Source organism: Heloderma suspectum, chromosome 3 (assembly GCF_057233095.1).
Source record: "Heloderma suspectum isolate Gila_16-S chromosome 3, 16-S_ref, whole genome shotgun sequence".
NCBI classification, from domain to species: Eukaryota; Metazoa; Chordata; class Lepidosauria; order Squamata; family Helodermatidae; genus Heloderma; species Heloderma suspectum.
In genome coordinates, this window is record NC_139460.1 from 247126371 (window position 1) to 248238075 (window position 1111705).

The following is a 1111705-nucleotide window of genomic DNA, read 5'->3' on the forward strand; positions in this document are numbered from 1 at the left end:
CGCAAATGAGAGAAGCAATAAAACAAGTCACTCTTCTTTGGAGAGAAAATGCAGCTGCACTGTATGGATGAACTGGGAACAATTAAAAGAGTCAGAGAAAAATGCAATCATCTAGGGTTATTATTAAAACTTTCCTTTTTCAAGTTTTCTTAAATTCATTCCACAATGTATTATGAGTAACAATTCTTCCTCAAGCAGCTTTACCCCATTACTGTAACCACGTGCACCCATATCCCATATGAAAGCAGGGAAGTTTTCTGTAGTTGTCACTATTCTGGGCGTAGCCCCTTGTGTACTATATGGCTATTGAGCACGGACGGCAGCAATCAAATGCCAGGCCCAGGTAGGTGATCTCTTCATCTCAGGCTAATCATCAAGGAAGAAAGGAAAACCATCAGTGGCAGAATTTGAGTCTACACCCCTCATGGCTAATGGTTACTATTGAACTACTTGGATTCATATTCTGACTTCCTCAGGAGTTGAATGAATTGAATGCAGCAGTCTGAGTTAAAGTGAATATTTATGAATGAAAATTGCTTTCTGGTTTGTTTCACAACAGGTACCACAAATATGAGTTTTCTCCTCTGTTTGTATGAGGAAATGGTTGAGAATAGTTGAGGCAATAGTTGAGAAATTATCATTTTAAAACCTTTATAATGTGATTAATGCATTCCTAATTTTATATATAGATAGTCATCATAATTGGAAATGGTAGCAAGAGTATCAAGAAATACGAGCTGTTATAAGAACATTTGAATAGCCTTGCTGGATCAGGCAAAAGGTCTATGTAATGGTATTCCTATTCTTGGGCAACCTCCACTGAGATAAACAAATCACTTGTGCCTAGGTTCCTGTGTGATGTGAAGGAACACTCCTTAAGACTTCTGAGTGAAACCTGGAGCAGATTCCCTGCTCCACTGACATGGGAGCCACCAGCTTCCACTGGAACAGAGGGATAAGATGGGATAGAGATCTATGCTTCAAGTGGGAGGGAAAAGGAAGTGGACCAGTTTCAATGTGGAGAAAAAAGGAAGTAGGACAGTTAGGCCAGACTTAATTATGCCTCCCTGAAAAGAAGTGGGATGGTATCCCATCCCATTCCCCATCACCTCATTTCAAGCACTGGATCTGTGTAAAACTGAAAATAATTCTTCAAAAGTCTGACTCTTAGCATTGACCCTGGATAGGGGAGGAGCTGTTGCGAGGGCAAGAGTCTCCCTAAGATTGGCTAAGGGGGCTCAGCGCCCCCAGTGATGTTCTAGTGAAAAGTCTGTTGTCGAGGCTGATGGGTTGTGAATGTTCTAAAAATTTTACTTTGATCAGTTACTAGTTCTTAGACATTTTCTTTTTTAATTGTACATATGATGATGATAAACTCATTTCAATAGTATCAAGTGTGAGATAGCTTACAATTGTATTATTTGCCCATTAAATAAGAGATGTAAAACTCCACCTGGAAAGTAGCCAACATTTATCACATCCTGACCACCTTCAGTCCCACCCCATCTTGAAAACATTTCCGGTTTCACAAACTCTATTGCTGTGAATCTCTAAATGAATCTTTTTCAGGTTTTATACCAATGCCCCTAAGTATCTGGGATGATGGTTTCAGTCACAATGGGGAAGAGGAATGGGCAGACCTGTAGGCAAATAATACAATAGAACATTCTTAGAATGGTTCCTTCACAAAAGCTGCCTATTGTATTTGGTGTGTTTCATTAAATAAAATGACAAATGCATTGTTGTTGTTCAGTCGTTCAGTCGTGTCCGACTCTTCGTGACCCCATGGACCATATCACGCCAGGCCTGCTTGTCCTGCACTCTCTCCTGGAGCATGCTCAAGTCCATATTCATTGCATCAGTGATGCTATCTAGCCATCTCATCCTCTGCCGTCCCCTTCTCCTTTTGCCTTCAGTCTTTCCCAGCATCAGGGTCTTTTCCAGAGAGTTTTCTCTTCGCATTAGGTGGCCAAAATATTTGAGCTTCTGCTTCAGTATCTGTCCTTCCAATGAGCACTCAGGGTTGATTTCCTTTAGGATGGACTGATTTGACCTCCTTGCAGTCCAGAGGACTCATAAGAGTCTTCTCCAGCACCACAGTTCGAAAGCATCAATTCTTCGGCGCTCAGCCTTCCTTATAGTCCAGCTCTCACAGCCATATGTTACTACTGGGAAAACCATAGCTTTGATTAGACGGACCTTTGTCGGCAAGGTGATGTCTCTGCTTCTTACTATGCTGTCTAGGTTTGCCATAGCTTTCCTCCCAAGGAGCAAGCGTCTTTTAACTTCATGGCTACAGTCACCGTCTGCGGTGATCTTGGAGCCCAAGAAAATAAAATCTGTCACTGCTTCCATTTCTTCCCCTTCCATATGCCAGGAAGTGATGGGGCCAGATGCCATGATCTTCGTTTTTTTTATGTTGAGTTTCAAACCAGCTTTTGCACTCTCCTCTTTCACCCTCAACAAGAGGCTCTTTAGATCCTCTTCGCTTTCTGCCATTAGGGTGATATCATCTGCGTATCTGAGGTTGTTGATAATTCTCCCGGCAATCTTAATTCCGACCTGTGATTCATCCAACCCGGCGTTTCTCATGATGTACTCTGCATATAAGTTAAATAAGCAGGGTGACAATATGCAGCCTTGTCGCACTCCTTTCCCAATTTTGAACCAATCGGTTCTTCCATGTCTGGTTCTTACTGTTGCTTCTTGACCCTTGTACAGGTTTCTCAGGAGACAGGTAAGGTGGTCTGGTACTCCCATCTCCTTCAGACAGCACCAACTTGAATTCTGGCCAGTAACTTACAGGTATAGTACTCTTTCTTGTTCTATTTGCAGCTGAATGGGCATTAGCAATTGTAAGGCAATTTCAATTAGTTGACTTGGCCAGCAGGTTTTTTTAAATTGAAGAACACCTGAAAGCCTCAGCTTATTTTGTCCTCTCATGGCCTTGTATGATATGCAGTGGGTCTACAGGTTGATGTATGCTCTTGGTTAAAACAGAAGGAGAAGAACATAAATCGTAGGGCAACCAGAGTCTAGATTAATTGAACAGACTCAAGAACGCTGAATAAAATATATCTGGTAATTTGAGAATTGCTGGGATAGGAAAAACTGCTGCTAGGAAAACACTTTTGGAACACAACATCACCATATTACAGAATGAGGAAGAGACTTAGTTTATGGTAGGAAATATGGAGAAATTCTTACCTCATTGGTTACAGTTATTAGAGTAAATTGGAATCCCACAGTATACGCTAAAAGGATAGATGTTTGTTCACCCTTTTACCTTATTTAGCCTCCCCAATCATATATGGCAGGATCTTTAAAGAGTTAACTAATCCACGTTAAGTGATATTGAGTATGAGTTCCTTGATCAATTTCCTGTATAATCAGGATTTTGCATCAAAAATGCATTTTTGTTAGTAGCTCTTTTTTGCAGCTTTTGCTGCAGCTTATGTTAGCTGCATGTCTTCCTCCAAAGCAGAACCACTAGTTTGGGGATATCGCATTTTCCCAGCACTCAAACCACAATATTTTGCTTTGGAAAAATATGCCTCAGTTGTATTTGTTAATGCGGTACAGATTTGTGCTTACAAAAGCGATGAAGACTTTGGCATCACTGATGAAGAGCAACAGAACTCTTCTCTTTTCCCATGTTCTTGCCATTTTGTGAGCTTTTATAAAGCCTTTAGTTGTATTTTGTTTATATTGTAGATGCTACTGTATTGCACGAGAGCACCATAATAGCTCTTTATACATAGGAACCTGCCTTACACAAAGTCAGATCAATGGTCCATCTAAGCTCAGTATTGTCCACTGGCAGATAGCTACTGTGTGGATTGTGTCATTATATAGTTTAGGTGGCACTGGACTTAATTGTATCTGGGTGGAGTTGGACATTTCCTGTTGTCTGTCTCTTAAACAAGTACAGGACTGCAAGTTTTTTTGTCTAGCTTCTTGATTTGTGTGTTCTCTAAGTCTTCCATGACATGGTGTTAGAAGTCAAGCTTTAAACCCACACAGTTCTAACAAGACCAAAACAAATGGTACAGTTCTCTGCACCAGAAGCCTTCATCTGCAAAAATCCTACAGTATGGCATGAACAGAAAGAAATATTTGCTTGCTTTTGCCAGCCAAACTACTAGGAGGAATGAATGGTGCAAGTAAATTCACTCCTTTATGCTATGGGTTAAAATAAATCCTGTACCTTTGCTGAAGAGGGCCACAAGGACAACTATGAGATAGAAATGAAAAGTAGCAAACTCCTATTCCCAAGGCTATTCCCCACTGTTTTGCGAAAGTTCAGCTTGTTAACATTTATTTTATGTGCTCCTCATCTGATTAAAAAAATGAGAGAGTAAAATGGAGTATTTCCACATGGCTGTTCCCCTTCATCCCTTTTGTGGGACATCATATTGTTTCTGTTGGGGTCTAGTACTAAGGGGAGGATCTATGGAGGGGTAAGCTGCCATTCGCTTTCATCATATTGCAGATTGCACTCAAATGAGAAAAATATTGAATAAAGATAAATCCAAGACTAAAGCAAATATCTATCTCATGGGGCACTAAATCAGAATGAACACAGTGAAGTAAATGGAAATGTTGTTATGCAGATTATCTAGAAATACAATCTGCAAATATTTCGCTATACATGTTTTTTTACAATCCCATAAATATCACAATCACTTAAGATTGCAGATGGTTTTCCCTTTAAAGAAGATTCGTTAAGGAAGATGCAACAATTTGGGCTCTTGATTCGCACATAAATCCCATGTGAGCTGGTCTATCTCTCTGCCATAAGAAAAGATAAAATCAATTACATAATTCTCAGCATTCATAAAGACGAAAGAAGCACGTCTGCCAAAAAACATCCTCACTTGGCAGGGGAAAGGCGAAGAGCAAAGGCTCTTCTATTTACCTGCACTGATCCTCTTGTGTTATATATTTCACTTTGACTGCTTTCTGATGAAAAAGGAAGGCAAGAAATAAATGCAAGTAACAGTGCATGGGGCTGTGGAGAGGGGGTTACAACCGCCACCACTTCCAAAGACCTGCTGGCTCATGCCAGCTAGGACTGGAGGTTGAGGGGGTGGGGTGGACTTGCCTTCTTTTCCTACCAGCTGCCACACTGTGTGTTTGTTTTTTTTTCATTCCCCCTGCCCCATGGGTCCCAATGGGGAGGGGGGGGAAATTCAGTTATGTTAGCTCTAGGTTAGCAGAGAAGGGGCCCTGATCCAGGAGCCTCCCTGATGGACAAATGGGCTTAGGATCCAAGGCCTCCTTGGTCCTGCCGCTTTCCTGTCCCCAGAAAGCTCAATTTCGTGTTCTTCCACTGTCTACGGAAGTTTCCATGGGTGCAAATGGGGCCTCAGGGTAGACAGCCCCCCTCCAACATGGGAATGCCTCTCTATCAACAGAGGGGGACCTCCACCCTAACCTACCCCTCTTGGCAGCTGTCGGAGATGGGCTAGTATTGCTCTGTAAAGTATTAAGAATAGCATCCTTGAGGCTGCAATCCCATACCCAGTAAGCTCAATTTTATTCAGTCAGATTTACTTCTGAGTCGACATGGATAAGATTTCACTGTAAAAGAAAAAACAACAACATTCCTCTCCCCCCACCCCACCCCCCGGTTGCCTTACATGAAGGCAGAGGCACTATTCTAGAGTAAGCTGTGTCAGGATCACAGCTTAAGAGCATTTCCCTAGACTGCATATTATATGTTTAATTTTCCAGTCGGCAATTTTTACATGTCAGAATACGAGTCAAGGGCAATCCTGGAAACTGCTGATTTCTGAGATCCTTATCAGGAATAATTGATCACCCATTAATATAAAATACTGTGGTCCTTGCTTCCTGCAAATGTTAGAATTTGGGGGGGTGTTGTTTTTTTAAATGGAAATGCTGTTGAGAGAAATTTTTAAAACCCATCCAAAACAAAACTAAATTGTTTCAAGCCATTAACAGAACATTCTACCTTAAGTGTCAAGAAAGTCTTCAGCTAGTTTTAAATTTTAAAAATCCTGACTGATTTATCATATACCTTATGTTAAGGTAAGTTCATGGAAGCACCAATGCAAATTCATATGGATTCAGAAAGAGCTAAGCATGCATGAATCGATTCTTGTACCTCTGATTTAAAAATAGATCCACAGTTGCTTCCATCTTTCTTCGCTGTTGTCATGGTCTGTTTTCTAATAGTAATGGGGTCCCCTTAATCAAAATTTCCCCTATCCAGACCAGAATGCGAGACTAGTTTAATATGCCCTGGTAATAAATTATGATATTGATGTGTCTGTAGCAGCAGTTGTTGGAAGTGGTTCCCTAGTGGAATTCAGTCAGCACCACTGCAAGGCAATAGTGGCAGGAGGCAAAAGCTCTTATTTATGAGGAACCGTTAGGAGGTGGGGGGCATTTTGGTCAGCAAGTGTGTGGTTGCCTACGGGCTACCAGCCACCCAGCACAGCAGCCCATGCCCACACTGGGCACGACTAGTCGATGATCAACTGCATATCAGCATGGCCCCTCCCTCCCCTTCCAGCCCCCAATGGCTACTAAGAACCCAATGGTTACTGGCAAGGAAATGCTTTCGTCTCCCCAGTGCTGTCATTGCCACACAGTGGCAGACAGCAAATACTAGCAGTGAACTGCGTAATATTGTGAGAAAGCCAGGATAACGTTAGCATTTTGTGAACATATACTGAAATAGCTGCTGATACATCACAGCACAAGCTTGCTAGGTCAAGAAGTCTCAAAACGGGGCATTTAGTCAAACTCAAAATGAGTAACATGAATGTTTCAAAAATGTATTCAACATTTTTTTGAATTTTTTGAATTTTGAGTCCTTTGAAGGAAAAATGTAGAATATATGTTGAGATCAAGCTAATTTCAAGGACAGTGGTCAATACATTGATGCTGCTATAGAAAAGTCAGATCCAGTCATCTCTCTGTCATAGATCATAGCTAAAACCTTGATGAGCCCTGATATTGTACATATTTCCTATTGACTTCAGTAGGTGAAAGATGCATCACATGAACACAGGGAAATGGTTCGTTTTATACAGAAAGCTAGCAAAGTTAGAATGGACAGAAAAATATGTTTCCCTGTAAAGAGTGCAGCTAAACAGATGCCAGCAGTTTATAAGGGGACATTGTAGCATATAGGCCAAAAACGGACTGATTAGCTAAGATGAATGAGAACACTATTCAGTACACTAATGAAAATAAACTAGATTTGGGGATTGCTTAATTTGGATTGAGTACTAAGGCAGAGACAGGCAGAAAGTAGATCTCCATATGTTTTTGGACCAACTCCCAGCATTTTTGACCATTGGCCATGCTGGCAGGGGCTCTGGGAGTTGAAGACCAAAACGTCTGGAGATCCACCATCTGCCCATCCCTGTTCTAAGGTACAGCAATTTGTGTCAGCTACCGTACAAGATGGATTGATGCAGCAAAAGCAGCATTATATCAAATCTTTGATTTCCCCTCATCCACGCTAATTAGTTATCAATAGTTGGGTAGAGTGGAGATAGTCAGCTAAAGAGAGACAAGTAAAGCTCCAGGGACACTATCCCAGCCTCTTAGCCATCATATTTAACCATGTTGTAAAGCAAGAGCTTTATCTCTAGTCACAGCCAGTGTTACTAAAGAAAGAGTGCCTTAGGTCACAAGGTACATGGGTAGATGGGCTATAGGATATGGTGGAAGCCCTGCTATGTCAGCAGAGGTGAGTTATACATCTCCACCACTAGACATACACTACTGCAGCTGTGCAGATACACCAGTGCCTGCAGAGCAGCCAAAACAGGGTGAAGATATGGACAGGACAGGGGTGGAGCAGGCATGCATCAAATGCCATACCCCTTCCAGGCCTGACCACAACCCCATCAACAGTGTAACTTTATGTTGACTAGAGGATAGGTTTAAGGAGAAGTTCACCCATTGAACTCAATGAAGAGCTCAAACATCACTGGCCCAATTTGAAGTGTTAGTTTGGGGCTTTAATGGTTTGGATAAGGCCATCTGAAAGATACAGCCTGCATCTGTAAGAGCCCTGTGACCTGTAAGAGCTCTATGATCGGTTTCTGAGTTTTTCTCTCTGGGCCATGGATGGATGTTAGGCTGACACATACCAGGGTCAGTGGTGGCCACATACTTGTGCAATGCTGTTCCCCAGAAATTGATGGCCCTATCACAGCTGTTTTTTAAAGAGAACTCTTAAGACATCTTTATTCCGATTTGCATTTTATTAATGGTCTGGTGATTAAGTTTTACTGCTCATTTACTGCTCTTCTCCCTGTTAGCATCTCCACTGTCCATTTCATATTGTACATTCCTTGAGGGGAGGGACCTACATATTTTTTTTCACTTATGAAATTCTGTAAAGCACATTGCGCAGTGAGGATCATGGTGATGATATGCTGTTGAGGGCTTAAGTCATAATTAGTGTATTATTAGGTCTTTTTGTTATTCGGGATATGTCCCATATGTTTAGTATTGGCATTTTAGACGTGCTGCAGCTTGTCATTCAGTGGGCTGGTCCAGACATGATGCTAAACCATGGTTTAAGATTATGTGGATGAGTTGTAGCAAGCCTCAGGCTCACATGCTCCTTCCTCCTCCCTTTTCCTCTGGCAGGCACCAGAGGAAGAGATCAGAAGCATCTCCTCCTAGTTTTAAACTAACTAGAGCTCCCCATTACTTTTGAACTTGGGAAGCATTAGTTAATTTGAACTCTGGTTAGTGAACAAGCCAGGATCATAAAATATGGTTTGGATGTGGCTTGTTTGAAGTAAACAGAGTTTAAATTAATCAGAGTTCCAAATCGAAAGCAGAAGCTTTTGATCTCCTCCTCTCTCATTTGAAAGAGGAAGAGAAGGGAGAGTTGAGTGTGTGGTGCCGAGACTCGCCACAGCTCATAGATGTAACACTAAACTATGGTGCCAGTGAGGTACAGTGGTTAGAGTGGTGGACTGGGAATAGAGAAAACAGAGTTCAAGTCCCACTCAGCCTGAAACTTAGTGACTTAACCTATCTTGTTTGTCCTCATAGGGGAGTTGGACCGTGTATGCTATCTTGAGCTCCTTGGTGGAAAGGCAGGATAAAAATGTAATAAACAAATACAATGGTTTAGATTATGTCTGAATCCACCCAGTGTGTTGTTGAAAGAGTGCCTTTCATGAGTAAGTCTGCTCACACTTCCAACAATAATCAGCTTCAGATGCAAATGCATCCCTGAGCAATCTTGAGCTAATAAAGGAAGGCTTGCCATTTATTACTATGTTTTTAATTATCAGTTACTATGTTTTAACTTAGATTGTGACCTAAGTCATTGTTATCTGTCTGCTTCAAGTCAAGTGCTACTATCAACAGTATAATTTCTTTTAAATTAAACATACTTGGCCATTTCAGGCAGTGTAACTCATTCATAAAATACCTGTACCATAGATGTTAGACCCGAAAAATATATGACTTTTTGGAAAACTAGGAAATGTACAGCCATGTCTTTTATTTCTCTTTTGTCTTTCTTCAGGTAATCATCTTACTCATCATACATGCCAATTCTAATGACATTTTTTTCTTTAAGCAAATCAACATTACAATAATGGAAGGGTTTTCTTTATTAAAAAACACATAAAGACCCTTGTCAGAGTTACAAAAGCTCATTAATTGATAATTTCGGACAGATTTTTTTTTTGCCCTAATTCTGTAAGAACTTACATGTAAATAGGATCAGTTGAATAGACTTATTAGCACACAAGTGCTTGCAGAACTGGGCTCTTTGTTTTAGAATAATAACAAAGTGAGGTAAGAACAGTCAACAAAAATCATCACACTGTGACAACATAACTTTAGCATAAGAATTAGTCTCCTTTTGAGATGTGAAAATATTCCAACAATCATGCCAGCATAATTTATCAATGTGCAACTAATCAGAACAGCAGAGCAATCATGATAAAATGTAACCTAATGATCTCGGATGAGAGGGAACTACGTACTGTACAACAGTTCCTTTTAATGTGTTTAATGTCTTTCTTTTGTACACATTCAGTCCTCATCCAAATTAAGTAGTCAAATGATATCACAAAAGAAACACTACCAACTCACAAACAGGGCATCATTACTGCTACTGCACCACCTGGCATGCAAGTAACTATGTAGTCAGTGTGTAAACAGTGAAATGTCTTCCCCTTCCTGAAATAAATCAAAAATAAAAATGCAGATATAATAGTAAACAGCAATTATATTTGTATAGCTTTCATAATTGCCACACGGGTAAGAGTTTAGACCTCTGTGGACAACTCCCACGGTGGCCGGTCTCCAAACTAAGAATTGCTATTTCGCTCTTCCGAGGACGCTCTACAAAACTGCTGGATTGTGTAATCTGGAATCTGCATTGTGTAATCTGGAATCTGGATTATGTAATCTGGAATCTGGATTGTTTAATCTGGAATCTGGATTGTGTAATCTGTCGTTTAGGGGCAGACCAACTCCAAAGACAATTGTACATGGAGGGAGCAATCCTACCGGGATAGGCGACTACCTCCGAACTCGGAGGTGACCGCGCCTATCCAATGCTGGGTAGGAGAAGTGCAGAGGGGATTGTCCCTTCACTTCAACCATCCTGCATTCGTGCCTAGCCACAGGAAGGCAGGGCGGGGGAAGTGGCAGCCAGACAACACATTGGATGTGTCGTACTGGATTTCCGGCTTCCCTGCCCTGGAATGCCCTCAGGCAGGAACACCCTATTTTTGCCACTCCACGCTCCTCTTCTGAGCACGGGTTGTTCTGCGCTGCCTACGAGGCAGCACGGGATGGGGGGAAAGTCAGTTCTCAGGGAACTGACCTATCCTATGGCCGTCTAGTTGCTGACTAGCGGCCATAGGATTGAACCCTTAAGGTCTACTGAAATAAATGGGACTAAGTAGAAGAGTTAGGGTGTAATCCTATGCATGTTTAGACAGAGCAAAGTCCTACAACTACCAGCATGCCCCAGCCAGCCATGCTGAGAATTGCAGAACTTTATTCTGTCTAAACATGCATAAGATTGCAGTCTTAAGCACTTACGTTGCATTGACCTCACTTAAATCCATTTAGTGTTGTCTGGATTTGAGGCTGCTAAGTCTAAATATCCATGTGGTTAATCTTTTGCCATCTTCTGCCAGTGATTTTCCCTCTAAATATAATGGTCTGATTTGCTTATTTTGATCGTGTGAACTCGGTCAATGGGTTGGATCCAGAAAGCCATGGGCAGAGTCCCAGTCATACTCATAGGGTTGTTTCATAGGGCTGGAAACCCTCCAAAACAGCATGTAAAGATATGGCAGGGGAGGCTGTGGTGTGGGAGGCTGAAGGGTGTGGTGTGGGAGGCTGAAGGGGAAAGGAGGAATTGGCAAAAATTTCCCTGCCTTCAATAAGCAGTTACCTCTGCTGGATTGCAGCACCTTTCATGAACAGAAGGACCCATTCTGCAAATGGAAGGTCTCCTTCTGCAAATGGAAGAGTTGCAGTGGGTCTAATCCTATGTGATGATAATAAAGCAGGAAACCTGCTTGATAGTTTAGTATTTTCCTTTCACATATCTAGACAATTACTTCCATTTGACTGGTATATAGCAGTTTTGTGACCTCCCATACAAAAAGGCCATTCCAAGAGCCACGAACAACAACACTGTATATAATGTCATTGGAGACTTTTAGAGTGATTTATGTTTTAGGGTTGGATTTTAAAAAAAATGTGGGATGAATATGAAGAAATTTGAATCTACTACTAGGAGGAGGGGACTTATAATAGATGTGGCCAGGGCAACATTCTTCTTCAATGAATGATTGGGGCAAGGTAAGGCTACAAAATTTACCCCCAAACTGAGTATGCTTAAGTCTGTGGAAATCAATGGACTTCAGCATTCCTAAGTCTACATTTGACTTTTGCCTTCAGTGTTACATTAGTGAGACAGAATCAAACGTACTACTGCACAGGAATAAAAGGCCTTGCAATTTTGCCCTCCTGAGTCTTGCAATTTTTGCGATGGCTGTTGCCAAAGAAAATGGATCTTGGCTGCTGGACAGTCTTTTCCACACTCAATCAGCTCTGCTAATGAGTCAGTTGGTTGGCATGGAAGTCAGGCATGTACTCTTTGCTGTATTCCCCATTCTGAATTCTTATGAAGTAGAGTATTAAAGTCCACTCTTCATCCTGATTTATCTTGGGCTGTTGTAGGTCCTTTGGAAGGCAGAAATCCTTGATTTGCATAAATATAGGTTTCTATTCATTGAAATAAATGTGTTTTCGTTATATTTGCCTCATTGACGTACTTTTTTTTCTTATCTGTCTGCCACCTAGTTTAAATGCTGCTGTCATATCTGGGCAATGATAATAATAATATTTATATCCCTAATAAAGCAAGTTCCTGCTTTCTTTAAGTGTATGTATCTTAATGCTGATCAAGCTGAGAATCTGAATAACCCATTTCTTCAAACTATATAATGAGTCCTTTAGAATTACTTTAATTTTCAATGATATATTTCCTTCCACAGTATAAAACAATGTACAATCTTTTCCCAGTTTTTTTTTTTCCTGATATGGATAGCAAGAATTATTTTTCATATCATTACTGATGTCGGAATCTTTTCTTAAAGTTCATCCAGTATATTCACATTTGCCCATCAGGATGCTCTGGTTTGGGGGCCCAGCTAGAAGAAGGTGTAAATCCATCTGAGCCTGGTACATCTGACCATCATCCTTACTGCCATCCAGAGGTTGCCTCCATAAAAACTGAGGCTGTAATTTAGCTTACAATGGAAGCTCTTTAAAAAAGAAAAAGAAAACGTTACAGAATATACAAATGCATTCTCTTAATCTCAGACGCAAGTTCCTTGACGTGTTGAAAGGTGATGTTTTCGATTTCTGACTCCCAAACTCTTATCTTTACACTCTGAGGGCTTCTGTTGTGAAATGTCTATCAGTGCACTTGCAATGGCCAATCCTAGAAGAAAAAATAAAAGGAGATCAATTGAACATCCTGCTGTGGGAAGACTTTCCTAGCTTTCTTTCTCCTTTCATGCCCAGCCTTTGAAAAATGTTTTTTAAAAAACTTTACTCTGTTTCCAAATGAGAAGAGGTGCTCCTAACTCCACCAAAGGCATCGGCCCTAGAAACTAGCTCGTGAGCAATGTCATCAGAATTGCCATGATAGTATTCTTGGATTTGAAAGAGAAGGAAGAAACAGTTAAGGGAACCTTGGCAGGTGCAGATTTTGGATATCTTCTCTCTGCATGCTGCCCTCCAACAGGTGCATGTGAATTTGTCTTTCACACAACTCTGCATGCTATGTCAATGTAAAGCAATCCTGAGGATACTGAGGATACTTGTGAGAGCCAGTGTGGTGTAATGGCAAGAGTGTTGGACTAGGAGCTGGGAGATCCAGGTTCTAGTCCCCACTCGGCCATGGAAGCTCACTGGGTGACTTTGGGCCAGTCACACACTCTCAGCCCAACCCACCTCACGGGGTTGTTGTTGTGAGGATAAAATGGAGAGGAGGAGGATAATGTAAGCCACCTTGGGTTCCTTGCAAGAGGAAAAAAGGCAGGGTATAAATGCAATAAATAGATAGATAGATAGATAAATAAATAAATAAAGTTCAAATACTAAACAATATTTTTAGATTCTGACTGTGAATTCTAATTGTGCAGCCATAACCTGGTCTTCAGTTCAGTGATGCGGCCTTCCAGCATGAGCACATACAAAGAAATAGACATATCTGCAAACATACATAGTTTTCCCTACATCATCAGTATTTCTGTGTAGCAGAAACAGATGTATAGAAGTCAAAAGCTGATGTGTGCAAATAATATTTTATTGCCAGTCACAGGTCTGTCCCAATGTGTTTCAAAAGTGACCACTATTTCTCAGATGGCAAAGTTTAAGAGCATCTCTACACCAGCCTAAAATCCCGCATTTAAAACGGGACTTTCTACTTCCATTTTAAATGCAGGGTCACAACAGACTCTCTTTACATGTGCTTCCTTCCCCTACTTTCCTCCTCCTTCTCCTCCCCTTATCTGAGTCTTCCATGTTTCATTGGTCTAGCTCCTCTTCCTGCGGCTTTCCTTTTTCATTGAGGGAACCTAAGCGAAACACAAGTGGGGTAATTTGATACCTCATTATCTCTGATCTATTTAAAAATGGAATACAAGTAACTGAGTGTGGGACATGCCCTGGAGGTTCATGATGTCACCTAAAGGGCCTGCAAACTTCCGTGAGTGAGCAATCTCAATGGTAGGATAAATGCTCCATGTGAAGAAGGCCTAAATCAGGGATAGTGAATCTCTTTCAGCCTAAGGGGTGAATTCCATTTTGGAGAAGCTCTTGGGAGCCATATCCCTGAGGTGAGTTCCCAAACATAAAAGGGCCAGGGCCAAAACACTGCCATGTTTTAGCTTAAAACTCTTGCTGCCCAGTAACTAAATCTTAGGAGGGGCATTTCAACCTTTAGAACGGGGGGGGGGGGACTGCAGAAAAGCCAGGAAAACCACCAGACAGTTGGTTAAGGGAAAGGGGGTGGGACCAAAAGAGACATGGCCATCTGAGGAACCCCAGAAGGCTAGCCTGGGACCCCAGGAGGACCAGAATTGGGCTCTGGGCCTGAGGTTCTGCAGTTCTAGTTGAAATGAAAAGGCTGTTTCCACATCTTAATATATGCTCTTCCAGGTTCCACAAGAACAGAATAACTTGTTCAAAAATAGAGCAAGTACAAGAGCAGTCTTCTGTTCATGTTTGCTGGTCCCAGAGAAAGATATTCCCCTAAGCTTCCTCCCCTCATGTCCGCTTCCTCAGACCAAACTACATGTTAGGTTAAATGCAACACAGTTTGGTGATGCTTGTTTATTCCACCTCAAAAAGCAGCTAGTGTGTGCTTGTGGGGTCATCATTATGACTATGGTACATGATAAACACTTCTCCCCGGTGCAGTGGTGCCCACGAAAATCCCCCTTCATCAGAAGCTGCTGCTTAGCACAGGACGGAAGCTGTCATCGGCACCAATGGGAGCTTCTCTCCTGTGTCATATACAGCAGCTTCGGTAGTGGTGGTGGGAATCTTTGTTGGGACTGCAGCATGGGAGGAAAGGTTAACCCCCTCCCCTGTACTCCATAGCTCTACTCCTTATTCCTTTCTTTTACTCATGGCTGCTATTTAAATTTTAATAAACAAGGACACATTGCTAAACTGTGTGTTGAATGTTATATGTAGTTTGGCCCTAATTCTTATCTTCTCATTATACCAAAGATAAATGGTGAACCCCCTGATGATTACACTGGCATTGTGCTAAGTCCATAAAAGTTAAATGGAGATGCATTTTCAAACCTTTTCTCCCCATTTTATTTGCCATCCCCTGCTTGTTCTGCGTCATTCAGATGCATTGTAAAGCTTTTGTGCCTGGGATTACATTCTTGGCCATGAAAGTGCTCTCAACAAGATAAAGTATTAGCACCTGCTTTGAGCCCCCTGGATGAAGTAAAATTCCAAATTAGTTGGTGTCCAGCATATATATAAAAAAAACCAGGCTGGGATTGCTGGTGATAATAAATATATATGATAAAACCTAATGATAAGTTTCTTTTATCTGTGTGGTTTAAAAGCAAACAATAAAACAGAATACAATATTATTGTACTGAAAAACCCTAACCAGACCAGAAAATAACCAATACCAAATGGACCAAACACGTTTTGACATACAGTCTTAGGACAAGGTCTAGTACTAGACCATCTCCTAATTGTACTAGACCACTGAGGAAGACCGTATGTCGAAACACGTTTGGTCCATCTGGTATTGGTTATTATTTTGGTATGGTTAGGTTTTTCAGCACAATAATATTGTATTCTCTTTCATTGTTTAGATCTATGCTTTTAAACCATACAGATAAAGTTTTTTTATCGTTACATTTTGTCATATATATTCATTATCACCAGCAAGCCAAACCCAGTTGTTTTGCTGTTGTATTGTTTAGGACACTTCCTGTTTTGTTTGCCCAGCACATAACTTCAGACCCTTACAATTGGAATATAAGATTTATGCCGCAATCCTATATATACTTTCCTGGGAGTAAGCCTCAATTAACTCAATGGGGCTTACTTTGAAGCAAGCATGGATAGGATCACACCATTAATGTGACTTCAAGGTACATGAGGACACTAAAAAAAACACACAGGTCTCTAACCCATATGTTCAAGCTATTGAAAAAGAAGTCTTTATCACATAGCTAGAATGAATTTTAGATAAGGTAGGGATTGTAGCCTGGGTGCAGGAAGCCAAAGCCAGATGAACACGTTGACCAAGTCCAGGCTGCTTCAATGTTTGCCAAAAGGTCTTTTAAAGCTTTATTTTTCTTTTCAGGTCTTGCTCTGCAAAATCATATGATTCCGTGTGTGTGTGTGTGTGTGTGTTTCCATATTGCCTATTCCTGCTTCTAATTGTGAGATACCTCTTGTCGATTCTTGGCTGCTACCTTTATCCTTGTTTTGAGAATATGATATCACTTTATTCTCATATGCAAGGCTCTAGCCTTAGACTGATTTCCCTTGATAATAGCCTCAGGTTTTCTTTCACTGATGCCTCTCTTTCTCTTAGCTAATACATAAGATCAGATGCTCAGGCTTCAGCGCAAGGCCACAACTGTTTCCCTTGCACCAAACTAGGGGCTTCTCTACACCAAAGTTTTATCCCACACCTTTACCAGGGGTTCTGCTTCCAGATTCTTTGTGGGATTAGCTCCTTTACACATGCTTACACATGCTTGGGGGGGGGGATTTCCTTTCTCTGCAAGTTCTGTATAGTTCATTATACAGCCACTAGGTGGCACTGTGGTATTGTGGAAGTACACGCAGCCTTTATCACACTTCTAGAAAAAAGGTGGACTTTCCCTGATCTTAAAGAAAAAAATGGGATGAAGGTTTTAAAGCACAGAAGAGGCCCTGGAGGTTGATGACATTATGTAAAGGACCCACAAACTTCTGGGAGTGGCCAATCATGAGTGCATGATAAAAGCCTTGTGTAGAGATGTCCTAGGATTTGTCCTCATCTCCAAAGTCAGTGCATCCACTGTATTGAGGTATTCTTGTACAGCATCCTTTATGCTGTTTGGGCCCATAACAGCTCAGAACTGCCATGGAATGTATTGAGTAGTAAGTACACCGGGATGGATTTACTAAATTGCAGGAAATTTCTTTAGTTACAACTACAGATGTTATTGCTTCTACCATTCTGGGAACAGGCTAAATGCTGGCCATGGAATGCGCTCACCAATAAGCCTGGAGGTGACACTTTTTATGAGGCATCTTCAAACTATGAAAAAGTTGAATCAGAAATACTTTCCCCAAGTTTCCCATGTCCTAAAATATGCTTAGCAAAGTGCTGTTCCTCTTACTCTGTATAACACTACTAGCGTTCAGAAGGAAAGACTGCATGCTGGGACATGGTGGCATGCTGTTAGAGTTCCATTAAAATCAGGTCACTCCAAAAGATCATTTTTCAATATGTCACACAAATCATCCGATGAAATTCATTTACTGTCTTCTCTGGGCTCAACATACTTCCTTGTTATCAAAGCAATACAATTAACTGGGGGAACAATTCATTATTTCAGGCTGGCGGTCTAAAAGAATTTCATTTACCAAGTCAAAATGATGCACAGATGCTGCCGGCAAGTAGAATTTACATCAAAATGCAACCAAAGAGTCGATAGAAATGCTGGGACTTAAATATTTATTATATGCTTTACCTTTATTTAATAGGGTTTTGTTTCCAAACAGTTAGAGTTAATATTATTGGCTGGAAATGTAAATCTTACGATATCCACCATTTGTCACCCTTAGTTTCATGGCTTGTTTAATTTACTTTCTCTTCATTCATTCCCCTTTTTTAAAAAAATACCTCCCTCCTAAGCTGATAGCTCTTATTTCTTCAGCTCTGCAGCAGAAGTAGTGTAGAATCACCATGAGTCAACACAAAATCAGAGAAGCAGAATTAATGAGTCACCTGCACAGGCCAAAAACTTCTTTGTGATCTCAAGGCCTAGAAATTTAAGGTCCATCTTGGAATGAGATCTGTCTAATCAATTCTAGCTTTACAAAAACAGGGCTGGTTATTTGCATTACTTTTAGTTGTAAAACAAGCTATAGTTTCTTTTAGTGACTGCTTAGGCACACCATTAGAAAGAGTGGCCAATTCAATAGGTCAGTGGAAGTGTCATTGTTATTATTTTTAAAGACAATTTTATACACACCAGGAACAGAGAAGAAACAATTATTAACTTGGTCATACATAGAAGAACTATAGTCTTCCCTAAAGGCAATTTAAGGATAATAGCTGATCCTCAAGCAGTAAATGTGTAACCATAAAATTACTAGTGTGTGGGCTTTTTATTTTTAACAATTATGCAGAACAATTAATAAGTACAGAAATAAAATGTACCACATCAAAGCAGATTGCCTTGCAAACCGGGTGTAATTTAAGTGTAAGTGCAACATTTGAATTTTACATTTGAACAATAGACTCTGAAAGCAGGTTCATTCTGAGATATCCTTCTCTTTTCCTCCCAAACTTTTGCAAAAGCAGGCAGTACTATACATTTTAATTTTCCAGCAAAACAGCTTCATTAGGCGTGAAAGGTTAATTGCAGGTTTAAATGCAATTTAGGGAAAAGCACGTGAGTCTGCGGTGAACAGAGCAGCCTGCTACAGAAGGCAGCGTGCTATAAACTGTTTGCCCCGCTGAAATGTTTTACTACCTCATTTACTAACTGTCTTCTTTTACTGCTTGTATTTGTAGTTCTTTTAAACCTTTAATGGCTACAGTTTTATTTCACTGTAATCAGATTTAAATACAAATACCCAGGCTGAGATGTTTAAATGTTTTTCCCCCTTGTCATTGTATATAGCTACATACTAACTGATGCAAGGCCATATTATCTTCCAGAACAAGGAACCAACATTTTATACTTCAGTCCTATTTGCTGGCTTGGAAATGTAAGCTTCCCCCTCTCCTCTATTGTTAATTTTAATTAAACATTTATCAAGTTCACACTTTCTCCGTTGTTAAACTGAAGGGTGTTAAAGATGACCTGTTAGGTTTGATTAGGAGATAATTGGAATACATTTTTTTTCCATTTCAAATATATATTATGTAAGATAACATTCTGGATAGATAACTTTATTAGATTAAATTCCAGGCATTTTCACATTGTTATGCAGAAACTTAACATTCACAGTACATAATACACTATAATAAAGACACTTCAATGTAGACTTTTTATATGCTTAACAAAATTAAAGATGTTGACCATAATGTAAAAAAAAAAAAAAATTAAGCAAGATTTGCCAGTGATGCCTTCTCAAACCAAAAGTGTCACCCTTCAGCATGGTTGTAATTTCCTTTGTTGACTTTTCTAAAAGCCACTGAACAGCCAGTAAGAGTGGACTTAAATGCAGCTGCATTAGTGCAATGAACTCATTACTTACTATAAGAGATTCCAGTGTCTGTGAATGTTAATGCAAATGATTCCAAACAGTTTTAAAACCTACTGAGAAAATGATGGGAATTAGAATGGCTAATCTGTGGTTAACATAGATCACCATAGAGCTCAATGAGTACATCTTCATCCTTATCTCATCAGTACTATTTATAATTACACACTGGTCATTTTTTTACCAGGTCCTGTCATTTATTATAATAGTTTCAGTGCACTAAGCACTCTGCGGGTACATATGAAAATATCCTGGTTCATCAACTCTGAACCATTTATAATGGCGTGAGCACTATCTCAATATTATGCCACCATTCCTACTCTTGCTAACCTTTATTTAAAGACATTAACTTCACTTATGCTCATTATTCAGAGAGAGGACATTTATTGAACTTGTCATAAAATGAAGTGGAACTGATATATTCAAAACAAGTGCCCTACACCATCTCTTTCTCTTTTCCCATCTCTTTTATCCATTGATACTGTGTTGGGTCAACCATTGTACAAAGTACAAACAGTACGAAGTAGGGATGTATGAATCCCTTACCTTGTTCCGGTCTGAGGCATCCACGGTAGGGGGGAGGCGATCCGTCCCTCCCCCCGGAATCCTCCCCAGCCAGCTCCGGTCCATGGCAAGGTATAAGTCTGCCAGGTTGCTGTGGCTGCAAATGGCGGCCGTCATAGTGGCTGCCATTTGCGTCCTTGCATTAGGCCGTGATAGGCTATGTAAGTATTTACGTAGCTTATCACAGCAAAAGGCAGGGACGCAAATGGCAGCCGGTACGCCATTTGCGTCCCTGCCTTTTGCCGTGATAGGCTACGTAAATACTTACGTAGCCTATCACGGCAAAGAGCAGGGGCGCAAATGGCATAGCAGCTGCCATTTGCGCCCCTGCTCTTTGCTGTGATAGGTTACGTAAGTATTTATGTAGCCTATCATGGCCTAATGCAGGCACGCAAATGGCAGCCGCTACAATGGCCGCAATTTGCGGCCGCAGCAGCCCAGCAGCAGATGGAAGATGAGCCGGAGCTGCTGCTGCCACCGCATCCGCCGCTAGGTAGGTCCGTCCCAGGGGGATTTTGGGGGGTGGCAGTGGGGGGGTTAGTCCATTCCCCCATGGACTCCAGGGAAGCCGGATTCCAAAGAATCCAGCCTCCCTGGAGTCTGTGGTGGATTTCTCCAACATCCCTAGTACAAAGTACTGTTGCTTCTCAACTTCCATTCATTTCATCTGGGCTTATCTGGGGGCAAACCCTATTAAAATGAACTGAATCGCTCCTGTGTCAACTCATTTCCCATCTTCTTTCAGATCCATCTCTCTCCGTAGCTTTACACAGTCTTCTGGATGATTCCTTCCCTAATTTTGTTTCTCTCATTTGAACGCCTTACCCCTTCTGTTTCTTTCCTCTCAGTCTCTATTCCCTTCTTCCATCTGTTTCCTTCTCTAAGGGTGTTTCTACAATAAGCAAATCCCCGCAAAACCCCACATCCTTTCCAGAGCTTCCTGCTTTCGGTTTCTTTGTGGGATTAGGAAGGGCTTCTTTACATGGCAGCCATGTGGTTTGAAGTGAGGGAGTGCCTCCCTCCCTCCCTGGCATGTGTACAAAGGAAGGGGGGTCTTGTTTTCGTAGGTCAACTTCTGCTGTACTGTTTTCTCACAGCCCCCAGGAAATCTCAGACTTACTTCTGAGTAGAGATAATACCACGGTATAAGTCTGCAACCCTCAGCACACTTACATGGGAGTAAGCCCCACTGAACTTAATAGGGTACTCTGAAACAACAGAGGACATTGCTTCTGAGCTTGGTGGGGTGGAGGATCAGATGTGTCTCCCTTTGTTTCAGGGAGGCATTTTATTCTCTTCTCCCTCTGACTGAGAAATGCAGAGGCAGGAGACACAATTGGCAGGCGATTCTTGCCCTTGTGCCTGTCAAATCTGCTTGGGTTTTCTTCCCTGCAATCCCGCTCCCATCTTCAATGCCTTCATCATCCTGACCTCACCCCCAGCAACTGAAAACAAATGCCCACAGCAGGCAGACATAGCGGTTTCTTCCACTATCAGAGAATTTCACATGGAGGTCATGGCGCTCCTGTTCCATGGGCTGGAAAAAATACCACATTTTTTGTATTTGGGGAAAACATGGGATAGGCTGGGGAAAATGGCAGGAGACACCCTGGATGGTAACAGCATCATCTAAAGAGTCCGCAAACTTCTGTGACAGAGCCATCTCAATAGCAGGATAAAAGCTCTGTGTGATGAACCCCTAAGTTCTCTGCCTCATTCATGTCTCCTTTCTTAGGCTCCTACTTCTGCTGCCCCTCTTTTTTGGCCACCGCTACCTCCTTTCCTAAGATCCTCTCTTCCTTTTCACTGCTGCTTTTCAGATAGGATATGGAAAAGGATGTCCATGTAAGTAATGATATGAGCCACAAGCCTATTAAACAAAAATATTTGGACCATAGACAGATCAATGCTATTTACTTTTAAGGGTCAATATCCCATTCAGTAGAACTACTTTGTCCTGGACATAAACATTGTGACTCAACTACATGAAAGCAGCTGTCACCACAACTGACATCCCTAAGTCTGTAGCAAAACAAACATTCTCTCTCTTAGAGGCAATTATGTTGGTAAGGAATTATACACTAAAGTGTCTTGAAATAACATTTGGAAGCAAATTTGGAAAGCTAAACAGATCTGTGTTCAGCAGCAGCTACCTAACATTGCACCTACCCTTGTAAAAATCCAATTACACAGACTTCTTATTTAGCACAGATATTTAATGCATGATAGATTGTTTCCACCCAAATAGTCAGTTTCCCTTTTAAAGTGTGTCTACTCATTAATGGTGAATCGGTTAATCATAAGAAAACATACCTCTACACTCACAGTGCTATTTGTCATTCTAATTTGTTTCCCAGAAAATTTTTATTCACTGATTTGCGACTTCACAAAAATATGGTGTAGTACGTTAATCACATGAATCTTGTGTGATCTTCAAAGCAGAACAGAAAGCCCTACAATTGAACATACCTTACTAAAACAGTGAAGCCTCTGCAAGATTAGTGTTTTGTAATTTGCATTCTTCAGTTGATTCTGTTTTCTGCTATTAAATCAGTGTCAATATGGACAGATCAGTAAGAACTGGATGATTAGAAGTTAAAGGGAGACAAGCTATAACTAGGCACTTAAGAATTGTGTCACTCCACATCATGCAATTCTACAGTCAGTAACATCGAATTCTATGACTGGAATTAATTTCGCAAATGATCACTGCGCACACATATACATATGCACATTTTAATTCACAACACAAGCAGAACTAAGAATTTCTTTTGCTTGGTTTTGGGGAAGCAAAGTAACATGTTTTTGCTTGGTTTGGGGGAAGAGCAGTAACCTAAAAAGGGGGCTAGGATTTCATTAAAAATGGAAGTATAGTTTATTTGAAAGGGTCAACACAAACAGGATAACCTGTAGTTATGCTATCTAGATTTGTACATTCTTTATGAATGTGCTTTGGAACAAATGCTTTTTCAGAAACACACAAAACTAGAGCATTTATCAACCATTTGCAGCTACTAGTATAATCTCCTTTAATACACATCTTTAGCCTGCAAATCTCATTCTGTTGTTATCTCACATGCCAATCAGAATGAGCTGTTGACAGAGAAATGTCATACACATCAAATGAATGATCGTTTCGAAACACAAAATGTAGGTCTTCATTTTACTCACTTACGTTTTCTATTTTACCTGTTACAATGGAAGCCAAGCCCCCCCCCCCCTCTCTATATATTCTGTCTATTGTACAGAGCACCAAGTTTTGAAAATCATGACTTGAACACCAACCTGTTGGGGGTAAGTCATTCTTAGCCTCAATTCCCTATCTGAAAAGTGGGAATAATATGGAAAGGAGGGTACAATGAGGGTTTGTGAGATAAAGACTATAAAGCACACTGCATAATTGAATGCTATAGAAATGATCAGTAATAATAAAATAGGATAGCAACAGAAGCATTGGTTTTGTTGGAAATGCCAGAGAGCCTTGTAATGATTTCATTATTCCCTTAAAAAAATTGAATTAATACTGTTCTACAAAACTGATCTTTGATGCTATCTGTCAGGAGCGCCCTAGCTGCCTCTTGCAGTCCCCTCCAATAGCCAACTCAGGACACAGACGAAGAGGATTCTTTCCGAGGCTTTATTCCGTTATTACTTTATGACTCTTTCAGATACTAATCACTAGCGACTAAGCAAGGAACAGCACTGGGGAAAGATAGCAGAGTAGCCTAAGCTCCAGGTAAGGCAGTTGGTCCCCATTTGAAGGGGAGCCACGGGAAGACTCTGAACTTATGGGCTATGGAGAGATCCTCCCTCTTACCCTTGGGTCCTCGGGATGTGACCGTTGTTTGAGCGCCAAACGAGCAGTACACCTCCTTTCAGCACCCTCCATCTGTCGTCGCTCCCTGAGTCTGCGCCGAGCGTCCAGCAAGCCCCCCTCCAGCGCTCTCTCACTGCCAGGGTCACTATCTATCCCAGGAATGCTGGCAGGAGGAATCTCTGTCAGCTGCTGTGCCTGTGAGAGATGAGTGAGCTCCTCTCCCATGGATTGCTGTTCCTCCTCAGAATCAGAACTGCTCTGGGACTCTATGGGCTCAGTTTCCACCCTGACACTATCCCTTACAAAGTCCTGCAATTTCCAAAGAGATTCATGGTGTCTCATTCTAACTTCAAATAGATGCCATATAATAGGCAAAACCTGCTCAATCTGAATAATGATCAAAGCATCACTATCTTTGCTGTTGATATTGTGGCTGGGGTTGACAAGATCCTGATAACAACTTAAAGGAAGAAAAAGAAACAGATTAGGAGCATAAAAGACCCGTTTATTTTTGCCTCAGATGCTTCTTGGCTCCTTGTTACAACCTATTCTTGTTAGAGTCTCACTTCTATTTCAAAACATCTCCATACCCCTCACTTCCCCACTGCCACCTCCATTGCAAATCCCAGCTCTTTACTGCTCTTCCAGGTCTCTTTCACTAAGCAATGACTGATGTGCATTAATGGACAGTATCCAACAGTGTCATTCCAGTAGCACAAGTAATGTTGCACTAACGGAAGCGAGGTGCATAACTATGAGCAAGGGGGTGATCCAACTAACATTATTCTTGCGCGACCACCCCACTCGCAGGCCTCAGCTCTGCATGTGCCAGCTTCGCTAGCGCAGCTTCATCCTGCTTTGCACTGTAGCACATTCCAGTAGCGCAATGCGCTCTGTAGCTTTGAACTTTTGCATTTTATATTGTATTCTATGACGTATTTTGTAGTTTTAATTCTTGTGAACTGCCCAGAGAGCTTCGGGTATTGGGTGGTATAGAAATGTAATAAATAAAGAAATAAAGCATTCTGCTTGCACAAGCTCCACTGGTACATCTCATTGCCGCATGCTCAAGCTCTTCTAGTGTGTCTTGTTGCCTCTTGCGCAAGGGAAACAGAAGTGGGAGGTAAGGATGGACTCTCTCAGAGATGCGTGGAATGTCTTTTCCCACTGGAGACTGATGGGAAAAGATGCTTTGTATGTCATTTGCCACTGAGGAGGAATCCCCAGAGTCAGGTCCCATGGACACTTCCCATGTCTATGGGACTCATATGCCCCAGTATGCATACTTGCACAATGCATATATGTTTAAAATAAAACAATAGCATCACCGATGCAATGAATATGAATTTGAGCACACTCAGGGAGAGAGGGGAGGACAGGAAGGCCTGGTGTGCTATGGTCCATGGGGTCACGAAGAGCTGGACACGACTTAATGACTGAACAACAACAACAACTTTCTTTGCTACTTCAGAAAAAAAAAAGCATGACTGCTTCAAAAAGAAAAAAAAAGGAAGGTGGATACTTTTAAAGAGGTGGACAACGTGTGTGTGGTGAATCTGTGGGTCTGATAAAGAAAACAAACATGGAAAGACACCACAGCACCACGTGTGTGCTGACAAAATAGCATCACTGCAAATAAGCCTGGAGTCACAGCAAGACATTTTTGCGAAATCAAAGCAGGAACTAACCAGCGTGGTGCAAGCAAGTTATATTGTCTGTGAATTTATTGTCAGAAAGCTGCGACCTCACTCAGAGGACCAGTTTGTGAAGGACTGCACACCTGTGAAACTGAAGTTATTTGAAGGTATCAGTTTGTCTCAGAAGACATTTCATGAAAGAATTCAAGACATCGCAAAAGACACTGCAACGTCTCTGAACAGCTCTGCTTCTGAGTTTGTCTTCTGCTCTTTGGCTGTTGATGAGGCAACTGACATAAGTAAGACTGCCCAGCTGGCAGTTTTTCTGTGTGGAATTTCACCATGGTTTGAGGTGATAGAGATGGTTCCTTTCCCCCCATGTTTCCCCTTTTAAAAACTATTTTTAGCAAGCCAGAATGTGTTCTGACTTTTGTCTCTGTCTACCATGCCTGATCCCAATGGAGAAGATATTTTTGAAATAGTTTTGGTTGCAGCGCATGACATGCAGTGACCATTCGAGAAACTCAGTGGTGTCACCATGGATGACGTGTCAGCTATGGCTGGGCCAGCCTAAAGAAAGAAATGTCTCTCCTCAACATGGATACTAGTCACTTGTTAGTGTACCACTGCATCATTCACCAGGATAGTCTTTGTGCACTGCCCTTGGGAATGAAAGCAATCATGTCCACATGGATTAATTTTATCAAAACTAGGGCACTAAACTGCCACCAGTTCAAGGAGCTATTGACAGACCTTGAAGCAGAGCATAATGATTTGGTTTATTACTACGAAGTGCACTGGCTTAAGCCAAGGGAATATGCTGGAGCATTTCTGTGCACTGAGGAATGACATTAACCTCTTCATGGAGACAAAGGAAAGACCAATGCGACAGGTGAGTGACTTGAAGTGGCTGTCTGACCTAGGTTTCCTGGTAGATATCACTGGGTATCTTTCAGAGCTGAATCTGAAACTACAAGGCCCAAAGTAGATGGTGTCATCACTTCATTTGACTATAAGAGAATTTGAGGCCTAGTTAGATTTGTAGAAAACACAGCTGGAAGGCAGCAACAGATCTCATTTCCCAAGCCTTCATGAACAGAATCCAGAGTCAACGGCAGAGGACGCAGCAGAGTGCGCATTCTTGCTTATGTCTGCTAATACTTGCTAATGCTTATGTTTGAGAAATTCAGTGAGCGATTCATAGACCTAAAAGTGCAGGAACAAGAATTTGACCTTTTTACCATACCTTTCAATACTGAAGCAGGTGATGCATCAGAAGAATTCCAACATGAACTCCTGGAACTGGAAATCAGCAGTGAACTGATGGCAAAATGCAACAATATGACTACTGTTGTGTTCTATAAACTATGTGTGGCTGTTGAAGAATTTCCAGCACTCAGGAGACATGCACTTATAATAGCATCTCTCTTTGGAATAACCTACTGCTGTGAGCAGTTCTTCTCAAAGCTACTTCTTGCCAAGAACCAACTTAATTCCAGATTAAGAGATTAGGATTAGGAAAGACAGCTGGGAGTGGTGGTATCATCAATTCAAGCTGATATTCCAAAGCTTGTAAAAGAGAAGAGACCACAAGCATCACACGAGAAGCCATGTCAACAAGGGAGGATAGGGTGGCTGGAAGGAAAGATGGAGGCCTCCCCCAGCAGACTCCTACTCTTACTTTAATGTGGTAATAGCTACATTAAATTACGTTGGTAAAATCTTTAAAAGTTTTTAAAGATTTCACCTGGGCCTGTCCACTTTGTCTGTAGCCCCATCCTTTGCTTTTGGCTCCGGCCACATCGGGAATCATCGGGAATATGGCCACTGAGACTATTCCAAGATTGGAATTCAGCCCTCGTGCCCACCCTTGCTCTAAAGAGACAGACTTGAGAAATAAGATATAATGTATAAAAAGATGCCTGAAGGATAAGGAAAGGTAAAATGCAAGAAGCTAGTGTGGGGCTGAAGTAAATTAATTTGGAGGAAGAATGTTCAGGCTATGTCACAAATCATTTCTATTTGCCTTACTTGTTTTCTGCATTACAAGGATAAATTCTTTAGTTTTTTTAATTATTGCATTTACATCCCTCTTTTTTTCCTCTTGCAAAGAACCCAAGGCGTCTTACATGATCCTCCTCCTCTCCGTTTTATCCTCACAACAACAACCCTGTGAGGTAGGTTGGGCTGAGAGTCTGTGACTGGCCTAAAGTCACCCAGTGAGCTTCCATGGCCGAGTGGGGACTAGAACCCGGATCTCCCAGCTCCCAGTCCAACACTCTCACTCCTTCGTATCTAAAATGCCTGTGTTACCCTCTACTCAGGGGGAATTGTAATATAATTAGCAAAACCAGGTCTAGGTTTTATGTAAAAGTACAGCAAATTGAGCTTAGTTACCAACCAACAGCTTGGGCATGTAACAGCGTCGGTTTTAATTTCATTTCTGCTCAGTAGCGATACCTGAAGAAAGCCCTTCTAAAGCTTGCTTTCAATATTATATATAACACTAGTTGACCCACTGCTATCATCTTACATACTTTCAATATATTCATTTCTGGAGGGTCCCTAAACTCGGCTTGCATGCCTAGATATCTTCAAATGGACTAGTGCTGCAGGTTTGAAAGAGGCTGTACGATGGAGCTGTGGTAGTTTGTATTCTAGAGCTGTATTTTCCCTTACTATACACAAATCTTAGTTGGTGATGAATATCTTCATGAAGACAAATTATTATGGAGGTGTATTGAAATTCTGGTACAAGTAGATACTCTGTTCTATCTGCGGTATATACCCATAATGTCTTCTAACTCATATATTGCATTCCTTGAGGTTGAGTAACTACAGGAATTGGACACTTTTTTGTTGCTAACATTCTGCAGCAATATATCATTGACTTTTTCATTTAAACTTTTTTTTTCTTCATTTGGCTTCAGTTAAGTGAAATATTTTCAGTTATTCAGTATCCAGCTGAATTCTGCAATTAAAAACTAAGTGCATCCCTGATGCTGATGCTAGTCATCACTATGACAAATAATTGCTATTTGGAATTTAAGTCAGGATCAACCAGTTCTTACAATTATGAAAGCAGATTACTGTGTGACACCTCCAGACCTCCAAACATTTGTAATGCATGGCTAGTCAGATTATCTGCAGCATACCATTAATGTCTGGCACTTTGGAGAACAAGAGAGAGAGAGAAAGAGAAGCAAAAGAGTGTACAACCTCCGCTCAAATTTGGGCGAGGTCCATTAGCAAAGCTGGCACAACCTCATTGAGCACATTGATTTTACTTAGTCCGGCAGAAATGGGTAAGACTTTGCTTATAGGTTTGAGTCACGAGAATATTTTCCATCAGGCAAACTACCATAGAGGAGGAAGTCTTACAAAAAGTGTTGCAGACTCATAAATAATACGAAAAAGTTGGGCCCTCATACTGACAAGTTATGAAGGACGCTTTGCTTTTGAGAAATGGCACGTGCATCTTTTCAAAACTGACTTTTTCTTCTATGTCTGCCATATGGTATTATATATTCAATGAAGTGTAATTCCAAGTTATAAAATGCCTCAGAGCCCTTCGTCATCTATTAGCCTCACCTCACCCAGTAATAGTTTTCTAAAGTTTTCTTTTTCTTTTTCAAATGCACTCCATTCCTGTTTTGTAGCACAGAGCATTAATTTTGTTGCAGTATAAACTTTAAGGCTGAGCAAAGATTATCGTCTCTGTAGAAAAAGAGAACTTCCCCCCGGTATTGGCCCTAGGAGCGTAACCAAGTCACCTGTAGTGTTAGAGGGGCCTAGAGATCCATAATGCCTTGCTTAAGTTCATTATAGGTGCAGTTCCCTTGCTGGTAAGCCTCTGAGCATGTGCAGATGAGTCAAAAGGCCAATAACAGCCCCAGCACATTCCGTGCTATTGAGGACAGTGTCTTATCACTGCTGTGCCTGGGAAGTGAAGCTATGTGTTTATGCTGAGATACAGGTGACTGTGCTGAGAACCTAGTGCTGTTAGTCTATGCTGGGAATGAACGCTAGGGGCGCTTGCTGCTGTTCTGCTGCCTTACTGCTAACATGCATTGTATAAAACCCATTGTACCCGATGGCTCTTGGTTCAGAGAAGCTGTCTGATCCATCCATTGGGTAAGCCTGTGTGCTGTAAGTTACCCAATAAAGTCTCCTTGTAAGCAAACCTTTGAATCTCATTTATCACTATCTTGGCAGCTCTAACCTAAGAGGTCGATACCCATGGCCAGGGCAACACCCCCCCCCCCCAGCACTACTTGCTTCAGTCTAGGACTGGTAGCTTGATAATACTGTAATGCATGTAGTGGAGTGAAAGGAAAACCTTGCTGCATGGGGAGAACGCTCATTTGCTCGATTTTTCCAATGGCAACTTTTCTCTTCGCCTTATACAAATGGTGTTGACCAGACCAATTTCAAGCAAGAGAAGAGCAAGAGAAAGAGAGAAATCACAACGGAGGAAGAGAGTGACATTGCTTCAAATCTGCACAGAGCCGTGGTCTGTATACTGAGTTCAGGACAAGAAGAGGACGGGGCAGCCCTTATTATGGTTGAGGAACACTCTTGGATGTGCATTCACTTGCCTGTGAAGCATTCCGCATCATGGAACAAAAAGAGAATGGAGGAGCTCATTTGCTCACAACTACTTATGCAGCTTGGAAAGTCTGCATGTGCATGTGCACCACAGTCCAAAGACTGGGATAAATCACCCACCTGCGTGATTCTCTCATCCTTTCTCCTTCCCCACTCTTTCCTTCTCTTCTTTCCATTTGCCTTCTCTGTATGCATTGTTCCAACACACAAAATCTCAGGTCCCTTGACAACACAAATGCCCACGCAGAGACCTGCATTATTGTAGCCATGCTTGTAGTCCAGAGAGAATCCTTGACAGCTGCTTGCTAATACTTTTTCTCGTCTGCAGACTCATTCTTTATTTTGAAATGCAATATTATTGCAAACACATTTTATGCCAAACTTGAAAACCACTTTTAAATATTTATGTTATTTGTCCTTTTTTCAGTTTAGTCACTGAGTAATTTTCCCCTCAGAAAAAACATACACACGTTCCTTGCTTGCAATGAGAGAGATATAAACAACAGCTCAGATCTCAGAGAGTTTCTCTATTTTCTCCTTTAATTTCCTTCCTTCATTAATCTTAATCCAGACACAGATTTATTCCATATACTGGGAATGGTCTGGGATTTATGGGATTCATTTCACATTTGCAACTTGAAAAGTTTGGAGCTAACAAATGGATACTGTATCCTCCTTAGCCACTTCACTTTGTTTCATTGTCTTTAATATTTTTTCTTGCTGACATTTCCAGATTTTCTGCCAGTGGATGTGATTTCCTACTGAGCCAACCCATTAATAGGTGTGGTTCCTTAACTCCACTCTGTACAAGACAGGGGTCCTATGCAGGTGTGTGGATACACATGCCAGCCTACACCCCAATACCCCTAACCCTGCCTTCTCTACCCTGCCTGTCTGCATTGATAATGCAGGGTTTCCAAATGTGGGAGGATTCTAAGTGCATTCAGCTGAATGCACTTAGAATCCCCTTCAGACCTTCCCACTTAATGTAGGAACACTGGGGGTGGAGCCAGTGCACATGAGGTTGTTGGGGGCAGGGCTGCTTTGCATCCCCCCACTACATTTTATGCCCACATGCTTTCTCAGAACAATCTGCTAGAGAAATCTATGAACAAGGAAGATGGAGTTTCATGCACTGAGGTTATCAGAGGCCAGAGCAGGAAAGCCCCCTCTCTGCATTTCAGTGTAACAAAATATATTGGTGTGGGGTTTCCTAGGGCATGAAAGTACACAGATTATTTTAAAAGAAAAGATTTGCAGCTTTTCTACTTTGGGCATCCTGTTAGAACATGACTCTCTAGCGTGGTACACACGTGCATATCAGGGAGTTTTCAGCAGTGTCCCAAAGAGGACACATCTTCCAGCATGAGATTAACATGTGTGAACACTGTCTATAAGATCAGAACACAGTACATGAAAACCTTTGGTTCTTGTCCTTTAACTATCATTTTGCCTGCTCTGTCATCATTTTTGTTTTGTATTATTCATTGTTTTAATTATTGCTTTAATAATTTGTTTGTAAGAATCTGTTTGGCTCCTTGAGCATTGCTCGATCAAGGCTATTAATACATATTAAAAGTAATAACTAATAATTGTCATCCCTAAAATCAGTATTTTTCTCTAGAACCTACTTTAAGAATTCAAGCTATCTCAATGTATCATAGGCCACAGAGAGTATGAAACTGTTAGAAGTATCATACAACATGATGTGATCACAGATTTTTTCAACAGAAATGGGTCTATAGGGAATTGGTGCATTGAATAATCTGCAAGCCAAATATTCAGGGAATTGATCTATATAATGATTGCTGGGAGACAGAGCTACCATGATACCGAAATAGCTAATGAAAGCTCTGCCTTGGCTAAGGCACTAGATTTTTATTTTCCTGGTGGGGGGGGGGGCAAAAACAGTCTTAATCAGAAGCAGGGTCCTCAGGTGGTGGTATAGCAAACAAACAAACACTCTTCCCTACAAATTCTTTCCTCTAATGAAACCTCCAACTACTGCATGGACCAGCTCTTTAATGATAGACTTCTGCTGGATTTCCTGTTTTTTGTTACTCATTGGACTAATATCTAGATGCTCCAACAGACAATCTAGAATAGCCAAATAAGAATTGCAGGGTCAGTTTGCCCATTTCACCTTGACAATGTCCTTGAATTTTGACTAGGAAGGCACTTTTATAATTTAGTAGGTCCTGACTAAATTAGTTTACCTTCTGCCTCACTGAAATCAATACAAGTTAGTCATGACTTAGCTCCCACTGATTTCAATGGGAATGAAGTGAGGCTAAGTCTGAATGCAACCCTAGACATATACATTTCCATAGCCTGTCAAAATTCCGTTGTACTGTATCTCCATGTACTTTCCAAAAGACTATATTTTGGCTACTTTCTTCATGTACATGAGCAGTTTATAAACATGGTGAACTCACTTAACGTCTGAGCCAGCAGCTCATGGATCATCTCTGCAGCAATTCCCACAATCTGTAAGATACGCCTTGGAGATTAACTCCCTAGGAGAATTTGTTCTTTGTTTATGAATTGACTACTCTTAATAGTGAGGAAGGATGGAAACAGAAAGCAATATATGAACTAGCCCATTGTTTGAGATTGCTCCAACACATTTGTCTAAAGTGTGCACCTCCCATACCTCTCACATTGTCTATTCTATTTCATATGACTTGCTTTGCAGCAGTAAAGTGTAAGAATGAGAAAATAATGGAGTGTGAACTATCCAGTATTTAAGAGCAGCCTTCAATGGAGATGGAATGTGGGCTTCTGCTTTAGGGATAGTTTTCAAGAGAGATTGATTTGACAAGATATTAAACAACTACAATACTTTGTGCTCTTGGGAAGGCTAAAAGCATTTTCTGCTTAGCATTTCAAATAGTGTCCTAATTTAAATGAGATTTCAATGTTTATGATTCTTTCTTCAGACTTCTCATTTGCACTGGTGCAGTCTTTCAATCCTTTATTAGCCCAAGAACACAAAGGAGAGAAGATGGGTTGGTGGTGATAATAAATATTGAAGGTTAACATACAACCTCACATATTCAAAATGTTGAATGAATATAAACTGATTTATTTTCTCTTGTCCCAGTTCAAAGATAACAACCCTTGCTGTTACAAACATTTCGAGAATGTTTAATTCATGTGCTGAACCTACAACAAAAACTCCAGTAGCTACACGACTGTTGCATAACACTTTATAAACCTTCCAATGTAATCAAGCTAATGAAATGGTGCACCAGTTCTGTATATATTTAGCAAATATTAATTATTTTTTCTAGCAACTTTAGACTGGAGATCTTTGCAGATGTTTAAAACTATGTACAGATGAATGTGTGTGTGCCAGGATTGAACTGGCTGCCCTCTCTATGTGTTCATGGTCCCATCCGCACACAGGCCTACACTCGTACATTTGAAGGCACATAGGCTTTGGCTGTGCAATCTGTATGTTTACAAGTGGATGGTACAAATTGTACTCTTAGCCTACAGGAGTTGAGGTACAGGACAGGAGTTTAGGTGGAGGGGCCAGCAGGTCCTTTCCAGACATTCGACACAGTTTTAAACATCTCTGTACAGAGCATGTGTGTTGATTTTAAGTAATTGAAGGTATGATGTATTGTAGCTCTACACTAGAGAACTAATGTTAAAACTGCAGATATACAGTATGCAATTATCATCCTCACCCCTTATTGGAGGCTATTGAATGGTGAGAGTAATATAACAGATACGAAATGAGTTTGGGGAAATCTTCAAGGATGAAGAAGAAACTAGAATAATACAGGCTAACAACTCACAAGCTTTTCTGTTATGGGAATAGGCAATCCTTTTGGGTCATGAAAGTCATCTCCAAAACCCACAAAGCACCATTTATTAAAGAGAGGCTGACCGTGGAGAATGAGAAAAGGTGTAATCCTCTTTTTCTAAAGTACCTTCTAGCACCTCAGTTTCCTCCTCCTTCCACATAACTCTGTGGGGAGCAAATGACTAGAACCATGCACTAGTGACTTGCCATTAAAAGCATATCACATGTTCACTGAAACTACATGGAAAGACATGGTAGAACCAACCTTACTGGCAGTGTGATAAATGCTAGACTTAACAGATCATTGGAGGCTGCGGAGGCTGTTACCCTTGCCATTTAGTAAGCTTTTAAGTATCACCCCATGGTTCCTGGTTGTCTTTTTTCCACCTAAAGAAAGGGTTTATGAGATACTTATAGTATTTTTAAAACTGGAATTAGTGTGGGTAATCCCATTCCCTCCTGTACAAGGTTACACAACATCTAAAAGGGAACACACAAGCAAGTCATGACTTGTTGCATGGGATTGTGCCCTAAATGACTGCATGTTTAGATAGAAAAAAGTATTGCAACTCCCAGCTGGGAGTTGCAGGATGGGCGTTGTAGGATGTTTTTCTGTCTAAACATGCATAGAATTACACCCTTAGCGACCAACTTCCATGTGTGAACCAGAATCACAGGTAATCTGGGCAATCTATTGCATTCTGATTTCCACTTTACATATTGTAGTTGGGTACAGATACGTAAATGTATGATAACATACCTCTTATGAAGTCCGAAGGGTATATACAGGTCCCTTTAAAATTCTTGGAATGGGAAACTGGGAAAAGATCAGATGTGCACTGATCAGTATTTTAAAAGGACATGTACTGACTTTTATATGTATGTACCCTTCACACTTGACAGGAGGCACATGAATGTTGTACTTGAGTATCCGTATCCAAACACAGAATGTAAAATGAATACCAGCCCTAAAACAATTCAGAGAATACATCTAAAAACCACCCAACAATGTATAAATATAATGAATGAGCTTTTATTCTAAATATGAAAGTGTCTTGGAACTTGACATGAAAAGCTGCAATATTTCTCATTCTTGAATCGCAGGGGACAAACCAAAGAAACTAAAGCAGCACAGGTTTTTATTTGTGAATTGGTATTATGTTCTTGTCCCTTGTGTTACCAGAATGATAAATGTCTTTCTTTATGAGGAAAAGAAATGCTTTCATACTAACAGCTCCTTCTATATATTCATGTCTCCCTCACAACCCATGCATGCTGTTTTTTAAAATCTATCCTACAAATTGGGCCCAAATATCAAATGCATTTCATTCAAATCCCTTAAAATGTGATTGCTCAAGTTTCATCAGAAAATTTTGCCCTTAATTTTCTATGGTTTGGGGTGGAGGGTAGGATATAAGGTGTGGAGCTGGTGCAAAACTTTCTGCTTCTCCAGACAGCTGCACTGCATAAAATGAGAGGTGTACCCTAGGACCTTTCTCAGTGCTGTAGAGGATGCTGGGAGGAAAGACTATGGATCATGCATTCTTGCACACAACTGCCAGGAACTGCTGACCACAGCCCCCACATGGCGAGCCATGTCACTACCGCTTCTCAGGTTCGAACCTTCTGGACTGATTTCGCCAAGGCTGGCTATAAGAGCAGTGTAATTTTAAATCCTGGATTTAATGGTCTTATGCCCCCTCCCCCCACCCAGTAGACCTCCATGTGTCTTACTTAAGTTGTGAAGCACAAAAGTAACATTCCTCTTCTCCCCTGCCCAACACCATTCCATACTTTGCAACTACTTCTACGTTCCTGATGTTAGAGCACAAAACACACCCCTATTTACAAACCTTTATTTTTTAAAAAATACTCTGAATATGTGCAATCCCCTATTTTAAACTCACTTAAATCATAGCATCATCTTGATTACAGGAATGAAATAGAGTTTGCTTCTGCTGCATTGATTGGGACTAAGCACTGTTGTTGTAGAAAAGGCTAATATATATTTAAAGTAAAAATATTAAAATGAGCACCTGCAACCAGGAACATGCCCACCTGTTAAACCCCTGACTATAAAATGTTTTTTAAAATAAGAAGAAATGATGCTGCGGTGACCAGCATCAGTGTCAGTGGGCCCAGCAGCCCCAGTCTGTTGCTGCTGCCCCATCACCTGCTGCTCTCTGGGTGGTCATTTGAGGGCCCCCTGGGCTGCAGTGCCCTGGAACTCAGTCCCAAGGTCCAGACCTAGCTGTGCCGTACCACTGTATAAGAGTGCCTCCCGTCTCAGTGGAACTTTGCTTGAGCAGCAAGCTGTGCCTGAGTTCTGGTGTGTCTTGTGTTTTTGGTTTTGCTCTTTGGTCCTGACTCCAGGCTTGCTCTCCAGTCCTGCCTTCTGGTTTGCCCTCTGCTCCTGATCGCATTGCAGTCCTGACTCCCAGTTCCTGACTCGCTCCAAACTGCTGCATACAACCCAGTTCTGACAACGATTCAAGATTTGCATCTGAGTATCCTCTGTGACATTGAATGGAATCTGGGAGTTTCATTCTCCAATTGTACATTGATTAATTGGCACGCTAAATATAGCAATGCCCCAAGTAACTGCTTGGGTTGGCTGTGCACTTGGGCCAGTCTTGAGAAAGTGATTTCCATATGCAAAATACTCAAATGAAATAGAAAGATTTGATGCAAAGGACTGAAGGTAAATTTGTACCATGCATCCAACATGGATGTGAAATCAGCCAAACAGCCTAACTTGAATTTTAATAGAGGTGTCCACAATATTTTAAAAATAATATGTTTTCATAATAGAGTCCATCTGTTCCTTTCACTATGTGTTACTCCTCCAGTTCTCATCACTCTCTAATTTCTGCTGAATGAATTCACAATTCCCACCTACAATGGATAACAGTTAGGTCGCTTGTTTTCACAAGTTAGCAAGAAGCACTCTGGTGTAAACATAACAGTTAACATGTTCTGTGTTGTGAATATTATGTAAGGAACAGAATAGCTTTTGATTAGTCCCAACTTGCCAAATGTAGTGTGCACTATTTATTTATTATTTACATTTATACCCTACCCTTCAAATACATTCTCAAGGTGGCTCAAAATAAAATATTAAAAATAATATAAAATAAGAAATACATTAAAATGACCTAAAACAGCTGCTGTATAAAAGAAGCATCCATATAAATTAGATCAACACCAATTAAAAAGCTAAAAAGCCTGAAAATAAAGTCTTCACCTAGTGCCAGAAAGAAATCAGAATGGGCACCAGCAGCATTCCACAGCCAGGGTGCCATTACTGAAAAGCCCCTCTCCTGGTAGTTACCTGCCACACCTCACATGTGTGTGTGTGTGGGAGGGGGCAGAGAACAGCCTCTGAAGAAAATCTCAGTGTATTGGGAGGTACATGTGGAGAGACTTCTGTGCAAAATGTGATTCAGGCCAGGTATGGCTAGTTTTTTTTAGCTACTGTTCTCTGCTGTTTTGTCTATTTGATTATTGTTGGTTTTATATTTATTGTTATTATGTTTCTTGTTTTTTATTCTTGTTGTGAGCTACCCTGGGCATTTTACTGAACAGGGTCATAAAATGATTTAAAATAATTATGCTGCTGAACTTTATGGGAAGGGAGATGCGATATTTGCATTTCTTGAAGCAGCAAGCTGAAGATACAATGCCATTGAGTTGAGGTAGTTGAGGTAGTTGGGTATTATCCCAGTAAGCTGTTGGGAAAAAAACATTCATTTTTGATGCCAACCATTAGGCATGTGGCTGGCCTAAGACATTTTACTGCCTGAGGCAGAACAGCAAAAAACAGCACTCTCTCACGCAGCAAGTCAAAGTACCCAAAGTACTTGCATAGTACCCAAGGCTGAGCAGAGGAAGAAAAGGATAAGGAGCTGGGTGAAAATAACCCCCCCTTTCTCTTTAGCTGATACTCAGGGGAATCAACGAACAAGGGCCCAGGAGCATCCCCTCGTAGCACTATTGGGCCAAAGCAGCACAAATATGGGTAACCAAACTAGTCAGGCTTGCAGAAGAGTGATCTTCAGCTAGGGATGGGGGAAGAATTTGGAGAGTCTGGATTCCAAAGTGGACTCAACTAATTTGCACCTTCTGGACTCATGTGCAAATCAGGTTTGGGGCTGCTTGAAAATACACTCTCCTGCTGGATTCCTGATGGGGTTGTCAAAGGGCTGAATTCCTCCTCCTCCTCCTCCTCGAAATGGTAGATCCTGCCACATATATTAAAAATGGCACTGTATCACCCTGCAAGTGACTGGACTGCTAAAGTGCTGTCGCTCTCAGGGAGGTTGTACAGGGAACATGGACCCATGGGGGGCGGCCATTTTTTCTACATACAATCTCTCTGAGTGACAGCACATCATCAGCCCTGTTGCTCCCAGGGAGATATGTACAGTGCAGTTGTCAATGTGTGCAGCAGGAATCGCACTTTCTAGCCACTTTGGAGGCTGTTTCTGCTAAACAAAACAGAAATTTGTTGTCTTGTAAGTACTTTGCAAGTATTTAATTTTAAAAATCTTTTTAAATACATTTGCAGATTTGTAGGATTTTTTAGGATTATGTCCTAAAAATCCACTAGAAAATGGGATAGTCTTTGACTGATCCATCAGTCCTTACCTTCAGCACATTCTATATATCACCACCCAGTGGTGTGTGTGTATTTTAAATCATGCAAGACATTTTACTTTCCAGGGGAAATCCAGAGAGCATTCTACTATCAATAATGGTGACAAAGTGAAGATGAGTGTGCTTTTTCTAGCACAAGTATCTAAAGAGATTTCAAGAGATCACCTCACTATTCGTGGAAAACAACTCTTCACACACTTCAGTGAGAACAAAGATACTCTTGTTCTGGCAGCTAAGGGTTTAATGAAAATGCAATCATTGCTATTTATAAAGTTCTTTAAATGGAAGAACAATGCAATGGTGTCAACCTTCCTTCTGCTCTGGCTTGCCCAGAACTTACGGTCATCTTCAGAGGCCCTTCACTGGTGAGATGAGGTGAGTGACTTCTAAGGAGAGAGCCTTTTCAGTGGGTGGCACCCCAGTTGTGGAATGCTGTCCCCAGAAAGGCTTCCCTGGCACCTTTGTTGTGGTCTTTTTGGCACCAGGTGAAGACTTTTTTATTCTCCCAACTTCAGTACAAAAACAGTGTTAGTGTGTTTTAAGATCTTTGCACTGGTGCTGGCTTTTACTCTGATCTTTATTCTAGTTTTATTCTGTTTAAAAATATATATATTCTATTTTATTATATTATTGTATTTTATGGTTTTAAGTCTTGTTTTGTAAATTGCCCAGAGAGGTTCGGCTCTTGGGTGTTATAGAAATGTAATAATTAAAATAAAGAAATTGTCCATTGTGGATTAATTATTCTTCGCAATTTGCTAAACTCACATCACCAACCAGTAAAAATATGTTCTATGTTCTGATGCACGTAGGAGAAATTTCAGATTCTTTCTGGCCTTCCTTCTTTTAGAGGTGATTCTATGTGGATACCTGGCAGGGCCCCGAGTATTAAAGAGGGAAATACATAAAATAATACCATTGGATTGAGGAGATAGTAATAGTCATTTTTAGCTTGAATGTAAAAATTATACATATATTTTTTTAAAATGATACACCTTCTCTGAAATGGAACATGATAGATGACGAACCTCTGCTTGGATGAGGCAATACAAGTGCAAACACAATATATTGTAGGACAAGAAAGTAATTAACAATGAAATTCACTGATGCAAAAAAAGAAATAGTTCTAGAGATTAAATTCTTCCTGAAAAAGTCTCTGCCTTCTATTGTAGTCATCACAGCTGAAAAAACTGCAAACCCATATCATGAAAAAGACAGTTTATTTCTAAAGTACAGCACTTGGGGCTCCATCCAACATCATGAGAGCAGGCTCTCAGTCACACAACAAGACTTCCTCTTCATCTCCTCCCACCTGCATGTCTTCCAAATATGTTCCAGAGGGTCAAATATGCTCTGGATTTTGGGGGGAGCTGCAGGGGGGAGGGGGAATCTATTCCACCAGCAATGTCTGTTCCACTGGCAGACAGACACATTTGGATACAACCCATTGCTTTGACTTATAAAATTGGCCAGCATCAAGGGTAGGCTGGGCTGCTGCCAAGGCCTACATCCCAGCAGGGATCTACTGACAAGAGCCCAAGGGATGGGGCCCACTGAGGGTGTCTTGCCCAAGGGGCCTTAAAAATCTGGAGCCAGCACTGATAAAATGAATTACAACAATTGGAAAGTTTCGTATCTGGAAGCATAAGAAATTGGGTAAACTAAATGAAATATCTGTAGAATTACAGTTTTGGAGTTATTTGGGACTTTCTTTTACTACTGTCATGAAATAGGAACACCACCAGCAGACATTCTACACTTACATGAGAGTGAGTACAAAAAGTCAAGAAGAACAGAAGGAAAAAGATGACAGAGTGAAGTGGAAGGAGTAGAGTTATTGGTGTAGTAGAGGAAGAATGAATTACTGGAATAAGTTCACAAAGAAAAGGGATAAAAAAATCAAGTCAGAAAAAAGGGTCTCCGATTTTTCTTCAGAGGATATTGCAAATTCTAGCTGGTCTTGAAGACGGACAAAATTCTTATGTGAAGATCCAAAATAGGGCCAACTGATGCAATGGAATTGATGGAAGAGGACATGCACCTTAATTAACTGCATGGATAGAGTAGAATGTGTAAAAGAGGAGGTTATGATAAGTAAGGTAAGAAGTAAATGCTTGGTGGCTGGAATTTACTATTAGAATCCACCAAAACTCTGGATCAGTTTTAAATTCCAGAAAGACTTATAGGCTCCTAAGCACAGTCAAAAATCAGATAGGCCTTGCTGTGCCTATACAGAAGCCTCTGTTAAATACTGTTAGAATGTCATTCAAGATGTCATCAAACTGCAGAGCTTTCTAAAGCACCTGGAATGCCCAAGGATTTTGTTGGGTCCCAATTTTTACACATACCAACTGACTTGCACTCCCCAGATGGACCACCCTGATTTGTACTTCCCAGACTAACACAAAGATCAAAACAGAGTTACCCTTCAGTTTTCACACTACTCCAAATTTTGTAATACAGTTTCTGGCTCAAAATATGTATGAAAATGTGTATTAAAATACATATTTTAAATAAAAATGCATACAAAATGCATATTTTAGGGTAAAATGCATAGAAAACATGTATGTTGTGAAAAAATACATGATAAAATAATGCGTACTTTCATGCGTTATTTTTTTAAATTGCAGGTTGATGTGAAAACGGAATAGACTTACAAATGAACACATGCAAAACTAACATGGACTGGAAACATACTGATCTGTCCATCCCTAGCAGATGCATGGTAAGTCCTCAAGTAATGTCTCAGGCTGCATGAGACCTTGCAGCATGTATGCAGAGTCCCGCACTCATATAACAGTGATCTTTAATTAAATAAATTATTCCATGGAGGAAGGAAGTGGAGTACTAAATAATGAGAGAAAACAATGGAATATCACAACGTTATAACATACATATCAATTGCCGGTGCTGATCACACTTTCCTAAATATCCTGATCCCAAAAACATTTTCTTGTAATTGTTGCTCTTCCATGTAAGCTTCATAAACCTAAGAAACTTGCTTCTTTGTCTTAATTAAAAACAAAACCAAAGATAATTAAAGGTTCCTTCTATCATAGATGAGTACACTGTGCCTTCCCCAAAGCATTAGTTCATAATTAATGTTACTTTAAAGGCACTCACACTGAATTGAGGGCAGACTGTTAGGTAATTGTCTATTTCCATTCTGCATTTAGTCCCTTAAGCTATGAATGAAAAATAAGAGGCAACAGCTAACGCATTTTGTCATTCTAGATATGTTGAACTGGTCATCTGTTTGATTTCCCTCCATACATTAAGCTACATGTATATTTTCAGACTATTTAGGGCACAATCCTATGCATGTTGAGATGGAAAAAAGTCCTACAACTAGGGATGTATGGACTGTGTAAAATCCGCTCCGTCTGTGTTTCGTGGATTGTCAGGTATCTTTCATTCCATCGTCCACCCATCGTCCACTCACAGATGAGAATACTTTTTTTCATCATGTGGAAAAATATGCAAATAATTACATAAATATTTGCATAAGTATTTACATAATTTTCCTCAGTATTTAACACTTACTATATTGCTCCCATTCCATTCAGCATTTCCTCAGCAGAAACTTACGTATTTTTCTACGGATTTGTATGCATAAATTTCGGGAAAGTAAAAAATCATCTGAAAGTCCACGGACTTCTCACAGCCTGAGTGGGGCGCTCTGCAGCAGATTCTGCAGGTCAGATTCTTAGAAATCTGAGCTCATTTTAATCTGTCTCGAATTTCTCCAGCATCCCTACCTACAACTCCAGCATTCTCCAGACAGCCATGGCTGGCTGAGGGATGCTGGGGGTTGTAGGACTTTTTTCTGTCCCAACATACATATGATTGCACCCTTACTCATTCAGTAGGTGGTACATAGTAGGCCCCTTTTTCTCTTACCAAATCCAGAAGTTAAATACTTCTTTAAAAATAATGAACTATAGGTCGCAAACAATAAGAAAACAAGTGAGTCCTGCAAAAATGTTGCAGTGTGGAGTGCTCCTGTCCATCATTCTAGCCAACCAGCCATGCCATCTTTTAGGATTCTTCATTCCATTCCATTCTCCTCTCCCACCTCCTCCCCTGCCCCTAGCCAGCGTTCCAAAACTACTGAACATGCTCAGTCCTCATTTGATTGGTTTGACACCCCTCCCCCCATTTTAGGGTGGATGGTGCTGTTTTGACTACACAAAGATTGGCACTTGAAAAACTGAGTTCACTCCTAGTATATAGCAGCCTTCCCTAAGCCTGCCAAGTACCAGATGAATAGGTGTAGGGGGGCTTTGTGCAAAATCAGCCTTTATAGTTTGGGGGTTTCCAAAAAAAGATGCGCTTCTATGTTTTTAGTGTGAAAATGACACACAGCATAAAGGTGCTCCTAGCTAAGAAACCTACAGTGTTTCAGAAGTATAGGTGGTATTTTTTGCGGGAGGGGAGTGTTGAAATTTCTGGGTGGGGGTTAACAATTCCCTTCATGGATTTGGAGGCAATTGGTATGAAAATGGCATACGTCATAGAGTTGTCCCTAGGCAAGAAACCTGAAAAGTTTAATAAGATTAGATGTAGTGGTTAGGCAGTTATAATGAATGAAAAATAGTTTTAAGACTTCTTTATTTTCTGCTCAGCTGCCACCAAAGTCACAGAGAGTGCAATAGGACAGGGTGGATGATGGATGGATATGAAGCATACGTGGCTGAGGCAGAAGGACTTGAACATCCAGCATTTTCCAAGCAAGTACCCAATGCTACATCCTCCCAGGTCCCACAGACTCCATCAAACCTCTTTTAATGTTCCTGCTCCTGGGAGAGAGAACTAACTAAGAACACTGAACATTGGATCAGTCCTGTAATATATTACTTCAACATCTTGCCCATAAAAACCTGGGACTGGAGACTCCTGGTCAAACCATTCACTGTACTTATAAACTAGAGGTGCCAGTCACAGCACTCTACCCCCTTTTATCCCCGCCCCCTCTCCTCATCCTGATGGTGTACTTAAATGGAGACCTCAGGAAGAAATGTATCAATTTTGGAGGCACAATGACTAGGGATGTCTGTCGCCAGGAAACCTGGCCCATTTGGGGTTCACTGGATTCCTGTACGGCTCCTGATTCAGCTTGCATTTGTGAGCTGAGCTGCAGGTTTTTCCCCAAATCTGGGAACTTTTTCCATTTCAAAAAATAGAAATTTCTGCAAATTGCAGCCACAATTTTTGTAATTTGTGCAAATTTCAGCTGTAGTTTGTGTAATTTGCACAAATTACGGCCGGACTTTGTGCAAATTATGCAAATTATGGCTGCAATTTGTGCAAATCTATTTACAACCACCCCCATCCAAAATCTGTGAGCTGGCCTGACTCGATGCAGATCGAGTCAGGCCAGCTTGTGGGGAAACAAGCTGAAGTCCAGGGGTCTGAGCTGACGAAAGCTCAGCAAGCTCCACACCCCTAGACAGCCAGATTCCTCTGATACTGACTGGGTTCACACGACACAGCACTTTCTGTGCTGTTTTGGAGACCTAAACCTTAGTCTGCCCCTTCTGGGAAGAAATGTGCATGCATTTGTTTATTATCTTGTGGAGAAAGCTCATTTTAATCTTTCTTCTAACAGATCAAGAATTAGTTGATCTCACTTCCATTTCCACAGCTAACATTAAGCAGATATCGAAGGCCATCTCACTCCACACTGCACTCAGGAGAGTGACCTGAGTAAGAGTATCATGCAGTCCTGCCCATAATCTATTCACAACATTTTGCTGTCTGTTTGAAACTCTGGCCAGCCCTCCCATGAAGCAAAATACTGAGAGTTCAGAATTATTTTGTAATTTCTCTGGAGATATTTGAATGTATAATACTACTGAAGTTGGGGTGGGGGGAATATCTGTTTACCTAGTTCATTCCCTTGCCACTTCAGAACTGCTTATTCCTGTATATTCTCTAGTGCTTTGGTTACAGTCTGCTATTGTTTACTAAGGACATTTAATCCTATCATGCACTGCTCTAATTGTTTAAAGTATAATTATAGATGTTAAACTGTTTTTCTTTTTATGATAAAATGTTCTTTGGAGAGAACCAAAACAGAAATTACATGAATGTAAAATAGAATTATTTAAAAAAATCACTAATTGCATACTAGACAATTAAAATTAGAAGCTTTTTGATGAAATAATTATTTTAATTATACAGCACACTTAGGTTTATCAGTTGTAAACACTTCAGCATTTATCATTAAGCTGGATTTTCACATAGACTTGTACTGGCTTTATTTAAGAAAAACAAATAAACAAGGCCTGCAAGGAGGATCCATAAACTGGTTCAGTCAAAATACGTTGATACAAACTGATTTAGGTTCAACTGAAGCAAATAGAAATAAAGCCCAATTTACATAGTACAACACTACACTAGCAACCAGGGACAGCCCTCTCATGAGGCAGTGTGAATCCCCTGCCTCAGGTGGCAGATCTGGAAGGGCAGCAGATTGTGCGTGCTCCCCCACCACTGAAAGGGCTGTGTGCCTGGCCACTGCCCTATGCCCCGCTCTGTGGACCTCTCAGAGACCTGGTTCGCAGGGTGGTTAATAAGCCATCCTGGCTTGTTAACCACCCTGTACATGTTGGTTGCATGCTGGAAAGATTAGCATATGTGTTGTAGGGTTTTGGAGTGGCTTGTTAACCACAGCAACAAGCCACCCTGGCCTGGTTTGCATGACACAGGAAGCTGTGTTGCCAAGGGTAATTATGTGAATTCCCTGGGCATATGACTGGCACATGTGGCAGGGGAAATAAGCCACCATGATTTATTTCCCCCACCGTGATCATGCAAAGAGGCCCAGAGGAAGGCATAAGGCAGACAGTTGTTCCAGAAAGCCATGCCAGCCACTCTCCTGCCACAGCAAATGCTATAGCAGCTGGTGTGACTCCTTGTGAGCAGTTGGGCTGCTTGGCCTAATGTCAGGTCCCTTGGTTCTCTCCGTTCGCAATCACACACTCCAAGGCACCAGGCTTCAGGCTCACTACTTTATTAGTTAGCTACCAGGTGCCTTACAAATGCAAATCCTCAGAGACTCTCCGACTACAAAGGAAAACAGCTACTCCACATAATTATGAATATCAATAGAGGAGCCAAGTGGGAATCCGAGATGTTGCCAGCGGTTTGAACAAGAACTTGCTGGCCAGAATAACTTAGGAGGGAATGTCCCTCCATTACAGTTATGCCCCCCTAAGTAGGCTATCTCGCATAGCCAACTGGGTGGAACATCTGAGCTCCACCTCTAACTTTTCCCGCTTTGCTCTGTGCTGGACTCTAGCATCCCTCAGGTCATACCCCACACTCTCCTCCTCCTCCAAGACCTGGGTTCTCATGGGGGAGGAAAGGGGAGGACCTTCAGGTCGAGCCATCTGAAAGCCAAGTTCCTGAGAAGAATGCTTATACATATCTGAGCTCACTAGGGAGGGAGCCTACCCCAATTCTGGCTGTTCCCAATTCTGGCTGTTCCCAATCTGAATCTGAGCTGCTAACTATCTCCACACGTTCAGAATCATTCCTGATACCGAAATGCCTTGCTTTGAGCAGGTGCTTCCTCAGAACAAGGCATTCTGGGTGAGGTGGTCCTGGAGACCACCTGTGCTGCAGTGACACAGGTGGTCTCCAAGGCCACTCGCTTGTCAAGATCCCTCTGAGGAAGGACCCCTTAGAGTGAGGCATTAAGGAGAAGCAGGCAGATGCCAGGGGGAGAGGAGGTCTTGTTCCATCCTGCTAACAACATGACTTGTCCCATGACCCCATATCTCATGGACATGTCTGTGTATAGTTACCTGCTTGTATGAATAGTTCATATGGCCTATATGCGTGGCCAGGAAACCCTTCATTTTAAATGGGTGTGCACGTGTGTCATAGCTCAGGAGTTTGTCAAAAGGCTAAGAAAAAAGAGCAGCATCTACTGTATGTTACATCACTCAAGCCAGTCAGGACCACTTTCAGCATTACAGCAACACAACAAAAGTCACTGTTTGTTTTTAAAGTGTAATGGTGGAATGCAGATTACACAGAACTAGGTTAATGAACAAGTGCACTGCTTATTCAGTGCCCCAAACTCTGCAACTCTCTGTAGTATTCCTATGCATATTCATCTATTCCAGATTAATTTGCAGAAATAGTCCTATATAGTTAAAATACAATAGCCATGATCCGCAGACTGGCAAGGTTTTCAGTGAGCTTTGCATCAGCTTCAGTGTTGAGAAAGCCCTTATGTACGCAATTAAGAGAACAGAAGAGAATAAGGCATCCCCAGCACACATGTATCTGTCTGCATCTGAGCCCTCAAATCAGAACCACTGCATTGGGGTGAATGTGAGAGATGGATGGTCCTGCATGATAAATCCCTTATTTCATGGCCAACAACCACCTCTTTGCAAAAACAACAACAAATCATTTAGAAGTACTCTAATTAAAGGATGTTTCAGCCGTTCTTGAAACTGGTAGGTGTCTTTCATATTAGCTGACATTTTATAATTTTGGTCATCCTTTTAATATGCTACACTCCTAATTTCATTCTCCTTCATGAACCCATGAAGTAGGTTGTTTATACTCATATTGATCCATGGGTAAATGGGCCAGATCAAATGATACTTACTCCCTGATCCAGTCCATCATGTAGAGGGGAGTGAGAATGTGTCTGCCTTCCCTGTCCACCCAACACTTCAGCCCCAGTTATGCCAACGCTGCATGTCCCCATAGGGATGGAGCACAGAAAATACAATGTACAATGGGCCCAAATTGCACAGTCATCCTCTGGAAGGGTGGGGAAAGCTGGAAATTGGCTGTGCAATTTTGGCTTACATGCACTGGATTTTCTGCATAGATTTCCTGCTGAGGAAATTCCCATGGATGGTTGAAGATTATAGAAGCAGACCCAGAATGCTGGGAAGGCGGGCATACTCATACTCCCCTCCAAAGAATGAGCCTGATTGGAGTAAATTATCTGAACCAGCCCAAGGCCACCCACTTTATTCATAGCCAGACAGGAATTTATGCATGAATTTATTTCCCAGGTTCAAGTTTTACCGAGATATTTGGGTTAAGAGAAGGATGGAGCTAGTGCAGCAGAGTTAGCTATGCTAGACACTCTGCCCTCATCCTTGTACCCCTCAGTACAGTGAGGGAAATGTTTTTTAATCTTCCCTTCTCCAGATTAGAAAGGGATCAGGATCAGGAGGTTGGTGTAGCCCTCCAGGCGGCGCTAATTCCACCCTCTCACCATCTCACCCAGATAAACCTGAGTTCCAATCTACTCCTTCCTAGATCCATGACCTTTCGGATGCTCTGTATTCCAGGAGTGGTTTCCCAATCCAGAAAGCAGCTTAAAATACAGGCCCCTCATTGTGAAATAAATGGTGGACATCATTCCTAATCTACTCTGGAGTTTTGCTGGAATGGAGATATTTCTTTGGTGTCTGCCAAAACTCTGTGAGGTAGAAACAGGTGGTTCTGCCCATCCATAGCTTTCACCACTTCACTTCATTTGGACAACTATTGCTGTGATTTTATGGCAGAATGAAAACATGTTGGTCATGTGCACACCTTTAAGTCCATGTATAAACTTAGATAATTAATTAGCCATCTTGGGGAGGGGGGAATGTGTGTGTATTTTTAAATTCTATGTATGCCATTTAATTGAACCGTATGAGTTCACACCATTCTAACCTATCTGCAACGAGTTTTCTTCTTCTATAAAGGCTTATGAATCTATTTTGTTGGAATTGTTTCTCAATAATTATGTTATTTATTAAGGTTTCTTCTAATCTGACTTGATTACTGTTGTGCAATATCTGGCATCGTTGCAGACTTCGGAAATGTCAGTGCTTTTTAAAATCTACCCTGTTGTCCTCCAAACAGAAGGCAGCATTCATTATATGTTACATAGATGCATAGTCCAATAGTATTGCTATTATGTATTTAATTCATTTCAAGACACCAGTGACTTATCTGGGATTTGCTTATCTGTTTGCTTTAAAATCCCCTAAACATGTGCAAGTCAAACTTGAAATAAGATGCCCTGCCTTGCATAGATTTAACTGTCTACCTTTAGGCATCGAAAATTGAAAATTCTGACCTCACCCAATTTTCCACTCTATAAAATGGGACAAAGACTACTTAACTCAGCTCACCAGGTTGCTGCAAGGCCTAATTTATGAATATGTTCAAGTAGTATGCAATTCTAGTGCTATAGAAATGGAAAGCATCTCACAATAGTCCATTCTTTATCTACAATTCCTACCTCCCCTTTTAAATAGCTACCAAATCTCTTGACTAGATAAGTGGGCTTGGTTCTTGAACATGCCGCTGCACAGTGCTCAATTGAGTTTTCTTTTTTTTTTAAAGAGTATTGACTCAATTGAGCACAAAATACAGAGAAAATCTTCCCAGCCGGCTCATGATGGAGTGCTTTGTCTGGCATACAGCTCCAGATTTGAGTCTAAGGGCAATAGCTCAATGGTAGAACACATGCTTTGTATGAAAAAAGGCCCACCTTCAATCCCTGGTATCTTCAGGGCGGGCTAGGGAAAACTCCTTACTGAAACACTGGAGAGCTGTTGCCAGTCAGTCTAGGTAATACCAGCCTTGACAGGCCAATGCTCTGACTTTACAAGGCAAATTCCTATGTTTGCACATCTGTCCTTTGCTGTGACCTTAACAGTGCAATCCTACACATGTCTATCAGAAGTAAGCCCCTTTGAGTTCAATGAAGCTTTCTCCCACTTGAGTATAGGACTTCAACCTACATGTTATGGAGGGAGTACTATGAATGGCATATCAAGCATGAAGACACTCCAGTCCTAATAACTACTCTGTACAATCCAGTTCCCTAAAACAGCCAAGCCTCTGTTATGAGATTCACTCAGATTAAGGGCTAGTTGATATGCTATCACAAATAGCAGGTTTGTTGCAGTCTCTATGGTTGCTCCCATGCTGCTCCAGGCAATATGCCATTACCTTGTGTGCAGAAGACATACCAATTATTTGGAGTGATACTGAAGTAACCAAAGAGGAGCAGCTGCAACAGTATTGCTAAGAGTAATTTAAGGCACAATCCTATGCATGTTTAGACAGAAAGAAGTCCTACAACTCCCAGCATTCCCCAGCCAGCCATGCTGGGAGTTGTAGGACTTCTTTTGTGTAAACATGCATAAGATTGTGCCCTTAGGGATGTGATTAAATGGCTGCAGTCCTCCTACATAGAGGCAACCTACTATTACATAACATTTCCCCCTCCAACTGAAGTTTTATTGGCAATATTTTAGAAACTGACACTGTCAGTTGTGGAAGGGCTAATATATCATAGTGCAAACTATCAAAATGAATAAAATATAAAGAGCTTATATCTTAGACAGATCATTTCCAAGCATATAAACTTTTATCATACTTCTGAAAAGTGTCAAACCAGTCGAATGAGCACTTTAAAAATATGATTAATGAAAAAGCTCACTTTTACTGGTAATAGGAACTCTGTAAAAGTCCTTCAGAAAACAGAGTTGCCACCACTTTCAACAAAAAATAGGTATAAAAACGGTGACGAATGGGAGCAGCGAGGACAGAATCATGGCCTTCATATTCAATCAAGTGCTTGAGATTGGTAAATAGCTCTGACTGGAGTTAAATACATACATTACAGCTGATGAAATACTGCTCTCTTAACACTGCAATTTGAAATCAATAGCTTGTATGTTTATGTGATAATTGCTTCCATGTTCACCTGCTATGAATGATATAGTGCCTACTAGAATTATATGGGTGTGATAATAAACAAAGAATTCAGAGGCAAAATAAAACATACAAGGCAGGATACTTCAGTTTCACTACAATATGTTTTACAACTCAGCCTGTCCATCATGCTTTTTTTGTTGTTGCTGCTAACTTTCCTGTTGAGATAGTGGGAAATTAGATTGTTGTTTGCTGCTTTGATACACTGGAAACTATTTTCTGCTGTTCTCTCTCCACTCTGTGCTTCCTCTAAGGCAGGGGTGCAGAACCTCTTTCAGCCTGAGGGTCAAATTCCATTTTGGAGAAGCTCTTGGGGGGTTGCATTCCAGTGGTAGGGAGGGCTAAAGGCAAAGGGGGCAAGACCAAAAATGCCACCATATTTTAGCTCAAAGCTCTTACTGCCAGGAACCAAGGCTTAGGAGAGGCATTTCAACCTTTTAGAATGGGGAAAAAACTGCACAAAAGCTGGGAAACGATCGAATGATTGGTGGTTGAGAGAAAGGGGATGGCATCAGGAGAAGGGGGCATGGCCTTCCGGGGAACCCCAGAGGGCCATATTGGGAACCTTGGAGGGCCTAACTTGTCCTCCAGGCCTGAGGTTATTCACCCCTGCTGTAAGGCTCCCTATATACACACTGAGCCACATTGGAGTAACTTCCCATTAGTTTATCCCATGTGTTTTGGGGAATAACACACTCCTGTGGGCGGGCCAATTACACAGGTGTTCCCCCACTTGATTGGTATACTGCAGAGCACAAATTAGGTTAGAAAGATCCATATGATCAGCCAATCCAAATGGCTGTAGTATCCACATAGTCACATGAACTAATACCACGGGGAAGTGGCTCCCATAGACCTCGGTACGTGTGTGAAGGGGGAAAATGAAGTCTGCTGTACAGATGGCCATATACCAAAGGTGGCTGCTGTTTGGTGGCATTATGGGAACTTTCCCTACTACAACTGAGTTATGGATTGCTGGCAACAAAGGGCCTATCTACATTGCACCCACCATCGCAACGAATTCGATGTCCTGTCAGGTTAAACGCTCTTGCATTAAAACGTGATTATCCACACTCAGCCACTTTCCCCGTTGCAGTGCTTCATCGAATGTGCAAGCTCGGTTCACACTCGAGCGCTGTGCTGTTTTCCTGCTCTTAAAGATGGCACCTCTCATTGGAGGATCAGAAATTCTTCTTGTTTCTGCTGATTCCACGCCCACTGCACGGCAGCGATGCGGGAGAGGCTTGTCGTTTTCTGCATGTTTTCCTGGCCTTGGGGAAAATGACCAGCTTGTCCCTTGCTGCCACTGCCGCTGTAGCAGGTGGGGGTGGAGGGAAGAAGGAGGCACCTATCCTCTTCTCCGCCCGCCACCTGCTGGAGGCCAGGGCGAGCGGCTGGGGGGTGTCTGCTAATGCTCTTTTTCCTGCACCAGCACTTGACAGCCAGCGTGAGGAAGAGGGGCAGTGGCGGCGGCACCCAGCACTCACATTTGGGGGAGGCTGCTGGCATCTTCGAAGATTCAAAGCTTCACTTCGGCCCGGTCAGTAGTTAGATGGGTGACCGCCTGGGAATCAGGCTTCCTGCATTGAGCAGGGGGTTGTTCTATCCCTTCAAATGAGACTACCTTTTACCCCCTTCTATCCCCTGCTCAGCTTTTAAAAAAAAAATTAAGGCGTTATCTTCGAAGAATCGTGGCTTCTCCACGATTTTTTTCCCCCTAATTCAGGCATGATCTTTGAAGATTAGAAGATTCGAAGATGTGAAGCTTTACTTCACATATCTCAGTGGAGGATTCTACTGTAAAGAAAGCTAAGAGCCATGAAATTCCACTGAAAATTGAAAGTGATCCCCTCTTTCCTCCTTGATGTTGTTTCTGGCAGCTGCTGGTGGGAGCATGGAGACCCACAGCACGATGGTGCACTTACACATGATAAACAATGCTATATATTACAGTGGAGTGATGGATAATTCACCATGGAAGGAGGCTGTTTTGACGGCATCCCCACCTGACTACAGCATGTTGAATTTCTGAACGTTAAAATGCCTTCCTTCAGTCCCTACAACCCATTGTAAATGTTAGCAAAAATATCCGTTCCATAAACATTTTTGGGCAAAGGCACCATTAAAGAGTGTAGTGGATCAACTACACCATTCATCTAATACTAGTTGATCAACCACACCATTCATCTAATACTAGCACTCAAGGAAGCTAGACCCGAATGAGCTAGCAATGGTGATGACTATCATCATCATCATCATCATCATCAAAATCAGCTTATCCTGTGTCAATCTTCTAGTGCAGGCGCAGGTTCTGTGCTATCCCTTTCCCTCCTTAAATCCTCAAGAACCAATGGTAGGGGCAGCAACAGAAGTAGGCATCATTGGGCACCTGCCAAGGCCCATACCCCTGCAAGGGGGGGGCAGTGCCAATGACGAGATCCTCCTGGCCCTGCTGCTGCTCTTTCTTGCTGTCACTGCCTGTTCCCCTGCCATCTCAGACCATGCAAGCACTGACAACAGTGAGGAGACAGTGCACATGCCTTTACTTGCTTTGCACTCTCCCTCTGGGCAGTGCAAGGCAAGTAAAGCGAGGTACACATTGAGTCCAGAGGGAGAGAGCAAGTGAATACGCAGTGGGGACAGAACTGAGGAGGTGAACCCCCTCAAAGTGGAGGCCTATCTTTCCCAATATCCCTCCAAAACCTGGAGCTGGCATTGGCCAACCATGTTTTATAGATGTACAAAGCAAAAGGGCATACTCAAGATCTTCCCTCTTCATACTTAGGACGTAAGGCACACCTAATGTGTGTTAAATGATCCTGAGTACATACTCTTTCTTAAGACCTTAAATACCACCTTGCTGAATCAGTCAGTCAGTTTTAGTGCACAAGTGCATGTGCGCGCACACACACAGAGCACAATGCAGAATAACACAGTGGCTAAAATCTTATACTCAAGCTGGACTAAATTCTAAGAATAATTTTGGAGGAATGACATTGCTTTTAAATATGAGGTGGCCATGGGTTTGTCCTTCCTTCCTTCCTTCCTTCCTTCCTTCCTTCCTTCCTTCCTTCCTTCCTTCCAACTACAAGAATGACAAAAGGTTTTGCCACCCCTTCAGCTGGTGACTTGGCTTCTCTCAGCATCCTGGCCAGATTCTTGGGATGCCCCTGGGAACAATGCTAAATTGTGAATGCCAGGGGCATTCTGTTCCAAGAATGTGGCTGTGCTGTGACAGCAAGGCTTGGGGTGGGGGGTAGGGGGGTGGATTAAAAAAAAGAAAGAGAAACCCTCAACCACTTTGTATTTAAAGATATGACTACTCCTCTTGAAAATTCATAGAATTCACCTCCCACACCCCTGAAGGCTGCTAAATATCCCTTTCCCAACTTTCACCTGTGAAGAATGATCCTGTGAAAGTTGGGGTGGGTGTGAGAGAGATTTGGCCCACCTTTAATTCAGATGGATAATTTCACAGCTCCAGAGGATTTCACTTCTCTATATTACATGACTGCCAAATAAATTATAGCCACTGTTTCACAGTTGAAACTTTGGATACTACTGCAGGATGAGCTAAATGTCTTCAACTCTTTTATCTTAAGAAATTTTAAGACTGTAATCATAAATGCCATGGAATATGAACACATAAACACAAGTAATAACAGGGTAAATACCTAGTAATTTCTCCTTTCTAAACCTTTAAGCCTCTTAAATGTAATTATCAAGTAATCTACAGAAGCAGGTAATTAATGTGTGGATACATGGTACTGTATTCAGTTAGAAAATCCTATGTATTTACCATATGGTTGTATTCAAATTTAAGCACATACCAGTAAAACATAGTTTCTTTGAGGTGGGCGTGGAGGTGAGGGAAGCATCAGCCTACAGTGGGAATAATGTATTCTGCTACTTTGCTTTTAAAGAAACTTCTACCTTTTTAGTTTGCCAGAGCACCCTGGAAACAGTGAAAACCTATGGTGGGTCTTCAACATACTTGCCTTTACCCAAAAGCCCATATAAGCCTTAACAATGCACTTAACAATGCATGTCTCATCAGATGCAAGCCCCACTGAGTTCAAAGGGACTTACTCTCATGTAAGTGTGAATAGGTTTGCCATCTTATAAACCAAAGACTAGCATAATGACGTTATCAACTGATTCTGAATTCCAAGTGAGATAGAAAATGAAGTGTCCAGGTGACAAAGATTTCTTTTGAGCAGCTTCAGCTTCTCCAAAGCAGCAGCCCAGGAGATTTAACATTCTCTATACTGTCTTTCCAATGTACTATTAATGCCAAACTATAATTACATAGTTACAGATGCATATCATTTAGACAGAAATTATTTAATGCTCTTTTCTTTAGCTGCAAGATCTGGCAGGAATTGGGATTCACCATATGGTAAGTACGAAATGCAGCAGAAAATAACAACAGCATGGTTTTACACATTTGGAATGATAACATTGGGCTATGCTTAGTGGTTAAGATGCTGAACTGCAGACCGGAAGGTCGGCAGGACAGCAGTTCGAGACCCAAGTGCCGCGTGACGGAGTGAGCTCCCGTCTTCAGTCCCAGCTTCTGCCAACCTAGCAGTTCGAAAGCAAGAAATTGCAAGTAGATAAATAGGTACCGCCTCAGCAGGAAAGGTAACAGCGTTCCGTGCACCTCGGTGTTCAGTCATGCCGGCCACATGACCACGGAAGCGTCTTTGGACAGCACTGGCTCTTCGGCTTAGAAACGGGGATGAGCACCGCACCCTAGAGTCGGACACAACTGGTTGGGGACACCTTCACCTTCATGTTAAATGCACACACCTTTCCACACTTAATTTGTACAGCACTCTGTAACAAATGCTTTATAAGCATGTATCACGGAAAGAAACGCTTTGTTTGTTAAGATTTATATCCTGCTTTTCCAAGGAGCTCGAGGTAGTGGATATGGCTGGATAGGGATTTGAGCCTAGGTTTCTCCAACACAGTCTCCCAGGTGTAGGCAATGTGCCCCTAGTCACCTTCCTTAGTGCCCACCAAGGCACCCCACTCCTCCCAATTTTTATTTCAAAATATTTTTATATACTCTTCCCTGCAATTGAGATGGCTTCCAAGTGAAGTGGGAGCCTCTAGCTCCGCCATCTTAATTTCCTGTGAATGCCTCTGGGCAGTTTAGTTTTCCTTTGGAATTAGCCATGCCCACCCAGGACATTTTATGGCTGTGCCCAGTTTTGTGAATTTCCAATGTGCCCACGGGCCCAAAAGGATGCCTACCCTTGCTCTACCCAGTGCACCAGAGGTGCACAACTATTTTTGGCCCTGAAGGTTGCATGTAATGCTGGCTTATTTTTAGGGACGCATGTCCACATGTGGACAATTATTCATATATATGCACACATCAGAACGCACATATGCCCTAACCCCGGCGCCAGCTTATCTGGCTGAAAGGGGGGGCCATTGCGGGTGGGTGGGGTGAGAGGACATGGGTGCCTCTCATTGGTGCACCCCCAGTGGCACCACCACACAAGGAGGGGCTGGTAGAGTTGCCTTAAGCTCTGCCCCCCTCCCATCCTCAGCTCTTCGCTCATGCGGATCCTGAGCGACAGAGAGAACGACTCAACTCACCTCCCCTACTTCCCTTGGCGCCTCTGCCTGCTCAGGACATGTTGGACGCGGTGCTTGGCCAGCTCGCCCCATCCTTGTGGCTGCCGGCTTGCCGCACCACCAGGGGCACCAGTGCTCGCTTCTGCAGCGCATGCACCCCTCTCCTCTCTCCCATGCCGCCACTAGGGATGGCGGAGAATTTCTCCCCGAAACTTCGGGGGGCCAAGCGCCAACGTGTTCGGCCCCCCCAAACAAGTTTCGGGGAGAAATTCTCCGCACCCCCCCGCACCCCCCCCGGGATGGGACTTACCTTTGCCGAATGTCCCTCCCAGCGGCGGGTCCGGCCGGCGGTTCGGCGGGTCTTCGTCAGGGGCGGGGGCAGCAGCCGATCTTTCGACTGGCTGCCGCCGCCGCCATTGCAATAAAAGAAAAAAAAAAACGCCCCCATGATAGGCTACGTGACGTTTAACGTAGCCTATCACGGCTAGATTTGCAAAGTCAGCCGTGATAGGCTACGTAAATCGTCACTTAGCCTATCACGGGTGACTATAAAAATTTTTTTAAAAAGCGCCTACGGATAATGGCGGCCCCCATAGGGAGCCGCCATTCCCGTTCCTTATTTGGTCGCTGTAGTCTACGTAAACGTTTACGTAGACTACGGCAAAAATAAGGGCAACGCTATTTGCGTTGCCCTTATTTTCGCCGTAGTCTACGTAAAGATTTACGTAGACTACAGCGACCAAATAAGGAACGCGAATGGCGGCTCCCTATGGGGGCCGCCATTTGCGTATGCGCTTTTTTTTTTAAGTCACCCGTGATAGGCTACGTGGCGATTTACGTAGCCTATCACGGCTGATTTTGCAGATCTAGCCGTGATAGGCTACGTTAATCGTCACGTAGCCTATCACGGGGGCGTTTTTTTTTTTAATCTGTTTAGTTCGCGGCCGGGCAAGGCGAGGCGCCTCCTCCCCGGCCTGAATTTTGGCCGGGCGAGGCGGGAAGCCTCCCCCCCGGCCTGAATTTCGGCCGGGTGAGGCGGGAAGCCTCCCCCCCCCGGCCTGAACTTCGCGGGGGGAGCAACGAAGCGCCTCCCCCCCACCGCGGGAAATCTTCGAGGACAGGTAAGTGACTTTCGTCCACCCCTAGCCGCCACTAGCTTTCCTGCCATAGAGGATGCGGCTGGCAGCCCTGCTGGTCCTGGCCAGCAGCAGCCGGCGTTTGCTGTATCTTCATGCAGCTGCGCCCTCTGCCCTGCGCCGCAGCGGTGGCTGGCTTCGGCTGGTCCTTGCCAGCAGCAGAAGCTGGCGCTTGCTGTGCCTTTCTCACGGCCGCACTCGCAGCGGTGGCTGGCTCCAGCGCAGCAGGCTCGTCCTTTCCCTTGCCGGTGGTGGCAGCGGCAGCCGGTGCTTGTGGCACCTTGCATGCGGCCGCCTCTTCTGTGCACACCACTTCCAGCCCCTGTGCCACGGAGGAAGCGCCCTGGCCCCTACCGGCGGCAGCTGCCTCACTTTGCTGCCTTCTTGATGGCTGCGCTCGCTTCTGTGGTGCACACGCCCCTTGCCTCCTCTCCCTCACACCGTCGCCAACCCTCGTATCACAGCGGACACAGTGGATAGACTGCTCCTACCATCTGCGGCAGCGGCTGCACTTCGTTGCCTTTGGGGGGCTCGCCCTGCCTGCCCCCTCTTATCACCAGGGCCATTCTCTTCAGGGCCACAGCCCAAAGGTTTAGAGTTGTAAGGGAGGGAGGCTATTACCAGTGCCCTTACTGGGCTTGTGGGCATCTGAGGCCTTCGCCTCCAGACTGCCTCCCACCGGGGCCCTTCTCGTCCGTAAAACTTGTGTGGTGTAGTGGTTAGAGCATTGCACCGGGCCCCAAGGGTCCCAAGTGGATCTGGTCTCCACTTGGCTATAAAGCTTGCTGGATGGCTTTGGGTCAGTGTCTTTCTCTCAACCTCGCCCTCTATCCACATCATGCCTCCTAAGACGGGACAGAGGGGGGGCGGGAAAGGAAAGGGTAAAGCCCCATGGCCTCCAACATGAAGGCCACAACATAGGCATGAGTCCGAGGATGATGTGGGCCCAGTCCTGGCTTCAGTCCTTTCATGCCTTGAAGCTGCAGAGAATGCTTCTTCAATTGCCCCACACACACAGCTGGGCCCAGCAATACCACGGCAGATCAGCCCATATGGAGAAGCCAGTGGACGCCACATTCACTGTTGCTTTCTATTTCAGTGCATCTGGATGCCATAGAAGCATCCACCTCGGCCTCTAAGGTTCACCTTGATGGCACACCACGACCGGAGGCTGTTCACTTTCATGCAGCTTCTCTGCCGCCAGAGACGCAGGCAACGTCATCCGCCTTGTCGGATTGGGGCCCAGGCACAACCACCCTGGCTCCAGTGCGTCTGGAGGACATGGAGGCCTCCACCTCATTCTCGCAGTCTCCCCTTGGCGGCACACCACCCCCAGAGGCAGTTCACTCTCCTGAGGCATCTCTGTCGGCAGTGGCGTAATCAACATCATCCGCCTTGTTGGCAGGGGACCTGAACGTGGCGGCCCTGGATCTAGCGCGCCTGGATGCCATTGAAGCCTACACCTCATCTTCTCTGGGCTCGCCATGGTAGGCAATCCACCCTCCTGGGGCATCTCTGTCAGTAGCATTGCAAACGACATCAGCCCTCCCTACTCCCGGGGGACCCGGGCGCGGATGCCCCGGATATCGGTGAGATGACCACACCTTGCTTTACTTGGTCGGGTAGGCAACCTTCGGGCTTTGGGGTTGGCCATCTTAGCTTATTCCCTGGGTTGGCTGTCCCTCCCATTGTCATCTCCCTATACAACACCCAGGCCTCCTCCAGCTCCGACAGTCACACTTCCACGGTAGCCCCAGCTGCTTAACCCAGTGTCCGGCAGGGCTCTGCTGGATTAACTCAGGACCCTTGCTCCACCCCCGCCCACTCGGTCATCCACATAAGTGGCAATATTGACCCTTACGCCAATTTGGGGAAAGGAGCAATGCCCACCGGGGCTGCTTCTTCTCTTAGTGGCTTTCACCTGAGGCAGTGCATGGCTGGCCTTTGTCGAGACTTTCTGCAGGAGGGCTGCTATTGACCCTTCACTGCGCTGGGACTTGAAGAACCAGTACCTTTGGCTCCAATTTTGTCTCCTTCCCGGCCAGGTGTCGGCGACAGATCTGACAGTGGCCACACTCTCGCCAGGCTGTCTCCCGCATTGGCCCTTGGCCTCTTGCGGGTCCGGTGCTTCAGCACCACTGGCTGTGCTGGGCATACAGCTCCTAGAGGTCCATGCTCGGGAACCCGTGCCGTTTCTGCCATGAGTGCTCCCTTTGTAGCGGACAGCACCCGTGCACCTCTTGTCCAAGAGCCTGGGGATGGCAGGGTCCCCCTAGGGAAGGCCATGGCAGTAGGAAGCCCAATGGCGGCCCCCTCCTATGGGCCGCAGCCCAGTTGGGATGGTGCCGCTACTCCAGAATTTGATATGCTACCCCGACAGGGCAAATGCGTTCTACTTGGAACACGGCTTCATGCTAGGTTTTAGCCCCCCTGCTTTTTCTTGGTCAACACAGGCTATCCTTAGCTCGCAAACAAAATCCCTCCTTGCCATACATCGATGGGTTTGCGAGAAGATTGACAAGGCAGTACTGGCAGGAAGGGTTATAGCCCCCCTTCTATACCCTGATACCTAATCTAGGGATTTCCCCTCTCGGAATGGCGCCCAAGAAATCCTCTAGGGGATTTAGGCTGATTCTTAAAGTCTCTTCCCCAAGGGCCAGCCTGTTAATCACAAGATCCCTGATCTTCTGTGCTCTGTGTGATACACCTCTTCGATGAGGCAGTTGTCTGGGTCCAGGATCCCAGCCACAGGTCCCTGATGGGCATGTGCTACATGGAGTCTAAAGACAGTAGTCAATGTTCTGGCCTAATGCAAGCATTGTTTCCCTTTCCTTTTACCTCAGTGTCCCTTAGCTCACGAAGAGCCCTTCTGCCACGTTAACATTCCTAGGAATCGAGTTAGACAGCCTTAGGCAATGTTCTTGCCTCCCTCAGGACAAATTTCTGGTCCTTTGGCACAGCTCCAAGTGGTTGTACATCTTCCTAGGGTCTCCCTTGGGGGCCCTGCAAGATGTTGTAGGGCATTTTCAATTTCCCATGTCAGGTAGCGGCCCCTGGCTGTGCCTTCCTGCCCCAGCTCTGTTTGGGCAGTGCAAGGACCGCGGCTGCCGCACCATCGAACCAGGGTCACTTCTGCTGTGCAGGTATGGCTTCACCTTAGCAGGGCTTTAATGGTGTCTCCTTCTGGAGGAGTGAGCTGCTCCTCAAAGGTGACCTGCAGATTCACTGGGGTACCACCGGTACCCTGGGGGTTTCGGAATCACGTGGCAGGTCTGATCGTGCTGTGGGCAGTGGCCTGTAGAGTTGGGCTGCCACCGGAATTTGTCAGAACCTTACCTTGCTGGAGTTCTTCCCTATTTCCCTAGCCAAGCACATTTCAGCTGACCTCATAGCCAAATCAGGAGCCCCCCTTCGGTACAACAACATGGTCACGGTGTACATTATTCATTCCCTGTTCTCCTGAAACCGGAGAGTCATGTCGTATGTCAGAGCGTTCGCGCTCCAGTGTCTGGGTCACAACATCTGATTCTGGGCCCACCATGTGCCGGTTTTGGCAAACCCAATTGCTGATGCTTTGTCATGAAATCAGATCGACAGGTTCCAGGCCTTAGCCCCGCGGGCATGTCCGTTTCCAGATCCCATCCTTGCAGTACTATGGGAGACCGGCATACTGAAGCCTAGCATGCCATCCTGCATTCCATAGCTCCCAGTACAGGAGCCACCTACGACAGAACAGGTAAGGTGTTCCACGCCTTAGGAGCAAACTTCAGTTACAGGATTCATGGCCCTTACCTGTAGATCATTTGACGCAATTTTGCGTCTCTTTTAGGAACAAGGGGCTATCAGCCAGGACCATAAGTCACAAGCTGACCATTTTAGCCTTCCGTCCTACAATGGTGGGAGCTATTGACTCCATGTCAGATTTCAGGGTTTGGCATACAATGTAGGGTTGGGCATGGATCTTGCCTGCATTAGATTTTAGCCACCCTCTCTTCCCGGACACCCCTTTTGGGCTCCCTGGGATTATGGCCCTCCATTTGCACTTTCCAGTAAGACGTTTCCCTGTTCCATGCAGCAGTGTTAACGGCCTTCTTCGGGGCCCCTTAGGAATTCAGAGTTGGTCAGGGCTCCTAAATCTGACTTGTCCGGGAGGGTCTTGATATACTTCATGGTACAGGTCTGTCCTAGTGTAACCCACTTATGCATTTGGAGATCAGAACCTGATCGGTACGGCAAGGGCACGGTAGTGGCCCATGGCCGAGCGCATGTTGACGGGTTATGCCCCTTTGGGGCCTTATGGGGTTTTATGGAATGCCGCAGGTCTGAGGAGAGACCTCTGTTTTGTCACTCTGACAGCTTACTGTTGACATAATGGCAATCTGGGCAGTTTCTACATCAGCTCTACCCCACTAGGCCTAGGTAATTTTCAGTTCAGAACCCACTCTTTTGCACTGAGTAGTCTCCATGGCAGCTGCTGGAGGTTCCTCTCACAGGCACATTATGGCAGTTTGAAGATGGCGCTTCGAAGCGTTCTGGCTTTTGCATTCGTAAGTTGTCTGCTTCTTCTTGACACAATTTTCCCTTCGCTTGCCCTAATGTTCTTATTCCTTAGACGAGCAGACTCGAGGTACGCCGGAACGGGTGCTCCTATGTGGGCACAGTATGATGTTTTGAGGTGCACGAAGGCTTTTTCGTCGACTTCGGATTGCAGCTTCTGTCACCTGACATGTTATGATCCAGTGGCATCGCAGACGGGGCATACAGTGGGAGTCCCCCCTGCTCACCCTGCCCACCAGAGTTTTGTCAGTCTTCCTCCGCAGGTCCAAGTGCTGCACGTTGTGAGGAATGACGTTGGCTGTAAGCCTGGCAAGGACCTGATCGAACAGGCCTTGGTTGAGGTGTAGGTGGTCCGGCATATCTGGCCGGAAGTAGCCTTATAGCTACTTCCCTCACTGCTCCCACAGATCGACTGGAAGGCTTGGAATGACGTTGTCATTGGCAAGGCACATCGGAAAGTGAACAGGGAAATGGCTTATGGCGTATGTGATGGGGTGATGGATGTAGGGATGTACGAAAGTTCTGCCACGGATCTCGGGGAGGCTGAATGCCAGTGCATTCGGCCCCCCAAAATCGGTGGCAGAACGGCCCGCCCCCCGCCCCCCCGGGACGGGACTTACCTTGGGTGGATCTTCCTGGCGGCGGTGGCGGCTCGGTGGCGGCTGCGGCAGCCGGTCTTCCGAGTGGCTGCCGCCGCCGCCATTTCCAGGTTAAAAAAAAAAAAAGTGATAGGCTACGTAAAGATTTACATAGCCTATCACGGCTAGATTTTAAAAAAACACCATGATAGGCTACGTAAATGTTTACGTAGCCTATCACGGCTGATTTAAAAAAAAACAAAAAACCCGCGCGCGTATGCAAATGGCGGCGGCCATGGCCGCCGCCATTTGCGTTCCTTATTTTGGCACGTCTTAGTCTACGTAAACATTTACGTAGACTAAGACGGCGAAAATAAGGGGAACGCAAATAGCGTAGACGCCACGCTATTTGCGTTCCCCTTATTTTCGCCGTCTTAGTCTACGTAAATGTTTACGTAGACAAAGACGTGCCAAAATAAGGAACGCAAATGGCGGCGGCCATGGCCACCGCCATTTGCGTACACGCGGTTTTTGTTTTTTTTAAATCAGCCATGATAGGCTACGTAAACATTTACGTAGCCTATCACGGCTGACTGCAGGGACGCAAACGGCAGCGGCTATGGCCGCTGCCATTTGTGTCCCTGCTAGCCAGCAGCCGGATGTCCGGCTGCTGGCGGAGCCAGCTGGCGGCTCCACAGAATCGCTGCAGAGCACAGCCGGCCTGCCAGGATTCCGGGGGGGAGAAACAGAGCACCTCCCCCCCCAGCGAGGATTCCGGGGGGAGGGACGGAACACCTCCCCCCCCATCAACATAATCCACAAACAGGTAAGTGACTTTCGTACATCCCTAGATGGATGCACCACCCACCAGGAAATTCTGTGGACAAGGAGGGAACGTTACAGGTGGGCCGTGTCCGCCTGTCTCATATAGGGAATAACATATTTCTGTCAGACCTGCAAAGGGGCCTGTGGGAAGTTCTTCTGCGCAGGTCAGGGGAGTTTCACAAGCTCTAGGCTTGTGACTCCTGTGGCGGCCAGGACGAGCAAAAGCAGAAAGAGATTAGGGATGTTGTAGGGATGCATGCAGAGGCACCTTATGGTGACAGGTGAGGCCTGAGTCCCCCCGAATGGGTTGTGCAGCTCGGTGGGGGGATAAGGGTTGCCTGGAACTGGGAGACCAACCCTCCTCACTCACCCAGGTGTTGTGCGGCACCGGGTTGGGGGTGAAACGGGAAGGTCTACCTCCCCTGGAAGGGGCAGTCTGGAGGGATGGCAAGATCACCGCCACCCCTCAGGCTGGGTGTGTTCTCGCCCAAGAAGTGCCAGCTAATCTCTGACACAGTCAGCTGCCCGTCCTAGGTACCCCTTTTCAGATATTATCAATAAATGTGCCCCAATTTTCAACCCAAACTTTGTTGTCTGCGTCTTCTTTAGCCCGCCTCCGCTTGCAAATGCACACCCCGATGATCCTGACACAGACTGCTCTTTTCTTACTGCTAGCCCCAGCAGGGAAAGAGCAATCTGCACAACAATGGTTGTGGGAGGGAATTCAGCAGTGCAGCAGGGGAGTCAGGGCACTCATGTATGTGTGTGTGGGGAGGCACAATTAAGGCCTTAGGGGGCTGCAAGTATACCATGATGGCTCTCACATAAGACAAGTGGAAGCACATAAAAATTGTGGAAATGTTTATTCTAATTGGCTTCTTTTTCAGTTGATGCCCTCTGACTTCCTCCAACTCCAGTTTACTTAGCACCCTCCTCTCACGCATCCCTCATTTTGCTGCTTTCTGTGCCCCCTTCCCTTTTACGTTCACATTGATCAGAATGCTTCATTTTTACAGTAAGAGGTGTTGAGGCCAGGAAAGGTGCCTGGAAGTCAGTGGAAATGGTTAAGCACCTCCCCCCACTTTCCAAATTGGCTTTTCTTGAAAACAAAGTGGTCATCGGTTACAGAATTTTTTGTAACATGTAGTTATAGGCTCTTACTCGTAACGTTGGCAACTGTAGGTGGATTTCACAGACAGAAAACACAGCTTGTGTTTACTGCTCTAGAATGAAGTTAAATAGAATATACCACTAAATAATATAACAACACACAGACAGGCGCACACAAGTTCTTCAGAGCTGAAGCTGCAGTCAGAAATGTTATACTTTTTTGTTTGGAATCGGAGACCAGGGCTTTGTGCATCGAGAGGCCTAAATTAACTCTACCACATAAGATTAAAAGGGAATGTGTCCCTGAAATTAAAGAAGGGGCATTTCTCCCTCCTGCAACATTTCCCTCTATGAATTACACACATTGTGGCTGAAGGCGAAAATGTTTTAAGGAGGCTATTTATTAAATGCTGATGCCAGTTTTCACCATGCTGTTATTTTTTCCCTATAAGTTTGACATCTTTGATCTTTCAGACAACACAAGAATCAGGCCTGGTAAGGGCCAGAATTTGGTAAGTGCATCAAAATGGCATCTGCACAGCAGGTGGTGTGAGTGAAGCAGATCAGAATATAGATTAGGAAGCAATGACAGGTAATTTTTTTTCATATGGTACAGTATCTTTTCCCTGAAGCAGCATAGATTAAATGCCTGAAGAACAGTTTTCTTAACCAGGAGTTTGTTTCTTCTCTCTCACTCTACTATTGCTTTTGTCTTTGCCACTGTAATAACAACAACTTATCTTCAACTGCACTGCACATCATTTCCCCTTCTTGATTTTATTTACCATGTCACTCACCAACTAGCTTCATATAAAACATCCCAACCTACTGAAAAACACATTATTTTCTCTGCTACCCACCTGTATATTCCCATAGATGAAGGTGAGAAGGATGCTTTATGAGCAATGCATCTTTCACCAAATAAAAAAATCATTGCTATAACACAGCAACTCTGCTTTCACTAAGTGCCTCAGATTATACACCTGCCTTGCTAGGAAGTACCATTTGTCCCTATAGCATGTTTCTGCAGGGCCTGACACATGAATATTCAACAACTACAATATTTCATGTAATATTTATACACACAATCACTTTTATACACCTATCTTTAGTATATTTTCTAGAATTTTAAAAACCCTGCAGTTTCACAGAGAAGGAGATTACAAATAGACTTATACACATATTGTGCCCATTTACCACTTAGCCTCCACACACACACATACACGCACACACTGCTTTTTCATCTCCAATCCTCTTCCTCTGAAGGTTGGGGAAAATACTGAAGCTCAGGAAATTATGGTGGAATTGGCCATCTACTGCACACTGACCCCCCCTTCCCATATATGCTTTAATTTGGGCTAGAGGGAGAGATGTAAGTTAAAATTGATGGACTGCATGGGAGGGGGGAAGGTTTATAGATGGGTGAAAGGGACAGGAGTGAGGCAAACAGGCATTTGGGAAAGTGTCTATCATTATGGAGAAACATACAAGATACCAAACTAACGGAGAAGAGACAGGAGTGAGATAAGCATGCATTGGTTGGCCTTGTTAAAATGAGTTAATTAAATCATTCGATTTTTACAAGCAGAATCTCAATAGCATGTTAGTGCCACTCCAGAAACAAGATGAGGTAATCTGGAACACCAGAATCTGGGGGAGAATTTTGTAAGCGTTAGTATAGCAGTATAGGGATGGCATCCAGATATAGATATAGATATAGGTGTGTGTGTGTGTGTGTGTATATATATATATATATATATATATATATATATATATATATATAAATATATATATATATAAATAAATATATATAATTTTTCTTAGAACCCAATGAGACTTTAGACAATTAATAAGAGTCCCTAGGGCTGGGCCAACATGCACACCCTGTTGGTGGTGGGGATTACCAGAGCTCCTCGTGGTTCCTTCTTGCTAGCACCTGCCACAGTTCCACCCCCAGAATGTCCTGTTCTGAGGATATTCTGTGGAAAAAATAGCAGCTAACAAAAAATAGCAGCTAACCATTTTTGTGGTGGCCACCAATCCCCCCTCCCCAGAACGTCCCTTGGAATAGGGCATTCTGGGGGGAAAGAATGCTATCTGCCAGCAAATCAGAACTGCAAGGAACTCCTTCCAAATACCCCCTGAAAATGCAAAAGATGAGAGGCTCGTTTGCTCTCTTTCACCTTCCTCCACGAAATTTAGGCTGAACTTTGGATCTATTAAACATTTGGCCCAGTCTTATAGCAGATTCCTAGACACAACTGAATAATTTAAACAACTCCATCAGCTAATGGGAGATGTGTTACATTCAACAAGATACATTCAACTTGGATGCAAAATGATTATACACCTTAGAAAAACAAGGTATTTGCAAATTATAATAGTAATAAATGTTATAAAAATAATGATTTGAGAGATGTGTTATTAGCACCATTCTTTGTATAATTCATTTTTATTTAGAATATCATGTTCCTCCAGTTAGCCTACACTATATAGTCCTATACAAATGAGTTAGAAAATGTAGCAAACACACATATGGCAGTTTACACAAAATATACTATCATTAATAGTGAATTGCATATGCAGATTCTAGTTGTTTCCTCTGAAGGGGATAAAAAGTAGACCATACAGAGTATAGAAATGTATAAAAAATAATTTTCCTATATTCCTGAGAATTATTCCCAGAAAAACTAACCATTTTCTGATATTTTCCTCAGGAAATAGGCCATAATTTGCTGCATTTCTTGAATACAGTTACTTAATAAGCTGGAAGTAGATGGTATTTGTTAACGATGTGATGGAAACAAACTGCTTTGTATGACAGCAATGAATAATTATAAAACTTGTGCCACATGATGACTGTTACAGTTAAGACTGAATTCATCACCTTGCTTTAAACATTCATTAAAAGAAGAGAAATATTAGCTGAGACCTTATTACAGGTTCAAAGTCTTAGCAATGGTTCCACTGATACAATAAGAAGGCACTGAGATGGCAATCTAAAGAATCCTGCTACTTTTCTCAGAGACACATGCAGGAAAAATACACTTGTGGTATTTTCTTCATGAAGGCTACTGTAAGAATAAATGACCTTTCTGTTCAAAACTAATAGCAAACAAAATTGGTCCCAATTGTGTGTTGAACAAAAGAAACGAAAAGTAGTACAGTAGCTTCAATCAGATGCATTTTCCTCCATTTCAGCCTCTCTGGTCTGTGAGCAGCAGGAAAGTATTAAAACATAATCAGGGTTTATAACAAAGGCACACCACTGTGGAGATAACCACAAACCCACTCTTTAATTTGTAGCAGGTCAGGTCAAGAAAAAAGTGTAGAATTCATATTTTAGATCACCAAAGCAAATCAGCTTTATACTGGAAATCCACATAGGTGATCAGATGCTTTCTTTTTTTCCCTATTTTTGAACACAAGACATTCTGGCAGTATTCTTAATAGGAGAAACAGTCTCTCCCCACTCCCCACCATTTAAGAGATCAGCTCTCCTGTTAGAGAGCGATAGGCATATGTGTTTGAACTTGAAGTACCAGTCAGACAGATTAAATTGCATTGCTAGAAAAGCCTGTTATCAAATAAAATCTTTTAAACCTTTTTTGGTTTTGTTTTAAACTACGTGATTTCTTGAGAATTCAGTTGACAAACCATGATTTTCATGGTGTTCAGGAACCGTTAGAAAAATAGCTGAAAGAGAAGGGTCTCCTTTTCATCAGAGATTTTTAGGAAGAGAAGTTTGATTGCCATTTGAAAAGGTTACGAATAACTACATGGAAGGAAGGAATTAGATAGCCATCTATAAATGTACACACAATATTTTTTGCTAGTTGACAGCTGACCACTGAGGTCACAATTCTGACTACACCTACCTATGAATACTTCTTTAAAAAAATATTATTTATCTGGATGAAATGGAAAAGAAAGAAAGGTTTTAGAACAGGGGAGTTGGGATTAGGAAAGTGGGTTGGTTGTTAATTTAAGAATAAGGGAATTAAAGAATAAACAAGAAATCAGGAAAGCATATTACAAACAAACAACTCCTCTTTCACTCACTCCAAAGCTCTTCAGCATTACTGCTTGGAGACACAACTTGCAAAGAGCAAAGCACACCCTTAGAAAACGATTTATTTAGACTCAAAGTCCTGCCCCACAAGCTTAGTGATTTGAGAGTCCAAGGTAAACCACTCCCTGTGATTAGAAGGCAGACTTTTCAGTCACTCAACTCCTCCTTCCCTCTCTTCTGATGTTTTCCATATATGGAAAAGTGAAACTAAACTAGCTCAGTTTTTCCAGCCAAATTGCACATGAAGCTTTGGTTCTAGTCACAATCCCGCTTCACCCCAGGAAGCCTCAAAATCCCTCCAAAGCAGCTCAATTCAACTCAGGGTGCAGCCAAATCTGAAGCACATCCCCTCTAGGAACACCAAATCTGCTAGCAAAACCAGTTGAGACCTCAGTTAGCTCCAGATCCTGGCTGGAGGAACATGTTTGCTTGGGTACTCTGACCTGAATACACCCCGCTCCACAATGAGCTCTCCGTGGTCCTGTTCCCTTGCCTGAACTCTTGCTGAGCTTCACTTGTCTTCCACTGCAGGCCTCAGCCCAGAACAGAACAAAAACACAGGCGGCAAGTCTGGATAGAAACCTCTGCCCTCTTGTTGCTGGTTTAGAGGATGAACCATTGTCAAATAAAGATAGAAAATTATTCTAGGTTCAGTAATGATGACCACAAGGTTAGTGTGGTCTCCACCTGTGTTTAATTTTACAAATATAAGGGCTAAGCCTTCTGCAGCCTGTGGCCAGCCAGCCTTGAACTCTAGGCCATGGTGTTCAGGGGTTAGCCATATTTACTTGGTAATGAGGGAAGTATTTTTCCACGTTTGGAGACATTCAACCCCTCTTCGTGTATTAATCTCATATAGGGTATTCACACGTAGAACAAGGAGCAGGCTGTTGGCCCCATCACCAATGTCACATGGCCAGGCGAGCACTGCCTACAATGTCCAAGCACTGAGCATGGACATCTGAAAAGGAACCCCTAAATGTGAGCAGCTGCCCACACATAAGGGCCCCATCTGGTCGGGAACAACGATTGTGCAGGTGCCCCAATTAAGTGAAGCCCGTCTTTGTGAGCAGTTGCTCTCATGTGGGGTTCTTCTTCACATATCCACACATAGGGGTGAGGCTAGCCCAGCCTCTGTGGGGCTGGTGGCCTGGCTCTGTTCCTTGTTCTACATAGGAAGGAGAAGGCTTCATTGTGTATTGTTACTTTCCATGGGTGACGCACAGGGGATGAGCCAGCAAAAAAAGCCCATTGAAATTAAGCCCTGCTCAATATAGCTACTACATATGCAAAATACTGCCAGCGGGAGACATTCTAGCTCATTTTATAAATGTTAAAATTTATAAATCTTGCCTTGAGGACTGTCAACCTGGGGAAACTAATGCATCCAAGCTAATAGCTGATGTTCTGGAAGCCCAGTTCACATGGTTTTTCTCCCTCAAAAAGCAGAAAATAGGAGTGATGCTCTCATGAGCAGGCTGACTAGGGAGGGGACCCCCCCCCCTAAATGTGGCTGCAGTGATAGGGATGCTCCCCCTGGAGGGAAGGGAGAATTAAACATATTAAACTGAGCTAAATCTCGATAGAGATCAAAGGTGAAGTTCTAGCAGAATTTCAGTAGGATCAAAATTCTATATTCTGTACATCAACTAAAGCACTAAAACTTTTGAGCTATCTAAGTTTCTGTTTATTCATTTAAGTTTAACAGAAATGCAAAAACCCAGGCCTTAACAATGTGCATGTTTATGCTTGACAAGTTTTGCAGACTATTCACTTGAACTGCAAGACCCGGGGGGGATTTCTGCTTTAATGCAAGCTTTTATATATACTTTGAAAATGAGGAAATGTAATGAGAATTTTCATTATTAGGGAACTATCCACCATCATGAAAAGTTAATAATTTATGGTAAGAAGATGCATGATACTGTGCCTTGCTTATTGCAAATCTCTTCACATATGAGCAGGCCTTGCTTTTTGCTTTTTGCTTTTTTTGATCAATGGAAAAATCAGAGATAACAAAATACTTCACTGGAGCATAATGTCAGGGAGATATCTTTTGAATAAAGCTCCAGATTTTTAATAATGACAGGGAGGGAAATTACAGAATTTCTTAGCACAGTATTGATGGACCTAAGTTATCTGATTATACAGCTGTATACTAGTTTTAGAGAACAACATTTATCCCACCGGTACAGGTTATGTGAATGCCATTCTACCATTTAATCCTCGAAAGCAAAATAGACGTTTGTAGGGTGTCTCCTATTCTTTGTGTTAACTTGTAACTGTCAGTGTTCTTTCCACTGTATGTTCCTTCATGAAAATTTGATTTATATTGCAACTTCATAATGTTCTTGCATAGAATCAACTTATTAAAATGGTATCAAAACATTGGAGGGAAGACACTGATAGACCACATTAAATTCTCTGCAATAGGCTATGATCCATTAAGTCCATCCTGTTTATAAGTAGCTTTTGTGATCAATGGGAAGAGGTAACTCAGACTGAATGTAAGGATCACGACAGGAAATTCCAAGAAGTGGCAGATCACAAATAGTTTCTCTTATACAAGTGAAGTGGGTGGCTGCCTGGAAGAGGGCCTTTTCTGCTATGGCACCCTGGCTGTGGAATGAGCTCCCTAGAGAGGTTCGCCTGGTGCCTACATTGTACTCCTTTTAGTGCCAGGTGAATACCTTTTTTATTTTGCCAGCATTTTAGCATCCTAGTCTTTTAGCTCTGCTGTTTTAAATCTGTATTTTAAATCTCTGCACTGCCGCTAGGTTTTATTCTGGTTGTGCTTTTATATTGTAGTTTTAAGCTTTCATATTTTATATTGCTTTATGCTCTATCTTGTGTTTTTAATTTTTGTGAACTGCCCGGACAGCTTCGGCTATTGGGTGGTATAGAAATAATAAATAAATAAATAAATAAATAATAAAAAAAACATAATTGAGACAAGGAACAACCTAACAAGGCATGTACTCTTACATATTTATTCAGAACAGATACCTTTATTCAAGGGTTGGCATAGTTGGGCAACTGCTGAGGCCTATGGCCCACAATGTGGCCAATCATTAATTATTGGAGCCTGTTGACATTCCTGATTGCTGTTTCTGCTTGTGCACTTGTTCCTTTCAAGAGTTCAGGGAAAGAAGCAAAGAGAAGGAACAGCAACCTTTTCATACCTTGTCCTCTTTCTCTGAGAGGTGGAGCTGATTCCCAGGGTGAGAGACAAGCAAATGGATAGCATCAACAGTGGCAAGGAGAAGGAGGTGATCTTACTCAGGGAAGGGAACCCACTGAAATCATCTTTTCCAGGGGCCTCCCAAAACCTGGAATTATCACTGCTTATACTAATCTTAAGTTTAGCCCTCTCAGAATTCTAAACTTACAAACCATAATTCCCAAATACATAGAAAACCATAGTTACAGTCCTGAAAACAGCGAGTGAGTATAGTAAAAATATCTGTCAATTCTACTGAGCAAATTTACAGAATGGTGAGTTCAGGATGACCAATAGTTTGGTGGCAATGGAGAATGTAACTGCAGAGAATCAGTTGGGAATGGATGATGGACTAGTATTTGCAACCAACATTGGTGTGAAAATAACTGTTTGCACAGATTTCTTAAGGCGTTGCCTTGCATTGAGATTGTTGTGTGCAGATTTCTCACACAATCTCAACAATCTCAATGAGTAATATTCAACTCATTAAAAGGCTACCTTTGAAAAAGCCTGCCCTGGTTTCTGCACCTGCTGTGGATTATTTGCCAGTCTCAAATTTCTCATACTTGGGCAAATTTATAAAACACATGGCAAGAGATCAGTTCTAGGGTTCTCTTTGATAAAACTGATTATCTAGACACAGTTCAATCTGATTTCAAGCCAGGATTTGAAACAAAAACATTTCTAGCTGCACTGTTGGGTGGTCTTTGTCAGATGACAGATTGCAAGGCGGGGGGCAATGTGACTATGTTGATTCTCCTTGGATCACTAACAGTGCTATCCTACCCATGTCTACTTGGACATAAGTCCCACTGCGTCCAGTGAGGGCTACTTCCGAGAAAGCAGGTATAGGATTGCAAACTAAGTGGCATTCAATACCATTGACCATTGTATCCTACTAGACTCCTTGTCGAGGTTGCAAGCACTGCACTATAGTACTTCTGCTCCTACATTCATTTATTTTTATTTATTACTTGAATTAATTATTTCCCACCTTGACATTTAAAACAACACTCACGGTGACTGACAACAAAATGTTAAAACACGAGAACATCTTTTTGATCTTCAAAGCCCAAAATAGTTTGGGACTGGAATATTTGAACGGCTGCTACTCAACCTAGGGAAGTCAATCTCACCGACATCCTTTTATCTTTCAGAAAGTCCTTAATTTTTATTTTTATTTTAATATTGAGGTAGGGATTCAGCTACTGGGTTTGATCTATTTTTAAGGACTGCTGTTGATTTGTATTAGTATTTTTGGTGTGTTTTATGATGGCTGTTTTAATTTCTTTCTTGTTTTTGTATGCTGTTTTTCTTTTGTGTCTTATTCTGTTTGTAAGCTGCTATGAGAACTCAGTTTGGCATAGCACCGAATGTTAGAAATAAATAATTAAAGATTGAAAAAATAGTGTTTGGTAAGCTTTATTGTGGGCAAAAGCTTGAAGATATTTGATGAGGATCATGTGTCTAGATGAAGGATATAGGATATGGCAAAAGAAACCAGCCTCTAAAGAACGAAGTAAACTCTGACAGAGCTTTGCCAAGGGCATATTTCAAATAGCTTCCATAAAAAAAATTATGAAAAAGAACTCAATAACTAAAGTTCAAATGGAAATGGCAGAAAATAGAAATTTATGTCCCATTTCAAGACTTTCAGAAGGTAAGCTTGACTATGGTATTGCAGCCAGCACATTCCTAGCCTAAGGGTCTCAAAGTATATGTACCAGAGTTGTTTGGAATCAGATATACCTGATTGCTTACTTATGTTTGCTTTTAATAGCCCTGGATTAAGCAAGTGGTGTTGGGGTCATTCATTCATTCTATTAAAAGATTTATGAAGCACTTTTCAGAGCACATTGCCTTCACAAGGTGGTGTACAAAGTAATTACAAAACAAATGTAACAGTGTAAAAATATTAATTACACATTACACCTCAGTAAGACAGCATCAAGGCAGAATAATGACTACAATGCAGACTGAAATAAAATCATATTCAGAGTTCTCTTAAAAACCAACAGTTGCGCAAAGCCTTTATTAGGACCAACCAAAATTCAATAAAAGTGTGCATGTTTTTGAGTTCTCCAGAACTGTTAATAAGGCTAGGACATGGGGAAAGAAATAGAAAAGTCCATAATTTTGGCCAGATGTTGTGGCCATGAGGTCTTTATTTTAGACCCAGGTTCAAAATGGAGATTTGCAGACTGAATGAATTAGAAACTGGTAGATGTTGGTACTATATTACGCATTCTGGGACAGAAGAACAACGGCTGATCTCCATTTTTGGAAACATACCTCAGATCTGCTTCTTGTTTGAGTGAAAGGTTCTTGAGTTTGCATAGAGTGGCTCATGGACCAGCACAGCTATTTTGCGTTGTTGTTGTTTTCTAATTATGGGCAGAGCAATCCTATGGTCCCTGGGAGAGCATCCCAGGGATCATAGTATATGTTGGATTCTCCCTCCCAATGCAGTAGACACTCCTACAACCTCAGGAGGGAAGGGGAAATTTGACATTGGGTCGTTCTCCTGCCTCCTTGCAGCTGCTATGGAAAGAAAGTTACTTTGGAGGAGCTCAGGGAAGGTGAAAAGGGGGCAGGATGGTGGGCAGAGGGGAGAGGAGAGTCCAGGATCCACAGGATTCTATGGCCTCTCCATCACCACCACCACCCACCGCAGAGGTAAGTCAGCTGGATTGGCTCAGAGGCTTGTCTAATGGAGATTATTTTTGTTTAAGGAGGAATGGGAGGCAAAATCACTTCCATTCTCTTCCTGCCCTGCCTGGCTCTTGCCCTCAATCTATTGACAGAGCAATCCTCTCTTATTGTGGGTTGGGAAACCAACTACTCTGGTTTACAGCTGGTCTTAGATGGGGTTGCACTCCCCCTAAAAGACCAAGTGCGCAGTCTGGGAAGCCCAGGTGGCTGCAGTGTCCAGGACTGTTTTACCAGCTTAGGCTGGTACACCAGCTGTGCCCCTATCTGGAGGGGATGGACCTTGCCTCAGTTACTCATGCACTAGTGATGTCCCAGCTGGACTACTGTAATGTGCTGTACGTGGGGCTGATACCAACACCTACCAGTCCAGAAACTTCAGCTGGTAGAGAATGTGGCCGCCTGAGTGTTCGTGGGGATGAGGTGATCACATCATATAATGCCTATACTGCACCAGCTGCAAGTTTCTGAACTCAATGTAAAGGGCTGGTTTTGGCTTTTAAAGCCTTAAACAGCCTGGGACCAAATTAGAAGAAGGGCCGCCTTCATCAGCATGCCCACGCTTTAAGATCAGCAAGAGAGGCCCTTCTCAGTTGCCCACCTATGAGGGCAATTAGGTGGGCAAGTACACAAGAAGGGCCTTTTCTGCAGTGGCCTCATACCACTGGAAGAAGTTGCCATCAGGGGTCTGCCGGGCCCCACCATTACAGGCTTTTAAGAAGGCCCTAAAGACTCACTTGTTTACTCTGGCCTTCCCCTAATTATGTTTTATCAGACTGGGTTATTGCTGCAATTGTGTTTTAGGGTATGTCTTACACTTGTGTTTGTTGTTTTGTGGAACTTTTGCTGCTTTTATTACCGCATCCATTTTTTATTATAAATTTTATTATATGCATTTTATTGTTATATGCCGCCTTGGGAGGGCTTCTGCCCTGAAAGGAAGCCTCTAAATATTTTAATTAACATTAAATTAAAATGGATTTATTCATTTGAGCTGTTGTGATATTTTTCCAATTGGTATTTTATTTTTCTAATTTGTTTTGTGTTTTTTACATTGTTGTTATCCGTTCTGTGCCAAAGAACTGATGCAGTTCAAACATTTTTTTAAAAAGTTTTTGGTATAAAATCAAGGTGGTTTAAATATTATTCCATTCTGTGAAATAGATGTGGGCGCATCTAACAGTTTCTTATACAAAGATTATTTCCAGCTTGAAATCTGAACATTTTAACCAGGTTATAACTGGACTGGAGCTAAAGGGATATTCTAGCTACAGCTTAGAAGTTTTGACTGAAAACTGTCTCTGGGTCTTTACCCCCTGAGAGATATCTACCATTTTAAGAAACAAGCAAGCATGACCTTGCTGGGTCAACAGAACTGTGTTTATTGCATATGACTAAGAATTTGTTATTGAGCCTAATTCTTCCTGGGAGTCAGATGTATGTTCTGACTGCACCTTAACCTTGGAATAATATACAGCCATTTAGGCTGAATATTTTCTGTTTGCTAAAACAGAAATTGTCCACCTAGCTTATAATTTATTTGCCATCTTGAATGCAGAGTGAGATTATACAAGCAAATATGTCCCAATGAATGCTCAGCAGTTACATGAGAAAAGAGTGGGCTTCTTCTCACATTTCAGACCATACTAACTGAAAGTCAGGGCCACTTCCAACTATGATTTTAGCTCAGAGGCATCTAGATATGTCACTTCCAATGATACAGCTTGTACTGAAGTAAAGACACATTGGCAAGACTGCAAGGCCCACTTCATCGGCTTAGTTGGGCTCAGCTACCATTGGGCAGTTCCCCCCTGAGAAAAGTTTCCATCAGCAGCCATTATATAATAATTGGTACCTGTGGTCGATTATTTCCCTCTCCTTAATTTGGAATTGGAATCATCACATTGAGCTATTTTTTAAAAAAGTGTGAGAAGTTCACCACTGCCTCTTTCTCTTCTCCCAAACGTATCTGATGGTAGTGGTGGGAGAGCAGCAGTGACAGGACAGTGGTCGAAGCACGGTATTTCTTGTGAATTCACTTCTTCCTGTTGCTTCAAATGTTCCAGTGCCAAATCACAGGTATCAGGGAGTCTAGTAAGTGTTATTTGCTAGGGTGCCCAATCTTTAGTAGGTCTTGGGCATTCTAGAGAAAAACATTTCCCAGGGCTTCCTAATTGGGGATGCTGCTGATGCAGCATTCTGGACACCAGAGAGAGAGAGGGACTTCCAGAAAGACTCTGCTACTGCCTCAACCCCAGGTAAATTTGGGGAAGAAAAGGAGGAGACAGGGCAGGGAGGGAGGGAGGGAGGGTTGGCTGGCAGCAGTGATGAGCCAGGCCCAAATTTGGAAGGGTTGAGTCAGATATTCAAACTGGGAAGCTCATATTCCAAATTTCCCCACTTCCAAATTCACTCCCATCACTACTCCCAATACCTTTTTCTATTTGACTATTGTTTTATACAGTAAACGACATTGAGTAAATTGACAGAAAGGCAGTATATGAATATAAGAACATAAGAAGAGCCATGTTGGATCAGACCAAGGGTCCATCTAGTCCAGCGTTCAGTTCACAGTGGCCAACCAGCTGTCGACCAGAAACCTACAAGCAAGGCATGAGTGCAACAGCACCCTCCCACCCACGTTCCCCAGCAACTGGTGTACATAGGCATACTGCCTCTGGTACTGGAGGTACCACATAGCCATCAAGACCAGTAGCCACTCATAGCCTTTTCCTCCAGGAATTTGTCCAACCCCCTTTTAAAGCCATCCAAATTGGTGGCCATTACTACATCCCGCAGTAGCAAATTCCATAGTTTAACTATGCTCTGTGTGAAGAAGTACTTCCTTTTATCTGTCCTGAATCTCCCACCAACCAGTTTCATAGGATGACCCCAGGTTTGAGTATTTTGAGAGAAGGAGAAAAATGTCTCCCTATCCACATTCTCCACACCATGCATAATTTTGTACACCTCTATCATGTCTCCCCTTACCCTCCTTTTTTCAAAGCGAAACAATCCCAGCTGTTGTAACCTTCTCTCATAGGGGAGATGCTCCAGCCCCTTGATCATTTTAGTTGCCTTTTTCTGCACTTTTTCCAGCTCTACAATATCTTTTTTAGGTGTGGTGACCAGAACTGTACACAGTATTCCAAGTGTGGCTGCACCATAGATTTGTATAGGGGCAGTATGCTATTGGAAGTTTTATTCTCAGTTATTTTTCCAATTATGCCTAACATGGAATTCATGTGTTTTTTTTGTTTGTTTTTTTACAGCAGCCACACACTGGGTTGACATCTTCATTGAGCTGTCCATAGGGGTGGACGAAAGTCACTTACCTGTCCTCGAAGATTTCCCGCGGTGGGGGGGAGGCACTTCGTTGCTCCCCCCGCGAAGGTCAGGCGGGGGGGAGGCTTCCCGCCTCGCCCGGCCGAAATTCAGGCCAGGGAGGAGGCGCCTTGCCTCGCCCGGCCGCGAACTAAACAGTTAAAAAAAAAAAAACGCCCCCGTGATAGGCTACATGACGATTAACGTAGCCTATCACGGCTAGATCTGCAAAGTCAGCCATGATAGGCTACGTAAATCGCCACGTAGCCTATCACGGGTGACTTTTAAAAAAAAAGCGCGTACGCAAATGGCGGCCCCCATAGGGAGCCGCCATTCGTGTTCCTTATTTGGTCGCTGTAGTCTACGTAAATGTTTACGTAGACTACAGCGACCAAATAAGGAATGGGAATGGCGGCTCCCTATGGGGGCCGCCATTATCCGTACGCGCTTTTTTTTTTTTAAAGTCACCCGTGATAGGCTAAGTGACGATTTACGTAGCCTATCACGGCTGACTTTGCAAATCTAGCCATGATAGGCTACGTTAATTGTCACGTAGCCTATCACGGGGGCGTTTTTTTTTTCTTTCTTTTATTGCAATGGCGGCGGTGGCAGCCGGTCGAAAGATCGGCTGCCGCCCCCGCCCCTGACGAAGACCCGCCGAACCACCGGCCGGACCTGCCGCCGGGAGGGACATTCGGCAAAGGTAAGTCCCGTCCCAGGGGGGGTGCGGGGGGCAGGAGGGGTGCGGAGAATTTCTCCCCGAAACTTGTTCGGGGGGCTGAACACGTTGGCGCTCGGCCCCCCGAAGTTTCGGGGAGAAATTCTCCGCCATCCCTAGTGTCCACCACAATCTCAAGATCTCTTTCCTGGTCGATCACTGCTAGCTCATCAGGCTATAAATGAAGTTGGGAGTTTTTGCCCCAACGTGCATCACTTTACACTTGCTTGCATTGAACCGCATTTGCCATTTAGATGCCCATTCTCCCAGTCTGGAGAGGTCCTTTTGGAGCATTTCACAACCCCTTTTTGTTTTAACCACCCTAAATAAATTGGTGTAATCAGCAAATTTGGCCACCTCACTGCTCACTCCTAATTCCAGATCATTTATGAACAGGTTGAAAAGCATTGGTCCTAATACAGATCCCTGTGGGGCCCCACTATTTACCTCCCTCCATTGGGAGAATTTACCATTTATTCCTACTCTCTGCTTTCCGTTCTTTAACCAGTTACTGATCTATAAGAGGACCTGTCCTCTTATTCCATGACTGCTAAGTTTGCTCAGGAGTCTTTGGTGAGGGACTTTGTCAAAAGCCTTCTGGAAGTCCAAGTAAACAATGTCAACTGGATCACCCCTGTATACATATTTATTGACACCCTCAAAGAACTCAAAAAGATTAGTGAGACAGGACTTAACCTTGTGGAGACTGTGTTGATTCTTTTTCAGCAGGCCTTGTCCTTCTATATGCTTACTAATTTTATCTTTAATAATGCCTTCAACCAATTTACCTGGAACAGACGTTAAGCTAACAGGCCTGTAATTTCCCAGATCCTCCTTGATCCCTTCTTGAAAACTGGTATTACATTGGCTATCTTCCAGTCCTCTGGTGTAGAGGCTGATCTTAGGGACATGTTGCATAGTTTGATTAGAAGATCAGCAATTTCATATCTGAGTTCTTTGAGAACTCTAGGATGGATACCATCTGGGCCTAGTGATTTATTTGCTTTCAATTTATCAATAAGGTTGAGAACGTCATCTTTTGCCACCACTGTTTTCCTCAGTTCCTCAGACTCCCTTCCTGAAAACATCAGTTCAGGCACAGGAATGAAGAAAATAAATAAATATAACCATGTCTACTTGTCATTCAGGCATATATATGCTGAAAAACAAGGAAAGTAACAGTGAAATAGAGACAGAACAGAAGAAAAGTTGTTACTTAGTGTAAACTAGGAATTTAGCTTCTCTGGGAGGGGGGACAATGACAAAAACACGCATGGACAAACACATAATGTTAATGAGGATACTTTTTTATATCCAGGAGAAGCCCAATGACAGCTTGAAGTGCATTCTTTAGATGCAAGGGCAGCCCACCTTCACAGATGAACTGGCAGGCAGGCAGGCAGCAACAGGCACCTCATATGAACCTCTGACCAGTCCAGTCATAAATGGTATTTGCAGTATGTTTACAGAATGGTGAGTTCTCTCTGTTAAGTTCATTTTCTACCTTAGATTTGGAATATAAGAATATTTTCACAATGCACATGATATTGTCATGAGAACAGGCATTTCATAACAAGATGGAGTATCAGCTGGGATGCCTATAGAGAGAATGATGTAAGACAATGAATAGTCACAAATGGGAGCTTACAAGTAAGAATGTACTATAACCAGTGGGAGAGCATTTTAATCTCCCTTCACACTCTAGATTTCAAGTTAATACAGAAAAGTATCAAAGGCCAATTGGAATGAGAGGGTGTAAAATTGGAATTTATTTACAAAATTGACTGCATTCCTGTGGGGTCGGCTTTAGATTATAAAAGAGAAATTGTGTACCATTTGGTTGTATACTGCATTCATGAAATGTTTGAGCTCTGACAATCACAGTCTATTTTGTTTTTCTATTAAAGATATGTCTGCATTAGTGTCCCTCTGTTGAGCTTGGTTTCCTTTTCTTTCATTTTGATTTGTCTCTCCTTATCTCTGATCATCCCTCATTTGCTTTTTGTGCTGAGCTTTGTGCATTTCCTGTACCTGCACAAGCCACTTGGCTACGCAAAATGAGGAATGAGACACACAACAAAGAAGTAACAAATAGCTTTCTCGATGCAGTAATCTGGGACACCTATTCATAAATGAATGTACTCTACTTGGACATTTGCAATTGACTATTCACGCGCCTTGAAGGCTAAGGAACAGTGTTAAGTGCATAAGAAAAGCCCTGCTGAATCAGACTATATGGCCATCTAATTTAGCATCCTGTTTCCCACAGTGGCCAATCAGATGCCTCTGGGAAAACCACAAGCAAGATATAAGAGTGTGAAGGTTTGAGGCCCACAGAGGCAAAAAGAAGAAAGGTCAGGCTTAGAGGCATGGAGTTTTTGTTGGGAGGGGGTATCCCTGAAAGCAGCAATTTCATTTCCACAGTTAAGTTTAAGTTTCATTTCTTCAGGTCTGAAGCAGTACGTTTGGTATATAAAGAGAGTGAGAGAGACAGTAAGAGCAGAGTCAGGGAGATCAGAGCCTGAAGAGGAAGCAGGAAGAAGCAGCCCGGAGAAGTCTAAGTACAGCTAGGGTAAATGAACTTGCATTTTGCCACTTTTATTTTCTCTCAATGCCTTTTGTATCACTCAGTTCTATTGTGTAGATACCTTTAGTTGTGATTTGCTTGCTTTAGGGAGCAATCCTATGGCCACTAGTCAGCGGCTAGACGGTCATAGGGTATCTGGTTTTCCGTGAACCGACCTCAGAGCCTGCGCTCTGAGGTCAGTTCCTGGAGAACTGACCTTCCCCCACTTCTGCGCTGCCTTGCAGGCAGCGCAGAACAACCCTATGTTCCACTCTCTGAAGAGGAGTGCAGAGCAGCCAAAACGGGGAGTTCCAGGGGGCGTTCCAGGTTGGGGAAGGCAGAAATGCCAGTACAACATATCCTATGTGTTGTCCAGCAGCCTCCTCCCCCGCTCCGCCTTCGTGCAGCTAGACAGCTGAAGTCTAGCCACAAATGCAGGGTAGGAGAAGTGCGGAGGGAAAAATCCCCTCTCTGCTTTTCCTGCCCTGCATTGGACAGGCAGTCGCTTCTGAGTTTGGAGGCAGCCACCTATCCCCATAGGATTGTGCCCTTAATTTACCAGTAAACTGTTGTGGTTATACCCTGTGTCTAGAGTGTCAGTCACCCCACATCTACCACCTAACCCCACATTACTGGAAAGGGGAAGGTAAAAGAAGTAGGTTGGGACTCTTAAGGAGGCAAGAGGTCCTTAAGGAGTTGCTCAGGGGGTCCAGGTCATAAGGGAAACCCTGACAAAGGGCAATAGCCTTCTTCCACTATTCCTCCCTAGCAGCTGGTATCCTGTGGTATACTGCCACTGACCCTGGAGGTTCAATATAGCCATCATGACTAGTCACTATTGATATACCTATTCTGTATGAATTCATCTAGTTCCCTCTTAAAGCCATTGAAACTAGTCTCCATCATCACACATTAGAGCACCAAATTCCACAGATTGACAATGCATTGCATGAAGAAGTGTTTTCTTTTATTTGTTCTGAATCTCCTTCTAATCAATTCCACAGGATGACCCTGAGTTCTACTATTTTTATGAAAGAGGGTGGGAAACCTCTATCATGTCACCCCACCCACCAGGCCCAGTTACCTATTTTCCAAAATGAAACACCCCAAGCATCGCAGCCTTTCCTCAGAGGGAAAAGTGTTCTAGGCCCCAATTATTTTGGTTGCCCTTTTTTGCACTTTTGCTGCACGCTACCATATCCTTTTTGAGATGGGATGTTCCACTTCCCTGGCGACACCATGAGAAATATTGTATGCATCAATACATTCATCTCTTGGATTGTATGAGTGTGTGTATCTATACCTACTGTATATAGATATATATAATTCATGCAGTCACTTCAAGACATCCATGGGCATACAATAACTGTGATCTTTCAGCTCACAAGACATGTTTACTGGCCTGAGAAATGGCTGGGAACACTCACGCAAATAAAAAGCTATTGCCTCAATCCACCCCTTTTTGTCTTCTTCTGGATATCACAGTTCTAACAAACAGCATTAGGTGTAACCAGGGCTCCTCTTTATAGTCCCAGACACAATCTGTTATTCAAGCTTCTTTTTCATCATTTTCTCATATGACGACTAATCTGCACTATCTTTATTGTAGGCAAAAAAATGAGGATATTTGATGGGAATCATTTGTCTAGAGGACGGATAATGGATTTGGCTGCAGTTCTCTTAACAAAAACCAATCAGAGTGCCTTGGACTTTGTGATATTGATCCAAGAATTCATCAACAATAAACAATAAAAAAGGGTTCTTTATTCTCTCCTCAACTCACAGCTTTGTACCTAGGCTAGGCAGGCACCTGTATATTTAACAAATAACATTATTCACAAAGCTATGTTGTACTTAATTATTTTATATATTTTGTATTATTCTCACACATCTGTAATAGATTTCTAAATTATAAATGACTTCAGTTTATCTTCACAGCTATTCCTATATAGGTGCCTTTTTTCTATTTCATTAATAGAAATAGAAAACTATTGCATGTTTTTTTGAAAAAATCCTCCAAAATATTCCTTTTCCATGCATGTTCAATGGCTGTTTGCTGCCCCCCACGGGCAGCTGCTTCAGTTCCATTTCTTTGTTTTCTATCAGGGCTTCTTCTTCCACACCATACGATCGCAGCCAACTAGGTGATATTCGACATTGTGAATGAGAGGATGTCACAATGCCAAATAGCCAATCAGATGTGGCCTTGTCACAATGTCACGGAGGACACACGTTGCCCATTGAGAGCGAAGGAAACACTACCTACATCACATTGCCCTGACTTTGTAGGGCTGCATGTCAAATATGGCAGATGGGGAGTATGACTGGCATTGTGGCCGCTGCCACAGCCACCTGGGTGGCAACGCATGACTGAGACAAGCTGGGCGAAGGAGAAGAATGAAACTTCTATTGGGGCTACTGATGCATCCTCCTAGGTGGATGCCCACCACCCTAACAGTGCAAGCATTTGCCACCATGCTGTGTCCTAATTACTACTGGTAAAGTAAGCAATTCTTCACCAGTGTTCACAGCTCTCCACCAACCACTGAAAGAGAGCCCTCTTTTAGGTTGACTGCAAACAGGCCTGCAAGGTGGTCTGTTTCAGCTCAACCCTAGTTAATACACAGAAGAATGTTGATTATAGCATATTACGTAAGAAGATCATTGCTCCTCTAAGTCTAAGGAGAGCATGCTGGGACAGAGATGGAGCTTTGGCCTTGAGTGGAAGCTGAGACACTTAGCAACCCATAAAAGTGCTCGAAAGGTTTTAGAGGCAAATATATGCAATACTGTGGCTTCAGTCTTAAAGCTACTCTGCCAGTATAAGCCTTATTTACACCAGTGGGAGACCATTTGTCTAGTGTGAATTACTACAGTCCAGGCATAAATAACACTTGATTCTCCGTAATTATGTCTGTGAGTGTCTGCCTGCATATGTCACTTTAACCATAACACTCCCCAAGTTTAATTTCCCACAAATATATGATATCTCCATGATGCATTCCCAGCTTTTCAGACAAATTTATTGAAAATGACAGATTTAGGCTGCTCACAAGATTGTTAGCCTCTCTCACACTATTTTGATTTAGGAGATAAAAATAGGCAAGGTTCACTTTAAATTCATCCAAGTTTAGATAATCAGCATCTCTTTATTATTCTATAAATCAACAGATGGCATTATGCAGGAAAAGGTGATTTGATTTTTGGTAAATCTCTCTCATACTCAAATGCTTTAGAACTGGCTGCAGCTTTCAAATGCATCTCTTAATCAAGGACTATTTAGGATGGAATCTCTTGCCTCCTCCTCGTCTACTTTCTCATCACTTCACTCTGTGGAGCTTATTTTCTTCTTTTGTAAAGAAGCAATATCTACATTTTCCCGTAACCTAACGTATCAACCGATCTAGTGACAGTCGCAAAACTGTTGCTGTTATTAGTTTGTTTTCCCTACTCTGATTTTCTCAATTACAGCCTTAGAACTAGTGCTGAATTTTGCTTTCATTTTCTGTAATAGCCTGCATGCTCTTTGGAGGCTTGCTGGCTTCATGTATTCAGCAATTAACTCCTGGCTTCTTGCTGTTATGACAGTACTTTGTCTTTGACATGTTTTGTGAATACATCCTTAGGAAAAACTATCTTAATTAGATACTACTAAACTCATTTTTTTAGCATATAGGGGGTTGCTATTAAGATATCTCCCCACAATTATTGATTTGGTTTTAATAACAAAAGCTTGCCAGTTGAGGGGGGTTAAATAACAATGTCCTAACATTGCTATCTTCAAGAAAAGTCCTAAAAACACCCGGCTGTCTTTACTTTCCCTCACTTTGAAGACTTCCATCAGTTATGCAGTTTTGTACTATATTTCACTAAATAAACTGAACGTAAAGTGGCTCTAATACTATCATGTACCATTGGTAGAAGGGGCCTTTACATGCATGCAACACACCTACCGCCTAGGGTGTGCCAATTCAAGTAATAACAGCTATGCGGCCAGCCATGTTATTCACAGATATGCCCCTGTAGTATGAGACTGCACCATGCTGATGCAGCTTCTGCATGGCTCAGCATTCGTTCAAAGGGCACCTAATTCCAGCAGGGAAAGGTGCCAAGCACCAGGCAAGCTAATAGAAGAGATAACAAGCTACGTGTATGCAAAGAGTTCTTTCCATGATTGCCATTAGGGAATACCACAACCAACAGGACATAATTAACAGTAATGGCATAGCTTATGGTGATATTTGGTCTGATACCTCCATAGCGAAGCTGCTGGATTCAAGGACCTCAAGCTCCTTTCGAAATTCTCTTCACATAGCTGTTCTGAAGCAGCCACTCAGCTGTGAGCTAGCTTGAGAACTTTCCTCTCCCACAGAATTTGTTTGTTTATTTTTAAGTATCAAAATGTACATTAAAGCACAAGACAATACTGGGAAGTGGGAAGTAATTGCCTACATGAAAGTCAATTTCAAGGAACAAAGCCAGAATACACAGTAGCTTTAGAACATTTTTGCCAGTCAAAACTAATGAGTGGAAATTCTTGAATAGGAGTTCTAGAGGAGACCTTGCTTGTCTGCAGTACTACATGATCTTGAGGCCTCTTCTAACACTGAACTTTGATCTGGGGTGTAATTCATCTATATAGGCCTATCCTTTCACATCTATTTCCAGCTCTCCTGCTTTTTATATTTTATTATTTCAATATTAATATTTCAGGCATTTATAAGACATACTCTCAGTCAAATGATCACATCCAAAACTGATACAATGAAACAAAACTGCAATCCAAATATTCATAAAACATTACTCCCCCAATTAATACAGTGGATGTCCTATGTACGGATGCACGTGGTGCCAATATTTTGGCCAAGAGGAATGACAGGAGTGGGTTCCTGCAGATGTGTGTGTGTATGCGTATGTATGGGCAGCAGGTGGGGGCAGGACAAAAGGACCCATGAGATATGCAGCAAAGGCAGGAAAAGTTGTTATGATGCACATGTACAACTAGACTTTCAGAGGATGAGATTAGGCGTGTGTATGGCCTAAATCATATTCCTTATGAATATATAGTGGAGGTGAGGAATAGATTTAAGGGATTAGGCCTGATAGACAGAGTGCCTGAGGAACTATGGACGGAGGTCCGTAACATTGTTCAGGAGGCAGCAACGAAATCCATCCCAAAGAAAACGAAATGCAAGAAAGCAAAGTGGCTGTTTGATGAGGCTTTACAAGTAGGGATGGGGGAGAATTTCTCCCCGAAACTTCGGGGGGCCGAGTGCCAACGCATTCAGTCCTCCGAAGGTTGTCCGGGGAGAAATTCTCCGCCCCCCCCCCCCCGGGATGGGACTTAGCTTTCACAAATGTCGCTCCTGGCGGCGGGTCCCGGCAGCGGTTCGGCAGGTCTTCGTCAGGGGTGGGGGTGGCAGCCGGTCTTTCGACCGGCTGCCCCCGCCGCCATTACAAGAAAAGTAAAAAACAAACAAACACCCCTGTGATAGGCTACGTAACGATTTACGTAGCCTATCACGGCTAGATTTGCAAAGTCAGCCATGATAGGCTACGTTAATCGTCACGTAGCCTATCACGGGTGACTTAAAAAAAAAAAAGCGCGTACGCTAATGGCGGCCCCCATAGGGAGCTGCCATTCGCGTTCCTTATTTGGTCCCTGTAGTCTACGTAAAGATTTACGTAGACTACGGCGAAAATAAGGGCAATGCAAATAGCGTTGCCCTAATTTTCGCCGTAGTCTACGTAAATCTTTACATAGACTACAGGGACCAAATAAGGAACGCGAATGGCGGCTCCCTATGGGGGCCGCCATTTGCGTACGCGCTTTTTTTTTTTTTTTAAGTCACCCGGATAGGCTACGTGATGATTAACGTAGCCTATCACGGCTGACTTTGCAGATCTAGCCGTGATAGGCTACGTAAATTGTTACGTAGCCTATCACGGGGCTTTTTTTTTTTTTTTACTTTTCTTTTGAAGTTCGTGGCCGGGGAGATGGGGCGCTTCTCCCCGGCCTGAATTTCGGCCGGCGAGGCGGGAAGCCTCCCCCCCGGCCTGAATTTCGGCCGGGCGAGGCGGGAAGCTTCCCCCCCAGCCTGAACTTCGGGGGGAGAAGTGAAGCACCTCCCCCCCACCGCGAAGCAAGCTGCGAGACCAGGTAAGTGACTTTCGTACATCCCTATTTACAAGTAGCTGACGAAAGAAGGGAAGCGAAAAGCAAGGGAGAAAGGGGAAGATAAACCCAACTGAATGCAGATTTCCATAGAATAGCAAGGAGAGACAAACAGGCCTTCTTAAATGAACAATGCAAAGAAATCGAAGAAAACAATATAATGGGAAAGACTAGAGATCTCTTCAAGAAAATCGGAGATATCAAGGGAACGTTTTGTGCAAAGACGGGCATGATAAAGGACAAAGAAGGCAGGGACCTAACAGAAGCAAATGAGATTAAGAAGAGGTGGAAAGAACACACAGAAGAACTATACAGGAAAGATCTGAATGTCCCTGATAGCCATGATAGTGTGCTCACTGAACTTGAGCCGGACATCCTCGAGAATGAAGTCAAGTGGGCCTTAGGAAGCATTAGTAACAACAAAGCTAGCGGAGATGACAGTCTTCCAGCTGAGCTATTTAAGATCCTAAAAGATGATGCTGTTAAAGTGCTGCACTCAATATTCCAACAAATTTGGAACACTCAACAATGGCCATAAGACTGGAAAAGGTCAGTTTACATTCCAGTTCTAAAGAAGGGCAACGCCAAAGAGTGTTCAAACTACCGCACCATTGCGCTCATTTCACATGCCAGCAAGGTGATGCTCAAAATCCTTCAGCAGCATGTGAACCGAGAACTACCGGAAGTACAAGTTGGGTTTCGAAGAGGCAGAGGAACTAGAGATCAAATCGCCAACATTCGCTGGATCATGGAGAAAGCAAGAGAATGCCAGAAAAATGTCTATTTCTGCTTGATTGACTACACTAAAGCCTTTGCTTGTGTGGATCACAACCAACTGTGGCAAATTCTTAAAGAGATGGGAGTACCAGACCACTTTACCCGTCTCCTGAGAAACCTGTACGAGGGTCAAGAACCAACAGTAAGAACCGGACATGGAACAACCGATTGGTTCCAAATTGGGAAAGGGGTACGATAAGGCTGCATATTGTCACCCTGCTTATTTAACTTATATGAAGAGTACATCATGAGAAACTCCAGGCTGAATGAATCACAGGTCGGAATTAAGATTGCTGGGAGAATTATCAACAACCTCAGATACGCAGACGATACCACCCTAATGGCAGAAAGTGAAGAGGATCTAAAGAGCCTCTTGTTGAGGGTGAAAGTGGAGACTGCAAACGCTGGTTTGAAACCCAACATTAAAAAAACGAAGATCATGACATCTGGCCCCATCACTTCCTGGCATATAGAAGGGGAAGAAATGGAAGCAGTGACAGATTTTATTTTCTTGGGCTCCAAGATCACCGCAGACAGTGACTGGAGCCAGGAAATTAAAAGACGCTTGCTCCTTGGGAGGAAAGCTATGGCAAACCTAGACAGCATAGTAAGAAGCAGAGACATCACCTTGCCAACAAAGGTCCATCTAATCAAAGCTATGGTTTTCCCAGTAGCAACGTATGGCTGTGAGAGCTGGACTATAAGGAAGGCTGAGCGCCGAAGAATTGATGCTTTCGAACTGTGGTGTTGGAGAAGACTCTTACGAGTCGCCTGGACTGCAAGGAGGTCAAATCAATCAATCCTAAAGGAAATCAACCCTGACTGCTCATTGGAAGGACAGATACTGAAGCTGAAGCTCAAATGTTTTGGCCACCTAATGCGAAGAGAAAACTCTCTGGAAAAGACCCTGATGCTGGGAAAGATTGAAGGCAAAAGGAGAAGGGGATGGCAGAGGATGAGATGGCTAGATAGCATCACCGATGCAATGAATATGGACTTGAGCACACTCTGGGAGAGAGCGCAGGACAGGAAGGCCTGGTGTGCTATGGTCCATGGGGTCACGAAGAGTCGAACATGACTTAACGACTGAACAACAACAACTGGGAAAGTGATCATTGGTTTGACAGGTATATACATTTGAAAAACTGCAGCTTACCATTCATAACTCTGTGAGAGAAAGGATGGTTACAGAGTGAACCAGAGACCAGTTTCTGAGACTGAGAGAAATATCCAGAGTGATATAAGATAGATGATAGTCCATGAGAAAAAATAAAATATCATACAAACCAAGAAAGAAAGAGGGAGCAAAAATATAATGGAAAGCATCATACATCTCAGCAACAACTAAAAGGAAGAAAATAAGGCAATGGAAGTTACATTACCATAGGCAAAGTATCTAAGAGGGCAATTTTTTGTATGTCTAATTAGAAGTATGTCTCATTGAGTTCAATGGGGCTTACTTTCAGGTAAGTTGGTAAAGAATTTCTGCCTAACTTGGAAGATTAGCAATTATGGTCAGAAAAGAAATGATAAGAATGTAAGTATGGAGAAATGAAAGATATGAATGTAAATGATAAAACAGACATTGATATGGGGGCGGGGGGGGACTGCTGACAGCAGTGCTTATGTTGAGGAAAAGGAACAGCTACTAATTTAGAAAGCTAACAGAATAAATTAAAAAAACAAAACCAGAAAGCAGGGCTCACATATTTTTAACAAGAAGATGGGACATATAAAGTAAAAGTAGTGAAAGGGGAAGAAAAAGTGCTCAGTTTAGTTTAAGTCACCAGAATTAATAATAGTCCAAAACATGTTCACATATATGTGGAAAAAGAAATATAAGGGGGAAAATAATGTTGTTTTTTTTAAGCTACAGCAATATATGAAATTATATTGTAATACAAAGACTAAATACTATAACTACTACTACTACTACTGCTACTACAGAGAGTCATAAATGAAGTGAATTGAAGCAGAAGAAAGCGCTGTATAACTGTAACCTGAAGGGGTGGGGGGAAGCCACAACCTGTTAGCAAAGGATGCATTGTGATTAGAAACATAGGAAGCTGCCTTATACTGAGTCTGACCCAGTACTGTCGACACTGACTGGCAGCAGCTCTCCAGGGGTTTCAGGCAGGATTCTTTCCTTGCCCTACCGGGAGATGCCAGGGACTGAACCCGGGACCTTCTGCATGCAAAGCAGGTGCTCTGCCACTGAGCTACAATCCTTCCCTTCACCAATGGTCAGAACATGGAACAAAGGCAAGGTAAGAAGAAGAACAGAGTAACATTAAAATCAAGTTACCGGGCATTCATAACAGTCCAGAGCAGAGTGATATAAAGATGTGTGGAAAAAAGAGCTGCGTGGAAGGAAAATTCATGAAGAATCCTAAAATACACTAAAAATTGTCTGAAATTCTGTTATCCAAGAGAAAGTAAAGAACCAAATAATAGTTACCAGATTGAAATGGGCTGTAGAATGGGGACTGAGGGGGAAGTAGGATTCCTCAAAATTGGGTGTAGGCACCTAATAAGTGGGACATGTAACTTGTTAGATGTTTCTCCCTAACAATGTGTCACATTTATGTCATTCAAAAAATTCTTCTATTTCTTCAATTTGTGCAGTATTGTAATGCCTTCACTGGGTTCATGATTATTCTGTATAGTACTCTATACTATGGATTATTATCTGAACTCTCTTCTGCTACAGTTACAGTATGTGTTCGATATGTAACATTTCTCTAATATACCTGAATTTCTCCAATTACCAGTGTTAAACCATAGAATGATTATTGATTTAGGTTTGCATTTTCAACTTGCTGCATCCTTAATTTATTTGCTTCTGATGTATCTAAAACATATAATTGCCCATAATCTGGCACAGATTGTTACTCGGGAACTATGCTTGCTATGTTACGATACATTGTTCCCTGTATTTAAAAACAGTGGGTTATCAAGTTGTTTGAACACAGTGCGTTTTCTGCAGGGTGGATTATCGTGTCATCTGAATGCAGCGCCTTTTCTGCAGGGTGGCTTTTTAACCATGCAGTGTGGTTTATTTTTCTCAAACAAGCCACCTTGAGAACCCATGGCTCGGTGTTGGATTGTTCAGGGTGTTTAACAAGCCGCACTGCATGGTTAATGAGAAACCGCATGGAAAACACGCTGTGTTCAGACAACACAATACCCACCTTGCAGAAAACGCACTGCATTTAGACAACACAATAACCCATGGTTCAACAGCACACACTGGATGGGTTAGCGTGTTGTGTGAACCCAGCCACTGATGTAAAATATAGCTTTGTGTACTGGCAAATATTATACTGCTGTGAAAGGGGCTTGATAGTTAATAGACTGTAAAAAAAACTTGGGACGGTCTATTAAAGGGACAGTGACTTTTCTGTTGTGGCAATACAATGGTTACTATTTTTCTCACACCTGAAATGTTTGGCTAGGTATAGACATATATGTACCACATTGTGTGTATGAAAATATATGATTTTTTGACACACTGAATTGCATGGGTGGATGGAGGATGTAAACACATAAAGACACATCATGTGCTCCAGCTACACTGTCAGTGAACTCCGCCAGACTAGGGCTGAGATGAAATGGGAATTGTTTTTGTAAAACAGCCCCCCCTTCACCCCCTTCCATTAAAGGGGCTCCAGCAGGCCTGAAACTAGGGTGGGGCTAACAGAGCCCTTTCCCTGGGCACCTGATTCAAGAGGGTGTCAAAAGTATAACTGAACTGGCTTTTTAACAGAAATGGTGGCATATAAATATTAATAATAAATAAATAAATACATGTGCTGTATGTAATATTATGAAAACCTCTAAAGACAGCCTGTTTACCTGAATAATAATAAAACTATTGTTTTAAGCATTGGAGTTGTGCTTAAATCTGACATACTTATATTCCTTTTTGGATGAGGCTTCTAGGGCGTTTGAAGACTGGTTAGCTTGGCAAAATAACTGGATTCCCATCAGTTACTCAGGATATATTGCATTAAAGATACAAATCTCAGCGGTCAGTTTTATAGCTCTGTTAATTGCATTCTCTGTAAAACTGAATGATCACGGATGCCCTTATCAATCATAACAATGAATGATTTCATGGCATATATCAGTTAGACATCTCAAACTTTTTCATATAATTTCCTCCAAACTAATTGCCATTTTATAGAAGTAGTTTAATAAATAATGGCAGTGCTTAGAACTTGCACGAAAATTCTTTATATTTCCAAAGAGAAAACCCCACAGAGCATATATGGGAAGTAAAAAGGGAAATGAAATTCCCTGGCATATATCCAGTGAAGTCACTGGAATTATTACTAAGCACCAGATACTCATGACATACTTTGTTCTATGACACACAGATCACTGACTATGCCCATAGCTTTTGAATTAAACGTACGGTGCTTGAATTAAATGAAGACCACAAGAGCAGAGGGCTTAGGAGTGCTGCACATTAGAAATCTGAAGATTTATGAGATGCTGTGAGAGATAGATTGGGATGAAAAATAAACACACTAGAAAGATAAACAAATAAGGATGATATAAACTGAGGGTCCAGAATTTGATGCAGCACTAAAGCTCCATCTCTCAACTATTCCTGCTAGATCTGGCCCAATGTTCATCTCTGGTCCAGTCAACTCTGTGCTTGCCACCTTGATGGTTTCTCTCTTCTAGCTGCCCCCTGGCCCATTTGCACCTTTTGTTTTCCACCCATTTTCCTTGATCCTGCCTGTCCATTCCTGTCAGGCACTGACCAATCAATCTTACACTACTTCCTCTGAAGTCCAATGGGACAGGATGGCCAGCTATCCCTCACATTTCCCATTCAGAAATGAAAGGGAGAAAATGCTGATCTTGGCATGGCTAAAGTTCCTCTCCCAGTGCTTGCTTTCTTTCTTTCTTTCTTTCTTTCTTTCTTTCTTTCTTTCTTAGACTAGTAGGTGTTTGCATTAGGGTAGAGTGTCCCCTTTGCCTTATTATTATATTTTCAAGATATTTCATGGAGGTAGTTTCCCTTCCCCCAATCCAGCCAACTAATCCAACTAATGTGGAGGAAAATAATATGCTTGAACCTTGGGATGTAAATAGATTGCTTACAATAGTATTGAATACGAAGTCATTCATCAGTCATCCATTCACAAGGGACAGCTCTGCTTGGAAGGAGATTTTTTAAAATCCGCATATTCATTCTGTGATAACGAACTAATGAATATGTACAGCTCTAGCAATTAATTATTTTAAGTTTGTTGAAGCACACTGCCTTCAGTGAGACGCCCCAGAGAAGTCATAATTCTTGTGAAGTCGCAAAGGTACTTCTATATTAAAGTGATACCTGATAATATTGAATAAATACCAGGCACAATCATATAATTAACCATCAGGACTTTTGCTGTTTTCCTGTCTCACCACAATTCTCTGACCAAAGAGAAATTTGATGAAATATTTAACATCCCTGAAAACTAAGTGAATGTTGTTTGAATACATTAGATATACATATCATTTATAAGATACCCAATACTGAAATATCTGGTCTCTAGCTGATGTCTTTATAATATACACACATGAGGGAAGTTTGCTTCCTGCTTGGTTTCCCCTTTAATTTTTGATGTGACAACCATAACAGATATTAGAGTAATAACATCTCTGCAGTCACTTCTGAAACCGTTTCTTCTTCCAATACTGAAAGGTGTGAGATGAAAAGATTCTTGAAATTGGACAGCTGCAAAGTTTTAAGTGCTACTTTTAAGGCAGAACTGTCCCTATCATGCTTTCAAACAACTAATAATATGAAGCCTTGACATCCTTCTGACAACATTTTCCCGAATCACAAATTGCTCATGCATTAGAAATTCTCCTAAAAGGATCTGAAGCAAATACAGTTACGAAGTATATAGGGAGGGCCATGGCTCAGTGATAGATTGCAATCTTTGGACTGCATGCAGAAAGCCCCAGCTTCAACACCTGCCTTCTCAAGTTAAAAAGTATTGTAGTAAAAATGTAACCTAAAAGCCACTGTATGTGCCTTAAGCAGCACGTAGTATTGTAAGAGCTGCACATGCCTAGAATAAGTGAGCAGTAACCCTAAGATAATTTAGCTAGGCAAACTGCTAGCAACCAATCAAACTGACACGCTAGCTAAGGAATGCAAGCTGAAGCGATAAAACTGTAGCGCGGGAGTTGCCCAGGGTCAACTCTGCTTTTGAGCGTGAGCTCCTTTGTCGAACTGTTTGCAGACAATAAAATCAAGTTGGACCCAGCCTGAAGTTGACTCTCCTCTTTGGGGCAAATTGGACTAGCCTCCAGGGGGTGAAACTAGCAACAATCTGGCGAATGGTCAGAAGTCCCCTTGGACCATCCCGGGGTCGAATGACAAGACCGGCGAAGGTGCCCATGGGGCGCACCGGACCGCCTTTAAGGTCTGCCATGGCACCAGAGAACGGGGGTCAGGACACCCAGGAGGTTAAAGGCATGGACTCCATTGATTGAGTCAACCAGGCTGAACAGGTCCGAAGGGACGGCACCAGGGTGCTGGGCGGAGTAAGTATTTGATTTCCTTTGTGTCTTTCTGTTCGAGTTGCCTTTGGAATGTCTGAGCTTTGTCAGGCTCCGTGTATGGTTTTGAAAAGAGGTAGGCACAATGGGGTCGGGTAGCTCCCATTAAGAAAACTCTGCAACCCCACTGGAATGCATGCTCAAGAACTTTAGGAAGTTCAAAAGAGATTTTAGAATTAAGATGGCCAAGGGTAAATTGACCTTCTTTTGCCAACTGGACTGGACAGCATTTGGAATTAGTTGGCCAGACATAGGATCCTTCGATGTAAATCTTGTAAATGCTGTATATAAAAATATGGTGAATAATGGGCAATGGGATCAATTCCCCTATATTGATTGTTGGTTGAATTGGTGTGGAAAGAATCCCCCTTAGTTACAGAAGTGTAAATGTGTAAATGTGTTACTGGCAAAGGACCGCAGGGGCAAGAGACCCCGGGTACTGTCTGAATCAAGTAGTGAGATAGATTTGCCTCAGGGAAAGTGAAGTTATCAGCATTTGGATAAGTGCCGACCAAAATCCACTGAAGGCGAAAAAGGTTGAATATAAAGTTCAATATTGTAAAGTCATGATGGTATGCTCCGAGGTAAAGCCTAAAGCCCCTGTTCTCCCCAATTCAAGCCCCACGGAAGGAGTTTGAAGATTGGGAGACCCTGCCCAAGGTGCCCTGAGCTCCCCCTCATCTTATTCGGTCTGTTAGGTTGGGAGAAGAGGTTATTGGGGGAGGGAGGGGGCCCTCCAGAGACAGTTTGTCTGCCACCGTATCCAAGTTTGTTATAAGAAGCAAAAGCAGTTGAAAAAGTTGCAACTTCTGAAGAAAGAGATTTGTTTGAAGTCTTAAAGACTGTGGCAAAATCAAGAAACAAAGACAGAGCAAGTTCTTAAAATACCAGGGTCTGTGTAAGCTTATCTCTGTCAGCCTGCTCAGAGCAAAGCCAAGGGGGAGTTACCTAACCCCCCTGGCTGTGGCTGGTTTAGCCTTAGCAAGCAGAGAGGCTGGAAGGTATGTGTGAGGACCTGAAAAGAGTGAGATTTGCAAAAAAAAAGCATCACAGCTGGAAAGCTGAGCAGCACTGCTCTGCTCTTATCTGTCGAGGAATCTAGAAGAGGTGTAAGGTTACACCTTCCCCATTTGAACTGATGAAGAGACAGAGAGCTTTTGTTAAAAACATCCCGTCTTTATGGTCCAAAGCCTTCTTTGTTTAGATCTATCATTGTTCAGACTTTTGAGAGGCACTCTGCACATGGACTGGAACTTTGGACAGTTAAAGACTTGCCGTAAAAAGTACTGTGAGGCTTGTCACAGCCTTAAACTTCCGTTGTTGTAGATTGTGTGTTTGTTTGTGAGCAGATCAGTGTACAGTTTGATTTCAACACTCAGCTAAAAAGCTGCATTTGTCTGAAAAAACTGGGCATATTTAACCTTGAGAAGAGAAGACTGAGGGGAGATATGATAGCGCTCTTCAAGTACTTGAAACATTGTTACAGAGAGGAAGGACAGGATCTCTTCTCGATCATCCCAGAGTGCAGGACAGGGAATAATGGGCTCAAGGTACAGGAAGCCAGATTCTGGCTAAACATCAGGAAAAACTTCCTGACTGTTAGAGCAATACAACAATGGAGCCCATTACCTGGGGAAGTGGTGGGCTCCCACGCTGGAGGCATTCAAGATGAGGCTGGACAGCCATCTGTCAGGGATGCTCTGACTTGGATTCCTGCACTGAGCAGGGGGTTGGACTCGATGGCCTTGTAGGCCCCTTCCAACCTTACTAGTCTATGATTCTATAATTTCCAAGGCTTTGATTTCATTTACCCTAATGAAGCATACAGATGCAAATTGCTAGAGATTCACAGACTACAAAGGAAACAGCCTTCAAGAAGTTTAAAGAGAAACTGCAACATGAGTTTCCATTTAGAAGAAAAAGGGGCAGCAAATTATCTTAACTTAAGAAGTGAGAGGGAAAGATCCCCCCCTCCTGGGATATCTCTAAGCCCAGCTGTGTTTCTGAAGCCTAAGGAAGTTCCTGCCCCATGTGTTCCAGCTCTTTCTCAAAATCTGAACTGTTCTGACGTTCCATTTGCTCAGAGACAAACCTGACACTCTGCCAAAACTCATGCAGTGTGGAGTTGCCGATGCAAAAATGGTGGTTTGGAACTCTTTGCATGTAGGAGAATGCCCATCCCTTGATCTTGATGGGCCCTGACCATGCAGTCAGAGGAGCGGTATAATTGTTAGATCTGCTCCACCATGCTCTACGATGCAAAACAAATGTTTTCCAGTCATGGTGTTAGATTTTAATGATATGAAAAAGGTATAAAAGAAGGCAGAAGAAAGTAGCAGACAAAAAGGCTTAAAAAAAGAAAGAGAGCTTATCCCAAAGGTGTGTCATCGAGATTAGTAAGAAGGTCTAAGCAAGTGAGTCTCTGTCGCAGCAATGGCAAACAGCCTAACTTGCAGAGAAGACAAATAAAGAGTTAAAGCTGGTGCATGGCACAGAGAGTTTGAAACATGATCTGTAGAACAGGCAAGCCAAAATATAAGTGTGCCTGTTACAGGAGGTGGGCTATAGCAGCCATAACAAGGGGCAAAGCCCCCGTATAAAGCTTTGACAAAAATATTACCCACTAGAAGTGCACAATTAAAATAAAAAATGCTTTTCTTAAATTGAAGCAAGCCTTAATATCATCATCTGCTTTAGCCTTATCAGACTCTAGATCATAAAATTTTTAGATGCCTTGATGAAGCCAAAAGAAGTAGCTATGGTGTATGTCAGAGCACATAAAAAGAGTGCCATTCCTGAAAAAAGAAAAGGCAATGATGGCAGCCGCCCTGGGCGGAAATATAAACTGTGGCTTGAATATACAGAAGCAACTGGGGGAGGGGGGAGGAAAGGGCTGACCGGGGATCGATAAATGTGCGTATTGCCAAGAGAAGAGACATTGGAAGAAAGATTGTCCAGAGTTGAAAGAGAAGAGAAAAGAGACTCACCCTGAAGGCTGCCAAATGCGGGCAGAGTCCTCCAGGGGGGAGTCTAGCTGAAGGGAACTGGGATCTAAGGTCACCACCCTACGAACAAACGCTCAGGAGAATCCCAAGGTAAAAGTAAGGGCTGGTGGCAGGGACTGTGAGGCTGTAGTAGATACTGGAGCCACGTTTTCTATGATCCCTATGAAGCCCCCCCCCCCCGCGAGAGAAAGTGAAAAGCATGTAGCTGTAGAAGAAATTGAAAGGAAAAAACTAAATTGCCCATGTGTAAGCCCCTCCTCACAAAGATTAAAAATAACATTCTGGAACATGCCTTTGTAGTTTCACCCGCATGCCCAGTTGCCCTCTTGGGATGAAATTTGTTGACAAAACTGCAAGCTGAAATCTTCTGTGATGATCAGATTGTAGTACAGCTGCCAATAAAGCAGGGCTCAAATTATGATATGGCCCTTCAAGCAATCAAGATTGTGTCAGAGGCCAAAGAGACTGAGATTTTAGAGAATGCTGACCTATGAGTGTGGGCAGACAGAACCCCTGCCCGAGCAAATGCAACACCAGTTAAAATCTTCTTTAAAAAGAGAGAGAGCCCTGTGTGCATGAGGCAGTATCCTCTGAAGAAAGCCACCTGTGCAGGCTTGAAGCCACTCATTGAGAAGTTCAAAAAATTATGGTTAGCTAATAAAGGGATCATCCCCCTTTAACATCCCAATTTTGGGTGTCCCAGGGCAGATAGCACCTCCTTCAGGTTGGTGCAAGACCTGAGAGCAGTGGCTAATTGCCCTTTGTGCCTCAAAAACAATTCAAAGATGTTTGAGCCCCCAGCTCAAATGAGAAGTCGCCCATGGGCTTACTATCCTTTTCAGAGATTTCAAATTGACTTTTCAGAGTTGCCCCAGACTCATGGCTATCGGTACCTGCTAGTAATAATAAAACCAATTGACTGCACCGCACAGACAGTAGCCAAGATCCTGTTAAAAAGTAATCCCTAGGGTCTTGTTACCTAAAGAGACTGAATCAAATCAGGGCCTCATTTTGTTGGACAAGTGATGCAAGTAGTGGCCCAGGCATAACAAACTAACTAGAAGCTACACCGCCCTTGAAAACCACAATCCACAAGTCAAGTTGAGAAGATGAACCGCACCTTAAAGACAATGTCCACTAGAATTTGTTTAAAGACTAAGTTAAAAGGCCACAGGCCTTGCCAATCACCTTGACCCAAGTACAGTGCACACCCAAGGGAAGTACTAAATTAACACCCTTTAAAGGTTATATGAGCTTCCACCTCAGATATTACCTATGGCTGATAGCTTAAATGTGAATTTAGAAGTAAGGGTTTTAAGATTCAAGATTATGTTACTGCCTTGCAGTCTGTTTTGTTTTCACAGGTTTGCGACACCTCACCAATCCTGGCCTTTAGACACTCCAGTGCATAATCTCAATCCTGGTGATTGGGTGCTAATCCAGTCCTAGAAAGATGAACCACCTACCGAGAAGCGGAAGGGTCCATTTCAGATCCTACTTACCACTCCCATTGCTATAAAAGTCGCTAAAGGGAAGAAGTGGGTTCATCACACTGAATAAAGGCATCACCTGCACCAGAGAGGGTCACAACAGAAGCTGACCTACCTGAAGGCAGACGTTGGAATAATGAACCCCTGGAGGGACTCAAGTATTTGTTCATGACAGAGCTTTCTCCTAATGGTTACTCATGCGCATTATTATCTCCTTCTTAAGTTTAGTTGTCTCAACACTCCCCACTCAAGTTAAAAAACAACAACAAAAAACATTAGTTTAAGAGGCATGTTGAGCTTAGGTTTAAGCAGAATAGAGATAATTTTGCTCTCTATTACGAACACCCATCAACTGTCAGAAACTTTACTTTGTTGCCTGCCTTAATTAGAAAACCACAGGTAGCTCTACAGAAAGAGGGCACTCTTGTTCCTGATAAACTGAACAAAACTGAGTTCCAAAAGTTCAAATTCCAGACTTACACCAAAAAATGTGTTTTTGTTGTCAACATTCTAGTAGCTAAAACAAAGGCGTCCTAGGCCGCACTTGCTGTTTAGAGAAAACCATCGGTGCCACAGCAATAATAGTTTGCACCTTTAAGTGTGTAGTCCACCGCTGGACCAAAGAGAGTATAAATTTGAGAAAAGCCTTTTGAGGGGGGAATTGTAGTAAAAATGTAACCTAAAAGCCATTGTATGTGCCTTAAGCAGCATGTAGTATTGTAAGAGCTGCGCGTGCCTAGAATAAGTGAGCAGTAACCCTAAGACAATTTAGCTAGGCAAACTGCTAGCAACCAATCAAAATGACACGCTAGCTAAGGAATGCAAGCTAAAGTGATTAAACTGTAGTGCGGGAGTTGCCCAGGGTCGACTCTGCTTTTGAGCGTGAGCTCCTTTGTCCTTTGTCGAACTGTTTGCAAACAATAAAATCGAGTTGGACCCAGCCTGAAGTTGACTCTCCTCTTTGGGGCAAATTGGACTAGCCTCCAGGGGGTGAAACTAGCATTTAGTGCAACAGTATCTCAGATATCAGAGGTACAAAAGATCTCTGCTCTGGACCTTAGAGAGCCACCACCATTCAGAGTAAATTGTACTGGGCAAGACAGACCAATGGCCTGAATCAATATAGGTCAGCTCATATGTTCATATTCACATATGTAGATGTGCACAAGTAAATGTAATAGTAATTTATTTATTTAAAATTCTTATAGACCATCCTCTCTCTAAAAGCAGCACAGAGTGGCTTACAATATTAAAGAAACATACACTGGTAAAACACAATACAATCCTACTATCACAATAAACCAGTTTAAACTACAAGAATAACCTAACCCTAAAAAACACCCAAGCCAACAAGTCAAAAGCCAAAAAGGTCTTTAACTTACATTTAAAAGTATTCTCAGTTGGGGCTAATCACTCTCTCCTGCTACAAATTTAGTGTACAACATGGAATGATAACCTACAAAATGACTTAGACTAACTATGGGTAATTCAATTTGCTTCCTCCTCAACCCACTAGCCTAATAAATTTAATGGTGATGCAAACAAATTGCCAAATGCCACAGAACCACTAATCTAATTGGTATTTGAATGACTGTGAATAGCTCAATCCCAACCTCTGCACAGGACTGCTCTCAGGAAAAGACTTTGGAGCAAATGTCAAGCACCCCACTCAGCTGAATGAGCAGGAGAGGGCCTGCAAATACCACAGGGGTTGCTTACCACATTTTGAAGTAGGTGGAATAATACACATTACCATCTAAAGGTGAGGTCATAAGTCCAGAGTCTAAAATTACCTAAATGCCCCACTGACTCTGCAGCAAAAGCATCATAACAAATGAGTTGTTAAAACAAATATGGAAATTGCAGTCCCGGTAACCTATGAAAACTACTGTGATTAACAGCTAATACAAAGACAGAAGGCAATCAACCATGAGGCTACACAAGAGACTCTAATGAATCTGAATAATCAAGTAATTCCAAATCAGTTCAAAAACTCATTCTGGGAGTTATGTCCTCTCTCCGTGTGTGTGTGTGTGTGTGTGTGTGTGTGTAGGAAGCAGGTTTGAGTCTTGGGAACTCACACCTGCCACCATAAAAAACTGTCACGTGTGAGCTGACAAATGTATGCAAAATGCATCCAGTTTCCACAACCCTACATGCACTGGGGTTGTTGGTCCTCTGAGAACCAATATTCAGATTGTAGAGGAATTTACTGGGCTATCAGATAACAGAAAGGCCTTTTGTTTTCAGGTCAGAATTCCCTTTGTTTGTTTGTTTTTAAATGCTAGCATTCCCTTTCAAAAAAGAAAAGAAAAACAGATCAGAGCGAGGAGACAAAATGGAAGGTTATGACTGAACATTTTAATTCTTAAGTTACTTGATACTGGAAATTCTGTGATGCTAGTTTACCATCAAACCATCTGTTCCTTCAACTGTACACTGTCACTGAAAGAACATAAAAGTGAGAATTTTAACTCAGTCAAAAAAGACATTTTAGACAGAATGTGTACCTTCTGCATATAATTACATTCATGTAGTGTTCTGTAGAATGTGACAAAACATGTAATTTGATGTTTCATCTTCAGGGATATAAGACTGGTTTATCCATTATAGTACTTGATGAAGATATGAAAAATCAAGGTATTCAACCAACAGCTGAGGCCAAATTCTTTTGGGACAAAAATAGCTTCAGAGAAGTGATATTTTCTACTACAAAAGCATAAGATGTGCAGAAGACCTTATCTTCCTTTACTTTGGGGAAGCAGCCATCTTTCTCTACTTTACATTTGTGGTAAGGTACAATATCTCCACAGCTAGATTCAGATTATATCTCATTTTATAACTACAATGATGGTGATCCACTAGTTATATCAAGCTGCAACAAACATGGGGTAAACTGTAATCTATGTACAATCTCACAGCATATATTTGTAGAAAAGCAAACTTTATTTATTTATTTGAGATACTCATAAATCACCCATCTGCTCAATGAGTACTTGAGGTGATATACAATTAAAATGAACGCTAACAAGATAAAACTAATTTAGATACTACAGCATGAAAAAATCAATGCATGTCAACAATTAAGGGTGCAATCCTATGTTGATAGTTGGCAGCCTCCGAAGACACTGCTGAGTATCCTAATGAAGGGCAGCTGGAGCACGGATGCGATCCTCCAGTTTTGCTAGACAGGTGATTTTGCCCATCTAGCCATGGTGCTTCGGAGCAGGAGGGAAGGAGGCTGGGGTGAGCATAGGAAGTCGCATAAGGCAGCTTCCCAATCTCCTCCCCTCCCAGCCCCCGGGACTGCCTGCTTTTCCTTGTCTCTGTGCTCAGGTTTCCAAGCATGGAGAGGCTATGAGGGGGATGGGGATGGGTGGGGAGCATGGTTTATTGGCTTCAGAGTCAGAGCCCTGTCTCCAGCCTCGGAGCCAGTAAACCGAACAATCCTATGGCTCTCCAGACACTGTCTGGGGGACATAGGATAGCTCCCTAATAGATTTCCCAGCTGCAGTTTTTACATGTTTTTCATAAGTGTTATGTAACTGTTTAATATTAAATGCTGGGCACTGAAATACTGTCTGAATCTTTCAAGTCAATATGCTTCATCTCCTGGAATTATAGGAAATATCAGCATAAGACTGGTTCATGTGATGTAAACACTTATCCTGAAATCAGGTCACTTTCCCACCTCCTTATAGTTTATTTCAAAACTGGCACAAATATGACCTGGAGCTGGAGACAGTTACTTTCTCAACCAAGTCCTTAAATGGTAACTTTATGAGTTTTCTAGCTGTCTTCAAAATTTGTTGCCTTTCCTTTGATGGTCCTGGAATGTTCATATCAAAAGAAGCAACAGCAAACTAAGAATTCATGAAACTAAAGAAAGCTTATCCCTGTGAATTGCTTAAGGGCCTGCCTGGGGAAGCTGGTCAAATTTGAAAGAACACTTTTTCCCCCCAGCTCATGAATTGTTTTTTTTCTTTAGAATTTTGTATCAATTCAATTTAAGATGGAGTTCCACCTCAGTGCCGTGTATGCTAGACAAGTATCTCACCTTCGTACCCTGGGAAATGTGTAGTAATATATAAACATTTTAAACTGCCTGAAAGAAAATCTCTATTTATTCTCTAAAGTATAAAGCCCTTCAGACTGCAACAGCATGAATCCAATAATAAATGCAACATTTCAATACATAGCAAAAGCCCTGTCTGTCTGTCTGTCTGTCTGTCTGTTTGTCTATCATCTATCTCAAAATGGCCTTAAAGTAGGGATGTCAGAGAATTCCGCCACGGATCTCGGTGAGGCCGAATGACAGTGCATTTGGCCCTCCGAACTCCATGGCGGAACGGCCTGCCACCCCCCACCCCCCCCCGCGGATCCCCCCCGAGATGAGTCTTACCTGGGGTGGATCTTCCGGGCGGTGGCGGCTCCGACGGCGGCAGCTGGTCTTCCAACCGGCTGCCGCCACCGCCATTTGCAGTCTTGTAAAAAAAAACACCCAACAACGACGTGATAGGCTACGTAAAGATTTACGTAGCCTATCATGGCTGGTTTTTTTTTAAAAAAATGACATCATAGGCTACATAAAGATTTACGTAGCCTATCATGGCTGGGTTTAAAAAACAAAACAAAAACCGCGTATGCAAATGGCCCAGCCAGGCCGGAGCCATCCTACGTAAATAAATATTTACGTAGGCTAAAACGGTGAATCAAAAAGGGACGCAAATAGCGCCCGCTACGCTATTTGTGTTCCCCTTTATTTTCGCCGTCATAGTCTACGTAAATATTTACGTAGATTAAGATGGCCAAAAATAAGGAACGCAAATGGCGGAGGCCGTAGCCACCGCCATTTGCGTACGCGGTTTTTGTTTTCCCCAGAGCCCTCCGCGGCTGGAAATCTGGCTGCGGATGGCTCTGGCCTGGCTGGGCCTAGCCGGCTACTCCGCGGAGCTGCCGCGGAGCACAGCCGGCCGTGGAGGATTCCGGGGGGGAGGAACGGATCGCCTCCCCCCCATTGAGGATTCTGGGGGGAAGGACGGAACACCTCCCCTCCACCATCAACATAATCTGCGGAAAGGTAAGTGACTTTCGTACATCCCTACTTTAAAGTTATTACAGATAAAAGAAATGTGAGTGTCAAGGATAACGGCCTGCTTTCCGCCATAAGATCAGGTCAGGCTGTCACGTCGGATGTAACCACCTGGAATTGTTTGTAATCTAGAGGCTCCTCAGCCCTTTGCCCAAGGCCAGATGCAGCCCCTGCTACCTAGAAAGTGCCAACAGCTGGAGGTGGTGGGGAGTTCCAGCCTCTAGGAGGCCAGGGCAGTCCACCCAGGGACTGAGCCAGTGATTGGCTGAGGCAAAACCTGCCCTGGGTTGCCAAGGCTGGGCTTTAAAAATGGGCTGAGGCTGAGGCATGGGGTCTCCCTTCATCCTGGTGGTCCTGGACCTGCAGACGGCTGGTTGCTATCCAGAGAGGTCCATACTTAGGTATGTAAGGATAGGCCAGGTAGGTTTATTATGTTGCTTGAGTATGCATTCATGAAGCTTTCTGTTTATAGTTAAGTTATTTAGCATTGTACCTTTTGTGTAACCTGCTACTTCCATTCTTCCCTTTCCCTCTACCCTTTTATTTTGATTTTAATAAACCTTTCTCCAACCATTAGTTGGTGTGATCTATCTGCATAACCTCAGTGCTAATTTCAGTGCCTCTTGGCTTGCAAAGGTGGCTACTGGGTATTTTGGGGGACTGAAAGGCTGGGTTTGGCCAGTCCTGTTTTTGGGTAGGGGACCCTGGGATCGGGTCCTGGGCGGCCATCCCTTGCAGGGAGGTTGGGGCCAGTCCCAGTGGCTGGGATCCTCCCTCCTTCCCCTCCTTTTCCTTGACAGTTAGATTTTGAGTCATTCACATATGGATCCTGTGATATAAATGTATGCGGCTGATACACTAACCCCGTACATTTAAATGTCCCACAATGCCCCAGAGTGATATGAACTGGTAGTTAGATCCAGCTGCCAGATGCTGCTTGAGGTGCCTGCTGGTGGGGAAAAATTAAAGGAGAGGGCAGAACAGGTGTCATCAGAGAGCCCTGTCCAAAGATGCCAGTTGTTGAGTCAGGCCTGGACTCAGGCCACATTGGCTCGGTCTAGAAATTCTGATGAATGGGTGGAAGTTGGGGACAGGGACAGCCAACCTTCCCGCACCCCCACTCCACCACCCCACTTCAACATATTCATTGTATAGGCTTTGTGGTCTGCACAGGGCTACCATGAATACAATGCTCTGACCAAAAGAATGTCATTATATTTTACATTATGTTTCACCAGCTGAATGGTATGAGGAGAGTGCCTAAGTTCTTTTTTCCTGCTCAGGTTTAACCACATGTATGGTATACTTAAATGCTTTTGCTTTCTACTAATTCATACATGTGAGAAGGCTGGCTGCTTGAACTAAAATCAAGAGGTTCTGCTCTACATAGCAAGCTGCTATGTAGTTCCAGGAGTTTTCATAATCCAATTTCAAGCCCTCTTTTTCAGGGTGTATGTGTGTGTGGTGTGTGTGTGTGGAGGGCTGGACAGAGGGTGTAGTCAGGTTAGTCCATGAAAATTTATTTATTTACGATATTTGTATACCAGTCCATATCTAAAACAGGTCTTGGAGTGGCAAACAAAAAAAATAAAAGAATAAAAAGAATAAAACACCATATTAAAATTATGCTTTTTAAAAACAGAATGCCAATAGGAACCATGAGTGGTCAGTTAAGGAATGCCTCCTGGCACAGTGTTGTTTTCAGGAGGCGCCGAAAGGAACACAACGTTGGTGCCTGCCTGACCTCCAAAGGCAGGGAGTTCCAAAGAAAGGGGGCTGCCACACTGAAGGCTCTTCTCCGGATGGACTCCAATCAGGCCATAGGTCCATGTGGAACCACCAAGAGCAAGCCCTCCGATGACCTCAGTGACCAGGCACGTTGGTAAAGGAGAAGGCGCTCTCTCGGGTTGTTTAGGATATGTGTGCGTGTGTATGTGTGTGTCATGTATTGAACAATTCCTTTGTCTCTATACAGCAGAAAGTGCTGGTTCAGTCTCAATGAGTATTTTGAGTTGTTATTATGCTCAATGTCTCATTGTTAGATGGGTGACACATTGTTTACAATCTTTAAAAGGAAAAGAAGATTCAATCTGTTAGATTTTTTTTTAAAGTATTAGGGGAGGAAAGGTTAAATGTCAATTTGCTCTAATTGGTAAATTGGCAAGCAAATACCATTTAAAAATATGCATGTTTTCCAGTGATCTCTTGACTCAACATAAACCTGATCCCAAAGGGCAATTCCACATGATTTTTTTAAAAAATGCATGCCTAAAGATAGGTGTTTCAGTGGACCTATAAAAAGACACGCCTTAGAAAAATCTATTTATGCCATTTTTCTTCCATTTATTTTTATATTTTGAAGGGAAAGGAAAAGCAATTAAATACAAAACCAGTTCAGAAGATAACACCGTCCAATATCTCTCCTATGCATGGGGCTGTTTTGGAATAGTCTTTGGACACTTCATCTGGTGCAGAATGTGACAGCCTGAGTTTTGCCACTCTTTTCAGCCCCTTTGTTTCCTCATAACATACAACTTGTGACAGAAAGAAAACAATTATACTGCTAGGAGTATGGACTAACAACCCACATAGTGAGTAGTTTTAATATTAAGAGACACCAGGGGGTACAATGATATGTGAGCCTGTCACTTGATATTGTACCCAAAAGCTCTCTAAAATGTGAACTTCTCTAAAACTGAAAATGATAGGGACTTCAACTACAAAACATGCACAACTGTTTGGTGACTAAGAAACATTAGGTCAGTGGGTTATTAGGTGGTCCACAATATTTTGGTTTTGTAGCCTTCAACCCTTTCATCCTTGTTGCAGTTCCTTCCTGCAGACAGGTCTTAATGATGAGAATGTTGGAAATGATCTAAATTGGCCATACATGCTGAGATGTTCTCAGTAAGTGCTGGTGTTTGTTAGCTAGTACGCAACAGTGCTGAGAATGTAAGGGGAAAATGTAGTTTTTTTAAAAAAAGTTTCTGTCTGTTTGCCCTCCCTCCCTCCGTCCCTCCCTCTCTTGTAATATACATAGCTACAAACATATATGTGTACACACACACACACACACACACACACAAATGTTTACTCAATTCAAAGAGAGCTAGAACCAACTGTGCTTTTAACTCCTGACATACAGTAACGGCCTGCACTTGCCAATTCTTTGACTGCTACTGCATAGTTCTGCAGAAGACAACTAACCTACATTACACTGTTAAGTTTCCCTTCATGTTAGAGTGCTTATCTCTTTTTGAGACAAATACATCAGAAACAATAACAAGCAAACAAAGCACCCCCCAAAATCAAGGTCAAAAAAGGGGAACCATTGAAAAAACAATGTATGATATAATTGCCCCCAATCCTCTTCCATAAGAGGAAACAAAATCAATATATACATAGCCATCCCATCAATTATGGGGTTTGCAAGAGTACATTCCAGTGCTTTTTATGCAGTGATTTTGGTTGCAAAATATTGGCACATTTTTTTTTTAAAAAAAAACTAGCAATCCTCTCCTCCATCCATCATTTACAAAAGTGAATCTTTTTGCAGTATCGATCCTATATACAAAGTCTGCACCTTCTTTTGAAACTGAAAAGGAAAAGCATAATTAGGCAGGCATAACAGAAACAGGAACAAGTAGTGACATCCCAATGAGATCTCGTTTGTTTAATTTTTTGATTAATTGATTTTCTTAATTAATCCAAGTAGTTTGCATTACAACATCAAAAGGGAAAAAATCCCAAATATCACTAGGGCCTTTTGCCAGACATAACGCTTATCAATCTATGAAATATTAAATCTCTACAGCAACTTTCATTTTATACGCAGGTCAAAAGCAAGCAATAATTCCTGGTGCTTGCAGCTGTGTCGATTTATCCATTACGTTACATCGCTCTGATCTTTCTTTCATTATGAATGGTGATATGTATTGTCTGCTTTCACCCTAATGTGGCTATGCCTTGTGCAGGCAAAAGCTATTACAGGACCTTCTTGGCAAATCTGAACTCCTTCTAATTCACTTAGTTCCTGTCCCAGAGCATTCTCTGCTGTTTCATCCCTAGACTTTCTGTGGCCAGACCCACTATGCCAAGTTCTCTGAAATTATGCAGGAGCTTTGTGCTGCCAATATGCATTTGCTGTGCAGAAATCGTCCCTTGTCACCTGGTTCAAAAGTCATGTCTTACCTTCAAAGAGCCTGGGTTGGATCCAGGATCTGACTTTTGTAGAAGGAAGGCCTCTACTCATGGAAGGTGCCTCCACCTGATTTAGGGAGATTCCTCTCCACCCCACCCCACAGCTCATCCCATTCAGCAAGATCCCCTAGTCCCTCTGTGTAACATTTTCAGGGGACTGGAGGGCCTACCATGGGGAAGAGGGGTGGAGAAGTCCGCTTTCATCAGCTCAGTTGCATATGCCTAAATCTGGATCCAACTGGCCTGCATTCTCAGCAACTGGGCCACAAAATAAGATACTGTTTGGGAGCTTGCCCTCTGTACTTTACTGTACAGGTCTAATTGGATTGTTTTGTTGTATCATCTTTATTTTAATTATTTCACCAAATGAAATGTAACAGATTGACTGTTGCTTTCTTTTGGAATTGTATGATGGCTGATTGCTAATACCATAAACTATCCTTCTTCCTTCCTTTCCTTCCCCCTTTTCAGCAAACATTTTCATGTCCAAAAATTGGCATAACACTAGTTATGACTGCACCAATGTAGATGATATTAAGTAAGACAAGCCACAAGGGCGATTTCAAATTCATTTAGATTGACAGCAGTTTCTATGTCAGTTGGCCTTGGTCCAAAGAAAAAATAACTAAAGTCCTTGCTATTAAAACTTACAAAATGACGAAGAAGAGACACACAGCAATCAGTAACTCATAGCATGCATAATTAATGGTTATGACATATATAGCATTAATTCAAGATTTTTAAGAGCGCTATGATTTAAGAGAAGAGGTAAGGCTTTCCACCGTGTACCAAACAGTATAGCAATAGTACATTATGGGCGTAATCCTATTGGGATAGGTAGCCACCTCTGAACTTGGAGGTGACCACCTATCCAATGCAGGGCAGGAGAAGCATGGAGGGGATTGTCCCCTCTGCACTTCATTATGACAATGGAACCAATTACCCATGGAGGTGGTGGGCTCTCCCACATTGGAGGCATTCAAGATGAGTCTGGACAGATTCCTGCACTGAGCAGGGGGTTGGCCTTGTAGGCCCCTTCCAACCCTACTATTCTATGATTCTATGATTCTTACATTTTGTGTTTTCTTGTAAGTTAGATTTCATGCACCCTACTTTGCCTTGGTCATTTAGCCCCAGTCATTTGCGTCTGGCCAAAAGCTTCTGTGAGCCAATGACTTCAGTGATAAAACCAACCAACCAACCAACCAAATCTCTATAGCCAAAGCTGTGGGGATGCCACAACTCAGTAAAGAGAATACAGATATCTCAAGATACCACAATGCCCCAGGGAGCATACATGCCTTGCCATGCTGTGTTTAGGGAAAAGAGCTTGCTGCCCAGGGAGGGTTGGTTCTACTCATGAGAGCCAAAGAGGGGGAGAAGAGAAGGCACTGAGGTAAACCCTTCCCTTCATAGGCCATGGTCTGATGACATGTGAACATGCCCCATTGCTAAAGCTAAGCAGGTATGAGTCTGGTTGGGATACCACTTGGGAACCCCATGTATAGTTCCATGAGTTCCATGATGGAAGAAAGGCACGACATAAATGTACTAACTATATCTGAGACCTGAGACCAGTGGAGTTTGAGATGACACTGAAGTGCTCTTCCCCACTGGCACCTTTACTGCTGCTAATGGGCCCCATCCACACTGCACTGTTTTACTGGCTAGGGAGAAAGGCAGTGGCAGTACAGCAAAAGGCAGCTTTAGAGAGGATAGGAGGTGGAAGAGAGTCAAGGAGAAGAGGAAACTCAGACAAATGGAAGAGCAAACAGAGGTGGCAAGAGGAGAGTGTGGGAGTAGGGATAGGTGTGGGCTAGTTGATAGGAGTGTGGGTAGAATTTGGAAGGTAGAAGGGTCAAGGAGTGAGGGGAAATGGGAGGAAGGGACTAATATGCCCCTTTATCTCATACTACCAGCATTACACCTGTGATATTTCATAGGCATTCCCATAGTAACTCCTAAAATTGACAGCTTCTAAGGAATCCAATCTAGTTAATGTATTGTTCCATATGTCAGCATGTAAGTAAAAATAGTATTTGATCTTGATTAAGCCTTTAGGAACTTTGGGTTTTTTTCCCAATAAAAGAACTATTGAGGCACCTTCCAACATCTCCTGAAATTGCCAAAATCAAGACTTTGATAGTAAGTACCATACGTTATATAAATTGTTTGCATAAAGAGAAATGTGGCCTCCATCTCTTGTTCAGGTCATGCTCAGTACTGCCCACTGTGTGCACATCCCAGCCTGAGGATATCAGATGTTTAATGCTGGCAGGAACATAGGGGCCATGGTGCCCCCTTTGATTTGTCTCTCAACAGCTGCGGAAGTTCAGGCAGCAGGTCCTGGATTTGTCAGTACTGCTTGGTCAAAGAACCAAGGGGCTGTGAAGTTGAGGAAAGACCTCTCCAGTGCTGGGTCTAGAATTTGGAGGTCCCTTGGGAAAGACATCTTCCATGGGCTTCCTCCCTCAGTGAGTCTACCTTCACACTGCCACTGTTGACAGCTGCCATTGCTCCTCCTCCTCTCTCTCTCTCTCTCTCTCTCTCTCTCTTGGCATTGCTACCACTTCTTTGCTTGACAGGCAGAGAGCCAGGGAGCAAGTAGGCAGTGGCATCTACCTTCTCACCACCACTGAGGCCAGAGCGAGAGGCAGGTGAAAAAGCAGACTGCAGTGGTGAAGAGGAGGAGCAATTCCAGGAGACTGTTCTCAGTGGGCCCTGCTGGAGCGTGAGTCTTCAGCAGGTGCCCAACCATGCCTACCCTTGACGCCAGCCCTGGCCCTCTTCTCATATCCTATCTCTCACCTCTTCTTCAGATAAGCAACAGCAACGGCAGCAACTTCAAAGATAGATTCTCGGGTTGCCTTTTCCTGTGGAAAAGAACAACTCTAGGCAGCCAGTCCACAGAATCACCACCACTGTAGTTGCTTGCTTGAATAGCTGGCATGGGCTGCAGGGGGAGAACTGGAAAGAATCTATATCCCTCTCACCTCGCCACCACTGTCCCCTGCGCCACTCAGCTCTTCAGCTAAACATTGGTGACAAGGATGTGCTTCCAGTAAGCCACAACAGAAAGTCTGGTGAAAGGGCCGTGAGACAACAAAAGGATAGGAGACCCCTCTTGGCTCTCAGACCAAACTGCTGCTGCTGCTAAGAAGAAGGAGAAAAGGTAGCCTGGCTAGGACACTCACTTGGTATCATATAAACATGACAGGGAAATAGGTAGTACATTAGGTAGATGGCCTATAGTTACAACATAGTATATCTACCTGTGTAGATGCTTGGGCCTAAATTATTCAGGCTCAGGCTACACACACACAATGGCTCTGTACCCATTTGGTTCTCCTCCTCAAGGTATTTAAAACACCACTTTACCTCAGATTCATTTTGTCCTTCTAGAATTGTTCCACAGCACCTTTTGAAGCTTCACCCCTGTATTTTTTATGGCCCTTGCTTATCAAAAACACAGAACATTGTTTGTGCATATTGTATTGTGTACCACACTGGAAGCCAGATAATCTACAACGATTGACATAAAATAAGATCTGGCCATTACCTGTTAGGGTCAGTAGCCAGCAAATTCCAACACATGGAGGGTGAAAAGCAGGAGGTGGTTCTACAAATCTACTACTAGGGTTCCAGTACTTATGCATCTGGGAGGTCCCATAAGGAAGAAGGAGCCAGCCAGAATAGCATATTTAGCCACCACAAGACCCTGGAAGCCTTAATGCATTGCTCAAGCCACTCTTATAAGTAGAGCCTAAGAAGCCACCCCCAGAAATGCCCTCCCAATAGGATGCACCTTCTACTGTAGCAGCCATTCTCTGGCTATATCCACTGCACAATCCCACCACAAAACTGGCGTGCTAGGGTAGGGATAGGAGAATCTGTGAAGTTTGAGCTCATTGAGCATCTCCTGTTTTCAACTCTGAGCTGAGTTTGTCTCATTCCCTTTCCCGAATGCGAACTATTTCTTTTCTTTTCAAATAAAAAAGTGCATTTTGGTGCACATTTCTTAAAGTGCACATCCCAGAAAGTGCATTTTCCTCCAACAGACTAAAGCATGAAAGTGTGCATTTTAAGAAAAATGCACATTTTTTCAAACATGTTGGGTAGCTTTTCTGGAAAACTGTACTCCCATTCATGTCCATGTTAGGGATGTCAGTAAAATCCACAACAGAACCAAATGAGATCAGATTTTTATGCATCTAACCTGTGGATTCCACAGCGGACCAGCTTTTCCTTTGTTGGGCAGATTCCACGGACTTGCCAACCATTTTTCTAATGTTTAGGAATTTTGTGCAAATGTCGCTATAGAAAACTGTGCAAAAATAAAAAAAACACAGCCAAAGTGCACATTTCCCCCATAGGCTAAAGCGTTAAATATGTGCATGGGGGGATTTTGCATTTTGTGGGAATTTGTGCAATTTTACATGTGCAAATTTGTGCAAATTCAGAAACTTAAAAAATTCCAATTCCGTCGATGGGGAGGTGACGGAATGAAAGGAGCCTGACAACCTGTGAAACACAGAAAGAATGGATTTTACAAAATCTGTACATCCCTAGTCCACGTTCATGGCTGTGAATGGGCAAATGCAAAGGAAAAACAAATCCAAACAAAGTTCTCATATGGCCATAGAGCTGGGCAGGGCTTGCAAGCCTGGAGCCCTATTGTAGGGCATAAAAAGTCTTCTATTGCTGAGCTACAGTTTGGCACATAGTGAAATCCCTGAAATGGTTTTCACGCAACTGCATGCCCTACAGCAGCTTTCCCCAACCTGGTGCCCTCCAGATGTTTTAGACTACTACTTTCAAGATTCCATTGACCATGTTGGCTAGAGCTGCTGGGAGTTGAAGTCCAAAACATCTGCAGGGCACCAGGTCGGGAAAGACTGACCTACAGGTTGGTTGCTGGGTTGAGTCCATTTGTACACATAAAGGTCTGTGCATCTTGCTCTCCATACCTGCACACTGGGACTAGATTGTGTCCATAGATGCTTTCCCCTGCAGTTTTAGTAGCTTAAGCTGTTCCTTGTACAACAAGAGAGCAGGTAGACTGAATGATAGAGCAGTTTCTGTCTAAGAGCAGCTGTATCCAAGGTTCTGGAAGTACTAAATTATGGCTCTCCAATACTTAGGGTAGTAAACAAAATAAAGCAGACAACAAGAACATAAGGGGCAATAAGGTAATGCATAAATTATATGAAAAGAGCAAAGGGCCAATGATGCAGCAGCAAGTGAAGGAAATAAGTAACTCAAGGTCTGGCTATGTAGCTTGGGTGAAATATTGAACAACACAGAGAGAACAATCTAGGAGCAAAATAAATTCTCCAGAATGAAGAGCTGAGAACATGTCATTGCAAACAATAAAAAACACCTGCTAACCAAACTTTAGTGGTAGGGTTAGCAGCAAACTTTATAAATCTTGGTACCAAATCCTTGTGGGCTGGTTCAGAGTAAGGGGGAAAATGAGAAGAGAAACAAGAATCTTACAAAATATTTCAAACAAACCTATAATTTAATGTATATGAAACAAATGTAGCAGTGGTATAGACACATTTATCCTGGCTACAGCCAAGTAAGCTATAACTAAATTTATGCTTACCTATAAATAAATCACACTGTTACCAGTGGTGCTTACTCTGAGTAAACGTGCTTTGGATACATTTGCGGAGCAGAGCTGTAGAAGTTCATTTAGCCCAATTTTCTACAGGATCCTTCATATCCTGGGATTAGCCCACATGATCAGAATTATGGTTTAGCAGAGTTATGCACAAGCGGAGAAGCAAAGCATAGAGGTGTTTAGTAGGTCACAGAATAGGTTTACTATAGCAAAACCAAATGGTTGTCTGAGCTATGCAAATGAGCCAGAGACTGTTCTACAGTGCAAAATGAAAAACCAGCAAATGCAGATCAATAATTACTTTTAAAGATTTTGTTGCTGTTGTTGTTCTCTGGGGCGAATGTGACTAGGAAATTCATCAAGTTCCAAATATGTTAATATGAATAACAAGTGGAGTGGTCATTTTAAGCACTACAATGGTATAAAACGTGTAAATATCATGTGCAGAAGATGCAAATGGAAACGTATTTTTAATAAGGACAATGCAGCTACATCTGTTCTTTTTTCTTACCCCAAAGTAATGCACTGCTTCCCACTGTGGTCCCAATCCAGATCAGGGCCAGCACGCCTGCAATTTTCATAGGAAAAAAAAGCATCCATTGAAGGCTTTTTTTCTTATTCAAATTGCAGGTGAGTGCAATACAGATCAGAACTACATTACGGAGGAGTGGGCAAAGGCTTAAAGCTCCATACCCTCCATGCTAGGGTCTGTTCAGGTTCTTCTTTTGAACAGGAAAAAAGAACAAATGTAGCTCCATACTACGAATTAAAGGTAATGTGTAGCTTGGCTCTCAGGCAAATCTATTTGCAAACAGGCTGAAGTACAGTTGGTACAAATTAAAGCCCACTTCCTGTGGGGGCTCAGCTGATTTGGTCTGATACGTTGCAATTCTGGGTTTGGTGTTTTGATCATCCAAAACAAATGGATGAGCCCAGGAGAAAGGTCAAGAAGTGTGCAAGTAGGTCTTTCCTGCCAATAGTTGGGACAGTTACTGCACATCCTGGGATCATTCATTCGTTGCCTCACTGGTTCTGGAATGATGGAGTACACTTTTCAGACGAGGGAGATGACATTTTCCTGGGGGATCTGCAGCAGGGATTAAGGGAGTGTATTGCTGCTTGGTGAGGAATGCGGAGCTAAACAGAGGCTAGTTGCTTCTTGTGGGAGGTTCAGTGTGGGTTCAAGGGATGAAAAATGAAACTGACCATTTGGTGAGCACCCTGAGGCATCTGTTAAAGTGAAGGGAGGCTTCCTCAGACGTTCCCTACTCTAGGCTACACTGGACATGGAATCAGATTGGAGGCTGACTTGACTCATCCACGCAAAGCTGTGAGGTCTGTGGGATAGTGATGTGGGAAGGCCATCCTTGGCACTTTAATTTGAGGGCTATGGGAATGAGAAAGACTAACCATTCGCCCTGAGTCAGGGGGGCTCACCCTAAAAAGATGGAGTTAGAATGAGAAGAGCTGACCTACCTCAGTCTGATATGGCACCTGAGCTGGAGGAAGGGAGTTATTTCTGTTAGGCCATTTACCTGTTGCAGACCCTGCAGCCTTTGTCAGCCGGCTTCCCTCAAAATATTTTGGACTACAATTCCCATCATCCATGACCAGTGGTCATGCTGGCTGGGGGCTGATAGGAGTTGTTGTCCAAAAATCAGGAGGACAGCAGGTTGGGGAAGGTTGGAAGTTTAACTTGGAATCAATTGAGACACCCCCTCCCCTTTAAAAACAACCATTCTCTGCACTCCCCAGTTTTGGGGAAAACTCAAATCTTCCTCTCTTGAAGAAGCATGATCCAAATCCAGATTGGGACTGCACACCCTTACACAAAAGTAAAGAAAAAGATCATCAGCTACACTGATGTGATTACTATAATGTGTAGCATGCTTCTTTATTTCAGGGCTATGGGTACAAAGGCTCTGAAACTGCTCAGTACTCAAGGTGTAATTTTTACAGTCCACAGGGCCCAACATAGAAGATGTTATTTAGCTCAACAGAAGCTGCTCAGAGTATTTGATTTCTAAGACCTCCAAAGTCTCCTTTAGTACTCAGATGCCTAGTCCAAGGCTAGACAAGCCTTCTTCTACATCATAGCAACTAAGGTCTGGTCTACAAAACTCAGCAGATTATTTTACAAAACTATTTCTGGATGTTACCAGACTTCAGGTGGGGGGAATTGCAGGGGAGGCTGGTGGCTCCATTTTTGGTGGGATGGATATTCCATTCTGGGTTTTAGTTACAACCAGCCAGAAGGTTGTAACTAAACCAGCAACTATCCAAGGTGCTGAGCCCTACCTCCAATATGGGTCCAGCACTTTGGATAGCTCCTTTAGTTGTAACTAAACACCAGAATGGAATATCCACCCCACCGAAATTGGAGCCACCAGCCTCCCATGGGGAATTGCAAGATTGAATGCTCCACTGCACACAACAAAAATCCCCTACACATAGAAAACTAGCAAGACAGGGAGAAGGATGGGTTGGAAAACCACCTTTCCAGCTTCTAGGGGTTTTTATGTGTAGGGAATAATTTTTTTCAGGGAGTTTGGGGCTATCTATCTATATGACATTTTCAGTCATGCCACCCCATGCCTGCAGTATGAAATTATAAAATACAGGAACAACTTTACCACATGATTTGTTAGATTGTGCAGACCATGCCAAAGCAAATAGCAGTTAGAGGTGCAAAGCTACCTTGCCACCGAAAGCTCCACTGAATCACACCACCAACATCAAAATAGTGGAGAGAGGCAGTGCGTACAATCTAAGGAGGCATTTAAGAGATCAGAGGAGGAAGAAATTTCATGGGAAAATGAAGTCACAGTCTGTCATACCAATTGACCCTTGTAGACTTTAATGCAGCATTTCAAGAGGCTTTACAGCAACATTGAAGGCGACACTGGCCAAACTGATCCTCTGGGCTTGTGCCACTCATCTCTCTGTGAGAGAGAGATTGCCAGAGCTTCTGACTGATTCTGTAAAGATCAGTTCAAGGAGCTGCAAGTGTCTTCTGCGCTGATCTGTGCCAAGAAAGACTACAATTTAATCTGGCAAAGTACTGCCCTCTGCTCCTTTTGTTTCTACCTCCTTGTCCTAGCTCCTTCGCCTCTGGCACTGGTGTAGGAATTTATGCTGGTGCAGGGAATGGAAAAATCTGTGTTGCATGGCTGTACTGGGACAATTTAAAGGCAAGCCAGAGGTTGACTACTATTTACTTTGCTGTAAAGTACTGTAGGTTACAGCCAGTTACTTTTAACCTATATTTTCAACATATATACAGGAAATCTATGGACTCTCCCTGCTCTTTGTGATTATGCACTAGCTACTAAAACTAAGGGATAGATTAATCATTCTCACTTTTTTTTCTTTTAGACTGGAAGGGTCTGCATGTTAGGACAGTCAGTGAATCTACCTAAGTTATTCAGGATCCCCATATAATATTATTCAGTTTAGGCTGCAGTCCTATACCCACTTACCTGGGAGTAAGCCTCATTAAACTCAATTGGGCTTATGTCTGTGTAGGCACATAGCGGATTGCACTGTTATTCATTGAGGTTATGTAACAGTACCACTCTAAATAGCCATTCTATTGTGGTTGGTAATGTTGGAGTTGGCGGATCTCTTTGAATGACAGCCATTCTAGCTGCTGTCAGAAGATGTTCAGGTCATTTCCAGATCATCAGAAGCAACTATATATTTTAGCGACGCAAAGTGGATCTAAGGGAGCAATCCTATTGAGATCAACAGTCGCCTCCGACCCTGGGGGCAACTGCCTATCCAGTGCAGGGCGGGAGGAGTGGTGAGGAGTGGATCTCCTCCTCGCTCCCCCCACCCAGCTTTCATGGCTAGACATTACGGCTGTCCAGCTGTGGGACCTCGGGGTGCAGGAAGCGGCAGCCACACAACACATAGGATGTGTCATACTGGCATTTCTGACTGCCCCACCCTGCCCCTGGGAATGCTCCGTTTTCACTGCTCCACACTGCTCTCTGCAACTGGAAAAGCAATTTAAAGTGTGGTGGCTTTAAAACGAACATACATATACACTGGTGTCCCACACTAATATTTATTTGTCAGGCCCTCTTTGAAATGCTTACTAGAAAGGTAGTTAATAGTTTGAAATGAAAACATAAAGGAAGTGCAACAAGCCATGCCTTGTCAGCTTCAGTTTACTTTCCTTGGTGCAAATCAGGAAAACAAAGGAAGGCAGCATTTTCAGTGGCTGAGCAAAGAATGCTTATCAGTATAATCAGTTCAGTAAACAAGGGAGAAAAATTAGAAACGAGCTTCAAATGGAGAAGAAAAAATGACTGGATAATATAACACCTTACCAAGTTTCTGTTGGCCCCAATTCTGAAACACAACTTAAATGGCTTGTCAATTGACACAATTGTAAAGAATCTAGTTCAGTATTCATTTTCATGTAAATTTTCCATAAGTGTGCAGCTAAAACAACACCACTGAATTAGAGCTATTTAGGAGCATTCTTACCTGACTGACCAGGTGGTGGGACTCCTGACGATCCTCTCGGCAGGCATAAAAACACAGTAAGTACTGCTGCTTTGTTTCCTGAGCAAGGCTCAATGGCAATTGGTTTCGGAGAACCCTGAAATTGAGAAAGAATATAGTATTTGTGATCTAGATTGCTACTTTTTAACTCAAAACACTTACACCCATCCATGTAAACATACGAACCTCAAAGTTTCCCGATGAATATTGCCCTTTAAAAAAAAACCATCTCATTTCGTAGACTTAATTATAGGTTTTCATAAATAAACTTGCATTATCCAATTAAAACGGCAAAAAAATAAAATGACCTCAAATAAAGAATATTTCTGTTTCAGCAAATGTAATAACATAATATTAATTATTGAAACATTCGAGCCAACAATCTGATGTTTCAGCACTACCGTTACTCATGAGATTAGCATCACTCAACAATTTATACAGTGGGAATAATATTGTGTTACATTTTCCAAAACAGCTTTGATTGTGACAGTTCCCCCCGCCCCACCCCAGCAGAAGGAACAGGGGAATATGTCACGAAAGATAAAAGGTGTTGAATTTTTGACTTTGCATTTTAAAACAAATATATGTGAAGAAAGCCTGTTGGCTAAAATCAAAAGGGCAACACACTAGCAAATACACACTGGACTGATGTAATGTGGTCAACATACAACATTATACATTGCATATCATCCCCCAGTGGGGAGCAAGAAGCATAGTGTCCCATTCCCCAAAATCTCATATGGGGAGTGGATGTCAGCAGGAGTAAGCCTTGCAGCAGGGAATACAGAGCATTTTTTGTCCTGCTTTGGAAACAAAGCTAGTGGAGCCTTTGCAGAACAGAGGGAAAAAAGCATCCCAGGATTAGGAATGCATGAAGCTGTCTTATATCAGGCCAGTTCAGATGATTATGGAGGATTAAACAAGCCACAATGGCTTGTCAAATCTTCAGCATGTGCCAGTGTGTGCGGAGCAGATTTCCCTAATTACCTGCCTGGGCGCAGCTTGTTGTCATCCAAACCTGGGTGACGTGGCTTGTTGGAGAGGGAAACCACCCTCCAATTACCCATGGCCTGTTGAGTTATTTGACGGTTGCTTTGCCCTCCAAGAAGACATACTTCCTGGGTTCAGATGACTCAACAAGCCATGCCTGGGTGGTTAAGTATGGAAATCGTGCCCCACATGCACTGAAGATTAAACAAGTCACGGTGGCTTGTTTAACCCTCAGTGATCATGCTAACAAGGTCACTGAGTCAGACCTGGTCCATGTAGCTCAATATTGTCTATGCTGAATGGCAGTGGCTCTCCAGGGTTTCAGGCAGGAATCTGGCACTGACTGGCATCTCATAGTATCAGGAGATACTGGTCTCCTGGTACCTGCAAATGCCAGGGATTGAACCTGGAACCTTCTGTATGCAAGCATGTGCTCTACCACTGACCTACATTATTTTTTTTAAGACCAAATTTAAAGCAAAGTTCCTAAACAAGGAGCACATACCACTACAGCTATAAACACATCTTTAAAGAAGAAACAAAGAAAGGGGAAATTAAAAACTCAGCAAATTACATGGGCATAGGGGCTAGGGACTCATTTGCGTCCAGAGCTATCAAATGCACTATTTGTCAACGTATGCCCATGATTCTCGTGACATCACTAAACTTTGTAATGGCTGGGCATAAAAAATTGGTATACTCTCAGAAATGGTGCCCAGTATTCTGAATCAAGCCATCAGCCCCATAGTTCTTCTCTGGCTCAAACTATATTCCAAAACAGAGAAGAGTTCCTTCGCCCCACTCCCACCCACTCAGTGGCCATGACAGGGGTCAGGCCTTTCTCCCTCCCTCATATTTGGAATAGTGCTACAGCAGCTTCCCAGGTGCCAGGGATGCTGGGAAGTATAATGAGTTAGATCAAAATATAAATTAGTTGAACTCAGGTCTCATTAAAACCAACAGGATAAGTTATTCATGACTTGGGTCAACTGATTTCAATGGAAACTAAGTTCAATTAACATAGTCAGGATCCAACTCAATTTTCCCAGGGCATCTAGGAAAAGTACATTTCCCAGCATCCCTGGAGTCTGGGAAACTTCTGTACCAATATTTCAAGCACCAAAGAGTGGGGAAGAAAGAGACCTCCATTCCCTGCCCCCATCCTGCCACTATCACCATCACTGCTGAAGTTTAGGGAGCTCACAGGGGATTGGGTTAAGGGATTCAGACGCTATCACAATCCTGATGTCAAGAGCATGATACAGTTCAAACTGGGCTTGGAATTAACCAAACTATTTTCCAATTTTATTTTATTTGAGAGAAAATAGCTCCATTCTGAATCAAACGTATGTGAGTGTTCACTCATCACCACATCACACTCACACAACCATACTCCACACTGTGGTTGTTATTTTGGAATAGTTTAGTTCTTCTCTCTCTCTCTCTCTCTCTGTCTGTCTCTCTGTCTGTCTCTCTCTCTGTCTCTGTCTCTGTCTTTCTGAATAAAATATGAATGTGAAATATCAATTACAACTAGTTATATGACTGTTCTTTGGGATAAAATTCAGCTCTGTTCACATATTTATTTATTTTTTAAAAACACTGACAGAATTTTCCCAAACTTGTTCTCATTTATTTCAATGGTTGATGCAATTTCTGTGTGAGTGTGTGTGTGTGTAATATTTTTTATTTTTTTCCAAGACAGTTTACCAACAATGTACAATAAATATAGAATAAAATAAGTATTCATCCTAGGTTAAAAAAGAAAAGAAAGAAATGTAACATGATCTATGCGAGGATGCAAACTTATGTGTACATTTATGTATATATTTCCTAGGTATATTCTGTCTCTTGGAATGTTTGGTGCATCCGCAGCGCACAAGAGAAGTGTGTGGACAATCAAGTTCCCACATATTTTTAAATCAGGTTGAGTACAGTTGTCTAGCTAGTCTTTGGTGTTCATATGTGAGCGTCAAAATAATTTGCAGCAACACATTTCTTGAGCTGCTAACATTCAAGTACTAACAAATGAATACAGTATAGAATAGAAATCCACAAAATTCACAGTGCTTGAAAAAGTATTTATAATTAGTCACATTTCCATATTTTGCACTTGATAAATCATATGCATTTTTCATTTCAGAGCCTACGTGTTTATTTGTGTACTGAAGATATTTCTAAAACACATGCGGTCAAAAGTAGTCTTTTTACTCTCTTACGTACAAATACTTAGAAAGCAACCCTGTCATGGGCTAAGACAAAAAAGAAAACAGTATCCAATGTTTGGAATGGTAGTTCAAGGACATTAAACATTTTTTATTTACATGAAAAATAGAAAACTATATCTAAATGTCAACTGGTTTAAGAATATGACACAAAATGATAGTTTAGTATGTTAAAATATGCTGACAAACTAATTTGCAGCATGAAAAAAATATTATTTTCCACTATATAAACCATTATCAGTTTCTATTTAACTAACACAAAGTGACTGTAACAAAGAACTGCTGGTTCAGCCTGAGTGGGTTGTTATTGGAGTGGGATGAGCTGGAAAAAGTGCAGAAAGGGGCAACTAAAATGATCAAGGGGCTGAACCAATTCCCCTATGAGGAAAGGTTACAACAGTTGGGACAGTTTAGCTTGGAAAAAAGGAGGGTAAGGAGAATCATGATAGAGGTGTACAGAATTATGTATAGTGTGGAGAAAGTGGATAGGGAGACATTTTTCTCCCTCTCTCATAACACTAGAACCCGGGGTCATCCTATGAAGCTAATTGGTGGGAGATTCAGGACAGATAAAAGGAAGTACTTCACACAGTGCATACTCAAACTATGGAATTCGCTCCCACAAGACATAGCGATGGCTGCCAATTTGGATGGCTATAAAAGGGTGCAAATTCCTGGAGAAGAAGGCTATTAATGGCTACTAGTCCTGATGGCTATGTGCTACTTCCAGTATCAGAGGCAGTATGCCTATGTACACCAGTTGCTGGGGAACATGGTGGGAGGGTGCTGTGGGTTCCCAGTTGACAGTTAGTGGGCCACTGTGTGAACAGAATGTGGACTAGATGGACCCTTGATCTGATCCAGCATGGCTCTTACATATTTATGCTTCTTGGGAAGAAGCACGAAGTAGTTAAGGGCAACACCCACTGCTTCTGTCCTGAGGAGAGATGAGAAAGGCCACAGCCTGAGAAAGCTCAGCGGAAAGGCTTTGTTTGAATAAAACTTGTAAGTTTGTTTGGAAGACAGACTGTGTGAATCTGTGGGGTGCAGTCCACCAACTCTGAAACAGTGATCAATATTTATTACTGTAGAACTAGGATACAATTAGTGAGCCAACAGGCAGAAACATGTAAGAATAGATATATTTTACTTTTCAATATTTCCCCATGACCAAGTCTTCTTGTGAGAAAACTGCCCTGAGTTTATTTTAATGTGGGTATCAGGCTTTAAAGGTACTCACATCTTGACTCACCTCTGTACTGGTATTCATTGTCATAAAGTTAATGAGCAGCAAAGGAGAAGAAGCTGCAACATTATGTCTTTGACACTGGATATCAAAATTATGCTAATGATGCATGCATTGGGTATTTCTAGTCAACACAGTGGGAAGCTGATTCACACATTCTCTAGTAGTGTAGAAGCTCTGACCACACGGAAGTTATCTGGGGCACCAAGTATGCCATGCATATGTATCAGCCATGTATTGTTTATAAATAGCTGAAAACAGGACAGCCTTTTTTGTATTTTACAATACAAGCACCTGTCTGTTTTCTCCTCCTCAGCTAACAGCAGCTTTGGAGAGGTGTGCAATTTGAATCATGGCTGCATTGTTGGGGGTGAGAAATTTTAACCGATTCTCCTCTACAGATCTTTCCCCACCACACCCCCACCCCAGCTATTAGGTGCAGAGGGGGAAACACACATATACTTGTACTGTAAAATAAAAAGACATCAGAAGATTTGATCATGGGTGTACCATATCCTGTTTAGCTTAGTCCTTAAGAATATGCATCAGAAGTTGCTAGTTTCTATTTCTGGCACAGAGAGACAACCTGCAGGTTTCCTTCCTGGGGTGTCATCTCTCTGGAAATGATGTAAGTAGGGAGGATTTTAAAGACTAATCTGGACTGGTGCGATGCCTTTGCAGAAACATGAACGGGGGTGGGGGGGAAGCAATTTAAATAGCTGAGAAAATTAAAACTTAACAAAAAGCCCTTGGTTTTTGAAATGCACATGAATAAAATATTTTCAAGTGTAAAACTTCCAGAAGCTCAGGGATTTTTGCTATTTGTATTTTGTGCCAATAAATTTTAAAAACATATCCTGATTCAAATGGTATTGCCATTAACTGTTTCAGCTGAACCTCATCAAAATCAAGCACATCCGGCATTTTCTGTTTTTGCCTGAGAAAGTATTTTATAGCATGTTAAGGCTAGGAAAGCAGAAGTGCAACCTTAGTGTATATCATTTCAATTTTGTAGCAAGAGACCCAGGAAGCATAGAGCAAATGATAATAATTCAGATAGGTTTGTCAGTTGTTTAAAGATAAATACATAACCATGAATCAAAGTTATTTCAGTGGGACATGACACGTCCTTTGAAATGTACAGTTTATCATACACTTTCCACAGCTTTTGGGGGGAGAGATAAGGTACATGTTTGCTTGCCCAAAGCACTTAGCAACTGTGATTTATTTACTAGAATTGTCACGTTTTGGATGGAAAGAAGAAGTGGCTGTTAGGCTGTGCCAAAAAAGCAGCGCAAGACAGTCAGACAGTTAATAAACCATTTGGAGCGGATAATATATAGAAGAAACAATGAACTTATTAAATAAAACTGAGCAGGCTTCCTCTGTATGTGTTCGTTTGTTGGTCTGGAAAAATTAAAACTTAACAAAAAGTCTGAAAAAAAGTTAACTACATATGGCATGGTCCAGTCAAAATTAAGCACATTTCAGCCCCGTTGATTTCAATCGGACAGTTAAACAAATACTTAACTTTCTTGCACTGCCAAACAGTTCTTAAATTTTGACTGGTTTGTGCCTTTAAAGCCAATAGGAGCCATAGTGAACAAGTGATGAAACCTACTCTAGTTCAGTCTTTGGGGTTACAAGTTGTGGTTGTTTCCCTAGAGTGAAAAAAGTTCTTTTGTATTATGAATGGTTTAATGGAAAATTCTGATGACAAAGTAATATTCTATCTACACTATAATCTATTATTTCTATAAAAAAAATGTTGAGTCTGGAAACCGTTCTTGGGGCACAAATATTTCACTATTCAGGCTTGAAACCAGATACACGTTATGGAACCAAAGCTTTGGGTACCATAACGCCACATACAGTAGAGCACTCATGTAAAAAAAAAAAAAAAGCACAATTGCCTAAAGCATCCACATTTTCCAAACAGGTTTTATATACTCACAGGCTACAGTAGAAAAAAAGAGTTAATCCAATCAACAAGGCTTGATAGCTTTTGGACACAAAATAAACAAAAAGCCCATCATACTTTTCAAATCAAACTATTATCTATCTTAGATCTGGAATGGATGCTACACTCACCATGACGACAGAATTCACCATGGTGAGTTCCCACCACAAGAGGTGGCACCATCCCATTATTTATTCATTTAAAATATTTAAATGCCACCTTTCCATCACAGTGACCCACAAGGCAGCTTACATCACAATTACAATAAACACACATTAAAATGTGAATAAAATACAGACTACAGAACTGTTAGTAAAATTTGTGAATTTCGCCACCCCATTCCACGTCAGCGGCGGATGTTATCTACCGTGAAACTCATGTAATGATTAGTTTTCGTGCACATCTGCTTTCTTCAACCTGGTGCTTTTCAGTTGTTTTGGACCACAGCTCCCATCAGCCCCAGCCAATATGGTCAATGGTCAAGGACAATGGGAGTTGTAGTCCAAAACATCTGGCAGGGGGACAAAGTTAGGAAAGGCTAGCATACATTATAGCCAGAGAAATACCTCATCACAGGGATGCTAATAACTCCACGGTAGGTGAAATATCTAAACCCTCAGTGGTATGCCTTGAGACTATAACCTATTTCTTTCCTATGCACCTCTTGCCAAACTCTTCTGCTTAAAAAACAAAACAAAAACATCCTCCCCTTAGTCTGGTATGGTGTGGTATTCAAAAGGGTCATGCAGAATGCTTGATATGTAGCCCTCCAGTTTCAAGAGATGCCAGCAACTCCTTTTCATCTCACCCCCAAAACTGCATGCTTGGATCTGCACCTTGGGTGACCATGTGTAAAATTTATACATGTTAACCCAAGGCACAGATCCAAGCATGCAGTTTTGGGGGCAGGGCGAAAAGGAGTTGCTGGCATCTCTTTTCAAACAAGGAGAACATGTGTAAATTGTACACATTCTCCTTGTTTGAGAAACTAAAAAAAAAAAACATTTTATGATACCGCTGCACAAGTAGTTTATCAAGTAGTTTATCAAGGCTCCATATTTATTTCACTTAAATGTGGACCAACAATACAGGTCCAGATTCTGGAAGGCAACTCACCAAATAGTTTTGGTTGGCAGAATCCCATAACTATAGTTTGTTCAGACAAGAATTTACTGAACAATCAATGCATTGGAGGGGGGTGGGGGTGGCATAGGATACCATCCACTGGCCAGATGGCTTGGACAGAGCTTGTGTGTGTGTGTGTGCATGTGCGCGTGCGCGTGCACATGCATGCGTGCAGAGGCCAGGGTGGGGCAGTGAGCACAATCCCACTCTCCCTTTCACACATTGATTGAACAGTAATTTTTTATGAAAGGGAAATAAAAATAAATGAGGTCTCAGTGGTATTATTGAGACACGACACCACCTCCTACAGACTGTTTTGAAATGCTTTTCTAACTTTGTCAGAAAGAAAGAAAAAAAGAAAAGGTAGCAATGGGATCTTGATCTAGAAACCCTTAACCCACACAAGATGCCTGTGTGCCCAGTGCTTCATTTGTGGTACTACAGAGTGATTGAACTTGAGAGCAGAAGCCTCAATAGAACTTGAACGGCTGAGATGCATAAATGTGGAGGGCAGAATGTGGAAGAAACATGCAGGGTGGTGCTCTGTGAAGTCTGAGTATCATCTTTCTCTTTATCCTACCTAGTTTGTTGACACTGTGAAGAGCTGTGTTAAGAAACCTCTTGTGTCACCTATTACCTCTGAGAACGTTGCCCAAACTCTCCCCTGGGTTTGCTGAATGGGGGAGGTTTCTGGTGCAGTAGCATGTTATGTCCTTGTTACTTGTGATTCACATGTGAAATCTTGTTTATTACACACATAGGCATTGTCAGTTGATCAAGTCAACATGAACATACTATTGATGCAAAATTGACCCATTATTAGTATTTGATCTAGGGATTGTTGAAAAAAATAAAGTAATTTTTACTGCCTTCAGGAAAATTATAGTGACCCAACTAGGAGGCAGACATGCATGTATCCTTACCAGAATGAGGAAACAAACTCAAATAGAGACTTCACAGTTTCTAGCAGTCCAGTAACACGGCTTTCACATGCATAGTCTCACTCAGAAAATCAGTGATAGTGGTGATCAACTGGGTTTAATTTCTACACTCCTCCTTCACTTAATATCTTCTTGGTTTTTGCAGACATATGTAACTAGATTGGGGTAAAGATTAATACATCCTTAAAAATATTCATTATCCTCACAAAGTGAAATGAGTAGAATGTGTGAAAGATGCCCTACTCATTTAAATTCCAAAAAATATATTAAAAAATAGCACACCCATTTTATTTAAGTACTTGGCTATATATTTCTGGGCAGTCATTTGAAAGCTAGGTGCATCTAATTTTTAAAAGTGCATTATTATGCCATAAAGACAAGTAGATCACGAAAGACTAAATGGCTGCCATCTCATGCCAAAAAAGCAATTAGAAAATTGGATCAAGGAATTAATGTGGGTATGTTACACCTGTCAGCAGTAATAAGTATTTTGACATGAGCAGAATAAAATTGGACACAGTGCACAAATACTGATCTGATGCACAAAGTATTTAAAATGCCAACAGCTACACATTAATCACTTCCATGTTGCCAAACTAAAACATTTGAGTGTGCTTCTTACCACAATTTGTCTATAAATAAAAGTGGCTCTCTGAGCAGCTGGAATAAGTTACCCCTTTACACATAATTACAATTTACACTAATGCAAAATTAAATTCTTAATCACATTACTAACACTGTATTTATCTGGTGAACCCCAACTAGAGTAAACATGATTGCTTTGTATGTAAGCAATCAAGTGTGTTGATTTGATGCAATTAACACAGCAATCTCAGATCTTCACAGCTGCTTCTTGCAGTTCAGTTTATAGCAACTCTAGGCAGCCTCTTTCCCCACCCACACCTGTCTGCCTCTGGCACACCCAGAAGAAACAAGCATCACAGGAAAATAATAAATAGAAAAATAACTGGCCCTAATATTTAACATCTACATGAAGCTGCTAGGAGACGTCATCAGAGGCTGGGGGTTGGGTCTCACCAGTCTGCTGATGATAGCCAGCTCTATTGTTCTTTGTCAAGTGATGCAAAGGAGGCTGTGGAAGTCCATTGGGTTTGGCTGCAGTGATAATTGAACAAGTCAATCCAGACAAGATGGAGGAACTGTTGGCCAGTACAAAAGCTAATATGGGATTGAGGGTACTGTCTGCTCTTTATTGGGTGATACTCCCTCTGAAGGAACAGGCTTGCAGCTTGGGGTGCTTCTGGATTGCTCCTGGAGGGTCAGGTAGTTGCTGTGACCAGAAGTGCCTTTGGCCAGCTTCAACTGGTATGCTAGCTTCACCCCTTCCTGGAGAAGGCAGATCTGGCCACAACGATCCCCCCCTGAATACCAACAGTTTAGGTTACTGCAATGCACTCTATGTGAGGCTACCCTTGAGGAGTGTTTGGCAACTGCAGCTAATGCAAAGGATGGCAGCCAGATAGTTTTCCAGAACACACCTTACACTCCATCTTGTATCAACCGCATTGGCTGCGATTTGTGTCTGGGAACAATTCAAGGTGCTGGTGCTTATCTATAAAGTCCTAAATAGCTCACAGAGTCAGGATATCTAAAAGACTGCCTCATCCCATATGAACCTGCCCATAGCCTAAGATCTTCTTTGGAAGCTTTTCTGAATGTCCCACCACTGAGAGAGGCTAGGTCGGTGTGAACACAGGAAATGGCCTTCTCTGTGGCAGCACCCTGCCTGTGGAAATCTGTCCCTAAGGAAATTAGACTGGTCCTTTCTTTATTCAATTTTAGGTGGGCTCTTAATATTTTTGTTCTGCATGGCTTTATAGTATTTTAAATGTATTAGCTACACACTGTTTTAAAGATTTTTTCTTGCTCTTAATTCCACTGTTGTGTGTTTTAATGTTTTTAATTGTGTTTTTTTAAAGCTTTAAAATTGCTTTTAAGTTTTAATTGTAAATCACCTTGGGATAGGGATGTATGGATTCTGTTAAATCCATTCCATCTGTGTTTCATGGATTTTCAGGCATCTTTCTTTCCGTCATCTGCTCATTGAATCAGATTTTTTTAACCAGAATTTTGTGTTCTTGCGCTAATTCACATTAGTGTTAATGTGCATTAACTAATGCAGATTAGTGCATTTGCACAAGTGTGCAAGTGCTCATTAGAACTAATGCAAATTAGAGAAAATCCACCTGAAAGTGAAAACAACAACAACACAAAACTGGTCTACAGGTCCTCAGAATCTACAGGACTTTGAAAAGCAGGTCCACTGTGGAATCTGCAAGTCAGATTCATAGAAATCTGAACTCATATGAATCTTCTGCAGATTTCTCTGACATCCCTACTTTGAGGGCCCTACTTGGGCTGAAAGACAGTCAATCAATCATATTAGCAATGCAAGATGAATTAACAGTCAGTAATAAGCAACCTTGTGCCCTCCAGATGTTTGTACTACAACCCCCATTAGCCCCAGCCAGCATGGCCAATGATCAGGTACTATGGGAGCCGTAGTCCAAAACATCTGGAGGGCACGTTGTTGCATACCCTTGGTCTAATTCTAAACTTTTCTGCTGGTGTACCTGCCTATGCTCCCAGTATAACATTGCTACGATGACCATTACATAATGAACAACAAAGAGTCTTGTGGCACCTTAAAGTCTAGCAAATTTGTTTTGGCATAATCTTTTGTGGAGATTGTCCACTTCATCAGATGCATTTGATGAAGTGGACAGTGTCCACAAAAGCTTTTGCCAGAATAAATTTGTTAGCCTTTAAGTTGCCACGAGACCGTTGTCTTTGCTACAACAGACTAACATGGCTGCCCCACTGGAAAATGATGACGTAATGCTGAGTTCTACGACATTATGTCTGACAGCTGTTGTCATATTCTATCCGAGAAACTCAACACTCATTTTGGAAGTTCAGCATCCTTCCTAGATTTTACTGAACATCAGCTGTAGAACGCACCACCTCACATTGCAGTGTTTTTGACTTTCCAAGCTAGAATCAACTCAAGGAATCAACCCCTGATTCCATGTTGTTATTTTCTATCAAGCAGTTTTGGGGATCTGCAAGGTGGCCAGTCAACTGCAGTTTTCCCCTACTAGTGTCCACCTTTCAGGTCTCCCCACATTTGAGCATTCTGCCCAAAATTATTAGCTGTACAGTAATGGTTAATTATTTAATACCACTTTTGTTGGCTCAATTATTTCACTGAAATAAAAAAATAAACACTGAATAATTTAAACATTAATGAAATTATTACACAAACACTTCCACCAGAGTAAAATCTATGCTTCAGGAGAAATATTCAGGAGGAAAATATTGCAATAGGATATTTGTTCATAAACTGGATAAAGAATCTCTGTTGGTTACCAGCTTCTTCTTTTTCTTTTTTTTAACACTTTGCTTTCTCCACAACCATTCACTAAATGTTCTTCCCATTAAATCCATTCCACGTACAATCAGACACTTTATTTCCAACTTATTCTCAAAAATGAACTTAAAACATTATCAATGTTTTTTGCATTTCTTTACTGCTACGCTTTCCAGTTGAGACTCTTGCAGTGATTTACAACTTTAATTAATTAAACTCCACCACCCCCTATGTGGTAGGTAAGCATTATTATCTATTTTAGAGCACTGATCTACTGACAGGACTCTCTCCCTTGGCTTCTTAAAATGCTACCACCAAACTGAAGAGAGAATTGAGCTAATTTCCCTTCTTCCACAACTAACTTGCTCTTGTCAAAGAAGATTTATCCTCAGGATTCATAAAATTATATCAAAGAAACACAGCACATTATGTTCTGTTTCTAGAATCCACTGAAACCTTCTGTGAAAGTACAACAGCAAAGAGCAGTGATGAAAGTAGTACACTCTTATGGCCATTTCACTCTTTAGAAACTACTGTACAGCTGATTTTAACACAGAATGTTGGCTTCTAATCTGTTATCCAGATTTCTCTCCAGCAAGGATATAAAATTCTTACTCGGGCACAAATAGATGGAATTGGCAACTGTTTGTTTTATGACACGCTAATATCAGGCAAAACAGATCTAGACTCTTGATCAAGGACAGCAGCTTTTAAAATCACTTTACTGCAAGGCCATAGTTCCAGAGATTGTTCCCAAAGCAGGTGAGCCAGGGTACTTCCAAACAAGACTTTTATTGTGAAATAACCCTGCCTCATTCACAGAATTGTATAGGGGTCAAGACGTCTTCCTCAATTTGTATCCCTCCTGTGTTTTCCCACCCTTTCTTCCACCATTTTTCTTACCAGAACAACATTGTTAATGAGGAAAAGACAGCTGCACAATGTATTTTGACTGGTAGCTCTAGGAGCCATCCATCTGGAAGCACCCCGATCCTAGGAAAGAACTAGGGGGAAAGGCTCTGCCAGAAGGGAGAGAGTGTGTGTGAAGGGCGGGATGACACTGGGCTGTGGAAAGGAAGAATGAAAAAGGGAACTGGCACCACAATAATGGGCCAAGAAGGGGGGAGTTTGAAGAGATGACCCTAATAAAATGTGAATGTATTCTGAGGTCTCTAGTGTATAAAATGCTGTCATATGATATAGGAGTATGCCTGGTAGACGTTAAAATCAACGAGAGAACCAAATAAATTAATTTCCTATAAAAATATCAACAGGGCAGAATGAAATGCAAACTTGGCAATATTTTTCAGCAGGAGAAAAATGCTAATAGTGTCAGCATACTGAATTACTCTGTGCTATAAATACTATATCGTTTGCAGGCAACTGAATGTTGGAAAAACATGTGGGAAAGGGAGGAAGGCATAAGTGAATTTTCAGCACTCTTGAATTCTCCACAGGCAGATCCAAGGTTGATGCCTTGTCCCCTATAACAATTTGTTCCCAAATGTATCACTAGCACTGAAAGGCCTTACTCTCCATCCATACAGTGCATCATAAGAAGAATGCATTTCGGTATTATAGAAAACCTATTACTATTCAACCATAGATGGGAGAAAAGAAATTAATGAGACATTTCTCACACATTGAGGAGCAAAATGTCACCAACATTAGCTACAGTAAAATTCCCATCATCTCAAAAGCCTAATTATTGCACTGTACAACCTCCTTGAAGAACACCATATAAACACTATCTTGTGTGTGTGGGGGGGGGCAGTGGTGCATGTGTGTATCCCATACATATGTTTTTATGGCTGCTTAGTTGGATGTCCCCATGACCATTTGAACTAATGGGATTGCATTGTTTTCACTGTGACCAATTTTAAATGTTGCATTATCCTTGCCCTTTCAAAGTCTGGTTGTGTGGAGAGGCTCAAGGAAACCCTTCCCATGCAATATCGGACATGCACTTCAGTCTCTGATTCAGTGTTGTATTATGTCTCTCACATTGGCAGAAAGTCCATATAAGAAACAGGAAGGGTTATAGCAATGTGATACATAATTTGGATTTATTTCCAATCTGGTCCTTGTTTTTGGGTCAATTCAGCTTGTCTGTGCTGCACGTTCTACATGATCTATATTTCAGTCTAATCCTAAACTCCAGCTAAGATGGCTGCCATTGGAACCCATATTAGTTGGCACTAGAGTTGCCAAAGGAAAATTTAAACAAAAGGAAGGAGTGTCTGGGTGACATAGGATATTTTGATTTCCTGGGTCCAAGCTCGGAGGCAGGAAACCCTGCTCCCTGCCCCCCTCATTGCCGGCACAGACAGAACTACACCAGGTAATTCTCTGTGCTCAGAAAATGGATCGCAGAGATGGGGAAAAGGAAGTGTTCCCAGGGGAGAGGAGGAGACTGGGGCAGCAGCCATAAGACATATCCTATGGCCACCCCAGCCTCCTCCCCTCTCTCTCCCCGAAGCCTCCCCTCAATGGGTGAAAACATCCATCTAGCTTAAAAGCATAGGATACTCATAAGCTTCTGAGATCAGAGGCTTACAAGTACCCAGGGTGGATCCCATACGATGGAGCCCTAAATCTAGTAACAGAACATATAGTTTAAAAAACCTTGCTGTTCCTGCTGTGTTTTAGAGATGGGTGATTCTCCAAAGCTCACATAACTTGGGAATCACCAGAGATCTCACCCTCCCCCCCCCCCGGATCCCCTGCCAAATTGGAAGATTTCAGGTATTTTTTTCTGACCCATTTCAAGAGCTCAGAAAATTACTGAACCTCTACTTTATTTCATGCCTAGTCCCCCTGATAGCCCCCAGGCACTTACTGTACATTCATTGGCAAAGGAGGCAAATGACAAGACCAGAGGAAGGAGGTGTTTTCCTCCCCTCCTTCCTCTCCATATTGGTTGTTCTTATTCAATCTAAAGGAGCAAAGCTGCTTCTTTCAGAATAAAAGGGAGCAGATTCTGGAGCAGATGATAAAGCAATCCATCTGGAAGCACCTTGAAAACAATGCCGTGATTACTCGAAGCCAACATGGATTTGTCAAAAACAAGTCCTGCCAGACAAATCTGATCTCATTTTTTGATCAAGTAACCTCCCTTGTAGACCGTGGGAATGCTGTGGACATCATATACCTCGAATTCAGCAAAGCTTTCGGCAAAGTGCCCCATGATATCCTGATGAGCAAACTAGCTCAAAGTGGGCTAGATGAAACAACGATCCGGTGGATCCACAGTTGGCTACAGAATTGGAATCAAAGAGTGCTTATCAATGGGACCTTCTCAAACTGGGGAGAGGTAACGAGTGGGGTAACACAGGGCTCAGTCTTAGGCCCAGTGCTCTTCAACATTTTTATTAATGACTTGGAGGAGGAGGTGCAGGGAATGCTGATCAGATCTGCAGATGACACCAAATTGGGTGGGATAGCTAATACTTTGGAAGACAGAAACAAAATTCAAAGTGATCTGGATAGACTGGAGCGCTGGGCAGAAAACAACAGAATGACATTTCATAGGGATAAATGCCAAGTTCTGCACCTAGGAAAAAGAAACCAAATGCACAGTTACACGATGGGGGATACGTGGCTCAACAACACTACAAGCGAGAAGGATCTTGGAATTGTTGTCCATCACAAGCTGAATATGAGCCAACAATGTGATGTGGCTGCAAAAAAGGCAAATGCTATTTGGGGCTGCATTAATAGAACCATAGCTTCCAAATCCCGGGAAGTACTAGTTCCCCTCTACTCAGCATTGGTTAGGCCTCATCTGGAGTACTGTGTCCAGTTCTGGACACCACACTTTAAGAAGGATGCAGACAAACTGGAGAGGGTTCAGAGGAGGGCAACAAAGATGATCAGGGGACTGGAAACAAAGCCCTATGAAGAGAGACTGAAAGAACTGGGTAAGTTGAGCCTTGAGAAGAGAAGACTGAGGGGAGATATGATAGCGCTCTTCAAGTCCTTGAAAGGTTGTCATAGAGAGGAAGGCCAAGATCTCTTCTTGATCATCCAGAGTGCAGGACATGGAATAATGGGCTCAAGTTTCAGGAAGCCAGATTCTGGCTGAACATCAGGAAAAACTTCCTGACTGTTAGAGCAATACGACAATGGAGCCCATTACCTGGGGAGGTGGTGGGCTCTCCCACACTGGAGGCGTTCAAGATGAGGCTGGACAGCCATCTGTCAGGGATGCTCTAACTTGGATTCCTGCATTGAGCAGGGGGTTGGACTCGATGGCCTTGTATGCCCCTTCCAACCCTACTATTCTATGATTCTATGATTCTAAGGGGGGACACCACAGGAACAAAATCCAAGTATAAGGAGCCCAGACCCCTACAGGTCCTCCGTGGGTGATGGGTTTCCCACTACCACCCTAATGACTCCATTGGATTGAATATCGGGGAAGCTCCTGTAGGAGCAAAAATTGAGTAGGGAGCCTGCCCATCCCATGGCCCCTCCTGGAGGCGGGGGAGGGGGGATATGCTTCCCCTACATTAGCTTTTACCCCTGCAGGGACTTAATTTTTCCCTTTTGGATGTAATGGAGCCATACCATTGCATTACATTCAGCAGGGGGAAATTGAATGCCTGTCAGGGGGCCCTTGCCGGCCTCTTTCAGTCTACTCCAGTAGCCAACTCCAGACACAGACAAAGGATTCTTTTCAAGGCTTTATTCCTTTTACAACTTAATAACTCTATCACCAGCGACTAAGCTATGAACAGCAGAGTAACCTTTGCCCCTGGGTTGGAAACAGTTGGTCCCCGTTTGAACGAGAATCACTTGCAGACCCTGAACTTATGGGCTAGGGAGAGTCCCTCCCCTTTTCCCTTGGGTCCTCTGCACGCAACCGTTGCTTGCGCGCCAAACCGGCGCTACGCCTCATTTCCACGCCCTCCATAGCTCGTCGCTCTTTGTGTCTGCGTCGAGCATCCAGCCAGCCCTCCTCCCGTGCTCCTTCATCCCAGGACTGCTATCTATGTCTGGAATGCCGGCAGGAGGAATCTCTGCCAGCTGCAGGGCCTGGGAGGGATGAGCGCGCTCCTCTCCCACGGACAGCTGTTCCTCCTCAGAATCAGAACTGCTCTGAGGTTCTATGGGCTCAGTGTCCACCCTGACAATGCCCAGGGAAGTCAGCAATTCCTTCCAGCACAGATTATAATCCCAACCAGAAAAAGAATTTGGCCCCCCTAAGTTCTTTCTCAAGCCTGGCTCAGGAGATATTCACCGGCAGCTCTTGTTTCATTTTTGCAGTTTCATTGCTGCAGCTTTTTCATAGATATTTGTAGACTTTATATTAAATGATTTTTAGGTAGAATTGTGTTTTAGCTTGGTTTTGTTAATATACGTCTGTTTTGTATGCTGCTTTGAGTTTGCCTTTGACACAGACATGTGGCATAAAAATAAAATAAATATAAGTATCTGGAGCTGGCCAATTCTAAGACAGGCAGCATGCACCTGGGGTCATCTGAACTGGGAAGGTTCTATTTATATATATTATCTTTGGTTTCTTCTAGATTTGGAGTTATTTTAGTATGTGAACAGAGTCCAAGCATGGGCTGCCAGGGAGGGTTCACCTTACCGGGCCCTAGATATCCAGCCTGCCTTTCCCCCAGCCCAGACTGCAACCATATTATCACATGGGGAAAAATGAGGCATGGTAGATATGCTTGAGGATATTTATGGTAATTTATTTCCTTGTGCACCTATTGTCCATATCTTGTGAGATTCACTGGAGCCAATGAGAAGCAGTGTTAGAGTAGAACAAGCAACATTCTGAAGAGTGAGTTGCTGACCCAGGCCCTTCTCTAGAACAAAGCAGATGTGCTTGTGTAGTTAAACTATGACTTATAGTTTCAGAGAGAGAAATTTGTGCTTCTTCGATTTGACCTGCTCTCTCAAGAACTATCAGTTCCAGAGTTCCTTATGCATAGGCAGGATGGAGGGACAGCTGGTGGGAGGGACAAAACACCATAATAGTCAGGGACATTGACTAGTGGGAGCCAGTGCTGTTGCTAGCCAAAAGGTTACAGAATATTCAGCAAGCTTTGTAGGACACTTCTTCGGGCTGCATGTTACAATAAATGCCCTCACCCGGCGCCAGCTTGTCTGGCTAAAAGGGGGGGGGGCATTGCGGGCGGGTGGGGTGACATGACGCAGGGGCCTTTGATTGGTGCACCCCAGTGGCACCACCATGCAAGGAGGGGCAGGCTGAGTTGCCTTAAACTCAGCCCCCTTCTCAAACTCAGCTCTCTGGCTCAACGCAGCTAGAGAGAACTACAGCTCCGCCAGAAACGACGAAGGACACCGGCCTGCTGGAGACCGGTGTCGTCGCGCACGCTGAGGGCCCCGGCTCTTGAGGCTGCAGGGCGCCCGCCCCCTCCTTTCTCCTCGGTCACGACGAGGGACTTTGGCCTGCTGGAGAACGGCTTCGTCCTCGTTCCAGCCGCCTGGACCCACGTGCTTCTGTGCGCCAAAATCTTCGCTTGGTGGTATTGTTCGCCTCCCTCCCTCCTTCGCCGGCTCCTTTCCTCTCGCCCGCCCGTCCGCTCGGTCTCCTCGTGTACTCGCTCTCCTGCCGGCTCGCCCGCCCGCCCGTGCGCTCCCTCAACCCACCCGGCCGCCTGCCCGCCCGCTCGATCGACTGCCGGCCCGCTCGCTCACCCTGCCCGCATGCCCGCCCGCTCGCTCGCTCACCCTGCCCGCACGCCCGCACGCTTGCCTGACGGGCCCGCCGGCCGCTGGGCCGGCTCACGGCCCGCCTGCCGGCCTGACTACCCAGCCGCCAGCCTTGCTGGCCTCTTCCTCCTCGCCTTGCCGGCCTCCCTGAGGTGTTGCTCCCGGCGGGAGGCGTCGGCGGGCAGGTGAGCACGGCGCCGGTGTTTGTCGGCGGCACTCCAAGCAACAGTCTGACTGCCCCTCCCCCACTGGTCACCCGAGCCTGCCTGTTGGGAGGGGCGCCTGGCTGCTGAGCCGAGTCGGGGCGTGTATATCACAGCACGATTGGTCACCTCCCATGGGCTTGCGACGTCTCCCCCTCCCACCCAATAAATAAATAAATAAATAAAAAATAGGGGGAGCTGCGGCTCAGTGGTAGAGCACATGCTTGGCATGCGGAAGGCCCCAGGTTTAATCCCCAGCATCTCCAGGTAGGGCTACGAAAGAATCCTGCCTGAAACTTTGGAGATCTGCTGCTGCCAGTCAGTGTCAACAATTCTGGGCTAGATGGACCCAGGGTCTGACTCAGTATAAGGCAGCTTCCTATGTTTGTATGAAAAGAAAGCTTTAATTAAATAAATAATAATATTAATATTAATAATAAAAATAATAAAAAATCATTAAATTACGATTATTAAATATTTAATTAATAAAATTGCGTAACAGCGGCGACTGCCTGTTTGGCGCCTCCCGTGACAGGGTGCCCTCGGCTGTGGGCGTCCACGCTCAAACGCAGCTCCCATCACCTTTGGCCCCTGGCTGCGCCTCTTGAAAATCTGATTTTCTATCTAAACGGTAGTGCAGCGCCCCCATCTTCATCCCCAGGCCTCTCTGTCTCGGTCTGGAACTCATACCCGCAGATCTTAAGACTGTGGGGTGGCTGCCTATTGTCTGGGGTGCCCAGCGGCTTTATTAACTCTTTGATGGTGTCAAGAGCTCCTTAGAGGGCTCTCTTAGTCTAATCCAGTAGCCAAGTCCAGACATAGACAAAGGGATTCTTTTCAAAGATTTATTCTTCCTTTGCAACTTAACTCTACAGGTATCAACTAGATCTGAGCAGCAGCATCCCTATGCCCTAAGTTGGAACAGTTGGTCCCCGTTTGAAAAGCAATTACTGGCAGACCCCCGAATATAAGGACTAGGGAGAATCCCTCCCCTTTTCCCTTGGATCCTCAGGGCGCAGCCGTTGAGTCCGCGCCTTCACTAAGTCTGCTATCTGTGCTCGGTCACTGCCTTGACTACTAACTAAAACTAGGAATGCTGGTGGGAGGAATCTCCGTCAGCTGTGGGCCCTGGGAAGAGGAGCGCGCTCCTCTCCCAGGAGCGACTGCTCTTCCTCAGCATTAGAACTACTCTGGGATTCTATGGGCTCAGTGTCCACCCTGACAGATAGCTTGCTTAATTCACCTCCTGCATCATGCCTCCTAAGAAGGGCCAGGGTGGTAAGAAAGGGAATGGGAGGGCCCCGCCCCCCTCCCCCCTCCCCAAAGTCTGCTGCCAAGGCCCGATTCTGACTCTGATGTGGACGCAGACCCGGTACTGGCATCAATTTTTTTTTTCTCGTTTGGAAGCTGCTGAGCGTTCCTCGGGGATCCCTCCTCCTCCCCTGGCCAGGCACAAAAAATCCTCAGTGGTCCAGCACAAGCGAACACGACAGCAGACCCAACGCTCATTGCTCCTTTCTATTTCAGATCGCCTGGACGCTATTGAGGCATCCACCTCCTCTTCATCGGCTCTTCCAGAAGGCTCACCGCCTTCAGCGGAGCTCCTCCCTTCTGCTGCCTCATCTTTCCTGGGCGCACAAGCAACAACCTCGGTTTTTTCCAGTTGGGGATCAGAGTGTGCCCACGATTGGTACAGCTCGTCTCTGGGTTCAGGGCACCCGGACGCCATTGAGGCCTCCATCTCGCCTTCGCAGGTTCACCATGGCAGCACCCCACCACTGTAGGCAGTCCACCTTCCTGCGGCATCTCCGTCAGCAGTGATCCAAGCAACGTCCTCCTCCTTGGGGTTTCGCCCAGGCGACACAGCACACCTGAAGGCAGTCCACCATCATGAGGCATCTCCATCAGGAGCAATGCAAGTGGTATCACCTCCCTTGCTCCCGGGGACCCAGACACGGCTGCCCTGGATATGGGTGAGATGACTTCACCTCACCCCAGTTGTTCAGACAGGTGACCCTTAGGGCTGTGGGGTTGCTGCCTTAGCTTACCTACCTGGGGGCGGCTGTCCCTCCCAATGTCATCTCCCTATATGACGCTCGGGCCGCCTGCAGCTCTGTCAGTCACACCCCAGTAACCCCAGCCACTTAATGCATCATCTTACAGGGTTTTTTCCTGGATTAAGTAGGATCCCTCGCCTGCCCCCGCCCATTTTGGACATCCATGTAAGGGGTATATCAGATCCCTACGCTAATCTGGTGAGTTGTATTGTCACCAGGGCTACTCCTTCTCGTAATGTCTTTCGCCCGAGGAGGTGTACGAATGGCTTGTTTAGGCCTCTCGCAGGAGGGCCGCCATTGCCCTTCTCTGCGTAAGGACCTGTTTGACCAGGACCTTTCACTCCAATTTTGACTCCTTCCCAGCTGGGGTCGGCAACGGATCTGGCAGTGGCCACATTCACCGGGTGGTCTCCCGCACTGGCCCTCGGCCTATGGTGGGTCCGCTGCTTCAGCACTGCTATCTGTGCTGGGAGTAAAGCCCCAATGGGCACATGCTCCCAGGACACGTGCAGTTTTCATCGTGAAGGCTCCCTTGTAGCAGTCAGCACTCTTGCACCTCTTGTCCAATGCTCGGGGAGGGGAGGGTCCCCTTGGAAAAGCCGAGGCAGTAGGAAGCTCTGGATGGCCAATGCCTAGTAAGGTTGGTGCTGATACTCCGGCTTTAAGACACTACCCAACTGGGGGAACGTGTCTTAACTTGGAACACTGTTTATGCTAGGTTCTAGGGCCCCCCTAGCATTTTTTCTTTAGGTCAACATAGACCATCCCTACCTCGTAAGCAACATTTCTCCTCGCTAGGCATCGACAGGTTCAGGAGAGGTTAACAATGCAGTACTGGCAGAAGGGTTTTAGTCCCCCCCCCTTTTTTCCACACCCCGTTAGCTATTCTAGGGATCTCCCTTCTCGAAATGGTGCCCAGGAAATCCTCTAGGGAGTTTATCCTGATTTGTAACCTCTCTTTCCTGAAGGCCAGTCAATTATCACGAGATCCCTGATCATCTCTGCTCAGTGTGTCACACCTCTTCGATGAGGCAGCTGTCTTTGTCTGGGATCCCGGCCACGGGTCCCTGATGGGCATGTGCTACATGGAGTCCAAAGATGGTGGTCATTGTTCGGACCTAACGCAAGTATTGCTTCCCCTTTTCTGTTACTTCGGTGCCCCTTAGCTCACAAAGGCTGAGGGCCTGTCTCCCACAGCAACATTCGGTGAAGCCAATCCGATACTCTTAGGTGTTATTCTCACCTTCCTCAGGACAATTTTCAGGTCCGTTAGGCACAGCTGCAATTAGTTATACATCAGGCATGGCTTCAACTTAGTAGGGCTTTAATGGCACCTCCTTTCGGAAGCGTGAGCCTCTCCTCAAAGCCGGACTGCGGACTCACATGGTTCCGCCCCTACCCCAAGGGGTTTCAGATTCTTAGGGCAGGTCCAATTGTGCAGTGGGTAAAGGCCTGTAGAGTGGAGGCTGCCGCCCCCGCCAAGCACATTGAGGGATAACCTTATAGCCAAGTCAGTAACCCCCCCCCCTTCGCTATGACAACATGACCACATTATTCATTCTCCGTCCTCCCGAAATTGGAGGGTCATGTCATGTGTCAGTGTGTTCACACTCCAGAGTCAGTATTACAACATCTGGTTCTGGGTACACCATGTGCTGGGTTAGGCAAACCCAATTGTCGATGCCTTGCCATCAAATTAGGTCAACATCTTCCGGGCCTTAGCCCCGTGGGTGCTCCATTCCCAGATCCCATCCTTGCAGTGCTATGGGAGATCGGGATACTGAAGCCAGGCATGCCAGCCTGCATTCCATGGCTCTCCGTACAGGAGCCGCCTGCGACAGAGCAGGGTGTGTGTGCTGCGCATTAGGCAAAACCTCAGAGATAGGATTCATGGCCCTTATCTATAGATCATTGGCCACAATTTCACACCTCCGTAAGGAATTACAGACTATTTGGGACCATAAGTCGCAAGCTGGCCATTTAGCCTTCCAGCCCACAAAGGTGGGTTTCACTGACTCCATGTCAGGATTTAGGTTTTGGCGTGCAAGATAGTGTTGGCCACTGATGTTTGCCTGCATTAGTAAATTAACCACCCTCTCTCTCCAGATACCCCTTTCGGGCTCTGGGGGTAATGGCCCTCCATTTGAGCTTTCCAATAAGACGTTTCCCTGTTCCACGTAGCAGCCCTAACGGAATGCAGCGTTGGTCTGGGCTCACAAGGCCGACTTGTCCTGGAGGGCCTTGATTTGCTGCAAGGTACAGGTCTGGCCCAAAGTAATCCAATTACATATTTGGTAATCAAATTGATCAGCATGGCAAGGGCACGGCAGTGGCCCACGGCCAAACGCAAGTCAACGGATTATGCTCTGGTGGCACCTTATGGGTTTTATGGCATGCCACGGGTTTGAGGAGGGGCCTCCATTTTTATCACTTCAACGGTTTGCTGTTGACTTAAGGGCAATTGTGTAGTTTCCCTTAATGTGCTTATTCCTGAGACCAGCAGACTCATTGTACACCGGTACGGGTGCTCTTACATGGGCACGTTTTGATGTCTGGAGCTTCATGAAGAGCTTGTATGTCTTCAGAATTCAGCTTCTGTCACCCTGTCACATTAAGATCCAGTGGCTCCATAGACATGGCATACGGTGGGAGTCCCCTCCTCACTCTGTCCCACCAAGTTTGTCAGTCTTCCTCCGCAGGTCCAGGTGCTGCACATTGGAGGGAATGACTTTGGCTGTAAGCCAGGCGAGGACCTGATGGAACAGGCCTTGGTTGAGATACAGGTGGTCCGGCATACCTGGCCGGAAGTAGCCTATTGCAGCCCTCACTGCTCCCATGGATCAATGGGAAGGAATGGAATGACGTTGCCAGTGGCAGGGCACGTTGGAAAGTGCACAGAGAAATGGCTTATTGCCAGGTGAGTGAGGTGATGGATGCACCACCCGCCAGGGAATTCTGTGGACATGGAGGGAGCGTTACAGGTAGGACAGTGTCTGCCTGTCCCATTTAGTGAATAACATATGTCTGTCTGATCTCCAAAGGGGCCTGCGGGAAGTTCTTCTGCGCAGGTGGGGGGAGTTTCACAAGCTCTAGGCTTGTGACTCCTGTGGCGGCTAGGACGGGCAAAACAGGAAAGTAGGGATGGTGTGCATGCAGAGGCACCTTATGGTGACAGGTGACGCCTGAGGGCCCCCCGAACGGGTTGTGAGGCTCGGCGGGGGGATAAGGGTTGCCTGGGAGACCAACTCTACTCACTCATCCAGGTGTTTCGCAGCACCGGGTTGGGGGTGACACCGGAAGGTCTACCTCCCCCAGAAGGGGCAGTCCGGAGGGATGGCGAGATCACCGACACCCCTCAGGCTGGGTATGTTTTCGCCCAAGAAGTGCCAGCTAGCCGCTGACACAGTTAGATGCCCGTCCTAGTTACCCCTTTGCAGCTATTTCAATAAATGTGGCCCAATTTTCAACCCAAGCTTGTTGTCTGCATCTTCTTTAACCCATCTCTGCTCGCAATAGCAAAGAGGCGGGGTTTGGAGGCATGATGGAAAAGCCCCAAGGTGAGGCATTGTTAAATTTCATACTTTTTTTTCATACTCATGAGATTCTATGTATGGGATGGGATCATGATATGTGTCCATGAAGGGGCACACGTTAAATGTTTGTACTGGGTCCAACAGAATAATCCTTGTGTAAGGGAAAAAGTGGAGGCTAAAAATTTTAGGGACCCTGGTATTGGATACCTAGGCACACTTACTTTAAACAGCCTCTGCTTGGCCCTGATGTTGTAGGCGAGGTTCCTTTGGGGACTGAGATAGAGTGTTCACATTCACTTAGATTTACTTACATTCTACAGATAAGGACTAAAATAATGACATAAACGAAATGCATGTATTAAAGAAGAAGAAAAGCTAAAGTTTAACAGACATGCAAACTTTCTGCCAAGCCAAGCAAAGACATACTGACAAATCCTGCAGCTGTATGCCTTCCCCTCACACCTGTACTTTCCCAGCAAGGGGATCCTCCTTTTTCTAGCAAAGATTTGAAACTTTCTTACCATACAGGACCCCCCATGGAGGCCCTGTAACAAGTAGAAAGACACCTCCAGTTCCAATATGCATGGACTTCAATACTCTTCTAAACTTGGTGACCTCCTCCTTATTACATATTCTGAAATCCTTATGTCTATTGGTTCATGTAACATTTTTGATCATCCTATTCCCAGAAAGTCTAACCTTTTGTCCCCAAAATCACCTCCCTCCTTGACGTGAGGTGTTTACTCCTTTCTGAGCCTTAGTTCACTTTTTATGTTGTCAACAGCTCCTTTTCTCTTCCCTTTATTTCCAGACAGGGGAACCCCAAACCACAACATGTTCTTTTCTATGACTCCCTTACCCTACCCAGTTCCCTTACAAGAATACAGACAGTTGGAAGATTATGAAGACATCTCTTATCAGTTTATATATGGCATCTAGGAAGCTTCTAATACAGTAGATTTTGCTCCCCTACTTGCCCCATTACACATTCAGCGTTAACCCCCCTATAAGCACCATCTCCTGCCCCTTAAAGCCTAAACTGCCCATACCCCATATTGTACCCAAATGTAAATAGCAAGGCCCAAGAAAATTCTTACACTTGAGCTCTGTATGTGAGCAAGTACAAATTAGCCATTTTGTGGTCATTTAACAGGGAGGGTTTTGGTTCTGTTTTGGTTTTTGCTCTTGTGCTAATTCATGACTTGTAACAAGAACGTACGCTTTTGTAGGAGTTCTATCTCCTTCCATACAGAACTGCCTTCTCTCTCACTTCTCTTTGGAGGAGGCCCTGATCTGTAACCCCTCATCATTTGAGAGGAGTGAGTACACGGGACAGGGCCCTTTGGGTAGCAAGGCTCCGGAATTCTCTTTCTCAGGAAGCACATGTGGCCCTGTCACATCTTGCTTTCCGTAAATCTTTGATGACGTGGTTTCACATGACAGTTTGGATGGGATCCTTAGAATTAACCTGAACTCTGATGTGGCTATGTTTTTTGTAACTCTCCCAACTGATTTTGTAATTTGAAATTCTGCTTTTGTTTTAGTGTTTGCTTTGTTGAACTTGTTTTAGTGTTGGAACCGGCAGCACAATATCGTAGTGTGGCGTGCTCCTGTTCTGGGTTGCAGCCAGCCATGCTTTGTTTCAGGATACTCCATTCCATTCTTCCTCCCTCTCCTCCACCCCCCAAACAGACACTCACCATTCCATGGCCACTGACCATGCTCAGACTTCATTGGGTTGTTTTGATGTGTGTGTGTTTTAACTCCTTAACTATCTATTCCCATGAAGTGTTGGGCTGCTGTTGTTTTGGGTACTTCTGCAAACCTTGGCATTCCCCTAAGCATGCTGTACTCCCCTCTTTTTTCTCAATGGCACTGTGCTGGCTACAATCTCATCTGCTGAGTTCACTTTTAAAGACAGTGATGTTATGTATCTTTTACTTTGGCTAGCTGTCTTGAATGGCAAAATAGAAAAGTGGGATAAAAATGTTTTGAAATAAATAAATAAATAAATAAATGTAAGCACATAAAAAGAAATACCTCTTTGTATAAAAATAGTATTTAACTACTTTTAAAAAATGAATGTGATACTTTGAGAGTTTCTTAATCTGCTGTACCTCAGTCAGTGAACTGCTGAACAAGCACAAGATGTTAATAGTTATATATCACATTATAGAATTGTTTTGCACATTCATCTTATTAATGAATACTCCTGTAGATACTATAGGTGTTAGCCAATTTGCACCTGTCTTTTCTCTCCTTAAAAATAAGATTCAGCTAGTTCTCTAATTACCAGCTGTAAACAGAATGGTTGTGTAATACGGTTTCACCATCGGCTTAGTAATATCATTATGTTGCTATCCTATACTTCAGGGATATACCGTTTTCACTGCAATGCAGAAAATAGTCTAAGAATAGAAGAATCCCACAGTCAAATATGAATTAATATCATTTTTAATTAATTCAAAGTCATTTTTATTAAGGGAGGACATCACTGTTCTAAAACATTTTGGCACTTCCTGATTCTAAGCACTTAAGACAGTCTGTGATGCTTTCCATATCTATTATAAGTGACGATAGTGAAGGTAATTTATTTCAGTAATGGCAAGTAATAAAACACACTAGAAATGTTCCATTTCCAAGGAAAACCTACTTTAAATTTATTAGGGCTTGCTGGTGGCAGCCATTTTAGAATTTGTACTTCTTGCTTGATCAAGGGGAATCTCAAATAAGAGTATGTCTCTCCCTCTTCAGGCTCAAGTTCTATTTTGAATTTTTTAAAGAGCACTGGAGCAAAGTCAATCGAAATTCTGATAAGTAATGGCCTTATCACATGGATAAGTTGTAAGGGGTAATTAAAGACTTGCACTGCTATTGCAGTTGCAAGATCCTACGTACAGCAATTGGGGCAGGCAGAGCCAGCTTCCCAAGAAACTCTAGTTCAATCCCTTGTTATTATCTTTAGGCCCATCTTCATCCTCTTTAAAGCTGAATTCTGGCTCTTGTATATCACAGCTATGCCATCGAGATCTTGAAAGTGAAGCAGCAGTTCTTAAGGAAACTGTTGGACCATGCAACGCTTTGTATTCAGTCATGTAAAATAATATATTCTATTTATAATATATACTATATGCACACAGAACTTGTTGCACAGTTCTTTAGATCTAGGCCAATGGAGATGCAGTTTTTTCACTGCCACATTTTCAGGCTAAATTGTTTAGCAGAGTAGGAGGAGAAATATACTGATGCTCTAATAACCACTGAATATTTTACACACTTACGGCTATGTACACAAGTATAATTACTCCATAAATTACGATGAAGATCTTCACTCAAGTGACCTTCATCTCACATAGTATGTGGGAACAAAGCAAGGAACCAAGAAAAGGATATGTTCCCACTGTTCAAGCCCTGGGGTGGGTTTTGCTATTATTGTAGTTACTTTTGTCAGTGCTAATTTTCTGTTTGCAATGTATTTTTAAATCAATAAAATTATAATTTCAAAAGGAATTTAGAATGGCTTCCTTTTGCTCTTGTAAGTACAGCCTTTCTTACTCTGTAATTTCTTTTTCTGAGGTGGTTGAAATGGACTATTTCTTTTGCCGATAGAAAGAAATGAGTGAAAATTGAGATAAATGTCTAGTACTTATAATATAATTATATAATATCTTGGTATAACCATAAGATATTATATATTTACAATGTTTAGAAGAATATCAACTTCAGTAAGTCTTTATACTAGTTAGCCAAATCCCTCTGTTACATTCAGTCTTTTTATTTGTCTGCCTGCTTCTGTATGCAGCTGCTGATCTCTTCAGATGTACCCAGATTCAAAACAGGGACTATTTCTCAATAGTAGTTTTCCTCTGCCAGAAGTGACATCACCTATTAATGTTACAGGATACTAAAGTCCAGCTGCCTTTAAAAAACAAACAAACAGAATGAGAGTCTGAAAGTACCACATATTTCTGGAATGTGTTCTATGACTATGAACAATGAAGACCTGTGTAACTTGGCAGGTATCAGTGCATGTAAAAAGATATGAAAAGCTAAACTGGATACACTACAGTGATTATAATGATGTAATAGCTAGGATCAGTTCTTGGCCAGCACTGCATTTCACCTAATTAGTCCCACACCACACCATAATGAAGGAGTAAGGTGCAAAGAATGTAGCCTTAGTCAACAAAGTCAGAACAACAGCCATGAAATAAAACAAATGAGCAAAGAACATTCTAAACTAAGCTAAAAGAGAAACACACAAAAACCTTTTGCCATCAGTTTGATAGAGATCTGTCTATATCTCACAACCTGCTTATGATCATAGATTTAATAGTACACACCTACTCTTTGTTTCCTGACTTCTGCTAAAAGTCTGAAAGAGCACAGTGCAGTCATCAATCAACCAGAATTTCTATTAAAATACTTGCATTTCTTATTTATCTTAGTAATAGGAAATTCTCAAATGTGAAATGTTATTTTTAGGCAAAGAATGTGTAGCCTACTTCTTGTTCCTGACACCTCTTTCTAATTCTGCTTTCCACCTAGGCATGGAAGACAGGTTATAGATAGTCCTGATTAGTAGTAAAGTCTAATTGTCTTCTCAAAACCTTTGTCTGCTTATTTGATTTGAACCCAGCTTGACATCTAAACCAATAATATACATGGATCCTGTACCTATAAGTCAATAGGTAAGAATGTTATAATGCCTTCTCCCATGGGATGTTTAATGTATTCCCCTCAATAAAAATGTTCCTTGATATATTAAAAGAGTCCAGAGCAATTAACTGTGGTTTTGCCTTTATAGTATAAAGTTTATATAGTCCGCCACCCACAGTTGGCTAGGAATCCAAAAAGGCACTTTTAACTTCTATTTCAATGTTTACTATTTGGAGATTTTAGTCTAGGTCGACTTCCCCAACCTGGTGTCCTCCAGATGTGTTGGAATACAACTCCAACCATCTTACTAACCAAGGCTGGCTGGGATGATGGAACATCTGGTGGGTTCTAGGCTGGGTAAGTTTGGTTTTCATAGTCCACAATCAGTGCTAATGGTGCTTATCAACCAGTAAAACTTCTTACTCTGGACAGAAAACTAGTAGCTGTTTGCCATAGATCACAATGATTAAGGGTGCAATCTTAAATGCAAGTACTAGGAAACCAACCCCATTGAAGACAATACCATGCACTTCCAAGTAAACATGCATAGGACTGCACTGCATAAACAGGCTGACATAATATGTCAGCCAGCTCACTCTGGCAAATAGCTGCTCAGATGAAGAGCCTGCTCACATACGCCATGTAATGTCAAAGGGGAATATTTCAACTCCTCCATAAATAGGAAAACTGATTGATGAGACTTTTTTTGTGTGTAATTGCAGTGGAGGAGCTGAAATCTCATGATAATCTCTGGGTGCTTCCAGACGAGGCTTTTGTTGTGCAATTTTCCTGCCTCTTTCAAGGCATTGTATGGAGGGCCCAAGTGACATCATCTTCCACTTGTAATCCCCCTGTTTCCCACTGCTTATTTTGCCTTTTTTCTTTACACAAATAAATTGAGGAGGAAAAGACAGAATAGCTGCACACTGCTTTTTAACTGGTAGCACTACGAGCTGTCCAACAGGAAGCACCCTCCTTCTCTGATGTTACGCTGCTCACATGAGCGTTGTTGCTTGCAACAACGACCAGCTCAAATATCACCAGTACTGCTCATCTTGTTAACTAACTGAGGATCAGCACACTATATAGGAACATCTTCAGATTTTTCTTAATGATTTTTTTCCAGTGCAAGATGCCCAACATATAGCATTGATCTATGTGTTCAGACTGGTTATCTGTCATAGTGCTCAACCCCATTGTCTGCTAACATAAAATCCTATAAGCTGCTTCTAGCTTGAGTTTCTTTAAAGAGTTGTACTGAAAAGCTTTTATGGGATTATTTCTAAAGATTTAAAAGCAATCTTAAAATCAAAGAGCTTGTGAGAAATTCAGCTGGTTCACATCTGAACCAAATATTCAGATTTCAAAGCCTCAGAAAAGAAAATTCACTAATTATAACTTTAAAAGATACTTACTGTGTCTACTACAATGAACTTGAGATCATACATCTATTCCATAGTAACCTGTGATATTCTTGAGCAAATTATGTGTTGATCTCATATTTCCACCAACTTTTTATTTCCTTTTTCTCATGAAGTAAGGAATGTCTAACTTCCTATACTTTTGTTATTGACTGTGCCATAATCAGTTCCCTATTTCTATTTTTTTCCATTTGGTATTTGAATTGGAACCCAGTGTGTTTCACCGGACAGTGGCTGCAATCAAAAGAATGTTAATCACACTTAAGTACTATTGAAATAAATGAGACAAGTGATTTGTAAATAAAGTTCTATTAAGTGGGACTCCAATTGGGTTCCTAACTTTTTCTGTATAGGGTTCATGTATATGCGGTAGAAAATATCAGATCCTGATTCAAATTCAATTTCAGCCTCAGACAGACTTCAGTAATCCAGTAGTAGCTACTTTAAACTAATTCTTAAAAGAATGAATGTTCATTCACAGTAGATTTAAAATAAATGTGCGAGTCCCTTTGTGGAAAGGATGCAATCCCTTGTCATTAATTGAATGTACCTGTCTCATGGTAGTTAAGCAGTGATATGGATTATGTGATTACATATCACATAAACTGGTACCATGCTTGGCTTGAATTTAAAGGCTGTGAGTGGAAAGATAACAAAACGGGTGTAATTCTAAGAAAGAAAACATGAAATAAGCCTAATTTTAATTAATGGATAATGCAACAAATGAGTATTTAAATAATGAAAACAAACAAAGAACTGAAAACATTTTTTCTTCGAAAGTGTGATCTTAGAATAACTTTGAACAAAACATTGATTTAAAGCTTTGTATTTTAAATATGAATTTAAGATAACCCCTTTATCCCATTAACAAATGCAATTAGTCAATAAAATGGTGTGTTTTCAGTCACACTACTAGCCAAATGCAAAGTAAATAGTTCAACATCCTATTGACAGCTGTGATAAATTACAAGGAAACAAATGAGTAAAATGGTGCAATGTCTGCCATCACAGAACTTGGGAGACTGTAAACAACAGAAACTTTAATTAACTCAGGAAATTAAAAGGTGACTTTAATAAAGCAACCCTAATAACAAGACACACTCAGATGAACTCACTAGCACATGTTAATCAAGAACAAGAAGTAATTTCAGGTACACAAATGATTAGGTGCTTACATACTGCTGAAATGAAACAAAAGACAAATACATTTTACATGGCTGCTCAGATAAATGATGAAACCATGACATTAAGGCCCATAAGCATTAGCATCAATTACATGGTTCTAATGATTAAAAAAAATTAAACAGTGTTGATGGAATCATGAATGCTTGTTATATAACAGGCAAGCTCAGTTGGGAGCCATACATCTTTGGGAATTTCTATAGGTGGAAGTGTGAGGTTTAGAAGCTCAACTTTAGATTTAAACAGATGAGTTGCATGTGAAGAGGCCTTTTCAAATGAGTAATAGACATTACTTACCACATCCATGTCAAGACCATATGAAAGTTATTACAGGCAACTGTGCTCAGGCTAATTAGAAGTACTGCTCCCTGATCATTCAGTTCGGAGTGACTTCTTTGGATGCAGCAGCAATATGTTTACTGTGGATGTGAAAGAAGTCCCCTAAACAGCACACTGTTTTAATACATAATTGGCCGATGCAGCAGATACTGTTTCATTTTTACAATAAGTTTTACAAGTGCAATGGAAAACAGTATCCAAACCTACCAAGTAATTCCTGTGGCATTAAACTAACAATTAGGAAACTATTACAAATCCAGATGTGCATAAAGTATTCTTAGGGCCAGGTCATATAGGTTGCTTCCACACTAGAATCATTTTAGCACTGCTGGAGCATTGCTTTCCATAATTGGCTGGAAGTGCAATTAGCATGTCGATTCCACACAGCACCTAGTATAGGGCTATAGTATCTAGCAATGGCCTTCCCATTGTCAAGATCTTTCTAGAATCGTATGAGCACAAGTAAGTCCCAGTCAGCAAAGGTCTATTCTAATGTTAATTAAGACTTTCCTGTCTCAACGTCTTGCCCATTTTATTGCTTCAAGCTGATCATGGCTGAAGAATTAGTGACAGATAGCCTCTGAATTTGTCCTTGAGGTGAGTTTATGTGTCCATGTGAGAAGGCTTTCATTACCGTTTTCCATCCATTATTTTTTCGTTTTCATTGTTAATACCAAATAGAGCTATATTACTATAAAACACAAGAAGTAAATAATAATGAAAGGAAATCAGAATGGAAGCCCCCTCAAGCCCCACAAGAACAGAAATGGACACTGGAGCAATTAAGAGAGGATATCCATCACTATTCCTCACCTGTGATTAACCAGAAGCAATAAAATGGGCAGGATCCACAAACAGAATTTTTAAAATGTAAAGCAGGGGTGGTGACATTTTGGCCCTGATGGCTGCATGTGGCAGTGGGTGGCAGATCAGAGGGCCCATGCTGGCAGTAGGCATAGCCAGAACCAGTGATGGTGGGGCCTGGGCTCCCTTTCCCTTCTCTCTTGCCCACATAAACACACAGACATATGGTTTACTCCCTCACACATAGTCTCCCCACTTACCTCCTCCCCACAGGGGCATCTTCACCAGGATCTGGGGAGGAAAGGGAGGGGAAGTAAGGGTCAAGTCAAACTAAACCTCCAGGTGCGGGGAAGGCTTTGCTCTCCCTGCTTGGAGCAGAGATGTGACTGCTTTAGCCCACCTTAATCCACAGTTTCATGGCAGACCAACTGCAGGCACTCTTGGAGGATACTGATTATCTAGACCCATTTCAATCTGGGTGTTCTCCTGGTTACAGCACTTAATCAGCCTTGGTCACCCTGATGGATGACCGTTATCGAGAGAGGGACAGAGGGAGTGCAACCCTGTTAATTCTGCTCAATCTCTCACTGGCTTTTCATACCATTGACCATGGCATCCTCCTGGATCGACTCAGTAGCATGGGTATCGGAGGCACTGTACTACAGTGGTTCTGGTCCTACCTACAGGGCTGATTTCAGAGAGTAACTCTGAGTGACTATTCCTCGGCCCCTTGGCAACTGAGCTATGGGGTGCCACAGGGCATCATCTTGTCCCACTGTTGTTTAACATCTATATGAAGCCGCTGGGAGCGGTCATTAGGGGATTTGGAACTATATGCCATCAGTATGCTGATGACATGCAGCCTTATCTCCTTGTGACATCTGAATCAGGAGAGGCTGTGCAAGTCCTGAATCATTGCCTGAATCAGTGCCTAGACTCAGTAATGGGCTGGATGGGGGCCAATAAACTGAAGCTGAATCCTGGCAAGACAGAAGCCCTGTGGGTGAGTGGTTCCCGGGTCTGGAAGATAGGCTCATTGCCTGTTCTGGACAGGGTTGCACCCCCTCTGAAAGATCAGGTCCGTAGTCTGGGGGTACTCCTAGATCCATCATTGTCGCTGGAGGCCCAAGTGGCTATGATGGCCTCAGAGTGCCTTTTACCAGCTTCGGCTGGTTTGCCAGCTACGGCCTCTCCTGGACAAGGATAGCTTGACCACAGTGGTACAGACATTAGTAACCTCAAGACTGGATTACTGCAATGAGCGCTATGTGGGGCTGCCCTTGAGGCTGATCCAGAAGCTGGAGCTAGTGCAGAATGCAGCAGCTCTGTTGTTGTTGGGAGCTTCCCCTTTTCAGCATGTACAGTAACTCCTTTGCTGAGGGAACTTCACTGGCTGCTTATTCACTACTGGGCCAGGTTTAAGGTACTAGTGTACAAAGCCCTAAACAACATGGGACCAAGATACCTGAGAGAGCACCTCCTTCTTTACCAACTGCCTAGTCACTGAGGTCATCAGGGGGCATGCTCCTGGTGGTTCCACACGGACCCATGGCCCAGTTGGAGTCCACCAGGAAAAGAGCCTTCAGTGTGGTGGCCCCCTTCCTGTGAAGGTCCCTGCCTTTAGAGGGCAGGCAGGTGCCAACATTGTGTTCCTTCTGACACCTCCTGAAGATGTTGTTATTTCAGTGCCTTCCTTGCATGTCCAGCCGCGTTTTATTAAATTTATTGGGATTAGTCTTTTTAAAAAATCTTTTAACTCTTTTAACTGGGTGTTTTATTCTTTTCCTTGTTGTTCACCACTCTGAAATATTCTGATGTGGAACGGTATATAAACATTGTAAATAAATAAATAAATTTCTCTAAAACAAACAAACAAAAATTCTTGAGAAACCCTGGAGTACACTAGGGGAGAGCAGCAAAAGATACTCTATCCTTCCTCACACCATGTTTTCCTTCTCAATTATGTTATTCTTGACAGAGAAATCTAAGTAGTATGGTAGGCTAGAACAACAAAAGGCAACAGAGGTACAATGAGAGGTGTGAGGCATGGTGGGGAATTGGGGAGAAGCTAGGACACTGGCAAACCTTGATGGAGATGCCTGGAGGCTACATACAGCCTGTGGGTTGACCATATGTGATATAAAGGTACAGAAGATCTGAAAACCCCCAGTAATGGAGCTGATGCTGCAATTGCATTTTATTGCAAAACAGAACAAAAATACCAGAAGTTAGGGCTGAAGAAACATGGGATGGCAACACAGAAAACACCGCAACAATTTTACAGTGACATTGTCTCAGTTTTATATAAAAAGTGAGCAAATAAAGGATGGCAATTCCAGAGAAAAGTGACAGTGTGGAAGGAACTACAGACATTGTATGGCCCACAAAGGAACTTTCCCTGAGGGCCTGTTGCTCCACACAGCTTGATCCCCAGCACTGGATCAGAACAGGCTCCAGAGGAGACTCATAAGAAGCCTTTTCATATTATAATCTTCCCTCTATTTTATTATTACATTTATATCCTGCCCTTTTTCTTCATGCAAGGAACCCAAGGCAGCTTACGTGGCCCTCCTCTCCATTTTATTCTCACAACAACCCTGTGAGGTAGGCTAGGCAAAGTCAGTGACTGGTCCAAAGCCACCAAATGAGCTTCATGACTGAGTGGGGACTAGAACCCAGATTTCCTATGTCCCAGTCCAAGACTTTAACCACTACACCACACTGGCTTTCATCATACTCTAACCATTGTACCACATTGGATTCCTTGACATCATATTGTGCCCTCTGGAGAGACTGTACAGCTGCCCATCCACACTTAATCCTGCAAGCATTCTGGGTATTGAAAGGGAATATTAGATCCTCACATGAGAGGTCCCAGTGCAAGACAAGATAAAACAGAAGGAAATCCACCGGTTGCTGTAGTGGACGAAGGCACTTTGTAAGAAGGGCGGCTTTTGCTTTTTTGCATCCAGTCCGGAATAAATGATGACACTGCAGAAGATGTGTGAAAAAGCCTGGAGAAATACAGAGTGCAACCTTTAAAGAAGGCAGTGGGAATTTCTTCTCCATGCAGGGTAGCCTATTAATTCTGGGTGAGCAAGCACAATCAGCAGAGTATGGATGGGAGAAACAGGAATGCTCGAGCTTGCCAAAGTTCTCCAAACTTCACTTCAGAGCTTGATTCAGCTTGCTCCCATTCTCATTTGCAACCCTTTTTGTTGTTATTGTTGTTCATTTGACCGGGATAAGCGCGCACTTTGAATGAGAAAAGTGCACATTTTTCAAAATGCGTACTTTCCCCCAATTGAATAAAGCGTGAAAATGCTAAAAATTTAGAAGTGTGCATTTTTAAAATTGTAAATTTGTGGAAGTTTGCATTTTTTAAAATGTACACTTTTTAAAATGTACATTTTAAATGGTGCATTTTTGAAAAGTGCATTTTTGAAAAGTGTGCATTTTTGAAAAGTGTGCATTTCTTAATGTGTGCATTTTTAAAGTGGGCATTTTGTTAAAGTTTATATTTTGTGAATGGGAATGCAAGTTTGGGAATTTGCAAACATTTTCAGAGAACATGCATTCCTGTTCGTGTTTGGGGTTGCGAATGGGACTTTTTGAGTGAATTTCGAAGTGAAATTCTTGTACATCCCTAGAGCAGAGCATATAAGTCATTGCTAGGCAGCTGCCAGGAGTTTCCTCCTGCCTATCACTCCAATGTAGATTAAAATAAATAGATTACCAATTAATTTCACAACAATTTCATAACAGTAGTATCAACTACTACCAGTGGCCTGACTTAAACTAAAGATGCCAATCATCATTTGCATGGATCCATACTTCTCCCAGAACTAATTTGGATTTCTTATATTAAAAGCTTATTGTTTACAAGGCAATTAGTAGGACCCTTGTTGGACTTCTGTAATGTAATTAGCACAGTCTGGTGGAAAGGCAGAATACAAATTTAAAAAACAAGTAAATAATGTAGAATTTAACTTTTATTAACTTATGGTGTTTTGCCCCCAAGAAAACTGCCATTTTCAGGAAGAGCTGCCATTCATCTCCTGAACCAACCCCAACCTTCCATGGCTCTTAAGTCAACAGAGAAATATAAGGTCCGTATTAAATGAGCAGAGTACTTTGGCACAACAACTAATAGGGAACAGCACTTAATGCAAATACAGCTTTAATACAGCATGACACTGCAGTGTTATTATGCATTTAAAATTATGTTTAGAAATAACTGCACCAATTTTCTTGGTCTCTTATTCCTGAAGCTACATTTTTAGATCATACCTTTCCAATGTTGGAAAAATGCACAAACTTAATTGGTGTAAGATCAGCCCTGTAACATCATGGTGTGTGATGTGCTGCAACAAAGGACTGTATTTCTCATCTTTAGCATTTATTTTCTGGAGCAACAAGAATCAGAGCAGTTACCCACTAAAGTCTTCATATTTCCCTACCACTCCTATTACAATCTTCTTAAAGAACATCTCAGATATGTTGGGGCATTGAAGTTTAGGATTTATTTAGGCATGTTTCTTAGTTCATTCAAATGAATTTTGGCAATTTACAGTTGTACCACATTTATTTGTAGCAGCCATTCCTCCCAGTTTATTCATTTCCTTAAGGAAATTGCAAGTTAATAGAAAAAGCAGCACTGGAACTGCCTCACATCCTATAGTTATTAATTAAGCAAAGTCTGGTTCAGTAACTCTGGATACTAAAAAAGAGAGAGTTAAACAAAGCCCAGTGCTTCTTGAAATGAAGTTTCAACTCGAATTGTTATTCTATAAAATTTATGCATTAAAATGTATATCCTTTAAAAATGTGTATGCAGATTGTTAGAATAGTGATGCAGAACATATGCCCATTTCTGAATTAACAGATATAATATATAAAAACTACACACAACAACAACTTTAATTATTTGATTTTTCTCTAGAAACTAAGAGATCTTTCTTCAGCATCGATATAAGGAATATTGGCCTGTAATCAACTAAGCAAGAAACTTACTATTTTATTAATGATATGCAATAGGTTAGAAAACTTTAATACACTAATGTACATAACTTTTAAATGTTCCTCATAACCATACTTTACAGGCTAATTGTACTTGTACCTGGCACAAAATGTTAAGTGGACACCATGGTGGGAAATAGTAATCCCAGGTTCTGACAATTCCATTTCTTTTCTTTTTTAATATTGGACATTTTCTTGAAAGGTAACAGGTTATCATTACACTGGCTCTTAGAATTAGCTTCAACAAAAGGTACTGACAAATTTATCCAATGAGTCTATACATTCTGAAGAAGAAAATATAATTGTTAAAACTTTGAGTGTTGTGGAGATGGCAGATATTATGAATGTTAAGAAAATGAGAGCAGGGGTTGGCATCTTTAGGTGAATCTGACACAAGCTGCAAACAAATAGAATAAAAAAGCATTTGTCAGATGAATACTGGAACAAAAAAACAGCTCCCAGTTTAGATAAATTAAGAGATAGGAAGAGCTGTGTGAAAAGTGGTATGTTTTAAAAACAAAACAAATGGGCTTCACATTTTGCTAGATTTCACGGAAGGCAGAAAGAAAGCCACTTTTCACTAGTCAGTCACCATTCATTCTGGTTTACTATAAGTAAGCCATTCATTCTATTACACTTCTTTTTGCTAGCTTCAAAACAAAATGCATGTGTCACTGCAGAAACAGGGGGAGAACGGATGCTGAAGGTCAGCTAGCAAATGAAATTTTCTATGGTGTGATTCACAGGATGAATTCTTCAAACCATATGGATTCTGCTTCAAACAAGGGTAGCTTCCAAATGGAGGAAAGCTACAGCTGATTTAAAACTATTTGGTTTTGCTGTTGTTGAAAACCAACACCATTTTTGAATCCATTCTAGACATTTCATCCTAGACATGAGAAAGAACAGTTCAAAGCCCCAACACATTTTTAAGGTTTCAGGGAACTGTGGAATCCCTGAACTAGCCCACAGGCAGAATTCACAAGCCCTGAATTATGGAAGCTCTGCTCAGAAGTTATCTGACTCTGCTCAGGGAATTGACCTGCCCTAACTTAGAATCCCTTCATATTCTTTCTGAATGTCTTCTTCCCAGACTGTGTAGGCAGGGCTGGTGCAAGACTGGTTGAAAATTTTACACAATTGGAATATGATCCTTGACATTGTGTGGCAGGTTTAATACGTCTAAGTCCCTTAGTGCATGTACAGGGAATGAGAACTCTGTGCGCATTACCCAAATCATAATATACCTCTCCATTTTCCCCATGCAGGAAAGGATTGTACCTTCATGTTAAAGTCTTAGCTAATGTTTAGCAAAATCCTGAAGAATTACCATGGATGCAATCCTATACACCCCTACCTATGCCTCATTGTATTCCTTTGGACTTCTTTTTAAGTAGACATAAAAAGGATTGCACTGTTAAACTCTTAGAGAAGTTGTCTGAAACAGGGGTAAAGTGGTACCCTCCCCTTAAAATGAAATACACATGTTTCTTGTCTTCAGATGTTTGCACAAGTATTATTTCAACCTGCTAAAAAGAAACTCTCACTCATTAAAGCAGATAAATTAGACCAAGTTAATATAGCTCATGTATCATGATGACAGCAAGTGTATTAAATTTTGAACGGACAGTTGTTGCACTTTGGCACTTATGAAAGTGAACAGGATAATTAAAAAAAACACACACTTAAGTTTCTGTGCTTTTCTTACAGAGTCCAGTAACTACAAAAGCACTGATTATTTACCATCTGCTGGTAGATCTCTGGGTGATTTGTACTTGATCAGTGTTTCTGACTCCCGGTAGTTTAAGTAAAGCAAGAAAAATGTGCAAGTAACAACATTGGTGACTTGTGCTAATCACTGTTCTCTCAGTCTCACTGTTCCTCACCTGTAAAATACGAGTATTAATTGGCTGACTTTGCCTAGGTCGTTGTGCAGCTCTGCTGCCCAGGAAGGTTGAGACTTCTGTGTGAACATTCCTGATCTGTAGTAACTCAAATGTAGATTACTACACATATATGTAGGTTATTCCAGATGTATGACACATGGCAGTACGGCAATAAGGAACTGGCTACACCACCTAAGCAACCATTTTGCATCTGGCTGTGGTTGGTGGACCTTGGGGTTCTAGCCAAAGCCAAAGTAGCTCCCACAAGCCTGAGGTCTCTAATAGCATACTTGTTTAATATTAAGTAGTAATTTGAGAAAATCTGGGGACTCCATCCAGACCAGACTGTAGGATCAAGTTTAGGTACAGTATGGAATTGGTCCACATGGACTGTTAGGGTCAAAACTACAGAAACAGCATGGGAATCTATCCTTGACAAAACAACAACAACAACAGCAACAGCAACAGCAACAACAACAAACCAAATGGGCCAGTACTGTAAACAGATATCTTCACGCTATTAGATAATGGATTAATGCTGCAGTTAAAAAAATGACAATTTCATAGAGAAATTCTATTTGGCCTGCACAGCCAATTGTATAAACTATGGATGGATAATAAAACATTACTACGGTCCTTAAAATGTTTTAAAACTTAGCTTATTTAGTTTACTTATACAACACAGGCTTCAGGCTAATACCTCTGCAATCTCCTCTTCAAATAAAACAATGCACAATTTAAAATTAACATAATTTTCCATGTAACTAAGGAGATTAAAACCCAAAGTGGTCTTATCCAAATTCACTTAAGTAACCACACCAGCAGATTAATCAATCAGTAGTCTTTTATGTTTGGAAATCATTTCAAAAATGGCAAGGTATTCCAAAGTATTCCTGCTGTGATATGTTAATTGTCTAATAGTATAACAGACAACTATACAAGCTTCTATTTTCTTGGTGGCTATATAAATTGTTACTAAGCTAGCAGTATTAACACAATGAGCCAGGAGTGTGATAGAACCTTCTTCCCAGTGGATCTCTTCTATTCACTTTGGTTGATCAGCCTCTAGATGCCTTTGGCTTATCTGCTCTAATGTCACACTAGGTCTACGTTAGCAGGGGAGTTATGGGTCTTCAGGATGGCATTGGTGTAGCTGATCTGATATCACAGACAACTTTGGTGAAAAACACAAAGCTCCCACCTAAAATGACTATCCGTCTCCCTCCTCCTCTATCCTATAATTTGTAGTAATGGAAATAGATGGTGTGATCTCATCATATTGTATGTTTCTTGCCCCCAAAGCAGCCAATAATGTGGAGGTGGGGGTGAAGAAACACAACACGATGATTTTCTAAATGGGATCATTTTATGGCTTCATTAATAAGGAATATGCCAAATTGGGAACAGTTCAGCATACCTGTGGAGTACAGTCCATTGGTTTGGAATACAACCTCTTGAAAGCTTCACATGTTTTTTTCATGGATGAGTATAACACACTGAATGCCTCATGCTAGTCTTTGCAGAATGGATGATGATCATTAACTATATTCACTATATCTTGCTGTTTTATACTCTTTCAAAGCTATAGTCATGCTTAATCTTGTATGATATTGAGAAATCAATGTAACACTGTCTCCTTTGTATAATTACACAATATTTATTCTCAAACATGTTATCTCCATTATGAAGTGCCCTTTCCTCCTGTTTTCTAGTCTTTTTGATGATCAGACCACCATTTAAAGAGCTTCTTAGGAAAACTAAAATAAATTATTTTAAAGAGGAGTCAAATCAGATAGTTATAATATCATAAATGTGAGAAGTTCTTTAAAAAACAGAGGGGAAAAGACCCACACAGACAAAGCAAGAAAAATGTCCTTTTTTTACTGATTTGTAGTGCAATCCTATGCATGTCTATTCAGAAGTAAGTCCCACTGAACTCTCCTAGGTAAGTGGTATTATAGCGTTGCAGTCTTCTTTGCTTTTATTTGTTAATTGATGAGCAACTTTACTCTACTATCACTTAATCTCTGGCAACCTAAACACATCTCATATTGATGAATGTCACTACATTCAGTTTCTGGTTAGATTATAAACTAGTTCCCATGAGGCAAGATGCCAATGTTTTCCCTTTAAGTTAGAATCATGAAGTATTTCAAGTTTTGAATAGACTTATTGAAGAATAAGAATCATTCACTGACACTAGTACAGTAAACATCAGATGCCTTGTTCTGAGACAAAAAAATTAATAAACCTCTGCATGAAACTGCAGATGTATGTATCTGATTTATAATGATCCTCTATGTTTTTGCTAGACTTACCTAGACTACAAATGATTTATCTTCTATTTTTTCCAGCATTAACAATACCCTTACATAAAATTCATGCAGGCAAACAGGGAGAATTGATGTAACTATATTAATCATTTTAAGTTTGTTACTAGGTATTTGTACTGCATTTGTATAAGGTTCTAGAAAAGCTAGGTTGGTCTATGAAAATACAGAGCTGTCAGTTAATGTGCTGGAGTTGTGGCGTGAAGCTGGTAGGATACTAAGAAACCCACAGAATTCTTTGTGGGGTTTCAATGCTGCTATAAGTTGCCTTGCAGAACCTGCAGTGCAAACTTTTCTCCCCACGTTTCTCTTTTCTTTTCCAACTGATAAACCTGACTATGAATTTCTGCCATGAAAACGCCAGCGCAAGCGGTGTCCCTCCAGGGGTCAGTAATGACTCGGTGCTTGCACCGGAGGAAACTTTCCTTTCCCTTCCCGAAGCACAGTTCATAACAATAAGAAGAAAACCAGGGGAGGAGGGAATGGATTTATACCAGTTTATCTACAGAACTTCTGTCCAAATCTGCACTGAATAATTGCCCTATATTCTGTTGATCCAAATTAAATTTTAAACAATTTACACTCTTCAGCCTGATTTGATATGCAATGAAGAAATGTCAAAAAGGATTAAATCATTATACATTTTTTTGATAGGAACGGGCTGGAATAAGTCATATTTGTACTCGTCTCATTCTTGTCCTGAGATAAACTTGGAATGACAGAATTTCTTCACTCTAAGAGGAATCAATGAGTACTTCTTTACAATATTTAGAATCAAATATTGTAATGTCCCTAGATATTTGCTGTAGAGTATTGGTGTAATGTCTCACAAGGATCTTGATGGGCAGAGGGTACTGGAATATTTGGAAAACTAATTATCTGTTGACTTTTGCTGTGTCCCACCATCTCATACTCAAAATCCATTCCAGTCTGGGTTTTGATCTGGTTAGAGATGTCAGGGAATTCCGCCACAGACTGAAATGGGATCGAATTCCCTTCAGTCCATGCCACGGAATCCTCTGCGGAACGGCACCATGAGGTCCTGCGGAGCCAGCAGTCATGCGGCTTTTTTTTTCATCATCCACAGAGTCGTGAAATTTTCTTAAATAAAAACGCAGTGTAGTATATTCTGATAATAAATACATAAGTTTTTTAAAAAAAATTAATTATGCTTAGGGATGTCAGAGAATTCCGCCACAGACTCCAGTGAGGCTTGATTCTGAAGAATCCGCCCCCCCCCCGGAATCCATGGCAGAATGGCCTCCCCCCCCCACGGAATCCCCCCGGGACGGAGCTACCTGGTGGCAGATGCGGCGGCGGCAGCTCCAGCGGCGGCTCCGGCAGCAGCTCCGGCGGCTCTGGCTGGTCTCCCGGCCACTGCCGGGCTGCTGCGGCCACAAACGGCAGCCGTCGTAGTGGCCGCCATTTGCATCCTTGCAGTCAGCTGTGATAGGCTACGTAAGTATTTACGTACCCTATTAACGGCAAAGAGCAGGGATGCAAATGGCGGCCGCTATGCCATTTGCGCCCCTGCTCTTTCCTGTGATAGGCTATGTGAGTATAGGCTATGTAAGTATAGCTTATCACGGTAAAGACAGCCACGCAAATGGCATAGCGGCCACCATTTGCGGCCACAGCAGCCCAGCCATGGCCGGAACTCCAGCAGTGTATGGTGGCTCTGTGGAGCCGCCGTGGAGCAGAACCAGCCAGGGAGGATTCCAGGGGGAGGGACGGAGCGCCTCTCCCTCACCGCGGATTGCCCGCCGCGGAGCCAGGTAAGACTTTCGTACATCCCTAATTGTGCTCACCGCCTTGTTTGTGGGTGTTCTTTTTAAATTGAAATCCTCCATCTCCATTTACTTTCAGCCAAAACACTCCCTCTTCCTACCAGCTTCCTAAAAGAAGGTTGTCTTAGGTGTGCCTGAGCAATAAACTATTTGTTTAAAGCAACGCGGTTTTAAAGAAAGAAAAAACCTTTTAAAATGACCATGCCGGTCCTGGAGCCCTGCACGAGGTATGATTCTCTCTGCTAAGCTTTCTATTTCCACATCCAGCATTGTTGTTGACGTTGTGAGACTAAAATGGAGAGAACCAACTCTGTGCATGTCTACTCAGAAGTAAGTCTTATTGTGTTCAATGTGACTTACTCCTACACATGTCAGCACCCCACTTGCCCCCAGCTCAGCTTTGTATTTCCACATCCAGCTCATTATCAAACCTCCTGTTAGTTATCTCAGAAGACCCTTGGGTGAATGGGGGGGGGGTTTCCACGGAAACAGCTGGATTGGGGGAAAAGCTCCCCCCCACACACACACGCATAATGGAAGAATATAGTTTTTCATATTCCCTGGTATGTTTATTCCTCATTTTGTCCATTCCCTAAGCATATGCACAGTGTGCTTTTTATTCAAAGAAACAGAAGCTTGCTGATCTTTCCCCTCATGCTGCATTTGTACAAGTGTAACTGCTTCAGAAAGAACTTTCCATTATACTGTCTCTTTTTCATGAGTTTCATAACAGCAGTGTGGTGTAGTGGTTAGACAACCAGTGTAGCCTTGTGATTAGAGTGTTGGACTGGGACTTGGGAGATGGGGGGTTCTAGTCCCCACTTGGCTATGGAAGCTCGCTGGGTGACTTTGGGCCAGTCTCAACCACACACATTATTTTTGTGTTCTTTCTGAAGCAGTTACACTTGTACAAATGCACCATGAGGGGAAAGATTAGCAAGCTTCTCTTTCTTTAAATAAAAAGCACACTCTGCACATGCTCAGGGAATGGACAAAATGAGGAATAAACATATCAGGGAATATGAAAAACTATATTCTCCCATTATGTGCGTGTGTGTGGGGGGGGAGCTTCTCCCCCAATCCAGCTGTTTCCCTGGAAAACCCCTCCCGCCCATTCACCCAAGGGTCTTCTGAGAAAACTAACAGGAGGTTTGATAATGAGCTGGATGTGGAAATACAAAGCTGAGCTGGGGGAAAGTGAGGTGCTGACATGTGTAGGAGTAAGTCGCATTGAACTCAATAAGACTTACTTCTGAGTAGACATGCACAGAGTTGGTTCTCCTCTCCATTTTAGTCTCACAACGTCAACACCAATGCTGGATGTAGAAATATAAAGCTTAGCAGAGAGAATCATACCTCATGCAGGGCTCCAGGACCGGCATGGTAATTTTAAAAGGTTTTTTCTTTCTTTAAAAACCGCGTTGCTTTAAACATATAGTTTATCACTCAGGCACACCTAAGACAGCCTTCTTTTGCAAAGCCCCTACAAGGAAGAGGAAGTGTTTTGGCTGAAAGTAATTACTGCATGTCAGGGCAGGGGGAAAAAATATGTAAATATTTATGAAAAATAGCAACTCCTACGGAAGTTATGCAGACTCACGGAGATGGCTGGGAATTACGGTTGTCAGTACGGATTTATCTTCATAATTTTCTGAGCGGGAAAAAAAGAAGAGAATTCCGGGGGCTTGTGAACAGCAGAACGGAGCACTGGCCACAAGCTGCAGAAGTCAAGCGGCACCAAAGGTACACAACTCCCTAGATCTGGTTACAGGACTAAATCAGGCTTGGTCACCCTGATGGATGATCTTTATTGGGAGAGGGACAGGGGGAGTGCAACCCTGTTAATTCTGCTCAGTCTCTAATCAGCTTTTGATACTATCAACCATGATATTCCCCTGGATTTACTCCATGGGCCGGGCATTGGAGGCACAGTGTTACAGTGGTTCCGATCTTACCTGCATGGTTGATTTCAGAGAGGAACATTGGGTGACCATTCCTTGGCCCCTTGGCAATTGAGCTATGGGGTTCCTCAGGGTACCATCTTGTCCCCAACGTTGTTCAACATCTACATGAAGCCATTGGGAGTAGTCATTAGGGGATTTGAAGCCAAATGCCATCAGTGTGCTGATGACACACAGCTCTCTCGGACTGTGACATCTGAATCAGGTGAGGCTGTGCAAGTCCTGGATCAGTGGCTAGACTCAGTTATGGGGTGGATGAGGGCCAATAAACTGAAGCTGAAGCCTGGCAAGATGGAAGCCCTGTGGGTGAGTAGTTCCTGAGTCTGGCCTGTTCTGGATGGGACTCCACTTCCTTTGAAAGATCAGGTTCATAATCTGAGGGTACTCCTAGATCCATCACTGTTGCTGGAGGCCCAAGTGGTCATGGTGGCTCACAGTGCCTTTTACCAACTTCTGCTGGTTTGCGAGCTATGGCCTCTCCTGGAAAGGGATAGCTTGCCACAGTGGTGCAGGCACTAGTGACCACAAGACTGGATTACTGCAATGAACTCTACGTTGGGCTGCCTTTAGGGCTGCTCCGGAAGCTGAAGCAGCTAGTGCACAACGCAGCAGTTCAGCTGTTGTCAGGGGCTCCCCACATCAGCATGCAAATCCTTTGCTGAGGAACTGCACTGGCTGCCTATTCGCTACTGAGCTGAGTTTAAGATTTTGATACTAGTGTATAAAGCCCTAAACAACTTGGGACCAGGATAACTGAAAGAGCAACTTCTCCCATCTCAACCTGCCCGATCACTGAGATCATGAGAAGAAATGCTTCTGGTGGTTCCGCATGGGCCTATGCCTCAATTCGAGTCCACCCAGAAGAGAGCCTTCAGTGTGGTGGCCCCCTTTCTATGGAACTCCCTGCCTCTGGCGATCAGGCAGGCAACAACATTGTGTTGTTTTCGGCACCGCCTGAAAACATCTTTATTTCAAGAAGCCTTCCTTGAGTGACCAACCATGGTTTTTACTGGTATTCTGTTTTTTAAAAACAAATTTTAATATGTTTTATTCTTTTTATCTTTTATTGTTCACCACTCTGGAATCTGTTTAGATATGGAGCGGTACATAAATGTTGCAAATTAAATAAATAAATAAATAAATAAATAAATAAAATCCTTCTTTTTCCTACTTCCCTTTAAAAAAACAACTACACTTAATCTATCAAACCCCAGTATATCCTTCTTTCTGCAATGCTTCCTGTCACAATGGCAAATATCTCATAATATCTACATAACATTTAAAGTAAGAGAACGAGATAACTTAAATATGAAACATGCCTCATGGAGCACAAACCTATCTAACCCCAGACTTGACACTTAAAAGCCACTTGAGAAGTCCTGCTAGGGAAGGACAATGGCACATCCAGGTCAGTATCTTGACCCATGTGGAAGGTGTGAAAAAGCAAATATTAATAAGAGGGTTATCTGCTGCTTGTTCATTCTTCACAGCTGAATATTTAGAGATACACACAGTCAACTGGTTTAGACATCATGGTAAACCATGGTTTATTGTGACAGGAAAGGGCTTGCACATTTTCCCCTTCTCCTCTGGCACTGCCGCAAAGCGATAAGAAGCCTTTGCTTCTGTTTGTTTGTTTTTTTAACTGAATCTTATAATTTCATCTAAACATGAGAAACTGTGGTTAATCTTAACTATGGTTTGATTATTTTCCTAATAATATTTAACATTCTGTTTGCCTTTTCCATGTGTGCATTACTAGTGGTTGACACATTCAGGGAACTATTCGCAATGATTCCAAGATCAGTTTCTTGAGTGCTAAGAATTAACTCAGAATCTAATGTTCTATAAAAGTCATTGCAGTTATAACCACTTCCCTCCGCTGCACTTTGCTTCAGTTATTAATACCCCTTTTCATTACCTTTCCTGGTCACTGAAGAATATATTAAAAAGCACAGTTCCCAGTAACAATTCTTGGGGAACTCATCCCTTCCAGCTGTGATAGCTGCTCATCTTATGCCTTGTCTCTTTCCTATTTTCAACTAGTTACTAACCCATAAAGCAGCCTTTTTGTTCGCAACAGTGCTATTCAACATTTTAAAAGTATTTTTGCTAGTGGAATGGACTCATTCAAGGCAATTGGAAATTCGCAGGACACTACTAGCATATTCCTTAGTCTTGCTACACTGGGAAAAGAGCACATAATTTCACTGCCAGTATCCCAATACCACCAAAGTGCAATAATTTGCATCATACCACAGGTGCAGAACAGCATTTCAGTATCTGTGTTGCAGTACCAGCATTTGCTCCCAACCACAGCATATCAATGACGTATCAAGGTAGCAGTGTCACACTGATGAAGGTGGTGGAGGGGGAGGTAATAGTAGTCCTGTAACATGGTGTCCCAGCAGCCCTCTGGTTTGGACTAAGGAAAGGTGGCACATACCTGCTTATAATGTTTATTCATAACGAGGTGTTGCCAGGGCTAAGCCATATGCAGCTGAAGTCAGGAGCTAGGAATCAGGAGTCATGTCAGGAGTCATTGATGAGGGTCAAACCAGAATGTCAAGCTGGGAGTCAGAACACAGCAGAGCCAGGAGGACAATTGTTGCCCAGAGTCCCAGCCGAAATAGGAACCCTTTTATAGCCCTGTCACATGAGCAGAGCCATGGATAGTTTGAGGAGTTTTGAGGAGGTGGAACCCAATGAACCATTTAAAGACAGTACATTTTTCAAACTGTAGTTCTGCTGGCTCACCACATGAAGCTGTAGAGCACAGAATTGGGTATAGCCCTGGTGGCTCCTGGCAGGGGCATACATAACTTCTTGAAAAGGGGCCTAACTAAATAGGTTTGCTTGCCAGAGTTAAATTTAGGGATGGGCGAATTAGTTTATTTCTGGTCCATGTCACTTTTGCATATGTTCACCCATAAATTTGTTTCGTCCCATTTCATCATTAATGTGAGTTATTGGAAATTCACATTTAAACCTATAAACACGCATTTTCAAATGTAGCCATTTTCAAAATTTGCATTGCTAATAGAGGTGTGCAGAAGATCCAGAACTGACTTGAGCTGTTTCAGAGAGATTTTGGAGACATCCGAGTTGAAAGAGGGGTCCTCCAAAGTGGACCGAACTGGATCTGAGCCCTCCTGAAGCTTCATTAGGGATTCAGAGGCAAGCAGAGATATAGACTGGGTGTCTGCAATCACAGTGCTTTGGGGAGGCATGTAGAAGAAACTTATAAGAGCCAGTGTAGTGTAGTGGTGAGAGTGACGGACTGGGAGCCGGGAGATCCGGGTTCTAGTCCCCACTTGGCCATGGAAGCTCACTGGGTGACTTTGGGCCAGTCACAGACTCTCAGCCCAACCTACCTCACAGGGTTGTTGTTGTGAGGATACAACGGTGAGGAGGAGGATAATGTAAGCCGCCTTGAGTTCCTTGCGAGAGGGAGAAAGGCGGGGTATAAATGCAATAAATAAATAAATAAATAAATAGTCCTGTGCTTTCACTTCATTTAGAAACTTCCTGATAAAGGTGGTACCTGTCAGCAACTTATAATATTGGCACCAGCTTCAGGCAGGCAGCAAGGACTGAAACGTGTGTGTGTGTGTGTACACGCGTGTGTGTAGAAAACCAGTCTTACCACCTCTGCTGCCTCCTCTCCCACTGCTTATAATGTAAAACCTAGTGATGCACTAGGTTTCTTGCTCTGAAACAAAGAGAGAAAAGGACAGCACTCTCTGCCTGAAAGAATGTAAGAGGAGGAGAGATGCTCTGAGGGCTTTACAAGAAAGTAGGGTTTTATAGTTGTTCCAAGCAATACTCTGGCTGCGTGTGTGTGTGTGTGTGTGTGTGTGTCCAACAGACTCATACAACATACACTACAGAGAACACAGCAAATTGCTCACAAAAGGGAAGAAGGGAATCCCTTTTTAAAACATTCCAGACTTTAAAGTCTTTCCTTGCCCTACACAGTGTGCATAACCTACACACTTCCATATATTTTCTCACTAACGTGTCAACCACCCACTACATCAAGGATGAAGTACGTAAAGTTTCTGTGACTTTGCTGCTGTTAACAGAGCAAAAAACAAAATGAAATAAAAACTCTAGAACTGTTTTCATCATAACTCATTAACCCTGCACCCATACTTCTGAAATGCTGCAGGTTTCTCTAGGAGCACCTCTATGATGTATGCCATTTTCATACAAATTTCCCTAAAAATCAGAGGGGGAGGAGAAAGGGGGAGCCTATCCCTTCACCCTCCCCAAACTTTAAAGACTCCCCTTGCACCAAAAAAACCCTTCCCAAGGGGCATGTTTATGATCTATGTCCTTTTCATTTGCCCACCAAACACACCAGGGGGTAAGCAAATCCTTTCCTGAAAGCCTCCGGATTTTAAAGGATCCCTTTACACAACCTTCCACACATGTATCCATCTGAAAGTTAGCAGACTTCATCCTATCAAAGGGGCAGCTATGCCTGCATGTCATCCAATTCTGCCAAGAAATTTTTAAAAACTTATGTAAAGGCTACATCCACAAAGCCCCTGCACCTATCTATTTGTCCACTTAGAAGTGGCTACTATGCCTGCAAATTTCATCCATTTCTTTCAAAAGCAAAAAACCTTGTAGCCATTTGCTGATTTCCCCATGATAGTCAATGGGGAAATATACTACACTTCGGATTTTGCAAAGCAAGTTTCCAATTCTGACCCAAGCTGGAGCAAGTAGCCTCCCTCCATATCAATCCAAGATGAATCAGGGACTTTTCTGAGGTGCTGAAATGGGGCCCAAACAGAATATTTTCTTTGGTGCACACCCCTGATTTCTTAAAAAAAATAAAAATAAAATTATCTCTCTTAAAATATGCATTTCTAGATGTATTTTCTCTTAAAAGACACATTGAAAAATATTTTTATGCATTTTTGAGCCAGGAACTACATTGGAACATTCAGGAAATATGAAAACTGGTGGATAACTACGTTCTGATACACACATTAGTCCAGGAGATGCGGTTCAGCTCAATTTTTATTGGAATTTGCGAAGATTGAATTCCTCAAGCATTCCTACTTAAAATGCTGTAGTAGCTGAGGTGGTAAGAGCTAGGTTTTGCTGTTCTGCCTAGCATGGTTGAGATTGCCTGTCTCTTGGATCAGTACTTTATGCTTGTTAGTATCTACTAAATACTCCATTTGCACAATATTTATGAAACTGACTCAGATTTGACGGGTGGAGAGCAGTAATTAGGGACAGTATGAGAAAATGACAGCGAAAAAGAACAATTTGGGGAAAACATGTGTTTATACCTCTAGGGTTTTTGCTTTGTTTTTGTTTTTGCAAAGCCATGGGAAAGCAGATTAGTTTTCAATGATGAAAGATTTGGCTGTCGTGAGTTAACAGAGTAATGTGCCAAGTGCTGTGTTTTTTGGCTGGCGTTGGCTGACTTTTAAAGAGTTTTCAGTCAAGAAGCCCTCTGCATTTTTCGGTGTAGTTCCATTATTAACATATACAATCTCTTCTGGATACAAGGTTTATTTCAAACCACTACCGGCTAACCTGGCCATTATTTAAACATGTGCAATCTACTAAAGCATGATAAAGAGAAATTTTCTGAAGTCATCTGGAAGGCTCTGCAGGACACAGAGCCAAAACACAATGTCCTGCTGAATACTTAAGATGTCAAAGCCGAAGTGAGAGCAGAAGTCCCATGTCAGATTTGAAGCTCTCTCCAATCGATCTCATTCTCATTCCATTAATGAGGACAGACATTCAGCGTAGTAAAATGAGTGGATTCTGTTTCGGTAACTACCTAGTTTTAATTACTGATGTTGCAGGCACTGTATTTTAAAAATAAACAAACATATGGTCAAAAACAGCTTCCTCCTGAGTCTGATCATATTGTTATTAAGAAGGAATCCAAAACATGTTTCACCTTATAAATCCCTAGCAAGGTTTGTTTGTTTGTTGGAAGTGTAAATTAGCCATTCCTTCATTCTGAGATACCACAGTGATAAAGAAAAAATGTAAGAACCAAAATATGCCACAAATATGATACAATACAAATATATCAGAGGTGTACAAAGAAGAGCAAACTAAGCTCAAACCAACGTCACGCTTTAAAATCTATGGATGAATACGTAAGCTTTAATCTGGTACTGAAATGACTGCAGCACCGGCACCAGTCAAACTTCAATGGGGATGGCTTTCCATAGATGGGGTACCTCCGCAGAGAAAGCCCTGTGTCTAATGAACTAGCCACGGCAGAGGACCCAAACAAGGGTCTCCTCAGAAGATACACATATCTGTATATGGGTTGGTACTGGGGCTGTGCACTGCTTTGGCTCTGGATCTGAATTCTGAGCTGAAGCGGGTCGCATTGATCTGAAGTGCTTTAGAGCACTTTGGGTCAATCTAGACATCTGCCCACCCCGCTGTGTGAGGTCCCTGCTCCTTACCTGGACCCATGGGAAGCACTCACAGCTGTCATTTTCTTCACGGGAGTCAACATTTTCTTTTAAAATAGTGACTCCTATTTTCTGGAAATAAAATCTTACGCAAATGGTGGCCATAAGGCCATCATGATGTACACAACAATACAGGCATAAATGGGGAGGTGCCATTTTAAAAGAAAATGGTGACTCCCTTGAAGAAGCAATGGTTGCGAGCACTCCCCACGAGCCCAGGTAAGGAGCAGGGGGCTCACACATCGGGATGGGGTCTTGCAGGTCTTGTGGGGCTTAGTGGGACCCAATTTGGATGTACGAACCTCACTTTGGACCCGGAATTGGGCTGAGGCACATTGGGGCCAATTTGGAAGCTCTGAATTGGCTTCTGAAGCAAGCTGGGGAGGCCCTGCACAGCCCCAGTTGGTACTGGGAGAGACACTTCTTCAGGTATCTGGTTCCCAGGGCATTTTAGGGCTTTAAATGTAAGCATCAGCACTTTGAAATGGGCTCGGATGCAAGTAGGCAGCCAATGTAACTCTGTGAGTAGTGGTGTAATATGATCACCATCTGGCTCTACCATGTCCTGCACTATTTAAAGCTTCTGAGTAGTCTTCAAGGGCAGCCCCACATTATACAGTGTAGAGATAATAGAATGCAAAGCAGGACCACATGTCCCCTGCAAAAGTGTCTGTGTGTTGGGGGGGAGGTGATTTTTGGCAACTTTCAAGGGCCTCTTATCGTTTATGTATATACCCGGTGCTTATTTGCCCTTTCTTACCCCACTTTTCTTACAGGAAGAAAAGCCTTGCCACCACCCCAAGCTGCATTTCAGCTGCCCATACAGCAGTCCAGCAGAAAGGTGAGGAAATGAAGTAGCATTGTTGCTCCCATGAGGCATTCTGTTGAGGAAGTTGGAATGCCACCCAGCTGCTGCATGGGCAGCTCAGCTGGTGCTTGGGGTGTTGGCAAAGCTAGGGATGTACAAGAAATGCATTTCTGTTCATTTTTTATCAGGATTTAACCAGTTCACACCTTCCAGCTTGAACATGGATTCAAACACAATGTGCGGTCAAAGTCCATACATTTCCAAGCTTGCAGTGTGATTTGTGGATCCCCAAAAATGTGATAGACAGCAGGCATACATTTGAAAAATGCACATGAATACGCTTCAGTCCATGAAAGGAGAATGCGTACATTTCAAAGATGTGCACAACTGATGCGTACATTTGGAAAAAATGCATGAAAACACACATAGATTTTCATGCGAAAAGAAAAAGAGAGAGAGCTCACAATCTGATATGCACTTGAGTCAAAACGAGCTTCCAGATGGAATTTGGAGAACTTCAGCAAGTTCATGCTCAAGGTTTGCACATCCCTGGTTGCCACTTGAAGTGGTGGCACATCTTTTTTTACCATTAAGAAAAAGAAACCCTCAGCACTTTTTATCTAAAGGGTAAGATGCCCCTAAAGAGTTTTGTCCCTGCTCCCGATAATTGCATCAATTGGGGTGTGTGTATTTTTGCCCCACCCCCATGAACTACCAAAGAAAGCTTGGCCAAAGTATTAAACAGAAGGTGAAAAAAGTTTTCAACTCTTTCACATGTTAGTTTGTGTTTTCAAAACTCCATCCATTTCTTTCTGTTGATACAGGATGCAAAAAGTAATCTGAGGCAAATGACAAGCAAGAGGAGTCAGATGTTGACCTATAAAGCACTTGACTTGACTGCACAAATACCTGAAATTCTGGAACAACTGAAAGTATTTTTTAACAGTGAGTGTTGCTTGTTTAGCAATCCAGACAAATTCTGTGTCAATGCTGTCATCACTAACATCAACCTTATATCTAAAATTCTCAAAGAGAAAATATTTCATATGATTTTTTAAAAAATTCCAAGTCTACCCTCGACCCCCAATTCTGATTCTACCATAGGTTCACTTGGCCATGCAGTCCAAGCATCTTGAATTCTGGTCTACCTAAAGGGCTTTCTAACATTTATCCTAGAATTTGAGATGTACTGGTTGTATTTTCTGTTCCTTCAGTTCATTTGGGTCTCTGCTGCCCCACTGTGCACATGGACATGGATGCAGCACTGCAAATAAGCAATCTTAATGAGATTGTATGTATGATTGCATCAAAATTCCTTTTGTGCAGTGTTACTTAGTGATGAGCAACCCCCCCTGATTTTGGTAAACTGAGCTATCCCCCCCTTTTAAAAAAAAGTTTAAACACCTTAGTTTATATCAAAACTAATATGGACCCAACTCCCAATGACATCATTGGGAGTGCAATAAGGGGAAGGTGGACTGTGTGCAATGATGAATGGCTGGACAGAGAGAATTCCAGGGCAGAGAGACAGCATCTCTTTGTCAAAGCAAGATCAAGAAAGTGCCCAAGGCAGCACATGAAGGAATCAGCCCAAAGACAGATATTGGAGGAGAAAACAAGGGAAGGTGTGTCTCCTGGTGGCAGCAGGATCACAGAGATTATCAATGTGGATGGTGACATTACTAAGCAGCAAGCTGAGGGTGTTTCCAGAGAGAAAGAAGAAAAGCATCTGTTTGAGATGAAAGGTGAGAGGGGGCTAGGAGGGAAGCAATACAATAACAACACAGATATAAAATGGAAAATGAACTTTGCAGGTTGAGAAGAAGGGAAATGGAGGTCAGGCAGAGGCTGCATGCTACACTTGTATATCAGTCACTATTTCAGTGTTGATACCTAAATACATTTGTCAATGTTTATAGTGCAAATGATAAACGCTGATGAATGGTAACATGTTTGGAAAATGACAGGATATCAGTGGGGGGGAAAGGAGTTGATTATACCTAAGCTGCATGCTGTTAAGAGGTTTCTGATCATTGCTCCACACAGCCAACTCACAAGTTTTCATTGAATGCTCATATATTACCTTGCCACTGAAAATGCTTCTAATGGCTGTTAATAATAGTATTTGGATGTACTGACTAACAATCACACAAGCATTGACTTGTGTCAGCAAATTTGCTAAAATAGTAAATCTGCACGTTGGCACAAGCCCAGAGTTATATGAGTTGGCCTTCTGAGATACTTTAAAGAGACTTTAATTGTGTAGAAATATCCAAAATTATTTTCATTATTACTTTCACTTGACAATCGTATGATTTCCTGTCTAATTAGTGAAGGCATTTTAGTTTAAATAAGTTGCTCATTGGCAGCGCCCTCTCCAATTTTCATCAGAAATGCTAAGTTTGTGACAGCATAATTTTCATTTGGTCATTAAAACTGTGAAGTATTAAAATGAAACATAAAAATTAAAACCTGGAAAAGACTGAAGTAAAATACAATAAGAACTTGTTCACACACATTTTGATGGCATCTCCCCATTGAAAAGTTCTATAAAGCCCAGTGTGTTAGAGTTTAAGAAGCCATCTATATAAAGCTCCACCGTGAGCAGTAGCAGTTAGGGCAACTGGAGAAAAAACATAGTGGATAGATTCCAGAATCGATATTGAAAGTCTTGGCTGCAAGATGTTGTAGTTGTCTTGCCTGGAGACAACTCCGACTAAAGCTGCTGAATGGTCTGCTGTGCATCATTCCCTCTGTTTCTGATGTTCAGGCAGTGAGTGCCATTCCTTATGTAGTCAAAACGGCATCATTCATGCAGAAGAGAGAGGTATCAGCAGGCTTGGGGGACACCAGAGGTTTAAACAGTACCAAAAAACAAAATTAGCTCTAAGAGGGGAACCTCAAAACAGCCAAGTGAAGACTGATAGTGCTCCCAGATGGAGGGCTCTTATCACGAACGGTCAAAAGGCACTGTAGCAGCTATTCCGTCTTTGCTTCCCTAACAAACTTTTTTTTTTTAAAGACAGTACAAGTGGAAATACATAGGAGGGATACAAATTGAAGATCATCTGGAAACAGCCCCCCACTCCATAAAATTCCGTGAATGAGGCAGTGTGATTGCACAATAAACTCATCTGGAAGTAGTATTGGGGGGGGGCAGAAAACGGAGGAAGGGGGAATGAAATGGAGTGGCTGGAATCCTGGACAGAGAGCACTTCACACTGCGACATTTTGTTGCAGGTCCGAGGGTTGTGAAAGAATATATTATGTTTTGGGGGTTTCTCTCTGTTATTCCTTTAACATGTACTGTACCACACTTAAACACATTCCTGTATACCTCTGTTCTTTGCTCTTGGCTGATATCCTGCTTGTGGTCAAGTCCTCAGTCCCTCCTCTCATTGGACTTTGGTCCAAAGCATAGATTACAATTATCACAGAGAAATGAATCACAAGGTCTACACATACACATACATAGACTAGGGATGCCTGAGAAATTTCCCGCCTCCCGGCTGAGCAGAGTGGAGCAGAAGAAGCTGCTCCAGCTGGTCTAGGGACTTCAGAAGCAAGCAAGCAAGCTCCCAGAGAGTGAGTAGGGATGGCGGAGAATTTCTCCACGAATCTTCGGGAGGCCAAGTGCCGACGCATTTGGCCCCCCGAAAGTGTTGGGGAAATTCTCCACCGGCCCCCCGCCCTCTCCACCGGGATGGGACTTACCTTTGGCGAATGTCCCTCCTGGCGGCGGGTCCCGGCGGCGTTTCGGCGGTGTTTCGGCAAGGGCGGGGGCGGCGGCCGGTCTCCTGACCGGCTGCCGCTGCCGCCATTACAAAATAAAAAAGTACAGTAAAAAAAACACACACCCGTGATAGGCTACGTGACGATTTACGTAGCCTATCACGGCTAGATTTCCAAAGTCAGCCGTGATAGGCTACGTAAATCGTCACGTAGCCTATCACGGGTGACTTTGGAAAAAAAAAAAGCACGTACGCAAATGGCAGCGCCCCATGGGTACTGCCATTTGCGTTCCTTATTTGGACAGGGGTAGTGTATGTAAAGATTTACGTAGACTACGGCAAAAATAAGGGAACACTATTTGCATTGCCCTTATTTTCACCGTAGTCTACGTAAATCTTTACGTAGATTAGACGTGCCAAAATAAGGAACGCAAATGGCGGCACCCATGGGCGCCGCCATTTGCATACGCGCTTTTTTTCCCCCCCAAAGTCACCCATGATAGGCTACGTGATGATTTACATAGCCTATCACGGCTGACTTTGGAAATCTAGCCGTGATAGGCTACGTAAATCATTACGTAGCCTATCACAGGTTGTTTTTTTTCCCCACTTTTTCTTTCACGGCCGGGGAGACGGGGCGCTTCTCCCCGGCCTGAATTTCGGCCGGGTGAGGCGGGGCGCCTCCCCCCCCCTGAACTTCAGGGGGAGAAGCGAAGCGCCTCCCCCCCACCGCAAAGCAAGCTGCGGGACAAGGTAAGTCCCTTTCATCCATCCCTAAGAGTGAGCGATCAAAGCAAGCGAAGAGGGGGAGCAAACAGGAGATGGCCAGGGGAGTTGCAGTGGAAGAGAAGACAAAGGAGACAAAGGAGACAAAGGTAAAGAGGTAAGTGCGCTGGAGGAAGCCCAGGGGGCTGTACATTTCCTTCTGTGTGGCTGTGAGCTCACCAGGTGCTCCTGAGAGCTCCAACTGAATTGAGGAGGTGTGGCCTGAGTACTCCCAACAGCTGTGTGGGCAGGAAGTTTCAGTCTGTTTCCCGCCTCCCAGCTGAACAGAGCAGAGCAGAGCAGGGGAAGCTGCTCCGGCTGGTCTAGGGACTATAGAAGCAAGCAAGCTCCCAGAGAGCAAGTGATCAGAGTGAGCGGTCAGGGAGAGCAAACAGGAGTTGGCCAGGGGAGTTTGACAGTGGAGGTCAAGGGAGAGGCCCCTAACTTTTTTTTTCATTTCTTTTTCATTTCCCCCCCCCCGACTCCCAAGATGGGTGGGAGTTTTTAAAAAAGGAAATTCTCAAGGCGCAATTACAAACAATTCCAACAAGAAGAGAAGGTGAAAGACAACAGAAGAATGATCAGGGGACTGGAAACAAAGCCCTATGAAGAGAGACTGGAAGAACTGGGTATGTTGAGCCTTGAGAAGAGAAGACTGAGGGGAAATATGATAGTGCTCTTCAAGTACTTGAAAGGCTGTCACAGAGAGGAAGACCATGATCTCTTCTTGATCATCCCAGAGTGCAGGACACGGAATAATGGGCTCAAGTTACAGGAAGCCAGATTCTGGCTGAACATCAGGAAAAACTTCCTGACTGTTAGAGCAATATGACAATGGAACCAATGACCTAGGGAGGTGGTGGGCTCTCCCACACTGGAGGCATTCAAGTTGAAGCGGGACAGCCATCTGTCGGGGATGCTTTGACTTAGATCCTGCATTGAGCAGGGGGTTGGACTCAGTGGTCTTATAGGCCCCTTCCAACCCTACTATTCTATGATTCTATGATTTATTTCAGTTCATTTTTGGTCAGAATTTACCCAATTTACACCACTCACCTGAACGTGGACTCAAACACAACCTGTGGTTGACATCCATACATTTCTGAGCTTGTGATGTGATTCGTAGAACATCAACGAGCTCGATGACATGCATATATTTGAAAAATGAGCATTAAAACATGTGTAGTTTAAAAAAATGTGCATAAATAGGTTTTAATCAATGGGAGAAGAATGACTACATTGCAGAAATGCACACAATTGATGAATGCATTTGGAAAAAAAATGCATGAATTTTCATTAAAAACAACAACAACAAAACAACAACCAAAGATTACAATCTGATACAAACACAAGTCGGAATGAGGTTTGAGGTGGAATTCAGAGAACCTTGATGAGGTCACATGTTGCAGATGCACACATCCCTATCATAGACACAGACATAACATTAAAAAACCCACTATGACATGGGAGCTGCTATCAGGTTGTAAACATATATGCTCCCAGCAGCAGCAGCCTGGAACAATGGAGCAGGATTGACAATACTAACAATGAGAGTGTCCCATACAGTATGTATTTTTAAACGCTGATGTGTGTGTGTTGAGTGGAGACTGCAATATGTGCTCTGGTGTGAAAAGCAATGGAATCTGGAGCTGAGGGCTTGAAGCTGGAAGGATAGCATCCAAGAGCAAGGAGTGGCAGTGTGAGGAGTGGTAAGTGCACAGACAAGTGTTATGGCATAAACTCTCTCTCTCTCTCTCTCTCTCTCTCTCTCTCTCTCTCTCTCTGGGATGATTAAGAATTCACCACAGGAATGCTAGTTTGGACAGAATCACCCACAATGACTGTGTTATTGCTCTGGCTCTGACTTTCTACTGATTATTAACAGGCAACTGATTTGGTCCCATGTTTGACTCTAGAATTAGCCATCAACACAGCAGAGATATGCCTACTGCCGATCCTGAATGCTGGTGTACTACCTGGCCCTAGAGTACAGATAGTGGGGAGGGGAAAACAGACTCGACAAAGTGTACAATGCAACCAACAAGCAAACAACCCCTATAGGCTGCAATCCTCAGACTAGACCTTTTCCATTAAGGTTTAAGGGTGCAATATGACATCCAACTACACTTCTTAAGTCAGTTGACTTCCATAGCATGACATGAACATCATGAGCCAAAGGGTTCAGTCCAAGGTAAGGAAAGAATAAGAGCAATGAAGCAATATGCAGTATTTGCATTTGACTACCAACAAACCTTTGCTGGCGAAAGAGGTACAGGATAGGGATGGCCTCTTTATTCTTGATGGGCTAAGTCAGCCATCCCCAACTTGGGGCCCTGCAGATGTGTCAGACTACAATCCCATCATCCCCAGTCATCATGCCCCTCAGGGTGCTGGCTAGGGATGATTGGAATTGTAGTCCAACACATGTGGGGGGCAGCAAGTTAGGGAGCCTGGTTGAAATAGCAGGAACTGGCTCCTCTTGTATATGCACAAGTATTCTCTCTTGCCCATATAGTTTAAAATGTTTTCAAGCAGTCAGAATTTTCTGAGGAGTACACTGCATAGCCTGTCAGGCTTTGCCCTAATAATTAGCTTCAGGTTTCCCTTCATTTAATTGCATTATACTTAAGGTCAGATGTCTTCTTATTGACAAAGAGAAGAAGTAATGACTCCAGTTTCTTGGCACTTCCACAGCTTTTTAATGACTGCAAAAAAGTGCCAGTAAATGAAGTTTGCTAGCATCAAGTATGTTCTCCACTCCATAACAAGGCCTCTTTAAGTTCCCATTTTTTTGAAATCCAATGGTTATTTATTTATATGTGAAAGAAATAACAAATCTACCACTATAAAAATGGTATTTTCTAACTATAAATCCCATAAACTATACTTTCATCTCCTTATTTTATGAACATTGCAGATATGTAAAAAGAATGGCTTTTAAAAAAACATATACACATATTGCTGGGGAACATGTGTGGGAGGGTGCTATTGCCCTCATGCCCTGTTGTGAGTTTCTGGTTGACAGCTGGTTGGCCACTGTGTGAACAGAATGCCGGACAAGATGGACCCTTGGTCTGATCCAGCATGACTCTTCTTATGTTCTTAACATATACACAACTATAATGCACATTTCTTCACTGAACACAATGGCATAGCTGGTGGGAGCTTGACAAACTTCCATGTGGCTGAATTTAACTTTGAACTGGCCCATATGGGGCAGCCTTAATACGAGTCTTCAATACCCATACAGCAAACATGAAGCACTATGACTACACCACAGCTATCACTAGCTAGGAAAAAATATGTTCTACAGCCCAAGTCAAGCCTATCAAATCACTGAAAATGAAACAACTGACCAATGTGCAAGTCTTCACATGATGGTGGCAATATGGGGTTGCAGTGGCTGGGGAAATGCCTAGATGTCCATGAAGAGAATGGGCCTTAGCTTGCCTTTCCCTGGTCTATGCATATCAACAGTTACATCAATCTTCCCCAATTTGGAGCGCTCCAGATATCATGGACTTCAGCTCCCAGTAGCCCAGTGGAGGCTGGTAGCTCCAATTTTGGTGGGGCTGTAAATCCACTCTGGGTTTTAGAACCAGTCAGAGCTCTCAAGGAGCAATCCAAGGTGCTGGACTCTATTCCCCAAAATAGGTTCAGCACCTTGGATAGCTCCTTTAGAGCTGGTGCTGACTAAAATCCAGAATGGCTTTACAGCCCCACTGAAATCAGAGCCACCAGCCTCCACTGCATCAGCTCCAGCCAGCATGGCCAGTGCTTAGAAATCCTGGAAGCTGTGATCCAAAATATCTGGAGGGCACCAGGTTGGGGAAAGCTGGGTTACACTCTTATTGGTTGTTCCACACTGTTATTTGTTGTTGTTGTTGTTCAGTCGTTCAGTCGTGTCCAACTCTTCGTGACCCCATGGACCATAGCACGCCAGGCCTTCCTGTCCTGCGCTTTCTCCTGGATTGTGCTCAAGTCCATATTCATTGCATCAGTGATGCTATCTAGCCATCTCATCCTCTGCCGTCCCATTCTCCTTTTGCCTTCAGTCTTTCCCAGCATCAGGGTCTTTTCCAGGGAGTCTTCTCTTCGCATTAGGTGGCCAAAATATTTGAGCTTCAGCTTCAGTATCTGTCCTTCCAATGAGCACTCAGGGTTGATTTCCTTTAGGATTGACTGATTTGACCTCCTTGCAGTCCAGGGGACTCGTAAGAGTCTTCTCCAGCACCACAGTTCGAAAGCATCGATTCTTCGGCGCTCAGCCTTCCTTATAGTCCAGCTCTCACAGCCATACGTTACTACTGGGAAAACCATAGCTTTGATTAGATGGACCTTTGTTGGCAAGGTGTTGTCTCTGCTTCTCACTATGCTGTCTAGGTTTGCCATAGCTTTCCTCCCAAGGAGCAAGCATCTTTTAATTTCATGGCTACAGTCACCGTCTGCGGTGATCTTGGAGCCCAAGAAAATAAAATCTGTCACTGCTTCCATTTCTTCCCCTTCCATATGCCAGGAAGTGATGGGGCCAGATGCCATGATCTTCATTTTTTGAATGTTGAGTTTCAAACCAACACACACAATGAGGAATGTCCACACAAAGACCCTCATGCATTAAAATTCATTATTAAAAGATCATGTGACGCAACAGGGGGAATGGACCCACTGACTACATTCCCAGTGGCCACACATTCAGTGTTAGTGAGACAGTGGCCCTTTGAATCTGCATCTCGTGGTGCGCAGGACTCCTCCATCTGCTTGTAAATTCTAGCCAAACAGGGTTCCCTGACTGGATGGAGAAGCCGTACCTGTGTAGGTCCTTCCTCACTCGTGCCAGACCCATGACTACGGGGGCATGGCCAACATGCATATTATCATGGGATGAGTAAGTCCAGTGGATGTGTTCCAATTACCCCCTCAAGCATTCATTAAATGTGTGCATGGATTTGTACGATCACCTCTACGGAACCTTGGGATAATCTCATGATAAGCCACTGATGTAAACTGTCTGAAAGTAACTTTAGTTTAATCTTACACCTAAAAGCGGCAGCCCCAGGTCTGCATTGTCCTCCATTTATGGCATTCTCCTCTCAGATTTGATCCTATGGATGGGCTGGGCACTACCATGTTTGGCTCACTGCATCCCAAACACCAGCTTTGAAAGTCTGAATATTAATATAATTGCACCCTGTCTTCCGCCTGGCATTGTGTCCCTGGCTCCTCCCTTTTTCTTCCTGCTCTTACCACAGACACAACTCTTTAGAAAGCATCCCCACACAAATAAACATGTAAATGTGGAGATAAGAAATAGAGATCACCGTGACCAATGCAAATGTGGCTATAATTCTTTTTGCAGATAAAGGGAAAATACAAACAAATGTAGCTGCAGAATCTTGCTGCTTATATTTAACTTTATCCACATAGTGTTAGTGGGTGTAATGCTTTTGAGAGTCTAAACAGTATCTTTTCATGACAGAGGAAGCAGATGCTACACAGCTAGTGTGTATTGATGTTTTCCTGAGTACTGGAACTTGAATATAATTCAAAGACTGGAAAATGATTATTGTAGACTTCAGTAAAAGATAACTTCACATAGTTAGCTTCCTCAAAAGCTATATGCATCTTAATATTTATTAATTCCTAAGACACCTAGATGGTGTGAAAAAAAGACATACAAACACGGCTAGAAGACAGATGCTTTGGAAAACTGCATCATTTATTATGCAATATTATTTAGGCTACAATCCTATACCTACAATCCTCTCCTGGGAGTAAGTCCCGTGGAACTCAAAGGGACTTAATTCTGAGTACACATGTATAGGATTGCACTGTTACTGACCTGTTACAACCTGCCAAAGTAACCCAGAAGGGTTTTGTAATGGGTTTTCAACAAACATTTCCCAAATAAACTAAGCTGTCATCCCTGCTGTTTTCTGGAAAATATGGCTTTGTGGCCAATTTTCCATTCTAGAAAATCTCTCAATCTCTCTCTCCATACTGTTCTACAGTAATTTACATGTTTGTTATTTCTTTTCTTCTTGACCAACAGCTTTTTAGTTATCCAATACATACAGTCAGGGCCAGAAGTATCGGAACAAGGATAACTATTTTGGCAGTTGGCCTCTGTACACCACCACATTGAAGTGGAAAGGAAACACACCCAGATGGGAGCGAAGGCAGGACTTTCAGCTGTAATTCAAGGGGTTTGACAAAAGTGGGGCACTAACCATTCAGGAAGTACAGCCAGTGGCATACATACACACCCATCATTGGTGGCTCATAAGTAATGGAACAAACCAACATCATTTCAAACTTAAGGATCGCCTTTAATACCTGGATGAAAATCCTTTGCAGTCAATGACTGCCTGAAGTCTCGAACCCATGGACATGACCAAATGCTGAGTTTCCTCCCTCGAGATGCTTTGCCAGGCCTTTACTGCAGCTGCCTTCAGCTGCTGCTTGTTGTGGGTCTTTCTGCCTTCAGTCTTGTCTTCAGGAAGTGAAAATCATGCTCTATTGGGTTGAGATCAGGTGGCTTGGCCATTGAGGAACATCCCACTTCTTTGCCTTGAGAAACTCTTGGGCAGCTTTTGCTGTATGTTTTGGGTCATTATCCATCTGCAATATGAAGCGGCATCCTATCAATTTGGCAGCATTCAAACTGAATCGGCTGAATCTGAGCAGAAAGTATAGCCCTATACACTTCAGAATTCATCCAGTTGCTTTTCTCAGCAGTCAGGTCATCAATAAACACCAGTGACCCGGTTCCATTGGCTGCCATACATGCCCATGCCATAACACTGCCTCTACCATGTTTGACAGATGATGTGGTATGCTTTGGATCATGAGCTGTTCCTTTCCTTCTCCATACTTTTCGCTTTCATCATTCTGGTACAAGTTAATCTTGGTTTCATCAGTCCAAAGAATCTTATTCCAAAACTGGGCAGGCTTTTTTAGGTGTTTGATGGCAAAGGCTAATCTGGCCTTTCGGTTCTTGAGCGTTACCAGTGGTTTGCACCTTGTTGTGAGGCCTCTGTATTTACATTAATAAGGCCGTCCCTTGACTATAGATGTTGACAATGACATGCCTACCTCCTCAAGAGCATTCTTGACCTGGCTAGATGTTGTGAAAGGGTTCCTCTTCACCATGAGCAGAATTCTGCGGTCATCCACTTTAGTTGTCTTCTGTGGTCTTCCAGGCCTTTTACTGTTGCTGAGCTTGCCAGTTAATTCCTTCTTTTTCAGGATGTTCCAAACTGTTGTGTTGGCCACTCCCACTGTTTTTGCTATCTCTCTGATGGGTTTATTTTGTTTCCTCAGCCTGATGATGGCTTCCTTCACTCTCATGGACCCCTCTTTGGACCTCATGTTGGGAGTTCCAGTGAACAGCTACCAAATGTAAATGTAACACTCAGAACCACCTCCAAGCCTTTGATCTGCTTGATTGGCCATGGAGTACTCAGAAAACAGGCCACACCTGGCCATGCAGCTGCTTGTCAGCCATTCATTCCATTACACTTATGAGCCACCAACGATGAGTGTGTGTGTATGCCACTGGTTGTACTTCCTGAATGGTTAGTGCCCCACTTTTGTCAAACCCCTTGAATTACAGCTGAAAGTCCTGACTTTGCTCCCATCTGGGTGTGTTTCCTTTCAACTTCAGTGTGGTGTTGTACAGAGGCCAACTGCCAAAACAGTCATCCTTGTTCCGATATTTCTGGCCCTGACTGTATATCCATTTATTCTATGTAGGCAGTAGGTGGCTGGCCTTCCATGAACGAGGTGAAGACTGCACTTTAGTTTTATCAGGGCCAAGACAAAAGTATTTGCCTCATATTCATTTATGTGTAAAAAATGCCTCAAGTGATTTTGACGCTTTTATTTATTACATTTACATCCCACCTTTCTTCCACTGTGGAACGCAAGGTGGCTACATGTGGTTCCCAGGTGCTCTCCCCTGTAAGCACTAATGACACCTAGATCTGCTTAGCTTCAGCGAGGTGGCTGCCTCATGTGCCTTCAGACCATGTCTTGGGACTTGCTCAGATAGCCGCCATGTTTCAATGTTGTTCTTCCTGGTACCATTTCCTTCCTCCTCCTCTGCTGTGTTGGCTCACAATTTCATTGATGATATTATGATGGTATGTCTGACATGATGTGTCTGTTGATGCCACAGTAGCTCATAAATAAAATCTCACTGGTTGTCATAGTCAACTGTATTAAAAGACAGTGTTGAAAACTGAGGCTAAGGACAGCAAGGACAAAGAGGGAGACGGAAAATGGTGCCAAGAAACTGCAGCAGCCATGGGATCAAAGAGGCATCACAAAGCTAAAAATCAACAAGAAGTATGTTCTGCAAGGTGACTATTTGGACGAAAACTTGTTTGGCTGCATTGAATATGGTAATTCTGAGGCAAGTATCATATCAGAAAGTATTTTGTACAACCCCATTTTATAATCCCAAATTAAACCTCTGCTTCTTGATTGCTAGGAGGTGAACACAAAGCATAGGCCAGTATCCAGTGGTGCCGTTACACTAGTGAGATTGACTGCTAGTGCAATGAGAAGCTATCGCTTGCTACAACAACCGGAACCTAACCCAAACTAGTGTTTCTAGAACAGAACAAGTCAGCAGGGCTTGCAAAAGGGAGCTTTGCTGTAGTTTCTGGGGTCCCTGTAGCAAGCACTAGTTTCCCATTGCGCCAGCAGTCATTACCACTAGAACAGCCTGATGAGCACTGGCAAACTGCCAGCATTGGATACTGTCCATAGTCACATACCATTTTAGTGCAAAGAATATGTATAGAATTAATCCCATATTGAAGTTCAGCCCAGTAAAAAAAAATTGCAATTCCCAGGACGGCAGGTCTAGATTCAGGTAGTTATAAACAGAAATGGACTGTTCCTGCCCTCCAAAACATGTTCACAAAAAACCTACTTGCAATCCCAGAATCATAGAATAGTAGGGTTGGAAGGGGCCTACAAGGCCATCGAGGCCAATCCCCTGCTCAATGCAGGAATCCAAGTCAGAGCATCCCTGACAGGTGGCTGTCTAGCCTCATCTGGAATGCTTCCAGTGTGGGAGAGCCCACCACCTCCCTAGGTCATTGGTTCCATTGTCGTATTGCTCTAACAGTCAGGAAGTTTTTGCTGATGTTCAGCCGGAATCTGGCTTCCTGTCACTTGAGCCCATTATTCCATGTCCTGCACTCTGGGATGATCAAGAAGAGATCCTGTCCTTCCTCTCTGTGACAACCTTTCAAGGACTTGAAGAGCGCTATCATATCTCCCCTCAGTCTTCTCTTCTCAAGGCTCAACATGCCCAATGCTGTCAGTCTCTCTTCATAGGGCTTTGTTTCCAGCCCCCTGATCATCTTTTTTGCCCTCGTCTGAACCCTCTTCAGCTTGTCTGCATCCTTCTTAAAGTGCGGTGCCCAGAACTGGACACAGTACTCCAGATGAGGCCTAACCAGTGCTGAGTAGAGGGGAACTAGTAATTCCCAGGATTTGGAAGCTATGCTTCTATTAATGCAGCCCAAAATAACATTTGCCTTTTTTTGCAGTCACATCACATTTTTGGCTCATATTCAGCTTGAAGGAGAATAAAAATAGGAGCTATTACAGCCATGGAATGAGCTAATAATCAAAGTAGGTAAATAATTTTACACAATATAGAACAGGGATCCCCAGCCTTTCTGGACCCGTGGGTACATGTGAGAAGATGAGAAACTGCTGTGGGCACCACCACAAAATGGATCCCACGGATAGTCACATAATGCCATGGTGGCCTAGCTAGTCAAAAGTGAGCTAAGGAGGGGCAGGAGAGAGAAACAGTGAGGGTAGACACTGGGAGGGAGTGGGAGAGAGCAAGGCAAGGGAATAGAGGGCAGAGAAAGAGCAAGGCTAGAGGCTAGACGGAGAGAAAGAAGACTGCCCTAACAGTTTCCAAGGTTCCCCCCCCCCCAATAGTTTTTTTGAAGAGGGCAGGGAGGAGAGAGATTTGTGGACTCCATTGGAGGTACCATGTTGGGGACCTCCGATACAGTACATAATAGATACATAATAGATACAACTAGAAGGTGATTTTTTTTTTTTTAAAGGTAAATGCAGAATTTCTGCTCAGACCAAAGCATGGATGGGAAACTGGCTGCAGGTGGACTGGGGCCTGTCCACAAAGTCTTTCCACCCAGCCTGTGGCTCTCTTCTGGTTAGTCCTACCCCCCTCTGTCTCTCTTTTCTCTCTGCATCTCTCTCATTTTCCTCAGTGCGATCCAGCCGCAGCTGTAAGATGAAGAAAGACAACCCAGGGGTGAACTTTTAGGGATCAACAAACACTAAATGCTTTAGTGACAGGACTGAGCATCTAGAGAGCTTTAGTGACAGATACTGCTCTGCAATGGCTACACTGCTGCTTAGGAGGGGTGCCCTGGCCTTCTCTTTCTCCATGGCAGTGTCCTCTCCTGGTGTTTTGCATGGTATCGTGCTCACCTTTTGCTTCTGTATTGTTTGTTCTCCTTCCATGCCTGTTTCAAACCAGGCTATGGAACAAGGCAGCCGTGAACTGAGGTATGAAAAGGAAAGTGAGGCTATGGGGTGAAGAGAGAGCTTTCTTTCTAACTCAGAGAGAGAGAGAGAAAGAGAGAGAGCACAAAGGGGTGCCCCCAATCACTTTGGGTTTGGTCCATACTAACCCCAGTACATGGCTCTGACAATTCTCCCCCGAAGGAATGCAGAGTAAGGCTGAATCTACACACAGCAATTATACTGTTACCATACCATTATCATAACCATTGTACATATGATACCAATGGACACAAATAATTATGATAATGGTATGATCACGCTATAACTCCTATGTGTAGATTCAGCCTTAATGAATTAATAAGCCTTTTTTGGTATCCATTTCATTTTATAATGAATGTAGAATGTAAATGTAGAATTCTTTCTTAGACTAAGAGAATTAAGCCTTTTAAAATCCATTTTTATTATCAAGCAGGATCTTATAGAACTTTAAGGTTTTTGAGTACACCTTTATCATATGAGGGCAAAACAGTTGCACCCTTTTCATTTTAACACTGGATGCTGAGAGAGGAACTCTCAAGTACTATTATCTCTGGAGCAATCAAATACACTATAATTTGTGCGGTGTGTGGCAGTTTTGAAATGTGTCATGATATGGAGTGATTCATGCTTTTTATTTTCCTTGACAATTTTGATATTTATAGTGCCAACTTTTTGAAAACGTATATTACATTTTATTTTCTTGTTATCTTAAAACTGAATTATTTGGCTTGGTACAAAATAGGACCTATCACTCGACTACCACTTCTGGCCCCTCTTTTTCCCTCATGGATACTTTTGCAAAGAGAATACCACTTGTGATGAGGCAGGTAAGGAAATGGAGGGGGGAAGAGAGTAAGAAGAAAAGCTTGTAAAGAAAAAGACACATATGGGTCTTTATAAATTAATATTTCCAGTATGCATGACCATGAAACAGATCCTCTCTGGAAAAGAGTTTTCATTTATTTAGAAAGTATTGAGAGCACTACTATTTCTCTCTTTGATCCCTGATGTTAGAGCTGAACCTGAAAAGCACTTCGATCCAGTTCAATAGCAAAGTACTTGCCAAAAAAGGCTTGGAAGACACACCAGTCCAGAAGCTAGAGGAGAATTTTATTGTCTGTCTCTACAAGAACAAGAAAGCAACAATAAAGTCCTGACTCCACCCAGATACAACCTGGGACCAAACTACACATGACAGAAACTGTGTAGTCTGCCTTCCAGAATAGGTGGTGTTTTTTTTTCAGAATTGCCACTGCTGGACCCTGATCCAGACCAGGATCCTAGCATGGGGGCTTCAGTTGGATTGGAGAGGCACCTTCAATGTGTACTGCAAAAAAATAAAATACAATAAGTCTCATTCATTTCAATGAGACCTCTTTTTTTGCAATGCAAATTGAAGATGCAGGAGCCTCAGTTTGGACTGGGACCACAGCTTGGAGCAAAGGATTCCTCCCACACACACACACCACAACGACTGACACTAAGTTCCTGTTCTGTATCGGGATCCCCATGCTGGCAATGGCAGGGAAACTGCATTCAAGGCCGTAGCTATACAGTTAAGCTCACACTTAGGGCTCCTTCACACAGAGCTTTTATCCTGCGATTGAGATTGCTTCTTCACTAAAGTTTGTGGGCTCTTTAAATGACACCATGATCATCCAAGGTGTCTCCTGCACTAAATGCCCTTTGTTCCATTTTTAAATAGATCGCAGATAATGGGCTATCAAATTACCCTGTTGTGTTCCGCTTCAGTTCCCTCTGTGAAAAGAGGAAAAGTGGCAAGAAGAGGAGTGAGATCAATGAAAGATAATAGAAGACTCAGATACTCAGAAGGGGAGGGGGGAAAGGAAGCAAGTCGTTGTGATCCTGTATTTAAATGGAAGCAGAAAGCCCCATTTTAAATGCAGGATTTTAGGCTGGTGTAGAGATGCCCATAGTTTGGCCCTAGGTCCAGTGGCATCTAGTGCCTAGGCTATATAATGACACTATCCACAGAGCAGTTCTTGTCTGTGCAAGCATACTTCGCATGATTCAATCGAAATCTCCAGAGTTCTGGTACATTCACAGAGTTCCCAAGGAAACAGGGGATTTATTATCTATTTCAAAGTGAAAGGACAGCCTTGTACATATAACACAGATCACTATGAACTTCTCTTGATATTGAGATGAGGGCATATTTCTGTGGGAATTCTTTTTGTCTCCACCAGAGACATGGATTGGGGTGACTATGTGTAAAACAGGGGGAAATACTGGATACTAACAATGTTGTGATATGACAGTCTTAAGAAGAATGCAACATAAAATGTGAAAGCTTTACAATTAGACATCCAAATTGAACAAATCGGTTAAAATATGTACAATGGGTACAAAAACCCATAATCTACTAGCCATTTTGACTTTTGCTGCTATTTCTCACAAATATACAGTTTACCTCAACTGTGCTGGCATAATAAAATATTAGGGTTTTGGTCACACTAAGAAATTATCTGTGTACTGAAACAGCAGAAAGCCATTTTCTCTGTGAAAAGTGATAGATGCTTGCCTACATTCTCAGAGATAACAGGGTAGGGCCTTTGACACTGCTGCATTTATTAGGTCGAAATCTCCCTGTGCCCATCAGTACTTTCCAACATAATGCTACTTCCCACACCAGCATTTTCAATCATGACTTTGCACATGCAAGTCACTCCCTTAAGTAAAATCATAATGATGGAAAGATGTATATACATACCTAATTGAATGACAGACATGTATATTTTATGTTGATCCATGTTCCAAGTGTTGGGGTTACTTTATCATAATACAAGTATACTCTTAGAGTAACCTGCAAGACGAGTCTCATGTGTTAAAAAAACGTAAGGTGCAACATTGATTCAATGCCAGTCCAAACATTTTGCTGCCTACAGTGGAGCCCAAATGGTGCCCACCCTTGCACTGCCTGCTAAGGCCCACACTTTAAAAAGTCTTGCTGCACCATTCAGACAACAGTTCCTGTCTTCATCTATCTCCCTCTTATGCTGCTGCCTGACACAGAAGGTCACTTCCCCATGTTGCATGGCAGGCCAAGCACTGGGTTGACCTACAAAATGTAGCATGAAAATGCAGACCATGTAGAAGCATGGTTAGCCATGAAGGACTTCTGCTAAAAACTAAAAACAAACCCTTCTCCTTCAAAGCTCTCTTGAAACTATATAGCTTTATGTCTCTCACAGGTCGGTTGGTCACTGGAAAGTTGTTTCTTCTTGCTCTCTCTCATCTCCTAAATTACACTGGAGATTACTGACAGCATTGTGGCTCCATCTACCAGAGAAAGTAGGCATAAGAGCTGTAAATTAAGGTGAATATAGAAGCCCATGCCTATGTACTTCTTTGTAGTTTAAAACAGCAGAGTAATATGTCTCAGAGGAGAGCAAAAAGCATCCAAGCAAAACATCTCAGCTGGAAAGAGTTGAAACGTAGGTCGGAAAAATAGGCTACGATAAACTGAATTACCCCTAAATAGTTGATGTTCCTTTAAGCACATTGTATTCAGCAATAGCAGAGGATGTAAGTTTTGACTATAAGAAAATTGAAGTATAGACAACAACACAATTAACTGGATACATCCTAAATCTACTATCATTGTTACATGGGCAGGAGAACAGATGATGTGTGATCATCTGCTTCAGGTGGAACATTTTGCACTGCATAGAGCTGTAGAGATTTGCTCCCAGTAATATCAATCCAACACCAAAGGCTCTTGAGAAAATCTTATCCGGTAGCTGCTAACATTAAGGTATTTGTAACTAGTTAAAAAAAAACAGTGAGGGGAGGGATAGACAGAGAGTTTTCATAATGGAGGGAAGTAAGCAGTGGGATCTGACAAGGATCTGTCCTGCAACTGATGCTATTTAATTTATTGTGGATGACACCAGCTGGAATTGCAAGCATGTCTTAGCCTGATATCTCCACCCCTGAGAAGTGGCTCTGGGGTGGGGGAGGGGGAGGGTTTACAGACATGAACATGAAACTGGGGACATAATCCAATGGGGCGCTTATGCCCCCACCTCTTATGCCTGCCAATTCCATTGCACAAGCAGCCCCCACCGCTTGTGCAACAACGATTTAGCGCTATTGGGGCAACCTCAAATGAGCAGAAATGCTTATTTCTGGCAGGTCAGCAGAACTCGCATAACTGAGCTCCGTCAACCTGCCTCCTTCCAGAAAGAAGCACTTCTGCTCATTTCAGGTCTTCCACTAGGAAGTGCCAAATCTCCCTTGCGTAAGTGGTGGGCCCTACTTGCCTGACTGAATTGGTGGGATTCACTGCCTGCGGAAGGGAATTGGTAGGGCAGAAAGGAATCAGCAGGGGCATAAGCGCTCTGTTGGATTTTGCCCTGGGCAGCAACTGTGGGAGTGTCCTGATAGTGGTGTTCACAGAAGCATCTGGCTGGTTACTTTTGGAAACAGGATGCTTGACTGCACCATCAGGGCTCCTTCTTATGTTCTTATATGTACATATAGACATCCTTTATTGAGACAGAGGGCATTTATTTATTTATTTATTTATTTTCTATACTGCCCAATAGCCAAAGCTCTGTCTAACTCTTGCTCCCCATACCATCTCACCTCTGCCACAATAACTCACCTACTAGGCATCCTGGCACCAGCAGGAAAAGTCATTTATGAAAAACCTGCTACTGTTAGGGTAAGAGCAAAAAACAAAACAAAACAAAACACCCAGACAAGAGCCTTACAAGACTTACGGTGTAAGCTTTCCTTGACTGGAGGACACTTGTATGGGTCACACTAAAAGCTGAATGCTAAGGAATGACCTGCTCCAGTAAATCTGGCTTGGTTTAGGCATGATCAGAAAATCAGTAAGCTACCTTATGCATTCTTGAGAAGACCGCCCAAGGTGGCAGACATTTATGGAATGCCATTATTGGAGCAGAGATTGACTGGCACCCCAAGCTCAAACTAGGGATCTACGATAATTTTGTTTCTCTTCACAAATCATGCAAACATGTCCCGTTCGCAATCCCAAATGCACTGTGAGCAGGAGCGCCTTTTTTTGAGAAATGTTCACAAATTCCCTAATTTGCAATGGTGTTGTTTTTTTAAAAATGCACCCTTTGAAATGCGCATTTTGTAAAAAAAAAAAAATGCATCTTCACACTTTAGTCAAATGCACACTTTTCCCATTCGAATGAGCCAAAAAAACAGGTCGAAAACTAAAACAGGAGTGAGCCAAAATGAACTTCGAAGTAATCTTTGGAGAACTGAGATGGACTCAGAAATTGCTGGTTTTCCCAGCCCTATTCATAGCCCTGTTCATGGGTGTGTTAACTTGGGCCCCCATTTCTCTGAGACTTTGAGTGAGCAAATTCAGGGTGTTTGCTCACCTTTAGGAGTGGTAGTGAAGTCTTTATTTCTCTGTTTGTTTTTAAACATTTTTTGTCACTTTCTCTGGTTGCAAAGATACCAATTACACAGTCCTTTCTTCAACATCCTGGCTGTCATTTCCTTTTCATCAGACTGCCCTTGGAACTTACATTGTTTTCAAGGGCCACTGCAGTAGCTCTTGAAAAGACTACAAGTCCTAAGGGTCAGCACACATTTTCTCCTGGAGTTTTTAGATGGAATGACACTGTATCCTGGCCTGGAGGAAAAGAAATGGTGGCTGGGCCATTTCAGGAAGAGGTGGTGCTGCCGGCAGTGGCAAGAAAAAAGTAAGAAAAGAAAATGAAGAGCCCATTACTGTCTCTAAAAATTAGCAGAAACCTTGAATTGTTCCATGCCCCACCTGGTTGGCAACCAGAATTCACTCCCACCCCACCGCAAGGATAATACATATAACAATTTATAATTACTAAGACTGAGGTGAGTATACGTAGAGTTGGGAATGCAAAAGAGGTGATCAGAAAAAGCACCGTTCCTCCTTTTCCACCAGTCAAATCCCCATTTGCAGAGAACTATCCAAGACACAGATATTGCTTACTCATCCTAATGCAGTGAAATCTGTCCAGACGTGAATAATGCTAAATTAAAATTATTATTGTTGTTGTTGTTGCTGCTGCTGCTACTGCATTTCTATCACTCCTTTTTCTCTCTCGCAAGGAACCCAAGTTGGCTTAGATGCTCCTTCTTCTCCCCTCCATATTATCCTCCTCACAACAATCCTGTGAGATAGATTAGGCTGAGAGTTAGTGAGTGGCCCAAAGTCACCTAATGAGCTTTATGACCAAGTGGAGAACCCAGATCTCCCCGAGTCCCAGTCCAATACTCTAACCACTACACCACACTGGCTCTCAATGTCAAACAATATTGTAATAGAAATGTGATGTTATTCTATTTTCTCATCTTAAATGCTGTTGTGCCTCTCTCTCCACCCCAAATTTAGTTTGGGGAATGGTGCCAGGCTTAAATTATTTTGTTCTCCATTTCTTTCATAACTGAGTTGAGTGTTTCTGTTGTTTTTACAGCTGCTAGATTTATTGTTCAGTGTTTTTTTGATGGTGGATTTATCAAGATTCCTCTAATAACAAACTTGGGTGGTCCTGTATCTATCAGTTTGGAAGTGAAGCAGTCATACCCCACTAAAGGTTGTGGTTTATGCATACCCAGAGGACTCCCCAGCTAAACAAAAGTGTATTAGCTTGTAAAATACAATAAATATATATTTTTTAAACATAACCAAATGGGCCAACCTATGCTAACTGAATTCCAGGAACTACAGAACACTGAAGGCAGTAGAACTATGGATGTTGAGGGTAAGCAGGAAAAAAAGGTGCAGAGGAGAAAACTGTCTTCTTTGATCCCCTAGCTGCTTATACTATCCTAAAGAGAGGGATTAGGTTGGGAACATGAGTTCCATGAGGTTTAAGAACCTCTCTTCCTCATGCTATAGTTGGTGGTTTCAGGAAGGAGGAAAGGGAAAAGAACACCTCCAAACCCAAAGCTTCTTGCTATATAACACAATGGGAAAAAATTTAGGAGGGTGGGAAAGAGAAAGAGTATTCATTTTCCTTTCTCCCTTCTTGAAATCTGCCCCTTCCCATTATCCTCCAACAGCACTAAAAGGTTCCTGCTCCAGGCTGGCTGGAACTATGTGGTTTGTGTGTGTGTGTTTATATATATTAATATGAGCCACCTTCAGAAGATTATTGGAAAGGTGAGATATAAATTATGGTGATGATGACAAAGACGTTGTTCACTATGCTGTATGGCAGAAAGTGAAATCAGGAAATTGCAAGAGGGGGAAGAGATCATTTTTATCCACAAGTAACAAACAAGTTAAATACAATACAAGGTGATTTAGGAAATCATTATGGGAGTTAATACTGGCCAAGCAGTCATTCAATATGTTAAAGGAACAAATCTATCTGAACACCCAAATATTCATATTGGCTGACCATATCTCGAATATCAATTCACTGAGTCAGTTAATAAACTCCTGGCATTTTAAACTTGGCTAAGTCATTAAGTATGACGAAAAACAACAACTTAATATCAAACTACTTGTTCAGCTCAAGGAAATGGTATGGCATTAAGCCAGCGAACCAGAAGTAATGCAGAAGTTTTGCATTTACCTGAGCAAAATTCTTATCTTTATCTAAAATACACATAAGTAAATCCTAGAGGTGGTAATGTCAATGTATAACCTTTCTGCTGCTCAAAATTGAAAATACTTTTTAATATTGCCATTCGAAGTTTTTAAAATAGTAAGGGAAGACATTCAAGATAATGAGAAGTCGGTATAATTCAGACAGGAGGGGGAAACAAAGAGTGAAAAAGTATCCTGGCTAGGCTTCAAACGTTCATTTTCTGCACCCTTTAAAAGTTCTGCTGCATCTCCATTTCCTCTGTCTGTCTCAGATTTGCAATGCAGAGGAATGAAAAAACATACAGACAAAAATTTTCAGCATGATTTCTTTCACGTGTAATCTTCGTAAGTTCAAGGCTAAAAGTCCACCACATTCTAAAAAGGCCTTGGGAAGTGCACTGTTCAGTTGCTAAATCTATTCCTTTTGGAACACCATTTCATCTTTTCTGGTGGACATAAAAGAAGGGAACCATTAAGATGAATACTGCCTGTATTGTTGGAAATGAACAGTTGAATGGCTTAATTCTGGAAACAACAAATTAGAAAGCTGTGGAGCATCAAAAGCATAGAGCCATTCAAAAAGATTTTCCCTACTGCATAAAATCATAGAATGGTAGGGTAGAAGGGGCCTACAAGGCCATCGAGTCCAACCCCCTGTCCCAGTCATGACAGTCAGGGCACCTAACTTTTGCCAATTGCTCCTATCTTTTGCAGCCCTCTGTGGCATATCCCACTCTGTTCCAGAGGGTGCCAAATCTTCAGGAGCAGCTTTTGGGGGAGACCTAAATGGGTGGATGCAGCAACAAAAATTGGGTGCCCCAATTTTTGTATGCCTTATTTTTGTAGTGCTTTGCGCTAAGGCATACAACCTATATTCTCTGCAGGTACCATGACATTAGAAAGGACTTTATACAATTGTATAATGTTTCGTGTCTGAGTTTCTTATAGGCTGTAGGTCAGAGGTATGCAACGTGGAGCCTGCGGGCACCAATGTGCCCCTGAATGCTTTCCTTGGCACTGGCACTTGGCCCTCTCCCCTCTCCCCCCCCACACACACAGTCAAAAATAATAATAACAACACTGCCTTTTTTCTTTTCTTTTTTACCAGCAGCTGGGATTCCTGTGAGATGGGTTTCTGTTGGTGCTGAAAACTGTGGCTTCAAAGGAGTTGTTTAGTGTGTTTGGGGCTCAGACTCCACCTCTGTCTTGTACTCAGCCATTTGGGGAGGTTAGTTCTTTGCCATACCTCCCATTGCAGCTGTTTTGTGGTGGTGCCCAGGGTCCCGTTTCCATGACAAAGGAAGGAGAAGGGAGGAATGGCTCACCCGCATTTTTGTAGGAGCCACGTCTGGTCCGGGCAGGGCTTCACAAGGGTGTACGTCACACCATTCTAAGTGGCTTCACATAACTTACTTCCTGATTGGTGGTGTGTGTGTGTGGAGTGAACTTCATCTGAGTGGCAGGGGCTGCTCAACCAATAAGAGAGGCTTCCCCTGCCCTCCAGGCTCCGTAAGGAAGGTGCAAAGTAGTTACTTCCCCTTATGTGCATTTGTAAGACAAGCCTCCCAATGAGCCCCAAGCCTCATTGAACACAAGTGGTGTTACTTCTGAGGAGACACACATATGCTTGTGCTGGGAAAGGGGGGGCACAGGGATGGGAAACCAGCCCCCTTTCTAACCAAACCGATACTGTGCAGGATCTCTGTAACGAAGTTGTGAAGTAGTTACTTCCTAAGGCAATAAAGCAAACAACGGAGAATCAGAGCCTTGTGATCGCTCTTAACCACACTTAGGGAATTAGGCTTTAAACTGTGCCATTTCAATTGAGGGGGACCTCTGTAAGTACTGAGGTGGGCATTTAGAGGGCAAGCCTCATTCAGCACAATGGGAGTTACTTCTGAGGAGATATGGGTTTGTTGTGGGAAAGACAGCGTAAACACAAAGACAGAAACCCATTTTTAACCTGCAGGATCGCTATAACAAAGGCTCAAAGTAGTTACTTCCTAAGGCAATAAAGCAAACGACGGAGAATCGGAGACTTCAGATCGTGCTTTACAGCACTTGGAGAATTGGGCTTTAAATTGTGCCGTGTCAATTGACAGGGATCTCTATAAGTACTGATGTGGGCATTTAAGGGGCAAGCCTCATTGACCACAATGGAAGTTACTTCTGAGTAGACACTCATTAGTTTGTGTAGGGATGGGAAACACACAGGAAACACCCCTTGACCAGGATCATAGTGAAAGGCACACCCCTGGGCAGGGCTAGCATACACAAGGTCAATGCAGGGGTTGGGGCACACAGCAACTATACTGGGGAGAACCCGACTTGAGGAAAAGAATTGGAATTTAAGCAGTCTCAGGAAATCCGGTATTTCCCTGATAAGCTTCGGGGTGGCTGCTGGATGGCCACAAGATCATGTATCCCTAACGACCTCCACACGCAGCCAGTTCGGAGTAAATCACTTGTGGAAACAGGTCCCAGGACAGTTTTTCAAATTGCCAAATGTGCCGACAGCCCAAAAAGATTGTCTACCACTACTGTTGGTATATGTTGAGCATGGTGCTGATACAGTTAGTTTGTCCCAAATATTTCCCTTTACCCCATCCACTCCACCAGGTTTCAGTCACAGTATATTAGGGTCGCATGAAATCCTTGCTCCTGTTATAAAAGTCTTTGCTACCATTTTGATCCCCTCAACTTGTTTTTTTTTTTTTTCCTGGAGTCAGCGCTGCTTACTAGTTCCTGATTCATGTCTTCCATTTCCCTCTGGTTGAAAAAAAAATAGAATTAATGAAGGCATGGGGGTTTTATGAGAGAAAGAAAGAAGTAATGATTTCCTTAAATGTCTTATGATGTAGATATTCTAGTTTAATCTAGATAAATAGAATGTTGTGGAGGAGGTATCTGAACATTATACATATTTTATACATATTTAAGATGCAACCACACTTGAAATACTGTGTACAGTTCTGGTTGCCACAGTGCAGAAGGGATATTGTAGAGCTGGAAAAGGTGCAAAAAAGAGCAACCAGAATGATGAAGGAGCTGGAGCAACTCCCCTACAAGGAAAGGTTATGTTTAGGCTTTTTATCTTAGAAAAAAGGCAACTAAGTGGGGGCATTACAGAGGTGTATAAAATTATGCGTGGTGTGGAGAAAGTGGATAGGGAGATGTTTTTCACCCTCTCTTATACTAGGATATGGGGTCAAATAATGAAGCTGAGTTGTGGGAGATTCAGGACAGACAAAAGTAAGGACTTCACAGTAGGGATGTACGAAAGTCACTTACCTTTCCATGGATTATGTTGATGGGGGGGGAGGCGTTCCATCCCTCCCCCCAGAATCCTCGACGGGGGAAGGCGATCCTTTCCTCCCCCCCCCGGAATCCTCCATGGCCAGCTGTGCTCTGCAGCAGCTCTGCGGAGCAGCCGGCCAGGCCCAGGCCAGAGCCGTCCGCAGCCGGATTTCCGGCCGCGAGGGCTTTGGGTAAGGAAAAAAAAAAAAACACTTATGCAAATGGCGGCGGCTACGGACGCTGCCATTTGCGTTCCTTATTTTTGGCCGTCTTAGTCTACTTAAATATTTACGTAGACTATGACAGCGAAAATAAAGGGGAACGCAAACAGCGTAGCGGGCGCTATTTGCGTCCCTTTTTGATTCACCGTTTTAGCCTACGTAAATATTTACATAGGCTAAAACGGCAAATCAAAAAGGGACGCAAATAGCGCCCGCTACGCTATTTGCGTTCCCCTTTATTTTCGCCGTCATAGTCTACGTAAATATTTACGTAGACTAAAACGGCCAAAAATAAGGAACGCAAATGGTGGCGGCCGTAGCCGCTGCCATTTGCGTACATGGGGTTTTTTTGTTGTTGTTTTTACCCAACCATGATAGGCTATGTAAATCTTTACGTTGCCTATCACGTCTTGTAAAACAAAACAAACAAACAAAAAACAATAAGACTGCAAATGGCGGTGGCAGCAGCCGGTCGGAAGACCAGCCGCTGCCGCCGAAGCCACTGCCGGAGCCGCCACCACCCGGAACATCCGCCCCAGGTAAGTCTCGTCCCAGGGGGATCTGCGTGGGGGGCGGGGGATGGCAGGCCGTTCTGCCACGGAGTTCGGGCGGAACTCTCTGACATCCCTACTTCACAGTGCATAGCCAAACTGCGGAATTAACTACTACAAGATATAGTGACAGCTGCCAACGTGGACAGCTTTAAAAGGGGATAAGGCAGATTCATAGAGGATATGGCTATACCTGACTACTAGTTATGCTAGGTATATGCTACCTCTAGGATTAGAGGCACTATCTATACCGCTGAATACCAGTTACTGGGAATAATGGCAGGAGAGGGCTATAGCTCTCTTGTTCTAGTAGACATCTGGTTGATCAATGTGGGAAACAGGATGCTGGACTAAATATGCCTTTGGTCTGATCCAGCTGGGCTCTTCTTAAGTTCTTAACATCAAAATAGCAGCTTTTGGCTTTAATGATTATTGATCCTTCATGGCATTTTATATATTTTGGCTTCATATATGTAAACTGTATTTATGAACATTAATAAGAATAAAGAAGAACATTAGGACAAATCAGACATTAAGTCTTTAATCAAAGGGAAATGTTGTTGCAATATTTTTTTTCCCTACAAGGCACTACTTGAGTACAAGATACTATAAAGAGTTTATTTTAGTATGAACGAGAAGGTAATAGGGAAAAAAAAAAAGAGGTTTGGCTTCTGCAGTTCCTGTTATCTGCATTACGGTTGAGTCCTGATGTGCCCTTTGCACATTCCTCCATATAACCATCTGTACTTCCTGAATAATCAGCCCTTCACTAAACAAAAATAAAACAAGATCATGGACTCCACCTCCTAGCAACAGAAATATGCAGTACGATTACTGTGAGATTGAAGAAGCTGCTCCCCGCACAGCAGTTGAAAATGTACTGTGAAATGCCACAGCTCAAAGGACTTGAAATGATACCAAATGCTGTTCTCTCATTACTCTGTTCTCATTGCTAGAAGGTGACCATGGGTCGAAAACAGTGCTTGGATAAACCACGGCTTTACAGCTGTTGAAATACTTAAGCCCTACCAGATTTTTACATGATGTCATGGCGATGCAGTTATTACACATCTGCCATCGGATCTACTGATGGCAGTCGTGGTTGGTATTCAAGGGGTCCGAATAATTGAAACAATCCATCTGCTCTATGTTCTCTTCTGTCTCTGGCTTTAGTGTGATTACTTGCTGCCTTGTGATATTTGCCAGTGATGTCATACTTAATCAAGCAGCCGCTTACCCTCTGGATCTCTGGAGAGATGTGTTGTACTTTTAACAATGAAGCATAGATTCCTGAAACAAACCACCTGTTCTGGGCATTTTTCTTACCACCGCTACCTGATGAGACCTGATATTTGTCCTGCAGTTGAGTCTTGTGCATATTTCATGAAACTGATGGTGCTCTAATTCATCATGAATCCCAAATCATTGAAGTAACTGACCCATTCCAGGGTTACTGCCTCAATTTCTGTTAGAATATGACATTTGCCTATTGTCATGTTCACTTTAAAGACTGCAGTGGGTATAAGCCTTAATTACTTTTTCCACAAGACAGAGTAGGCCGTAGAGAGAAAATCATATTATTTGCATAGCTCATTTTAGTGAACTCTAAGACATTAATCTGTTCCCTCTGTTCATGCCTTTCAGTTTGGTTGCTACCTCAGCATAAATACTAGTAAATGGATACAAAGAAAGAGTGAAGGAAGAAGAAATATGGTTCCCACTATCATGCTACTTTGAGGAACGCTGCTAGGGAAAAAAGTAAGATTACAGAGCCAAGCAATTTAACAGTATCAGAGCTTAATTTTTCAAGTGCTGCTAAAGAATGGTTGTTCTCTCAAAGAAATTGTCAAATATTTTACAGTTGGACCCTTGCATTAAAATTGCATGGATTATATTACTGAGGGCAAGACTAGTGTGTTGACTGATATAAATGTTGTACATTAATCTGAAATAACGGACTGCCCATTAACTACTTCTATGCTCTCCTTTGCTACTGCAGCAATAGGAGAATAGTTTATTATTTATTCATGTGATTCATTTATAGCCTGCCTTTCAAGATAAAAATCTTTCAAAGACAGCTTGCAATATGATTAATTAAAACAATAGTAAAAAGCAATTAAAAGGAACATCACAGAGTACATCAGTACAAAGGTTTTAAAACAGAATCAAGAGTCAACGGAGAGACAACAGGACTCATAAAAAGCCTTGTGGGGAAAAAAAAAAGCTCTTCACAGCACTTCTAAAGATAGCAAGGGAAGAGTCTTGCTAGATTTTCCTGGGGAGGAAGCTCCACAACCGTAGTGCCACCACTGAAGTGGCCCTGTTCCTGGTACCCAGTCTTAACTAATGATGGTCCAGAAAGCAAAGGTGGTCTTTGGGATTGAGTAGGTTCATATGGAGCAAGACTGTAAGTTGTCCTTCAAGTAACTGGTCCTAGGCCATTTAGGGCTTTAAAATTCAGCTCAGTTTAAACTGAGTCTGAAAATACTAGAAGTACAACTGATGTAGGATCCATGTGATATGAATCGACTGTACCAGCATCCTGGCTGCTAAATTCTGAACATTTATAGTTTTCAAACTGTTTTTAAATATAGAGACCATTGGAGTAGTGCAACCTGGATGTAACCAGTGCATGAGTAATTGAGGCTGGGTCCACCTTTTCCAGACAGAATCACAGTTGGCAAGCCAATTGAAAATGGTAAAAGGCACTCCTGGCCTGCAACACCCATCTTTCCATACAGCAATACTGCTGGATCCAGAAGAATTCCCAAACTGCGTATTGGTTCTTCAGGGGAAGTGCAACCCTATCCAGAACAAGTAGAATATCTCCATCCAGATTAGGGGCATCTCTACACCAGCCTAAAATCCTGCATTTAAAACGAGGCTTTCTGCTTCCGTTTTAAATGCAGGATCACAATGACTCCCTTTTTAACATGCTTCCTTTCCCCCCACCCCTTCCCCCCTCCTTCTCCCCCATAGCTGAGTCTTCCATGATCTTTCATTGATCTCGCTCCTCTTCTTGCCGCTTTAACTCTTTTCATGGAGGCAACTGAAGCAGAACACAACGGGGTAATTTGATAGCTCATTATCTCTGATCTATTTAAAAATGGAACAAAGACCATTTAGTGCAGGAGATGCCTTGGATGATTGCTGCGGCATGTAAAGAGCCCGGGAACTTCCATGAAGGAGCAATCTCAATTGTAGGATAAAAGCCCAGTGTGAAGGAGCCCTAGAAGAATTCTCAGTCAACAGCACCTCTGTCTTGTCTAGACTAAATTTCACCTTGTTCTTCCTCATCCACAAGAAGGAACTCTAGACACCAGTTCTTGGCTAAAGTTAAATTACTTTGCTTTGTTTGGATTTATATACATATAATTCTGCATTTTCACACTCGATGATATTCTACTCTTTCTGAATTGACTGCCTTCATCTTCAGGGCAGGTACTAACATTCATAACTTACAGCCTGGAAAATGCCAAACTGATTTCCAAGAAACCTATAATGTGTAGTGTTTCCTTTGAAGATTGTCTAGCAAGAAATCTCTTTAAACAGTGAGTTGTATTAACTTCTTTATTCCTCTAACAAGTCTTTTAGTCCCCAGCTCGTTCTTAACCCCTTTTCTAGCTATCTTCTTCCTGGCTCCCTTTACCTCCTGTTTCCCTTTCAGAGTTGCTGGGAACTGTTGTACTGCGCCAGTATCTATAAAGAGCCTACGCGACACATTGGTGTTAGAATTAGAAATCTAGCATACTTGTAGTGATTCTCCCCTTTAATTTTTTAGTTTTGCAGTTTAATTTTCTCTATCATCTATAGAATTCAGCCTGCACTGAACAAATAACAGAATACTGTATTGCACATCTTTCCCTACTTTGAAGGACTTCTTACATCTACCATGTTCCCTCCTGTTTAAGCTTCTTCCATTTAACTTCTCTCACCTACCCTTACAGCTCTGTTGCACTCTAATGTTGCACATGTGAGTGATTTAAAAGAGAAATGGCGAATTACAACATGGAAGAGTAACGGAGAAATTTCACAAAGCTGCTCGGCAAGGAAGGCTAATCTAACAACATCAAATGATGCAGTTAGTCATGTAACTATCCCTTGTACTCAAGCTCTCTTTACAGATGCAGGTCATACTGTTTCAGAAAGTCAAGACAATCTTGTTGTAAAAAGACATATTTTACAACTAAATTGTACCATGAAAATGAACACAATTTCGATCAGGCATTGTCTTCTGCTAAAATTGACCTTGGCAAATAGTACTGATTTTTTTAAAATAAAAAAATAAAGTCCCCAAACTTTCTTCTAGACACAGAATTGTTCAACATCAGCTAGAAAAACTATTGCAGTTTTTACTTGCGTATTATACATCATCTAAATTTAAAAATGAGCATGATGTACAGATTGGGAAGGGGAAAAAAAAACCAATTTGGAATTTAAAAGTATGACAAATTAAATGGTAACAAGAGGAACTACTTTTTTTGTATCTGATGTTAAAAGAGAATGTAGAGATTTGACTCATGGTTTGTCTGTCTGCTGACTGATTATTAATGCCAGTATACAAGGATGGGAAGGGTACAAAAATTACTGTTGCATTTTCTCTCTCTGCTATGAGTAACAATGGAGAAAGGGCACCAGAATGGTAAAACAATGGCTTTATTTATGTGCTGTACTGTGTACAGAAAGATGAGTGGAAGAATTAAAAAGTCAGAAGAGTGACTTTATTTTAGGATAATTGGCACTGAATAATATCAGAAACAATACACTGTAGCATTTTGTCAGCAGTGGGATTTAATTATCCTCCATTCATTATATCCATGTGTCAACAAAAGGGCAGAAAACAAACCTTTAAAACAAGACAAAGGAAGTTATTCTACAGAGTGATTGGGTCATGATGGGAAAAAGAGAATAATATAGTTTTGTGGCTCATAGAAAGGTATTTTTATACTCTAGGTGAAAATGTGAGACTGCATCATGTGGAAGGAAAGAGTGGACCTATGATGTAGCACCCCCCAGCAATTAATCCACAACTACCACAGCACACTCCAATGGGTTGTTTCCTGTGGTACAGCAAAGCAACATTAGAGTTTTTGCAGCCTAAATAAAAAATGAGGGGCAGTGTATTGTAGTGGTTAGAGTGATAGACTGGGGCTTGTGAGATCCAGGTTCTAATCCCCACTTGACCAGGAAGCACATGGTGACTTTGTGTCAGTCACTGACTCTCAGCCTAACCTACCTCACAGGGTTTTTGTGGGGATAAAATAGAGAGGAGGAGGGCCATGTAAGCCACTTTGGGTTCCTTACAAGAGGAAAAAAGGGGGGATATAAATGTAATATTAATAATAAATAAACAAAATATTAGGACAGCAAGACTCACCCAATGGACTGAAGGAGGCTTATTAATAGGTAACAAGGACACTACCCAAAGTGGATGTGGAGAAATAGTGGCAAAAGAGGTTAAGTAATGAGAAATGCCTTCTGAGGAAGCCATAAAGATAAATCCAAAGAAAGCTAAAATTATACTTATAAGCCTAAGTGTTTGACCTCTGGCTTAATTTTGTGGCACAGTGAGGGGCAGCAGAAGCATGAGGGTTGGTTGGGTTCCTACCCATACTATAATTCCATTTCATATTTTATTTTATGTCATATTTTCTATTCTATTCAACATAGATTAGAAAAGCTGACCTGAGCTACCACTATAAAGTTTATACTAGGGGAACTATTTTTACTGTTTCCAGAGTAATGCATTTCAAATATATTCATCTATGCCCACAATTGTTCAGGGGCAGACAAAAAGCAATGAAATATCTGATTTTCCCTATTTTTCATGCAGTCTGCAAGACAGAAGGAGAAGGCACATCCTGACAGACACACTGAACTCTAGCATTGAGCTGAGGTGAGTGTAAATGGGAATATATACAAACGGAATAGAAAACTAGGTCCCAAACCTGTATGTTGTTCTTAAACTGAAGAATGACTCTGAGGGGAATATGATGGGGAAACAAGTAATGACAAGGGGTTCAAAATCCCTTCTATGTGACCATTGATTTTGATGAAAAACAGAAGCACATCTGAACATGTATATGAAAGTAGTTCCAGCCTATCCAATGTCTTGTCACAGAATTAGTTTTCACAGTATCACTTGGAAAGCTTTTTCTACTGTTGAACTATTTTCACATACATGTTTTTGTCACATTAATAAGTAGGTAGTAGAATAAATATGTCTATGTAATAAATTTGAACTATATTTCAACCACTGATCACCAAGACCTACAAATTCATTTTTCACAGTTCATGGCCTCCCTTTTAAAACTGTAGATACTATCAGAATGAGTCTGCTATCATTGCTGAAGCCACTGCTCACTTTCAGATCTCATCATGATTTAAGACACTGTGGGCTGTATGTAATGGGGTGCTCCCAACCCCACCTATTTCGTTCTGCCCTTCTGATTCCATTCCAGAAGCAGTAGGTCCCGCCAATTCTGTTGCACAAGTGGGGCACACCGCTTATGCAAAGGAGATTTAGCGCTTCCTACAGAAAGCCTGGAAATGAGCGGAAATGCTTGTTTCTGGAAGGAGGCAGGTGGGCGGAGCTCCCTTATGTATTCTAGAAATGAGCACTTACATTTCCTCTTATTTTGGGTTGCCCAAGCAAGCCCTTAATCATCATTGCACAAGCAGTGGAGGCTGCTTACATAACATAATCGGTGGGACCTACCATTTCTGGTAGACGCAGGAGAATTGGTGGGAGCATAAGGGCCCTGTTGGATACTGGCCTATGATTCTGTGTCTTAAATCACAGAACCATAGAGTTAGAAGGGACCTTGAAGGTTATCTAATCCACTGCTCAGTAACTGCAATACAGAATGTAACTACTACAGCATCCCTGACAAATGGCTGTTCAGCCCCTGTTTAAACACCTCCAGTGAAGGCATCTCACCACCTCCAAAGGCAGTCTGTTCCACTTTTCAACAGCTCCTGTTGAAAGTTGTTCTTCCACTGTTAGAAAGTTTCTCCTAATATTTAGCCAACATCTGCTTATCTGCAATATCCACCCATTGGTTCTCTGCAATTTCCACTCTTTGGTTCTAGTCCTGTCCCTCTGGAGCAACAGAGAACAAGTCTCTTCCATCTTTGGTGTGACAGTCGTTAAGATATTTGAAGACCATTATCATGTCTCCCCTTAATTGTCTCATCTCCAAGCTAAACATACCCAACCCCTTCAACTGTTGCTCATAGGACTTGGTTTCCGGACCTCATTGTCCTGGTCTCCTTCCTCTAGATACACTTCAGTTTGTCAATGTCCTTCTTAAAATATGGCACTCAGGACTGGACACAGTATTTCAGATGCAGCCTGACAGCACAAAATGTGCTGTGAGATGGCAGCCAGTGAATCTTGTCTTAATTGTGGGAAGGGAAACACTTCTGAGTGGGCAAAACAGTAAATCAGTAGATTAGGGACAAATGAATTGCTCGATAGCTAATAGGACCTCACAAAGAGATGAACATAAACACCACACCAGAATGGGAGGTGAGGACAAGTCCATAAAAGGGTGTGAAGAGGAGCCTTTCCTTGGTAAGAGAAAGGGGTTTCAAATGCTGATATCAATATCGTATGTGAATTTAAGGTCTACTTCTGCAGGTGCTGTCATGGAGAAGAGTAGCATAAGATCCTACCAGGCACTATGGTTATACTGAACTGTGAATGCCCCAAATGGACTGCAACCCAGTTCATCCCTGTCATGGCCATCATTTCTCTTTTTTGGAAATTGCTCCTTGACCACTTAAATTCATGTATCCAGATCATGCCTTGCTGCCACACCCAGATCCTGTCCTTCTGTCCTGAGATCATATGTAAGCAAGGGACAGAGGCCACTAACAGATTTGTGACAGATCCATGCTTCTTCAGTGGACTCTTCAAAATACAGACTTTCACAAGCAGATGCTAAATTAGACTGGGAGATTTGTATCTTTTCCTCTTATTAATGTAAGCTTGAAAATATGATATGATACATACTGAGACCTTTGGATAGGTTTGGCTATTCATTGAAGTAAATTAATATATAATACTTTCCTTTCTGGCTGTAGGTTCCCCCAAACTGCATGCTGCCAAAGTGTTGCAGCTCTTGCAAAGCACTAGATAGGTATCATGTCATGGATTCCCAAATTATTGGTGCTGCATACAAACAGGCTGCTTACCTATAAGTGATGATGGCTAAGTTAACTCCTAGCTTCATCTGTGTAGAAGGGATTCACAAGAAAACAAAGCACACACTTGTGAACTGGCCCACAAGAGTTATTTTAAACATAACTCAGGCTTATTTTGAGGCTGCTACAGAAGCACAAACGTCATCAAATAACTACCATATCTTCCATGTATAACTGAACTGCTAAATTGCCTTTTAAACATGTTCAGTTGCTCATTATGGTAAGCCTGCTTAGGCATCCAGGAACACTTTTTCAGACAATGGTTAGCGTGTGCCATGGCTGCAAAATCATTAAGCTGTCTGAACCACCTTATTTAGAAAAATTGCTCTTGTTATGAACAATTTTACAATGGTAGAAAAAGGCTGAGAAAGAATAAGCATTTCAGATAAAACTTTCAGGTTACACTGTTATACTAAAATTGAGCATTCCAATCAAATCTGACATCTTAGCTGATTTGTGGCACTCATGGTATGGTTAATGTTCAGAAGAATTTGAAAGAATTGAGCAGCAAATGCTATGTCTGTTAACTTCTTGTTCCAGGCTTGGTCCCTTATGCTTGGTGAGAAAAGGTTTGAATATGGAAGGCAAAGCCACTTATGAGGTCTTGTAGTCCTAGAGTACTTTGTTATGCATAGTTCTTTATCTTCCCCCATTGGATGCTAGCACAGGGATATCAAAATGTAGCAAGCACCTTAGAATTTTAACAAGTACAGGTTTTGTCACTATAGTACACATGGTTGGTGGAGCCAGCAATATTTATTTGTTACACTTGTATCCCACCTTTTCCTCCAAGGAGCCCAGGGCAGCATACATAATTCTCCTCTCCGTTTTATCCTCACAACCCTGTGTGGAGCTTCATGGTTGAGTTGGGACTTGAACCCAAGTCTCCCCAGTCCCAGTCCAGCACTCTAACCACTAGACCACACTGGCTCAATAAGTTCTTACCTAGTAGCACCTTCAGGGCCGAGACAGTTCCAGAAAAAAATAACAGAAAGGGCAAAGAAGGAGCAAAGTAGTATATGGTGGGAAAAGTTCTGTTTCTCCTATTACAATCTTTCCAAACAGAAAGAAGTTTATGACTGGGTTCACACAACACAACAACCCACCCTGAAGGCTGAGTATGGGTTAAAGACGGGTTGTTGTTGAATCATGGGGTTTTGCTGAAACATGAGTTGTTGTACTATGTGAACCCAGGCACGCTGACAAACTAGTGTTAACCCAAAACAACCACAGTTCACAACCCAACAACAAACTATAGGTTTTCTTTGTGGGTTCTTTGTGGTTAACAAACCATGGATTGTTAGCATGGCTGGGTTCATACAACACAACACCCCCTGGTTCAACAACAACCCACGGTTCAACAACAACCCACATTCAACTCATACTGAATGTTGAGTGTGGGTTGTTGTGTTGTGTGAACCCAGCCGTAACTCACATTGTTTTTCTAAGTAAGACAGGAAGGGCAGATGAATGTGCATTTATTCTCTCTTGTCCCCTCCCAGAGCCACCAATGTCTAAAGGACACCAGGCAGCAGCCTACAACAAGATGCATTATGCAAGCCTGCGCTTTCTGTGTGTGACTAATAAGGGATTTGCTTAGCAAACAAGGCAGAATCGGCACCACTTTTTCCACTCATCAGACACTGCATTGTGCTTTCATTGTAAGAGCACAAGTCACTGTGTTCACTGCTGCATCTAAACAGAATCTATGTGATTGGGCAGCTGGCCTGAAGAAAAGGTTAAAGGATATTTTCTCAATTCCAAACTCATAATGATTGTTGAAACTTTAATAAAAAAATGTTTAAAAATTGTTTATGCAGTATCATGTTTTCCATATTGTGGAGGCAGCAGGCAGCAACATCTCGAGCATTCTAAATAATGCAGCACATATAGAAGGCTAACAGCAATGAAGATGCCACGAGAGCAATAATACAAACAACAGGGGCCTAGTTCTTCCAAACACTTTATGTCCGTGATCATTTTAAGATGCTTTCATTCAGCTCTAGGCCATTTTGGAGGCAATGCAAACATGTCTGGTTACTTGGCATTTTTTGGGATGTCCTCTTTACACTTTCAGCTTTATTCAGTAAAGATCTTTGGGATGGTTCTGAGACATCATGAGGATGAAGAGTACATAGATTCCAGGGGAAGAGCAAAAAATGGAAGCCAAAAGCAAATTACTGTGGTGCATTTTTATTTGTCAGCACTCAAAAATGTGTAAATTGGTCACAGGCAGTTCCACAAGCAGTGAACTACTGGCTCTGAGAACTATGTATTAAAACAAGTTTATTGTACCCCTAAATCAATGGTGGACAACCTTTTGACCCCACGAGGTGATAGATCAGGGGCTGCACACATGCATGTGCGTGTGCGCATGGACACACACATGTGTACACATGCACAGTCGCTCTCCCCCACCTCCCATCTCAGCGAGCAGGGACGGGGAGATTTAAATATTTTCTCCCTGTGCTATCAGATCACGTATTCTCTCCTTCTAAGTGTGCACAAGGAGAGTCAGCCCTGTGCACCAGCTTTTCACCAGCAGAATTGGCTGGTTCTGCTGGGGAACCAGGCATGTGAGGAGAGTCTTCCTCACACACTGTGTTTCCCAACAAAATTGGGCTCCTGCAAGCCTGCCAAACATAAAAACATAAGAGCCATCCTGGATAAGGCCAAGGGTCCATTTTGTCCAACCATCTGTTCACACAGTGGTAAACCAGCTTCTTGTGGGAAACCAACTGCTTGTGGGAAACCCACAAGAAGAATTTGAGTGCAATAGCACCCACCCGGTTATGTTTCCCAGCAACCGTTGTACATTGGCATACTGCCTCTCATACTGGAGGAAGCATATAACCATGACTCGTAGCCACTGATAGCCTTATTCTCCATGAAATTGTCTAAAGCACTTTTAAAGCCATCCAAATTGGTAGTTATCACTACATGTTGTGGTAGTAAATTCCATAGTTTAATTCTGTGCTGTGTGAAGTCCTTCCTTTGATCTGTCCGGAATCTCTCACCAATCAGCTTCAGGCCATGACCTTTCTAGTATTATAAGACAGGGAGAAAAATGTCTTCCTATCTACCAGTCCCACACCATGCCTAATTTTGTACACCTCTATCATATCTCACCTTACAGTTCTGTGATGGGTTCACCAGAGCTCAATTTTGTGGAGAAACAGGTGCATGGGAATGATTCTCCTCATATGTTTTGTGTATGGTGGGCACAATGGTGACATGGGGGGAATTAGGGAGCCAGGATACTTGTGGTGGCCATTGAACATCCACTCTCCAATGCTGGTATGTTTGACAATATCTGATATATGAGATTTGACATGTGACAGTATGATATTTGATATCTCATATCTAGAAACTGACAAAAGAAAGTATTTGATATATGATGCCAGTTTTGCAACGGATAATTGACTTCTGATTAATGGGTTAGATCCAAATTTAAGTGTGTGGAACTGGGCTAGAAGAAGGGGGCTTCTCTGTCACCTCCTCCCCATGGCAGCCCCTCCAGCCCCCTGAAATGCTACACAGAGGGTGAAGGGGCCCTGCTGATTGGGGTAGGCTGTGATGCATGGGGCTGAGGGGAAAGGTGGGATTCCTTGAAAATTTGGCAGGCGCCTCCTGTGAAGGCACAACAAATGAGTTTATTACTGACAGTGTTCTGCCAGCGAAAATGAGACTTCTGGTAGAGCTAATCTTCTCTCCCAGAAGTGCCCCAAATCTGCTCTGGAGGATTGGGGGACTCTTCCGAACAGATTTGGGGGGCAGTAGGGGGGCTGTAGGGGGGACAGAAAGAAAAATTTCTGTTGCACAAGCAGAAGTCCACTCATGTAACATTGGATTTTGCCCTAAGAGCTTTCTTCTTTTCAAAATAGTTAAACTAAAATGCTTGGAATAAACCTGGTTTAGTGCACAAAAGTCAGTATCAAACTGATTTTCATACTACTACACTCTCTTTGATCCAGTTTAACAGGCTTTTAAAAACATATTGGCTGCCTGTGTCTAGGCTGATGTTGTGGGTGAAGTAGTTTTAGTAATTTTTCAAAACTAAATATATATTTTTCTGTGGTAAAATTAAAATGCCACTTTCCTTTCAAACTGAGGACTGGGATTTGTTGCATGCTTCATAATTTAACATGTTCAGTTTTGCATCGAATTCAGAAAGCCTTAGAATTCATTTAATTAGATCAGGCACAATCATTCAACCGATGGAAACAATTGTGGCTAAGATACATCAATTAGAAACAATAGTTAATTTTCTGCATGATATTGGAATGCAAAAATAAAAGCTGATTTACACTGTGATTAATAGGTTAACTGGTTCCTGTTGAGAAATTACATGTAATGAGGATATGTCAATACAAATTGCTATCAAATAGTCACTTTCAAAAGCACCAGTATAGTGGGTTCAGATGCAAAGACAAACTCATTGACAAGACTATTGATTTTCAGGAAAGAATGAATGTAAACGGGCTTTTAGTAAACAGGAGCTGCTCCACACCCTTGCAGGATCACTCCATTGTTTCAGGAGGCAGGGAGGTACGCAGCCAAGTGACAGAGGAGGTCCCATCCCAGTAAATGCCTTCGCTCGGTTACCTTAATGCCACGCTTGCCACATCACGGTAACAGATGAAGTACAGAAATCATGTTTACATATGGGGATGGTAAGTGGAACCATGTGGGAGGTCATCATACCAGGGTTGCGGGGACCAAGGGAGGTGCAACACTAGCATGTTGACATTCCACGTGATCTGCTCCTCCCAGGCAATGTCTCTATTTCATATTTTTAACAAAGGTTCAGTGGACCTGCCACTGACCAGAGTGGGACAGATGTCATTGTCATTGCCGGTGCAAAGCACAACTATGCCTGTGCAGTTCAATGTCCTGCATAAGTGGCAGGACTATTTTTCTAAAGCAAAACAATATAAACTCTGAGATAAAGAAATAACAGTAGCAACCATTACACTGACACCATAATAATTTATGCTCAGACCAGTTTCTCTAGTCTTCCTCAGGAGGTGATTGTTCTAACTTGAGCAGACCAAGGTGGAGCCTGCAGGATTGCTCATCAGAAGTCTCCTGGTCCAGAATAAGTAGGAAAGAATGCATCCTCTATCATTGCTTCCTGGTTTCTCTATCAATGTAATTGTGTGGGTGGCAAAGTGCAATAGCATGAAGTGTTTTTGCCCATATCCCTATATCATTTCCTAATTTTATGGTGCAAGTTACAGTGGCCATAAACTGACTTGCTTCAGGGTCAGAATGTGTAGCAACCAAAAAAGAAAAGAAAAAAAGATTAGGATGGCAGGATGGCAGTCAGCTCTTGAAAACAGACCATTATCTTGTAGCCTTTATGTTATCAAGTGCCTTTCTACTCAGTTCCCTCCGTAGTAGTCTCTCTGCATGCTATAGAGGAAATGCTCCAAACACTAAACTTCCTGAGGAAGACCATTCTGTTTTCTTGTAGGAGGCCTCTTCATAGTGGGATCTTCATATTGACCAAATAGCGCAGTTCATACTTTGAACTGTCTACTGCAGAAGCTACGGCTGGCTGGTTGAGGAATTTCTCAAGTCATCAACAGCACTCCAGTGAACATTATATCATGTGTAGGGAAGTTTGGATGGATTTTATCCCTTCTGCATGAGTTCCAGGGTGGAGTTTTGAGGTCCATCATTCACAAACTCAAGAATTCGGATTTTTTCCCTGCTCAGAAAATTATGTAAATAAATTTGCAGCAAGTTATGGAAATATTTACATAACAATTTACAGAATTTATATTCATGAATCATGTAATGCTTTTCATCTAACTTGCAGTTTTGCCTATAAATCTATTTGCATAAATATCAGTTTTTTTTGGGGGGGGGTTAAGCCTCATGTCCATGGAATTTGCTTTATGTGCAGATGCTGGTCTGGTTCAAAATCAGCGGACCGGATGACAAGGTTTCTGGACTCATTTCAGTCCATTTCAGATTTCCCTTCCATCCCTAATTATGTGTACCATCTGGATCTTAAAATCAGGTTCTGTCCTGATAAGGCATTGTATTTCAGACATTTTGATGTGAGATGGCCTGCAGTGAACAGCACTGGCAGTGAATAGTAGGAATCCAGTGATAGCCTATTACTCTTATCTATGGCGGGGGGGGGGGCATAATCAGACAGCTTGATGAAGTAGGGGGTTAGGCTCATTGGAAGGCCATCCCTCAGGCCACTTGTTCCACAACCCTAACAATTGCCCATTATGAAGATGCCACAACTGCCTTGGAGCTTGATGTGCATCCTGTTTCAAGCCACAGTTTAATATGTGGAGTAGCTGGAGTCTGTCATTGTCAGCTTGAAGAGATATTCTTGAGGAAGAGTAGTGGTACCTAAGGAGCAGAGGGATGGTGGTCATGTGGAAGTGTTTCACTCTCATGCTTTGGGACCTTCTGTTGTCCAGCATTATAGCTATAGTGCATCTGTGTAGGACTGATACGCATACAAAGGCCTCCATCCACATCCCAGTATCTTGACCATTTGTATGGCTTAGATCCAATGGTACCATTCCACCAGCAGAAGGGAGACTGCTGGTGAAATGGATTTCCCCTTCCCCCTGCAGCCCCTGCTCACTCTCCAAAATCTGACCCTGAGGGTTCGGGGACAATTCAAAGCAGATTTGGGGGTGGGCACAGGGGGCCAGGAGGAGAGGACAGGAAAGTCCCATTTTGTGAGGGAAGTCTGCTGACACGATGTCGGATTTAGCCCATAGCCTGTGTCTGGCACCATTCAAAGAAGGAGAAATTATGACCATTCTTCCCAAATGGACAAGGAAAAAGCAAGCAAAACAAAGCACAACAAAAACAGAACCTTTCAGGCTCTCCTCTGGATAGATGCATTATCGTTGCAGCTGTTTGAACCAATGCCCACGCACATTCCTGTGCTGTGGATCAGGGCAAATCCACACAGCCAAACTGACCTGTTAATCTGGAGTTTGACACACAGTGAAGCACTAATGTATCTAATTTCTAAGATGCCCAGAAGCTTGTAACTTCTGTCAGAAGCAGAGCAGCAAGTGTACCACTATTTGGGTAATGAATGAGGAGACTATTCTATCGTTTTCACTATAATGGAGTAATTGGCTAGGCCTGGACCATACAAGAACTTCTTGGGGCACCTTAATCCTTTGGTCTGGGTAGCGCAATCAAAGGACTTCTTTCTGGTTGCTGCCTAAATTGTAATGCTTGCACTGCTTCACCTTGCCTCGGCCCAGCTCTGGCTTATGCTGCCCCTGTTGTCTTTCATCTCATCTTGCTTCTAGGTGAAGTCCTCTGCTCTGCCTCATCCTACCTCCATTTCCACTAGCCTTGCCTTTCATCTGCCTTGCCTTGCCTGAAGAACCTTGTTGCTTCTTCAATCCCATCCTGGCCCTTGCCTCTCAATTTATGACCTTGAAACCACTTTTATGAGCACACTGGGTTTGTTTGTTTGTTTGTTTGTTTGTTTGTTTGTTTGTTTTGGAGTAACAACACACTTTGAACTTCCCACTTGATTTCTGACACAGTTTATGCTTTGACCCAGGTAACCTCTCTCTTGAAATCAAGTCTGACAGTTTCGTCACATACTATACTGTACACAGGTCCATTTACCAAAATTGTCAGCATGTCATTTCATTTGTGAAAACTGGCCTTAAGATGCATGGAAAAACTACTTCAGCTCATCACTGAACCATGGTAAACTCCTTATGGAGACATCGTGTCTGCTAGTATTGCTGTCTAAGTAAAGGCTTTGCAGGGTTTGAAATAGATTGATTTTTAAAAAGCTTGAATAGCAAAGTCTTTGAAACACCACCTCAAAAATAGGTCAGACTCTAACTGCCTAGGTATTGGTACAAAGCCTGGATGCGTTTTCTCATGCTTTCTCTTCTTCTGGGAGCTTCCATGGATCATTTTTCTTTGCAAAAAAAGAAAAAGAGAAAAGAATCCATTGACTGAGACTCTCCTAAAGCAAACAAACTGAGCTGTTCATTGGGGAAACATCAGCAAAGTTAGTTCAAATATTGAGCAACCGCATTGTAAAGGTATGCTGGCAGAACTTTAGAGTTACTAGCTAATTTCTCACTTCTGTTATGAAAATCTCACTCACACTGAAATGCTACATGTGTCTACTCAGAAGTCCCATTCAGTTCAGTGGGGCTTACTCCCAAGTAAGTAGGTAGAGGATTGATTGCAGTCTCAATCAATCTAAAAGATTGGTAGTTTTACCGTAGCCCTCTTTATTTTTACCTTCCTGGAGTATAGCTTTGGGTACCAACCTGTCTGATTTATGCATGTTTTGAACCCATTTAGAATTATTACTTCTCAATATCTTCTTGATCCTTATACTTACATTAAACAATCAAGCTAAACTGAGTGCAAATTGCTAATCTTCATTTACATGTTAATAGAATTCCGTGGGATGTATTGCTTAGGTTTGTAGCAAAGCAATACAAAATGCCAGTTAATTAAAAAGTATACAACAACACTGTTTTTCCACACAGCCTGACAAAGGAGAGTGACAATTAGAATCGGCTACAGCATTTATAGATCAAACAAATATTAAGAAAATAATTATCACTAACTATACATTAACAGACTTTTAATGCAGTAAAATCAGTAGAAGGACTCTCTTTGTCAGACATTACTCTATCTTTTGAATCAAATAAGCTGTAATACCTTGGACAATAATTGCTAAGTTTACATGAGGAGTATACTGTATCTAAGTAGTGATATTTAGCAGAGCCAAATAATAATAGTTATCCATGGGAAAACGTACAATGTTATAATTAAAGAGTAAATGGAAGAACATCATTCATCCGAATCCAGAATCCCACCAATGTTCTAATACACAGGGGGACCATTTACATGTAGAGGTTGCCATGTTTTGTTTTGTTTTTCAAGGCAACTAATGGATGAACCCCCTTCATAGATCACTGCCTTGTTGTGGCAAAGGGGCTTGCGTAACTCAGTGAAGCCATAAGCTATGCCGTGCAGGGCCACCCAAGACGGACAGGTCATGGCGGAGAGTTCTGACAAAATGTGGTCCATTGGAGAAGGAAATGGCAACCCACTCCAGTATTCTTGCCAAGAAAACCCCATGGAACATATCACAAGGCTAAAAGAGATGACGCCAGAAGATGAGCCCCTCAGGTCGGAAGGTGTCCAATATACTACTGGGGAAGAGTAGTATATAACCCTTGAGGAGGGAGTGATGCCATCAGCCTTCAAGGAGGAAGAGATAAGACTACTCTTAAAGAAGCGATCCCCAAGTTCTGAACAACTTTCGCTCAGTCTCGAATCTGCCATTTTTGAGCAAGGTGATTGAGCGGGTGGTGGTGATGCAGTTAAAGGCACACTTGGAAGAAACTGATTATCTAGACCCATTTCAGTTGGGCTTCAGGCTTGGGCATGGGACAGAAACGGCCTTGGTCCCCTTGGTGGATGATATGAGGAGGGCTCTGGATAGGGGTAAATGCTCCTTCCTTGTTCTCCTCAACCTCTCAGCGGCTTTTGATACCGTTGACCACGGTATCCTCCTGGACTGCCTGGAGGGGTTGGGCATTGGAGACACCGTATTGCGGTGGTTCCGGTCCTTCCTCTCCGGCAGGTACCAGAGAGTAGCACTGGGAGAGGAGGTTTCAGACTCGTGGTCACTCACTTGTAGGGTGCCACAGGGTTCCATCCTCTCCCCCATGCTATTTAACATCTATGTGAAGCTGCTGGGGGCTATCATCAGGAGGTTTGGGGTGCGGTGTCATCAGTATGCGGATGACACGCAGCTCTACCTCTTGTTAAAATCTTCACAAAGGTTGGCCATAGAATCCCTGTCCAAATGTCTGGAGATGGTGAGTGGCTGGATGGGGAGGAATAAGCTGAAGCTGAACCCTGACAAGACCAAGGTACTTTTGGTGGGAGACAAGAGGAGGCTGGGGGATGTTGACCTGGTGTTGAATGGGGTACAGCTACCCTTGAAAGACCAGGTCCGCAGCCTGGGGGTCATTTTGGACTCCCAGCTGTCCATGGAGGCTCAGGTATCAGCTCTGAGCTGGTCAGCGCTGTATCAACTCCATCTGATATGGCGGCTGCTCCCCTTCCTTCCTGACCATCTGCTCCCATCGGTAGTACATGCCCTGTTCTCCTCTTGTTTAGACTACTGTAATGTGCTCTACGTGGGGTTACCCTTCAAGACGGTTCAGAAGCTGCAGCTGGTACAGAACGCGGCGGCTCGCCTGATTAAAGGCAGCCGCCGGTGAGATCACATCACTCCAGTGCTCAAGGAGTTGAACTGGATATCAGTTGTTTTCCAGGCCAAATTCAAGGTGTTGTTTTTGACCTTTAAAACCCTATATGGTTCCGGCCCAGCCTATCTTAAGGAGCGCCTCCAGCAACACCAGACAGGCCTCTTAACAAGATCAACCTCAGATGGCCTTCTCTCTGTCCCATCAGCCAGGACAGCTAGACTGGTGGGGATGAGGGAGAGGGCCTTTTCTGTGGTGGCCCCCATTCTGTGAAACTCCCTCCCTAGGAAAGTCCGCCATGCCCCCTCTTTAATGAGCTTCCACCATGCATTGAAAACATGGTTGTTCAGGCAGGCATTTGGGGTGGGTTAGGGTATTTTAGAAAATGTTTTTATTGTAGAATTTTATTGTTTTAAACTGTTTTATTTTATGCTTGTACATCACCCAGAGTGGCTGGGTGACCAGCCAGATTGGCGATTAAATTTAATAAATAATAAGAGGAGAGGGAATTTCCAAGTAGCGCTAGAAAGAGTGAAGCGGCTGGGCCAAACCCGAAAGGACACTCGGCTGTGGATGTGTCTGGTGGTGAAAAGAAAGTCTGATGCTGTAACGAACAATATTGTTTATGAACCTGGAATATAAGATCAATGAATCAAGGTAAGCTGGAGGTGGTCAAACATGAGATGGCAAGACTGAACGTCGACATCTTGGGAATCAGCGAACTAAAATGGACAAGCATGGGCAAATTTAATTCAGGTGACCATTATATCTACTACTGTGGGCAAGAATCCCTTAGAAGAAATGGAGTAGCACTCATAGTCAATAAAAGGGTGGGAAAAGCAGTACTGGGGTACAATCTCAAAAACGACAGAATCTCAGTACGAATCCAAGGCAAAACGTCTATTCAACATCACAGTAATTCAAGTCAATGCCCAAACCACTGAGGCAGAAGAGGTTCAACGGTTCTAAGAAGATCTACAACACCTTCTAGAACTAACACCAAAAAAAGATGTCCTTTTCATCATAGGGGATTGGAATGCTAAAGTAGGAAGTCAAGAAATCACTGGGATAACAGGCAAGCATGGCCTTGGTGTACAAAATGAAGCAGGACAAAGGCTAACAGAGTTTTGCCAAGGGAACACGCTGATCATAGCGAACGCTCTTTTCCAACAGCACAAGAGGCAACTCTACACATGGACATCACCAGATGGTCAATATCGAAGTCAGATTGATTATGTCCTTTGCAGCCAAAGATGGAGAAGCTCTATACAGTCAGTAAAAACAAGACCTGGAGCTGACTGTGGCTGAGATCATGAACTTCTTATTGCAAAATTTCGGCTTAAATTCAAGAACATAGGGAAAACCACTAAACCGTTCAGTTATGACCTAAATCATATCCCTTATGAATATACAGTGGAGGTGAGGAATAGATTTAAGGGATTAGACTGATAGACAGAGTGCCTGAGGAACTATGGACGGAGGTCCGTAACATTGTTCAGGAGGCAGCAACTCAATCCATCCCAAAGAAAAATGCAAGAAAGCAAAGGGGCAGTCTGAGGAGGCTTTACAAGTAGCTGAGGAAAGAAGGGAAGCCAAAAGCAAGGGAGAAAGGGGAAGATATATCCAACTGAATGCAGAGTTCCAGAGAATAGCAAGGAGAGACAAGAAGGCCTTCTTAAATGAACAATGCAAAGAAATCGAGGAAAACAATAGAATGGGAAAGACTAGAGATCTCTTCAAGAAAATCGGAGATCTCAAGGGAACGTTTTGTGCAAAGACGGGCATGATACAGGACAAAGAAGGCAGGGACCTAACAGAAGCAGATGAGATTAAGAAGAGGTGGAAAGAATACACAGAAGAACTATACAGGAAAGATCTGAATGTCCCTGATAGCCATGATAGTGCGCTCACTGAACTGGAGCCGGACATCCTAGAGGGTGAAGCCAAGTGGGCCTTAGGAAGCATTACTAACAACAAAGCTAGCGGAGATGACAGTATTCCAGCTGAGCTATTTAAAATCCTAAAAGATGATGCTGTTAAAGTGCTGCACTCAATATGCCAACAAATTGGAACCCTCAACAGTGGCCACAAGACGGGAAAAGGTCAGTTTACATTCCAATTCCAAAGAAGGGCAATGCCAAAGAGTGTTCAAACTACTGTACAATTGCGCTCATTTCACATGCCAGCAAGTTGATGCTCAAAATCCTACAAGCTAGGCTTCAGCAGTATGTGAACCGAGAACTACCAGAAGTACAAGCTGGGTTTCGAAGAGGCAGAGGAACTAGAGATCAAATCGCCAACATTCGCTGGATCATGGAGAAAGCAAGAGAATTCCAGAAAAACGTCTATTTCTGCTTCATTGACTATGCTAAAGCCTTTGATTGTGTGGATCACAACCAACTGTGGCAAATTCTGAAAGAGATGGGAGTACCAGACCACCTTACCTGTCTCCTGAGAAACCTGTACGAGGGTCAAGAAGCAACAGTAAGAACCAGACATGGAACAACCGATTGGTTCCAAATTGGGAAAGGAGTACGACAAGGCTGCATATTGTCGCCCTGCTTATTTAACTTATATGCAGAATACATCATGAGACACGCCGGGTTGGATGAATCGCAGGTCGGAATTAAGATTGCCGGGAGAATTACCAACAAGCTGAGATACGCAGATGATACCACTCTAATGGCAGAAAGAGAAGAGGATCTAAAGAGCCTCTTGTTGAGGGTGAAAGAGGAGAGTGCAAAAGCTGGTTTGAAACTCAACATTAAAAAAAACGAAGATCATGGCATCTGGCCCCATCACTTCCTGGCATATAGAAGGGGAAGAAATGGAAGCAGTGACAGATTTTATTTTCTTGGGCTCCAAGATCACCGCAGACGGTGACTGTAGCCATGAAATTAAAAGATGCTTGCTCCTTGGGAGAAAAGCTATTGCAAACCTAGACAGCATAGTAAGAAGCAGAGAGACATCACCTTGCCGACAAAGGTTCGTATAATCAAAGCTATGGTTTTCCCAGTAGTAACATATGGCTGTGAGAGCTGGACTACAAGGAAGGCTGAGGAAGGACAGATACTGAAGCTGAAGCTCAAATATTTTGGCCACCTAATGCGAAGAGAAAACTCCCTGGAAAAGACCCTGATGCTGGGAAAGATTGAAGGCAAAAGGAGAAGGGGATGGCAGAGGATGAGATGGCTAGATAGCATCACCGATGCAATGAATATGAACTTCAGCACACTCCGGGAGAGAGTGGAGAGCAGAAAGGTCTGGCGTGCTATGGTCCATGGGGTCACGAAGAGTCGGACACGACTTAACGACTGAACAACAACAATGGATGAACACAAAGGAATACGTATGTGGATCTTCTGGAAATATGACAGGCCATCCTTGAAGATGAAGGGAGTTTTGTGTTTGTTAAGGACAGGGGGTCCTGTGCCCTAAGAAATCATAGCATTGCAGTATAGAACTGTGCCCCAGTGATGCTGTTAATGACATTGCGCTAGCATAGACCAACACTTGCCCGACATAACTAACACTTGCTAGGGCCACAGGAAAAAGTGGTGACTTGCCAGAAAAATTTATAGTAAAGAGTACACAACTCTTTTAGTACAACTACAGCTTAATTGGTGGAATGAAATGACACCAAAAACATACCAATTCTTAAAGATTATGGAAAGCTATTATAAACCAGGTAGATTGCAGCTATTTCTAGTTCTATTCTCTATCATAACTTTTCACTATTGTGTACTTTGTGGGAAAGCACCAGAGCATATTGAATACGTTTCTTTGTGTTTTTTCAAGTGTAGTTAGAATTCTCACATACAAGATTTCTCCAGCTACATCATAATTAGTTATGTTAGCACGCCAAACAACATCATATGCTAAAGAACAAATTGTTTCAAGTTATGTCGAAATTATTTTTCTGAACCAATAAATGGATACAATAGTCCATTTTGTGTTTCTCTTATTTGTATAATGAGATTGTTCATTTTACTACAACAAAGTACATTGATTCCCTTCACATCTTTCCTTTCAACTGTGATCTGCCTTTATAGTTTAGGACATTTATTTTTGGACTTTTGTTTTGTACTACTATCTAACACCATTCTGCAGTACTTTCTAGTATCTAGAGGCTGTGCTTCTAACATTCTACATCTTTTCTTCAGATTTTTAATAGCATTGCACCAGTATACTAAATCAAAAGAACAAAAAGGGTTCCACATGTTGCTTTGTATAAGGTTGCACTAATCTGGGGGGCGGGGGGGGCGGGGAGTGTATAGACCATCTTTATGTAAATATAGATTAAGAAAAATCAATTCTTTCCCTCTATAGTAACTCTATTACTTGTTTTTGTACACTAACAAAGTCATATCATCAGCATGAGCTGAAGCATCTCAGGAGGGGAAACCATTGATTTTATATATATATTTAAAAATTGCTTCTGTTGTAAGCTTTAGTTGTATCACTGAATTTTAAAATGTATGCTTCTTTCCAACAACATTTTATAACAAATATAGTAATGTAGAATATGCTTTCAGTGTCCTTGTAAGGTACTAAAAATTTGATTACAACTATAATAAAATAGGTTAATTTCCTCCATTTTCCTTATACATTGACTTCAATCGATTCTAATTTAGTCATATTTTTCTTAAATTAGCTTTAGGATGCAACCCTAAGCACAGTTACTAAGGGAGTAACACTCACTGAATTCAGTGGGGATTACTTCTAAGTAAACATGCTTAGGATTGCACTGTTATCTGACAATGATTCTTTTTTAATGTAAAATATATGAATTTATATTAAGTGTCATTGCCTATAGTACAGCAGGTTCTGTAATGAGCTCTGTGTTAATTTCTATGGGTTCTTGTAGATCCCTGATACTTTATTCATGCACCTTTTCTTTCCAGACTTGGAGATATAAATAGAACATCTCCTTAGTCAAGCTGTTTCCTAAACATAAAGTAACTATTGTGTTGATAAACAGAAATGATCAAAATGTGGGGTCATTTACTACATTGTCCATTGTCAGTCAGTACACTCATCATACAGTATTTCATGCCCCCTCCCTCTTTGATTTGGGTCTAATTAAACCTTACAATTTTAAAAAGCAGAAGGGGGATGGAGGTTGAAACACCATAAACCACTTTAGCCTTTTATGTAGGAGAATAAAGTATGAAGTAGAATAGATGTAAGTTTTATATTTTTGAATTCCCATTTAGGGTCAACTGACAATCCTCAAAACATAAACGGGAACTCAGAAGCTTACATGTATCCAATGCAGAGCGGGAGGTACCTCACATTTTCCATGCTGCATTTATGTTAGACAGGCAATTTTGCCCATCTAGCAGAGGCTTTGGGGAGAGGAAGGGAAGGGGACTGGGGCAGCAATAGGAAAAGGCATAAGCCAAGCACCCTGGTCTCCTCCCCACCCCCAGGAACGCCCCCTTTCCCCATCTCCATGCTCAATTTACTGAGGTTGTAGAGGTAGCTGGCCCGGTTCTCTCTCTGCCAGCTACAAGCAGGAGGGGCAGGGGCAGGGAGCATGCTTTCCTGGCTCCAAGCTTGACCCGTCTTTGAGCTCAGATCCAGGAAGCTGAACAATCCTATTCCCCAGACGCTGTCTCGGGGACATAGGATTGCTCCCTCTGGCAATTTCAAGTATCTTCCATACAGAGCAAATGAAGCTGTTACCCCCTTTACATGAAGATTTGTCTGAGCAGTAGTATATCCTGGAAAATTTAGACAGAAGTAAGAAATAAGCAGTTATTGCAATCAAATAAGCAAAATATTTCTTCCTAACGTTGTACTAAAAGGGCTAAAATGGTATCTTGAGCCAAGCTACGAAAACAGCAGAATTTCAGGACACAAAGTGTTCCCCATCTGCAATCTTTTCAAGTCTTGTGGGTAACACATTACCCTGAGGAAAGGAGAGTAATAATAATAATGTGGAGGCCTGATTTGTCTTCTAGTTATATTTGCTAAATTAAGGTGCTGTCTTTATGATATTGCAAGTACAAAAATGGAATTTGCTTTATGTATTTGTTGCACAATCCAAAGTTTCTGCACAGCTCAAGCGAACAATGTCTTTTATTTAAACAGACAACTATTTACTTAGCTTCTTCTATAGAGTACAGCTGGGCCTATTTGGTTAACATGACAAAATCACATTTGCTCTACAGGTAGTAATCAATATATGGCATTATTATATTTTACAGTCTAATTGATATGGAAAGGAGAAACATGCCAGAGGGAGGACAGAGGTTGATAAAGTCTTCGTGAGACTAGGTAAGGTCAAGCTGTTGGAACAAAGTTCAGAAAAGATGAGACTGATGTCTTAAATATCAGCTTTAAGGGGGCACTGCTGATTTAAAGATCCTTAATGAGTGAAGTTGTCTAATTTTCAGATTTTTTTTTTTTTTTTTTTAGCATTTTGCCAAAGGCAATGAATTCTCAGATACCATGTATTGTTTGGAAATATTGCCACTGCATCTTAAGTTGACAGAAAATTGGGATTGTTCTGTGGCAAAGCCTAAACCTGGGATTTATTCCCTCCTATGGGCCATTTTGTTTACCCCTCTACATCCTTTTACAAAAGCTATGAACTCTTTCCAAAAAAGAGAGAGAGGTGCTTTAAGGGATCTATTATGGTTTTCCAATGTCTCTTCTTTCTTCATTCCCCTTTCAATAATGTGATTAACATGGACTTACATGTGATTTTATTGCACTATACACCTTAGGAATTGTGAACACAACAGAAGAAATCCAACACATGGAGCAGCTTGAGTAACCCAGATTATTATGATAAATTGTATTCCTATGGCCCATACTGCCCTCCACACGAAGGCTCCTACTCCCTCAGCTGTCACCACCAACAGCCATTCAAGCCTGAGGGAGATGAGAGGGAGAGCAGGGCCATGCCACCAGCCCTGTTAAAAGAATTAATCCCCCCCTTCCCTCCCCATTCCTTTTCCCTTGTGTATTGTGTCAGTTAGGATTGTAAGCATGCAGGCAGGGACTGCCTTATTTAATGGATTATATGTAAACCACTCGGAAGCCTTTTTGGCTGAGGAGCTGTATAAATGAATGAATGAATGAATGAACTGTCCCTACTGAGGTTTTTCCTCACATTTTCCCCAGAATGCTCAGTTTATTACTGATCCACCCAAGTGGCAGCAAGAGGACTTCAGGAATTGGGGTAAAGGTTTGGTGGGTCAGAGGCATTGTACGAGCCCTACACTCTGGTCTAGATGAAAGCTATTCAGATTACAGATTATGGTGTCAGCAGTAGAAGCACAAGACAAATGGCAGCTCTTTGAGATGCTGATGGGGAATAAGTGGCAGGACAATATGAGGGAGGCAAAAAAGAAAGGTGGTGTCAAAGACAACTCTAAGACTCCATGCCCAAATGTCTCTGCCAGTGACTAAAAGAGTGGTCCAGATCTAAGCTAAAGGGGATGAACATCCCCAGATGTGCCTCTCCGGAAACACTTGCATCACATCTGTTTCCTTTTTCTTGTTCTGATTTCCCACCTTTTTCCTTTCTTTTCCCAAGGAAGCTTTCTCTCTCAGATGCAGGCTCTGCCCTAGCAACACTTCTTGAACTATGCGTTATGGTTAGCTTCAAATCATTCTTTTTTCTTCAGTGACCTTAGCTTTTCCACAGTCATATCCAGGACCTTGATACCTAATCAATCACTGGGAGTTCATTCCTTAGATTGATCCAGTCATTCAGAGTCATAGCGCTCTAAGCAAGTGCGATGCGGCATGAGACTGAGGAATAAGGGGAAGGTGCCAGCATATTATACGTGGAATTCCTTTTAGTTACACACTTACCTTTAAAAGCATCTACTACTCTTGAATGGATATGCATGTTGTTGTTCAGTCGTTAAGTCGTGTCCGACTCTTCGTGACCATGGATCATAGCACGGCAGGCCTTCCTGTCCTCCACTCTCTCCTGGAGTGTGCTCAAGTTCATCTTCATTGCATCAGTGAAACAAAAGTCAGAATCTTGAGCACTGGGCTGAAGAAGTGAACTTGAAAGTCCATTTAAACTTTTTATATTGTATTTTAATATTTTAACTTTTGTAAACTGCCCAGAGAGCTTCAGCTATGGGGCGGTATAGAAATGTAATAAATAGATAAATAAAAAAAATAAAAAAAATGTCATCAGCTGCTGTTAACATGGCACTATGGTAAATGCCTTACTGTCACTCTTTTGGTTCTCTTCATATCTATGATAAGTCTGATCTTTATCAAAGTGAATGCTAACTCCTACTGCTCATTAAAGCTGTCAATTTTTTTTTCTCAGCTTCATCTGGCTCATAATTGAAATTCTTATTTTAAGAGTGTCATTTTAACGTTATTGCTAGCTATGGAACGTCTTGTGAAGATTGCAACATTAGAGTTAATTTGGCTCTACATCTCTGTTAATGGATACTGTCTGAAATATAATAAACTGTGGGTACCCAGACCTCAGCTGAAATAAGTCAAGGTTACTTTCCCAATTACCGCAGTTTGTTAGACAGGAGCGGACAATTGGGTAGCACCCCTCATGTCTTTCAGATTTCAAATTGCTTATAAGATCTTTGTTACGTCAGCAAAAGTGACTTTTCTAACACAACGTGACATAGTCTCTGTGTGACTATTAATTAATAATGTTTATGTACTTCACTATGGTTTCCTACTGAGAAGTCCCACTAACACTGAAATAAAGACAAAGCATTTCTAAGAATTCATTGAATGAATACAGTTCTAAAATGTATATATTAGATACGATTTCATCAATATTAAGCTTATTTGCATGTATGGCCTACTGATTTCAATGCAATTTATTTCTCACTTTGCTATGCAGCCTCTAAGGACTATTATAATGACAGTGGATGTCCCAATATAAAAGACTGTACAGCTGCAATGGCACAGAAAATTATTTACACAGCCATACCTCTAGCAATGTTTTGCAGTATACAAAGCGGTCACCTCTCTCCTGTTGTGTGAAATGACAAGGCAGTGTTGGTCAAACTGGCTTTGATATGTGAGCTGTCTTCACCGTGCCCCATCACCACCATACTGTCCACGCCATGTTGTGATTGGAGCCCATTCATACACTGCACAATATTTTTGTGATATACTCGTATGCTGCATCAGGTGATAGTGGCTGCTCTTTGCATAGTAGTACCAATCCATGCTATGATCTGTTTCAGCCATCGAGCCCTGTTGCTGCAGTGTGGGCCTGGCATCACTGGGCACTATAGTCTGGTTACCACTGAGGGCTTGGGGCAAGTCAGGTTCCGTGGATTTTGACCAAGCAGATGTCAAACTTCCCAGAGTGACAGGAAACAGAGCAGTACCACAGAGAGATCCAAATGATGCTGGGGCTGGAAGCCAGACAAGCTTGCCTGTATGTTGTTCCACCAAGCAACAGATTTGGCAGCCTTTAGGCTAGTTAGCCCTGTCTCCTTATTGACTGAGGCCTTCTTCCTTAAAGAAATCTGGTCTGTTTCAGCAACCTCGGAAGACGAGAACTTCATTACACCCTTCTGTAACTGAGCCATCTCCCTGATCTGTTAACTCAGGAGCCTTGTTCTCTGAGAACAAGGGGTCAGGATCCTGGCCTATGACACACTGTTCCACTGGTGCATCTTCTAGGTCAGCTCACAATAATAGTACACCAACACGTCCTTTATCCTGCAAATTTATTCACAAGTGGAAGTGCTTATAGGATTGGGTTGTGAATCATCATACATGCATGTATTGTGTGTGTATGATGATGCTATTTTCACAATTGTTTTGGATGATCTTAGGACAGAGCACACTTTTTCCTGTCTGTCATGTACTGAAAGAAAAGAAGGAGAATGTGCTTTGTTTTTCCTATTTATACAGGATGAAATGCACACAAGCAGTCAAAGATCCAAAATGATACTCTAATTTTCAAACATGTTTTATGCCAGAAGTACCTAAGCACATTGTGACATTCTTTTTCTGTTAAAGCTGTCCCTTTTTCTGCTGTAGCAATTCACAGGAGTATTGTAATTCCTGATCTGATGGTCCTGTCTTTCCAGCTTACGGAAAGCCACAAGGGAAAAACAAGTTGGTTGTCTCCGATATAAACAGTCTCTGCAGCAAAGGTGGAATATAAATCACAGAAGATAAACATTGCTCTGGGGCAGAACAATTTCTTTCACAAGTCTGAGACACTGTAGATTTTCTGTAAATCAGTAACTTTCACATTAACATGCAAAAATGCTCTTTGAGAACACTCTTGAAGTAAGATAATTTCAATGCTTGACACCGGAAATACAACAAAGGCAGTACAGGTAGAAGTAAATGAAAAGATATGCCTGCCTTTATAAAGGGCATAAGACAAAAACAAGGCAGGCAGCAATATTGTGTGCAATTATCTAGGCTGCTTTCATGTATTCATGTTTAACAAAAACTGGTATTGTGGTGTAATTATCTCAGCAACGAATATATGCCTGTACCCTAGCTGAAATATGTCAAGGTTACTCACCCAATTACCACTTGCAGTTTTCAGTTATTCAAAGATGATTTTGAGGTTGTTTTTTTTAAAAAATGCTTAAATGCTGTTCCTCAGGAACTAACTGTTAAAACAAAGTTACACTTCAGTTTGACCTTATTTTAACCTCACTTGGCATGTGAACAAGTGCATGGGGGCAAAGTGAGTTAAGAGGTTATTGACCCAAGTTACTGGATCTGAAGAACACAAAGCAGCAGTTTAGAAAGAAAATCCTTCTAATATTTAGCTTTCAGCCTTGCCACACACAGATATGGAGGAAAAGGGACTTTCTGCAAATTTTTGAAGATAAATTTCTCCTCTTTAACAACACATTAGAGCCAGCATTTTGCATGCTACTTTTACACTGAAGGTCAAGAATGTTGTGGGGAGAATATGGTTTTATTTTATAACTACCAATTTTCTCTTAAGTCAAAACTATATATTATTTTGTTCAGAGTAATTCGGAAAAATTGGATTCAGGTTTAGAGATGCTGAGCTGTGACAGAAGACCACTGACAAGCACAGATTACTGAAGAAACCAGTGGAGAAGTCAAAAGAGTTTGCAAAAGTTCATTATACTGCCAGGGTCCCAAGGGAGGAACTCCAAGTTGCCCCCATTGACAAAAGCAAAAGAAGGTGATGCCTTAAGCATCAGGAATGCTATGTTCAGGCTTTGAGTTTCTAGATCCTCCCATTGCAGTGAATTCCCTGAACCAGGGTAGATGCAGTTCTGCTCCTTCTTTGCTGCCTCTCCGCACTTCAAGTAGGTGGACCTAGATAGAGCTTCGCCTTCCGGAGCTCCTAAAAAAAGTCCTACCCTATTCCTCTCCGTTGGTGAGCTACCTCTGCCTGGATGGCCCACCTCTGGCTGTCTCTGATTGGCCCTAGAAGGTTCTTCTCCCCACTCTCCAGGCCCCCTCTTACTCTACCACCTATGCCCCTTATTGCCTCTGATGCCTCATACTTCCTCAAGTGATTGCCTCATCAACTGGGTCCCCTCAATGGGCTACTTTCCAGGTGGCTGACAAGCTATAGCTGGATGCCACTTTTCTATTAACTCTTGTCATGCTGGGCTGAACTAGGTCCAAGGAGGTTGCCCCATGCATAATGTTGCATAGAAAGAAGTATTTCATCAGGAAGAGTTTTCCCACCACAGTGCTACAATTAATGATGTGCAAACTGCCCCTAGCCCCATTCAGAATGGGGCTGGCAATCTGGCCCCTGGACCAAATGAGGATGCCTGCCCTGGTCTATTCTAAGCATAATTAAGTCTGGATCCAAGCCATAGTTTACTATCCAAGCCATAGTTTTCCTAACCAACAGAGATGATCCTAACCAACAGAGATGACTTAGTGGATAAAGTAGCAGTTACAGGAACTCTGGGGGAAAGCGACCATGTTGTACTTGAGTTCTTGGTTCTAAGGGAAGCAAAAGCCAAGTGTAGTCAAACGCGTACCCTGGATTTTAGGAAAGCTGATTTTAATAAACTCAGAACAATGATCAGCAAGGTCCCATGGCAAGCGACGCTAACGAGAAAAGGAGTCCAAGATGGGTGGGAACTTTTAAAAAAGGAAATTCTCAAAGCACAATCACAAACAATTCCAACAAGAAGAAAAGGTGGAAGACAACAGAAGAAGCCAATGTGGCTTCACAAAAAGCTTAGGGATGACCTGAAAACAAAAAAGGACACATATAGGAAGTGGAAAGAAGGCCAAGTAACAAAGGAAGAGTACAGGCAGGTAGCACAGAATTGCAGGGATGGCGTCAGGAAGGCTAAAGCTGAGAACGAGCTGAGGTTAGCGAGGGATGCTAAAAACAACAAAAAGGCTTTCTTCAGCTACGTGCATAGTAAAAGGCAGAGGAAAGAAATGGTTGTTCAGCTATTAAATAAGGATGGCAAAACAATAACAGATGACAAAGAAAAGGCAGAGGTGTTCAATTCCTACTTTGGCTCAGTCTTCTCCCAAAAGAGGGTCTATGACCCCCCTGGCAAAGGCGAAGTACAGGCTGAAGGGGCAGGATTGCAGCTTGAGATCGACAGGCATATGGTCAAGGAACACCTCATTACTTTGAATGAGTTCAAATCTCCAGGGCCAGATGAACTGCATCCTAGAGTCATAAAGGAACTGGCAGAAGAACTCTCAGAACCGCTGTCTATTCTCTTTGAGAAATCATGGAGGACGGGGGAAGTGCCACATGACTGGAGGAGGGCTAACGTTGTCCCTATCTTCAAAAAGGGTAAAAAGGAGGAACCTGGGAACTACAGACCAGTCAGTCTGACATCAATCCCTGGGAAAATTCTGGAGCAGATCATAAAGCAATCCATCTGGAAGCACCTTGACAACAATGCCGTGATTACTCGAAGCCAACATGGATTTGTCAAAAACAAGTCCTGCCAGACAAATCTGATCTCATTTTTTGATCAAGTCACCTCCCTTGTAGACCGTGGGAATGCTGTAGACATCATATACCTCGACTTCAGCAAAGCTTTCGACAAAGTGCCCCATGATATCCTGATGAGCAAACTAGCTCGATGTGGGCTAGATGAAACAACAATCCGGTGGATCCACAGTTGGCTACAGAATCGGACTCAAAGAGTGCTTATCAATGGGACCTTCTCAAGCTGGGGAGAGGTAACGAGTGGGGTAACACAGGGCTCCGTCCTGGGCCCAGTGCTCTTCAACATTTTTATTAATGACTTGGAGGAGGAGGTGCAGGGAATGCTGATCAAATTTGCAGATGACACCAAATTGGGAGGGATAGCTAATACTTTGGAAGACAGAAACAAAATTCAAAGTGATCTGGATAGACTGGAGTGCTGGGCAGAAAACAACAGAATGGCATTTAATAGGGACAAATGCCAAGTTCTGCACCTAGGAAAAAGAAACCAAATGCACAGTTACAAGATGGGGGATACGTGGCTCAACCACACTACGAGCAAGAAGGATCTTGGAATTGTTGTCGATCACAAGCTGAATATGAGCCAACAATGTGATGTGGCTGCAAAAAAGGCAAATGCTATTTTGGGCTGCATTCATAGAAGCATCGCTTCCAAATCCCGGGAAGTACTAGTTCCCCTCTACTCAGCACTGGTTAGGCCTCATCTGGAGTACTGTGTCCAGTTCTGGGCACCACACTTTAAGAAGGATGCAGACAAACTGGAGAGGGTTCAAAGGAGGGCAACAAAGATGATCAGGGGACTGGAAACAAAGCCCTATGAAGAGAGACTGAAAGAACTGGGCATGTTTAGCCTTGAGAAGAGAAGACTGAGGGGAGATATGATAGCACTCTTCAAGTACTTGAAAGGTTGTCACAGAGAAGAAGGCCAGGATCTCTTCTTGATCATCCCAGAGTGCAGGACACGGAATAATGGGCTCAAGTTACAGGAAGCCAGATTCCGGCTGAACATCAGGAAAAACTTCCTGAGTGTCAGAGCAATACGACAATGGAACCAATTACCTGGGGAGGTGGTGGGCTCCTCCACACTGGAGGCCTTCAAGACGAGGTTGGACAGCCATCTGTCAGGGATGCTCTGACTTGGATTCCTGCATTGAGCAGGGGGTTGGACTCGATGGCCTTGTAGGCCCCTTCCAACCCTACTATTCTATGATTCTATGAGTCTAAGGGCACAATGCTATACATATTTTGGCAGAAAAATTCAACTACCCAAAAAATCCTACAACTCCCGTGCAGACTCAGGAATGATGAGAGTCGTAGGACTTTTTGCTTTTTTAACATGAGTAGGATTGCACTCTTAACTGCTAATGAGTTGACATCCTGCACACAGGCCAGATGTCCATCCGCTACAGGGTTGGGCAACTTGTGGCCCTCCAGATGTTTTGGCCTACAACTCCCATCAGCCATAGCCAGCATAGCCAAGCTATCCCTGATCTAATGTATAATGACACAAGACAAGGAACATTCTACCCAATACAGCCCAAACTTTAAACCATCACCTGAATTTTCTCCTTTTTTTGTTTCATGCCCTAAAGCCTTCCCTCATTCTCCCCACATTTTATATACTTCACTCAACAACACACTATTAACCCGAGAGCCCACTAAATGTGAAAAACTAAATAGTACCCTGATGTTTACATTAGCTAATTTATTTTTTATTATGAATATCTGTTTATGTGTGTTTTGTTGCGCACATACTTATCCATTCCTACATTTTGATGTCATGTTTAAATGATTCTCAGTAACACAGAATTACACTGAACATGGTTTTTTAAACAATGCCATTTATGAAACCTTAGCCCTTAGAGAAAAGGTAAAATATTTTAGTCTGTACTGACTAGAAAAAATTACCTAGTTAATAAAATAGGGAATAAGCAACATTTAATGTGTTCGTTCGAGTGAATGTAGACATCTACTGTGTCCTTTTCTTATAAAGTTCACACACACATACACAATTTTATTATGCTTGAAAACAGCCAACTTGTGTATTTTGATATAAGTGATCTCAAAAGATGAATGCTCAAATATATTAATTAATAAATTATACCCTTACTGTGTCAACATATGAAGAAACACCTACACTTAATCATTCAGCCTAACTTTGTGTTATATTCATGTTACTGGAGCATGAAATCTTGTTCAGCTAAAAATCTTGTATTTCCATTCCAGTAACTTCTATAGCAATCAAATTAAGGAGAGTATGGTGAAGACATCAAATCACTTTTGAAATCTAAGAAAATATTAAATGGGGTTTTTTTTCACCTTAAACTGAATGCACGGAAGCCTATAGATGGTTAATTAAAATACACACGTCACTTTTAAAATAATGTGGCACTAACCTAACAATCCTGAAGTCACACACTGGTGGACAGTGTCAGGCCCTTTTCTTATATTACTCTCCCACCTGAATTCCTCTCAGGGAGACATTGGAAATAGCCCTAGGGCTCACATTAATTCACATGTTCCTATACCCAATTCGCTCCTGCTTTCATCATCACACAGTGTGTAGTCTTCTAGGTTCTGGGAAGCTCCTGAGTCCAAATAATCATAGGAAATCCAGTTTTGACCATTTACCTTTCCCATCAAGGTCAGAGAAGGACACATATAAATGAGCATAAGCCCAAGGCTCACTACCACTGTCTCCCTAGAGAAAATCCATGAGGGGAAAGGATGTGCAAATAGGTCCTCAGTGGAGCCACTAGACCAGGAGTGAGCAACTTGTGACCTTCCAGATGTTTCGGCCTACAAATCCCACCAGCCCTACCCAGCCTAGCCAATGAGGAGGGATGATGGGAGTTGTAGGCCAAAACATATGGAGGACCACAAATTGCCCAGCCCTGTTCTAGAACTACTTCTAAGCAAATGATTTTTTTGAAATGCTGAGGAATTAACTTTTAAAAAAACTAGGTTTAGGTCTAGGTCTAATTTGTTTTGGTTTTTTGTCCCCTCCCATAGAATCATAGAATCATAGGGTTGGAAGGGGCCTACAAGACCATCGAGTCCAACCCCCTCCTCAGTTCAGGAAGCCTGATTCCCAGGCTGTCTCCCATCCAAGTACTAACCAGGGCTGACCCTACTTAGCTTCCGAGATCAGAAAAGATCAGGCATATCCCTAAGTTGACTTTAGTTTATATTGTGTAGGCCACTTTAGTGTAGGGAGGGTCTAAATTTTCAGCACTTTGGAAATAAAAGTGCAGACAGAACATAATAGAAAATATTGAAGAACACTAAAAGGTTTGTATGCTCAGGCCGCAGCCATGGGTTCTTGCCTCTCTTAATCAGCCCTCCATTCTCATGCATCAATGCATCAATGTAGTGTTTCTACATTAGCTAGCCTCCAAGACTGTGAACCAGAACATGTTAAAAAACTGCTTGTTGCAGAAAATTCTGCTGTGCAAATTTAGAGCTGGATTTGACAGAAGCAGCCTGGACAACTATCCAAGTGAATGGAGTGCATGCATCTGAACTTGGATTCTAACTACACTCACAGTTAATGAAGTCTTGCCTCTTAGAGCTTCTACAAGTACAAGTGCAATGATGTAAGGGAAAGTAGGGATGTATGAAACAACTCACCTGTTTCGTTTCGTGACATCTGCGGTGGGGGAGAGGTGCTCCATCCCTCCCGCCCGAAATCCTTGCCGGCCAGCTCCACTCTACGGTGACTCCGTGGAGCCGCCAGCTGGCCGGGGCCGCCCTCAGCAACATCCGGCTGCTGCTGGGCTGCGCAGGGACGCAAATGGTGGCCGCCGTAGCCGCCGCCATTTGTGTCCCTTTTTTTCACCGTGATAGGCTATGTAAATATTTATGTAGCCTATCACAGTGAAAAAAGGGAACGCAAATGGTGGCGGCTACAGCAGCCGCCATTTGTGTTCCCTTTTTTCCCCCATGATAGGCTACGTAAATATTTATGTAGCCTATCACGGTCTCCGCAGGGACGCAAATGGCATCCCTGCATTAGCGATGATACGCTACGTAAGTATTTACATAGCCTTTCACGGCAAAAATCATGAAGCGAATGGCAGCCGCAGATGCGGCCGTCATTTGCAAAGCAGCGCGAATGGCACCAGGCAGGTGCACCATTTCGCGCAGCTTTCATGGGATGGCTTCATTCCCCCATGGATTACGGCGGGCTGAATGCACTGGCATTCGGCCTCACTGAGATCCGTGACAGAATTCTCCGCTATCCCTAGGGAAAAGTAATCACAAATCATGTTCTCAGTTTCAGAATGGCTGCCGGTACAGGGCACAGAGAATCCCCCTTTTTCTTCCTGCCCTTTTAATATGGCAGTAGCCAGATTTCATGGCAGTACTGGCTTAAATTATGGGGGGCCCTGCCTCAAATCCATGGCTGGTGCCAGGCCTGAGCAGGGGTGGGCTGGCAAAGTGCTCCACTCATTGGCTTGCTGATGGCTGTGGCAAGCAGCAGGACCACTGATTTTCCCACAATGCCCAGATCTAGTCTCACTCTGGGACATTAATGCCTGACTGCTCACTGCTGCATGTAGGATAGGCATTAGCACTGCTGGGCTCTGCTCAGGTACTGGGCCTCAGCAGCTGCAGGAATAGTGGATTCTGCCACCTGACTGAGTCCTTTAGTTCATTTATGTCAACTTTGGGGGCAATTGGGGAAGTGAAACACAATGCATCTTCGCAGAGTGCTCTATGCAGCACTCTCCACATGCCAGGTGAATATGTGATTACAGCTGCTGCAAGTTGTTCAGAAAATGAATTGTAGGAATATACAGATTACAGAACACATCACAGGCAGGAAAAAATTCTAAACAAAAGCTGTCTTTTTACACAAGGCATTTATAATGCACTCGTAATTGGTCACTCGCGAAGTTTGCAGGTCATTTACATGATGCCGTCAAACTCCAGGGCACATACAGCTGTTTTTTATCTTTATCTCGCAATCCCCACCACCACCACCTAGAATCCTAGAATCATAGAATAGTAGGGTTGGAAGGGGCCTACAAGACCATCAAGTCCAACCCCCTGCTCAATGCAGGAATACAAGTCAAAGCATCCCCGAAAGATGGCTGTCCAGCCTCATTTTGAATGCCTCCAGTGTGGGACAGCCCACCACCTCCCTAGGTCATTGGTTCCATTGTTGTATTGCTCTAACAGTCAGGAATTTTTTCCTGATGTTCACCCAGAATCTGGCTTCCTGTAACGTGAGCCCATTATTTCATGTCCTGCACTCTGCGATGATTGAGAATAGATCCTGTCCTTCCTCTCTGTGACAACCTTTCAAGTAGTTGAACAGCGCTATCATATCTCCCCTCAGTCTTCTCTTTTCAAGGATCAACATGCCCAATGCTTTCAGTCTCTCTTCATAGGGCTTTGTTTCCAGTCCCCTGATCATCTTTGTTGCCCTCCTCTGAACCCTCTCCAGCTTGTCTGCATCCTTCTTAAAGTGTGGTGCCCAGAACTGGACACAGTACTCCAGATGAGGCCTAACCAGTGCTGAGTAGAGGGGAACTAGTACTTCCCGGGATTTGGAAGCTATGGTTCTATTAATGCAGCCCCAAATAGCATTTGCCTTTTTTGCAGCCACATCACATTGTTGGCTCATATTCAGCTTGTGATCAACAACAATTTCAAGTTCCTTCTCGCTTGTAGTGTGGTTGAGCCACATATCCCCCATCTTGTAACTGTGAATGTGGTTTCTTTTTCCTAGGTTCAGAACTTGGCATTTATCCCTATTAAATGTCATTCTGTTGTTTTCTGCCCAGGGCTCCAGTCTATCAAGATCACTTTGATTTTTGTTTCTGTCTTCCAAAGTATTAGCTACCCCACCCAATTTTGTGTCATCTGCAAATGTGATCAGCATTCCCTGCACCTCCTCCAAGTCTTTAATAAAAATGTTGAAGAGCACTGGGCCCAGGACTGAGCCCTGCAGTACCCCGCTCATGACCTCTCCCCAGTTTGAGAAGATCCCATTGAGAAGCACTCTTTGAGTACGATTCTGTAGCCAACTGTGGATCCACCGGATTGTTGTTTCATCTAGCCCACTTTGAGCTAGTTTGCTCATCAGGAGATCATGGGGCACTTTGTCGAAAGCTTTACTGAAGTCGAGGTATATGATGTCCACAGCATTCCCACAGTCCACAAGGGAGGTTACCTGATCAAAAAATGAGATCAGATTCATCTGGCAGGATTTGTTCTTGACAAATCCATGTTGGCTTCAAGCAATCACTGCATTGTTTTCAAGGTGCTTACGGATGGATTGCTTTATCATTGCTCCAGAATTTTCCCAGGGATGGATGTCAGACTGACTTGTCTGAAGTTCTCAGGTTTCTCCTTTTTACCCTTTTTGAAGACAGGAACAACATTAGCCCTCCTCCAGTCATGTGGCACTTCACCCGTCCTCCATGATTTCTCAAAGATAATAGACAATGGTTCTGAGAGTTCTTCTGCCAGTTCCTTGATTACTCTAGGGTGCAGTTCATTTGGCCCTGGAGATCTGAACTCATTCACAGTAATTAGGTGTTCCTTGACCATATGCCTATAGATCTCAAGTTGCAATCCTGCCCCTTCAGTCTGTACTTCGCCTTTGCCAGGGAGCTCATAGACCCTCATTCAGGAAAAGACTGAGCCAAAGTAGGAATTGAGCACTTCTGCCTTTTCTTTGTCATCCGTTATCATTTTGACATCCTTATTTAATAGCTGAACCACCATTTCTTTCCTCTGTCTTTTACTATGCATGTAGCTGAAGAAAGCTTTTTTGTTGCTTTTAGCATCCCTCGCTAACCTCAGCTCATTCTCAGCTTTAGCCTTCCTGACGCCATCCCTGCAATTCTGTGCTACCTGTCTGTACTCTTCCTTTGTTGCTTGGCCTTCTCTCCACTTCCTATATGTGTCCTTTTTTGTTTTCAGGTCATCTCTAAGCTTTGTGTGAAGCCACATTGGCTTCTTCTGTTGTCTTCCTCCTTTTTTTCTTGTTGGAATTGTTTGTAATTGTGCCTTGAAAATTTCCTTTTTTAAAAACTCCCACCCATCTTGGACTCTTTTTCTCGTTAGAGTCGCTTGCCATGGGACCTTACTGATCATTGTTCTGAGTTTATTAAATTTGGCTTTCCTAAACCAGAGTACAGGTTTGGCTACACTCGGCTTTTGCTTCCTTTAGAACCATGAACTCAAGTATAACATGGTCGCTTTCCCCCAGAGTTCCTGTAACTGTTACTTTACCCACTAAGTCATCTCTGTTGGTTAGGATTCAAGTCAAGGATAGCTGGTCCTCTAGTTCCTACCTCTACTTTCTGTAGGAGGAAGTTATCTGCAACACAAGTCAGGAATCTCTTGGAGGGGCCATGTTTTGCGGAATTTGTCTCCCAACAAATATCAGGGAAATTGAAGTCCCCCATTACTACTACATCATACATCCTTGAAACATTGGCAATTTGCTTTTCAAAAGTTTCATCCTCATCTTCTATTTGATTGGGTGGCTGGTAGTAGACTCCAACCACCATATTCCTTTTATTCTTTGCTGCATTTATTTTAACCCAGATGCCCTCGATGGGGCTACCAAACTCATCCTCCTGTATTTCTGTGCAGAGAGATGTATTTTTAACATATAGTGCATCTCCACCTCCCTTTCTGTTCCTCCTGTTCTTTTTGAACAAGTTCTATCCTTCAATTGCTCTATTCCAGTCATGAGAGTCATCCCACAAAGTCTCAGTTATACCTATCAAGTCATAATTTCCCTTCTGTATTAAGAGTTCAAGTTTGTTCTGTTTGTTTCCCATACTCTGGGACATGGAATTTAGACATAGGGCATTAGTATTTAGACATGGAAGACCAGGTGCTTCATGGTCTGGCTTTCTTCCTACATGTGTCTGAAGACTATTATTGGGCGCTATAAGAGCTGTGCACTCCGTTGCGGTGCATGAGCCTTTGTCCATTGTTACTCCCAACTTTACGTCTCTTCCCTGTAGCATTCAGTTTAAAGCCCTCCTGAATAAGTTCTTCATGCTGTGCCTAAACACATTCATCCCAGCCTTTGTGAGGTGCAACCCATCCCTTCCCAATAGTCCATCTTCCAGGAAGTATAGCCCATGGTCCCAGAATCCAAATCTCTCTCGTCAGCACCACCTTCGTAGCCAGTCATTCACCCAGAGTATTTTTCTTTCCTTTTCTATCCTTCTTCTAACTACTGGAAGGATGGATGAGAAAACTATCTGGGCCCCAAAGTTCTTGAGTTTGCTTCCCAAAGCTTCAAAGTCTGATATGATTTCTTCATAGCTCCGCTTGGCAGTATCATTTGTTCCCACATGGATGAGAAGAAAGGGATACCTGTCAGTGGGCTTTATGAGTGCAGGTAACCCTTCAGTCATGTCTGTAATTCATCCTCCCAGGAGACAGCATACATGGTAAGTCCATGGGTCTTCGCGACATACTTGGGTTTCGATCCCATGCAGCAAGGAGTCTCCCACTACTACTACTCTTCTCTTCTTGTAGCTGTAGGCCTTGGTTTCATCACCTCTGCTTGGCTGACCTTCAGCCTCTTGCTTGCTCTCATGCAGGTTCCCCTGTACTTCTTCCTCTGCAGGCTGTCCTCCAGTCTCATCCTCAAGTACCTGGAAATGGTTCCCTAGTTCCACTGCCTCCACTGATGCTGAGTGTCTTCTAGTTCTTCTGCTCCTAGCTGTCACCCTTTCCCCAGGTGTATCCTCTACTTCATTTTTCCTCACCTCAGCATTTTCCTCTTCTGCCTCAGCTTGCTGTTGCTCTTCAAGCTTCTGTTCTTCACTTTGCTGCTGTAGTTCCACCATTCTGTCCAAGAATTCTTCGTGTTCTCTTATTCCCTGGAGGGTCACCACTCGCCACTCCAGTCCTCTTACTTTTTCTTCCAGCAGCGTGATCAACTTGCACTTGTTGCAGGTGTAGGCCATGTTGTTCTCAGGCAAGAAAACAAAGATAGCACTAGGGATGGACGAAAGGGACTTACCTTGTCCCACAGCTTGCTTCGCGGTGGGGGGGAGGCACTTCAGTTCTCCCCCGAAGTTCAGGCGAGGGGGGGAGGTGCCCCATCCCTCGCCGGCGAAATTCAGGCTGGGAAGGAGCACCCCGTCTCCCCAGCCACGAAAAAAAAAGTAAAAACAAAAACACACACACGTGATAGGCTACGTAACGATTTGCATAGACTATCACGGCTAGATTTCCAAAGTCAGCCGTGATAGGCTACGTAAATCATCACGTAGCCTATCACGGGTGACTTTGGGGGGAAAAAAAAGCGTGTACGCAAATGGCGGCGCCCCATGGGCGCCGCCATTTGCGTTCCTTATTTTGGCACGTCTAGTCTACGTAAATCTTTACGCAAATAGCTTTCCCTTATTTTCGCCGTAGTCTAAGTAAATCTTTACGTAGACTACCCCTGTCCAAATAAGGACCCCATGGGGCGCCACCATTTGCATACGCGCTTTTTTTTCCCCCAAAGTCACCCATGATAGGCTACGTGACGATTTACGTAGCCTATCACGGCTGACTTTGGAAATCTAGCCGTGATAGGCTAAGTAAATCGTCAAGTAGCCTATCACGGGTGTGTGTGTTTTTTAACTGTACTTTTTAATTTTGTAATGGCGGCGGCAGCAGCTGGTTGGGAGACCGGCCGCCGCCCCCGCCGAAACGCCGCCGGGACCCGCCGCCGAGAGGGACATTCGCTGAAGGTAAGTCCCATCCCGGGGGGGGGGCCGGGGGCCGGCGGAGAATTTCCCCAACACTTTCGGGGGGCCGAATGCGTCAGCACTCGGCCTCCCGAAGATTCGTGGAGAAATTCTCCGCCATCCCTAGATAGCACACACCTTGCAGGTCACCGCTACTGCAGAGTCTTGTCCTTCCATAGCCTCTTTTCCTTTTTTGTGTCTAGCTTCCTGATTGTTCTAGAGTAGCCTGTGCCTGGTCCTCTATTCACTCTTTGCCTTTGTCTCCTTTGTCTCTTCTGCCACTGCAGCTCCCCTGGCCAACTCCTGTTTGCTCCCCCTGTTTGCTTGCTCTAACCGGTTGCTCTCTGGGAGCTTGCTTTCTTCTGTAGTCCCTAGACCAGGTAGAGCAGCTTCTTTTGCTCTGTTCTGCTCAGCTGGGAGGTGGGAAACAGACTGAGATAATCCACTATTGAAATGTAATCCACTTTAATGACTGTGTGTAAATGTGCAGTTCTGCTATAACCACAGCCTGGGAAGAACAAGCCATTGGGCAGAGCAGGAAAATCACAATTGCCCTTCACCCCCCACGCCCCACTTTCCCAGTGTGTCTGCCTGTTGACCTGGGCTAGGAGGAGAGTTTTCTTGGCTGGGCTATGAGAGGCTCCAAGCAAGCACAGAGCTGGTTGGGGTAGGAAGAAGAAAATGGCAACACCCCATGTAAACAGCTGACAGCAATGAAGCCACACACACCCTATGCTGCTTTGAAGAGAGAGAGAGAGTGTGTGTGTGAGAGAGATACTTGAATCCCACAGGACACCCACAGATTCACCTCTCACTCTCCACCCTGAGGCTGCAGAGAACTTTTATTTATTTATTTATTTATTTATTTCTATACTGCACAATAGCCAAAGCTCTCAGCTTGCCTGTGTAAAGAGCTGATCTTTATCTTGCTTAGAATGTGGAAACAGAAGTCCTGGTAAACTGCAAAATAAAAAGCCTTGTGTCCCAGAGAGTTAGCCAAATGTGTGTATAGAGTCAGCTCTTCCTTTTGTTGTTGTTCAGTCGTTAAGTCGTGTCCGACTCTTCGTGACCCCATGGACCATAACATGCCAGGCCTTCCTGTCCTCCGCTCTCTCCCGGAGTGTGCTCAAGTTCATATTCATTGCATCGGTGATGCTATCTAGCCATCTCATCCACTGCCGTCCCCTTCTCCCTTTGCCTTCAATCTTTCCCAGCATCAGGGTCTTTTCCAGTGAGTCTTCTCTTCGCATTAGGTGGCCAAAATATTGGAGCTTCAGCTTCAGTATCTGTCCTTCCAATGAGCACTCAGGGTTGATTTCCTTTAGGATGGACTGATTTGACCTCATTGCAGTCCAGGGGACTCGTAAGAGTCTTCTCCAACACCACAGTTCAAAAGCATCAATTCTTCAGCGCTCAGCCTTTCTTATAGTCCAGCTCTCACAGCCATACGTTACTACTGGGAAAAACATAGCTTTGATTAGACGGACCTTTGTCGGCAAAGTGATGTCTCTGCTTCTTACTATGCTGTCTAGGTTTGCCATAGCTTTCCTCCCAAGGAGCAAGCGTCTTTTAATTTCATGGCTACAGTCACCGTCTGCGGTGATCTTGGAGCCCAAGAAAATAAAATCTGTCACTGCTGCCATTTCTTCCCCTTCTATATGCCAGGAAGTGATGGGGCCAGATGCCATGATCTTCGTTTTTTGAAAGTTGAGTTTCAAACCAGCTTTTGCAGTCTCCTCTTTCACCCTCAACAAGAGGCTCTTTAGATTGTCTTCACTTTCTGCCATTAGGGTGATATCGTCTGCGTATCTGAGGTTGTTGATCATTCTCCTGGCAATCTTAATTCCGACCTGTGATTCATCCAACCCGGCGTTTCTCATGATGTACTCTGCATATAAGTTAAATAAGCAGGGCGACAATATGCAGCCTTGTCGTACTCCTTTCCCAATTTTGAACCAATCGGTTGTTCCATGTCTGGTTCTTACTGTTGCTTCTTGACCCTCGTACAGGTTTCTCAGGAGACAGGTAAGGTGGTCTGGTACTCTCATCTCTTTCAGAATTTGCCACAGTTGGTTGTGATCCACACAATCAAAGGCTTTAGCGTAGTCAATGAAGCAGAAATAGACGTTTTTCTGGAATTCTCTTGCTTTCTCCATGATCCAGCGAATGTTGGCGATTTGATCTCTACTTCCTCTGCTTCTTCAAAACCCAGCTTGTACTTCTGGTAGTTCTCGGTTCACATACTGCTGAAGCCTAGCTTGTAGGATTTTGAGCATCACCTTGCTGGCATGTGAAATGAGCGCAATTGTACAGTAGCTTGAACACTCTTTGGCATTGCCCTTCTTTGGAATTGGAATGTAAACTGACCTTTTCCAGTCTTGTGGCCACTGTTGAGTGTTCCAAATTTGTTGGCATATTGAGTGCAGCACTTTAACAGCATCATCTTTTAGGATTTTAAACAGCTCAGCTGGAATACTGTCATCTCCACCAGCTTTGTTGTTAGTAATGCTTCCTAAGGCCCACTTGACTTCACTCTCTAGGATAACCGGCTCAAGTTCAGGGACTGCACTATCATGGCTATCAAGGACATTAAGATCTTTCCTGTATAGTTCTTCTGTGTATTCGTTCCACCTCTTCCACCTCTTCTTAATCTCATCTGCTTCTGTTAGGTCCATGCCTTCTTTGTTCTTTATCATGCCCGTCTTTGCCATCTCATGTTTGACCACCTCCAGCTTACCTTGATTCATTGATCTTACCTTCCAGGTTCCTAAACAATATTGTCCTTTACAGCATCGGATTTTCTTTTCACCACCAGACACATCCACAGCTGAGTGTCCTTTCGGCTTTGGCCCAGCTGCTTCACTCTTTCTGGCGCTACTTGGAAATACCCTCTGCTCTTCCCCAGTAGTATATTGGACACCTTCTGACCTGAGGGGCTCAACTTCCGGCGTCATATCTTTTCGCCTTGTGATACGTTCCATGGGGTTTTCTTGGCAAGAATACTGGAGTGGGTTGCCATTTCCTTCTCCAGTGGACCACATTTTGTCAGAACTCTCTGCCATGACCTGTCCGTCTTGGGTGGCCCTGCATGGCATAGCTTATGGCTTCACTGAGCTACGCAAGCCCCTTCGCCACAACAAGGCAGTGATCTATGAAGGGGCAGCTCTTCCTAGGCAGGGCTATTAATAGATCACTTGTATTGAATAAGCAAAGCAACAATAGAAAATCTGAGACTTTCCTATCCTGACATGAGCCTATGTCTTTCACTTTCCCCCCTACTGCAGAAGATGCAGAAAAACTAAACAAATTACAAGACATAGTAACTGTGTGTATTGTAACTAGATTAATTCTATGTCTAGTATGTATTTGTGTGCTTAAATATAAAATCAGGGAGCCGAGTCAAAATATAGATTTGGATTTAACATCATTAGAGAGCTACAGCTTTAAAGTTATTATAGGACAAATGAATATGAAAATAAATAATGCAGAACTCTCAAATATACATGCAACAAGATTGACAGCTTTTCCTTTTGTGTATGTTATATGAACAAGTGGAATCCTTTTGGGGTATAAGCCAAAAGTCTGTTTTTTGTCTGAGGCAAGCATGATTCCTCAGTAAAAGAACTACAGAATATATTTTCTGAAAATAACACCCTTCATCAAGGTATCACAAAATGTTTTTCAGAAAGAACCTGGCATTAGCTAAGGAAAAAAGAAAGGTCTTGAAGCAATATCTCAAATGAAGAGATTCAATAGCCTGAGAGACAAAACATTTTCTAGATAAATGAGGCAGCCTGAGTGGAAGGGCAATTTCTAGCTACACAGAGTTATGACAAGTTAGAGGAAAACATACTGGATGAAGAGATGGGGGGCGAGGAGTAAGGGCTTGATATTGTATGTTTTGAGGTCAAAGTGTTGAGCAAATCAGTGGAAATGCAGAAAGGTAGAAAAGCAATTTGGAATTGGATTTGGAGAAGGAAGAAAGCTAGAAAAATGACAGAAAATGGGCTGATACAATCTTCTATTTCCTGGGGCAAGAATGGCATATGGCTGCACAATTATAGTGACTACAGTACAGACTGGGTAGTCAAAGTGATAAATAGAACTGCAAGAAATAGTACAGGTAAGTAAGGAAAGAACAGGATTTCAGTGGATAGACAATGAAGAGTAATGATTTAACTGACATTAGGAACTATTAGGAGATAGCAGAAATGAAGGAAAGGAGGAGGACAGCAGAAGTGTTGTGGGTTGAAATCACCCAACCCTTATTTTCACCACAAAATGCTCATGTCATGGTGGAGATCCTCATGGATTTGAGATGTGTGAATCCTCAAAAGATGGTCTGATTACAGGCCACCTTTGCTGGGCAAGTGTACTAACCAAGTGTACAAACCACCAACCAAGCTATAAGGCGACATAATGAGAGCTGAACACTCAGTGAAGTCATTGTAATTTTCTGACTGATGAAATATTCAGTAAGATGTTGTGGAACAGTGAGGACAAAGAAGGAGAGAAAAAGAATAGAAACGAAGAACAGAACAGTGCTGTATACCATCCTGAATGCAGAGACGCCTTGGACACTTCCTAACTAATTCCTAGATTGGGGTGAGGAACTTTTTCAATCCAAGGGTTGCATTGGCTCCAGCCCCATATGTGCTTGTCCAGACATGCATGCCCCCCATAAACTCTATTCACACAGACAGACATGCCATTCACCTCATTCTGTCTCTCTTTTTCTAACAGACAACCATACACTCATGCACGCACACACAAGCATATCCCTCCCATGCTGCAATTAAGTTTGTAAAGAGCCTAACTGCAGCATGGAGGTAATTTTTTGAAGGGACACAATTCTTGGGGAGGGTTAGCACTTCACTCTCCAGCAGTTATCCTCCTTTGGCACTACGGATAATTTTTTGAAGGGGGGGATTCAGTACTCAGGAAGGAAAGGGTTAGTCCTTCCCTCCCTGCAATGACCCCCTCCAGAAAATCTCCCCCATGAGGCAATTAAGCATTTCAAAAGCTCTCATGGTACCAATAGAAACTTTAAAAAAGTCTAGTTACAGCATGGATTGCGCAGTTTTTTGAGGGGCTATCACAGTGCTTGGGGCTAGCCCCTCCCTGGCAGCAGCCTCTCCCCAAAATGCTCCCCATGCACCAATTAGGCTTTTTTAAAAAAAGTCTCCAAAAATCTGAATCACAGAGCATGATCATCCCCTGCATTTTTCTTTAAGATTATGAGCCTCTTTGGAAGGGATGTGGTCTGTGTGGGCTGAAAAGATGGAGTAGAAATGCTTTAGTAAATACACATAAATAAAATCCTTTTCTACATGTGCAGAAGGGGATCCCCACAGGGGAACTTAATGGAAAGAAGGGCTCATAAATGGAAAAGCACAGGGCTGCCATCACAGGTAGGCTTGGTTGGGCACCTGCTGAGGGACCACACCCCAGCAGGGGCCCACTGACAAGAGTCTCCTGGAGTTGCTTCTCCTCACCATTGCAACTGGCTGCAGGGTGGAAACTGAGCCCATAGAGCCCCAGAGCAGTTCTGATTCTGAGGAAGAACAGCAATCTGTGGGAGAGGAGCTCGCTCATCTCTCACAAGCACAGCAGCTGGCAGAGATTCCTCCTGTCAGCATTCCTGGGATAGATAGTGACCCTGGCAGTGAGAGAGCGCTGGAGGGGGGCTTGCTGGATGCTCGGTGCAGACGCAGGGAGCGACGACAGATGGAGGGCGCCGAAAGGGGGCATAGCGCTCGTTTGGCATGCAAACAACAGTCATGTCCCGAGGACCCAAGGGAAAGAGGGAGGATCTCTCCCTAGCCCATGAATTCAGGGTCTTCCCGTGATTCTCCTTCAAACAGGGACCAACTGCCTTACCTGGAGCTTAGGCTACTCTGCTATCTTTCCCCAGTGCTGTTCCTTGCTTTGGCGCTAGCGACTAGTATTCTGAAAGAATTATAAAGTAATAAAGGAATAAAGTCTCGGAAAGAATTCCTCGTCGTCTGTGTCCTGAGTTGGATATTGTTGGGGACTGCAAGAGGCAGCTAGGGCGCTCCTGACATTGGCCTGTTCACCTGTCTCTCGCTGTGGCCGACATTGGTGGTGGTGAAATGGAGAAGCAGTAGATGACACTACGTAGTTGTTCACCAGCTCTCTGCCTATCAGGCAAGCAAGTGGTAGCAATCATGAGAAAGGAAAGGAGAAAAAAGCAGCTGGTGACAATGTTGGTGAGAAGGCAGATTAACTGAGAGAGGAGGCCCACTGAGGGTGTCTTGCCCAAGGGCCCTCAAAAACCTGAAGCCCAGCACTGAGGAAGCATTCCAAAAGGTTTACGTCCCATACTATTTAAAGCTTAATAGGTCAACCCCTCAGCACCTTGAATACAGCACAGAAGCAAATAGGAAGTGCAAACATTTCAGCACCAATATTGTACGTTCTCAGTGGTCTACTCCCATTAGGAGACATTCTGTAATAATGGGAACTTCTTTTCAAGGACAACCCCATGTAGAATGCCTTGTAGCAGTTAATTCTCTAAGAGATTCTAAGAGTACTGATGACACTTTCCAGCTCCTTATTGTTTACCAATTTTTTTAGCTACTGCAGCCACTTTGGTGGTGTTGAAAGACAAGGTAGGATCTGATGTCCTGACTTCAAATCATATATTGAAAGTTGGTTAGATCAAGTATTCAAAAATATTTTCCATGTAATTTGCCCTATCACCAGGGATGTATTTTAGTGGAGAATGTAACATGCAGTCTGACCTATCAACAAATACAGCCATGACTTCCCAGAAGTGATCCCCATGAACATGGTGGAATGAAAATGTGCAGCAATAACTGTGGAAATCCCCTGTGAGAACCTGAAAGGGCATCCATGATCACACATTCTCTATACAAATGTTAGGGTATACTGAATGGAGAAGATTTCATAGTCCTATCTATGAGTTATCCAAGCATAGCTGGGACAAATAAATATTTGGAACCCAGAGATATTTGACAAGAACAGTGACATGCAGTCCTTCTTTGACTGCTCCAAAGGAACTATCAGGCTTCAGCAGGGGTGTGCTCATGGTTGTTGGATACTGAAACAAGGTTGAGGCCAGAGCAAGCAGAACATGGTCCAAGGACTTATAGGCAGGATTGTTGTCCAAACAGGCATGGTTAAGACTGGTCCAAGAGACAAGGGCATAGTCCAAAGAGGCATGGTCAAGGGTCAAGTTCCTTACGCTGCTGTGCAGCCCTCTACTCCCCACAATTCAGTAGATCAGGGTGGGCAACCTGTGGTCCTCCAAACGTTGTTAAACTGCAACTCCCTCACCATTGGCTGCGCTGCCTAGGGCTGATGGGAGCTGCAGATGTACGTATCTACTCAATAACCTTCTGAGATGAAAACAATTCACATGCAGAGAGTGATGGGAACAACCCCACCCCTTCCAGTAAGCAAGGACCCAGGCTTGATTGCAATATCCCCTTTACAAATTCCATTGAATTTACACAGTTAGTAGCATTAGCAATGAAGCATTTCTACTGTGCAACATGTTATTTCAACGGGATTTGCAAAAGAGTTATACTCAATGGCTTATGCCCATTACTCTTTTGACAGGTGACATGGTTACATTTTCACAACAAAAGTTATGAGTTTCAGTGAAGATGCACACTGTTAATTTGCCAACAAACATAGCCTTTTATATAGGAGAGAAACAGAGGTCAAAAGGGTCTATGAAACAGATCAGTGAGATAACCTATGAGGAATAGGTTGAAAGATGCACTTCCTGTTTCTGCAGACCTTTTCCTGTCAGAGGAATAAAGTAAGTGCACTGCTGATCACTCACACATACCATTTTCCTTTTATAAAAAAATAATCAAGTATGCTTGGGTTGCAGATTTTAAAATTGCTCATTAAATTATTTAAATTAAACAAGAAAATAAGCCCAGCAAAAACTGAATTTGTTTGCAAAGCAAGTTAAAAAAAAGTCCACATTATTGGCAAGAGAAAACAGGAAATTAGCTGGTTAGTATAAACTTCAATCACCTGAATGCACAAAACTTAAGTACTCAAGAATCTTATTGTACTTTAAATAAATCTCTGAGTTCTCAACAGCCACTTATGGCATAATGACTGTCAGGGGTGTTTCTGAGTGCAGGGAGTGGGATAGCAGTTCAGATTCTGAAGGAGAACCGCCAGACATGGGGGAGGTGTTTTCCCAGGCTAGTCCAGACATGACTGGGCCAGCTTCTCAGGTTACAAAAGTCCAGCTGGCTGAGGATGAGGGTCCCTCCTCACACACCTCTGTGAGAGACAGCGAACAGAAGGAGGCGGGGTTTGGGGAGTCTGATCTAATAGACACCAGACACAGGTGCAGAGCAAAGAGAGAGAAGGCAGGGGTGGAACTTAGATGGTCTACTCGATTGGCCTTGCATGAAAAGCTGCGCTCAGAGGCTTCATGAGAGAGAGGGACCTCCCCCCTTAAGTTAGGCTAGTGAGACCGCCTTCCTCTTCAAACGGCAGGAAACTCTCGTAACTTCCTTTTGAATTCCCCTGAAGGCATTCCTTTGTAGACTGAGAGTCACTGAGAATTTGCATCTGTATGACCCTGTGAAGTAATAGATTAAAAGCTGTAGACTGAAGCGTCTTATCTGTGTTTGTTTTCTGTGTTGAAATATAGTAGGGGCTAAAGGAATCCTGACAATGACAGCCAACAGTATTGGGCTCAAGCTTTAACACTTGATCCTTGCCTTATGTCAGACTTCTGAAACTTATTTTAACCACTTTTATTAACAGGAAAAAATAAATGGATTTATTTCTACAGTCCAGGAGAATAACCTTAATTCACACTGGAACTGACATTATACATATACTTGTATTTTAAATATATACATGGAAAGATATCACACATGTAAGGTCCCAATATGAGTTGACTGGGAGATTCTCACTCACTCACTCTGTCTGTGTCTGTGTCTGTCTGTCTGTCTCTCTCACACAGACAGAGAGAGAGAGAGAGAGAGAGAGAGAAAGAAAGAAAGAAAGAAAGAAAGAAAGAAAGAAAGAAAGAAAGAAATATAAAATCTCTATGGCACATTAATAGCAAAAACACATCTAGGGAAATAGCATCACCACCAGCACCCTCATAATTGGCACCAGAGGCCTATGGATACATGGTATTTGACCAAAATATGCTTTATTCCCTTAAATACATATAACCTTACTTATCTTGAGTCTTGTTACTTGCCTCCTCAGTCCTTTGGAACCAAAAGGTAGAAACAGACCTTTCACAACACCTCACCAGTATCCTCCTCCTCCACCACCACCACCCCACGCACAAAAACACGCTACAGTTTGGTACCTCTTCTTTCAACACCTCTCTTCTTCACATTCATAATCTCCACGAATCTGCCAGACCATGAATGCTGCTACAATATTCCACCTGAATCCGTGTCTCATAATTTCAACATTTCTCCAACAACAAACTCAGGAAAACATGCTGCTCTAGGCATATCTGCTGTCTCTTTCACCTTAACTCATTTAAAGGGATGCAGCAGCACCCGTTCCTCCTCACACACTACTGCTATGGGTGCTGTTACTGGGGGGTGGGGGCGGGGTGCTGCTACAGTCAAAGGTAGTGCTGTACAGGGATGGGTAAGCAGAAAGCTGCTCAATTTCTTGCAAGATCCCTTGTAATGAAGTGAGAACCCCTGCACTCACATACACTTTCATTCAAGTATTCACAAGATCTCTTATGTAATATAGAAACTCTTTATTCTTATGCACATACAAGAATTATCATACCCATGTCAACACTGCAATTCACATCTTCCCCCCACCTGTCACCTGACCATCACTGTACCTATTACATCATGGAACACAGATACAACCACCTCTTCTTTTCTACTCACTCAGCTTCTCCACAGGCATCACTAGAAACTTACTTAAAAATCCCATCCCCCATCTTAAATTTAAATGTGCCTCCTTTCTTCTTCTCTATATTCTATATTCTGACTCGAGGATTTCACAGAATCTGTAGTCAGGAATCCTAGATATGGATAAAGCAAACACATGATGAGAAGGAATGCTCTATCCCCACCCCTCTCCTTCATCGCATTTCACCCTCTACCTGTGAAGGATAACAGACATAAGAATATTGGAAGAGCCATGCTGGATCAGACCAAGGGTCCATCTTGTCCAGCATTCTGTTCACACAGCAGCCAACCAGCTGTCAACCAGGAACCCACAAGCAGGGCATGAGCACAACAACACCCTCCCCTCCCCCCACCATGTTCCCCAGCAACAAGTTACATAGGCTCACTGCCTCTGGTACTGGAAGCAGCACACAGCCATCAAGACTAGTAGCCACTGATAGCTTTTTCCTCCAGGAATTTGTCTAACCCCCTTTTAAAGCCATCCAAATTGGTGGCCATCACTACATCCTGTGGTAGTGCGTTTAACTATGTGCCTGGAGAGGAGAGCCTCCTGTATCCATGGAGGCTCACCACGCGAGCCAGGATGCATACTTTTCAGCATTCTGACTCATGTGGAGAGCCTCCACGGATCCAGGAAGCTCTCCTTTTCAGACTGTCAACCTCCATGAGTAGAGGGTACTAAATGTGAGAAGGGAGAGGGGCAGGGCTGGAGCACTCATTCTCCTCATACATTTGCTTCGTCCACAAATAGAACACCTGAGTAGGTCCTTTATCATTTGTATCTCACACATTCAGTTATAAAAAGGGCCTGCAGAGCAGCCAACAAAATGCACAAAGGCTGAGATACTGGCAGTAAGAGCTTTAAGCTAAAATATGCTGGTATTTTGCCACCCCAACCCCTTTAGCCTTGGGCCCACCCACCACAGGAATGTGGCCCCCGAGAGCTTCTCCGAAACTGAATTTGGCTCTCAGGAGGAAAGTGGCTTGACACTATACTGTATTGCTCAAAGCTTCTCTTCACATATTGTATGTTATCTTTATCTATCCTGAAATAGCGTTCCATGCCCTAGTTTCTGGAGCCAGATGTGTAGCTCCTACCTTGACCATGCTTTTCAAATGCCCAAGGTAGCCAGATTTATCCATTTATTTTTTGAGGAAGTGACAGTCATTTTGTCTAGGCCTGTATATTTCATTGTTATCTTCTTTCTCCTCCTGATAATATATTTCAATTTTATACAGTCACATGTATAGACAAATTTCAAGCAAACCTGGCAAGCTAAGATGGTAACCAAAAAAGTGGACCCTGAATGCATACAATCACCCTGTCCTGTCCAACTTGGTTCAAGGCACCCAGAGGTGTTGAAACCAGCAAGGCACATCCAAGAAAGGAGGGTCAACAGAAGTCCCACATTGGGGCAGGTCTGGTCACATCCAGTGAGGCCAGGTCAAGTACCATTGTGTTAGGTCAGGCCAAGTGGGGTCAAGTCCCATGTGACTGGTCAAGTCAGGTCAAGTCAGGTTTGGTGTGCTGATTAGCATGGCAAGGTTAGACCAGGCAGGGTCTTTCAGTACCCTGTCCTGCTCCAAGTTAGGTGAGACTCAGTCAAGGTGAGCTGTTGACTCTGCAACAGTCGAAGGTTTTCTGAAGCCTTATAAAAGCCAGCAGCTCAAGACCTTCAGTTAGTTCCACCCCCTCAGAGAAGCAGTTTGTTTCCTAAAGGACTACTGCCCAATTTGTAGTCGCTGGCTCCTATGGGGTGGGGGGAAGGGGCAGTGAAAGCTCTAATGGGGAAGTGACCTTTTCATCTGAGGAGTCAGGTAGGCACATCCTTTGGCCTGGAAGGCCCTGGCATAGCAGGAGCCGGGTTAATGGAAGGAGTCTCCTCTACCTCTGAGTCCTCTTCAGAGCCAGATGACAGGTCAAGGCTGGGAAACATGACCCCCGCACACACACACACACAAGTAAAGGGTCTGTACCTGATAATCAATGTTACATGAAGATAAAAGCATCCTTACTGTGCAAATGCACAATGTGATATATGCAAGAGGTAATATTATTGTGCAACATTTTTACTAGCGAAACAAGTAGAATACCTATAGCATGGGTAATGGTTATCCTGACATTACATTTTGTCCAAAGGACCCACAGTTCAATATAACACCACTGGAAGTGACAGAACTATTACAATGTCAATAGGAGAGTAGCACTGACTTTATATCTGATTTAAATCAGCCTTGAATCAGATACACTACAAGAAGGTTAGGGAAAGGGGTCAATGTGAAAGCAACTTGCAATTATGCTATTGTTATAAGTGGCAGGTTTTATTTTTCCAGGGTGAGCCCTATATGCAAATGTTATTAGAGTCTATTGGGAAGGAATTTAGAGGGAAGTGTCATGTTTATTCAAAATATATTCAACAGCCACAATGCTATGCCAGTTATGCATACGCATACATTTTGCTGATGTCAGCTGACAGAAATAGAAAATAGAGGGTTTTTCCCCAAACAAACTTAATTAGGATGTTGCAGTGACCTTTCCTTCCTTGCAAGTTCCATAAAGGAATGATGAAATAATTGTTTGGCAGACTGTTCCCAATACTTTTATTGTAGCCTTTTGAGTAATATAAGCACAACTCAACTACACAGGCTAAGAATGGTGACAATTTAGAGCAAATGTAATTTTTATTACTCTGCTTTTATAAGTTCAAAACAGACCTGTAATTTAATTGTATAATACAAAGCTCTTTCTTTGTATTGAACTCTATGCAGTAGACACCACAGACCAATCAATACATTGCACCATATTACTTTAATATTCAGTGCAATGCACCTTATTGCTGCAGATTGCAGACCTCTAGTGGAAAAAGTTGAATGGTATCCAGACCCTGTATATGTTAATCAGGCTCAGCAGAACACTTCCAAGCAGCGAGTACTAACACAATTAGAAGAATATGCTTATACCAGAAAGAAGAAACTAATAAACACTCTAAAAAACATAATTAAAATATTTTAGCTTCTACATCCATTAGTTTCTAAATAAAACATGTCATAGAAAAAGGCAGCAATTAACTTTTGATGCTTACTTCTAAAGTTTAATTAAATAAGCAGTAAGTAAACAATCCATGCCTGTGCTCCCACCACCCACTCTGTCCCTTCCCACCCAAATAGAGCATAACAATATTGCTCTCCAGATGAATTACACAAACTCCAGTTTTGTATGCAGCACAGGGACCTCAAGTCTTCAGCCTGAATAGCCTGGAGCCTCCCATTGTTTCTCCAAAAGAGAAATTCACAAGGCAGCTGAGGATGGGGGCGTTGACAGCTGCACTCCCTGGTCACATTCTAGCACAGCTTTTTGGAAGGAGGGATTGGTTTAATGCACTTTACTTTGAAAGTACTCAAATTATGTCAGCAATAAATATTGCCATTAGCCTCTTTTTATTGGAAGGACTGAAAACCTACCTCGGTAAGAGCTTAGTCTTTGGGCTTATCATGAGCCTGCTGTACTGTAGCAGTTCCACAGCTAGGTGCATGTAAAGGCTTTTCTAGGAGATCTGCTTATAGTACAATAAATGTGCTGTTGGAATTCATTGCTCTAAGTGTCTTTCCTCAAGGAAGCGCCTCTGTTCTTTGGAGAATTCACATTTCCACAGGACCCGAAGCAACATATTAATACAATCTCCCCCCCCCCCCAACTAGCACAACAAACACAGTTCTACTGCTGTAGTGGGTATCTATTCGGCTATTGGGAGAGTATAGAAATAAATAAATAAATAAATAAATAATCTATATTAGTAGTTGTGACATTATTTGTGATGAGCAGACCACTTGCTAACCCATGCCCATCATTTTGTGATGTTTTGGAAATTTCACTTATATATTTTAATTCTTCAGAGGGCAACCTGTGGCCCTCAGGCTATATGCAGGCTCCCAAACCTTTTTTTGTTGCCCCACTCCTCCCACCACCAGCCCCACCAAATTTGCTGCTGTGGCAACAACAACAGCAGCAAAAAAAACAAAACAAAAACCCTGTGGTTTGCTGTAAAGCAAGGCACCCGGGGAGCACAGGCCTTGTTTTAAACACAACCGTGCTTCCAGAAGAGTCCCACATGCCTTGTTGTACAGCAAAACTGCAGGTATCTTTGCCACCAGCGTGCTTCGCTTCTGAAATGTGGTGGCAAATTTGGCGGTATGCTGGCAGTAGCGGGGGCAGGAGTGAGGTCCCTGGGCTTTCAGAAGTTGCCCACACCTGCTTTAGAGGCTGAGCACTGCCTTGTTGTGGTACCACTCGAGTGCAGAAGTGCTCATCTAATTATTAAAAAAGGGGACGGGGTAAAGGAAAATATGAGGAACACTACCTGCACTCCCCTACAGGAGTAGAAACACTACCTGCACTCCCCTACAGGAACACTACCTGCACTTATCTGGACTAAAATATGAGGAACACTACCTGCACTCCCCTACAGCTTATCTGGACTAATATATGTGGCAAAAAAGACAAAATCTGAGGCCACTAACCATGCAAGGTTGGTCACACCACCTTCATGTGGGGTGATTGACTAAGGATTCAACAGAGCCCTGTTTCCCTCCCACTTCCTTGATGCACAGGAGGCACACTGGGTTTTATTGAGTGCCTGTTACATATCCGTCTAGATCTCCTTTATACCTCCATACAAGTTAATCAAGCTTCAAGCCCAACTACTTTTCACCAATCCAGACAGGATGGCTAGATGGGAATATGCAAAGTGTGCACATATCTCACAATCTCTGTAATGGCCTAGGGCGTTGTGGAGAGAGAGGGGAAAGAGCACTCTATTGAGTCCTATGATAAGTTATCCAAACATGGGATCGTATTCTTGAGGTTTTCTAATTACCTGGAAAAGCTTTAGGTTCATTTCCAAGCTCTACCCTACCTCACCTATGGAAAGAGGGCACTGAGAACCTCAAGAGAAAAAATAGCTCTAAGGAAAACTGAAAATAATAAAAGCTAATCCATAATTTGGGAGAATTTCAGAGCCATTATTTTGATCCTAGAAAAGATACATTAATGAACATAAACAAAATACTGTAAATAAAGGTACAGAAATACATGACTATGACTGAATAAAAGCCAGTCCTAGCTGGATTAGTCATTATCATCCTCAACTTGTCGTTCTCTTTTTATTTTTAGGTGAGTCTTCCAGAATCTATTTCATGCATTATTACACTATTCCAATACAGTATTACATTGCTTAGCATATTATAATTTCTCTTTCGAAGTGCTGCCTTTACAATAAAAATGTCATAACGTAGCCATTAGTCACAAACGACAACATACTCTGTAGACAGCACTCTCCAAACCTCACAAATAAAGCTAGAATAATGAAATGCAACACAAAGCTCATTTTAAAGAGCAATCTCAGTTAATTAAGATAGATGTGAACTGTTAACTAGGGGGCACTGTGTACTCGGAGGACTAAATATGAGGCTTGTTTAATACGTGCTTCTTAAACTCCTTCGGCTCTTATCCACCAAGAAAGGGCTGCCAGGTGAGCAGACTGTCACTCTAGCCTAAGCTAATGGATTCTCCAGTGGCTTTTGTTGCTGCTCATGTCATACTACTGAAACGACGAGCCTCGAAAATGGCACAACATATGTAGCTGCAACTTGTCAGCTCCAGGTAATCATACTCTTCTTGGTTTCAGAAGCAGATGCAGATGAGACTAGCAATATAAATATGCAAATTGCAATGGTCCCTTGTCAGCACCACAGTTCCTACCTCAAATGGCCCTCGCAGAAAGTCTGTTTGCTCAGCTCCCACTTCAAGTGCTACGTCCACAGAAGCAAAGGGACGGCTGGCCATCTGCTGTCGCTCCCGCATAAGTTGCTGATGGAAGGGAAAACAACGTTTTAATGAAATATTTTAAAAATATAACAGTCAACAGCTGATTTCGCTTAACATTTATACAGTGATCATAACTGAAATCTCCAAACAATGTATTCCAAAGGAGTTTCAAGATCAAAGTGTCACAATGTGATACCTTACGTAATGTGGTTTCCAACTCAGGGGGGAAAGTGATAAAAAAAACCTGGAAAGGGTTGTTGTTCTTACATGGCCAAATGGCCAGCAATCCTCCATTTGATTTGCTCAGAATGCAATTGAGATTATAGTGGCATTGCGGAAGCTGTGGGAGAGGCAGAGGAGGAGGTGGGTGATTGATTGCAGTGGCAGAAGAGGAAACTGCAGTGGGATCGAGAGAAGTGGAGCCAAGGAGGAGAGGTCATGGGCCAGATGCAATGGTGCCATGGCCCTGATCCAGCCTGCAGGGCAGGCAGTTCCCCATTCCCCATGTAAGCAATCCCACTCCCACTAGCTCCCAATTTTTCAAAACTGATGAGGTCCTACAGCAACCAAAACTGGGTTTCAGTGAGTATTTTGAGACTTTACTTGAATATAATTAATAATCAACATGGTTGCAAGGAAGCAGTTTCTCTTGGTCTTCCAACTTCTTTATTCCGGAACACTTTTGCATTCCTGTTAAAACTGCATTGTTGGCATTTGCTAGGAAGCAAATGCCAACCTTGCGACTCTTGAATACTGATATGTGAAAGCCAAATGGCTTCAACATGACAACCTCCATGTTTAATGTTTCAGAGTAAAACCCCACATCATGCATAGGTTTTCATTTATAAAGGGAGCAACAAACTTGTACTTTGTGTTGTACTTTGTTATTTCAATCATATATCTTCACATAGGTTGGGACAAAAGTATATAAATGGTATTTTCCTCAGTACTCTACAGAACTATCCGCTCTCTCTCTCACACACACACACACACACGCACGCACACCATTTCTCTAAAACTGGGAACACATATGAAGAAGTGGTGGCAAGAAATTCTCATCTGAAGTCTGATATCATTGATAAAGGAACAAGCTCAATGAACCAGTGCCAAGAACAAGCCCTTTAGCCTTCAGATTCCCCATGCATTTGTACTGAAGCCAGATGGCATTATTTGTGACAGTGTCTAGAGCCACTTATATGCAATCCCTTCTCTGATTACTTAAACATGAAGAATAATGTCTGAGTATTAGAGAGCAGGTGCCAATGTAACTGAGGAACCTGAAGACCTACATTATGCTCAGATTGCTTTAAATTCCACTGACATCACACCAGTGTTCAGTGAACCACAGCCTACTCTGTTCTAAGCAAATTTATACCCCCCCATGCTACTACTAATTAAACCAGAACAAATAAAAATGATGAGCAGTACTAAATAATACAAATCTTACTTCTCTGGATCTGTGAAACTAATAAAGGAAATATTAAATATTTAAATCAAATGAGTTGCCCAATCACGCTTGGTTGCTTGCTTCTTCAAGGAACAGGATCTCGTGGCACGTGGCAGGAGCAAAATGTTAGGAGCTGCCAGGACTAGAATCCGGAGCCTGTGGCTTTTTGCACAGCTGCCACTGTGGTGAGCCACCAGTGTCGCCAGCAAATGCTGCTCCCTAGACAGTAAAGAACTGGAGTAATTCTGTTCAGTGATCACTGATTCTCCACAAGAAAAGAGCTATAAAGGCTTCTTGTTTAGGCTGGGCTTTGCCTGGGCAACAGTAGTAAGTCTTTCCTAGCTCTGACTTCTGGCTTGACCATTTGCTAGTTACTTACAGTTCAGCTTTCAACTGCAAATGACTTAATACTACTCTTTACAACATACATCCATTCCCTTAAGTGTTTGCCCCCTAGAATTTTTCTGTCAATGATTCAGGATGTAAATGCAGCCAGGACTCTTCATATAAGGACTCCACCACTCTGATCAGGTACCCTGCCCCACAGCCTGCCAGTTTTGAGTGCTTATACCTGCTACTAGGAATCAGAGATAGACCTCCCAAGCATACTCAACCAGCTCACAGAGGCATATAAGCTCCTTAGTACTCTGAGGAGTTCAAAGTGATGAAGCAATTGGGCTGACAATTAGTGCGCAGATGGCAGAAAACTCATTGTGAGCATGACCAAACACAGGTAAGAGCCCATCCTTGCACTTACTTTGTGTTAGTGATAGGAACAAAGAAATCTTACTTCTCTGCCGCCATTGCATCCACACAATGCTGGCCAGAGGAGCTGTTTCGGGTGGTGAAAACCCGCCCCACACAAATCCAGTGGATTTGCTGGAGCCCTCGATGGCTCGCTGTGATCCCCGTGCAATGCATTTTTCAGATAAAATTGCTCATACTTCGATACCATGGTTTTAACAGGGTCAAAGATGGATGCAGCTAGTGCACCATCTTGTCAAGTTGTAATGCAGGACTGGAGAACCTCAGACCTGGGGGCCAATTCCAGCCCACCTGGGATCCCAATCCATCCCTCCGATGTTCCCAAGATGGCCACACCCCTTTCCCCCAACCACTGATCATTTGGTGGTTTCCCAGCTTTTCTGCAGTTTTCTTCCCATTCTAAAAGGTTGAAATTCCTCACGTAGGGTTTAGTTATAGATAGTAAGAGGTTTAAGCTAAAATATACTGATACATTTTTTTTTGTTTTGGCCCCACTCCTTTTGCCTTTGGCCCCATCTGACATTGGAATGCAGCCCCCTAGATCCTTGCCATCATGTTTTATTCAAAACATCCAGGGTGGGGTTGAAGGCTTGGACTTTTGAATTAGTGAATTTCTCCTTGAAGGAAAATGTGGTCCTTCCTTCCCTTAAGGAAACAGTAGTGTGACCTTTTCTAAAGGAACCAATTTTAGACCCTTTGAACATAAACAACTACTATCTAGTTCCAAACCTTCTGTTCTTAAGTAAGATCTTGGAGAGGGTGGTGGCCTCTCAACTCCAGGTAGTTTTGGAAGAAACTGATTACTTAGATCCATTCCAGTCAGGTTCTGACATGGTTTCAGAATGGAAATTGCCTTGGTCCCCTGCTGGCTGACTTGTTGCACCAAGAACTGGATGGAGAGTGTAACCCGCTGGACGTTTGATATCATCTACAATGGTATCTTTTGGTACCATCTGTCTTGCCTGGGCTTAGGAAGTATAATATTACAGTGGTCTCAATCCTTCTTCAATGGTTGTGAGCAGAAGGTAGTCATGGGTGAACAGATTCTGTTCTGTCCCTTAGCCTTTGGCAGATAGTGCTGTGGCAAGGTGTGCCTTCTACAAACTCCAGCTTGTACACCAGCTACAATCCTAGCTCGAGCAGTTAGATCTGGCCTCAGCTATCCATGAACTAGTTACCTCCAAACAGGACTATTGCAACGCACTTCAACTCCTTTGAAGACAAGATGGAATCTGCAGCTAGTACAAAATGCAGCCACCTGAAGGCTGGTGGGGTCCAGGAACTTGAAAACAGACCTCTATGCCAGCTTCCCTGCATGCTAATAAGCTTCCAGGCCCAATTGAAAGTGCTGGTCTTAACTTTTAAAGCCCCAAACAGCTTGGGACCAGGTTCTTTGAAGGACCGCTTTCACCCATTCATTCCTGCCCATTCATTAAGATCTGCTTCAGGGGTCCTTCTCAAGTGCCCACTGTTAAAACTGGTCAGAGGTAGGGCCTTCTCGGTGGTGGTCTCAAATCTATGGAACTCCCTATTGACATCCTCCCCCTTCTGTTCATACATTCAGGTTATAGCTCTTCCTTGCTTCCTTTATTCTGATGTTATATTAGTTTACATACCTGAGAGCAGCTTTTCAAGGTATCTTGTATGTTTGCTAATGTGGCCACTCTTATCTTTGTTTCCTGCCTGTCCTCATGATTGTATATTGCTTTGTGAGGACACAGCCCCCCCCCAATAAAATAAAATGCAATTAATCATCATAATCATAAAAGGTATACAAGCAATTCCTCAAGACAGCTTATTATTTAAAGCTTTTGATTTAAAGACTATAGCAATATAGTAAGTGCATCTGGTAACACTTTTCAATAATCTTTCTTTCACATTTAAAAAGTGTGGTTTCCTTTATGAAGATAACAAAGCTGCCAACTTTAAAATAAAAATCTAGCAATCAATTTTTTTAAAAAAAACCCAGAATAAAATCCCATTTCTATCATCGTGGACCACATCAGCTAGTATAAAGTTTATTCATGGGATTTGTCCATACATACAAAAACATATGCACAGGTAGATTAGGTATTCAAACATATTTTTCACAAAATCTGCCCTATCACCAGGGATATTTTCAAATGGACAATGCAACATGCAATCTGACTTATCAACCATGGTACCCTTCTGGATAGGTTGTCTGGGTTGGGAGTTGGAGGCACTGCACTGCAGTGGTTCCACTCGTACTTGGATGGCAATTCCAGAAGGTGGTGCTGGGGGATTATTGCTCTGTGCCATGGCAATTGTGCCATGGGGTTCCACAGGGCTCTATTTTATCCCCCATGCTGTTTAACATCTACATGAAACTGCTGGGACAGGTTATCCGGAGGTGTGGGCTGAGGTGCCATCAATATGCGGATGACACCCAGCTCTACCTCTCTTTCTCATCAAAACCAGGTGAGGCAGTGGCTATTCTGAATCAGTGTCTGGGCATGGTAATGGACTGGATGAGGGTCAATGAACTGAAACTCAATCCAGACAAGATGGAGGTACTGTTAGTGGGTGGTTCATCTGCCTAGCTAGGTGATATTCAACCTGTTCTGGAGGGGGTTGCACTCCCCCTAAAGGATCATGTTCGTAGTTTGGGGGTGCTCTTGGACCCAGAACTGTCACTTGAGGCACAGGTGAACTCAGTGGCACAGAGCACTTTTTATCAGCTTAGGCTGGTATACCAACTACGCCCTTATCTGGACAGAGACAGCCTAGCTACAGTTTTCCATGTGCTGATAACTTCTCGTCTGGATTACTGCAATGCATTATACGTGGGGCTGCCTTTGAAAACGGTCCAGAAACTTCAGCTGGTCCAAAATAGGTCAGAAAGATTGTTAACAGGAACTGACCAACGAGCTCATATTATGCCAGTGCTTTTCCAGCTGCACTGGCTGCCAGTCCATTTCCAGGCTTGATTCAAAGTGCTGGTATTAACATTTAAAGCCCTTAATGGCTTGGGGCCAGGTTATCTGAAGGATCACCTGCTCCCATATGTGCCTGCCCAAACCTTAAGATTTAAGGTTCTTAAACCCAGCCCCTGCATTGCTGTCAGGTTTTATTCTGGTTGTATTGTTATATTGTGGTTTTAATGTTTTTATATATTAATGTTTTTATATTGTTTTACTGTGCGCTTTTTGGTTTAAATTTTTGTGAACCACCCAGAGCGCTTCGGCTATTGGGCAGTGTAGAAATAAATAAATAAATACAGCCCCAACTTCCCAGAAGTGATCCCTGTGAACATGGTGGAATGAAAATGTGCCCACTGTACTGACAAGAAAATGCTTGTATCTTTTTCTTTAAAAGAGTGTCAGAATGGACAAAGAGAATACTTCCCTAGATTCTCTGTGCCAAGTAAGTGCACTATATGGTTGAAGTTCACTACTCTAAGTAGCTACTAAGATGTAGCTTCTTGGGGGATAATTTATGGGATAGTAGAAATAAAACTCAGGTGTTCCAGAGCAAATGCTACTCTATGGACATAACCACCAATAAAATGGATTAGATCAAAGATATGCTGGTACGGAATATATCCTTTGACTGTATTTTTGTCAAGTATCCAAAAATTTATAAAATAAGAGGCAGCAGATTTCATATGAGCTACTCTCTGACTTGTTATAATGGACAACCCTCTCGCCTTTGTTCTCTGTTTGACAGAATAAATGATGCCAGATGAAAGTTGCCACCAAAAAATAACAGCATTCAGATTGAAAGCGCTGAATATATGTGGGCCATTAATTCTACAAAAGTAACAGGGACATCATGGTAAATTTTAAAAACAAATTAGATTAGATAGCTCTGGCTGATCCAAGACTTTAAAGTGACGTTCATTTGATCTGTTCGGGGTGTTATAGGTACCCGGAGTCTTGTGAGTGCAGTAGTTGGACTAGATCAGATGTATGCAATATCAGGCTTGTTGACCATAGCTCACCCACTATATTTTCTCATCTAAAGAAACTTTAATTCCATTCCACATAGAACAACTGTCCAGCAGATGGAAGAAGGATAATTTGGACTAAAAGCTGGACTGGATCTGGCTCACAGAACATATATTGCAAGCCCCCTATACTAACTGAACCTGGAGGTATTTTCTGTGTTTAACAGGCTCACCATACAGAGTTAATTTATTTTGAATATGCAGCCTCTCTAATTTTACACACAAAATATAAATATTCCAGGAGATGGCTAGAATCCAACACTGTGTGCAATGGTGTGATGGAACCTTTTCCTCCTCTCTTCTCCCTGCACCCCCCACCCCAAAATCTGCTCTGGAGTGTCCCCCAGCCCCCCGAGCAGGTTTTGAGGCTGTGCTGCGGCGGGCTGAAGGAGAAGGAGTTCCATCAGCAGAAGGACTTAATTGGATTCTACCAGAAGAGTTCTAGATGTCTTCTGAATTTTTGGATTAGAGTGTACATTATCATGAAAGACACTGCCAAGATCTTTTTTTTAAAAAGCCAGTCAGTTTTCAGTAAGTTCTCTGGACCTGTACCAAGAATGTTAGTTTATCTTTTAAAAATTGGGTGAGGTAGAAAGCACAACACTATTCCTTTTGATATTACAGGGTTTTTTTTTCCTCTCCTCAGTTGCCAGAATTTACTTCAGACAAGTAAAGAATAAAAAAACAAGTTCTGAAGTTACCATAATGAGATAAACTACTGCCTTACTATAATGACCTACTGTATCACCAGAGGCACTCAAAGTGGTTGCATAAGCTCATTTGAAATGTCTTTGAAATCAGAGATAAATTTTACTGGACATGTTTTACATTTATTCCCAAATATGACATTGGACAGATGTACTCAGAGGGACGCAAATTTAGGTTTCCTGAGAAATAGTCAGACTCTTCTGTCTCTGAATTATGAGTCCAAACAACCCACATGTGGAAATTAATGCATAATTATGCAGCTATATTTGATTATGTAATTGTTGCACATTTACACCCCGCCACAGTACTTCCAGTGACTTCAGTGAGACTGGGCTAGAGTAAGCAGTTTGAAGACCACAGCCTCTCTTTCAAAAAATTCAATGCCATACTTCAATATAATACTCATAGTAAACAATTGAAACTTCTTCTGTGACTTCCTCCTACCCTGTGGATTCTTCCCCCCACCCACAATGTGCTTGAGCATGTATGCGCATGTGGTGGGGCCCTGTGATTCCATCCCTATCTGGCAGATTGGGTCTAGAAAGTAGTGCTGGGGAATTTTTTCTCTGTACAATGGCAATTGTGATATGGAGTTCCATACTGCTCTATTTTGCTCCCATGCTGTTTAAGATCTACATGAAACTACTAGGGAAGATAATTTTTAGATGTGGGATGAGGAACCATCTCACATCTGTATGCTGATGGCATTCAGCTCTATTATTCTTTAAATCTGATTCAGGTCAGACAGAACTACTTCTTTATGTGTGCTTGGAGTCAGTAATGGACTTGTTGAAAGCCAACAGACTGAAGCTTAATCTAGATAAAACAGAGATACTGTCTGTGGGTGGCTCATCAGACAGATAGGTGCAAGACAGTAACAATTCTCTTTGCCCATGCTTTCAGGGAATTGTAATATTTGTTCTTGCAGCTTTTCTGGAATTTTACTGCTCTGTGGTTTTATTGCTGTTGTTTATTTCAATCTGATTTTAGGCTGCTGTTTTATACTGTGCTAAATTTGCTTTAAAAATATTTGTTTTAATGATTGTTTTGTATTTTAATTTGGAAGCTGTCTCTGCAATCTTCTAAGATATAAAGATTGGATAGAAAATGAAATAGACTATATAATTCCTGGAACCGATGGGAAATTGTCATCCATACTTAAAAGTGTTTACATACTAATTTATACCTCTCAAGGAGACAGTCTTAATTCACAAATTATAGATCTCTTCATGTGTGTGGATATTAAGGGAAACTGTTTAGTTATTCTAACTATATATAGAACTGGGGAGGGCAATCCTATGTCCCCTAGGCAGCATCTGGAGCCATAGGATATTTCGGATTCCTGGATCTGAGGCAACGGACAGCGCTCTGACCTTGGGGCCAGGAAACTGAGCCCCTCACCCGCTCCCTCGCCTCCTTACAGCTGGAGCAGAGAGATCTGTGCCAGGTGCTTCTACAAGTTCACAACCATGAGCTTGTAGAGGGGTTAAAGGAGCGGTGTCAGTGGGCGGGGAGAGCAGGAGACTGGGACGCAGAGATCTGAGCTATTCCCAGCCATCCCCAGACTCCTTCCCTCCCACTCCCTGAAGCTTCTGCTAGATGGGTGAAAATACCCATCTAGCTAAAATATATTGTATAGATGTAAGCCTCCAATTTCAAAGGCTTATGAGTACCCAAGGTGGATCCAATAGGGTTGTGCCCTGAATCTCCTAAATTAGATGGCTATATCCAAATGTCTTCCTTTTTTATTATTCCAATTTCAAATTGCCAAAATCAGTTCCAGAAGATTATTTTGTTTGAATATTAAACACAGTAAATGAGTGACAAGATGGAAACTAGGTAGTTCAGGACTGTGAGAGATTACTCCAGATTTTAGCATTTTTTAGACACAAAATCTTGTCAAAAACAAGCATTTTAATTGAATGCGCATTTGGCACACCAGTTGTGTATCATATATCATAATATTATCAGAATTACAAAATGGCTATATGGTATCCAGTTTGAACTACATGGGAAATGCAGTGGAAACAGCAGCTGAACTCTCTCATAATCCCCCCCCCCCCCGATTTTAACTACTTCTGAAAAACACTATCTGTAAAACACTATCTTATAAATGGTAAGCACCGAAAGGCCACAGCGGAAAAGACCACTTTCAAATTCTACAGAGGCTTCCAATGGGCTCATTAGTATAAATGGCAAAGGATGATCTGCAGTAAGTCTCACAGTAGAAAAGGTACTGTGCCCTGCGATTCTGGTCTCCTATTCACCAAATTTACTAAATTACCTCTCTCATTCACAAGGTCCTTTTGTAGGTTGGATTATCCATTACACTTAAGAACTCTGTGCATTTGTACAGTCACTCTTCTTATGGTAGCTTTTAAAAACTTGAAACTAGATTTTTTTTTAAAGATTCAGCCACCAATGAACTCTCCACTGACCACACAAGGAGAAGAAAAATGCTTGGTTCTTTTTGTTTGTATTCAGTATTGTGCTTGGGGAGAAAGAAGGGGATTAGGAGCAGAAAAACAGAGAGACTCCAGTGTTTTATAATACACTTTCCATGAAGAAAAGGTTACTAACTGAATCTAACCATTTGCAGGGCAAGGTTTTTCAAAAAGAAAATTGCAGTTGTACAGAATGCCTTAATGAATGATCTTGCAGTGCAGTGCTGAACAAAATAATAATCTGGGAATTTGGGAAAGGGCAAAATTGAACAATGAAAACCCAACTTCAGTCATTTTCACATGGCACCCTATATCTGCATCAAGAAACCATTGATACACATAAGCATCTGAGTGGGAGAACAAGAAGATGGAGAAATAACATTCTGAAGACACAAAATCAGCACAAAATTAAGACTCCTGGAGTTCAGCTGAAATGCAGTGCACAGGTAGTCCTGGCAAACATGGAACCACTGTGTAATAAGGCATGGGTGATTACTCCAGAAAAGAAGGGGAAAAGATTTTCACAATCTGACAGGTGTCCCACATTTATCATGGTGGAAATAATTATGCATGTCACAGTAGAACTAATTCTGCATACTGTATTTTATTGTTTTTATGGTTTTATTGTAAATCTTCTCAAGCATTCATTGAGTAGAGTTGACATTGAGAAATACATCAAATTAATACATAAATAATCAATAGTTGGGGACCCCACAATAGCTTGATGTATGAAAACAGAGTGAAATATGTCCATAAAGATATGCACAGAAGTCTCACAGAAGTTGCCACCAATAACCATGATGCACTTTGGGTCATAAAAACAGCTGAACAGATGTTCATGCACACTGAACAGATGTTCCACACACACACTCGTTCTCTTTTACACTCTTCTATGCAATTGTCAGTGCTGAATCTTTTCTAAAAGACAAAGTGCAGAAATGCACTTCCTGTGTGTGTGTGCATGCGTGTATGTGTGTGTGTGTGTGTGTGTGAGAGAGAGATACTGGGGAAATATCATGTTTATCTGAACATGAGCTGAGAATTATGCCTCAGTATCATCGATGACAATAATTAAAGCTGGGATATCACAGATAGTGACCAGGTTCGAACAACACATCATGACTCATGATGGGTTATTTAACCCATGATGAGATGCAACGTCTGCAGGCACCACATTGAGTATACAAACCCTGCTTGGGGTTTGTCATGACATGCAAACCTAGCAAGCGTGGGCTATGCGAGGGTCAAACAACCCTTGTGTAACCCTAAAGAACCCTTGCATAATCCTAAAACAGACCATAGGTTATGCGTGGGTTGTTTATCTCTTGCATAACCCATACTTAACCAGGTTCGCATGACATAGCAACTCCCAAGTGCGGATCGCATATTCAAAATGTCAGCCGCACACACCCCACATGTGCCACAGCCTCTAGGAATGTCGGAGAAATCAGCAACAGAACCAAATGAGTTTGGATTTTTATGAATCCAACCCATAGATTCTGCAGTGGACTGGCTTTTCCCGTGTTGGGCTGGTTCTGTGGACCCACAGACCATTTTTTATACCTTTGGGAATTTTGTGCAACATTTTGTCCTAGAAAAATATGCATAAATTTTAAAAACCTGGCCAAAAATGCACATTTTCTCCCATAGGCTAAAGCATGAAAACGTGCATGGGGGGAATTTTGCACATTTGCGAATTTGTGCATTTTGCACGTGAGCATTTGCGCAAATTCAAAACCTAAAAAAGCCCGATTCTGTCGCTGAATGGACAACAGAACGAAAGGCACCTAACAATCTGTGAAATACATCTATGGAATGGATTTTACAATCCATATATCGCTCACAGCCTCAACGTGGTTGAAATAAATAACCCACGGTGGGCTGTCATATTGTGCAAACAGTCCCAGTGTGGTACAGCTGCTTCAGGTGGCAAAGTGCTTGGGGCCAGCCTCACTGCCTCTGGGGAATTATTCATACAACTGTCACAAGGACTGCGTAAATCTAGACGAGGAGGAAAAAATCAGCCAACCACAAGTGAAACGGCTGTGTGTTTCCATGCATATACCCAGAAACTTTAACATAATCTTAAATGCTACCTAAAAAAATTCAGGCAAGCTCTTATTTGGGTGAATAATCATGAGCTGTTATTTGCCTTTGCAGGCATTTTGTCTGACTATTAGCAAACTGAACGTTCATAGTAAATCCCAGTGTAGTGATGAGAATACTTAATGACAGATTTTCATTGTTTTGCAGAAACTACACCCTGCTAGATGGTATTTAACACGTATTACTACTGTCACAGTACATCTTTGAAATTGTATAATTGAATATTGTCACTGCTGTAAAGATGCTTATATAACTGTGTGAGAAAACTACTGTCAAGTTCTTACTAGTTCAGAAACTATATGTCATTTTAGCACTTTCCCAAAACAACCATTCTGACATGATGGATGCCTTATTCAATTCCACACCAATTCCACTTCCTAATTACAGGAGAAAAGAAGTTATCTTAAAACAGCTCATCTTCATGTTATTACTACTAGAAATTCAAAATAACAGCTTCACAAATACTCCTGAAATAGATTCCAACCTCTCATCACTGAAAAAGGAAAGTTAAGGAGGCTCTTATATTAGTCTTCTGAGGAGTACTGTCACATTGGAAGCCTCATAGCTTGCCTTGGTTCAACATCAGTTGATGTTCTTCAGAGATGACAACACCACGGGACACTGAGAAATATTTAGTAGCATTTGAAGAGACAGATTTGCAGAATGTTTGGACAACTGAAGAACTGAAAAAGGGTTAGGTTCAAAACAAGGCCATTATTTATTTTGTCCATGAACATATTAGTTTGAAAATATTAATTTCATTAGTTAATTCTAATTTTAAAGTTTTTAATGCTATTATTCACATTCATTTCTATTTAATGAATGATAACACAAGTGGAGGTGCTGTCCAGATCCCATATAAATATTATCCCTTTTGTTCCACAGGACACTTAAACCAAGTAATTCTCCAAGATAAATGAGGCAACCATCCTTCCATCCTTTATGGAAGGCATATATATTTAAATTAAGTTTGCAACTTAATTTGGAATTGGAATAGTTTGCCACTTCCACAGAAAATAGGAGGCAGTGTGGCTGAATCCAGATGTAACACTAAACCATGGTTTTGCATTATGGGAATGAACCTCAGTGAGCTTGAGCTCACATGTTCTCCCCTCCCCTCTCCTACTTTGCTGTGGCCATGAGCATATCAGAAGCTTCCACTTCCCTTTTAGATAAACTAGAGTTTAGCACATCATCCAAACTGTAAACTGTGGTAAATCTTAACTATGAGTAGTTGAAAGAAGCCAGCTTCATAAACTATTATTTGAAGTTGGCTTGTTTCAATTAACCATAGTAAAGTTTAACCACAGTTTGTCTGGATTTTGATGACACAGCAAGCTGCATTCATCATAGTTCAGCATTATGTCCGAATAAGGCCTGTGTCTGAAACCTCCAGACCAATGATTTCAAAATTATCCCAGCAGACATATACAAAATGATTGATCTGATTCCAAATTTAAAGCAAGATCATTTTTTGCCAGTTTACTTAGAGCGGTATCATCATACAAATGTTTTTAAAAATGTACAAGACTGTATCAATGCTGCAGAATGACCATTTCTCCATGTCTTCCATTTTTAAATGTCTGAGGAAGGAGGTGGGGTGAAGGAAGTATTAACTGAGAAGTGTGCTACAATCTGCCACAAGGGAGTCATGCAAAGAGCTTCGTGTACTTTGTGTCCAGGCTTTATACAAAATGATAGAAAGGATTATTTAAACAAGGCATAATCCAACAAGCAGCAGCTAAAATGCACTTAAAATAAAGTGTATGCTTGTCCTTCACCCCCTTTTCTACTCCCATCCCAACCCCCTCCAAACAGTACCAAAAGGTCAGTTTGATGTGTATCCTTTTTGGAAACCAAATACCAGGTGCTTGTAATTTCCCCAGAACAAATCAAAAAGAGAAAAAGGATGATCACTGAAAAGGTCAATTTGTAGCTAGATCCAAGGAACATTTAGTGTACTGTATGTTGCTGCTCAAAGAACAAAACATGAATCCTTCACCTGCACATCAGGTGGAGTTTTAGTACTACATGAGGCTCCAGCTTAAATTTTTGCCTTCTAAAGTAATATTCCATTCATAATGTGAAGAACTATAGCTATACGGTCATTTCTGAAATGAGAAAGTACTGGTTGTGTACCCACATAATGCAAAACAGAGCAAAATTATGCTGTAGGCTTTAATATTGAAGACATACACAAGACAGCCAAAATAATGGAGTAAAACTAGAGATTGTCTGAAGGTACAAAATTGAAATCCAGCACCAAATATCATAAATCTGGTTTCCTTGTCTCTCTGTTAGTCTACTCTGTCTCTCATCAAGACTGAGCCAGTAGGGCATGAGCACTGCAATCTTGGAATAATACCATGGAGGCCACATCTGGGCCACATTGCCACAATTAAAATGGGCAGGCCAATTTTGCATCAGTGGGCAGCATAAGCCCAGGTGCATTCCATGTGACACCCATGGCATCAAGACCGGTCTCACTGAGAAATATGCATACATGACAGGTAGCAGCTAGGCAGCCATGAATTTGGGTTAGTTACAGAGGACGTTAGAAACTAGAAGGAAAGGACGTCTGCCAAATAATTTCATTTTCAGAACCAAACTGCATGCACTACAGAAGATCTGTGATTGAATCTCTTGTATATGCCAGGAGATTCAATCACAGATGTGTGTGTGTGTGTATGTGTGTGTGCACACGTGTGTGTATGTGCATATATCTTTTATATATAAAAGATCAGCTGCAGGGTGCCCTGAACTGGATCAGAGTAACAGTTCTCTGAGAAGATATTAATCCTTTCTCTGCATTATTTTTCCAACTGAAATTCCCCCTCCCTTGAGCTGCTATTAGCTGGGAGGAAAGGCAAGTGTCTGTATTCTACTTGTCTTTTCTTTTTAAAAACCAACATGGCTAGTAGCAGTATGTGTGTGTAGGAGGGGGAATTCTATTGGAGAAATTATATTGTCCTGATCCAATGGTCCTCACTCTGATAACTGCTTTTTAAAAAAAATAATTGGGAGATTTGATCATGGATCTACTGACGCACACGAAGTTAGGTCCTAAAGTTGGAAAGTTATTAAGAACACAGATAATTAGAACAGAAATGATAAAAATTCTGCTTGTGTTCAAGTAATTTATGGCTGGAGAGTCTTGTTACAATACACTGTGGTTAATCCTTGAACAAATAACATTTTTTTCCTAAAAATTCATCTGCTAAAGAAAACATTTTGTGCAACTGGAATCAATCTGTGCCATAGCACACTGGCTTCTTCTCGCTTAAGTATAGTGCTAAATGAGAGCTAATCCGGTTATCTTTTTTTCACTTTAGCAGACTAGGAGTTCATGTTGAGCAGTTCTGTAGTCTGCTATTATAATCATGTTACAGGTTCCTCAAGAGGTACTTAAATCTTCCAATAGCCCCACCTGACACCTGCACTTATCTCTTCTTCTTAATCAAGGAATTTTTGAAATAAAAAAATCTATTCAGCAAAATTTGATTATTTTGCTATTAGCTAGTGAAGCTATTTTTTCTTTGGGACAGACAGGCTGTAAAAACACTTACATTGCAAAATTCTTACATGTGTAAAAGGAGAAAGTGAAGTGGGGGATGGGGACATGACTCTCAATATCTAATCTAAACATATTGCTGCACAATATGTTCTAGTATTTACCCAGGTACAATTATACATATAGGAGAACGCTGAAATTTTTCTTTGGGTGATTTCTGAATGCCTCTGTAGCACTGATGTTACTTACTCTGGTTATGGGATTACAGCAAGGGGATCCTATGCCTTTCCTAAGCAGACATGGAAATCCCAACCTTTTGTACCACAAGTATATTTTGAGCGTGATAGCAGTTGTAAGATCGTTCATGCCGGTTTAAGCAATAACCACTCTTCCGAGCTTGATTCATATTGTTATGTAACTGGCTCATGTGCTCAAAAGCAACAGCACACAATGAACAGTGATGAGAAAATTTCACTCATTCAGGTTATCAAGCAAAAATGATAATTATGAAAGTAACATAACCCACAAATGCTTCCAAACTTGTCGTGCAGTATGGATTTCAATCCCCAGAAGGGGGTGGGGGATGACACCCTTTGCTGCCTGAATGAGTTAATCATGAGATTCAAAAATAATTCTTGTTTGTTTGAATACTGTCTCAATGGGATTTAATTAATCAGAAACAAGGTGCTACTTCTCTGGTTGCCACAATATTTAATATGCAAAGACGGGCCACAAATTATGGAAGAATGACAAAACCATTAATGTCCATCTTCACTTGGATGCTCACTATCATTGTGGCAGTGTAAATCAAAGTGGCTTTTTGAGTTCCAGTCAGACTGTTTCAAGAAGGAAAAGTGGAACAATTTAGAGTTCATCAATTATATCACATCATATTAGCTTCCATCATGGGCTCAACTCGACAGCTTTCACCTATTCTAATTTACAACAGAAAGGACAGCCAAATACACAATGGTAGCAATGACAGAGTCAAAAGAAAGCTCTATGGCTTTACTTCACAAGAATTATGGTCCTTTTCAAGAGCTGTTTCCATTTGGATCAAAATCTCCATCCATAATTAGTTCCTTAAGTCTTGCTCAATCAGATAGTTTTTATCTTCATTTAAGATACTGGAACAATAAACATCTTTTTATTAATCATGTAGTTCCAATCCTTCTACAAATGAAGTTTTATATGTAATAGTCTATGGGAGCAATCCTATGGCTTCTAGACAGTGGCTAGCGTTCCAGGGTGAGGAGGGCGGAAATGCCTGTACGACACATCCTATGTACGATCCTATGTGTTGTACAGCAGCCTCCTTCCCTGCTCCATGCTCCTGTGGCTAGACAGCCGCAATCGGCTGTCTAGCCAAAAATGCAGGGCAGGAGAAGCACGGAGGGGACAATCCCCTCCATGCTTCTCCTGCCCTGCTTTGGCTAGGCGGTCACCTTCAAGTTCAGAGGCGGCCACCTATCTGGATAGGATTGTGCCCTATATCAGTCAGGGAACCAGCTGTTGCAACTGAAGACCTTTAAAGTAAAGTCCTTATCAGACACAGCATTTCTGTGCTGTAAGTGATCTATTTTGCTGGAAATCATTTTATACATACTTTTACTGATCAATATATAACTAAAAGATGTCAATGTAACTCAATTTACTTTATAAGTTAGTATTTGCTATGAGCATTTTAATACACCATAACAGCAGCCATTTGAATCATAGTGAAAGTGTGCATTATATATTGAATCATGTGCAGATCTCATCATTATTCAATTGTCTTAATAGGCAACATCCATCCCCTTGTGGAATATTATTCCAGTTATCTTTGCATACAAAGTCCTGCAACTGAATGCTAGCAGAAACAAAATTAATGCTACCCTCTGAACAAAGGTGGTATTTTGGAGGAAAAAAAATTATATGTTAGGCTTGGTTATGAGGGACTTAAAAGTTGTCAAGTTATAAAACAGTCAAGTTATTAGATGGTCTACTGATTTAATGGAACATATATGTTTTTGATTACTACATTCAAAATTATTTCCATACTCCTAGAAATGTTAAAAGATGATAGATTCCAAGACCTGCCTGGCAGTAGCAAGGACCTTTGTCTTGTTAAACAGTTAGTTTCTCTGAACAACTTTGTTCAACTAATATGGATAACATCATAGGAACACAGTTTAAAGAGTTCCCATGTTTCCCAGTGATTTAGGGGACATCTGTTTAGGAGACGAATTGTACCTCTTATTCTTCTACCATGTTGTTTCCTTGGAAGGCAGTGAACCTGCCATGTATTTATTTTATACGAATCTTTGGGAAACACTTTCACAGTGATAACTATTTTATTAATTAAAATGTATTTATCAAGAAAAAGAGGGTCTTCTTTAAGGACAAAGAAAAATAGTGATATATGATCCAGGATACAGAGGAGTTGTATGTTAAAATGGATTTCTTACAGCAAAAAATCTCATTTACATCAACAGTGGGACACCTAAGAAGAAAACTGTGGAGCTCAATTGTTTACCTAATGATTGCTTTCTACCTCTGGAATTTCATGTGTCTGTCTCATAGTAAAGGAATGGTCAATACAGAGAGATGAGCTCATGTAGGGCTTGGAGTGGGTAACAGCAATATTCTCTCACTCTCCTCTTCAAGGGCTTATCATGCAGAAGCTGACATTCAAGCAGTTTACTAAGCTTACACAGATGAAACTGCAGTGCTGCCAGCTTGGGGTGGGGGTGGGGGAAGGGAGAGTTCCCAACTGAAGGAAAATATCTAGGCAGACTTAAGGAGAGATTCAGGGTGCTTCTGAATGGAAGATTCCTAGCACTAGCAATCAGAAGTATTGTACAGTTGTTCCATCTTTTTCTCCCTTACAGATTCCCTGTGTTAAAGAAAAAGGCAGAAGAAGTAGTAACAAGATGCAGGAGGGTCACAAGTAGAAGACAATGAGAAAAACAGGTCAGCAACACAAATGGGAGCAAGATGAACCGAGCTACCAAGCTCTGAAGTGGAGTTCAGATAATCTCAGTAAGCTCGAGCATCCCTGGTTCTTCTATCCCTAAGCATCCCCAGCAGAGTATTGACCAAAGTCATGCTGTGGTACCAAAGTCAATGAGTACAATCCAGAGCAAAAAGAGCTTGAATAGGTGTGTATGCCAGTATTCTCATAAAATGAAGTGAGCACACTGCTATTTGACAAAACTTACAGGTAACAGTTCCGACATGTCACTTATTTATATACAGTCCTCTTTAGGTTAAACTTGTAATGGAGGTATTTTGGAATTGGGCTGTAAGTTGATGAAGAAGCAACAGATATGTATCAGCTAGGTATGTGCATCATTAGAAAATCTGGCCCTTTCTGAGCCTGATGGATCCCCACTGCCCGCCCAGTTTGGCTTCCATTCGCAGGTTTTTCCCAGAATCTGGGCACTTTTCTCATTTTTTCCCTTCTTTTTCATAAAAAGAAATGTGAGCAAACTGAGACCGCAAATTGCATAATCACGGCCACAATTTGCGCAGATCCACAAGCTGGCCCAACTCAATGCAGGTTGAGTCAGGCCAGCTCACAGGGAAGCAAGCTGAAATTTGGGAAGCCAAGCTGCTGAAAGCTCAGTGAACTTCATCCCCCTGGAGGGATTTCTCCGACAACCCTAATATCAGCTGAAAAAATAGCAAGCAAAAGGCTTGGATTGTCCTACCAGAGCATAAATATGATGAATTACTTGTGAGCATAGTAACAGCAGAAGGAGATGTTGACCCAACTCAATTATTTCTTATGTGACAAATAATTAGATTTGCCCTATGGCAAGGTTATAGACAATTAGGGTGAGTATCCAATGCAGAGAGGGAGGCTCCTTGCACCTCTCACTCTGCATTTAAGCTAAATGGGTGTTTTTGCCTGTCTAACAGAGGCTTCAAGGAAGGGGAGGGGAGGAGGATGAAGCAGCCATAGGATATCTTACATGGCTGCTGCCCTGGTGTCCTCCCCTCCCCACCCCCAGGAACACCTTCTTTTCCCCATCTCCATGCTCTGTTTTGTGAGTGCAGACAGGTAGCTGGCGCAGTTCTGTCCATGCTGGCTAAGAGGGGGAGGGGAGTGCGGATTCTGGGCTTGGAGCTCGAAGCCCTGTCTACGAGCTTGGAGCCAGGAAACTGAACAATCCTATGTCCCCCCCAGAGGCTCTCTAGGAGACATAGGATTCCTGCCTTAGTTGCCTACCGAAGGGATGGATCAAAAAGATGATCTTTAGCCCTTCAGGGACTGACACATTTCTAAGGCTGCAATCCTATACACACTAAATGGTACACACACGCACTATGGAACTCAATAGGATTTACTTCTGAGTAGACATGAATAGGACTGTGCTATAAGTGAACTCATTGCAAGGCCTCTTTTTAAAAAAACTGATCATGTTGAATGTGCTCTTTTGGAAGTGTATTAGCAAATTTAATTTCCTTCTATATCAGATATTTCTCATATAAATGTATAGAACTTAAATTTCACTCCAAAATAAGGTAGTATTAGAGCTGTGGCTCAGTCAACTTTGCCTTCTGTAAACAGAAGGGCTCCCACAGAAGAACCCCACTGCTGGAATCAAGGAGGGGGCAATTGGATATAGGGGAGGGGGACATTGGCAAATATCACCCCTCTCCTTTCTGCCAACAGGTGTGTGCAGATTAGAACTCCATTTAGGACTGCTATTGCTAGCAGAAGCAAACTCTGGATCTAATCCAGGGATGGGCAACACGTGAGCCATGAGCTGTATGCAAGTCCCAGTGTTTCTGCAGCCCCCACTGATCACTACCACTGCTGCATTTGCTGGCAAAATTTGGTGATGCAGCAGAGGCAGCAAAAGAAGGTGATGATTTGAAGAGCCAGGGCCTGCAGGAGAAGCTGCCACCAGCCGGGAAGAGGCGTGCCTGCTCCTGCTGGGCCTGCTGCCTCCTCCGGGCCTGTCCAGAGCCAAAGGATGGCTGGGGGAGGCGTGACCCCATCTTCTGGCCTTCGTTTGCTGCTCTGCAATGCCAGGTCTGTTACCCAGAAAGCCTCCCTCATCCATGACATGATCCTGGATGAGGGTGCAGACCTGGCATGTATTACGGAGACCTGGCTGGCCGAGGCTGCTGCTCCAACCCTTGCAGCCATGTGTCCAGCCGGATTTTCGTATGCACAGCAGCCGAGGGCTGGGGATCGGGGAGGGGGAGTGGCTGTTATCTACCGAGAGTCCTTGGTCTTCACCAGACCCCCTCTCCGGGAGACCAACGTTGCTGAGTGCATGTACTGGAGGCTGGGCCCAAAGAGCAGTTTGGGGATTCTGCTCATGTACCGTCCACCCCGCTGCACGACTGACTCCCTGGCCGAGGTGCTTGAGGTGGTCTCTGATGTGCGTGTACAGTCCCCTAACTTATTGGTGTTTCGGGACTTCAATGTACATTCAGAGGCCATCCTCACAGGAGCACCTTGGGACTTCATGGAGACCATGGCTTCCTGGGAGCTGCACCATATTCTAACTGGGCCCACCCATGTAGCCGGTCATGCACTAGACCTTGTGTTTGTTTCTGGAGAAGCGGGGAGTGATCTGGAAGTCGGGGGTATATCCACCACCCCCTTGTCATGGTCAGATCACTATCTGGTGACGTTAGACTTCTTGGTTCCACAACCCCTCCACGGGGGTGGAGGACCCATTAAAATGGTCCGCCCCAGGCGTCTTATGGATCCAAATGGATTCCTGAACGCGCTTGGGGATTCTCTGGGGCACATCAACGGCCACTTGGTCGAGACCCTGGTGGGTGGCTGGAATGCCACAATCACTGGGGCATTAGATCAGGTGGCTCCGAAATGCCCGCTCCCCCTGAACAGGGCTCGGACTGCACCATGGTTCAATCCGCGGTTACGAGCTCTGAAACAGGAGGTGAGACGGCTAGAGCGCCGGTGGCAGAAGTCTCGCTCCAAGGACGATCAGACACGGGCTAGAGCTGTATCTTCAGCCTATCACGTGGCGGTGAAGGCAGCAAAAAAGGATGCTGCCTCTATCGTGTCTGCAGAGTGCTGTCCCAGGAGGCTGTTCTAAGTAGGGATGTACGAAAGTCACTTACCTTTTCGCAGCTTGGCTTCACGGTGGGGGAGAGACGCTTTGCTTCTCCCCCCGAAGTTCAGGCGAGGGGGGGGAGGCGTTCCGCCTCGCCCGGCCGAAATTCAGGCCGGGGGGGGAGGCTTCCCGCCTCGCCCGGCCGAAATTCAGGCCGGGGAGAAGCGCCCCGTCTCCCCGGCCGCGAAACAAAGTGTAAAAAAAAAAAAAAACGTGATAGGCTACGTAACGATTAACGTAGCCTATCACGGCTAGATTTCCAAAGTCAGCCGTGATAGGCTACGTAAATCGTTACGTAGCCTATCACGGGTGACTTTGAAAAAAAAAATCACGTACGCAAATGGCGGCGCCCTATGGGCTACATAAATCGTTACGTAGCCTATCACGGGTGACTTTGAAAAAAAAAAAAGCGCGTAGGCAAATGGCGGCGCCCTATGGGCTACATAAATCGTTACGTAGCCTATCATGGGTGACTTTGAAAAAAAAAAAAAAGCGCGTTTGCAAATGACGGCACCCTATGGGCGCCGCCATTTGCGTTCCTTATTTGGTCCCGGTAGTCTACATAAAGATTTACGTAGACTACACCGTAGTCTACGTAAATCTTTACGTAGACTACCGGGACCAAATAAGGAACGCAAATGGCGGCGCCCATAGGGCGCCGCCATTTGTGTACGCGCTTTTTTTTTTTTTTCAAAGTCACCCGTGATAGGCTATGTAACGATTTACGTAGCCTATCACGGCTGACTTTGGAAATCTAGCTGGGATAGGCTACGTTAATCGTTACGTAGCCTATCACGGGTTGTTGGGTTTTTTTTACACTTTGTAATGGCGGCGGCCGGTCGGAAGACCGGCTGCTGCCCCCACCCCCAACGAAAGGCCGACGAACCGCCGCCGGGACCCGCCGCCGGGAGGGACATTCGCCAAAGATAAGTCCCATCCCGGGGGGGGGGGTGGAGAATGTCACTGTCGATTTCGGGGGGCTGAATGCGTTGGCGCTCAGCCCCCCGAAGATTCGGGGAGAAATTCTCCGCCATCCCTAGTTCTAAATAGTCCGGAGCCTGGTCAGTGCTGTGGCTCCTGAACCTCTGGAGCATTCTAAGGCCTCCTGTGAGGCCTTGGCAAGGCACTTTTCAGATAAAATTGATCAGATTAGGAGTGTTACTCCGCACGCTGTGGATACAGTTAGTGAGCAAGAGGCGGCCTGTGGCACACCGGTTTTGTGGGATCGGTTCCAGCTTCTTCCTCCTGATGAAGTGGACAAGGTGCTTTCATCTGTAAGGCCGACCACCTGCTTACTTGATCCTTGCCCATCTTGGCTCATTATGGGCTGCAGAGAGAGACTGAGTGAGGGGATCAGGGCGGTGGAGAATGCCTCCCTTGAGGAGGGAGTGATGCCATCAGCCCTCAAGGAGGCAGTGATAAGACCGCTCTTAAAGAAGCCCTCCTTGGATCCCCAAGTTCTGAACAATTTTCGCCCAGTCTCAAATCTGCCATTTTGGAGCAAGGTGATTGAGCGGGTGGTGGCGATGCAGTTGAAGGCACACTTGGAAGAAACTGATTATCTAGACCCATTTCAGTCGGGCTTCAGGCATGGGCATGGGACAGAAACGGCCTTGGTTGCCTTGGTGGATGATATGAGGAGGGCTCTGGACAGGGGTGAATGCTCCTTCCTTGTTCTCCTCGACCTCTCAGCGGCTTTTAATACCATTGACCACGGTATTCTCCTGGACCGCCTGGAGGGGTTGGGCACTGGGGACACCGTATTGCAGTGGTTCCAGTCCTTCCTCTCTGGCAGGTACTAGAGGGTAGCACTGGGAGAGGAGGTTTCGGACCATGGCCACTCACTTGTGGGGTGCCACAGGGTTCCATCCTCTCCCCCATGCTATTCATCTATGTGAAGCCACTGGGGGCTATCATCAGGAGGTTTGGGGTGCGGTGTCATCAATATGCGGATAACACGCAGCTCTACCTCTCATTCAAATCTTCACCAAGGTTGGCCGTAGAATCCCTGTCCAAATGTCTGGAGACGGTGAGTGGCTGGATGGGGAGGAATAAGCTGAAGCTGAACCCTGACAAGACCAAGGTACTTTTGGTGGGAGACAAGAGGAGGCTGGGGGATGTTGACCTGGTGTTGAATGGGGTATGGCCACCTTGAAAGACCAGGTCCACAGCCTGGGGGTCATTTTGGACTCCCAGCTGTCCATGGAGGCTCAGGTGTCAGCTGTGAGCTGGACAGTGCTGCATCAACTCCATCTGATATGGCAGCTGCGCCCCTTCCTTCCCGACCATCTGCTCCCATCGGTAGTACATGCCCTGTTCTCCTCTCATTTAGACTACTGTAATGCGCTCTAAGTGCCCTTGAAGACAGTTCGGAAGCTGCAGCTGGTACAGAATGCGGCGGCTCACCTGAGTAAAGGCAGCCACCGGCGAGATCACATCACTCCAGTGCTGAAGGATTTGCACTGGTTACCAGCTGTTTTCCGGGCCAAATTCAAGGTGTTGGTTTTGACCTTTAAAACCCTATATGGTTCTGGCCCAACCTATCTTAAGGAGTGCCTCCAGCAACACCAGACAGGCCGATTAACAAGACCAGCCTCGGATGGCCTTCTCTCTGTCCCATCAGCCAGGACAGCTAGACTGGTGGGGACGAGGGAGAGGGCCTTTTCTGTGGTGGCCCCACTCTGTGGAACTCCCTCCCTAGGGAACTCTGCCATGCCCCCTCTTTAATGAGCTTCCACCGTGCATTGAAAACATGGTTGTTCAGGCAGGCATTTGGGGTGGGTTAGGGTATTTTAGAAAATGCTTTTATTGTAGAATTTTATTGTTTTAAACTGTTTTATTATATGCTGTACATCACCCAGAGTGGCTGGGTGACCAGCCAGATGGGCGATTAATAATTTTTTTAATAATAATAATAATAATAATAATGATTTTGCTTTAAAGCAAAGGTGCTGTCATGCCCCTGATGGAGGAATCCTCCTCTAAGGAGGAGCTAGACCTCCCAGAAACAGACGAAGCCAAGGAGCCACCCATGTCAGGAGATCTGGGGAGCCTGGGCCCTCAGCGAAGATCACTGCTAGTCTGTGCCCACAGGAGGAGGGGAGTTCCGCTTCTGTGGTGGTGGCTGAGTGACCAACTTGCCATGGACAGCATCATTGCCTCAAGAGGCTGGCCAATACGGCTCCTCTGAGAAGGAGTGCTCAATTACAAAGGAGGACTTCTCAGGAAGAACTCCTCAGGAGCAAGGCACTTCTCCTAGGAAGGGCTTTTGCTTGAGGGCCTGTAATGCACTGCAGCTGAGCCCTGGGTGGGACTCAGGAAACTCTGGCTATATAAGCTTTCAGTTTTAACCTCAGTAGTGCTGGAAACACTGTTTGTTTAGCTACAGTGTCTTGTATTGTGGACTTTGCTTGTAATTGTGTTACTGATCCTTGGAGACCTGCTTGACTCTGCCTCTGGACTGTGTATTGTATCTGCTCAACTGTGCTTGACTTTTGCTTGTATCTTGACCACTTCTGCCTTTCCCTGATTCCATACTGGACTGGAACCTTTGTGTTTGACTATTTGCCTGTTTTGTTGCCTTGCCTTTTGGACTGCCCCATAATTTGCTCTAAAGCTGAGTCTGATTCAGCCATAGCAGGACAGGTGTGTATGGAGCATGCACCTTGTTAAGCAAAATCACATAACTGAAAGTCTGCCTGTGTGCCTTGTTCTCAAGCAAAAACATTGGGGGAGGTGGAATTCTGCCACTACCTTAACAAATTTCAGCGGTGAATTTGGCGGTGCAACAACATCAGGCAAAGGTGTAGTCAATACAGCACACCCACCTCCAATTGTTCACCCCTGAATGAACCCCATGTCTCCTCCTACTGAAGAACCACAATGCTCCACATATCTAAGATTAGGGGCAGAACTTCTAGGTTCTGTGTGACAATTAGATGAGTGTGACAATTAGCTGAGCTCAAGACTTTACCAATTATCTGTGCAGATTACAGAAACCCACTTGAGTTATTACAGTTCAGTATTTATGATTACCAGTTCAAAGTGTATTGTCATGAATATTCTGAAATGTTTACTTAATATATGCTATTTGGACAAATGCTCCTGGGGGGAAGCTTACATGCTGGAAATATGAAAGCTGCAAAAGCAGCTGCTTTCAATTTGTGCAAAGATTCACATGTGCATCAGTATGTAATCAATCCCATAGTTGCTAGTTGATTTAACAATACAATAAAACAATTTGGAAGAGAGAAAAAATAAGCTGATTATTTGGCCTGTTCTATAAACTGTATTATTCAAGCTCCACAAATTATTATAATGTTTAGTCAATCCCATCTCCATTCTTCTGATTTGCTAACAGCAACCAGAATAGTTATCTGATGGCAAGAAATATATTCCAGTGTCCTGTAAAAAAAAAAAAATTAAAAATAGATAATCATCCCTATCTGGTAGGCAACAACCCTGTGTTTTGGACAAAAGGAAATTTTGAGCTAATTTACTAAATGTTTAAAGTAACTACATATCAGTGATTTCTCAAAGTAACTTCTAAGAAGCTGAAGTATCAGAGCAGTTTATGTCAGCAAAGAAAGAAACTATTCTGACTTATGGCATTATTCCCCACTGTGGCATTGTGTAGTTTGGGAGGACAGAACTGAATATGCAGTGTAAACATTCTGGAAGATCAATACATGCATTTGCACACAGCACAGTTTTACTTATCAGAGTACAACAGGGGTGGGTGATATCTAGAATACATGTGGCCCTACTGTCCCCTCTGGTACTGCCCTACTCCACTGCTACACTGCTGAATTCGGTGGTGGTGAATTTCTTTTATAGGAAAAATGACACTACAGAGTGCTAAAAGGGTAAAATTAAACACTTTTCATGCCAAGGAGCAGTTTGCTGGAGAATTTCAGCATCATATAAAAGTGGAGAACATCCAAAATGCCCAATGGAATAAAGAGACGAAGTCTCAGGTTGTTGAAAGAATATGCAAGTGGACCAATCGAAGGATAAATCTTGGAGACTATCTTTTTCAGAGAACTCCGCAGGCACTTTTAGAAATACAAACCATTGACGAAGGCCCATATATATTAGTCAGAGCTGAAACACGTAGGGCTACTCCTTGGAATAAAATGATGTATTTTTTCAACATCCTGACACATTTCTGTATTCCAGTACAGAATTTCAGCAGCAAATGCCAATTTAAAAAAAAAAAATGGGTGGGGAGACCCAGGGAGTGGGGAGGATCCAGGAGCAAAAATGGTCACCGGACTTTCCATAGTTGCTCACCCCTGGTGTACAGTTGTTGTTCAGTCGTGTCCGACTCTTCGTGACCCCATGGACCATAGCACACCAGGCCCTCCTGTTCTGTGCTCTCTCCCAGAATGTGCTCAAGTCCATATTCATTGCATCTGTGATGCTATCTAGCCATCTCATCCTCTGCCGTCCCCTTCTCCTTTTGCCTTCAGTCTTTCCCAGCATCAGGGTCTTTTCCAGAGAGTTTTCTCTTCGCATTAGGTGGCCAAAATATTGGAGCTTCAGCTTCAGTATCTGTCCTTCCAATGAGCACTCAGGGTTGATTTCCTTTAGGATAGACTGATTTGACCTCTTTGCAGTCCAGGGGACTCGTAAGAGTCTTCTCCAGCACCACATTTCAAAAGCATCAATTCTTGGGTGCTCAGCCTTCCTTATAGTCCAGCTCTCACAGCCATACGTTACTACTGGGAAAACCATAGCTTTGATTAGATGGACCTTTGTCAACAAGGTGATGTCTCTGCTTCTCACTATGCTGTCTAGGTTTGCCATAGCTTTCCTCCCAAGGAGCAAGCGTCTTTTAATTTCATGGCTACAGTCACTGTCTGCGGTGATCTTGGAGCCCAAGAAAGTAAAATCTGCCACTGCTTCCATTTCTTCCCCTTCTATATGCCAGGAAGTGATGGGGCCAGATGCCATCATCTTCGTTTTTTTAATGTTGAGTTTCAAAGCAGCTTTTGCAGTATCCTCTTTCACCCTCAACAAGAGGCTCTTTAGATCCTCTTCGCTTTCTGCCATTAGGGTGGTATCATCTGCATATCTGAGGTTGTTGATAATTCTCTCGGCAATCTTAATTCCGACCTCTGATTCATCCAACCCGACGTTTCTCATGATGTACTCTGCATAACTTAAATAAGCAGGGTGACAATATGCAGCCTTGTCATACTCCTTTCCCAATTTTGAACCAATCGGTTGTTCCATGTCTGGTTCTTACTGTTGCTTCTTGACCCTCGTACAGGTTTCTCAGGAGACAGGTAAGGTAGTCTGGTACTCCCATCTCTTTAAGAGTTTGCCACAGTTTGTTGTGATCCACACAATCAAAGGCTTTAGCATAGTCAATGAAGCAGAAATACAGTAGATATTTTTCTGGAATTCTCTTTCTTTCTCCATGATCCAGCGAATGTTGGTGATTTGATCTCTAGTTCCTCTGCCTCTTCGAAACCCCGCTTGTACTTCCAGTAGTTCTCAGTTCACATACTGCTGAAGCCTAGCTTGTAGGATTTTGAGCATAACCTTGCTGGCATGTGAAATGAGCGCAATTGGACAGTAGTTTGAACACTCTCTGGCATTGCCCTTCTTTGGAATTGGAATGTAAACTGACCTTTTCCTGTCTTGTGGCCACTGTTGAGGGTTCCAAATTTGTTGGCATATTGAGTGCAGCACTTTAACTGCATCATCTTTTAGGATTTTAATAGCTCAGCTGGAATACTGTCATCTCCACTAGCTTTGTTGTTAGTAATGCTTCCTAAGGCCCTCTTGACTTCACCCTCTAGGATGTCCGGCTCAAGTTCAGTGAGCACACTATCATGACTATCAGGGACATTAAGTTCTTTCCTGTATAGTTCTTCTGTGTATTCTTTCCACCTCTTCTTAATCTCATCTGCTTCTGTTAGGTCCATGCCTTCTTTGTCCTTTATCATGCCCGTCTTTGCACAAAACGTTCCCTTGCGATCTCTGATTTTCTTGAAAAGATCTCTAGTCTTTTCCATTCTATTGCTTTCCTCAATTTCTTTGCATTGTTCATTTAAGAGGGCCTTCTTGTCTCTCCTTGCTATTCTATGGAAATCTGCAGTCAGTTGGATATATCTTCCCCTTTCTCCCTTGCTTTTCGCTTCCCTTCTTTCCTCAGCTACTTGTAAAGCCTCATCAGACAGCCACTTGGCTTTCTTGCATTTCTTTTTCTTTGGGATGGATTGAGTTGCTGCCTCCTGAACAATGTTACGGACCTCCGTCCACAGTTCCTCAGGCACTCTGTCTATCAGGTCTAATCCCTTAAATCTATTCCTCACCTCCACTGTATATTCATGAGGGAGATGATTTAGGTCATACCTGAATGGTTTAGTGGTTTTCCCTATGTTCTTCAATTTAAGCCAAAATTTTGCAAGAAGCAGCTCATGATCTGAGCCACGGTCAGCTCCAGGTCTTGTTTTTACTGACTGTATGGAGCTTCTCCATCTTTGCCTGCAAAGTACATAATAGACTTGAATTACTGTGATGCTGAATGGTTTGCCTTGGGTTAGTACTGAGATCAGTCTATCATTTTTGAGATTGTACCCCAGTACTGCTTTTCCCATGCTTTTATAGACTATGAGTGCTACTCCATTTCTTCTAAGAGATTCTTGCCCACAGTAGTAGATATAATGGTCACCTGAATTAAATTCGTCCATGCTTATCCATTTTAGTTCGCTGATTCCCAAGATGTCAATGTTCAATCTTGCCATCTCATGTTTGACCACCTCCAGCTTACCTTGATTCATTGATCTTACCTTCCAGGTTCCTAAACAATATTGTTCTCTACAGCATTGGACTTTCTTTTCACCACCAGACACATCCACAGCCGAGTGTCCTTTCGGCTTTGGCCCAGCCGCTTCACTCTTTCTGGCACTACTTGGAAATTCCCTCTGCTCTTCCCCAGTAGTATATTGGACACCTTCTGACCTGAGGGGCTCATCTTCCGGCGTCATATCTTTTAGCCTTGTGATACATTCCATGGGGTTTTCTTGGCAAGAATACTGGAGTGGGTTGTCATTTCCTTCTCCAGTGGACCACAATTTGTCAGAACTCTCCACCATGACCTGTCTGTCTTGGGTGGCCTTGCATGGCATAGCTTATGGCTTCACTGAGTTACGCAAGCCCCTATCCTCCTATGTTGTGTCATCAGCTGCAAGCCCATTTGTATGAGGCATGTATGGTTCTGCCAATGCAGTGCAGGGTCTCAGGCAGAGATCTTTCAAAAATACATATCTCTGTATAGAAATACAGGAGCATGATCTTGGTAACCCCATCAAGAGCATCTGGGTTAAAATAAATGGAGCAAAGACTAAAAAGAACATGGTGGTCGGAGTCTACTACTGGCCACCCAATCAAGGAGAAGATGAGAATGAAACTTTTGAAAAGCAAATTGCCAAAGTTTCAAGGAAGCATGATGTAGTTGTAATGGGGGACTTCAATTTCCCCAATATCTGTTGGGAGACAAATTCTGCAAAACATGGCCCCTCCACGAAATTCCTGACTTCTGTTGCTGATAACTTTCTCCTACAGAAAGTGGAGGAAGGAACTGGAGGATTGTCTATCCTTAACTTAATCCTAACCCACAGAGATGACTTAGTGGATCAAGTAGCAATTACGGGAACTCTGGGGGAAAGTGACCATGTTATACTTGAGTTCTTGGTTCTAAAGAAAGCAAAAGCTGAGTGTAGCCAAACACGTACCCTGGAATTTAGGGAAGCCAATTTTAATAAACTCAGAACAATGATCAGTAAGGTCCCATGGCAAGCGACTCTAACGAGAAAAGGAGTCCAAGATGGGTGGGAGTTTTTAAAAAAGGAAATTCTAAAGGCACAATTACAAACAATTCCAACCAGAAAAAAGGTGGAAGACAACAGAAGAAGCCAACGTGGCTTCACAAAAAGCTTAGAGATGACCTAAAAACAAAAAAAGGTGCATATAGGAACTGGAAGGAAGGCCAAGCAACAAAGAAAGAGTACAGGCAGGTAGCATGAAATTGCAGGGATGGCATCAGGAAAGCTAAAGCTGAGAATGAGCTGAAGTTAGCGAGGGATGCTAAAAGCAACGAACAGGCTTTCTTCAGCTACATGCATAGTAAAATACAGAGGAAAGAAATGATGGTTCTACTATTAAGTAAGGATGGCAAGATGATAAGAGATGACAAAGAAAAAGCAGAAGTGCTCAATTTATACTTTGGCTCAGTCTTCTCCTGAAAGAGGGTCTATGACCCCCCTAGCAAAGGTGTTAAGTACAGGCTGAAGGGGCAGAATTACAGCTTGAGATCAATAGGCATATGGTCAAGGAACACCTAATTAGGGCCAGATGACTGCATCCTAGAGTAATAAAGGAAATGGTAGAAGAACTCTCAGAGCCACTGTCTATTATCTTTGAGAAATCAAGGAGGATGGGTGAAGTGCCAGATGACTGGTGGAGGGCTAATGTTATCCCTACCTTCAAAAAGGCTAAAAAGGAGGAACCTGGGAACTACAGACCAGTCTGACATCAATCCCTGGGAAAATTCTGGAGCAGATTATAAAGCAATCCATCTGTAAGCACCTTGAAAACAATGCAGTGATTACTCGAAGCTAACATGGATTTGTCAAGAACAAATCCTGCCAAATGAATCTGATCTCATTTTTTGATCAGGTAACCTCCCTTGTTTCTTGTTGCAAGAAGATCAAACCAGTTCAAACCAGTCCATACTCCAGGAAATAAAGCCAGACTGCTCACTTGAGGGAATGATATTAAAGGCAAAACTGAAATACTTTGGCCACATCATGAGAAGACAGGATACCCTGGAGAAGATGCTGATGCTAGGGAAAGTGGAAGGCAAAAGAAAGAGGGGCCGACCAAGGGCAAGACGGATGGATGATATTCTGGAGGTGACGGACTCAACCTTGGGGGAGCTGGGGGTGGCGACGGCTGACAGGAAGCTGTGGCGTGGGCTGCTCCATGAAGTCACGAAGAGTCAGAAGCGACTGACCGAATAAACAACAACAACCTCCCTTGTGAACTGTGGAAATGCTGTGGACATAGTATGTCTTGACTGATTACCAAACTAGCTCAAAGTGGGCTAGATGAAACAATGATCAGGTGGATCCACAGTTGGCTACAGAATCGGACTCAAAGAGTGCTTATCAATGGGATCCTTTCAAACTGGGGAGAGGTAACGAGAGGTATACCACAGGGCTCAGTCCTGAGCCCAATGTTCTTCAACATTTTTATTAATGACCTGGATAAGGAAGAGCAGAAAATGCTTATCAAGTTTTCAGATGACACACAATTGGGCGGGATAGCTAATACCCTGGAAGATTTGAACAAAATTCAAAGTGATCTTGATAGGCTGGAGAACTGGGCTGAAAACAACAGAATTACATTTAATAGGGATAAATACCAAGTTCTAGGAAAAAGAAACCAAATGCACAGTTACAAGATGGGGGATACTTGGCTTAACAATGCTACAAGCAAGAAAGATCTTGGAATTGTTGTGGATCGCAAGCTGAATATGAGCCAACCATGTGATGTGGCTGCAAAAAGGCAAATGCTATTTTGGGCTGCATTAATAGAAGTATAGCTTCCAAATCACATGAAGTACTAGTTCCCCTCTACTCAGCACTGGTTAGGACTCATCTGGAGTACTGTGACCAGTTCACACTTTAAGAAGAATGCAGACAAACTGGAGAGGGTTCAGAGAAGGGCAACAAAGATGATCAGGGGATTGGAAACAAAGCCCTATGAGGAGAGACTGAAAGAACTGGGCATGTTTAGCCTTGAGAAGAGAAGTTTGAGGGGAGATATAATTAGGGCTGTGCACCACTTTGGCTCAAGGCCTGAACCCCAAGTCAAAGCGGGCTGCTTTGGGCCACTTTGTGCCCCTTCCGAGGCAAAGCAGAGGGAGCACGAAGCGGTGCAGAGCAAGTCCGGGACTCACCGAAGCACTCGGTGCCCAGCTCCCCGCCCAGCGCCTCCAGATCCTTACCTGAGCTGCCTTCTCCTTGCTGCCACCGCCTTATCCACTGCTATGCTGCTGCACCAGTCACCGCGTGTTCAGGTCTTAGGTGGCGGCAGCGGCAAAGGCAATGCAACCGAGAAGGTGATGCAACAGAGGTGGTGACATGGTGGCGGTGGTGGTGGCAGAGGAGGAGGCAGCCCAGGTAAAGAGCTGGGGGGTTGTGTGGGGGCATCGCGGGGGGAACCTGCTTTAGGTTCGGGGTGGGTTGGGGGGCCCCTGAATCTGCCCGAGTCGGATCGGGCCTACCTTGGAAGCGGCAAAGTCAGATCAGGGGGTCCCTGCACAGCCCTAGATATAATAGTGTTCTTCAAGTACCTGAAAGGTTGTCACAGAGAGGAAGGCCAGGGTCTCTTCTCAATCATCTGAGAGTGTAGGACACGGAATAATGGGCTCAAGTTACAGGAAGGCAGATTCCGGCTGAACATCAGGAAAAACTTCCTGACTGTTAGAGCAATACGACAATGGAACCAATTACCCAGGGAGGTGGTGGGCTCTCTCACACTGGAGGCATTCAAGATGAAGCTGGACAGCCACTTGTCAGGGATGCTCTGACTTGGATTCCTGCATTGAGCAGGGGGTTGGACTCAATGGCCCTTCCAACCCTACTATTCTATGATTCTATGATTTTAAAAAACTTTTTCAAGGGACTAATCTATGTTAAACATTTATACAGTCTCGGGTTTTCCTGATAAACTAATATTTATAGTGAAGGGGAAAAAATCCAAAGGCATGGGCTGAAAATAAGGCCACATGAATGTTGTATACACTCAAATGCACATACACACACACACAAGAGAAGAAACCATGTGCCTTTTGCTGCTTTTCAAAATTGTTGTCACATGGGCCAAGTATTTTTTAAAATATGCTTTTGTACATGCTGCAGCTATACAACTAAAAACACTGAATTTAGCACAATTTCAAATTCACCATAACCTTAAAACTCTAAATCCAACAAGAACCCATTTCTTCCCCAAATGTCTATTATTTATTTAATAGTGCAATCCTACTCTCAGATAATGGGTATAGGATTCCAGCCTAAATGTATATTCTGCCTTCTCTCATAATCTTAGGTTGATTACATTTTAAAAGCAAACATTTCTTGCATGAATAGGACAGGGGGTTAAGGGATTAAGGGAGGTGGTTTGAGAAATTGCGAGCACACATTTTATAAGTTGGAACTTGGGTGCAGATGGAAGCATAGACACTTACCCCATATGGTCCAATTACACTTTTTGAAATACATTTGTGTGAATTGACCCAGAAAGAAGCAGTTAAATTTGATCGCTTTCATAGCACATTCTGTTCAAGGCTTTTTGGCAAATATGGACAAAGAAACCAGGATTCCTAGAACTCACTCAGCAGAAACTACTTCTTAACAAAAATACACTGCCACTTCTTAACAGAAAATAAATCAATGACAGTAGATTATAATACTTTGAACTGAAATTCATAAAAACATGTGTGTTCAGACTGGCATTTTCTATTTTATGGACTGGGGACATAGCTCACCAGTAGCACATATGCTTTATTGCAGTAAATTACAGGTTCAGTCCCTGGCATCTCCACTTAAAAATATCTGCTTGAGCCCTTAGAGAGCCACTTCCAATCAAAGTCAACGTTACTGGGCCAGACGGATCAATGGCATGACTCAATATTAGGCAGGTTCATGTGTTCAAATGGAGCACTTCCTAGGGACTTTCAGGCTTATGTTTCCGTAGCTTCTTCCTTTCCCAAAGCATATTTTTTTATGAGCTTAACTGCTACTAGCATTTTCATCTTTGGCTCAGAAAAATCAAGCTATGATCTGAAGAGGTCAATACTTCCAGAGCTCATTATTTATTTCCAGTGGAAATTTCTGGACATTGTGGCAAGACATACAGTTCAGACGCGTGTGAAAGTCACATCCTGTTTTATTTCAGTGGCCACAAGCTGTATTCACTGCTGAGAATACAGCAGTGAATAAGCCTGATCATTGAGCAGCCTCCCGCTGCCCCGAAGAGCTGCCATGGTGTTCAATGATGGCTGCGGTGGAGGCAGCAGGATGTGAAGGGAGCCAAGAGGGAAGCTCCATGGCATTTCTCTCTTGGCTCCAGTCCTATCCTGCCTCTGTCACAGCCACCAAGAGCAACTGTGCCAGTCTCTGCCAGGCATGGCAAAGGAAAGCGCAGTTGCTTGCTCTGCTGTGGCAGCTGCCATCCCGCCGAAGTACAGTGGGAATATTAACCCTTCCCACTCTCCTTTGGCAGAATGAAGCCGAGAAGGAAGTGCGTGCTTTCCTCTCAGCTGCAATCCTGCCAGAGGAGAGCAGGAAGGGTTGACAGCCCAGGCCAAGCTGCCAATTGGCCAGGGAGCAGGACTGTCAAACTTGTACAAGTCTGCACAGGGCACACGGCCGATAACCAGAGCAGGCAGGAGCCTGGCCAAGGACGCTTTCCCCCTCCTTGCAAGTTGACAGTGGCGCCCTCATGCGATTGTGTGCTTTCAATACCCTAATATCCTGGTATTTCCCCTTAATGTGGTCTGATTTTCTGCCTTTGCTACCATATCCAGTAGTAGTTCCCTCCCCCGCCTGTCCATATGCGGCAGTGTTTGTAGTTCCCTCCTGTCCAATCACAGCTCTCGACGGCCCCATGAATCAGGCTTCCTGCACCAAGCAGGGAGTTGCTGTATCCCTTCAAATGAGACTAAGTTTTACCCCCTCCTATCCCCCGCTCTGGATGTGTGTGTTTTTTAATTAAGGCGTTATCCTCGCAGAATTGGGGCTTCTCTGCGATGTTTTTTTTCCTAATTGAGGCATGATCTTCGAAGATTTGAAGTTGTGAAGCTTCACCAGTGCAGTGAATGAGGAACAACATGACAAATGAGGCTCAATGTAAATTCCTAGCTTCATATATACACTGATGTGTTCTGAAGTGGCAGTGATTCTTCTGCAGCTCTTTGCAGTCTTGTCTATATCTTATAGTCTTAGAGCCGTGTATTACATGTACACAGATCTGCACTGCCCATGCACACACTGAAACAGGGGAGACGTTTCGGCATGGTGCAATCTTACCAGGCACATAGGTCTTTCTCACAGAATCGGCAACATGGGAATTTCCTTTATATTTTACTTTAGGTAAAATTCTGGTGTCAACTTTATAGAGTCATAGAGCAAAACGTCTCCTTAAAATCCTTCCATAAAACAAACATAGTGAGATATGAATACACTTGTCTGTGTAACCACTCATTCCTTTTTACCCATATCAGTGACACCTAAACCTGGTTCATACATAACAAGAAGGTACAGTGGGTGAATTTCCCTGTGGGGTTTATTGTCACAGCATGACGAACCCATGGGTTGTGGCAGCGGGGCGGGGGTGCATTGTCACATGTTGTTTATGTGCAAACCCAGCAAGGGTGGGTTGTTGGGGTCATTGACAAGCCACCCAGAACCTATGACCTGTTTTAACACTGCAGGTGGCTTCTTAATCACCCCAACAACCCACTCTCACCAGGTTCGCATGAATCGACAAGCTACAGCACACCCCTGCTGTGGCTCAAATATTAAAAATGGCAGCGGCTGCCCAATGAAGGACCCCACAGGGAAATTCACCCATGGTGTCTTCTTGTTACATGCAAACCCACCCTTACAATCCTTCCTCTCTATGTTAAGTGACAGCTACAATGATAACAACCATATGAATATTCAAGGGGAAGCACTGAAATAACCTATATTTGAATATTTACAAAAGCCTTCACTGGATTCAGAGTACTCTCAGCCATTTTCCAGTGAAAATCTTTTAACGCTACAAGCAATAGGCATCTCAAGGAATTGGAAATGGTGCCATCTGGTCCTGCAGTGTCCAGCAAAGGAAATAAAATATAATAGTACCATAAGTAAAACATAGTTAAATACAATTTTCTCTTTTTGGGAAAATGCAAATAGAATTTAAAAATGAAATCACTTTTAAATAACGTGTCATTTGGTGTTAGAAATGTGCTTTGATAACTGAGAACACTGACATAACAGCTTGCATTTTATAGCAACCATATCCCCTAATGCATACATATGTATTCATTCACAAACACCTAACAAAAGCTTGAGATATTATCCTGCTCTTTCTTAGATGTACTCCAAAAATGTGTGGTTTACTGAAAATGCTGAAGGAGAGTAATTAAACATCCTGTCTCTAAGCAGAAAGGTTGGATAAAATCACATCAGATCACACCAGATAAAACCAAAGGTGACAGAGGAGAGAGAAACTGGAGCCAGAATTTGAGGCGCTGATTCATCAAGAGATGCAATTCTACAGTTAATGACATGAAACATATGGCTGTTCCCTACAAAATATATACCCATCAAATAGAATGTATTTTCCCTGGGGTTGCCCAGTAACAGATACAACTATAATGGCAATGAATTACAAAAAACACAAAAAACAAACACCTTTTGCCAGATATCATAAACAAAAGCATACAACACACATTTGTAATCAAGGTTTAATAGTGGAGGGGAACTTATGGGGCAAATATTTGAAAGATACAAACCGTCAGCCTTTGGCTCTAATATAAGCTTGTTAAAATTCTAGTCAGGGTTCATGGCACCTGGTGGTAGACCAGCACACAGGCGGGGCTGCTCCTCCGTGTATTCAGAAAGTGGCTGCTCTGTTGTGCTTCCTGATTATTTCTGTGCTCCTGGTTCATAATTCCAGACTCTCAAATGCTATCAGGTCCTTAATAGGAGGAATTCCCATTTGAGGGACCTGCCTTTCCATAGCAATCCACCTGTTATTAGCAAGGCTACCACTGCTACAGCAGTGGTGTGTGTGTGTGTGTGTGTGTGTGTGTGTATCTCTCTGTGTGTGTGTGTGTGTGTGTATCTCTGTGTGTAAGCACAAGGAAGAAACTGTGTTCCCATTTTTAATTTGGACACATTAATAATCAATTCTGTGGTAGACATGTGCTCCTCAACCCCATTCTTACTAGGAGCTCTCCCAAACAAAATGGATGCAGATTTCAATACTTTAGTGGGTGGGCATGTTGGTGGCTTCCAGAGAGCTCCCCTATTGTTCCGGCATTGGTAAAACAGTGCGCTAACGGGTGTTGCTGAGCAAGACTGTTCTAGGATGGCCATGCACTACATCCAGACACTCTTGCTCAACAACAACCATTACAGTGCTGTTTTACAAATGTGGGGTCAATACAGATGATCTCTAGAATCCACCAAGGTGCCCATCCGCTAAAGTAGTGAAGCAAATAGAGAGCAGATTCCTATTCTTTACAAAAGATTAAAGAGTAGGGATCATTTGACTAGGAATCACCTGCCTGCAGACACTAGCAAGAAAGCAACGGAGAGAGATGGCGTGGCAAGGGGATGCCAGTTGCTGCCATCAACACAACTGCCTAGTATCTCCTTTCAGGAGGAGGATCTGCCATTGTCAAAAGCAGTGGCACCTGGTGATTGGACCCAGAAAGCCCAAGACCCATTCCCACCCAGAGGGAGAGGCCAAGAGAGCAAGGAGGTGGCTACTGCTCCTCCTTGCTGCTGTCACTGCTCACCCATCTCAGGAGTGCAGTGGCAGCAAGGAGCGGCAGCTGCCACTCATGTCTCTACTTCCTCTGGGTGGCAGTGAGGATTTGGCCCAGAGAGTGAGGGAAGGCGGTTGTTATTGCTCCCCCTTGTTGTTACATCTGGCTGCTTCTCCTTGAGGAGGAGGAGGAGGTGAGCAAACAGATTTAACAAGTGGCACCACTCATCACCTGTGGGAGGATGGCCAGTGCCAAAAGACAGCAGAGCTTGGGGTGGGCAAGTAGGGAGTGAGCCAAGAGCTAAGGGTCCCCCAAAATATGGAACCAGCCCTGATAATAACTGGAGGGGTTGTGCTTGAATTCAGTGTCTAAGCACAAGATTGCTTCATTTGTATGTTGATTCAGGAATGACTGTTTTTCAGTTTTATTGTGTCCCAGTCACCGTTTTTTTGTGTCCGTTTTTTGTATTCATATTTGAATGGTTTTATTCTTTTTGTAAAAGATTAGGATCACATCTGGCCCTGACAAATGCTAGTCATGATAAGAAACTTAATATAACTGAAGGGCACTGTGGTTTAGCAAAAATAAATGAATAACCCATACCAGAAGAAAATACATACATAAAATATACTGAGATATAAGTATGAAATTAAAATCATTTCCTACATGATGCATGTTGAATTGGTGTAGGTCTGGGGAAAAGAATTAATTTATGAAAAGATTTCCAGACAGATTAGTAAATATATAAATATTATTTGTTCACACTAACAGTGGTACTGCCGCTTTCTTAGGTGACAACAATAAATGAATGCTAGCAATCACAGCATGACCTTTAGAAACATCTCTTCACTGATAGATCATTATTTGTTCTCCGTAAAGTATATCTCCAAATTAAAGGCATTTATAATCTACTTGCATATCAATAATTTCCTGATTTCCTGGGAACATAATCAACTGAAGTCAAGATGCTTTTTATCCTGACATTTCAGTTCTATTTTATATCTCAGAAACACTGATAGCATAAGATAGGCATTAGTTAAGGTTAAAACTTTAGTATCTTACAATGGCCACAGATCAGTTCTGTTTATTGTAATGGAATGTCTCTTAGCCATGTGCTATCAGCAATTTTTAAACAAAGAAATAACACCAGACTTGACTTTTTTTTTTAATAAGGCAATAGTTCAATTCCCAAACAAACACAGACTGAAAGGACTGAAATACAGGTAGTACTACAAGGTAATAGCAGGGGGTGGATGTGTTAGTTGGTGCTAAAGACTGTTACATCATGCTAACATATTTTTTTTTAAAGTTTCCTCTGTTGTTTCCTTCCTTCATTCCTTTAGCCAGTCGTAACAATTCAGATTAATGGGCTATTCCTGCGCTTCAATGAGCCACTACTTTTTCTGAATTGTAGGGCCCTTTCCAAGCCAATACTAATACACAGTTCAATGGCCTTTTGAGGATGGGGACAAAGTAAGACAATGCTGAGATGTGATGATGTCTAAGGCAGAGCTGATCCCTGCCCCCTGCCAAAACCAGGACAAACGTTTTAAAACATTTTGCTGCACCATTCATATGCTAATTCCCAACTTCATCTACCCCACTCCCCATCCCCACAGCCACACACACACAGTGCTTACTGAATGAGGTTGCTTCAGCCTGCTGCAAGGCAGGGCCAGACCTGAAATGTGGCCCCAAGGATCATATCTGGTTCTGACAAATACTGGTTATGACAAGAAACATAACAGTACAACCATATATATACATACATGGGAGGAACTCAACGATATGTATGTGTGCATAAGATTACTCTGTGAAGTCAGGACCCAGCACACAAATGTGTCTTTGCACTGTTTCACTAAATTCATCATGACAGATAACAGAAAAGCAGGTCTTTATTTGCAATTTGTGAAACTGTAACATTAATAGTAGAAATGAAGCAACACAAACTTTTCACTCATCAGATAATATATAGTTGTTTCTTTAGAAGAATTAAGGAGAAGGTAGCTTCCAGTAGCATTAATGATTTGTGTTGGCAGGAGAACAGGACAAAGCAATTGGAGTTGACATCAAATTAGCATTTGGTGTTAACCACCAGGGAGTGGGAGGGTGGTGGGGGAAGAGCAGTGTTTATTAGTCTCCAACTGAAAAACTCATCCTGTGGCCTGGATTGCATTATTTATTTGCTTAAGCCGAACAGACCCTTCATCAGCTTCTGTCTTTCCTTATGTTCTCATTTCCCTGCAAATATATGGTAATCAAGGTCTTTTTAACAGATGTTCCTCCAGACTCATTAACATCTGAGCTTCATTGTTTATGTTACCCAGCAAAAGCTAGTTTATTATAGAAAACAAGCTCAAAATAACCAAAAAGCATGAAGGGCTTATACCATAACACTGAATTCTAGTTATATACATTGCATGCGTATTTCAGTCTGCTTGCACACTCTCTTAGGCGAAAAGAGGAATTCCTGAATTATCTCCAGCAAGAGGGATCATTTGTTCCTATGTGACTTCATGCAAAAATGGACGAATATTTGCAAGCGATCCAAACAGACACCTCCTGCTTATTGACAAATGACTCCAGTGCACAAAACACTTTTGATTACAGTTGCCAGAGGAAGAACTCCTTAAATGAGCTTTTGGAAAGGGAGGGGAAATACCGCACATACAGCCATCTTTGGTATTTATGAAAAGGAGGCATTGGTAAGTTTCAACCATTTCAACTGATCGACTAGCAGTAAAGTCTTCAAAGACAGACAGAGACAAAGAGATTACACAAATAGACTGAGTATAGTCCACAGTCAACCAATATTGTTTCCTTCCTACTGAAATGATAAGAGCAGTCACCTGGACCAGACCAAGGATCCATCAAGTCTAGCATGCTGTTTCCAACAGCGGTCAGCCAGAGACTTATGGGAAGACTATAAGCAGAACATGAAAACGGCCCTTCCCTGTTGTATGTCGCCCAACAACTGATATTCGGAGGTATGCTGCTTCTGATCATGCTTAACCCTGACTTCTTGTATGATAGAAGAGAGAATTTTCTCTGTTCACTGAACTTTGCATAATTTTATAAACCTCTTTATGTGTCCCTCATCTATCTTATTCCTTAGCTTAAAAACTCACAATGCTTTAGCATCTCCTCACAAAGGTGACTCTAACCCTTAGATCATTTTGTTAGCCCTTTTCTGTACCATTTACAACTATACAGTCTATATCCATCCATCCATCCATCCATCCATCCATCCATCCACTCATCCTATATATGTGGATGAACAGCAAGAACTGACTTAACATAACTTAGTAGCAGAGCACAGTGTAGCAGGCATAAGGTCCCAGTTTCTGGTAGTACACTATACTATAAGGTAGATGTGAATTTCTTTCTCTCTCTCTCTCTCTCTCTCTCTATATATATATATATATATATGCAATTTATATATGCTGTATTTAAATTCCTCATTTTGTATCATTTTCTACATTTATAATAGAAATAAATAACTAAAAGAGCAGGTAACAGGTGATGTGAGAGATGTCTGCCTCAGATCGCAGAGAGCTGCTACCAGTCAGAGCAATCACTACTGGGCTAGATGAACAAAGAGTCTGTCCACAAGGCAGCTTCCTAAAAACTAAACACAATATTTCAAATGTAGCTACACCATAGACTCATATAAAGAACTGAAATATTGGTTATTTTATTTTCAATCCCTTCCTTAATGAACCCGAACATGGAATTGTCCCATTTGTGGCCCATTCCAGTCCACTTGGCTTTTCAACATCTTGAATAATTTGGTACCATCAACAATTTGGTATGTCACTGATTGCTCAACTCTAGATCCAAATGATTTAGGAATGAATTATACAGCAATGGTCTCAATACAGATCCTTGCGGAACTCTACTGTTATTTTTCCTCCCCTGCAAGAATTGCCCATTTATTCATTAACCAGTTACCAATCCATAAGAGAACCCATCCTCTTATCCCATGACTGCTACATTTACCCAGGAGCCTTTGGCAAGGGACTGTGTCAAAGCTTTTTGGAAGCCCCGATATATGTGTCATGCTGATCTACATATCTGTTGACACACTAAATACCAAGTCAAATCTGTCATATTTAATCAGTGGATAGTTTGGGGGTTGCATTAAAGTATCACAGATCCAATCACTGCTTAGTCATGAAGGTTAACTGGTAACATTCTTGGCCTAACATGCTTTACAGGATTATCAGCTTAAAAAGGCCATGCATTTCAGGATGCTTACAAAATTCTCTGTATCCTAATTTATCCCTGGATTTTAGGGTTCCAAATTACCTGATCTTGTTTTGGTACTGAAACCAATGTGATTACCAATAAATCATTCTTCCATTTCTGATTGCCAGCCTTTGTTCATACTGTTAAACATTTGATTGGTTGATTATCATCCCATCTTTCTAAAGCCTATGCAGACTTACAATGATTTAAAATCTTAATATCCTGAAAATACAACAAAAATACAACATAGGCAGGGGCCACAGATTGAATCAGGATTTATTTTTTTTTATAATTGTAATCAATATGAAATCGGCTCATTGATAGCCTGTAAGAAGCCAGGGGTGGGTGGGGTGGAGAGACACAAACTGAACACTAGGGCAGACTCTACATATACTACCAATTCTGAATTTAATTTTAGAAATTCTCCAAGTTATACCAAAGGACAGTTGAAGAAGAACACAGAGTAAAGCCAGCTCCTGGAATAATAATGGATGGTGCGTGTGTGTGTGTGTGTGTGTGTGTGTGTGTGGTGGTGGTGGTGGTGGAATCCACTCATCCCTAAAGGATACGTTTGTAACTTTAGGGATATCTACAGCAGGAACTAATAGCAATAGTAAATTCTCAAGGCATTAACTAATGTGTACTTAAACACTTAGATGCATGTTACTCCAAGGAATATACAGGAGTTTATTAGAAGTGAAATTTTGTTGTTCAGTCGTTCAGTCGTGTCCGACTCTTCATGACCCCATGGACCATAGCACACCAGGCCTTCCTGTCCTGCGCACTCTCCCGGAGCGTGCTCAAGTTCATATTCATTGCATCGGTGATGCTATCTAGCCATCTCATCCTCTGCCGTCCCCTTCTCCTTTTGCCTTCAGTCTTTCCCAGCATCAGGGTCTTTTCCAGAGAGTTTTCTCTTCCCATTAGGTAGCCAAAATATTTGAGCTTCAGCTTCAGTATCTGTCCTTCCAATGAGCACTCAGGGTTGATTTCCTTTAGGATTGACTGATTTGACCTCCTTGCAGTCCAGGGGACTCGTAAGAGTCTTCTCCAGCACCACAGTTCGAAAGCATCAATTCTTCGGCGCTCAGCCTTCCTTATAGTCCAGCTCTCACAGCCATACATTACTACTGGGAAAACCATAGCTTTGATTAGACGGACCTTTGTCGGCAAGGTGATGTCTCTGCTTCTTACTATGCTGTCTAGGTTTGCCATAGCTTTCCTCCCAAGGAGCAAGTGTCTTTTAATTTCATGGCTACAGTCACCGTCTACGGTGATCCTGGAGCCCAAGAAAGTAAAATCTGTCACTGCTTCCATTTCTTCCCCTTCTATATGCCAGGAAGTGATAGGGCCAGATGCCATGATCTTAGTTTTTTTAATGTTGAGTTTCAAACCAGCTTTTGCACTCTCCTCTTTCACCCTCAAGAGGCTCTTTAGATCCTCTTCACTTTCTGCCATTAGGGTGGTATCATCTGCATATCGGAGGTTGTTGATAATTCTCCCAGCAATCTTAATTTCGACCTGTGATTCATCCAACCCGGCATTTCTCATGATGTACTCTGCATATAAGTAAAATAAGCAGGGTGACAATATGCAGCCTTGTCGTACTCCTTTCCCAATTTGGAACCACTCGGTTGTTCCATGTCTGGTTCTTACTGTTGCTTCTTGACCCTCCTACAGGTTTCTCAGGAGACAGGTAAGGTGGTCTGGTACTCCCATCACTTTAAGAATTTGCCACAGTTTGTTGTGATCCACACAATCAAAGGCTTTAGCGTAGTCAATGAAGCAGAAATAGACGTTTTTCTGGCATTCTCTTGCTTTCTCCATGATCCAGCGAACGTTGGTGATTTGCTCTCTAGTTCCTCTGCCTCTTCGAAACCCAGCTTGTACTTCCGGTAGTTCTCGGTTCGCATACTGCTGAAGCCTAGCTTGAAATACTCTCTTACTTTTAGTAGCTGCTTTGGAGTAAAGGTTCAAAGCTATCATGTTAGCAACCCTATGTTCCACATCCCCAAATTAAATCATCATGCCTTGATAGATACCCTACTGACCAATAAATATCACCCACTATGGATTAAGAAATAAAGATATCATATTTTCATAAAAATTGATTATGAAGTAAAGGCTGCATCTTTTGTTAGTTCCAAAAGAGTATTCCATTCACCATGCATTAAAGTGAGTTAAGCGCTCTAATAAAAGAAATAATTAAGTGTTGTATTTGATTATATTGCGCACTTCAGCAGTAGTCTCAGTAGGATGATACAAAAGTAAATCTATGATTAAATTATTCTTTTTGGAGCATGTGTGCTCCAGCGACACAGGAAAAGGGTCATGACTTAAGCACATCGCTATGTATCCTAGACAAACGAACTCCTGGAGCTGGTGCAGAGGCAATACTCCTAAGAGATCAGATGTAGCCTATGGCACTGTGCAATCCCTACCCCAATATAATTCTTTCATTTCCTAGTGCCTCCCCCCCCCCACTGGACTTAATCACAGTAAAGTGCTACATTGGTAATGACATCTGTGATGATTCCACATGCACAATATGTAAATAGTAAAGGTTTGTATATATGTACGGTGGCTAGTATGTATCTGGAACGACTGACAGGTGAGAGTGAGGGGTTTTTTTGGCAGAGTGTGGGCAAGAAGGACAGTCTGGCAAGTGGAAGAAAGGGGGAGTGGCTGAGCGAGAATGGAATGCAGTGTGATTGGAGGAGAGCTTGTGCAGAAGAAGGTGGGGGGATTGCTTCTAGGGAGTCAGGTAAGTCTGGGAGGAAGGTAGATTGGGTACAGCTAGATACGTCTGAGATTGGATTGGGAGATGAGAGTGAGAACATCTAGTGAGATAGTCTGTGGGTCAGAGAGCGTGTCAGGTAGTGTGAGAGAGGGTGTGAGAGGTTTTGAGCATGGAACTAAAAGCAAGAGTGATATTGTGCATTTTATAGTGTTGCCTTATTTTAATCATCATTCCTCATATCCTTTCCTCATCCCAACCCAGTTCCTGTTCCCAATCCTGTTGTACCAAATAAACCTTCTTTGTTTTCCATTTTAAAAGAAAAAAGTTTAAAATTTAAAAAGTTTCCTTTTTAGTTATTAAGAAGGGTTTTGTGGAATAACCCCCATGAGCTGGCTTCTTGGTCTGTGCTACCAAAAAGAAAGAAAGCAGCTCAAAAAAGGGTTATTGGTGGCAGCAATTGAGAGAGCGGTGAAGCATCACAGGACACAAACAGAGGGTTGCGGGTGAGGAGGAGAGACACTGCTAGAAGTGGCAGTGTGAGGAGAGATGCTGACCAAAGCACCTGACCTGGTGACTAGAAGTAGGATCGTGAGGTGGTCAAAAAGGCCTCAGGTCCTCATAACCTCTACCAACGATTAATAGTAACTAAGTTTCCCTCTTAACCAGGATTTGAAGTCAAGGTTTGAAGCTAGTTAGCAAACCTTGGTTAAGAAGGAACCTACCCAACATTAACTAGGATGGTACCAATTTCACACTAACAAAGCAATCCTATACATGTCTACTCAAAAGTAAGTCCCACTGAGTTCAGTTGGTCTTACGTCTAAGCAAGGGATCACTTCATGCCTTATGTCTCTGTCCAGTCATTGCAGAAGGAGCATTTTTTTATAGTTTGGTGTGGCCCTGAGTTTTTCCTTACAGTACTAGCAATAGAGCACTGAGTGTGTTGCAGGCTTGCAGCACCTGCCCTATGAAGAACTCTTCAAAGTGACATCAGTCAGGTCTTGACTTTTAGATGTCTCCTTTAGACTTAACTCTTTATGTAGACTTTTCCTAAGGTGTGACTAAGCCAGCTACAATTACACATCAGTACAAATTATTAGTTATTATTGTGTTTTATTGTTATATATTTTAATGTTGTGTTCCCTGCCCCACAAGGGTAAGGTAGGGATCCTATGGATAATTCTTGATCTCAGCAACTTTAGTACGCATCACCAATTCTTTTGGGTCTATACTAAATCCATTTATTTTAGGCGTGCACAACATTCCATAATAAATGCACAGATCTCTGAAGATGCTTAAAAATTGGTTCATATACTTCCTTCTAATACCAAATGTTACTATCCCATGTGTAAGAGTCAGGCAGCAAAACAGGGCAACTAATGACACATTAGCAATTTCTGCATATTTAAATGACTCCTCAAATATGCAGAAATATATTCATTTTTAAATTAAAAGGAAAAGAAAAGTAAACCAAAAACAGACTAAGAAAGGGTTGTATCCAGTGTTAGCCCTAGTTAGAGTTGAGCCATTGAAATGAAAGGGACTTATGTTAGATTAACACTGGAAACAACCAAGTGATTGAGCATACCCAGTGGCCTCCAGGAGCCACGGAATGCTAAGGGGTATCCACTGGGGAAAAGGGAGGAAAATGGGAGAGGGGAATTTGGCCTTCCTCAGCCCTAAGAACTTATAGTGCCCATGGGAGAATGTACCATGAGGTTAAACAACACCTTGCTCTTCATCATAGTGAAGAAGGAGCAATTTAGGAGGAAATTGTAGTATGTGTGACCTATCTGTTTAAGAAATACATCTGGGTTTTAGCAGCAGTTCCATTTCCTTCTTGAGTGGATGTGTTTTCTCTGTGATCCAGTTAGAACTGGTTAGTGTCCACTAGTCAGGGCTCCTTCAATTCACACAGAGCTTTTATCCTGCACTTGAGATTGCTCCTTCACAGAAGTTTACAGGCTCTTTACATGATGCCATGACCCTGTCATGACCCTCCTGCACTAAATGCCCTTTGTTCCATTTTTAAATAGATCGCAGATAATGACCTATCAAATTACCCCGTTGTGTCCCACTTGAGTTCCCTCTGTGAAAAGAGTTAAAGCAGGGAAAAGAGTAGCGAGATCAATGACAGATAATGGAAGCCTCAGATGGGGGGGGGGGAGGAAGTGCATGTAAAGGCAGTCGGTTGTGATACTGCATTTAAAACGGAAGCAGAAAGCCCCGTTTTAAATGCAGGATTTTAGGGTGGTGTACAGATGCCCTCAGTCTGTAAAGCAAGTTCAAGTTGCTAAGTTGTTGGCTGGTATCTGTTGTCCAAGAATAAAGAAGGGGAGCTGTTATTAAAGCCCAGACATGTCTCTTAAAGAGACAGGTCACACATACTTCAGAAATAAAACAAAAGGGCATCTGTTTTCTTTCTGTTCTCCAGAAACCAATCTAGCTCTTCCCCATTATGTAGCAAAAAAGCACTCAGATTTGGTGCTCATACCCAGCCCTGCACATGAGCCCTCTAGCACTAGCACAGAGGGAGTGTGGGAAAGAAAAATAAAGTACTATAAGACTCCTGTTCCAGGCTGGGTGAAGCCCTCAACACAGGATTCTTTTTAGGGCCTGGGCGTGCATTGCAACATTTTATTCTGTGTCCCCATGTGTTAATTTCAATTTCCATTCTTTGTGCTGAAAATCTTTTATATTATGCTTGACATATGCAACTGGGCCTTAGATTGTCAAGTCCTGACTGCTATGCCTTTAAATTTACAAGGCACAGATGTAGCACATTACTGTGACAGGAGAAGCTACATCTTTCTTTGCCTCATAGTTATTAAAGACAGAGCAGCACAATTTAAAGCTTGGCGCTGGCAAAACTTGTCTAATGAAGCTTTACAGCTTTTTTGAAACATGCCCAAACTGCTTTATTTAAGCATTTTCTTTATATTAGGGTCTAATCCCTTGTTCAGAAATGTAGCCATTCTAAATGCTAGAACAATATTGACAAGCCATTATTGCAAGCTAGAGGCACATGTGAAGCCTCACTTATAAATAAATGCAATAAAAGAGGGACCAAGTACTAACCCTAACATTTCTACTTGTGGTATAATGGAGAACCTGTTTTCATGAGTTTCTCCATCTGATAGTCTGTGTGACTGTATATTCCTTGACTACTGTTATTAAATGTTTATAAAATGTTGCTTGCATGGTATGACCTTCTATCCTGCACCATAATAAATTACTTTGTGGAAAATGAGAAATGATAATTTATTGGCCATAGACTGGCCCTGAGTGAAATGTTTAATATGTATGGCTTTTCTCAATATTTTATGTACTGTGAATCATTCAGGCAACTTATCAGATATCTGGAGTAAATGCAATTCTAGGAATCCAATGATATCTTAGCTTGAAGTAAACACTATCCAAAGTGCTCAGCTTCCTAGCAGAGGACTCTGAGGTCAAAATCTAAATTTGATACAGAATTAAGAAAGACAATGAAAACTGATAAGGACTTCAGGAGGATTCTGCTGTGGTTGTGCTTTCTTCAAATGGAATTAAAGTTGGAACCTCTAGCTATCATTAGGAATGGCTGTAGGAGGACTTATCATATTCAGCAGGTTCTGGATTCATTCTGGAAGCAGCACACAAGGTAGGTCTATTGTAGCCTGTGGGCATCTCTGTCATACTATGCTCTCCTTGCATACCTAATGCGTAGAGGTGCGGTGGGATGCTGGGGCCAGAGACATGAGGCAAGGCCTAGCATAAACTGCATATGTGTGCATGAAGCTGACCTTCACTGAAACGAATGGGAAGAAACTGGGAACTGGAGAGCAGTATATGCACATTGGAGCTCCTGTGTTCAGAACACCGTAGTGCATGGGGATGGGGCAGTGCACTAAGACTGGGCAACTAGTTAATAGGGATGCTTACAAAGTTCTTCCCTGTTAGATTTCTTCCCAGATTTCGGGTTTTGGAGTTATTAGAACTTTTTATCAGGCAAGTATTGATGAGGTTGAAATCTGTGGTTCTTCTAACACTTTATTTCTAAAATTGTACTTCCAGAATTTGTGCTGTGCAAAAAGATGAATGGACTTAAAAAGGAAGGACGACAATTACTTTAAACAAAGTTAAGGGGTTGTGCCAAAAAAGAAAGGAATGTAATCAAAAGGAAGGTTTGGTTTTTTTTTCTTTTTCTGTCAAAGAAATATCATGTTTTGTTTTTACTCTGAACTGGAATGCTTTTGCAGGTAGGCAAAATTTTGGAAAAAATACAAGAACTGTTTTTGTCTTCTGTAGAAGTATCTGCCTTATTTTTATTTTTACTGCAAGAGAAAGGTAAAATACAAAACTGCAAACAAAAACATCACATTTTTTTAAAAAAATCCATACAGGAGTAATGACGTGCTTGTGAATAAAGTAATTTGAAAAAAAGGGGGGGGGAATAAAAGGTAGAAAATGTGTGAAAAGCAAAGAGTAAGGATGTATGCATAAATTCCGTTATGAACATTCCAAAATTAATTATTGCTGGAGGACAGCTGCAGTAGAACTAATGATATAAAGGACAAATGGAATAATAATGGAATTATTATATAATGGAGAAACTACTCATCCCTACTGTTTAGGTAGTTTAGGTACCTGTTTAGGTACTCATCCCTACAATACATATATTGTGACTTTCCCAATAATCATTCAATGGTTGGAAAGATCTGAATGTTTAAAAAACCATAAAGCTATTCTTTGTCTTATGGGTTTTTTTCCTGGAATAACTTATCATTTTCCCCAACTTCTTCTTCAACGACTTCATTATTTTATTATATAGGCTGATACATATTTGCATTAAAATCAACTTTTGATATCTTGTTATATTCAAGACGTCACTTGGATGTCCTTTAAGAAGTAAAAGCATTTTCAGAGACTGTCAGATTACTAATGTAAATTCGAAATGTTTGTTTAGTGAAGGAACAGAGGAGGAAGGATTGCATATTAGTCTTTTTTACATGGTTGTCTTTTTTATACCCATAGCTCCTATTCTGTTTGTTGTTTCTTCAGATAATCAACATGTCTCTTGTGTACCTTCTTCAATTCACCTATTTATGAATCCTTTGAAATCACAAAATGTGGCTGGCATATAAAAGAGCCTGAAGTGTTTTCTTTTTAAACAATTCATTAAGTCAAAACACGGGAGCATTATTTTTCTTCCCCAGTAGGTTTGTTTTAAAATGTAGTAATCTGAATGCTAGAAATAGCCTTCCTTAATAAGAAGAACACAGTAACTTGGTTTCTGAGATATTTTTGCAGTTTGCATAACTACCAAGAAGCCTGTAATCAGGTTTGCTATGGCAAGAGACAAATGATTTTGGACTGCAGCCATTTTATATATGCTAATATATTTATTTGTATCTCTTGAAGATCAAAAGTCCTCCATCATGCGTAATTTTTCTGTCTTATAGCCTTCAAGCCTCCTTGGGCCAACTGATACTTTAAAAAATCTGCAACTATTGAATGTACTTCAGCTCCTTTGGGGCTCAAGTGAAGTCAGATCAAATCCAAAGAGGTGTGTGTGTACGTGTGTGTTTTAGCTGGGAGCATTGTTCTATTTCTTTTTTATTGTTGCCTGTTAACCATTTCCTCCTGTGCTCAGTTGAATTCACCACAAAACCTCTGGAGCTGCAAATAGCATGTTGGGGGTGGAGTGGGAGGAAGGCAGGTACAATACAGGTACCTCTCTTTTTTCTCCATTGCACCTAATAGCAGCTGTGTATGTGAGGGAGGAGGGATTCAACTGGGAAAACAGCAGAAGGAAAGGTTCAGCCCTCTCTCCCCCAGCACCCCTGCACCAATTGAATTCCCCCTCCCCCGACTACTGCTGCTTTTAAGTCTTTAAAATGAGGGGGATCCAATCACAGATATCCCATGTAACATGTAGATTGGTCCCAAGATGGTTGATTCTGGAAGTAAGAGAAACTGAGACACCCACTTCAGAGCTAAGACTCCTGCTGAAGACTTTGCAATTCTGGTCACTGCAGTTTAAGAAGGACTTCAACAAACTGGAATGCGTTCAGAATAGGGATGTATGAGAATTTTGTTTGTGCTTGAAAAATATGTGATCATGCCCTATTCAAAACCCCATACGCAAGTGTGAGCAGATCATATTCTCTGAAAACATTTGTCAATTCTCAAACAGGTGCTTGTGTCCCAAAAATATGCGAATTTTGCCAAGAAAAAAGTTTGAAATGGTACATTTTTTAAAATGTGCAATTTCACACTTGCATTTATGGGGGAAATTTGTGCAACTTTGGAAATTTGTGTGCAATTTTCATGTTCAATTGTGTTCGTTCCGCACAATTTTTTCATTTGTGCAAAACAAAGAGCAATAACAAACACGAGCTCAAATCGAGAAGAGACGAGCATCGAGCGGATGTTCGGAGAACCTTGGTGAACTCAAACATCGCTTGTTTGCCCATCCCTAGTCCTGAAGGCAATAAAAATGGTGAAGGGTTTGGAGACTAAGTCCTATGAGAAAAGACTGAAGAACTGGAGCATGTTTAGCTTGGAGAAGAGATGATCAAGAGATGATATAAGAGCCATCTTCAAGTATTTGATGGGCTACCACATAGATGATGGGGCAAATTTGTTTTCTGTTGCTCCGAAGCATAGGACCCAAACCAATGGTTTCAAATTTCAAGAAAAAGGAGTCTGACTAAACATTAGGAAGAAATGTTATATACAGTCTGTTTGACAGTGGAACAGACTGCCTCTGAAGGTGGTAGACTCTCCATTATTAGCATTTTGTAAGCAGAGGCTAGATGCTTACAAAATTCAACCATTAAGGATGTTGTAGCAGTGGATTTCCTGCACCAGCAGGAAATTGGATTAGATGACCTTTGAGGTACCTTCTGACTCTGATTCTATGCCACCAATGTATTTGTAGGTTTAGTTTTGACAACTCTTCCATATCATTCCTACCCTCTTGGTTAAAGGTAATGGCAAGTGACAAAGACCCAGTACTGGTTCTCCCATGACAGCCTCAGGCTGTCTCTTCCTTCAGCATACTCAAATTTGTCCTAAGCTGTGTAAATACAGAGCAAGTTGGTGATCTGATAACGGGTGGTAAATTCTAGTCCACGCTGCTGTTGCATGGAGGCCGACATCCAAAAATCAAACCCTCAATGTGGCTTCCAATCCCCCTTAAGAATCTGGTGCACCAGCTGAAGCCCCTCCTTTGAAATGCTGATTTTGCTACAGTTATCTATGCTGTGGATAGTTTGGACTGGATTATGCATGAGGCCACCTCTGAAGATTGTTCAGAAACTCCAGCTGGTACAGAACGTGGTGCCAAAGTTATTAACTGGATTTACTGTACAGAACATATTATCATTGCTTCTTTTGTTTTTGTTTTAATGGCAGTAGCCTCCTACTTGTTCCCAGGTGCAATTCAAAGCACTGTTAACGCTAAACTTATAAAGCTCTGAATGTTCTGAGAACAGGATGACTGAATGACTGCTTTCTCCCACATGGACCTGCCAGTGCACTGAGATCTTCATTAGAGCCCACAGAAGTAGCTCACAACTTCAGAGATTAGGAAGGCGGAGACCTGAGACATGGTTTTCTGTGGCAGCACCCCAGCTATGGGGCACCTTCCCAGGAGATTTCCTTGGGCGATATCTCTCCTGTCCTTCTGATGACAGCTCAGTATGGCTTTATTCTTCTGAGACTTTGGTGACATATTATGGAATGGATTAGTTGCTTTTTCTATTGTCTACATTTTGGTGTGTTGGCTTGTTGCTTCTTGATAGCCTTCTTGTGTGTGGTCTTGTGTTTTTTTAAAGCAGGGTATAAATGTGTTAGATAACAAATACATTTGAAGAAAATATAAAACATGAACTCAGTCTCAGTTAGCTTCAAGCTCTTCTAGTCCTGGCAGAAGGGTCAGAATTCAATGGCAGAACACCTGCTTTGCATATAAAAAGGTCCCAGGTTCAATCCTTGGCCATCTCCAGGTAGGGCTGAAAAAGACTCCTGTCTGAAACCCTGCAGAGCTGCTGCCAGTCAGTACTGACAGTACTGAGCTAGATAAAGCAATAGTCTGACTCAGTATAAGGCAGTTTCCTACATTCCTGTGAGATGTCATCCATAGTTTTTATGACATACGTATTACAACATTCTGTTTGCATTTTTATAAGTTACATTGTGACAGAGAAAACATCTAAAAAGTTAAATTCACTGTGCTTTCAGAAACAATTGAAATGTCCATTAAATCATTTGGGCTACAACATTTAATGGGATCTGACCTGTTTCAAACCCCATCTAAAGGAAGTGGAGTTATTATAATAGAAAGAAGCTCATGTTTCAAGATTTAGATCTTGAAGGAAATTTGGGGCCTAGGGAATAGACTCACACCAGAAGAGCCGTATGAAAAGCCTTCCTATTTTCTTTGCTTGCTGACAGGATGTAAAGACCAAGAAGGAAAGGTTTAAATCTATCCACAGTCAAAGCATATGGAACCTGTCAAGCCAGGGGCAATCAAGCCTAGTTAGTTTATGCAGGAGAAAGGGAGAGGAAATCTGGGATTATAAAATCCAATGCACAGAGTGAGAAATGAGTGTGTAAATGGACCATGGAAAGGAGCACTTTAATCCTATAACTATGTTTTTCATTCAGTAGGAAAGCTGTGGAATGCTGAACTTATACATTCAGTTCATCCATGAAAGCATGGATTTAACATTTTGTGTTAAAATGTAACACAAAAATTATATTTCAAATTTCATGCAACTACACTATGGCAATGGTTCAGTCTATGGCACAGGAACAATTTATACACAGAAACTCATTTGACTGGCTTCCTAGCATAGCACAGAAGGTTTGAACAATGCTGGCCCTTTAATAAAATAGAGTTGTGCTTTTAAAACTTCACTAAAATGTTATAGGCTCCTAAATAAACAGTGCTTGGTGTGTTTATATTGCTTTGTGTCTCCCTGATTGTGTCCCATTCTGCTAACCACCTGTCCAACTTAACTTTGATTGGCTATGTATTGTCTGCAAATAATTCAATAGGAAACAAACACATTACTGTTGTATTAAAAACAGAATGCGTTGTGGGACCTAAGATTATTGGTCAGTGTAGGAATTTTCCAGGCATCTGGTTTTCAGCCCACACTGAATGCAGTGAATTATATCTATATAATTGAGGATGATGAATGATCTGACCCTTTCAAAATGCACAATGAGGAAAAAGCCCAGCATAGGAAAAGAAGAAGAAGCTAAAGTTAGGGTAAATATAGCTCAAGAGGGAAGGGGTAGGTTTGTGCGTGGAAGGGGAGGGGGAAGAAGAGAGAATCCAGCTACAACTTAATGCTAGAATCCCAGTGGGTGCTATTGGTTGGATAATATGTTGCAGGCCTTGAGTAATGTGAGCAAGATCAAAACGTTAACATTGATTTTGTAAACCATGAGAAAGACGTATTATGCCAAACAAGTTACAGTCTGAGAAAAAAATGACAACATTTAACCTTTTGTTTGGGGACTCCCATACTTCCCTGACAGTAATTCCAAAAATTGTTATAAAATGCGACACTGGTTTGCTAGTAGAGCTACAGAAGGAACCTAAATTACTCTGACATATATTAATGTCACCTTAGCAAGGGTAATATCCATGTTTGCACACACCAACTCATTACCACAGTGACTTGGCCAATACATCAGCTTGGAGGGCACGTGTATGCCTAACTTAATCAGCTTGATAAATTAGCACTTTCACACTGGCATTTCACACTTGGATGCCATGCTGTGGCAAGAGGCTGTCTCCGGACCAACCTGCCACTCTCACAGGATATTGAAGTCAGAGGTCAGTTCATTTTCCTTATTGCCTTTCTCCTATTTGCAGCTGGTCATCTGCTCTCAGCAGCGCATTGAATGGGGGAAAACACCAGATGGAAACTCTCTTGTCAGGCACTGAAAAGGGAATGAGGCAGTGATGGGCACGAAACTGAGGGAAGGTAGAAAAGGAACAAGAAAGAATCCTTTTGTCAACAACAGACACAGCTGAGAGGCTGGACAAAAGAGAAGAATGAGTTGCCATGTTATTCTTTCATTGCATCAGAAAGCACAAAGCCACATGCTCACTGTGAAGCATGGAGAAAAAGCAGGGACCTTTCAAAGGTACGCAGATCCTCTGCTCCTAGCAATGTGCTTCAAGAATTCTTACCCAAGAAAAAGAATGCTCAAAGAAAAACAACAACATGGAAAATAAATGTAAGGACACTAAATCTGACACTTCTCCCTTTCTGTTCACTGTCCTCTTTCCATTCCCCATCTAACATTCCAGTCAATGGCTCAAAGATGCAAACATGATGGCAAGTTGGGATGAGTATTGCTCATTGCCTGAATTGCTCCTTCACCCAAAGCATTTAAATATGAATAGAGAAGTCTAGCAGCTGGTGTAAGGAATCAATTGCACAGATCCCCAATGCCATTGTGGCAGAGGTCCAGCACCCATTTTGCAAAGAAAAATCAGATAATGCATATTCATTATGTTTTAATAAAGAGTGAGGGGGGAGGGGGACAAACACAAAATTCATCACAATAGATTGAATTAATTGAGATCCAGAAGACACCAGTGAAAAGTTTCCATTTGGCACTGACTACAAGGGCTGTATCACACAAGACAACACCCTCCTACGTGTGCACTGTGACATGTGATAAATGCATTTGGGTTAATTTTGCTGTGTGTATACACACCCACACTGAAAAGCCTCAAGTAATAGCAAGTACAGGTGTTAAAATGGACACAAATGCTTGTGTTGAAAATTGCACACTTCACGTTCTACCAGCATGGAAGTGACATCCCTGTAAGACATGTTGTCTTATGTAAAGTAAACAGACCTGCATAAAATCCCTCCTGGCAGATATAGCTTGTTTTTAGAGGGATAAGAAAATAAGAAGAGCCATGCTTGATCAGAGCAAGGGTCCATGTTGTCCAGCATTCTGTTCACACAGTGGCCAACCAGCTGCCTGTGGGAAACCTGCAAGTAGGACATGAGTGCAATAGCACCTGCCCAGTTGTGTTCCCCAGCAACTGGTGTACACAGGCATACAGCCTCTGATACTGGAGGTAGCATATAACCATCAGGACTAGTAGCTATTGATAGCGGTATCCTCCATGAGTTTTTCTAATCCCCTTTTAAAGCCATACAAATTGGTAGCCATCACTACATCTTGTGGTAAGGAATTCCATAGTTCAACTATGTGCTGTGTGAAGACTTCCTTTTATCTCTCCTGATTCTCCCACCAATCAGGTCCGCAGGATGACCCTGTGTTGTAGCATTTTGAGAAAGGGAGAAAAATCTCTCCTTATCCCCTTTTCCCACATCAATAATTTTGGACACCTCTATCATGTCTCCCCTTGCTTGCCTTCTTTCTAAGCTAAACATTTCCACATGCTGTAACTTTTCCTCGTAGGGACATTGCTCCAGCTCTTTGATCATTGGAGGGTGTAATCCTATGGGGATAGTCAGCTGCCTCCGAACTCAGGAACACCCCCTTTTCACCCCTCCGTGCTGCTCTTATGAGCATGGACCCAGGGATGAACCACACCACCTACTAGGTGGCGGGGAGCACTGTTCCCAGAAACCAAAACATCCTACGTTTGTCTAGACACTGTCTAGTGGCCATAGGACTGAGCCCTTAGTTGCCCTTTTCCAACTTTACAGTATTTTTTTTAGGTGCAGTGACCATAACTGCACACAGTTCTCCAAGTGTAGTCCCACCACAGATTTGTATAAGGGGAGTATGATCGTGGCAGCTTTATTTTCAATTTCTTTCCCAATTATGCCTAACACGGAATTTGCCTTTTTCACAGCAGTCACACATTGGGTTGACATGTTCATCAAGCTGTCCACCACAACCTTACTGTATCTTTCTTAGTCAGTCACTGCAAGCCCAGATCCCATCAGTGTATATATGAAGTTGAGATTTTTTGCCCCATCATTCTTCACTTGACACTTAATCATAGAATAGTAGGGTTGGAAGGGACCTACAAGGCCATCGAGTCCAACTTGCTTACATTGAATTGCATTTGCCATTCTCCCAGTTTGGAGAGATCCTTTTGGAGCTCTTAACAATCCCTTTTTGTTTTAACCACTCTAAATAATTTGGTGTCATCAGCAAACTTGGCCACTTCACTGCTCACTCCTAATTCCAGAACATTTGCGAACAACATGAAAAGCATTGGTCCCAGTACAGATCCTTGTGGGACCCCACTGTTTACATCCTTCCGTTGGGAGAATTACTGTTTATTCCTACTCTCTGCTTTCTGGTCTTTAACCAGTTACTGATTTGTAAAATGATCTAATCCCTTATTCCATGACTACTATGTTTGCTCCGGAGCCTTTAATTATGGACTTTGTCAAAAGCCTTTGGAAGTCCAAGTAAATGATGTCTGCCAGATCATCCCTGTCCACATGTTTATTTGTAGCTCCTTCCTCAAATTCTAGACTTCTAGAATTTCTAGGTAGATTTCTAGATAGATTTCTAGCTTCTTCCTCTTTTTCTGGAAATGATTTTTTTTTTTTAATGCAGTGAAACTGTGGTTATTTAAACAGTGCACAAGCAGGAGCATTTTATTGATGGAAACCAAACTCAATAAAGCACAACAGGATTTAAATTTAACAACAGAATGCTGGAGGCAACCCAAGCAGCTGCTTTGCTCCAGAGTCAGACACCCACCATTTTCAGTGCCCGACACTGCAACGATTGATGCTGGGCATAGCATTATGGGGTATAAAAATGGTGGCTACCATCTCCAATTACAGCTGCCATTGCTTTTGCCACCACCGCAGCTAAGTAAATCAGTCCGCCTGCCCAGAGGAGGTAGAGGAGGCTGGTGGCTGAACAAATGCAAACTCCTAGGGGGGAGCAAATGAAAACAGGGAAGTGGGGGGCTTGGTGGCAGTATGCTGAGGGCCCACCTAAGCCTGGCACTGTCCCTGCATTCAATGTTGATCCTGGGTTTCCATTATATTTCAAGAACAATTCTAGATGTTGCATTTGATCTATAAAGCCTTCCACCATTTAAACTCTTTACGGATAACATAATTGGGCATATTAAACATGCAAGGAAAGGGAGGAGGACTATGGTGTCAGCCCCTGCTGTCAAACTAAGCGCACTGAGTAGCCTGTCTGAACAGATTTCTACATGTATAGACTTGTCTGCATGACCCTGCTTTTGGGAGGGTTACCCATTATGTATATGAACTGTATGCACATATAGATTTGCTTAATCTACTGAATGCATAGACCTTAGGGGCAGAGGGTGCCCCCACAATCCTGCCCACCCCACCCCATCCAGTATGTTCAGTATACTTGGTTATGTTGTCCAAAAAGTGCCGTAGTCTCTATATCAGACCTTATGCTCTTTTTGTTGTTGTTATAATTTCTAAGAGTCATCAAGATCATCATTTTTGTACTAAATCAGGACATCTAAAGCATACAAAGAAGTATTCCCCAAGATTTTCAAAGTTGGAGGCAGAGAATCCCTTCAGTAAAGGGTAGAGGTGGGCAGAGGTAACCTGGAGTCAGTTTCCTTTCTCCCTTTGCCCTCCATTTCTCAACATTATTAACACTGAAGCCCTGTAGCAGAACTCTCCACATGATCGGGAATCCTGAGAAGGCAGGGTCCGTGATCGCATGGACAGATCTACTCGCATTCAAGGAAACGCAATTAGAATTCTCTTTCAGACCTTGCTGATTCAACATGGCAAGGTCTGAATTAAAGGGGGTGAGGCCAGCACCTGGAGACATAACAAGCGGGGCTAGTGTGTATAGCCCTGACCCCTCTACCTTTTTTTCAGCTGTCACATGTTCTGGCAAACCAAAGGCTAGGTATAAAATAAGTACTGATCTTATGAAAAATGTCTATAAGATTTTTTTTCTAGGGCTGTGCAGGGACCCCCCACCCCAATTTGCCACTTCAGGGGTTTTGAGGCGGCCCCAATTTGCTTTGGGCTGCTTCGCGGTGCCCTCCTGCCAAATCCTGCTTTGGGGGTTCCACTGCACCATGCAAGCCCCCAGCTCCTTACCTGGGCCCTTCGGACATGCACTGGCAGCCATCTTCCTGTTCCAGGGAGATGCCACTGCCATTGCTGTCAGCTCCTGGGCCCTCGGGATGCGCACCAGCAGCCTTCTTCCTGCTCCAGGGAGTCACCATTTTTAAAATGCCAACTCCCCGTATTTCCAGAAATAGATCCTGTGCCATTTGCGCAGGATCTATTTCCAGAATAGACACACTGGAACAGGAAGAAGGCTGCCAGCATGCATCCCGAGGGCCCAGGAGCTGAGGGTTGGGTGGCGGCTAGGCTTCCAGATTGCTCCGAAGTGCTGCCAAAGTGCTTCAGAGTGACCCAACCCATTTTGTGCTACTTTGTGCCCCCTCCGCCTCACCTTAGAAGTGGCCCAAAGTGTCCCGTTTTGGCCCGGAACTTGGGCTCCAGGCCAAAGCAATGCACAGCCCTACTTTTTTCTGTAGTATCTTATTCCAATAAAGCTGTACACTTGGTGGCAATGCCAAGTGATCAAGCCATATTGTCTAAGATAACAAAATAAGTTATGCCAAAAACCTGGTTTCTCAAAATCATGACCTGGTGAGTAATTTATTAACTCCTGTTATAATTAATTTAATAAAGAAATGGGAGAAAGCTCAAACACCTGACACAAACGGTTTAATTTTGGATTAAATTTATAGGTCGTATAATGGAATGAAACAGTAAATAATTATAACACCTTCAGGAAGGTACAGATATTATCAGATAAGTTTTAAGCTGCATGGATCTTTTCTTCTTTTTTATAATTTACATTGCAGAACGTGAAATTCAATTGAATGCTGTTTCTATAGTATGATATATATTTTCTGGGCAGCCAAAAAAAATGTAATAGAGAAAAGTTATAAACCAAAGCAAAACTAAGTTTTCATTGTGAACTGCCTAATGGGCTTTGGCTATTGGGCGGGACAGAAATGTAAATAAATAAATAAACAAAGCTGCACCCATTATGCTTTTGTTGCTTAAAGTGATGATAGGTGAGTGGGGCTGCAACCATAACGCTCTTCGCTGAAATTATACGTAGGATTGTACTGTAGGGTTATCCTTTTTTGTACTGAGTTTGTACTGCACATTGGTGTATATCACCTCAGACATTACATGAGGTGCCAAAGTACTTTGTTAACAAACTTACTTCCCAGATGTGGCTAAAGCAGGGACAGAAGGCTCAAATGTTCTAACATACCTAACAATTCAATTACAGTTATCTTATGGTGCCATCACATATTTTTCTTCAACAATCAAACAGCCTCAGCTGGAAACTCTAAGCAATAACATAAATAAAGCACCATCTGGCAAGAATAATTAAGGAAGGCTGGAAATAAAACATTAATTAGCACAGTATTTCAAACGACCTTCAAAGGCCTGATTATGAAATTATCTCCAAAACAGGTAATCACTTATTTCATGTTGCAGTTAAATTTAACTAAGCATGAATAAATAATTTCACACTTTGAACCTACTACTGCATGTTATTGACACAAACCAATGATCAAATCGTTTTATTCTGGTATAACAACAGCCATGAAATAGACCACAAATAAATAATAAGTCAGAACCAGCTGCACCATATTGCTGTCTCAGGTACTGCGATAACAAGTACATGATCGTTTTTAGCCCTACATGGTTCCATTTACAAATGTCTTTTAACATTTGATGTAATTTCATTATACTACTCATTAAAGTAAAAGATGAATTTTTTAAAGTATCTCTCATTAACACTACTCTTTCCATGCAGCTTCCCTAACCATGTGAGCCTTTTGACCTAAGTTCCAGACCCTGTAGCAAGATTATGAACTAGGACACCCTTTGTCCTGTAGCTGGAGGAACCAGCCAGCTGTCATCAGGAAAAATTGCCTGCACTACCCTCCTACCCCCTTCCAGCCAAAAGCTCAAGATGGGTAAACTAAGAGAAATTGAAAGCCTCATCTATCGTACAAGACTGTAGGGCCTTTATAAAAGTATGATGAGTTTTCTAAACTTCAAACTATCCAGGATAGTAGAATTACCATCAGCACTACCTTACTTCAACAGGTAAGCACAGCCTTCCCCAACCTGGTGCCCTTTGGAAGTTCTGAATTTCAGCTCCCATCATCCTCAGCCAGAATTACCAATGATCAGGAATGCTGGGAGTTATAGTTAAAAACATCTGGAGTGTGCTGTGCTGGCTTCCTGCAGTCAACAGAAAAAACCAACAAAAAGGTAGCTAGACTCAGGACAGGGATATAGTTGAAGTCCTTTCTCTGTCATGGATTCACTGCGTGGTCCGGGGTAAGTCCCTAGCTATCAGTCCTCATTCACTACAACTACTTATCTTCCTTACATTTTGATTTTGTGTGAACTGTAAATTTACAAACACACACAGGGCCAGTTCACATAATCAAAAAGCCCATTGTGGTGTGGGTGGCCATTTTGAATATTCAAGCTGCAGCTTTTTGTGTCATCAGAACCTGGGGACCGTGAGTTATGCAAGGCTTAAACAACCCTCTCAAAACCCTAAAACAGGCCATGGGTTCTGCAAGGGTTGCTTAGCCCTTGCATAACCCACAATCCCCGGGTTCAGGTGACCCAACAAACCACAGACACAGTGTGAATATTCATGATGGCGCCACAGTGGCTGCAGCTCACTGTGGTTTAACCTGTGGCGATTATGCAAACCCGGTCACTGTTTTATTCCTTCTACAAAACTCAGAATATAATATAGCAAGGTAGAACTTCCATCTTAGGGCCAATTAACAAAAGCTAATTACTGTATTTTGATGTAGTGCATAATACTCAGGCAGGCAAAGAGCCCTGGGTCTTCATTAAGTGACAGAGTCACCTTCTCTTTATCCCTAGGCTGTGTGATGTCAAATGACTTGTGTTAATGTCTTTTGGAATGAAGCCAAGAAAACATCCTCTATTCAATATCCCGTCTGTGATCAAACTCCTGAGCATCCCAGACACCATCTGGAAAACTAGACTCATAGGTCAAAAAGCTTCCTTGGGGGATCTCTGAAAGCCAGCTCCTCTGTACACAAATTCCCCTCTATCTATAGAGATCTCCCTAGCGGGGATGAAGGAGACAGTTGTGTTGAAGGCAGAAGGCAATCCAGTCACTTTGGATAGTCTGGGCTGATGCATTTGAATAGTTTGTGCTAGTGCAGTTCTGCCTCAATTCTACAAGATTTATTACAGGCACTACATGCACAGTGCATTCCTATCTATGTTTATTTCAAATTCAAAATATGTCCCCCCTGAGTTCATCTACTCCAAAGCAAGCATGCACGGTATTTCAGCTTTAATTGCAAAACATGGAAATTACAAGAACCTGGGAGCACAGAGAGAATTCCTTTAGCAGTGACACAAGTTACACAGTTTACAAAGAGCTTCCAATTTCCACCTAAACATGATAGGCTGTATTAATATATAGTCCAGTTAAATAATGAATGGCCCTGACAGGTTTGTTGTTGTAAGCATATTAAGTACTAGCAGTAGTAACGGTGGTGGTAGTAGCAGCAGTAGCAATAGTTAATCTCCATGGCTGTGAAGAGTAAGGATCTCAGTAGTAAGGTTCTCAGATACTCAATAAAACAAGAGTCATGTCAGCATGAGTCAGAGAGAGGCATGAGGCAAGGCAAAGTAAAGCAGTCTGCTTGAGCTGGTATATGGCAGTTTGGCTAAAGGGTGGATTTCAGTTATTTGTCAAATGAAGAGTAGCCTATAGAGACTTTCTGTTGAATCACTAGGGAAAGAAAATACCATAATAGCAAACTTGGATGCTACTAGGTGACACAGAGATGGCCAGAGCTGCAAACATCCTTTTCCAGAATCAGGAAGAGTTCCGGCCTTTCAGCACAGCAGAGTTATTAATTAAAATGTTTATGAAAGGACCCCCCCCCCCAAGGCTATATATATGTATATATATATAAAACACAACCCTCTCAAAGTGGCACAAAACAATCTTTTAAAAACCAAATTAGAGAGCAGAATTTAAAAAATACGAAAAGTCAGGTGGAGCAAAACAGTTTTGATGGATGGCCTAAAGCTAGGCAAAGATGGAGCCTATCTAACCTCCCTAAGGAGGGAGTTCCGCAATTGGGCACTGCTACAGCAAAAGCCTTGTCCTGTATGCGAACCAGCCGGGCCTCTCTGGTTGGTGGGAGATATAACAGGGTCTCTGATGAATATAATACACCTCAGGCTGACTCATAGGGAAGGAGGAGGTCCTTCAGATATCCTGGCCCAAAGCCGCTTAGGGGTTCATAAACAAAGACATAGTTCTCAGCCCACTTGAAGACAGAATGAAATGCTAGAGCTGGGGTGGGCAACTTGTAGCCCATCAGGTGTTTTGGCCTACAACTCCCATCAATCCTAGCAGAGCCATCTGGAGGGCCACAAGTTGCCCACCACTGTTCTACAGTGAAGACAGAACCACTCATGATGCCTATGTACCTTTGTTGTTTGCATCTGAGAAAAGGATGGAGTGTGTAAAAGGGTGGTCTCTCAGTATCAGTGGTTTATTTATTTACTATTGCATAGATTTATACCCTGGCTTTTTTTTAACTACTTCTATTCTGAGGCAGCTCACAATAATAAACAGCTCACAATAATAATAATTGATGGATAAGTTATCCCAAAGTATCTCCAACCTATTTATTGCCAGTGTAGTGCTTTATATGTAATATGCCAGTGTGGTGTGGTGGCTAGAGTGTTGGACTGGGAGTCAGGAGATCTTGGTTCTAGTCCCCACTTGGCCATAGAAGCTCACTGGCTGACTTTGGGCCAGTCACAGACTATCAGCCCAATCTACCTCACAGGGTTGTTTTTCTGAGGCTAAAATGGAGAGGAGGAGGATTATATACACCTCCTTGGGTTCCTTAAGGAGGAAAAAGGTGGGATATAAATGTAATAGATAAATAAAATATGCTATTGACCACCCATCTCCAATAAACTACTGTTGTACCATCATATTTACTGAAGTAATGGGCAGTGTGGTGGTGGTACATGCCAGAAGAAAGAAGAAAAACCTGATAAACACTATAGAATCCATAAACAGCATTTTGGAGAGCCTAGCATATAAGGTAGTATCTCTATCTTGCTGGTATTAAATGGCAGCTGATGGGACAATCTTTGCCAGAGGCAAAGTTATAGAAATCACACACACACACACACACGCACGCACAAATCTTTTCATAAATAGAGAATGAAAAGCAAGATAGGCATCAGAGCAAGACAGCACCAAAGACTCTGCTTTGGCAGCAAAAGGAATAAACCTTAGAAAGCTCTGTACTGAAAGAAAGAAAAATCAAAAGACACTAATGTATTGAAAATACAGCTGGTCCAGGGACTACAGAAGCAGGCAAGCTCCCAGAGAGCGAGCGAACAGAGCGAGCGAACAGGAGTTGGCCAGGGGAGTTCGGCAGGGGAGGTCAAGGGGGAGGCCCCTAACATTTTTTTTTATTTTTTTTTTACTAACTTTTTTTCATTTATTTGTCTTGTAACACACACTTCCACACCAGTGGGACTCTGCTTTTAACCTCTACTGAGTAGAGGAGCAGGCACAGGCTAGTCTAGAACAATCACAAAGCTAGACACAAAAAGGGAAAAGAGGCTATGGAAGGACAAGACTCTCCAGTGGTGGTGACCTGCAAGGTGTGTGCAATGTTTGTTTTCTTGCCTGAGAACAACATGGCCTACACCTGCAACAAGTGCAAGTTGATCACGCTGCTGGAGGAAAAAGTAAGTGGACTGGAGCGGCGACTGTCAACCCTCCGGGGAATAAGAGAACACGAAGAGTTCTTGGACAGAATGGGGGAACTACAGCAGCAAAGGGCAGACCAGAAGCTTGAAGAGCAACAGCAAGATGAGGCAGTGGGAAATGCTGAGGTGAAGAAAAATGGAGTAGAGGATACTCCTTGGAAAACGGTGACAGTTAGGAGAAGAAGAACTAGACGCCACTCTGCACCAGTGGAAGCGGTGGAGCTGTGGAACCGATTCCAGGTACTTGCAGATGTGACTGGAGGACAGCCTGCAGAGGAAGAATCACAGGGGAACCTGCATGAGAGTGAGCAAGAGGCTAAAGGTCAGTCAAACAGAGGCGATGAAACCCAGGCCTACAAGAAGAAGAAGAGAAGTGTGGTAGTAGTGGGAGACTCCTTGCTGCGTGGGATCGAGACCCAAGTATGTCGCGAAGACCCGTGGACTCACCAGGTATGTTGTCTCCCGGGAGGACAGATTAGAGACGTGACTGAAAGGTTGCCTGCACTCATAAAGCCCACTGACAGGTATCCCTTTCTTCTCATCCATGTGGGAACAAATGATACCGCCAAGCGGAGCTACGAAGAGATCACGTCAGACTTTGAAGCTTTGGGAAGGAAACTCAAGAACTTTGGGGCCCAGATAGTTTTCTCATCCATCCTTCCAGTAGTTAGAAGAGGGATAGAAAGGGAACGAAAAATACTCCGGGTGAATGACTGGCTACGAAGGTGGTGCCGACGAGAGAGATTTGGATTCTGGGACCACAGGCTATACTTCCTGGAAGATGGGCTGTTGGCTAGGGATGGGTTGCACCTCACAAAGGCTGGGAAGAATGTGTTTGGCCACAGCATGAAGAACTTCATCAGGAGGGCTTTAAACTGAATCCTACGGGGAAGGGAGATGTAATGTTGGGGGTAACAATGGACGTAGGCGCATGCACTGCAATGGAGAGAACAGCTCTGATAGCGCCCAATAATAGTCTTCAGACACATGTAGGAAGAAAGCCAGACTATGAAGCACATGGTCTTCGATGTCTATATACTAATGCCCAGAGTATGGGAAACAAACAGAACGAACTTGAACTCTTAATACAGGAGGGAAATTATGACTTGATAGGTATAACTGAGACTTGGTGGGATGACTCTCATGACTGGAATACAGCAGTTGAAGGATATAACTTGTTCAAAAAGAACAGGAGGAACAGAAAGGGAGGTGGGGTTGCACTGTATGTGAAAAATACATATCTCTGCACAGAAATACAGGAGGAGGAGCTTGGTAGCCCCATCGAGAGCATCTGGGTTGAAATAAATGGAGCAAAGAATAAAAGGAACCTGGTGGTCGGAGTCTACTACCGGCCACCCAATCAAGGAGAAGACAAGGATGAAACTTTTGAAAAGCAAATAGCCAATGTTTTAAGGAAGCATGATGTAGTAGTAATGGGGGACTTCAATTTCCCCGATATTTGTTGGGAGACAAATTCTGCAAAACATGGCCCCTCCAGGAAATTCCTGACTTGTGTGGCGGATAACTTCCTCCTACAGAAAGTAGAGGAAGGAACTAGAGGATCGGCTATCCTTGACTTGATCCTAACCAACAGAGATGACTTAGTGGATAAAGTAGCAGTTACAGGAACTCTGGGGGAAAGCGACCATGTTGTACTTGAGTTCTTGGTTCTAAGGGAAGCAAAAGCCGAGTGTACTCAAACGCGTACCCTGGATTTTAGGAAAGCTGATTTTAATAAACTCAGAACAATGATCAGTAAGGTCCCATGGCAAGCAATGCTAGCGAGAAAAGGAGTCCAAGATGGGTGGGAACTTTTAAAAAAGGAAATTCTCAAGGCACAATCACAAACAATTCCAACAAGAAGAAAAGGTGGAAGACAACAGAAGAAGCCAATGTGGCTTCACAAAAAGCTTAGGGATGACCTGAAAACAAAAAAGGACACATATAGGAAGTGGAAAGAAGGCCAAGTAACAAAGGAAGAGTACAGGCAGGTAGCACAGAATTGCAGGGATGGCGTCAGGAAGGCTAAAGCGGAGAACGAGGTGAGGTTAGCGAGGGATGCTAAAAACAACAAAAAGGCTTTCTTCAGCTATGTGCATAGTAAAAGGCAGAGGAAAGAAATGGTTGTTCAGCTATTAAATAAGGATGGCAAAATGATAACAGATGACAAAGAAAAGGCAGAGGTGCTCAATTCCTACTTTGGCTCAGTCTTCTCCCAAAAGAGGGTCTATGACCCCCCTGGCAAAGGCGAAGTACAGGCTGAAGGGGCAGGATTGCAGCTTGAGATCGACAGGCATATGGTCAAGGAACACCTCATTACTTTGAATGAGTTCAAATCTCCAGGGCCAGATGAACTGCATCCTAGAGTCATAAAGGAACTGGCAGAAGAACTCTCAGAACCGCTGTCTATTCTCTTTGAGAAATCATGGAGGACCGGGGAAGTGCCAGATGACTGGAGGAGGGCTAACGTTGTCCCTATCTTCAAAAAGGGTAAAAAGGAGGAACCTGGGAACTACAGACCAGTCAGTCTGACATCAATCCCTGGGAAAATTCTGGAGCAGATCATAAAGCAATCCATCTGGAAGCACCTTGACAACAATGCCGTGATTACTCGAAGCCAACATGGATTTGTCAAAAACAAGTCCTGCCAGACAAATCTGATTTCATTTTTTGATCAAGTCACCTCCCTTGTAGACCGTGGGAATGCTGTAGACATCATATACCTCGACTTCAGCAAAGCTTTCGACAAAGTGCCCCATGATCTCCTGATGAGCAAACTAGCTCGAAGTGGGCTAGATGAAACAACGATCATGTGGATCCACAGTTGGCTACAGAATCGGACTCAAAGAGTGCTTATCAATGGGACCTTCTCAAGCTGGGGAGAGGTAACGAGTGGGGTACCGCAGGGCTCAGTCCTGGGCCCAGTGCTCTTCAATATTTTTATTAATGACTTGGAGGAGGAGGTGCAGGGAATGCTGATCAAATTTGCAGATGACACAAAATTGGGAGGGATAGCTAATACGTTGGAAGACAGAAACAAAATTCAAAGTGATCTGGATAGACTGGAGTGCTGGGCAGAAAACAACAGAATGGCATTTAATAGGGACAAATGCCAAGTTCTGCACCTAGGAAAAAGAAACCAAATGCACAGTTACAAGATGGGGGATACGTGGCTCAACCACACTACGAGCGAGAAGGATCTTGGAATTGTCATCGATCACAAGCTGAATATGAGCCAACAATGTGATGTGGCTGCAAAAAAGGCAAATGCTATTTTGGGCTGCATTCATAGAAGCATCGCTTCCAAATCCCGGGAAGTACTAGTTCCCCTCTACTCAGCACTGGTTAGGCCTCATCTGGAGTACTGTGTCCAGTTCTGGGCACCACACTTTAAGAAGGATGCAGACAAGCTGGAGAGGGTTCAAAGGAGGGCAACAAAGATGATCAGGGGACTGGAAACAAAGCCCTATGAAGAGAGACTGAAAGAACTGGGCATGTTTAGCCTTGAGAAGAGAAGACTGAGGGGAGATATGATAGCGCTCTTCAAGTACTTGAAAGGTTGTCACAGAGAAGAAGGCCAGGATCTCTTCTTGATCATCCCAGAGTGCAGGACACGGAATAATGGGCTCAAGTTACAGGAAGCCAGATTCCGACTGAACATCAGGAAAAACTTCCTGAGTGTCAGAGCAATACGGCAATGGAACCAATTACCTGGGGAGGTGGTGGGCTCTCCCACACTGGAGGCCTTCAAGACGAGGCTGGACAGCCATTTGTCAGGGATGCTCTGACTTGGATTCGTGGATTGAGCAGGGGGTTGGACTCGATGGCCTTGTAGGCCCCTTCCAACCCTACTATTCTATGATTCTATGAAAAGCCTGACAACAGAAGGAATTGAAGCAAAAGAAAGACACCATTGCAAAATAATTATAGTAACCAGAAGCTGGCCACCAGAGAATTGGCTGTTTAGTTCAAATCAATGTGAATTTCAGTCCTCCGCCCACCCACCCCTCACCGTTGGTGCTTGTGGTTCTCTTAAGGTTGCCAGGTCACTATGCCAGAGTGACAGACAGTAGAAGCCTCTGTATCTCTTTCAGGGCCTAGACCTAGCATTCCAATTTCCTCTTGGCTCCCAGGCCCACTTTCCTCAGTCCCCAGATTTCCTTTCCTGCCCACATACTTCCGGCCAGAAGTGTATAGCCAGAATTCTACTTTACAGTTTTGTGTCAGTCCTACATTATCTGTAGTCTCCATTTCCACTACCCATTTTCCTCAGGTCTATGACTTTCAAACCATTGCAGACTTTCAAACCATTGTCCCAGTTTCTCTACCACCCTGTCTCTTCCAGCCTCCCTATCACCTCTCTCACGTGCTCTCTTTTCCTATAGCATACCTATTGTCAGGGTGGACACTGAGCCCATAGAATCCCAGAGTAGTTCTGATTCTGAGGAAGAGGAGTCGCTCCTGGGAGAGGAGAACACTCCTCTTTCCCAGGTCCAACAGCTGACAGAGATTCCTCCCACTGGCATTCCTAGCTTAGATAGCAGTCCTGGGAGTGACAGAGCATGGGAAGCAGACTTGATGGACATGCGTCGCCGACGCAGAGAGCGGCGCCAAATGGAGGGCGCGGAAAAGAGGCGGAAAAGAGGCGTAGTGCCCAGTTGGTGCGCAAACAACAGTTGCGCCCAGAGGATCCAAGGGAAAAGGGGAGGGACTCTTAAGTTCAGGGTCTGCCAGTGATTCCCTTTCAAATGGTGACCAACTGTTCCAACTTAGGGCATAGGTACTCTGCTGCTCATATCTAGCTGCTAACAGTAGAGTTGTTAAGTTGTAAAAGAGGAATAAAGCTTTAAAAAGAATCCCTTTGTCTGTGTCTGGACTTGGCTACTAGATTAGACTGAGAGAGGCCTCCAAGGAGCCCTTGACACCTATTTTCATTAAGCATTTCTTCAGAATCCCTGATCTGATTAGCTCCTTCATTCTATTCCTTTTCTTCTTTGCCCTTTCCTCAAGCTTCCTTCTTCATCTGTGCTTTTATTAGTGTTGTTTTCAAAGTACACTGCCCATTCTGCACCTTCCTTCAGCTTCCTTGGCTCTCTGCCTTTAGCTTCCCTACATCTCGGGACTTCTGCAGTCCTTAGCCATCCTCTGTATATGGTGTTAATTTCAGCGAAATTGGCATCTTCCCAATCCTTCAGAAAAGCTGGACTACAAAATGCTTTGTTTCCTGAGCAATCGAACATTCAAAGTCATCAGACCAGTTCAGAATAAGTTCACTGCCACAAGAGCATGACGCCAGATTAGGGATGTTAGAGAAATCCGCCGCAGATTCAAATGAGGCCAGAGTCTTTGGAAACCTGCCTCAGGAATCCGCAGCCCCACTTACCTCCTCTCCTGAAGGATTCTGCACAGGACGGGACGGCTGCTTGTTGCATCAGGAGCCCTTCGCCTCCGCGCCGATCGCCTTTTTTTTTTTTTTAAAGGCGATCAGCAGGATGTGCCCATAAACTTATAGACAAAATAGAGCCATGAATCTTGTGTATAAGCCTATGGACACATGGATGCATCCTGCTGATTGCCATTTTTTTAAAAAATGGCGATCGGCGCGGAGGCGAAGGGCTCCAGTTGATTCAAGTAGGCGGCCTTTGAGTCTGTGGAATCCTCATGGAGCGGAGCTGCTCCGCAGGGATTCCAGGGGGAGGAACGAATCACCTCCCCCCGCCTGCAGATTCCCCTCCAGAATGGACGGTGGGGAATCCGTACATCCCTACGCCAGATACTTATCGCTTAACCCTAGATCTTTGTTTGCAACATCCTTTCTATGCTTTTGCTTTCTTGTTCCTTTTTCATAGTAGCTATTCTCTTGGTAGACTTTCTTCAATTAGTAAACATAGGAGGTCGATAAGTTATATGGATGGGATAGTTAGGAGAGTACTCTCTGTTGTGAGAACAGAGCAGCAGAGGTATTCCACTGCTTTTCTCCTGAGAGACCAGAAGCCTTTGGCTCTCCCTCAACTGTCACCTAGTGGCAGCCATTCCATCAGGCTACCTGAACTGTTTCTATCCCAGCTGGTCATTTTAAGAACTCTAACTTTAAGAATTGGTGTCTGCATTTGCTTTTCCTCCTCCTCCTTTCCCATCCGTTTTTTTCTTGTGGGTTATGTCTTTTAGAGTGTAAACCTGAGGCAAGGAATGTCTTTCTACTAGTTTTTGTAAGCTGCTCTGAGTTCCATTAACAGAGGTGTCCAGAGCACCGTCTGATTCAGTTTGATTGTAACAGTTTCAGTTGTTGAGGCAAGGCCCCCATTGGATACTATCCAAGGTGCTTGGAAAGTCTGGTGAACAGCTAACTGCTTGATCCTTGTCATGGCTTATTACATCTAATAGGGAGGGGATGTCCAGCTGGGTCCAGGACGTTGTCAACTCTTCCTTGAGAAAGGGAGAGGTGCCAACCACTTTAAAGGAGGCAGTTATTAGGCTACTCTTGAAAAAGCATAACACGGACCCAGAAGATGTTAACAACTATAGGCCAGTTGCTAATACCTTCTTCCTGGGCAAGGTGCTTGAGCAGGTGGTTGCTGGCTATCCCCAGGCAGTCCTGAATGAAATTGATTATCTAGATCCATTTAAATCCAGCTTCCGGCCTGCTTTTGGAACAGAAAATGCCTTGGCCGCCCTGTGGGATGAACTTTGCCAAGAGAGGGATTGGGGAGTGCAACCCTGTTGATTCTCTTGGACCTCTCAGTGGCTTTCAATACCATTGACCATGATATCCTTCTTGATAGGCAATTTGGGGTGGGAGTTGGAGATACTGCACTGCAGTGGTTCCACTCCTACTTGGATGATTGATTCCAGAAGGTGGTGCTGGGAACTATTGCTCTGTCCCTTGGCAGTTTTGTCATGGGGTGCCACAGGGCTCAACTTTTATTGTTTATTGTTATGTTTATTTTGGCTTTGCAAATAAAGGGTCTTTGTTACTGGCAGGATTCTCCAGCCTTGTCAAAAATAGTAGGTGGGAACCATCAACCTACCACCCAACATGCACTGCTCCAGGGCTCTTCCAGCAGTCAGGTTTGCATATGTTCTAGTCACAGGTCTATAATAAGGAAGCAGGCAGGCAGGAGGGTTAGATGTAACTAGCAACCACAAGCAAAATTAAGACGCTCCCTATATACCTGTGCCTGCCTTCTCTGTGGTGGTGAAGGCATATGGGGCTCTTGTTGCTGGGAGGCCACTTGGCCGTGGACTACTGAGGGTTGAGAATGCTCATGATAGTGACAGTAGAAACCATTGGTCCTTTCCATCTGTTATTTCCATGAAACTAGCTGGCAAAAGAATCTATTGGAAGAGGTGGAAGAGATAATCAGAAATAATCAAGAAATAACCACCAGAAATAATCATGAACCTCACCATTAGATTCACGGATTTAATCACACCCTCTCTCTCACACATATACACACACTTCTGCTTTTTTTATACAGAGAAGCATTTGGGATGCTGTTGTTGTTGTTCAGTCGTTAAGTCGTGTCCGACTATTCGTGACCCCATGGACCATAGCACGCCAGGCCTTCCTGTCCTCCGCTCTCTCCCGGAGTGTGCTCAAGTCCATATTCATTGCATCAGTGATGCTATCTAGCCATCTCACCCTCTGCCGTCCCCTTCTCCTTTTGCCTTCAGTCTTTCCCAGCATCAGGGTCTTTTCCAGGGAGTATTGGGATGCTGTAAATCATCCCAAATGAACCTCTTTCAGCTTGAGGCTGAAATCCATTTTGGAGAAGTGCTGGGGGGCTGCAGTCTAGTGGTGGGTAGGGCTGAAAGCAAAAGCAGGCAGAGGCAAAGGCAAAAGGGGCAAGGCTAAAAATACCAGCATATTTTAGCTTTAAGTTATTACTTTCAGCAACTAACGCTTAGGAGAGGCATTTCAACCTTTCAGAATGGGGGAAAACTACACAAAAGGCCACCAATGGATTAGTATTTGGGGGAAAGGAGCATGGCCACTGGGGAACCACAGAGGGCCAGGTGGGCTGGATTTGGTGCCTGGGCCTGAGGTTCCACACCCCTGCTGTAAATTGTGAATGTGAAACTGTTTCTGGCCAACTCTATAGCAACCTACGGTGCAATCCTATGCATATTCATATAGAAAAGAAGTCCTACAACTCCCAGCGTTCCCCAGCCAGCCATGCTGAGTGGGACATGCTGGGAGTTGTAGGACTTTTTTTGTCTAAACATGCATAGGATTACACCCTTAGTGGTCATGATTTAAAACCTATGAACTGATATATTTACAGTATCCAAGTTTTTGTAAATGTTCTGCAAATTCAATTTAGAATTTGCCATTAAAGATAATTGTATATGTCTTTATGCAAACTCAGAAATATCCTCACTGTAGAATGAAGCATGGTCCAATCCCTTCATAATATTAAAAGTATACATATACATGCACAAAACCAACATTTGGTTTATTTATGTATTTTTGCAATTGTAAAAAAGGAAATTAATTTCAGCAAAGTACTAGCATAAGCATTTTATATTGGATATTTCACTCTAATCTGCTAGGTGAATATGAGTTACTAAAGCAATGGATGATGGCTAGATTTAAAATCTGATATAGCTAACGATTCCCGAGTATGTGGAAAGTGGCTCCATTAGGCTTAATAGACTTCAAAGTATATGGGTTTTCTGATATTATTTGCTTACTAACCAGTGCTCAATTAAACTCATTGTTCCAGTTTGAATTTTAGCTGCCATAAAATAGTGAGTATAGGTTTCAGGATGGCACAATTCCATCTCAGTGCAAACACAGGTATCACGAATCCCCTGAACCACACTGTAAATAGGTCACTGCTTAATATGGTTGATCAAATCCAAGTGTCATTAGAAGCACTAATGAATTGCTTTTTTGTGTAGCATGAAATGGAAAATCTGTCCAGCTGAAGTCAGTCAGAGAACAGCAAGGATAATTTGGCAAAGATAATAAAAGTTCATGATAATGATGATATACTGCAAATCAGAAATATGGATTTATTGAATAAGGCTTAAAATGTTAAACAACACAGAAGAAAGGAAGGTTAAAGTTTTATCGTAATATTTTCACCACAACACCTCCCCTCTTAAACCTTTAAAAGGGGCATGATTCAAGGACAACTTGTATTAGTGTAGTTCCATTTATTTCAATAGAACCACATTAGTGTAAGTGGTCACTTAATGACCCTTCTCCTTTACTTATTTACATTGATAGTGTTCTACTGATCAAACATTATCACTCACAGATGGTATTAGGATACACAGAGATTAGAGGAAGCAATCAATTTTCAGGAAAAAAGCTAGTGAGGCTATCTCAGCTATTGAGGCTTTTGGCTGCTTTCTGTTTCTGTATATCTCTGCCTATGCAACCTGGGGCCCTCTGGATATTTTGGACTCCAACTTCCATCAGCCCCCGCCAGCATGGCTAATGGTCAGGAATTATGGGAGTTGTGGTCTAACAATTCTGGTGGGCACTGAGAGGGACATTCGGCCACGGTAAGTCCCATCCCGGGGGGGGGGGCGGGGGGCCGGCGGAGAATTTCCCCAACACTTTCGGGGGGCCGAATGCCTCGGCGCTCGGCCTCCCGAAGATTCGGGGAGAAATTCTCCGCCATCCCTACTGTAAATCCTCACCAAGGGTGGCTGTAGAAACCCTGTCCAAGTGTCTGGAGTCGGTAAGTGGCTGGATGGGAAGGAGTAAGCTGAAACTGAACCCCGACAAAACCAAAGTACTTTTGGTGGGAGACAAGGGGAGGTTGGGGGAGGTTGACCTGGTATTGAATGGGGTGCTCCCCTGAAGGACCAGGCCCATAGCCTGGGGGTCGTTTTAGACTCCCAGAGGTCCATGGAGGCTCAGGTGTTGGCCATGAGCCGGGCGGTGCTGTACCAACTCCATCTGATACGGTGGCTGCACCCCTATCTCCCTAACCATCTGCTCTCATCAGTAGTCCATACCCTGGTCTCCTCTCATCTAGACTACTGTAATGCACTCTAAGTGGGGTTACCCTTGAAGATGGTTTGGAAGTTGCAGCTGGTGCAGAATGCAGTGGCCCGCCTTATTAAAGGCAGCCGTTGGCAAGATCACATCACTCCAGTGCTGAAGGAGTTGCACTGATTACCATTTGTTTTCTGGGTCTAATTCAAGGTGTTCGTATTGACCTTTAAAACCCTTTACAGTTCCAGCCCAGTCTATCCTAAGGAACACCTCCAGCAACACCAGGGATGCTGCACAACGAGATCGGCCTCAGAAGGCCTTCTCTCTGTCCCATCAGCCAGGACAGCTAGGCTGGTGAGGACTAGGGAGAGCGCCTTTTCTGTGGTGGCACCCACTTTGTGGAATTCCCTCCTTAATGCCCTCCGCCATGGCCCCTCTTTGATGAGGTTCTGACGGACTTTGAAAACCTGGCTGTTCAGGCGGGCATTTGGGGTGGGTTAGGGTGTTTGTTTTTTACAGCAATGTTGTTTTTACAGCAATGTTGTTTAGTGCACTATGTTGTATTTTGTGTTGTTATTTGTATTGTATGCTGCCTAGAGTGGCTGGGTAGCTGGCCAGATGGGCGGCTAATAAATTGAATAAAGAAATAAATAAAATAAATAAATCCTGTCTCACTAACCTTTTAGAGTTATTTGAGAGTGTCAATAAACATGTAGACAGGGGTGATCCAGTAAACATTGCTTAATTGGACTTCCAAAAGGCCTTTGACAAAGTCACTTACCAAAGATTCCTGAGCAAACTTAGCAGTCATGGAATAAGAGGTCAGGTCCTCTTATGAATCAGTAACTGGTTAAAGAACAGAAAGCAGAGAGTAGGAATAAATGGTAAATTCTCCCAATGGCGGGAAGTAAATAGTGGAGTCCCACAGGGATCTGTACTAGGACCAATGCTTTTCAACCTGTTCATAAATGATCTGGAATTAGGAGTGAGCAGTGAAGTGGCCAAGTTTGCAGATGACACCAAATTATTTAGGGTGGTTAAAACAAAAAGGGATTGTGAAGAGCTCCAAAAGGATCTCTCTAAAATGGGAAAATGGGCATCTAAATGGCAAATGCAGTTCAGTGTAAGCGAGTGTAAAGTGATGCAGGCTGGGGCAAAAAATCCCAACTTCAAGTATAGCCTGATGGGATCTGAGCTAGCAGTGACTGACTAGGAAAGAGATCTTGGGGTTGTGGTGGACAGCTCAATGAAGAAGTCAACCCAGTGTGCAACCACTGTAAAAAAGGCAAACTCCATGTTAGGCACAATTAGAAAAGGAATTGAGAATAAAACCGCCAATAGCATACTGCCCCTATACAAATCTATGGTGCGACCACACTTGGAATACTGTCTGTGTCCACTGCTGGTCACCACATCTAAAAAAAGATATTGTAGAGCTGGAAAAAGTGCAGAAAGGGGCAACTGAAATGATCAAGGGGCTGGAGCATCTCCCCTGTGAGAGAAGGTTACAACAGCTGGGATTGTTTAGCTTGGAAAAAAGGAGGGTAAGAGGAGACATGGCAGAGGTGTACAGAATTATGCATGGTGTGGAGAATGTGGATAGGGAGACATTTTTCTCCCTCTCTCAAAATACTCGAACCTGGGGTCATCCTATGAAGCTAATTGGTGGGAGATTCAGGACAGATAAAAGGAAGTACTTCTTCACACAGCACATAGTTAAACTATAGAATTCGCTACCACATAAAGTAGTGATAGCCACCAGTTTGGATGGCTTAAAAGGGCGGTACACAAATTCCTGGAGAAAAAGGCTATCAATGGCTACTAGTCTTGATTGCTATGTGCTACCTCCAGTACCAGAGGCAGTGAGCCTATGTACAACAGTTGCTGGGGAATATGGGTGGGAAGGTGCTGTTGTGCTCATGCCCTGCATGTGGGTTCCTGGTTGACAGATGGTTGGCCACTGTGTAAACAGAATGCTGGAACAGATGGACCCCTGGTGTAATCCAGCATGTCTCTTCTTATGTTCTTAAGAAACTTGCAAGGTTTCAGAAGGATAGGTGCAGTAGTTTATGTGGAAGGATAGTCCTCAAATTTGAGGGGTGGAGGAGGAAAAGATTCTCTTCCCCTTCCCTCCTGCCATGGTTTCTTTGGGCAATCTGTAAGAAAATGGCACACATCACAGAGGTGTCCCCAGGCAAGAAACCTGCAGTGTTTCAGAAGGAAAGGTGCAGGGGCTAGGGGGTTATGATGTTTGAAAACCAGTTTAAGGCTTTTTTTTTCATAGTGAAGCCTGCTGGTGTTGGAAGAATGGCCATCTCATTTAGATTTCTTTGGCAATGACATGGAGATAGGCCTTCTCTGCAATGACACCCATCCTATGTAATGTACTCCCCCCGAAGTCTGTCAAACCACAACCCTGGTGTGATTAGGCATTTTTTGAAACAACATATCTTTGGCTTTCCCCCAACCATGAGCTATCTTTGTACCAAGATACAAAGTGTGGTCTTTTTTGTTGGTTTGTTTCTATTCTTTTGTAAACCGCTTTGGGATTTGTTTCAAATGAGGAGTGGTATATAAATACCATTAATAGATAGACAGACAGACAAATTTCATGGTTCCATGCTTGCCCTCCCCCAAAGCACAGTGATAAAACATACCCTAGTTTTGACAGTGGACCTGTCAGTCACTCAAGCAAACTCTCCCTTCCCCTGCTCATAGTCTGCATTTAGAGAAATTAAACCAAAAGATGCTATTTGGAGAGGAGACAGAATATCTGCATCTCCAAAGCCTGAGTTGGTAACAAAGCATTGTGTGGGGTCCAGCTTCAGTTCTGGTTGCTTCAGGGAAGCCCGCTTTGCCTTGGGAAGCATCAGAAAGGGTCCAAATTCAACTTTTTTGAGTCATAATAGGTAAAAAATATTCCAGCAGAACACTGACTTTCAGTTATAAGTGGCCTGGAAACAAAATATGATGAACACAAAACATGTTGTAAAACTAAGGAATCTAATTCAAGGACAGATGCCTAAACTATACAGCGTCCAAACACAAAAGTGTTTGGGACAGAACCGTGTTTACTGTAAGCATCCCAATTACTCAGACAGCTGATGTTTCAACTGAACTTAAGCCACCTTGGCTACTGTACAAATTATACATGTTGCATTGTATTTTTTTGTCTTTAGACTTCAAAATCAAACAATGATGAAAAGGGATGTATCAATTATCTACAAAGATGTTTCTGCATAACAGCCAGCTGTATTCTGATGCTGAGTGCATATTTTGTATGTGATTGGATACAGGAGGGAACATCCAAAATAACTGGCCTTGGGTATTATGCACTCTGACTGTGTGGTGTGGGGGTGCCTTTTGCTGCTCCTCCTCAGGCAGCAAAACCCCTCAGGATGGGTGCAGTGACTGGTGCATAGACCAACGATCTCTCTCAAGTACATGTCCAGTTTATCCATGCCCTGGGATTCCTCATCTGGCCAGGCACCTCCAGCCATCTAACCTAGTGTTCTTCACTGCAAGCCCTGAGGGCCACTGACAGCTCCCAGTCACCTCACGCGTGACTCTCTGTCTCTCTCTCATTTTCTTTCTTTCTCTCTCTCTCTCTCTCTCACTCTCTCTTTGCAGTAGCTGCTCATGTTCAGTAGGGTCTCTCTAGCTTTGCCTTGTTTGTTTTAGTAGTGGGCTGTCTGCTGTGGTCTGGGCTACCAAAGGAAGCATTGGAGGTGGGGAGTCAGGAGACCTGCCACTTGTCAACTGTAAGGTGGCTGGGGGAGGGAGGGAAGGGAGAATGCAGAAGCAATCAGCCAATTAGCTGTGATGGGGGAGGAGCCCAAGAGGTAAAGAGCAATGTGACTGGCTAGCCCAACCTCCCCATCTTCATTTGGTTGATTGTTAGTATCTGTTATTTACCCAGCACAGCTCATTATCAGTTTCCCTCCCTCATTTACTTGATTGTAGCAGCAACACTGAGTCATTGGCACTTCTCCGCAGATTCCAGCTAGTGTTCCAGTAGCAAGGCTCTGAGCAAAATGCAGACTCTGAGCCCTGCTGTGATGATGGATAATTTACTCAACCCTTCCATTACGCAGTCCCTCATCTTGAAGTAACAAGTGGGTGAACGAAGCCATCTCCGTACCATCATGAGAACAGATACACAACTGAAATAGTCACAGTTTAGACAACACAACTTCTACAGTGAGTTCTGATAGCATCATAGAGGAATGGTAGGTGCCACCTTTTGGTGCCACCCTATACCTTTCAAATCTGCATGACGGGTAGAAGAACAATGGCAGCAGCTTTTCTACCCCTAATTCTCCATGTTGTTTACTGTACCACCAGTTGCATTAATGTTGTGCTCTGTGAAGATGCAAGAGTGTTGCAAGCACAAAAAGATGGTAAATCCAGAGAGAAACTGCTAGCTTCCCACTGGTAATTGCTGCTGTTATTACTTCTGTTGGTCCTACTGCTGCCTATGTGGGACTCAGGTAGCGTACATCCTTGCCCTAGGGGAAGATAGGATTCTAACGAAGCAAGCTACCCCTCTGCTCCTTCCCCATTAAGCCCCCAAGTGTGCCCCCTTTACAGAAGTACCACATCATAGGGATTTAGTTGCAATCCAATCCCTGTTCCGCCAGTAACTGAAGGATCTGAATGCACTTTTAGGGATAAAACACAGTGGAAGCACTTTGAAAACATAGAAGGAGCACAATATGCATTCCAAATACTAAACGATCTCATTCTCAGAAGTAAGGACTATTGTGTTCAACAAATACAAACCATCAAAGAGCAATTGCTGGCAGCTAATGACTTGTGTGGGACTGCTGGATGAAGTATATACGCCCCTGATACTACAGGTGATACTATTATATCCCACAAATGTGTTAGTAGAGTAGATTAGTGGACAGAGTTGGCACTGGAGCTTTTCTTTTCTTTTATAAACAAGCCTTGGATCAGAAAACAAATATCACTGAAATTGTAAATATGACTGAAAATTGAAATATTGATATACAGACATACATGGCCAGTATATATTGAGGCAATTTTCATCATTTGGTACCTCTACAAATAATGCCAGATGCTGGTCAGCTTGGATCTCTGACTGGTAATTTACCTCATATCTTGAAAAAAAAACACCTCACGATGAGGATAGAATACCGTCTTTTATATATGATTAGTAAAAGCTGCTTATGCTAGCGTTCCTCTATACAGCTATGCCTCAAGATTATTTTAACAGCGAAGAACTTGCATTTCCATTATAATTTGATTCCCTTCACACTCTGTCCTGAGATTTTATGACAGTTTATAGTACAATTTGATCTTTCATTATTACCAATGGATTTAGAGAGTTAGCTTAGGCTCAATGTACTCATAATTGTGGAGGGTAATTCTATGTCAGAATGCAATATATTCACGTCAGCTTCTTAATTAATGTCTAATAAATAATTTAAATTCATCATGCATTGGCCTCTTGGAAAGGAACATTTGAAAAAAATGTGTCTAATATAGGCTGGATCAGTTTAGGATTCTGGTAGCCATGGTTAAGCAATTATAAATGAATACAAAGGCAATTTTCTCACCATCATCTTAAAACATCAGAGGAAATGGGTATAATGTCACCAAATGTCTACTGCCTTTTGAATCAATCTTATGTTCAGGGTATGAGTGGATATTCATTGGTGGTGGGATATTATTATTATTATTATTATTATTATTATTAATATTAATTCCAGGTTAGGTTATCCTCCTAAGGCAGTTTACAATAGTCAATAAAACAACATGACTTGGGACCCAGGTATCTGAGGGAACGCTTCAGAGCAGGGAGGCCCTTTGCCTATGCACTTGAGATTTGTGGAGTAGGCCTGTCTCGTTGTCCACCCACTGGGGGAACTATATCAAGTGGTGACACAATCAGGATTGTGATGCTAGTGGAGGTATTTTTTTTTAACCTGTCCTGAATGCTATGCACTACCTCGAGTATCAGAGGCAGTATGCTTATGCACACCAGTTGCTGGGGAACATGGGCCAGAGGGTACTGTTGCACTTGTGTCCTGCTTGTGCGTTCCCGGTCGATAGCTGGTTGGACACTGTGTGAACAGAATGCTGGAGTAGATGGACCCTTGGTGTGATCCAGCGTGGCTTTTCTTTTGTTCTTATGTTCTAATCTCATGCTTTAATCTTGACAAAAATTGCTCCCCAAAGCTGCTATTTGCATTGGAGGGAAATCTGACATTGGTATCAATAGCAGTTTCCATTCCAGCACAAATACCAGCTTCAGGGAGAAGGATTTTCATTGGGACTATAGCATGGGAGTAAAGGGTGAACAAAAGCTTGCCTTACACTGTGGTCCTAATCCTGAATGGATCCCTCCATGGCTATTATTTATAGTGGTAGAGAAAAAATAAAGGATAAAAGGGGGCCAAACCTTACATTTTAAGTAATGTTTAGCTTTGCCCTATTTCAAATGAATTTCAAATAGGGCAAAGCTAAACATTACTTAAAATGCATTTCAAATAGCTTTGCCCTATTTCAAACTTCAGCCTTCCTGGTCATGTATATATCTCCCCTCTTCTCATTTGTTCTACCCTCTCCTTTGGTTTTCCCTCTTTCCCTCCCAAAGTCTATTCCCCTTTCTATCCCTCCTGATCTTAGTACCCCTTTTATCTACTCCTCCTTCCCTTAGGTCAGGGGTGGGCAAGTTCCAGGGACTGGGGAGTTGCATTGCCCCCCAGACCCCACCAGGGGCCATGTCTTTTCTGCCACCATTGCTGTGCCACCAAAATGTGGTAGGGAACTGGGGGCAGGGGAGGTGGCCCTGCTTTAGGCCTTTCTCTTTACACTGCCCCTTTGTAGCATCATAGCAGATCACCCAATAGTAACCAGTGGCCTTTCTGTCTGCCCTGCTGCTCTGTGATGTTAAAGCATTTCAGTCAATCACTGCCAAAGGCTTCATCACTATCCATCACCAAATCCCTTAGTAGATTAGTACTGAATATATTTAGTTTGCTAAACCTATATTACCTGATATATCTAGCTTGGTATTTAGTTATTTTTTATATCTGTTAGCTAGATATTCTTTTGTTAATTCCCCAGCGTTGTTGCGATTCTTTCTGGAACAGACAACATCAATTGTGAAATGTCAGATGTCAAGCTTCCATTATTACTTTAAACGTATGTCTTACATATTTGCCCCCAAACAGTACAACATCAAAAATCTAATCAACACAGTTATGTAGAAACTGGTAGTCTCTAAAATTTATTTGACAGAAGCCCTGGGGGCATGCCTTTTATTCTCACACTTTACCTCATCGCAAGATAATTATTTTTTATGCCAGCCTCAATTCACAACTCAGTGAAGGACTAAAAATGATATAAATATTTTATACAGCATTTCTGTGTCAGTTATTGCCTGCCCTCCCCCTGCAACAATATGACCATGAGTTCCTACTGCAGGTCAAATGAGATGAAGCTAATCACAATTTAAATTATATCACACAGTTACTGTTCAAGAAAGCGTTTACATAAAGAGTAGGTGAGGTGAGAGAGAAAGTGTACAATATTTAATTAAACAAGCTTTAGTATCTGTTGCCTCGAAATCTAATAATAATTTGGCTTAGTAGTTCCACGCTTTTAAAATATGTTCTCATTTAGGGATCAGAAACAGAAACTCCTTCCCCAGATACTCTCTTTCCCCTCGGTAGGAAGGAGAGAAGGAGAAGTGAACATATGAGAGAGAAGCGCTCTCTCTCTCTCTCACACACACACACACACACACACGCACACGCACACACACACACGCCTCTTCTAGACTTTGGGCCTGTTCTCATGATTGGTAGCCAGTGGCATGGCTTAAATAAGCCATGGTGGCTTGCAGCATGTGCCGGCCACCACTGTGAATATTAAAATTGCAACGGATGGTCACTGTAGCTTATCATGTCATGTGAACCTGGGCAGGGTGGCATGTTACCATGGGTAACTGGGTGGATTGTTAATCACAGTAACAAGCCACCCTTCCTGGGTTCACATGACACAATAAACCATGGCAACTAGGGATGGGTGAATCTTCTGATGTCCAGTCCGGGGGGTGGGGTGGTTCACTGTGGGGAAATCTGGGCTGCTTTCGTCCCTGTGGATTTTCCCGGAGCCCTGGGGCATCCGCTAGATTTTGTGGGGTGGCTCTCCAGCATTATAAAAAGTACAATAGGCTATAGGCTATTAGCCTAATGTGGGAAAATTACAGCCATAATTGGAGTGTTTTATGCCATTTGTGGCCACGAAGCACTTATTTCTGTGTAAATTGCAGCCATAAATGACTGCAATTTACATAGAAGCAGTTGCTTTATGGCCACAAATACTGTAAAACACACACCAATTCCGGCCATATTTTCCCACGATAGAATAATGGAAGACGTCATTAGTCTACTGCACCTTTTACAATGCCGGAGAGCCACCTTTCAGGAAACCTGAAGGACCCAGAGGTAGTGGAACCGGTCTGGTATGGACTCCGTAGGTCAGATTCTTGGGAATCCAGCCTCATTGGAGTCCGCAGCAGATTTCTCCAGCATCTATAGTGGCGACCGCCCACCATGGCTTGAATATTCACAATGGCAGCTGGCATACAGCACAAGCCACTGCTGGCTGTCAAATCGTATGAACTTGGTCATTATGTGCCTTCCAAAATTCTCTACAAGGAAGGAAGACCAGGACCGTGTGTGTGTGTGTGTGTGTAAGGAAGAGACATACTGTTCAAGGATTCTCCCCTTCATGATTACGTCCATGTTCTAAATGGGAAACAGAATGCTCAATAGGAAACTAATGGATAATTATTTGGGGCAAACATTAAAAAAGAGGCAAAATCACAGAATTGTGGCCCTGTGCTGCGCTTACGCCTCCCAGAACATCATGCTCTCTTTAGCATTAGACGTGTGGGAAGTCGCTATGTGGTGGTTTCTAAAGGCATTCTTTGTTTTTTCAAGTTCCAGTAATACAGATGGACACTGGAAATTTCATCTTGTTTATTGTGTTGGTGACAATAATTGTCCACTGCCAAACCTAATTCAACTGACTTGACAGCTCACTTGTTTAGGAGCTGCAGCGCAGAGTACTCACTCACTTGTGGATTAGTCAATTAATGTCGAAGAGGTTGTAAGTGACAAGACTAAGGTAAAGGTTCATCAGACTGACCAGATCACAAGAGACATGGTCACCGAAATTCCAGAAGAACAGCCATGGCAGTGCGTTGTCTCAAAAAGATTTCTGGGACAAAAGTGCTATTTAGAGGGCAGACAGAGTATGAGACCGCTGAGCTGGAGGGTTCATTGACAGAGCTGACACTGTAGCTCTCAGCCTGAACAGATATTAGTATTTCTAATCATTACAAATAATGTTCTTAATCATTAGAAACAGTAGCCACCTCTATATGTTATTCATACGAAGGGATAAAGTGTGGAAAGGGGTTGTAGGGCCACCCATGTAGCCCCACCCGTGATGCTGCATGGCTCCTCCCAGCTTTGCACATGCCATCCATGCATTTGCCTGGATATCAGTTGAGGTGAAGTATCCACAGGTAGACCTCTAAACGAGTAGGCTTCTCCAGATCCTGGAGAAGGATTCTAGAACCCAAGGAAATCTCCACATGTAGAGATGTATGGACAAAAGCTTCCTCACCTCTTGCATCCATTAAAATATGTAGAAGCAGGAGGAATCAGTTGTCACTAGGGCAGGCCAGAGGTGTGATCCCCACAGCCCCTTTCTACAGTATTTGCCTCTTCTCACAAGTAAGACATGAAGGCACCAGGTTGGGGAAAGCTGATGTACAGGAAGTCTGTAATATTATGCCTCATATTGCACATTGAGGCTGAGAGAGGGTTGTAATGTTAGAGTTTATACTTTAGTGACACTCCCTTAATATTAAGGAGTTGGTAATTTGAGGACTTACCTTAAAGTCACATGACCTGGGCAGTTCTAGAGATTTGTATTGTATTGTACAAGAGATTCTTTGTTGTTCAGTAGTTCACTCGTGTCTGACTCTTCGTGACCCCATGGACCATAGCACGCCAGGCCTTCCTGTCCTCTGCTCTCTCCCGGGGCGTGCTCAAGTCCATATTCATTGCATCAGTGATGCTATCTAGCCATCTCATCCTCTGCCATCCCCTTCTCCTTTGGCCTTCAGTCTTTCCCAGCATCAGGGTCTTTTCCAAAGAGTTTTCTCTTTGCATTAGTTGGCCAAAATATTTGAGCTTCAGCTTCAGTATCTACAAGAGATTCTTAGAGGTTCCTTAAAATAAAGTTGCATTTTAAGTAATTCCTCTAGTCTGTTTTTGGACCCAGAAACAGTACAAGGGTGACTTGCCTAAGGTCACATAGTGAGTTCATGGCAGAGGAAAAATTTTGAACCAGGATCTTCCTTATTCATAGTTCAGTCTCTTAGTCATTACACTACAGCAGCTCATATTGAAAACTCATTGTATCTGTGGCAATGCAAGCCAATGTCTTAAATATCTTCACCAAGTGATATACAGCGTTCCTAGATAACAAAGCCAAGAGAAAGCTAACTAGAAAGAATTATGATAGTTTCCAGTGCAATGTGCAAGGAGTGTAGAAAGACCTGACATATAAAATTAAGATGTGCAAATTGTGTCTGCGAATTGCTAAAGATTATATGCAGGAAAACAGTTTTCAAGATTTGCTGCACAATGATAGCCACAGAGATTTTCAGCCTCACAGCCTATTATTAGCAGGCAGTTATAAAATGAAATACAGAGTATTGGTTGATAAAATGACCTAACCATACAATACTGTCCTAAACCCCCAGAGTTGTATTAAATCTACAGTCTAGTTGAAATCTGCTCAACCATCACCAAAGGGATCTAGTTTTATAGTCAATCTTGCTTATCCTGAAATGGGTCTCACCTGCTCAGTAGTATTTAATGAGAAAGACCTTTCTTTAATCACACCCCGTGTATGGTATTATACAGTCATTCACTTCAACATCCAACTATATTAAACACACACACAAAAACGCATTTCCCTCCTGGTCTTTTATTTCAGGAAATTTACAATATTACAGTGTACCCAGTTCTGTATTCAGCATTCTGACTTTCCTCTTTAAGAACGAAGCACTGGTGCCTGCTCAACCTCTTCAGAAAGGAAAGAACTAGCTGTAGCTGTGGCAGCAAAAGAATATTGTCTCAGAGAGAAGAAAAGACATGTTGATAATATTATACACAAAATATGTTTCACTTCTGCTGTCATAAAACAATCTCAAGGCCACTGTTGAGTAGCCATTGTAATGTTAAAGTATGCTTGCCAAATGTATTGGTGGGGAGGATAATGAGGTTTCTAATTATTTGTGTTGCGTGTGTGTATGTGCGCCGGTGGGGGGGCATGTGTGTGTGATTGCTAATTCTTGTATTTAAGAATCCTGTTCATTGTTTTTATTCCACACACACACGCACACCCTTTAACTTTGGTTTTTGGTGGCACAGGGTAAGGTATAACAAATATCTTCCCTGGCATTATAGCAGCAGGCTTAGTGGTTAAGACGCTGAACTGCAGACTGGAAGGTCGGCAGGTCAGCAGTTCGAGACCCGAGTGCTGCGTGACGGAGTGAGCTCCCGTCTTCAGTCCCAGCTTCTGCCAACCTTGCAGTTCGAAAGCAAGAAATTGCAAGTAGATAAATAGGTACTGCCTCGGCGGGAAAGGTAACAGCGTTCCGTGCACCTCGGTGTTCAGTCATGCCGGCCACATGACCACGGAAGCGTCTTCGGACAGCGCTGGCTCTTCGGCTTAGAAACGGGGATGAGCACCGCACCCTAGAGTCGGACACGACTGGTTGGGGACACCTTTACCTTTTTATACTTAAGTTCCTGTTTCTGGGGGAAATCATCCTGCATTGAAGTCAGTAACTTTCACAGCTGATCACTGGCAATGAAGAACAAAAAAGCTAGGCAGAGTGAACTGGCATTAAATGCACTATTGTACTTTGAATAACTTTTAGGTATCTGCCATGCCTGATCTAAGCAATGGATCAAGGAATATAATGCTGAAGTGTGTTTTCTAAGGGCCAAAACAGACATTAAATCCATATCCATCAGCTTTGTCTTTTTCATTTTTACTCTAGAGTATGTGCAAGGCCCTCAATCCAAATCTTAAAAGTCCCCCTACCCTCCATGCTACCTCCTTGTACCTTCTCTATTTATTTATTTAATTTATTTACTGCATTTATATCCTGCCTTTCCTCTTGCAAGGAACCCAAAGCGGCTTACATTATCCTCCTCCTCCTCTCCATTTTATCCTCACAACAACAACCCTATGAGGTAGGTTGGGCTGAGAGGGTGTGACTGGCCCAAAGTCAGCCAGTGAGCTTCATGGCTGAGTGGGGACTAGAACCTGGATCTCCCCGCTCCCAGTCCAACACTCTTTCCACTACACCACACTGGCTCTCTAGAAGAAAAAAATAAAGAAGAAAATGATATAACTGCTAGATATGAATTTAAAGTATGTTTTGGACCTAAGTGCATGAAGTCTGAGACACCACAAGTCTTACAGCAAACAGACTACAGGTATCAAAAGTCCACACTGGATTGTTTGCTACTTAAACACTGATGCAAAATGGTTGTCTTCTCACCTTCTGCAAAAACCAGCTCTCTTGTCTGTTACAGAGTTTGCTCAAAACAGAAGACAGATGTTGCGGATGTCACATTCCTCATCCTCCAAATCATAGCTTGGAAGATCAGGAACAAGCTATGTGTTAATGCATTCTCGCCTCCCCTCATGTGCTTAGCTTTATAGCACATGCCCTGGTATGTTCAGCCTGTCTTCAGTGATCCATGCCCTGATAACTTCCTGGTTGGTTTACTGCAATGAGGTGTATATGGCATTGCCCTTCAAGATGGTCCAGAAACTTCAGTTAGTACAATGTGGTAGTTAAAGTACTGACTGGAATGAGGAATTATGACCATATTACACCAGTATTGTACTATCTTTTCTAGCTCCCAATCAGTTTCTGGGCCCAATTCAAGGTGCTTGTTTTAAGCTATAAAGCTTTTAATGACTTGGAGCCACAGTACCTAAAGGACTACCTCTTCCCATATGCCCCTGCCTGTGGCCCGAGATCATTGTCTAGACCCTGCTCCAAGTCCCCCACATACTGAGACTTGATGAATGGCTACTTGTGAGCAGGGCTTTTCTGTGATAGCCCCCAAATTATGGAATGCCCTCCCTAGAGAGGTCTACCTGGCACCTACTTTGTTGACTTTTTGGCACCAAGTATAAGGACCTTTTTATTCTCCCAGGCCTTAAAAAACAAACAAACTGCTGCTTGTTTTATTATTTATATGTTTAAAGCTGCATTTCAAAATCATCCATGTTTTAGCTGCTTGATATTTATCTCTCCTTTTAACATTATTTTTTATTATTGTTGTTGCTGTTCTTTTCATGGTTTTATCATCGGTTTTATTGTATTTGTTTTGATTATGTATGTTGCTCTGAGAGCTTCAGCTATAGGGACACTCATAAATGTAATTATGAATAATCATAATAATTCTGAACCAGCAAACCATGGCTTGAGTGAGCCTCCCCAAATGACAATCAAAACTGTGATTTGCAGTCCTGGTTTGGAGGGCTCATTCAACCACCTTTTGCTCATTTGCACATAATGGGAAGCTGTGAAGTGCTCTATTAAGACAAGCATATGAGGGAACAAAGGGAGAAGTGAAGGAGTACATGAACACAGAACTTGTTCTTGGACCTTCAAACTTTCATTTAGGGGATCAGGAATGTGATACGCGAATATCGACAGGAATGACCAGTGATGAATAACCAAAAAGGGGGCATCTCTTTACTTGAAAAGTCAAGGTTCCCTGTTTCTTCATTTCTTTATCCAGCATGCTATTTAGGGTCAGTTCCAATGTGACACTTTTCCACATCCATCTGTAACTTGCTTAGCAACTGACATGGAAAACTTTATGTCTAAATTATCTTTCCTGTACCATCTAGCTGGATTTTGCATTCCAAGATAGAGTTTAATGTTTGCCCCCGCTCATATAACTCATTCTTGTCCGAGAGCTAGCGGTGATTTATTTGCAGGAAATGACTATTTGGTTGATAGGTAGAGTTTGAAAGAGCAAAGCCTCCGCATATGGGGAGCTGGGGGTGGGGGGACAATTCTTACGCATCCATAGCTGCAGAAGCATAATTATATATGGTGATTGAAATGAAGTCTGGAATACTTTTTTTAAATAACAAGGGCCATAGCTAGTGGGGGTGGGATATAGGGGCCATGTACTCTTGGGGATATTCCAAGCTTGAATATTCAGTGTTCCTTCATTTTAAAAAACTAACTCTATATCCTTTTAACTTACAGATATATAGCAAAAATGTACAGGTCTTACTCTTCAGGTAAGCCTGCTTCCAGTTTCCAGTGTTCCAGCCAATGAGTGCAGAGGTGCTGGAATAATTGACAAGTACATGGTCATCTAATTTTAGCATTCTTGTCTTGTTCGGGGTAACTAAAGGACCTAGGATTATGTTCAAAGGCCGAATATGAGTTTTATCCTCCACATATCAATATACATCCCATGATACAAACTGTCAAAGAATTTGCTCCCAAACATAAAATAATACAGCTATGGCCCTGCATTGTTCTTTCAAAATGATTGTTATCTGTTTGTAATATGCCCAAAGAATGTTGGTTATTGGGCAGATTTAAATAAATAAATAAATAAATAAATAAATAAAACATTCCATTCACCAGGCAAATAAACATTTATGGAAAACAAAGCATCTTTAACATTCCCACTTCTCAAAAGAATATCTCTGGAGCAAACACATTATGCTGGAACTACTCCCTATTTATCATTCACTCTCACTGATCCATACACCATGTTTTACTCCTTATTGTTTTGAGTTCTGCACAGGAGTCGCTCTGCTCTTGTTTCAATCAAGTTCTCACATTGTAAACTACGTATTATTGTAGACAAAATGATTTCAGGAATTGCGTTTTTGGATAGAGATCACACCCACAATTGATCAGTTCCTGAGCCTGGATAACACAATCTGTACATCCATATTAATTCCCTCCCTGCTCCCATAAGTCCTCAATTTATAAAAATAATCTCTGGAGTACACAATTATTAGAGTCCCAAGAGGCAAGTCCTGGGAGGTGTCTCCATGAGCGATTTACTCCAAGCTGGCTGAGTTTGGAGGTTGTTAGGGATATATTATGTCATGACTATCCAGCAGCCACCCAAAGTTTATCAGGGAAAAACTGGATTTCCTGAGACTGCTTAAAGTCTGACTCTTTTAATTAAATTGGATTCTCCCCAGTAGTTGTTGTGTGCCCCAGCCCCTGCATTTACCTTGGGTATGCTAGCCCTGCCCAGGGATGTGCCTTTCACCGTGACCCCGGTCAAGGGGTGTTTCCTGTGTGTTTCCCATCCCTGCACAAATCAATTAGTGTCTACTCAGAAGTAACTCCCATTGTGGTCAATGAGGCTTGTTCCCTGAATGTGCACATCAGAATTTACAGAGATCCCGCCCCCACCCCGGCAATGGAAATAGCACATTTTAAAGTACTAATTCCCTAAAGGCTGCAAAGCGTTTTCTCGAAGCTGTGATTCTCCATTGTTTGGTTTACTGCCATTCGGAAGTAACTACTTCCACCTTTGATCATCCCGATAGTGCGCAGCATCAGGTTAGAAAGGGGATTGTTTCTCCTCTGTGTCTTTCCCAGCACAAACATGTGTGTGTTTACTCGGGGGTAACTCCCATTGTAGTCAATGAGACTTGTCCCCAAACTGCGCACTCCTGAGATCCCATGAATCGAAATAATGCATTTAGAGAGCCTTAATGTCGAAGCTTCAATTGATCGCAGCAGGGCAGCTAGAGCACAGTGTTCCTTTCATGATTGTCGGTGGGGGGGGAGAGTGATTTCTGTGAATACAGGTGTCAGGAGCGCCCTGGCGGCCTCTTTCAGTACACTCCAATAGCCAACTCAAGACACAGACGAAAGGATTCTTTTCAAGGCTTTAATCCTTTTACAACTTAATGACTCTTTCAGATGCTAATCACCAGCGACTAAGCAAGGAACAGCAGAGTGGCCTATGCGCTGAGTAGGCAGTTGATCCCCCCCGTTTGAAGGAGAGTCACTTGAAGACCCTGAACTTATGGGCAAGGGAGAGATCCTCCCTCTTTCCCTTGGGTCCACAGGAGGCGGCCATTGCTTGCGTGCCAAATGGGCACTTCGCCTCCTTTCTGCGCCCTCCATCGCTCGTCGCTCCCTGCGTCTGCGTCGAGCATCTAGCAAGCCCCGTTCCTGCACTTTCTCACTGCTAGGCTCACTATCTATCTCAGGAATGCTAGCAGGAGGAATCTCTGCCAGCTGTGGTGCCTGTGAGGGATGAGCTGGCTCCTCTCCCATGGATTGCTGATCCTCCTCAGAATCAGAACTGCTCTGGGGTTCTATCGGCTCAGTTTCCACTCTGACAACAGGGGAGGAAACCTTCCAAGATTTTATAAAAGGAGAAAGGGGGGGAGGGCCTTGATGGGAGGGGGAGAGCCTCTCTTATTGTTTGAACAGCCCCTGCCAGTCAGATGACATTCACTCCAACCCCCTTCCCCACCTGGAAATATGTTCTGTGAAATGACTGCGATACACTTGCTCGTGGAGACCTGTGCAGACCAAAACCAGCTCCTTGAAAAATCCGGGTAAGCCACAATTGGCTTCTCTTTCCATCTCCTTCTATTATCATGGAGAAAAACCTTTGGACATTCAAACATTAAATTTGACTGTGGATCCAAACACAAGGATACTTCAGATAGATATAAAATCACCTTAACATCTAAACACATCACTGCCTTCCACTTCCTACAATTGATTGAAAGCCACAATGCAAAGCCTCACTTGTCTACTGTGAAAGGACAACTATATGCCATCATTGAAAGTGTTGGTTTTATTCCAAGTCAAGAAAACAAAGTAAGGTCCCCTCTGAAGCCCTATAGGCAGTGATGTCTATAAGCAAGTTAAAACAGTCCCATCAAGGTAAAAATAGTGCCTCAAGCCATGTTGGCCAACAGCTCAGCAATGACAACATATTGTTCCCAATTTTATTTGATGGGTTGCTTTTGTTTAATTGGTTGTTATATTTATTTTATTAATTCTAAGAATTTGTATCCCATTCTTCAGTCAAAAAGCTGCCAGAATGGCTTACAAGAATCAATTATTAGACATTCTTTGCCCTCAGGTTTACAATCTAAAAAGAAATGAGGCAGAAGAAAAGGGATTGGGAGGGAGGAGAAAAAAAGCGTAATGGTGTGTTATCATTTGGTCACCTGCATGTTGAAGGGGGTAAAGCAGAATATACATTTTTGTACAAACTTAGCTGCAGGACAGAGACATAATGGGAATTATTGACTGGCCAAATACATCCCAACTGAGCCTTGCTTGGATCCTGCATGGTTTATAAATTTCTGCTTTTGAAACAGGCTATGAATTAAAACTACCAGGGAGAACTGTGAAATTCTGGTGTTGGTAAACAAGACTTATTGGGCTTTCCTGCAAAACAGAAATGAAGGCTTCCAAGTACTGATTTCTGAAGCACATGTAATTAAGAGCCAAACACTAGAACCCCCCGCCCCTTCTTTCTTTTTTTCAATCTCTTATTACTTTGCTTTTTATGTTGCTCCGTTTACATCAGTCTGCTTATTTAACAACTCAATCTCATGGACAATTAAACAATACCCACAGAGGTATACAAATGTCCGACCCAATCAGTTCCACCTTATTAAACTTCTTTCATTGTTTTGTTGCATCCAGAACAATGCAACAGTAAAATAGTCCTGTGGTTGCAGCTGCCTTTATGAATATATCTGATGAATTGAAAACTACCAAAGTAACAGATTTCATTAACAGATGGAATAGGTTATGAAATTTGTTTTCAAAATTCCCCACCTCTGTCCAGACCTAAAAGTGTTACATTGTACCACAGTTTGTTGTCTGTTCTTCCTACTTTGACTTCAGAGTTCATTAGGATAGCAGAAAGTAAACTTGAAAGCATTTCCATGGGTGTTTACAATGGGGAAAAATCACTATTCTTTAGTGAAAGGTCTAACTGACTGGTTCTCCTTTTTGAACATAGGCTATCATGACTGAGCATGAGTGTTGTTTTAAAATGTCAGAGGAGTTTCTGCAGTAAACAAAGAGCTGGTTTGTCAAGAAGGGATTACAGCCACAAGATACATTTACTTTTGCATAGGAAAATCTCTCCCAAAGATGGTTACAAGCAGAGAATACCCCATCTCTTATATTAGTCTATATATATTTTAAATGTTTTGTATTTCCCCAGGTATAATAAAATATATTAATGTAAATTTAGGGTGAAATCCAATGGTGTCAGTCCTCTGACCGAATAGACACTGTTGGTGAAACGGACTCCCCTTTCCAGGCCCCGGTGTGCTCCAAAAATCTGCTCTGGAAGTTTGAGGGATCCCCCAGAACAGATTTAGGGAGGTTCAGGGAAAGGAGAGGAAGGGGAAGTCCACTTGTATAGCACTGGATTTTGCCTTTAGTGTATATCTATACTACAAACTTATATCGATGTAATACTAGTTTAATACTCATGACTCCTCCCCCACCAATAAAAAGTAGCACCAAAAATAGGAGTTCCTGTTTTAATGCCGAATGTGAATCTGAACCATTTCCAGATAGCAGCGTGAGTTATTCTAGCATATCAACGTACTGCAAACGCGTTTTTTAAAATGTATTTTTCTCTTTATTTACAGACATACATATTTATGCATACTAAGAAGTACCCCCAAATATTTAGAAACAACTACTTTATTTTTGGGTGGCCCAGTTTCACTTCCAAACAGATAGGCACTCAACTACCTGAGTTTGCTATTAAAAAGAATGATAAACACAGAGACCAGTTTAAGTCTGTGGTGGAAATACACATAGATCAGCTGAGAAGCAAAATTAAATCATTTGACACAAGATAAAAACAGTTGAGTAAAGAAACAGGTTGACAAAGAGAAGCAATGGAATCTCCTTCCCTGGATATTTCTAACAAGTAATAGATGAGTTTATGTAACGTAGTATTTAATTTCCTGCTGTTGTTGGGCTAGATGAACCCTATGGTCCTTTCCATCTCTCTTGTTCTAAGGTTAGTAATTGTTAAACTTAGATACCTTGAATGTTATCTTCAACATTCATTCTAATAGTAAAACATATTTTCCTTAAGTTTCACCAAATCTATTAAGATGCAAGCATCAAGGGGACTCAAGTTGGTGCAATGACAGCTTGGAAAGAGGTGGATGGGAGACTTTTATTAATGATCTTTGCCACACAATAGTTTTACACAATAGATGAGTGACCTGAAAGTCTCCAGGATAATTCCCATAACTTGTGATAGAACATACAACTTTGACAAGTCATGTCCCCTGGCAGTACAGACCTTTAAGTGATAGTAAATGAAACTATTATATACAAATCATTTTTCAAAGTGACTGCCAACATTAATGCATTGTTTTATTAATAATCATGAATTGTCTGTGACATAGTTGGTCTATTTGAATATACAGTAATAATAAACTTTTGTCCAAGAGCATTTCAGTCCATAGCTTTTATAATCTTTCTTCCATGTCCAAGAGAGCCATGACAAGCAAAATTCTGGCAGAGTTCAGTCTCATCTCAAACTTTCCCTAGAGACTACATGCACCAGCCCTAAGCTAAAACTGACAGTCACATTGAGATCTCCTGACTATCTATTCCTGCTTTAATAATCTTTTGAGCAGGGAGGGCAGCTGTATGTAAGACCATGTTAAATGATGTCTATGGAACAATAAATGCTTTAGCAACTGTTGATTATCTTTAAAAGATTACAATTTCAGCTATAATCTGCAAGTACTCAAAAGTCTAGCGTGTTACTAATGCTAAAAATAGGAATTATAGTTTCGTCCCTTTAATTTTCACTGCATGGCAGGCTTTTATCAAAGACCACCACTGAAAATGAAGTAGTTAGACTCATACCCTAACAGCCACTGGTAAGATCCACTGAACCATGCAACCTGTTGCTAATTTTTATATAGCTTCTTCATTATGTATAGATTATAGAAATTCTCTACATCTAAGAGCTGAATATATTTTAGAAAGGTGTATCAAGGGAGACCAAAGTAAATGAATGGCTACAATCATGTCAAAAGTTATAATAGAAAAAGCCCATTTCATTAAATGACAGCATGAAAAATAAATTGTTCTTCAGTAGATGGAATTACAAATTATTTCCAGGTAATTAGAGAAATCTATGATATAGATCTTCCTGCAGTTTTACTCACTCAGTGGAAAAAATGGAGAATTACAGAAGTCAACTTCAGTTGGGGAGAGATTCATACCAGTTTCAAGAAATATTTTTAAACCGGTAGAGCATGGGGAACATGATATTTAACTGCAAAGCTCAAGGATAGAGAGGACAAAGCATACCAAAAATGTACAGTTCAGCACAGCACAGTAGCTGAAGACAAAGAGGTAATCTTGTGCCTGAACTTTACCACTGAGAATGCAGATGGGGGCTGACAGGTTGTTATGCTTGCACATAGATATATACGCCTGCACATAAAAAACTAACATTTCAGGAAAAGGCTAAGCTACAATCCTTCCTGATTTCTGGTTTTCTACATGGAGGAACTTACTGTCATGTAAGCCTCCACTTGTACTCTGAAGTGGTACAGCCCAAGCATAGGTTACCACTTCAAGTGAGAACTAGGTCACAGAATGCCAAGTATATAGAAAACGGACCAAGTGGGAATTTTAAACAGTGATTTATTTATGTACTTCTGGCAATATAATTATACAGAGTGAAGTATAGCTGTAAGCTTGATTAGATATCTTAAGGAGTTATATTGTTTTTGGTGCCATATTAAAACATTCCTGTTTTCAAGATTTTTGAAATCTTGAAATTTAGAATTGTATGTTTAATTCTGTCTAAAGCAATTTTAGATAGTTTGTTTATTTACAACATTAATATACCTCTCCACATCTATATATATCCCAGAGCAGTGACCAATAAAAGATAAGAATAAAAAGAATAAAAACACCACATTAAAAGTTAAAAAAATAGAATGCCAATAAAAACCATGGCTGGTCAATCAAGGAAGGCTTCTTGGAATAAAGACTTTTCAGGAGGTGCCAAAAACAACACAAAGTTAGTGCCTTCCTGACCTCCAGAGGCAAGAAGTTCTACAGAAAGGGAGCCACCACACTGAAGGCTCTTCTCTGGGTGGACTCCAACTGGGCAATAGGTCCATACAGAACTACCATGAGCATGCCATCTGATGACCTTAGTGACCAGGCAAGTTGATAAAAGGAGAAGGTGCTCTCTTAAATATCCTGGGGCCGATGTACACTTACTTTTTTAATGCTTCCAATGAGGTTTCGTTGGAACACATTACGCCATCCCTGCTTCATACTGGAACTGCAATTTCCCGCTTCCCTGCTACTGCTTTCAATACCCTTATATTCTGGTATTTCCCATTCATGTGCTCTGCTCTTCCATGTTCATCACCGTATGAGGTCGTAGTCCCCTCCCATGCCTGCCCATATATGGCGGTGTTTGTATTTCCCTCCTGTCCAATCACAGCTCTCAACGCCCCCATGCGGTCTTCCAGCTACTAATTGCATAGCTTCCTCAGCACTCAAAGTTTCATCACCAACAAGCAAAGGGCTGGATGTGCATGCACTTGTCTGATCTCGGAAGCTCAGCAGGGTCAGCCCTGGTCAGTACTTGGATAGAAGACTGCCTGGGAATCAGGCTTCCTGCATTGAGCAGGGGGTTGTTCTATCCCTTCAAATGACACTAAGTTTTACCTCCTTCTGTCCCCTTCTTTGGCTTTAAAAAAAAAAAAATTAAGGCATTATCTTCAAATTTTCAAATCTTCGAAGAATCGTAGCTTCTCTAGCCCAATTTCTCTGCACACTTGCCCGGGCAAGCCAAGGCAAGTGTAATTTTTTTTCACAGTCAACTCCATGCTCGCAAAACAGAAAGAAACACACACATATCCAGGCAGACAGTAATCACTATTCATGGACTAACATCAATAAAAATGTCAGTGGACAATTTTAATGTCATCTCATGAGCGGCGGACAAAAACAGGGCAGTCTTCGAAGTTTTGAAGGCACTAGCAGCCCCCCCCAAAACCCAAGCGCTGGGTGCTGCCGCCACTGCCCCTCTTCCTCACACCAGCTGTCAAGGGCTGGCATGGGGAAAAAAGCATCAGGAGACAACCCCCAGCCTCTTGCCCTGGCCTCCAGCAGGTGGGGGGAAGAAGAGGATAGGCGCCTCCTTCGTCACTCCACCCCCACCTGCTACAGCAGCAGTGGCAAGGGACAAGCTGGTCATTTTCCCTAAGGCCAGGAGAGCTTACAGAAAATGACCAGCCTCTCCTGCGCCACTGCCACTGTAGCAATGATGCGTGGAGGATGAGAGCTACTGCCTTCTTCCCCTCTTCTTGCTGAGGGAACTGGTGCCCAAGGGAGGGGGTGGAGTGGCAACTTCTCACTGGGCTTCGAGCCCCAACAGGATGCTTGTGCCATCCCTATGCACACACAGGGATAGAGGAAGAGAGGGACGGTGGGTGGGGAATCAGCAGAAACGGGAAGAGTTTCTGCTCCTCCAATGACAGCCGCCTTCTTTAAGGGCAGAAAAACAGCACAGCGCTTGAGTGTGAACCATGCTTGCGCATTCGATGAAGTACTGGAATAGGGAAACAGGGTGAGTGTGAATAATCATGTTTTAATGTGAAGGCATTTAACTCGCCGGTCTACTGAATTCGGTGCGCTAGCAGACACAATGTAGATCCTCCCCTGGTCTCAAGTTATTTAGGGCTTTATACATTTCTACCAAAACATCAAACCTGTTGTAGATCCAAACAGCTGGAGGGCCATAGGTTGCCCACCCATGGACTATACTCACTTTGTCTGATATAAGAATAAAGCTAATGTCTTTTCACCAGTCATACCTAATTTCTACACCACAGCCCAAAACAGGAAGGTCAGATCCTACAAAGAACATGGAGTTTGTTACAAAACTGTTCCTTGATTCACAGATAACAAGTCCTTTTTTCCAAAAGGAATAGAAGGATATTTTTATGCCTATGTTTAATTTCACTGTGGTTATATTGTGTTTATATTTGTATGTGAAATATGTTTTTTTTTTATTAGTTTTATGTACAGTACCATGGCGTTATCTTTGGTGATGAAGAAGCTATATAGAAATGTTTTAAAATACATAAATACGTAACAGGTTTATTACCCATGAATTTCATGTCAAGTCTAATTTGGGCATGTGTATAGTAGTCTGGATTTGTGTATTTCTAGCAGTTTTGAAAAAAACTATAACATACCCCCAGAAGCATTATATGCCAGTATTATATATTTATTTATTTTAAAAGTATTTTTATGCCACTCCTCAATCGAGAAAAAAGTTCCTGCAAAAAATCAATCAGTAAATGACATTTGCATTTCAGCTCTCACTGGCATTGCCCTAAAAGAAAAAGAAAAAAAAATCCCTGGGGACTACGGTATGTATAGAAATCTGTTGGCAGTATGTGCCTTTTGACAAAATCTAAGCGCGACGAAACATTATCCCACTTGTTATGACTTTAGTTAAGTTGACAGAACTGGAAAATGTGAGATAGGTATACCACAAAATGTTTGACAAATAAAATGTAGCTATTGCTAATGTCATCCACTAAAACAGAGCTGGTTGTATCTATTGGAATAAGAAACACTGCAGAACAGAAAACCATAAATAAATATAACCAGGGATAAGAAAATTTACAGTTTTGAAGTCGGACTACCAGATCCAAAAGCAACATAACTTGTCCCTACAGTTCCTAGCACATCTCCTTTTGTCATCACTGCCTAAAATTTGTTAACCGCTCGCTCAGAGAATGGCTGCTATTGAGTGGTATAAAAATACTGAACATGAATCAATGAATAAATAAATATTGCAGTAGGGGAATATTTTTGCCATTTACAGTCAGGGCCAGAAATATCAGAAGAAGATAACTGTTTTGGCAGTTGGCCTCTGTATACCACCACATTGAAGTTGAAAGGAAACACTCCCAGATGGGAGCGAAGGCAGGACTTTCAGCTGTAATTCAAGGGGTTTGACAAAAGTGGGGCACTAACCATTCAGGAAGTACAGCCAGTGGCATACACACACACCCATCGTTGGTGGCTCATAAGTAATGGAACAAACCAACATCATTTCAAACTTAAGGATCGCCTTTAATACCTGGATGAAAATCCTTTGCAGTCAATGACTGCCTGAAGTCTCGAACCCATGGACATGACCAAATGCTGAGTTTCCTCCCTCGAGATGCTTTGCCAGGCCTTTACTGCAGCTGCCTTCAGCTGCTGCTTGTTTGTGGGTCTTTCTGCCTGCAGTCTTGTCTTCAGGAAGTGAAAAGCATGCTCTATTGGGTTGAGATCAGGTGACTGACTTGGCCAGTGAAGAACATCCCACTTCTTTGTCCTGAGAAACTCTTAAGTAGCTTTTGCTGTAAGTTTTGGGTCATTATCCACCTGCAATATGAAGCGGCGTCCTATCAGTTTAGCAGCATTCAGCTGAATCTGAGCAGAAAGTATAGCCCTATACACTTCAGAATTCATCCTGCTGCTTTTCTCAGCAGTCAGGTCATCAATAAACACCAGTGACCCAGTTCTATTGGCTGCCATACATGCCCATGCCATAACACTGCCTCCACCATGTTTGACAGATGATGTGGTATGCTTTGGATCATGAGCTGTTCCTTTCCTTCTCTATACTTTTCCCCTCCCATCATTCCGGTATAAGTTAACCTTGGTTTCATCAGTCCAAAGAATCTTATTCCAGAACTGGGCAGGTTTTTTAGGTGTTTGCTGGCAAAGGCTAATCTGGCCTTTCGGTTCTTGAGCGTTACCAGTGGTTTGCACCTTGTTGGGAGGCCTCTGTATTTACATTCATAAAGCTGTCTCTTGACTGTAGGGATGGACGAAAGTCCCTTACCTGGTCCTGCAGCATTTTTCGAGGGGGGGGGGAGGTGCTCCGTTTCTCCCCGCCGAAATTCTGGCTGGGGGGGGAGTGCCCCATCTCCCCGGCCAAGAAAGAAAAAAGTAAAGTTAAAAAAAAACAAAAACCAACGTGATAGGCTACGTAAAGATTTACGTAGCCTATCATGGCTAGATTTTCAAAGTCAGCTGTGATAGGCTATGTAAATCTTTATGTAGCCTATCACGACTGACTTTGAAAAAAAAAAGCGCGTACGCTATTTGTGTTGCCCTTATTTTCGCTGTAGTCTACGTAAATCTTTACATAGACTACCCGTGCCCAAATAAGGAACGCAAATGGCGGCGCCCATGGGCACCGCCATTTGCATATGCGCTTTTTTCCCCCCCAAAGTCAGCCGTGATAGGCTACGTAAAGATTTACGTAGCCTATCACAGCTGACTTTGAAAATCTAGCCGTGATAGGCTACGTAAATCTTTACGTAGCCTATTAAGTTTTTTGTTTGTTTTTTTACTTTACTTGGAAATGGCGGCGGCGGCAGCCGGTCGGAAGACCAGCCTCCGCCGAACCGCCGCCGGGACCCGCCGCCGCGAGGGACATTCGCACGAGGTAAGTCCCATCCCGGGGGGGGCAGGGGGTGTCGGAGAATTTCCCCACCAATTTCGGGGGGCTGAATGCATTGGCATTCGGCCTCCCAGAGATTTGTGGAGAAATTCTCCGACATCCATACTTGACTGTAGATGTTGACAATGACATGCCTACCTCCTCAAGAGCTTTCTTGACCTGGCTAGTTCTTATGAAAGGGTTCCTCTTCACCATGAGCAGAATTCTGCAGTCATCCACTTTAGTTGTCTTCCGTGGTCTTCCAGGCCTTTTGCTGTTGCTGAGCTTGCCAGTTAATTCCTTCTTTTTCAGGATGTTCCAAACTGTTGTGTTGGCCACTCCCACTGTTTTTGCTATCTCTCTGATGGGTTTATTTTGTTTCCTCAGCCTAATGCTGGCCTCCTTCACTCGCATGGACACCTCTTTGGACCTCATGTTGGGAGTTCCAGTGAACAGCTACCAAATGCAAATGTAACACTCAGAACCACCTCTAGGCCTTTTATCTGCTTGATTGGTCATGGGGCACCAAGGAAACAGGCCACACCTGGCCATGCAGCTGCTTGTCAGCCATTCATCCCATTACTTATAAGCCACCAACAATGGGGGGGGGGGTTGTATGCCACTGGGTGTACTTCCTGAATGGTTAGTGCCCCACTTTTGTCAAACCCCTTGAATTACAGCTGAAAGTCCTGACTTCGCTCCCATCTGGGTGTGTTTCCTTTCCACTTCAATGTGGTGGTGTACAGAAGCCAACTGCCAAGACAGTTATCCTTGTTCAGATATTTCTGGCCCTGACTGTATAACTTTCTCTACATCCCTAAGCTGGATCAGAGGGCCAATCTAAATGGAAATGCCTTTGTGAAGTGAACTGGGTAAAATCTGCATTTTCACAGAAATGAATTCGCTCCTTCCACAGCACACTCAAGCCAGTAAAGCGCTGTATTCCTCCACTTTTGCAGGGCAAATGGGAACTGAAGCGGCATAAGTTTATGGTGGGGTGGGCAGAGTCCCACAAGTAGAAATGAACTGGCAGCCAATGAGCCCAGGCTTGTTCCCCCTCCCCTCCTCATTTAGAAAAAGCAGTATTGTGAATGACTGAGCAGCAGCAGTACTACTACTACTAATAATAGCAGACCTATGGCTGCTCTTGCATCTCCTTTCCTCTCCTTTCCCCCTGTAGATGTGGCTTTCTGAGGGGGTGGGGAGGGAGGCCAGGGAAGAAAGAAAGAAAGAAAGAAAGAAAGAAAGAAAGGGAGGGAGAGAGAGAGAGAGAGAAAGAGAGAGAGAGAGAGAGAGATTTACAAAGCACTGGATCCTTCATACTAATAACAATAATAGCAGATGCTGCTCTGGTTCTGGCAGTGAATGACTGAGAGCAGCAGCAGGACATTCAGAGGGTCAGTTCACCCATCCCTACTTCCAAGTAAGCATGATTACCCAGCACTCAATGAAGGAGTAAAGGGAGAGTCAGCGATTGAGGCCAGGTTTGCAGCAGCACTGTTTCATAGCAGCAGGGCTGGCTCCCCTCCCCATTCCAGAGCTCAATGCCTCTTTAAAGGGAGAGGCAGCAATTGAACCCAGGTTCACAACAGTGCAGTTTTGTAGCCACCGGACTGGAAGCTCAATGAATATTTAAAGGGAGAGGCAGTGACTGAGCCTATGTTTGCAACAGAGAAGTTTAAGGAAAAGGGCTGGCAAAGAAATTCTCCCGACCTCTCTGCTCCTGTAGGCAAAGTGCAACTAGGGATGGTGGAGAATTTCTCCCCGAAACTTCGGGGGGCCAAGCGCCAACGTGTTCGGCCCCCCGAACAAGTTTCGGGGAGAAATCCTCCACCCCCCCCGCCCCCCGCCCCCCCCCCAGGACGGGACTTACCTTCCCTGAATGTCCCTCCCGGCGGCGGGTCCGGCTGGCGGTTCGTCCGGTGTTCGAGCGGGGCTGGAGCGGCAGCCGGTCTTTCGACCGGCTGCCGCCCCCGCCATTGCAATGAAAGAAAAAAAAAAACACATCCCCTGATAGGCTACGTGACGATTCACGTAGCCTATCACGCCTAGATCTGGAAAGTCAGCCGTGATAGGCTACGTGAATCATCACGTAGCCTATCACGGGTGACTTTAAAAAAAAAAAAAAAAAGCGCGTACGCGAATGGCGGCCCCCATAGGGAGCCGCCATTCGCGTTCCTTATTTAGTTGCTGTAGTCTACGTCAATGTTTACGTAGACTACGGCGAAAATAAGGGCAACGCTACTTATTGGCCACTGCAAACGCTACGCGTTGCCCTTATTTTCGCCGTAGTCTACGTAAACATTGACGTAGACTACAGCAACTAAATAAGGAACGCGAATGGCGGCTCCCTATGGGGGCCACCATTCGCGTACGCGCTTTTTTTTTTTTTTAAAGTCACCCGTGATAGGCTACGTGACGATTCACGTAGCCTATCACGGCTGACTTTCCAGATCTAGGCGTGATAGGCTACGTGAATCGTCACGTAGCCTATCAGGGGACTTTTTTTTTTTTTTACTTTCGTGTTCGCAGCCGGGCGAGGCGGGAAGCCTCCTCCCCGGCCTGAATTTCGGCCGGGCGAGGCGGGAAGCCTCCCCCCCGGCCTGAATTTCGGCCGGGCGAGGCGGGAAGCCTCCCCCCCTGGCCTGAACTTCGCGGGGGGAGCAGCGAAGCGCTCCCCCCCACCGCGAAAAAGCTGCGAGAAAAGGTAAGTGACTTTCGTTCACCCCTAAGTGCAACTGAAGGCAATGTGTTACTTCTGGGTAGACATTTAGCCCTCTGCTCTCCCCACGCCCTCTCCCCATATGACTTTCCCTTCCACTAATCAGCACAGCTTCCACCAGCCTGCAGCGAAACCAGATGAGGTCACACAAACTGCCAAACTGCACTGAAGCCACTGTGATGGAAAAAAACTCACAAAATGAGTATGAAAAAAAGGATGTAGGGCAAGAAATGCCGCACTAGCTGCATGTGTCAGCTGACACAATCAACATGGGGGCGGAGCAGAACCGGAGTAAAAGCTCCGTGTAGATACCCCTAGAGTGAGGCCTATGTCCAGCATGCTGTTTCCCACAGTGGCCAACCAGATACCATTAGGAAGTTCAAAAGTGGAGCATGAGAGGCACTAACCCTCCTCCACTCTTCTTCTGCAGCAGAGACATTATGCCTCTGATACTGCATTCCGCCATCACGACTACCACTGGTAGCCTTATCTTCCATGAACTTGCCTAAACCCCTCCTAATGCCCATTAGAGGTTGTAGCCATCACCATTTCTCGTGGGATCTAATTTCACAGTTTAACTCTGCACTGTGTGACGAACTATGCATATATGAAAGCAATTTAGCATTACAGCTTTTGAAGGTTAACTGTGAACAAGTTACTCCTTTGTCACATACATTTCGGCAAAAAAAATTGTTTTGCCGGGGAAAAAAAGATTGAACTTAGAACACACTTCCTGCTTGGCTTTGTGTTAACTCATATTGTTCTTAATGCGCACTTTAAAATATATTTTTGTATTTATTATTCTTTATGTAACTTTTGATCTGTGTACACCTTAGAGTCTCATGCTTTAATAAAATATTATAATAGAAAAATAACACACTTCTTGTCACATGATTCAAAAAACACTTTTACATCTGGTATATGTGGACAGAGGATTACAGAGTGGTTTTGTTTTTTAGGTAGTGGGCTTTGAACTATATAGTGACACAAACATAAAGAACTAGAAATAGAGTAGTGAGGTCTTGTAGAATAAGAAAGCAACCGCTAAATTTTCAGAAAATATGGCAAAAGCTCCAGAAATAATAAAAGTTTATTTGCATAATTTAGGAAACTCAGAAGGGTAGCGCTTATTATTTAAGTTGTATGGTAAGTTAAAACATATACTTCCTCAGCTAGCAAATTGGGGTGTGGGTGGGATTGCCATCTCTGCAATATGGGTCTGGATATCCTTGTATGAGTTATGTCAAGATGTTTACCATGTTAGGACCTTCCTGAACAGCAGCTGCTCTCTGTTTGTTCCACACTACCACCTGGACTGCATCAGCCAATTTTCATCTCCACTCCCCACCCTACTTCTCAGCAGGATACTAGGCTAGTTGGCCCTTTGGTCCTTCTAACTGTATGATTTTGTGAAGTTTCTCATCAGTTTATATCAGACTTCAGACATCTTAAGTAAGTGACAAATACGTGATCATAGAATCATATCATAGAATAGCAGGGTTGGAGGGGGGCTAAGACCATCGAGTCCAACCTCCAATGTTATAGCATTGATCCATGGGGTGGGAGGATGACAACCTCATTTCAGAGAATTAAATCAATTCACCCTGAAAAGAGAAATGTCAGCTAATGCCTTACTTCTTTTTCTTCTTTTTTACTGCACACATTTTAAATTCTCCCTTCCCCAATAAATACAGCTTCATATAACTATTCTAAACATATTAAGTAGAACTGAACTAAAATCTGAAAATGTGTCAATTAGCCAATACACTAGTAAGTACTACAGACCAAGTCGTTTATGCTGACCTTCAACAAGAATTTCTGAATTTATACTGTTAGCTATGTAGGAAGGCTGTGTGTCCCTCAAACTTCACCATGCATCACTGAACTGTAACAAACTCTGACAGGTATACTGTGCATCTCCAAACATTGTGGCACTGTTCGTATGACAGCTGGAATGGAAAAGCTGGACACAATCACAATTCGCACATTTACTTGAAAAGGGGATGTTGTGTTCATACCCCCACATGTTGATGAGAAAAGAATAAGAGAAAATGACATATATGTAAAACAACCAGACTTCTCAGTTCTTCATAATGTAATGTCAAGATAAACATCAAATATAATTATTACCATTCAAAAGTCATAGTCAATTTGTTTACAGGTTCTGTGTGTAGCACTGTCATAGAAACCTCTGTGTGCGTGTGCATTAACTCCTGCCATGTTCGGTAACCTTGCTCTATTCTAAAAGAATTCATGACAAAGGTCATTTGCTCTAGCAATAATATTTGCATAATAATTACATGTGTGGCTTGAAGCTTGGAACATCACAACAACAACTCCATGAGTCGCTCTCATAAATTACGTGTCCTCTCACTAAATGCCTATAAAAGTCAATATTGTGTTTCTGAACATTACTGTTTAAAAGAACAGAATGTTCTTTTAGAACATTTTAGAACTGCACCTTGGAAATGTGAAAGAGATCAGAAAATTAGCTAATGAACACTTTTGACAGCAGGTTCAGGATATGGGTAAATTTTCAGAGACATGCTAATTTAAGTGCCCGCCTCCTATTACTAGTTTTGGCAGCTATGCAATTAATTTAATGGAAATGGCAGTGCCTATTTATCCATTTGATTCATATATGCAGATTTTGTTTTTTACCCTTGATACACAATTTCTACCTTAAAAAAAACACACACAACAAACTTACACTGGCACAGCACTTGTTTGCAATTGCTAGAACACCGTGTCACAATTTGTATGTTCCAGCATTTTCCAATACAAGCCATCACAACAGAAAGTGAGACATTGGGCTTGTCACAGGGGTTGGAAACAAAGCAACACAGGGCTGGCCAGACCTAAAGACAAGAGAGATGAGACCTTAATTAAGACAACATTTCCTAGGCAAGTTCATTTGGTGACATATTTGAGGAACACTAAATGCACCTTTTCTGATGCAGCGTTTCATAACTTTCTGAAGTGATTTCACAAACACATGCACATTCAATGTCACTTCAAAACTCATGTAATACTTTGGAAGAATATATGAACAGAACCTAAAAAGTCAGATTCACAGATATCCCATTCCTAGCTGTATTTTTCCAGACGAATGCACTCAAACGATCATTTTAACAGTTTCCTGTTAAATGTTGCAAAATGTTGCATCAGAATCTCATGAACTAGATTCATTTGTATATGGAAACTTCTCTGTAGCCAGACTAGATAATATAGAGATCCTCAATTTCCTTGTACTCCGATCAGATCCATGCTTGCCACTCTTAAATTTTAATTTCCAGGAAACCATGTGTCTGACCGATGAAACAGTTTTGAAGGGTATCTTGTTGGGGAGAGCAATCCTGTTGCCCCTAGACAGAGTCGGGGGGGGGCATAGGATACTTTCGATTCCTGGATCCGAGGTCTAGTGGGGAGCTGGAGTCTGAGCTCCCCACCCCCTCCCCCTCACAGCCGGTGCAGAGAGAACCACGCTAGCAACCTCAGAGTGGACAGAAATGGGGCATTCCCATGGGTGGGGAGGGAACTGGGAAAGCAGGGATACAAGCTATCCCCAGCCTCCTTCCCTCCCCCCCCCAGCACCTCTGCAAAAACACTTGTCTAGCTAAAATGCAGAGCGGCGGGAGCACAGAAGGGAAGATCACTTCTGCTGCTCCTCCTGCTCTACAGTGGATGCCTGTAAGCCCTCCAAGTTCAGAAGCTTACAGCCATCCCTACAGGATCACACCCTAAATGATGTAGCTATTTTATTAAGTTAAATGGCTCTCATGAAACAGTAAATATAGCCAACATGATAGTAGTGTTCCCACACTATTAATGGTGGCGCTGACCTAGCCAGATCATTATTGTGGAGCAAAGGTTAGACAGAGGACACCAATATGGTAACAATCAAATCACACATTGAAAATGCAAGGTGACAGTACACAAGGGTCCCCAACCTTTTTGGACCCATGGGCACATTTGGCAATTTGAGAACCTGCTGTGGACACCACCGCAAAATGGCTCCTATGGAGGATGTAACTAGTCACATAATGGCTGCCATAGGGACCTGGCTGATCAAGAGGGTGGGGTGGGAGACAGAAATAGCAAGGCTAGAGGCTGGGAGGGAAGGGGAAATGGAAAGAGTTGTTTCCTGGCCTGCCCAATCTTCTTCCATGCCCACAGAACGTTCCCTTTGCATACTCCCTCTCTCCACTCCCAGCCTCTAGCCTCACTATTTTTCTCCCCACCTTTCCTCTCTATTTCTCTCCCTTCCCCATTCCTAGCTTTCTTCTTTCTCTTCCTTCCTAGTCACTAGCCTTGCTCTTTCTCTCCCCAACCCACCACCTCTTTACCTCGCAGAAAGGAAGAGAATTTGCAGATCCAGTGCTGAGGCTCTCTGACAAATTGCCATAGTTAAAGCCCTGTACGAAAGAAGAAACAGTAAGAGAAATGAAGGAACTGGTAGAGAGAACGTTAGCAGAAGCTACCATTAAAAGTACTGAGGCAACAGAATATCCATTGGCTTTAATAAGTAAAACTTTTTTTCTAAAAAATCAAAGTTGAATAAGTACATTCATTATTTCAGAAATGTTTTACATTCATTCAGCAGAATGGAGTGCTAACTGAATTGAAGCAGACACAGGCTACTGAATGTATGAATTTGGTGAATACTACAATGGGATTTTACGCATATGCTTTGATGTTTTCTGAGGAGTGCACATGATAGGCACAGAACTCAAGGACCAATATAAATGAAGAAGTAGCAGCAACAGCTTTTTCCACGGGGTTTAGGCTGAAGGATGTGATGATGACAGCCCAGCCAGTTTAAATTCTTCCACTGTATAGGGTTCTTAATTCTACACACTTCACAAGCTTTATTGTGGATCAAGAACTCATTCAAGCAGACGAGTGTCCGATCAACAAAGAGGGTAATTTAAGTTCAACAAGGACACTTACAGAATGCTAGGAATAGTAGCCAGGTGTGTTTTTATCAAAGGATAAATGTTTGAAGCTGATCTTCTAGTAACCCATAAATAGCACTCCTGCACACAGGCACTACAGCTATAGAGTGTCACTGGTCCTTTGTTATACTCTTTGTTCCATGTACTTTGTTTCGAGTACATAGAAAATGTCAGTCATCTTCCTGTGCAGAAGCTTATCCAGCATAAAGATGTGTCCCATAGCTGTGAACACTTTGGGATTCCAACCATTCTGGACAGCTGGATAGATTGAAGCAAGTTTCCAATGAAAGGCACCCAAAGGTATAATTGAAATCCATGGGACCACTGCACAAAGTTAAACAGCTAAGAAAGTAGACAGAGAAACGTTTTTCTGCCTTTCTCATAATACTAGAACCTGGGCTGATCCCATGAAGCTGACTGGTCGGAGATTCAGGACAAATAAAAGGAAGTACTTCTTCACTCAACACATAGTTCAGCTATGAAATTTGTGACCAAAAGATGTAGTGGTGACTATGAATTTGGGTGGCTTTCAAAGGGAATTAGACAAATTCATGGAGGATAAGGCTATCAATGGCTACTAGTCATGATGGCTACATGCTACTTCCACTATTGGAGGCAGTATGCCTCTTTATACCAGTTGCTCAGGAACATGACCAGGAGGTTGCTATTGCACTCCCTATGGGTATTGCTATTGCACTCCCTGTGGGCACTCTCAGTGGCTGGTTGGCCACTGTGGAAACAGAACACTGGACTACATGGACCCTTGGTCTGATCCAGCATACAGTAGTTCATCTTCTTATGTTCTTAGGTTCTATAGTTTTCTGTGGTACTTAGGGACAGTGTTCACTTTCTTTAGATTATGATCTAGTACAATCCTAAAGGAGAAGGAAATTTGTCTTCCACTGTCAATCCAGCTTTCAGTGATTGTACACAGAACCATGGCCAGGGATCTGTGGAGAAAGAGATGAGAGCACATCCCCTGCACATCTTGACATATCTTCCCAGGGAGTTCCAAATGCTGGACATATCCTGGATGCCAGTGGCTCTTAATTTAGAGTACAAGAATCAGAAGTTATGTATATATGACTCACAATTTAGACCATTACATAATTAGTTATATGCTTCCCAAGTCATATGGTAGCTTGGGGGACAAAATTCAACAGCAGTTTGTGAAATGAAATACGAATCTGGTGTTCGTAGATAGGGATGGCCAAAGAAGATTATTTCTGGTCTGTGCCATTTTCGCATTAATGTGCAAAGTTTACTCTGCCCCCAAAATTGCAGATAAGTATTTTAAAACCTATTTTCTCACAAAATCTGCATTTCTAAATGTATTTTCTCTCAAAATACATGTTTGAAACATATTTTCATACTTTTTTTGAGCTGTGCAAGAACATTTTAGAAGTCAAAAATTGGTCAGTGACTCAGTTTTGTTCTGCATATTAGCCCGGGAGGTACAGCAGAACAGGTCAGTAGGAATTCACCAAGATCAAATTCCTCAGACATCCCTATTCAAAGGCATATGCTGGGCACACTAAATCCTTGGGTGTATTTATGTTTCTTTGGATTACAGCAATAATCCACAGTGTCCAACCTGTTTACAATGGATACAATATTAATCCATGATTGATCTAGCATATTCTCATTTATCCAAATGCCCTATGGTGTGGACAAGCCATTAATGGAGAGATTGGAAAAACAGAGATTTAATTTTCACAGGTTTACCCTGGTATAGGGAATTTACCATATCACCAGGCAACTAAATCTAAACACCATTGCCCTTGCCTTGTTAACTACATGGATTGTCTACTTGAACAGGCTGTAATGTGGGCCTGTGAAAACAACATATACTACATGAAATGTTACAATAAAATAATGGAATGAGATTGTATAGGATTTGCTTGCCCTGAAGATGACAACTACACAAAAAACATTAGACATATTAAATATAATAATTTCCTTTATCTGATCATCAGTTTGAGGGTTTGCCTCCTTTTTATTTTCTTTTTCATAGGTGGACTGTCCTTAAATACAGCTTGGACGCTTCAACCAGTCCACATTGCATCTATGTATGTGTTAACCTGTGAAGGTTGGAAAGACAACATTACAGCTGCTTCAGCCTAGTTGTCCTTGCTTCCGGTATGTAATTAACTCAGTATAACATGCCAATTAAGACCTTTAAGACTATAGTCCTAAATACATGTATAGAGAATAAGCACCACTGAACAATATGGCTTACTTCAGAATGAACATGTTGTGAAGGTTTGAGGCCTACGGAGGCAAAGGGAAAAAAGGTCAGGCTTAGAGGCCTGGAGTTTTCTGTTGGGAGGCAGTAACCCTGAGAGGAGTAGTTTCATTTCTCTGGTTAAGTGTCTGTTTCATTTCTCCACTTAAATTTCATTTCTTCAGGTTTGAAGCAGTACTTTCAGTTTTGAGGGGAAAAGGTATATAAAGAGAGTGAGAGTGCCCGTAAGAGCAAAGAGACAGCCAGAGCCTGAAGTGAGAGCAGAGTCTGAAGAGTGAGCAGAAAGAAGCAGCCTAGAAAAATCTAAGGACAGCTAGGGTAAAGGAACTTGCATTTTGCAACTTTTATTTTCTTTTAAGGCCTTTTGTATCACTCAGCTCTATTATGTAAATACCTTTAGATGTAATTTGTTTGCTTTAAACTGACTAGTAAACTGCTGTGGTTAAATCCTGTGTCTAGAGTGTCAGTCACCCCACGTCTAAAGCCTAAAACCCAAATTACTGGAAAGGGGAAGCTTAAAAGAAGGAGTGTGGTACTCTTAAGGAGGCAAGAGATCCTTAAGGAGTTGCTCAGGGTGTCCAGGTCATAACAGGAACCTTGACACAACATGTATAGGATTGCACTTTAAACATTTACAGTCAGGGCCAGAAATATTGGAACAAGGATAACTGTTTTGGCAGTTGGCCTCTGTACACCATCATATTGAAGTTGAAAGGAAACACACCCAGATGGGAGCAAAGGCAGGACTTTCAGCTATAATTCAAGGGGTTTGACAAAAGTGGGGCACTAACCATTCAGGAAGTACAGCTCTGTACACACACACCCATCGTTGTTGGCTCATAAATAATGGAATGAATGGCTGACAAGCAGCTGCATGGCCAGGTGTGGCCTGTTTCATGGCTACCCCATCACCAATCACAGAGATGAAAGGCCTGGAGGTGGTTCTGAGTGTTACATTTGCATTTGGTAGCTGTTCACTGGAACTCCCAACATGAGGTCCAAAGAGGTGTCCATGCGAGTGAAGGAGGCCAGCATTAGGCTGAGGAAACAACTTAAACCCATCAGAGAGATAGCAAAAACAGTGGGAGTGGCCAACACAACAGTATGGAACATCCTGAAAAAGAAGGAATTAACTGGCAAGCTCAGCAACAGCAAAAGGCCTGGAAGACCACAGAAGACAACTAAAGTGGATGACTGCAGAATTCTGCTCATGGTGAAGAGGAACCCTTTCACAACATCTAGCCAGGTCAAGAATGCTCTTGTGGAAGTAGGCATGTCATTGTCAACATCTACAGTCAAGAGACGGCTTTATGAATGTAAATACAGAGGCTTCACAACAATGGAAACCACTGGTAACGCTCAAGAACCAAAAGGCCAGATTAGCCTTTGCCAGCAAACACCTAAAAAAGCCTGCCCAGTTCTGGAATAAGATTCTTTGGGCTGATGAAATCAAGATTACCTTGTACCAGAATGATGGGAAGAGAAAAGTATGGAGAAGGAAAGGAATAGCTCATGATCCAAAGCATACCACATCATCTGTCAAACATGGTAGAGGCAGTGTTATGGCATGGGCATGTATGGCTACTAATGGAACCAGGTCACTGGTGTTTATTGATTACCTGACTGCTGAGAAAAGCAGCAGGATGAATTCTGAAGTGTATAGGGCTATACTTTCTGCTCAGATTCATCTGAATGCTGCCAAACTGATAGGACGCCGCTTCATATTGCAGGTGGATAATGACCCAAAACATAGAGCAAAAGCTACCCAAAAGTTTCTCAAGGCAAAGAAGTTGGAGTCACCTGATCTCAACCCAATAGAGCATGCTTTTCACTTCCTGAAGACAAGACTACAGGCAGAAAGACCCACAAACAAGCAGCAGCTGAAGGCAGCTGCAGTAAATGCCTGGCAAAGCATCTCGAGGGAGGAAACTCAGCATTTGGTCATGTCCATGGGTTCGAGACTTCAGGCAGTCATTGACTGCAAAGGATTTTCATCCAGGTATTAAAGGCGATCCTTTAATTTGAAATGATGCTAGTTTGTTCCATTACTTATGAGCCACCAATGATGGGTGTGTGTGTATGCCACTGGCTGTCCTTCCTGAATGGTTAGTGCCCCACTTTTGTCAAACCCCTTGAATTACAGCTGAAAGTCCTGCCTTCACTCCCATCTGGGAGTGTTTCCTTTCAACTTCAATGTGGTGGTGTACAGAGGCCAACTGCCAAAATAGTTATCCTTGTTCCAATATTTCTGGCCCTGACTGTACATTTTCTGTTTTCAGCACTCCTGCTACTTGGTGACTGATGAAGATATTCTTGTTCTCCCAGCCCTCTTCAGTGCACCACTGATGAGGCACTAGTGGAATGTGTCTTTAAATATTGTTTTTACTTATTCTTTTGCTATTTTTCTGTAATTTGTCTGCTATTTTAGTATTATAACTAAGTCTGCAATCCTATGCCTACTTTCCAGGCATTCAGTGGGACTTATTTTTGAGTACACATATATAACAGCACTGTAGGTAAACTAAGATATCAGAAAAGCAAGTTCTACTGTATCTGAAGCTATTGTTCAGCTTTCCCCAACCTGATGTTTTGGACTTCATCTTCCATCAGCCCCAGCCAGCATGGCCAATGGTCAGGAATCCTGGGAATTCGAAACTTCCAGAGGGCTCCAGGTTGGGGATACTGCTATAACTGAATAAGAGTTGTGATGAACTCAAATCAGATCTGTACTTACGAAAGGTTAACAATATTATGGATTACCATGTCACTTCTGCTATAGTCTCTCTACTGAGCTTTCATTTTCTATGTTCAGCATCCAAGGCAATTCTACATTTTTTCAGACAGCTCTAAGCAAAACAATGTACTTCCTTACCAATGCTGATTATGTCAATTATTCTAAATGGTTTTATTAATGTTCTAAAACCAGGGTGAATAATTACATGAAATCTCAGAATTATAAATATCACCTTCCTGGGGAAAAAACATTGAATAACATTTTGACCGCAATCTGGAAAGTTTCTGTTTAGCACTGGAATTTTGTGATTCATTTTGCAGAAAGGAAAAAAATGAGTTTGTTCTTTTACAGACCGGACATATTTGGAAATATAATCAGTACATCACCATTTTACTTCACAACACAAAGAAGTATAATAAATTCCAAAGTCACAAGGCTAGGAGACAGGATAAGTCACTGTCTCATTTTTAAATGAGTCTGTCCTTGCACTAGGAGGTAAACAAAATGTACACCAGAAGTGTAATAAGAAGCATGGTAAACTCCAACAAAGAAAATAATAGTGTTGCCCTAAGCACAGTAGTCAGACATTAGTCATATTACAATGACTAATTGCAATTCCTCAGAATTAATTCTGAAGGAACCAACATTATGAATCTAAAGCATCCAGTCTGATACAATTCTATCTTTATGCAAATAATACTTATTAATTTTAAATAATTATCATCCAGTCTTTCTGGGTGCCTTTCCTTTCCATCTCAATAGTTAAGTATAAACTGTAAAAGATACAAATCACTCACAGTTCTTCTAACAAAACCCCAGTGAAATATATAAAAATTGCACTGGAACAGTGCTTAGAAAATGGCATCCTATAATCTACAAATTCCGTACATGGGATTTGAGGGGGGGGGGATCCATAGCTACTTTCAACGCAGCAACGTCTGCCTTTTTTCCTATCTGTGTCAGCCCTTTCTATACAAAAGATGCATGTCTTAACGAATCAGTTCCTTAAGCAAATGCAAGTTTCCAAAAAGCAGTCCTGTGGATATCACTGGAAAATATACTATCTCACAACTACCTGGAGGACTGTGGAAGGTTAATGGACATAGACAGAAGTGAAGACTTTGGCATATTAGCTGCAAGTCTCCTACAAAGAATACAGAAGAGTGTCCTATTGTGTTATATGGGGGTAAAGAAAACTGAACTAGATGCTTGGTGGCAGACTTAAGGGCTGGGGGAACCTAGTTACTAGACATCTGCAAGTGTTGCAGTCCATGTCTGGTGTGTATGTATATTGCAGCAGAGATGTGATGAGCATGGGAGGGGTCCTTAACCATTCCTCTACTCTTAGCTTTTCCTCTAACGCCAGCTCTCTCATGAGGCGGGGTGAATCCCCCAACTCAGGGAGCAGCATGACGAGAGCAGCAAATTTGTGCTCCCCACAACCACCAGCACCCCACACTGCTGGATGCTCCAGAGAGCCCCACCAGACACTCTCTCACTGTGGCGTTTGCTGGAGTGGGAGAGCAGGGTAAGCGGAGGTCTCTGGAGCTGCCACCCACCTGGGGCACCTGTTGTGGTGCTGCTGTGTGGGCGGCATCTCTGAAGAGCCCCAGTGGCTGTTCTCCTGTTGCAGCAGGTGGTCCAGATTCTCAGAGCAAGCCAGAGGGCGGGCAGACTCTCTGTAGAGCCGCATCAGCCAGTGAAAGCAGCTAGCACAGCTCTTCAGAGAGCTGGCCAGGCCCCAATGCCTGGCTCTGAGCAGATCCTTCCACAGAGCCAAGCACTGTGGGATGGGCGGTGTCCCAGGAGATTGCCTGAAGAGCTGCACTGGGCAGAGTGGTGGACACGGCTGTTCTGAGAGCCCAGACAATGACAGTGGGGTGAGTGGTGGGGACTGGGGTGGGTGTGACATGTGGCAGAAGCAACAGGGGTGAGACATGTGGCAATGCGGAGGCAGGATGCATGGCAGTGCCAGGGGGAGCAACGGAGTGGCAATGGCGGGGGCAGCAGCACATGTGTGCTCTTCCACCTCAGGCGTCCGGAGAGCTTGCACTGGCGCTGTCTAAAGCCCCACGCTATCAGGCACTTTTCCCCATGACCCGGCAAACGGAGGCCTGGGAATCAACTAGGGGGAAAGCAGTGAGTGAGCCTCCCAGTTCTCCAGTGCAGATAACGAACTCCCAACCAGTGCATTGCAACTATTCGGTGGCAACTGGGATTTCCACCTCATCGTCTATTGCCAAACATCCAGTTCGGCCCAGACTGCTACCTTTAGATTGGAAAGTTGTTTCCAGTTATGACAACAGATATCTTGGACATTTTTTATTATTTCTCACGTACCAGTGTACAAATGCCATTGTCTCAAAATCTGTCTCTCATTAGGCTTATGTACTATAGCAATATTTAGATTTGACTAACTGCCTAACAGGTTTTGATGTGTTTGTTTTTTTTCACATTTCCATGAAATTTTCTTTTATTTTGAAATAAAGTTAAAGCAAAATAAAGGCAACAATAGCAAAAAGGGCAGACATAGTAATATAACAAGATCACTAAAGAAATAAAGAATTACACTAATTATAATTCTAAGTGTATCACCAATATGCTTGTGGAGCAACCTAAGTCAAAGTTCACTATCTAATGAAATAATGTATTTCTTCCATACAAGTTAAACAGCATATATAAGTTAAAAACACACACATAAAAATTATATATAATTGGGGCTACTTTTGAAACTAAACTGCCTGAGCTTAATTTGAAATACTGATTGCTGACTACAGTGTAGTGGTTACTGTATCAGACTAAGCCCTGGAAGAGCCAGGTTCAAATCCCCACCCAAACACAAAGCTCACTGGGTGACTCTGGACCAGCCCTTATCTCTCAGCCTAACCTACCTCACTGGACTGTTGTAAAGATAAAATGATGAGAGAGACCCATGTATGCCACTCTTATGTGGCATAGTCTACCAAATGTCTACCTCAGAGGTACAGTGAGATAATACATACATACATACATAAATACATACATACATACATAAAATATGCAGAAGCCATTAATGAAATGTATGTTGAACCTATTATTATTATTATTATTATTATTTTAAAGATGGATGATCTTGAGTCCTGATGATCCCAAATCACTGCTCTCTGGGCAGAAAGAAGCTCTGATAAACACAACATCTACTTACACAAATAGTTCCATCTTTTCTTTTCCAGTTCAAATCCCTCCCCTGCACAATGCTTTTTCCAGCTCCTGGATGAAATACTACAGTGTATTAAAAGGAGTCCCCAGCCCCCAGACACTTTAATGGCTCCACATTATGTAGAGCACTTTGCATTTATCACATAAATAACAGAAAAGAACATTTTAAAAATAACCCTTCAAACTCTGTTGGTAATAACATCATAATTATAATTTATGCACAGCCTGGGCTTTACCACTTCTCCCCACAACTCCTTTGTCATTTTTGTAGTCACTTATTGTGTCATGACATTATAGGGACTGAAAAATCTTCAGGCTAAGCACCACGTTGCAGAAAAGACTTGGTACTTTGGCACTACAAAAGTGGCAAACATAAAATTGCTCTTGTTTTTTTTTCTGGTAAAGTCCTTCCACTGTCCTCACATGATGAGAAGTCTGGAGAAAACATGAGTGCATGAAGGAGTTCTATGACATCAAATTCACAACAGAGAAACAGGAATATAGCAGGTAAATTCCCTTGGTTGTTTCTGACTTCTAGAATAAGCAACCTGATGTTTCATTGGATCCCTAGAGCTTTGTGTTTGACAGCCACCGGGGACAAGCAGTGTGACATCAAGAACACAATAAAAACAGAATGTGCCACAGTGCATAGTGTTTACTAGGCATTTGACTATAAACAGTATTGTATTTTTAGTTCCCCATTTGACTTTTTAACGCTGTATGTAAGAAAATAGTTTGCCTCTTCTTAAATATTTTGCTCCCATCTCTGAGTGAATTACAAAACATCAGGGGATTTTCAAGTTAGCCACTTCGGCTTGTTCTCACCCCTTTTGTATTTATTATTTATTATTCAAATGTATATATTGCTTTCTACAGAGATATTAAAGCAGTGAACATAAAATACAATGGCATCAAAACAACAATAAATATAAACTAAAACAACACAATACAAAATTAATCAATGGTAAAACCTCAAACTGTACAGTGTGCTACAAACCATAGCTGGCTGGGCCACATTTGAGGGAAAGCTAGTGTGAAGAGATTAGTTTTAAGAAGATGTCTGAACATCAGAACTCTGGAAGCCTATCTAACGTCAACCGGCGAAGATTCCAGAGACTGGGTGCTGCAATACTAAATACTCTACTGCAAGTGCTCCTGAGGTGAACCTCAGGAGCATGTGCACCATCAGAAGTGGTCCTTCTGATTATCACAGAGATCAGGCAGGGACAAAAGGGCTGATGTGGTCCCTAAGATAACCTGATCCCAAGCTGTTTAGGGCTTTATATGTTAACAACAACACCTTAAACCTGGTAGCTTATCAGCAGCCAATACCATTCTTTTAGCAAGCGTGTAGCTTGCTGTCAGAAAGAGGCCTCAGTAAGCAGCTTGGCACTGCATGCTGCATTAGCTGCAGCTTCTGGACCAAACTCAAGGGTAGCTCCACATAAAGCGCATTACAATAATCAAGTCTTGATGTTACCACCACTGTGGGTAAGCTATCATGGTCCAGGAATGGCCGTAGTTGGCATACCAGCTGAAGCTGGCAAGAGGCACTCCTAGCCACTGAGGCCACTTGAGTCTCATGTGACAACAGTACCCTGTTCCTTCAGGAGGAGTGCAAGCCCATCCAGAACTGATAACTGACCTATTTCCTGGACCTATGACCCATCCAACCACAGTGTTTCCATCTTTCCAGGATTCAAACTCAGTTTATTGGCCCTCATCCAGTCCACCACTGCATCCAAGCACTGGTCCAGAGTCTGTACGGACACACCTGATTCAGATGCTATCAAGGAATAGAGCTGGGTGTCATTTGCATATTGATGACACCTCACTCCAAATCTCTGGATGACTGCACCCAGTGGCTTCATATAGATGTAGAATAGGACTGGAGGTAAAATAGCGCCCTGCACTCAGCTCCACTCTCTGAGACTGACCCCACAGGTAGGAATGGAGTCAGTGAAGTACAGTGCCCTTGATACCCATCCCATGAAGAAAATCTAAGAGGATACCATGGTATCAAAAGCTGGAACGAGATCGAATTAGAGGAGTAACGTACTTTTGCTATTCCTTTCTCAATAAAGGTAATCCAACAGGGTGACCAAAGTCAATTTGGTCCCAAAACCAGGCCTGAACCCAGACTGGAAAGGGTGTAGGTAATTGGTTTTATCCGAGAATGCCTGCAGTTGCCCCCCTTCCCAATCACCTTACCTAAAAATGGCATGTTTGCATCTGGGCTGCAGTTTCCACAAATCCTGAGGTCTAGGGTGGGTCTCTTCAGGAATGGTCAGACAAGCACCCCCTTCAAAGTGTCAGGCAACACTATTTTACACAACAAGACATTAACCACAACAAGACATTCTGAGAGCTCCAACTGAATTGGAGGGGTGTGGTCTGAGTACTCCCAGCAGCTGACTGGGTGGGAAGCTTCAGTCTGTTTCCCGCCTCCCAGCTGAGCAGAGCAGAGCAGAGCAAGCTGCTCCAGCTGGTCCAGGGACTACAGAAGCAGGCAAGCTCCCAGAGAGCGAGCGAACAGAGCGAGCGAACAGGAGGAGCAAACAGGAGTTGGCCAGGGGAGTTGCAGTGGTTGAAGAGACAAAGGAGACAAAGGAGACAGAGGCTAAGAGGTAAGTGGGTTGCAGGAAGCCCAGGGGGCTGCCCTTTATCCTTCTGATTGGCTGTGAGCTCACCAGGTGCTTCTGAGAGCTCCAACTGAATTGGAGGGGTGTGGCTGAGTACTCCCAGCAGCTGACTGGGCGGGAAGCTTCAGTCTGTTTCCCGCCTCCCAGCTGAGCAGAGCAGAGCAAGCTGCTCCAGCTGGTCCAGGGACTACAGAAGCAGGCAAGCTCCCAGAGAGCGAGCGAACAGAGCGAGCGCACAGGGGGAGCAAACAGGAGTTGTCCAGGGGAGTTCGGCAGGAGAGGTCAAGGGGGAGGCCCCTAACATTTTTTTTAATTATTTTTATTTTTTATTTTAACTAACTTTTTTCCATTTATTTGTCTTGAAACACACACTTTCACACTAGTGGGACTCAGCTTTTAACCTCTACTGAGTAGAGGAGCAGGCACAGGCTAGTCTAGAACAATCACAAAGCTAGACACAAAAAGGGAAAAGAGGCTATGGAAGGACAAGACTCTCCAGTGGTGGTGACCTGCAAGGTGTGTGCAATGTTTGTTTTCTTTCCTGAGAACAACATGGCCTACACCTGCAACAAGTGCAAGTTGATCACGCTACTGGAAGAAAAAGTAAGTGGGCTGGAGCGGCGACTGTCAACCCTCCTGGGAATAAGAGAACACGAAGAGTTCTTGGACAGAATGGGGGAACTACAGCAGCGAAGGGAAGACCAGAAGCTTGAAGAGCAACAGCAAGATGAGGCAGTGGGAAATGCTGAGGTGAAGAAAAATGGAATAGAGGATACTCCTTGGAAAAGGGTGACAGTTAGGAGAAGAAGAACTAGACGCCACTCTGCACCAGTGGAAGCAGTGGAGCTGTGGAACCGATTCCAGGTACTTGAGGATGAGACTGGAGGACAGCCTGCAGAGGAAGAATCACAGGGGAACCTGCATGAGAGTGAGCAAGAGGCTAAAGATCAGTCAAACAGAGGCGATGAAACCCAGGCCTACAAGAAGAAGAAGAGAAGAGTGGTAGTAGTGGGAGACTCCTTGCTGCGTGGGATCGAGACCCAAGTATGTTGCGAAGACCCATGGACTCGCCAGGTATGTTGTCTCCCGGGAGGACAGATTAGAGACGTGACTGAAAGGTTGCCTGCACTCATAAAGCCCACTGACAGGTATCCCTTTCTTCTCATCCATGTGGGAACAAATGATACCGCCAAGCGGAGCTACGAAGAAATCACGTCAGACTTTGAAGCTTTGGGAAGGAAACTCAAGAACTTTGGGGCCCAGATAGTTTTCTCATCCATCCTTCCAGTAGTTAGAAGAGGGATAGAAAGGGAACAAAAAATACTCCGGGTGAATGACTGGCTACGAAGGTGGTGCCGACGAGAGAGATTTGGATTCTGGGACCACAGGCTATACTTCCTGGAAGATGGGCTGTTGGCTAGGGATGGGTTGCACCTCACAAAGGATGGGAAGAATGTGTTTGGCCACAGCATGAAGAACTTCATCAGGAGGGCTTTAAACTGAATCCTACGGGGAAGGGAGATGTAATGTTGGGGGTAACAATGGACATAGGCGCATGCACTGCAATGGAGAGAACAGCTCTGATAGCGCCCAATAATAGTCTTCAGACACATGTAGGAAGAAAGCCAGACTATGAAGCACATAGTCTTCGATGTCTATATACTAATGCCCAGAGTATGGGAAACAAACACAACGAACTTGAACTCTTAATACAAGAGGGAAATTATGACCTGATAGGTATAACTGAGACTTGGTGGGATGACTCTCATGACTGGAATACAGCAATTGAAGGATATAACTTGTTCAAAAAGAACAGGAGGAACAGAAAGGGAGGTGGGGTTGCACTGTATGTGAAAAATACATATCTCTGCACAGAAATACAGGAGGAGGAGCTTGGTAGCCCCATCAAGAGCATCTGGGTTGAAATAAATGGAGCAAAGAATAAAAGGAACCTGGTGCTCGGAGTCTACTACCGACCACCCAATCAAGGAGAAGACAAGGATGAAACTTTTGAAAAGCAAATAGCCAATGTTTTAAGGAAGCATGATGTAGTAGTAATGGGGGACTTCAATTTCCCCAATATTTGTTGGGAGACAAATTCTGCAAAACATGGCCCCTCCAGGAAATTCCTGACTTGTGTGGCGGATAACTTCCTCCTACAGAAAGTAGAGGAAGGAACTAGAGGATCGGCTATCCTTGACTTGATCCTAAGCAACAGAGATGACTTAGTGGATAAAGTAGCAGTTACAGGAACTCTGGGGGAAAGCGACCATGTTGTACTTGAGTTCTTGGTTCTAAGGGAAGCAAAAGCCGAGTGTACTCAAACGCGTACCCTGGATTTTAGGAAAGCTGATTTTCATAAACTCAGAACAATGATCAGTAAGGTCCCATGGCAAGTGATGCTAGCGAGAAAAGGAGTCCAAGATGGGTGGGAGCTTTTAAAAAAGGAAATTCTCAAGGCACAATCACAAGCAATTCCAACAAGAAGAAAAGGTGGAAGACAACAGAAGAAGCCAATGTGGCTTCACAAAAAGCTTAGGGATGACCTGAAAACAAAAAAGGACACATATAGGAAGTGGAAAGAAGGCCAAGTAACAAAGGAAGAGTACAGGCAGATAGCACAGAATTGCAGGGATGGCGTCAGGAAGGCTAAAGCTGAGAATGAGCTGAGGTTAGCAAGGGATGTTAAAAACAACAAAAAGGCTTTCTTCAGCTACGTGCATAGTAAAAGGCAGAGGAAAGAAATGGTTGTTCAGCTATTAAATAAGGATGGCAAAATGATAACAGATGACAAAGAAAAGGCAGAGGTGCTCAATTCCTACTTTGGCTCAGTCTTCTCCCAAAAGAGGGTCTATGACCCCCCTGGCAAAGGCGAAGTACAGGCTGAAGGGGCAGGATTGCAGCTTGAGATCGACAGGCATATGGTCAAGGAACACCTCATTACTTTGAATGAGTTCAAATCTCCAGGGCCAGATGAACTGCATCCTAGAGTCATAAAGGAACTGGCAGAAGAACTCTCAGAACCGCTGTCTATTCTCTTTGAGAAATCATGGAGGACGGGGGAAGTGCCAGATGACTGGAGGAGGGCTAACGTTGTCCCTATCTTCAAAAAGGGTAAAAAGGAGGAACCTGGGAACTACAGACCAGTCAGTCTGACATCAATCCCTGGGAAAATTCTGGAGCAGATCATAAAGCAATCCATCTGGAAGCACCTTGACAACAATGCCGTGATTACTCGAAGCCAACATGGATTTGTCAAAAACAAGTCCTGCCAGACAAATCTGATCTCATTTTTTGATCAAGTAACCTCCCTTGTAGACCGTGGGAATGCTGTAGACATCATATACCTCGACTTCAGCAAAGCTTTCGACAAAGTGCCCCATGATATCCTGATGAGCAAACTAGCTCAAAGTGGGCTAGATGAAACAACGATCCGGTGGATCCACAGTTGGCTACAGAATCGGACTCAAAGAGTGCTTATCAATGGGACCTTCTCAAACTGGGGAGAAGTAATGAGTGGGGTGCCGCAGGGCTCAGTCCTGGGCCCAGTGCTCTTCAACATTTTTATTAATGACTTGGAGGAGGAGGTGCAGGGAATGCTGATCAAATTTGCAGATGACACAAAATTGGGAGGGATAGCTAATACTTTGGAAGACAGAAACAAAATTCAAAGTGATCTGGATAGACTGGAGCGCTGGGAAGAAAACAACAGAATGACTTTTAAAAGGGACAAATGCCAAGTTCTGCACCTAGGAAAAAGAAACCAAATGCACAGTTACAAGATGGGGGATACGTGGCTCAACCACACTACAAGCGAGAAGGATCTTGGAATTGTTGTCGATCACAAACTGAATATGAGCCAACAATGTGATGTGGCTGCAGAAAAGGCAAATGCTATTTTGGGCTGCATTCATAGAAGCATCGCTTCCAAATCCCGGGAAGTACTAGTTCCCCTCTACTCAGCACTGGTTAGGCCTCATCTGGAGTACTGTGTCCAGTTCTGGGCACCACACTTTAAGAAGGATGCAGACACACTGGAGAGGGTTCAGAGGAGGGCAACAAAGATGATCAGGGGACTGGAAACAAAGCCCTGTGAAGAGAGACTGAAAGCACTGGGCATGTTTAGCCTTGAGAAGAGAAGACTGAGGGGAGATATGATAGCGCTCTTCAAGTCCTTGAAAGGTTGTCACAGAAAGGAAGGCCAAGATCTCTTCTTGATCATCCAGAGTGCAGGACACGGAATAATGGGCTCGAGTTACAGGAAGCCAGATTCTGGCTGAACATCAGGAAAAACTTCCTGACTGTTAGAGCAATACGACAATGGAGCCCATTACCTGGGGAGGTGGTGGGCTCTCCCACACTGGAGGCGTTCAAGATGAGGCTGGACAGCCATCTGTCAGGGATGCTCTAACTTGGATTCCTGCATTGAGCAGGGGGTTGGACTCGATGGCCTTGTAGGCCCCTTCCAACCCTACTATTCTATGATTCTATGATAACCACAGCCTAATCCACCCAGCCAAGACATGCTGGCTAGTGTGTCGCCCCAGCCGTGGGCATTGAACTCTTAGGTTAAAGGTGCCAAGATAGTGATAAATCAGACTCAAAGGTTTACTTACTTTATTGGGTATCTTACAGCACACAGGCATACCCAATGGTTGGATCAGACAGCTTCTCTGAACCAGGAGCCATTGGGTAGAATGGGTCTTATACTCTACATGTTGGCAGTAAGTCAGCATAGTGCTAGCAAGCACCCTAGCATTCATTCCCAGCATAAACTAACAGCACTTGGTTCTCAAGCACAGCCACCTGTAGCTTTAAGGTAAACAAACTCTGCTTCTCAGGCATATCAGTGATAAGACATTCTCCTCATTAGCAAGGAATGTTCTGAGAAGGCTGTTATCAGCCTTTTGACTCCTCTGCACATGCTCAGAGGCTTACTAGCATGGGAATTGCACCAATAATGAACTTAAGCAAGCATTATGGATTTCTAGGCCCCTCTAACACTACAAATGACTTGGCTATGCTCCTGGGGCCAATACAGCTAGCCTTAATTAACCATGAGGGGAAAGGATCAAGAAGGTACATAGTTGTTACCTAATGCATAGCGTGCTAGATGTGGACTGGAAACACCAAGGTTCAAATCAGCCACTGGGTACATCACCGGGCAGCCTTGGGTATATCACTGTCTCTCAGGCTGGCCTACTTCAGAGAATAACTAGGAAACTAAAATGGGATACAGATATGATAAACACAAATATATAGATACTTGAAATAACATTTTGGTGTTTACTTGAGAAGCTATAGGATATTATTCTCTCTGACTCTCTCACACACAAATACGCACGCACGCACTCACACACACACGACATATACCTAAGAACATAAGAAGTAAGGCTGTGCATGGACCCCCCGATCCAAAACCACAGCTGCAGTACTAGCATGTTGTGCATGCTGTCGGTAGCATGCTGTGACAAGTTTGCACAGCACTTTGAAGATAAAGTCGCTCAGATTCGTCTTAACTCTGATAACTTTTCGTCTGGATTACTGCAATGTGTTATACGTGGCGCTGCCTTTGAAAATGGTCCGGAAACTTCAGCTAGTACAAAACAGCTGAAAGTATTTTTAACCCTCTAAAATGACAAAGTCATTAATTCTTGTAATGCCTTTACCTCATTGATTTATCCAAACAAACAAAAATACTTTGATCCCAGAACAAAAGAAAATGTCAAAAGGATTTATTATTGTGCCTCTGAAACGATCTAGTCATTTTCTGGTGTTCACCATCAATAGAGTAGCTATCGTATGAGCCTTGATCTTTAATTTCAAATTTGATAAAGAACGCTTTGTTGAAAACTGCTTATGAATAGAAATTCTTCTTGATGACTACACTAAATTGGTTGGCATACAGCATATAGTGGGCTAATAGGAATGTAGTATAAAAATGTATCATTGAAGGGTTGTAATATCAGAACACCCCTTATTGTGATATGAAAGGTCATTGTGTTTTGTCACTGTGGTATTAGCTGAAAAACACAATACAATATACAAAGGCTGCAATCCTGACCTTTGTTACACATTTATGGTGGACCTGAATGAACCAAACAAAGAAAAACTGAGCACGGAAAACCAGAAAACCAAAAAAGAAAACCCAATGGACAAAGTTAATAGTTCAACTTCTTTTTAAAAAGAGTGAGCCAGAGAGAGAACATACTGTATCCATGAGAGATTGACTGAAACCACAATAACTATAGAATGACTCTGAGGATACAAGCTTGTTCAACAGGAAGAACAAAAGTGCAATTCACATGCCTGAATAAGCCAGCTAATCTTGTTAGGATATGCATTTATGTAAAATTAGTCTCTACATCTCTGTCAGAAAGCAGCACTTAGACCCTTTTAATTTTTATGGCCTATGGCAATAAACGATTGTAATCATTTTAACAGTCAGACTCTTTACCATTCAGATGGGTTTCCTAAGAGCTGCCGCAGTCAATAGCTCTCCCATCTAACAATGGTGAAACTGAACGCATTTCTTTTGACTCACTGCATTCTGAGCTGTGCATTTTGCATTATTGAAATCAGTTTATGGGCTAAAGTTTCCTGACTGGGCTCTAGTACACCCACTGTGTCAGCTATTACTCCATCCACCTCATGCCACCAGCTGATAAACAACGGCAATACCGAGGGCACGCTGCCTTGAGTCGCAGCACGATTGCACGGTTCCTGACCACAGTTCCCTGACCTTTCTTATCAGTGGTTCAAGGCCCTGTATTTCACCAGGCATCATTTCAAATGAATCTGTTTCAAGAGGCTTCCATACAAATTACACATGATAAATAAACACATTTGTTCAAAAGCGGGATATGTCAAAAGAGCTTAAAATAAACTATCTGTGGATTGTATTTGTTTTGGGTTTTTTTATAGTAGCTTGGCTGTTGTGCTTTTGTAAATGCTTTGGCCCAAGAGATTTCAAGGCAGGAAACTAAAAAAAAAAAAACCTTAAGAAGCTGAATAAGCAAACACCACCTTAAGAATTCAGGAAAGCTTAAAATAGCATAAATGTATTAAACTAGGTCACTCTTGTAATCACTGTTAAGCAGCTAGAAAATAATTACATGACTATTCATTAAAACAGAAAACTTCTCTGAAGACAAATACTAAGTTCTATTAAAAGGCTATGTTCCTCAAGGCACACAATTAGTGTGTTACTTCCATCTAACCATTTCTGAGTACATGAAGTAGTCATCTTGGAATAACGACAGCCCATCAGTTTTCACCAAGAATATTTTCAAATCGGAAAAGACAAAATGGCAACCCTAAACAATTCATTTCTAAAACCAGAAGAGAATGAAAATGCTAACAGAGAATTGTGCAAGGTGATGACTGCTGCCCTTAGCTATTCTCTAGACTGCATGGTTGTTCACCCTCCCACATTGCAAGAACATTTTGGCCACTCAAAGCCCCCAAATCACTTAAGGAAGTCCTCCTTGAGGTTTATGGGTGCCCTGACCTTCCTTGCCCCTCTATGCCCAGGGCTCTACCCAATGTAAAAACATTACTGGTGCTGGAAAGTTCAGGAGTTTGTTTAGTTTCATTTTCGTAGGATGTCCAAATGCTCAGCAGGCCCATCCTAAGGATGTCCGGCCACTTCCCTTTTCTTATAGATTGTTAAAAAGCATCCCTGTATCTTCCTGCAACTTGTGGGAGATTGCTGAGTAGCTAGATGTACATTAAAGCAAATGTATGTGGATGTGACTGTTATCTGGTTGGTGGTAAAAGTTTGTATCTCTTTCTGTAGTGTGAGTGTTGGTGAGAAAATCTCTGTGTGTTTATGTTTCTTGTGTCTGTGTGCTGCATGCTGTAAAAGGGAATGTAATAAATGGGAGCTTGTGTTTATATTTGAGTTATCTGCCACGGATGATATATTACAGTCTTTTGCTTTCAGGAAAGCATGGAATATGATTTCCACTAAGATAATGTAGTTAAAAAATATTTTGCATTGTTGTACATAAAATGGCTTTCTTTAACTCTCTTTCTCTCTCTCTTTGTATGTGCACGTCTGCCTGTATGCACAAATGTAATGTGTGAGTTCAGTATTGGGGGTAGAGTACAGCCTACTAACTGCAGGGCTCATCATGGCCTTGATGCAGCCCTGGAGCATGGGCTTGTGTTCACATTATGCATAGGGGTAGTTCATGCATGGACATCACTTTGTCGTTCATCACCAGAGCTTTCTGCAGAGATTCATTCTGGTAAGATGACCAGGTGAGGCTCTATACTCTGACCACAGGCTCTACTTGCAGTCTAAATACTTTCATTATAATGCGTGTAGAGAGAACCCATATGTAGAGTTGTACATGTAGGGAGCTCCCTACACACATAGTCAATGACTGATAAACATGCATGGGGAAGGGGCCGGGTTTGATTTCTCACATCTCCAGGAAGGGCAAAGAAAACTCCTGCCTGAAACCCAGGAAAACTGCTATCAGTTCATGTCTGCAAAACTGGGCTAGATGGACCAATGACTTGAAACAGTATAAAGCAGCTTCCTATGTTCCTTACCGGCCTTTCAGTTTTGGAGGAAAGGAAATAATATAGTTCCAAATTTGAAAGAGGGCACATGACTTACAAAAAAAGGTCCACTGCTGTACAACATGTCCTTGCATATATTTTATTAGCCAAGATTGTGTGTAGCAAGGCATCCTCACCACCTCAGATGGCTCAAAAAAAAAAAAAAAGCCTTAAGACGCATGCATGACCAGCTCCAGTTCAGATACATGACAGGGCAATAACAATTAGCAAGGCAATGAAGCAGGGGCTGCTGGATAAAAGCCAGCAGACAAAAGAAGATTGGCAGTGTTACTCCAAAACCAAATGCTCTTAAAAAGAAGCTCAAAACATTATTACTAATAACTTTGGAATTCAAGAGTTTTTCTCTTGCTTGAGAAATCTAAGCTAAGTTTTGATACATTGTACATTCCCAAATGTTTTGAGACTGTAGCCTTATTCAGGCATCCAAAGAACGTGTGTGGGAATAAAGTGAGAGTTGCCTGTGCTAGACCTACCCCCAAGGGCCCCAACGTCACTGTTGGATCCTCCCCCAACCTAATGCATTGAGTTGGAAGGTCTGAAGAGGAATTTTTCACACATTTGCTGAAACAGACTTAAAATGCTCCTTGTGGTTGGGAATCCTGACTGTGCAGGGAAGAGGATTTTAAGTGCCTTCATTTGAATGTATAAAAATCCTTCTTCAGATATTCCTTACTCGATGCAGGAAGGTTCAGATAGAGCCAATGGCACCCTGGGGGAAGGCTGGCTCATGCCACCTCACACATTATTCCCATACATTCCTTTATTGCCTGAATAGGGCTTATAATCAGGAGTAAACTAAATTCAGGAGACAATTCATGGTTGGAGGAAGCAGTGTGTGTGTGTGTTCGTGTGTGTGTGCGCACGCGCACATGGTACAACCTACCTCATGTCTCAAGCAGTAGAAGAAAGATGCGTGGTAGGATTGCACCACCATCAAAGCCAATAAATGTAGACTGTGAATTCATCTTGGTTCAGCTATAGAGTCAGTTTTACATTTTGGCAAGCAAGACTTTATTGATCAAAAATACTGTGACAATATGCCACCATAAGCCTGTCTGTTTCATGAACATCCATTTGAAGAGCACAACAAACAAATAAAACACTTTCTGTTTTTATGGCAGCATTAATTAAAACATTTAAATGAGAACAGTGTTTACGCTGTTGTGAAATCAAGGTTATATAGTGATGAACTTTATGCGATTACATGCAGCCACCATGAAATATTCAGTGCTACCCAAACAACCATGTGTCACTTTGCCAATGTGGCAAAGAAAGGGAGGAGAGTTAATATCATCAGCAAGAGATCTGTGCTGCCAACTCACACAATCTGGTTAATGGAAAAATAAAACCACTTAAAGCTTGGCCCATGCAATATTGGTATTGTGGAAAAAAATAGGTCTAATGGGCGAGGCCCTTAACCATGCACAAAAAAGCATTTGAATTGTAAATAGTTGCTTCATGGAGAAGTTCTCTATTTCCCTACTCTTTGTGAGGAACTGAACAAAAGTGCATTCAGTGAGGTGTAAACAGACTTGAACAGAAACTCCAGCTCAACCAGAGCCAAGCAAGGTATCTTTATATAATGGAATAAACATGCATATCGAGTCTAAAACAGTCAAAGCAACATCCCAGATAATAACAACCATTTTAGCCGAACAGATGGCCAGGTGGCGATATAATGCTTTGTTAACTTTGTAGTGAGGGTATAAAATGGATTTTTTTTCTTCACTTTATCATCACTGAAAATAAAAGGGGAAGGGGGAAGGGGAGAGAGAAAAGCCTGCCCTTAGAGCTGTTTATAATTCAGAGATCGCCTGTTCTGTAGGATTGCTCCTTTTGCACAAAACTTTAAAAACTTTATGAGAGACTACTTATATGAGGACTTTTTTTTTTTCATTTACCTCTTGTTGGAAGCATTAGCAACGCTATATAAGAAAAAGTGGCAAGGCTGAAGTACAAATAATCATTTAGACCATATTTCTAGTGTCATTCCTTCAACATGGCATACAAGACATAGTTTTATTACAATGCTTTCTTGCCGAGTTAAGGTTCTTTTTTGTGGCCGTATAACAGAGAGGATGCTCTTGGTCCGGTTAGAGACTCTGATCTCTCTCTTGCTTTCTCTTTCTTTCTGAAGTTGTGGAAGTTTTTACTTCAATGGACTTTGGCTGAGAAGTTGAATGTGTTTTAGTAGCTATAATAAAATAATTTAGTGTTGATAAATACATCATATAAACAGAGGAAGCATTATGGTAGGTAGCCAAACAGAACTATGGCCCTGGAGTGGGATGTGATTAAGCTACTCTCAAGCCTTATGAAGCTCTATGCTCTAACTGTGTACAGTGAGTGTGTGTAGGGTGGGGAGTGGGATCACAATGGTGGGCCCTGCACCTGAAATGCACACATTTCCTAGATGTACGTATTTACTAGAAGTGAGTCTAGTGAACTCAATGGGCAGGGGCAGGGCTTGCTATCACGATCCAGCTCCCTGCCCCTCCCCTCGACCATCTGCACAGGACTTCAGAGTCAAAACAGTATTTCATCCAGGTTCAGCTGAAATCTGGCAGACAGTCCATTGTTTATTTAGATTTTTCATTTCACCTTCATCCCTGATGTTCAAGTTAGCTAGTCATCCTTATAAAACTAACAAAACATTAATTACATGAATAAGGTTTCCAGATAAAATTGAGTGCATAGGCTAACTTTCCGCATGCTGACTTAACCTTGGTCACTAAAAGCCAGCCCAGACCCCACAAAAAAGTCTTATACTCAAGCTTTCAGAAAACAACAAGCTTTCAGAAAAAAAGGAACTTCTTATCTTTTGGGAACCACCAAGATCACCTCTCTATGTCCTGTTATCATGTGGATGTTGAACAAATGGTACAGCTAATGGAGTGCTCTCTGTCCATCACAGGTACTGTGATGGGATGAGGTGGTGGTCCCTTAAGTATATACATTTAAAGTATTTTAGTGCTTTATAGGTCAAATGCAACACCTTGCATCATTCCCAGAAGGCTTGGCATTATGTGTGCACTGGCATTTAAGTACAGGCATAATGTAGTCTGACAAGCCGCCACTAACAGAACCTTCTTCAAAGGTATCTATACAAATAACACAGTCCCATAGTCCAACCCGGTGGGGCAATCATCAGATAAGTTCTGAACAACTTTCGCCCAGTCTCAAATCTGCCTTTTTGGGGCAAGGTGACTGAGCATGTGGTGGCGATGCAGTTGAAGTAGGGATGGGGGAGAATTTCTCCCCGAAACTTCGGGGGGCCGAGTGCCAACGCATTCAGTCCTCCGAAGGTTCGGGGAGAAATTCTCCGCCCTTATTTCTCCAAATAGCGTTGCCCTTATTTTCGCCGTAGTCTATGTAAATCTTTACGTAGACTACAGGAACCAAATAAGGAACGCGAATGGCGGCTCCCTATGGGGGCCGCCATTTGCGTACGCGCTTTTTTTTTTTTTTTAAGTCACCCGTGATAGGCCACGTGACGATTAACGTAGCCTATCATGGCTGACTTTGCAGATCTAGCCGTGATAGGCTACGTAAATCGTTACGTAGCCTAATACGGGGCTTTTTTTCTTTTTTTTCTTTTGAAGTTCGTGGCCGGGGAGACGGGGCGCTTCTCCCCGGCCTGAATTTCGGCCGGGCGAGGCAGGAAGCCTCCCCCCCTGGCCTGAACTTCGGGGGGAGAAGCGAAGCGCCTCCCCCCCACCGCGAAGCAAGCTGCGAGACCAGGTAAGTGACTTTCGTACATCCCTAAGTTGAAGGCACACTTGGAAGAAGCCGATTATCTAGGTCCATTTCAGTCGGGATTCAGGCCTGGGCATGGGACAGAAACAGCCTTGGTCGCCTTGGTGGATGATATGAGGAGGGCTCTGGATAGGGGCGAATGCTCCTTCCTTGTTCTCCTCGACCTCTCAGTGGCTTTTGATACCATTGACCACAGTATCCTCCTTGACCACCTGGAGGGGTTGGGCAGACACCGTATTACGGTGGTTCCAGTCCTTCCTCTCCGGCAGGTACCAGGGGGTAGCACTGGGAGAGGAGGTGTCGGACCCTTGGCTGCTCACTTTTGGGGTACCACAGGGTTCCATCCTCTCCCCCATGCTATTTAACATCTATATGAAGCTGCTGGGGGCTATCATCAGGAGGTTTGGGGTGCGGTGTCATCAGTATGCGGATGACATGCAGCTCTACCTCTCATTCAAATCTTCATCAAGGTTGGCTGTAGAATCCCTGTCCAAATGTCTGGAGACGGTGAGTGGCTGGATGGGGAGGAGCAAGCCGAAGCTGAACCCTGACAAGACCGAGGTACTTTTGGTGGGAGAAAAGAGGAGGTTGGGGGATGTTGACCTGGTGTTGAATGGGGTACGGCTACCCTTGAAAGACCAGGTCTGCACCTTGGGGGTCATTTTGGACTCCAGCTGTCCATGGACGCTCAGGTGTCAGCTGTGAGCCGGACAGCGCTGTACCAACTCCATCTGATAAGGCAGCTGCGCCCCTACCTTCCCGACCATCTGCTCCCATCGGTAGTACATGGCCTGGTCTCCTCTCATTTAGACTACTGTAATGCGCTCTATGTGGGGTTACCCTTGAAGATAGTTTGGAAGCTGCAGCTGGTACAGAACGCGGCAGCTCGCCTGATTAAACGCAGCCGCCGGCGAGATCACATCACTCCAGTGCTGAAGGAGCTGCACTGGCTACCAGTTGTTTTCCGCGCCAAATTCAAGGTGTTGGTTTTGACCTTTAAAAACCTATACAGTTCCGGCCCAGCCTACCTCAAGGAGCACCTCCAGCAACACCAGATAGGCCGCTCAATAAAATCAGCCTCGGATGGCCTTCTCTCTGTCCCATCAACCAGGACAGCTAGGCAGGTAAGGACGAGGGAGAGGGCCTTCTCTGTGGTGGCCCTCACTTTGTGGAACTCCCTCTGTAGGGAACTCCGCCATGCCCCCTCTTTAATGAGCTTCCGCCATGCATTAAAAACATGGTTGTTCAGGCAGGCATTTTGGGTGGACTAGAGTAATTTTAGAAATGTGATTTTTTTAATGTTGAATTTTTTTTGTATAAACTGTTTTTATTGTTGTACATCGCCCAGAGTGGCTGGGTGACCGGCCAGATGAGCGATTAATACATTTAATAAATAAATAAATAAAAAGTTCCACTGCTTTTTCTTGAGAAGTTCTCCACACTAAGAGCAAATAGGAATTTTATACTATATACCAAGTAGCTTTCAAGTTTAAACTGACAAAAAACCCAAATTGCTTTTTGGCACAGGCTAATCCTGTTTCTTCTCATCAAATGAAAATGGGAAATGTCAGTTAAAAGCTGAAGGTAGAGTGTTTAGTGTCACAAAATGCTTCATACTAGTGAATACATAAATGTCAACTAGACATAAATCCCAGTGTTTAGAATTAGAACGCACGCAATATAAAGCATCCAAAATCACTGCTAAATCCCTACAATATAATTTTTAGTTGTGGTTTTTGAAAATACTGTGTAATGAATGAGCTAAAAGAGGTGCCCAGAGTTTACTGGGGGGGAAAGTCTTAGAATCTTTGCATCATACTGTATACTGTCAATCAGCTAAATAATACAGGGCTAAATTAAGGAACAGTGCCGGGATTTCTTTGCCTTTTAAAAAGGATTGCTTTACTTGATTTTAAAGAAACAGAAATATTTTCTGCAGAATAGAATTTGGTACACACAATATGCTACTTCAGTTCATTACAATACAAAATGACAGTGGTATTAACAATGTGTGGCTAGATACAGCTGTCCAATGCCATTGCAACCAGGTAATTACAGGTTTCCTAACTTCCTGCATCATAATTCCATGCATTAAAAATAATCTGAAGAGACCGAATTCAGAACCCTGAATGAGACCAATGTCCCAGCTCAGCACCAAATAATTGTGTCACCTTTGCTGCTAAGGAAGGTTCTCTAGTTTGATAGAGAAGAGAGTTATCTCAGATTTTTATTTTATTTTAAATGCAATCTGCATATGTTTAGTTTTATTTATTTGATTTATACCCCACCTTTCCAACAATGCAAGGCTAACAATAATAAGAACCAAAAGTTAAAATAAAAACCTAATTGAAACAATCGTAAAACAAATATATTAAAAACACAATTAAAAAACACAACAATACAAGAATAAAAACAGCACCCAACCCAACAGACTCACTTATGATAAAGTCCTGCTCAAATAAAAACATATTTGCCTGCTGGCAGAGGACAGCAGAGAAAGAGTCAAACTAGCCTCCCTCAGCATGGAGTTCCCAAGCCTGGGAGCAGCCCCCAAGAAGGCCTTCTCTTGTGTCCCTACCAAACATACCTGTGATGGCAGTGGACTGAATACAGATTGAATAATGTTAGGCTGGGCTAATGTGCGAAAGTAAAAGAATGGCTACATCCAACCACCTGGTGCTGCTTGGAGTACTCCCCCCCTCCCCCAATAAGAAAAATAGGTCCAGGCCAGACATCAGCAGCAGGCCTTGCCAGGATCCAAGTCCTAATAGAATTCCAAGAAAATGTCAGTTCAATGTGCAAGTATGACAAAAATGGCAAGAATACATTCCAGATTTGATCAGGAAAATGTCCGCACCTAAAACTTCCAGTATCATGATTTTTGAATAAATCTATGATGCAGCCTGTGAAGTTTTGAGGCCTACAAAGGCAAAAGGGGAAAAGGTCAGGTGTAGAGGCCTGGAGTTTTCAGTTGGGAGGGGTTTACCCTGAGAAGAATCCTTTCATTTCTCTGATAAAGTTTCTGTTTCAATTCCCCTGTAAGTTTCATTTTTTCAGGTTTGAGGCAATACTTTCAGTTTTGAAGGAGGAAGGAGAGAGGGAGGGAGCCAGTAAGAGTAAGAAAGACCAGGCTGCAGCCATAGCAATAGTCAGAGCCTGAAGTGAGAGCAGAGTCAGAAGAGTGAGCAGGAAGAAGCAGCCTAGAAAAGTTTAAGTACAGCTAGGGTAAAGGAACTTGTGTTTTGCAACTTTTATTTTCTTTTAAGGCCTTTTGTATAACTAAGGTCTATTGTGTAATTATCTTTAGTTGTAATTTGTTTGCTTTAAATCTACTAATAAACTGTTGTAGTTAAACCATGTGTCTAGAGTGTCAGCCACCCCACATCTACAGCCTAAACCCCACATTACTGAGAAGGGGAAGGTAAAAGAAGGAAGGTGGGATTCTTAAGGAGGCAAGAGATCCTTAAGGAGCTGCTCAGGGGTCCAGGTCATAAAGGGAACCTTGACCAAGCTACATTTGGAATATTGTGTACAACTCCAGTTTGTTGTTGTTGTTGTTCAGTCGTTCAGTCGTGTCCGACTCTTCGTGACCCCATGGACCATAGCACGCCAGGCCTTCCTGTCCTCCGCTCTCTCCCGGAGTGTGCTCAAGTCCATATTCATTGCATCGGTGATGCTATCTAGCCATCTCATCCTCTGCTGTCCCCTTCTCCTTTTGCCTTCAGTCTTTCCCAGCATCAGGGTCTTTTCCAGTGAGTTTTCTCTTCACATTAGGTGGCCAAAACATTTGAGCTTCAGCTTCAGTATCTGTCCTTCCAATGAGCACTCAGGGTTGATTTCCTCTAGGATTGACTGATCTGACCTCCTTGCAGTCCAGGGGACTCGTAAGAGTCTTCTCCAGCACCACAGTTCGAAAGCATCGATTCTTCGGCGCTCAGCCTTCCTTATAGTCCAGCTCTCACAGCCATATGTTGCTACTGGGAACACCATAGCTTTGATTATACGAATCTTTGTCGGCAAGGTGATGTCTCCGCTTCTTACTATGCTGTCTAGGTTTGCCATAGCTTTCCTCCCAAGGAGCAAGCGTCTTTTAATTTCATGGCTACAGTCACCATCTGCAGTGATCTTGGAGCCCAAGAAAATAAAATCTGTCACTGCTGCCATTTCTTCCCCTTCTATATGCCAGGAAGTGATGGGGCCAGATGCCATGATCTTAGTTTTTTTAATGTTGAGTTTCAAACCAGCTTTTGCACTCTCCACTTTCACCCTCAACAAGAGGCTCTTGAGATCCTCTTCACTTTCTGCCATTAGGGTGGTATCATCTGCGTATCTGAGGTTGTTGATAATTCTCCCGGCAATCTTAAGTCTGACCTGTGATTCATCCAACCTGGCGTGTCTCATGATGTACTCTGCATATAAGTTAAATGAGCAGGGTGACAATATACAGCCTTGTTATACTCCTTTCCCAATTTTGAACCAATCGGTTGTTCTATGTCCGGTTCTTACTGTTGCTTCTTGACCCTCGTACAGGTTTCTCAGGAGACAGGTAAGGTGGTCTGGTACTCCCATCTCTTTAAGAATTTGCCACAGTTGGTTGTGATCCACACAATCAAAGCCTTTAGCGTAGTCAATGAAGCAGAAATAGACATTTTTCTGGAATTCTCTTGCTTTCTCCATGATCCAGCGAATGTTGGCGATTTGATCTCTAGTTCCTCTGCCTCTTCAAAATCCAGCTTGTACTTCCGGTAGTTCTCGGTTCACATGCTGCTGAAGCCTAGCTTGTAGGATTTTGAGCATAACCCTCTGGCATGTGAAATGAGCGCAATTGTACAGTAGTTTGAACACTCTTTGGCATTGCCCTTCTTTGGAATTGGAATGTAAACTGACCTTTTCCAGTCTTGTGGCCATTGCTGAGTGTTCCAAATTTGTTGGCGTATTGATTGCAGCACTTTAACAGCATCATTTTTTAGGATCTTTAATAGCTCAGCTGGAATACTGTCATCTCCGCTAGCTTTGTTGTTAGTAATGCTTCCTAAGGCTCACTTGACTTCACTCTCTAGAATGTCCGGCTCAAGTTCAGTGAGCACACTATCATGGCTATCAGGGACATTAAGATCTTTCCTGTATAGTTCTTCTGCATATTCGTTCCACCTCTTCTTAATCTCATCTGCTTCTGTTAGGTCCCTGCCTTCTTTGTCCTTTATCATGCCCGTCTTTGCACAAAACGTTCCCTTGAGATCTCCGATTTTCTTGAAGAGATCTCTAGTCTTTCCCATTCTATTGTTTTCCTCCACTTCTTTGCATTGTTCATTTAAGAAGGCCTTCTTCTCTCTCCTTGCTATTCTCTGGAAATCTGCATTCAGTTGCATATATCTTCCCCTTTCTCCCTTGCTTTTCGCTTCCCTTCTTTCATCAGCTACTTGTAAAGCCTCATCAGACAGCCACTTGGCTTTCTTGCATTTCTTTTTCTTTGGGATGGATTGAGTTGCTGCCTCCTGAACAATGTTACGGACCTCCGTCCATAGTTCCTCAGGCACTCTGTCTATCAGGTCTAATCCCTGAAATCTATTCCTCACCTCCACTGTATATTCATAAGGGAGATGATTGAGGTCATACTTGAATGGTTTAGTGGTTTTCCCTACGTTCTTCAATTTAAGCCGAAATTTTCCAAGAAGCAGCTCATGATCTGAGCCACAGTCAGCTCCAGGTCTTGTTTTTACTGACTGTATACAGCTTCTCCATCTTTGGCTGCAAAGGACATAGTCAATCTGATTTTGATATTGACCATCTGGTGATGTCCATGTGTAGAGACGCCTCTTGTGCTGTTGGAAAAGAGTGTTTGCTATGATCAGCGTGTTCTCTTGGCAAAACTCTATTAGTCTTTGTCCTGCTTCATTTTGTACACCAAGGCCATGTTTGCCTGTTATCCCGGTGATTTCTTGACTTCCTACTTTAGCATTCCAATCCCCTATGATGAAGAGGACATCTTTTTTTGGTGTTAGTTCTAGAAGGTGTTGTAGGTCTTCATAGAACCAATCAACCTCAGCTTCTTCGGCTTCAGTGGTTGGGGCATAGACTTGAATTACTGTGATGTTGAATGGTTTGCCTTGGACTCGTACTGAGATCATTCTGTCGTTTTTGAGATTATACCCCAGTACTGCTTTTCCCACCCTTTTGTTGACTATGAGTGCTACTCCATTTCTTCTATGGGATTCTTGCCCACAGTAGTAGATATGATGGTCACCTGAATTAAATTCACCCATGCCTGTCCATTTTAGTTCACTGATTTGCAAGATGTCGATGTTCAGTCTTGCCATCTCATGTTTGACCACCTCCAGCTTACCTTGATTCATTGATCTTACATTCCAGGTTCCTAAACAATATTGTTTTTTACAGCATCGGACTTTCTTTTCACCACCAGACACATCCACAGCTGAGTGTCCTCATAATATATACATAAATATATAGGCTCTATTCAAGAGTAAAATTTAAAACAAACATTTCTACTAAAAGTTTAGCATTTAAAAACCTACGTCTATATATAGGTAAACCCCCAGACAGCCCATTAGGGATCTAATAGATACATTCAAGAGTAGATTCAGCCTATCTTAAGGAGCACCTCCAGCAACACCAGATAGGCCGCTTAACAAGATCAGCCTTGGATGGCTTTCTCTCTGTCCCATCAGCCAGGACAGCTAGACTGGTGGGGACAAGGGAGAGGGCCTTTTCTGTGGTGGCCCCCACTCTGTGGAACTCCCTCCCTAGGGAACTCTGCCATGCCTCCTCTTTAATGAGCTTCCGCTGTGCATTAAAAATGTGGTTGTTCAGGCAGGCATTTGGGGTGGGTTAGGGTATTTTAGAAAACGTTTTTATTGTAGAATTTTATTGTTTTAAACTGTTTTATTATATGCTGTACATCACCCAGAGTGGCTGGATGACCAGATTGGCAATTAATAAATTTAATAAATAATAGATAGATAGATAGATAGATAGATAGATAAAATTAAGAGCAATATTTTAATTTATAAGTACAATAAGTATAAAATAAAGCTACTATCAAAGCATCAAATTACTTTTCGTCATATTAGTCTCAACAAAAGTTCTCAGTTTTTGAGCAGCCACTGCGAATCCCTCAACTCTATCTGTCACAAATTTATCAAAATCGGATAGCAAGTATATAATTTTAGCTTGATCATCATCATCAGGTATATCCCTTAGCAATTTCAATAAAAATTTTGCTCTGGGTCCCGAATACATAGAACAATAGAATAGATAATGCTGAAGGTCCTCTACTACTCGAGCTCTACATAAACAAAAGCACTGATCTGTAGGTTTTTTGAAATAGCAACCTTCTAAGTATTGCAAGGGCATAGACTGAAACCACAATGCTAAAATGCCTTTCTGAATGAAATAACTGACAACTCCTGTAGATATTGCTCAAATCCATGAGTTAATTTTAAAAAACGCAGCTAGGGAGAAAACAATGATTTTTGAATTACCTCTAGATCTTTTGGGGAGTAAAAAATCCCATAGCTTATTCTTTATATATTCACTAATCTGTTCTAGAGTCCATTTCTTGATCAACCCGGGTATTAAACCAAAAGCTAACATTTGCTGTTCACAATTTGCTACCCAAGTAACTATAGAATTTCAGTTGTTCCAGAAAGCATTTTTAGGGAGCCTAAAATCATCCATTATTATGTTTAATGAACAGAGTTGGTGTATGTATGTTTATGTATGCAGTTGTATTCTTAGTTGGTATGACCATGATGGTTAAAACAACAAACAAAATATTTATTAAGTATCAACTGGGGACTAATTTCGGTTCTACATTTGCCTCTAAATGCATAAATAATCAGGACCTTTTATTCTCTGCATCATCAATAATATGCTGGCAATTTGTCACATATTTTCCAAGGGTAAAAGGATCAAGGATAACTTTTAGAAAGTCTTCACACAATATTCCCCACCAAATTATTGTTTTCCTTTGCTCAAGTCACTGCAACAAAATCTGTGAGGTTGGAGTCCACTAGCAGATGAGAAACAAGGTCACACTCAAAGGCAAGAGGAAGTTGTGGAGCGGGGGGAGAAGAACATTTGATGATTTTGCTTACAGTTTAGTCTGAAATGGCTCTAATCTTCCAAGTACAGACTAACATCCACTTGGATTTCAAACCATGATTGTGTTGTACAAAATTCTTGGAGTTACCATTTTATAAATCAACAATTCCTCTCTTAGCTGTGCAGGAAATATCTTATTGGTGTTCATTACAGTTCTATGAGATACTTTCCAGTGGATGGCTCAGTGAATGTAGTATAGTAAGATTGATAGCTTAGAAATTTTGGATCAAAGTCCAGCACTATGTAATTCAACAACACTAGCTGGTTGTATACATATCTACTTGCTAAGTGCTGACTCGCTTTATGTCATCAAGGCACACATTTTCTGTCCTGTTTCCTACCTTCTATGCACTAGTTGCTTATACATAGGAAAATATAAAAAGGTAAAGGTAAAGGTGTCTGACTCTAGGGTGCGGTGCTCATCCCCGTTTCTAGGCCGAAGAGCCAGCGCTGTCCGAAGACGCTTCCGTGGTCATGTGGCCGGCATGACTGAACACGGAGGTGCATGGAACGCTGTTACCTTTCCCGCCGAGGCGGTACCTATTTATCTACTTGCAATTTCTTGCTTTCGAACTGCTAGGTTGGCAGAAGCTGGGACTGAAGACGGGAGCTCACTCCGTCACGCAGCACTCAGGTCTCGAACTGCTGACCTGCCGACCTCCCAGTCTGCAGTTCAGCATCTTAACCACTAATATAAAGGCATTTAAATTCAGTATTTTTAACATCTCAATAGTTTATATTTCAGGTATAATTAAATGTGGAAAGACAATGGCCAGTTACATTGTTTGTATTCATCCTAAGGCTTAGGAAATGATATCAAGCTAGCTAACTTCACTCATACTCCCCCAAGATTGTCACAGCTTGAAGAAAGAATATTTTAGCTTGCTAGCTTTCCTTGAAATTCATATTAATCCATTATATTTGTTTTCCTTATTTAAGCCATATATTATAGAATGCCTCTCCTATTTCTGCACTACTTCACTATTGGCCAACTGTACCAATAGTGACAAAAACAGCTTCTTAAATTAGAAACATTAATAAAAGCAGGGCTTGTAGAGATTGCAAAATTAATGCTGTACATAAATAACAATCCCAAGATCTGATTAGTTTAGCTTTTTTTCCTCTCTTAGTTCAGAAAACTATTGCAGCAAACTAAATTATCCCAGACAATTAAAAAGTGATAGTGTACAGACAAATCACAATGTTTTGTGGGATCTATACTTCAGTTCCTGATTTCTAGATAGCTTTTTAAATTAAGGCAGAAGCCTCTGAGTACATTATATTTCTCAAAAGTCTAACAGAGCAATCCTGTTGCCTCTGCATGGCATCATAGGGCCCATAGGATGCTGGGGGTTCCACCCCACACCCGAGGCCATTGACAGAACCACAACCTCAGGGGGGATCCAAGAAGGAATTCCCTCTATCTCATCGCCCTCCACTGCAGCTCCTCTCCCAAGGTCAGAGTGGTGACCTCGGAAGAGGACAGGGAGGGAGGAAAGGGTCTGTGTCTGGGGAGTGGGGAGTGAAGAGGGGAGGCCATGGATTTGTCAGATCCACAGGCCTCTCAGCTTCTGGCCCCAGCCACAGCAAGGTGTGTTAGATGGGCTCAGAGGCCCAGCTATCTTTAAATGCGCTTTGGGAGGAGTGGGAGACATAAAAGTATCTGTCATTCCTCCTGTAGGGAATAGGATGGACAAGATTGGAGCCCTCTGTCCTATAAGCATCATTCCTGTAGGATTGCATTCTAAGGGCATTTCTACACAAGGCTTTTATTGTACACTCAAGATTGGTCACTCACATAAGTTTTCTGGTTATTTACATGATGCTGTCAACCTCCAGGGTCTTTTATCCCCTTTTATTTAAGATTAGGGAAAGTCTGGCATTTTTTCTAGAAGCGTGATGAAGTGCTGCAACAGCTGAATGTACTTCCACAATTTCACTATACCACAGCACCATCTAATGGCTGTATAATGAAACATACGGAACTTGCAGAGAAAATAAATCCCTGAAAAAAGCACGTGTAAGCATGTGTAAAGGAGCCCATCTTAATCTCGCAAAGAATCCAGAAGCAGAAGCCCTGGTAAAGGTGCAGGATAAAGGCCTGGCGTAGAGAAGCCATAAGTGTGTTTTCACAGTAGCCTCTCTATGTAATTGCCATCCTTTGTTCAATCACATCTCGTGAAGCATCCAGATGATGATGTTAGCATGTCATTCTGGTGTTTTCTGAGTAACCCTCTCATGTTTTTTCAGACTTGATTTGTGGCAAAAATAATAACAATTGTGACAAAAATGCAATTGCAGTATGGCCAGGCAAAGCACTGTTAGGGCTTTCCCATGATGAAGTCATCAGCTGAGGCTTACTTCTTGTCTTGCCATTATCAGGGTGCAATTGGTGATGACCCAAGTCAGGACCTTTTCAGTAGCAGTGCCCAGGCTATGGAACTCTCTCTGGAAGGTCATGTGACTTCCTTACTATAGGTCTTCTAATGATCTTTAAAAAGTGTTTTGTCAGGCTTTTGGTTGTTGCTGTCAGGGCTTTTTAGTATTGTATTTTATTTGCCATAATCCTATTGCTGCTTAGTGTTGCTTCTTAGTGTTTGTTGTTTTTAATCTGGCTTATGTTTTATTGTTATTCTGGATTTTATTTGCTTTTATTTTGTATTTAGCTTTGGAGATCCTTGGGCAGCAGCCTCGAAAGATAATAAAAATGAATGAATAAAAGAGACTTTTCAGAGCTCTTGTGCCTTTAAAAACAACTTTTCCTCTTTGAAAGTTCAGTCCATTGCATTGCTTCCTGTTGAATCTAGCTGGGGGTTTAGTGATTAATTGACTTTGATTTACCCCTCAAATAGCTTCTCTAAATTGCCCTGCTGCCTGTTTCTCTTCCCCACAGTTGGGGTGGCTTTAATTACCAATTTTATTGCTCTTCTTAATTTCTTTTTAAAACAGTGAAATTGTGCTATAAATAACACTCCCTTGCTCACCCCACAGGAAGAGAAACTGATATTGGGACAATTTAGAGAGGATATTCAAGAGGAAAATCAGAGGCTATCACTAATTCCCTAACCTGAAACAACAGGAAGCAAACTGCTGAGCCTGCAAACAAGAGGCTTCCAAACAGCATTAGAAACTACTTTTGCTGAACAGAACTTACTTGTGAATAGACACTATATAAGGATCTCAGAAACGTGGAAGGACATTGCTGGATAATACAGCAGTATATTAAGTGCTCTGTGGAACCTATATATTAATTACACTTCCATCTTTTGTTGCATTAAAGGACTCTAATGTGAAAGCACCCTAAATCTACATTAGGGCTTCAATCTTGCCTAATCAGACAGGAATTCTTCATGTCACAACTGATATCTGGCATCTCTAAGCAACTACTACAGGTAGATTTTGAGGTCAAACGTCTTCATCACTCCATAATGCTCCATAGGAGCATCACTCCATAAGTAAGCATCCTTCAAGCATCACCAGTGTGTTTGTACCACAAAAATATAATAATTCTCCAGGATTGTTCTGGTCCTGGTATAAGGCCAAGGAAGTACAGCTTCTTTGGATTTCAATTATTATTGTGCAGAACACTGTACCCACAGTATAGTTCTACACTAGATGTACCCACGGTATAGGTCTATCTAGATGGTATGGAGAGGGGGGAAATGTAGAAGAAGAACTGTATCCTTTCCCTTTATGAATATTAAGTGTAAAACCATTGCCAATCAATTATCATTGGTGAACAGACATCTGACATATGTTTTCAAAATAAATAGCCTCATTTCTTGTCAATGAAGTTGTGAAAAGAGAGCCAAGCTTCAATTTGCATAGTTGGCATTATAATTTTTGTTATTTATTATTTATATAAAGCCATCAATGCCTTTAGCACATTATAAAGTAAAACCAACTCTGTATTCAAAAAAGCTTACAAGGCACTTTTTAATATCAAACCTTTACAGGAAATAGAAAGACAAAGTCAGGGACACTCCTAATATCATATTTACAGCCTTCTCTCACAGGAGAACTATGCATTAACCTTGCTAAAAATCAAATAATACCTGCAGCATTTTTCTCGCCTTTAGATGGTTATTTTTTTCACTTTGCAAACTGAGTATTAGTACAAATCTCTAAGTTGTATGGAAAACACCAATTTCCTTATCTTACTATTAGTCCCACATAACAACAGTCATATTATCTTCACAGAAACTTGTATTAAATATGCAGGACACACACTATATATAACAATAAACTGCTGCCAGACATGATTATCTGTACCCACATTTATACAAGTTATTTTATTGTTATCATAAATGCCAGCCATTCAACATCAAAGGCACCTTGAGATTTAACAAACATCTATCTTAAAAAAGAAAACTGCAATTGCAATAATGGAACATATTAAACATGTTCAACAGTGAAGATGGAAATGAAACTAATCAGAAAACTGACCAATGATCTCAAAAGAACAAAAGCCCATTAAGAAATTGCTATCTAAATAGTCATAATTTCACACTTTGTACATTTTCTCTCAAGCTAAATAGGACCTGTTTTGGCTGCCACACCATGAATTTCAGCATCAATGTCAATATTTTCCTTTGCTCCTGCAGCACAGTCACCTGGGGGGGGGGGTCCGGGGGGGGGCAGTGGGTTCAGGGGGATGGAATTGACCCCCAGACTACTAGAAGTCGCCCATTCCTGTTACAGAAGTTTCTTCATCAGGTAGAATGAGCATTCAATGATTTATCAACCACCACAATTAGTTTCCCTTTAGCTCATCTAGAGCACAGTCTTATGGCTGCTAGACAGCATCTAGACCACCATAGTATTTTTCATTTCTGGGAACCGAGCTCAGAGCCCGCATTCTGAGCTCGGTTCCCAGAAATCCAGCTCCCTGCCCCTGCCACCTTGTAAGAGGCGTGGCTCCTCCCCAGGTCCACACTCAGAAGAGCAGTGTGGAGCAGTGAAGAATGGGGCATTCCTGGGGGCGGGGAGGGGACCGCGGAAGTGCTGTTACAATGCTTCCTATGTGCTGTATGGCCTCCCTCCCCCCCCCCCCGCTCCCCTGTTAGATAGCTGTCTAACCACAAATGCAGAGCAGCCAGAGTGCGGAGGAGACAATCCCCTCTCTGCTCCACCCGCCCTGCATTGGATAGTGGGCCACCTCGGAGTCCAGAGGCAGCTGACTATCCCCATAGGATTGTGCCCTTAAACATGTGTTTAAAATTGCAGTTAAAATGGCTGAATAGTATTTGCATATTACCCCATAATTATTATTGTACATAATTAAACGATTATTTTGTTGAATAAAAGTTTGATCTTCCTTACACAACCTTATTAATAAAATCAGTGTTTTTGTAGTTTCTTGATTTGTGGTATAGAAGAAAGTGTGATTAAAAGTTTTTTGGGGAAGGGATGGGGTATGATGATTGTCTGCTATCCTTGAAATGAATTCCAGCATCGTCCCTGGTGTTCTGCTCCCCATTCAAGGCAATGTTTTGGGCTGCCAGGTTCTGTACTTTAAAGGAGAATAGTCTCTACTTTATGATTTTTTTTTCATTTAAACTCTGCAAAGCTAATCCACCTCATCAGGCCTTGAAAGGGAACTGCTTTGAAATGTAAAGGCCCTGTGCTTCTTCGCTAATGACAACTTTACAATCTGCTGCAATTGGGCATTTATACATCCATTGCAAAAGCTGAGGCAAATAATTAGCCAGAAGTTCAGCAGCTTTTTAGTGAGACTTTTAAGTGGTGGCATTATAAGTGAATGCTCTCTTCTTTATAGGTATTTTGTGCATAACTGTAGGCTTTGATGCTACTGATGTTGGAGATTACAGTTGGAGCTTATTTTAGTCATATTAGGTCCCAGGGAATAGTCTGAAGGCACTTGAGACAGCCAACTTGCTGAAGCTAAGCAGGTTTGTATCTGGACAGTGCTTGGAGGGGAGACCACCTGGGAACTACATGTAGCCACCTTGAGTTCCATGATGGAAGAAAGGTGGGATATAAATGTAATAAGAAATAAAATAAATAAAAATATGGTTATTAGGAAGTAGCAAATGCAGGTCAAAATTGGTTCTTCAGATTTTACATTCAGTGTACCCAAGTTTGCTGCTGACAAGAGCTGGGATCCAAATAACCACCCAACTATTCTGCATAGCCAGGGGTGGTTTGGACTTGTGTTTTCTGAACAGCCTCCCCTCATACTGAATGGCAAACTGCATTTAACAACAAAGGGACTTTTTAATGACATGACAGGGTGATCATCTACTTCTCAAAGGCCAACGGTAAAAATTCCCACCCGTTATAGCCAAGCCCTGCCTAAAATATCTCTTTGGATCCTTCTCAATATCATTTGTCCTTTTAAATGACCATTCTTCTTTGTTTCCTGAATTTTCATTCATTGAGTACCACGAAGTTGTTACTACCCAAATAAAATTGTGATAATCCCTCATATTAGCACTATTCAGATAATCACCACATGAACAGTAAACATATATTGAGGGGGGGGGAGCAGGATCACCGCAGCAAGCCCTGTCCCCCACTCTAACCTATGTGCATTCACTAAATCATATGTACAATCACTTTGTGCAGCAAAGTGTATATGCGGTCAGGGACCCTGCAATGGGGTGCATGCAGTTTATACATGCATAGGTCTATACAAATGGTCTAGTGAATACGCATAGGTTGGAGGAAGGATTCCTCTCTATACAGGTTCATGCATGGTATTCACTTGAGTGATTCTGTTATGTTCGCTAGTTTAGAGAAACATCGAAATAGTTTGAAAACATTTTCACTTTCTTGCACACTCTGATTCAGCAAGGGATCCAAACTGAGCTCACTGATCTCTCTAAATACCAGTGCAAATCATCTGTGGAATATGCAATGTAAAATAAAACAAAAAGAGATACTGAATCACAGGAGCAACAAATATTACAGTCACACTACGCTATGGCACATTATTTATCTTTAACAGAGACCAAGAATCTATTACACATTCATTACTCTGGACAGCTACTTATTTGGTTAACATGGATGCTAAGATAAATTAACCATACTTATTTCCTGCATATAATTAATAATTTACATATAACCTTTGGCTTTGCTTTTATCTTCAAGTATTGATATGATATATAAAATCAGACTGTGTGAAAGGAAGCTTTGAAATGCAAAATCTAATTAAAATGGATGCAGTGTTATTTTAGGACCGTTGAACGATACTATTGGGAATATCATGAATATTTGAACAGACCATTATTTTTTTCTATGCTATTCAATTTATACACCAATCAATTGTGAAAAATGAGCTGGTAGTTTTGGTTAGAGCATCTTTGAATATAATGAACCAGAGAGGAAAATCAACTAAAACACAAGAGAATGAAACCATTTCTACAAGTTGATTTTTGTTTGGTATGTATACGTAGAATGAAATTGTTAATTAGATCTATTATGTGGGAAGTTCGATCCTACAGCTGCAACAGTATAAAGCAGTGACTTGACTTGCTGTTTGTGAATCCCAACCTTTCCATGCTGAGTGGGACAAAGATGGCAGGCTCTTCTCTCATTCCTAGTTACTTCCTATGAGTTATGGCTAGTGCTAGTTTTCTGATCCTGGCTTCTGCTAAAAGTCAGTTGAATGCTGTGTAAGAATTGTTCCATCCCTTACCACAAATAGGATGTTTGTGTAAGCAATTTCCTATGTTATGATTTCTGTGAACAGTGACTAGCCTGGTGCCGCTATGTATCATTGTAGGGCCACTTCCAGCATTAGACTTCCCTACTTTCATGTACCAGTCAGCCTGAGAGCTTGCAGGCCATTGTGCAAAGGTCTGATGGGAATGAGTCTGGAGCATTCTGCACTGCAACAGAAGTAGGATGCAGCAGTAAAGGCTATGTGTCCAAAAGGAGAGAGCTGGTGATAGGCACCTGGTCAGGCTCAGATACTGCAGGAGGGCTTCCAGGAACAGCAGGAGTGCCACAGACTTGTATTAAGCACAATTGCTTGTATTAAGGACGACTGGCCCTTGCATAATTGGTTTTTGCTTACAAAGTAGCAGCCTTGGGGTGGGGTGGGGTGGGGTGGGGTGGGGTAAGGTGTGGGGAAGAGTCCAGATCAGGACCAGAGGGGTTGGGGGAATTTAGTATTGGAATTTAGCCCTGTCATATTCCCAGTCCAGATCACCCCACCCCCCAGCAAAGGCTGCAATTCGCAGGGAAAACCAAAAGGAGTGATGCATTGAATGCAGGAATAAACAGGAGGGAAATTGTTATCAGAGTGCCAGAGTAAATCACTTTAGCATTTTGAGAACAGTTGCTCTCCTATTCATTCATGCTATTGGCAGGGGTCAGAAGAGGCTTAATGCCACTTCCAGTTTGGCCCTGAGACTTTACCTCTGCATGCAGGGCCTAAGATTGGTACAGCCCATCCCTCAAGTGAAGTTGCAAGGAACGTAAAGAGGGAGTGCTCCACTTCAGAGGCATACACTGTGGTACCATTCAATGGTTGTGAATTGGTCCTTTTGGTTTCCCCAGTGGAAACCTTCGCAAGAGCAGCTTTGAGTGGGTGAGTTACTTCATGTTCGTCACTCAAAACGATCTGTGCTACAACTCCCAGATTTAGAATCTGGTAACTCATCCTTCAACACATTCCCTCTGATAGTCCTGAGGTTGAGCAGATTCAGAAGCCAAGAAGACCTCCTGGGCAGATGATGCTGACTTGTAGCCATTAACAAAGCAATGTAGGGGTCAAGTCACAATACCTGCATGAATATTCTAACAGCACGTGTAGAGAAGCAGACACAAGATAACCCAAATCTTGTATCTTGTAATATTGGATGAGTTAGATGCCAATACAAGACCTTTTTTTGGAGCTAATGTGCTCTACTGGGTTCTACATTTTCCAATGATTAACATTTGTTTATTGGCTACTTTCCTGCTTACATTTCCCTACTTATTTTTAAAAATCAACAGTTAAGAAGCCCAAAGACTATAGCAGCAAACCAGAATTTCCACTTGGAGCTTTGGTGTACAGTAGGACTTTGGTGTACAGTAGCAGGGGAGAGAAGCTGCAGGCCTCAGCCTAGTTTCTTGATATCAGCTGAAAATGAATAGAGTTTTACCCAACATTTCTTATATGAAATTGAAAAAAAAAACACCCTAGCACTTTATGTGACCCAGTAGGCATGATGAACACACGTCTAAGTCAGTGTGGTTAGTACCACAGCCACAGAAGAAACTGATTTAAATCCTAGAGAAGTAAACAAAGACGATTTTATCACAACATAATCTGAAATTTTTGCCTCTCCCCAAAGTCAAAGAGACAGGGATTCATCTGCAACTGACACTTAGAAGCTTTGGATGTCACTTCCAAGTACAGAAATATTAATCACTAATATAGAGACATTTTGGCCACCTAATGCGAAGAGAAAACTCCCTGGAAAAGACCCTGATGCTGGGAAAGATTGAAGGCAAAAGGAGAAGGGGACGGCAGAGGATGAGATGGCTAGATAGCATCACCGATGAATATGAACTTGAGCACACTCCGGGAGAGAGCGGAGGACAGGAAAGCCTGGCGTGCTATGGTCCATGGGGTCACGAAGAGTCGGACATGACTTAATGACTGAACTACAACAACAACAATATAGAGACATTTATATCAAGAAGAAAAGACTTTGGTTTGGATCCAGACTAAGGATATAATCCTAAATACACTTACTACAGAATGAGCCGAATTGAACACAAACAGGACACACTTCCAAGTAAATATGCATAGGAACATGCTTTAATTAGGTGAAGTTAGGTCTCATTGAATTCAATGGGAATTTGCTCCCATTGATTTCAATAGGAACGAATTTAAACTAAATATTGGAACCAATTTCAACTAAATTTGGAGTCAGCCCTTCAAGATAGTAACTTCTTGGATATAACAATTACTCAGATCTGTAACATATACTATAACCATAAATGGCAATGTTAAATGATGTTTATAGATTGTTAATTATCCAGTGTTTCTGTTGACTGATACAACTGTTTAGAATAATTAACTGGCGTTGTGGTTTAGCTCCCTGTCATATGACATAGATAAATTCTAACCAAAAATATCAAGTCATGTTTCATAAGTGATTTGAGTATAAGCATGGATAAAAATAATGGGCTGTTCAAATATTCATGATATTCTCTATGGTATTTTTTTCTGATACACCAGTGTCTTAAAATAAGATTACATTAATTTTAATTAGGTTTTGCATTTCAAAGCATTCTGTTCACGCATAGTGCAATGTTTTGTGACTTATGTCAATACTGGAAGATGAAAGGAGAGCGAAAGGTTATATCTTAATTATTAATAACCTGTTGAAAATAAATGTTACAGGCGTTGTTTGTATTAGCTAACATTACCTGGACATGAATGTAGTAAAAGAATCCACCCACCGTAGAACAAATACTACAACACAAGCAAACACTGCTGTTACAGTCTCTTCAAAACATTAGTCTGCTTGAAGTGGAATATTATACAAATAACAGAAGAAAATAAAATAAATAAAACAAAATAAATAGGAAAGGAGACTTTGCTACCCTGGGATTTTGCATGGTTATGTACAAATAAGACACACACACTGAAATGCAATGCCCTTACACACACCTGAATGCAGAGCTATAGCTTTAATGTCACAAGAACAAGGTTACAACTCTATTCAATACTGAATCATGCATAACAGATTTTAAAATGTATTTTAATATGTAACTGCAGTCTGTAGGCAAAGGGCATTTGGCACAAGGCCTTTTTGGTTGTATCCCCCATCGTGTGGAGCCACCTTCCTCTTGAGATTTGACTCAGCCCATCTGTACTGCCCTTCAGGAGAACTTTATCAAACATGTTATCAACATTTGTATTTAGACATACATTCAGACATATTGTTTGAAGACTGTTTTTATTGTTCCAGATTAATTTAATGATGTTTAGTTTATTCTTAAGGTAATCTAATAAACTAGATTATATTTGATTATAGTAAACCTCTTATGAGTCTTATGAAAATTCCATTAAATAAATAAAACATTACTTACCAAATCTTTATAACTCAACAAGTTTTCATCTAAAAATCTCAAAGGTAGCAAGAAGGTGGGCAACTTGTGGCCCTTCAGACATTTTGTCCTACAACTCCTTTTATCCCTCACCACTGGCTATGCTGCCTAGGGCCGATGGGAGTTGTAGGACAAAACATCTGGATGGCCACAAGTGGCCAGCCTGCCTTAAACAAAATAAAAGTACCATGTTAGTGTCATTTGGATGGCACAGGTGGGGTCATCCAAGACTAGTCACCTGGAAGCATATCCTAAGGACTTGGGAGAAGCCCCATCTCCCAGCACTGGTGCTTACATGCTGAGGAAAATAGTAATAGCAAGAGATTTTCAGGACTTTTAGCTAAATAGGACTGGATACCATGGCAGCCTCCACCACAGCAGTTACAACGAGTGATATAAGCTCCAATATGAATACAGCCTTTAGTTCTGAGTAGATATAAAAGGATGCATTAATTATGCAAATGTTTGACAAATTCAAGCCTTAAACATTCTGCCCTGAATTAAACCACATGAAATTGTTTTCAAAGCATGCCTTGCATCTAATCCTAATTATATATACTTGATGGCAAACACTTTTGGGAGTGTGCAATGTTTTGTGCAAAGTTTAATATGTTGAATGTTGAACTCCAATTTACATTACAGTTAAATCCATTTTCATGAAATTAAATAATTTCCCCAAGACTCTGGAATGCTATTAATTTCCTGCCATTTAGAATAATGTTATAAATTGACATAATTAATAGACAAATTATACCATTAGCATTCTACAGTCAATAATATGTTACAGGAGGAATTATAGGGAGGTTACAAAATATATCAAGCTAAAGATACGTCATTTCAGAAGATGAAAACTAGATAAATCTGAAATTGAAGTACTCATTTAGTTTCCTGTAAGTAACTATTTTCACAACTGTATTCTAATTATATATAAGAACATAAGAACAGCCATGCTAGGTCAGACCAAGGTTCCATCTCAACCACCATTCTGTTCACACAGTGGCCAACCTACTGTTGACCAGGAACCCACAAGCAGGGCATGAGTGCAACAGCGCCTTCCCACCCATGATCCCCAGCAACTGGTGTACACAGGCTCACTGCCTCTGGTACTGGAGGTACCACATAGCCATCAAACTAGTAGCCATTGATAGCCTTTTCCACCAGGAATTTGTCCAACCCCTTTTTAAAGCCATCCAAATTGGTGGCCATCACTACTTCCTGTGGTAGCGAATTCTATAGTTTAACTATGTGCTGTGTGAAGAAGTACTTCCTTTTATCTGTCCTGAATCTCTCACCAACTAGCTTCATAGGATGACCCCAGGTTCGAGTATTTTGAGAGAGGGAGAAAAATGTCTCCCTATCCATATCATGCATAATTCTGTACACCTCTATCACATCTCCCCTTACCCTCCTTTTTTCAAAGGTAAACAATCCCAGCTGTTGTAACCTTCTCTCATAGGCTCCAGCCCCTTGATCATTTCAGTTGCCCTTTTCTGCACTTCTTCCAGCTCTACAATATCTTTTTTTAGGTGTGGTGACCAGAACTGTACACAGTATTCCAAGTGTGGCTGCACCATAGATTTGCATAGGGGCAGTATGACATTATCAGTTTTATTCTCAATTCTTTTTCTAATTATGCCTAACATAGAGTTTGCCCTTTTTACAGCAGCTGCACACTGGGTTGACATCTTCATTGAGCTGTTCACTGCAACCCCAAGATCTCTTTCCTGGTCAGTCACTGCTAGCACAGATCCCATCAGGCTGTACTTGATGTTGAGATTTTCCCCCCAGTGTGCATCACTTTACGCTTGCTTACATTGAACCGCATTTGTCATTTAGATGCCCATTCCCCCATTTTGGAGAGATCCTTTTGGAGCTCTTCACAATCCCTTCACACAACCACCCTAAATAATTTGGTGTCATCCACAAACTTGGATGCTTCACTGCTCACTCCTAATTCCAGATCATTTATGAACAGGTTGAAAAGCATTGGTCCTAATACAGATCCCTGTGGGGCCCCACTATTTATTTCCCTCCATTGGGAGAATTTACCATTTATTCCTACTCTCTGCTTTCTGTTCCTTAACCAGTTACAGCTACATAAGAGGACCTGATCTCTTATTCCATGACTGCTAAATTTGATCAGGAGCCTTTGGTGAGGGACTTTGTCAAAGGCCTTTTTGAAGTCCAAGTAAATATTGTCTACCAGATCATCCCTGTGTACATGTTTATTGACACTCTCAAAGAACTTTAAAAGGTTATTGAGACAGGACTTACCTTTGCATAAGCTGTGTTGATTCTTTTTCAGCAGGCCTCACGTAGATGTTAAATAACATCGGGGAGAGAATAAACCCTGTGGCACCCCGCAAGTGAGCAGCCAAGGGTCTGAAGTCTCCTCCTTACCTCTCTGGAAGCTGTGTTGATTCTTTTTCAGCAGGACTTGTCCTTCTATATGCTTACCAATTTTATCTTGAATACTGCCTTCAGCCAATTTACCCGGAAAAGATGTTAAGCTAACTGGCCTGTAATTTCCCAAATCCCCCGAGTCCCTTTCTGAAAACTGGTGTTACATTGGCCATATTCCAGTCCTCCCATATAGAGGCTGATCTTAGGGACACATTACATATTTTGGTTAGAAGATCAGCAATTTCATATTTGAGTTCTTTGAGAACTCTAGGATGGATACCATCTGGGCCCAGGGATTTATTTGCTTTCAGTTTAACAACAAGGTTGACAACTTCAACTTTTGTCACCACTATTTGCCTCAGTTCCTCAACATCTCCCCCCTCCCCCGCAGCAGTGGATAAATACATATATTGCGATTAGCATCCTAATGTGACACTATGGCTTGAATCCAAAGGTATCTTTCACCAATGGTAAGGCACCGCTGTTGGTGCATGGCAGCATTCCCAAATTCTGGGAATTTCCTCCTGTCCTGCTGTAGCCCTCTGTGTTGCATTCTGTGCCATTTGTTCCATCCAATTCCATTCCTCAGGAGTGGCTTTTGGGAAGATGCAGAGGTTGCAGTGGGGAGGAAAAGCCAGGCAGGTACAACTCAAATTACTTAAAAATGGCTTGGATCCAAAGATCCGCTTGTACAAGTATCCACTTACCTCTAAGTGTTTCACAGGGAAGTTGTGACAGCAGCAAGAATTCCTAAGGGCTGTATTTAACTGTGTCCACCAGTGGAACAGTCAGTGCTGACAAAATGGTTTTCCCCATACCCCTGCAGCCCTCCCCAATCTGCTCCAGAGGTTTGAAGGACCATTAGGTGACAATGAATATCACCCTAAAATCAACGTTGAAGATACAGTCAGTGATTCATATAGACACCATTTTAAACTTTTTCAAAATAATGAATTTCTAAGCTAAATAACATTTTTGTGCACTGCAACAAAATTATCGCTTTTGAAATAAGTGTCACATGCATCTTTACTTATCAAAAACCCACAAAGTAATGACATGCTTGCTTTGATATTATTACTTAGAAATGATCTAGCTGCATTTTTATCAGAGCTCAAAAGGTAAATGGGAAAATATATTTAGCTTGTATAAAATCAACACCTAAATCATGCAGTACTATTCTTTTTAAAAGCTATTAGACTGTCGTACAAATGCTCAGTGATTCTTAAAAGCTCAATTCCAATTTCTCCAAGTAAAATGTATAATTGCCCACTTTAATATTATCTCAGGGATGATAAGTTCTTCCAATAGTTAATAATTTCTTTATTTCACTTATATTCCACTTGCCTCCAAAGAGACTACTTAAGATCTTCATGTAGGTTCTCATCCAGGCCACTTATAGGGCCAGACCTGCCTATATGCAGTAGCTGAGCTTCAGCCCTTTTGAATAAAAACACTATAAGCAGTAGGACACTGCTGATTTCAAAAACGGTGCTACACTGCTTTGCAAAACAAAACAAAAAAGCCATTTGGAGGCACATTTAATCTAGTGTGCAGATAAACCCTAACTGATGAACGCCCACCAGAAGTTGGTGACCCAAGGTTAGCAGACTGAAACTTACTCGTACTGAAAACATAAAAAAAACCTGAATTCGCTGGAGTAGTAGAAAAAAAGAAGAAAGCTGTAGACAGAGAAACAAAGTATAAAGGAGAACTAGAGAGACATTATCGAAGGAAACCAAAAGCCAAGATGGTGACATTTCTCAGTTTCTGAAGAATGTAATAAAATCCTTATTGAGAGTAAAAAATAGTCAGAAACAAATACTGATTGACTTTTTAAAATGTCAGGTATTGTTCTATCACTAGTGAGAATCCTGTAGTAAGAATGCTGTTCATGCTATTGGGGAGGAAAACATTTCAATTGCAACGCAGGCCAAGAAAACAGATGTGTAAAGAATGTGGGTAGTATCCTGTTGTGCCCATGTACTCGTGGAACATACAGAAGTCATTACAATTGCACAAACAAAAATACAATTGCTTCCAGTAACCAGGAAATACACCTATTAAATACTGTTCAGTCCTGAGAAGAAGTACATGAATTGGTTTCCACACCTGGGCAGTTTAATATGACACACATTCTTGCTAAACTTTCTGGAGGGTTGCAACTTTCCCATCCCAGAACTGTGGTTCATAACATTATCAATACTAATTATTTCTATTTTTGCCAGCTACTCCAAAAATAATTCCTTCTCTGCACATTAATTCTCTGACATTAAACACGTCAGTCAAGAAACTGTTCTAAACATACTTGAGGCTATTAATGACTCCTATAGAAAGTAATTCAAAAAACCTGAAACTGTCATTACAATACTCTATAGGAGTTGTACTCACTGACGTTCCAATATTGTCAACATTTATTAATACAATCAACATAACCAAGCTTCTGTACTGTTAATAGAGTTGCCACAGAGATGAACCTGAAGAGATTGCATGAATAGTTAGCATTAGAAAGAAGTTTATTTAAATCACGTTTGTATGTTTTAAGAATACATGTTATGGGAACCAGACTGGAAATATAACTTTATAACAACAATAACCTTGATGTTAAAATAAAGGCTGCAAAGATAAAATTTAAAATACACAAACACATACTTATCAAAATAACAGAAAAAAATATGTAATGTTTGCAGGTGTGTGAAAGTGTGCATATATATATATATATATATATATATATATATATATATTTTCCCCCAGTAGGAACTATTTAGAATCTTAATTTTAAGAAATTTTTATATTCTGTCTGTTCAGATAGAAAAGGGTACAGCTGCCAAAATATACTGCAACAACAATGCTGCATATACATCTAAAAATAGTCTAGTAAATGTAAGATGCCATATGTGCCCCTAGTATTTCCTCAAACCTAGCTTACTTCAGCCGAAGTAGCTTTAGCACACACCCTTGCTAATGCCCTCGAAGTGGTATCCTGTTCTATACAGGTACAAACACAACAGCTCTGCCTCACTTGCCATCAAGTAACAAGGGAAACATATTTCCTACCATTCCTAGGCAATCCATTTTGGATGAAGCTTATATGAAGATGATTATTTAGATGCATTGTAGCCTAGTTCCGGGCCCAGGTTTGTGGCTGAAATTGTCTTGGATGACCTGAGGTGGGACCGTGGGAGAAGGATGGGGGAATGCGACCCTACTAATTCATTGACTCTTCAGTGGCGCTACAGTATCCTTCTGGGCTGCATTTCTGGATTGGAGGCATCATGTTTCGGTAGTTTTGCTCTTAATTGACAGGCAGTGTGCACAAGCTGGTGCTAGCAGATGATTGCTCTTCCCCTTGAAAGTTATTCCATGGGGGTTCTCAATCTTACTTCTAAGCAGTTAAACATCAACCGGAAACTATTGGGGATAGAGGTTTGGTGTCATCAATATACTGACAACCAGTTCTACTTTCCCATTTCATCAAATCCATTTAAGGTGATGATGACACGTTTGTGATCAATAATGGATTGGATGAGGGTCAATGAACTTAAGCTCAATCTCACCTAAAGCAAAGTTTAAGATAATGGGTTATGCAGTGGACTAGTATCTAGGGAAATGCTTGTTCTGAACATGACTGCATGCTCATGTAAGGATCAAGTCCACAGTTTGGGAGAACTGTAAGACCCAGCATTGGGTCCTGGATGCCCAAGTTGTGGCTGTGGCCAAGAATGCCTTTGATCCAGTTTGACTGGTCCTCCAGCTCTGCCTGCTGTTGGAAGATATGAGCCTCGCCACTGTAATTCATGCTTTCGTGACTTCCAGGTGACTCTGTGTGGGGATACTTTTGAAAACTGTTTCAAAATTTCCACTAGTGTAAAATGCTGCCATTCATCCACTGACAGGCATGAGTAGGCTCAGTCATATATCACATATTCTGAAACAACTGCACTAGCTGCCAGTTTGTTTCCAGCCCCAATGCCTGGTACTGGTGTCGAGCTTTGCAGCCTGGCTCCTCTCTCACAGCAAGTCCCCTCCAATGCAAACTTCCCCAGCAATTAAGATCTACAAGTCAGGTCTTGTTTCAGATTCTGTCCTACATGAATGCAAGTTTAGCCTCCACAAGAAGCAAGATCTTTTCAGTCAAAGCTCCAATACTTTGGAGTGCCAACCAGCAGGAGGTACATATGGCTCCCTCTCACTTATTCTTTTGTAGATTGGTGGACCTTTCTTTTTTGAAAAGATATTGACAGTTGCTACACTGATTCTGCTGGTGTTTAGATAGTTCTGTATTTTAATTTGATTTTGTATGTATTCATTTATTTATAGCATTTCTATATTGCCCAATAGCCAAAGCTTTCTGGGCAGTTCACAAAAGTATCTTTATAGACCACTTTTAATACAAAACGGAAAAGCGGTATAGATATTTTACAAACAAACCCCCTGTGACAGTGTTCAGAACTTAGGACTACTCTGACTGTAATGAGAAAAGGACCAAGGGATCTATCACAGCATGTTTCCAACTGATAAAAGTTTTCTGAACCTTAATATGTTACAGCTAGGGTGATCATGAGAAATTGAGTAGGGGCACTCACCTAGATTAATCTTCCTGCTCAATTTCTGCAAGGAGATAGAAAGCACAGCATGGGATGGGTGAGAATTTCATTTCAGTTTGGTTCTGATATTTTACAAAATTCACAAATGTCTTCATATTCGAGAAGGAATGGAAAACTTTGAATGTGGAAGAAAGGGAAACCAACAGATTCATCCATCCAGGCCCAGGCCTTTGATTGTGCAGCTCTTAAAAATCTGGGTCTGAATTCCTGTGTATTCAACCATGCTAGCTGTGGACTAGTATTGCCACCTGGGTGTTGTTGTTACTTTTGACAGGCACATCTTTAACAGCTATATGGCAGGCAGGTTAAAACATGGTCCTTTCCATGCTAGGAACAGCAGTATGTATTGAATTTGGCCAGTGTAAATGGATGAGAATTTCATTTCAGTTTGTTTTTAGTAAGAATTGACCAAAATTAGAAAATATATTCATATTCAGGATGAAAAGGATTAGAGATTTTAAAAATGTGAATGCAGAAGTGAAACTGACAGATCCATCCCTAAGTATGGCCCACTTTGAGCAGGCCACCTGCCCCGATTCTGCTCACATGTGTATCTCCCATTCTTTCTAGGGCTGCTGCCATTGCAAGCCTCTTACAGAGAACTTCATTTCCCATGAACCCTTTATGCATGTATCTTAACATGAAATTACTCTGAAAGGATGATGGGAAGGCATCCGAGTACTGTGAGGCTTAATCAAGAGAAACATGATGGAAGAAACATGATGGTGTTCAGTCAGAAACACTCAGAGCAACCTGCAGTCCAATTATCAAAACATGTTTCTGAGGGGGAAATACAAGGAAATATGCAGTTAAGTCAAAGATGCAGGAGCATGTTTACGAAAACGACAGTAACAGAACATGTCGTTTAGGTCTTAATTGGCATGATGTATGTGCAATTTTAACTCTGGAAGTTCAGAATGTTAATCTGAACAAAGTTGGATTTCTAAAAAAGTTGAATTTCTCAAAATTAGGATCCAGCTTATAAAACACATGCAGAGATATGTTCTCTTTCAGTTCAGACAGGATTAAAGTATCCCTAATAAAGCCAGGACACTAATTCTGAAATACATCAATCAGAAGGCAACAGGAAAATCTTTTGTGAGTAGAAATTCTTTCCCAATTAAGTTCCATCATTAGATATCCCTAATAAAATCTCACGAGGGGCTTAGCTTACCTCCCTTTGTATCTCAGACAAGATGGGAGCTAAGCATCCAGTTCCTATTAGCCATTCCCACATTAGATGGGAGAAGAGAGTGTGGTTCACCTCAGGAACTGAACCCTTTGTTCTTTTTCTCTGTTCCCCCATGGGCAGTGTTACTGCAGCTGTAACTGAGAGAGGGAGAGACAGATGAACTGGCCTCTCCTAAGCCTAAAATAAGCTCTTCTAGGTCCAAGGAAGGCAGGCCAGAGCATCAGCAGGGAACTCTTCTTTCCCACAGATTCACAGATTTAAGGCTCTTGGGTGGGGAAGTGCTAGTATTTTTCAGTAAAATTATAAACCCTATAGGATTTTCCATTTTAGTAAAACTGTAACATAATAATCACTGAGTAGTTTTGAACAAGTGCTATAAAGGCCTGTACAATTTTCTGTCAATGCACGCGGGCATTTATTCAAATGGTAAAATTACCATTCCAATATTATAATTAAATATTGCAAACAATAAGGAATTACATTTGAGTACATCCTCAAAGTAAGATGACATTGTCTTTGTACAATTATTTCTATACTTGTAAACTAAAAAAGAATGAAATTATTTGTAACTATATGAGTCTGGTATATGAACTATATTGTGATTAAAATGCACTGAATCCTAATGTAATAGCCTGGACATCACAAAATAGATCTATTCTGAGGGGGAAGAAACACATGTAAGCATTTTTTTTATATATTAACATGAAATGTTTCCAAAGATTATAAACCCTTCACTAATTTTATCAATCAACTTAAAATATCAAGAAAAAATTATATTCCTGCAATATTTTAGCTACTTTTACTTACAGTGGAATGGAGAAAGAAAAAGAGTATGTTTTCTTTCCTATACACAAACACATGCTCCTTTCTGCACCTGCCCCCTTGCCGCAGGAAGCAAAAGCATTCATGGGAGTTGAGGAATGAAAACTGAGAGGAGCATACACATTTATGCTTGCAGTTCATGGATTTCCCTAGCCAGAAGCCAGTCTAGCCAGTTTTCAGGAACTCGTTTCTATCATTTGTCCACCATGAAAGTCTAAGGTTGAAAGGCTGCTGTCAGAAGATTTGGACAAACCTATGGGAAAAAGGTTTGCCTGTGGCACAGGAGGAAGATGCTCAGGAGGCTCAGTGTCAGGAGCAGGGAGCAGTTGGGAAGTTGAAAAGCTTCCAACATACCCGAGATGCTCATTGTTGCTCCTCTCTACCTAGAATGGAAAATAGTGTCTGCAAAGCAGAGGCAAGGGCAGTTTCACTAACTCCTGTGACTTCATCCACAAGAAAAATGTCACCATGACATATCAAGAGATTCCTTATTTCTCTCTTTTCAGCGAACTGCTTAAGTCTGTGTATCCATGGATTACCTATGGAAGTGAGCTGTTATGATCAATTACACCAATGTACTTAAACTGGTATAATTGTATATTTATACTATACCCAGCATGATGTAGGCCTTATACTGTGATGCTAATATAACTAGAAAGTGATAAAACAGCACTTCTTTCTAAGATACTCAGGAACCCTTTTTGTGTGGCTTCCCCTCTTGCAATTACATTTGCATGAGAAGGAGAGTGGTGATACACTTGCTGGCCCCACTTGTACCATCATGTCCTCACTGGCCCCCTGCATGCCATTGGGGTGGGGGAAGCAGGGAGACGGCTGTAGGTGCGTAGACTGCCAATGTTATTTAGAACCTTTCACTAGCTGTGTTCGAAACTGCATGGGGAGCCTATGCACCTACAGCAGGCTCCCCACATTAGACTTTCCCCCAAAGTGTGGACACCCAGGGGAGGAGCCAGTGAGTGCAGCCACACTCTTTCCCTCACACGATTGCAATCATGTGAGGGGGAACTGTCTTAAAAGGGCTATAGATACACAATGGCTTGGAGTAAAGCATGTTATCTGCTACAGTGTCTCACTTTGACAACAGGACTGGTAGATTCCATCACTTTCAAGTAGTACATTCAAGTAGTAGTTAGCATGTGGATGTACTGGAAGCAAAAACGGGCAGAGGGAGAAGATGGGAAGGAAGATCCCCAATTTATGCAGGAAAAGTTTGCTTTTTCAAATAAGAGTTATTTCCCTCTACCAGGGCTGGAAAAATGGCCAAAATCTCCAGCTGCACATGTGGATCTTGAAAAGAGAAACAGCAACTGAGGTCAGGGCAGACAAAATATGCAAACACTAGGAACAAATCAGGGCAAATATTTGACTGTTTGGGGATGATATTTGATATTTGATTTGACATATGTATACAGTTAAAAAAATGCAGTTAAAACTAAAATAGTTTTGAAGTGTTGTATTTACTTTATAGTTTTAAAAGGTGGGGATGTAAAAAAAAAAAGTAGCGACAGATTTAGTAGACTAACAATGTTTCCACAAGCAAAGACAGATCATCATCCTGTCCTGCCATAGTAGAAAGGAATGGCAAGGGGGGGAAGATATATGTGAAAGGGGTTTTCCCAAGTGAAACAGGCAGGTTGCGTGTTCACCCGCAACTTTGAATTATCTCTGAGAAAAAAAAACTATTGTTAAGTAATCTCAGTGTTACTGATACCTCTCTCCGTCGAGAAGCCCAGCAGGTTTGTTTGATTTTCCAGACCACGGCAGCTACCAATAGCAGCGACAAGAAACAACTGCAATTGCAAAACATGAAAAATGAATTAGAGACCATAATGTTTCACACAACCCTTTCCAAAAACTGTTGACATTTGACAGCATGAGGTTGAAGAGAAAATTCTAAGAAAGAGGAACAAACACCCAAACAAAAATGTAGAGAACTAATCCCTGTCACACTGGTGCCTGATATGAGATGCTAGTTATCCAATATGCATATCCAGAAGCTGAAATTTTCCTAAACAGCATTGTAGTGAACAGCTCAGCAAAATTTGCATTTATTTATTTAAAGATTTCCTGTATTGCTTTTCCATCACTAAAAATGCCCAAGGCAAAATCACAATCATTTTGATTGAAGCCAAAATTGAAGAAAAGTGCCCTCTACAACACATTTCTGATATCAGGTGAACCACTGTATTATATACCAACTGAAACTTCCAAGCTATATTCAAGGACATATATTCATGTATTTATTTAAGGAATTTTATATGCTGCCTTTCATACTATTTATCCCAGGCAGTTTACAATGTAAATTAAAACAAAGCAACAAGTTATACAAGAAAACAATAAAATCAATTTAAAAGAACACAAGTAACATAATGAATTTAGCAATTAAAACAGCAGAATAAAAACTCCAGTTCCAGTGTTGAAAATATATCCTTCCAATACAGAAAATACAAACATATTAAAATGCCAGAGGGAATAAAAACTTCTCAACTTGACACCTAAAGGATGATAAAGTAGGTGCCGGGCAAGCTTCTTTGGGGAGGGAGTTCTACAACCAAGGTGCCATTGACGAAAAAGCACTCTCTTTTGTTGCCACCCGCTTGATTTCTGATGGTGTTGGCACCCTGATAAGGAGTGGATCTTGATGTTTGGGCAGGTTCTTTGGCCAGATCATCAATCATCAGGAACTGGAGCAGTGTACAGCACGTGTAACTTTAAAAAGGAAGGAGGGAAGGAGCCTGGGGAAGGAGGACCAGCCAGCAGCTGCACCGGTGAGCCTGAGCCTGCTTCTGCCCCCGCCCACAGGTACTTAAGGCGGGGCTGCCAGAGGCTGCTCGGGAAGGAGCCTGGGGAAGGAGGACCAGCCAGCAGCTGCACCGGTGATCCTGATCCTGAGCCTGCTTCTGCCCCCACCCACAGGTACTTAAGGCACTATCGAGCCTACTCTGTGGCGGTGAGGGTGGCAAGAGGCAGTTCTTTTCCACCAGCATTGCATCTTCTCAGTGTCGTCCGGTGGAGCTTTTCCAAGTGGTTCGCGGCCTGTTACACTCTGGGCCAGGGAGAGAGACGGTGGAACCCTCGGTAGCACGCTGTGACAAGTTTGCGCGGCACTTTGAGGATAAAGTCGCTCAGATTCGTCATGAATTGGACACCACCATTAATCCAGTTCCATTGGTAGAGGCGTTCAGAGCACCATCTGGTCCAGTTTTATTGGATGAGTTTCAGTTACTGAGGCCTGAGGATGCGGACAAGGTGCTTGGCCAAGTCCGATCGACCACTTGTGTGCTTGACCCTTGCCCTTCATGGCTTATTAAATCAAACAAGGAGGGGTTGTCTGGCTGGGTCCAGGAGGTTGTAAATTCCTCCTTGAGAGAGGGAGTGGTGCCTGCCGCTTTAAAAGAGGCAGTAATTAGACCACTCCTGAAAAAGCCTAACCTGGACCCAGAGGATGTTAACAACTATAGGCCAGTGGCCAACATCCCCTTCCTGGGCAAGGTGCTTGAGCGGGTGGTTGTAGGACAGCTCCAGGCACTCTTGAATGAAACGGATTATCTTGATCCATTTCAATCGGGCTTCGGGCCTGGTTTTGGAACGGAAACTGCCTTGGTCGCCCTGTGGGATGACCTCTGCCGGGAGAGGGACAGCGGGAGTGCGACCCTGTTGATTCTCCTGGACCTCTCAGCGGCTTTCGATACCATCGACCATGGTATCCTTCTGGATAGGTTGTCTGGGTTGGGAGTTGGAGGCACTGCACTACAGTGGTTCCTCTCCTACTTGGATGGCCGATTCCAGAAGGTGGTGCTGGGGGATTATTGCTCTGTGCCATGGCAATTGTGCCATGGGGTTCCACAGGGCTCTATTTTATCCCCCATGCTGTTTAACATCTACATGAAACTGCTGGGGGAGGTTATCCGGAGGTGTGGGCTGAGGTGCCATCAATATGCAGATGACACCCAGCTCTACCTCTCTTTCTCATCAAAACCAGGTGAGGCAGTGGCTGTTCTGAACCAGTGCCTGGGCACGGTAATGGACTGGATGAGGGCTAATAAACTGAAACTCAATCCAGACAAGACGGAGGTACTGTTAGTGGGTGGTTCGTCTGCCCGGCTAGGTGATATTCAACCTGTTCTGGAGGGGGTTGCACTCCCCCTAAAGGATCAGGTTCGTAGTTTGGGGGTGCTCTTGGATCCAGAACTGTCACTTGAGGCACAGGTGAACTCAGTGGCACGGAGCACTTTTTATCAGCTTCGGCTGGTATACCAACTACGCCCTTATCTGGACAGAGATAACCTAGCTACAGTTATCCATGCTCTGATAACTTCTCGTCTGGATTACTGCAATGCGTTATTCGTGGGGCTGCCTTTGAAAACGGTCCGGAAACTTCAGCTGGTCCAAAATAGGGCAGCAAGATTGTTAACAGGGACTGGCCTGCGAGCTCATATTACGCCAGTACTTTTCCAGCTGCACTGGCTGCCAGTCCATTTCCAGGCCCGATTCAAAGTGCTGGTGTTAACATTTAAAGCCGTTAACAGCTTGGGGCCAGCTTACCTGAAGGATCGCCTCCTCTCATATGTGCCTGCCCGGACCTTAAGAACATCATCAGCGGCCCTTCTCCGTGAGCCCCTGCCAAAGGAAGTGAGGCGGGTGGCTACTAGGAGGAGGGCTTTTTCTGTTGTGGCATGCCGGCTCTGGAATGAGCTCCCTAGTGAGGTTCGCCTGGCGCCTACATTGTACTCTTTTCGGCGCCAGGTGAAGACCTTTTTATTTTCCCAGGCATTTTAGCATTTTAGCTTTCTAAATTTTTATCTTTGCTGTTTTAAATCCGTATTTTAAACTCCTGTACTGCTGCTAGGTTTTATTGTGGTTGTATTGTTATATTGTGGTTTTAATGTTCTATATATTTTAAATTGTTTTATTGTGTGTTGTTTGGTTTTAATTTTTGTGAACCGCCCAGAGAGCTTTGGCTATTGGGCGGTATAGAAATAAATAAATAAATAAATAAATAAAACAGGCTCCTAGCCAAGGTCAGATCCAGATGTATTTCCAAATTGCAGACTTATCCCCTTCAGAGAGAGTGTGAAACTAAGTACATGCACTGACTCCACCTAGATCATATTGCACTCCTAACCAGCAGTGGAGGCTGGTGGCTCTGATTTCAGTGGGGCTGTGATTCCATTCTGGGTTTTAGTCAGAACCAGCCAGAACTCTAAGGAGCTATTCAAGGTGCTGAACCTATTGGGGGGAATAAGACTCAGCACCCTGGATAGCTGCTTTAGCATTCTGGTGGGTTCTGCCTAAAACCCAGAATGGATCCACAGCCCCAACAAAATAGGAGCCGCCAACCTCCACTGCTAACAGTATCAATTTCGTATTAAGCTCAAATTTCAGTATATACACACCCTATCATACATGTTATCAAAGTTTTAGCAACAGAATTGTGCTGTTGTTCACCATATACCAGCTAATTCCATTCCCTGCTTCAATAGCACCTCTCATTAGTCCCTTGTAATTGCTTGATTCCAGCAACCCCTCACTGGCTGACTGCCTACCTGATAGTTTAATTACAAGTTTCTAGCTAATAACTTTATTGCCGCTTTATCAGACCCATCACATGTTCAAACAGCAACTGTAGTTTTATCAGCAAATTTAAAACTGGGGGAATCTCAAAACTGAACTCGCTCAAGTTCAGGAATCCTTTCCCCAATACCAGCTAAGCACAAAGCACCTCTGAAGTTCAACCTAACTTTTATTGAGTTCATCTCCAGCTAGCATTCCATGCCAATTCCCCATTCCCAAACTTACACGAAGAAGAAGGCTGTCTATATGGAAGGCTTGCTGGCTACAAGAGGGGCCATCAAGGCCTTAAGGCACTGGGCGAACTCACATGTAATGCTAAGCAACCCTGGAGGCTGACAGACGATTGGGCGCACAGCAGCTTGGCATGACGTCTTTCCCCCTCAGTCCCTCAGCCCGTTCCTTGTATATATCCCAGTGTCCTTGGAGTGGCAACCCATCTGTCTACCATCCTGTCCCCTTCCCCGCTCCGATCACTTGCTTCAGAGCACCTACTTCACTCACCACCTGTTGTTTTTTCCCATGCTTCGGAAGTGCCCAAATATTATTATTCTTTTTCCCTGGTCTTTCACAAGTGTGCAAGAGCACAAATTTAGCTATCCAGTATGTGTAGTCTTACCTTGTCAAATTCCTTGTATGCGACAGCTGTCAAAGGGAAAGCCAAAGTGGAGTAGGTCAAGGAAATTGACAAGACGAGACTACACAAAGGCTAATCTGTGCACACTTGTGAAGGACTGGGGAAAAAATAATACTAAGACAAAGTATTTGCCTATTTGTGCAATTCAAAAGCACCAAAAAGGAGCACTACAAGGGTCACAACCCTCCATGGCTTACCAAGACATGCAAACCCAGTTGTAGTGTTTTATGCTTCCAGAACTGGGCTGAGAGGCAGAGTAAATTACAGATTTCATATACCTTGGCAGGAAAGGATGTTCCTGAGTATCCAAGGCTTCTTGTGACTGTAGCATCCCTAGCCATTGCCACTAACTCACTTTGCAAGGGTATGTTTACCTGGGAACGGGGCAAGTGGAAGCAGTGGGGCAAAACTCCCCAAAGCTTGGTTTTTCCATGCTCTCTCAGAAAAAATTGGAGATACCCAAGGTTTTTTTTAGAGAAATCTCAGAAAAAACAAATTGACTATGAGGTGAGCCAGGGGGGAGATTGTCCATCACCAAATAATTAATGTGTGTCTCTGATCAATGGTTATTACAGAGAATCACAACATTCTATTAGAAACGGGGAAAGTCAGATATTTAGATAGGGTATACTTTTAGGCTATTACCACCTCATAGAGATTATTAGATTACCAGCCACTGAACTATCTTTAAAAGTAGAGTAGACAAATATCAGAAGACAGAATTAAGCTTGCATTAATGTAAAGGAAATAGACTAGGTTACTTTTTTTGTTAGGCTCCCTGTGTTTTTATGCTCTTGAATTCCTGTGGTTCCACAGTATTCAGGGATTTTAGATGGTCAAGATATTAATTTCTTAGATGGTGTGGGTTGGTAAATCAAGCAATACTAGCTTTTTCAATGCCCTGTGTGAAATGCTGTGAACAGCATTTAAAAGAAAATTGTTCCGTTATACTTCTGTAAAAAACAGCACTTCAGCAAAACCAGTTTTCACAGTACTTGAATTGCTGAGGTGACAGCTGGGGAGTAGGCAAACAAATCTGGGTGTATCAGAATCATTGGGAGTTTTTCCATTTATTTCACTTCAATGTAGTTTGCATCCTGGGAACTGGGAATACCTAGGGAAAGTGTTGCTTTTCACCTATATCTGCATCTCTGCAAGCTAGGCAGCAACTTGTAACATGTGGTGGTTTAACATTATAAATGGTCTAGCACTTCCTTGGTGTGCTTAGCATCCTTCCTCTACTTTCTTTCCCTGTAGATTGCGGTCTGTGACAAATCACATCTGTTAGTGTGTTAGTGTAGAGCACACTCTCTTCTATGGGGTCCTCTGAGCTATGGGCTTGACCCTTGCTGCTCATGTGTTTGTGGTTGCAATGTTACACCATTGCAATTGGGGGAGGGGGAAGCATCACAGTTCAAGACACTGCAATGGGACTTGCACATGATCCTGTTTACTTTTCGCATGGCACAGCACAACACAGGATCGAATTACAAATGTACAAAGTTACTGACAGCGCAATCCCATACATATCTACTAAGGAGTAAGAACTTTGTTATTTAGCAGCCTATAATGTTGTAAATAAAAATAAATACACAATTAATTGAATTTGAACAATCTATCATTTATTTTAATGTACAGAATTAACAGGGAGTACACATTACTTGGCTTACTCCCAAGTAAGAGGGTACAAGACTGCAGCATAGTCTTGATACCCTTAGTGTATCATTTACTAAGAGAATACACATGAAGTGGTTTGAGCACTTTCAAGTACTACATTCAAATATGAATTTTGAACTGTTTGTCAAATTCCATTTGAAAACTGTTACCCAGGTGGGTGATTGTAGCCGGTATTAAGGACATGGAAATGTTATGCAATGGAGATCAATTGCTCTCCTGATGTTAGCTCTATCATCATCATCATCATCATTTGACAGCCAGCATAAGAATAGGCTTCATAAAGAACTTGGTCTGGAAATCACTTGTCTTGGGTGTTTGTCAAATGCAAATCAATGTCCCTGGCCAAAACATTTACCCTTGCCTTACTTTAAGGGCCTGTGCCTAGCCATACCTTTAAAGTGGTGAACTCTGGAAATCTAGCTCCTTTAGGGAGCAATCCTATGGTCGCTAGTCAGCGGCTAGATGGCCATAGGATATGTGGTTTTCCAGGAAGCGACCGTCCTCCCTTCCGTGCTGCCTCGCAGGCAGCGCAGAACGGCCCTGTGCTCCCTGCTTGGAAGAGGAGCATGGAGTGGTCAAAACGGGGTGTTCTGGGGGGTGTTCCAGTGCGGGGAAGGCGGTAATGCCGGCACAACACATCCTATGTGTCGTCCAGCAGCCTCTTCCCCCGCTCTACCTTCCTGCGGCTAAACATTGGCTGTCTAGCTGCAAATGCAGGTCAGGAGAAGCGCGGAGGGAAAGAGAAGTACTATCAGTGCCCACCTAACGATGGGAGCCCAACTAATATTGGCTGATCTTAATTTAGCATCTTAAATTAGTCCAGCCCTCTATCTAAAAACTGATTGTGCCAGCACTACAGAAGCTACTCCCATAATTATTCATCACTAATGTTGAACAAGGGTGCTTTCCCTGTGAAAAAGGTAATACTTTGCCACTTACTTGGAAAACCATTGTCAATATGTTATTGAAATATGAAGTTATTATCTCATAGAATCATAGAATAGTAGGGTTGGAAGGGGACTATAAGACCATTGAGTCCAACCCCCTGCTCAATGCAGGAATCCAAGTCAAAGCATCCCTGACAGATGGCTGTCCAGCCTCGTCTTGAATGCCTCCAGTGTGGGAGAGCCCACCACCTCCCTAGGTCATTGGTTCCATTGCTGTATTGCTCTAACGATCAGGAAGATTCTCCTGATGTTCACCCAGAATCTGTCTTCCTGTAACTTGAGCCCATTATTCCGTGTCCTGCATTCTGGGATGATCGAGAAGAGATCCTGGCCTTCCTCTCTGTGACATCCTTTCAAGTACTTGAAGAGCGCTATCATATCTCCCCTCAGTCTTCTCTTCTCAAGGCTAAACATGCCCAGTTCTTTCAGTCTCTCTTCAAAGGGCTTTGTTTTCAGTCCACTGAGCATCCTCGTTGCCCTCCTCTGAACCCTCTCCAGCTTGTCTGCATCCTTCTTAAAGCGTGGCGCCCAAAACCGGACACAGTACTCCAGATGAGACCTAACCAGTGCTGAGGAGAGGGGAACTGGTACTTCACGGGATTTGGAAGCTATGCTTCTATTAATGCAGCCCAAAAGAGCATTTGCCTTTTTTGCAGCCACATCACATGGTTGGCTCATATTCAGCTTGTGATCTACAACAATTCCAAGATCCTTCTCGCTTGTAGCATTGTGGAGCCAAGTATCCCCCATCTTGTAACTGTGTATTTGGTTTCTTTTTCCTAGGTGCAGAACTTGGCATTTATCCTTGTTAAATTTCATTCTGTTGTTTTCTGCCCAGCACTCTAGGCTATCAAGATCACTTTGAATTTTGTTTCTGTCTTCCAGGGTATTAGCGATCCCGCCCAATTTTGTGTCATCTGCAAATCTGATCAGCATTGTCAGGAGCGCCCTAGAGGCCTCTTTCTGTACACTCCAATATCCAACTCAAGACACAGATGAAAGGATTCTTTTCAAGGCTTTAATCCTTTTACAACTTAATGACTCTTTCAGATGCTAATCACCAGCGACTAAGCAATGAACAGCAGAGTAGCCTATGCTCCAAGTAGGCAGTTGATCCCCATTTGAAGGAGAATCACTTGAAGACCCTGAACTTATGGGCTAGGGAGAGATCCTCCCTCTTTCCCTTTGGTCCACGTGAGGCGGCCGTTGCCTGCATGCCAAACGGGCGCTATGCCTCCTTTCTGTGCTCTCCATCGCTCGTTGCTCCCTGCATCTGCGTCAAGCGTCTAGCAAGCCCCCCTCCCGCACTTTCTCACTGCTAGGATCACTATCTATCTCAGGAATGCCGGCAGGAGGAATCTGCCAGCTGCTGTGCCTGTGAGGGATGAGTTGGCTCCTCTCCCACGGATTGCTGATCCTCCTCAGAATCAGAACTGCTCTGGGGTTCTATCAGCTCAGTTTCCACCCTGACATCATCCCCATTCCCTTGAGGCCCCCCCTCATGCTCTTCCCCTGGGGCCCCGGGTTTATGGGGGTACAGCTGGTGGAAGCGCCTCAGCAGAAACAGAGCATGCAGATTTTTCCGCGGGTTCCCAGGTTTGCTCATCTGGCCTGTACCCCTTCTAGTCCACTAGATATTGCAGGCGGCCACGAGAAAGGTGGGAGTCTAGAATCTCCACGACCTCAAACTCCTCCTCCCCCTCCACCAGCACTGGCGGCAGGGGGGAACCAACTGAGCAATGAGGGTCACCAGAAACCAGGGGGAACAGCAAGGAGTGATGAAAAACAGGATGGATTTTCATGGAGGGGGGGAGAGCCAGGCAAAAAGCAACAGGGTTAATCTGGGCCGTAATCTGGAAAGGCCCTGTGCGGCGAGGCGTGAGCTTCCTTGCAGGCGAGTGAGAGGGGAGGTTTTGGGTGGACAACCAAACCCAGTCCCCCAGTTGCAGAGACGGACCCAGCTGGCACCACCGGCCTGCAGAGGCCTTGTAGGCTGTCTTGGCTTGCTCGAGGGAGTCCCATAAGAGGTGGTGTACCGCTTGCAACTCCTCTAAAAAGTCCTGGGCCGCTGGCACCGAAGAGGGAGCTAGAGTGGACAGGAAAGCCTTGGGGTGGTAACCAAAATTGGCAAAAAATGGAGTTTGCCGGGTGGAAGCATGGCAGGCATTGTTATAAGCAAATTCTGCAAGAGGCAGCAAGGAAAACCAGTCATCCTGCTGGTAATTTACATAACAGCACAAATACTGCTCCAGAGTCACATTGGTGTGCTCAGTCTGACCGTCCGTCTGTGGATGGTGGGCGGAGGAAAGACGGAGCGTCACATGGAGAAGACCAAGTAGCTCCGTCCAGAAATGGGCAGTGAATTGGGCCCCCCTATCCAAAATGAGACCCTCGGGCCATCCGTGGAGGCGGAAAACATGAACCAAAAACAGCTCTGCTGTCTCCCTGGCTGTGGGCAACCCAGAGCAGGGGGTAAAATGGGCCATCTTAGAAAACAAATCCACCACCACCAGAATAGTGGTCTTACCATGTGAGCGAGGCAAGTCAGTGATGAAGTCAAGGGAGAGCAGTTTCCAAGGTCCTGAGGGGGTAGGCAGGGGGTGAAGCAAGCCTGTGGGCTTTCCTGAGGAGGCCTTCGCCCACTGGCAGGTTGGGCAGGAGGCGACATAGGTCTTGACGTCCCGACACACACGAGGCCACCAAAAATCCCGCGTCACTCTGTGCAGGGTCTTGGCGAAGCCAAAATGCCCAGCGGTGGGGGAGTCGTGGCACTGATGGAGGACCTTCTCGCGGAGGGGTCTAGAAGGCACACAGACCCAGCCGGAATGGTAAAGCAGGCCACCTCACAAAGAGAAGGGGGTAGAGTGGGGGGGGCAGAGGCTAGCCCCAATTCCTCCACCTTTGTGCGAACAAAAGCATCCTGAGCCTGTACAGAGAGAAGGAGCTCCTCCCAAGAATGAAGCACCACAGCTGCCACCAGGCTCGGGGGGGGGGGAAGAATCAGAGGAGGGGATTTCCCTCACCCTCTGGCTGGAGGTCCGGCTTATGAGAAAGAGCATCTGCTTGTAGGTTGTTGGAGACCTTCACATGGCAAATCTTAAGGTGGAACTGGGGGTAAAATGCGACCACCAAATCTGCCTCTGGTTTAAGGCACGGGCTGTCTGAAGATGTTCCAGGTTGCGATGGTCAGTTCTAACTTCAACTGGGTGCTCTGCCCCCTCCAGCAGATGACGCCAGGTCTCCAAAGCGGACTTGATGGCCAACGGTTCCTTCTCCCAGATGGTATAATTCCTCTCAGACACGTTCAGCTTCCTGGATTGGTAGGCGCAGGGTTGCAACCCGCCGCCCGCCCGATCTGGCTGAAAGAGCACCGCCCCCACCGCAAAGTCAGAGGCATCAGTTTGCACCACAAAAGGCTTCCTCGGGTCAGGATGTAACAGGATTGGCTCAGAACTAAAAAAGCTTCTTAAGTTCCTTGAAAGCCTGTTGGGCAGATGCCGTCCAATGAAAAGGAGATTTTCTTCCCTTAAGGAGGTCTGTGAGAGGAGATGTCAGCCGAGCAAAGCTGGGCAGGAACTTCCTGTAAAAATTAACAAACCCCAGAAAACATTGCAAGTCCTTGGTGGATGGAGCCTGCCAGGAGAGGACAGCCTGGACCTTTGCAGGATCCATCCTGATACCGTCAGCTGAGATAATGTAGCCAAGATAGTCCAAAGAGGTTAGGTCTAACGCACATTTCTCCAGTTTGGCATAAAGATGGTGCTCGCGGAGGTGCTGGAGGACAGCGGAGACATGGTGCTGATGGGCGTGGGGCTCCCCAGAAAGTATAAGTAAATCATCGAGATACACAATGAGGAAAGTGTCCAAATAGTCCCGGAAGATGGCATTCATAAAACGTGAAAACGTGGGGGGGGGGGCACAGCTGAGCCCAAACGGCATCACTAGGTATTCATGCGCTCCATACCGGGTGCTGAAACAGGTCTTCCACTCATCCCCCTCCTGGATGCGAATTAGATTGTAGGTGCCACGCAGGTCCAACTTTGTGAAAATCTTGGCTTGCCCCAGGCGCTCCAGCATCTCAGGGATCAGGGGGAGAGGGTACTTGTCAGGGATCGAGACTGAATTGAGGGTTCTGTAGTCGTGCACCAGGCAGAGTTCTCCAGATTTTTTGGTCACAAAGATGGTAGGCGGGGGAAGAGGAAGGGCGAATGAAGCCACGTCTGAGGTTTGTGTCCAAAAACTGCTGCAGAGCTCGAAGTTCTGGCCCCGACATCAAATACAGTTGGCCAGTGGGGATGGTCGCCCCCAGAATGAGCTTAATGGCACAGTCAAATGGGCGGTGGGGGGGGAGCTGGTCGGCCTCCTGCTTGTCGAAAACATCCCGAAAAGCTGCATACTTTTCTGGGAGGATCATGGTAGCTGAAGAACTGCCAGAAGTAGATGAGGAGGGGGAGGAAAGGGTTAAGGCCTGGACTGGGACTGGCGCCTCCTCCGGGAGGCAATGCTCCCGGCAGTAGGGAGACGCAAACTCCACTTGCTGAAGCTCTCAAGAAACCTGAGGATTATGCTTAGAGAGCCAGGAAACACCCAGCACGATTGGGTATTGGGGAACCTTGGCCAAGTGAAACTGAATCTGCTCAACGTGGGACTGGGCGCACAGAGTGAGCGGAGCTGTAATCCGGGTCACCGTGCCCGAAGAAAGAAGACGCCCATCGATGGTCTCCACTGCCAAGGGGGCAGGAAGAGGCAGGGTAGGAATCTTGTGGAAGAGGGTGAAGGTTTCATCCATGAAACTGGTTGTAGCCCCCGAGTCCACTAAAGCCAGGGCCTACACCCCACCCCACTGGGAGGAGCGGAGGTGAACATGAAATAGCAGATGGGAGGGGGGGTTGCAGAAGGCACCCACCAGGTGTGGAACTGACCCCCACACTGGAGACCTCCAACAGGCGTGGGGGGCAGCCTAGTCAGGCCTGGGGCGAGGAGGAGGAGGAAGGAGAGGAGGGGGAGGCAGAGGAGCTGCGAGTCTAGCGCGGTAGGTTTTGGCGAAATGTCCCCGTTTTCCACACCAAACGCATCGGCGCTCAGCGCGCCGCCGCTCTAGTTCCTCTGGCGGCAGTGGGGCTTGGGTAGCTCCCAGCTGCATCAGGGTCTCCTCTGTCCCCACCGCAGGGGTGGGGGGTGGGGGAGGGGGCAGGAAACGGGGGGGAATGGGAGGAGGGAAATCTCGGCCCCTGGCGCCCTGCAGGGTCTGCCGGCACCCCTCCAGCCAACTATCTATCTGGAGGCAGGTCTGGATGAGGTCCTCCAAAGTAGGCAGTCTAGGCATATGCGCCAACTGGTCCAAGATCTCGTCGTTCAAACCATCCAAAAACTGAGCCACCAGCACGGCGTCATTCCACTGTAAATCCTGCATCAGCAAGCGAAAAGTTGTCGTGTAGCTGGAAACTGAGTCCTTGCCCTGCCTGAGGCGACGAATCTCCCAAGAAGCCGCCTGCATGCTCAGGGGGTCATTGAAAAATCTGGCCATTGCTGTCATGAAACCTTGATAGTCCCCGAGAAGGGTCATTAGCGAGAAGAAGTCCCAAAGCCCATTTAGCTGCCGTGCCTGAAAGTAGGTTAATGATGAAGCCCACACGAACCTGTTCCGTCTGGAAATCCTCAGGTCGAAGGCGCATGTACAGCTCTGATTGGGCACGGAAAATCTGAAAAAGTCCTTTCTCCCCAGAAAACTTCTCTGGCAAAGCCACCGGGCACTTGCGGCAGGGGGAAATCGCAGGTGGTGGGGGTTGAACCGCAGCTTGTAGATTCTGCATGGCAGTTGTCAGTTGAGCCACTTGATCACGGAGAATCTGGTTCTCTTGCACCAGAGCTTGCACCGCCAGGTCCCTGGCACCCTCCATTCAGCAGTAGGAGAAGAGAGAGAGAGAAAAAACAGGAACGGGGATCAAGCTGTCAGGAGTGCCCTAGTGGCCTCTTTTAGTACACTCCAATAGCCAACTCAAGACACAGACAAAAGAATTCCTTTCAAGGTTTTAACCCTTTTACAACTTAATGACTCTTTCAGATGCTAATCACCAGCGACTAAGCAATGGACAGCAGAGTAGCCTATGCTCCGGGTAGGCAGTTGATCCCCGTTTGAAGGAGAATTACTTGAAGACCCTGAACTTATGGGCTAGGGAGAGATCCTCCCTCATTCCCTTGAGTGCACGGGAGGCGGCCATTGCTTGCACGCCAAATGGCCGCTATGCCTCCTTTCCGTGCCCTCCATTGCTCGTCGCTCCCTGCGTCTGTGTCGAGCATCTAGCAAGCCCCCCTACAGCACTTTCTCACTGTCCGGGTCACTATCTATCTCAGGAATGCCAGCAGGAGGAATCTCTGCCAGCTGCTGTGCCTGTAAGGGATGAGCTGGCTCCTCTCCCGTGGATTGCTGATCCTCCTCAGAATCAGAACTGCTCTGGGGTTCTATCAGCTCAGTTTCCACCCTGACAAGCATTCCCTGCACCTCCTCATCCAAGTCATTAATAAAAATGTTGAAGAGCACTAGGCCCAGGACTGAGCCCCGCAGTACCCCGCTTGTTACCTCTCCCCAGTTTGAGAAGATCCCATGGATAGACACTCTTTGAGTTCTGTAGCCAACTGTGGATCCACCTGATAGTTGTTTCATCTAGCCCACTTTGAGCTAGTTTGCTAATCAGGATATCATGGGGCATGTTGTCAAAAGCTTTGCTGAAGTCGAGATATATTATGTCCACAGCATTCCCGCAGTCTCCTAGCTTAGCAACTCTTAAGTCAACTCAGCATAGTAAGACCACTGCAGAGCTAATTAAAAAAATGTATTTTATTTTTGATTTTCATAATGGGTTGTCTGTTCACTTTGATGCAGCTCTGCTTTTTATCTGTGAAATTGTATTAAGATTCTCTGGATAGTTATGAAGCTGCAAGTTGAAACTCATCACATGTGCCTAACTATTCTGAAACATTATTGACCTTAACCAGAGTAGTATAGGCCAGTTGGAAAGAACACTATGCACAGAGAGAGGTGTGTGTGGGAGCGGGGAGCTACTATGCTCAACAAGTACCCTCTCTCATTCTCACAGGGATATGCATAGGAGAATATAAGTATCTTATAGGAGACTACTGGAAGATTTTGAAAGCCCAGGAGAATGCATCTGGCAGAATGTGAAGGACCCTGTGGAAAGGGGAGAGGGCTCCTCAGATGAGCGGCTCTGTGACACTTAGTCATCTAAATAATACTGACAGAAGCAAATTAACATCAATGGTATATTATCATTGTTACAATTACAGTGATGAAGAAGATCGGTAGAAACATCCAAACAAGCACATATACCAATGTATGATCCTGCAGCAAACTATCTGCCTATCCTACTAATAAGTACATTAGTTAACATTTTGGTGCTACCATTTCCTGATCAAAAGCAACAATGTTCAGTCATGGGTTTTCCTTTTTAGCTTTCTCTATATGCATTCAAAGCATTTCATAATACACTGCAATGACAGCAAATTCAGGTCTGGTATGCTAATGAGAATAACCAAGATATATGCTAGAACTCTGTTCATTATCTCTCTATTTCCTCAGCAGACAACATAGATACAGCATTGTTTCTTAAGGCAGTAATGAATGCCAGTAGTTATAAATCACTTGCCCATTGTAATTGAATTAGTATTCATGTTTAATTATGCCAAGTTAAAATATTTCTTTGTACATGCTAAGAGACCAATCCTACCAGTCTGAGGGCTGAAGAACAGCCGTCTCCAATCTCAGAGGTTTCAAGTATCCAGTGTCTTCCCAGGCTGCTGCCAGCAGGATGGGAGAAGCAATGGAGGTAATTGTTGTCTCTCCGTCCTCCTTTATAGCATTTTCACTAGACAGGCCTCTGACCCTATCTAGTGCAGTTGTGCTGCAGGAGGTGGGGCTGGGGCCAGGGGCTGGGAGACCATTGGATCTGGTGGATCCCTGGTTCCTCCCCTCCCACTGGCATGGCCCTTTCCTCCCACTGGAATGCTTTTCTCCCTTCCTCAAGGTCACGATGCTGACCTCAGATAAGGTAGCAGCTACTGTAGGGATGTACGAAAGTCACTTACCTGTTCGCGGATTATGTTGATGGTGGGGGGGAGGTGTTCCGTCCCTCTCCCCGAAATCCTCGCCGGGGGGGGAGGTGCTCCGTTCCTCCCCCCCGGAATCCTCCGCAGCCAGCTGTGCTCCGCGGCAGCTCCGCGGAGCAGCCGGCCAGGCCCAGCCAGGCCAGAACCGTCTGCAGCCGGATTTCAGGCCGCGGAGGGCTCTGAGTAAAAAAAAAGAAAAGAAAACCACGTACGCAAATGGCGGCGGCTATGGCCGCCACCATTTGCATTCCTTATTTTTGCCCTCTTAATCTACTTAAATATTTACGTAGACTATGACGGCGAAAATAAAGGGGAACGCAAATAGCGTAGCAGGCGCTATTTGCGTCCCTTTCTGATTCCCCGTTTTAGCCTACGTAAATTACGTAGGCTAAAATGGGGAATCAAAAAGGGACGCAAATAGCGCCCGCTACGCTATTTGCATTCCCCTTTATTTTCACCATCATAGTCTACGTAAATATTTATGTAGATTAAGAGGGCAAAAATAAGGAACGCAAATGACGGCGGCCATAGCCGCCGCCATTTGTGTACATGGGTTTGTTTGTTTTTTAAACCCACCCAGCCATGATAGGCTACGTAAATCTTTACGTAGCCTATCACATCTTTTTTTTTTTTTACAAGAGTGGAAATGGCGGCGGCGGCGGCTGGTCAGAAGACCAGCCGCCGCAGCCGCTGTCCGGAAAATCCACCCTAGGTGAGTCTCGTCCCGGGGGAGATCCACAGGGGGGTGGCAGGCCGTTCCGCCATGGAGTTCGGGGGGCTGAATGCACTGGCATTCGGCCTCACCGTGATCCGTGGCGGAATTCTCTGTCATCCCTAGGCTACTGAGCTTTCTATGGCAGCTAGGAGGGACTTGATGGCAGGGTGGAAATCCACACTTGGATCTACTCCCCTGCAGTTGCAGCTCTATCTCCAGCCATAGAGGAAGAGATCTACTGTATCCTATGGCCCCTCACATGCTATCTAAGGGGCCAATAGGGTTGCACTGCAAGTCACAAATCAAGACATTTCTTTTTTTTTTTAGATATACTTGAGAAACGGCCATTACAAATTCAGCAATGGTCCGATTAAAAGCTAAGAGAAATGAAAACTTCTTTGTACTTTCTAAATATAAGAGATTACAGGTCAGTGTTTTTCTCATTTATAAATAATTACTTATGAAAATGTTCATATGCAGATGATTTTTCAAGCTTCTAAGATTGTAAATATTACTTTAGATCTACGTGTAAGGATGTTTTCAAACTGGAAGAAGAGTTTCTACTTATCTTTATTTGTATAGGAATATTGACATTACTGCTACTCAGAAAACGTTAACTGTGACAATTTGAAGTCACATTGAGTGATGCAGGCACCACTAATGTCTTCCATTTATCTGCATCCATATATTTCTAGGAACTGTTGATGTGGGAAAATATATTAGAGATCAAGGCTCAAGGCTTGAATTTGAGAGTTGGTCTTGGATTTATTACCCCTTTAGCCTCAGTTCTAAATTGCTGTGAATTCTAACCTGGTTTATCATTGTTCTTGTTTACTCATTCAGTCGCTTCCGACTCAATGTGACTTCATGGACCAGCCCACACCAGAGCTTCCTGTCAGCCGTCGCCACCCCCAGCTCCCCCAAGGTTGAGTCCATCACCTCCAGAATATGGTTTATCATTATAATATGATAAATAATTATCATAAATTTCTTTAACCTTGCTTTAATGCCCCCCACCCCCACCCCCACCCCTTTGTAATCTACTTGTAGTTTGCAGGCATGTGAAAGGATTTTAAGTGACATGGTATGAAAAGCTACTTTGTCTCAAAATAATCTTAACTGGTTTTCTTTGTTTTATGCTTCTATTATCTGGAGCTGGGAATATGTAGAATCTTGGAGGGACCAGTTGATGATAGAAGTTGAGTGAGTGAATCACAGCTACTAGTGGTAGTACTAGACTGCTGACCGGAACACCTCATAAAAATCATACAACACCAGTTTTAAAGGAATTGCATTGGCTGCCAATACGCTTCTGGTCGGAATTCACGGTTTTGGTGATGACATTTAAGGCCCTAAGTGGCTTTGGGCCTCGATACTTGAGGGAGTGCCTCTCCCTATATATGCCAGCCCAAGAACTGAGATCTGTTGGAGGGGCCCTCCTCTCCATCCCACCAGTACAAGACATACACTATGGTGGGACGTGGGAGAGGGCCTTCTCTGCTGTGGCACCTCAGTTGTGGAATGCCCTCCCCTTGGAGGCCCAATTGGCACAGACATTGGTCTCATTTTGGTGCCACGTAAAAACATGTTTTTTTACCAAAGCCTTTGAGTGCTAAATGCATTCCCTAGCACATTGTGTTAAGTGTTTTATTATTTTAGATTTTAACTGATATTAGCTTGTTTAATAGTTTAATATTTTTTAGGTGTTTAAATTATTTATTTTTTATACTGTTTAAATTGATTTTATCAGTACGCTGCCCTGAGATCTTAATGATATAGGGTGGGATAGAAATGTTTTAACAGACAGACAGACTAATAATCTGGGCTTATTTCACAGCTGAAGTGCAAAGTAGTGGAAGACAAAATCCCAGGCACCAAACAATGTTACATCATTGCTGGCTAAGGAAAGATGCTGATACTATGATAGCCAAGGGAATGAACTGATTCTTTAATAATTTTCAGCTGCTTAAAAGGTCTCCTCTTCTTATTGGTGGCTGAGATTCCATGCACCTGCTCTCCATTGCACAATACTCCATTCAGGTCTTGATGTTGAACTAGCCTAGAAACAGTTAGTCAATACCTCTCCTCTCAATATATAGCTGAGCTGTTAATGTAAAGGAAAGAGCTCCCTAGTGAGGTTCGCCTGGTGCCTACATTGTATTCCTTTCGGTGCCAGGTGAAGACCTTTTTATTTTCCCAGGCATTTTAGCATTTTAACTTTCTAAATTTTTATCTTTGCTGTTTTAAATCTGTATTTTAAACTCCTGCACTGCTGCTAGGTTTTATTGTGGTTGTATTGTTATATTGTGGTTTTAATGTTCTATATATTTTAAATTGTTTTATTGTGTGTTGTTTGGTTTTAATTTTTGTGAACCGCCCAGAGAGCTTCAGCTATTGGGTGGTATAGAAATGAAATGAAATAAATAAATAAGAAAGAAAGACTCACTTTAAAGCAGAAAAATGAAATTTGAGTCAAATTTAGTGTTTGCCATGCTTATTAAAAATAAGAATGCAGGATCAACTGAAAGCTCGCTTTGTTTGACCATGGTGGTAGTTTCCAAAATGGCTTCTTGGGTGATGGATAGATATTCAATAAGTGGTATATTAGTTGCTTAAATTGTCACAAGTTAACCTCCAGCCTTGATATATGTGAGACTGCTGTTAGGAGTGCCATTTCCAAACCCCACATAAATTGACTGCTAGAAGTGTGGTACTTCCAAGTTTCATTTTTAAAATACAGTATAAATATTTGATTAAACATAATAAAATGCTGTTACAGCTGAGTGAAAACACTGAACATGATATAATTTCATAAACAAAACTGAACACTGTGCAATTCCAATGGTCACTTGGCACAAGTTTTAGAAACAGGAGTCTAAGTACCCATCTCATGCACAGCAAAGTTGGAGATTAATTTGATATCACTGCTACATTTGGCTCAATGTAGCGTTCTTTCTGGTGACAACATATTGAAAAAGGGCCAATTTTAATTTTGAACAGCTTTGCTAATAACATTTACTACGTACTATTCAGAAGCCATACATTATTTATTCTGGTTTTCAAAAATGTGTTTATTAATGTCACTATTTTCTTTACAGATTTTGGTTTACAATTAAATGAGTAGGTATCTTCATTCCCAAATCATTATGGCATGTTTAAGCAAAGAAAATGGTGTTGAGACCCCATTCCCAAGATGATAGTTCTGGCCTGGAGAACCTCAACAGTCATGCTGAGGTTACCTTGTCAGGGGAAGCTCAGACTTCATGACCACTATGACAACCATGTGACTGTCCCTACATGTCATTGACCCAACAAGTGTTGGTGGTCATCCTCTAGATCTGATATTTTGATGTGGGGAGAATTTCTAATAACTTTCTTATTATGGTCAGATCATTTACTGGTGAGGCTCAGGCTTACTGCATTCTCCTCCCTCTGCAGGGGTGGAGGACCTATTAAGTTGGTATGACCCCAGAGGTTGATGGATCCAGATGGATTTCTGAATAACCTCAGGGACTTTCTGCCTGTTATGGCTGGTGCTCCTGTCAATACTTACATCATTCTTTGGAACTGAGGAATGATGCCAGGCAGTTGACATGGTCATTCCTAAGTGTTGTCTCTTGCTCACTAGAGCTCACTTAGCTCCTTGGTTCAGGCAGGAGCCGGAAGCTTATAAGCAGTTGGGATGTCAGCTGGAATGCAAACAGTAGAAGACTTGAAGCAACTCCAACCAAACTCGAGTTAGAATTACTCTTAGAACCTATTCTGTGGTGGTGATGGCAGCAAAGAAGCAATTCTTCTCCATCATCATTGCATTCTCACAATGCTATCTAGTGGAGATGGGGGGAGCACTGTGCTTCATTTTTATCAGGAATATCCATTTATATCTGGATTATCTATTCTAGAGATGGTGCCAACTCCAAGAGACTACTGTTCTGCCCCCATGGCTGTTATGCTGTGGGTTTCTGCAGGGCTCTGTTCTGTCTCCCATAACTGTTCAGTGTCTACATAAAACTACTTAATGGGGGCTTCTGGGGGCTTGGGGTGTGGTGTCATCAGTATGCTGATAACATCAAATTCTACTTCTCTTTTTCATCAAATTCAGGTGATACTGTGAAAGTGTTGAACTGATGTGTGAGCTCAGTAATGGATTAGATGGCGTCCAATACATTCTAGCTCAATCCTGATAAGATGGGACTGATGCTGTTGGTATGTCACTTGTCTGATTTAGGACACGGTGTACAGCCTGATGAATCTGATTCTTAAGCCTTCCCCCTTAAGAATCAGATTCATAGTTTGGGTGTGCTATTAGTCCTGGCCATATATCTGGAGACTTAAGTGACTTTGGTGCTGGAACCATCTTCTACTGACTTAGGCTGGTGTAACAGGAACAGCCTCTTCTAGGAAAAGATAGCTTAGCCACAGTTATGCTCTAGTAATGGGTAATGGGAACTGTATTAAGCATAAAACTACACTTAGTACAGACTACAACAGTTAGGCTGCTAACTGGGACTGGGCAAATGGAATGCATCTCACCAGCCTTGAAACAGTTACACTGGCTCCCTGTCCATTTCCAAGCCCAATTCAAGGTGCTGGGTTTTAACATTCAGCATCCTAAACAGCTTAGACTGGTCTAGTATACCTCAAGGTCTGCCTTTTCTACACAAACCTGCTTGGGTATTAAGATCCTCATTAGATGCCTTTCTTCAGGAACCTGAGCTGTCTGGGGTGGGGGTGGGGGTGACCCAGGATAGGGCCTTTTCAGTTGTGGCTCCATGCTTCTGGAACTCACTCCACATGGAAGCTCACCTGTCACCATCTGTGTTATCTTTTTTGTACTAAACGAAGAGTATTTGTCAGGCTTTTTAGAATGTTTAGTTTAACGGTTGTGTTTATTAAGCTTTTAAATGCTCTTCTGTCATATTCTATCAATCTACATTGTTAGCGTATTGTTTCAATATTTTGTAAACTGTTTTGGGAGACTGTATACCTGGAATAGTGGTATATTAATTCTTAAAATAAATCAATAAACTGTTGAGTGTTCAATAGATTAAACACACAGTGATGACCATATCCCAATTATGTTGACGCAGCATGCGTGACTTGCCATTGTAAAAGGAACAAAAAAATGTCAAAGCTCAGCAAGACTGAAATGGAGGGATCTGATTGATTATGCATATGTTGCTTTTCCTCAACATGTTGGAGCTGTATAAATGTGGTGCTTTTCTGTTTGACGTAAGCATCAATGAATTTAATTTTGATCCAGGAATTGAAACAAATTTAGTATCACATTCAGACTTGTAGAAATATTGTGCAGAGATCTCATCAAGAATACATATCTTGGACAACACAAAGAGAGAAACAGTTAAATCTGTTGATATGTTCAACAAACATCACATTCAGCCTCGTGAAAATATTGTGCAGAGATTTCATGGAGAATACATATCTTGCACACACAAAAAGAGGAACAGTTAGGTCTATCAATATGTTCAACGCCATGTTAAAACTAGAAAATCTGTAGACTCTTCTGCAAATAAATAAATCAACCCTCAGTGCTTTTTCTGTGATGGAATAAAAAAGGTAAACTGACAAAGGTATCAACATTAAACTTTATCTATTGAGTATGACACAGTTGAGATTCTCACGAAACTGTCATCTTGTAGCAAGTTAGTGGCAATTGATGCAATGTATCACCTCAGATGCCTTGCAAAATTCTACAGACATGCCAGGTCCAAAGCCAAAGTTTCAGAAAAAGAACACAGTGATGGAACATTACGTAGCATTGCTTTTCCTCAGCTCTAGTCATATATAAAACATGAAGGAAAAGATGCAGACAATGTTTTCAAGTTGGCCAATCTCAATCAAATGAACGCATCTCATCTTAAAGAACTAGGTGCTGACACCAAAAGCAAATTAAATGCTACACATCTCAAATATAAATTGATTGCACCCATTCCCGGCCTACGTTCCCAATTCTGTGGACAGGCTGTGCTGGTGATGTTTGAAAATGATATTGGGAACAGTGATGGGTAAATTCCACTCAGCTTGATCCAGAATTGGCTTGGTATATATGAGCTTTCTCAAACAGCTCTTGGAGAACAGCTCATATGTTTTCTATGAGCTCTCTCCCACTTCTAATTTTTGCACATGTATTTTAGCTATTGCCCCGTGGTAATAATAGTTTGACTTTACTTACCCTGCCTCCATTCCATAGCTTACTTAGAGATTCAACCCCACACTTCAAACACACACACAAGAACAAGATGGATGAAGAACAATACCCCCTCAATTGTTTGCAAGAAATAATCAAGAGAATTGATCAGCTCAAATGGAGAAGATACTCACTAAACAAAAGGTTACTTAACTGGATGGTCTGGTCACATAACAGTTCACAGCAATCAACAAGATTTTCATTGAGAGTAGGAGGTTGTTACTGAGAAATTCAGCCATGATGGTTTCTACATATAAATGGTGTTGGCATCATGCTAGCACCTTGTCTTATATGTCTAAGGGGTCTTTTGTTCTGAAAAGGGCTGGATGGGTAAGAAACTCATGGCAGGTAAAAGCAAAAGGATCCTATTGGTGGTACATCACCTTCCTACCTTTATTGCAATTATAGTTCATAACCTACATGTTCTCCACTGTAACTCAATCAATAGGAGTTGTCCTCGTAAGAGTAGGAAAACAATGGGAACTGAATAAATGCAAATGCCTTCCTGACCTCTAAATCACCACCATAGTTAAGCAACCCACAAAGTAATCTACACATTGGCCGATCTAAAGCCTTCAGAGGAAATACCCTCCAATCCTGAAGCATCCTCAACTCCAGATAGATCAGGTTAAGGTACCACCTGAGTACCCCTCATGTCCTATTTTGCTCTGGGAACCTGTTTGCCCCATGGAAGTCTGGTGTTTGTCATGATGCATCAGCCAACCCAAACTCATCAAGAAGCCAGGAAATTAACAAAGTTTCATTCCTTAGAACCAAGCTATTGAACCAAGCTTATCCATCCTGGGTACACCCAAAGTCGTCTCCTCTTTTGTGCTCTTTGCCTGAACTCTATAGCTGTCCTTGAGTCCAAACTCATTTTGTGGAAATTGAGCAGACTTTCTAAGGAACCCAACATGCTTGGCCACTCTGTTGTGTGGCTCTATGATCCAGAGTATCATAGACCAGGATGCCAACTGCAGTTGAGGACTCACCCTTTCACAACTTCTATTACTGAACAGCATGAAGAAGGTACAATGACACCATATCTGAGGTTATTCATTGCAGCAGAGCTCAAGAGATGCCAGTGGATATCTAACTGTAAATTCTCATGCCAAAACAAGTGAAATCAAGAACTGACAGACAAAATATATGTACTATTCTACATCTTATTATAGTTCTTAAGGCTGATGTTACATTAGCATTTCTCACCTTTGGCCATTTCTGTAACAAATTATTTGAAATCATCATCAAAGCATCCATTTGTACATAATTTCCCATTTTGGAAAATAGTTGCCAGTGCCAACCAAGGCCAAATTTGATCAACATCAAACACCATGCATTTGGACCAAATTTAATGTTCTACTATACTGTGAGAAATTGTTCTCAAATATGACACTTCCGAGCTATACTACTAGTCATGGTTTTTAAACTTTGGCTATCTCTAATAAGCCAGGGTAAACATTCTCAGTCATACCTGTGAAGAAAATGTCTTTATTGCTCTAGTTTTGAAAACTTTTGATTTTTTCACCATCTTGACACATAACCACTATGGTAGGGATGTCGGAGAATTTCTCCACTCTGAAATTGGTGAGGAAATTCTCTGACACCCCCCCCCCCCGGGATGGGACTTACCTCGTGCGAATGTCCCTCTCGGCGGCGGGTCCCAGCGGCGGTTTGGCAGCGGCAGCAGCAGCCGGTCTTCTGACCAGCTGCCGCCGCTCCATTTCCAAGTAAAGTAAAAAAAAACACGTGATAGGCTATGTAACGATTTACGTAGCCTATCATGGCTAGATTTTCAAAGTCAGCCGTGATAGGCTACGAAAATCTTTACGTAGCCTATCACGGCTGACTTTGGGGGGGAAAATGCGCGTACGAAAATGGCAGCGCCCATGGGCACCGCCATTTGCGTTCCTTATTTGGGCACGGGTAGTCTACATAAAGATTTACGTAGACTACGGCGAAAATAAGGGCAACACAAATAGCTTTGTTTGTATTAACTCTGTTCGAACAAATACAAATTTGTTTGTATTAACTCTGTTCTAATACAATATGAAGTTACTATGGACACACATTCACAGTTGACAAGAACTACTAACCACCATTCAAAGACAATAATTACAAGTAACCTGATGCTATACATTGGGTGGGCAGCACATGTCACACGGTCCTCATGTGACCTGGCATGGCCATTTGTGCAGTTCCTGCTGTTGCTATTACTGCCCAAATCCCAGTGATTCTGCTGGGAAACAAGGCACACAGGAAGCACATTCCTTGCTTCCAAGCAGAATCAGGATCCCAACGGCCATTAGAAGCCCAATTCTACTGGGAAATAAGGAGCTATGCACACTGCCCATATGCTTTATTTCCCATCAGGATTGCTGGGATTTCAGCATTGGCAGCAACTTGCAGCAGTGGCCACTTCCACTACCCGTGGCCATTGCTGCAAGTTGCTGCCACTTCCACCAGCCCTTGTAGGCTTTCAAGGCAGCCAATGTGGCCCCCTGCCCCGGAGGTTGCCCACTGCAGCTATAAATATAGTAACTGCAGTGAAACAAACAGTAGCCTGTGTCAACCCAGCCAACTAGCTACTGGGCAAGTTAAACAAAAATATCCCTACTAAATATTTTGGTACTTAGACGAGACATAATGAAGCCATCTATGGGGCCCTCTTCCCAGTGCCTCTGCACAGAATAATGGGTAACCTTGTGCTTCTAGGCTAGTAGTTGTCCTGTTGAGAAATTTGACTGGAGCTGTAACACCAAGGCACAGTGTGGTACATGGAGCCTATGTTGTACACAAGCACAATATGTGAAACAACAGAACATCTTTACTGCTAGTGTATGGTGTTCATTGTACAAATAATTGGTCTCGAGTGAGTAGTAAATAAATGACCAGACAGAAATTGAAGATAGGCAGTTTTCCAAATCACATGTTACAATATATAGCTAATTTCTGCCCGAAATACTCACAAAAGGCACAGCATTCCACCTTTCACAAGTGTAGTAAATGTCCAGTTAGATATCCAACAGGTGCAGCTTTCTTAATTACTTGCTACATAAGCAAAATGCTGTTAATCTAAACAGTACAGCTGTTGCATGTGTTTAGAAGCCCCAAGAACAACCCGTCCACACACAATAACACAGTACTACAGATAAACCTGTATAATGTAATTCAACAGAGTAAGCTCACCAGCACACTGCCTGTCATGTGTGACAGGCATGCATTAATATACATGCAGCATATTATTAACATCAGTCTATCCAGTCTATAAAATGGGCATAACCTCTCTAGTCTCAGGGACAATCAAGAGAAGCCATAGCAGAAATCTCAAAACACAGGCAGAACAGATCATTCAAGTGAGAGAAACCAGAGTACTCCCCTACCCCACAAAATTCTCTCACAGTTGTCTCACATACACACAGAGATAGAGACTGACATAGCAGCGGCTGCTGCTTTGATCAAATGTTGATCAGCCTCCGCTTTTTCCCAATCATGAGGCCACTCAAGCAGTAGAATGCAGGCCCTGTTCTTCCCCTGCCTACCTATTGTAGGTTCAAGAGCTACTGTTGCAGAACACAGAGTCAGAGAGACCACGGAGTGAAGGAAAAAGAGTTTTTCTTTATTTAACGCGCAGGCTTTATGGCTGGAATCACTTCCAAAGAGCCAAAAGCCCCGATTTACATCAGCACATTGTTTTTATAGATATTGTGACACATAGGAAACGGCTCCTCCTCTCTCTCCCGTGTGGGGTTGCAGTCCTCAACATTTCTTCTCTTAGCACCATTGTTTATAATACAAGAAATGGGTTATAGGGTAGCCATGATAAGCAGAGAACAGAAGAGAACAGCAGAGAACATGATATACATATCACTATGACCTTAGCCTTTGTTGACAAGATAAGAAATTCCTGTGTCTCGTCAGCTTACAAACATATATTTCAGAGAGCAAGAGCTCAGCAAGAACATGAAGCATGAGACTGCATGAGGCTACTTAGTCTGACTCCCGATATGGCTGCTACATTTCCCCCCTTCAATGCATAATTTCATTACAATTATAGCATTTCATTACGCAAATAGACATTCTGGTTTGCGAAGCATAACACAGGACTCTTATAGCAACCCTCTTACTTAATATCTTGTTGAGCTATTAGAGCGTAGAGGGCAGCAGTTTTACTAGCCGAGACTTAAAACAGATTGGTTAAACAGCGCATAAGACAAGGAATGCAAAGGCATAACAGTATCTCTATGAACAACACTGGTAGAATTAGGATGAACAATGCTTTACTCCAGTGATGTTAGCCAAGTGAAGCCAGTAATTATCAGCGAATCGCTGGAACCGACTTCCCCCTCCAGGGGCAGACCCCCCTTTTTCACACCTTATTAAGGAACTATAATACAGCACCACTAACACTACAACATGCATATTTGATCTTCTTTGGGATCTGACCGTACGCTGGGCAGCTATTCACCTGGCTAGCTGCAGTAGGGTCTAGTCCCTTTTTTCAATTTTCCCCAGTTGCAGGTCTGACCGTACGCAGGGTGGACAGTCTCCCGGTGTGCCCACAGTAAGGTCTAGCCTGAGTCTTCTTACTGCTTTTTCAGAATAATTTTTAGAGGATTTTCAGGATTTCTGTTTACAGTCCACTACCCCCCTCTCGCTCTCTTGACTCGTGTCCAATGTATCCAGGGTTTAACACCAGCTACTTTCACAGCTGTGGGGGTGGAAAGTATAACAGTTTTTGGTCCTCTCCATCTGGGAGTCAAAGGGTCATTTTTCCACTTTTTAACTCATACTTTATCTTCTGGTTGGAAAGGATAAACTTCTGTGATGGGAATTGGGGGCTTATTTTCTAAGACAAAGCGACGCTGGGCTTGAAGAACTTTGCCCAGTGTTTGGACTTCTTGTTTAAGGCTAACGTTTGCTGCTCTTGATGCCGCTCCAGTGTCAATCATGAAGTCAATGTCACGGCCCCTCACAGTCAATGTCACGGCCCCTCTCAAGCTGTCTTCTCTCTCGCCCGTTCTGGCTCCTTTGGTTTTCTCTTTTGTGTATTTGATTTATTTTATTTAGGCATTCATGCCACCAATGTCTATCTTGTTCACACTGGGCACACTGGTTCTTTCTTAAGAATCTTCTGCCTCTGCTGGGTCTTCTTCCATTTCTTTGTCCACGTCTTCTTGGGCCTCTGGGTCGAGGGGGGTATATTGGCGATAGGCATCTAAAAGACACTTCAAGTACGCTCTGGGGCCTCGGTGGCACCTTGTAGCACTTTAGACACTTTGGTCATATTAACTGACTTTTCATACCTGCCTTCATGGCTTCTAACAGCAGGGTTTGATACTGGGTAAGGCGCTCTAGCCCCGCTTGTGTTTTGGGATTCCAGCGGGGGGGGGGGTTACTTACAAGGAGACTTTATTGGGTAACTTACAGCACACAGGCGTACCTAATGGTTGGATCAGACAGCTTTTCTGAACCACGAGCTATTGGGCTAAATGGGTTTTATACCATACATGTTACCCATGAGGCAGCACAACACTAGCAAGCATTTTCAGCATAGGCTAGAAGTGTTTGGTTCTCAGGCACAGCTTCCTGTAAACAAACTTCGCTTCCCAGGCAAAGTGCTTGATAACACTTTTACTCATTAGTATGGGAAGAGAAATCTCTCTCTTTTTTTGCTTTCTTTTTCTTGCTGATCTGCCTGTATTGCAGATCATGTTTCAAACTTTTTACATAAAACTTTCCTCTCTATGCACCAGCCTTGTCTCTTCATTTGTCTTTTTTTCAAGTTAAACTCACTTAAACCTTTCTGCCCTACACTTGTCCCAATGACGCACATTTGGGATAGGCTCTTCTTCTCCTTCTAGTTACATTTTCTCATCTTAAAGAACTATTACATTATTGTGGCTACTTTACCCCCAGGTAATAAGCTCCAGGCACAATCAGCTGCTTTTAATTCACCCTGGGGGCAACTATGGCCACGCTTCTTCTTTACAAATGTTTTTTTTCTTTGCCTCTTGCCTTCTCTTTCTTCTTTCCCCCCCCCCGCCCTTCTCTATCTGTCTGCCACTTTCTCTATTTCTCTGTCTTTTCTACTTGTCTCTGTCTTTCTCTACTTGTCTTTGTCTGTTCTCTTGTCATCCATTGGGAACCACACTCAGTATCATTTGGAGTTGCAACTAACACTAATCTGCAAATATCGCATATATTTTATGATATCTAAGAAATCATAAAATATACACAACAAACTTTTTTTTGCAATTTAACACAATGAATGGAAAACACTTCTTGCATGGTAAGGCATGATGAAGCAGATCCAGCAACTGGGGGGGGGGGGGAGCTCTCAGGGCTATCTATCACTAGACAAGCTAGCCAGGGATTTACAATATCACACACACACACACACACACACCTCTTTTCTTCTCTTCCCCTTCAACTTGGTACACGAAAGCAAAGTGCCGAAACTCAGGACGCTGGGGGGTGATGGGCATCGCCTTATACTTGCATTTTTCAGGCAGCCATTAATCTTCTTCGGGGAGGCGGTGGGGTGATTTGCAGGACTTCAAAGGCAAGCTTCACAGTTTGTTTGTATTTGTAAATCCCAAGCTCAAAACAGGACACGATGAGGTACAGGGCAGGCAAATCTTTGCTTTGGCACAGGCAACAAATAACTCGGGTCAACTTTCTTCGCTGGGGTCTCAAACAGGAAAACAGTCTTAATTTAAAGTTGTAACATCACTGACAGAGTCAGCTAGCCAGCTACACATATTTCACTGTTTTTTAAGACAGTTACTCCAAAATCTTCTTTTCTTCTCAATCAGGTTGGGTCTCCCAGCTTACACAGTTTATTGCAGCTTTCAGGAACATGGTAGTAGCGTGATTTTGGCTTGGCCAGGAACATGCTGTCTGGTTTCTCGGTCTCTTCAGCACACACACTCAGGCAGTATAACACTGGACACTTAAATCAGTGAGATTTCTTCATTGCAGGGAATCCCACGGCAAAAGCTTAACGGTTACGCTCTTCAGAAATCATATAGCTGATGGTCTACAGGCTCTATGAAATTCCAGGACAGTTCAAAGCTAAACACGGCTACCTTGACAGAGATCTTCATCGTGGTCTTTCCGCTTTATTCTGCCTTGGGACAGTCTTATGGCACACTTTCTACTCGAAGAGGGGTCTAGGCTGTGCCCTGGGGGCTGATTCTTCACCTTTATTCTCTATTTTGCGCCTTCATCTTCTGGGTCTTCATTTTCAGTTTCTATTTCTTAGGGATTTCATCTCAATTAGGCGAGGTGATGATGTTGCACAACTCAGAATGTTGTGGGCAATTCTCCTGCCCCCCTCCCGGCGTGCTAGGCTAACAGCTACTTCTTCGGCCTCACACTCCTACGCTTCATTAAAAGCCAGGCTGTCCTGCAACATTTCTCTAATTAACAGCCTCAGATCTTGTTCTTTTTTTTCTCTCAGCTCGACCTTGAGCTTTTTTGCTGTTTCCTCTCTCTATTCTGAATCCTTTTTTAAAAAAATCTTTTTCCTTTTTTTTTAACATACATCTCAAGGGGGTGCAAGTCTTGCTTCCCCCACCTCCCACAGCCTCCCACTTAAGATGAAGATGGACACAAAGAGGGAAGGGGATTGGCCAGCGAGTAAGGGGTCTCACTGACCGGTACAAGAGGAATTTTTACACCACGCACTTTGCTACTGGCCTGGGCACCCGGACGGTCAACGGTATGCAACAGAAACCGCAGTAGCCACTCACACAAACATCAATTTCACCACTTCATTCATATGTCCCTGCCACCCACTTTCCCACTTTTCCACTAGAGCGAAGCAGTTTCCTCAGCGCCTTGCTGAGTATTAGTGCCTGCTCAGGGGACTGATCAAGTCCCCCCTCCACCCCCAATCGGGTGGGTCACCTTTTGTATACGTATACTAACACTGACCTTCTTCATAAGGCGGGGCCCTCTTTTTTTCTGCCCAGTGGCCTTTCTCCTAAAGGTGGGGCCCTCTTTTTACTCCATATACTTGCCTTTCTCCTGAAGGCTTCCAATGTGGGTTTCAGCTCAATTGCAGCTGCAGTATGGGCAGGGCTCAAGTTCCTTCCTCTGCTTCCCAAGGTTCTCTTGCCACTCGCTGCCGTTTGGGCGGTCCCGGCGCAGGCTTTCTCCTGTTCACCCAACAAAAAGGTCGGTGGCGCCAAGAAAGTGAGGCGTGCGCCGAGCCCACCCTCCTGGTGCGGTGATTAAGAGCAGGCAACTGCCACCTCTCTGTCTCAGTGCCTGCCACATCCGAGTCACGGCACCATTTATGTTGCAGAACACAGAGTCAGAGAGACCACGGAGTGAAGGAAAAAGAGTTTTTCTTTATTTAACACGCAGGCTTTATGGCTGGAATCACTTCCAAAGAGCCAAAAGCCCCGATTTACATCAGCACATTGTTTTTATAGATATTGTGACACATAGGAAACGGCTCCTCCTCTCTCTCCCGTGTGAGGTTGCAGTCCTCAACATTTCTTCTCTTAGCGCCATTGTTTATAATACAAGAAATGGGTTATACGGTTAGCCATGATAAGCAGAGAACAGAAGAGAACAGCAGAGAACATGATATACATATCACTATGACCTTAGCCTTTGCTGACAAGATAAGAAATTCCTGTGTCTCGTCAGCTTACAAACATATATTTCAGACAGCAAGAGCTCAGCAAGAACATGAAGCATGAGACTGCATGAGGCTACTTAGTCTGACTCCCGATATGGCTGCTACACTACAAATGACCGGCCTCCATAATTTCCCACACCCATTGGAAAGTTTTAACCTCCTAACATTAAAGGTACCCAATGAATTTTCACCAAACTATGAAGGGCACATGACAGCAGCATATTTGATTTTTAAAATATTATTCTAACGTCCACAACATCAGTTTAAAGCTACTTCTTTTACTAGAAAAATTAATTGGAAAGAAGACCCTCACTCCTCCAGCTACAATTTTAAAACTACTGTATTTCAGCAGTATTTTAATCCATTTTCCCCTGAAATCTGGAGCAGTTGTATGTTTGAAAGACAGCTTTCACACCAATATTTAATGTTGATAGGCAAATCATACTGATTTTATAAGAACAGAATGTTTGTGCCTTTTAATGGGGAGAATGCTGAAAATCCACACCATCTTAACTACAGAGCCATTCTATGGCTCTATACTAAAATCCTCATGAAATAGAATAACCATTGATGGATTCAAATTGTAACACACCATTCTAAGGTAAGACACAAGACAAAGAAGAGCACTGGTTGAATTATTTTGGCCTGGCCCTTTACCTTTCATAATTTCAGGGCTAAGGAATTTTGTGTTGGGAGAGTGGAGATGAGGAATGCAGTATGTTTTCTTTTTCAATGTCTTTAAAAAAATATTATAACTCACTGTGTCCAATAGCACCAATTCAGAGATAGGAAAGTGACCGGATGCAGAATTCGTAAAACTGTGGAAAGAATACACAGAAGAACTATACAGGAACGTTTTGTGCAAAGATGGGCATGATAAAGGACAAAGAAGGCAGGTTCCTAACAGAAGAAGATGAGATTAAGAGGTGGAAAGAATACACAGAAGAACTACACAGGAAAGATCTTATTGTCCCTGACAGCCATGATAGTGCGGTCACTGAACTTGAGCCAGACATCCTAGAGAGTGAAGTCAAGTGGGCCTTAGGAAGCATTACTGACAACAAAGCTAGTGGAGCTTTAATGACAGTCTTCCAGCTGAGCTATTTAAAATCCTAAAAGATGATGCTGTTACAGTGCTGCACTCAATATGCCAACAAATTTGGAACACTCAACAGTGGCCACAAGACTGGAAAAGGTCAGTTTATATTCCAGTTCCAAAGAAGGGCAATGCCAAAGAGTGCTCAAACTACCGTACAATTGCGCTCATTTCACATGCCAGAAGGTTATGTTCAAAATCCTACAAGCTAGGTTTCAGCAGTTTGTAAACGAAGAACTACCGGAAGTACAAGCCGGGTTTCAAAGAGGCAGAGGAACTAGAGATCAAATCGCCAACTTTCGCTGGATCATGGAGAAAGCAAGAGAATTCCAGAAAAACGTCTATTTCTGCTTCATTGAATACACTAAAGGCTTTAATTGTGTGGATCACAACAAACTGTGGCAAATTCTTAAAGAGATGGGAGTACCAGACCACCTTACCTGTCTCCTGAGAAACCTGTATGAGGGTCAAGAAGCAACAGTAAGAACCGGTCATGGAACAACCGATTGGTTCAAAAATGGGAAAGGAATACGACAAGGCTGTATATTGTCACCCTGCTTATTTAACTTATATGCAGAGTACATCATGAGAAACGCCAGGCTGGATGAATCACAGGTCAGAATTAAGATTGCCAGGAGAATTATCAGCAACCTCAGATACGCAGACGATACCACCCTAATGGCAGAAAGCGAAGAGGATATGGTTTGAAACTCAACATGAAAAAAACTAAGATCATGGCATCTGGCCCCATCACTTCCTGGCATATAGAAGGGGAAGAAATGGAAGCAGTGACAGATTTTACTTTCTTGGGCTCCAAGATCACTGCAGACGGTGACTGTAGCCATGAAATTAAAAGACGCTTGCTCCTTGGGAGGAAAGCTATGGCACACCTAGACAGCATAGTAAGAAGCAGAGACATCACCTTGCCGACAAAGGTCCATTTATTTATTTATTTATTTATTTATTCATTCATTCATTCATTTCATTTCTATACCGCCCAATAGCCGAAGCTCTCTGGGCGGTTCACAAAAACTAAAACCAAACAACACACAATAAAACAATTTAAAATATATAGAACATTAAAACCACAATATAACAATACAACCACAATAAAACCTAGCAGCAGTACAGGAGTTTAAAATACAGATTTAAAACAGCAAAGATAAAAATTTAGAAAGCTAAAATGCCTGGGAAAATAAAAAGGTCTTCACCTGGCGCCGAAAGGAGTACAATGTAGGTGCCAGGCGAACCTCACTAGGGAGCTCATTCCAGAGCCGGGGTGCCACAACAGAAAAAGCCCTCCTCCTAGTAGCCACCCGCCTCACTTCCTTTGGCAGGGGCTCATGGAGAAGGGCCGCTGATGATGATCTTAAGGTCCGGGCAGGCATATATGGGAGGAAGCGATCCTTCAGGTAACCTGGCCCCAAGCCGTTAAGGGCTTTGAATGTTAACACCAGCACTTTGAATCGGGCCCGGAAATGGACTGGCAGCCAGTGCAGCTGGAAAAGTACTGGCGTAATATGAGCTCGCAGGCCAGTCCCTGTTAACAATCTTGCTGCCCTATTTTGGACCAGCTGAAGTTTCCGGACTGTTTTCAAAGGCAGCCCCACGTATAATGCATTGCAGTAATCCAGACGAGAAGTTATCAGAGCATGGATAACTGTAGCTAGGCTATCTCTGTCCAGATAAGGGCGTAGTTGGTATACCAGCCTAAGCTGATAAAAAGCGCTCCGTGCCACTGAGTTCACCTGTGCCTCAAGTGACAGTTCTGGATCCAAGAGCACCCCCAAACTACGAACCTGATCCTTTAGGGGGAGTGCAACCCCCTCCAGAACAGGTTGAATATCACCTAGCCGGGCAGACGAACCACCCACTAACAGTACCTCCGTTTTGTCTGGATTGAGTTTCAGTTTATTAGCCCTCATCCAGTCCATTACCGTGCCCAGGCACTGGTTCAGAACAGCCACTGCCTCACCTGGTTTTGATGAGAAAGAGAGGTAGAGCTGGGTGTCATCCGCATATTGATGGCACCTCAGCCCACACCTCCGGATAACCTCCCCCAGCGGTTTCATGTAGATGTTAAACAGCATGGGGGATAAAATAGAGCCCTGTGGAACCCCATGGCACAATTGCCATGGCACAGAGCAATAATCCCCCAGCACCACCTTCTGGAATCGGCCATCCAAGTAGGAGCGGAACCACTGTAGTGCAGTGCCTCCAACTCCCAACCCAGACAACCTATCCAGAAGGATACCATGGTCGATGGTATCGAAAGCCGCTGAGAGGTCCAGGAGAATCAACAGGGTCGCACTCCCGCTGTCCCTCTCCCGGCAGAGGTCATCCCACAGGGCGACCAAGGCAGTTTCCGTTCCAAAACCAGGCCTGAAGCCCGATTGAAATGGATCTAGATAATCCGTTTCATTCAAGAGTGCCTGGAGCTGTCCTACAACCACCCGCTCAAGCACCTTGCCCAGGAAGGGGATGTTGGCCACTGGCCTATAATTGTTAACATCCTCTGGGTCCAGGTTAGGCTTCTTCAGGAGTGGTCTAATTACGGCCTCTTTTAAAGCAGCAGGCACCACTCCCTCTCTCAAGGAGGAATTTACAACCTCCTGGACCCAGCCGGACAACCCCTCCTTGTTTGATTTAATAAGCCATGAAGGGCAAGGGTCAAGCACACAAGTGGTCGATCAGACTTGGCCAAGCACCTTGTCCGCATCCTCAGGCCTCAGTAACTGAAACTCATCCAATAAAACTGGACCAGACGGTGCTCTGAACGCCTCTACCAATGGAACTGCATTAATGGTGGTGTCCAATTCATGACGAATCTGAGCGACTTTATCCTCAAAGTGCCGCGCAAACTTGTCACAGCGTGCTACCGAGGGGTCCACCATCTTTCTCCCTGGCCCAGAATGTAACAGGCCACGAACCACTTGGAAAAGCTCCACCGGACGACACTGAGAAGATGCAATGCTGGTGGAAAAGAACTGCCTCTTTGCCACCCTCACTGCCACAGAGTAGGCTCGATAGTGGGCTCTTACCTGTGTTCGGTCAGACTCAGCACGAGTTTTCCTCCACCTGCGTTCTAGCCGTCTCCCCTCTTGCTTCATTGCCCTCAGCTCAGGTGTATACCAAGGAGCTGGCCGGGCTCTGCTCAGAGGGAGAGGGCGCTTGGGCGCGATCGTGTCAACCGCCCGAGTCATCTCTGCATTCCACAGAGCGACCTGGGCTTCGACAGGAGCACCAGCCATACCAGCAGGAAAATCCCCCAGAGCCCTCTGGAATCCATCGGAATCCATTAATCTCCGGGGGCGGACCATTTTAATAGGTCCCCCACCCTTGCAGAGGGGAAAGGCCGCCAGAAGTCTAAACCTCAGCATATAATCAAAGCTATGGTTTTCCCAGTACTAACATATGGCTGTGAGAGCTGGACTATAAGGAAGGCTGAGCACCAAAGAACTGATGCTTTCGAACTGTGGTGCTGGAGAAGACTCTTACGAGTCCCCTGGACTGCAAGGAGGTCAAATCAGTTAATCCTAAAGGAAATCAACCCTGACTGCTCTTTGGAAGGACAGATACTGAAGCTGAAGCTCAAATATTTTGGCCACCTAATGCGAAGAGAAAACTCCCTGGAAAAGACCCAGATGCTGGGAAAGATTGAAGGCAAAAGGAGAAGGGGACAGCAGAGGATGAGATGGCTAGATAACATCACCAATGCAATGAATATGAATTTGAGCACACTCTGGGAGAGAGTGGAGGACAGGAAGGCCTGGCGTGCTTTGGTCCATGGGGTCACGAAGAGTCGGACATGACTTAACGACTGAACAACAAAATATTCATTAGAAATTCATGTGGATTTATATATCATGCTAAAATCTCTGTCATAGACAACACATGATATAGAAATGTTAATACAGGAAAGCCAATATTATGAGAAAAATATATTTGAGCTAAATATATGTTGGTACTTAACCCTAAGTGAGAAGGATGCATCATATACCAGAAAAAAACTTAATTGATAGCATGCCCTCAACTCAAAGTACACTGGTAAAGCTCTCACAATTTAACATGCTGTCAAATGAAAGCTAATCCTCTGTAGAGATTTTATTGTATATGGCCTAATAAAGTTCCAGATTTGAAGTCTAGTAACTCTGCAGACCCTCCTTTCACCTATTTCAAAGAAGTAAAAAAGATTTATAGTCACAGTGGGTTAATTTTTAAAAAATGGAAATAGAATATCCATAGAATAAATAAAACATCTGACCCATTCAGTCTGACTCTGCTTCTGTTACTCACTGAAAAGACTTCCATATTTCATATAATCTTATGCACCCATATTGAAGGAAACTGAACACATGACCTTCATGGCTCAAATATTTTATATTTCTTCAAAGAAGTGAAGTTGCTTTAAAATGTAATGTGTGCTTGGATGCATGAGTGTCTATTTTCTTTCACGTAAACGCTTCAGGAAGACAATACAAGCAGCGGCTTCCCAACAAAAGGACTCTAGGTGTTAAACAAAAATGCACCCCAGCCTTTCAAATGCTATATTTTACAAGTCCCACGCACCCCGTCCATTGCACAAGCAGGGTAGTAATTTCTATATAAGAAAGAAGGCCTGGCGTGCTATGGTCCATGGGGTCACGAAGAGTCGGACACGACTGAACGACTGAACAACAACAACATGTGAAATAATATGTTGAGGTAACTTACAAAAAGCTTCAAGAAGAAAGTTGCCCACATTGTTTTTTGATGGTATTTTCATCTACCTGGCTGCCTTAGTGTCCCACAGACTGCTCATGGGGCACACAAGATTAAAGCAGCCAGGTCTTGCAACTAGGGATGTGCACTGACCACATGTTTTGGTTCAGACCGCAAGTCAGCATACTGAACAGCAGCCCAAGTTGGGCTGATTTGGAAGCTGCACGATTTGACTGCCCCTTTACATTTTGTTATCCATTGTCCTTTCCAAGCTGCCTTTTAGTGTCTGATTGCAGGGTGTTTTCATTTAAACTGATTATGAATATAAAATGCAATCAGAAAATGATGCAGTCATGGCATTGTAAACTAGAGATCTATATGGACATATAGAAGTCATGCCTGAGCTGCAGTGAGAACATGAGAAGGCTGGACCTAAATTCAATTCAGAAACAAGAAAGCTGCATACCAGTCTATGAAAAAAGAGTAAGAAATCCAAAGGACCTTTCGACAACTAGTTTTAGAAAATGACCTCTCTCTCCACCCACTCAACCATTTCAGTACTAGGATACAAACATACATATTAAGCTGCTCTCATCGCCATTTTATCCAAATCCAAATCTCTCATTGACTATCGTTGGAAAACAATGTTTTTTTCTGTTTGGTAGAATTGGATGACATTTGTGGGCATAATAGGCCCTTGTTAAGAGATAAAGCCTGTCATATTTCAGACAAATAGGTGCAGTGGGAGTTTTTGGAGTGGGAGTCTTCAAAATTGGAGAGGGAAATGATTTGTTTCACCTTCCCCTTCTGTGTTTTTTTGGCAATTTGTATGAAAATAAGCCCCGGTGGATGCTCTCTCACCACCTGAAGTGGGAAAGAACACATGCCACTGCATCATGCTACTTCTGTTGTTGCCGCATCGTACCCTTGCTGCCACATTGCATCCCCCATCCCCCTTACCTTTGCCACCACTGCGGTGCTGGCTCTATGGAGAGATGTGTGGCTTGAAGAAACAGCCACCTGGGTCTCGTGAAATCATGCCCCAGGTTTTGCAAGACCTAGGCAAGCTCACACAAGAGCCCCACAGCCACTTCTTCTGGCAATACAGTTCTGAACAAGGGGTGCAGAGGCCAGGTGGCTGCTCCAGAGAGCAATGCCAGCCTCTCTCTTGCCGTGGCAAATGCTGCGGTGGTAGAGCAGCTGGTAGGGCTCTCTAGAGCACCTGCTAGTGGCAATGGGGGTGGGGGAAGCGGCACAATTGGCCACTCCTCCTGCTCCACTGCCTGATGCAGGCACCTCACCCTGCCTTCATAGTTGAGCTACCCTTGATGAAAATGGCATATGTCACAGAGGTGTCCCAAGGCAAGAAGCCTGCAAAATTTCAGAAGGATAGGTGCAGGGGCTAGGGAGTTAATATGAATGAAAAACAGTTCCAGTTGTTGTTGTTGTTGTTTCAATTGGCAGAAAACAAAAAGTCCATCATGGAAAGTGATGGAAAATCCGTAATGGAAAGTCTATCATTTTCCAAGCAAGCTCCCAATGCTACACCCTCCCAGATCCCACTGACTCCACTAAACCACCTTTAATATTCTTGCTCCAGGGACAGAACTAGCTAGGAACACTGACCACTGGAACAGTCCTTCAATATATTGCTTCAACATCCTTCCTCCAATCCACTGGGATTAGAGAGCCACGGTAAAGTGATTCACTGTGATAAGAGACGTCCCTACATTAAAGGAAAATCCAGGATCCCTCCAGAACATTTTCTTCCATCTTCGTGGCGCAATGAGAATTGGCTCATTAGACAAGGAACACGACCAAACGTCCTTTCTCACCAGCCAGCTAGGGATGGCGGAGAATTTCTCCCCGAAACTTCGGGGGGCCGAGCGCCAACGTGTTCGGCCCCCCGAACAAGTTTCGGGGAGAAATCCTCCGCACCCCCCCGCACCCCGCACCCCCCCGGGACGGGACTTACCTTCCCTGAATGTCCCTCCCGGCGGCGGGTCCGGCTGGCGGTTCGTCCGGGCCGCCATTCCCATTCCTTATTTGGTCGCTGTAGTCTACGTCAATCTTTACGTAGACTACGGCGAAAATAAGGGCAACGCTATTTGCGTTGCCCTTATTTTCGCCGTAGTCTACGTAAAGATTGACGTAGACTACAGCAACTAAATAAGGAACGCGAATGGCGGCTCCCTATGGGGGCCGCCATTCGCGTACGCGCTTTTTTTTTTTTTTTTAAGTCACCCGTGATAGGCTACGTGACGATTCACGTAGCCTATCACGGCTGACTTTGCAGATCTAGCCGTGATAGGCTACGTGAATCGTCACGTAGCCTATCAGGGGACTTTTTTTTTTTTACTTTCGTGTTCGCGGCCGGGCAAGGCGGGAAGCCTCCTCCCCGGCCTGAATTTCGGCCGGGCGAGGCGGGAAGCCTCCCCCCCCGGCCTGAATTTCGGCCGGGTGAGGCAGGAAGCCTCCCCCCCCCGGCCTGAACTTCGCGGGGGGAGCAGCGAAGCGCTCCCCCCCACCGCGAAAAAGCTGCGAGAAAAGGTAAGTGACTTTCGTTCACCCCTAGCCAGCCCGTATTTCTTTCAATGAAAAACAGCTCCATCTACTGGCTGAAAAATGGCAATGCACCCTGTTGTATTTAAATACCTCATTTAGGGCACAATCCTAAGTAGATAGGCGGCCACCTCTGACCTCGGAGGCGACCGCCTATCCAAAGCTGGGCAGGAGAAGCACGGGGGATCATTCCCTCTGCGCCTCTCCTGCCTTGCTCTTTTTTGCTTGACAGCCGTTTTCGGCTGTCTAGTGGCAGGGGGGACAGCCAGGAGAGGAAACTGCCAGTACGACACATAGAATGTGTCATACGTGCAGCTCCGCTTTCCCCGCCCCGGAACGCCCCCCAGCCCTGCCCCTTTTCAGTTGCTCCGCGCACCTCTTGTGAGTGCAGAGGACGGGGCTTCTCCGCACTGCCTCCCAGGCAGCATGGACAAGGGGGAGGTCAGATTTCCAGGAACCAACTTCAGAGCACCGACTCCGAAGTCAGTTCCTGGAATAGAACATATCCTATGGCCTCTAGACAATGTCTAGCAGCCGTAGGATTGCTCTCTTAAACTGGGGTTTTTTAACTACACTTTTGCTGGGGATAGCACAGGAGGGGCCCTGGATGACGAAGGCGACATGTAATGTTGGTTCTTGTCAGGAGCTGCCCCTTTTCAGCATGTAAGTCCTTTGCTGAGGGAACTGCACTGGCTGCCTATTTGCTACCAGGCCAGGTTTAGGGTTTTAGTGCTAGTGTACAAAGCCCTACACAACTTGAGAGCAGGATACCTGAGAGCGCCTTCTCCCTTACCAACCTGCCCAGTTGGAGCGGTATATAAATATTTTAAATAAACAAACAAACAAACAAACAAATAATGGACCTGCAAACTTCTGTGAGTGGCCAGTCACGAGTGCACTATAAATGCCTTATGTAAAGACAGACTAGAAGGTAAAGCTGCCAGTCACAAAATTACACCCCGGTGATTTGAGAGCTTGGACAGAAATGTATCAGGTTTTGCAGACATACTGTCTGTATTTCTATGTCCTGAATCTGAATTACTAACAAAGCTGGGCGGGGGGGGGGGTCAGATTTGGATTCGGTCCACTTTGGAGGAGCCCTACCTCAATTCAAACATCTCCCAAATCCATTCAAATCAGCCTGATTTAGTTTGGAATTTGGCTGGATAAAACACATACCCCTACTTGCAACCATTCCTTGACCTGCCTTGATGGCATTTTAGCAAATAAGGTGATATACAAATGTTAATAATAAATTAAAATAGTTCCTCAGCTGGCTTTTTTTGCATCAGAAATCACCTCTAGTGACATTTTGCTCTGTCAACAATAGCCTCAGTCCCTTCCATGGCCTAATGGTATAAGAGTGTTTGTACCATACTGCTGGAGCAGAGGGAATCCACAGACATATACCCAGATAATCATCCTAGGTTTTTCAGGCCTATTGGAGTCAATTTTGTATAGGGTCTGGTATAGCAAAGTGTAGTTTAGCAAAGATATGGAAGTTTCCTCTAGCTTGGATCAGTTTCAGACATCTCTGTCAGTGACTCCAGGAACAGGATACAATGGTAGGTGCAACTGCCCAAGTTACTACTTACTCTATCAGCTGTTCATTCACAATTCAGCCAGGCTACCTGGTAACAGTCCACAGCCCACTCTACCCATCAAAATCCCACCGTATTCACGTAGGAATCTGTGGGACTACACCAGGACTATTACAGAGTAAGTAATATGTGGACTATGCAATGAATATGGACTTGAGCACACTCCAGGAGAGAGCGCAGGACAGGAAGGCCTGGCGTGCTATGGTCCATGAGGTCACGAAGAGTCAGACACGACTGAACAACAACAACAACAACAACATGTGGACTGCACTTTTAGATTCCTTCAAAATCTTATATTTACATTTTGTTACCTATTGTCCTTTCCAAGCTGCCTTTTAGTGTCTGATTGCAGGCTGTTTTCATTTAAACTGATTATGAATATAAAATGCAATCAGAAAATGATGCAGTCATGGCATTGTAAACTAGAGATCTATATGGACATATAGAAGTCATGCCTGAGCTGCAGTGAGAACATGAGAAGGCTGGACCTAAATTCAATTCAGAAACAAGAAAGCTGCATACCAATCTATGAAAAAAGAGTAAGAAATCCCAAGGACCTTTTGACAACTAGTTTTAGAAAATGACCTCTCTCTCCACCCACTCAACCATTTCAGTACTAGGATACAAACATACATATTAAGCTGCTCTCATTGCCATTTTATACAATGCATGCACACAATACAGCAAATCTTTTTATTATAAAAGCATCATATTCACACTAATAGCATTTTATTAAGTAATGTGAACATGTTGGTTTCATAATGAAAAAAATAAAAAATAAATAGGCACCCACCTTTTATTTTACAATTAGAGAACTTCACGTATTATTTATTAAATTTCTATACCGCCCAATACATACGCATCGTAAGTACACAACAGAGGTATCAGTCCAACCCCTTCACAATATTATTTTTCTAGTTTAGAAGTATCTGAATTCCATTTTATAACAAACCACTTCCCATGAATGAAGACTGCAGAGGAGTTGCAGCTCAGGCTCCTCTCATCGCCAAGGCAATACCTACCCTAGGAGGAAAATAGAGCTGGATTGGGCAGCAGTGGTAACAGGCAGCCAATAAGAAGTTCTTTATGGTCGTTGCACTCTCATTCTGTCTGCAGCATGAGCCCTTTCTCTGTGTGTATCTGCTGTGTGTCCCTTCTATCTGTATAGTATGATCACCCTGCCTCTGTCATTCTGCTATCTGTCCACAGTGCGAGCACCTCTGTCTATGTGTCTTCAGAACGATGCTTCTCTCTCTCTCTCTCTCTCCCTCTCTCTGTGTGTGTGTGTGTGCACGTGTGGTGCACAGCAGGCATGTGAACCTTTATTCTGAGTGTGCATGTGCCTGCAGTATTATCCCTTTCTCACCAGCCCTCCACTTGCCTCGCCCCTTCCTCATATTCCTTACTTCTACTCCCTTAAACTCCCTTCCTCCTGCATTCTATTCCTGGATCCTTGCCACAGCTCAGCTCACTTTTGCTGCTGTGCTGGATGTTTTTTTGTTCAAGATTAGCAATGGTATCAAGATTTGCAATTACCTGGTTCAGTATACCCCTCTTACTCCGCTCGATTACAAATCACAAGGCATTTCCCACAGGCTCTCCAAGTTGGAATGGTGAATGAGATTCTGCAAATGCACATTTAGTAGGTCAGGTGCCCAAAGCCAGTTGCTTAAGAGGTGCATGTGCAGTTGTTTGATTGCTGTGAAACTGCATTGGGCTCAGATGAAGCCCCCCACAATAGCAGCAGCAACAACAACAACATGTGAGGGGAGCCGAGTAGCAGTCCGCTGATGCACCTGGTGGTGGCCGCTATCCCCAGGGGCCATGTGTCAGCAGGAGTAAGAAGCAGTCCTATATGCATGTACCAGCATACACGTGTACCAAGGTGCATGTTCAGAGCACCTCCATGCGATGGAGCATCCTAGGTGTAGGGCCCCTTCTCACATGAGACAAACATATGGATGGCATGCACAACCCACCCATCCCAACACGTAAGGAAATAAGCGAATAAACTACGTTAAAATCCTCATGTATGATGCATGCATATGATTACAACTATCAACCAATATCATGGTATAGCAATAAATGAAGTCACCTTTGGAACCTGACAATGTTAAAAATTCTGTAGTTTGAGACTCTTGTTTCACTTGTGCTACAGTTCTGTGAATATTACTACACCTGGGCCAGATCTACACAACAATGGAATGAGAAGTGCATCAGGAATTTAATGAAATTGGTGTTGGTCCATCAAGGATGCATGAAGCAAGAAAAGCAGAGTTTCAGTGTACAGCACCAAAAAACTCTTTTCCAGTCACACAGGGCTTGAAACTTTGGGGATGGGTGGGCAGACTCTAGGAGGAGAGCTAAATGTCATCAACCTGAGAAGTGGTGCTCAGTGAATGAGAGAGGCTTGTTTCCCACCCCTAGCTTCCCCGGCTCTTATGAATCAGAGAGGAAGTAATACCAATTCTGTAACTAGCCTGCCTTGCCCATTCATCAATAATGCCTTCTATATCTCCCATCAGAATGGCGATTTACTTCAATGAGGCTAACTAGCCTGCCTTGCTCATGCATAAAAGTACCATAGCTTTACTGTGATTTTTCAGTGTGATACATTGAAGATTTACTTAAATAGGACTTGCTGCCCTCCTGTGGGAGGAGTGGGGATGGCGGCTTCCTCGTCCCCCACCTGATTTATGAATGAGAAACAGCAGAGAGTGGAACTGCTACTTCACTCCCTGACCCCACCGTCCCGGCTGCCTCTCGCTTGCTTGCTCCCTCCATGGCTCACAGATTACTCCAGAAAGGCAGGTTGAATGGGTGAAGAGGCTAGAGCAGGAAGTGGGAAAGGAGACTTCCAAAAGCCCCTATTGTGAATGGGAAAAAAGGGAAGGGGGGGGGAGAAAGGGTGGCCCCACCCCTTGATCATATCACCGCCAGGTCACAGAGGCACACCCAGGATTTAATGGGGGGGCACACAGCAGTGGGATCACTTGGGAGCCACTTTAACTTAAAAAAACAGAGTAAAACGAGTTTCCAAAAATGTAGGATTTCAGGATAGAAGCTGCTGGTTGGCTGTGGATTGGAGATAATGACATATGACGTGAATGACTTCAAAGTGCTCCCATTCTGCACTAAATCGGCTGTGAAGATGGCGCCCAGAACTAAGGGGAATCCAATCAGACACAGGGTCTGGACTAGGGTCGGCGGAGAATTTCTCCCCGAAACTTCGGGGGGCCGAGCGCCAACGTGTTCGGCCCCCCGAACAGGTTTCGGGGAGAAATCCTCCGAACCCCCCCCACCCCCCGCACCCCCCCCGGGATGGGACCCGGCGGCGGGTCCGGCCGGCGGTTCGGCGGGTGTTCGAGCGGGGCGGGAGCGGCAGCCGGTCTTTCGACCGGCTGCCGCCACCGCCATTGCAATAAAAGAAAAAAAAAAAAGTCCCCTGATAGGCTACGTGACAATTCACGTAGCCTATCACGGCTAGATCTGCAAAGTCAGCCGTGATAGGCTACATCAATCGTCACGTAGCCTATCACGGGTGACTTTAAAAAAAAAAAAAAGTGTGTACGGATAATGGCGGCCCCCATAGGGAGCCGCCATTCCCGTTCCTTATTTGGTCTCTGTAGTCTACGTAAATGTTTACGTAAATGTTTACGACTACAAATGTTTACTCCAGGATGTTTGGCTGCATACGTATTAGTCCAGACTAGGGGTGGACGAAAGTCACTTACCTGTCCTCGAAGGACGTTCGCGGTGGGGGGGAGGCGCTTTGCTGCTCCCCCCGCAAAGTTCTGCCCGGGGGGGGAGGCTTCCCGCCTCGGCCCGGCCAAAATTCAGGCCGGGGAGGAGGCTTCCCGCCTCGCCCGGCCGTGAACGCGAAAGTTAAAAAAAACAAACAAATGCCCCCTGATAGGCTACGTGATGATTCACATAGCCTATCACGGCTAGATCTGCAAAGTCAGCCGTGATAGGCTACGTCAATCGTCATGTAGCCTATCACGGGTGACTTTAAAAAAAAAAAAAAGCGCGTACGCTAATGGCGGCCCCCATAGGGAGCCGCCATTCGCGTTCCTTATTTAGTCGCCGTAGTCTACGTAAACATTTACGTAGACTACAGCGACCAAATAAGGAACGGGAATGGCGGCTCCCTATGGGGGCCGCCATTATCCGTACACACTTTTTTTTTTTTTTTAAGTCACCCGTGATAGGCTACGTGACGACTGACGTAGCCTATCACGGCTGACTTTGCAGATCTAGCCATGATAGGCTACGTGAATCGTCACGTAGCCTATCAGGGGGCGTGTTTGTTTGTTTTTTAACTTTCGCGTTCACGGCCGGGCGAGGCGGGAAGCCTCCTCCCCGGCCTGAATTTCAGCCGGGGCGAGGCGGGAAGCCTCCCCCCCAGCCTGAATTTCGGCCGGGCCAAGGCAGGAAGCCTCCCCCCCAGGCAGAACTTCGCCGGGGGAGCAGCGAAGCACCTCCCCCCCACCGCGAACGTCCTTCGAGGACAGATAAGTGACTTTCGTCCACCCCTAGTCTGGACTAATAGGTATGCAGCCAAACATCCTGGAGGAGACCTTCTTCAAGTATGTATTTATTTAAAACATTTCTATACCTCTCTTCATCATATCAAATTCCAGGGCAATATACAACAATATAAATAGTAAACAATTTAAAACCTAATACATTACACTGTAATGATTACAACACTAATGTCAAAAACCATAATAAAAAGACAGCAAATCAAAATTTATCTTCACTGGTAGAGGACTGACCAAACTGCACAATCCAGCAGCTTTACTGATGAGCATCTTCTCTGTTTGGGTTGACTGTCTTGATCGATGCAAACATTCTCCAAATGGGGCACTACCATTGCTGGTGCTATAGGGTGGGTGCTCATGGATGCCATGGGGGGGGGTGCCAGATGTTCTTCCTAATTTGTTTTCTTCCCACTTCTTCTTGGCTCCATATTGATAGATGGCAGCCAGCCAGCCAGAGCAGCTGCCTATCCGATCTCTCTCATCATAACCACCACTTCACAGCTTGGATATTAAAGTGCACTTTCCATTTGTTTGCATTTTAAAATCCAGGCCAGAGCTCCAAGCAGTTTTGGTGAGAGACTGGCAGGAGCCCATATGGCTACCTTGAGCTCAATCCAGGGAGCAGAGGAGCAGCCCCAGACATTCACAGAATCTGCCTCAAATAGAATCACTGGTCTTTGCTAATTCTCTAGCTAGTGGAACATTGGTAGAGAAGTAATCAGTTGGTGTATTTTGCCTTTTAAATGTATTACTTTCTCAACCACTATCTGGCCTAGCTTGTGAGCTGCTGGGCATGGCTAGTTAGAAAGATGTAACGTGATTCTTAAAAATCCAAACTCCCAATTTTGAGGGAACAATATTTATTTATTTATTACATTTCTAATCTGCCCAATAACTAATGTTCTCTGGGCGAATTACAGTTTTTTAAAAATGCCATCTAACAGTTAAAAATATAAAATACAATACAAATATTTAAAAGAATAAAACAGCCGATTTCTCAGATTTTTAGGACATTACTGTTGTCTGTAACAGGCCTCCACTAAGCTTCACATACATTAGTTGGGTATGCATGTTCATTTTCACGACCCTGAATCTGAGAAAAGATGTTGCCTCTCCAACATATGGGATATATCATCTATTTCAAAACAAACAAACAACCCCATTATTTTCACTTTGTTTCTCATAATACCTTTTCGGTATCACTAGAGATAAATCTGCAGGAAAATTTGAGATTTCCCCCAAACTGAATGCAATCATGCTTGGAAAAAGAACAGCAACAAAATTCAAACAGTGTCTCCAAAAAGGGGAGCAAGATTACTAGTATAAAATGAAATGGAATTGATTCTTTGTTAAATGTTTTACTTGCTATAACACAAGTTTAACTGACCTACTTGATTAATATTCTAGTAATGAACTTGGGAATGCAGTTTCATTTGATTCAGTGCTAATCAATAAAATGTAATATATTCGCATCTACAGATTCCAAAACATGACATCCAACTCTGTTTTTTCCTTTCTCCTTACTGCATTGGCTTATTACAACGCAGATTAAGAACCTGCAATATTTCTTCCCATCTGTAAACAGGTTGCTCATTTCTTTGATGTCACTCATTTCACGCAGTCCAGTACCTACCAAAACTAAATGGAAGGCAGGCTGGCAACTTGAGAAAGCAGCTTGTCATTTGCCATAACATACAATGACATTATTACCTAGAGCAAAGTTTTATCTCTCTTTTTAAAAATTCACTAACCATCCACCCCTACCCCACCCACCCCTGCCAACAGTGCATTCCCACATTTTGTCACAATTTGCTACAAGTTCACCTTCTGCACCACAGACCAAAACTGTTCCAGTTAAGAATTTGTCATGGACAACCCCCTAGCTTAATTAATATAATATTTCCTTTTACTTGAGAGGAGAGGGGCACATTACCAGCAAAAGAAACAAACAGAGGGAAGAAAACGCAGCTTTGAACTCTACAGCTGCTTTGAGTATAATTTACTCAAAAGGTTGGAAGGCAAAACAGAGCAAATATATATAAGATGTAGAACAATCTAAGATCCCTGTTGTAAATCATTAAAAAAATATCAAAAGGTGTCCATAGGGAACCATTAATACACCACTGCAGAGTGACTGCACTTCATATGAAGCTCCAGGATATATTGTGCCTGACAAAGGCAGTGACTGAGTTTGGGCAATCACCGGAGCCCACTGTGGGTATTGAATATTCAAGCTGTGACTGTGGCTTGTTGTGTCATCTGAGCCCGGCAAGGATGGTTTTTTGGTCTGGCTAACAAGCCACCCACAACTCTAAAACATCCCATGGGTTCTACGTGGTTTGTTAACTATACCAACAACCCACCCTCACCAGGTTCAGACGGCACAACAGGCCGCGATCGCAGCTTGGATATTCGAAATGGCCACCCACATACGCCACAGCCCACTGTGGCTTAAATAAAGTACAGTGGGCTGCTTGATCATGCAAACAAGTCTTTCTTAGTATTCTGAGTGAAAAAAATGTCAACTAATCCTCAGTGGAACTGGTATTAGAAAATAAACAATAGTATTTAAGTCTTTGTGCATGTGGATGATCAAGCTGATACATACACGTGCTTCTGTTTTGTCTTAAGGAAAAATGCAGCTTTATTAGTTACTCACATTAAGCCAGCTCATTAAATGTCCAAACATTTATTTCTATCACTCATACAGATGCCTTAATAAGAAATATCAGTTCCTCTGTTTCCAGAAGCTAAGACAATTCTCTGTAATTTGGCCTTTTAAATTTTGACTAGTGGTTTCATCACTGTTTCAATGTTGTTTTAATGTTTCAATATGATTTTATTGGTTTTTATGTTTTATTGTTCTTACTTGAATTGTTGTACACCACACTGGTGACATTTGTGGAAAAGTGGTATATAAATATTATTAATAAGTACATAAATAATAAATGGTGGAACATGCATCTGTACGTACCTTGCTCAAAATCAGTTTAATAAAAATCACAGAATCCCCTTTTGCTCCACCATTTTATTAACTGGGGCAGGGGAAAAGGGAGCCAAAACAGTATAAGCATTTGCTGAAAGGCCTTTCCAAGTGGAATAAAATGTTGAGAACATTTGCAGAACTGATGCTATAAGCAGGTCTAGGAACCTATGTAAGCTTATTCAGAAGTAAGCCTCATTGTTTTCAATTGAGCTCATTCACAGGTTAGTGTGTACAGTACTTTACCCAACCTGGTGCCTTCCAGATGTTTTGGACTACAACTCCCATCAGACTTAGCCAGCACAGCCAAAAGTGAAGGATTATTTGGATTGTTGTCCACAATATCTGGAGGGTGTAGGTTGATGAACATTGGTGTATAGGATTGCAGACATTGTCTGGACATGTGACTTTTGTAATGTTGTTAATATGAATAATAAAACAGAAAATAACCTTTAAAAATATCAAATGCATATTGGAGTCATTGTAGTTTTTTCACTCTATTTACAGATGCAGGAAATGCAAAATATAAACTTCTTTTTTTTTAAGCATCAAAAACTTAATAGACAAGGCTTTATGCTTAGCATGCTATTATTTTCAGTCTTTTCTTTATTCTCAAAAGTAATTATGAAAGAATATTCAATCACAAATACTGCTGCTATACAAGGTATCATGGTATCTTATTGCGGGCACAACAAAGAGACCTAAAAAGCACCCAAGTAATACACTGCATCATGGAACACACTTGGAAAAGAGCAGGATGAACTCTTGTTCTATGCAGTATATGCCACAAACCAGCAGCTCCACAAACCAGACCACAGGTATATAAAGCCGAAATATGAAGAAATCAGCAACATCTGTTTTTTCAAAGATGTAACCCCAATATAGCACCAACGTATTAGCTAAAATATTACTTTAATTCCATTCCATTTTAATTCAATACCCACCAAGTTTAACTGGGTAGGCTGAACATCTAACCTTAGCTGTAATTGTTCTGAATTTTTCAAGATAATTTGAATTTTTTTTATATCCCCCACCCCAAAAAAGTACATTAAAAAGGCTCATTGGACTGGTGCAGAGAAAACAAACTATAGTTAGATCTGTAGTGGGCAATGATATTTGGTGCTTTGCTTCACAAAATCCCTACCCCACCCCAGATTACCCATGGTTAATGTTTATATTAGGACTAATTTTAACAACAGTTAAGCACTAAAGTGAGAAGCCTCCTGCTACAAGTGTAAGCCACTTTCCCCCAAAACTGTTGAAATGGAACCATAACAGCCAGACCAAATTCACCAGCTGCAAATGGGGTAACCAACTGAGGGCAGCCATTTTGGGTCACCATTAGTTTAAACCCCTACATTGAAGAGGGGCCCATCATGCTGAGAACATCTTCAGTATATTTATTGTATCCCAGAAGAATAAAGCTTGCAATCAAACCCAAATAATTGTGTGCCAGATGTAAAAAGCGTATGGTGTAAGGTTTAATAGTGCCATAAATACTGACATAGATCAAGAGGCAAGCCATGTAATACAAAAATGCTATACGTCCAATCTCACATGTTGGGCGAGGGGGGTGGGGGTGGGGAATCCTGAACATTACATATGGGAGACAACATTTACCATGCAAGTTTATGACTACTCACTAGTCAAATAAACAAAATGAAATATTTTGTGTTGCTTCAATGCATGTAGATTGCATACTGCAGACTGATATGTTGTCTATTATGCTTTTAAAAATTGTACTGGTGGGGTAGAATATCATCATGTAATTTATTGTAGAATAATTTAGAGTGGAAACATTACCTGAAGAAGGTGACAAAAAACTGCACAAGGTCCATGATGGTGTTGTGCTGTGAAAATGCAATCTATAAAAAGAAAGAGAGAAAAGTGAAATAATTTCACAGTCAATTTATACTAAAAATGCTTTAAGCAGAGGTGCTCTTTATAGCCAGTTAAAGGAAAGCAGAATAGCCAAAGTCAAGTAATATATTCAGGTCAGCCTGTTGTAGTTAATATACACCAGTTTCTAAGGCCTGCAGTATATCAGAGAATTATGTTACTCATACATCAACTAAAACATACAAACAACTAAAACCCAATGTTTTGTCCAGATTAACAGCTGAATAGAGTGGAAATATGAAGATGGTGTCATGACCCCCAATCCCAGAGTCCTGCAATACCTTGAGGAAGACTCTGAGAAGATGAGGTATGGGATGCTTCACCCAGGGGAGAACCTTTGGTGCTTTCTCCCATGTCCTTCCTATCAGAAAATATGGCCCAATCATTATTGCTGGGCTCAAAAGATGAATCCTCAACAGCGCCTCCATCTCCCCAAGCTCACAGAAGACAACAGATACAAAATTATGCAAGAACTTTTTAAAGAACACTGCTGGCTCCTCCAGGAGGTTGGGCCAAGTACAGCACAGGCTTTGTTAGCCTACATAAAGCTTCAGATGGCTTCAGCTGCTACTGAAACATCACTCCATATAGCTACAATAGGGGGAGAGCTCTGTCCAGCAGGGCCCACTGGGAGATGTCCATGTACCTGACTTCCTGAGCTCTCCCTAGAGAGACTTGATGCGATCTGACCCAGCAATGTTTGACTTGACTCTTTCATAGAAGACCTGACCTGACCAGTTCCACTTTCCCCATGAGCCTCAAGTCCCACCAGAACAGGACAGGCATTAGATACAAACGTATGTCCAATTCAATAGCTGCAACTCAAAATAGAGATATGCACATTCTTAACAGCTACATTCGGGGGCATTTTAGGGTGAACCCAAAAACAAAGCAGAAGGAAGATTAATATATGCAAAAAAGTGCAATGGGAAGAAGGAAGAGCATTGGCAGCAGCCAGAGTGCATAGAAGACATTTCAAGCTGCTTAATTAAAACTGTTAAGCTGATGAATTACAAGGCAAATATAATTTGATGCTGGGGAACACGAAACTTGCAAAATATTTAAAGCTAACATCATGATCCATCTACAGGCCATATGCATGTGAAAGAAGGCTAGATGAGGAATCATAACTATGCATGCAAATGGAAACATTATAGGCAAGTTCCTCTCTCAAATTCATCTACATGCATAGATCCATCTTTAAGAAACAGTTATCTGCTGCTCTGGTGGGGGAGTATGTTAAACAGATGATTGGTAGCTACAGCTTTCTGAAGAGTGCTCCATCCATGCCATCTTGGCTGCTAAATGTGAAGATAGCTGAATTGGGCTTAGGTCTTCAGGAAAACTCAGAATAATTTTCCTTCCTTTTGCAATGCATCTACCTTCAAAACATATTTAACTTTTTTATTTGCATCAGTTAATGATATCCCTAGAGTCATCCTTGTTCACTGTTTTGTAGTTTATATGCAGAATTTTCAGTAATCGTACTTTCAAATACTTTGCACATAAGTACTCCACAAACTGCTTACAGAAGCATATTTCCAGGTAAAGCTGAAATTCTCAGAGGACTTTACCAGAGCTAAGCTCCCATATCGCTGTGCACCACAGCCATATGTCCTACTCTTAGATATTTATTAACAGCCCTTTCTCTTCCTGCATTCCCACCATAAGTCCTAATCTTAGATATTTATTTACATTCTCTTCATACAATGCCACCATAATTCCTTGCACACCTACATAACATCTTGTTTTGTGATATTTTTTTAATATCATCATTTTTTAAGGATTAATATGTTAGAGTGCATAAATGTTGTACCTGCCTGTACACTTTATTTTGACAGTTCTTTTTCTTTCCTGTAAGTGGCCTGATTAATACAAACACTGATCACATTCAATTCTTCATAAATTCAATTTACACAGTGAATAGTATCATATGATGTTAGATGTCAAAAGTACAACTACCACACAGTAAATCAGGCAGAGAAAGAAATTAGTTTACCATGGATCAAAAACTCCCATAAAAAATCTCTCTGAAGTACTTATGCATTGGTGACAATAAATGTGTAAGTTAAAATGTAAAAATAACAACTACATTAAAACCCCTAAGAAAAAGTTAAATGGTTGGTAAACAACATAGGGTTTATTTGTCCTGATATGTAGGACATGCTGAACCCCCACACCCCAAACCCCATTTTAACAGTATTGTTAATATTTTTAATGCCATTTTCAAAGCCATAGACTTTGCTTCAAATGGGGAGAGTCAATAGCTCAGTGATAGACCACATGCTTGCCAAAAATAAGTTCACATGTTCTGTCCCTGGTATCTCCAGTTAAAATTGGTCCTCAGATACCACAACTTGGAAAGACCTCTGTCTAAGTCTTTGGAGGTCTTCTACACTCAGAAGAGACCATTTGGGGCCACATAAACCAATGTAGCTGTAGGGTTTAAAGTAACCACAGGATTCTTCAGAGCCCTAGTCAAATAACCTAGTACAAAGAGATAAAATATAACCAATTTCCAACAGAGTACTTCTTATAATGTCAGTAATAAAAAGCAATTTGCTGAAGGAGGTCCTACATTCTGCATGATGGTAATTATTTTCACTTATGGTATCAGCATTCATTTTAATTGTCCCTCATTACACAATTATTCTCAAGGAAAGCTATTGCAATCAATAATCTCAATCTTGCTGATTACAAAGAATAGCAATATAAAGAGGTTTTTTGGTACCTCAGTTATTTCCGAATCAGAAAAATAAATGCATTTTTCTATTTACATAGATCATCATATCAAAATGCAAACAAATTAACAACTAATGAATAAATGTTGCATAGGTATGGTCTGTGTATCACATGTATTTCCTTTAAATGTATACAGAGATATGTGTAAATGTCAAATACGTAGAACAGCTTCGTCTACCAGGTTTACCTCAGCCAAAGTTTACGAAGTATACGATTTGCTGTTTGTTTATAAAAATGGCCGTTGCCATATTTAAGCCTGTAAGATCACCACCCATGACACGCAATGGCTGTGTGTGAAGGGTGAATTGGAGCTGAAGGTGGTCTAGAGCCAGTGCCGACTGTTGAGCACCCTGCATCATAAATGGAAAGAGCTGGTTGGTAGCGGCAGAGGCACGGCGTCTGGCATTGCATGGTGTAGATGTGCAGTGGTGAATGGGCAGCAGAGCCAAAATGTATCATTGGCCCCACTGTGCAGTCCCATTGGCTACACTGTGCAGTCCCATGCACCCTCTATTTCTGTGCAGTGAAAGATGCTGGTAAAGACATGGGCTTCTTCTCTTTGCTTTTTGTGCAGCAGCAGCAGCTATGTACTGCTTTCATCCTCCCAATTTGTACCATCACTGATTAGATGTAAATGAGTTAGAAATGAATTTAGTTTCCATACATCATGCTACCAGAGTTTGTCCTTTCAAATTTATAAAGCAGAGTGAATAATTGCGAGTCCTTCTTCCCGCCAGTGGAGTTATTAGTCAAATCTGTAATCTATATTTCAAACACAGAAGACATGAGACATGATTTTGCCAATGATGCCAATTACTGTATTCCAATTATAATAGCTGAATTATAGAAACTATTCTATTCTGCATTGGTTAAATGTCTCTGTGAGCTAAGTGAGAACTTTTCGAAGTAATTGCCTTTCATTGTTTGAATAAGACAGCAATATTTATTTTTTTTAGATATATTTATACCCAGCCTTTCCTCATGTTGTTCAAGGAGACTTACAAAAATAGTAAAATACAACACAATAAAAACAGCAATATATTAAAGGAAAAGACAATAATAAAAGCCAGCAATAAAGCAGTTTAAATTCACTGCAGTAAGCATCATCATAAACATAATAAAAACTCAGGGAGAAAAACTAGAAGCACTGTGTATACTAAATAAAGTAGGCAGGCAATAAAAACCGAGCCTCTACAGGCCAAACGCCTTCCTAAATGGGTATGCCTTAACATTGTGGCAGAAGGAGGTGGCGAGATAAATCTCACTAAGCAGGGAGTTCCATAGTCTGGGTGTGGCCACCAGAAAGCCCTAATCTACACAGAGGTGGCTCCTACAGAGGCTCCCCCTGGCACTTTGCAAACAGTTGATTGACAGTGGGTAGTATCCAGTGTTAGTCCTACTTAGAGCAGACCCATTGAAATGAAGAGATGTTCCCTTCTCCATTTCTGTAGCTGGACAATGGTAAGTCAACAGGTGATGCAGTTGAGGCTGCGCTAGTCTTTGCCACAAAGGCATTTGGGTTAGCAGCCAGATTGGGGCGGGGGAGGGACCCACAAATCAACATTAGGTGACACAAACTGTGTTTCTTTGCTTATCTGTGAGATGAATCCTGGCTTGTTTAACACATTATGGTTAAAACAAACTATGGCTTAAAGTTCCATCTGAATGCAGCCTCTTGTCTTGCTGACTGAGCTAAAACACCAGTAGTGCAGTGGCACCAGAATCAGCAGAGATTTTTATTTTTGGTAAGCAGCCCTTGTAGTTTGTTGTGAATACATAAACACTTCAATAGGAACCAAATACAGAAAAATATATTCTCTGTGGTGTATTTTATTTTACTTGTTACACAAAATCTCTGCACCATTTGAGCTTTGGGAATAGTGTTAAAGAAACAAAGCAAGCCAGAAACGGTGGATCTAGTTTTTGAAGTCTCGCATTCTCTCTTTTGGATTATATAATAAAACCTTCAAGAAGAAAAACAGGCCAAGTAATTCTAAAAGCAAACATGGTGTAGTAGCTTAATTAAAATGTGTGTTAATAGTTGACTAAGGAAAATTCACCCAGATCTATATCCCCTGCCTTTCTGAGTAAAACATACGTGTTGTGTTTTCCTCTGGTTATTATGTAAAGCAAACATTAAAATCCAGTGAAACAGTACAACAGTTTAATTTTCCTTCAAAACACCTCTCTTGGACCTCTCCCCCCAGCATATATTTAAACGTTATATATAAGGATTGTTAACGGATTAAAGAATTTTAGGTAATGGATCGTCTACCATTCAACTACTCACATTACATCAATTTGCATATTACAAAACCATATGGGAGTCTTTTTTGACATAAAATAGGTTTGGCCTTGGAAATTAGACTACATGGGAACAGATGTCAACAGTACCTAATTGCAAACCAGTACAACACAGAAGATTAAGAATGATTTAAACACTGCTGTAGTCAAAACTCCAAATTTGAAATAATCATGTCTTGCAGTCCAAAACAGCAACAGCTATCTTCTGAAATAAAGCAAGTATAAACCTTCCCCTACTTCAGGCCAACTAGATTTTTATTTTATCCCCCACACACACGCACACACACAGACAAATACATGTTTCTGCCATCACCAGTTATGACAGTGGAGACATGTTTTTTTCACATTCATTAATTACATTATTTCATCTTTCATTGTTAATAAATTAAGAAATTATAAATAGGAAAAAATTTAAAAAGCAAGGAAACTTTAGCAGGAGGTCTTATAATCACTGGGCCCTGGTGACATATTTAACGTGATAAGGTCAGGCATAATGCAAAGTAAACTGCCTGGAGAGTGCTGATATGGATACTTAAACTCTATAGAATTATTACTTCTTCCAGTATCATCAAAAATTGTGATTGAATTTCTTCCAGGATAAAATTATTATGCACTCCCACAGAGCCAAAATGCATGTTCTGTAGCAGGAGGGGTTGGTATTGACAGAGTGTAAAGATTAACTAATTTCAGTGTCAATCCTCTGCTATCTTTTCCTGAGGAAGAACAACACCTTTTTTGAGTGAGACAACATTTGACTCTAGAAGCACAAAAGACAACACTGAGACACAAGGGGCAGAAAGTGAATTCCTGGGGCTCCTTTGCAACCTTTTCTTGGAGGAAAACAAAAAGAACAAATGGCAATCCCCACCCACTGCCCTTTGTATCTAAAAAAAGATGCAGTATATATAAAATATTCAAGAATAATACACCCATTATTTGAAAGGGAAGCATAGTTAAGAGTTGACCCAACAAGAACAGGTGACACTAATACCGGCTAATATTTTAAAATACCCAGCCATGTTGTGGATTGTGATGCTTCTTTGCCCTCAATATTTCATCTCCTTAGTTAAATACAGATAGACATCATCATCCCGCTTCAGAAACAGAAGTTCTAATCTAGTTTGTTTCTCTCTCAAAATATCTGAACCTTAACATACATATTAAACCTAATATTTTAATTAGAAATTGAACACAGACCATGTGGCAGGATTCACAGTATAACGTATAATCCAAATGCCTGACCTATTGGCTCTGGTACAAGAGTAAGGCATTAGCTAGAAGAACACAGAACTTTTTTCATTACATCTGTGGCCAGTCCTAGAATCAGCATTAGTGCAGTATGTGAGCAATTACACAACACTTCTGGGAATGTAAAAGAAGCAGGGCTGCAGAGGAATCTACTATACAGCATTCTATTTTTCAAGGCCACAGAATCGTATCATAGAATAGTAGGCTTGGAAGGGGCCTATAAGACCATTGAGTCCAACTCCCATCAGAGCCACAAAGACATGGAGCAACCTATTGTCATGGATACTAGAGAAAACCAGTTTCATTCTCATTCCAGAAGCCTTTGCTGGGACCACAGGATATATCAGATCCCACCCCACTCTGAAAAAGAGGTCCAACCTCAGAGGAGATCCAACCTCAGATCCCCCTCCCAGCCCCTGTGGAAACATCCACACCACTTACTTTTCCAACACTGCTGAGGGAGAAAAGGAGGGGTGTCGGGGGGAGGTCCAGGAGAGGTTGGGTATCTAAAGCAGTGGTCTCCAAATTTTTTTGATCACGGATCCCTATCAGTAAAATTTTTTTGAGAACACTCCCCCAATATATGCATATTTATTTATACATGATACACATATACTACTGTACTAATATATTATGCACATTATAAAACATACACAAAAATAGAAATTAAGCAATGATGAGGTAAAGATGAAATAAATAATAATTTTAAAATAATGTATTTATTAACAGTATAAAAAACTTTTTGCTCTCACTAAAAAAAATTATCGTTAATAACAATATTTTCAATGAGAGCAATGTGATTGAATACGCTTCATTATTTCTGAAAATCTTGGTTTAACACTTTGTGAGAGTGACTCGAAGGTCTGGTTCCAGATTCAGTTTATTTCAATACTTGGTTTTAATGGCTGTCATAGCGGAAAAAGACGCCTGGCAAAGATTGTTGTTGTTCAGTCGTTCAGTCGTGTGCGACTCTTTGCGACCCCATGGACCAGAGCACGCCAGGCCTTCCTGTCCTCCGCTCGTAGATCCAAATGGAAGAAGTGCATTGTTGGCTGCGCTTACTAAATCATGATACTCATTTTTCAATCCCATTCACCAATTATGCAAAGATTTTTGTTGAAATTCAGCTAGTAAACCTCCATCTTCCCTGATGTTGTTCTTGCAAACTAATCAGAACATGTTGCATTTTTATAGTTTTAACTAATGGGTTCAAAACCCACTGAAATTCTTCATTTGGAAGATTTTTAAACAGGATGGAAAATTCCATTTCTAAGTTTTTTAAGTGTGCCGATATGAGAGTTTTATAGGTGACACACTTACATTGTTTTCGGCAACAAAATCACCTACCCATGGAAACAATTCCAAACATCCATTTTCAAAATGCTCTCTCCACAACATCAGTTTCTTTCGAAAAGCAGTTACTTTCTCACTCATTTTTAAAACACTGCCCTTACCTTGAAGGGACAGATTTATTTTTTCAGAAATATCTGCAAGGTAGCATACTACTGACAGCCACTTGTCATCACAAAAACGGTCAGCAAATTGGGAACAAATCTGCTCTCCTTCGGCAGGAGGGCAGCTGCTCTGGTGCCACGGCCGAGCAAGCAACTGAGCCTTCCTCTGCCGTGCCTGGCAGAGACTGGTGCAGTTGCTCTTGGTGGCCGTGGCAGAGGTGGGATAGGACTGGAGTTGAGAAACAAATGCCATGGAGCTTCCCCCTCGGCTCCCATCCCATCCTGCTGCCACCATCACTGCGCACAGTGGCAGCTCATTGGGACAGCAGGAGGCTGCTCAATTATCAGGCAACTCGTGAACCCCAATGAATCATCTTGTGCACCCCACTTTGGAGACCACTGATCTAAAGGATCCAAAGCTCTCCTGGTCCCCAGCCACACCCCAACACCAGCTGGTAATCTATAGCATAGATTAATTCCCTCCCACTGCTTTCAGTGAGAAATGACCCCAAAGAAAATCGTGGTTGGGAGGGGGGAAAAGGAATGAAAGCACCACTCTTCCTTCACTTCTGTCCTGCTGGAATGAACCCTCAGGACTTTAGGTATCTTGGCTGCTTGGATGAGGGACCTCTCTGAAAAAAGGGTTAGGATTGCCCTGTTAATGCCCTCTTATTCTGGCATCTTGTGCCTTTCTGAACTTTACCTTGGGTTCCTTGAAACAGGAAAAAAGGCGGGATATAAATGCAATAAAATAAATAAATAAATAAATTACAAGTTGCTTGTCATCTGTGCAATTTCCTGCCTAACAATCTTTATCTTATGACTTCAAGTTCATTGTTGCTATTATCTTGCAGAGAATATTAAGAGAAAATATGGGTTTCATGGTCATTTGAGCTTGATTCTTGCTGTTTTTAGTTAGCTAATATTCTGTCAATTCAGTATTTGGAAGCCAGTTAAAAAAAAAATGGTCTTCTCTCTCACCTGCATTTTAGCATCTCACCTATCTCTTGGAAGAGAAAACAATGGCTTTAGTAAGAATGGATTCAGAGGAAAAATGGATTCAATGGAAGGTTGGTCAGCTAATAAAGTGAATACTGTTAGTATTCTTACTTATGATGCTCAATCAATGAAGATGAGAGGAAATATTTTGAAAAATAGAGTTCTGAGCAGTTAGTAATGAACATAAGAACATAAGAGCCATGCTGGATCAGACCAAGGGTCCATCTAGTCTAGCATTCTGTTCACACAGGCCAACCAGCTGTTGACCAGGAACCCACATGCAGGGCATGAGAGCAACAGCACCCTCCCACCCATGCTCCCCAGCAACTGGTGCACACAGGTTCACCGCCTCCAGTACTGGAGGTAGCTCATAGCTATCAAGACTAGTAGCCATTGATAGCCTTTTCCTCCAGGAGTAATGTAATGCAGAGGAACTGGGATCAAAGGGAGGAAACTTAAATACTATCTAAGGTTAAGAGTCTTGTTTGTGACAAGTTATTGTTTGCAAATGCTGACATAAAAATGAAGTAAATATTACTTAAAAGTTATATCCTGAATATTAGACAGTCCATTATTATGAAATGGAGTTAAAAGACCCTAGTTGAGTTAGTGATTTCATGGAAGCTCATGAGGTTTCAGGATATAAATATGAGGGTTAGTGCCCAGAGTTTTTAGAAGGTTTAAAATCAGCTCCTTTACCCTAACTTCTCTTCTCCTTTGAAACAGCCAGAAAGATCTTCTGAGTAAGATATTTTTAATTAAAAGCATGCTTTTTAAAATTTGAAAAGCTCCACAGAACAGGGATAGGCAACCTTTTTGGGCCGTGGGCACATTTGGCAATTTGAGAAAGTATCCTGGGCACCACAACAAAATGACTTGCATGGGAGGCATGGCAAAAGATAAGTAACCTACCCAAAAGACTGAATACAAGGAAGAGATGAGGGTCTGAGTCCCAACACACTAAACAATTCCTTTGAGCCCACAGTTTGCAGCACCAACAGAAACCTATTTCAAAGCCATCAGCTGGTAAGCTGGTAAGAAAATGTGTTAATTAAAACAAAAAAATGGGTGGGGTGTGGCATCTTGGTGGGCACCAAGAAAGGTGTCCAAGGCATATTGGTACCTGCAGGCACCATGTTGCCTACCCCTGCCTCAGAAAGCTTTTGAAATGTGTTTTTTTCTTGTTACTACAACCACTATTGTATTTTTGTCTGTGCTCTTATATGTTCCTATGAATCATATTCTGTAAATATCCTGGTTTGTGGAGGGTTTTTAAAGTAAATAAAGGGTTTGGGGGTTTTTCAGGAAACTTTCTTTTGAGTTTTTTTAGTTGACAATATAATCTCAACACAATACCTGTTGAACCACAAAACAAAAACAGATGCAGTTCCCTTAGGAGTTACAAGTCACTCATGATTTGCTTAGCTACAGAAGTGTGAGAACTTATCCATAAGAAGGAAGTGGAATGTGACATGGTACCAGCCTCATCTGAAGTCAGTGTACTGGAATTGCTTTCCTTGACAAGACACAAAGGCACTACCTGGGATTGGAATCTGCTGTATAGTCAATTATCTGTTGATTATCTGATAAAACATACAGCATGTAGACAATATCGTATCTAGTCTAGTCTACACAAATATGTATAAATGTCTACCTAGCCGTGAAATACAGCTATTGCTGGGTATACTGTAACAAGCTTTTTATATATATGTAGGAATATAGCAAGGGGCCGCAGTGGCTTAGTGGTTAAGATGCTGAACTGCAGACTGGAAGGTCGGCAGGTCAGCAGTTCAAGACCCGAGTGCTGCGTGACGGAGTGAGCTCCCGTCTTCAGTCCCAGCTTCTGCCAACCTAGCAGTTCGAAAGCAAGAAATTGCAAGTAGATAAATAGGTACCGCCTCGGCGGGAAAGGTAACAGCATTCCGTGCACCTTGGTGTTCAGTCATGCCGGCCACATGACCACGGAAGCGTCTTCGGACAGTGCTGGCTCTTCGGCTTAGAAACGGGGATGAGCACCGCACCCTAGAGTTGGACACAACTGGTTGGGGACACCTTTACTTTTTAGGAATATAGCAACACTGCACAAAATGGAGCATAGCATGTGCACAACTCAGATAATGAACAATAATGATGTGTAATGAAAAGAATTAAGACATCTACTCGTAAAGCCAGTAACAGATGCAAAGAAAAATTAATATAACAGGCGGAGAAAAGATGTAATTTAGAATCGGATTCACAAGAGGAACAGGAGAAAATTAAGCAGGCACATACAGTATAAGGCGCCCAGATAATGGTTGGAATCTTGTGCCAACAGGGCAGCCATCTTCTCCACCTCTAAGAATGTCCCTGGGAATTATGCTATGTCATAACATCACATTGTTCCCATGAGGTTTGCACGCCAAACTCAGCCACCCTGCGAATAAGCCACAGTAGGTTGGTTGTTCGCTGAACAACCCATGGTATGTCTGACAATTGGGCTTGCTGTGGCTTGTTCTTCCCCTCCTTCCCCCCTAGTCCTCCAGCCAGCTCTGGCAGGTAATCCAGGCACCTTTGTGGCAGAACCCGTCTTGTCTCCTTTCCCCTGACACTGGGAGCTTTCCAGCAGTGACCACTCTGTTCTCCAGTCTTGTTTATTATTATTTCTTACTGTCACTCTTGCACAAGGGTGCAGGAGCAACTGACAGCTGCTGGGGACATCGGGATAAATTTCCCCACATTCTACTGCTCTGCTGTGACTTTTGTCTAATTTCCCTGTTCTGTCAATATCCTGGTCTGTTGTTGTTGTTGTTGTTCAGTCGTGTCCGACTATTCGTGACCCCATGGACCATAGCACACCAGGCCTTCCTGTCCTGCGCTCTCTCCCGGAGCGTGCTCAAGTTCATATTCATTGCATCCGTGATGCTATCTAGCCATCTCATCCTCTGCCGTCCCCTTCTCCTTTTGCCTTCAGTCTTTCCCAGCATCAGGGTCTTTTCCAGTGAGTCTTCTCTTCCCATTAGGTGGCCAAAATATTGGAGCTTCAGCTTCATTATCTGTCCTTCCAATGAGCACTCAGGGTTGATTTCCTTTAGGATTGACTGATTTGACCTCCTTGCAGTCCAGGGGACTCGTAAGAGTCTTCTCCAGCACCACAGTTCGAAAGCATCAATTCTTCGGCGCTCAGCCTTCCTTATAGTCCAGCTCTCACAGCCATACATTACTACTGGAAAAACAATAGCTTTGATTAGACGGACCTTTGTTGGCAAGGTGATGTCTCTGCTTCTTACTATGCTGTCTAGGTTGGCCATAGCTTTCCTCCCAAGGAGCAAGCGTCTTTTAATTTCATGGCTACAGTCACCGTCTGCAGTGATCTTGGAGCCCAAGAAAGTAAAATCTGTCACTGCTTCCATTTCTTCCCCTTCTATATGCCAGGAAGTGATGGGGCCAGATGCCATGATCTTAGTTTTTTTAATGTTGAGTTTCAAACCAGCTTTTGCACTCTCCTCTTTCCCCTCAACAAGAGGCTCTTTAGATCCTCTTCACTTTCTGCCATTAGGGTGGTATCGTCTGCGTATCTGAGGTTGCTGATAGTTCTCCCGGCAATCTTAATTCCGACCTCTGATTCATCCAACCCGGCATTTCTCATGATGTACTCTGCATATAAGTTAAATAAGCAGGGTGACAATATGCAGCCTTGTCGTACTCCTTTCCCAATTTTGAACCAATCGGTTGTTCCATGTCTGGTTCTGACTGTTGCTTCTTGACCCTCGTACAGGTTTCTCAGGAGACAGGTAAGGTGGTCTGGTACTCCCACCACTTTAAGAATTTGCCACAGTTTGTTGTGATCCACACAATCAAAGGCTTTAGCGTAGTCAATGAAGCAGAAATAGACACTTTTCTGGAATTCTCTTGCTTTCTCCATGATGCAGCGAATGTTGGCGATTTGATCTCTAGTTCCTCTGCCTCTTCTAAACCCAGCTTGTACTTCCGGTAGTTCTCGGTTCGCATACTGCTGAAGCCTAGCTTTTAGGATTTTGAGCATCACCTTGCTGGCATGTGAAATGAGCGCAATTGTGCGGTAGTTTGAACACTCTTTGGCGTTGCCCTTCTTTGGAATTGGAATGTAAACTGACCTTTTCCAGTCTTGTGGCCACCGTTGAGTGTTCCAGATTTGTTGGCATATTGAATGCAGCACTTTAACAGCATCATCTTTTAGGATTTTAAATAGCTCGGCTGGAATACTGTCATCTCCGCTAGCTTTGTTGTTACTAATGCTTCCTAGGGCCCACTTGACTTCACTCTCGAGGATGTCCGGCTCAAGTTCAGTGACCGCACTATCATGGCTATCAGGGACATTCAGATCTTTCCTGTATAGTTCTTCTGCATATTCGTTCCACCTCTTCTTAATCTCATCTGCTTCTGTTAGGTCCCTGCCTTCTTTGTCCTTTATCATGCCCGTCTTTGCACAAAACGTTCCCTTGAGATCTCCGATTTTCTTGAAGAGATCTCTAGTCTTTCCCATTCTGTTGTTTTCCTCGATTTCTTTGCATTGTTCATTTAAGAAGGCCTTCTTGTCTCTCCTTGCTATTCTCTGGAACTCTGCATTCAGTTGGGTATATCTTCCCCTTTCTCCCTTGCTTTTCACTTCCCTTCTTTCCTCAGCTACTTGTAAAGCCTCATCAGACAGCCACTTTGCTTTCTTGCATTTCTTTTTCTTTGGGATGGATTTCGTTGCTGCCTCCTGAACAATGTTACGGACCTCTGTCCATAGTTCCTCAGGCACTCTGTCTATCAGGTCTAATCCCTGAAATCTATTCCTCACCTCCACTGTATATTCATCAGGGATATGATTTAGGTCATACCTGAACGGTTTAGTGGTTTTCCCGACGTTCTTCAATTTAAGCCGAAATTTTGCAAGAAGCAGCTCATGATCTGAGCCAAAGTCAGCTCCAGGTCTTGTTTTTACTGACTGTATGGAGCTTCTCCATCTTTGGCTGCAAAGGACATAATCAATCTGATTTCGATATTGACCATCTGGTGACGTCCATGTGTAGAGTCGCCTCTTGTGCTGTTGGAAAAGAGTGTTTGCTATGATTAGCTTGTTCTCTTGGCAAAACTCTATTAGCTTTTGTCCTGCTTCATTTTGTACACCAAGGCCATGCCTGCCTGTTATCCTGGTGATTTCTTGACTTCCTACTTTAGCATTCCAATCCCCTATGATGAAGAGGACATCTTTTTTTGGTGTTAGTTCTAGAAGGTGTTGTAGGTCTTCATAGAACCGATCAACCTCAGCTTCTTCGGCCTCAGTGGTTGGGGCATAGACTTGAATTACTGTGATGTTGAATGGTTTGCCTTGGATTCGTACTGAGATCATTCTATCATTTTTAAGATTGTACCCCAGTACTGCTTTTCCCACCCTTTTGTTGACTATGAGTGCTACTCCATTTCTTCTAAGGGATTCTTGCCCACAATAGTAGATATGATGGTCACCTGAATTAAATTCGCCCATGCCTGTCCATTTTAGTTCGCTGTTTCCCAAGATGTCGATGTTCAATCTTGCCATCTCATGTTTGACCACCTCCAGCTTACCTTGATTCATTGATCTGACATTCCAGGTTCCTAAACAATATTGTTCTTTACAGCATCGGATTTTCTTTTCACCACCAGACACATCCACAGCTGAGTGTCCTTTCGGGTTTGGCCCAGCCGCTTCACTCTTTCTGGCACTGCTTGGAAATTCCCTCTGCTCTTCCCCAGTAGCATATTGGACACCTTCCGACCTGAGGGGCTCATCTTCCGGCGTCATCTCTTTTAGCCTTGTGATACGTTCCATGGGGTTTTCTTGGCAAGAATACTGGAGTGGGTTGCCATTTCCTTCTCCAGTGGACCACATTTTGTCAGAACTCTCTGCCATGACCTGTCCGTCTCGGGTGGCCCTGCACGGCATAGCTTATGGCTTCACTGAGTTACGCAAGCCCCTTCGCCACAACAAGGCAGTGATCCATGAAGGGGATCCTGGTCTATGTCATGTCAAAAACTGGTGAAAAGAGCAGTAACTGCTCTGAAAAGGAGCCACAATATTGGGGGAAAGCCAGTATCTCCCCTTTCTGGACTTTTTGAAAACTCAAGGAAGTAGTGAATGGGAGGAGGACACCAACAAGTGTCAGTTCAACACTTAAAACTGAGAGGATTACATTCCCAAATAGGAACTATTGACCCTGCTCCCCCTTGGTGGACCTAGTCCTCTCATTTTCCCCCTTTTTCACTGCTTCTTGACTGCGTAAATAGGTCTCCCTTAGTATTATTTATCTATCCCTCAATATTATTTTGCCTTGATCCTTGTCAAATGTGCACAAATTAGCCTATCTGCAGTTTCACCTTGTCAATTTCCTTGTATGTTACCTACTCCATTTCCCTGCTCCCCTTGACAGTTGCAACATACAAGGACATTGACAAGGCAAGACTACACTATTGGACAGGCAGAAGTGCGGACTTGCGAAAGAACGGGAGGGGGGATTATGAACACATTTGCGTACTCCTGAAGCACTGAAAAAAAAATGGTGTAGAACAAGTGACGGTTCCTCCAAAGTGCCATTTGGGCATTGGTGGAGGGGCAGTCACTGGCAAGGGAGGCTGGAGGTGGCACTGCCAAGATCATGAAGAGTGGCATGGGCCTTTTTGGCACTCTTGCCAAGTGGTTCTGTAGCTGATTCCAGCAACCCATGAAAATTGTTCTCTTGGGTTCAGAGGACATGACAAACCACTATGAATATGAACAACCCTACGACAAGTCATGGGTTCTCAGGGTGGCTTGTCTGCAAAAATTAAGTCACCCTGGAGAACACATGCCAGGTTCAGATGACACGACAACCCACTTTGGCTGGCCACCTATAGTAGGTTGTGTCATGCGAATCCAGTCATTGTGTCCCAAAATATTTATTTATTTTATTTGTACCCTTCCTTTCTAGCAATATAAATGGCACTCAGGGTGGCTTACAATCATAAATAAAACTAGATTTAACAATAATAAAACAAATGCATTAAAACACAATTAAAAACACAATAACAAAATAAAAACAGCATCTAACTCAACAGATCCACTTACATGCCAAAGGCCTGCTTGAATAAAATAGTCTTTGCTTATCAGCAGATGGATTGCAGAGAGGGAGTAAACCCAGCCTCCCTTGGCAGGGAGATCCAAAGCCTGAAAGCATCCACCAAACACGCCTCTGGACACAACAGTCTCGAAAGAAGGGCCTCGCCTGAAGATATTAAGACCTATGCAGGCTCATAATGGAGAAGGTGGTCTTTCAGGTAGCCTGTTACCAAGCTGCATAGGACTTTATAGGTCATAACCAACACTTTCAATTCTTCCCAGAAACAGACAGGTAGCCAGTGAAGCTGTTGTAACAAGGGAGTCACATACTCCCTGTAACCGGTATCGGTCAACAGTTTGACAGCAGAATTCTGGACCAGCTGAATTCTGAACAGTTTTTGAAGGCAGCTCCACATAAAGTATGTTATAGTAGTCCAAAGGGGATGTAACAAAGGTATGCGTGACTCTGGCTAGATCAGACAGCTCTAGGAACAGGAGCATGCAAAGTACAAAAAATGGAGAAAAACTGTGCAATAGCTGGGAAATGGCCAAACAATTTGAGTTTGGGGAAAGGAGGTGAGGCAGGGAACCCACAAGAGCCAGATGGGGACCCTAGGAGGGCTAGATTTGGCCCCTGGGCCTGAGTTTCCTCACCCCTGCACCACACCATATGACTTTGTGAGAGCAACAGGAAAATGTAAAGCGGGCCAGAGTCTCCTCAAAATTCCTCAGCATGCAAGAACTCCATTTCCTATGATGCAAAGAATCCCAAGTATGCTCAGAGATCTCTAGGCTTTGGTGCCCTGAAGCTGATGACATGAGGATACTAGAGTCTGTACATAATCAGACTGTATCTGATTAATTACAAATGGAAATCATAATTTCTTCATAAAAACAAATTAACAGTGAAATGGAACCAGCAGACACAGTCCTCAGTTATGACAGCCCCTGCGGCATTTAAAACTTACACATAAATATATTTGTTTTAAAATGTTCTATAAAATGTAATGCTGGAAGAGCAGTAGAAATGTTTACCCTTGCAGGTGCAGTAGATAAATATAGAACTGCTAAGCTTACTAAAGCAGTACCCTTACTAAACATATAGTGTGCTGGTCTGACTTAATAAAGGTGGTTATTTATTTATTTATTTATTTAGGGGTGTTTTTACCCTTACAAAGATGAATATTAAGACAGTCCCTGCCCTCGAACTTACAATCTAAAAGACATGACACAAAAGGAAAAGGGATTGGGAGGAAGGAGGGGAAGGAAAGCAAATACACCAATAACTGATGTATAGGACCAGGGTGGTCGCCCCCCTGCAATGATGTTCATCCTGGGAGGCAGGAGGTGCAGCCCCCCAGTGGCCCTCAGTTCTCTAGCCGATGGATGAGAATCACTTGTGATTTTTCAACAGGCATGTAACTTTCTTGTTTAAAATCATATTGCCTGAGCTTTCTTAGAGTTTGAAACGGTTGGTTGATAAACCTGGAAAGCTAAAATATGGATTTTTATCATGTCATTGATAATTCTATAAGCAAAATCTGTCTGTCATTGGTGAGATGCCAAGGAAAGGGTAAAGTGTTTTCCTAAACATAAAGAATGCAGTTCTCCAAACATTATTTTTATGAATGCAGAGGATGCTATAAAACTGTGGGAGCTACAGAATAAATTTTTTAAAAAACTGTATTTGCAATAGTGCTTGTTCCTGGATTAGCATATTTATGAGGTTACTTGAAGAGCCTCAGCTTTTAACCCACAAATCAAAAGGTTTTTATCAGCAGAAGTAATAGATTACATGGAATTCTGTAGCCTATCCTATCCCAAAGGTAGGTGTCTTTCATAAGATTTATGTTTCCAGTGCCACTCTATAGAAATTACATTTTGTGATCTTTGCATGGCACCAATTTCCTCGGTACTTTGTTAGACATCCAAAGCAAGTTTCTCTCTGCCAGGACAGAGGCCCATTTTTGTAATGCCCCCCCCCTTTAGTTGTTGATAATACCATGAAAGACAGATATGCACACACTCTCTCTCCTTCTTGCCATACCCAGGACATTTCAATCAGATTAGCAGAGAAAGTACATTTTTTAAAAGTAAATATTATTGTTTACTCCTGTTATAAATCCAGGGAGAACACCTGATCATCATTATCTAATACAAGCCTAATAAGACACAGGAAGAATAATTACTACAATAAAGCTGCAATCTTATGCCCACTTAACTAGGAGTAAGATTCATTGAACTATGGGACTTACTTCTGAATAATCGTAGATAGGACTGCACTGTGAAGTAGGAATTCCATTTAGAGAGTAACCCTATGGCCCCTAGATAGCATCTGAGGGGCCATCGGATATTTCAGGTTCCCTGATCCAAGGGCAAATACAGCACTCCAACCTCGGGGGGGGGGGGGATCAGAGCTCCAACCCTCACAGTGGGGAGAAAGAACCATACCAACTGCATGCCAAAGTTGGGAACTCAACCTTGGAGGATGAGGAAAGGGGGCATTTCAGTGGGTGGGGTGAGGAAGAGAATGGAGAGGCCAGGATATGAACTTCAGCCGCCTTCCCTCCCCCCTCCAAAGCACCCCAGTCAGATGGGCAAAAAAGCCTGTCTAGCAAAAAATTCAGGGTTGGAGGAGATCACCTCCACTGCTCCTACCGCCCTGCACTGGATGATCATAAGCCTCCGAGTTTGGGGGTTTACAATCATCGAGGGCACAACCCATAGGACTGCACCCTTAAAGACTGTCTATACTAGTGTGATTCTTGAAAAAAGAGGGCTCCCCCTCCCGTCCAAGATTTTTTGTAGGCTACAGGACCCTATAGATGATTATAACAGATAAACTTAGATATTATAAATAGTAGTGTGGGTGATACTTGGCAGGTCTGCAGAAGTGTTCTGTACAACCTCAGTAACCCATCCAGCAGGTAAATATTACTCTAATAGCTGTTTCACATTTGCATGTGCATCTCTTGCTTTTTCATCACTTCATTACTCAACAACTGAAAGTACTGTCATGGATCTGCTACAAAAGGTTGGTGGCACACTTCTCAATGTGCTCAAAATGATTACTGAAGAATGGGATTACTTCCCTCCCCTCCCCCCGACACACACACACACAGCAAAAGCTGTCTTGCCTTGTAGCTGCAAGCCCCAAGCAATTAAGCATGTTGCATTAAAGGTAATTAGGAATCCATAGACTTAAATAAAGAATAAGGTAACTGGTACCAATGGAAAAGACAAAGCAAGTTCATAATGAATTCTGGGTAACTGGCATAAAAAATAATGGTGAAGTTGACCTGGATGATATTCAAAGAGAAAATGCTGATTTAAAGCCCTAGCACTTGGGCCAAAAAGTTATTTGAGTAATGAACAGTTGTGAGATTGTATTATTCTCAGAAGTGTCAAAAGTGTACTTAAAAGAGTTTGCTTATCAATTAATAAGCAAAAATACTCTGTAAGGTATACACATAAAAAAGCTTGATATATAGATGTCTAATGGGGCCGCGGTGGCTTAGTGGTTAAGACGCTGAACTGCAGACTGGAAGGTCGGCAGGTCAGCAGTTCGAGACCCGAGTGCCGTGTGACGGAGTGAGCTCCCGTCTTTAGTCCCAGCTCCTGCCAACCTAGCAGTTCGAAAGCAAGAAATTGCAAATAGATAAATAGATACTGCTTCGGCGGGAAAGGTAACAGCGTTCCGTGCACCTCGGTGCTCAGTCATGCCGGCCACATGACCACGGAAGCGTCTTCGGACAGCGCTGGCTCTTCGGCTTAGAAATGGAGATGAGCACCACACCCTAGAGTCGGACACGACTGGTTGGGGACACCTTTACCTTTTTATAGATGCCTAGCAAAATGTATGTACTCAAGTTTAAGTAGCAAATTTTGGGTCAGGAGTTATCTTCTCAAAGGTATAATTCAAAATTGATCTTATCTAGCTTGAAGGTGTATGGGTAGGCCTTTTATGTATGTTCTATTTTTTTTAAAGAATGTTCAATAGCAATGAAATAATTAAGACTATGAGCCCTAATTTATGGGACAGTAGATAATATTAGTTATGAGGTAATTTCTACACACACACAAATATGAATATGTGCTGATTTTAGAATGTGGAAGCTTCTTATTAGAAGCTCACCAGGCCCATGTACTTGTCAGCTGAATAGCCTATTTAGTACAGAATAGGGAACTTGGTACTTAAAATGAGATCTCTCCTTTTTAAGCTATTAGGACTAGAAGTCTAAGAAGAAGAAATGTTTAGGAAAGTCTACTTCCTGTTAAGCTATTAAGATATAAGCATATGTAGCAAAGCTCTATTTAACAACAATAAATGTTTTTACATTATTTTATGCGAGTTATATTTTGATGTGATGTTACAAGCATAGTTCTAATAAAATAAAAAATGGATCAAAAAAGATTTTCCTTTACTAATTCTTGTTATTACAAAACCAAAACTGAATCCACCTAAAACAATTTTGGTGTACACTTTGAAGCGTATTGATCAGCTATGGGTAGTTAAGTGTGGCAGCCAAAGGCTTCCTAAATACTGGTGCTATAGACTGAAAACACTCAACAAAGGTCAAAATCAGTAACAGTATAACTTGGCTCCCCTGAAAACTATTGTGCTGGAAGTGATGTGCAATGCCTCATTCATCCACACCCATCACCTGAGCCTGCAGTCAAGGAGTGAACCTGCACTCAAGTTCCATTTCAAGAACTATTTTTCAATCTATTTCCATCATTTCAACTTTTTTTTCAATGGCCCTACATAGTTGAAAAGCTTCAAGTTGGCACAAAATTGGTAGCTACACTGCTAATTGGTGCATGGTATCAAGATCATATCAGCCTAATATTAAAAGATAGGCCCTGGTTACCAGTTGTTTTCCAGGCCCAATTCAAGGTGTTAGTTTTAAAGCTCTAAATGCCTTAGAGCCTGGCTATCTAAAGGACTGCCTGTCCAGTTACTAATATCTTCAGGAAAGGCCCTCTGGGGGATACTTGCAGAGGACCACTTAATGAGCTCATGTAGAAGGGTTTCTCCTGTATCGCTCCCCAGTTGTGAAATGCAGTCCCCTTGTAGCTATGAGTGGACCCCAGTCACTCTAAGAAAAAGTATCAAGACACATCTCTTTAACCTGGCCGTAATTTTAATTGTTCCATTAGTAGTGGGGCTATGGGTTTGTTTTTTTTAATGATGATGTATGGTTTATTTTTTAATTATTATTATAATATTTATATCTGACCTTTTTTCCTCTTGTAAGGAACTCAAGTCGGGTTACATGGTTCTCCTCCTCTTCATTTTATCCTCACAACCCTGTGCGAAAGGGTAGGCTGAGAGTTGGTGTCCAGCCCAGAGTCATCCAGTGAGCTTCATGGCCAACTGGAGACTAGAACCCAGATCTCCTGAGTCCCAATCCAACATTCTAACCACTACATAACACTGACCCACCACATTGGTTTATAACATTTTATGATTATGTTGTTTTTATGGGGGGGTTATTGTTGTAAAATGCTAAAAATAAATAATAAGTAAATAATTATAATAATTTTATAATTTACTTTGAAATTCATGTTAAATCATACTTTTATATTGGGATGAATTTTCTCAGAATGCGCAGAATAATAAAGCAAATGTTACTGATTTCAAAAAATGCTTTGGCCTGTTGGAATATTTACTATATGGCTGCATTAGTGTATTGAAAAATGAATCTACTGATAATAAATCATATGAACATAGTCTAAAATCTACACCATTGCACCATTGCACAAGTTTCCAAGATTAAAGAACCTTGAATATTAAAATCTCATTTATCAACACAAAGCAAACCATCCTTGGGTTTTAAAACTTCTGCATTTGGAATACTCTATAGGAAAACACATACAAATCATTTTGGCAGCGAGATCCATAGTAAAGGAGAGGTTCATTCTAGGTTATAACTTCAAAATGGTCTGGAGACACAAGATGATCTGCTGCCATGATCTACCTAGATGGGAGACCACTTGGAGACCATATCTAAGATGCTATTAGCTCTTTGGAGGAAAGCAAGGTAAACGTAATATATCAAAAAGTATTATTTTGTCACTCAGGCTGAGTCTTTTACCAACCTTTCTATGAATAAAAGAAGCTACATTTACAATTTTTTTCCATGTGACCTAGTTTTTAAGTGTATTTCAGACCCACTAGAGATAATTTGCCAATAGACTACGGACACAGCTGGGCATCCCTCACTGGCACCAGTACCTAGGGCATACTGGGGGACCACATGCTGCCACAGCTTCATGAAAGAGCAATCCCAAACAGAAGTGATTATCTAAGAGATAACGATTTAGGAAAGATTAGAACGTAAGAAGCTGCCTTATACCAAGTCAGACCATTGGCCCATCTAGCCCAGTATTTTGCCACTGACTGGCAGCGGCTCGCCAGGGTTTCAGGCAGGATTCTTTCCTAGCCCTACCTGGAGATGCCAGGGTTCGAACCTGGGACCTTCTGCATGCAACACATGTACTCCACCACTGAGCTATGGCTCCTCCCAAGATTACCGGGCTGGAGTTAATTATGAAGGTTCTATGGGGCAAAGCAGGGATTAGGCAGCTTGTGTCCGTGGACAAAAGATTCCATGGAGGATTTTGCACAGAGGGTTGTATCCAACTGTGTCCTCCCACGAAAGAAATGGGCATTGCTGGCAGAACAGATTCCTGCTCCCACCTGCACACACTCCAAATCTTTACCAGAGGGTTGAGGGAGCCTCTTATTTATTTATTTATTTATTTATTTATTATATTTATTTATATCGCGCCTTTTTCCCAATACTGGGACTCAAGGCAGCCTTACAACGTTAAAACTGCTACAATTAAAACCTATAAATAGAAATATAAATACAACTGTACAAAAGTTAAAAATATAATTAAATCATCGATATTAAAGTTGCAAAAATATTAAAACATTAAAAGACAACCAGAACAACAAAAATGGTATCCATACGTCGCATTTTCCCAGGTCCAGACTAATTATCCCCAAAGGCCTGCTGGAACAAAAAAGTTTTTGCATGCCTGCGAAAACATATCAAGGAGGGTGCCACTCTCGCCTCCCTGGGAAGGGAGTTCCAGAGCCATGGGGCAGCCACCGAGAAGGCCCTCTCCCGCGTTCCCACCAGGCGTGCCTGTGATGATGGCGGGATGGCGAGAAGGGCTTCCCCTGAAGATCTCAGGGCATGAGTAGGCTCAAAAGGGAGAATACGGTCTTTCAGATAACCTGGACCTGAGCCGTATAGAGCTTTATAGGACATAACCAGCACTTTGAATTGTGCCCAGAAACAGACTGGGAGCCAGTGAAGCTGTTTTAACAGGGGAGTTGTATGCTCCCTGTAACCAGCCCCAGTCAGCAGTCTGGCAGCAGCTCTTTGGACCAGCTGAAGTTTCCGGACATTCCTCTGAGGCAGCCCCACGTAGACTGTGTTACAGTAATCCAAACGGGATGTAACTAAGGTGTGTGTCACTGTGGCCGAGTCAGACATCTCAAGGAATGGGCACAGTGGCGCACTAGCTTTAACTGTGCAAATGCACTCCTGGCCACCGCTGAAACCTGGGCATCCAGGCTCAGGGCTGAATCCAGAAGTACACCCAAGCTGAGAACCTGTGCCTTCAGTAGGAGTGTAACCCCATCCAGCACAAGCTGGATCCCTATTCCCTGATCTACCTTTCGACTGACCAGGAGCACCTCTGTCTTGTCTGGATTAAGCTTCAATTTGTTTGCCCTCATCCAGTCCATTACTGTGGACAGACACCGGCTCAGCATCCCAGTAGCTTCCTTGGAATTAGATGGAAAGGAAAAGTAGAGTTGGGTGTCATCAGCATACTGGTGACACTGAACCCCAAAACTCCGGACAACCTCCCCCAGTGGTTTCATTTATATGTGAAATAGCATGGGGGACAAAACAGAACCCTGAGGGACCCCACAAGCCAATGGCCAGGGAGTCGAACAGGAGTCCGCCAGCATCATCTTCTGGGTCCGCCCCTCCAAGAAGGAATGGAGCCACTGTAAAACAATGCCTCCAAGTCCCATCCCAGCAAGGTGGCCCAGAAGGATACCATGGTCAATGGTATCAAAAGCCGCTGAGAGGTCCAGCAGAACCAACAGGGACACACTCCCCCTGTCTAGTTCCCGGTGTAGGTCATCCACCAAGGCGACCAAAGCTATTTCTGTCCCATAACCGCTGTCAGGGTGGACACTGAGCCCATAGAATCCCAGAGTAGTTCTGATTCTGAGGAAGAGCAGTCGCTCCTGGGAGAGGAGCGCGCTCCTCTTTCCCAGGGCCAACAGCTGACAGAGATTTCTCCCACCAGCATTCCTAGCTTAGATAGCAGTTCAGGGAGTGACAGAGCGCGGATAGCGGACTTGGTGGACGCGTGACGCTGACGCAGAGAGCGGCGCCAAATGGAGGGCGCCCACCAGGTGAGTGCCTTCCCAACCCCCCCCACCCTCCCATCTGCTGTTGCATGTTCACCTCCGCTCCTCTCAGTGGGGTGGGGTGGAGGCCCTAGCTTTAGTGGACTCGGGGACTACGACCAGTTTAATGGATGAGACCTTCGCCCTCTTCCACAACATTCCTACCCTGCTCCTTCCTGCCCCCTTGGCAGTGGAGACCATTGATGGGTGTCCTCTCTCTTCGGGCACGGTGACCCGTATTACAGTTCCACTCACTCTGTGCACCCAGTCCCACGTTGAGCAGATTCAGTTTCATTAGCCAAGGTTCCCTTATACCCAATCGTGCTGGGTGTTTCCTGGCTCTCTAAGCATAACCCTCAGATTTCTTGGGGGCTTCAGCAAGTGGAGTTTGCGTCTCCCTACTGCTGGGAGCATTGCCTCCCGGAGGAGGCGCCACTCCCAGCCCAGGCCTTAACCCTTTCCTCCCCCTCCTTGTCTGCTTCTGGCAGTCCTTCAGCTACCATCATCCTCCCAGAGAAGTATGCAGCTTTTTGGGATGTGTTTGACAAGAAGGAGGCTGACCGGCTTCCCCCCCACCGCCCTTTTGACTGTGCCATTAACATCATTCCGGGGGCGACCATCCCCGCTGGCTGGCTGTATCCAATGTCGGAGCCGGAACTTTGAGCTTTGCGGGAGTTTTTGGACACAAATCTCAAACACGGTTTCATTCGCCCCTCCTCCTCCCCTGCCTGCGCTCCTACCTTCTTTGTGGCCAAGAGATCTGGAGAGCTCCACCCGGTGCACGATTTCAGAAATCTAAATTCCGTTTCCATCCCTGACAAGTACCCTCTCCCCCTCATACCTGAGATGCTGGAGCGCCTGGGGCAAGCAAAGATTTTCACAAAGTTGGACCTGCGTAACGCAAACAATCTCATTCGCATCCAGGAGGGGGATGAGTGGAAGACCTCTTTCGGGACCCGGTACAGCGTGTATGAATACCTAGTAATGTCTTTTGGGCTCGCCTGCGCCCCCCCCCCCACTTTTTCGCGTTTTATGAATGCCATCTTCAGGGACTATTTGGACACTTTCCTCATTGTTTATCTCGATTATTTACTTATATTTTCTGAGGACTCCGATGCCCATCAGCTTCATGTCTCCGCCGTCCTCCAGCGCCTCCGCGAGAACCATCTTTATGCCAAGCTGGAGAAATGTGCGTTTGACCTAACCTCTTTGGACTTTCTTGGCTACATTATTTCGCCTGACGGTATCAGGATGGATACTGCAAAGGTCCAGGCTGTCCTCTCCTGGCAGGCTCCATCCACCAAGAAGGACTTGCAACGTTTTCTGGGTTTTGCTAATTTTTACAGAAAGTTCCTGCCCAGTTTTGCTCGGCTCACTTCTCCTCTCATGGACCTCCTTAAGGGCAAGAAATCTCCATTTCATTGGACGGCATCTGCCCAACAGGCTTTCGAGGAACTTAAGAAGCTTTTCAGTTCTGAGCCGATCCTGTTACATCCCGACCCGAGGAAGCCTTTTGTAGTGCAAACTGATGCCTCTGACTTCGCGGTGGGGGTGGTGCTCTTTCAGCCAGATCGGGAGGGCGGCGGGCTGCAACCCTGCGCCTACTACTCCAGGGAGCTGAACATGTCTGAGAGGAATTATACCATCTGGGAGAAGGAACTGTTGGCCATCAAGTCCGCTTTGGAGACCTGGCATCATCTCCTGGAGAGGGCACAGCACCCAGTGGAAGTTAGAACCGACCATCGCAACCTCGAACATCTTCAGACAGCCCGTGCCTTAAACCAGCGGCAGATTAGGTGGTCGCGCTTTTTTTTCTCGGTTCCACCTTAAGATTTGCCATGTGAAGGCCTCAGACAACCTACAAGCGGATGCTCTTTCTCATAAGCCTGACCTCCAGCCAGGGAGTGAGGAAAATCCCCCCCCCTCTGATTCTCCCCCCCACCCCCAAGACCTGGTGGCAGCTGCGGTGCTTCATTCTTGGGAGGAGCTCCTTCTCTCTGCACAGGCTCAGGATGCTTTTGTTCGCACAAAGGTGGAGGAATTGGGGCTAGCCTCTGCCCCCCCCCTCTACCCCCTTCTCTTTGCGAGGTGGCCTGCTTTACCATTCCAGCCGGGTCTATGTGCCTTCTAGACCCCTCCGTGAAAAGGTCCTCCATTAGTGCCACGACTCCCCCACAGCTGGGCATTTTGGCATCGCCAAGACCTTGCATGGAGTGACGAGGGATTTTTGGTGGCCTCGTGTGTATCAGGACGTCAAGTCCTATGTCACCTCCTGCCCAACCTGCCAGCGGGCGAAAGCCCCCTCAGGCAAGCCCACAGGCTTGCTTCACCCCCTGCCTACCCCCTCAGGACCTTGGAAACTGCTCTCCCTTGACTTCATCACTGACTTGCCTCGCTCACACGGTAAGACCACTATTCTGGTGGTGGTGGATTTGTTTTCTAAGATGGCCCATTTCATCCCCTGCTCTGGGTTGCCCACAGCCAGGGAGACGGCAGAGCTGTTCTTGGCGCATGTTTTCCGCCTCCATGGATGGCCCGAGGGTCTCATTTCCGATAGGGAGGCACAATTCACTGCTCATTTCTGGAGGGAGCTACTGGCGTTGCTCAATGTGACGCTCCGTCTTTCCTCCGCCCACCATCCACAGATGGACAGTCAGACCGAGCACACCAATGCGACTCTAGAGCAATATCTGCGCTGTTATGTAAATTACCAGCAGGATGACTGGTTTTCCTTTCCTTCCTCAGGGTGGACACTGAGCCCATAGAATCCCAGAGTTGTTCTGATTCTGAGGAAGAGCAGTCGCTCCTGGGAGAGGAGCGCGCTCCTCTTTCCCAGGGCCCACAGCTGACGGAGATTCCTCCCACGAGCATTCCTAGCTTAGATAGCAGTCCAGGGAGTGACAGAGCGCGGGAAGAAGACTTGATGGACGCGCGACACTGACGCAGAGAGCGGCGCCAAATGGAGGGCGCAGAAAGGAGGCCTAGTACCCGGTTGGCGCGCAAACAACGGCTGCGCCCAGAGGATCCAAGGGAAAAGGGGAGGGACTCTCCCTAGTCCTTAAGTTCAGGGGTCTGCCAGTAATTCCCTTTCAAACGGGGACCAACTGTTCCAACGTAGGGCATAGGTACTGTGCTGCTCAGATCTAGTTGCAAACGGTAGAGTTGTTAAGTTGTAAAAGAAGAATAAAGCTTTGAAAGGAATCCCTTTGTCTGTGTCTGGACTTGGCTACTGGATTAGACTGAGAGAGGCCTCCAAGGAGCCCTTGACAACCGCGTCTGAAGCCAGATTGAAATGGATCTAGATAATCTGTCTCATCCAGGAATCCCCGGAGTTGGGAGGCCACCACGCACTCCAATATCTTGCCCAGAAATGGAATATTGGATACTGGCTGATAATTATCCAATATGGTGGGGTTCAGGGAGGGCTTTTTTAACAAAGGTCTCACCACTGCTTCCTTCAAGCAGGCTGGAACTCTGCCTTGCCTAAGGGAGGCATTAACAATGCCCCTTACCCACTCGGCCAGTCCACCTCTGGCTGCTTTTATGAGCCAGGAAGGGCAAGGATCTAGAACACACGGGGTGGCTCTCACCTCTCCCAGGATCCTGTCCCCATCCTCAGGCTGTACGAATTGAAAAGTATCCAACAACACTGGACAAGCACGGGCCAACGTTACATCCACTGGGTCTGTATCAACTATAGCGTCCAAGTCAGAGTAGATCCGAGCGATTTTGTCAGCAAAGTGCTGAGCAAATTGTTCACAGCGGGCTGTCGAGCGGTTTAAATTATCCTCTTGTGGGCTAGTGTGTAAAAGATCAAAACAGCTCTGCTGGATGGCTCTTTGCAGATGCAATAGTGGCAGAAAAAAAAATTTCTTTACTGCCTGTATTGCCACAGAGTAGGCCTCCAAATAGGCTCTAGCCTATGTTCAATCAGATTCACTCCACGTTTTCTGCCAATGTCGCTCTAGTCGTCTTCTCACGCGTTTCATCACTGCCAGCTCCCTAGAAAACCAGGGTGCTGGTGCAGCTCCACTTTGTGAGAGAGGACGCTCAGGAGCGATTGTGTCCATGGCCCTGGTCATTTCTCCATTCCAGAGATCAGCCAGAGGGTCGATAGAATCGCCTGCCAAGGCAACAGGAAAATCCCCAAGAGCCATCAGGAAACCATTCAGATCCATCAGCCTCCTGGGGCGGACCATCTTAATCGGCCCTCCACCCCTGCAGAGGTTCTGAGTGCCAGCAAGTCTAAACCCCACCAGGTACTGATCTGTCCATGACAACGGAACTATAGAGAATTCCTCCACTCTCAGATCACTATCACCCCATCCAGCACAGAAATCGAGGTCCAGAGTGTGCCCAGCAGCATGGGTGGGGCCAGATAGCTTCTGGGACAGACCCATGGTTGTCATGGTGGACATGGAGTCCTGAGCAGCTCCCGACAGGGCAGCCGCAGCATGGATGTTGAAATCCCCCAGCACAACAAGCCGAGGGGTCTCCAACATCAACCCCGAGACTACCCCAGCTAGCTCAGGAAGGGAGACTGTTGAGCAGCGGGGTGGACGGTACACCAACAGAATCCCTATTCTGTCCCGGGCACCCACCTTCAAATACACACACTCGAACCCAGCAGACTGCGGGATAGGGCAACTGGTGAGGGGGATCGAATCCTGATAGACCGCCGCCACTCCACCTCCCCGTCCCCCAGGTCTTGCCTGCTGCTGGACAGAGAACCCCAGGGGGCAGAGCTGAGAGAGATTAACCCCTCCCCACCAGCTTCATCCAGCCAGGTCTCTGTAATACAAGCCAGGTCAGTGCACTCATCCAGGATCAAGTCCTGGATAGCAGTTGTTTTACCATTCACCGACCTGGCATTCAGCAGCAGCAGTTTCATCCCAGGGGGTCTGTTGCCAGGGCCATCCAGGTTAGTTGAGTTTTCAGTTTAGGGACAGTCAGCATCCTATTGTTACACACTCTGCCTTTAGAGTGTGACTGTCCCCCCCTCCGTATCTCCCTGTGCCCTGTAGAACTGTAATGGCTGTTCCCTGGCTCCCAACACCCCCGCTCTTTCATTGGAAAACACATATCTAATGCAGGCAGTCCAGCAGGCCACACTGAGGCAAACAGTCCCCTTCCCTCCTTTCAAGCAGGGGGACAGGCCCTCGCCCTCGCGCTCCCCCAAAGTGGCTCCCCGAAAGGTGCGACCCCCTTTGGTGTCGCCCCCTTTGGGGGCGAGACCCACCGGCAGAGGTCCCGCCCCCACAGGGGCCTGGGTTTTATGCCCCAGCTCCCACAGGTGTTGCAGCTGGGAGTGGGGTGGTGCTTGGCTGGACCTGGGTCTGCAAGGAGGCAGAGTAGAAGTCCCCCAGGTGGAGATACAATATACTCAGCCTCTTGAGTATATCTGGTGGGAGCTGCAGGGAGGAGGAGAAGGGGAAGTCCCTCTGTGTGAGTGGAACTCCACTTGCGTGACATTGGATGCAACCCTCAGTACTGAACCCAGCTAGCATAAAGTTAATGAAGATGTGGGCAGAAAAATCTGGGGGTATTACCAAGCAACTTGGGATTTTGCAAAGAAAGCACATATCCATTTGGGAAATTTGGGTTCATTTTATAAAAGAGGTGTGTGGTTGAGGAACACGGTGCGTAACTTGTGAGAAGACATAGAAGCATGAAGCTAGACTGATCTTTTCCTATGGGTGAAGGGGAGACAGCAAGGAAATCAGCATCCATGGACATGGGAAGTGATAGGACACTCACACAAGTTTGGGATGGCTGCATGAGCAGCTAGTAGCTTGGGGGTGAGCCTAGAAGAACACCAACAGAAATTGTCGTTAGCAGTCCCCAAAATGCAATCTTGCCTTATACATTCCTCTCCCAACAAGAAAACAAGTTTGTGGAAGAGCCTGACAGCACGAAGTCGCCCCTGCTCAGGAGGCTGCTTTGGCTATATATCAGCCTTCCCTGATAGGACAACTGTGTAGACAGATGAGAGAACTTCCCTCTTCAGTGGCCCGAGTTAATATAGTTATGCTGTTCCTCAGTAAAAGTCATGGACATTTTAATTCTAGTTCTTGTGCCCACACCTTTTCTTGCAAAGCATGGCAAACTCCCCGTCTCTTCTTCTTCTTGTCCCACGGTAAACCAACCCTGTGATTAAACCAGGGAGAATGCAAGAACGAACACTTTAAATATATTTACATGTGTGGCTGAATGTTATTGTCTTATTTCAGAATGCTGGTATTTTCGTATGCTTCTGAATTCATAAAGAGGTGGGAACATTTTAAGTAGCCCCTAAGGGGAAATGTCAAACACATTAATTTGAGAGTCTGGAAACCTGAGATGCTCTTTTTAACATAACCTTTGATTGAAAGATGCCAGAACTTCACCACAGCAATTCAAGGAATGGTAATTTAGCACTTTATCATGCTTCACACGTATTCATAACAGTCCCATTGAAATTCCAGAAGTGCATTTTTAGTACTTCAACACGATCTGAAGTTCTCTCTTTCTAACTAAGGGGGATTTATATTCAGGCTTTAATAGTCCCTTTATGATACAGGATTGCTGCTGTTTAACTTAAGTAAAGCATTTGCCATTTTCAAAGCAAATTCCTTGATCTGGCCAAACGTATAAAGAGCTTGATGACCAAAGAAACTTCTCAGAGGAAAGGTGTATCCTTCAAGTGTCCAGGAACTGCAGGCCTGTCAGTTGCAAAACCTCTCAGTCAGGAATGAAGAAGTACCAGTCCTTGAGCTGTGGATTAAGTTTCTGGCTCACCTGGAATTTCCTAGGGACAAGCTACCTGTGCTGGCATCAGGGGAATAGGAGTGAACAGTGGAGCATGTAGGGTGGGAAAGTCATGACTCCCACTCCAAGAGCTATGGAGTCCACTTCATAGTTGTAAGAAAGAATGCAGAATTGATGCTTTTTAATTATAGCAATAATCATAGTTATAGCAATAAATATAGCAATAAATTTCTATCCATATTTTCAGTTGGAAAATATGGGCACAAGGTTACTCCATTTTTAGTATTTTACCATAAGTCTGCACAGGAAGCTGGGTTAGACCATTGAGCTATTTGCCCATATTGTCAATACCGAGTGGGATTTCAGGCAGGAGTATTTCCAGCTTTACTTGGAGGTGCCGGGGATTGAACCTGCAACCTTCTGCATGCAAAGCATGTGCTCTACCACTGAGTTATGGCCTCTCTCCTCTTAGCTTAATAAAGTGCATTTTGCTTCTCATTTAAAAGCTGTTTAAAATGTATCCTTTCTGGTTTGAACAGCATATTTGAAACCATCTTTACTGGGATTTCAATTATTTGGGTTTTGAGCCCAAGGTGAAACACCGACATTTTGCCAAAGCATCTTATGCATTACAAGTATTCACCCCATCAAATATATGCAATCTGAAACTTCATGCACCGTCTTGGAAATAAATTTATTCTACCTAAGTCTCAACTGAAAATACATCCTACTGAAACCAAAGCATTTGCATATTGAAGTGCTACAGATCAACAGATCAATTATTCCTGCATATTTACTTTTTTCAGTGCATCAACACCTTCTTAAGTAAAAGCTATTTATTTTTATTTCTACTCATATTCAATAATTATTGATCATTTTTCTGAATAAGAAAATGCATTTTTCTGGGAAAAACAAATACGGAAATGTCAAAAAAGAAAATGGAACTTCAGCAATGAATCATATTCAACATGCAATAAAAACCTTTATATGCCCTTTCCTTTAAAGTTAAAAAGGGCCCAGAGGAAGACTCCCCTCACATTGCATTTCCTACACTTATGTAATTCCCCACCCCCATCCCCCACAGCACAAATAAGTGTAGGTGACCCTGCAAGGTCTTTGAACATTCATTACTTCGTAATTTTACACCCTGACATGGATCAAAGACATCAGAATTCAAATACGTTCTCAGGTCAGCTATTTCATTATTGAAAGATGATTGGTTCTGAGATGTTTCTTACACTGTTTCATTTAATATCAATATTTAATTTGATATAACTTTTAAATACATTGTTTTCTGAATCTTTTGGTGAAGAGTAATTTCAAACACTTGACAAATCGAACCAAGCCACAACACATATGGTACAATGTTTCTGAACAATTTAACTCAACTATGATTTGTCATAAAACAACCAAATGCCTGATTTATTAAACTATTAAAAATATTGCTACAACAGCAATACTGCAATAATTCCTAAAGATAGATTTTGCAAGATAAGTTACTACTATATAGTGTAGTACTAGTAGTAATATATATACTGCTAGTAGGAATATTAGATTAATAATAATATGTAAATTAAGTAATATTTCCAGTTAGTAACACTATATTTCCAAAACATGACATGTACTAAAGACAAAACAAATAATTTGTTCCAATTTCAAAATATTATAGTTAAAGAAAGAGTTGTCAGCAAAATAAGCTGCTTTAGACCCTGATTCAACAGCATACGTCCAAAGTAGCCACGGTTGTATGCAAGTAGTCAGTAAAAGAACGCCACTGATCAGCTGTCTGGTTGGGAAGTGGGAGCGGAGGGGCAGGACTGAACCCATATCCTCACTCCCCCTATTTTGACTAGCTGAACAGTGAGATCCCTGCTTGTGTGTGCAAACAGTCCCTACCTGGACTGGAGCAAGCCTATTTACGCATTGTGATATATTTGTTTTATGTGCAGACATAGGGCAAAATATCTATTTCAATGCGACACCCCCTCCCCAAATGATTTCATAATAATATGGACTATGATTTATGGCTGAAATAAGGGTATTGATCACATTTCTACCAATTAACCCTTAGGAAGCCAAATTTAATTGTTGTTTTTGTACTCCAGTGCTATAAAATAACACAGTGGGGCAAATTATTCAAAAAGAATCCTGAAGGGTAAGTGCTACTGTCATCTACATTAATTTATACTGGAACATTATCTCCTTCCTCAGCCTCTTACCTGATTACTGAAAAGCGGTGCATTTAAAAAATGTCTCCCAAAATCAGGTTTTGCAAAGTAGGCCAACTATATATACAGTTATTAATATTCAGAATAGTTCTTTTCGGGGGTGGGGGGGAGTGATCAGCTTTAAGTCATTAGTAAACACATCTCTTTTCCAAGCCCCGAAATTGAATTTGTAAAGTGAATGATTCCTAATATGATTCACATATATAAACCAAATTTAAATTATGACATCAGTTGTCAATCGACTTAATAGTGAATTACCAAATCCAATTTACTTAGAACCTTGTAATTTAGATTAAATTTAATTTAATTCAATTTAAACTGTGATGTATAAATGTTGATGAGTTTTGCTACTGCAGTAGAATACAAAGTACTGTAGCGCAGTGTGGTTTTTCAATTGTTGAAGTTATTAGTGCTTGAACTACTCAGTTAATGTGCTTTCTTTCAAGAAGCCATAAAAATATTAGTGCTTCATATTATAGCAAGAGATATATGAACACCAGTAGGAAATCACAAGTCAGATCACTGAACCTGTGGATCTGCACAGTATACATCTAGGTAACAGCCATCTGTACCTGCAAACATTTTTCTGTTATTAACAAACATTATACGGCACAAGCTATTATTAAATATCATTTATTCCTGCCTACATAACATCTTACTAAATAAGATGCTAAAGTTCAGATAAGAGGGAATACTTCTTCCCAAACAGAATGTATGATATATATTTCCACTTTCCGAGTACTTGCACATTCAACATCACCTTATTGTAATTTAAGTGATTTAGGACATGGTCGATTTCTTCAAGCTCTTATTGGCACTGCTGCAGCATGCTGCCCATGAGTAGTCAAGTTGCTGTTGTCCTATGGCACTATGTTGCACTACATAAGATGATAAAAAGTACAGGTTGCTAGTTCCTTTTGTAATTAAGTCTTCTTGGGGAGCTGGTAGTCCTGTGGCTAATACACACACTGCAATAGACTTCTACAGGAAATTATGCCTAACAGAAATTCCACCTGTGTGAGGTGGAATACATAGTTTGGAATGAAAAAAAAAATGGGGGAGACATCAGTAGTGGGGTAGTGTAAGACTGCAGTCTCTAAACTACAAGCTTGGAAAAGCTCCCTGACCCTAAAGCTTAGGCAAAAACTCTTTATCTCATCTCTGTAAACTCTCCCCTCATCCATGTAAGAGCCTTGCCCCGACTGTTACTACAATCACCTTGGCTAGGAGAGCTTACAGATAGCCCAGGGCCTGTGGTGAATTAGCCTGACAGAAGGTTTCCCGCTAATGAGCCACTGGGCAGAACAAATCTGGGTCCTCTTTCTCACTAGTTTCCTGGCATCATCAACATCAACAGGATCATGGGCTGGAAGATGCCTGTTCTTATACTAAATATATATCCTCTGAACGTACCTGTTTGTCTGGTCAAAGCCAAGCTGTATTCTTTTTGTAGCCAGTCAACAACTGAGCAATCACATGATAAACTTAGCAATTCTGAGGGGTAAAGATGCATAACATTCTGTATCTAAAAGTACAAAGACAACTTCTTGTGATGTAAAGAAATGCAAGGGTTTCTAAAATTCTTTCAAGGGAAAATTAGTAGGAAATTCCAGACCTCATAATCCATGAAAACAATTCGTCTGTTACATTTGCTCTCTAGCTCACTATGATGAACTATCCTTTCACATAACATAAAACATTTGTATCTAATTTCATCTGATAAACGATTCAGAGCGTCCACAAGGACCCAGAGCTGAGGCAGGGAGTTGAAAAGCCAACACCAATTAAGTGTGTGAAGAACTTGACAAGAAGTCTGCTTCTTTTCTCACAGGAATCATTTTTATCACTTTGAACAGTTGGTCAGTCAACAGCCCTGGCCTGCAAACCCAGCACTAAAAAACATCCAGCAAATAACATTTGCTTCACTACATATCATTTTTGTTGCTGCACCTAAGCTCTTTTCTCTCTTATGTATCTTTCTCAAGTCTATGACATCATTTTAAAGATGAGGCAGCCAGAACTGTACTCAGCATTCCAAATGTGAAAGATAGGATTTACATAGCAGCATTACATTTTGACTCTAAGATCTCTTTCCTAGATAGTCTATAGCAAATTGAAACACCTGTAAATGTACTAAAGATGTTTTTGTCCCAAAATGTATCATTTCACAGTTATACTGAACCTCATCTTCCATTCAGTTGCCCAGCCACTCAGTTTGGACAGCTCCTTTGGGGTGAGACTCTTCATAGCCCTTCCTAGACTTCTAGACTTCCCCATTCTGCAAAACTTGGTGTCTACAGAAAACTTATCTGGTTATTTTTTTTGTTTCCAGGATTTAGATAATTTATGTTGGACAGCACTGTTCCCAAGACAAATGTTTTAAATATATATTTTATTTTCATATGGTATGGTATGAAATATTCAGACAATATTGAAGGCTATAAAATATACTTTTGAATGGTTAATTCTCTCATAAGTGAAACAAAGGAACAGTGTTTCCCTGCTTAATTATTTTCTGTAGGTGGTACAGAAATACTTAGAGCAATTTCTCCTGGGAGATTGGTAGCAACAAGACATTCAGGAATAAAGAAGTGTTCTAGGAAACAAACATTCTCTTTTTTTTTTTATCATAGCAGGCTACCTACTGCTTTCATTCAAATACTGGTGAAATGAAACTAAATTCACAGCTATTCATTTTAACAAATGCCACTGTGTTTTCCATATGGAGAATTACTGGAAAACAATTATTTATATTGATGTTGATGCTGCAGAGTGTAAGCTAAAGTTTTTCTTGGATGATTTTGGAAGGATTTTATTTTACAATATTCATTAAAAATTAAAAATTGCTATAGAAAGCCTTATATTGCATGATGGGAAATACTGCCTTTGGGAAACTCAAAGACCTTATAATGCCTATTGTATACTTTGATATTTTTCTTGAACATTTACATTGTTTCTAAGGTTAACAAACATGTCTTGTTTAAGGGACTCATTTTCCTTACTTATTTTGTTTACTGTCAGGCAAAATGCTTTGCTTTGAGGCAATGAGACATTTGCTTGTGATGTATTTGTTGCATTTACAAATAATGATATATCTGTTAAAAAGGAGGAATGAATTTTAATAGGCCACAGACATCACTAAAAATCTTTTCCGTCTCCCCGCCACAGCCCAGAATGAGGCCCCTCCTCCGTATATATCCAATATTCATGAATGAATACAAGGAAAAGGCAACAGAATTTGATTCCCATTCATAGTTCAACAAGAACAATTCCTTATCTTTCTATCAAGACAGCAAGGAGCAAACAGGTGTGTAGCTCACTGTAAGTAAACAGAATTTATGCAAGACATCCAGAAATCTACCACATTTTTATGCCAAAGGATAAGACAGAAGCTTAAGAAAAGGGCAATATATTTGTGTATGTAGCGGGGGCATTTAGGCAACACATATTTTCATTAAGCAAAGTATATCATTTAAGTATATCATTATCATTTGAGGTAATTGCACTGGCTTCCAATATCAATTAATTTAGCCCTCTGGTATTTGCATTATAGTTTTATTTTATTGACAAGGACCTATATAAAGATAAAGCTTATCAGACTGATAACTGCCAAATACTACCACAAGTTCTTGAAATCTTTGTTAGAAAGAAATAGGATGGGAAAAGTTGATTTGTCCCACTAATCTGCAGTCAGGGGTTAATAAAATATTATCTCTAGTAGCAGGAGAAGGTTTTGCAGTTAATCCCCCAAAACACCCTACCACCTGATAAAAAAGGTAAGGACAGTCCAGCTGTGCAAAAAGGTAAAAAAAAATGAGAATGCTTCAGCTGATATGTAATGTACTGTGAATTTCATTAAAAGGTCATGAAAATACTACATAACGTTCCACTCAGAACTTATAAAATATTATTAAGTGCACTTTCCAAGTCCACTATGAAATTGCAACATACAAATTATTTGCCATTTAAATTGCTTGCCATTTGTGCCCACGCATTTCATGAGCATGACTTTGATATGTTTTTTTATTGTCAATATGACTGAAGCTTTAACACTACTTTGGCTCAGACATTGAAAGCATCTCTATTTTTTAACAAATTTCTATGCCTATTCATCACATAAAACAACAAAAGGGCAACCAGAGAGAAATTAAGAGATCCCTATTTTTTGTCTTCAACGATCCAAGAAAACAAGCATTTGAGCGGCACAAAGTATGATGAACACAAATTAAAATTCCATAGTTAGCCAAAGAGTTCTTATTATGGTATTCAGATTAGTGAGGGTAGATACAACATCTTGTTCAATACAATAATTGTGTGAATTTCAGACACCACTAAAATTCTAGATGGCCAATCACCACGTGACAGGTCAAAAAACAATAACTGATTTCTAAGTATTTCTACATATGAAGAATTCTGATTGCTTACTACAAGATAAATGTGCTTGAGATTATAATAGACATAGGGCACTATCCAGCTATTTCATTCCACTAATGTAAATGACATTGCACTAGCATAAGGCACCTCTAGTGCAACATCAATAACATTAGCTTCCATGATGGGAAAAGCTAACATGCAAGCTAACGCTATTGATGTTGTGCTAGAGGACCAATGTCATTCACATTAGCAGAATGAGCTAGTCCTCAGTTGTGTTGGAGGACTAGTGTAATGTCATTTGCATTAACAGAATGACTTTGTTGGATACTGTCCATAAATTTAGCACATTGTGCTCCGGATAACATAGGATGGTATGCTGGAAGGTGGCTGATACATAGGGATGTTGGAGAATTTCTCCACAGATCTCCGGGAGGCCGAATTCCAATGCATTCAGCCCCCCGAAATTGGTGGAGAAACGGTCCACCCCCCCGCCCCCCCCCCAGGATGGGACTTACCTTGCGCGAATGTCCCTGGCGGCGGCGGCGGCGGCTCTCGGCGGCTCTCGGCGGCTCTCGGCGGCGGCGGCTGGTCTTCTGACCGGCCGCCACCACCGCCATTTCCAAGTAAAAAAAGAACAACAACAACAAATGTGATAGGCTACGTAAAGATTTACGTAGCCTATCACGGCTAGATTTTCAAAAAACACCGTGATAGGCTACGTAAATGTTTACGTAGCCTATCACGGCTGACTTTGGGGGGAAAAAAGCGCATACGCAAATGGCGGCACCCATGAGCGCCGCCATTTGTGTTCCTTATTTGGGCACATGCAGTCTACGTAAACATTTACGTAGAGTACGGCGAAAATAAGGGCAACGCTATTTGCGTTGCCCTTATTTTCGCCGTAGTCTACGTAAATGTCTACATAGACTACACGTGCCCAAATAAGGAACGCAAATGGCGGCGCCCATGGGCGCCGCCATTTGCATATGCGCTTTTTCCCCCCCCAAAGTCAGCTGTGATAGGCTACGTAAACATTTACGTAGCCTATCATGGCTGACTGCAGGGACGCAAACGGCGGTGGCTACAGCCGCCGCCATTTGCATCCTGGCCGGCCAGGAGGATTCGCGGCCAAAGGGACGGGGCGCCTTCCCCCCGGCCAGAATTTCAGCCGGAGGGACGGGGCGCCTCCCCCCCACCCAGAATTTCAGGGGGAGGGATGGAGCGCCTCCCCCCCACTGCGAAGCAAGCTGCGGGACCAGGTAAGGGACTTTCGTCCATCCCTACTGATACACTGATGATTCTGTCTCAGGTAGAAGACTTAGGGCACAATCCTATCAAGATAGGCGGCCACTTCCGAACTTGGAGGTGACTGCCTATCCAAAGCAAGGCAGGAGAGGCACGGGGAGGGGATTGTTCCCTCCATGCCTCTCCTGCCCTATTTTCCGCTAGATAGCCATTTTCGGCTGTCTAGCCATGGGGGGGGGGGAAACCCAGAGAGGAGGCTGATGTATGACACATTGGATGTGTGGTACATACAGCTCCACTCTCCCCACCCTGGAACACCCCCCCCCCCGGAATCCCCCTTTTCAGTCGCTCCATGCTCCTCTTCCGAGCACAAAGGACAGGGCTTCTCTGTGCTCCGAGGTCGGTTCCCAGAAAACAGCATATCCTATGGCCCTGTAGACCGTGTCTAGTTGCCATAGGAGTGCTGCCTTAATTACTTTTTGTTCCTTTTCGTACTTGGTCTACAAAGCCAGAAGGCTACCAGCACCAGACCATGCAATGTTAGAAGCTATAAGTGTTTCTCCAGAGCCACATTTCAATCTCTCTCTTTTTTGTCCTTGTGTGTCATATGCAGCTGATTAATCAAAACAGGCTTTCAGTTTCCCTTACATGTAGTTATAGTAGACACTGACAGAACAATCCTATGGATGACTACTTGGAAGTAAGTCTCATTGTTTTCAATAGAGCTTACTCCCAGTTAAGTAGGTATAGGATTGTATCCTCAATCGCCTTCATTAACCAGTAGACCACTTTTGAAATAAACAAGAGCTTCCAAAGTTAGGCGGTTCTATGCAATTCACACTTTTAAAAATCTACTTGTTTCTCCAGAAATTGTCTTTAATTGCAGACAGGCTTTCATCATTTCAAAACAAAAATCCATCTGCACATCAAATTGATTACATTAAGCACATATTAAATAGGGTTGAAATTTCCAATGTTACTTAAAGAAATTTGAAGCACTGTTCCCATTACAGTTAATCAACAGAGGATATCCAAATTCCCTTAGTGGCTTTGAAAACTACAATCAATAGATATGTTACAAATTGTATAATATGACAGCTGATTAAGAGAAATTTACCTCTAATAATGATACAGAGGATACAATAAAAGTGAGCCCTCATTAGAAATTTAATGAAATTATTCCAGAGATACAAGTGCTACTTGGCATGACATAATACAGGAAAAACAAGCAAGAGCTATTTGATTGACTTTATGATATACTGATTGTGAAACTTTAGCTCTCTTCAGTGTGATAATAAATTGCATTAAGCCCCTGTGTTCTGTTTGATAGCTTGCTACAACAGTATTGATATGTACATAATGAAATTAGAAGGCCGTTCAATCTAATTATGTTTGTTTTTAGCACAAATCAGCAAGATATCTGTTAAATATTCAGTTTACAAAATATCTATGCAATTTTATATCATTATGATTAAACCAGAATGAGAAAGTGACACTCAAAATTGGTTTAACCACTGAAACATTTTACAGACAATCAACATACAAAACAGAAGAGATGCATCAATCCTTATGAAACTGGAGAACACATATGAACAGCCTGAATCACAAGAGCTTGCCCATTTACTTAACATACAGAGCTGCCTTCTTGGCTGAACTGAAAGGGAAAGGTGGGAGCTTTGTGAGCACAACATAAGCACACAGAGACTTCTGGAATAGTGAATTTACAAGTGAGACCAGCAACGAAATGTTGCAGTGTATCTTCTTGCTTGTAAGTATTGAACTCACACTTAGTGTTCTCCACCTTTCCAACACTTCCCTGACTCTCCAGCTACTCCAGAAAGGGGAGATATTACACACACACACACACTTTTCAAAGCTTCTTTTCAGAGCAGTTACTGCTGCAGTTATTGAAGTTCCATCACAGTACCATGAACAACCAACCCACTGTGGATTATTCACAGGGTGGCTTAGTGGATGTGCAAATCCATCCAATGTATGTAAATCAGCTCACCATTGCAATTATTTTATTTATTTATTTTTATTTATTTACAATATTTATATACCGCTCCTCATCAGAAGATTTTGGAGCAGTGAACAACATAAGAATAAAACAATGGTTTAAAAAGTTTAAAAAGTTAAAACATTTTTAAAAAGACAAATCCCAACGAAGTGGAATTCAACAACCCACGGCTGGTCATGCAAGGAAGGCCTCTTGAAAGAACAACTTCAGGAGGTGCCGGAAAGAACACAATGTTGGCGCCTGCCTGACCTCTAAAGGCAGGGAATTCCATAGGAAGGGGGCCACCACACTGAAGGCTCTTCTCCTGGTGGACTCCAACCGGGCCATAGGTCCATGTGAAACCACCAGGAACATGCCCTCTGATGACCTCAGTGACCGGGCAGGTTGGTAGGGAAGGAAGCGCTCTCTCAGGTATCCTGGTCCCAAGTTGTATAGGGCTTTGTACATTAGTACTAATACCTTAAACCTGGCCTGGTAGCAAATAGGCAGCCACTGCAGTTCCCTCAGCAAAGGAGTTACACGCTGAAAAGGGGCAGCTCCCGACAACAGCCGAGCTGCTACATTCTGCACTAGCTCCAGCTTCTGGACCAGCCTTAAGGGCAGCCCCACATAGAGCGCATTGCAGTAATCCAGTCTTGAGGTTACTAATGCCTGTACCACTGTGGTCAAGGTATCCCTGTCCAAGAGAGGCTGTAGCTGGCGAACCAGCCAAAGCTGGTAAAAGGCACTCCGAGCTGCCGTGACCACTTGGGCCTCCAGCGACAATGATGGATCTAGGAGTACCCCCAGATTACGGACCTGATCTTTCAGAGGGAGCGCAACCCCGTCCAGAACAAGCAATGAGCCTATCTCCCGGACCCAGGAACCACTCACCCACAGGGCTTCTGTCTTGCCAGGATTCTGCTTCAGTTTATTGGCCCTCATCCAGCCCATCACTGAGTCTAGGCACTGATTCAGGACTAATTTCAGGACTGATTCAGGACTTCAGGATTCACAGACAATAATGTCTGTGCTGTCACCCAGCAACTTTTGTGAATGGCAACTGTTAAGATAATAACCACTGTCTGTACTTTTTGCATTTCAATTCTCTCTGACAACACAGTTCCTGCACTCCCCCAAACATGTGTATATAAATCTGTCAACTCTTCATGCATTTGATGAAGTGGACCGTGTCAATGAAAGCTTATGCCAAAATAAATTTGTTACTCTAAGGTGCCACAAGCCTCCTTGTTGGTTTTGCTGCAACAGACTAACATAGCTACTCCTCTGGAAAAAAATAGCTAGAAGCCTGTAGCCAAGTAATTGGTTGGTTGGTTCAAATCATACATAAATTCACACCACCAATCCATTCTTGACCCTTGTTGCCACCTTAGGGTTGCCAGATCACAGTGCTGTAGTGCAAGCACAGAAAGACACTAGTAGGCAATAACAAATCTTAGTCCACTTTTATATACAGATGATAACAATATAAAATGTCTCCATATTTAAATATAATACTGACAACAGATAAAACAACCTCCTACACAGTCCTGGCCAATAAATAGAACTCTGACAAAAATACTGTATATTGTTTCCAGATATTTTCTAGCCTCAGTTGTATGAATTCATTAACATGTTGCATAAAATAATAGCCAGTTTTCTCCATATCCACTTGGGCCTCACCAACAGTCATCAGAGATTCAGGCTCTCTGAGTATATTTCAGATTTTTTAACTTCAGACAACATACTGGGCTCAATCTAGGCTACCAGGGATGCAGCAGCTACGTACAGAGCGATCACCATAAAGGTATAATAAAGTACTGTTTTGCCTTTCTGCTAGAGCATATGTGTTTGTGTGCAGATCATTATGGGGAATGGGAAGCCTCCCATATTGCCATCTAGCCCTTCCCTTCCACTATTCCCCCACGGAATGCATGTTTGTAGCTACTTGCAAATGTGCTTTATTATGACCTATGGCAGCCTTCCTAAACCTGGGACCTCCTGATGTTTTGGACTCCAATCCTCATTAGCCCCAGCCAATCGTCAGGAATGCTGGGAGTTGTTGTCCAAAATATCTAGCAGGATCAGGTTAGGGAAGGCTGGCCTTTGGGAAATCTCCTTCGCCCGCACGCACACACACACCCATAGTGATTGGACTAAGCCCATTCTGATTTAGCATCATATAATGCCATCAGCCCATGTGTGACTTTTATCCTAGAATTCGGGGTATATAGGGATAATATATAGCAAATTGCAGTAAAGTTAGATGAAAGTCACTTACAGGCTCAACAGAATTAACATTTGTGAAGGATTGCTCACAATCTTTTTATACTGCACTAATTTCTAATTGCCTGATTTCTTCCCTTGTCTTGTAATCAATGTTAACTAGAAAAGTTAATATGTTTTGCAAAAGAAAATTCATTAGCATTTAATTTAGATCTCTTCTTCTGTTCACTATATAGCAATCTTTACAAACCTTTAAAAGACTGCAAGGTCAAAACAACAAAAACTTTTGCAAAAGGTTAAACAGTGTTAGAAAACAGTATTTTGTGAACTCTTCTAGCAGCAATGCTACACTCTGCCAGACATTGGGCTACGTTTTTTTCTCTCTCAAAGAGGCCAAGAGATTCCTAGAAAGTGTGTGTGTGTGTGTGTGTGATATACACCTGTATTTCTAATACTTCATTTACGTTTACAGTTTTCACCAAATACTTTGGACCAAATTCAGAAAATGTTAGCTGTGTTCTCCTGAAGTCCCATTAATTTCAATTGGATTTTAGTGACACTAACATTCTCTGGACTATATATTACATAGTAAACATGCATATGGGCATTCCCATATCTATAAAGCCAATATTATACGGTCACTGTAGCATCTTTATAGTTGGGGGGGTGGGGTGCTGAACATGCTATCGCTTTAGCTCCACAACATTCTATTCCTTATAAAATTGAAACCATTTGTCCTGGTAGTATAACATTTTGTGAGATGAATCTAACTGATGTATAGTACATTCATGCCAAATTATCTGCAGATTGAACATAAATTGCCAGAAATATAGCACTTTAAAAAGGTTTCTAACAGAGGAGTCACCTCTGTTAGAATTGGAATTGCATGTAGAAAACATAGTTTTATTTTTTGTTTTATTTTTACCTTTTCCTATTTTGAAGTATATCAAAAATTAAAGGTTGATGTTCCAATGGGCTGCCCTTCCATTGGTCAGAAAAAGAGCCAGTGCGTAGTTTAAAGAGTCTGAAGTCTCAATTTTGAACTGTAATAAGAGCTGTTTCAGTTCACATCATGGTACATGTCTGCCTTGAGTTCCTGACTGAAGCTTATGGTGGCCTGGAGGATTAGCAAAGCGGTCTGAGTATGTGCCATCCATTTTTTAAAATGGCCCTGTTCACACATACTCTGTGCTGCACACGAGCCACTTCGGCTTTGCATAATCAACTTCCAATTGGCCCAATCATAGATTGCTGTATGACATGTGAACCCAGACACTATGAGTTATTCGTTGGTTAAAAAACCCAAAGTTAACCTAAGAACTAATCGTAGGTTAACTTTGGGTTGTTTAGCCCACAAATAGTGTTCGAGTTCACACATCACAGAGCAAACTCTTTTTTAAAAAATACTTTTTATTTTATTTTTTATCTTTATAAATGAAATAAACAATACCAACAACCTAACAGGGAGCTACAGTTTCCTAACAATATATTCTTAAGAGGACACAACAATATCAGAAAGGAGCAAAAAAAAAGAGAAGAAAAAAAATTATTTAAAAGGATTAAATTTAAACTCCAGTACACACGGGCTTCAGATTCCATTCACTTAAAAATTATACCTATAACATTGATAAAATTGCAATTCAATATAGCACGATTAATCTTATCATGTCATCAGTCCTATAACAAGGAAGCAGGCCTACAATTCATTTCTAGTAACCATATAGCCAGTCTCCTCATCATCATCATCATGGAGATAAATTAAAAGGATAAATAATGATAACAAATCACTAAGTTGTATAATATTATATGATAATAAAGGTTAAAAACAACCTTACAACAATCAGTAATATATTTTATACTAGATATATAAATGAGTGTGCACGTTTCTATGCAGTACATTTAGGTACAGTATGTCATATCCATTTTAAAGAAGAAGGATTTTTTAAAAAAAAAGAGGAGAAAGAAAAATAAGAGAAAGCAGATGGAGATATATATATATATATATATATATATATGCATGCAATTAACTCTGGCCTACTCTGAGTCACTCAGACTAGACATAACCAGTTAACAAAAGCTGTTTATGGATTCCAGTTCATGGGGCTGTAACAGAGATCTCACTCATTTTTGTGTTTAGCCACGCCTCCGCCATTTCATGATTCGGGAACTTCTTCATCCGACCTTCAGAAACAATGCACAATGTAGCAGGATATTTTAAGTAATATTGTAAGTTCATTTGTTTTGCCAGATTTTTCGCCTTGATGAATTGTCTTCTTTTCTCAGCAATTTCTTTAATGTAATCCGGGAATAACATAACTTTATCTTGTTTCCAAAAAAGATTTCCACCCCCTCTTGCCAAACATAGGATATAATTTTTTGTGGAGATTCTTGCAAATTGGACTATAATCGTATAGGCAGTACCTTTGGCATCTGGTGCACGGAATGACTGCTCAATATCAAGTAAATAATCAGATGGCACAGGGAGTATCTCATGCAAAAGCTTATCTACAAAAGTAGACAAATTTACATCACTAGGCACATCCTTAATTCCAATTATACGTACATTGGCTCTGCGAGTAAAAGCCTCCAATTGAGAAATTCTGAGGACCGAGTCGTTAAAAACTTCTGATGCAGTTTCGTTGGCTGCCATCCTATCTTTCAGCTCGTTAACCTTCACCTCAATTTTTTGCCAAGAATTGTTAATTAAATCCACAGCCCCTTGCAGGGTAGTGATGGAATTTTGAATTACATCCAACCTTTTAGCCTGTTCAGCTAATTGAGAAGACAAAGTTTTTATCAAAGTAAATAACTCCCCTATATTTTCAGTTCTCGGCGTCATTGCCAAAGGAGGTACAGGGGGAGTAGGTGGAGATACATTTCCTTTTTTTCTCCTTGCTGTAGCCATGTTTCTCTTCAAACAGATCTTGCAGGTCCTCAGATATCCTCAAATATTGTTAATATTTTTTAAACCATTCCTCAGATGTTGTTGGTATTTCTTAATCCATAAATTAAATGGAGCACATCAGCCCTAATTTCCCCTATTTAAATAAGAGTTTCAAAACAACTTTTGGTGATGATTAAGCTCTGGAGGGTAGTCTTGGAATCCAGCCCCCCTGCCGCTTCGCCAAGGTGACTAATTTACCAAGACTTAATCCAGATGCTGCCTTGACTCCCTTTTTCATTCCAGGGAAGAGATAAAAAGGTTTTTCAACCTTTTAAAAAGCTGTTGAGATAGCCTCCTGCGGAGACTCTGCGGGGTGCTGCAAGGGTGACATTGGCTCCGACCGGAAGTGCATTATCACAGAACAACCTCTGATCAGGCCAATTGGAGGTTTATTATGCAGAATGGCAGCAGCATACAACGTGGCAAATTGTGGGTTAATTAATTAATTAACCCATGGTTTGCCACTATTATGTGTGAATCAGGTCAATGCCTGCAATAAGGACAGAGGCAGAGATAGCATGCTGAGAAGGAAGTGAAGTAGAGGGGGAGAGACAAGTTGCTGAGGGCGGGAAATATTAGGTAACAGCCAGCGTTTCCCCTGGTTTGATTCAGGAGGGGTTGTACATATCTGGATTGAGAAAATACCTACAAACAAAACAGCTGCTCCTTACAAAGCCTAACACCAAAGCTTACACAGGCTTTCTTCACACAGAGCTTTTATCCTGCAATTGAGACTGCTCCTTCACAGAAATTTGTGGGCTCTTTACATTACGCCATGATCCTCCAAGGCATCTCCTGCACTAAATGCCCTTTGTTCCATTTTTAAATATATCACAGATAATGAGCTATCAAATTACCCCGTTGTGTTCTGCTTGAGTTCCCTCCTTGAAAAGAGGGGAAGTGGCGAGAAGAGGAGCGAAATCAATGAAAGATAATGGAAGACTCAGATACAGGGAGAAGGAGGGGGAAGGGGAGGGAGGAAGGAAGGGCAGCACTTGAAAATGGGAGTCGTTGTGAACCTGCATTTAAAACGGAAGCAGAAAGCCCCATTTTAAATATAGGATTTTAGGCTGGTGTAGAGATGCCCAGAGTGTGCATATCTGCTTGCTCACTCTCAAATGTTCTCAGAGTGTATGCAGACTTAATTTTCTCTCTGCACCCAGGAAAAGCTTTCCAACAGCCTTATGAACATCTCCTCAGCTGTGTTTCTCCCTATCTTTCCCTTGTTAAGAACATAAGAGGAGTCAAGCTGGATCAGACCAAGGGTCCATCTAGTCCAGCATTCTGTTCACACAGTGAACCCACAACTAGGACACGAGTGCAACAGCGCCCTCCCACCCACGTCTCCTAGTAACTGGTGTACATAAGCCCACTGCCTCTGGTACTGGAGGTAGCACATAGCCATCAATGACTATGTCCTGTGATCATCCACCCTTGCCTGCTTTCCTACCCACTGGTGATTTCAGCAGCCCTCTTGGAATCACATACACGGAGAGGGTGGTGGAGTGTACAGAAGCTTAGAAGTAAGCCCACTGATTTTGTTGGCACATACATCTAAGTAAACAAGCAAAGGTCAAACTAAATGTTACCTTTTCTGCATAGTTCTGGCCTTCTGTGAAAGGGTATTTGTTTTACAAATTGCAAGTGCAAGGGGCCCAATCCAGATCATGTCCCGTGTGTGTGTGTGTGTGGGGGGGCTTTAATCACTTGCCACCTGCTACAATCACATCATCCACCCTGTTCCTGCAATTTGCATTGCCAAAAAAGCATCCATTTAGGCATGCAAATTGCAGGTGCAAGGGTGCCTTCCCCACCATGCAGTGGGGGGAGACAAGGGATTAATACACCCCCCCCCCCGTAGCATCCCAATTCAGATTGAGCCCCCTGCACTGGTAATTTTTTTTTTTAAGAAACTTTACTTAAGGCCAGACCTACGTATTATGTAGTTTGGCCCTAAGATTTACTAAGTTAAATAAACACTCCTGCATCAGGTGGAAATTCATCAGATCTGTATGTGAAGGTGCAGCACCTGTGGAATTTCTACTTGAACATGTTCCCCTAAGTCCAATGTTTAGCTGCAAGGCCAAAGCAAAGTGTGTATCCATGGAGCCTAATTTATAAGAAATCATCATATACAAGATTTTTACTAAATCTTGACCGACTTTTGACCGCAGAAAAAACTTCAGAGGAAGAAAATGTGTCTTATTCTCCATAGCGGGGGGGGGGGGGGAGCCAACAAAAGCAGATCTCTCTTTCAACCCTTCAGGATACCTCTTCAACTTACAACAGAAGCAAATTGATTGCCTTGCAAGTAATACCACTGCAATTGATTTTTTTTCCCCACCCACTCCCTGGCACAGAAATATACAATTTTTAAGAAGTATTTTCAAAACAAATGCAGGGGTTTTTTTTAGTGAAAGCCCACGAATATAAATGAACTTTTATTAGGTTACAAAAATAAGTGTAATCATTTTACAAAAAGTGCTTAATCAGCTTAGGGAAGTTATTACAGGCACAGTATGCACTGAGTAGCATTTCCCACTTTCCTAATAGCTATGGGAAAAGTAAGAGCTGAGGGAAAATCTATTTCCATTGATGCACTAGAGATTAACCACTTGAACACCGCCTAATGTATGGGTTGTGTACCATCAGAAAAACCATCTAGTGCTGTTCAAGGCTATTTTCTCTCAAAAAGTGTAGCCAGCCCTTATAAGGTGTTTTTGAACTTCACCAGTTCCAAAGTATGATGACTATGTTTTGCAGAAGTAATCAAAAATAATAGCCTCATATTAATATCACTAGGATCTTCAGATGAACCACTGGAAGAACAGGTACTAAGATTACAAATTATTTTAATGCATAGTATGCCAAATTCGGGGCCACGGTGGCTTAGTGGTTAAGACGCTGAACTGCAGACTGGAAGGTCGGCAGGTCAGCAGTTCGAGACCCTGGTACTGCGTGACGGAGTGAGCTCCCGTCTTCAGTCCCAGCTGCCAACCTAGCAGTTCGAAAGCAAGAAATTGCAAGTAGATAAATAGGTACCGCTTTGGCGGGAAAGGTAACAGCGTTCCGCGCACCTCGGTGTTCAAGTCATGCCAGCCACATGACCACGGAAGCGTCTTCGGACAGCGCTGGCTCTTCGGCTTAGAAATGGATCTGAGCACCACACCCTAGAGTCAGACACGACTGGCTGGGAACACCTTTACCTTTATGCCAAATTACCATATTTCTTATATCTCATCAATATGCACAATTTTCATGTTGAGGATCCTCCAGTAATAGCCTAATGGGGTCTGCTGTATCTTCATTTCACCCTCTCTATCCCCCTTTTTAAAATATGTTGTTATACCTGCTTGATGTTGTGGTACCTGAATTAAACACTGTTCTACAGAAACAATTTTTCCTTTACATTGAGTTTTTCTCTCTGAACTGCAATCAGGATTTTTTTTTTAATTAATAGCCAGAAGTAGAACACATTGACCCAACCTTGTGCTTGCCAAGGCCAACAGCTGAGAAGTTCTCAACACAGGACAGCCCATACCATCCAGTTCTGAGTCATCATAGGATGAGAACCCAGAGGCAGGTAGGTCATCTAGTGAGAGGGATTCATGCACAGAATGTCCAGCTTCTACCCTAGGGATCCTATCAAAAAACTGTGATAACTGATTACTGCTAGCTATTCAGCACGTCATCTGCTTGGATGAGGATGGGACAGAAACAGTTTGGCAGCTGGAGCACAGCCAGCCAAAGAGACAAAATTGTGTTTTTTGCAGCTAGCTGTGCAGATGGAGATGGGAGTGGTAGGTCTATAGCAAGGGTGGGCAACACAGCCCACAGTCCGCATGCAGCCTCCACCACTGTGCTGCTGAAAGTTGCAAGAGTGGGAAATGGGGGGGTTGCTAAATCCCTCCCCCTGGTAGCTGTTTGCTGCCAAAATTTGGTGACAGACTGCCAATTTTTTGCCATCACCAAATTTGACAGAGGCAGCAGGAGTGTGGCCTGCAGGGGGTATCCTGAAATGGTCAAAAGTGGTCCCCAGACTGCCCCCCAAATGCCACCCCCACCCCGTTCTATAGGGTCATGCTGTTTGCTTTTGGAGAGATAGATGCTTTTTGGCACTGAGCCCATACAGTATATACAGTATAGTAACCAATATGCAATTGGTTTCAAATAACACAATGAAGCTTGGCCATCTATATTATCCCCCAAAAAGAAATTTACCACACATTGACCCCCAATGTATGGTAAAATGATGACCTCTATGGAATAATGGGCCAGTTCACACCATTGCCACATCACAGTGTGTCCTGCTCAGAAACTCCCCCAGGATTTGTAGCTGGCTCCCAGCCAGCTGAGAGCACATGAACACTCACTGGGGGAAAAACAAGGTCACTATTGTGGAGATTGGAATGCCAAAACCTGGGAAGAGCCAAAAGCATCACAAAAAATGAGCTGAGGTCAAAAGCCAAGAAGATACTAGTGTCAGAAGCAGCAGGGAGCAGGCAATAAATAGGGTCTTCAACAGTCGACAGCGCTGTAAATCAGGAGTTCAGTCTGAAGCAAGGAGACAAGAAGTCTGGCAGACAACGACTTTAGCTAGAACAGGTTTTGCTTTTAGCGAGGAAGCAGGGGTACTGGAAGGCTCATCAAGCCTTCACACTCCTGACCCCACCCAGCCCCCAGCTGCAACCAATCAAGGACTTTGCTTGCAGCCGGGACCTGTGTTCAAGAGGATGCTGAGTGAGCCTTTTCAAACAATGCCTCTCCCTGAGGCTTATTGGATGATCCTTCTCCTGTTGTGACTCTGAGTCTTCTGGTGAAACATGAGAGGGCCCTGGTTCTTTGGCATCAGTTTGGCAGAGTGCCTCCTGGATTTCCTCTTCTGGTTCTTTGTCAGGTAAGGACCGCTCCTCATCCAACGAGGAGCCTCCAGGGAGGGCTATGACACAGTGGCTTATTTAAGCCACAGTGGGCTGTGGTGCAGGTCATTTTGAATATTCAAGCCATGGCAGGTGATGCTAGGGCTTATCATGTCTTTTGAACTCAGCAAGAGTGGGTTGTTGATGTAAACCACCCACAACTCATGGGATGTCTTAGGGTTGTGGGTGGTTTAACAACAACCAACCCTCATCGGGTGCACATGACCGACCACCATGGCTTGAATATTCAAAATGGCCACTGGTGCACACCACAACCCACCATTGCTTAAATAAGCCACAGTGGGCTGGTGTGGTTGTGTGAAACAGATCACTGTTTGGATTGCTTGCCTGCCATGCTCAACTTGTATGTTTGTAAATAAACAGATATTAGTAAAGAACACAAGCTTCTAGTATTCTCTTATCATAAGCACAACAGATCCTGTAAAATGTGTCCCCATATTTCCTCTGGGAGTTGGGGAGCAGGGAACACTGATATCTAAAATCAGAAATGACTGCTGAAATGAAGTCAAGCTTAAATTTCCATAGTTTGGACTAACAGCTTCCGTCATTTTTAAGACCAGCTAGTCCAACAGAACTATCAACTCATATGCTCTGTTTGTCAATATATATCCAATCCTCTAGAACAGAATAGTAAAACATAATCTAGACACACTCTAAAAAAAACGTGCTTTGACTAGGCTGGGGAAACCACCACCTATGTTCTTTTTTGAGAGCTTTATATCAAGTTACACTATAAACATACAAAATTTTCATATTCTAACAGGTAGGGGGGACCCAGAAGCAAATCTGTTTGTAACAAAAGTAGGTGAACTACACTAGAGTGTAACAGAGCAGTCCTACATGTGGCCAGGGAAGAGTGATGAGGTGGATCTACTGTCTTATCCACAGCTCTGCTGACCTGAGCCAGGCAGGACGGGGGGGGGGGGTCCTCCTCCTCTTTTCTCCAGTGAAGGGGCGGGTTGAGGAGAGAATTTTCCAGGCTGGCATACGTGAAACGTCACGATCAAGGTGCTATCAGGGAAATGAAGCTGGCTCCACCCCTGAATCTCTATCTTGCTACTACTACCAAAAACCATCAGCAGGAGCTTTCTGATAGCATAGAGGCATCTCTGCAAAATCCTGACCCCCTCAAGTAATCAATATTTGGGGGTGGGGGATAGGATTAAACTGCAATTCTGGAACTAAATCAAAATACAAGGTTAAATGACAATGAGCCCTTATACACAGGAGAAGGTGGTCTCTACTTTATACTCACGTAAGTATTAATATATTAATAATTTTCTTTTTTAAGGTTCAGCCAAGTTCTGGATCAAAGCATACTCCTTTGGCATGAAGTTTTGGTCATGGGTTTTGTTTTTCATAATGGCAGAAAAGTAAAATACATCTCTTACAAATATTTTCTATTAAAGATTCAACCAACAGCTATAATATGCTTAATTAACTACATAAAGGAAATAAAAATTGCGGAAGGAAATATCAATATTGCTTGGAAAACATCAGAGTTTTTTATTTGAAATACAGTATCTACACATCTCTATTGTGTTCTACGAATCGTGGAACATGGCTTGGTCTGTTTGCAAGGGGGAGGGGGGCCCTCTGCAATTAGCACATTACTTTCTGAAGTTCTTATCTCAGGCATTCAAATGATATACATATTAAAATAGTGTGCAACTGGAGGCTAGTTATCTCTTAATTAGGTGCTTTGGCTTGTTTTTAGAATATCAGCCGAACTGTATACAGTCCTTCCATTCCCTCACACAATGTTGCTATCTCAATTATTTAAAATGTTGCACATCCACCCAAGAGGTACCTCAAGTCTCTGGAAGCTCAGGCCCATGGACCAAATCCAGCCTGCCTGGGCTCCCCAGATGGCCCCGCCCCTTCCTGTGCCCCACCCCTTTCCCCCACCTGCCAATTGTTTGGTAGTTTCCAGCTTTTGATGTTTTCCCCCCATTCTAAAAGGTTGAAATGCCTCTCCTGAAGCTTAGTTACTGGCGGTAAGAGCTGGCATTTGGGGAATTTTTGCCCCACCCCTTTTGCCTACAATCCTTTCCACCACTGGAATGAGCCCCCTGAGAGCTTCTCCAAAACTAAATTCAGCCCTTAGGCTGAAGAGCTTCAAGACTCCTGAACAGAATGTACAGCTGGAAGCAACACTGAAGATCACCTAGTCCAACCCCTGGGCTATGAAACAATGTCATAACATTCTCCCAACAAACTGATCTAGTTGCCTCAAAAAAGCTTGCTGTATTTCCCAACTTTTTCAAGAGAATTTTCTCTTGATATCTACTCACACTTAAAATCCATTATTTCCTCTCTTCCTACTAGTATGTGTTAGTTTCAATTTATTTCGTAGCGACTTTGTGCCCTATACAATGGTGAGTAATATAATTATAAACTTCCTCTTAAAAAGCTTTTAAACATTTAGAAGTTCTGGTTCATTTGATTGATAACTTTTCTGTTCAGAAATATCCAAAGCACTACACAAGAAAACACTCGAACAAAACCATTAAAGCAGCAGATAAACAATTAAACCAGCAGGTAAAAGCAGAAGAAATCACTAAATTAAAACTGCAGAGAATAAAAAGAACTTAACATGATACCTAAAGAACTCCAGTGTTGGTGAACCTATTGGCAAAGAGCATTCCATAAACAGGACATCACCACTGAAAGGTTCTCTCCCCAGTTGCCACCTGTTTAATATCTGAGATATCCGAAGGTGGGTCTCCAAATCAGAACAGGTTAATTTAAGTAATCCCAAATTCTCTTTCTCAAGTCTAGCTATGACAAAATGCTTTACTTCTCCCACTTTCCCATGCTGTACCTTGAATTCTCAGCCCTTATTACTTGTCTGAATTTTCCCTGTTTAACTGTTTACTTTTTTAATATCCAAAAGTTTGGAGTAAGATTCCTAATCAATGCTAAAGATTAAAGAAGTTATCTCTGCTGAATAAATCCCCAAATGATAAGTTGCTGTTTTATAAATATTACATTGCCAGACCTAGTCTCTATTAAGCCAATTAGATGTGGGACCCGCAACAACATTTGGCAGTGTGCAGCGCTCCTCTTCAGTGTTCTTTTGTGATGTTCCATTTCCCCTTCTCTGGTTCTACATTTCTCTGATCTCCTAGCTGTCTGCCAGCATTCCATAGCCACTCAGCCCTCATTGTGCTATTTTGGGGTGGGCTTTCCCCCTTAGGTCTTTCTTCCAAAATACTTTAATAAATCTGCAAACCTTGGGGTTCCCAGAGCCTGCTGATACCTCCCCTTCTTGTATGTGGATGGTGCCATTTAGACAACATAAAAATTGGCACTCAGAAAAATGAGTTTGCCATTAGTATATATGATGATGGAGGACTTCAGATGATATGATGATGATAGACTTCTTGCCATCAGTTGTAATGGGATATATGCTTAAGAGGCCCAATCTAGAAATTAATTATTTTGTTAACCTACAAAGCGGAACAGTATTTGCATAATATTGGCATGATGCCTTTAAGTAAGTCTGGTCTGAGCTCAGGCAGGAAGCCCTGACATTAGCAAAGGAGGTTACTCAGTAGCTTTAGGTGAAAGGTTAACAATGTCATGCAAATCAGAACCGCATAAAATCTAAGGCCTCAAGACTGACAGTTGTAAAGTGATTTCCCCCTCCTCATAGAGAGGAAACACCTTCAGGGTGTAGAACAAAGGGATTGAATGGCAAGAAAACATTTCACGATTTTGAATAGGTTGGGCACAACTTTACTTAATGGAGTGCCCATCTGACAAGCACTATCTTTTATATCAGGGATGGCTCTGGGAGTAGGGTGATCAATTCTATTGTTTTAGCCAGGAAATGTCATTCTCAGTACTTGAGAATCTGCCTGCAACCTTTTTATGTTTTTGTTATGTTAAGGTTGCACTCATTGACCTGGCTCACATAACACAGCAGCCCACCATGGCTTAATTTACCCGTGGGAGCTGTCATGTTGTGATGGGTGCTCACAAGCACCATTTTTGCATGGCACCTGGCTTGCCACGTTGTGTGAACCTGAGTAGCAGGGGTTGTTTGCAGGTTAGAAAGAAAGGTTCCTCCTGTGTAAACACCGAGCCATTGCTGACCCCTAGAGGGACGCCTGCTTGCGCTGGCGTTTTCTTGGCAGACTGTAGCGGGGTGGTTTGCCATTGCCTTCCCCAGTCGTGACTACCTTTCCCCCAGCAAGCTGGGTACTCATTTAACCGACCTCAGAAGGATGGAAGGCTGAGTCAACCTGAGCCAGCTACCTGAGACCCAACTTCCACTGGGATCGAACTCAGGTCGTGGGGAGAGTTTCAGTTGCAATACTGCCGCCTACCACTCTGCGCCACACGAAGCTCATTGCAGGTTAGACAACCCTCAAATAACCCATGGCTTATCTTGGAATTATTTGAGGGTTGTCTAACCCTCAAACACCCTCTGCCACCTGGGTTCGCATGACATGATAAGCCACAGCAAGCCAGAGACCTATGGTCGCCCAGCATGATGCAACAGCCTGTGGGCTATTGTGTCATGTGAACCAGGTCTCTCTGTCTTTGAAGTCTTTGTTTAAACTGAATAAAAGCCTAACACTTGAAGGCCTCAGTGTGCCTCACCTCCCAGAGGCAAGGTTCCATGCTGCTGAAATCACTAAAAGTCTGATGTCCCTAGGCTGGCTGCTCCATGTTGAATCACTAGGTTCCTTTTTCACCAGAACAAGGTGCAATGATTAAATCACTTACCTGGTTTGCATGATGTAACAGGCCATCGAGGGTTAATCTACCCTCAAGGAGCTGTGGTGCGTGCCAGCCATCATTATGAATATGCAACCCCCAACTGGGACTTGTCGAACATTGCCGTGTCGTGCGAACCCGGCCAGTGGGGATTCTTTGAGGGTTAAACAACCCTCACATAACCCATAGTCTGTTGTAGGGTTGTACGAAGGTTGTTTAACCCTCAAATAGCCCCCACCAGTCAGGTTCACATGACATGACAATCCCTAGTTGGAGATTACATATGAATAATGGCAGTTGGCATGTGCCACAGGTCTTTGCAGGTAAACGAACCCTTAATGGGGTGTCATGAGAAGTGGCCCACTAGAGTACGGTATACTGTAGTTCTGTCACTCCTCCACCACCTTTGTGCCTGGACAAAGGCTGCTTAGGTCTGTGCCTTGTCAGAGGCAACATCCCACCAAAAGCATCTTAAATGGACATATTTTTTCCAGCTCGCCACTCAGACCAAGGAGTTTCAATGCTGCCCAGCCTTCAGCTAAAGGAATAGCCTTCTAGGCCAGGGAAAGGTATCTTTGGCACCTTGTCTAGCTTCAGAGGTCTTTCTACAATTGTACCCTCCAACCCCTTTTCCCTATTGTGTGTGTATGGTTTCATTGGATCTCTGTTTAGGCTAATTTGGCTGGAGTTCCAACCTTTCATGCATCCGTCTCTGTCCAGCTAGCGGAAAGGATTGTAGCTGGAACCACTTACTGCGCTCCTTTGTGTTTCCTCATTATTCCTATCTTCTGTTGACTATACCTTCTGGAAGAGATAGTCAGCTGTGAAATTGCACAGCTGTTAAATGTCCTAGAGGAAAAAGGAGGCAAACACACAGGTGTTGGAAAAGTGAAGGAGTGTGTGTTTACTTTGGATAGACCCCTTCTCCCCTCCTTTCTTGCTACAGTGACTGTGCATCAGGAACCAGGTCAATCATACCACTTTGCCTTAGAATAAATCCTAACCTCTTCTTCCTCCCTGCTCTCTATGGTCACCTTAAGCCTTTGTTTTTCCTTCCCAAGAATGTTAAGGACCCCAATTTAACTAATGCCCACCTCCTAAACCTCTCAGCCTGACAAACCCTTTCTACTGCAAGCGGAACCATCAGCACATGTCCTCAACCTAGTTTACACTCCTGTGCCAGCCTGTGTGAGCACTCAGCTAACCTCCCCACAACCAAAGTTCTCATTACAGGCTTAAATTGTTTATTGATCTGTATATCTTTATAGCAATTGTTCTACCAGGTTTGCTTTCCCCAGTGTAATGTATACAGTTGAATGTCTTGTTTGTGTTAGCTTAATAAACATTCTTCATTGTTTGAAGAAGCTTGTGCACGTGTGGATTGTTTTGGGTTCCCCTCTTTGCCGAAGATACACTATTGCCAATGTTAAAAAGATCCTTTTTAGAGATGTGTATCCTTTAGAACATATACAAGTTTGTACACATATTTAGAAGGAACACATTTGGTAACAGTTTCTTATCTTTAACCCAGACATGAACCGAACAGCACTCCAAATATAAGACACCTTCAAATAGAGGATTGTCCTCTGACAGTTCATCAAACAGAGGAATGTCATCTGTAAAGCAGGACACACGGCCACCTACATGGGTATTTGTATAAGGAAGCAACCTGTGAGCATGAGATGCTATGTGAAAGAGATGTCAATTAGCATATAGAGATAAAAGGTGAGCTTAGCATAATCTGGGGCCTTTGGGGGGTTAGGGAAGGACACATCCCTGTCCTGCCGGTAGTCTGTGTTTGTTCCATGTTTAAACCCTTCACCACTGGCTTCTTGTCTTTCATCTTCTAGCTTTACAAAGCTCAGCAGGGAAGAATAGTAATTTAAAACAATATTTTTAAGAAATGATCAGATATGGATTCACCATTCTTGACTGCCACTTTTTCTTAACTTTAAACATATGAACAAAATGTCTGTAACTCTACTGCGATAACTCTTGAACGATAACATCAGTGAAATAACAGACCTGTGAAAATGTACCTTAAATCCATTCCATCAAACCTCTCTTTATAACCAATATAAAATGATAGAATGGAAATACTACTGAGGAGATTCAACAACCGTTAGCTTCAAGGTTTCCCTTTTGACACGCTTGAGGTTGTTGCATACGTCAAAGGAATGTTCAACTCTTAAGTGCAGTTTTAAGCCTGAAGAACCATCCTAATGGTTCTATGCCCTATTTTTATTAGAATTCCATTTTCATCCTTATTTAACAGATTTACTGAAATAATATATTCAAAGTAGTTTCAAAAAATTAATGTGCCCTGCTATGACGTTATCAATGCCCAATCAATATTTCAGGAATTATAGTCTTCACACGCAGCCATAATAGAACTACTAGCAGCTGCCCTGAAAACCATCAAAGTGTTTAGAAAATTGAACCTTGTACAGTAAATCACTATCATTACTTCACATGCACTGCTGTGAACAATTCAGTGTGCAGCCTCTTGTGCATATGTGCGTGTGTATGCACATATTCCTTTCATGTAAAATATATCAAACAGCTTAAGTCGTAGCATTAAAAAAGGCATGTTTTCCTTTAGTAATTAATCTGTGATATCTACTTATATTACTTACTGATAACTTCAGTTGTTCAGAATTTTTCTGCTAAGCATTTCCAGTCAGAAATATTAACGACTGAGAATCTTCATTAATGGGCAGTTAGGTCAATGTTGTCAGGATATTTGTTGATTATTTCTAAATTTATTTGCAGAAAACATGCAGAGAGATCTATTAGAAAATAGCACCTGATAACTCAATAAATTGAACATAGCCACATCAACATAGTTCTCAAAAGGTCACTAGAGAAGGGGGTACTAATTCCAAAAATGGCAAACATTCAGACACAAAGCATAAACAATCAAGGCCCAATTTGAACAATACATATCCACCACGCACACACCTATATATGTGGTGCGACTACTAACACATTTTGGGGCTCATACATGAATCTATTGCTTCTCCCTCTCTCCCTTTATAGCATATAGAAAGTAAATATCCAGACTAGGAGATCCCCATTTATTTGGTCATGTGATGTTTACTGCTTCTTTTACACCAAACATTATACAAAACGAGGGATCTGTTAAATCTTTGTATTGCTGCTACATCTTATTTGGCTTTTACTTGTATTTTATACTGTGGTTTTAAACTTTTAAACTTTTATAGTTCATCTTTTGTTATATTTTATGGTTTTAATAGTTGTGAACCACCTAGAAAGTTTCGGCTATTGGGCAGCATAGAAATGAAATACATGTAATAAATAATACATACATATATGTGCCTTCATTTAATCCAAAAAAGAGCCGCATATGTATTTAATTTCGATTTAATAAATAAAAGTTAAAATTTAATTAATTCCATTTTTAAAAAATCAGATTTCTCTTTCAAATGTATTTTCATTCAAATTTATTTTCCTTGAATTTTAATGGTTTGCACTGCATTCTGTCATCACTTGAGTCCACTGACTTATAGGCAGGGAAAGAAAAGTGTACACCCAAAAATGGATGGTGGGAGAAGACCCCCATCAAGGACCTTTGGAAAAACATGGTCCTTGAAGGGTGGGGTTGGCCTCCCCCATCCAGTCATTTCCATAACTACCTCTAAGAATCGAATGAACTAAATCCAAATTAACAACATATGAATTAAAGTTTTCTGAAAGAAAGACATTTTGAATAAAAAAATTAAAATAATAAAAAAAAAACATTTCTGATGCACATCTCTAATAGGAACCCCTAAATTACATGGTTGGGGAAGATTCTGTGTTCAATAAATGCGACATGTTCCAGATCAGCTGTTACCTTCTATGCACAATGAGGGGGAGTGTGAGAGAGTATGCAAGCCTGAGACTCCATCCTGATTTCACAGTTCATAGAAATGAAAAAAGAACAGTAATCTAAGCAGGCTGCAAGTAACTCCGACTTATTTTTAATTGGGACACAAGTTCCATATTGTCCAACGTATATTCCCTCTCTTTGTGGCATTCCCCAATTACCCCACCTAGTTCCAGTAATGAAATCCTCAAGGCCAATTTGGTTGTAATGGTTCCCCCCTCCCTACTCTTCATATTCTAAAGGTGGACAAAGAAATCTACAAGAAGCATATTCCCAATTCATTTTCTTAGGTGAGGGCATGGCATGGTCTTTCTTGAAGATCCACTGCTAACGTTTTAAGCGGAATTCCATAACTACCTGGGTTTTGTGCTTTTACTTTAGCAATCCTATTACTTAAACATTTTGTTTAAAAGGGGAGGCAATAATTTTGTCCTACTATTTTCAGCAAAGAGCCTCATATAATTATGACATAATTTCTGCATATGCAAAAAATTGTAAAACATTATATTGGAACCTCAGGCTAAACAAGAGTGGGCACTACCAAATTACTAGTTGAAAAAACTTCCTTGGAAAGTTCTTTTTGCTGAAGAAGGCATTCTGAAATAGCTCTGAACCACTAATGTTTGTAACAATCATTTTTATGTTGTGTGTTCAACAGTGCAGAAAGAATTAAGACCAATACATGCTGAATTTTATTGCAATGCTGTATTGTTACAAATCTGAAGTACCTTGCCTTAGAAACAGTGAAGGAGAAAACATACTTGACTATTCTCTACCACTTCAGTTAGTTTATTATTAGAGGCACAGTTGTACCTCCAATAGATAAGGCGATCAGTCAAAACAAGGATTCCACCACATTATATGAAAATCAGGGGGTGGGTTATTCTAACCTTAATAAAATTGAAAGGGTTTCATCAATCTTCCTGAAACTTGCATGTGCTGGACAGAAATGTCTATTTTACACAACCTGAAAATTTCAGGAAGACTGGTTAAAGACTGAGGGAGAAAGGGAAGTTAACAGAAAAAAATAAAATATTTGGTCACACAGTTTTGGCACTGAAAACATGTGTTGACAACCGTTTGTGTCCACCTGTCAAAAAGCTGAAAGCTATATATGAAAACCATATATGTTTTCCTATTCCCTTTCTATTGTAGTTGGTGGAATGGATTTTTTAAAAAAATTCAATTTACTTATTTTTAAAAATAATTTTTATTGATATAATGAATCCCTATGAGATTTCATAAGCCAGCACTCGGAATGGGGGGGGGGGGGAATAACTACCTTGTAGAGAAAAAGCAGCAGCAGAAGCTAACTGAGTTTCTGGGTCCCCTGTGTGTGTATACGCAGACAAGCAATCCCTTCAATGTTACCGTACCCCACTGCTTCTGTTAACTGTTCTGCACTCCCAGCTGTTCCCCTTCTTCCTCTCTTCCCTCCTTTCCACTTAATTGTTTGTGTTACTAAGGTCCCTTTCTGGATTCAAATGCTGGGAACATTGTTACTCCCTGCAGCTAGTAGCTCCATGAGTCTGGAGTGTTCCTATGTACCCTGATAAGACATGTACCCTGATAAGTAACATCAGCTGCCTAAAACAATGAGAAACTGTCGCTGCAGGTTTCTGCCCCACCCCCATATGTCATTCGGAACCAAATTTTCCCATTAGCAACTACAGAAAAGAGACAAGCAAAAAGCAGAAAATTGAGGGCTGTCAGGGGATTAAAGAAAGCAATAGTGCCCTGTGAAAAATACAAGAACCACGTTTGTTCCAACCTGCGTTGCTTGATTTTTATCTTTTGCTTTACTCTGAATTTTATTAGCAGATTTTGATTTGTTTTGAGAGCTTTTTTGGTTCTTGCCTCCCTTTGGTGGAAGAAGAGATCCATTTCAGTCAGGCTTCAGGCCTGGGCATGGGACAGATCCATTTCAGTCGGGTTTCAGGCCTGGGCATGGGACAGAAACAGCCTTGGTGGATGAAATGAGGAGGGCTCTGGTTAGGGGCGAATGCTCCTTCCTTGTTCTCCTCAACCACTCAGCGGCTTTTGATACTGTTGACCACAGTATCCTCCTGGACCGCCTGGAGGGGTTGGGCATTGGAGACACCATATTGCAGTGGTTCCGGTCCTTCCTCTCCGGCAGGTACCAGAGAGTAGCTCTGGGAGAGGAGGTTTCAGACCAATGGCCACTCACTTGTGGGGTGCCACAGGGTTCCATCCTCTCCCCCATGCTATTTAACATCTATGTGAAGCCGCTGGGGGCTATCATCAGGAGGTTTGGGGTGCGGTGTCATCAGTATGCGGATGACACACAGCTCTACCTCTCGTTCAAATCTTCACCAAGGTTGGCCGTAGAATCCCTGTCCAAATGTCTGGAGACGGTGAGTGGCTGGATGGGGAGGAGCAAGCTGAACCTGACATGACTGAGGTACTTCTGGTGGGAGACAAGAGGAGGTTGGGGGATGTTGACCTGGTGTTGAATGGGATACGGCTACCCTTGAAAGACCAGGTCCGCAGCCTGGGGGTCATTTTGGACTCCCAGTTGTCCATGGAGGCTCAGGTATTAGCTGTGAGCCGGACAGTGCTGTACCAACTCCATCTGATACAGCAGCTGCAACCCTACCTTCCCGACTATCTGCTCCCATCAGTAGTACATGCCCTGTCCTCCTCTCGTTTAGACTAGTGTAATGTGCTCTTCATGGAGTTACCCTTGAAGACGGTTCAGAAGCTGCAGCTGGTACAGAACGCGGCGGCTCGCCTGATTAAAGGCAGCCGCCAGCGAGATCACATCACTCCAGTGCTGAAGGAGTTGCACTGGTTACCAGTTGTTTTCTGGGCCAAATTCAAGGTGTTGCTTTTGACCTTTAAAACCCTATACGGTTCCGGCCCAGCCTATCTCAAGGAGCACCTCCAGATAGGCCGCTCAACAAGATCAGCCTCAGATGGCCTTCTCTTAGGGATGTACGAAAGTCACTTACCTTTTCGCAGCTTGGCTTCGCGGTGGGGGGGAGGCACTTCGCTTCTCCCCCCGAAGTTCAGGCGAGGGGGGGAGGCGTCCCGCCTCGCCCGTCCGAAATTCAGGCTGGGGGGGAGGCTTCCCGCCTCGCCCGTCCGAAATTCAGGCTGGGGAGAAGCGCCCCGTCTCCCTGGCCACGAAACAAAAAGTAAAAAAAAAAATAAAAAAGACCCCGTGATAGGCTACGTGACGATTTACGTAGCCTATCACAGCTAGATTTCCAAAGTTAGCCGTGATAGGCTACGTAAATCGTCACGTAGCCTATCACGGCTGACTTTGGGGGGGAAAAAAAGTGTGTATGCAAATGGCGGCGCCCATGGGCGCCGCCATTTGCGTTCCTTATTTTGGCACGTCTAGTCTACGTAAAGATTTACGTAGACTACGGCGAAAATAAGGGCATGCTATTTGCGCTGCCCTTATTTTCGCCGTAGTCTACGTAAATCTTTATGTAGACTAGACGTGCCAAAATAAGGAACGCAACTGGCGGTCCCATGGGAGCCGCCATTTGCATACGCGCTTTTTTTTTTCAAAGTCACCCACCCATGATAGGCTACGTGACGATTTACGTAGCCTATCACGGCTGACTTTGGAAAACTAGCCGTGATAGGCTACGTAAATCGTTATGTAGCCTATCACGGGTGATTTTTTTTTTTTTACTTTATTATTTTTTTTTTGCAATGGCGGCGGCAGCTGGTCGGGAGACCGGCCACCGCCCCCAGCCACGCCGAACCGCCGCCAGGAGGGACATTCGCCAAAGGTAAGTCCCGGGCGGGGGCAGGGGGGGCAGAGAATTTCACCGCCAATTTTGGGGGGCCAAATCCGTTGGCGCTTGGCCCCCCGAAGATTCGGGGAGAAATTCTCCACCATCCCTACCTTCTCTCTGTCCCATCAGCCAGGACAGCTAGACTGGTGAGGACAAGGGAGAGGGCCTTCTCTGTGGTGGCCCCCACTCTGTGGAACTCCCTCCATAGGGAACTCCACCATGCCCCCTCTTTAATGAGCTTCTACCACATATTAAAAACGTGGTTGTTCAGGCAGGCATTTGGGGTGGGTTAGGGTAATTTTAGAAATGTGATGTTTTTAATGTTGAATTTTATTGTTTTGAACTGTTTTTATTGTTGTACATCGCCCAGAGTGGCTGGTTGACCAGCCAGATGGGCGATTAATAAACTTAATAAATAAATAAATAAATAAATAAGTAAATAAATAAGAGTCCTCTTTTCTCTTTTTGAACATGTTTTCTCTTGGCTCTGAGACTTTTTTGGTCTACCTGTCTTCAAGCCAGTTTCTCTCAGCCAGGCACCTGGTGCCTGAACAGCTTGGTATAGTTTTTGCCCACTATTTTATTTTGCTCACTGGTGAAGCATGGGCTTCATAACACTTTTCGATTTAAAATATTGTCTTCACTTCCCTACCTGGACTTTGCTGAGTTCTACACTATGGATTCTAGGAGAGGTCTCTTTCAACCTTGCTCTGGGTCCACAAAAGCTTGGTTTTCAGGTCTCTGCTTGGGTTAGGTAGCTATACCTTCCTTTTAATCCCCCCTTCCTTTTCTCTAAAAGTTTGGACCATACTGCTATAATGTTGAAAGCTTCAAACACTGCATTTAACTAGTTTGGACTGGTGGAAGTTTAAGTAGAGCTACGTAGCAATTCAAACTGCTGCTGGGCCTACTAACATTGTTTTGAGCCTACTAACATCAAGCCTACTAACACTGTGGTTTGTTTTTTGTAATAGGCCTTAGCAACAGTTAAACTGTAGTGCATTTTGCATAGTGTGCACATGTTATTTTCTTTGTAATCATTCCACATTCCACATTTTACTTCTGTATATGATCTTCTGCATTTAATTTTCTTTATAAACCATTCATATCTTAAGACTTCTCTTGTGGCATGATTTCATTTACGTATTTAACAACTTAAAAGGGTATTCACTGTTTTCCTGCTTAAGTTTTAAAATATATTTTAAAACATACTGAACTTTTAGATAGCTTTTTAGATAGCAGGGATCTGTATTGGGGCCAATGCTTTTCAAATTGTTCATAAAGACAGTGTGGTATAGTGGTTATAGTGTTGGACGGGAACCTGGGAGATCTGGGTTCTAGTCCCTACTCGGCAATGAAGCGCACTGGGTGGCTTTGGGCCACTCACTGACTCTGAGCCTAACAGCTTTGTCAGCATGATTGCCTGAGCCTGGTTGTTGTGAGGATGAAATGGAGGAGGAGGATGCCTATGGAAGCTGCCTTGGGTTACTTGCAAGAGGAAAAAGGTCAGGATATAAATGTAATAATAACAAATGTAATAGCAGTAGTAGTAACAGTAATAATAATAAATGATCTGGAACTAGGACTAAGCAGCAATTGGCCAAGTTTGCTAATTACACCAAATTATTTAGGGCAGTTAAAACAAAAAGGGATTGCAAAGAACTCCAAAAGGATCACTCCATCGCGGAAAAATGTACATCAAAATGGCAAATGCAATTCTATGTAAGCAAGTGCAAAGTGATGCACATTGGGGGGGGGGGGGGATCCCAGCTTCACTTGTATACTCGTGACTGACCAAGACAGAGATCTTGGGCTTATGGTCGACAGTTCGATGACAATGTCAACTCAGTGTGCAGCTGTTATGAAAAAAGGCACATTCCATGTATTCCAAAGGAATCGACTTGGCTGAGGGGATGGATGGGAAAAATTGATGTTTCAACACACTCGGAGGGAGCAATCCTATGGCCACTAGACAGCGGTTAGAAGGCCATAGGATATCTGGTGTTCCAGGAACTGACCTCCCCCACTTCCACACTGCCTTAGAGGCAGCAAAGAACAACCTCGTCCTCTGCACTCACAAGAGGAGTGTGGAGTAGCCGAAATGGGGCGTGTCTGGGGGAGTTCCGGGGCGGGGAGGGCAGAAATGCCTGTATGACATATCCAATGTGTCCTACGGCAGCCTCCTCCCCCACTCTGTTCTCCTGCAACTAGACAGCCACAATCGGCTGTCTAGGCGAAAATGCAGGACAGGAGAAGCGTGGAGGGAACAATTCCCTCTGTGCTTCTCCTGCTCTGCATTGGATAGGCAGTCGCTTCAGAGTCCGGAGGCGGCAGCCTATATGGATAGGTTTGCGCCCTTAAAGTCACCACCACCACCACCACCACCACCACCAATCCATGACTTTCTGGTTCAAGTCAGCCAAATAATGTATAAGAACAGTAATTTCACTTCTTCTCAGGGCAATTTCTGCAGATTCAAACAAAAAGAAAAGTACAAACTTCCCAGTTACACAGGATTCTTTGTAGAACAGAATCAGAAGTATGCCGTATCATACACTCAGAAATTTTCATTAATTTTTATCACTGCCACTTCCACACTGCCAGTCACTTTTTCAAAACCACTTTTGAGTGAGAGATATAGATTGAAATTGTATGCAAGCCTATTTATTTATTTATTTATTTCATTTTATTCTGCCTTTTAGCTCAAAAGTTTCCCAAGGTGACTTACAAAGATAGGAAATAAGACAGCCCCTGTCCACAGGCTTAAATTCTAAAAGGCATAAAAGGAAAGGGGATTGGGACGGAGGAGGAAACACAGAGCCAAGATGGAGAAGCCATGTGGCGTAGCTCTTTCTCATTCCACATTGCATGGTGCATACAAGAACACAATGCAAAAGGAGGATCATCAAATCAAACATGCTATAAAGGCTTTGGACAAGTCGAGTTTACAACCCAACAAACCACATGCACATTGAACTCAAATAAACAGTAGTGAAGACAATTCCTACCTGCAGGCTTACAATCTAAAAAGACATGGTATGCAAGGAAGAAAGGAGGGAGGGATGAAGGGGAAAAAATAGGATGTAATCCTAGGCACATTTAGGCAGAAATAAGTTCTACAACTCCCAGCTTTCCCCAGCCAGCCTTTCAGTAGGAATGGTGCTGCTTCTCACTCTCACCTCCCTTAGCACAGCCTGCTGGAATGGAATTTTTAGGCTGCCTTTAAGGGTAGAACTTACAGGATAAAAAAAATACAAAACTATACAAATGGACAATTTTTTAAAAATAAACATTTTATTTTTTAAATAGATTCTCTTTCTACAAGAAAATGGTGCTGATTCTGAAGTAAATGTGTTCAGCATCAGGATAGCAGAAGCAAGCTCCATTTTATTTTTGCAGTCAATAGTTGTGATATAATTTAAGTGAGTTTAAAGTATAAAACTATACATACTCAGAGTACTATTATTTTTTAATCAGGGTTGGCAAACAATTGTACACCATAGATTGGTGAGGTGGGGGTGTGAACTTGTTCCTGTATTCCAAAGGCTGCTTGTCTGTGAAAATGTCACGTGTTATTTTAATTATGATAAACGATGTTATGGTTTGGGGTGTTTTTGTGTATTTGTGAAGGGGGGGGGGGTTGCAAAGGGTTCCTGCTGGCTTCCAAGGGATATAATCATCATTATCACCATTACATACAAAGAGATACCTGTACTTTCTCCTGAGCGGTCCAATCCTTACTTCTTACAAGTAAGATATGCATAATCTGGAAAGCTTTGGCTATTGAGCGGCACAGAAATAAATAAATAAATAAATTTGTGCTGTGCTGTGCTGCTTCTGAGTAGGCCTGCTATGGTGGATGCTTTGTGATGGATTTTTGGATGCTTTCAGAACAAAAGCTTGGATGTTGGGAGGCTTTCAGAACTTGTTCCTATGTTCCAAAAGATGCTTTTCTATGTGGCTCTGAGAGTATCACATCTTATTTTCATTATTATTGTTGTTATTATGGCTGTGTGGACTCTCTGCTCCCATTCATCACCTTAAAGTCATCTGACTCTCTGTGAAATGGGAGTGATTGCTAGAACAGGAGAAGGTGGATGCAAAGGAGTATTTTTGTGTGGTCATGTGACCACCCCTTTGCATGTTTTGTGCCTCAGTTTTCTCCTTCTGTGGTATGGGGGGGGGCTCAGACTGCTCCTCATCCACTGATCCCCCTTTGCCCTGTCTCTCATGAGCTTCTGGCTCTGCCTCTCATGATCCCTTGGCTACGCCTCCGCTGCCTTGCCCTCCATCCCACCATTCAGACTGGCCACTGGCCTCCACTGCATGATAGTGGTGTTTAAAATTATGCATGGCTAGAGAAAGTGGATAGGGAGACATTTTTCTCCCTTTCTCATAATACTAGAACCCAGAGTCATCCCATGAAGCTGATTGGTGGGAAAATCAGGACAGGTAAAATGAAGTAGCTGTCAAGGTTCGCTTTTGTCCCTGCTGAACTTCAAATAGCCAAATCAAAACACAGACGAGAGGCTTCTATCCACGATTCTTTAATCCTTTTACTTCAATGGGTCATACAGATGCTAATTGTCAGTAACTCACAGTCTACAAAGGAAATGCCTTCAGGGAGTTCAGAGGGAAGCTACGAAGGTTGAAAGTTGCCCACTGTTTGAGAAAAGGCGGGCATGCTTTCCTAACTTAAGCGGTGGGGATCTCCCTCTATTTCGTGAAAGCTCTATGCGCGGCTGTTCCTCCCGGGCCAATCGGGCAGATCACCTAAGCTCTGCCCCTGCCATCTCTCTCTTGGCTCTGCATCTGCGGCTGGCATCTAGGAATTCAGGCTCTCCAAGCCCCACCTCTCCCTGTTCATTGTATCTCACAGGGGTGTGTGAAGAGAGGCCCTCTCTGTCCAGCTGGACTATTGAAATTGAGGAGTCTGTCTCTCCCTGTCTGGAAGAGTCTGGGAAAGTTCCTCCCCCACGTTTTGCAGTTCCTCTTTGGAATCTGAGCTACTCTGCCGCTGCCTATGTTCAGAGGCACCCCTGACAGTAGTTCTTCACATTGCGCGTAGTTAAATTCGCTGCCACAAGATGTAGTGATGGCCACTAATTTAGATGGCTTTAAAGGGGCATTGGACAAATTCATGGAAGATAAGGGTATCAAGGGCTACTAGTCATGATGGCTATAGCTATCTCCAGTCCCAGAATCAGTATGCCTATTTACACCAGTTGCTGTTGCACTCACGTCCTGCTTCTGAGTTCTTTGTGGGCAGCTGCTTGGCCACTGTGTGTACAGAATGCTAGATAGGACCTCAAAGTTCAGAAGCACTGTACCTCTGATTGCAAAGACAGACAGACAGACAGAGAGCAGTGTGTGTGTGTGTGTGTGTGTGTGTGTACACACAGAGACACACCCTTGGGGAGACATTTGCTTTTCAAAAACCAGAACAACGTGGAGCATCTTTGCTGGACTCAGGCACTCCACCCTCCCAATCTGGATTTGGGACTGAAAGACCCAGGAAAAGTGTGGGTGAATGGAGGGTAAGTTGTAAGCAAGCACAATTTTTGACACTGCAAAACATCATGGGGCACATCAGATAAGGCATGAGTCTTAGCTTCCAATTTCCTGTCTTTGTGGAGTTTGGACCAATGTTAGATTGCCTTATTGTCTGGTCTTTTAAACCAGCAGGTTTTGACAATTGAATATTTTAACGTCTTCAGCAATGTCTTATTTTAGCCTCTGTATCCAGTAAGGAATGTCAGTGTGATTAGTATATGTGCACAGAGGAAAACACTCTTCCAAATATATGTAATTCTATGATATATTCTAAATATATACAATTTTTCACAAGAAGTTACTTCCTTAGCATGCTTCTTGCATTGAATAAACATAAAACAATACCTGTTAACATACTGATGATTCATTATTATTGCTTGGATCTAATGGTGTGTATTAAAGGCTGCCTAACACAGTTAACCTATAACAATCTTTTTCTATTCTTACACAATCTGGTATTCCCTGTAGTAATGATCCCTTCTATGTCCTCCTTCATTTTTAGTCTTTTTGCATAAACATAGAGACCACTTTCAATTACTCACCGTGACTGCTGTCTTTTCATAGCGTGCTGGTGCCATATGAAGACAGCTGCCACTGGCAGAGATTTAGAAGTGGCTTCTGCATGGTAGTAATACTGTGTATACCAGATAACAACTGGAGCAGGGCGCTTTCTCTGTCTGCATGGCCTTCCCATGTGATGTAGAACCCTTAATTAATTCTGACAATCCTCTTTGGGTGCACTGTGCATTTTGGAGGCACTTTGCTTGCTAAATTCTAAGGGTTTGCAAAACCATCCTACATAATGGCCCCTTCTGGATGAAACACTAAACCATGGTTTAGTGCTATGTGAATGAGCAAAAGTGCAGCTCAGGCTCAGCCACTCCCTCTTCCCCTGGCACAGCCCCAGAGAAGACGAAGACATCTGTTTCCTAGTTTAAATTCACGGGAGTCTATTGTTACATCCAAATTGGGGGGAAACCTGGTTACTTTAAACAAACCAGTATCAAACTGAGTTTTATGAACCTGGCTTGTTAACAAACTATGGTTTAATATATCATTTACCAAAACAGGCCTCTGAGTTTAGTGTCGGAGAGCTTTCATACCAAAATGAACATCCAAGCTATAAAGGAAGGTATGTGCTAATTCAACATCATCTTCAAACTCTACATATAATCCTCACACAGTGTGGAAGTAGGATCATGCTGTCCCTACCCACAGCTTTCATACATTGATTAATTCTGTACACAACACAGGGACGCTAGTCACATTCCCAGTGCCTCTGCAGATACTGATTCTACATGGAATCTGAAATTCCGAAAAGGGCTTTTATTAAAAGGTATGTTGCATAAACCCCTTCATGGATCGCTGCCTTGTTGTGGCGAAGGGGCTTGCGTAACTCAGTGAAGCCATAAGCTATGCCGTGCAGGGCCACCCAAGATGGACAGGTCATGGCGGAGAGTTCTGACAAAATGTGGTCCACTGGAGAAGGAAATGGCAACCCACTCCAGTATTCTTGCCAAGAAAACCCCATGGAACGTATCACAAGGCTAAAAGAGATGACACCGGAAAATGAGCCCTTCAGGTTGGAAGGTGTCCAATATACTACTGGGGAAGAGCAGAGGGAATTTCCAAGCAGTGCCAGAAAGAGTGAAGTGGCTGGGCCAAAGCCAAAAGGACACTCAGCTGTGGATGTGTCTGGTGGTGAAAAGAAAGTCCGACGCTGTAAAGAACAATATTGTTTAGGAACCTGGAAGGTAAGATCAATGAATCAAGGTAAGCTGGAGGTGGTCAAACATGAGATGGCAAGATTGAACATCGACATCTTGGGAAACAGCGAACTAAAATGGAAAAGCATGGGCGAATTTAATTCAGGTGACTATTACACCTACTACTGTGGGCAACAATCCCTTAGAAGAAATGGAGTAGCACTCATAGTCAATAAAAGGGTGGGAAAAGCAGTACTGGGGTACAATCTCAAAAACAACAGAATGATCTCAGTACGAATCCAAGGCAAACCATTCAGCATCACAGTAATTCAAGTCTATGCCCCAACCACTGAGGCCGAAGAAGCTGAGGTTGATCAGTTCTATGAAGACCTACAACACCTTCTAGAACTAACACCAAAAAAAGATGTCCTCTTCATCATAGGGGATTGGAATGCTAAGGTAGGAAGTCAAGAAATAACCAGGATAACAGGCAAGCATGGTCTTGGTGTACAAAATGAAGCAGGACAAAGGCTAATAGAGTTTTGCCAAGAGAACAAGCTAATCATAGCAAACACTCTTTTCCAACAGCACAAGAGGCGACTCTACACATGGACATCACCAGATGGTCAATATCGAAATCAGATTGATTATGTCCTTTGCCAAAGATGGAGAAGCTCTATACAGTCAGTAAAAACAAGACCTGGAGCTGACTGTGGCTCAGATCACGAGCTTCTTATCACAAAATTTTGTCTTAAATTGAAGAACGTAGGGAAAACCACTAAACCATTCAGGTATGACCTAAATCATATCCCTGATGAATATACAGTGGAGGTGAGGAATAGATTTAAGGGATCTGATAGACAGAGTGCCTGAGGAACTATAGACGGAGGTCTGTAACATTGTTCAGGAGGCAGCAACTAAATCCATCCCAAAGAAAAAGAAATGCAAGAAAGCAAAGTGGCTGTCTGATGAGGCTTTACAAGTATCTGAGGAAAGAAGGGAAGCGAAAAGCAAGGGAGAAAGGGGAAGATATATCCAACTGAATGCAGAGTTCCAGAGAACAGCAAGGAGAGACGAGAAGGCCTTCTTAAATGAACAATGCAAAGAAATCGAGGAAAACAATAGAATAGGAAAGACTAGAGATCTTTTCAAGAAAATCAAAGATATCAAGGGGATGTTTTGTGCAAAGACGGGCATGATAAAGGACAAAGAAGGCAGGGACCTAACAGAAGCAGATGTGATTAAGAAGAGGGGGTAAGAATACACAGAAGAACTATACAGGAAAGATCTTAATGTCCCTGATAGCCATGATAGTGCAGTCACAGAACTTGAGCCGGACATCCTAGAGAATGAAGTCAAGTGGGCCTTAGGAAGCATTACTAACAACAAAGCTAGCGGAGATGACAGTATTCCAGCTGAGCTATTTAAAATCCTAAAAGATGATGCTGTTAAAGTGCTGCACTCAATATGCCAACAAATTTGGAACACTCAACAGTGGCCACAAGACTGGAAAAGGTCAGTTTATATTCCAGTTCCAAAGAAGGGCAATGCCAAAGAGTGTTCAAACTACCGTACAATTGCACTCATTTCACATGCCAGAAGGTTATGCTCAAAATCCTACAAGCTGGGCTTCAGCAAAATGTGAACCGAGAACTACCGGAAGTACAAGCTGGGTTTCGAAGAGGCAGAGGAAGTAGAGATCAAATCGCCAACATTCGCTGGATCATGGAGAAAGCAAGAGAATTCCAGAAAAACGTCTATTTCTGCTTCATTGACTACGCTAAAGCCTTTGATTGTGTGGATCACAACAAACTGTGGCAAATTCTTGAAGAGATGGGAGTACCAGACCACCTTACCTGTCTCCTGAGAAACCTGTATGAGTGTCAAGAAGCAACAGTAAGAACCGGACACAGAACAACCGATTGGTTCAAAATTGGGAAAGCAGTATGACAACGCTGCATATTGTCGCCCTGCTTATTTAATTTATATGCAGAGTACATCATGAGAAACGCCGGGTTGGATGAATCACAGGTCGGAATTAAGATTGCCGGGAGAAGTATCAACAACCTCAGATATGCAGATGATACCACCTTAATGGCAGAAAGTGAAGAGGATCTAAAGAGCCTCTTGTTGAAGGTGAAAGTGGAGAGTGCAGAAGCTGGGTTGAAACTCAACTTTAAAAATCTAAGATCATGGCATCTGGCCCCATCACTTCCTGGAATATAGAAGGGGAAGAAATGGAAGAAGTGACAGATTTTACTTTCTTGGGCTCCAAGATCACCGCAGATGGTGACTGTAGCCATGAAATTAAAAGACGCTTGCTCCTTGGGAGGAAAGCTATGGCAAACCTAGACAGCATAGTAAGAAGCAGAGACATCACCTTGCCGACAAAGATTCGTATAATCAAAGCTATGGTGTTCCCAGTAGCAACATATGGCTGTGAGACCTGGACTTTAAGGAAGGCTGAGCGCGGAAGAATTGATGCCTTAGAACTGTGGTGCTGGAGAAGACTCTTACGAGTCCCCTGGACTGCAAGGAGGTCAAATCAGTCCATCCTAAAGGAAATCAACCCTGAGTGCTCATTGGAAGGACAGATACTGAAGCTGAAGCTCAAATATTTTGGCCACCTAATGTAAAGAGAAAACTCCCTGGAAAAGACCCTGATGCTGGGAAAGATTGAAGGCAAAAGGAGAAGGGGACAGCAGAAGATGAGATGGCTAGATAGCATCACTGATGCAACGAATATGAATTTGAGCACGCTCTGGGAGAGAGCACAGGACAGGAAGGCCTGGTGTGCTATGGTCCATGGGGTCACGAAGAGTCGGACATGACTTAACGACTGAACAACAAATATTGCATGAAATGTGAAATGGCTACTACATATTAAGCACACTGCATCCATTCTGAAACATTCCAAATACAGCCATCATCTAATTTTTTAAATGTTTATATTTGTAATTAATTTAATTTAAGACCCAATCTCAAATGCCTGCCACATCTGTATCGGTGAGTCCAGTCTACATTTCCTAAGTAGGTAAGAATCCAAGAAGCAAATAATATTGTGCGACTGAAATAAGTATAAGTTTAAGGAAAGCACTGTTTGGCTGCAATCCTGTACCCACTTACCTGGAACTAAGCCCCATTAAACTCAATGGGACTTACTTCTCAATAGGCATATATAGGACTGTGCTGTCAGGCAGCAAAACTATAATACAGAAGAGACATTAGAGCCGTATTGAGGCATTCCTCTCATACTATTGCTATTGTTAAGCAAGAGACAGCTAGGCCATGCTAGACAGCATTAGGGAGGGAGCAGCACAGGATAAGTGTGCACAGCCCCATTGTCTCTATCCATGTAACAGAGAGGGTGTGGAGAAAAATGTCTGAATAGGGCTTAAGCCTAACTAGACTACAAAATACCCAAACAAAGCTAAAGGTCTGCAGTTTTCTTCTTGTATCCTCTTTTGTGGAATTCTACTTGTAATATAATATTAAGGATTTAAACACTGGGTTGAATGTAGACTTGTGTGCACTGGAGTCCTGCTCACACTGGAGGAAGAGAGTGAGGCAGCAATTTTCAGCAATTCTTCCTTCACTCTCCAGCTCTGTTCCCCTAAAAAGCTGTTCTAGAAAGTTGGGGACCCTCTGGGACTCCATCAGAGGTGGAGCTAGAGGGCTTTTTCACATGGAGCTTTTATCCTGCTATTGAGATTGGTTACTCATGGACATTTGTGGGTTCTTTAGATGACGGTGTCAACCTCCAGGACGTCTCCAGCACTAAATGATCTTTATTCCATTTTTTAAAAGATTGGAGATAATGAGCTATCAAATTACAGCATTTGAGTTCCCTCGTGAAAAGAGGAAAACCCACAATAAGAGGAGCTAGACCAAAGTGCCCTCTGGCGGCTGTATAATGAAACATGTGGAAGTCTCAGATAAGGGGGGAAAGGAGGGGGAAAGGGCGGGCACATGTGTAAAGGGAGTCTGTCATGACCCTGCATTTAAAACAGAAGCAGGAAACCCCATTTTAAATGCAGGATTTTAGGATGGTGTAGAGATGATCAGAGGCTGCAGGAAGAAGGGGGAATTGTTGAAAAGTGCTGCCCCTCCCCCTTCCTTCACTAGGGAGCCCCCATTGGATCACAGTTCCCTCTGCAATGGAAGGAGCCTTTCCATTTCTGGAGATGCAAGTCTGGATGTAATCGATAGTGTTCAAGTTAATCAAACACTCCTCCATCATTCTTCTGAAACACCTGAGCCCATATACAGAATACTGAAATATGTTTACAGTCTTCTTATAGGTCCCTAACTATACACACAGAATACGGGTAGGAGCTATATTAGGGATTTTACAACACAGCAGCAGCTAGGACATATTGTATCAAACACTGCCTTATGCTTTAAGCAGATGTCTCTAATTTTCCATTCTGTACAAGCATAAGCTTTCTTCTTTCAGCAATCAGGTCTCATTAATTCACAAGGTTTTCAGAAAACTAGTCAGTGGTTTTTTAAATGTGCAAAAAGCATGCAGATTTGTTTGTTCACTCAGCAATGAAACCAGGTCCTTATGCTGCAGATCTGGTGACTGGGTTCACAGCAAGGTCTGGTGAGCATTAAAAAAAATATGAACCACACATATTTACCGCTAAAAGGAAGACTATAAGGCACTCACAATGGCAGAGCTTCCCTCCATATATAACACAGCCAGTTTGCATTTGGAGAGGCCATGAACCCACCCATCCCCCAACTTAATATGATGTAAATATTAGGGTTGTTATTATACTAACCTGTATTTTGATTGGCCATGAAAAGTTGCTGACATATACATAAAAAGTTATATTTGGGTTGCTCCTGAAGTTGAACTTTTCACAGGAAAAGCTATCTCTGTATTCCTTGATATTAGCCCTCGAAAGTACAGGAATCTCTTCTCCAGATATTGTTCCAGCTATAAAAAGATAACATTTAAAAGATTTTAAACATTTATTTTAGCTTGTAGCCCACTCCATTCCAAGGACAGACAGGGTATGTCACAACAGTAAACTAAGAGGTACACAGATATACGTTACTATAAACAAAACTATCAACTGAAATAAATTCTAGTTCCTCAAAGCTGCTTCATTCCAAGGAAGGCAACGTAACAACTACAGGCAGTATCCAGCTGGGATATTCTGCAAACTCAAATGGCACTAGCGGAGCTCTGCTGAATCTTTCCAATGCAAAAGCGGTTGCCCATCACAGTTGCGCAACTGGTTGTGCAAGCAGATGTAGAACCAGCTGCACAACGGGTTGCACAACGGATTGCACAATGGGGACAAGCAGTTGTGTAACCAGCTGCACAACTCATTACACAGTGGGGACAAGCAGTTGCATAACCAGTTGCACAACGGGAATGCACAACGGGCTGCACAACAGTCATGCAGAATTGCTTGCACAATCACGCTTGCACAAATGTAACTTTAGTTAGATTCTTCTCTTTCATAGTTCAGAACCTAGTTTTTGCTATCGCAACATCATTTGCACTAACGGAATGATATAGTTGGATACTGCCCCAAGTCAGAAAGTGCTCCTTCATTAATGTGAATGTAAAGCTATACATACTTTCAAAGATTACACATGATTCGTGACACTTATATATAGTGGATTTGAATTTATATCCAGCACATTCCATTTAACTACACAGCTAATATAGTTTCCACAATGAATTTACACTAAAATTGCATAGGCTGCAAAAATTGCAAGTGTGGAACAATGTATTTGTCTTGATTGCAAAATATTGCTTTAGTAATCTCAGCTGCTCTTAAAGAAGTTTAATATTAAACCAGATAAACATAGTTCATTTGCAAGACATGAACAAAGGCTTACAAAAAAATAGAGAGACTTTCTAGGAACAGTGAGATAAAAAAACTACAGGTTTCCAAGGAAGTTTTGTTAGGCCAGATACATGGGATTGCCTCTGATATGCGGAGTAGAAATGGGGTTCGTGGGGGAGAAGAGGTGGGCTCCATCTGTCACTTTTTCTGTGAGGCTATTCCCCAGACACTTGACTGGGAAACCATTGGGGACAAGCAGGTGGTCCAATGGACTGCAGAGGAAAACGGGCAGACAGATCGATTAATTATTACTCTGGCTCATCACTTGCCACTGCAAGTGCCCACCCACCAACCCATTCTCACTTTCAGTGCTAGAAGCAATCATAAGATTGGGTATCCCATATTACGAAACATCTAGCTCCACATTAAATGGAACTAAATTCAATAACGATCTAGTTAGTGCACTTTTTAAAATGTGAAGTAAAGTTCATATTCTGTTTCACTAGCGAATGCTTGCATAATACATGTCACATTTTACCTGATTTGTGAGTGAGTTTACCTGCTTTTACATGTTTAAACAAACACACCTTAGAGGATGCATCCTCTCGTTTTACAACGAATAGCAGTACAAGGAGCTTCTTAAGGGAAGAGATTAATGTTGACAGCCCACTGCAGCATCCCCCTCCCTCCCTCCCTCTTGATCCATTATTATCCACCTCTTTATTTTATTTTTTATTTATTAAATTTATTAATCGCCCATCTGACTGGTCACCCAGCCACTCTTCTTCTCCATCAGCTTCTGCAGGCATAGCTAGGTATTACTCACATCCTATAACACCAATATAGATCTCAGAGCAATATGGAGTGCTTCAGCGATTTAAAGCGAGGGTGTATGTGTGCAATGTATGGCATTTCAGACCCTCTGCTACAGTAGTCTTAGAGTAACATGTTTTTAGGACCACTTTCCACTTTCACATGGTATGCATGATTGTTTTCTGGGAGTCTGGTATGTATCTTGTGACATAAACTGTACAGTTCGAAGAGGAGCAGCATAGCCGTAAAACACAGGGACACACAGTGGATACACACCTGGCTGCAGGCTGCTCATTGGTATGTGCCCGCCATATGTTTACAAATGCATGTTTCCCCATCAAATGTTGTGCCGTTCACCAGGCATAAACATAACTTAACAGTTGGAGAAACAGATCTGTTGCTCAAAGTGCGAACTGCCTCCTGTTCTTAACCATTCTGCACAATTAATTAAAAATGCAATCAATGGTGCTCTCCTTGGATATATTTTCAGAAAGTCAACATAACCAATTCAAATAAACTTTCTAAACAAAGCTTTTTACTAAAGCCAATAGAGAAATTGGGTTCAAAAGTTTGAAAAAGAAGGAGGAAGATAAGCAGGTTCTTTTATCAGCACACACAGAAGGATTTTATTGTTTGATATCAATGTTAAGGTTAATAATTAAATTCCTAGCTTGAACACTGAAACAAAGAAATTAAAAACTCAGTCCCTGCAGTAGTTAAGAAAGTAATTTATCTTAATTAAAATCACTGCGTTCATAACACTGCCATTCTAAAAATTTAAAGAGCATACAAGATTTTGCTACCCAAGTAATTTTAATTGAACAGAGAAGAAGGTTAACATGTTAATGAACCTTTATTCAGATTGTAAATTATCTGAGTTTTAAGTAATATCACTAATAATGGCATAATTAGAATGGGAAAAAATACATTTTAGTAAGCTTTACTAATAAGAAACAAAAAGGCAATCATGTAAATATAGTTAAACTATCAGTACTTGAGATAATATGGAAAAAGAAAAAGAAATACATTAAGGTCTTTCTTACCTGTAGAGCCAATAGACCAAGTGATATTCAGGTTAAAGTTGTTTGATGCATTAATAGATATGTCCAAATTTTTATTTGACTAAAAATGTTAAAAGAAAAACATGAACATAAATATATAATGTATGTTATATAACATAACATAAATATATTGCTTAAAGCAATAGCTCTACCCATAATCACAGTTATTCAAACATGTACTGTGATCCTAAACGCACTAGACATGATCATGCGGGGCAGCTCTGCACATGCTAGGAGGCCTTCTCCTTCTACAGCTTTCAACAAGGAAGATCTCTATGAACTCTGCTTGTGATAGCTAGCGGTAGAAGCCCTTTGTGCATATCCATCTTTGGAGTGTAGCATATCCATTACTGATTTCAAGGGGACTTCCCATTGATTTCAGAAGAAATTGCTAATGGACAGAAACCAGCAAAACTGCTCCTCACCAGCAAGTAGGGCTACCTAGTGCCAATTATAGAAGGAGGGAAATACAGTACTTTCTTTGCCACAAGTACCAGTAGCAATCTGGTGCACATGTGGGGCTCTGGACCATGGCCAGTCACCTCAAACCACGGTCCCATGCATGCTCTAACAACACATACAAAGGAATGTGCACATGGATCACTTCAATGGCAAAGAGACAGGCCGGTGACCCTCCATAGGTCAGCATGGTGTTGTGTGAATATAATAAGGTGTCCGTGCAAAGTCCCCTGTTTGGGTGTCATCTCAGCTGCAAAGTCACTGGAAGGCCTTAGAAAGCTATATCCCGCAGCTTCCCTTGTAACATGGGGATAATACTAATGGCCTTCCTGATACGGTTATTTTAAGAATTGCTGCAATAATGTACGTACAGAAGAGCGTGCACTTAGGAAAAATACTGTATGGATGTGCTCTAGATATTTGAGATTAGGATATCAGCACCATTGGAATTAATAGTGTCAAGTATGTTTTGCTGGATAAAAGGGGTACATCCAGAAGAGTTTAAAACTAGAAATAACTATATTCTCTGGTTTTTTAAATTTTTCTACTACATTTAAAACACATATTTGTTTACTGATTATCCTTTCATATTATAATCTAAGGTTCCAGTCTAAAATGCACTTACCTATGAGAAACATCCAATTAAATTAATGTAGACCAAATAATTGTTTACATTTTTCTGTTCTTTAAGGTGCAATCCTATGCATGTTTTGACAGAAAAAGTCCTACAACTCCCACCATGCCCCAGCCAGCCATAAGCGTGCATAGTGCCCTTAGTTACTTTCAAGTCCAAATTAGCAATTTTCTCAAGCAGGAATTCATATTCGTATGGTAGATTAATTAACCAGCAGTTCTTCAAGCTATATGCTTCTGCAAAATAAAAACTAAGCCATCAATATCAACAACTCTACAAAAACTATCTAAATTATTACTATTTTTGTTATTTTTAGAGTGTTATTAGAGAAATGCTAAGAGTTCCTCTCTCACACTCTCACCCATATACATGATATGTTCCAAGTTAAAGAGTCATAGCTGGATGTTTTCAGAGCAGGATTATTGCACTTCCCAGATCTATTTGAACCATGATGAATATTTTTAATTTAATTCTGCATAGACCGAGTTAATATCACTGAATAGTTATTGGATGAAGGGGTAAAGTGGGCGAATAACAGATGCTAGATTGCTCAGCGTCCATAGCAATAAAAATGGGATGAGGGCAGCCATTTTTATCAGCTTCAGTAGTAAAGCTCACAAAGCCAACAATGGGTCTCCTGAAACTTTAAATCCTGGTTGCCCTACAACAGTTCTTAAGTGACACCTAATGTAAATAATAAATATTATAAATTTAAGCAACTACATTATTGCCAGGGAAAGTACAATATTATGAAAGCTAAGGAATTTTCAGAAATATTTGCAATCAAGATTGAGTCAGAGGCCCAACTCTACAGCTCTTAAATCCTGTGTTACTTAGTGGAATAATATTAGCCAACAAAATACTAGTCTCATTCCAGTGCTCCTTTGTATGAAGAGTTAAGTCAGCTTTTCTTTGAGAGATACGTAATTATACTTATGTAAATTTCAGCATTATGTAAATTTACATAATGTAAATTTCACCAGCCCAATATGACTGAGTAGTCTCTCTCTTCTTTCTACTCCCTCTTTTACACACACCTACATCCACCCTAACTACTACCTAGTTGATAGAAATCAACCATATTGGTGCATACCTCAGATCCCAGAAAGGGACTGGCTGCAAACATAGGCAACTATCCATCAGCCAACTCTGCATACAAGTAGTAAGCAGCTTTTGTAAGAACTCATTGCAGACAGATTAATTTGCCAGCCAGCACCCAGCAAAGGAAAATTAAGGAATATTTTGGCATCTGTAGGGATGATACAACTTGATCTAGATGTATTTGGGAGCAAAACTGCTTTGAGCCCTAATGGATGAGAGTACATGTCTCAATTCAATATCTAGATTCTCAATTAATCTGTTCAACAACTTGAACACAAGAAGAGCCCTGCTGAATCAGATCAAAGGCCTATCTAGTCCAGCATTCTGTTCTTACAGTTGCGAACTGGATACCCATGGGAAGCCCATAAGCAGAACATAGTGCAATACCACTCTCCTGCTCGTGTTGAGTGGGAAACATTGTTTATATCGTTGCTATCTGGCACCTTTTAGTTCCTACAAGAAATAATGAACTAAATATAAAGAAAACCTAGTTTACATTATGATCAATAAATAATCATAGTATAGACAATCATTTATATCAGCTCACCTGTTCAGGATTTGCAATGAAGTTTATAGCAGTGTGATGGCGATCATCTTCTTGTAATAAGCTGAAGGTAAACTGGTAGTCAATCAGTAAGCTATCTGTGGACAAAACATTTAAAAATGAGCAGATGCTCTTATGTTAAACTTACACAGACACAGGAGAATTCATTTTTTGTTCAGATTCATGTAGTTTTGAATATACCAATGCTCTAGTACAATCATTACACTGTGATTAGGGAGATGACAGGCCTGATCTGCAAACCTTATCCCATATCTACGATGTTGCATTGGTCTACTCATTCCTTCTCTCTCTTGCCTGAGTGCTCAAGCTACAGCAGGAAAAAAGCAGGTGGAATCTAACTGCACTAAAAGTCAAGCATTTTCCCATTTATTATGGTAACAGAAGGTCTAGTAAGCTTAATAAGATAAGCCACAAATTTTCATGATTTTGTTATCTCACAACAGTTTAAATAGTCTGAGATTCCAAAGAGAATACGAAACTGTAAATTCTAAACTGAGCAAGAACTATTGTAAAGATACCTTGAACTATTTTTCACTGAGTACTCTTGCCTAGATGATCAACAAGCTCTCCTGCTGCCTGAGGCAGGACAGCACATACACGTCTCTGCTTTGTCTGCCCACTCCCCATTCTGCCACATCTTGCAGACCCCTTCCATGTCTCCCAGCTACCACCACCCCAGCCACATAGCCCAGTTCCCCACTGCATCTTTCAGCCACCCCACCCTGTATCCCAGCCCCCTGCTGCGTCTCCTACCCCACCCCTGCCATTTCTCCTACCTACCCCCACACACCCCACCACATCTCCCACCTCCCCTACCGCATCTCACAGCCACCCCCTATGCCCCTGCCATGACTCTCACCTACCTCCCCATTGCCACCACTGCTGCTGCTGCTCTCTGAAGAGCTGTGTCGGCCATAAAAAGCAGCTAGGACAGTTCTACAGAGTACTGGCCAGGCCCAAATGCCTGATTCTGAGGAGGTTCTTCCTCAGAACCAGGCGTCATGGAAGGGGCTGTCCCTGGAGATCACCACAATGGGAGACCTGCTGGTGGGGCTCTCCGGAACACATGGCGGCCTACCAATTAGCTCACTTGCCCAGCAGCACCTATGGGGGACCCTCCAGGCGGTGGGGGTGGGGTGGGGTGGCGGCATGCAATTCACTGTTCTTCTCGCTCCACCACCTGAGGCAGGGGTTTCACCTCACCTCATGGGAGGGCCAGCCCTGTAGATGAAGGTATCCTAATGCTGAAATTACTACACTGTATATTTTTTCAGTGTATTAAAAAATTGTACTAGGAAGCTGTCAAGTTGCCAGGTTCTTTTACTGAAAAATCATGCCATGAATTCTATTGACATCCATTTAAATGCTTTACCCTCATTGTAGTAGTACTGTACATTTTACTATGTTGTATAATTGAGTCACACAGATAAATAACAAATCAAAAAGTGCAATTTTCTGATTCATAGTTTAAAAACAGCTTTGGGGGCATTTCAACTGTATATCATATTGTTATATGGCTTTTTCACTTGTGGAGGAATAAAAAGGCTGTAGGATCATCCACCTTAACTTTAAGACTTTATACCAATAAGGGATATTGCCCATATGAAAGTCAAGGGGGTATGACGCATCTGACAGGCACACTACTGCACTTGAGCTTTTCAGGAAAGGATAGGTCTGTGTTCACTTACGTTTGCAGTCCTAGGTTGCCCAACTCACAGCACAGCATGAATAACACAGAGAGGTATACAGAGTCTTCAGATGTTACATTTAAACTTGGTTGGTCTATTCACAAGCTTATTTTACCAAGAAGACCATACACACTTTTCTGTGCACACATTCATATCCTAGTTTGGAATACACGTCAGCTTCCATGTAGGTTACATATTAAAAATTATGTACTTGAGCTTACAGGAAAACAACTATCAAGTAAAAAAGCAATGCTTAGAAAATACTCTTGAGTAGTTACCATACGCTTAAGAAATGTACACCTTCCATGTTGACCAAGCAATTCTTAAAATAACCACAGTTCAAGAGCTGAGAAAATGATCTTTCCTAACAGTCGTAATTAATCCTATCAGTAGCTCTAAGGTCAGTGATTTTCCAGGAAATGTTCCAATTTCTAGACCAGTAGTTTTATCACTTCTAAACAGGATACCAGGTTTTGTGAGAACAGCTGTAATAATTTCTCTTCAGCAGACAGTAAGATGTCACCTACTTGACGCAACTTCAAAATTAAGTAAGCTTTGTTTATAAGACAAAGTAGACCTTGTGTGAATGGGGGGAAAGTCCAGCATCCTATAAGCATTTCAGAAAATAACACTAGACATTTCTACCTTGGGTCACACTAAAGTTATGCACTAACAGAACTTTAATATCAAATATCAGCAGCCATGTTACCACCCACTAACCACAGTGACACTCATCCACATTCTCCATGCATGGAAGCCAGCAACACAGAGCAACAATAGATAATCAAGATGTCACACAACCTATTCGACACCCTGTTCCCCACACAATGCATGCTGCCAAAAAGTGCAGTGTCTCTCATAGCACAAGCTTCCACGGCTCACTGGTAAGCATGTAATGTATATTCTACATTGTTCATGTGACACCCATCCCCCTGACAAAAGTCTTGTTCCCCTCATATAGATACTAATGCAAATGTGCTGTGCACAGTATTCTGTAATCATGGAAGACATCAGGAGGACATAGAATTGTTCAAGCTTGCCCTATCACCCTTGCTAGAGCTCCGAAGTGACAAGGTTGTAGGTGAGATGCAAACCTGAGCACTGGTGGGGTATTGTGGTGGAAAACCACCAGTCCCTTCCATTGGAATACCCCATAATAAAGACATTTAAGGTGACTTAGAGAGGAGATTCCCTGCTTTTTAAGAACAGAGACACAGCTGAAATACAACTTTTATTGAACAGCATCAGCAAGTGAATGAAGTGATAGAATCACACAGAAATGAGTTTGCCAACCTTTTTGTTCTTGCAGAGCCCATATTCCTTTGAAAGTACACAACTGAAAGAAGAGTAACAGGTGTAGCTTTCTCCATCAATGTATCGGAATGCTAGATGGAACTATACCTGATACATTTTCATCTGCCATACAATTTTGAAAAGTACATGAATCTTGGTAAAGAAAGGTACGCCCCCCCCCCCTACATAAAAACAACTTGTTTCCCACTTGTGACTTCTAATGTTGTAAGCCTTGCTTATGGTACAGCACTGGGTGGGGAACAGTCTTTTCTTTGTGAGTCTTACATGGCTTTGAGTCTTGGGTGGCTGTGAGGCTGCCTGGGGAGAGATAACAGAAGCAGAGGGATAGTGAACTATCATGGATAATAACTGGGACTGCAATGTCTCATCATTTAAAAAAGCAACTAAAATATGTCCCAATTATTCAGATAATAGTTTAAAATAAATTATTTGATTTATTACAATAAATTATTATAAATCATAAATCATTTTAATTATAATACACGAACTGATATAAGAACTGCAAATAGCAAGCACATCTTGAATGAGGCAGTTCCCTCTTCTCTTAAGACACGGTAGGCAGTGCTTTTCCTAAGATGATGCCTGCTATGATATACACATAAAGCATCTAAAAACAAATTATGCCTTTTATTCTGAATGGTTGTTTTTAGCCATATGTAAATGTATGTATTCCTAGAGTAATAAAGGAACTGGCAGAAGAACTCTCAGAACCGCTGTCTATTCTTTTTGAGAAATCATGGAGGACGGGGGAAGTGCCAGATGACTGGAGGAGGGCTAATGTTGTCCCTATCTTCAGAAAGGGTAAAAAGGAGGAACCTAGGAACTACAGACCAATCAATCCCAGGGAAAATTCTGGAGCAGATGATAAAGTAATCCATCTGGAAGCACCTTGAAAACAATGCCATGATTACTCGAAGCCAACATGGATTTTTCAAAAACAAGTCCTGCCAGACAAATCTGATCTCATTTTTTGATCAAGTAACCTCCCTTGTAGACCATGGGAATGCTGTGGACATCATATACCTCGACTTCAGCAAAGCTTTCGACAAAGTGCCCCATGATATCCTGATGAGCAAACTAGCTCAAAGTGGGCTAGATGAAACACCGATCCGGTGGATCCGCAGTTGGCTACAGAATTGGACTCAAAGAGTGTTTATCAATGGGACCTTCTCAAACTGGGGAGAGGTAACGAGTGGGGTACCGCAGGGCTCAGTCCTGGGCCCAGTGCTCTTCAACATTTTTATTAATGACTTGGAGGTAGGGTTGGCAGAGAATTTCTCCCCGAAACATCGGGGGGCCGAGCGCCAACGTGTTCGGCCCCCTGAACAAGTTTCGGGAAGAAATTCTCCGCCCCCCCCCGCCCCCCCCGGGACGGGATTTACCTTTGGTGAATGTCCCTCCTGGCGGCGGGTCCGGCCGGCGGTTCGGCGGGTGTTCGTCCGGGGCGGGAGCGGCAGCCGGTCTTTCAATGCCGCCGCCGCCATTCCAATAAAAGAAAAAAAAACAAAAACGCCCCCGTGATAGGCTACGTGACAATTAACGTAGCCTATCACGGCTAGATTTGCAAAGTCAGCCGTGATAGGCTACGTAAATCGTCACGTAGCCTATCACGGGTGACTTTAAAAAAAAAAAAAAAGCGCGTACGGATAATGGCGGCCCCCATAGGGAGCCGCCATTCCCGTTCCTTATTTGGTCGCTGTAGTCTACGTAAATGTTTACGTAGACTACGGCGACTAAATAAGGAACGCGAATGGCGGCTCCCTATGGGGGCCGCCATTAGCGTACGCGTTTTTTTTTTTTAAAGTCACCCGTGATAGGCTACGTGACGATTAACGTAGCCTATCACGGCTGACTTTGCAGATCTAGCCGTGATAGGCTATGTTAATAGTCACGTAGCCTATCACGGGGGTGTTTTTTAAAAAAAACTTTTGAGTTCGCGGCCGGGCGAGGCGCCTCCTCCCCGGCCTGAATTTCGGCCGGGCGAGGCGGGAAGCCTCCCCCCCGGCCTGAATTTCGGCCGGGCGAGGCAGGAAGCCTCCCCCCCGGCCTGAACTTCACAGGGGGAGCAGCGAAGCGCCTCCCCCACCGCGAACAAGCTTCGAGGACAGGTAAGTGACTTTCGTCCACCCCTACTTGGAGGAGGAGGTGCAGGGAATGCTGATCAAATTTGCAGATGACACAAAATTGGGAGGGATAGCTAATACTTTGGAAGACAGAAACAAAATTCAAAGTGATCTGGATAGACTGGAGCGCTGGGCTGCAAACAACAGAATGACATCTCATAGGGATAAATGCCAAGTTCTGCACCTAGGAAAAAGAAACCAAATGCACAGTTACAAGATGGGGGATACGTGGCTCAACAACACTACAAGCGACAAGGATCTTGGAATTGCTGTCGATCACAAGCTGAATATGAGCCAACAATGTGATGTGGCTGCAAAAAAGGTAAATGCTATTTTGGGCTGCATTAATAGAAGCATAGCTTCCAAATCCCAGGAAGTGCTAGTTCCCGTCTACTCAGCACTGGTTAGGCCTCATCTGGAGTACTGTGTCCAGTTCTGGGCACCACACTTTAAGAAGGATGCAGACAAACTGGAGAGGGTTCAGAGGAGAGCAACAAAGATGATCAGAGGACTGGATACAAAGCCCTATGAAGAGAGACTGAAAGAACTGGGCATGTTTAGCCTTGAGAAGAGAAGACTGAGGGGAGATATGATAGCACTCTTCAAGTACTTGAAAGGTTGTCACAGAGAAGAAGGCCAGGATCTCTTCTCGATCATCCCAGACTGCAGGACACGGAATAATGGGCTCAAGTTACAGGAAGCCAGATTCCGGCTGAACATCAGGAAAAACTTCCTGACTGTTAGAGCAATACGACAATGGAACCAATTACCTAGGGAGGTGGTGGGCTCTCCCACACTGGAGGCATTTAAGATGAGGCTGGACAGCCATCTGTCAGGGATGCTCTGACTTGGATTCCTACATTGAGCAGGGGGTTGGACTCGATGGCCTTGTAGGCCCCTTCCAACCCTACTATTCTATGGTTCTATGTATGCAGAGTTTAACTGATTACTTGATTAAGAGTGAAATCCTTTGCAAATTTAGGCCAAAAAAGTTCTACAACTCCCAGAATGACCCAGCCAGCCAGGATTTTTCTCTCTAAACATGCATAAGATTGCACCTAATTGACTTAATTAATGTGACTATTGACTGGGAGCCTGTCTTCATGGGTGATTTGCTGCAGAGTGGGACCATCTGGAGGTCCTTTGAGGCACATGACCTCATGGCCAGTCTGCAGCCACCCTGGAGATTACCTGTGGGGAAGCCACATTTTTGCAGAGTACTTTTACGCCATTGTTTTTCTTTAATTCAGCTCTCCTGTAGTTCAGCTTTAAATTCAGTATGATCAGGGCATTCCCCAAGGTGAGTCTTTCACTTGGCAGTGCCCTTGGTATCCTAGGTAACTAAAGTAACTAGACTGCCTTTCCAACACATCAAACTGCTGGAGCACTCCTTCAAGCATTCAGAATCACAGTGAACTTCCTTTTTGCCAGTGGAAGTAACTACCCTCAGTGCGTATGCACTTTTCTGATGTTTGTGTTACTTCACTTCTCTGATGTGTTAAGTTGCTTCTCTGATCTTGAGTGAAGTCGCTTCTCCGATGTTGCATAAAGCTGCTTCTCCGACATCATATTACTTCAATTCTCTGATGCGAATAGGGGCTTTATCACTGCAGCAATCTAGCACAGTCTTGGGAACATGGAAGCAGAGAAGCCTGCCATTGTGAGCAGGGAGAAGTACCCAGGGAAGGAGAAAGGGGGATTGGAAGCTATAACTCTGCAACAGCTTGCTGGAATGGTGCGAAATTGTGTGTGTGTGTGGGGGGGTACTTTCATAGGGAGCCTTCAGATGCTGCACTGGAGAACTGGGGATTTTGGCTTCTTCAGAGAAAAGTGCACACATTGGGGAAAGCGGGGGGAGCTCTAGCTCTGTGACAGTTTGCTGGAATGGAATTGTAAATTAGTTACTCTCCATTAATAAGAATGTGGTAGCAGGGGGGGCTGGGCGGGGGGGGAAACAATCCTCTCTCATTGGTTGAGCAGCCCCTGCTAGGTTAAAAACATTCAGTTCTACTCCCCCCAGCCATGTGGCAAGTATGTTCTTTTCAAGTGCTGTGTGACCCGTGAAAACTGGGTTTAAAAGGTATGGTATACTCAGCTTTTCTTGCTTTGCATGTCTCTGACGGACCAAAGCTGATTCCATGAAAATCCAGATAATACTCCAGTGCACCTCTCATTCCATTGTCATGAAGATCCCCCCTTGGATATCTTTTATCAGGTGACAACCACAGTAGCAGCTTCAACAGTTAGTACCAGTAACTGAATTTTCATTCATGCTCATTGAAAGAGTAATTGAGAAATGGTGCCCCCACTGAGGTTTGTCCATTCTGCCCCACCCTAGCTCTCCACTCTCCTCCTTGGGTGATGGGGATATTGAACAAATCTGCAACAGATTCAGATGAATTCAGATTTCTATGAATCCGACGTCTGGCTTTTTCCAAGTCACGTTGATTCCGCAGACTTGCAGACTGGTTTTTTACTTTGTGTGTGTGTGTGTGTGTGGGGGGGTGTTCTACAAATGTGCATTTGTGCTAATGTGCACGCACGCAAATGGAACAATGATGTCCTATTCCCCCCCCCATCCAATTCCATCAATGAGCAGACAACAGAACAAAAGATGCCTGACAATGTATGAAACACAGATGCAACAGATTTGACAAAATCCCAGTCAGTTTGGACCCTGCTTCAGAAAGTGGGCCTATTTGTTTCAGACTGCTTTGGTCATAAAGCAGAGCCCCTCTTCAGGAAATCTGAGGCTTTGTAAGTCTCCCCATTAACTTTGGGAAATGAACAAACTGTTATAACATTTTTTGGCAGAGTTGGATGATTTGCAGGCATAGTAGCCCTTTCTGAGTGGATGAAACATGCTAAATTTCAAACTAATAGGTGCGGGTGTTTCTGGGTTAGGTGCCTTTACGGTTTGAGGGGTGTTTTTTTGGGGGGGGCTATATAACTTTTTAATTTCTTCGCAGAATACGATGACATTTGCAGGAATAGTTGCCTGTTTTGAGGGGATTGTTTATTTATTTATTTAGTATATTTATAACCCACCTTTTTCCCATCATGGATCTTGAAGCAGCTTTCATTGTGTTTCCAGGTGGTCTCCCAGCCAGGCACTGACGAGACTCAAATTCACTTCCTCCCCTGTGCTTTTGTGGGCAATTTGTATGGAAATAGCATGCACCTAATCTGTAATCTGAAAATTTTCAGAAGGATAAGGATCAGGGCATTATGATGAATGAAAAACTCTTTGAGGCTGTGTTTTTGCTTTCTGCTCAATTGACACTAAGTGATGTTGGTTCTTCTACATCCCTCCCCAAAGCACAGTGATTGGAAGTAAAAAGGAGGCCCCAGGTAAAGATATTTCCCGAGTGCAAACTAGAGCTGTCAGTCTCAAAGCTACAACCCCTCCTCCCTCCCTGCAGTTTTCCTTTTATGGAGAGCATTGGGGGGAAACATAGCCATTTTAAATAGACTATTTGAGACAGCCTGAATCTGTCTGCACCCTCCAAATCTCCAAGGTGGACCCTAGTTTTCAGGAACATACCAATTTGCTTCAAGCCACTTCAGGGAGCCTTGCTTCAACTCCGACAAAGCCCAAATCACTCTGAGGCAGCCCACTTTAGTGCTGGATCTGGGGTTCATTCAAAGTGGATAGAGACTCCTATTGTGAATCTTATTTGGATTGTCAGCCAGCAGGCAGGGTTTTGTCAGTGTTAATTTTATGTTACATACTGCACAGCGCCTTGTTTTTAGGCACTTAAGAAATATGGTTGTTGTTCAGTCATTAAGTCATGTCCGACTCTTCATGACCCCATGGACCATAGCACACCAGGCCTTCCTGTCCTCCGCTCTCTCCCGGAGTGTGCTCAAGTTCATAAGAAATATTACATCACCAGTATTATTATGACATTACTTACACATCCAATATAGGGAGGCACACTGGGGATAGACTTCCAGTGTGTCTCCCTATACTGGATGTGTATTGTCATGGCTTTGATCCTGCAGGGAAAAGTATGTCACTCATCTTTGCCCATTAGTATAAAGGGATAAAATGTTTAGTGTCAACCAGCAAATGTGACTATGCTCTCCATTGCCCTCTCTACTATGTGGAGCTCAACCTGAGTTTGGGAGGTTGTAAGTTATAGGGGCTTCTTTTCTATGTAGCACATAGTTACCCTATGTCCTCTGTGTGGGAGACAATGGTACTCACTTTTGAGTTTGAGACTGCTGTTCAGTCAGTACAATTTCTCCATATTCTAGGGAAAGGGAAAACATGCTGGCTGTCCAGGTTGAGCTGCAGGCAGTTTTTAGAGTGGAGCCAGGAACCAGGAGCAGTGCCACTGGGTCACAGCTGAGCAGTCAGCGCCAAGTGACAGGGCTAGGAGATGGAGCCAAAGAACAGTACCAAAGAGCCATAAGCCAGAGCCAAAGAGTGAAGTGAAACAGGTCAGACCTAGGAAGACTGTTGCTTTCCAAAGTCCCACCCCCCAAAAGATGCCTTTAATAGCTTTTCCTACCTCTTGGAAGATTCTCTGGGTAGGCAGAGGTAGTCTACACCTGAGAACACTCTACTGCAAAGAGAGATGCTCAAAGCTGTGGTCATGGTGGCTCAACCAGATGCGACAGCTAGTCACAGACCCAGGGTTTCCTGGTTCTAGCCCTGGTAGCTCCTGACAATGGCCCTGAGTGTTTGAATGCTCTTGGGCTGCTGGGGAAGGATGGAGGATATCCATACCTGCTTTGAGGTATGGGCTCCCCTGTCTTGTAATTCCTCCTCTTCCTTTCCTGTGTGGGGTACTTTACCCTTGCAGCCCCAGTAGCATGGGTGAGGTCAAGAGTCCTGATAGGTCTTCATGTCTCCAGTCCTGTGGCAGAGTATCTGGAAGTGTTCTGAGAACAAACAAGTCACCCATCTACCCTTACTAGTTCAGGTCATGGCTATTTGTGCAAAGTGACTCCTTTAACCAAAGTTCCTTATCAAGTTCCCACTTGTATACTCATAATTCTATGAGATGAAGTGACAGAGATATGGCCTTGTGGCAGCATTACCTGTTTCCCTTGCTAAAGCTGATATGTTCCCGCTATTCTGTGACTGGTTGAAGAGTTATTCAGAATCCTGTCCTCAAATATGGAATCATCGGCAGTTCTCTACAGACTCCGGTGTGGTTGCTTTAAACTTATGCCACCTCTTTTTTGCATATGTAATATTATCCATATGTAATATTGTGCTGATTTCAGGCTTGGGTTAGAGCCCTCAGTGAGCATATAATTCTGACAAAGCTGTACTCCCCCCTGTCATACCTCAACCCCATCCATCTTCCACCTTTCACCAGTATGGTTATGAATACATTGCTCATACCACTAATCTAACAGCACTATGCAGCCACACAAGCCCCACTCCCAGTGTCCCTGCATACACTGGTCTGCCCTCCCTGTTTGCAATCTTGCTTCTTCTTGCATTTCCATTAACTGAAGTAGAATTTTCTGTACGGACAGACATGCTTTATCAGGGTTCCTGGTTTGGCAGAGGGATCTACTCGTGTTCAAGTGAATGTGAGTAGAAGCCCTCTCAGACTTTGCTGCCTGGTGCAGTAAAGTCTGGAACAGGTAGGATGGGGAAACTGGAGGCGGGTCTTGCATCTGCACTGCACCCTTCCAGCACCACCAGCGTGCACACACACACACACGCACATGCACACACACTTTTAGCCCTCACATGTACAGGCTGAATAATTGCATAGGGCTAACCTTATGCCAATAATGTTGCTAAAACATTCTATCATCAAAATAGTTTCATTACATTGGTGTAATTTGGAGATCCACTAACGTACGAGATTTAGTAGTAATCCTATCTGTTTCCACATAGCATCACTCAAGGAATATATTACAAATATTAGTAAAGTCATGCCTTAATTTAGGAAGACTGGGTGTTATTTTCTTTGTTATATTTTCTTGAGCTATATCTGACCACTGATATAAGCCACCAAGATGCTGCACTGATTTCATATAATATTAAGACGAGCAAAGGGCTGGATGTGCCTGATCTCGGAAGCTAGGCAGGATCAACCCTGGTTAGTACTTGGATGGGAGACCACCTGGGAATCAGGCTTCCTACATGGAGCAGGGGGTTGGACTTGATGGTCTTGTAGGCCCCTTCCAACCCTATGATTCTATTCTATTCACCCACCCATACAGAGTCACAGTTTGCAAACCTTCAGTGGAATTCACACATTTCTGAGATTTTCTACCATTTTGAAATTTTTCCCCATCAGATTTCTGTATGGGATAGTTTTCTCAGAAGCTAGTATGTCTAAGATCTTCCACTACTTTAACACAATGCCAGGAAACACATATGACTTACAGAAGAGCCTTGGTCTTTGTAGGACAAAGTAAAATGAAGATTTTTCCCTCCATGATGAAAATCATCTTCATGGCATTAAAAGAGGTTTGGGGGTTTTTACTTCTTTTTTTGTGAACAAAATCCAACAAATAACCAAAACAGACACCAATTACAACATCCTTTTGGTGGTACAAATATTGTCCATTACTTGTTGGGAAGGTCTTATATTTTGCCAGGGAATACATTTTTTTAATGAAATGAAATACAGAAACTGAACAAAGCCTTGTTTTATAAAATAAATTGCAAAAAAAGAAAGGGTAAGATCCATGTAACAATGCATGTTTTTACATTGATATATTTTATTACCAAGACAGTTCTTGGCAGTATCTTCAGATAACTTCAGATAACAAGCCAGTCCAAAAGCCTTTAGTTCTATTGCAAGCATTTAAACAAAACTACTACAACTTATATATCCATAACCTTTACACTGGAAATATAGACTTTTCAAGAGCCTGTTTGCAAGTTTACACAAGACATATTCACAAGAACAAATTACTTTAATTAGGAAAGAAGCCTGTATTGATTGTGACCAAATTAAAGTGAGATGTTCAGCATTAGGAGAGCAAACCATCTGATGACTTTAAAGGAGCCAGACATTATGTTTCTATCACCTCAATGCTACCTAGGCTGCAACAGAAAAGGCAGTATAAAGTATGCTGTATCTCTTGTTTCCATCTAAATCCAAGGAAGCTATTCAAGTTTTAAACCAGTATCTGATGTCGGTAATGGACCGGATAAGGACAAACACACTGAAGTTCAATAACGACAAGACAGCAATGTTTTTGGTCCATCAAAAGGCAGATCGGGGAAGAGGAATTCATCCTGTGTTGGGTAGGTTTACATTCCCCTTGAAGACTCAGATTTACAGCTTGAGTGTACTCTTGGATTCAGCCCTGAAAATGGATGGCCAGGTTTTGGCAATGGCCAGGAGGGCATTTGCACAACTAAGGCTGGTACACCAACTGTGCTCCTTCCTGGAGATGTCAGATCGTGCCCCAGTTACATCCCATTTGGACTACTGCAATGTGCTCTACATGGGGCTGCCTTTGAAACGTCCCCAGAAACTTCAGCTGTGCTGTGGCCAGACCAGGGATGGTTAACAGGAGCTTTTAACTATGGCTGTGCACCACTTCGGCCTGAGGCCCAAAGCCTGAGTTGAAGCAGGCCACTTCAGGCCACTTTGGGACCCTTCCAAGGTGAAGCGGAGGGGGCAGAAGTGACCTGAAGTAGGCTGGGGGCTCTCCGAAGCACTTCAGTGTGCTTCAGAGTGTCGACACCCCGGCCCAGCCGCACTGGTGCCTCCAGCTCCTTACCTGAGCCATCATGGGAGGAGTCACTATTGTCACTGCCACTGCTGCCGCCACCACCACCTCTGCTGCTGTCGCCGCTGTTCCCGCTGCCTCCACCACCTCCACCTTTGCCATCACCATTGCTGCTGTTGCCACCGCTGCTATTGCCACCGCCGCCATTGCCACTGTCATCATCACTGCTGCTGCCAGCTCCTCAGCCCCGGACATGCACCAGCTCTTGTTGCAGGGAGTCGCCATTTTGCAGGGAGAGTTGCCATGGCGACTTGCTGCAACAACAGCCGGCACACATCCAGGGCTCAGGAGCTGGTGGCGGTGGGCGGCGGTGACAGCAGCAGTGGCGGAGGTGGTTGAGATGGAGGCTGCAGTGGCAGCACCGGAGATGGCAGCTGCGATGGCAGTAGCAGTGATGACAACGGTGACTCCTTCTCATGATGGCTGCCGGTGCACGTCCTGAGGACCCAGGTAAGGAGCTGGGGGGCATCAGGGGGCCCCTGAAGCGGGATTCACCCATCTGAATCCTGCTTCGGGTTCAGGGCCAAGGTGGATCGGGGACCCCCCAAATCAGCAAATTGGGCCTGCCTCGGAAGCCCCAAAGCAGCTTTCGAGTCGGTTCAGGGGGGTCTAATGCACAGCCCTACTTTTAATTCCCTTCTTACAACAACTTCACTTGCTACTGATCCATTTCTGGGTGCAATTCAAAGTGCTGGTCATGATCTATAAAGCCTAACATGTCTTGGGATCAGGCTATTTGAAGGACCACATTCTCCATGTGAGCCTACCCATATTTTGAGATCCCTGGGAGAGGCCCTTCTCTCTGTCCTGCCACAGTCAGAGGCACATTTGTCAGGAACATGAGAGATGACCTGTTTGGTGGCTGCTCCCAGGCTTTGGAATGCCCTGCCAAGGGAAGTCAGACTGGCTCCCTCTTTGTTAATGCTGTGCCAAAAGTTTATCCCACATTTTTTCAGCCATTCTCATTCAATTCAATAGAACAGAAGAGAAGAGCTTTTGAAAAGAAATTCAATCACTGTGAAGAAATTTTGGAGACGTTCTCATGGGCTGGGTTTCAGTTTCTTGGGCTTACCTTACTTAGGTGGTGGTCGAGGAGCGAGCACAATGGTCCTGTGTTTCATTGTACGATCATTTCTCTGGCACCCTTTGCCTCCTCAGCTTCCTACACTTCAATTAAAGGCCAGTTTAAGGCACCATGAGGTAATTCCTCCCATAGGGTTTTTTCAGATCAGGACATGCAGGCAGCCTTGGAGGCTAGCTGTGATTAGGTAAGCTCCAAAACACCAGAAAAACAAATGATAAAACATACTAATGAGGAAGAACAATGGAAGCCTCTTCTATGGGGGGAGAAACCTTTCAGGAAATTGGAGGCCAAGTTTTGGCAGAACAGTAACTCCACCGCCTCCCTGGAGCTAGACACAACACTGCCCCGACCTGCATTGCAGTGAAGGCAACCTGGGGGCAAGCCTGCCAAGAGAGTTGATGCTGTTGCAGCACGAAAACCCCCAAAACCCTTACCAAAAAGAAAGAAGCTGTGCTACAAGCCCTGCAAATGGGGAGCCCTACCTGGGAGAAACTGTTGAGAATTTCTCCTCCCCCTGGAGAAATTCGGTGAAATTGCCTCCCAAATTTCTCTGCCCACAAGTAAGGTGGAGAATGTCAAGAGGCCATTTGCGCACAGCTCTAGTTTTTGTCGTCCTTCCACCAAAAGGCAAAAACATTTTTATTGGAACAGGCTTCGGCATCTACACTGATTTGCAGCTCAAGAAGGTTTTAATCTTGATGATGTTATTTCTTCTTTACTGATGTGTTTTTATTGGATGCTTTTTTATTTGATAAGTTTTAATGTTTAACTATACCTTTGTTATTTTATCTGTATTTTGTTAGCCAGCTTGAGAACTATTTTTAATGGAAAGATTATATATAAAAATATAATAAAAAGATTACTAAATAAGCAAATAAATTCCAGTTCCTAATACAAAACTTTTCACAATACAGCAGTATGACATTATGTAACGATTATGCATGGTGAAGCTAATAAACTTATGTATCTGTGTACTAACTACAGATATGTAAGAACTGTATTGTTCTGCAGTTTGAAATATAAACTTAATAAAGGACTTTTGTCAAATTATTCAAAGAATGGATTCATCTTCACTTCAAGATACTTTTTGTCCCTACACTTGTGTAATTCATGGCATGTTTTTCATTCACAAACTGTCAATTAGCTATAATGGATTTTCTTAAAGGGCTAGTTGTCAAATGTCTCACATTCCACATATTTCTTGACTATGACAAATTCTAATGAAATGTACACAGAATTTTAGGCTATTAAAATCCTTTAATTTCTGGTAGTTTTTAAATAATTACTTTTTTATCAGTGTTAGCATATTGAAAGTAGTATTTTCTGAATTGTTTAGTTTATTTCAGTGAAGTCTTTATATTACAGTTCACATGTTAGAAATTTCTACATGGCCTACCCCCCCCCCCCCGCAGTATTCTTTACACTTTTTTGTTCTTGTTATTCAGTTTAAATGCATAGTCCCCATGGCAGAAAACAGTGTAAAATCATTAAGCACACCTATATATAAAAAGCCTTGTTCTTTGTTTAATTCATACCTTGTGTAGTCAGTTACATCACTTCAAACTCGGTATAAAAGAGCACTAAATCAGAGCAGAAGCATTTTCAACCACTTTGCCCTTATTAAGTTCTACAGAAGGTCAGGACCAGTCTCATGGAAGCCACTCTGTAACAGTAATTTGAACAGTTTGCTAGAGATAGCAGAGACATTGGTGGTTATTGCTTTACAAAAAACTGAACATATGCACAGCATTCTTTTGGATAAGCAAGAACAGTTAGAATCAACTCTGCATGTCAGTAACAAGCAGTGTGAAAATATATACATCTCCAGAGTTAAAAGAAAACAGCCATTTAAATAAGGAGATAAAAGTCTATGCAACCCGTTAATTTCAGTATACTTGCTGAATTTTTAAGGAGCAGTTCCCTTTTTGATGACTCTATGGAAGGTTAATGGGAGTTTTGTGCTTGTATCCTGTAGGGAATAAACACATTGTTCTAGTCAAACCCCTGTAAAATATGCCTTAACACTTAGCCTCTGAAATGTTTTGCTGTAACCCATAAATGTGCAGCAAAACAACATACTGAGGGCAAGCCTAAGCCTCCAGGGAGGCAAAGTTACTGCAATGTGACTACTTCAGCTTCGGACAGCTCATGAAAGTCAAACTTTTGTGTTAATTTTGAAAAAGGATATTACACTATATGGCTCGTTCATTAGCTTGATTGGAACAGCACTCTCATGTTGGAGGTATTGGACTAGAGATGTGCTGTTTTTATAATCCAATTAACATCCCTAAAAGCAGAACTATTTTGGATACTAATCAAAATCAAAAGTGATTATTCTGCTTAGGTGTGATTGCACCGATATTGGCAATACTAAACTTTGCAAGGAACTTATTAGTAAAGGAAAATTAATGGAACTCTGTAATACAAGGGTGGGCAACATGTGATGCACAGGCCACATGTGACCTCTGCAGCCCCCCCCCCCAGTGCCCTCCATCACCAAAAACTTGGGGAGACACCCAAAAAAGGTTTTAAAAACTCATTTTTCCAAAACAAAATGGTGTCTGGACCTGCTATGCAATGCCCAAAGGCTAAAAAGTAGCTTGCAAATAAGCAATTTTGACCCCTTTGGGGCTCTATAGCAACTGTGGATGCCATTTGTTTTTGTTTTGTTTTTAATCCCACCCACCACCATTTTGGCATCTGCACGGGGGGGGGGCAAAAATGGGCTAATGTTCCATGTTCTAATACAAATAAGACTGTAGGTTGCAACATGCAGTAGCTAGGCTGGTAACTAGTGCATGGTATCAAGGTATTTCCCTGATATTGAAAGATCTGCACTAGTTACCAATTGCTTTCTGGGTTCAATTCAAGGTGTTGGTTTTAAGTTTCAAAGACCTAAACAACTTGGGGTCTGGCTAGCTAAGGGACTACCTGTCTCATGATGAGCCTGTCTTTGGGCTTATTAACTGAAGCCCTACTGGAGACGCCTTCACTTGCAGAGACCCGTTTGAAAGGCACACATGATACGGTTCCAAATTTTGGAATGTACTTCCCTCAGAGTTACAATTGGCCTCCACTGTCTGCTTTTAGAAAAAGTGTCAAGACACATCTTTTTAACTTGGCCTTTTAAATTGTTTTTACTGGTTTTATTGTATCTTTTAATGTTTTAATGGTTTTATTGCTAGCTTTTAATGTTTGTTTTTTATTATTTTGTTTTGTTGCAGAGTGCTTTGGGGGGGTTTACAGAAAGGTGGTATAAGCAAAATGAGTAAATAAAAAAGTTAAAAGTTGCCACATAATATGAAAGATATTAAGATAAGCTTGCTTTACGGTCACACATTCTTATCAATTGGTTTGTGAAGAACTTCCTTTTCCTCAACAAATTACACAGCTATTAATAGGTATCTTTGCACATTAACTTATAGAATTAAGACAGGCACAAGACAGTGTTTTCTCCGAATATCAACATACATTTCTAAAAAGATAGAGAACCAACCACTGAAAGCATTCAGATTTTTCTTCTGATAACTTGTTTAAAAAAATTATGAGCAATAGAATTTGGAGGAAATAATTTTAATGGCTTTAAAAATGTGTATTTTCTGAATGGGAGAAGGAAATGTAGGAGGGAGTAAAACGCTAAAGTTTGGACAATATGCTATTAGAAGTCAGTCTCATGATATCAGAGATCAGTGAGCTGAGTCTGGGGTAGGGATGTACGAAAGCCACTTACCTTTTCGCAGGGGTGATTCGCGGTGGGTGGGAGGCGGTTCGCTTCTCCCCCCGAAGTTCAGGCGAGGGGGGGGAGGCGTCCTGCCTCGCCCGGCCGAAATTCAGGCCGGAGGGGGAGGCGCCCCGCCTTGCCCGGCCGCGAAAGAAAAAGTTAAAAAAAAAACCCGTGATAGGCTACGCAACGATTAACATAGCCTATCACGGCTAGATTTCCAAAGTCAGCCGTGATAGGCTACGTTAATCGTCACGTAGCCTATCACGGGTGACTTTGGAAAAAAATAAAAAGCGCGTACGCAAATGGCGGCGGCCCACGGGCACCACCATTTGCATTCCTTATTTTGGCACGTCTAGTCTACGTAAAGATTTACGTAGACTACGGCGAAAATAAGGGCAACGCAAATAGCGTTCCCTTATTTTCGCCGTAGTCTATGTAAATCTTTACGTAGACTAGACGTGCCAAAATAAGGAATGCAAATGGCGGCGCGCATGGGCCGCCGCCATTTGCGTACGCTTTTTTTCCCCCCAAAGTCACCCATGATAGGCTACGTGACGATTTACGTAGCCTATCACGGCTGACTTTGGAAATCTAGCCGTGATAGGCTACGTAAATCATCATGTAGCCTATCACGGGTGTGTGGGGTTTTTTTTACTTACTTTTTTATTTCGTAATGGCAGCGGCGGCAGCCGGTTGGGAGACCGGCCGCCGCCCCCGCCAAAACGTCACCGAACCGCCGCCGGGACCCACCGCTGAGAGGGACATTCGCTGAAGGTAAGTCCCATCCCGGGGGGGGCGGGGGGCCGGCAGAGAATTTCCCCAACAGTTTCGGGGGGCCGAATGCCTCAGCGCTCAGCCTCCCGAAGATTCGGGGAGAAATTCTCCGCCATCCCTAGTCTGGGGTACTATTTCCAAACAGTTCTGAACTATAGAAATTGAGTGATGAATGCAAAGCAATGTTTCTACAGAAACGGAATCACTAAATACCTTTATGCTATTTTTTCTCACACGTTTAATAAGGACATCGCTGCAACACTTTTTTGTCACAATCTTCCCAAAATTGTATTCTTTTTCAGAGACTCTCTATTCATAGTTTTAAACAGTGTAAATCAATCTATTGATTTTTATCAATCTATTGTACAATCGTTTTCCTCTCTTTTGTACACTGCACAGTATTATTTTATATTTCTGCTAAGAGTTTGTTGAATACAATCTATTCAGATCCATTTCTATTTTGAAGAATTGAGACTTTCATGGTAGTGTTGTTGCCAGTTATAGAAAATATATCTGTAGCCAAAGTATGCCACAAGTGTTTATTAAAATGCCACTGCTAAAGCAATTTCAAATTGCCAGAATTTGTTTTGAAGTGTTTCAGTATGTAACAGGCTAAGTCAATGGCATCATTTAAAGCGGCCCACATGGGCGTGGGCCCTGGATCTTTTTTGAGCTGTGCCCCAGATCTTTTGAGCTGTCCTAATTGCCATTTTTTTACATTTTCCCATTGACTTGCATTGGAAAATAGAAACGGCCATAACTTTTTTAGTTTGCAAGATAAATACATGACACTTGGAGATCTAGTAGCCCCCATGGAGCTGATTGAGTCTGACAAATGTCAGGCACTTAGGTCCAGTGTTTTTTGTGCTAGTCACAGGTAAATTTTGCTATTTTCAAGAAAATCTGTCAAAGCAAAAAGCTATAATTTTTTTATGCTTCCACATAAGTGCATAGAGTTTGGGGAACTGGCTGCCCCTATAGAGCTGATTGAATCTGCCAAATTTCTGTCAGTTAGGCCAGTGGCTTTTGTGCTAGTCACAGGTAAAATTTGCTATTTTCAAGAAAATCTGTCTAAGCAAAGAGCTATAATTTTTTTTTTGTTCTTCGACAGAAGTGCATGGAATTTGGGAACCTGGCAGCCCCCATGGAGCTGACTGAGCATGCCAAATTTCAGACAGTTAGGTCCAGTGAGTTTTGTGCTAGCCATGCATAAAGTTTCCTTTTCTCAAAGACTAAAACAAAAGGAAAAAACTGTCAAGCCACACAGGGGATTAGCGATCTTAATCAGAAGGTGTTTAAGGTGACCATTAGGAGGTCACAATCCCTAATCTCTGGTGTAGGGTTTTTTTGAGCAAAAAACCTATATCCCCTACTTTTCTGCTCTTACATGCCCAGGGAGATGGAAGGGAAGAAAGAGTTCCATGTGAAATATTGGTATTTCACACAGCATCTGATTTCACTGGCCCAAACTGGAATCTTTGGCTTCTGCAGAAGTTTAGTAGCAAAGGATCCAATCAGCCTCCACAAACTTCTTTCTCCTTCCCCACTTTAATTTCTCCTAAATAGCTGCAGGACTAGAATTATTCCAAAAGGTTAGGACTATGTGGCATCATGATCGAGGAACTGCTGAGGGTTTTAAATAGGTTCTAGAGTTTTTTTAAAAAGCCAGAAAAAGCTCTCAGCCACTTCAACTCATAAAGTTAATGTAAGTATGTGCAATACTAACAAACCCTCCACAGCCTCCTAAATTCCTCTGAAGTACTACCTCTCTGAAAGGAGCCACTTGGCTTAAGAAATTCTCTCCACCACCACCACCCCACATTTCCAATCACCATTCTTCTTTTCTTCTTCCCTCTCCCATCCTGTTCTTTCTTTCTCTTCTTTATTCCACCCAGAGCATATCTTGGGGAATTCTTAAAGAGAATTCTCTTTGGTGGGCAAGAGAAGTTCTGGACTGTATTTGACTTTATACAAACAGACAAGAGGGTTGGTTTTTCTCCTTCTCACTCAAGATTTGAGAAAAGTGGGTTCACATGGTTGCAGAGAAACAAATCTGGGGCTGTTTTGTTTGTCAGTTGCCATTATCAAGCAATAGGAAGGGCTATAGCTGGTAGTGGTAGAGCACATGCTTGGTATGCAGAAGGTCCCAGGTTCAATCCCCAGCATCTCCAGATAGGGCTAGGAAAAAAATTCTGCCCGGAACTCTGGAAAGCCACTGCTGCCCGTCAGTGTCGACAATACTGGGCTATATGGACCCAGGGTCTGACTCAGTATAAGGCAGCTTCCTATGTTCCTATGAACAGAAAGCTTTAATAAAAATAGGATTGGGGGTTTGTTTTTTAAGTGGAGAGGAGATAAATACTGCTCATTTATACAATCCTATGTATGCCTACTCAGAAGCCCCATTATGTTTAATGAGGCTTACCCTCAGGAAAGTCTGCATAGGATTCCAGCACGAGTTACTTTTGCATAGAGGTTTGCACCTTGATGTTCTGCATGTTTACTCAGAAATAAGTCCTGAGTTGTGAGCATGGTACTGCAGGCTTAATACAGTGCCTATCCAGTTCCAGCTAATGGATTGACTGCCCTTTCAGCTCAGCCCTATGCATGTTTTGTCATTTGTGTGTGTGGGGGGGGAAGGTGCATGAACTCTAGCTTCAGTGCTGAGGGAAAGGCACTTAGTACATGCTCAGAGTTTCTCCATAACTTAGCCCTAGTTTTGAAAACAGACTCATTGGCTGAATACTGGTGAAGTCTTGATACAAATGAAGTTATGGGGAAGAAGATACAATGAGAGCTTGTGCATAACAAGGAGGAGGTAGAGGAGAGTTACACAAAACAAAACATCTGTTTTTATGCAGAGCTGCTGGAGGATGGTAGGATGAGGAGGGATAGTTGCATGGAGGGGAATACAATTGGTAGAGGGAGAATGCAAGTGCTCAGTTGTGAAAGAAAAGCGTCCTGCCTCAGAGGCACTCCATATTTAAGAACATAAGAAGAGCCATGCTGCATCAAACCAAGGTCCATCTAGTCCAGCATTCTGTTCAGACAGTGGCCAACCAGATGCCCATGGTAACCCCCCAAACAGGACATGAGTGCAATAGCACCTTCCCACCCATGTTCCCCTTCTGCTAACATTGGTGAAATGTACATAAATTCAAGTAATTCTAAATTTGCAGGCATGTATATCCTTCAGAAACTTTGCAGGTTTCTTGCCTGGGGGACACCTCTAATGACCTGTGCATTTTCATACAAATCTACCCAAAAACTATTGGAGAGGGGATGAAGGGGAGGGACAGCAAATCACTCCCTCCTTCAAATTGGAGAGCTCCCCTTCCACATGAACTGCTGCACCTATCCTTTGAAACTTTGTTGGTTTCTTACTTAGGGACACCTCTAGGCTGTCTGTAATTTTCAGAACAATGATTCACAAAGAACACAGAGGGAGAAATATGTCCTCTTTTGGAGACCTCAAAATGTCAAGGCAACCCTTGCACAAAACCCCTTGTGGCTAGCACTCTGAAACTTGGCAGGCATCATCTCCTCTTATGGGGCAATGAATCCTGAAATTGTTATCCAATTCTTCCAAGGAATAACAATTTTATTGGCAGTTCCCTTTAAAAGAAAATCAAAATACAAACCCTGCACCTATTTTTTCTGACATTGGGCAGGTGTAATCCCCTTCTAGGGGGCTACTATGCCTAAAATTACCATCCAGTTCTGACCAAGAAAAAAAGTTACATTTTTTTTCTAATTTCCCATGGTAGTCAACAGGAAGCATAAAGACTCATTTTTCCAAACCTTGACTCAGGTTTGGTGCTGAGCTGAAGTGGACTGACTACAAACTGGCCTGAGCAGAAGCAGGATGTTTTCCAAAACACTGACTCGGGGCCTGAGTTGAAGTGGGATGGGGAGTCAGTGCACACTTCTTATGTATGTATGTAATCTATGCACACACATAAGCACACCACATGCACACCACACACACACATATTAGAGGTCCACTTAAACTTGGAGATATATAGATATAGATATAAAGATATAGATATAGATATTCACATGCAAATTTGTGTTATGGGCCTATGCCCTGGATCTTTTAAGAACCTAGCAACACTCCTGGGCTGAGCCAAATGTAAAAAATAAGTCAAAAAGTTTTGAGCAGCTAGTATAAAGGTAGTGTCTAGTCAACAAAACTTCTTATATCCTCCATGGCATATGGGGGTCTATTTGTTCAACTGTTTCGGTTAGTTTCATATACATAAAGAGATTTTTTTAAAACAATTACACACAGCTACTACAATCACAGCATGGCAATTCTTTGGTGAGTAGTTTTGCATAAACACATGCTTATTTACTTGCATCTCTAATATGCTTCACCTCCAAGACATTGGTCTGGTTTGCATGTAATATAATGACAACCCAAAGTATGGGTTCAGTATGGGTTGTCGTTCAATCATGGGATGTTGTTGAATTGTAGGTAGTCATTACATGCGAACCCTGCATTATGGTTTAACTATGAGTTCTTAACCACGAACGACCCAGGAAAAGAACCCATATTTTGTTGTTGGGCTGTTAATAACCCACAGTTAAACCATAGTGAAGGGTATGCACGTAATGGCAACCCACAATTCAACAACATCCAATGATTCAATAACCCATAGGCTGTCATTACTTAAGAACTAGGTCACTGAGAAAGGCGTTCTAGCCTCAAAACAACCCCTGAAACTCTCTGTTGAAGGGTGGCATACATGTTCATTAAATAAATAAAATATAACACAATAAGGGCTAATTTGATACAGGAGTAATTATAAGCAATAAAAAGAACAGATTATTATTTATTATATTTTTATCCTGCCATTCCTCCCAGAAGCCCAGAGTGCAAATTTTTCATCAAACACATAGAGTGGCCACCTCATGAAAATAGGTTTCTCACATTCAAACCTGACAGACTAAACATGCCACCACACTGGCCTTCTTTTTAATTGCCCTATAGGTATGATGCAAAGCATGTAAGATAATTATTTTGTTTGAGCAACCTCTGAAAACTATCCAAGCTCCTCATTTATGCAGGCAAAAAAGTGGACATTAATTCCTAGACACAGGAAAATAAAGGTGCCTCTAGAGAAAGTGTTGTCCAAACAGATGCTTGTTCAGTTCTGATCTTCCCTTTCAGGCAACTGTGGAGGGCATCACTTTATAATGGAGAGCACAGGCTGACACCATCTTGAGCACAAGCTGTCCAATCAAAGCTTCAAGATTAAGGCCTCCTTGCAATTCCAGACTGTACATACTAACCAGTTGGAAAGTAGATGAGATTAAAGGAAGATATGTACAACTCCTGGAGGAGTGCTGGGGAATGTGACTGCTTAAGAATAGCTATCAATGTGGGCACAGGGCTATTCTGAACCTGAGGGCATAGAATCATAGAATAGTAGGGTTGGAAGGGGCTTATAAGACCGAGTCCAACCCCCTGCTCAATGCAGGAATCTAAGTCAAAGCATCTCTGACGGATGGCTGTCCAGCCTTGTCTTGAATGCCTCCAGTGTGGGAGAGCCCACCACCTCCCTGGGTAATTGGTTCCAAGGTCATATTGCTCTAACAGTCAGGAATTTTGTCCTGATGTTCAGCCGGAATCTGGCTTCCTGTAATTTGAGCCCATTATTTCATGTCCTGCACTCTGGGATGATCCAGAAGAGATCCTGACCTTCCTCTCTGTGACATCCTTTCAAGTACTTGAAGAGCGCTATCATATCTCCCCTCAGTATTCTCTTCTCAAGACTAAACAAGCCCAGTTCTTTCAGTCTCTCTTCATAGGGCTTTGTTTCCAGTCCCCTGAGCATCCTCGTTGCCCTCCTCTGAACCCTCTCCAGCTTGTCTGCATCCTTCTTGTGGTACCCAGAACTGGACACAGTACTCCAGATGAGGCCTAACCAGTGCTGGGTAGACGGGAACTAATACTTCATGTGATTTGGATGCTATACTTCTATTAATGCAGCCCAAAATAGCATTTGCCTTTTTTGCAGCCACATCACATGGTTGGCTCATATTCAGCTTGTGATCTACAACAATGCCAAGATCCTTCTCACTTGTAGTATTGTTGAGCCAATTATCCCCCATCTTGTAACTGTGCATTTGGTTTCTTTTTCCTAGGTGCAGAACTTGGCATTTATCCCTGTTAAGTTTCATTCTGTTGTTTTCTGCCCAGCATTCCAGTCTATCCAGATCACTTTGAATTTTGTTTCTGTCTTCCAGGGTATTAGCTATCTCACCCAATTTTGTGTTATCTGCAAATCTGATAAGCATTCCCTGCACCTCCTCATCCAAGTCATTAATAAAAATGTTGAAGAGCACTGGGCCCAGGACTGACCTCTGTAGTACCCCGCTTGTTATCTCTCCCCAGTTTGAGAAGATCCCATGGATAGGCACTCTTTGAGTCCGATTCTGTAGCCAACTGTGGATCCACCTGATAGTTGTTTAATCTAGCCCACTTTGAACTAGTTTGCTCATCAGGATATCATGGGGCACGTTGTCAAAAGCTTTGCTGAAGTCGAGATATATTATGTCCACAGCATTCTCGCAGTCTCCTAGCTTAGCAACTCTTAAGTCAACTCAGCATAGTAAGACCACTGCAGAGCTAATTAAAAAAAAATGTTTTTTACTTTTGATTTTCATTATGGGTTGTCTGCTCACTTTGATGCTTTCCTAGCTCTGCTTGTTATCAGTGAAATTGTATTAAGAGGGCAGATACTTTGGTACATGTTACCTACTACCTTATTATTTTCCAGTCAAATAAGATTTTAGAGGTGCTGTTCCACACCCTGCCTTTTCTTTCTGAACCTGAATGAATTCCTCCAGCAATAGTATTTATGTACATATTCTGAGCGGATGTAAAAACAAAAGGCATGCAATGTGTGCATTAATTTTGAAAATAGTATTGATATATTTTTCGTTAAAACTTTTTTTATTTAACTGGTATTAGCTTGTTTAATTGTTTAATATGTTTTAGGTGTTTAGATTATTTATTGTTTTATACTGTCTAAATTGATTTTATCTGTATGCCATCCTGAGATCTTAATGATATAGGGTGGGATAGAAATGTTTTAAATAAATAAATAAATCACTTCTCCCACAGTTCAAGGCAGCATACATTAAATTTTAAAATAGATTAAGTACAATAAAACATGCAAAAGTACAACAATCAACATTCTAGCTAGCCAAACTAGCTAGCCAAACAAAATTAAAACAACGTTCAGCCAAACTAAAAGCAAAGCTCCTCCTAAAACACATGTGCCTCCTAAAAGCCGATAAAGAGGAAGACGTTCAGAATTGAAGGAGGACATTATTTCACAGTTTGGAATAAAACATATAAACTCCCTGCTTCTAGCCACAGCTATTCTTATTTCATGCAGAGTAGGTACTTGAAGCCGGACCTGATCATAGTGAAAACTAGCATGGGTGAGGATTCAAGGTGAGGTAATCTCTGAGATATGTGGGGCGCAGACTATGAAGGGCTTACACCTGCATCTTTATTAGATCCTGTAAACAAAATGACAGTCAGCAGCCATTAGGAGACATGCAACAGCATTTTGTAATACCTGAACCTTCAGACTTGTCTGAGGGCAGGACCATATAGCATGCATTATAGTAGCTGAGCCTGGAGGTTACAAAAGCTTGGATGAACATAGTGAGAACTTCTCTTTCTATAAACGGACAAAATCCCTAGCTGCAGCAACTTAACAAAAAGCAGGGATGAGTCAAACGAAACTCCTAGATTCCACAACTATTCTAACTGGGAAACTATCACACCGTCAATTGCAAGTAAACCTTCCCCCCCAAGGATATGAGCAGATCCCACAAGCATCACCTCTGCTTTAACTGGATTCAACATCTGTTTGTTCCTCCTTATTCACCTGATCACTGCTTTCTGAAACTGATTCAGGACAAAATATCTCATATCAAAATACAGCTGAGTGTGACACTCCAAAATTAGATATGCCGCCAAACTTCATAACTAGTCATCTCACTAGTCAAATTTCACCCATTCATAACACTCAACTTTTTAATGAACCTGGACCAGTAATTCACAAATTGTCTATTAAGTTAGGAATTGATCATGAGTGTCTAAGCATGTGTAGTCTTTATCTAAAAAACACTATTTTTGCTTATGCACTAAATTGGTTGGATTAAGCCCTTTTCTGGCTTACAGTAAACTGTGATGATGTCACTTTACCCCACAACCAATCATTCAAAAGAAACAGCCAGGTAGGTGTATACACACCCTTTCCTCCATTTCATTCTCATGCACGGCTTGGTTTCCTATTCAGGTACTCGGACTCAGCATACTCTCTCTTATTGTCATTGGATCAGATTTGGGTCACTGTTGTTCACACAGTACTTTTTAAATTTTGTTCAGTAAGTAAACATGTACTTTACTTACAGCTGCTGGTGGGTGGGGTGTTTCTGTGAGAGGCCACATGAAAACAACCAATCAAGAAAGGGTATTTAACATTGTGAAACATGATGCTATGACACACTATGCCTTTCCAAATGACAGCTCCTAAGTTACACTTTTATACTGTGCATGCACAAAAGCTCATTTATGCAAAATGAGAGTTTGTTTTAAGGGAGAACTCTCATGTGAGCTCACATTGGTGAATATATTATCCAAAGAAATAACAAATTCACCTGAAGTAAGTTCATCTATCACTATCCAAAACTAAGGATGATGCCTCCCAGTAGTTTCATACAGAGATTAAGTAAAACTACTTCAAAGGCTGCCAAGAGCTCAAGACGAAGATCATCCTCTACAGCAACCAAGCCCAATGGGCCAAGGTCAGATATGTGATCCAGTAGTTGCAGGCAGTTGCAAAATGACCTTCAAAATAACAGGAATATCAAGCTTTTTCTTTATATTCCTGTCATCACTACTCCTCTTTTGTTTGTTTTTTTACTCATAAATGATATATCACAAATGTTTTATTAATAAAGCAAAGAAAAACAGTAATCTAAATTGACAGAGAAATTATTAATAAAGTGAAAAAACAGACAAAATCAAATTTTCACTTTCATTTTGCTTGAGTGGAATTTCTCAATCAGGCCTACCTCAATATTTTAGTGAAGCTTTTAAGAACTTGACAAGATTTTGATTGAACATTTGAGACAAAAATCAAATTTCAGCATTATTTACAATATACACTTATGAGTCTGTCCTGTTCTGCTAACTTTAGTGTGTAATAAAATTAGTCTGATTTTGTCTAACAGAGAAAAAGGGCTCAGAAGAAGTTGCAAGCTTAGTCTTTGCAAATTGAGCACAACCTTAAGATCCAAACATTAGTTTTAGGAACAGAAAGCATATTTGGGTCTTTCACTGAACTCTTACTAAAACCAGGCTCAAATAGAGAAGTTTCAGTATCTTTTGTATAAAAAGGTTTTTGTGCATGCAAAAACCTATATGCACTTTTGTCAACAGAAGTTGAAACCAAAGTTATCACTTCCCTGCTTTCATAGTCCTATGATTATAGACAGCATGGAGAGACACTTGTAGAACCATTCTCCTGACAGAAATACATCATGGTTTACAGGAACAAATACAATGCAAGTTCTCTACATTTAAGGAGAATCTTCTTTAAATGCAGAGAACTATCAGTTCCACTTAGACCCTGGAAGATAAAGAACTCCTTTTCATATATTCAGCATGATGGTCCATCCCAGTAGCTGCAAGACTGATTAGAAACATATGTCAAACCTCCTTTACATGGCCTCAAGGCAGAAACCTTTCTGATCCTTAATATCTATGATTATTTAAATGGAGATAGCTGGGATTATATTACATTCAAAACATGCACTCCAGGTTTGAAGACTTAAAAAAGGATAGTGGTGATAAAAGAAGAATACAAGAGCATGAAAAATGGGTTTAAAGGATCTGGGAGAAATGAATTTCTGGAAGAAGAAATTGATTTGGAGATAATTGATTTTTGAAATATGAGAAATGATACTGGGGAGACCTGGGAGATAAAATTAATATCTGGAGGGGAAATGAATTTTGAAGGGAATCTGGGAGGGAAATAAACCTATGAAAAGAAAATATTTTCAGTACATGTGTGTGCGTAGCAGGGAGAAGTGGTATATGCACTTAGTTGTTGCACGAGAACATAAGAACAGTTCCGCTGGTTCAGACCAACGTCCATCTCATCCTTCATTCTGCTCCCAGCCAAGGGTCTCTGGAAACTCAGGAGCATTGCATGGAGGAGACGTCCTTCCCTTGTTGTCTGCTTCCAGCATTTGATATTCAGAGAAATACTGCCTAGGGATGCATGAGCATCCTACTTCTCATTCAAAAAGTGGTGGAGCCTTTGTGAGTGTTTGATGTGTATGCTCACAAACTGCCTGCTTCCCATGCTCCAAGAAGACCCAGAAACCTTGGGGCAGGGGAAAGTGGCAGTGGTTGCTGCTGGGTCCTCAAGATGGCAGGCCTGGACCACCATGCAAGCAAAGTGCAAGGCAAGCCAGAAAATACTGTAGACTTTCAGCAGTGCTGCAACTCTCAATTATGCAACAACTACAAATGTTATTTCACAATTCTCTGGAAGGCCCCAAATTTCAAAATAGGGCTAAGTCTATTTTTATCCAATGCCTTCATTATTTTTTCCTATATTTTGAGGATAAACCATCTGCTAAATCTATTATTTCCTACACACTATATTGGGATTCTAATTCAAGATGCAATTTGTTCCAGTAGCTGTCCCAAAATATTTGAGAGATTTTTAGACAGCTTTTATTCCTAAATTACCAAATATTGAAAGTACAATGACAGTCTGTGGTGATCATCACTACTACATTTAACAGTAATAAAAATAGCCTCAATCTGCAAAGTCAATTAGTGTCAGACATAATTGCTGGAACACATTACTCTAAGTCAAGCATGACAGCTTTACAATTACAGTAGGTATTTAGTTTAAACAAATGGTGTCCCAAAAGAAAACTAGCAATAAAAAGGCAGTAGCACAAAATCAAATTGCTAGGCCATGTCTCTCAGTTCATCCAGACTATCTGTATTTGGGGGGGGGGGGGTCGTTTTGTATTTGCAATGCACCATTTTTTGTTTTTTACTTGAAATTTCAACTTCATTGATTAAAACTAATTTCTGCTAACATATATTAATATTGCTTTCATTTATATTCTAAAATAATCTCCACAAAACATGAGCTTAACAAGCTATTTAAGTATTGTAAGGCTGCCATCTAGTGCTTGATAGCCCTTTCTACTACTCTTTATTAAAAATATTTAGAGCTAGCTTCAAGATTAAATTCTTTTCTACATTCATTAATGTGGTATTCAATACACATGCCTTTTAAGAAGTTGTCTTGTGCACACCTGAAAGGAGCAAAATATAGTCTCTTAACAAGTATCAACTGTACTCTACAATAACAAGTATATTAGGTCCAGTAATTTAAAAATCTCTTTTAACTGAACAACACAAACCTAGTTATTTTCTAGGGGGGAAACGATCAAATTATCTGCTGGCATGATCAGTATTATTTCCTATACATTCATTAGGGGACACCACAGATATTTCAACACCTGAAGCAAACATTGTCCTCAACCTCCTCCACTGCCCCATCAATCTCAGACACGATCTCTTGCAACTAGCTGGCAGTAACCACAGTCACTATCCAGCTCCTTGTTGTTCTTCTCCTGGTGGCACAAAAGAGCGTTCAAAATCTAAAGCCACCAGTTTTCTAGGGCTGAGGTATATTATTCAACATGGCACCATCTGCAAAAACCACAGCTGATCTAGAAAGCCAGTGCTATCTTGGAAAGCTGCTATGTGAAGATGAGGTTGTGAAAGGATTCCTGTTGCCCAATATCTCCTCAAGGGAACAAAAATCTCTGGTTACTTTGGAAAAATAGAGTAAAAGAAATTCTCAATGGACAGGAATAAGTAATGAACTAAGAGCAATTTTATGGGCACTAAACACTAGCAGCTCCTTCAAAAGCTGCCTTGACTGCCATTTTTGGTAGAAAGGTGGGGTATAAGTAAAATAAATAAAAATCAGTCAATCAATAAAGGAGTGACAGGAAGTAATAGAAAAATAAAAAGCAGTTATTGGGCTACACATAAACTTCTTATAATTCAAGGCCTTTAAGGATGTGTTCGACACAAAACACAGAGGATCAAAAGTACAGTATTATCACTCACTTTATCACTCAGAGCTATCCAACGATTGCCTGATATTCAGCCCAACCCAGTTTTGGAATCACTGTCATGGCCTGGGCTTTGAGCAGTGACCAGCTCACAGATTCAGAGGGGGAGGAGCCTAAAGATCCTGTGGTTTGGAAGCACAGGCTCCAGAGACTTCAGAAACAAATCTGACATCACTATGGGAACTAATCACCCACAGCTCCCTGAAATGGATCTCCCAGATCCAGAGCAGCTGCAGGAAGCATCTCTGAGGCTAGAACCCCTTGAGGAGCCACTATTCTCACCTGCAAGGACTTTCTGAACTTCACCTCCCACGCAGTGGGAAACAACACCACACCCAGTTGGTCATAGCTAAGGAGTTATTGAGCGCATAGCTCCAGGCATGAGGAATGGCCCTTTAAATATCTTTAGCCACTCCAAATGGGACAGAGCCTATGGTAAATAACCAGACTAGGCCAAGGCAAGATATAAATACTCAGTCAAGCTACAAACTTAGTTGCAGCAAGTTGTCAGCTCAGAATTGTCCAAGGTCCTGCAGCTCCAGTCTGATTCTACCAGTTACCAACTGGTTTATGTAGTCTACAGCTGGGTCTAACCCCTGGCAACCCCTCCTTGCCCTGTAGACTTTCACTTGCAATCAGGACAGTATAGTTATAAGACCATTACTAATTAAACCAACACATCATGTGATAACAGCTACTCCAGGGCCAATAAACACTCTCCCAGTCTTTTGTTATGCAATGGTATATAAAGATGTTAGCAAGTCGCAATTTGAACTAGGAATAAATCTGCAAATCTAAGTTGTTAGAAGCTGTGGTAAAGGGCTATTCTTCTAGATCAACAGCTGTGACACTCAAGGAAAGCAAAAATATATCTGAAGAGAATATTATGAACATTGTTTGGAGACTGTTATCTGTTCATTTTTGCTATATATCACATAGTTATAAAAAAAAAAGTGTTCAATCTGTCTACACAAGTCAAGGTCACATGTTATTCCAGCTTTTCTCCTTTCCAAACTCAGTTTTTAGTCAGTTTACTAAACTGTTAACTCCAACATATCTTTCTGAAAATGTGATTATCAATTATGTTACACTATCAGCATTAACTTTAAATATGATTTGTTGAAACCATAAATATGGCATCAGATCCAACCAATTTTTCTCTTATCAGTTAAAAACCATCTGTTCCTGCAACTTATTCACTCATACCCAGGAGCGCAGATTCAGAAACCACATGCACTGCAGAAACTGTTATATGAAGAACTAATCCAGAAATTTGGATGCCTCTTTTACCATCTAGGATTCATCAACATCCATCATTTGCAGGCTGTGTATGTTCATAAAACTTATCATATGCATCCACTCAGAATGCACGTGTATATGCCAAATCAACTTGTTCTATAGTGACTAAATATAACGTTGGCTCAAACCAAAATGGTTTGTGATATATTTTGTGGATGTGTAATAAGTTTTATAAACAAATATCAGAATATTTAGCTAAGCATATAGAAATCAGTGTGCTGAACAAATGTGTACAGCATTCACTCTTTCGAACTATCTCATTATTTTACTGTACTTTTGTACCTTCCTTGCTTTTTCCAGAGGGAAGCTTAGCCCACTGAAAACTCAGTATCAAATTCTACTCCCATTACCTACATTCAAACAATGGTGAAAATAATTACACGTATTCCAAACTATTACTATCATCACATTTTGAACTTTGTTTTGAATACTGTTACATTAGCAATCAATTATTTTCCATGGACTGGCATATATAATTAGTCCATCAGTACATAACAGATCTCTAGTTACCATATTAACAAAGGAACTTATATTTTCAATATAAAATTATCAAAGTTTTGTAAAGTTGTATGTGGGGGGATATTATTTATGTATTTCTTTGTGATATTTACATACCACTAAATAAAATAAAATCTCTACGGGGTTATGAAAATTACACCAGTTTATTCCTTAATCATCATCCAATTCTGGAATATATCTTTAAAAAAAGTAGCTCCAGCTTTCACAGGTTGTCATTTTCCATCATTGATCTTGAAGTAAAATCAATGAAGAACTCATGACATCACTTACCACAAGATTCCAGAATCTTATACTAAACTTATTCTCCAGTGTCAATCCTTATCTAGCTAAAACAGCATCATCCATACACAAGATGAGTCTGTGAGCAGCAAGCCTGGGAAAACTTGATGGTTTGGAAAAGTACATAAATTTTTTATGGAAAAAGCCCTCAAAGGCCGGGGCCACAAATACCCCAGTGATGACTGAGTTTACTCAGTGATCACATAATGCTGAATATCTGTTTGTGGGGGTGAAAACTAGGGGAGGGAGAGGGAATGAAACAGAGTATTCTGGAACTCTGAACAGGAACACTCCACGTGCAACATTATGCTGAAAGTTCTACTTGTCCTCATATAATACAGAACTGATGATGGCATTATATCTATGACCTACTTGTGCAAGTCAGTTGCTATATAGAATAGACCTATATCAATATTAGCACAAATGTTATGGTTTTGATTAAAGGCCTCCAATGGTGTGAAGTATCACTTCAAATGACATAACCAAAGTTCTGTTCCAAGAGAGGCTCTTTTAAAGAATTTGGCCAAGAAAGTAGATTTTCAGAACCAAGTAACAAAGTAACATTCCACTAATGATAGCTACATGACTTATTAAAATGCTATTCAAATCATCTCCTTGAAATAAATCACACATTCACAACTACTGTATCTTGAATTTAAATTTAGAAGCACAGATGGTGTGAAATATACATTTTCCATTTGATAAATATATTTTACATTGAAATATTAATATTTTACTTTAGAAAAAATAAGCAGTCCTAAATATGACAGATGATGAGTTCTTTGCCACTTGCCAAGAATTCTCAAAACCAGTTCATTGAACTTGCTAACAAGAAAGTTTCTGGTATTCAGCTTAAATTTTATAGTTTTAAATTGCTAATTACTTACTGTTTTCTTCAATGTTGAATAACTCACCCTTTTTAATGTCTGCAGTGTCTTATGTTTTCACATAATAATTACTTATCCATCTACTCCATCAGTGAAATTTTTGTTGCATAGATTTCTCTCTCCCCCTTTCATTTGTGATTAGGAGCAGTGCTGTCTCTTCACTGAGAAGTGAAAGCACTCAGGATCTTGCAGGATCATACCTACATATATAAAGCTATTCCAGGGAGATCTGTAGTATTGCTACAGTATCAGTAATTACCAAAGCTAAAATTGAAACAAAATCCACAAAGCATGTGTGAAGTCAAACTTGTTAGAACAATTTAAAATTAACACTTAAAAATGCATTCCTATCTGTTCTCCCTTCAGCTCTTATCAGCACTCTCATTCCATGCATTCCCACAAGGGTTTATAACTTTATTCAACAGGATCAATGCAAAACAAAAACAAAAAAACCCATTATTCCTTTATTGATTGGCTTCTGAATGTTCACACATATGGGAGATTATGAAGCAGTTCTCCAATGCCTGGAACCTACAAGGCTGTTTGGAGAAAGTTAAATAAAATGTCTGCCATGCTGTATATAAGAGACTTCCACTGCTTTCTAAAACATCTTTGTGGCTGCAAGTAAGATATAACTGCAAATATAATTGGGTGTTCGCTTCCCAAACATCAGATTGGCACTTGTAATAAAACTGAAGTTAGAAGCATATATGAGAGATGAAATACAAAAAATGGATCGAAGGTACTCATCAATAACTAAAACAAAGTTTCAACAAGGGTTTAGAGTAGAATTTTAGCACACAATTAATGACATAATTCTTTGAAGTATGGCAAAATACTATTTAAATGACAAACTGAGTGTCTTTTTACGAAAGGATTGTTTCAATGTCCAAACAACAGGCCAGCTGAAACAGATGGAGGGAGACAACAAGTCTCTAACACTTTCTGCTCTATTACCAATGGCATGCCATTATTGCATTGTGCCGTTATAAATTTCTGCAGACATCTAGATCCAGCCATTGTGAGAGTCAGTACTGTTGGCAAGGGTGGATCATTGGTTTGATTCATTATGATGGCTTTTCCAGAAAGTCCAGAATGTTTGGCTGAACACAGAAGTAATCCATGTGTACATGAACAGGCAGGGACCACCCAAAGAAAATACAACTGAATTCCATAAAACTTGATGTGGAACTGTGATTTTTAAAACATTCAATAAAACTCTAGTTTTCCCAACTTTTAAAATCTGAATCCAAGTCAAAGATGATTAAAAAATTAGAACAAATCACTGAAGTGTTACATTGAATGTTCTATAACTAATGTGGTTTGAATCCAAATTAGGGCTTAACAGCAACTACTTTTTAATTTTGGTAAATATTACCAGAAATTACCAGAAAATGCCTCCTTTTTTGAATTATTTTTGGTACTCCTTGTGAAAATATTCACTTATTTGTTTGGTCTCACTCTCAATTGTCTCTATTGGTGTCACTGTGTAAGCAACACAGGTTGGCCATCATAACAGATGCAGATGACACCATTCCATTCATGACATGATCCCTGATTGGGTGGGAATGCCGATGTGATTAATTCAGGAAGAAGACAAAAGCATCTAGTATAAACATTGCTTACAAATAAAAGGTTAATATTAGCACAATCTAACCTAAGGGTGGGGCAGGGAGGTTTAGAAGAATGTCTACTGTGATTACTACTTTTAAGTCAAAAATGAATTCTGCAAAATATCTGTTACAGTCCAAGTGCAAACAACAAACATACTTGCCACACCTTCAGTTACTGGTCATCAAGATTATACAATTTAATACTACATTTGTAGACATCATTAATATATTTAGTCAATATTTGGCTCACTATTTTAAAAACACTGATGAGCTGTAATAATTTTCCAAAGTTACCATAAACTCAATCCTGAACTTTAAATCCATTTCCATACTTAAACACTGAAAGTCCTAGAATATACAATGTAGTCATTTGAAATGTTTTAAAATTCTACTTAAAAACACAGATACATTAGCAACTGCAACATAAGAACAGCACTGCTGAATCAGACTAAAGGTTCATCTAGTCCAGCATCCTGTGTGCCACAGTGGCCAAACAGATGTCTCTGAGAAGCCCAAAAGCAGTTGCTCCCCCGCAATATACTGCCTCTGAACCTGGAGGTTCAATGTAGCCATCATGACTATTTGTATGTATGTTTGTTTATTTATTTCTGTACCGCCCAATAGCCGAAGCTCTCTGGGCGGTTCACAAAAATTAAAACCACAAAGTGCAGCATAAACAATATAAAATATGAAAGCTTAAAACCACAATATAAGAGTACAACCAGAATAAGCAGCAGTACAGAGATTAAAAATACAGATTTAAAACACCAGAGCTAAAAGATTAGGAAGTTAAAATGCTAAAATACTAGGAGAATAAAAAGGTTCTTCACCTGGCATCAGAACGAGTACAATGTAGGCAGCAGGCAAACCCCTCTAGGGAGCTCATTCCACAGCTGGGGTGCCTCCTCACTTCCTTTGGTGGGGGCTCCCGGACTAGTAGTCATTGATAGCCTTATCCTCCATGATTTTGCCTAATTTCCTTTTAAAGCAATCTAAACTGGTGCTACATTTTGTGGCAGCAAATTCTATAAAGACAGGTTGCTACCTGTAACTGTGGCTCTTCGAGTGGTTATCTATCCATCACACATATGGGCTCTGCACCTACATAGAGCCTCCATTTGGGAAGCTTCTATAGCTGAGCAACTTTGGCGGGAACTCCTCCCCCAGCATCCTAGTGTGCATGTCCCTAGAGGGTTCCCACTTATTCCCTCAGTTAATTGAGACGGACATTGGAGCCTCGTAACCAAGAGAAATTTACACAAAAAATACCTTTAGTACTCAATATCAAACTCAAGAATGACACTGAAGAGGGGACTGCAGGTGTGTTGTGTGAATGAATAATGACCACTCAAAGAATCAGTTACAGGTAGCAACCTGTCTTTCTTCTTCATGGTCTCTATGCATCACACATATGGGCAAGTAGTAAGCTAACTTACAACAGAAGTGGGTCGGTGTCCTACTACAATACAGAGGAGAGGACGGCATGACCAAAAGTACAGTCAGCTCTTGCACGAAAGTCTAGTCTGAAAAGGAGAAGCTAAGAAAGAAGGCAAAACAATGTCCTGATTTAAATGAAACTCAGACATAACTTTAGGTAAAAAGGCAGGATCAGTTCTAAGCACCGCTTTATTTCGATGAAAGGTGAGATAAGACTGGTCTATTCTGAGTGCACAGAGCTCATTAGCACGGCATGCAGCTATAACGGCCACCAGAAATGCCACTTTGCATGGGAGGAGGCGTAGGTCTGTAGTCACCAGTGGTTTTCTTGAGTAAGAATGCTGTGTAGACAGCTTATAGGTGGCATCCAGGATCTTCTGGACTGCAGCTGAAGCTGAAGTGGCATCTGTCAGCTAACCTTCCATGCTGTCATGTATAGAGCTGTCAGATCTGGGTGTTGGATTCGGACATTCTCTCTCGTGAGGAGAGACGGGTAAGACAGAAGCTGTCGGTTCCGATCCTTTGCCATCTTGAGTAGCGGGGTGAACCAAGGCTGGCACAGCCACCACAGTGTCACAATGATGCACTCTGTGCTGTCCATCACAATCTTCACCAGGACCCTGGTCATCAGAAGAAATGGAGGGAACAGGTAGAACAGCGCCCCTGTCCACTAAAATATGAAGTCATCACCTATTGATCCTGGACTTTGGCCCACTTTGCTACAGAATGTTGTGCAAACTGCATTCTCCCTTATGGCAAAAAGGTCAATTTCTGGCATCCCCCAAAGCTGGAAGAGGCTGTTCAGAACCATTCTGTCCAATTCCCACTCGTAGGAAGTCAGCATGGTCCAGCTGAGCTGATCAGTCAGGACACTGTCGACACCAGCCACATTGCCATATGTCCAATTTGGCAAGCTATGCACCAGTCGAAGATCGTGAGCATAAGACTGAGCAATGGGAGAGATCTGGTACCTCCCTGTTTGTTCAAATATGCAACAACAGTTGTGTTGTCCAAAGTGCCCTGGCCCAGTCTGCCCACCAGGTGCAGTTTGAACACATGAAGCGCTTTGTCCACTGCTCTTAACTCCAGAAAGTCGATGTGCAGTGTGGTTCACTGGCTGCCCATCATCCATGAACCGTAAGGCCCAGACAGTGAGCTCTCCATCCGGAGAGTGACACATCCATAGTCACAACCCTAGAGTAGGGATGTTGCGAGCGTCCACTGGGGGCTCAAGCTCAGCGAGTTCCCACCAGTTCAGCCCCCCAGACACCAGTCCACAAGCACTTGCCCGATTCGGTCCATGCTGAGCCGGAAAGCACGGTGGCCCTGATCCTCACCCGACCAGTGACAGCAGGATGGGAAGCCTTCCCATCCTGCCGCAAAGAGCAATTGTGCCTGTCTCTGCCGGTGCTCAGCAGAGAGAGGGGCGATGTTGTTCTGGGCGACTGGAGAGGGAAGCGGGGCTTCCCTATCCTGTTGCCACTGCCACTGCCGCTGAGAGCAACTGGGCCCCTCTCTGCCAGTGCTCTGGGTGATGGCAGGATGGGAACCGAGAGGGAAGCAGCCAGTGCTTGGCAGAGAGGGATGCGCTGGCAGCAACAGCACTCGCTGGGCCCCTGCAAACCACCAACTGGCTTGCATCCCAGTGTGAGCCAGGTCCGGCAGTGGGCAGAGATCCGGCAACTGGGTTGCGGGTCAGACTCAGGTGAGTTCGTACAACCCCACCCTAGATAGAAAGGGCTGAAGGAACAGTGTGCCCTGGGTTAGCCTGCTCAGTACCAACCACCACAAACAGAGTCTGGTTTAACAGGTGTCACAATCAATATTGAAGTTGCATATGAGCCAGAGGTGGTGTGCTCTCCCACACCGGGGGCATTCAAGACAAAGCTGGACAGCCATCTGTCAGGGGTGCTCTGACTTGGATTCCTGCATTGAGTAGGGGTTGGGCTTGATGGTCTTATAGGCTCCTTCCAACCCTACTATTCCATGATTCTATGATACTATGACTAGGGATGTACGAAACACTTACCTGGCTCTGTGCCGGGCAATCCGCAGTGGGGGGGCGGTGCTCCATCCCCTCCCCGGAATCCTCGATGGGGGGGAGGCACTCCGTCCCTCCCCCCGGAATCCTGCCTGGCCGGCTCCACTCCGCAGCCAAGCTGCATAGCCGCCGGCCAGCTCCGGTCACCCGCAGCTGGACATCCGGCTGCTGGGCAACCCTGCAGGGACGCAAATGGCTGCTGTCGTAGCCGTCGCCATTTGCGTCCCTGTATTGAGCCATGATAGGCTACGTAAATATTTACGTAGCCTATCATGGCAGGGGGAAAAAAACACCAGCGTACGCAAATGGCAGTAGCTGCCGCCATTTGTGTATGCTGGGTTCCCCCCCCCCCGCCATGATAGGCTATGTAAATATTTACGTAGCCTATCACGGCCTCCGCCGGGATGCAAATGGCGTCCCTACATTACCTGTGATAGGCTACGTAAGTATTTACGTAGCCTATCACGGCTATGAAGAGGAGGAAGCGAATGGCGGCCGCAGGACGGCCGCCATTTGCAAAGCAGCGTGGACAGGAGCAGGTAAGTGCTCCGTTTTGTGCGCCTTTCATGGGGTGGGGGCAGTGGGGACTTCGTCCTGCATGCCTTTCGAAGGTTGGGGGGGCGGGGGCTTTGTTCCACGATGGATTTCGGGGGGCAGAATGCACTGGCATTCGGCCTCACCGAGATCCGTCGCAGAATTCTCTGACATCCCTAACTATGACACAATGGTTAAAAAGGTAAAGGTAAAGCTGTCCCCAACCAGTCGTGTCCGACTCTAGGGTGCGGTGCTCATCCCCGTTTCTAAGCCGAAGAGCCAGCGCTGTCCGAAGACGCTTCTGTGGTCATGTGGCCAGCATGACTGAACACCGAGGTGCACGGAACGCTGCTACCTTTCCCGCCGAGGCGGTACCTATTTATCTACTTGCAATTTCTTGCTTTCGAACTGCTAGGTTGGCAGAAGCTGGGACTGAAGACAGGAGCTCACTCCGTCACGCAGCACTCGGGTCTCGAACTGCTGACCTGCCGACCTTCCAGTCTGCAGTTCAGCGTCTTAACCACTAGGACACAATGGTTAGTTCAGCATAAAATAATTGGATATGAATCAGAGTTCAAGTTATGTGAGGGGAGCAGTGAGGGCCCACCCCCTACTTTTATGATGGCCCTTTTAGCTACTGTTCTGGATTTAGCTACTGTTCTGGCTACTTCTGGGTTCTTTCAGGTATTTCCGAATTCTTTATTCAGAGTGGATCTGCCCCATGGGTCAAAATGACATATACAGCATGTTGCTACTATAATTTCAATATTCAGGCTAATGTTGCATTCACTTTGCATTAAAGTGAATTATAATAATACATTTTAGTTGACACTGAGGAACCTGGTTCATTGGTTGTCAGACACTGCATAGCTTATACCAGTACCCCTTCAGTTCAGGCACCAATTTCAGTCTCTCTGCACCACCAGAGCAGATCAGGGAAGGAATTTCAGGTAGTTCAAGATGAGTTATTAACACCACAGACCAAAATTTTCTTGATCCTAGAAATCAGCTAGATTTCTGCAGAACCAATCCTGTGCTACTGCCTGTTACATATAAAGGTTTCCAGTATTTCCTCAGACTGGACAACTCATCCCTGACAGAAACCATTAGATTCTCCAGTGGCTTCCAGATAATTTCCTGGCCAGCTGGAGTTCTAGCCTCTACTCTAAGTACTTGTTACTTCTTCCACGGTAGAAGTCTGAACCTTGTGTGCTGACACTTGTGCTCTCTGAAGTTACTGCAACCACACATTTTGTCTTCAGCCCTGCTCCATTAAAATCAAACGTAGTGCATCTACTGATTCTATAGGACCGGTAATTTACCCATCCAAAAGTTACCTGCTTCCCTAGACGTCTAGTGTTAGGGTACAATATAGAAAGATTGGGTAGAATCTCAGATAATCACAGGTTCAAGTAAACGCTACTTTAAAGACACACCTAGCAATTATGCCTTTTTTTTCTTTTTTACTCTAGATTAAGCACAGCATGAGGGGCTTTAACCTTCCCCGCACACTGCAGTCCAGATTGGATCCCCCACTTGCAATATATATTGCCAAATAGTGATCCATTTGCTTTAATGGATCACTACTTTGCAATATAAATTGCAAGTATGCCCCCACCCACCGCCCTTATCCAGACCAGGATTGTGGTGGGAGGAAGTTTTAAAGGCCCCCTATATCCCAAGCTAGGGTAAGTATCCAGATGAGGTCCCCTGTGCTTACTCTAGAGTAAAAAAGAAAAAAGACAGAGATGCTAGCTAAGTCTTTAAGAGAGCAATCCTATGTCTCCTAGACAGCATCCTGGGGGAAACAGGGTTTTTTGGTTTCCCAGCTCCAAGCTCATAGACAGCACTTACGAGCTCACAGCCAGGAAACTGTGCTTCCCACCCCCTCCCCCTCATAGCCGGGGTGGGGAGAACCGTGGCAGCTGCCCCATGCCCGTCTGTGCTTGTAACATGGAGCACCGAGACAGTGAAAAGGGGGCATTCCCGGAGGCAGGAAGGGGAGGAGACCAGGGAAGCTGTTTTAGACAGCATCCTATGCGGTCTCCAGCCCCATTCCCACCCCCTCCCTGTAGCTGCGCTTAGACTAAGGCTAACTGCAGGGAAGCCAGAGCACGGAGAGAATCCTCTCCTCTGTGCTTCCGCCGTCCTACATTGGATAGGCAGTTGCCTCCGACTTCAAAGGAAGTCGGAGGCAACCATCATTCTTAATAGGACTGTGCCCTTTAGTAATGTGTGCTTTGGGTCACAGTCAGATATTTACAGGTAAAGCCATACTGCACTTGATAAACTTCAGAGTTGCTCTTTACATAAATATAATTTCCAGGTTTTTCTTTTTTAAGTGGTCCACTATAGAACACCTAATGTTTGCTATACAAGCTATGAAAATTTGGGCCAGTAAATTATCTGTTAATTCAAAAATCCTTGTTGAAACAGAAACAAATTGTCAACTTAGATTGCCATCATTTAACATTTTAAAACAGAGCAAGCCCCCATTAAGTCAATGATACTTACCCTAAGAGTTCCACCAAAGTATCCCCCCATATAACCCAATGTGCCCTTCTCTCACTGCTTGAGCACTTACACCAACAGAACAAAGTATCTGGTGAATGAAACATCAACGCAGAATATAAATTAATACCAAATCTGATGAATGTATTCATACTGTAGGTTTACAGTATGAAATCTGATATCAATCCAAGAACACAAAATCTTTTTTAAAAATAAAACTGATAGAAGACAAATGGCTTTGGTTATTTAAAGGTAAAAGACTGTCTGGGTATGGTGCAACTCATCTCAGACAAAGAAGATTCATGAAGCAGAGCTAGTAGAGATTAATAAGAAGTAAGATTTTTCTTGGAAGTGACCAGCATCGACAAGTCTTATTGGTGTCACATCTTGTTCATCACTTACATTTGTCTGCATTTATTTTTAGAGGACAAAATAAATCTGCAGAAAATAAGAATGCCTACACAAAGAAAAATACTGACCTGGTTCGCATGATCACAGGGTGGTTAAGCCATTAATCACCCTGCACATGCTGTTTTGTGCCACCCGATTTACATAATCACCCTTGCTGGGAATAGCTTGTTGTGACATCCGAACATGGTAAGAGTGGTTGGTGGGGGTGGTTAACAAACCACCCAGAATCCCTAAAACAGGCCATGTGTTCTGGGTGGTTTGTTAACCAAACCAACCACCTACCCTTGCTAGGTTCAGATATCACAACAAGCTGCGGCTGGTGAAGGTAATTATGTAAAGTGGGCAGGAGCACAACTGGCATGTGCAGGGTGGTTAACAAGATACTGGGGCTTATTAACCACCCTGCGATCATGCAAACTGGCCTTTCTGTTTGCATCACTATTTGGATTTCACTGCCATTCTCAAATTGTTCCATAGACAAGGACATCATAAATGTTGCTATTAGAATTATACATATTGGTCCAATTTATTTTATTCTGCTTAATTTATTATTGTTATTACTATTATTTAATAGATTTACCTACCACTGACCATATTAAAAAATCTCTAATTTGCACTCTTTATACAAGTTCTAGTAGCATGACTTGGTTGTTATTTTTAAACCTTTTTCCAGGTTTGAATCTTATATCTAAGCGTAAATGAAATTAACGTAACTGTATCAATATGGCAGTCTCATTCATTGACTTTAAGGTCATATAACATATTATAACAAGTTACACAGTATCTAGAAGTTCAAAGCTGTTTATAAATTCTAAGTCAGTGATCTTCTCATTTGGCAGTATTGACAGCAAGCCAGCTAATTGGGAGCAAGCCACTATCTCCCACGCCTATTTCTTTTACAATGGGAATTATAAAAATGTATCTCACGGGGCAATTCCGATAATGAATAAGATATTCTATTTTTCAAATGTGTATCTCACCCTTCCCCAAGAAGCTCAGGACAGTGTACCTGGGCTTATTCCATTTTATCCTCATAATCATCCTGTGATGTTGGTTAGGCTGAGAATGACTTGTCTTATGGCTCAGCTTTATACATGAGCAGGAAATTAAACCCAGGTCTACTGAATTTCCAGATCCACCACTGCACAGTACCATCGACTAATACATTACTGGATTCCATACACCTCAATGATTAATGACAAAGTCAAGTTGCTTACCTGTAACTGTAGTTCTTCGCGTGGTCATCTGTGCATTCACACATATGGGCTCTGCATCTGCACGGAGACTCATTCGGGAAACTTCCAAGCTGCAGAGTTTTTTGGCGGGAACCCTTCCCCCACCACCTGTGGCATATATAGTGTAGGTTCCCGCCTTCCCCCCAGTTCCTTGAGATGGCAAAGAGTCCAGGACCGAGGAGAAGGACACCTTGGTACCAACAGGCTGTTGACACCGAAGTGGGGATGGTGTGTGTGTGTGTGTGTGTGTGTGTGTGTGTGAATGCACAGATGACCACGCGAAGAACTACAGTTACAGGTAAAAAACCTGACTTTCTTCTTCATGGTCTCCGTGCATCACACATATGGGCGAGTAACAAGCTAACTTACTGGAGGTGGGTCGGTGTCTCAACGTAGTACTGACGAAAGCACAGCCCTGCCAAAGGCACAGTCTGCTCCAGTTCGAATGTCCAATCTGTAGTGCTTTATGAAAGTAGAAGGCTTAGACCAGGTAGCTGCCTTACGTAAGTCTATAAGAGGGACACGCCTTGTAAAAGCCGTGGAAGACGACACTCCCTTCATTTAATGAGCCTGACTTTGGGTCAGTAAGTCCTTCCCAGAGACTTCATACACCAGTCGGATGGTGTGTACTATCCAGGAGGCCAGTCTCTGAGAGGAGACTGGAGAGCCCTTATTGTGTCCTCCGTAGCAGAGGAAGAGCCATTGCGAGTTGCAGAAAGGCTCTGTCCAAGACCTATAAAACACCAGGGCTCTCCGGACTTCGAGAGTGTGCAGATGTGCCACCTTTCCAAACTGGAGATTGGAGATGGAAAGAAGGCAGGGAGGACGATTGGCTGATTCACATGGAAGTCCGTGACCACCTTTGGAAGGAATGCTAAATCCGGCCAAAGGGCCACCTTTTCCTTGTGAAAAATGGTATAAGGTGAGTCTATTCATAATGCAGAGAGTTCGTTTGCTCTCCTTGATGTCGTAATGGCTTCCAAGAAGGCGACCTTCCAAGAGAGCAGCCTCAAGTCCACGGTAGCAAGCGGTTCAAATGGCACTGATGTGAGCCTGTTGAGCACCAGGGTCAGGTCCCATTGAGGAACGAAGTCTCTCACGGGGGGAGCCAAGTTTCTGAGTCCCCGCAAGAATTGTTTGCATAAAGGGTGGCTGAAGATGGGGCACCCGTTGATGTTGCCCCGCATAGCGGAAATGGCCAAAGCATACACTCTGATGGAGGAGTACTTCAGGCCTTTGCTGTAGAGGTGCTGGAGGAAGGACAAAATATCGATCAGATGATAGTCATTAGGGTTACGGTTGCTGTTGGTCGCAAACTGAACAAAGGAAGCCCATTTAGCTAAGTACGAGTGGCGTGTGGATGGTTTTCTCACCGCATCGAGTATGGCCTGCACTGTCAGCAGGATCAGCAGAGAGCAGTGTCTGAAGGTTGGATCCTCCATGCCGTGAGATTCCGGGTGTGGAGATCGGGATGGAGGATCCGACCTCGTTCCTGGGAAATCAGGTTGTCTATCCGTGGGAGTGGCAAGCAATATCTGTGCGCTAGGTTCCGTAGCGTCATGAACCGGGGCTGCCCGGGCCACCAGGGGGCTATTAGGATGAAGCTCATGGCTTCCTGTCTTATTTTGGAGATCACTCTCGTGAGTAGTGGGAATGGAGGGAAAAGATAGAATAGGCGGTCCATCCATTCTAGGAAAAAGGCATCTCCCAGTGACCCAGGGCCAACTCCAGCTCTGAAGTAGAACTGTCCACAGACTGTGTTCGCTGGAGTTGCAAAGAGATAGATCTCTGGTTCGCCCCATTGATTGAAAATTAGCTGCAGAACTGTCTTGGCCAACTGCCATTTGTGGGAGCACCAAAGGAGGTGGCTGAGAGAGTCTGCCAACAGGTTGTCTTGTCCTGCACTACGGAGAACGGTCAAGTGAATGTCCTTGGCAATGACCCAGCTGTAAAGGTATAGAGTAAGAGAAAGAAGACGGGAGCAGTGCATTCCGCTCTATTTGTTTAGGTACCAGAGAACTATGGTGTTGTCTGTGAGGATCTGGATGTGTCGACGTCAGGGGCATGGTTCGAAGGTGCAGAGAGCTTTCCAAACTGCCATCAACTCCAAGAAATTTATGTGGTAGTCTTTCTTTGGACGACCAGAGACCCTGAGCTCGCAGGGGGCAATGTACTCCCCAACCTAGGAGGGCGGCGTCCATGGTCAGAACCCTGGATGGAGGAGTGAGAAGGAAAGGCATCCTGTGGGTCAAGTGTCTGGAGTCCATCCACCACTTCAGGCTGAGAGCAGCCTCCTGTCAGGGGTGCCTCTGAGAATAGGCAGTGGCAGAGTAGCTCAAATTCCGAAGAGGAACCGCAAAACATGGGGGAGGAACTTCCCCAGACTCTTCCAGAGAGGGAGAGACAAACTCCTCAGATTTCAATAGTCCAGCTGGATGGAGAGAGCTTCTCTTCATGCACCCCCATGAGAAATAGTGAACAGGGAGAGGTGGGGCTTGGAGAGCCTGAATTCTTAGACACCAGGCGCAGACGCAGGGCCAAGAGAGAGATGGCAGGGGCAGAGCTTAGGCGATCTGCCCGATTGGCCCAGCAGGAATAGCTACACGTAGATACCTCACGAGACAAAGGGAGATCCCCACCCCTTAAGTTAGGGAAGCGTGCTCTCCTTTTCTCAAACGGTAGGCAATTTTCTGGTTTCCCTTTGAACTCCCTGAAGGCTTTTCCTTTGTAGACTGTGAGTTACTGACAATTAGCATCTGTATGACCCACTGAAGTAAAAGGATTAAAGAGTCATGGATAGAAGCCTCTTGTCTGTGTTTTGATTTGGCTATTGAAGTTCAGCAGGGACAAAAGGGAGACCTGACACCTCCTCCGTTACCAGGTGTGTAACAAAGAGGGGGTTGCAGGTCAGATCTAAGGTCCAGATGAACTAGTTTTGTAGTGGTCTCATCCGTAGTCGGGCCCATTCCATGACCAACACCGTCGCTGCCATGTAGCCAAGTAGGCATTGGATGTCGCGTGCCCTGACCCGGCGAGCGATGAATATTGAAGTGGCTTGTGCGATGAGATTTGTAATATGGTTCAACGGAAGGTACGCCCAGCCCATTCTGGAATCGAGGGCAGGCCCTATGAATTGAACTGTTCGTGTGGGGGTCAAATGAGACTTTTCCTTGTTGATGTGTAGTCCCAGTGCCCGAAGAAGGTTTACAACGTCCATGATAGTGCGCAATAAGGCTTCTTGAGAGGAATCCACTAGTAGCTAATCATCAAGATACGGGTAGATCTCTGCTCCCTTGAGGAAGAGGTAAGCGCAGACCACAGCCATGCACTTGGTGAACATGAGCGGAGCTGTTGAAAGACCGAATGGTAGAACGCTGAACTGGAAAAGTTCTTCTCCGATCGCAAAGCTGAGGAATTTTCTGTGTGAGTGTTCTATGGCTACATGGAAGTATGCATCCTCGAGGTCAATCGTAGCGAACCAAGAGCCCTTCTGAAGGAGTGGGAGAATTGTGGCTAGTGTTGTCATCCTGAACAACTTGGGGTGATAAACTTGTTCAGGTCTCGAAGGTCTAGAATGGGCCGGAAGCCTCCGTCCCATTTTGGTACTGTGAAGTACCTAGAGAAGAATCCCTCCATATCAGGATTTGAATGAACACACTGGATGGCGCCCTTTCATAGGGGAGATTCGGTTTCTTTGTGAAGGAACTCCAAAGGTGGAGTGGTCCAGACTGGGCCCAGAGGCGGGAGAGTGTTAAATTCTATTTTGTATCCATGAAGGACAATAGTGAGCACCCAGTTGTTGGATGGCACTCTCGTCGAGGCTGAACAGAATTTGTTCAGAAGGTCTCCGAAGGGAGGTTTGTAAAGGTTGGTACAGAGGGGAGATGAGTTGAAGTCAAAGACGATGTTTAGAGAATCCTTCACCCTTTGCCTTTTGTTGGAACCTGGGGAGGGAATAGTTTTTCTTTGTTGTTGTTGTTGTTGAGGGTATCTGGGTGTCCAGTCCCCAGATTACCGAGGTGGGTAGGCCTGGTGTCGGTACCAGTGGCACTGATGGTATGGAGCATATTGCTGTTGTTGCTGGGATTGGTCAATGCCCATCTTATGAGCGGTCATTCTGGCTTTCTGCACAGAGTCCATCTGCTCGTCTGTTTTCACATTGAATAGACGCTCGCCATCAAAGGGTAGATTTTCTATCTGCGAGTGAGCTTCAGGGGTTAGGCCCACGGAGAGGAGCCAGGCATGTCACCTCAGGGCAACAGAACCCATCATGCTCTTGGCACTACAGTCTGCCTGATGACAGGTGGTATTGATCTGCTGATGAGATAGTTCTGATAGAAAATGGAAGAGTTGATACCTGGCCATCATCGCCTGGTAGTTAGAAATTCTAAGTCCCAATGCTGCTGAAGAGTAAAGGCGACATCCAACGTGATCGAGTTTACGGCCCTCCTTGAGTAGACTCCACTATTATGGAGTTCAATTTAGGATATGAGAAGAGGAAAGATGGGTCCGTCTCTTGAACCTTATACATCAATTCTAGGGATGCACGAAAGTCACTTACCTGGTCTCGCAGCTTGCTTCGCGGTGGGGGGGAGGCGCTTTGCTGCTCCCCCCGAAGTTCAGGCCGGGGGCGGAGGCTTGCCTCCTCGCCCGGCCGAAATTCAGGCCGGGGAGAAGCGCCCCGTCTCCCTGGCCGCGAACTTCAAAAGAAAAAAAAAAAACGCCCCTGTGATAGGCTACGTAACGATTAACATAGCCTATCATGGCTAGATCTGCAAAGTCAGCCGTGATAGGCTACGTTAATCATCACGTAGCCTATCACGGGTGACTTTGAAAAAAAAAAAAGCGCGTACGCAAATGGCGGCCCCCATAGGGAGCCGCCATTCGCGTTCCTTATTTGGTCCCTGTAGTCTACGTAAAGATTTACGTAGACTACGGCGAAAATAAGGGCAACGCTATTTGCTACGTAAATCTTTACGTAGACTACAGGGACCAAATAAGGAACGCGAATGGCGGCTCCCTATGGGGGCTGCCATTAGCCGTACGCGCTTTTTTTTTTTTTCCCCAAAGTCACCCATGATAGGCTACGTGACGATTAACGTAGCCTATCACGGCTGACTTTGCAAATCTAGCCGTGATAGGCTACGTTAATCGTTACGTAGCCTATCACAGGGACGTGTTTTTTTTTTTACTTTTCTTGTAATGGCGGCGCCCCTGACGAAGACCTGCCGAACCAGTGTGGACAGGTCCATCGTGATGGCATCAAATACCGGATTGTGGAGGACTTCCAGTCAGATCCATGTTGTCCTGGCAGTGACTTGCAGAGCTCCGCAGGTTGCTTATCTCAAACAGCTATGAAAAGGTTGAGAAACCTTTTTAACCTCCCCTGGAATTAAAAGGGGAAGCTTACAGTACCATCCATATGAAATCTTAGAAGAACAGCTGCTTCATCAGAGGAGCAGAGGGGCTGGTATCTAAGGTTAGTCACCCGAGTATCATCTACTGAACGCTGTTTGAAACTCCTAAGCAATTAGGAGACACAAGGACAGACGAGCTCCAATTTTAGTTAGTATTTGTGAATTTAGACTACCAGCAATATCTGAGGACTTGCAATTAAAACTGTTTGTTTGTTTTTCTGTTTCTGCAATCATATTTGCTTGTTGTGCTTTTGAAAGTGGAGGATGACAGTACCAAAGGGAAAGAAGAAAGGTTTGGGAATGCCACCTACCCCCCCCCCACCAATTGCCCCCTCGGCAAAGGTTTCTAGAAATGTCAGCGATGAAGAGGAGTTGCTTGCTTTGATAAAAACTATGTCTTCTCAGCTATCAGTGCAGTCGAAGAAGCTTGAAACAATTCAGGACTCAATCACTGCCCTTCAAGGGGCTGTGGACTTATTTAATATCTCTTCTCAAAAGAAGGAATCGAAGGTTAATGCCCTCAAAGTTCGGGTTACTGCTCATGAAACTGCCATGGAGGCGTCTCATAATATTTTGTCTGCTCAAATTTCTCAATTAGAGGCCTTCACACACAGAGCAAATCTTCATATCCTTGGTATTAAAGATGTGGCTACTGATATATGTCTGGCTGAATTTATGGATAAACTTTTGCCCGAGGAATTGGTTTTACCATCTGATTTTCTACTTGATATTGAGCATGCATATCATGTTCCTGGTTCGATACGTGGCACTAAAAGGACTTTTGGGACTGTTATTGTTCAATTTTCACGAGTCTCTACAAAAAATTATCTTATGAGTCTGGCAAGAGAACGAGGTGAGCTTTGGTGGGGACCAGCAAATGACAAGATTATGCTCTTGCCTAATTATACTAAAGAAATCGCTGACAGAAGAAGGCAATTTACCAAGGCGAGAAGTTTGGCAAAGCAAATTAACTTGCAATATCATATTAAATATCCGGCTACATTTTGCATTCTTTTTGAAGGCGAGATGAAAAGGTTTTTAAATCCTGATGCTGCAGAGTCATTCCTCACTGGTATTAAAATTAAAAAAAGGGAACCAATTCTCTCAGCCTCCTGAATTGGAATTTAGCCATTTTTACTGTTCTTTTGAAGTGCTGTTTGGGTTATAGCTGATACGATGTCTAGGCAGTATGCCAGAGTAAATGTTTGCATATTTCTGTTTTCTTTCTTCTTTTTATGTTATATTGTAATGAAATGCCTATTTGTGTGTATATGTATGTGTACATATATGATATTACTTAAAATATATAAATGGTTTGCTTTTGTTTTTTGTTTTTTATCTTTTTCTTTTTTTAATTATTATTACTATCGTTATGGGATTATGATTATTACTGTCCTTTGCTGGTTAAACCTTTAATATTTATTAATATGCGTTAATTGAATGGTAATATATGGGCAATGGAAATGGATTGTTTGCTCCCATTCTTTGCTATAAGACTGAGGTTATGATACTGAAAGATAAGGTTCACCGTTTATGGTGCAGCGGATTGAATATTTAATAATATCTGCAATGTTTGGAAGAGTGCTATATAGGTATAACCTGCAATTGGATTTATATTTGGATAGTTGGGTTGCTTTCATTGAAGTTTAGATATAATCCTTTTTTCTTTTCTTTTTTCCCTTCTTTTGCTTTCCTCCCTTTTTCTTCCTCAGAACACTGTAATGTTTGAAACTGAAGATTTTGATTATGTTGTTGGTATTGTTGATTTCATTTATAAAAATAAATTCAAAATAAATTCAAAATAATAATTAAACCGGATCGTGTTGTGGAGGTTGTTGTACTTTGATGCCCAATGATTGAGCCATTCTCAGCACCTGCTCAGAGAAGTGGCCCACGTCTTCGGAAGGCGAGGCTCTATCCTGTGTCCCAACAACATCATCTGGTGATGAGGTCGATGGGGGGACGAAAGAATAGGAGGAGGAGTCTGATTGGTAATCCTCCCCAGATTCCTGCGAGTGGGCAGGGCATTGTGCCACATCAGGTGCATGAGGTGGAATTGGAGGTGGTGGGGCTTGACGATCCCGACTGGGTTGTTGTAGTGCTAAGGACATAGAGCACCTCGGTACTAGAGGAGGAGGGCAGAAGATGTCCTAAGTGTTGAAACCGGAGCGTTGTCCTGGCTGAAAGGGAGCATGCAATGGAGAAGTAGCTCCTAAGTCACGGGATCGATCAAGGAAGAGGTCGCGGTCCCTCTGGAGCCTCCAATCTGTATCTGAGTGCTGTCGGTGGAGAGGAGATGATGAGGCTAAGAAACGGTCCCAATCTCAGGATGGAGAGCGTGAGCGATCACGGTCGTATTGCACCGGCCAACGATGCTGATGGTATCGATCCAGATATCGGTATCGAGGAAGCTGTCGAGGTGAAAACATAGGTCGATACTGAGGTGACTGGATGTCATAGCGACACGGTGTTGGAGACCTGGATCTCCGTTCCGGGGCTATTAGAGCTGGACAGGGTGGTGGGGTTGGCATGTCCCTCAATTCACCCTCCGAGACCATGGAGGTCGCATCCGGAGTAATGGCGTGCATGGGGGTCATGAATTGGAAAATCAAGTAGAGGAGGATGAGGCAGTAGGTCCTGCTCCTTTTCCTGTTGTTTGGAGGATTTTTTTTCCTGTTCTTTTCTGGTGTGTCCACCACTGGTTTAGGGCATTTTGCCTGTTTTGAGAGCTTTTTTGCCACCGATAAGGCCAGGCTCCTTTCCGGAGTAGGTGGCTCTACCTGAACCGGCTCAGCGGTTAGTGGGGGAGAAGACTGAATCGAAGGGGCCGCCTCTGCACTTGTGGAGGGGGCTACAACGGGCTGGTCCTTGGGAGTTTGGGCCTTAGGCATGTCAACAGCCTGAAGGGCCCGTTGCCACAGGATCACTTTTAGTCGATCAGCTCTATTCTTGCGAGTCTGCTTGTATAGCGATTGGCAGTGGTGGCAAGATTCAACCTTGTGGGTTTCTCCCAAGCAAATAAGACACAAAGAGTGGCCATCCGAAGAGGGCACCTTACTGCCACAAGCTGTGCACCTTCTGAACAGAGGCTTTGGGGCCATACTCCGAAGGAGAAAAAACGCATCACCGCTGAGGCGAACGACGCTCTCCAACACTGTCGACAATTGACGCTCTCTCTCTCTCTCTCTTTCTCCGCTCTCTCTCTCTCCCTCTCGTTATAAGATAAAGAAGGAGGAGGAGGAGGAGGAGGAGGAGGAGGAGGAGGAGGAGGAGGAGGAGGTGGTGGTGGTAAAGGAAGAAAAGAGGTTTTAGATAAGACAAGACAGAAATGCAGTGTGACAGAATGTTGAAAAGTTCCCCACCAAGTAACGCTAAGGCAGTCAAAAAGGAACTGAGGGGAAGGTAGGAACCCACGCTATATATGCCGCAGGCGGTGGGGGAGGGGTTCCCGTAAAAAAACTCTGCAGCTTGGAAGTTTCCTGAATGAGTTTCTGCACAGGCGCAGAGCCCATATGTGTGATGCACAGAGACCACGAAGAAGAACTAACAAGCATCAGTCAGAAGGGATAAGTTAATATGCATATTATTTAATGGGCAAGGTTAGAGGACAATGAAATATACAAATACTTACAGTAACATGTTCCCCTGAGTGGATTACCGAGGTACCTGTTTTCAGAGTCACAACTGCAGAAGAAAAAAAAGACAAGAAGAAACAGCAAGTTGCTAATCATCTGACAATTATAAAACAAAATAGCTGACTAAACAGTTTAGGCTGCAATCCTATGCAGACTTACCTGGGAGTTAGCCCTACTGAATTCATTGGGGCTTACTTCGTAGATAGGCATAGGATTGCACTATTAAGTATATATTGGCAACTTTTTTGGAAACTGAATGCTACATCAGAATTTTTGGCCAGCACATACGACAATGTATTTCTATTTTCATTTATTCCATTTATATCTTGCCTTTCCTCCAAGGAAGTCAAGGAGGCACACACTTCCCTGCCCCCCTGCCCCCCTGCCTCCATTTTAACCTTTATCCTTAACCCTGTGAATTAGGTTATGGCTGAGAAATAATGACTGATTACTCAGCAAGCGTTGTGGCTGAGTAGGGATCTGAACTCTCTACTCTTGGTCTGACACTACACCACAGTGGTTCTCTCTGTTTTTGTAACAATGAGGGTTTGAACTTTATCTCTTATCTTGCATTTCCTAGTAGAAAGCAGAAATGTAACTTAAGTCATTTTTGGTAAGCAAATACTGTAGAAAAGTTGAGAGACAGAAAATGTATGTAATATACTGTTTCTAGAACTTTCAGTCTGGATAAAGATTTGTAGGTATCACACACATGATCAGGCCCTCTTTTCATGCAAAAAATGTTAACGAATGAACATTCAGTGCAGTTCTAGTTATTTGTTTCTCCAAGTTTGCCTCACAGAATATCACTGGAATTGACTAGGAATCTTTCTTATCCTTTAGCTTCTTGGAGGTCCATGGTGTAAACTACTCCATTATCAATCCCAATGATGATTTTGATCAGTTTAGCTTTCTATGTAGAGGCCAACTGCTTTGCAGGTGACAGTTATCACCATAAGGAATAGAATGGACTGCCATCTTGTTGGTCAGAGTCCAGTGATTTGGCAGCTGTCCTTGTTTTGCTTCTCTGCTAACAAAGAATGTGGCTAACAATGACTGGGCATCCTGCAGGCAGACACCCACAGAACCAAGCATAGGCAAGTAGCTCTGTTGCAGCACATCCTTTTTATGAATGACTAGCAGGACACTGAACATTTTGATGATTCATATTTCCCACAGAAAGAAGAAAGACACATGGTGTGACCATCTGCAGCAGGGCTTTCCCATCCAAATGAATATTAACTCTGGAAGCTCACTTTCTATGCCTTATATCAGGTTGGGCAACTTGCAAGCCTAGGCCTAATTACAAAAGCTCTCTGAGAGCAACCAGTTCAGTGCTTAGTGAGAAAAGGGTAGCAGAAAGAGAGAAAGAAGAGGGTAGCTTGGCTCTGGCCCCACCCATGCCAGCATGCAGCCCCCAGACAGGATACCCCTGACAGCATGTGGCCCTCAACTGAAAAAAGGTTCTCTGCCCATGCTTACATGAATCCCGTCCCCGGAAGGGAGGTAGCGTCCCACATGTGAAGTGGGTCTAGGGAAGAAGTAGGAACTACCTGAAAAGAAGCAAAAAAGTAGACCACCATCCCACTAATTTACTAAGGAACATTAATTAACTGGAAAGTCAAAAGACAAACCTAGTTACCACTACAGCCAAACCACCTCATCTCGTTTTGCCTTTTAACAGGAAAGAACTAAGGAAAAATGTGCTTGCCTTGCTCTCTGGCATAGGCACAGCCCCACGAGGGACAGAAGCGTGGGTGCCTTGGCTTCTATCAAAGTTTTAGAAACATCCCACATTTAGGCCTGCACACTAACAAATATGGGAATATGTAGAGATGGGGAGATTAATTTTGTCTTGTTTTCATTGTGCCTCTGAACTGTTGATCTTAATTGTTCCCAGACAAATACACAAGTTAGTTCCCAGTCAAATACACAAGAGTTATGTCACGCATCTTATTCTAAAATAAAAGGAAAGACTGATACATAACGTTCTTATGTTGCAGCACAAAATAAATAATCATCAGACACATTTAAAACAACCTGCTCTTCTCATAGAATTTATGCAGATTTTTATTTGTTTATTTATTTATTTGCTGTCTATTAGAGCTTTGTCTGCTAGGTTTCAAATAGCTTCTTTGTTTACCTTGACGATGGGTTGCAAAAGACAGCAACTGGGTTTGCACAGTCATGGATGGAAAATAAGCCATGGTGGTTTATTTTCCATACCCACATGTGCTGGTTGCGAGCTGCCTAATTACCATAATTACTAATTAGCATAATTACTAATTAGCATAATTAGAATAACATTCAAACCTGGAGAGGGTCTGTGGTTGGGGTGGTTTACAAACTATGCTAAAATCTTTGGCTTGTTATAGGGTGGCTGGTTGGTTTGTAAATCTTGCCCATCTTGGCTCATTATGGGCTGCAGAGAGAGACTGGGTGAGGGGATCAGGGCGGTGATGAATGCCTCCTTGAGGAGCGAGTGATGCCATCAGCCCTCAGGGAGGCAGTGATAAGACCGCTCTTAAAGAAGCCTTCCAAGGATCCTCAATTTCTGAACAACTTTCGCCCAGTCTCAAATCTGCCATTTTGGGGCAAGGTGATTGAGCGAGTGGTGGCGATGCAGTTGAAGGCACCCTTGGAAGAAACTGATTATCTGGACCCATTTCAGTCAGGCTTCAGGCTTGGGCATGAGACAGAAACAGCCTTGGTCGCTTTGGTAGATGATATGAGGAGGGCTCTGGATAGGGGTGAATGCTCCTTCCTTGTTCTCCTCGACCTCTCAGCGGCTTTTGATACCATTGACCACAGTATCCTCCTGGACCGCCTGGAGGGGTTGGGCATTGGAGACATCATATTGCGGTGGTTCTGGTCCTTTCTCTCTGGCAGGTACCAGAGGGTAGCACTGGGAGAGGAGGTTTCGGACCCGTGGCCACTCACTTGTGGGGTGCCACAGGATTCCATCCTCTCCCCCATGCTATTTAACATCTATGTGAAGCTGCTGGGGGCTATCATCAGGAGGTCTGGGGTTCAGTGTCATCAATATGCGGATGACACGCAGCTCTACCTCTCATTCAAATCACCAAGGTTGGCCGTAGAATCCCTGTCCAAATGTCTGGAGACGGTGAGTGGCTGGACGGGGAGGAATAAGCTGAAGCTCAACCCTGACAAGACCAAGGTACTTTTGGTGGGAGACAAGAGGAGGCTGGGGGATGTTGACCTGGTGTTGAATGGGGTATGGCTACCCCTGAAAGACCAGGTCCGCAGCCTGAGGGTCATTTTGGACTCCCAGCTGTCCATGGAGGCTCAGGTGTCAGCTGTGAGCCGGACAGCGCTGTATCAACTCCATCTGATACGGCGGCTGCACCCCTTCCTTCCCAACCATCTGCTCCTATCGGTAGTACATGCCCTGGTCTCCTCTCGTTTAGACTACTATAATGCGCTCTAAGTGGGGTTACCCTTGAAGACGGTTCAGAAGCTGCAGCTGGTACAGAACGTGGCGGCTCACCTGATTAAAGGCAGCCACCGGTGAGATCACATCACTCCAGCGCTGAAGGAGTTGCACTGGTTACCAGTTGTTTTCTGGGCCAAATTCAAGGTGTTGGTTTTTACCTTTAAAACCCTATATGGTTCCAGCCCAGCCTATCTTAAGGAGCGCCTCCAGCAACACCAGACAGGCTGCTTAACAAGATCAGCCTTGGATGGCCTTCTCTCTGTCTCATCAGCCAGGATAGCTAGACTGGTGGGGACGAGGGAGAGGGCCTTTTCTGTGGTGGCCCCCACTCTGTGGAACTCCCTCCCTAGGGAACTCCATCATGCCCCCTCTTTAATGAGCTTCCGTTGTGCATTAAAAACGTGGTTGTTCAGGCAGGCATTTGGGGTGGATTAGGGTATTTTAGAAAACGTTTTTATTGTAGAATTTTATTGTTTTAAACTGTTTTATTATACGCTGTACATCGCCCAGAGTGGCTGGGTGACCAGCCAGATGGGCGATTAATAAATTTAATAATAAATAATAAAAAAACACTTCAGCCATCCACCCTTGTAACACTAGACAAAGAACTTTAAGAGCACAATCCTATGCATGTTTAGACAGAAATAAGTCCTGCAACTCCCAGCATTCCCCAGCCATGACTTATTTCTGTCTGAACATGCACTAAATCCATAATACATGCTCCCTATTGTTCCTTACTCAGTAATGTCATCACTTATGATTAAAGTATACATATTTTATATGGCAAAATCAATTTGCTAGTAATAGCTCACTTTCCATGGCAAGAGTGAACCTCAGTTATAGCAATTTGTTTTTTCGCCCCTATCTGCAGCTATAATACTTTAGCAAATGCAAACCATATGTGATGTATTCTTTACATTTTGTTTGCAAAACAAATTCTTTCCATACATTTATTGATGATAGTGCCTCACGTAGCCAATCATGCCAGGTAGCCTTCACCTCTGTTAAATGGGACTCGTATGCATGCCCAAGCTGTCTCTCTACTTTTGCTGGTCTGCTTATATTCAGGTTGGTGGACACCTCTGCCAGCTTTCCTGTCATTACTACTTCCCTCCCACAATGCTCACTTCAAGGCACAAGGGAGGCTGACCTTCCCTCCTGAAAGTTCTCATGGACTTTCAACTTGTACGTGACTAAAACTAGATGGCAAATTAAATGTTTAGATGTGTGATCATTTCCTTTAAATGGCCCTAATGAATTACTGCTACTGCTCTGGCATTATGCCAAAAGTACATTTCTGAGGACAAATGCAAAACCACTTTTAAAATGTTAACTTCAAAAGTTGTAGTTTGTTCCAGTAATATTCAGTCTATCAAACTTACTGCTCTCCTTTTGGCTGGCTATTAATAGTAATTCTCTAATTCCTCTTTCAGTATTTCTTGGAATGTCAAAATATATGCCATAGCCCAGTGAAGAACAAATTTATCAATCCATGCCTACAAGCGGGTCACCAAAACCATATCAACACTTAACATATTTTCTACATATTTACGAACTTCCTTTCCCCCCACCCCCAAACATTTGATTGGCTAAAGATACCAAACAGAGACTTCTCAGTTCTAATACTCACTTCTATTTAGCACTGGAAAATGAATGGTTTGTAACAACCAAAGCAAAACTCAAGGTTTCATTTTCAATTAGTTTTTTTCACTTATCTGTTACTGTTTTTCTCTAGAATATTAAAAGCACTCAAGTAAGATGTAGAACTTGCTTAGAAAAGCCTAAAAATGGTAAAATATTGTGGAATGTAGACACTTAATATAGTTTCATGGGATGATTGCTAAAAGCCAATAGACAAAATGTAAAGAAAATATATGTCTTCTGTTGACAGAACCCCAAAACCTCAACTAAGGATATCCTTATTTATATTCAGAGATATTTTTAATTATTTAAAATTATTTAGGCACTAGATATTGGGCCTTCTCAGCAGTGGCCTCTGGAACTCCCTCCCAAGGGAAGTACGGTTGACCCCTTCAGCTGTAGAATTTTAAAAGGCATTGAAAACCCATTTGTTTTCAGTGGCTTTTAATTGATATGTTTCATTATGCTTCTTTTATTCATATATAATGGCTGTAATTTTTTTCATATTAACTGAATTATATTTTATTTTATTCTTGGTTTTTTTATTTCTGAATTTTAAAGTTTTATTATATTATTGTATTTTTATGTTTGTACTTTTATTTTGTTCGCCATATGAGGTGATATTTCTCCAGAAAAGCAGTTTATACATATTTAAATTAAATAAATAAGCATGTCCACTCAGACGTCAATCCCACTGAGTCCAATGGGACTCTCTCCCAGGTAAGTGTATAGGGGATTGAAGCCTAAATAAATAATACATCACCTTTGCTCAGTGAGCCCAAGACAGCTAACAATGTAAGTTAGAACAATAACTTACCAATTTTAAAAACAGTCTGACAACAGTGTAGATCAATACAGATTCCCCAAAGTGACATGTACTGTAAACTAACCAATGAGAGTGAGCATGTGACTTTCAAAAGGACACTGTCAAAATATGTTCTGTTGAAAAACTCTTTTCTAACTACCCAGCATATAGTCTGGGTTTGCATCCTCCACCTGAAAAAGTAATTGAGCCCATATGATCTGTTCAGTGGAGAATCAAACTGACTGCCTAAAATTCCAGTTGGTAGAAACAAAGTATTAGCAATACAAACGTTTTTAAAATTAATCTTTTATTGTGAATTTTTACACAACAAAACAAACTGAAAATATTACAAAACCTAAAAAAAGGAATGAAATAAAAATAAAAATATAACAACATACAAACTTAAACAGAATAACAACTGATAAGCATTTGTAATCTTCAGACATGTTGCCATTGTTTTAAATGCTCACCTATTCTTTAACCGATCCTACAGTTCATGGTATTATAAACAAAGAAATGCATCCTAATCTGAAATCTGGATAGATTGCAAGCTACTTGCTCATATAAGTAACTTCTAAACTAGATAATAAAGATAGCCCTTAAATTCCTTTAAGCATACAGTATGTAAAAAGCATCCCCTTCATGGATCACTGCCTTGTTGTGGCGAAGGGGCTTGCGTAACTCAGTGAAGCCATAAGCTATGCCGTGCAGGGCCACCCAAGACGGACAGGTCATGGCAGAGAGTTCTGACAAAATGTGGTCCACTGGAGAAGGAAACGGCAACCCACTCCAGTATTCTTGCCAAGAAAACCCCATGGAACATATCACAAGGCTAAAAGAGATGACGCCAGAAGATGAGCCCCTCAGGTCGGAAGGTGTCCAATATACTACTGGGGAAGAGCAGAGGGTATTTCCAAGTAGTGCCAGAAAGAGTGAAGCGGCTGGGCCAAAGCCGAAAGGACACTCAGCTGTGGATGTGTCTGGTGGTGAAAAGAAAATCCGATGCTGTAAAGAACAATATTGTTTAGGAACCTGGAAGGTAAGATCAATGAATCAAGGTAAGCTGGAGGTGGTAAAACATGAGATGGCAAGAGTGAACATCGACATCTTGGGAATCAGCAAGCAAGCAAATGGACAAGCATGGGCGAATTTAATTCAGGTGACCATTATATCTACTACTGTGGGCAACAATCCCGTAGAAGAAATGTAGTAGCACTCATAGTCAACAAAAGGGCGGGAAAAGCAGTACTGGGGTACAATCTCAAAAACAAGAGAAAGATCTCAGTACGAATCCAAGGCAAACCATTCAACATCACAGTAATTCAAGTCTATGCCCCAACCACTGAGGCCGAAGAAGCTGAGGTTGATCAGTTCTATGAAGACCTACAACACCTTCTAGAACTAACACCAAAAAAAGATGTCCTTTTCATCCTAGGGGATTGGAATGCTAAAGTAGGAAGTCAAGAAATAACCAGGATAACAGGCAAGCATGGCCTTGGTATACAAAATGAAGCAGGACAAAGGCTAATAGAGTTTTGCCAAGAGAACACGCTGATCATAGCAAACACTCTTTTCCAACAGCACAAGAGGCAACTCTACACATGGACATCACCAGATGGTCAATATCGAAATCAGACTGATTATGTACTTTGCAGCCAAAGATGGAGAAGCTCTATACCGTCAGTAAAAACAAGACCTGGAGCTGACTGTGGCTCAGATCATGAGCTGCTTCTTGCAAAATTTCGGCTTAAATTGAAGAACGTAGGGGAAACCACTAACCCATCCAGGTATGACCTAAATCATATCCCTGATGAATATACAGTGGAGGTGAGGAATAGATTTAAGGGATTAGACCTGATAGACAGAGTGCCTGAGGAACTATGGACAGAGGTCCGTAACATTGTTCAGGAGGCAGCAACTCAATCCGTCCCAAAGAAAAAGAAATGCAAGAAAGCCAAGTGGCTGTCTGAGGAGGCTTTACAAGTAGCTGAGGGAAGAAGGGAAGCGAAAAGCAAGGGAGAAAGGGGAAGATATATCCAACTGAATGCAGAGTTCCAGAGAATTGCAAGGAGAGACAAGAAGGTCTTCTTAAATGTACAATGCAAAGAAAACGAGGAAAACAATAGAATGGGAAAGACTAGAGATCTTTTCAAGAAAATCGGAGATATCAAGGGAACGTTTTGTGCAAAGACAGGCATGATAAAGGACAAAGAAGGCAGGTTCCTAACAGAAGCAGATGAGATTAAGAAGAGGTGGAAAGAATACACAGAAGAACTATACAGGAAAGATCTTATTGTCCCTGACAGCCATGATAGTGCGGTCACTGAACTTGAGCCGGACATCCTCGAGAGTGAAGTCAAGTGGGCCTCAGGAAGCATTACTAACAACAAAGCTAGGGGAGCTTTAATGACAGTATTCCAGCTGAGCTATTTAAAATCCTCAAAGATGATGCTGTTAAAGTGCTGCACTCAATATGCCAACACATTTGGAACACTCAACAATGGCCACAAGACTGGAAAAGGTCAGTTTACATTCCAATTCCAAAGAAGGGCAATGCCAAAGAGTGTTCAAACTACCGTACAATTGCGCTCATTTCACATGCCAGCAAGGTGATGCTCAAAATCCTACAAGCTAGGCTTCAGCAGTATGTGAACCGAGAACTACCGGAAGTACAAGCGGGGTTTCGAAGAGGCAGAGGAACTAGAGATCAAATCGCCAACATTCGCTGCATCATGGAAAAAGCAAGAGAATTCCAGAAAAACGTCTATTTCTGCTTCATTGACTACGCTAAAGCCTTTGATTGTGTGGATCACAACAAACTGTGGCAAACTCTTAAAGAGATGGGAGTACCAGACCACCTTACCTGTCTCCTGAGAAACCTGTACGAGGGTCAAGAAGCAATAGTAAGAAACGGACATGGAACAACCGATTGGTTCAAAACTGGGAAAGGAGTACGACAAGGCTGCATATTGTCACCCTGCTCATTTAACTTATATGCAGAGTACATCATGAGAAACGCCGGGTTGGATGAATCACAGGTCGGAATTAAGATTGCCGGGAGAATTATCAACAACCTCAGATACGCAGACGATACTACCCTAATGGCAGAAAGCGAAGAAGATCTAAAGAGCCTCTTGTTGAGGGTGAAAGTGGAGAGTGCAGAAGCTGGTTTGAAACTCAACATTAAAAAAACGAAGATCATGGCATCTAGCCCCATCACTTCCTGGCATATAAAAGGGGAAGAAATGGAAGCAGTGACAGATTTTATTTTCTTGGGCTCCAAGATCACCGCAGACGGTGACTGTAGCCATGAAATTAAAAGACGCTTGCTCCTTGGGAGGAAAGCTATGGCAAACCTAGACAGCATAGTAAGAAGCAGAGACATCACCTTGCCGACAAAGGTCCGTCTAATCAAAGCTATGGTTTTCCCAGTAGTCACGTAGGGCTGTGAGAGCTGGACTATAAGGAAGGGTGAGCGCTGAAGAATTGATGCTTTCGAACTGTGGTGCTGGAGAAGACTCTTACGAGTCCCCTGGACTGCAAGGAGGTCAAATCAGTCCATTCTAAAGGAAATCAACCCTGACTGCTCATTGGAAGGACAAATTCTGAAGCTGAAGCGCAAATATTTTGGCCACCTAATGAAAAGAGAAAAATCACTGGAAAAGACCCTGATGCTGGGAAGGATTGAAGGCAAAGGGAGAAGGGGACGGCAGAGGATGAGATGGCTAGATAGCATCACCGATTCAATGAATATGAACCTGAGCACACTCCGGGAGAGAGCAGAGGACAGGAAGGCCTGGCGTGCTATGGCCCATGGGGTCACGAAGAGTCGGACACGACTTAACAACTGAACAACATGTAAGAAGTGTCAAGTATCAATGTTTATGTTTTAAGCTATGACTATCTAATGAAGGAAGGGGTGGGAAAAGGAACCATAATGACTTTTTTTTCATAAATGTGTTCTTTCAGCATACAAATATATATGCTGATCACATATCCTCTTAACATTAAAAAATGTGGCTATTTATGCTAGTGTAATTCTACTGCAGTCAATGCAATAAATTGTGGTGATTTATGCTAGTTTAATTCTATTGCAGTCAATGCAACACACTGTGCTAACTAGAAAAAAAGCTATGAAAATAACATTCTAAGACTGCAAGCTTATATCCCTTACCTAGAAGTAAGCCTCATTGAACTCAGTGGTGTTTACTTCTGAGTAGACATGTATACAATTTCACTATAAATACATATAGCCTCTTCAATACTTTCAGTATTAAACAGCCTTATATGGTTTTTATAGTGCAATAAACAGTTTCGGTATTAAAGAGATTTCAAGAACAGTCCTATGGATCCCATGGATTACGCTACTAATAATCAGAGAGCTCCAAGATCACAACCCTCTCTGCCTATCCTATCCCTGCTGGCAGGAGCCAGGCATGGCAGGAGGAAAGACAGAGGTGTTTGCCCTCCTCAGAAAAAAAATGTAGCTAGACAAGCCTCTGAGGCTGTCTAGATCACATATCAGTGGAGGGCAGGGACAGCAACAGAAAGGCTATAGGATCGTGGCCTCTCCCCTTCCTACCCCCCACCAGAGCAAGCCCTGTTTTGACCTCCTCGAGGTCACAGCCTTGGAAGAGCAGCTGCCATGGGGCTTTCCGCAACAGCTGTGAGGGGGCAGGGGAAGGATCCAGTGTTGGATTCCCCCTCCCAAGATCATAGGTGTCTCTATGGCCTCAGAAGGGGGATTTCAACATATTCTATGGTCCTGAGGTCACTCTCTGAACAAAGACAAACTCAGAACAATTTATTTGCTCCCTGCATGAAGATATCACACACAGAAAACCCACATGTGAATAGCTACACACCTCCATATACTATATTAATGAAAAATGTATTCTCAGCTGCTTCTCATGTACATTTTATGGATCCCTCTACACATAGACATAGGTTTGGGTCCAGCATCTTCCATCTATGGACAGAAGGGCTCCCTCCATCCATCAAAGGCTTTCCAATGTGAGGGAACAGGGGAAGAGGTGGTCTTCATCAATTCCCCTTCCAGTTAACCTATTCCCACCACCCCAAAAACCTGTTAACAGTATCACCTGCCTCCCCTCCTTTTCTGCTGGTGGGAGCATTTTGAGCAGAACTTTGCTCAAGGAATTCTTTTGCTGGAGTAAAAGTAGCTGGATCCAACCAGCTATTTTTTAAAAATGTTAATAAGCATCATAATAGCAGGTGGTACTGTGTTAAAATAATGCACATCAGTGCAAAAGAAATTCCATCTGCACAGATATGTTGATGGTTTCTTAAATGGTTCTAAGGCAGGAAATAAACACATAAGACCATAAGAAAAGTTCTGCTCGGTCAGACCTAATGCCTATCTTGTCCAATATTCTGTTCCCACAGTGACCAGCCAGGTGCCTATACAAAGTCAACAAGCAGGATATGAGTGCAATAGCGCTCTCCTGCTCATGTCTCCAGCAACTGGTACTAACAACTTTGGAGGGTTTTATTGGAAATGTAAATAAACACATGGTGGTGAAAAATAAATAGATGTAAAAATTAAGAAGAAAGTACTACTTTTATATACATCAATGAATCTCCAAATTACATGCGGTTGTGCTATCTCCATTTCAAAAATCCCCAATTCAAAAAAAACTCTCCATAGCTGTAGCCATGTAAATATTTTGTTCATTTAATTAACTGATGTACATAGGACTAATTTACAATGAGTTCGGGCTAATTAGAGGCACCTATAAATAATATCTAATTTACTTGGAAAACATCCAAGTATTATTTATTTATTTAAAACATTTGTATCCTGCCCTATATCATTAAGATCTCAGGGCACATACAGATAACATCAATTTCAACAGTATAAAACAGTACTAATATGAGCAGATACCACCGTATTTAAAACCACAGTAATCTGAAGCACAGTTTACTCTACTTCGTTTTGCTGAAAAAGAAAAATAATGTTTGGATAGAAATCCAGCAAAATTCTGTATTGCACTGAGTGTATCATTTCATGTCTTTAGAATGCTGTCTTCTTGCATGTCTCTTAACACCATTGCCTGTTAACATGTTCCTTGCCTTGTATCTACACAGTTTTATCATGCAAGTATGGAATAGCATCATAATTACCATGAAAACATATCAAAATAATGAAAATTGATAACCATTTGGGCTGATTCTGTGCGTTTGGGCCAGGGCTAATATCAAAGGTAGACATGGTTCGGCACCTGCCACATCCGGGCATGGGCCTACTGACACCCATTGCAACGTGCTCGTTCACCTGTCTTTCTGGCCCAAACAACTCTGGTGGTTTGGAGGAGCAGTAGATGCCATTGGCTACTTACTCACTGGCCGGCTTCGCACATTTATGGAGGAGAAAATAACCCACGATGGCTAATTTCCCCCATTCCATGGGCCAGTGATCTGCTGGGGGGATTTGTGTAATTCCCCTCATCAGTGTGGCTTGCCATGTAGTGCAAATCTGGTGAGGGTGGATTGTTGTCGCGGTTAACAAGCCACGCCAGAACCCTACAACAGCCCATGGGTTCTGGGTGCCTTGTTAACCATGGGAACCAGCTACCCTTGCTGGACTCACACAGCATGGAAACCTGTGCTGGTGAGGGTAATTATGTAAATCTCCCCAGCACGTGTGGCTTATTTCCCCCTCTGTGACTGTGTGAACAGTCCACTGGCTCTCTGCCTGTCAAACAAGCAAGAGGTAACAATGAAAAAGAGGATAAAGAGCAATAGCAGCTAATGACAATGGTGATGAAAAGATGAGGAAGGGGGCCATTAAGACTGTCTTACCCCAGGGCTCCCAAAAATCTGGAGCTGGACTGGTTTGGGCTATTCTATTCGGGCTGATACTGGTTTGCATGATTGCAGGGTGGTTAACAAGCCACTGTGGCTTGTTAACCACCCTGCACATCCAGTCACATACCGGCTAGATTTGTATAATTACCCTCACCAGCACAGCTTCTCATGTAGTCAGAACCTGACAATGCTGGCTTGTTGAGGTGGGTAACAAGCCACCACACAATCCTACAACAGCCCATGGGTTCTGAGTGGTTTACTACCCACCCCAACAGCCACCCTCTCCAGATTTAGAAAACGCAAGAAGCCTCAGTGGAGAGGGTAATTATGCAAATTTGGCCAGCACACACAGGTTGGTTAACAAGCCACCATGACTTCTTATCTGCCCACCAATCATGCGAACTAGGTCAATATATGTGTACTGCGGCAAAGGAATAATAACAACACATTCATCAGATATTTCCATATATCTCTGATCAGCCTACACATTAAATTCCTGTGATCTTTCCACTCTTTTCCCCCCTTTTTTAAGAGAAAGTATCATGGGAATCTGATATACACCCATCATGCATATGCCACCATGTGTCCAGGCTAGGGATGCTTGAGGAATCAAATCTTTTCAAATTCAAATACTGGACTAATGTGCAGATCAGAACTTAGTTATCCACTGACTTTCACACTTCCTGAATGTTCAAACACAGTTCATTACTCAAAATAATCTCCATCAAAATATGTTTAGCAATGTTTATCTTGAGAGAAAATATATTTAGAAATTCATATTTAAATGTATATTTAAATGGGAATGTTCATGTGGATTTTCTAAAATCAGAGATTAATGCAGAAACAGGACAAAATGGACAATAGTGAATGCATGAGAAAATGACACGGACCAGAAATAGACTGATTCGTACATACCTAGTACAGGCCCACATCCCAATGGGCATAAAATATTTCTATATTTCTGGCTGTAACAATGATCTGTGTACACACAACCATAGCAAAGCTGGGTATTCCAAACATGTAAGCACATAAGAAAAAGTGATCTTAGAGCATAGAGGAACACAGGAAACAACAAAGGCTGGAATTCACTTAGCATAAAGTTTAGACCTTCCCTGGGTCTATCTTTCTGTCCTTGCTGTAATCTTTCCTCCCCCCGTCCCCCGGCCTCAGTTTCATTTCCAGTTGTTTTCCCCAAGAAAGCAAACAAAGCCTTCCAAATTAATGTCAAAAACCAAATTCAGACACTCTGGTAGTAGCAAAATCTGTACTTTGTGGCTGTAGAATCTATTTTTTTTAGTAAATAATTCAGTATTCTGAAAGCCCTGGGTTTCCACACACCTCTGCTGGTACATTTCACTGTCCAAATAGGATTTGCACAAATATACACAAGGATTGGTGAAAATAAGAATAATTGTCTGTTAATGTATTTCTAGAGGACAAAATATTAATAATTGGACCAGTCATTATGAAGAAAATGTTTTCAGCAAAGTTTCTAAATGATTAGATTAAACATTTAACACAAAATGAGTCAAATATCTTGTTCCAGGCATGATAACCAAACAGCAAGAAAGACACAGAATACAGATTTGGGATGAAATATTTATAAGAGGTTTCAAAGATATAAAGAATAAAAAATACGTTTAAACTGGCACCCAACTATTTCCCAAATTTATGTAAATTCCTACAATGAATATTAAATAAGCATTTCAAAACAAATTACCAGGAAACTTTCAAGCATTGCTCTAGACTGAACTAGCTTCGTTTTTAGCACATTATTGTTCAAGATGATCTTTCATTCGATTCTGTATATCTTCCTCTCTCCATAAGAGCTACGGCTCATGATGAGGCACTTTGGCATCACTATTATATAATGTTTCTACTTGATGTTGAAATTTCCTGTTCTGCAGCAAGTGAAAATTAGGGAATCTAAGTGCTGCAATATAAACATTCCTAAACTGGCTGTTGGGGAAGCAAATTTACCAGTGATAAAAATCAATCTTTCAGGTACTGATACATAAAATGAGCAGGAGCATACAGAAAAGAATAGGTTTCACTTTGCAAATCTCACAGGCTTACCTCATTAGCAAGAAACATGAACATGGCTAAAAGCTTAGCTCTGGAATTTCAGAGCTCAGTCTTGATACCAATTTTCACTGCTACGGTACAGCCCTAGAAGATGCACCTGGGGGTTCAGTGGTTAGCAACTGGGGAGTAAACCTTTTTGGCAGTAGCGCCTGATTTATTGAACTGCCAGGTTTCCTGATCCCCAGCACAGACGCTCAGGCATTCTGACACCAGACACCCAAATCAGTGAAATTTCTTTATTGCAGGAAATCCCATGGCAAGAGCTTAATGGGTTACGCTCTTCAGAAATTATGCAGCAGTTGGTCAGTAGCTATAGGCTCTATATAATTCCAGAACAGTGCAAAGTTAAACACTACCACCGTCACTGAGATCCTCATCAATGTGGTTTCCCCATTGCTATCTCTGTGGCTCTGAACACAAAAGAAGGGACTCGGGATTCCAGGTCTATCTAACTAGGCAATCTATACACAGGGTTCCAAGCCCCGGACAAGGAATGGAAATGATTCCTGGAATGATCCCTCAGGCAATCAAGAGGTAAATTCTTGAAAGGCTTAAACAAAACCACACCCACAGAGAGTTAGTCTAACTTTGAATCTTTCATTGATAACTCCAGGCTACATGGTCAAGGTCTATCAAGACCAAGGGGAAGGATAAACCCACACACGCAAGGAGTTCTGTGCCACCACTTTTGCACTGGTAACTCCATGCTATGTGAGTCCAGGCAGAGGAAAGTCCAAAAGCCACAGATCAAACCCAGCCTGCCAGTACGCTGAGCTGACAACAAACAAAGACAAACAATCCACAGCAAACAAGAGTTCAAATCTATGAAAAGCCTCACTATACTTTTCACGGCAAGTCTTTAGCAACCCAAAGTTCCAATTAAGAGAGAGTCCATGAGCAGAGTGCCTCCAGAAGCCCAGATGATGATGGATCCAAACAGAGAAGGCTTCAGGCAATGAAGATGAGATGTTCTTAGCAAAGGCTCTTCGCCTTTGCATCAGCTTAAAAGGGGAACGTGTGACTGTAACACCCCCTCCGGATCCCTTGACAGACAAGGGCCTTTAGCCTTTCAGCAAGGCCCCTGGCTAAACAGGGAGTCACTGCTCAGCCCTCCAGCATTGACACGTCAACCTGGGTGACCCTTCTGCAAACCTCATCCCACCTCTCTCAGGTTCTCACAGAGAGCTTCCAGCCTCCCTGCCTGCCAAGATCAGACCAGCAGCTGGACAGGGAGTCAGGTGACTCCCCCTGGCTCTGCTCTGAGAACACTGACACAGATTCTGACAGTCCAGAGGCTGAATAGGCCCAAGCCCTTCCAGGCTACTGCTAATCAAATCCTGGCTATAACCTACAAGGCCCACTGCAGTACTGAAGCTGGGCCCTGACAGGAATGCTTATTTGTAGAATGCCAGAAAGACTCCTCCAGCACCCACCTTGACATCATTTTGGTGTCTTTTTAAATGTGAAATAATCTTTATGCTGCTATTTGTATCTGCTGCTTTCAGATTTCATTGTAATGCTATGTTTGAAGCTTAGATAGAACCTCTCTCCACAGGAGTGAACCTCAGTATCTGTTGCTGAAATACTATGTTTTATGTCTGTTGATTACATTAAACCAGACCTAAGCTAAATAGATGTGATGGTGAGACATGCTGAACTCCCCCCAAATTTTAGAGGATGGGGGTGGGCATGGGGAGGGACTGATTTTTATTGCAGCAGTGGCATTGGGAGAGACAGCATTTAATCTCTTCCTCCATGAAAGATGAAATCCATCTCCACTATAAAGAACTGTATTTTCCCCTGTGGGGCTAACAGCAGCTTGAAGAGTAGTACATTGGGGAAGTGGTGCATGGGGAAAGAGTTTAACACCCCCTCCTGCTAAGCTGCTGCTCCTGAAGCTGTCTCAAACTAGAAAGGATCACAGATTTCCAGCATCACAACTGTTTCAGTTGAATCCATTCTACCAATAAACCTTCCTTGCAAGCCTATTCAGCCTTAAGCATCTGCTGTGGGGCCATTCACCTCCAGGCTTCTCATTCTGAGGAAAACTTTTCCTGGGGAAAGCTTTTCTGGTGGGAAAGCCTTGGTGATTCAGAAACATGCTGCAGCCTTTGTTGCCATTGGGCAAACTACTTTCTCTTATCCATGCTTCCTCACAAGGAACATAGGAAGCTGCTATATAGCAGGTTACATTATTTCTCTAGCTAGCCCAGTCTACTTTGACAGACACCAGCATTCCAGTGTTTCAAGGAGAGATCTTTCACATCACTTGCTACCTTAGCCCCTTAACTGGACATACCAGGGACTGAAGCTAGGAAACGTTTGCATACAACATATGTGTTCTGCTACAGAGCTATGATCCCTGAGGGGCTATACAATCAAGATTGCAAAATTACTACGCAGGAGAATACTGAAAAGCTTGAAATTGTAAACTGTGTCATCAGCAGAAGTTCAATTGTTTAAATGTATCATATTACCAATTCTTTCAAGAATTTAGATCAGAAAGAAATGTCACACTGGCTCACACATCTCATGAAGTTGTGCAATTATACTGATATTAATTTTAAGAAAGCAATACTTAATCATCCTTTTGCAAAACATGCAGTTTTAACATTCAAAATTTTCCAGTAATTATGGATTTAATTCCCTTAAATGTTTGCATCACCTTTAATTTGAAACTGTCTGAATTTTTATTATTCTTGTTACAATTGTTCAACACAGTTTGAAGATAACAATTAGTTCAACTGCCTACAAAGAAATAGTGTCTGGTATTCTTCAGGGGAAAAGTTAACAATAACTGAGCAGAAGCATCAGCAGATACTTTCAAATGATTGTTCTACCCCCTTATTCACTTTTAATTTTTCAAACACTTTTTCCTTAATGTTTAGAATAAAAGATTTCATACAAGAAATATCCACAAAAATGTCCTCAGTTTTTAAGCAATTAAGCAACATGTAAGCTGCAATATTGTAACCTATAATTTATGTAATAAATAGAAAAGAATATAGAGAATGACAATTTAATTTTCCACTTTCCATTTCAAAATAACTTTAATCATGTTTTAGTTACTTAAGCACAGAGTTCTTCAAATCAAGTGTCCTTCAAAAGGTATTCTAATACAGCTATACAATCTCTATATAACAGTAACTACTTTTGTTTTACTATGTAACAAAATAGGAAATGTGGAAGGGAAACCTAGAACTCACTTCAAGACTACATATTTCTAGCGTCCTGTTCAGATAATGAACAACATAAACTGACCTGGTTTGCAAGACACGACATTCCACTGTGGTTTAATTTAGCTGTGGAGGCTGCTGCATTGTTCCGGGTGCCGTCAGGCACCATTTTTCATGGCACCCATGGGCGCCCAGTTTACCATGGCTTGTCATGTCATGCAAACCCAGGCAAAAGGTTGTTTAAGCATTAGACAACCCTCAGATAACCCATGGCTTGTTTTAGGGTATTTGGGGGTTTCTAACCCTCAGACAAACCTGGCCACCTGGGTTCACATGACATGGCAAGCCACGGCAGGCCAGACACTCATGGGTGCCCAGCATGACACGACAGCCTCGTGGGTAAATTAACCCAGGGTGGGCTGTCATGTCATGTGAACAGGCCAGTGAATATACGAGAGCAAAGCAGCATCACAGTAGTAGACCTGACCTCCACTCATTCAGCCAAACCTCTGGGCTTGTTTGGACGACACTCCATCTCTACATGTGAAGCCAGGATGCTGGCCCAAACTCTGTTACCCATGTAGGGACAGCTCCTCCAACTGCAACCTACACATGCAAAAAGCTATGAGCATAGGCCAAGATTGTTTAGTCAATTTCCAGATTTTCTTCTGGGAATTGACTGTGCATTGGGCCTGTCTGTGGCTACTACATATGGCCATCTGGGAATTACCTGCCTGCTCCATGTATAGGGGATCTTTCAAGCATTGTCTAAGTGGGCTGTCTGCACAGAGCTTATGTGCATATAACTTGTACATACAGGATTATCTGAATACACGGAGGTCAAGGGAAAGGGGCTGATATCATGTTCCCACTCCCCTCCACACATTCTATAATATGTGTACTATGTTGGTCATTGAAGTTGGGCTTAAATCGCCAACTACAAATCAGTTGTCCTGCAAGAGAGAACCAAGAGATGAAGAGAGGCAGGGGAAGACCATGTTGCACACCTGCAGCTGACCTGTCCCCTACCTTACCACAGCAGCCTTATAAGACCAACCGCCATGTGAGAAAGAACCAAGAGAGTCAGTTGCTCATTCTACTGCTGACCAGCTCCATGTTCAGAAGAACTAAATATTCTTGATACGTGTGAAGTTTGTCTAAAGTGTAAGAGGCTTGGGGGGGGGGTGGAATTGTTGTGAGCCTCTTTGAGGGCTTCAATAAAAAAGCACAACATAAATGTATTAATTAGATGAATAAAATTATTCAAAATGGTATCTGGAAATAGCAATAAGATCTGAATTAACTACTGTTAGGAATGGCTCTGAATTGCAACAATCCCAGGTGTGTGTGCATGTGTGTGCATGGGGGGGGGGGGTCCTTGAGCCTTTTGGATAAAATCTGGACCTACAGAAATCTTGTTGGAAACAGAAAAGAGCTTGGTTCCAACTTGTGAGCCCCTAGGCCTTTGTGCATGCTGAGGAGGAGGAAGAGGAGGAAGAACAGGGGGAGGAGGCACAAAACAATGATGCCAGAGACCGAAAGGCAAAACAGGCATTCTTTGGTGTTGTACAAACAAAAGAGAGGCCTGGAGACATGCAGTATTATGAATGTAAAGTCTATGATGGGTTAGTTCATGCTGTGTCCTTTCAACAAGCTCTCTCTCTCATTTAATCAATTCAGATGTCATAGACAAAACACAGTTTGGCTATCAAAAACATGCTAGCTTGCACACTCTCCCTGTCCCCTTCCCTCCCATGAATGCTTAGCCATGATAACTAATCAGGCATTGATTAATGCTAACTACTACCAGAGTGTACCTCCAAAACAGAATCATAAACCCACATCAACCCATGAAGCGGAAGGAGGAAGCATGGAATCTGGCAGCATATTTCCAACGGCCAACTTATGGGTAAGCCATGACATCCTAATTGTAGCAGTGTCTGCCTCAGTCTATTCTCCTCCCTCCACCTTCACTCTGTTCAAACTTCTTAACTCAGGCCATCATAGAATAATAGGCTCCAATGATGCTTACAGGCTTTCATCTTTGTTTGAATTAAATTAGTTCCATATGCCATCATCAGACCCAGTCCTGAGTCATCATAATATAAGCTCTTTCTAAGTCCAACATTTGACCTTTTTTTAAGTATCTAAGCATTTAGGCATTTTCCAGTTTCCTGTTTGTTTTCCCTCTTTTCAATTACAAGAAAATAACAAAACCGTCAGCTCATTGGCCAGACAAAAACAACCATGTTATATCAAGAAGACATTGATAATATAGCTTTATTTGTTTGCAGCTCAGTTGCATTTCTCTGATCTTTTAAAAGGACTTCTCTTCCTTTTCTTGCTTTCACTCCAATAGCCTTGCATGAGAATGGAAACTACTTCTATTCACAAGGATTTTTCTTTGCAACTGCAGGTCTTTATGTTACACTGAATCCTACTCTGGAGGGTCACCCAATCTTCAGGAACATATAAAAGGCCAATGCAAAGAGCTATAGTGGGATATGGTGCGGGGTGCAGAAAATTGCATGTGCAGGTTTCCTGGTCCAGAATTTTAGTTATAAAAACCATCCTGAAAATGATGGATTGCAAAAATAATAATATAATTTGGAACACAAAAAACTCTAATGAAAAGTGTACTCTCTGTTAATATCACTTCAAATACAATTTCCAATGATGGAAGCAGCCTACCATATAAGGAAAAAATATTGTTCCATATAAAAATCAGTAGTGGAGTATTTTTTTGGGGGGGGGAATGCTCCTGGGAAAGAGAAAGTGCTCTTGGCAAGCTTTGCATGGAAACATTCCAGAGAAGCTACTCTATAATTATTTAATGTTTGAAGAATATTGTACTACCATATTACAAACTTTTGTTGGATCTAGTTTAAATAGCAAGTACTTAAGCTTTTGTTTTAAGAGCTGCCAGATTAATGACTTTTTAAGAAAAAATGGGTCCTAGGGCCAAAATCATTTCCTTTCCTCCTTTTGAAAACGACACGTAACAGCTTTCGATGGAAGTTCATTTTTCAATCAGAGAAAATGTTCTTCATGCTTAAAAGGTAATATTACTAGTTCCAGAAAGTTATTAAGCAAACCAGAATACAAATAGTTCTTCCTTCCCCACTTTCCTCCTCTCTCCCCAAACCACCAAAAAATTCTTTTTGGGGGGCGGGGGGATCCACAACAGGAGTTGGAGGAAAACTCCCAAACCTGATAGGTACACTTCAGAATGTAGGAACTCAGATCACATCAACTTCGTCCACTCCTTCACCATCAAGTTACAGTAGGCATCATGTCCTAATCCTGCCCTACCCTGCCAGGTCACCATAAAGATTGAAACTCAGGGTCCTCTTCTGATCTTTCTGCTTGTTGTGTTGGGGGACTTCAGCGTACATGCTGAAGCCAACTTGTTGGGAGTGGCTCAGGATTTCATGACCTCCATGGTAACCATGGGTTAACCATGGGTAACCAATTAGTATCTGGCCCCACTCATTTGGCGGGGCACACTTTGGATCTGGTTTTCTACGTAGGGTGGGATGATGGTGGTTTGGGGTCAAGGAACTTTCTATAGTTCTGTTGCCTTGAAGAGATCACTACTTGGTGGGTTCAGACTTGTTGGAACTTGGAGCCTCTGCAGGGGTGAGAGACCAATTAAGATGGTCGACCCCAGGAGCCTGATGGATCCTGATAGTTTTCTGATGGCTCTTGGGGATTTTCCTATCACCTCAGCAGGTTATTCTGTCAAAGCCCTGGTTGACTTCTGGCCTGCAAGAAGAAAAGGTGGACCAGTCGATAGCTCACTGTGACCAATTTGCATGATGTTTTGCAGATAAAATCAATTGTATCTGGGCCAATTTGGATGCCATAGTTGATACAGTTCTAATGGATGTAACTTTGGCCCCTGGTTGTCCAGTTACAATTAATACTTTTCAATTTGTACAGCCCGAGGATATGAACAGGACACTTGGAGAAGCGAGGCCTACTACTTGTGTGCTGCACCCTTGCCCTTCCTGGCTTTTGTGGTGAAAGCCTCTTTATGGCAAGCTGTGATTCCAGTTTGCCTAAAAGAGGTGGTGATAAGACTTGTGTTAAAAACAACAACCCCTCCCTGAACTCCGCTGTACTGGATAATTTCTGGCTTGTCTCCAGTATTCCATTCTTGGGGAAGGTGCTGGAGCATGTGGTGGCTTCTAAGGTCTAGGGACTTCTGGATTATGTGGATGATCTAAATCCATTTCAAGCTGGCTTCAGACCTGGTTATGGGACAGAGACTGCTTTGGTCACCTTGGTGAATGATCTACACTGGGAACTGGTCAGGGGAAGAATAATACTGTTGATTCTGCTGGACCTTTCAGTGGCTTTCAATACAATCAATCATGGTGTAATTCTGGTCTTCTTTAACATCAGAACCTACACAAATTGGGTTCTAGACACCAATTAGTGTAGCCAAGCTAAGTCCAAACAGTCAAACATCACTACAGACTAAAAAATACACTGAAATCTATTAAATGCTTTAAGAAAATTTCAAAAATTAAGAAAAGTAGCATGGTGGTTATATGAGTGTTAGAAGCTTTCTCTGTGATTACATTATTGGCAGTGAAAGAGAATGTATCAAATACAAGATAACAATATTTTTAAAAGATAAAATTATAAGATATATTCTCCACACCCTCTAGCATTCTACTTGCAGTTTAAAGCAAAACTAAAACATGCTAAAATTGCCAACTCTCCTTTTTATTTCTTCTTGCACATTATTTGAAGTAGCCTCTTCAGTCTTTTTTTTAGCAAACTTATTTAACCCTTTCAGTGCCAGATTAACACATAGTATCTTTCTCAGGTGTCTGAAATGAGACTGGGAGGTACTGTTATATGGTGGCTCTGGTCCTTCTTGGACGGGTGATTTCAGAAGGTGGTGTTGGGGGATTCCTGTTCAATCTTGTGGCCACTGTCCTGTGTCCCTAACTTATCCCCCATGTTATTTAACATATACATGAAAGTGCTGGGTGACATTGTCTGGAGTTTTGCCTGGAGTCTCTCTTTTCCACCTAAATCCAAGGAAGCTGTTCTAGTTCTAAATCAGTGTCTGCTGTTGGCAATGGACTGGATAAAGGCAAACAAATTGAAGCTTAACCCAGACAAGACAGAGGTGCTTCTGGTTAGCTGAAAGGGAGAACAGGACATAGACGCTCAACCTATATGGCTTGGGACCATGATACCTGAAACACCGCCTTCTCCCATATGAGCCTGCCCAGCTCTTATGAGCTTCAGGAGAGGCTCTACTTTTAATACTGCTGCCTTCAAAGGCACATTTGGTGGCAATGCAAGAGATGGCCTTCTAGGTGCCTACTCCCAGGCTGTGGAACTCCCTGCCAAGGGAGGCTAGGTTTACTCCCTCTTTGTTGTCATTCTGCTGGCAGGCAAAGACCTTTTGATTCAAGCATGTCTTTGATGTATAAGCAGGCCTGTCGGGTTGGATGCTGTTTTCATTATGTTCCTGTTGTGCTTTTAACTGTGTTTTAATGCATTAACTTTATTATTGTTTTAATTAAGTTTAATTTATCATTCTAAGACATTGAGTGCCATTTTTCTTGGTAGAAAGCTGGGGTACAAATGAAATAAATAAAACCGGGAGTGAAGACACAGGATAGGGACAAAATCTCAGTCTTGTTCTCATTCATTTATACTAAGGGGCCATCTACATGGCACCACTTTCAACCTTCACTCCGTCATAACTGTGCAGCATTGCAGCTGCGAATTAGCTTCTGCTGCGGTACACGGGTGATTTACTATGGACTTCTCCAATGGGAAAAATTATTTATTTATTAAATTTATTAATCACCCATCTGGCTAGTCACCCAGCCACTCTGGGCGATGTACAACATACAATAAAACAGTTTAAAACAATAAAATCCTACAATAAAAACATTTTCTAAAATACCCTAACCCACCCCAAATGCCTGCCTGAACAACCATGTTTTTAATGCACGGCGGAAGCTCATTAAAGAGGGGGCATGATGGAGTTCCTTAGGGAAGGAGTTCCACAGAGTGGGGGCCACCACAGAAAAGGCCCGCTGCTGTGCCATTGAAGCGAAGTAAACTGTGGCAGTCGTGCTGCCCTTTTCTTTTTTTTTACCATTATAGTTAAATGCACAGCTGCACAGGAACATGAGGATGGGGTGCAACACTTTGGGTTTTAGTGGCTGTTTTGTATTTTAGGGGTTCTCTTGTGTCCAGTCTATCCAGATCACTTTGAATTTTGTTCCTGTCTTCCATACCCCGCCCAATTTTGTGTCATCTGCAAACTTGATCAGCATTCCCTGCACCTCTTCCTCCAAGTCATAAAAATGTTGAAGAGCACTGGACCCAGGACCGAACCCTGCGGTACCCCACTCGTTACCTCTCCCCAGTTTGAGAAGGTCCCATTGAGAAGCACTCTTTGTCCGATTCTGTGATAAGCACTCTTTGAGCCAACTGTGGATCCACCGGATCGTTGTTTCATCTAGCCCACTTTGAGCTAGTTTGCTCATCAGGATATCATGGGGCACTTTGTCGAAAGCTTAGCTGAAGTCGAGGAATATGATGTCCACAGCATTCCCACGGTCCACGAGGGAGGCTACTTGATCAAAAAATGAGATCAGATTCGTATGGCAGGATTTGTTCTTGACAAATTCATGTTGGCTTCGAGTAATCACTGCATTGTTTTCAAGGTGCTTACAGATGGATTGCTTTATCATCTGCTCCAGAATTTTCCCAGGGATTGATGTCAGACTGACTGGTCTGTAGTTCCCAGGTTCCTCCTTTTTACCCTTTTTGAAGATAGGGGCAAAATTAGGGTTGGCGGAGAATTTCTCCCCGAAACTTCGGGGGGCAGAGCGCTAACGTGTTCGGCCCCCTGAACAAGTTTCGGGGAGAAATTCTCTGCACCCCCCCCGGGACGGGACTTACCTTTGCCGAATGTCCCTTCCGGCAGCGGGTCCCGACGGCGGTTCGTCGGGTCTTCGTCAGGGGCTGCAGCCAATCTTTCGACCGGCTGCCGCCGCCGCCATTCCAATAAAACTAAAAAAAAAAAAAACGCCCCCGTGATAGGCTACGTGACGATTAACTTAGCCTATCACGGCTAGATTTGCAAAGTCAGCCATGATAGGCTACGTAAATCGTCATGTAGCCTATCACGGGTGACTTAAAAAAAAAAAAAGCACGTACGGATAATGGTGGCCACCATTCCCGTTCCTTATTTGGTCGCTATAGTCTACGTAAAGATTACATAGACTACGGCAAAAATAAGGGCAACGCTATTTGCGTTGCCCTTATTTTCGCCGTAGTCTACGTAAAGATTTACGTAGACTACAGCGACCAAATAAGGAACGCGAATGGTGGCTCCCTATGGGGGCCGCCATTTGCGTACGCGCTTTTTTCTTTTTTTTTTTAAAGTCACCCGTGATAGGCTACGTGACGATTTACGTAGCCTATCACGGCTAACTTTGCAAATCTAGCTGTGATAGGCTACGTTAATCGTCACGTAGCCTATCACGGGGGCGTTTTTTTTTTTAACTTTTAATTTCACGGCCGGGCGAGGCAAGGCGCCTCCTCCCCAGCCTGAATTTCAGCCGGGCGAGGCAGGAAGCCTCCCCCCCGGCCTGAATTTCGGCCTGGCGAGGCGGGAAGCCTCCCCCCCCCCGGCCTGAACTTCGGGGGGAGAGCAGCGAAGCACCTCCCCCCCACCGCGAAAAGCTGCGAGACCAGGTAAGTGGGTTTCGTGCACCCCTAGGCAAAATTAGCCCTCCTCCAGTCATCTGGCACGTCACCTGTCCTCCATGATTTCTCAAAGATAATAGACAGCAGTTCTCAGAGTTCTTTTGCCAGTTCCTTTATTACTCTAGGATGCAGTTCATCTGGCCCTGGAGTTCTGACCTCATTCAAAGCAATTAGGTGTTCCTTGACTGTATGCCTATCGATCTCAAGCTGCAATCCTGCCCCTTCAGCCTGTACTTCGCCTTTGCCAGAGGGGTCATAGACCCTCTTTTGGGAGAAGACTGATCAGACAAGCTCTGGGATTGCATGCCCATAGATCCCTGGAGTCTTAAAAATCAGCCTTTGGAGACATTTTTTTCAGATCTGTCTTAGCTATGACTAGTGAGAAGGACTTAGACAAAAAACAAACTAGAAGTACATACTGCACATATGCAAAGTCTCATTCTATATTCTGACACACAGAAGAATTTCTCAAGGAAACAACATTCAGTCTGGAATATACCTGAATATTACATGCTGGGCTAATCTGTATTATGAAGTAGGTAATTAGAAACACTGGCAATAAAACTAATTAAAATCCGCCTTGTTCACTGGTTTCTGTTTATTTATAAATTATACTTCTGTTGAGCCTGGAAAAGGAAAAGGAAGGCCAAAGGCTAGCTTGGCACTATTGATCTCCACTTCCCTTCAGGAGATAATTAAATGGCTTGCTCTATGTGGTAAAATCACAGTGGCTAGTCTACTTGAGGTCTACTACAGTTTAGATCTAAGTCCCTTCTGCTTATCAATACTTAGATGCCCCTGTTTCCAACTAGAATTTGTGTAAAAAAGGCTTGGAAGATCTGGAAAACTATATAATAGAGTTAGAATCTGAATTTCCAAGAGCTCACCTAATTTTAACAGGGGATTTCAATGCTAGAATTGGTCCTAGTAATAATGCACTTTTTTCCTTGTCTATGGGGAATACATGATACTGAGAAGTATGTTTTTAGCTATAACAGAAGTCCAAAAGATTCCAAGGTTAACTATGGCAGTATATGCTTGACACAAATGGTGGGACGTCCTGCCCTCATAATTTTGAATGGAAATCCTGCTTTTGACAATTGCGCAGAACTTACCTACATTTCTGGGCAAGGAAGCAGTGTTGTTGATTATGTGTTGATATCTTATCCCCATTTTGAGTCTGATCAAGGACTTTTCCATAGGAAATAGGATTGAAACTGACCATCTGCCTCTTAATCTTACCCTCTCATTACCTAATTTTGTACATATGGACTGTAACTTTCAGTATAGAGACCAAGATCTAATCCTTAGATATAAGAGATTATATTGGTCAGAAGTAGTAAACGAAGTAGCTAAGGTTACTGGTCTTTTAAACTCTCCTGTGAAGAATTGAAAATTTTAACTTCAGGAGCTACTGCAATTACATCTGCTTTAAACAATTATTCTCTATTAGTCTCTGCCCTGAAATCTCTCCTAAATCTGAAGCAACTCACCTCAGGAAATGCTCTGAAGAGGAGCGTTCCCAAGTGGTTTGATAAGGAATACTATATAGCTAAAAAAAAATTAAAAAACTGAGAGAGGCGTATAACCGGTATAGGAAGGAAAACTGTGATGACTTACCCCAGGAATATTAGCTAAAATGTTATAAAATACTCCTAGCTCAAAAGAAGAAACAAGCAGTACAAAATGGGTGGAAAGCACTGATAGATTCCTCGTTAAATAATAACTCAAAATTATTTTGGGTGAAGGTCACCGGTGCCTTGGGTGATTCTTCAGGTTCAATTAGCTGTAATATTTCAGTTGATGTTTGGAAATGTCACTTGTCCAAAATGTTTGCAGAATCTAGGAAGCAGCCCATGGAAAATCTATTTTCCCTGGAACTAAATAATTTACCACAATGGGACCTGGTTTCCCAAGCTGATATAGCAACTCTGATCACTTGTCTTAAACCAGGAAAGGCCCCAGGATCAGATACAATAACTTCTGAAAAGTTGAAGGCCGATATAAACTGGTGGACTCCTCTTTTAGCTAATTTCTTTACACATATTAATAACACTGGCCAACTCCCCCTAGCTTGAGGCTACTGTGATTCCAATATTCAAAAAAGGTGATAGAGAGGATCCTTCAAATTATAGGCTCATTACTTACTGTCCATAGTGGGCAAGTTGTATGCTAGCTTAATACATCTGAGGCTTATCACTTGGATAGAGGATGAAAATACTCTGGGAAACAAACAAGCAGGTTTCAGGAAGGGCAGATCAGCTCTTGACCATTGCCTAGTTTTAAGTCACCTGGTGGAGAAATATATGAACTCTTTTGGAAATGGACTGTTTGTCACCTTTATAGGTCTGAAATCTGCCTTTGACACAATATCAAGAGACAGGCTATGGGCCAAAGTATACCACTCCTCCATTGACAAAAGATTGCTCTACCTTATTAAGTGTCTTTATCAATACACTATGCTCCGAGTAAGGTGTGGGCTGGAGGGTAATTTGACAAAACCTATTCTTGCCAGCAAGGAGGTCTGTCATGGTTGTATATTAGCCCCATACTATTCAATCTTTATCTAAATGGCTGCGAATTGTTTAACATCCGACTTCCAAATACCAAAATTGGCTGGGACTAAATTCTTGTTGTTGTTGTATGTGGATGATGCTGTTTTTATGTCATGGTCTAAAACAGGCCTTAAGTGTTTATTACGTGCCAATTATTTGGTGGTTTACCAGCTTTTGCCCAGGTTTTTCCCCCATTCTAAAAGGTTAAAAGCCTCTTGAAAGGCTTAGTTACTGGCAGTGGAAGTTTAATATACATAAATTATTATATTATAAATATACATAAATACAAGCATATTAATATATAATATGCTTGTACTTTTGGCCTTGCCCCTTTTTCCTTCAGCGCTTTCCCACTGGAATGTGGCCCCCTGAGAGTTTCTCCAAAATTGAATTCAGCCCTCAGGCTGAAAAAGATTCAACTCAGTTTTTATTTGCAAAAATGCTGAAGATAACGGGATGCATTCACACATCCTAGCCACATTTAGTTTGGCTCATAGGATTGACTCTGAGGTTTTCTGGATAGGACACGCTGAGGACCCTACAACTTGTCCAATAAGTATTAGATGAAACTGATTACAGCTACTTATATTTATAGAATAGGAGAATATGTTCAAGTGTTTGCATAAATAAATATATATGCACACACTTTTGTGTATCTCTCTTGCTTGTTTGCATGTGTTCCTATTCTATAAATATAAGTAGCTGTAATCTATCAGTGTCCTTTATGTATCTCTTCATCTTTAACAGTTTTTGCAAATAAAAACTGTGAGAGACCTCCTTTATGGATTGGGAATATGGGGAGAGGGATAACCCTTTCCACCCACTAGGTTTTCCTAATGAAAATTCCCTGTGAAGCTGCTAATTGCCTCAGTAGAAAAAACAGTGGTAAAATGTAAACAGCACAGGGGAAGGATCAAACATGCTCACACACATGCCATGTTCCCCAAACCATAGTTTATTGTGACAGTAATCCGCCACAGAGAGCATTTGGCTCACATGCTCGGCCCTCCTTTCTCTGCTGGCAAGGACACAAAAAGAAGTTTTCACTTTCATTTTTATTAACTACAGTTCAGTGTTATAACCAAGCCCTAAAGTCTGGTTAATGTTAACTACGGTTTGTTGAAACAAGTCAACCCCATAACCCATGGTTTGAAATTGGCTTATTTCCAAAACAAACATAGAAGGGAGAGCATGGGAGCCCAAGGCTTGCTGCAGCTCATTTCCATCACAATAAACCATGGTTTATCATAAAGCACAAACCAGCTTACTATAACAAGCTGTTGAACATTCCCAGAAATACTGACATTAAGACAATGCAATTGTGAAGACAAAGAGAGGGTATCTATGGAATAAAAAAAGTCAATTGAAATGCACAATATTGCTGAATAGAAAGTATGCACAAACATCAGCTCTGTTAATGTAATTTGCATTGGAGGGAGAAGGGGAAAGATTCACAGAAGGTCACTGAGTAGATGAGGAGAAAAGGCAGAACACGAAATGCAGTTTTACAATGTCAAACACAAAGATAACTCTAATCACAGATTACAGGAGGATAATTTAGAAAATTATTTTACTGTGTTTGGCAAAGCAGTTTCTAAAAGAAAAATAAGCCCCACAAATAGGGGGTAAAGCTGAATAATTAAATGGAGACTTTTCAAAAAAACTCTCCAGGATACGGTAACCAAACCTATCTTTTGAATAGTCTTATCAGCTCTAAAGATGCAGGAGAAAAATAGGCTATTTGAAATTTATAGAAATACAATGCAGTTAGCAAAAATATTTCTTCTTCACTGTCAAAACGGTTGTCATGTAGGATGATGATCAAATTATTTTTTTTTTAACACTACTATGTTATTACCCAGTTTCTGCATCATTGGTCTCCTTAAGGAATGGATTCACACAGTGGCCACTTCACTTTTGCCTGAATGACAGTAGATAGCATTACATTTGTAGAATTGTTGAAGTATGTGCCTAGCTCCAGTGTTATCCTTCCTTTTTATTCATCAAACTGGGGTAAGCAATCTTCCTGCTTGCTAGAAGGCTACATTTTTACAGCTATCATTTGTCAGTTTCAGTTTTATCTGAGCCCATCTCTAAAAGCAGACAATAGTAGAGGAACAAGTAGAAAAAGAAAAACATCAAGTAAACCCAGAAGAATAAGAGCTTTCCTGAATTAACTCTATCATATTTTAATATAGCACTAACCCTCAAAAACCTTCACATCATTTTTGTGTGTGTCTTTTCAAGATGTTTTATGGTATCTCAGTATTGCATTTTGGAAGGGTGAAGGTTTTGATGCGCCAAAAATAGGGTGTTGATACCCATAACCATAAAGCACAGAGATTGCACTGAATCCTGATAGACAACATGCTGGGCTACAGGAATCATGGGGTCAGATTGGATACTATGTATTGCATATGGTGGATGGATACAGCAAACACCTCACAACACAGCATTTTCCTTTTCCTTCTTCCTGTTCTTCGAAATTTGTGCTGAGCCATGTAACTGGAAAGATCTTCTTGTAGGGACGTATCCCAGGAATGCAGAAGCCGTGATCTGATAGAGCTGTCAAAGGATGATATGGAACCAACACATGAAATCAAACCTAGTCTCTTCTGACATATTATGCCTTGGGTGTTATGTTCAGAAAAGCAGGATATGAATTAAAATAATAAACAGATATCCAGGCTCTTCCCTCTGTATAAAAAAAACACTAATGCCTTCCAGGTGAAATGATCCTAAATTTCATTTTTCACAGTTCCCTACTTACTTTCTAACTCCCCCAGTTCTCCTCTCTATTGATTTTGTCAACGTTTTGCATATTGTTGGGGCTCAGCCAAAATTGGGTCATTTTAACTGAACGTTTTTATACACACACACTCCATCAGTCCCTTCAATTTGGGTGCAAAAATGTTCATGCTTCTTGGAGTGGCAGATGGGGAATGGAAAATGTACCCTTGCCCAGGGAATTGGGCCTATCTTCCCACGCTGTGCTACAATAACACTACAATAATCCTACTTGACTGGGAGTATATAGAGAATGACAATTAAAATTGGTGCATAACAGCAGAGGAAGATGTAGCTGTGAAACAGCCATGAACAACAATGAAGTTACAGTAGGTGTTGTATGAGGGGGTGCTAGGGACATTTTGTGCCCTAGCTGAAAGTGCTACTTTTGCACCAGATGTCCACAGTGATTAACATTTTACACACCCTTACATCTAACTTGCTGCATAATTATTGTTTAGTATATCCACTTGGTTCTATTTATAATCACTTCTCCATTTCCATGTCCTCTGTCATTTTACTGTGTTTACTATCATGATCTTTACAACATAACTTATTTTGTGTGTGTTGTCCCCCGGCACCCCCTACCACCACCACCACCAGCACAAGCACTATTCCCATACATCAGAAGTGCATCAAATATCTGCTGAAGTGGCAGGGGCCACACACGTGCACACATATGCATATGTCCACACATACACATGCACATTCACATACAACACACATCATAATCAAGACTCTCACCCACCCCAAAGCGGGAGGGTCAGAGTCAGTGGTGAATACAAGTGCGGACCGGCTACACTTACTGTTCAATTGAAAATGCTGCCCAACTGCATCCTCTGCCTGTGAAAATAGGATTGCATTTCAGCAATTTATTCTGGGAGCATGGGAGAAATAATAGGAACTTTCATGAAGGATGCCTTATCATGACAACTGTTTCATTGTTGTGAGAGGTGACAAAATTGTGCAAGTTTGCACAGTGAGTTCAGCATTAAATTTCCCCCCAAAAGGAAGAAATAACGCTCTAGGATAGCTTTTATGGTTCCTGCCATAAAAACCTCATTCCCCAAGTGTCTTCAAAAGCAGGAAGGAACCTTAGAGCACTGCTGTGACATTCTAGGAACAAGGCTTCTATTACAGCAGGAACCATACAGCCTATTTCTAGAGAGTGTCCCCACCCCTTTTTTTCCAGCAGCGATAGATGCTGTGAGTCTTGGAGGCAGCCAGACACAGCTTGGAAGGCTGCCTGCTGCCCATCAGCCACGCTTTTTCACCCCTGTTGTACACCATACAATTTCTTGTACCCTCAAGATACTTTCCTATGTTCATCTACCTGCCTTTCAAGCTACGAAGCCCCATCTTTCCACAACTCAAATGCCTGGAGTGTTTACAACGTTTAAGCTTTTGACTTCCCTCCATCCCCATTTGTTTAATCTTCCCAAAAAATAATTTTACCCCCTATTACTGCATCATCTGGCACTTCCTCATTTTGACATATAATTATTGTCATATCTTTTCTTCCTTTCTCTGTTGCTCTCCCACTTTCTTCAGTTTGAGAGAGTAATCTCCATTGTGTCACAACCTGATTTGAAATTTAGATATACAAAACAGCTTTCATTCTGGTGGCACCATAATAAGATCAAAACCCCACTGGGTGGCAAATTGACTAACTACTGAAATAATATCCAAGTAGCAGCAAATATATTGGAATTGTACCAGAAGAGAACATACAAACCAAAGGCAGTGCTAAATAAATCTCCTTAAGTCAGTATTAATACTTTGAAAATGTCTCTTCTGTTTATTTCTTTGACTTGGAGCCACTAAAAGTTACCAAAACCCCCATGCCTTTATTAATATGGTACTTGTTTAATGGGATGTGTGCATGCATGGCATAAATAAAATACTGCCATGTACAACAGATGAATTCTTCTGAATCACTAGTCCCTTCTCACTTCACTGGGTTTGAAATAATACGTACCAAAATTGAATTGAAATTGTAGCCAAGTTTGTACTTTTGCCTGGGCTTGAAAAAAACACATTGTGCACTCAATGGATAATAATAACAATAATGCAGCAGCTACCATCTTCTTGAGAATTAGGACACTATAGAAAGAGACCTTAAAATTAAACAAGACAGTTTTGTTGATTTTCCTTTGTACCACTGTAGTAGTAGTCAGTATCAGAAATTTGAGATGAACCATGCATAGCTGAATGGTGAGTAATCAGAAGCCAGACGTTCTTGGTTGAGAACTGGGAGTTGTGAAAGAGGCAGCTACCACCTGGGTAGTGACTTCCTGTGGTGGTAGCAATGCAGATGAATAGTGCTAGCGGTTTGCACTGATATCTCTGTCCCTACATTCTGTTTAGGTAGAGATTAGCCATTGAGTAACTACGGGGTTTTATTTTTAATTGCCAGGATCATATGAGCAAGCGGCCTCCAAAACAAAAGAAAGCAAAGAAGATAATTTTTCCCAACTAGCAGACGTGACCTTAGATTACTGCCACCATTGCAGCAAAAGGTGGGGGTAGTTGTTTTTGATACTGTAGGAATCATGCATTCACGGAAAATTCCCAGCTGTAAAATAAAATAACTTTTTTCCATCAACATTTCCTTCTCCCCAAGGTAGGAAAAATCATATTATCTGCTAATATTCTTTATTGTACTACAGTATGGATTAGTTCTCAGCTGAAGTATTTAGTCCAGCTTTTTTTTCAACATTTCATGGCGGTGGAATGAAAACACTCCCCAAGACTGATTCACATACAAGGGCAGGAGATTTAAAGCTTCCTTTAATGGTTTGTAACAAACTGTGGTTTCCGCTTCTCTCCAAATATAGAAACTATAGTTGGTACAAACTAAGTCAAGGCTGAATATCATTCCTTGCCACTGCTTCAAATGGCTGAAGGCAGCTAAGCCACTGTTTGAAACAGTGGCAAAACATTTTTTAAATTATTATTCTAAACAACCGCAACAACCTCAGCCACCTTATCTTTAAGTTAAGCCCACACCAGCTGAAAGTTCTAGATTTTGCCAACTCCCCAATATTAATTCACTCTTCAGGGGCAGGGGCATCTTTCCCCACATCCACCAAACAATGAAATGATTTGGGCCAAATATTTTGGTCCAGCGCTCATACAAACCAGTTCATGTTTTGTTTTTCTAAAAAATACAAAATCAGCTATGGCTTGTACAAACTAGTTTCTTATGTTCAGATGAAATGGGAAACTGGTTTATTAACAAACAGCAAATAGAAGCATTAAGTCACCTCCCCTAGCACATGAAAGGGAGAAGGAAGAAGAAGATGGGGGTGCATGTGTGCTCAGGGCTCATCAAGCTCATTCATTTAATAATTCATGGTTTGTCATTATACCTGAATCAGGCCTGAGTGTCTGACCATATTTATCATATGTTAACTGCAACTCAAAGGATTTACTTTATTGTATACAACAAATAACACAGATACCATGGAGAGATTTTGTACAATATTAACCAATATAAGCCTGCATATTAAGTGATCATTACTACAAGAACATGCTGATGACCCCCCCCCCCAATGCATTGAAAGAATGTAGGAGGGAGTTGCAGGGTAAGCCCCACTCCCCTGCTTCTCTGATACACCCAGCAGCCATGTCCCCGCACCATTCATATGTTTGGAGCATGTCAGAAGGAGATATACACCCAGAGCGCTCTTCCCTGCAAGGAAAACTCCCCTCCCAATCAGGTTATCATGGCCATCAGGAGCACCACTAGGCTAAGGCACATGGCACCACAACCCCCTCATGGGTTCTTTCAATGCGCGGGGGGGGGGGGTGTCATCTGAATCCACCCACCCCTACTTCAATTGACATTGGGCATATATTCTCCACATTGCACTCCAGCACTATATTTGGTAAAATTAAGAGCAGCCCTTGGACTTGGATACTTTCTCCTGGCTCTACCCCTTACTTCCCTCATTGTGCTTAGAAGGTAGTACCCGAACTGGGGATATGCATTGTTAAATGTAGGATGTCCCTTAACCTAGATATTACTGACTAGAAAAAAGGATGTCAATATCCAGTGTTATCCCATTTTCCTATGTTCAACAGAATTTCCAAATTTAGGATCTTGGAGTGAGAAAGGGGCAGGAGCTTAGCAGCAAGAAAGCTTATATGCCCAAGGACAGCTCCTGCCGTCATCTACATGTAGAAGACAGTAACGGACAGTGTCTGAACATGAAAGCTTATAACTAGAAAGAATGGAATTATAAGTGTACTAAGATGTTATACATTTTGGATATCAAGCCTTTAGGACTTACAGCCATCAGAGTATATTGTTACAAGGCTGTAATTATTAATCTTATAGTATTGTTATTTATTATGTGGAGTTGAATTCTGTTCTTGCATCTCCACATCCTTGCTTACTGATTTTTCTTTTTGTCTCATCTGAATAAAAGGAGTTCAATTTACACCATGTCACTGGCAGATACATTTATTAATGACAGCCTAATCATTCTGAGATACATGGAAGGAATAACCTGCAATTGACACCCTTGTGTAGGCAATTAAAGACAGTACTAAGGTTAAAGCAAAGAAAAACTATGTCAGAACAAACAGAATTTAGAAATAATTAAGAATAAAATCAACAGGCAATGTTGATAACAGTGCAAAACCGAGAAAAATCAGAACAAAGAAAATTTTGCTTTTCCCATTTTGTATTTGTCACAATGTGAAATTCTTTTCTTATCAGTGTCTAATTACTACACTCTCTTTATATAACAGTTTTCTTATAGATTTGATGAGTACCAGAGCAACAGGCATTAGTGATAGCTGGCAGCAAGATGGAAATGTAACATGAAAGGCTACTCTCTGTCTTCAAGTATAAAGATAAACACTATAGCTAAAATGTTTCTTCTTTATTCACACTTCACACTATTGACTAAAATATGGAAAATGAAAACAGCAGTAAGTGGATGCATATTACATCCATTAGATGCCATAAGAAGAAGAAGAAGAAGAAGAAAGCAATCTTTGCTATACCAGGAGCCTTCTAAAAAACACATACTATCACCAGTAACAACCCAACCTAGCTTTTATGAAAGCAAGTTTCTTTTCTTCATCTTTGTGAATAGGAATAATGACTGACTCAGCCTAACAGAACTGACAGAAGAAAAAAGAATTCTCCCATCCCCAACCCATGTGTAGGCATCCACACAAACACAATTATTAAAATAGCAATTTTCATAAATAAACCTTGTCATCTGATCTGTTATACCTGGCTTATACTAAGTGAGAAGATTGGCCTATCTTGCCCAGTATTGTTATCTCTGATAAGCAGAACTTCTCAGGGTGTCATTACGGAAGGTTACTACCCCGATTGTTTACACTGCCTACTCATTACCCAAACCCCATCTTTGCAAAATACCAGGGGGCTGAAAAATACTTATATCAGCATGAAGTAAAACATCTGGAAGTGTTGCTCTATAATTAAAAATATTCTTCTTGGACTAATCACAAAAAAAACCCATTGAACTTGCAGTTTATAGGGGTCCTTGGCAGTGGTCGCATTTTCATTTCGCCACTAGAGATTACTTTATTCAAACTATAGTTTCATTAATACTTCACATTTTCTATCTGCCTCCTATTGTTAGAAAAAGTCATTCAGATAAGCAGGAACTTGACTTTTTTAATTGTTTAGAACAATGTGACAGCTCAATAAATGGCTTTACTGAAAGTCAATTTATACAACATATTGATTGACTGCAGAAAAACAGAATAACTATCACATCAGAAATATTTTAAATACAGTCCACAGTACACATTCTCTCAAGGGAGCAGATATCAACAACAACAGTAAGGGCAGCACAGGTAAAAGAACACTGGGATTGGTTTTTGTTTTTCATGGCAACATGTTTTCTGCCCTTATTTAAACAAAAACAGCTATTATGAAATTTGTTATTGACCCAGTCTAACTTTCACTGGGAACCAAACAAAAATGATGACATATAATTCAGTTATGCAGTGGAGCAACACAAACTCTGAAAATTATATAACAGGCTTTATTTACCACTGATCAAATCCCATTGATCCACATCAGTGCATTCACTTTCAACATATCTATCCCTACCAAAAAAATTCTACAGGTTTTTTCCATACCTAAGCCAAGCCTGCTCTTATACAAAAAAATATGAACCCTAAAATTGCCCTTAAGTCTTGAGAAATTAATTCCAAATTTAAGGAACTACACATTTCAGTATATTCAGTTAAGTGACCTTGGTGTTTTTAACTGTTTCAGGTTGTTCTGGCTGCAATTCTAAAGTAGTACAATAACCCTGTGTGCTCTCTCTAAGTGTACTGAAAACTGAAGGAGAAAGACACAGAGCTTCTGCTCTGACTATGTCTCTTAGAGTATGAGCTTGCAAATCATACATACCATGCTGCCCTCTTCCCTCCACTACTAACATACTTGGCTTCTGGAACTGTTCTTCATGCATTTTCTGGATATGTTCAATTTCTTTTAATACATTCTGTAGAGGCTGGGTAATTATTCATTTGTTTTCATTTCAAAGAAAATATCTCAACTCTATTACTAGATGCAAATACACATTTTCTTGTTGTTGTACTGCATATCAAGACTGTTATTTTAATTTTTTAAACTACTTTGAAAGTGGCATATAAATGCTTAAAACAAACAAACAAATGCCACTATCTCCAAAACCAGCAAGCCGATTCAGTTGGAATATTAGTTTTATGGAAATTGACAATTTGAATTAAGAGGCTTCAATAACACCTGATCCATATTATTTTATTTTTCATTCATACTTCCTGGGAATTAGGTATCTGAGCTCTGTTGCAGTCCACTGTATTTGCAGAAACATTTTACTACATTTGGGTCACATTTCCTTCCTCTGGGGAGCTTAAAAAGTTATGCAAGTATTTTCCCCATTTTATCCATACATCAAACTTGTGAGGTAGGCTAGTCTGAGGTTACCTACTGAGTTCCATGGATGTGTGGAGATTTGAACTTGGGTTTTCCTGGTTCAAGAGCCTTGTGTGGCGCAGAGTGGTAGGTGGGAGTATTGCAACTGAAACTCTCCCCACAACCTGAGTTCGAACCCAGCAGAAGCTGGGTCCCAGGTAGCTGGCTCAGGGTGACTCAGCCTTCCATCCTTCCGAGGTCAGTAAAATGAGTACCCAGCTTGCTGGGGGAAAGGTAGTCACAACTGGGGAAGGCAATGGCAAACCACCCCGCTACAGTCTGCCATGAAAATGCCAGCGAAAGCGGCGTCCCTCTAGGAGTCAGCAATGACTCGGTGCTTGCACAGGAGGAACCTTTCCTTTCCTTTTTCCTGGTTCAGTCCAAGTACAACGCTCTCCACCACACAGGCTTGCACTGGACAGAACCAGTTGTTAGAGAAACTGATATCATCAAGTATTATTTCCAGCATCTAAAATGGAGGATAAACTCATCAAGACATACTTTCCAACAACATCACAGGGCCAGTTCACACATACATGTACATCATTCCTAGCCTCAAAGGATGATCATGTGAAGGGACACCCAAGACCGAACAAACAACACAACAAAACTTGTTATGAGTACTTGTACTAATTTTGCTTGTTTTCATCCCCATTTTGTCATTAGTATCTCTTTCCTCATAATTTCCAGTATGAATGCCATTTCAGTTAAGAGGTCTAAAAACTCACATTGGTTTATTAAAGCCTCAGGTCCAAAACCCCAAATCTGATGCTAGCTTCACTTTGTATGTCCTCCACAGACCACTGATACTGATTTCCATCATCATGTGCATGCATACTCGTGTGAGCTGGATTCAATGTTGTGTCTTCATTGATAAACAACTGATTTTGTTTGTTGTTTATTTGTTCAGTCGCTTCCGACTCTTCGTGACTTCATGGACCAGCCCACGCCAGAGTTTCCTGTCAGCCGTCGCCAATCCCAGCTCCCCCAAGGTCGAGTCCATCACCTCCAGAATATCATCCATCCATCTTGCCCTTGGTCGGTCCCTCTTCCTTTTGCCTTCCACTTTCCCTAGCATCAGTATCTTCTCGGGGTATCCTGTCTTATGGAAATCCTATTCTCTGCCTGCCAATAATGACTGGATAGCAGATCTCCTATAACTGAGGAGTGACTAACTTACATCCAAAGGAACACACGTTTATGACATATGAAAAGTCTTTCTGGAATACTCTGACTACAGTAATATTGCCTGAAACCAGTGCTGTGATCTCATAACCTTCTTTCCTAGCTGACACGCAAAAATATCTCTTTTCCCTTTTATCTTCATCTCTCTTGGTGTTATCTTCCTATTTATCTCATTGAACAAACATGGATTTCCCATAATTCCATAGAGGTCAAAGACTAACAGAGACATAATGTCATTATTAAAATCTTATTCCCAAAATGTGGTACAACATTGTGGAGGAATGATACATCCGTTTTTCAAAGGGGTTGTTCTAATTTTAATTATAACCCTTCTGTGCAAATCACCCCAAGTCCAACAACCACCTCTGAACCTAATGACAAAAGACTTACAAATACTAGCCCCAACAAGTCCTTCATTTATTTAGTTTTACAAAACCACTGCACTTGAGGTATTTGGACACATGACTTGGTCACCTGTTATTGGCACCATCATGATGTTATTCATCATGAAACAAGTAACTCTTCCCTGCACTGAAAAGCCTCTGCATATTTCTCATCACTGCATTAGTTACAACTATAATTTTATGACTTTCTATATGTTAATTATTAATTTAATAAATTTGTTTCCTGCAACTTCATCTCCCTTGAGTTCTTAGAGTAGAACTAAAAGTCTGCCCTATATTTATACCAAATAACTCAGGCACTGAATGGAATGAAGGTTTAAAAAATGCAAACAATCTCATTGATTATTCAGCATCCCTTTGAAATAAACCTGACGGAGTGTTTCTTGCTTGATAAATTACCAAGTAAAGGGGATGTGACAGAGCCATAACTGTTCTTTTCACTTGTTTGAGACTCAACACTGCCATTAATAAGAAATTAAAGATCTATATTTTGCTGAGGAAAAGAGATGAAGATTAATTTGTAGAAGAACTTGCCTAACACTAAATTGGAGTGCAAAGGAGGAGATAGGCAGGGCATCAACCAATTTTGTGTGCCTCTGTTGTCAGAAATACATAGACTGTGACACAAGCTACAGTGTTAATTTATTTAAAGACTTTCAGAACTAAAAAAATCTTCCAAAGGGGATTACAAACCACAGATATTACAACTAATATAATATAATATAATATAATATATTATAATATAATATGTCAGGGTGGAAACTGAGCCAATAGAGCCCCAGAGCAGTTCTGAGTCATAAAGGAATAAAGCCTTGGAAAGAATCCTCATCGTCTGTGTCCAGAGTTGGCTTTTGGAGGGGGACTGTAAGAGGCAGCTAGGGTGCTCCTGACAATAATAAAGATTCCACCTAAAATCCATGAAATCTAATAAGCAGAAGAGCAGCATAATAATACAGTGAAGTAATAAAATGTCGGCCTAAACCAATTATAACAAAATATATCAAAATTTAAACAAGAGCTATAACTAAGCCCCACCCAAACCGAAAGAGGACTGAAACAAAAATGTTTTCACAGCTGTGTAAAAGAAAACAAGGAAGGGCCCAAAATCTAGGGTGGGGGTCCCATAGGTGGGAGGCCACCACCAAAATGATCCTGCCTCACGTCCTCGTCTACCTATTGGCAGGTCTGTGAGCAGGGCCTCAAAAGCCAATTTTGGGGTACAGATATGTTCATATGATCCAGAACTGTCACTTGAGGCACAGGTTAGGCTGGTATACTAACTACACCCTCATTTGGACAGAGATAGCCTAGCTACAGTTATCCATGCTCTGATAACTTCTCATCTGGATTTCTGCAATGCATTATACATATGGCTGCCTTTGAAAACGGTCCGGAAACTTCAGCTGGTCCAAAATAGGGCAGCAAGATTGTTAACAGGGACTGGCCTGCGAGCTCATATTACGCCAGTACTCTTCCATTTCCGGTCCTGATTCAAAGTGCTGGTATTAACATTCAAAGCCCTTAAGGTCTTGGGGCTAGGTTATCTGAAGAATCACCTCCTCCCATATGTGCCTGCACATAAGATCATCCTCAGCAGCCCTTCTCCATGAGCCCCTGCCAAAGGAAGTGAGGCGGGTGGCTACTAGGAGGAGGGCTTTCTCTTCCTTGGCACCCCGGCTGTGGAATGAGCTCCCTAGTGAGGTTCACTTGGCACCTACACTGTATTCTTTCCGGCGCCAGGTGAAGACCTTTTTATTTTCCCAGGCATTTTAGCATTTTTAGCTCTTTAGACTTTTAGCTTTGCTTTTAAATCTGTAATTTAAATCCCTGCACTTCTGCTAGGTTTTATTCTCGTTTTATTCTGGTTGTATTGTTATACTGTGGTTTTAATGTTTTATATATTTCATATTGTTTTATTGTGTGCTCTTTGGTTTTAATTTTTGTGAACCGCCCAGAGAGCTTCAGCTCTTGGGCGGAATAGAAATGAAATGAATGAATAAATAAAATATGGGTGCAAGTAGTCCATCGAGTAATCTGGTGCCAAACCATGTGGGGCTTTAAAGGTTAAAACCAGTACTTTGAATTGCACTCAGAAGTCAATACACAGCCAGTGCAGTGGTGACATGCTTCAAACACTGAGTCCCACAAGCATCTGAGCAGCCCAATTTTGTACTAGCTAAAACATCTGAATGGTCTTCAGAGACAGCAGCAGTCCATCCAGGATGTGACCAGGTTATGGGTAATGGAGGCAAGGTCAGTCAACCCAAGATAGCATTGCAACTAGTTTATTAGCCTAAGCTGATAAGAGGCATTCCTAACTAACATCACCACCTGTGCTTCAACAGATTATTGAGTTCAGGCATACCACCAAGCTCTAAACACAGTCCTTCAGCGGATGTACAATCCAATCCAGAACCGAACACCCCTATCCAGGTTCATTAGTTCTTCTACCCATAGTCCCTCCCATCTTGTCTGAATTAACCCTCCGCTTGTTCACCCTCATCCATCCCAAAACTACCTGTTCAGTAGCCCTTAGGATCAGTAGATGGAAATGAGAGGTAGAGCAGTATGTTATCCACATAATGGTGACACTATAGCCCAGCCTTTCCTAACTTGGTGCCCTTCAGATGTTTTAGACTACAAATCCCAGAAGTCCTGACCTTTAGCCATGCTGGCCAGGGCAGATGGGAACTGATGTCTAAAACATCTGGAGGGCATCAAGTTGGGGAAGGCTGCTTTAGCCCAAAGCTCTGGATGACTTCCCCAGCAGCATCATGTAGACTAGGAAAGCCCAGCTCCACTAGCATCACACATCAGTTAGCCTGCCTACTAATTAAGCACTGGCTGCTGCAGCAGGTGGGTTATAACTGGCCACTCTTTCCTCTTCCATACCCAGTCAGAGTAACCAATGATAAACTTCAGTCTTCACATTCGTGAATATTATCAATGTATAATAGTTTTAACTTGTAAATACAGCTGAGTGAGAAGTAAATCAGGTTCAGTTAGTTGGATTATGAAGTATGGAAGCCTTTTGTTTTACACCAGGATAGGAAAACTTTTTTCGGCCTGAGGACCAGATTCCATTTTAGATATGCTCTTGGTAACTGCATTCCACTAATGGGTGGAGCCAATGGGGCTGGGGTCACAAACAAATGTGGGTAGGTCTGAAAAATCCAACCGCCTCCCAAATTCCATTGTTACAAATTTATAGTAGGAAGGATTCTCAGATAAGCAAGATAAGCCTCTACATGTCTACTCAGAAATAAGTAGGACTGAATCACTCAGCAGCACTTTTAAATAACATCCCAAACACCAAGCCACTGCATGTCTAGAATCATAGAATCATAGAATAGTAGGGTTGGAAGGGGCCTACAAGGCCATTGAGTCCAACCCCCTGCTCAATGCAGGAATCCAAGTCAGAGCATCCCTGACAAATGGCTGTCCAGCCTCATCTTGAAGGCCTCCAGTGTGGGAGAGCCCACCACCTCCCCAGGTAATTGGTTCCATTGTCGTATTGCTCTTACAGTCAGGAAGTTTTTCCTGATGTTCAGCCGGAATCTGGCTTCCTGTAACTTGAGCCCATTATTCCGTGTCCTGCACTCTGGGATGATCAAGAAGAGATCCTGGCCTTCTTCTCTGTGACAACCTTTCAAGTACTTGAAGAGTGCTATCATATCTCCCCTCAGTCTTCTCTTCTCAAGGCTAAACATGCCCAGTTCTTTCAGTCTCTCTTCATAGGGCTTTGTTTCCAGTCCCCTGATCATCTTTGTTGCCCTCCTCTGAACCCTCTCCAGTTTGTCTGCATCCTTCTTAAAGTGTGGTGCCCAGAACTGGACACAGTACTCCAGATGAGGCCTAACCAGTGCTGAGTAGAGGGGAACTAGTACTTCCCGGGATTTGGAAGTGATGCTTCTATGAATGCAGCCCAAAAGAGCATTTGCCTTTTTTGCAGCCACATCACATGGTTGGCTCATATTCAGCTTGTGATCGACAACAATTCCAAGATCCTTGTCGCTTGTAGTGTGGTTGAGCCACGTATCCCCCATCTTGTAACAGTGCATTTGGTTTTTTTTCCTAGGTGCAGAACTTGGCATTTATCCTTATTAAATGTCATTCTGTTGTTTTCTGCCCAGCGCTCCAGTCTATCCAGATCACTTTGAATTTTGTTTCTGTCTTCCAAAGTATTAGCTATCCCTCCCAATTTTGTGTCATCTGCAAATTTGATCAGCATTCCCTGCACCTCCTCCTCCAAGTCATTAATAAAAATGTTGAAGAGCACTGGGCCCAGGACTGAGCCCTGCGGTACCCCACTCGTTACCTCTCCCCAGTTTGAGAAGGTCCCATTGAGAAGCACTCTTTGAGTCCGATTCTGTAGCCAACTGTGGATCCACCTGATCGTTGTTTCATCTAGCCCACTTTGAGCTAGTTTGCTCATCAGGATATCATGGGGCACTTTGTCGAAAGCTTTGCTGAAGTCGAGGTATATGATGTCTACAGCATTCCCACAGTCTACAAGGGAGGTTACTTGATCAAAAAATGAGATCAGATTTGTCTGGCAGGACTTGTTTTTGACAAATCCATGTTGGCTTCGAGTAATCACAGCATTGTTGTCAAGGTGCTTCCAGATGGATTGCTTTATGATCTGCTCCAGAATTTTCCCAGGGATTGATGTCAGACTGACTGGTCTGTAGTTCCCAGGTTCCTCCTTTTTACCCTTTTTGAAGATAGGGACAACGTTAGCCCTCCTCCAGTCAACTGGCACTTCCCCCATCCTCCATGATTTCTCAAAGAGAATAGACAGCGGTTCTGAGAGTTCTTCTGCCAGTTCCTTTATGACTCTAGGATGCAGTTCATCTGGCCCGGGAGATTTGAACTCATTCAAAGTAATGAGGTGTTCCTTGACCATATGCCTGTCAATCTCAAGCTGCAATCCTGCCCCTTCAGCCTGTACTTCGCCTTTGCCAGGGGGGTCATAGACCCTCTTTTGGGAGAAGACTGAGCCAAAGTAGGAATTGAGCACCTCTGCCTTTTCTTTGTCATCTGTTATCGTTTTGCCATCCTTATTTAATAGCTGAACCACCATTTCTTTCCTCTGCCTTTTACTATGCACGTAGCTGAAGAAAGCCTTTTTGTTGTTTTTCGCATCCCTTGCTAACCTCAGCTCATTCTCAGCTTTAGCCTTCCTGACGCCATCCCTGCAATTCTGTGCTATCTGCCTGTACTCTTCCTTTGTTACTTGGCCTTCTTTCCACTTCCTATATGTGTCCTTTTTTGTTTTCAGGTCATCCCTAAGCTTTTTGTGAAGCCACATTGGCTTCTTCTGTTGTCTTCCACCTTTTCTTCTTGTTGGAATTGCTTGTGATTGTGCCTTGAGAATTTCCTTTTTTAAAAGCTCCCACCCATCTTGGACTCCTTTTCTCGCTAGCATCGCTTGCCATGGGACCTTACTGATCATTGTTCTGAGTTTATGAAAATCAGCTTTCCTAAAATCCAGGGTACGCGTTTGACTACACTCGGCTTTTGCTTCCCTTAGAACCAAGAACTCAAGTACAACATGGTCACTTTCCCCCAGAGTTCCTGTACTCAGAACTACTCAGAAGTAAGCATGAACATCATGTCTAATCACAAATAAGCAGGGCAAACCTCTGCATGACTAATCAAATATAAGCAGGGCATGCGTAAGAAGACTCAGAAGGAAGCAGGAATGTATCACTCAGCCACTTCTGCCCACAGGAGAAAGCTTTCCCCTGCTAAGCATTGAGAAAGGGAGCCATTTTCAGTGCTATGCAGGGAAAGCACTTATCTCTGATCAGCAGCTGATTGGAGATAAGAGCTTTTCCCTCCATTACAGAGAGGGAAGCAGCTGCTGGGCCAGATGGGGAACCTTTGCAGGCCTGCTGAAGGTTCTCCATGTCAGATTTCTAACACAAGTAAACCCCCCAGGAAACATTAATTAAGTATTGTTTAGCCACCTACTCTGAGACAAGAAGGTGTACACCCAAATATACAAGAGTGAGGATTCCTGTGCCTCTAAAAGGGAATGTATTTGTGGGGAAACTAACTCAGCATGGTGCAGTATCCATGTGAGCATTCAACACTGGTGTCAGTGCTTTCCTGTTTGAAACAAGAACTGGGCCACTACTTGAAACAGCAGAATAAGATCAGACTCTTGCCTTTAAACAAATAGCTTCCTACTTGCAATACTGAGCCTTTGAGGTTCCTAGAACCAATTCTGCAAGGGAGAAATCTAGAAATGATTTTTGCTGTATCTATGTACCTGCAAAGCTGGACATCAGATTCTAATTACTAGCATTATCTCATCAATAATGAGCAGCAGAGTGGAGTATGATGTCATATGTATCAAATGATCAGCAGAAATTCTAGATTACCATCTAACAACTAAGTGTTCCTTTGGAGGGATCTCTCTAGGTGGACTCAGATAACATGTGAGTTATCTACACTCCATCCACATCACAGGAATTTAATCACAGGAATTTTCTTCTCTGATTGCTAGCATTCTAACTTGAAAATGTGTGCATATGAAGGTTTGAGGCCTAGGGAGTCAAAAGGAAAAAGGGTCAGGCTTAGAGGCCTGGGTTTTTTGTTGGGAGGTGGTATTCCTGAGAGGAGTAGTTTCAATTCCCTAGTTAAGTTTCATTTTCAATTCCCCAGTTAAGTTTCATTTCTTCAGGTTTGAAGCAGTAGTTTTGGTTTTGAGGGAGGAGGGTATAAAAAAGAGAGCCAGTAAGAGCAGAGTCAGGGAGACCAGACCGTGAAGCAGGAGCAGGAAGAAGCAGCCTGAAAAAGTCTAAGTACAGCTAGCGTAAAGGAACTTGCATTTTGCAACTTTTATTTTCTTTTAAGGCCTTTTGTATCACTCAGCTCCATTGTTTAAATACCTATAGTTGTGACTGCTTGCTTTAAATTTATCAGTAAACTGTTGTGGTTAAACCCCAAGTGTCTGGGGTGTCAATCACCCCACATCTACAGCCTAAACCCCACATTATTGGGAAGGGGAAGTTTAAAAGAAGGAAGGTGGGACTCTTAAGGAGGCAAGAGGTCTTTAAGGAATTGTTCAGGGGGTCCAGGTCATAAGGGGAACTCTGACAGTGCATCTTTCAGTACATTGTCATATCATAAAAATCTACAACAATTAATGTGGTTATTGTCATCACTGCAGGCAACCAAAGTGTAAAAAAATATAGCCATTTAGGCTCAGCCATTTGATTGTAGAATCAAGTGGCTCAATAGGAAGATTTCTGTTACTGACTTGAAGCAACTTAGAGATCTGGTTTTTCACTGCATTCTAATGCCAAAATGTATTTACAATTCAGGAACAATATTTGCTATACCCAAGGCATTCTTACAACTACCAGTATCCAACATCTTCATAAGTATTTATAGTTTCTTCTTCAGCTCCATATTAGATTACCTCTGAAAATAGTGTGAACTAATAAAAGGACAACATATTTGGACAGTTTTACAGATAAGAGTGGTATTAACTTTTTCAGGATAAAATGTACACTTGGATATCCTAAGAGTATACTTACTTCGTATGTACAGAGGGGATCAGATATCTTACCTCAGAAGAGATCTTTATAAATTATACTAGGAAGGAAGGAAACAACTCATGCAGAAGAAATAAATTCTACAAAAGGACTGACTAAAAAGAAAAGATTAAAAAAGTAGAAAGAAGACAAATATGGGAGAATATTGAAAAATAAAGACAATTTTTAAATGGGTTTTATTTACAGCATAGTTCTTTGATGAAGTGCTTTACTATTCATAAAGGATGTATTTCACTTTTATCTCTATCTTTTATTTAAATTCTCTCTCAAATACAATACTGCTTAGGGAATGTAGCAACACTAGATATCTCAGAAGACACATGTCCCCGATCTAGTGAACCAAAAGCCCACTTCTAGTTCCATGTAATTAGAAAAAAGCTCCATAGGCATTAAAGGATATATTCTTAGGACTGTAGCTAAGGGGAGTAGCCAAAGGATGCAAATATTGTTGCACTCCTACTTAATACTGCATCACCGTGCATACACTGATAAATGGGGATTCCTATGCTGTATGGTGATATGACCTTTTGAAAAGGCTAAAGGAATATAAAATCCCATAATAGTGCTGCATGTGAATAGAAGGGTATGTCAGGGTGGAAACTGAGCCGATAGAACCCCAGAGCAGTTCTGATTCTGAGGAGGATCAGCAATCCGTGGGAGAGGAGCCAGCTCATCCCTCACAGGCACAGCAGTTGGCAGAGATTCCTCCTGCTGGCATTCCTGAGATAGTGACCCTGGCAGTGAGAAAGTGCGGTAGGGGGGCTTGCTAGACGCTCGACGCAGATGCAGGGAGCGACGAGCGATGGAGGGCACGGAAAGGAGGCGTAGCGCCCGTTTGGCGCGCAAGCAACGGCCGCCTCCCGTGGACCCAAGGGAAAGAGGGAGGATCTCTCCCTAGCCCATAAGTTCAGGGTCTTCAAGTGATTCTCCTTCAAACAGGGATCAACTGCCTACCCGAAGCATAGGCTACTCTGCGGTTCATTGCTTAGTCTCTGGTGATTAGCATCTGAAAGAGTCATTAAGTTGTAAAAGGGTTAAAGCCTTGAAAAGAATCCTTTTGACTGTGTCTTGAGTTGGCTATGGGAGTGTACTAAAAGAGACCGCTAGGGCGCGGCTGACAGCGTGCTGCCTTACACAAACTCCTCAGGAAGGACATCATTAGCAAATGGTCCAGAAAGGTAGAAATCTTTCAAAACATCTCCTGATAAAGGGTTAGACCTCAAAGAGCTGGCATTTGTGTTACAATATAAAAAGGTAAATTCTACAGTACTTCACGTGCTTGCAGAAGAATATCTTTGGATTTCATTCCACTAATCTAGCATGATACACCATGGCAAAGGTGTAAAAGAGCGCTTCCATGACTAGAAGACACCTTCTGTATAGAAGGGCACCTTTGTATCCAACCCACTGTTTTAAAACCATACATTTGTTCAAGAAATGTGAGACTCATTGTAGCACTATATTTTTCCGGCAGGAACATAAAATGCTGCTCAGCTAGTAAAATAATTTTATTCATTACCAAGTTAAATATCTCTTAGATTCTATCACATCTTTTCTTGATAGAGGAAGTGCTTTTAAAATGTTGTTGCAATACAATTTCCATTTCTTTTCCTCCTGGGACCTGAACCTGAACGTTAGCAGGGAAGACGAGACAAAAAAAGGGTCAAAACTACCTTTAAGTATGTGGATAATGTGCCACTGAAATCAGTAAAATGGACAACTTGTTATGGGATTATATCAAATACATCTCTACCTGCTAGGCTAAAGAAAATTAATCCAACTATGTCTCATGCACAAGAACAAAGCAGAAAGAGGTCATTAATAACCTTTTCATAGTTGATGGCAAGGCATTTAATAAGATTTTTGTTACAACTATTTAGATCAGGAATATAGAAGAGGTATTAAATTATGTTTGGAAGCAGGAGCCTGTTTAAAATGTTACATTCCCCAGATGGAACAATGTTGAAAAATATTTCTGCATGCTGGTGCTATACACAAAAGCTATAACAGTTGGTGATGGTCACATCAGGTACATCCCTGGAAACACTATACTTCACAACAGAGTTTCTGGCAAGGACTTCACATCAACCCTAATCATATGTTGAATTATTCAGAAATATTCTGACTCTTATTTGAAGGCTGGGTTCAGACATAACAGAAGATCATGGTCTGTTTCTTTTATTTATTTACTACATTTCTATATCACTCAATAGCTGAAGCTCTCTCTGTTTAGCTAAACTATGGTTTGTTTTCATTTCTAAACATGGGCTTGCTCACAAACTGCGGTTTGTCTGGGGCCCAACAAACCAGGATCTGAAACCACAGTCTAGAAGGCATTGACAAACCACAGTTAATGCCACTGCTTTCCCTCTAGAGCACCATGGGGCCAGGAGTGAACTTATGAAGCTCGATGCTGAGCAGATGGGAACAAAAGTAGATAAGTGCTCTAAACCATGGCTTGCCTGTTACATATCTGCAAGGTCAAGCCATGGTGTGGGTTCTTAACTATGGTTAGCACAAACCATAGTTTCACATTATGCCTAAGTCAGAGTGTCAGGTAGCAGCAGTGTTCCGCATGTTTCACAGAGTATTTGTAATGTTTAAACCATAGACCCACTTGTATCTTGTGAGCTACCAATGGTGTTCAGGACTGCAGTCAATACACATTGTTGATTTAGACAGATCTTGTATTAAAAACTGTACAATAGTTAGAAACATTATATAACATTACTCTCAAGTCTTAACTCTTAACTAAATTTACTAACTGTATTTGAACTGAAAAACAAAAACAGGCATTTCTGAATGAAAAGCATGGCTGCCTTGAGAAGGATAAGCACCCTTTTCTCCCCAGACTTCTATAGCTTTATCTACTTTAAAATCATTTGTTTTATACAGTCTCACCGATTTCTTAAAAGCCTCTGATCCTAGGGCATGGTATTCATTGCACACCATGCACAGTTAGAAAGGAAGGGGCAGGGGGAGCAACATTCTGCCCTACAGGTATGACTTTGTAATCAATAGGATTCTTGACAAGAATATAAATACAACTTAATACAACAGCTAAAGTTTGAAATTTTCATGGAAATCCTTACTTTAGTAATCACAGATTTATAGCCTTGCTGCTGAAATTACACAATGGCCTGCCCAACAAGTGGAGAAAACCATTTATATCCACAGCTACAGCTTACCAGTGTTTGGGCATATACTGTATATAGTTCTTGGTTCAAACAGTAGTAGTGCAGAACATAACAAATCTAAAATATACCAACACTAAAAATGGCTCAACTCCTTCATTATTTTGAACATAATTTTAGTAAGTGATGTGCCTTTGAAAGAGAACATGCACAGGAATATTCTTGTTTGGTGTACCAGCCCATTAAATATATAGTTTAATCTACTGACTGCATTGCTTTAACTAGACATATGCACACTTCCTTGGAAACCCTCTTCACAGCAGCAATAAAGAGAAATGCAGGGTGGGGGGGGAGAAAGGATCAAGACTGTCACACATGTTATATATTAAAACTTACCAACCTTGAACACCTTTATATTTCAGAATTGAAATAGATATACTATTTCAGAACATCTTTATATCCAGAATTGAGAATTCCAGTCTTAAATAATTTTAGATTCTTTTAAAATATATTTAGTTGCAGTCTCTGGTTGTCATTAAAAATGCAAGTAGATTTTTCTGAATACAGAACAATAAATTAGGAACCCTTCCTAATTTTATACACATGGGCTTTATACAGGAGAAAAGTTTGCTTTTAACAGTTCTATGGCAAAGATGAACTGGGATAAGATTTGTCCAGCTTGGAGATGCGTGATGTTGCTGAAGCTTGGAAGTGAGAGGCTTCAGAAACAAACTTTGCCTGTTCAAAAAGCCTAAGACCATTACAAGCTGAACCAAACCCCATCTTTATTGGACTTTACCTGTGACCAGTCCTCTCTGTCCCAGCTTCTTCCTTCCCTTTCTATGAGACCCACATTAGACATTTGGCACTGTCTCAGCAGTATCTTGGGCACAAGAATCTAAGGGACATCCATGGATCCTGATGACCCTACTAAAATGTGAAGATCTATAGTGGTGCTTCTGGATGCTACTACACCTCCCATAGACACCCTGCACTGAAGCCATCATATTACAAGACTACCAGCACATAGAGAAACTATGGAATTTACCACCACAAAATGTAGTGATGGCCATCAATGGCTTTAAAGGGGGATTTAACAAATTCATGGAAGTACCATCCCCCCATGTCCAGCTTGCCTGGTGGCGGGGAGGGATTTTGCGGGCGGGGGGGGAGGATGAGACGTGGGCCAACGCCATTTGGTGTTCGCTGATGACATCGGAGGGGAGGAGGGGCAAGCCAGCCATTTTAGGCTGCGCGGCCCATCTTTCTCCTCCATTGGTTTCCTTGGATGGTGGGTGTGGGTTAGCTATTCCCCACTCCAAGGGAGGATATTTCTATTTGCCTGCCCTTTGGGGCAGCGTTGTCCAGCCTGGGTGGACTGCCCTGTGCATCCGGTCAGGGGATCACGCCCATGGCCCACAGCTTCCCACCAATGATGGGTGTCTCTCATGCTGTGCATGCGCCAGTGACGGTTCAACCCAATACTCTCAGCGCCTCCATTCCAGACTCCTCTGGCAGGGTAGTGGTACAAACTTCCACACTTCAGGGGGCCGCTATGCCACCTGGGACAAATATCAATGTGGCTTCCAGTCAGGCCTCACCTACGGCGACTGCATGCATGTTTGGTGTGGCCCCATAGGCGGCAAACCTTCAGCAAACCTTCTGAGTCTACTGGGCCAGTGATCTATATGCCAGAGTGGAAAAGGGGGTAATTCCAACTGGGTTACATCCCACCAAAAATGGGATTTGCTAAATTATTTGTACTTTAAAGTTAAGATTCTACTTACTTCAATTAAGACATTATTATTTGTACTCACAGTTGACACTGGTCTCCTTTGATCCCTTTAGTTGTGCAGAAGCATTTTCCTGTTTGCATGTGACAAATATTTGCATGTCCACTGCATGTGCAAGCTATAAAATCAGAGAGGAAAAAAATTAACAACTATATTATAATTATGTACTATTTATTTATTAATAATTCTGATGTACCAATTAATACAAAATCATCTCTAAGTGGTTAATATATAAATATAAAAAATACATTTAAATGGTAATGTAATATTTGCATGCCAGTACTGTCAAATGAATGCAGTTCATAAACTGATGACTATGAGTTGAATCCTAAGATGCTCGTCTGTGAAAGAAAAGGCCTTTCAGCCAGCAAAGGCCTCCACTAACAGAAGGGGTTCGGAAAAGTGATTTTCACCTATTCTCATTTCCCAGTGCAGCTCCTGCACCAACTCCTACACTGTTCTGGAAGGTCCAGCCCCAACACTCTAGAACATATTTAGTGGGGACAGGTGTTAGTGGCTACCAGGTGTTAGTGCTTTTCTGTGAGTGGAACTCCACTTGTGGGACATTAGATCCTACCCTATATTCTGTGGTAGGAAGGACCACTGACATATAAAGCTCAAGAAGTGGCAACATTGTGGCATTTCCACTAATTTTGTGGCCCTGCTGGTTCTTCAGTCAATATTTCAATTCAAGCTTCATATAATTGTTGTCTATAATGGTAAACACACAGAAAGGGATTTTAGATTCCACATTTTAGGAGCTGCATTCTAGAAATTGATGGGTTTTGTTAAGAAGGTGATCAAGATGTTTGCTTGCTTGTTTTTTGTATTATTAACACTTTCAATTGACAGATAATTAAATGCACAATTGAATTTATATTGAGGAACACAGTTGTCTGAACATACAATTACACATATCTAATCAAAATGACACATAATAAAAGATTCCTGACAAAATCCTGAAGTCTCTCATTCCATTGTGAGTTTACATACAGAATAAGATATGTTGACGAGTAGTTAATATATTAATTGGTGATACTGGTAAGACTAATTTTTTTATTGTAATACATTCAGTACATTAAGATTGGCCGGGATTCACAGCTTAGGCAAAGAATCCTAGGAAGGAATTTATAGAGGCTCAAATGCTCTGTATTTTGGGTAATCTTATATTATGCTTTGTGTAATATCATTTTAATGTTTTGTTGACCAATAAACTGAATTAAACAACTTTTTACAAAATTCAGTACCATTAGATTATATATGGACCAGAGATGTGATAATATCTCTTTTAGGGTAACAATCAAAGTAGCCCTCTATTCCTTCCATACATACACACCTCGTTAACAGAAATTGGAATGCTGGATCTGAAGGAACGTTGGAAAATAGGTGAAAGAGTGCAGTGGACTGATTGCCTCCCACAAAGTCCATTAGTTTCCATCTTTAAATACTCAAGAATATATCTCCATTCCCTTTTGGGAGAGTGGGATCTCTAAGCATCTGCTCAGCTAGGTAATTATACTGAAAGTAATGGAGCCACTCATCAACCTAAGTAATAATATCCTGGGACAAATATTTATTCATTTATTTCATTTCTATACTGCCCAATGAGAAAACAAAGTGTACCAAGGCCCCGGAAGATACATTTCTGCCCAACGCTTTAGGTTTTTCAAAAATAAAACATCATCAAAAACAAAGCAAGATGCAAGTAACTAATGGAACTAAGGATTACTGTGGATCATATGAAGCATACTGACCCCCATCACACAGGATGGAAATGTTCTCAATTCATGGTTTGAGGAACCAGTTTTTAGTGCTTTGAATAATTATGGTTCCAGGTCTTATCTCAATTTGTACTTTAATCAACACAATAAATGGCAATTATGTGGCACTTCCCACCATGCAAGTTTATGAAAGAACCTAGGATGACGATAATTGTGACCTATTTCTATATGAAGTATGTTGCTAAATCACTAGCAGAGCTCATTTGTATGGAAATATGCAGAGCTTGGCTAGAACAGGTAATGACTGAGAGCATGTATCTGATGAAAAGAACTGTCTCTTTGTAATGTAATATTAGTATTATTATTAGAGTCTGTTGCATTATGCATGATCTGAAAATCCATCAGCCCGATGAACTTTATTTCTCCCAAATAAAGTATGCATCTACATATCTGTATAGAGAGTTCAAATATCAATCATAAATTAAATGAGTTTTGATGACAGATGATGAGACCATCTTTCAAAATATGCACTGATTTTTATGTCAGAGCAAAAACAGAGGCTAAGCAAGACTGATCAAATCTTACTGGTATTTTTCATTAGTCATACATACTCTTTCAGAGTATATCAGTGGATACATTACTCCTATAATGCATTACCATTGATAATCAGTTGTGCTAGCCATGGGCAAATTCCCTAAACCTCATTGAAAGAATTTTTGTAACTACTTGTATTAAAAATAATTACCATTTAAAAAAAATGCTGCCTGATTAATCAGGGACACCTTTTTAATCTCTTGAACACTTTTAGTTGAATAATAACTGGTTAATCAACTACATGTTGCATCCTACCAACTATTTTGGTAAAAGTGAAACACTAAGGCTCAGTGTAAGGGTAGTATATTTAACTCTATCCGAAGGTGCAGTATAGACATCAGCAATCTAACTATATTTAGTTCTTCTAACATAATGGTTTGTATTTACTGCTAAAGGGCACAATCTTATTGAAATAATCGGCAGCCTCTGAAGTTGCTGAGTATCCAATGCAGGGCAGCTGTAGCAATGCTCTGGCCACCCTGTGTTTTCAGATAGACAGAGGATTTGGGGGAAGGTGAGGGAAGGAGCTTGGTGCATAAGCTGCATAAAGTGGCGTCTGTGGTGTCCTCCCCTCCCTGCCCCGGGACTGCACCCTTTCCCCAATCACTGTGTTCTGTTTCTGAGTACAGAGACATAGCCAGCGCAGAGAGAACCGCACCAGCTACATTTCTGGGAACTGCGTTTCGAGCCTTGGCTTGCATGAAAAGTGGCATAATTTCCACCAACTCCCCTCTCCCTTGGCAACTTTAAACATATTGGAATGTATCAGCTCCTCCTGCCGTCAGGTCAGCCATCAGGGGAAAATGGGAATTGGAGGACCCTCTGGAGCAGATTATGGGGGGAGGTGCAGGGGGCCCCAGGGGGAAGGAGAAAAGAAAGTCCTGTTATGGACTTCTACTTGTGTAACATTAGATTTCACCCACTATATCTGATATTCATAACAGTATATTTTGAGGCAGATAAGTCTCTACTTTTTTCTGAAATGAATATTTGTCATGGCTTCAATCAGCAGCTATATTTCTGCCAGTTGTGTAAATAAACAGGTTTCAAAATACCATAAATTGCTAATAAACCAGCACATATTTCCTGGGTAAGTCTAACACTAAATTCTATCAACCCCCCTTCAGATGCCATTAATATACATATTCTTGTGTATTAACTTAAAAATGCAGGAGCAGCAATGGCATGTTTTTATAGCACATTTAGTGAGAAATATACATTACACTTCATTATGTTTGCATGTCTGTGTTTATTTTTTCCCACTTGTCTGCCCTTGACAAATGCACAAGAAATAATGAGCTTTTAATATAAGCAATGTGTACTGTTTAATTTACCACAACCTAAAGCTTAAGTGCTTGATTTTATAGCAAATGATTACAAGACAGTCAGATAACTAAAGAACCTCAAACAGAAGAAGAGCTATTTGCAATGACATTGAACTATTGAATATACTGAATACTTTCAGTTCTGGTGAAAAATGGGAATTATTTTATCCTATTTTTGCACTACAAATAGGCAAAATGGGAAACCTACTTACATGCAATTGTATTTTAGGACACTATCCTGAATTTAAGCTCTCTGATGAGAGGCTGTGGACCTTATGTTCTCAATTCATGGGCACCACAACATTTCAGTACCCAGTTTCAGAGATGAACTTGGCCTACATATAGACACATGAACATTTGGCTACGAACATAGAATTTGGAAGTAGGAAGGCCAAAATTCAACATTGGAACAAGGCCGTCAACAACTGGATGTGATTAACATGGCAGATAGATTCCAGGAAGTCTCAGATGATCTCCACTGATTACTGCTTCTAGAATAAGTCCATGCTTTTACATATCACGGACAACAATAGTGGCAAAGGGATGAAGACTCTACAAATTAGGGTTATATCTTGCCACAAGGAAAAAAAAATGAAGCTCCCTCCCAATTAATTTGGTACAAAAACAACAGGCTCTTGCAAAGCTCTTAAATAAGTGTGTTGTTGTTGTTTTTACCGCTCACTGATCTCACAGGAGAAGCTGCTAATAGCAAACAATTTGTCAGCAGATCTATTTATCTATTTCTCAGCTTTGTTTTAAGAGTTTTGAATTTCATGGCAGTGACAAAGTTCCATATTCCTTTCCCATTTTTGTGTGTGGCTAGCGTAGCCTAATGAGCTCTTATTACGGAAAAATATAATTTGGTCACCCAAGAAACTCCTTGCTTCTCTTTTCTTTTATATATCTTGCATATCCTTTTCTTTCAGTTCTATCAATCTTCAAAAACATAATTGAGAGACTTCAGACTTCAAGCCAATTTTGTAATTAAGATGCACCCTTTGTCTTTTAGTCTCACCTTGTAAAACTACCTCCAGTACACTGCTATGTGTATTAATTAACTGTTCCGTCCACTGTATGCATCAGATAGGCTTTTGCATACAAAAGCTTTTAGTCCGGCTTTTAAGCTGCATTAGGCATCTAATTATATTTTTGCTGCAGCAGACCACAGCAACTATGTGAAACTAAACCAATTTCTGGTTTGTCTAAACAGGTCCTTGCACATACACCAGAAGAACAGATAATAACATGTTATTTGCTGTATTGGCAACATACTATCCTTATTTTATATATTGGCATAATGCATTTTCTTGATAGATATAAAAATTAGTCTTTGTCCTCTCTCAAATGTTTCTCATAAAAATAAACTCATATGTGGGAAGCTAAACCCCTTACACCATATTCGTCCTTATTTTGAATATACGACCCCCACTCGGGAGTTGTCATGTTGTACGAACCTGGTGAGTGTGGGTTATGGGAAGGTTAAACAACACTCCCATAACCCATGGTCGTTTAACCCTCACATAACCCATGCTTGCTGGCTTCACACAACAGGACAACCCCCACAGACACCACAGCTTGTTGTGGGTTAAATAACCTATGATGAACCAAGGCATGTGGTCCAAACCTGGTTAATGGCTTTGATCCTAAAATAAATTGACTTTAGCTCATGGAAGGAAAGCTTCCTGTCCCTTTCTCCTACCAGCAGGCATTTGTGCCCCCCTGCAAACCCTCTCTGGATGATTTGGGGCCCTCCTGAACACTGTGGGATGGCATACTGGCAGGGCGCAGGGGGCTGATGGAGGAAAATCAGCCAAAGTTTGATAGATGTTCTTGGAGAGGGGAGAGGAGAGCTCTCTAATTATACATGAAAGCTGCCCCTTGGGTCCCCTACCATGCAGCGCATGGCCATGGCAACAAAGGTATCAAGGCACAAATGACTCACTGCTGCCCAGCTTCCCTTTACATGAACATATTGCTCAGAACAGTACTCTAAGCCCAGTATACTTAGATATGGATGTCCACATCTCAAAGGCACTCTGCAATTACATATCAGGGCACTGTTTCCATCTCCTTCTCACTTGCACCGGGATTGAAAATCCTAAGCCCACAGCCAGGCATCCAGCCCCACTTCTTGGGGATGGGGAGGAGAGAAGAAACAGAAGAGGGTGTGGAACTGTGGGGAAGGACTTTGAGCGCATTAATCTCCACTCCCCCATCCCCAGGGCCAGCCCAAGACTTTTTGCTGCTTGAGGTGAAGGACAAGATGGCCCCTCTCAGACATTTCGATTGTGCCCTTTATATAATTTAATAAGTACTGTCCTAAAAAGAACTCCATACTCTACAAAAATAGTTAAACATGAACAAAAAGTCAATGTCTAAATGCTTATAAATCTAATCAATTAAAATTACAACATAAAGAGGAAGAAGAAGGAGAGGATCGCATTTCCTTTCTCTAGATCTTTCCTGTAATATTTGCCTCAAGTGCTGAACTCTGTGTGGCTTTGTTACTTTTATTTTTTATTTTTCAGCATAGGCACAGCATAGGCACAGGGCATTCAGTCACAGAAAACATGCACACAGTGTCTTTCCCACAAATTATGTGTGAGCGTTCTGTATTCTAATAAAAGTAATCCTTTCTCTTTGCTGACTAACAAATCCATATTACCCCAAACAGCTTCTATATATCACTAAGTTAATTCCAGAGGATGTGTTTTCAGTGAGATAATCATATCCCTTAGGACATCCTAGGGATTGATAATATATCGTATCTTCTTTCTGTTCAAAGGAGAAACATATGTCTGCCAGCCCCAATTTCATAAAGCATATTGAGATGACTGTTTCAAAATTATAAGGTTTTATGTAAGGCTCAAAATAAAATGTCACATTAAATGAAAAAGGTTTCTGCCAAAATCCCTCTTCAAAGTTACAGGAGGCTGGAAAAAGGTGCTGAGCATTAAAACAGTCATGAAATTTGTGAAACACTGAAAGAATGGATATTAATGGTTGACTGTCCTTTAATGGGCAAGACAAAAATGCAAGAGCTATGCAGCCCAGTGGCATGTTCCACAGGAAATACGATGTGCACACAGGGCTCCATCCAACGTCATGCAAGTGGACTTCTGCTCATGCAATGGGGCTTCCCTTTCTTCTTCTCCCCCCACACCCCCTGCAAACACTCAAGGGGAGGGGCAATCACTTCCACCATCAGATGAGTGCACAAAGAAGGGGAAATCCCAACCATTCTGCTGGTGGACAGAATGCACTGAATACAACCCATGTAGCTCCACACAGGGATGTCAGAGAAATCTGCAACAGAACCGCATGAGTTTGGATTGCTATGAATCTGCCCCACAGATTCCACAGCATACCAGTTTCCTGAGTCATATGGATTCCATGGATTTGCAAACTGGGGTGGTGTTGTTGTTTTTACTTTCCAGAATTTTACACAAATTTAATTGTAGAAAAATATGTAAAATAAAAATAACATTGGCCGAAAATGCGATTTCTCCCATAGGCTAAGGCACGAAATTGCATATTGGGGGGGGGGGGATTTGCACAAACGCCAATTTGTGCAAATTCAAAAAAATGGATAAAACTTGATTCTGTCACTGAGTGGGTGGCAGAATGAAAGGCACCTGACAATCTGCAAACTGCGAACAGAATGGATTTTACAAATCTGTACATCCCTAGCTCCACAGAGCTCAAACTTGACCATTCAGTTCCATGTTGAGGGCATTTCTAAACCACCATGACAATGTGAACTTGGAGCTGTCCTCAGCACTGTACTCAACAGGGAAGTGCATATAGCAGCTAATTTGAGCTCCAACAACATGGAAGGAGCCATTAACCTGGACTGCATGATCACTGCAGGTGGACTGCGGTGCCAGAGAGTGCCAGGCTGCCGGTTCATGCCCCCACTGTGGCTCTTGTATTGTTCCTGCCCCCTTCAATTATCTGGAAAAGTTCAATAGCAAGTGATTAATTTTAAAACCATGTTCTGGCAGTTTTGTACCAGAACAATCATGCTGATTGGATCTCAACTCTTAAAACACAAAAATCTCTTTTCAAAGAAGTAAATCTACATTGACCACACCTTAGTCTAGTTGTATCTTCATGATTAATGTCTTAAATTAATGGAATTATTTTACCTTGCCAATTTTATGTGGTGAACATTTCTAATAAACTTGCATTTACATTTCTTATGAATGTACCTTCATGCGATGACAGCTGGTATTTACTAGGTCAAGAGAGCAAGTTAGAATTGATTTTTACATGCAGATAAATTATGTGCTACACATTAACTGGAATTGTACCATTTCAGACTGCAAGTGGAGCATGCATGTTTGTATGCTAATCCAATGTAACACAATACTTCGTAGAAAAGCAGCGTGTCAGGGAGATGATTAGGTTTGAGCCCTCTTCCTATTGTACAATCCATGGTTAGGAGAAATTTTATGGCAGGGAAAATTTAAACATGCAGCACCTTTGTTACATGAAGACATGATCCATAACAAAAATTCACTATGAATCAATTTGATCATAACAATCCAGGAATGAACATAAAAATCCAGGAATGAGCATCAGATCCTCACACACACCCTCAGCCCCCTGCCCTCATGCACCTACTTTGGTACTTTTATCATGGTTTCCAACCGCAGTTTCCCCATTACATCCAAATGAGGATCTGTGATTAATGTCTATTTTACTAACCAGGTTCTAAAACAAGGATCAAACCATGGTTTCAGCTCCAGGTTAGTAAACAGACAATGAGCAGTAACTAACTGTGTCATTTTGTTAGCGCAAATGATGTTTCTCTAGCAGAAACTAGGTCCTGAACTATGTGCAAGACTCCAACTAAAATTGTGTTTGCGCAAGCACAGTTGTGCAAGTGGTTGTGCATTATGCCTGTGTGACCCATTGTGCATAGCTCTTGTGTAATCCATTGTGCAACCAACTGTGCAACTGCTTGCAAAGCTGGTTGCGCAAGAGCAATGGGCAACCACTTGCGCAATGAAAAGATTCAGTGAAGCTCTGCTAACCCTATTTGAGTTTGCAGAATGGCATCATTGGATACTGCCCACTCAACCACAGTTCTCAATTTCAGATGCAACAGAAAACTGTGGTTTAAAGAAACCATGGCCAAATTGCCAAAGTCAACACACAAGGGGAGGAGGAAACATGCATACCCAACCCTTGTTCTCTGCTTGATAAGCTATTGTTAATTAAGTCAGGATTATTATATATGAACTATTCCTATCTGAAATTGATGATGACTTTAGTATGTCAAAGGTAGATGTTAGAACTGCACCTAACAGCTTTCTGAGCCAAAAGTTGTTTAGATTGTTGATGTTCTAATCAATTATCCTTGCCAATGAACACGACTATATTTTGCTCAAATCTAAATGTTTGTAAACTGCTCAGTAGAAATGTACTAAATAATAATAAATAATTGAATATTTTCATTATCCTTTATTATAAATAGTTAATATGGTATTGATTGTATCACATCTGACCATTGTACAGTTATATTCATCCTTATAAGTCAGGAGTGGGCAACTTCAGGTGGTCAGAAGGCCAATGTCCAGCCCCTGGACTGCTCTGGGCAGTTTACTCTGGGATGGTGTGGCATTCCTGCTGCCACACCACCCATAGTGGCAAAAAAAAAAAAAAAAAAAATTGTTTATTTGCTGCCCAAATTCAGCAGCATACTGTTACAGAGGCTCAAAAGGGCCACATGTAGCTTGAAAACAAGCTAAATTTTGCATTATTGAGTCTCTGCTGCCAAATTTCAGAGGCATAACATCACCCATTTTTTTTGCCAAATTTCACCAGTGCAGGGGCAGCAGCTGGGGTGGCAGGGGCCACACTCAAGGCCATGAGGAGCCACATATAACACCATGGCTATGTGTTTCCTACCCATGTCCTAAACAAACATCAGGTTAATATGTTCTTGCTAGCTAACAGTATTTATTTATTTATTTATTTATTTATTTATTTAATATCCCCCTTTTTTTCCTCTTGCAAGGAACCCAAGGCGGCTTACATTATCGTCCTCCTCTCTATTTTATCCTCACAACAACAACCCTGTGAGGTAGGTTGGGCTGAGAGTGTGTGACTGGCCTAAAGTCACCCAGTGAGCTTCCATGGCCAAGTGGGGACTAGAATCCAGATCTCCCAGCTCCCGGTTCAACACTCTTGCCACTATACAACACTAGCAGTAGTAAAATGTAATCTTAATCCAACCCAACATTACACATGTCCAACATTACAATAAAAAACCTTAGAAAAGTCACTGCAAAAAATAAGACTTAAAAAAACAAAATATTAACTATTTCTACATTTTAATACAAACACTGCAGACACATTCTGAGGCAGCAAGAAATGCCTCAAGCTTCTATTACATTTTTTAACATATACATTTAAATGCTATTTGGGGCAAATAACGGCATCCATACTGGTACAATATGGAGATTGCAAGAACAACAAAAATATTCTTTGAAGGCAATATAATTTTACTAAAGATTTTTACCATGCTGTAAAATTACCACCCATATAAAAGTTATTTAATAATAAGCCTATGGTGTGATTGCTTCTGGGCTGCTGGCTCAGCATAAAAATGTAGTTCCTTATGCTGACAACAGAATAACCACAAACATTTTCACGAAGCACACATTTTAAGCAATTGAATTTAGAACACAGTGGTTCCTTTCCTCCCTGTTTCAAGTACAGCTGAAAAGGGAGTTTCCATTTAAAAATTAGTTCACTACATAGGTTACTTTTTGTTTGCTTTGGATTTTTACACCAAAGAGTGCACATGGATAATTTTAAAATGCACTTGAGAACTGTTTCAATGTGCCTCTCTCAAGAAGGATTAATAAACAGTTATGTCACTGCTATTACACTCAGCATGTTCATTGATTTATTAACATTCAGGGTAATATTAAACCAAACCAATGCAGATTGGAACTCCAATGTTCATCGGGATTACTGAAAAATAGCAAAGGGATATTTTCAAAGATTAAAGATATAATGTGTTACTGCAAGGTGTTGACAGCCTTCTTATGAATACAAAGTGTACCCATTTACATCCAAAACCAATGAACAGTAGTTTATAGCATTGTTAGAATGCAAAGTATATTGCAATCCTGATCATCATCCATTGTCATCTAAAAACAAAACACTGGAGTTGTCAACTAATTAGGTATACAATAACATTCTAGAAGAATTTGAAGGATCTGCTCAAGTGAAACATATGTAGGAATTCCAGGGAAAGTTTAAAGATTGCCTTCATTTTTCACAAGATTTCGCCCATTGCTATGTTACTGTTAAATGTTGGATTCAAGTGAAATTGGAGATGCATGTATTGGTTCCTGCTCAAGCAAAAGTCTCTATAACATTTTTGAAGTTAAAAGAATGATGCTAGAATTAGTGACATTTTTCAGGGTGGAATTAATTGTACACCTCTAATAAAAACCACTCAGGCAGATCTTAATTACTTCAGTTTTACAAATGGGAAAGAAGCTGAATATATGGCCACTGAGGGCCAAACTAAATGTTCTGTTCATCGTACATAGTAGAGTTACTTGACTGTAAGCACACACAGCCCCAATTCAGATTGGGACCATGGCAATTTGGGAGGGGAAATTTAAGTTTCCTCCCTCTCATTTTCATCCTGAAATTGATTCCAATGGGGACATTTTTTTCTTCTTTTTTTAAACCCCCCTCTGCAAAGGGGGGGAATTTCAGGATGAAATTTTCCAGCCTCTAAAATTGTAAGGACCATTGGTGGACAATTACACAACTGAATAAACTTTAAAGTATGTCCCTAGTCAGTGACTTTACACAGTCACCCTGATCTCAAAATAGTAATGTGCAACAAGACGTTAAATTGGGAGATTTACAGCATAATCCTATGCATTTATTTACTTATTTACTGGATTTATATCCCACTTTTCAACTAAAGTCCTCGAAGTGGCTTACAATATAAGATACAAGAGATCCAGCAAGAACCACGTGCTCAAATTATAAAACTGAACAATACAACCAGCTCCACCTCAGCAGGTATCAGCTATCTGATGTTGTTGTTGTTGTTGTTATTAATTATATCCCACCTTTTCCCCAATACTGGGACTCAAGGCGGCTTTACAACATTAAAACTTATACATTAAAACCTATAAATAGAAATATCAATAGAAGTGAACAAAAGTTAAAAATACAATTAAATCACCAATATTAAAATTGTAAAAATATCAAAACATTAAAAGACAACAAAAAATAGGGGATTCCCCCCAAATCCAAGCCAGAGACGGGGTCCTGGTGCTGGCCCAGAGCCTGGATTGGGCCATATGTTCCTTCCCACAAGGCAGCTGATGTCATTTGGCCCTGTGAGGAGAACAATCCAACTTTGCCTGCTCCTGTCCCCCACACTCCTTCTTCTGCATGTTTATTCAAAAGAAAGAACTATCCCATCCCACTGAGCTGGATTCTAAATATGCAGTCCAGATTTCGTTGATACAGTATTGTACCCTACTCAGATCCTTAGTCAGATGCCTATTGATAAAGCTGGTCCTGCCATGAACGACACTAAGCTATATTAGGGCCATTTGTACTCTAATCAACATCAGTTGGTAAATATATTCCCCCACAAAGCAATTAAGGGTGCAATCCTATGCATGTTTAGAAAGAAAAAGTCCTCCAACTCCTAGCATGGGAGCATAGGAGTCCTAGATTTTGGGAACTCTAGGACTTTCTTCTGTCTAAACATGCATAGGATTGCACCCTAAATGAACCAGAAAAATTTATCAAAACCAGAAGTACAAAACATAAAACTAGCAAATTACCAGAGAAGGCACTGCTGCTAACACATTGCAACAAAAATAAACTGTACATTTTAAAAGAAAGATGTTGTCTTTCTATAAGAGCTGTTTTATGTTAATCTTCTCCAGCTGAAACTTAACAGAACAACAATGGTACTCAGAATGGCACCTCTTCTTGCAAAAGTGACTGTCACTGATTCCTGACTGGAGCCTACAGCTCTAGTCCCCCACACCTCATCAAATGAAAATTCCAGAGAATCCCCTGATCCTTAGGGTCGCAGGGGTCTATAGCGGGAAGGAGGAAAGCTGCTTTCCATGAGTGGCTGTTCCTAAGATACACTCAGGCTCTTTATTTCAAAATTTCATCAGTACATTTTTCTATAAATCATAACCATAGTATTGAACTTTAGCAGTAAATCTCTCCAAGATTAACAAACCTCATTTTTATTCCATTACTAGTATTACACAGACACATAGGGGCTTAGAATCATAGAATCATAGAATAGTAGGGTTGGAAGGGGCCTACAAGACCATCGAGTCCAACCCTCTGCTAAGTGCAGGAATCCAAGTCAGATCATCCCTGACAGATGGCTGTCCAGCCTCGTCTTGGATGCTTCCAGTGTGGGAGAGCCCACCACCTCCCTGGGTAATTGGTTCCATTATCGTATCGCTCTAACAGTCAGGAAGTTTTTCCTGATTCTGCTGGACCTTTCAGTGGCTTTCAATACTATCAATCATGGTGTTATTCTGGTCTTCTTTAACATCAGAACCTACACAAATTGGGTTCTAGACACCAATTAGTGTAGCCAAGCTAAGTCCAAACAGTCAAACATCACTACAGACTAAAAATACACTGAAATCTATTAAATGCTTTAAGAAAATTTCAAAAATTAAGAAAAGTAGCATGGTAGTTATATGAGTGTTAGAAGCTTTCTCTGTGATTACATTATTGGCAGTGAAAGAGAATGTATCAAATATAAGATAACAATATTTTTAAAAGATAAAATTATAAGATAAAAATATTCTCCACACCCTCTAGCATTCTACTTGCAGTTTAAAGCAAAACTAAAACATGCTAAAATTGCCAACTCTCCTTTTTACGTCTTCTTGCAGATTATTTGAAGTAGCCTCTTCAGTCTTTTTTTAGCAAACTTATTTAACCCTTTCAGTGCCAGATTAACACATAGTATCTTTCTCAGGTGTCTGAAATGAGACTGGTACTGTTATATGGTACTGTTATAACAATAACTTTATTATTGTTTTAATTACGTTTAATTTATGATTCTAAGACATTGAGTGCCATTTTTCTTGGTAGTAAGCTGGGGTACAAATGAAATAAATAAATAAAACCGGGAGCGTAGACACAGGATAGGGACAAAATCTCAGTCTTGTTCTCATTCATTTATACTAAGGGGCCATCTACATGGCACCACTTTCAACCTTCACTCCGTCATAACTGTACAGCATTGCAGCTGCAAATTAGCTTCTGCTGCGGTACACGGGCGATTTACTATGGACTTCTCCAATGGGAAAATCTGCTGTGCCATTGAAGCGAAGTAAACTGTGGCAGTCGTGCTGCCTTTTTTTTTTTTACACATTATAGTTAAATGTGCAGCTGCCTGGGAACATGAGGATGGGGGTACTACACTTTGGGTTTTAGTGGCTGTTCTGTATTTTAGGGGTTCTCCTGTGTCTGTCCATTCCTCTATAGGTAAAATGTGGGTGGTCTGCTCCTTCATTACCATGCCAACTGTTGGCAGTTCTCCAGCTGAGACTCTCATGATGGTTTGCACATGCCAAGGTCACTTGAGTTGACAGGATGTATACAAGCAAGATCCCCAGGTCTCTACTTCCTTGATTTTTTTACATTATGGTTATTTCAACAACTTTCTTCCCCAAAGCCTCAGTGTTAAATGCAGATTATTCTATCTGCAGCTCATGAAGACCAGGCATCTTCATAGAATCATAGAATACTAGGGTTGGAAGGGGCCTACAAGGCCATCGAGTCCAACCCCCTGCTCAATGCAGGAATCCAAGTCAGAGCATCCCTGGCAGATGGCTGTCCAGCCTCATCTTGAATGCTTCCATTGTGGGAGAGCCCACCACCTCCCTGGGTAATTGGTTCCATTGTCATATTGCTCTAACAGTCAGGAGGTTTTTCCTGATGTTCAGCCGGAATCTGGCTTCCTGCAACTTGAGCCCATTATTCCGTGTCCTGCACTCTGGGATGATGGAGAAGAGATCCTGGCCTTCCTCTCTGTGACAACCTTTCAAGGACTTGAAGAGCGCTATCATATCTCCCCTCAGGCTTCTCAAGGCTAAACATGCCCAGTTCCTTCAGTCCCTCTTCATAGGGCTTTGTTTCCAGTCCCCTGAACATCTTTGTTGCCTCCTCTGAACCCTCTCCAGTTTGTCTGCATCCTTCTTAAAATGTGGTGCCCAGAACTGGACACAGTACTCCAGGTGAGGCCTAACCAGTGCTGAGTAGAGGGGAACTAGTACTTCCCGGGATTTGGAAGCGATGCTTCTATGAATGCAGCCCAAAAGAGCATTTGCCTTTTTTGCAGCCACATCACATGGTTGGTTCATATTCAGCTTGTGATTGACAACAACTCCAAGATCCTTCTCGCTTGTCGTGTTGTTGAGCCACGTATCCCCCATCTTGTAACTGCATTTGGTTTCTTTTTCCTAGGTGCAGAACTTGGCCTTTATCCCTATTAAATGTCATTCTGTTGTTTTCTGCCCAGCGCTCCAGTCTATCAAGATCACTTTGAATTTTGTTTCTGTCTTCCAAAGTATTAGCTATCCCGCCCAATTTTGTGTCATCTGCAAACTTGATCAGCATTCCCTGCACCTCTTCCTCCAAGTCATTAATAAAAATGTTGAAGAGCACTGGACCCAGGACCGAGCCCTGTGGTACCCACTCGTTACCTCTCCCCAGTTTGAGAAGGTCCCATTGATAAGCACTCTTTGAGTCCGATTCTGTAGCCAACTGCGGATCCACCGGATCGTTGTTTCATCTAGCCCACTTTGAGCTAGTTTGCTCATCAGGATATCATGGGGCACTTTGTCGAAAGCTTAGCTGAAGTCGAGGTATATTATGTCTACAGCATTCCCACGGTCCACAAGGGAGGTTACCTGATCAAAAAAATGAGATCAGATTCGTCTGGCAGGATTTGTTCTTGACAAATTCATGTTGGCTTCAAGTAATCACTACATTGTTTTCAAGGTGTAGTGAACAACATTGTTCGTTCCCTTTCTAGCCCTCTTCTAACTACTGGAAGGATAGATGAGAAAACTATCTGGGCCCCAAAGTTCTTGAGTTTCCTTCCCAAAGCTTCAAAGTCTGACGTGATTTCTTCGTAGCTCTGCTTGGCGGTATCATTTGTTCCCACATGGATGAGAAGAAAGGGATACCTGTCAGTGGGCTTTATGAGTGCAGGCAACCTTTCACTCAAGTCTCTAATCCGTCCTCCCGGGAGACAACATACCTGGCAAGTCCCCGGGTCTTCACGACATACTTGGGTCTCGATCCCACACAGCAAGGAGTCTCCCGCTACTACCAGTCTTCTCTTCTTCTTGTTGTAGGCCTGGGTTTCATCGCCTCTGTTTGACTGACCTTCAGCCTCTTGCTCACTCTCATGTAGGTTCCCCTGTGATTCTTCCTCTGCAGGCTGTCCTCCAGTCTCATCTACAAGTACCTGGAATCGGTTCCACAGCTCCACTGCTTCCATTGGTGCAGAGTGGCGTCTAGTTCTTCTTCTCCTAACTGTCACCCTTTTCCAAGGAGTATCCTCTACTCCATTTTATTTCACCTCAGAATTTCCCACTTCTGCCTCATCTTGCTGTTGCTCTTCTAGCTTCTGGTCTTCCCTTCGCTGCTGTAGTTCCCCCATTCTGTCCAAGAACTCTTCGTGTTCTCTTATTCCCAGGAGGGTTGACAGTCGCCGCTCCAGCCCACTTACTTTTTCTTCCAGTAGCGTGATCAACTTGCACTTGTTGCAGGTGTAGGCCATGTTGTTCTCAGGCAAGAAAACAAACATTGCACGCACCTTGCAGGTCACCACCACTGGAGAGCCCTGTCCTTCCATAGCCGCTTTTCCCTTTTTGTGTCTAGCTTTGTGATTGTTCTAGACTAGCCTGTGCCTGCTCCTCTACTCAGTAGAGGTTAAAAGCAGAGTCCCACTGGTGTGAAAGTGTGTGTTACAAGACAAATAAATGGAAAAAAGTTAGTTAAAATAAAAAATAAAAATAATTAAAAAAAATGTTAGGGGCCTCCCCCTTGACCTCCCCTGCCGAACTCCCCTGGACAACTCCTGGTTGCTCCCCCTGTGCGCTCGCTCTGTTCGCTCGCTATCTGGGAGCTTGCCTGCTTCTGTAGTCCCTGGACCAGCTGGAGCAGCTTGCTCTGCTCTGCTCAGCTGGGAGGCGGGAAACAGACTGAAGCTTCCTGCCCACACACCCCCAATTCAGTTGGAGCTCTCAGAAGCACCTGGTGAGCTCACAGCCACTCAGAAGGATAAAGGGCACCTTCCTGCAGCCCACCTGCAGCTTAAATAAGAACTTAAACTAATTTGCTGTATTGTTAAAAGCAAATAGTTATATTTTACACACAACTAGCAAATGCAATACTGAAAATTAATGTAAAAGCTTAACTTAGTAAGTTAAATAGTTCTTAGTGTGAACTGAAGATGTCAGACAGTGAAATGATATATTGCTATGCACGACTGTTCATACCTACTGAAAACTAATGAACTCTTCACACGATGAAATCACAATTTTCATGGCTTATGTTTCATACGTCAAAAGTTACTGTATTCTCTGAGTACCGTATGGTGAACATGAGTGTGTGCTACCAAATTAAATAAAACATTTGGAGGAACGTTCTTACTTTCTAATATCACAGCCTTTCTTCAAGATATATTAATCAGCATGAAATATATGAATCAGACTATATGTTTTTATTGATCTCATACATTTAGAAAAATGGGAGGGGGGATCCACATTGTTCTAGAACATTTATTGCATAATTAAGATAGAAACCTGTACAGAGTCTTTGCTTGAGTAAATTACTAGTCAACATAATTTAACAAGTTTCCTTCAAAGCATTCTATGAAAATAAGTTTGATCTTGCACATCGCTAAACCCAGTGAGAACTGGCAGTACAGAACATATGTTTGGCAGAAACTCATTTCCTCAAATACACATGTGTTCCTTCTCTCTCTCTCTCTGAATATTAATTCTGCCTAATTAAGGGGGGGGGTTAACTCAAAAGCTTGCAATCTCTTTAAACCAGTGGTAGCTTGTCCACTAAGAGATCTTTCACTATCTTTGTGTTCCTATTCCTAAGCAACCGCCAAAGTTAGCAGCACTTAGGCTTTCTTTTAGTGCATGTTGGAGTAGGGAGAGCTACAAGGTCCCTTAACTATTAGCTGAAGTGCTCTATAAAGGCACAAAAGTGATGGGATTCAAAGAACCTTAATATAGAGCAGCCTTCCTCAACCTGGTGTTCTCTAGTAAGCATTCTCTAACCTGGTGCCCTCCAGATGTTTTAGACTACAACTCCCAGCATTCCTTACCATTGGCCATGCTGGCTGGGGATGATGGGAGTTAAAAGTTCAAAACCCATGAAGGGCACCAGTTTGGGGAAGACTGCTTTGGACTATTTTGGCCATGCTGGCTGGGGCTGATGGGAGCTATAATCTGAAACATCTGGAGGATACAAGATTGGGAAGTCTGACATAGAGGAATCCTCTCTTTATAAAAAAAGAAATCATGTGGTATATGAAGCCATCTAGGAGCTCTCCTGCTATTATTAAAGTGTTGCTTATCTATGGGAGCATATCATTCCTCTTTCCTGGATACCAAACAGCACAGGGCAAATACGCATGGACATTTTGGGGGAAAACAAGTAGTTAAACCCAGGATTATATGGCGTAAAATAGAAGCTTTGAGGCCCATTCACTCTCATATTAGATGGCTTTATCTACCCTAAGCAGTGCTATCAGGCTATAAAATCAGAGACAGCAATATGCCATGGCCTAGAAGCTTCCACTAAGCCTGCTGTAGATGAAAACGACAAAATATGGTAAAGGACACAGGATCTCTAAACAAATGCGATTCTATACAGAAGGCAAAACGTTCCCCTTACACTTAATCTACAGGGGATAATAATAAGTCTGAGAAAATTTAAAAGACTAAGCAGAACACAGTGCCACTGTTTGCCCATAAGCTTTTGAAATTGAATGGCAACTGAATGGTCGGGGGGGGGGGTAGACCCTTTCCTCAAATAGGGAATTTGTTTTAATGAGTACTCACAAAACTGGCATTGGAGGATTTTCAAGGTCACTGTAGAATGAAGATTATTTTTATATTTTTCTCAAAGCCCCAAGCAACTGAATCACAGGCAAACCAAGCCCAGTGGCCCTGTAGGACAGTTAACTTTCCTGAACAGAAGTTTTACTGTGCAATCACATATGCCCTATTACCAATACACACACTAGCCCTCTGCAGACAATTAACAGTGAAGGATACTCATGTAAGCATGATTTCATGTCCTGGAACCACCTCTAATCTAAGCATGTTGATCAGTTCATTTGCACAGAGCATATGTACATATAAGGTGTACACACTTAGAGTCTCTCTCTCTCTCTCTCTCTCTCTCTCTGCATGAGCTGTACCTTGTATTTTTGCAGGGTACAGATTGTGTGTACACAACTACATGCATATAGATTATTTGTGCATCGGCGCCATGAAAAAGAGCCAAACATGTGGAGACTAAGGGCAAAGGGCATGATCCTGCTTTCCACTCTACAAGTTAAATAGCCCCAAATTTTTGTCTTCTGAGAAGGGCCCCATGAACAGTAATGATATTGTGCAATGTCACAAATTGAGCTTGCTTACAAGCAACAAACAGGCATGGATCAATACAAAGTAGCATTCCTCTAATATATGCTTTATGAAGCATTTCAGACGCTTCACAAAGCAATACAGGACCAGGAAATGTGGGGCATCTTTGTTGGTCCCAGGCACTCCATCCTCCCCATCTGGATTTGGGCCTGAAAGACCTAGGAAATGTGTGGGTGCATGGAGGAGAAGTTGTAAGCAAGCACAATTAGTGACATTGCACAACATCATTACTGATCACGGGGCATGTCTGTTTAGGCATCAGCCTTAGCTTCCAATTTCTGGAGTTTGTGCTGCTTGAGACAACATGAGATAGCCTTAACTCTGGTCTCAAACCAGCAGGGTTTTTGTTGTTGTTGTTGTTGTTGTTGTTGTTATTGAATATAGATGTAGTTCCCTTAAATCTAGACAATTTTTGGCCTGGATTAGGTAACGTTAAGCAATGTGCAGGTGAACTATCCAGAGTATAGTTCACCTGCAGTACTTCAGGCAGTTTCATCCTTCATACGGTGGGCTTTTGCAACAAAATATTGCTTCATTATATTCTAGCAGAACTATTCTCACTAAATGTGTAAATTTCAAAACTATTCCCTAAGTTTTAAGAAGGTAGGGAAAGCTGTGTATATATCCCCAAGTCCTCCCTGTTCTCACTGTAATATAAAAGAGACATTTTAATGTTTCTCAGCAGAATGTTAAACTTTAATAAATGACTACAACTCAGATTATGTTAGATTGTAACTCCTCTAGCCAGCATAGCCAATGTGAGGGTGAAAGGAGTTGCAGTCCAACAACCTTGCTTTAATGGATGTGTGTGAAAGCACTTTTTACTGATGTCCATGGGAATACAGGAAATGATTGAAATCCCAGATTTAGCTAAAGATTGTTCAGATACTGACAAGATCTATCATGTACCATAGACAACATCTGTTTACTAAACCTTGGATTAACTTACTTTAACTAAACCAATTATTCCATTAAAACATACAGGGTTGAATCCAGTGGTGTCCCTCTGCCAATGGAATGCTCTTTGATCCAGCAAAGGCTTCTGTCAGTGGAATGATAACTCCCTCTCCCCCCCTGTAGCCCCTGCAACACCACCCACACAGATATGAAGGATCCCTCATCCTTTTTGAGGTGCAAGGGGAGGGGGAACTGGCAAAAATCCCCTCCCTCTCCATTCCATTGATAGAAGCCTTCATTGGATCAAAGAGGCTCCAATCGCTGGAGAAACACAATTGGATAAAACTCATAATTTCTTGGTGACGTTCAATGTATAAGTGCATTCTAATCCTAAAGTATTTGTATATTCTTATATTGCAGCCTTCCCCAACCTGATGTCCTCCAGATGTTTTGGGCTTCAACTCCCAACACCTCCAACCAGCATGGTTAACAGTCAGGAATTCTGGGAGTTGTAGGCCAAAACATCTGGAGGGCACCGTGTTGAGGAAGACTGTTATATTGCATTAATTTTTCAAAACACAGCATAGTTCAGTATTCTGTGTGCATACTCAAAGGCAAAGGAATGGTAGGATCCTTGCTAAAAATGACACCTTGGTTCTCCTATCATAATTACTGTATAAACTTCTCAATGCCATACAATCAAAAGATGAAATTGGTTAATTATAACTTCTGTGAACCTAATCTTAACTTAGCTCCCATGGTCCCCTATTCCTATACACTATGGGTTGCATCCCAAAGCAGTACTTGAAAATTGCAAGAAAATTCCCCAGAACACCTTCAACAAAGCTTCTGAACATCAGAGAATGCCTGAGATATGGGGTGGGGAGACTGAACTAGAAGAGGGGAATCCGGGGAAAATCAGTTTGAGACAGTTTGCATGAGCAGAGAAATTTTTGAAATGTTTAATTAAAAGGCAGACTATACAAAGGCTGACTCTACACATAGCAGTTATACCGTTATCATAACTATTGGCACACATGACAACAGTGGGCACCAATAGTTATGATAACAGCATGATAAGAGTATAACTGCTATGTGAAGATTAAGCCAAAGTTAAAAAATTAGTCGTGTTTTAGTCCCATTGAAATTACTGGAACAGGTTGGTCATGATTAACTTGAAATCAATGCATGACTAACTTAGTCTTGATCCAACCCAATATCATTAAAGCAGTTGTTCTGGCTACAACTCACATCATTGCCGCATTAGCTATGCTGTCTAGGGCTGATGGGAATTGTAAGCCAAGACATCTGAAGGGCCACAAGTTGCCCATCTCTGGTCTAAAGAAGTAACAGGAGGGTCAGTAGTGAAACATCTTCATTAAAAGAAACAATGCTGGTGCTAAATAAATTACTTTAACACAGGGATGGGCAACTTGTGGCCTTCCTGATGTTTTGGCCTACAACTCCCATCAGCCCTAGCTGACAAATGGAATGAAAATACAACATAAAAGGAAACAAAAAAAAATTTTGCTCACAAGTTCAGATCTAAAAGTCCTTGCATTGCTTTTTCTTCTCCCCCTTACCATGCCACACAAGCTACATATATTAATGTGTTGTCATACCACTCTTTCATCTCCCTGTGCATACAAACAAACATATACTTTATTTGTTCAGCCGATCTAATTTAATTCACTACTAGTGCATTCACACATGTTTAAAAACCTCAATCTTACCATGGACGATGTTTCCCTGTTCAGTGTTCACACAGGGATATGCCAAAAAAAACCCACCCAACCCCAAACCTTAGAACATTCCCCACCCCCAATGAACGTAATGCAGAGACTGCTGTTTCCTCACTGCTAATAGCAGTGAAAAAACTATGATCTTGATCATGATAACTGGAGGGAGGTTTTACACTCTCCTCCCCATAACTGCTAGCCATCCCATCCCTTAATCTCAGGGGGCAGGGTATGTGTGTGTTACCCCCAACCCAACACCCGGCACTGCATGTAGTCCTCATGGCCCCAAAGGTTGTCCACTCTTGGTATAAGCCACTTTGTCTACAGTTTGATTTCCTTCCCCCCCTTTTGGATGGATAGCCCTGGGTCACAAACTAATTGTGAAAAAATAACACTTTTAGAAGAGAGTGGAAGGGCAAAGCCTCAATCCCACTACCCAAGGAGCCACCTGTTTCTCTGCATCCCCTTTTATCTCTGCTTTTGCAACTCAGGAAGCAGGCAGACCCCCCTGGGGTCACAAATTGCTGATCCCTATACCACAACTTCCCCATGAACTTTCTATTTCCACTTTTGGGCTCATGCACTCTCTACCAGCTGTCCTCACCTCCTCTCTTACACTAAATCCCAAAGTATCCAATATTTCCAAAGATACCAAAGTATTTGACTTCTCTTGGCATCAAGTTCCCACAGCCAATTATACAGTTTTATTGCCCCATCATCTTAGCTTCTTGAACATGCTATTAAGTAGTTGTGACAGCTGTCAGCTGAAAATGGAATTTTATTGGACAAGGTCTCCAATAAAATTCTATTTTCTCAAAATTCCTCAGAACAGCACAACACAATTGACTGAAATCATGGCTGCATCTGCACATAGCAGTTATACTGTTATCATACTGTTATGATAACTATTGGTGTCATGTGTACACCAATAGTTATGATAACAGTATGATAATGATATAACTGCTATGTGTAGATTCATTCCATGTTTAATACAATCTTGAAAGTAATTATTTTCTCACTCTACATCATCATTTTGTGATTGTTACAGAAAACATTCTTGTATTTTCCAAGAGGATTAGCAGTATGCTGCCAGACTAGCCCCATACAAGTTTGGATGGTTACACAAGGAACTTGAGATAATTTTTGCCAAGATATTTGCATGCTTTTTCTCATACAGACACCCAGTCAATAGACAATTACAAGGTTTCATCAGAACTGGCAGAGTTCAGCGTGTATCAAACTACAGAAGAACAATTTCTAAAAGCAAAATATTGCAGTCCCTAGCTGTTGGGAGACTGGAAAGAAAACAAAAGGTTTTTTTGTAATTTCGTTATGCAACTACATGTCATGATACTTAAGGTAAGATGCAAGTGTGTGTGTGTGTGTGTGTGTGTCTGTCTGTCTGTCTGAAACCAGCAAGATAGCAGACAGCTTGACTCAAGGGTGGGCCTTGCGACTGCCCCCCACCCCTCAACATTGGCAGCCATGAACACAAGCCCTGTAGAGGTAGCAATGTAGTTACTTTGGTAAGGCCAGACAAGGAGAAAGGAAACTAGGGCTGTGCACTGCTTGGCCTGAAGCCCAAACTCGGAGCTGAAGCAAAGCGCTTCGGGCCACTTCTGAGGTGAGGCCAAGGGGGCATGAAGTGGCACAAAGCAGGTCGGGTTGTTCCAAAGCTTTTTGGCACGATCCAGAAGCCCAGCTGCACCACCGCCCAGCCCCCAGCTCCTTACCTGGACCCTCACAATGCGGCTGTTAGCCGTCTTCTTGTTCTAGGGAGTCGCCATTTTTAAAATGGCAACTCCCTATATTTACAGAAATAGAGCCTGCACAAATGGTGGCCGTCAAGCATGCAACTTGATGGCTTGACAGCCACCATTTGTGCAGGATCTATTTCCGGAAATACAGGGAGCCGTTGTTTTAAAAATGGCGACTCCCTGGAACAAGAAGACAGCTTCCGGCACATGTCCTGAGGGCCCAGGAGTTAGCAGCAGAGGCGACTCCCAGGAACAAGAAGATGGCTGTCAGTGTGTGTCCTGAGGGCCCAGGTAAGGAGCTGGGGCTCACGAGGGCACTGAAGTGGGATTCAGCCATCTGGATCCTGCTGTGGCTCCGGAGGCCGAAGCAGGTCGGGGGGGGGGGGAAATCAGCCCAAAGTGAATTAGGCCTGCCTCGGAAGCCCCAAAGTGGCTGCTGAGATGGATTGGAGGGCCCCTGCACAGCTTTAAAGGAAACTGCTTATCAGCCCCTGGTCAGGTATGGGAGGGCAATTGGAATCAATTGCATTGGCATCTATGGAGACTTTTCTTTTTCTTTTTAACCCCCATCCCCAGTGGTGTGTGTGTGTGTGTGTAATTTTGGGATGAAAATGAGGTAGAGCTTAAATCCCTCCTATTGGAGCATCACAGTCCCAATTCAAATTAGGGTTCCTCACACTGAGGTAAATAATCCAATCACATGTAGTTTGGCTCCTAGATTAGCCTCTGGAGCCAATCATCGTGAGGACTCAGCTAATTCCCCCCAAAAGCAGTTTTCATTGAACCTTAACAGTTTATTATTCTTGCATTTGAATTGCAGTTGCTTTTACCAGGTTAATTTCCCCCAAATCAACTTGTGCATTTTAAATTTGTGTTTGTAATGAATTCATGCACCATTTCGTTTTCTGAAGCTTGTGTGCATGTGTGTATCACTTTAGGTTACCTTTCTTGCCACAGACGCCTTATTGCCAAAGTTTATTTTTAGATGAATGCAGGTTTCCTAGAATGTGTGCTAGTCTCTACACATATCTAAGAGGAGCATATTCAGTAACAATACTTTACTGGGTGACACCAGCATTCTTAACTGCAAAGTCAACTCAGCTATTCTCACAGAAGTATCATATTTAAACTTCCTGTAACTAAAATGTTCTGGCTATGAATTAGATCCACAAAGTCAGCTATAGGCACCTCCAAGAACATAGGAATATGCAGTGGGACTTTTCACTTTGCTGTCACCCAGTAAATATCACAAATATCTCCATGCCATATTGCAAACTGCTTTTGGAAGTCCCCTGAAAAAAGGCAGTAGCCATGAGAGATGGGGGATCCTGTTCTTGAAGCATAAGTGCAAGGCCCCCTTGGGTAAGTGGAATGCATTGTGTGGATCCTAGCATTTATGTTGGAGCATTAATTTAGGATTGACATCTGTTGCTCATGTGCATACTGCTTCCTCTAAACATTGCTTCCTCTGTGATGAAGATGCACAAGCAATGTTTGATCTTGTTTTGTAATTCATGACAATGTTTTGTTTGTTTTGAGAAAAGCTCTCTCTTTTCTTGGTATCTTATGAAAACATTGAAGAAATTAGCAGTGACGCAATATTATTATTTATTATCAAAATTTATCTCTCACCTTTCTGTAATAAATATCCTAGGTGACTTGGAATACATTTAGAATGGCCCATTGCAAAGAGGTCTTATATAATTAACCGCAACACAAATTTATCACAAAGTATATACTCTCTGCATGTCACACTCTTCCAAATGAAAGAAGTATAAATATTATGGGTCAATCCAAATAATAAAGTGATATGGAGTTAGGCATATAGTTATTTCATGCTAACTAGGTATGATACAGTCTGAAAGCAGAACTAGTAAAATTGTCCCAGAACATAAAGTTAGTCAATTTTAGCCTTTTATCACCAATGGAAATTTCTAACAGCAGTTACATAGTAGCATATTATTTATGGCCCTTCTAATTCTTACATTCACAATACCGTTCTCTTCTCTTGTTCTTATTATACAATACATTATAGAACAAAACTCAAAATACAAAACAGTGCCATCAGTTTATGCTCCAACTTCAGAAACTTAGTAGGTACCAATCCTCTTCATGTGGTAGAGAAATAGGCACACATTCCTCTCAAAGAGGGGAGACAAGATTACATTGTATCTTTGTCATTGTGCCTATGGGCATCTATGTGAAATGCCCATTATGTATGTTGCATTAAATATATGGTAGAGGGAAAGGTGCATACCTGTTCTCCGGTATGTGAAGAATATGGATGCATGGTAAGTGTTTGTAGCAGGCCAATCAACTCCCACTTTTCGAGACACAAACACTAGAATACTTCAATTCTATCTACTCTCATCTGCAGGTCAGATGTGAACTAGCATGGTGTAGTAGTTAAAGCACTGGACTAAGACTGGTCCAGGGACCTAGATCCAAATCCCCCCTCAACCATGAAGCTCATTGGTTGACCATAGGTCAGTCACTCTCAGCTTAAACTACCTCACAGGGCTGTTGTGAGGATAAAATGGAGGGAAAACCATGTACACCACCTTGAGCCTCTTAGAGGAAAGGCAAGATATAACTATGAATGAATGAATCTTTAACTATAAAATCAGGAGGAGCAGATAGTCTCCTCTCCGCTCCATTATAATCCAAGGCACCCCTATCTTTCCAATTTGCCCCAAAGTAATACTTTTAGTGATCTTCATACGAGCCCTAATGTGTGTGCACAATACACATACACAAGAGTTGACCTATGTAATTAATTTAAGACTGCAACAGTGTATTCTGGAAGTATAAAATACTCAACCCCTTCAAAGTTATATAAGAGAATGTATTATTTTAAAATAACAATCATTTCTTTTTTTTAATTATTTGTTGTTGTTGTTCAGTCGTTAAGTCGTGTCCGACTCTTCATGACCCCATGGACCATAGCACGCCAGGCCTTCCTGTCCTCTGCTCTCTCCTGGAGTGTGCTCAAATTCATATTCATTGCATCGGTGATGCTATCTAGCCATCTCATCCTCTGCCGTCCCCTTCTCCTTTTGCCTTCAATCTTGCCCAACATCAGGGTCTTTTCCAGGGAGTTTTCTCTTCGCATTAGGTGGCCAAAATATTTGAGCTTCAGCTTCAGTATCTGTCCTTCCAATGAGAACTCAGGGTTGATTTCCTTTAGGATGGACTGATTTGACCTCCTTGCAGTCCAGGGGACTCGTAAGAGTCTTCTCCAGCACCACAGTTCGAAAGCATCAATTCTTTGGCGCTCAGCCTTCCTGATAGTCCAGCTCTCACAGCCCTACGTGACTACTGGGAAAACCATAGCTTTGATTATGCGGACCTTTGTCGGCAAGGTGATGTCTCTGCTTCTGACTATGCTGTCTAGGTTTGCCATAGCTTTCCTCCCAAGGAGCAAGTGTCTTTTAATTTCATGGCTACAGTCACCGTCTGCGGTGATCTGGGAGCCAAAAAAAATAAAATCTGTCACTGCTTCCATTTCTTCCCCTTCTATATGCCAGGAAGTGATGGGGCCAGATGCCATGATCTTAGTTTTTTTAATGTTGAGTTTCAAACCAGCTTTTGCACTCTCCACTTTCACCCTCAACAAGAGAATCTTAAGATCCTCTTCGCTTTCTGCCATTAGGGTGGTATCGTCTGCGTATCTGAGGTTGTTGATAATTCTCTCGGCAATCTTAATTCCGACCTGTGATTCATCCAACCCGGCGTTTCTCATGATGTACTCTGCATATAAATTAAATAAGCAGGGCGACAATATACAGCCTTGTCATACTCCTTTCCCAATTTTGAACCAATCGGTTGTTCCATGTCTGGTTCTTACTGTTGCTTCTTGACCCTCGTACAGGTTTCGCAGGAGACAGGTAAGGTGGTCTGGTACTCCCATCACTTTAAGAATTTGCCACAGTTTGTTGAGATCCACACAATCAAAGGCTTTAGCGTAGTCAATGAAGCAGAAATAGATGCTTTTCTGGAATTCTCTTGCTTTCTCCATGATCCAGCGAATGTTGGCGATTTGATCTCTACTTCCTCTGCTTCTTCGAAACCCAGCTTGTACTTCCGGTAGTTCTCGGTTCACATGCTGCTGAAGCCTAGCTTGTAGGATTTTGAGCATCACCTTGCTGGCATGTGAAATGAGCACAATTGTACGGTAGTTTGAACACTGTTTGGCATTGCCCTTCTTTGGAATTGGAATGTAAACTGACCTTTTCCAGGCTTGTGGCCACTGTTGAGTGTTCCAAATGTGTTGGCATATTGAGTGCAGCACTTTAACAGCATCATCTTTTAGGATTTTAAATAGCTCAGCTGGAATACTGTCATCTCCGCTAGCTTTGTTGTTACTAATGCTTCCTAAGGCCCACTTGACTTCACTCTCTAGGATGTCCGGCTCAAGTTCAGTGATGGCACTATCATGGCTATCAGGGATATTCAGATCTTTCCTGTATAGTTCTTCTGTGTATTCTTTCCACTTCTTCTTAATCTCATCTGCTTCTGTTAGGTCCCTGCCTTCTTTGTCCTTTATCATGCCCGTCTTTGCACAAAACGTTCCCTTGATATCTCCGATTTCCTTGAAAAGATCTCTAGTCTTTCCCATTCTATTGTTCTCCTCCATTTCTTTGCACTGTTCATTTAAGAAGGCCTTCTTGTCTCCCCTTGCTATTCTCTGGAAATCTGCATTCAGTTGGATACATCTTCCCCTTTTTCCTTTGCTTTTCGCTTCCCTTCTTTCCTCAGCTACTTGTAAAGCCTCATCAGGCAGCCACTTTGCTTTCTTGCATTTCTTTTTCTTTGGGATGGATTGAGTTGCTGCCTCCTGAACAATATTACTGACCTCCATCTGTAGTTCCTCAGGCACTCTGTCTATCAGGTCTAATCCCTGAAATCTATTCCTCACCTCCACTATATATTCATGAGGGATATGATTTAGGTCATACCTGAATGGTTTAGTGGTTTTCCCTACGTTCTTCAATTTAAGCCGATTTAAGCTTAAATAGCCGGTTCTGAAATAATATGTCCTATGAACTCACTGAAATATCATGTAGCTAGAACTTCAGAAAAAGTAGTAAAAAGTCTAATTTTATAGGGCTTATACACTGATTTTGTTTATGATTACATTACACATAATTCACTAAAGGTGACAGTATGCTTATTTAGTTAGATAGCTAATGTATCCCTGAAGAATAGAATCAGCTTTAATATATCACTTTGCCATAGAGCAACTAGAGAGAGCAAAAGAACATTTTGTCAACTTCAGGAAATAAGAAAACTGTTAAGAATTATTTAAAGCTTCATAAGACACCAAGAAAATGTGCAGCTGTCAATAAGGGTAGACATTAATCTTTCCCTTGAATATTTTCCCAATGTATTTTGCCTTAGCGTATCAAATGTACACTTCCACATAACCAGTCTTGCATTTCAAATTGCTAGGCAGCCAGGTGAGTCCATTAACAAATTAACTCCTTTAGGGGTCAAAGGGTCCCATAAATTTAGCAGATTGACATAACTGCCATGTAAGAAATATGTCATCTAACATTCTATGTGTTTTCAGTGGCTACAGTAAATCAGATCTAGTTTTGCATGAATAGTTTCCACTATACGTACACTAGGATATGTGTTCCCACATAGCTTCCCACACTGGTGAGGTGAGAACAAGCACACTCATTCTGAATTATATGTAACAATGTTTTATTGTCTGAAACTGAGAAAATGAACGAAGGAATGTACTACTATTAGTGCCAGTAACTGGCACATCCTACCAAAAATGTTCAAAAAGTAACTTCAAATTATATATTTCTCTGCTACCTAATATATATGTACTTCTTTATTTGCATGCCACATCTCTGTATTTTCCATGCATCCCACAAACCAAGTACCAAAATAAAACATTTTCTAGAATGTCAGTGTATATAAGAAAAGCTGTGTGTCCAAGTACAAAAGCAGAAAACTAGCACTTCCATGCCTAACGTGGCTAACGAATGCTAAGAAACGCTTGCTCGTTCAATCAGCATGTCTACATTAAACTGTAATAGTTTCTTTCCAAGGAACTCTGGGAACTGTATAATGAAATTATTCAGCCCAGGTTTTTTTGCACCATTTCATTTTGGTGGGGTATCCCTAAAGACCCAATCAATTTTCATAAAAGAGGGGGATCCTTAAACCTTGTGGTGAGTTGTTCTTACCCTTAATAGGTGGTGGCTGCAGGTTTCTTTCCCTCCCTCCCTCTCTCTTTCTGTCCTACCAAAAAAAGGTCTTGACATTGCTTCAAACAGTGGCTTGCCTGCTTGTAGCAGCTTGGTGATATTCCCGCAGCAGAATTCCTATGGCACAATTCTGTTTCAGGAATGCCACCAAGCTGCTGTAGGCAGCCAAGCCACCTGAAGCATCAGCAAGGCTTTTCTTTTTTGTAGTAAAAAAAAAAAAGGGGGGGGGGAATCAGCGACCCTGTATTTAAAAGGTAAGACCACCACTCCAAAAGGCCATAGAATTTAACCAATTGAATACGTTTACACAGTAACAATTCCAAATTTTGTGAGAAATCATGACAAGTTAACAGCTGGTTTGAGTAATGTAATGAGGGAAATAGAACCTTATCCCATCTAATAACAGCAGGGTTTGTTTCTCATTAGTATACCAAATAAAGTTACATGATTGCTGATCATAGCCAACATGTCAGATTAAATGCTTTGGGATTTATTTTTTAAATAACTAACCCACACTATAAGTTCAGAAATTATTTTCCTAAATTTTCATTTATGAAAATAATGGAAACACCATTTTAAGGCACTTACCTGTGCACTGCCCTCCATTAGTTGGATCTCCATAGTATCCTGGCATACATGTTTCACACTGTTTTCCTGTAGTTAGGTTTTTGCACTGATCACAAACATTGCCGTTGACACAAGTGCTATGTCCATTGCACTGGCAAGCTGCAATAAAAAAAAGATGTCACAACTGGGTTTTAGCTGTTTTGGAATATGAAACAAAAGATAAAAGGATAGTCATTCTTACAAAGTATCATAGAAGATTATGATTAGCATTTCACAGTCAACATAAGAGTTTGTTTAAATGAATAAATATAAACCTGGGAGCGCCTGATGGAGAATCCTAAAGAATATACCATGGTTATATCATTGCCGGTATGCAACACCAGTTCATTTATTGAAGAACTGCATTTGTCCCCCTACAGAATACAGGCAGAGTGGAATTTTGCCTTCACTCCCAGAAAGAAGGTTCCGGGTGGTGGGTCCAGCCTGACATCAGCAAGCAGGGATGGGGTGCAGCCTTGCTTATTTATGGTGTTTCTGCCCATTCCTTGGTAGTTCCCCACCCCCCAGGCCATACATTCTGTGGCACTCTTTATTTAACCCTTTATCATGTTTAGCATCTCTTATATATTTTTCTTCTGGTCATATGGAATTATTCCCATACACTACTATCCAAACTGGGGAGAGGCAGGTTTTGCCCTCCCTCAGTTCTGTCACCGATTACTTTGTGTTTAATGTATGGTACAAAATAAATGAGCACCAACTGAACCAGAATAAGAAACTTGCCAGTTATCAAAGCACTCAGATCAGCAAGAATGGGTTAGGTTTCAATCCCACTCTGAAGAACCCCCATCCCAACACCCTATCAGGATCCCATTAATATATTTGTCGCTGATTTTCTTTAGTTGTATTCCATTAGATACCAAGTATATAAAGCTTACGTAAGGGAATAGAAAATATTTTCTTCCCATAATCCAGTGCCTTTATAGGTGAAATGTAGTCAAGAAGCACTTATTAAACAAATTATCCTTCAAAGCTTGTACAATAATCAGACATTAATAAGAGATTATTCTCTTTGGTTTTATATGAGCAGATGTTACATTCTTTTCTTCACCATAGAGCAATGCTAAATTGTTTTGATTCTAAATTCACTGTTTGTCCTTTATTGAATGATTTCTTGTAATGCTGATTAACTGAAGATTACTGTGTAATTTAATAAGCCTGATAATGGTCAAAAATATGGGAACAGTTATCTTAGCACTTATTAATTTTGATGTTTATTTAGTATCTGGCCCATTACAAATCTCACAGTGCTATTAAAACAATCAATCAACAACATAGTCATAATCTGGAACAGTATTACTAGGGCTGTGCTGAATATTCAAGAGCAAACATTCCATACAAAAAAACAGGGAGGGAGTCTATTAGAAGGCCCAAAATGTTCCCTGAAACTGCCCCCACCCCATGCTTACCATTTTGTGCCTCTCTGCTCCTCCACAGCACTGGTCCTTAGTAACTTTTTAAAAAACACGTTATTGCTAAACAATCAAGGATCATAAGTCATATTTGGCTACTTGAATTGCCTTTGTGATGTCAACTTCATAGCACAAAAAGTATTACATTGCCACGTTCTAAATGGGTCTCAGGGAAGGAGCACTGCTGCTGTGAACATTTCTGCCTGTTTGTAGGCTGTCCACCTCCAATTATAAAAAAAAGTGGCAACACTTTTCACAGAGGACACAAATATTTATGCAAAGTGGCTCCCTGTTTCAGCTCTGCCCTAATTGCTTCTTATTATTATTATTATTATTATTATTATTACTACTACTACTATTACTATTATTACTATTATTATTATTATTCCTTAGCAAGGGAGATCTTAGAGGGAGACAGCAGAGAAGCTGATGACTACTGCCTGCTCCAGGCCTGGTAGCTGTGGTTGTGGTAGCCATGGCCCAGACTAATGTGTTCTAGTATGATGGTTAAAGCCTACTTGTTCTAACATGCCTTTGGAGATGTTTAGGGCACAATCCTATGGCCACTAGACAGCGGCTAGATGGCCATAGGATTTTTCAGTTTTCAGGAACCAATCTCCGAGCCCACACTCCAAAGTCAGCTCGCAAAAAAACACCTCCCCGCCTCCTCCCCCGCTTCCTCATAGGCGGTACAGATTGTCCTGGGCTCCCACGGACAATCTGAAGGAAAGGGGGCGTTCCCAGGGGCAGGGAGAGGCAGGGACAGCAGAAGCATCATTATGATGCTTCCTATGCGTCGTCTAGCTGCCACTCTCCCCCCGTCTGCTCCGAACCACTCCAATTAGACAGCCAAAATCAGCCATCCAGCCAGTAATGCAGGGCAGTCAGAGCGTGGAGAAGAAGATCCCCTCTGCGCTCCGCCTGCCCTGCAATGGATAGGCAGTCATCTCCGAGTTCAGAGGATGCCGCCTCTCCCGATAGGATTGCTCCCTTAGTGTATAAGCCTACTGCTGTTGGTGGTTTTAAAGGAAGTTTTTATTCCGATTTTTAAAGTATAGCAGGTTTAATTGGTTTTACTGTGCTGTTTTTATGTTCTGTATATCTCGCCGGGTGCTTGGATAGATGTGCAATTTATAAATAAATACATATATGTAGAATTAAAAAAATAACATTAAAAATAGGTATAGAGCTCGAACTTCTTCAGAATGTTAACTGTGCTGATATTTGGTTATGGGAATTTTCTGACAACAGATGCTGAAGTGAGATAAAATTGTAAACGCAAGATGTTTAATTGCTTGAGAGCCAAGAGTGGTGTTGATTGTAAATGCATCAAGATGTGAAGTTCCACAACCATTATGTAAGCTTATTAATTCTGCAATGCAAAGCTGTCTATTTTGTCTAGCTGAGGTACCTGTGGTGTGCCAATCATGCGTTAGATCAAATTAGAATAGTTGAATAACCTTAAATGGGTTTCACGTAAATCTGCTCTAGAGTTTAACTACTTTGCCCCTCTGCCTTTTCCTTTCTTTCTGTTAGCTACCTGTTATGTCTCTCTGTTTCTGTTTGTTTTATTCTTCAGAAATTGGCAGAAGATTATGTTTTGGATTGGAACCTGAAAACATTATTTATTTATATGTATGCCGTCTTTCTACAAAAATACTCAGGGCAGTTCAAGCCAGATCACATACTCATGATTTAGGGCATTTTATCCACCTCTTCAGCTTTGATTACATGAACATTCTGTGATTTCTTAAATACTGTTGATTCACCATAGCTAATCGGAAGCAGCAGAGCTTCTTGAAGAAGAACTACAAGAGGTTTTAGCCACAACTTGTTTAATGTCTACAGTTATTCTCAAGCCAAAAATGTTTGCAAGTGAACTTTGTATTTCACATATCACTGCATGTCATAATAGATAATATAAATGATTTCATAAATAAAAGTTATAATGAAATTAAAAAAGGAGATTTCATTAAGCCAATGTGGTATAGAGGTTAGAGTGCTAGATTGGGGCTGGGGAGACTTGGGTTCAAGTCCCCACTCAGCCATGAAGGTCACTGTGTGAATTTGGGCCAGTCACTGACTCTCTGCCTAACCTACCTCACAAGACTGTTGTGAGGGTAAAATGGAGGAGAAAGAGGATCATGTACACCACCATGGGCTCCTTGCAGGAAAAAAGCATGATATAAATGTAACAAATAAATAAATACTTTTTTGCATTTTGTGAAAACTTAACAGGTTTTCTCACATCTTGAGACATACTTAACAACTTTACACCATATTACCATATATACATTTTGAGTATGTGATTTGGCTGGCCTGGAATTAAATATATTCTGTGTGACATGGGTGGCAAAGGGGCCAAATAATGGCTGAGAAACCCTTCTTTGGCAGAAGGCTTGCATTTTTAGATACACTTTGAAAATATACTAAGCATGAAGCCTGCAAACAAGTCATTAACAGTTCTATTATTTTATTGGATGTAAGCGGCAACAACAACAACAACAGCAACAACAACAGCGTCCTACCTGGGCACTGGATAAAAGACCATTCATAATTTTTCTCTTTGGGGCAAAGATTGTTGTCAAGAGCCATTTCAGTAGAATGCATCCCATTGAACTTCACTGGCCCCCTTGAAGATCCTTCCGCACAATGGCCTTTGCCTGTGTTACTGGGATCATTGCACCATCCACATCCTGGGTGCTCCAGACATTGCCCACAAGTCCTCAACCCAGAGCAGTTTTGAGCTGTAATACATAGATTATAATCAACAGCCTTTAAAACCTGAGTGCGTGTGAGAGGTTTTTAGCTAATGGTATGAAAACAGTTCAGTAGAATTGAACTTTTTTATCATACTCTCCAACTGCTTTCATTTAAGTATTGCAAAAGGAAAACTATGGGTCAGTATTGCTGCATACAAAATAAAATATTGAAACTATAACTTTCCAAGCAATAGTTGTTTTCTCCCTCTGCAGCATATGTCCTTAAGATATCCATAATAAGGTAGGAAGTGTCACATTTAAGAAGTGTCTACCCCACTTTAAGAAGTGTATGTTCTGTGCTTATAGAATAAAAACATGAAAATAACTTCACATATAAAATCAGCTGAAACTCAAGAGGAAATCAATAGCAATACAACAATAACACTCAGCAAATGCAAATTAAATACTGATAGAATCTTGGGAAGATAAAATTGTATCTAAAAATGATAAAGTAGGTGCCACATGAACACGTCCTGTGGAGGACATTCCAAAATTGGACACATTTTGTTCATAGGGGTCTGACAGTCTGAACTTATCTTAGGGTCTGAGTGGTACAGGAAGAACTGAACATCAATTTTGCCTTTGGCTATTCCAGGAGTTTTCTTCATCTATCTGGAGAAAGTGGCACATCTCACCACCTCAGTCATCTGAGTCTGAATGACTAAACTGAATCTTTTCCCTAGTAGTTTGTCTAAACGGTGGTTCCCATATTAGTTCCAGACAGTGAGATACAAAATAGATAAGACAATGACTTTTTAATAGATCAGTTTTTCTCTGAAAACACTTATGTGTGGCCTCTAGGATTTTGTTAGAATCCTGAGCTTTAAAGTATTACAAGTGGGTTTTTTTTAAAACAGAGTACAATAAAAACCATGGTTGGTCAACCTTGATTTATTCTTCAAATAAAGATGTCTTCAGCAGGCACAGAAAACAGCATAATGTTGGTGCCCGCTTGACCTCCAGACACAGAGAGTTCCACAGAAAGGGAGCCATCACACAGAAGACTCTATTCCAGGTAGACTCCAACCGGGCCATAGGTCCATGTGGAACCATCAGGAGCATCCCATCTAATGACCTCAGTGACTGGGCAGGTTGATAAGAGAAAAGACATTCTCTGAAGTATCCTGGTCCCAAGTTGTATAGGGCTTTATACACTAGTAGCAAAACCTTAAACATGGCCTGGTAGCAAATAGGCAGCCCATGCAGTTCCCTCAGCATGCTGAAAAGGGGCAGCTCCGGACAATTATCCTCAGGTGCCTACATTTCTGAACCTTACTTTTTAATTTTTCCCTGCTACATACAGCACTTGTATGCCACATTTCAGCCAATATATTTAAAGCTATTATATATGAGAATAGTGAATTATAATATTCCTATACAAAGCTAAAGGCAAGGACAAGGCCACAGGTACAGTGAAATCAGTTCAACACTTCAAGCCCTGAGGATCTCCTGTGAAAATGGGGTAGACTTGCTGGAGACTCACTGAAAAGGCTGGAACCCCATGGGTCAGTTCCACACTTCAAAACTTGATGATAACTTTGCTAAGGGGCTGATCGGGTCCCCTTCCACAACCCTAACCTATCAACTATCAACAGCTATCAAATTAGCCTATGTGCTGCTTTGTCTTGTTATTACCTTGTATTTTTCTAGTACATTTCCTTGTCTTTGACAGATGAAACATACAAGGCAATAGACAAACAAGGCTATATATAGTTTGACAGCTGTAAGTGCACACTTTCGCAACTGCAAAAAAATGGAGGTGAAAAATGATAATAAAAAATAATGAAGACATTTTGCACAAATTCCTGAGGCCAATTAAAAAAAAATATGTCCCCATTTGCACAAATGTCAGCGCCTGATAAAATTGGGGGGAAGGGGCCATCACTGACAAATCGCAGGCAAGATCACTTGGGAAGAGCAGCTCGCATATCGCTTCCCGCAACTCACAATGGGTTGGCTGTCCCAGGTTCAGACAATACACCAACCCATCATGGGTTAAACAAGTCCAAGAACAAGACATGGGTTGTCAGGGTGGCTTGTTGCCCACAGACAACCCACCCTGCAAGAAGCGGTCCAGGTTCAGATGACACAACAACTCACCATGGCTTGTTAGTCATCTTGTGCGAATCCAGTCACTAGGTTTAGCTGGGTGTGTTTATAGCTGATTATTTCTCATTTGTGATTATGGTTAACTATTCAAACTGTTCTAAAATTAGGATTTTTTTTCCAAAAGAAGAAACATTCTTACAAACCCTTTAACTTTTTGGGTTATGAAATCCTTATGTAAAAGCAAAGGGGTTTTTGAAATAACTTTGTTATTCCAAAGTTATTCTTGTTATTCGACCCATACCTAAGTGCTGTACTATACTACCTACACACACTAATAGTGTGTTTGCAACACCAGTTGTTAAACTTATTATTATATACTGGAGGCAGTCAGTAAAGGTATCCAGTTGGTGGTAGCTCTCTGGACCAAGGAAGGGGGACCGGGTTAGATAAGTCTGTTTTCCTCCCCTCCTGCTTATGGTGTAGGCTACAGCCTATGCCCTCACAGAGAAAAACTCCCTAAAAATTCAAAGTACAATTAATTAATTTCTTCCAATAGCTTCTGTAGCTATTGGAAGAAAATACTGCCAGCAATATGCACTACTAAGAGCTGGTTCTGATGTTATTTTTCAGCATCTACTTCTAAAAGATGCAAGGAGAAAAATGCTGATACACACTTTGGGCATCATTTGAAGAGTATGGCTATAAGCACACATATACTGCTGGAACATGAATAGAAATTTAGCAGGTTACATGTGTATCCTGTGTGGGAACTGCCCTTTCTCCCTACAAAAAAAAACTTCATATGAAATCCTCAACTGTAACTTCAACTAGGAAAATATGCATATTAAATAACCAAAATTCGTTTGCTGTAACAGCATATTTTTCTTCCTTATATATCGTAAAGAAAGCAATGCAAAGAGTTGTAGAAATTTGAGGGAAACTATCCTTAAAATCCAACATAAGTTCTAAGAGAGCATCTCCAGACCAGCTATGTTTTAGTTGATGGATATATGGATTTCAGTGTTAGTCATCACACTTCAATATTAACAACTTTCTTTGCAGCTGTATTACTTCAGCTTTGTCAGTTAAGAGTAATTATTGTCAACACTTCAGCGAAACAAAGCAGTTCTGAAAATGAAAGCCAAAAATTCAAACAAAAGATGGATCCCTTAAAGTACCAGATGATCGATACAATGTTGCTGCAAATAACATACTTATGTCCTCAAAAAACTATTGTTCATGCTCTAAAACACCACTAGGAAGAAAGAAGTCTCAGACAGAATTTACCTACAGTATCAATTCATCAGTTATTCCACATGAATTAAAAGGCTATGTGAGCCATCAACTTATCGTGCTTCAGCTTTAGCTTTGATGGAAGGAACTAAATGATAAAATTATTTTTAAAAGGAATTCAAAAACATCATCTAGCAATGCTCCTGTTTAAGAAAAAGTCAACTAGAAATCGCCTTGCTCACAAAAGAGATTAGTATGGCCCAATTCAGCACTGTCTTGTTTTTGATAAAAGAGTACATATAAATACAGCATTTAAAAGGCCTAATCAAGTTTTACTGAGACAAACTTTCCTTCCTGTCTCTCCAAAAATGATTAGCCAGAAGTGAGGCAAGGGCCAGATGAACTGCATCCTAGAGTAATAAAGGAACTGGCAGAAGAACTCTCAGAACCACTGTCAATTCTCTTTGAGAAACCATGGAGGACGGGTGACGTGCCAGATGACTGGAGGAGGGCTAATGTTGTCCCTATCTTCAAAAAGGGTAAAAAGGAGGAACCTGGGAACTACAGACCAGTCTGCCATCAATCCCTGGGAAAATTCTGGAGCAGATTATAAAGCAATCCATCTGTAAGCACCTTGAAAACAATGCAGTGATTACTCGAAGCCAACATGGATTTGTCAAGAACAAATCCTGCCAGACGAATCTGATCTCATTTTTTGATCAGGTAACCTCCCTTATGGACTGTGGGAATGCTGTAGACATCATATACCTCGACTTCAGCAAAGCTTTCGACAAAGTGCCCCATGATATCCTGATGAGCAAACTAGCTCAAAGTGGGCTAGATGAAACAACAATCTGGTGGATCCACAGTTGGCTACAGAATCAGACTTAAAGAGTGCTTATCAATAGGATCTTCTCAAACTGGGGAGAGGTAACGAGCGGGGTACCGCAGGGCTAGGTCCTGGGTCCAGTGCTCTTCAACATTTTTATTAATGACTTGGAGGAGGTGGTGCAGGGAATGCTGATCAAATTTGCAGATGACACAAAATTGGGCAGGATCACTAATACTTTGGAAGACAGAAACAAAATTCAAAATGATCTTGATATATTGGAGCACTGGGCAGAAAACAACAGAATGAAATGTAATAGGAATAAAGGCCAAGTTCTGCACCTAGGAAAAAGAAACCAAATGCACAGTTACAAGATGAGGGATACGTGGCTCAACAACACTACAAGTGGAAGAAGGATCTTGGAATTGTTGTAAATCACAAGCTGAATATAAGCCAACCATGTGATGTGGCTGTAAAAAAGGCAAATGCTATTTTGGGCTGCATTAATAGAAGCATAGCTTCCAAATCCCAGGAAGTACTAGTTCCCTTCTACTCAGCCCTGGTTAGGCCACATCTGGAGTACTGTGTCCAGTTCTGGGCACCACATTTTAAGAAAGATGCATACAAACTGGAGAGGGTTCAGAGAAGGGCAACAAAGATGATCAGGGGCTGGAAACAAAGCCCTATGAAGAGAGACTGGAAGAATTGGGCATGTTGAGCCTTGAGAAGACTGAGGGGAGAGATGATAGTGCTGTTGAAGTACTTTAAAGGTTGTCACAGAGAGGAAGGCCAGGATCTCTTCTCGATCATCCCAGAGTGCAGGACACGGAATAATGGGCTCAAGTGACAGGAAGCCAGATTCCGGCTGAACATCAGCAAAAACTTCCTGTTAGAGCAATACGACAATGGAACCAATTACCCAGGGAGGTGGTGGGCTCTCCCACAATGGAAGCATTCAAGATGAGGCTGGACAGCCACCTGTGAGGGATGCTCTGACTTGGCTTCCTGCACTGAGCAGGAGGTTGGACTCGATGGCCTTGTAGGCCCCTTCCAACCCTACTATTCTATGATTCTATGATTCTAAGTGACCACATTGGGGCAGCAGGGGTTATAGGATTATATGGGTGAAGGGCCTTTTGGAGCACGATGCGGACTGCTGCCCTTAAATTATCCATCCCTGTATGCAGCAGTTTGTGCCAAAGCACACCAACAATGGATATTTTACCCTGATGAGAAATATGATGACAGGGCATTGTATTTTATTGCAGACACCATCCTGGGTCTTGTAGTCTAGACCAGAAGTAGGCAACGTTTTTGCTTTGCCCATAAATGGTCTGGAAAAAAAAATCCCTACTAATCTGATCTCACCATATGTATTGGTGAGAGGAGAGAGAGACAGAGAGACTGTGACTGGGTTTGCACAGTTGGCAGCTAGCAGCATGGCTTAAATAAGCCATGGTGACTTGCAGCATGTACTGGTCGCCATTGTAAATATTACTGTGTCATGTGAACCCAGGTAGGGTGGCTTGTTACTAGGATTAACAAGCCACCCCAGAACCCAAGTACAGCCTATGTGTTGTGGGTAGCTTGTTAACCATAGTAAAGAGCCACCCTGCCTGGGTTCACATGACACAATAAGCCATAGCAACTGCCCACTATGACTTCAATACTCACAATGGCAGCCAGCATGCACTGAAATCCATAGTGGCTTATTTAAGTCACACTGGTAGCCACCGATTGCGTGAACTGGCCCTATGTTTGCCATCAAAAGGTGGTTGCCTCCAAGGGCTGGCTGCTACCCCAGCCAGAAGAGCCTTCATAAGGGAGTTCTTGCCAGAAGGAACTGTGAAGTAGTTTATATTGTTGTTTTAGCCACTTTTGTACCTTGTGGGGCTAATGCCATAATCTTTTGGCTATTTGGGGGTATATGAAGGCTTTTGTGTTGCCTTCAGTGAGGATAGCAGCAGCAAAGACAAAATATTCATGGAGAAAGGCCTTTTCCATCTTTTCTTCTCCCAGTGTTTTGCTGCCTAAGGAGCCATGAGGATGGGGTAGCCCTTTCCCGGCTCAGGACATGGAACACCGATGTCAGGTCTGGGGTGTGGGCGGCAGGTGTCCTTGAGTAGAACACCAGGGCCGGAAGTGATAGAGGTGTGGTGGAGAGCCAAGGTAACTTGGGCAAGGATCAGACACTGGTGTGGGAGGGCCAAAGGCAAGCAGAGGGTCCAGAGCAGGCTAAGCTCAGTTACCAGCAAGGTGTTACAGGGCCAGATGCAAAGGTGTCATCAGGAACAGGCAAGGGTCGAGTATCAGCAAGGTGTAGCAAGAGGCAAAAGCACAATACTGCCACCACAAAGACTCACATTGCTGTGGCAAAACTTGGCCGGGGCTTCCTGAGGCTCCCAGCTGGTCTGCATTGGAGGACCTGTGAGCACCTGCAGACCCAGTGCTTAATCCTGCAAGAACTACAGTGTGGACCAGGTTGCCTTTTGTATCTGGCCACCAGGTGGAGCTGCAGAGCTTCCCTGGTCAAGCAGATCCTGACAACTGATGAGAGGATGGTCCCTTTCTGTTGCTGGAGAGTGGGCTGTTTGAAATGCCGTCTGGTTATTAAGGGACTAGAGTTGGGATCCCAATGGGGGAGGGGGGTTGCCTTTGGGACACAATTGGAGCTTCTATTTGGATATTTTGGCCATGTTTAAGTATATGGTATGATTGACCTGGCCTGGCTGAAAGTTCAAACTAAGGATAGTAGCTATTTGTTAATTGTATTTTTTCCTCTGACCGCTTGTTTTGATTTGCATTGAGTATTTGATTGTTGGATTTCTTAATTGCTGAATGGATTTCTTAAGGAGGGTAGAATGTTCTGATACTATTGATATTACATAATGTTAACTGACCTATTGGTATGCTTACTTAAACTTTTGGTATGCTTTAAATAAATTGGGCTATTGTCTTCACATCCTGCTGTGGGCTTCCCTGAAGCATCTGGCTGACCACTTTGGGAAATAGGCTGATTAACTACAGAGGCTTTCGGTTTGAACCTGCAGGGCTATTATGTTCTTCTTATGAATTGCTGAACTGTCAACATTATGTCATGTATTCTTATTTATATTATGTATTATGGCTATTGTGATTAGTGGTATGTGCTGCTATTATATCTAGATTGGTTGTCGCTTTATTTTCTGTGAATTGCTTTGAGAACAATGTTGTTGAAGAAAATGCAGTATATAATAAACTGACTATAACTATTCAATGTACAGAACTAAATGGTGGCATTTACATAGACATCTGCTTTTTTGGAGCTCTCCACTTCAGTTTGTTCCATTTGTGATTAAGCAATCTTTCTAGGTTGCCTTGTGTCCGCTTGTTATCTTGCAAAAATGATTTCATAATAGTGAGTAGCATAACACGGGGCCCCTTTGAAGATTCGGCTTAAGATTTCGTATTCAAGTGCACTTTCAAAGTAGAATTTGCCATTTCAGTCAGAGCAACATTACTGTTGTTGACCCTGAATTTAGCTTGCCATTATTGTCATTAAGAGAACACAATGCCCTCCAGAACAGTGGGGATGCTAAACCATAGTGCAGAAACAATAAACTATAGAATGGTAACATCCTGTGCTGCTATTAAATGAATGCATTAAAAAAAATTACTGATGCTGTAGAGTGTAGCATTCACTCCTTGAGATGGAAAACTAAGGAGCTAACTACATATTTCTTGGCAGTCATCCACTGTTTTCTCCATAAAACTGAAGTGCTCTTGGGAATACTAATACATCTGATGCAGAATATTCTTGAATTGAAGTTCTTGCCATAATAATCTAGTGTGTCTAGACTGTGACAGCACTTTGTGTTCGTAGGCCAAAGTACACATTTTTAAATACTACTTTATTTTAGAAAAATCATATAATACAATATCAAAACTTAAAGGAATAGTATCTAAGATCTTTTCTCTTTTACAGAGTGTTGTCCTGTCAGAGGATATGTTCATAAGGATGTAAACAATTACAATTTCCTTCAAATTAAAGGAAGTACTGTCCCATTAGACATGCGGGCACATGTACTGCTTTGGATCAGTCATCGTTCCATATTCTGGTGTAGGCTTGTGGCGGCAGTCATCCCAAGTTGCTCTTGTTTATAAAGAAGATATAGCATTCAGTGAAGAAAGCATTAGGCTTTCCGTTGGCCAGTTACAGTTGATGTATTAGATTTTCAGCTATTGCCACAAACCATAGCTTTTAATATTGTTGACCCATAGGTATGTCAACTGAATCTTTCCAATGTCTTGCTATAATTAATCTGGCTGTACTTAGCATAAAACCAATCAGTTCCTTGAATGTTACATTTTCATTTTGTTTTTCATATGTTCAATAAAGGGAGTTTTGGAGTTAACTTCTTTTTTTCTGTGATGTTTCCCATTTACTCAGACATTTTGCTCCAAAATGTCGCTATAACTGAACAATCTTACCACATGTGGAAATTTGTGCACCTCTGTTTGCATCCCTCTTCCAACAATTAGATGCATGGGTGTTATATATGCAATATTACATGATGTATTATACCATTTGTGGATTATTTTTAAGTAGTAATATTAAGTAGTATTTTTAAGTAGCTTTTCCATTGTTTTTATCATCATTTATATATCGCCTTATAGGCTGAAAAAATATATTTAAGGCAATACCCCTTAAAACAAATAAAAATATTAAAAACAAAAAAAATAAAACATTAGAACTACATATTTTGAAAGACGACATGGGGCTTTACACCCCTTCTAAAGGACAAGAGAGTGGGGGCCAATTGTAGTTGTTGATGGACCACATTCCACAATTCGGGGGCAACACAGGACAAAGCCCTTACATGCATGCCCAACAACTGGGCCTCTGAAGGTAATAGCACACTCATAAGGGCCTCTCCTACAGATCTTAATAGCTGAGCAGGTTCACAGTGAGACAGGTAAGACCTTAAGATAGCCAGGTCCTATGCTGTTTCAGGTTTTAAAGGTTAAAAGCCAACACCTAGAATTACACCCAAAAAGCATTTGGCAACCAGTGCAGGTCTCTCAGGACAGGTGTAATGTACTCCCAATACTGGACACCCCACTGGGGTTGCTGGACACACCACTATTGATTTCTGTCCCCACAGCAGCATCCAAGTCAGCTTGTATCCAAGAGATTTTATCTACAAAGAACTCAATAAAATAATCACAGCAAACTACTGAACGTTTTAAAATCGGGTTCAGTGGGGGGGAGGGGTGTTGACTCAGCTCCCTAACCACCCTGAACAGCTCAGCTGGGTACGCGTTAGTGGACGTGATGTGTGTAGAATAGAAGACTCTCTTTGCTGCACATATCACCACCCTATAGGTCTTCAACTGATCCCTATGAAATGGCCTGTCAGATTCAAGTCGAGTTTTCTGCAATTGCATCCTCACTGCTTCAGCTCTCTCAGTTCTTCTGTAAACCATGGAGCCTATTTGGAAACAGGTGGGAGAGGACGTCTAGGAGCGCTCATGTCAATATCCTTGGTCAGATCTGCATTCCACACAGAGGCCAGGGACTCTATAGGGTCTGTGGCAGCACCAGCCAAGAAACCCCCCCAAGGCATTTTGGAATCACAATGGATCCATCAGCCTTCAGGGACAGGCCATCTTAATTGGTCTGCCACCCCTACTGAGGCAGATCGTAGCCATGATATCAGCCCTGACCAGACAAATGCACACATACACCTTAGGAGAGAAATAGAATGTGTTTATTATAACAGCCTGGTTTAGACATAATGCTAAACTATGGTTTAGTGAAGGAGTGTGCAACTGTGAGAACTCTGGAGGCCATACCCCGCCCTCCCTGCCAGCTGTACTAGGAGGGAGAGGCATAATTAAAAAAAAAAAAAACAACTTTGGCCACTTTGCCACACAACTTCAATGGCAAACCAATGCTCAATAGCACTAAAAGGGCTAAATTTAGCTTACTATCAAGCTAAATTTGACCCTTTCAGTGTTCCAGAGCCATTGTGGAAAATCATTTTGTTTCTAAAAAGCATTTTTCAGGATGCATCGGGGGGACAGGATGCATGCAGACTATGTGTTGTCCGCCCCTGGTTTAGTGATATATGAATGAGGCTTGGGCTCATGTTCTTCCCCCTCACCTCACCTTCAGTGCATCTGCAAGACAAAGACTGAAAGCAGTCACTTCCTTTTTCAATTAGCCAGTTTAGCATTACATCCATACCCTAAACTGTGATTTAATGAAACAAGCCAAGTTCATAAACCATATTTTGAAGATGTGTTGCTTCAGTAAACCATAGTTAAGACTAACCACAGTTCATGCAGGTGCAGATATAACACTAAACTGCAATTGGTTAAAAACAGAAGCAAAAAATTCTGATCTTGTCCTTGCAGCCATGCCTGAGAAGAAGAGCAGAAGGGGAACTGAAGGTCTCAGGATCATTCAGGTAATGCTAAACTACAATTATGTCCAGACAAGGCCATTGTAAACTAATTGTTGCTGGAAAGACATTTATGTGATTTAAAAGCTGCAATAGATGTGATTATTAATTAGTGGAAACATATTACTGTAAATACTTCCACCAGAAAGATAGATCCTTGGAATTTAACATCTGTCAAGATATATTTATTATTTTGCTTTTTTAAAAAATTAAAAATTATTTCCAAAAAAAATGATGAATAGTGATAGTCCACATAATGAAAAAATGGGCTTTTCTAAGATAGGGACCTGGATGAAGTAATGTCATACCAAGGACAGTGCAAGATGAATTGAAGCAAAAACTCTTGTAACCAGAGATGCCTTTCAGCTCTAGGATTTCATGATAAAGCAAATGGTAAAAGTAGAGTAATTCATAAACTGGGGAAACTTGGAAGGAAAGGTTAACACAGCTGGAAAACACCATTATGCTGAAAAAGAGAGACTGAAAGAACTGGGCATGTTTAGCCTTGAGAAGAGAAGACTGAGGGGAGATAGGATAGCGCTCTTCAAGTACTTGAAAGGTTGTCACAGAGAGGAAGGCCAGCATCTCTTCTCAATCATCCCAGAGTGCAGGGCACGGAATAATGGGCTCAAGTTACAGGAAGGCAGGATCTGTCTGCACATCAGGAAAAAAATTCCTGACTGTTAGAGCAATATAACAGTGGAACCAATTACCTTACCTAGGGAGGTGGTGGGCTCTCCCACACTGGAGGCATTCAAGATGCGGCTGGACAGCCATTTGTCAGAGACAGTGGTGTAGTGGAGGCAGGGCTTGCAGGGATGCAGCCCTGGCACTTTTTCATTAGCAGGAACTCTGATGTCATCTGCCACCTCCCTCAGAATCCCCTGTTCCCTCTGAGCTTAGCTGCAATCCTCACCGTAGCTGTGGTGGGAATGAATTTTCCAAGCAGCAATATATTGTTCCATGTTGGAATGCAAAGTATTTGGAATGACTTGGTCTGGAATGGGCAATTAGGACCTATTCACTTTACCAAAAATATGCTCCTGGTGGAGATGAAAACTCCTAGAACTGGTTTGTTGATATGGATCAACACAGCTGCCTGAAATTTTTGGACTGCCCTTGGAGACTGTCACAATGAGCTCCCGCACTTCCAAATTTACCACTACACCACTCTGTGTGTGTGTGTGTGTGTGTGCGCGCGCGCACGCGTGTGTGCGTGTTTCAATTCAGCTGGGTGAGTGGACGTTTCTGTTGCAGTGGGAGGGGGGAGATAGAATGAAGGAGCTTAGGGAAGGCTAATGGGTAATGCTGGGGGACTAAGGGAGCATGCAAGCAGGCTGTTTAAATGAGAAGGGATCTGTCCATGAGGGCCGAGTTGAGAGAGTGAAGCTTCCATAGAGTATCATATTTTGAAAACCTAAAATATTTTTGAGTGAGTGAAAAAGATTTTAACACCCCTGCATTTTTTCTCAGATGTCCAATTGCAATACCACTGCCTTACTCTCAGCTGCACTGTTTTTGGATCCCAGCTGAAGGCTGTATATCTTACAAGGTTGTATAATCTTAGAAGGGGGTGTGGCTGTGGCTGTCATGAAGGGACCCTGCACTTCTGAATTTGCCACTACACTAGTGGTCAGGGATGCTTTGACTTGGATTCCTGCATTGAGCAGGGGGCTGGACTCGATGGTTTTAACCTTCCAACCCTACTTCAAATTTCTATGAAGAACCCTTTCCTGCATTTACAGGTGGACCATAAGTATGTCTTCCTAGTAATTAATGATCTCCCAGCTTCAAACAGCAACAAAGATCAAAGTGATTTTTTCTACCAAACTGAATGACTGAAAAACTTAAATAAAAAGTGTTTCTATTTTCTTTCTTAGCTATAAAAATAAATATGCCATCCTCACATCCACACCATTTATGTGGAAAGTTTTATCTCATACTAGGCATTTGTGGTGTTAGCAAATACCCCAAGCAGACTTTAATAAAACATTCTGCTATGCGAAGTGACACAAAATTCTTCCCACTCTTATTCTATAAATCGTATAGATATATACACATCTTCTGTGCAAATGAGCAAGGATTAAAATGAAATCATCTACCAAAAAATTAGATGCAAGTCATAGGAAAAACATGGTTTACCAGAATATTTTTTGTTTGTTGGTTTGCATTCTAAATGGCTTTGTTCTGATAAAATGTCTAATGGAAATGTAATTTTTTTTTATTGGCCGGATAGAAAGTACAATTTCAGACACAGCTCCTTCTATAGAATATTGAATTGACATGCAACAAATCCCATTAGGTTTATTTAATATAAAATTTTATACACCTGCCTCAGATGACAACTAAATTAAACATACTTCTTTTGTTGTTTTTTCTTAAACACAGGAAAGCAGTATGGCCTTCAACTAGATAAACTTATTTTAAATACAGAACTTGATGCAATACCCCTCCAAAATTCTGAAGCACAGTACTTCTGCAACTTCAGTTCTACAAAGTTGTAAGTTGTGCAGATGACTCCGCACCAGAGTTCTCCGCACCAAGAATCTTAGAAGCGGCTGCAGGGTGTGTGTATGTTCCAACCAGCTTGACAATGGCGGCCTTATATCAGGGACAAGCCAGAGACATGACTGACCATACCAGAATTTACACCTAGAGAGGGGATCTTCCCTAGCTCTGGATTCCTGAGACTGGTGGCTGGGGCTGGAAACTTGGGATGGAAGATTGAGTCAGAAGCAGAGAAGGCAGAAAGTATTCTGTTGGTCTGGAAGGTAGGTTAAACTAGATTTAATGACACAGTGGCATCAATACTGTTCTGTACTATTCACTAGATCATGTTACAAACAGCTGCCTGTATGTTTCTATTCAGGCCATGCAGAAAAAACACTTCCTCCTGTCACTGACAAGTTGCATCAATTGCTAAAGATTGACAAGGCAAGGGCCAAGGTCTAGGCTCTGTATAATAAGTCTAGCCCATCCAGGAGCTTCATTACCACCTGCCAATTGCCAGAAGCCAATATTCTACACCTCTGTTTCCTTTTTCAACCAAAGTGGGCTCTAAGGCCTGAGCACTTACAGTCCACAGTAGTTCACTAGACTAGGTCCCAGCATCAAAACAAGGTTCAAATCACGAACTCGCATACACATTCACTGAGGAATGTCAACTTGACACAGAAGCCTCCTGAAGTGCTCTCCTCTGATTTCATCTTCAAAGTTTCTGCTAATTTCCAGATTGTTGGGATGGCTGAAAAGGGAGCACAGGCAGAGCTCAATTTGAGCTACCTGACTGCAATTTGAAAAGAGCATGCCACAGCAATGGCAGCAGAGAAGACACTGCATCTGTAACAGAGTTACCATTAGAATGTGTATATAACTGTGGAATTTGATATTGGTAATATAACTCAGTATTCTATTCACAGAATCTCAGCTTTAATTCAACAAGCCAAAACAAAACAATTTAATTGCTTGCTTTTGCCATAATCTTCAAGAACCATCTGGTGGAGACAGTGTACTCAGGGATATGCAGTTGACCATGCATGAACTGCACTCAAGCTCATTCTACCCGATACTTTGGCCTAGTTTATTCTTAAATCTCTGTACTTGGATTCCTGCCATGTCAAAGGATCTACCCCAAGAACAGGGACTCTGTTTGGCTGCAACGACACTTGACCCTGAATCCAAGTCAGCTCGGTACTCCTGAGTATGGGGATCATGCTTTCGGGAACATCTCAATTTTTCCCTGGAGCTCTAGCCACTATTCCTTTGGAGTTGTGAACCACAGCCTGTTTTTGAATCTTGTATAGTGAACTTGGATCTCTAAGTGCTTTGAAATCTCTAATGTTGTTCTTAGAGTTAAGTCTACTTGCCTATGGACTGCTCCTTAATCTAATGGGCCATAAATTCTTGAGCTAACTGATTTTTAACTTCTAAGATTAAGTGCTGTGACTCTGAAGTGTGAACGATGTCACCTGATTCGCCTTTGAATAAAGCTAAGTCACTGAATCTATATCCCTGTCATCATGTCCTATGCTGAAGAAGCTAGGCCCTTTCCGACACTTATGGCAATTTTTGTGAACCACCCAGAGAGCTTTGGCTATTGGGCAGTGTAGAAATGAAATAACAACAACAGGCAAAATAGCACTATCAACACACAAGAGCGAGGTATCAACAGGCGTGGTATCAACAAGCTCAGGGTAACTCCAAGGTTTGCAAAAGTACAAAAAATCTTTAGGAAAAACTCTAAAGAGGGAAATGCCAGAAACAAGCCAATGAAAACTGAGCATTCTCAGTGGGCATGGAATGCATGCTATAAAAAGAGGGGACAGAAAACCAGGGAAGGAGGGGAATGTATGGAATATCCTAGAAGAGTGTATTGCTGGCTGGCTGGCCAGAACAGGAGGAATCCACCCTCCAATGTAGTAAGTCCCACTTAGATACATACTGTTCTTAATTTTTGTAAGTCTTCTATAATTAACCATGTTCATTTCATGCGAATACTTACGAGAGCAGGTGGTAGTCTGCCACTCAAGGCACTGTCCATATGGAAAGGAGATTATGTACGCATTTGAGTCAACACATCGTTTTGTGCTGCTACACCACATGCACTCCATGCCACTGCTTGTGCAGTTGGAACACGTTGTCCTTAAGGAACACGGTTTTTTGCAGGGCCTAGCATTTTGATTTGGACTAACTGAAGGAGAAAGAAAACAAAAAAGTAGAAAATCAGTATTTTCCCTAAATGTCTTTATGTTATTTGAGTATATATAATTCAATACAAATATTTTTCCTTTTCTTTATTCTGGAATGCTTTCAGGTGATGCTTATTATATGTAGGGCTTTTAAAAAACTGAATTTACACTATTTTACACAATTTCTTCTATGCAACAAACCTCAGCTACATTTTTTCAATGGGAAATATAATCTACAAGTTATTTTACTTGGATTCAGTTATTAGTATATGTGACATATAAGATCCAAAAGTCAATTTAGTTAACTGTACATACAGTGTAAAACAATATGACTGAATATGCTTTAATAGGTATAGTAATCCATGACCTTCTGGTTCTACTGCATTTGTTAAATAGTGCATAAACAATAGTTATTTACTTCACTGGTGATATATTCTCCCTTAAACAGTGTGCATTTTGTCTAAGAGCGTGATTTGTCAAGTGAGCATCTGCCCCCTGGCGTATATATTTGCAGCCAGTACAAATGTAAAGAGAAAACAAGAGAAATATTTTTTAATACGTTAAGGACATTTTTCACAGCAGAGTGCATTCTGTTTCCCTTAGTAGCATGTATTGACCATGAAATCAAAACACAACAAGCTATATATCGAAACAACAAAGAAGCAGAGGTGTTTAATTTTCTTTTGATAAGAAATAACTGTGAAGCATGAGAACAAAGCAAATAGAAGTATACGTAGGACCCATTTTTCCCATTCTAAAAGATTTTTACATAACATGAGTTTGAGTATAGACCGGTTTGCACAATCAAGCCACGGTGGCTTGTTTTGATTGTGTGAACCAGGTCTATGTGTTACTGATTGTGAGGATGGGGTTTATACCTAGTAAGTATTATTCTCAACTCTTTTTTCAGCTGTCTGCAAGGTAAAATTCCAAATTAAAATTTTAAAAAGAGAAGTGACTTTGCAAATTGTTCCACTAGCTTATATCAGAGTTCATTTGCAATTGCTTAATAGTAAAAATTAATAAAATGGCTTTTAGCAGCGAAGAAAAATCCACAAGCTTCTTGAAGAGAACTTGAAATCTCCAACACTTCAATAATTTGCAGCTGCAAGAGTTCCATTCTCCAGAAAGTATCTTAACATCCATGCCTGAATTGTAATTGCTGTCTCTCTCAACAAGATCACAGATCACATCATCTAAACTTACAAAATCTGCAATATCAACATCATGAAAACAACTAAGTACACAGCATTAACTTGATAGCTTTATCATTTTAGGTAGTACAAATGTATGCATAAGAAAGCAAACCATTTGTAGAATCTATATTTTGTTTATGATGTTTTGTAGTTTCCATGGAGAACCTCACATGATAAGCCTTCTTAATATGTGAGGATAAAGGAAAGTTAGTATCTATCATGCAATTGTGTTGCTTCAAGCAGGATTGTTTTCATAAGATTAATTGAATAACAAAGTATTTCTCATGGACTAATATTATCATTAGCACAATGCTGAAGCTTCATTGTTATGTCTGAGCTCCCACATGTAAAAGAAATCACTGGATCAAATTGTGAAAGCCTCAATACTGCATTGGACTTAACTCAAACACACTGGTGTAACACCAAGTATCAATTTAAAAAAAAAACTTCAGAAAAATGGGATCTACTTTTCAGAAGAATATTCCCTCTGCCCTACCCAAGCCCAATAATTAACATAATCAAGCATTATTACCAACATGTTTTCCAACATCCATTCTATCCATGATACAAATACTAAATCAACATAATGAACTGAATTGTTCCAAAAGTAAAGTTTGCAATTTAGTAAGCTTTCTTACCAACAGGTTTCTCACATACAAGGCCATCAGCCATGGAAGTACATGGATTTGCTTTCAGACCTGCAACCTCAGCCCTTTCAAGATAGGCACAGAATCCAGAGTCATTTGGTTCTCCAGGAAGCCACTGCAATGTAGTGTTCGTAAACGGAGACATATCATCCCATCCCCAGTAGGAGATATTGATCTTGCGTAGACCTACCCAAGGTGATATTTTCTGTGAAGCAGAATGAAAAAAGGACCACATGAATCAATTGGATAGTTAATTATAGTATTGTATTTTTCTCAGCCTTCACATCAATACTTCTGTATTACTTCAAATACTGTAATAGTGGTTTCTCCTCCTATTTTCCCATATCGGGATAGTATGTTTGATCTAAAATTTTCAACTCCCGTATTATGTCTTCCTAAAAGCTGCTGCAGGTTAACTATACTCTAAACTAGTTTTTCAAACAGTAAACCTAGAAGGACATTCAGTCTGAGCACAGGATTGTTCTGCACTCATTATTGCACACTAACTGCTAAAGAAAAAATGATCAAATAAAAACAAGCAAATTTACAAGAAGCCAATGGAAACAGATAAAGGAAAGAAGGAAAATGGGTACCATATTAAGTTAATCACTGCTTGAGTAGACATTTCCTAGCAATTTCAAAACCAACTCAGAAGTCTGCCAATTCTTCCCATAACTCAGTGAACTGCCAAAATATCTTTTTTCTACATTTGCTTTAGAAGACTAACATATAAGCCACTTATCTTTGACTCTGAGCAAATGACTATGAGGTACAGTCTAACCTACTTAATATTTCACCGCAGAGACAAAGTAGTGACAAAAATGGGTGCTGCTGTACTTTATGTGTTCCTTATTTGAACCCAAGATTAAACTCTGTTCCACTTGACCTTTAGAAAGTCCCTGATTATTCCTGTTATTTTAAGACTGCAAGCAATGTGTGCAAGGACAATGTGTCCCACTCCGAGCCAAACTACACATTGCATTAATCGCATAGCATGTAGGTGAGAGTTAGGTTTTTCTTTACTCTAGCGTAAGCAACCCAAATCAGGGCACTTACACCAAAGAAAAACCTAACCCTCAGCTACATGCTATGCAATTACTGTGCTATATAATTTGGATCCCAGATAATCAGGGAAGGGTCCACCAGGGAAGATGGGAAGGCCACTGCCCAAAATTGCCAGAATAAATATGGCAGATACAGATATATGGAACAATATATTTTTAAGTTGATTTATAAATGATTAAACTCAATAATAATAAATAATGCATGCGGAAGAGGATATACCAATACACAGATCCACCCATGTGTCCTTAGTGCGCACCTAGTTCAAGATATTACCTTATCTCTCCACATACAGACATGCAAAGCACACCAAAACAAGGACAGTTCCCCATATGGTACCATACAGGCACCAAAAGCCTACAGCACTGTACACGGCTGTTCTGCTTGAATGCTGCTTCAGCTCCTCTACCCCTAACAATCTTCAATCGAATCCTGATATGCAGCAATTTCTCTACTTTTATGGTGTGTATACGTTTACTTATGTGCTCACACCATCCTTAGATCAGATCGCTGATGACGAGGAAAGCTGATCACAATGAGAAGGATGGGCAAAATGAGAGGCAGTCTGGGGTATGAACATTTAGAGCAGGGCCAGATATGATCCTTGGTCACTCTTGGTGTGGCTTACAAAACCAGTGGCACCCCATCCATGTTTCCTCCACAGCCCAGCTGATCCTGCCAGCTTCTTTCACAGGCTCTGCCACACTCCTGGCAGGGAAAAGCTTTCTCTTCAATCAGCACCTGATCAGAGATAGAAGCTTTCCTTGTTAGGAGAGGGGGCAGGGCTGACGACAGAAGCGGCTGAATGGTTCATTCCTGCTAATGTCTGAGAAGACAAGCAGGGGCTTGCCCTGCTTACTTCTGAGTAGATATGCTGGTCATTATTATTTCTGAGTAGGCATGCTGAGGCTTGGTATTTGGGATGCCATTTGAAAGTGCTTCTGTGCTTACTTGTGAGCAGAAAAGGGTTCCCCAGCCTGCTAGCGAGGGGGGTGGGGGAACTGCATCTCCTCTTAGTGGCATTGTATGTGTGCATGTATGTGTGTGTATACTAGTGATGCTGAAGAAATTCTCAATGGACTCCAATGCGGTCAGATTCCACAAAAGACTGGCCCTCCTTACCTGTTTCCTCTGGATTTCATGTGGGATGTTTTCTGTCTTTAAACAGGGGAAGATATGCTAATTGAAGCTGCAAGTAGTGTATCTTCGGCAAATTACAGCTATAATTAGCATATTTTACACCATTTGTGGCTGTAAAGTGCTTACTTATACGTAAATTGTAGTCGCAATTTATTTCTAAGTAAGTGCCTTATGGCCGAAAATGATGTAAAATACACTAATTACGGCCGTAATTTGCCCAAGATATACTAATTGCAGCCGCAATTAATGTATCTTGCCTGTTTAAAGACAGAAAAAGCCCACACGAATCTGGAGGATGCGTCAGGGCTCTGGAGAAATCCACAGAGCCCCAAGAAGCCCAGACCCTCCCTCAGACCAGACATTGGGGGATTCGCACATCCCTAGTGTACACATTTGCAGCCCATATACCCCCAGCAGACACTGGTGTGGCCCTCAGAGCTGAATAGCTTGCACAACTGATTTAGATAATTTCTAATAAATACGTCCATTACTTTTCCTGTACTGGGCAACATGACCAGTGTATCCAGGTCTACCTGGGAATGGGTTGGTGAAGGCCAGAGGGTAATGATGTTTCAGGCTAGGTCTTTTGAAGGGTTTGGAGAGGTAGTGCCTACTTCAGCTTTTTAAAACAAACTGGGGAGACTGGTATTTACTACCAATGTATTATCAGTAGTTATTGTGTGGAGACGAGGGTGGGAATGTGTATCAGTCCTGCAATTCTGACATTGCTGCTAGCTGAGTAGTCATTTCTAAGCACAGTTCCCTGAGAAGTTGTCTGTAAGTGATGTCATTGTGGGTACGTAGCCGCATACTCAGTACAGTTTTTATGGGAATGGCTATCCTGCTGTTATGTTTGCTATTGTAACTCTGTTACTGTGCAATCCTATGCATGCCTACTCAAAGCTAAGCCACATTGTGTTCAAAGAGCCTTACTCCCAGGAAAATGTGCATAGGATTGCAGCCTATGTGTTTTTAGTGATTAGAAGATGCTGACTAGTCTAGTACTTACCTTGTTTTGTATTAGAAAGGGTATGGAGATACTCTTATTATGTCAGGCATTTGGTATTTCAAGTACATTGGAATGCTGATTAATACTAGCCTTTAGCTGGTTTCTTTTAGCTGTTCCTTTTATTATGTTTTTCATTATGACAAAATTATGCCCTTAATTATTAACTGCCTTGGGCACTTCTATATCTTTAAATTTTAAATAAATAATTATGGGGGCTGGCCAAGAATCAAAACTCCATTTGGTATCTTCTGTGTGCTAAGCACAGCTTGAGCATGTCACACTTTAAAGTCATTTCTTCCCACTCCACTCTTCTTTATCATTGTAGAGGAGATTGTTCTTCTCCAACAGAGAGCATATACTGACAGCTGTCTTTCCTTCTTAGTAACAGTACAGAAGAGTCATCAATACAATGATATTTCAAAGTGTGTAACCAGAGATGTTTCAGTTTCGAGACATGGCAGGCATTTAAGCTCTTTAAAAGAATCTGGACAGTTAGGTATTTATTTTATATGTGGAAACCATACTAGAAAGATAATCTAGCTGTGTATGCCTTTGGTGGTGATGGGGATAATTATCATGATTAAAACAAGTATGAACACCTAGACAATTACCAATCATTTATACAGCATAAATGATTCAAATTTAGGCATCTATACAATTAGGTGAAGTATCAATAGTCCAAGTATGTTGCTGACATAGTTTTTTTTCTAAATAAAACCCTCTCCAGCCACATTTAAATCTATATTTAAATAAACTATTCTCAAATAGTTTCTATTAATCCTATGGAATTTTGTTTTACACAGTTAATTATATTTTAAATATTAAAAGATTTGAAGACTGAAACGAGTAAAAACATTCCAAATTAGGAGACATTTCTCAGTTGCTCTGCCTATATTTGTGAACCTTCCTATACTATCTGTAACAAAGAGGTCATCTAAAATGAAATTGAATGCCTAAATCATCATGATTGGAGCTTGAAAGAACAAGCATCTGAAGGAAAATCAAGGAAAATCTCAGCAAGTTTCTCTGGAAACTGATAGCATATTCAGAATGACATACACAGAATAAATGGAATGGGATAGACAGATAGGAATGAAAGAGAAATTACTTTTGGAGGGGAGAAAATCAGAAGTGAGATAAAGCATAAATCACTGTAACATTTCATTAGAACTTTTTGATAAGTAAATGATCATTTAACCCAAGGTATCTCCTCAAAGTGCATGCATTTGTCTATCTAGTTGTCTATCTTTGTTGTATACTACATATGGATTGTCTCAAATTTATATAACTTCAGTGTCTCAAGACATAATTCATTTGAATAAAAGTATGCTTGGTGTGATGACACCTTGCAGAAGTTTCAGAAAACCTAGAAAACGAAACCTCCATTTTTCCAGCCAGTAAATTTGTCAAAATGACAGGCTGTCACAGGCTGTATTCATGGATTTGATGCTTCTTTGTACCATTCCATTTGAAGATGTACGGGTTCACATAAATGTATGAGTCCATGCATGTGTGCGCATGAGTGACATATACATATTGGGACTGAGACAAACACTCCCTACCAGTGGTGAATTTGGGGGGCTATTTTGATTATTTATGGAGGGAGGTGGAATGAGGGGTTAAAGATTTTTCATAGCAAGGCATTCTTTTCATTTCTTTAACTCAGGGATGAACAACTTGTGACCCTCCAGAGGTTTGGGCCTACAACTTCCACCAGCCCTAGCCAGCATAGGCAATGGTGAGGGGTGATGAGAGTTGTAAGCCAAACACCTAGGAGACTAAAAGTTGCCCATCCTTGCTTTACCATTTTAAAAATCTGAAACTGATAGGCTCCTTTCCTCCCCCCACCCAGACCACATTTAAAATAAAGCTGCAACCATGCTTCCCACTGCCAACATGCTCCTGGAATGTGAAACTACTAAAAAAACAACAACTCCCACACTGGGTCAACTCATCCAATACCTAATGAATGGATCAATATCATCTATCTATCTCCTCTCCACAAGTTCTGGGCAAGTAACTGCACTTGCATAGCTGCTTATGCCTCTCACAGCTGCTCAGATCACAGCCTGTCATGGCTCCGCTTCTCCATTTTTGCCACCAATATCTCCATTGTTGCCAGTCTACATACATACAAAAAATTTCCCTTCCATCATGGGAAAATAGACAGCTTCCATCATGACTGCAGTAATTCACCAACCCAAGGCTTTTCAGCTGGGGAGTAGGGGATGCAACCAGGCTTGTGATTGTGAGGAGCAAAACTAATGTTTGCTCAAGGGCTATGAGTTTGCCCAGATCTGGGAATGAGGATGGTGTAGACCACAGGTGGGCAACATGCGGCCCATGGGCAACACACAGCTCTCAATGTTTTTGTTTCTTGCAGCCCCTGCTCAGTCCCCTGCCACCATAGCCCCTAGATTCCCAGCAATTCTGCTGGAAAACAAGGGACACGGGGAGCACTCACCTTCTTTCCCAGCATAATTGCTAGGAATCTGGCCATGAGACCACTTCCTAGTGGTGACATGGATACTTCTGGTGGGGGGGAGGCATGTGGCCCACAGTGGGGTCCACTGAAGCTGCCCACCCCTGGTGTAGACAGATTTTTCACTATATCATCCCATGAAAATGAAATATCTGCATTGAGGTTGGAAATTACATTTCAATTAAGTTAAAGTTTCAACGCTTTGCACATGCTCTGATATTAATAAAGCCATGGCCCTTATTTAATCCCAGAATGTAACATGGTGAAGTACAAAATATATATTTTCATGAATATGTATCACACACTGTAAGTGATCTATTTATAACAATTCTGTCTGGCTGACCTTTATTTTATTAGTACTAAATTTGTTCTGAGTTCATCTCATAAAATTTGAAGAAATAAACAGAAATATTGTAACTGAATCCCAAACAGATCTTTTAGCCATCACAAAGACACACAATAACAAGAAAACAGCTCATATACATACATGACACACAATGAACTCTCCAACTCATCTGCCTTCATTAATAAGTAAGGTGGAATAAAACTGTATAATATTCTCTGAGAATGAGATAATGTTACAGATCTTAAGATTTCAATAAATCACCATGAAAGTGTCTATTGACCATTGGATTATCAAATATGAAAGGCAGCAGGACCAGTAACTTTTTCATAGTAGTAATTTCAGTTTTATGCAATAGTTGCTTTAACAGGGACCTCACAATCTGTTCTGCATCTAGCTTTATAAGCTTACGTCCGCTAAGCATCAGTGAGACTAAAATGAAGGAACTACACTCAGTTATGTGTCTACATTTCTACTAAACAGCATATACTTTACCTTACTGATAATTCAATTTTGATAGATTGCAACAAGGGAGCTGCTCTGCTACATATGATAACCTGAAGCAGAATCAGGTCATCTACAAATGATTTAGCACTGGGTTTTCCACAAACATGCAGTGTGCTATGGGTGAGAGGTGGCCCCCTTCCAGCCATGCTCAGCTCCTGAAACAGATGGGTCTCTACACCGGGCCGGGTGGCTCGGCTATCCGAGGCCAACTGAGGCTCCAAGGCGCTGCAATATCATTACATTTAGTGTGGATTCTGACTTAAGAGGCGTTCAGTCCTAATCCCACAGATGGTAGCTTTGCCCCACTGGCTCCTTGGGGAACATACACCCAATGTCTGAACCTGTGGTTCCTCTCGTACTAAGCAGGATTACTATCGCAACAACACATCATCAGTACTACTAATTATCAGCTAATAGCTAAAAGACTTAAGATCAGCAGTGTTCTGCAACGTCTTTACCATAATATGCCTAGTTAGCCAAAAGTCAAGAGAAGGCAACCTCCTGCTCTTCACTTAGACTGAACAAATAACAGTTTCCCTGTAATACTAAAGCCTTAAGACCTTTTTAACAACTACACTTTTTGTCAAAGTCAGTTTCAGGTTGACAAAGCAGTCCCCCAGCTATAATAATTCTGCTGAATGCATAACTGTGAACACTATAATGAGGACAAAATAATTTGACATTTTAAAAAACCTTGTTATCTCAGTGGGTTGGGCTTAATTCTGTTTCCATTAATGGTCTCATTATGCTTAAAAATAAAATCTATATAGACTGCAAGGCAAAAGGGTCACAGTAGCAAGACATAGCAAAAGTGAAGGACATTTTAGAACCGAACTCTCAACACACTGGGGAAAAGATTGCATCCCAGCAGATCCTGTAGAGAGTTGGCACCAAGTACACTGGAGCAAATACTTCTAGATTCATCTGGTTCCATCACTATCCCTAAAAATTAATAAAACCAGTCCTCATCTTACATTTGCATATGCACTTCTGAATAAACACTCAAGTTACCTGGAGAGTATACTTCTGTATTTCATCCAAAACAAACTCTACTTCTTTTGAGGTTGTTAATGAAGCAAGAATCCCATTTAAGCCATAGCAGTAAAGTCTGGCATTATCGTAGTTTTCACGACTAGAGTTTATACGGAGGCAGGCATCTCCAACATGATTCCATCCTTCTCCACATAGATGAGCTAGTAAAGAGTTACACAAGCTTAAAAGTAGTTGTGGAAAAAAAAAACGTCACATTTAGAACTAGGCTTTGATATTAACTTTGCAGAATACAGTTCAACTGACAGGCACCACCTACATTATATTTTATACATTCTTATTGTAAAACCATCACTGCAACAGATATGTACATTCAAATGGCTTAATAGTACTAACATTTTCAATTAGCAAAACTATGATGTAAGTAGCAGCACAATGAGTTATATAATGGGTTAACAGCCAGTAATCTCAGCAATAAAAAGATTTTCAATCTATGTATATAAGGTTCTATGTTACTTTGCTTTACATCAACTGATTAACATTTAGATAACATATTGATGGGTGCCTTAGAAAACCAAACCGAAATTAAGTTGTATCTAAAAGAGTACAACTGCATTTGAATCAAATCCAAATGTGAAAACATCTTGGCTTTATCATTTTTGTACTGATTTTGTACTTTTTACATTACCTTAACTGATTACTGGTTAAGGTGACTGTGTTGAATTTTGAAGTCTGCATTCCTAATACTAATCTGAAACTTCCTTCCCTTTTTCTAATAATGCTAAAAACAAAAAATTATTCCATGCACATTTTTCCCTTTTACCTGGCAAAGCTTGGCATTCTTGCTGTCGCTGGTCCCACTGGCAGTTGAGGTTTAGTGAACAACTTTTACAGCTAGTCAGCTTATTACAGATCTGTTCATTTCTTACATGACATTTGGTGTAGTTTTTCACTGACTAGAATAAAAGCACACACAGAAACTTTGTTGATTTTCAGAATAATGGAGACAACTTAAAAATGCAGAAGGAATTGACCGGTCTACATATATAACTATCAGTAAGAAAATGTGTGGATTTATAGTTTGTTGTGAACCTTACTCTTTTTTGAAAGAAGGTGGTAAAGAAAAGTATGTATCCATTTCAACATGATTAAAACACAGAATACATAAAAGACTTTTTAAATATGAGAAAGAATATTTGGGGAAGATAAATACAAGATTCATCAAAATATGTTTTGGTATTTAAACAATTGCTTTTACGGAATATGACATGTGACTTTTAATTAATTAGAAAACAGCACAAACCAATCATAACTTCTTAGTAAATTGTAGAGATGGGTGTTTCTTTGACTAGTAAACTTTTTTCTATGGGACTAGTGTTAACTGGACAAAATGCTGAAAGGAGTTCTTTAGTGTGTTGAAGCTCACACCCTATCTCTGCCTTGTACTCCGTCTTTTTGGCAGGTCACATTCCCCCCTCTCATTTGTCCTTTGCCATACCACACACAAAATGGCAGCCATTTTGTGATGGTGACCAGGACAGTTTCTCATATTGCCAAATGTGCCCACAGCCTCAAAAGGTTGCCTAACACTGCTCTAAAACAAGTCACAGGCTATATTCATGTATCATGCTAAACCATGGTTTAGCATGATGAGAATTAAACTCAGCAAGCCTCAGGCTCACATATTCCCCCCTCCACTCTTCCTCTGGTGCAGTCACAAGAAAACTAGAAGTTCTGCTTCCATCTTAGATTAACTGCAGTTTAGTATGTCATCCAAACACTAAACTACAGTTAATCTTAATTATGGTTACTGGGAACAAGTCAGTTTAATACTATGGTTTGAAGTTGGCTTGTTTCTATTAACTAGTTAAAATTAACCACAGTTTGACAGGGGCTGAATCTACACACATCAGTTTTACCACTATCATACTGCAATGATAACTATTGGTGCACATGACACCAATGGGCAACAGCAGTTATCACTGAAGTATGATAACGGTAAAACTGCTATGTGTACATTCAGCCTGGGTCTGGATGAGACAGCAAACTACAGTTATTCTAAAAATGGAAGCAAAAGCTTCCAGACTGCTCCTTGTGGACATGCTGGAGAAGAAGGGGGAGACTTGCTGTGCCACTTTGTCATCCAAACTATCCCATAGTCTCTCACCATCAGCTATGAAGTCATCTGCCTTATAAGCATACGAGCGTGTTCAACTGGTTGCTCCTGTCCATTACTGATGGCTGTGTTCTGCATTATCTGGGGGAAATGGGGAACAGTACTGATGTGCGTAGTTGAAAGTGATAGTTTGTGACCTTCCCATTCTATAATAATTCTAAGTAAAGCATTTTTCCAAAGAATCAAATTCCTTCAGCAAAAAAACCTGCACAAATGTACTGGCCCCAGGAGCGTAGCCAAGTCATTTGTAGTGTTAGAGGGGCCTAGAGATCCATAATGCTTGCTTAAGTTCATTATTGGCGCAATTCCCTTGCTAGTACGCCTCTGGGCATGTGAAGATGATTCAGAGGGCCGATAACAGCCTTCTCAGCGCATTCCTTACTAATGAGTAGAAAGCCTTCTCAGGCCATGCCTGAGAAGTGAAGCTATGTGTTTACGCTGAGCTGCAGGTGGCTGTACTTGAGAACCAAACACTTCTAGCTTATACTGGGAATGAACGCTAGGGGGGGCTTGCTGCTGTTATGCTGCCTTATAGCCAACATATAAGACCCATTGTACCCAATGGCTCAGGGTTCAGAGAAGCTGTCTGATCCAACCATTGGGTACACCTGTGTGCTGTAAGTTACCCAATAAAGTACTCCTTGTAAGTAAACCTTTGAATCTGATGTATCACTATCTTGGCACCTCTAACCTAAGAGTTCAATGCCCACAGCCGGGGCAATACAACGAACTACAGATGGAGAGAACACCTGCATATTTCTGGAAGAAACTCTGGAGTTCACAGATTTCTTCTACAAGTTAGATATTTCTGCTTACACTTCTCATATGACCGTTTAATATTCCTTTAGAAGATTATCTATTGAGATCATCTTTGGAGGCCTGCCTGAATGCCCCAACAACCTCTAAGATACCCCTAGCTGGGACTAGAGAGAGGGCCTTTTCAGTGGCTATGGCTAGACTCTCAAACTCCCTTCTAAGGAAGGCCTCTCCCACTTTCTCATGAACTACCTTCTGGAACCTGGCAAACAACTTCCTTTTTAGAAAGGCATTCAAGTAGGCAATTCTAATTTGTTTTAATTGGTCTATATTTTAACTGATCTTTATTTTGTATATTGAATTTTAATGTTTTAACTTCTGTAAACCATCCAGAGAGCTTCGGCTATGGGGCAATATAGAAATGTAATAAATAAATAACATTTTTTGAATATTTCAATATTTTGATTGCCACAATGTTGTATTTTGCTGCTGTTCTTGCATTTTATGTTATGTTGTAAATTGAAAAGATGTTTTTAATTGTTAAATTATTGACTTTTGTTGTAAGCTTCCTAGAACTCCTTGGGGATAAGGCAGGATATAAATATTTTAAAATAAAATAAATATAAATAAATGGATATTAGTGATATCCAGAGTACATCTCTGTCTTTACAGCATAATGTGATCTGCTATTTTCTTTCAAGTTTGATGAACAAACATCAAGAGCCTTGTGTGTAAAATTGTGTGTCCATCCTCCTTTAAAATACTTGCATGTGGAGATCAAGAAACGATATGGCCTCCATTTCCAAAAGTTGTAATGGGACATACATCAAATTTTGTGTATGCTCCCTTCACACTTAATGAAAGGCTAGTGCATTTTGTGTTCAGCATCCATTCTAGAACACAAGCTGTAAAGTGGGAATTACTCCACAAGAGGAAAGCAACAAAGACCAGACAGAATGCATGACATCCAAGGAACAGCTAAAAGAAACTGAGCATGTTGCATATAGAGGAAAAAAAGATTAAGGGAAGTAAACACACTAGCAGTTTTTAGGGGGGGGGGGAGTCCAGCTGCCATAATATTATGTTCAAACAGTTAACAGTGGAATTTCTGTCTGTGGAGGATGAATGAAGTATAGGGAATCTTGTCATTGCAGTGGTCTGGATTAAGTAAGCTGGGCACTCTCTTTCTCTCTGATTAAAAATGCATGATTTATCAATACAAATTATTTAATGGACAAAACAATAGTTTATGCAGCAACAGCACAGTGTTGGTAGATCAATCTAATACTGATAATTAGGAACACAATCCACTCGTAAATTGTCAAATACTAAATGTACATATATTAAAAAAAATATTCCAGTCCTAGACAGGATCACATAATTATCAATAGAATGACTCAACAATGTTCCATGCTCTTATTGAACCATGTAGGTATATTGAAACAGACTTTGAAAGAAACCCATTATTCTTATGGTCTCAGCAGAAAGGTGTTCCAAGGTAATCAGGTGCAAACTTGAAAACACAACCATGTTGTGTTACAAGAACTCTACACAGCTATATACATAACAAATTAGCCAGAACAGAATGTTGCAAAGTGACAGAAGGTAAGCCTGTAAAATGTGCACAGATGAATTTCAGAGAACCTTTTTATACTTATTTGCATTTAGTTTGGCTCAGTCATTATACATTATTGACAATGCTGCCTGAGAGGTACATTACAATGAATTTTAAATTGCAAGTAAGCACCATCTGCTCACTTAACACTGTCCCCACCTAATATTCCTTGTTAACATGTCATTATCACAATGTCAAATCCTGAAAAGTTCAGGCTACTTTCAAAAATGCTTATTGTTAGTAAGCAATGTTCAATCAAAAAACCTATTTAGAAAAAAACAAACCCCTGTTTTACCACTCTTTCACAATGTGAATTTCTGACTATAGATAACCCAAAGCTATTTAACAATGTTTAAAAGGAAAGTCAAAATACTCTCTGCATTCTTAGATATTCCCCTACTCCCAACCCTTATTTCCTTTAAATCCAATTTACACGTTCCTTTCTGGACAAATCTCAGTAGCCTAGCGTAAATGCAATTCCAATAGGTAATTCTTGTTAACGCTAAGATTCTAGCCAGAGCTAACAAATGAATTAACTTCAGAATTAAGACAGCACAACTGTTGTACCAATTTTCTTATAGTTGTAAGAGATGCAAAACACCTAAATGGAAGGGCAGGAATAAACTCTCATTTTCAGTTACCTCGTTTTCTTATACAGTGGTAAGCTACCTTCCATGAAGTCTCACTGTCATCAAGAGTGGCATGTTGCTTCATGAAAGGTAAATTAGCATGATGCAGAAATGTCTGCTAGGGGTTGAATGATATTTCCTCAAAAGACAAGTAGTGCTTTTATACCCAATTTTTAATGGTAGTGATCCCCATCTCCCATCCTGATTAAAAGCAGCCGAAATGACAGTCTAAGGCAGCCTTCTCCAACCAGGTGGCCTCCGGACATTTTGGACAACTCCCAACATTCCTAGCCATTGGCCATGCTGGCTTGTGCTGATGGGAGTTGAAGTACAAAACATCTGGAAGGCACCAAGTTGGAAAAAGGTGGTATAGGGACTAGTAGGATCAGCGAATGGAGCAGAACATGAATATATGCAATGAAACCCCATACAATGTCTGCCATTTTTAGGGCACCTTTCCTCACCCTCCAATGTTGGTTTGGTACAAGTCAACCGTAAAAGAAGCTGTTGCCTGTATACAGTGTCAGTTTACTGAACTTAAGTTAGAATTACATGGCAGTGGCTTCTCTTATATTTTCATTTTGATTAGGTTGAAACCATATCTGGTTTTTTTTTTTCCTCCTTCAAATTCTCTGGTGCCTTCACTGTTCTCCATGACTTATCAAAAATAATTGCTAGTGGCTCAGTATGTTCATTAGTTAATTCCCTTAAGATCTAGAGAAGCATATACAGTGGCCCAACTGATTACAGTTTGTTTTGTTTGTGCCAGTTTTCCAGATATTTTAAGCACTCCCCTGCTCCTTATCAACACTAGAAATGATATTTTTTTTCTGCCCAAGTTTCTGTGAAGGCTTGTGTTTGCTTATTAAAAAGTTTGATGATGATTCTAAGACACCTAAGCAGCTACATTTCTCCCCAACAGGCCTACCAATCTTTTTCTCTCAGATTTGTTTTTCCATCCCATTTTTGTGTCTCAAAGCAAGATTTATATTTACTAAGGCCTTGTTCAGATGATCATATCTCAGCTAAATAACACAAGAGCCTTGTGTCTAGGCATGCAACCCTTTCCCTCTTCCCTTCTTTGCATGCCAAAATTAAACTTGTACATCTTCAGTGTACCATAGTTTCCCATTTTATCCAAACCAGGATACTATGATTACCAGGTTCAGAAGAAGCCAGGTTCTTAAACCAACTACAAACCACAGTATAAGCTCGTGGCATGTTTTGAATCTGGTAACCAGGTTTAGATGAAATGGGAAACTATGGCTAATTGAAGACTTCCAGGTTTAATCACAGTGTGCTGAGAAGGGTGGACAGAAGGCACAAGGCTTATCCGTATCTCCACTTATTAAACTGAGGTCTCTTAGCTACGTAATTACTCTTCTGTTCTCACTGAGATGAATTAACGGAGTAGTCGATGGCCACACCCAAACTTTGCACTCCTGTGTTATGATAGAATGAGTTGCTGCTGTATCTCTTCACACTTATTTATTTATGATGTATTTCATTTCTATGCCGCCCAATAGCCAAAGCTCTCTGGACGGTTCACAAAAATTAAAACCAACAAGCACACAGTAAAACAACATAAAATATAAAAACATTAAAAGCACATGCTGCTTCTACGTTCCAGACAGATAGATAAGATCTGTTTTCTATAGAGAAAAAAGATCAGAGCAGGACTCAGATATCTTCACAACTTCACTGGAAATTATCTATATTGTAAAGGGAAATTCTTCATTGTGAATACATCAAAGTTCTAACAGCTATTGACCCGGTTCGCACGATTGCTGCACCCATCACAAATAAGCCATGGTGGGTTGCAGCATGTGCCGGCTGCCACTGTGAATATTCAAGCCATGACAGGCTGTTGCTGCAGCTTATCATAACATGTGAACCCAGGCAGGGTGGCATGTTGCTGTGGGTACAACCCATGGGTTATAGTAGGGTTTATTTAAGCCATGATGGGTGCCGATGATCATGCAAACCAGCCCAATGTTTATGTCGCAAAGACATGGTGAATAAATAAGTAATTTGAATTTGACCCTGTGATTCCTGTTTCCCACCAGGTTCTACTATAACATGAGAAGTGGGGCCCATACATCTCACCCATCACTAGACTAGCAAGTCCCACTTCTCCTGTTACAGTTGGAGCAAGAGAAAATAGCTCAAGAAAATGGCACTTCTTTTATCACCTCTTTTAAAGATGTGAAGTGGCTGTCAAGTAAGTACTTCTGAATCATCTCTATTGATTGCCTATGTTCATGTGAACACAAAGGGAAGTCTTACTGTTCAATTCAAAGGAAATCTAAGCACATCAATACATCTCCTAATTACTCTGCTCTGGATCCATACCAATCCAATTACTATGTAAAGGTATTTACCTTGAAAAAGCTTTTCCTTTAATATTTAACAAAAGTTGATCTCGCAGGTCTTTGATAAAATTAATTGTAGGGCTATAGCATAGCATAAAGACAAGAACTGTTTAACAATTAGTTTTAACTATATGTTCCACATGGAATCAGCAAATAATAGTTTCAGAAAGATCATTATTTACATGTTTAGTCATCATGCCCAAAGCTAATCCAATACTGAGCAAGGAGCTTTAGCTATATACGAGTCTATTATAGACAATACAATCCCTTGAATCCACTTACCATTATGTTGTGTTAGAGAATGAGAATATTTCAAATACATAATGTGAATGAATACACCTTTTGTTAACAGCAGCCAAATTTCAACTGGCTTCACAATAGAAATGCTTCCAAGTGACCAATATTAAAGGCTGCTTGGACAAAGTATGGGGATTACTTATAATGGACAATATATTTATGCAAACTAGAGATACTTATTAGAGCTACCCTATTTTGAAGGATTTCTTGGAAAAATGATTTCCATAGATTTTTAATATATTGTGTGTTATACTTTCAATGAATATCATCTCTGTTAACTCTGAAAAGGAAATATATAAGCGAAAGTTGGTGGTTATGTTTTTATTGAGTGCTTAATGCATTATTGGTTAATGAAAGGTTGGTTAATCTATTGCTCTTTTCTTTAAAAAAATTTTTAAAAATATTTAAAAAATATTTAAATAAATGTTTTTTTTAAAACAAGAGAAGAATCTACAATTTAAATATGAAGATATAGAGTGGATGTGTATAATAATGTGTTTTATTTTAGCCTGCTCAGCTGAAGTTATTGAAGCAATGCACTCAAAGTCACCATGAAACTAGGAAAGGGAAAGATGTAGCAGAAGAAGTAGTACATTGTACATGTCTCATAATTTCTTGTAACTTTAATTTTGTAGTAATATATGCATAGTTGTTGTTGTGGCGAAGGGGCTTGCGTAACTCAGTGAAGCCATAAGCTATGCCGTGCAGGGCCACCCAAGACGGACAGGTCATGGCAGAGAGTTCTGACAAAATGTGGTCCACTGGAGAAGGAAATGGCAACCCACTCCAGTATTCTTGCCAAGAAAACCCCATGGAACGTATATGCATAGTACACCTATATTAATGCATCTTTTTTACCCTTGGGCACATACAAATCCCTTAGACTTGACATTGCTTTGGCCTGGATGACTCAATTGGCAAAATGGCAATAATTGCAACCACAATGTCAAGGAGGGCAGTGAAGATATACAAAACCCATAACCAATTGGGATCTCCATTTTTTTTATACAGTAACAGAGATAAGGTCATGAGTACAGGAACAACAAAGAAAATTTGCACATTATCAGAAGTTAAACCATTATTTTTATTTCATTTACAAATTTGGGAAGCAATCTGGTTCTTCATCTCATTCTTCCCTCTTCTGTATATTGAGCAGCACACGTAGGAGGGAGACCCATCACCCACTCCCACTGGCAGCTCCCCAGCCTATGTATAGTGAGAGCTACACTTGCAGGACATCTGTGTTCACCTAATCCCATGTAGGTGATGGGACTGATTCAGGCCTTTGTTTGGATGTAGAACACAAGGCTGCAAACAATTAAGAAGGGTGGGCTTTAGCACTTTACATTTCAACTATGTTCCCTGTATTTTAGCATTCCTGACCAGTTTGACATTTCAGCTTCATTGCTTTCTCAATAAAGATAATATATGATATGGGAAAAATCCAAACTATAATTTCTGTTCATTATCCAGCTGTCCTTGCCTAACAGGCCTTATATGATAGATACTTGTAACGTAATATTCTTGCTTTAGTCCTTCCTTTCTTCATTTCATATCTAGCTTTTTTTTAACCATTGCTTTTTCTAAGTATCAAATAAGAAAAATCACATAAACCGGTATTTGGAACTTTCTTTTTAAAAATCATAGCATGCGTGCAGCTTTTTAAATATGTGTTTGCTTTTAAGAGAAATACTTATCTTAGCTATAAATGTTTTTATAAACTCTGAAAACTACCCACAGCATTCTGATGTTTTTCTGAGGGTTTGCGTTATCGCAAGTAATTTTACTCTCCTGTCAAAAGCACTACTGTATGCCACCGATAACACATAAGTAAAGTCAATCATTTTTGATAATAATCTCCATGTTTCTTCTCAAGGGAACATGTATCAGTGTGGTAGAAGTGGGAGTAAAGGTGGATTTTCTTTTTATATGCAGGAAAGTAAATAAGGAGCTGAAATATCCCCTCCTTTTCTAATAAACATTTGTATACACTTCAGAAAACGTGTGAAGTCAGGAAAACATATAAAAACAAAACCTTTATGTTAATATAAGCAATCATTCGTGTGAGAATTTACACTGGTTAATATAATTAATCAGTTTATCAGCCTGGACAGGATTTGCAGAGTAGACACTGCTTTTGTCTCTTTGGTGGATGATTTATATGGAGAACTGGACAGGGGAGTGTATCCCTCTTAGTTCAGCAGGACCTCTCAGCAACTTTCAATACCATCAATTATGATATCTCTCTAGGTTGCCGGACTGGGATAAGTCTGGGAAGCACTGTTTTAAAGTGGCTCCATTCCTCCTTAGAGGCATGACTTCAAATGATGGTGCTTGGGGGTACCTGTCCAACACCATGGCCATTGGGCTATGCTGTCCCTCAGGGTTCCATCTTGCCCCCCAAGCTATTTAACACATACATGGAAATGTTTGAGAGAAGTTGTCTGGAGTTTTGGGCTTTGCTGCCACCGGTATGCTGATGACACCCAACTCTATCTCTCCTTTTTCCGTTTAAATCCAGGGAAACTGTTCAAGTTCTCAGTCAATGTCTGATGTTGGTAATGGACTAAATGACAGCAAACATAAAAAGGTAAAGGTGTCCCCAACCAGTCGTGTCCGACTCTAGGGTGCGGTGCTCATCTCCGTTTCTAAGCCGAAGACCCAGCGCTGTCCGAAGACGCTTCCGTGGTCATGTGGCTGGCATGACTGAACACCGAGGTGCACGGAACGCTGTTACCTTTCCCGCCGAGGCGGTACCTATTTAACTACTTGCAATTTCTTGCTTTCGAACTGCTACGTTGGCAGAAGCTGGGACTGAAGACGGGAGCTCACTCTGTCGGGAGCTCACTCCATCACGCAGCACTCGGGTCTCGAACTGCTGACCTGTCGACCTTCCAGTCTGCAGTTCAGTGTCTTAACCACTAAGCCACCGCGGCCCTGACAGCAAACATACTGAAGCTCAATAAAGACAAAACAGATATGCTCTTGGTCAGTTGAAAGGCAGATCAGGGAGTAGGGATTCAACTTACGATGGATGGGGTACACTACACTTGAAGACTCATGTTCACAGTTTGGGTGTATTCCTGGATTCAGCTCTGAACCTGGATGATAGATTTTGTCCAGGAGTGCGTTTGCACAGCTAAGGCTAGTGCACCAACTCTACCCACTCCTATAGATGTCAGATCTGGCCACAGTAGCACTTATCTTAATTACTTCAATTGAGAAAAGTGTAACATGCTCTACATGGGGCTGCCTTTGGAAAATGTTTGGAAACTTCAGCTGGTCCAGGATGCTGCAGCCAGACCGGGGCTGGTTATAGGCAGCATGTGACTCCCTTCTTACAACAGTTTCACTGGTCTGTTTCTGAACACAATTCAAAGGCCTGGTCATAATTAATAAAGCCCTACATGGCTTGGGACGAGGCTATTTGAAAGATTGCAACCTCCTATACGAAACTGCCCAGGTTTTAAGATCCTCAAAAGAGATCCTCTATCCTACCACTACCATAGGTACATTTTACAGGAACATGGGAGAATCTTCTGAATGACTGTTCCTGGACTTTGGAAGTTCCTGCCAAGGGAGACCAGGCTATCTCCATCTCTGTTTCCTTCCGCCAACAGACAAACACATTTTTATTCAGGCTTTTGCCATCCAAGTCAAGTGTACAAAGTTTACTTGACCTGCATGCAGATCTCATAGTCACAAGGAAAGCCGCCTTCCAGGAAAGTAGGTGAAGATCAACAGTGGCTAGTGGCTCGAACGGCTTGGCAGTCAAAGCCTGCAGAACAACAGACAGGATCCGTGCCTGAACTGATCTTCAAACTGGACAAGCAAGGTTCCAAGCGCTCCTGAGGAACTGCTAAGCCAAGGGGTGTGAAAACAGTGATACACCTGCTTCTGCCACTAAATAACTGCCACTAAACAAACTCTCAAGGAGGAAAAAGTTAAAACCCATGAAAGAACAGAATGAATTTGAGAACTTGGTACAGCTGGCTAGCATCAAACTAGATTGAACCCATGAAGGTCCACAAAACTGCAAAAAGAGGCCTATTTCTGGCAATACAACTTCTCTGTAGTCAGCTTACAAACTGCATCAAGTACCTTCTGAACAGCCTTTATGGTATAAATAGGAGACGTATTTACCAAGTTCTCTATGCCATCATGAGGAGCGTCTCTAGATCTGAATAGTGGATTCTGCCTTGGTCGCACAACAGGAGGTTTGAGATCAATGAGAAGTGAATGTACTTCCCTAATAGGATAGATGGAAGTGTGAACCAGGGTTGCCTTGGCCACTACGGTGTCAGGAGCACCCTAGCTGCCTCTTGCAGTCCCCACCAATAGCCAACTCAGGACACAGATGACGAGGAATTCTTTCTGAGCCTTTATTCCTTTATTACTTTATGACTCTTTCAGAATACTAGTAGGTAGTGCCAAAGCAAGGAACAGCACTGGGGAAAGATAGCTGAGTAGCCTAAGCTCCAGGTAAGGCAGTTGGTCCCCATTTGAAAGAGAACCACGTGAAGACCCTGAACTTATGGGCTAGGGAGAGATCCTCCCTCTTTCCTTGGGTCCTCAGGACGCGACCGTTGTTTGCGCGCCAAACAAGCGCTATGCCTCCTTTCCGCGCCCGCCATCTGTCATCGCTTCCTGCGTCTGCGCCAAGCGTCCAGCAACCCCCCTCCAGCGCTCTCTCACTGCCAGGGTCACTATCTATCCCAGGAATGCTGGCAGGAGGAATCTCTGCCAGCTGCTGTGCTTGTGAGAGATGAGCAAGCTCCTCTCCCACGGATTGCTGTTCCTCCTCAGAATCAGAACTGCTCTGGGGCTCTATTGGCTCAGTTTCCACCCTGACATATGGGATAAGAAGCAGGCAATTTTCCCCATCTGCGCTGATCTTTGCCAGAACTTTTGTGAAGAGGGGAATAGGTGGAAAGACATAAAGGAATGGAACCATCCAAGGAATGAGTCCCTCAGCAATCCTGAGTCCACGCCTGCCCTGCTGCAGAAAAACAGCAGTGGCTGTTCTCCACTTGGGCAAACAAGTCTATCTGAGGAATGCCCCACTTGCAAAAGAGACAGTTCACCACCAACAAAGCTAGAATCCACTCATTTGATGCCGAAAAAATTTGACTGAGGTCGTCTGCAAGGACTACCCCTGCTATGTGAACTGTTATTAGACTGATACAGTGAGGGATTCACAGTGATAGAGCATGAGTGTGAGATCAAGGAAGGAAAGGAATCTCATTCTGCCTTGCTTGTTCAGATAATAAACAGTAGTGGTCTTGTCAGATACTATCTGAACCAGTGTATTGCCCCGGCCGTGGGCTACTAAGGTTTGGAGGTGCCTAGATAGTGATAAGCCAGATCCAGGTTTGCTTACAAGGAGACTTTATTGAGTACTTACAGCACACAGGCATACCCAATGGTTGGATCAGACAGCTTCACTGAACCCAGAGCCATGGGGTAAAATGGGTTTTATACCATACATGTCGGCAGTAAGGCAGCATGACAGAAGCAAGCGCTAATTAGCGTTCATTTGCAACTTTCCCAGCATAGGCTAACAGTGCTTGGTCACAAGGAAAACAATCAGAACTTTCCCAGCACAGACACCTGTAACACGGCATAAACATAGCCTCACTTCTCAGGCACATCCTAGGCCCTGATAAGATACTAGCTTTTGTTAGCATGGAATGTGCTGAGGCCGCGCTATCGACCTTTGACTCATCACACATGCTCAGAGGCCCACTAGCAAGGGAATTGCACTAATAATAATGCCTAAAGGGGGCATTATGGATCTCTAGGCCCCTCTAAAACTACAGGTGACTTGGTTACAGGCCTGGGGCCATTACACTCCACCCACAGATGATCAAAGGACGATACTGGTCTGCATGCCATAATCCCTTCTTACCCAGAGGGCTGGATCTTCTTTGCCCTGTCGTTTGATCACCAGGGGATTGATAAGTACTTTACTGTATATTTTAAAATATGACAACCATATGAGCAAGCACACAAAGGTATAAAACTACCTATGATAGTCACAGTTACTGCAACTACTTGCTTCCACCCACCCACCCCCGATTCCTTGAAACCAATCTGAACTTGGTCTGAAGAAGAAGTCCTCTTCTAGGTGATGTATTCTCTCAGTTTGCACATACAAATCCCTTACACTGTGATTTATCACACTCTGCTTGTCAGGAATGCACACACAGCATTCCTGATGCAACATGGCACAAATACCGCCCTGGGCTGCTGTAATCATATCTAAGGCCAGGCAGTTCTGCAAAACAGCCATTCTCATGCTTGTCATCTCTATCCCAATGGCTTCTAGTGCCTCAGCAGCATTGTTCAATGCCATGTCCATTGCTCTTCCAAAGATATTCACTTTGTACATTATGGTAGCCACCCCACCCCCAGGGAATAAACTCCAAGCATAATCAGCCGAACTGAAGATGTCTCGTTGCCATTTCACTTTCTAGGCCCCGTAATTCCCTACTGCAGGGCTCATAACAGCAAGGGAACAACAGCTGTACTTTTAAATGCTTCTCAAACAAGGACTAAGGAAATTGAGGCTTGAGTGAGGGGAAAAACTCTTGGGGCTACCCATCACTAGATATGCTAGCCAGGGATTCACAACATGACATGCACACCCCTCTTCTCTCTCACCCTGGCACACAAAAAACAAAGTGCCGAAACTCAGGACGCTGCAAGGAGATGGGGGTCGCCTTATACTTGCATTCTTTACGCAGCCATCAATCTTCTTTGGGAGGTGGCGGGGTGATATACAGGGCTTGAAAGTAAAGCTTCACAGTTTTTCTTTAAAAAAAAAAGTAAATCCCAGGTTTGAAACAAGACACAATGAGGTAAAGAGCAACCGAATCTTTGCTTTGTCAGGGGCAACAAATTACTCAGGTCAGCTTTTTCCACTGGGGTCTCAAACAGGAAAACAGTCTTAGTTTGCAGTTGTAACATAATTTATAGCGTCAGCTAGCTGGCTATGCAGGTCTCGCTGTTTTGGGAGGCAGCTACTACGATATCTGCTTTTTCTAAATCAAGTTGGGTCTCCCAGCTTACAGGGTTCATTGCAGCTTGCAGGAGCATGGTAGTAGAATTTTTGGCTTGGCCAGGAACACGCTGCCAGGTTTCCTGATCTCTTCAGCACACACGCTCAGGCAGTCCAACATGAGACACCCACATCAGTAAGATTTCTTCATTGCAGGGAATCCCATGGCAAAAGCTTATTGGTTACACTCTTCAGAAATCATATAGCTGATCATCAGTAGCTACAGGCTCTATGAAATTCTAGAACAGTCCAAAGCTAAACACTGTTACCACGACTGAAATCTTCCAATGTGGTTGCTCTGCTTCATTCTGCCTTGGGACCGTCCCCTGGCGCGTTTTCCGCTCTAAGAGGGGACTAGCTCGTGCCCTGGGTGCTGATTCTTCACCTTCATCCTGTTCCTCAGCCTCATCTCCCGGGTCTTCATCTTCAGTTTCCACTTCCTAGGGATTTCGTCCCAGTCAGGCGAGGTGATGATGTCTCACACCTCAGAACGCTGTGGGCACTTCTTCCGAGCTCGGCGTATCAGCCCAACTGCTAACTCTTCTGCTTCACGGTCCCACGCCTCGTTAGAGGCCAGGCTGTCCTGCAACATTTCTCTAGTTAACAGCCTCAGATCCTGTTCTTTTCCCAGCTCGTCTACAGGTGGTGTGGTTACAGGCCTGGAGCTGTTACAACCAGGCACTCTCTTACCTCCATCTCAAATGCTTTCAAGACCTTCAGAACAGCCAGGAGCTCCAACAAGTTGATATAAAGCCAGAATTCATCCTTAGACAACTTCATGTGCGTCCTGAGAATCACACAGTACGCATCCAGTCCCAAATGGGAGGCATCCTTAGTCAGTACTCATGATGTGGAGAAAGGAGAAAAAAGCATGGCGTCCTGACCATGAGGTCAGAGAGGAGGCTGCAGAAGAGATGCCAAGCGGACACATCTGTACAGGTCGGATTGAACACATGGAAAAAACAGTTTTGGAAAGTGCGCAGATAACTAACGCAGCAGCCACCATAAGACCCAGCAGAGTCAGGGTGGACACTGAGCCCATAGAATCCCAGAGTAGTTCTGATTCGGAGGAAGAGCAGTCGCTCCTGGGAGAGGAGCGCGCTCCTCTTTCCCAGGGCCCAAAGCTGACGGAGATTCCTCCCACCAGCATTCCTAGATTAGATAGCAGTCCAGGGAGTGACCGAGCGCGGGAAGTAGACTTGGTGGATGCGCGACACCGACGCAGAGAGCAGCGCCAAATGGAGAGCGCAGAAAGGAGGCGTAGTGCCCGGTTGGCGCGCAAACAACGGCTGCGCCCAGAGGATCCAAGGGAAAAGGGGAGGGATTCTCCCTAGTCCTTAAGTTCAGGGGTCTGCCAGTAATTCCCTTTCAAACGGGGACCAACTGTTCCAACTTAGGGCATAGGTACTCTGCTGCTCAGATCTAGTTGCTACCTGTAGAGTTGTTAAGTTGTAAAAGAAGAATAAAGCTTTGAAAGGAATCCTTTTGTCTGTGTCTGGACTTGACTACTGGATTAGACTGAGAGAGGCCTCCAAGGAGCCCTTGACAAGCAGTGTCTGTATCTGCAATAATATCCCCTAGAATGAATCATTCTCGTGCAAGACATGTCTCAGGAGCGCCCTAGTTGCCTCTTAAAGTCCCCTCCAGTAGCCAAAACAAGATGCAGTCAAAAGGGATTCTTTCCAAGGCTTTATTCCTCTACAACTTAATGACTCTTTCAGATGCTAATTGCCAGCGACTAAGCAAGGAACTACTAAGAGTATCTTAGCAGGGTAATCTAAGCTCCATGTATGTAGTTGGTCCCCATTTGGAGGAGAAGGGCGGGAAAGCTCTGAAACTTACGAGTTAGGAGGGGAGGCTCCCCCCTTACCCATGGGGCATCGGGGCACAGCCGTTGCCATAGCGCCAAGCGGGCTGAGCGCCTCCTCTCGGCGCCCTCCACCTCGCACCTCTCTCTGCGCCGGCGCCTTGCGTTTAGCAACAACCAATCTCCTGCTGTTTTGCTGCCAGGGTCACTATCTCTCTCAGGAATGCAAGCAGGGGGGCCCTCTCCCTGCAGCTGTGCCTCTGAGAGATGAGCAGGCTCCTCTCCCACAGGTTGTAGCTCTTCCTCAGAATCAGAGCTGCTTTGGGGCTCTATGGGCTCAGTTCCAACCCTGACAACATGTCAATCTGGGGAAGAAAAGCTCAACTTATGGTGGCATCCAGTATCGCACCAATATAGTGGATGTGCTGCACTGGTATCAAGTTGGACTTCTCTGCATTGATAGAGACGCCAAGGTCCTGAAGCAGGTGGCAAGTGGTGGACAGAGCCCTCAAGACACCACCAGAAGTCAGTTGTCTATACAGACATAGACATATGCCCCCTGGATGCAAAGGTGAACTACACCAACAGCTATGCGTTTAGTGAATATTCTCAACACTGTCCCAAGGCCAAAGGGCAACACCCCAAACTGGTATGCTTCCATAGCAATGACAAAACGGAGGGAACGTTGAGGCCTAGCATTGACTGAGATGTGAAAATAAGCATCTCTGAGATCCAGAGATGCAAAACAATCTCCTTCCTGAAGCAGGGGAAGAATAGAGGTCAATGTGACCACCCAAAAGCACTTGTGAGCGGTGTAAGAATTTACATCCCTGAAGTCCAGAATCAGCTGAAGTCCTCTATCTCATTTCGGGACGGTGAAATAACAGGAATAGAACCCATCATGAGCCTGCTGTTCCAGAACAGCTTCTATTACCCCTTTTGAGAGAAGGGTGGGTAAGTCAAAGGCGATGTTTGTTGTTGGTGTCTTGATTCCTATGAGTGTTCTTCAGTTTTGAAGACTGGAACTGGCATTTTGGAGCTGGTGATTGGCAGAAAAGCTGTCCAACTGGTGAATGGGATTGCTTAAAAGAAGACTGCCGAAACTAACATCGCAGTTAATACTGCAGACCAATGCCCATCCATCTTCCAGTGTTCTTGGCCTTCTACACTGAGTGCATGGCCTCATCCATTTCAGCATCGAAGAGACTCTCCCCATTGAATGAGTGGTCCTCAACCCTGGAGCAAGCTTCTTGAGACCAACCTGCTGACCTGAACCATGCATGAATCCACAGTCCGAGGATTCCAATTGTACAGCATCAAACACTGGATCTTTTATCTGAACCACTGGTTGATGTGTTTCTACACCCAAAGATCGAGCCATATGGAGCACTTGTTCCAAGAACTGTCCTGTGTCCTAAAAGCCAAGAAAGGTGGTGGTAGTGGTTTTAGCAACAACAACAGTCAGCTTTCAGGCACTCAGTAGGCAGCAGTTCTGGAAAGCCTCAAGGGAGGAAGTCCTGGCTAAGTCTAGGGGGCTTTTCAGAAAGCACAAGCAGCCGAGGAGGCTGCAGAGCACAGGAAAACAGGATTTAAGTTGAAAAAGAAAGAGCACACACACATATACCTCAACCACTTCATTACAGTAAGGTAAGCCCTGAAGCCCTCCACACCGAGAAATTTCTCCGAAATCTTACCTCTTCCTTCAATTATCGGATGTAATTTATTTTTGCACCTCCCAAAACGAATGGTCGAAAATAAATATATAGAAAAATTCAGGACAGCACTAATACATATATTCTCAGTGGCTTTGTCTCAAACTCTATCTGTAAATGTAATACCTTGAACAAATCAATTTGGAGTACATCCATATCAAGTCACATTTATTAAAACTTCTGTATATGTTCGCAGTGAGCAATGTTTTGTGATGAACTGGTTATGAACTTTTATTATACTCTTCTTCTGAGAGCGATATCCTACTTGATATTCACAACTTTGCTATCTGTGATAGTCCAGCAAGTTAGAAGGGACAAAGAAGAAAAAGAAAGGAGCCAGCCTAAAGGCCTTTCCTGGATGATAACCCACAATTCCTGAACGGCTAGATAAGAAGAACATTTCAGAGAACCTTAGATTATTATGATTGCCATCTAAGGAATAAGTTATTTGCTTGAATGGCAAGGGAAGTTGGAAAATAAGGTGGTTCTATGAATTTCATTATTTTTTTTTCCAATTAGATTAAACATCTTTGCAATTAATTTATGAAGAAGTTAATTTCGTATGTATTTCAAACATCTGATTATAATGTGACATTTACATTCGACAGCACCGAAGAGGAAGCTAATGGTTACAAAGCAGTGTCATTAACGAAACCGCCACATACTCATAAATACTCACCACACTGCAGTTACTGTTTGCTGAAATGCACTTCTTGTCATCACACCATTGACAGCCATTTGTATTGGCAGTACAGCTGGCACAGTCTGCATATCTGTAACATCTGTCATCTGCTGCAGCTATAACACAAATGAAATCAAGATGAGAGACAAAGGAAGTCATACTTTTTCATTCACACATTTTTAACAGCTGCTGGGGAAAATACCCAGCAGTTATTCGTTGTAAATATGACCTTCAGTCCAAGATTAAAATTTCTTAACATGAAGTTAACACAATAACTATATTCTATTTATAGTCATGTGTTCACAACACTTTCCTTGAAGCATTTTTAGCCCCAGACCTGCCCCCCCAAATCCATCTTGATACAAATCATGAGTGACCAAGTGTGCTAGTAAAATTTTTCATATTTCTCCTTTGTTAATTTAGCGAAATGAGATAACTGTTTCACACGCGCGCACGCGTGCACACACACACACACTCACACAAGATTTACAAGAAACATCTACAAGGGCTGAGGAACGAAGCATCTTCTCTGCAGCTGAGTTGTATGTTGAACGTATAGGGTTTACCCTTGAATTTGTGGTTGGCTAGAGCTTCTATTTATGAAGCATATACTGGTTCTAATTTATACACAAACACACACACACTATGCAAGAAACTCAGAGTGGCACAGTTGGTGTCTCTTTGTCCCATTTTATCTTCAACCATGGAGGGAGCAATCCTATCTAGGTCAACGGTTACCTCTGAGCCTGGGGGCAACCACCTATCCAGTGCAGGGTGGGAGGAGTGGTGAGGAGCAGATCTCCTCCTCACTCCCCGCACCCGGATTTCACAGCTAGACAGCCAATTTCGGCTGTCTAGTCATGGGGCCTCGGAGCACGGGAAGCAGCAACTGGACAACACATAGGATGTGTCGTACCAGCATTTCTGCTTTCCCTGCCCTGGCCCACCCCCAGGAATGCCCTGTTTTCGCCGCTCTGCGGTCCTCTTCTGGCGCGGAGCGTGGGGTCGTTCCGCACTGGCTACGAAGTGGTGTGGGAGGGGGTGGAGGTTGATTCTCAGGGAACCGACCTCAGAGCACGGGCTCCAAGGTCGCTTCCCAGAAACCAACCTATCTTATTGCCGTCTAGCTGCTGACTAGCGGCCATCAGATTGCACCCTTAATAAGTTAAGCTGAGACTTAGGCCAAGTGACTGGGGCCTAAGACACCCAGTGAACTTCATGGCTGATTAGAGATTTCAGTCCAGGTCCCCCACTCAAAGTCTATCAGCTATTTATTATACAGCCACAGGATCAGCTCAATATTTAGGGCTATGATCTCCAGCTTGGAGATATGCCTGCAGACACCTTTCTTAGCTTCTAGGAGGCTCCCTGCCTCTCCTTATTTTTATGATTTAAGATTTCTTTAATCCATTTTAAAAACTGGAATAGCTAGCATTCTGCAAAGAGCCACCCTCCAGTACCTCCATTTGTGTTCAAAAGAGTGGTCTTAAGAACTGAAGAACATAAGAAGAGCTGTGCTGGTTCACACAATGGCCAACAAGCCTCCCTGTGGAAAACCTACAAGTAGAACATGAGGGAAATAGCACCAGCCCGCATCTGTTCCCTAGCAACTGTCTCTGCCCCTGATACTGGAGGTATAGCTATCAGGACTAGTAGCCGTTGATAGCATTCTCCTCCAGGAATGTATCCAATTCCCTTTTAAAGCCATCCAAATGGGTGGCCATCACTACATCATGTGGAAGTAAAATCCATAGTTTAACTATGTGCGATTCCACAGGACAAGGTTTTGTGTTTTGGAGCTCAGACCCCACCTCTGCCTTGTATTTAGGTTCTTGGTTCTTAGGAACTTTTTTTTTTAGTCCCACCAGTTTGCCTTCCAGGAAATAAGTGTTTGGTGACTTGCCATGCCCACCATGACAGCCATTTTATGAATGGGAAAGCTGACACGCTCTCAAAATTTGAAATGTGCCTGACCTACAAAGGACCCTTGACCTAGGGCATAAAAAAAATTATTTCATTTTGTTTGTGATGGGCTTTAATTTTAGCTGCCATAGACATGAACAATGCTAAAATGGAATGGGAAGAAGAGAGGGAGAGACAAATACTTCCTGAAAATCAGTTTGAGTGGATTTCCCCAGGACAGGGTTTTGAACAACATAGAAATCCCAGATTGTCAAGGATTTTATTCTTGCTCTGTGCTTTAAGTAAAGAACTCCATTTTCTTTTTGTGCTCTAGTTGGCTAAGCTGAAATGGCCCATAGTGATGTAACCACCTGTGCCTGTGAGTCTTGTTATCTCAAGATAGCGCCAGCCTTCAAGGCCAGAGTAAGACTCAGTTAATTGGGAGTGTATGATCTCAGCTGCGTCCCTGTGGGAACTTGCCCCGCCCCCTTATAGGGTTTGAGAAGCTGCGGCAATCAACTTGTGATTGGCCCCGAGCATTAAAAGAAGAGCTTGGGGCTGCCCATTTGTCTTCATCAACCTGTGCCAACTCTTTTTGGGCTTCTGAGCTCTTGGATCCTGGACTGGGCCCTGTCCTATTGGAAGACCTGCACTCAGGTAATGTATAGGATAGGTTTAGGCATTATTTTATTATTTTTGCATGGAGCATTGTTCCAAGGGTTTTCTCCAATTCTTGTATAGTTCTTTTATCCCCTTCCCTTTCCCTTATGTAAATAAACTTCATTGCTATCTCTAGAGCTGTGTATGTGCTTTCTTCCAGGTAAGCCTCAATACTACATTCAAAGCCTGCTGCTTGGCTAATTGCTACTGTGTAAACTCAACATTAAAAAAACTAAGATCATGGCATCTGGCCCCATCACTTCCTGGCCTATAGAAGGGGAAGAAATGGAAGCAGTGACAGATTTTATTTTCTTGGGCTCCAAGATCACCGCAGACCATGCCTGCAACCATGAAATTAAAAGATGCTTGCTCCTTGGGAGGAAAGCTATGGCAAACCTAGACAGCATAGTCAGAAGCAGAGACATCACCTTGCCGACAAAGATTTGTATAATCAAAGCTATGGTTTTCCCAGTAGTAACGTATGGCTGTGAGAGCTGGACTATAAGGAAGGCTGAGCGACGAAGAATCAATGCCTTCGAACTATGGTGCTGGAGAAGACTCTTACGAGTCCCCTGGACTGCAAGGAGGTCAGGAAATCAACCCTGAGTGCTCATTGGAAGGACAGATACTGAAGCTGAAGCTCCAATATTTTGGCCACCTGATGCGAAGAGAAAACTCCCTGGAAAAGACCCTGTTGCTGGGAAAGACTGAAGGCCAAAGGAGAAGGGGACGGCAGAGGATGAGATGGCTAGATAGCATCACCGATGCAACGAATATGAACTTGAGCACACTCTGGGAGAGAGCGGAGGACAGGAAGGCCTGGTGTGCTATGGTCCATGGGGTCACGAAGAGTCGGACACGACTGAACGACTGAACAACAACAACAAAGTTTCAGGCTTCAGGCTTGAAATAGAGGGTGCCAGCTTGGACCCTTATTTCTGCACCCTTAGTATGTCCTGAAAGGCCTGAGACCAGGGGACTCAGGCTGGCTCAGGCTGAGGTGAGCGCAAGATGGTGGCAGTCTACCTGGGTAATTGTTTGTCCTGCCTTTTCTGCAGAGAATTTGGCCAGCCCCTTCCCTCCCTTCACTCTCATAAAATGGGACAGTTGAAAAGTAAGAAACCCCAAAGGTAAGATAGGTAGTCTGGATCTTCCAGCAGTTTGGGTGATGAACTGCATGGCAGAAGACTCCCAGAAGGCCCACTTTCTACTGGCACCTTGGTAGGCAATATGCAATTTTAAATATACACATGAAACAGCATCAACAAGTTTATCTAGGTCTGAAAAAGAGAGCTGTAGTGCGTGTCTCAAAAACACAGTTTTGAGCTGTGAGTACTGCGATTCCAAATGCTTATGAGCAAAACTGAGCCAGAGCACTGCATCTCACCAGGTCCTAATAAGTCCTTGTTTTTACACACCTTTTCTATTCTTCTCTCTAAAGTCTTTAAGTTCATAAGCTGACTACTTTGCACTTAGAATACCCAGTTTCTAACAGATATCCTTCATTGTGATAGTCTCTCTCCCTTTATCCTATGATAGTTTTTACCCAGATCCCACGTTTCTCTTTTCCCCTGAATCACTGACTGTACTGCTGGTACATTTTCTCACAACATTTTGTTGTTGTTGTTGTTGTTGTTATAATTTTATTATTACATTTATATCCCACCTTTTTCCTCTTGCAAGGATCCCAAGGCAGCTTAGATGCCCCTCCTTCTCTCCATTTTATCCTCACAACAACCCTGTGAGGTAGGTTAGGCTGAGAGTCAGTGACTGGCCCAAAGTCACCCAGTGAGTTTCATGGCTGAGTAGGGACTAGTACCCAGATTTCCCAAGTTTCAGTCCAACACTTTAACCACTACACCACACTGGCTGTTCAAAATTATGGTTGTTCAGTTCAGTTTATTCTGATTTTACATCCACTGGACTAATGAAGGCGAAATAAAAACAAAACTCCAGTAAAAAATACAAAGTATGGAGCTTACTCCTAATATTACAAATCCTAGTAACTATGCTCAGTGAAAAATCACAGGACATGTCACATAAATCAAAATTACATGTCACATAAGTACCAAGTCAGAGAGATACTTCTTCAAGCCCATTTATTTATTTGTTTCTAATAAATAAATAAAGAGCTGAAGCTCTTTGTGCAATTCACAGCTAGCCAGACTAAGGGACAATCACAGAACTTGCCAGAACAGTTAAGTCTTTCTGAATATAAAGATCTCCTATCCTTCTTTTTTGTTTAGGAACCTGGAATGTCAGATCAATGAATCAAGGTAAGCTGGAGGTGGTCAAACATGAGATGGCAAGATTGAACATCGACATCTTGGGAATCAGCGAACTAAAATGGACAGGCATGGGCGAATTTAATTCAGGTGACTATCATATCTACTATTGTGGGCAAGAATCCCTTAGAAGAAATGGAGTAGCACTCATAGTCAACAAAAGGGTGGGAAAAGCAGTACTGGGGTACAATCTTAAAAATGATAGAATGATCTCAGTACGAATCCAAGGCAAACCATTCAACATCACAGTAATTCAAGTCTATGCCCCAACCACAGAGGCCGAAGAAGCTGAGGTTGATCGGTTCTATGAAGACCTACAACACCTTCTAGAACTCACACCAAAAAAAGATGTCCTCTTCATCATAGGGGATTGGAATGCTAAAGTAGGAAGTCAAGAAATCACCGGGATAACAGGCAGGCATGGCCTTGGTGTACAAAATGAAGCAGGACAAAAGCTAATAGAGTTTTGCCAAGAGAACATGCTGATCATAGCAAACACTCTTTTCCAACAGCACAAGAGGCGACTCTACACATGGACGTCACCAGATGGTCAATATCGAAATCAGATTGATTATGTACTTTGCAGCCAAAGATGGAGAAGCTCCATACAGTCAGTCAAAACAAGACCTGGAGCTGACTGTGGCTCAGATCATGAGCTGCTTCTTGCAAAATTTCGGCTTAAATTGAAGAACGTCGGGAAAACCACTAAACCGTTCAGGTATGACCTAAATCATATCCCTGATGAATATACAGTGGAGGTGAGGAATAGATTTCAGGGATTAGACCTGATAGACAGAGTGCCTGAGGAACTATGGACGGAGGTCCGTAACATTGTTCAGGAGGCAGCAACGAAATCCATCCCAAAGAAAAAGAAATGCAAGAAAGCCAAGTGGCTGTCTGATGAGGCTTTACAAGTAGCTGATGAAAGAAGGGAAGCGAAAAGCAAGGGAGAAAAGGGAAGACATACCCAACTGAATGCAGAGTTCCAGAGAATAGCAAGGAGAGACAAGAAGGCCTTCTTAAATGAACAATGCAAAGAAATCGAGGAAAACAATAGAATGGGAAAGACTAGAGATCTCTTCAAGAAAATTGGAGATCTCAAGGGAACGTTTTGTGCAAAGACGGGCATGATAAAGGACAAAGAAGGCAGGGACCTAACAGAAGCAGATGAGATTAAGAAGAGGTGGCAAGAATACACAGAAGAACTATAGAGGAAAGATCTGAATGTCCCTGATAGCCATGATAGTGCGGTCACTGAACTTGAGCCGGACATCCTCGAGAGTGAAGTCAAGTGGGCCTTAGGAAGCATTAGTAACAACAAAGCTAGCGGAGATGACAGTATTCCAGCCGAGCTATTTAAAATCCTAAAAGATGATGCTGTTAAAGTGCTGCATTCAATATGCCAACAAATCTGGAACACTCAACAGTGGCCACAAGACTGGAAAAGGTCAGTTTACATTCCAATTCCAAAGAAGGGCAACGCCAAAGAGTGTTCAAACTACCGCACAATTGCGCTCATTTCACATGCCAGCAAGGTGATGCTCAAAATCCTACAAGCTAGGCTTCAGCAGTATGCGAACCGAGAACTACCGGAAGTACAAGCTGGGTTTAGAAGAGGCAGAGGAACTAGAGATCAAATCGCCAACATTCGCTGCATCATGGAGAAAGCAAGAGAATTCCAGAAAAACGTCTATTTCTGCTTCATTGACTACGCTAAAGCCTTTGATTGTGTGGATCACAACAAACTGTGGCAAATTCTTAAAGTGATGGGAGTACCAGACCACCTTACCTGTCTCCTGAGAAACCTGTACGAGGGTCAAGAAGCAACAGTAAGAACCAGACATGGAACAACCAATTGGTTCAAAATTGGGAAAGGAGTACGACAAGGCTGCATATTGTCACCCTGCTTATTTAACTTATATGCAGAGTACATCATGAGAAATGCCGGGTTGGATGAATCAGAGGTCGGAATTAAGATTGCTGGGAGAATTATCAACAACCTCCGATATGCAGACGATACCACCCTAATGGCAGAAAGCGAAGAGGATCTCAAGAGCCTCTTGTTGAGGGTGAAAGAGGAGAGTGCAAAAGCTGGTTTGAAACTCAACATTAAAAAAACGAAGATCATGGCATCTGGCCCCATCACTTCCTGGCATATAGAAGGGGAAGAAATGGAAGCAGTGACAGATTTTACTTTCTTGGGCTCCAAGATCACTGCAGACGGTGACTGTAGCCATGAAATTAAAAGACGCTTGCTCCTTGGGAGGAAAGCTATGGCCAACCTAGACAGCATAGTAAGAAGCAGAGACATCACCTTGCCAACAAAGGTCCGTCTAATCAAAGCTATGGTTTTCCCAGTAGTAATGTATGGCTGTGAGAGCTGGACTATAAGGAAGGCTGAGCGCCGAAGAATTGATGCTTTCGAACTGTGGTGCTGGAGAAGACTCTTACGAGTCCCCTGGACTGCAAGGAGGTCAAATCAGTCAATCCTAAAGGAAATCAACCCTGAGTGCTCATTGGAAGGACAGATAATGAAGCTGAAGCTCCAATATTTTGGCCACCTAATGCAAAGAGAAAACTCTCTGGAAAAGACCCTGATGCTGGGAAAGACTGAAGGCAAAAGGAGCAGGGGACGGCAGAGGATGAGATGGCTAGATAGCATCACGGATGCAATGAATATGAACTTGAGCACGCTCCGGGAGAGAGCGCAGGACAGGAAGGCCTGGCGTGCTATGGTCCATGGGGTCACGAAGAGTCGGACACGACTGAACGACTGAACAACAACAACAAATCCTTGTTTTGTGTTGGCTATTACTGCCCTAGAACTGGCAAAGTTAGCCAATGAACAGTTAAACCATATGTCTAACCCCCCTGAAGCCACATTATTAAATAGATGAACTAAATTTACTCTGTTCTAGTCAAAAGATTTTTGGAAGTCTATTATCAGCCATAAACAAAAACCTAATTAAATTAAGTAAGTATAGATGCCCCTTAAATTTCAATAGAAAAATGTCAGTTCTAGTCCTCAGAAATATTGGAGATGTGGATGTCGGAATGCCAAGTATGGTATACAAACTATTATACTGTAATGGCTTGAGATGTACAAACTCACAATATACCCACTACCATCAAATCTCTGCCCATTAAGAACTTGCAGGTAAATCTTACAGGTAGATATAAGTAGGAGAACTCTGCCTGCCAAATGACCTTCAAACTCTTAAGATACCTAGTGACGTTTATTTCAGCAAGCTTTTTAATGAGGTCTCATTGCATGGAGCACATAGCATTTTCTATGGCTGGCACTATAGGGTTGTAGAGATACTAAAAATAGAGTGAACCATGTAGCCTGGATTCTCAAATGAGATGATTCTTGCTGTTCAATAACTTCTAGATGCACAAAGGGAGCATGCTGATTCCATCTTCAGTGGTAACTGATGTGTTTCTATGCCAAATTCAAGGTGCTGGTGTTAACCTTTAAAGCCCTAAATAATTTAGGGCCCGATTATCTGAAGCACTGTCTTACCCCATACATTCAGGTCATCCACCAATGCCCTTTTCAGGATTCTTCTGCCTTCAGAAGTGAGGCAGATGGCTACAAGAAAATTATTCTTTTCACTCATGAGACTTTTTCTTAAGCTTAGTGACTTTTGATTGCACAGCAAGATAGAGACACAATCAAATATGTGGTCAGATAAGAAAACAATTTAGATTTCAAAGAGATTTATGTTCATGTTGTGCATCTATAATTGACTGAACAGCAAAGATAGAATCTGAGAAAGTGAGCTACACAGTTCACTCTATTTTTAGTACAATCCTTGCCTTGTACAATCTTTTTCAAATCACAGTGCTTCCTTACATTTAACCATAAAAGATGTTCAAAGACCAGTCAACACTGATTTAGCCTTGTCGGGGTTCTCTGGGTGCCTGCCAAGCCTATGCCCCCGCCAAGTCCCTGCCCCTGGTTGCATGCCCCCAGACCTGTGCCTGAACCCCCCTTCCTCACTAAGCCATCCATACTCATCCCAGGCCCATCCAGCGATCTCTGCACCCGCCATTTTGCAAAAAAAAAAAAAAAATGGCAGGCACAGATATGTGCACATTTGTTCTTCTGCAAAATGGCACTGTGAATGGCCAATATATGCAAGGTTACAGGCATAAAGGCTTTCAGCACCTCCTGAAGACACTGTTATTTCGAGAGATCTTCCTTGAGTGACCAGCCGTGGTTTATTAAATTCAGAATTTGATTCTTTTAAAATGTTTTAATTATTTTAACGTGGTGTTTTATTCTTCTATCTTTGTTGTTTACTGCTCCAAAACCTTTTGAAGGAGAGCAGTATATAAATATTGTAAATAATAAATAGATCCCTGGCCATTACTATGGCCAAATTAAGATGGCTAAACCTCAGTGATTCAGCCACTGAGAGAAGATTCCACCAATAAAGAATGACTACAAGCAACAAGAAACTGTTAAGAACATGGGAAGAGCCATGCTGGATCAGATCAACGTCCATCTGGTCCAACATTCTGTTCACACAGTGGCCAACCCGCTATCGATCAGGAATCCATAAACAGGACACAAGTGCAACAGCACTCTCCCATCCATGTTTCCCAGCAACTGGTGTGCAGAGGCATACTGCCTCTGATACTGGAGGTAGCATATAGCCATCAGGACTAGTAGCCACTGACAGACTTCTCCAAGAATGTGTCTAATCCCCTTTTAAAGCCATCCAAGTTGCTGGTCATCACTACATCTTGTGGTCACAAATTCCATAGTTTTAACTATGCGCTGTGTGAATACACCCATCAGACCAAAAAGGATGGGACACTCAAGTGTCATCTGTTCACATCCCACTGTCAAATTTATGTTTATGAGATTTGCCAGTACAGCAGCTGCTCTACCCCTAATCAATTGCTTAACAAAGGAACTATCTATGCTTCAAATCTATTCAATTATAGATTTACAGATTCAGATACTATACACATAAAATACCACATTCCAGCAACAAATCAGAAAATTCATTCCCATTCTATGTGATTGCCATCCAGTTATATTCCAAACATAAATGAAAACATGATACCACTTTAACCCACAAGAAAATGGCATAGCAACAATTGTCACTAAAATCTTATCCTAGCATAGGACAGAGAGCCAAGTTTAATCATGCTTAGTTACTAACCTTTCTTAGGTGACTGACGCTGCATCAGTTATTATAATAAGATGAGAGTGATCTATGAATCTATTGTTTTTGAATGGGAAATATTCCTTTACCATAGACTGAACAGCCTTACATTCCAGGATAGGGCCAATTAAAATGTTTGGCTCTCAAATTCTTTGTTACAAGAGGAGAGAAAAATTATATATACCATCTCAGTATGAAAAGGTTGCTTAAAAAAAAAAGAATAATGTAAATTCCACAAGGAGTTAAAAAAAAAAAAAGCAATCAATTTCACTCCCTTGTCATCTACTTTATGGAAATAAACTCTCTGAATAGCCTTCAAGGAGATCAGATGCAAAACAATTTAATTGATCAACTTGATCACTTCTGACATGAAGCTGGCTTTGTAACAACTTAGCCAAATGTGGCATATTTAACAGATTAAATGTGGTAGCCATTTGCTAAGTTTGGTATGGGAGATTCAACTCTGGGTTTAATTTAATCTAGGAGCCTATGCCTGTTTCAGGCTTAACATGCTTACAACAGGATTGGCTAAGGCTATTAATTACAACCTCTCCTCAATATTAGTTTTACCACAAAGTCCAAGGAAGCAGAAAATGCAATCTGACATTTCACCAGATGTAATGAAGAAGGGGCTAAAACCGTCCATTTGTCTGCTTCAGACCTGTAGAACTTACTAGGGCAGTTGACATGATTGCTCCCAAGCACCCTCTCCCTGTGAACATTGCCCAGGCAAGTCTTTGGTATACACCTAAGCTAAGGGCAATGAATTATTATTATTATTATTATTATTATTATTATTATTATTATTAATCGCCCATCTGGCTGGTCACCCAGCCACTCTGGGCGATGTACAACATACAATAAAAACAGTTTAAAACAATAAAATTCTACAATCAAAACATTTTCTAAAATATCCTAACCCATCCCAAATGCCTGCCTGAACAACAGCGTTTTTAATGCACGACGGAAGCTCATTAAAGAGGGGGCATGACGGAGTTCCCTAGGGAGGAAGTTCCACAGAGTGGGGGCCACCACAGAAAAGGCCCTCTCCCTCGTCCCCACTAGTCTAACTGTCCTGGCTGATGGGACAGAGAGAAGGCCATCCGAGGCTGATCTTGTTAAGCGGCCTGTCTGGTGCTGCTGGAGGCGCTCCTTAAGATAGGCTGGGCCAGAACCATATAGGGTTTTAAAGGTCAAAACCAACACCTTGAATTTGGCCCGGAAAACAACTGGTAACCAGTGCAACTCCTTCAGCACTGGAGTGATGTGATCTCGCCGGCGGCTGCCTTTAATCAGGCGAGCCGCCGCGTTCTGTACCAGCTGCAGTTTCCGAACCGTCTTCAAGGGTAACCCCACGTAGAGCGCATTACAGTAGTCTAAACGAGAGGAGACCAGGGCATGTACTACCGATGAGAGCAGATGGTCGGGAAGGAAGGGGCGCAGCCGCTGTATCAGATGGAGTTGATACAGCGCTGTCCAGCTCACAGCTGACCCCTGAGTCTCCATGGACAGCTGGGAGTCCAAAATGATCCCCAGGCTGCGGACCTGGTCTTTCAAGGATAGCCATACCCCATTCAGCACCAGGTCAACATCCCCCAGCCTCCTCTTGTCTCCCACCAAAAGTACCTCGGTCTTGTCAGGGTTCAGCCTCAGCCTATTCCTCCCCATCCAGCCACTCACCGTCTCCACACATTTGGACAGGGATTCTACGGCCAACCTTGGTGAAGATTTAAACGAGAGGTAGAGCTGCATGTCATCCGCATATTGATGACACTGCACCCCAAACCTCCTGATGATAGCCCCCAGCGGCTTCATATAGATGTTAAATAGCATCGGGGAGAGGATGGAACCCTGTGGCACCCCACAAGTAAGTGGCCACGGGTCCGAAACCTCCTCTCTCAGTGCTACCCTCTGGTACCTGCCGGAGAGGAAGGACCAGAACCACCGCAATACAGTGTCCCCAATGCCCAACCCCTCCAGGCGGTCCAGGAGGATACCCTGGTCAACGGTATCAAAAGCCGCTGAGAGGTCGAGGAGAACAAGGAAGGAGCATTCACCCCTATCCAGAGACCTCCTCATATCATCTACCAAGGCGACCAAGGCCGTTTCTGTCCCATGCCCAGGCCTGAAGCCCGACTGAAATGGGTCTAGATAATCAGTTTCTTCCAAGTGTGCCTTCAACTGCACCGCCGCCACCCGCTCAATCACCTTGCCCAAAAATGGCAGATTTGAGACTGGGAGAAAGTTGTTCAAAACTTGAGGATCCAAGGAGGGCTTCTTTAAGAGCGGTCTTATCACTGCCTCCTTGAGGGCTGATGGCATCACTCCCTCCTCAAGGGAGGCGTTCACCACCGCCTTGATCCCCTCACCCAGTCTCTCTCTGCAGCTCATAATGAGCCAAGATGGGCAAGGATCAAGTAAGTAGGTGGTCGGCCGTACCGATGAAAGCACCTTGTCCACTTCATCAGGAGGGAGAAGCTGGAACCGATCCCACAAAACCGGTTTGCCACAGGCCGCCTGAAGCAAGAATGAAACAAGAAGGACAACAGTTAGAATGCAGGAAGACTAGTGCCAAGTCTGTGGCAAAGGGGGAGTTCTTTTTCATCAGCATTGCATCTTCTCAGTGTCATCCAGAGGAGCTTTTCTTAGTGGTTCATGGCCTTTTGCAATCTGAACCAGGGGGAAGATGGTGGAAACCTCAATAGCACATTGTGACAAGTTTGCAAAACACTCTGAAAGACAAAGTCGCTTGCATTTGTCACAACATGGACACCACAGGTAAAGCAGTTCCATTAGTAGAGGTGTTCAGAGCACCATCTGGTTCAGTTTTATTGATGACTTTCAGTTGTAAAGGCTCGATGATGTGGACAAAGTGCTTAGCCAAGTCCAGTCGACCACCTGTGTCCTTGATCCTTGTCCGTCATGGCTTATTATATCTAATAGGGAGATGTTCAGCTGGGTCGAGCAAGTTGTCAACTCCTCCTTGAGAGAGGGAGTGAATGAAACTATCTAGATCCATTTCAATCCGGCCTCAGGCCTGGTTTTGGAATGGAAATTGCCTTGGTCACCCTTTGGGATAACCTTTGCTGGGAGAGGGACAGGGGAGTGCGACCCTGTTGATTCTCTTGGACATGTGATGTGGCTGCAAAACAGGCAAATGCTATTTTGGGCTGCATTAATAAAAGTATAGCTTCCAAACTGTGTGAAGTACTAGTTCCTCTCTACTCAGCACTGGTTAGGCCTCATCTGGAGTACCATGTCCAGTTCTGGGCATCACACTTTAAGAAGGATGCAGACAAACTGGAGAGGGTTCAGAGAAGGGCAATGAAGATGATCAGGGGACTGGAAACAAAGCCCTATGAGGAGAGACTGAAAGAACTGGGCATGTTTAGCCTTGAGAAGAGAAGACTGAGGGGAGATATGATAGTGCTCTTCAAGTACTTGAAAGGTTGTCAGAGAGAGGAAGGCCAGCATCTCTTCTCGATCATCCCAGAATGAAGGACACAGAATAGTGGGCTCAAGATACAGGAAGCCAGGTTCTGGCTGAACATCAGGAAAAACTTCCTGATACAGCAAGACGATGGGACCAATTACCTAGGGAGGTAGTGGGCTCGCCCACACTGGAGGCATTCAAGATGAGGCTGGACAGCCATCTGTCAGGGATGCTTTGACTTAGATTCTGCATTGAGCAGGGAGTTGCACTTGATGTTCTTATAGCCCCTTCCAACCCTACTATTCTATGATTCTATGAGGTTTTCGATACCATTGACCATGGTATCCTTCTGGATAAGTTGTCTGGGTTGGGAGCTGGAGGCACTGCACTGCAATAGTTCCGCTCCTACTTGGATGGCTGATTCCAGAAGGTGGTGCTGGAGGATTATTGCTCTGTGCCTTGGCAACTATGCCATGGGGTTTCATAGAGCTCTATTTTATCCCCCATGCTGCTTTAACATCTACATGAAACTGCTGGGGAGGTTATCTGGAGAGATGGACTGAGGTTTCACCAATATGCAGATGACACCCAGCTCTCTCTCTGTTTTTCATCACATTCAGATAAGGCAGTGGGCATTCTGAACCAGTGCCTGGATGCAGTAATGGACTGGATGAAGGCTAATGAACAGACTCAGTCCAGAGAAGGAGGTATTGTTGGTGGGTGGTTTGTCTGCCTAGCTGATGTTCAACCCATTCTGAAGGGGGTTGCACTCCCCTTATAAGATCAGGTTCATAGATTGGTGGTGCTCTTGGATCCAGCATTGTCACAGGTGGACTCAGTGGTGCAGAACACCTTTTATCAGTTTAGTCTGATATACCAACTGCATCCTTACCTGAACAGAGATAGCCTAGCTACAGTTAGCCACGCTCTGGTAACCTCTCATCTGGATTACTGCAATGTGTTATGTGTGAGGCTGCCTTTGAAAATGGTCCAGAAACTTCAGCTTGTCCAAAATAGGGCAGTGAGATTGTTGATGGGAACTGGCCAATGTGATCATATTATGCCAGTACTGTTCCACCTGCTCTGGCTGCCAGTTTATTTCCGGGCCCAACGCAAAATACTATCTATCTATCTATCTATCTATTTATTTTATTAATCACCCATCTGGCTGGTCACCCAGCCACTCTGGGCAATGTACAACAAAATACAAAATATTAGTATTAACACTGAAAGCTCTGAACAGCTTGGGGCCAGGTTACCTGAAGGATAGTCTTCTCCCATATACATCTGTTGAGACCATAAGATCACCTTCAGCTGTTCTTCTCCAGGAGCCCCTGCCAAAGCAAGTGAGGTGGATGGCTACTAAGAAGAGGGCCTTCACTGTTGTGGCACCCTGGTTGTGGAATGAGGTTCCCAGAGAGGCTTGCCTGGCACCTACATTGTGCTCTTTTCAGTGTCAGGTGAAGACCTTCTTATTTTCCCTGGCATGTTAGTTTTTCAATTTCTGTCTTAAATCTGATACTATATTTTAAATCTCTGCACTGCTGCTAGGTTTTATTTGGTTATTATTTTTATTTTATACTGTAGTTTTAAACTTTTAAACTTGTATACTGTATTTTATCGTGTTGTACTTTATAGTTTTAATTGTTGTGAACTGCCCACAGAGCATTGGCTATTAAATGGTATAGAAAACTAATAAATAAAGAATAAAATAAAACCCTTGTAACCAGAAGAGGCTGGAAGTTCAGACTAGCCTGCTAATGAAAAACATCTATTTGAATTTTGTTTAGAGTAGGCAACAGTGATTTTACAGCCAAGTAATTCACTTTGACAACACAGTTATCAGCTATAGGAACGGGCTCATTTGCAGCAAAAGACTGATCAAAACAGGTTCTGTCAGTAGTATAAAGGACGTACCAAGAGATCAATAAGGGTAGGGTTTAAATCAGTGTTGGAAAAGAGACCTGCTTGGGTCAAAATAAAATGAATCTGTCTTTAAGTATTCATAGAGACATTTATCACTAGCATTGTCCAAGCTCAAATGGGAGCAATCATTTTAATCATTTACCAAGGAAAACCATGAGACAGGCCATGAAATACTATCAAGTGGTTGCTGTGGGGAAAAAAACCCACCTGCCCAAACCAAATTTATGTCAAAATTCAACTGCCACCACCTCCTTCTTCACTCACGTCATCATACTCTCTCCTATATTTGAAATCCTTTATTACATTCTGATTTCTTGACACATCCATTTCAAACTCTTCTCCTTATCACAAAGGCTATGCTGGCCTTTCTGTATGCTTTTCCACATCCATTCCTTACTCTTATACTTTTCAAAGACCTTTCATTTTACTTCACCTTTTAGTCTAACATTCATGTCTCATCCCTTTCACTTTTATTTGTGAGGTTCTTAATAACTAAGAAATGTTTTTGTTCTTGTTCAAGAGGTATCTTCTTGTGCCCTGAAAAAGCCCTTACAATATGTCATCACAACTCATACCTCTTCTCAAATATACTCCTGCTTTACCAATTACACATGTCTTGCAATGTTTCTCTTGCAACACTTGCTTTCTTATCTTCTCTAGCCGTTATTTTCAGAACAGGAAAGTATCTTAGTAATATTAATTATGTACAACAGAAGCAATATGGTTGACAAATTTAAAAAACAACAACAGCGCTACAGAAAGCCACTAATTTTCATATATGTGTTGTCATAAGAATCATGGATGAAATAGATTTGTTGTGGTGAATACATGCAAATGTAAAACCCATTAAAAAAAACTCAAAAGGATGATATTTTCTTCAGTTTTAAGTTTTCAGAAATGTAGTATGCTACTTTTTAAATGAAATTGCTGTCTTGGTTCCAAAAGTGTTGCTGTAGAAGTAAGGGGCACTTCTGTTCACACAATGTGTCCCTGCTATCTCCACCAATTCCTCTTGCCCACTGCAGTTCCCCTGCCACATTCCACTCTCTTCAGGTGAGTCTCCTCAGAAACAGCTGGGGGTGGGCAGCATGGTGCCATTGGGGAGGTGGGGGCCTGAAAGGCCTATTGCACAGAATTCCACTTGCACATCTTTGGATTCAAGGCAAGCCAATGAGATTAAACTGGAAAATATGCACTTCTTACCCATTAAACTACTAAAGAAAATGGAAATAAATTGATTATAATCTGTCAGCTCCAAGTACAGGATGTTATATCTTTATATGGTACGCAGAAGTAAATGGCTCTTATACTGACTTTAAGATTCAAGATTTATTTTTTATCTTTTGTTTCTGGGAAGAAACAATGCCTTTATAGACACAAGGAAACATTTCTAGAAGAAGCTTTCACACATTACATTGAACATGAATACAAAGGGAAGTGGGATTGTGGCTACTCGCCCTGCCCCATAAATGTGTTCAGCAGGACTATGAGAAAGCCTATTCAAATAAACTCTGTGTGTAGGTTCCATCTGCATGATCACAGATGTTGCCTATGCAGTTTGCACTTTTACACCTTCTGTGAATGCATTTACAGGGCAGTGCTGTATACATGCACTCAGTTTAACATGTGAAATGAGCTATTATTACTAGGAAGAGTTAAGGGGCAATCCACTTACCTATTTTTCTGGGACACTTTGCCCCAAGAATGTTATTAGCACGTCCAGATTCCCATGACACACAGTGATTTTTGTTCCATAAGCACCTTAAACCTGGCCCAGCAGTTTTGCAAAGTTCTTCATCTCTGAATGCTTCACAGTTGGGAGGTTTGTACACAAGGATGTCATTCAACAGAATGCTTGAAAAGCCTCCGAATATATACATGGATCTATTGAGTAAAACAAAGTAATGTTGCATTTCTACAAGAATACACACCATCCAAAGCCACGACCCTTTTAATCTCTCGTGTGTGTGTGTGTGTGTGTGTGTGTGTGTTCAGTTACTTATCCTAAACCTATGGAGAACAGGAGGCTACTATATACATACTGTAACTGCATGATCCAGCCAGACCTATGCAGTTTGAAATCCCATTGACCTGCATAGGACAGATTTAAGCACATGCTTAGCTTTCTAATTAAAATAAACAGAATTCCAAATGCTTAACCTTGGCTGGATTGTACCCATATGATGTAATAAAACAATATTATCCTTAACACTGCTTTAATTGACATTATCTCCATTCTTCCATTTAGACAACACAATATTAAGTGCTCTTGTAAAAAAAAATCAATACTTCATTCATTTAAAGTTTCATGCGTTTGCCTACTTATTTAATATATAAATTCTAACAGAAAAACTAATCCAGTCATGTTCTGGCACTGCATTCATTGTTTTTATATATCAGAAAGTATATGATGCATCAGCTGGATAACCTCAAAAGCTATTCTTATTCTTGGCCAGTCTATATGCTTCATTTGAATATTTAAGACAACTTGCTCTGCCATACGAAATGGACAGGACTAAAAGTGGACTGTAATGCCATCCTACTTCTTTTCAGGTGGACCTAAAACCATCCCACTTCTTTTCAGTGGATGTCAAACCATCCCAGGATGTTACATATTTCAAAAAGTCATTTGACCCAGGCCAGAGCTGTTTGTCACCTTCATGGATCACTGCCTTGTTGTGGCGAAGGGGCTTGCGTAACTCAGTGAAGCCATAAGCTATGCCGTGCAGGGCCACCCAAGATGGACAGGTCATGGCAGAGAGTTCTGACAAAATGTGTTCCACTGGAGAAGGAAATGGCAACCCACTCCAGTATTCTTGCCAAGAAAACCCCATGGAATGTATCACAAGGCTAAAAGAGATGACGCCGGAAGATGAGCCCCTCAGGTCGGAAGGTGTCCAATATACTACTGGGGAAGAGCAGAGGGAATTTCCAAGTAGCGCCAGAAACAGTGAAGCGGCTGGGCCAAAGCTGAAAGGACACTCAGCTGTGGATGTGTCTGGTGGTGAAAAGAAAATCCGATGCTGTAAAGAACAATATTGTTTAGGAACCTGGAAGGTAAGATCAATGAATCAAGGTAAGCTGGAGGTGGTCAAACATGAGATGGCAAGATTGAACATCGACAGCTTGGGAATCAGCGAACTAAAATGGACAAGCGTGAGCGAATTTAATTCAGGTGACCATTATATCTACTACTGTGGGCAAGAATCCCGTAGAAGAAATGGAGTAGCACTCATAGTCAATAAAGGGGTGGGAAAAGCAGTACTGGGGTACAATCTTAAAAATGATAGAATGATCTCAGTACGAATCCAAGGCAAACCATTCAACATCACAGTAATTCAAGTCTATGCCCCAACCACTGAGGCTGAAGAAGCTGAGGTTGATCAGTTCTATGAAGACCTACAACACCTTCTAGAACTAACACCAAAAAAAGATGTCCTCTTCATCATAGGGGATTGGAATGCTAAAGTAGGAAGTCAAGAAATCACCGGGATAACAGGCAAGCATGGCCTTGGTGTACAAAATGAAGCAGGACAAAGGCTAATAGAGTTTTGCCAAGAGAACACGCTGATCATAGCAAACACTCTTTTCCAACAGCACAAAAGGCGACTCTACACATGGACATCACCAGATGGTCAATATCGAAATCAGATTGATTATGTACTTTGCAGCCAAAGATGGAGAAGCTCTATACAGTCAGTAAAAACAAGACCTGGAGCTGACTGTGGCTCAGATCATGAGCTGCTTCTTGCAAAATTTCGGCTTAAATTGAAGAACGTAGGGAAAACCACTAAACCATTCAGGTATGACCTAAATCATATCCCTCATGAATATACAGTGGAGGTGAGGAATAGATTTAAGGGATTAGACCTGATAGACAGAGTGCCTGAGGAACTATGGATGGAGGTCCGTAATATTGTTCAGGAGGCAGAAACTCAATCCATCCCAAAGAAAAAGAAATGCAAGAAAGCCAAGTGGCTGTCTGACGAGGCTTTACAAGTAGCTGAGGAAAGAAGGGAAGCAAAAAGCAAGGGAGAAAGGGGAAGATATATCCAACTGAATGCAGAGTTCCAGAGAATAGCAAGGAGAGGCAAGAAGGCCTTCTTAAATGAACAATGCAAAGAAATCAAGGAAAACAATAGAATGGGAAAGACTAGAGATCTTTTCAAGAAAATCGGAGATCTCAAGGGAACATTTTGTGCAAAGACGGGCATGATAAAGGACAAAGAAGGCAGGGACCTAACAGAAGCAGATGAGATTAAGAAGAGGTGGCAAGAATACACAGAAGAACTATACAGGAAAGATCTTAATGCCCCTGATAGCCATGATAGTGCCTTCACTGAACTGGAGCCGGACATCCTCGAGAGTGAAGTCAAGTGGGCCTTAGGAAGCATTACTAACAACAAAACTAGTGGAGATGACAGTCTTCCAGCTGAGCTATTTAAAATCCTCAAAGATGATGCTGTTAAAGTGCTGCACTCAATATGCCAACAAATTTGGAACACACAACAGTGGCCACAAGCCTGGAAAAGGTCAGTTTACATTCCAATTCCAAAGAAGGGCAATGCCAAAGAGTGTTCAAGCTACCGTACAATTGCGCTCATTTCACATGCCAGCAAGGTTATGCTCAAAATCCTACAAGCTAGGTTTCAGCAGTATGTGAACCGAGAACTACTGGAAGTACAAGCGGGGTTTCGAAGAGGCAGAGGAACTAGAGATCAAATCGCCAACATTCGCTGGATCATGGAGAAAGCAAGAGAATTCCAGAAAAACATCTATTTCTGCTTCATTGACTATGCTAAAGCCTTTGATTGTGTGGATCACAACAAACTGTGGCAAACTCTTAAAGAGATGGGAGTACCAGACCACCTTACCTGTCTCCTGAGAAACCTGTACGAGGGTCAAGAAGCAATAGTAAGAACCGGACATGGAACAACCGATTGGTTCAAAATTGGGAAAGGAGTATGACAAGGCTATATATCGTTGCCCTGCTTATTTAATTTATATGCAGAGTACATAATGAGAAACGCTGGGTTGGATGAATCACAGGTCGGAATTAAGATTGCCAGGAGAATTATCAACAACCTCAGATATGCAGACGATACCACCCTAATGGCAGAAAGTGAAGAGGATCTAAAGAGCCTCTTGTTGAGGGTGAAAGTGGAGAGTGCAAAAGCTGGTTTGAAACTCAACATTAAAAAAACGAAGATCATGGCATCTGGCCCCATCACTTCCTGGCATATAGAAGGGGAAGAAATGGAAGCAGTGACAGATTTTATTTTCTTGGGCTCCAAGATCACTGCAGACGGTGACTGTAGCCATGAAATTAAAAGATGCTTGCTCCTTGGGAGGAAAGCTATGGCAAACCTAGACAGCATAGTCAGAAGCAGAGACATCACCTTGCCGACAAAGGTTCGTATAATCAAAGCTATGGTTTTTCCAGTAGCAACGTATGGCTGTGAGAGCTGGACTATAAGGAAGGCTGAGCGCTGAAGAATCGATGCATTCGAACTGTGGTGCTGGAGAAGACTCTTACGAGTCCCCTGGACTGCAAGGAGGTCAAATCAGTCCATCCTAAAGGAAATCAACCCTGAGTGCTCATTGGAAGGACAGATACTGAAGCTGAAGCTCAAATATTTTGGCCACCTAATGCGAAGAGAAAACTCCCTGGAAAAGACCCTGATGCTGGGAAAGATTGAAGGCAAAAGGAGAAGGGGATGGCAGAGGGTGAGATGGCTAGATAGCATCACCAATGCAATGAATATGGACTTGAGCACACTCCGGGAGAGAGCGCAGGACAGGAAGACCTGGCACGCTACGGTCCATGGGGTCACGAAGAGTCGGACACGACTGAACGACTGAACAACAACAGAGATGTTTGTGGATTTGAGAGATGCAGGCATTGCAGAGACAGACACTTTTTAAGACAACTATGCTGGGCTCAGGCCTTGAAGCAAGAGGAAGCTGTCTATCCAACTGCTGCTTGCCTCTGTATTGCGCACAATTATAGAGTGAGAGTATCTGGAAAGGTTTTAAAGGTACGTCATGCCTAATATTAGGCCACATTCATTAATGGCTTTGACAACATTTATAGTAACTATTCTTTTCATGGTAATGATTGATAATTGGCTGTAATTATTTCAAAGTGTGAATGTACTAATTCAAGCTTGTTAACAAATAGTTTACACATTTATAAAGAAAGTGAATGGAGCACGGGCTAAATTGAGTCAAGCATAATTTGAAATAACATCATCCCAGTTCCTTTCCCAGCCCACACTTCAAGCACTGTTTGATATACTACTATATCAATGGTATAGATTTTAAGTTGCTCGCAACAGTCTTATGTATGTTAAAAAATATACAAATCATTTTTTCCTGTAGGTAAACAAGCTAATAATATTTGAACACAAACTTTCCAAGATATACCAAGGGGTATTGAATCATTCAGCAATTACTTTTTAACATGATGCCGCATAACATAGTACCAGATTTTTAGATTCTATCCATCCATTTTTGTACCTCTCTTTCTCTCTTAGTTAGGTGCACAAAATTGGCAGAGCACTCCCTCAAACCAAAGAAGTTGTCTGGTAATACAGGAGTTCTTCTCCCCATTTTCTCCTCCTGATCAACACTGCTCTGAAGGGCAGGACAAGAGATCTGAATGGCCTCCCAATTACCCAGTCAGTTGTGTGGTTGAATGAATTCAGGTCTCCGCAGTGTAAGTCCAGTACACCACACTGGGTTTCATAAGCCAATGACAACCCAGACAATAGTGAACATCAGTTGTAAGTACTGACAATACCCTGAAGAGAATGTGTTAGAATAAGTTTATTTTCTTTTGACTGTTTTAGAAATGTGTATTTACCCATTGCTGACAACTGCAGAGTGACCAAATCTGTTGACATCCCGATGAAGATTAGGTTTTGGAAGTGTTTTCCATTCATCACAAGCTAGTAAGACAAGATAAGAGTGTACAAGTTCCTATTACTAACATTCAAGAGAATATATCTCAACAACAGTACAAACTAGGGGAACTGAAGAGTGACCAAAATCTGTTGACATCCTGATGAAGATTAGGTTTCGGAAGAATTTTCCATTTGTTGGATGCTACTAATGTAAATAAAAGAACAGAATTTCCTTTCAAAGTTCAGGTAAGTATATCTCAAAATCAGCATAAACTATGATAAAATAATAACAACAACGACAACAACAACTTAGTATTTATATTGAGCTTTCAAGTGCTGAAAATATTCCACATGCATTACTTATTATTTAGTTACTATCATTTATTTACAATATTTGTATACTGCTCCACATCCAAAAGATTTCAGAGCAGTGAACAGCAGATAGAATAAAGAATAAAAACACCATGTTACAATAATTACTATTTTAAAAAAGAAACAGAGTTCTCATAAAACCCAATTCTGATTAAAAAAGAAAAAAAACATGGCCAGTGACTCAAGAAAGGTTTCCTGAAATAACAATGTTTTCAAGAGGTGCTGGAAGCAACACAACGTTGGCGCCTGCCTGACCTCCAAAGGCAGGGAATTCCATAGGAAGGGGGCCACCACACTGAAGGCTCTTCTCCTAGTGGACTCTAATTGGGCCATAGATCCATACGGAACCAGGAGGATACTCTCTGATGACCTCAGTGACTGGGCAGTACAACATTATCTTCATGTAAACTTGATTATAACCCTGTAAGGTAGGTTAGTATTATTATCTGCTTATTGCAGATGGGGATCTGAGGCAACAATTCTTTAGTCTGGCTAAGGTAGCCATTTGGTGAGTTTGTGGCTGAGGCAAGATTTGAACCATGGAGGTGCGGGGCAGGCAAAGCCAACCCAACTAAAGCTCCAGATGGTGCCTTGGCTAGGCAGCTGGCTTCACTGAGCATGGGCTTTCCCCAGGTGGGAAAAGTCGGCACGCAGCAAAGCTGAACTGCTGCCTGAAACTCTGGCTGGAGAAGCTCCAGCCAGTGCTTTGACCAATGACTGAGTCATGATGTCAGCAGGCCTGGCATCATGAAATGATGATGTCAGCCTGTGGAAGACTCGAGGGTGGCCATCCAGCACTCACCCTCAAAATGTTCCCCAACCCTGCCACAGCCCCTCCTAGCTGGCCAATACCTTCTAGCTTAGTGGTGGTGCTTACATACTGCTACTGGTCCAGCTAGACCCAGGCATCCCCAACCTTTTCGGGTCGGTAGACACACTAGGAATTTTGATAATGTGCTGTGGGTCCTTTCACAAAATGGCTGCCATGGGGGTTTGCTCATTCATAAAATGGCTAGGTCACAAGAGTCATTTCCAGAAAGCAAACTGGTGAGACTAAAGGAAAGTAACTTGTCCAAGAGCCTAAGTACAAGGCAGAGGTGGGGTCTGAGCTCCAAAATTCAAAAACACTCTTTTGAATCCAAAAAAAGATGGAACAGGAGGGCAGGCCTTCACTTTGCAGTATGCCAGGCTTCCAGTTTTTTAAAAAAACCAATATCTTAAGGAATAAAATAGAAATCAGGAGTGGCAGGGAGCCTGACAAGTGCCAAGAGAGGTGTCTGCCAGCACAATGGTTCCCATGGGGAGACCTAGGTAGTACTACTTGAGCCAAAATTTGCTCAAGAGGTACCACTCCTATGATAGCCAGCTGGCCACCTTTCAGTTTTCTCAGCACTGGAGTGCTTGGGAAGCTCTAAGTTGTACACTGATTCCGAACCACCTGCCTCTCAGCCTTCAAAGCAATGGGACAGAAAAATATCCCAGAGGCCTCTATGATTATGCAGAGGTCTCTGAGGCATCTCTCTAAAACATCACTGGAAAGGTACTTGCAGACTGGGAGTAAGATTACCTGGTGAAAAGCAGCTGTTCTTGGGCTCCCCTATAGGCTAGCAGCAATCCCCTCAGCATTAAACAGAAGATGCCCCAGAGGTATCTGTGTGTCCACAAAAACCTCAGTTCTCACCTAATCTTTAGTGCTGAAAGAATTCCCATCCAAGATACTGGGGGTGGGGGTGAGTGAACAGTGACATAATCTCCAGGACTGACCAGCCCTGAGCCGCTTGGCTGAGGAGGATCAAGCCCTCCCTAGCCGCTGAGGAAGTTGCCCATTCCTGTTCTAAATGAATAAATAAAACCAAAATAGAACATGAAACAAAACATTAGATAGAGCTGACATGCAGCTTACATAATGATATTCGCAAGGCACATTCTTACAGAAACCTCATAACCAGGATTACAGCAGGAACAGAGGAAAAATATGATGTCAGTGCCCTTCCCGTTCCCTGCCCATTTTCACTTTCTCTGTGTTGAGGGGAAGCACAGAATTCTATGCCTCTCTCAACATGGAGAAAGGGACTTGACTGGCACTGGGAGGAGCAGGCACTCCTCCCCAGCTTAGAGTGAGGCTCGTCATCTCAGGGGACAGCAAGCAGTGCACAAAACAGACTCAGCTAGCACTCCTCCCAGCGTTGGCTAGGTTAGGTGCTCCCTTTGCCCTTACTAGCTCCATTGCTTGATGAATCCACATTAAATCAGAAGGACCTGGCCTCTGGCCATGTTATCCCTCAAAATCAACATGCACCTTTTCAGTGTCAGCCTTGTTCTCTAAAAGCATGCCTGCCTACTGGTTCAGTACAGAAACATGTATTGAACTTTTACCTAGAACGGACTGACTCAAAACCTACACCTAGATCCCTAATAGGGGGACAGGATCCTGCCAAGATTGTTGTGATTCTCAATATTTCACTATCTTGCTGCTAGGCAGTAATGAGTAGCATCAAGAATGTTTGGCAGGAAGGCACTTTCCTGAAAGAGCAACTTAAAACACATCAGAGAAGTGTCGCCACTGATAATAGTCCAACAATGAATGGGTACTGATCACAAGTGCCAGAACAAGTGGAGGATGATATTAAAAACAGGTTGTGTATTTCCCATATTCCAGTGCCCAGTAACCCCAAATGCTCTTCTAGTATTTACATTACAAGAGCCTTAGATAGAGAATGATATTATTTATTGGAAAATAAAAGTGATGAACAATTATAAATTTAATTTCTATTTCAGGAACATTTTTTCATGTGAGCCATATAAGGCAGACATTTTATCACAGCAGCTTCCCAGCAAGATCTTTCAATTATGCTATAAATTCAAGTGTCTTCAAGTTCCTATAATTCAGTGGATGTCTCAGACAGCTTACTAGAGCACAGAGGAAGATCTATGTGTATAGTGAGTGACCAGGACAAATAAACACCTGCAAATAAAAGCCACACACCATTCATTTTCATTTGATCCGGGGGGCGGGGGGGGGAGGCAGTTCAGCAGCTTTTTTGTATTCTTTTGCAGGGAGGAGGTAGGCTTTAGCATTGAAGAAAAATCATAAAATCATTATTAAAAGCCAAGTTTAAGATAAGGAATCCTTGCAGCCTCCAGATATAATAATTCCTTCCCTGCTCATGTTATTTGTCAAACTGGCAGGTCTATTCAATAGACTATAGGAAGAAAAAGAAACATGTTTAAAATAGCCTTTCTTCTTATCTTCCAAGCCTTCTCAATAAGTGCTAAACATCAAACAGAGTTCTGTCCTAGAAAAATAGTTTTGCTTAGCTTTAAAAGTCCTGAGTAGAGCTTTTCTATGAAGCACATATTCATTCACATCAAGTGTAGCTGTTCCAAAGCAGATATGTACTTAACATAGGGTACAATATCATTTCTGTACTTCTGTGCAACCTGTTTCAACAAACACTGTGAACATTAAGACAATGTAAAATATATAATTGTACATCTCGTTTTTTAAATGCATATTCTAAATACAGACATTTTGAAAAATAAATGAGTTAGCACATGTAGTATAGCTTCATTGATCAAAGTGACCTCTGGGACATCCAGTTTTTCAGAAATTCAAGTAATTATAAATGCTATTTATATGGGAATTGTGCTGGAATAGAACTACATGAGTAAGTTCTGCCTACATTACATTCAGATAAACATGACTGAGATAATTGAGTTTCTCTAAAAAATAAAAATAACTTGAAGCTCCTCCATGTCTGGGTATAGCCAGTAACATCACTCAGCATGGACTTAAAATATCTGTTTGCTTGCTTTATGCTTCAGGGCTCTGGATGGCAAGACAACAAATAAAATACTGAAGTTTGGCACAAGAATGCGAAACTTCTTTTCCAGTCTACTCCATGTCAAATAAATCTCTTGTTTTTATTCTGGTCATAAAAAGAGCCTTTTTCTCAGCAAGACATAAAGCCACGTCTGTTTGAAACAGCATACAATAAATTTTAACTACAGGTATAGCTTCTACACACAGCCTACATATAAGAGTAGATTCGCCTCCAAACAGCTTTAAAAACCAAATAAGGTTAGCTGTGTCAACTATATGAAGCAATTAGGGTCCTATACCATTATGATTTTGCTTTTCTAACGTTAGAGCAATAAACAGCTAATTGCTACTGCAGATTGCACAAGTGCTAAATTTATGACTTTTAAATACTCACAAATACATAAACTGTAATCCATTGCAGCTGCTACATTACATTTTGGGAGACAGAATGTCAATAATCTACTCATAACTACAGACATTTTTGTCCACAGGTAGAAGTTGCCCCCATTTTTTTCTTATTAAATGGTACCATTTGTAGGGGTTTTATGGAAATATCGCTCTTCACTTTTGCTTAAAACACATTATTAGAATACTTCACCTCAAAATTGGTTCAGCTCTGATAAATCTATTTTGATATTAACAAAGGGAACAAACAGTTAACTCCAAGTGAAAATAAAGTCAATTTAAAAAGCAAGTTTAACTAAAGGATTTTCCATCCAGAAAAGGGGAACTATATTGTATCCATTTCAGTAAGCCTAATATTAGCACCTGAATTTATATTAAGCAAAATTCAATTTAGCTCAATAGCTAAATTAATAGTTGAAGTCACTAACAAAGTCCATCCCTCACACGTACCCACACCCACTGCTAAACATTATCCAGTGCAGTTTTTGCAGAGTAAGTTGGATATGTTTCAGCCTCCAAGCTTCTACCAAGAGGTGAACAGCAACACTGTGAATTAGTTACTTCTAACTCGTCTTCAAGGGCAGCCCCTGACCCTACAAAGTGAGTTACTATGGTAGCTGACCCTAGAGGATAAACATGGTTAAACATGGCAAGATCCCTCTTCTCCAGACATGGGGCACAGCCTACATAAGAACGGAAGTTGATAAAACTAACTTCTGGCCTCCATTAACACCTGCTTATCAAGCAGTAAAGTGGGGTTCTGGGAACACCCCTAGATTTCTAGCCTGATCAAACATGGAAGCTACTACTTCATCTATCGTAGGACAAACTATCCCCTCCAGAAGTTAAGACATTTAGGGCGCAATCCTATACATGTTTAGACAAGGCTGGTTGGGGCATGCTTGGAATTATAGGACTTTTTTCTGTCTAAACATGCATAGGATTGTACCCTTAGAAACTCAAATGAAAAAAATAGAAAGGTTGTCCCTACAGTAGCAGGGAACATCACTGAAGGACAAAGCAGTAGTTGCTCTCAAGTAGTGTTTTTAAACTGTAATTGCTCTACGTGTGTAGCTCTGGACAAAACCTATATAAGTCAACAATCTTCTAACTTCTTTATCAGACCTTAGAGAAAAGTAAGATTATTTAGATTTGTCCCTGATAAAAAGCTGTTCTTGAACCAGGTAGAGCATTATTGTTTGAATAAAATATTTGAGTGTACCACTGGATTTTGTTCTTCTGTGACAGAAACCAGGAGTGATTATACGCTTCAATAGTCATGACACAGAACCTATTTAGATCAGCTCTTCTCCATGCCACCTACCAACTCACAGTCCCTGCTTTTGTGCATGTTTGTGTTAGAGAGTTTTATTAGTGTGCATTTACATATTATGCACATATTATGGAATCCATAGAACACAGAAGTCATTTGAATATATTACATTCAAAGATGTGGCAAGAGGAAGAATATCCTGCACCTATACTCCTGGCCTGACTTATCAAGATCTCATCACAAATATGAATTAATTGTACCTACAAAATTCATACTCACATCCATCCTCACGTCAAGCATTGGTCATTATGTATATCAAGTCTCACACATCACTGATATATCTTTTGAACTTTTCAAAGCTCAGTCCTTTGAACTTTTAAGAACTTCTCTGATAAGCTGTTACAATTAATCCCTCCCTCCAATAAATTTATTTTTGTGTTTTCTGATGTCAGAAATACAAGCAAAAACTATCATTTAAGCAGAAAAATACAAGATCAGTTAGTTAAGTCTTATATAGACACTAGAGAGAGTGCTGAATTCTATACTTGGCTGGTCTAGTCACCAGATTTGGGGGCTGGATTTTGGACTCCAAAGGACTAAAATGGCTCAGGATATCTCAAGCCTTTAAGCCTCATCACTCCCCTCATTTTAGCTTTCTTTTTGGTCTACGGATATGATTCTTGCTTTGGATGTAAGAGAGATCAAGTTCAAATCAGAGATAAGCCCTATGTGTTGAAGAAGGCCTTTAGCTCGGTGGTAGAGCACATGTTTTGCATGCAGAAAGCCCAGGTTCAATCCCTGGCATCTGGTCAGGAATTATCGGCATTGCAGTCCAAAACATCTAGGGGAGGACACCAGGTTGTCTACCCCTAGTAGAGACAATACTGGGATCAATGGATCTGTCTCAATGGTATTTGTATAGTATGGTATATCCCTCTCCCATAATGGTATGAGAGAGGGACAGGGGGAGTGCGACCCTGTTGATTCTTCTGGACCTCTCAGCAGCTTTCAATACCATCGACCATGGTACCCTTCTGGATAGGTTGTCTGGGTTGGGAGTTGGAGGCACTGCACTACAGTGGTTCTGCTCCTACTTGGATGGTCGATTCCAGAAGGTGGTGCTGGGGGATTATTGCTCTGTGCCATGGCAATTGTGCCATGTGGTTCCACAGGGCTCTATTTTATCCCCTATGCTATTTAACATCTACATGAAACCGCTGGGGGAGGTTATCCGGAGGTGTGGGCTGAGGTGCCATCAATATGCGGATGACACCCAGCTCTACCTCTCTTTCTCATCAAAACCAGGTGAGGCAGTGGCTGTTCTGAATCAGTGCCTGGGCACGGTAATGGACTGGATGAGGGCCAATAAACTGAAACTCAATCTAGACAAGATGGAGGTACTGTTAGTGGGTGGTTCGTCTGCCCGGCTAGGTGATATTCAACCTGTTCTGGAGGGGGTTGCACTCCCCCTAAAGGTTCACGTTCGTAGTTTGGGGGTGCTCTTGGATCCAGAACTGTCACTTGAGGCACAGGTGAACTCAGTGGCATGGAGCACTTTTTATCACCTTAGGCTGGTATACCAACTATGCCCTTATCTGGACAGAGATAGCCTATCCATGCTCTGATAACTTCTCGTCTGGATTACTACAATGAGTTATGCGTGGGGCTGCCTTTGAAAATGGTCCGGAAACTTCAGCTGGTCCAAAATAGGGCAGCAAGATTGTTAACAGGGACTGGCCTGTGAGCTCATATTACGCCAGTACTTTTCCAGCTGCACTAGCTGCCAGTCCATTTCGGGGCCCGATTCAAAGTGCTGGTATTAACATTTAAAGCCCTTAACGGCTTGGGGCCAGATTATCTGAAGGATCGCCTCCTCCCATATGTGCCTGCCCGGACCTTAAGATCATCCGGACCTTAAGATAAGCGGCCCTTCTCCGTGAGCCCCTGCCAAAGGAAGTGAGGCGGGTGGCTATAGGAGGAGGGCTTTTTCTGCTGTGGCACCCCGGCTCTGGAATGAGCTCCCTGGTGAGGTTCGCCTGGCACCTACATTGTATTCCTTTTGGTGCCAGGTGAAGACCTTTTTATTTTCCCAGGCATTTTAGCATTTTAGCTTTCTAAACTTTTAGCTTTGCTGTTTTAAATTTATATTTTAAACTCCTGCACTGCTGCTAGGTTTTATTGTGTTTGTATTGTTATATTGTGGTTTTAATGTTCTATATATTTTAAATTGGTTTATTGTGTTTGGTTTTAATTTTTGTGAACCACCCAGAAAGCTTCAGCTATTGGGCGGTATAGAAATAAATAAATAAATAAATAAATAAATAAATTTGTTGATACCATGTATTTCATTTTTAATTTTATTATTACATTTATATCCTACCTTTTCTCCTCTTCCAAGGCTCCCAAGGTGGCTTACATGGTCCTCCTCCTCGTCCTCTCTATTTTATCCTCACAACAACCCTGTGAGGTAGGTTAGGCTGAGAGTCAGTGACTGGCCCAAAGTCACCCAGTAAGTGTCATGGCTGAGTGGGGACTAGAACCCAGATCTCCCGAGTCCCAATCTAACTCTCTAATCACTACATTACACAGACTCCCACTGGCTTTGCAAAGGAACCTAAAGGATGAGCCAAATAATTCTCAGTCTTTAAAAACCACTATGAAGAATGTTCAGTGGACATTCTCTTAATTAAACCATCTGTTTTGAACCAAACACATATTGGACTTGAGTGAGTCTGCTTATCTTTGATTTACACACACATTTCTATTTTAAAAAGTGAGAAATTTTATTTTCTCTTTTTAGTAAGTATATTATGTCTAATGCATACTGCAGGAATGTGATTTTAATCTGATTGAGGGAATGGCGCAAAAGATTAAACTTGCATCTAATCTTTACACATTTTTAAAAGAAAGAAATTATATCTGTTCTATTTGTATTATATCAGATTAATAACTCATGGAAAATGAGACTGGTAAAAATTATAGATAATATGTTAAGTGTTTTAATTATCTAAGAGCCAAAATTATGTAGCATCAAAGTTTTAGAAATAAAGCATATTGTAAATTTCAATGTCTAAAAAAATAAAGATCAGTTATGCAAAGTGTCTGCTGTTACATTCATGACTGTCCCAGTACACAAACAGTTGATTACTGTTTCTATATTATGTGACAAGAAAATATAACCATTAGAGATAATCAATTGAAGGGACTCAAGGGGCCTACACATTTTAATTTAGTGCTACAAATAAAAATTACACCTTTTAAACAATTTGACACTTCTTCCCATATCAAATTAATAAAGAACTCTGTGTATTAAAGTTGTAATCAAATTCAAAGCTATTTGAAATATCAATAATTCATGCTGTCAGAAGAAGAAACAACTCAATGGAAATACCATGTATGGCTGACTTAGGGAACTTACAACTACAGCGTAATGGTGTGCCTTAGCTTCATTGGCTCAGGAGGACTGAAAGAAAATAGTTATTTCCTGGTGTACGTTGGTGATCTTGTCACTTCAGAAACCAATTCTACAAACCAACACTGACATACGTAGCTGGAAACCTTTACAGCACCAACCATTTTTTAAAAGTGCCTTCTTCCTGTCACCTTGAACTGAAGAATTACATCACTGTCTAAAAAAGTCCTGCTAACAATCGATAAGACTACAACAAATGAAATAAACCTATCATAGGAACACAGAAAGATGCCTTAAATGGAGTCATACGATTGGTCCATCTAGCTTAATATTGTCAACACTGACTGGTAGGTAGTGTTTTCTGCCCTGCCTGGAAATGCCAGTTATTGAACTGGGACCTTCTGCATGCAAAGCAGGTGCTCCTACCACAGAGCTATGGCCCCTCCCCAAAACTTCATAGCAGGACCCCCTTTGTGAGTCTTCAGGAAAATCTGACATTCAAAAGCCCACATAAATAACACATTGGTTTTGTCCCCCCAAACATTACAACTTAATATATGTCTAATCGAACTCCATTAACATTGTAATAATAAAAATGTAGCTTGTCCTTTTACCAAAAAAGCAGCTTAAAAGTTCATTCTTACATAGCAAGGCACCTCTTTAGAATGGGATACTGTATGAGTACAGTAATGGTGCTTATATATTGTTCTTTAGTTTCAGACATTAACTCTTACATATACTACCTACCAATGTCATAGGTCAAGAAATCAGCGGAAAAACATTTTGCACCATTGCTCAAAGAAGTGTCATTATGGGTGTTTCCACCAAAAATTAGCATAACTCCACTGATCAAGACAGCCGAATGGAGATATCTTGCAAAACCACTCTCTTTCAAAATTGTCCTATTAAAAAAAGGAGAGAGAGAGAGAGAGAGAGAGAGAGAGAGAGAGAGAGAGAGACAACAGTGATTAAGAATGTTTAGTGCACTGAGAAATCAAATGCATTTAAAAAAATATCCACAGATATTTCAGCATACTGAAATCTGCATTGTGTGAGGTTTTGCATTTTGGGAACATTACAGACGTTTTGCCATTCCTAAAAAAGCCCTGCTACGTGTTCATCCAACCTTTTATTTAAATTCCCCATTATTCTCTTAGTTTTTTTATTTGGAAATATACAGTACAATTTAGCCTACATCTTTATACTTTTCTTGGAAATCCATTGCTTTTCCTCTCTCTTTTAAGGAACTGAAAACTTTTGTCCTGCTTTTCAATGGAAGCTTTTAAATATCTGAAATTATATCATACGGTCCCTTCTGGTGTGACGCTAAAAGAGTTGTACTGACACCAGCCCTGCAGCAACCGTGCAGGCAGCAGGGCCCTGGCAACCTTCAGGCATATATGGAAGCCAGGATACTACACACCATAGCAGATGTGCACCTTCTATCAAAGCTGTTTCTGACTAGTTCGTCCAAGACTGGGAGCTCACTAGACTACTAATTTCTGAATGTGTGCTATTGTGATGACTCTAACCAGCCGGAGCAGCCATAATGGAAGATGCCATGAGGCATCTTAAGAGCTCACTTGCCTGAACTGGTATTTGGGAAAGAAAAGAATCATTTCTTAGACTGTAGCATTACGAGAGTTCCTTCATGTAGCAGAGGTGCAATGATAATCACTACAGTATTAACTGACTAACAGATGGTGTATATTTAGAAATATATGCATCTATTAAATAAATATGTAATAGAAGAAACAGTTATTTTAAAATTTACAGTTCAATGTATTGATATATATTCTTAAAATATTATAGAAATACAGAAATGCAGCCTTCCCCAACTTGGTGCTCCCCAGATGTTTTGGACTACAACACCCAATGTCCCTGACCATTGGCCATTTTGGCTGGGGCTGATGAGAGTTATAGTCCAAAATATCTTTAGGCCTCTAGGTTGGGGAAGGCTGCAATAATGATTATGGCTGCAATCCTATACACACTTACCTGGAAGTAAACCCCATTGAACTCAAAGGCACTTACTTCTGTAGACATATACAAGATTACACTATAAGTGTCTGCAGGAGCGGTGTGTAGGTGTGTGTGTGTGCGCGCGCATGTGTGTGTGTGTGTGTAAATCAAACCATTCATTTTATTTACTTTTTCTGTGTTTACTCTCTAGACTAGCTTTGAAGTGTGATGGTGCGAAGAGAATGTTGCTACACTAGAACTAGCACACTCTCATTTTTGTCACTTAGGGCGCAATCCTATTCAGATATGCGGCCGCTTCCAAACGTGGAGGCGACCACCTATCCAAAGCAGGGCAGAAGAAGCATGGAGGGGATCATTCCCTCCATGCTTCTCCTGCCCTGCATTTTCGGCTAGGCAGCCGATTGCGGCTGTCTAGCCACGGGAGGGCTGAGTGGGGGAGAAGGCTGCTGTACGACACATTGGATGTGTCGTACAGGCATCTTTGCCCTCCCCGCCCCAGAATGCCCCCCAGAATGCCCCTTTTCGGCCGCACCACACTCCTCTTGCGAGTGCGGAGGATGGGGCTGTTCCGCACTGCCTCTGAGTCAGTGCAGAAGTGAGGGGAGGTCAGTTCTCTGGCAATTGACCTCGGACCACAAGCTCCGAAGTCGTTTCCTGGAAAACCAGATATCTTATGGCCATTTCACCGCTGTCTAGCAGCCATAGGATTGCTCCCTCTGTGGCACTATTAGACAATTTTGTTTTCATTACATTTTCATTTTTACAAAAAGGAATGTAAAAGGAGAAACTTGTTTTCAAAAGTGCCAACTATTAATATTTACTACAACTAAATGCTATCTATCTGGCACCGTTAGGACCATGAGGAGGACCTGTCTACCTGGCACCATGGGGAGGTGCCTGATAGATGGCTAGTATTTGTGCAAACAGCCTCAAGCAATTTCATAGAATTTGAAAGTTAAGATTGCTCCTGAAGTAGGAACCCAGCCTTCTAAAACATGTTGAGCTGTAATCATTCTTAGTAGTTGGCACTTTTGAAAACAAGTTTTTCATTTTGCATTCTTTTTGGTTTCTGAACCTCCCTCCTAGTTTTTAGTTTTATTTTAATTTTCACACCACTACAAACATTATTGATGTTGGTGAGCCTGCAGTTTCAGCTGACATGTAATACTCATCTCAACTACAAGTACTATGACCCCCCAACTTCTTCTATGGATTTAGATTTTAATCCGAGCCAGAGAAAAAATCCCCTCAAACCCAGCCAGCCTCCAGCCCCCTCTCCACTCTCACCAATTATATGAAATCCATTTCCCTTAACCTCACTTACAAGCCTAGCATGGCCAACACTTTGGCATGGTCAGCACTAAGCTGGTATGGTCAATACTGTGGTGGCAGCAAGTTGGTGGGAAAAGAAAAGGAGGAAGGTCTTGGGGCAAAGCCCCAAGCAGTCCCTGGGAAATGCTCAGCTTATTTCAGAGACATTCCAAATGCAAGTGGAGTGGGGGATCACCCAATTACAGATTACATACCACAAGCAAAATAAATCTGAAAGTGAACAATGGGAAAAGAAGATCAACTACTAGAGTTTGGTAGTATCAGATATAGGGCCAGTTCAGACATCCATGTTTATCAGTTGGTGGTAACAAGCAATGATTACCAAGCAATGGGTGTGGCATGGGTACGCTGACCATATGTACCGTTTTAAACAGGACAGTACCGTTTTTTCATATTTCCAGACCGTCCCGTCGTTTTAATATAAATGTCAGTTTTGTCCTGTGTTTAATTTTTTGTAAAAAACTGAATGCGTTTATCATAAGGCTCTATGCTAATCAATGTGTGCAGTAAAACTACTACTGTGATGAAGGAGGAGGTTCCATTTACTTTATCCAGTTAGGGCCAGGCTTCTTGAGCTAGCGATGGTCAGATGATGCCCCCTTGCTTGTCTGCAGTGGTGGGGAATTCAAGAAGTGGTTGCTAAGCGTGTGGGAGCCAGGAGGGTGAATCTTACTGTTATTTCTATCATCATTCCGCCCATAGAGATTCTTTCTGCCCTACATTCAGTTTGATTCGGTCTTTTCAGACTCATATTTCGGTTCAACAGGCTGTTGATAAGGTGTTGAAAGACCAAAATTTGCTGTGTAAGATTACTTCATCGGAGAAATATTCATGGTACGAGCGTGGTGAAATACAGTCCCCTCTATGTCTACCTAAATTTTTGTATGAGTTCTGTCACTGAAGAATAATTGTTAGCTCAATACGTTCATGTAAAACTTTTGTTATCGTCTTACTTTTTCATGAATACGGAATATTACATAACCCCGCCCCGTTTTTGTCATCCCAATATCCCATTTTTGTCACAAGGAAATATGGTCAGTCTAGGCATGGGAGATCCTCAAAAATCAGGTAGAGGCACCTTTCATAAGTGGGCTGCCATGGGAAGTAGAAAGTGGTGAAGTCCGCTTCCACCAGCCCTGTTATGCATGCTTAATTCTGGATCCTGATGAACTCTGGATCCAACCCATCATTTAAATAATGAATCTATGCTGGTACAAGTTGGCAAAATTATCTATCCTGTGCACTGGCCTCTTTAAAAAAAAGGCCCCAAGCATCTTGAACACATCTGTCAAAACCCTATTTTCTACATTCTTGTATATTTGTTAGATGTGTGGCATTATTCCCACATTCCTATCCAAGAGGACATGGGCAATCCAAAAATGTACTGTAGTGTGTGTCTGCTCCATTTAGTAGTTTACCAGGCTCCAAAGCAGTAGCAATTATATCTGCTACTGTATAAGAAGACAAGGGAGGCTGAATCCTAGTGCCAGAACTTGGGAACATGGTAGCCTCTTGCTACTGAGTACTCTAAGCTGTAATAGCAAAGTGTGAATGCTCAAGTATTCCAAGCCCACACAGTTTTTGAGCAAAATATATGACTGCATTCACACTTTTATATAAAATTAGGGCCTTACTTTATTGCAAAATTGATCTAAAAGAGAATCCATAGTGTTAATAGTGTTAATCCATAATACTCAAATAATTGTATATTTATCTCCAGCTTTTTAAAAAAAAAATCTTACCATGTCTTTATGTTAACTTCATATCTGTAAAGATCATCAACCAATCCATATTTATTACCAGGCAACGCTTTGTATCCACCATGAACATAAATGGACTTTGTTGTATCATCATAGACACTGGTATGGCCATATCCACCTTGTACAATTGCTCCTTTCGTTTCTGGCACAAACCAAGAATTTGACCCTTAAAAAAAGGGACATAGTGAAAAAGAAATTGAAGGAAATTAAATACAATGTTACCCTAACATCCTACAGGAGGAATCCTTTCCTCAAATTAGTACTTGTTTAATAATAATTATGAAATCTGATGTTAATACCTAGTTAATACCTATCATATTTTAATCTATGCAAACTAAATTATATTATTTTTTTCTAAGTACTGCTGCTCCATGTAAATTTAATTTATTAATGCATATATATGGTAAATCAATGGCAGTAAGGTGGGGTTTTTATCAGTTAAGGCAGCATGTACTCTCAACAAATGTCTTTACCAGATACTGGAAATTTCCGTCAAAAAGGAAGCCCACAGTGGTTAACATTAACACAGAAAAATGTATACAATAATATCAAAATAACAATCCAAACAGTATGAACATCTATCTAAAAATAAAAATGCAGTAACCTAACAAGATTATATAATTCAATTAATAAGTATAATACAAAATGCATAACATATCAATACTAAGTCAGTTAATAAACCTCATACAAAATTCATAAGCACTAAAGCAATACATTCCTACACTACAAACATTTCAATAAATTACAAGGAGATGGCAAAACACAATGCATAGTTTAGTAAAATAAAAAAAATATAGTAGTTTTGTTATAATCCTGTTTAGACTAGTGATGTCACCAAACTTTATAATTACTGGATTAGGAATATGAATTTGTCCAGCTCATAATGGTTGTCTGTATTGAATTGAACAGCATTTCTTCCAGATGTTCTAGTCCAGCTCAGAATGAAAATCAAATTCTGTTTACATGCAGGCAGCATTTAGCAGAGCAGGGGTCCAAAGCCACCTGCTTTGTAGATCCATGTGCAAAAGTTATTTAAAATTAAGCCCTTTATTCTCACTGAACCTCATTGATTGCTATGAACTATGTGACCAGTCCACTCAAGTAAGCAGCATTTTATTTGGTGAGAGAGTATCAATCTGGATCAATTACCTTGGTTTTTTCCCCCTGCAGATGTCTTACGGCTGCTGTCCTGCATCTAGCTTCATCCTGTTTTCAGATGTGTGCTTTGGAAGGGATAGCGATTGAATTTCAAAGTGACTCCCCGTACGGTTGGCACTAGAAACTACAGTTATCAGGAGACAATACAAGGGACATGCACATGTGGCAACAGTGCAGATTGGAAGATAACCCTTGGGAAACAGAATTTTTGTTTTCTGAATGCTTGCCAAAACAGCTTATAATGACTGAGCCAAGTCTGCATCAAGCCAAAGGGAGTTCACCTATTACTAGTTTAGATCTCTATAGCAGAGGCAAACATTTTACATGACCTAGATGTACAACACTGCAGACATATAATGAGGCCTCATGCTGTTCTCTGTTTTCCAGGCTTATGATTAGGTAACATGTAATATGGCTAAATTACAATGGTTTATTTATGGTTTCGTACGTTAAAATATATATTGCTCTCTGGTACAACAGGGGGGAAAACGTACAATATGGTTAACTGAAATATGCAAAGAAGAGAGCTATGAAATACACCTCTTCGGAAGTCCCTGTATTCATCGCCTTTTCCATCAGTGTTGTTGAGATACTTGAACTTTGGCACTGGAAATATTATCTTGAAACTCTCCTAGGGATGTGTTATTTTGTAGTCTCCTTCGAGCAGCACCATGTGTATTAATTTATTCAGTAAAATTGTAAGATGTAAGGAGTACTTTCATTCAAATGTGAAAAATGATGGAGGAACAACTGAGGATTTAAACATACACATACAACATATATGGCTTATTCACATGTTATGCTTCAAGGTTCAAGAGTCTGTGTGGATTCTCAATCATTAAAGGCATGTAGTGTTGATCCCTTCACTACTAGGAAAGGATGGACAGTTTGAGAGACATTGATTGGCAGCCTCAACAAACTTCTTCTGTGCCATCACTGCCACCGCCTACAAAACAGCCTCATACTATTAACTATTATTGGTATCATGAAAACTTCCATTAACCACTTCTTATGGTGTAGATTGTTCTTAAATACTTCTCTATTACTGTCTGAAAATATAAGGGGTAATAAAAGCTGCCACTTATAAGGGATAATAAAAGCTGGGGTAAAGATGAACAACTAACAACATCTGTCCACTTAGCTTATGAGGTAGTACAGAGTCCATGGTTAAGAAATCACATCTGTATTTTTTTCAAGGCTTTCCTCTTGTCTTATAAATTCAGAGATATAACCTTAGATCCCTGCTGTTTGCACAGGCACCCTAGTAGCCTAATTACCCTTTCCCAATTTTGCATTTTGAGAGATCACTCAGCCATTAGTCATTGACATCTTCACAAACAAAACGAGCCAGAACATCCAACTAGCCTCAGTGCAACTCAAACTCAGTCTCCTGTCTAAACCTGGTCTAGGCACAATGAGATACACAGAAATAGACATGCCTGTTCAGAAAGTGATTAAGGGTGCAACTATCTACCACCTGCCAGACAGAAGCTTCTGATCTCAAAGGCATCTGAGATCCCTATGCCCTGCTGGGTTGCTGCTGGCAGGGTGGGAGGAGTGACAGAGGTGATTTTCACCCCTCCACCTCTGAGCCCGTCTAGAGGAGTTGTGCTGCCAGGGATGAGGGCAGGGCTGGGGAAGCCATAAGATTTTGTGTATCCTGGCCTCTTCTTCCCAACCTGTCCACCGAAACACACACACCCTTTTTGACCTCCTGATGTCATCCAGGGCTGCTTTTGCAACCTCAGAAAGCAGGCACCATGGTTCTTTACACAGTGACTGCATAGGGGTGGGGGGTAGGAGTCTGGGAAACAGACTTCAACAGAGTCGAGTCTGTTTCCCAAAGTTGAAGCAGTGCTTATGGCTTTGGGAGGGGGAATCCAAAAAATCCTATGGTCCCTGGGATGCTCTCTAAGAGCAGATTTCAGAACTAATAACCAATTAGGAAAATAATTCCTTTTGTCATTAAGCAGTGTCCAAAAATCTAAATCTTGAAAGGTAAGTTGTACTACTTGTAAACCAAACATAATTGCACGCATATTTGATGAGATTGCTCCATAATTATTTGGGAGGAAGTCGTATCTTATTTTGGGGAGCCGAAACCTATAGGATTAGTCTGCTGCCTTTCCCATTTGAAACCTCCACCCTCTCCTCTTTTGTAGCCAGGAGAGGATACAGGAGGGAGAAGCTGAGTTGACCCCTAGCAGGAGAAAGAAGGGCAGGTGAGGATGCTGAGTACAGCAGGTGCAGAAGGGTACCTTCCCACAAAGCCAGAAGGGAGACAAGGATGGAGAGGCAGCTGTAATGCAACAGAGAAAGGAAAAGGAAAAGAGATGGGTGGGGGCATGACTTGCAGGCAAATTCGAAAATGAGAGAGCCTTGGAGGATTGGGGCAGCTCTTGGCCATGGAATACTCTGGGCCCTACTTCATGAAGGGAAAAAAGCCAGAGCAAGGCACCTCTAGAAAACTGTAAAAAATGGGCAAGTTACACAGTAAGTGAATGTGACGGATATGTCATTTTAATCGAAAACCTCTTTGGCTCACAGTCTATGTAAGCAAGCTGGGCATCTATATTATGAACTCTCATTTCCTTTTTATTTGTGGGGTTGCCCTCTAACAACTGTTGGTGACATCTGTTTTTCCTCTAATCTCATGACAAAGTAAAGTCTAAAAAGCTAATGTCTGTTTCAAACAAAATAAACATTCTGTAGACGTTGATCAATTTTTTCAGTTAGATTTCTGCTATGTGAAAGTCTAGAACTGTGTTTATGTCACCACCTCTGGGTCTTATACTAGAGCAAAGGAGCATCCTTTTGCCCTTTCTTGCTGCTGTGAGAATTATGGCTGGGGTGGGGGGGATCTATAAATCTCAGGAGGGGAATTGTGTGGATGCTTTTACTAACGTGGACCATAAAGCTTTTCTGGGTTAGTCCACAGGGAAATTTATTTTGCTTTAGGTTAGCAATACCTCATAAACTCTCTAAGAATCTCAATGTGAGTCTCAAGGAGAATATAATATTATTGCTTTGTTTTAGCTCAAGCAAGATATCTTAGAACATTTTTGGATAAAGTCTCTACTGGGCTGACTTGTTTGGATTAGTAGCAGACTGGCGTCTGCTCTCAGACCCAAGTGAAGCTTCTTTAGCTGAAGGGGGAAAAACTAAGAGCATTTTTGGCTCTAAACAGAGCTGTTCTTTTTTCAGAGAGAAACAGAGGGGGGGGGGTGTGCTTCCTCTGCCCTCCCACTGAGATTTTACCAAAAAGGTCTAGGGTAAAATATATAGGGGAAATGTAATGATAATTAGGTCTAGAAGTTCCTTTTGTCAAGCTTATCCTTCCCAACCACTCCTCCCCAAATGCTTTTACATTGTAGTAGAAAGAAAAAGTTAAGGTGATAATTCTATTATAAATATTCCCTCTATTCAAAGTACAGGTCATTTCAAAAGAAAGGATCACCAAAATGTAACTGTAAATCCTGAGGAACATTTGTGCTACTCTCACTCTCACAAAGTTTCACATATGTCAAAGGTGAGTACACAGTCTAGACCCTATAACTTTAACAGTTCATATATGTATACCCTATTCGCCACTTTATGATTGCACCATCAAGTGGGATCAGGATTGTTCCATAATTATTTAATATCATAGCAAAATGCCTGTCATTATGAATGGAAATATGTGTGTGTGTATGTATGGAAATATGTGCGTGTATACAAAGGAGATAGATAGATAGATAGATAGATAGATAGATAGATAGATAGATAGATAGATAGATAGATAGATAGACAGACATTTAGAAGCCCCAACAGAGAGCAGATTTTGCCCTCACTGCAAGAATATCTGCATGTGCAGTGTTTTACCTTTTATTCAGAAGTGAATTGCAACCATTCACTACCATGGAAGAAGTAAATAGGTATTTGTGGTGACACCACTAGAATAAGGAAAAGGATTTCCCCGTCATCTGTATCCCAGATTCTGGTCATAATTGTGGGAACTGAGATAAAGAGGAACATATTTCCTTTTAAAGAATGTATTTTTCTCAATAGGATCAAACTGTGCTTTTATAGTAACAATATCTATCACCATGCAGAGTTTTCCGATCTGCCTACTCTGTTACCAAGTTCCAAAACCCCAACTGTATTGAGTTAGAATCACCATCTGGAATTTTATAGTTTAAACATGATTCTACAGCTGCAGGTTTGTATATAAATGCTGCCTGGGAATTCAGGAAAGTTTACTACAAAACGTAGTCAGCTTTAGTGGAGAGAAGGTGTGGCGGTGAAATAAAACATAAGGATTATCAGCCTCAGAAAATGAACTACATAGCAGAGACCAAATCCTGCAAACTAAAGCTTTGTAAAATAAATCTGTGCTTCCATAAATACACAATGGCATTTGTAATAAAAGAATTCCTGGCTACAACAATTGTAATAGCAAAATGTGTTATTCATTATAAATTTCACATTAATATTTGATGTTGACAATCTATTATCATTGTATAGAAACACATGAAGTTGAGATTAATTCTAAATCATAGCAACTGCTAACTGTGCAAAATTTATTTTGCCACCACTCACAGCTTAAAGCCATGAACTGAAGTTTATTATTGGAGTAGAATCTGTTTTACAAATCCTGAACTAATATATTTTTAACATTTTAAGGGAAGTCATAAAATGGAAACAAGACCTACACTTCAACTGCAGCCCCAGTAATAAACTATTCAATGAACGGTGAAATTTTCATTTTAGTTGTTAAGCGAAGCAGAAGCCCTCTCTTTAATCTAGCCATCCATATATCTTTCATACACTGTTGCTTGGAATTCCTCCAAGTACTTAATACTCAGAAATATAATTTTCACTGTGTTAACTATTACTGAACAATGCAGTGTCTCAGTAAGAAGTCATTCTGACATGTTTCTCATTTTGTTTCTTCATTTATATTATACTGTCTGTACAGTAAACTACACAGAAGACATTTTTCTTTCATATTTTGTACCACAGTTCAATTCTTGTTTGGCTTAGAAAGACCATAGGGGAATTAATGGCTCCAGGGTTGGTTGTCGGGTCCTTCTTCAGGTGCAGAATTTCAGCAGAGATTTTTAAAAACTCAAATGCTAGACCTGTGCTCAAAAAAACTATATTTGATGTTAACAGCGTGGGAAACTCTACATGTACAGAGTCTACAGCTATGTTCCATGCTCCATCTTCAGTACTAAGCAAGGCTTGTGTAGCAGACTTTATATTCCTATATATCATATGTGTGTGTGTATGGAGATGGAGAGGGAAATTATACTGTTAATTTAATTCCAACACAAATTAAGGACCAATTTATATTGGGTATACTATGAAAGCCTTAGAACATAAAAACACTTATGTTTGGAACTGGTTGGCAGTGTTTCTTTTCCCCTTCATTTATTCTCCCTCTACTCTCTATCCCTAATGTTTTGTTTTTCAAAATTTTCATCTCTTTTGCCACTTTGGTCTCTGTTTCCCTGGGCCTGAATAGACAAAACTTTTTTCTCTCCCTCCCTCCTACAATGTTGTAATTTAGGGCCAAACTAAATGTTTTCTTGATACATAGCATGCAGCTACATATCAAGCTTCTGCTTACCCTAATATAGGCACGCGAGAGGGGGAGGCAATCCCTGTAGGAAACGCAGCATACAGAGAAAGAAGGCTTCTCTTTTCCCTCCCTGGTGTGATTGAGCCAGTTTTGCAATCCTCCCCATCCCATGCAATTAGAATGCAGGGGGTAAAAGTTCCCATTAAATTTCACTGCCACAATATGTTCTGATGGACACTAGTTTAGGGTCAAACTACATGTTATGTTCAATATATAATTACAGATGTAACCAATTTTTATTGGGACCCCTATTTGGGGGAGCTCCAATAAAAACTGGATCCTTCCAACTGTAAAAAAAGAAAAGAAAACAAAGCTGCTAGTTATATCTTTAACATGTAGCTTGATGGCTGTAAAAAGGGATTACACAAATTCATGAAAAATAGGTAAACTGTAGATATTGGTCATAATGTCTAGATTGAAACTCCACGTTCAGTGGTAATACATGGATGAGTATCAGTTGCTGGGGAGCAATAACAGAGGGAAATTATCTTCATGCAACACCAGATGATATCTGGTGTTAGCCACTAAGAGACGCTAGATGCTAGACTCTATGGAATGTTTCCTTATCCAGCAGGACTCTTCTTATGCTTCTTTGCTGCCTATAAAACTCATCTCCCTCACTGGATGCCACCTAAGATTTTTCTAATCTTTACTAGAAACTGTATAGCTTATGATTTCTAATTGATACATTCACCATTAGTATTTCTAAAATTCATAAATATTGCAGCGGCTCAAACAGTGTCTGGCGGTGGGAAAATCAGGCTTAGAATCAGGCAACTGCTAAGCTTTTAGCCCATTACATTACTTGGAAACATCATACAAATGAAGTTGCAATAGCAAGTACCAAGAAAGACTGCAGCCTGGCTGTCTTTACTGACTATAGTCCTGACATTACTTACTTAAAAATGAACAATTTATGATTCACTGGTATAAATATTACAGGCACCAATTAAAAATTATTAAAGAACCTTATGCATAATTGGTTTTTGTTTTTAAACCAGATGAATACTTCAGAACATTAGAAAAAATTCTTCACATCCCTGTTGTTATTTAGTGAATGTGACCTCATTAATTAATAGCTATATTGTTCATGTTCCAACTACAAAACAATGCACTTCAACATGTTATTGCAACTAAAAAAGAAATCTTCATGTAGAAAGAAATATTTAGCTGTTGAACATTTTTCTTTGTACTTTTAAATGAACAAGGTGGTACAGGAGTGCATCCTCCTGGACTCAAATGAAACTGCAAAGTTAAAAATTACAGGGTGATTTTAAAACCCATATTCATGTAATACCTTTATTAGGCCAACCAAAATATCACAAAAATGTGCAAGCTTTTGAGATATCCAGGTCTCTTCATCAGGCAAGATGTTATAAAAACAGGTTTGGCAGGTAGGGTGGGGGCAGGTGAGTGTGGTTACAAGGTCAGACCTAGAGCTGCCCCTAGGGATGTTAAGAGTTTATAGTAGTACAATTAATAACCCAAACACTAATCTTCAATGACATTAAAATCTAGCATGGTAACTGCTGAATTACTTTCAAAAGAAGAGGGAATGGAAACCAAGTCTCACCCTGTTATTAAGCCTACTCTTTTCATCAATGATCTGGAAACCTCAATAGTAGCACCTGACCCTTCATGTCAGGTGCTACCAATGGGATGGCATTTTTAGGTATAGGAGAAGTATTTTAATGTCAGATGTGGTGGGCACATGCTTCAGAGAGGAGGTGGGGATTTGGGATTATTAATGGCTTTTATGAACTGAGCCTTTGGGGTAGGGAGCCCATTTTGGGAGCCATTTTCCATGGGCAAGAGACAAGGAGGGCTAGTGTGCAAGTTCCCTCTTTGAACATTACCCAAGAAATGCATCTTACTCCTTCTTCCTCTCCCTGCATTTCTTGGTGATCTGCTAAGCCACTGTTTGAGAATCTTCCTCAGTTTGCATCATTAAGTTAGATCCTCTTTGCATAATTTAAAAAATTAACATCCATATATCTATTTCAGGAAGATAATGGACAACTCATGCCTATCTCCGTAGGGCAGATGTGCAACCTCCCCCTTCCCTCGCTCCAGAAGTGCAAAAAGAGGAAGTGTGAATTCTTTTGCTTTCCCCTCTTTGTGCTTCTGGAGAAAAGAAGACAAACTCATTCATACTTCCTCTTTCAGTACTTCCCACTTGATGTGAGCTTATTAAGAGGGAATTCCTTTAGGTCAACACTAGGGACTGGAAGGGAAGTGATTTGGTCAATAAAACAGATCCATGTTTTTGGTTATTTCCTCTCTCTCAATCTTCCCTACTCTCATTTGCATCAGAAAATTTTATAGCAATTAATAAGAACACACTGGATCAATTAATAAGAACTTACTGATATAATACTCTTGCACGCTGCTTGTGTAACCATATATTACAGAGTAACCAAATATCACGACCATGACAACATCCCTGCTATCCAGCTCCACTATGTGTGCAGAGTGACCCTCAACCGCATATTGCTGGCCATGAACAGCTGGAATTCTGGTACTCCAGGTTTGACTGGGTATGCTGAAAATCCATAATTCATCAGTGACATTCCCAGTATTTGTTTCAATTTTTCCTCCATACATGTAAATGTCATCCTGTTTTAAAGGGGAAAAAAACAGACATGAGATGAGTGTAAACCTCAAATACAGTATAAAACAAAAGGCATGATAAACTCTGGAATTCTGACGTTGCTATCCTATGCAAAATGGAAGTTAAACTGGATTACACATTATTCTTAATTTATACCACATTTCAGCATCTAAATGAGATCTTATACTGGCAGTGCTTATAGTCCAGTTTCCCTTGGAACAACTGTTTAGATGCATTATCATTCTTCTTCCAATGTTAATATCAAGTGAACTGATCTTATCCCTACCCATTCTCTCGGTGCAGCTAACAAATGAGAAAACATCCTCCCTAAAATTATATGATTCATCAAAACAAAGCATTTTTCAGTCCTTTCTTCAAGAGCTGCAAAATTACTCCATCTCTCTCCACAAAAGCATGTCTTTTTACTTCCCCACTGAACTATTGTCCTTTCCCATATATGTTTTGTACTGCAGAACACACCTGCCAAATTCTATTTCTTATTCTCATATGAGTTTTCCCTTTTATGAAATCCAATTCCTAACAAATGCCCTCTAAACATATTTAAACTAAAATGCTTGGGCAGCCAAGGCTATCCTATTGGTTAAGTAGTTCTCTAATTAATAGAAACTGAACACTGTGATTAGTTTTGCCTATATCAGCTCTCTTAATATCCAAAACACAGTTGAGTTTTACCTGCAGCAGTAGGTAAATCCTTGCAAGCAAACTCTACCCAGTTACTGTTGCCTGCAGGGGGAGCTGAAATACAAGTTTCCTCATAAGAGGAAACCTATAAATCACATCTATGATACATTCCAGTATGACATAAACACATACTTGAGCTGAACTGCTATACCCACTTACTTGGGAATAAACTCTGTTGATGCCAATGGGACTTAGTTTTGAGTAGACATGTATAAGATTATGCTGTTGGGCCATTTGTCAAAACACAAATCGTTAAAGTCCTGAAACTAGGAGCAGAATGAACTGCCATTCCTTTCAATAAAAGTGATTATTTATATATACACATACATACATACATACATACAGTCGGGGCCAGAAATATCGGAACAAGGATAACTGTTTGGGCAGTTGGCCTCTGTACACCACCACACTGAAGTTGAAAGGAAGCACACCCAGAGGGGAGCAAAGTCAGGACTTTCAGCTGTAATTCAAGGGGTTTGACAAAAGTGGGGCACTAACCATTCAGGAAGGACAGCCAGTGGCATACACACACACCCATCGTTGGTAGCTCATAAGTAATGGAACAAACCAACATCATGTCAAACTGAAGGATTGCCTTTAATACCTGGATGAAAATCCTTTGCACCCAATGACTGCCTGAAGTCTCGAACCCATGGACATGACCAAATGCTGAGTTTCCTCCCTCAAGATGCTTTGCCAGGCCTTTACTGCGGCTGCCTTCAGCTGCTGCTTGTTTGTGTGTCTTTCTGCCTTCAGTCTTGTCTTCAATAAGTGAAAAGCATGCTCTATTGGGTTGAGATCAGGTGACTGACTTGGCCAGTGAAGAACATCCCACTTCTTTGCCTTGAGAAACTCTTGGGTAGCTTTTGCTGTATGTTTTGGGTCATTATCCATCTGAAATATGAAGTGGCGTTCTATCAGTTTGGCAGCGTTCGGCTGAATCTGAGCAGAAGTATAGCCCTATACACTTCAGAATTCATCCTGCTGCTTTTCTCAGCAGTCAGGTCATCAATAAACACCAGTGACCCGGCTCCATTGGCAGCCATACATGCCCATGTTATAACACTGCCTCCACCAAGTTTGACAGATGATGTGGTATGTTTTGGATCATGAGCTGTTCTTTTCCTTCTCCATACTTTTCTCTTCCCATCATTCTGGTACAAGTTAATCTTGGTTTCATCAGTCCAAAGAATCTTATTCCAGAACTGGGCAGGCTTTTTTAGGTGTTTGCTGACAAATGCTAATCTGGCCTTTCGGTTCTTGAGCGTTACCAGTGTTTTGCATCTTGTTGTGAAGCCTCTGTATTTACATTCATAAAGCCGTCTCTTGACTGTAGATGTTGACAATGACATGCCTACCTCAAGAGCGTTCTTGACCTGGCTAGATGTTGTGAAAGGGTTCCTCTTCACCATGAGCAGAATTCTGCGGTCATCCACTTTAGTTGTCTTCCATGGTCTTCCAGGCCTTTTGCTGTTGCTGAGCTTGCCAGTTAATTCCTTCTTTTTCAGGATGTTCCAAACTGTTGTGTTGGTCATTCCCACTGTTTTTGCTATCTCTCTGATGTGTTTATTTTGTTTCCTAGGCCTAATGATGGCCTCCTTCACTCACATGGACACCTCTTTGGACCTCATGTTGGGAGTTCCAGTGAACAGCTATCAAATGTAAATGTAACACTCAGAACCACCTCCAGGCCTTTTATCTGCTTGATTGGTCATGGGGTACCCAGGAAACAGGCCACACCTGGCCATGCAGCTGCTTGTCAGCCATTCGTTCCATTACTTATGAGCCACCAACGATGGGGGGGGGGGTATGCCACTGGCTGTCCTTCCTGAATGGTTAGTGCCCCATTTTTGTCAAACCCCTTGAATTACAACTGAAAGTCCTGACTTCGCTCCCATCGGGGTATGTTTCCTTTCAACTTCAGTGTGGTGGTGTACAGAGGCCTACTGCCAAAACAGTTATCCTTGTTCCAGTATTTCTGGCCCTGACTGCATATGTGTATGTGTGTGTGTATACGTGTGTGTGTATACGTGTGTGTGTGTGAGAGAGTGTGTGTGGTGTGTGTGTGTGTGTATATCCTGTCTTGGTTTTTCTGGAGCGATTTTCTTAGGCTACATAAAAAAGGTCAAAATTCAAAAAATGGATATCACCACCAATAAAGAAAAATCAAAACATTTACTCCTTGCTTTAATTGATCAGATAAGGTTATATAACTATAACTAGCAACAATTTAGGTAGAAAAACAGTCTTTGAAACAAAAGAGTACAACTATTAGGAGGATTGTGTTGGCTGAGTTCAATGGAATTATTGGAAGTTTGAATAAAAATAGAAAGTTTTCCTGATATTCTGGTTTAACTTGCCCTACAGTTTCAATAGTAAAGAGATTAGCAAGTGTTATATTATCTGACTAGAGAGAAAAAAGCTGCTCAATAAACTGACAAGTCTATCTACACAGAAAGTTAATGGCTATGCTTGAAACAAAAGGCATACAACTGTACCCTCACTGGAAGAATCAATTTGTTTTGTTCTCACATCTTCATTCCTGTTTGATTTGATTGAAACAAATTTGATACCACTCCCATATCCACCTAAACCATACAGTGAGCAGACTGTACACACAGAAAGTAATCTAAGGGGGCAATCCTATTGGGATAGGCGGTCGCCTCTGAACTCAGGGGCAACCACCTATCCAACGCAGGGCAGGAGTAGCGTGGAGGGGCCCTGCATTCGCAGCTAGACAGCTGAAATTCGCTGTCTAGCCGCGGGAAGGCAGAGCAGGACGGCGGACGCCGGACGACGCATAGGAAGCATCAGAAAGGCACTTCCACCCTCCCCGCCCTGGATTGCCCCCAGGAACACCCCGTTTTCGCTGCTCTGCACTGCTCATACGAGCGCAGAGAGCGGGGCCAATCCGCACTTACGAGGCAGCACGGGAGGGGGCGGAGGGCAGTTCTCAGGGAACTGACCTTGGAGCGTGGGCTCCAAGGTCGATTCCCAGGACCTGACTTATCCTATAAGGAATACTATGCTGCCTTTATCGCGTCTGCAGAGTGCTGTCCCAGGAGGCTGTTTCAAGTGGTCCAGAGCCTGGTCAGTCCAGTTGCTTCGGAACCGCTGGGGCATTCTAAGGCCTCCTGTGAGGCCTTGGCAAGGCACTTTGCAGATAAAATTGATCAGATTAGGAGTGTTATTCCGTGCACCGTGGATACAGTTAGTGAGCGAGAGGTGGCCTGTGGCAAACCGGTTTTGTGGGATCGGTTCCAGCTTCCTCCTTCTGATGAAGTGAACAAGGTGCTTTCATCTGTAAAGCAGACCACCTGCTTACTTGATCCTTGCCCATCTTGGCTCATTGTGAGCTGCAGACAGAGATTGGGTGAGGGGATCAGGGCAGTGGTGAACACCTCCCTTGAGGAGGGAGTGATGCCATCAGCCCTCAAGGAGGCAGTGATAAGACCGCTCTTAAAGAAGCCCTCCTTGGATCCCCAAGTTTTGAACAACTTTTGCCCAGTCTCGAATCTGCCATTTTGGGGCAAGGTGATTGAGCGGGTGGTGGCGATGCAGTTGAAGGCACACTTGGAAGAAGCCGATTATCTAGATCCATTTCAATTGCACTTCAAGCCTGGGCATGGGACAGAAACGGCCTTGGTTGCTTTGGTGGATGATATGAGGAGGGGTTTGGATAGGGGTGAATGCTCCTTCCTTGTTCTTCTCGACCTCTCAGCAGCTTTTGATACCGTTGACCATGGTATCCTCCTGGACAGCCTAGAGGGATTGGGCATTGGAGACACCATATTACAGTGGTTCCGATCCTTCCTCTCTGGCAGGTACCAGAGGGTAGCACTGGGAGAGGAGGTGTCAGACCCGTGGCTGCTCACGTGTGGGATGACACAAGGTTCCATCCTCTCCCCGATGCTATTTAACATCTATGTGAAGCCGCTGGGGGCTATCATCAGGAGGTTTGGGGTGTGGTCTCATCAATATAAGGATGACATGCAGCTCTACCTCTCGTTCAAATCTTCACCAGGGTTGGCTGTTGAATCCCTGTCCAAATGTCTGGAGATGGTGAGTGGCTGGATGGGAAGGAATAAGCTGAAACTGAACCCTGACAAGACCGAGGTACTTTTGGTGGGAGACAAGAGGAGGTTGGGGGATGTTGACCTGGTGTTGAATGGAGTATGGCTACCCTTGAAAGGCCAAGTCCACAGCCTGGGGGTCATTTTAGACTCCCAGCTGTCCATGGAGGCTCAGGTATCAGCTGTGAGCCGGACAGTGCTGTACCAACTCCATCTGATACGGCGGCTGCGCCCCTACCTTCCCGACCGTCTGCTCCCATCAGTAGTACATGCCCTGGTCTCCTCTCAGCTAGACTACTGTAATGCGCTCTACGTGGGGTTACCCTTGAAGACGGTTTGGAAGCTGCAGCTGGTGCAGAACACGGCAGCTCGCCTGATTAAAGGCAGCCGCCGGCATGATCACATCACTCCAGTGCTGAAGGAGTTGCACTGGTTACCAGTTGTTTTCCGGGCCAAATTCAAGGTGTTGGTTTTGACCTTTAAAACCCTATGCGGTTCCAGCCCAGCCTATCTCAAGGAGCGCCTCCAGCAACACCAGGCAGGCCCCTTAACAAGATCAGCCTCGGATGGCCTTCTCTCTGTCCCAACAGTCAGGACAGCTAGGCTAGTGAAGACGAGGGAGAGGGCCTTCTCTGTGGTGGCCCCCACTCTGTGGAACTCCCTCTGTAGGGAACTCCGCCATGACCCCTCTTTAATGAGCTTCTACCACGCACTGAAAACTTGGTTATTCAGGCAGGCATTTGGGGTAGGTTAGGGTATTTTTAAATAATGTTTTAATGTATAATTTTACTGTTTTAAATTGTACCATTGTACATCACCCAGAGTGGCCAGCCAGATGAGCAATTAAGAAATTTAATAAATAAAATAAATAAAAATCCTATGGCCATCTAGCCACTGTGTAGCAGCTATAGGATTGTGCCCTAAATGAACATTCTGGAAAAAGAATCTCAAAACATTGGCTCAGGCACATATTTAGTTCTTCATAGGCCACAAATTCCAGGGGTCTCATGTCCATTCTAGCTGTACCCTAGAGGCTTACAAGTGTAAGTGTAAATGCAAAGACATCAGTGCTTTACTATTTACTCTTGTAGAGTGATCCAATCTTGTATTGAGCTTGTGGCTGTGAAGCCTTGCCAGAAAGGGTTCATCTCTCAGGGGAGATGGAAAGAAAGTACATGTGTGCAGGAACGGAAAGGAGGGAGAGAGAAAAAAAGAGATGACAGGTGAGAGCAGAGAGTAAATTCACTCAAAATTATTGGGATGGTGGTTAGGAACAAGAGAGGATGAGTGGGGCTGGGGTTAAAATATTTGCGGGGAGTGGTATCTGGGGCAGGAGAAAGTAAAGCAGGGTTGGAGATTAAGACTGTGCAGGAGAGGGGGGTACAGAAAGATGGGGAACAGATTGCATGGAGGAATAAGATTTTCACACAGTGCACAGAAGGAAGACATTACTGTGCTCCAGGCCTTTTCTTCATCACCATTTTTATTTAGAGGTATCCAAGAAGAATCCAGTTTCCTTTTAATAATTGTGATTAGCCTTTTACACAAAAAATCTCTCAATAAACTTTCAATAATTTATAGATATATACTGCAGTAACATGTTAAGTATGCCTGGTCTGGAGCTTCCTTGTTCTTCAGAGTGAAATATAAATTCAGACATTTCTGAATTTAAGAATGTCTTCTAAAATTCAATTTAATTTAAATATAACTAATTTACTTTCTTTGATCAGAGGCGCACATTGGCTAAATCCAGGGTTTTTCTCCTTGCCAGCTCCCATCCCTATGACTTAGAAATTTGGAAAGACTCCATGCTGTTCCCCAAGAATTCAAGAGGGAGGGGAGGTCTAGGTTTTCTTTGCCTTACTCACCAATTTTAGCTATGGGAACAGTTGTGCTTCTCTAAGCAAAAGTTGCTACTACCATTATAGTGGGGAGGCAAATCAACGCCAGTGTCAATACTTTCTCACTTGCCCCAGAGAGAGGGCCTGAGTGAAGTGACCCAATGTTGAGTCTATTTTTACATCTCTTGTCACCAGTGGCTGAAATTCAGCTCTTCCACCTCCACACTGATATTCTGAACTTGCTGCCCTCTTATTATTTCCAGGACCAGATCCAAGAAAGTCTTTACTAGTTGCATAGAACTGAGAATTTTAGCAGGTGTGGTTTCCCTTATCAAAGTGCAGCAGTGATGGCCAAAAGGCATGGCTTTAAGAATTTCCTTTTTATCACAACTCAATGTACAAGAGATTCAAATGATGAAGACCTCACAAATCTATGTACCCCTTGACTCACAGCCCACAGTATTCCATCTTCCCTTGCTTGTACACTTCCTTCCTGCAATCTGTGAATAGCCTCTCCTGGCCCCAAGCACACATTCTGCTTAGCCACCCTTTTCTTTTATTCTGTGGTGTCTCCTCTATCTGTTGTTCTCTCAGGCTTTTCATTTTCCCTGTTACTCCATCATGCTCCATTTAGCAACCCCAACTTTAAGCCAGCCAGCTTACCTGGCTGGCTCTGCACTCCTGCATCTCACTCTCACTTCCTGCCAAGATCATTCAATTTCTCCTGTCTTTAGAATCTGTAAACACTTCCCTTGGGTTCCTACTTTTAAGTCCACTGGCTACTCTGAAGGAAGGGCCATAATTCAGAGGCAAAACACATGGTTTTCATACAAGGCGCAATTCCTAGCATCTATAGCTAAAATAATCTTAGGGTGGAAAGGGGCGAAATATTTCTTCTTGTGACTTGGAATGTTATCAGACGGTATTGGAGTACATGAGCCAATAGTCTGATTAGCTTCCCTCCCCTGAAGCCTCTTGCTACGAAGCTTTCAAATCCTCAGTGTCCCACAGCCCTTTCTATCTAGGCCTGTGAGAGGATCCCTGCCCCTGCCCCCACCCCCACCACAAGGCAAAATGACAATTTAGTTCACTTCACAAAGCTGGACTATCATGAACATTCTAAGGCTGACATCTTCCCTCAATGAACATTCCACATCAGATAAATCAGCCAATTTAGCTCATACCACCACCAAGTCTCTTTGTGCGTTACAATATAGATTGCACCACCACAAACTAATGACAATAGATTACTATATAATTTTCTTCTTCCCATTACATTCTTTTAAAACACCTACTCCCTACTCCCCACTGCACAACTTTCATCTGAATTACATGTACAAATTTGATGGTTTCCTTTTATTATAGAAAGAATTACTGTTTAAATAACTTGTTTGGATTATAACTGAAAGCACTTCAAATTTGCATTCTGTTTTTAAAATTATCAGGGAGTAAAAGACCTAAAGATGTATAAATGATATTAGGCTAAGAGCCTCTTAAGAAATAATTTGGCTTTGATATGACTTGCTTTCCTTCAACAATGGGAAAAGTTTAGGAATAACAGCATGAGTTTTTAAGAACGTCAGTGAGTCTCAGAAACATTGTGTGGAAACTCCATAGAGACACCAAATTAATACAGGGAGCCAAAATTATCAATTAGATAATTCTCTTCCTTCCACTGTGCTCAGTAGACCTTGTGCTGATGAATAGGAGATGACTAGAAGTAATACGCTGAATCTCAAAAGCACCGAACAGGCAGCTCTCATTGAAACAAATGTTGTTTTTACTGCAACAGTAGTTTAGGATCACAGCCCAAAATGTTTTTAAACGAACTGTCACTTAAGAAGATCAGTTATTCTTGCATATCATTACAACCTAAACCAAAGCAATGACACTGAAACTCGGCAGGCCGGAACAGCAAGTTACAAACTGCTTTATAAATAATCATCTCACTTATCCTCCTTATCCTGCCTTGTGATTATTCTTCCTATTTTCTAGAAGGTTTTGTCTGATATTCAGCTATAGGACCAAGTTCAGCTCTGAGTCAACGAACAGAGATAGCCTTTACAACCTAATCCACTGCACTGCTAAGCAAGAATATTCATATTGAGCAGATTCTTCTCCTTTACTGAAACAGGAAAAATATTTTAGAGTCAAGTAGCGTGGGTCTAATCAACACAATCACAGTAACAAGCTGTAAAACTCTGTGATGTCACAATCCAAATACAGCTGTTTTACAAAAGCATTAAACAAAATCTAATAGTCCTCTGCATGTTTACTGGGAAATAAGCCCAAATGAGTTCAAATCCTATGCACACTCACTTTAAAGCCTCATTGAAAAAAAAATCAATGGGATTTAGGAATAAGTTATTCCTCAATGAACATAGTTACGAATGTTAGGTACTTGGGATAATGTTATGTCAAGACAACTGATAATTTATTCTTCTTGGACAATAGTACGGTTTCAAATGTAACTGAAGATTTCTGAAGCAAATTTGATATTATTACTATTACTACTACCACCACCACCACCACCACCACCACTATGTAAAAAGAGATATTGTGTGTGTGTAAAAATCTATCCATATGCTGAACCACACATGAATCTGAGACAGAACAATGATCTATGTACGCAAAAGGATCCTGAAATTAGAATACTCAATCCAGTACCCAGTGGCATGTGAATTATATCCTCCACCCTAAGCACGCCAAACACCCTATACACACCAAATACCCTAAGCACACCAATTTTTACAGCACTAATTCACCGGCTGAGAGGGATGGTAAACTCATTCTACATATTCCTTTGCATCCTCCCCTTCCAGCCAGTGTTCAACACTGTCAAACTGAATGTCAAACATCTTTTCAGAGATGAAGTTCCTATCATCCAGCAATGTACTCAAATCTGCAGTACAAATAAATCTATAGATCTAGGTCAGTCTCTGACCTTCGTGCTCATTGTGGATATTTATATTGCGAACCAGAAAGTATGATCACACTTCAGTTTTTTGTTTTTTTTAATTGTCTTCAGCACCTCAGATTACTTTAAGCCATTGTGGTTTATAAGCTACTCACAGTAGTTTATAATCCACCATGATCGTGCCATCTGCAAGCGGTTTTCCCCATCCAGGGTGGCTTATTAATCCAACATAAGCCACCCTGAAAGCCATGGTCTGCAGTGAGGTTTATTTAAACCATCATGGCTTATCTTGTCGTCTGGCACTCCACAGTGGCTTAACGAGAGGTTTAAAGATCGCCTACAGAGTCGCTTGCCAAGAGCAGTCAAAACCGCTGCTGACGCTCTGCTCCAGATCGCTGTTTCTGAGATCTACCTAACAACAGATTACACTCTGGGAAGGGAAGAGGAAGGTGGGGAAAAGCGAAGGGAACGGAAGGATAGCAAGCGGTTAGTTTCTGCTCACTTTTCCATGAAAAAGAAAAGTCACACAGTTATCCAGTACAGAGTCTGGAAGCTCCCCATGAGGAGACCCCACATATAAAATGTTGCCCCATTCCAGCCAACTACCAAGGACTTAGAGCCCCACCCCCCCTTTTGGTGTACATGGGTGGGCATAAGGGAATGGCTTTGAAAACTGGCTGGGAAGTGGGTGACATCAATGGGAGGAGGGAGCAGGAGCAGGAAGGAATACCTTGAGGACTGGGGCACTGCTGACTGGGTGGGGCAGCAGGGGAGCAGAAAAGCAGCTAACAATCAGCAGTGCTGATCCAACAGAGATAGGAGACAGAAGAATACACCCCTAGATGAGACAAGCCAATCAGAGAGATGCAGGTGAAATAGCAGTGGCGCAGGGGATGTCAGGATTTGGTTTCCAATTCAAAGGAAGCTGGGATACCATCCCGGCCAAGCAGGAGGACTGTAGAGGGAGGAGGGGTGAGGTTGGGGAAAATAAGCTCTGCACAGTAGCTTATTTGTCCAATTGTGTGGGGGGTACTGTGAGTAGCTTATAAACCATCATGGCTTAAAGTGATGTGCGAACCCAGCCTTTATGTTTTTTCAAACCTAAAATTAAAACAATTGTTCTACTATAAATATTTTTAAAATAAAACCATCCATATTTCAATGGCCAGCTATTTATGTTGTTCAGTCGTTAAGTCGTGTCCGACTCTTTGTGACTCCATGGACCATAGCACGCCAGGCCTTCCTGTCCTCCGCTCTCTCCCGGGGTGTGCTCAAGTTCATCTCCATTGCATCGGTGATGCTATCTAGCCATCTCATCCTCTGCCGTCCCCGTCTCCTTTGGCCTTCAATCATTCCCAGCATCGGGGTCTTTTCCAGGGAGTTTTCTCTTCGCATTAGGTGGCCAAAATATTGGAGCTTCAGCTTCAGTATCTGTCCTTCCAATGAGCACTCAGGGTTGATTTCCTTTAGGATTGACTGATTTGACCTCCTTGCAGTCCAGGGGACTCGTAAGAGTCTTCTCCAGCACCACAGTTCGAAAGCATCAATTCTTCGGCACTCAGCCTTCCTTATAGTCCAGCTCTCACAGCCATATGTTACTACTGGCAAAACCATAGCTTTGATTAGACGGACCTTTGTCGGCAAGGTGATGTCTCTGCTTCTTACTATGCTGTCTAGGTTGGCCATAGCTTTCCTCCCAAGGAGCAAGCGTCTTTTAATTTCATGGCTACAGTCACCGTCTGCAGTGATCTTGGAGCCCAAGAAAATAAAATCTGTCACTGCTTCCATTTCCTCCCCTTCTATATGCCAGGAAGTGATGGGGCCAGATGCCATGATCTTAGTTTTTTTAATGTTGAGTTTCAAACCAGCTTTTGCACTCTCCACTTTCACCCTCAACAAGAGGCTCTTTAGATCCTCTTCACTTTCTGCCATTAGGGTGGTATCGTCTGCATATCTGAGGTTGTTGATAATTCTCCTAGCAATCTTAATTCCGACCTGTGATTCATCCAACCCGGCGTTTCTCATGATGTACTCTGCATATAAATTAAATAAGCAGGGCAACAATATACAGCCTTGTCGTACTCCTTTTGAACCAATCGGTTGTTCCATGTCCGGTTCTTACTATTGCTTCTTCACCCTCGTACAGGTTTCTCAAGAGACAGGTAAGGTGGTCTGGTACTCCCATCTCTTTAAGAATTTGCCACAGTTTGTTGAGATCCACACAATCAAAGGCTTTAGCGTAGTCAATGAAGCAGAAATAGACGGTTTTCTGGAATTTTCTCCATGATCCAGCGAATGTTGGCAATTTGATCTCTACTTCCTCTGACTCTTCGAAACCCAGCTTGTACTTCCAGTAGTTCTCGGTTCACATACTACTGAAGCCTAGCTTGTAGGATTTTGAGCATCACCTTGCTAGCATGTGAAATGAGCACAATTGTATGGTAGTTTGAACACTCTTTGGCGTTGCCCTTCTTTGGAATTGGAATGTAAACTGACCTTTTCCCGTCTTGTGGCCACTGTTGAGTGTTCCAAATGTGTTGGCATATTGAGTGCAGCACTTTAACAGCATCATTTTTAGGATTTTAAATAGCTCAGCTGGAAGACTGTCATTAAAGCTCCGCTAGCTTTGTTGTTAGTAATGCTTCCTAAGGCCCACTTGACTTCACTCTCTAGGATGTCCGGCTCAAGTTCAGTGAGCGCACTATCATGGCTGTCAGGGACATTAAGATCTTTCCTGTATAGTTCTTCTGTGTATTCTTGCCACCTCTTCTTAATCTCATCTGCTTCTGTTAGGTCCCTGCCTTCTTTGTCCTTTATCATGTCCGTCTTTGCACAAAATGTTCCCTTGATATCTCTGATTTTCTTGAAAAGTTCTCTAGTCTTTCCCATTCTATTGTTTTCCTCGATTTCTTCGCATTGTTCATTTAAGAAGGCCTTCTTGTCTCCCCTTGCTATTCTCTGGAACTCTGCATTCAGTTGGATATATCTTCCCCTTTCTCCCTTGCTTTTTGCTTCCCTTCTTTCCTCAGCTACTTGTAAAGCCTCGTCAGACAGCCACTTGGCTTTCTTGCATTTCTTTTTCTTTGGTATGGATTGAGTTGCTGCCTCCTGAACAATGTTACAGACCTCTGTCCATAGTTCCTCAGGCACTCTGTCTATCAGGTCTAATCCCTTAAATCTATTCATCACCTCCACTGTATATTCATAAGGGATATGATTTAGGTCATACCTGAATGGTTTAGTGGTTTCCCCTACGTTCTTCAATTTAAGCCGAAATTTTGCAAGAAGCAGCTCATGATCTGAGCCACAGTCAGCTCCAGGTCTTGCTTTACTGACTGTATACAGCTTCTCCATCTTTGGCTGCAAAGGACATAATCAATCTGATTTCGATATAGACCATGTGTAGAGTCGCCTCTTGTGCTGTTGGAAAAGAGTGTTTGCTATGATCAGCGTGTTCTCTTGGCAAAACTCTATTAGCCTTTGTCCTGTTTCATTTTGTACACCAAGGCCATGCTTGCCTGTTATCCCGGTGATTTCTTGACTTCCTACTTTAGCATTCCAATGCCCTATGATGAAAAGGACATCTTTTTTGGTGTTAGTTCTAGAAGGTGTTGTAGGTCTTCATAGAACCGATCAACCTCAGCTTCTTCGGCCTCAGTGGTTGGGGCATAGACTTGAATTACTGTGATGTTGAATGGTTTGCCTTGAATTCGTACTGAGATCATTCTATCATTTTTGAGATTGTACCCCAGTACTGCTTTTCCCACCCTTTTGTTGACTAGGAGTGCTATTCCATTTCTTCTACGGGATTCTTGCCCACAGTAGTAGATATATGGTCACCTGAATTAAATTCGTCCATGCTTGTCCACTTTAGTTCGCTGATTCCCAAGATGTCTATGTTCAATCTTGCCATCTCATGTTTGACCACCTCCAGCTTACCTTGATTCATTGATCTTACCTTCCAGGTTCCTAAACAATACTGTTCTTTACAGCATCGGATTTTCTTTTCACCACCAGACACATCCACAGCTGAGTGTCCTTTTGGCTTTGGCCCAGCCGCTTCACTGTTTCTGGCACTACTTGGAAATTCCCTCTGCTCTTCCCCAGTAGTATATTGGACACCTTCCAACCTGAGGGGCTCATCTTCCGGCGTCATCTCTTTTAGCCTTGTGATACGTTCCATGGGGTTTTCTTGGCAAGAATACTGGAGTGGGTTGCCATTTCCTTCTCCAGTGGAACACAGTTTGTCAGAACTCTCCGCCATGACTTGTCCGTCTTCGGTGGCCCTGCACGGCATAGCTTATGGCTTCACTGAGTTACGCAAGCCCCTTCGCCACAACAAGGCAGTGATCCATGAAGGGGCAGCTATTTATAGTCCATACCTATATTTTAAAAATATTTTTATTTAGTTGTCTGGCTTTCTATAGGCTTACAGGAAAGGTCCCATTTATAAAAAGCTATGAAGCATAAGAGAAATGTTCAGCTAAATTGAACACAACACAGAAATGCTTAACCTCAGCAGCTAAAATAAAGTTAGCCCAAATAGGACTTTTTACAATACATCCAAAGTACTATCATTTCAGTCCTTGGGGGCATCCAAAAATAGGAAGTTAGATATCCGAAAAGCACCTTCTGTAATACCTTTCTAGATAACTCATTGTACCGCTTCGATGTACAAATAGTCAGGTCAATCAAAATATTCTGGATTGATTTTGAGGAATGACAATGAGACAGGGAAGGAAGCTGTCTCTTAGGTATGCAGGACTGGAGCTACTGTCAGTAATAAAGTCAATACTCTATTCCATTTCCATACAGGGAGAGTGCCTTTTGGATATGAGCAACTCTCCCCCTCTCTATCTCTGTCTGTCTGTCTGTCTGTCTCTCTCTCATTTAGAGAAACAGAACAAAAAAAATAAGAAATACACTGTTAGAAATATGATTACTAGATTGACATTGCAATTCTATATATGTCTACTCAGAAGTAAGTCCCACTGTGTTCATTGGGTCTTACTCCAAAGTAAGTGCATATAGGATTGCGGCCTCAAATTACAGAAGCTTGTCTTAACTACATGGGTTTTTTTCATGGCGTGGTGATGTAATACAAAATGGGAAAAATAATTACTTACTCAGAATTCTGAAGTATGGGAAAGTTAGAAATTGAGTTACCATCTACCATAGGAATAACACATTCAAAGAATGAACTGAGGAGGCTGCTTGCACTGAAGTATAATTATCCATAACAGTTTAAAGAAAGAGCTGTGAAAGTCCGGCTGTCATGATTTCACTATATGATTCAGTGGTGACATGTTGGCAAAGTTAAATATTAGCCTAAATGAACCAAACCTGATATAAAGCAATGGTGTGTCCATATCGCTGAAGAGGTCCTTTTGATACAGGTACTACATTCCAGATGTTGCTTTCCAAATTATAGCTAAAAAGGTAAAATTAAAAGTTTGTCAGGTGAGAGAATTCTAGGCTTATTCATTTTTGGAAACAAACTTATTTTTTTGTTTTTCCCTGTATACATTACAAGCTCTTAGGACTTTAACGCTCTTTGAATTTCAATTTTCATTTCCACAGCTAATTGTGTGTTTAAAAGTATTCTGACTCCTTCCTCTTAGAAAAAAATATTCCACTTAAAACCATATTTTATCTGACAAATTTACCCTTATACTTTGGATACATAGATCAAACATTTTCAACTGAATACTGTGAAGAGTTTGATGTCTGATTACCATGGATGGACCTATCACTATGGTTTTGCCTAAAGTGAATCCAAATGAATCAGGGAATTGACAAAAGAGTGTTGGGCTTGCATTGCAACTTCCCTGAATGGATTTCCACTCATGGAATGGGGATCTCACATCTCCCTTGTCCAGAGGAGCCCTGTGTGTCCTCCAAAAACCTGCTATTGGGCCTTGGGGACCCCTATAGAACAGCATAGGATGTTGCACTGAGGGCCAAACTGGCATTAGATTCCGAGAGTGAGCTCATGCACCCAAAGTTCTCCATTTTCAACCATATCCCTCCCCACCCAGCCCTCTCTGTCTCTCTCACTTTCCACAAGGCTTCCATGAGTGGTTGGGCAGAAGTATGGCAGAGGAATGCTATTTATCAGATAACAACAAATTCACATAAAAATAATAATAGAAAGACAAAGGAAGTGACTTACTTTAATACCATTTGGAATGTACTGTAATTAAATGCATATCCACCTATCACCCACATAAACTTTCCACGTAGAACTGCCTTATGGGAAGCCCGGCTCACAGAGGGACTAAATGGTTTCACATTAGGTAGAATCCAATATGATTCCATGGAAGGGACATTCAACGAACAATCAGGACCTGTTTAAAAAGAGCAGGGAGAGTTACATCTGAGCACTGCAGTCTACTAGACAAATTACTGGAAAATAACTGGAAAGTTTGAAAGAAAAGCTGAACTACTGACAAAAACAATGTTCATTTTAGAAACCACTCTACAGACCTGCTGAAGATCATTCTATACAGAAGTAAATTATTGCAGAACAGTTTTTAGTACCGAGCTGGGGGGTGGGGGGGATCCTAAAAAGATATATGGACAATCATTTCAGAAAGCTATGTGATAGTTAAACAAAAATTTACAAGTCCCCAAAGCATCAGATTTCTATGAACACAGGAGTATTAAGTTTATGATTTTTAGTAACTTTAAGGCAGGGGTTGGGAACCTGTCGCCTTCCAGATGCTGTTTGACTACAACTCCCATCAGTCCTAGCCAGCATAGAAAGTGGTGAGATATGATTGGAGTTGCAGTCCAACAATATGTGGAGGGCCACACATTCCCCATCCCTGTTTTAAGGTATTTGACAGGCAAAAAAAGTTAAAACACAATCCCATTTAATTTTTTTAAAAAGCAAAATATTTCTCTCACGATGATCTGTGCTCTTAAAGAAAACCTGAACAACCTTTAGAAGATTTGGCTATGAATTAAAATTCTTTAAATGAATGAAAAACCAAACCAACAATGGGTTGGATACAGCCTTCGTGATGCTTAGAATAGACCCATCGAAATCATGACATGACTAACTTGTCCCACTGATTTCAATAGATCCACTCTAAGTATAATTATGGCTCGATCCAAACTAACTAGTTAAAAAGAGACCTTGGTACATGCTGTACTACACATTTGAAAATTTGACTGATATTCTGACTGCTGATTTAAAGAAAATAGTTAATTCCTTAATCATGCAAATAAATTTAGCCCCCACAAGGCTGACCATAAACCAATAAATTTCCTCAAAGCAAGGAAACATTCTTTATTAATATTTTAGAAAGGCTAATTTTGAATGGAAACGAGCATTTCTAAGCTTGCTTTAGGCAGCGCTAACTTTCCGTTGCACTAGCTGTGGGTCCTGATGGCACAATGGAATGAGCAGAAGTGCAGCTGCAATAGAGTGCCCCTTATGTTTAAATTCATGTGTTGAAGTCATTTTCCAATTCACAGCATTGCCACTGATGAAACTTATAACTACAGTCAATAGCTTAACTACTAACTAGGGTGGTGTGTTGGTGCATTTTCCCCAGGAACAGCCTGGGTATAAGTACAAACATATTTACAGTTATCAAAATATTAAAACAATGCAATTATTTATTTTCCATTTGAAATATACAGATTTTCAAGATTGTAGGTGAAAGCTTGCTGAGGGCAGCAGAGCAGAAAGAGTCCCATTCTTGCAGCTGCTCTAGAAGTTCCCGGGGTATGCTGTGCAAAGGCACAGACACTTTCCATGTGCCACCACAGATACCATGAAGAAGAAAAGAATCTGAGACTAGAAGTATCATGAGAAACTGAGTAGGGGCACTCATAAGGACAAGCCCACCTCAGCACAGCCCACCTCAAGCAGGTTTGCCCACTTTATCTCTGCTTAACATATGTACACACACACCTGCCAGCCCATTCACGACTCCATCCACAGCATCTTGGACGCGAGAGCTCACTCCAAGGCCTCTTCTTCTTCCCTATGCTTCTTTGAAAACAGCTTGCAGTGTGTTGGTGGTGCAACATCTTCTGCCTCTGATAACTGGAGTTAAACTACAACTCACATTATACCTTGTGGAAAATGGATGGCTAGGGATGATGGAAGTTGTAATTCTACCCCATAATCCCAAGCAGAAGATGCTAAAGCATCCAGACACGTCTCCCTCAGTTTTCAAAGGAGAACAGGGGAAGGTCTCTCCTATCAACTATCATGAAGGAACTACAGTGGAGTTGTTGCTTGTGTTATCCGGTCCTGGCACACGAGATAAGCGTTTCCCCTTTGGTAACGAGGACGCACTGGTGGTTTAGGGTGGAAGCGAGGTTCCTCGAATGGTCCAAACAAACATCAAACATCTCCCCTTGAGGAGTTTCAGTGTTCAAGTGTAGGAAACAAAAGCATGACAGATTCATATTTGGAGTTAGCAGCCTGCCACTCACCCTTTCCTATCAGAAACATGCAACTCGGGAACCTACTAATGATCTGATGGAAAGTTTCCTGTATCAATGTATTTGAGCTGATTTCACTATGGAACAGGAAGAAATAGTAGCAGTTTGAGCAGTAAGAACTTAGAATTTCAACAGCAGTTCCCTTAGTGGTCCAGACTGAACCATCTTAGACTTCCCTCAGATATTTATGCATATATGTTTTCAAAAACTCCAAAAACTTTGGTGTCTGGTGTCGAATAGTTGCATACATAATTAGAGTGGGCTTCTCCAGGGGAGGCTCAATGGGATGCAATGTGACAGTTGCCCTGTTTTATAGGAAGTAAAGCACTTGCTTACAGGGAGCTCCCATACTCTTCTGTATAAACAACAAACCTCAGGATTATGCTCTAGACTTTCTGTATATGCAGCAGAGAAACAGCTGTGATTTTTTCTTAAGTAGTACTCAAATGCCAGCGGTTATTATTGAAACTTGTAGGGGACAGCAATCCTATGACCGCTAGACACTGCCTAGACAGCCATAGGATTTTTCGGTTTCTGAGAACTGAGCTCAGAGCCAGGGCTCTGAGCTCGGTTCCCAGAAATTGCGCTCCCCACCCCCTTGTAGGTAGTGTGGTTCTTCCCCATCTCTATGCTCCTAATTACAGTGCGGAGTGGGTGAAAAGGGGGTGTTCTTAGGGGCAGGGAAGGGAGGAGGCCACAGAAGTGTCATTTCAACACTTCCTATGTGCCATCCAACCTCCCCTGCCCCTGTTCCAACAACCCCAGCTAGTCAGCCGAAATAATCTGTCTGGAAGATCCCCTCCATGTTCCACCTGCTCTGCCTTGGATAGTCAGCCACCTCTGATTTCGGAAGTGGCCAACTATCCCAATAGGATTGCACTCTAAGACACATTTCTGTACATTTTGATTATATAATTGACAATGTCAATAAAGATGGCTCTAAAATTAGTCTAAATATGTGTATGTCTAGCTGGCCCTATATGAACAGATTCACAACAAACACTAAGAACATCTCTTTAAAATTATATCAAAGATTAATCATGCTAAAACCCAACACCATAGTAGCCCACTTGAAAGAAGCCAACCCAAACAAATATGTTTATATACACAACCAACAGTTACACAAATTATCTCAGCAAAGGCCTTAGAAACAGGCAAACTGCATTATTTTGTTGTAAAATGATACACTGATTTCTAAATGGCAACATTTGACCCTTGTCCTTTTTCCACAAGTTTAAAATCAAATTCTAGAGACACATGAAAGACATGTTTTAGTATTAGGTTTAGCTTATTTGGGGGATTTTTTGTGAAGAACAGTGACACCAAGTGGTAAATTATACACAAAGCCTCTAACCCTGAAACACAAAAAGAAAGAGAATATATTTTAGTGAAAACCTCCTTATTTAAAATATGGTAACTCCAGTTCACTCTGCAATTCATAAAAATATTCAAGTAAGATGCTTTTATATTTTATGCTCTAACACAGCATATACCACTTATGGTACTTACAGAAAATGACATAGAATACAAAGAAAAATACTGCACTTTGCAATTTATTGAGAGAAAACTAAGTCATCTATTGTTTGAGAAAAAAATCACTGAAATATGCAAATACGCACACACACACGCGCACGCCCACGCACACACACACACACAGTACAAAACTTCACAGCAAGTTTTATTCTACTTAGTCAGAATGAGCAAGTGCATTTGCTGTATAAGAAATGCAGTGTAACTGATAGCCCACTGGGCAGCTCGCTTCACTCTGAATATGCTCACCATTGTCACATCACTTTGGAGATGTGCTTTCTCCCTCGGTAGCATCTGTAGCCTCACATGGAGTACACCATAGAACCAAATTAGTAGAGTTCAATTGTGGAGAGTGCCCAGATACAAACTGTGCACCTGAATGGCTCTACAATGTTTTGGGCCTATTCTAATGTCTAGCCTGGCACCAAATAGCCAGATTGTTTACAGCCCGGATGTACTTTGCTTTTTGTCCATTTTTTAATTATTTCTGTACTAAGCACATGACATTTCATACTGCCCGCAAAGCTCTTGGTTGTGCCAGAGTAACAGTATCATTAATTGGCATATGCGCCAGTCACTTGTAAACAGATTGGCTCTTAGGTTTTCTGAAGCCTGTGCCTCTTGTGATGCAGCTGATTGCACTTGTACCTGTAATAGACTTTATTTTACTATAAGTATGCATGCTACCCGAGAGAGTGGCTAGTATCTCTCTTGGTGGCTGGCATCACCAGAACAAAACACAGATTTCTGTTGCAGGTCGTGTGTTAACAGGATGAGCTCCTTAATGGCTCTACCATATGTGCTCAGATTGTTTACAAGGCTCCTGAAAGCTGTTCTTCTGTTGTATATCAATGCGATTGATCATTCTCATGCTTGTAAAAACCTAACTCAGACTCTAACAACTGCACAGCTACTTCCACATGCCCAAGAGGACTTCAGGTCAGAAATCCAACTGGCCACTGGGTGCACCCAAGTACCTCTGTAGATCCCAGGACTTCTTTTCTCTGCGCAAGTGTGGTTGTTGGTCTTGACTACGAAAATGAGCAGGTTTTGTATGCAGTGCATTGTTATATTAGTCGGACAACTTGCTGCAATTGCCTAGAAGACATTTGAGAATCTAGATCAACTGACATGTACTTGAACAAAGGTAACTAAATGATGCTGCTATAAGCTATTTGGGATATATATTTTCCTGGTACCCTCCCAGATAATTTAACATGTTTTTAAGGAAACAATTTTCAGCTCCACAGGAACTATTACTGTTCCAATACAGGGAAACTAATATAGCCCAGAGGGAAGAACAAGGGAAAAGTAAGAACTGAGGGATAAAAGAGGAAGGACAAAGTCTGAATGTTGTTCCCCTTTCCACAAATGCCACTTACCTTCAGAATTTGAGCACTTTTATCTCAATATGTCCCTATGTCCACTTATAAAGAGAAATGAGCAACACATCTGATTCCTTGAAATTCAACTGCAGTAGAGACTGACAAATGGGAACTGCAGGCAACCTGACTTTTGCAAGCTGGCCTTTTGCTCCTTCACACATTCAGGGAGATGTTAGGATTGTTGTGCCTTGCTTACTAAGTTTTCTTGAAAAAGATTAAGCATTTTGATTCCCGACTTTACAATGCAACTTTCAGTTTTGAAAGATATCAAATCTTTCATTCGATATTTCAGTTGTGCATTTGCAACAACAGGAAGGAACCTGAATTGTTATCTAAATATAAATCTAAGTTCACTATTAACATACTAATAATAGATTTTATAGAATAGTTTTGAGAAAAAGTACTTCTATAAAATGCTATAGTTTTCAGCAATTCAGCAATTTATTTCATGCTCATTTAAAGGCAGAAGGAAAGAGTATGAAGTCAATATGGCTGTGTTGTCAACATTACAGTTGCTAACTCATGCAAACAATACCAATATATGGTACCAATATATTGGTACACTACAGTATCTCTTCATATCAGATATTGGGTTGGGTCCAGATGTATGAATCCATGCAACTGGGCTGGTGGAAACAGACTTCCCTGACCCCTCATCCCATGACAGGTCCTCCAGCCCTGAAAATGCTACACAAAGGGTCAGGGAACCCTGCTGAATGGGGCCAGCCATGGTGCGGGGGAAGAGGGATCCACAAAAATTGGGTGGAGGCATCTTCCGAGAGTGGAGCCCTTCTGTCAATGGAAGGCAGATCCTGGATCCAATCTATAATTTCTGTTTAATAAAAACACTTGGGTCAAAGTTCAGCAATATTCTAACAAAGTTCCATATATGAGTTCTATCATTTCAATAGTATTATATTATTTGGTTCCTTCTCTTAAGTTATCATGATAGATTTATAAACCAGAGCAATATTTTGCAAACGTGAACTTTGTAAACTAACTTCATTATAATCAATGGGGGCACTAAATAAAAACCTCGTTTCTATTTATTTTGAACCCTGTAAACTGTCAAAATAGCCAGCAATATTTTTAGTTCAAGTGGTCAGATGCCATATAATCAGAAAACATCCTCTCTAAACTTCAGTTGTAATTTTTCACATAGAGATTTTGGCCTGGATCCTAAGAGGGAGCGACCTATGGCTGCTAGACAGTGGCTAGAGCGTCATAGGATATCTGGTTTTCTGGGAACCGACCTCAGAGCCCGCACTCCAACATCGGTTCCTGGAGAACTGACCTCCCCCCACTTCCGCGCTGCCTCCAAGGCAGCGCAGAACAGCCCCTTCCTCCACAATCGCAAGAGGAGCGCGGAGCAGCCAATGTGTCGTACGGCAGCCTCCTCCCTTGCTCAGGCCTCCCACGGCTAAACAGCCACAATTGGCTGTCTAGCCGAAAATGCAGGGCAGGAGAAGCGCAGAGAGAATGATCCCCTCCATGCTTCTCCTGCCCTGCATTGGATAGGCAGTTGCCTCCAAGTTCGGAGGCGGCCACCATCTGAATAGGATTGCACCCTAAGTTACTCTTCCTGTTCACACAAGGGAATCGATTTCCTCCAATTCCTCCCTCCTTTTGTATCATAAAGGTAAAGGTAAAGGTGTCCCCAACCAGTCGTGTCCGACTCTAGGGTGCGGTGCTCATCCCCGTTTCTAAGCCGAAGAGCCAGCGCTGTCCGAAGACGCTTCCATGGTCATGTGGCCGGCATGACTGAACACCGAGGTGCACGGAACGCTGTTACCTTTCCCGCTGAGGCGGTACCTATTTATCTACTTGCAATTTCTTGCTTTCGAACTGCTAGGTTGGCAGAAGCTGGGACTGAAGACGGGAGCTCACTCCGTCACGCAGCACTCGGGTCTCGAACTGCTGACCTGCCGACCTTCCAGTCTGCAGTTCAGCGTCTTAACCACTAAGCCACCACGGCCCCATATCATATCCCACACCATTCCCAAGGGGCCCCCAACCCCCAGAAATAGATTGTGGAAGGTTGCAGGAGGAGGCAGAGAAGGGGGAGGCAGGAAAGCCCTATTCTATTAATGTGAACTCTGTTCTGCTCAAGAAGAGCAGTTGGGACTCAGGCTTTTATTTTCTCAAACCCTCAAAACTAACCATCTTGTTTCTCTTTACTTCTGCTACCTGGGAACCTGTGTGTTTCTCCCAGGCAAGAGACAGAACTGAGCTACAGCCAGCCTTTATGTTTTCAGAAATGGGGGTCAGCCTTTACTTCTTTGTCCCACAATGCTAGGTGTAATAGGATATCTGCAAAACCTGCCAGTGGCTAGTTCATTCAGTCTGCAATCTTCATCTCGAGACTGGGACTGCTCACATAGCAGCCCACTGTGGGTTATTTATTTATTTAACCCACGGAAAGGCTGCAGCACATATGAGGCATATGCCACCACCATTTTGACTATGAAACCCCACTCGGAGGTTATGTCATGTGAACCCAGCAAGAGTGGGTTGTGTGAGTGTTAAACAGCCCTCACATAACCCATGGCCTGTTTTAGGGTTATGTAGGGGTTGTTTAACTCTCCTATAACCCATACCCACTGCATTCGCATGACACAACAACCCCTGAGTGGGGGTTGCATATGCAGCGTAGTACCTGCAGGGCACTGTGACTTGTTGTGGGTTAAATAACCCACAATGAGCTGTGGCGTGTCATCTGAACCTAGTCACTGTGTTTAAGCTGCAGACCTCACTGGCCACAGCATTTGGCCTAATCTTTATACTTTTTTGTTTTTTCCCTATCCCCTGCTTTTTGTATTATCTAGGCTTATGAAGAGTTCTGGAGAACTTGAAAGCTTGAACATGCTTTTGTTGCATTTTGGTTGGTCCTAATAAAGGTATTGCCCAACTGTGAATTCTGGATTAAATTTATTATGCAATTTATTATGGAATAATCTTTCATGGATTAGAGTTCACTTTATCAGATGTATGAACTTATTCTCAGTTGGCAGTTATGTGCATGTTTTACACTTCCAGGAGGAACTGTAAAAGTGGTGTTAAAATGGCAAAGAAATACAAAAGCACAGTCTGTAATAATTCAATCAAATGCAAAATATGCAAAATAAGTGCAATGACCACTCACAACAGCACTAGCTGGCAATAGCACAGTTATTTAGCAAGGATAAGTAAATTAACACCTGTAGGGTGGCAGGAAATCATTGTCTCTATTTAAGCCTAAATGATGAGAACCAAACTCTGTATTAGAATTAGATATTGAATCGTTGCACAAAGGCTTGTTAAGTACCAGTTCTTATACAGAAAATCAAATTAACTAACCCTCCTTTACAAGTTATAGTTCTTCCCTTTTTATCTCAACTTTCTAGAATTACCTTCTGTTCTGAATCAGGGTACTGCTAATCTTAAAACAACCAATATTTATAGGAACACCAAGGAAATATAAAGAATTAGAAATAAAAAGGAACTTGCATACTAGTTACCCCATTCTCATACTTAACTTCAGTTGATATTAATTAACAAGGCATCCAAGTTACCATAGGTTACAAAGGTGTACATATGCATTCGTTTACTGGATGATCTTGTTGTTCCAGTACTCTGGACAGCTCCTTACTTCCACAGGCAGAGAAAAGTACAGTAGATGTCCTGAGCTATTTCAAGCCACACCTTTTGTATTAAGAAAAAACAGGCATTGCAAGAACTGACTAAAATGCTGTTTGTATTGTGCCTTCCATCTCCACACTGTTTCCTACATGATCATATTCCATTTTTTAAAACTTGCATATTTCGGGCAAATGTCAGTACTTCAGGTGACAGTACTTCTTGTACCTGAAGCTTAAGCAATAACAGGCAGAGATTAATTCTGAACACCTATCATGAAACTCTAGCCAAAAGAAGGGAACTGCAGGCAGCACATCTCATAGCTTATAAGCCTACAGACAGAAAATGTGCCTTATTTTAAAGAACCTAGCTGTTCTTTACATGCCATATTACAATGATAAATCTCCTGTATCAAGGGGATGTATTTGACATGTGAGCTCTGAAATTCAGAAAAAGAACAGGAAAGCAGTGCAAATACATGGATGTCTAGCACCAATTTTACTTTAATAGATTTCAGTTTGCGGAAGGTGACTGTTCAGTCTTTGTTCTTCAGTACTATTGCTGGCTCCCATGTAGAGCCTTCTTTCTCTTTGGGATTTAGAGATGTCATGAAGGAGTAATCATCTAATGCATTAGACACATCAGTACTGAGCCACACATCCCCTTCATAAGAATTCAGTCGCAACCGAATTGTAATGCATAGGTCTACTGTCAAATTTAGTGTGGCCCAAAGAAATAATCACATGTGATTTGAAATAACTGGTCTATTAGCATGCTACAATATGTTTGTTCATCTTTAAGGTGCCACAAGACTGTTGTTTTTGCTGCAACAGATTATACACGGCTCCTCCTCTGAATCTTATTTAAAGGATCTAAACATCTTAAATCACTTCACATTATAGTAAGATCAATACTGTTCCTCAGATAGGAAATGTGTAATTCTTGACTGTGTTAAGAGAAAGGAATGTTCCAGAGATGGTTCTCTTCCTATACTTCCTTGACAGCAGCCACACAAGGTAACACTTTTCTTGGGACCTCTTGGTATATTCTAAATCACAACACTGAAGGAGCAAAGCCCCTTTATAATAAGAACTCTGCATGGTCCAATGCCTTTCTTCTGTCAGAGAATGTTGTAAATGATTATATCAGTATGGCTGAGCAGCAATAGGCTGAATTTTCCACCACTCTTTCAGTGTATATCCCTATATATGGGATAGCAATTCTAATCCATGTTAGAGATCGTAAACTAGGGATTACTAAATATCTATACAACAATCTGTAATGGAAAGCATTACAATGAAGACTCGGCTATCAGATCAGAACTAGTTTTGTTTTTGACAGGATTTTTTATAAGGAGCTTGAATAATCATTTTATTTTCTCACATAACCTTGATTACTATTCTAGATGTTCATTCCAAAGTATCCACCAGATGTCACAATTGCTCAGAAAGACACAGTATAGTACTGAATATTACCTTTATACCCTGAACTAAAAGGGTCTGGGTAACCATTAACAACATATTCCAGCATAGGAGTGAATGGAACTGATGACTATTTTATTTTATTTCTATGCTACCCTACTTCTTCGTAGCTGCAGGTGATAAAACTGAAAAGTGTTCAATGCATGCATTTTTTTTTTCTTTTTGCAAACAATGTGGCATAAAAATAAATACAAAAATAAATTGCAACCAGTGTGGTACCATGATAAAGCTTTTCTTAACACAACCATGTAAATACAGGTAAACATTAAATTTATCCAACAAAAACAACCCATTCCTATAGGACCCAACTACTTGCCAAGATAGGGTGCACTATTTTCACTGTTCTATATACTCTGGTTATAGTAGCCGTACATTCATAGACAGAGCTATTTGTTCCCTCCGTTATCTCCCCACCATCTCTTCAGTTCCTATTCCAATTGTCCTGTATTAAGCCCCTTTTCTTCTCTGCTTTAGCCCTGCCAATACCAGGCTCTACTGACTTCTCAGCCCTAATGACCCACCTTACTGTTCTGTTATCCTGCCCCCCTCCCCCCAATGCTTGTTTCACCTCTGGCCATGCTTAATAAATGGAACCAATTTCCATCAGCAATAGGCAGTTTCTCCATAACAGATCACAGTGCATGAATCTCTCGCACACACGTTGCAAGACCTCCCTTAGTGTTAAAGACTAGCTGAAAAAGACACATACTTGGAGGATGAATTGGCTGCATTTAAAAAAACAAAACACTAAGGGTGCAATCCCATGCATGTTTAGACAGAAAAAAAGTCCTACAGCTCCCAGCAGTCCCCATCCAGCATGCTAGCTGGGGGATGCTGGGAGTTGTAGGACATTTTTTCTGTCTAAACATGCATAGGATTGCACTTGAATACAGTGTGGTCACATTTTCAAAAATTCTCAATCACCACAAAAGTTAGACACTACCTTTAAATAAAGTTAAGATTTTCAGGATTCAAGTGTCTCTGTAGTCAAGAGAAACTTACACCTAGAGACTATGATCCAACTGAGTTGACAGAGCATGAAGAAAATATGTAGCAAATCAGTAGGAAAACTGATAAAATATTAAGTAGCAGTTCCCTCTCCATCCCAAAACTCTCCATTACTTGTTGTCATGTCGTCCAATATCAGCACTCCAGTCCCTAACATGCAGAGGTAAGTAGGTACAGGCATCAGGGCCCAAACATCATTTTGGAGAGCTCAGTACAAATTTGTAACATGGGACTCCTCTCACACATATACCACAATCCCATCACATACATATAATCTCGAGAGCCATAAAATAAAAGTTGTCATTTTAATTCTGAAATTACATTTTTAACTTTATGAAATTACACCATGGCCCACACTGGGGCTTTCCTACCCCAAAACACCACCCACCCACCATTTTTTGGCTAAGTTTATAACTTAACATCCAGCCTGTAGAAGAGTCCTACAAAGCTCACTGACTGTTTTGTATTTTGGCTGAATGTAATAAAGGTATTAACCTGTTGATGTTTTTTATTTTTTTCTAAATGGACAAACAGAGCTACAAAGAATTGGAATAAATGGACCAATTCCCTTTAAAGCTTTATTTTTATGGCCTTTTTACAAATTCATGGATTATCTCCCCCAAGTCAATTTCTCTTGCAAGTTCGCCCCAGATAAACAAACTAGCATATTCTTTCTTGTCCCCACAGTAAAATGCCTGCAGTTTTTGATAAGTTCTTTCAGCTTCTGCCATAATCACTTGATGTATGCAACAACAGCAACAAAAATCTGTATTCTATACACATTTTACTGAAAACTGGTTGATTGGTTGGTTGGTTGTAAACTCCTAAATAAAATAGCTCATACTCTTTTCAAGGTATTTTTTTCAGATGCAACATTTTGCAAGAAAAATTGTCAGAAAGATCACTAGGATGCTTGTGAGCTAGACATTTACTCACATATGCTTTGGGCCTGTAAATCCTGCAAGTAACACTGGTTCCCACTGTCCGTCTCTCTGATTATTTGTCCCTCCATATGCATAAGGAACTCTGGGACTGATACTTCCTTCAGAGAGAATGTCACATACAGTGAAGCACAAATCTCTCTGTTTCTCAAACTACAAGGTCTAGTTTAACTGCACAAGCACACTCTGAGCCAAACTGAACACTGTGTTTTTTTCCCACACACACGTTAGTATAATAATGTTTCATACAGCCAACACAGTTGCAGGGGTCCATTTTTTATTGGAACCCTCCCCCCATAAAAATACTTCCTTCCCCATACCTGATTTTACCAAGAATCCACAGCTACAAGACTTAGAAAAAAGAAGAAATCCTGCAGCCTTTTCCAAGGCCTATAGCCATGCAGGGGATGGGACAATTACTGATAAAATTGTGTATCAGTAATTTCATCAATTACTGATAAAATTGTGAGCCAGTGTGGTGTAGTGGCAAGAGTGTTGGACTAGGAGCTGGGAGATCCGGGTTCTAGTCCCCACTTGGCCATGGACGCTCACTGGGTGACTTTGGCCAGTCACAGACTCTCAGCCCAACCCACCTCACAGGGTTGTTGTTGTGAGGATAAAATGGAGAGGAGGAGAATAATGTAAGCCGCCTTGGGTTCCTTGCAAGGGAAAAAAGGCAGGGTATAAATGCAATAAATAAATAATAAATAAATAAATAAAATATCCTGGTCCCAGTAAAGTATACCCTTCCCCCCACCCCCATGCTTAGGTCCTGCTGGCATTCACCTGTCCACTGCAGCTATTGCTCCATAGCTCCTGTGGACAAGTACCGCAATACCATCACATTCCCTGACTTCTCTCACAGTTACTCAAAAGCAGAAGCAGCCGCTTCAACCACTGAGACAGCAATATAAAAGGGGCCAAGAGAAAGCAGCTAGGGAATGTCCAGCCTTTGAAGCTACCTACTACTTAAAGAAGTGTCCTAAATTAGAACATTTGTAGAAATACGCTGAAGAAGCAATGACCCCCAGGGGGCGGGGCAAGATACTAAGATCCATCAGAGTGCTTATTGCTATGAGGGGAAAACAGGAAACAGATGCAGAGGTATTGAACATATTACATATTAAATAACTATCTGTAGAAGACACAGGAAACTCCATAAGAGAAATTGAATTGCTGTAGGGAATTTTTTTTTTTTTTTTAGCCTGACCCATCTTGAGACTCAGGGACAAGGAGCAATCATTTAAAATAATGATCAAGTTCATGAAGTGTCTCAATAACCAACAGCAGGGAAGCAGCTTTGGGAAAAGATTTTGGCAACTCACCTTGCCAGCTGTCATTGCATACACAAAGTTTTTCTCCTGTCAAGTCACAGTAGCCATGATCAGGACTTCCACAGTTAGCTTTACAATAAGGAATATCACAGGCTTCTCCCTTCCAATACTTGTCACATTCACAATACACTTGGCTTGGAATGGAGCTACTAGTTGTGCACTTCCCATGCCCTGAGCAATTATTGGGACAGGAATTAATTCTGTAATAAGAAAGAGGAAATATAATAGTGACATGGAGATTGTCAAGCCTTTATTTATATTGTAATATAATTACACATTTTTCATTTCATGAAACAGGGTAAGAAAATAATTTCTTAAGAAGCAACCTTTAAACTACTTATTCCAGTCAAATACAGCTATCTGATGAGCCATTAGCAAAACCAGAATAAGAAACCAGATAAACCACAATAAGCAGAGTATCATGGGATTGTTCGCAGATTGTTCACCTTTCCGCCATTGTATCTTATTCTACTCCTATAAAATTAGAACTGGGTGGGCATCTGTGAATAGGCAAGAGGCAAGATAAGGTAACTGTGGGCTAAAAATGTGGTTTTGAGTCATGTCAAAGCTCAAAGATGGCTCTAGTTTTGCTAGGCTTTGATATTTCTACTTCACTGTGAGCAAACCAAATACATGTGTATAATCAGCACACAATGATAGCTTTTCATGATGTTTCTTTCATGACTGCCCATGTATGAAATTTATAATATTTGAAGTGTTCCTAACACCATATTCTTTTAACACTAGTTTTCCTTAAGCATAACTATGTTTAACTTGTTCCTTGAAAGGCATACAACATTATTGGCAGTACTGAAGTTATTTTATTAATTGTTCAAGGAATTAAAAAAGTGTACGTTTAATGTGCTAAGAGCCTAATACAAGTAATCTTATTCTTCAGTTTGGTAAAAGGAGCAAAAGTATTCCAAGACTAGCAGTAAATATAGATAACTGTGAGGTGAGGGAGGTGGTCTCAAAGGAGGGCTCCCAGTACTTTGGCTCTAGCACCTTATCTCCTGCACCTATAGAGCTTTGTTTCTACAGCAAGCCCGGTAGATTGAGCTCTAGGCTTCAAGGGCACTATTTAGACTGTAGGACCAACCTTCCTGAGCCTCCAGTCAGCTGACCCCAAGGGCCAATCCCAGTGCACTATGCCCTATAAAGACTTGACCTCAAAGCTTGCGCCTCAGTCCAAGCAGTCATATCTCCCATGAGGTGCTTTTGGTGCTGTTGATCTTGACTTCGGCCTGCCTTTGACTATATACCTGTTTTTGGCCCTTCTTGGTTCTTGCCTGCTCTGAAATTTGATTCCTGATTGGCTTGGATGATAGTCCTGCCTATGGCCTACTTAAATTGACAGCCAACTCCACTGGGTCCCAGATTTCCATTGCCTAAAGTCTGATCACAATGAGACCCAACAGGAACTATTTACCAACTTGTGTATGCATCTAACCACTTGCTAAACTAGTTGACTACAGGATCCTACCAAGGACTGGGGGAGCATCACCACACTTACAAAAATGATCAGAAATCTGCAAAAGTAGGGAAGTGATAAAAAAAAAATTCTCCTGAGAACTTGGCAGGATGTTATAGATAACTGTGTTGCCAAGTAGTCACTCTCTCTAACACAGGAGTTGTTGTTGTTGTTCAGTCGTTCAGTCGTGTCCGACTCTTCGTGACCCCATGGACCATAGCACGCCAGGCCTTCCTGTCCTGCGCTCTCTCCCGGAGCGTGCTCAAGTTCATATTCATTGCATCCGTGATGCTATCTAGCCATCTCATCCTCTGCCGTCCCCTTCTCCTTTGGCCTTCAGTCTTTCCCAGCATCAGGGTCTTTTCCAGGGAGTTTTCTCTTCGCATTAGGTGGCCAAAATATTGGAGCTTCAGCTTCAGTATCTGTCCTTCCAATGAGCACTCAGGGTTGATTTCCTTTAGGATGGACTGATTTGACCTCCTTGCAGTCCAGGGGACTCGTAAGAGTCTTCTCCAGCACCACAGTTCGAAAGCATCACTTCTTCGGCACTCAGCCTTCCTTATAGTCCAGCTCTCACAGCCATACATTACTACTGGGAAAACCATAGCTTTGATTAGACGGACCTTTTTCGGCAAGGTGATGTCTCTGCTTCTTACTATGCTGTCTAGGTTGGCCATAGCTTTCCTCCCAAGGAGCAAGCGTCGTTTAATTTCATGGCTACAGTCACCGTCTGCGGTGATCTTGGAGCCCAAGAAAGTAAAATCTGTCACTGCTTCCATTTCTTCCCCTTCCATATGCCAGAAGTGATGGGGCCAGATGCCATGATCTTCGTTTTTTTAATGTTGAGTTTCAAACCAGCTTTTGCACTCTCCTCTTTCACCCTCAACAAGAGGCTCTTGAGATCCTCTTCGCTTTCTGCCATTAGGGTGGTATCGTCTGCATATCGGAGATTGTTGAAAATTCTCCCAGCAATCTTAATTCCGACCTCTGATTCATCCAACCCGGCATTTCTCATGATGTACTCTGCATATAAGTTAAATAAGCAGGGTGACAATATGCAGCCTTGTCGTACTCCTTTCCCAATTTTGAAGCAATCGGTTGTTCCATGTCTGGTTCTTACAGTTGCTTCTTGACCCTTGTACAGGTTTCTCAGGAGACAGGTAAGGTGGTATGGTACTCCCATCACTTTCAGAATTTGCCACAGTTTGTTGTGATCCACACAATCAAAGGCTTTAGCGTAGTCAATGAAGCAGAAATAGACGTTTTTCTGGAATTCTCTTGCTTTCTCCATGATGCAGCAAATGTTGGCGATTTGATCTCTAGTTCCTCTGCCTCTTCGAAACCCAGCTTGTACTTCCGGTAGTTCTCGGTTCGCATACTGCTGAAGCCTAGCTTGTAGGATTTTGAGCATCACCATGCTGGCATGTGAAATGAGCGCAATTGTGCGGTAGTTTGAACACTCTTTGGCGTTGCCCTTCTTTGGAATTGGAATGTAAACTGACCTTTTCCACTCTTGTGGCCACTGTTGAGTGTTCCAGATTTGTTGGCATATTGAATGCAGCACTTTAACAGCATCATCTTTTAGGATTTTAAATAGCTCGGCTGGAGTACTGTCATCTCCGCTAGCTTTGTTGTTACTAATGCTTCCTAAGGCCCACTTGACTTCACTCTCTAGGATGTCCGGCTCAAGTTCAGTGACCGCACTATCATGGCTATCAGGGACATTCAGATCTTTCCTGTATAGTTCTTCTGTGTATTCTTGCCACCTCTTCTTAATCTCATCTGCTTCTGTTAGGTCCCTGCCTTCTTTGTCTTTTATCATGCCCGTCTTTGCACAAAACGTTCCCTTGAGATCTCCAATTTTCTTGAAGAGATCTCTAGTCTTTCCCATTCTGTTGTTTTCCTCGATTTCTTTGCATTGTTCATTTAAGAAGGCCTTCTTGTCTCTCCTTGCTATTCTCTGGAACTCTGCATTCAGTTGGGTATATCTTCCCCTTTCTCCCTTGCTTTTCACTTCCCTTCTTTCCTCAGCTACTTGTAAAGCCTCATCAGACAGCCACTTTGCTTTCTTGCATTTCTTTTTCTTTGGGATGGATTGAGTTGCTGCCTCCTGAACAATGTTACGGACCTCTGTCCATAGTTCCTCAGGCATTCTGTCTATCAGGTCTAATCCCTGAAATCTATTCCTCACCTCCACTGTATATTCATCAGGGATATGATTTAGGTCATACCTGAACGGTTTAGTGGTTTTCCCGATGTTCTTCAATTTAAGCCGAAATTTTGCAAGAAGCTGCTCATGATCTGAGCCACAGTCAGCTCCAGGTCTTGTTTTTACTGACTGTATGGAGCTTCTCCATCTTTGGCTGCAAAGGACATAATCTGATTTCGATATTGACCATCTGGTGACGTCCATGTGTAGAGTCGCCTCTTGTGCTGTTGGAAAAGAGTGTTTGCTATGATCAGCATGTTCTCTTGGCAAAACTCTATTAGCTTTTGTCCTGCTTCATTTTGTACACCAAGGCCATGCCTGCCTGTTATCCCGGTGATTTCTTGACTTCCTACTTTAGCATTCCAATCCCCTATGATGAAGAGGACATCTTTTTTTGGTGTTAGTTCTAGAAGGTGTTGGAGGTCTTCATAGAACCGATCAACCTCAGCTTCTTCGGCCTCAGTGGTTGGGGCATAGACTTGAATTACTGTGATGTTGAATGGTTTGCCTTGGATTCGTACTGAGATCATTCTATCATTTTTAAGATTGTACCCCAGTACTGCTTTTCCCACCCTTTTGTTGACTATGAGTGCTACTCCATTTCTTCTAAGGGATTCTTGCCCACAATAGTAGATATGATGGTCACCTGAATTAAATTCGCCCATGCCTGTCCATTTGAGTTCGCTGATTCCCAAGATGTCGATGTTCAATCTTGCCATCTCATGTTTGACCACCTCCAGCTTACCTTGATTCATTGATCTGACATTCCAGGTTCCTAAACAATATTGTTCTTTACAGCATCGGATTTTCTTTTCACCACCAGACACATCCACAGCTGAGTGTCCTTTCGGCTTTGGCCCAGCCGCTTCACTCTTTCTGGCGCTACTTGGAAATACCCTCTGCTCTTCCCCAGTAGCATATTGGACACCTTCCGACCTGAGGGGCTCATCTTCCGGCGTCATCTCTTTTAGCCTTGTGATACGTTCCATGGGGTTTTCTTGGCAAGAATACTGGAGTGGGTTGCCATTTCCTTCTCCAGTGGAACACATTTTGTCAGAACTCTCTGCCATGACTTGTCCGTCTTGGGTGGCCCTGCACGGCATAGCTTATGGCTTCACTGAGTTACGCAGGCCCCTTCGCCACAACAAGGCAGTGATCCATGAAGGGGAACACAGGAGACCACTTGGTAAATAGCATCAGCTAAGACCTATGAAGATGGAGTAATTCTAACCCCTCTTTACAAGGTGATCAGGGAGAATGGCATGGCTAGCATCATCATTAGTTTATTTGAAGCATTTTTACCCCACCCATCAGCCAAAAAGACTCACAGAGGGGCTTACAAGGTCAATAAGGCACTCCCTGCCCTCAGGCTTACAATCTAAAACAGCTTTCCCAAGCCTGGCACCCTCCAGATGTGTTGGATCGCAACACCCATCATTATGGGCATCAGATTGGGGAAGGTTGATCTAAAAGCATGCCTTGATGTTCCCCCAGCACCACTTCAGGTCAAACCTGTGCTTTACCTGATGAGTGGCAATCCCTCTCCCTTGCAGATAGATATGAAGTGGTCACCCATATTAACTACCTACTACTCTGCTGGGTGTAGCCTACCTTCACAGCCCTAGGCAGTGGCCCACTCCAAAAGCCATTCCAGTCTAGTCAGTGTCCTCTTCACCTTCATCTCAAATTGTTTGTATCTACACAAGGTCTACAAACATTTTCTATAGAAAAATTTCACAACAAGTTAGATGTTGTGTCGACCTTATCAATTCATAACATATTCAATCTTTTTGTTCTGTCTGATCTGAGAGATATCCCACAATAAATTATTTTACAGCCTTACATACCAACAGCTCAGTCTTGGAAGAAACGTACATTCATGCTAATTATTGTTCCTGAAGGAACTCTTATCTGTTTAGCTGCATTTCTTCTCAAGTGCATCATTTTCACTCTTTGTGTGAATTCTGACACATTCATACTTTGTCAAAATCCCAATCTGCATAAGACTACTTCACATATTTTTAAACCACACATCTTCTTTACTAAAAAAAACGACTTCTCTGGTGATAAATAAACAGAAACATGGCTGATAAAAATACTTACGAGTAAAAAATATTAAATCCTGTTAGATTATAAGCAGCATCACTAAAAAAGTGTAGCAATGCATAGCCCGATGTAGTAACTACTTCAGGTACAGTTTCATTACCATGTACTTCAGGAACTATAAGACCACTGCAAAAGATTAAACATGAAAGATTCATATTTCAATAATATCACTAATAAAAAGTTAGGGATTTGAATAAATCAGGTGAGTACTCGGCACAATTTGGAAACATTCCAGAACTTCATTCCATTGCACTGACTGAAGCAAAGCGTAAATGGTACAGAAACTTATGCATACTAAATGAGCCAAGATTTTCTAAATGTTTTTAAATTTCAAAAGATGTCTCAGATTTCTATGCATTGCAATTTAAATACTAGGACTCCTCAATTAAATACTAGAACTCCTTAATTCTAAAAATCCTGCAATGTATGAAAATAATGCGTGGTACATTACATTATGCAGAAAAGCAATATTTACATATATATGTTCTACTTCAGGCACCCATATGTATACAGATGAAGATGTGGCTCCTGTGCAAGCTGGCTTCCTCATTTATGCGTGGGTGGGGGTCGGGGTGGAGGGGAGCAGTAAGGGAAAGCAGGTGCCATGAAAGATCTCTATACTAGGCCCAGTCCAAAAGATGGAGAATCCTTACAGAAGAAAAGGACACCTTACCCACAAGTGGTTACTGGACAGCAACTATAGTGAGTACAGATAAATCCAACATGAGTAATCTCTATTACAATTCCCAGAACAAGCCAGGTTACTTTGCAACAATCAGGATATATACCAGAGAGAGGGACAGAAAAGAAAGACTAGCATGAATAGGAACAAACTGAAATGACAGGAAGGGGTAAAGTAGCATCCTAAGAAAAGGAGCTTGATTACTGTTATCAAACAGGAACTTACTCACCAACACAGAAAGTGTTGTTAAAATTAATTTGTCAAGTAGGAACAGGTACTCAACACCCTCCAAGCTACAAAGAATGTTCCTACTCATAGAGGCTTGTATTCTTTCCATCTGTTCATTTAAATGTACTGAGATGACTTAGTCCCAATAAAAAGGAGTAGTGTTCATAATTCTATTTGTAAAGAGTGATAAGAACTGGGCAGAATGGGATACACAGGAAAGTCAAACATGCTTAACTTGAAACACTATAGGTTGATGGAAGAAATGGCTTAAAACAGAACACACTGAAGAGGGCAAAGAAGGATTTTAAATAGGGAAGTGGAAAAGGGGACTAGAGAGGAACCATAAAAAAGGATAGCAAATTTAAGTGCTCCAATGCTAAACTTTCATTCAAAACACACATATTTTCATAAAATTGTAATCAAATTTTAAATTTCAAAAAAAGTACTTTTTTTACTGTTAAACTGAAGTACTCACCTAAATACAGCTATTAAAGGTGCATATATTGAATCTCCATCGTAAACATACATATGGTCCCAACTACATTCTGTGGCAAAATGATTAAATCTTAATCTTAAAACTGAATTAGGACTAGAAGAGAAGAGGGGGGAAAGCAAGAACATTAGCAATAGCTTGTTCAGAAATAGGGTATCTTATATCAATATAAGCATGCCAATATAGTATTATTAACACAAGGGTTGTTTTCAAATACAGCTGTAAACTTCATTGCTTAGAAATCTGTATGAAAGCTACAGTTCCTGCCCCCCCACTCATGAAATATATATATCGAATTATGAAGAGAAAACACTATCTCATTTGTAATAACTCATATGAGAAAATTCCATTCAGAAAATTCAGAATACATTGGCTTGGTTCAGACATAAGCAACATACCATGGTTATTGCCTGGGAATAAGCTGTGCACCCACACACTCTCTCCTCGCCTCTCCCATTCCCTTTTCCCCTTTGCCCTCATGCATATGGCTTTAACAAAGGTATCTTAGACTGCAATCCTATGCACACTTACCTGGGAGTAGGCCCCATTCAACATAGTGGGACTTACTTCTGAGCAATTACATATAGGATTGCACTATTACTTTCTAAAACAACATTCTTCATGATGTCCAAACTTAGAAACTGTGATTTCAGGGCCTCCTCCAAAATTGGTTATAAAACCATAACTTGGAGAAAGTCCAGGATCAGAGCAGGATTGCTACATCCAAAATGGGACAGAAAAATTCAGTGGTCATGCAGTACAGCATGAGAAGTATCAAAAAGGAGTAGTCAATTATTGAAAAGGGCATTATTTTCATCTTTTAGCACACCAGTTTCACAATATCTAGGTTTTTAAGTGCAACATATCCATCAGCTATGGTTTGGAAGCTACCAAATAAATAAAAATAAATTTGCAAATTAAAAATATGCACAGGGCTGATGTTGCACCTGGAACTCTTGGGCCTTTGTAGGGCCCAAGCACCCTAGCAGGACCCACTGGCACTGACACCTGTTGGCAGTTCCCGTTTATGTGGGAGCAGCAGCTATGTCTGGGAAAACACATACCATGTTGAAATTTCTCAAACTATTCCAGAATGCCCAATCAATCATATATATCAGGTAGCTTCCCAGATTCAGTTACTGCTGCCAGGTAAGAGGGCTACAGAGCTGAAGCCACCTAATGGGCCACTGATGAGACCACTGACAGCCACGTTGCCAGGTACATGGCTCTGGCTCTGGACAGCAACTAAGTTAGTTAAGCCCTCCTGATGTCAGATGCATTTCTGATTAATCTCTCAATACTGAACATGCCAACCCCTTGTTCTAAAATTTGACTGAAGCACCAAGGAGGTTCTGAAAATTCACCAGGTGATGGTCAAATCTTTGCTATTGGCCAACTTTCTTGTGTAGGTTCAGCGATATTCTTTGCATAAAACTATGGTATAAGGTTAACAGCTACAATTACACTAGACATTAATGAAAAATATATACTTACTATCCTTCAATTAACCATGTACATTTAGTTTTGTATTTATAATTTATTGGTCCATCTGTTAAATATCCAGAAGGTTCAGTTAACCTACAAAAGAATAAACCAGGAATAATTAGCCTTGCACACCATTTTTATTTCTTGGAAGAATGTACCTAAAATATTACACATTGAAATTACGCCTAAGAAGAAAAGCAAGTTGGTTTCAAAAACGCATACTTAATTGACATACGAATATCTCCTATCTCTTACTGCTTGTTAACATTTCTCACTGCATGTTGAAAGTGGCTTGCAACATAATATTAACACCATGAGGTTCCATCAAACATCACATGAGCAGACGTCTACTTGTGCAGTAGGACTTCCCCTTGCTTTCCTCCCCACTACACACACACGTGCACCCCCAAATCTGCTCTGGAGACCCCCTAACCCTGCAGACCAGTTTGGGGGTGCAGGAGGCTGGTATCCATTCCACTGGCAGACTGATACCATTTGATAAAACTAATAATAAAAACAAACCATAAAATAAAGATGCAAAATTACCCAACTAAGCAGCATAAAGATTTACTACTCCTGACAGTAGTATGTCTTCTTGAGGAATACATGTAAGGAGCAACTGTAGATCTCTTTTCAAAAGAAATTTCAGAGTTGGAGAAGTGCCACAGAATAAAACCTACCCCCAATCTTCATCAGCCTAATTTGGAACATATAAAGAACCCAGAGCAAAGCTTCCTCTGAAGATTTCAAGGAATAATAGGATCCATGCCTGAAATAGAACAGGAAACCTGTGCAAATTCAAGAACACTGAACTTACATCCTCCCCACCACCACTTTGAGATAGCCAGCAGCCTTCCAAACTAGCTGATGCTTCCAGAAATGTTCAAAAGCATAGAGCATGTTGCAATAATCAATCCAAGATGGTTACCAATGTATAAATGAAAACACAATGTCAGTGTATCACTTATGATTAAACCCGTTCTATGTGGCCCTATTCTAAGCCTTAGTTATGATGAATAATTTCACAGAAATTGTCCACGTGTTGATCAATTATTTCCCTACCATCCACATACAACAGGAGTTGCTCCTGCAGCTGAAATCAATAAGGTGCACACTTCATGCACTTGTCATGTGCAACAGTAGTGCAGAAACAACCTATTAAGCTGGAAGATGGGCTTGCTGCAAAAACCAAAGCATACAGAAGTTCAGAGAATCAACAGTAGAGCATCAAGGCACAGCAGACATGTGTATTATTAAGACTGTGTGTGAGTGGGGAAGGGGGAAAGTGTGATGAGGTTAAATATTTTCTAGATGCTCAGTGCCTTGACCACTTAATATACATTGACCTGGTTCGCACAGCACGATAAACCATAGTGAGTTGCGAGCCACGTTGGTTCAGCTTGGCTCGTCGTGTAGTGCAAACTTGACACTGATAAGCTACTCTAAGAACCCATGACTTGTTGTACAGTTGTTCACTCTCAGTATGACTTGTTGCATTGTCTGCACCCAGCAGAGTGGCTTGTGAATGGTTTGTCGGAGAAGGATACAGAGCTGCCTGCAAGAACAGTGGAAAACCCAACCACGCCTTGAGATCTCGCTAGTGCTGCTCTGCCTCCCTCCTGCCTTCTCCCTTCGAAGGGATGTGCAGTGCTCGGAAATCTGTTCTATTTAACCTCAACAGATTTCTGCAGTGTTTCTGGTCTGGTAAGCTGGGGCGGACTGCATGGGGGGGCGGGGTTCCAGCTTCCGGGAAAATTTTGCACACCTCCCTCCAGGTTTTGCCATTTGTGCAAACTGTAATTTGAGCAATGGGGGGAGAACCTTGAAATGCGTGCAGATGTTGTAATTTTTTGTGCAAATGCTCATGATCACAAGTAAGCCTGTCCACTGTGTAGCCCCACAGAGGCATATTCCCCTCTTGTCAATATCTTTGTCAGTTTCTTCCTGTGCACACATTATTTCCTTTAGCCCAGCAGAGCCATAGTCATTATTTGTCAAACAGCCTGTCAATCCTCCCCCCCGCCCCCGCTTCACTCTGAAAGTGCTGCCACCTTTACTGCAAATGGGAGCCGTGGAAAAAGGGTGGAGGTTACATCTGTGTTAAAAGCACTTGCTTGAGACTCAAGCAAGTGTGCAATGCAAGCGGGCTACACCCAAGTGTCAGTTTAACACTTCAAACTCTGAGGATCAGGTTGCTAAGTGGCCGATCTGGTTCCGTTTTCCCAACCTGTCAGTGGGTAATTGGCACACGCTTTGACACTGACAGCTCAATATGCACAACGAAGGACAATATGTACTGAAGCGGTCATTTGAACCTGCGGACTTCCACAATTGCAGCGGGGGGAAATTTTCTGCAGGGTGGCTTGTTAACCATGCAATGTGGCTTATTTTTCTTGAGAACGCATGATTTATGAACCCATGGTGTGTTGCTGGGTTGTTCAAGGTGATTAACAAGCCACCCTGAGGAAAACATCCTGGGTTCAGACAACATACTAACCCACAGTTCAACAAGCAACCCACACTCAACCACTGAGTGTGGATTAGCATGTTGTGTGAACAGCTACTATGTTGGATTAATTCCGTTAATGATCTGCTTTGCACATGTTTTAAGTTCTCTGCCATGGATTCACTGATTGAACTTCCAACTAGAAACACTCCACGTCAGTGTTTCCCATTTTATCCACCGATCTATATGTGGTCATTCCAGGGAAAACCATCAGTAATCTCAGAAAACATGGAATGAATGCTATGCCCTCCCATAATATAGCTCTGTATTAGGCAAGATATTTTATTTAACATTTTCCAAAAGATGGTTGGGACATGGGTATATATAAATTTTCCATCAGTCCCTATGTGGAGCCATGCTTATGCAGCCTACCCTCTTTTAGACTCAGATGGATCTTGCTCCCATGTTGTTTCAATATCATAACTGTGTAAAATAGAGCTCAATGAAGAACAACTGTCCTGCTCCCAAAACCTAGCTGGCTTTAAATATCTTCATATCTGCCTAACCCTGGAAATCTTAACAGATGTCTATATTTTAGTAAGTAATTTTTATTTTTGTTTTACTGAACTGCTTTAGTGCATTGGTCCCACAATGAGCCCTCAAAGACAGGCTAGAAATTAATTGCAAGTTTCCTTGAAGGAGTTATCCTGTTTTGATACTTTGTAATAGTCTTCTGTTTAAGTGATTTTTCCCCTTCATTAGTCATTCTCTAGCAATTCAAACCTTCAGTCAAAAATACTTGCTTATCTGTCATTATTCATGCTTTCTGAGTGCAGCTGTCTCAATAGAGAACTGAATTGACAGGCTACTTATCCTTTTCCTTTACAACGGTTTCATGGGGACATTATCATTCTACTGCCTAGATTTGATTGTGCGAGTTCAGCTTTTGGCATATTGGGACAAAATGGAAAGAAAATGTTTCTCTAGCATTTAAAAGGCAGAAGTGTGTGTGTGTGTGTGTGTGTGTGTATTCCCCAAAAGCTATAAAAAGCCTTTATAATGACATGTTAGTATTTTTAGCTAAAAATGTAAATATTTGGATGGAACTGTTCACCAAGAACTTACCTTTAAATTTGTACGGACACAATTACGTTAGTATACTATAAAAAGGCAAAACGGTGTACCTATCAAATTATTTATTTCTGCTGATGTTCACATATGTGCAGCACTTGCTTGTAGATCATGCCCTTAATCACGCACATCTGAATATTTAGAACTAAAATCACATGTAATGACCACTAAAATAAATGAAGATTTCACCAGGACTTGGAGAAGTGCTTCGTGGATTTTTATATTGTGCTGAACTAATAAAAATATTTCTTCATGTAAGGAAAATATTGCCACAGTGATGAAAGATTCAAAGCATCTGCCTAATTTGTGAATTAAGCATGTTGTCTCATTCGTTAAACAAGATCCTCTGCCTAATTCATGAAAATGGCAAAACTTCTAATTCATATAATTGCAAAATTGAAGGCAATCTCTGCCTAATTCATTTAATTCGCACAACATTTCATCATTGTGCAAGTTAATGTTCATTAAGTAAATAAGGAGTTGCTAATTTCATAAATTAGCCAAAGTCTCTGCCCAATTTATAAAAGCCTACTAAGATTTCATGAATTAGACAGAGACTTTGCCAGTTATTAATTATGGTTTGCTTTAAACATAACCTTTATGTTAACAAACTGCTGAGCGTGGGAACAGGGGTTCAAAGAAAAATCCCCCCCCCCAACCCAAATCTAGGGCTTCCTGCTAGTTGTATAAGCATCACTCATTTGTTTGAATGGCTAGCCCAATGATCTCTTCTGCCATGGTTGTCCATCTTACACTGTAGAAAACACACCCCTTTTATCACTCCCACACACAAAGAACTTTGCCTCTAATGCTCATTATTGTGAACTATGGATTAATTGAAGCAGGGCGGGGGTGGGAAACAAAATAACTCAGAACCCTCCCTGTTCAGTATTGCTCTTTTTGTATGTGCCTGGCATTCTGCATTGTACATTCATAGCACTTCCCTATTTATATGGGATCCACACATGGGCAAACTTGACTTCCATATTAAATAGGAAGGAGTACAGGTTTTTGCTGTTGAACTTTCTGAATAGCATCCATTATATTTTCCTCCTATTTCTCCAGTCACTTCCCCATGAAGTACTTCAAAAGCCTTATATGACACTGCCCACTAGGCCTCTTGCCTTTTTAGAAGAGGAACCCAACTTTGGGGGGCCTATCTGGGCAAGGCAGAGGGTTTTTCCCTTAAAGGAGGCCTAAACATAATTCTAAAGAAATTAATTAAATTAACAAATAAAATAAATAAAAGATACTCCTGTTGCAAACTTACAAAACAACTTTGGCCACAATCACAACAAATTATAAATTGAGATTATTATTTATAGTTTATTTCATTTCTACACCACCCAAATGGATGGCCATGAATGATTTGTGCTACTTTTAAATCAGTCATTTTCAGTCTTTTATTTGCCTGCAAACACATCAACATATAAAAAATAACCCAAGGCAGTAGAAACAAACACAGCACTCCAGAAGCCTCAAACAGTTGACCAACAATGTGATGTGGCTGCAAAAAAGGCAAATGCTATTTTGGGCTGCATTAATAGAAGCATAGCTTCCAAATCACGTGAAGTACTAGTTCCCCTCTACTCAGCACTGGTTAGGCCTCATCTGGAGTACTGTGTCCAGTTTGGGGCACCACACTTTAAGAAGGATGCAGACAAACTGGAGAGGGTTCAGAGGAGGGCAACAAAGATGATCAGGGGACTGGAAACAAAGCCCTATGAAGAGAGACTGAAAGAACTGGGCATGGTTAGCCTTGAGAAGAGAAGACTGAGGGGAGAGATGATAGTGCTCTTCAAGTACTTGAAAGGTTGTCAGAGAGAGGAAGGCGAGCATCTCTTCTCGATCATCCCAGAGTCAGGACATGGAATAATGGGCTCAAGTTACAGGAAGCCAGATTCCGGCTGAGCATCAGGAAAAACTTCCTGACTTAGAGCAGTGTGACAATGGAGCCAACTACCTAGGGAGGTGTTGGGCTCTCCCACACTGGAGGCATTCAAGATGAAGCTGGACAGCCATCTGTCAGTGATGCTTTGACTTAGATTCCTGCACTGAGCAGGGGGTTGGACTCAGTGGTCTTATAGGCCCCTTCCAACCCTACTATTCTATGGTTCTATGATTCATAGAGGCTGCTCAACCTGTTCTGGATGCAGCTGCACTCCCCTTAAAGGAGCAGGTTCATAGCTTGAGGGTCCTTGTGGAGCCATCTTTGTCACTTGAGGCTCAAGTAGCCTCAGTGGCCCACAGTACCTTCTACCGACTTCGGTTGCTGGCCCAGCTATGTCCCTATCTGGACAGAGATAACTTGGTTTATTATTTATTTATTTTATTTATTACATTTATACCCCGCCTTTCTCCCTCTCGCAAGGAACTCAAGGCGGCTTACATTATCCTCCTCCTCACCGTTATATCCTCACAACAACAACCCTGTGAGGTAGGTTGGGCTGAGAGTCTGTGGCTGGCCCAAAGTCACCCAGTGAGCTTCCATGGCCGAGTGGGGACTAGAACCCGGATCTCCCGGCTCCCAGTCCGTCACTCTCACCACTACACTACACTGGCTCTTCTTCAGTTTCAGTTTCTTCAGTTTCAGTTTCAGTTGTCTATGCTCTGATAACCTCCAAGTTAGATTACTGCAATGCACTCTATGTGGGGCTTCCTTTGAAGACAGTTCAGAAGCTGCAGGTGGTGCAAAATGCAGCAACCAGAATGCTAACAGGGTTAAGACGCTCTGACCATAAAACACCGATTCTGGCCTGCTTGCAGTGGCTGCCTGTATGTTTCTGAGCCCAATTCAAGGTGCTGGTTTTGATCTATAAAGCCTTACATGGCTCAGGACCACAGCACCTAATGGAACACCTCGCCCTGCATGAACCAACCCGTATACTATGCTCTGCATCCAAGGCCCTCCTCTGGGTGCCTCTTCCAAGGGAGGCCTGGAGGGCAGCAACAAGGGAGAGGGCCTTCTTTGTGGTGGCCCCCCATTTATGAAATGATCTCCCCAACAAGGCCCATCTGGCGCCAATATTGTCATCTTTTCAGCGCCAGGTTAAAACCGCCCTCTTCTCTCAGGCACTTGACAGCATATAAGGAGTCTCTTTGATCAGGTCCTGGATTGTCTCTGGCTGATTGTTTTAAATTATTTTAGATATATGTTGCTGTTGTGTATGCTGTTTTATGTCCTTATGTGAATGGTTTTTTATACTTTATATAATGTATGGTTTTTAATTTTTGCAAACCACCCTGAGAGTTTTGGCTATGGGACAGTATAAAAATATAATAAATGAAGGAAAGGAAAGGAAATTTAGACAATATTTCGTAAGTGAGGGAACAATTATTGATACAGCTGTGCTAATTCTCTATAACAGGCACAGACACAATAGAAACTTCTGATCAATAACTACTGGACTTTAACACTCCCTATGCCCTTCATCAAATGTTAGCAATCTTCCTTAATGTTATTTTCATGAGCACCTTGTTCTGGACCCACAGAAGAAATACTTACAGCAGGCACTCATCTCTTTTTTTCCTGTCCAATCTGAGTGATTGGAACTGCTTGGCTATACAGAGGTGTGACCTTTCTGGAATACATTATGTTGGTTTTTAAAAAGACAATTCCAACATGCACCTAATAAGGTCAAGAAAATTGTAGCCTGAATAATAACATATGTCTTATCCACCTATTGGAAGCAATTAAAATGTTAATTATTTGAAATCAACAAGCAATTTTGTACATTTTATTATTCATCTTAGTATTCTGTACAAGACTACTTTAAATTATTTGTAACAATAATTCTGTCATCCTGTGCAGAGATATTCTAGTAAATTACTGACAGATTGAAACTAAATATCTTTTGCTTACAAAATCATTATTGTAATTTAAATCCTCTAATAGATTAAAAAGCCAGTTAACTCATTGCTGAATTGTATTAGCATACAGATTATGAGTCGTATGAGAGATACGTAAGGTTGCAACCCTATGCACTGATACCAATGAAACTTAGGACTGATTTACACAGACAGTCTCTTACATACAAGCAGCTGCAGCCCTTCCTTGGCCACATATGTGCCTGTGATTTGGGCTGCAGCTTTGGGTTGATTATGGCAGCTGGAAATTGTGCAGTCATCATAAATCAAGTTTCAACAAATCCACTTTCCAAATTTGCCAAGGGCTTTCCTGGCGACTACAGTTTTTTGCTTGGCTGCATGGCCAGCCAAAACTTGTATACCCCTGGTGACAACAAAATGGCTATCAGCTGTTTCCAAGCCTGGTTCATACTAACATTTTTGGATTTTACATGTTACACTCTGGCTGCCCATATAAAAACATAAGAGCTCTGTCAGATCAGACGAAAGGCCTATCTAGTCCATCATTCTATTTATTTATTTATTTATTTCATTTTTATACTGTCCAAAGACGAGGCTCTAGGAGAGGTTCACAACATTAAAACCACAAAAAATACAACAGAAAATACAATATCCTATTCCCACAGTGGCCAACAGGATGCCTTTGGGAAGCCCACAAGCAGGACTCAAGGGCAACAGTCATCTCCCACTGTTCCTCGGCAAGTAGTATTCAGAGGCATACCACCTCTGATACTGGAAGAATATGTTGAAGAATGCAGCTGTGTAAACTGGTCCTTGCTCCCCAGGAAATATGGTTATGAACGGGGTACTGGAGAGACGTTTTTAAGCAAGGAATGTCACTATGCATTCTTTTTAACTATGCATATTATAAAATTCATGAAGTAACTAATTCTTCATAATGTAAGTATCTCCTTACAGCAGTAGCAATGCAGCAGGTAGACTAGAACATAAGCTTTCTAAAACATAGAAAGGACAAAAAAAAATCAAATATTTTCAGAATATAACCATTATAAATATTACAAAAATTCAAGCACTGCACAAGTGAAGTTCATATAACCAAATAGGTCGAGGTTTAGCACCTGCTATACGGACTAAATGAAGTGCTGACAATATCCAAGCACACTTCTCCATTCCTTAAATAATTTATCCCTTGTAGAGATCAATGAAAATCTAATAGCATTCTGCTGTATCTCAAACAAGTCAGTAGAAACTCAACTCAAACTACACTACTCCCTGCTTTGTATGCATTATTTAAGAGACTAACATTCTGGAAGTGACAAAGATGAAAGTACCTTGCAATGGTTGATAGGAGTGAATAAAGTGTATTTCTAACATCTTCGGAACCAAGAAAAGAACAGTAATAAAAAAACCCTATCAGACAGCTACAGAAACATTTCATTAAAAGAAAATTAGATAAGAAAACATCTCAGTCATCTCCCTCCATTAAATGGACATGATAATCCCACACAAAGTCAATTCAGCCATGGACACAGAGGATTTCCCTGCACCTCAGCTAGTTTATCTCAATCACGTTTTACCTTTTTTGTGATGTTCTTATAAGTGCAGATTGCAGAAAATGCTTACTGGTGGTGACAGTACATTTGAAGAGAGTAATATTTAATCTATCCTTAATGTATGCACAAAGCTGCTGATGTGCTGGTGATGTACAGGCAGCAACGATCTTCTAACTGTTCAACTCCCACAGATACTGTCACCTTGAGGCTTTCCTGTGGTCTCAAGCTGAGCCAGAATTTCTCAGAAGACATTTTTAGGAACTTATACTGAGTCAGACCATTGGTCCATCTAGCCCAGTACTGTCGACACTGACTGGCAGCAACTCTCCAGGGTTTCAGTTTTTCCTGCCTGCCTGGAGATGCCAGGGATCATACTTGGGGCCTTCTGCATCCAAAACATTGCTCTACCAATGAGCTATGGCCCTTCCCCTTTCTCTCACTCTACAGAAAAGGAGTTGAATTTGCAGAATTGTCTCCTAATATTCTCCACCACTTTTTTGGGTAGTGGCCACCCCACCCCCACCCCCACCATGCCCCCAGAGAAAGCTAGGTCTGGAGGATGGTGGAGGATGCAAAATGGTGGGCAGGATGTCAATATAGTTGCTGCTACTGCCACTTGCATCAGTAGAAAGAAAACAAACAACAGGAAAAAAGGAAGAAGCTGTGCTACTGCCACGCTTAATTGTGCCCCCCCCCCCCCCGAAAAAACTATTGGAAGATTTCTCTGCCCACTGGAGAAATTCTGTGTAAATCCCCCCACTGCCCACATGTCCTTGCCCATGAATATGGTGGATACTTTCAAGACACTATTTCCACCATTCCTTGGGTTTTCCTCCTGACTATATAGCATTTCCCATCCTTGAAAATGATGAGAGCAGTATTTCGACAAGCACAAAAATATATATAAAAAGAGTTGGTATGATGCCATCTTAGAGACACAAGGAAATCAAAAATTGTTTAGTCATCTCTTTTGAAAGCATCATTGAATTCAGGTTTTATAGACTAAATGGTTAGTGGATGAAATCATTAGTACATTGACAAAGCCTCATTTAATATTCTTCACTGGCAGTTAAGTAAGAAAACAGTGCGAAAGAAGCTTTTTGAAACAGTTGCCCTCAATCACTAAACAGCACATGTATTACATGTACCACCTTGTGTATTCTGAAACTGAGAACTCGGGACTTTTCATGCATGAAGCATTCATGAATAATTTTCTAAAATCATATGAATAAATTAAAATCAAATTAATATACCATGGTTGTCCCATGCCTCTGTCATATACTGAGACACAGAGAGGGTGGCCAGCTTTCAAGGTTTGTTCTGAAGTTTTTGCCTTCTTGTAAGTAACTCTGTTCACAAAACAATTCTGTGTAGAATGGACATGTGAAAGAGAGGAGCAGGATTGGGGTTCCTGACTATACAGAGCCTAGGCACATAATAGTAGTACTCATGTAGGCTCTTTCTGAAGGTTGGAAAGAATATGAAGGTCAGAAGGTGGGGCCATCAGGCACAATCCTACGGTCACTTTCCATGTGTTCATTCTACATGAATTGTTATGTGAAAATGGTTCTTGTCACAGAGAAGAAGTAAAATATCTGGATGAGGGACCAGAATCAGTGGTCAGTGTATTGTCTGCTTTGCTTGAGAGCTTTTCCACATCCATAAATGTCCGATCCTGAGGCACCAAGCACTGCCAGGCAACCCACCAAGTGCCATCCTGTGCCCCACCCCAAGATGTCATTAGGCAAATCTGCCAGGAACAGTCAGCTTCTGCTCCACCTCTCAAGTCTCAAGATCTGACCAGCAGGAGACCTCGTAATTCTAGACACAAAACAGGTACAGAATACCAGTTACTAGGCCAACCTCTCTTTGTGCAGCAGGAGTGCCTCTAACACACTCACCACACCAACCAAAGTTGGACTAATCAGGCTCCGTAAGCGTATCACAAAGGTCAGGGTCTTATTGGCGTTTAGTAACAGCAAATTCAAAAGCAAGTAATTTTATCTCTTTATTTTCATAATGAAAGCCTATTCTAATCAATTGAAATTAGAGTGAGGTGGTGTTCTATCATGTTGCATAAGACTGCAGGAAAGGAGAGGAGCAGAGTCACAAATCCCTGAACGCTGCAGATTCAGTTACTTCTGGGTAAAGAGATATAAGGAGAGAGGCAGTGTAGGTACCAAGTAGCAAGGAACTCAGCAGAGGGCGGTGGGCAGAAGAAGAAGCAGAGTATAAGAACAGGGCAGGTGTGCCCAGTCAGGTTTCTAGGTTGAAGAGGTTTAATGAAGAAAGCACAGATCTAATAAGCTTAGAAAGATTCCACAATTTGATAACGTATGAAAAATGTTAATCTTGCTCAAAATATATGACTGACAAAGCATTTATTACATTAATAATTATTAATAATGCATTATTTCACAATTGCATTATTTATCAAAAGCCACTTTGAATTTCTATGAGAAAAGTGAAGGATAACTCTTCTAAATAAATAAATAAAATAATGCAAAAAATTATGAAGCCACACTGATTCCCTTTCAGACTGGAGAAGGAACTTGTCTTTCTAGGAATTAGAAGAAACATCTTCCTGCATTGATCTAGTAACCACCACCACTGCTGCTTCAACTATTTTTTTTTAGATGAAAAACAAGCAGGAAATAGTAACTTTGACTTAATTAACCCCCCCCCCCCAATTTAAACAGTAGGGTCAAAAAGATGAAGCCATATTGTTTAAAGACATTCTTAAGATTCACAGCCAAATACAAACAATTGCCTGATATTTAAAACTTAATATCTGCACAGCAAGAATTTTGCATCTTTTGTGCCACCGATGCAATGTTACTGGCAAAAAGAGGCAGATTCTTTCCTGAGAAGTCCCTGCACAACAAGCCAGTGCTCTGAAGCATGCTAAACGTCCATTATAAAACCTAAAATATTCAGACTAATCAAGAATCAATGCACAGACATAATAAAAACAGGACTTATACCACAAATACTGAGGCAGATGCCCAAAAGAAGTCCTGAAAATCTTATCTGGATATTTTGCTTTCCCTTGTACACATTTTTCTAAGCACCATATAAGCTTTATCCACGTGGCATGTCTATGGATATGAATATGTGGAGTGCGGAGAGTGGTTTCATATCTTCTCCTCAAACCTCTTTATGTTCATTTGAAGCTGTTAATAGAGCCTGCATATGTAGGCTATTTCCATGCAACAAGGAGCCACATTTTGTGGAAGTTCCTAATCATCACATACACATAGGGTCTGTCACACAAGACAGAGAGCAAAAGAGAGACACAATTCGCACGTCACAGCACCAATTTCTGAGTTGTTCAACCCAGGAATTGTGGGATGAGAGGAGCATGCAAGCCGCAGACAAGCCATTTCCACTTTTAATTAACGACCCAGGAATGCCTCATTCCTGGGTTGTTTTATGACTTCCAAACCTGGTTGTTTGTGGGTTAAACAACCCAGGGTTAACCCTCAACAAACCATCAGCAATTGTTGGGTTAACTCTGGATTATTTGACCCATAAACAACACAGAGGTTCCAGGTTCACTTTGTCATGAAACAACCCAGGAATGAGGTGTTCCTGGGTCGTTAATTGAAAGCAGAAGTGGCTCTTGCGTTTTATCCGTCCCTGCAATTTCTGGGTTAAACAGTCTAGGAATCGTTGTTATGACGTGTGAACTGTGTGAGAGAAAAAGAGAGAATACTTGTATACACACAGACTTAGTTGACAACTTCAGTAAACATGTGGCAAGTGGGGCATTTCCCTTCCTGAAAATTTCATATTCATATATATGTGAATATTCAATATATGTTGAATGAACAGGGCCAGTATCTTCTGTAAACCAAATAGAAGGAAACACACTGGCAACTTGTGGTTAATATATTGTATCACTCTGTGAACGCTTGTGACCTAGTTCAGGGTTTTAACTTAAGCCTCCTGAGGTAGCCAGCTAAAGCTTTCTAATGTTGTGTGTCACCTAACATCCAACTTTCTCATTTTCTGTTTTTCATTACAAGCTTCTAAACAAATATCCCCAAGAGGAGACAGCATATCTACCTACCTTCCTGGCCACATGATGGCTAATCATGATAGCTGAATGTGGTTTCTGGGGCATTCTCTGCTTAGCAAAAGAAATTGCATCCTGCTGCAAACAATTTGAGCGGCAATCTCCAGCACAAGAACAACCTCCAGTGGACATACTTATCATAGAATAGTATAGTATAGAAGGGGCCTACAAGGCCATCAAGTTCATTTGGCATATTACCCATTTAGCAAATATTACGAAAGAGACAAGCCAAACAAAATCCATTAGTTGCATACTACAGGGTGTTTCCAAAAGATGGACCCGATTTGAAATCACTATATCTCTGCAACCACAAGCCGCCCATGAATGAAACTCTTACCACTTGAAAGGGTGGGGCATAGAATTTCAAATGATTACCGCCAGATGCCTCTCTCAGCGCACAAACAGCCCCTAGCTTCAGTCATTCACAAGATGGCGACCCCACAACACAAGGTGTTTTGCGTTCCGCAGTTCAACAAGACTGAATCCACAATTGCAAAGCAGTATGAGTTTCAATGGCGTTTTGGCATTGATCCACCAATGCCAAAGACCATTCGTCATTGGTACCGACAATTTGAGGAAACAGATTGTTTATGTAAGGGGAAGAGCACAGGGCGACCACACACTTCAGAGGAAAACGAAAGTGAACGTGTTTTGTGCCATTTCTCAAAAAAGGGTTTATGGCCCTTTCTTTTTCGAGGGAAATACAGTTACGGGGCAAACGTATCTTGAAATGCTGCAGAACTGGCTCTTTCCACAACTTAATGAAGATTCCAATGACTTCAGTTTGTGACTTCAGCACCACCACATTGGCACCTGTGGGTTCGCCGTTTTCTAAATGACACACTACCTCAACGTTGGATAGGCCGCACGGGACCCCAAGACTTGGCGCTACACTCTTGGCCCCCAAGATCTCCAGACATTACACCCTGCGACCTTTTCTTGTGGGGATACGTCAAAGAATGTGTTTTTGTGCCACCATTAGCAACTAATCTGGATGACCTCAAAAACAGAATCACAGCAGCGGTGACTTCAGTAGAAGAAGACAATTTGAAAGGCGTTTGGGACGAATTCAACTATCGTCTCGATATTGTCCGTACAGCAGGTGGAGGGCACATAGAGCATTTATAAAATGGTTAGTAAAACTTGAAAACTCATTAAACCACTTGTAAGTTTTGGTGTAACTGTAACATGTTGCCATCGTGAAATATACTGCTTTGAAATTGAGTCCATCATTTTAAAACACCCTGTACTTTACAGATCCTAATGGAAAACCATACTACTGAAAATTTAAAAAGTCATCCAAATGAGATGCTGATGTGCAAAACAGGGCTTAATTTGACCCCAAAATCACCAAAGCATAGCCTCAGAATTTGTACAGGAATGCCAAGGCACAATCCTGCAATATACATTTCTTAAAAGGTCCCTATGAGTATGCGCATGGTCCATTTTTCTAAGTACTACATAGCCAAATCTAGTTCCCACACATCTAGGATTAAGGAGCACAGCTTCCAAGTCCCCAAGCTACATGACCATGAAACACCTGTCATTTGGAAATTAAGTACAGATGCACACATACTGAGTACTTAGTATATCTTTAAACACACACAGACACACATGGTATGTTGAAGTCTAACAGATTGACAAAATGGGCTCTCATGCACAAAAGCTTATGCCACAATAAAACTGTTAACTTTTAAGGCGCCCCAAAACTCTCCATTGTGTTTGCTGTAACAGACTAATATAACTATCATTTCTATATATCTTTAAGCATTTTATAAATAATAAATGCTTTAAGACACAATAAGTAAAGAGGTTTTACTTACCCTTTTTTTTAAAAAAAAAAGATCTGATCAAGAATAAAGGATTGTTACTATGCAACTGCTTTGTCCATTTTTTTTTCTTTTGTAAACAACATTTTGAATATTATCAATAGTTACTAGTGATGCTCGAAGCCCCCTGGACTTGATTAGGAACCTGGCTTAATTTACAGAGCTAGAGCTTCATAATGGAACCTGGTTATTTCCATGTGCAATTACAAGCTCTTTTTTTACCCTGCTTGCTGGCAATGACTACTCTGAGAGCATGCAGTGGTCCAAATCCCAACCACTCCATGAGCCCCCAACCCTCCAAAGCCCTCCTTATTTGGTTGCTGCAGCAACTGCTGCTGTAAAAGGTATCTCCCCACTCCCTGGCTGCGGGAGTCAAGGAAGCATGTAGGTCCCTCTTCTCCCTCACTCTGTTCCTGGTGCCTGAGCAATTAGGAAGTGGGAGGGATGAATATGAAGAGGGATGAATTCTTCTCTGTCTCAGAATATAATCCAAGTGTCAGGAAAGAACTCTGGAAGTCAAAAATCTTGACTTGGATTGAAGGAGAGCAATACGATTCACCAAGGTTCATATCTGGAGCCAAGAAATTATAAATATCATTAATGAAGACTTAAGGGTTTTGAATTAAAATAGCAATTTAAAGAAACCTCGGGAGTGTAAAAAGGAAAAAAAAATTCCACTCCCATGCTTAATCCAGTCATGGAGTTAAAAATAGTTTAAAACCAACATAACTTCAACCAAACATAAAGGGAAAAGAAATCTGTTAAGAAGGTTGTAAATTAGTTTTTAGAGTAAAGATTCACTTTAAGCACCACCTTTGTTTTTAGCTATAGACACTGAGGATGCAATCCTAAATAGCCTTACTATAGAATTTAGTGGATTTTTTTACTCAGAAATATGTTTAGGATTGTGCTATGAATGACAGAAAATTGCAAGAACAGCAAACAAGAACTTGAGTCATTTTTTCTTACTTTTCCCAAGAGAGTACACAGAATATCCTTGAAGTAATTTGTACTGAACACACAGCCACCTCCAGCTAGAGCTGTGCATAAATGGCCCCTCAAAATTCTCCCCCTTTTTTGTGGGCAGAGAAATTGGGGGGTACAATTTCACCAAATTTCTCCAGGGGAAGAGAAATTCTCCAACAATTTCTCACAGGTAGGGCTCAGCATTGGCAGGGGTTGCAGCACAACTTTTTTCATAAGGGGTGTGTTGTTGTTTTTGGTGCTCCCAGTGCAAATGGCCCCCAGACTGGCCCTCAGACTATGAATGACATAAAATGCAGGGGGCATTGTTGTGTCTCTGTCCAGAGAAGAGGAGGAGCTAGTGCTGAGCCAAAATTTCCTGAGTTTTCTTCCCCTATGAAAGAGGCCTCCATTTTTTGCCTCATACTCAGGGTGTTTTTTAATTTATTTTTGTGGTGTTTCTGAGCTCACCTAATTACTGCAAGTCAGCTGAAGGTGCTGTGTTTGTATTTTCTTTCTCACACATCTCTTCATTGCTCTGCAGCCTCCTAGACTGACTGCACTTCCTGATCTGAAAAAGCCCCAGGGGAGGAATTACCTCATGGTGTCTTCCCCTGGGCTTTAATTGAAGCGTGGGAAGCTGAGGAGGCTACAGGCTGCTGGGAGAGATGACTGTAAAATGAAAAACAGGATCCTTGAACACACTGCTTGGCTCCCTCCTATGTAAGGAAAGCCCAAGAACCCAAACCCCAACCTATGAGAATTTCTCTGAAATGTTCTTCACCACTGAATTTCTTTTCAAAAGCAGTTTCTTTTCTATCAAATTGAATGAGGATGGTCGAAAAAAATGTAGGAGAAATTTTTGGCACAGCACTAGCTCCAGCTTTTGAGGGGCTATTGGCAAGATGCACTTGGTGCCCCGCCCAGCACCAACTAGCCCCTCAGCCTCTGCCTCACCTTCTCCATTCTGCTCATGAGTGGCTTTACCCAGTGGCAGCAGCCCTGCGATGGGGTCCAATTGACAACAGACAGTTCCAATGGGTTCCAATTCATGATTGACATCTGCCATAGTTTAATCTTTCATTAAAGATGGGCGCTGTATGGAGCTGTTTGTCCACTCAGCTGCCAGTTCATTACATTGCTACTATGTAAGACCACTCGCTTGCAAGGCTGGCAGCTGCAACAGCACCGCTACCAGGGACCCAAGAGGCGGTGGCTGCTGGAAGTCCCAGGCAAGCTGTTGGCCCCAGTAGGCTCTGGGTAAATGCCTCAGTATGCCAGGTGCTGACAGCACCAGACCAGATAGAACAGGTGCCCTACAGGGTTTAGACTGAATTACTAGAAGGTTATTATACATAAGGTTGTTCAGCAAAAAAACCCAGAAATGTTTGCTTAACACACTGAAGTATATCTGCAACGGTGAAGTCTACAAAACTGAAGTCTGCTTTGTTTAAAGCTACAAAGCTGGCTTTTTTTAAACACTCTAGCAAGAGCCTCCAGTCTGGACTAAAATAAAATGGGGGTACTATCACAAATAGAGGCCATAAAGTCTGGCACCACCTTCCCCAGTGGCTGCATTTATAGACAAAGTGATAAGCCAGGAATCCTGGCTTATTAAATTATAACGTGCATGTGCCCATTTGCCCCTCTCTGCATGGGAGTGGTTAAACATACCAGGCAGGGATAGCTTACTGCAACATTCTAACCTAGTGTTATAGTTTATTTACCCAAATAAGCCAGGTTCATAACCCCACCTTAAACCAAGATTTGTTGTTGGCTTATAATTCTTGGCTTGTTTGGGTGCATGTAACCATTATCCTGGGTTCAGACATCACACTAATTGCCCGGTTTGTTTACCCACTTGCATGAAGAGAAGAGCAAATGGGCTGTGGGCACCAGCAGGCAGCTCATTTGCATCATAGTTAATTAAGCCAAGATTCCAGACTTATCATTATGTGCAAATCAGCCAATGTCTTAATGCCAGATTGATTACTTAAGGTTAATTATCAAATCTTGGAGGCAAATTGGAGCTATTAGGTTCAGGCTGGGAACTATCCTCAAGGACTCCCTTTAAGGCAGAGGTGGGGAAATTGTAGCCTTTGAGATGTTCTTGGACTGCAATTCCTATCTTCCCTCACCACTGACTATGTTTACTAGGGCTAATGAGAGTTGCAGTCCAGCAGCATCTCAATAGTCACATGTTCCCCACCAATGCTTTAAAGGCTTCTCTCAGCTTTCCTACTCCTGACTTCGTTTCCGCAATTTAAACATTTCTGGACAATTTTTTTAGTGCCATCCAAGGTTGTAGTGGCAAGAGATGTGATAATGTATACATCCTAGTATTTTAACTTAAATTATTCATATGTGCTGTCAGCTTAGATTGTACTTTACCATAACTCATGACAGAATAGAAAATGAATCTGAACCAACATTCACTTTATATATTTCATAAGATAAAAGGCAACAGAATTTTCTTTTAACCATGCTTTAATGGGGGAGGGGGAGAAAAAGAAGAGATGCAAAACCCATGGAAATTACTAGATATCTAGTCGAAAGTCAAGTTGAAACTGATGTTAATCCACCACCACCACCCTAGGACCAAACTAGATTGCATGCAAATGCAAGTAACAGCAGCCCAACAGCCCATTTAGGGAGAAAAACCTAAAAGTAGGGATTAGGAACAGAGGAGAAATGGGGGGAAAGGGCATTTTATTCCTTCCCAGCTTGCTGTTCACCTACTTCAAATCACCACTGAAACATACTTAAGTGTGCAATCCTATGCATGTTTAGACCAAAACAAAGTTCTACAACTCCCAGCGTTTTCCAGCCAGCGTGGCTGGGGAATGCTGGGAGTTGTAGGACTTTTTGTTGTCTAAACATGCATAGGATTGTGCCCTAAATTTACATTTTAAATCCTGTGGAAGAAAAACTACTCGGGGAGACTTTGAGCAGGAAAATGGTAAGCAAGGAAAGCTTACTCCCTGATTGTTCTTACTGGAAGCAGCTTTTCCTCATCTAAACGGGCCATCAGGCTATTTATTTATCTCATATACATTTGCATTTGACTTGTAGTTTGGTTTAGCTAATCCAGCCTGTTAGAAAAAGAGACTCCATAACCGGTTGGCGCCTCAGTCACATAGAGCCCAAGTGGCGGGAAAAATGTAGGCGGAGCAGAAAAGAACCGCATTATGACTAACGGCTTGGTAAGCTAATGTGCTGACTGTTTATTGGTTACTGGCTTGGTAAGCTAGTGTGCTGACTGTTTATTGGTTACTGGCAAGAACAATGGAAGCGATAAAGTATAAAAGGCTTTTGCACATGTATCTCGGGGTCCAGACTGCTCTGCACCCGTTTTGCAAAACGATTAATAAAATAGTGTTGGATCCACTGCTGCCTGCCTGGCATCCTTTCTTTCAACCGGAAGCAAGAACTTCTTATCTAACAATTTGGTGCCGTGACTCGGATCCTGCTTCGGGGCGCGTCCCCTTCGTGCTGAGCCGAGGGGCCGCGGAGGAAGAGTGGCCACAGGCGGTTGTTTTACACTGCCTTCTCCTCACGTCGGCGGCGGCGAAGGCGCTTGGGGACCAACGCCAGAGGGAGAGGGAGACATGATCACTCCTTTTAGGCACCGGCAGTGGATCAATAAGCAGCTGGACGCAGCTGTGGGCGGGACAGAAGAGGCCTTTGGGGTAAGTGAAACAGCTTACAATAGAGAATACACGCGGGACGGTGGTACGTTTGTGATTGTGTAAGACGCCTACGGGCAAAGCGAGTGAGAATCTGCAGTTCCCTACCCCGGCGACGGGCTGGGTCAGAGGAGGGCGAAGCGCGAGAATCGTTGAGTGAAATCCCACCGTCATGGGCGGGTCCCAATCCAGGCCCTCGGGAGAGTCCCATACGCCCTTGGAGTGTTGTTTGCGCAGCTGGTCACATTTCAAACAAGACTATGGAACTAAGATGACAAAGGATTGTCTTGTCCTTCTTTGTACCAGGGAATGGCCGATATTGGAGCCCAAATGGCCACCTGGGGGGTCTTTTGACCCGACTTTAGTTTCTGATGTATGTATAATAGTAACACAGAGGAGAAGTTGGGACCAGTTCCCCTATATTGATTCATGGGCAACCTGCGTACCCCTCGGCGGCAAGCCCGCCCCGTGGGTAGTTAAATGTATGTCCTTGGCCCTCCCTGTGATAACTGGAAAAAAATTAATGAGGAAGGGACCACCTAGGGTGGTAGCTATGGCCCCCGAGGATCCATTGCTTCCTCCTCCCTACGGGATGACTGTCGCGGGGGGATCACGCCCGCCACAGCCTCCATTTCCTCCAAGGGAGCCTGCCCAAGGGATGCAACCATTAAAAATTCCCGAGGGAGACCCCCCTCGTGAGCCAAGGTCCGGTCCCGAGTCTATGACTGAGTTCAAGGACACTTTCCAAGATCGTTTGGATGCCCTCGAGAAAAATTTTAAAGAAATGAAAGGTGCTTGGGGGCCTCGAACCCAAGAAAAGGCGCCGGATAAAGAAGGGGAAACCAAAGGAGGGCCTAATTACAATTTACGAAAGGATCTCAGCCACCAGTGAAATTGACTTTCCCTATTAGAGGGGTCCCCGATCCTACCTACAACACCCTCAGGGGACAATGTTTGTTTACGTCCCCTTTACGATGTCTGATTTGTACAATTGGAAACAGTTCAATCCTCCCTTTGAGGAGGACCCCGGTCCATTGTTATCCTTAATGGAGAATGTGAGGCTCACACACAATCCTACCTGGGACGACACACAAATGCTATTAAACACTTGTTTCCTTAGCCAGAAACCAACTATTCTTGCGGGGGCACGGGCGAGATTTAGAGAGGAGAACCCCCAGGCGACTGAAGAGCGGGTGGCAGAGGTTTTGCCCAGTGGGAGGCCTGACTGGGGAGTGGCCACGGCGGCGCAAAGGCAATTACATGCCGAATACTTTTGGCTTGTTTTAGCAGGCATGAAACAGGCCACTCGAAGGGCCCCCAATCTGCAAAAGGTCCTGACGTTAAAACAGGACAAAAGCGAGCCCCCCGCCGTCTTCCTCCAAAGGCTGAGAGAAGCCTTCGCCAAATATACTGACATCAACCTAAATGACCCAAATAACCTACGAGTTCTCACAACGCAGTTTGTAGGAAATAGCTGCCAAGATATCTGAAAGAAGTTACAAAAAGTCGAAGGAGGCCTAGCGGCTGATTTAGGAGTCCTGGTTGAAGTAGCCCAGAAGGTCTATGAAAGACGAGAAGAAGAAGAGAAATAAAAAGATAAGAAGCAGGCAAAATTACTTGCTGCAGTTCTCAGGCCAGAACAAGGAGAGACTAAGAAGGGTGGAAAGGGGAACAGAAAAGGGCCTCCCTTAGGAAAGGATCAGTGCACTTTTTGTAGAAAGATTGGGCACTGGAAACGAGACTGTGAAGCCCTAAAACAGAAAGAGATAGAAAGTAGGGGGGAAGGGCAAAGAGTGTTGTATGAACAAGAAAGAGATTAGGACAAACCGGGGCCCGGCCCCCTCTTGGCCGTCTCCGAGGCAAGACGGGACCCCATGGTCAAAATTAAAGTTGGGGGCCGCTCCTACGATGCCCTTGTAGATACAGGGGCCGCCTTGTCCATCCTTCCCCTTAGCAAGCCACCAACGGGAAGTGGGGGATCTACCACCATAATGGGGGTTGAGGGAAGGGCAACCCGAGTGCCCCTTTCTCGTCCCTTATTCACCAAAGTTGGGAAAACACACCTAGAGCACGCGTTTGTCTGTACCCCCTCCTGTCCTGTGGCATTGTTAGGGAGGGACTTATTGACTAAGCTCCAAATTGAGATCACTTTCATTCCTGATGGAAGAAAGGAAGTACAACTCCCCAAGCAACAGAGCAGTAACTATCAAATGACCCTTTTGAAAGCCATAGAGGAACCCACCTCAGAGGCAAATGAAGACTGGTGCTCAATAGAAAACAGAGTCAATCCTCTAGTTTGGGCCGGAGTTGGAGGGGCCTCTCATGCCAAAACAGCAGCACTGTACAAATTCCTCTCAAAGAGGGGGCGAAACCAGTTCATGTGAAACAGTATCCCCTTTCATGCCAAGGGAAGTTGGGTCTACAACCAGTAATAACGAAACTCCGAGAGGAAGGTCAACTCATCGAGATAATGTCCCCCTACAACACGCCCATTCTCGCTGTGTCAAAAGGGGGGGCAAGGGGTTTCGTCTGGTGCAAGACCTCCGCCTCATTAACCAGCAGATCGAGGCCCCCCACCCTGTGGTCCCTAACCCACATACCCTCCTTGTAAGAATTCCAGAAAATCATGCATGGTTCACTGTCACAGACCTGAAAGACGCTTTCTTTAGCATCCCACTCCATCCTGATGCGAGGCCTTTGTTCGCCTTTGAGTGGGAGAGCCCAGAGGGTGAGTCAAAGGTTCAATTAACATGGACAGTGATCCCTCAGGGGCTCAATCTTTCACCGGTCGTTTTTGGCCAGCAGCTTTCAAGGGACCTCGAGCCTTGGGTCCATCAGCACCTTGAGGTGCATCTCCTCCAGTATTGTGATGACCTCCTGATTTCAGCCAAGGATATGTGCTTAAGTGGAACAATTTCCCTCCTTAATCATCTAGCAGAGGGAGGCTATAAGGTGTCAAGGGAAAAGGTGCAGCTGGTCCGACCAACTGTAAAATTCCTAGGCTACCACTTAGCTAAGGGGACCCGAAGCTTGGGATCAGAAAGAGTCGAAGTCATTCGTGACACCCCTGTCCTTACGTCCCCCCGTGAACTAAGGGCCTACCTGGGATTGACTGGATTCTGTCGGCTATGCATAGCCGACTATGGAGAAATAGTACGGCCACTATATGAGGCACTGCAGAAAGATAAATGAGACAAATGGAAATGGACTAAAGAAATGAATAAGTCTTTCCTCAGCCTTAAAGTTTCCCTTGTGTCACCACCGGCTCTCGCTATGCCAAATCCCAGTCGACCATTTAGACTCTATGTGCATGAGAATAAGGGCGTAGCCTCGGGAGTACTCTGCCAACGGACGGGCCCTTCCTGGAGGCCAGTGGGCTATTACTCCAAAGTCCTTGATGCTGTGGCACGAGGATGGCCGAGCTGCTTGAGAGCGGTGGCAGCGACAGCCTTAATCTGCACTGAAGCTGAAAAAATGACAATGGGAGGGACCATCGAGGTTTGGGTGCCACATGGGGTACCACAAATCTTAGGGTCAGGGGGAGGAAGCAAATTCCTCAACCCAGCTCGACATTCCCGATATGAAATAGGCCTGCTAACGAACGAAAACCTCACTTTCAAGGCCTGCTCTAGCTTCAATATCGCCACCCTGCTACCGGCAATACAGGCCACACGTGGGCCAGGGCTCCCGGATCATGATTGTCTTGAAGTACTAGACTTGGACACCAAGGGTCAGCCAGATCTTGAAGATGACCCGTTAGAGGGGGCCGAAGATTTGTTTGTAGACGGGTCCAGTTACATGCTGGATGGAAAGCGTTACACAGGGGCAGCTGTCGTCACCCAAAGCGAGAGTGTCCACAAAGAACAACTGCCTCCTCATTTCTCCACCCAATCCCCTGAACTGGTGGCCTTGACAAGAGCTCTGCAAGCAGGCAAAGGAAAGCGAGTAAACATTTACACTGACAGTAAAAATGCCTTTGCCGTTGTGCACGCTCACGGACAGTTATGGAAAGAGAGGGGATTCCTTACAGCAAATGGATCCCCAGTTGCCAATGGCAGCCTGATCGTGGACCTTCTAGATGCCCTCCAATTACCCTTACAAGTGGCTGTTATCCACGTCTGAGCCCACGGAAAAGAAAAAGAGGAAAAGCGGAAGCAAGGAAATCAAAGAGCGGATGAGCCCGCAAAGAGAGCAGCCAAGGAAGGAATCCAAGGGACATTCCTTGTCTTACCCAGAAGGGAAGAGCGCCCCACATACTCCCCTTCCGAGTTGAAAATGGCACAAGAACACAAAGTAAGTCCCCATGACGACGGATGGATCCAGATGACGGATGGAAGACTGCGTCTCCCGCAGACCCTGCAGGGAGCTATCCTAGAACAAGTGCATCATTCTCTTGGACACCCTGGGGCATCAGCCATGATTGACTATTACAAAAGGCTGTTTGTCTCTCCTGGCCTAACTGTGCACGCCCATCAACTAGCCGCAACCTGTGAGATCTGCCAGAAAACTAACTCCCCCAGGGCACCCCCTCCACCAAAAGGAGGGCGACCATGGGCGTACTATCCCTTCCAGAGGGTACAGATTGATTTTGCTGAAATGCCACTGTGTAGGGGTTACAGGTATTTGCTTGTAATAGTGTGTCAAATGACGGGATGGGTAGAAGCGTTCCCATGCAGAAACTGCCAAGCAAAAACTGTAGTTGCTAAGTTGTTACAGGAGGTGGTGCCCCGGTTCTCCCTGCCTGAAGTTATAGAGTCCAACCAGGGCTCACATTTCACCTCAGCTGTTACGCAGGGGCTGGCAGGAGCTCTGGGGGTAGAGTGGCACTTACACTGCCCCTGGAGACCCCAGGAGAGTGGGCAGGTTGAAAGAACCAATTGGAGTCTCAAGGAGACTCTAACCAAGCTCCAGCAAGGGGTAAAGCTCACTTGGGTTGAGGCTCTGCCAATAGCCCTAACAAAGCTTCGAAAAATGCCAAGAAAAGACATAAAGCTGTCCCCCTTTGAGCTAATGTTTGGATTCCCGCCCCGGGTACACTGCGGAAGGAGGGAGGAGGTCAAATGGGAGATGGGAGATCAAATGTTGAGGGGCCAGTTGACTTCTCTACAGTCTGTTCTTTCACAGCTACGGGCCTACTCTGTCCCGTTCCAGAGATTGCCGCTAGATGCCCCCATCCATCTCTTCCAACCAGGAGATGAAGTATTGCTGAAAAAGTGGAATAAAGAAGCTTTGAAGGAAGGGTGGGAAGGGCCCTACCTGGTGGGGCCAACCAGCCATTCATGTGTTAAACTTGTAGGGTCTAGCAAATGGACACATTGCAGCCGGTTGAAGCCATTTAAACGACCCCTGCCTCCTCCTGTCACCCGGAGAGAACAGGAGGACACAGGCAACAGTCCTCTGCTCCCTGGCACACCTCCGGAAGCTGCCAGGGACACAGGCGAAGAAGTCATCCAGGAGCCACAATCGCCTCTTGTTTATAAGTCCCAACACCTAGGAAAGGCCAAAATCCGACTCAACCGAGCTTAATGAAGTAGACACTCCCCGCTAAAATGGGGAGGCTCTGGGTCCTGATATTGCTTACATGGGGTAATGGTAATGGGGTTAAAGCAATCTTGCTGTCAAGAAGGGGGAAACACGGTCTTCAGGACTTCTCTAGGGGCAGAATATTATAAGTCCATGAAGTCTATTACTTGCTTAGGAAAAAAGGTTTTCGAAATACAGTTAACCAAACCCTACACCTATTATACTGGTAATCGGAGAAGCCAACTACCGCTGGGGGCCAAAGTTTGTCTCACAAAGGGAGGGCAGTGGGGATTAGATCGCTGGAGCCCGCCACGGGTCCATCAGACTATTAAGCAAATAGTGAAGCAAGCCAGGTTAATCCCTGCAGCCCCACGCACGCCCTTTATAAAGATCCCAGAAATAGGGAAGCACCCCTGGAAGGCCAGATTAGGGATCCCAATAACAGAGGAAACTGATAATGTATGGCTAGAATGGGTAAAATATACCGCCAAGTCATTAAATAAGTCTGATTGTTTTATTTGTGCTGCAGGAAGATCAGTAGCAAAGGTACTGCCTTTTCCTCTAGGGTGGGACACTCCTTCTCTCCTTACTTGTGTGACCCGTTTGTTCCAGCACCCCAACGCATGCGGAGAGGAGGAGTGCCAGACCCTCAATAGATTGTACCCTCCCCTCAAAATAGAGAATCGCGTTATACCCCCCATGGCCTTTGTGCAACAAAAGAATCATACTGGGTGTATACATCAAAGTTCTACAGACATGAGTGAGTCTGTAGGAAACCTAACAGACAGATGGGGATGTGTAAATTCCACCAGCTTTAAGAATGATTCTCTCTCAATCCTACGGGCTGACCTCTGGCGGTATTGTGGGGGTCTAGAGTTATATGAAGTGTTGCCCTCCAATTGGTCAGGAGTCTGTGGGCTAGTTCAGCTGGCAGTCCCCTTTTCTATTGCATACCACCCAACAAGAACAACTGGCCGATTTCAGCAAAAATGGTCGGAAACCCCCTTTGACAGTCAAATATATATTGACTCTATAGGGGTACCCAGGGGAGTACCGGATGAGTTCAAAGGGAGAAACCAAATCGCTGCTGGATTTGAGTCGACCCTATTCTGGTGGGCGACTATTAATAAAAATGTAGATTGGATCAATTACATTTATTATAATCAGCAAAGATTTATAAATTATACTCGTGACGCTGTAAAAGGACTAGCTGAGCAGCTAGATGCCACTAGTCAAATGGCATGGGAAAATCGGCGTGTTCTTGACATAATGTTAGCAGAGAAGGGAGGAGTATGTGTTATGCTAGGTGGACGGTGTTGCACCTTCATCCCCAATAACACCGCCCCAGATGGCACAGTGACGAAGGCTTTGCAAGGTCTCACCACACTATCCGAAGAGTTGGTCAAAAATTCGGGGATTAATAACCCCCTGACTGCGTGGTTAGAAAACTGGTTTGGAAAGTGGAAACGCCTGGCAGTCTCGGTTCTAATCTCGCTTGTAGTAGTGGTGGGGGTTTTAGTATTATTTGGTTGTTGCATTATCCCCTGCGTCAGAGGCTTATCCCAGCGATTAATTGAAACCGCTCTGTCGAAACAGATGCTCTTGCTTTATTGTGCTGATAAAGAGACTCCACTTTCAAACGCTTTAAAACGTGAGTAAAGACTTAAAGGACGGAAATGTTAGAAAAAGAGACTCCATAACCGGTTGGCGCCTCAGTCACGTAGAGCCCAAGTGGCGGGAAAATGTAGGCGGAGCAGAAAAGAACCGCATTATGACTAACGGCTTGGTAAGCTAATGTGCTGACTGTTTATTGGTTACTGGCTTGGTAAGCTAGTGTGCTGACTGTTTATTGGTTACTGGCAAGAACAATGGAAGTGATAAAGTATAAAAGGCTTTTGCACATGTATCTCGGGGTCCAGACTGCTCTGCACCCGTTTTGCAAAACGATTAATAAAATAGTGTTGGATCCACTGCTGCCTGCCTGGCATCCTTTCTTTCAACCAGAAGCAAGAACTTTTTATCTAACAAGCCTTTTTAATATTAGAACAAAGAAGAAAATTCATCCTATCATCAAATTGTTCCTTTTTTCTTCAACCTAACCTGTACATCACACTGTTAATCCTACGATCAGCAACACAGAAGTACCCTTATTTAAAATATGGGATATATCATAGTTTAAGGATTCTTTCTTTTAGATCACCACAGCCCAAAGTTTTAAATAGAAGTTCAATAATATCATGACTATACAGAACACAGCAGCCCATTATCAAATATCCTTTGCTTTTTAAAAAAATTAGTCCTAAGCCCCCTTCCAGTTCCATTGAATAGATTAGATGCTAGAGTCACAACAAAACAAACTGCTCTGTCTTCTAGTTTGCTTGGCAGTAAAGAGAACTGTCCCAGTGGTAGTTTCTATTAGCAAACATGAAGTGAGCTTTTCAGATGTTTGCTGCAGTGATTCAGATTAATAAACCAAAATAAAAAGATACAAAGCAAAACGTATATACTACAAATTACAAATAATAAAATGAATAATGTACATATAACTCAAGGCCATTGTCATAACCAGGAATGAAAAAGGTACTCAGAGGACTTTAACGGGTGGCTGTCATCCATATTTGCAATTACAGCTGAAGTTTGCTCCATGAATGCCTATGTTTAAATTCTTGATTCTAGCTAGTGCTGCAACTTTACAGTACTATACTTCTCTCCCTTATTCATTTGGAATAATCATATTTTTCTTCATTCATTCAGCTACTAATAGAAGCACATATTGCCAGAGGAAATAGCAGTATATGCTTTTCCATGTGAAAAAATTAATTTCTGCAGAGAATTCAGAATGAGAGGCCCCAGGCAATCAGAAGAGACTGAACATTAAATAGAAGTAACCATTTGGCTGATCTTAGCTGCAAAGGAAATATAAAGCAGCACCGAAGGGGGAAATGAACCAAGAGCTGTTGTGTCATTAAGAGTTTAAAGCATTTGTGGACCACATACATATCCTGGAACCCACTTCACTGAAAAGCAGCATAAACCTATGCATGTTTACTTGGAAGCAAGCCCCATTGAATTCAGTGGGACTTACTTCCAAGGAAATATGCATAGGACTGAACTACATACCCATTCACTTATAGATGGGCAACCTACAACCTACATGCGGCCCTCTGGCACTCTCCAAGCATCTCGCTTTTCTAGGCTGCACAGCCACCGGCTGTGTAGTAGCAAAGGGATCATTGTTTCCCCACTGCTAATAGTAACAAGACAACAGCAATCTTGATCAGGATCTTGGGGCGGGGTGTGTGCTCAAGTTCATATTCATTGCATCGGTGATGCTATTTAGCCTTGTGATACGTTCCATGGGGTTTTCTTGGCAAGAATACTGGAGCGGGCTGCCATTTCCTTCTCCACTGGCCCACATTTTGTCCAAACTCTCCGCCATGACCTGTCCGTCTTGGGTGGCCCTGCACGGCATAGCTTATGGCTTCACTGAGTTACGCAAGCCCCTTCGCCACAACAAGGCAGTGATCCATGAAGGGGTTCATCTCACTTACATAGGGCAATTAACAGGAGTGACTGGCCTACTGCAAAGCCTAGTTTACTTGCAAGGCAATAAAAGAAACATTCCATTACTATTTCAGAATCAGAGGTTAAAAGCTACTCAGACTAACTTCCAAATACAGTTTCTTATACAGCAGTGAACACTGGTTTGTACTTTCCATTACATAAGGCTCACGACTACCAACTTCCATTTTCCTGTACCTACTGCCAGAAAAGGATATCTTTTTGTAGCATAGTTAGGCTCTAAAAATAATTCAGTACTATTAATTATAATTGTACACTGAATATTGTTTATTTGTCCTGATACTTGTTTTCGAATACATTTTCTCACTGCATAATCAGCACATATGATCAGTCATTGAAAGATACTTGTCAGTCAACTTAATCTTTTCAAATCACTTCTGACCTCATGTCACAATTGCAAAACAATTTTTGTAGATCACTGATCAGTAATAAATTACAACTACTGTAACAACCAACCTAATTCTAGCACAGTCTTTAAAATGAACTGGGAACACTATATAAAGAATCCATTTTAGAATTCCCTGAATTACCTGTATAGTAGGTTAAAAGCATGAGAGGTGAGCCCTGAAGTCCATGGTTTGAAATTTGACTATACCATAAACTCATTAGGTGGCCCAAGGCAAACTACTATTCTCTCAGTCTCAACACCTCATCTACAATATTTATTTTATTTTGAAATATTCTCTGTCACCCTTCAGGAAAAGCCCCAAGGGTGGTGTACCATAAAACAAACAGCAATAAATCTATACAATAATATAAAGATTAAGCAGCAGAAGTAGCAATTGTGATGTAAACAATGTTCAAGGAGACCTTTCCACTGAAGTCAATAGAGAGCTCAGATGATAGCCTTACCACCATGTTTCTCTTCCATCCAGCCACACCAGAAGTTTTACATTAACTGTGCAGCTAACCACAGCACGCCACCAGGAGCATGCAAGCGTCAGGAAGGGAACACAGACCACAGACCAATACATGTAGCATGAGGCCACATCACTCAGCTCCATATCTAAAGGACTAGGGACACACGAGTTGGAAACTTCAGTAATGTTTAACTTTGGTAAAAAAAAAATAACTTAACACCACATCACTTAACATTCAACAACTAGAGAATTCAAATACAAATTTTCAAAGGCAGATGAATAACAGTCATGCTTAAAAACTGCTGGAAATGCATGGTATCATGACAGTATGAAGGTGTTATCCCTTCCATAGTATAGCCATAGCATTGGCCCATATAACTCTATAAAATGCAGGTTTTGCACATAAATTGTTGATTTTGTGCTTTGAAAGTCACCAGGAATATGGCCTTTAATCTCCATTTTAAATGCTTAAATATCCTGTTTGAAATCATATATGCAATTAGATTGCAAAGCCTTTTTAGTAGATAGGATTATTTAGCAAATCATATTTTACGTACCTAACTTGGCAGGAATTTGTACTGATGAGACTGCTTTTAAAGGCATTGTTTATAAAGAATATCACACACATTTTAAAAATCAGTGCTCCTACTTTCAAACCAAGATGTAAGATAAGAATGTAAATATACAAATATATACTGGAGGGGGGGTATTTTGCCCCATCTTTTGTTGCTTTTATTTTTAATTGTTAGATCTCAACCCTTCTTTACTCCACCTATTTTTACTATAATTTAAAAGAAAAAATGCTTTTAAAGGTAATTTTTCATTATGACTATTTTATTTATGAAAGTTTAATTTCTTAATTTGAGATGAAATTCTTTGTGGCATTCTGTGTCCACAATGAATAAATCAACTGGCTTCTGTTCAGTATTGTATGGCCTGCAAGGGAAAATGCTGAGCAAAAAAAAAAAGGAACATATCCCTCTCTAATCCCATACCTACATTTTGTCACCCTGATCCAAACTTGGAGAACTGTGTGCAGAAACACATCCCAGCAACCAGCTATGTAGGTCTTCGAGTCTGGCCAGAGCCTGGAGACCACCCTTGGAATCCACCTTGAGTTCCATCATGAAAGAAAGGAAGGATATAAGTGAAATAATTATTTTGACTTCCTCATTTGAATTCCCGAGTCTTGAGAGTCTTCTGGCTTTACTGGATTTAAAAGCCAGTAAAGGGGGTGCCAAAAGACCCACAACAGCTATTGTATTTCCTCAGCATATTGGTGAAACATATCACTGGTTAGTTTCCATAAGGCTTAAATTACTAAATATCACAATATATCCTAATGTACTCAATTAGGATATATAGGAGTAGTACATTACTGCTCATCTAAGTCTTACTGGTGGCAAACACATGGTAGAACAACTGATTGTCCTATCCCATCCTATTCAGGAATTAATCTGTGATTATCTGATATCAAAATCAGGAGCCTGTCTTTAAAAAAAAACAAAAAACCCTACAAACTATTAATCAGACTAAGTTTCAATAAGTGATGGTCTTATGTTCTGTTTTTAAGATGCTGCATTTCAGAATCTGTCAATATCCCCTAGACAATTTCATGGGATTTCACTAGCATTGAAAAATGGTATGTTATTAAATGTGCCCATAGAGTTCCGCTTCTAGGCAGAGAAAGCTGTAGCTAAGAAGGCAACTTTCATTTTATTATCTTAAAATAATAAATAATAAACCTTTGAAACCTGGCTGCGAAACAGTTGTAAAGCCTTTATCCTCTTTGCAAGTGTCAACAGAAGCAATTATGTTACTTTCAGTATGAGACATCAGATTATAAACAGCAAAGCCAAGTACATGCAAAGATTTACAGGCAGAAAAAATGCAGCAAAGTACTGAAGACTGACACACAAATATAAATTCAAGGTGGTGAGTTCCTCATGATAGAGACTCAATATATAAGAAGTGGTAAAGTCACTACAAATTAGCCATCAGATGAATACAATCAAGAAAAACAGGAAGAGAAAAAAAGATTAATCTTGCTAGATCAGCACCATCTCCAAAAATAGCCGCAGATACCCCTGGGGAGCTTACAGAGGACACAGTGGCAATACCTGTCCTCCTGTACTTTGACCCCAGCATGTGGTGAATTGGTGGTACTGGCCTTGCAGCATCAAGGCTACAAGCCATGGACAGACCTATGTACCACAAGTTGGCCCATTTATTTACAAGAGACGTCTAAGGTAGCAGCCATCACCAAATCTTGGAGCAATTCATTCAACAGATTAAATTATATGCTGTGCAAAGTAGTACTTTGCATAACCTACTGCCAATCAATTTCACTGAAGTAATATAAGTTTTAATGTGCTAAGAAAATTATTTCTTTGTCAAAAAAACACAATTGAAACTGCAGTTTGTTTTCCCATTTTTCAGGAACAATTAATCATTTTCAAATTACACAGATAGGTTGGAGCCAAACCCTGCAGTACCCCGCTCGTTACCTCTCCACAGTTTGAGAAGATCCCATTGATAAGCACACTTTGAGACCGATTTTGTGGCCAACTGTGGATCCACCTGATCATCGTTTCACCTAGCCCACTTTTAGCTATTTTGCTCATCAGGATATCATGGGGCACTTTGTCAAAAGCTTTGCTGAAGTCGAGGTATATGATGTCCACAGCATTCCCACAGTCCACAAGGGACCTGATCAAAAAATGAGATCAGACTCGTCTGACAGGATATGTTCTTGACAAATCCATGTTGGCTTCAAGTAATCACTGCATTGTTTTCAAGGTGCTTACAGATGGATTGCTTTATAATCTGCTCCAGAATTTTCCCAGAGATTGATGTCAGACTGACTGGTCTGTATTTCCCAGGTTCCTCCTTTTTGCCTTCTTTGAAGTTGGGAACAACATTAGCCCTCCTCCAGTCATCTGGCACTTCACCTGTCCTCCATGGTTTCTCAAAGATAATAGACAGCGGTTCTGAGAGTTCTTCTGCCAGTTCCTTGATTACGCTAGGATGCAGTTCATCTGGCCCTGGAGATTTGAACTCATTCAAAGTAATTAGGTGTTCCTTAACCATCTCAAGCTGCAATCCTGCCCCTTCAGCCTGCAGTTCACCTTTGCCAGGGGGGTCATAGACCCTCATTCAGGAGAAGACTGAGCTGAAGTAGGAATTGAGCACTTCTGCCTTTTCTTTGTCATCTGTTATCTTGCCATCTTTATTTAATAGTTCAACCATCATTTCTTTCCTCTGTATTTTACTATGCACATATCTGAAGAAAGCCTTTCTGTTGCTTTTTAGCATCCCTTGCTAACCTCAGCTATTTATTTCTTTATTTAATTAATTTATTTATTTATTAATCGCCCATCTGGCTGGTCACCCAACCACTCTGGGCAATGTACAATAATAGAAACAGTTTAAAACAATAAAATTCTACATTAAAAACATCATATTTCTAAAAATACCCTTGTGTTGTTGTTTATTCGGTCAGTTGCTTCCGACTCTTCGTGACTTCATGGACCAGCCCACGCCAGAGCTTCCTGTCGGCCATCGCCACCCCCAGCTCCCCCAAGGTCAAGTCTGTCACCTCCAGAATACCTCCAAAATACCCTAACCCACCCCAAATGCCTGCCTGAACAACCACGTTTTTAATGCGTGGCAGAAGCTCTTTAAAGAGGGGGCATGGTGGAGTTCCCTACGGAGGGAGTTCCACAGAGTGCGGGCCACCATGGAGAAGTGGTGGCCCGCACTTTCCCTCGTCCTCACCAGTCTAGCTGTCCTGGATGATGGGACAGAGAGAAAGCCATCCAAGGCTGATCTTGTTAAGCGGCCTGTCTGGTGTTGCTGGAGGCACTCCTTAAGATAGGCTGGGCCGGAACCATATAGGGTTTTAAAGGTCAAAACCAACACCTTGAATTTGGCCCAGAAAACAACTGGTAACCAGTGCAACTCCTTCAGCACTGGAGTGATGTGATCTCGCCGGCAGCTGCCTTTAATCAGGCGAGCCGCCGCGTTCTGTACCAGCTGCAGCTTCCGAACCGTCTTCAAGGGTAACCCCACGTAGAGCGCATTACAGTAGTCTAAACGAGAGGAGACCAGGACATGTACTACCGATGGGATCAGATGGTCGGGAAGGTAGGGGCGCAGCCACCGTATCAGATGGAGTTGGTACAACGCTCTCCAGCTCACAGCTGACACCTGAGCCTCCATGGACAGCTGGGAGTCCGAAATGACCCCCAGGCTGCAGACCTGGTCTTTCAGGGGTAGCTGTACCCCATTCAACACCAGGTCACCATCTCCCAACCTCCTCTTGTCTCCCACCAAAAGTACCTCGGTCTTGTCAGGGTTCAGCTTCAGCTTGTTCCTCCCCATCCAGCCACTCACCGTCTCCAGACATTTGGACAGGGATTCTACAGCCAACCTTGGTGAAGATTTGAACGAGGTAGAGCTGCATGTCATCCGCATATTGATGACACCGCACCCCAAACCTCCTGATGATAGCCCCCAGTGGCTTCACATAGATGTTAAATAGCATCGGGGAGAAGATGGAATCCTGTGGCACCCCACAAGTGTGCGGCCATGGGTCCAAAACCTCCTCTCCCAGTGCTACCCTCTGGTACCTGCTGGAGAGAAAGGACCAGAACCACCGCAATACGCTGTCTCCAATGTCCAACCCCTCCAGGCGGTCCAGGAGGATACCATGGTCAACGGTATCAAAAGCTGCTGAGAGGTCGAGGAGAACAACAAGGAAGGAGCATTCACCCCTATCCAGAGCCCTCCTCAAATTATCCACCAAGGCATCCAAGGCCGTTTCTGTCCCATGCCCAGGCCTGAAGCCCGACTGAAATGGGTCTAGATAAGCAGCTTCTTCCAAGTGTGCCTTTGCTGCATCACCACCACCCACTCAATCATTCGAGACTGGGCGAAAGTTGTTCAGAACTTGGGGATCCTTGGAAGGCTTCTTTAAGAATAGTCTTATTACTGCCTCCTTGAGGGCTGATGGCATCACTCCCTCCTCAAGGGAGGCGTTCACCACCGCCCTGATCCCCTCACCCAATCTCTCTCTGCAGCCCATAATGAGCCAAGATGGGCAAGGATCAAGTAAGCAGGTGGTTGGCCTTACAGATGAAAGCACCTCGTCCACTTCATCAGAAGGAAGAATCTGGCACCTATCCCACAAAACCGGTTTGCCACAGACCGCCTCTTGCTCACTAACTGTATCCACAGTGCATGGAATAACACTCCTAATCTAATCAATTTTATCCGCAAAGTGCCTTGCCAAGGCCTCACAGAAGGACTTAAGAGTGGTCCAGCGGTTCCGGAGCCACTGGAACGACCAGGCTGTGGACCACTTGGAACAGCCTCCTGGGACAGCACTCTGTGGACGCGATAGAGGCAGCATAATATTCCTTTTTTGCTGCCTTCACTGCCACATGATAGGCTGAAGATACAGCTCTAGCCCATGTCTGATCGTCTTTGGAGCGAGACTTTCGCCATTCTCAGGTTTAGCCTTCCTGATGCCATCCCTGCAATTCTGTGCTACCTGCCTTTGTAGCTTGGCCTTCCTTCCACTTCCTATATGTGTCTTTTTTAATTTTCAGGTCATCTCTAAGCTTTTTGTGAAGCCACATTGGCGTCTTCTGTTGTCTTCCACCTTTTTTTCTTGTTGGAATTGTTTGTAATTGTGCCTTGAGAATTTCTTTTTTTAAAAACTCCCACCCATCTTGGACTCCTTATCTCATTAGAGTTGCTTGCCATGGGGCCTTACTTATCATTGTTCTGAGTTTATTAGAACTGGCTGTCCTAAAATCCAGGGTACGTGTTACACAAGTCAGGAATTTCTTGGAAGAGTCATGTTTTGCAGAATTTGTCTCCCAACAGATAGAGCTCCTCCTGGTCAGAAAAATGGCCAGTCAGGGAATAGGGGTTCAATTTTTCTTGGAGGGCATAGGACTCCCCTTGAAACCTCAGGTGAGCAGATCCTGTTTGAGCCTAGATGTCCAAGTTATGGCAGTGGCCAGGAACATTTTCACACAACTATGCCTGCCCTTAAGATGTCAGATCTGGCCACGGTGACCCATGCCTTAGTTACATCTTGACTGGGTTACTCTAAAATGCTCCACAGGGGGCTGGCTTTAAACAGTGTGTCAGAAATACATGTAGTTTTGAATGATCCGGTCAGACTGGTGACTTGCAATCACATGTGACCCCTTTACTAACATGGTTGCACTGATTTCAAGTTTGTTTTCTAGTCTTCATTCAAAGTGCTGGTTATAACATTTAAAACCCTAAATGGCTTGGGACTAGGTTACCTGAAGGACCACATTCTCCAGAACTTGCCCATGTATTAAGATCTTCAGGAGGGGGCCTTATGCCAATATCTGAGGTGCATTTGGCAAGAACATGGTAGAGGGCTTTACCAGTGCCTGCGCCCACACTCTGGAAATCTCTAGCCCCTTCTCTGATAGCCTTTTGCCAGCAGGTAAACACCTTCCTGTTTGGACAAGCCTTTGGGCTTATGCGACTGATTACTTGCCTGCTATTGGCTGGTTACCTGCTCTTCGGATAGACAGACAGACAGGCAGATACTGCATGTGCTTTATTATATTGTAATTTTATGTTTTATTGTTGTTGGGTGTCTGGTGCAGAAAAACAGATATATTATTTCCAAGCTGATAGCCATGTTAGTCCATCACAGCAAAAACAAAGAGTCTTGTGGCACCTTAAAGACCAACCAATTAATTAAGGCATAAGCTTTAATGAAGTAGACTGTAGGCTCTTTGTTTATATGGCACTCCTCTGCAGACATCAGTTTATAGCAAAGTCTTAAGAAATGACAAAACCAGGGACAATCAAGAGAAGCCACAACATGAACTATGGCAAATGATTATGTCCTAAAAGCTATCCAGAAACATCCACTACCACTACCTGCATCTAGCTATTTTGCCTGGAAATGAAATTGCCTGTGGTATTATCCTTGAACTGCACTGGAAAGAATTTATGTAGACTGGGGCAAGGGCAAATATCAGAAAAACAGAGTCCAGCCTACGCAAGTATTCTATTTGCAAATCACATCAGTATATTGGTCGCTAAGAAGAGTATTAACACGTCTACATTTTGAAAAAGATTTTTCTACAGATGTATTTGGTCAAAGCTGCATGGCACCCAGCTGAGACATGACATATTTACTGTATCATTTATGTCCAAAGATTAAAAAACGGGAAATATATTAATATATCCCATGTGCAAGAATATTCTGTTACACCTAAAAGAATTACAGGGAAGCTTTTGTTTCTATTATGCTAGAGATTAGTATTGAACAGGCTCTTCCTAGAAACATCACTTTAAATACAGGGCCTGAGAATGAAAGCATTTCAGGTACTGCCCTGAAGTACTAAATCCTAAAGTACTGTACTGAATAACTTTAATTATATGTATATATATTTAAAAAATTGCAAGTAATTGATTCAGAAGGTTTCTATAAAAGTCATTACAGTTTCTGTATCAAAATGGGTTTTTATATTACACAAGGCTCTTGAGTAATCATATACCTTTTTGTGACACATTTATTAACAGGATTCTGTCTTCTTATATTGGAACTAGGGTTTTACTCTGCTTAAAACATGCCTGCAAAATCTGGTATTCTCAGCCTCTATATTTAAAGTAGTGTTTCCAGGAACACCGTAGTAAGCAGGTTATGAGCACCACTTCACAGACCTAGAAATAAGTTCCTTGTAAATTAGGAATTTAATATTAAAGTAATATTAAGTTCCTAATTTATAATGCCAAAAATAGTTACACTAACTTGGAGTTATATTTATATAGCATTCTGCTATAATACATAAATAAAAATATCTTCAAATCCCCCAATGGAGCAATAGCCATTTTCATTCAACAAAGGTCCTATGAGGGTAAGTGGGAGATTAAGTTATAATGTTATTCATTAAGCTCTTGGGATAAACGATAGGGGCATCCCGTATTTTTTTCTGGAGTATTATGTCACAATTCAAAAAGCATCATACTAATAGTTTCAGATATTTAAATAGATTTGACTTTCTCAGTCAACAAATTCCCTGTCCCACACTGCACGGCAAGCTACTTATTAAAGTGAGGGTAGTTTTAAAAGCAATATGTGATATAGTATGGGTTCTGCTGAACAAACAAGAAAAAAGTCCCTTTGACACATCCAAACTTTGAGACATACTTAAAGTAGCTCTTTCAATCCTGCCTTTGAATATTAAAATAAGGAGATACGATTTCATATGTGGGAACAGTGACGTTGACCAAAGGCTTGGTAACATACACACACACTTGCAGTCCCAGGCATGCAAGAAAGTATTAGTATGTTTGAGCTCTTGGACTGCTTCCATACATGGTTGGGATGGCATTTGGCTTGGTGGGCCACAGGTTGTACTGTTCTGGCTTCGTGGATTAATTGCAACGATGAAGACCACAAGATGTTTGAAAGAATTACAGTTTATTTGAGAGACAATTCTTCAGAGACCCAAAGGGAGCTGTAGAGATATAGGGGGGTAAAGGAAGATGGGAACACATTACTTTATCTCCCACCATGTTCTCTCCTCAGTTTTAACCTAGGTCTGCGCACATCACTAACAGGAATGTGGCTGTGGTGCTCTGATCTTTCTCCTTCACTTCCTGTCCTGCTAAAGAATCCAGGCAAGGAGAGGACACTAAGATTAGGATATATCAAGGAGAGTAGAAGTGCTTCCTATGCTTATTGCTAGTTCCCAGCTCATCTGTGCGCCGTACTGCTACCGAACACAGCATGCAGTTTCCAGTCTAACAGAGTTCATGTCATTCCCACCTTCAGCTTGCCACATGTACCTCCTGCCTTTTCACAATTCTGTGCCACTTGATTGCAGTAAGACCCCTACCAATCATGATTTGGATACATTCAATAGATTCATAAAACTGCAGTTTTACTATATATTAATTCATGTTTGGTACACTTCTTTTGTGAACATATCAGATATGTATTCTTTGTATTCCTGATAGTTTTAAAAGGTGCAAAACATCCTACTGTACATTTAACGTGTATTCCTTGTATTTCTATCCCAGGGGGTCTCTCCATGAGCAGCTTACTCCAAGCTGGCTGCATTTCGAAGTCATTAGGGATACATGACATTGTGGCCATCCTGCAGCCACCCTGGAGTTTATCATGGAAAAAACAGATTTCCTGAGACTGTTTATAGTCCAATCATTTCCTTAAGTCGGGTTCTCCATGGTATAGCTGTTGTGTGCCCCAGCCCCCGCATTTACCTTGGGTATGCTAGCCCTGCCCAGGGGTGTGCCTTTCACCATGACCCCAGTCAAGGGGTGTTTCCTGTCCCTGTGTTTCCCAGCATAAACATATGTGTTTACTCAGAAGGAACTCCCACTGTGGTCAGTGAGGGGTGTTCTTGAAATGGGCACTCCCAAAGTTACTGAGATCCCATGAAAGCACTAATTCCCTACAGGCTGTAAAGTGCAATCTCAATGCTGCAATTCTCCATTGTTTGTTTTTTTGCCATTCGGAGGTAACTACTTCCACCTTTGATCATCCGATCCTACACAGCAACAAGTTAGAAAGGTGGCTGGTTTCCTATCCCTTTGTTTCCTCTCCCTGTCTTTCCCAGCACAAACATGCATGTCTATCCAGGGGTGGTAACTCCCATTGTTACCTAATAAATTTGTGAACATCTTGCGGCTCCTCCATGATGACATGACGGCAACAATCTTGGATAACAATGGCTCTCAAAGTGATCCATTCAAAGTGGGATCAGGAGTTAAACAGGGATGCATCATTGCTCCAACCTTATTTGCTATCTTCATCACTATGATTCAATGATCCCATGAATCGATTCTACACCTTGTTGAAGGGAAACTTCCCACTGGGTAGAAATCATATATCGAACAGATGGAAAACTTTTTAATCTCAGTAAGCTGAAAGCAAAAAGTAAGGTAATTACATCCTCTGTCATAGAACTTCAATATGCTAATGATAACGTAATCTGCGCACATTCAAAGGAAAATCTCCAAACTATCCTAAACATCTTCACAGAAGCATATGAAAAGCTCGGCCTCTCGCTTAACATCAAAAAAACCAAAGTGCTTTACCAGCAAGCACAAACCAATCCCTCTGTAGCGCCATCAATCCAGCTTAATGGTGTGATGCTGGAAAATGTCAATCACTTATCTTGGCAGCCATCTCTCCACAAAAGCCAACATCGACGCTGAAATTCAGCATCGCCTGAGCTCTGCGACTGTAGCATTCTCCCGAATGAAGCGTAGAGTGTTCGAGGATCAGGACATTCACAGGGAGACCAAAATGCTTGTTTACAAAGCCATTGTACTACCAACCTCACTGTACACGTGTGAAACATGGACCATCTATAAACGCCACTCCTAACTTCTCGAAAAATTCCACCAACGCTGCCTCCGAAAAATTCTGCAAATTACTTGGGAAGACAGACGGGCTAATGTGAGCATACTGGAAGAAGCAAAGACCACCAGCATTGAAACAATGATTCTCCAACATCAACTTCACCATGTTGTTCGAATGCCTGATTATCGTCTTCCAAAGCAGTTACTCTGTTCCCAACTTATGAATGGAAAACGGAATATTGGTGAACAGCAAAAGAGATTTAAAGGTATTCTTAAAGCTAATCTAAAAAAATGTAATATAAGCATTGAGAACTGGGAAGCTCTAACTCATGAGTGTTCCAACTGGCCTATATTAAAGGCGCTTTTGATTTTGAAGAACCATGAGTACAGAGCGAAAGGGAGAAACAAGCTCAGTGGAAGGCACATCAAGCAAACCCTCACTGTGACCACCTTCCACCTGGAAACCTATGTGGGAGGCTGTGTAGATCCAGAATCGGCCTTTACAGCCACCTGCAGACCCACTGCTAGAGATCAATGTGTTGATTGACCTATCTTCTATGAATCTATCTAATCCTTTTAAAGAGTTATCTATATAGATTCCAATCCAAATCCAACATTATACCAGTCTGCTTTTTCCAGGACAGGGATTAAATCCGGAAGGAAAGCATAAAGGAAAACATATACATTTCCCGTATAAATCAATAATGAGGTTTCTGAAGAATGATATCTGAATTCAACTGGTAACTTAAGCAAACAAAATAGTTTTATTTTATTTTATTTTTTTAATTATCCATCTTCTCCAGGTAGATGCAGAATAATCTGCGGGTCTGCAGAAACAAGTTCTTTCATTGCTGTAACACCTCGCAGAACACATTGTGCTCCTACAATTTTGTTCAAAGGGGAAAATGAGATCTAATATAATTTTGAATTTAAAATAATTAGCTATATCTAAACACTATCCCATAGTTCTTGCTGTTCTCCTCCCGTTTACAGAGATTCCTATTGTTGTCCTTCATATGCCCCATTCTCCCCAAACTAATTTCCTTCCGTTTGTAAGAAAATCACAGCACAAAAAAGCCTTAGGGAAATTCAAAGTCAGATAACTTCTTGTCATTCAGAGGAATGACCTGAGACAGCATCAGGAAAATCTCAAATTTTAATGAAAAGATAGATACTCTTGCAGGAATAGTTGCTTCACTGTTTCTGGAGGGGGGGAGGATTGTGTAAGCAAGTACATTCTAAAACGGTATTGTGACCAGCAGATTAAAGCAAAGAATGAGAAAGATGCACACCCATTCATGATCCCATCAGGGTACAATGCATCTCTCACATCTGCCAGAACGGGCTGAAGTTTCATATGAGATACAATTAGAACAGACAAAGGAAATCGCTAATCACTAGCAGGCCATCAAGGTGTGTCTGATAAGCTCTAACAACACAAGAGACTTGAAGGTTTAATCTTCCACATGACGCATTTTGATTTGAAAAACTGGCTTGTGCCTTTCCGCTACTTTCCGCTAACCAGATGACCCTTGTAAACTGTGCCCACCCTAATACAGATCCACGAATGGATTTAACAATGGATATCTGTACATGCATGGGGTTTGATCCAAAGTCCTCCCCCCTCCTTTTTGTCTGATGAAGGCTATTCTGATCCAACCCATGGACCTGCTACGCATTTGCTTTGTAAGATACTAGTTGCATGAAAATAATCAAAGAATCTTTACTACCACTATTGTTTAAACAGTCCCTGTTCTAGCAGCTGCATGGTTTCAGGCACAACGATAGCACAGATCATCTTGCACTGTACTATAATTTTCAAGATATTTTGTACCTGGAGAAGATGGATAATTAAAAAAATAAAATAAAATAAAACTATTTTGTTTGCTTAAGTTACCAGTTGAATTCAGATATCATTTGCCTTACTGTCTGCTTATCAGATGATGCCTTGAATAGCGCAGATCTAACTGACAAGAGAAGGGAATAGAATTATGAACTATCAAATTAATTGCTCCGAGATTTTCTGGGGTAATCTAGTCAAAATTTCAAAAATAGAAGACAGTTGAGAGCTATGCTATCTGATTTACCAGATTCGGTAGGTCTAAAGTTGTAGAATAAGGAAAATCTTCCAAAATAATGGACACTTAACACGGGGAGGGGGGTTGCTAATAAATTTCCTAGATTCTCTTAGAACCACTATAATATAATACCCTACAATCTCAGTCTTCAAGACAACACTAAGACCCAGTTTGCATATCACAATAATTCCTGGGGTTTTTAAAACTCAGGAATTGCCAGGGCCAGCAGTGGCGAGTGAACGCACTACCTCCTGTGCTCCCATCACTTTCATTTTCCATCAACAACCCACAACCCCCCCCCCCTTTCCTGGGTTTGCCCAGTCATCTGAGCCCAGAACTTTGGGTTGTTTAGGAGTTAAACAACCCAGAGTTAATCCAACAACAAACCACAGGCAACAGGTTGTGATGCAGCAGAAAAAATGTGAGTTTAAAGGAGTGCTTTATTTTGTTGCTGAATGAGTCACTGACACCACCCCAATGCTTTGTTTTGAACTCATGCCCTTGAAGTTAACTTGCATGCCTCAGCTTGCCTTTTGTGGAGCAGACCTCTTTGTTCAGGCTATGGTTAGCTGCCCAGCTCTTTGCTCCACCAGCCCCAATTGGCACGAGCCACCATTACATGATAGAGGTGTAAAAAATATGCATGGTATGGAGAAAATAGACAGGAAATTCCCCTCTTACATAATATTATAACCTGGGGTCATCTAATGAAGCTGAATGGTGGGAAATTCAGGACAGATAAAAGGAAGTACTTCTTCACAAAGCGCATAGACTATGAAATTGGCTACCAAAAGATGTACTGGTGGCCACCAACCTGGATGGCTTTAAATGGGGATTAGAGAAATTCATTAAGGATATTGCTAACAATGGCTACTAGTTCTGATGGCTATATGTGACTCCAGTATCAGAGGCATTATATCTTCGTATCCCAGTTACTGAGGAACATGAGTGGGGGGGGTGTTACTGCACTAATGTCCTACTTTTGGTCTTCCCAAACATATCTTCTTGGTCACTGTGGAAAAAGAATGCTGGATTAGATAGGGCTTTGGTCTAATCCAGTAGGGTTATTCTTGTGTTCTTATCAGTCCCTCTAATACCACTCAGAAAGCTGGATGCCTATCCATTTGGAAGTAAAACTTTGAGAGTTTCTCAATTAAGGCCCAAACTAATGATGTCAGGGATTATTATTATTATTATTACATTTCTATACTCCCCAATAGCCAAAGATCTCTGGTTGGTTTACAAAGATTAAAAATACAGTATACAGAGATTAAAAGCTATTTACATAAAAACACAGACAATATACACAAGAGAACATATATCTAAAACAACTTCAAACAAGGAATCTCAAACAAACAACCATAACCATAAGACAATACAGGATCAATTAAAACTTATCATATGCTGCCAAATGCCTGGCAGAAGACAAAGGTCTTAACCCAACACTGAAAAGATAATAATGTTGGTGCCAGGCAGGCCTCATCGGGGAGATCATTCCACAACTGGGGGGCCACCACCGAGAAGGCCCTCTCCCTTGCTGCTGTCTTCTGAGCTTCCCTTACTGTTGTCCACATTTTTATGGAAACAAGCCAAATTCACAATTCCTGGACTAATATGTAGATTGGAAGGCAGGTATCCTTTGGACTGCGCACTTCTCTGAATTTTGCAATACAGTTCTTGGTTTAAATTAGCATTCAAAAATGCATACTGTGAGGGAGAAGTGGCATATAAAAATTCATATTTTAGGGAATATATGTGTACAGTTTAAATGCAAAATTCGTGCTTTTTTATTTGCAGAAAAGAAAAATAGAATGGACTTGTTACATGTGAAACCGACATGGAACAGAAATAAGACTGATATGCCCATCCCTAGAACTTGATGTGATTCACATTGACCTGGTTCACACGACAGGTCACTGGTTCATATGACAGATAAGCCACTAAGCCACGGTGGGTTGTCATGGTGGATTGTTTCAGAGCAGCTTGTTGCCATGTCCAACCTGACATGGCAACTTAATTGTGGGTTGTTGGGAATAGCTAGAGAGATGCCCGGCAAGAGCAGAAAAAACCCTGCTGCTCCTCAATATCTCACTAGTGCCACCTCCATCCTCCCTCATCCCTTGGTTAGTGCCCTCTGCTCCTAAACATCAAGAAGAAAGAACACTATAGAATGTCCCGAGCATGTTCACAACCTTTAAAAAAAAATATTTTATTGGTCTTGCGCAAGTGTGCACATTCAAAAGTCCATAGCTATGGAATGCACATAATTCCCCCTATCTGCTTGACTGCTCTGCTATGAAATTTACATATATTTACTGATCCCACTCACTGCTCAGCCTTTAAATTCACATGTCTTTACTGATCCTGCTCACTTTCTGCTCAGCCTTGAAATTTGCATATCTTTACCAATCCCCATCATGACTCTGTAACCAATATGCATAACTGACAGCTAGCAATGGAGTCCACTGGAGGGAAGCAACAAGCATGAAGTGGGGTGGGGAGCTGAAAGCGGCTGGCAGCTTCAGGAGAAGGAGCTTTTGGGGTAGATGTAATTTTAAAAAAGTCTTCGTTAGCAAGGCAAGCCAGGAAGTGGAGGATACCATTGACAAGGACATTGACAAGATGAGGATACTGGAATGATGGGCTAAATAGTGGACAAGAGGTCTTGTGTTCCTGTGCACTTGCATAAGATCCTGAATAATTTTTTTTAAGTTTGCAAATGCGTTACCACGTTCATAAGGGCTCAGAAAATTATATGCATTTGGTGATATGATGCAGGAGTGGGAGAAGTTGCCCTCTTGAGCCAGAAACCCCTGTGGACCAATTGCAGAAAGGGTGCTGATGCAGAGAATGAGGAAACAAGGATTTCTGTAGGGATGGCAGAGAATTCCGCCACGTATCTCGGGGAGGCCGAATGCCAGTGCATTTGGCCCCCCGAAATCTGTGGCGGAACGGCCTGCCACCCCCCTGCGGATCCCCCGGGACGAGACTTACCTGGGGCGGATCTTCTGGGCGGTGGAGGCTCCGGCGGTGGCCCCGGCAGCGGCAGCTGCAGCAGCTGGTCTTCCGACTGGCTGCCGCCGCCACCATTTGCAGTTTTTGTTTTGTTTTTTTACACACACGTGATAGGCTACGTAAGTTTTTACGTAGCCTAAAACGTATGGGTAAAAAAAAAAAAAGGCTCTGGGGAAAAAAAACACAAAAAACTGTGCACGCAAATGGCGGCGGCTACAGCCACCACCATTTGCATTCCTTATTTTTGACGTCTTAATCTACGTAAATATTTACGTGGACTAAGATGGCAAAAATAAGGGGAACGCAAATAGCGTAGTGGACGCTATTTGCATTCCCCTTATTTTCGCCGTCTGTCAGGGTGGACACTGAGCCCATAGAATCCCAGAGTAGTTCTGATTCTGAGAAAGAGCAGTCGCTCCTGGGAGAGGAGCGCGCTCCTCTTTCCCAGGGCCAACAGCTGACGGAGATTCCTCCCACCAGCATTCCTAGCTTAGAAAGCAGTCCTGGGAGTGACAGAGCGCGGGAAGAAGACTTGATGGACGCGCGACACTGACGCAGAGAGCGGCGCCAAATGGAGGGCGCAGAAAGGAGGTGTAGTACCCGGTTGGCGCGCAAACAACGGCTGCTCCCAGAGGATCCAAGGGAAAAGGGGAGGGACTCTCCCTAGTCCTTAAATTCAGGGGTCTGCCAGTAATTCCCTTTCAAACGGGGACCAACTATTCCAACGTAGGGCATAGGTACTCTGCTGCTCATATCTAGTTGCTAACAGTACAGTTGTTAAGTTGTAAAAGAGGAATAAAGCTTTGAAAAGAATCCATTTGTCTGTGTCTGGACTTGGCTACTGGATTAGACTGAGAGAGGCCTCCAAGGAGCCCTTGACACCGTCTTAGTCTACGTAATTATTTACGTAGACTTAAGACGGCCCAAAATAAGGAATGCAAATGGCAGCGGCCATAGCCGCCATTTGTGTACGCTTTTTTTTTTTTTTACCCAGACGTTTTAGGATACGTAAAAACTTACGTAGCCTAAAACGACTTGGTCAAAAAACAAAAAAACAAAAGGCGTACGCAAATGGCGGCTATGGCCGCTGCCATTTGCGTTCCTTATTTGGGGCCGTCTTAGTCTACGTAAATAATTATGTAGACTAAGACGGCGAAAATAAGGGGAACGCAAATAGCATGTCATATACTAAGGGAAGAAAGAAGACAATGGGATTCTCTTTCTTTCTTGATGTGAGGAAAGGATGGGAGTTGATGGGTGCATATTTCTGGCTTTCATAGGTCCAGGTGAGCAAGATAGCAAGGGGGATTTTGGTGATGGTCTTAAGCAAAGGTGACAAAAGAGTCATGTAGGCATGCTTGCTTACACAATATTGGGTTTCTTACAGCTTTAAAAGGCATTGAAATCTTTATTTTTCTTTCTATTTGGCTTAAACGGGAAGGTTAGAAATCAACATAAAATATTTTCATGGTGGGGGCTTCTGTAGTTGACCCGAGGCAAGATCTGAAATTTGCAAGTGTTAACTGAGGAATTAAGGCAATCAGAGCACAGTGGCTGGCCAGAAAGTACATGCAAGAAGTCTGCGTCTCCTCTTGGGTTGTGTCCTTAACATCCTATGAGACCTATTTTTCTGCCCTTCTCCAAGACAAAAAAACTAGGGATGGCAGAGAATTCCGCCACAGATTTCAGTGTGGCCGAATGCACTGGCATTCAGCCCCCCGAAATCCGTGGCGGAACGGCCTGCCCTCCCGCGGATTCCCCCCGGGACGAGGCTTACCTGGGGCTGATGTTCCGGATGGCGGTGGGTCCGGCAACAGCGGCAGCTGGTCTTTTGACCAGCTACCATGGCCGCCATTGTCGTCCTGGTCTTTGCCATGATAGGCTACATAAGTATTTATGTAGCCTATCATGGCAAGCCAAGCAACAAAAAAACCAAAAATGGCGTACACTAATGGTGGCGGCTACAGCGGCCGCCATTTGCATTCCCTATTTTTCACCATTTTAGCCTACGTAAATATTTACGTAAGCTATTATGGCGGGGAAAAAAGGAATGCAAATAGCGCCCACTACGCTATTTGCATTTCCCTATTTTTCACCATAATAGTTTTCACCGTAATAATTTTTCACCGTTTTTGCCTAAAATGGCAAAAAACAGGGAACGCAAATGGCAGCCGCCGTAGCCACCACCATCTGCGTATGCTGTTTTTTGTTTTTTGTTTTTTTGCCCAGCCATGATAGGCTACGTAAATACTTACGTAGCCTATCACAGCTGCCTGGCTGGATGCAAATGGCGGCCGCTACAGCAGCCGCCATTTGCGTCCACAGCAGCCTGTCCACAGCCAGAACTCCAGCTGCGGGCGGGCCTGGCCAGCTGCGGAGTGGAGCCAGCCGGGTAGGATTCTGGGGGGGGGGAGGACCGGAGCGCCTCCCCCCCCGTCGAGGATTCCGGGGGGGGGACGGAGCGCCTCCCCCCCCACCACTAACACAATCTGCGAAAAGGTAAGTGACTTTCGTACATCCCTACAAAAAACCTTAGTCCCCGTCCAGATACAAGCCATATTTTCCCAGATCAGCAGAATTTGGGGGTACTTCGTAACAACATAAATGCAATAGCACCCACACACACACACACACACACTCATGTTCCCCAGCAACTGTCATACTGTCATGTTCCCATTGAAGGAGTCCTCCTCTGAGGAGCAGCTAAAGCTCCCAGGAACAGACAAGACCAAAGAGCCACCCATGTCAGGAGATCTGGGGGAGCCTGGGCCCTCAGGGGAGTTCACTGCTAGTCTGTCCCTACAGGAGACTTTTGAGGTGGAGCTGGGCAAGCACATAGCCCCAGAGACCATCGTCCCCTCAAGAGGCAGGCCAATGAGGCTCCTTTGAGAAGTAGTGTTGGATTACTACCCCTCAGGAAGAAAGGACTCCTCAGGAGCAAGGCCCTCCTCTCAAGTAGGACTTTTTCCAGAGTGCCTTTAACTAGGGATGTTGGAGAAATCCGTCTGAAGGGTGCAGTTCAATGAGTTTTCCTAAGCTCAGCCTCCCGAACTTTATTTCAGTTCCTGCTCCAGCACCTGACTCGATCTGCAGCGAGTAGGAGTAGTTTGTGCAAATTCCAGAACCTTCTCTCCCCCCCCCCAATGCAACAAAGTTCCCGGAGTTCGGGGAACAGCCCACAGCTCAGCTTGCAGGTGCAAAGTGAGTCCTACACACTGTGGAACTCTGTCAAGACAAAGAAGAACCAGATTTCCCAGCAACAGACATCCCTAATGCACTGCAGCTGAGCCCTGGGTGGGGCTCAGGAAGCTCTGGCTATATAAGCCTTTAGTTTTAGCTTAGCTATTGCTGGAACAACATCGTTCTTTTATCCCCAGTGCCTTGTACCTTGTTTTCTGGACCTTGTCTTGTGATTGCTCCTCTGTGTTACTGACCCTTGGAGTCCTGCTTGTCTCTGCCTCTGGACTGTATATTGTATCTGACTGCTTAACTGTGCTTTGACCTTTGTTTGTATCTTGACCACTCTTGCCTTAGCCTGATCCCATACTGTACTGAAACCGTTGTGCTTGACCATTTGCATGTTTTGTTGCCTTGCCTTTTCGATTGCCCCATAATTTGTTCTAGCGCTAAGTCTGACTCAGCCATAGCAGGACACATAAGCCATTTTGCCTCTGATACTGGAGGTAACATATAGCCATCATGATTACTAGCCACTGACAGCCTTCTCCTCCATGAACTTTTCTTACCCCTTTTAAAACCATCCAGTTGGTGATCCCTACATCTTGTGGTAGTGAATTCCATAGGCTAACTATGCACTGTGTGAAGAAGCACTTCCTTTTATCTGTCCTGAATCTCCCGCCATTCAGCTTCATGGGATAATCCCAGGTTCTAATATCTTACATAAGAATATGTAAGGCTTATTGTTGGAGATCTACCAGACTGAATTTGCTCGTTTTTGTTTTAGACTGAAGCTTGAGCAGTGTAGACATGCAGAACATTTGAAAAAGTTCAAAGCTTGAGCTTTGGGAAGCTCTGGAAGGGGAAGGGAAAGGGATGAGGCAAAAGGGAGGTTAAAATATATATATATATATATATATATATATATATATGCCCCACAGTGTGCATGTAATGTAACATGTGCCACAGTGTGCATATGCATGTGTATTATGCTTACTCCTATAAGAAGGTAAGCCTAATACATATCCAACAGATAACGTCCGACAATCCCTGAAACACAGAGAATGGATTAAACAAAATCTGTACATCCCTAATTGATCAATAGCAACAAATCAGTTCTAGTAGTTTTCAGCAGGAACAGGTCTTTTATAAAGCTACTGGGAATTAATTGCCCATTCAAGTTCAAGCCCCCCCCTCATGTGTGTCACAACTATATATTGTTACTGCGAAAATTCATTCCCACCACCCCAGATCCTGTGAGGATTTCAGCTAAGCTCAGAGGAAACAGGGAATTCTGAGAGGGGTGGCAATTGAAGTCAGCACCCTTCTAATCAAACATTGCAGGCGGTGCTCTACTACACCATTCCCTTTGTGACACGCTCTTTCAAGTCCCAGAGTTACTTAGTTTCTGTAGGCATTCCTATGCACAGGCAAGAGGATACAATGGGGTGTGGCATCCAACTGGCAGCAACAGGGAAAGTCAACCATCATAATTATCGAAAAAATTACTATTCAGGGCAGTGGGAGCCAGTGCTGCCGATAGGATTTAAAGGCCCCACATGTGTGTGAGTAAATAAGTGAGGCCTCTGGTCTTTGAAGTGCATAGAATATCGAGAATATATTCTAGGAGAATACTGTCTAAAATAGTGACATTTGTCACTCATGTTGAACTACATGCCATACTACCATGTCTGGCTGTAAATACCATGCAGGCAGGCAGAGACATAAGGAGTTTAAACGGGATCTAAAGCAGGCTTTAACAACTCGCCAGATAGCCACAGGAGTCCAGGAATTCAATACAGGCAAATTCAGGCCTGACAGAGAAGGGATGAAATGGTCTCTTCCTTCTCCACCAGTCCACTTGATTTCCATGCTACTATAGAGGAAGGAGAACCCCTTCCCCCAGCAAGACCTGGCAGAGGAGGGACAGATTACTCCTTCTCCAGTCCCCTTGGTATGGTGGTGACTATCACATTGGCAAAAAAGAGGAAATACATCACCTAAAAAGACAGGAGAGGATACCAAGTTTCATAACGTTTGCATATGTTAATTTATAAATATAGATACAATTTTAGAAATAATTAAATAGAAATACAATACATGTCACCATAGTAGGGAAGACAGACCTGCATACCTGCTCGGCCTGTTGTCCAGGTACTAACAGCTGATGGACAACTTCAAGGCCCCTACTCTCTCTCTCCTTATGGCTCTTTGACTTTAAACTGGATAGTTCTTCAAGTAGAGAATGCCCTCAAATAGAGGACTATCCTCTGACAGCCCTTCAAGTAGAGGACTCTAAAGTAGGGCACCTGGCTATCCTACCTCTCTCTCTTTCCCTCTCCCTTTTTTTACTAGTCTGCTAAGAAACTGTGACTAAACTGTGTTTCTGTGCTGGCTCTCTTCCATGGCTAGTAAATTGTTTTTCAGGCTAGTAACTTGTGGGCTTACTTAAAAGGCTGAGAAAAGTACACCAATCAATCCACCTTTTTTTTTTCAAAATGAAAAAGGGGCCTCTATTACAAGTTTGTACTAGATCCAGATAAAATTGTTTGGGCACTGGTATTACTGGATCCTTACCTTTCTCCCTTCTATTCTGTGACTGATCACTGTATTTTTTCCCCCTATATACATTTCCTCTTACTGTCAGCAGACTTTGGGTCTACAATTGCAGCAGAAAAATGTGATAGCATGGACCTTCAGCTGGCAAGTGGAGAATCACTTTTTTGAATTCTTGTTCATGTTTTAAAAAATAAATCCACTACCTGCAAACAGAAAACTAGCAGTGCAGGCTGGGCTGGAATGTCTCCTGCTTATTTGCTAGTGTGGGGTTTGGTTTGGTTTTATTTTACTTGTAGGGAGTACATGAAGGTGGTACTTTTTTCTTTTTTTACATGGGCAAGCATTCAAAAAGGCGATTCTTCACTTGCTAACTGAAGTGGTACAGTCAATCATACTTCCTGATCTCATTGCGCATGTAGATCAGACCTTTCTCTGTGCAACCATTTTCATGCAGTTAAAGTCTCTGCTTCCCATTCTGCCCCTGCTTTTCTTTCTATTCTGCAAGCACACCTGTGATACTACCTGTTTCTCTTATCACACCAGCCTGCATTTTGGAAGGACTTCAGCTTACCTCTCTGTCCTACAAAGGCTTATCTTGGTCAGATGCTTCTGCCCCACCAGTTCACTGGAGAAAAAAAGCCAGCCTTGAGATCCAGATCCTCCTCCCACCCCGAAAGAGACACAACCTGGAGTGGGACGCTGAACCCACTCCATGTGCAACCACCATCTTTCTCATATACAGCTAGGACATATGATGCCTTGTCTCAACTGGAGGTTTCCCTATACTGATGCATATTTTATTGCGATAGCCAGACAATTCCAAGAATTACTTGTATTTGATATATTACCACAGTGTCTATCATTGTAGATATATTTTGATTATCACAATGAATATAACCAATGAAGAAATGCTGACATTTTGTCTGAGAATTACAGATTTTTAAAAGGTATATTTGAATTATCGGTAAGAATTGTCTGAAGAGCTATGTTAGGCATTCATCAGAGTAAATTATGATGTATATATTTATAGCTTTGCATGCAGAAAAAATAAAGGTATTTGTAATACATTCATAAGCTATAGAGTCAAAGTTGTTCCAGAAGAAGTATGGTCTTGTTCCCATTTAAAGCTAGAAGATAGGTAAACTGCAATTTTGGCTGATGTAAACCCACACATCTTGAAACAAAGAACTGAGTTTTTTGGCATTGTGTTTAAGAAAAATTAGATACAGGTGAAGACTTATTTTTCGTTTGAATGTGTTTATAGAGAAAGACTGGGTTGTAGTTCAAAAGGCAATTACTTGAAATAATAGGTGTTAAATTTAAAGAGAGGCAGAAAAATAAAAAAGCAATGTTAAATAGGTAATCCCATTTGTTTTATCATCTTTTTAAAGATATATTTTGGATTTTAATTGTTTTGGCAAATGGATTCAATAAAGTTTTTTTTTTCTGAGACCTAAGTGATAACGAGGGGAGAAATCTATTTTCCAAGTAGAATACAGGATATGTTATCAATCTGAATTCTCATTCTTGGGGTTGGCCAAGTTGAATAGGAGCCTTCTTGTCTGCTGACTCCATCTTCCTCTCCTGCAACGTAACATATATCTGATAGCCACCTTCCCCGACCTGGTACCCTCCACGTGTATTGGGCTAGAGATCCCATCATAGCCATGCTGCCTCGGAATGCTGGGAACTGTGGTCCAAAACAGCTGGTAAGCACCAGGTTGGGGAAGGCTGCCCAAAACCTTCTTTAAAATAAAACCATGGGAGAGAAGAACAGCAAGGATGTCCCTCTGAAGCAAGTTTATTCTTTTCTCTCCACCACACCCTTCAACATTCTTTCCCCCTTCTATCTATGTGACCTGGATAACAAGCAAAGTAGAGAGTGCACTATTGCTGACTTGAAGCAATATTGAGCTATTAATAACGTCTGGTGGGGATACATATTGATCAATCTAGAAAGCTGTATTTTCCCTGAATAGTTTGCCTTTTCATAACCATCTTGCAATATATTTAAGAAATTTCTTCTGAATCAATGTTTACACCATGTAAAATACTCCTATGGAATGAGGACAAAGCAAAGCAATCCAGAATAATTAAAAATGAGACACTGGGTTTTATTCTCTAATTCAATCTCTATCCCTCCCACAAATGTTGTATATTGAAATACATTCCACAGTTACTGTATAGATGTTCCCCTCACAAGTTATACATTTGCAACAAGACAGATTTATCCAAGACAGATGTTTGCTTCCAGAACTGCTAAATTAAGGAAGGGGTCCATGACTGGCAACAAACATACCTTTTTAAATTTCAGTGTGCGCGTGCGTGTGTGTGTGTGAGTGAAAGAGAGAGAAAGAAACAGTGAAAAAACTTTGTTCCAAACCTAAACACATCACAGCCACTCCCTTTTGCAACTCATTAAATGAAACCCTGTAATAACTCCAGATGTTTCCACATCAGCACACAATTATTTCATGAAGTGTGCCAAAGATTATACTGTAGAGACTTAAAGAAGTACGTATGTACTCAAATATACCACAGTGAATACTACTTTTTTTCTGTCATGTACTTTGACAAACACTATAGCATGCAGCCTGGAAATTGATGGGGAAACAAAAATTTTATTTACTCTGCTTTCCATACAGACTAGATTAGAATTACATTACTATATAAATCCTCAGTGCTTTGTGTTCTGCCACATAAGAACATAAGAAGAACCATTCCTGATAAGACTAAAGTTCATCTAGTCCAGCATTCTGTTCACATAGTAGCCAACCAGCTGCCTACAGGAAAACTACAAGCAGGACATGAGTGCAACAGCATACTCCCACCCATGTTCCCTGCAACTGGTGTACATAAGCATCCTGTCTCTGATATTAAAGGTAGCATATATCCATCAGGACTTGTAAGCACTGATAGCCCTATCCTCCATGAATTCATCCATTTCCCCTTTAAAGACATCCCAATTGGTAGCCATCACGACATCTTGCGGAAGTGAATTCCATAGTTTAACTATGCACTGTATGAAGAAGTACTTCCTTTTATCTGTTCCGAATCTCTCACCAATCAGGTCCATGGGATCACCCTGGGTTCTAATATTACCAGAGAGGGAGAAAACTGTCTCCCTATTCACTTTTCTCCACACTATGCATAATTTGGTACACCTTTCTCATGTCCCCCCTTACTCATCTTTTTTCTAAGCTAAACACCCCCAGATGTTGTAACCATTCCTCATAAGTGAGTTGGTCCAGCCCCATGATAAATTTTGTTGCCCTTTTCTGTACTTTTTCCAACTCTACAATATCCTTTTTTAGGTGCGGTGACCAGAACCACATGAGGGTGGTCACACCATCAATTTGCATAAGGGGAGTATGATCTTGGCAGTTGTATTTTCAATTCCTTTGCTAATTATGCCTAACATGGATTTGACTTTTCACAGTAGCCACACACTAGGTCAACATTTTCATTGAGCTGTTCACCACAACCCTAAGATCGCTTTCTTAGTCTGTCACTGATAGCTCAGATTCCATCACTGTATACATTAGGTTTACAGTGCATCACTTTACACTTGCTTACACTGAAAAGCATTTGCCATTTTGACGCCCGTTCTCCTAGTTTGGAGAGATGTTTTTGGAGCTCTTTGCAATCCTTTTGTCAGGGTGGACACTGAGCCCATAGAATCCCAGAGTAGTTCTGATTCGGAGGAAGAGCAGTCACTCCTGGGAGAGGAGCGCGCCCCTTTTTCCCAGGGCCCGCAGCTGACAGAGATTCCTCCCACCCACATTCCTAGATTAGGAAGCAGTCCAGGGAGTGACCCAGCACCGATAGCAGACTGGTTGGATGCGCGGCGCAGACGCAGAGAGCGGCGCCAAATGGAGAGTGCAGAAAGGAGGCGTAGCACCCGGTTGGCGCTCAAAGAACGGTTGCGCCCAGAGAATCCAAGGGAAAAGGGGAGGGATTCTCCCTAGTCCTTATATTCAGGGGTCTGCCAGTAATTGCTTTTCAAACGGGGACCAACTGTTCTAACTTAGGGCATAGGGATGCTGCTGCTCAGATCTAGTTGCTACCTGTAGAGCTGTTAAGTTGTAAAAGAAGAATAAAGCTTTGAAAAGAATCCCTTTGTCTGTGTCTGGATTTGGCTACTGGATTAGACTGAGAGCCCTCCAAGGAGCCCTTGACAGCTTGGTCCCCGTTCCTCTTTTTTTTCCTCTCCTCTCTCCCTCTTTTCTCCAACTGCCTTATGGAGGGTGCTGGGAACCCAACGATGCAAGCTCTGGCGCAAGAAAACCAGATGCTCCGTGATCAGATGGCTCAACTGACGGCTGCCGTGCAGAATCTACAGGCAACGTTTCAACCCCCCCCCACCTCCGATTGCCCCACACCGCAAGTGCCCGGTGGTGTTGCCAGAGAAGTTTTCTGGTGAGAGAGGACTTTTTCAGATTTTCAGGGCCCAGTCAGAGCTGTACATGCGTCTTCGACCTGAGGATTTCCAGAAGGAACAGGTTCATGTGGGTTTCGTCGTTAGCCTGCTGTGAGGCATGGCAGCTAAATGGGCTTCGGGACTTCTTCTCACTAATGACCCCCTGCTCGGGGACTATCAAGGTTTCATGACAGCCATGGCACGTTTTTTCGGTGACCCCCTGCACACGCAGATGGCTTCTCGGGAGATTCGCCGCCTCCGGCAGGGCAAGGACTCAGTTTCCAGCTACGCGACAACCTTTCGCTTGCTGATGCAGGATTTACAATGGAATGATGCCGCGCTAGTGGCTCAGTTTTTGGATGGTTTGAACGACGAGATCTTAGATGAGTTGGCGCACATGCCCTGCCCGCCTACTTTGGAGGAGCTCATCCAGACCTGCCTTCAGATAGATAGTCGACTGGAGGGGTGCCACCAGACCCGGCGGGGCGCCGGGAACCGGGATTTCCCTCCTCCCATTCCCCCACGTTTCCTGCCTCCTTCCCCACCCCCCGCTCCGGTGCTGGGGGTGGAGGAGACCCCGATGCAGCTGGGGGCTACCCGAGCCTCACTGCCACCAGAGGAGCTTCAGCGCCGGCGAGTTGAGCGCCGATGTTTTCGATGTGGAAGTCTGGGACATTTCGCCAAGACCTGCCCAGTTAAATCCACGGCTCTGCTGCCTCCTCCTCCTCCTCCTCGTACCCAGGCTTGACTAGACTGCCCCCCAAGCTTGTTGGGGGCCTCCAGTGTGGGGGTCAGCTCCCCACCGGCTGGGTGCCTTCCCCAACCCCCCCCCACCCTCCCATCTGCGGTTGCATGTTCACCTCCTCTCCCCACAGCGGGGTGGGGTGGAGGCACTAGCTTTAGTGGACTCAGGGGCTACGACCAGTTTCATGGATGAGACCTTCTCCCTCTTACACGGGATTCCTACCCTGCCCCTTCCTGCCCCCTTCACAGTGCAGACCATTGATGGGCGTCCTCTCTCTTCGGGCGAGGTGACCCGTATTACAGTTCCAATCACTCTACGCGCCCAGTCACACGTTGAGCAGATTCAATTTCACTTAGCCAAGGTTCCCTTATACCCAATTGTGCTGGGTTTTTCCTGGCTCTCTAAGCACAACCCTCAGATTTCTTGGGGGTTTCGGCAAATGGAGTTTGCATCTCCCTACTGCCGGGAGCATTGCCTCGTGGAGGAGGCGCCAGTCCCTGCCCAGGCTTTCACCCTTTCCCCTCCCTCCTTCTCTGCTTCTGGCAGTCCTTCAGCTACCGTCATCCTCCCAGAGAAGTATGCAGCTTTTCGGCATGTGTTTGACAAGAAGGAGACCAACCAGCTTCCCCCCCAAGGCCTGGCGGCAGCTGCAGTACCTCACTCTTGGGAAGAGCTCCTTCACTCTGCACAGGCTCAGGATGATTTTGTTCGCACAAGGGTGCAGGAATTGGGGCTAGCCTCTGCCCCCCTTTTCTTTGCGAGGTGGCCTGCTTTACCATTCCGGCCGGGTCTATGTGCCTTCTAGACCCCTCCGCGAGAGGGTCCTCCATCAGTACCACGACTCCCCCACAGCGGGGCATTTTGGCGTCGCCAAGACCCTGCATGGAGTGACTAGGGATTTTTGGTGGCCTCATGTGTGTCAGGATGTCAAGTTCTATGTCGCCTCCTGCCCAACCTGCCAGCGAGCGAAGGCCCCCTCAGGCAAGCCCACAGGCTTGCTTCACCCCCTGCCTACCCCCTCAGGACCTTGGAAGCTGCTCTCCCTTGACTTCATCACTGACTTTCCTCGCTCACACGGTAAGACCACTATTCTGGTGGTGGTGGATTTGTTTTCTAAGATGGCCCATTTCATCCCCTGCTCGGGGTTGCCCACAGCCAGGGAGACGGCGGAGCTGTTCGTGACGCATGTTTTCCGCCTCCACGGATGGCCCGAGGGCCTCGTTTCTGATAGGGGGGCCCAATTCACTGCCCATTTCTGGAGGGAGCTACTGGCGTTGCTCCATGTGACGCTCCATCTTTTCTCCGCCCACCATCCACAGACGGACAGTCAGACCAAGCGCACCAATGCTACTCTGGAGCAATATCTGCGCTGTTATGTCAATTACCAGCAAGATGACTGGGTTTCCTTGCTGCCTCTCGCAGAATTTGCTTATAACAATGCCTGCCATACTTCCACCCGCCAAACTCAATTTTTTGCCAATTTTGGTTACCACCCCAAGGCCTTCCCGTCCACCCTAGCTCCCTCTTCGGTGCCAGCGGCCCAGGACTTTTTAGAGGAGTTGCGAGCGGTACACCACCTCTTATGGGATTCCCTCGAGCAAGCCAAGACAGCCTACAAGGCCTCGGCAGACCGGCGGCGCCAGCCAGGTCCGTCTCTGCAACCGGGGGACTGGGTTTGGTTGTCCACCCAATACCTCCCCTCTCACTCGCCCGCACGGAAGCTCGCGCCTCGCCGCACAGGGCCTTTTCAGGTTACGGCCCAGATTAACCCTGTTGCTTTTCGCCTGGCTCTCCCCCCCTCCATGAAGATCCATCCTGTTTTTCACCGGTCCTTGCTGTCCCCCCTGGTTTCTGGCGATCCTCCTCGCTCAGTCGGCTCCCCCCCACCGCCAGTGCTGGTGGAGGGGGAGGAGGAGTTTGAGATCGCGGAGATTCTGGACACCCGCCTTTCTCATGGCCGCTTGCAATATCTGGTTGACTGGAAGGGGTACGGGCCTGATGAGTGATCCTGGGAACCCGCAGAAAATGTGCATGCTCCGTTGCTGCTGCGGTGCTTCCACCAGCTGTACCCCCACAAGCCCGGGGCCCCAGGGGAGGAGCAGGAGGGGGGGCCTCATGGGAGCAGGGATGATGTCAGGGTGGACACTGAGCCCATAGAATCCCAGAGTAGTTCTGATTCGGAGAAAGAGCAGTCGCTCCTGGGAGAGGAGCGCGCCCCTTTTTCCCAGGGCCCGCAGCTGACAGAATTCCTCCCACCCACATTCCTAGATTAGGAAGCAGTCCAGGGAGTGACCCAGCACCGATAGCAGACTGGTTGGATGCGCAGCGCAGACGCAGAGAGCGGCGCCAAATGGAGAGCGCGGAAAGGAGGCGTAGCGCCCGGTTGGCGCTCAAAGAACGGTTGCGCCCAGAGGATCCAAGGGAAAAGGGGAGGGATTCTCCCTAGTCCTTATATTCAGGGGTCTGCCAGTAATTGCTTTTCAAACGGGGACCAACTGTTCTAACTTAGGGCATAGGGATGCTGCTGCTCAGATCTAGTTGCTACCTGTAGAGCTGTTAAGTTGTAAAAGAAGAATAAAGCTTTGAAAAGAATCCCTTTGTCTGTGTCTGGACTTGGCTACTGGATTGGACTGAGAGCCCTCCAAGGAGCCCTTGACACCTTTGTTGTTTTAACCACCCTAAATAATTTGGTGTCATCTGCAAACTTGGTAACCTCACTGCTCACTCCTAATTCCAGATCATTTATGAACAAATTAAAAATCATTGGTTCCAATACAAATCCCCCTGGGACCCCACTGTTTACATCCCACCATTGGGAGAATTTACCATTTATTCCTACTTTCTGCTTCCTGTTCCTTAACCAGTTACTGATTGATAAGAAGACCTCTCCTCTTGTTCCATGACTGCTGAGTTTGCTCAGGAGTCATTGGTGAGAGACTTTGTCAAAAACCATTTGGAAGTTCAAGTAAACAATGTCTACTGGCTCACCCCTGTCCAGATGTTAACTGACACTCTCAAAGAACTCTAAAAGTGATACATCTTACCTTTGTGGAGCCATGTTGATTCTTTTGCAGCAGGGCTTGTCCTCCTATATTTCTGCTATTGTTAGCTTTAAAAACGCTTTCAACCAATTTATCCAGAACAGACATTAAGCTAATTTGCCTATAACTTTACGGATCCCCCCTTAATACCTTTTTAAAAATCAGTGTTACATTAGCCATTCTCCAGTCCTCTGGACAGAGGCTGATCTTAGGGACATTCTACATATCTTCGTTAGAAGTTCAGCAATTTCACATGTGAGTTCTTTAAGAACTCTAGGATGGACACCTACTGGCCTGGTGATTTTTTAACTTTCAATTTGTCAATAAGGTTGAGAACTTCATCTTTTGTCACCACTAATTGCCTCAGTAACTCAGACTCCCTTCCTGAAAACATCCGTTCACGAACAGGTATCTGTCCTATATCTTCTGCAGTGAAGACAGATGAAAAGAATTGATTCAGCTTCTCCACAGTCACCTTATCTTCCTTTAGTACTCCTTTACTTCATTGTTACCCAATAGTTCAACTGCCTCCTTAGCTGGTTTCCTGTTTCTGATATATTTGAATAATGCTTTATTGTTCACCTTGATGTTGTTAAGGATATGCTCCTAAAAAAAAAAAAGACTATAACCCTTAGGTTTGTCTATTAATGTCACCCTTAAATAAGTAGTTTGTAGCTGACTGGAGAAGTGAAAGAAAGGTTAGCATTGGCATATATTTACTGAAACAACATTATTTGCATTGTTCAGATGCTGAAGGGAAGTTTAATTTATTGCAGTGTTTTTTGGAGTTTGTTTTAAACAGTCATAAGCAACCCACTCCAGTATTCTTGCCAAGAAAACCCCATGGAACCTATCACAATGCTAAAAGTTATGACGCCGGAAGATGAGCCCCTCAGGTCGGAAGGTGTCCAATATACTACTGGGGAAGAGCAGAGGGAATTTCCAAGTAGCGCCAGAAACAGTGAAGCGGCTGGGCCAAAGCCAAAAGGACACTCAGCTGTGGATGTGTCTGGTGGTGAAAAGAAAATCCGATGCTGTAAAGAACAATATTGTTTAGGAACCTGGAATGTAAGATCAATTAATCAAGGTAAGCTGGAGGTGGTCAAACATGAGATGGCAAGACTGAACATCGACATCTTGGGAATCAGCAAACTAAAATGGACAAGTATGGGCGAATTTAATTCAGGTGACCATTATATCTACTACTGTGGGCAAGAATCCCTTAGAAGAAATGGAGTAGCACTCATAGTCAACAGAAGGGTGGGAAAAGCAGTACTGGGGTACAATCTCAAAAACGACAGAATGATCTCAGTATGAATCCAAGGCAAACCATTCAACATCACAGTAATTCAAGTCAATGCCCCAACCACTGAGGCCGAAGAAGCTGAGGTTGATCGGTTCTATGAAGACCTACAACACCTTCTAGAACTAACACAAAAAAAAATGTCCTTTTCATCCTAGGGCATTGAAATGCTAAAGTAGGAAGTCAAGAAATCACCGGGATAACAGGCAAGCATGGCCTTGGTGTACAAAATGAAACAGGACAAAGGCTAATAGAGTTTTGCCAAGAGAACACGCTGATCATAGCAAACACTCTTTTCCAACAGCACAAGAGGCAACTCTACACATGGACATCACCAGATGGTCAATATCGAAATCAGATTGATTATGTACTTTGCAGCCAAAGATGGAGAAGCTCCATACAGTCAGTAAAAACAAGACCTGGAGCTGACTGTGGCTCAGATCATGAGCTTCTTGTTGCAAAATTTCGGCTTAAATTGAAGAACGTAGGGAAAACCACTAAACCATTCAGGTATGACCTAAATCATATATCTGATGAATATACAGTGGAGGTGAGGAATAGATTTAAGGGATTAGACCTGATAGACAGAGTGCCTGAGGAACTATGGACAGAGGTCCGTAACATTGTTCAGGAGGCAGCAACTCAATCCATCCCAAAGAAAAAGAAATGCAAGAAAGCCAAGTGGCTGTCTGATGAGGCTTTACAAGTAGCTGACGAAAGAAGGGAAGTGAAAAGCAAAGGAAAAAGGGGAAGATATATCCAACTGAACGCAGAGTTCCAGAGAATAGCAAGGAGAGACAAGAAGGCCTTCTTAAATGAACAATGCGAAGAAATGGAGGAAAACAATAGAATGGGAAAGACTAGAGATCTCTTCAAGAAAATCGGAGATCTCAAGGGAACATTTTGTACAAAGACGGACATGATAAAGGACAAAGAAGGCAGGGACCTAACAGAAGCAGATGAGATTAAGAAGAGGTGGAAAGAATACACAGAAGAATTATACAGGAAAGATCTGAATGCCCCTGATAGCCATGATAGTGCGCTCACTGAACTTGAGCTGGACATCCTCGAGAGTGAAGTCAAGTGGGCCTTAGGAAGCATTACTAACAACAAAGCTAGGGGAGATGACAGTCTTCCAGCTGAGCTATTTAAAATCCTAAAAGATGATGCTATTAAAGTGCTGCACTCAATATGCCAACACATTTGGAACACTCAACAGTGGCCACAAGACTGGCAAAGGTCAGTTTACATTCCAATTCCAAAGAAGGGCAATGCCAAAGAATGTTCAAACTACCGTACAATTGCGCTCATTTCACATGCCAGCAAGGTGATGCTCAAAATCCTACAAGCTAGGCTTCAGCAGCATGTGAACCGAGAACTACCAGAAGTACAAGCTGGGTTTCGAAGAGGCAGAGGAACTAGAGATCAAATCGCCAACATTCGCTGGATCATGGAGAAAGCAAGAGAATTCCAGAAAAGCGTCTATTTCTGCTTCACAGACTACGCTAAAGCCTTTGATTGTGTGGATCACAACAAACTCTGGCAAATTCTGAAAGAGATGGGAGTACCATACCACCTTACCTGTCTCCGGAGAAACCTGTACAAGGGTCAAGAAGCAACAGTAAGAACCAGACATGGAACAACCGATTGGTTCAAAATTGGGAAAGGGGTACGACAAGGCTGCATATTGTCGCCCTGCTTATTTAACTTATATGCAGAGTACATCATGAGAAACGCCGGGTTGGATGAATCACAGGTCGGAATTAAGATTGCCGGGAGAATTATCAACAACCTCAGATACGCAGACGATACCACCCTAATGGCAGAAAGTGAAGAGGATCTAAAGAGCCTCTTGTTGAGGGTGAAAGTGGAGAGTGCAAAAGCTGATTTGAAACTCAACATTAAAAAAACAAAGATCATGGCATCTGGCCCCATCACTTCCTGGCATATAGAAGGGGAAGAAATGGAAGAAGTGACAGATTTTATTTTCTTGGGCTCCAAGATCACCGCAGACGGTGACTGTAGCCATGAAATTAAAAGACGCTTGCTCCTTGGGAGGAAAGCTATGGCAAACCTAGACAGCATAGTCAGAAGCAGAGACATCACCTTGCCAACAAAGATTTGTATAATCAAAGCTATGGTTTTCCCTGTAGCAACATATGGCTGTGAGAGCTGGACTATAAGGAAGGCTGAGCACCGAAGAATTGATGCCTTAGAACTGTGGTGCTGGAGAAGACTCTTACGAGTCCCCTGGACTGCAAGGAGGTCAAATCAGTCCATCCTAAAGGAAATCAACCCTGAGTGCTCATTCATTGGAAGGACAGATACTGAAGCTTAAGCTCACATATTTTGGCCACCTAATGTGAAGAGAAAACTCAATGGAAAAGACCCTGATGCTGGGAAAGATTGAAGGGAACGGCAGAGGATGAGATGGCTAGATAGCATCACCGATGCAATGAAGATGAACTTGAGCACACTCCGGGAGAGAGCGGAGGACAGGAAGGCCTGGCATGCTATGGTCCATGGGGTCACGAAGAGTCGGACACGACTTAACAACTGTACAACAACAACAGACTGCATGAATATTTAAATAAAACTTTGAAGTCAGAAAATAATGTATCAAACAGGTAAGATTAAAATACTATATATGCCTATTGGATGCACTCATGTACTGCCATGTAGGTAATATTTAAAAGACTCAATTGGATTAATCTAGACTATCTTAGTCTTATTTATGCAGATCAAAGGAGGCTATCAAACTTATTTTATAAAGCAACAGTAACACTGGTCAAATAAATAACAAAGTTGTACAAAAACATTAAATCCCCCACACAAGAAAAGTGCTATAATAATAGTCAAATCTTTGCTTTTTTATGCAAGCAGCCAAAATTGTCAAGTTGACTTTGACCTGAACACTTTACCAAAGACATACAACTTATCCCAAATAAAAAACAATGTCATTTAAACTGTATTCCAGGCTGTGTTTCAGGGTAAAATGACATCGAATTGAATTTAGCTATTGGTTTATTAAGGTACGCACCCTTTGGCTGTGTCTGCAGCCTCCAGCTGCTGTCACTCAGAAGCAGGAAGAAGGAAGCACATCAAGATTCATTTACCTCTGAGAGCAGGAACTGAAATTATGCCACACGTGAGATCCAGTAATGATCACACCAGCAATTACTGTTCTAAACCACATTGTGGGGGTCCTTTTTAGAACCAAAAGTTAATATTGAGATTTTATATATATATATATATATATATACACACACACACACACACACACACACACACACACAAAAGCAGCGTGCTTTATCACCACTGCAGCACAACTGACTTGTTGCTGCTAATGTGTGCAAACAACTTTTAGAATGATTTCTCTGCAATCCTTTTAATGTGACAAGCTGCAGCAAAGAAGACTGTGATCTACAAATAAATGGAACAGAAACATGAGATGCAAATAAAGCATTTGCAGTCAGCCCAAATCTCTCTAATGAGCCGCTTTGCAGAGACAGCAAGTGCTTCTGGACAGAAGGCTCTAGCATTACTAATTAAAAGGCATTGCACAGCTATTCTGTCTTTCTCTCCTTGGACATCTCTACACCGGCCTAAAATCCTGCATTTAAAACAGGGCTTTCTGTTTCCGTTTTAAATTCACGATCACAACGACTCCCTTTTTCATGAGCTCCCTTTTCCCCCACCCCACCCCCTTCCTTCTCCCCATATCTGAGTCTTCCATTATCTTTGATTGATCTTGCTCCTCTTCTTGCCACTGTTACTCTTTTGATGAAGGAAACTGAAGCAGAACACAATGGGGTAATTTGATAGCTCATTATCTGCGATCTATTTAAAAAAGGAGCAAAGGGCATTTAGTGCAGGAGATGCCTTGAATGATCACAACGCCATGTAAAGAGCCCACAAATTTCCATGAAGGAGCAATCTCAATCACAGGATAAAAGCTCAGTGTGAAGGAGCCCCTTGATAGCTTTTTGTAGTAAGAAAATAGACAGAAGAAGCAGTGGGAAAAGATGTACAGGTTACAAATTGAAGACCAGAATGACTGAACCCCTTGTAAAATTCTGAGAACGAGGTATGGCTATTGCGCAACAAAAGCCTCTTCTGGAAGCACCCCAGCAGCTCATAGGTGTAATTAACTTAGCACAAATGTAAGGGAACTTGCCTGTTCACACTGAACCAAACCCCATCTATAGCATAGAAGCTGTCAGTACTACTGGACATAACCTTTGCATACCATATCCTGATCTGAGTGAGTGAGTGAGTGAGTGAATGAGTACTTTTCCTTTGCATTGATTAAACTCAAGAAATCAGGTAACACATATTGACCTAGTTCACACATCATGCCATGGTGGGTTGTTACTGTGATTGGTTGCGGAGTGGCTTAGTGTGACTTCTGATCCCGGAGCGTTTTTTCTGTCGTGGGTGGTTTTTCACAAATAAGACACCCTGAGAACCCATGGCAAGTAGTAGGGTCATTTAGGGTGGCTTGCTCTCAAAGTGGCTTTTTGTGACTTCTGAACCCAGCAGAGTGATTTTACCATGGGTTGTCAGGAACGGCTAGACAGCCAGATGGCAAGAGCAGTGAAAACCCCTGCCACTCCTCTCAATCTCACTAGTGCCGCCACCATCCTCCCTCATCCCTTCTCAGTGCCCTCCACCCCATGCTCCTAAAAATTGAGAAAAAAAAGACACTGGAGAATGTCCCAAATGCATTCACTTTTTTTTTCTGGTCCTGCACAAATGCACAAGAGTGAATGTCCACTGCTAGGAAATTTGTGCAATTTTCCCTCTATTTTACTGCATAATGTTCCCCTTAGTTTTACTCCTCTGCCTTGAAGTTTGTTGAGTTTCCCCCTCCATTTTGTTTCTTTGCCATGATATTTGCATATGTTTAGTGATCCCACTCACTGCTCTGTAACTCATATGTATATGTGATAGCTAGGAACAGAGGCCACTGGAGGGAAGTGACAAGGATGAAGGGCAGGGTGAGCTGAAAGCGGCTGGTGGCTGCAGGAGAGAAGGAGATTTAGAGGCTGGTGTTCTTATTTCAGGAGACTGCGAAGCAGCCTTTTTTAAATAAAGTGTTCACTAGCAAGGAAGGCTCAAGCAGAGAATGAAACTGACAAGGACATTGACAATAACAGGATACTGTTATGCTGGGCTCAATAGTGGACAAGCGGACTTGCACAAAACCACAGAAAAAGCATTGTGAACGTGTTCCCGCGTTCATAAGGACTCAGAAATGTACATGCCTTTGGCAATCTGATGTGGGAGCCAGCAGCTCCAGCAGACCAACTGCAGAAAGGATATTAATGTAAGGAACAAGGAAATGATATCTGCCACAAAGGCCCCTGCAATGCATCCTGGCAAAGGCTGGGAGGGCTAACAGGGACAGAGGGAGAAAAAAGCCACGGCAAGCCACCAAGCATGTGATTGTCTGTCAGGAGTGAGGAACAAGCCACCCATCATGGCTTACTCTCAAGGTGGCTTAGTTTGACATGCAAACTCACCCATTGTATTCTCTGACCCACTCCCATTACAATGATGTGAGTCTCACGGTACACAGCAGCACAGTAAGCTGCCTTATACTGGTCCATCTAACCCATCGTTGTCGACATTGAGCAGTCACACATAGTGCCTATGCACATATGATATACACATTTCACAGATCACAGGCTCTCAATGTTTTCACACAATGAAAACATTGGATTTTACATGCATGCTCTGAGGAGTGGGGTGGAGACTATCCTACTCAGTTCTTCTATGACCAACACAAGATTACTATAAATAGTGAAGACAAACACAACTGACGTATTATGGCCAGGAAGGTGGGTAAGTTCATGACTAGGATGATCACGCAAAGAATGAAAATAAAATAGCTCCCTCCACTCATTTTCTTTTTATTTATTTATTTAATTTCTATACTGCCCAATAGCCGAAGCTCTCTGGGCAGGTCACAATGTAGTCTCAACAACTCCATACATAAGGGACTGCTAAATTGTTATCTGGCAAGCAAGCATAGGAGATCCTAAGAGAAGAGAGAGATCAAAGCACAGTACAGCGAGATGACACATCTGCCGTATCCCTGAGATTGAAGTGTAGTGCCAGATTCAACTCATTAGCCTTGAAAACATCAGTATAGATACCCTCCTTGAAAAGGCAAACCATATCCTCTGGTGTAGGTTTTTTTGCAGTGCAAATAGTTTTTTCCTTTTGTCTGTCCTGAATCTGCCACTATTCAGCTTCACTGGATAACCTAACGCTCCTCATTAAGGGAAGAAAAAAAGTTAAACATCTCTTTGGCTGCAATACACATTACCTGGGGAAAAATCACACTGAACTCAGCTTATTTATTGCACTGCTCCACTTTCAATACTCCATATAATTTTATGACCTCCCCCATTATTTGCCTTTCTTCTAAATTAAATAGCCCAAACATTGAGGCCTTTCCTTATAGAGGAATGATTGCACATCACCCCATTGTGATTGGAGACTGCTGGGTTAAACGTTTAGCCCTACTGACAGCTAGTGTCACTTGCCAAGGCTTGGTTCCCCTCTCCCAACTCTTCCTCTCCCCCTCCTTAATCTTAAGGAAATTGCTACATTTCCAAGACAGCCTGTCTGGGTTTCAGAATTGTCTGAAGCGATCTGAAGCAATTCAGACTGATCCAACCCATTTTGGATCTGGACCAATTTGGTCCGAATCACCCTGCTTTGGTTTGGAATTTGGATTCAGATCTGAAGCAGTGCACAGCCCTACTTAATACAAGCCTGCTTCTTCCCTCTGAGCTCAGTAGCCTTGCTGTTACTAGGAGGCCTTAGGACTTGCTCCCTTGGCAGACCAATAGGGACTCTAGTGTGAATGCACCAGCCTTTTAAACTACAGGGGAGACTGCCACCTTTCCTTCCACAGCCTGCTCATTGTGTGTGTTTTTCTCTCCCCCTACTTTTCTGCTCTTACATGCCCACTGCTGGAAGCTTGCTTGCAATGAAAATTTGAAGAGGGAGAAGGAAGGGAAGAAAGAGCTCCAGGGGAAATACTGATATTTCACACAGCATCTGATTTTACCCCCCAAACTGGAACCTTTGGCTTCTATAGAAGTTTAGTAGCTTCAGTACAGCAAAGGATCCAATCAGATTCCACAAACTTCTTCCTCTCCCTCCATTTTAATTTCTTCTAAATAGGTGTAGGACTCAAATAATTCCAAAAGGAGGGTTAGAACTATGTGGTGTCATAATCGAGGAACTGCTGGAGCTTTTAAATAGGTTCAACAGTTTTTAAAAAGCTAGAAAAAGCCCTCCCTCACCTCATAAAGTTAATTTAAGTACGTGCAATCCTTACCAACCCTCCACAAATTCCTCTGAAGTACTACATCTGTGAAAGGAGCCACTTGGCTTTGGGAATTCTCTCTACCCTCCCCTCGCATTTCCAATCACCATTCTTCTTTTCTTCCTGCCTCCTCTATCCTGTTCTTTCTTTCTCTTCTTTATTCCACCCAGAGCATATCTTGGGGAATTCTTAAAGAAAATTCTCTTCAGTGGGCAAGAGACGTTCTGAATTTTTGACTTCTCCTCGCTCAAATCTTTGAGAAAAGTGGTTTCACGTGGTTGCAGAGAAACAAATCTGGGACTGTTTTGTTTGTCAGTTGCCATTATCCAGCAATAGGAAGGGCTGTAACTCAGTGGTAGAGCACATGCTTGGCCTGCAGAAGGTCCCAGGTTCAATCCCCAGCATCTCCAGGTAGGGCTAGGAAAGAATCCTGCCTGAAACCCTGGCAAGCCGCTGCTGCCAGTCAGTGTCGACAGTATTGGGCTAGATGGACCCAGGGTCTGACTCCATATAAGTCAGCTTCCTATGTTCTTATGAACAGAAAGCTTTAATAAAAATAGGAGTTTGGGGTTTGTTTTTTAAGTGGAGGGGAGATAAATAATGCTCATTTATACAAGCCTATGTATGCCTACTCAGAAGCCTCATTTTGTTTAATGAGGCTCACTCAGGAGAGTGTGCATGGGAATAAAGATTGTGGCACCTTGATCCGGTCGGAGCCATGTCATCCTGGCAGTGACTTGCGGACCTCCACAGGTTGCTTATGTCAAGCAGCTATGAAAAGGTTGAGAAACCTTTTTATCTTCCCCTGAAATTAAAAGGGGATGCTTATAGTACCATCCGGATGAAATCTTGGAAGAACAGCTGCTTCTGCGGAGAAGGAGAGGGGCTGGAATCTAAGGTTAGACACCGGAGTGTCATCTACTGAATGCTGTTTGAAACTCTTAAGCAATTAGGAGACATAAGGACAGACAAGCTCCAAATAGTATTTCTGAATTTAAACTACCAGCAACACCTGAGGACTTGCAATTAAATCTGCTTAAGCGTTTGTTTTTCTGTTTCTGCAATCATATTTGCTTGTTGTGCTTTTGAAAGTGGAGGAGGACAGTACCAAAGGGAAAAAAAGAAAGGCTTGGGAATGCTGTCTACTCCCCCAATTGCTCCCCCAGCAAAGGTTTCTAGAAATGCCAGAGATGAAGAGGAGTTGCTTGCTTTGATAAAAACTATGTCTTCTCAGCTATCGGTGCAGTCGAAGAAGCTTGAAACAATTCAGGACTCAATCATTGCCCTTCACGGGGCTGTGGACTTAATTAATATCTCTTCTCAAAAGACGGAATCAAAAGTTAATGCCCTCAAAGATCAGGTTACTGCTCATGAAACTGCCATGGAAGCGTCTCATAAAATTTTGTCTGCTCAAATTTCTCAATTGGAGGCCTTCACACACAGAGCAAATCTTCGTATCCTTGGTATTAAAGATGTGGCTACTGATACATGTCTGGCTGAATTTATGGATAAACATTTGCATGAGCTATTGTTTTTACCATCTGATTTTCTACTTAATATTGAGCATGCATATCGTGTTCCTGGTTCGATACGTGGCACTAAAGGGACTTTTGGGACTGTTATTGTTCAATTTTCACGAGTCTCTACAAAAAATTATCTTATGCGTCTGGCAAGAGAATGAGGTGAGCTTTGGAGGGGACCGCAAATGACAAGATTATGCTCTTGCCTGATTATACTAAAGAAATTGCTGACAGAAGAAAGCAATTTACCAAGGCGAGAAGTTTGGCAAAGCAAATTAACCTGCAATATCATATTAAATATCCGGCTACACTTTGCATTCTTTTTGAAGGCCAGATGAAAAGGTTTTTAAATCCTGATGTTGCAGAGTCATTCCTCACTGGTATTAAAATTAAAACAAAGGAGCCAACTCTCTCAGCCTGCTGAGTTGGAATGTAGCCATCTTTACAGTTCTTTTGAAGTGTTGCTTGGGTTATAGGTGATAAGATGTCTAGGCAGTATGCCAGAGTAAATGTTTGCCTGTTTGTGTGTATATGTGTATAAATATATTGTTAGATATGATATTACTTAAAATACACAAATGGTTTGCTTTTGTTTTTTTATTTTTTATCTTTTTCTTAAATTTCTTTTTCTTTTTATTATGATTAACATCAGTATGGGATTATGATTATTACTATTCCTTCCTGGCTAAACCTTTAATGTTTATTAATACGCATTAATTGAATACATGGTAATACATGGCCAATAGGAATAGATTGTTTGCTCCCGTTCCTTTGCTTTAAGACTGAGGTTATGACACTGAAAGATAAGGTTCACTGTTTGTGGTGCAGCAGATTGAAGATTTAATAATACCTGCAATGTTTGGAAGAGTGCTGTATAGGGAAAATCTGCAATTGGATTTATATTTGGATATTTGGTTTGCTTTTAGATATAATCCCCTTCCCCCCCCCTTCTTTTGCTTATCCTCCCTTTTTCTTCCTCAGAATACTGTATTGTTGGAAATTGAAGATTCTGATTATGTTGTTGGTATTGTTTATTTCATTTATAAAAATAAAAATATATATATTAAAAAAAAAAGGAAAGTGTGCATAGGATTCCAGCACAAGTTATTTTTGCAAGGAGGTTTCTGTCAGGAGCACCCTTGCTGCCTTCTGAAATCCTCAAGTAGCCAGAATCAACACGCAGACGATAGGGCTCTTTTCCAAGGCTTTATTTCCATTCAACCTAATGACACTTACAGATGTTGAAACTGAAGCTCGCATATTTTGGCCACCTAATGCGAAGAGAAAACTATCTGGAAAAGACCCTGATGCTGGGAAAGACTGAAGGCAAAAGGAGAAGGGGGCGGCAGAGGATGAGATAGCTAGATAGCAACACTGATGCAATGAATATGAACTTGAGCATGCTCTGGGAGAGAGCGCAGGACAGGAAGGCCTGGTGTGCTATGGTCCATGGGGTCACGAAGAGTCGGACATGACTGAACGACTGAACAACAAGAAGGAGGGAAACTTAAGAGAGCTGCCTACTAGGGGTTTCAAGCCTTAGTGGTTCAGTTTATCTCTGTTTGGAGGGTAAAGATTGGAAGTCTCTGAACTTAAGGGCTAGGAGGCGAAAGTCCACCCCTTTCCCGTGGGGCATCGCGGCGCAGCTGTTGACGTCGCGCCAAGCAGGCTGAGCGCCTCCTCTCGGTGCCCTCCATCTCCTGCTTGTCCCTGCGCCGGCGCCTAGCATCCCGAAGCTCCAGTTGTCCCTTCCCCTGCCTGCCAGGGTCGCTACCACTCTCAGGAATGTCAGCAGGGAGGGGCTTTCCCTCCGGCGGCGGCTCTGAACAGCACGCGGGTTCCTCTCCCACAGATTCTATTTCTTCCACAGAATCAGCACTGCTTTGGGGCTCTATGGGCTCCGATCCAACCCTGACATCATCTCCGCTCCCATGAGACCCCCCCCTCATGCCCCCCCAGAGCCCCAGGGGGGAAGCCCCAGGGGGTAGCATTGGTGGAAGTGCCGCAGCAGCAAAGGGGCATGCACCTGCTCAGCAGGTTCCCAGGAACATTCATCCAGCCCACAGCCTTTCCAGTGCACCAAATATTGTAGGCACCCACGGGAAAGGCGCGAGTCCAGGATCTCAGCGACTTCAAACTCCCCCCCCCCCATCAGCACTGGAGGCGGGGGGAGCAGACTGAGTGATGGAGGTCGTCAGAGACCAAGGGGGAAAGTAAGAAGCGATGAAAAACAGGATGCACTTTTATGGAGGGGGGAAGAGCCAGGTGAAAAGCGACAGGGTTAATCTGGGCCATAAACTGGAAAGGACCCATGCAATGGGCCATGAGCTTCTTCGCGGGAGAGTTAGAGGGCAGGTATCGGGTGGACAACCAAACCCAGTCCCCCAACTGCAGGGCCGGGCCGGGCTGGCAACGCCAGTCTGCAGTTTCTTTGTACACTGCTTTCGCTTGTTCGATGGAGTCCCATAAAAGGTGGTGCATGGAGTGCAGCTCCTCCAAAAACTCATGGGCTGCAGGCACAGAGGATGGACCACGTGAGGCAGGGAAAGCCTTGGGATGGTACCCAAAATTGGCAAAAAAGGGAGTTTGGTGGGTAGACGCATGGCAGGCATTGTTATATGCAAATTCTGCCAGAGGCAGCAGAGTAGACCAGTCATCTTGTTGGTAGTTTACATAACAGCGTAAGTATTGTTTTAGAGTCACATTGGTGCGCTTGGTCTGACCATTTGTCTGGGGGTGGTGAGCAAAGGAAAGGTGTAGCGACACATTGAGTAGCCCAAGTAGCTCCTTCCAGAAATGGGCGGTGAACTGGGCCCCCCTATCCAAAATGAGTCCCTCCAGCCATCCATGGAGACAGAAAACATGCGCCAAAAAGAGCTCTGCCGTCTCCTTGGCCATGGGCAGCACGGAGCACAGGATGAAGTGAGCCATCTTAGAAAATAAATCCACCACCACCAGAATGGTAGTCTTACCTTGTGAGCGAGGCAAGTCAGTGATGAAGTCGAGGGAGAGCAGCTTCCAAGGTCCCGGGGGGGTAGGCAGAGGGTAAAGTAAGCCCGCGGGGTTTGCCTGAGGGGGCTTTTGCCAGCTGACAGGTCATGCAGGAAGCGACATAGGTCTTGATGTCCTGACACACTCGGGGCCACCAAAAATCCCACGTCACCTCGTGTAGGGTCTTGGTGAAACTGAAATGCCCAGAGGTGGGGAAATCACGGCACTGACGGAGGACTGTTTTGCAGAGTGGTTTAGAAGGGACATATACCCAGCCTGAATAGTAAAGCAACCCGCCTTGCAGGGAAAAGGGGGTAGACTGGGGGGGGGGCAGAGGCTAGCCCCAATTCCTTCACCTTCTCATGGACCAAAGAATCCCGAGTTTGTTCAGTGCGAAGGAGCTCCTCCCAAGAGCGAGGTACCACCGCTGTGGCCAGACTTTCGGGGGGGGGAGAATGAGGGCGGGGGAGGGACTCTCCTCACCCCCTGGCCAGAGGTCTGGCTTACAAGAGAGGGCGTCTGCTTGCTGGTTGTCAGCGGCCTTCAGGTGGCGGATCTTCAGGTTGAATCGGGGGGAAAACAAAGACCACCTAATCTGCCGCTGATTTAAGGTGCGGGCTGTCTGAAGATGTTCCAGGTTGTGATGGTCAGTTCTGACTTCGACAGGGTGCTGCGCCCCCTCCAGAAGATGACACCACCTCTCCAAGGCGGGCTTAATCACTAACAGTTCCTTCTCCCTGATTGTATAGTTCCGCTCGGACATGCTTAACTTCCTGGAGTGGTAGGCGCAGGGATGCAACTCTCCACCTGGCTGACCTGGCTAGAAAAGAACCGCCCCCACCGCATAATCAGACATGTCAGTTTGCACTATAAAAAGCCTCCTTGGGTCGGGGTGCAACAGGATTGGTTCAGAACTAAAAAGCCTCTTAAGTTCCTCGAAAGACTGGTGGGCAGAGGCAGTCCAATGAAAAGGGGATTTCTTGCCCTTAAGGAGGTCCGTAAGAGGAGACGTCAGTCGGGCATAACTGGGCAGGAATTTCCTATAGAAACTGGCAAAACCCAGAAAACACTCTAAGTCCTTCTTTGTGGATGGAGCCTGCCAGGAAAGGACAGCCTGTACCCTCGCAGGATCCATCTTGATGCCATCTCCTGAAATAATCTAACTGAGAAAGTCCAAGGAGCTCAAGTCAAACACACATTTCTCCAGCTTGACAAAAAGACAGTGTTCGCAGAGGTGCTGTAAAATGGCCGTGACATGAAGCCAATGGTCTCGGGCGTCAGCAGAAAATACAAGCAAATCATCGAGATAAACAATGAGGAAAGTGTCCAAATAGTCCCGGAAAATGGCAATCATAAAGCAAGAAAACGTTGGGGGGGGGCCCCCGCAGGCGAGTCCAAAAGGCATCACTGAGTATTCGTATGTGCCGTGCCGGGTTCCAAAACAGGTCTTCCACTCATCCCCCTCCCGGATGCGAATCAGATTGTAGGCGCCATGCAGGTCCAATTTGGTGAAAATCTTGGCTCCCCCAGGCACTCAAGCATCTCAGGAATCAGGAGGAGGGGGTACTTGTCCGGGATCGTGATGGAGTTGAGGTTTCCAGTGTAGTTGTGCACTGGCCTGAGCTCCCCTGCCTTCTTGCGAACAAACGTCATTGGCGCACAGGCAGGAGATGGAGGGGCAAATGAACCCACAGCGGAGGTTCATGTGTAAAAACTCCCGCAGAGCTCCAAGTTCTGGCTTGACACTGAATACAGCCGGCCTGCCGGGATGGTGGCACCTGAGGTCAGGTTAATGGCACAGTCAAAAGAGCGGTGGGCGGGGGAGCTGGTCGGCCTCCTTCTTGTCGAAAACATCCCAGAAAGACGCTGTCAGGGTGGACACTGAGCCCTCAGAATCCCAGAGTAGATCTGACTCTGAGGTGGAGCAGCCACTCCTGGGAGAGGAGCACGCTCATCCTTCCCAGGGCCAACAGCTGGGTGAGATTCCTCCCACCGGCATTCCTGACATAGATAGCGGTCCTGGGAGTGAGAGAGCATGGAAAGAGGGCTTGCTGGATGCGCAACGCCAACACAGGGAGCGGCGCCAAATGGGGGGTGCGGAAAGGAGGCATAGTGCCCGGTTGGCGTGCAAGCAACGGTTGTGCCCAGAGGATCCAAGGGAAAAGGGGAGGGACTCTCCCTAGCCCATAAGTTCAGGGTTTGCCAGTGATTCTCCTTCAAACAGGGACCAACTGTTCCAACTTAGGGCATAGGTACTCTACTGCTCATAGCTAGTCGCTAATAGTAGACTTGTTAAGTTGTAAAAAAGGAATAAAGCTTTGAAAAGAATCCCTTTGTCTGTGTCTGGACTTGGCTACTGGATTAGACTGAAAGAGGCCGCCAAGGAGCCCTTGACAGCCGCATACTTCTCTGGGAGGATCACTGCAGCAGAACTGCTTGGGGAAGACGAGGGGGCGGAAAAGGTTAAGGCCTGGACCAGGGCCGACACCACATTTGGGAAGCAATGCTGTAGGCAGTAGGGAGAGGAGAATGTCACTTGATGAAGCTCCCAAGAAACCTGAGGATTGTGCTTAGAGAGCCAAGATACACCCAGCACGATGGGGTATTGGGGCACCTTGGCCAGGTGCAATTGAATCTGCTCAATGTGGCCCTGGGAATGCAGACTGACCGAAGCTGTAATCCAAGTAACCGCTCCTGAAGAGAGAGGCTGCCCGTTGATAGTCTCCACCTTCAATGGGGTGGGGTGGGGTGGGGTGGGGAGGGGCAAAGCAGGAATGCTGTGCTGCTGAGCAAACCCTTCATCCATGAAGCTGGTAGTTGCCCCAGAGTCCACCAGCACCAGGACCTCCCCCCCCCCACTGGGAGGACTGGAGCTGTACAGGAAGGAGCAGATGCGAGGGCGGGGGAGTTGAAGAAGGCGCCCCCTGGGTGAGGGGCGGCCCCCGCATTGTAGACCCCCTATAGGCTTGGGGGTGGCCTAGTTAGGCTTGACTAGGGCGAGGAGGAGGAGGAGGGGGCGGGGCCGTCGGTCTGGAGCAACAGGATCTGGCAAAGTGCCCCTGCTTTCCGCACCTAAAGCAACGACGCTCAGCGCACCGCCATTCCAATTCCTCTGGCGACAGCGTTGCTTGGGTTGCTCCCAGTTGCATCGGGGTCTCCTCCACCCCTGCCACAGGGGCAGGGGGGTGGAGGGGGCAGCAACCGTAGGGGAATGGGAGGAGGGAAATCCCGGCCACTGGAGCTCCGCCTGGTCTGCCGGCACCCATATCGATCTGCAGAAAGGATTGGATGAGCAACTCCAGAGTAGGCAGGCGGGGCGCACGCGCCAACTCATCCAATATCTCTTCGTTCAAACAGTCCAAAAATTGGGCCACCAGAGCAGCATCATTCCACTGTAAATTGTGCATCAGTAAGCGAAAAGCAGTCGCATAGCTGGAAACTGAATCCTTGCCTTGCTTGAGGCGGTGAATATCCCGAGTAGCTGTCTCCGCGCAAAGGGGACCAAAAAATCCCGCCATAGCTGTCATGAAACCTGGATAGTCCCCTAGCAGGGGGTCATCAGCGAGAAAAAGAGATGAAGACCAATTAGCTGCCACTCTGGAAAGCAGGATAATGATAAACCCCACATGAACCTGGTCCGTCAGGAAATCCTCAGGCCGGAAGCACATGTACAGCTCTGACTGAGTGCGGAAAATGCGAAAGAGCCCCTTCTCACCTGAAAACATGTCTGGCAAGGCCACCAGGCACTTACATCAGGGGGGAATGGGGGGCGCAATGGCCTGAGCAGCAGCCTGCATGGCTTAAACGGCAGTCGTCAATTGGGTGACTTGCTCACGCAGCACCTGGTTCTCCTGCGTCACAGTAGTCAAAATCTGCTCCATGGCGCTGTCCCAGAATCAGTCAGAGGAAAAGGAACAGAGATCAAGCTGTCAGGAGTGCCCTTGCTTCCTTCTGAAATCCTCAAGTAGCCAGAATCAACACGCAGATAGGGCTCTTTTCCAAGGCTTTATTTCCATTCAGCCTAATGACACTTACAGATGCTAATTGCATGAGCCTAATGAAAGAAACTTAAGAGAGCTGCCTACTAGGGGTTTCTAGCCTTAGTGAATCAGTTGATCTCCATTTGGAGGGTAAAGATGGGAAGCCTCTGAACTTAACGGCTAGGAGGCAAAAGTCCACCCCTTTCCCGTGGGGCATCGCGGCGCAGCTGTTGACGTCGCGCCAAGCAGGCTGAGCGCCTCCTCTCGGCGCCCTCCATCTCCCACTTGTTCCTGTGCCTGCGCCTAGTATCTCGAAGCTCCAGCTGTCCCTCCCCCTGCCTGCCAGGGTCGCTACCACTCTCAGGAATGTCAGCAGGGAGGGGCTCTCTCTCCGGCGGCACCTATGAACAGCGTGCAGGTTCCTCTCCCACGGATTCTATCTCTTCCGCAGAATCAGAACTGCTCTGGGGCTCTATGGGCTCCAATCCAACCCTGACAGTTTGCACCTTGATGTTCTGCAGATTTACTCAGAAATAAGTCCTGAGTTGTGAGCATGGTACTATTGCAGACTTAATACAGTGCCTACCCAATTCTAGTCTAATGAATTGACTACCCTTTCAGCTCAGTCCTATGTTTTGTCATTTCGGGGGGGGGGGTCATTTTGCATAAGTGGTGAAGGAAAGGCTTTTAGTACATGCTCAGAGTTTCTCCATAACTTAATGCTAGTTTTCAAAGTAGACTCATCGGCTGAATCCTGAAGAAGTCTTGGCACAAATGGAGTTATGGGGAGGAAGATACAATGAGAGCTTGTGCATAACAAGGAGGAGGTAGAGGAGTTTACAGAAAATGAGACATCTGTTTTATGAAGAGTTGCTGGAGGATGGTAGGATGAGGAGGGATGGTTGCATGGAGGGGAACAGAATTGGTAGGGGGAGAATGTCAGTGCTCAATGATGAAAGAAAAGCATTCAGCATATGCTTAGAGGCACTCTATATTTAAGAACATAAGAAGAGCCATGCTTCATCAGGCCAAGATCCATCTAGTCCAGCATTCTGTTCACACAGTGGCCAACCAGATGCCCATAGGAAACCCACAAATAGGACACAAGTGCAATAGCACCTTCCCACCCATATTCCCCTGCTGCTAACATTGGTGAAATGTAAATACATTCTAGTAATTCTAAATTTGCATGCATGTATATCCTTCAGAAACTTTGCAGGTTTATTGCCTGGGGAACATGCATGACCTGGGGAAATACAAATTTACTCAAAAACTATGGGGTGGGGGTGAAGGAAAAGCAAATCACTCCCTCCTCCAAATTGGAGAACTACTGTTCTACATGAACTGCTGCACCTATCCTTCTGAAACTTTGCTGGTTTCTTACTTAGGGACACCTCTAGGCTGTCTGTATTTTTCAGAACAATGGTCCACAAAGAACATAGGGAGGTAAGTATGTCCTCTTTTGGACACCTCAAAATGTCAAGGCTATCTCCATAGCCTATCTCCATTGGGAGATCTGGGTTCTAACCCCCACTCGGCCATGAAAGCTTACTGGGTGACTTTGGGCCAGTCACAGACTCTCAGCCCAACCTACGTCACAGAGTTGTTGTTGTGAAGCTAAAATGGTGAGAAGGATTATGTACGCCGCCTTGGATTCCTTCAGGAGGAAAAAAGGCGGCATATAAATGCAATCAATCAATCAAGGCTACCCTTGCATTAAACCCCCTCTAGCTATCACTCTGAAATTTGGTGGACATGATCTCCTCTGATGGGGCAATGAATCCTGAAAGTTTTATCCAATTCTTCCAAGGAATAACAATGTTATCGGCAGTTCCCTTTAAAAGAAAATAAAAAAGTAAACCCTGCACCTATTTTTCTGAGATTGGGCAGGTGTATCCACTTCTAGGGGGCTACTATGCCTGAAATTATCATCCAGTTCTGACCAAGAGAAAAATGTTACAGGGTTTTTTTTCTAATTTCCCATAGTAGTCAACAGGAAGCATAGACTCGTTTTTCCAAACCTTAGACTTGAATATATATGTATGTAAATTTGTGTTATGGGCCTGTGCCCAGATCTTTTAAGAACCTAGCAACGCCCCTGATGACTGTCAGTCAAAAACAATGCTCCTATGAAAAATGGAGAAGCTCCATGAAAAGATAGTCTAATCACATGGGAAAAATCAGAACGATTGGGCTTATTGCATAGCTTGCAAAACATCTTGGAGATTAAAGGCACGTGTGGAGCAGGAGTCCTTCCAACCACACTCTCATGAAAACATCCATTAGTGATATTGACCCATTTATAGTTCTGGTGCAAATTCTGGGGCACATTTTAAGAAGTCAAAAATAAGTCCAGCTGAGTGTGCTGTAACTGAGTAATGTCAGTTACAGGTGTTCTTTCATGCCAGCCATTGTGCTTCACCACAGGCACATAGTATGTATGCAGAAATTCCAAAGGGAAAAGAACCAAAAAAAGCAAGTATAAGGAACAAAAGCCCTAAAAGTGTTTGGCTCTCAAAAGTGGAGTAATATACAACTGTCTGTTGCTCCTGCAGCAAGGTAGAAATAAGCAGGAAGGCTCCCTCCTTTGGAGGCATGCAATCTGTCCACAGTGTGTCCCAAATGTGGAACTGTATAGAAACCACAAGAGAGAAGTTCCACATGCAGAAACATGGGGAAACTATTTTATGTGGTATTTAATACAGAAGTAAGAACACAGTTTGGCGATCACTCTACATTCAGGCTCTGAGTGCCATTGCTTAAGTAACCAAAATGGCCTCACCCATGCAAACAGGGAAGCAGCAAGAGGCTTGGGGGGAAATCAAACGTTTTCAGAGGTCAAACATTTTTTTAGGAAAAAATCCTAAAGAGAGGAACCTCAAATAGTCCAATGAGGACTGACCATACTCAGGAGTCATAGAATACCAACTCACGGGGAGGGGGGGAGGAATGATTGGAATCCTGAACAGCAGCACTCCACAATGCAACATTTTGTTGTAGGTCCAACAGTATATGAGTTCCATGCAGTAAAACCAGTTTCAACAAAGTCCAGAACAGGGGCTTCATCTTTTTACAGCAAAGGCTTTTGTGGCACATTAAAGACTAACACATTTATTATGGCATAAACTTTTGTGGAGTGGAGTCCACTTGAAATACAAAACGTACAGACAGTGCTAATTACCTTATTAACAGTGGCAATTCATAAAACACTTGCTGGCCAATAACACAGGCACTGTTGCATTGGTGAGCTGATTATTACATATGGTATAATTTTAAAAATTGTCCCTGTTCACAAGAGACAGAGTTGAACCTCCTGATGAATTGTTGTTCACCTGCTTCACACTGAAATTTAAGGTCAGTGATAGAGTGTCCTGTGAGGCTGAAATGTTCCCCCACTGTTTTTTTATTATTGCCATTTCAATAATATTGACAATATTCAATAAAATCTGACAATATTATTGTCAGATGAGTGTCCATTTATTATTTTGTGTAGAGATGAACCTGTTTGTCCTATGCAGAATGGCATTGCCAGAAACTGATGACATATATCACACTGGAAGATGAGCAAGTGTATGAACCCCTCATGTTTTGCATGACATTATTAGATCCTGTAATAGGGTTGTCAGAACAGACATGAGGACAGAGTTGGCATCAGGGTCTGCTACAGGGTCTGGTTCCTGTGACAGTATCTCATATAGCTGCCCTCCACTTAGACCTTTAAAAGTCTGGAACAGAAAGAAGGGAAATGGGCTGTGAAATTGGTTGAGATATAGTTGCTATGCTTTTGGCTTCTAGGGAGAAACGCATAACTGACCAGTACTATACTGTATTCTTATAGGTCAAGTCCTTGGTCAGTTTCACACCACATTCCTCCCTGCACAGCTCTACAGTACAGTATTAGCACTAATCATCAATGAGAACTGAATCCTACTTTCCTCAAGATCTCAAAGAAGAGATGGCTCCATATGGTCCGATTCCATCTTCAATGGTCTTTGAGCCTAGACTTCAGGATTGGGTATATGTGGGAAACGTTATGTTAACTGCTTATATGTAGCTTCTTCCTGCTGAAAGTATCCTGGGTGCAGGATGTTTATAATCACATGAGCCATATAGAAGGAGACAAAGAGGCCTGGTTTGCATGTAATAAGAATCCACTGTGGGTGAATTTCCCCAAGGGCTTCATCATTGTGGCCGCCACCATTTTGAATATTTGAGACACAGCGGGGGCATGCCATAACTTACCATTATGTGTGAAGCCAGCGAGAGTGGGTTGCTGGGGTGGTTGACAAGCCACCCAGAAACCATTGGCTGTTTTAGGGTTGCAGATGGCTGGTTAACCACCCAACAACCCACCCTCACTGGGTTCACACGTAACCAAAAGCTGCAGTGTGCCCCCACTGCAGCTTGAATGTTTAAAATGGCTACCGCCGCAATGAGAAACCTCGCAGGGAAATTCACCCGTGGTGCTTCTTGTTACATGAGAACTAGATCAGAGACTAGGTTCGCATGACATGATAAGCCACAGTGGATTGTGAGCCATGTTTGTTTCAGTGTGGCTTGTTGCGTTGTCTGAACGCAGCAGGTTTGTTAACCACACACAAGCCACCTTGATAACCCATGGCTTGTTTTCAGGGTGGCTTGTTTTCAGGGTGGCTTGCTGTGCTGTCCAAATCTGGTAGGGCAGTTTCAGTGTGGTTTGTTCAAAAGGGCTACAAGGTTGCCTGCCAAGAGCAGCGAAAAACCCACCACTCCTCACAACCTTGCCTAACTCAGCCTGGCAAGAGAGTATGCTAATGCCACCTCCTTCTCTCCCCCTTTGTAAGTGCCCTCTGCCCCCTTCTCCTCCAGTTCGACCCTTCATTTGACAGTGACCAGCTTTTCCCCTTGTGAAAAGGGAGAAAACTACACACTGCATGAGTCCAGGCAGAGGAAACTCCAAAAGTTTTAGATCAAACCCAGCCTGCCAGTACACTGAGCTGACGACAAACAAAGATACAATCCACAGCAAGTGAGAGTGCGGCGGCAGCAGCAGCAGCTGGTCTCCTGGCCGGCCACAGCCAGGCGCAGCGTATGCAAATGGCAGCGGCTACGCCATTTGCGTTCGCTGTTTTTTGCCGTTCTAGCCGATGTAAAAATTACGTAGGCTAGAATGGCGAAAAATAGCGAACACAAATGGCGGCCACCGCAGCCGCCGCCATTTGCATATGTGGTTTTTTTTTACTTTGCCGTGATAGGGTACGTAAATATTTACGTAGCCTATCATGGTTAAGTACAGGGACGCAAATGGCAGCGGCTATGGCTGCCACCATTTGCGTCCCTGCTGCCCAGCAGCCAGATCTCCGGCTGCGGGCGGAGCTGGCCGGCGGCTCCACGGAATTCCTGTGGAGCAGAGCCGGCCAGGCATGGCTCCGGGGGGGAGGGACGGAGCGCCTCCCCCCCCGTCGAGGATTCCGGGGGGAGGGACAGAGCACCTCCCGCCCCACCGCGAAGCAAATCCGCAAAACTTTCATACATCCCTAGTCACATTTTAGGTGCCCTCATTTTAGGGCACCAAAGCTTATAATATATTTCTCTCCCTTCTGCCCAGATTGTCAAGCTGTAACTTAAAACACATCTGACTAATATTTAAAACAGTTTGGGGCCAAAGAGAAATCCTTCCCCTCTCATGTAACTATGTTGCTTTTAACTCCTCCAAATAAAAGATATTGCAAAAGATCCTTCCCCCTACATACACGCACGCATGCACGCGCGCACGCGCACACACACACACACACAGAGATATAACTGAACTAGGCACCTGCCCAGAGGGTAAAGGCCAGGGAGTCAAATCCTGCATTTGAATTTGTGTTAACATAAAGTGGTATCTGTTTGCCTCCCCTCTGGTAATTCCATCTTGCAAATAAATCCACTAAACTTGCAAATCCAAGTGTTATAAGCATCATCAAGTAGTTCACAAGAATTATTGTGTTGTATTTTTATATATAACTTAATAGAAGCATACTGATTCATCCTGGTTGGTCATTTGCCTCTTACCCCTTCAAGTCCCTCAAAATTAAAGTACTGCAGGGCTTGAAGAGACTAATTAAGTGATTCCAAGAATTTGTTTGTATCATACACATAGCTTGGGGGCATTTTTTTCTAATACCTATGAATTTTTGTATGCAAAAAGTAAAGAAACCAATAGAAAGAAATGCATAAAATAGGTCATATAAAATCACTCTTAATATTTAAAAGTATATCAACTCAGGCAATGAAAATATGGACATTAAACAATCATATTGGTGATAATAAAAGTATCATGAAATTGAAGCAGCACAATACACATGTTGTGCTAGCGTGGGTTGATGCTAATGCAATGTCAACAGCACTAGCACTGTGCCACCATTGGACACTACCCATGATGTTTAAGTTAATTTTAATTAGTAATCCAATAGGATCTTTGCCTTCTGTTAGCTAGGGTATCTAGTCTTGTCCCATAGACAGTTATTTAAAAGTAGTAGAACTTTTAAAATGGAATGTTTCCCAACTTACTCTTGTTTGTTCACCATGTCACAAACAATCAGCATCCAGCATAAGTGTACTCGACAGTCGACACATACTTTAGTGGTGTTTGCAGAAAGAGTAAAAGTAGGTCACTGCATGCTTCCTCAGAATTAGGTCAAAATTTAAACAAGTCACCACAAAGGGATGCAAGTTTTAATGTTCTCCATTACCTTCTCAGTATTCTCTGTTTTAGTTTTATAATAAAATCATAATGTATTGTATAAATCCCATGTAAATCTGCATTTAACTGGCAAATTAAAATGACAGCTAAATAAATACTGCGCACTGAGATAAAATTATTGAACAATTTAGTAAATACTATCATCTTTCATAAGTACTGCCAATCTTATTAAGCCTTTAAAATATATGCATCTCTATAGTCATTTTGGTAGTCAATCAGAGATTTGGAGATGTATGTGGCAACAGAGAAATATCAATTCCCCACACTTTTCTGGAAGAATAATTACTAACCAGACAGCAGTATAAAGTATAATCACTCGCATCCAATAGGTAAGTCATTTTCTCTATCCTATCTTTATTAAAACCAGCTGGAACCAAAGTAAGTTGTCAGGAGCTAAAAGCTCTGTGACACTGTGCATAAAACATGGGATCCTGGTTTTGGTCCATATTTATTTCTTTAACAGTGGTAAATTTAAATACTTGTACTACACATGTATGAGTTGCCCTTTTTAAAACAGTGTGACATATTACGGAAGGAAACAACACAGCAGCACAATGCAGAGGTTGGAAAGTCTCTAAAATCCTTCAAAGTATTTTTCATAAGCTGTTTCAGAAATCCAAATCTGAAACCTAAACAGTTAAGGGAAGTATGGATTTGACAAAGTTGCAGCACAGCTTCAGCAAATACTAATATTTAAGTATTATTGCCAAAACTATAGGTATTATTGCCAATAGAAATCACCATCATTCTTTCACATTACCTCTTAATTTAGCAAAGAAGCTAAACATTGCAATCTAGATGCAGAGATCCACCTGAGAGCAGGTAAAAGCAGGCTTTTGCATGCCTATTACTTCCCGGATCTGAAACTGAAGGTGCAAAGATGCAATATACAAATGCAACTGTTGACTACCGTATACTGCATTACTTTCAAGCTACATGTTAAAGTAATCTGTAGCTTGACCATAAAGTAAAGACATAGCTAGCAGCTAAAGCTTTTTTTTTTTTTTTACTCAAAAGTGCACGGGTCATAGTCTGGATTGGGACCACAGTATGCCCCTTTGCTGCAGTCCTGGTCAGGGAGCCTGTGCCTACAATTTAAATTGCCAAAATGTAATCCATTTATTTCAATGAATTGGGGGGGGGGCAATATAATTACAAGCACAGAGACCCTGATACAGGTCACAGTGTAGGGGGAAATAGCCAAAGCCCCATTAACCCCGTTACTATGGTCCTGACCTGGATCAGGTACCTTGCACTTAATTTTTAGTAGAGAAAAGGAAAGAAGATATAGCTGCTATCTATGTCTTTTTAGTAATGTGTGGTTTGGCTCTCAGAGGCATATCTGAATGTGAATGGTGCAACTAGTCATGCATAATTACATGTGTCTAGAACTGAACTAGGACATAAATATTTGATTAATTTTAAGCTCACTTGAGCATTATAGCAGTTATAACAGCTTGACTAGAATCTTCATATAATAAGCATGACAGGTCAATTGTCTACTGTGTTTGCTTCAGGGATTTGCAGTTATTTTAAAATAAAAGGCATTCTAAAATCTGGAAGATAGTAGTATATTCCCTAAAACTTCAATAAAGTTTCTTCTACAAATCTTCAGAGTGAAAGCACACTTTAACATAGTGTTACTGAGGCATGTGTCAGTATCCAGTTCCAACCCCTTTAGAGACTTTTTAAAGGCCAGTAATTTTCAGTATTATAACATGACCCCATAAATTATAGCGGAGGTCCCCACATAACCTAATTACAAAAATAACAACTGACATAGAGAAGTGTAGAGTGTAAAACCAAAAGTATCAGCTTCCTATGGATTTGTGTTGGAGGTGTAAACTGAACTGAGCCAATTTCAGACATATGTGGTGGTGCTGTAAGGAACTACATACATAGTTGACAGTAAAAACAAAGTTACAGGGTGAAAATTGACTCTACTGCTCTACTCTTAATAGTGTGACCCCAATTTAAAGCCATAAAATAATTGGTATGGTAGTATGTTTATTGCAGCCCATTTGTTGGTAATGCAAAATTGGAAAGACATATTTACTCAACAGAGGAATAGAAAAGAAATATATGACACAGGATATTAATGGATAAAACATATTATAGAAAAAGGTTATATTACAGATTATAAGAAAGGTATTTAATATTATTTAACTACATTATAGTGCAACCCTATATATCTGTACTTAGAAGTAAGCCCAGTTGAGTTCAATGGTTCTTATTCCCAGGTAAGTAAGTTTAGGATTCTAGTGGTTAGAGTGTTGGAGTAGGACTGGGAGATCTGGGCTCTACTCCCTCTCTGCCATGAAATTCACTGGGTGACTTTGGGCCAGTTACTGACTCTCAACCTAATCTACCGCACAGAGTTGTTGTGAGAATAAAATGGAGGAGGAGGAGGATCATGTACATCATCTTGGGCTCCTTGGAGGAAAGGCAGGATATAAACATAACAAAAAAATAACAATTTGGAAATAGATGCTATGCTTTCAATGATGGATTTAACTTAGAAATAGGATCTAAAATGATACTTTTTGCATTAATGTAAGTGTTGTGCATATTCAGGCATTACTAAAACTACTTATCTGAACATGTGATTGGGAAGTGGGGCCATATAGCCCGCCCCAATATTGTGCATGGGATGTCTAACGCCACACCCCGAGTCTGTGCATATAATATGGATGTCTGCAAATAGTATGTGCATACACTGTATTCAGGTAAATAGCTTTAGTAATGCCCAAATAAGGCTAGTATACAGCCTTCCTCTCTTTCCCCCTGCAGCCCCCTAGATCTGCTCTCCGTGGCTTGGGGAATGCTCTGAAGCAGATCTGGAGGGCACGCAGGGGCTGCAGGGGGAAGGAGGAATCCATTCCTCCAGCAGTGTTCATGGTGCTTGTGGACAGACACTGCTGGATACCACCCCATGGAGGCAACAGTGAGAAGCGCCTGTTATCAGCTTCGGCTGAAACACCAGCTATGCCCATTCCTGGAACATGTGGACCTGGTAACGGTTCTGCACATACTGGTAACCTCTAGGCTTGATTTCTGCAATGCACTGTACTTGGGACTGCCTTTATATTTAGTTTGGAAACTTCAACTGGTACAAAATATGGCAGCCAGGTTGGTCTCTGGGACATCCCGTGGAGCCCATATTATACCGGTTTTAAAATCTTTACACTGGCTGCCAATTCGTTTCTGAGCAAAATATAAAGTGCTGGTTCTTACCCTTAAAGCCTTACATGGTCTAGGCCCAAGGTAACTAACTTAGGGAGCGCCTTCTTCCCTACATCCCAGTCCACCACCTAAGGTCCTCTGAGGGCTCTCTGCTGCAGCTGCCTAATGTGAGATTGGCAGCCACACGCAAAAGGACCTTTTCTTTTGCTACCCCACAGTGGTGGAATGACCTGCCAGTTGAAATACGCCTGCTGACCTCATTGAAGGTCTTTAAGCGGGCATTAAAGACACTATTATTCCGGCAGGTCTTCCATTTTTAGAACTCTTGTTCCTTTCGCTGACTTTTGTATACTGTTTTAAGCAGTTGCTTTAAGCTGTGTTTTATTGTTGGATATTTTAAAAATTGTTTTTAATTCAAAGTTGCTTTTAGTTTTATATGTTTGTATATATTGTCCATATGTATATTGTATTTTAATGTTTTAACTTTTGTAAACCACCCAGAGAGCTTCAGCTATGGGACGGTATAGAAATGTAAGAAATAATGATTATTTTAATATATATTTTGTTGTACGAATAGTGCAATGACCAATTATGCCTCTTACTTGTATATTTGTCCTCTTTCTTTTTAAAGGCAGATCATTATCTATTGCTTTCAGTTTGTCCTCTCTGATAAAAGAATTACTTCCAAATAGTCCTTTCCTCTAGAATTGCTATCACCAGGACCATCTTGATCCATTTTGGCACACTAGGCAAGATGATACTTTGGCGCCCCACAGGCAGACCCATTGCCAACCTCTCTACTCACTCATCTGCCCTGGTGGCAGCTGCTGCCACCACCACCACCCCTTTTACCGTGCCACCACCACTACCCACCTTGCTCCTGGCAGCACTGCTGTCTTTTTCTTCCCTTTCCCATCCACTCTGGCTGCCACCACAATCACCTCCTCCTCCCTTCTCTTTCCCTTCTCCCCATCCCCCCTGGCTACCACCATCGTTCATTCTTCTGTCTTCCTCCTGGCTGCTGCCACCTGACTGTCTCGTTCACCATGAAGGGTCCTTCCTACTAAGGTATTCTGGGTGAGGCAGCCCTGGAGATTAACTGTGCTATGGCCACCAAGGCCACCCTACCCAGAATGCCTCACTACAAAGGAGGACACCTCATAGCAAGGTGTTTGGGCCACCACCGGGCTCCCTGGAGAGCCTCACCAGCCACTTTTCTGCTATGAAATTTGCTCTAGCAGGGAAGCAGGTGGCGGAGCTTCCCAGAGAGCCTACCCCACACCATGCCTAGCTCTGAGGGGTTCTCAGAGTCAGGCATCAGATGGGTGGAACTCCAGAGAGTTGTGCTGGGCACTCTCCAGCAGGAGAGCACTTGGAGTTGCTCTCTGGAGCACCAGACGTGCCTCAGAGCTAGGCACTGACCTGCCACTTACACGCGCTGTCCTCCTGGCAGTGAGGGGCATGTGGCTGTGGCTCCTGCTGTTGGCTAGGACGACCCAGAGTGCTGTCTCTAGCTGTCCCCACCAAATGGCCAGCACTGGTGCCGCCACCTTCAGAGGTTGTTCGCAACCCCCTGAATTTGGCGCCCAAGGCAATTGCCCTGTTCCCCTGCCCCACCGCAAAGAAACGGCCCAGTTTTCCTCTGAGAGAATCCAGACAACAATGCCTAATCATTACATTCCAATGTTTTCTGTGTGGCCTTTGCATTATTATTTTCATCCTGGGACGTAATGTGGCTTTTTTGCTTCCTTCCTTCCCTCCTTCCCTCTCTCTTTCTTTGCAATAAAATGCAGCAACAGCCTTTGCAGTATACATTGGCAAAGCATATTGAGATTTGTTTGAAAATAAATGAATGGACTCTATCATAACTAAATTCTGCTGGGAGAGGATAGTTCTAGTCCTGACTTAGGCAAAGCACCCGCATTTGAGGGGATCTAGTCCAGCAATAAATTGGTAATCCTCCTCGCCATCCCCTTTATATCATGTCTTGGAATGCCTTCACCTCTAGGCATTACTGAAATCATATATTTAGTAATTTCCTGTTCCCTGGTGGGCAGGCTCTTTAATTACTTGTTTATTTTATTTTATTAATTGCAGTTGTGTAATTACAATACAAGTGAACAAGTAATTAAACAGCCTGCTGCAAATCTATTCGTACTTACCTGGGAGTAAGCCCCAGTAAATACAAGGAAACTTGCTTCCAAGTACATGCATAGATCAGGCTGCACAGAACTGATTTCTGATTTCAGTGTAGTTTCAAGCAGCTTCCAGATCTTTAATTATAACCCAGTATCCCAGCAAAACTCCCTGCTCACTCATAGCCTTGCCTGGCTAACAAGTAGAGCAGACAGAAAATGTTACAAAGAAAGAAAGTCTGTCATAGTTTTGGAGAGTGACAGCCTGCCTTGGATCTTGCACTTAGAATCATAGAATCATAGAATAGTAGGGTTGGAAGGGGCCTACAAGGCCATCGAGTCCAACCCCCTGCTCAATGCAGGAATCCAAGTCAGAGCATCCCTGACAAATGGCTGTCCAGCCTCGTCTTGAAGGCCTCCAGTGTGGGAGAGCCCACCACCTCCCCAGGTAATTGGTTCCATTGCCGTATTGCTCTGACACTCAGGAAGTTTTTCCTGATGTTCAGTCGGAATCTGGCTTCCTGTAACTTGAGCCCATTATTCCGTGTCCTGCACTCTGGGATAATCAAGAAGAGATCCTGGCCTTCTTCTCTGTGACAACCTTTCAAGTACTTGAAGAGCGCTATCATATCTCCCCTCAGTCTTCTCTTCTCAAGGCTAAACATGCCCAGTTCTTTCAGTCTCTCTTCATAGGGCTTTGTTTCCAGTCCCCTGATCATCTTTGTTGCCCTCCTTTGAACCCTCTCCAGCTTGTCTGCATCCTTCTTAAAGTGTGGTGCCCAGAACTGGACACAGTACTCCAGATGAGGCCTAACCAGTGCTGAGTAGAGGGGAACTAGTACTTCCCGGGATTTGGAAGCGATGCTTCTATGAATGCAGCCCAAAATAGCATTTGCCTTTTTTGCAGCCACATCACATTGTTGGCTCATATTCAGCTTGTGATCGACGACAATTCCAAGATCCTTCTCGCTCGTAGTGTGGTTGAGCCACGTATCCCCCATCTTGTAACTGTGCATTTGGTTTCTTTTTCCTAGGTGCAGAACTTGGCATTTGTCCCTATTAAATGCCATTCTGTTGTTTTCTGCCCAGCACTCCAGTCTATCCAGATCACTTTGAATTTTGTTTCTGTCTTCCAAAGTATTAGCTATCCCTCCCAATTTTGTGTCATCTGCAAATTTGATCAGCATTCCCTGCACCTCCTCCTCCAAGTCATTAATAAAAATATTGAAGAGCACTGGGCCCAGGACTGAGCCCAGGACTGAGCCCTGCGGTACCCCACTCGTTACCTCTCCCCAGCTTGAGAAGGTCCCATTGATAAGCACTCTTTGAGTCCGATTCTGTAGCCAACTGTGGATCCACATGATCGTTGTTTCATCTAGCCCACTTCGAGCTAGTTTGCTCATCAGGATATCATGGGGCACTTTGTCGAAAGCTTTGCTGAAGTCGAGGTATATGATGTCTACAGCATTCCCACGGTCTACAAGGGAGGTGACTTGATCAAAAAATGAGATCAGATTTGTCTGGCAGGACTTGTTTTTGACAAATCCATGTTGGCTTCGAGTAATCACTGCATTGTTGTCAAGGTGCTTCCAGATGGATTGCTTTATGATCTGCTCCAGAATTTTCCCAGGGATTGATGTCAGACTGACTGGTCTGTAGTTCCCAGGTTCCTCCTTTTTACCCTTTTTGAAGATAGGGACAACGTTAGCCCTCCTCCAGTCATCTGGCACTTCCCCGGTCCTCCATGATTTCTCAAAGAGAATAGACAGCGGTTCTGAGAGCTCTTCTGCCAGTTCCTTTATGACTCTAGGATGCAGTTCATCTGGCCCTGGAGATTTGAACTCATTCAAAGTAATGAGGTGTTCCTTGACCATATGCCTGTCGATCTCAAGCTGCAATCCTGCCCCTTCAGCCTGTACTTCGCCTTTGCCAGGGGGGTCATAGACCCTCTTTTGGGAGAAGACTGAGCCAAAGTAGGAATTGAGCACCTCTGCCTTTTCTTTGTCATCTGTTATCATTTTGCCATCCTTATTTAATAGCTGAACAACCATTTCTTTCCTCTGCCTTTTACTATGCACGTAGCTGAAGAAAGCCTTTTTGTTGTTTTTAGCATCCCTCGCTAACCTCACCTCGTTCTCCGCTTTAGCCTTCCTGACGCCATCCCTGCAATTCTGTGCTACCTGCCTGTACTCTTCCTTTGTTACTTGGCCTTCTTTCCACTTCCTATATGTGTCCTTTTTTGTTTTCAGGTCATCCCTAAGCTTTTTGTGAAGCCACATTGGCTTCTTCTGTTGTCTTCCACCTTTTCTTCTTGTTGGAATTGTTTGTGATTGTGCCTTGAGAATTTCCTTTTTTAAAAGTTCCCACCCATCTTGGACTCCTTTTCTCGCTAGCATTGCTTGCCATGGGACCTTACTGATCATTGTTCTGAGTTTATTAAAATCAGCTTTCCTAAAATCCAGGGTACGCGTTTGAGTACACTCGGCTTTTGCTTTCCTTAGAACCAAGAACTCAAGTACAACATGGTCGCTTTCCCCCAGAGTTCCTGTAACTGCTACTTTATCCACTAAGTCATCTCTGTTGGTTAGGATCAAGTCAAGGATAGCCGATCCTCTAGTTCCTTCCTCTACTTTCTGTAGGAGGAAGTTATCCGCCACACAAGTCAGGAATTTCCTGGAGGGGCCATGTTTTGCAGAATTTGTCTCCCAACAAATATCGGGGAAATTGAAGTCCTCCATTACTAGTACATCATGCTTCCTTAAAACATTGGCTATTTGCTTTTCAAAAGTTTCATCCTTGGCTTCTCCTTGATTGGGTGGCCGGTAGTAGACTCCGACCACCAGGTTCCTTTTATTCTTTGCTCCATTTATTTCAACCCAGATGCTCTCGATGGGGCTACCAAGCTCCTCCTCCTGTATTTCTGTGCAGAGATATGTATTTTTCACATACAGTGCAACCCCGCCTCCCTTTCTGTTCCTCCTGTTCTTTTTGAACAAGTTATATCCTTCAACTGCTGTATTCCAGTCATGAGAGTCATCCCACCAAGTCTCAGTTATACCTATCAAGTCATAATTTCCCTCCTGTATTAAGAGTTCAAGTTCGTTCTGTTTGTTTCCCATACTCTGGGCATTAGTATATAGACATCGAAGACCATGTGCTTCATAGTCTGGCTTTCTTCCTACATGTGTCTGAAGACTATTATTGGGCGCTATCAGCGCTGTTCTCTCCATTGCAGTGCATGCGCCTACGTCCATTGTTACCCCCAACATTACATCTCCCTTCCCCGTAGGATTCAGTTTAAAGCCCTCCTGATGAAGTTCTTCATGCTGTGGCCAAACACATTCTTCCCAGCCTTTGTGAGGTGCAACCCATCCCTAGCCAACAGCCCATCTTCCAGGAAGTATAGCCCGTGGTCCCAGAATCCAAATCTCTCTCGTCGGCACCACCTTCGTAGCCAGTCATTCACCCGGAGTATTTTTCGTTCCCTTTCTATCCCTCTTCTAACTACTGGAAGGATGGATGAGAAAACTATCTGGGCCCCAAAGTTCTTGAGTTTCCTTCCCAAAGCTTCAAAGTCTGACGTGATCTCTTCGTAGCTCCGCTTGGCGGTATCATTTGTTCCCACATGGATGAGAAGAAAGGGATACCTGTCAGTGGGCTTTATGAGTGCAGGCAACCTTTCAGTCACGTCTCTAATCTGTCCTCCCGGGAGACAACATACCTGGCGAGTCCACGGGTCTTCGCGACATACTTGGGTCTCGATCCCACGCAGCAAGGAGTCTCCCACTACTACCACTCTTCTCTTCTTCTTCTTGTAGGCCTGGGTTTCATCGCCTCTGTTTGACTGACCTTCAGCCTCTTGCTCACTCTCATGCAGGTTCCCCTGTGATTCTTCCTCTGCAGGCTGTCCTCCAGTCTCATCTGCAAGTACCTGGAATCGGTTCCACAGCTCCACCGCTTCCACTGGTGCAGAGTGGCGTCTAGTTCTTCTTCTCCTAACTGTCACCGTTTTCCAAGGAGTATCCTCTACTCCATTTTTCTTCACCTCAGCATTTCCCACTGCCTCATCTTGCTGTTGCTCTTCAAGCTTCTGGTCTGCCCTTTGCTGCTGTAGTTCCCCCATTCTGTCCAAGAACTCTTCGTGTTCTCTTATTCCCCGGAGGGTTGACAGTCGCCGCTCCAGTCCACTTACTTTTTCCTCCAGCAGCGTGATCAACTTGCACTTGTTGCAGGTGTAGGCCATGTTGTTCTCAGGCAAGAAAACAAACATTGCACACACCTTGCAGGTCACCACCACTGGAGAGTCTTGTCCTTCCATAGCCTCTTCTCCCTTTTTGTGTCTAGCTTTGTGATTGTTCTAGACTAGCCTGTGCCTGCTCCTCTACTCAGTAGAGGTTAAAAGCAGAGTCCCACTGGTGTGGAAGTGTGTGTTACAAGACAAATAAATGAAAAAAAGTTAGTAAAAAAAAATAAAAAAAAATGTTAGGGGCCTCCCCCTTGACCTTCCCTGCCAAACTCCCCTGGCCAACTCCTGTTTGCTCCCCCTGTTCGCTCGCTCTGTTCGCTCGCTCTCTGGGAGCTTGCCTGCTTCTGTAGTCCCTGGACCAGCTGGAGCAGCTTGCTCTGCTCTGCTCTGCTCAGCTGGGAGGCGGGAAACAGACTGAAGCTTCCCGCCCAGTCAGCTGCTGGGAGTACTCAGGCCACACCCCTCCAATTCAGTTGGAGCTCTCAGAAGCTCCTGGTGAGCTCACAGCCAGTCAGAAGGATAAAGGGCAGCGCCCTGGGCTTCCTGCAACCCACTTACCTCTTAGCCTCTGTCTCCTTTGTCTCCTTTGTCTCTTCAACCACTGCAACTCCCCTGGCCAACTCCTGTTTGCTCCCCCTGTTCGCTCGCTCTGTTCGCTCGCTCTCTGGGAGCTTGCCTGCTTCTGTAGTCCCTGGACCAGCTGGAGCAGCTTGCTCTGCTCTGCTCTGCTCAGCTGGGAGGCGGGAAACAGACTGAAGCTTCCCGCCCAGTCAGCTGCTGGGAGTACTCAGGCCACACCCCTCCAATTCAGTTGGAGCTCTCAGAAGCTCCTGGTGAGCTCACAGCCAGTCAGAAGGATAAAGGGCAGCGCCCTGGGCTTCCTGCAACCCACTTACCTCTTAGCCTCTGTCTCCTTTGTCTCCTTTGTCTCTTCAACCACTGCAACTCCCCTGGCCAACTCCTGTTTGCTCCCCCTGTTCGCTCGCTCTGTTCGCTCGCTCTCTGGGAGCTTGCCTGCTTCTGTAGTCCCTGGACCAGCTGGAGCAGCTTGCTCTGCTCTGCTCTGCTCAGCTGGGAGGCGGGAAACAGACTGAAGCTTCCCGCCCAGTCAGCTGCTGGGAGTACTCAGGCCACACCCCTCCAATTCAGTTGGAGCTCTCAGAAGCTCCTGGTGAGCTCACAGCCAGTCAGAAGGATAAAGGGCAGCGCCCTGGGCTTCCTGCAACCCACTTACCTCTTAGCCTCTGTCTCCTTTGTCTCCTTTGTCTCTTCAACCACTGCAACTCCCCTGGCCAACTCCTGTTTGCTCCCCCTGTTCGCTCACTCTGTTCGCTCGCTCTCTGGGAGCTTGCCTGCTTCTGTAGTCCCTGGACCAGCTGGAGCAGCTTGCTCTGCTCTGCTCTGCTCAGCTGGGAGGCGGGAAACAGACTGAAGCTTCCCGCCCAGTCAGCTGCTGGGAGTACTCAGGCCACACCCCTCCAATTCAGTTGGAGCTCTCAGAAGCTCCTGGTGAGCTCACAGCCAGTCAGAAGGATAAAGGGCAGCGCCCTGGGCTTCCTGCAACCCACTTACCTCTTAGCCTCTGTCTCCTTTGTCTCCTTTGTCTCTTCAACCACTGCAACTCCCCTGGCCAACTCCTGTTTGCTCCCCCTGTTCGCTCGCTCTGTTCGCTCGCTCTCTGGGAGCTTGCCTGCTTCTGTAGTCCCTGGACCAGCTGGAGCAGCTTGCTCTGCTCTGCTCTGCTCAGCTGGGAGGCGGGAAACAGACTGAAGCTTCCCGCCCAGTCAGCTGCTGGGAGTACTCAGGCCACACCCCTCCAATTCAGTTGGAGCTCTCAGAAGCTCCTGGTGAGCTCACAGCCAGTCAGAAGGATAAAGGGCAGCGCCCTGGGCTTCCTGCAACCCACTTACCTCTTAGCCTCTGTCTCCTTTGTCTCCTTTGTCTCTTCAACCACTGCAACTCCCCTGGCCAACTCCTGTTTGCTCCCCCTGTTCGCTCGCTCTGTTCGCTCGCTCTCTGGGAGCTTGCCTGCTTCTGTAGTCCCTGGACCAGCTGGAGCAGCTTGCTCTGCTCTGCTCTGCTCAGCTGGGAGGCGGGAAACAGACTGAAGCTTCCCGCCCAGTCAGCTGCTGGGAGTACTCAGGCCACACCCCTCCAATTCAGTTGGAGCTCTCAGAAGCTCCTGGTGAGCTCACAGCCAGTCAGAAGGATAAAGGGCAGCGCCCTGGGCTTCCTGCAACCCACTTACCTCTTAGCCTCTGTCTCCTTTGTCTCCTTTGTCTCTTCAACCACTGCAACTCCCCTGGCCAACTCCTGTTTGCTCCCCCTGTTCGCTCGCTCTGTTCGCTCGCTCTCTGGGAGCTTGCCTGCTTCTGTAGTCCCTGGACCAGCTGGAGCAGCTTGCTCTGCTCTGCTCTGCTCAGCTGGGAGGCGGGAAACAGACTGAAGCTTCCCGCCCAGTCAGCTGCTGGGAGTACTCAGGCCACACCCCTCCAATTCAGTTGGAGCTCTCAGAAGCTCCTGGTGAGCTCACAGCCAGTCAGAAGGATAAAGGGCAGCGCCCTGGGCTTCCTGCAACCCACTTACCTCTTAGCCTCTGTCTCCTTTGTCTCCTTTGTCTCTTCAACCACTGCAACTCCCCTGGCCAACTCCTGTTTGCTCCCCCTGTTCGCTCGCTCTGTTCGCTCGCTCTCTGGGAGCTTGCCTGCTTCTGTAGTCCCTGGACCAGCTGGAGCAGCTTGCTCTGCTCTGCTCTGCTCAGCTGGGAGGCGGGAAACAGACTGAAGCTTCCCGCCCAGTCAGCTGCTGGGAGTACTCAGGCCACACCCCTCCAATTCAGTTGGAGCTCTCAGAAGCTCCTGGTGAGCTCACAGCCAGTCAGAAGGATAAAGGGCAGCGCCCTGGGCTTCCTGCAACCCACTTACCTCTTAGCCTCTGTCTCCTTTGTCTCCTTTGTCTCTTCAACCACTGCAACTCCCCTGGCCAACTCCTGTTTGCTCCCCCTGTTCGCTCGCTCTGTTCGCTCGCTCTCTGGGAGCTTGCCTGCTTCTGTAGTCCCTGGACCAGCTGGAGCAGCTTGCTCTGCTCTGCTCTGCTCAGCTGGGAGGCGGGAAACAGACTGAAGCTTCCCGCCCAGTCAGCTGCTGGGAGTACTCAGGCCACACCCCTCCAATTCAGTTGGAGCTCTCAGAAGCTCCTGGTGAGCTCACAGCCAGTCAGAAGGATAAAGGGCAGCGCCCTGGGCTTCCTGCAACCCACTTACCTCTTAGCCTCTGTCTCCTTTGTCTCCTTTGTCTCTTCAACCACTGCAACTCCCCTGGCCAACTCCTGTTTGCTCCCCCTGTTCGCTCGCTCTGTTCGCTCGCTCTCTGGGAGCTTGCCTGCTTCTGTAGTCCCTGGACCAGCTGGAGCAGCTTGCTCTGCTCTGCTCTGCTCAGCTGGGAGGCGGGAAACAGGAAACACTTGGCTAAGCCCTGAGTAGATGCCCTTCCTTTTCCCAAACATCCTGCTATGAAATTAACAATGGGTTAATGAAAGGTAGTCATGACTGGGGAAGGCAATGGCAAACCATCCCGCTATAGTCTGCCATGAAAACGCCAGCGAAAGCAGCATCCCTCTAGGGGTCAGTAATGACCCAGTGCTTGCACAGGAGGAACCTTTCCTTTCCATTAATGTTAGTCCTACTTAGAATAGACCCATTGAAATGAATGGGATTTAAGTCAGACTAACATTGGATACAATCCATAATCTTCAACCCAGTTCACATGTCATGGCAGAAAATTGTGAGTTATTTAACCCATTTGTAGGAACGCATGCTGCCTACATGCTACTTCTGGTTTCGATAAACAACCTCCAATCAGCACAATCAGAGGTTGTGAGAATGATGTCCAAGTCCAGACCACTGGGTTGTTTAGCCCTTAAACAATCCAGCAGTCAAGAGTTCAGACATCACACTAACAACCTCCGACTGCATCTATCAGAGGTTATTTACAAAAAGTAGAAGCGTCTCATGCACAGTGATGCCATGACATGTGAATTGGCATCTTGCCTTTCTCTTCCACTTCTGCCCCGGATATGTGTGTGTGTGTGTCCACCTGTCTGGTTTCACTCTATGTTCTTGGTTCAACTCTGTGAGAACTCTTATTTCCTTACCTTATCTTTCTATTATCTCCCCCTCCCACAAGTAGAAAGTGGAATCCTAGCCTCACTTTTTAGGCTCAAACATACCTAATAATTATACCTCTCCCAAATATATAATATACATATGAACCATACAGCCAATCCTCAGTCATACCAATTGCCTCACTTATCAGCCCAGATCTTATGCAGCGCAGCAGGTTATTTTAAATCCTAGATGACAATTCAGCCAGGCACCTAAGATTCTCCAGCCATAAATTTTGGGTTGGGAAGTGTAATCAGATACCAGCCCTTTTGATTTAAAGCAATAAAGCACTACCCAAATACCATAAAGAACAATTTTCAGTACCCTTCTCCCTCTCCTCCAAAACCAGTACCATCCTAACAAATGAGTGGTTCTCAGCAAGCCAAACAGCATTCTGACTTTAATCTTAAAATCATGCTAAAGCCCACAAACAATGCCAGATCCTACACACACCTAATTATTTAGTGCCATCCTCACCACTAGCAGCCATCAGCTGAATTTTCCTCCCATCATCGCTAACAACCACAGATTTGGAACAAGAAGAATGGCTTCAAAGGGTTCATCATTTCCAAACAGGCTTAGGCCCCAGCACCTTTCATTTTAGTAATTAAGCACTTTCTACGACGGCAAAGCTGAAGAGGTATCATCCGTGCCACCATGAATCAGGATTTATTAAAGGCAAGACTGAACTGGGTGTTTTCAGTGCCAGGGCTCAGCCCTGAAACATGTGAAGTAGTGTTGTAGTTTCTGGGGTGTCTTTCCTCAACACTTAGTAACTATAGCTCTGGATTTGACAGGTTTTCTAAGGCAGAGAGTACATGATTTGCAAGCAAGCTTGAGCCCCAGCACCTCTCATTTTAGAAACCAAAGGTCAAAAAAATATCAATACATCACAGCCCCAAACCTGCATATACCTTCATGATTTAGGATCTTGGGTAACTGTTGCTTACTGTCATATACAAGCAATAAAGAAACTTGAAAGCAACCAGCTCTCTCACAAACCCCAAACCATACTTTCTAACCTCTGTTCTCTGTAGAGAAGCGTGTGTGGAATCCTTCTCAGTCTTATGGAAGCAGATTTCCTTCTGCATTCAGAAGTTCAGGGGAAAGTCTTGGCAGTTCACAGATAACTAAGAAAATTCATCCCTTTTCCCTGCCACCAATACCGATGCTGCTCTGAGGATATGAAATGTTTTCTCCCTCCTAAAGGAACACTCATGTGCACAGATTTTTTTTAAAACAAAGAAAGAAATTGACAAGACTTTTTCCAACATTGTCAGTGTGACATGGGGGTGGGGTGATCTAGAAAGATACCTGTAGCTGTAGGATTGCATTGAGGTCTAATCGCAGGGCAATTGCATCTGGGGTAGGCAAGTGCTAGAGCGTCTTCTCCCTCACTAGCTGGAGGGAGGTGTAGCAATTTTTTTAACCAGGAAACAATAGCTCATAAACAGTGGTAATGTGCATTAATTGAAGTAGAGGAAGATACCAGAGTTATAAAGCATCTTAAGATATATTTGTAATTTTGGCTAGAATAGAGGATAGTGCATAGGACCGCAGCCTAAGAAAGAAAGCGCATGCCAGGAATAGGGAAACAACAAACTTCAGCTTCCCTCTACTCCAGACTTCCCCAGCTTGGTGCCCCCCAGATGGTTTGGACAACTCCAAACATTCCTGGCCACTGGGCATGCTGACTAGGTCTGATTGAAGTTGAAGTCCAAAACATCTGGAGGGCACCAGGTTGGGGAAGGCTGCTCTACTCTGCCTTGAAACCAACAGCATGTATAGAATATACTGATGTGTAGTTAGAAGATCACCATGGATTTCTTCATCTCCTAGAATCTACTATTTCCCCTCCACCACTCAATTAACTGATGAGCTAGAAACCCAGAGGATGTTTTTACTTATCTTTGCATACTAACCTTGTCCACAGACACACTGCATTTTATCAGCTCCTGTCTCCTTATGCTTGCTGCGTATGCCTCATTGAAAATATCCTTCTTTGCAAGGGAGCAACAGATATCCTACTGTTGCCTAGCCTGCTATTTAGCAAAATGAAGGTGTGTGTGGCATATGGTAGCTTTCTGAAGTTGTGCAAGCCCCCCGAGGAAGGGAATGTAAGGAGAGGAAGAGCATATGCATCTTCCCTATAAAAACAGCAATAGGGGCAAAGTCAAATTGTTTTGTTTACCAGCTTTGAAGCCACACAAGCAATTTTTTTTTTTAAACGGAGAGAAACTTTTTTCAGGGCAGGGAGTCATCTGGGGCAGAATACAGAAAAGTGGAGAGTATGCCTCCCAACATGAGTGAAAAAGCATGCAGTACAGGAAGAATAAATCAGTTTCACTTCCCATTTCCTCCAGTTTGTCCACATGACCAAAAGGGCTGAAAATGTGGCACAACATTAGAAGTGCTATAAATTCCCCCACAATCACGAGTGAAATGAAAAAATAAATTAGAAAATTGGTTTGGAACCATTTGCAGGCATGGCTCAGCAATGTTTGCCTGTACCACTCACAAGAGTTTGTAAGAATGCCAATAGGTAGGAAATATATTGAAAAAGTCATAAAATGCCACATAATCTTAATACATAGGCAGAAGATTCAGAGTGCAGTCCCATACATGTCTTCTCAGATGAAAGCCTCATTAAGTGGGTATAGGACTGCAGCTTGAGACAAAATTATTCACCATAATGGGGCTAAGACAGCAAATATATTTTACTTTGAAATATGGGAAGCATGCCAGTTTTATTGGACCTGGAGGGGGGGAAACCACCTAGAATGCATAACAAAAGAGAAACAGACTAAGAGGTCCTTAGAAGAGCGCTTAAAGTGCTATATTTAGACTATATCGGAGGGTGAACAGTTCCTACTTCAGGGAAGAAACTGTCTTGGTACTGAAATTCTTTTGTTATTGTCAAGCGCAAAAGATTTTCTGAACTAAAACCCAAAATATGAAATCCTAAGGAAAGAACTCTTTGTATTCACCTTGGGTTACCTTCTTAAAATTAATAAGCAAGTTTTCAAAGTAAGGAATTAATACTTCCTTGATTCTAATTGTCAACATATCAGACCAATCCTATTCATAATTTTATTCACAGCAGAATAAAATATGGCACAACCATCTGAGAATGTACCATTTAAACAGCCTCTCTCCTGAGCAAGCAACATGGAAAGAAGAGCTTAGTAATTTACATACATAACACCTATACTTTGAAATACGCAGGCGCAATATTTGTAGACCTCATGCCTTTGTTTCTGTTACAAATCCACTCTCAGTTAATACATACATACATGCAATATATATATCACTCATACACCTAGGCATCTCAAATCTGACCTACCAAAAATATAAGATCTATCATCATTTCCCAACTGATAACCTCTAAAAAACAGATAGTGCCTTAGAAGAAGAAACGATTGCATTATATTTTTAGCACCTTGGTTCCAGCATTAACATGTAAGAGGAGAGGGGGGAAATATAGGATATATTTAGAACAGCAGCATCTCTCCAAGGACTTACTCTACAGTGTTAAAACTATGCATCATACTACACTACTGGAAAATATGAATATTTTCAGGTGGTTATTCTCACCACCAGTCCTCGCAATAGAATGGGTTTTTAAAAGAGAGAAAGATTCTGTACTAATTTGACCTTGAATGTACCATTTATAGTATAGATGTTAACGGATAGTATAGGTGTTAAGAGTTCTGAGCCACAGAATACATTTATGTTGTTGTGGGCATGCTATCTGAATACTTGGTGTAGGTCTATATCACTATGGTTCATTTTAAAGCAGGGGTGGGCAATATATGTACTGTGTGCTGCACGCAGCCCCTGCTGCCACAAGTCTGCTCCATATGGGCCACATGTGGCCCCTTCCAACTCTTCTGTAAAAAAAGAAAGAAAGAAAGAAAGAAAGAAAGAAAGAAAGAAAGAAAGAGTTTCATAGCAGGTACAGAGCTTTAAATCAGACAATTTTAGGTTGTTTGCAAGCTAAATTTGTCAACTTTAACACTCCATAGACACTAATGGAGCACTAAAAATGTCAAATTCAGCTTGCAAACAAGTAAAATTCAACCCTTTTAGTGCTATGGGGTGCTTTGCCATCAAATTTCTGCAGCACAAAAATTACCTCAAGTGCAGCGCATGGAGAGATGGGATCTGGGGAGAGAAAATGACTTTCAAATGGCCACAGTTGCCCAGCCTTAGTCTCAAAGCCATGACTGATCAAAGTGTACTATCTGACCAAAAAAAGTTAATGATCCTTCATGGCCCGGGATGGCCAATTCATCTCCACATAGGACCACATTGTTAGAAGATGGTTTCATGATACAGAGAACCATCTGGAACACTTGGAATGGGAGCGCCATCAGAATCTGAGAGAGAAGACACATCCCATCCCATCCAGTTTAAGGGAGAGGGTATGGGGAGTGGCTGGGGGGAGGAATAAAAGAAGCTGGTTTTGGATAGAGTCAGAGACAGAGATTCAGCTAAAAGCATTTTGGGATACAGGATGTCTCTCTAGAGCTGATGCAAGGTAGTGGAACTGCTGCCTGGTAGGAATGCACGAGCTACTTGCCTACTCTTATACTCCATTAGTCAAAAAGCAGATGGTGTATTACAAATACACCATAAGGCTCCAGTGTTCTCTCCTCCAAAGGAAATAAAAACTGGGTAGTGCTATCCTTTAATTTCTCACTGCTCAGAGAAGTAAGGAACATGTAACAAAGATTTCCAGTTGAATCCATCAGCATAAGGAACACAAAATTAATCCAAGGAAACAGAACTACTATTTTCATAATTTGCTGCAATAACAGAATTGTCTACCAATGTGTTTTCCCATGACAAAATAAAAGAGAGGGTGCACTTCACCCACAGACAGACATATGTAAGTGGGCCCTGCAACAAAATGTAAGTCTTGAATGCTCATGTTTAGTGTACCAATTAGCCAGCCATGATCTCCTCTTGGATATTCCAGTCCATTTCCACCTCCTGACCAATTTTCCATCCCACCCACCCCTACCTCCAGTCAGTCAGCAAGCCATGGCCACTCAGTATGCTCGGTCCTCACTGGGTTGTTTTTGGGATTTCACATACACACCGCCCTCTCCCTTTAAAGTGTTTAAAACAAAAACAGATTAAAAAACACTTTTGCAAACCTCAGGTCTTCTTCTAGCTCCCTCTTGTACATGGGCAGTGCCACTTTGAAGAGCCCGACTAGGTCAGACCAAGCCTATTTATTTATTTATTTATTTATTGCATTTATACCCCGCCTTTCTCCCTCTCGCAAGGAACTCAAGGCGGCTTACATTATCCTCCTCCTCACAACAACAACCCTGTGAGGTAGGTTGGGCTGAGAGTCTGTGACTGGCCCAAAGTCACCCAGTGAGCTTCCATGGCCAAGTGGGGACTAGAACCCGGATCTCCCGGCTCCCAGTCCATCACTCTCACCACTACACTACACTGGCTCTCAAGCCTAGCATCCTGTTTCTCCTAGATGCCCATGGGAAGCCCAAAAGCAGGACAGGAGAGCACTAGTTCTCTCCTGCTGTTGTTCCTCAGCAACTGGTATTCAAAGGCATGCTGCCTCTGATTATGAAGTTAGTATAAAGCCATCATGACTAGTAGCTATTGAAAGCCTTACCCTCCATGAATTTCTCTAACCCCCTTTTAAAGCACTCAGGCCTGAACATTAGAAACAGATAGAACAATATAGTTGATAAACTTACATGATAAAAATCTGTTTTTACTGGAAACTAATAAAGAAGCCTAGCGCTCCCATTAACTACTGAAAATAGATAGATTATAATGTACACTTCCTACATTTTTAAATTATTATTCTTATTCTTATTATTTTCATTTCTATACTGTCCAATAGCTGAAGCTCTCTGGGCGGTTCACAAAAGTTATAAACCACAAATACAAGATAATAAAAACATAAAATCTTTAATATACACAATTTAAAAACAATGGAGGGAGCAATCCTATGTCCGCTAGACAGCAGCTACACGGCCATAGGATATGCTGTTTTCTGGGACCCAACCTCGGAGCCCATGCTCCGAGGTCGGTTCCTGGAAAACTGACCTCCACCCACGTCCGTGAGAAGCCCCATCCTCCATGCTCAGAAGAGGAGCCTGGAGCAGCTGAAAGGAGGCGTGGCTGGGGGTGTTCCAGGGCAGGGAGAGCGGATGTGCCTGTATGACACATCCTATGTGTCGTACAGCAGCCTCCTCTCCTGCTCGCCCCCCCCCCCCATGGCTAGACAGCCAAAAACGGCTGTCTAGCAGAAAAAGCAGGACAGGAGACGTGTGGAGGGAATGATCCCCCCCCCCCATGCTTCTCCTGCCTTGCTTTGGATAGGTGGTCGCCTCCAAGTTCGTAGGTGGCCGCCTATCTAGATAGGATTGTGCCCTTAAACAGTTAAAACAGTTACAATAAGATATTCCTGTATATGGAATCTAGAGGTGTATATCAACACAAGATTAACACAGATCCCAAATCAGCACTTCGGAAAATGGCTGTATGACTATCATGTGAAATCAAAAAATGGCTAGACCTTTCTTTTCTTGTTTTTTAGAACTGGATAAAAATGCAAGCACAGTAGCCCCTTAGGATGGGATTATGCCTGCCAGAATACAGAAAAATAGGTGAAGTCGTTTCTGTGCAACATGCCTTTTTATTTTTAAAGGAAACCACTGATAATTTTCATTCTTGTCAGAATTTGATTAAATTTGCAGGGATAGTTGCTCCCTCTGAGGGATTCAAGTCTGCCATGTTTCAGATGAATAGGTGCAGACATTTTTGTGCAAGTGCACCACTTACATTTTGAAGGTATCTAAACAAGGACACGCTTATCCCCCATGTTCCTTATGGACCATTCTTCTGAAAGTGACAAACAACGCAGAGGTAGTCCTAAGTGATAAATCTGCAGTGTTTCAGAAGGGTAAGTGCAGTGATTTATGAGAAATGGGAGTCCTCGAATTTGGGAGGTGAGTGAAGCGCTTCCCCTTCCCTCCCAATACTTTTTGGGCCATCTGTATGAAAATGGCCTACATTACAGAGGTGTTTCCACACAAGAAGCCTGCAAAATTTCAGAAGGATAAGTGCATGGGCCACAGAGTTATGCTGATTAAAACCAGTTTATGGCTTCTTTCATAGTGAAGCCTGGTGGCATTGGAAGAATGGTCTCGCGGTCTCATCCTTGACCTCCCGCAAAGCACAGCCATTGGAGAGCCCCTAGTAACATATGCCTCATAATTAGGTGGATTTGTAAGTCACTCAATCCCCCCTCCCTCCATTCTTTAGAGAAAGAAATGCAAAATACACTATTTTGGAGGACATGCTGTCTGTCTTTCCAAAACCTGAATGAACCCACATACAGGGACCAGTTTCTGTTCTGGTTGCTTCAGAGGGAAGCCCATTTCGCCTTGGGAAGCACTAGAAATGATCTGAATAAGCCAGATTCAGCTCAGGCATTGGCTGAGTCCAATGCACATCCCTAATGGAAATTACCAGTTTTACTGTGCAAACAGTCGGATAAAAAAATAAGTTTACACTAAAAGCATTAATTAAGCTGCTGAACTATTTATAAAATACTTTAAACAAACATTGATTAAAGCTATTACAACTATAGGCAAAAAACAGTGCAGCTGTTATGTTGTCACAGAGAAGTCTTATGGAAATTCTTGTTGGAAGCTCGATTTTTTTTAATTTTCTGCCTTTCTGTGTTTTTAGCTTTTCATACTTATGGACTTTTAAGTACAGCTTTACTCTCCTGTCCTACATATACAAGTAAACCTCCAACAGTTAAATTCAGCCTGACCTGTCCCAACATCATTATAGCGATAAGCCATGTAAACCAGGACAAGTGCCCATCAGTTACAATAATTTGTGAATTCCACACCAGCTGCAAGGGGGCGGGGGAGAGGGGTTGGAGGGGTGCTTTCTCTGATCTCAGAGGAGGGAATCAGAACTATCCTATGGTCCTTGGGATGCTCACCCAGAGACCATAGGATTGCTCTGTCTGTCACCCTCAGAGTGGCCTGGTAAATTAAGACCATGTTACAATGGAAACGTACACCCCAGTACTTCTACGCAATCATCAGGGTGTTCTCTAATATCTCTAGCTTTCATTTTGTTAACTTCGTTTAGCTTCTATTATACCTACCTCTACCACCTTCTCAGTTCACTTGATGCATCTGATGAGAAGGCCAACAAAAAATCATTGTACTATAAATTTTATATAGTTTTATTAACATTTTTGTATACTGTCCTGGAATCTTTTCAATGAAGGGATGTTAAGCAATATTTTAAATACATACAATATAAAACCTCTTGTTTTGTTTGTTTATATATTGTTTATATAACAATATATAATTGTTTATATTGTTTTGTTTGTTAGCCTCTTGGGATTCTATACAGCATTGTTTTCATGCTGCTAATGTGGCTATTCTTTAATTATTTGAAATTTGAAATAACATGTGTCCCAAAATTCTTGCATCTTAACCAGTACTTGAACAGCAGTGTCCTGGGGGCAAGCTGATAATAGAAAAAGGAAGGGGAGCCATATGGGTCCTTGGGCAGACTGCCTAAGGAAGCAAACAGGGAAACAAGAACAAAAATGTTGCCTGGCACCAGGTTTCAGCATACTGGTCACAGAGTATTGTGTACTGAACTGGCAGGACATGTATTCCATTTCTAACGCCAAGATTCACTTAGAGGGGAGAAGAAGGAGACTGCTCCCTGACCACTACTGATGCTTTCGTGCCTCTCCTTGTTTCACACAGGGAGAACCACTGATGTAAACAAGGAAAAAATAGAGAATTGTAATAGTATCAGAAAGTCTGGATAATTCAAGAAAAACAGGGAGGACACATGCATGTTTACACACACACACACACACACACAGTATGGCAACAGTCCATGCTCTGATAACTTCCCAAAGGACTATTGCAATGCTCTCTACATAGGGATTATCTTGAAGACTGTCCAGAAGCTGCAGCTGGTGCTGAATGCTGCTGCCCATGTGTTGACTGGGGCAGTGAGATGTGAGCATATTGGACCAAGTTTGAAATCTCTACACTGCCTGCCAGCAACCTACCAGGCCTAAGTCAAGGTGTTAGTACTAATGTACAAAGCCTTATCACAAGGCTAAAAGATATGACGCCGGAAGATGAGCCCCTCAGGTCGGAAGGTGTCCAATATACTACTGGGGAAGAGCAGAGGGTATTTCCAAGCAGGGCCAGAAAGAGTGAAGCGGCTGGGCCAAAGCCAAAAGGACACTCAGCTGTGGATGTGTCTGGTGGTGAAAAGAAAATCCGATGCTGTAAAGAACAATACTGTTTAGGAACCTGGAAGGTTAGATCAATGAATCAAGGTAAGCTGGAGGTGGTCAAACATGAGATGGCAAGATTGAACATCGACATCTTGGGAATCAGAGAACTAAAATAGACAGGAATGGGCGAATTTAATTCAGGTGACCATCATATCTACTATTGTGGCCAAGAATCCCATAGAAGAAATGGAGTAGCACTCATAGTCAACAAAAGGGTGGGAAAAGCAGTACTGGGGTACAATCTTAAAAATGATAGAATGATCTCAGTACGAATCCAAGGCAAACCATTCAACATCACAGTAATTCAAGTCTATGCCCCAACCACTGATGCCGAAGAAGCTGAGGTTGATCGGTTCTATGAAGACCTCCAACACCTTCTAGAACTAACACCAAAAAAAGATGTCCTCTTCATCATAGGGGATTGGAATGCTAAAGTAGGAAGTCAAGAAATCACCGGGATAACAGGCAGGCATGGCCTTGGTGTACAAAATGAAGCAGGACAAAAGCTAATAGAGTTTTGCCAAGAGAACACGCTGATCATAGCAAACACTCTTTTCCAACAGCACAAGAGATGACTCTACACATGGACATCACCAGATGGTCAATATCGAAACCAGATTGATGATGTACTTTGCAGCCAAACATGGAGAAGCTCCATACAGTCAGTAAAAACAAGACCTGGAGCTGACTGTGGCTCAGATCATGAGCTGCTTCTTGCAAAATTTTGGCTGAAATAGAAGAACGTAGGGAAAACCACTAAACCATTCAGGTATGACCTAAATCATATCCCTCATGAATATACAGTGGAGGTGAGGAATAGTTTTCAGGGATTAGACCTGATAGACAGAGTGCCTGAGGAACTATGGACGGAGGTCCGTAACATTGTTCAGGAGGCAGCAACGAAATCCATCCCAAAGAAAATGAAATGCAAGAAAGCCAAGTGGCTGTCTGATGAGGCTTTACAAGTAGCTGAGGAAAGAAGGGAAGCAAAAAGCAAGGGAGAAAGGGGAAGATATATCCAACTGAATGCAGAGTTCCAGAGAATAGCAAGGAGAGACAAGAAGGCCTTCTTAAATGAACAATGCAAGGAAATCGAGGAAAACAACAGAATGGGAAAGACTAGAGATCTCTTCAAGAAAATTGGAGATCTCAAGGGAACGTTTTGTGCAAAGACGGGCATGATAAAGGACAAAGAAGGCAGGGACCTAACAGAAGCAGATGAGATTAAGAAGAGGTGGCAAGAATACACAGAAGAACTATACAGGAAAGATCTTAATGTCCTTGATAGCCATGATAGTAATGTCCTTGATAGCCATGATAGTGCGGTCACTGAACTTGAGCCGGACATCCTCGAGAGTGAAGTCAAGTGGGCCTTAGGAAGCATTACTAACAACAAAACTAGTGGAGATGACAGTCTTCCAGCTGAGCTATTTAAAATCCTAAAAGATGATGCTGTTAAAGTGCTGCACTCAATATGCCAACACATTTGGAACACTCAACAGTGGCCACAAGAGTGGAAAAGGTCAGTTTACATTCCAATTCCAAAGAAGGGCAACGCCAAAGAGTGTTCAAACTACCACACAATTGCGCTCATTTCACATGCCAGCAAGGTGATGCTCAAAATCCTACAAGCTAGGCTTCAGCAGTATGCGAACCGAGAACTACCAGAAGTACAAGCTGGGTTTCGAAGAGGCAGAGGAACTAGAGATCAAATCGCCGACATTCGCTGCATCATGGAGAAAGCAAGAGAATTCCAGAAAAACGTCTATTTCTGCTTCATTGACTACGCGAAAGCCTTTGATTGTGTGGATCTCAACAAACTGTGGCAAATTCCTAAAGTGATGGGAGTACCAGACCACCTTACTTGTCTCCTGAGAAACCTGTACGAGGGTCAAGAAGCAACAGTAAGAACCGGACATGGAACAACCGAGTGGTTCAAAATTGGGAAAGGAGTACGACAAGGCTGCATATTGTCACCCTGCTTATTTAACTTATATGCAGAGTACATCATGAGAAATGCCGGGTTGGATGAATCACAGGTCAGAATTAAGATTGCCGGGAGAATTATCAATAACCTCAGATATGCAGACGATACCACCCTAATGGCAGAAAGTGAAGAGGATCTAAACAGCCTCTTGTTGAGGGTGAAAGAGGAGAGTGCAAAAGCTGGTTTGAAACTCAACATTAAAAAAACTAAGATCATGGCATCTGGCCCTATCACTTCCTGGCATATAGAAGGGGAAGAAATGGAAGCAGTGACAGATTTTACTTTCTTGGGCTCCAAGATCACCGCAGATGGTGACTGTAGCCATGAAATTAAAAGACGCTTGCTCCTTGGGAGGAAAGCTATGGCAAACCTAGACAGCATAGTAAGAAGCAGAGGCATCACCTTGCCAACAAAGGTCCGTCTAATCAAAGCTATGGTTTTGCCAGTAGTAATGTATGGCTGTGAGAGTTGGACTATAAGGAAGGCTGAGCGCCGAAGAATTGATGCTTTCGAACTGTGGTGCTGGAGAAGACTCTTACGAGTCCCCTGGACTGCAAGGTGGTCAAATCAGTCAATCCTAAAGGAAATCAACCCTGAGTGCTCATTGGAAGGACAGATACTGAAGCTGAAGCTCAAATATTTTGGCCACCTAATGCGAAGAGAAAACTCTCTGGAAAAGACCCTGATGCTGGGAAAGACTGAAGGCAAAAGGAGAAGGGGACGGCAGAGGATGAGATGGCTAGATAGCATCACCGATGCAATGAATATGAACCTGAGCACACTCCGGGAGAGTGCGCAGGACAGGAAGGCCTGGCGTGCTATGGTCCATGGGGTCACGAAGAGTCGGACACGACTGAACGACTGAACAACAACAACAACAAAGCCTTAAGTGGCTCAAGAGCCTGGTACTTGAAGGGCCACCTTCCCCAGTACGAACCAGCCTGGGGAGGCGTTGGTTGTGGTGTCCTTGAGGAATGTGTCCCATGAGGCTACCACACATAGCAGAGCCTTCTCAGTAGTGGCAGTCCACCTGTCGAATACCCTTACAGCAGAGATTTGACTGTCTCCCACACTGCTGTCACTTAGGCGCCAGTTCAAAACGTTTTTATTTGTCCAGGCTTTGGGGATATAAGCAAGTGCTCCATCTGTGTAGTAGTGCTTTTGGTGTTCATATTGGTTGTTTTATTATGCATTTGTGATTTTAGGATTATGATTTTAATGGTATTTATGTGCTATATTGTTTTTATATAGGTTGTTGACTACCCTCTGCTCCTTGTGATGAAGGGTGGGATAGAAATCAAGTGATCACTCTCTCACTCTCACACACGCACGCACACAATGCATTTGGGGTTGGTCTGAATGACATTTATGGGATCCCTTACAGTCCAGTGTCTCTGACTGCAAATAGATTCAAGATCCCTTCCAGCTCTGTAACTTTTGAACCTGAGGTTTCAGTAAGTAGAGGTATCAGTGAAGATGCCTCGAGGCAACACCTCTCAAAAACCTGGCAATAGCTGGTTACATTCTACTGATGTGCTTCAGTGTGAGCTGGGATGGGCCAAGATATAGGCAATGAGTGGAGATAACCCATATTTTCTTCCTCACCCTCGATAAACTATTATGGAAGGAGGCTTACTTTTCTCTCTCCCCTCCCTAAAGAATGTACTAGTTGAGTCTGGGAGGAGAACAACAGAAATAAGGTATAGGTGTATGGGTGTAACAGTCAGTCTGTGCTGGAACTGGGTCTGCAAAAGAGACACAAAGAGCTGATTTTGCTCTGTGCAGGAAATCCTATGGCACTATGGCACTACACATCTGATGGACATTGACCCGGTTCACACATAAGAAACAATGGGTTGTTGTGCATGAGCGGGTCTCTTCTGCTTTTACCCTACAACTGGCTCCCTCACAGGCCGCAGAGCATGACATGCGAACCCGGACTGCTGGGTTGTTTAGGGGCTAAACAAACTACCAGTTAACCCATGGTTTGTTGGATTGTTGTTGCATTAACAGCAGTCCAAGTTCGCACATCACACTCCACAGCCCATGAAGTTGCTGATGCAGGCCATAGGGTAAAAGGCGAAGAGCATGACAACCCATCAGTTTTTAAACTGATGGGTTGTCATTACGTGTGAACAGGGACAGTAGGAATCTGTTGGCCTACTAATGCTGTGAACCCCCATCTTATGCTCAGCCTGTATATATGCGTAAATAAACCTCATATCACAAAACCACTGTAAGTCTCCAGTGACCGACTTCTAAGGAGATGGAACTCTGGGTAAGTGCTAGAACCTCTGAAACTTGTCATCGCTCAAATGTGGGGTGCATGTGGACAGGATATGTCTCCTGTATCCTTCAAATCCATGTCTTGAGAGTTTTTTCCGTTTTTTACTCCAGTTTGTGTTGTATGCTAACCGGTTCATTCAGTTCTGGAAAAGTCCTCTCTATTCGATATTTGAGGGTAAAATGGAGTGGCTGGAAGCATAATATTTTAATAAAGCTGTGCTGATTGGTACAGAAGAAACAAGTAGAAACCCCCAACTCCAATTGTTTCTTCCTTACTGTTAATCTTAATCTATCCCAAAGCAACATGTAAAGAATAAACTTACCATTTTAACAAATTTCCTATAGAGAAAATGCTAGGTTACCATGGAATCAGTCAATTAACTTTGACACATGCTTACCAAGATTGATCAGTCATTCCTGAGTTCTGTCTACAAAGTTACTGTTTTTCAGCTAAGGAAAAAAATTCACATGAGAATTAACAACCATGAAATTCCCTTGACTGATACTTTCTTACGGTCAGTGCCAGTAACTCATTCCACAACAGGCAAAGGCTGCAATCCTAAGCATGTTTAGACAAAAAAAAAAAGTACAACTGCTAGCATACCCCAGCCAGCAAGCCTTGCTGGGGAAGGCTGAGAGTCATAGGACCTACTCTGTCTAAACATGCATGGGATTCCACCCTAAATTAGCTAAATATCCTCTTTTATGAAGAAAACTTTATGGCAGAAGGTGCAGAAGAACAAGAGTCTAATTTTACTGAATTATTTGACAGGTCATAGAAGCGATTTCAAAGATCGCAAACATGATTTTGAAATGATGTCTATACTCCACTTCAAAACAATCTCTTCAAGATGTTTAAGTTTTTAATAAACTTAGTATTTTCAGTATTTTAATTAACCTTTTAAAGCCTGTTTTGAAGTGAAACATAAATGCAATACAAATGTGTAAAAAGTAAGCCTACACTTTTAATAAAATGTAGATTAAATCATGTGAATCAACTTGTGGAATATCTGAAGTACAATTTAAATCATCTTTCAAATTTGATCTTTCTCTCAGATTATTTTAAGTCAACTCGCGCTGACAAACACTTGGCAGTGGGGGATCAGTCTCAGCTAGCTCAGTGGAAGTATGATCAGGTGACGTTTAAGGACTTTGGCTTAAATAGGTCATGGATCAGGCTGCCAGTCATATGAGGTACACACACAATGTATATTAAAAAAAAATTATGTTGTATTCATAAACCGTTACTGCATTTAAATTATTCCAATATATTAATAGAGATGCTACTGATATTCTAAAACATCTGCTACAGTAGTTCTCAATGACAACAGTATCAGTTGCTGGCATGGTCAGAAACAAGATTGGATTTTGTAGCAGTGACAGCCATGGCCTGCGTGCTTCTACTGTATAGTTAAGATAAGCTATTTGCATTACAACTCTTCCATAAATCATAAACTCCTTGAGTTAAATCAACTGCTCAGCATTCATTCAGTTATTTTATATTACATTAACCCTCTTGATATTCAAGCACCTAATTGAAGATCAAATCTTAAAGTTCCTTCATCAGAAATAACGTTTGCTCTACTGCACTTCAAATACAGAGACAGATGTGTTCAGAAGCATTATTCACATCAACAAAATACTATAATAAATGTGAACTATAACACTTCAGATAAACTTTACCGTGACCCATCTAAATAATCTTACAGAAAGACTGTTATAGAAGAACAACAAACCAATTTCTCAAATTTAAAATGATAATGACATTAGTGACACTTTTAAAAGATACTCAACATAGGGATAGAGCAATTAATAGCAAGTGTATTTCTTACTTTAGCAGAAGCCCTAAAATTCCCTTTGTCAAAATACCGTTGCTGTTCTGCTAATAGAGAATTGTTCCGTTAACATGCAGCCTAATCTTCCTAATGCTTAGTTAGGGGAAAAGTCATTAAAATTTGTTCTACAAGTAAACTTAATGTAATATTCCCTTTGTCAGTTTCACTTTACTAATGCAAATTTTGTGTGTGGCAAAGAATAAATCTTTTAATACTAAATAATTGAGAAAATCCCTCTAAGAGGTGCATAATAGTGCACTACTGTCATCACAGGAGATATTGATTATCATAGTCATTAAATACAAGCTATGATATACACCATCATCTGAAGATTATACATGCTGTAACAGGAAATTATCGGAGTGGTACTAAGTAGGATGCAACTGACACACAGATAAAGTAACCATCTTTAAGGAACCACATTACAATCTACAGGCAGATCTTCCAAGTGGTACACACTAAGGAGAATTCATTTACTGCATTGTTATGAGATGAGCAAAAACCTGATTGCTAAAGTCATCATTTTCATTCCCACATACACATTTAAAGTTGTCAAGAAAAATTCTTTTTCTGCCAAAAAAACCCTTTGCATTACTTTCTCAAGAAAACAAGAGGTTCATCATTTGTAGGAAATGGATTCAAGAAAGATGAACATTGTACAGAAATCCTATTTCTGTAAAATACGGTTTTTAGCCAGTTCTCTTATCAAACCAAAAATATAGCCTTTAATGTCTGTTTTTCCCAGCTGCCCAAAAGTAGCTGGAAAATACAGTGTTGCTAACTTATTAACACCTAGTTGTTATACTCACTTAACTTTTAGATTGCAGTTCAGTTTGCAAAGGTATTATTTCCCCCCTTTACAAGTTGCTAAACAATAAAGCATGGAGCAAGTTATTCTTGTACAAGGTCACACTTCAGATCACTAGCAAAACTGGGATGATTCCATAACTCTATCCACTAAGCCATACAGATTGCTTTGTAAGCATGCTTAGTATAAACAAACAAGATGCTACACCATACACTTATATATCCCCAGGACACAATCAATATGTACCCACTCTCATCGCAGCCACTGTCCTCAATCCTCCTTTGCTATTATCTATGACTCACCCATTCAGTCTTAGGAGACAGATATCTCAAATTACTGAAGGAAATTACTATAACCACTTCTAGAGAAGCTAACCATTACAGTTAGATAATGAGTGAAAACACATTTATAGGTATAGGCAGATATAGATCAGCCTTTCCCAACTTAGTGCCCTCCACATGTGTTTGACTACAACGCACATCATTTTCGGACAGCATGGTCAGTCACACACTAAGGAAGTTGTAGTCCAACATATCTGAAGGGCACCAGGTTGGGGCAGGATGGTATAGATTAATAGTATGCACCTTGTCAGAGAAGTTGGATGAATAGGGCTGTTCAAGTGGAACATAAAAGAAAATTAAACCAATCACTTTGAAGGAAGGACCTTCCAAGTAAGGTTTAAAAAATTGTTCAGAAGAAGAATGTAAAACTGTCACTGTCATGATCATCTTAGAGGGAACCACAGTGATGACATCTTATTTGATTCTTCCTAGTCTTCTCATTAAAAGTAAAGCACACTGTGATCTAGGGATTCCTGGCAGACAGCTTTATTTTCTGTGGGGCTTCAACTTCTATGAACACTTTGGATAAAAAATCAAAAAGAGAAGGAAAAACAAGTGGCAGCAGCAGCTGATGAGACTTACTTGAACCTGCCTTGGCAGTGCTGGCACTGATCTCCTACCCAGCCTTGGTCACAGAGGCAGGTGGAATTGACACATCGACCGGAGAAGCAGGAGGTTCTTTCACAAGGCTTAGACTGGGAGACTTGAGCATACAGCACCAGGTACAATAATCCATAGAAGAGCAGCCAGTTATTCATATCCAAGAAGGTAGAGAAACAACAGGAGGAACACGAAAAGGGTCTCCAGCCTCCAAGGATCACGGGAGGGCCTCCCATCCTGCGCAGGACTTTCCCCAAAGGATCCAGCATCTTTGCCACAGAGCACATCCGCAAGCGGCTCTCCAAAGAGCCGGGATGGGGGTGGGAAGCGAGATTAACCCAGTTCCTTGTGCAGATCTAACAAGGATGAAAGCAAGCCCCCCACTCGGCCCACATCACCCAGGTCAGGCAGGGAAGAGAACGAGTTTAGCAGGGATGATGAAGAAACAGGTCTTCCCAGAAACACACACAGGCTGAGATGATGTGTCCTGAAAAGAAGGAGTTAAGGCTGCTGGCAAGGGAGGGCAAGTCTCCCCCCCCCCGCCCCGATCCTGCCTTCTCACCTTCCCTTCCTTCCTTCCCAAGCTTCTCACAACACCTCCTGTTTACCCCTCAGGTAAAGCGCCAGCGGCAGCCTTCCCGCCTCCTCTTCCTCTTCGTCCTCAGGGCTCATTGCCTCCGTCTTCCATGAACAGCGGACTGCCTCCCGACCTTGCCGCTTCCCCTCACAACATACCCCCCCGCGATGATGTAGCCCCTCCTCCGTTGCTCGCCCCCCAACCACCACAATGCCTCCCCCCCCCTTTTTTTTTCTTTTCTTTTTTTGTGTAGCTCGTCCTCTTCAAGGAGCAACAGCGGGGCTAGCAGGACGGCCGCGGAGGTGATGCTTCCTCTTCGAAGCGGGCGAGCGGGCGAACTCTGGGAGCGGGAGAAGCGTCCGAATCGCCTCAGAGCCGGTTCAGCATCCCAACCCGGGGGGGGGGGGAGAGCAGGCAGCTCCCCTTCCCTCCCCGTCCAGCAGAATGGGGGGGGGCGAGGAGGGCGAGAGTTAAAAGCCCCCTTCTGTCCCAGCTGACAGTTTGAAAGCAGCCATTTTTAAAAGGCTAATGGTAATCCGCTTTCAGGGGCGGGCGGCTGGCTGGGGCCGAATCCCTCCTCTTCCTTCTTCGCCCTCCCGCTCCGCCGGGTCTATTTCGATCCGTCCCTCTCCCGCTTTCTCTCTTTTTTTTACTGCCAGGCAGGCCCCGCCTCAGCCAACGTGAACGGCGGCGGCGGCTCCTCCTCCTCGTCTCCCTCTGAAGGGATCCCGCAGCCAGGCAGACGCAAACGACTCAGTCGCCGCTTCGGGATCCTCGTTGCTGGAGCAACTGCGCCGAGAAGGATGCAGACCAAGAGCCCCCGCCGCCGCTGGCAGGAAAGGGCAGGCGCGCAGAGGCCAGCGGCTCGTTTCCCGCCCGCCCGCCGACCCCCAGAAAGTTCCTGTCCCAGCCGCCCCAGAATGAGTCCTTCCTTTTGCACGGACGGCCTCGAGATCAACAGGACCGACCGTCCGTCCGTCCCCCCCCCCCCTTTGGAAAGGAAGAAGAAAAAGGGGCGCGCAGCGCCGTGCGTGCGTGCGTGCGTGCTGCTGCTTCAGCCTTCTGTGCAGCTTTGCGGAGGAGCTCTAGAGAGAAACTAACGCACAAAGAAGAGCTGAGCATGTGCAGCAGCGGAGGAGCCCCCTTAAAGGCGCAGCGCGTTACTCCATTGCATCACTTTCGGCCTGACGCGGCCGGAGGGAGGAGAGGGAGCGAAGTGAAAGCATTCGGTCTGCTCGGAAAGCGCATAGCACGACGAAAGGGGTCATCTTTTCCACAAGAGAGAAAGCAAGTTCCTGAACTTCTTAAACAGAAACAACAAAAACAAAGCCAAGACTGGGAGCGTTTCCAGAAATATTTTGCAAGCTCTGTGACTCACTGAAATAAAATTTAAAACAAAGCAGGATGAAAAACAGGAACAGCATTGTTTGGGTGACTTGTGTGTATCCATTACAGCTGCCACCTTTTTTTCTTGGCATGGCTCCTGTGCCTTTAACAGCTGCATTCAACAAGTGCCGCTTATGCTCTTCCCACTTACCACATCTTCATGTTGGGAAAGGCTTCAACTTTTCAGTGACTATCAAAGATATGAAAGGCGCAGTAGCTCTTCCACACACAAAACTGGCAGCCCTAGGAACATTTGCCATTATTCTTCTAGTACATTATACAAGAAAACAGGTACAATGCTTTCATGAGCTCCGCATGGGGTCATGAAGAGTCTGACACAACTTAGCGACTAAACAACAACAAAGCATTCTGCTTATTCCCAGAGTTTGTAGAATACACTCACAAAAAAACAGACAGTAGAGAACATTTATACATTCAGTCCTGACACTAATTTCATTTATTATTTTTTATTTTATTATTAAATTTATTAATCGCCCATCTGGCTGGTCACCCAGCCACTCTGGGCGATGTTCAGCGTATAATAAAACAATTTAAAACAATAAAATTCTACCATAAAAAAAAAATTTAAATATCCTAACCCACCCCAAATGCCTGCCTGAACAACAACGTTTTTAATGCACGACGGAAGCTCATTAAAGAGGGGGCATGATGGAGTTCCCTAGGGAAGGAGTTCCACAAAGTGGGGGCCGCCACAGAAAAGGCCCTCTTTCTTGTCCCCACCAGTCTAGCTGTCCTGGCTGATGGGACAGAGAGAAGACCATCTGAGGCTGATCTTGTTAAGTGGCCTGTCTGGTGTTGCTGGAGGCACTCCTTAAGATAGGCTGGGCCGGAACCATATAGGGTTTTAAAGGTCAAAAACAACACCTTGAATTTGGCCCAGAAAACAACTGGTAACCAGTGCAACTCCTTCAGCACTGGAGTGATGTGATCTCGCCGGCAGCTGCCTTTAATCAGGCGAGCCGCCACGTTCTGTACCGGCTGCAGCTTCCGAACCATCATCAAGGGTAACCCCACATAAAGCGCATTACAGTAGTCTAAACGAGAGGAGACCAGGGCATGTACTACCGATGGGAGCAGATGGTCGGGAAGGAAGGGGCGCAGCCGCCATATCAGATGGAGTTGATACAGCGCTGTCCGGCTCACAGCTGACACCTGAGCCTCCATGGACAGCTGGGAGTCCAAAATGACCCCCAGGCTGTGGACCTGGTCTTTCAAGGGTAGCCGTACCCCATTCAACACCAGGTCAACATCCCCCAGCCTCCTCTTGTCTCCCACCAAAAGTACCTCGGTCTTGTCAGGGTTGAGCTTCAGCTTATTCCTCCCCATCCAGCCACTCACCGTCTCCAGACATTTGGACAGGGATTCTACGGCCAACCTTGGTGAAGATTTGAATGAGAGGTAGAGCTGCGTGTCATCTGCATATTGATGACACTGCACCCCAAACCTCCTGATGATAGCCCCCAGCAGCTTCACATAGATGTTAAATAGCATCGGGGAGAGGATGGAACCCTGTGGCACCCCACAAGTAAGTGGCCACAGGTCCGAAACCTCCTCTCCCAGTGCTACCCTCTGGTACCTGCCGGAGAGGAAGGACCGGAACCACCGCAATACAGTGTCTCCAATGCCCAACCCCTCCAGGCGGTCCAGGAGGATACCCTGGTCAACGGTATCAAAAGCCGCTGAGAGGTCGAGGAGAACAAGGAAGGAGCATTCACCCCTATCCAGAGTCCTCCTCATATCATCCACCAAGGCGACCAAGGCCGTTTCTGTCCCATGCCCAGGCCTGAAGCCCGATTGAAATGGGTCTAGATAATCAGTTTCTTCCAAGTGTGCCTTCAACTGCACCGCCACAACCCGCTCAATCACCTTGCCCAAAAATGGCAGATTTGAGACTGGGTGAAAGTTGTTCAGAACTTGAGGATCCAAGGAGGGCTTCTTTAAGAGCGGTCTTATCACTGCCTCCTTGAGGGCTGATGGCATCACTCCCTCCTCAAGGGAGGCGTTCACCACTGCCTTGATCCCCTCACCCAGTCTCTCTCTGCAGCTCATAATGAGCCAAGATGGGCAAGGATCAAGTAAGCAGGTGGTCGGCCTTATAGATGAAAGCACCTTGTCCACTTCATCAGGAGGAAGAAGCTGGAACCGATCCCACAAAACCGGTTTGCCACAGGCCGCCTCTTGCTCACTAACTGTATCCACAGCGTGCAGAGTAACACACCTAATCTAGATTTATCCACATTTTAACCACAATAAAAGTTGTTCCATGGATTTCTTTCAACATTTCAAAATTCTGCTTACCAGCAAGTGGGTATTCACTTTCAAACAACTTCCCATTTTTTCTCTGCTTTCTGTCCATCCCCCAAGTTCTTCAGTTGAGGATTTCCTGGCTGCTTGTAAACCATCTTAGGTATGCAGTCATGTATAACTATCTGAGAATAGGACTTGCATATTTTGGGTCAGCCCATAAAAGTTAAGGGCAGCCAACTTTCAGCTGCTGAATGTTGAACAAGTTCATGTTTGAAATCCCTTTCCCCCTGAGCACCTTTATTACAGACAGCCTTTCCACTGGCTTAAAAAAAAAAACTCCCACTTGGCACTAAGCACATGTTAGCCCATCTAGACTCAGTCGTGTTCACCCACCAACCCCACATTGAGTGAGGAGGTTTTTATAAATGTGCTCAACTAATAGGTAGCTTATCGATCAGGAGTACACAGACCACATGTGGCCCTTGGCTACTCTGTTTGGCCAGAGGGAGCCCCACCCATTTCCCCACAGCCCAGCTGATCAGGGAGAAAGACTGCTGTTTTGTTGTTCAGTCGTTAAGTCGTGTCCGACTCTTCATGACCCCATGGACCATAGCACGCCAGCCCTTCCTGTCCTCTGCTCTCCGCTGGGGTGTGCTCAATTTCATATTCATTGCAAGATGATGCTATCTAGCCATCTCATCCTCTTGCCATCCCCTTCTCCTTTTGCCTTCAATCCTTCCCAGCATCAGGGTCTTTTCCAGGGAGTTTTCTCTTCGCATTAGGTGGCCAAAATATTTGAGCTTCAGCTTCAGTATCTGTCCTTCCAATGAGCACTCAGGGTTGATTTCCTTTAGGATTGACTGATTTGACCTCCTTGCAGTCCAGGGGACTCATAAGAGTCTTCCCCAGCACCACAGTTCGAAAGCATCAATTCTTCGGTACTCAGCCTTCCTTATAGTCCAGCTCTCACAGCCATATGTTACTACTGGGAAAACCATAGCTTTGATTAGACGGACCTTTGTCAGCAAGGTGATGTCTCTGCTTCTTACTATGCTGTCTAGGTTTGCCATAGCTTTCCTCCCAAGGAGCAAACATCTTTTAATTTCATGGCTACAGTCACCGTCTGCAGTGATCTTGGAGCCCAAGAAAATAAAATCTGTCACTGCTTCCATTTCTTCCCCTTCTATATGCCAGGAAGTGATGGGGCCAGATGCCATGATCTTATTTTTTTTAATGTTGAGTTTCAAACCAGCTTTTGCACTCTCCACTTTCACCCTCAACAAGAGGCTCTTTAGATCCTCTTCACTTTCTGCCATTAGGGTGGTATCGTCTGCATATCTGAGGTTGTTGATAATTCTCCCGGCAATCTTAATTCTGACCTATGATTCATCCAACCCGGCGTTTCTCATGATGTACTCTGCATATAAGTTAAATAAGCAGGGCGACAATATGCAGCCTTGTCGTATTCCTTTCCCAATTTTGAACCAATCAGTTGTTCCATGTCTGGTTCTTACTGTTGCTTCTTGACCCTTGTACATGTTTCTCAGGAGACAGGTAAGGTGGTCTGGTACTCCCATCTCTTTAAGAATTTGCCAGAGTTTGCTGTGATCCACACAATCAAAGGCTTTAGCATAGTCAGTGAAGCAGAAATAGACACTTTTCTGGAATTCTCTTGCTTTCTCCATGATGCAGCGAATGTTGGCGATTTGATCTCTAGTTCCTCTGCCTCTTCAAAACCCAGCTTGTACTTCTGGTAGTTCTTGGTTCACATACTGCTGAAGCCTAGCTTGTGGGATTTTGAGCATCACCTTGCTGGCATGTGAAATGAGCGCAACTGTACAGCAGTTTCAACACTCTTTGGCGTTGCCCTTCTTTGGAATTGGAATGTAAACTGACCTTTTCCCGTCTTGTGGCCACTGTTGAGTGTTCCAAATGTGTTGGCATATTGAGTACAGCACTTTAACAGCATCATCTTTTAGGATTTTAAATAGCTCAGCTGGAAGACTGTCATCTCCACTAGCTTTGTTGTTAGTAATGCTTCCTAAGGCCCATTTGACTTCACTCACTAGGATGTCTGGCTCAAGTTCAGTGACTGCACTATCATGGCTATCAGGGACATTAAGATCTTTCCTCTATAGTTCTTCTGTGTATTCTTTCCACCACTTCTTAATCTCAGCTGCTTCTGTTAGGTCCCTGCCTTCTTTGTCCTTTATCATGCCCGTCTTTGCACAAAACGTTCCCTTGAGATCTCCAATTTTCTTGACGAGATCTCTAGTCTTTCCCATTCTGTTGTTTTCCTCGATTTCTTTGCATTGTTCATTTAAGAAGGCCTCCTTGTCTCTCCTTGCTATTCTCTGGAACTCTGCATTCAGTTGGATATATCTTCCCCTTTCTCCCTTGCTTTTCGCTTCCCTTCTTTCGTGAGCTACTCGTAAAGCCTCATCAGACAGCCACTTGGCTTTCTTGCATTTCTTTTTCTTTGGGATGGATTGAGTTGCTGCCTCCTGAACAATGTTACGGACCTCTGTCCATAGCTCCTCAGGCACTCTGTCTATCAGGTCTAATCCCTGAAATCTATTCCTCACCTCCACTGTATATTCATGAGGGATATGATTTAGGTCATACCTGAATGGTTTAGTGGTTTTCCCTACGTTCTTCAATTTAAGCCGAAATTTTGCAACAAGAAGCTCATGATCTGAGCCACAGTCAGCTCCAGGTCTTGTTTTTACTGACTGTATAGAGCTTCTCCATCTTTGGCTGCAAAGGATATAATCAGTCTGATTTCAATATTGACCATCTGGTGATGTCCATGTGTAGAGTCGTCTCTTGTGCTGTTGGAAAAGAGTGTTTGCTATGATCAGCGTGTTCTCTTGGCAAAACTCTATTAGCCTTTGTCCTGCTTCCTTTTGTACACCAAGGCCATGCTTGCCTGTTATCCCGGTGATTTCTTGACTTCCTACTTTAGCATTCCAATCCCCTATGATGAAGAGGACATCTTTTTTTGGTGTTAGTTCTAGAAGGTGTTGGAGGTCTTCATAGAACTGATCAACCTCAGCTTCTTCGGCCTCAGTGGTTGGGGCATAGACTTGAATTACTGTGATGTTGAATGGTTTGCCTTGGAGTCGTACTGAGATCATTCTATCGTTTTTGAGATTGTACCCCAGTACTGCTTTTCCCACCCTTCTGTTGACTATGAGTGCTACTCCATTTCTTCTAAGGGATTCTTGCCCACAGTAGTAGCTATGATGGTCACCTGAATTAAATTCACCCATGCCTGTCCATTTTAGTTCGCTGATTCCCAAGATGTCAATGTTCAGTCTTGCCATCTCATGTTTGACCACCTCCAGCTTACCTTGATTCATTGACCTTATATTCCAGGTTCCTAAACAATATTGTTCTTTACAGCATCGGATTTTCTTTTCACCAGCAGACACATCCACAGCTGAGTGTCCTTTCGGCTTTGGCCCAGCCGCTTCACTCTTTCTGGCGCTACTTGGGAATACCCTCTGCTCTTCCCTAGTAGTATATTGGACACCTTCCGACCTGAGGGGCTCATCTTCCGGCGTCATCTCTTTTAGCCTTGTGATACGTTCCATGGGGTTTTCTTGGCAAGAATACTGGGGTGGGTTGCCATTTCCTTCTCCAGTGGAACACATTTTGTCAGAACTCTCTGCCATGACCTGTCCGTCTTGGGTGGCCCTGCATGAATAGCTTATGGCTTCACTGAGTTACGCAAGCCCCTTCGCCACAACAAGGCCATGATCCATGAAGGGGTACTGAATGTAAGCATAAATTTCCAATGGATTTTGTCAAAGGCCATACCCAACATTTATTCCAGTTTATTTTTTGAAATCTGCTTTATATAGGGATTTTTCTTTTAAGGATCAGTATTTCACTAACATTCTTTTTTACCAGTTAGTCAAAGTCAATCAATTTTTTTAAAACTACCACTCAAAGTATAAGTAACGCTGAACGGTGAGTGTTTCAACAGTGGAGTGTGCTATTTAGCATTACTGCAACAATATGTTTGTCAAGTTCTCTGCTGAAGGACAACGCCCCCCCCCCCGCAAAAACCCTGAATTGAGAAAAATAGAGCACTCAGAAGACATAAACATGGGTGAGCATGAAGAATCATGCCCTCTTACTTTTGAGAATCCTTGTATACATGTAAAAGTCAGTCATGTTGGCGCATTCTAATAAAACTCACAGGATCAATACAATACTTTTTATCCAGACTAACTAATTTTTACAGTGGCGCAAACTTTGAAGTTACAGATATTTTCTTGCCATGTATATTGACTGACATACACAGAACTTCCTCAAGCTGGATGTTCCAGAAATAAGTTTGGGGTTGGGGAAGAGAGGGAGAAATTTCTTGGCAAGAGCATAATGACAAGGCTTTGTCTGCAGATTGTTCTATTAATGCATCCTGTTCTGTATTTTTATTCAAAACTAAAAATATTCCTGTGCTCCAAGACAAATGTGCATAGGATTTGAAGAGTGAGGAACGTCTTTCAGCCCAAGGACCAAAGTCAAGGCAAAGAGGGCAGAGCCAAATATTTTTTTTAAAAAATGCCGGCATATTATTGCTCTTACTGCCAGTGCTTAAGCCTTAGGAGAACCATATGCCTGTTGGGATGATTTTCAGTGAAAAAGGGTGCAGGGTAAAAGCATGGCTAGCTGGGGAATGCTGGGAGCGGTAGGGCTTTTTTCTGTCTAAACATGCATGGGATTGTGCCTTTAGGGGATGCTCATATATTGCATTGCTTCAATCTCTTTCAGCGCAATTGCACGATAAAAGCTTTGTCTGAAAGCACCCCTACTTATGGAGTAGGAGACTCAGGTGAGGTGTGCACAATGCCAGACTCTAAGAGAAATGCAAAAGGAAGACGACAGAAGTGCAAAATGTCTTAAAATAACAAACCTTTTTGCCAAGCTCTCTTCAGCTACTGCTTTTGCTACAACAACTATTTCCAAAAACTGATGAGAACAAACCATTCCGTGCCCCCCGCCCCCAGTAATTTCTAGCATTAGAATCACCGCATAAAATAGATATGCGAACAACTGACCAACAATACTGTACAAAGGAGGTAACCAATTAACATCCAAGAATTGTAAAAATATACACAAACCTGTTTGTGGGGCATTTTACTGTCCCGAGCCATTTTCCAATGGATATTTGGGTGATAAAATGTTTCACAAAGAAATATGTGTCTGTGATGTCAGAAATGTTTCACAGTTTCAGACACCCATAGCCAGAAAACACACTTTCATAGGTGAAAATTTTCCTTTCAGTACACATTTGCTCCTCTCTGCTGCATGTAGAATATGCTTTTTTTACAGACAGACTGCTGGAAGGCTCATTTGTTTATGTTAGTTAAAAGAAGGACGTCTCAATGCTGAAGATTATTGCTCCTGAGGAAGAAGAGATTAATTTTCTGAAACACATTAAGCTGTGATTTATGACTGAAATAATAATTTCACCAGCACTGGGGACACATCTTCCTGGCTTTTTTCTTCAGTTCCCCCTCCAAGAAGCCATGCCACCCAGGTTTGGACAACATGACAAGCTGTGCCCGTGCAGATGATTAGGCAAATGGTGCCTGGCGTGTGCCAGTGCTTAATTGTGCAAACCACGTCAGTAAGTGGTATGAGGCTGAAATTTGGGGACGTTCTGCAAATGACAGTAGACAGCAATATCCTGGAAGGCTTTAAAAGGGGGTTAGACAGATTCATGGAGAATAGGGCTATCGATGGCTACTATACCTTCAACCACCTCCAGTATCAGAGGCAGTATGCTTATATATACACCAGTTGCTGGGGAACATGGGTGGGAGGATGCTGCTGCACTCATGTCCTGCTTTGGGTTTCACCAAAGGGCAGGTGGTTGGCCACTGTGTGAACAGAATGCGGAACTAGATGGACTCTAGTTCAGCATGGCTCTTCTTAGGTTCTTATGGAAGAAGGACGTTGTAAGTCTACTTTTCTTTAGATTCTTCAATGAAAAATGCATTTGCTGAAGCCCTTTAGCCTGCTTCATTTAAAAGGGAGTCAGCTATTATCAAGGCGTTGGAGGAAAATTCTGGGGGTGCCTTGGACTCCAAGAAGATCAAACCAGTCCATACTCCAGGAAATAAGGCCAGACTGCTCACTTGAAGGAATGATATTAAAGGCAAAACTGAGGTACTTTGGCCACATCATGAGAAGACAGGATACCCTGGAGAAGATGCTGATGCTAGGGGAAGTGGAAGGCAAAAGGAAGAGGGGCCAACCAAGGGCAAGATGGATGGACAATATTCTGGAGGTGATGGACTCGACCTTGGGGGAGCTGGGGGTGGCGACGGCCGACAGGAAGCTCTGGCGTGGGCTGGTCCATGAAGTCGTGAAGCATCAGAAGCGACTGACCGAATAAGCAACAAGGCTAGATGTGAGGTTTGGCGGGTGGGGGGGTGCTGAAGTCCATAATCAGAATTATTTGGGGCTTGTAAGAAGGGGAAGATGTGCATGTTGCCTCTAACCTGTGTCTAGAATGTGTGGAGCAGGGGTGCAGAGCCTCCTCCCCGTGGGGCACCCCAATCTGGCCCATGCAGCCTCTTGAGGTTCCTCTAGGGGATGGGGCTTAGGCTGTAAGCCCCACCCCGTGGAGAAAACCCCTCAGAAGGCATCCCCTGCAGGCATGAGCCAGCAGCAGAACCCCTGCTGTCATCTCTGATCTCAGATGGGAGATAGCAGCAGGAGGGATGCCTGCCAGTGGTGGTTAGGGCTCGCCCATGCACAGGGAAGAGCGGGGGCTCGCTCCTGCTGCCTCTCATCCCCAGGATGCCACAACAGAAAAGACCTCTTCTTAATAGCTGCCCATCTCACTTCCTTTGGCAGGGGCTTCCGGAGAAGGATTGCTGAAGACTATTCCAATTGCTAGTGGTATATCAGCTGATGGAGAAGATGTACATAGTGAATCACTTTAAATCTGAACTTCATAATTGTGCGAAGGTTCAGCAGAGAATGGAGTTGCAGCAGGAGAGAGGGAGAGATAAAGAATCCATGACTGAAAGTATGAAAGACACAGAATGAAAAAAATATCAAATTCCTGGTCACTTTGGCATACGATGTATACAATTGTTCTTTTGGAAATCTGGACGTCTTTAGTTAGATATAAGCACTGAACGTCTTTAAATCACATTTAATGTTCAAATACATTTATCACAGTATTGTTTTATTGTATAATTCATATTTTTACAAAAGGTTAAGAGTGCCTTTTGGGGAGTCCATTCCCTTTGTTGTTGTTTATTCGGTCAGTCGCTTCCGACTCTTCATGACTTCATGGACCAGCCCACGCCAGAGCTTCCTGTCAGCCGTCGCCACCCCTAGCTCCCCCAAGGTCGAGTCCGTCACCTCCAGAATATCATCCATCCATCTTGCCCTTGGTCGGCCCCCCTTCCTTTTGCCTTCCACTTTCCCTAGCATCAGCATCTTCTCCAGGGTATCCTGTCTTCTCACTATGTGGCCAAAGTACTTCAGTTTTGCCTTTAATATCATTCCCCCAAGTGAGCAGTCTGGCTTTATTTCCTGGAGTATGGACTGGTTTGATCTTCTTGCAGTCCAAGGCACTTTCAGAATTTTCCTCCAGCGCCACAGCTCAAAAGCATCGATCTTCCTTCGCTCAGCCTTCCTTATGGTCCAGCTCTCGCAGCCATAGGTTACTACGGGGAATACCATTGCTTTAACTATGTGGACCTTTGTTGTCAGTGTGACATCTCTGCTCTTCACTATTTTATCAAGATTTGTCATTATTTCCCAAGAAGTAAACGTATTCTGATTTCCTCGCTGCAGTCAGCGTCTGCAGTAATCTTTGCATCTAGAAAGACAAAGTCTGTCACTGCCTCCATGTTTTCTCCCTCTATTTGCCAGTTATCCATCAAGCTGGTTGCCATAATCTTGGTTTTTTGAGGTTTAACTGCAACCCAGATATTGCACTTTCTTCTTTCACCATCATGAGGTTCCTCAGCTCCTCCTCACTTTCAGCCATCAAAGTGGTACCATCTGCATATCGGAGATTGTTAATGTTTCTTCCAGCAATTTTAACTCCAGCCTTGGCTTCATCAAGCCCAGCACATCGCATGATGTGTTCTGCATACAGGTTGAATAGGTAGGGTGAGAGTATACAGCCCTGCCGTACTCCTTTCCCAATCTTAAACCAGTCCGTTGTTCCGTGGTCTGTTCTTACCGTTGCTACTTGGTTGTTATACAGATTCCTCAGGAGGCAGACAAGATGACTTGGTATCCCCATACCACCAAGAACTTGCCACAATTTGTTATGATCCACACAGTCAAAGGCTTTAGAATAGTCAATAAAACAGAAATCGATGTTTTTCTGAAACTCCCTGGCTTTCTCCATTATCCAGCAGATATTGGCAATTTGGTCTCTAGTTCCTCTGCCTTTTCTAAACCCAGCTTGTACATCTGGCAGTTCTCATTCCATTAATTGCTGGAGTCTACCTTGCAAGATCTTGAGCATTACCTTACTGGGATGTGAAGTAAGTACCACTGATCAATAGTTTGAACATTCTTTGGTGCTTCCCTTTTTTGGTATGGGGATATAAGTTGATTTTTTCCAATCTGGTGGCCGTTCTTGTGTTTTCCAAATTTGCTGGCATATGGCATGCATCACCTTGACGGCATCATCTTGCAAGATTTTAAACAGTTCAGCTGGGATACCGTCATCTCCTGCTACCTTGTTATTAGCAACGCTTCTTAAGGCCCATTCAGCCTCACTCTTCAGGATGTCTGGCTCTAGCTCACTGACCACACCGTCAAATCTATCCCCGATATTATCCTTCCTATACAGATCTTCCGTATATTCTTGCCACCTTTCCTTGATCTCTTCTGCTTCTGTTAGGTCCTTGCCATCTTTGTTTTGGATCATACCCCTTTTTGCCTGGAATTTACCTCCGATGTTTCTAATTTTCTGGAAGAGGCCTCTTGTCCTTCCTATTCTATTATCTTCTTCCACTTCCACGCATTGCTTGTTTAAAAATAATTCCTTCTCTCTTCTGGCTAACCTCTGGAATTTTGCATTTAATTGGGCATATCTCCCCCTATCACTGTTGCCTTTTGCTTTCCTTCTTTCTTGGGCTGCTTCCAGTGTCTCAGCAGACAGCCATCTTGCCATCTTGGTTTTCTTTTTCTTTGGGACGTTTTTTGTTGCCGCCTCCTGAACAATGTTGTGAACTTCTGTCCATAGTTCTTCTGGGACCCTATCTAATAAATCTAGTCCCTTAAATCTATTCTTCACCTCCACTGCATATTCATGAGGAATATTAGTGAGCTCATATCTAACTGATCTGTGGGTCTCCCCTATTCTCTTTAGTCTGATTCTAAATTGTGCAGTAAGAAGTTCGTGATCTGAACTACAATCAGCTCCAGGTCTTGTTTTACCAACTGCATAGATGTCTGCCACCTTTGGCTACAAAGGATGTAGTCAATCTGATTTCGGTGTCGACCATCTGTGGTGAAGTCCATGTATAAAGTCGTCTCTTAGGTTGTTGGAAGAGAGTGTTTGTTATGCACAGTGAGTTGTCTTGGCAAAATTCTATCAGCCTATGTCCTGCTTCATTTTGTTCTCCCAGACCATGCTTGCCTGTAATTCCAGGTGTCGTTTGACTACCCACCTTAGCATTCCAGTCTCCTGTAATGAAAATAACATCTTTTTTAGGCGTACTATCCAGTAGGTGCTGCAGATCCTCATAAAACTCATCTACTTCTGCTTCTTCAGCATCTGTGGTGGTGGGGGCGTATATTTGGATCACTGTGATGTTAAATGGCTTACCTTGAATTCGAATTGAGATCATTCTGTCATTTTTTGGATTGTATCCAAGCACTGCTTTAGCCACATTATTATTAATTATGAAGGCTACTCCATTTCTTCTGTGGTCCTCTTGTCCACAGTAGTAGATCTGGTGGTCATTTGATGTGAAGTGGCCCATTCCAGTTCACTGACACCCAAAATGTCTATATTTAATCTTGACATCTCCCCAGTAACCACATCCAACTTGCCCTGGCTCATAGATCTTACATTCCAGGTTCCTACGGTGTGTTGATCTTTAGAACATCGGATTCGTCGTTCACCACCAGCACCATCGGCTGCTAGCCGTCCTTTCGGCTTTGAGCTAGCTGCGTCATCACATCTGGGGCTAGTTGAACTTATCCTCTGTTCCTCCCCAGTAGCATTTTGACCATCTTCTAGCCTGGGAGTCCAATCTTCCGATGGTATACCGACATATCTCTGGTTGTACTGATCCATTTAGTTTCCATGGCAAGAATACTGGGGTGGGTTGCCGTTTCCTTCCCTAGGGATCATATTTAGTCTGACCTCTCTGCCGTGACCTTCCCGTCTTGGGTGTCCCTTCACGGTTTAGCTCATGATGTCATCGAGGTGCTCAAGCTCCAGCACCACGACAAGGTAACCATCTCCTTTGCTGAAGGTCCATTCCCTACCAATGAAAAATTATTTTAAAAAACACTGGTTAGCCCCGAACAGCTGCTGTTATTTTAAAAGAGAATTCCAAGTTTGGTTAATGTGTTTAATGTCATGTTCAGTTCAACCTTTAATTAGGGTAGAACTGTGCCTGTGTTATGGTTATAAAGAGGTATTGCTTACAATTGCTGAATGCTCACAGATATGGGGGATGAGAAACCAAAACTGTGAAGGTATTTTCACAACACCTAGTAAGCTGGAGTTTTTTACCCATGTATTCCAACATACACTAATTACTAAAAAAAAAAAGGGGGGGGGGAGTAGTTTTTTCTTCTTTGAATCCTGGCACTTGTAATAACAGCGGCCAGCACTCAGCATAGAATAATGCATGGCACATCAAGAAGAATGTTGGTCTGTGGGAGTTTCACACCAGTAGCCAGCATCAAATTTGGATGGGGGTGGATGTTTAGCGACAGCATTTAGGGAGAGAAAGAGACATGAAATATAGAAGTAAGAGCTCAAGAATCTAAATCCTCCTATATTAATAGATCATTCATAGTTCACGACCTAAAACAACTGCAAGCTTCAATAAGTTACAAAGATGAAAAGCTAACATGCATACAGTTAAGCCAATCTAGTCTCACTTCATAGAATCATAGAATAGTAGGGTTGGAAGGGGCCTACAAGGCCATCGAGTCCAACCCCCTGCTCAGTGCAGGAATCCAAGTCAGAGCATCCCTGACAGATGGCTGTCCAGCCTCGTCTTGAATGCCTCCAGTGTCAGGGTGGACACTGAGCCCATAGAATCCCAGAGTAGTTCTGATTCGGAGGAAGAGCAGTCGCTCCTGGGAGAGGAGCGCGCCCCTTTTTCCCAGGGCCCGCGGCTGACAAAGATTCCTCCCACCAACATTCCTTGATTAGAAAGCAGTCCAGGGAGTGACCCAGCACCGATAGCAGACTGGTTGGATGCGCGGCGCAGACACAGAGAGCGGCGCCAAATGGAGAGCGCGGAAAGGAGGCGTAGCGCCCGGTTGGCGCTCAAAGAACGGTTGCGCCCAGAGGATCCAAGGGAAAAGGGGAGGGATTCTCCCTAGTCCTTATATTCAGGGGTCTGCCAGTAATTGCCTTTCAAACGGGGACCAACTGTTCCAACTTAGGGCATAAGGATGCTGCTGCTCAGATCTAGTTGCTACCTGTAGAGTTGTAAGTTGTAAAAGAAGAATAAAGCTTTGAAAGGAATCCCTTTGTCTGCGTCTGGACTTGGCTACTGGATTAGACTGAGAGAGCCCTCCAAGGAGCCCTTGACATCCAGTGTGGGAGAGCCCACCACCTCCCTGGGTAATTGGTTCCATTGTCGTATTGCTCTAACAGTCAGGAAGTTTTTCCTGATGCTCAGCCGGAATCTGGCTTCCTGTAACTTGAGCCCATTATTCCGTGTTCTGCACTCTGGGATGATCGAGAAGAGATCCTGGCCTTCTTCTCTGTGACAACCTTTCAAGTACTTGAATAGCGCTATCATATCTCCTCTCAGTCTTCTCTTCTCAAGGCTAAACATGCCCAGTTCTTTCAGTCTCTCTTCATAGGGCTTTGTTTCCAGTCCCCTGATCATCTTTGTTACCCTCCTCTGAACCCTTTCCAGTTTGTCTGCATCCTTCTTAAAATGTGGTGCCCAGAACTGGACACAGTACTCCAGATGAGGCCTAACCAGTGCTGAGTAGAAGGGAACTAGTACTTCCCAGAATTTGGAAGCTATGCTTCTATTAATGCAGCCCAAAATAGCATTTGCCTTTTTTGCAGCCACATCAGATGGTTGGCTCATATTCAGCTTGTGATCTACAACAATTCCAAGATCCTTCTCTCTTGTAGGGTTGTTGAGCCACGTATCCCCCATCGTGTAACTGTGCATTTTGTTTCTTTCTCCGAGGTGCAGAACTTGGCATTTATCCCTATTAAATTTCATTCTGTTGTTTTCTGCCCAGCGCTCCAGTCTATCCACTTCTATGCAATCCTGCCTTCTTAAGAGCGACTACTCAGTTTAAGTATGGTTTTTAATCATGTTTGGCGCTTCTGTGAAAGCCAAAAAGCCTGTATATAAATACAGGATTTCTTGCTTTGTAATAATAGAATGCTAATGCAAATGAAGAAACAGTAACTTCTGTTACGTATTCATTCTGCATCACTATGCATATATTGTGTTATAGCCATGGAACAAATGACCAGAGCTGTAGTTGTAATTATATTGAAATAACTAGAGTACTTTATTGAAATTATATTATTATTATATTTCCCTTTTTATGCATATATATTTATATAGATTGTGAGACTGAAATCAGTGCAACACATTATTATTAATGCAAATGAAGAAAAATTAAGGTTTTTTTGTGTGTTGCATAAAATCATTAGAGATGTCAGAATCCTGGGTTGTGGGGGATTTGCAGTTACTAATGTGATTTAAGGAGCAATCCCACGTCGATTGATGGTTGCCTCCGACCCCGTGGGCAACCACCTATGCAGCACAGGGTGGGAGGAGTGGTGAGGAGAGGATCTCCTCCTCACTCCCCCCACCCTGCTTTCACGGTTAGACAGCTGATTCTGGCTGTCTAGCCACAGGACCTCGGGGTGCAGGAAGTGTCAGCTGGATGACACATAGGATGTGTCATACCGGCATTTCCAACCTTCCTGCCCTGGCCCATCCCCAGGAATGCCCCACTTTCACTGCTCCGTGCTGCTTTTACGAGCACCGGGAACAGGGCCAATCCACGCTGCCTATGAGGCAGCATGGAAGGGGGAGGTCAGTTCTCCAGGAACTGACCTTGGAGTGCAGGCTCCAAGGTCAGTTCCCAGGAACCAATCTATCCTATGGCCATCTAGCCACTGACTAGCAACCCATAGGATTGCATCCTTATGTTAATTTAGTGATGAATTTTTCTATAAGGTGAAGTTATCTGGGAGGCTTGAGTGAAGGCAAATCTGTTATAGTTACTTCTAGAACAGTTAAGTGACCCTTTTCCTTGGATATAGTATTTCACATTCTGAATACTTTCTTTCTCGAAAAATCAAACACAGAAATCACTTGCGTTTTTTAAAGTAGGTCACATCCTTAATAGAATTTCCTACAGAAGCCAAACTGAATGTGAATTCAGAATTCAATGCTTTATTCAGAGACCAAAGGTGTTATGGTTGAAGGAGGAGGAGAGAGAAAGGACTGTGTGAGTGTGAGTATGAATACATACATTTTATGCACTTAGGTGAAAATATATAAAAAAAATTAAATTACATAAACCCTTCCAGGCTATGCTTGGATATAGCTACAAATCAGTTTTCAGAAGCACAAAAGTATGAAATCTTAAGTCAAGAAAGGACTATGCATTCCTTATATAAGATGAAAGATGCCAGAACAGAGCCAGTTTAAGCTGCAATCCTACACACACTTATGTGGGGTGTGTGTGTGGGGGAACCCGATTGAACTAAATGAGTCTTAGTGCAGAGGAGATATGAGCAGGATTGCACTGTCAGTCAAGTATATTTGATGTCTGAGCTCAGTAACCCAGATCAATGTGACACACGCATTTCTATGCAGATATGAAATATTTTATTCATTCTGGAAAGAAGAAAGGTTATGTTCCTAGATCATATATTTTAGGATTCCAGCTAGACACACTAAACCAGTTTAAGCTAGAAAGAAAGATCCTTTGTGAACCCTATTTTCCCCCTCTTGATTATATATTTATTTAGATTTATAACTCAGTCTACCCTTTAGGCTTGTGGTAGATGAGCCTAAACTATTAAAATATTAGAGATTGATATAATAGAAGATGGCTTAAAATCTCATAAATGACAACAATAGCAATTCAGCCTCTCCAAGATGCAGTTCCTTAGGATAGGAAGGAAGAAAATAGTGTCCTAAAATACAGTTGGGGCTAGCGTGGATCAATGTGTTACAGCCATTGCAACCCCCACCTGCTCCCCCCACACACACACACACAGAGAGAGAGAGAGAGAGAGAGAGAGAGCGCTATATTTTATCCTTATGTGGTGCAGAAGTGTAACACAATGTGCTTTATAAAGCTGGGAAGGGGGCAGATGGGGATAAGCCCTTCATTGGCTCTTTGTGCACCTTTCTCAGAACTGAGTTCACAGTTTGTAATGTGGGCAGCCTTATGACAGTTAGGAACCATATCAATTTCCGATTGCTTGTGGAGGCTAGGTTGGTGGAGTTGTCCAGTTCTACCCTGCTGGTATTAAGTAGGGCGCTCTATTAAATTGTTGCAGTACAAGCAGAGGCTTGTACTGAAACAGCTAGAAGCAGCAAAATGATTAGGCCAGCCACACAGAACAGTAAAACTACCAAGAAATGAACTGCAATACAAAGTTTTCTGTGTCATGGGTGGGTTGCGTTGCCAGTTACAAGTAATATGTGGCTCTGAAGCAAAGCAACATGAAATTCAGCTCTAGCTACTATTCTTACTATAGACATCTGGCCTCCAGTGTAAGCAGGAAAGCGCAGATGATAAAACAAATATGGAAGGAAGAATGATGCTAGTGTCTAGCTGCTAAAGGTAGCTTAAAATCAAGAAATATCCTGTCCGAGCAGAGAAATTCTATGACAATTTTTCCACAGATTCACAGAAAAGCTGACATGCTAGCAGCTTGACTCAGATTGCAATGTTTCCAGTGAAGGGTTTTAACTTGGAAGTAAAAGAAACATTTATAAAAGCTTCCTTCTCTCTTTCCCAAAGAAGATTTGCAACAGGAGAGTGCATACAAAATGGTAAGTCAGGAATCCTGGCTAAATAAACCATAATGTGAATATGCTGCATGCTGCTCTACACAGCCTGTTTACTCCTCACACAACCAGATAAACAAATCAGGAAGGGGAGAGCTCATTTTTTGCTGCTATTGTAAAATAGATGATAGATAGATAGATAGATAGATAGGGCATCAGAAATCCTTGCTGATATATGCCGGATCTACTGGTAGCCAGAGAGTTTTGGCTATTGGGCAGTATAGAAGTAACAACAAGAACAAATCACCTGGAGATCTACCAGTACATCCAGATCTACCTTCTTTCAATCCCTGCTGTATATCATTATTCTGTGAGCATTTTCATCTAGTTTCCAAGACTGTCTTTAGAACATCACCCCCAATAGTATACATATTACTCAGGAATATACATATAGTTCTAAATTGACACTGTAATTACTACATCAAACATTGCAACACCCTTGAGGTATGTGTACATTTCACTTCAGTCCTGATTCTATAGAGTAAAGTGGTCTGTACGTTCAAATATATGCCTGGTCGTTTAGTGATGTATTTCTCATCTAATTTTGCTAGACATCATTTACCAGAAGCCCTTTTAATGAGTGCTTGGAGAAGTTGCCTATCCATTATATCCTTCAAGAAGCTGAGGCAGCACATTCTTTCAAATCCAGGATTTGTTTGGCTCCTATCCAGTGCTCAATCAAGTATTAATGTATTTTAAAATCCAGCTCTTCCATAGCAGATAAGCAATGCTGAATATATGCAAGAACATATTTATGCTAGAGAAAATCTCCACAGAAAGTGACCTGAGGAGTTATAGCTTATTTCTAGGAAGGGAAGAATGGTTTCACCACCAATGCTTAGTACAGCAAATACTGAAGCAATTGGAAAATATGTACATTTCAGAAATAAAAGCATGACATACAACACAATTTGGCCCTCCCACAACTTATTAAAATATCTAGTTATTGAAAAGAGGGTCTCTCACAATTCTGAAACAAAATACTAATATGAGAAAACAACAAAATATTCTCAAACAATGAGAACGGAAATGGATACATGTGTAAAAATTCTCTCTAAACACATGCCAGAAACATTTCCTGAGTGGAGTTCCACCCATGGGATGCTCCCATTGGTGAAAAGAGGGAGCCAACTTTTGCCAGTTCCCCCTTCCCCATGGAGCCTCTTTCACCCACCGAAAATCTGCCCCAACGGATTAGGGGGCCCTCTGAAACAGTGTGGGAGGTGGCTCCAAAGGGAAGAGTGAGTCACCTCTCCCCACTTCCACCAGCAGAATCCCTCCACTGGATCAAAAGCCTTCTGTGGGCAGAAGAGCCCTTCCATTTACAGTAGGTGAATCAAGAGATAGAAAGTGAAAACTCTGCTCACACAATTGTGCTTTCCTAGCTCTCCCCCAATTACAGCTCCTTGCACATCCCCCACCCCCAGGCTGCTTCAGAGTGTCAAGGGATCCTTTCTGGAACAGCATTAAATGGGATGGGGAACAGCTGCAGAACACTGAAATTAGGAGAATTCAGCTGGGCTGCATTGCAGAATTGGAAGTACATTTGTTAATGGAATACTGGACTTCTAACAAGGGAGATCTGTACTTGAAATCCTTTTCAGGTAGCTAGAATGACCTTTAGCTAGTCAGTTTTTCAGCCCAATCTACCTCGCAGGGCTGTTGTGATGATCCTAGAACTCCTATATAGGCCATTCTGAGCTCCATAGAAAAACCATGTGGTACAGACCTGAGCAATACAATAGATCAGTCATAAATACTCAGGAAACTAACCCCCATCTATTATTACATTACAATTGTGACGTGTTATACATCCACATACTGGCATATGAGGAGTTTGAGGTACAGAGTCAAACTATTAGCTTACTTGCTGACAATTGTGCAAAAAACAAAAACAAAAAAGGAAAACAAAAAACAAAAAAAAGATAGTGGGCAACAAATATAACAAGCCACACAAACTGTTTATGATGGATCCTTTCCTACTCATCACAGTAATAGAAGAAATCTAAAATCCTATTATGGGAACACCCTTGTAATATGTATAGGTAACTTGTGTTTGAATGCAAAATCAGAGCCATCTATAAACTTTATGAAATGGTCTATGAAGAGAGAAAGTACTTATGTTATTATTCCATTAGTACAGGTATAATGTTTGGAAAAAATAAGCTGCCTCATTATCTTGTGGTACATAGTGCAACTTGGATGTTTGTGTTGATGCAGTACTGTTTTCTATTAATTTAGCCACTTATTTTCAAAGACTAAAAAGTGGTGAGAAAAAATAACATGAAACTACTGAAATACTATGCCTAATCAAGAATGCAAACACCCCAAGGAAGTCGATGAGATTTCTCCATGAACAACTAACGTTTTAATCTCATATAAGTAAATAATCTTATTCTATAGTAAAATTAATCTTACAATGACAGTTTTCAAAAGTGCACTTCAAATTTGTGTCTGCTCTGCTACTGTCCAGTTCCATTGTGTACATCAGATCCAAATTACTCATTATGCTAATCACATACCATGTAATGGAGGGTTTGCTTTTTATTTACTCCAGTGTAAGTGCACACAGACCCAACTCAGATCAGGACCACTGTACAACAGGAGGAAAGTGTTAAACCTTCCCCACCACATCAATTTTCCCCCAAGAATTCCTACCCCCAACCGGGGGTTAAAAAAAAGTGTCTCCATTTGCATCAATGGAGGTTTTTTTTAATCCTCCTCGCCTGGCAGGGTGAGGTGGGGCAGGAGAAAATTTCAGGAAACAGCAGGGAAGGGAAGCTTTAATCCTCCCCCCTCCTCTCCATTGCATGATGGTCCTGATCAGGACCACACGCTTACACTAGAATAAATAAAAAGCTAACCCTCCACTACACGCTACACAATTACCATAACATACCATTTGGCTCTCAGAGGAATTATGTGGGCAAAGTGAGACTTGAGCAACTCTCTCAAAATACTTTTCAGATTTGGATCAAAATTCAAATTACTGTTTTACTGAGTCTGGACAGGTCGCATTTGTGAAGTGAGGCCCCAAAGAGTGATATACAGCAGCAGCTTGTTTCACTGATCACAACTGAAGATGTTGTCCAGAAACTTCAGCTGGTCCAAAAAAGGGCAGCAAGATTGTTAACAGGGACTGGCCAACGAGCTCATATTACGCCAGTACTTTTCCAGCTGCACTGGCTGCCGGTCCATTTCCAGGCCCGATTCAAAGTGCTGGTATTAACATTTAAAGCCCTTAACGGCTGGGGGCCAGGTTATCTGAAGGATCACCCCCTCCCATATGTGCCCACCCAGACCTTAAGATCATCCTCATCCTTCTCCATGAGCCCTTGCCAAACGAAGTGAGGCGGGTGGCTACTAGGAGGAGGACCTTTTCTGCTGTGGCACCCCAGCTGCGGAATGAGCTCCCTAGTGAGGTTTGCCTGGCACCTACACTGTATTCCTTGCAGCACCAGGTGAAGTCCTTTTTAATTTCCCAGGCATTTTAGCTTTCTTGTCTTTTAGCTTTGCTGTTTAAAATCTGTATTTTAAATCTCTGCATTGCTGCTAGGTTTTATTCTGGTTATATTGTTATATTGTGGTTTTAATGCTTTAATATTTTATATTGTTTTACTGTGTGCTTTTTGGTTTTAATTTTTGTGAACCGCCCAGAGAGCTTTGGCTATTGGGCGGTACAGAAATGAAATAAATAAATTGTCTATGGCAGAATATGACTGAAAGAACAAAGGGAGAAATAGAGGAAATGGTTTATTATTCCTGTTATGCTGCTTGCCTCCATGGCTAATGGCTACTACTTCTTTTGCTCCACTCTGATTAATACTACTGTAGTTGTTTTGAGTGTATCGGGGGTTTTGTTTTGGAATGTGAGCTGTATTGTCCCATTTTCAGTCTAGTTTAATAACGCATATGAGCAGAATGCCATTCAGAGATGAAGGCCTGCTGCCGAGCTCTGCACAGCTCAGCATAAGATCAGAGTTTAAAATGTATCCAGGGGTTACATCTAGACAGGGCAGGAGTTCCAATAAGTTAATGTTTTGTGAGTCACAGATGGAGTAACACAATCTCTTATTTCTCATGTGCACATTTGTACTAATACACAGTTACACATACTTGTCAGGCATGATTGGCTATTGATTTTCTTCTCTGGATAGTTCCCATGTCTATTATTTAGCTATCATAACTATTATTAACCAACAACAGAATCTGTCTCTAGTGTCAGCTGGTGATACCTTCAAAGCAGAACTGTGCTTGTTCTGTTTTATACAGTGACAATGCATGATTCATATAGCTATTATATTTGCACAGTAACTACTAGTGAATTTCATTTCAAAGTTTCCAGAAGGGACATAAAGAAAAAATACCTACTTGAACATTCTTTGTCATCCAACCTAGCTCTCCACAGCAAGCCTTTAATAAGAGAAACTGACTGCATTTGGCCATAATTATAGTTATGTGAATGAGCATGGGCAAGCCCCGGGGTCATGTGATCCTCCTCTCCGCTCCAGCATGGCTGTGATGAGATCAGAAGCTTTCATTACTATTTTTGACTAACTAGTTTAGCATTATATCCGAACCTGAACAAAGGGTGATCCATCTTAATTATGGTTTAGAGAAACAAGCCAACTTCAAACCATGGGTTATGAAGCTGGCTTGTTTCAATAAATCATGGTTAAATTTAATCACACTTCGGGGCTCAGACATAAGACTAAACTGTGGTTAATTAAAAATGGAAGCGAAAGCTTCCAATCTCCTCGTGGCACCAGAGGAAGAGAACAAAAGGGGTGAGTACAAAAGCCCTAGTCTTGTTCCTATAACAATACACCATGTCTGTCTTTGCCTCACCAGAAAATGCAAAAGGCAGCTCTTTCAGGCACTGCACACATTAAAATTCCTTTCCTCGTGTCCTGCCCACAATATCTTCCTAATAATAGGCAGGTTCCCTGCCCCCCAGGCATTTTTTGGGAAGCGATGTATCGCAATACAGTAATAGAGCACATGCATTGCATGCCAAAGGTCCCAGGCTCAATCCCCAGCATCTCAATTTCTGAAATCTGAAATTTCTGAAATCCTATGGTCCCTTGGGGGACCATGGGGTGGGGGGAGGTACAGAGGGTGGTGGATTGAAACTGCCTGTTTTCTTATTTTGGTAATAGCTATATCTTTTCAGTTCTCAATGGGAGGGGGTAATGCTGACCTTAGAAAAGCGGTGGGCAGACTAGGCCTTCACAGAAATTAGCCCCAGAGAGAGAAAAGAGGTGTCTGAGAGAGACCGAGAAAGGTGGCAGAGATATGGAGGGGGGGGGGAGAGAAGGTAGTAAGGGGAAAGGGAAGGGGTGGCCTCACCCACTTTGGGCTCTGGTCCTGCCCATTGCTAGCATGCAATCCCTGACAGATGGTGCCTAGTGTTCCAGGGTATTAAGACTGCAGGCACCCAGCACCAATCAGAGGAATGCCACCACTGGGTAAGCCTGCTGTGAAGTCTGGGGGTGGACATTATGCCAAGGGCCCCCTCAAGCACTGAACCAGCCCTGGTGCATATACTTCATAGGCCAGATCACTGGACAGAGTAAAGGACATTATTTTTCAGGGAGGCTAAAATACCTATCCAAAAGTCTATGAAAAAACAACATTCTCTTACTTATGATATATTCCATGGATTTTTATCCTCTCTTTGGGGGATTAAAAACCAAGACAGCTCACAAATACTAACAAACATTGTAAAAAATGCATAGAGCTAAAAAGCCAAATAAAAACAATTAAGACATAGTAAATAATTAAAAGGATGTCTGAAAGGCCTGTCTAAGCGAGATGTTTGAAATGCCTTTCAGAAGGCTGAACTGCTTTTCAGAAGGTTAATATCACAGAATGTGAGGAGGTTCCAAAGATAGGAAGAAGCGTAGAGAAGCCTTGCTCCTAGCTGCCATGTAGGAACTCCAGCCATAACAGGGTGTCTGTTTTCAGATGGGAAACAGGACTGACTGATATATGCTGGACCCAAATATGAGAGCATTTTCTATGTTAAATCAGTACCTTGAATTGGTTCTGGCATGTGGGGCGGGGGGTTGGTGGAGGGGAAAGAGAGAAGTGGCTGCAAGGAAAGTCCCCTTCTGTGAGCTTCCCTCCACTTGTGGTTCTCAGGATCTTAGGGTGCTTCCAGACTGTGATACCAATCAAAAGGCATTGTACAGCTATTCCATCTTTCTCTCCTTAATAGATTTTGTATGGTAAGAAAAAAAGACGGAAGTGGTGGGGGGGAAACATGGGAAGGTTATGAGTGGAAGATAACACCTGGACCACCTCCCCTGTAAAATTCCATGTTTGAGGCAGGGTGATTTCACAACCATCTTGGAAGCACTCCGAGCCATTGGCTGCTACTTTTCAATGGATAATCACAAGCCTCACTAAATAAATCATTTACAAAATATAATCAGTGTTCAGTACAAGCCTCTGGACAAATGCAAATGGACATTCTATCACAAGTCTGCCTCTGAAATCATCACTGTGCCAAATTGAGTTTTCTTTTCTTTACATGTACATTTGTTTCCCTTAAAGAAGAATTCATTTTAAAGATAAAAGAAAAAAGGGAAGCCCTTGTGCAATACCACAGACACTGAAAGAAAAGATTTTTGATTCCAGTAGTTCTCTCTCGTTTTGTTTTTTTTTAGTAAAATGAAAGGGTTTCTTGCAGAGTCATGTACTACTGCCATATCATACAGTTTTTAAGCTATATATATTAAGAACAGAAAAAGTGGTAAAATGCATTCTCAAGTGAAATGAAATGAGAGCATGCAAGAATTGCTTGAAGGCTTGCTTACTTACACTTATATTGCCTTTTTCTTTTTTACAGGCAGCCTGACACTTATGTACAAGGTGTTTACTTTGCAACAAGGGGGAAGCATGCCCTCAATTTGTTTGTCCTGATATTCACGATGGGTAGCAGATCTATATGTTTTATAATGCACATAAATTCAGAGAAGGAAATTGCTTTAAAAACCATAGATTCATTGAACAAAGTACTTCCGCCAAGGTATTATACTTTAACCTTTAAAGGACCACATGGTTTAAACAATATCCACTAGGGCTGAATCTAAACGTAGCAGTTATACTGTTATCATAACTATTGGTTCCCATTGGTATCATGTATACCAATAGTTATGATAACGGTATGATAACGGCGTAACTGCTATGTGTAGATTCAGCCAAGTTACGTCTTTGAATAGATACTTGAATGGATGTACCTCTAATTTTATCAAGACAATCATTACGCCACAATGAAAAATATGGATAGCTAGGAGTGCGAGATAAAATGGCACACAAAGAATGTTTTAAAGCTGCAAATGTAATTTACCTTTTTAACTTTGCCTTCCTGTGTCTGCTCAGTAATCCCCTTAAATAATGACTTCCAGTGGTAAGCTCCTAAAGCAAGTAATGTGGTATTTGTCTTTGTTCATACCTGTCCATGAGTCCCAATGCTGACCTAGAAGGAGCTCTCTCCAATAGCCACAGAACCACACTTTGCCCATTGCCCACTACAAACACCCTAGCAATCCATTCAATATTCTTCCCATCCATTAATGGCAGATTTTGAATTGGGATCTATAAACCAACTAGATTTGAAAGAGGTCAATATTTATACAGATGAAACAATGAGAACTTTGTGTTGAGGACACTGTACTCACCCCCTCCCCATTCCCTTGTCCCCCCCCACTATTCTCTTGTACCCTTCTCTGTGCCACCATCATTCTCTTATGAGCCAGAGTGAGCCATCTGCCATCACTCAGATGTTCTGATCTAAATGCATTCTTAAATCAAAGATGTACCACTTGAAACCTCTCATACTCACATACCACCACCACCAGCAACTCTGATTCATTGGCACATCGACACACATATTGCTAGATCATCTAGCAATTATTGAGTTCAACAATAGATCTGCTGACACAGGAAGCAGCATTACCTGACACAGTGCTGTCAAGCTACTCATACTTCCTACCCCTAGGCATTTCAGTGATAGGTTGTGGTAAAACCATAATATGAACTGCTTATAAAAAAATAAAGACAACTCAGGGCTTCTGCTTCCAATGCTTCAACTAAGCTATTCAGCCATTATTCACCTCACCTCACCCTCATTAATTTCACATTGAATGTAATGGGCTTTCAACTTAATGTTTGGCACTGATCTAGACTAGAAATACATGTTCCAATAATTGGGGGGGTTAAAAATTACAGTATTAGCATAGATACTGGGGCAGTCTATTTGAAGATACCCAGCTGTGACTAGTCTACTAAGACTGGTCCACCAACAGGATTCCTGAGCAATCTGGGGAAAGTTTCTACCAACCTTAATGGATGCGAAAGCCCTCTTGTCATTATCCAACATGCTTAGGGGGAAATGTAATCATGGTTGCAATACAAGTCATTTGCATGCCTGCAGTGTGCCTATGTGTGCAACTGTAGGTTTATTCATGTGGTCAGGGAATCTACAGGCTTCTTCACATGGCACTTTTATCCTGCTATTGATATTGGCTACTCATGGATGTGTGCAGGTCCTTTAATTTATGTTTTCAACCTCCAAAGCATCTCCTGCACTAAATGACTTTTATTCCGTTTTTTAAAAGATCGGAGATAATGAGCTATCAAATTACAGCACTTGAGTTTCGCAAACAGAGAAAAACCCGCAATAAGAAGAGCTAGACCCAGCACCAGCTAGCGGCTGTATAATGAAACATATGGAAGACTCAGTTAAGGGGGAAAGGAAGGGAGGAAGCGCTTGGAAAGGGAGTCCGTCATGACCCTGCATTTAAAATGGAAGCAGAAAGCCCTGTTTTAAATGTGGGATTTTAGGCTGGTGTAGAGATGCTCTACAAAAAGCAGAGGGTTGGATACAACTGTCATGCAGGCAGAAGCCCACTTGGGCAATAGGACTTCCCCATCCTCTCCTCCCCACTGCAGGTCCCCCACCATTACATGCACTCCAAAGCTGCTCTGGAGCATCCCCCAATCCTCCAGAGCAGATTGAGGGGGCTGTGTGTGTGTGTGGGGGGGGAGGAGTGGAAATCTGTTCTCCTAGCAGTTTCCTTTCCACTAGCAGATGACTAGCACTGAATGAAACACAGAGTCACTAACTGCACATGCAAGCCTATGAATACATATATGGCAGGGGACAGGGCTTGCTGTTGCCATCTCACTCTCCTCCTACACACATGAGAACAGTTAACAACGTGGTGGGCTCCTGGACCACCCTTGAGGGGGAAGGTTCAGCTGTGATTGGTGGGATAATAATTCATTAATTGGAAGAGGTGCAGATCCTTGGAGCTTTGTTTGAATGAACCCTGCTTTTTAATAAGCAAGAGGTGGCAATAGCTAGGAGTTAACATTCTCTGCTGCAAGACACTTTACACTGATCTTGCCCTGTGTGGTGAGCAGTCTAGAAAAACAAGGCATTCCTTGCCCAGAGATTGGACTTACTTATACCCAATTACTTTCTAGAGAAATGTACGCAGCTTTGGCTTGACTTGGGACTGCTACTTTAAAGGCAGAGTCATGACTTGCGCATCATTGGTGTGTGTGTGTTTTTTTACCATTTGGCTTCAATCTGTCTCACTTGTTGATGCAAAGACTGTGCTTGGAGAGCAACCACTTGTGAGCTGGACCTATGCCAATCCTGGCTAGTGAAAGGTAGCTGAGAAAAGCTGAGTCCTTTCCTGGCTAGGGTTATTAATACATCATTAAGAAAGGCAGGAGGCCAGATGGCCCCAAAATTGCAGTTGTTTGGACCCTGTTCAAAGCAACAAACCTGGATACAGTTTCCTCAGCCAACAATACTGCTTTCAACCTTCCACTTAGTGAACAGACACCTTGCAGCTTCAGAGACACATGGATACTAGTAGGTTTCTTGTTTATCATGGCTACAGCACTGAGAATGTATTTGTGGCCTTGCTCACCAATCTTTACCCCAGTCTTTTATTTTTATTTATTTATATCCTGTCCTTCCTCACAAAAAGCCCAGGCTAACAACCTATATAAAAGGCAGAGCGCACCGGGAGGAAAAAATGAACACTGGAGAGGATGTTTTATTACAAAATCTAATAGAAACATATAACACAAATAAAAACCCTAGTAGGTCTAGTTCCATAAACTGTATGACAAGATAAGCAAACATGTTTCAACAAGGTCTTCAGCAATGGCCTAATAATATAACAAATCAACAGGCTGTGTCTCTTGTATGGAAAACTTTAGAAGTGGGAAGAACAAACAATTCTCTTCAAACACCTGTTGTAAACAACCATCCAAAATAGACAAACAACTACTCTTCAATATGGTTGTTGGTAAAAGCTTTCCAAAATCAATTAATACATTTGATGTTATCAGTAAAAAATCTATTTATCCTCCTCATATACTGAATCCAAAGCCACTGGTGAACAAGTGTTATACCCAGTACCCACCTACCCACATATAAATATACATACACACACACACAGAAAGACACAGGTGGTGGAGTGGAATTTGGCCTCAGAGTATATTCCACTAGTATCCCAGTGTCCGCATTTGTTCTCTGTTACCTTTTAGGCACAGGTAAAGGTACTGGTTCTGATCCAGAAACCCTAAGTAGCTTCAGCCGTTACTTACCTCAGACCCTGCCGCCTCCCTGCCCATTGTGGGCCTCTATCTTCCCATGTGGCAAGTCTACCATGGGGCTACATAAACACTTCAGAAATAAATAAGATAGCCAAATATCATTTGGGGAATCCAGGCCACATTGCCACATATTTATAACCAGGTAGGAAAATTCCTGGATAACAAAACCATAATATTGGTCTTACGAAGACTGGGTCAGGCTAAGTCTTGGGAAAGTCTATAGGGCAATTCTCTACGGTAAAGTCAAAAGCAGGCAGAAGTCAGAAACAGTGTTACCAGTCAGAAAGAAGGACACTCCAAAAGCAGGGCAAAACTAAGGTCAAGCAGAGCTGAATAGTCCAAAACAAGCACAGTCGAAGGAGCAGGGTCTAGCAAAAGTCCAGGGGTCATCAGCACAGATAGGCAGGAAAACTACATTAGAAGGCTCTAAGAACTAACAGAAAGGTGTCCCAATGAGCAGCAGCTCTCGTCTGAGAGTTTATGTAGCCTGCATTTCCAGACCACACCCAGGTCCAGCTGCACACAACTTGTTTTGTCTTCAGGATCTCCCTACTCTACAGGAGTCCCTTACTCCTGAGTAGTCCTTTACTCATGAGGAGCCTGGTTGCTTTGGGCCTTGAAGTGTGTGCTTTGCCTGTGCCTACACTTTCTGGTATTGGCACTTTCTGGGGCTTGGGGGTGGCTCAACCACCCCCTTTGACTCTACAGGGGAGACATCATCTGGAGGGAAGTTGGGGACCCCTCCCACAGGTCTATCCAGGTCCTCCTCTGCAGGCAGGCCCAGTGTGGCCTCTTCCAAGATGTTGGGGTTGGCCAGAGTGATGCTGGAATTGCGGGGGGGGGGGGCACTCACCTGCCCCAGAAGGTCTTCGAGCTTTGCAATGGCTGAGTCACTGCCAGAGGAGGAGGTCTCCAGGATCAGGCCTGCGCCAGACATGACAGTATCAGGACTTGGAATAAATTCTAGTGCTTCTTGGCCTATTCACCCTGTGGCTTTCCAATTTCTCAGTCCATTCCCATAGACATTTATAATACATAGTGCAATTTCCACATGGTATACTAGCAGGCCACAGCATTGTAGAATAATCCCAGGGCAAAATCAGAAATACTTAATCAATAAGATGTATATCTGAAAGATAAAAACAGCACAATCCTGTGTATGTACGCATGCAAATTCTACAGATTTCTGCTTGGCGGTGACACAGAGATGGGCCTTCTCTGTGGTGTCTTCTGCTCTGTGGAATGATCTCTCCAATGCGGTATGCCAGGCCTCAGTACTGGCCTGTTTTAGGTATTCCTTGAAAATGTATCTTTTTTACTTTTGCTTTTCCCCAGCCCTGAGCTATCTTTGAATCAGTCTCTAATATGGTACTGATAGAACCAAAGAGACACCATGTTAAAGTAGTGGCAGCCATCTCAGGCAGCCTCCTATGGTGGAAAGTCCCAGAGGAGGATAGTCTTATCAACTGCCTTGTTGATACCAACAACAATGGTCTGTTTCATATCACATACAGCCAGAGGAGTCCCCCCGCCCCTTGCGAAGCCACCACGCCTGCAGCTGGTTAGAACCAGTTCCAGCTAGATCACTTCCTGCCCAGCCTGCAAGGGCACGTCAGCCATAGAGACATGTCAACTACGCATGCTTAATGAAGTTCATGAATATTGTGTGACCCCCCCACATAGCTAATGAGGTCATTATAATGTACATGCGATATATGTAGTAGGAGGATAAACATGTCAAGGAGACGTCATAAGTAGGCAGGGCAAAAGTTATGACCCTTAGAGGATCCAAACAATAAAGAAGCAAGTCATGTGACCCGAATGTATATAAGCTGTACCAAAAACATTCAGGGTGTGGTTCTCCTTTGTGGCGCTAGCCATGAGAATCCACCCGAACAGCGCTGTTTGTTTCCTGCCAAATAAAACTGCGTTGGACTGAATCTCAGAGTTCTGTGTGTGTCTAAGGGGATATTGGCACACCCCTCCTAGAGGGAACGCGCTTAAGCATAATTTGTGCAACAGTACTATTTATTGTATTCTATTTATTCTATTCTTTTGTAAACCACTTTGAGATTTGTGAAATAAGCTGCAGTAGAGAAATATTGATGATGATGATGGTGATGACGACGATGACGACGATAATAGGTCTGTTTAGACATAAGCTGCATTGCATTTAATGTGACTTATGGTCAAATAAGTATACATAAGTTTACAGCTTTCATTTCGTTTGTAAAACTGAGCTTGTGTGTGTTTGCTTGTGTGTGTATTTTGCAGTTGGACTCTGACCAGGGAGTCCCCAGAGTCAAATTCCCACTCAGCCATGAACTTCACTGGGTGACCTTGGGCTAATAATTATCTCTCAGTCTAACCTATATCGCAGGGTTCTTGTGAGGATAAGATGGATGGGGGAGAGCTGCCCTTAGGTTCTCAGAGGAAGGGCAAGAGAAAAATGCAATAAATAAAAAAAATAAGAAAGCAAACATTTAAAATGGCACAGTAGCTTAATTTAATTCTAATTTAGAAGTTGAGAGATGCTAAGAAGTTTGCCATCAGTCCAAGGTAAGATATTGCTACATTTAAAACAAAAGATGTTACTTCCAGGCGATATGCTCCTTTAATGGCACCAAGCGTTACGATGGCTTGAATCATAATAAATGTAATAAAATGAGAGAGACTAAACAAGGGTCCCCTTTCCCTAGTTGAATATAGGCTCAATATGGAGTATCTATGCTGTTACACAACTGACCTTTGATAATTTATTCATCCGGATCTCATCAGATATGTAGCCATGGTAATAGGAAGATGTGCGGCTACATGAACCTTTCAAAACGTCTTCAAGCTGTGGCACAGATTTAATATGCAAAACCAAGGATGCAAAGAGATTTATGTAAATGTACAACTGGTTTATATTTCTCCAGGATTCTTAATTTAAGCGGTTTTGATGTATGTTCATAATCTGAGTACAGCCGCTTCTTACGTTTTCCCAAAGGCATACATGACAGCAGTTCTACATAAAAAGACCTGAGAGATATGAAGAATGTGTTTCTTTCTCAGCCTTAGTTAAACATCTGCCCTTCTTGGTCTCAGTCCAGTTCCTAGCAGAAAATGTCAGTCATATCATCTGTGGAGTGAGAGATTTAGCTTTCCCATTGCTTCTTCAGGTTTTGCATAAGATTTATTTGCTTGCTCTAATTTTGCTCCCTCCTAATACTTCTTTTCACATATCAAGGGTGGAAAAGACCTTCCTTACCCAAGGAAGAAAACTGATCGTTATAATCATACGATCTTCTAACGAAAAAGAAAATCTATTCTCAAGTACAATTTTCTAATAATTTGAGGATGAAATCCAAAGGGATAATAGGATGGTATGTCAGAAGATAAGTAAAATCCCCATTATAAATAAATAATTTGAGATATTATTTCCTCATGGTGATAAACTTTTGGACTATTTCAATACCAAACGATAGCCACATTTCTAAAGTCAGTCAAGACAATGTTTCGGGGTGAAGAACGAAGTCATTTGTTCTTAGCATTCTACTTTTACATGACTCATCCCATGAAGGTATCACAGGAAATCTTCTGGAGATTATAACACCAAACTCCAAAAACTCTTTCTAAACATGTTTTTTTTAAAACAGTGTAGAATGCAGAAGACAGGGGAAAAGAGGGCGGTATGGTTGGGTATGGTTGAAAGTTGAAATCTGAGCCAAAATGGGAGTAGGAAGCAGGCAAAGAGGTGGTTCTAAACGCCACATCAGACATTACTATAAAGACATAACTATGTCTTTTTTTCATTTTTACTCTAGAGTAGGTGCAGGAGGATTTAACCCCTTACCCCCTGCTATGAGCCCAACCCAAATGGTGGGTGGCCTGCAATTTCTATTGAAAAATAGTGATCCATTTGCTTTATGAAAGGATGGAAAGATAACTTCATGCCAGACATTCGATTAAGAAGCTGTTACAAATGGTAAAAATAAAAACAACTCAGAGCTGATAGCCTTGAACCCCTGAAGGCCATCAGCCCTGATTTTGTTAACAAATCAGTTTCCCAAGCATGCAAAGCTATAAGATGAGGATAAGATATATAGCAACCCCCTTAATTTAATTGCTTCTTAATGGGGGGAAATCAATTGAGTTCTTTGAGTTCAGGCTTTGGTCCTTTTAGGTCATTTCCAGAGAAAATAATATTATCATTATTGAGGGCTCCTATGTCTCTTTACATGGGATATGGTCCCACAGTGCAGTGGCATTGACAATACACATGGAGATGAAGAAGGAACAAAACTGTAGTTATGAATACAGAGTAAAGCTGTTGCTTTTCTAGAAACAGTTACTGTGGCTTTATAACCCCAGATGTTTTTAAGAATAATTCCTAAGCATGCATATTTTTGTAATGTTGGTGTAATGTAGTGGTTAAAGTGTTGGACTGGGACTGAATACAAGACCCGGACGACGTCTCCACTAGTGATTTACTCCGAGCTGGCTGTGTTTTGAGGTTGTTAGCGATACATGATGTTGTGGCCATCCAGCAGCCACCAGGGAAAAACTGGATTTCCTGAGACTGCTTAAAGTACAATCCTTTTCCTCAGGTCGGGTTCTCAGCAGTACAGTTGTTGTGTGCCCCAACCCCTGCATTTACCTCGGGTATGCTAGCCCTGCCCAGGGGTGTGCCTTTTACTGTGACCCCAGGCAAGGGGAGTTTCCTGTGTGCCCCTGCACAAACCAGTTAGTTTCTACTCAGAAGTAATTCCCATTGTGCTCAATAAGGCTTTCCCTCTGAATGCCCCCATCAGAATTTACAAAGATCCCCATGAACTGAAGTTTAAAGCCTTTAAAGCACTTCACCAAACCTGCTATTCTCTTTTTTTAAAAATATATTTTTATTTATTTTATCCTTATAAGTGAAATAAACAATACCAAAATTACCAACAACCTAATCAATACTTCAATTTCCCAACAGTACAATATTCTGATGAAGACACCACAATAACAAAAAGAGAAGGAAAAAGAGAAAAAAAGGGAAAAGGGAGGAGGAAAGGACGTGAAGAAAAAAGAAGAAATATTCCCTGCTCTTCCACTCTCCCTCTCCCTCCTCCTTAAAGAATTGAGTTTAAACTCCAACACCCCACGGCCTCCAATGCCATTCTGTTTTAAAAACTATATCTATAACCTTAACAATCTTACATTTTAATAAACAACCTTACATTTCTATACCATATCAATCTTATATCAAAGAAACAGGTCTACAATTAATTCTCCAAAGCCTATATTATTAGTAGTAATAATAATAATATATAGTATTGTATAATAATAAAACTTGATATAAACCTTCAACCATCAGTAATATATTTTATACTAGATATATTATCTATTTTGAAATAAAAATATAAAGAAAAGCAAGAAAGAATAAATGATGAAAGAGAGTAAACCAATATATATATAATCATTTATCTTCTGAATTAGCCTGGATCATGTAGACTAAACACAAACAGTTAACAAAGCTTGTTTAAAGATTCCTGTTCATGGGGTTGTAACAGAATTCTCATGCATTTTTACATTCAGCCATGCCTCCGCCATTTCATGATTTAGAAACTTCTTCACCTGACCTTCAGACACAATACAAAGCGTAGCAGGATATTGTAATTAATATTGTAAATTCATTTGTTTTGCCATATTCTTTGCTTTGATAAATTGCCTTCTTTTATTCACCACCTCTTTGATGTAGTCTGGAAATAACATAACTTTATCTTGATTCCAGGAAAGGCTTCCAGCCTCCCTCGCCAAATGCAGGATATAATTCTTTGTGGAGACTTTTGCAAATTGAGCTATGATTGTGTAATCAGTCCCTTTAGCATTTGGCACATCAAATGCCTGCTCAATATCAAGTAAATAATCAGATGAGATAGGGAGTATCTCATGCAAAAGTTTATCCACAAAAATAGGCAATTTTCCATCATTAGGCAAATTTTTAATCCCAATAATACGTACATTGGATCTTTTTGTGAAGGCCTCCAATTGAGAAATTCTATCAGAGATATTTTTAAAACAAATTTGTGATGTAGTTTCATTTCCTGCCACTCAGTCTTCCAGCTCATTAATTTTCATCTCCATTTTTTGCCGTGACGCATTAATTAAATCTACAGCTCCTTGCAGGGCGGTGATGGAATTTTGGATTAAACCCAACCTTTTGACTTGCTCTGTAAATTGCGAAGATAAAGTCTTTATCAGCATAAATAATTCCCCTATATCTTCTGTTCTCGATACTTTTGACACAGAGGATGCGGGGGAAGTCGATGCCAGCTCCTTTCTTCTCCGCAGCGCAGACATGTTTCTCTCAAACAGATCTTACAGGTCCTCAGATGTTCTCAAATATTGTTAAAATCATCCCTCAAAGGTTGTTGATATTTCTTAAAGCATATATTATATGGGACATGTCAGCCCTGTTTTCTCCTATAAAATAGGAGTCTTTAGTACAGCTTTTTGCGTTGGTAAAGCTCTGGGGAGATAATCCTGGAATCCAGCCCCCCCACTATCTCGTGGGGGTTACTTTTCTCCAAGATGTTATCCAGAGCTACTGCCTTGCCCCCCCTTTCAATTCCAGGGGTGAGATGAAAAGGTATTTCAACCTTTTAAAAAGCTGTTTGAGAAAGCTCCCACAGAGCACCCATGGGAAGCTGCCAGAGAGACATCGGTCCCAGCTGGAAGTCCAAACCTGCTATTCTCCATGTCTTGGTTTATTGCCTTAGGAAGTAACTACTTTACACCTTCCTAATAGAGATCCTGCAGTTAGAAAGGGGGCTGGTTTCCCATCTTTTTGTTCTCCCTGCTACCTTTCCCAGCACAAGCATATGTGTGTCTACTCATAAGTAACTCCCATTGTGCTCAATGAGGCTTGCTCCTGAAATGCAAGTGCATCTGGACCTTCAGGGGAAAGGAGAAAGGGGGGAGGGGGGAAGCCTCTCTTATTGGTTGAGCAGCTCCTGCCAGTCAGATGACGTTCACGCCAACCCCCCCCTACACACACACACACACACATACACACACCAGGAAGTATGTTTTGTGAAGTGATTTTTAGTGGTGTGGAGCACTTGCTTGTGGAGCCCTGCATGGACCAAAGTGCAGCAAAGCTGATTCCTTTTTGAAAAATCCAGGGCTCCTCCATTTGCTTCTCCTTCCGTTCTCATGGAGACACGGTCCAGGGTTCTAGTCCTCACTCAGTCGTGAAGCTCACTGGGTGACTTTGGGCCAGTCACTGTCTCTCAGCCTCACCTACCTCACAAGGTTGTTGGGAGGATAAAATAGAGAAGGAGGATCATGTATGCCACATTAGGCACATTGGAGTAAAGGTGGGATATAAATGTAACAAACAAATAATAAAAATAAAATCAATAATGCAACATTGGCTCACAAGAAATATGCATTGGATTGTTCTTGGTATAAGAGCCAACAAATTGTAATACCTATGAGAAAGAAAAGAACAAGAATCCGGATGTACCAGTTTTCATTTACTACTTAGTGCTCATTGAATTATTTATACAGCAGCCTTCCCCAAACTGCTGCCCTCCAGATGTGTTGGACTGCAACTCCCACAATTCCCTGCCAACCTGGCCAACAGTGATGCTGGTGGGGAATTGTGGGAACTGAAGTCCAAAACATCTGGAGGGCACCAGGGTGGAGAAAGCTGCTATACAGGCAAGACCCAGTGGAGGCTGGTGGCTCTGATGTCAGTGGGGTGGTAAATTCAGGTTTCAGTCAGAACCAGTCAGAACTCTAAAGGAGCTATACATTCCACACCTTAGATAGCTTCTTTAGAATTCTGACTGGTTCTGACCCAAACCTGGAGCATAGTTACTGCCCCACTGACATAGGAGCCATCAGCCTCCACTGGCAGGCCCCATGTCATGTCCATTTATCTAACGGACAATCCAGGTTGGCTTTGAAAAATAAGGACTTTTATCCTCAAATGTACTTCTCTTACACGTAACTGTAGTACTATCAGACAAGGTAGGATGACATTAATTTAAGTGGCATATTTCTGAGTTTATCTCCTATTGGTATTAATGCAGAAAGATTTCCATCTAAGATTAACAGAGCAATCCTATTGTTAGCTGTGGAGACCTCTGATCTCGGAGCGTCCAGAGCATCCAAAGCCCTGCTGGGTTCATGCCCCCGGTGCCATGCCTCCCCCTACCCATGACCGAAGTAACAGAAGCGCCCCCCGCCCAATACCTACCCAGGTTAACTAACGAACCTCCCAGGGACATATCAGACCACCAGTAAAACAAGAGAGCCCCCAAGCAGCAAATCAAGGATGCCGCAGTTAAAACAATAACCAAATCATTAGGAGCAGGGGGTCAGAGGTCAGTTAAAGACCTCATCTGCTCCTCTAATGTTCCAGCTGTTGCACTTGCTGCGCTCAGCTTCTGGAAAGGGACATGTCATAAAAACATAAAAACAAGGCACATAAAGCACATTCAATAAAATTAACTTTCATATGTGTTCATTCATTAAGTCCCTTCCATTCCATTTCTGCATTATTCTGAGACTGTTTTTTTTTAAAGTCTGCACAAAAATATAATTTAAATACATATGTTTAAACATGTTTTGTCTCAAAATACACACTGTAACTTGAATTTTATCGAATAGTTTGAATTGTATATTCATATTAACCTTTCTCCCCTTCATGGATCACTGCCTTGTTGTGGCGAAGGGGCTTGCGTAACTCAGTGAAGCCATAAGCTATGCCGTGCAGGGCCACCCAAGATGGACAGGTCATGGCAGAGAGTTCTGACAAAATGTGGTCCACTGGAGAAGGAAATGGCAACCCACTCCAGTATTCTTGCCAAGAAAACCCCATGGAACGTATCACAAGGCTAAAAGATATGACGCCGGAAGATGAGCCCCTCAGGTCGGAAGGTGTCCAATATGCTACTGGGGAAGAGCAGAGGGTATTTCCAAGTAGCGCCAGAAAGAGTGAAGCGGCTGGGCCAAAGCCGAAAGGACACTCAGCTGTGGATGTGTCTGGTGGTGAAAAGGAAGTCCGATGCTGTAAAGAACAATATTGTTTAGGAACCTGGAATGTCAGATCAATGAATCAAGGTAAGCTGGAGGTGGTCAAACATGAGATGGCAAGATTGAACATCGACATCTTGGGAATCAGAGAACTCAAATGGACAGGCATGGGCGAATTTAATTCAGGTGACCATCATATCTACTATTGTGGGCAAGAATCCCTTAGAAGAAATGGAGTAGCACTCATAGTCAACAAAAGGGTGGGAAAAGCAGTACTGGGGTACAATCTTAAAAATGATAGAATGATCTCAGTACGAATCCAAGGCAAACCATTCAACATCACAGTAATTCAAGTCTATGCCCCAACCACTGAGGCCGAAGAAGCTGAGGTTGATCGGTTCTATGAAGACCTACAACACCTTCTAGAACTAACACCAAAAAAAGATGTCCTCTTCATCATAGGGGATTGGAATGCTAAAGTAGGAAGTCAAGAAATCACCGGGATAACAGGCAGGCATGGCCTTGGTGTACAAAATGAAGCAGGACAAAAGCTAATAGAGTTTTGCCAAGAGAACACGCTGATCATAGCAAACACTCTTTTCCAACAGCACAAGAGGCGACTCTACACATGGACGTCACCAGATGGTCAATATCGAAATCAGATTGATTATGTCCTTTGCAGCCAAAGATGGAGAAGCTCCATACAGTCAGTAAAAACAAGACCTGGAGCTGACTGTGGCTCAGATCATGAGCTGCTTCTTGAAAAATTTCGGCTTAAATTGAAGAACGTCGGGAAAACCACTAAACCGTTCAGGTATGACCTAAATCATATCCCTGATGAATATACAGTGGAGGTGAGGAATAGATTTAAGGGATTAGACCATATAGAAAGAGTGCCTGAGGAACTATGGACGGAGGTCCGTAACATTGTTCAGGAGGCAGCAACGAAATCCATCCCAAAGAAAAAGAAATGCAAGAAAGCAAAGTGGCTGTCTGATGAGGCTTTACAAGTAGCTGAAGAAAGAAGGGAAGCAAAAAGCAAGGGAGAAAGGGGAAGATATACCCAACTGAATGCAGAGTTCCAGAGAATAGCAAGGAGAGACAAGGAGGCCTTCTTAAATGAACAATGCAAAGAAATCGAGGAAAACAACAGAATGGGAAAGACTAGAGATCTCTTCAAGAAAATTGGAGATCTCAAGGGAACGTTTTGTGCAAAGACGGGCATGATAAAGGACAAAGAAGGCAGGGACCTAACAGAAGCAGATGAGATTAAGAAGAGGTGGAAAGAATACACAGAAGAACTATACAGGAAAGATCTGAATGTCCCTGATAGCCATGATAGTGCGGTCACTGAACTTGAGCCGGACATCCTAGAGAGTGAAGTCAAGTGGGCCTTAGGAAGCATTAGTAACAACAAAGCTAGCGGAGATGACAGTATTCCAGCCGAGCTATTTAAAATCCTTAAAGATGATGCTGTTAAAGTGCTGCATTCAATATGCCAACAAATCTGGAACACTCAACAGTGGCCACAAGACTGGAAAAGGTCAGTTTACATTCCAATTCCAAAGAAGGGCAACACCAAAGAGTGTTCAAACTACCGCACAATTGCGTTCATTTCACATGCCAGCAAGGTGATGCTCAAAATCCTACAAGCTAGGCTTCAGCAGTATGTGAACCGAGAACTACCAGAAGTACAAGCGGGGTTTCGAAGAGGCAGAGGAACTAGAGATCAAATCGCCAACATTCGCTGCATCATGGAGAAAGCAAGAGAATTCCAGAAAAATGTCTATTTCTGCTTCATTGACTACGCTAAAGCCTTTGATTGTGTGGATCACAACAAACTGTGGCAAATTCTGAAAGAGATGGGAGTACCAGACCACCTTACCTGTCTCCTGAGAAACCTGTACGAGGGTCAAGAAGCAACAGTAAGAACCAGACATGGAACAACCGATTGCTTCAAAATTGGGAAAGGAGTACGACAAGGCTGCATATTGTCACCCTGCTTATTTAACTTATATGCAGAGTACATCATGAGAAATGCCGGGTTGGATGAATCAGAGGTCGGAATTAAGATTGCTGGGAGAATTATCAACAACCTCCGATATGCAGACGATACCACCCTAATGGTAGAAAGCGAAGAGGATCTAAACAGCCTCTTGTTGAGGGTGAAAGAGGAGAGTGCAAAAGCTGGTTTGAAACTCAACATTAAAAAAATGAAGATCATGGCATCTGGCCCCATCACTTCCTGGCATATGGAAGGGGAAGAAATGGAAGCAGTGACAGATTTTACTTTCTTGGGCTCCAAGATCACCGCAGACGGTGCCTTAGCCATGAAATTAAAAGACGCTTGCTCCTTGGGAGGAAAGCTATGGCAAACCTAGACAGCATAGTAAGAAGCAGAGACATCACCTTGCCGACAAAGGTCCGTCTAATCAAAGCTATGGTTTTCCCAGTAGTAATGTATGGCTGTGAGAGCTGGACTATAAGGAAGGCTGAGCGCCGAAGAATGGATGCTTTCGAACTGTGGTGCTGGAGAAGACTCTTACGAGTGCCCTGGACTGCAAGGAGGTCAAATCAGTCCATCCTAAAGGAAATCAACCCTGAGTGCTCATTGGAAGGACAGATAATGAAGCTGAAGCTCAAATATTTTGGCCACCTTATGCGAAGAGAAAACTCCCTGGAAAAGACCCTGATGCTGGGAAAGACTGAAGGCAAAAGGAGAAGGGGACGGCAGAGGATGAGATGGCTAGATAGCATCACGGATGCAATGAATATGAACTTGAGCACGCTCCGGGAGAGAGCGCAGGACAGGAAGGCCTGGCGTGCCATGGTCCATGGGGTCACGAAGAGTTGGACACGACTGAACGACTGAACAACAACAACAACAACAACAAATTAACCTTTCTATTAATGCCTTGGGAGCCTTTTAGACCGCAAAGTGGCATAGAAATAAACAATACAACAAAAAACATAATATTTTGACATTGGGTGGGTTTTTGGTTTTGGTTTGGCTTTTGGAGCTAAGAACTGTGTCAGAACATTGGGGTTGTAGAAAAGCCAGTGGATTACTAATGTGTGATCCGCATATTTCTTCAGGAGGGGAGGATCAGGTCAGTTCATATTGTAACTAAGATCTAATTTCTTAAGCATCCCTAGGATAGAGCAGGGGTGGACCTCCCCCGCACCCCGCAATGGGCCAAACTCCTGCCACCAACCGGCCAAAATTCAGCAATGCGGTGGCAGAACAATAATGCCGAAAAACCAGCAGTTTGCTACCGAAATTCAGTGGCAAACCACTGTGGAACATGTAACTTCATGCTAAGTTCTAAGCCTCCATCGCAGTTTGTAACAAATTTTTGTTCTTTTTTGCTGCCGCCTACACTCAACTAAATTTTGGTCGTAAGGCAGGGAGGGGTTGGGCACCATGTGGGCCGTGTGTTGCCCACCCCTGGCATAGATTAAGGATGGTGAGGTACAATGAGGTCTAGGCTGAGGCAGGGTTTTCCTAATCTTGCCATTCTCCTTCATTTGGAGGAAGCGTAGAATAATATGTAGGGATGAATGGATTTTGTTTGATCCATTCTGTCTGTGTTTTGTGGATTGTCAGGCATATTTTGTTCCATCATCCACTTATTGATGGAATTGTGCAGAATTTTGTTCTAGCGTTAATGTGCATTAGTGTTAATACACATTAATGCTAATGTGCACATGCACTAAGGGAGCAGTCCTATGGCTGCTAGTCAGCAGCTAGATGGCTACAGGATATGTTGTTTTCCGGGAACTGACCTTGAAGCCCACACTCCGAAGTCAGTTCCTGGAGAACTGACCTTCACCCCCTTCCATGCTGCCTTGCAGGCAGTGCGGAATGGCCCTGTGCTCCATGCCCAGAAGAGCAGTGTGGAGCGGCAAAAATGGGGCATTCCAGGGGTGTTCCGGGGTGGAGAAGGCAGAAATGCCGGTACAGTACATCCTATGTGTCATCTGGCAGCCTCCTCCCCCGCTCCGCCTTCCCGCAGCTAGACAGCTGAAATAGGCTGTCTAGCCACAAATGCAGGGCAGGAGAAGTGCTGAGAGAATTATCCCCTCCATGCTTCTCCTGCCCTGTATTGGCTACACAGTTGCCTCCGAGTTCAGAGGCAGACGCCTATCCCCATAGGATTGCACCTTTATCCACATAAGTTAATGTTTATTAACATTATTGTGGATTAGCACATTTGTGCAAGCGTGCATTAGCACTAATGCACATGTGTGAATTAGTGCAAATCCCCCCCAAAAGTGAAAAACCAGTCCACCACTCCGCAGAATCCATGTGACTTGGGAAAAGCCAAGCTACAGAATCTGCAAGTTGGATTCAGAGAAATCCAAACTCATTTGAAACCATTACGGATTTCTCTCACATCCGTGATAGAAGGTATGGTGGGAAATAACTTCAGTGGGGAATGTATCATGCCCACACGGGATGATACACATCACTAGAAATCAGCATCTTCAGCACCAAGAATCTATGGAGCTATTGTGGTCCTAGTGGGCCTTCCTGTTTCAGCTGTTATATCATGCAGATACATCAGTACCAGTTTTGATGGCCTAATAGGCGGCAAGAGCAGATGTTCACATTGCCTCTCAGCAAGCACATGGCGAAACATAATTCATTTTTATAAAGCACATAGCTGCAACTGACAAGAACTCAGGTAAGCAGAAGATGCTGTGGCTGTTAGTCTTGATGAAGTTTACAGTCTTAAATTAATTCACTCACAAATAATGTCACTTCAGAATGAGCAAACATTCCCTTCAGTTCAGCATTTTGTTGAGCCGTGCACGTTTCTAAGCGTATACAGCTCAAGAAAGCAGCAGCGGCAGCAGCTATTTCTTTGAGCAGACAGATGTCTTACTAAAGCTGACAAATCCATTTGATCAGCCAAGAAGACAGAAAATCCTGTACAGTTATTCCAAGGAAGTAGTACCATATATCTTGTTGGCACCAATTATTGAGTAATAGAAACAGTATGATCCAGATTAGGAAAAACACCACAAAACCCCAACCGTTTGCTTCAAGCCTCCAAGGTGGCACACACAGAGCTATGCACACATTAGATGTTTGTAGGAGTGGTGCAAAACCATGCCCACTGGTCCTAACCCCTGCCTATGCGTGCTTGCTTGCTTGCTTTATTTATTTATTTACAACACTTATATACTGCCCCACATCTAGACAGATTCCAGAGTGATGAACAATAAAACATAAAAAGATAAGAAAATAAAAGAATAAAACTCCATTATTAAAATTGTTATTCTTAACAACAGAATACTGATAAAACCCATGGCTGGTCAGTCAAGGAAGGCTTCCTGAAATACATATTTTTTTATTTCAGAAGCAACACACTGTTGGTGCCTCCCAGACCTCCAGAGGCAAGGAGTTCCATAGAAAGGGGGCCACCACACTGAAGGTTCTTTTCCAGGTGGACTCAAATGGCAAGAGTGTTGGACTAGGAGCTGGGAGATCCGGGTTCTAGTCCCCACTCGGCCATGGAAGCTCACTGGGTGACTTTGGGCCAGTCACAGACTCTCAGCCCAACCCACCTCGCAGGGTTGTTGTTGTGAGGATAAAGTGGAGAGGAGGAGGATAATGTAAGCCGCCTTGGGTTCCTTGCAAGAGGAAAAAAGGCGGGGTATAAATGCAATAAATAAATAAATGGAGCACCACCAGGAGCATGCTCTCTAATGACCTCAGTGACCGGGCAGGTTGATAAGGGAGAAGGCGCTTTCTCAGGTATCCTGGTCCCAAGTTGTTTAGGGCTATATACACTAGTACCAAAACCTTAAACCTGGCCAGGTAGTGAATAGGCAGCCAGGGCAGTTCCCTCAGCCAAGGAGTTGCCTGCTGAAAAGGGGCGGCTCCCGACAACAGCCAAGCTGCTGTGTTCTGCAATAGCTCCAGCTGCCGGAGCAGCCTTAAGGGGAGCCCCACATAGAGGGCATTGCAGTAATCCAGTCTTGAGGTTACTAGCACCTGTACCACTGAGGCCAAGCTTTCCTTTGCCAGGAGAGGCTGTAGTCGATGAAAGAGCCAAAGCTGGTTAAAGGAACTCGGAGACATCATGGCTACCTGGGCCTCCAATGACTGTGATGGATCTAGGAGTATCCTCAGGCTACGAACCTGATCTTCCAACCAGAGTGCAACCCTATCCAAAATAGGCAATGAGCCTATCTCCCGGATTCGGGCACCACTCACCCACAGGGCTTCTGTCTTGCCAGGATTCAGCTTCAGTTTATCAGCCTTCATCCAGCCCATTACTGAGTGTAGGCACTGATTCAGGACTTGCACAGCCTCTCCTGATTCAGATGTCACAGGGAGCATACTGATGGCACTTGGCTCCAGGTCCCCTAATGACCGATCCCAGCAGCTTCATATAGATGTTGAACAACATTGGGGACAAGATGGTACCTTGCAGAACCCCATAGCTCAATTGCCAAGGGGCTGAGGAATGGTCTGAAATCAGCCCTACAGGTAAGACTGGAACCACTGGACCACAGTGCCTCCAATGCCCAGCCCACGGAGTCAATCAGGAGGATAACATGGCTGATGGTATCAAAAGTGGATGACAGATCGAGCAGAATTAACAGGGTTGCACTCATTCAATAAAGGTCATCCATCAGTAAAGGTCATCCATCAGGGCAACCAAGGCTGATTCAGTCCTGTAACCATATGGTGAGAAGGTGCCTAGTTGGATGGACTCGGTACATATGATCAGGCACCCTGCTTTTTGCAGGGTCCCTGATTATGTGACCAGAGCTTGCAAATGCACAATTTGTACGCAGGTAAACTCTTTCTCAATTATGCTTAATTTGTATAGGAGCAGGGGAGGGACAAGCTAGTGCAAATATATGTGATCTCACTTCCTCTACATGTTTTGATTATACACACATGCAACATGTGTATATGTCTATAGTGCATCTTGTTGCATTTCCAGATAGTGAACACCACAGGCAGTTGTTTAGAGGTAGGAACCAATGTAGTGAACAGGACTGTTGGTTGTGAATCATACTCAAATATCTGAGCTCCAATTCTAACTCTGGGTTTCAGTCTGTGACTGTAAAAATTTTATTTACAGGGTTAGGCCAAGATGCTTTGCTACCTGAAGCAAAGGTCAAGATGGGACACACATACCCCATTCCACATACAGAAGCAAACTGGAGTGGCAGCTGAATTTTACTTCAACACTGGTGAAGTGACATTGTCCTCTACTGCACTTGAGGACAGCAGGTTAGCTTAGAGGATGGAGGACAGGTGTTGTGGTCCTCCAGCAGAGGAAAATGGCCAGGGACTGAGGACGAATGGCTATGAGAACTGCTGCTACTGTTGCTCCCCAGCATCTGCCACCTGAGCAGTTGCCTCTGCCTAATGGTAGGGCTGGCCCTGTTTATTTAAATTATGTTTATACACTTTGGAACCTGGGTTGTATTGTTATTGCAAGCTGCTCTGAGCAATATTTGTTTAGAAAGGCAGTGAATAAATTTTGAATAATAAATTGCTATACTTTTAGGCTTGTCATGCCTTGTTTGATAAATATAGAAGCTGCACCAAAACATACCTATTCCGCTGAATATTAATTAATTTCTGTGTACATTTTAATACTTAAAAATCCCAGTAAATATGAAGTATCAGCATTAAGTATCAATTAAAAGAGAAGGTGAAAAACCACAACAAAGCAGAGTTTTCTCTCGATGTTACTAAACAGTCCCAGCATGAGACGGCTACCTTGCTGAAGCTAAGCAGGTCTGGGTCTGGTCAGTGCTTGGAGGGGAGACCACCTGGCAACCACATGTAGCCACCTTGAGTTCCATGACGGAAGAAAGGTGGGATATAAATGAAATAAATACACATACAATGAACATAGGATGCAAACTTCACTCATGCCAGGGGAGTTTTTGTTTCTCAGTAGATTTGGCCAGCTCTTGTTTAAAGAGCAAGATTTATGATTCCGTTTTCCGCCAGCAAGTCTGTCACTATTAAAAGGAGTGTGTTTACTGTACAGTCAGCTCTTCCTGAAATAATTGGATATATGCTCCTTCTATAGACACCAGAGACAGATCATCATCTGCAACAGTCTCTACCTGTGACAACCAGGGTCCCCCTTCAAAGCAAAGCTTCAGGCAATGCCTGCCTGCTTCACCATTATAGGTAGAAATCAGCTCATATTTTACCCAAAAGAAACATCAAGCCATTGAACTGGACTCATTATAGAAAACCATGAATGGTATATAACAATATAGCCTAATCATTGCTCTGTTCAAGGAGAAACAATCCCCTCCCCCCGTTATTACTGTATTTTCTTTGTTTCTTTCCCCATTTGACTGAAAGTGGCAATGCATTCAGGCTGCAATCCTATCCCCACCTACTCAAGAGTAAGCCCTACTGAACTTAATGGGACTTACATTTGAGTAGGACTGCACAAGTTGCAAACATATACAAATGGTCCTAAGATCCTGATCCGACACAAGCCACAGTCCAACAGACAATTAAGTATGCTCAAGCCTAATTAAATTAATGGTCTTAAGTGGGCTTATGTCATGTTTCGGGATTCTATAACTAGGATGAGGAGGGGCAGATTGCAGTTACTCCAGACACAAACAAAAATAGATATTTAACAGAATTTACTTAATGTTAGGTAAATAACAATATTAAGAAAATTATTAATAGAATATGAACAACTCTATGCCAGAGTTCAATGTGAAGTGCTGTGTTGCTGTTGCTAGACCAATAACAGTTGCTTGTCCCAGTTTCTTTAGTCTTTTGTTACCAGTCTCTGTTGTGGGGGTTCACTTTCCTTCTAGTTGAAGCCTCCTTTATCTGTTTCTTTGACTGGGTTCGCACAACATGCCAACCCACGATGGGTCATTTTCTGGAACAACCCGTGATGGATTAGCGTGTTGTCTGCGAGCTGTTTTTCCCACCCACTGTGGCTTCTTTGCCCCAAACCACCCACCCTGGGAAGCCACAGTCTGCAGTAGGGGTTGTTTTACCTTCAGTGGGCTAGCACGTCACCTGTCATGCCAGTGTGGGTTATGGAGATTGGCTACAGGGCCACTTGGCAAAGGGGCCAAAAACACTGCTGCCGCTCTGCTCCTCTCGAACGATCTCTGTTCCCGAGATCTGCCTAGCAAGAGATTGCACCGCTGCGGCACTCCACCCCCTTCACCACCCGACTCCTCCCTCCCCCTCCTTCCACTATGCATTCTACGAAGTTTCAAAGTTTTATTTATTTATTTATTATTAAATTTATTAATCGCCCATCTGGCTGGCCACCCAGCCACTCTGGGCGATGTACAACATACAACAGTTTAAAACAATAAAATTCTACAATAAAAACATATTCTAAAATACCCTAACCCACCCCAAATGCCTGCCTGAACAACAACGTTTTTAATGCACGACGGAAGCTCATTAAAGAGGGGGCATGACGGAGTTCCCTAGGGAGAGAGTTCCACAGAGTGGGGGCCACCACAGAAAAGGCCCTCTCCCTCATCCCCACCAGTCTAGCTGTCCTGGCTGATGGGACAGAGAGAAGGCCATCCAAGGCTGATCTTGTTAAGCGGCCTGTCTGGTGTTGCTGGAGGCACTCCTTAAGATAGGCTGGGCCGTAACCATATAGGGTTTTAAAGGTCAAAACCAACACCTTGAATTTGGCCCAGAAAACAACTGGTAACCAGTGCAACTCCTTCAGCACTGGAGTGATGTGATCTCGCCGGCAGCTGCCTTTAATCAGGCGAGCCGCCGCGTTCTGTACCAGCTGCAGTTTCCGAACCGTCTTCAAGGGTAACCCCACATAGAGCGCATTACAGTAGTCTAAACGAGAGGAGACCAGGGCATGTACTACCGATGGGAGCAGATGGTCGGGAAGGAAGGGGGCAGCCGCCGTATCAGATGGAGTTGATACAGCGCTGTCCGGCTCACAGCTGACACCTGAGCCTCCATGGACAGCTGGGAGTCCAAAATGACCCCCAGGCTGCGGACCTGGTCTTTCAAGGATAGCCATACCCCATTCAACACCAGGTCAACATCCCCCAGCCTCCTCTTGTCTCCCACCAAAAGTACCTCGGTCTTGTCAGGGTTCAGCTTCAGCCTATTCCTCCCCATCCAGCCACTCACCATCTCCAGACATTTGGACAGGGATTCTACAGCCAACCTTGGTGAAGATTTGAATGAGAGGTAGAGCTGCGTGTCATCCGCATATTGATGACACTGCACCCCAAACCTCCTGATGATAGCCCCCAGCGGCTTCACATAGATGTTTAATAGCATCGGGGAGAGGATGGAACCCTGTGGCACCCCACAAGTAAGTGGCCACGGGTCCAAAACCTCCTCTCCCAGTGCTATCCTCTGGTACCTGCCGGAGAGCAAGGACCGGAACCACCGCAATACGGTGTCCCCAATGCCCAACCCCTCCAGGCGGTCCAGGAGGATACCCTGGTCAACGGTATCAAAAGCCGCTGAGAGGTCGAGGAGAACAAGGAAGGAGCATTCACCCCTATCCAGAGCCCTCCTCATATCATCTACCAAGGCGACCAAGGCCGTTTCTGTCCCATGCCCAGGCCTGAAGCCCGACTGAAATGGGTCTAGATAATCAGTTTCTTCCAAGTGTGCCTTCAACTGCACTGCCTCCACCCGCTCAATCACCTTGCCCAAAAATGGCAGATTTGAGACTGGGCGAAAGTTGTTCAAAACTTGAGGATCCAAGGAGGGCTTCTTTAAGAGCGGTCTTATGCCATCAGCCCTCAAGGAGGCAGTGATCACTCCCTCCTCAAGGGAGGCATTCACCACCGCCCTGATCCCCACACCTGTCTCTCTCCATTATGAGCTGTCTCTCTGCAGCTCATAATGAGCCAAGATGGGCAAGGATCAAGTAAGCAGGTGGTCGGCCGTACGATGAAAGCACCTTGTCCACTTCATCCGGAGGAAGAAGCTGGAACCGATCCCACAAAACCGGTTTGCCACAGGCCGCCTCTTGCTCACTAACTGTATCCACAGCATGCAGAGTAACACACCTAATCTGATCAATTTTATCTGTGAAGTGCCTTGCCAAGGCCTCCAGTGGTTCCGGAGCCACAGGACCGACCAGGCTCTGGACCACTTGGAACAGCCTCCTGGAACAGCACTCTGCAGACGCGATGGAGGCAGCATAATATTCCTTTTTAGCTGCCTTCACCGCCACGTGATAGGCTGAAGATACAGCTCTAGCCCGTGTCTGATCGTCTTTGGAGCGAGACTTCCGCCACCAGCGCTCTAGCCGTCTCACCTCCTGTTTCAGAGCTCGTAACCACGGATTGAACCATGGTGCAGTCCGAGCCCTGTTCAGGGGGAGAGGGCGTTTCGGAGCCACCTGATCTAATGCCCCAGTGATTGCGGCATTCCAGCCACCCACCAGGGTCTTGACCGAGTGGCCGTTGGCGTGCCCCAGAGAATCCCCAAGCGCGTTCAGGAATCCATTTGGATCCATAAGATGCCTGGGGCGGACCATTTTAATGGGTCCTCCACCCCTGCAGAGGGGTTGTGGAACTGAGAAGTCCAACGTCACCAGATAGTGATCTGACCATGACAAGGGGGTGGTGGATATACCCCCAACTTCCAGATCACTCCCCACTTCTCCAGAAACAAGCACAAGGTCTAGTGCATGACCGGCTACATGGGTGGGCCCAGTTAGAATATGGTGCAGCTCCCAGGAGGCCATGGTCTCCATGAAGTCCCGAGGTGCTCCTGTGAGGATGGCCTCCGAATGTACGTTGAAGTCCCCCAACACCAGTAAGTTAGGGGACTGCACACGCACATCAGAGACCACCTCAAGCACCTCGGCCAGGGAGTCAGTCGTGCAGCAGGGTGGACGGTACACGAGCAGAATCCCCAGACTGCCCTTTGGGCCCAACCTCCAGTACATGCACTCAGCAACCTTGGTCTCCTGGAGAGGGGGTCTGGTGAAGACCAAGGACTCTTGGTATATAACAGCCACTCCCCCTCCCCGATCCCCAGCCCTCAGCTGCTGTGCATACGAAAATCTGGCTGGACACATGGCTGCAAGGGTTGGAGCAGCAGCCTCGGCCAACCAGGTCTCCATAATACATGCCAGGTCTGCACCCTCATCCAGGATCATGTCATGGATGAGGGAGGCTTTCTGGGTAACAGACCTGGCATTGCAGAGCAGCAAACAAAGGCCAGAAGATGGGGTCACGCCTCCCCCAGCCATCCTTTGGCTTTGGACAGGCCCGGAGCAGAGGACAGATACTACACATCTCTCCCTTGTTCCCCTTACCTGGCATGGCCTGCCCCTAGCGCTCCGCCAGCACCTGCCGCCCAGCCTCGGTATGTTCTGGCCCCCAACACTCCCCCCACTGCCTCCATCAGGTGGACACATGCCCCTTGCTCCCGCCTATCAGGCAGGCTACCCACCCCTAAAACCACAACAAAGTCCCCCAGGAAAAAGAAAACACACACACACACACACAACAATTAAAAATCCCCTTAAAAATAATGCCAGGCCGGAGTCCACAGGGAAGGCCAGGTGGTGGTGGTGGTGGTGGTGGTGGTGGCGGCGGCGGCAGCAGCAGCCGCCGCCGCCGGCCCAGCAGCAGCAGGCGCGCCTCTTCCCCGGTGGTGGTGGTGGTGGTGGTGGTGGTGGCCTCTCCTGCAGGCCCTGGCTCTCCCAGGCCACCTCAGCCAGCCAGCTTATGTAGCCTCTCCAGGGAGGGGCAGGTGGAGCAGCACAGCTTGCTCGGTACCTGGGGGCCTGGTCCTGCAGGGACTGGTGGTCTGCCAGGCAGAAGTCTCCAGGGAAGGCCTGGTGGTGGTGGTGGTGGTGGTGGTGGTGGTGGCGGCGGCGGCAGCAGGCCCGCCTCTTCCCCGGTGGTGGTGGTGGTGGCCTCTCCTGCAGGCCCTGGCTCTCCCAGGCCACCTCAGCCAGCCAGCTTATGTAGCCCCTCCAGGGAGGACAGGTGGAGCAGCACAGCTGGCTCGGTACCTGGGGGCCTGGTCCTGCAGGGACTGGCGGTCTGCCAGGCAGAAGTCTCCAGGAAAGGCCTGGTGGTGGTGGTGGTGGTGGTGGTGGCGGTGGCGGCGGCAGGCCCAGCAGCAGCAGGCCCGCCTCTTCCCTGGTGGTGGTGGTGGCCTCTCCTGCAGGCCCTGGCTCAAAGTTGCTTTTGCTTGCACGAGTGTGTAACCACATTCATTTTCCTACCACATTCAGCTGTGTCTCTGACTCCAAAGCATTCACCCCCTCCTCTGGCATGGTTCCCAAACAGATTTATGTGCGGTTAAATCCTAACTTTTCCATGGAAAAGCAAAGTTGTGCAATTACCCAGTAGTGCATCTTGTGCCTCCCCACAAGGGGAACCTGTATATTAAATGTCACCCCATTCCTGCAAACTTTCAAGGATTTGGAGGACCCACCCCACCCCTTTTTGGTGCAATGTTCTCACCATGTAAGCATCCCTCCTATCCAGTCAGGCCACCCCTTCCCAGCTCAGCAGATGCATCTTATGCTCCCTACAACCCATGAGACTGAACTTCCCCACCAACTTTTCGCCACCACCATCAGTCCCCAAGCTAGCCATCCAATGCCCCCCCAATGCAAAACTGATTGTAAATAGTGCCTTCGTAGAGTCAAAGCAGTATTGAGCAAACCCAGTATTAAGCAAGCCAAATAAGCCACTGTATATGCCAATAAAATGTTTCTTTTTATTCTGTGTTGTTGGTTTGCTGCTGGTGAGGGGGGAGCCATCAAAGGCCTGGAAACTGGGGTGGCAGGTAAGGAATAAGTACTGGGGAAGAAGGGGGCATTGAGAAGGGAATGGAAGCAAATGGGGCAGTAAGTAAAGATCAACACAGAGTTGAGAATGGGAGTGGGGGGGATCAGCAGAGGCAGAAGAAGATAGCACTGTCTGAGTGCCACTTGTATGACTATCTACCTGCTGCTGGATGGAAGTCATAGGTGTGTGCTCGGTATAATGATCTCCTGGCTCTCAGAGAACAAGTTCGTTCCCTTGAGACTAAGGTTGTTGACCTGGAGAAGCTAAGAGAGGCAGAGAGGTTGGTAGATGAGAACTTCAGGGACCTCTTAGCTGTGTCCCACTCCCAGGGTGACAGCTCCTCTGCTGTCCTGGAGAATGCAGGTCTCAGGGAAGAGGGAAATGATCCTTTAAAAGGGACCCATTCCTCAGAAGACAAAAAAAATCTTCTCGCACCAAGGATGTGCATCCAGGGGAGGGGGGCTTGTGGTAGTGGGATATTCGATAATTAGACACATAAACAGCTGGGTTTGTGATGGGCATGTAAACCACATGGTGAATTGCCTGCCTGGTGCAAAGGTTGCTGATATTATGTGCCATCTAGATAGCCTAGTAGATAGTGCTGGGGTGGAGTCAGTGGTCATGGTCCATGTTGGTACCAACAATGTGGGGAAATGTAGTTGTGAGGTCTTGGAAGCAAAATTTAGGTTAGGTAGGAGGTTGAAATCCAGGACCATCAAGGTGACTTTTTCTGAAATGCTACCTGTTCCACATGCAAGGCCAGCTAGATAGGCAAAGCTGAGAAGTCTCAATGCGTGGATGAGACGGTGGTGCAGGGAGGAGAGGTTCAGATTTGTTAGGCACTGGGGAATGTTTTGGGACAAGCCGGGCCTGTACAAGAAGGATGGACTCCACTTGAACTAAAATGGAACCAGACTGCTGGCGCTAAACATAAAAAGCATGGCAGAGCAGCTTTTAAACTAAACCCTGGGGGAAAGCTGACAGGAGCTGGGAAGCATCCAGTTTGGGTTAAATCATCCCAAAGGGATGAAGATGAAAATGTTTTTGATTGCCCAAATGTAGAAGGGGAGGAAATAGGCCAGGAGTACATGGTAGAACATAATAGCCAATCAAAAGGGCCAATGTCCCAAAGCAAAAGGTGCACATGCTAGGGGAACTGGGGAGGGATGCCGTGTATTGGTGTTTTTATGCAAATGCTAGAAGCCTCCGAGTTGGAGTGCTTGATTTTAAAGGAAAGCCTGGATATAGCGGGCATTACAGAAACCTGGTGGAGTGGAGAGAACCCGTGGGATACGGTCATCTCTGGATATAAACTCTATAGGAAGGACAGGGAAGGGCGTAGTTGGGGAGGTGTTGCCCTGTACGTCAAAGAGGGCATAGCGTCGAGTGGACAAGAACACCTAAAAGGGGTAGGCTGGGGGTGTACGAAACCCCACTTACCTGGCTCCGCTGGGTTCCACGGGGGGGGGAGGCGATCCAGTCCTCCCCCCAGAATCCTTGATGGGGGGGAGGCGATCCGGTCCTCCCCCCGGAATCCTGCCTGGCTGGCTCCGCTCCACGGCCAGTCCGTGGAGCTGCCAGCCAGGCCGATCCGCAGCAGGCCCCCATCCGCTGCTGGGCTGCTGTGGACGCAAATGGCATCCTGCGTAGGGGCTACTTACATAGCCTATCACAGCAAAAGTGGGGACACAAATGGCGTAGAGGCTGCCATTTGCGTCCCCGCTTTAGCCACGATAGGCTACGTAAATATTTATGTAGCCTATCACAGCAAAAGACGGGATGCAAATGGCGGCTGCCACGATGGCTGCCATTTGTGGCCACAGCAGCTCGGAAGACAACCTGGAGCCGCCGCCGGAGCCGCCACATCTGCCTCCAGTTAGGTCCGTTTCGGGGGGCGATTACAGGGGGTGGCGGAGGGGTGCGGCCGTTCCGCCACAGATTCTGGGGGCTGGATTCTTTAGAATCTGTCCTCACTGGAGTCCATGGTGGAATTCTCCAACATCCCTAGGGTAGGCTCTTCCACAGAAGCACTGTGGGTGACAATGCCAGGCTCCAAAACTAATTTAGTGCTAGAAACGTGCTATCGTCCCCCAGACCAGAATGTTCAGAGTGACCTTGAGATGGAAAACGAAATCAGGGAGGCCTCCAAACAAGGAGATGTTGTAATAATGGGTGACTTCAATTACCCCCACATTGATTGGATAAATGCATGTTCCAGCCATGACAAAGAGGTTAAATTTCTCAATGCCCTAAACGATTGTGCCCTAGAACAGTCAGTCATGGAATCGACCAGAGGGGAGGCGACCTTGGATTTAATCCTAAATGGTGTTACCCAGGACCTAGTATGAGACGTAAATGTTGTTGAACCAAATGGAAACAGTGATATCAGATGTAATATATATTTAAGTGAAAAATTGCCCAGGAAGTCCAACACAGTCACATTTGACTTCAAAAGAGGAAACTTCTCTAAAATGAAGGAACTGGAGAAAAGGAAGTTAAAGGGGGGAATCAAGAGGATTAAATCCCTTCAAAATGCCTGGAGATTAATCAAAACCACAATAATAGGAGCCCAGCTAAAATGCATACCACAGGTTAGGAAAGGTAGCACCAAGTCCAAGAGGTCACCGGCAATGGTTAACAAGCAGGGTTAAGGGAGCTATTAGAAAAAAGAGAGCTTCCTTCAGAACATGGAAGTCTTGCCCAAGTGAGGAAAACAAAAGGCAGCACAAGCTTGCACAAAGGCAATGCAAGCAGACAATAAGAGATGCAAAAAAGCATTTTGAAGAGCATGTTTCTAACAACTTTAAGGCTAAGAATAAAGATTTTTTTAAATATATCAGAAGCAGAAAACCAGCTAGGTTTTGTAGAAGATATACGACAGATACCTGTGCCTGAACTGATGTTTTCAGGAAGGAAGTCGGAGGAACTGAGGCAAATAGTGGTGACCAAAGATGAAGTTCTCAAACGTATTGATAAATTGAAAGCAAATAAATCACCAGGCCCAGATGGTATCCATCCTAGAGTTCTCAAAGACCTCAAATATGAAATTGCTGATCTTCTAACCAAAATATGCAACACGTTCGTAAGATCAGCCTCTATACCAGAGGACTGGAAGATGGCCAATGTAACAACAGTTTTCAAAAAGGGACTCGGGGGGATTTGGGAAATTACAGGCCAGTTAGCTTAACGTCTCTTCTGGGTAAATTGGTTGAAGGCATTATTAAAGATAAATTAGTAGGCACATAGAAGGATAAGACCTGCTGAAAAGAATCAACATGGCTTCTGCAATGGTAAGTCCTGTCTCATTAACTTTTTAGAGTTCTTTGAGAGTGTAAATAAACATGTAGACAGAAGTGATTCCATAGACATTGTTTACCTAAACTTCCAAATGGCTTTTGACAAAGTCCCTCACCAAAGACTCCTGAGCAAACTTAGCAGTCATGGAGTAAGAGGACAGGTCCTCTTCCAGATGAGTAACTGGTTAAAGAACAGAAAGCAGGGAGTAGGAATAAATGGTAAATTCTCCCAATGGAGGGAAGTAAATAGTGTGGTCCCTCAGGGATCTGTACCAGGACCAATGCTTTTCAACCTGTTCATAAATGATCTGGAATTAGGAGTGAGCAGTGAAGTGTCCAAGTTTGCAGATGACACCAAATTATTTAGGGTGGTTAAAATAAAAAGGGATTTTGAGGAGCTCCAAAAGGATTTCTCCAAACTGGGAGAATTAGCATCTAAATGGCAAATACCGTTCAATGTAAGCAAGTATAAAGTGATGCACGTTGGGGCAAAAAATCCTAACATCAAGTATAACCTGATGGGATCTGAGCTAGCGGTGACCGACCAGGAAAGAGATCTTGGGGTTAGGCAAACTGCACGTTAGGCATGATTAGAAAAGGAATTGAGAATAAACTGCCAATATCATGCTGTCTCTATACAAATCTATGGTGCGACCACACTTGGAATACTGTGCACAGTTCTGGTCACCACACCTAAAAAAAGATATTGTAGAGCTGGAAAAAGTGCAGAAAAGGGCAACTAAAATGATCAAGGGACTGGAGCATCTCCCCTGTGAGAGAAGGTTACAACAGCTGGGATTGTTTCACATGGAAAAAAGGGGGGTAAGAGGAGACATGGCAGAGGTGTACAGAATTATGGATGGTGTGGAGAATGTGGATAGGGAGACATTTTTCTCCCTCTTTCAAAATACTCGAACCTGGGGTCATCCTATGAAGCTGATTGGTGGGTAATTCAGGACAGATAAAAGGAAGTACTTCTTCACACAGTGTATAGTTAAACTATGGAATTTGCTACTACAGGATGTAGTGACGGCCACCAATTTGGATGGCTTTAAATGGGGGTTGGACAAATTCCTGGAGGAAAAAGCTATGGGTGGCTACTAGTCTTGATAGCTATGTGGTACCTCCAGTACTAGAGACAGTGAGCCTATGTACACCAGTTGCTGGGGAACATGGGTGGGAGGGTACTGTTGCGCTCATGCCCTGCTTGTGGGTTCCTGGTTGACAGCTGGTTGGCCACTGTGTAAACAGAATGCTGGACTAGAGGGACCCTTGGTCTGATCCAGTATGGCTCCTCTTATGTTCTTATGATGCCCCTAGCATGCATGGGACCAATCAGAGACAGGCTGTTGATGTAGTGGCAGCATGAAGGATGCCAGGATATGGTTTCCACTGCAAAGGTAGCTAGGATACCTGGTCATCTGGGCGGGAAGACTACAGGAGGAGAAGGGGCAAGTGGGGGAGGAATAAACCACGCTGCATAGCTTGTTCGCCTAATTGTCTGACAGGAGCACAGTATTCTACATAGCTTATCACCCACCATGGGTTAATGTGAGGTGTGAAAATTCCCAGCCTCTTCTTCACCACACTGTTCGTTTCCCTGAATTTCCTTCTCTGCTCTCTTCCGTCTTTCTCCTGCTGCCTCCTCCTCCTCTTCTCTTCCACCAACCACCTTCCCTTTCCAATTGGTCTGTTATTCTCTCCGCCCTCTATTCCATGCCCCACCCACTTGACACAGCCCACATTCCAAAGGCCCTCAGAGACAGGCATCACACTAACAGTTAAGCCAGCATGGTGTAGTCGCTACAGCGTTGGACCGGGAGTCGGAAGAGCCAGGTTCTAGTCTCCACTCAGCCATGGAAGCTCACTTCGTGACTTTGGGCCAGTCACAGACGCTCAGCCCAACCTACCTAACAGGGTTGTTGTTGTGAGGATAAAATGGAGAGGAGGAAGATTATGTATGCTGCCTTGACTTCCTTAAGGAGGAGAAAAGGCGGGATAGAAATGCAACCAATCAAAAAGAAAGAAAGAAAGAAAGAAAGAAAGAAAGAAAGAAAGAAAGAAAGAAAGAGGGATTGTGGCCTTGCTTTGTCGAAACTGCCTGCAACACCACCAGTAAAGAAATGTGTACATTAGACAAAACAGTTTCCCAAGTTTCATCTCCTTAATAATATGATTTGAGGACAAGGAGATGCCGATGGGAAGGCAAATCACCGTTTCTCAGTGATGAAAGGCACCTAGGTTTATAAACAACACCTGTTCATATCTCACTACCTGTCAGAAGCATGCTATCAATGGCTTTTTATGGTTTTGCTACTCTGAATGCCAATTATTGTGAGTCTGCAGTGATCATTCCTAATAATGCAATTAAAAGTCAGTTAGGTGGACATATCTGAGTAAACATGACTGTCTCACAAAACTGTCCAAACTGTTCTTCATTATAATACAGTATTTTTGGTTTTCTACAGCTTACATCCCTGGATGAATATTAAAGAAATGCTAAAGAATATTGATTGGAAACAAGTGCTGTTTCCAATTAATATTGGGTGAAAATCATATTCGTTGGTGTCAGTGGCAACCCCCTTAACATTAGTGAACTGAACTGTGTAAGAAAATCAGTATTTGCACAACCAAGCTGTACTGGGTTTTTTTTTCTTTTTTTAAAATACCCTTCACAATTTATTTAGATTAAATCATACCATTTTGGATGGAGAGCTCTGACCTTTTGTTCATTTGCATTCTTACAGCCAAATTGCTTCTGTGGGTCCAACAGAGCTTTCCTGTGAGAGTGAGTGCTTTGTAACATGCATAAAATGCTTTGCAGTCTAGGCTAGATAAATTGCAGCTGAGGTGGAGATATTGCAGGCTGTCTATTGTACTTGTAGGAGACAAGTAAAAGCCTCTCCGTTATGAACACATGTCAGAAAGATGACATGTTTTCATCACTCCTGGAATTAGTTATATGTCTCTGAATGTATTAACTGACTGAAGGAAAGCTATCAAGCAGGCTATCAGCAAGTGCAAGTGGCAATGTAATTTTAACAAGCACTCAACGTAGAACTCAACGTTTCATCAGTAAGAAGCCTTGACAATTCCTTTGCCTGTACAATGACTGAAAGGAAAAACACTGAAAGAACAGAGTCTATAAATAGAGGTCGACTCTAGAACTGGATAAAAGAAGGGTGGAACATATAATTCTATACGGTCCCTATCAACCTCATGGGACCTCATCTTGCAAAATGTTATTGGTGCCATTTAGGAGGGCAGTGGGAAAGAAGGAAACAAAGGAGTGATAACAGAGTTCTGATCAATTATTAGATGAGTAAATTGAAATAATACATTGTGTGAAACATCAAATCACAAACTTCTTTTCTGATTGGAATGCCTCAAACACTTAAACTTCATAGCGTTTAGGGATCACATCTTCAATCTGTTCTCTTGCTCAAACCCCATACATTTAATTGGAGTGGGTGTTGTTCCTGCTGGGTTGCACTCTCAACTTTAACCTTAGATCTGCTCAACACATTGCTAGAGTAGTAATTCTATGCTATATACATTTGGCAAACTCATGATATACAAGGTAGGATGTCACTTGGAGGATTAAATTCATCCAATGGCATGGTGTTTTCTACTTAGAGACTGCTGATATTCTTCTACATACTTGCTGATACACACATTATGCCCCTGAGAGGTATGCCAATGTAAGCAAGTAGAAAGTGATGTATATTGGGTCAAAAACTTTACATACACACTGACAAGAGTCTGAGCCGGCAGTGACTAACAAGGAAAGGGATCTTAGGGCTATGGTGGACAGCTCGATGAAAATGTTGACCCAGTGTGTGGCAGCTACGAACAAGGCAAAATCCATTTTGGACATTAGGAAAGGAATAGAAAATAAACTGCCAATATCATACTTCCCTTATGGTGTGACCACATTTGGAATACCGTGTGTAGTTCTGGTCACCGCATCTCAAAAAATATACTGTCAAGCTAGAAAAGGATAAAATTGTAAGAAATGGGACCAAATGTCTTGGAAATAAGTCAGGATGTTGTTGTTCTAAGTGTCCTCCATTGTCAAGCTTTGGGGTAGCATTTGGTGATGCTGCCAGAAGCAGAACTGCAGTCATTTCTCAGATGCAGATGCAGATTCTGGGCTCTTGACCAAGAAGATGCACTGAAAGGCAGTGGAGAGACCTGGAGATTATTACAGCAGTGCCAGCAGTGTCTGCTGTACTTTACGGCCAAAGAAAGAGAAGTGACCTCCTCAAGCAGCCCATATTTTAAGGCTTTTCACCTGATTCCACATCTTAGCATCTACCTACTTCAACCAATTCAGGAGATTTCTTCTTCTACCAAAGTGTTGTGCAAGAAAAGAAAAGCACATTCAACTGTTTACCTTATTTTCTTTCCCCCTTATTTGCAAATATTTGTGGCCGCTCTTCCTAGCACCAGCTCAGTGTCTTTGTGCAGCTCCGGCAGCTCCATGAGTACAACAGGCGCCACACAAAGCCAGGGACTTGGGCAACCTTGGGAGGAGTGTCTGCTCCTCCATGCACCAGCCGAATGCTGAGGGAGGCATGGAGGAAGGCAAAATGGGCAAATGGGCCACTGACTTCAATGGCCATGGCCAAACCTATGGATGTCAACCAGCCTAGGGGGTGCCATGCCCTGGTGGGGTGCAATCCAGTGTCCCACCATAAACCAGTTCTGCATCCCCTGCTGTAGTGGCTTGTCAGCTCCTAAGGTTTGGGGGAGAGAAAGATTCACTTCTCACTGAAGACATGGTATCTCCACTCCACCTCACCCCAATAACTCATCTGCCAATAACTCATCTGCCTGCTTTGTTCCATACCCTGTTGCAGAGTATAGACAGAAGATTGGTGTGATTCCGCCACTGGGGTTAGCAGAGGTTGAGGTAATCTCCGCAGTAGGAAGTGTCAGATTTTAAAACAATCCTGTGATGACCTCAATTACTGGGTTTCTGGTTGCAGAGCAGCAGTCGAGGCTTTGGGAGCTTGCACTCCACTACCTTCCGTTTGATGTTTTACTGTTACCAGCATTTTAATGGATTTTAAAAATCATTTGTTACTTATTATGTTTTTGTAGTGTATCGGTCTCTATTGAATAAGGGAATAGCGTATCTTGAAATCCATGGCCTCTGTCCTAGAAAATCTAGTAGTATGGAATTTTTAATTGAAAAAAAACCTCCTCTGTCCTAAAGCCGAGATGAATTGGCATGGGCTGAAAAAGAATGTGGGGACTGGCTGTCACTCAGTGGTAGAGCACATGATTTACATGCAGAAGGTCCCCAAGTCCAAAGCCTGGCATCTCCAAGTAGGGCTGGAAAAATTCCTGCCTAAAACCCTGGAGAGTTGCTGCCAGTCAGCGTTGTCTATGCTAGGCTAGATGGACCAATGGACTGACTTAGGCTGCCTTCATGTTAAAGAAAAAACCTGCAGTCCTCCCATTCTGGAGCCTTTCCACGTTTACCGCAGACTCCCAGGCAGTGACCAGGTGACTGCTGAGAGGGGAAGCTTTTAATTTTCAAGGTTCCATACAACTCAATGAAACTGCACCATCTAGTGGCTGTTTTAATTGCATAACATTCCAAGTTAAAAAGATAGTTCATTACTTCTGGACCTTTTTGAGATGGAATAACCAGGAAATACCTCTGGATCTGCCCTGGAGGTTGATGATGTGATGAAAAGAACCACAAACTTCCATGAGTGAGCAATCTCAATAGCAGGATAAAAGCTCTGTGTGAAGGAGCCCTTAGTATAAGGCAGCTTACTATGTTTCACTATGCATATGTTAATTGCTTTATGTTTATGTATTCCTCCCTGAAAATCCATGTATGGATGACGGTACAGTTTCTAAATTCTATAAATAAATAAATAAATAAATAAATGCCCAAAAGACTGGGTTGAACCAAACTTGGCTTTGGAAACAAGTTCTGGGGCTCAGTCCTGGCTATAGATGAATGCATCTGATCGGTTTAAGTGATAGTGTGAAAGTCAATTCGCATTTACTCACAGCAATGTGGGAGTCACAGTGCTCAGGAAAGTCTTATGAAGGAATCACTGGGTGAGATGAATGACATGCTTTACTCCATATTAATACTGCCCAGAATTAGCATGGCAGGGAAAAGGCTATGCTTCTTTCTAACATATTAGTTTTCTGTGTGCAGGGAGGAATGTGTTACATATATACAGAAGCATTTAAACAGGTTTGCTTCACCTGTAAAACTGAAGTGCTAGCACCTGAACCTTAAGATCACCTACTGAGGCCTGATTTTTAGATATTTTTATTTTTGGAGTTTTCAGATCTGAAAAATTGGTGGGCTGTTGTGAATTCTGCTGTATTGATTTTACCCTCTGTTCTTGGGTTTACACTACATTAATCATGGTTTTATCTTGCAGTAAACCTTTATTATAAGACACAGAGAACATTTGTTGTTGGGCAGCATATAAATGCTGCACCACAAGATTTTGTAAGTCTAAATTCTAAAGTTGAAGATGATCTCTTTTGGCCTTAGACAAGTTCACTCACAATTCAGTCATGAAAGGATTATGTGACATGCATTTATTAGCTCAATTTAAATATCAGTTTTGAACTTTGCATTTTGCGAAGCAGTGAATAATAAAAGGGGCTTTTTAAAGGGGAAAAAACCCAGCAAATGAACCAAAAGAAACCAACAGATAAAACCAGCAGATAAAAAACTATGACTAAAAGGTCTAGTAGAATAACAATGTCTTAGGGTGCAATCCTGTGCATGTTTAGCCAGATAAAAGTCCTACAACTCCCAACATGCCCTAGCCAACATGGCTAGCTGGGGCATGCTCGGAGTTGTAGGACTTTTTTTCTGCCCAAGCATGCATAGGAGTGCACCCTTAGTGCTCTAGTGAGTTCATCTGGAGCATTTTCATCAGGAGAAAGTTCCATAAAACAAGCACCATGCCAAAAATGCAGTGTTCCTAATGGATGATCACCTAATGACACTAACACTACCCTAAATCACATAGTGCTAGCATAAGGGTCCTCTAGTGCAATGCCGATAGCGTTAGATGCACGATAGGTTTTCCAGGGAATAGCTGTCAAGTTTCCACTTATGACCTGGACCCCCTGAGCAACTCCGTATGGATCTCTTGCCTCCTTAAGAGTCCCACCTTCCTTCTTTTACCTTCCCCTTTCCAGTAACATGGGGTTTAGGCTGTAGACATGGGATGATTGACACACCAGACACAGGGTTGAACCACAACAGTTTACTGGTAAATTTAAAGCTAGCAAATCAGCTAAAGGTATTTCCACAGTAGAGCTGAGTAATACAAAAGGCATTAATCATAGAATAGTAGGGTTGGAAGGGGCCTACAAGGCCATCGAGTCCAACCCCCTGCTCAATGCAGGAATCCAAGTCAGAGCATCCCTGACAGAGGGATAGAACATAACATCTGTAATAGAACATCACAGCTGTAAAACACAAGTTCCTTTACCCTACCTGTCCTTAGACTTCTCCAGGCTGCTTATCCTGCTCACTCTTCAGACTCTGCTCTCACTTCAGGCTCTTGCTGTCTCACTCTTGCTCTTCCTCCAGCTGCAGCCTGGTCTTTCTGACTCTTACTGGTTCTCTCCCTCTCTTTATGTACCCTTCTCTCTCAGAACCAAAAGTACTGCTTCAAACCTGAAGAAATGAATTTAATTGGAGAAATGAAATTGAAATTAATTGGAGAAATAAAATTGACACTTAATTGGAGAAATGAAATCACCCTCCCAGGGTTACCGCCTCCCAACAGAAAACTCCAGGCCTCCAAGCGTGATCTTTCCCCCTTTCCCTCCATAGGCCTCAAACCTTCACACTAATGCAGCATAATTTATGCAGCACTCAACTCATTGGATTCTGGCCCTTGCTTCCATATTAAAATAGAACCAGAACATCCCTTTAATCTAGGCAGAGCTGGCCCTTCCATTTCCCCAGTGAGGTCTACCTGTCACCAACATTGTCATATTTTTGGCACCAGATTAAACTTCCTTCTACCCAGGCATTTGATAGCATATAATGAGGCTTCTTGTTGTTGTTGTTGTTCAGTCGTTCAGTCGTGTCCGACTCTTCGTGACCCCATGGACCATAGCACGCCAGGCCTTCCTGTCCTGCGCTCTCTCCCGGAGCGTGCTCAAGTTCATATTCATTGCATCTGTGATGCTATCTAGCCATCTCATCCTCTGCCGTCCCCTTCTCCTTTTGCCTTCAGTCTTTCCCAGCATCAGGGTCTTTTCCAGGGAGTTTTCTCTTCGCATTAGGTGGCCAAAATATTGGAGCTTCAGCTTCATTATCTGTCCTTCCAATGAGCACTCAGGGTTGATTTCCTTTAGGATGGACTGATTTGACCTCCTTGCAGTCCAGGGGACTCGTAAGAGTCTTCTCCAGCACCACAGTTCGAAAGCATCCATTCTTCGGCGCTCAGCCTTCCTTATAGTCCAGCTCTCACAGCCATACATTACTACTGGGAAAACCATAGCTTTGATTAGACGGACCTTTGTCGGCAAGGTGATGTCTCTGCTTCTTACTATGCTGTCTAGGTTGGCCATAGCTTTGCTCCCAAGGAGCAAGCGTCTTTTAATTTCATGGCTACAGTCACCGTCTGCGGTGATCTTGGAGCCCAAGAAAGTAAAATCTGTCACTGCTTCCATTTCTTCCCCTTCTATATGCCAGGAAGTGATGGGGCCAGATGCCATGATCTTCGTTTTTTTAATGTTGAGTTTCAAACCAGCTTTTGCACTCTCCTCTTTCACCCTCAACAAGAGGCTCTTTAGATCCTCTTCGGTTTCTGCCATTAGGGTGGTATCGTCTGCATATCGGAGGTTGTTGATAATTCTCCCAGCAATCTTAATTCCGACCTCTGATTCATCCAACCCAGCATTTCTCATGATGTACTCTGCATATAAGTTAAATAAGCAGGGTGACAATATGCAGCCTTGTCGTACTCCTTTCCCAATTTTGAACCACTCGGTTGTTCCATGTCCGGTTCTTACTGTTGCTTCTTGACCCTCGTACAGGTTTCTCAGGAGACAGGTAAGGTGGTCTGGTACTCCCATCACTTTAAGAATTTGCCACAGTTTGTTGTGATCCACACAATCAAAGGCTTTAGCGTAGTCAATGAAGCAGAAATAGACGTTTTTCTGGAATTCTCTTGCTTTCTCCATGATGCAGCGAATGTTGGCGATTTGATCTCTAGTTCCTCTGCCTCTTCTAAATCCAGCTTGTACTTCCGGTAGTTCTCGGTTCGCATACTGCTGAAGCCTAGCTTGTAGGATTTTGAGCATCACCTTGCTGGCATGTGAAATGAGCGCAATGGTGCGGTAGTTTGAACACTCTTTGGTGTTGCCCTTCTTTGGAATTGGAATGTAAACTGACCTTTTCCAGTCTTGTGGCCACTGCTGAGTGTTCCAGATTTGTTGGCATATTGAATGCAGCACTTTAACAGCATCATCTTTTAGGATTTTAAATAGCTCGGCTGGAATACTGTCATCTCCGCTAGCTTTGTTGTTACTAATGCTTCCTAAGGCCCACTTGACTTCACTCTCTAGGATGTCCGGCTCAAATTCAGTGACCGGACTATCATGGCTATCAGGGACATTCAGATCTTTCCTCTATAGTTCTTCTGTGTATTCTTGCCACCTCTTCTTAATCTCATCTGCTTCTGTTAGGTCCCTGCCTTCTTTGTCCTTTATCATCCCCGTCTTTGCACAAAACGTTCCCTTGAGATCTCCAATTTTCTTGAAGAGATCTCTAGTCTTTCCCATTCTGTTGTTTTCCTCGATTTCTTTGCATTGTTCATTTAAGAAGGCCTTCTTGTCTCTCCTTGCTATTCTCTGGAACTCTGCGTTCAGTTGGGTATATCTTCCCCTTTCTCCCTTGCTTTTCGCTTCCCTTCTTTCCTTAGCTACTTGTAAAGCCTCATCAGACAGCCACTTGGCTTTCTTGCATTTCTTTTTCTTTGGGATGGATTTCGTTGCTGCCTCCTGAACAATGTTACGGACCTCCGTCCATAGTTCCTGAGGCACTCTGTCTATCAGGTCTAATCCCTTAAATCTATTCCTCACCTCCACTGTATATTCATCAGGGATATGATTTAGGTCATACCTGAACGGTTTAGTGGTTTTCCCGACGTTCTTCAATTTAAGCCGAAATTTTGCAAGAAGCAGCTCATGATCTGAGCCACAGTCAGCTCCAGGTCTTGTTTTTACTGACTGTATGGAGCTTCTCCATCTTTGGCTGCAAAGGACATAATCAATCTGATTTCGATATTGACCATCTGGTGACGTCCATGTGTAGAGTCGCCTCTTGTGCTGTTGGAAAAGAGTGTTTGCTATGATCAGCGTGTTCTCTTGGCAAAACTCTATTAGCTTTTGTCCTGCTTCATTTTGTACACCAAGGCCATGCCTGCCTGTTATCCCGGTGATTTCTTGACTTCCTACTTTAGCATTCCAATCCCCTATGATGAAGAGGACATCTTTTTTTGGTGTTAGTTCTAGAAGGTGTTGTAGGTCTTCATAGAACCGATCAACCTCAGCTTCTTCGGCCTCAGTGGTTGGGGCATAGACTTGAATTACTGTGATGTTGAATGGTTTGCCTTGGATTCGTACTGAGATCATTCTATCATTTTTAAGATTGTACCCCAGTACTGCTTTTCCCACCCTTTTGTTGACTATGAGTGCTACTCCATTTCTTCTAAGGGATTCTTGCCCACAATAGTAGATATGATGGTCACCTGAATTAAATTCGCCCATGCCTGTCCATTTGAGTTCGCTGATTCCCAAGATGTCGATGTTCAATCTTGCCATCTCATGTTTGACCACCTCCAGCTTACCTTGATTCATTGATCTGACATTCCAGGTTCCTAAACAATATTGTTCTTTACAGCATCGGACTTCCTTTTCACCACCAGACACATCCACAGCTGAGTGTCCTTTCGGCTTTGGCCCAGCCGCTTCACTCTTTCTAGCGCTACTTGGAAATACCCTCTGCTCTTCCCCAGTAGCATATTGGACACCTTCCGACCTGAGGGGCTCATCCTCCGGCATCATATCTTTTAGCCTTGTGATACGTTCCATGGGGTTTTCTTGGCAAGAATACTGGAGTGGGTTGCCATTTCCTTCTCCAGTGGACCACATTTTGTCAGAACTCTCTGCCATGACCTGTCCGTCTTGGGTGGCCCTGCACGGCATAGCTTATGGCTTCACTGAGTTACCCAAGCCCCTTCGCCACAACAAGGCAGTGATCCATGAAGGGGAATGAGGCTTCTTAGTTTACTAGTTTTATCAGATCCTAGTATTTTATCATTGTTTTTAGCTGTTTTTAATTGTTTTCTGTATTTTAAACCCTGTTGTTAAGGTGCCTTGAGTCTTTTTTGAGAAAGGTGTCTAAGGGAGCAATCCTATCCAGATAGGCAGCCACCTCGAAACTATCCAAAGCAGGACAGGAGAAACATGGAGGGGATCATTCCCTCCATGCTTCCCCTGCCCTGCTTTTTCAACTAGACAGCTGATTGCGGCTGTCTAGCTGCAGGAGGACGGAGCGGGGAAGGAGGCTGCTGTACGACACATAGGATGTGTTGTACAGGCATTTCCTCCCTCCCCACCCCGGAACACCCCCAGCCATGCCCCTTTCTGGCCACTCTGCACTCCTCTTGCGAGCGCAGAGGACAGGGCTGTTCTGTGCTGCCTCCGAGGCAGCATGGAAGTGCGGGGAGGTCGGTTCTCCAGGAACCGACCTCAGAGTGCAGGCTCTGAGGTCAGTTCCCGAAAACCAACGTATCCTATGGCTGTCTAGCCGCTGTCTAGTGGCCATAGGATTGCTCCCTAATAAATGTAATACATTAATGATGATGGTGATGATAAGGAGGGAAGTGGCTGCCCCAAGCAGCTGACTTTGGTGTCATGAAAGGTCCTCAAATGGTTAGTTATTAATTTATTATTATTGTATTTTTACTGTCAGATGGGGAAAAGGTGCTTGTGGGATTTTCTCCCTCAGGTGGCAAAAAACCTGGCCAGACTTGGGTGCTATGCACCTTAGGTTCTGCCTTAGACAGCGAAATGTCTTGAGCTTGCCCCAAATCCAGAGAAGCCTGAAGGAGCCATCATATTTGTCACAAAAGGGAGGTTTGATATGAACTATATTTAAAACAGAAGGGCCCAGAGAATATTCCCTAAAAAGAAGGATCTTACAACAGTCTTTTTCAATGTCAATGGAAATCTCCCCTCCCTCAAAAAGGCATTAAATTACCTTCTGGATTTAGGCCACCATTCTGTCATGGAAAGCTGTTAAAAGCCAGGATGGATATGGGTCAAACAGGAAAGATAGTGCACAGAGTGTTCCACTGAATTTGACCAAGCCCACAAATCACAAGTTATAGGTTGACACCAGCAAGCATAGGACACAAACCAAGGACATAGAAAAGACAGGACAACTTAGAAGAAGACTTTGAGTCTGCTTCCATATGCCGACCTCCCTGCTGGACTGGGGCACTTACCCTATCAATAAAAGCGGTGGGAAGAAAATGATCTGGGCATTTGCTTTTCGAAAAATCCTAATAATTTCCAAAAACTTCTATACTTTCTTCTTTAAACCCAACAGTTACTCCCATCTCTCCTCTCCACTAACAGTACTGGTCCATAGGTAATGCAGTAAACTTCGGGTGATTGATAAATCCAACATAAGATTTTACTTTTTAATTATGAAATAAATCTCTCATTTTCATTGCATCTCTCTGAGTGTGTTGTTGTTGAAAGCAATGCAGTATTTTGATGTCTGATCCATTCAAGCAGAGAACAACATCCTGGCTTTATAATAAAATGTTAATGAAGATGGCTTTCAGAATTGCAAAACATTATAAATTAAGGCGGAAATACACATGTCATCAAATCTTCAAACATGCATGGATCTTGCATGGATATTAGTAAGTCATTCCATTTTGTGCTCTCGCAATTCATTCATGTGTAAGTACAACCTTGCAAATACTCTAAATCCTTTATATTTGTTAAAAGCTATGCAGAGCCAATCTTGGCGGAAGTAGCAGTGCTGAGTTTTTTAGAAATCTTGGTGCTTGTTTTGTTGATTGTACAGTAGAAATTAATTTAGCCAAATGGTTTGGGTTACATGCATGGCATATGGAAAGACAAAATAGTAGGCATTAACAAGAAATCTGTTCATACTGAACTAGCATTGAGTTCTATACATTGTAAAAAGAGGATACTGAGATAATTAGAATGCACTGCAAATAATATGGGTTCAGCTGTGCACTATATGGCAAAGCCTAACAAAAAAAATGCACATGCCAGCAAATGTTCAAGCATCCTGATGCTTGGAGTCTGCAGGATTATTAATAAGTAATTACATATCTTGCCCTCAGTTCATTCATCTGAATGTATAACCTTGCTAGTAATAATTGCAATCAAAGCAATCATTGGTACCAGCCAGGGTAGCCGGCTGGCCCTATTTCAACTGCTCTTTCTAGAGAAAAAATCCTGCCACATCAATAGATGACAGCTTGCTGAGATATTCTGATATATGTCTAGCAGGTAGAACAAACATCATTTGTTTGTTCTTTCTTTTCCTCTGTTACAGGACATGCGCGCACATGTCAATTATTTTGAGGATTAGGCAACGTGAATTGTGTACCCAATCACTGCAGTCTATTTTCACCTATAATTGCACTCTGAGCTTGTACAGCAGCACTGGCCATGACCAGTGAAGGCAGGCCCAGCACAATCTGGGCAGTCTGCACAGCAGACTTCATAAAGTTGGTTCTGAGGTGTACAGCAAAAGAACATGCATCTTTGCAGCAACACCTCCCACTCTGGATGATCAGGAGTGGACAATTGCCACACTGATGTGCCCTTATCAGATTTTCCTGTGCTTTTGTAAATGGGCTTTGGGCGTGGTTAATGTGCGGGTGCGCTTACAGTCCACCCCTGGGCTGTGCTCTCCAGGCAACACACTTCAGAACTGGGAACTCTCAGAAGAGCATTCTTTATTATTCTATACATGAGGGATGGCTAACTCCTGAGGAGCCACACAGCAGACTGCCATAGAACCAAGGCCTGCACTAAGAGGGGAAAAGAGAGGCCTCGCTCAGGTCTCCAGAAAAAAAGAGGAAGAGAAACTAACATTTGCAGGTTTCTTAAATACACACACGATGATAATAATAATAATGTACTGTACCTATTTCTTTGTGCATCAGCATTAAGTTCTTCTATGCATAGGCTAGATACAAACAGCTATTTCAAGAGCACCCAGTAAGGTTTTGATTTATTTTTCTCTTTCTCTCTGAGGCCATTGAACAGAAGACTCCTCATTCATTTAAAACTCCCATTAGTTTTAAATGTTGTTTGACATTCAAAATGAATTCAAGAAACAACATCCAAAACTCTACTGGGCATGCAGAGCTATTTCTGTGGTTTCTTGGATCTTGGCTGCAAACACAAGGGCAATATAGACCCAACATAGTACTGTTACATGACATGATTTTACTGTCATTTTCAAGTCACATGAACATCGCAAGTTACTGGGAGGATAGGCATGACTAAGTTGCTTTCCTTCATTTGACTTTGCTTCTTTTTTAGTCATCCCTGTAGAATTCTACTTCTTCCTCCTACAGCACTAAATAATGGCATCTTTGTCCTCTGGAGGGTAAAAAAGCTGCATTGTTACAGAATACAGGGTCTGCATTGTGTTACCGTATAAGCAGCAGCAGGACACATGATTATGAAGAAGCAAATACAATAAAAATGTAACAAGGATAGTGGAAAAAAATTAGCCACTAGTGACCTAGAAAGGAACTGTGTCAAATTGGTTATTTTTAGGGACATAATGGGTGCATGCACAAATGTGGATCAGCTTTGGTTTTAATGCTTCCAGAACACCTACCGAAATTCCTCTTTCAGTTTGGTTCTTCTGTTTGAGGTCCTGATAACGTCCCTCATTGTTATGCAATGCCTACTAAAACATCTGCATTTCACTAGCATCACCATTCACTAGCACCACCCAGCCCACCATGGCTTTTCACCCACAGGCACAAGAGAGTCCACTTCATTTCCTCATCTTCCAGTGTTTAGCAGGAGTGAAGGATAAAAGAGAGGGAGACCAGTTGGATGCCATCTGCATACAATCCCTTGTAGAGCATGTGCTTCATCGAGCAGACTGTTGGCGCTATCACTGCGCTGATCATCTGTGGTGGGAAAGGGACCGCCTGTATTACATCCTGCTTCCCCCCTTCCAAGGTCATTAGCAATATTTGAGCTGGCCATCAGCTTGGTGCTGCCATGTACCAAGCAGGAGTCTGGGATGCACATGCCTCATTGTGGCTATTTTCACCCTAGACAGTATTATGTGCGGCTGAACTTGGATCCACCCAAGTAAACATGGTGCCGCATATGGATTACAATGGCAGGAACAGGCTGACTGCAAATAATTGCACATTTTATTGAAGAAAATGACTGACAAAGCATAAGAAATGCAAAATAAATCTTCAGACCAGTTTGACTCGTTCTACAAAATCACCCTTGAACGCATGGGTTTTGTAGAAAGCTTCCCACAGGAGTCCCCTTTAAGGACTTCCTTGAGATCTCTAGCATGGTGAGAAGTTGGTTAGAGGTCTCTGCCCAGAACCCACTGCAAAAAAAAAGACTGCTAGCCATGGAGGAAATTCAGCACCATTTCTACATGCACTACAGTGCCGCAACTTGCCAGAGTTACCTGGCATATGCCCCCAAGTGTTTAGGGACCCTGCACCTGCTTTTTACACTTTCCATATTTTCCAGGAAAGGGTGCAGCTGGTGCACTAGCTCAAGCTGTGCAAAGGTGGCTTCTGGTCACAGCTGTTATCTATATCCAGGACCAGGCTGGATTCAGAACAACCTCCAGCCCAAGAGCCTGCTCTTTCAATAGGAGTGTTACCCCATCCAGAACAGACTATGTACCTAGCGGCATTTCGATAGCAGGGCTTCACTTCCAGCAGCCTTTCCCAATCTGGTGCCCTTAAGATATGATGGACCACAGCTCCCATCATCCACAGCCACACTAGCTAAAGATTATGGGAGTCGTAATTTGGCATCCAGAAGCCGTCAGGTTGGGGAAGGCTGACTTAGAGTATACTATAATCCTTGCAACCCCCCTGTAAATTGCCCAGTTCAACTGTTCCTATGTTGGTTATTGAAGCCATTTCTATATCACCTTTCAATTCAAATTGTCCAGGGTAGTTTACAATAGCGAATAAAAAAACAAAAAGACAAAAGACAGTAAAAGAGAGTGCTAAAAACAAACAGAGCAGGACTAGAACAAAAAAAAATCCATCAAAAGTTAAACAGCTGGAAAAATAAAAAGTCGCCTGGCACCTAAAAGTCATGAGCATAGATGCCAGGGGAAAAGGGGAAATGAGTCGCCACAGCTGGAAAGGTGCGCTTCTCCATTACAAAAGGTGGATTTCAGCAGCTTGCCCAAGGCCACTGGAGAGAGCAATCCTATGGCCGCTAGACACTGTCTAGCAGGCTATAGGATATGCTCTATTCTGGGAAGTGACCTCGGAGCACGTGCCCCAGGTCAGTTCCTGGAAATCTGACCTCCCCCCTCGTCCGCGCTGCTCCATCCTCTGCGCTCTGAAAACGAGCACAGAGCGACTGAAAAGGGGTGGGGCTGGGGGGCCTTCTGGGGCGGGGAGAGCGGAGCTGCGCACACAATGCATCCTATGTGTCTTACGGCAGCTTCCTTTCCCGGCCTCCCCGCCGCTAGACAGCAGAAAACGGCTGTCCAGCGAAAAAGAGCAAGGCAGGAGAGGTGCGGAGGGAAAGATCCCCTGTGCTTCTCCTGCCTTGCTTTGGATAGGTGGGCGCCTCCGAGGTCAGAGGCGCCCGCCTGTCTACTTAGGATTGTGCCTTAGGGCTCATCATGGCTGGCTGAGGAAAGCTGGGAGTTATAGAACTTTTTTCCTGTCTAAACAGGCATAGGATTGTACCTCTAGTGATTTCTTTCTTTTTTCTTTCTTTGCTGCATTTTTATCGTACTTTTCATCCGATTGTCTCCCAAAGCAGCTCATATCCATAAAAACAAGAGAGACAGGCCCTGCCATGAGGCTTACAAACTCATGACACACAAGGGAAGGGGAGTGGAGGGAGAAGGAAGAGGGGGGAGATCAGCTTTTCAAGGCCAGAACAAGGTGTTAAGCGGGCACTGAAATGCACGTCGGGCCAGGCTGATCTTTCCTTCCTGGTGGTCTTGCCTGAGCAGCGACTGGTGGCTCTTTGGGGCCGATGGAGGGGGCCAGAGTGTTCTTTTCCTCGCCTTCTGCAGTCCCAGGGCAACTGTCAGATGGAGCTGAGTGTTCTTTCTGGCGGGGAGGGGGAAGCCAGCTCCCTGCAACTGTGCCTTCTCTGGCCAACGGATGGGTCTCCTCATTAGCTTGATGCTATTTCTGGGAAACAGGGGGGGGGGTGCAGCCTCCTCCTAGTGGCCTCAGTCACCTGGCTGATGGCAGGCAGAGCGTGCTTCGGTTCTGCACACTTTGCCTTTCATGACAGAGCTGAGCTTTAAATTGGTGGTTTTCTGATTTACAGCTCAGAACTAGTATGCAACCCCAGCTCTCCCACTCTTATTCTTTGTTTACTGAGCAATATAGATGATCATACACTACTCACTCAAAAGCTTTGGACTAGGAAATTTAGCCCCATTTTCATGGATCCTAGTTAAATATCCCATTTGGTCCCCTTTCTTCCACACACACACACACACACACACTCAGTTCAGCACTGTTTCCATGGCAGAAACAGCAACACTGAAATGCAAAACAAAGGAAATGTTCTCCACCAATTTCTTTTCCTTCTAGATGCCTTTAAAGAGACTGTTCAAAGTAAACAACAAAGAAGCACATGTAATTCTATTTCATCTCTCCCCGTCTTCTAATCTTCCCCATTATTGATGGATTTTTGTCAGCAGCCCTTTTGTGATGGGAATTTCCTCTTTATTCACTTAAAGGAAATCAATACTGTTTTAGGAAGTCCAATGTTTAATTCTCTATCTATACTGGGAGGGAAAGTGGTCTTTTTCTCTTTTGTGTCAATGCAGATAATCATGTCATAGGTTTAAAATGTATTTTGCTGCAACAATATTGATATTTCATTTGCACAGCACTGACAGGTTTGAACTAGAACTTTTGCATTCTGTGAGAAAAGGGATTTCTCAGAATTTAAAAAAAATGCCTGAAATAGCAAATTGCAAACCAGAGTGTCCAAACAGTGCATTAACCTTATTTAACCATCGCGCTGTCCCCCCATTTACAAGAACAGAGCCTACAGTTGTTGGAGGTATATGAAATTCTCATATTTTCTCACTGTTACTACTTTGGCAGTCAAAGAAAAAAATAACATCCATCCAGTCCCAGGAAATAACCACAAATATCTATATTAAATTTCATTACCATTGCTTCACAATCATGCATCAGCAATGCACACTCTTAATACAAGTTGCTGCCCCCCACCCCATATTTTTGATATAGCTAACACCAGAAGTGCAAATTATATCTGATGTGTATAATAGATAGATATTGCACAACAGAATTTGAATTCTCTCCCCCAAAAGACACATCACAAGTAATTCTGGAGAAAGTCATAATTAGTCTTGATTGATTGTAAACAGATAGACAGACAGACCTCTGATTTACCAGAAATGATTGGTCCTTGGGCCACCTTGCTGGATGTGCTCCATGTGTACAAAATCCTGATGCATAGAATGAAAATCCAGAATCTATGGTTGCAGTCAGGCAGGGGGGGAAAAGCCCCAAGCCCAAAATATCTTGGTTTAGGAAACTGAAAATCCAAATGAAGCCCCCCCGCACCCCCGATCTCACAGTAGTAAAATAACAGATGAAAGACTTGATGTTTTGTGAGGATGGACAACCTTTTTCTCTGTCACGGGCTGCAGTCCCTTGAGGGCGATCTGTCAGGGACCGCATGTCAGCAGTGCACAGGGCTGAAGCCAGCAGTGGGCAGTGCTACAGCCAAAGGTAGGTTAGTCACCACTTTTCTCTTTTCCCGTTGCCTCCTTTTCCCACTTTTTTTGACATCCCTTGCTCTCTCCCTCTTCCTTGCTGCCAGGGGGTGGCCAGGGAAGAGCCAGGTACCTCTTGCCAGAGGCCTGAACTGATCGCATGCAGAGGGCTTTTGGAATTAGGCTCACCCGGCTTTAATGGTACATCTGCTTCGTGCATGTGTGTGTGTGAAGGGGTCTCTTTCCCTGGCCCAATGATAAAGTAGGCCTTGTGGGTGGATGTGCTGTGGAATCTACAGACACACCATGCAGAGGGCTCACATTGTCAGCAGCAGCTCTTGACAGCTAGCATGTTGTGGTGGTTAGAGCGCTGGACTGGGAGTTGGGAAGCCTGGGTTTTCTCAGCCATGAAGCTCACTTGGGTGACTTTGGGCCAGTCACCAGGGCCAGCGCCACCATTACACAGGGTCAAGCACCTGCATCAGGTGGCGGAGCAGGAAAGAGCAGCAGATTGTGCTGGTGTCCTCACCCCACCTCTGCCAGGAAGGCCCACCACTTCTTTCTATCATGGGTGGCCACGGGCGGTGGCGGCTGGAGCCCCCACTGCCCTCTCACTCCAGGCTGCAGCCACCACCTCGCTGCTACCTGCCCACCCACCTGCTTGGCTGACTGCTTCTTCCTAGTGTGGGTGGCTGCGGCTGGAACCACCACCGCCAGCCCACTTGCTTGGCAAGCCGCTCCCTCCCTTGCTCAGGCCACTTACTTCTGCCTGCCCGGTCGCTTCTGCCTTGTGCCCCAGCCATCTGTGGGGCTCCTACAACCTATCCTGAGAGGCTGGCCCTGGCCAACCTGTGCCAGGAGAGAGTGGAGGACAGGAAGGCCTGGCGTGCTATGGTCCATGGGGTCACGAAGAGTCAGACACGACTTAACGACTGAACAACAACAAAGGAGATGCCTGCACGGTTGAGCCTGCCTGCTGCTCTCCCCAAGGACAGATCGTGCCATGTGACGACAATCAATGTTTTTGCACACATACTCATTAACAAGCAGCTAATTGAAATTTTGCTCAGGATACTTTTTAATTTTATTTTGCAGTTTGGAATGCTTCCGCTAACTAGAGGAGAATCAAACAGATGGTACGTTATGGCTGGGTTTTACACCCACTGCTGCTACTACTGCGAGGGTGTATATCGTTGCGGAACTTTCTGTAGGTTCCTGCAAATTATGTCAAGTCTGCTTTCAGCCATAAAAAAAAAAAGAAGCATGTCCACGCAGGAGTTTGCACCTGTTTACCTAAACAGATCTCAACAAGGAGTTCCACTGAGGACCAATTCTGATTAGTTAGAGATCAACATTTATGTCAAGAAAAGTACACAAAACCAACAGAAGAATTGTGAAGGTTTTATTTCACATGCACCAGACACATGCCAGATAGTAGGACATTGGGTACATTTGTGTATGGGATAGCTGGAGGGCCAGGTGCCTGGGTTTGGAAAACCACACCTCATTTTTTTATCTTAGTAGTGAATTTATTCTCTGAGTATGGATCCTTATGTAGACAAAGTGGCATCTTGCACACACAAGAGGGAGGGACCAGCAGACTCAGGGGAACCTCAACATTTGAAGTCCAGAAATCTTTAGGAAATAAAGCCTAAGTGGGCGGAGACCCCAAAGTGAAGACCAAGTATGGTCCGGGGCACAGTATGCTGGCTGAGTGTTGGGTGGGGATGAATGGAAAACTGGGACAGAAGTGGAATGGAGTATCCTGGAAAAGGGGCTGGCTGGCTGGAACCCTGAACAGAAGCACTTTGCACTGGTACATTTTTTCCCCAGTCCCACTTGTAACATAGTGTTGCCAATTCTAGAATGTACTAATCCTGAAAATCCTTTACGAGACAAATTGTTCCATTCTTCATTGTGCAGCTGTACTGGAACCGATAGAACAAATGTATCCAATTAACTGCAAAAGAGAGTTCTCTTGGTTCTCAGTAGCGTATTTCTTGCATTTTATGTTTCTTCAGCAGGTGGGTGTAAAAACCAGATGCCCATGAGTTAATGCATAGCTTAGAGAGCATAATATAGATCTGGCCTTCGGCAAATGTATTTGCTTAAAGAACAAGAGCACTGCATTTACTAAAAACAAGGTTATGTTATGGCTGGTGTTGCTTTTTATGTCTCAGTGCCAATTTATATTGTAGATCATTCATGCATAATTGCATGGACACATCTAATAAGCTGCACATCTGAATGAGACTGCACATGTATTTATTTATTACATTTCTGTACCGCACAATAAGGAAGGCCTGGCGTGCTATGGTACATGGGGTCACGAAGAGTCGGACACGACTGAACGACTGAACAACAACAACCGCACAATAGCCAAAGCTTTCTGGGCAGTTCCCAACAGATACATTAAACATATGGCTCTTCCTTCCATACACTCATCCCTCAGAAACCCCAAGGACAACTTAATATACACAATCCTTTCAAATACTCAACAAACAATGGAAATACCTTTTCATAGAAGAAATGAAAACCAAGACATCCTGGTCAGTTGGAGCCAGATGGCTGGAGCAGCTACATACAGCAAATGGAGAGCCCAATAAAAGCCACCAAGATTTCATCCCTATCCCCACTCCCACACCATAATAAGATGATTATAGACCTACCCAACCCATTAGGGGATACACACAATGAACCTTTATGAATCTGTTCAAGAAAGACTTGCCAGTGCCACAGCTTCCAACTTTGGATGAAAGGTGTGAAACATTACCACAGGGAAGCCAATCAGCAATAGACAGCACGGGCTAGAGCAGGCTGTGTATTGAAGTAGTGCATGAACAAAGCAGACATTTACATGGTATGTTAGAAATGGCCTTAAGTGAGAACAGAGGTATTGTCAAGATTGCCATGGAAATAGAGCACTCTGTCTTATCGGTCCCAAAGCGGAAAGGCGGTGTTACAACTTGGGACAGGGAGTCGCATAATGAAACTTTATGAATCTGCTTAAGAAAGACTTGCTACAGCTTTTGACAAAGTCTGAAATGTACCTTGTGCACCCTCTAATCATGCTATGGATACCTTAAAGCTTGTGCATCCTGAGGATGTAGACAAACTGCTTGGAGGACTGAGGCCTACTGCTTCATCTTTAGATTACACCCTAGCTTGTGAAACTGAACAGAGTTGGGATGGGTACCTAGACCTCTGAGGTGGTTAATGCCTCTTTGAGGGACACTGAGGTTCCCACATCTTTGAAAGAAGCAGTGGTGAAGCCCTTGTTGAAGAAACCAAATCTAGATCCTTGTTTTCAGATAATGACTACCCTGTGTCAAATTTGCCATTCCTGGACAAGGTGATGGAGCATGTGGTGGCCTCACAACTCCAGGCAGGGCAGCATTGGATGAGACTGATTACTTAGATCCATTCCAGTCAGGTTTCAGACCTGGTTATGGGATGAAAACAGTTTTGGTCACCATGGGTGATAACTTATGCTGGAGAATGGGGTGAGGGAGTGCAACCCTATTGGTTCTTCTGTATCTCTCAGCAGATTTCAATACCACTGACTATGGTGTCCTCCTGGATTATTTATCTGGGTTGGGCTTGGAAGGACAGTTTGAAAGTGGTTCTGGTGCTTCCTAGAGAAGCAGTCTCAGAAGGTGGTGCTGGGGAGTCTTTGTTTGACCCCATGGCCCTTAGGCTGTGGGATGCTGCAAGGTTCCATTCTGTCTCCCATGGTTTTTAACATCAACATGAAACTGCTAGGGGAAGTCAACAGGAGGTTCGGGCTGAAGTGTCATTAATATGCGGATCATACTCAGCTCTACCTCTTGTTTCCATCCACACATCCCAGGGAGGCTGTCGAACTCATGAATTAGTGTCTGGGAACTGTTTGGGCATGGATTAGGGTAAACAAGCTGAGACATAATCCAGATAAGACAGGGGTACTGTGATCTGGGAAACCAACTCTGGATGGATTTACAACTGAGATTTACAGATTTACAACTGAGTTTAGATAGGGTTGCACTCCCCCTAAAAGACCAAATGCGTAGTCAGGGATTCCTCTTGGATGCTGCACTAACTGGGAAAGCCCAGGTGGCTCTGGTGTCCAGGAGTGCATTTTACCAACTCAGGCTGGTATGCTAGCTGTGGCCCTATCTGGATATTTGCTGCAGATAGTTGCCCAGGCTGGACTACTGTAATGCACTGTACGTGGGGCTGCCTTTGAAGATGGGCCAGAAATTTCAGCTGGTGCAGAATGTGGCTGCCCGAGTGTTGGTGGAGGTGAGGTGATCCAATCATATAACAGCTTTACTGCACCAGCTGCACTGGTTACCCATGTGTTTATGAGCCCAATTTAAAGTGCTGGTTTTGACCTTTAAACCCTTAAACAGTTTGGGACCGAATTACTTGAAGAACTGCCTTCACCCTGATCAGCCTGCCTGCACTTTGAGATCAGTGAGAGAGACCCTTCTCATTTGCCCAGCTGTGAGGGCAGTTAGGTGGGCAACTGCATGAGAGAGGGCCTTTTCCACAGTAGCCCCACATCTCTGGAATAAGTATCCATTGGGGGTCAGCCAGGTCCCATCATTGCAGGCTTTTAGGAAGCCCCTGAAAACCTACTACTTTTCTCTGGCCTTCCCCTGATTATGTTTTATCAGACTTCGTTGTAGCTGCAGTTGTATGCAATACTTTTTGTTCTTATGGTGGTGTTTGTTGTTTTTTAGGATGTTTGCTGCTGATGTTGTTTTGACTGTTTTTATCATCATATTGCTTTTTATTATGCAATATTTATTGTTACGCTGTTTTTATTGCCCTATTGGCTTTTATTGAGTTACATGCCACCTTGGGAGGGCTCTTGCTCTGAGAGGTGGCCAAGAAATATTTTAAATAAAATAAATAACAAGAAGCAAGGGAAAGGATGGGAGTGATAGATGAAATCCCCAGATAGTCCCTAGGATTTTAGATGAACCCCTCATGCATTGAAAACATGTTTGGGGGTTACAAAGTTGTGTTGGTTAGCCTTGCCCCCAAAAACACCCGCCAGCCACACATTCATCAACATTTGTCTCTAGATCTCCTTCATGTGAGAGGGAATCCTGATTGACCCCAAATACCCCCTCAAGTGAGAGGAGTCCTATGAGTGGACAGCCTCTTCACAAAGATCCCAGATACACATTTGGACTTACGGTCAATGCCCATTTCTTCCCACTGAAAAGTTAATATGAAAAATAGTACCAAGTCTCAACATGTGAGAAATGACAGTGTGTCCTATACAAACAAGATCAGGTCCAAGGGGACAAACCTCTTCAAAGCAGTTAAGCAGAAAAAGGAGGAAAGGGAAGACTAAAAGAAAGCAACAAGGTAAGACACCAACACATTTTGCCATTTTCTCAGAATTAGCCCTACTGTTCTTTCCCTGCACATAGTTTCAGTGTTATTGTACAAATCTTAAGTATTTCTTAAAGTTAAATGTATCAATGAACACCATTTGAATTCTCTGTTCTTCCTGAAAAAGAAACCATTATCATATTCATTTCTCCAGGCTTAGGAAGTCATGAATGCATCTGCAGCAATTTGACTTTCCAAATTACTATTTCAAATTCCTTTAAAGAAGGAGTGGGCCACATTGCTGGCAGGCCTTACATCCCCACCCCCACCTCCAGTTGGCATATAGGCTCTTATTAGAATCCTCAGGCAGGCAGGCAGGCAGGCAGGCTGGCTGGCTGGCTTTCTTTCTTTCTTGGTACCATCTTAACTCTCATTCGGCGGCAAAGACTATGAATTCCAGCAAGCGGACAATTCCAAAAACTAGATGGCAAATAGTCCCAAACAGGCTTTTTCAAGCCTCATTTTTTGTTTAAAAAGAACATTTTATGAGACTGGCCCATAGTTTTGATTTGAGTATCTTGAGACAGCAAAACCCACAGGTGAAACAAGACTAATAGTAGCAAGCCTATAGTGCTGTCCTGTCCCCACACTCCACCTGTTGCTTCAGGTGCTTTACGAGAGGTAGGCAATATTTTGCACCCATGGGCACATTTGGAAATTCAAGAAACTGTCTTGGGCACAGCCACTGAAATGGCTTCCATGAGCGAGCATGGCCAGTTGCAAAGGTCGAGTAACCTGCCCAGAGGCATTCATGGGAAATTAAGATGGCAGCAGCTAAAGGGTCCCATTTCACTTGGAAGCAATCCCAGCTGCCAGTAAGATACAAAGAGAAGGATGAAACCCACAATTATGCAGCAAACGGTTACAGCTAGAAAATTTGTACCCTGTAATCCGAAGCAAAAGTACCTTCCCAAAGCCCTAATCTCACTGGAAGAAAGATGCTGTGCTAATGGGTCTAAGAGCAAAGCTGGGTTCCTTCTAAAATGGCAAGTCATATGAATGTTTAAAGAAGCAATTAAAAGATGCCAAATGCAATCTGGTACATTTAAAAATTCAGAGTTAGTTTTGCAAGCATATGCAGTGGCAATTTATCAAAGCTTTGGTCACAGCTGGAGGATCCCCAGCTCGAGGAATACAAACAATAAGACCCTTAATGAGACAAGTGCAACAAATAGAGCTGCGGTTTCAGATTCACCCTGAATGTCCACACTTGTCCAATTAGCTGTTGGCAAAAGCCTAAGCAGCTTTGTCGACTTTGCTCATCAGAAGAAAATGAAATGTTTAGCAGAGGACACACACATGCACATACCAGCTAGCGTTCATTGCCTTATCCTATCTGAACAATATATGTTATAATACATACCCTCCCCCTACACACAAATACATTGGCAGTCCCCATTTCTCTTTTCAAGTTTAAGCAGCAGCTCTCTGAGCAAGAGCTCATGTTACGGCTCCGGCCACTTTTACATAATACATTTCTGTGTGTTTGGCGTGCTAGCTACACAGCACTGCAGATAATCAGACCCAGGTGACCACTATTCAGTGGAGTGGAGTGGAGTGGAGTGGACCTGAGTGCATTTAGAAAATATATTCTTGCCCCACACTGCTCACGTAAGAAAGTGCCTGTTTACACCACTTGGGGCATGATATGGAGTTGAATCAAGGCTTTCTTATTGCACGTATATATATATACACACACACACACACACATTCAAGCAGCCTCTTGGTGTCTATTTCCTGATCATGCCGTAAGAGTAGCTCTTTTGTTCCATGTGCTGAGTGAACATGGAGAGGGAAAATGGGCTCACCACCCTAAACCTGACACCAACCTCCATAGGTGAGAATGGACTCTCTGTATATGCAACGGTATCTGTGCAGGGAGCTCTGATCAAGGTTTCCTGATTATATGTGGAGTCCTATTCTCACTTTCTGCTCAATGCAAGGTCAGGGGCAGGTTGCGCAACCCCTCCATTCATTCAGTCAACATGTGGAAGGCAAGATTAACAACCAGTGACAGAATTCAGAAATAGGCTTATATGAATGGTAAAATATTGCCCATTATGACCGATAGGGTGTGTGGAGTCCCTGTTTATAAAACATAGGGCTCCTGCAGGGTGGGGTGGGGGTAAAACTACCTGCAGTCCTTCTCCACCTGGTGCCTACCAGATCTGTTGGACTACATCACCCACTAGGTGCAGCCAGCATGGCCAATGGTCAGGAATGCTGGGAGTTGTGATCCAAAACTTCTGAAGAGCATCAGGTCGAGGAAGGCTGCTATAATGCATAAAAATGGAGTGATTTCTCTCTTAGATGCTTTCTGAACTTGTGATTATTATGAAATCCTTCATGAATGCAGAGAAGTAGCACAGAATGTACTGTTCTGTCCAGCTTCTTGAGAATCTTAGTTCTTCCTTCCTTCCAGCAAGTTTCTAGGGCTGTGTGAAGATATGCTTAAAAGTATATGGGCAACACCTGTTGAAGACCAGTTGTATCTGAATGGAGTCAGGAGTTTCCTGTTGCTGTTCTATTAGTAACAGACAATCAAGTTCTTGTCCAGCTTCCTGATTGGTGTGTCTTCTAAAATTTTTGACAAGGGGTTGAATAAACACTGAACAACATTTCCTGAGGCCTGCAAAACTCCTTGCCCTTCCCCATGACTAAATCACACCAAATAAGTTATGCAAAACAGTTAACATTTCACAAGTACAATTAACATTTCACAATAAGTAGTTATGTTACAAAAATTGTGTTCTTTTCCCTGGTAGACTTTCCAATTTGTTTACCAAGAACGAGAGGAGGCAGAGATCTGGTCCAACACGATTTTATTCTGCAGAATAAGGCAACCCTTGGGGCTAACGCTCCAACAAAGGTCACAATCAAGTGATGTGATCCAAAAGTTTATATAGGCAAGACCTTTGGGGGCTGTCTTACGCTTGCGCTGTACTAATCTCTTTGTCTAGCTGAGAGGGAAACAGAAAACAGGCAGCGCCTTTTACATATCTAGGCATGCGCAGAGAAGTAGCCTTGTACTCTAACGTAAATACATTCCTGGCATTCCTGAGTCTCTGATAAGGCACTATGTCTTTGTCTGGCATGACAATTTCACACAAAGTGTCAGGGTGGACACTGAGCCCATAGAATCCCAGAGTAGTTCTGATTCTGAGGAAGAGCGGTCGCTCCTGGGAGAGGAGCGCGCTCCTTTTTCCCAGGGCCAACAGCTGATGGAGATTCCTCCCACCAGCATTCCTAGCTTAGATAGCAGTCCTGGGAGTGACAGAGCGCAGGAAGCAGACTTGATGGACGTGCGACGCCGACGCAGAGAGCGGCGCCAAATGGAGGGCGCAGAAAGGAGGCGTAGTGCTCGGTTAGCGCACAAACAACGGCTGCGCCCAGAGGATCCAAGGGAAAAGGGGAGGGACTCTCCCTAGTCCTTAAGTTCAGGGGTCTGCCAGTAATTCCCTTTCAAACGGGGACCAACTGTTCCAACTTAGGGCATAGGTATTCTGCTGCTCATATCTAGTTGCTAACGGTAGAGTTGTTAAGTTGTAAAAGAGGAATAAAGCTTTGAAAAGAATCCCTTTGTCTGTGTCTGGACTTGGCTACTGGATTAGACTGAGAGAGGCCTCCAAGGAGCCCTTGACACAAAGGTAGAATAGACATAGCCTAGCTTATAAAATTATGGGATAACAGACATATTACAACTGAAATTTCTATAACACTCCCCCCTCAAAAGGCTTTTCTTAAATCCCATACCTCTCCTTGGTCCAGCAGTGGACTACACACTTAAAGGCACAAACCATAACCAATAGTATCATAACAAGCAGAACTGCGCCAATTACAAGTTGTTTTAACCATGCAAAATCAGGAAGGCAGGAAGTCAACCATAACCAAGGATCACTTGCTCCTGAATAATTCTGTCCAATTATATCTTGTAGTTTGGCAATTTCATTTTCTATGGCTTTGTTTAAATCATGGTACTTTACTCTACACCCTTGCTTCACTAGGGTGCAGAAGCCACCTTGGCGTGCTAAGAGATAATCTAAAACAAACTGATATTGGGCCACTAGCCGGTTGAGATCTTCAATTTCAGATTGCATGGCCCTTACCATTATGGCTGTGGCACTGATGGTCTTTTTTAAATGGCAAGTGAGGCCTAGGATGCTTTTTCTATTTTGTGTGTGTGTGTGTGAGCAATAATTCCTGGGTATGAACCCAGGGTAAGCAATCCTGTAACTAGCCCACCCCCTACCCTGTTTGGTTCTGAATCTGACAATTATTTTGTTTTAATAATTACAAGTTGCCCCATCCTTTTAGTGGTTTGCTACTCTAATGGTGGCCTTTAGGTGGGTCAGCTTCTGGTGTGACCCTCTCTGGTGCAGGCGATGATTTTATGCGGGTGTGATGGATCCACTTCTTTCCTCTAGCGACTTTTACAGCCGTGTCAGTGGTGAGTAGAACTTGGAATGGACCCTTCCACTTCTCAGTAAGTGGTTCGTCTTTCCAGGACTGGATCAGCACCTAATCACCAGGACTGAAATTATGCACTGGAGCATCTAAAGGCAAGGATTGGTATGGTGCTGCAAACCTGTGAAGACAAGACAAAACAGACTGCAAGGCAATAACATATTCTTGGATCTCTAAAGCCCTTACCTTTAAGTTTATATTTAAGCTATCAGCCATAGGTAACATCTGAGGTGGGCGCCCATATAACATTTTAAAGGGTGTCAATTTAATACTTCCCCTGGGGGTGCACCGTATTCGAGTTAAGGCGATTGGCAAGGCCTGTGGCCATTTCAACTTAGTCTCTGAGCAAATTTTAGTAAGCATTGACTTTAGGGTGCGATTCATCCTCTCAACTTGACTTGAAGATTGAGGTTTCCAAGAGGGTGTAGCTTCCAGTTCATTTGTAATGCCTGGGCCACTGCTTAAGTTACTTGTCCAACAAAATGGAGCCTCTGATTGGATTTAATCTCTTCAGGTAACAGGAACTTAGGGACTACTTCTTTTAACAAGATCTTGGCTACTGTCTGTGTGAGTTGGGTATGCCTCAACCCATCTGGTCAACTGGTTTACCATTACTAGCAGGTACTGATAGCTATGAATCTGGGGCAAGTCTGAAAAGTCAATTTGAAGTCTCTGAAAGGGATAGTAAGCCCATGGGTGACTTTTTATTTGAGCTGGGGGCTTAAACATCTTTGGATTGTTTTCGAGGCACAAAGGGCGATTAGCCACTGCTTTTTGGATTTTATAATTTTGGGGCTACACTGTGTCTCACAAGTAGATCTTCTATTGCAATTTTTCTTAGATGTGTAGCCTGGTGCAAGTCTCTCACTATAAAACTCAAAAGAGGCTTGGATATGAACACTTTCCCTCCTGGGATGATCCACCATTTATTTTTAGTTTGCTTTGCCTTGTGTTCAAGAGCTCTCTCATTCTCAGCTGGAGAGTAGATTGGAACCAAGTCTGTACACAAATATGGGATTAGGGTTCTTTCATAATGCACCTCCTCACCTCTCATTTGTGCAGCTTCTTTTGCAGCCTTATCTGCCAAAGCATTGCCTCTTCTTTCTTTGGGATTGGCACGCTTTCCATGCGCCTTTTCAAGAGTAACTACTGCACATCCTGTGTATCTTTTTTTTTCTATCACACAGCTGGAGCCATCTACAAACACTTCAAGGTTTGGCTTTGGTGACAAGGAATCAATGAGGTCAGGCCTGATCAGAGTCACCTGACTCAAAATTTTTAAACAGTCATGACAATTTAGATCTGGCTTAGGGAGCAAGGTGGTAGAATGAGGCCTGGGCTTGAAAGCAGGGAGATCTCATAGCATCACTGGCATGACGGATTCAAAAACTTATTTTTATTGCTTTCCAGGATCTGAGGTACGCCATGAGGAGTATGCACCTCTATATCTGCTTTCATTGCAATTTTCTGGACTTCTTCCATTAAACGCGCAGTTGCTGCCACGGTCCTCAAGCAAGCAGGCCATCCCTTTGCAGTGGGATCTAGAGTCTTGGAGTAGTATCCTACAGGTCTCCAGGAAGGACCTGTCCTTTGGGTTAAAACCCCCAATGCCACTCCTTTATTTTCATGTACATAAAGCTGGTACAGTTTGTTGGGATCTGGTAAGGCCAGAGCGGGTGGTGACACCACGGCTTGCTTCAGCTCAAGAAAAGCCTTTTCCATTTCATTTGTCCATTTTCAGTGGATGATATTTTTTTTTGTCAAAGCTTCATACAGGGGCTTCACCTTCCCTCCATAATCAGGTATCCACATTCTACAAAACCCGGTGAGCCCAAAGAAGGCTTGCAACTCTCGAGGGTCTTTAGGCCTCGGTGTCTTCTGTATGACATCTAACCGAGCAGTGCTCAGGTCTCTGGTTCCCTTCTGAATTTGGTAGCCCAAGATGGTGACATGGGTCTGGCAAAACTGAGCCTTTTCTCTTGACACTTTATAGCCTTTCAAGTTCAATTCTTGCAGGAGGGAGATAGTAGCTTCAGCACATGAGTCCTCTGTCTGGGTGGCCAGAAGAAGGTCATTTGAATATTGAAGCAAGGACACCTACGGCCAGTCCTCTTTCCTTTTATGGCCACCATCGCTCCCCTCTTCTTCTCCTTTTGCTTTGGGCAGTCTTTTTGCCAATGTTCCCTCTCTTTATAGTAAGCACATTTATTTCTCCCCAAAAGCGGCTTTTTCCGAGTCCCAAAATCTTTCTTTAAACCTTTATCTGCCTAATCAGGGACTTGCCCTGTGACTGCCATTGCAATCAAAGCTGCATTCTGTCTGACCTTCTTATCTGCTTCCTTCTTCTCTACTTTTTCACGATTCACAAACACCTTATAAGCAATCTCCATCAACTGAGGCAGAGGCATTGCCACTGCCCCATCAGTCTTCTGCAACTTTTTTCTTTTTTTTAATGTCTGTTGCTGCTTGAGCAATAAACATCGTGTTAACCATCCTTAAATTGTCTTGAGCGTCAGGGTTAATATTACTATATTGATGGAATGCATCAAACAACCTCTGAAGACATGCACTAGGGTCTTCAGTCAGTCCCTGCTAGACTTTATATAATTTGCTTCTTTTTTCCCCCTGCCTTTTCTGCTTTACACCATTTAAATCTAACAGCATGACTGAAAAACATTTTTTTTAATCGTAGGGCATGGTGGAACAGATCTAGCAATCATACTGTTCCTCCAGCTGCATAGTCAGGGCCCATCAAGATCAAGGGAAGGGCATTTTTATATATGCAAAAAGTTTTAAGCCACCATTTTTGCATCGGCAACTCCACACTTCATGAATGTTGACAGAGTGTCAGGCTTGCCTCTGAGCATATAGAGTGTCCAGACAGTTCAGATTTTGAGAAAGAGCTGGAACACGTGGGGCAGGAACTTTCTCAGGCTTTAGAAGCACAGCTGGGCTTAGAGGTGCCACAGGAGAAGGGGGGGGGGATTTTCCTCTCTCACTTCTTAAGAGAATTTACTGCCCCCCTTTTTTTCTAAACGGAAACTAACTTTCGTAGTTTCTCTTTGAACTTTTTGAAGGCTGTTTCCTTTGTAGTCTGTGAATCTCTAGCAATTTGCATCTGTATGCTTCATTAGGGTAAACGAAATCAAAGCCTTGGAAATACAGCTTTTTATCTGAGTGTTGGAAGTTACAAATCAAACTGTGCACTGACCTGATCACAAACAAACACACAATCTACAACAACAGGAGTTTAAGGCTATGACAAGCCTCACAGTACTGTTCATGGCAAGTCTCTAACAGTCCAAAGTTCCAGTCCATGTGCAGAGTGCCTCTCAAAAGTCTAAACAATAATGGATCCAAACAAAGAAGACTTTGGGCAATAAAAATGGGATGTTTTTAGCAAAGGCTCTCTGTCTCTTCATTAGTTCAAAAGGGGAAGGTGTAACCTTACACCCCTTTTAGATTCTTCGACAGATAAGAGCAAGGACTGCTCAGCTTTCTAGCTGTGATGCTTTAACTTGGGCAATTCTTTTGCAAATCTTACTGTTTCTATTAGGTCCTCACAGACATCTTCTAGCGGGGCAGGGCAACCCCCCTTAGCTCTGCTCTCAGTAGACTGGCAGAGATAAGCTCACACAGACCCAGACATTGCTCTGTCTTTGTTTGTTTTTTTTTAATTTTGCCACAGTCTTTAAGACTTCAAACAAGTCTTTAGCTGTTCTTGCTTCCTCTAACAAACTTGAATACAGTGGAAGATTTTTCAACTTAGAAGGAGTGAGAGGTGGGGATGTAACAGATGGGTTCTCCGCGGGGGGGCTTCCCTCCCTCCTCCCCCAGCAACCTCTCCTCCCAACCTAACAGGCTGAATAGGGCAGGGGAAACCCAGGGAGCCTTGGGCAGGATCTCTTAATCTCCAAGCTCATTCCATGGGGCTTGAGTCAGGGAGAACAGGGGCTTTGGGCTTCATCTCAGAGCATACCATCATTACTTTACAATATTGACCTTTACATTTTCTTATCTAATCAGGATTTTTCAATATCCACATTTGCCAAGCATTAATATAAGGCAGCTGATCCCCATGGTTATCAACAATCACTTTATTATATACCTTGGACACATTTTTTCCAGCTTCCCCCAGTTGGCCAGCCAACACCAAATGTCACCCACTCCCCATTACAAAACTTTATGAGCTCGTCTTTTGTCATCTTGACACTATAATCTAACTTAAACAACTTAAAATTCTTAAGCATGCATCCCAGTGGGTCTTGGCTATATTCTCCTACGGAAAGTTTCGATCCCATCCTGTCGGCCCTTTTTATTTTATTTTTTTCTTATTCAACTGCTGCTACTTGAGCAAGGCCCAGTTGGACAAGATTGGGAGATTTACACTCCCCAGACGGCCCAGACACTGTGATCCGACTTACTTCATAGTTCAGGCTCCAAACAACCCCAGAGTCAGACAGCATTTCGTCCTGTCTTCCAAAGACCGCCACTCGCCTCGTCTCTTCAGGAGTCCTTTGCTAGCCGGGTTGCCAGGCAACAGCCACCTCAAACCTCACGGTGAACCAAACAAGGTCCAGGGCGCCCTCCACTTGGGTTGATCCAGCGTTTGCCTAGCTCCCAGGTCACACAGGGAGTCCAACCAGAGTCACCAGAATTGTTACAAAAATTGTGTTCTTTTCCCTGGTAGAAACAGAAAACAGGCAGCGCCTTTTACATATCTAGGCATGCGCAGAGAAGTAGCCTTGTACTCTAACGTAAATACATTCCTGAGTCTCTGATAAGGCACTGTGTCTTTGCCTGGCATGACAATTTCACATAAAGGTAGAATAGACATAGCCTAGTTAATAAAATTATGGGATAACAGACATATTACAACCGAAATTTCTATAACACTTACAGAGTTTACTCAGTTTGCTTCTTTTTAATTTTTTTTTTTGCAGAATTCATATGTGCTTGATACAGAATTGTATAGGTGTGGGATTCTATTTTTATGTTTTACTTTTGCATAGCACACACCCAATTCTGATTATTGCATTTTGACATTTCCTTACTTGACATTTCTTTCCTCTTTCAGAAATAAAACACATTTCTCATCATTTTGCACATTCTGGACCTAAGCCCCACAATTAAACTCAGCTTCAGGGACTAAACCCTGGAGAAATTTATAGTCTGAAAGACACAGCAGTTGTTTCTTAGATGACCCCTGTGGAAGTTTCAATTTATCTTTCAGTTGGAATCAGGGAATATTGATGTGGACAGTAAGCGCCTCAACAAAAAGGGCTGCATGAAAATGTCTAAAGCACAAACCACCATTTCCACACCTCAGTTAATATTTAGCCTGGTGTGTACCTATAGGGTACTTTCCCCCCCTTAAAGGTGCAACAAAGAAAAATTGCTGGTGTCATTTCTTTTCTCATCCAATTCACTCCTGCTCTTTCACGCTACTTTAGCACTCTAGCAATAAAAGCAACCCATCAAAAAAGTGTACAAGGCATACCGGCAGCCTTTAGTAAAACCAAATCTGAATTTCAGTGTTGGTATCTTGCAGGTAATTGCTGTAGAGAACTAGGTCAAGCTACTGCTATTCCTAGCACTGAAGAAGTAATTTATAGAAAAGCTACTATTGGTTTTGATTGCAAAATCAACAACCTCACCATAGGATTCCTGGTTAAATAAGAACAACATATGTCTAATGGCTAGTTCTGTTTTCTACAAGATCCAAACAATACCCACTGATTCTTGACAGGCCACTCCCCAAATGTAGCTGCTTCTTTCCAATATTATCTCACAAAAGCTTATCAGGGGGCTCTTGCAACATGACTTCCTTGCCAAAATAGTCTTCAAGCTCCTTCTAGCCGATCCAGGTAGAGGTTAAAAGAAATGTCCTATAAGACTGAGGTCCCCCAGGGATAACAATGCTGCCTTACCTTATACCAGGGATGGGGAACCTATGGCCCTCCAAGAATTATGGAACTGCAACTCCATCATCACTGACCCGTGGCCATACTGGCTGGGGCTGATGGGAGTCAGAGTCCAGCAACATCTGGAGGGGCAGAGGTTTCCCATCCCTGCCTTATATCATTATCATTTTACCTTGTCTCTCCAAATAGTTCTTTGGAAACAGTTGTAACACTGTGGTTTGAAAATGATCCTGAGCTCCATGGCAGACTAAATGCTTTGTATGTAGAAGGGTTATGTCCTAGACATTTCCAGTTTAAAGGACTCGGCATCAGGCCCAGCATCAGGGGTCGGCACGGGCAGGTAGCTGCCAAGGGCCCAGAGGTTCAAAAATGCCCATCTGTGCCTCTGAGCCTCAGCCTGCTTCACCACAATTGCCCATCTTCCCCCACCTGGGAAGCCCTGTGGTGCCCCATTTTACAAGACATTTTAAAAAATGTACCTTTTGAGTAGCAGTGATCTGAACCAATCAGATGCTGCCTTTCGGTGGACACAGTCAATAAGGGCACAGGGAGGTCTTTACATCGCTCCTGTGCCCTCACCGACCAATCCCTTCCAAAGGCAGCATCTGATTGGTTCAGATCACTGCTACTCAAAAGGTAACTGCATGCAGGACCTGCGCTTGACCAGCCAGGTGCCTCAGTGCTTTGCCAGAGGCCAGCCAGGCGAGGAGGAGGAGCCATTGCTGCTGTGGCACCACCATGACAGGTAAAAATATATACTGGAGCAGAGGGGAGGGGAGCTTTGCTGACTGGCGGGGGGCTTCAGCAGTGGCAGTGGTGACAGGGGGTGATGGGCAGCTGCAATGGAGCTTTGGCGGTGGTGGTCAGGGGGCTTCAGTGACAGCAGCAGGGGCCCACCAGAAGCACTGTGTCAAGGGCACACTGGAGTCTGGTGCCAGTCCTGCTCAGCATGACCTCTGCCTGACACTTCAGAGAGCTGCTACCAGTCAGGGGAGACAACACCTGTCCGGTAATTTCGGTCAGGGAAATTCATATCAGGGAAATTCGTATCAGAAGTTAGATGTCTTTCTGGAGAAAAGCCTAGAAACACTATCAGAATATGCATAAACATAGCAAGAGTCTAACATGTTACCTTTATTTGTGCATGCACACCCCAACAGCCATATGAGCATATGAAGCTGCCTTGCACTGAGACAGGGTATTGAGTGATCTTGCTCAGAAAGTTCTACTACAGCTGTGAACAGCTTTCCAAAGTCTCTGGCAGGAGGTATCAGAGCCCAGCTACCCAAAATCCTTTCAAGTGGGGTGATCAGGGACTGACCTTAGGACTTCTTGTATGCAAAACATACACCCTACCACTGAGTTATGGCCTCTCACCATAAGGAAATGTGCTTATTCAAGATACAGATCTTTTGATCCCAGTATTAGGAATTCTGGCTATGTACCTCAAATGCAGTTCTCTGATATCTTAGGCAGAGGTTTTCCTAGCCCTTCTGCCTAGGCCCTCCTTTGGAAATGCCATTGGCTGAACTTAGGATATCATATATGCAAACGCCATTGATACATGTAAGCTAGGAACCTCCACTGAGCTCTGTATTCCTTCAAGCAAAGACACAATAATCTCAACCACTCTTAAATTGATGTCACAGTACAACAAATAAAATTGAAGCAGCTCTTACATTTCAAGCCATTAGGACTAAGCCAAGGAGCCAAATTTATAGAAGTGATTTAGTAAGAATAAATATAGGCATCTAATATGTCCTGTCTCATTATACCATGAGCTTCTCCTTAGGCTGTTTTACTCTAGCTCGCCCACACACATTTCCATGATATACTAAGAATTATAATCAGTGAGTTTTTTTATGTCCTGCATGATCTTGTTGCATTGTTATGTGTATTCTTATTTGTTGCCTCTATATTTAACTTTTTCAAAATAAAATGTCATAGAAAAAAGGAAGAGCAATTGAAGAATTCACATAGATCTCTATTAGCCAATACATCTGAGCAGAAAAAGGCAAAGTATGAATGATGGTAGGAAAACAGTCTCACCACTGAATTTTGAAAATCTCAAGAGGTTGTTTCAAGATCGTTGCATGATTCCTCGTAATCACATCAATCATTAGTAGCAGCAAAGTGTCTTGGATTTTGCTTTTGCTTTTCACATTTCTACCCAACAGAAGTATAAAGAAAGAAACCCCTGAACACAGCTATAAAAACCTAATAGGCACCACTGACTATTTCACAATTCTCTGGATTGTATTTATAGCCACAACTTAATTCCAAGCCACCAATCTCAGCTCACTTGCTTTGCAGCTTCTTTTCCGTGGAGTCCTCACACCTTGAATATAGAAGTACAACATTTCCTATCTGTCAGAAGAAGTACAATATTTTCTGTCTGTCAGAAGAAACTTATCAGCACTTTATAGATATTTGTCCATATCTACCATTAAAAATATACCCTCTCTGATATTAGAAGTCTCCTATCAGAACTTAAACTTTCAAACAATTTGATCTTAATCATCCACTTTGCCAAAACAGCAGCAAACAGGGCTGACTTAAGCACCACAGTCCTATGGTCAGTAAAGGTCACAAATGATGTCCACTGACAAGGGCCAATTTCCTGTTACAAAGCACAGAAATAGCAAGTGCTTAGCAGATGCCCCTTGGTGACCACCATACATTATAAAATATAAGGTGGGTAAAAACTGATGGCTTTTATTTAAATCAGATTTTTAAAGAACAGTTTAATTGTAGGATCTTTTTGAATAACCTAGTTTAAAATGAAATTTAAATCTCATACAAAGCAAGTCTACACTTCTCTTAAAACCATATCACAAATATTAGCCTTTTAGCTACCAAGCCCCATATAAGGTTATGTCATTTATTATTTATTTTAAATTGTTCTTGGCCGCCTTTCAGGGCAGAAGCCCTCCGAAGGCGGCTCACAGCAATAAAATACATAAAAAGAGTTATTATCATACAAAGCCCTAAACAACTTGGGACCAAGATACCTAGCAGGCCGCTTTCCCTCATACATACCCAGGCGACCTTTAAAAATGTCAGAGGATGCCTTGCTGGTCATTCCAAAATTAATGGAATGCCACCACACAATACCTCAATGGCAGGCCCACCTTCTGGAAAACCCTCCCTCATGCAGTTTGGGAGGTAGAAAATGTGGCATTTTTTAAATGCCTCCTGAAAACACACTTGTTCACCCAGGCTTGCCCTGAGCTGTAATTAAATTAATCATGCTGCTCCATATTTGCCCTTGTACTGCTTTTATTGTAATTGTTTTTAATATAGATTTTAAATGTGATTTTAATATTTATATGTGAACCACTTAGGTATTTTATTATACTTAGTGGTATATAAATATCACAAATAAATATCTACTAACAGGTTGAATTATAGGCTGCTTTTATCTGGGGGTTTTTAAATAGTACCATGAGGAAAGATATCTGACTTCTGAGATTAAGCATTATAAATGACACAGTAAGAGCACAATCCTATGCATGTTAGACAGAAAAAAGTCCTACAACTCCTAGCATTCCTACAACTCCCAGGATGGCTGGGTATGTTGGGAGTTGTAGTACCTTTTTCTGTCTAAACATGCATAGGATTGTGCCCTCAGTCATAGGAAGCTGCCTCATACCAAGTCACACCACTGAGCCATCTAGGTCAGCATTATCTACTCTGGCAGCAGCTCTTGAGGATTTCAAACAGGTGTCCACTGTCCTAGCTCTACCTGGAGATACCAGGGACTAAACTTGGATCTCCTGCATGAAAAAAAGTGCTCTACGACTGAGCTGCAGCCCTTCACACAAACACTTGGAAGTAGAAATATAAAGTGTCGTATGACCTTAGGAAGTTGCCTTACACCAGGTCAGACCATTTGCCCATCTAGACCTATATTGTCTGTTCTAAGGGGCAGTGGATTCCCAAGCAGAGATCTTTCACATTACCTGCTACCTGAACCTTTGAACTGGAGATGCCAGAGATTGCACCTGGGACCTACGGCATGGGAAGCGGTGTTACTATGGCAGTAGGGTCCCTCTTTCCCCACCCACCACCATTAGAATGCTTCACAAATGTGCATGTCACCCTTGCACAGGAGCCATGCAAATCTTCTCTGTATCCTTTGAAGTTTAGTATATATTCTGCCAAAGCTAGAAAGAATCTGGGGGCTAGAAAGGCAGTAGGATCCAAAAGATGGCATCCTGTTCTTCACCAGAATCATCCACAGCATAGAGATAATCCTGTACTCCTATTTTATGCCACCCAGCTTTCTGAGCTCTGAATTCTTTCAGTTTTCAAATAGCATGGACGAACCTATGATCTCATAAGAAAAAACTATTTTGGCCAGGAATTACCAGGCCTTGCTTTTGGAAGGTTCATGTTTGTTCATAAGTAATGGGACTTGCCTTCAGTTAAGTTATATTGCTTAGTGTCCTTGCTTATGTAGACAGTCAAATAAAAATCCATCTCTTAGTAGACATAATTCTGCAGCGTATCTGGGCTGCACAACCAAAGGATTGAAATAATACTCCTTGGCTGTATAAAAGCTCTAACTGCAAATCAATACATTGTACTTTATTTATTACTGCAGTCACTGTAACTTTGACTCAGCTAATGAAACTGATTGGCAGTAGAGTCAAGCATGACAAAAATAACTTTTGTTCCAGGCTGAATTTAAAGCACTGCTTTTGACTTTCAAAGCCCTAAACAGGTTGGGTCCACATTATTTGAAGGAATACCTTCACCTGCATGAACCTGTCCATGTTTTAGGATCACCTTCAGAGGCCCTACTCACTGGCCTATTACTAAGATCAGTAAGGTTGGCAGGCACTACAGAGAGCGCATTCTCAGTGGTGGCCCTGGCTTTATGGAATATTTCCCGAGAAATACATGGCTGGCCCCATCTGTGGCTGTGGGCAAGAGGCAGGTCGCTGCCCCCTTCACCCATGTTAGGATGTCTCTGTGGTGCATGAGAGGGATTTTGGATTTCACATGAAGTAGTAAAGTATCGGGGACCACGGTGGCTTAGTGGTAAAGATGCTGAAGTGCAGACCAGAAGGTTGGAAGGACAGCAGTTCGAGACCTGAGTGCCGCGTGATGGAGTGAACTCCCGTCTTCAGTCCCAGCTCTTGCCAACCTAGCAGTTTGAAAGCAAGAAATTGCAAGTAGATAAATAGGTACCGCTTGGGTGGGAAAGGTAACAAAGTTCTCTGCACCTCGGTGTTCAGTCATGCTGGCCATGTAACCACGGAAGTGTCTTTGGACAGCACTGGCTCTTTGGCTTAGAAATGGAGATGAGCACCACTCCCTAGAGTCGGACACAACTGGCTGGGGACACCTTTACCTTTATTAAAGTATCATTACTACTATCAAGTAGTAGAGTATCATAAAGTTGTTGTTGTTCAGTCGTTCAGTCGTGTCCGACTCTTCGTAACCCCATGGACCATAGTATGCCAGGCCTTCCTGTCCTCTGCTCTCTCCCGGAGTGTGCTCAGGTTCATATTCATTGCATCGGTGATACTATCTAGCCATCTCATCCTCTGCCGTCCCTTTCTCCTTTTGCCTTCAGTCTTTCCCAGCATCAGGGTCTTTTCCAGAGAGTTTTCTCTTCACATTAGGTGGGCAAAATATTTGAGCTTCAGTATTTGTCCTTCCAATGAGCAGTCAGGGTTGATTTCCTTTAGGATGGACTGATTTGACCTCCTTGCAGTCCAGGGGACTCGTAAGAGTCTTCTCCAGCACCACAGTTCGAAAGCATCCATTCTTCGGCGCTCAGCCTTCCTTATAGTCCAGCTCTCACAGCCCTATGTTACTACTGGGAAAACCATAGCTTTGATTAGACGGACCTTTGTCGGCAAGGTGATGTCTCTGTTTCTTACTATGCTGTCTAGGTTTGCCATAGCTTTCCTCCCAAGGAGCAAGCGTCTTTTACTTTCATGGCTACAGACACCGACTGCGGTGATCTTGGAGCCCAAGAAAGTAAAATCTGTCACTGCTTCCATTTCTCCCGCTTCTATATGCCAGGAAGTGATGGAGCCAGATGCCATGATCTTAGTTTTTTTAATGTTGAGTTTCAAACCAGCTTTTGCACTCTCCTCTTTCACCCTCAACAAGAGGCTCTTGAGATCCTCTTCGCTTTCTGCCATTAGGGTGGTATCGGCTGCGTATCTGAAGTTGTTGATAATTCTCCCGGCAATCTTAATTCCGGCCTGTGATTCATCCAACCCGGCGTTTCTTATGATGTACTCTGCATATAAGTTAAATAAGCAGGGTGACAATATGCAGCCTTGTCGTACTCCTTTCCCAATTTTGAACCACTCAGTTGTTCCATGTCTGGTTCTTACTAGGGATGTACGAAAGTCACTTACCTTTTCTCAGGGGTGATTTGCGGTGCGGGGGGAGGCGCTTCGCTTCTCCCCCCGAAGTTCAGGCAAGGGGGGGAGGCGTCCCGCCTCGCCCGGCGAAAATTCAGACCGGGGGGGGAGGCGCCCCGCCTCGTCCGGCCGAAATTCAGGCCGGGGAGAAGCGCCCCGTCTCCCTGGCCACGAAAGAAAAAGTAAAACAAAAAACAACCCCCCCCCCCGTGATAGGCTATGTAATGATTAACATAGCCTATCACGGCTAGATTTCCAAAGTCAGCCGTGATAGGCTACGTTAATCGTCACGTAGCCTATCACGGGTAACTTTGGGGGAAAAAAAAACGCGTACGCAAATGGCAGCGGCCCATGGGTGCCGCCATTTGCGTTCCTTATTTTGGCACGTCTAGTCTACGTGACGATTTACGTAGACTACGGCGAAAATAAGGGCAACGCAAATAGCGTTGCCTTATTTTCGCCGTAGTCTACATAAATCTTTACGTAGACTAGACGTGCCAAAATAAGGAATGCAAATGGCGGCGCCCATGGGCCGCTGCCATTTGCATACGCGCTTTTTTTTTTCTCCAAAGTCAACCGTGATAGGCTACGTAGCCTATCATGGCTGACTTTGGAAATCTAGCCGTGATAGGCTACGTAAATCGTCACGTAGCCTATCACGAGTGTGTGTGTTTGTTGTTTTTTTTTTACTTTTTTATTTTGTAATGGCGGCGGCGGCAGCCGGTCGGGAGACCGGCCACTGCCCCCGCCCCCGCCGAACCGCCGCCGGGACCCGCCACCGAGAGAGACATTCGCTGAAGGTAAGTCCCATCCGGGGGGGGGGGGCGGCAGAGAATTTCCCCAACACTTTCGGGGGGCCGAATGCCTCCGCGCTTGGCCTCCCGAAGATCCATGGAGAAATTCTCCGCCATCCCTAGTTCTTGCTGTTGCTTCTTGACCCTCGTACAGGTTTCTCAGGAGACAGGTAAGGTGGTCTGGTACTCCCATCACTTTAAGAATTTGCCACAGTTTGTTGTGATCCACACAATCAAAGGCTTTAGCGTAGTCAATGAAGCAGAAATAGATGCTTTTCTGGAATTCTCTTGCTTTCTCCATGATGCAGCGAATGTTGGCGATTTGATCTCTAGTTCCTCTGCCTCTTCTAAACCCAGCTTGTACTTCCGGTAGTTCTCGGTTCGCATACTGCTGAAGCCTAGCTTGTAGATTTTGAGCATCACCTTGCTGGCATGTGAAATGAGCGCAATTGTGCGGTAGTTTGAACACTCTTTGGCGTTGCCCTTCTTTGGAATTAGAATGTAAACTGACCTTTTCCAGTCTTGTGGCCACTGTTGAGTGTCCCAGATTTGTTGGCATATTGAATGCAGCACTTTAACAGCATCATCTTTTAGGATTTTAAATAGCTCAGCTGGAATACTGTCATCTCCGCTAGCTTTGTTGTTAGTAATGCTTCCTAAGGCCCACTTGACTTCACTCTTGAGGATGTCCGGCTCAAGTTCAGTGACCACACTATCATGGCTATCAGAGACATTAAGATCTTTCCTGTGTAGTTCTTCTGTGTATTCTTTCCACTTCTTCTTAATCTCATCTGCTTCTGTTAGGTCCCTGCCTTCTTTGTCCTTTATCATGCCCGTCTTTGCACAAAACGTTCCCTTGAGATCTCTGATTTTCTTGAAGAGATCTCTAGTCTTTCCCATTCTGTTTTCCTCGATTTCTTTGCATTGTTCATTTAAGAAGGCCTTCTTGTCTCTCCTTGCTATTCTCTGGAAATCTGCATTCAGTTGGATATATCTTCCCCTTTCTCCCTTGCTTTTCACTTCCCTTCTTTCTTCAACTACTTGTAAAGCCTCATCAGACAGCCACTTGGCTTTCTTGCATTTCTTTTTCTTTGGGATGGATTTCGTTGCTGCCTCCTGAACAATGTTACAGACCTCCGTCCATAGTTCCTCAGGCACTCTATCAGGTCTAATCCCTTAAATCTATTCCTCACCTCCACTGTATATTCATAAGGGATATGATTTAGGTCATACCTGAATGGTTGAGTGGTTTTCCCTATGTTCTTCAATTTAAGCTGAAATTTTGCAACAAGAAGCTCATGATCTGAGCCACAGTCAGCTCCAGGTCTTGTCTTTACTGACTGTATAGAGCTTCTCCATCTTTGGCTGCAAAGGACATAATCAATCTGATTTCGATATTGACCATCTGGTGATGTCCATGTGTAGAGTCATCTCTTGTGCTGTTGGAAAAGAGTGTTTGCTATGATCAGCGTGTTCTCTTGGCAAAGCTCTATTAGCTTTTGTCCTGCTTCATTTTGTATACCAAGGCCATGCTTGCCTGTTATCCCGGTGATTTCTTGGCTTCCTACTTTAGCATTCCAATCCCCTATGATGAAGAGGACATCTTTTTTTGGTGTTAGTTGTAGAAGGTGTTGTAGGTCTTCATAGAACCGATCAACCTCAGCTTCTTCGGCATCAGTGGTTGGGGCATAGACCTGAATTACTGTGATGTTGAATGGTTTGCCTTGGAGTCGTACTGAGATAATTCTATCGTTTTTAACATTGTACCCCAGTACTGCTTTTCCCACCCTTTTGTTGACTATGAGTGCTACTCCATTTCTTCTATGGGATTCTTGCCCACAGTAGTAGATATGATGGTCACCTGAATTAAATTCGCCCATGCCTGTCCATTTTAGTTCGCTGGTTCCCAAGATGTCGATGTTCAATCTTGCCATCTCATGTTTGACCACCTCCAGCTTACCTTGATTCATTGATCTGACATTCCAGGTTCCTAAACAATATTGTTCTTTACAGCATCGGATTTTCTTTTCACCACCAGACACATCCACAGTTGAGTGTCCTTTCGGCTTTGGCCCAGCCACTTCACTCTTTCTGGCACTACTTGGAAATACCCTGTGCTCTTCCCCAGTAGTATACTGGACACCTTCCGACCTGAGGGGCTCATCTTCCGGCGTCATCTCTTTTAGCCTTGTGATACGTTCCATGGGGTTTTCTTGGCAAGAATACTGGAGTGGGTTGCTATTTCCTTCTCCAAAGGATCATAAAGTATCATGCACTAAATCAGTTAGAAGCTGCTTTGTTGCAACCCATCTGGCCAGCCTCGAGACCCATTTCTGGGTTGTGAATCATGGGTTGAAGACCTCTGATCTAAACCAGCTCATAGTGATGGCCACTACCTTAGATAGCTTTAAAAGTGAATTATTCAGTTCATGGAGGATGTTAGCAATAGTAACTAACCCGGCCCTTCAGATGCAAAAGCAGTATGCCACTGAACACCAATTGGTAGAGGTGGGGTGGGGACAACAGCAGGCAAAAGCTATTGCCTTCAAGTCCTGCTTGTGGGCTTCCCATGGCCATCTGGTTGCCCTCTGTGGGAAACAGGATGCTGGACTAAATGGACCTTTGGTCTGATCTAGCATGGCTCTTACGTTGCTAAGCAGTTAAAATGCATTCATATTTATGAATTACATATTTGTTTCTAGTATTTATATACTACCTTTCATGTTACCATTTCCAGGCAGTGTACAAGAATAAGATACACACACTCAACACTCCAACATACAGATAATAAAATTCAACTCTCTCCAACTTAAGAACTTCAAACCATTACAAGCCACTAAATGCCAAGGTGAATAAATTGTCTTCACCATGTGGCAAAATTCTAAGTGTCAGCAGATGTCTTGTATCTGGGGGAAAAAGCTATTCCAGAGTATGGGCACCACCACAGAGAAAGCTCTCCTTCTGGAGGTTGCCAGATGTTTTCAAAAAGTTCTCCTTTGTTCACATCATTCCTCCATGATAGTACTGCCTAATGAGAGTGTCACTGGGTGGTAATGACAAGGCAAACGTCAGGCTTGCTGTTGTCATTGAAATACTTAGGCAAGCTGTTGTCATGTGTACAACATCCTCAATGGTGCTTGCTCAGCAAAAATCATATTAGCCCAAACCAGTTCTAGTTTTTTTTCTCTCTCTCAATATTAAAAGCTTTCACTGCAGTGAATAGAGCAGTCAGGTCACTGGTCCCTGTCATTTACTTTGCCAGCAGCAGCATTTCGTATCTTCCAGTAGCAGCCTTTTCCCGCAGTGCTATTTTAATCAGAGATGCCATAGATTGATCTTATGCATGCAAAGAATGTACTCGAGCACTGAGCGATCCACTCTGTCATAGCAGGGCAGCGGTGAACAGCCCAGTCGTCTTCACAGAGTATAAGACACCAATCTAGCTGGCCTCAGCACAAGCCACAGGTTTTGCAACATCAGCCACTGTAGTTCTATTGGTTCATGTGGTAGGGTATTCAAGTCTTTATTGGGGTTTCATCTTTCTGAAATCTTGGTTGAAGCAGAGCCTTCAAAAACAGAAAGACACCGAGACAAAATATTTCAGCAGGGCTGGAGTTTTTGAACTGAGCCGAGAGCCTCGGCTTTTGGGCGATATAGAAATGAAATTCATAATGAAGAGAATATGATCTGGGTGCAATTTGTGGGGGTTGCCAAATCTGGTCTGCAGAGAGTTGAGTACCTTCTGCAGGCTCCTCCCACTCCTCTTTCGAAGCCCTACCTCCTACCTGGGGAAGAAGAGAAATCCCCATGACATTTACGGCCACTGGGATGTCTCTCCCCGAACAACCCAGAATTGCACATTCAGAATTCATGATAAAACAATGTAGGGACAGAGCATTGCTGGGTTGTTTAGCTCCTTCCATTTGCAGCCAGAGCGCTCAGGTGGCTGGGAGCCAGCACTTACTCACTCTCACTTATTCTCAATTTCTCAGCTTTTAAAAAAATCCCTTTGTCATTGTGACATGTGCACCACACACAGCAGGGCAGTGACAGTCTCAACCCCACAATTCAGACGTTTAAGCACAGCCATGTTTTGGCTCAGTTAATTATCAAGGGAGCATAGTTCTGCTTGTTCCTAGAAAGCCCAGCATTGGCATAACAATTCAGGATTTAGGTGGTTTGTGCGGGCAGGTCCATCACAGTAAGATCCAAAACATGGAGAAGTTCTGTGTTAGGATCAATGACACAGTGAACCTTCAGTGAACCAAAGCAAGAACTATTTGCATATCCTATGTCTATGTAATGCACATTCACACTTACTCCTGAGTAGGGATGTCGGAGAACGGAATCAAATGAATTCAGATTTCTATGAATCCGACCCATGGATCGGATTCAGTCCAAAAGCCATTGGACTGGCTTTTTCTGTCACACTGATTCCACGGACTTGCGGACCTTTTTTTAAAAAAATTTCAGGAATTTTATGCAAATTTAGTCATAGAAAAATATGTAAAATTAAAAAACACCAACCAAAAATGTGCATTTCCCCCACAGGCTAAAGCATGAAAATGTGCATTTGGGAGGGATTTGCACATTTTGGGGAAATTGGAAAAAATCCAGTTCTGTCAATGATCCAACTATGGAACAAAAGGCACCTGACAATCCACGAAACGCAGATGGAATGGAGTTTACAAAATCCATATATCCCTACTTCTGAGTGCATTTTAATAATCATGAAATTGAGTCATTTGAGTCACTAAATAGTGACTCAAAATGATACCACCAGTCTTACAATACTTCTACTTAAAATATTTCTATGGCTTACACACAAAACAGCATCATGCATCTTTTTCTTGAGCCTTCTCAGTGGAATGTCCTCCCTAGAGAAGCTTGGCAGGTACTGGCACTTTTCTTTGGTGTATGGCCCAAACACAGCTCTCTCAGAAAGCTTTTAGCCAATTTGTTCTCTACATTCAGGGATATATATATTTTTAGTGTTGCTACCCCTCTGTTAACTGATTTTTGTTATGTTATTGTTAGTTTTGGTTTTGATACTTTTATATTGGATGTGTTTTATGTATTGATTATACATTTTTATGATGTAAGCGACTTTGTTTATTTTTGTGAAGAAAAGCAGGATACATGTTACTAAAATAATAAAAAGAAAAACGGATCAGTTAATTTCAAGACAATCCTAGGACAGCCCATTTCTATAAAGTATGCTACTTCTATCAACAATGTAGTCACATATAATTAGTTTCTCCAAAACATTCATGTGTATTGTTAGTCTGCATAACTCCCAAATAGACTTCTTTGAAATATACATTTGGTTTGCCCAACAATAACTTTTTCAGGCTGAGCTCTTTTTCCCCCAAGAAGAGAATTAATGTCCCATCAGATAATTAGTATTCATATGATGTGCCCTGGATAATATTTCTTTGGGAAAATATACACTTACTCTTTCAGTGCAGCACTCATTTTTATTCATGTCTCCAATTAAAGGTAATTGCATCGACGGAAAAGGTACCCAGGACCATTTCACATGTTACAGCTGAAGCAGCTATGTGAAAAAAGTTTAGCAACAAGTGAGGCAGCTGTGCAAGGAAGTGCTTATTGAACATGATTATGTTAACATCTTTTTTCTTTCATCATGCATGCACTGAGAAACATGTGCAGAGGCTGTACCCACATGCTTTGAAGTATTATTGCAACCATACAGTTGGATCTGGATGGAAAATAGCTGCTAGCCCTGTTCCATAAATACTTCCCAAGGGTTTGCATATTGTTATAAGCGGTAGGTGCTATAATAGTTCCACCTACATAAGAAGTAGCACAAGCTCTTATGCAGGTGGAAGAACTTTTTTGGATTAGGTTCACTTTACAGGGACAAGGCTGTAGCACACAGTATCGAACACCCCTTCAGTGAGAGGAAGATGCCTTTCTGCATATGGAAGTGTATCTTCAGAACCAACCCATAGTTACTTGAAACGCTCCTAAGCAACATGCAGAACTGGGGTCCAAGACAAACTTTTAAGCAAGAGTATAATGGCTTATTATAGAAATTTTCTTTGCTTTCAGGGCAGTTCAAACACAGTTTTAACAACAAAAAAATAACATCAAACTAAAACCTCATACAATAATAATAATACAGCAGAAAAGTAGACAGCAGCAGATAAAACAATGCCTTAATTGTTTAAAGGGTCTAGGAGAAGAAAAGGGCTCTTTGCCTGGCACCAAAAGGATATCAAAGGAGGCTCCAGGGAGTGCTGAGAGGATTCCGTAGATGAAAAGGTCCTCTCCATAGTGGCTACCTGTCTTATCTCAGAAAGAGGGGGCATCTGGAGGAGAGCACCACACTTGATCTGAGGAAGGAGGACTTGATTATCCTCGATGGGATCCCACTCCCTGGAGGATCAGGTATGAAGTTTAGACATGCTCCTAGATCCAGCTTTGTTGATGATTTTCAGGTATTGACTATTGCCTAGAGTCCTTTTTAGTCGTCTTAATTTGATATGCCAACAGCATTCTTACCTGGAGGATCCAGACTTTGCCAATGTCATCAGTGCCAGGAATCTCTTGACTTGAGCAGCTTTAAAGAAATTGCCCCCACCCCAAAAAAACAGTATTGGAAGTGGAAACATTGATCCAGAGAAGATTTACAATGCATTAATACCTATTTTTAGAACAGACTAAAACACAGAGGACAGCTAATGTATATGCCAAGATTCTCTTGGAGCATTTATGGTAATTATAGGCATGATGTGTTGAGAATTTGAAACAGATTTGGCCTGGGGAAGAAGAAACAGTCAGCTATAGAACTAGTTACAGTGTAGCGCTGTGCGTGCCAATTCTTTGAAAAGGAAACACACTGGCCCCATCTACACAGAGATGCTTTATGATGTGATTCCATTTAAAGCCAGATTTTCGTGAATTCGAATTTGTTCCTACAGTGGCACATGTAGCCAACAAAGTGGAGTATTGTTTTTAAAACCCACTTTTACGGGGCAAACGGCACCTGAAACTGCATTAGTTCAGGGCTGAGTTGGCGGAGTCCTGTGTGTAGAACGGAACTTCATCAGCTGCATAGGTGCCATGCGGCGAATGAGTGGAGGCTCGCTCCCTGCCCCTCTCTCTGCTCCTGTGCTCAGTGAAGTGCAATTGAAAGCAATGAGTAACTTTGGAGCAGACGTGTTTAGCTCACTCCTCTCCTCGTGTCCACCCATTGACGATGCAACTTTCCCTTCTGCCAATCAGCGCTGCTCCCCCCCAGCTCGTGCCAAAGCCAGCTGAGGTCACACAGGCTCCCAAACCACACTGAAGCTGCCATGATGGGAAAATCCGTCACAAAATGAGTTTGCAAAAAAGCAGGTTTTACGGAATGAAAGCCTGTGCTTGCTGCAGAGAGGGGCGTACATCGTGTCCTACAATCGCCTGTGAGGTGCAGCAGAACCAGAGTAAATCCCCTATGTAGATGGGGCCACTGCAAAGCATATCTATGGATCTTTATCAGATAAATAATCACCTAATCACTGATACTCAATGTGGTAGTTTCAGTGCCCCATTAGCTCTATGTAGCCATGGTCTTCTAGACCATTGGTCTTCAACTGGTGTGTCAGGATGTACTACTGGATCACAAGAGCAGCACTACCACTATACAAACCCATGGTTAAAAAAAAAGGTATCCAAATGCATGTTTGGGTTAAAGATAAGTCCCAAAGGTAGTATCTAGGCAAACAAATGATTCAGCAATCAAACACTAGCTCCAAATCTTAATGTCATTCTAAGGGTGTAGCTATGGAAGCATCAGCACCACCACTCTATCAAGATTTCTAACAGAAGCATGCCAAAGTAAGTACACACATGAAAAACCATGTCTTTATATTCCACACAGGCTACCGCTTTTTAATGGGGAAACAACTGTTAAGATTCAAATTCATTTTTCTTTATATACAGAAGAGACGTTGGGCATGGTTGTGTTCATTTCTTCTGACATACCTGGGCATAAATCTAAGTAGGTTTTCTTTAGAAAATGTATGCATGTGAAAAGCTGCAGTCAATAATCTAAATGTTTCTTAGGTGTGGCATGGCATATTGGATTTTCAGTGTTACAAGAGGATGTTGCCCTGGTAGTAAGTGCACAGTGTGTGATTCACCTGGGCTTGGTGAACTATCTAGGGAGAACTGATGGCTTAACAACTTATAAACTGAACAGGAACACTGTCTTCCTGGGTCAGACCAAAGGTCCAGCTAGTGAAGTAATTCGTCTCCCTGGTATCTTGCAGTCATAGGTACAGTGCCAACAAACATGGATGTTTCATTCTTTGACAAAGACTAAAAGCACCTAATACACACTTATTCCTGTCTTGAACCGGGGCATGTTGCTGAAGTTAAGCAAACTTGGGTCTGACCAGCACTTCGATGTCAGGGAGTTGAAGCCTTCCCAATTAAGTAGCGAGGCAACACAGACTTGCTGTGTAAGCTACAAACTCTTTTATTTCATTAATAGCACCTTTTCACACCTACTGTGAAAAGCAACTACAAAGCAACTACAAAGGCTGGGAGCTGTCCTCTGGGCTTAATTAGCAGAATAGGGCTTTTGTTAAGGGAGCTACTGAAAGCAGGGCAGTTGCCTTACTACTAACGGACGGGTTTCCCACTGTGCTCAACAGGCTTTTCTGGGCTCCTCCCTTTGGGGAGGATCTTCCCAACCCAAGTTCTGATGGGCAGCAAATCTGGCAGAATGCCTCCCACCTCCTCTCAGCTCTGCTTGCTTAACTCAGTGGTGGGCTCTGGCATCTGTCAATTCTGGTGCTTCCTCCCCCTCCAACAGAGGCTGGGTTCCCATGAGGAGGGGGGAAGACTGTCTCTGAGCCTGGCCCTCCTGCTCAGAACCCTCAGAAGGTTCTTCGCTAACTCCTGGAGAGTCTTGGGGAATTTCCTACCCCACTCCCTGTCTCGGCTGGGTTTCTAGCTCTGCCTCTGAATTAGAGTCAGAAACCAAACCAGAGAGCCTGAAGCCAATCCTGAAATTCGATAGGAGACCACCTGGGATCCCTCTGTATGCCACCTTGAATTCCACATAAGAAAGGTGTGATATAATTCTAATAAAATTAATAAACCTATACCCTTTTGACTAAGCCAATAAGGCTACCTCAAAATTTTGGGGTACCCAGTTCCCTATATTAACTGTGCATAGCAGGAATACTTCATTGTGTTTGCTCTAAACCTTCGGCCAGGAAAGGGTGATGCTACTCATCCACTTTAAGTCACACAGAAGTGATAATTAAGAAAGGGTCAGAGTTTCACTTGCAAGTATTTTAAGGGGCACTCACTCTTAATATGAATACTCAAATTAAGATCTTTTTCATTTATTCCATCACTTTTACAGGAATATTTGTCAGAGTCTAAACTGGGAGATCTGGGAGGTAGTGGTGGTGGGGTTGGAAGGAAGAAAAAGTGAACCAGTCTCTCAGGTCTTTATGTTATATGTATGAACATAATTCCATGCTATACTCTGTCCTCTCAAATCAACCGTTATAAATAAAAGTTTACCATTTCTCAGTACATTTAGCAAGGCTCTTACACATTGTATCATAAACCGTAGCCCATGAAAGCTTATGCCATAATAAATGTGTAAGTCTTTAAAGGTGCCAAAGACTCTATAGGCTGATGTTACATAGGCTGATGACTTGGCCAATGACCTGTTTTGGCTGCAATTCAGCTACCCCTCTGGAAATAGTATTACTGGACTCCTATTTTCAAGTGGCTATTTTTATTGTATTGTTTGCTATATTAAATTATTGTTTTAAATCATTTTTACACCAATGCAATATTGTAAACCACTTTGTGAATGTTTTTTTTTACTTTGAAAACTGGGAAATAATTCCCTAAGTAACATAAAACAAACAAACATGGAACTAAAATAAATAATAGTAATTTAAAAAGCGTACCTTGCGATCTCCTTTCAAGGGTACACCAACAAGTCTGCTTCCCTGACAAATATGTTTACAATGCAACATGGACATTATAAGAGGAAATAAACACTGGACATCTTCTTATGTGTCTTGGCGTGAGCAGAAATGACAGAAAGGTATCATTTTAATTGCATTGTAATTTGTCATCCTCCACACACGACTGTAAATTTACAGGTTAAGACAAGACAATCCCAGAGCAATCTTAAAATGTCTTAGTCATTCAGTCTTTTTCCTTGGTCTGACTTATCACTTATCATCACAGCTCACAGCACGTTCTTCAGACAGCTCTGTCTTTAATTTTTTACGAGATGGCTCTGCCTGGAGAAGAGACATGCAACACTCCAGGGACTGGGCAATTTCATCAACTGTCCATTTGTCTTCATAAAGAGCATGCTCTTCCAGAGTAAATGGTCCCTGTTTGGTTCGGGTCAGCTCCTGCACCGTGGCACAGGAGGAAAGCTCTATAGCATCAAAAGGAAGGAAACAAAAGACCAAAGTGAAATGGGCAAACCAGCATTTTATATTACTTGAATCAGGATCCCAGCAGGAAAAGATAGTTAAATTATATTATGCTCAGCGTAATCACTATGGCAGTACATACTATTTTTAAACCACTTATATGTGCATTTTTGATAATGTATTCTTAAAATACCAAGCAGACAGAGCTTGTGTAGAATAGTAGATAAGAGAATGAGCTATGAATCAGAAGAATGAGCTACAAAACCTTATCTTTGCCTTGAACTAGCTGGCCTTAGGCAAGCCATTCTCTCTCAGCCTCTTATGCAAGGAGGAGGATAAAAATACTGACTTACTTTACAGCAGGGGTAGGCAACTTGTGGCCCTCCAGATGTTTTGGTCAGCAACTCCCATGAGTTCTCTTTCTGGGTTGTTGTTGGTTAACAAACCATGGATTGTTTGCTCATCAGACACAATGATAAGCCAGATTTCAACAGATCACACTATGGCTTAGCATTATGTGTGAACAAGGCCCCTCTTTCCCTATATTGCACAGACATATTGTATAAGATTTCTAATTTAAGGCCAAACAAAAGGTTACAAGAAGTTGCATGTTACTTTCTCCTGATTTCTTTAAAAATGAAAAGCACCCACAGGAGACTTCCTGCCCCGCTCACATAGCCGCCACTAACAGAGCTACTATTAATATTACATGGTTGCCCCTCCAAGCCTATTACAGGCAGATGAGCTGGGCAATGAACTTATCGAGTTAGGTATTGGTCACAAGAGCGTATAGAATCAGCTATTCTAAGTGGACAGCTAATGGTATATGTTCTGTAGGTGCTGAACAGAAGCTAAAGTAGCTTAGATTTTTAAAAAATGCTTAAACTTGGGCAACTTGTCTACTTATAAATTATCATGTCACCCTCCAGACGAAATGCAGCCACACCAAAATTGCTCAAATGGATCACACTTTAGGTCAGAAGAAAAGCTGATTAAGTGATCACAAAGAAGGGAGGGAAATTCCAGGTGGGATGGTTATCTCACATCTGGAACTAGGCTCTGCGAATTCTGGTTTCAAAGCATTGCCTGTCACTATAATCTTTAAAGATAAGAACTTACTTGCTTTACCTTTCTAATCTGTTTATCTTACAGAAAAAAGAGATCTTATTCTCTGCTACTAATTTCATTGCCTACCCACCATTTTATTGTTGCCCTCATCAGACCTCTTTATAGTCAAGTTCACTTTGTGCTAACCAGGCCAAAGCCACAGCAAGCAGCGTAGCAGACCCAGCACATACATCTGGCAGCCAGAGATACTGAAAGCATAAATAGTCTTCTATTATTAACAGGAACATTCGCTCCCCAGGTGATTGCACTTTGTCCGTGCCTACCTTTGCCAATGTCGTTGACCAAGCTTCTGACATAAAAGCCGCTGCCACATTCAACATCTGGAAAGTTAATAGTGACATGGTAAACTGCAAATTGCATAGTACAAAAATCTACTTAGAAATGCAAAAAGGCACTAAGCAAACAAGAGAGTGATTAAAATATTTATGGGTTCTAATATAAATTATTCATCCTGTAACATATGTGTGGGTGAGATTGTGAAGGCGGTGAAGACTGAAAAGCAAACAGAAATAAAATGCACCAGTTCCATCATCATTCACCTTATAACCACTAGCTTCAGCATTTCAGTAAGGACTTCAGGCCCTTTGTTTGAAAGAAAAAAAAAGTTGCCACATAAGGTCATATTTACCAACTGGTGATGAAAAACAGTTATTTAAAGTGTTAGCAAAAACAACTATAAATGTTTTTAAAGCACTGGGCACAACACACACATGCAGCAAAACTGAAAACGTTTTAAAATTTGCCTCTTGTTCACCACCCTGCCCGCAGTAAATTGTTGCAAATCATCCAATCAATAAAAGCGGCCACTGAAATTATACCATACATTGAAATATGGCTTGTATGGCTTGTACATTACGCAAAAGAGAAGACATGCAAGTCAAACACAACCTCAAACTGTTAGCCTTAGTAACCAGCTGTTATGTAACATACTGCCCTTTCTACACTGCCTTTTCATCACAACTGATATAAAAGGGAACAGAACTTCATGGTTGTTATTCCTATCTGACTATCAAGAAAGGGGCTCAGCAGGAATATCACTAATGCCCTCAGTACACTCTTTGTGAAACACAGGACCATTGCACCACAGGGCAAGGTCCAGAGAGAGGTAATCAGAGGTTCTCAGTGGGATACATTGACATTCCATTGCTACAGAATGGAAGGCCATGCACATAGCTACCATTTGTTCTATAGCCTCTGCACATGCTCAACAGGACCCTTACAATTGCTTATGTTCCAGGGCTGAGCTTTGGCACTGAGGACTGCCTCTGGAGGTCTGTTCCATAACCAGGCTGCCGCCACCACCACCAAGGCAGTGTCACACTTTATCTCATTTAGTCAGAGCACTTGAATCAGGGCTCTTGATGAAGATCTTCATATGGGAGAAGTCAATCTTTTAGGTAACCTGCTCCCAAGCCATTTAGCATTTTAAAAGTTAAAACCAGCACTTTTAACCTCATTAAGATAATGGCCATATCAGTCATTGTAGTTTTTATCTGAGAAGAGATCGTTCATATTTTACTGATATTGGAGGTGACAGGATGGTTCTTTGATTTTGCCTTTGAGATTTGCATTTTAATTATTCTTTATACAGTGTCATAAATCTGTGTTACACCTTACAGATGTAGATGGCCAAAAATAAACAGACCCCTGCCGCACCCCAGGAACTAACATTTAAAATAGACGTACAATGGGGAAACAACAGAAGGAGGGGTGAAAGAGATGGAGGTGGACAAATGCAGTGATGTCTACCTACATTTTGGTTACAGGTGGAAATAAGGATTAAGCCAAAGAAAAGATGGGTTTGAGGGGAATCTTGAAGGAAGAGAAGTAGCACAACATGCCTGTTCATGGAGGGCCTTTCAGGCATATGGGGAAACAAGGGAGAATGGACAGAGATGCAGGAGTGAGAAAGATGTCTTTGAGTGGCTGAGGATGGGAGACATCAAGAATCAGAGGTCGTTGGCATGACAACCAACAGGATGGGAAGGACGGGTGGGGCAGTGCTTTGGAGAGCATTAAAGTACAGGACCAGGCCTTAGTGCTGGCTATAGATGTAGATTGGTAGGCAGTGTAAGGTTCTGAGGAAGGGGACATCACATGGACTATGTAATAGTAGAGGGAAATGCTTTTGGTAGCAGAGTTTCGGTTATTTATGCATACCAACACAAAAGCCCTCAAAAGGCAGCTCACAAAAATGAAGTAAAAGCAATTTAAAAACATAACATTCACACATAAAATATTAAAATTAAAAGAGAAGCATAAAGCAACTCAAATCTAGACCAGCAATCCACAGATAACATAATATAAAATAATAAGCCATGGCAGCTTAGAAATCCAGCCCAATGTCATTGATTAAAAGTATGACTTCTTCAAGGCAAATTTAAGAACAGCTAAAGAGGGACATCTCATGGGAGGGAGTTCCAGAAAGACATGGATAGAGCTGTGAGAGAGAATTCAGAGGTGATAGAGGAAATCCAAAGAGATGAAGACTGTAGTAGTATGAAATGAGTACAGCATGAAGTAGAGATTTAGGGTGAGTTTTGCAATTTTGTAGAGGGGAGGGGAGTCATTGGGTTCTATGCTTCTCTTAAAGCATAGAACTGTATGGTAAGTTGTCTATTCTTTTTTTCTAAAGGGGCAGTAATAGAAAATGATATAGGAACAGAGGTGTGTGTTGCATGCATGTGTAGGTATATATGTGTTGTATGCTTGCTTGCATGTATGTGTGTGTGATACACACACACACATATATATATACATCTCCATAGATAGATAGGGAGAGAGAGTGAGACAGACAGACAGACAGACTGATCAAGCAAGCAAGCCAGACTAACATCCAGTGCTTTTGACCCTTACCAAGTGTGAACAAGGGTGGCTTGAAGTTTTTGAGAGCGAGACTGTAGACCATAACTGGTCTGGCAGGCTTTGCTTCCACAGCTTCTCCTTTCTTAACCCAATCTGACAACCTCTGTCCATCTTTCTTCAGGGCAGAATAGCTGATTGGAGAGTGCACACAAGAGGATATTAATAATTACACAATAAAATAAGTAAAATAAGTAAAATAAGTAAAAGTAGTTAATGCTCTTTAATTATTTTTTGCACATTTTAATTTGAATTGTTTCCAAATATTCTCACTAAAATTTTGAAGGACAGTTAAGAGTCACTGAAATCTGAACTGACCAGAGAAATCTGGTCAGAAATCTGAACTACCTGATATAACAGGTAGATAAGAATAATTATTATGGCTGAATTTATAGCTTGTGAAAGGAGAAACTAATAGGGTATCTCAACTGGAACTATGCAGCATCTAGGATATTCCTTCCTTTTTTCCTCCACTTAGGAGTTAAACAGTTGCTCATGTTGTAGGATAGGATTTAGGAGGCAATTTGCGTCCTACTATAGCACTGCTAGTTTGTCTGAATTCAGCAGCCAATCTAGCACCACAGACCTCGAGTAATGTCAAGAATGGCAGAGTGGCATGCTAAACTGGCACGCGTGTTAATTCAGGCGTACATGCCTGACAATCCAAACAAGGACCTTTTCCCTCAAATCAATTTGGTCCTCACATTATCTGAGATGTCAGCATATGCTTATTCTGGGAACATTTGTGCCTCAGTGTTACAGTTTCAGCCTTTGATGCCACCCTTATCAGCAAATCTCTGCCATCTTTTTCGGCACAAAGCAAAGTAATCAAAGAACCTCACAATCTCCTCTTAATCAAATGGTAAGGAGAAGTAGAGCCACCAGTAAGGCCTCAGGGTAATGCACCAGGCCAAGGAGAACACATATGCCCACCCCAATGGAAGACACATACCATATTCCTTATCACCTTCTGGTCACACATGACTCTTCCATTCTGACACAGGGTTCCTTAATGAGATAGGAATCTACCAAGAAGGGTGATTGACGTTTGCACAATTCCTTCGCTAAGCACACTACATGCTCCTTGGCATTTCATAGAACGTGCAGTCAGCGTGTAACGTGGCCTGACTTAAGCTTCCATCCAAGGAGCACCCCTACTTTCAGTATACATGCACCTCATGAATAGCAACACTGCCTATTAAACAGTACCAACAGTTTTGTCTCAAACAGTCAAGGCAAGAGAAAAGCTAGCCTCAGTAATAACCCAAAGGCACGAAATGTAGGCCAACACGCCAGTATCAAGAGGCCATTTGCATGTGCTGTTCAAGTCAATGTCACTCTGGGCTGTCATTCTGCCAGGTAATTCATTCTTTTAAGACTGCATTGCCCTGCCAGTTTTCTGCTGTGCAGAGGTCACTTTCTACTACCAGCAAAAAGAGCTTCTGCAGACAGGTTTTCCAAGGATGTGGCCGACTCTTAATCAAAGCACTTACAGTGGGGGAACTTGCATGATGTTCCCAGTGAACTTCTGCAGGACGTTCTCAAGATCCTCTTTTGTTATCCAGTCTGCCAAAAGAGCAAAACATATGCATGTACACACTCCAGCACTGGTTATTCATATAGCAACTGATGCACTTTGGGCATTTCACAAGAAAAAGTCAGTCTTTGGGGGTTTGGTGCCAGGAAAAGCATCTCTGCGAGAGACACCGACCTGTGAGACACACAGAGATGGGAGAGTAAAAGGATACAGCACAGAGAACGAGAACATAGGAAGTGGAGGAGCTAATACACTACTGCTGCTTAATGACCCAAATCTGCAGATGTAACCCTCTAGCATAATGTGTAGATGCTGCCATATAGAGAAGGCTACAAATGATCAGCCAAAGTTAACCTGGAAAATCTCAGATGGGATTAGGGTCAGGCATCATCCCTAGTCCACTTTGGAAAGATTTAGGCAATTGCCCAAGAAGTTAGGTAGGATGGAACAGCAGATGTGTACAAAATCTTCCCCTCTTGCTTACTCCTTCCTGCAGGGCCAGGAATCCCTTGTACGCCATACATGCAACAGCACCTGGTCATGCTTTGTTTGAAACTCAGGTAAACACCACCACGTCATATTCAGTCATTCATAGGTTAGTTCCTGACAATCATGAAAAACATGCGTGTGTGCACATATAATCTCTCCAACTAAATCAGGGGTGAAGAACTGCAGGCCCTGGGGGGCCAAATCCAGCCCTTCAGAGTTCCCCAGGTGGCCACGCCCCCTCTCCGGCCCCACCCCTTTCCTGACCTGGTGGTTTCTGGATTTTTGTGCAGGCTTTTCCCCCACCCTAAAAGTTTGAAATACCTCTTTTAACTTGGCTGCTGGCAGTAAGAACGTTAAGCTTCAATATGCTGGAATTTTGGCCCCATCCCTTTTGATTTTAGCCCTGCCCACTACTGGAATGCAGCCCCCAAGAGCTTCTCTGTAATGGAATTTGGTCCTTGGGATGAAAAAGGTTCAGCACCCCTGATCTAAGTCTTGATTGTAGATATCATTATGGGCAGGTTCAGACACAACAAGGACTGTAAGAGAGCAAGAAATTTCTGCCTCTGTGCTTTCCTACTTTCTGTGCGCTTTGTTTTTTCTGCTTCTGTGCACCTTGTGCTTTCTGCTTCTGTGCTTTCCTACTTTGCCATAAAGGAAATGCACAAGGGTAAAATGAGGAAACATCTTGTGGGTGAAGTTATATTTCAAATAGGATGGAGAAGCAGAAGTTTCCATTTTCTCCACCATCAGTATTACGGCCACATCCAACACTGCTCAAGTCCAACGCTAGGCAGCCAATGCAATGTAGTGGTTCGAACATGGGACTAGGACCTTAGAGACCCAGGTTCAAATCCTTATCAGCCATGAAGCTGAGTAGATAGCCTGGGGCTAGTCATTATCTAGTTGTGAGCACCACATATACTGCCTTTATCTCCTTGGAGAAAGAGTGTGACAAAAGGGCAGTAAATAAATAAATGCAAGCAGTTAAAGGTTATTAGGGGTATCTCACCTGCAGCAAATTATCTTGGGTGCATAGATATGTGGATCAAAGAAAAAAGAAAAACCTTCAGGAACCTACTTTGATTTCGAATTTTCAATGCATATTAGCCTTAATAATAGCAGAGGCAGAGAAAGCAATATAACCCCATAAACACAAAACTCTCCTGCGTACAGGATTTAGCTGCTTCTTTGCTTCCACTCCAATCTGAATGCTCATTTTTCTGATAAGCTATGTAATGTTATGAAAATCTTCTTCTATCAAATTGTAACATATGGTAATGCAAGTCTGCCTAAGCCTCTTCTGAATTACTAGGATATGCAGTGTGGAAGGGGCGAATGTAGCAGACATATTATAAAATACTCAATGAATGGAACATTTTCTTCCTGATGAGAGATTAAAGGGAAGCTTGCAATAGCACATCAGAATGCTCCAGCTACCCAGATTTATTCTGCATTATGGCACTCAGTTTTCGCATACATCATCTAATCTAGTAAACAAATCTTGCCCTTGTAAGCCACCCTTCCTTGTCAAGAGGCACCTCAAAAGAATCACAAACATACTGACCACAGTTCCTATCATGCTGAAGAAAAAGAGTCTCCCAAGGACCGCTGTCTCGCTGGTGTTTTATATTACATCTTAAACTGAGTTTCAAAGACAGGTCACCCCATAGCTTTATTGATATAGGCCATGTTTGCATGTCAAGCTAAATCAGGGATGGGAGATGTGTGATCTTCCAGATATTGTTGAGCTGCAACTCCCATCATCTCTCACTACTAGCTATGATGGCTAGGGCTGATGGGAACTGTAATCCAACAGCATGTGGAGGGCCATACATTCCCCACCCTGCACTAAATCATAGTTTAGCATGCCATGAGCGAACAGGAATGAGTTGCAGCAAGCCTCAGGCTCATGTGGTCCTCCCATCTCCTTTTTGCCACAGCTGGGAAGAGGATTTTGGAAGCTTTCGCTTCCAATTTGGATTAACCACAACTTGCTTTGTCATCCAACCTGGAACTAAGATAGTTAATCTTAGCTATGGTTAGTTTAAACAAGCCAGCTTCAGTAACTACTGTTTGAAGTTGGTTTGTTTGAAATGAACCTTCATGTTAATCAGAGTTTGTCAGTCTATATGACTTGACAAACTGTGGTAAATCGAAAGCAGAACTGAAAGTTTCTGAACTGCTCCTGGCTATGCACAAGAAGGACAGGGCACACTCAAGACTCACTGTGGTTCATTCCTGTTCATTCATAGTTTATCAGCTATGGCTCGGGGCTCCAGCGCAGTCCCCGCAGTCCCCTCCAATGGTGCCTACAGAACTCTTCATTTTCTGCCCCTTTAAAAAAATTGAAAAAAGTTAGGGCACCAAGTTCTCCTTCCTGTTCCTGAATCTGCTGCTGATAAGCTGTTCAGCAGGCAGGAAGAGAAAGCAAGGCAAAGGGGTAGAGGGGAGAGAAAGAGCGAGGCTACAGGCTAGGAGGGGGGACAGTAAGGTAAGGGGGGGGAGAAATACGGAGGCTATAGGCTGGGAGTGGGGAGAAACAGCAAGATACAGGGGTGAGTGGGAGAGAAAGACCAAGGCTAGGAAGAGAGAGAAAGAAGAAGCCAAGGGATGGGGAAGAGAGAGAAATAGCAAGGAAAGGGATTGGAGGAGAGAAACCTCTAGCGAGGCTGGGAGTGGAAAGAGAGAGAAAGAGAACGTGCAAAGGGAAAAGGTCTGTGTGGATGGAAAAAGATTGGGCGAACCAGGAAGCAACTCTTTCCATTTCCCCCTCCCTCTCTCCCTCCCAGCCTCACTATTTCTCTCCTTACCACGCCCGTGCACACACACAAACACACACCCCTTGACCAGCCAGGCCCCTGCAGCAGCCATTATGTGACTAGCCACATCCACCATGGGAGCCACTGTGTGGTGGTGCCCACAGCAGTTTGACAAATTCCCAAATGTGCCTGCAGGTCCAGAAAGGTTGGGGACCCCTGAGCTATGGAGTCCAAACCAAAATGTGGAATTCAGAAACATTTAAATCAGGGGTGGGGAACCTGTACCTTTCCTGATGTTGTTGGACTGCCCTAGTCACCACAGCAAATGGTGAGGGATGATGGGAGTTGCAGTCCACCATCTGGATGAGCACACATTCTCCATCCCTGATTTAAATAATGTGACAGAATTTTAGACATTTGGGCTTTGGCCAAAAAGACAGATTTGGGCCTGGTTTTTCTTCAGTAATTAATCTGAACAATCCCTCTGTTCACCCTCCCACACTCTCTCCAGTGAATCCCAATGGATTCCTGCTGAAGAATAAACCACATGAATGGCTTTTTTCCTTATGCTTTAATCCTTGCTCTTTACTTCTTTCTCAGCACTTGCAGCTCTCTTCCTGAACAGATGGCTCTCGCGATACAGATAAGAGGGTTATTCCCTGAAAAGAAAACATCTCATCTCTTATGCTGTATTGGAGGGAAGCAACTTTAAAATCTCACTTTCTACAAACAGAACGTTTGAAACCTGGATGGCAGATGCTGCCACTGTGCCCAGCAGCAGTCTCAATGAAGTGTCATTAATGATGTTGCTGTAGCAGTTCATAAATCAGCCAGGGCTGCTGGAAGGGAATACGTACCGGAACAGGGAAAGTGAGAGACAGACTCCCAAGTGCTGGATATTCCCTGCTTTCTTTCTAGGATTGGGTTTGCCTGTCTTTCCTTCTCACAGTATACCAGCCACCCAACAACATAGTTCTCTGGGTGCTCACAAAGATATGACACACGGAGAGCAGAAATGCACTTGTTGCCGTTCAACCATAATATGTGAAGTGAGGTTTGTGCATCTTAACCAGTTGGACTGAGGCAACTTTTAAGCCGTATTCAGGCCTTCTTAACCTGAATAAGGCGAACTCATGAGGGGAAGGAGCGCCCCAGCCCCAGCCCTCTCCTTTGTCACGTTTGTCGCCCTCAACTCACGGAGGGCAACAGTCCGAAGAGGAGAATCTCTGCTATCCATGGAGGCTCTCCATGCGAGCCAGAATGCTGAAAAATATGCCAGCACCTCCTCTAGATGGGCTCAAAGGCCCATCTAGAGGAGGAAAATTTAAAAGGAAGATGGAGAGGTGAAAGTCATCGCTTCTCCTGCCCTGCCAGCAGCAGTCTGGTAGGGCACAGGATGCTCGGATCGGAGGCTTCCGTCAACCCGATAGTGTTGCGTCCTTAGAGACTTTTATAGAACTAAAATCTTAGTATTCGCTTTTGGTTCAAAAAGCAGGAAGCTTGCCAAAAACTGAGGATATGCACTGGGGCCAGGAATGTATTTGGGACGGTTTCCATCTTTTCCTACAGCAATTCAACCTTCTTAAAATTTAGGGTTCCTTTTAAAAAATCTGAGTTATTTGTATATTGTTTTTCAGACAGAAGCCTCCCAAGGCAGTTTTTAATCAGAGGGTAGTATCCAACTGTGCCCTAGCACTGACACCAATGACGTTGCGCTAGTGTAAACCAACGCTTGCAGAACGTAACTAGTGCTTGCCATCGCTGCTTTTTCCCATTGCTCTAGCAAGCGCTAGTTACATGGCACAGGCATTGGTTTACACTAGAACAACATCATTAGCACCAGTGCTGGGGCACAGTTAGATACTACCCAGAGACATGGATTATTCTTTAATGAATGTCCAACATGTTGCAGTTCTTGGTCCTTCTGGGCCCAAAGGACTACCTTCACCCATACAAACCCGTAAGATTTGCATCAAAGCCCTTCGTCAGGTATGTCTGCCAGATGAAGGCAGGGGAGTGGCAACTGGGGAGAAGGCCTTCTCAGTGGTTACAACCCCTTTGCAGAATGCCTTTCCCCAGCACATGAGATGCAGCTACTCCCAGATCACTAATTGTATTTTAAGAGGCCTGTAAAAAATGAGAACACAAGGAAAGCAAGGAAACGGGAAAGGAAAATCCACAGCAACCCCTTTTTATCATCACAAGGTAACAAAAGATAAGTTATTGCAGTTACCTGTTACTGGGTAATATAAATACAGAGGGTCTCCTAGCAACAGCTATCTGTAGCTTTCTTCTATTTAAGTTGTAAAGGAATTAATGGGGGTAGTTGCAAGTTTACTCCCCAATTAGTGGCATATTATTTTCTCAGAAGCACAGAGGAGATGCATCTTTGCATAGGACCAAAAGCAATCCAAGCAACAAAGCAGAAGCCTAGCAACCATTTCAGTTTTTGAAAGTGCGCTCTCTCTCTCTCTCTCTTTCTCTCTCTCTCTGCTTTGGATAAATTTGTTTGTTTAGCTGTTTGTCTAAAACTTATAACTTATAAGACCATTCAGAGGCAATGGAAAGATCCAGAGGAAGGGTTTACCTTGAGGAAGCAGTAAGAACAAGGGACATGCCCTTTGCATTATGAACTTCATGAGCAGCAAGCAGTATCATCTTCTAGGTGGATGCAATGAAGGGAAACATTTACAGACCACTTTATTAAGTATGGTATGCTACTGTGTCTGATGCCTGTGCACGCTAGCAAAGCAAGAAACCTCCCCTTTCCTTATGAATGTCACTTCACAAGCAGACATCACAATTGTTTAGTCATCCACAGCAGGAGCTCTACGTGTGCACACTTAGTTCACAGGCATCCCTTATGCTGCACATGCATCCCTACTCCTCTGCACTCACACTACCTACATGCCTTACTGCGAGCCAAGTGAGAAAAAAAAATCCTATCTTGTTTCATTCCAAGCACTCAGAGTACTGCTCTGTGTTACTGACCAAACTGACACATAGACAGGACGTGCACAAGCTTTTTGATGAGGCTTGGGTGCAATCAAGCACATGAGGTCCCCACATGCTTCAAGGAGCAGTGATCCTGTAAATTTACATAAAGGAACCCCCCAGACAACATGGTGCCTTTGGAAAAAAGTATTTGTGCAGGAACTGAGACAGAAAAGACGGGAACCTAGCTGCCTTATACCACTGGTCCATCCAGCTCAGTATCATCCCAATGGTGGGTAACGTTTGTGAAGATAGGCAGTGGGTCAGGGGCTGCCTGCCATAGCCAGACCCACTGTCCCCCTAGCTCTCCCTTGCACACACCCTTTCCCCACACCCAGACAGGCAGCACTCACTCTTCCGTCCCCATCTGAACATGTGGAGATGGGGTAGCTTAAACCTCCCCACCCTGTGCACTGTGATCACATCACAGTTGCCCCACTACCCAGCTGACTGGTGCTGGGAACAGCTGAGAAGCGTGCTGGGCAAGAGGCGGACGGAGAGAGAGGCATATAATTAAAATGGGAGAGGATGGTACATGGGGAAAGTCATCCCCACATGCTATCCTACCCACTGAAATCACTCCCCCAGTCTGACCAACACATCTGTTAGGCGGGCTGTGGTGGCATGATTTACATGGCAAGGATCATGTGTAAGAAAGGCACTGCCCCCTCATCACAATCGTGCACTCCCCAGCCTGCCAAACAGCAGAATGGCAGGCTTGTGGGAGACCATTTTGTAGCAGGGGAGGGATGGGGGGGGCATGGACACCTGTATGGGCCACACTGAAGGCCTCTGAGGCCCACATGTGATCTACACTAAATGGTAGTGGCTCTAAGAGTTTCAGACCCTAACTGAGATTTGAACCTGGGACATTGTGCATGCAAAACATATACTCTACAACTAACCTACGGCCCTTCCCACATGTGATCCAAAAGAGAAGCAACGTCAACCAGAATACTCTGGTGGTGTCTGGAATGGAACAAGCTGAAGTGGAACAAAAGCAACTGGGATGCAGGGTCCCTCCCATCAAGTGGCCATTTAAGCTAGCCATGTTTATGTTAATTTTGTAAAAGTATAAGATCAATTATGGTGTGAGGTTCAGTATGTGAGTAATTTGTGGCCTCATAAGACCTTGCAAATAGGAGTTTAGTTCCAGATATCACAACTTTAAAACTGACATAGAAACCCATTTCCAAGAAGGTTTGCATACAGCTTAATTTTTCAGCTAGATGGGTGGGCAGACTTTCAAGCTTCTGGAATCTTTTACTAGGAGCCCCAGACCTACCAACTGAGGCCATGTGTAAGAGATATGCACTTCGATTACAATTCTGAGCCCAGGAATTTGTTTGGGGTACCAGAACCTAATGAAGTTCACAATCCTTTCACACAAATATTAACTTCTGGTTACCCCAAATTGCCTTAATTTCAGCAGTATCATTAGGGCTGGGGCAGGGGCACTGATAGGTACCTAAAAGATCCAGGGCACAGGCCCGGGGCAGAAGATGGGTCACAAGAGGTGGGGCGAAGGGGTCATGAGTGGCTGACCCATAGAACTACATCAGGAAACACTCCTTTGAAGCTACATTGTCCTGCTTTACCAGCAACATGACATTGCACAGAATCCAACAGTGGGGGAGAATTCACACAGCCACACAAAATGAGCACCCAAATATACATCTCTTTACATGCAGAAGCATCCCCCTTTCCAAATCTCCTCAGAAGCAAAAGCAAGAAGCAGCACACACAGTATAAAAAATCCATCTTATAAATGCCTACTTTGAAGCCAGAAGGACTAGATTATTCAGAAGTAAGCACGGCCACAAATTCTCACTACATCAAAAACCCACCCTCCTTACAAGCAACCACATGCAGATTTTTAAAAAGGAAAAGAAATACCACCATTGCCAACTCATGCAGGTTTAAAAAGAGGGGTGGCACATAGTCTGGACTACAACTCCCACCAGCCAGGCTGGGGGTGGGGAAGAAAGGCCAGCAACTAGTATAAAATGGCTTGGAAAAAAAGAAAATGATCCCGCCAAGCAACAGAAATGGCTTCAAATTATCTTTAACATAACAATAAAACAGCAAGACCTCCAATCCCGAATAAAAGCAAGTAAGGAAGACAACCCCCCACCCTCAACCCCAAAAAAACACCAAAGAAGGCTGCATATATACACATTCCTGGTAGCAAGTCCTACTGTACTGAATGGAGCTTACTTCTGACATGCATAGGATTACACTGTAAATTTAAGTTGCCTAGGGTCATGCGGCCACAGCAGGTGCCAAATTGTGCCATTCTCTCCCGCCGCTCCCACCAGGAGACTGCTGTTTCCAGTGGGTGCTCTTGAAAGCCTTCCTAGCTGCACTCCTGCCATGGCATTTGCTTAAAACCAACCATTTGATTGCAGCAGAAAACTCCTTCCATGAGCTCACTATGTCAAATACAGTAGAAATTAGTCACCGTAACAATAGAATGGATGTAATGCACCTAAAATGCTCATGGATTTGTAATATTAAAAAGTCTGGAAAAAAACTTTGGGAAAATGAATGCTAGAAAATGGGAGGGTGAAGATTGTGAAGAGCTAAATGTAAGATGGCTTATTCTGAATGTGATTCTAAATGACCCTGGAAACTGAAAGGAGAGAAGCTATTTTTAAAAATATTGAACATACTGTAACACTAAAAACTTCCAATGTCCAAACTATTGTACAGAGGGGGAGGTATCCCTACGTTGTATCCTGAAGGATATTTGAATGCTCTCTGGACTACTTTGGAGGAATTTACAAAAAATGCTTATTGTAAATTTCTTTTCATGAGGAAGGCAGGAGAGCCTTCTTCCTCCTCTGATGTTTGTGGGATGGTCTCCTTAGCTCCATCCTCTTCCTCTTCCCTGTGCAGTTTAAATATGTTTCACTTTTTACCATGTTCACAAGTTGTTGTTCTGGTATTTTCACTGACTTCAAGATTCCTGCTTTTTTCCAGTCTGGTCTGGAAAATTTGGGGAGTGGTAATCTCTCCCCAGGAGAAGACAATTACTGGCTGCCCAGGCCACCTGCTTATCTTGCCAGCCACCACTGCCTGAAGTCTTTCCTGCCTGAAGTCTTGTGAGACCCACCCAATGGGGAGGAAAGCAGCACTGGCTGGCAAGATGGGTTAGGCCAGAGACCCGGGGCCACAAAGAAAAGATCCAGGGCCCAGGCCACAGTAGGCCTTCTTTCCCCCCACCTCTGGTGGTAGCAGGGGAAAAAGACATTTTGTTCTTGCTATTATTAGACAATTGGTGGCTGGAAACCTTTGCCACTCTACTACAAGTCACCCAGAGATCTACCTGTAAATCCAGATCTACATTCTGCCCACTCTTATGCTAGACTAATATTATTCCTTCAAAAATAAGCTAAGAATCTGAGCTTGCCACCATCTTCACTGTGATCTAAACAAAGCACTGCAGTTGAATAGATCAGAACAGATCATGTTATTATTTACCATAAGGCTTTTCTTCTGTTATTTTTCCTGTAGAATCAAACGTGTCCGTTGCCTTTCCCAATTCCCCAACAGCAGTGTATTTCTATGAGGAAAATATATACACATACATATTTAGTGTGTAATTTAGTTTAGCTGAAGGGTGGGGGGGAACACAGAGGGTTAATGAAAAATCAATGTTTCAAGTTATACTATGCCACCAGGCCAGGCCAGTTTGGAGAAAGGAACCATGGGTATAGGTCAGCCTTTCCCAACCTAGCACCCTCCAGATATGTTGGACTACAGCTCCTATCATCCCCAGCAAGAAAATCCATTGTCCATGCTGGCTGGGAATGATGGGAACTGCAGTCAAACACATCTCGAGGGTGCCAGGTTGGAAATAAACAGAATGTATTACTGTACATGCTCATTATCTTTCTGATTTAGGGCATTTCTACACCAGCCTAAAATCCTGCATTTAAAACAGGGCTTTTGGCTTCCATTTTAAATGCAGGATCACAACCGACTCCCTTTACACATGCTTCCTTCCTTTCCCCTCTCCCCCTTCTCCTCCATAGCTGAGTCTTCAATTATCTTTCACTGATCTCACACCTCTTATTGCTGCTTTAACTCTTTTGACAATATAACAGGGTAATTTGATAGGTCATGATCTGCGATCTATTTAAAAACGGAACAAAGGACATTTAGTGCAGGAGGGTCATGGCAGGGTCACTGCACCATGTAAAGAGCCTGCAAACTTCTGTGAAGGAGCAATCTCAATCGCAGGATAAAAGCCCAGTGTGAAGGAGCCCTTAGAGTACTCATAAAAATCAAAGTATACTAATTGGACATTATCAGAAGTCACTATCATGAAAAAATATTATCATTATAATATTTTAGTGAAATAAAAAGAGTGGATTTAACATGGGAATGCACTGCATCGATGTCAGTGAACATGTCATCAAGAAGGATTGCACAAAGCTATAAAATCAGATTATATAAAAGGCGAGAGAGAGAGGGAGGGAGAAGGGGGGAGAGAGAGAGAGATGACTTCAGTCCAAACTCTGTCACCTCTGGGGAGAGAAAAGAAAACCATACACGCAACAATATAGACAAGGAAAAGTGGAATACTATTATCTCTAAAATGAAACTGAAGCACAGAGGTTTCATCAAACTGAGTACTACTTGCAATATTGCTTTAAAAAAAACAAAAAACAATCATACACATTTAGGTCATAGTCACAAAAAGAGTTTACATCATTATTTGTAACAAAATGTTTACCAGCACTGAATGCAGGGAGCTCAGCCATCATGTTAATAGTACCCATTCTCTCTCCAGCAGCCATGAGGAATGTGGGTCACACAGTCAAAGCAATGACAGAACTCCATGTGGCAAGCACTTTTAAGTGATGCAGAACAACCAGGCTACAGGAGTTATGGGAAGGCTGTTTTCAATGGCATCCCAGTAAAGACTGGAATGTGCACTCTGGCCCTCACTTGCCCAAGGTACTTCATGGTAATTGCAGCATCCACATGAGCGACCGAAGGGAATAGCAGTAATAAAATTACTACCACTACTACTGTTATCATGGACCTCCTTTTTTAGTCCATTTCACAAGGACAGAAGGTACTGGGCACCAAACCAAGCATACCACTTACCAGCATAAATTATGAGGAAGAACTGTAGAAAACCATGCTTCCCCCACTAGAACTGCAAATAGATATCAATTTCAGTTAGAAAGATGCCAAATTCCTGAAACCCTAAATTAGCATCTATTTTAAAGCTTTTAAAAGCCACAAGACGGAGAGAGATCATCAACCTTCAAGATGCAGCTATCTGTGGTGGGGCATCCTGGCAACCGCCTTGCAAACTCCACATGGAAGGTTGCTGGTGCTTTATAGTATGAAGTATGGTTGTCACATTGAACTGAGACAGGGTTGAGAAGTGTGTGGCGCTCCAGATGTTGTTGGACCCCAGCACCCATAATCCCTCACTATTGGCTATACTGGATAGAGCTGATGGGAACTGCAGTCCAACAACATCTAGAGGGTCACACGTTCTCTGCCCCTGATTGAAGAGACTATGATGTAACAGGATGTGCAAGTTTGCAATAGTTAGAATTCAGCTTTGTTATATACTATCACAGTTCCTGGTGTACACCTTTTAAAAGGTACTCATTTGTGTACAAGGAGGAAAAAATGCAGTGGGCTGCAGGAAAAAATGCCGTGGAGCAAGCCCCTAAATGTCTTGCATGCAAGGCGACTTGCGTATATATTCAGAATAATTTACCATGACAAAGCAGGTTCTGAATATGGGAAGGAACAGGGATAAAAACGAGAGAAGATACCATCAGACTAAAAACTGTAAGAGGAATGCTAATTGCTAACATAGTCCTATATGTTAGTCCAGCACCATAGTGGTGCTGGAGGAAAATTCTGAGAGTGCCTTGGACTGCAAGAAGATCAAACCAGTCCATACTCCAGGAAATAAAGCCAGACTGTTCACTTGAGGGAATGATATTAAAGGCAAAACTGAAGTACTTTGGCCACATCATGAGAAGACAGTATACCCTGGAGAAGATGCTGATGCTAGGGAAAGTGGAAGGCAAAAGGAAGAGGGGCCGACCAAGGGCAAGGTGGATGGATGATATTCTGGAGGTGACGGACTCGACCCTGGGGGAGCTGGGGGTGGCGACGGCCGACAGGAAGCTCTGGCGTGGGCTGGTCCATGAAGTCACGAAGAGTCGGAAGCGACTGACCGAATAAACAACAATAACAACAACATAGTCCTAACTGGTACTGGACTTGCAAATCCCATCTTCTACTAAAAAGGAAAGACACTACAAGCATGTTCTGAAAGAGCTACATTGGTCACACATGGGTTAATTAATGGTCAAAATGGAGGGGCAGAGGACACGCCTTACATGCAGAAGGCCCCATGTTCAGTCCCGGCATCTCCAGGTAGAGCTGGAAACACCCTGCCTGAAACCCGCTGGAGAGCTTCTGCCAGTCTGTACTGACACTACGGGACTAATGGCCTAACTCAGTATAGGCAGCTTCCTATGTTGCTGGGTCACAGTCCAATCACAGAAGAGATGGATCTAGCCGAAGTAATTTTATTTTATTCCCTCTTCCCCTGTGACCCCCACCCAAAGCTGTTCCAGAAGGTTGGGGGACTCTCTGGAACAGCTTGGGAGAGGCCTCCTCCTGTTTTTCCAGAGGATTGTCCTATAAGCAGAATTCTGCTCATGGGATTCTGGATCACACCCATAATGTAAAGTTCTCAGACACAGGTGAGGTTAGATGTCATATTTACATTTCCTCTATCCACATTTAGTAGGCAACTGACTATGAATAAAGACAGAGTATATGATTTCAAAATGATGTATTTATCCCCAGAGCCGTATCATTAGCTCCTGGGTAATAAGCATGTTATATTATTATTCATCCTTACAATAGCTTTCACTGACTGGGTTCGGACAATGCGGTACATCATGAATTCATTATTCATCATGAATTATTCCATAATAAGCTGCAGCACCTGTGGGCACCAGGGTGCACATGCAACCCCCACTTGGGAGTTGGTTGTCATGCGAACCTGGCGAGCATGGGTTATGCAAAGGTTAAACATGCCTCGCATAATCCTAGAACAGACAATGGGTTATACGAGGGTTGTTTAACCTTTGCATAACCGACACTTGCCAGTTTTGCACAACATGACAAGCCCTGAGTGGGGCTTGCATATTTAAAATGATGGTCGCATGTGCTGCAGCCTCAGTGTGGGTTAAATAACCCACAGTGAGCTGTTGCGTCATATAAACAGCCGCACTCTCTTAACCAAAGGTCATGATTAAGCATGATAGTGTAAAGACACTAACTCAAAATAAGGTGTCCTATCTTCATAGATAAGACACGACAAGGGAGAACATAAGAATGATCCTATCTCAATTACAGTATCAAAGGATTTCAAAAAATTAAGATCAGATAATAAAAACAGAAGAGTTCAAAAATTCAAGCCCAAAGGGCAAAGTCTGGAGGCCTAGAGCAGGTTATAGAGAGAGCACATTTAAATATAACAGCCAACACGTCTTAACGCAGAGCAACATTACATCTCTCTTCTAGAATAAATTTTCTCCAGAGAGAAAAAGCTGACTTTGTACTAACATTGCACTATTTTTTTTACTGCAAGATGATGTAATTGTTCTGTCACTGCTGAAGAACTATCAGATCTTTACCCTCCAAGTAGCCAGACAGTTTGACCCTGTACATCCACTTCTATTTTGAAACTGGACTAACTCACAGAGTGACCCAACGCTCAGGAAGGAAGGTAAAAGACCTTAACATTTAAAAGGGCTGCCTGAAGGGGATAATTCTACTGGGTTAAATACCCATGTGACATTGGAAAGCTTAGCCACAGTGACTGTGTAAAGCTGCACAGAACTATAACATCTTGTTAAGTAGCTCTATTAAAAAGACTCAGTGTTTTGAAATTTTAACACTATGACAGCATGCTGAAATTGCAACACTATTTTCACAGGGTAAGAACTACCCCTGGATCATCCAGTATGCTTATTCCTTGCTGTACTTATTCATGACACAACAGTCACATTTGAGTTTTAACAGCAACACATAATTTTCCATTAAGTGCCCGAGTAAAAGTCTGCTTCTTCCTCCCCTTTCTCCCTGTGAGAAGAGGACATCAGAAGCTTCTGCTCAGCAGCAAGCCATTGCATCCAACTGCAGCAACAATGATATACCAATATACAAACCAGGATTTGACTTTAACTTGGGATCCTGGTTTATAGGCAAACTATAGATTGTTGCCTTTGAATACAATGACAAATGACGGTTGCTGCTAACCTGAAGTGGTAATTTCTAGTCTACTTCTTCCACGCGTACAGGAAGTACACAAACATTGGAACTTAGCCTCTCTCTCAGCAATAAGATTAATTTTCTCCACCCTTCCAGTGAATAAAAATCTGTTCATTGATTTCTATATTACTGCATGTTATCGACTAGGTAAGAACATATGAATCAGAACACAGAAAGCTGCCTTATACTGAGTCAGACCCTTGGTCCTACTAGCCCAGTACTGTCGATACTGACTGGCAGAGACTCTTCAGGGTTTCAGGCAGGATTGTTTCCCAGCCAAACCTGGAGATGCTAGGAACTGAACCTGGGACCTTCTGCATTTTGGCAGCATCTCTGTGGCAGCCAAAATGTGAACTATAGCTTCTAGAGCCTTAGATTTAGAAAGGCTTGGTACTCTAGAACAAGGTGAGCAGAATGCATGTTGTGGTGCATCAGTGGTGGTCTAGGATGTTGTCTAAGAACATAAGAGCAGCTGTCCTGGATCAGACCAAAGGCCTATCTAGTCTACCAGCCTGCTTCCCACAGTGGCCAACCAGATACCTATGACAACCCCAGAAGCAGGACATGAGCACAATAGCGCCCTCCTGCTTGTTTTCCCTGGCAATGGGAACATACTGCCTCTGATATATCACCAACATGACTAGTAGTCTAGGCAGAACATGATCTGATCCAGCTAGGCCCATCTTATGTTTTTAAGAAGAGTGCATACACAGGATCACTTAATGCAGTTGAGTTGCTCCTGAGGTGTTTGCATCTTGCTTTGTAAACCTCATTAGACCATAGGGGTTCTTCACAAGAATGAAGTTGGCCTACATCTGCTATGGAAAATCTCGGATTTCCTGAACCATTCCTCTCAAACCCAACAATCTCTTCCAGGTTTGTGCCCTGCGTTGCACCTAGCTCTATTGTTAGTGGCGTGGAAGTGATCACAGTTTGCTTTATCCCACCTACTTGGTACTGATGAAAGTTGACTGACAGCTCAATCCTATCCATCTTTACTCAGAAGTCTCACTGTTTTCAATGGGGCTTACTAAGAAAGTGTGCATAGGACTGCAGCCCAAGTGCTTTTTTGTTCTAAGTAAAGACATCAGTCTTTCTGCTTGAGAGTTGTAGATTCTATCAAACAGCTAATGGCATTTTCAGGATTTGTTCACACATGCATGTTTATCACTTGATGACTGCAACATCAGGTGATGACTTGTATGTGCAAATGAGCCATCACCAAACTAACATCACAGAAACAACTTTCAGATCAACGGATGTCACTTGCAAAATGCTATTACTAGGCAGCATGGTAACTAAGACCTTACTCCTTATGGGAAGATTTATCCTCTCCACCAGCTGAATAGACTTTAGAATAAAACACAAAATGGCAAATTCAGCTTTACAGACAACAAAGCAGCAAGTTACCCTAATAAAGTGGCCTTAAATCTTTATTTGCTCAGCAAACCTAGTCTTCAGACTTAAATACATTCACAAGAACTCGGATCCAATTTAAAATTGTTTATCATCATCTGCAATAATTACTCACACACTGCAGGTGTTTAATAGGTTCTAGGAAAGACTGCTTTGCCCAAACATCAGTAAAACTGTCTATTCCTAAAATTTACATTTTTGCCATCAGTTAGCATTTCCATTAAAATGAATAGCTTATTGTGCTAAGTATGCTTCGCCAAAACACACACTGCTACATATGTAGCATATTCACAAGAATACCAAACACTAACAACATGTAAAAATCTGTTCTTCAGAAGAGAAAGCCATCAAATACATTATTCACCCTTATTAATTCCAATTCAACATATGACATGTTATTTATTTACTGCATTTCTATACTGCCCCATAGCTAAATCTCTCTGGGCCTTTCACAAATACAGATCAAAACCACAAAATACACAAATACAATAAAACATAGTGTAAAATCTAAAAGAAATTAAAACAGCTACAGAATAAAACCAAAGTAAAACCAACAGCAAAGAACAACAGCAGTACAAAACTGAAAGACTAAAAAACTTGGGAGGATGAAAAGATCTTCACCTTGCGCCAAAAAGATCTCAATGTAGGCACTAGGTGAGCCTCTCTAAGGAGGGCACTCCATAACCGGGGTGCCACTGCTGAAAAAGAGGAGTGCATTTGTGACAACAGAGAAATGTCTCCTCTGTAAACCAGTTTCACAAAATAGGTCGATGTCGCTGTCAATCTCCTGAAGCACTTGTAAGGGAGCTACAGGCATGTTGGAATCACAAGATGATCAAGCTCACTTGCTTTTGAGTTTTTGGCTCGCATGGTTCTAGATATAAAATCCAAGCGCAGTGCAGTACAGAACAAGGAGGCAAGTAAAACACAACTGCCATTCATTATATGTTGCTCCCCAGAAGTCCCTGCTTCCAGGCAGCGTCCAAGCTACCTTTACAACACCACTTTTAACGCACTGCATAAAATGGCTCTTTGACCTTTTGACTAGTTCTAACTTTTCTGTGTGCTTGGTGTATGCATAGTTGAGTACAAAATACATGTTCACCTTTACTAAGTGTGAAGGGTGCGCAAATCTAGAATTAGGTGTATGTTGCTTTAAAAACATGGAAGCAGTGACTAGGGAAGGATACCGTAAGAAACCTATAAGTTGGCAATAGTCTTACTCTAGAGGAAAGTAAGCCATTTCCCTCCAGGTGTTCCTTTGGCAATAAGCCTATGTCACAGAGTAGTATAGCACAGTTCTATTTTGGACAACTAATTAAAATGGCTTCCATTGCCCATTTAGAGATCCCTGGGAATTTAGCTTACTATAAAGAATGTAAGTTGTTTAAGACCATAGCAAGATAACATCTCCCTTGTTCCCTTCATCTTTTTTCATCCCTAACCTCAGAGGCCATTGGGAGCTTGAATTTGATATTATCCAAGTGACATTTCGATAAAAGTCCTCTCTAGAGAGATGACAACCTTTGAGATCAAACGCTCAGTTCACCTCCTGCTTAAATGAGAAGTCACAATTAATGCAAGGAAGTCAGGTCTAATCTTCTGCAAGTCAGTGAAGGTCCTGGGATTCCGATAAAAGCCAGTTAGCCTGTGACCATTTCCCAAACAGCAGATTTTCAACTAGCTTGTGCAATGGAGTTCACAGTACAGACTACTCACACTAAGGCCCTACATTTCCAAGGCAAACTGAAATCACTCTGGACTGAGGGAGCGAGGGCTGCCTTTGCATGGAAGAAACTAAAACGAAATTATGTACAACACAGTTAAATGAATCTGAATGGATGGTATCCAGTAGCAGAAGCGTGCATGGCTATTATCTAGACACAGTCAATAACAGCAACTGCTAGCTTTGATGGGGATGAGGCACATCTGTTGTTGGATGATGTAGGGTCACACCAGAAATAGTTAAATGGGTGTCACAGGACAATACATTTGGGAGGGGGAGGCTTAGACTGTTTGACATTTTCAGCAGCCATTACAGCTTCTTGTACATCATCTCCAGAGCATATAAACTGCTGTCTTCATGGAAAGTGAATCAGAACACCCATATTAAAGAGGGGTAAAACAAACCTGACCTAGCATCACGCTATACAAATGCTGACTATGTTTTAAGATTAATCCAGCTTTGCCTAGGACCTCACTTTGTGTTTGTTAGTCTATCGTTCCCTACTTCTATTCCACATGAATTCCACAAAGTATTTTTGCACAGCAGATGCCACTACAAGGCTGAACTACTGTCATCTTTGGGGACATTTCCCTCCATCCTGCACACTCACATTAGATTTTTTTAAAAATTGAAATTTTAAAAAACTTTTATAAATGCAGTTGTGACAATTTAAAGGCAAAACCTTAAGCACGATGTGCTCAAATCTCATGATTAAACCATTCAGAATGCAATTCCACTGAAATCAATGGGGCTTATTTTTGAGTAGGCATGAGTAGGATTGCACTGCAAGAGTTCAGACTGAGTTGCTATTTGATCTACTTTTGAAGCTCTGTTTACGTAACCAAAGATTAAAATGTTCCTGTCTTATTTCTCGGGCATTGGGAGGACTAAACTCTCATTTAAATTTTACCAGTGTGTACAAATTGAGATCTCAATTAACCAAGGATAATTTCCAAAGCAACCAAGGAACCGCCACTACTAATCTCACACCGGAAATTTCATAAGCTGTATCCAAGAGGAAGTATAACATGTCCTCCAGCTGTGTCCAACATGTTCATGCAGATTAAATTGTTCTGCTCCCCCCGCAACACATTATGCACATTAACTGTACTTTCTCCATACCCAGCATGTTTATGGCTACTGCCAATAGTGTATATGAAGCTGAAAAAACAACACCTCAGTGTGTAGCACAGGCTATATATAAGGGGATAGATGGAACTCAATTAGAATTCCACTCTAGCCTTCATTGGACCTGATCCTTTGGAATAGAATAGGCTACAGCTGAAGATTAGGGTTCTTCATATCCTGACTACAATTAATTTAGCTGTAAAAAAGTATGTTATCTGGGTCAGGTAACTATAGAATACACTGCTCCCTGAGGAAATTCCCAAGAAAAACAGTACACCCAGTAGGAACTTTATCCTACATATACGCCAGAAGGCAATTTTCCCCTTGGAAATCCTCTCTTATTTATACTGGAAATGCCTTAGGCATGCCAGCTACCAGGTATTCTAACCGGAGCTACTCAGGATCCTTCTATTATGGACAAGGGCCCATGCACACTACCAACTAGCAGCTAATCCTAGGAGCGGTGCCTGAAATATCCTGCTAAGACCTGGAAGGTAATTCAAATTGGAACAACTGACTGAATTCCAACTCTCTAGCAGCAATTCTATAGCAGTCAGGAATACTCAAAGGATGCCAATGCCATGGTACTGCTGGCCAGTAGGGTCAGTCCTTGTCCTGGATGGAGGCCTCCATTAGGTATATTCTCAGGCACAACTGACTTACCACAACCTCCCAGCCCCATCTCCCCTGCTCAAACATGGCACCAAAGCAAACCTTCTTGCCTGCCATGATACAAAAAGGAACAGTTCACAAAATACCAGAAGTTATTGGCTCTTAATATAGTCCTCTCTAACAAGTTGATTTTTTTAAAAAAATCTGCCTTTTAATACTTACAGCAGGAACTGGAGAACAAAAGGAGCTTCCAGATGTTCCTCAATGCCCCACCCCTTAGTAAAAGAAAGTGGTGGAAACTAGACTTATCTAAGGCAAATCATTTCTGCTCATCCCCAGCCTTTGAGGCACAGAAGTATTTCAGTGTAACACTATGCATACTGCAATTACCTGTTCAAGTGTGACATTGCCTCACGAGTTTGTCAAGTATGGTACACCGGCTGTAAATGAGGGAATGTAGCCTTATTTAGGGGAGATAAATTAGGGGAGAGCCAGGGCCTGCAGGAGAAGCCACCACCACCACCACCACCGGGGAAGAGGCGTGCTTGCCGCCGCTGGGCCTGCTGCCGCCGCCGCTGCCACCACCACCAGGCCTTCCTTGTGGACTTCTGCCTGGCAGACCGCCAGTCCCTGCAGGACCAGGCCCCCAGGTACCGAGCCAGCTGTGCTGCTCCACCTGCCCCTCCCTGGAGGGGCTATATAAGCTGGCTGGCTGAGGTGGCCTGGGAGAGCCAGGGCCTGCAGAAGAAGCCACCACCACCACCACCGGGGAAGAGGCGTGCTTGCCGCTGCTGGGCCTGCTGCTGCCGCCGCTGGGCCTGCTGCCGCCGCCGCTGCCACCACCACCAGGCCTTCCTTGTGGACTTCTGCCTGGCAGACCGCCAGTCCCTGCAGGACCAGGCCCCCAGGTACCGAGCCAGCTGTGCTGCTCCACCTGCCCCTCCCTGGAGGGGCTACATAAGCTGGCTGGCTGAGGTGGCCTGGGAGAGCCAGGGCCTGCAGGAGAAGCCGCCACCACCACCACCACCGGGGAAGAGGCGTGCTTGCAGCCGCTGGGCCTGCTGCCGCCGTCGCCGCTACCACCGCCACCAGGCCTTCCCTGTGGACTCCTGCCTGGCATTTTTAAGGGGATTTTAATTGTTTTGTTTGTTTTATTTTGTTGGGGGGGATTTTGTTGTGTTTTTAGGGGTGGGTAGCCTGCCTGATAGGCGGGAGCGAGGGGGCATGTGTCCACCTGATGGAGGCAGTGGGGGGAGTGTTGGGGGCCAGAACATACCGAGGCTGGGCGGCAGGCGCTGGCGGAGCGCTAGGGGCAGGCCATGCCAGCTAAGGGGAACGAGGGAGAGATGTGTAGTATCTGTCCCCTGCTCCGGGCCTGTCCAGAGCCAAAGGATGGCTGGGGGAGGCGTGACCCCATCTTCTGGCCTTCGTTTGCTGCTCTGCAATGCCAGGTCTGTTACCCAGAAAACCTCCCTCATCCATGACATGATCCTGGATGAGGGTGCAGACCTGGCATGTATTACGGAGACCTGGCTGGCCGAGGCTGCTGCTCCAACCCTTGCAGCCATGTGTCCAGCTGGATTTTCGTATGCACAGCAGCCGAGGGCTGGGGATCGGGGAGGGGGAGTGGCTGTTATCTACCGAGAGTCCTTGGTCTTCACCAGACCCCCTCTCCGGGAGACCAAGGTTGTTGAGTGCATGTACTGGAGGTTGGGCCCGAAGGGCAGTCTGGGGATTCTGCTCGTGTACCGTCCACCCCGCTGCATGACTGACTCCCTGGCCGAGGTGCTTGAGGTGGTCTCTGATGTGCGTGTACAGTCCCCTAACTTACTGGTGTTGGGGGACTTCAACGTACATTCGGAGGCCATCCTCACAGGAGCACCTCGGGACTTCATGGAGACCATGGCCTCCTGGGAGCTGCACCATATTCTAACTGGGCCCACCCATGTAGCCGGTCATGCACTAGACCTTGTGTTTGTTTCTGGAGAAGTGGGGAGTGATCTGGAAGTCGGGGGTATATCCACCACCCCCTTGTCATGGTCAGATCACTATCTGGTGATGTTGGACTTCTCGGTTCCACAACCCCTCCGCAGGGGTGGAGGACCCATTAAAATGGTCCGCCCCAGGCGTCTTATGGATCCAAATGGATTCCTGAACGCGCTTGGGGATTCTCTGGGGCATGCCAACGGCCACTCGGTCGAGACCCTGGTGGGTGGCTGGAATGCCGCAATCACTGGGGCATTAGATCAGGTGGCTCCGAAACGCCCTCTCCCCCTGAACAGGGCTCGGACTGCACCATGGTTCAATCCGCGGTTATGAGCTCTGAAACAGGAGGTGAGACGGCTAGAGCGCCGGTGGCGGAAGTCTCGCTCCAAAGACGATCAGACACGGGCTAGAGCTATATCTTCAGCCTATCACGTGGCGGTGAAGGCAGCAAAAAAGGAATATTATGCTGCCTCCATCGCGTCTGCAGAGTGCTGCCCCAGGAGGCTGTTCCAAGTGGTCCGGAGCCTGGTCGGTCCTGTGGCTCCGGAACCACTGGAGCATTCTAAGGCCTCCTGTGAGGCTTTGGCAAGGCACTTTGCAGATAAAATTGATCAGATTAGGTGTGTTACTCTGCACACTGTGGATACAGTTAGTGAGCAAGAGGCGGCCTGTGGCAAACCGGTTTTGTGGGATCGGTTCCAGCTTCTTCCTCCTGATGAAGTGGACAAGGTGCTTTCATCTGTAAGGCCAACCACCTGCTTACTTGATCCTTGCCCATCTTGGCTCATTATGAGCTGCAGAGAGAGACTGGGTGAGGGGATCAAGGCGGTGGTGAATGCCTCCCTTGAGGAGGGAGTGATGCCATCAGCCCTCAAGGAGGCAGTGATAAGACCGCTCTTAAAGAAGCCCTCCTTGGATCCTCAAGTTCTGAACAACTTTCGCCCAGTCTCAAATCTGCCATTTTTGGGCAAGGTGATTGAGCGGGTGGTGGCGGTGCAGTTGAAGGCACACTTGGAAGAAACTGATTATCTAGACCCTTTTCAGTCAGGCTTCAGGCCTGGGCATGGGACAGAAACGGCCTTGGTCGCCTTGGTGGATGATATGAGGAGGGCTCTGGATAGGGGTGAATGCTCCTTCCTTGTTCTCCTCTACCTCTCAGCGGCTTTTGATACCGTTGACCACGGTATCCTCCTGGACCGCCTGGAGGGGTTGGGCATTGGAAACACTGTATTGCGGTGGTTCCAGTCCTTCCTCTCTGGCAGGTACCAGAGGGTAGCACTGGGAGAGGAGGTTTCGGACCCGTGGCCACTTACTTGTGGGGTGCCACAGGGTTCCATCCTCTCCCCGATGCTATTTAACATCTATGTGAAGCCACTGGGGGCTATCATCAGGAGGTTTGGGGTGCAGTGTCATCAATATGCGGATGACACTCAGCTCTACCTCTCATTCAAATCTTCACCAAGGTTGGCCGTAGAATCCCTGTCCAAATGTCTGGAGACGGTGAGTGGCTGGATGGGGAGGAATAAGCTGAAGCTCAACCCTGACAAGACCGAGGTACTTTTGGTGGGAGACAAGAGGAAGCTGGGGGATGTTGACCTGGTGTTGAATGGGGTACAGCTACCCTTGAAAGACCAGGTCCGCAGCCTGGGGGTCATTTTGGACTCCCAGCTGTCCATGGAGGCTCAGGTGTCAGCTGTGAGCCGGACAGCGCTGTATCAACTCCATCTGATACGGCGGCTGCGCCCCTACCTTCCCGACCATCTGCTCCCATCGGTAGTACATGCCCTGGTCTCCTCTCGTTTAGACTACTGTAATGCGCTCTACGTGGGGTTACCCTTGAAGACGGTTCGGAAACTGCAGCTGGTACAGAACGCGGCGGCTCGCCTGATTAAAGGCAGCCGCCGGCGAGATCACATCACTCCAGTGCTGAAGGTGTTGCACTGGTTACCAGTTGTTTTCCGGGCCAAATTCAAGGTGTTGGTTTTGACCTTTAAAACCCTATATGGTTCCGGCCCAGCCTATCTTAAGGAGCGCCTCCAGCAACACCAGACAGGCCGCTTAACAAGATCAGCCTCGGATGGCCTTCTCTCTGTCCCATCAGCCAGGACAGCTAGACTGGTGGGGACGAGGGAGAGGGCCTTCTCTGTGGTGGCCCCCACTCTGTGGAACTCCCTCCCTAGGGAACTCCGTCATGCCCCCTCTTTAATGAGCTTCCGTCGTGCATTAAAAACGTGGTTGTTCAGGCAGGCATTTGGGGTGGGTTAGGGTATTTTTTTAAAAAAAAAATTATGGTAAAATTTTACTGTTTTAAATTGTTTATGGTGGGTTGTACATCGCCCAGAGTGGCTGGGTGACCAGTCAGATGGGCGATTAATAAATTTAATAAATAAATAAATAAAATTATTTAGACAAAATTCCTTGAAGTCATGCCACATGACTTTCCCCTCTCAATTTTTCAAATGGTAAATTGATCTTGTGGCAGATCTTCCCTATTTGGTGAGATTATAAATTATGGATCCTAAAAATCTCTGGAAAATATGTCTTTGTGGGGAAGGGGGGAGTTGTATATATTATTTATAAAACAGTATATACCAAAATAAAATAGTAGGCACTGTACAAAAACACAGAGGAAAAAACTGCCCTGCTCAATGAGTTTACAAACTAATTTAGACAAAGACAACATACCAAAAATAAACTAATAAAACTTAAAACTGGAAAAGAAGGCAAAAATAGACATTTGCTAACAGAAGTCAATGAGTTGTGTCACACCTTAGTCCCACTGATTTCAATGAGATGAGTTAATGATTACTAACTTAAGCATGACTTAGTATGGACTGGGCCCAATGAGTTACTGCATTTAAAAAAAGAAGAAGGGAGAGAATAAACTGAACAAGCTTTGGCTGGTAATTGAGTTCAATGGATAAGGAACAATAAAAGAAAAAGTATGAAGATGTGAAATGGAGGAAGAAATAAGGAGTGACAAGCAACGAAGTACCAGAAGACAACCAAGCCCAAGGAGGAGAACAAAGTCAGAGATGAGAAATAGGTAGGAGGTAGATCAATAATGCATTTGAAGGTAACAAAATATTAAACTGAATGGGAAAGGAAAACACATTCATTCTCCCAATTAAGAGAAATTAAAACCAGAAAAACAAGAAATATTTGTGTGCACAACATATAAGGCAGACAACAGCACATAAAATAGAACCGAACATCTAGAAATGGAACTGGAAGATCAGCTAGAAGACCATTACAATAATCCAACTGGGACAAAACAAAAGCACTAACCATTATGAGATGAATCAACAGAAAAAAGAAGAAACTTTAGCAACAGTTGACAACCGGAAATGACAGGATTTATCTAATGATAAAATCAGAGAAGAAAGAAAAGCATCAAATTTAATACTAAGAAAACCAGCATGAAGAAAAGGAGAAATGATATCATCAACAGCAATAGGAAAAGATAAATCTGGAGGAAAAGGAAATTCTGTCTTCGAAATTTGACTTCAAATGGTAATCAGACAACTATGAGGAAATAGCAAGCCAAGATGAAAGATTAACAAACAAAGAAGAGGACAAATCATGGACAGAAAAGAGTAATTGAATACCAGTAGCACAGATATAATTGCAAAGCACTGAATAAGATAACCCAAAGGATGAATAAAAAAACAAATGTTGATAGATTAATAAAAATGACAGAAACATCTTGACGGAAACATCTAATTGACGGAAAAATCTAATTGTAGAGGAAAACCAAGACAGAAGAGAGCTACAAAACTGAATATCACCCAGATAAGAATCAGAGAATCATCAACAGTATCAAAAGCAAAGGATAGGTCAAGAAGAAAAAAAGAATAATTTTGTTGCTATCTGGGAAGATTAAAACATATTTAAGTACAGTAGTTTCAGTTGAATGGTAAGCATGGAAACCAGACTGATAAGTGATCAGATACAATGAGATAAAAATGCAAACACAAAGAGAAAATACATTAAAACAACAAAAGAATGGAAAACGGGACAACAGCCAAAGGAGGATCAAGGATAGTTAAAAAAAAGTCTGGAGAAACTTAAGCATATTTTAAGCCCAAAGGAAGGCCCAATCAGTTTAAGAAAAGCAAGAAATAGAAGACGACAGACAAGGTTCGCAAAGAAGTTTAGTGGACAGGCGGCTGGAGCTTTTCTCACATTCTGTCCACACACTGACTGAACATGTGATCAAGGAGAAAAATCATGCCTACTGGCATCATCCCCCACACATTCAGCAGAAAGTGAGAATGTGAAATATGCACATACAATTGTATGCACAAATGGGACTCCTGGTTACATCAGAGTTCCTGATTGCAAATATAGGCTCTATGCACACACAGTTGTATGTATACAGAACCTGTTCTCACCTTCCCCATAATCTACTGGGGATGGGGCCAGTGGGTGTAGTCCTGCTCCATTGCTACAATTGCAATCAATGTGTGGATAAACATGAAAAGAGGGTTCGAGAAACAGGAAGACCTAGCAACTGACTCATCACAAAAAGTCTGAGCAAAACCATGAGGAGCTATGGAGGAAAGGAGGATGGACAAAGGAACTAACACCCCACAAAAAAGATACTGAAGGGGAAATACTGCAAGAAACCCATTTTGAGACATTAGATAGTTTAACAGATGAAGTAAGAGCATAAATTCATAATGAGGAAAATCAGAGTGCACTCAGGGCTTGCGCTATAAACATTCAACATCCCTACCAAATGAACAATAAGAAAGCAAATCAAGGCAGAGACAGAGAAGGATGAAAACAACAGAGGAGCAAGGAAAACAAATAGTAGAAAGAACACAATTAAGCAGTGAAATACAGTAATGTAGTGGTACATTTTGAAATGCAGGCACTCATCATGACAAGTCCCCATAGCCACATCACCAAGGAGAGTCCAAATATTCAGGCAGCTCTGTTGATCCATATCAGCAAACCAGTTCTAGCAGTTTTCATCTCCACCAGCAGCAGGACTTTAGTAAAGCTCAACGCAAAGCCTCCCCCAAAATACTTTGCGTTATAACAGGAACAATATATTGTTGCTGGGAAATTCATTCCTCTCCCCCACCCCCCACCCCAAGCTACTGTGTGAGGATTGCAGCTAAGCCCAGAGAGATCAGGGCAGTCAGAGGGGTGGAAGGTGGCACATGACATCAGCATCCCTGCTAATAAAGAAGTACCAGCACTGTGTCTCTGTGAGCCATGGCTCCACTACACCACTGATGAATAGCCTCACTAGGGGATGCTACAAGGAGAAAGTAAAGATAATTGAAAGAAAAGGAATTAGGAGTTACTGAACTTAAATGGTTTAGTTAGGTTGCAATCCTATAAATATTTAGATACAAAAATGTCCTACAACTCCCAGCATTCTCTAGCCAACATGATTGGCTGGGGAATGCTGGGAGTTGGAGGACTTTTTTCTGTCTAAACATGCAAAGGATTGCACCCTAAGAGGATCAAACTAGAATCAAAAAGAAGATAAAAAGAGCAGATAGTGATGCAACAATGATAAAGGAGAATATGGGAGCAATCCTATACCCCCTAGATAGCTGTCTGGGGAGCCACAGGGCCTTTCAGATTTGTTGATCCAAGGCTGGAGAAAGCACTCCCACCACAGATCCAGGAAACTTTGCTCCCCACCCCCTTCATCTCACAGCCAGTGTGAGAGAACTGTGCCAGCTGCCTCTCCTGAGTTTGCAAAAGCAATCTTGGAGAGGAGGTAAAGGGGGTATTTCTGTGGGCAGGGAGGGGAGGGGACTGGAGAGGCTGACTTATGACATATCCCCAGGCCTCTCCAGCCTCTTTTCCTCCCCCTCCACAGCTAGATGGGCAAAAAAAGCCCATCTAGCGAAAATGTAGAGAGGGAGGAGCACGGAAGCGAAGATTGCCTCCGCCACTCCTCCTGCTCTGCATTGGATACCTGTAAACCTCCCAGTTCGGAGGCTTGCAAGCTTTGGAATAGGATTGCGCTCTAATAGAGTTGAAGTTATTACCAGATCCAAAACATGACCTGCAGAATGAGTAGAAGAAGTAGGGGGGAAGTCTACCATAAAAAAAAAGATTAACAGGAAATGAACACAGGACCATTTTTTCATACAAAAACTATTGAGACGGGGAGATGCAACGTGGATCAGCTCACAGATTCAACTGCTATCTAAAGAATGGCAACCTTATTTTGGTAATGCAAGAAGATGAATAAGCCTGCAATGAAATTCTAAGCTGCAGAAAGTCATATCTATGAAGTGACATACTTTAATTTCTGAAACATGGTGATCTCTCAATTTGAAAGCATATAGTAACAAAAAAGACACTGCACATTAAAATTATGATTAAAAAATCTGAAAGTCAAAGTTCATGCTGAATCTAGCTGCACTTTAAAAACTATGTATTTATTTTATTCCCCTTTTGGAAGGTCAATGCAATTTAGCAATCATAACCAGAACTGAATTTAAGCTCAAGAGGGACCATTCTTCCCAGGAGATGCATGAATTATGAAACGATGCTTTTCACACAAAGCTTATGGGAAACCAAGGAAGTGTTTTACAAGAAAAGCAACAGAGTAGCAGATACTCGCTACTATTGCCACAAATGCAATAGTAAAGGTTTGGCGCTCATAGGCATAGGTGTCTTGGTCTGTGTAGTTAGAACAGAATCAATACTATTACAAATCCTAGATGCAACCTGATACCTGCAGCACCCAGCAAGGGCTAATTCAATCAGTTTGGAATCTTCATTATGGCTGTTTTCTCCTACAGCCAGCTTCCTTTGGTTTCAGAGCCAAGCTAACTAAAACAGTTGTTGTGGAACACTTGAAGTAGAGAATCAGTGGGTAGAAAAACAGCTAGGCACCCCCACCTTGCCTGCAGATTCTCCCTTGGCAATCTTCCCTCCTCTGCATTAGCATTACAGAGAAATAAGGGGTTAGAACCCCATATCCTCCCATCCCAACATGTCATCCCATTCAGAATTTGAGTTGTCAAAGCATATGAAAGTAAGGTGCAACTAAAATTACATTTTAACATTATCAATTCAAAGGGGTAACTATTCCATTAAATGTGTGGCACAAAATGATGCAAGGGACATAAATGCTTGGATCCTAAGATCAGTTAAGGACATTCAAAGAATGAATGTTGCGTGTCCCTTCCTCCCCATCACAGCCACCTGTGTGTCTCTAGGTTGCCCCCCCCCCCGAATAATATGTAAGAGGGGCAGTGTCCAGACTGGAGGAGTCCTCCTCAGAGGAGCCAGAGGCCCCAGAAGCCCAGGATACCCCAGACCAGGGACTGCCACCAGAGGAGACTGCCTCAGGAGCCTGAACCCTCAGGGGAAGTGGCTGCCAGGCCATCCTTGTCAGGAGAGAGGGACTCTGCCTCTGAGGCAGAGGCTGAGCCACTCCCGGATCCCTGGTAGCATTGTCTCCTCAAGAGACAGGCTAGCAGGGCTCCTGTGCAAAGGAGTGCTCACCTCCAGAAGAGGTCTCCTCAGGAGAAAGGGACTCCTCAGGGAAGGGAGCTCTGATTGCTACAGCTGACCTCTGGGTGGGGTCTAGCTGGCTTGGAGCTTAAAAGCCTTCACTGGAAACCCAGCCAGCATCGGAACAACTTGGTCCTTCCAGCTTCTGCCGTGTGCCTTGCTGCCTGAATTGTACCCTGCGTCTGGTGCTCTGTTTCCTGACCTTGTGGACTGCTCAACGACCCTGCTTCTGGACTGCGTAACACACTTGACGGCTTTACTGTGTTTGACCTCTTGCTTGTTATCTTGACAACTCCTGCTCCTCCCTGATCCTCGTTGCCTGCCTGACTGCCAGTGTTCTGACCTCTGCCTGGATTTTGACCACTCCCGCCTTAGCTTAAAACTCCTTGGACTGAAACCTGTGTCCTTGACCATTTGCTTGCCAACTTGACTACTCTATTACCTCGCTCCCTGTACTAGCTTGCAAACAGGCAAGACTTGCTCTAGAGCAGGACAGGCAGAGGGCTGCTGGGGGGAGAAAGAGATGAGAAACTTTCCTTCTGTGAATATCTTAGGATCCCAATCAAAGAATACAGCAGTTCCTGTAGAATATGTATCTAGACTGTGTATAACTAGGATTCAAATGTAGGCTAAGCCTCATGGGCTCTCTTCTTTTGGCTGAGCTTGCTTTGTCAGAGCTATTTAAAGATTAGGCTAAGGCAATACCCCTGTTCAGAAGTTCACACCCCACCCCGATAAAATAAGAACTGCCTGTTGAACAGAGCAGGGAGAACTCAGTTTGCCCCACCCACTCGCTGCCCATTCCTGCAGCCCTCCACACATCAAGGGCTGAACCTCTGCAATGGGGAGACTTCTCTACTAAGGTAGGCTGCCCTCATGATTTGGAAGGGGGGATTGAGGAAAACGTGAGGTGTTCCATATTCTTACCTTAGAACCTGCCAACATGCTGCTCAGCAGTTTAGTTCCTTTCCCAATGCCAACCACTGTTAAGAAATAGAAACATGACTTCAAGAAACCGTGGTATCTCTGTTTACATTACTGCTGGCTGAAATACATCACACTAGACAGAAGCACTACTTCACATACTTCTGGCACCTTCCATGAACAGAATGAAGTGACCCAAGTGGTGGTAATACTTTCTAGAAAAGTTACTCCGGTAGGGCTTATGATATTTCAGTGAGCTGAGGAAGAAAAGCAATGCAAGTAACGTATTTCTAAAATGCTCACAGTTCTACATAGGGAGACCTTTTAAGCTGCTTTAAACGGTTTGCATTCTTTGCTACTGACCAAGAAGCAGTCATTCCTCCAACACCAATGGCCTAAAAAGGCGGCAGGCCAAGCAAAGACAGAACAGCTTAGATAATATACACAACCAGAAGCTGTAACCAGTTGCTGTTCCGATGGCCCTGGTTGAAGAGCTGTTGTGCTTTTCTCTGACTGAAATCAAACCATTGCTCAAGCCAACCACGCACTGAGCAGCTAGCCGAGATAAACACGGGTTACTTAAACTGCAGTTGATGTTCCTTGATGGTCACCCATGCAGACATACATACGGATTCTTGCACCTGTACAGAGCAATGTTTTGGAAGCCTGTCAAGCAGAGGTGGGCAACATGCAGGCCATGGGTTGCATGAAGCCCCCCTGGCTTTTTCTGCAGCTCCTGCTGCCCCCCAAGTCATTGCCACCACATTGTAGCCAAATTTTGGTGGTGCAACAGCAGTAAAAAATAAGCATTTTTCAGTTTAAACACCACCTTTTCATTCCACATCTCCCCACATGCCTTGTTTTAAAATGAAAATTGGGTTTTGGTGCCGCCCAATTTCAGAAATTTGGCAGCAACAGTTCCAGCATGGGGTGGGTGGGTTGTACCCCATGGTGGGTTCCGGGTCTGGGAAATGGCCCCCGGATCATTGGAAGTTGCCCTGCTCTAGAGATGTAGAGAGTGTTTTTGCCCCCACCCTCAAGCAGGGAAACCCTCTGCTTTTAGGCTAGTTTGAGGGCAGGAAGAACTCCTTTCCCTCATTTTCTTTCCATGTGTGAGACCACACAGAGACCATGCAGGAAAACTGCAATTCTTTCCAGAGGAAAAAAAAAAGCAACTAGAAATGTCAAGTTGCTAGAAAACTTATCATTACAGGAAATTAGAGAGCACATACTGTTACAAAAGAACAAGATTTATTCAGACATACAAGCTCATAAGAGCAAATTCACTCAAATCAAAAGTGTAGCTTAAATAATTCAGCTGGTCAATCGAGAGTTTTACACAGCAACGTTACTCACAGGTAGCAGACAATTTGCACTTCACCCTAGTTTGAATATTCGGTAATGCCTACAAGGTTACCAGCCTTTTCTCTTAACCTAATAAAGGAGAGGGCCTTCTCCTCTATTATTCTAAGATAACAAGCTCCATTACATTTCCCACATCTGAACGGTTTACAAATTCAAGGGACATAGCACAGGTTATGAACGCAATTCTATACATGTCTACTCAGAAGCAAGTCCCATTTAGATCAATGGAACTTACTGCCACGTAAGCAAGGGTTAGGACTGCAGCTCAAGTGAAAGAGTCAGCAACTCATGGCAAGAACTCTTATCCTGGAATAGCAATCATGTAACAAAAGCAGGGCTATTATCTTGAATCCGTGGAATTCATAGCTCCCTAGGCAAGCACACAACAACCGGTTAATGACCCCAAAGAGTTGGAAGTACTCAAAGCCCTGTGGCTGAAACACTATACTATCCTTGTTATTATGAGAGGATAACAGTAGGCTAACAAAGCATTCTAGAATATTTAGGCCACAATTCACTGACAGCAGCCATGCCAAATAATTTACAGAGAACAGAATATTATTTCTCTGGCCAACGAGAAACAGGAACCACAAGTGAGTTAAGCTTTCTATTTTCATACTTGCAGTAACAGTAAAAAAAAAAGCAAACAGCATAGGGAAATAGAAGCTAATTCCTGATATTAGCTTATACTTTCCCGTCAGCGTTGTTTTTCAAATGTTGCGGCAACCACATAAAAAACAGAGAGCTGGTTTTCACTGTGACTGGTAACACTCTCAAAAGCCCTATATTTATCTGAACTCCACCTAGGAAAGTAAACAATGCCTAAAATTCCTAACTGTGTAAGGCAAACATGACTGACACATGAGACTCTATGGCACTGAAGATACCTCTACACTTGAAAGCCTTAAGGGGCAATCCTACTGAAAAGTCCTACAACTTTTGGCTGGCTGGAGAATACTGACAGTTCTAGGACTTTTTCTGTCTAAACATGTGCTGGATTGATTACGCCCTTAGTTCTGCAAACCTCAGTTGCTCAGAAGCCTATTGAGATCCCTAGAAGTTATGTCTTCAAAACCACATTTGAGGTTCTTTGTATTTACTCCGTGACACTCTGAAGTCATGACTGGATACATGTCCTTAATATATCCCACATGTTGAACAGGACTAGGAATCAATATTTAAATTTGAATGTCGCTGAGATTTGTGAGGAGGGGTATAGATCCCTGTGGGACATGCACAGCACTTCACTAAATTACATCACAATTAAATAAATGACAAATGCAGACCAATATGCAAGTTACCAAGTACTCCTGTGGCATTGCTATCCAGAATCCCACCATGTCCAAACTTTAACATTTGTTTCCTCTTCTTCTGAGTAGGCTTCAGTATACCAGCTTCTAAAAAAATAAGATCCCAAAGGACAAGAAGCTTCAGATACATTTGTAGCAATAACAAACAAGATACATAAATCTGCCATTCTTATTGGAAAGTACAAAATCCCAAGAAGGAAGGAAAATTGTGAATTAGGATCCTAGGAATTGCTGCATCGTAAAAGAAATAGCTCACCTAAGAGCAATTTCTCATTTCTAGCATCGGTTGCCATCCGATAATTCTTTTAATATTTAGCACATGGGGTGCATTATTCTCCACATCGATGTACAAGGAACATCACATTTACTTATTCATTACAGCAGAGCTTTCCAAACTGTGTGCCGCGGCACATTAGTGTGTCGACAGCAGTGTGTAGGTATGTCGCGCAAAATGCAGAAAATTGTGTGGAAGGGCACTGCGGAGCTCCCTTACGCGCGTTTGCTTCCCTTGGCCCCTCCCCTGGAACTTCCTAAAGCTGCTAATGTTAAAGCAGCTAAGGCTTAGCAGCTTTAACATTAGCTGCTTTAGGATTGTGTGGCATCTTGACGTAGGACGCACGTGATTGGTGGTGCTGGAGCAGTACGGCAAGGAGTGTGGTAACGCTGGCTGCACGAGGAGTGTGGAGAATTCGAAGTCTTGTTGGAGACTCCTTTAACGGAGCAATCAGCGGGGGAGAACAACGGCCCGCCGGACACCCCTGGAGCAGGGAGGGACACGCCGGGCAGGCGAGGAGCTTTGAGCCTGCACTCCCAGGAAAGTAGAGGTGCAGGGTGAAGAGAGGGGAGGGGCCGCCCTAGGAGCACAGCTTGGCCGGCGCCGGCCCGGCAAGGTTTCAGGTGCGCCCTTCGCAGACTTCTGTGCAGCGCTGCCGCGCAGCCAGGCCAGAGTAACGCGCGGCTGGAAATGCCGCCAGCCCCCGACTGGGACTGCGCCGAGTGGGCTGTCCGCCATCTTGGCCAATCGGAACAGAGCTCAGTGGAGGCCAGAAGCCTCAGAATCAGCGTGCTCCCAATCACCCGGGCGAGAGCAGCTGCAGGATGTCACCCAGTCAACCCACCTGCTGCTGGCTGAAGGGCGGCCATCCTCCCAAACCCAATGTGGCAAACAGCAAGCCACCCATCAGATGGCACTTATAATTTGATTTCTGACATTTATTTTTATTTTTACTCTGCTGTAATCGTGGATTGACCACTCACCGGCAGTGTACCACTGGAGAATGCTGGAACTGGACTCTGGACATAGGCACTGCAAATATTTGCAGCAATATAGCCTTGTAGTGAGACATATATATTTACACCATTTTTGTTGGACTTTTGCGTCTCCATGTGTTTTTGCAGCTAGGCTCCTACCTGGACTTATGTGTCCTAATATGTATTGTATATACTTTAGTTAATTTTGTTTGTTTTTCACATTTTCTCCTGGTCCTGATTCCTATCTTTATCTCACTTCATCACTGTGGGAGTGTAGCACAGATGCTGTTATTTTCATAAGAAAAAACAGAGAAAGATAAGCGCTAAAAACAGTCCTGTTATTTTCATATTTAGTTAATGCTAAAACCTAGAAATAAATTCACATAGATTTATTCATTAAATTGCAGTTGAATTACCCATAAAATGGATACGTTTCTAATTAAGAAAAGGAAAGCTGGTGAAGATGACGTTTGCAATGAACAAAATGTAGCCACTACAGAGGAAACTACACAAGAATCAACTGTTGAATGGTCTGTATTAGTACGTAAGAAGTGTAAAGGAAAAATTTCCAAGCCTCGTTTATACAATAAAGATTATATGAAACTGGGGTTCACATTTTCTGGTAATGAAAACAATCCTTGTCCCCAGTGTTTAATTTGTGGGGATATACTTGCAAATGAAAATATGGTACCAAATAAATTAAAGCGTCATTTTACCTCAAAACACTGTCATTTCTCAGAAAAAACAGTAGAATACTTTATTGAGCTTTCAGAACCTATAAAGAAGCAGTTTGCATCATTCACGAAGAGAATGAAGACATCAGAGAAAGCTCAAAAGGCAAATTACTTGGTTGCTCAAATAACTGCCAAAAACAAGGACCCTCACGCTATTGCCGAAACCACCATAAAGGAATCTTGCCGTGCTATCGTTCGAACAATGTTTGGGCCTGAATTTGAGATAGAAGTTAATAAAATCCCTTTGGCATGTAACACGATCGGAAGACATATTCAAGACATGTCTGATGACATTCAGCAGCAAATGAAGGATATTTTTCAATATGATAATATGATCTTTACATTGCAATTAGATGAAGCAACAGATGTCAGTGGGTTAGCACAATTATTGGTTTTTATATGTTTCATTCATACTGACTGAATTATTGAGCAATTCTTGTGTTGTCTAGAACTTCCAATGAGAACTAGAGGTGAAGATATATTTAAAACTTCAGATTGCTTTATGAAGGAAAATAATTTGCAATGGTTAAATTGTGTAGGAATATGCACAGATGGGGCACCCTCAATGGTTGGTTCAACAAAAGGTTTTATAGCTTTAGCAAAGAAAGAGAATGAAAATATTATAATTACTCATTGCTTTTTACATCGCGAAGCACTAGTCGCACAAACCATTGGAAATGAATTAAGAAAAGTTTTGGACAAAGTGGTTCAAATGGTCAATTACATTAAAAGTAGACCTCTTCAATCAAGATTATTTGCTCATATTTGTGAAGAAATGGGGGCAAGGTTTAAAAGGCTTCTACTACACACAGAAGTTCATTGGCTCTCAAGAGGTCGAGTGCTTTGTCATGTATATGAATTGAGGGAAATGATGCGTAAACGTTTTGAGGAAAATCAGCAAAATGAATTCTGCGATCTAATTCAAAACAAACTTTGGTGCACAAAATTGGCATATCTTGCTGACATATTTGAACATCTGAATAAAATAAACACCAATATGCAAGGAAAAGGAGAAAATATCTTAACAGTGGTAGATAAAATTTGTGCTATGAGAGACAAAATAGCAATTTGGAAAAGGAAAGTGAAAGAAGGAAATTTTGAAATGTTTTCCAAAACTGCTGAGTGCCAGCTAAAATGTGGTATCAGCTCGCTAATTGTTGACCATTTAACATTGCTCGGAGAGAAAGTTCATCATTACTTCCCAAATGTTGAAATCCAAGACTACGATTGGATCAGAAATCCATTTCTTTCAACTGCAATGAGGAACTTTTCACTTATTGAAGAAGAATTAACTGACATAAAAAAATGATCGAAATCTATTAATAATGCATGAACAGGGTGACTTAGACAGCTTTTGGATTCGCATTTCAAAAGTGCAACCAAACATAGCTTAAAAAGTGTTAAAAATTATTCTGCAGTTTTCTACTACATACATTTGTGAAGTATCCTTTTCAACGATGGCAAACTTAAAGACACTGAAACGTGGAAGCTTAAAAATGCTTGATGACGAAATGCGAGTGTCTTTATCTAATATTCCACCAAATATTGAAAAGCTGTGTTCATCCCATCAAACTCATACATCCCATTAAAATGGTAAGCAGTTATTGGTGTTATTCAACTTTTTTAAATTCCTGCACATATTTACATACTGTTACTCATAAATGACAACAATCTATGTTGTTATCTTACAAATTATATATTTTTAAATATATAAATGAAAGGTTTTCATGAGATATGTTGTATCCCCATACATTTTTTAATTACAATTTATGTATGTGTCCGTATCTCTTATAACGGGTTAGTTTAACCTCCGGTTTGCTAGTAAAACTGAATTACTGTGTCGCGAAATGATGCATGTCTAAAAAGTGTGTCACCAACACGAAAAGTTTGGAAAGCTCTGCATTACAGTAATAAAAACCATAACTGGCAATAGTCACAGAGTTTATCCAATACTGTCAACAGTGCACAGCAGCGCCTCAATTTATTTCCTACATTAAGAGAGCAATGCTATGGCTGTTAGACACTGTCTAGCAGGCCATAGGATATGCTCATTTCCAGGAACTGACTTCAGAGCCCGCACTTCGAGGTCAGTTCCCGGAAAACTGACCGCCCCCCTCGTCCACGCTGCCTCGGAGGCAGTGCGGAGAAGCCCTGTGCTTGCAAGAGGAGCGTGGAGCAACTGAAAAGGGGCAGGGCTGGGGGCGTTCTGGGGTGGGGAGAGTGGAGCTGCGTGTACAACACATTGGCCCCCCTGTGGCTAGACAGCGGAAAACGGCTACCTAGTGAAAAATATCAAGGCAGGAGAGGCGCAAACGGAATGATCCCCCCGTGCCTCTCCTGGCTTGCTTTGGATAGGCGGGCGTCTCCGAGGTCGGAGGCAGCTGCCTATACAGTTAGGATTGTACCCTTAATTACATATAATGGCTGGGATCCAACAATACCTTGCTGGTTATGGAAAGAAGAGATATGAGATTGCAAGCTGTTCTATAGACAACACTGAGAAAGCCCTACCTGTACTTGCATAGCCAGCCACTGGATGACATGCTCAAACCAGGGGAGGTAGCAACTACAGCAACTTTCCCCAACCTAGAGCGCTCCAGATGTTTTGGACTTCAGTTCCCATCAGCTCCAGCCAGCATAGCCAATGGTCAAGAATTAAGGGAGTTGTAGTCCAAAGGCTGTACTACAGAGGAAGTCAGGGATGTGAAACTCCAGGACAAACCTTAACCAGGTCTGAAGCTCATTCTTTCTCTGCTTTACCTGCCTCACAGGATTGTTGTGAGGTTAAAACACTGCTCTGAGTGCCTTGGAAAAAGAGCAAGGTAAAAATGAAACCAATAAGAATATATTTCACCTGCCCTGTATATTTGATTAATAGGGCTTGGCTACTGTATGCTCCAATAGGGAATACCTTATACCTAACTAATGTTAACTATTATTAACTAGCAATTATTATTCCACTCTGGGTTTGCTACAAACCCAGGTTAAGCACATGCTTAACCTGATTGTATTGCGTTCTGTGTCAGGGATGGGCAGACTCTGGGTTGAGGAATCTACTTTTACCAGAGCCCTTAAGCCCACTGATCAGAGCCAGATGCAAATTGTACTATATTAGGGGGCAAGGGGGAGCAGTGGAGTCAATTACCTAGTTCACCCCATGAGTCATACAACACATACACAAATACAAAACTATATCAGAGTTACTATAGACCAGGAATTCTAACACAAAATTATTCAAGCGGCCAGTAGAGCTGCACAAAGACCTGGTCAAAGGCAACCTATGCATACTCATATTTTACAATGTGAGGAACACTGAGGGCCAAAGCAGATATTACTTGAAATCCATATCTAGCAGCTGTGTCTTTTTCATTTTTACTCTAGAGTAGGTGCGGTGAGGCTGACCCACACACTAATATCCCAGTCTGGATTGGGGGTCCTGCACCTACTCAGAGTAATTAAAAAAAAAAAAAAAAAGACATCGCTAAAATAATGTTTGGTCTGGAGGCTAAGAGGTAAGTGATTAGCGCAAGGCCAGCCATGGCACATTTGTTGTTGTTTTATTAATTTTCCATTTTTCTTGCTATTATTAGACTGATCTGCCTTCTGCGTACCCATTCTCTATCTGGCCAATCTGGGTTGATCAGATTGCACCTCTACCAAGGACCCAAAGATGCAAGGAACATAGTACTGTAGCAAACCCAGAGTGGAATAATAATATGTGACGTTGCTAGTTAATAATTGTTAATATTAGTTAGGTATAAGGTATTCCCTATCGGAGTACACAGTAGCCAAGGCCTATTCATCTCCAAATATACAGCGCAGGTGAAATATATCCAGCAACAAAATACAGAGAGCTAAGCATTTCTAGATCTTGCTAAAACATTTTGGTACCTTGTTCCTGGTGAAAGTAGTACCCTGAACCTTCCAGCAAGGCAATGATAAAGCTGGTAGTGTGCTTATGGGCCAACGTACCTATAAAAACTGAATTCTCATTCAAGAAAACACTCCTTATTCAAGTTTTTACATCTTCACCTATTTGGGTGTCATCTAAAGTCTCACTTTCCCTTGATAGAAACACCCAGATACAAATGCAATTAAACAAATTGCCTCAAGTTCCAGGTTCAGTTATTTGCTCCTGAAGAGCAAAGTTAGACATGTTGACAAGAAAAGATGGAGCTGCACAAATATACAGCTGGAAAAGACTACTTAAGATGTTCACAGCCTCCCCTGATCTGGTGCCCTCCAGATGTGTTAGGACTATAAAGACCATCACCCTGAGCCGGCAAGGCTGTTCTAAAGACATGCCAGGGAGAAGCAAATCATTTGTGCATATCTTTCTGTTTAGATGATTTGCAGTAGGACCCCCTTACCAGACTTCTTAACTATCCCCAGTATCTCCAGTTAAGGCTAGGAAAGCACCCTGCCTGAAACCCTGGCGAGCTGCTGCCAGTCAGTGTCAACAATGCTGACCTAGATGGACCAATAGTCTGACTCAGTATAAGGCATGTCCCTATGTTTCTAACTGGAGGTCAGCTAGAAAATACAATCCATTAAGTCAGAATCCGTGGACTATGCTGGGAAATCCAACAAAGTGTGCAGACAGACATCTGTTCTTTGAACTGTTCGTGTAGGAAACGAGGAAATATATATATATAGAGAGAGAGAGTTCAGAGGTTCTAGTGCACATCATTCTCCTCAGAACCACTCAAACCCTGCTTGATTCTCACATTATTTACCAATTGCCTAGACTTCCATATATATCTGTACGGACCCTGAGATCATCCTCAGAGGCCCTTCTCCAGGTGCACCTGCTGAATGACGTGAGACAAGCAGCTACTAAGGCACGGGCCTTTTTAGTGGTGGCACGCCAGTTGTGGAAGGACCTCCCTAGACAGGCTCAACTGGTCAGGTGAATACCTTCTTATCTTCCCAGACTTTTTAGCCCTTCAAGTTTAAAAATTGCATTAGTGCATCTTTAGGTCTTTGCACTGCTGCTGGCTTTTATCTAGGTCACTACTTCGGTTTTATTCTGTTTTAAACTTATGGCTTCATATTATGTTTTAATGCATTGTTGTATTTTATAGTTTTACCCTTTGTCTTGTAAACTGCCCAGAGAGCTTCAGCTACTGGATGGGACAGAAAGATAATAAACACATAAATAAAAAATAGACTCGCGCCACCCTGCCCCCCTCCTATCACCAGAACTTTCATTCTCACCCACTCCTCTCAAGCAGTACCTGCCAACAGCTTCGCCCTAAGCCGGTTTAGCACAGCTGATGAAGTGGGCCCTTTGGGTTTATACACAGCGAACAGTCCATTAAAAGACTGGAGCTTCGCTGCTATTGCTTTATTCATGACTGCGTCCAACAGCGCTCCTTCCACCGTCGCGGCCATAAGGCACCATGCGGAGGCAAAAGCTCATCCGCTCTGCCTCGCCGACTCCGACCCCATCAGCTACGGCCACGCTTCTGCCCACGTGGCTCCACCGTGGAGCTGCAGCAACGCGGACCACAGCAGCACTGGGGCAGAAAGGGACGGCTTCCGCGCCCGCAAGCTATAAAGCGGAAGAGCATTGTGGGAATTGCAGTCTTCTGATTTCTTTTGGACATGGGCCCGGATGCAGGGGCTTGTGGGAGTTGTAGTTTACTACTTTTTGCCCTCCCCGCCCTGTTTGTTTTCAGACTGTTTGCTCTCGGCTGACTCCCTCTTTATCTTCAAAAATATTACCAACTGCACAGAGTGGTATGAAAATGTAAGCGAAGTATGTCGAAATGAAGCTGTGATTTACATGTTAGGGGCTTTCATTAGGACATGTCTTCCATCAAGCGTAGATCGAAATTAATTTAACCAGCAAGAACACGAGTCCTGGAAGCAAGCGTGACCGAGGAGGTACAACCTTTGTCGAGCCAGATTTCGTATTAACTGGGATAGGAGAAGGAGGAGCTACAAACGCTGGCTGCAGCAGCCTGGCCTCTGAAAAAGCACCGACGCAGCTTCACCGATACAGGCTCCAGTCACATGCATAATGATAGCCCGCTGCTGTGCTAGTCTGTTGCAGCAAATGCAACAAAGAGTCCTGCTGCACCTTAAAGGCTAGTTAATTTATTATCGCCTAAGCGTTCGTGGGTTAGAGCCCACTTCGTTAAATGCAGATGAAGGAGGTTCTTGTCCACTAGAGTTTTAGGCCATAATTAATGCATAATGGTGTGCAGGTGGTGGGTTTACGCGTTGTAAATTATTTACAGATAAAAGCCAAAGCCGATTGCAGTGAATGGAAAATCTCATTGATATCCACGTTATGCTTAATGCAGTCAGGAGCAGGCTCTTCTTCCTTTAATACATAGAATTCTATCACTCAGTGGGGGGAAGATGAGGACAAGGAGGTAGCTTGCATTTGAGATTAGAATTCTGAGTAATATTGCACCTTATGGGCAGCTTATTTTCTGGAATCTCACATTTGTGTGCAATATTTACAGATAAATTACACGTCGCAGTCATCCTAGACATGCACACAGTTCACACTCTATCACCTGGCGGAAATAGAGAAGAGTTTTTAGAAGCAATATATCACTCAGAGCAAAGAGGTGCCACTGCTTTCTGAAAAATTGGCTTAGAAAACCGCTGCTTCTCCCTTCCTCTTACCTATCATTTTGATAGCCATTGCACTTTCACTGTATGACTTAAAAGAATTATATGACACCGACCGGTTGTTCAGTCCATTAATCTTAAATGCTTGTATAGAACCCTATAAAGAATTCCTAGTGCAGGCTTCCCCTTATCCTGGTTTTAGTCATTCATTTCCTTCAAGTACTGTGCAAAATGCATCACTCAGGGTCCTAGAGTACTTTCATGTGTCAGATATACCCCATAGATCTGATTATTTGGTAATCATGATGGAGTAAATGTGATATCTCAACAGCATGACATCTGCTACAAATGATATTGTCATTATCTAAGACTTGGATCCTGAGAATATCCTGCTTTATATTAATTCAGGATCTTTCCTAGGAGCTGGGAGACAGGAGTTGCATTCTCAATTAATTCTAAAGCAAGTTACCATTCAAAGGAAAGGTTCTAGTTTCTTCCTATGCCAGCAAAATACATAGGGAAATCCTGGAATTGTGAAAAAAGTACAGCGGCAGTGATGAGACTATAAATTGTCATGACCTTAAGTGAAAACAATCTAGCTGAAAATGTGTGATGATATCAAGGACTGTACAGCAAGGAAAATCATTTTTTAAAGTTTGGTTTGATAGTATGAAAAAATAACTAGAGATCCAGTGTGCTGTAATGGTTAGAGTGTTGGATGAAGACTAGAAAGACCCCCATACAGATCCTCATTCAAAATCTCACTGGATAACCTTGGGCCAGTCACTTTTTCTCAGCCTAACTTACCTCACAGGTCTGTTGTTAGGATAAAATGTAAAATTAATTATGAACTGCCTTGAGTTTTGTGGAGGAGAAAAGGCAGGATATAAATGTAATTAAAATAAAAAATATAACTATTGACATATCTTAGTTAACCTGATGTTTTTCTTTGACTCAGAGTAGCCAAAGGGGAAAGTAACATACAACACACACACACCCCATGTTGCCCTGTTACACGTTTATAAATCTGTAGCCTGCATGAAGTAATGCTAAACTTGAAAAATGAAGTGGGAATGTGCACAAAAGACTGATAAACAATGGTAGGAAAAGCCTACATTATTTATTTTTATACACAAAGTACTTTATACTCTTCTGCTACTTTAATCCTCACACCTCTTGTCATTCTCATTTTCATTTAGCAGATGGGAATCCGAAGGTGAGAAACTATGCCGTAGGCCAGGCCGCCCAGGCCTAAGGGAAGGGGGCTTTGGTTTGTTGTTGTTGTTGTTGTTGTTGCTGTTGCAATATTTCAACTAGCTGGAAATGACTAACTTGTTTATAATGTAAGTCCAGAATCATTAAAGACGTGGAAGCAGAGATGTAGCTGCTGTCACCATTGGACAAAACAATGCCACCATTTAAAAGCCAGCTTTTACTGGCCTCAGATTCTCATAAACAGGTGAAACTTCACTCAGTATTTTGGCTCCTGGGAACCAAACATGTGGAATCAGTGCCTGGGTGCAGTAATGGACTGGATGAGGGCCAATGAACACAGGCTCAATCCAGAAAAGATAGCGGGACTGTTAGGGAGCAATCGTATGGCCACTAGACACTGTCCGAGGTCGGTTCCCGGAAAACTGACCTCTCCCCATGTCTGCGCTGCCTTGGAGCTTCATCCTCTGTGCTTGGAAGAGGGGCATGGAGCGACTGAAAAGAGGCGGGGCTGGGGGCGTTTCAGGGCAGGGAGAGTGGAGCTGCATATACAGCCAGGGCCAGAAATATTGGAACAAGGATAACTGTTTTGACAAAAGTGGGGCACTAAACATTCAGGAAGGACAGCCAGTGGCATACACACACACCCATTGTTGGTGGCTCATAAGTAATGGAACGAATGGCTGACAAGCAGCTGCATGGCCAAGTGTGGCTTGTTTCCTGAGTACGCCATGGCCAATCAAGCACATAAAAGGCCTGGAGGTGGTTCTGAGTGTTACATTTGCATTTGGTAGCTGTTCACTGGAACTCCCAACATGAGGTCCAAAGAGGTGTCCATGTGAGTGAAGGAGGCCATCATTAGGCCAAGGAAACAAAATAAACCCATCAGAGAGATAGCAAAAACAGTGGGAGTGGCCAACACAACAGTTTGGAACATCCTGAAAAAGAAGGACTTAACTGGCAAGCTCAGCAACAGCAAAAGGCCTGGAAGACCACGGAAGACAACTAAAGTGGATAACCGCAGAATTCTGCTCATGGTGAAGAGGAACACTTTCACAACATCTAGCCAGGTCAAGAACGCTCTTGAGGAGGTAGACATGTCATTGTCAACATCTACAGTCAAGAGACGGCTTTATGAATATAAATACAGAGGCTTCACAACAAGGTGCAAACCACTGGTAACGCTCAAGAACCGAAAGGCCAGAGTAGCCTTTGCCAGCAAACACCTAAAAAAGCCTGCCCAGTTTTGGAATAAGATTCTTTGGACTGATGAAACCAAGATTAACTTGTACCAGAATGATGGGAAGGGAAAAGTATGGAGAAGGAAAAGAACAGCTCATGATCCAAAGCATACCACATCATCTATCAAACATGGTGGAAGCAATGTTATGGCATGGGCGTGTATGGCTGCCAATGGAACCGGGTCACTGGTGTTTATTGATGACCTGACTGCTGATGAAAGCAGCAGGATGAATTGTGAAGTGTATAGGGCTATACTTTCTGCTCAGATTCAGCTGAATGCTGCCAAACTGATAGGATGCCACTTCATATTGCAGATGGATAATGACCCAAAACATACAGCAAAAGCTACCCAAGAGTTTCTCAAGGCGAAGAAGTGGGATGTTCCTCAATGGCCAAGTCAGTCTCCTGATCTCAACCCAACAGAGCATGCTTTTCACTTACTGAAGACAAGACTGAAGGCAGAAAGATCCACAAACAAGCAGCAGCTGAAGGCAGCTGCAGTAAAGGCCTGGCAAAGCATCTCGAGGGAGGAAACTCAGTATTTGGTCATGTCCATGGGTTCCAGACTTCAGGCAGTCATTGACTGCAAAGGATTTTCATCCAGGTATTAAAGGCGATCCTTAAGTTTGACAGGATGTTGGTTTGTTCCATTACTTATGTGTCACCAATGATGGGGGGGTGCATGCCACTGGCTGTACTTCCTGAATGGTTAGTGCCCCACTTTTGTCACACCCCTTGAATTACAGCTGGAAGTCCTGACTTCGCTCCCATCTGGGTGTGTTTCCTTTCAACTTCAATGTGGTGGTGTACAGAGGCCACCTGCCAAAACAATTATTCTTGTTCCAATATTTCTGGCCCTGACTGTATGATACATTCTATGTGTCATACATGCAGCCTCCTCTCCTGGTCGGCCCTCCACTGCTAGACAGCCAAAAATGGCTGTCTAGTGGAAAATAGCAGGGCAGGAGAGGCGCAGAGGGAACTATTCCCCCCCCCCCCGGGCTTCTCCTGCCTTGCTTAGGATAGGTGGTCGCCTCCGAGTTCGGAGGTGGCCGCCTATCTTGATAGGTTTGCGCCCTTACTGGGTGGTTCTTCTGCCCTCATGAGTGATATTCAACCTGTTTTGGAGGCGGTTGTATTCACCCTAAAGGATCAGTTTCATAGTTCCAGGGTGCTGTTCAATTCAGCACTGTCATTGGAGGCATAGGTGGTCTCGGTGACACACAGCACCTTTTATCAGCTTAGGAGGATGCCAACTGCATCCTATCTGGGCAGAGATACGTTAGCTATAGTTATCCATGCTCTGGTAGTCTCTCATCTGGATTACTGCAATGCATTATACATGGGGCTTCCTTTGAAAATGGACCAAAACCTTCAGCTGGTCTAAAAAAGGGCAGCGAGACTGTTAGCAGAGACTAGCCAATATGATCAGTGCTTTATGAACCGCGCTGGCTCCCAATCTGTTTCCAGGCCCAATCCAAAGTGCCGGTATTAACCTACAAAGCCCTAAATGGCTTGGGGCCAGGTTACCTGAAGTATCATCTCCTTCCATATACCTGCCCAGACCCTAAAATAATAATCAGAGGCCCTTCTCTGGGTGCCCCCCTGAATGAGGTGAGTGGCCACAATGGAGGGGCCTTTTCAATGGTGGCACCCCGGTTGTGGAAGGACCTCTCCAGAGAGTCTCACCTGGCACCGATGTTTTATTTATTTATTTATTTATTTATTGCATTTATATCCCGCCTTTTTCCCTCTTGCAAGGAACCCAAGGCGGCTTACATTATCCTCCTCTCTGTTTTATCCTCACAACAACAACCCTGTGAGGTAGGTTGGGCTGAGAGTCTGTGACTGGCCCAAAGTCACCCAGTGAGCTTCCATGGCCAAGTGGGGACTAGAACCTGGATCTCCCGGTCTTTTCTGCTCCAGGTGAAAACCTTTTAATTTACCTGGGCTTTTTAGCCCTTTTTAGCCCATCTTCCCCATGTGCTAAGGCTGCATGGTTGCTAAGCTAGCCCTTGTGCTCTTAGGATAGCCTTCCCCAACCTGGTGCCTTCCAGGTGTTTTGAAATACATCTCCCGGGACTCCCGACCATTGGCCATGCTGGCTGAGACTGATAGGAGTTGGTCCAAAACAAGGGTGCCAGGTTGGGGAAGGCTGTCTTAGGATATTTCACAAGGTTTGGTTAAATTCTGTGTCCTTTGAGAAAGTAAATCCAAAATGCCATACTGTTTTTGTATTCCTGGAGCTGGGCTTAAGGGAGAGGACAGCTTCCGTCTGATTCATCACAGAAGCCCGCAGGCAGGACCTCAAGGCAATACCCCCTCTCCTGTTGTTGTTCCCATGCAACAGGCATTTAGAGACATGCAGAAGGTTGCATACAGCCATCACGGTAGACCTGTCCTTCCTGTGGGTTGCCTTGACTGGTAAGTGCTGCACAGGGGCAGATGGGAAAGCACCATGGCAGTTACATGGCAGTCATGCATTAGGGAAGGGATCTCCAGACTTTTTGGGCCTGTGGGCACATTTGGCATTTTGCAAAAAGTTCCCTGGGCACTACCACAAATTAGCTGCTGTATGGGGGTGAAGGACCAATCACAAAAACATTGGGGGCATTCCCCCCCTTATCAGTGTGTGTGTGTGTGTGTGTGTGTGCATGAATGTGCACCCTGTGTGTGTGCAACTCACTCTGGCTTTTCTCTCTGGTTCTCTTTCTCTGGCTCTGGTCTGGCCCTTCCTTCCTTCTCTCTCTCCTCTCTCTCTCTGGCCTGCCTGCCATCCTTCCCTCTGGTGCCTCTCTTTCCTCATCTGCCTGCCTGCCTGCCTGCCTGCCTGCCTGCCTGCCTGCCTGCCTGCCTGCCTTCCATCCATCTTTCTGATCTCTCTCACTGTCTATTAACACACATACTCTCTCTCTCTCTGGTCCCTCTTCCTCCCCGCCCCAGCCCGGCTCTTCTTTCCTTCTCTCTCCCCTTCCCCATGCAAATGAATGGAGCAATTTCTCAATTGATTTGCATGGGGCTAGAAGAAAGCCCCCTGCCAAAAATTGTCTAGGGTTGTGTGATGTATCACCTTTTCCCCATCTGGCATTATGATCACTACTCCTCATAATATTTTGACAACACCAAGTACTGATTCTAGCTCCAGAATTTCAGTACCTCTATATTCTCTCAACCAATACCCTAGAGCGAGTGTTGTGTAGAAGAAATAAGAACATTTATTCTTTTTGGAATAAAAAGAAAACCCATTATTTTGGGTTGGGAGTTGGAGGCACTGCACTACAGTGGTTCCGCTCCTACTTGGATGGCCGATTCCAGAAGGTGGTGCTGGGGGATTATTGCTCTGTGCCATGGCAATTGTGGCACGCGGTTCCACAGGGCTCTATTTTATCCCCCATGCTGTTTAACATCTACATGAAACCGCTGGGGGAGGTTATCCGGAGGTGTGGGCTGAGGTGCCATCAATATGCGGATGACACCCAGCTCTACCTCTCTCATCAAAACCAGGTGAGGCAGTGGCTGTTCTGAACCAGTGCCTGGGCACGGTAATGGACTGGATGAGGGCTAATAAACTGAAACTCAATCCAGACAAGACGGAGGTACTGTTAGTGGGTGGTTCGTCTGCCCGGCTAGGTGATATTCAACCTGTTCTGGAGGGGGTTGCACTCCCCCTAAAGGATCAGGTTCGTAGTTTGGGGGTGCTCTTGGATCCAGAACTGTCACTTGAGGCACAGGTGAACTCAGTGGCACGGAGCACTTTTTATCAGCTTAGGCTGGTATACCAACTACGCCCTTATCTGGACAGAGATAGCCTAGCTACAGTTATCCATGCTCTGATAACTTCTCGTCTGGATTACTGCAATGCGTTATACGTGGGGCTGCCTTTGAAAACGGTCCGGAAACTTCAGCTGGTCCAAAATAGGGCAGTAAGATTGTTAACAGGGACTGGCCTGCGAGCTCATATTACGCCAGTACTTTTCCAGCTGCACTGGCTGCCAGTCCATTTCCAGGCCCGATTCAAAGTGCTGGTGTTAACATTCAAAGCCCTTAACGGCTTGGGGCCAGGTTACCTGAAGGATCGCCTCCTCCCATATGTGCCTGCCCGGACCTTATGATCATCATCAGCGGCCCTTCTCCGTGAGCCCCTGCCAAAGGCAGTGAGGCGGGTGGCTACTAGGAGGAGGGCTTTTTCTGTTGTGGCACCCCGGCTCTGGAATGAGCTCCCTAGTGAGGTTTGCCTGGCGCCTACATTGTACTCCTTTCAGCGCCAGGTGAAGACCTTTTTATTTTCCCAGGCATTTTAGCTTTCTAAATTTTTATCTTTGCTGTTTTAAATCTGTATTTTAAACTCCTGTACTGCTGCTAGGTTTTATTGTGGTTGTATTGTTATATTGTGGTTTTAATGTTCTATATATTTTAAATTGTTTTATTGTGTGTTGTTTGGTTTTAGTTTTTGTGAACCGCCCAAAGAGCTTCGGCTATTGGGCGGTATAGAAATGAAATGAAATAAATAAATAAATAAATAAACATAAGAAGAGCCATGCTGGATCAGACCAAGGGTCCATCTAGTGCAGCATTCTGTTCACACAGCAGCCAACCAGCTGTTGACCAGGAATCTACAAGCAGGGCATGAGTGCAACAGCACCCTCCCACCCATGTTCCCCAGAAACTGGAGTACATAGGCTCACTGCACATAGCCGTCAAGACTAGTAGCCACTCATAGCCTTTTCCTCCAGGAATTTAAAACCCCCTTTTAAAGCCATCCAAACTGATGGCCATCACTACATCCTGTGGTAGTAAATTCCATACTTTAGCTTCCGGGCCAGATGAACTGCACCCTAAAATAATAAAGGAACTGGAAGAAGAACTCTCAGAACCACTGTCTATTCTCTTTGAGAAATCATGGAGGACGGGTGAAGTGCCAGATGACTGGAGGAGGGCTAATGTTGTCCCTATCTTCAGAAAGGGTAAAAAGGAGGAACCTAGGAACTACAGACCAGTCAGTCTGACATCAATCCCTGGGAAAATTCTGGAGCAGATTATAAAGCAATCCATCTGTAAGCACCTTGAAAACAATGCAGTGATTACTCGAAGCCAACATGAATTTGTCAAGAACAAATCCTGCCAGATGAATCTGATCTCATTTTTTTTATCAAGTAACCTCCCTTGTGGACTGTGGGAATGCTGTGGACATAATAGACCTCGACTTCAGCAAAGCTTTCGACAAAGTGCCCCATGATATCCTGATGAGCAAACTAGCTCAAAGTGGGCTGGATGAAACAATGATCCGGTGGATCCACAGTTGGCTACAGAATCTGACTCAAAGACTGCTTATCAGTGGGATCTTCTCAAACTGGGAGAAACAAGTGGGGTACCGCAGGGCTCAGTCCTGGGCCCAGTGCTCTTCAACATTTTTATGAATAACTTGGAGGAGGAGGTGCAGGGAATGCTGATAAAATTTGCAGATGACACAAAATTGGGCGGGATAACTAATACTTTGGAAGACAGAAACAAAATTCAAAGTGATCTTGATAGACTGGAGCGCTGGGCAGAAAACAACAGAATGAAATTTATTAGGGATAAATGCCAAGTTCTGCACCTAGGAAAAAGAAACCAAATGCACATTTACAAGATGGGGGATACGTGGCTCAACAACACTACAAGTGAGAAGGATCTTGGAATTGTTGTAGATCACAAGTTGAATATGGGCCAGTCATGTGATGTGGCTGCAAAAAAGGCAAATGCTCTTTTGGGCTGCATTAATAGAAGCATAGCTTCCAAATCCTGGGAAGTACTAGTTCCCCTCTACTCAGTGCTTCTTATACCTCATCTGGAGTACTGTGTCCAGTTCTGGGCACCACACTTTAAGAAGGATGCAGACAAACTAGAGATGGTTCAGAGGAGGGCAATGAGGATGATCAGGGGACTGGAAACAAAGCCCTATGAAGAGAGACTGGAAGAACTGGGCATGTTTAGCCTTGAGAAGAGAAGACTGAGGGGAGAGATGATAGCGCTGTTGAAGTACTTGAAAGGTTGTCACAGAGAAGAAGGCCAGGATCTCTTCTCGATCATCCCAGGGTGCAGGACACAGAATAATGGGCTCAAGTTACAGGAAGCCAGATTCCGGCTGAGCATCAGGAAAAACTTCCTGACTGTTAGAGCAATACAACAATGGAACCAATTACCCAGGGAGGTGGTGGGCTCTCCCACACTGGAGGCATTCAAGACGAGGCTGGACAGCCATCTGTCAGGGATGCTCTGACTTGGATTCCTGCATTGAGCAGGGGGTTGAACTCGATGGCCTTGTAGGCCCCTTCCAACTCTACTATTCTATGATTCTAAGCACTACCTTTTATCTGTCCTGAATCTCCCACCAATCAGTCTCATAGGATGACCCCAGGTTCTAGTATTTTGAGAGAGGGAGAAAAATGTCTCCCTATCCACATTCTCCACACCATGCATAATTTTGTAGACCTCTATCATGTCTCCCCCTACCCTCCCTTTTTCCAAGCAAAAAGTAGCAGTTGTAACCTGTCATAGGGGAGATGCTCTAGCCCCTTGATCATTTTAGTTGCCCTTTTCTGCACTTTTTCAGCTCTACAATATCTTTTTTTAGGTGTAATACATCAACTATAACCTAAGTAACCACTGTATTAGGATGCTGCCACCACGCTCCTCCTTGTGAGGAGAGAAACTTTAATCTGTGTGTGTGTGTGTGTGTGTGTATTCATAGACCATGGCTTACCTCTTTCCTAGCTTCATCTAACCCTTTTACTGGTAACAAATGAGGTCGAGGATGGTGTGGTTTGAAAGAACAAATTAAACATGAAATTTTATTTACATGGTACAAGATGTTTCCATGCAGTTTGAGTTTTATGTGGTAAAATTTATTATTTGAAGTTTTTATGGATTCCTTACCTACTCTACCCTTTCTAATAATAATATATCAAAATAATAAATATACCTCCCTCCATCTCCCAGGGGAATCTAACCACCCCCCAAAGCCAGAGCCCAGTGCCCTAATCCTACCGCTCAGAAAGCCAAGCTTTAGAGATCTCCACCTCTAAAGAAAACCAAGCGCCTGTCAGGGATGAGTCCCAGCCTTTTCAAATGTCTGACAGCTCCAATTCTGAGTCAGAGTTAGAACTGCTAGGTCAAAGCATGGGGGAGGGACCCTCCCTAGAGCTGCTAGATGCTGGGAGAGATTCCTCCGAAGGCCTTGACAAACCGATGGCCCAGGCTCAATCCCTGCCCCCTCCCACCACCGTCGGAACTCAAGTTTCCAAGGAGGAGGAGGAAGAGGGTCATGACTTGAGAGATGCTAGAGTGAGTCGCAAAGCTTAGTGGGAAAAGTTAGGGGCAGGGCTCACACGCTCTGCCTGGATAGCTACTCTTGGAAACCAATTTAGGAAGGAGCCACCCTAAGGAGGGACATCACTGCGAAGCAAGCTTGGCCATGCGGTTCATACCCAAACTGCTGGCAACTTCTCTACCTTCTCTGGTTCATCTCCTCTGCTTAGAGATTGTTGATTAGTTGTTTAGGGCCTGAGGCAGTCTGAGAGTTTCCTTGAATCTGCATTTGTAGAGAGGCTAGTCTCTAGCAAAATAAAGTATTAGCCTGAAGCTTTGTCTATTGTGTTGATTGAGAAGGGGAAGGACGATCCATTTCAGTTATTCCCTCTCTCTCCCAACTGAAAAAACAACAGGCAATCAGGAGACACCATTTAAATCTGAACATTCTAACTCCCCCCTCCCCCTACTTACCATAACCTTTAGGAGAAAGTATATGTTAGAATACATCAATCAAGCAAATAAACATTAAAAGATACAATTAAACAACAAAATACAATTTAATCACAAGGGGAGGTTAAGGTCTTCCCCTTCCAAGGACCCTGTTGCTCCAAGGGTCCTTGGTGGGGGGTGTACTTCACCACCCTCCAGCTGTTTTTCGGCATGGGAGCTTTATCCATACTTGTTAAAGTCAATGGATGAATTATGTCATTGGCTTAAATAGCGACATTGCTGAAAATTGGCTGGAGGGGTGCAAAGGTCACCCACTACCAAGGACCCTGTTGCCCCAATGGACCTTGGTGAAGTGTGACCTTGATTGCCCCCCAGCCATTTTTGGCAAGGAGATCTCCACCCACCCGTGCAAGTGAATGGAGGAATAGCTCCATTCACTTGAAGAGCGGGGAAATAGCTTGGTGAGCACCTCAGCCTGGCCTTGTGGATGTAGTGGCACCCATGGGTGCTCCATTGCAGTCCCCTGTTTTAGGGAAAATTGCCATTCCACTACTCTTTGCAAGACTGCACTATGAATTTTTATCCACTGAGAATATAACTGGTAAAATAACCTGATAGCATTGTTCAGTATTTTACGGTACTACAGGCTTTTCTTCTACACAGAAGGAAACTTCATTACATATTAAATAAGCTGGCATTATTTATAGTCCATCATTCTACTGAGGATGCCTGTAGCACTGAACAGAGAATGTTATTTCCTTTTACAGGTCTATCTCTGTTTGGTATCCATGGTTGGAATTTGTTCTTCTCTAAAGTGTTGCTAATGGGCCACAGCTGCAAAGGGAAATTATTCTGAATTGCAGTTTATTTACTGAAGACAAGTTAATGGAAATCTGTGAGTGCGCATTAATGTTAAGTGATTCATTTGTATGGCTTCAGCTGTATTTTCCATTCCATATGGAATTAATAATTGCACGGAGAAAAGTTATATCTCCAGGGCACCTCTATCAGTATGACAATATTTATCTATGTATATATTATTAGTTCCCTTACAGATTGGAGAAAGAAGTTGAGACATGGGCACTTCTTCCTTCATGCCCACTGATCTGTGGCTTCCCCTGCTCCCACATTCTTTTGACTTGATCCTATGAACCACTGCTACCAAAGAGCAGCTCACTATATCAGCAAAAGAGGGTTCTTGTGTCAATGAGATTTGATCAGTCTAGAGAGAGCACAGAGAAGTTGCTGCACTTGCAATTCTCCATAGCTATATTTTAGCTGGACAAATACAATACAATACAATAAAATACATAAACGACAAAGACACCAGAGGCAGCAGCAATAGCATTCTGCTGGCTGTTCATTGTCCTGGGAACCAAGAACAGCAATGAAATCCTCTGTGCAGCTCATACCATAATAATAAGGGGATTTAAAAAGTGCAGTATGATTGATCAGATGTAGAAATGTGTGCTTGATTTCTGCTGGATTGGCCAAATTCTCTCCATCGTGTATATTCTCTTTGCCAAAAGGCTATCAGACCTCCACCTGGATTGTTTTGTCCATTCATATGTGTTTAGCACAGCATACATAACCAAGGCATTTTGCTTTTAGACGTGATCCTATGAACCACTATGGACAGCTCCCTACTGACAGCTCCACTGGTTGGAGCTGTCAGCTATGCTGGTTCTTCTTTATGATGATGCAGCTCTGTAAAGAGCAGTAGTACCCCTATTTTGATCCCTAATCAGATGATGAGCAGTGTTTGAACAGACAGCATTGATGCTGTGCTGCTGACGCATCAGTGGTGCAGAAAGTATTGTACATGCTTGCCTGGATGCTGGGGGTATTGTTCTATCTTCATAGGTTTTGCCTACTGCCTTGAGAAGAATTGATCAGAGATTATACCATTGTTGATAATAGCAGCATATAAAGAAGAAAATATTGAGTTAATTCTGAGCTGCATGTGGTTTTTCTCATATCAAAATATCTGTATGATGCCTACACCTGTTGTTGTTGTTGTTCAGTCGTGTCCGACTCTTCGTGAGTTGTTGTTGTTGTTGTTCAGACTCTTCAGTCGTGTCCAACTCTCCATGTGTAGAGTCGCCTCTTGTGCTGTTGGAAAAGAGTGTTTGCTATGATCAGCGTGTTCTCTTGGCAAAACTCTATTAGCCTTTGTCCTGCTTCATTTTGTACACCAAGGCTATGCTTGCCTGTTATCCCGGTGATTTCTTGACTCCCTACTTTAGCATTCCAATCCCCTATGATGAAGAGGACATCTTTTTTTGGCGTTAGTTCTAGAAGTTGTTGTAGGTCTTCATAGAACCGATCAACCTCAGCTTCTTTGGCCTCAGTGGTTGGGGCATAGACTTGAATTACTGTGATGTTGAATGGTTTGCCTTGGATTCGTACTGAGATCATTCTATCATTTTTAAGATTGTACCCCAGTACTGCTTTTCCCACCCTTTTGTTGACTATGAGTGCTACTCCATTTCTTCTATGGGATTCTTGCCCACAGTAGTAGATATGATGGTCACCTGAATTAAATTCACCCATGCCTGTCCATTTTAGTTCGCTGATTCCCAAGATGTCAATGTTCAGTCTTGCCATCTCATGTTTGACTACCTCCAGCTTACCTTGATTAATTGATCTTACATTCCAGGTTCCTAGACAATACTGTTCTTTACAGCATCGGATTTTCTTTTCACCACCAGACACATCCACAGCTGAGTGTCCTTTCGGCTTTGGCCCAGCCGCTTCACTCTTTCTGGCGCTACTTGGAAATACCCTCTGCTCTTCCTCAGTAGTATATTGGACACCTTCCGACCTGAGGGGCTCATCTTCCGGCGTCATCTCTTTTAGCCTTGTGATATGTTCCATGGGGTTTTCTTGGCAAGAATACTGGAGTGGGTTGCCATTTCCTTCTCCAGTGGACCACATTTTGTCAGAACTCTCTGCCATGACCTGTCCGTCTTGGGTGGCCCTGCACGGCATAGCTTATGGCTTCACTGAGTTACGCAAGCCCCTTCGCCACAACAAGGCAGTGATCCATGAGCCTACACCTGTACATGTGACCAAACACAGTTTCATAACCGAAGAATTAGGGATGGGAGAAGTAAACAATATTTTTTTTTTTGCAGTCTTTGAATGTATTTCTAACAGAGTCCTATAAGGTTTTGTTTCAATGTAAATGATGTTTTCAAATTACAGTTATTTGGGAGCAAAATTAATTCTTTATCAGTGTAATCCTAACATGTCTACTCAGAAGTAAGGGACATGATTTTCAATGGGATTTACTCCCAGGTGAGTGTATAGGACTGCAGCCTCAGGCTTCAATCCTATACCCATGTGCCAGGAAGTAAGTCCACTGAACCCACTGAGACTTACTTCTGAGTAGATATATACAGGACTGAGCTGTAAACATATTGCACTAACAAATGGGAGACAACAGAGAAAATGTCTCTATCAACATATTTATGACTTATTTATTGGTAACATTTCTAGACCCCATTTTTCTCCCAAACCAGATGCCCAAGCTGGCTTACAAATGAAAATATCTTGGATTGGATCCAGGATCATCTTTCCTTCCCTCCTTTCTTCTTATTATGTTAGAAACGTTTTATAGTCAGCGGGTGGCTGGCTGGGCATGTATGTGGTTACAGAAGCTCATGTTATTATTTTTACTTAAAAATATATGCTACCATTTCTACAAGAAAATGGTTCTTATGCCCAAGTATGTGTATTTAGCATCAGTGCAGCAGAAGCAAACTCTATTTTATTCCTGTAGTCATTAAGTTGCTCTGCTTCTGAAGTACACCTCTTATTCCTAAATCTACAGCAGCATGTTTTATCTCTCTCAAGGCTTCTTAGTGAAACATTAGTGTGAAGCCCCATGCACAGCCACACAGTTTGTCCGATTAGGTCATTCATGTTTAACATGCTTGCTGCTTACAGTTCTGCCCAGCACTAGGTATTAGATAGAGTTGTTTGTCATAGTCAGAATATCCTTGCATTTAGATCTAAATGAGTAATTGCTGTCGGTGATGGTAGCTTGGCACGAGATTTATCTAAAAACTTCCGAGTGTAATCTGCATGTATTTGTTACCATTTCTATTTAGAGCGGTTTTGCTTAATAACAGAAATATTTGTCCTCTCAGTGAAACAGTGAAAGAGAAAGCGACCCTACAGAGGTGGCCACCACACATGGCACCAAAACAAATACTATATTTGCATTCAGTAATCAGATCATGCTGGACTACTCAAGGCCAGAGATGCAAGAACAGCATAGCAAAGAGTTCACTGCAGTAGCGAAAACTAACCAAGCAAAGAAATGACCAGTTCCAGTGGCTTCATAGGAACTGGTAGTAAATTGAATGATGCCCTTGTGTGGAATCCTGATACCCCAAAGCCTAACAGGTTTCCTTGGTAATATGTCCTATTCAGTTCAGTGTGTCTTACATCCAAGAAAGAACGCTTGAAATTGCAGCCTAATTGTATGCATGCTTACTAGGAAATTACTCCAACTGTCCCTAATCCATCTGATCACATGTAGCCAAAGTCCAATAATTGGCAACTGCACCAAGTTTGAGGGAGACCGAACCCCTGTTCCCTCTATCAAACAACTCATCTATGCTATCGCTACTTGGGCTCCATACACTCAGCCCTGGGCGGGACAGGGACTGAATACACAATTCCTCATCTAATTAGGGATACACATACAGAAGTTTGCTGGAAAAGGATGCTTGAGTTCAATAAAACATCTGGCAGTCTGGCCATCTTGCAGCAAGACGGAAGTGAGGCTTCCGGGTATTTGGGAGGCACCAACTGGAGTATGCTTTAGACCCATCTCTTTACCCAGGGCTTCCCTGAGTGAGTGTGCTGCCCAGTTTGTTAATTATAGTCTTGTACTGGTTTTAATGTTTTTGTTTTATATAAACATTTTAGCAATTGTTATACATTTCAATTGTATTTTAATGTATTTTAACGTATTTAAATTATCTTGTAAACGATTTGGATATTTTTAAATATGGTAAGTGGAATATAAATCAATAATAATAATAATACAGCAGCCAAAGCAGCATCCTTGCTATTGGTGACACGTGGAGGCAAAGCCATACACATCCACCCTACTTTGTCCACCCAGTTTGTCTCCTGGTATTAGTTCATACCACCACGGGGTTGCACCAATCCCTCTATGTTGGGGGTGGGTAAGACGTAGACCACAGACCACATACAGCACCCCCCATGGCACAGGCCCTGTCATGCCAACAAAATTCATGGCAGTGGCAGCAAAAAATAATCAATTTTACATTGATTTTTGGTGGCAAAGTGCTATGGAAAGCTACAATGACCAAATTTAGCTCAAAAACAAGCTAAATTTGGCTACTGTAGCCTTCAGTAGCAAATAGGTGATGGGGGGGGGCACCACTGAATTCTGTGGCAGCAGGAAAGCAGCCCACAGGGTGGTCCAGGTAAGAGGAAAATGGCCCCTGTATCTCCCAAAGTTTCCCACCCCTGCTCTATGTCCTTTGAGGCCAAAAAGACTCTCAGGATGTCACATAGGTGGGTCTTGTCCCCATCCCATACTCTCATTATTGTCAATATGCCACCTTTGGAGTTGCAGAACCAACCACTTCTTTCCTTTTACCGTCATTTGAACTAATTAATTCTCAAAGTAATCAACTCATTTCTTCTGGAATGCAATGTCCTGACCCAGAAAAGAAGCAACAACAGAAGCTAGACTGGAAGCTGGGTCCTGTTTAAGATACCTAATACAGTAAGAGGTGAGCTCCATGGAAGCTTGGCAAAGGAGTACTTGCTTACTTGCTTTGTCCTCCTTGTTGCAAAATTTAGAATGTGTTTGTGCAGACAACACAGAAGTGTAGTAAGTATGGTGATATTAAGGCTAAAGCCTGGCCTTAAGTTACTTTGGGGAAACTCTTGTATAGGTGGGAAGTCACATGATATAAGAATAACGTTACTGCCCTGTCTTTTTAGAGGCTGTAAATTGCTAAATAATTGTAGCTATTATTATAATGACTAGAAAACAAGCCCAAAAATGATGGGGTGGTCTATTAAATACACAAACTTGCATCTTCATAACATTTTGACCCCACTGATGTTTTGGCAGCAGCTTTGCTACTAATGTTCAATGAATTATCTCAAATGTTTATAGGCTTTTCCATTCCTTTTGACTGTCAAGTGCTTCATATGCAAATACATGAAAAGAAATGCATTTATTACAAAACCAGCTAGCAGATTTAACAGCCCTAAGTACAATATCTATGTACTGTCCCTGGAACAGTTGTAAGGACAGCTTGAACCCTGGAAAAGTAATCCAGATAAAGGAACACTTTGGGAAAAGGCCACCAAATCCAAATCTCCTAGACTGGTGCCAGCTAACAGATGGTAGAAATGAAATGTCCCAGCAAAAGACCTTCATGGACATGGTTGCTAGTGCATTAGGTTGATGCCATGCCAGACGCAGGCCCAAGATGAACAAGCTGCAAGAATCCTGGTGTAAAAAGGAATTGATATTATGGGGAAAGGGCAGTTGGACAAAGTCCTAAAATAGTCAACAAATGGCATAATCTTGCTCATTCCCACACTGACCATTTGAAAAATGTTGGATGGATTTCATAATCAGATCTGTCAATATTATGGATTAAATAGGTTGTTGTTGTTGTTGTTCAGTTGTTCAGTCGTGTCCGACTCTTTGTGACCCCATGGACCATAGCAGGCCAGGCCTTCCTGTCCTGCGCTCTCTCCCAGAGCGTGCTAAGGTCCATATTCATTGCATCAGTGATGCTATCTAGCCATCTCATCCTCTGCCATCCCCTTCTCCTTTTGCCTTCAGTCTTTCCCAGCATCAGGGTCTTTTCCAGAGTTTTTTCTCTTCGCATTGGGTGGCCAAAATATTTGAGCTTCAGCTTCAGTATCTGTCCTTCCAATGAGCACTCAGGGTTGATTTCCTTTAGGACTGACTGATTGGACCTCCTTGCAGTCCAGGGGACTCGTAAGAGTCTTCTCCAGCACCACAGTTCGATAGGATCAATTCTTCGGCGCTCAGCCTTCCTTATAGTCCAGCTCTCACAGCCATACGTTGCTACTGGGAAAACCATAGCTTTGATTATACAGACCTTTGTCAGCAAGGTGATGTCTCTGCTTCTTACTATGCTGTCCAGGTTTGCCATAGCTTTCCTCCCAAGGAGCAAGCGTCTTTTAATTTCATGGCTACAGTCACCGTCTGCGGTGATCTTGGAGCCCAAGAAAGTAAAATCTGTCACTGCTTCCATTTCTTCCCCTTCTATATGCCAGGAAGTGATGGGGCCAGATGCCAGGATCTTAGTTTTTTTTAATGTTGAGTTTCAAACCAGCTTTTGCACTCTCCTCTTTCACCCACAACAAGAGGCTCTTTAGATCCTCTTCGCTTTCTGCCATTAGGGTGGTATCATCTGCGTATCTGAGGTTGTTGAGAATTCTCCCGGCAATCTTAATTCCAACCTGTGATTCATCCAACCCGGCGTTTCTCATGATGTACTCTGCATATAAGTTGAATAAGCAGGGCAACAATATGCAGCCTTGTCGTACTCCTTTCCCAATTTTGAACCAATCGGTTGTTCCATGTCCGGTTCTTACTGTTGCTTCTTGACCCTCATACAGGTTTCTCAGGAGACAGGTAAGGTGGTCTGGTACCCCCATCTCTTTCAGAATTTGCCAGAGTTTGTTGTGATACACACAATCAAAGGCTTTAGCGTAGTCAATGAAGCAGAAATAGACGTTTTTCTGGAATTCTCTTGCTTTCTCCATGATCCAGCGAATGTTGGCGATTTGATCTCTAGTTCCTCTGCCTCTTCGAAACCCAGCTTGTACTTCTGGTAGTTCTCGGTTCGCATACTGCTGAAGCCTAGCTTGTAGGATTTTGAGCATAACCTTGCTGGCATGTGAAATGAGTGCAATTGTACGGTCGTTTGAACACTTTTTGGCATTGCCCTTCTTTGGAATTGGAAGGTAAACTGACCTTTTCAACTCTTGTGGCCACTGTTGAGTGTTCCAAATGTGTTGGCATATTGAGTGCAGCACTTTAACAGCATCATCTTTTAGGATTTTAAATAGCTCAGCTGGAATACTGTCATCTCCGTTAGCTTTGTTGTTACTAATGCTTCCTAAGGCCCACTTGACTTCACTCTCTAAGATGTCCGGCTCCAGTTCAGTGAGCACACTATCATGGCTATCAGGGACATTCAGATCTTTCCTGTATAGTTCTTCTGTGTATTCTTTCCACCTCTTCTTAATCTCATCTGCTTCTGTTAGGTCCCTGCCTTCTTTGTCCTTTATCATGCCCGTCTTTGCACAAAATGTTCCCTTGATATCTTTGATTTCTTGAAGAGATCTCTAGTATTTCCCATTCTGTTGTTTTCCTCAATTTCTTTGCACTGTTTATTTAAGAAGGCCTTCTTGTCTATTCTTGGTATTCTCTGGAACTCTGCATTCAGTTGGATATATCTTCCCCTTTCTCCCTTGCTTTTCGCTTCCCTTCTTTCCTCAGCTACTTGTAAAGCCTCATCAGACAGCCACTTGGCTTTCTTGCATTTCTTTTTCTTTGGGATGGATTTCGTTGCTGCCTCCTGAACAATGTTACGGACCTCTGTCCATAGTTCCTCAGGCACTCTGTCTATCAGGTCTAATCCCTGAAATCTATTCCTCACCTCCACTGTATATTCATGAGGGATATGATTTAGGTCATACCTGAATGGTTTAGTGGTTTTCCCTACGTTCTTCAATTTAAGCCAAAATTTTGCAAGAAGCAGCTCATGATCTGAGCCACAGTCAGCTCCAGGTCTTGTTTTGACTGACTGTATAGAGCTTCTCCATCTTTGGCTGCAAAGGACATAATCAATCTGATTTCGATATTGACCATCTGGTGATGTCCATGTGTAGAGTCATCTCTTGTGCTGTTGGAAAAGAGTGTTTGCTATGATCAGTGTGTTCTCATGGCAAAACTCTATTAGCCTTTCTACGGTTTCATTTTGTACACCAAGGCCATGCTTGCCTGTTATCCCGGTGATTTCTTGACTTCCTACTTTAGCATTCCAATCCCCTATGATGAAGAGGACATCTTTTTTTGGTGTTAGTTCTAGAAGGTGTTGTAAGTCTTCATAGAACTGATCAACCTCAGCTTCTTCGGCCTCAGTGGTTGGGGCATAGACTTGAATTACTGTGATGTTGAATGGTTTGCCTTGGATTCGTACTGAGATCATTCTATCGTTTTTGAGATTGTACCCCAGTACTGCTTTTCCCACCCTTTTGTTGACTATGAGTGCTACTCCATTTCTTCTAAGGGATTCTTGCCCACAGTAGTAGATATGATGGTCACCTGAATTAAATTCGCCCACGCTTGTCCATTTTAGTTCGCTGATTCCCAAGATGTCAATGTTCAATCTTGCCATCTCATGTTTGACCACCTCCAGCTTACCTTGATTAATTGATCTTACCTTCCAGGTTCCTAAACAGTATTGTTCTTTACAGCATCGGATTTTTTCACCACCAGACATATCCACAGCTGAGTGTCCTTTCAGCTTTGGCCGAGCCACTTCACTCTTTCTGGCACTACTTGGAAATTCCCTCTGCTCTTCCCCAGTAGTATATTGGACACCTTCCGACCTGCGGGGCTCATCTTCCAGCGTCATCTCTTTTAGCCTTGTGATACGTTCCATGGGGTTTTCTTGGCAAGAATACTGGAGTGGGTTGCCATTTCTTTCTCCAGTGGACCATATTTTGTCAGAACTCTCTGCTATGACCTGTCCATCTTGGGTGGCCCTGCATGGCATAGCTTATGGCTTCACTGAGTTACGCAAGCCCCTTCACCACAACAAGGCAGTGATCCATGAAGGGGGGATTAAATAGGACAACTTAGCTAATGGCCAGCTTTCAAATTGTTTTAATGTTTTTAAAAAGTTAAAGCTTTTAAGGGAGCAATCCTATGGCTTCCAGTCAGTGGCTAGATGGCCATAGGATACGTTGGCTTCTGGGAACCAGCCTCGGCTCCCGCACTCTGGGGTCGGTTCCCTGAGAACTGACCTTCCCTCCCTCCCACGCTGTCTCGCAGGCAGCTAGGAACAGCCCTGTGTTCTGCGCTCGGAAGAGCATGGAACGGTGAAAATGGGGCGTTCCGGGGCAGGGAAGGCATAAATGCCAGTATGACAAATCCTCTGTGTTGTCCGGCAGCCACTTCCCCCCATCCACCTTCCCACAGCTAGACAGCTGAAATCGGCTGTCTAGCCACAAATGCAGGGCAGCTGAAGCGTGGAGGGGATGATCCCCTCCACGCTTCTCCTGCCCTGCACTGGATAAGTGATTGCCTCAGAGTTCAGCTGCCTATCCCGATAGGATTGTTCCCTAACCAGTTTTAATTGTAAGTTGCACTGGGGGTCCTATTTGGGCTAAAGGATGACTCATAAATGTATGTATGTATGTATAACTAACTAAATTCAGGATAAGTAATGTTTAGCATCATGCAGTGAGCAAGCCTAAGATCAATGCACCATGTCAGATCTCAGTATTGGGAAGACATCAGATTTAAATGATGTATTGTTCCTACATATCTGTCAGGGTGGAAACTGAGCCGATAGAACCCCAGAGCAGTTCTGATTCTGAGGAGGATCAGCAATCTGTGGGAGAGGAGCCAGCTCGTCCCTCACAGGCACAGCAGCTGGCAGAGATTCCTCCTGCTGGCATTCCTGAGATAGTGACCCTGGCAGTGAGAAAGTGCGGGAGGGGGGCTTGCTAGACGCTCGACGCAGACGCAGGGAGCGACGAGCGATGGCGGGCACAGAAAGGAGGCCTAGTGCCCATTTGGCGCGCAAGCAACGGCCGCATCCCGTGGACCCAAGGAAAAGAGGGAGGATCTCTCCCTAGCCCATAAGTTCAGGGTCTTCAAGTGATTCTCCTTCGAACGGGGATCAACTGCCTACCCGGAGCATAGGCTACTCTGCTGTTCATTGTTTAGTCGCTGGTGATTAGCATCTGAAAGAGTCATTAAGTTGTAAAAGGATTAAAGCCTTGAAAAGAATCCTTTCATCTGTGTCTTGAGTTGGCTATTGGAGTGTACTGAAAGAGGCCACTAGGGCGCTCCTGACAATATCCACCCCTTTGTTGTCCTGAACAGTTTTTTGTTTTGTTTTATGAAAAAGCAGAACCTTTTTCTCTGTAGGCAAAAATTATTTACAGATTCCAATTTGCATTATTAAAATAATAGATGAAAAGCATCCTATTTGAAACACAGCACACACCAAGGGGGCCAATCTCATGTTTTTCTTTATAAACCACTGGATTCTGTTGTGTGTTGTAAGGTAATATAGGAAATACTTGCTCAAGAGTGTCCAATAATATTGCAGTCTTAACACTTTTTCAAACTATGTCTAGTGTCTGATCCATTATACAAACACATTTTGCTCAATAAAAAAATTCTGTGCTTATGTGTGGTATGTGTGGAGAAACCATATATTGTGAGGTTAAAGTTATTAAAATGTTGTGTAAAATATATAAGTGTGTCATGTAATATAGCATAGTTGTAATTATAAGCGGTTAAATGCGAGAGGTGAAAAGGTTACCTCTAACGCTTGTTACTTTGTACTATTTTACTGCCTACTGTTAGTAAAGCCGATATTGCCATTATGGAAGCACTTATGACCTTAGCAAGTTTACCCAGGTGTTTATATACTGGATAGCAGAATAAAAATGGTCAGGATTTGACAGACCAGTTAATGAACATTCTGTTGTCTCTCATTGGGTCATAGGCCCATGGGTACATTTATTATATTGACAATTTGTGTGGCATAAAAAAGGGATTTGAAACCACAAGCCCACTACATCTGGTGCCACAAGGTGGGATTATAAGAAAACCAATCTAATCTTCCATATTTTGTGGTCAGAGTGGTTGGATAAATAAAAGGTAAAAATCCCCCATTCTCAATAGGGTGTTACTGCTTAGAGGTGTTAAAAGTTCAGATTGGCTTCCACATTATACTTCTGTAAGACATAAATATAACAACCCAGACTTTCCTGGCAGTTTGCCTGTCATCATGGTAATGCCAAAATAGATGGACACATAAAATTACTACTACTCAAATTTAGGCCAGTTAATGGTTTTGTTTCAGTTTGTCTTTGCAACAAATTATAGCACGTATTGAACAGATAATAGTGTGGCCAGGATAATGGTCTATTGGGACTGCAAATATCTAACACAAGACAGAAGAACATTTATATAACTGAAGTCTGCATTATAAGGGAGCAGAACCTTTTAATCATGGGTAAGCAACATGGTGCCCCCGGACACCAATGTGCCCCTGGACACCTTACTTGGCGCCCACCAAGTCACCCTAGCCCTCCCATTTTTAAAATTAATTACATTTTTATACATCTTACTGAACACATTTTCTTCCTGGCAGTTGGAATTGTTACGAAATAGGTTTCTGTTGCTGCTGAAAACTGTGGGTTCAAAGGAGTTGTTCAGCATGTTGGGCCTCAGACCCCACCTCTGCCTTGCATTCAGCCTTTTGGGCAGGTTACTTGTCCTCTGCCACGCCTTGCATGGCAGCCATTTTGTGGTGGTGCCTAGGACAGTTTTTCATATTGCCAAATGTGCCCACAACCCAAATAGGTTGCATATCCCTGCTGTATATAACTATCATAAGGCAAAGTGAGTGTCTCAGGCAACAGTTTTGGGGAGTCATGAAAGAGTAGAAAACAGTTTGTTGTTTAATTTGTTGCTATTATATTTTTACAGCCAGGGATGGGGAAAGGTGCTTGTGGGGTTTTCTGTCTCATGTGCCAAAATAACTCAGCCAGTCTTGGGTACTATGCACCTTGAATTGGGGGCACCATTTGCTGCTCCGCCTCAGACAGCAAAATGTCTTAGGCCGGCCCTGCTGATTATTTCCCATCATGTAAAGCAGGGGTGGGCAACTTGTGACCTCTAGATCTCAGACTGCATCTCCCATCAGCCCTGGACAGTATAGCCAATGGTGAGGGACGATGGGATTTGCAGTCCAACATCTGGGGGTCTACAAGTAGTGGATATAAAAGCTCAGCTGTATGCTGACTATCATACTACATTATAATTAATTTACACACAGTTAAGTCTAGGAGTGACTTAAAAGCAGAGGCAGATGACCACATTTTGAAAATGTAAGGTGATAATCCTCATTATGATAATGTAGAGTGAAAGAGTGTAGGCAAGTGAATAGGATCAAGCATGCACTATTTAGAGGCATGAGAACCAGTGTGGTGTAGCCGTTAGAGCATCAGACTTGGGCGCCCCAGATTTAAGCCCCCATTCAGCCATAAAGCTCCCTTGCTGGCTCTGGGCCATTCATTATCTCTCAGCCTAACCTACCTCACAGGACTGTTGTGAGGTTAAAACGGAGGGAGAAGAAGAATCACGTATGCCACCTTGAGCTCTGTAAAACAGCACTAAGGTAGAAGGTTGACTTGGCTTTGCCATATATCTATCTATCTGGTATACATACATCTGTAAGGCACATTGAAAGCAATAGGACTTACTTTTTCTAAGTAAACATACAGAGGGCTGAACTGCATGGAGTGTGCCATTACCTTTGCACCCAAATCTCTTCCAGTTTGTGTTGTGTGCAGCTCACGTGCAAGGAATGGATGGACCCTTTGCTTGTACACTCTTGGCTTCCCGGAAATGAACTTAGTATAATTGGTGATGCTAATTCAAAGATTGACTCTTGGGACAAAGTATATTACAGTGAACAGTAGCCACAAGCTAAAACCATCCAGGTATCTTTTGTGTATGCAACCTTACTAGACAGAAGAAGCAAAAGAAATGGCCTGCAGTCCTTGCCAAGACATTTTTTCCAACATGCACATTTTAAATCTAATATTATTAAAGGAAAGTTCAATCTCCCCCCACACACACACTTTGAAAACATAGATTGCTCCGTCCTTGTGTCTTTGAAGCAGAGATGGGAATTCATCCTGCAAAGAACATTAGTTGCAATGTGCCTGGAGGTATATGCACGCATGTGCGTGCGCGCACGCGCACACACAAGTAGAACATTGGAGCTTTATCATCTTTTCTGGATGCTCAGAACTGATTGCAGGCATTTAATGATTTCTCTTCCTTGAAAGAACTCCTTGAAGCGATATGTTTTCAATCAGATAAAGGTGCATACCATTTCTTGGCCAGGTGCCCTGCCTGCCAGAGAGATTTCTCTGTCTCAGTACATCTAGTTTTATGCAAGTTTGTTTAAAACAGGGGTAGGGAATATGTGGCCCTCCAGATGTTACTGGACTGCAATTCCCATCAGCCCAAGTCAGCACAGCCAATGATGGAGGATAATAGGATGTATTGTCCAACATCATCTGGACAGCCACATGTTCCCAATCCCTGGTTTAAAAGAAAACATGATCAAACTAGGAACATACCATTGTGGAGGAAAGAGAGGGGCATAAGTACTGGAGATAGTAGGCAGGACAAAAGGCCATGTTTCCCTCCTTCCATATAAAACAAACTGCTGTGAAAAGGTGGCTTAACCCCTGCATGCTGTGAGCTGTTCCAGCACTAGTGGTGGTGGTGGTGGCTCCTGAGAACAATAGGATTTATTCCCAGGGAAATAAATACAGGCAATGAAAATATGGACCTAACTCTGTAATAGCAGTGGATATTCGTCTGTTCTGAGAACAGGCTGCAAAGGCTATGGAGGAGTAGCCTGGGAAGCAAGTCTATGAGCAGTCAGTGGGTGCTTGATGGGAAAAGAACCCACACACAGATTCTTCTTTGGGGCTAGCAGTGCCTCTCGCTTCCATCCATTCTTTCTTTACCTGAATATTCCAGTAGAGTTCCTGTTATAGTACTTATTATTGTGGGATTTTTACACTGAAGAAAATAGGAAATCAATTCCTAAAGCAGAATTGGAAGCTCAATATAGCTGCCGATTCCTTGCTTCCAACGGGGCAACATACTTTCTTCATGCAATTAAATACAAAAAGATAATCCCTCCATTCCTTATAACCATTTATTAACCACTTATTGAAAGGTTATCGTCAATACCACCAAACTGGCTATGTAACAGCACGTGTCACTGAAACGTCTTTGACAGATTCATTACATGATTTCAATGATTAGACATGAATCAGTGTTGACAATCTCACTCTGAAAGTGCAATCATCCCAAATTGATCTCAGCCACATAATCTACTGATCTCAGCAATCAAAACTAGCAATAATTGGCTGATGTGGGACCTATTTCACAAGGAGCAGGAATCCATTTTAACTATCAGCGTTCAAAAGGAAGCTGGTGCTTGAGGTTTGGCTGAAATAATATAATTCTACTTTGCAATTCAGTGCAGAGCTACTGGGGGGACGGGACAATAACCCTCAGGTACATGAATGCCATGTCTTGAACATATTTAAAGTCTCCTATTTTCCCCCTAAATCTTTGATTTCCTACACCACATCTAATTTCATCTACCTACAGAATTGCATGGCTTGAGTAGTTCATATTCTTTAAAGTAAGCAGTAACCTCGAGGTAATCTCCACGACAGAGAATTGATTTGTGAAGACCTGTCTACACTTTCCTGGGAATAAGCCCCATTGACTATGGTGGGACTTCTTTCTGAGTAAACACACTTAAGATTGTGCTCTACAATCACTAACTCCACAGTTTTCTCAGACTTCAGGGTCATTACCACCGTGTATGTATGACGTCTGTGGCTTGCAGTCTGTTTGAAGGTTATATAATGCAGATCACAGAATAAGATTTGGAATTTAGTTATCTCGTTCATTACTATAACCATTCCCTTCCACCAATGTATTTAGCATCTAGAACTTATTTTAGGAAGCTTAAATCAGCTTTCAGGTTGTTTATTTATTTTCTATATTTATAGGCCACCCCATAGCAAAGTTTTCAGGGGAGTTTACAACAACAGTGTGTGTCCTAAACCACAAATTAAAATGCATTGACCATAAAACACATAATAAAAGTGTAATACAGCATAAAAGACCAAACAGGAGAGAGCTCCATGACTCAGACAAACACTTCTGTCCTCAAATGGCTCTCAGCTAAGTAACTGAAGATGAAATCCTATGCATGTTTAGACAGAAAAAAGCATGACTGGCTGCAGACATGCTAGGAGCTGTAGGACCTTTTTCTGCCTAAACATGCATAGGATTGCACCCTAAATGCTATATATTACATCCTATATACTCAATACATGGGTTTTCCCCATGTTTGTCATGCTGACAAATTATATCTTTTCCACCATGACCTTACATCAGGTTTTTAATCAATACAAAAAGTAAATTGCAAGCAAAAAGAAAAAAAGAATTACAAAAAAAGAACTGAACACTCAAATCATAGAAGATTTAAATTGAAGTGCTGTGGATTTTGACTCTTCAGCCCCCGTGTTATTTAGAAACAGCACATCACAGCCCTCCTCCCTTCCCAAGAGGCACGTAACCACCATACAAAGTTCACAGAGGAAATACTATTTGAAAAATGAGGAAAAATCCCATTTCCCAAAGCTGTGATTTAAGAGAAAAACCCACATATTAACAACCTCTGTCTCACTATTTTTTTTTAAATGTATCTTCCATAAAACACTTTAAAAGTTTGCTCAGTTATCAATATGCAATGGTGGGCTGACAGGCCTGGAAATAAAATTGCTTTAAAAAACCCTTTCATTATGGAATTTTTTTAATGTTCTGGTAATACGTACCACTTGATTGACTTTGTATTGCCCTCCCTAGAGAGATACTGTATATAACCAGATCCAGAGTGGAAGAATTTAACAGTTGACCAGGTGAGATAATCATTCTTTTCTGCTGCTGAGTGGTTTTACTAAGTTCACTGAGGCAGGAGGCTGGCATTCAGTGTTAACCTAAGCTGAGGAAATTCTAGTGAATCAATAAAAACGAGGTTGAGGGCATCTTGCTTGATTGATAGTGGCCGCAGCAGGAGTTTTATCTTTCATGATCTAGTAAAAGATTCCTTCCCGCTCCTTTAGGTCATTCCTTTAAACATGTTATTTTATTGATGAATGGAATATTTGCAGCCAAATTAATCTTTCTCAAGTCTAGCCAGTTACGATGTAATTGTGTCTTTCTTTAAAGTTCTGCAAATTGATATTCTCATGGGCATTTGACAAAAAAATAAAAAAGACTAAACAAATGGCCTATCACTGCAATTTTATATATGCAGTTCAGACTTGGGGGGGTGTCACATTTTGAATGCTCCTCCAAATTAAAAAAAAAAAACCCTCTGTGCAAATAATCTCAACAGAGCAACACGGGGTGGGGGGGTGGGGAATTGCTGGAGGAAGAAATTTAACCCTCCCCTGCAGTCTGGATGAATATGCCTTCCCCTCATTCTGTTATTAAACATAGGAAAAAGCTTAATAGTGGGGGAAGGGCGGGAGAGAAGAGAATCTTCATCTGGTTCACGAGGCAGGGGAAAGGGTTAAATCTTAGTCTTTGTAGTGGAGTACAGCATAGCATGGTGGGGTAGGGTGTAGAGCAGAGTGTTTGAGGTGAGAGGACTCTGGCCCCACCCACCTCAGTCCTGCCCATGTAGCCCCTGATAATTACCCCTGCAGGAATGCAGCTCTCAGGGGTAAAAAGGTTGCCCTGCCCTGCTACACAGTGTACAATTCTGCAGTAATTCTGCTTCAGATGCCCATCCAAATTCAACAGGTCCTTGTTGAGTCCTGGATCATTAGAAAGAGAAATGTCTGAACCTGTAAGGAAGAGTTCCAGTGAAATCTTTAAAATGAGGTAATACAGTAGAAGAGGTATACGTGATGAAATGTTTAGTTACAAAAGACAACGTGCTAGCAACTTTATGTACACCTATGCATAAAGCTGCTCTCTGGAAAGCACTTGCATGACAAAGCTGTAATGGGGTACACATTATGTCTGATTTAATGATAGCAAAAATCATAGAGAGGATTATTTTCTCTTTTTTTGCAGTGTGCCTTATTGTGTTTAAGCATCCGTTCTCCAACACTCGTTTTACAAAAAGGCCTCCTATAAAGAGCTGTGTGTGTGTATGCGCACGCAGCCACTGCAATTTCATAACATTCTGGAGAGCTTTGTTACACATGCTCTAAATGCGTGAGACACCTCAGAGAAGAGAACAGTGGCTGGCTGACTCCATGTGTGCCTGTTGCTGTAGGCACCAGAGATACAAGAGCAAGGGGTAATAAGACTTGAAGCATGCTCAAGATCACTTAACATTGATTTGTTTTCTCTCAACACCTTATTGTGCTCTCTTTAAACACCCTATTGTATTCATTACCAAGATGGTTTGAAATCTGAATTTCCCAGCCACCTTGATTATTCCCATAAGAAGGCAGGGCAAAGGTATCTGAAACGGATAAATAAAATGCTGGCTAGGGAGTGCTGGGAGTTGTAGCTGAACACATTTGAGGGGCACCAGGTTGAGGAAGGGTGCACTAAGCCCAAAAAAAGAGAGAAGGAACAATGGGTTGTATCCAATGTTAGTCTTAAGATCCATTCA

At 42.8% G+C, this 1111705-nt stretch overlaps 2 protein-coding genes, 1 non-coding gene and 1 pseudogene across 24 annotated transcripts; all 4 read right to left on the reverse strand.

The window, feature by feature from the left end:
• Nucleotides 1–9497: 9497 nt before the first annotated feature.
• On the reverse strand, nt 9498–930205 carry ATRNL1 (attractin like 1). 9 transcript variants are annotated; one of them, XM_084846136.1, is made up of 30 exons: nt 927659–927683; nt 924491–924542; nt 813994–814077; nt 812482–812595; nt 811094–811222; nt 805302–805510; nt 791726–791900; nt 790897–790984; nt 775776–776025; nt 766611–766794; nt 762301–762455; nt 752229–752313; nt 747039–747247; nt 729975–730093; nt 711695–711827; nt 710893–711074; nt 703330–703543; nt 701309–701497; nt 686017–686235; nt 682038–682175; nt 651492–651585; nt 599339–599391; nt 546874–546968; nt 544115–544193; nt 541236–541393; nt 465736–465797; nt 415622–415700; nt 254752–254859; nt 118214–118328; nt 9498–12988 (listed from the first exon to the last, which is right to left on the reverse strand). In XM_084846136.1, the coding sequence occupies exons 2-30, from the start codon at nt 924505–924507 to the stop codon at nt 12864–12866; spliced, it is 3861 nt and encodes a 1286-aa protein (XP_084702262.1). In that variant the 5' UTR covers nt 924508–924542; nt 927659–927683; the 3' UTR covers nt 9498–12863. The 9 variants fall into 9 exon arrangements, 7 of the variants coding, with proteins under 7 accessions (XP_084702262.1, XP_084702260.1, XP_084702261.1 ...); XM_084846134.1 differs by lacking the exon at nt 924491–924542 and having other exon boundaries at nt 927659–930205; XM_084846135.1 differs by lacking the exon at nt 924491–924542 and having other exon boundaries at nt 766611–766770; nt 927659–928410.
• Nucleotides 493610–495012, reverse strand: LOC146351000 (uncharacterized; annotated as a pseudogene).
• Nucleotides 930206–1011073: 80868 nt separating the features above from the next.
• TRUB1 (TruB pseudouridine synthase family member 1) lies at nt 1011074–1081905 on the reverse strand. Of its 14 annotated transcripts, none has more exons than XR_014789474.1 (11): nt 1081622–1081905; nt 1074391–1074486; nt 1071728–1071783; nt 1051588–1051669; nt 1041816–1041888; nt 1040317–1040456; nt 1037724–1037780; nt 1035850–1036334; nt 1032431–1032488; nt 1031358–1031459; nt 1011074–1017478 (listed from the first exon to the last, which is right to left on the reverse strand). XR_014789474.1 is itself a non-coding variant. In XM_084846142.1 (8 exons), exons 1-8 carry the CDS (start codon nt 1081776–1081778, stop codon nt 1036120–1036122), a joined length of 876 nt encoding a protein of 291 aa, XP_084702268.1. In that variant the 5' UTR covers nt 1081779–1081905; the 3' UTR covers nt 1025689–1036119. The 14 variants fall into 14 exon arrangements, 1 of the variants encoding a protein (XP_084702268.1); XR_014789473.1 differs by having other exon boundaries at nt 1029157–1031459; XR_014789476.1 differs by lacking the exon at nt 1011074–1017478 and adding an exon at nt 1025689–1029468.
• Nucleotides 1022786–1022892, reverse strand: LOC146351002 (U6 spliceosomal RNA). Its single transcript, XR_014789778.1, has one exon. It is a non-coding gene; the product is annotated as a U6 spliceosomal RNA (small nuclear RNA).
• Nucleotides 1081906–1111705: the final 29800 nt, after the last annotated feature.

What these genes read in the sequence shown, in the direction of transcription:
- TRUB1 (XM_084846142.1), bottom strand. Translation starts at nt 1,081,778, where the DNA reads ATGGCCGCGACGGTGGAAGGAGCGCTGTTGGACGCAGTCATGAATAAA. An exon ending in GCATGTTGGCAGGTTCTAAG is followed by an intron (nt 1,051,670 to 1,071,727) that starts GTAAGAATATGG and finishes TTTTCCTCATAG; the next exon opens with AAATACACTGCTGTTGGGGA. An exon ending in ATCATGCAAGTTCCCCCACT is followed by an intron (nt 1,040,457 to 1,041,815) that starts GTAAGTGCTTTG and finishes CTCTCCAATCAG; the next exon opens with CTATTCTGCCCTGAAGAAAG.
- ATRNL1 (XM_084846134.1), bottom strand. Translation starts at nt 927,963, where the DNA reads ATGTGCTCTGTGGCAAAGATGCTGGATCCTTTGGGGAAAGTCCTGCGC. An exon ending in ATGCAATGACAGCTGGCAAG is followed by an intron (nt 791,901 to 805,301) that starts GTGAGTTGCCAA and finishes CTTTTTAAACAG; the next exon opens with GTCCTGATTGTTCGTTGAAT. An exon ending in TTCTGCGAGGGCCATTTGAG is followed by an intron (nt 118,329 to 254,751) that starts GTAGGAACTGTG and finishes TCTCAATTTCAG; the next exon opens with GGTTCTCCGAAACCAATTGC.